The 1,061,063-nt window shown below is 41.6% G+C and overlaps 5 protein-coding genes and 2 pseudogenes across 10 annotated transcripts in view; 5 read left to right on the top strand and 2 right to left on the bottom strand.

Annotated features, from left to right (window-relative positions):
* pont (RuvB-like helicase pontin) overlaps positions 1-64,829 on the bottom strand; it is a 152,798-nt gene extending 87,969 nt beyond the window's left edge. Inside the window, exons 1-4 of the mRNA XM_071678775.1 lie at positions 64,805-64,829; positions 51,930-52,143; positions 36,932-37,060; positions 24,327-24,501 (exon numbers count right to left, since the gene is read on the bottom strand). Coding sequence (XP_071534876.1) covers positions 24,327-24,501; positions 36,932-37,060; positions 51,930-52,070 — 445 coding nt within the window. The 5' untranslated portion in view covers positions 52,071-52,143; positions 64,805-64,829. The remainder of the gene's footprint in view (positions 1-24,326; positions 24,502-36,931; positions 37,061-51,929; positions 52,144-64,804) is intronic.
* A 1,407-nt stretch (positions 64,830-66,236) lies between these two features.
* LOC139757866 (ATPase family gene 2 protein homolog A-like) lies at positions 66,237-295,761 on the top strand. Of its 2 annotated transcripts, none has more exons than XM_071678773.1 (11): positions 66,237-66,376; positions 98,417-98,629; positions 110,415-110,594; positions 110,709-111,342; positions 119,756-119,880; positions 128,881-129,022; positions 143,610-143,811; positions 178,929-179,204; positions 240,758-240,955; positions 268,209-268,373; positions 295,426-295,761. In XM_071678773.1, exons 2-11 carry the CDS (start codon positions 98,506-98,508, stop codon positions 295,633-295,635), a joined length of 2,256 nt encoding a protein of 751 aa, XP_071534874.1. In that variant the 5' UTR covers positions 66,237-66,376; positions 98,417-98,505; the 3' UTR covers positions 295,636-295,761. The 2 variants fall into 2 exon arrangements, with proteins under 2 accessions (XP_071534874.1, XP_071534875.1); XM_071678774.1 differs by lacking the exon at positions 66,237-66,376 and adding an exon at positions 66,595-67,080.
* A 37,007-nt stretch (positions 295,762-332,768) lies between these two features.
* On the top strand, positions 332,769-352,717 carry LOC139757865 (uncharacterized). 2 transcript variants are annotated; one of them, XM_071678770.1, is made up of 2 exons: positions 332,769-332,951; positions 349,542-352,717. In XM_071678770.1, exon 2 carries the CDS (start codon positions 350,847-350,849, stop codon positions 352,224-352,226), a length of 1,380 nt encoding a protein of 459 aa, XP_071534871.1. In that variant the 5' UTR covers positions 332,769-332,951; positions 349,542-350,846; the 3' UTR covers positions 352,227-352,717. The 2 variants fall into 2 exon arrangements, with proteins under 2 accessions (XP_071534871.1, XP_071534872.1); XM_071678771.1 differs by lacking the exon at positions 332,769-332,951 and adding an exon at positions 340,721-341,952.
* Positions 352,718-409,119: 56,402 nt separating this feature from the next.
* Positions 409,120-610,484, bottom strand: LOC139757863 (mitochondrial import inner membrane translocase subunit TIM44). Of its 3 annotated transcripts, none has more exons than XM_071678767.1 (10): positions 610,369-610,484; positions 600,235-600,357; positions 567,160-567,335; positions 536,370-536,503; positions 525,996-526,234; positions 500,241-500,411; positions 460,485-460,649; positions 451,468-451,560; positions 429,814-429,930; positions 409,120-409,468 (listed from the first exon to the last, which is right to left on the bottom strand). In XM_071678767.1, the coding sequence occupies exons 1-10, from the start codon at positions 610,417-610,419 to the stop codon at positions 409,331-409,333; spliced, it is 1,407 nt and encodes a 468-aa protein (XP_071534868.1). In that variant the 5' UTR covers positions 610,420-610,484; the 3' UTR covers positions 409,120-409,330. The 3 variants fall into 3 exon arrangements, with proteins under 3 accessions (XP_071534868.1, XP_071534869.1, XP_071534870.1); XM_071678768.1 differs by lacking the exon at positions 610,369-610,484 and adding an exon at positions 610,184-610,280; XM_071678769.1 differs by lacking the exon at positions 610,369-610,484 and adding an exon at positions 610,113-610,131.
* Positions 610,485-610,774: 290 nt separating this feature from the next.
* On the top strand, positions 610,775-935,832 carry LOC139757861 (RNA polymerase-associated protein RTF1 homolog). 2 transcript variants are annotated; one of them, XM_071678765.1, is made up of 16 exons: positions 610,775-610,937; positions 632,350-632,526; positions 644,192-644,298; positions 691,305-691,570; positions 721,414-721,525; positions 728,160-728,284; positions 761,782-761,915; positions 796,544-796,759; positions 853,539-853,728; positions 858,941-859,023; positions 864,862-865,057; positions 868,490-868,597; positions 891,412-891,561; positions 908,756-908,926; positions 913,214-913,346; positions 934,865-935,832. In XM_071678765.1, the coding sequence occupies exons 2-16, from the start codon at positions 632,498-632,500 to the stop codon at positions 934,984-934,986; spliced, it is 2,142 nt and encodes a 713-aa protein (XP_071534866.1). In that variant the 5' UTR covers positions 610,775-610,937; positions 632,350-632,497; the 3' UTR covers positions 934,987-935,832. The 2 variants fall into 2 exon arrangements, with proteins under 2 accessions (XP_071534866.1, XP_071534867.1); XM_071678766.1 differs by lacking the exon at positions 796,544-796,759 and having other exon boundaries at positions 610,776-610,937.
* Positions 649,777-657,263, top strand: LOC139757744 (uncharacterized; annotated as a pseudogene).
* On the top strand, positions 884,744-885,998 carry LOC139757862 (m7GpppN-mRNA hydrolase pseudogene; annotated as a pseudogene).
* Positions 935,833-1,061,063: the final 125,231 nt, after the last annotated feature.

The raw sequence follows: 1,061,063 nt of genomic DNA, 5'->3' as shown, positions 1-1,061,063 counted from the left end.
ACTAAAGTCCTAAACATCCAAAAAGAACTTGGTATTCCTAGAACTGAAGACAGAATACTTGACATCAATCTTATGGTATGACAGATACTTCTGCATAGTGATTCAGATAGTGTTGTCTCTCAAGAGCTGTTAAATCATACATGCCAAGACACAAGTGATAACAGCCAACTACACGACAGTGTTTGGAGTATATAAATCATTCATGCTATGACACAAGTGATAACTGTCAACCACATGACAATGTATGGAGTACATAATTTTTATAAAATCAGGAAGCAGCACCATTTCCTGTCTTCCAAGCAAATATGTCCCTCTGACATCAGTACACATACTTATCCACTAAGGAATCTAATTACTTATAATCTCCTCCTTCAACTTTTAGCCAAAACCAATGCTCTTGAACATATACAGAAACTATGGACTGAAAATAACATAGCTCAGAGCATCTATACTGAAGGTTCTCACAACTCTATCACTAGGAGGGCAGGTAGTGCTGTCATTGTGATCAAGTGCAACAATAATAATAAATCAAAGAAAAAGTATGAATAAACGATTGGGTATTTACCCTACAAACTGAAATGTATGCCATACTTATAGCTCTTGAGCTGGTAGGAATCACAGCCACAGATAGTTCAATTATCTCATTCTTTATCTTCACAACTTGCCCTTAACACCCTGTGTAGCATGTTGGTCTCTGAAGCAATAGGCAAATATTCAAACATTGTTGCTTAAAGGATTTAAATAAAAATTTTGTGGAGTCCTCACATTACAGGCTTCCATGATCATGATAAAGATGATGTTTTATCCAAACATGCACTTGGTAAAGGTTATGTTGACAAGAACACTGGGTTGTACAATGGGTTGTCAATCAGAAGCCCCAAAACTGTAATTAGCAAGGAACCATCAGACATCTTTAAAGCAATTAGAAAAGTTTTGACAAGCACAAGGAGAAACATTTTCCATCACAGAGACATGTTTAAAGTAAACATGTCTATGGAGAAAGTAATAGAATTAGCAGATTACAAGGTTGTAACTGTTGACTAAACCTAGGCTACAGGTACTACTGGCAATTTGGCCTGTTAATCAGGTGAATTGCAAAGATTGTGACCAAAGATTTAGACACAAAATAGAAAAATAAGTCTTAGAATGTGAAAAAATAGAGCCTTTTAGGGATAGGCCTATAAAACTGCAAGAAACGTCACAAACACTTATTGTTAATAACAAGATACCTGAAATTCAAATTTGTATCTACTCTTTGCATCTAGTCATTAAAACTTACCTTGGAAAACTATATCATGTATGTAATGAAGCATATACAATGAATCAACAACATATGTTGATCCTTTGTGACCTCTGTAATCCCTTTGCACTACCACTCACAGGATGAACACGGGTGCACAATTTGCCAGTGTCACTGGCACAAATCAAATCAAATGGTTATGGGGGTGGGATATTAAGGGGCTAGTATGGATAATGATGGCTTTAAGGCAACCCCCCCCCCCAAAGAATAATGGGACAGAGGTCGTAGTAGGGTTAACTAGGACAATGTAGACTGTGGGTTTGTAATGGTTCATGAAGGTGACAGTGATAAGGAAATTTGGGGTTTTACAATGATAACAAGAACAGTGAGGGGTTCTGTGAAATAGCAATAGAGATGACAAAGGTACGAGAAAGAAGGGACATGGCTAGTGATATGGATGACGTATTTTTTTTTTTTTTTTGCTTTGTCGCTGTCTCCCGCGTTTGCGAGGTAGCGCAAGGAAACAGACGAATGAAATGGCCCAACCCACCCCCATACACATGTATATACATACGTCCACACACGTAAATATACATACCTACACAGCTTTCCATGGTTTATCCCAGACGCTTCACATGCCCTGATTCAATCCACTGACAGCACGTCAACCCCAGTATACCACATCGCTCCAATTCACTCTATTCCTTGCCCTCCTTTCACCCTCCTGCATGTTCAGGCCCCGATCACACAAAATCTTTTTCACTCCATCTTTCCACCTCCAATTTGGTCTTCCTCTTCTCCTCGTTCCCTCCACCTCCGACACATATATCCTCTTGGTCAATCTTTCCTCACTCATTCTCTCCATGTGCCCAAACCATTTCAAAACACCCTCTTCTGCTCTCTCAACCACGCTCTTTTTATTTCCACACATCTCTCTTACCCTTACGTTACTTACTCGATCAAACCACCTCACACCACACATTGTCCTCAAACATCTCATTTCCAGCACATCCATCCTCCTGCGCACCACTCTATCCATAGCCCACGCCTCGCAACCATACAACATTGTTGGAACCACTATTCCTTCAAACATACCCATTTTTGCTTTCCGAGATAATGTTCTCGACTTCCACACATTCTTCAAGGCTCCCAGAATTTTCGCCCCCTCCCCCATCCTATGATCCACTTCCGCTTCCATGGTTCCATCCGCTGCCAGATCCACTCCCAGATATCTAAAACACTTTACTTCCTCCAGTTTTTCTCCATTCAAACTCACCTCCCAATTGACTTGACCCTCAACCCTACTGTACCTAATAACCTTGCTCTTATTCACATTTACTCTTAACTTTCTTCTTTCACACACTTTACCAAACTCAGTCACCAGCTTCTGCAGTTTCTCACATGAATCAGCCACCAGCGCTGTATCATCAGCGAACAACAACTGACTCACTTCCCAAGCTCTCTCATCCCCAACAGACTTCATACTTACCCCTCTTTCCAAAACTCTTGCATTCACCTCCCTAACAACCCCATCCATAAACAAATTAAACAACCATGGAGACATCACACACCCCTGCCGCAAACCTACATTCACTGAGAACCAATCACTTTCCTCTCTTCCTACATGTACACATGCCTTACATCCTCGATAAAAACTTTTCACTGCTTCAAACAACTTGCCTCCCACACCATATATAGTAAGTTAATATATAGTAAGTTAATGGACTGGAGGCTGTGGGTATCAATAAAGGTAGGTGGTTGTGATGAAGGTGATAATGACAGTGGAAGGCTGAGGAGCAGTTAGGAATAGCAAGGACAGAAGGAGGTTGTAATGATGGGAATGATTCTGATGGGGGTTGGTGGGGAGGACTACTGGAGACTAATGGTGATGAAAGTGAAAGAGTGTCTAGTGATAGCAGTGATAATAATGGGGAAGAAATTGTGGGTCATGATGATGAGGTGACAAGAGTAGAAGGGGCTGCAATATAATGATGAACTAAATTAAGACAGTAGAGGGTTGCAAGGTAATGACAAGGACCACAAAGATAGTGAAACTGGGGGGAAACATTTGTGGTTGTGATAGGATGACAATAAAAATAAGAGTAATGGGTTTTTGATAAAGGTGACTAAGTTGAAGTGACAGGTTATACTGTGGTGCTTTAAGAAATGGGTAAGAGAGCTACTGACAGTAATGTAACTCTGAAGGAAATATCCATGTGCTTGCACCACTTTTACAATCTGACAAGACAAATCATTTAAATTCAATCATGAACTTGCTAAGCATCAAACAACAATATAGCAGTGAAGGGCGCAAATGGGGAGGTGATAACAAGTAGTGGTGATGTGAGAAGGAGATGGAGTGAGTATTTTGAAGGTTTGTTGAATGTGTTTGATGATAGAGTGGCAGATATAGGGTGTTTTGGTCGAGGTGGTGTGCAAAGTGAGAGGGTTAGGGAAAATGATTTGGTAAACAGAGAAAAGGTAGTAAAAGCTTTGCGGAAGATGAAAGCCGGCAAGGCAGCAGGTTTGGATGGTATTGCAGTGGAATTTATTAAAAAAGGGGGTGACTGTATTGTTGACTGGTTGGTAAGGTTATTTAATGTATGTATGACTCATGGTGAGGTGCCTGAGGATTGGCGGAATGCATGCATAGTGCCATTGTACAAAGGCAAAGGGGATAAGAGTGAGTGCTCAAATTACAGAGGTATAAGTTTGTTGAGTATTCCTGGTAAATTATATGGGAGGGTATTGATTGAGAGGGTGAAGGCATGTACAGAGCATCAGATTGGGGAAGAGCAGTGTGGTTTCAGAAGTGGTAGAGGATGTGTGGATCAGGTGTTTGCTTTGAAGAATGTATGTGAGAAATACTTAGAAAAGCAAATGGATTTGTATGTAGCATTTATGGATCTGGAGAAGGCATATGATAGAGTTGATAGAGATGCTCTGTGGAAGGTATTAAGAATATATGGTGTGGGAGGCAAGTTGTTAAAAGCAGTGAAAAGTTTTTATCGAGGATGTAAGGCATGTGTACGTGTAGGAAGAGAGGAAAGTGATTGGTTCTCAGTGAATGTAGGTTTGCGGCAGGGGTGTGTGATGTCTCCATGGTTGTTTAATTTGTTTATGGATGGGGTTGTTAGGGAGGTAAATGCAAGAGTTTTGGAAAGAGGGGCAAGTATGAAGTCTGTTGGGGATGAGAGAGCTTGGGAAGTGAGTCAGTTGTTGTTCGCTGATGATGCAGCGCTGGTGGCTGATTCATGTGAGAAACTGCAGAAGCTGGTGACTGAGTTTGGTAAAGTGTGTGAAAGAAGAAAGTTAAGAGTAAATGTGAATAAGAGCAAGGTTATTAGGTACAGTAGGGTTGAGGGTCAAGTCAATTGGGAGGTGAGTTTGAATGGAGAAAAACTGGAGGAAGTGAAGTGTTTTAGATATCTGGGAGTGGATCTGGCAGCGGATGGAACCATGGAAGCGGAAGTGGATCATAGGGTGGGGGAGGGGGCGAAAATTCTGGGAGCCTGGAAGAATGTGTGGAAGTCGAGAACATTATCTCGGAAAGCAAAAATGGGTATGTTTGAAGGAATAGTGGTTCCAACAATGTTGTATGGTTGCGAGGCGTGGGCTATGGATAGAGTTGTGCGCAGGAGGATGGATGTGCTGGAAATGAGATGTTTGAGGACAATGTGTGGTGTGAGGTTGTTTGATCGAGTGAGTAACGTAAGGGTAAGAGAGATGTGTGGAAATAAAAAGAGCGTGGTTGAGAGAGCAGAAGAGGGTGTTTTGAAATGGTTTGGGCACATGGAGAGAATGAGTGAGGAAAGATTGACCAAGAGGATATATGTGTCGGAGGTGGAGGGAACGAGGAGAAGAGGGAGACCAAATTGGAGGTGGAAAGATGGAGTCAAAAAGATTTTGTGTGATCGGGGCCTGAACATGCAGGAGGGTGAAAGGAGGGCAAGGAATAGAGTGAATTGGAGCGATGTGGTATACCGGGGTTGACGTGCTGTCAGTGGATTGAATCAAGGCATGTGAAGCGTCTGGGGTAAACCATGGAAAGCTGTGTAGGTATGTATATTTGCGTGTGTGGACGTATGTATATACATGTGTATGGGGGGGGGGTTGGGCCATTTCTTTCGTCTGTTTCCTTGCGCTACCTCGCAAACGCGGGAGACAGCGACAAAGTATAATAAAATAAAATATAAATAATTTTTCTTAGCTTTGACTGGTGGTTAAGTTGTGACTCAATGTGAATTATTAGTGCGGGTGCATTAACTAAGTATACTTCCAAAAGGGTTTGTCACTGAAAACATGCAATATGGAGTAATCATTCATACTAGTATGAAACACTCCAAATTGACATCAAACTTTCATTCCATGGCATGTGTAGTATTCAGAGATGGTCAGATATGTAAAGAACATAGATAACTGCAACACTTTGGTGAAAACATCCCATCAAAACTGCCTAAGTTGGGATTAGCAGTCAGGAATATACATGATGAATAGCAATGGAAAACTGAGCAAGAGAAACAGAGAATGAGCTTATTGTTAGTACAATTGCTGCCCTATTATGAGGGCATAATTTGATGTTAATGTATAAAACACAAAAGTAACAAAAATTCATTTCTGAAATTTCGTTTTATATTTTCTCTGTAAAAGTAACTCCTAAATCAAAATCTATCACAGTAAGCTTTTATTGTTCTTCAAATGTTCAAATAATAAGGTTAAACAAGTCAGATATTTGTGTAAATCTTGTCCTAAAAATACTTAGGTTTATGCTTCAAACATCACTAAAACATGTTTTCAAGCACAGTACTTCCAAGGACATCTCTGGGCCAGGATGGAGATACCTACTCCCACACTCTCTCTCTCTCCCCAACCCTTCCCCCATAAATAGCTTCATTGTCTCATCATCTTTGATCTCCCCATCCATATCTCTATCCAAGTCTCACCCTACCTTCTTGTGGTGACCTCATTATGACACCCTTACGAGTGGAACTCAAAGGGGTAGGCATTGCTCAATTCCATCAAGGTAATCTAAAATTTTTAAATACAGACAAATACCTGAGGTGTGCTCGGACTTGTTAGTTTTTTTAAAAATTTTGGAGCCTCACAGCCTTTGGAAACAATGAACTGGAGTTGCCCTCTCCCAGTGGCCTGTCACCCTGTAGCCTGTCAAGAGTGAGGCACAAAAGGCAAAGAATTTGCACTGGAATCTACCAGTTATGCCAAGGAGTAAAAGAGAAGAGCAAAAGAGAGTGATGGCTATAAATGAAAATGGGATGACTGGTGAGAGAAAAAGGAGGGAGCTTGTGGAGAAGTTTAAAAGTTATAACTTGAACATGCTGGGGGTAGGGGATACTCATCCCCTTAAGCAAGGTGTACAGAGTGAAGATGGAAATTATTATTTAATCGTTCAAACCACCTCACACCACATATTGTCCTCAAACATTTCATTTTTAACACATGCACCATCTTCCATACAACCCTATCTATATAGCCCATGCCTTGGACAGGGGAGAAAGTGTACTTCCCACATATTCCTTGCATGTCTTAGAAGGCAACTAAAATGGGAGGGAGCAGGGGTCTGGAAATCCTCCTCTAACATTTTTCAATTTTCCAAAAGAAGGAACAGAGAAGGGGGCCAAGTGAGGATATTCCCTCTAATGCTCTGTCCTCTGTTCTTGATGCTACCTCACTAAGGTAGGAAATGGCAAATATGTATGAAAAAAAAAGGATATCTAATGTATGTATGGAGCATGGTGAACTGCCTGAGGATTGGCAGAATGTATGCATAGTGCCACTGTACAAAGGAAAAGGGGGACAAAAGTGAGTGTTCAAATTACAGAGGCATAAGTTTGTTGAGTATTCCTGAGAAATTATATGGGAAGGTATTGATTGAGATTGATTGGCGATGAGAGTAAATAAAGGCAGACTATGAATTATGTACATGTGTATATATGTATATGTCTGTGTGTGTATATATATATGTGTACATTGAGATGTATAGGTATGTATATTTGCATGTGTGGACATGTATGTATATACATGTGTATGGGGGTGGGTTGGGCTATTTCTTTCGTCTGTTTCCTTGCGCTACCTAGCAAACGCGGGAGACAGTGACAAAGCAAAATAAATAAAAATAAATAAATAAATATATTGATTGAGAGGGTCAAGGCATGTACAGAGCATCAGATTGGGGAAGAGCAGTGTGGTTTCAGAAGTGGTAGAGGATGTGTGGATCAAATGTTTGCTTTGAAGAATGTATGTGAGAAATACTCATAAAAACAGATGGATTTGTATGTAGCATTTATGGATCTGGAGAGGGCATATGACAGGGTTTACAGAAATGCTTTGTGGAAGGTCTTAAGAGTATATGGTGTGGGAGATAAGTTACTAGAAGCAGTGAAAAGTTTTCATCAAGGATGTAAGGCATGTGTATGAGTAGGAAGAGAGGAAAGCGATTGGTTCTCAGTGAATGTCAGTTTGTGGCAAGGGTTTGTGATACCCCCATGGTTGTTTAATATGTTTATGGATGGGGTGGTTAGGGAGGTGAATGCAAGAGTTTTGGATAGAGGAGCAAGTATGAAGTCTGTTGTGGATGAGATGGCTTGGGAAGTGAGTCAGTTATTGTTTGCTTATGATACAGCACTGGTGGCTGATTCGGGTGAGAAACAGCAGAAGTTGGTGACTGAGTTTGGTAAAGTGGGTGAAAGAAGAAAGTTGAGAGTAAATGTGAATAAGAGCAAGGTTATTAGATTCAGTATGGTTGAGTTAACTGGGAGGTAAGTTTGAATGGAGAAAAACTGTAGGAAGTGAAGTGTTTCAGATGTCTGGGAATGGACTTAGCAGCAGATAGGGTCAAGCGGAGGAGGGTGGATGTGTTGGAAATGAGATGTTTGGGGACAATATGTGTTGTGAGGTGCTTTGAACGAGTAAGTAATGAAAGGGTAAGAGAGATGTGTGGTAATAAAAAGAGTGTGGTTGAGAGAGCAGAAGACGGTGTATTGAAATGGTTTGGTCACATGGAGAGAATGAGTGAGGAAAGATGGACAAAGAGGATACGTGTCAGAGGTGGAGGGAACGAGGAGAAGTGGGAGACCAAATTGGAGGTGGAACGATGGAGTGAAAAAGATTTTGAGCGATCGCGGCCTGAACATGCAGGAGGGTGAAAGGCGTGCAAGAAATAGAGTGAATTGGAGCAATGAGGTATATTGGGGTCGATGTGCTGTCAATGGATTGAACCAGGGCATGTGAAGCATCTGGGGTAAACAATGGAAAGTTTGTGGGGCCTGGATGTGGAAAGGGAGCTGTGGTTTTGGTGCATTATACATGACAGCTAGAGACTGAGTGTGAACTAATGTGGCCTTTGTTGTCTTTTCTTAACTCTACCTCACGCGCATGTGGGAGTAGGGGGTGTCATTTCATGTGTGGCAGGGTGGCAACAGGAAACGAATAAAGGCAGCAAGTATGAGTTACGTACATGTGTATATATGTATATATGATGTATATATGTATATGTATATATATATATATATATATATATATATATATATATATATATATTTTTTTTATTATACTTTGTTGCTGTCTCCCGCGTTTGCGAGGTAGCGCAAGGAAACAGACGAAAGAAATGGCCCAACCCCCCCATACACATGTATATACATACGCCCACACACGCAAATATACATACCTACACAGCTTTCCATGGTTTACCCCAGACGCTTCACATGCCTTGATTCAATCCACTGACAGCACGTCAACCCCGGTATACCACATCGCTCCAATTCACTCTATTCCTTGCCCTCCTTTCACCCTCCTGCATGTTCAGGCCCCGATCACACAAAATCTTTTTCACTCCATCTTTCCACCTCCAATTTGGTCTCCCTCTTCTCCTTGTTCCCTCCACCTCCGACACATATATCCTCTTGGTCAATCTTTCCTCACTCATTCTCTCCATATGCCCAAACCACTTCAAAACACCCTCTTCTGCTCTCTCAACCACGCTCTTTTTATTTCCACACATCTCTCTTACCCTTACGTTGCTCACTCGATCAAACCACCTCACACCACACATTGTCCTCAAACATCTCATTTCCAGCACATCCATCCTCCTGCGCACAACTCTATCCATAGCCCACGCCTCGCAACCATACAACATTGTTGGAACCACTATTCCTTCAAACATACCCATTTTTGCTTTCCGAGATAATGTTCTCGACTTCCACACATTCTTCAAGGCCCCCAGGATTTTCGCCCCCTCCCCCACCCTATGATCCACTTCCGCTTCCATGGTTCCATCCGCTGCCAGATCCACTCCCAGATATCTAAAACACTTCACTTCCTCCAGTTTTTCTCCATTCAAACTCACCTCCCAACTGACTTGACCCTCAACCCTACTGTACCTAATAACCTTGCTCTTATTCACATTTACTCTTAACTTTCTTCTTCCACACACTTTTCCAAACTCAGTCACCAGCTTCTGCAGTTTCTCACATGAATCAGCCACCAGCGCTGTATCATCAGCGAACAACAACTGACTCACTTCCCAAGCTCTCTCATCCCCAACAGACTTCATACTTGCCCCTCTTTCCAAAACTCTTGCATTTACCTCCCTAACAACCCCATCCATAAACAAATTAAACAACCATGGAGACATCACACACCCCTGCCGCAAACCTACATTCACTGAGAACCAATCACTCTCCTCTCTCCTACACGTACACATGCCTTACATCCTCGATAAAAACTTTTCACTGCTTCTAACAACTTTCCTCCCACACCATATATTCTTAATACCTTCCACAGAGCATCTCTATCAACTCTATCATATGCCTTCTCCAGATCCATAAATGCTACATACAAATCCATTTGCTTTTCTAAGTATTTCTCACATACATTCTTCAAAGCAAACACCTGATCCACACATCCTCTACCACTTCTGAAACCACACTGCTCTTCCCCAATCTGATGCTCTGTACATGCCTTCACCCTCTCAATCAATACCCTCCCATATAATTTACCAGGAATACTCAACAAACTTATACCTCTGTAATTTGAGCACTCACTCTTATCCCCTTTGCCTTTGTACAATGGCACTATGCACGCATTCCGCCAATCCTCAGGCACCTCACCATGAGTCATACATACATTAAATAACCTTACCAACCAGTCAACAATACAGTCACCCCCTTTTTTAATAAATTCCACTGCAATACCATCCAAACCTGCTGCCTTGCCGGCTTTCATCTTCCCCAAAGCTTTCACTACCTCTTCTCTGTTTACCAAATCATTTTCCCTAACCCTCTCACTTTGCACACCACCTCGACCAAAACACCCTATATCTGCCACTCTATCATCAAACACATTCAACAAACCTTCAAAATACTCACTCCATCTCCTTCTCACATCACCACTACTTGTTATCACCTCCCCATTTGCGCCCTTCACTGAAGTTCCCATTTGCTCCCTTGTCTTACGCACTTTATTTACCTCCTTCCAGAACATCTTTTTATTCTCACTAAAATTTAATGATACTCTCTCACCCCAACTCTCATTTGCCCTTTTTTTCACCTCTTGCACCTTTCTCTTGACCTCCTGTCTCTTTCTTTTATACATCTCCTTGTATTAACTTTCTAAAATGGGAAACAGAAGAAGGAGTCACGCGGGGAGTGCTCATCCTCCTCGAAGGCTCAGAGTGGGGTGCCTAAATGTGTGTGGATGTAACCAAGATGTGAAAAAAGGAGAGATAGGTAGTATGTTTGAGGAAAGGAACCTGGATGTTTTGGCTCTGAGTGAAACGAAGCTCAAGGGTAAAGGGGAAGAGTGGTTTGGGAATGTCTGGGGAGTAAAGTCAGGGGTTAGTGAGAGGACAAGAGCAAGGGAAGGAGTAGCAATACTCCTGAAACAGGAGTTGTGGGAGTATGTGATATAGTGTAAGAAAGTAAATTCTCGATTAATATGGGTAAAACTGAAAGTTGATGGAGAGAGGTGGGTGATTATTGGTGCATATGCACCTGGGCATGAGAAGAAAGATCATGAGAGGCAAGTGTTTTGGGAGCAGCTGAATGAGTGTGTTAGTGGTTTTGATGCACGAGACCGGGTTATAGTGATGGGTGATTTGAATGCAAAGGTGAGTAATGTGGCAGTTGAGGGAATAATTGGTATACATGGGGTGTTCAGTGTTGTAAATGGAAATGGTGAAGAGCTTGTAGATTTATGTGCTGAAAAAGGACTGATGATTGGGAATACCTGGTTTAAAAAGCGAGATATACATAAGTATACTTATGTAAGTAGGAGAGATGGCCAGAGAGCGTTATTGGATTACGTGTTAATTGACAGGCGTGCGAAAGAGAGACTTTTGGATGTTAATGTGCTGAGAGGTGCAACTGGAGGGATGTCTGATCATTATCTTGTGGAGGCTAACGTGAAGATTTGTATGGGTTTTCAGAAAAGAAGAGTGAATGTTGGGGTGAAGAGGGTGGTGAGAGTAAGTGAGCTTGAGAAGGAGACCTGTGTGAGGAAGTACCAGGAGAGACTGAGTACAGAATGGAAAAAGGTGAGAACAATGGAAGTAAGGGGAGTGGGGGAGGAATGGAATGTATTTAGGGAATCAGTGATGGATTGCGCAAAAGATGCTTGTGGCATGAGAAGAGTGGGAGGTGGGTTGATTAGAAAGGGTAGTGAGTGGTGGGATGAAGAAGTAAGAGTATTTGTGAAAGAGAAGAGAGAGGCATTTGGACGATTTTTGCAGGGAAAAAATATATATATATATATATATATATATATATATATATATATATATATATATATATATATATATATATATATATATATATTTTTTTGCTTTGTCGCTGTCTCCCGTGTTTGTGAGGTGGCGCAAGGAAACAGACGAAAGAAATGGCCCAACCCACCCCCATACACATGTATATACACATGTCCACACACGCAAATTACATACCTACACAGCTTTCCATGGTTTACCCCAGACGCTTCACATGCCCTGATTCGATCCACTGATAGCACGTCAACCCCGGTATACCACATCGATCCAATTCACTCTATTCCTTGCCCTCCTTTCACCCTCCTGCATGTTCAGGCCCCGATCACACAAAATCTTTTTCACTCCATCTTTCCACCTCCAATTTGGTCTCCCACTTCTCCTCGTTCCCTCCACCTCCGACACATATATCCTCTTGGTCAATCTTTCCCCACTCATTCTCTCCATGTGCCCAAACCATTTCAAAACACCCTCTTCTGCTCTCTCAACCACGCTCTTTTTATTTCCACACATCTCTCTTACCCTTACGTTACTTACTCGATCAAACCACCTCACACCACACACTGTCCTCAAACATCTCATTTCCAGCACATCCATCCTCCTGCGCACAACTCTATCCATAGCCCACGCCTCGCAACCATACAACATTGTTGGAACAACTATTCCTTCAAACATACCCACTTTTGCTTTCCGAGATAATGTTCTCGACTTCCACACATTCTTCAAGGCTCCCAGGATTTTTGCCCCCTCCCCCACCCTATGATTCACTTCCGCTTCCATGGTTCCATCCGCTGCCAGATCCACTCCCAGATATCTAAAACACTTTACTTCCTCCAGTTTTTCTCCATTCAAACTTACCTCCCAATTGACTTGACCCTCAACCCTACTGTATCTAATAACCTTGCTCTTACTCATATTTACTCTTAACTTTCTTCTTTCACACACTTTACCAAACTCAGTCACCAGCTTCTCCAGTTTCTCACATGAATCAGCCACCAGCGCTGTATCATCAGCGAACAACAACTGACTCACTTCCCAAGCTCTCTCATCCCCAACAGACTTCATACTTGCCCCTCTTTCCAAAACTCTTGCATTCACCTTCCTAACAACCCCATCCATAAACAAATTAAACAACCATGGAGACATCACACACCCCTGCCGCAAACCTACATTCACTGAGAACCAATCACTTTCCTCTCTTCCTACACGTACACATGCCTTACATCCTCGATAAAAACTTTTCACTGCTTCTAACAACTTTCCTCCCACACCATATATTCTTAATACCTTCCACAGAGCATCTCTATCAACTCTATCATATGCCTTCTCCAGATCCATAAATGCTACATACAAATCCATTTGCTTTTCTAAGTATTTCTCACATACATTCTTCAAAGCAAACACCTGATCCACACATCCTCTACCACTTCTGAAACCACACTGCTCTTCCCCAATCTGATGCTCTGTCCATGCCTTCACCCTCTCAATCAATACCCTCCCATATAATTTACCAGGAATACTCAACAAACTTATACCTCTGTAATTTGAGCACTTACTCTTATCCCCTTTGCCTTTGTACAATGGCACTATGCACGCATTCTGCCAATCCTCAGGCAACTCACCATGAGTCATACATACATTAAATAACCTTACCAACCAGTCAATAATACAGTCACCCCCTTTTTTAATGAATTCCACTGCAATACCATCCAAACCTGCTCCCTTGCCGGCTTTCATCTTCCGCAAAGCTTTTACTACCTCTTCTCTGTTTACCAAATCATTTTCCCTAACCCTCTCACTTTGCACACCACCTCGACCAAAACACCCTATATCTGCCACTCTATCATCAAACACATTCAACAAACCTTCAAAATACTCACTCCATCTCCTTCTCACATCACCACTACTTGTTATCACCTCCCCATTTGCGCCCTTCACTGAAGTTCCCATTTGCTCCCTTGTCTTACGCACTTTATTTACCTCCTTCCAGAACATCTTTTTATTCTCCCTAAAATTTAATGATACTCTCTCACCCCAACTCTCATTTGCCCTTTTTTTCACCTCTTGCACCTTCCTCTTGACCTCCTGTCTCTTTCTTTATACATCTCCCACTCAATTGCATTTTTTCACTGCAAAAATCGTCCAAATGCCTCTCTCTTCTCTTTCACTAATAATCTTACTTCTTCATCCCACCACTCACTACCCTTTCTAATCAACCCACCTCCCACTCTTCTCATGCCACAAGCATCTTTTGCGCAATCCATCACTGATTCCCTAAATACATCCCATTCCTCCCCCACTCCCCTTACTTCCATTGTTCTCACCTTTTTCCATTCTGTACTCAGTCTCTCCTGGTACTTCCTCACACAAGTCTCCTTCCCAAGCTCACTTACTCTCACCACCCTCTTCACCCCAACATTCACTCTTCTTTTCTGAAAACCCATACAAATCTTCACCTTAGCCTCCACAAGATGATCAGACATCCCTCCAGTTGCACCTCTCAGCACATTAACATCCAAAAGTCTCTCTTTCACGCGCCTGTCAATTAACACGTAATCCAATAACGCTCTCTGGCCATCTCTCCTACTTACATATGTATACTTATGTATATCTCACTTTTTAAACCAGGTATTCCCAATCACCAGTCCTTTTTCAGCACATAAATCTACAAGCTCTTCACCATTTCCATTTACAACACTGAACACCCCATGTATACCAATTATTCCCTCAACTGCCACATTACTCATTATATATATATATATATATATATATATATATATATATATATATATATATATATATATATATATACATATACATATATATATATATCCCTGGGGATAGGGGAGAAAGAATACTTCCCACGTATTCCCTGCATGTCGTAGAAGGTGACTGAAAGGGGAGGGAGTAGGGGGCTGGAAATCCTCCCCTCTCATTTTTTTTCCCCCAAAAGAAGGAACAGAGAAGGGGGCCAGGTGAGGATATTCCCTAAGAGGTGCAGGAAATTGCGAATAGTATGAAAGAAAAAAGAAAAAGATGTATATATATATATATATATATGTATACGTTGAAATGTATAGGTATGTATATGTGCGTGTGGACGTGTGTGTGTATACATGTGTATGTGGAGGGGTTGGGCCATTCTTTTGTCCGTTTCCTTGCGCTATCTCGCTAACACGGGAGACAGCGACAAAGTATAATAATAATAAAATATATATATATATATATATATATTTTTTTTCATTTCATTTCAAGCTAGAAGTTTCAGTTTTCTAAATTGTTTCTTACATTTTTCATATGTATATATATGTATGTGTGTGTGTGTGTATATGTATGTGTATGGGTGTGTGTGTGTATATATATATATATATATATATATATATATATATATATATATATATTATCCCTGGGGATAGGGGTGAAAGAATACTTCCCACGTATTCCTCACGTGTCGTAGAAAGCGACTAGAGGGGACGGGAGCAGGGGGCCAGAAATCCTCCCCTCCTTGTATTTTCTAACTTTCTAAACTGGGAAACAGAAGAAGGAGTCACGCGGGGAGTGCTCATCCTCCTCGAAGGCTCAGATTGGGGTGCCTAAATGTGTGTGGATGTAACCAAGATGTGAAAAAAGGAGAGATAGGTAGTATGTTTGAGGAAAGGAACCTGGATGTTTTGGCTCTGAGTGAAACGAAGCTCAAGGGTAAAGGGGAAGAGTGGTTTGGGAATGTCTTGGGAGTAAAGTCAGGGGTTAGTGAGAGGACAAGAGCAAGGGAAGGAGTAGCAGTACTCCTGAAACAGGAGTTGTGGGAGTATGTGATAGAATGAAAAAAAGTAAATTCTCGATTAATATGGGTAAAACTGAAAGTTGATGGAGAGAGGTGGGTGATTATTGGTGCATATGCACCTGAGCATGAGAAGAAAGATCATGAGAGGCAAGTGTTTTGGGAGCAGCTGAATGAGTGTGTTAGTGGTTTTGATGCACGAGACTGGGTTATAGTGATGGGTGATTTGAATGCAAAGGTGAGTAATGTGGCAGTTGAGGGAATAATTGGTATACATGGGGTGTTCAGTGTTGTAAATGGAAATGGTGAAGAGCTTGTAGATTTATGTGCTGAAAAAGGACTGATGATTGGGAATACCTGGTTTAAAAAGCGAGATATACATAAGTATACTTATGTAAGTAGGAGAGATGGCCAGAGAGCGTTATTGGATTACGTGTTAATTGACAGGCGCGCGAAAGAGAGACTTTTGGATGTTAATGTGCTGAGAGGTGCAACTGGAGGGATGTCTGATCATTATCTTGTGGAGGCTAAGGTGAAGATTTGTATGGGTTTTCAGAAAAGAAGAGTGAATGTTGGGGTGAAGAGGGTGGTGAGAGTAAGTGAGCTTGGGAAGGAGACTTGTGTGAGGAAGTACCAGGAGAGACTGAGTACAGAATGGAAAAAGGTGAGAACAATGGAAGTAAGGGGAGTGGGGGAGGAATGGGATGTATTTAGGGAATCAGTGATGGATTGCGCAAAAGATGCTTGTGGCATGAGAAGAGTGGGAGGTGGGTTGATTAGAAAGGGTAGTGAGTGGAGGGATGAAGAAGTAAGAGTATTAGTGAAAGAGAAGAGAGAGGCATTTGGACGATTTTTGCAGGGAAAAAAATGCAATTGAGTGGGAGATGTATAAAAGAAAGAGACAGGAGGTCAAGAGAAAGGTGCAAGAGGTGAAAAAAAGGGCAAATGAGAGTTGGGGTGAGAGAGTATCATTAAATTTTAGGGAGAATAAAAAGATGTTCTGGAAGGAGGTAAATAAAGTGCGTAAGACAAGGGAGCAAATGGGAACTTCAGTGAAGGGCGCAAATGGGGAGGTGATAACAAGTAGTGGTGATGTGAGAAGATGGAGTGAGTATTTTGAAGGTTTGTTGAATGTGTTTGATGATAGAGTGGCAGATATAGGGTGTTTTGGTCGAGGTGGTGTACAAAGTGAGAGGGTTAGGGAAAATGATTTGGTAAACAGAGAAGAGGTAGTAAAAGCTTTGCGGAAGATGAAAGCCAGCAAGGCAGCAGGTTTGGATGGTATTGCAGTGGAATTTATTAAAAAGGGGGTGACTGTATTGTTGACTGGTTGGTAAGGTTATTTAATGTATGTATGACTCATGGTGAGGTGCCTGAGGATTGGCGGAATGCGTGCATAGTGCCATTGTACAAAGGCAAAGGGGATAAGAGTGAGTGCTCAAATTACAGAGGTATAAGTTTGTTGAGTATTCCTGGTAAATTATATGGGAGGGTATTGATTGAGAGGGTGAAGGCATGTACAGAGCATCAGATTGGGGAAGAGCAGTGTGGTTTCAGAAGTGGTAGAGGATGTAAGGATCAGGTGTTTGCTTTGAAGAATGTATGTGAGAAATACTTAGAAAAGCAAATGGATTTGTATGTAGCATTTATGGATCTGGAGAAGGCATATGATAGAGTTGGTAGAGATGCTCTGTGGAAGATATTAAGAATATATGGTGTGGGAGGCAAGTTGTTAGAAGCAGTGAAAAGTTTTTATCGAGGATGTAAGGCATGTGTACGTGTAGGAAGAGAGGAAAGTGATTGGTTCTCAGTGAATGTAGGTTTGCGGCAGGGGTGTGTGATGTCTCCATGGTTGTTTAATTTGTTTATGGATGGGGTTGTTAGGGAGGTGAATGCAAGAGTTTTGGAAAGAGGGGCAAGTATGAAGTCTGTTGGGGATGAGAGAGCTTGGGAAGTGAGTCAGTTGTTGTTCGCTGATGATACAGCGCTGGTGGCTGATTCATGTGAGAAACTGCAGAAGCTGGTGACTGAGTTTGGTAAAGTGTGTGAAAGAAGAAAGTTAAGAGTAAATGTGAATAAGAGCAAGGTTATTAGGTACAGTAGGGTTGAGGGTCAAGTCAATTGGGAGGTGAGTTTGAATGGAGAAAAACTGGAGGAAGTGAAGTGTTTTAGATATCTGGGAGTGGATCTGGCAGCGGATGGAACCATGGAAGCGGAAGTGGATCATAGGGTGGGGGAGGGGGCGAAAATTCTGGGAGCCTTGAAGAATGTGTGGAAGTCGAGAACATTATCTCGGAAAGCAAAAATGGGTATGTTTGAAGGAATAGTGGTTCCAACAATGTTGTATGGTTGCGAGGCGTGGGCTATGGATAGAGTTGTGCGCAGGAGGATGGATGTGCTGGAAATGAGATGTTTGAGGACAATGTGTGGTGTGAGGTGGTTTGATCGAGTAAGTAACGTACGGGTAAGAGAGATGTGTGGAAATAAAAAGAGCGTGGTTGAGAGAGCAGAAGAGGGTGTTTTGAAATGGTTTGGGCACATGGAGAGAATGAGTGAGGAAAGATTGACCAAGAGGATATATGTGTTGGAGGTGGAGGGAACGAGGAGAAGAGGGAGACCAAATTGGAGGTGGAAAGATGGAGTGAAAAAGATTTTGTGTGATCGGGGCCTGAACATGCAGGAGGGTGAAAGGAGGGCAAGGAATAGAGTGAATTGGAGCAATGTGGTATACCGGGGTTGACGTGCTGTCAGTGGATTGAATCAAGGCATGTGAAGCGTCTGGGGTAAACCATGGAAAGCTGTGTAGGTATGTATATTTGCGTGTGTGGACGTATGTATATACATGTGTATGGGGGCGGGTTGGGCCATTTCTTTCGTCTGTTTCCTTGCGCTACCTCACAAACGCGGGAGACAGCGACAAAGCAAAAAAAAAAAAAAAAAAAATATATATATATATATATATATATATATATATATATATATATATATATATATATATATATATATATATATATATATATCTTTTTTTTATTCATTTATGTTTAATACACCTATCCCTTCCAATGCTGCTCCAGAGTGGCTCTTCTCTTTGGGGAAGATGTCCTCTAGCCAAAATAATAAGGGCTCTGTGACAACCATTTTGAAATACTGGTTTTTTGAAGGGAAAATTAAGTATTATTGTAGATACTTGTATCAAATACTCTTAATTACTATTTGTACTAATTGTACCAGTGTTTTCAATTGGGTGTTTGTGTTTCATTTCAAATAAATATTTTTCATTTATAGTAAATGAAAGGACTGAGGAGTGAGTCGGTCCTAGTTCCTTTCTTCGGAAAGGACTGTGACCAGGACCATTGATCCATTTTGAGTCAAGGACCAGGACCAGGATAGTTGGTTCTTTTTGAGGACCAGGTGCTCACCTTTGGCAAATAGAGTGGAAGGGTAATGGAGGGAGAGAAATGGTGGAAGAATACATGGAATAGTGTATGCAAGGGAGGCATGTAATGACAGGGATGAGTGGAGACTTACACTGTGGACACTCCCTTGACAGTTCCTAGATGAAACAAGAATTAGAGATATGGATAGGTAGATAGAAATGCTGTCAATGGACAGAACGAGGGCTTATGAGGCAGCTGGGGGAAACCATGGAAAGGTCTGTGTGGCTTGGTTGTGAATAGGAGGCTGTGGTTTTGTTGCATAACATGTGAAAGCAGGAGACTGGATGTGAGCAAATGAGGCCCTTTCTTCATCTCTTCCTGGCACTACCTCACTAAAATGGGAAACAGCAAATGAGTATGAAAAAAATATGCTTCATCAGTGACATTAACAGATACTATGTATAAATAAGCAGAAACTTGCACATATGGCAATGTCACACAAACTGCACATTTCCTTCCTCTGTCATATCTGTAGGGTAACTGAGACTCATTGTTGTAAGAAAGCACTGCAAACCCATACCTGTCTCACCCTCTATCCCCAACCATATATCAGCCTTAAAACTGAGGTAGTAAATTTCAGTTTATACACACATGGGCAAAGGGCTTGCTGAGGTGTATGTACAATATGTATGTGGGTGAGGGGGTTTGATGTTAGGAACATACATGGGATAGGCAGCACAGAGATATCTAAATGAACCCAGAATTGACAATAATGTAATATATATGATGACAGAGTCAACAACAATACAGTCACCCCCTTTTTTAATAAATTCCACTGCAATACCATCCAAACCCGCTGCCTTGCCGGCTTTCATCTTCCGCAAAGCTTTCACTACCTCTTCTCTGTTTACCAAATCATTTTCCCTAACCCTCTCACTTTGCACACCACCTCGACCAAAACACCCTATATCTGCCACTCTATCATCAAACACATTCAACAACCTTCAAAATACTCACTCCATCTCCTTCTCACATCACCACTACTTGTTATCACCTCCCCACTTGCGCCCTTCACTGAAGTTCCCATTTGCTCCCTTGTCTTACGCACCCTATTTACCTCCTTCCAGAACATCTTTTTATTCTCCCTAAAATTTAATGATACTCTCTCACCCCAACTCTCATTTGCCCTTTTTTTCACCTCTTGCACCTTTCTCTTGACCTCCTGTCTCTTTCTTTTATACATCTCCCACTCAATTGCATTTTTTCCCTGCAAAAATCGTCCAAATGCCTCTCTCTTCTCTTTCACTAATAATCTTACTTCTTCATCCCACCACTCACTACCCTTTCTAATCAACCCACCTCCCACTCTTCTCATGCCACAAGCATCTTTTGCGCAATCCATCACTGATTCCCTAAATACATCCCATTCCTCCCCCACTCCCCTTACTTCCATTGTTCTCACCTTTTTCCATTCTGTACTCAGTCTCTCCTGGTACTTCCTCACACAGGTCTCCTTCTCCAGCTCACTTACTCTCACCACCCTCTTCACCCCAACATTCACTCTTCTTTTCTGAAAACCCATACAAATCTTCACCTTAGCCTCCACAAGATAATGATCAGACATCCCTCCAGTTGCACCTCTCAGCACATTAACATCCAAAAGTCTCTCTTTCGCACGCCTGTCAATTAACACGTAATCCAATAACGCTCTCTGGCCATCTCTCCTACTTACATAAGTATACTTATGTATATCTCGCTTTTTAAACCAGGTATTCCCAATCATCAGTCCTTTTTCAGCACATAAATCTACAAGCTCTTCACCATTTCCATTTACAACACTGAACACCCCATGTATACCAATTATTCCCTCAACTGCCACATTACTCACCTTTGCATTCAAATCACCCATCACTATGACCCGGTCTCGTGCATCAAAACCACTAACACACTCATTCAGCTGCTCCCAAAACACTTGCCTCTCTTGATCTTTCTTCTCATGCCCAGGTGCATATGCACCAATAATCACCCACCTCCCTCCATCAACTTTCAGTTTTACCCATATTAATCGAGAATTTACTTTCTTACACTCTATCACATACTCCCACAACTCCTGTTTCAGGAGTATTGCTACTCCTTCCCTGGCTCTTGTCCTCTCACTAACCCCTGACTTTACTCCCAAGACATTCCCAAACCACTCTTCCCCTTTACCCTTGAGCTTCGTTTCACTCAGAGCCAAAACATCCAGGTTCCTTTCCTCAAACATACTACCTATCTCTCCTTTTTTCACATCTTGGTTACATCCACACACATTTAGGCACCCCACTCTGAGCCTTCGAGGAGGATGAGCACTCCCAGCGTGACTCCTTCTTCTGTTTCCCATTTTAGAAAGTTAATACAAGGAGGGGAGGATTTCTGGCCCCCCGCTCCCGTCCCCTCTAGTCGCTTTCTACGACACGCGAGGAATACGTGGGAAGTATTCTTTCACCCCTATCCCCAGGGATAATATACATATATATATACATATACACATACACACACATACACATACATACGCACATATAGACACACACACATACATATATATACATATGGTAAGGTTATTTAATGTATGTATGACTCATGGTGAGGTGCCTGAGGATTGGCGGAATGCGTGCATAGTGCCATTGTACAAAGGCAAAGGGGATAAGAGTGAGTGCTCAAATTACAGAGGTATAAGTTTGTTGAGTATTCCTGGTAAATTATATGGGAGGGTATTGATTGAGAGGGTGAAGGCATGTACAGAGCATCAGATTGGGGAAGAGCAGTGTGGTTTCAGAAGTGGTAGAGGATGTGTGGATCAGGTGTTTGCTTTGAAGAATGTATGTGAGAAATACTTAGAAAAGCAAATGGATTTGTATGTAGCATTTATGGATCTGGAGAAGGCATATGATAGAGTTGATAGAGATGCTCTGTGGAAGGTATTAAGAATATATGGTGTGGGAGGCAAGTTGTTAGAAGCAGTGAAAAGTTTTTATCGAGGATGTAAGGCATGTGTACGTGTAGGAAGAGAGGAAAGTGATTGGTTCTCAGTGAATGTAGGTTTGCGGCAGGGGTGTGTGATGTCTCCATGGTTGTTTAATTTGTTTATGGATGGGGTTGTTAGGGAGGTAAATGCAAGAGTTTTGGAAAGAGGGGCAAGTATGAAGTCTGTTGGGGATGAGAGAGCTTGGGAAGTGAGTCAGTTGTTGTTCGCTGATGATACAGCGCTGGTGGCTGATTCATGTGAGAAACTGCAGAAGCTGGTGACTGAGTTTGGAAAAGTGTGTGGAAGAAGAAAGTTAAGAGTAAATGTGAATAAGAGCAAGGTTATTAGGTACAGTAGGGTTGAGGGTCAAGTCAATTGGGAGGTGAGTTTGAATGGAGAAAAACTGGAGGAAGTGAAGTGTTTTAGATATCTGGGAGTGGATCTGGCAGCGGATGGAACCATGGAAGCGGAAGTGGATCATAGGGTGGGGGAGGGGGCGAAAATCCTGGGGGCCTTGAAGAATGTGTGGAAGTCGAGAACATTATCTCGGAAAGCAAAAATGGGTATGTTTGAAGGAATGGGGGTTCCAACAATGTTGTATGGTTGCGAGGCGTGGGCTATGGATAGAGTTGTGCGCAGGAGGATGGATGTGCTGGAAATGAGATGTTTGAGGACAGTGTGTGGTGTGAGGTGGTTTGATCGAGTGAGTAACGTAAGGGTAAGAGAGATGTGTGGAAATAAAAAGAGCGTGGTTGAGAGAGCAGAAGAGGGTGTTTTGAAGTGGTTTGGGCACATGGAGAGGATGAGTGAGGAAAGATTGACCAAGAGGATATATGTGTCGGAGGTGGAGGGAACAAGGAGAAGAGGGAGACCAAATTGGAGGTGGAAAGATGGAGTGAAAAAGATTTTGTGTGATCGGGGCCTGAACATGCAGGAGGGTGAAAGGAGGGCAAGGAATAGAGTGAATTGGAGCGATGTGGTATACCGGGGTTGACGTGCTGTCAGTGGATTGAAGCAGGGCATGTGAAGTGTCTGGGGTAAACCATGGAAAGCTGTGTAGGTATGTATATTTGCGTGTGTGGACGTATGTATATACATGTGTATGGGGGGGTGCCATTTCTTTCGTCTGTTTCCTTGCGCTACCTCGCAAACGCGGGAGACAGCGACAAAGTATAATAAATAAAAAAAATAAATGACAGAGAGGAACATTATCATTAATACATAGAGTAAGACATGGACAGTGCTACATGCCAGCCCTACTTCGGTAAAATCTTATCACAGGAATTCATATGTACAGCATTGTTCATTCTTCTCCTGAGATTCTCATTTACTTTTATTCTATTCACCCACATCATCTTTATAACTTTTATAGCAAGAAATTCATAAGCTTTACTCTTGGCCCTTCATTCAACATTATATCCTAAAAGATTTATCTTCTTCCAAATAATATTCATTCCAACATGATGTACACATTTACAAAACCTATATCTATAGTGTTGCATAACTATATGGCAGCCTCTTTCAATAGACTTCATACACCCCTTAACACCACTTCAAATCTATCTTGTGCTGTTTCACTAAATTCTTTCACTTTATCATTCAACTTTTCTTCAAAGTTGTTTTTAAATACTCTCATTCATTAACATCTATGGTTATCCTACTAATCTTTGATTCACATTTCTATTCCAAAACCACCTAAAATAAAAGGCTATCCCACACATTATAATCAAATGAGCTGACAAACCCCTATCCAATGAACTAATGACCATAAAAGGGGCATACGGCATCTGATGAAAGCTTTCTGAAAACAGAAAGTCTTTGAATTATCAAATCTACAGCTTTCATTCACACTGTACCATATCATCAATACCAACAAAATGACACATATGTAAAATCCCTGGGGATAGGGGATTAAGAATACTTCCCACGTATTCCCTGCGTGTGGTAGAAGGCGACTAAAAGGGGAGGGAGCGGGGGGCTGGAAATCCTCCCCTCTCGTTTTTTTTTTAATTTTCCAAAAGAAGGAACATAGGGGGCCAGGTGAGGATATTCCAAAAAAGGCCCAGTCCTCTGTTCTTAACGCTACCTCGCTAACGCGGGAAATGGCGAATAGTTTGAAAAAAAAAAAAAAAAAAATGTAAAATTAGTCTTACCTCCCATTGGATTTTCAGTCTCAACTGGAGTGAGCTCTGTAACTTCTCCTTCATAAACTTCCTTCACTTCTTTTATACGAAGACCAATTGCTCGACGGAAGTTCTCCATCAATACTTCTGTCTTCTTGACTTCTGAACTATATACCTCTGATCCAACCATTGGGCAGAATGGTACCTACCAAGAACAAGTTTATTAAAGATATGCTTCTACTTATTTGCTACGTGTATGCTGATTCACGCAGAAACTCAAGGATGTACAAATCCTTCAAAAAGCTAGAAATGCCAAAACGTGAGCAAACGCAATATTTCTCACTGTGGATAATAACTTACCACCACATTCACTATGGAGGGAAACACCACAGAACACATCTTTACTTCATCCTCAACAGACCTACTTAAACTGATCCACAACAAACAAACCATCACTTCACCGATGACAAATGCATCTTCACTATGACCTTTGACTTGACCTTTAAGGGTCATGTCAAAGGCCACCTGCACAGCAACTTTATGTTCTTTCTACTTACCTATTGATCTATAGCTCTGATGCCTGCTTCCTTCTGGAACTCCCTCAAGGAGGTGGCCACATTAATAGGGTCTCCATAACTTGTGAACTTTTGTGCTGCTTCTTAGCCTTTCGTGCCCCACCCTTAACATGCCACTGGCAGAGGGCAAGTCTAGCACGGTTTCAGGAGAGGATACTACCTAATGCTCCTACCGACCACTTCTACCTAAAGCTCCTGCCCAATGTTCTTACCAATTATTTCTCCCTATTGTTTCTACCTAAAACTCCTGCCTAAATGTTCCTAGCTTTTCATTACACCTTCAACACCAGACTGGGTCAAAAGCACTTTCACTACACCCCCTACACCACCTGAAATTAACATGGTATGTCTAAAGCCAATGTCACCACACCAATGACCCCAATGACCATTTTTAATAAACCACCATCTTCACTATACCATCATCTTCACTGCACTCATAGCACCACTAGCCAGAACCCTGACCCTTATGGGTTATCAAACACATCTTTACCACAGTACAGCCTTTGACCTGAATCTTATGGGTCATGTAAAAGGCCAAGATTTGGAAGCTGCCTCTTGGAAAGAAAACAAAAAAAAAAAACAATACACATATATTTCTAATACTTGATCACTGTTTCCTGTATCAGCAAGGTAGAGCCAACAAACACACAAAGAACGGCCCACTCATATGCACATATATATATATATATATATATATATATATATATATATATATATATATATATATATATATATTATCCCTGGGGATAGGGGAGAAAGAATACTTCCCACGTATTCCCTGCGTGTCGTAGAAGGCGACTAAAAGGGAAGGGAGCGGGGGGGGCTGGAAATCCTCCCCTCTCGTTTTTTTTTAATTTTCCAAAAGAAGGAACAGAAAGGGGGCCAGGTGAGGATATTCCCTCAAAGGCCCAGTCCTCTGTTCTTAACGCTACCTCGCTATCGCGGGAAATGGCGAATAGTATGAAAAAAAAAAAAATATATATATATATATATATATATATATATATATATATATATATATATATATATATATATATATTATCCCTGGGGATAGGGGAGAAAGAATACTTCCCACGTATTCCCTGCGTGTCGTAGAAGGCGACTAAAAGGGAAGGGAGCGGGGCGGCTGGAAATCCTCCCCTCTCGTTTTTTTTTAATTTTCCAAAAGAAGGAACAGAGAAGGGGGCCAGGTGAGGATATTCCCTCAAAGGCCCAGTCCTCTGTTCTTAACGCTACCTCGCTATCGCGGGAAATGGCGAATAGTATGAAAAAAAATATATATATATATATATATATATATATATATATATATATATATATATTATCCCTGGGGATAGGGGAGAAAGAATACTTCCCACGTATTCCCTGCGTGTCGTAGAAGGCGACTAAAAGGGGAGGGAGCGGGGGGCTGGAAATCCTCCCCTCTCACTTTTTTTTTTAATTTTCCAAAAGAGGGAACAGAGAAGGGGCCCAGGTGAGGATATTCCCTCAATGGCCCAGTCCTCTGTTCTCAATGCTACCTCGCTAATGCGGGAAATGGCGAATAGTATGAAAGAAAGAAAGATATATATATATATATATATATATTTTTTTTTTTTATACTTTGTCGCTGTCTCCCGCGTTTGCGAGGTAGCGCAAGGAAACAGACGAAAGAAATGGCCCAACCCACCCCCATACACATGTATATACATACGTCCACACACGCAAATATACATACCTACACAGCTTTCCATGGTTTATCCCAGACGCTTCACATGCCCTGCTTCAATCCACTGACAGCACGTCAACCCCGGTATACCACATCGCTCCAATTCACTCTATTCCTTGCCCTCCTTTCACCCTCCTGCATGTTCAGGCCCCGATCACACAAAATCTTTTTCACTCCATCTTTCCACCTCCAATTTGGTCTCCCTCTTCTCCTTGTTCCCTCCACCTCCAACACAATCTTTCCTCACTCATCCTCTCCATGTGCCCAAACCACTTCAAAACACCCTCTTCTGCTCTCTCAACCACGCTCTTTTTATTTCCACACATCTCTCTTACCCTTACGTTACTCACTCGATCAAACCACCTCACACCACACATTGTCCTCAAACATCTCATTTCCAGCACATCCATCCTCCTGCGCACAACTCTATCCATAGCCCACGCCTCGCAACCATACAACATTGTTGGAACCACTATTCCTTCAAACATACCCATTTTTGCTTTCCGAGATAATGTTCTCGACTTCCACACATTCTTCAAAGCCCCCAGGATTTTCGCCCCCTCCCCCACCCTATGATCCACTTCCGCTTCCATGGTTCCATCCGCTGCCAGATCCACTCCCAGATATCTAAAACACTTCACTTCCTCCAGTTTTTCTCCATTCAAACTCACCTCCCAATTGACTTGACCCTCAACCCTACTGTACCTAATAACCTTGCTCTTATTCACATTTACTCTTAACTTTCTTCTTCCACACACTTTTCCAAACTCAGTCACCAGCTTCTGCAGTTTCTCACATGAATCAGCCACCAGCGCTGTATCATCAGCGAACAACAACTGACTCACTTCCCAAGCTCTCTCATCCCCAACAGACTTCATACTTGCCCCTCTTTCCAAAACTCTTGCATTTACCTCCCTAACAACCCCATCCATAAACAAATTAAACAACCATGGAGACATCACACACCCCTGCCGCAAACCTACATTCACTGAGAACCAATCACTTTCCTCTCTTCCTACACGTACACATGCCTTACATCCTCGATAAAAACTTTTCACTGCTTCTAACAACTTTCCTCCCACACCATATATTCTTAATACCTTCCACAGAGCATCTCTATCAACTCTATCATATGCCTTCTCCAGATCCATAAATGCTACATACAAATCCATTTGCTTTTCTAAGTATTTCTCACATACATTCTTCAAAGCAAACACCTGATCCACACATCCTCTACCACTTCTGAAACCACACTGCTCTTCCCCAATCTGATGCTCTGTACATGCCTTCACCCTCTCAATCAATACCCTCCCATATAATTTACCAGGAATACTTAACAAACTTATACCTCTGTAATTTGAGCACTCACTCTTATCCCCTTTGCCTTTGTACAATGGCACTATGCACGCATTCCGCCAATCCTCAGGCACCTCACCATGAGTCATACATACATTAAATAACCTTACCAACCAGTCAACAACACAGTCGCCCCCTTTTTTAATAAATTCCACTGCAATACCATCCAAACCTGCTGCCTTGCCGGCTTTCATCTTCCGCAAAGCTTTTACTACCTCTTCTCTGTTTACCAAATCATTTTCCCTAACCCTCTCACTTTGCACACCATATATATATATATATATATATATATATATATATATATATATATATATATATATATATATACATAAACACACAAATACATATATATACATATATACACATGTACATATTCATACATGCTTGCCTTCACCCATTCCTGGCACTACCATGCCCCAGAGGAAACAGCACCACCATCCCCTGCTTCAGCAAGGTAGCCCCAAGAAAAGACAAAAAAGGCAACATTCATTCACACTCAGTCTCTAGCTGTCATGTGTAATGCACCAAAACCACAGCTCCCTAACCACATCCAGGCCCCACAGACATTTCCATGGTTTACCCAAGATGTTTCACATGCCCTGGTTCAGCCCACTGACAACATAAATACATCATATTTATTCATTATACATAATTGCCGTTTCCTGCATCAGCAAGGTAGTGCCAGGAAACAGAAGAATGGCCCACCAACTCATATACACATAAACACCCACATACACACATAGACATACAAATACATATCAACATATACATAAACATATAGACACACATAAACATGTACATATTCATACTTGCTTGCCTTCAATCCATTCCTGTCCCTACTTCGCCCCACAGGAAAATAGCATCGCTCTCCTTTGCTTCAGTGAGGCAGCACCAGGAATATACACAAAAAGGCCATATTCATTTACACTCAGTCTCTAGCTGTCATGTGTAATGCACCAAAACCACAGCTCCCTCTCCATATCCAGGCTCCATAGGTCTTTCCAAGGTTTACCTCAGATGCTTCACATGCCCTGGTTTGGTCCAATGACAGCACATAGACCCCAGTATACCAAATCTTTCCAATTCACTCTATTCCTTGCATGCCTCTCACCCTCCTGCATGTTCAGGCCCCGATCACTCAAAATCTTTTTCACTCCATCCTTCCACCTCCAATTTGGTCTCCCACTTATCCTTGTTCCCTCCACCTCTGACACATATATCCTCTTTGTCAATCTTTCCTCACTCATTCTCTCCATGTGACCAAACCATTTCAATACACCCTCTTCTGCTCTCTCAACCACACTTTTTTTATTACCACACATCTCTCTTACCCTTTCATTACTTACTTGATGAAACCACCTCACACCACATACTGTCCTTAAACATTTCATTTCCAACAAATCCACCCTCCTCCATATAACCCTATATATAGCCCATACCTCGCAACCATATAACACTGTTGGAATTTCAATTCCTTAAAACATACCCATTTTTGCTCTCCGAGATAACATTCTCTCCTTCCACACATTCTTCATCGCTTCCAGACCTTCGCCCCCTCCCCACCTTGTGACTCGCTTCCACATCCATGGTTCCATCCGCTGTTAAGTCCACTCCCAGACATCTAAAACACTTCACTTTCTCCAATATTTCTCCATTGAAAGTTACACCCCAATTAACCTGTCCCTCAACCCTACTGAACCTAATAACCTTGCTCTTATCCACATTCACTCTCAACTTTCTCCTTTCACATACTTTTCCAAACTCAGTAACCAGCCTCTGCAGTTTCTCACCTGAATCAACCACCAGAGCTGTATCATCAGTAAACACCAACTGACTCACTTCCTAGGTCCTCTCATCCACAACAGACTGCAAACTCACCCCCTCTCCAAAACTCTTGCATTCATCTCCCTAACAACCCCATTTATAAACAAATTAAACAACATCACACACCCCTGCTGCAAACAGACATTCACAGGGAACTAATCACTCTCCTCTCTTCCTACTCGTACACATACCTTACATCCTTGGTAAAAACTTTTCACTGCTTCTAGCAACTTACCTCCCACACCATATACTCTTAAAACCTTCCACAAAGCATCTGTATCAACCCTATCATATGCCTTCTTCAGATCCATAAATGCTACATACAAATCTATCTGTTTTTCCAACTATTTCTCACATAAATTTCTTAAAGTAACCACCTGATCCACACATCCTCCAGCACTTCTGAAACCAGACTGCTCTTCCCCAATGTGATGCTCTGTACATGCCTTTACCTTCTCAATCAATACCCTCCCATATAATGTGAATAAGAGCAAGGTTATTAAGTACAATAGGGTTGAGGGACAAATCAATGGGAGGTAAGTTTGAACGGAGAAAAACTGGAGGAAGTAAAGTGTTTTAGATATCTGGGAGTGGACTTGGCAGCAGATGGAACCATGGTAGTGGAAGTGAGTCACAGGGTGGGGGAGGGGGCGAAAGTTCTGGGAGCACTGAAGAAAGCGTGGAAGGCAAGACCATTATCTCGGAAAGCAAAAATGGGTATGTTTGGAGGAACAGTGGTTCCAACAACGTCATATGGTTGTGAGGCATGGGCTATAGATAGGGTTGTGCGCAGGAGGGTGGATGTGTTGGAAATGAGATGTTTGAGGACAATATGTGGTGTGAGGTGGTTTGATCGAATAAGTAATGAAAGGGTAAGAGAGATGTGTGGTAATAAAAAGAGTGTGGTTGAGAGAGCAGAAGAGGGTGTATTGAAATGGTTTGGTCACATGGAGAGAATGAGTGAGGAAAGATTGACCAAGAGGATATATGTGTCAGAGGTGGAGGGAACAAGAAGTGGGAGACCAAATTAGAGGTGGAAGGATGGAGTGAAAAAGATTTTGAGTGATCGGGGCCTGAACATGCAGGAGGGTGAAAGGCGTACAAGGAATAAAGTGAATTGGAATGATGTGGTATTCCGGGGTCGACGTGCTGTCAATGGATTGAACCAGGGCATGTGAAGCGTCTTGGAAAAACCATGGAAAGTTTTGTGGGGCCTGGATGCGGAAAGGGAGCTGTGCTTTCGGTGCATTACATATGACAGATAGAGACTGAGTGTGAATGAATGTGGCCTTTGTTGTCTTTTCCTAGCGCTACCTCGTGCGCATGCGGGGGGAGGGGGTAGTCATTTCATGTGTGGCAGGGTGGCGACGGGAATGAATAAAGGCAGCAAGTATGAATTATGTGCATGTGTATATATGTATATGTCTGTGTATGTATATATATGTATACATTGAAATGTATAGGCATGTATATGTGTGTGTGTGTGGACGCGTATGTACATACATGTGTATGTAGGTGGGTTGGGCCATTCTTTCGTCTATTTTCTTGTGCTACCTTGCTAACGCGGGACACAGCGACAAAGTATAATAATAAATAATAATTTCCCAGGAATACTCAACAAACGCATGCCTGTGAAATTTGAACACTCACCCTTATCCCTTTTGCCTTTGTACAATGGCACTATGCATGCATTCTGCTAATCCTCAGGCACTTCACCATTATCCATACATACACTGAATATCCTCACCAACCAGTCAACAACATAGTCACCCGCCTTTTTAATAAATTCCACAGCAATACCATCTAAACCTGCCGCCTTTCCAGATTGCATCTTCAGCAAAGATTTCACTACCTCTTCTCTCTTAACCAAATCATTCTCCCTGACCCTCTCACTTTGCACATCACCCAGACCAAAACACCTTATATCTGCTACTCTATCATCAAACACATTCAACAAATCTTCAACACTACTTGTTATCACTTCCCCCCTTCACCGATGTTCCCATTTGTTCTCTTGTCTTACGCACATTATCTACCTCCTTCCAAAACATCTTTATTCTCCCTAAAATTTAATGATACTCTCCCACCCAAACTCTCATTTGCCTTCTTTTTCAACCCTTGCACCTTTCTCTTGACATCTGGCCGCTTTCTTTTGTACATATCAAAGTCATTTGCACTCCTTTCTTGTGCATGTATTGTCCAAACGGATCTCTTTCTCTATTATTAACAATCTTACTTCTTCCCACCACTCCCTACCCTTTCTCATGCCACATGCATCTTTTGCACAAGTCATCACTGCTTCCCTAAATAAATCCCATTCCTTACCCACTCCCCTCACTTTATTTGCTCTCACCTTTTGCCATTCTATGCTCAATCTCTCCTGGTACTTCCTCACACATGTCTCTTTTCCAAGCTCAGTTACTCTCACCACTCTTTTCTCCCCAACATTCTCTCTTCTTTTCTGAAAGCCTCTACAAATCTTCACCTTCGCCTCCACAAGATTAGTGATCAGACATCCCTCCAGCTGCCCCTCTCAGCACATTAACTTCCAAAAGTCTCTTTTACATGCATATCAATTAACACAAAATTCAATAATGCCCTTTGACCATCTCTTCTACTCATATACATATATTTATCTATATCTCTCTTTTCAAATCAGGTATTTCCAATCACCAGTCTTTTTTCAGCACACAAATCCACAAGCCCTTCACAATTTCCATTTACAACACTGAACACCCCATGTACACCAATTACACCCTCAACTGCCACATCACTAAAACCCGGTCTTGTGCATCAAAGCTGCTGACACACTCACTCAGCTGCTCCCAAAACACTTGCCTCTCATAATCTTTCTTCTCTTGACCAAGTGCATATGCACCAATAATCACCCATCTCTCTCCATCCACTTTCAGTTTTATTTACAACAATCTAGACTTTACTTTCTGACACTCTATCACATACTCCCACAACTCCTGCTTCAGGAGGAGTGCTACTCCTTCCTAAGCTCTTGTCCTCTCGCCAACCCCAGATTTTACTCCCAAGACTTTCCCAAACCACTCTTCCCCTTTACCTTTGAGCTTTGTTTCACTCAGTGCCAGAACATCCAAGTTCCTTTCCTCAAACATACTACCTATCTCTCCTTTCTTCTCATTTTGGTTACATCCACACATATTCAGACACTCCAATCTGAGTCTTCAAGGCGGATGAGCACTCCCTGCTTGACTCCTTCTTCTGTTCCCCTTTTGAGAAATTGAAATACAAGGAGGGGAGGGTTTCCTGCCCACTGCTCCTGCCCCCTTTAGACACCTTCTACAACACACAGGGAATACATGGGAAGTATTCTTTCTCTCCTATCCCTTACAGTTTCTTATTATCCACAAACATTTCACTAACTTCCTTCCAAAATTTTCATCTACTCTTTCTTTGCTTTTCTCTAATTTTCATCTACTCTTTCTTTGCTTTTCTCTATCAACTTCTTAACATTCTGCTAATATATTCTATATTCTTCCCTCCTCCTTTGCTGAACTTCCACTGGCACATTCATATCAAGCAATCTACGATACGCCTTTTTTCTCTTCCACAGTATTTCTTGTCTCTTCTGTCCACCAATTACTGCCCTTTATATTCCTATATCTAACAACCTTGTACCCAAGCACTAATTCTACAACCTCTAATAGTATTTCTCTAAACATTTTAAACACTTCATTCACACGCGACTACATCTCTACACTCACTGTACAGTAAACCCTCGATTTAACAGACCCCAATATAATGGATTTAGGAATTAACTGACAAATGATAATCAGTACATTATTCAATAATCTAAAAAAAAAAAAAGGTGCACCATGTGCATTTCATATCGTACTTATTTTTGGTAGCATGTGGTCTGGTTGTATACAGTGTTTATGTTATTTCAGGTTATGACTATATTTATCAAATAATTTCGCAATCCTTACAATTCAAAATGGCATCAAGTGATTGTATGAGATACAATGAAAGAAGGTAGTCCATCCTCACTTTAATATAAAGAAGTATCCTTTAACAGGAGAGGGGGGTGGCACCATCTTCATCTCAGTCTGACCCCTGCCTCCAACCGTTCATGTTGCTGGGTGCCCACCACCCATCTATCATACCACACACTAAATTCTACACCCCCTCAAGATTTTGGTAACTAAATGTGACATTTTGTTGCAACAAAAACAAAATGACAAATGAAATTAAATTTTGACAAGAAATAAGGCAAATATACATGCAAATCACCTCTCAGGAACAATATACTTCCTTTACATGAGAGCAGATAAAAAATGACATAAATTAGTGTGTTCACTCTTCACAGGAGCCACCACAAACATAATCTTGCAAGTGTGTGGGGAGGTGTCTCACACAGTGAGGGCACCACCACCTGAGGCTGAGTCAACACAACTGGGAGCAAAGTCACTGCTGGTAGGTACTCCTCTTGATCCATAGTTATCATGGGGATCAGCAAAATCCGGAGGCGTGGGTGACGGTTTCACAAAGACAGGCGACCACTGCTGTCCAGCTTCACTGAGTATAGTTTATGTGGCTTCACCTTTATTACCACACCCAACTTGTCCCACAACTTTGAAAACATTCTGCACGCAGACAGGGGTACCTACGGACAGCTGGAGCAGTGTAGCGGTGTCTCCTGCTGGCCGCCATGCACATGAGCCTGGCTCTCTGCTATAGTCTGCTCCCTGTTTCGCATGGTAGTTCTCCATTGCCGGTCAATGAGATAATATTGCTGGGGCACTGGGATACCATCTCGCAACTGTCTTCCTACTGCCAGCTATGTGGGTGACTTATCTCCCTCTCTTACGGGGGTGTTGAGATACTGAAGTATAGCCTGAGTCACTTTGCTGTTGTACAGGCTATCTCCAATACCCATGTTGCCCCTCAACACCCATTTGGTTGCCTTTACCACTGCTTCAGGAGGTCCACTGGACAGGGGGAAGTGGGCTGAGGAGATGTGGGCCATGATTACCCATTTTTTGTAGAAAGCTTCCATCTCCTCGCTGTATAGACTGCTTCCCCCTTCCAAGGAAATTTCCTTGGGCATGCCCCTTCTCCTGAAGGAGGTAAGCAGCCTTACAATAACTTAGGATTTTCCCATGGAGGTTCAAATCCTATTCACTGCTCCATGTAAGAGGTGCAATGAAAGCAGGTAGTACATCCTCACTATTAAAAAGAAGTATCCTTTCACTGGAGAAGGGTGGCATCACCTCTATCTCAGTCTGACTCCAACCTCCAACTACCATGTGAGTGTTCCCACACTGCTAGGTGCCTGCCACCCTACTATCATACCACACACTAAACCCTACAGTGATAGAGGAGTTAAAAGAGAGCAAGTGAATTTACATTAGATTTAATGGACTTTCAGCATTAACAGACACCCCTTCCCCCACTATTAGTCAATCAAATCCAGGGTTTACTGTACTTCTGTCTAAGCTTCCAGTTACCTCCCTTTTATACTCCTCTTTACATTTTTTCTAATCCATCTTCTCGATAACCAACACTTTTACCTCTTCATTCATCCTTACACCATACCTTCACTTCTCCCTAATTCTTATCCCAAAGAAACTGTGAAATGGTCAGTCTCCAAAGAATTCTCTTACAACTCTGGCATCTAGAGTGGCCTTTCTCAATCCTCCATCCTAGGTCACATACTCAGTCAAAGCCTCCTGCCCTTCTCTTACATCATTCCTCTTCCATGTATATCTGTAGATCATCTTGTGCTGAATAAAGTTTTTGCAAGGAATAAACCTCTCTCAGCACAAATATCCACAAGATAACTTCCATTCTCATTTACTCCAGGCACTCCCCATTTACCAACTATCACAACAATTTTATCATATCCCACTTTTGCATTCATATCACCCAATATGACCAAGATTCTCTCATTCTCAAAACCGTTCATACGGTCATTAAAATTTCTCCAGAAAATTTTCATTTCATCCTTACCTCAGACAGTCTTCTTATGCACAGCCATGTATACACATAGCCATGCATACTTCACAATTCCAATCTTTCCTTTCACCCACACTATTACTGATCCATTCCATCCATGCTTTGTAACACCCTTCCACACTCTAGGTGATAGCAGAATTTCACATCCTTCTTTCCCTCTTCCACGATAATATTTACTCATTCCCTTCCATACCACACCTCCTTCCATGCCCTTCCATAACTTGCATTCATTTCCATTTTCACTCCACACACCATGCAAAAGATACAAAGGTTATGAGAAAAGAAAAAAGTGAGGAGGATTGCATCAACTTACAACAGAACCTAAACAAACTCTTTAGTTGATCTGATACTTGGTCAATGAATTTAACCCAAGCAAACGTAAAATAATGAGGATGGGACAAAGTAGTGAAAGGCCTCAATATGATCATCATATAGCAGGAAATAAGCTTCAAGATTCTGTGTGTGAAAATGAATTACGAGTCAACATCATCCCTAACCTGTCACCAGAATCCAAAATTAGGAGAACAGTCAGAGGGATAAACTGTCTGCTGACATGTATTACATTTGGTTCTCAAGTATATGGACAAGGAAATATTTAGGGGTGGTTCCTATCCTACATAAGGCCAAAACTTCAATGCATTTCTCAAGCACCAAAAGGAGAATAAAGAATAAACAGAGAAGGTCCAGAATTAAAGAGATGAGTTACAGGGTAAGCTTGAGGCTTTTAACTGCCCACTTTGGATGAGGGAAGAGTGAGGGAAGACCTGATAAAGTTGAGTATCTAATATAAACTGATGACATAGACAGTGAACAAGCCTTCCAAATATGTAGAGACTTAGCAATGTTAGGACATAAAATTAAGCTAGAAACTTGATTAAAAAGATGTAAAGACATACTTTTCCAGTACGGAGTGGTGGATGAACAAAATAGACTCATTTAGGACATGGCTAATGCATACAGTATACATAAATCTAAGATGTGTGATGGTAGAAAATGTTCAAGACATATGGCTCCATAAGTGTAAAACTCCATTCCCATAAAGTACAAACATGTGATTAGGAAATTACAGTGCATAAAGAATGTGTTACTTTTCATTAACAGCTGTTCACATTCATTTCCATCAAAGCACATTTTCATTAATATAGATAACCAATTACTATGTAACAAAAGTACTTTTTTTGACATACCTTGCTTCCAAGCTCTTGAGCAAGAGCAAGAGCAATAGCAGTTTTGCCCGTTCCTGGTGGGCCTGCAAAAAGGGCTGCACGGCCAGACATTTTCTTTGAACGGATCAAGTCAACAAGGTAACCTGCAGCCTGAAATGATCAAATGAAAATTCATAATAAAATATGTGGGTGATGTTTCATGATCTGTAGTAAGACACTATTCACAGCCTTTAAAATAACATGTCATGCACCTTATTATGCAGAAACAACTACACTAAACAACTCTTTCAACCAAATTCCTAACTCTTTGAATATTCAGTCCAATACCAAAGATAGAGTTGTGCACAGGAGGGTGGATGTGCTGGAAATGAGATGTTTGAGGACAATATGTGGTGTGAGGTGGTTTGATTGAGTAAGTAATGTAAGGGTAAGAGAGATGTGTGGAAATAAAAAGAGCGTGGTTGAGAGAGCAGAAGAGGGTGTTTTGAAATGGTTTGGGCACGTGGAGAGAATGAGTGAGGAAAGATTAACCAAGAGGATATATGTGTTGGAGGTGGAGGGAGCGAGGAGAAGTGGGAGACCAAATTGGAGGTGGAAAGATGGAGTGAAAAAGATTTTGAGTGATCGGGGCCTGAACATGAAGGAGGGTGAAAGGCGGGCAAGGAATAGAGTGTATTGGATCGATGTGGTATACCGGGGTCGACGTGCTGTCAATGGATTGAACCAGGGCATGTGAAGCATCTGGGGTAAACCATGGAAAGTTCTGAGGGGCCTGGATGTGGAAAGGGAGCTGTGGTTTCGGGCATTATTACATGACAGCTAGAGACTGAGTGTGAACAAATGGGGCCTTTGTTGTCTTTTCCTAGCGCTACCTCGCACATGAGGGGGGAGGGGGATGTTATTCCATGTGTGGCGAGGTGGCGATGGGAATAAATAAAGGCAGACAGTATGAATTATGTACATGTGTATATATGTATATGTCTGTGTGTGTATATATATGTGTACATTGAGATGTATAGGTATGTATATTTGCATGTGTGGGCGTGTATGTATATACATGTGTATGTGGGTGGGTTGGGCCATTTTCGTCTGTTTCCTTGCACTACCTCGCAAACGTGGGAGACAGCGACAAAGCAAAATAATAATAATAATAATAATAATAATAATAATAATAATAATAATAATAAAACCAATACATCCCATTCCTCCCCCACTCCCCTTACTTCCATTGTTCTCACCTTTTTCCATTCTGTACACAGTCTCTCCTGATACTTCCTCACACAGGTCTCCTTCCCAAGCTCACTTACTCTCACCACCTTCTTCACCCCAACATTCACTCTTCTTTTCTGAAAACCCATACTAATCTTCACCTTAGCCTCCACAAGATAATGATCAGACATCCCTCCAGTTGCACCTCTCAGCACATTGACATCCAAAAGTCTCTCTTTCGCACGCCTGTCAATTAACACGTAATCCAATAACGCTCTCTGGCCATCTCTCCTACTTACATAAGTATACTTATGTATATCTCGCTTTTAAACCAGGTATTCCCAATCATCGGTCCTTTTTCAGCACATAAATCTACAAGCTCTTCACCATTTCCATTTACAACACTGAACACCCCATGCATACCAATTATTCCCTCAACTGCCACATTACTCACCTTTGCATTTAGGGAATCAGTGATGGATTGCGCAAAAGATGCTTGTGGCATGAGAAGAGTGGGAGGTGGGCTGCTTAGAAAGGGTAGTGAGTGGTGGGATGAAGAAGTAAGAGTATTAGTGAAAGAGAAGAGAGAGGCATTTGGACGATTTTTGCAGGGAAAAAATGCAATTGAGTGGGAGAAGTATAAAAGAAAGAGACAGGAGGTCAAGAGAAAGGTGCGAGAGGTGAAAAAAAGGGCAAATGAGAGTTGGGGTGAGAGACTATCAGTAAATTTTAGGGAGAATAAAAAGATGTTCTGGAGGGAGGTAAATAGGGTGCGTAAGACAAGGGAGCAAATGGGAACTTCAGTGAAGGGCGTAAATGGGGAGGTGATAACAAGTAGTGGTGATGTGAGAAGGAGATGGAATGAGTATTTTGAAGGTTTGTTGAATGTGTCTGATGACAGAGTGGCAGATATAGGGTGTTTGGGTCGAGGTGGTGTGCAAAGTGAGAGGGTTAGGGAAAATGATTTGGTAAACAGAGAAGAGGTAGTAAAAGCTTTGCGGAAGATGAAAGCCGGCAAGGCAGCAGGTTTGGATGGTATTGCAGTGGAATTTATTAAAAAAGGGGGTGACTGTGTTGTTGACTGGTTGGTAAGGTTATTTAATGTATGTATGACTCATGGTGAGGTGCCTGAGGATTGGCGGAATGCGTGCATAGTGCCATTGTACAAAGGCAAAGGGGATAAGAGTGAGTGCTCAAATTACAGAGGTATAAGTTTGTTGAGTATTCCTGGTAAATCATATGGGAGGGTATTGATTGAGAGGGTGAAGGCATGTACAGAGCATCAGATTGGGGAAGAGCAGTGTGGTTTCAGAAGTGGTAGAGGATGTGTGGATCAGGTGTTTGCTTTGAAGAATGTATGTGAGAAATACTTAGAAAAGCAAATGGATTTGTATGTAGCATTTATGGATCTGGAGAAGGCATATGATAGAGTTGATAGAGATGCTCTGTGGAAGGTATTAAGAATATATGGTGTGGGAGGCAAGTTGTTAGCAGCAGTGAAAAGTTTTTATCGAGGATGTAAGGCATGTGTACGTTTAGGAAGAGAGGAAAGTGATTGGTTCTCAGTGAATGTAGGTTTACGGCAGGGGTGTGTGATGTCTCCATGGTTGTTTAATTTGTTTATGGATGGGGTTGTTAGGGAGGTAAATGCAAGAGTCTTGGAAAGAGGGCCAAGTATGAAGTCTGTTGGGGATGAGAGAGCTTGGGAAGTGAGTCAGTTGTTGTTCGCTGATGATACAGCGCTGGTGGCGGATTCATGTGAGAAACTGCAGAAGCTGGTGACTGAGTTTGGTAAAGTGTGTGGAAGAAGAAAGTTAAGAGTAAATGTGAATAAGAGCAAGGTTATTAGGTACAGTAGGGTTGAGGGTCAAGTCAATTGGGAGGTGAGTTTGAATGGAGAAAAACTGGAGGAAGTGAAGTGTTTTAGATATCTGGGAGTGGATCTGTCAGCGGATGGAACCATGGAAGCGGAAGTGGATCATAGGGTTGGGGAGGGGGCGAAAATTTTGGGAGCCTTGAAAAATGTGTGGAAGTCGAGAACATTATCCCGGAAAGCAAAAATGGGTATGTTTGAAGGAATAGTGGTTCCAACAATGTTGTATGGTTGCGAGGCGTGGGCTATGGATAGAGTTGTTCGCAGGAGGATGGATGTGCTGGAAATGAGATGTTTGAGGACAATGTGTGGTGTGAGGTGGTTTGATCGAGTAAGTAACGTAAGGGTAAGAGAGATGTGTGGAAATAAAAAGAGCGTGGTTGAGAGAGCAGAAGAGGGTGTTTTGAAATGGTTTGGGCACATGGAGCGAATGAGTGAGGAAAGATTGACCAAGAGGATATATGTGTCGGAGGTGGAGGGAACGAGGAGAAGAGGGAGACCAAATTGGAGGTGGAAAGATGGAGTGAAAGGGATTTTGTGTGATCGGGGCCTGAACATGCAGGAGGGTGAAAGGAGGGCAAGGAATAGAGTGAATTGGAGCGATGTGGTATACAGGGGTTGACGTGCTGTCAGTGGATTGAATCAAGGCATGTGAAGCGTCCGGGGTAAACCATGGAAAGCTGTGTAGGTATGTATATTTGCGTGTGTGGACGTGTGTATGTACATGTGTATGGGGGGGGGGTTGGGCCATTTCTTTCGTCTGTTTCCTTGCGCTACCTCGCAAACGCGGGAGACAGCGACGAGGTATAAAAAAAAAAAAAAAAAAATAAAACCAAAGAAATAAAATCCATTATAGTTGATAATGACTAAGGATCAGATTGGGGTGTCTGAATGTGTGTGGATGTAACTAAGATGAGAAGAAAGGAGAGACAGGTAGTATGTTTGAGGAAAGAAACCTGGATGTTCTGTCTCTGAGTGAAATGGAGATCAAGGGTAAAGGGGAAGAGTGGTTTGGGAAAGTCTTGGGAGTAAAGTCAGGGGTTGGTGAGGGGACAAAAGCTAAGGAAGGAGTAGCAATACTCCTGAAGCAGGAATTGTGGGAGTATGTAAATTCTAGATTGTTGTGGGTAAAACTGAAAGTGGATGGAGAGAGATGGGTGATTATTGGTGCCTATGCACCTGGTCATGAGAGGCAAGTGTTTTGGAAGCAGTTAAAAGAGTGTATTAGCAACTTTGATGCATGAGACTGGGTTATAGTGATGGGTGATTTAAATGTAAAGGTGCGTAATGTGGCAGTTAAGGTTATACTTTGTGTAAATGTGGTGTTCAGTCTTGTAAATGCAAATGGTGAAGAGCTTGTGTATCTGTGTGCTGAAAAAAGACTGATGACTGGGAATACCTGGTTTAAAAAGAAAGAAATACATATGTATAAGTATGTGAGGAGGAGGGAAGGATAAAAGGGCATTATTAGATTACATTTTAACTGATAGGTGTGTAAAAGAGACCTGTGAGTGTTAATGTGCTGAGAAGGGCAGCTGGAGGGATGTCTGATCACTATTTTGTGGAGGCGAAGGTGAAGATTTGTAGAGGCTTTCAGAAAAGAGAGAATGTAAGAGAGAAAAAAGCAGTGAGAGTAACTGAGCTTGGAAAGGAGACTTGTGTGAGGAACTATCAGGAGAGATTGAGAGTAGAATGGCAAAAGATGAGAGCAAATAATGTGAGGGGAGTGGGTGAGCGATGGGATGTATTTACGGAAGCAGTAATGGCATGTGCAAAAGATATATGCGGTATGAGAAGGGTGGGAGGTGGGCAGATCAGAAAGGATAGTGAGTGGTGGAATGCAGTAAGACTGACAGTGGAAGGGAAAAGAGAGGCGTTTGTATGATAGTTGCAGGGAAGTTGTGCAAATGACTGGGAGATGCATAAAAGAAAGTGACAAGAGGTCAAGAGAAAGGTGCAAAAGTTGAAAAAGAGGGCAAATGAGAGTTGGGGTGAGAGAGTATCATTAAACTTTAGGGAGAATAAAAAGATACTTTGGAAGGAGGTAAATAATGTGCGTAAGACATGAGAACAAATGGGAACATCAGTGAAGGGAGCAAGTAGGGAAGTAATAACAGGTAGTGAAGAAGTGAGAAGGTGGAGAGAGAATTATGAAAGTTTGTTGGATGTGTTTGATGACAGAGTGGCAGACATAGGGTGTTTGGGATGGGGTAGTGTGCGAAGTGAGAGAGTCAGGGAAAATGATTTGGTGAAGAGAGAAGAGGTAGTGAAAGCTTTGCGGAAGATGAAAGCCGGCAAGGTGGCAGGTTTGGATGGTGTGGCAGTGGAATTTATCAAAAAAGGGGGTGACTGTGTTGTTGATTGGTTGGTAAGGATATTCGATGTATGTATGGACCATGGTGAAGTGCCTGAGGAATGGCAGAATGTATGCATAGTGCCACTGTACAAAGGCAAACAAGATAAAGGTGAGCATTCAAACTACAGAGGCATAAGTTTGTTGAGTATTCCTGCAAAATTATATGGGAAGGTATTGATTGAGAGGGTGAAGGCATGTACAGAGCATCAGATTGAGGAAGAGCAGTGTGGTTTCAAAAGTGGTAGAGGATGTGTGGAACAGGTGTTTGCTTTGAAGAATGTATGCGAGAAATACTTAGAAAAACATATGGATTTGTATGTAGCATTTATGGATCTGGAGAAGGAATATGATAGGGCTGTTAGAGATGCTTTGTGGAAGGTTTTGAGATTATATGATGTGGGAGGTAAGTTGCTAGAGGCAGTGAAAAGTTTTTACCAAGGATGTAAGGCATGTGTATGAGTAGGAAGAAAGGAGAGTGATTGGTTCCCAGTGAATGTCGGTCTGCAGCAGGGGTGTGTGATGTCCCCATGGTTGTTTACTTTTTTTATGGATGGGGTAGTTAGGGAGGTAAATGCAAGAGTTTTGGAGATGGCAAGAATGCAGTCTGTTATGGATGAGAGTCTGGGAAGTGAGTCAGTTGGTGTTCACTGATGATACAGCTCTGGTGGCTGATTCCTGTGAGAAACTGCAAAGGCTGGAGACCAAGTTTGTAAAAGTGTGTAAAATGAGAAAGTTGAGAGCAAATGTGAATAACAGAAATGTTATTAGGTACAGTAGGGTTGAGGGACAAGTTAATTAGGATTTAAGTTTGAATGGAGAAAAACTGGAGGAAGTAAAGTGTTTTAGATATCTGGGAGTGGACTTAGCAGTGGATGGAACCATGGAAGCGGAAGTCAGTCACATGGTGGGGGAAGGGACAAAGGTTCTGGAAGCGATGAAGAATGTCTGGAAAGAGAGAACATTATCTTGGGAAGCAAAAAATGGGTATGTTTGAAGGAACAGTAGTTTCAACAATGTTATATGGTTGCAAGGCATAGGATATAGATAGGGTTATATGGAGGAGGGTGGATGTGTTGGAAATGAAATGTTTGTGGACAATATGCGGTGTGAGGTGGTTTGATCAAGTAAATAATGTAAGGGTAGGAGAGATGTGTGAAAATAAAAAGAGTATGGTTAAGAGAGCAGAAAAGGGTGTGTTAAAATGGTTTGGACATATGGGGAGAATGAGTGAGGAAAGATTGACGAAGAGGATATATGTGTCAGAGGTGGAGGGAAAAAAGAGAACTGGGAGACCAAATTGGAGGTGGAAGAATAGAGTGTAAAAGATTTTGAGCAATTGGGGCCTGAACATACTGCAGGGTGAAAGGCGTGCAAGGAATAGAGTGAATTGGAACGATGTGGTATACCGGGGTTAACGTGCTGTCAATGGATTGAACCAGGGTATGTGAAGCGTCTGGGGTAAACCATGGAAAGTTTTGTTGGGCCTGGATGTGGAAACGAAGCTGTGGTTTCGGTGCATTACACATGACAGCTAGAGACTGAGAGTGAACGAATGTGGCCTTTCTGTCAGTATTCCTGATGCTACCCCACTGAAGCAGGGGATAGTGATGGTGTTTTCCTGTGGGGCATGGTAGTAACAGGAATGGATGGGGGCAAAGAAGTATGAATACGTACATGTGTATGTATGTAATGTCTGCGTATGTGCGTGTATGTGTATGTATATGTTGATATGTATGTATATGTGGTAATGTGAGTGTTTACGTATACATATGTATATATAAGTGGATGGGCCATTCTTTGTCTGTTTCTAGGTGCTACCTTGCTGACATGGGAAACAGCGATTATGTATAATGTATATATATGTATATGAGATATTTGAGGACAATATGTGGTGTGAGGTGGTTTGATCGAGTAATTAATAATAGGGTAAGAGAGATGTGTGGTAATAAAAAGAGTGTGGTTGAGAGAGCAGAAGAGGGTGTTTTGAAATGGTTTGGGCACATGGAGAGCATGAGTGAGGAAAGATTGACCAAGAGGATATATGTGTCGGAGGTGGAGGGAACGAGGAGAATTGGGAGACCATATTGGAGGTGGAAAGATGGAGTGAAAAAGATTTTGAGTGACTGGGGCCTGAACATGCAGGAGGGTGAAAGGCGTACAAGGAATAGAGTGAATTGGATCGATGTGGTATACCGGGGCCGATGTGCTGTCAATTGATTGAACCAGGGCATGTGAAGCATCTGGGGTAAACCATGGAAAGTTCTGTGGGGCCTGGATGTGGAAAGAAAGCTGTGGTTTCGGTGCATTATTACATGACAGCTAGAGACTGAGTGTGAACGAATGGGGCCTTTGTTGTCTTTTCCTAGCACTACCTCGCACACATGAGGGGCGCGGGGGTTGTTATTACATGTGTGGTGGGGTGGCGATGGGAATGAATAAAGGCAGACAGTATGAATTATGTACACATGTATATATGTATATGTCTGTGAGTGTATATACATGTATATGTTGAGATGTATAGGTATGTATATTTGCGTGTGTGGACGTGTATGTATATACATATGTATGTGGGTGGGTTGGGCCATTCTTTTGTCTGTTTCCTTGAGCTACCTCGCTAACGCGGGAGACAGCGACAAAGCAAAATAAATAAATAAATATCTTTTCACACTATTCACTATTTCCCGCATTAGCGAGGTAGCGTTAAGAAAAGATGACTGAGCCTTTGAGGGAATACCCTCACTTGGCCCCCTTCTCTGTTCTGTCTTTTGAAGAATTAGAAACGAGGGGGGAAGATTTCCAGCCCCCTGCTCCCTCCCCTTTTAGTCGCCTTCTACGACATGCAGGGAATACATGGAAAGTATTCTTTCTCCTCTATCCCCAGGAGATATAACACTCACAATTTCTGAAAATCTTTTTTTCCATACTTGTACTATGTTTCCAAACCAGAGAGGTTGCACCAGGAATAGATGAAGAAAAGGCCACATTCATTCACATCAATTCCCTAGTTGTGGGTAATGTACCAAAATCATAGTCCCCTGTCCACAATAAGGGTCCACACACCTTTCTTAGGTTTCCCCTGGCTGCTTTAGATGCCCTGGCTCAGTCCACTAACAGCATGCTGCTCCATGTATAACATATCACTATAATTCACTCTATCCTGTGCATGCCTTTCATCCCTCTGCATGTTCAGGCACCAACCACTCAAAATGTTTTTAACTCCGTCTTTCCATCTCCAGTTTGGTCTCCCCCTTCTCAATTTCCCCTCCATCTTCCGAAACATATATCCACTTTGTCAACCTCTCCTCACTCATTTTCCACAAATTTCCAAACCAATGCTGCCATCCTCTTCAGCTTTCTCAACCACTATCTAGTTATTACCACACCTCTCTCTCACCCTTTAATCATATACTTGATCAAACCACCTCCCACCACACGACAAAGCAAAATAATAAATAATTTCCAACACCTCCACCCTTCTTTGCACATTCTCGTTTACAGCCCAGGCCTCACATCCATACAACAATGCTGAGACTACTATACCCTCATATATACCTATTTTCACCCATCTAATTAATGCTTTCTCTTTCCACAAATTCCTCAATGCTCCCAGAGCTTCAGTGCTCAACCATCCTATGATTCACTTCAAGTTCCAAGGTTCCACTTGCTGCCATCTCCACCCTTAGGTATCTACAATGCTCCACTCCCTCAAAATTTTCTTCATCTAATCTCATATCCCTGGCTAACCTGTCCCTCTGCCCTGCTAAAGCTAATCCTTACTTTTGTTCACATTCACTCAAACAACAACAACTGCAGTTTCTCATTCAAATCTGTCATCAGCAAACAACAACTGACTCATTTCCTAGGCCCCCTTCACCCCCTACAGACTGCGTACTCACCCCTCTCTCCAAGACACTTGTATTTATACAACCTCCCTTACCACCGTATCTTTACACAAATCAAACAGCCTTGGTGACATCACAAACCCCTACTCCAGATCCACCTACACCAGGGGTTACTCACCTTCCTCTCTACCTGCTCACACACATGCCTAACACTTTTGATAAAAACTTCTCTGCTTCTAGTAGCTTTCCTCCCTCACTATACATTTGTAAGACCTTCCACAGCACATTTCTGTCCACCCTTATCATATCTTCACATCCAGAAATGCCACATACAAATAATTCTCTCTCAAATGTTTCTCACACATTCTTTAAAGCAAACACTTGATCCAAACATCCTCTACCACACCTGAAACCACATTGTTCCTTCCCAGTTTGATGCTCTGAACATGCCTTTACCCTCTTGATCACCACTCTTCCATACACCTTACCAGTTGTACATTCAACAATATTATACCTCTGTAGTTTGAACACACACCTTTGTTCCCCTTGCCTTTACATAGCATCATTATACATGCATTCCATCATTTCTTAGGCACCATATCCCTTTCTACATAATTCTCTTCAGTAGGTTCTTAATCCATGAACTAATAATCATCTACACATTCAGAAAGTGTAAACAAGAAAATCTTTCACAGCTTATCCCAAAGTCCCCCAAAATGTGGACATCACAAGCAGGCAGATACATGCCTATCATTTTCTGAGTAATACATTGCTTTCACTGCTTGGATAACATTTTGAGTCATATCTGGTATACAATTACATTATCTACATAGTTTTGAGTCTATATATTTTTCTACCAAGGGACCTAACGCCTTATTCACTTGGAAGCAGATATCAAGATACAGCACAATTCAATACAGGTACACCACTGATTTTCCAGCACCCTTGGTTCCAAAGCCTTGTCAGATCAACCATTTTGCCATGGTCATGTAATAATAATTCATCAACCCACCTCTAACCCACTAACTATACATCTCCCACGTATCTAAAGTATACCATGGACTGCTCGAAATCTAAATCAAACAAATATTAAATGTTTGAGCATCCCAAGATGGTAAAAAGTCTGTCCTTATATTGTTTGAATCCAGTGGTGTATCTAGGGTATGGCAGGTAGGGTAGGTGCCCTGGGCGCCACTTGAAGCAGGGTGCCAGTGGCGTAATGGCATCCTGGATCCAGACAAAGATTCAGATCACTCCCAAAAGCTAATCAATTGGTCCTTGCGTCATTTCTGACTTTCCCTGAAAATTTTATCAAAATTTGTTCATAACCTTTGTTGAAAGTTGCTCACAGACAAACAAACACCAGTAAAAACATAATCTCCTTGGTGGAGGTAATAAAAATAAAAAATATTGGTGTCATATGTTTGGACCAGAGCGCAATTTCAGTGCTTGCCAGGGGCAACATTTCCCCTAGATACACCCCTGTTCGAAACCTGTGGGGTCTTCTTTGTCTTCTGTTGTTAGTGTTTTCCTAAGTGTGCATCGCCAGAATAATGCAGTTTCATATGCATTATACACCTGTTCAGGACTGAGGTGCTCATCAGCTACAAGTTTTGTAAATTTGTCCACATACTTAGCAGATCCTTCGTGGTTTGCAGGCCACTTTTCTCCACACACTTTATTCATGGAAATTTCATGATGCTTCTTGAATCTTTGAAGCCATCCTTCACTATAGTCATGCTCATGCTGTAATTTCAATTTTCTATGGAACAACTTAGCCTGGTCCATTATCATGCTACCTGACAAGTCCACTCCATCATTCCAACACTGTCGAAACCATTCCATCATCACTCAATCGTGCTCAGTGCTCTTAACATCTTTCATAGTTTTTCTAATCATCATTTGCTTCTTGGATTTGCACAGAATTTCAATATTTTCTCCCTTTGCTTCTTTATATCATAAACAGTTGATAAACCAATACTGTAGCTGTCACACAGCTTATGCATCGAAACACCATGGTCCATTTTTCAAGAGTTCTCCTTTATCTTGGATTGATATGGATTGGTGTTTATGTTTGACACCACGAATGGCACTCTCATATGTCTCAGAAGCCATAGCTTGGGTTGAATTTAAGCAAAATAAGCTAAGAATCTCACAGAATTGCAGTATCACCACCAAAGAGTAGTGTAAAGAATGTAAATAAGCACATCCTACACACAATGCCATCTGTGGCCGCCCAGTAAACTAGTCTGGTGGCCGCAGTAATTTCAAGTTCCCCCACATAACTTTGCCTGGACTAAAGAAGGTGCTGAACCATCAGTTGCCAGAAATTCGGTGGTGTACCTGTACCATGCATACTTTTCTGTTAACTATCTCATGCTATATCCCAACCCTAATGCATAAGGTTCTAAAATAAACACAGTTACAATGAATGATAAACTAAATATTATGCATTTCAATATGAACGTTTTTAATAACCTTCGGCATTTTACTGTTTCAATTCTTTACCTGAATTGTTCAGGAGATTCTTCTGCTTGGTGTAAATGTTTAAGGCTGTGATGTCATGAGCATAAAAGATTCCCCACTGAAATTTGTACTCGTCAATACCATTACATAATACTTAATCATTTACATTATCAAATAGTTGTAAAAAATTGAATGATATATTTAATTAACATCTGCATATAATTTGAGCATGTCTACTTCTATTGAGTTGTCCATTTTTTTGGCAGCAATTTCTGAGTTTTAAATAATGAAGAATGCTTAGGGTGTGATGGACGTGTTGGAACTTCAGTAATATCAAGGTTCACAACACCTAGGTAAAATGACTGTGCTCTTGGTGAAATATACAATAACTGTTGCCATATAACTTTTACTTGGTGCAAACCTTGGACAAATTTACATTGCAAATCTACAGCCTAGGTGCAAAAGGAGAAACAATACAAGCTTAAGTCACAATATGGTCACAATTAAGGTACTGTAAGGTATCGTGTTTGTATATTATGTCCTGTATTAGGTTAGTTAAGTCTGGTTAGGTTAAGCTAGGTTTGATTTAAGTTAGTATGTGATAAATTTCCAATATTTCCTTTGTTCTTATTCTCACAATTTCCCTCAGCTTCAGAGTTCTGGCAATTTTGTGAGTATCTAAACCATGTGTTCCTAAGAGCAACAATACACCAGCTCCCTTGCACTATATCAAATGTACTCAATATAAAACGTACTTCATCCAAATCTATTACTTATTTCTGTGGAGCTGCAGAACGGAAACTTTTTCCAATCACCTTATTCAATATCAAAAAATCATTTATATCTATATTTATATCTATATATCTAGGGTTGAGGGTCAAGTTTGAAAGTTTGAAAGGAGAAAAACTGGAGGAAGTAAAGTGTTTTAGATATCTGGGAGTGGATCTGGCAGCAGATGGAACCATGGAAGCGGAAGTGAAACATAGGGTGGGGGAGGGGGCGAAAATCCTGGGAGCCTTGAGGAATGTGTGGAAGTCGAGAACATTATCTCGGAAAGCAAAAATGGGTATGTTTGAAGGAATAGTGGTTCCAACAATTTTGTATGGTTGCGAGGCTTGGGCTATGGATAGAGTTGTGCGCAGGAGGATGGATGTGCTGGAAATGAGATGTTTGAGGACAATGTGCGGTGTGAGGTGGTTTGATCGAGTAAGTAACGTAAGGGTAAGAGAGATGTGTGGAAATAAAAAGAGTGTGGTTGAGAGAGCAGAAGAGGGTGTTTTGAAATGGTTTGGGCACATGGAGAGAATGAGTTAGGAAAAATTGACCAAGAGGATATATGTGTCGGAGGTGGAGGGAACGAGGAGAAGTGGGAGACCAAATTGGAGGTGGAAAGATGGAGTGAAAAAGATTTTGTGTGATCGGGGCCTGAACATGCAGGAGGGTGAAAGGAGGGCAAGGAATAGAGTGAATTGGATCGATGTGGTATACCGGGGTTGACGTGCTGTCAGTGGATTGAATCAGGGCATGTGAAGCGTCTGGGGTAAACCATGGAAAGTTGTGTAGGTATGTATATTTGTGTGTGTGACGTGTATGTATATACATGTGTATGGGGGTGGGTTGGGCCATTTCTTTCGTCTGTTTCCTTGCGCTACCTCACAAACGTGGGAGACAGCGACAAAGCAAAAAAAGAAAAAAAAGAAAAAAAATCTACTTATATTCTATTTCTTATACTTTGTCACTGTCTCCCGCGTTAGTGAGGTAGCGCAAGGAAACAGACAAAAGAATGGCCCAACCCACCCACATACACATGTATATACATACACGTCCACACACGCACATATACATACCTAAACATCTCAACGTATACATATATATACACACACAGACATACACATATATACACATGTACATAATTCATACTGTCTGCCCTTATTCATTCCCGTCGCCACCCCGCCACACATGAAATGACAATCCCCTCCCCCCGCATGTGTGCGAGGTAGCTCTAGAAAAAAACAAAAAATATTACAAATATAATAAAATGCTTCACATCACACTGCTCATCTCATGTTTTCTCTACCCTAAACACATTACAATTCTAGAATAAAATCACAAAATATGAAGCTTGTTTAGGTAAAGTTCCAGTTTAAGGGGATCACAGAAATAACTAATAGATTTAGAAAAAATACATACCAATGAACTTCTTATACTTAGTAAAAGTGATATAGACCTGGGAAACATAAGGATGGTATTGCAACTTGATGATGCAGAACACAAAACAAAATCACAAAAATATATGCAAAAAAGTGAGACTGCTTTTAATAAAAAGAATTTCATTAGCTGACCAGGTTTCCTATAGCTTAACAGTTGTATTTTACCAGTTCTACTGCAAATCACTTCTTGTGTTCGTAGTTTTCCAGTCCTACTACAAGCCACTTAGCGTCCAAGTATACCATATATCACAGCTATAATTGAGCACTGTGAAAACGATGTTTGTTGTCAAAAAACACACGTGTTCCCTAACAAACAAATTTAATGTCATTCTATTCCAACTATCATATTGGTTACTGGATGACATTAAGCAAGAATTCTGAAGATCCAGCTGACATCTAATAACTGAATTACCAATTTTTGGTAAAATTTTGCATTACGGATATATGTTTCCTAGAGGGCAGATTTTAATGAAGGAGGTACAAATGGATGTCTTACAGTGCTAACACAAAAGTGAGGGATTTTAGGTGTAACATCCACAACTCTATCAATCTAAAGTTCTTGTAATGTGCTCTGGGCTTTCAAACACAGGGAAACTGGGTTAAAAGGAACAGTTGAAATTGTTCCTAATACTTTTGTAATACTTTTAGCATCTCAATGTCATTTTCAAACATTCGTGCACATAGCACAAGGTCATTAGAAAAATTACCATCTTGCTGACAGCTGACAAACAACATTCACCTGACACTAGTTCAGATTCTACAAGGATTAATTCGGTTCATATGTTGATATAAAAGCTGATTAAATCTGAAATACAAAACCTGCAGTGAAGGAAAGAAATGCCTTTTTAATATCCAAGTGACTGCCACCATGCATCATAACATTTGAAGTTATGGAAGACTGGTGTGTTTTAATGTGTTGCTGAAATTTCAGGAGTTTCTTACATATTTTCAAATTCCCCCAAATTTTCCCTAACATTCACTAACACTTCACAACACATTAACAAAAATCTAATGGTGATGATGAATAAGTTGTCAAATTACCATAATGACATTAAAACCTCACCTCTCTAGCCTGGGTCTGGCCTACAAGACCAGCAGCAGAGGGCTCAGCCGCACCATCTTCCCTCAACCCAAGTCCTTTCACATGAGAGTGAGCGTTAATTCGTTGTGTTTTGGTCGTACTCTTAACCTCTTCAATTTTCATCTTGAAGATATATTGCACTCAAACCTATTCCTTTACTTCGGTCCTTTCACAGCGCACTTAACGCGTGTGCTTCCTGCAATACGAGCAGTTGTTGTTAGTCTGGCGCACATTAGATGACGCTAAGTTAAAGCTGTTTCTTGTGAATGGCGCTTAAAATTACTAGCGAACAAACAAAAAAGACCCTGTTATTTTGTCCCTTTTCATTTTAGATAAACCAAGTCTGCAACATTGCCTTGGAAGATGGGAATTTATGACAAAGATATAAAAAAAATACATACGAAAATATACTGAGAAGCACAGAAGGTCTTGCAGTGTACTGCTAAATGAAATATGAAAATAACAAGGAATAAGCACAAAAACATGAAAAAGAAGATTGGATATATAACAATACCCACTTCCAAATGGGCCATAATTGGCAATTATTCTAGGAACACATCAGTGTGGCCAGAAAATGGGAGGGTATGGAAGTGTCTGCAATATAAAGAAAAAAGAAGATACAATTATCGTAATAATACTTAAAAGTTTGAGGGGTGGGGGAGAGAACCTGCATGTACTGGTTCTACGTGAAACGAAGCTCAAGGGTAAAGGTGAAGAATGGTTTGTTAATTCCGGGGTTAGTGAGAGGACAAGAGCTAAGGAAGGAGTAGCACTATCTCTGAAGCAGGAAATGTGGGAGTGTGTGTGATATGTAAGAAAGTAAATTCTAGATTGATGTGAGTAAAACTGAAAGTGGATGGAGAGACATGGGTGATTATTGATGCCTATGCACCAAGTCATGAGAAAAAAGATCATGAGAGGCAAGTGTTTAGGGAGCAGCTAAGTGAGTGTGCCAGCAGCTTTGGTGCATGGGACCAGGTATTAGTGATGAGTGATTTACAAGCGAAGGTGAGTAATGTGGCAGTTGAGGGTATAATTAGTGCACATGGGGTATTCAGTGTTGTGAATAGAAATTGTGAAGAGCTTGTGGATTTGTGCTGAAAACAGACTGGTGATCGGGAATACCTGGTTTGAAAAGAGAGATATAAATAAGTACACGTATGTGAGTAGGAGACATGGTCAAGGGGCATTATTGAATAACATGTTAATTGACAGGCGTGTAAAAGAGAGACTTTTGGATGTAAGTGTGCTGAGAGGGATGTCTGATCACTATCTTGTGGAGGCGAAGGTAAAAATTTGTAGAGGTTTTCAAAAATGAAGAGAGAATGATGGGGAAAGAGAGTGGTGAGAGTAAGTGAGCTTGGAAAGGAGACTTGTGTGACGAAGTTGAATAAGATTATAATGAAAATCCCATAAATATCCACAAATCACAATGATTCGGTAGACCTTGGTTACAATGTGTACATACCATGATATTTTACTGTAGAATTTAGTTATGACACCCCAAAATGGCCATATTCTATAGAATATTATATTTGAGAACTTGGCGAGTCTGTCATACTGCACACTTCAATGATCAACATATCTCATTAACGACCACAAAAAAAAAAAAAATGGATGCTTTATAATAGACCTGCTTAAATTACAACATTGTAAGTAATTACTGTATAATTTACTAGTTATGACACTCCAATATGGGCATATGCAAGGATATACCACTTTGGTTAAGGCAGTGGCCTTGCAATACATGTTTACAGATGACCCCACTGTCCATGAGGCATAACCAGTCATTACTCTTACTCTCACATCTCAATCTACCATTTTCCATTTTTGGCACAGCAGTATAACCGCAGCAAATAATAACCCATAATAAGTGATCTGTCATAGTGCACACTCCATAAATCGATATCCTTCATTAATCATTGATAGAGTACACTAGTTACTTCATGCCTCCCGATCCGCCATAATTGTTAATGAAATGCCATTTTACAGAACGATTTTCCAATTATGACACACTGAAGTCAACATAAGCATGAAATATCACTTCAGTGGCACCAATTAGAATAACATTCAGTACATAGAAATAAAAATGTTTCGTGAAAATTGATTATAACACAGAATGAATGAAAATCCTAGTACAGTCTGTACCTTAACAATAAGTCTCTTATTATCATTACTGTAAAATCTATAACATTTTGCTAAAGCATTTTTCAGATATGGAATTCTAAACTAGGAACATTCAGTAGGATACCATAATACTGGATAACAGCGTCATATTGCACATTTCAGAAATCGATATGCAGGATTTATGCAGTGGACCCACCTGATTACCATCAATGTGAATTTCTTGAAATCTTATTATGGCACTGGCAAATATATCACATTCCAAAAATCGACACATGCATTAGATTTACCATTTTGGTTAGATTGGTGAATCTGCCAATTTTCACACTCCATAAACTGACAATGGCCGTTGCTCATGGTGTATTGCAATGGTTTCCTGTCATCATTGTGAAACTATATATAAATCATTGTTGTATTTCTTATTTATAAGACTCTACAACCAGCATTTATATGTTTAATTGCATATGCCCAATTTGCGGTCACATAAACATAAAATGCTACGTAAAATTCATGAAATTTACATATTGTAATGAGGAAGGTCATGTGTAAGAAGGGGCTTCGTTGCTATAGAGGAAGAAGCAGATATCAATTTATGAAGTGTTCAGTGTTGGCAGAATTACCACCTCAGACACACTGGCATTTCCTTGCACCTGCTGCTGATTTAGGGAAGGGGTGGCATATAACTGGTAGCCAGGCAGGTATACAATAACAACAATCTAATGTGATTTGCCATGGATAATGGAGGACACTTGACTTACGATGTAGTTTGACAGATGGGCCAAACTTCTAGTTCAATGAGCCTTGTTGTTATGCATGTCTAATTTCAGATTACAGCTTTAGCGGATGTACTTAATTGGTTCAACTGGTGTGGGAATGGGACAGAGAGATGCATACGTAAACAACAACAATAACAACAGTGTTTTACTGGATAAGGTACAATGTACTACTGGAATGGCAGGACTAGGATCAAGGAGAACCCAAGTGGGAAGTGGAGTAACACTGTTACACTGTTCCTGTGGTGTGCTGGAGTTGCAGGAGTGCCGTGGGCGAGGCTTGTTACACTGTTCCTGGGGTTGCAGGAGTGCCGTGGGCGTGGCTTGTTACACTGTTCCTGGGGTTGCAGGAGTGCCGTGGGAGAGGCTTGTTACACTGTTCCTGGGGTTGCAGGAGTGCCGTGGGCGAGGCTTGTTACACTGTTCCTGGGGTGTGCTGGGGTTGCAGGAGGGGCGTGGGCGTGGATTCCTTGTTGTTACAGTAGCTGCTCGTGACGCGGGCGAAGGCGATGTCACACGAGAGTTGTGACGTTGCAGATGAGGCATCACAAGGACACCTGGCGGGAAGAGGACTGACCCGGGGGTCGCGTTGGTACTTCTACTGACGGAGGAGACGCCTTAAGGGCGGCTTGAGTCACATGGCCAATACACACTGCCTGACTGCCCCACTAAGGGTGATGCCCCGGGCACATAAGAGGCAGGAGAGTCAGGTCATGAAGGCGGTCTGGGAGGAGAAGCCATTTCCAAAGGGAATTTGTGGCAAGCCTGGCCTCCCTCCGTGCTGAGGGGGGGGTCCGTTTTAGTGGCACTTCCAAGGGAGAGGGTCAGGTTATTTAGGTAATGAAATAATTACACACACACACACACACACACACACATATATATATATATATATATATATATATATATATATATATATATATATATATATATATATATTTCTTTTTTTTTTTTTTTTTTTCATACTATTCGCTATTTCCCGCGATAGCGAGGTAGCGTTAAGAACAGAGGACTGGGCCTTTGAGGGAATATCCTCACCTGGACCTCCTCTCTGTTCCTTCTTTTGCAAAGAAAAAAAAAAAAAAAAAAAAACGAGGGGAGGATTTCCAGCCCCCCGCTCCCTTCCCTTTTAGTCGCCTTCTACGACACGCAGGGAATACGTGGGAAGTATTCTTTCTCCCCTATCCCCAGGGAATATATATATATATATATATATATATATATATATATATATATATATATATATATATATATATATATATATTTTTTTTTTTTTTTTTTTTTTTTTTTTCTTGCTTCGTCGCTGTCTCCCGCGTTTGCCCAACCCACCCCCATACACATGTATATACATACGTCCACACACGCAAATATACATACCTACACAGCTTTCCATGGTTTACCCCAGACGCTTCACATGCCGATTCAATCCACTGACAGCACGTCAACCCCGGTATACCACATCGATCCAATTCACTCTATTCCTTGCCCTCCTTTCACCCTCCTGCATGTTCAGGCCCCGATCACACAAAATCTTTTTCACTCCATCTTTCCACCTCCAATTCGGTCTCCCACTTCTCCTCGTTCCCTCCACCTCCGACACATATATCCTCTTGGTCAATCTTTCCTCACTCATTCTCTCCATGTGCCCAAACCATTTCAAAACACCCTCTTCTGCTCTCTCAACCACGCTCTTTTTATTTCCACACATCTCTCTTACCCTTACGTTACTTTCTCGATCAAATCACCTCACACCACACACTGTCCTCAAACATCTCATTTCCAGCACATCCATCCTCCTGCGCACAACTCTATCCATAGCCCACGCCTCGCAACCATACAACATTGTTGGAACCACTATTCCTTCAAACATACCCATTTTTGCTTTCCGAGATAATGTTCTCGACTTCCACACATTCTTCAAGGCTCCCAGGATTTTCGCCCCCTCCCCCACCCTATGATCCACTTCCGCTTCCATGGTTCCATCCGCTGCCAGATCTACTCCCAGATATCTAAAACACTTTACTTCCTCCAGTTTTTCTCCATTCAAACTTACCTCCCAATTGACTTGACCCTCAACCCTACTGTACCTAATTACCTTGCTCTTATTCACATTTACTCTTAACTTTCTTCTTTCACACACTTTACCAAACTCAGTCACCAGCTTCTGCAGTTTCTCACATGAATCAGCCACCAGCGCTGTATCATCAGCGAACAACAACTGACTCACTTCCCAAGCTCTCTCATCCACAACAGACTTCATACTTGCCCCTCTTTCCAAAACTCTTGCATTCACCTCCCTAACAACCCCATCCATAAACAAATTAAACAACCATGGAGATATCACACACCCCTGCCGCAAACCTACATTCACTGAGAACCAATCACTTTCCTCTCTTCCTACACGTACACATGCCTTACATCCTCGATAAAAACTTTTCACTGCTTCTAACAACTTGCCTCCCACACCATATATTCTTAATACCTTCCACAGAGCATCTCTATCAACTCTATCGTATGCCTTCTCCAGATCCATAAATGCTACATACAAATCCATTTGCTTTTCTAAGTATTTCTCACATACATTCTTCAAAGCAAACACCTGATCCACACATCCTCTTACCACTTCTGAAACCACACTGCTCTTCCCCAATCAGATGCTCTGTACATGCCTTCACCCTCTCAATCAATACCCTCCCATATGATTTACCAGGAATACTCAACAAACTTATACCTCTGTAATTTGAGCACTCACTCTTATCCCCTTTGCCTTTGTACAATGGCACTATGCACGCATTCCGCCAATCCTCAGGCACCTCACCATGAGTCATACATACATTAAATAACCTTACCAACCAGTCAATAATACAGTCACCCCCTTTTTTAATAAATTCCACTGCAATACCATCCAAACCTGCTGCCTTGCCGGCTTTCATCTTCCGCAAAGCTTTTACTACCTCTTCTCTGTTTACCAAATCATTTTCCCTCACCCTCTCACTTTGCACATCACCTCGACCAAAACACCCTATATCTGCCACTCTATCATCAAATACATTCAACAAACCTTCAAAATACTCACTCCATCTCCTTCTCACATCACCACTACTTGTTATCACCTCCCCATTTGCGCCCTTCACTGAAGTTCCCATTTGCTCCCTTGTCTTACGCACTTTATTTACCTCCTTCCAGAACATCTTTTTATTCTCCCTAAAATTTAATGATACTTTCTCACCCCAACTCTCATTTGCCCTCTTTTTCACCTGTTTCGCCTGTTAACTGACAGGCGCGCGAAAGAGAGGCTTTTGGATGTTAATGTGCTGAGAGGTGCAACTGGAGGGATGTCTGATCATTATCTTGTGGAGGCTAAGGTGAAGATTTGTATGGGTTTTCAGAAAAGAAGAGTGAATGTTGGGGTGAAGAGGGTGGTGAGAGTAAGTGAGCTTGGGAAGGAGACTTGTGTGAGGAAGTACCAGGAGAGACTGAGTACACAATGGAAAAAGGTGAGAACAATGGAAGTAAGGGGAGTGGGGGAGGAATGGGATGTATTTAGGGAATCAGTGATGGATTGCGCAAAAGATGCTTGTGGCATGAGAAGAGTGGGAGGTGGGTTGATTAGAAAGGGTAGTGAGTGGTGGGATGAAGAAGTAAGATTATTAGTGAAAGAGAAGAGAGAGGCATTTGGACGATTTTTGCAGGGAAAAAATGCAATTGAGTGGGAGATGTATAAAAGAAAGAGACAGGAGGTCAAGAGAAAGGTGCAAGAGGTGATATATATATATATATATATATATTATATATATATATATATATATATATATATATATATATATATATATATATCGCGGGAAATAGCGAATAGTATGAAAATATATATATATATATATATATATATATATATATATATATATATATATATATATATATTTTTTTTTTTTATACTTTGTCGCTGTCTCCCGCGTTTGCGAGGTAGCGCAAGGAAACAGACGAAAGAAATGGCCCAACCCCCCCCCCATACACATGTATATACACACGTCCACACACGCAAATATACATACCTACACAGCTTTCCATGGTTCACCCCAGACGCTTCACATGCCTTGATTCAATCCACTGACAGCACGTCAGCCCCGGTATACCACATCGCTCCAATTCACTCTATTCCTTGCCCTCCTTTCACCCTCCTGCATGTTCAGGCCCCGATCACACAAAATCTTTTTCACTCCATCTTTCCACCTCCAATTTGGTCTCCCTCTTCTCCTTGTTCCCTCCACCTCCGACACATATATCCTCTTGGTCAATCTTTCCTCACTCATCCTCTCCATGTGCCCAAACCACTTCAAAACACCCTCTTCTGCTCTCTCAACCACGCTCTTTTTATTTTCTCACATCTCTCTTACCCTTACGTTACTCACTCGATCAAACCACCTCACACCACACATTGTCCTGAAACATCTCATTTCCAGCACATCCATCCTCCTGCGCACCACTCTATCCATAGCCCACGCCTCGCAACCATACAACATTGTTGGAACCACTATTCCTTCAAACATACCCATTTTTGCTTTCCGAGATAATGTTCTCGACTTCCACACATTCTTCAAGGCCCCCAGAATTTTCGCCCCCTCCCCCACCCTATGATCCACTTCCGCTTCCATGGTTCCATCCGCTGCCAGATCCACTCCCAGATACCTAAAACACTTCACTTCCTCCAGTTTTTCTCCATTCAAACTTACCTCCCAATTGACTTGACCCTCAACCCTAATGTACCTAATAACCTTGCTCTTATTCACATTTACTCTTAACTTTCTTCTTCCACACACTTTACCAAACTCAGTCACCAGCTTCTGCAGTTTCACACATGAATCAGCCACCAGCGCTGTGTCATCAGCGAACAACAACTGACTCACTTCCCACGCTCTCTCATCCCCAACAGACTTCATACTTGCCCCTCTTTCCAAAACTCTTGCATTTACCTCCCTAACAACCCCATCCATAAACAAATTAAACAACCATGGGGACATCACACACCCCTGCCGCAAACCTACATTCACTGAGAACCAATCACTTTTCTCTCTTCCTACACGTACACATGCCTTACATACTCGATAATAACTTTTCACTGCTTCTAACAACTTTCCTCCCACACCATATATACTTAATACCTTCCACAGAGCATCTCTATCAACTCTATCATATGCCTTCTCCAGATCCATAAATGCTACATACAAATCCATTTGCTTTTCTAAGTATTTCTCACATACATTCTTCAAAGCAAACACCTGATCCACACATCCTCTACCACTTCTGAAACCACACTGCTCTTCCCCAATCTGATGCTCTGTACATGCCTTCACCCTCTCAATCAATACCCTCCCATATAATTTACCAGGAATACTCAACAAACTTATACCTCTGTAATTTGAGCACTCACTCTTATCCCCTTTGCCTTTGTACAATGGCACTATGCACGCATTCCGCCAATCCTCAGGCACCTCACCATGAGTCATACATACATTAAATAACGTTACCAACCAGTCAACAATACAGTCACCCCCTTTTTCAATAAATTCCACTGCAATACCATCCAAACCTGCTGCCTTGCCGGCTTTCATCTTCCGCAAAGCTTTCACTACCTCTTCTCTGTTTACCAAATCATTTTCCCTAACCCTCTCGCTTTGCACACCACCTCGACCAAAACACCCTATATCTGCCACTCTATCATCAAACACATTCAACAAACCTTCGAAATACTCACTCCATCTCCTTCTCACATCACCACTACTTGTTATCACCTCCCCATTTGCGCCCTTCACTGAAGTTCCCATTTGCTCCCTTGTCTTACGCACTTTATTTACCTCCTTCCAGAACATCTTTTTATTCTCCCTAAAATTTAATGATACTCTCTCACCCCATCTCTCATTTGCCCTTTTTTTCACCTCTTGCACCTTTCTCTTGACCTCCTGTCTCTTTCTTTTATACATCTCCCACTCAATTGCATTTTTTCCCTGCAAAAATCGTCCAAATGCCTCTCTCTTCTCTTTCACTAATACTCTTACTTCTTCATCCCACCACTCACTACCCTTTCTAATCAACTCACCTCCCACTCTTCTCATGCCACAAGCATCTTTTGCGCAATCCATCACTGATTCCCTAAATACATCCCATTCCTCCCCCACTCCCCTTACTTCCATTGTTCTCACCTTTTTCCATTCTGTACTCAGTCTCTCCTGGTACTTCCTCACACAGGTCTCCTTCTCAAGCTCACTTACTCTCACCACCCTCTTCACCCCAACATTCACTCTTCTTTTCTGAAAACCCATACAAATCTTCACCTTATATATATATATATATATATATATATATATATATATATATATATATATATATATATATATATATATATATTATTTATTTTGCTTTGTCGCTGTCTCCCGCGTTAGCGAGGTGGCGCAAGGAAACAGACGAAAGAATGGCCCAACCCGCCCACATACACATGTATATACATACATGTCCACAGACGCAAATATACATACCTATACATCTCAATGTATACACATATATACACACACAGACATATACATATATACACATGTACATAATTCATACAGTCTGCCTTTATTTTTTCCCACCGCCACCTCACCACACATGGAATAACAACCCCCTCCCCCCTCATGTGTGCGAGGTAGCGCTAGGAAAAGACATCAAAGGCCTCATTCGTTCACACTCAGTCTCTATTGTCATGTAATAATGCACCGAAACCACAGCTCCCTTTCCACATCCAGGCCCCACACAACTTTCCATGGTTTACCCCAGACGCTTCACATGCCCTGGTTCAATCCATTGACAGCACGTCGACCCCGGTATACCACATCGTTCCAATTCACTCTATTCCTTGCACGCCTTTCACCCTCCTGCAAGTTCAGGCCCCGATCACTCAAAATCTTTTTCACTCCATCTTTCCACCTCCAATTTGGTCTCCCCTTCTCGTTCCCTCCACCTCTGACACATATATCCTCTTGGTCAATCTTTCCTCACTCATTCTCTCCATGTGACCAAACCATTTCAAAACACCCTCTCCTGCTTTCTCAACCACGCTCTTTTTATTTCCACACATCTCTCTTACCCTATTATTATTTACTCGATCAAAACACCTCACACCACATATTGTCCTCAAACATCTCATTTCCAGCACATCCACCCTCCTGCGCACAACTCTATCCATTGCCCACGCCTCGCAACCATACAACATTGTTGGAACCACTATTCCTTCAAACATACCCATTTTTGCTTTCCGATATAATGTTCTCGACTTCCAAACATTCAAGGCTCCCAGAATTTTCGTCCCCTCCCCCACCCTATGATTCAATTCCGCTTCCATGGTTCCATCCGCTGCCAGATCCACTCCCAGATATCTAAAACACTTTACTTCCTCCAGTTTTTCTCCATTCAAACTTACCTCCCAATTGACTTGACCCCCAACCCTATTGTACCTAATAACCTTGCTCTTATTCACATTTACTCTCAAACTCAGCCACCAGCTTCTGCAGTCTCTCACATGAATCAGCCACCAGCGATGTATCATCATCGAACAGCAACTGACTCACTTCCCAAGCTCTCTCATCCACAACAGACTGCATACTTGCCCCTCTTTCCAAAACTCTTGCATTCACCTCCCTAACAACCCCATCCATTAGCCAAATTAAAGAACTATGGAAATATCACACACCCCTACCGCAAACCTACATTAGCTGAGAACCAATCACTTTCCTCTCTTCCTACACGTACACATGCCTTACATCCTCGATAAAAACTTTTCACTGCTTCTAAAAACTTGCCTCCCACACCATATATTCTTTATACCTTCCACAGAGCATCTCTATCAACTCTATTATATGCCTTCTCCAGATCCATAAATGCTACATACAAATCCATTTGCTTTCCTAAGTATTTCTCACATACATTCTTCAAAGCAAACACATGATCCACACATCTTCTACCACTTCTGAGACCAAACTGCTCTTCCCCAATCTGATGCTCTGTACATGCCTTCACCCTCTCAATCAATACCTTCCCATATAATTTACCAGGAATACTCAACAAACTTATACCTCTGTAATTTGAGCACTCACTTCTATCCCCTTTGCCTCTGTACAATGGCACTATGCAAGCATTCCGCCAATCCTCAGGCACCTCACCATGAATCATACATGCATTAAATAACGTTACCAACCAGTCAACAATACAGTCACCCCCTTTTTTAATAAATTCCACTGCAATACCATCTAAACCTGCTGCCTTGCCGGCTTTCATCTTCCGCAAAGCTTTTACTACCTCTTCTCTGTTTACCAAATCATTCCCTAACCCTCTCACTTTGCACACCACCTCGACCAAAACACCCTATATCTGTCACTCTATCATCAAACACATTCAACAAACCTTCAAAATACTCAACCTCCTTCTCACATCACCACTACTTATCACCTCCCCATTAGCCCCCTTCACTGAAGTTCCCATTTGCTCCCTTGTTTTACGCACTTTATTTACCTCCTTCCAAAACATATATATATATATATATATATATATATATATATATATATATATATATATATATATATATATATATATATAAACGCCCATTTACATCCATTTATATTCACATACACAATCATATACTTACATAAAAATGTACATATTCATACTTGCTTGCTTTCATCCATTCTCGGCGCCGCACTGCCCCACAGGAAACAGCATCGCTGCCCCCTAATTCAGCGAGGTAGCTCCAGGAAAAAAAAAAAAAAGCCATATTCGTTCACACTCAGTATCTAGCTGTCATGTGTAATGCACCGAAACCACAGCTCCCTATTCACATCCAGGCCCCACAGACCTTTCCATGATTTACCCCTAACGTTCCACTTGCCCTGGTTCAGTCCACTGGTAGGACGTCGACCCATGTACACCACATCGTTCCAATTAACTCTATTCCTTGCACGCCTCTCACCCTCCAGTATGTTCAGGTCCTGACCGCTCAAAATCTTTTTCACTCCATCCTTCCACCTCCAATTTGGTCTCCCACTTCTTGTTCCCTCCACCTCTGACACATATATCGTCTTTGTCAATCATTCTTCACTCATTCTCTCCATGTGTCCAAACCATTTCAATACACCTTCTGCTCTCTCAACCACATTCTTTTTATTTCCGCACATCTCTCTCTTACCCTTTAATTACTTACTCGATTAAATCACCTCATACCACATATTGTCCTCAGACATTTCATTTTCAACACATCCACCCTCCTCCGTACAACCCTATCTCTAACTCATGGTTCGCAACCATACGATACCGATGGAACTACTATTCCTTCAAACATACCCATTTTTGCTCTCCGGGATAAAGTTCTCTCCTTCTACACATTCTTCATCACTCCCAGAACTTTCGCTCCCTCCCCATCCTGTGACTCACTTCCGCTTCCATGGTTTTCACAGATATCTAAAACACTTCACAGAAAACCACCAATGTTTTTATACTCATTAGTTAAAAAAAATATTTTGTTTTTTACTCCTGTGTAATGAGTGTTATTTCCTAAGTGATTATGTGTAAAAAGCATAAAAAAATCGCTATTGTTCCAATGGATCTTTGCTTTTGTGATCAGGACTGATATTTTGATATTTACCTATTTTTCAGAGCATTCCAGATAGTTTCAGTGCTGAGTAGTTGATACAGAACTTTGTAAAAGTTTCCAGTAATAGAAATAGTAGTCAGAGGAGGAAGACGTTTTAGATCCAGATTGCAATTTCAGAGTTACAGCTGAGAAGAGAAACTCATACTACCCCAGTCAAACAGACCTCAACGACTTGATCAGACATCATGGTCTCACAAAAGTCCAATGCTGAGGTTTTGACGTCTAGGCTCAAGCAGTGGGACTTGGATGAAACTGTGCAAATCACAAATCAGAGGAAGAGTTACCTTATTTTTCATCTTCACCCGTGAAGATGGGCTCTGGTTCTACCACGATGTAACCAGAATGTTCGAGGCAATTGGAATGACCTGTAACCTGAACAAATGGCCGCCTCTTTATTGACAGCTTATCCAGGAGCCTCAGAGTCGTGCTGCTCCATAACGGGAACAAGTACCCGTCTCTTCCTCCTGGCTCACTTGGTGCACCTCAAAGAAGAATACAACAGTATCAGTCCCTTGCTAGACGCTCGGCACAGCTTTGTCGCAGTGGTTCGGGGCTTCAAAGGGCAACAACAAGGCTAAACATTATGTGGAGTTGGTTGAAACTATGGTGAAGAACTGTGGCAAAATGAGCTACAGGATGTTCCTCACAGTCCATATCCTTGACGGTCATCTTGATCCATTCAAGGAGGACATGGGGGCGTATTCGGCGGAGCAAGGGGAGCTCTTCCACCAGGATATACTGGACTTTTTTGAACGCCGCTACCAAGCAACATGTAACGAGAACATAATGAAAGATCAGATTTGGGGTCTGATTTGTGAAAGAGAATTATAGTTCAATCGTAAATCTCGAACAACTATTCACTTCTAAATATTTTGTGATCACTTTTGTTTGACATTTGTATTAATACATGTTAATTTTGATTCATATGTTGTTCTGACAATCTACACAAATATGTGCAAATTCGCCCGTTGTCCAATTGGAAATAGGTAAATTTCAAAATATCACTGTCCTGGTTACAAAAGCAAAGCTTGGAGGAAATAATAGCCATTTTACCTACTTTTTACGCATAAGTAATTAGGAATTAACACTTCATACCCAGGAACAAAAAATGTGTTACACTGTTATTTACTCAGCTGTTAAACTACCATCATTCCAGTTGATGTACCTTAGAGCATTATATATATGCAGTCCGGAATTTATTGATGATGAGTTTGAAATTATATTTTCTATTAGATCTAAGTTAGATTATCCTAAATCTTTCATTAATAAAATTCCTTAAGTTGATAAAGTATTCCTTTTACAAAGTTAAAACTAAACATCTCCTTGATACCAAGAATCTTTTAGTTATAATTTTACATTACTTCCCAGGTTGCTTAAATCGCTTAATGTAAATGAAATGCAGCTTTCGGTAATATTATAAGGAAAATCTTAAAAAAAAAAAATCCGCGGGCTGTGTTTACAGAATACCTTGTAAAAACTGTAATATATTCTATGTTGAGCAGAAAGGATCTTTATGTTAGGCTTAAGCAACGGAAATATGGTATAAGAACATGACAAGAACTAAATGGTTTGTTTAATCATGTTAAAAATGATAATCATTGTATTGACTACAACAATGCAATTCATTACCACGAGTAATGTAATTGAATCTTCTATTATCAAATACACAAAGAATTGTAACATTACTATTGGTGAAGATCTATTCATACTGGATAGCTTTGTCGTAGACAAAAATCTATAAATAATTTCCTTTCTTGCCCAGATAATAATAATAATTTTATGACAAGACATGATGCCAGAGCCGAACACACCAACCCGAACACCACTATCCGCCAACGTTTGTTTACCTGTAGTGTGTAAGCAATGTGTCTGCCTTGTATATCAACTAACTCTTCTTATGTCTTCTGCCTCATTCTTGTATCTTGCCTGATGATAATAACGATGATGTGTGATAATTACACGAAAGTACACTTGGGAACTTCCCGTGTTTCATTTCCCTGTGGACTCATAGGAACATACTACCTATCACGCTCCCAATTGTGATCCTTTCCTATATATATATATATATATATATATATATATATATATATATATATATATATATATATATATATATATAGTGGTCATCAAGGTACCATATTGTTTGTACAGAACGGCTGGAAAAAGATGTAGAAAATAATGAAATTTAGTTTCAATTACAGGTGTTTGATGAAAGAGCAGACCCTGGTGGAAGCAGAGATGTCTTAACTTATAGTACATTAGTTTGTATAGAAGTTTACACAAGAAATCAGTTATGACAAATGAAACAATGTTCACAGTTTGGGGGTTGAACATATGTAAAGCAATGTGCTATGAAATAAGCATCTCTGGTTATTGGGCAATAGACATACTCGATATATTTCATTAACCCATATATTTCAAAATTATTTCAAGAGAAGATTTGCAAGAATGGAGACAATAGAAAAGTGAAGGTCTTTCATATTACGGAGGTAATGTTGTACGTAACCGGAGCTGCTGTATAATGTTCAGGAAGACACTATACCTACCAGAACTCAGCAGTGTAAGTACGACCTCTTATGTCTCTTGTAAAGTGAATAACTGGTCTACCATTATGTCCTTAGGCCAGCGTGCACTGCAGCTGGCTGCTGCTGGTCGTGCCACTTGCCTTGACTGGCTTTTGTTCCACTTACCTTGACTGGCTCTAGTGCCACTTACCTTGACTGGCTCTCGTGCCACTTGCCTTGACTGGCTTTTGTGCCACTTACCTTGGCTGGCTTTTGTGCCACTTACCTTGACTGGCTCTCATGCCATGTACCTTAGACCTTGTTGTTCATGCCTAGTAACTTGACTGCATAACGGTTATACTAACTGCCGTGCCTGCTAGTCGAGCCTGGTACTTAGGCCACTAGGTAATGCCTGGTAGTATGGTTTGGCAGGTATATTTGTAGGTTGGCAGCTTGTTTGTTCGTTGTTTGGTTATCGTGTTTGGTACCTTGACAATTCGGTGGTCGAACTTGGAACCCTGGCAGATTGGTCCATGTTCCAGGGGCTATGACTGCTCCATGGTTGTGCCTGCAACATGACTGCTCCATGGTTGTGCCTGCAACATGACTGCTCCATGGATGTTCCGGCAACATGACTGCTCCATGGTCGTGCCTGCAACATGACTGCTCCATGGTTGTGCCTGCAACATGACTGCTCCATGGTTGTTCCTGCAACATGACTGCTCCATGGTTGTTCCTGCAACATGACTGCTCCATGGTTGTTCCTGCAACATGACTGCTCCATGGTTGTGCCTCCAACATGACTGCTCCATGGTTGTGCCTCCAACATGACTGCTCCATGGTCGTGCCTGCAACATGACTGCTCCATGGTTGTGCCTGCAACATGACTACTCCATGGTTGTTCCTGCAACATGACTGTTCCATGGTTGTGCCTGCAACATGACTGTTTGTTCCATGGTTGTGCCTGCAACATGACTGTTCCATGGTCGTGCCTGCAACATGACTGCTCCATGGTTGTTCCTGCACATGACTGCTCCATGGTTGTTCCTGCACATGGCTGCTCCATGGTTGTGCATGCAACATGATTGCCCCATGGTTGTTCCTGCACATTACTGCTTGCTGGTTGTACCCGCAACATGACTGCTCCATGGTTGTGCCTGCAACATGACTGTTTCATGGTTGTGCCAGCAACATAACTGCTCCATGGTTGTTCCTGCACATGACTGCTCCATGGTTGTTCCTGCACATGGCTGCTCCATGGTTGTGCCTGCAGCATAACTGTTCGATGGTCGTGCCTGCAACATGACTGCTTGCTGGTTGTACCCGCAACATGACTGCTCCATGGTTGTGCCTGCAACATGACTGCTTGCTGGTTGTACCCGCAACATGACTGCTCCATGGTTGTGCCTGCAACATGACTGTTCAGTGGTCGTGCCTGCATCATGACTGCTCCATGGTCGTGCCTGCAACATGAGTGCTTGCTGGTTGTGCTTCCAACATGACTGCTCCATGGTCATGCTTCCAACATGACTGTATGGTGATCGTGCCTGCGACATGACTGCACAGTGGTCATGCCTGCAACATGACTGCACATTGGTCGTGCCTGCAACATGAATGCTTGCTTATAACATGAGTGCATGGTAGTTGTGCCTGCTACATGACTGCTTGCTGGTCATGCCAGATAATTTAACTGCTCACTGGTCATGCCAGATAATTTAACTACTCACTGGTCATGCCTAGTATCTTTAGTGACCACTGGTCACACAATAAAGGGTTTATAATGACATTAGAAATGTAGCAGCATGAAATTAATCAGCACATAGCCATTTCCTTTGTCGGTTTTTACAAGTGCTTTACCTACTCTCAAGTTCTGTTAATTTTTTTTAAGTGTATTACCTGCTTTTTATGTAATTAACCACAGATTTCTCCAGTATACTACTTACTTTCGTAATATTTAATGTCAGTCAATAAGATACTGTCCAACTCATGTTCCACAATGGTTATCCTGCTCTGTATACACTACTCTAGTACTCCAAAACAAACTCACTTAGAATTCATCAAAGTTAAAAGTCGTGAGGAGCAAAATGTAGATGAGTACCATAAAAAGTAAGACAGAAAAATAACACTGCCTATATATTGTGAAAAAAGTCATGAACCCGCCAGGAATAAAGATAAGGTGTGGGTTGGGGGTTGTTATGGTGCAGTTGTTTGCATTTTTGACTAGTGACAATCATCAATATGTGTACAGGCCCATAATGGCCCATATATATGTGTACAGCTGAGACTGTAAGACGTACTCACGCAACTATGTAGAAATAAAAAAAACTCAAGCTCCTCTTTTGCTTCTCCTTGGTGGTGGTAGATCAGTGGGATAGAAATTCAAACAGTCAGTCTCAGACTTACAAACATCCTAGGTGCTGTTTGAAGGCGACTGTTAATATTGCTCTATTAGCGTGTTTGTATTACTATCGGCAGCATAGTTTATGTCTATCAGTTTATCACATGACTGATACAGTTTTTAACATCATGAACTGTCGGTGAGGCAAATGTTAGATGACGGAATATAGGATGACATTTTGGCTTGTAAATCATAAATAACATTTTCTTTTATATGGGTATCATGGCCTTTAGCAACTTATTGCTATCATAGCAATCCCAGTGGAGCACTTTTAATATCTGGTCCCACATATGACTAGTAAACCTCTGAAAGCTGTGTATTCTATGGAAACAGTCAAGCTGATATTGGGGAGGGCCATGAAGATCACTGAATATTTGGGATTAACTAATTTGTAGAGTACTGGTCAAACTTCCAGTGCATTGCAATGTAATGGTGGTAAAATCCCATATTTACACACTATTTTCATCCAATTTTGTATGACTTTCTTTCTAGGTGACAAATTATATGCATAATGATATGTCATTTTTGTTTTTGAGACTTTATAATTACAAAAAAGATTTATGAACACAATTTCTCTATTAATGTTTTTTCATATATTTATTCTGTTCTATTACACTTTGTTGCTGTCTCCAGCTTTTGCAAGACAGTGCAAGAAAACAGACGAAAGAATGGCCCAACCCACCCACATACACATGTATATACAATAAACGTTCACACACACGCACATATACATACCTATACATTTCAACGCATATATATATATGAATACATAGACATATACATATATGTACATGTACATAATTCATACTTATTTATATTTTATTTATTTTGCTTTGTCGCTGTCTCCCGCATTAGCAAGGTAGTGCAAGGAAACAGACGAAAGAACATACCAACATACACATGTATATACATACACGTCCACACACGCAAATATACGTACCTATACATCTCAATGTACACATATATATACACACACAGACATATACATATATACACATGTACATAATTCATACTGTCTGCCTTTATTTATTCCCATCGCTACCCCGCCACACATGGAATAACAACCCCCTCCCCCCTCATGTGTGCGAGGTAGTGCTAGGAAAAGACAACAAAGGCCCCATTCGTTCACACTCAGTCTCTAGCTGTCATGTATTAATGCACCGAAACCACAGCTCCCTTTCCACATCCAGGCCCCACAGAACTTTCCATGGTTTACCCTAGACGCTTCACATGTCCTGGTTCAATCCATTGACAGCACGTCAACCCCGGTATACCATATCGTTCCAATTCACTCTATTCCTTGCACGCCTTTCACCCTCCTGCATGTTCAGGCCCGATCACTCAAAATCTATTTCACTCCATCTTTCCACCTCCAATTTGGTCTCCAACTTCTCCTCGTTCCCTCCACCTCTGACACATATATCCTCTTGGTCAATCTTTCCTCACTCATTCTTTCCATGTGACCAAACCATTTCAAAATACCCTCTTCTGCTCTCTCATCCACACTTTTTTTATTTCCACACATCTCTCTTACCCTTACATTACTTACTCGATCAAACCACCTCACACCACATGTTGTCCTCAAACATCTCATTTCCAGCACATCCATCCTCCTGCGCACAACTTTATCCATAGCCCACGCCTCGCAACCATACAACATTGTTGGAATCACTTTTCCTTCAAACATACCCATTTTTGCTTTCCGAGATAATGTTCTCGACTTCCACACATTCTTCAACGCTCCCAGAATTTTTGCCCCTCCCCCACCCTATGATTCACTTCCGCTTCCATGGTTCCATCTGCTGCCAGATCCACTCCCAGATACTTGCTGCCTTTATTCATTCCCATCGCCACCCCGCCACACATGAAATGACAATCCCCTCCCCCCACACACGTGCAAGGTAGCGCTAGGAAAAGACAACAAAGGCCACATTTGTTCACACTCAGACTCTAGCTGTCATGTATAATGCACCGAAACCACAGCTCCCTTTCCACATCCAGGCCCCACAAAACTTTCCTTGGTTTACCCCAGACGCTTCACATGTGCTGATTCAATCCATTGACAGCATGTCGACCTTGGTATACCACATCGTTCTAATTCACTCTATTCCTTGCACGCCTTTCACCCTCCAGCATGTTCAGGCCCCGATCGCTCAAAATCTTTTTCACCCCACCCTTCCACCTCCAATTTGGTCTACCACTTCTCCTTGTTCCCTCCACCTCTGACACATATAACCCCTTTGTCAATCTTTCCTCACTCATTCTCTCCATGCGACCAAACCATTTCAATACACCCTCTTCTACGCTCTCAACCACACTCTTTTTATTACCACACATCTCTCTTACCCTTTCATTACTTACTCAATCAAACCACCTCACACCACATTTTGTCCTCAAACATCTCATTTCCAACACATCCACCCTCCTCTACACAACCCTATCTATAGCCCACACCTCGCAACCATATAACGTTGTTGGAACCACTATTCCTTCAAACATACCCATTTTTGCTTTCCGAGATGTTCTTGCCTTCCACACATTTTTCAACGGTCCCAAAACTTTCGCCCCCTCCCCCATCCTGTGACTCACTTCCACTTCCATGGTTCCATCTGCTGCCAAATCCACCCCCAGATATCTAAAACACTTCACTTCCTCCAGTTTTTCTCCATTCAAACTTACCTCCCAGTTGACTTGTCCCTCAACCCTACTGTACCTAATAACCTTGCTCTTATTCACATTTACTCTCAGCTTTCTTCTTTCACACACTTTACCAAACTCAGTTACCAACTTCTGCAATTTCTCACCCAAATCAGCCACCAGCGCTGTATCATACTTAATTTCTGTTTCCTGCATCAGCGAGGTAGCACCAGGAAACAGACGAAGAATGGCCCATCCACTCATATACACATAAACGCCCATACATACAAAAATACATACATATACTTAACAACATGTGCATACATATACATACAGACATATACATATGTACACATGTACACATTTATACTTGCTTTCCTTCATTCATTCATGTTGCTAACCTGCCACACAAGAAATAGCACCCCCCCCCCCCCTCTCTCTCTCTCAGGAAGATAGCACCAGGAAAAGACAAAAAAGGCTACATTTGTTCACACTCAGTCTCTAGCTGTCATGTGTAATACGCTCAAACCACAGCTCCCTATCCACACCCAGGTCCCACGGACCTTTCCATGTTTTACCCCAGACACTTCACATGCCCTGGTTCAGTCCATTGACAGCACATTGTCCCCAGTATACCACATCATTCCAATTCACTCTATTCCTTGCACGCCTTTCACCCCAATTGCGCAGAGTCTTTTTCACTCTGTCCCTCCACCTCCACTTTGGTCTCCTGCTTCTCCTTGTTCCCTCCACCTCTGACATATATCCTCTTTGTCAATCTTTCCTCACTCATTCTCTCCATATGTCCGAACCATTTCAACACACCCTCTTCTGCTCTCTCAGCCACACTCTTTTTATTACCACATATCTCTCTTAGCCTTTCATTAATTACTTGATCAAACCACCTCACACCACATATTGTCTTCAAACATTTCATTTCCAATACATCCACCCTCCTTGGTACAACCCTATCTTTAGCCCATGCCCTGCAACGATGTAACATTGTTGGAACTACTGTTCCTTCAAACATACCCATTTTTACTCTCCGAGAGAAAGTTCTCTCCTTCCACACATTCTTCATCACTCCCAGAGCCTTTGCCCCCTCCCCCACCTTGTGACCCACTTCTGCTTCCATGGTTCCATCTGCTGCTAAGTCCACTTCCAGATATCTAAAACACTTCATTTCCTTCAATTTTTCTCCATTAAAACTTACATCCCAGTTAACTTGTCCCTCAACCCTACTGAACCTAATAACTTTGCTCTTATTCACATTTACTCTAAACTTTCTCCTTTCACACACTTTTCCAAACTCAGTCACTAAACGTCTGCGGTTTCTCACCAGAATCAGCCACCAGAGCTCTATCATCAGTGAACAACAACTGACTCACTTCCCAGGCCCTCTCATCCACAACAGATGGCATACTCACCCTTCTCTCCAAATCTCTTGCATTTACCTCCCTAACCACCCCATCCATAAACATATTAAACAACCATGGGGACATCACACACCCCTGCCGCAAACCAACATTTAGTGGGAACCAGTCACTCTGTTCCTTCTTGTACACATGCCTTACATCCTTGGTAAAAACTTTTCACTGCTTCCAGCAGCTTACCTCCCACACCATATACTAAAACCTTCCTCAAAGCATCTCTATCAACCTTATCATATGCCTTCTCCAGATCCATAAATGCTATGTATGAATCCATCTGTTTTTCTAAGTATTTCTCACATTCTTCAGAGCAAACTCCTGATCCACACATCCTCTACCACTTCTGAAGCCACACTACTCTTCTCCAATCTGATGTTCTGTACATACCTTCACTCTCTCAATCAATATCCTCCCTTATACTTTCCCAGGAATACTCAACAAACTTATGCCTCTGTAGTTTGAACACTCACCTTTATCCCCTTTGCCTTTGAACAATGGTACTATGCACACATTCTGCCAATTCTCAGGCACTTCACCACAATCCATGCATACATTGAATATCCTTACTAACTAATCATCAACACATTCACCCACTTTCTTTATAAATTCAGTTGCAATACCATTGAAGTCCACTGCCTTGCTGGCTTTCATCTTCTGCAGTGCTTTCACTACCTCTTCTCTCTTAACCAAACCATTCTTCCTGATCCTCTTGCTTTGCACACCATCCCAACCAAAACACCCTACATCTGCCACTCTATCATCAAACACATTCGACAAATATTCAAAATACTCACCCCATCTCCTTCTCACTTCATCACCACCTGTTATTACTTCCTCCTTGTCCCCTTCACCAATGTTCCCATTTGCTGTCTTATCTTATGCACGTTTTTCACCTCTTTACAGAACATCTTTTCATCCTCCTTTAAGTTTCGTGATACTCTCTCACCCCAACTCTCATTTGCCTTCTTCTTCAACCCTTGTACCTTCCTCTTGACCTCCTGCTGCTTTTTTTCTTTTTAATATATCTCCCAGTCATTTGCACTCCTTCCTTGTAAGTATCGTCCAAACACTTCTCTTTTCTCTTTCATTAACATCTCTGCTTCTTCATCCCACCACTTACTATCCTTTCTAATCTGCCCATCTCCCACCTTTCTCATGCGACATGCATCTTTTGCACATGCCATCATTGCTTCTCTAAATACATCCCATTCCTCACCCACTCCCCTCACGTCATTTGCTCTCACCTTGCCTGTGCCATCTCAGTTAACGTAAAAATAAAAGGTAATGAGGTGTAATGGGGTGAGACCGATTAGTTTGAAGGGGAGTTTGAATAAGAACATGGAAGTAGATGGAATGAGAGCTGAAGTGATTTATTGGGTGAGAATTGGGGGACAAGGTCCTGGGTGCATTGAAGAATGCTTGGAAGGCGAGCTCAATGCCTGTAAGGGGTAAGATAGCAATGTTTGAAGGTACTACAGTCCTGAAAGTGTTGCATGGTGGTAAGTTTTGGGCCTTGAATGCAAAAGAACAGAAGGTGAATTTGTTTGAAATGAATTGCCCAAGGCAGTATGTGGTGTGCAGCAGGTTGATTATGTATAAGAGGAAGGTGTTGTAGTAAGCACAGTCCAATTAAGAAAATTCACAAGGATGTGCTGAAATGGATTGGGTGTATGGAGAGAATTAGTGAAGAAAAACTGACCAAGAGAGTTTACATGTCAGAAGTGGAGGGAGCAAAGGGAAGTGAAGACCAGGAAGAAGATGGAGTGAAAGAGGTTTCTGGGTATCATGGCCTGAACATTCAGGAGGATGAGAGATGTGCATGGGAGAGACTGAATTAGAGCAGTGCTGTGTATGGGAGCTAACATGCTGTCACTTGGCTGAACAAGGGCATAGAAATGTATCAGGAAACTACTGAATGGTGTATGTGGTTTGACTGGATTGTGGATTTAGGTTTCAGTACATTATACATGACAGCTAGAGAGTGGACATAGGCAATTAGGCTACTATTGTTTGTCTATGCCTGGCACTACTTTGATGAGGCTTGAAATGATGAACAGGCATGGAAAAACAATCCTTTGCAGGTGCTAGTTTTTTTTGTGCTCTAGAACATGAGTTATACCACAAACCATCCTCCTCTCATAAACTTCATTTCTAGAATGAAATTAATTGCTCTGTTCAGTTATTTCTTTAAAAATTTCATCAACCCTGAATCTGCATCCTTTTCACTCTGACTACCCTCAGAGGACTGCATGAAGTACTGATAATGAGAGATTTCAGTTGTGAAAAGACACACTGAGGGAATTTGGATTCTCATAGTGACTTAAGTCATAGAGACAAGTTATTAGAATGTATGTAGGAAAATTTCTTATACCATGTTATTGAACACATTATATGGAGAGGGACTGGTGCACCATTAGTACTTGACCTTATCTTCACATGTACAAGCATGGTTATTGAGAACATTATATATATGATACACCCACAGGAAAAAGTAGTCATGTAATGCTCCAGTTTGACTATGTAGTAAATGAAGATGTTCATAGAGCAGAGATGAGGCTAGACCTAAAAAGGAGATATAATTGTAGTAACTATACAAAGCTCAACAGTTTCTGTGGTAACATAGATTGAGAGATGGAAATCAGTAGCCAGGGACCAGGGCTTTGTAGTGAGATTTTCTGTGAAATTTCCAATGAAGGAGTAAGGATATGAGTGCCTCTAGCTTCAAATACAGAAGGAAAGTTAATAAAGAGGGTAGAGTGGTTCAACAAATGAAGTCAAATAGCAAAGAAGCTTCAAGATGTTCTGTGATGAAGATAAGGCAGAGCCTCAGCTAGCCAACATTTGCAAAGTAAGAGAGCAAGTAACAAGTATAGCAGGGTAATAAAGGAGGAACAAAGAATGTTGTGGACAAGGCAGGAGAAAATTCAAACCTTTTTCATAGATTCAACAGGAGTAAATTCTCAGATAAAGAGCTGCCAATCAGGCTAAGGGATGCAGAGGGAGGAATCATAGAGGTTGAAATAAGAATATGTGAGGAACTGAATAACAATTTCGAAAGTGTTTTCACTGTGGAAGACACTATACCCCAACACCACTGACATGGAATAAGGTGGTGGCTTTGGAAAACAGTGAGATATATAGAGGAAACATAAAAAATACTAAAAGGTCTGATCCCGTACAATTCTCATGATCCTCGTGAAAATTTACCATATGTATTGAATATGTCTGCAGATACACTAGAAATACCAGCTGAAATGTAGTTCAAGATGTCACTGGAGAAACGCAAAGTGCCAGGGAGTGAAAATGGGCAAATGCCATATGTTTTCATAAGAAATGAGACCAGGAAGAAGCTTTGAAGTACAGACCAGTCATCTTGAATGTGACCTGTAAGGCTTTGGGAAAGATATTAAGAAAACAAATGGATGACCTTTTACTAAAAGGAATTTATATAAATGAGAGACAGCATGGGTTTAGGGAAAGGTTATGTGTAATGAGACTTAGATTTCATTGTGAAAGAATGAGCTCTGTCTTACACAAAAAAGAAGACTGGGTGGACTGTTTGTCTAGACTGTCAGAAAATATATGACACTGTACTGCTTATTAGGAAAGAATAATGGGAAGGCTTCTTTAGTGGAGGTGGGGCTCCATGAGTGTAACTTCCTCACCTTGTAGTACAGATACTTACATGACAGTTTAAAGCTTCCTGTTCCTGTTTCAAATTTCAGCTGGTTTACTATCACCAAATGTCCTTAAATTTCATTAGAAGCATACTGACAGCTGGAAAAAATATCAATAATCTTAGTCAATCACAGAATGTCAGAGTGCAAATATGTCATCTAAGGATGATACCAGATGCATGTCCTCATTGTTGTGGTTAGTTTTAGAATCAAAGAAACAATAACTGCGGTATTAGCATTTGATACTTTCGATGCAAAGAAATTCGTTTTTACATATATTCATATAAATAAGTGTCTGTGAGTGAAGAACATGTATGAATGTGAAAAATACATAGTTGAAAGATAACATTAAGGCTATGCTTGTTTAGTGTGAAATCACATCCTCAAAAATAAATCATAGACTGTGTAATATGATTATTTGTATACAAAAGGATATTATGCATGGAAAGAATTATAACTGTAATATTGTATTCTCCCAATATATGCTTTCATCCATCTTAAAATCTTTCCAAACAAACATATGGGAAAGTAAACAAAGATTTTGGGTAGTTTCTTTAATAAAGTATGATAGAGACATAGTATGCAAGGAAAAGAGAATTTTTATTTTAACATTTTATTTTTTATCTGGGAATGAACCAGGAAGAGAATACTGGTCTTTAAGGGTTATGAGGTGGCAGAGGGGGACTAGAATTATCCTTTCTCTTCATGATAAGCTGTCATTTTACAAAAGACACTGTGCCAACTTAAGAAACCTAATCTGATCTAATCATTCAATCTTTAATCCTTTTCCTCTGTAGGTAATTATATTCATTTTATATATTTATTTATTTTGCTTTGTCGCTGTCTCCCGCGTTAGCGAGGTAGCGCAAGGAAACAGACGAAAGAATATACATACACATCCACACACGCAAATATACATACCTATACATCTCAATGTACACATATATATACACACACAGACATATACATATATACATATGTACATAATTCATACTGTCTGCCTCGCCACACATGGAATAACAACCCCCTCCCCCCTCATGTGTGCGAGGTAGCACTAGGGAAAGACAACAAAGGCCCCATTCGTTCACACTCAGTCTCTAGCTGTCGTGTAATAATGCACCGAAACCACAGCTCCCTTTCCACATCCAGGCCCCACAGAACTTTCCATGGTTTACCCCAGATGCTTCACATGCCCTGGTTCAATCCATTGACAGCACGTCGACCCCGGTATACCACATCTTTCCAATTCACTCTATTCCTTGCACGCCTTTCACCCTCCTGCATGTTCAGGCCCCGATCACTCAAAATCTTTTTCACTCCATCTTTCCACCTCCAATTTGGTCTCCCACTTCTCGTTCCCTCCACCTCTGACACATATATCCTCTTGGTCAATCTTTCCTCACTCATTCTCTCCATGTGACCAAACCATTTCAAAATACCCTCTTCTGCTTTCTCAACCACACTCTTTTTATTTCCACACATCTCTCTTACCCTTACATTACTTACTCGATCAAACCACCTCACACCACATATTGTCCTCAAACATCTCATTTCCAGCACATCCACCCTCCTGCGCACAACTCTATCCATAGCCCACGCCTCGCAACCATACAACATTGTTGGAACCACTATTCCTTCAAACATACCCATTTTTGCTTTCCGAGATAATGTTCTTGACTTCCAAACATTCTTCAAGGCTCCCAGAATTTTCGCCCCCTCTCCCACCCTATGATTCACTTCCAGTTCCATGGTTCCATCCGCTGCCAGATCCACTCCCAGATATCTAAAACACTTTACTTCCTCCAGTTTTTCTCCATTCAAACTTACCTCCCAATTGACTTGACCCTCAACCCTACTGTACCTAATAACCTTGCTCTTATTCACATTTACTCTTAACTTTCTTCTTCACACACTTTACCAAACTCAGTCACCAGCTTCTGCAGTTTCTCACATGAATCAGCCACCAGCGCTGTATCATCAGCGAACAACAACTGACTCACTTCCCAAGCTCTCTCATCCTTAACAGACTGCATACTTGCCCCTCTTTCCAAAACTCTTGCATTCACCTCCCTAACAACCCCATCCAGAAACAAATTAAACAACCATGGAGACATCACACACCCCTGCCGCAAACCTACATTCACTGAGAACCAATCACTTTCTTCTCTTCCTACATGTCCACATGCCTTACATCCTTGATAAAAACTTTTCACTGCTTCTAACAGCTTGCCTCCCACACCATATATTCTTAATACCTTCCACAGAGCATCTCTACCAACTCTATCATATGCCTTCTACAGATCCATAAATGCTACATACAAATCCATTTGCTTTTCTAAGTATTTCTCACATACATTCTTCAAAGCAAACACCTGATCCACACATCCTCTACCACTTCTGAAACAGCACTGCTCTACCCCAATCTGATGCTCTGTACATGCCTTCACCCTCTCAATCAATACCCTCCCATGTAATTTACCAGGAATACTCAACAAACTTATACATCTGTAATTTGAGCACTCAGTCTTATCCCCTTTGCCTTTGTACAATGGCACTATGCAAGCATTCCACCAATTCTCAGGCACCTCACCATGAATCATACATACATTAAATAACCTTACCAACCAGTCAACAATACATTCACCCCCTTTTTTAATAAATTCCATTGCAATACCATCCAAACCTGCTGCCTTGCTGGCTTTCATCTTCCGCAAAGCTTTTACTACCTCTTCTCTGTTTACCAAAATCATTTTCCCTAACCCTCTCACTGTACACACCACCTCGACCAAAACACCCTATATCTGCCACTCTATCATCAAACACATTCAACAAACCTTCAAAATACTCACTCCATCTCCTTCTCACATCACCACTACTTCTTATCACCTCCCCATTAGCCCCCTTCACTGAAGTTCCCATTTGCTCCCTTGTCTTACGCACTTTATTTACCTCCTTCCAAAACATCTTTTTATTCTCCCTAAAATTTAATGATACTCTCTCTCACCCCAACTCTCATTTGCCCTCTTTTTCACCTCTTGCACCTTTCTCTTGACCTCCTGCCTCTTTCTTTTATACATCTCCCACTCATTTGCATTTCTTCCCTGCAAAAATCGTCCAAATGCCTCTCTCTTCTCTTTCACTAATACTCTTACTTCTTCATCCCACCACTTACTACCCTTTCTAATCAACCCACCTCCCACGCTTCTCATGCCACAAGCATCTTTTGCGCAAGCCATCACTGCTTCCCTAAATACATCCCATTCCTCCCCCACTCCCCTTACCTCCTTTGTTGTCACCTTTTTCCTTTCTGTACTCAGTCTCTCCTGGTACTTCCTCAAACAAGTCTCCTTCCCAAGCTCACTTACTCTCACCACTCTCTTCACCCCAACATTCTCTCTTCTTTTCTGAAAACCCCTACAAATCTTCACTTTCGCCTCCACAAGATAATGATCAGACATCCCTCCAGTTGCACCTCTCAGAACATTAACATCCAAAATTCTCTCTTTCGCGCGCCTATCAATTAACACGTAAATCCAATAACGCTCTCTGGCCATCTCTCCTACTTACATACGTATACTTATGTATATCTCGCTTTTTAAACCAGGTATTCCCAGTGACCCAATTCCCTATATTTTTACCATCTATTAGAGAAAATTTCCCTTTTTTTTCCATTGTTTTATATCATTATTTTTCACTATTCAGTATGGTTGTCAGATATGGAAAATTCTGCTTCTTCCAATATTGAAGAAGTAATACACAAAAAAATACAGCCATAATTTTTTGGCAGGTCATTGACACTTTGGGGAATCAGCCAGAATATTACTTATGCAGTGAAAGGGTTAAAGTTATTGCTTTTCTGTGAATAAAAGTCTACTACCTATAAGAAACCCACTAACATATTTTCTGTTGATGTAACTTAAGATTGCAGTATGCTAAAACTACACATTTCCTACAAAGTCTTGAAGTGACTAAATTTAGATTTATTTTATTACACTGGAGTTTCCTATGCTCCAAGATAAAGTTAATCAGGTAATGTTTTACTAAAGCATTATTGTGAGTGGAAGGGGAGAATGACTGGGATTTTTCTGTCTGAATATAATAGGTATATTACCAATGTAGAGTGATTTGATCAGGGAAGATATGGAATTTATTACCATAAAAAGATTTTGTGTGATCGGGGCCTGAACATGCAGGAGGGTGAAAGGAGGGCAAGGAATAGAGTGAATTGGAGCGATGTGGTATACTGGGGCTGACGTGCTGTCAGTGGATTGAATCAAGGCATGTGAAGCGTCTGGGGTAAACCATGGAAAGCTGTGTAGGTATGTATATTTGCGTGTGTGGACGTATGTATATACATGTGTATGGGGGTGGGTTGGGCCATTTCTTTCGTCTGTTTCCTTGCGCTACCTCGCAAACGCGGGAGACAGCGACAAAGTATAAAAAAAAAAAAAAAAAAAATATATATATATATATATATATATATATATATATATATATGGAGAAAAACTGGAGGAAGTACAGTGTTTTAGATATCTGGGAGTGGATCTGGCAGCGGATGGAACCATGGAAGCGGAAGTGAATCATAGGGTGGGGGAGGGGGTGAAAATCCTGGGAGCCTTGAAGAATGTGTGGAAGTCGAGAACATTATCTTGGAAAGCAAAAATGGCTATGTTTGAAGGAATAGTGGTTCCAACAATGTTATATATATGTGGTTGCGAGGCGTGGGCTATGGATAGAGTTGTGCGCAGGAGGGTGGATGTGATGGAAATGAGATGTTTGAGGACAATGTGTGGTGTGAGGTGGTTTGATCGAGTAAGTAATGTAAGGGTAAGAGAGATGTGTGGAAATAAAAAGAGCGTGGTTGAGAGAGCAGAAGAGGGTGTCTTCAAATGGTTTGGGCACATGGAGAGAATGAGTGAGGAAAGATTGACTAAGAGGATATTTGTGTCGGAGGTGGAGGGAACGAGAAGTGGGAGACCAAATTGGAGGTGGAAAGATGGAGTGAAAAAGATTTTGAGTGATCGGGGCCTGAACATGCAGGAAGGTGAAAGGAGGGCAAGGAATAGAGTGAATTGGATCGATGTGGTATACCGGGGTTGACGTGCTGTCAGTGGATTGAATCAGGGCATGTGAAGCGTCTGGGGTAAACCATGGAAAGTTGTGTGGTGCCTGGATGTGGAAAGGGAGCTGTGGTTTCAGGCATTATTGCGTGACAGCTGGAGACTTAGTGTGAACAAATGGGGCATTTGTTGTCTTTTCCTAGTGCTACCTCGCACACATGAGGGGGGAGGGGGATGGTATTCCATATGTGGCGAGGTGGCGATGGGAATGAATAGGGGCAGGCACTGTGAATTGTGTGCATGGGTATATATGTATGTGTCTGTGTGTGTATATATATGTGTACATTGAGATGTATAGGTATGTATATTTGCGTGTGTGGGCGTGTGTGTGTGTACATTGTGTATGAGGGTGGGTTGTGCAATTTCTTTCGTCTGTTTCCTTGCGCTACCTCGCAAACGCGGGAAACAGTGACATCGCAAAATAAATAAATAAATAAAAAGTAGCCTCTAGCTTTCATGTATAATGCACCGAAACCACAGCTCCCTTTCCACATCCAGGCCCCACAGAACTTTCCATGGTTTACCCCAAATGCTTCACATGCCCTAATTCAATCCATTGATAGCATGTTGACCCCGGTATACCACATCATTCCAATTTACTCTATTCCTTGCACGCCTTTCACCGTCCTGCATGTTCAGGCTCCGATCACTCAAAATCCTTTTCACTCCATCTTTCCACCTCCAATATGGTCTCTCGCTTCTCCTCGTTCCCTCCACCTCCGACACATATAACCTATACACATATACATACATATTTGGCTACAAACTACTTATTTCACATTGCACTTTGAACATGGTAAATATATTTTTGACAGAAAAAATAAAAATGCACAAGTAACTCACATTAGCTTTACACAGACACCCATTTAGCAGAGACTTTTGCTGTGGCCACCTCTTTAATGGGATTTTCCAATAGGAACATGCATCAGAGACACAGGTAGAGAGATAGATAGTCACTGCTTGTAAGACATTTTACATGAGCCATAAGTATATAACATTCCTTGTTTCTCACCACATAGCCATGATACATACCAGTATGTTTTTGCTCTCTGCCTGCATTGTGAGGAATAACTGATGAATATTTTTTAGTGATTTATAGTGATTGAACATCCTCAAATTGTGTAGAATGACTTTAGTGGTGTGGATGGTTCAGGCAGCCACAAGTAAGTGAAAATCTAGGCTCAGTTAAAGATAAATATTGCAAAATGTAAGTGCAACACAGAAATATGATGACCATCTGAATTATAGAAGGTCCATGATTGTCATTACACTAAGCTAGCATTTTGATAATGATAGCATTTTAAGCTGAAGGCTATTGTGACAAAAGACAGTAATTAGTGATTACTGTAATAGTGTAAAGTTTTTTAGTTGATCAGTGATTATTAAAGGAGTGAAAATTAGTATTATGACTATTTCATACTCTGTGCCCAATCACAGAGCTGTGTCAATGCCAGCACACCACCCATTAATGAGATGACCATTGTCATCCTCAGTAGTGAAGAACTAATTAGTATGTACACAGGAATTAATGTTCAGTAATGACAAACAGTAATGCATTAAACAAATGATGATACAGGTTTAATGAGAGTATACCCATTATTATTACCATTATTGTTGTCATACAGTCCTAATTAGGTAAGGCTGTTCATAGTAAATGTCATTGTTAATGATTCATCATGCATATCATAACTTCAGCAAAATTATTTGCTGCTGTAAATGTTAATATGTCTTTGTTTTAAACTATGCATGAGATAAATAGAAGAAAGACCATAGTGAATGCCAGAAAATGCAATGTTTTTAGTGATGTTTAAAATAATGTACCATAATCTATTGAACCACATTGTTATTTTTTGTCAGTTATTATTATTATTATTATCATTCATATATATATTTAAAAAAAAAAAAAAAAAATGAATTGGAGCGATGTGATATACCAGGGTTGACGTGCTGTCAGTGGATTGAAGCAGGGCATGTGAAGCGTCTGGGGTAAACCATGGAAAGCTGTGTAGGTATGTATATTTGCGTGTGTGGACGTATGTATATACATGTGTATGGGGGGGGTTGGGCCATTTCTTTCGTCTGTTTCCTTGCGCTACCTCGCAACTGCGGGAGACAGCGACAAAGTATAATAAAAAAAAAAAAAATATATATATTTTTTTTTATTTTGCTTTGTCGCTGTCTCCCGCGTTAGCGAGGTAGCGCAAGGAAACAGACGAAAGAATGGCCCAACCCACCCAAATACACATGTATATACATACACGTCCACACACACAAATATACGGATGTGCTGAAATGGATTGGGTGTATGGAGAGAATTAGTGAAGAAAAACTGACCAAGAGAGTTTACATGTCAGAAGTGGAGGGAGCAAAGGGAAGTGAAGACCAGGAAGAAGATGGAGTGAAAGAGGTTTCTGGGTATCATGGCCTGAACATTCAGGAGGATGAGAGATGTGCATGGGAGAGACTGAATTAGAGCAGTGCTGTGTATGGGAGCTAACATGCTGTCACTTTGGCTGAACAAGGGCATAGAAATGTATCAGGAAACTACTGAATGGTGTATGTGGTTTGACTGGATTGTGGATTTAGGTTTCAGTACATTATACATGACAGCTAGAGAGTGGACATAGGCAATTAGGCTACTATTGTTTGTCTATGCCTGGCACTACTTTGATGAGGCTTGAAATGATGAACAGGCATGGAAAAACAATCCTTTGCAGGTGCTAGTTTTTTTTGTGCTCTAGAACATGAGTTATACCACAAACCATCCTCCTCTCATAAACTTCATTTCTAGAATGAAATTAATTGCTCTGTTCAGTTATTTCTTTAAAAATTTCATCAACCCTGAATCTGCATCCTTTTTACTCTGACTACCCTCAGAGGACTGCATGAAGTACTGATAATGAGAGATTTCAGTTATGAAAAGACACACTGAGGGAATTTGGATTCTCATAGTGACTTAAGTCATAGAGACAAGTTATTAGAATGTATGTAGGAAAATTTCTTATACCATGTTATTGAACACATTATATGGAGAGGGACTGGTGCACCATTAGTACTTGACCTTATCTTCACATGTACAAACATGGTTATTGAGAACATTATATATATGATACACCCACAGGAAAAAGTAGTCATGTAATGCTCCAGTTTGACTATGTAGTAAATGAAGATGTTCATAGAGCAGAGATGAGGCTAGACCTAAAAAGGAGATATAATTGTAGTAACTATACAAAGCTCAACAGTTTCTGTGGTAACATAGATTGAGAGATGGAAATCAGTAGCCAGGGACCAGGGCTTTGTAGTGAGATTATCTGTGAAATTTCCAATGAAGGAGTAAGGACATGAGTGCCTCTAGCTTCAAATACAGAAGGAAAGTTAATAAAGAGGGTAGAGTGGTTCAACAAATGAAGTCAAATAGCAAAGAAGCTTCAAGATGTTCTGTGATGAAGATAAGGCAGAGCCTCAGCTAGCCAGCATTTGCAAAGTAAGAGAGCAAGTAACAAGTATAGCAGGGTAATAAAGGAGGAACAAAGAATGTTGTGGACAAGGCAGGAGAAAATTCAAACCTTTTTCATAGATTCAACAGGAGTAAATTCTCAGATAAAGAGCTGCCAATCAGACTAAGGGATGCAGAGGGAGGAATCATAGAGGTTGAAATAAGAATATGTGAGGAACTGAATAACAATTTCGAAAGTGTTTTCACTGTGGAAGACACTATACCCCAACACCACTGACATGGAATAAGGTGGTGGCTTTGGAAAACAGTGAGATATATAGAGGAAACATAAACAATACTAAAAGGTCTGATCCCGTACAATTCTCATGATCCTCATGAAAATTTACCATATGTATTGAATATGTCTGCAGATACACTAGAAATACCAGCTGAAATGTAGTTCAAGATGTCACTGGAGAAACGCAAAGTGCCAGGGAGTGAAAATGGGCAAATGCCACATGTTTTCATAAGAAATGAGACCAGGAAGAAGCTTTGAAGTACAGACCAGTCATCTTGAATGTGACCTGTAAGGCTTTGGGAAAGATATTAAGAAAACAAATGGATGACCTTTTACTAAAAGGAATTTATATAAATGAGAGACAGCATGGGTTTAGGGAAAGGTTATGTGTAATGAGACTTAGATTTCATTGTGAAAGAATGAGCTCTGTCTTACACAAAAAAGAAGACTGGGTGGACTGTTTGTCTAGACTGTCAGAAAATATATGATACTGTACTGCTTATTAGGAAAGAATAATGGGAAGGCTTCTTTAGTGGAGGTGGGGCTCCATGAGCGTAACTTCCTCACCTTGTAGTACAGATACATACATGACAGTTTAAAGCTTCCTGTTCCTGTTTCAAATTTCAGCTGGTTTACTATCACCAAATGTCCTTAAATTTCATTAGAAGCATACTGACAGCTGGAAAAAATATCAATAATCTTAGTCAATCACAGAATGTCAGAGTGCAAATATGTCATCTAAGGATGATACCAGATGCATGTCCTCACTGTTGTGGTTAGTTTTAGAATCAAAGAAACAATAACTGCGGTATTAGCATTTGATACTTTCGATGCAAAGAAATTCGTTTTTACATATATTCATATAAATAAGTGTCTGTGAGTGAAGAACATGTATGAATGTGAAAAATACATAGTTGAAAGATAACATTAAGGCTATGCTTGTTTAGTGTGAAATCACATCCTCAAAAATAAATCATAGACTGTGTAATATGATTATTTGTATACAAAAGGATATTATGCATGGAAAGAATTATAACTGTAGTATTGTATTCTCCCAATATATGCTTTCATCCATCTTAAAATCTTTCCAAACAAACATATGGGAAAGTAAACAAAGATTTTGGGTAGTTTCTTTAATAAAGTATGATAGAGACATAGTATGCAAGGAAAAGAGAATTTTTATTTTAACTTTATTTTTTATCTGGGAATGAACCAGGAAGAGAATACTGGTCTTTAAGGGTTATGAGGTGGCAGAGGGGGACTAGAATTATCCTTTCTCTTCATGATAAGCTGTCATTTTACAAAAGACACTGTGCCAACTTAAGAAACCTAATCTGATCTAATCATTCAATCTTTAATCCTTTTCCTCTGTAGGTAATTATATTCATTTTATATATTTATTTATTTTGCTTTGTCGCTGTCTCCCGCGTTAGCGAGGTAGCGCAAGGAAACAGACGAAAGAATATACATACACATCCACACACGCAAATATACATACCTATACATCTCAATGTACACATATATATACACACACAGACATATACATATATACATATGTACATAATTCATACTGTCTGCCTCGCCACACATGGAATAACAACCCCCTCCCCCCTCATGTGTGCGAGGTAGCGCTAGGGAAAGACAACAAAGGCCCCATTCGTTCACACTCAGTCTCTAGCTGTCGTGTAATAATGCACCGAAACCACAGCTCCCTTTCCACATCCAGGCCCCACAGAACTTTCCATGGTTTACCCCAGATGCTTCACATGCCCTGGTTCAATCCATTGACAGCACGTCGACCCCGGTATACCACATCTTTCCAATGCACTCTATTCCTTGCACGCCTTTCACCCTCCTGCATGTTCAGGCCCCGATCACTCAAAATCTTTTTCACTCCATCTTTCCACCTCCAATTTGGTCTCCCACTTCTCGTTCCCTCCACCTCTGACACATATATCCTCTTGGTCAATCTTTCCTCACTCATTCTCTCCATGTGACCAAACCATTTCAAAATACCCTCTTCTGCTTTCTCAACCACACTCTTTTTATTTCCACACATCTCTCTTACCCTTACATTACTTACTCGATCAAACCACCTCACACCACATATTGTCCTCAAACATCTCATTTCCAGCACATCCACCCTCCTGCGCACAACTCTATCCATAGCCCACGCCTCGCAACCATACAACATTGTTGGAACCACTATTCCTTCAAACATACCCATTTTTGCTTTCCGAGATAATGTTCTTGACTTCCAAACATTCTTCAAGGCTCCCAGAATTTTCGCCCCCTCTCCCACCCTATGATTCACTTCCAGTTCCATGGTTCCATCCGCTGACAGATCCACTTCCAGATATCTAAAACACTTTACTTCCTCCAGTTTTTCTCCATTCAAACTTACCTCCCAATTGACTTGACCCTCAACCCTACTGTACCTAATAACCTTGCTCTTATTCACATTTACTCTTAACTTTCTTCTTTCACACACTTTACCAAACTCAGTCACCAGCTTCTGCAGTTTCTCACATGAATCAGCCACCAGCGCTGTATCATCAGCGAACAACAACTGACTCACTTCCCAAGCTCTCTCATCCTTAACAGACTGCATACTTGCCCCTCTTTCCAAAACTCTTGCATTCACCTCCCTAACAACCCCATCCAGAAACAAATTAAACAACCATGGAGACATCACACACCCCTGCCGCAAACCTACATTCACTGAGAACCAATCACTTTCTTCTCTTCCTACATGTCCACATGCCTTACATCCTCGATAAAAACTTTTCACTGCTTCTAACAACTTGCCTCCCACACCATATATTCTTAATACCTTCCACAGAGCATCTCTACCAACTCTATCATATGCCTTCTACAGATCCATAAATGCTACATACAAATCCATTTGCTTTTCTAAGTATTTCTCACATACATTCTTCAAAGCAAACACCTGATCCACACATCCTCTACCACTTCTGAAACAGCACTGCTCTACCCCAATCTGATGCTCTGTACATGCCTTCACCCTCTCAATCAATATCCTCCCATGTAATTTACCAGGAATACTCAACAAACTTATACATCTGTAATTTGAGCACTCAGTCTTATCCCCTTTGCCTTTGTACAATGGCACTATGCAAGCATTCCACCAATTCTCAGGCACCTCACCATGAATCATACATACATTAAATAACCTTACCAACCAGTCAACAATACATTCACCCCCTTTTTTAATAAATTCCATTGCAATACCATCCAAACCTGCTGCCTTGCTGGCTTTCATCTTCCGCAAAGCTTTTACTACCTCTTCTCTGTTTACCAAAATCATTTTCCCTAACCCTCTCACTGTACACACCACCTCGACCAAAACACCCTATATCTGCCACTCTATCATCAAACACATTCAACAAACCTTCAAAATACTCACTCCATCTCCTTCTCACATCACCACTACTTCTTATCACCTCCCCATTAGCCCCCTTCACTGAAGTTCCCATTTGCTCCCTTGTCTTACGCACTTTATTTACCTCCTTCCAAAACATCTTTTTATTCTCCCTAAAATTTAATGATACTCTCTCTCACCCCAACTCTCATTTGCCCTCTTTTTCACCTCTTGCACCTTTCTCTTGACCTCCTGCCTCTTTCTTTTATACATCTCCCACTCATTTGCATTTCTTCCCTGCAAAAATCGTCCAAATGCCTCTCTCTTCTCTTTCACTAATACTCTTACTTCTTCATCCCACCACTTACTACCCTTTCTAATCAACCCACCTCCCACGCTTCTCATGCCACAAGCATCTTTTGCGCAAGCCATCACTGCTTCCCTAAATACATCCCATTCCTCCCCCACTCCCCTTACCTCCTTTGTTCTCACCTTTTTCCTTTCTGTACTCAGTCTCTCCTGGTACTTCCTCAAACAAGTCTCCTTCCCAAGCTCACTTACTCTCACCACTCTCTTCACCCCAACATTCTCTCTTCTTTTCTGAAAACCCCTACAAATCTTCACTTTCGCCTCCACAAGATAATGATCAGACATCCCTCCAGTTGCACCTCTCAGAACATTAACATCCAAAATTCTCTCTTTCGCGCGCCTATCAATTAACACGTAAATCCAATAACGCTCTCTGGCCATCTCTCCTACTTACATACGTATACTTATGTATATCTCGCTTTTTAAACCAGGTATTCCCAGTGACCCAATTCCCTATATTTTTACCATCTATTAGAGAAAATTTCCCTTTTTTTTCCATTGTTTTATATCATTATTTTTCACAATTCAGTATGGTTTTCAAAGAGTATTGTTGTCAGATATGGAAAATTCTGCTTCTTCCAATATTGAAGAAGTAATACACAAAAAAATACAGCCATAATTTTTTGGCAGGTCATTGACACTTTGGGGAATCAGCCAGAATATTACTTATGCAGTGAAAGGGTTAAAGTTATTGCTTTTCTGTGAATAAAAGTCTACTACCTATAAGAAACCCACTAACATATTTTCTGTTGATGTAACTTAAGATTGCAGTATGCTAAAACTACACATTTCCTACAAAGTCTTGAAGTGACTAAATTTAGATTTATTTTATTACACTGGAGTTTCCTATGCTCCAAGATAAAGTTAATCAGGTAATGTTTTACTAAAGCATTATTGTGAGTGGAAGGGGAGAATGACTGGGATTTTTCTGTCTGAATATAATAGGTATATTACCAATGTAGAGTGATTTGATCAGGGAAGATATGGAATTTATTACCATAAAAAGATTTTGTGTGATCGGGGCCTGAACATGCAGGAGGGTGAAAGGAGGGCAAGGAATAGAGTGAATTGGAGCGATGTGGTATACCGGTGCTGACGTGCTGTCAGTGGATTGAATCAAGGCATGTGAAGCGTCTGGGGTAAACCATGGAAAGCTGTGTAGGTATGTATATTTGCGTGTGTGGACGTATGTATATACATGTGTATGGGGGTGGGTTGGGCCATTTCTTTCGTCTGTTTCCTTGCGCTACCTCGCAAATGCGGGAGACAGCAACAAAGTATAAAAAAAAAAAAAAAAAAATATATATATATATATATGGAGAAAAACTGGAGGAAGTACAGTGTTTTAGATATCTGGGAGTGGATCTGGCAGTGGATGGAACCATGGAAGCGGAAGTGAATCATAGGGTGGGGGAGGGGGTGAAAATCCTGGGAGCCTTGAAGAATGTGTGGAAGTCGAGAACATTATCTTGGAAAGCAAAAATGGCTATGTTTGAAGGAATAGTGGTTCCAACAATGTTATATATATGTGGTTGCGAGGCGTGGGCTATGGATAGAGTTGTGCGCAGGAGGGTGGATGTGATGGAAATGAGATGTTTGAGGACAATGTGTGGTGTGAGGTGGTTTGATCGAGTAAGTAATGTAAGGGTAAGAGAGATGTGTGGAAATAAAAAGAGCGTGGTTGAGAGAGCAGAAGAGGGTGTCTTCAAATGGTTTGGGCACATGGAGAGAATGAGTGAGGAAAGATTGACTAAGAGGATATTTGTGTCGGAGGTGGAGGGAACGAGAAGTGGGAGACCAAATTGGAGGTGGAAAGATGGAGTGAAAAAGATTTTGAGTGATCGGGGCCTGAACATGCAGGAAGGTGAAAGGAGGGCAAGGAATAGAGTGAATTGGATCGATGTGGTATACCGGGGTTGACGTGCTGTCAGTGGATTGAATCAGGGCATGTGAAGCGTCTGGGGTAAACCATGGAAAGTTGTGTGGTGCCTGGATGTGGAAAGGGAGCTGTGGTTTCAGGCATTATTGCGTGACAGCTGGAGACTTAGTGTGAACAAATGGGGCATTTGTTGTCTTTTCCTAGTGCTACCTCGCACACATGAGGGGGGAGGGGGATGGTATTCCATATGTGGCGAGGTGGCGATGGGAATGAATAGGGGCAGGCACTGTGAATTGTGTGCATTGGTATATATGTATGTGTCTGTGTGTGTATATATATGTGTACATTGAGATGTATAGGTATGTATATTTGCGTGTGTGGGCGTGTGTGTGTGTACATTGTGTATGAGGGTGGGTTGTGCAATTTCTTTCGTCTGTTTCCTTGCGCTACCTCGCAAACGCGGGAAACAGTGACCGCAAAATAAATAAATAAATAAAAAGTAGCCTCTAGCTTTCATGTATAATGCACTGAAACCACAGCTCCCTTTCCACATCCAGGCCCCACAGAACTTTCCATGGTTTACCCCAAACGCTTCACATGCCCTAATTCAATCCATTGATAGCATGTTGACCCCGGTATACCACATCATTCCAATTTACTCTATTCCTTGCACGCCTTTCACCGTCCTGCATGTTCAGGCTCCGATCACTCAAAATCCTTTTCACTCCATCTTTCCACCTCCAATATGGTCTCTCGCTTCTCCTCGTTCCCTCCACCTCCGACACATATAACCTATACACATATACATACATATTTGGCTACAAACTACTTATTTCACATTGCACTTTGAACATGGTAAATATATTTTTGACAGAAAAAATAAAAATGCACAAGTAACTCACATTAGCTTTACACAGACACCCATTTAGCAGAGACTTTTGCTGTGGCCACCTCTTTAATGGGATTTTCCAATAGGAACATGCATCAGAGACACAGGTAGAGAGATAGATAGTCACTGCCTTTAAGACATTTTACATGAGCCATAAGTATATAACATTCCTTCTTTCTCACCACATAGCCATGATACATACCAGTATGTTTTTGCTCTCTGCCTGCATTGTGAGGAATAACTAATGAATATTTTTTAGTGATTTATAGTGATTGAACATCCTCAAATTGTGTAGAATGACTTTAGTGGTGTGGATGGTTCAGGCAGCCACAAGTAAGTGAAAATCTAGGCTCAGTTAAAGATAAATATTGCAAAATGTAAGTGCAACACAGAAATATGATGACCATCTGAATTATAGAAGGTCCATGATTGTCATTACACTAAGCTAGCATTTTGATAATGATAGCATTTTAAGCTGAAGGCTATTGTGACAAAAGACAGTAATTAGTGATTACTGTAATAGTGTAAAGTTTTTTAGTTGATCAGTGATTATTAAAGGAGTGAAAATTAGTATTATGACTATTTCATACTCTGTGCCCAATCACAGAGCTGTGTCAATGCCAGCACACCACCCATTAATGAGATGACCATTGTCATCCTCAGTAGTGAAGAACTAATTAGTATGTACACAGGAATTAATGTTCAGTAATGACAAACAGTAATGCATTAAACAAATGATGATACAGGTTTAATGAGAGTATACCCATTATTATTACCATTATTGTTGTCATACAGTCCTAATTAGGTAAGGCTGTTCATAGTAAATGTCATTGTTAATGATTCATCATGCATATCATAACTTCAGCAAAATTATTTGCTGCTGTAAATGTTAATATGTCTTTGTTTTAAACTATGCATGAGATAAATAGAAGAAAGACCATAGTGAATGCCAGAAAATGCAATGTTTTTAGTGATGTTTAAAATAATGTACCATAATCTATTGAACCACATTGTTATTTTTTGTCAGTTATTATTATTATTATTATCATTCATATATATATTTAAAAAAAAAAAAAAAAAATGAATTGGAGCGATGTGATATACCAGGGTTGACGTGCTGTCAGTGGATTGAAGCAGGGCATGTGAAGCGTCTGGGGTAAACCATGGAAAGCTGTGTAGGTATGTATATTTGCGTGTGTGGACGTATGTATATACATGTGTATGGGGGGGGTTGGGCCATTTCTTTCGTCTGTTTCCTTGCGCTACCTCGCAAACGCGGGAGACAGCGACAAAGTATAATAAAAAAAAAAAAAATATATATATATTTTTTTTTATTTTGCTTTGTCGCTGTCTCCCGCGTTAGCGAGGTAGCGCAAGGAAACAGACGAAAGAATGGCCCAACCCACCCAAATACACATGTATATACATACACGTCCACACACACAAATATACATACCTATACATCTCAATGTATACATATATACATACATACACAACCATATACATATATACACATGTACATGATTCATACTGTCTGCCTTTATTCATACCCATCGCCACCTCGCCACACATGGAATAACAACCCCCTCCCCACTCATGTGGAAGGTATTAAGAATATATGGTGTGGGAGGCAAGTTGTTAGAAGCAGTGGAAAGTTTTTATTGAGGATGTAAGGCATGTGTATGTGTAGGAAGAGAGGAAAGTGATTGGTTCTCAGTGAATGTAGGTTTACGGCAGGGGTGTGTGATGTCTCCATGGTTGTTTAATTTGTTTATAGATGGGGTTGTTAGGGAGATGAATGTAAGAGTTTTGGAAAGAGGGGCAAGTATGCAGTCTGTTGTGGATGAGAGAGCTTGGGAAGTGAGTCAGTTGTTGTTTGCTGATGATACAGCGCTGGTGGCTGATTCATGTGAGAAACTGCAGAAGCTGGTGACTGAGTTTGGTAAAGTGTGTGAAAGAAGAAAGATGAGAATGAATGTGAATAAGAGCAAGGTTATTAGGTACAGTAGGGTTGAGGGTCAAGTCAATTGGGAGGTAAGTTTAAATGGAGAAAAACTGGAGGAAGTGAATTGTTTTAGATATCTGGGAGTGGATTTGGCTGCGGATGGAACCATGGAAGCGGAAGTGAATCATAGGGTGGGGGAGGGGGCGAAAATTCTGGGAGCCTTGAAGAATGTGTGTAAGTCGGAAAACATTATCTTGGAAAGCAAAAATGGGTATGTTTGAAGGAATAGTGGTTCCAACAATGTTGTATGGTTGCGAGGCGTGGGCTATGGATAGAGTTGTGTGCAGGAGGGTGGATGTGCTGGAAATGAGATGTTTGAGGACAATATGTGGTGTGAGGTGGTTTGATCGAGTAAGTAATAATAGGGTAAGAGAGGTGTGTGGTAATAAAAAGAGTGTGGTTGAGAGAGCAGAAAAGGGTGTTTTGAAATGGTTTGGTCACATGGAGAGAATGAGTGAGAAAAGATTGACCAAGAGGATATATGTGTCAGAGGTGGAGGGAACGAGGAGAAGTGGGAGACCAAATTGGAGGTGGAAAGACGGAGTGAAAAAGATTTTGAGTGATCAGGGCCTGAACATGCAGGAGGGTGAAAGGCATGCAAGGAATAGAGTGAATTGAAACGATGTGGTATACCGGGGTCGATGTGCTGTCAATGGATTGAACCAGGGCATGTGAAGCGTCTGGGGTAAACCATGGAAAGTTGTGTGGGGCCTGGATGTGGAAAGGGAGCTGTGGTTTCGGTGCATTATTACATGACAGCTAGAGACTGAGTGTGAACGAATGGGGCCTTTGTTGTCTTTTCCTAGTGCTACCTCGCACACATGAGGGGGGAGGGTGTTGTTATTCCATGTGTGGCGAGGTGGCAATGGGAATGAATAGATTATTATTATTATCATTATTGTTATATCATTATTATTATTTATTTTTTTTCTTTTTACATAGGAGGCTTTAGTCAAACAAAAGTCCATATCAAGGTGGTCCTTAATTAAAATATAAGGAGATTAATGAAAGGGAAAAAGAAAAGGAAAAGTATTTATGAATTTTGGAGCATGGGACAAAACCTGTCTTCTGATAAGGTCATAGTTATTGGAAAAGACATGGAAGGGTAGAACATTGCAGAACTTAAAAGTGTGGAGAGAGAAAGAGTTATCAAAATGGCCCACTCTTCAGTTGCCAGCAGCCACACAGTAATCATGTGATGCAACAGCTTGCCAAGTATTGCATGGTCTAGCTAGTGATGGAGACACACAAGCAGCCAGTTCTCGGGAGCAAGATACAAAGTAATACATGTAGAAGAAGGAAAGTGAATCAAAACTGTGGCATAAGGCAAGTTGGTCAAGTTTTGGAGTTAGCCTGGGAGAGTTGATAAGCTGGACTGCTTTTGATTTAAATCAGTTAAGGAAGGATGTAGAGCCAGAATCACCTCAGACTGAAAGCAGTACTCCATACTTGGATGGATCAGTTCTTTATATAAATGGAGCTACCATTCAGAAGATAAAAATGTTGACATTCAAGCTGGACTCACAGCTTCTTAGAGGCAGCTTTAGGTATTTCTGTAATGTGGGGTTTCCAAGATAGTTTGGACATTACAGTAATAACAATTATGTTCATTGAGTTAAGAGGTGGAGATACAGATCTGTCAAAGGAGAGAGGAAAGTTGCATGGAATTTTCAGTAGCTAGGTCCTAGTTTGTTTATTGAGGAAATTGTGTCAAGATGAGGGAATGAAGGCTTCCATTTTCACAACAATAACCTCTGCTATGTGTTTGGTGGAGACAGAAGCATCCGCACATAAATGACAATAAATTATTCAAGGAAAGTCAGAAAAGAATTTGCATAAGTTATTTATGCAATATTTACATTTAGAAAGGGCTGGTGGAGGGGTAGGTGCCATTAAAATAGATACATTTATGACATTGTGGTCATATGAACCAATGGGGGTATGATTATGTAGTTACAGCATCTAAGATTAGAGGCGAAAAACAGATCAAGAGTATTAGGATAGCAGTCACAGTGGTCAGAAAAATGGATGGAGTGGATGATAATTTGCTCTAGATCACTGATAATGGAGAACATGAGGGCTTCAGTCCCTCCACTGTTTGTATGGGAGGAGTTCAACAGTTCCCTATGGTGAACATTGAAATTTTTTGGTAGAGGATCTTGGCTTGCGAGTGAGAGGATGTCATGGCCTCATGGAAGGAGTTTAGATAGTTGAAGAAGTTACAGAATGTGTAGAATTAGAAGAGCAGTAGGTAAAACAAAGGAAGACAGAACTTGAACTAGATAATGTCAAAGTGTGGGGACTCATGTTCATCAAGGTATACCACAGGTATGTGAACTGGAATCGAGTTGAGATTATAGTTGGATATGAGAAAGGGGCTAGTGAGAACATCAATAGACAAATGAGTTTTCAGAGAGAGGTAAGATATTTGGAGTGGTACTAGAAAGATGGTGTTCAACAGAAGAGAAGTTACTGGAAAGACAATGAATGTTGATATAGTTGACAGGAAAAGAAGGAGGTCTGTTAAAGAGGGAAAGGTCATGGGAGGAGCTGCTACTACTGTTGTCTGAGCCCTCCCTCTAATTATAGTTGGCAGTTGAGTTATGCAGGAACCCAGGGATTCTTACCATCCCATGATGCCAGAGACTAGGGGCCATAAGTTTGTTAGAATCTGTCATGATTATGTCTAAAAACAATTCTGCCAGCAAGAGAACTTATGTGAAAAAAATAAGGTGTATGGTGCCTGTAAGGGGAAGGTGGCAGGTCTAGCCCAGTAGTCTTGTTTTGATGAGACAGGAAATAAAACCTAAAATCCTACCATTGAGGGTGTAAGATGCCTCTGGGCACCACTTTAATGCTCCTCAGTCAGGCCAGTAGTTCACCCCTAAACTAAAAACATAGTTTAGATGAAGAACTAATTTTCAGTTTCATATATACATTGTTTACATGCATAACACTATACTAATATACATTCTCCAAACAGTGCTGAATATTTATTTTCCTTTATTCCAGCTTAATTTTGAGGCCATAACCTAGAAAATAAGAGTATTTTATCTTTCTTAGTTCAAGAGTTGAAATAATTTAATGACTGCTGAATTTTAAGTGTTTTACGGCATTTTTTATTTTGGATGGTTACACAGTTCTTTCAGTGGGTGCCTCATATATCACTTGTAATTTTCAACTCATGATATGAGTCATATGTAGTCCACAGCATAATTTGATATCACTATATTATATTTCCATTTGTTTACTTTAACACTTTTGTGGAAAATTGTATCATTATGATTTAGGTATTTCTGATTTGTTAGTGCACACTCATGCCTGAAACTGTGGTCTCTTGCTAGAGATCGATGTTACCAACTTATGGCTCTGAGCTTCCACCCATGTAGCAGAGTTTTTCCTCTATTTATTGGCTCCTCTCCAGTCTAATTCTCAGAGCTGGTGATTTTGTCATCGTTCCTCTTGATTGACAGTAGAGTAGAAAATGACCCACCAATAAGCACCACAAGTGAACTCCAGGCTGATTGGCCACACTTCCTACGATTAATTGTGATACCCACAGATTGAAATACTTGATTTGTATGATATATGTGCTTGTGTGAACCACATCTCATCTGTATGAACTTTTCAGTGGTAAAGAATAAATATTTCATCTGGTATTCATGTATTATATAGGGAAGGAAACATTTTTGTGCAAAATTATATTAATTATAATACCATTAGGCTGAGGAATTCTAATGATATGGCTGTCATATTAAAATAAAGAAGTTAGTTCAAGAAAGAGGCATATTCTATTCAGATTGTTTTAGTTTGGATTGAATTGAGTGTACTCTATGTGATATTTCACATGTTATCTTTTCTCTTGTTTCCAGAATGTTGTGCAGTTGTATAGAAATTTAATTGTAATATCACATGAAGTCATGATTTCAAGTCTAGACAACCTAAAACCGATAAAAGAAAAATGATGGACTCACCCAGAATTACTTCATCCAAAAATGCTCATTTGAAGTTGAACAAGAAACCAAGAAAATCTCCAACCAGAATGTCAGTGAAGGTGGTTTTTATACCACTTGAGAAACTCCATGGTAAGATAATTTCTCAAGATTTGATTTAATAGTAATGCAGTGTGTATATGTAATCTTTTGTCTTTAATCTGTGAAGTAACCTGGTATAGGAAATGGGTAGTTATTTTTTGTCAACAAAAGAGTCTGAGGATGAATGCAGTTGTCCTCCAGTTTCTAACCCTAGTTGCAAGGTACTGATAAAGGACTTATTGAACTATTTTCATATTTCATGCTTATAATTTTTCCTGTACCACTTCTGAAACCACACTGCTCTTCCCCAATCTGATGCTCTGTACATGCCTTCACCCTCTCAATCAACACCCTCCCATATAATTTACCAGGAATACTCAACAAACTTATACCTCTGTATTTTGAGCACTCACTCTTATCCCCTTTGCCTTTGTACAATGGCACTATGCACGCATTCCGCCAATCCTAAGGCACCTCACCATGAGTCATACATACATTGAATAACCTTACCAACCAGTCAATAATACAGTCACCCCCTTTTTTAATAAATTCCACTGCAATACCATCCAAACCTGCTGCCTTGCCGGCTTTCATCTTCCGCAAAGCTTTTACTACCTCTTCTCTGTTTACCAAATCATTTTCCCTAACCCTCTCACTTTGCACACCACCTCGACCAAAACACCCTCTATCTGCCACTCTATCATCAAACACATTCAACAAACCTTCAAAATACTCACTCCATCTCCTTCTCACATCACCACTACTTGTTATCACCTCCCCATTTGTGCCCTTCACTGAAGTTCCCATTTGCTCTGGATGTGTGTATCAGGTGTTTGCTTTGAAGAATGTATGTGAGAAATACTTAGAAAAGCAAATGGATTTGTATGTAGCATTTATGGATCTGGAGAAGGCATATGATAGAGTTGATAGAGATGCTCTGTGGAAGGTATTAAGAATATATGGTGTGGGAGGCAAGTTGTTAGAAGCAGCGAAAAGTTTTTATCGAGGATGTAAGGCATGTGTACGTGTAGGAAGAGAGGAAAGTGATTGGTTCTCAGTGAATGTAGGTTTGCGGCAGGGGTGTGTGATATCTCCATGGTTGTTTAATTTGTTTATGGATGGGGTTGTTAGGGAGGTGAATGCAAGAGTTTTGGAAAGAGGGGCAAGTATGAAGTCTGTTGTGGATGAGAGAGCTTGGGAAGTGAGTCAGTTGTTGTTCGCTGATGATACAGCGCTGGTGGCTGATTCATGTGAGAAACTGCAGATGCTGGTAACTGAGTTTGGTAAAGTGTGTGAAAGAAGAAAGTTAAGAGTAAATGTGAATAAGAGCAAGGTTATTACGTGGGTGAATTGTTTATAGAGGATCTCATGGGATTCTTTTTCTTGTACAAATCTGGTAATAGTTAGTGTCCTAAGGGCATTTAGTTAGAACATTGCCTCATTGTTGACTTTTTGGTGTGGGGCATGAATGTTATGTGTGTGTATTGTTAGTTATGCCTAGAATAGTTGGTGTTTTGTTCAATGGGAGTAATTGTTTGTTCAAGGTGATTGGAAGATGTAGGTTGGATTTGTGTCTGTATGGGGTTAAAAGGGTGATTGAAGATTTCTGTTTAGATAGAGACATTCTGTTTATGGTGAACCTTCATTCCAGTTGTGTAATGTAGTGCTGCATGTTTGTTGTTGCTACTGTGCTGTTAGGGTGTTGTGGTGTGATTTTGAGGTTGTATGCATAAGAGAGAACCTTCACCTTGGGTTTCCTGGAGATAATGTGAGGTAATGTAAGAAAAAACAGAGGAGAGTTGAATAAAGAACTGCCATAAGGGGAATTCCATAGTAGAGTTTAAGTGTTTTGTGAATGACTTTGGCGTGGTGGCCAGCAGTGAAGTTATCCACTCAGTTTTGTCACTGGTCAGATGCTTTGATGTCTGTAGCCACTAATATTGTGTGTGTGTGTGTAAGTGTGTGGGAGGGGGGTTTGAAGTCATCAAAGACGCGTTGTGCGGTGTTTGTTTGTAGTGTGGTGGTGGAGTGGTTAAGTGTGAAGCCCTGATTAATTTTTCACAGAGTTTGGACACTGAAGAGAGAATGTGTATAAGGTAGTAATAAGCGGGGAATTGGGTGGTTTGAATGCTTCAGAATTGGAATTGCGTTGTGAAGATTCCAGATGTTAGGTTTTGTTGTGTAGTCAGAAGTGGTTGAAGATGTCTGTAAGTGCTTGAAATGGAACGGGGCCAAAATGTTTTCTGTTAAAGCTTGATATGTTGCCTGGGCATATTAAAGGAGAGTTCTTTTAGGTTTTATTTGCATTGCTTGTCAGTGGGAGTGAGGGTAATGATATTTTTTTTGATAGATTTTGTGTAACAACAGCAAAATGAAGGTAATTACATTGCACAGTTGTAACAATGGCTCACCCAGAACAGAATGTCTGCTTCTCCACAGAAGTTTTCAATCACCACTTAGCCGCACATAGCCCTCCACTCACCTGAGAAGAGCTACAGGCAGTTATCTATTTTTTTCTTTCTTCTTTTTTGAAATTTTGAAGAGTTGGCAGCACATGAACCTATTGTGTACAACTAGGTGGAGGGGGAGCAGAATGATAATTGGTCCCAAAATGATATACATATTGGTATTCTGTTTGAGTATGCAGAATTTTTGGTGTTTAATAGAGCTTAGGAGTGGAAACTTCCCAAGTTCAGATTGAATATAAGGAGTGTTTAAGAGAGTGAGCAGCTTACATTTTGGGAATGAAATAGATGTAGCTAAGGTGCTGTATAAAAGTGCAGGTCTGATGTGACAAAAGGGAATGAAATTTAATTCTGATAATAAGGCAGCACTTGGTTCATGATCTGGATTCTTCTCATTATTGAGGTTATTTTGTTTTAATAAACTTTACTAGTGGTCATAGTATTACTCTGGGAGATTGGATTAAGATTTCTAGCACCACCTGAAACAAGAAAGTCTGTTATAGACTCAAATACAGGAATGTGCCAAGTTCCAAGACCAGTCAGTCATAGCAACATGTGTAAAGAAGATGTAATGGGAAGGGATGAAAGAGGAATCACTGGGAAACAGATGTATGGGATATTATGAAGAAATTAGACCAGAAGGCAATACAAATAAAGCAGGAGTTAAAGAAACTGAGTTTTTATATCAAGGATCATCAAGGATGTCATGATGTGAGAGAGGAACTTACAGACCCTAGAAATATAGTCACTGTTTAAGAACAGCAATTCATTTTAGTGGGGTAGATTCAGGGGTTACATAATCAGTGGAAGGAGGTGAATTCATCAGAAAACAAATAAGGTCTGATGGGTACTGTGTGGATATCCTAGAGGCTGTTTAGTTAGAGGTGAGGACAAAAAGGCTAACAGAATTTACTGAATGTATTGGTCAGGGAGGTGCACAAGGTACAATATTGGCAGCTGCTCAGTTAGAAGAGAGGAATAAAACACACATAGAATCTGTTGACAAAATTGAGCAGAGAGATGCAAAAAGAAGTAAAGTCAGAGACACAGACATTGATGATTCATTACTGGAGGATTTAGCTGAAAAGTGGTTGTCATCAAAATTAGAAAGATTGGTAAAGCAGGAGGTCGATAGATTTTTTCTTTTATTCATTTATGTTGAAGGCTCTAGTCATGGACAAAAATCCACATTGAGGCCAGGCCTTAATTGAACTATAGAGAAAATTATGAAAGGGAAATAGAAAAAACAAGGGAAATTATTTTCTTATTTTGGAGTGAAAAACCTCTGTTTTGAAATGTGCCACATCATAGTTATTGGGAAAGACATGAGAAGGTAGAGAGTTCCAAAGTTTCAACCTGTCGGGAAAGAAGCAGTTGTCAAAATGGCCCACCCTCGAGTTGCCAGTGGTTACAAAGTAATCATGTGACAACAGCTTTCCAAGTATTGCATAGTCAAGCCAGTGGTGTGGGCACACAAGTAGCCAAGCAGCCAGCTCTTGAGAGGAAAAACCATAGCAATACCTATAGAGGAGGGAAAGTGAACCAAAATTGCAGTGTTGGGCAAGAGGGTCAAGTTTGGAAGTTGGCATGGGACAGTTTATAAGCCACACTGCTTTTGACTTAAATCTGTCAAGTAAAGATGCAGACCTAGAAACACCCCAGATGTGAGAGCAGTACCCTGTACAAGGACGAATCAGTCCTCCATATAAATGGAGCAGCTGTTCAAAAGAAAAGAAGTTTTGACATCTATACAGGACATCCAGTTTCACAGAGGCATACTTAGCTATTCCTGTAATGTGGAGTTTCCAAGAAAGAGTGGATGTTACATAAAATCTAGTGTGTTTATTGAGTCAAGAAGTGGAATTACAGAACCATCAAAGGAAAGACGAGAGTTATGAGGAATTTTTGACAGAGATGGATAGAAACTGGGTCTTAGAAGCATTAAACTTAGCAAAGTTTTGTCTCCCCCACCGAGATATCCTGTCCAAGTCTGAGTTTTATGAGGAAGCTGCCTCAAGATGAGATGCAGATCAAGTGAGAGAATAGGGAGCAGAATTGATGGATGTGGATGAATGCAGTTTTGAGTTGGCAGTGAATGAATGCATTAGATTATTTGATTATTTGTGGAGAAGAGGAAATTATTAAAGAAGGAAAAAAGTGTAGGGGACAAGACAGAACCTTGAGAGACACCACTGTTGATGGAGAAAAGAGGGGAGGCTGATCCATCAACAACCACAGAGATAGATTGACCAGAGAGAAAGCTACATAAGAAGGAGCAAAGTGAGGGAAGGAAGCCAAGAGAGGGGAGCTCAGGGATGAGACCCCAGTGCCACACCCAATCAAAAGCTTTGGATATGTCAAGGGCAACTAAACATGACTCTCCAAAATCTTTCAGGGATGATGACCAGACATTAGTAAAACAGGAAAGAATATCACTGGTGGATCTCGCCTTATGGGAGCCACACTGGTGATCAGAGAGAAGACTGATTTTTTTTTTTGAGATATCTAAGGATATATGAGTTGAAGAGGGGTTCAAAGACTTTAGAAATGGGAGATGTCAAAGCAAAAGGACAGTAGTTAGAGGGGTCAGAATGTTTGCCCTTCTTAGGGATGGGATGTATCAATGCATTCTGCCAAGGAGAAGGAAAAGTTTAGGTTTTTAAACAAAAACAGAACAGACAAGCAAGCACAGGTGCAAGTTCAGAGGCAAACTCTTTCAGTACACAGAGATGGATGCCATCAGGACCATAAGCCTTGCTTGTGTTCAGAGATGAAGGAATGTTAAAGTCATCCAGGGTGGAGTTAGAGGAGAAAGGGAATCAGAGTTGCTTTGTCTATGGTAGAGACAGCTATATTACTGTCAGAAGGGAAACGTGAAGGCAAGTTAGAGAGACAGAAGCTGTTGGAGATGACCTTAGCTAAAGACCAGGAAGACCTATCAGTGAATGACGAGGAGAGGTTATCACACTTCCTTTGATTAAGGAATGCTTTGCCTCATGGATAATGTGCTTGCAGTGATTGCAGGCAGTGATAAAAGCTGAATGGGAGCTAGAGAAGGAGAGTTTTTCCAAGCCAGATATGCCTGATCCCTTGCCTGAATGGCCTCAGAGCAAGAACATTTGAACCATGGATTGGAGAAAGTGATTGTCTTGGAGGAATAGGGGATAAATGCTTCCATTCCACAAAATTAACCTCTGCTATATGCCTGGCAGAGACAGAAGCATCACCACATAAGGGACAATAATTTACCTAAGGAAAGTCAGAAAAGAAACTATGTAAGTTATTCCAGTCAGCTTTGTTGAGGTGTCAGTATTTACAATAAGAAGGAGCTGCTGGAGGGGGAGGTGCCATTGAAATTGATATATTTGTGAGAGTGTGATCAGATGAACCAGTTGGGGGCTAGATTTTGTGTTTACAGTAGGATGGACTAGAGGTGAAAAACAAATCCAGAATGTTAGGAGAGTGATCCCAGCAGTCAGGAATATGGATAGGGTGGGAGATAATTTGCTCTAAATCATTGAGAATGGAGATTGTGAGGGCTTCAACCTCCACCATCTGTATGGGAGGAATTCAACCATTCCCTTTGGTGAAAGCTGAAATCCTCAAGGTGGAGGATCTCAGCTTGTGGGTGAGAGGATGTCACAGTCTCATGGCAGGAGTTTATATAGTCAAAGAAAGATATGAAATTTGTAGAATTAGGAGAACAATAGGTGTAAAAGAGGATATGTTTGAGGACTCAAGGTTTTTGAGGCTTGCAACAGGTGTGGTGATTTTGAAATATGCACAGCCATCACCTTTGAACTGGAATCATGAGTGGAGGATATAGTTAGTTATGAAAAAGGGACTAGTGAGAGGATCACTAGACAACTGTGTCTCAGAGAGACAACTGTGTCTCAGAGAGAAGTAAGATATTAGGAGAGGTACTTGACAGATGGTGTTCAACCGAGGAGGTTACTAGAGAGACGATGAATGTTGGTACAGTGAATAGAAAAAGAGGAAGGTCTAAAAGAGAGGGAAAGGTTGTGGGACGGGCCAGTACTACTACTACCAGAGCCCTTTCTCTCTTTGGTAGTAGTCAGGCAGAAATCTGGAGATTCTTAGCACCCTATGATGCCGGGGACTAGGGGCTATTGATTTGTTCTACTATATCATGGTACTTAGAAATGTTTGAGTAGATAGAGTGGACAGGAATTGGCAAGAATACTTATGTGAAAAAAAAATGATAAGCAAGGTTTGAATAGGTGTATGGTGCTCGTAAGGAGAAGGTGGTAGGACTAGCCCAGTAGTTCCATTTTGATGAGACAGAAAGTAAGACAAGCAATCCTATCAGAGAGTGTAAGATGGCTCCAGGCACCACTTTATTCAGTCTGGATGGTAGTGCCACCCTGGGCAGCTGTTAACAACTACTACCTTAAATCCCTGATTATTTTTGATTTGGAAGATCATACGCTAGTTAAGGAAGAAATAGTAAAGAAAGAAGAAATGCTTATTAAGATATTTTACTGTTAATATGCAACATTCAACTCCTAAAACATGAATTAAGCATTTCTTCATTCTTGAAGAAAGCGAAATGCTGGTATATAAAAATACATGTACATTAATGATTATTATTCTTTTAGCCATTGAATAATCAGTACCTTTTATATCAGATATTGAATTAGATAACAATAAAAGGAAATTTCATTAGCTTTTATTCATCTTTATATCCAGAAAACTCATCACAATCACCTTCAACCTTATGATAACTGCTTATAATGGGTGAATTTTCACTTTACATATATACTAGATCAGTGATGACTCCACTGTCTGAAATGAATTATTTAGATTCATATACAAGGTATTGGTTTAGGTTTTGAGATTCTTTCTGTTTTATGATGTTTGAAATTCAGGTTAATACCAGTGCTATGGTCATTCTGTACCTTACTTTCAGTGTATTACATGCAGCATGACTTATGGAAGACTTTTAGGCAAAAATTGTCTTTTATGTTGCAAAATATGGTATGTGGTGAATATGTTTACAAACATTATCTTGTCGATATATCTGGGTGTGATTCTTAAATTTGCTAGCAGATAATGCCTCTTGCATACTTTTAATGTGTAGCTTAGGTGGTGAATTAGACATAATTTCAACCAGTAGATTTCTTTCACATGCAGATTCCTGCAATTCTTTTATTGCTTGGTAATTATCTCCCGAAGGCCCTCTTTCACTCTGTTCTATCTTCGTCACCTTAAACTTACTTGGATTGAATCTCATATATTTATCTGATCATATTTGGATTTTGTGCAGGTTCCCCGTAGGCTCATGCAATCATGATGAAATACAAGTATCCCAGTGTAAAACAAGTATATAATTATCAAAAGCTTTGATAATCTTGATCTAACTGCCTGCTTGAAACTTGATTTGTTTGATTTCACTTATAGTAATAGATAGAGACTCATGGGCAAAGATTTTACCTTCAATGACATGAAGTACATTTTCTTCAACAGGATTGTTATCAGGTGGAATGATTTGCCAGTTAGAGTGGTGGAAAGCAGTGCTATACCTGTAGATACATTTAAAATTAGAATTAATAAATATTTCACTTCAAGTTCATGACTTACAATATTTGCTTCTCCATTGTCACATTGACAGTATGTTGTTTCTTTTTAATTATCTACATGCCTTCCAACTTTTACCACACTAATCTGTGAGTTTCTGATATTATCTGCAATTACAAATGACCTCTAAAGGACCCAGTGGTCTGTTGCTGTTTGAATTCCTTTGTATTCTTTATTTTCCTCATGATCTTAGCTTTATTCACAAATATGATTAGATAAGGTTCAAGTCCATCAGACAAGTAATTTATATACACCAAGAAGAGCAGTGGATTCAAGACTGAGCCATGTGGCACATGACTTTTAACCCCAGCCTGCTTTTAGTATGCACATTTGCCCATGTTCTTTGCTCCTTTCCAGTAAGGTAATCTACTATCCAATGAAGGAGCCCATCCCACTTATTTCTGCATGTAGATCTAGCTTTCCATTGAACCTCCTGTGATGAACTAGGTTGAAGGCTTTCTATTAGTCTAAGAACACAGCCTACCCATCCCTCTATTTGATCTAGATGGAACTCACTCTTTCATAGAAGTCTAGAAGTTTGGTTATGCATACCCTGTTTTCTCTAAAGTCGTCTCCCTGTTAGAAAGTCTTTCCTTTGCAATTAGTCATTTATTTACTTTCTGATATCTTTTCTTACTGTTAGTGACTTGCTTGTAATTCAATGTTGTTTCCCTGTCTTCTGCCTGAACTATAGACACAGAATTTGCCCTCTTCTAGATCTTTGGCACTACACCTTCCATTAATGACTTATTGAATATAGTAAGTGCCTCTGCACATTCTTTTGGCACATTTGGATAGATTTCATCAGGACCATGGGCTTTGAATGGGTCAAGTTGTTTTGATTGCTTGATTATGTCATTTCTGCCATTTGCTCTACATTCCAAGACTCGATCCCCATCCCACCTAGGTAATGCGGGTGCATTATTGTTTGTCATTGAAAATACTTTTAAACTTATTCAGCTTCTCACATATTTACTCATCATCCTCAAAACCTCTTCCCACAGTATCCCTGAACACGATTAGTTGCTCTTTCACTGGGTGTTTGTTCTAGTATTTGCTCTTTCAGGGGGAGTTTGTTCCAGATGATCTTATGTATAATTTTGGAATGTAGAGCTTTTTAAGAAAAAGATTTAAAATGCCTCTGCTTTTCCCTCCTTACTTTGCAATACTAACTCCTTGCTCTCCTGTATCCTTCATAATAAGGCTGGCTAGAGTAACTTTTATATCTCTCACATAGTAAATCCCCAGGCTCTCTTGTTTTATGACATTTCTTGTTCAACCATATCTCTCTCCATTCTGGTCTTCTACTCTATTGGCCATCAGAGATACCCATATTATGACCTCTTCATTGGAGATTTAACAGCACTTTCTGTATCTCTGGTTCATATTCTTATTATGGAACTCCTTTTCCCTACCAGTACCCTCAAAAGAACCTAATCAGTACAACGTTCTGTCCCCATTCTGATCTCCCTCTAGCATCCTCCACCACCAATTAAAAAACAAGCACTTTATGATCACCCTTTCCAATAAGACCATCATACTTCATGTGTTCTGTTTCCATGCTGAAAAATGTAAAGACAGTCATGTATAGATCGTGTATCATGTTCCCTAGTTCTCATGTGCTCTGTTACTCTCATTGAGTGACGATGACCTGTAACTTTAGTAGTCAGTACCTTCACAGAAGAAACCTCCATCTCAGTCAATGTCTATCTTGGCCTACCTTTATTGTATACAGTCTGCAGTATGCTGTCTGTTGGGGATGAGAGGGCCTGGGAAGTGAGTCAGTTGTTGTTCGCCGATAATACATCATGGTGGCTGATTAAGTGAGAAAACTGCCGAAGTTGAAAACTGAGTTTGGAAAAGTGTGTGAAAGGAGAAAGTTGAAAGTAAATGTGTATAAGAGCAAGGTTATTAGGTTCAGCAGGGTTGAGGGACAAGTTAATTGGGATGTGAGTTTGAAGAGAGAAAAAATGGAGGAAGTGAAGTGTTTTAGAAATCTGGGAGTGGACTTAGCAGCGAATGGAACCATGGAAGCAGAAGTGAGTCACAGGGTGTGGGAGGGGGCAAAGGTTCTGGGAGTGATGAAGACTGTGAGGAAAAAGTGGAAAGAGAGAACGTTATCTTGGAAAGCAAAAATGGGTATGTTTGAAGGAATAGTGGTTCTAACAATATTAAATAGTTGCGAGGCATGGTCTAAAGGTAGGGTTGTACAGAGGAGGGTGGCTGTGTTAGAAATTAAATGGTTGAGGATAATACATGGTGTGAGGAGGTTTGATTAAGTTATGAAAGGGTAAGAGAGATGGGTTGAAATAAAAAGTGTGGTTGAGAGAGCAGAAGAGGGTGTGTTGAAATGGTTTGGAAACATGGAGAGAATGAGTGAGGAAAGATTGACAAAGAGGATATATGTGCCAGAGGTGGAGGGAATGAGAAGTAGGAGAACAAATTGGAGGTGGAAGGATGGAGTGAAAAATATTTTGGGCGATTGGGGCCTGAACATACAGGAGGATGAAAGGCATGCAAGGGATAGAGTGAATTGGAAGGATGTGGTATACCGGGGTCGACGTGCTGTCAATGGATTGAACCAGGGCATGTGAATCATCTGGGGTAAACCATGGAAAGTTTTGTGGGGCCTGGATGTGGAAAGGGAGCTGTGGTTTCAGTGTATTACACATGACAGCTAGAGACTGAGTGTGAAAGAATGTGGCCTTTGTTGTCTTTTCCTAGCACTACCTTGCATGTGTGAGGGGAAAGGGGGGGGGGACGTGCGATTTTATGTGTGGTGGGGTGGCGACAGGAATGGATGAAGGGAGCAAGAATGGATATGTACATGTGTATATATGTGTATGTATATGTATACGTTGAAATGTTTTTTTTATTATTATTTTGCTTTGTTGCTGTCTCCCGCATTAGCGAGGTAGCGCAAGGAAACAGACGAAAGAATGGCCCAACCCACCCACATACATGTCCACACACGCAAATATACATACCTATACATCTCAACGTATACATATATATACACACACAGACATATACATATATACACATGTACATAATTCATACTGTCTGCCTTTCTTCATTCCCATCACCACCTCGCCACACATGAAATAACAACCCCCTCCCCACTTATGTGTGCGAGGTAGCACTAGGAAAGGACAACAAAGGCCACATTCGTTCACACTCAGTCTCTATCTGTCATGTAATAATGCACCGAAACCACAGCTCCCTTTCCACATCCAGGCCCCACAGAACTTTCCATGGTTTACCCCAGATGCTTCACATGCCCTGGTTCAATCCACTGACTGCACGTCGACCCCGGTATACCACATCCTTCCAATTCACTCTATCCCTTGCATGCCTTTCATCCTCCTGTATGTTCAGGCCCCAATTGCCCAAAATATTTTTCACTCCATCCTTCCACCTCCAATTTGGTCTCCTACTTCTCATTCCCTCCACCTCTGGCACATCTCCTTATCATTTGATCATAATATTTTACCACTTCCCTTTTGTCCATCACTGATATTCCTATTTGTTCTCTTGCTTTTTTGCACTTTATTAATATCCCTCCAAAACATCTTTATATTTTCCCTATAGTTTACTGATACTTACTCACCCCATCTTCTTCTTGACCTCCTGGTGCTTTCTCTTACACTTCCCCAAATCATTTGTAAATGCCAATATTTTTAGATGTGTAGTAAATAGGTTTACATGTTCAAACTGTTGAGTGTCTGATAATTTATGTTTTTAACAATTTAATACTGTAAATGTTTTGACAGGTAAAACTCAAGCAAAACTTCTTAAGATTCACTCCCTGACTGTTGCCATGTTACCACCAGTGGCAGCCAAAAGAGGTTTTATTGATCAATTTATAACTGTTTCGACCAAAAATGGTACATTTCCTGCTTTGCTGGTTCTGGATAAGAAGTTAAAGGAAGATATATCTATTGTTGCTGAAAGTAAGTATGCAGATATGATGTGGAATTTATAATATGCTCTGTTTTTTAGAAATCAATATGTATCTTTATGTTTTTATAATGAATGCACTTGTAATCTTAGTTTTACATTTGCAGGTGTTGTTTCCTACACGAACTTGATCAGCGAAGGGGATGACATCACTCTATCTTCACATTGTCCCAAGTTATTTGCTGAGGATGTTTCCTTTTGTCATGTTTCACATAAAGAATTGAGTGGATCAGTACTCTTCACACAGTTTTTGAAAGAACAGCTTGTTTTTAGCAATTTGGTTATATGTGCTAGCATGAATATTGTTGTTCAGTATCTGAGTCAGAAGGTTACCCTAAAGGTACAGAATGTCAAATTCTTTGCTGTACATGAAACACAGTGTCCCCAAACACCATTTCAGTGTATCTGGCAAACACATATTCATACAGAATGTGCCACAGAAGCTCTAATGAAACCTATGAATCATGAGATTGAATTTAAAGATGTTGGTGGTTACCAGACTGAGCTACAAAATTTACATAATCAAATTGATATGTTATTTTCTCCTACACCAAATGTGAAACCAGTTAAAGGGATATTGATTAGTGGAGCTTCTGGATGTGGGAAAAGTTTAATAGGTGAGGCTTTAAAAGCAAAGTTTGGCAACAAATGTATCAGCATCTTGCTGGAAGATGTGAAAAGCAAGTTTCGAGGAGAAACAGAACAGAACCTGAAGAAGATTTTCAACAAGGCTGCAATTAGGTATGTATTGTTTTTGTTCCTAGTTCAAATGTAGCTTTGACTGAAAAGTTCTACATGAACTACTCCCTTTAGCATGTTTCCTCAAAAGATGCATGCTTGCATGTACTGATCCACCCTTTAGAAATGGGAATGGGGTGAACGATAATTGTTAGGTACATTGACAGGCATGTAAATATCAGTGTTTTTGAAAATCATCTTCATCTGATACCTTATAATTTCATTTAAAGGCATTTACATAGTATTTTGTGTATATTGATAAGTTGAAGATTCCTGATGTTAATCCTCATACTGCAAATATCAAAAATTGTTTTAGTTGTTGAGAATATCACCTTCATTTTTGTTGAAATAAAAGATAAACTATATAAGAAAAGAGTAGGACTAGTTTACAGGTTCCTGCAAGACAACAGAGGTAGACGAAAGATTTCATGATCAGTCTGCAGAAAGTTGTAATGAACAGTATTTTATTACAGTAAGAGATTTTAATATACTTGTATCTAAATGGGCATGTGAAGCGTCTGGGGTAAACCATGGAAAGGTCTGTGGGGCCTGGATGTGGATAGGGAGCTGTGGTTTTGATGCATTGCACATGACATCTAGAGACTGAGTGTGAACAAATGTGGCCTTTTTTGTCTGTTTTCCTGGCGTTACCTCACTGAAGCAGGGGGGTAGCAATGCTGTTAACTGTGGGGCAGGTTAGCGCTGGGCATGGATGAAGGCAAGCAAGAATGAATATGTACATGTTAATATATGTATATTTCTGTGTATGTATATTTATGTATATGTGCATGTATGGGCATTTATGTATATATATGTCTATATGAGTGGATGGCCCTGTTCTTCGTCTGTTTCCTGGCTACCTCTTTGATGCAAGAAACAATGATTAAGTATAATAAATAAAATGGAAATGGTGAAGAGCTTGTAGATTTATGTGCTGAAAAAGGACTGGTGATTGGGAATACCTGGTTTAAAAAGCGAGATATACATAAGTATACGTATGTAAGTAGGAGAGATGGCCAGAGAGCGTTATTGGATTACGTGTTAATTGACAGGCGTGCAAAAGAGAGACTTTTGGATGTTAATGTGCTGAGAGGTGCAACTGGAGGGATGTCTGATCATTATCTTGTGGAGGCTAAGGTGAAGATTTGTATGGGTTTTCAGAAAAGAAGAGTGAATGTTGGGGTGAAGAGGGTGGTGAGAGTAAGTGAGCTTGGGAAGGAGACTTGTGTGAGGAAGTACCAGGAGAGACTGAGTACAGAATGGAAAAAGGTGAGAACAATGGAAGTAAGGGGAGTGGGGGAGGAATGGGATGTATTTAGGGAATCAGTGATGATTTGTGCAAAAGATGCTTGTGGCATGAGAAGAGTGGGAGGTGGGTTGATTAGAAAGGGTAGTGAGTAGTGGGATGAAGAAGTAAGATTATTAGTGAAAGAGAAGAGAGAGGCATTTGGACGATTTTTGCAGGGAAAAAATGCAATTGAGTGGGAGATGTATAAAAGAAAGAGACAGGAGGTCAAGAGAAAGGTGCAAGAGGTGAAAAAGAGGGCAAATGAGAGTTGGGGTGAGAGAGTATCATTAAATTTTAGGGAGAATAAAAAGATGTTCTGGAAGGAGGTAAATAAAGTGCGTAAGACAAGGGAGCAAATGGGAACTTCAGTGAAGGGCGCAAATGGGGAGGTGATAACAAGTAGTGGTGATGTGAGAAAGAGATGGAGTGAGTATTTTGAAGGTTTGTTGAATGTGTTTGATGATAGAGTGGCAGATATAGGGTGTTTTGGTCGAGGTGGTGTGCAAAGGGAGAGGGTTAGGGAAAATGATTTGGTAAACAGAGAAGAGGTAGTAAAAGCTTTGCAGAAGATGAAAGCCGGCAAGGCAGCAGGTTTGGATGGTATTGCAGTGGAATTTATTAAAAAAGGGGTGACTGTATTATTGACTGGTTGGTAACGTTATTTAATGTATGTATGACTCATGGTGAGGTGCCTGAGGATTGGCGGAATGCGTGCATAGTGCCATTGTACAAAGGCAAAGGGGATAAGAGTGAGTGCTCAAATTTCAGAGGTATAAGTTTGTTGAGTATTCCTGGTAAATTATATGGGAGGGTATTGATTGAGAGGGTGAAGGCATGTACAGAGCATCAGATTGGGGAAGAGCAGTGTGGTTTCAGAAGTGGTAGAGGATGTGTGGATCAGGTGTTTGCTTTGAAGAATGTATGTGAGAAATACTTAGAAAAGCAAATGGATTTGTATGTAGCATTTATGGATCTGGAGAAGGCGTATGATAGAGTTGATAGAGATGCTCTGTGGAAGGTATTAAGAATATATGGTGTGGGAGGAAAGTTGTTAGAAGCAGTGAAAAGTTTTTATCGAGGTTGTAAGGCATGTGTCCGTGTAGGAAGAGAGGAAAGTGATTGGTTCTCAGTGAATGTAGGTTTGCGGCAGGGGTGTGTGATGTCTCCATGGTTGTTTAATTTGTTTATGGATGGGGTTGTTAGGGAGGTGAATGCAAGAGTTTTGGAAAGAGGGGCAAGTATGAAGTCTGTTATGGATGAGAGAGCTTGGGAAGTGAGTCAGTTGTTGTTCGCTGATGATACAGCGCTGGTGGCTGATTCATGTGAGAAACTGCAGAAGCTGGTGACTGAGTTTGGTAAAGTGTGTGGAAGAAGAAAGTTAAGAGTAAATGTGAATAAGAGCAAGGTTATTAGGTACAGTAGGGTTGAGGGTCAAGGCAAGTGGGAGGTAAGTTTGAATGGAGAAAAACTGGAGGAAGTAAAGTGTTTTAGATGTCTGGGAGTGGATCTGGCAGCGGATGGAACCATGGAAGCAGAAGTGGATCATAGGGTGGGGGAGGGGGCGAAAATCCTGGGAGCCTTGAAGAATGTGTGGAAGTCGAGAACATTATCTCGGAAAGCAAAAATGGGTATGTTTGAAGGAATAGTAGTTCCAACAATTTTGTATGGTTGCGAGGCGTGGGCTATGGATAGAGTTGTGCGCAGGAGGGTGGATGTGCTGGAAATGAGATGTTTGAGGACAATGTGTGGTGTGAGGTGGTTTGATCGAGTAAGTAACGTAAGGGTAAGAGAGATGTGTGGAAATAAAAAGAGCGTGGTTGAGAGAGCAAAAGAGGGTGTTTTGAAATGGTTTGGGCACATGGAGAGAATGAGTGAGGAAAGATTGACCAAGAGGATATATGTGTTGGAGGTGGAGGGAACGAGGAGAAGTGGGAGACCAAATTGGAGGTGGAAAGATGGAGTGAAAAAGATTTTGTGTGATCGGGGCCTGAACATGCAGGAGGGTGAAAGGAGGGCAAGGAATAGAGTGAATTGGATCGATGTGGTATATCGGGGTTGACGTGCTGTCAGTGGATTGAATCAGGGCATGTGAAGCGTCTGCGGTAAACCATGGAAAGCTGTGTAGGTATGTATATTTGCGTGTGTGGACGTATGTATATACATGTGTATGGGGGTGGGTTGGGCCATTTCTTTCATCTGTTTCCTTGCGCTACCTCACAAACGCGGGAGACAGCGACAAAGCAAAAAAAATAAAAAAATAAAAAAAAGTAAAATGAATATCTAAATGGGGAATTCCTTTTCAGAAGCTCCAGATGTTGACTCTGCCTGAATTTTCTTGAGAGTGCCCTAATCCAGTCAGTTGAGAAACTTACTTGTGATGAGAAGAGATCTAGTTCTAACTACAAATGAGGGTCTCATTGATAATGTTGGAGAAAAGTTTGGTTAAAGTTATCTCCGACAAATTACTTTTGAGATCACTTTCATACCTGCATATAGTGTTGGTCAACATGATAGTTGCAGAAAAATACCTGATTCTAAGTGTGCAAATTTCAATGATCTTCTTACTGCCCTTGATGGCTAGACAAACCTGAGATGACATGGCTAATGAAAATGGCATGAGTGTAGCTTGAAAAAGCTTCAGTAAAACCTTCAGAGAGCATTAGAGCTAACACAAGTCCCAATGAGAAGATAGTCTATTTCTAAAAAGAAGCCAGGGTGATAGAATGGTGAAATAAAAAGTACCAGTTTTGTAAGAAAGTAGTTTATAAGAGACTCGGAAAATTCAACAACCAACATGATAAAGATGTGAAAATCTGTGTAGAGAAAGAGAATTTTATAAGAAAGTAAATATCATTATGATCCTTATATCACTGAAAATAGCAAAAAAAAAAAAAAAAAACCCTTAGGAATGTTACAGTCATGTTAGAAGCAAGAGAGTCATTACTCAGTCAATAGGTCCATAAATTATGGAAAATGGTGATTTGATTCAAGACAGCAAAGCCACAGCAAAAATATGAAATGACTCTTTTGCATCTGTACTCATGAGTAAGAGACAACCCATGTCCCTAAAGCCATTTTCATTGATAGGAGAAGGAAACGTTCTTCAGTGCATTGACATAAAGGGAGAAGACATACCTTCAGCAATGAGTGGAATGAAAATAAATTGGCAGTGGCTGATGAGTTTTATTTGAGAACAATGAAAAAAGGCAAAAAATGAGATAGTTAAGCCACTGATTACCCTTTTCAGTAAATCACTTCTGTGGGAAGTTTCCAAATTGATGGAACTTTATCAAAGTAACACCAATATTCAAAAACATTTATGAGACAAACCCAAAAACTATACTCTATTAGCTTAATGTTTGTGGTTGGAAAATTTATGGAAACCATCATTCGAGATAGAATTGTACACCATTTAGGGGACCACTACTTAATAAATGATTCTCTGCATGGATTTTGTCAAAATCACTCATGTTTGACAGATCTGTTTCATTTCTTTTATGATACAATTACCATGTATGACATGTACGAAGAAAGTAAAGAAGTTGATGTTATCTATTTAGACTTTCAGAATGCTTTGGATAAGGTTCTGCATCAATGATTACTAACAAAAATTAAGTCACATGGCACTGATGGGGTTTTACTTCAGTGGACAGGAAATTGGTTGACTGGCTATAAACATAGAGTGGTGATTAATGGCCAAGTCTCAGAATGGTCAGACATAAGTGGAGTGCCACAAGGATCAGTCTTGGGACTGGTTCTGTTTCTTGTACATACATTAATGATATAATGGACTGCATTGCAAGATATAAAAATTTGCTGATGACATAAAGCAGGGAAATAGTTCTACAAATGAACTTGAAGGTCTACAGCTTCAAACTGACATAGACCACCTGATGGATTGAGCTTATAAGTAGCATATGAATTTTGATATTGATAAGTGCAAAGTTTTACATATTAGTGGTAAAAACAAAAAGGTAAGCTGCAGTATGAATTCTTTTGAACTGCAAAAGGTGAATGAGGAAAAAGTCTTGGGTGTAATAATCTTTGGTGACGTAAAACCAAGTAAGCAGTGTACAGAAGCAGTGAAAAGAGTGTACAAAATCCCTAGATTCATAGGTAGGGATTCCAAAATCAAGTCCATGGATATCATTGCTATTTATACAGTTTATTGGTTTGAGCACATCTTGAATATTGTGTTCAATTTTGATGACCCTACCTAAGAAAAGACATAGACAGAATGGAGAGACTACAGTATCGAGTGGTTACCAGTATGATTCCCGGACTGAGAAGCAAGTCCTTTGAGGACAGAGTAAATGACTGGAATCTGTTTAGCTTAGAAAAGAGAAGGTTGACATGATCTAATGCAAGTATTCAAAATCACCAAAGACTTCAATAATCTTAATCTGTCAAGTTCTTAAGACTTGATTCATCTGAATTTACTTGTTATTATGGATACTAACTCATGGGCAAATGTTTTACCTCAAATTAGACAAAGTACTTTTTTTCAACAGGAATGTTAACATCTCGAACAATTTCCCAATTAAAATGGTTGACAGCAGTGCCATAGATACGTTAAAGATTAGAATGAATACTTCGCTGTAAGTCCACGACTTACATTATCTATACCTCCATAGTCACAGTAACAATTTTTAGGCTATTCTCTTTGAATTATCAGTATGCCTTTAAACATTTACCAAATGAATCTGTGGGTTTGTGATATCTTCCTCTGTCACAAATAGCCTCTAAAGGCCCCAGTAGTCTGCTGCTATTTGAATTCCTTTGTATTCCTTTGTATAACAGCAGACTAGTCCACTCGACAAGCTGCAACTTGTCAGTAGAGTGGCAGAGACTTTGGCTGTAAAGGTTTGAATTCCCCAGTTGAATTATAATACCATCTCTTATCCATAGATGTCTGTAGCAATATGACTATGCAACTGGAAAAATATCTTTGATCACAGTCACTTACAGATCATCAAAGAGAGAGTGTAATTATGGGAAGCCTGAATTTTATAGTAACTGTTGTAATCAATCTTATACTAATTTGAACAAGAAAAAATTTAATGTACATTATTAGTGTTTATATTTTGATGAATATAACTAAGTTATTTCATCAGAGAGAGTGTACTTGTGGGAAGCCTGAATTTTATATTAACTGTTGTAATCAGTCTAATACTAATTAGAGCATGAAAAAATTTTATGTACATTATTAGTGTTTATATTTTGATGACTATAAGTAAGCTGCTTCTTTCATTTATTAATGTAAGAAATGTGCTTTATGTGTAAATCATACAAAAACAAGTAAATGTGTATAATATATGAATATACTGTGTCTGCAAAAGATCTCATTCCCCATTCCTATGTATTTCAAAGATGATACATGGCTTAGGTTTATTGTGGGTGAAAGCATATAACAAAATGAAATCACTGAACTTGTGGTTGCTGAGACTAGGGAAGGATATTCTTTCTTTATTGAGGTTGCCACCTCGCTTTAGGAATTTTGCTTTAGGGTTCTGTATTTCTTCAACCTGTACTTGAAGATAGTTGGCCCTTACCTTTCTAAGGAGGAGAAAGCCTGAATTCTTGTCTGGAGGCAAAAAAATATGGGTGCACTTAAGATTTCTAGTCATACTTGGTACTCAAAACACTATCACGCTGCTGCTTGTCAGTGCTTATACCCTTTCTGACAATATCATCACACCACCAAAACCTATCCCTGTTCAGCCATGGAAAACTTCTAGATCTACATATTACCTTCTAGGACTAAAACCATCCATAACTTCTTGAAAACATCTCTCAGAGAACCATTCTACATAGCTTGCAAAAGGAACTTCATGTTTTGTTTTGCAAGCCAGCTGCCAAATCCATTAACTAAGGAAATGAAATGCAAACAACTCATTTTTGTAAAGTAATACAAGAACTGGTGTGAGCAACAGTGGAGTAAGGTGATAGTTTCTGGTGAAAGTTCCTTCAAGTATGTGCATCTGAGGCAGGGGAGGTGAGGAGGCACTTCCAGATGCCAAATTCACTTCAATTTTTCTTCATTCAAATTTACATCCCAGCTAACTGTCCCAAGACCCTTCTGAACCTAATACCCTTGGTTTTCTTAATAATCACTCTCAACTTTTTCCTTTCACACACTCTTCCAGACTCAGTCACCATCTTCAGCAATTTCTTACTTGAATCATCCAGCTATACTAATGGCAAATAACAAATGACTCACTTCCCAGGCTGTCTCATCCCCAACAGAGTGCATACTCATCCAAGTTTTTCCTCAAAAATGCTACCTGTCTCTCATTTCTTCTCCTTTTGATTACATCCACACACATTCAGACACCCCAATCTGAGCCTTCAAGGAGGATGAGCACTCCCTGCTTGACTCTTCTGTTTCCCTTTTTAGAAACTGAAATACAAGGAACGGGGTGGGTATTCCAGACCCCCCCTCCCCAGTTGCTTTCTATGACATGCGAGGAATACTTGGGAAGTATTCTTTCTCTCCTATACTCAGAGATAGATGTTACTTAACTTTATCTGAAAGAGGTTACACCACAAGTGAGAATCCTTTTTGGCGTGTCTGTATCATTGAAGTATAGTGTTGTCAAAGAAATATTCACTGTAAGAGACTCCACATTTCCCTACTGCTTGAAGTAGTGCACCAGTGAGGGTACAGGATCTCTTGGAGAAAAGGTCCTGGGGTTATGTTGTAAATGATCATAAATATAAGTAAACTTTATTCTCTGCCTCACGAACCATTCCTATGGAGTTAACACAAGTGTTCAGGAACTACATATGTTGACTGAGCAGGACCATAGGTCAAGGATTATGAAGATGTGTATATAACTCTGTGAGGTGAATTTAGGACATTGTTGGAGTAATCGATTAGTGGGTTTAGTGTGGAAGCTGCATCTTAGGCTCGATTTGTCTTGAGATATGTTGAATCAGTGTTTGTAATATTGTAGAGATGGGTGGTATCCAGATGAGAAAGATGATACGAGAACTTGCTTCTTTTTTAGGCCTGGGGAGGGCAGTTTAAGGTGTGTATTTAGTGGCTATAAGAGAATACCTAAGATGAGTCTTCATTTTAAGTCAGAAGTGATTTTGATTTTTCTTTTATCTTATCTCATTCCACAGGGCTCCCTGCCTCCTCTTCATTGATGACATAGACATTTTGTGCAGTTCCCGAGACAAGAGTGGAAATACTGGTATAGTTACAGCACTGCTACATCTGATGGATGGTCTAACTAGTTCAATGGATGGTAAGTAAATATTCCTTGTATTACTTTATTTTTACTCGCATAATTCGCATGACCTTCAGTCGCCTACAATCACACATGTCATAAAACATACAACCTTCTGCAGTTCCTTTTCATTCTCAACAAATAACACAGTATCTTCTGCAAACAGGCTTGTCACTAGCCACCTTACCTCAACACTACACTCCATCTTCTCTATCTCTGCACTCCCTTTCCCTTGTTATACTTTCATCTCTCTTATCACTCCAATCACATAATTATGTTAAAGAGCCATGGTGACATCACATAGCCCTGCCTCATACCCAAATATGTACTGTAACTTTTGTTCAACTCTCCATCCACTCTTACATATGCATTTGCTCCTCTGTAGAAGGCTTTCTCACCATTGAACAATTGTCCCCCACCCAATAAAAACTAATACTGTGCTAACCCATTGAAAGCTGTTTTGTTATAGCGCTATTGCTTGCATCGTGGATATCTAGTTTTACTAGAAAAAAAATGAAAAAGTCATAAAAGAAATCAAGTCATGATTCCAAACACTCACAACAAGCTGAGAGCAGCTCTCTTTGTTTTTACTCACTTTGTCAACCAGAGCACCATACACACATATGACCACAACTAATCAGTGAGAGTGCTCTCCCCTGTTGATATAGTACAAATTTTGCACACATTCTAATTGACCCATTGATTTATTTTTGACTATTTTTCACCCATCATGCCTAGAAGACAATTTGCAAGTTTTAGTTCAGATAGTGCATCTAAACAGCCTAGGAAAAGCCTTTCCCTGGATGTAAAACTAAAAATGTTGAGGCAGTGGAAGCTGGTGTGCTTCAGGTCTGTGTTGGTGATGCTGTCAGTTTGGGTATATTGATGGTAGGACCATTTTTAAGAATGCAGATGAGATAAAACCTGTTACATGATGAATATGAAGTTAAAGAAGAAAAGTAACTAGTTCAGAAGCACTTTATATGGAAGAAATAGTAGGTAGGCTACATGTTATTAGGATAAGTGGCAAGCGTGGTGGTGAGTTGACCATCACCTGTTGTGATGAGAGTTTGGCAACATACTCAGTGCATGTTGCCACACTTTTCTTTTTTTTCACTCCATATTTCAAAATGTAATAAACATATTGCTGAAGGGATACCTTATTGCTCATTCATACTAACACTAATTATGTGGTTGGACATTCGTTATTCAATAGCATCTGGCAGTGCTGTGGCCAGTATTATCAAAGAATCCAGTAATGCATCATCACCTTACAAATTACCTTAATTTCCCTCATGATCAACACCATCTCCATCATCCCCACCACCTCGATCACCACCAATCAAATCATAATTTCAGTGATACACATATGGATTACCTTCATCCAGAGCAAAGCTTCCCAACTCCCACTTTCAACCTCCCTCCCACCAACTACATCACACCAACATGCTGCCTCTCTCACCCATTCTACTGCCATTATCAAAATTCATTGAACAACTGACATTCTTGATACAGTATAGCACACTGCTTATTTGTTATTCATTAATTAGTGACTGTGACTGTAATAATCTGTGTTTATTACCAGATGAAATCATGATAGGTAAAAATCAATGCCATCAAGAATGCATCTCCATATATGCAATGGTATAATGACCCTGTAAAAGCTGTTCCACTTAGCACTGCATTTTCCATGATTGTTATATTTTTTCTAGTAGAAACAGCACAAGCGACAGAAGTCTAAATCGAGAAGAAAGATCATGAGAGGCAAGTGTTTTGGGAGCACCTGAGTGAGTGTATCAACAGCTTTGATGCATGAGGGCAGGTTTTAGTGATGGGTGATTTGAATGTGAAAGTGAGTAATGTGGCAGTTGAGAGTATAACTGGGGTACAGGGGGTATCCAGTGTTGTAAATGGAAATGGTGAAGAGCTTGTGGATTTGTGTGCTGAAAAAAGACTGGTGATTGGGAATACCTGGTTTAAAAAAAAGAGATATATGTATATAAGTATACATATGTAAGTAGGAGAGATGGTCAAAAGGCATTATTGGATAACATGTTAATTAATAGGCATGTAAAAGAGAGACTTCCGGATGTTAATGTGCTGAGAGGGGCAGCTCGAGGGATGTCTGATCACTATCTCATGGAGGCAAAGGTGAAGATTTGTAGAGATTTTCAAAAAAGAGAGAACGTTGGGGAGAACAGAGTGGTGAGAGTAAGTGAGCTTGGAAAGGACACTTGCATGAGGAAGGACCAGGACAGATTGAGTGTAGAATGGCAAAAGGTGAGAGCAAATGAGGTGAGGGAATTGGGTGAGGAATGGGATGTATTTAGGGAAGAGGTGATGCCTTGTGCAAAAGATGCATGTGGCATGAGAAAGGTGGGAGGTGAGCAGATTAGAAAGGGTAGTTAGTAGTGGGATAAAAAAATAAAGTTGTTAGTGAAAGAGGAAAGAGAAAGAGAGGCATTTGGATGATAATTGCATGGAAGGAGGGCAAATGACTGACTGATATAATAAAGAAAGTGGCAGACAGTCAAGATAAAGGTGCAAGGGTTAAAAAGAGGGCAAATGAGAGTTGGGGGGACAAAGTATCATTGAATTTTAGGGAGAATAAAAAAATGTTCTAGAAGGAGGTAAATAACATGCGTAAGACAAGAGAACAAATGGGAACATCAGTGAAAGGGGCAAGTAGGGAAGTAATAACAGGCAGTGATGAAGTGAGAATATGAAGTAAGTATTTTGAAGGTTTGTTGAATATGTTTGATACAGTGGCAGGTATAGGGTGTTTTGGTCAGGGTGGTGTGCCAAGTAAGAGGGTAAGGGAGACTGGTTTGCTTAGGAGAGATGAAATCCAGCAAGGTTTGGATGGTATTGCAGTGGAATGTATTAAAAAAGAGGGTGAAAGTGTTGTTGATTGGTTGGTAGGGATATTTAATGTATGAATGGAAAATGAAATGCCTGAGGATGGCGGATGGCACACATAGTGCCACTGTACAAAGGAAAAGGGGATAAAGGTGAGTGTTCAAATTACAGAGGTATAAGATTGTTGAGTATTCCTGGGAAATTATATGGGAGGGTATTGATTGAGAGGGTGAAGGCATGTACAGAGCATCAGACTGGGGAAGAGCACTTTGGTTTCAGAAGTGATAGGGGATGTGTGGATCAGGTGTTTGTTTTGAAAAATGTGTGTGAGAAATACTTAGAAAAACAGATAGATTTGCATGTAGCATTTATGGATCTGGAGAAGGCATAAGATAGGGTTGATAGAAATTCTTTCTTGAATGTCTTAGAGTATACAGTGTGGGAGGTAAGTTGCTAAAAGCAGTGAAAAGTTTTTACCAAGGATGTAAGGCATGTGTACAAAAAGGATGAGAGGAGAGTGATTGGTTCCCAGTGAATGTCAGTCTGCGGCAGGGGTGTGTGATATCTGCATGGTTGTTTAATTTGTTTACAGATGGGGTGTTTAGGGAGGTAAATGCAAAAGTTTTGGAGAGAGGGGTGAGTATGTAGCCTGTTGGGGATGAGAGGGCCTGGGAAGTGAGTCATTTGTTGTTCAGTGATGATACAGCTCTAGTGGTTTAATCAAGTGAGAAACCGTAGAAGTTGGTGACTGAGTTCGGAAAAGTATGTGAATTAGAAATTTGAGAGTAAATGTGAATAACAGCAAGGTTATGAGGTTCAATAGGGTTGAGGGTCAAGTTATTTGGGATGTAAATGTGAATGGAGAAAAATTGGAGGAATGTAAGTATTTTAGATAGCTGGGAGTGGACTTAGCAGCAGATGGAACCATGGAAGCAGAAGTGAGTACGGTGGGGGTGGGGGAAAGATTTTGGGAGCAATGTATAATGTGTGTAAGGAGAGAGTGTTATCTCGGAGAGCAAAAATAGGTATATATGAAGGAATAATAGTTCCAACAGTGTTATATGGTTTCAAGGTATGGGGTATAGATAGGGCTGTACAGAGAAGGGTGGATGTGTTAGAAATGAAATGTATGAAGACAATATGTGGGCTGAGGTGGTTTGATCGAGTAAGTAATGAAAGGGTAAGAGAGATGTGTGGAAATAAAAAAGTGTGGTTGAGAGAGAAGAAGAGGGTGTGTTGAAATGGTTTGGACATATGGAGATAATCAATGAGGAAAGATTGACAAAAAGATTATATATATCAGGGGTGGAGGGAACAAGGAGAAGCAGGAGACCAAACTGGAGGTGGAAAGATGGAGTGAAAAAGATTTTGAGCAATCAGGGAGTGGATCTGGCAGTGGATGGAACCATGGAAGTGGAAGTGGATCATAGGGTGGGGGAGGGGGCGAAAATTCTGGGAGCCTTGAAGAATGTGTGGAAGTCGAGAACATTATCTTGGAAAGCAAAAATGGGTATGTTTGAAGGAATAGTGGTTCCAACAATGTTGTATGGTTGCGAGGCGTGGGCTATGGATAGAGTTGTGCGCAGGAGGATGGATGGGCTGGAAATGAGATGTTTGAGGACAATGTGTGGTGTGAGGTGGTTTGATCGAGTAAGTAACGTAAGGGTAAGAGAGATGTGTGGAAATAAAAAGAGCGTGGTTGAGAGAGCAGAAGAGGGTGTTTTGAAATGGTTTGGGCACATGGAGAGAATGAGTGAGGAAAGATTGACCAAGAGGATATATGTGTTGGAGGTGGAGGGAACGAGGAGAAGAGGGAGACCAAATTGGAGGTGGAAAGATGGAGTGAAAAAGATTTTTTGTGATCGGGGCCTGAACATGCAGGAGGGTGAAAGGAGGGCAAGGAATAGAGTGAATTGGAGCGATGTGGTATATCGGGGTTGACATACTGTCAGTGGATTGAATCAAGGCATGTGAAGCGTCTGGGGAAAACCATGGAAAGCTGTGTAGGTATGTATATTTGCGTGTGTGGACGTATGTATATACATGTGTATGGGGGTGGGTTGGGCCATGAATCGAAATGATGTGGTATACTGGGGTTCATTTACTGTCAATGGATTGAACCAGGGCATGTGAAGCATGGAAAGGTCTTTGGGGCCTGGATGTGGATAGGGAGCTGTGGTTTCAGTGCATTACAGTTAGAGATTGAGTGTGAACGAATGTGGACTTATTTTGTCTGTTTTTTCTGGTGCTACCTTACTGAATCGGGGATGTAGTGATGGTGTTACCTATGGGGTAGGGTAGCGACAAGAATGGATGAAGGCAAGTAAGTATGAATATGTACATGTGTACATATGTATAAGTAAGTATATGTTGATATGTATATTTATTTATTTATTTTGCTTTGTCGCTGTCTCCCGTGTTAGCGAGGTAGCGCAAGGAAACAGACGAAAGAATGGCCCTACCCACCCACATACACATATATATACATACACGTCCCTACACGCAAATATACATACCTATACATCTCAATGTACACATATATATACACACACAGACATAAACATATATACACATGTACATAATTCATACTGTCTGCCTTTATTTATTCCCATCGCCACCCCACCACACATGGAATAACAACCCCCTCCCCCCTCATGTGTGCGAGGTAGCGCTAGGAAAAGACAACAAAGGCCCCATTCGTTCACACTCAGTCTCTAGCTGTCATGTAATAATACACCGAAACCACACCTCCCTTTCCACATCCAGGCCCCACAGAACTTTCCATGGTTTACCCTAGATGCTTCACATGCCCTGGTTCAAACCATTGACAGCACGTCGACCCCAGTATACCACATCGTTCCAATTCACTCTATTCCTTGCACATCTTTCACCCTCCTGCATGTTCAGGCCCCGATCACTCAAAATCTTTTTCACTACATCTTTCCACCTCCAATTTGGTCTCCCACTTCTCCTCGTTCCCTCCACCTCTGACACTTATATCCTCTTGGTCAATCTTTCCTCACTCATTCTCTCCATGTGACCAAACCATTTCAAAACACCCTCTTCTGCTCTCTCAACCTTGCTCTTTTTATTTCCACTCATCTCTCTTACCCTTACATTACTTACTAGATCAAACCACCTCACACCACATATTGTCCTCAAACATCTCATTTCCAGCACATCCACTCTCCTGCGCACAACTCTATCCATAGCCCATGCCTCGCAACCATACAACATTGTTGGAACCACTATTCCTTCAAACATACCCATTTTTGCTTTCCGAGATAATGTTCTCGACTTCCACACATTCTTCAAGGCTCCCAGGATTTTCGCCCCCTCCCCCACCCTATGATTCACTTCTGCTTCCATGGTTCCATCCGCTGCCAGATCCACTCCCAGATATCTAAAACACTTTACTTCCTCCAGTTTTTCTCCATTCAAACTTACCTCCCAATTGACTTGACCCTCAACCCTACTGTGCCTAATAACCTTGCTCTTCTTCACATTTACTCTTAACTTTCTTCTTTCACACACTTTACCAAACTCAGTCACCAGCTTCCACAGTTTCTCACATGAATCAGCCACCAGCGCTGTATCATCAGGGAACAACAACTGACTCACTTCCCAAGCTCTCTCGTCCCCAACAGACTTCATACTTGCCCCTTTCCAAAACTCTTGCATTCACCTCCCTAACAACCCCATCCATAAACAAATTAAACAACCATGGAGACATCACACACCCCTGCCGCAAACCTACATTCACTGAGAACCAGTCACTTTCCTCTCTTCCTACACGTACACCTGCCTTACATCCTCGATAAAAACTTTTCACTGCTTCTAACAACTTGCCTCCCACGCCATATATTCTTAGTACCTTCCACAGAGCATCTCTATCAACTCTATCATATGCCTTCTCCAGATCCATAAATGCTACATACAAATCCATTTGCTTTTCTATGTATTTCTCACATACATTCTTCAAAGCAAACACCTGATCCACACATCCTCTACCACTTCTGAAACCACACTGCTCTTCCCCAATCTGATGCTCTGTACATGCCTTCACCCTCTCAATCAATACCCTCCCATATAATTTACCAGGAATACTCAACAAACTTATACCTCTGTAATTTGAGCACTCACTCTTATCCCCTTTGCCTTTGTACAATGGAAGAGGTAATAGCATTTAACTATTTAGTAGCTATCATGGGTAAGTCTGGTGATACAGATGGAGAGATAAGGGAAAGAGCAGTACAGGGTAGAAGGGTTATTGTTCCCTTGATAGAATAATGAAGGGTAGAGGTGTAAGTATGGAAGTGAGGAAGGAGTAAGGGATGGCAGAGTCTTTCTGACCCTGACCAATGCAGCCAAAACATGGACATGGAATGAGTCACAAATGCCAAGAATCCAGGCTGTGGAAATGAACCATTTGAGAGGAGCATGTGGTATGACTAGATGCAATGAGGAAAGAAATAAGGGGGTGTATAAGAGATCTGGTATGGTGGGAAATGCAAAGGGACTGAATTGTAGAGTGGTAGAGCTGGTGAAATCTATAATACTTAGGGGTAGTTTGGGCACGTGGAAAGAATGCAGTACGGGGAGTTTATAAGGAGAGTGTATAATAGTACAATTAAAGGGGTTACTTTGAGGAGACCATTTTTGACATGAGGAAATAGAGTGTGGAAGAGTATTAGAGGAGAAATGGTGGAAGACTGTGTGGAATGATATATGCAAGCGAGGCCTGTGAGGGCAGTGATAAGTGGAGACCCTTTTGCCGTGGCCACCCCCTCGATGGGAGTTTCTGGAGGGAACAGGCATCAGAGATTTAGACAGAAAGAAAATCATAATAGATAGATAGATAGATAGATAGGTAGATAGATAGATAGATAGATAGAGAGATAGATAGATACATGTCCATTCAAACCTTTCAAAGAATTTCTTGATCTCACTGAAAATTTCTCAAGAAAACATCCGTTACTTTAGCCATGCTTCTTTAAGCTTTCATCAGCAAAGAACATTTCTGGATTAACAAATTGGTACATACTACTTTAACATCCTAGGTTGTGTATTAGAGCATTTGGAAAATGTTATCAGCCTCTGCTTTTTTAAGGAACCTCTCATTGAATGAGATTATCAAAAGGGGTCTTTGGCATTCAAGAAAAACTTTTGTTTGATTATATCTCTGTTTAGATCTAGTTGACCTCTCTTGTGTGGCTGTGGGTATGCCACCTTCAAAAGAGGATGTGTCACAATGATGGCTAAATTTTTAGTAAGAGTAAATTTTTTGTTTAATTTTGTTCCTTGATTTTTTTCTAAATCACTCCTCTTTCATGTAGGTATGCTTTCATAAAGCCTGTAGGTGAGAAATATTGGTTTTATAGAATGAAAGTGATTCCTCTGCCAATAACAGAGCCTTCTTAATACCCTTTGATTTTCCTCTCCCATCTTCCCCCCATTTCTTGATTCCTGACAATAATAGTCTTGAGACACATTTGCCAGCAATCAGTGAATGATGGAAGTAGCCAGCTACTTCACACCACCTCACCTCCCCACCATGATGTCATAGATGTTGGTAGGCTACTGTATCATTGTTAAGTCTCTGTAAAGTAGCATCTGCCAATCTTATGATTTGTAATGGTTAAAGGAGATGAATACCCATGTATACATTATATATTTGTGGATAAAGCAATGTTTCAACCCCCCATTGAGCAAATGCTGCTTCAGTTACTCACTGGGCTCTGCCTGTGGTAGAAATTTAGTTATTTGGACGTAAATTTTTCATGATAGAATTTATAATAGTAAAGCTAGAAAGTTAATGATAGAATTTATAATAGTAAAGCTAGAAAGTTATAATAAAAAGCTCATTTCCTCACTTTTCATAGTGGATCCCTGATTATGGTAATCTTTTAGTATTCTTCTCCTGAAATTATATCAATTGCAACTGCTTCAAATTCCCATACTCTTGATGTTGCATTATGAGGATAACTTAGACTTTCCTGTGAACTGTTCTTACCACCACCTGATGAATCTGCTAAAAGTTATTCATCCTTCAGGCATACACTTTTCATGACATAAGTTATACCAGTACAGCTTGAAGGTTATATTAAAATGCTCATAATGGATCACTGACTTTGATAATCTTTTGATACTCTTTTCCAGGAATAATGGTAATTGCAACTGCTTCAAATCCCCAAACTCTTGATGCAGCATTACGCAGACCAGGTAGACTTTCGTATGATCTGTTGTTACCACCACCAGATGAATATGCCAGAATTGACATTCTTCAGAAAATGCTTGCTGGGTATGTTGAACATGGTAAACTGAGTATGATTCGATTGATATTTATGCTAATTTTATATTATAGTACAGGTGTCTCTAATATATTTAGCTACACAGTACTCTATGAATTCAGCTTGGAGTATGCTACATATGTTGCTAATTTAATGCCACTGATTTACAAACCTATGCTGAATTTTACTTATCTCTTTTGTGGTGTGTCATTTGAGTGTGAGAAACTCTTCAGGATATTCTTCAGGAATGTCACGGTTAGAACCTTCCAACCCTCAGCATTTCTTGTGAGGAAGCACTGGCTTTCACCAATCTTCACTGATGACCCAACCATGATAGCAGCAACTTTCTCATTCAGGTCCATCTTCATCCAGTAAGAAACTTGGTACAGAAATGACATCACACCTGCTTATTTTAGCAGCCAAGCAGCCCAGAATTTTCCCTGATCACACACTGACAAGGCATCTTCTGTGAGACTGGCCTTTCCATTCCATGAAACAATATCCTTAATCTCTCTTTATCTATATAAGTGTTTTCTAGACTATCCAAGTCTCAGCCTGCCTTCTCATGGTGACCTTGTTTTTACACCCTTAGGAGTGTAACCAAAGAGTTTTTAAAGCAGACTAAAACTTTAGAGGTACTGAAATTTTAGTTTCTTGGAAAGTCTGAGAGCCATGCTGCTTCTGGGAAAACACTGCACTGGAGATGCCCTCTGCCAGTGGCCTGTCAGGGGTGAGATACAAAAAGCTAAGACACGGCACTGGAGTCCATTAGGTATGCTGGTGAGTAAAAGGGATGAGCAATTAAGGGTGCTGGCTCTGAATGTTAATGGGATGGTTAAAGAGAGTAAAAAGAGGGAGCTTGTGGAGAAATATAAAAGTTATAGTTTGAATGTGCTGGGGATTGGGGAACCTCTATCCTTGGACAAGATGTATGGAGTGAAAATGATGAATGCAAGTTGTGGTAAGGCATGGAGGAAGTGTTATGGACAGGAATGAATGAAAATTATCACGGAAGAGGGAAAGTCTTGAAGAAGGATGTGCAGTTGTGCTATTACTGAGAGGATGTGAGGATGTTACAGAGCATGGATGAACTGGTTCGAGAATAGTGTGGCTGAAAGAAAAGATTGGAATTATGAAGTATGCATGGGTATGTGTAAATTCACTTGTGGATATGAAGAATGTGCAAGGTAAGGTTGAAGTGATGCATTTCTAGAAAAATTTGAACTGTATGAATGGGCTTGAGAAAAAAAGAAAGGTGGTTGTAATGGGTGATATGAATGTGAAGATGGGATGTGATAAAATTGGCAAGATAGTTGGTGAAAGGGGAGTACCTGGAGGAAATGAGAATGTAAGTTATCATGTGGATGTTTGTGCTGATATGTTTTTTTTCCTTGCAGTCACCTTTTTTTTTAGCACAAGATTATTCAGAGGTATACGTGGATGAGATATGATGAAAGAAGAGAACGAAAGGGTTTGATTGGCTATGTGGCTGTGGATGAATGGTTGAGAAGCTTGTGCTGGATGCTAGAATTGTGAAAGGACTCTTTTGGAGATTCTGACCTTTTTATAGTTCTTGTGGAGGTGAGGATGAGGGAGAAATGGAGGTAATACATAAAAAAAAATGGAGAGGTAAAAGTGTTTGCAAGCAATAAGAATCAGAAAAAAGGAGTGTGAAAGAAGGGTGACAGAACATGCAGATGAAAGTGCAGTAAATGTGTATGTACTAGGTAATTAAGATTTTTAGAGAAAGATTGTTAAAGGTTCCAGAATAAGTAGTTGGATACATGATTGTAAAGTATAGGAATAAAAGTGGAAATGGGTGGTGGACAGATGAGATTAGAAATACTGTGGAAGAGAAGAAAAAAGGATTATGGTAGATTGCTCGAAAGGAATGTACCAGTGGAAATTCAACAGAGGAGGAGGGAAGAATATAAGGTCTGTAGGAAGAATGTTAAGAAGCTGAAAGGGGAAAGCAAAGAAAGAGTAGATGAAGATTTTGGAAGAAAGTTAAGTGAAAAAGCTTGAGGAAAATAAGAAATTGTACTGGAAGGGGTTAAAAAAGGAAAGAGGTGGATGTGATAGTGGAAAGTAAATGTGAGAAGTAAGAAAGGGGAGTTGCTGATATAGAAAGTAGGAAGAAGGATGATGGAAATTATTTTGAAGAAACAATGAATTTTGGAAGTGAGGCAGCATTAGTCACATGCATGGGTATGGAGGATGGAAGGAAAAGGATACAAGTGCAGGGGCCTATAGCAAGTAGGAAGGTAAAAAGGGCAATAATGAGGCTGAAGGTAGAAGAGGCATCTGGAGTGGATGTGTGTGTGGCGGAAAACAGTGAAGTATGGAGAAGAAAGGATGATAGAGTGGATGCATTTGAAAAGTAATTGAGCATGAAAGCAGAAAGTTGTACCTGTGGATTGGGTCAAACCATTAATATTGTTTCTTTACTCAAAGGGAAAGGTACTAAGGATGTATGTAGCAACTATAGGGGAACAAGTCTGTTAAGTACACCAGGAAAAGTGAAGGCTAGAGTGTTGATTGATAATGTGATGGGATGTGATTGCACATAGAATATATGAGGAGCAAGAAGGTTTTAGAAAATATAGGAAATGTGTGGTTCAGATTTTTGTAGTGAGAATGAATATGAAACAGTATCAAGTAAAAGATAAGAAGTGGTTGTGGCTTTTAGGGATCTGGAGAAAGTGTACAACAGAGTCAAGTGGAATGCTTTATAGGATGTGCTAAGAATATATGGGTTAAGTAGATATCTGTTGGATGCTGTGAAACTCTTGTGTGGAGGAGTAAATGCATTTGTAAGAATCGATGGAGAGGTGAGCAAAAGTTTTGATATGCATGTAGGTGTGAAGTAGAACTGTGTGATTTCACCTTGGCTTAAAAACATACGTGGATGGAGTGATAAGAGAAATGAAAGCAGAAGTAGGGAAAGATAATACAGATGGAGTTTGATGGTGAGATGTGGTAGTAAGTGATAAGCCTGCTTCTAGATGATACTGCGTTGTTTGCTAGGAGTTGAAGAGGGTTGTAACTGTAATTACCTATTACCTAATTGCACTGTAAGTGGACGGAATTTTACACTCATGGGGCCCCATCTTTTGAACACTCTCTACTATCATACAACCTCTTGAATTTATGTATGCTTTTTGCATTAACTATTTCTTCAGTTAATCTATGCTAATCATCTACCACTTTTATACTGTAAGCATACCTCTTTACATACTTATTTACAAGTTTCTTATTTTCATGTTATGCACTCTGGTTTCTCTTTCCCCACATCTCTCAAAATATGGTTTGCTGTGCACTTTATACATCTCTTTTAAAAACTTAAAGGTTGTGATCAGGTCATTCTTCACTTTTCTTTCTTCGAAGATGGATAAATCTAAAGCCTCCAGCCTTTCCCCATAGCTCTCATAATTCTGTACCTTCTGTTTTTCCCCTCCTCTGGACCTTCTTTATCTTAGTGCTTCTTTAGGTGTGGTGACCAAACCTGAGAAGTATATTCTAGTTTTAACCATATGTAGGATATGACTTTCCTGCTAGATATTTCTTTATCCATATACTTGAAAGGTATTCTGATATTTGCCAGCAGACATGTTTGTCTCCTTAGCTATTCTCTTAATATGGGACTCTGGTTACAGGTTAGGGATGATGTTTACCAAGTCTCTCTCACACACTGAATCTTAAAGCCTATTCCTCTTAGTTGATAATCATATTAAGGCCATCTTTCGCTTTGTCCCATCCTCATTACATTTGCAAGGCTTGAATTTCATCATCCTTGTTTCAGACCAACTTTGGAGTCTGTTTAGGTCCCCATGTAAGCTGATGCTATCCTCTTTGCTTTTCACTTAACTCATGACTTTGGCATCATCTGCAAACAATTCAGGTTGGAGTTGATACTTTCAGGGAAGTCATTAATGTAGATCTAGAAGAGTTATGGCCCCAGAACTGAGCCCTAAGGCATTTCACTGGTCACCTTAACCCATTTGAAAAAGGCTCCCATGACTAGTGTCTTATGTTCCCTCTCACAGAGATAATCTATCCAGTGAAGGAGTTTCCCTCGTAATCCTGCTTTGGTGATCTAGCTTTGTAATCAGCCTCCAATAGGAGGCAGTGTCATATGCCTTCTGGCAATCCAGATACAGAAAGTCCACCCAGCCTTCCCAATTGTCCAGGACTGAGCTCATTCTCTCATAAAACGATTAGAGGTTAATTACAGATGACCTCCTTTCCCTGTAAGCATGCTTTCTTTTAGGAAATTTCACTGCAGGAAGCCCATGACTTGCTTACAAATAATTTGTTTCAGAACCTTACACATTACACTCATCAGTAAGACCAGTCTGTTGTTCAATACTTTTTCCTGTTCTCTTTTCTTATATATAGCTATGATGTGATGGGTGATTTGAATGCAAAGGTGAGTAATGTGGCAGTTGAAGAAATAATTGGTATACATGGAGTGTTCAGTGTTGTAAATGGAAATGGTGAAGAGCTTGTAGATTTATGTGCTGAAAAAGGACTTGTGATTGGGAATACCTGGTTTAAAAAGCGAGATATACATAAGTATACGTATGTAAGTAGGAGAGATGGCCAGAGAGCGTTATTGGATTATGTGTTAATTGATAGACGCACAAAAGAGAGACTTTTGGATGTTAATGTGCTGAGAGGAGCAACTGGAGGGATGTCTTATCATTATCTTGTGGAAGTGAAGGTGAAGATTTGTGGGGGTTTTCAGAAAAGAAGAGAGAATGTTGGGGTGAAGAGAGTGGTGAGAGTAAGTGAGCTTGGGAAGGAGACTTGTGTGAGAAAGTACCAGGAGAGAGTGAGTACAGAATGGAAAAAGGTGAGACCAAAGGAGGTAAGGGGAGTGGGGGAGGAATGGGATGTATTTAGGGAAGCAGTGATGGATTGCGCAAAAGATGCTTGTGGCATGAGAAGCGTGGGAGGTGGATTGATTAGAAAAGGTAGTGAGTGGTGGGATGAAGAAGTAAGATTATTAGTGAAAGAGAAGAGAGAGGCATTTGAACGATTTTTGCAGGGAAAAAATGCAAATGAGTGGGAGAGGTATAAAAGAAAGAGGTAGGAGGTCAAGAGAAAGGTGCAAGAGGTGAAAAAGAGGGCAAATGAGAGTTGGGGTGAGAGAGTATCATTAAATTTCATGGAGAATAAAAAGATGTTCTGGAAGGAGGTAAATAAAGTGCGTAAGACAAGGGAGCAAATGGGAACTTCAGTGAAGGGGGCTAATGGGGAGGTGATAACAAGTAGTGGTGATGTGAGAAGGAGATGGAGTGAGTATTTTGAAGGTTTGTTGAATGTGTTTGATGATAGAGTGGCAGATGTGGGGTGTCTTGGTCGAGGTGGTGTGCAAAGTGAGAGGGTTAGGGAAAATGATTTGGTAAATAGAGAAGAGGTAGTAAAAGCTTTACGGAAGATGAAAGCCCGCAAAGCAGCAGGTTTGGATGGTATTGCAGTGGAATTTATTAAAAAAGGGGGTGACTGTATTGTTGACTGGTTCGTAAGGTTATTTAATGTATGTATGATTCATGGTGAGGTGCCTAAGGATTGGCGGAATGCTTGCATAGTGCCATTGTATAAAGGCAAAGGGGATAAGAGTGAGTGCTCAAATTACAGAGGTATAAGTTTGTTGAGTATTCCTGGTAAATTATATGGGAGGGTATTGATTGAGAGGGTGAAGGCATGTACAGAGCATCAGATTGGGGAAGAGCAGTGTGGTTTCAGAAGTGGTAGAGGATGTGTGGATCAGGTGTTTGCTTTGAAGAATGTATGCGAGAAATACTTAGAAAAACAAATGGATTTGTATGTAGCATTTATGGATCTGGAGAAGGCATATGATAGAGTTGATAGAGATGCTCTGTGGAAGGTTTTAAGAATATATGGTGTGGGAGGCAAGTTGTTAGAAGCAGTGAAAAGTTTTTATTGAGGATGTAAGGCATGTGTACGTGTAGGAAGAGAGGAAAGTGATTGGTTCTCAGTGAATGTAGGTTTGCGGCAGGGGTGTGTGATGTTTCCATGGTTGTTTAATTTGTTTATGGATGGGGTTGTTAGGGAGGTGAATGCAAGAGTTTTGGAAAGAGGGACAAGTATGCAGTCTGTTGTGGATGAGAGAGCTTGGGAAGTGAGTCAGTTGTTGTTCGCTGATGATACAGCGCTGGTGGCTGATTCATGTAAGAAACTGCAGAAGCTGGTGACTGAGTTTGGTAAAGTGTGTGAAAGAAGAAAGTTAAGAGTAAATGTGAATAAGAGCAAGGTTATTAGGTACAGTAGGGTTGAGGGTCAAGTCAGTTGGGAGGTAAGTTTGAATGGAGAAAAGCTGGAGGAAGTGAAGTGTTTTAGATATCTGGGAGTGGATCTGGCAGCGGATGGAACCATGGAAGCGGAAGTGAATCATAGGGTGGGGGAGGGGGCGAAAATTCTGGGAGCCTTGAAGAATGTTTGGAAGTCAAGAACATTATCTCGGAAAGCAAAAATGGGTATGTTTGAAGGAATAGTGGTTCCAACAATGTTGTATGGTTGCGAGACGTGGGCTATGGATAGAGTTGTGCGCAGGAGGGTGGATGTGCTGGAAATGAGATGTTTGAGGACAGTATGTAGTGTGAGGTGGTTTGATCGAGTAAGTAATGTAAGGGTGAGAGAGATGTGTGGAAATAAAAAGAGTGTGGTTGAGAGAGCAGAAGAGGGTGTATTGAAATGGTTTGGTCACATGGAGAGAATGAGTGGGGAAAGATTGACCAAGAGGTTATATGTGTCAGAGGTGGAGGGAACGAGAAGTGGGAGACCAAATTGGAGGTGGAAAGATGGAGTGAAAAAGATTTTGAGTGATCGGGGCCTGAATATGCAGGAGGGTGAAAGGCGTGCAAGGAATAGAGTGAATTGGAACGATGTGGTATACCGGGGTCGACGTGCTGTCAATGGATTGAACCAGGGCATGTGAAGCGTCTGGGGTAAACCATGCAAAGTGTGTGGGCCTGGATGTGGAAAGGGAGCTGTGGTTTCGGTGCATTATTACATGACAGCTAGAGACTGAGTGTGAACGAATGGGGCCTTTGGTGTTTTTCCTAGCGCTACCTCGCACACATGAGGGGGGAGGGGGTTGTTATTCCATGTGTGGCGGGGTGGCGATGGGAACAAATAAAGGCAGACAGTATGAATTATGTACATGTGTATATATGTATATGTCTGTGTTTGTATATATATTTGTACATTGAGATGTATAGGTATGTATATTGTGCGTTTGTGGACATGTATGTATATACATGTGTATGTGGGCGGGTTGGGCCATTCTTTCGTCTGTTTCCTTGCGCTACCTCGCTAACGCGGGAGACAGCGACAAAGCAAAATAAATAATAAATATATAGCTATGATGTTTGCTTTTTTCCATTCCCTTAGCACTATGACTCTTTTCAGTGATGTCATGAACATTGTGATTCAAGTGGTCTATCAAAGTTATCTGCACACCTCTGCATATATGATGAAATTTCTTCAGGACCATGAGCCTTGTATGGGTCATCCTTTTAGTGTTGTGTTCATATCTTTTTTAGATATCATAACAATTTCCATAACCTTCCCATTCTTTACATCTGAATCCCTTAGCCTGATCTGCTGCTCCTTAACTGACAACTGATTGCTGATAAATTTATGGAATAGTCTTGGATATTCAACTGCCTTGTTCACAATATATTTTTCAAAGTTTCTTTATTCCAGTTTTATGCTGCTGTACTCATTCCATGCTCTCTTATAATTTGCCAATGCTGGCAAGGTAAAGCGCTGTCTTTATCTTCACCGTTGAACTTCCTGAAGCTCCATTGCTTTCTGACATCTTTTATTAAAGCTTTCCTTCCTCTTTTATATCTTTACTTCTGCACTTGAGGCTCTAAATTTCACAGAACCTCTCAACACAATACCCTGTTTCCTGGCTATTGAAATCCATTTCCCAATCTATGTTACCTTAGCAATTATTGAGGTTTCTTTAGTTTCCATGATTATATCTCATCTTTATTTTCTGTCAGCTCTGCTCTTTTAATATCCTCTTTTACCACATATTCAAACTTTGGTGTTGAATTATCACTTTTTCCAACTAGTGTACTGTATATAATGTTCTCGGTATTCATGCTGGTGGGTGTGAAAATAAAGTCTAGTAATGATGGTGTACCAGTCCCTCATCCTAGTATGCTTCATGACAGACTGGTGCCTGGAAATATTCCAGTATACACACTATTAACTTGGGTCTTCATGACTCTCTGTTATCATGGTAATCGAAATTCCTCCAAAGTGTCTCCTTGTAGTTGAAATCCCCCATTATCAGTAGTTTACTATCTCTAAGAAGTGAGTGTTTCACAGCCTTATGTACCGTGTTGAGTGCTCCTTCTTTGTTATCACTGTGTATTTGTTCCATTTCATTGCATTTCTTTGGAGGATTATATACTCATAACACCACAATGCTCTTCTTCCTTACAGTTACTGTTTCCATTATGCATTGTCTGAATGGACCATCCTCCACTATTTCTTTAAAATTCAGGCTCCTTTTTTTTATCAAGGGGCCAATCCTTCCCTTTCCTTTCTTGCTATTATGTACCCATCTGGGCAGAACAGGTGAAAGCTTATCTCTTTAGTAAGCTTTATTTCCATGACTTCAGTAATATCAGGTGCACTTTCCCTTATACGATCCTTGAATTCTGATTCTCTTCCAGTAACTATTAACCCATCCGCATTTGACTACATTACTTTCACTCATTAGCGTATCCTAACACTTCTCCCCTCTCTGCAGTTCGGTTGGGGTTGCTCCATCATTCTGCCATATGTGGTATCTCCAGTTTTTTGTCCTCTGACTATACTCTTTTATTTCTCTCTCTCTTCCTTAGATCTATCACACTTGATGAATATCCCACTGAATTTCACAGTGCCTTTAAGGTTCTTAGCTGTTCGAAGTACTCCCTTGCTAGATGACTCCAAGTCAAATGTAATATTACTGGTTGTCCCTTACATCTCAGTTACAACTTCCTAGTATTCTCGTTTCCTTTATCACAAAAGTCACTTCTGACGGGCTGATGGTCTCCACCACTTTTACTATGCATTTCCTCCTTTCTCCTTTCTTCCTTATCAGGTTTTTGATCTTCCAGTCCAAAAATCATCAGTGATATATGTCTGTCAAACTCTTGCTTCACTTATCTTTCTAACTTTTGTGCCACTTCTTTTTCATTTTGATCACTCAGTGTGGTAATGTCAACGTCTGTGTTTCCAGCCTGCTCCATAATATTTCTTCTGGCAAGCAAGCATTAGTCTTGTATTCTCTATACTTTTCTAAACCTTTTTCTACCTGATCAGGTTTTGATATTATTCCAGTAGATTCAGCGTGCAGTTATGTCCTTTCCTTTATTTGAGTCTTCTGGTAATGTTCCTGCAATATACAGTCCAATATTGTCATCAAATTTTTCCTCTGATTGCATGGCCTTTAGTACTTTAGACTTCGTTCTTATACTTCATCTTACCTCTGATTTGGTTTCACTTAATCTGTTTCTTTTCTTCCTAATCTCATGGCTCCCTTAATGGTCCTTTGAACTGCTTCTTCAATTTACTTAACTAAAGCTGTAGTTGCATATCGTCTGAGTTTGTTTTATGATGATTGTAAGCATAGGTGATTGAGGGTAATTGTGAATAAAAGTAAAGTAATGGTGTTGAAAGGAAACAGAAAGTAATGATTTTTGCAAAGTGTCCTGAAAGTGTCCTGAACTGTGTTATAGATATTGGAGGAGAAAGACTGGAAGGTGACAGCACTTAAGTATTTGGGGACTGTCTTGGGAAGTTTGGTAATGTGAAAGGAAAGATTAAGGTGCAGTACAGGGTAGAAGAGTCATTTGGTCTCTTAATTATTAGATTATTGAAGGGTAGAGATGTAAGTATGAAAGTGAAGAAAGGATTAAGGAACAGCATAGTCCTCTCAACCCTGATGTATGGAGCTAAAATGTGGACATGGGGTAAGTCACAGAGGTTAAGAATCCAGGCTATGGAAATGAGCTAATTGAGAGGAGCATATGGTGTGGTTAGATGAAATGAAGAAAGATATGAGGGGTTGTATGAGAGATTTGTTACGGCAGGCATGTGGAAAGAATGCAAGATAGGAAGCTTACAAGGAGAGTGTATGTTAGTATAATTTAGGGAGTTGGTGTGAGAGGAAGACCACCTGTTACATGGGGAAATAGGGTGGAATAGTACTGGATGGAGAGAAATGCTGGAAAATGCATGGAATGATGTATGCAAGGGAGGTATGTAAGGACAAGGATAAATGGAGACTTTTGCTGTGGGAGTTCTGGGTGGGAATGGGCATCAGAGATATAGATTGATGAATGTTTAGTTTATACGTGTTTTTTGGTCAGCGTTTTAGGTTATTTATTAATTATTCATTTACAAGTGCCCCAGGACCAGTTTCTATGAAAGAATCCTCGTATTACCAAAGATATTTCAACAGGCTCTTGCAGTCCAAGGCTGTGCTGCTTCCAATGGAAGGGAAATGTAGACTCCTTTGGAATGAGAAGCTATTTGCAGAAACAGTACTCACAATGATACAGCTTAGCTAAAGATGCTTTCCACTCCTGTCTTAGGACAGATACCTACTTATTGCCCCAGAAGTTCTTTCTATCCTTATGAGGCTCCTGTAGCCATATCCACTGGTTGGGACCACTGGTCATACAGTGTTGTGGTGTTTATGTATCTATGTGCAGGGAGCGTAGGGCAATTAAGTAGCAAGTGTTTGGCGTGTTCTTTATGGTAGTTGCATCATGGGCATGAAGGGTCTTGGGATATGTTGAAACAGTGGTTGTAATGTTACAGTGATGGGTGATGTCTGGAGCATAAGCAGGAGAGTGTGACTCATGTTTGGCAGGGAAATGTGCTTTCTGGTGATTATATTTCTAGTAGGTTGGAAGGTTGGTAATTTAGTGTGTTAGGTTATTTCATGTGTATGTGTTTTGTCATTGTTGCATTTGATGGGAGTTATCAGGATCTGTGAGTAGAGGTTACTGAATGTATGCCAGGGTTTAGCCTTTTATTTCTACTTGGGTTTTTGTTGGTTAGTTATAGAATGGTTTGGGTTGGAGGGAGACTAGTGCTGTTGCAGAGAATTGGGTAGTGAGGGTAGTGAGCATGGTTAGGTGGGTCTGTGTAGGTAGGATCTTTGTTTTATTGTGAAGGTGTTGATTTTTTGTGGATTCTAGGCATCCATTTATTGCTGTGTGCACTATTTTGTGTTGTTTGAAGCTTTGTCGTATTTGCTTTTGAGGGGATAGAAGACCAGGCAGGTGAGGCATAGTTTAAATTGGAGTGGACAAATTGCTTGTAAAAGATGTTGGGGAATTCACTTTCTTATCTAAATTTGGTGCCATTTAGTGGTATGAGGGTGTATAGTTTTTGTGTTGCTTTTGTGATTATGTTATTGATGTGGGGAATGAATGTTGTGTGTGTGTGTGTGTGTGTGTGTGTGTGTGTGTGTGTGTGTGTGTGTGTGTGTGTGTGTGTGTGTGTGTGTCAAATGCGATGACTAGAATGTTTGGTATTTTGTGTTTTGTTTAATGGGAGAGACTGTCCATTCAAAGAATGTGTCAGCTGGATATATGTCTGCCTAGGGTTAAAAGAGTGATTGAAGACTTTTTTGGAGATGCAGACATACTGCTCTGAGTGAGCCATTATTCCAGTTCTGTAATGCACTGCTGTCTGTTTGATGCTGCCACTGTAGTGTTTGGGTGTTGCAATGTGATTGTGAGGTCATCTGCATATGAAAGGACTTTCATTTTGAGGTTTCCCAGTGCTTGTCTCATAGAAGGTGACTAAGAAGGGTGGGAGCACGGGGTTGAAAACTTTTCCCCTCTTGTATTTCAGGCATTAGAAGATGCAATAGGAGAAGGAGCCCAAACAAGGACTGCTTATTTGTGTGTGAATGTAACCAAGATGAGAAGAAAGGAGAGATATCATGTAGGCAGTATGTTTAAGGAAAGTAGCCTGTGTGTTCTGGCTCTCAGTAAAACAAAGCTCAAGAGTAAAGGGAAAGAATGGATTGGTGTTAAAGTCAGAAGATGGTGTGAGGGCAAAATTTAAGGAAAGGGTAATACTACTGCTGAAGCAGTCGTTATGGATATGTGTGAAATAGAGTAAGGAAGTGGCTTTCACTCTGATGTAATTTAAAATGAAAGTGGATTGCAAGAGGTGGGTGATTATTAGTCTGTATGCACCTGGCCAAGAAATGAAAGATCATGAGACACAAGTATTTTGGAAGCAGCTGTGTATGTGTGTCAGCTGTTTTGTTGAAAGAAATTGGATATAGTGATGATTAAAGTGCAGTTTAAGGTATAAATGGGGGACATAGGGTATTCAGCAAGGTAAATGGGATTGGTGCATGGATTGTGGAGTTGTGTTGAAAAAGAATTAGTTGTGGGAATGCCTGGTTTAAAAAGGGCATACATAAGTACATGTGAGTGAGTAGGAAAGTTGGTAAGCTTGCATTAATGGATTACTTACTAACTGAAAAGCATACAAAAGAAAGACTTTGGGATGTAAATGTACTGAGAGGGGTTGCTGGTTGGATGTCTGATTATTCTTGTGAAGGCAAGGATAAAGATTTTCAAAAGTTTTTCAAAAAGAGGAAATGATTTGAATGAGTAGGGAATGCCAAAATTAAGTTAGCTTAGAGAAGAGATGTGTGTGAGAAAATACTGGGAGAGAATGGGTGAAGAATGGCAAATGGTGAAAATAAATAAAGCAAGGAAAGTGGGCAAAGAATGAGAGTTTTTAGAGAAGCAATGCTGGCATGTGCATGAGAATGTGGCATTTGGAAGGTAGAGAGGGTAGGTAAGAAATGGTAGTGAATGGTGGGATGACAAATTAAAGTTGCTAGTGAAAGGAAAAAGAGAGGTATTTGGGCACGGGAAGGAGTGCAGATATTAGGAGATGTGCTAGAGAAAGTGACAGTAGGTCAAGAGGAAGGTGCTGAAGTTGAAAAAGAGGGCAAATGAGAGTTGGGGTGACAGAGTACTAGTAAACTTCAGGGAGACTAAGATGTTTTTGGAGGCAGTTAATAGTGTGAGAAAAACAAGAGAACAAATGGGAACATCAGTGAAAAGAGGTCAAATTGGGAAGTGGTAACAGGCGGTGATGAGGTGAGGAGGAGATTGAGTGCGATATCGAGGAGATTAGTCGCCTTCTACGACACGCAGGGAATACGTAGGAGGTATTCTTTCTCCCCTATCCCCAGGATTACTGTACTTATGTTCACATTTACTCTCAGCTTCTTTTTTCACACACTTCCAAACTCTGTCATCAGCTTCTGATGTTTCCCTTTGGAGTATGCCATCAGAGCCATGTCATTTACAGATAATATGTACTTCACTTCCTGTGCCCTCTCTCCACCTTCAGCATACTATAAACTTGTCCCTTGTTCTAAGATATGTACATTTACCTCCAAAACCATCCTGTCCATAACCAGTTTCATCAGCCATGGTAACATCAAATCCTTCATGCAGAACTACCTTCCCCAGGAAGCACTCACGCCTCTCCCTTCTACGTGCACACATACCTTGCTCTATTGATGAAACTCTTCACTGCATTAAATAACATTCCATTTACCTCATATAATTTTAGCGCCTACCACAATGCCCCTCTATCAGCTCTATCATATGCTTTCTCCAGCTCTATTAATGCCACACACAGTTCACAGTTAAAGGATTTCTCACACAAAGTCTTCAAACCAAACACCTGGTACACATCTCTAATTCTCATGAGACTACACTGCTCCTCCCCTGTCTAATTCTTTGTGCATACCACCACCCTCTTAGTCACCTCTCTCCCATTCCCCGTATGAGGTATGCTCTATATGTACTTATACTCGTTATCTGAGCAATCACTTTTATTCTCTTTACCTTTATATAAGGGCACTATACACATATTCTGCCAGTCCTCAGGTGCCTCATCTTTGGCCATACAAACATTGACTAACTTGACTAATCAATCTACAGCACTTGCTTGAGAAACTCTCTGACAATCCCATCCACTTGTGCTGCTTTGTTGCACTTCATCTTTGGCCAGGCTTTCACTGCATCCTCTGTTTTCACCATAAGATTTTTTAAAACTGTTTTGCTTCACATGCTACTTTGTCCCAAATGCATCACTCCAAGCACCATATCATCCAGCCCTTCCAACTATCTAATGTATTGATTGTACTTTTTGTACTTTGATCCTCTGTCTCAGTCTGTCTGTTTATCCTTTGGGTGGGGGTGGAGAGGGGATGAGCATACTTGGGACTTTTCATGTTTCATTTTTCCTCACAGATATCATTAAATTAAACTATCCATCTCTTTTTCACCTTTTCTTTCTCTGTTACTACTTCCTTTCTGCTCCCCTTACTGAATGGAATGAACTAGAAACTTTGTATTGGCATTGATTTGAATAGTTTTTCACAGCTTTTTTGACTGAAGATTGTTGCTGACCTTTTAAAGTGTGAATATATTCTGTTATGTCTCCTTGTCTCTTTCCTTTTTATTATTCTAAGTAATTGTACCAAATCTTTTTAATCTAATGTTTCAGTGTACCTCATGACTTAGAAGTATCAGATATAATGACCATAGCTGCTAATACTCATGGCTATGTTGGAGGAGACCTACGAAGTGTTGTGATGGAGTCAGTAATGCAGACAGAAGGAAAAATACTTTCAAAACAAGATTTAGATGCTTCTTTGACAATCATAAAGCCTGCAGCTCTTAGAGACTCCACAGTTTCTGAATTAGAGGTGGGACAAGAAAGGTCATCGATATCTGTTATGCACATGTAGTGTTGTATTGTTACTTATAATTAGTCTGTAAACTTTAAGCTTGATATGTTTGTTACTAGCTTTTATATTATTTCTTCTACAAGTATTACTATAACAGAATGAGTACTTTCTTTATGTAACTGCTTCTCATGCTGTCTTTAGACAATGCCAAAAACAAACAAGTAAACAACAGTCTCACTTGCATACATCCACTCTCTAAATGTTGTGTACAGTATATTGAAACCAAAGCCTACCATCCACAGCCAAAACCCTAAAATATTCCATGGTTTACTTGGACTACCTCCCATAACTTGGTTTAGATCACCAGCAGCTTGTTGCCCCTCCTCCCATATAGCATATCAATCCAAGCCATTCTGCCATTAACCCTCTTGAATGTTCAATCCCTGATACCCCAAAGACTCCTTCACTCCATCTATCCATCTCCTTCTTGGCCTCCATTCCCCCTTTTTACCTACACTTTTGACACTTACATCCTTTTAGTCATTCATTTTGTGGTCATCTTCAGAACCACTTCAACACACCCTGGTCAGCTCTCTCAATCAGACTGTGCTTGCTTCCACACCTTTCTCTTATACTGTCATTCCTTATATAATCAACCAATCTCATGCCACATATTGTCCCCATGCATCTCATCTGAAACACATACATCCTCTCCTTTCCTTTGCATTTGAGGCCATAGACTGAAATCAATACATCATTATCAGGACAGCTATGGCGTTAGACATACCCCTTTTTGCCCAAACAGACAGTCTTCTTTCTACACACATACCTTGTTGCACCTAAGACTTTCACCAATCATCTCCCCCTTTTGTCTTGGTTCACCCATCATTATTGCATCTGCTACCTTGTCCACTCCCAAGGACTTAAAGTCACCCAACTTTTTCCAGGTTCTCCTCATCTAAATTTCCACTCAGCCAGTCAGTCTCACCTTGTTGCACTTCATTACTGTACTTTCTTTTTTTCTTTCATACTATTCGCCATTTCCCACGTTAGTGAAGTAGCGTTAAGAACAGAGGACTGGGACTTTGAGGGAATATTCTCACCTGGCCCCCTTCTCTGTTTCTTCTTTTTGGGGAAAAAAAAAAAAAGAGATGGGAGGATTTCCAGCCCCCCGTTCCCTCCCCTTTTAGTCGCCTTCTACGACACGCAGGGAATACGTAGGAGTATTCTTTCTCCCCTATCCCCAGGATTACTGTACTTATGTTCACATTTACTCTCAGCTTCTTTTTTCACACACTTCCAAACTCTGTCATCAGCTTCTGATGTTTCCCTTTGAAGTATGCCATCAGAGCCATGTCATTTACAGATAATATGTACTTCACTTCCTGTGCCCTCTCTCCACCTTCAGCATACTATAAACTTGTCCCTTGTTCTAAGATATGTACATTAACCTCCAAAACCATCCTGTCCATAACCAGTTTCATCAGCCATGGTAACATCAAATCCTTCATGCAGAACTACCTTCCCCAGGAAGCACTCACGCCTCTCCCTTCTATGTGCACACATACCTTGCTCTATTGATGAAAACTCTTCACTGCATTAAATAACATTCCATTTACCTCGTATAATTTTAGCGCCTACCACAATGCCCCTCTATCAGCTCTATCATATGCTTTCTCCAGCTCTATTAATGCCACACACAGTTCACAGTTCAAGGATTTCTCACACAAAGTCTTCAAACCAAACACCTGGCACACATCTCTAATTCTCATGAGACTACACTGCTCCTCCCCTGTCTAATTCTTTGTGCATACCACCACCCTCTCAGTCACCTCTCTCCCATTCCCCGTATGAGATATGCTCTATATGTACTTATACTCGTTATCTGAGCAATCACTTTTATTCTCTTTACCTTTATATAAGGGCACTATACACATATTCTGCCAGTCCTCAGGTGCCTCATCTTTGGCCATACAAACATTGACTAACTTGACTAATCAATCTACAGCACTTGCTTGAGAAACTCTCTGACAATCCCATCCACTTGTGCTGCTTTGTTGCACTTCATCTTTGGCCAGGCTTTCACTGCATCCTCTGTTTTCACCATAAGATTTTTTAAAACTGTTTTGCTTCACATGCTACTTAGTCCCAATTGCATCACTCCAAGCACCATATCATCCAGCACTTCCAACTATCTAATATGTTGATCGTACTTTTTGTACTTTGATCCTCTGTCTCAGTCTGTCTGTTATCCTTTGTGTGGGGGTGGAGAGGGGGATGAGCATACTTGGGACTTTTCATGTTTCATTTTTCCTCACAGATATCATTAAATTAAACTATCCATCTCTTTTTCACCTTTTCTTTCTCTGTTACTGCTTCCTTTCTGCTCCCTTTACTGATACTTCCATCTGTTCTCTTGTTTTTCTCATGCCAAAGATAAGGAAGTAAGAGAGAGTATAGTCAGAGGTTCTGCAGATGAAACAAGAATAAGTAAAGCATTGGAATTTGTGTAGGGTCAAGGAAAACTACAAAGTGCTTTAGCTATTATCTACAGACAGATAGATGAGAACTTACAGAATTTAATGACTTTCAAGAAAAATGATAAGTGATACAACATTGAGAACACTTGCAATATGAGACAGACAATTTAGGATGAAAATATTTAATGTATCTATAAGAAGTAAACATGAATACTGATATGTTGTATGGTCACCAGTAAAGCAGATTGAGTAATACAAGATAGAGAGAATACAGAAACATTTTACAAGTAAAATGAAGGGGCAGGTGCAAATGAATTACTCTGAAAGATTATAAGAGCTAGAGCTTCACAATCTGAAGGGAGAGTTATATGTACAGCAATATAAAATATGCCTGGCAACAGACAGAAGGATTAAAGAATACTGTTTCAAACCTGAAAGCAACAAGGCAAGTAACATCCAGACCAAAAAAGGTTTAAGACAAAGATGTATGATGGCCCAAGAAGGAAGTTGGAGTAATTATTCAACATGATACCTAATGATCATTGTGTAAAGGAAAGGGGGATAAAGGTGAGTGTTCAAATTACAGAGGTGTGATCTTGTTGACTGTACTGGATAAGTTGAATTGAAATAACAGTATGTTTTCAGAAGTGGTAGAGGATGCATGGACGAGGTGTTTGCTTCAAGAAATGCAATGAAATGTACTATGAGAAACAGAGGGATTTGTATGAGGCACTTATGGAACTTGAGAAAGCATATGATAGGGTTGATAGATACTTTGTGGAAGATCTTTAGGATATGTGGTGTGGGAAGCAGAGAGGTTTTTGTTAAGCATGTAAGACATGGGTATGAGTGAGAAGAGAGAAGACAGATTGATTCCAGGTGAAGGTTGGTCTACATCAGGAGTGTTTGATATCTCCATGGTTGTTTAATTTGTTTATAGCTGGGATGGTAAGGAAGGTAAATGCGGTAGTCTTTTAGAGAAAGGGGTGAGTATACAGTCTGTAGGGGATGAGGGGGCTTAGAAGGTAAGTCAGTTCTTTTCTGATGATACAGCACTGGCAGTAGATTAGAGTGAGAAACTGCTGAAGTTTGTGCCTTGATTCAGGTTAGTTAGGGTGAGAGTTTAAATGGAGAAGAATTAGGAATGAAGTGTTTTAGATACCTGGGAGTGGATATGGTGGCAAATGGAACCATGGAAACAGTCATGTAGTGGGCAAGGGGGGCAAATTTTCTGAGCACTAAAGAATCTGTGGAAAGAGTTCATTGTCTGGGAGGGCAGAAATGGGTATGTTTGAAGGTATAGTAGTTCCAGCTTTATTATATGGATGTGAAGCATGGGTTATGGATGAGGATGTGTGGATGAGGGTAGAAATATTGGAAATGGAATGTTTGAGAACAAGTGGTGTGAGACAGTTTGATCGAGTAAGTAATGAAACGGTAAGAGATATGTGTGGTGTTAAAGAGAGGGTGGTTGAGAGAACTGAATAGGGTGTGCTGAAATGTTTAGGATAAATGGAGAGAATGAGGAAGAATAGGTTATCAGAGAGGATATATGTGTCAGAAATGGAGGGAAGAAGGAGATGGGGTAGACCAAAGTGGAGCTGGAAGGATGGAGTGAAAATGATTTTGAGTGATTAGGGCCTGAATGTGCCGGAGGATGAAAGGTGTGAATGGGATAGAGTGAATTGGAATGACGTGGTATACAGGGGACATGTGAAGGTGCTGGGGTAAACCATGGAGAGGTCTGTCAGGCCTAGTAGTGGATATGGGGCTGTGGTTTTGGTGCACTGCACTTGACAGTTAAAGAATGGATGTGAGTGAATGCAACCTTTCTTTGTCTGTTCCTGGCACTACTTTGCTTATGCAGAAAATGGTGATCAAAATATGAAAGAAACTATCTAAGGAATTTACATGGGGCAACTACAGAGACATTCAAAAGAAAGTTAGACTCATGATTGAAGACAATACTGGGTAAACCTAGAATGAATAAATAGGCCAGTGGAATAACTGCTGAAAAAATTAATAAATAGGCCAGAGGAATAACTGCTGAAAAAATAGCAGTAAAGAGCAAGCAAGACAAACGATGGGTTAATCCTTGTCACACAAGTCAAGTGGTGAGTGCTTTGCACTAGCCCTTCCTTCATGGCAAAATGTCATCATAGGTACTCACAAGCGGGTAAATACTATTCACCTCCAAACAATTTTGTGTTCTCTCTGAAGCTCATCACTGCTCTCTCCCCATCTCTCATTTGCCCTCATTTTCACCTCTTGTGGATCTCATTTCACATCCAGCAATTTTCTCTTGTATTCCTCCATATCAATCATACTTCTTCCCCATAAGTGATGCCGATATGCCTCTCTTCCTTTAACAAGCAGTTTAACTTCTGTATTCCAACACTCATTACTTTTTATATGTCCACATTCCACTTTCTGCATGTAATGCACTTCACCTGCACATCTAAGCACTGCTTCCCTAAATACCTTCCACTTACTTTGTTTCATTTAGTATGAACACCATACCAGTCTTCACTCAATCTGTCTTGGTATACCTGCACACAGGCCTCTTTTCTGAGCTCCCAAATTTCTACCACTTTTTTTTTTTACATGTTATATCCTCTTCCAAAAAGCAGTACAATCTTTCACTCTCTCCTCCACCAAGAAATGGTCAGACATCCCACCTGCAACCCCTATTAGCATGTTCACATCCAACAATCTTTCCTTTACACATCTGTCATAGAACATAATTTGGTTATGTCTGGTGACCCAGCCTCAGTCCCCTGCATACACTTGTATGTGCCTTATTGTAAACCAGATATTCCCTGTTACTAATCTTTTCTTAGCACACACTCAACAAGGTCTTCCTCATTTTCGTTTTTACAGTGGGGACCCCATGCCCCATATTATACTCTCAGTTTTCACATCACCTACCCTTGTATTCAGATCTCCTAGCTCCAAGAATCAGTCCCTTGCATCAGAACTGCTGAAGTACTATCTTCTTCACTCCTCTCATCACCAGGTACATAATAATAGTCACCCACCTCTTGTAGTGTGCTTTCATTACAATCCATGTCAATCTTAAACTTACACCTTCTAATGAAGTCCCATGGCTTCCTCATCAGAAGTGCCGTTCCTTCCTTTACCTTCCTTCAAACAGACCCCAGACTTTACTTTCTGAACATTTTCAAACCATTCTCCCCTTCCCTTTCAACTTAGTTTCACTCTGAGCCAGAACATCTTAGTTCCTCTTATCAAACATAGCACCAATCTCTCCCTTCTTTTGATCCTGATTACACCTATGCACATTCAGACAACATAGTGTGAGCCTTCAAGGAAAAATCCTCACTTGGCTTGCTCCTTTGTTTCTGTGTTTGGAAAGTAGTAATGCAAGGATGGGAGGGTTTTCCATCTCCCAGCTCTTACCCCTCATAGTCACAGAGGATGTACATGGGTAGTACTCATTCTCCCATGATAAGGTCTCTCCATCTGCAAGAACTATCAGTACTGTGAGCCTCATGATTCTGTGTGTGAGAAGGACTTGGAAGTCAACATTGTCCCTAACCTGTCACTAGTCCCATACATGGGTAACAGTTAGGGAGACAAACTCTCCTGACAAATATCAGAATAGCTTTCTAGTATATGGATAGGGAAATATTAAGAAGGGTATTAGTATTCTTAATAAGATCAGAACAAGAACATGCTTCTCAGGTTTGGTTACCACACCTAAAGAAGCAGAAATAGCTTGTAGAGAAGGTCCATGGGAGGGCAGCAAAGATGATACTAGAATTAAGAGCCCTAAGTTGTAGGAAAAGGCTGGAGACTTTACTCATCTTGGAGTAGAAAGGAAAGGCTAGAGACTTTAACTTAACTTATCTTGGAGTGGATCTGTCAGCGGATGGAACCATGGAAGCGAAAGTGGATCATAGGGTGGGGGAGGGGGCGAAAATTTTGGGAGCCTTGAAAAATGTGTGGAAGTCGAGAACATTATCTCGGAAAGCAAAAATGGGTATGTTTGAAGGAATAGTGGTTCCAACAATGTTGTATGGTTGCGAGGCGTGGGCTATGGATAGAGTTGTGCGCAGGAGGATGGATGTGCTGGAAATGAGATGTTTGAGGACAATGAGTGGTGTGAGGTGGTTTGATCGAGTAAGTAACGTAAGGGTAAGAGAGATGTGTGGAAATAAAAAGAGCGTGGTTGAGAGAGCAGAAGAGGGTGTTTTGAAATGGTTTGGGCACATGGAGAGAATGAGTGAGGAAAGATTGACCAAGAGGATATATGTGTCGGAGGTGGAGGGAACGAGGAGAAGAGGGAGACCAAATTGGAGGTGGAAAGATGGAGTGAAAAAGATTTTGTGTGATCGGGGCCTGAACATGCAGGAGGGTGAAAGGAGGGCAAGGAATAGAATGAATTGGAGCGATGTGGTATACAGGGGTTGACGTGCTGTCAGTGGAGTGAATCAAGGCATGTGAAGCGTCTGGGGTAAACCATGGAAAGCTGTGTAGGTATGTATATTTGCGTGTGTGGACGTGTGTATGTACATGTGTATGGGGGGGGGGGTTGGGCCATTTCTTTCGTCTGTTTCCTTGCGCTACCTCGCAAACGCGGGAGACAGCGACAAAGTATAAGAAAAAAAAAAAAAAAAAAAAAAAAAATCTTGGAGAAGAGATGAGTGAGGGGTGACCTGATTATACCCTTTAGATTTTAAAAAGATCAATAATGAGGACATGAAAGATGTAAGGATGGGACAACAAAGGGACATAACATGAAATTAATTGAGAAAATATGTTAAAAGGGATATAAAGAAATGCTTTTACAGTATAAGAGTGGTGGAGAATGGTTGTTAATGCAGACAGTATACACGAATTTTAGTGGATGCATAACAGTAGAGAATGTTCAGGGATTGGGCAAATCTGAGTACAGTACAAATAGGTAATTATAAGTAGCTAGTTACAAGAAGGCAAAAAGCAGCAGGGAAGAGGTACGGGTAGCGATCCCTGTCTCTTTCAAGACTTTTAGGGGTTTACAGCTCATGAGGCCTGTTGTGTACAATTGAGGGGGAAGTAGAACATGAAGGAACCTCTGAATGGTATACTTATGAGATATGTATTGAGTTTTGTGGGTTTAAATCAATACTTTTTCTTCTTTTTCTTTTTCTCTTAAGGAACCTCACTTTGTAAGTGAGGGAGCAGATAACATTTTGGAGTGAACAAGTAGAGTAAGTAAGCATATAAAAGTGGAACTTGCCAAATGGAGTAAAATTTAAAATTTTTATGTAACTGAAAGGCAACACTCTTTGTCAAGGATCATAAAGGGAGTCATGAGACTAGGGTTGGAACAGAAATGCAGTGTAGTGGAGGAGATTCAGGAGTTAAAGCCAGAGGAAAGAAGTTGAAGCCCATAAAAAGCAAACATATTCAGATGGGTCTTCTCTGGATGTATTAGAATCTGTTCAGTTAAAGGACAGGACCAAAATGCATACTAAACCTATTGAAGACAATATTGGGCTTGATTTTTTTTTCTTTACACTGTTGGAGGCCCCAATCATGGAAAAAAGTCCACATCAAGGTTGGGCCTTAATTGAAATAGAAAGTGGTTAATGAAAGAGAAAAGGAACAGATAAGAAAAAGTATTTACAAATTTTGGAAGAAGTGAAAAATATCTTTTAAAAAGTGCTAGGTTTTAGTTATTGGGAAAGACATGAAAAGGTAAAGAGTTCCAAAGCTTTGAGGTGTAGGGAAAGATACAGTTATCAAAACGGCTGACCCTTGAGTTGCCAATGGCCACACAGTAATCATGTAATGCAGCAGCTTGCCAAGTATTGCATGTTCCAATTAGTGGTGGGGGCACACAAGCAGCCAGCTCTCCGGAGCAAAAAATAAAGCACAATAAAACTTCTGTTAACCAAAAATCTTGGGGGAAATCAGCTATTTAAAAGAAAACGTAGATACATGTTATTCAAGTTTTATTTTTTTTTATGCATTAAATAATTCACAAATTGCCCATTCCTCACTTTGTGCAGGAGTTTTTTTTTTTTTTTTTTTTTTTTTTTTATACTTTGTCGCTGTCTCCCGCGTCTGCGAGGTAGCGCAAAGGAAACAGACGAAAGAAATGGCCCAACCCCCCCCCCCATACACATGTACATACACACGTCCACACACGCAAATATACATACCTACACAGCCTTCCATGGTTTACCCCAGACGCTTCACATGCCTTGCTTCAATCCACTGACAGCACGTCAACCCCTGTATACCACATGACTCCAATTCACTCTATTTCTTGCCCTCCTTTCACCCTCCAGCATGTTCAGGCCCCGATCACACAAAATCTTTTTCACTCCATCTTTCCACCTCCAATTTGGTCTCCCTCTTCTCCTCGTTCCCTCCACCTCCGACACATATATCCTCTTGGTCAATCTCTCCTCACTCATTCTCTCCATGTGCCCAAACCATTTCAAAACACCCTCTTCTGCTCTCTCAACCACGCTCTTTTTATTTCCACACATCTCTCTTACCCTTACGTTACTTACTCGATCAAACCACCTCACACCACACATTGTCCTCAAACATCTCATTTCCAGCACATCCATCCTCCTGCGCACATCTCTATCCATAGCCCACGCCTCGCAACCATACAACATTGTTGGAACCACTATTCCCTCAAACATACCCATTTTTGCTTTCCGAGATAATGTTCTCGACTTCCACACATTTTTCAAGGCTCCCAAAATTTTCGCCCCCTCCCCCACCCTATGATCCACTTCCGCTTCCATGGTTCCATCCGCTGACAGATCCACTCCCAGATATCTAAAACACTTCACTTCCTCCAGTTTTTCTCCATTCAAATTCACCTCCCAATTGACTTGACCCTCACCCCTACTGTACCTAATAACCTTGCTCTTATTCACATTTACTCTCAACTTTCTTCTTCCACACACTTTACCAAACTCAGTCACCAGCTTCTGCAGTTTCTCACATGAATCAGCCACCAGCGCTGTATCATCAGCGAACAACAACTGACTCACTTCCCAAGCTCTCTCATCCCCAACAGACTTCATACTTGCCCCTCTTTCCAGGACTCTTGCATTTACCTCCCTTACAACCCCATCCATAAACAAATTAAACAACCATGGAGACATCACACACCCCTGCCGCAAACCTACATTCACTGAGAACCAATCACTTTCCTCTCTTCCTACACGTACACATGCCTTACATCCTCGATAAAAACTTTTCACTGCTTCTAACAACTTGCCTCCCACACCATATATTCTTAATACCTTCCACAGAGCATCTCTATCAACTCTATCATATGCCTTCTCCAGATCCATAAATGCTACAAACAAATCCATTTGCTTTTCTAAGTATTTCTCACATACATTCTTCAAAGCAAACACCTGATCCACACATCCTCTACCACTTCTGAAACCGCACTGCTCTTCCCCAATCTGATGCTCTGTACATGCCTTCACCCTCTCAATCAATACCCTCCCATATAATTTACCAGGAATACTCAACAAACTTATACCTCTGTAATTTGAGCACTCACTCTTATCCCCTTTGCCTTTGTACAATGGCACTATGCACGCATTCCGCCAATCCTCAGGCACCTCACCATGAGTCATACATACATTAAATAACCTTACCAACCAGTCAACAATACAGTCACCCCCTTTCTTAATAAATTCCACTGCAATACCATCCAAACCTGCTGCCTTGCCGGCTTTCATCTTCCGCAAAGCTTTTACTACCTCTTCTCTGTTTACCAAATCATTTTCCCTAACCCTCTCACTTTGCACACCACCTCGACCAAAACACCCTATATCTGCCACTCTGTCATCAGACACATTCAACAAACCTTCAAAATACTCATTCCATCTCCTTCTCACATCACCGCTACTTGTTATCACCTCCCCATTTACGCCCTTCACTGAAGTTCCCATTTGCTCCCTTGTCTTACGCACCCTATTTACCTCCCTCCAGGAGTTATGAACTCCAAAAACCTTATGCAAGAGAAATCATATATAGCTCAGGCAGATTCTCCCGTTACCTTCACAATATGTAACTTCAGACATTGAATAATCATATGTAGCCATCCTTTACTTTCTTGAAACAGCAAAAGCTCATCTACATTGTCTTCTTTACATAATTATAATTGCTCCTAAATCTTCAGAACTTCAGACCTCAGCTGAAGTTTGCAAAGGCTGCTATTCTTCATCTCATAGTTTATGTATAATGAGAGCATTTTTCTCCACCTTCTCCATCAGAGGATTTGTAACTCTTGTTGTTACCTTAGCAGGCAGTGGAGAAGTTGACCACAGCACCTCGAATTTTCTCAGCATTCTTCTTTTAGTTATGGATTGTAGGTTCACTCGGCATCAATGCATCAGATGATTTCTAGCATTATTTTATAAGGTCTGGGAGGTTTTCTTCTGTTTACATGCCGGTTCTTGAGTAGATGTTGTTGGACGTTTGGATGCCATATTAACAAACACAAACACAGCAGTTTGCAGGAAAATCACATAAGCAGGTATACCTAAATCACGAGTAGCACACATCTGCACACAATGGTGGTATCTGTTGGACTGACCCACTGGCAGGAACATGGCGCATTACACCCAGGACCAACGCTTGCTCCACACACCAACCCTCATTGAAAGTTTGGCACACTTCCTACTGAACTGACACTCCTTCATCAACATTAGCACATTGTAAGATTTCTTGCTTTGTTTCTAGGGTCAGAGAGGTTCTTTTCATTTTAATTGCTGATTTTGGGGTAGGAGAAGATGTTGTTGGACATTTGGATGCCATATTTACAAACATAAGCACAGCAGGTTGTAAGGAAATTACATTAGCATGTATAACCAAATCGCACAAGTAGCACAGATCCACAAATGATGATGGTAACTGTTAGATTGACCCACTAGTGGTGGGTATGTGACATGCTTCATTTAGGACCCATGTTTATTCCACCCACCAACCCTCACTGAAATGTTGATGCACTTTCCACTGCACATATATTTTAAAATTGTTTTACCTATTTGTAAATATTTTGTAGAGGAGATGCTAATTTTTGTTAGCAAACAAGTGCTACTAGAAGCCTCAATCTTCTTTTGCTGCTTGGTAATGTTGTAAATAGTTGTCATGCTGATGGTGAAGTCCTTCATAAGTGCTAACTTGGACTTGGCCATAGTCAGCATCTTGCACAACTCAGTCTTCTTTTCGATGCTTAAGACATTCCTCTGAAACTTTATGTGAGATGTAAATGGCTTCAAGGAGCTGTCAGGCAGTTGCTCATGATGCTTGAGGGGGGCCATTTTCCACAGTAGCAATCAAAATATGCAGATGTGCAAGACCAGCACACAATAGAGCATCAGAGAGCACATAGGAGATGGCAAACAATCACCAGGTGGTGGGTACACTAATTGCTGTAGCATGGTGCATGCACAATATGAAATATTTTTACATGTCTTGTTCAATTTTTTTTTTAAATATTGGAAGGTTTCTAACTGAAATTGAAAAAACATGCATTAGTTTGAACATTTCTTTGTCTCAGATTACGGATAACAGAAGTTTCACTGTAATACCTATAGAAGAAGGAAAGTGAACTAACATTGCATCATAAGGCAAGTGGGTTAGTTTTGATGTTAGCTTGGGATAGTTAATGAGTCAGACCACTTTTGACTCAACTCTGTCAAGTAAAGTTGCAGAGCCAGAACCACCCCAGCTGTGTGAACAGTACTCCATACAAGGATGGATCAGTCCTTTGTATGAATGGAGCAGTTGTTTGGAAGAAAAGAAATTCCAACATCTAAAACGGACTTCCAGTTTCCTAAAGACAGACTTCGATATTTCCCTAATGTAGGATTTCCAAAATAATGTGGATATCACAGTAGTACCAAGTATATTCATTGAGTCAAGAGGAGAAATTACAGATCTGGTAAAGGAGAGAGGAAAGTTGTGAGGAGTGTTTAACAGAAATGATCAGAAACCAGGTCTTGGAAACATTACAGTAACCAGATTTCATGTACCCCACTAAGATATCCTGTCCAAGTCTGAGTTTGTTGAGGAGGTTCTGTAGAGACAAGATGCTGAGTGAGTGAGAGAAGAAATAGCATCATTGAAGGATGTACAGGAATGAGTGGTGAGTTATCAGCATATGAGTGGATTTAGTTATTTGTAAAGGAAAGGAAATCATTGATGAAAGGAAGAAAGAGTGAGGGAGACTGGACAGAACCTTAGTGGGTACCACTGTTGATGGAGAAAGGGGTACAGGCTGATCCATCAACAACCATGGAGAGAGACTGGCTGGAGAGTAAGTTAGGTATGAGGGAGCAAAGTGAGGAAGGGAAGCCAAAAGACAGGAGCTTAGTGATGAGACCCCAATGTCACAGCCTGTCAAAAAAGGCCTTGTGTATATCAAGGGTGACTATGTAGGATTCCCAGAATCTTTCAGGGTTGATGACTAGACATTGATGAGATAGAAAAGAATATCACCTGTGGATCTTGCTCTATTAAAGCCATATTGGTGGTCAGAGAGAAGACTGTGAGATTCAAGATGTCTGAGAATATGGGATTTGATAAGGGATTCCAAGACTGGAAATAGTAGTCAAAGCAACAGGATGATTGGAAATAGTAGATGTCAATGCAACAGGATGATTGGAAATAGTAGATGTCAAAGCCACAGGATGATAGTTAAAGGGGTTAGAACGGTCACCCATCTTAGGGATGGGTTGTACCAATGAATGCTTCCAAGAAGAAGGCAAAGTTCTAGTTTTTGAACAAAAAACAAACATAAGAACAAGCATGGATGCAAGTTTGGAGGCACACTGTTTCAGTACATGGGGATGGAAGCCATCTGTTCCATAAGCTTTGCTTGTGTCTAGAGAGAGAGGAGATTTTCAAACAGTTTGAAAAGATATTACTGGGAGGGGCATAGGATTAGTAAGAGGAGCATCAAAGGTTGAAGGAATATTAGAGTAATCCAAGGTAAAGTTGGAGGAGAAACAAGAACCAAAGAGAGTTGCCTTGTGTACTGGTGGGGCAGCTATAGTACCATGAGAATGGAAAAAAGGAAAGATAGAGTGACAGAAGTTGTTAGGAATGCTGATAGCTAAAGACCAGAGAGACCTATCGGTGGTTGACAGGGATGGGTTATCACACTTTTGAATAATGGAATGCTTTGCCTCATGAATAGTGTAATTGTAATGATTACAGGCACTGATAAATGCTGAATGGGAGATGGAGGAAGGAGATTTTTAAGGTTCAATTTGCATGATCTCTTGCCTGATTGGCCTTAGAACAGGTACGGTTGAATCATGAATTGGAAGAAGAGGTCTTGGAGGAAGAAGAGGGGATAAATGCTTCCATTCCATAATCACTGCTAAGCATTTAGCATAGATAGAAGCATCACCATATAAGAGACAATAATTTACCCAAGGAAAGTCAGAAAAGGATGTTCATAAGTTATTCCAGTTAGCTTTGTTGAGTTGACAATATTTACATTTAGAAGGGGCTGCTTGAGGGGAAGATGCCAATATTAGAAAGGGCTGCTTGAGGAGAAGATGCCATTGAAATGGACACATTTATGAAAGTGTGGTCAGATGAACTTATTGGGGTGAGACTGTGTAGCTACAGCACAAAGGATTAGAGTTGAAAAACAGACCCAGAATATTGGGAGAGAGGTCACAGCAGTCAGTAATACGGATGGGGTGGGAGATGATTTGCTCAAGATCACTGAGAATGGAAAATGTGAGGGCTTCAATCTCCCCACTGTCCATGAGGATGGAATTCAACCATTCCTTATGGTGAATACTGAAATCCCTTGGGTAGAGAATCTCAGCTTGTGGCTGAAAGGATGTCACGGCCTCCTGGCAGGAGTTTAGATAGCTGAAGAAAAATAGAAAAAAAAATTGTAGAAATAGGAGAGCAGTAGGCATAACAAAGGAAAACACTGGTAGTTTGGAGAAAAACCTTAAGTTTGATGACATCAGAGTTTGGGGACTCAGGGTCTTTAAGGCATGCCACAAGTCTGTAAATGGAATAAGTATAGACACCACATTTGAACTGGAATCATGAGCCGAATATGAAAAAGGGGCTAGTGAAAACATCATAAGACAATTGAATTTCAGAGAGAAGTAAGATATTTGGAGAGGTTCTAGAAAGACAGTGGTCAACAGAAAAGAGGTTACTAGAAAGACCATTAATGTTGGTGTAGTGGATAGAAAAAAAAGGCAGGTCTGTTACAGAGGGATAAGTCATGGGATGGTTAATTAGTTAGTTAGTTAGTCAGAGCCCTCCCTCTCCTTGGCAGTAGAGTCAGGTGGGAACCCAGAGATTCTTAGCACCCCATAATGTTGGGGACTAGGGGCCCATAGGTTTGCTACACTCTGTAGGACAGGCGTTGGCAAGAGAACTTATTTGAAGGAAAATAAGCAAAATTTGAGTATGTATATAGTGCTTGTAAGAGAAAGATGGCAGGATTAACCTGGTAGTCTTGTTTTGATGAGACAAAAAGTAAGACCAGCAATCCTAACAAGGTGGGTGCAAGACGATTCTGGGGACCATTTTAATGCTCCAGAGTCATGACTGTAGCACCACTGTGGGCAGCTGCTGTCAGCAGCCAACTACCCAAGGGATTGCTCCATGGGTAGGGGATGGGATATTCCTTGAGTTAGCTGGGGTATTGGGAGGGGCCAATACACTACCACCTGAGCCCTCCCTCTCAGTGGCAGCAGTCACACAAGAAAGTATGGTCGTAGGAGTATACCTTAAATTTCCAAGGGTCAAGGGAGAGCCACTACTCTGCTACCTGAGCCTCCCTCTCATTGGCAGTCTGCTATCTGGGCCCCCCTTCTCATTGGCAGTGGACTCACCATATGTATTACTCTAACACATGTTAAGGTTATTCATTATTGCAATGGTTGTTTAATGTTTCTGCAAATTGGGCAATGGATGAGATATATAGTGATGATTTAATTGAGTCATATCATCAAGCATATAACTTAGAATTCACTACCAAAAATTATGCAAAAAATATGTCCTCAACATAATATAAACTGATAGAAAAGTAAAATAATAAGTTATACTAAATTAGAATAATAAGTTTACCTGATCAACAGAGTTTATCACCTTATAGATTCTCTTCCTACTTCAGAAATATCTTCTGTTCTGTAGTTTTTTAAACTGTGACATCCCTTTTAAGATACTCACTCTTGGGTTTGTCACAGTAGAATGTAATTAGTAGATACACATCTTCTAAGTGGCAAAAAAAAAAATTCTCATGGTTATCTGCTCTTTTCTTTTTATGCTCAGTCAAGCTTTTCATTTCACTGTTCATTCAGCAGGAGTGATACTGGTAGCTATTCAGACAGAGGAAAGGACAAATTACATAAAGGATCTATTTAATCATTACTGAGAGAGAGAGAGAGAGTACAGAAGTTTAAAAGGAGCAATTTTGGCAGTAGATCAGTAGAGCATGAAGAATGAAGGAACATACACCTGAAGTGACATGAAGAGAGGTACACAGAAAATTAAGTGAAGCTGTCTTAAGAATAATATGCACTTTTAAAGATGAAGCAACCAAGAAAGTATATGGGCTAGTTGATAAAAGGTTTAGAAAAATAAAGAGCATACAGGACCTGTGCTTGCCAGCAATATGAGAGATGATAGAGAATGTTGGAAACAGAGATTGGCACTTTTATTTTTACTCTGATGAACCTAACTGGAAAATGAATGGCATCAACATTAGAAGGATAATGAAAGCAGGAGGTTGATACACATAAAACACTGATTATTTTTGTCTGGAAAGATTATACACCAGCTAAGGAAGAAAGAGGAAAAATGGAGGAAATCTTTATTAAAAGATAGCTGGAGGCTATATGACAGACAGATGCAGTTTCCTCGTTAAAGGAGAGGAGAAGAATTTGTGGATATAACCAAGGCTTAAGGGAGTGACCAGTTATGGTTACATCAATCTAGGAAGTGCTTAGAAAAGCTAAGAATCTTTAAAGTATGGGACGTAAGGGGAGTGGGGGAGGAATGGGATGTATTTAGGGAAGCAGTGATGGCTTGCGCAAAAGATGCTTGTGGCATGAGAAGTGTGGGAGGTGGGCAGATTAGAAAGGGTAGTGAGTGGTGCGATGAAGAAGTAAGATTATTAGTGAAAGAGAGAGAGGCATTTGGACAATTTTTGTAGGGATATAATGCAAACGAGCGGGAGATGTATAAAAGAAAGAGGCAGGAGGTCAAGAGAAAAGTGCAAGAGGTGAAAAAGAGGGCACATGAGAGTTGGGGTGAGAGAGTATCATTAAACTTTAGGGAGAATAAAAAGATGTTTTGGAAGGAGGTAAATAAAGTGCGTAAGACAAGGGAACAAATGGGAACTTCAGTGAAGGGGGCTAATGGGGAGGTGATAAAAAGTAGTGGTGATGTGAGAAGGAGATGGAGTGAGTATTTTGAAGATTTGTTGAATGTGTTTGATGATACAGTGCCAGATATAGGGTGTTTTGGTCAAGGTGGTGTGCAAAGTGAGAGGGTTAGGGAAAATGATTTGGTAAACAGATGTGGAAGATGAAAGCCGGCAAGGCAGCGGGTTTGGATGGTATTGCAGTGGAATTTATTAAGAAAGGGGGTGACTGTATTGTTGACTGGTTGGTAAGGTTATTTAATGTATGTATGATTCATGGTGAGGTGTCTGAGGATTGGCGGAATGCTTGCATAGTGCCACTGTACAAAGGCAAAGGGGATAAGAGTGAGTGCTCAAATTACAGAGGTATAAGTTTGTTGAGTATTCCTGGTAAATTATATGGGAGGGTATTGATTGAGACGGTGAAGGCATGTACAGAGCATCAGATTGGGGAAGAGCAGTGTGGTTTCAGAAGTGGTAGAGGATGTGTGGATCAGGTGTTTGCTTTGAAGAATGTATGTGAGAAATACTTAGAAAAGCAAATGGATTTGTATGTAGCATTTATGGATCTGGAGAAGGCATATGATAGAGTTGATAGAGATGCTCTGTTGAAGGTATTAAGGATATATGGTGTGGGAGGCATGTTGTTAGAAGCAGTGAAAAGTTTTTATCGAGGATGTAAGGCATGTGTACATGTAGGAAGAGAGGAAAGTGATTGGTTCTCAATGAATGTAGGTGTGTCAAGTCTCCATGGTTGTTTAATCTGTTTATGGATGGGGTTGTTAGGGAGGTGAATGCAAGAGTTTTGGAAAGAGGGGCAAGAATGCAGTCTGTTGTGGATGAGAGAGCTTGGGTGAGTCAGTTGTTGTTCGCTGATGATACAACACTGGTGGCTGATTCATGTGAGAAACTGCAGAAGCTGGTGACTGAGTTTGGTAAGGTGTGTGAAAGAAGAAAGTTGAGAGTAAATGTGAATAAGAGTAAAGTTATTAGGTACGGTAGGGTTGACTGTCAAGTGAACTGGGAGGTAAGTTTGAATGGAGAAAAACTGGAGGAAGTGAAGTGTTTTAGATATCTGGGAATGGATTTGGCAGCGGATGGAATCATGGAAGCGGAAGTGAATCATAGGGTGGGGGAGGGGGCGAAAATTCTGGGAGCCTTGAAGAATGTGTGGAAGTCGAGAACATTATCTCGGAAAGCAAAAATGGGTATGTTTGAAGGAATAGTGGTTCCAACAATGTTGTATGGTTGCAAGGTGTGGGCTATGGATAGAGTTGTGCACAGGAGGGTGGATGTGCTGGAAATGAGATGTTTGAGGACAATGTGTGGTGTGAGGTGGTTTGATCGAGTAAGTAATAATAGGGTAAGAGAGATGTGTGGTAATAAAAAGAGTGTGGTTGAGAGAGCAGAAGAGGTTGTTTTGAAATGGTTTAGTCACATGGAGAGCATGAGTGAGGAAAGATTGACCAAGAGGATATATGTGTCAGAGGTGGAGGGAACGAGGAGAAGTGGGAGACCAAATTGGAGGTGGAAAGATGGAGTGAAAAAGATTTTGAGTGATCGGGGCCTGAACATGCAGGAGGATGAAAGACGTGCAAGGAATAGAGTGAATTGGAACGATGTGGTATACCGGGGTCGACATGCTGTCAATGGATTGAAGCAGGGCATGTGAAGCATCTGGGGTAAACTATGGAAAGTTCTGTGAGGCCTGGATGGGGAAAGGGAGCTGTGGTTTCAGTGCATTATTACATGACAGCTAGAGGCTGAGTGTTGGGGCATTTGTTGTCTTTTCCTAGTGCTACCCCACACACATGAGGGGGGAGGGTGTTGTTATTCCATGTGTGGCGGGATGGCAATGGGAATGAATAAAGGCAGACAGTATGAATTATGTACATGGGTATATATGTATATGTCTGTGTGTGTATATATATGTGGACATTGAGATGTATAGGTATGTATATTTGCGGGTGTGGACGTGTATGTATATACATGTGTATGTGGGTGGGTTGGGCCATTCTTTCATCTGTTTCCTTGCGCTACCTCGCTAATGCGGGAGACAGCGACAAAGCAAAATAAATAAATATAATTATCAAATGTGACAAATCAAAGGAAGAAAATGAGGAAAGTGAAGAGTACAGTCAGAGGACAAAAAGCTTGAGATGCCACACATAGCTGAAAGATGTAGCAACCTGGCTAGCACTGAAGAGAGGGCCATGTTTTTAGTAGATAATAATGTCACACTGAAAGCAATATATTCAAATGTTAATGGATCAGTAGTAAGAAAGAGGTGGCATTCAAAAATCATAAATGAAAAGTGCAGTTGATATTGTAGCAGTCATGGAAACTAATATTACCAAAGAGATTAGTTCTCACCTGTTCTGTCCAGGGAGGTACATAATAGCAAGGAAGGAAAGAAAAGACAAAGGAATGGGATGTCTGTATTTTGAAAAATGTATTAAACCTGAAAGTCTCACAACACGGAAGATACAAGGTAATTAGATCTTCAAGAATACCATGGAACATAAAGATATATAAGAAATATATGACATCCCACCCAAGAAAATAGAATGACTATTCATTATACTGCCAGGAGACTTTAGAAACATTTAAAAGAATACTTGATATTTGGTTGAAATCAGTTGCAGATGAACCAAGAATTGATAAATATTTGATGCAGATGGCAGCTGAGAAGAACAGTCTCATTCATCAAGTAAGACATGCAGTGAATGCTTTGTGCTATCTCTGTGATCATAGCAAAATCTCATCATATGTACATAAGCATTCTCTTTCTCTGCCTCTTGCAACAACTAGACATACTTGTAAGACAGAGAAAAGTACCGAAGGATACTTGAATATACAGTGATCTAAGAGAAGATTGAATGAAAGGTAAATATATTTTAGGAATTACTAAATATAATGATTCAAAAAAAGAGTGATTGCGGTGAAGTAAGAGAAAACAGTATAGTGATTCACAGGAAATATGTGGAAGTATTGTGAAGAAATAGTAAATGTTGAGAAATAACCTGTTTAACCTGGAAAAATATAAATCATTAGAATAATTAGTCAGACAATAAACAAAGATTGCCACCTGTGATTTCAGCTTACTTTTTCCTAATGTAAAGTCTCATAGTACCGTAATTTAATTTATTTATTATACATAAACATCATTTCCCACATTAGCAAGGTAGTGCCAGGAAACAAATGAAGAAAGAATGGTGCATCCATTCATATTAACATATACATACATATATGTACACATACACTGACACATATATACACTTGTACATATTCATACTTGCTTGCATTCATCCATTCTTGGCGCTACCCCATCCACTTGAAACAGCTTCACTACCCCCCTGCTTCAGCTAGGTAGCGCCAAGAAAACAGATAAAAAAATGCCACATTCGTTCACACTCAGTCTCTAGCTGTCATGTGTAATGCACCGAAACCACAGCCTCTCATCCACATCCAGGTCCCACAGACCTTTCTATGGTTCATCCCAGACATTGCACATGCCATGGTTCAGTCTACTGACAGCACGTCGACCCTGGTATACCACATCATTCTAATTCACTCTATTCCTTGCAAGCCTTTCACCCTCCTGTATGTTCAGGCCCTGATTCCTCAAAATCTTTTTCACTCCATCCTTCCACCTCCAATTTGGTCTCCTGCTTCTTCTTGTTCCCTCCACCTCTGACACATATATCCTCTTTGTCAGTCTCTCCGCAGTCATTCTCTCCATTTTTCCAAACCATTTCAACACACCCTCCTCTCCTCTCTCAACCACACTCTTTAATTCCACTTATCTCTCCCACCCTTTCCTTACTTACTAGATCAAACCATCTCACACCACATATTGTCCTCAAACATCTTATTTCCAACACATCCACCCTCCTCTACACAACCCTATCTATAGCCCATGCCTCGCAACCATATAACATTGTTGGAACCACTATTCCTTCAAACATACCCATTTTTGCTCTCTCAGATAATGTTCTCTCCTTCCACACACTCTTCATCGCTCCCAGAACCTTCACCCCTTCCCCCACCATGTGACTCACTTCCACTTCCATGGTTCCATTTGCTGCCAAGTCCACTCCCAGATATCTAAAACACTTCACTTCCAGCAATCTTTCTCCATTTAAACTTACATCCCAACCAATTTGTTCCTCAACCCTACTGAACCTAATAACCTTGCTCTTACTCACATTTACTCATAACTTTCTTCTTTCACACACTTTTCCCAACTCAGACACCAACTTCAGCAATTTCTCATTCAAATCAGCCACTAGAGCTGATTAATTATGGACAGTGTCGTGAATATATAGTATGCTGTGGCAGGAAAGCTATTAGAAGCAGTGAGTTTTTATTTAAGAAAGTACAGTGATGAAATGAATGGTTATTATCTAATACATTTATTTATCCCTGGGGATAGGGGAGACAGAATACTTCCCACGTATTCCCTGCGTGTCGTAGAAGGCGACTAAAAGGGAAGGGAGCGGGGGGCTGGAAATCCTCCCCTCTCGTTTTTTTTTTTTTTTTTTTAATTTTCCAAAAGAAGGAACAGAGAAGAGGGCCAGGTGAGGATATTCCCTCAAAGGCCCAGTCCTCTGTTCTTAACGCTACCTCGCTATCGCGGGAAATGGCGAATAGTATGAAAAAAAAAAAAAAATATTTATTAATTTTGCTTTGTCGCTGTCTCCCGCGTTAGCGAGGTAGCGCAAGGAAACAGATGAAAGAATGGCCTAACCCACCCACATACTCATGTATATACATACACGTCCACACACGCCAATATACATACCTATACATCTCAATGTATACATATATATACACACACAGACATATACATATATACACATGTACATAATTCATACTGTCAGCCTCTATTCATTCCCATCGCCACCTCGCCACACATGGAATAACAACCCCCTCCCCCCTCATGTGTGCGAGGTAGTGCTAGGAAAGACAACAAAGGCCCCATTCGTTCACACTCAGTCTCTGGCTGTTATGTAATAATGCACCGAAACCACAGCTCCCTTTCCACATCCAGGCCCCACACAACTTTCCATGGTTTACCCCAGACACTTCACATGCCCTGCTTCAATCCATTGACAGCATGTCGACCCTGGTATACCACATCATTCCAGTTCACTCTATTCCTTGCACGCCTTTCACCCTCCTGCATAATCAGGCCTCGATCACTCAAAATCTTTTTCACTCCATCTTTCCACCTCCAATTTGGTCTCCCACTTCTCCTAGTTCCCTCCACCTCTCCATGTGACCAAACCATTTCAAATCACCCTCTTCTGCTCTCTCAACCACACTCTTTTTGTTACCACACATCTCTCTTACCCTATTATTACTTACTCGATCAAACCACCTCACACCACATATTGTCCTCAAACATCTCATTTCCAGCACATCCACCCTCCTGTGCACAACTCTATCCATAGCCCACGCTTCGCAACCATACAACATTGTTGGAACCACTATTCCTTCAAACATACCCATTTTTGCTTTCCGAGATAATGTTCTCGACTTCCACACATTCTTCACAGCTCCCAGAATTTTCGCCCCCTCCCCCACCCTATGATTCACTTCCGCTTCCATGGTTCCATCCGCTGCCAAATCCACTCCAGATATCTAAAACACTTCACTTCCTCCAGTTTTTCTCCATTCAAACTTACCTCCCAATTGACTTGACCCTCAACCCTACTGTACCTTATAACCTTGCTCTTATTCACATTTACTCTCAACTTTCTTCTTTCACACACTTTACCAAACTCAGTCACCAGCTTCTGCAGTTTCTCACATGAATCAGCCGCCAGCGCTGTATCATCAGTGAACAACAACTGACTCACTTCCCAAGCTCTCTCATCCACAACAGACTGCATACTTGCCCCTCTTTCCAAAACTCTTGCATTCACCTCCCTAACAACCCAATCCATAAACAAATTAAACAACCTTGGAGACATCACAGACATCACACACCCCTGCAGCAAACCTACATTTACTGAGAACCAATCACTTTCCTCTCTTCCTACATGTACACATGCCTTACATCCTCGATAAAAACTTTTCACTGCTTCTAACAACTTGCCTCTCACACCATATATTCTTAATACCTTCCACAAAGCATCTCTATCAACTCTATCACATGCCTTCTCCAGATCCATAAATGCTACATACAAATCCATTTGATTTTCTAAGTATTTCTCACATACATTCTTCGAAGCAAACACCTGATCCACACATCCTCTACCACTTCTGAAACCACACTGCTCTTCCCCAATCTGATGCTCTGCACATGCCTTCACCCTCTCAATCAATACCCTTCCATATAATTTACCAGGAATACCCAAGAAACTTATACCTCTGTAATTTGAGCACTCTTATCCCCTTTGCCTTTGTACAATGGCACTATGCAAGCATTCCGCCAATCCTCAGGCACCTCACCATGAATCATACATACATTAAATAACCTTACCAACCAGTCAACAAGACAGTCACCCCCTTCTATAATAAATTCCACTGCAATACCATCCAAACCCGCTGCCTTGCCGGCTTTCAACTTCCGCAATGCTTTTACTACCTCTCCTCTGTTTACTAAATCATTTTTCCTAACCCTCTCACTTTGCATACCACCTCGACCAAAACACCCTATATCTGCCACTCTGTCATCAAACACATTCAACAAACCTTCAAAATACTTACTCCATCTCCTTCTCACATCACCACTACTTGTTATCACCTCCCCATTAGCCCCCTTCACTGAAGTTCCCATTTGTTCCCTTCTCTTACGCACTTTATTTACCTCCTTTCAAAACATCTTTTTATTCTCCCTAAAATTTAATGATACTCTCTCACCCCATCTCTCATTTGCCCTCTTTTTCACCTCTTGCACCTTTCTGTTGACCTCCTGCCTCTTTCTTATATACATCTCCCGCTCATTTGCATTATTCCCCTGCAAAAATCATCCAAATGCCTCTCTCTTCTCTTTCACTAATAATCTTACTTCTTCATCCCACCACTCACTACCCTGTCTAATCTGCCCACCTCCCACGCTTCTCATGCCACAAGCATCTTTTGCACAAGCCATCACTGCTTCCCTAAATACATCCCATTCCTCCCCCACTCCCCTTACCTCCTTTGTTCTCACCTTTTTCCATTTTGTTCTCAGTCTCTCCTGGTACTTCCTCACACAAGTCTCCTTCCCAAGCTCACTTACTCTCACCATTCTCTTCACCCCAACATTCTCTCTTCTTTTCTGAAAACCTCTACAAATCTTCACCTCCGCCTCCACAAGATAATGATCAGACATCTCTCCAGTTGCACCTCTCAGCACATTAACATCCAAAAGTCTCTCTTTCACATGCCTATCAATTAACACATAATCCAATAACGCTCTCTGGCCATCTCTCCTAGTTACATGCGTATACTTATGTATATCTCTCTTTTTCAACCAGGTATTCCCAATCACCAGTCCTTTTTCAGCACATAAATCTACAAGCTCTTCACCATTTCCATTTACAACACTGAACACCCCATGTATACCAATTATTCCCTCAACTGCCACATTACTCACCTTTGCATTCAAATCACCCATCACTATAACCTGGTCTCATCCATCAAAACCACTAACACACTCATTCAACTGCTCCCAGAACACTTGCCTCTCATGATCTTTCTTCTCATGCCCAGGTGCATATGCACCAATAATCACCCATCTCTCTCCATCAACTTTCAGTTTTACCCATATCAATCTAGAGTTTACTTTCTTACACTCTATCACATACTCCCACCACTCCTGTTTCAGGAGTAGTGCTACTCCTTCCCTTGCTCTTGTCCTCTCACTAACCCCTGACTTTACTCCCAAGACATTCCCAAAACCACTCTTCCCCTTTACCCTTGAGCTTCATTTCACTCAGAGCCAAAACATCCAGGTTCCTTTCCTCAAACATACTACCTATCTTTCCTTTTTTCTCATCCTGGTTACATCCACACACATTTAGACACCCCAATCTGAGCCTTCGAGGAGGATGAGCACTCCCCACGTGACTCCTTCTTCTGTTTCCCCTTTTATAAAGTTAAAATACAAGGAGGGGAGGGTTTCTAGCCCCCTGCTCCTGTCCCCTTTAGTCGCCCTCTACGACACGTGAGGAGTGTGTGGGAAGTATTCTTTCTCCCCTATCCCCAGGGATAATTCATATATTTAAGATTATTTTATATTTTTATCTTAACACTATAATGCATTACTTTGATATTTCTAACATTTTTTATTTTGTATTCTTATTTGCAAGCAATAGTATAATGAATTGCTGTTATTAAAACAGTAGCTGTTATTGTAGTAAATAATTCTGGGTGAGGCAAGTGATGAAACTTAACCATAGGTAATTGGGTGTTTAATGCTGACAGTGTGGTATGGGGGCTGTGTATCTTCACACCATTTTCTGATTTTTTTCTGGCAATAAGATACCCTCAGAAGTGAAGCCGTTGTATATGAGATGGATATGATTGGGAAAACAGCAAAAGAGGTAAGACATCAATCTCCAATTTGGTATGGCCTTCAAAATTTTTTATCTTCATTCAGGTAAAGTTTCTCTTGATTCCCAGCCAGAATTGGCTCAAGATAGATTACTGCACCTAGATAGCATCCATCTGTCTTCAAAGTGAAAAGGTTTGGACAAGTGAGATTGTAGGCCAAAAAGATGACATTCAGGGTTAACTAAACCTTTTCTGGCTTTAGACACCGTATCAGCAAATAGCTTTACCCAAAGAATTTCTCAGCTCCTTAGTCTGGCAGATAGATATGAGGAACTTCAAAGGTTTGAACAACTCATTCGACTTCTTGGAAGCAGACATAAGTGAGGCTTCCTTTCTTGAGAGAGCCATGAAACTGGGTTTTTGGAAGAGGAACAGAACCTCTTATGTGGGTATATCAATATAATAGAGCTCTTGGATTCATGCTTCATGTCCTAAATCCAGTGTGCAGGATGATGTTTCTTATGGACAACAGGGTAATAGCCCCTTTTCCTCATGAACAAGGCCTGTGTACATCCTTTCCTTTAGAAAAACAAAAATGTCCATACCAGTGTACAAAACCCTGTTTTTGCAAGTCTCTTATCCTCAAGGAGCCAGCAAAATATGATGCAACTGTCTGTCAAGGATTAGTGTTCATGACAACAACTCTCCCTAGAGAAGTGGGAGATATGTTTTCAAGTGGTTCCCTCCACTGAGAATAGGTCCATAGGCGAAGCTCATTGCCAGCAAAATGTATGCCCTGTTACCAGCCTTTGTTTTCTAATGGGCTGGGACTATTAGAACCAAAATAATTCCTGTTTCCCATAGTTGATCTTCCCAACCTTTTTTTTTTTTTTTTTTTGTTAAGTGGGAGAAATATTCTTGGAGGAAAGAGGGGCAAGTATGAAGTCTGTTGGGGATGAGAGAGCTTGGGAAGTGAGTCAGTTGTTCTTCGCTGATGATACAGCGCTGGTGGCTGATTCATGTGAGAAACTACAGAAGCTGGTGACTGAGTTTGGTAAAGTGTGTGAAAGAAGAAAGTTAAGAGTAAATGTGAATAAGAGCAAGGTTATTAGGTACAGTAGGGTTGAGGGTCAAGTCAACTGGGAGGAGAGTTTGAATGGAGAAAAACTGGAGGAAGTGAAGTTTTTTAGATATCTGGGAGTGGATCTGGCAGCGGATGGAACCATGGAAGCGGAAGTGGATCATAGGGTGGGGGAGAGGGCGAAAATTCTGGGAGCCTTGAAGAATGTGTGGAAGTCGAGAACATTATCTCGGAGAGCAAAAATGGGTATGTTTGAAGGAATAGTGGTTCCAACAATGTTGTATGGTTGCAAGGCGTGGACTATGGATAGAGTTGTGCGCAGGAGGATGGATGTGCTGGAAATGAGATGTTTGAGGACAATGTGTGGTGTGAGGTGGTTTGATTGAGTAAGTAACGTAAGGGTAAGAGAGATGTGTGGAAATAAAAAGAGCATGGTTGAGAGAGCAGAGGAGGGTGATTTGAAATGGTTTGGTCACATGGAGAGAATGAGTGAGGAAAGATTGACCAAGAGGATATATGTGTCGGAGGTGGAGAGAACGAGGAGAAGAGGGAGACCAAATTGGAGGTGGAAAGATGGAGTGAAAAAGATTTTGTGTGATCGGGGCCTGAACATGCAGGAGGGTGAAAGGCGTGCAAGGAATAGAGTGAGTTGGAGCGATGTGGTATATCGGGGTTGACGTGCTGTCAGTGGATTGAATCAAGGCATGTGAAGCGTCTGGGGTAAACCTGGAAAGCTGTGTAGGTATGTATATTTGCGTGTGTGGACGTATGTATATACATGTGTATGGGGGTGGGTTGGGCCATTTCTTTCGTCTGTTTCCTTGTGCTACCTCGCAAATGCGGGAGACAGCAAAAAAAAAAAAAAAAAAAAAAAAAAAATATATATATATATATATATATATATATATATATATATATATATATATATTTTTTTTTTTTTTTTTTTTTTTTTTTTTTTTTTTTTTTTTTTTTATACTTTGTCGCTGTCTCCCGCGTTTGCGAGGTAGCGCGAGGAAACAGACGAAAGAAATGGCCCAACCCCCATACACACGTACATACACACGTCCACACACGCAAATATACATACCTACACAGCTTTCCATGGTTTACCCCAGACGCTTCACATGCCTTGATTCAATCCACTGACAGCACGTCAACCCCTGTATACCACATCGCTCCAATTCACTCTATTCCTTGCCCTCCTTTCACCCTCCTGCATGTTCAGGCCCCGATCACACAAAATCTTTTTCACTCCATCTTTCCACCTCCAATTTGGTCTCCCTCTTCTCCTCGTTCCCTCCACCTCCGACACATATATCCTCTTGGTCAATCTTTCCTCACTCATTCTCTCCATGTGCCCAAACCATTTCAAAACACCCTCTTCTGCTCTCTCAACCACGCTCTTTTTATTTCCACACATCTCTCTTACCCTTACGTTACTTACTCGATCAAACCACCTCACACCACACATTGTCCTCAAACATCTCATTTCCAGCACATCCATCCTCCTGCGCACAACTCTATCCATAGCCCACGCCTCGCAACCATACAACATTGTTGGAACCACTATTCCTTCAAACATACCCATTTTTGCTTTCCGAGATAATGTTCTCGACTTCCACACATTTTTCAAGGCTCCCAAAATTTTCGCCCCCTCCCCCACCCTATGATCCACTTCCGCTTCCATGGTTCCATCCGCTGACAGATCCACTCCCAGATATCTAAAACACTTCACTTCCTCCAGTTTTTCTCCATTCAAACTCACCTCCCAATTGACTTGACCCTCAACCCTACTGTACCTAATAACCTTGCTCTTATTCACATTTACTCTTAACTTTCTTCTTCCACACACTTTACCAAACTCAGTCACCAGCTTCTGCAGTTTCTCACATGAATCAGCCACCAGCGCTGTATCATCAGCGAACAACAACTGACTCACTTCCCAAGCTCTCTCATCCCCAACAGACTTCATACTTGCCCCTCTTTCCAGGACTCTTGCATTTACCTCCCTAACAACCCCATCCATAAACAAATTAAACAACCATGGAGACATCACACACCCCTGCCGCAAACCTACATTCACTGAGAACCAATCACTTTCCTCTCTTCCTACACGTACACATGCCTTACATCCTCGATAAAAACTTTTCACTGCTTCTAACAACTTGCCTCCCACACCATATATTCTTAATACCTTCCACAGAGCATCTCTATCAACTCTATCATATGCCTTCTCCAGATCCATAAATGCTACATACAAATCCATTTGCTTTTCTAAGTATTTCTCACATACATTCTTCAAAGCAAACACCTGATCCACACATCCTCTACCACTTCTGAAACCGCATATATATATATATATATATATATATATTTTTTTTTTCATACTATTTGCCATTTCCCGCATTAGCGAGGTAGCATTAAGAACAGAGAACTGGGCCTTAGAGGGAATATCCTCACCTGACCCCCTTCTCTGTTGCTTCTTTTGGAAAATTAAAAAAAAACAAGAAAGGGGAGGATTTCCAGCCACCCGCTCCCTCCCCTTTTAGTCGCCTTCTACGACACGCAGGGAATACGTGGGAAGTATTCTTTCTCCCCTATCCCCAGGGATAATATATATATATATATATATATATATATATATATATATATATATATATATCCCTTGGGATAGGGGAGAAAGAATACTTCCCACGTATTCCCTGCGTGTCGTAGAAAGCGACTAAAAGGGAAGGGAGTGGGGGGCTGGAATTCCTCCCCTCTCATTTCTTTTTTTTTTTTTTTTTTTTTTAATTTTCCAAAGAAGGAAGAGAGAAGGGGGCCAGGTGAGGGTATTCCCTCAAAGGCCCTGTCCTCTGTTCTTAATGCTACCTCGCTATCGCGGGAAATGGCGAATAGTATAAAAAAAAAAAAATTTCTTCAGCCATGCATTTTCCCTTCAGCTAATTTCTTGTGGTTTCCTAGACTAACTCAGTCTGGGGATAGGACTGTAGCACCTAGGGCTAGGTTTTGGCACATATGCATATGAATTGTCTCAGCTTTTTTACTCTGAGTTGAAGAACATATAACAAAGTTGTTTCATAATGTTATATTCTTCTCAGAGATGGTATCATTCTCTAAGAAAGTTTTCATTTGACTGGAAGATTTAGATTCCTTTGAAATTCAGAAGCTCTCTGTTTGATATTTCTTTCCATCCTGTTTCACGATGAAAGAAGTTCAAAAAATCATAACTTCATACAAGAATGTCTATTTCTGTTGGTTTGGAACAAACCTACCTCTTCTCACTTGGGATAAGCTTCTCAGGTCTTTCTTTTTGAGACCTACTGGCCTCTATTGTAACCTGAGTGGGAGTTGGCAAAGGTGCTGCATTTCCTACAATCAGAGGAATTTTCTGGCAACATAGTACCTCAGTGGCTTTTCTTAGAAATTATTAGTGACAGCCCTAAAGGCTGATAGAAGAATTAGAGAAATACAAGCACTGTCCAGGCATAAGAATTTTCTCATTTTCAGTGATAACGGTTTGGGCCAGGATGAATTTAAACTCTGTTTTTTTGGAAGAAACAGAATTGAGATAAATAAGTTTCAAAACACTCACATGTTGATTTGTTTTTTGGAAGAACATCATGCCTTATGCTAAGTTAAATCTGAGATCAGGAATCCTGAAAAACCTTTCAGCTAGGAACATCTTGCCTTGGATTAAGACAGTTATTTTTGCTGGCTCAGTCTGGGTTGATATCAGAAATGTGGATTCATATCTGCCTTTCAGAGAAGCTTTTCCATGGAGGAAATTAACTGAAGGCTTTAACATTTCTCAACACTTTTGTTGAGCAATGACCTATCCTAGATGTTGAAAATCAACCTCGCTTGGAGCTGTGCTTACCACCTCCAAGACAGAGGTTTGATGATGTGCCACAGGGTACTTTTAATGTAAATGTTTTCCTATATTTGCTTTTGTTTAAGAAGTATGAGTAGTTTTAAGTTTTTAGATATCTTTCAAAGGAGGCCAAAAGTATATAATTCTTGATAAATAGTTTTAAGTTTTTAGATATATCTTTTTCTTTTACTAAAAAGTGTTCAGGGAACACTTTTCTATACTACTCTTTCATTCCCAATTTTTCCTTTGGTCTGACAAATGTATCCTAAGAATTATGAGGTGACCAGTGTGAGCAGTAGGTTAGCTACCAGTTCACTAATGTCATTGCTAAGGGGAAGCTATGTATTGGCAGGGGCACCTTGCCTGAGCTGAAAGTTGCAACTACAGGTTGCACCTCTCTAATCCAATGCTCCGTGGTTTGGCAACTCTCATAGTCTGGTACATTTTGAATCTGCCACCATTAGTTTTTAGTTCATGGGTCTGCCAACTGGGCAGTGTTGTTAGCAGCACTAAGGCATCAAATCTGTTTCCAATGCTGCGAAGCTAATTAACTGTCCTTTTTTTTTTTTTTTTTTTTATACTTTGTCGCTGTCTCCCGCATTTGCGAGGTAGCGCAAGGAAACAGACGAAAGAAATGGCCCAACCCCCCCCCATACACATGTACATACACACGTCCACACACGCAAATATACATACCTACACAGCTTTCCATGGTTTACCCCAGACGCTTCACATGCCCTGATTCAATCCACTGACAGCACGTCAACCCCTGTATACCACATTGCTCCAATTCACTCTATTCCTTGCCCTCCTTTCACCCTCCTGCATGTTCAGGCCCCGATCACACAAAATCTTTTTCACTCCATCTTTCCACCTCCAATTTGGTCTCCCTCTTCTCCTCGTTCCCTCCATCTCCGACACGTATATCCTCTTGGTCAATCTTTCCTCACTCATTCTCTCCATGTGCCCAAACCATTTCAAAACACCCTCTTCTGCTCTCTCAACCACGCTCTTTTTATTTCCACACATCTCTCTTACCCTTACGTTACTTACTCGATCAAACCACCTCACACCACACATTGTCCTCAAACATCTCATTTCCAGCACATCCATCCTCCTGCGCACAACTCTATCCATAGCCCACGCCTCGCAACCATACAGCATTGTTGGAACCACTATTCCTTCAAACATACCCATTTTTGCTTTCCGAGATAATGTTCTCGACTTCCACACATTTTTCAAGGCTCCCAAAATTTTCGCCCCCTCCCCCACCCTATGATCCACTTCCGCTTCCATGGTTCCATCCGCTGACAGATCCACTCCCAGATATCTAAAACACTTCACTTCCTCCAGTTTTTCTCCATTCAAACTCACCTCCCAATTGACTTGACCCTCAACCCTACTGTACCTAATAACCTTGCTCTTATTCACATTTACTCTTAACTTTCTTCTTCCACACACTTTACCAAACTCAGTCACCAGCTTCTGCAGTTTCTCACATGAATCAGCCACCAGCGCTGTATCATCAGCGAACAACAACTGACTCACTTCCCAAGCTCTCTCATCCCCAACAGACTTCATACTTGCCCCTCTTTCCAAGACTCTTGCATTTACCTCCCTAACAACCCCATCCATAAACAAATTAAACAACCATGGAGACATCACACACCCCTGCCGCAAACCTACATTCACTGAGAACCAATCACTTTCCTCTCTTCCTACACGTACACATGCCTTACATCCTCGATAAAAACTTTTCACTGCTTCTAACAACTTTCCTCCCACACCATATATTCTTAATACCTTCCACAGAGCATCTCTATCAACTCTATCATATGCCTTCTCCAGATCCATAAATGCTACATACAAATCCATTTGCTTTTCTAAGTATTTCTCACATACATTCTTCAAAGCAAACACCTGATCCACACATCCTCTACCACTTCTGAAACCGCACTGCTCTTCCCCAATCTGATGCTCTGTACATGCCTTCACCCTCTCAATCAATACCCTCCCATATAATTTACCAGGAATACTCAACAAACTTATACCTCTGTAATTTGAGCACTCACTCTTATCCCCTTTGCCTTTGTACAATGGCACTATGCACGCATTCCGCCAATCCTCAGGCACCTCACCATGAGTCATACATACATTAAATAACCTTACCAACCAGTCAACAATACAGTCACCCCCTTTTTTAATAAATTCCACTGCAATACCATCCAAACCTGCTGCCTTGCCGGCTTTCATCTTCCGCAAAGCTTTTACTACCTCTTCTCTGTTTACCAAATCATTTTCCCTAACCCTCTCACTTTGCACACCACCTCGACCAAAACACCCTATATCTGCCACTCTGTCATCAGACACATTCAACAAACCTTCAAAATACTCATTCCATCTCCTTCTCACATCACCACTACTTGTTATCACCTCCCCATTTACGCCCTTCACTGAAGTTCCCATTTGCTCCCTTGTCTTACGCACCCTATTTACCTCCTTCCAGAACATCTTTTTATTCTCCCTAAAATTTACTGATAGTCTCTCACCCCAACTCTCATTTGCCCTTTTTTTCACCTCTTGCACCTTTCTCTTGACCTCCTGTCTCTTTCTTTTATACTTCTCCCACTCAATTGCATTTTTTCCCTGCAAAAATCGTCCAAATGCCTCTCTCTTCTCTTTCACTAATACTCTTACTTCTTCATCCCACCACTCACTACCCTTTCTAAACAGCCCACCTCCCACTCTTCTCATGCCACAAGCATCTTTTGCGCAATCCATCACTGATTCCCTAAATACATCCCATTCCTCCCCCACTCCCCTTACTTCCATTGTTCTCACCTTTTTCCATTCTGTACACAGTCTCTCCTGGTACTTCCCCACACAGGTCTCCTTCCCAAGCTCACTTAATCTCACCACCTTCTTCACCCCAACATTCACTCCTCTTTTCTGAAAACCCATACTAATCTTCACCTTAGCCTCCACAAGATAATGATCAGACATCCCTCCAGTTGCACCTCTCAGCACATTAACATCCAAAAGTCTCTCTTTCGCACGCCTGTCAATTAACACGTAATCCAATAACGCTCTCTGGCCATCTCTCCTACTTACATAAGTATACTTATGTATATCTCGCTTTTTAAACCAGGTATTCCCAATCATGAGTCCTTTTTCAGCACATAAATCTACAAGCTCTTCACCATTTCCATTTACAACACTGAACACCCCATGCATACCAATTATTCCCTCAACTGCCACATTACTCACCTTTGCAGTCAAATCACCCATCACTATAACCCGGTCTCGTGCATCAAAACCGCTAACACACTCATTCAGCTGCTCCCAAAACACTTGCCTCTCATGATCTTTCTTCTCATGCCCAGGTGCATATGCACCAATAATCACCCACCTCTCTCCATCAACTTTCAATTTTACCCATATTAATCGAGAATTTACTTTCTTACATTCTATCACATACTCCCACAACTCCTGTTTCAGGAGTATTGCTACTCCTTCCCTTGCTCTTGTCCTCTCACTAACCCCTGACTTCACTCCCCAGACATTTCCAAACCACTCTTCCCCTTTACCCTTGAGCTTCGTTTCACTCAGAGCCAAAACATCCAGGTTCCTTTCCTCAAACATACTACCTATCTCTCCTTTTTTCACATCTTGGTTACATCCACACACAATTAGGCACCCCACTCTGAGCCTTCGAGGAGGATGATCACTCCCCGCGTGACTCCTTCTTCTGTTTCCCATTTTAGAAAGTTAATACAAGGAGGGGAGAATTTCCGGCCCCCCGCTCCCGTCCCCTCTAGTCGCTTTCTACGACATGCGAGGAATACGTGGGAAGTATTCTTTCACCCCTATCCCCAGGGATATTAACTGTCCTGTCAATTTTTTATATTCAGCTGTATTTTAGCCCTTCAGGATGTCATCCAAGAGACTAAGAGGTGCAGAAATGGTGCTATTGCTAATGAGCATAAGCATAAATCATTATCAATGCTTGAAAAGGTGGAGTTACTGAATAAATCAAATAAAGGAACTTCTTTACAGACTTTGTGTGAGTACAATGAGATCAGATCATCAACTGTGTATGACTTAGGGGCCAATTTCTGTTTTCTGGTATTTTCTCTGGTCTGGCATTGGCCAGGTCCTGGTGTTGCTGGATTAAAGAGGCACAACCTGTACTGAAAGATGGTTAGCAAGGGGTGAGATGTGTAAACTTTACCAGAAGGTGGGGACCTAGGGATTCTAACCTCCAGGGATTATAAAAATCTCTGACAGCTCACCAACCCAGAGAGAAACAACTTTTCATTCTTCAAAAGTCACATTTTTCATACCCTATTGATCTTCCTGCTTTAGGTAAGTAGAAAAGGAACAACAGCCTAATTCATGTACATTTACGTCCTCTCTTCCAACTCCCTTCCAAGGGACAGAGGAGTAAGTATTCTACCCATGAGTCTCCATGTGCTATGAAAAGTGACTAATGGTTGGGAGGGGAACCCTTTCCCTCTGTTACTATCACTCTCCAGAAACAGGAATAGGAATTCTGATTTATGCTGCCTTTCATTTTGTAACGTATTTGGGAGAAAAAAAATATATGAATGAATAAGATTTAGTACATAACAAATAAACATCGATAAAAGCATCATTTTCATTATGAACTGTTTTAACAATCTTCAGGCATTAATGGCATAATTTTAGTGAGTACAGAAATAGAAGCCAGATCTTTGCTGTGAATGTACATGATAGGGATTTTATAAGAAAATGTATGATAGTGGCATTAATTCTCTGTTTCTCCTCCAGATTAAATTGTCAGACATATGTGGCTATGAGAGGATAAAATCTAAGCTGCAAGAAGCAATCAGCTTAACCCTATCTCATGGCTCAGTCTTCCAGAGATGTGGTATTTCACCACCCTCAAGATTTCTTCTGTTTGGACCTCCTGGCTGTGGTAAATCATCCATCATCTTGGCTCTTGCCAATGAATTTCATTTGAGTGTTATTTCTGTCAAAAGATCGACTGTCCTTGGCAAATACTTTGGAGAATCTGAACAAAATTTAGCTAAAATTTTCTCACAGGTAAGTTTGGATGTATCTTGTTCTGTTATAAATCCCATTTCTTTGATATGTGATATTTGACATTTTGTTGGTTATATTTTAGTGAACTTGATTTTATTAAAGAGTTGTACATTTTTTGTACATTAGCATATCATTAACTGTTGACATTCAGAAATTAAGATCCTTGCCACATGATATTAATTAGATATTAATTAGGTGTACTCTTATTTCTGACAACAATGGAGCATTTTATCCCTGTGGGTATTACTGAGAGCAAGGCTAAGTTTACTTTTAAGCTATATATCTTTCTCCCCCCTATCCCTGGGGATAGGGGAGAAAGAATACTTCCCATGTGTTCCTTTCATGTCGTAGAAGGTGACTAAAAAGGGAGGGAGCAGGGGGGCTGAAAATCCTCCCCTCTCGTTTTTAATTTTCCAAAAGAAGGAACAGAGAAGGGGGCCAAGTGAGGATATTCCCTCAAAGGCTCAGTCCTCTGTTCTGAACACTACCTTGCTGACTTGGGAAATAATGAATAGTATGGAAAAAAAAAAAATCTCCCCTATCCCTGGGGATAGGGGAGAAAGAATACTTCCCACATATTTCCCACGTGTCGTTGAAGGCAACTAAAGGGGGGAGGGAGTGGGGGGCTGGAAACCCTCTCCTTCTTGTATTCTGCTTTCTAAAAGTGGAAGCAGAAGAAGGAGTCATGCGGGGAGTGCTCATCATCCTGAAAGGCTCAGATTGGGGTGTCTAAATGTGTGTGGATGTAACCAAGATGACAAACAAGAAGAGATAGATAGTATGTTTGAGGAAAGGAACCTGGATGTTTAGCCTCTGAGTGAAATGAAGCTCAAGGGTAAAGGGGAAGAGTGGTTTGGGAATGTTTTGGGAGTAAAGTCAGGGGTTAATGAGAGAACGAGAGCAAAGGAAGGAGTACCACTCCTCCTGAAGCAGGAGTTGTGGGAATATATGATAGAGTGTAAGAAAGTAAACTCTAGATTGATATGGGTAAAACTGAAAGTGGATGGAGAGAGATGGGTGATTATTTGTGCCTATGCACCTGGTCATGAGAAGAAAGATCATGAGAGGCAAGTGTTTTGGGAGCAGCTGAGTGAGTGTGTTAGCAGCTTTGATGCACGAGACCAGGTTTAGTGATGGGTGATTCGAATGCGGTGAGTAATGTGGCAGTTGAGGGTATAATTGATGTACATGGGGTGTTCAGTGTTGTAACTGGGAATGAAAGAAGAGCTTGCGGATATCTGTGCTAAAAAGGACTGGTGATTGGGAATACCTGGTTGAAAAAGAAAGATATACATAAGTATATGTATGTGAGTAGGAGAGATGGTCAGAGGGCATTATTGGATTACGCGTTATTGATAGGCGTGTAAAAGAGAGACTTTTGGATATTAATGTGCTAAGAGGAGCAGCTGGAAGGATGTCTGATTGCTATCTTGTGGAGGTGAAGGTGAAAATTTTTAGAGGTTTTCAGTAAAGAAGAATATTCGGGAGAAGAAAGTGGTGAGAGTAAGTGAGCTTGGAAAGGAGACTTGTGTGAGGAAGTACCAGGAGAGATTGAGTGTAGAATGGCAAAAGGTGAGAGCAAATGACATAAGGGGAGTGGGGGAAGACTGGGATGTATTTAGGGAAACAGTGATCGTTTGTGCAAAAGCTACATGTGGTATGAGAAAGGTGGGAGGTGGGCAGATTAAAAAGTCGTGAATGGTGGAATGAAGAAGTAAGATTGTTAGTGAAATAGAATTGAGAGGCGTTTGGACAATATTTGCAGGGAAATAGTGCAAATGACTGGGAGTTGTATAAAAGAAAGCAGCAGGAGGTTAAGAGAAAGATGCAAGAGGTGAAAAAGAGGGCAAATGAGAGTTGTGGTGAGAGTATCATTAAATTTTAGGGAGAAAAAAAAGATGTTTTGGAAGGAGGTAAATAAATTGCATAGGACAAGAGAACAAATGGGAAAATCGGTGAATGGGGCAAATGGGGAGGTAATAACAAGTAGTGATGAAGTGAGAAGGATATGGAGTGAATATTTTGAAGGTTTGTTGAATGTGTTTGATGATTGAGTGGCAGATATAGGTTGTTTTGGTCAAGGTGGTATGCAAAGTGAGAGGATCAGGGATAATGGTTTAGTAAACAGAAAAGAGGTAGTGAAAGCTTTGCGGAAGATGAAAGCCAGCAAGGCAGTGGGTTTGGATGGTAATGCAGTGGAATTTATGAAAAAAAAGGGGATGACTGTTGTTGATTGGTTAGTAAGGATATTCAATCGATGTATGGATCATGGTGAAGTGCCTGAGGATGGCAGAATGCATGCATAGTGCCAATGTACAAAGGCAAAGGGGATAAAGGTGAGTGTTCAAATTACAGAGGCACAAGTTTGTTGAGTATTCCTGGGAAATTATATGGGAGGGTGATAGAGAGGATGAAGGCATGTACAGAGCACCAGATTGGGGAAGAGCAGTGTGGTCTCAGAAGTGGTAGAGGATGTGTGGATCAGGTGTTTGCTTTGAAGAATGTATGTGAGAAATACTTAGAAAAACAGATGGATCTGTATGTAGCATTTATGGATCTAGAGAAGGCATATGATAGGGTGGATAGAAATGCTTTGAGTAAGATTTTAAGAGTATGTGGTGTGGGAGGTAAGTTACCAGATGCAGTGAAATGTTTTTACCAAGGATGTAAGGTATGTGTACGAGTAGGAAGAGAGGAAAGTGATTGGTTCCCAGTGAATGTCAGCCTGTGGCAGGAGTGCATGATGTCTCCATGGTTGTTTGATTTGTTTATGGATGGGGTGGTTAGGGAGGTGAATGCAAGAGTTTTTGGAGAGAGGGGCAAGTAAGCAGTCTGTCATGGATGAGAGGGCTTGGGAAGTGAGTCAGTTGTTGTTCGCTGATGATACAGCCCTGGTGGCTGATTTGGGTGAGAAACTGCAGAAGTTGGTGACTGAGTTGGTAAAGTGTGTGAAAGAAGAAAGTTGAGAGTAAATGTGAATAAGGCAAGGTTATTAGGTTCAGTAGGGTTGAGGGACAAGTTAATTGGGAGGTAAGTTTGAATGGAGAAAAATTGGAGGAAGTGAAGTGTTCTAGATAGCTAGGAGTGGACTTAGCAGTTGATGGAACCATGGAAGCAGAAGTGAGTCACAGGGTGTGGGAGCGAGCAAAGGTTCTGGGAGCATTGAAGAATGTGTGGAAGGTGAGAACGTTATTTTGGAGAGCAAAAATGGGTATGTTTAAAGGAACAGTGGCTCCAACAATATTTTATGGTTGCAAGGCGTGGGCTATAGATAGGGGTGTGTCTAGGAGGGTGGATGTGTTGGAAATGAAATGTTTTAGGACAATATGTGGCGTGAGGTAGTTTGATCGAGTAAGTAATGAAAGGGTAAGAGATGTGTGTGGTTATAAAAAGAGTGTGGTTGAGAGAGCAGAAGAGGGTGTGTTGAAATGGTTTGGACACATGGAGAGAATGAGTGGGGAAAGATTGACAAAGAGGAAATATGTGTCAAAAGTGGAGGGAAGAAGGAGACCAAATTGGAGGTGGATGGACGGAGTGAAAAAGATTTTGAGCTATAGGGGCATGAACATACAGGAGGGTGAAAGGCATGCAAGGAATAGAGTGAATTGGAACGATGTGGTATACTGGGGTCAACATGCTGGTAATGGATTGAACCAGGGAATGTGAAGCATCTGGGGTAAACCATGGAAAGGTGTGTGGGGCCTGGATGTGCTAAGGGAGCTGTGTTTTTGGTGCATTACCCAAGACAGTTAGAGACTGCGTATGAATGAATGTGGCCTTTTTTGTCTTCCTGGCAATGCCTTGCTGGTTGTGTGTATGTATGTGCTATTTCATGTGTGGCAGGGTGGCGACAGGAATGGAGGAAGGCAGCAAGTATGGATATGTGCATGTGTAAATATATATGTATATGTGTATGTATTTATATGTATGTATACATTGAATTGTATATATATGTATGTGCTTGTGTGGGCGTTTATGTATATACATGTGTAAGTAGGAGGGTCGGGCCATTCTTCGTCTGTTTCCTTGCATTACCTCACTAACGTGGGAGACAGCAGTTAAGTATAATGAATGAATAAATAAATATCTTTCATTTTGTAGAGATAAAAACTACTTTTGTAAGGGTACAAAAACGTTGAATATTTAGGAGGGAAAATCAAAAAACTGTGTGGATGTTAGAGGGTTAGATCTGCTTTTATTCCCAGTGGGGATGGATCAGGTACTTACAGCCTCCCAGATCCTGCACATCCTCAATCCAATCTTTGTGTGTCAAAGTGAAATGTGAATTTCCACATTTACAAGGGCTTCTTATTCTTCCACTGTAATCATTAGGTTCATTCTTTAAATGAGATGACTGTCTTTTTTTATACCACCCCTAAATTCAAAATGTTACCATTATATCTCATCCCAAATGACTCCTCTGACATCCTCACATGAAATATCCATAACTTTAATTAATGTTCTCTGTGTATCTAGTCTTTGTTTAGTCCTTGGAGCATTATGTGGTTTGGGCATGCATAATTCCTTTATAAATGAAGGCTACTATTAAAGAAGTGAATTTGTTTGGTTGTGTGATACAGAAACTAGATACAGAAAATAGAATTGATAAACATGTCATATCGAGTGATGGTGATGCTATGGTTGATATTGAAAGTAAAGAAATGAGCACGAGGAAGATGACAAGGAAAATTATGATGAAAGTAAGAGAGGACTGGTTGAAAATGTAGATAAAAGAAGAATACTCATATAGGAGGGAAAGAGAAAACAGAAAATTGGAAGGAAGAGAGGAAGATAATGAGTTAAGACCAAATGATGCAGTTATCTAGACTTACTTTTAGAGAAATTATAAAAAAATCATCACCCTCTGCTCTGTAAGACTACATAGATATTTCTCACCAAATGGGATACATCCATTCCTGCTAAGATAGTTGTTATTTGAAAAACTGAGGAACTGAACCTGTTTTCCCAGAGTCTGGAGTTGTTCCTACAGAAAAAAAAATTAGCTCTAGATTTTTTTTTTTTTTTTTTTTATACTTTGTCGCTGTCTCCCGCGTTTGCGAGGTAGCGCAAGGAAACAGACGAAAGAAATGGCCCAACCCCTCCCCATACACATGTATATACATACGTCCACACACGCAAATATACATACCTACACAGCTTTCCATGGTTTACCCCAGACGCTTCACATGCCTTGATTCAATCCACTGACAGCACGTCAACCCCGGTATACCACATCGCTCCAATTCACTCTATTCCTTGCCCTCCTTTCACCCTCCTGCATGTTCAGGCCCCGATCACACAAAATCTTTTTCACTCCATCTTTCCACCTCCAATTTGGTCTCCCTCTTCTCCTTGCTCCCTCCACCTCCGACACATATATCCTCTTGGTCAATCTTTCCTCACTCATCCTCTCCATGTGCCCAAACCACTTCAAAACACCCTCTTCTGCTCTCTCAACCACACTCTTTTTATTTCCACACATCTCTCTTACCCTTACGTTACTCACTCGATCAAACCACCTCACACCACACATTGTCCTCAAACATCTCATTTCCAGCACATCCATCCTCCTGCGCACAACTCTATCCATAGCCCACGCCTCGCAACCATACAACATTGTTGGAACCACTATTCCTTCAAACATACCCATTTTTGCTTTCCGAGATAATGTTCTCGACTTCCACACATTCTTCAAGGCCCCCAGAATTTTCGCCCCCTCCCCCACCCTATGATCCACTTCCGCTTCCATGGTTCCATCCGCTGCCAGATCCACTCCCAGATATCTAAAACACTTCACTTCCTCCAGTTTTTCTCCATTCAAACTCACCTCCCAATTGACTTGACCCTCAACCCTACTGTACCTAATAACCTTGCTCTTATTCACATTTAGTCTTAACTTTCTTCTTCCACACACTTTACCAAACTCAGTCACCAGCTTCTGCAGTTTCTCACATGAATCAGCCACCAGCGCTGTATCATCAGCGAACAACAACTGACTCACTTCCCAAGCTCTCTCATCCCCAACAGACTTCATACTTGCCCCTATTTCCAAAACTCTTGCATTTACCTCCCTAACAACCCCATCCATAAACAAATTAAACAACCATGGAGACATCACACACCCCTGCCGCAAACCTACATTCACTGAGAACCAATCACTTTCCTCTCTTCCTACACGTACACATGCCTTACATCCTCGATAAAAACTTTTCACTGCTTCTAACAACTTTCCTCCCACACCATATATTCTTAATACCTTCCACAGAGCATCTCTATCAACTCTTATCATATGCCTTCTCCAGATCCATAAATGCTACATACAAATCCATTTGCTTTTCTAAGTATTTCTCACATACATTCTTCAAAACAAACACCTGATCCACACATCCTCTACCACTTCTGAAACCACACTGCTCTTCCCCAATCTGATGCTCTGTACATGCCTTCACCCTCTAAATCAATACCCTCCCATATAATTTACCAGGAATACTCAACAAACTTATACCTCTGTAATTTGAGCACTCACTCTTATCCCCTTTGCCTTTGTACAATGGCACTATGCACGCATTCCGCCAATCCTCAGGCACCTCACCATGAGTCATACATACATTAAATAACCTTACTAACCAGTCAACAATACAGTCACCCCCTTTTTTAATAAATTCCACTGCAATACCATCCAAACCTGCTGCCTTGCCGGCTTTCATCTTCCGCAAAGCTTTCACTACCTCTTCTCTGTTTACCAAATCATTTTCCCTAACCCTCTCACTTTGCACACCACCTCGACCAAAACACCCTATATCTGCCACTCTATCATCAAACACATTCAACAAACCTTCAAAATACTCACTCCATCTCCTTCTCACATCACCACTACTTGTTATCACCTCCCCATTTGCGCCCTTCACTGAAGTTCCCATTTGCTCCCTTGTCTTACGCACTTTATTTACCTCCTTCCAGAACATTTTTTTATTCTCCCTAAAATTTAATGATACTCTCTCACCCCAACTCTCATTTGCCCTTTTTTTCACCTCTTGCACCTTTCTCTTGACCTCCTGTCTCTTTCTTTTATACATCTCCCACTCAATTGCATTTTTTCCCTGCAAAAATCGTCCAAATGCCTCTTTCTTCTCTTTCACTAATACTCTTACTTCTTCATCCCACCACTCACTACCCTTTCTAATCAACCCACCTCCCACTCTTCTCATGCCACAAGCATCTTTTGCGCAATCCATCACTGATTCCCTAAATACATCCCATTCCTCCCCCACTCCCCTTGCTTCCATTGTTCTCACCTTTTTCCATTCTGTACTCAGTCTCTCCTGGTACTTCCTCACACAGGTCTCCTTCTCAAGCTCACTTACTCTCACCACCCTCTTCACCCCAACATTCACTCTTCTTTTCTGAAAACCCATACAAATCTTCACCTTAGCCTCCACAAGATAATGATCAGACATCCCTCCAGTTGCACCTCTCAGCACATTAACATCCAAAAGTCTCTCTTTCGCACGCCTGTCAATTAACACGTAATCCAATAACGCTCTCTGGCCATCTCTCCTACTTACATAAGTATACTTATGTATATCTCGCTTTTTAAACCAGGTATTCCCAATCATCAGTCCTTTTTCAGCACATAAATCTACAAGCTCTTCACCATTTCCATTTACAACACTGAACACCCCATGTATACCAATTATTCCCTCAACTGCCACATTACTCACCTTTGCATTCAAATCACCCATCACTATAACCCGGTCTCGTGCATCAAAACCACTAACACACTCATTCAGCTGCTCCCAAAACACTTGCCTCTCTTGATCTTTCTTCTCATGCCCAGGTGCATATGCACCAATAATCACCCACCTCTCTCCATCAACTTTCAGTTTTACCCATATTAATCGAGAATTTACTTTCTTACACTCTATCACATACTCCCACAACTCCTGTTTCAGGAGTATTGCTACTCCTTCCCTTGCTCTTGTCCTCTCACTAACCCCTGACTTTACTCCCCAGACATTGCCAAACCACTCTTCCCCTTTACCCTTGAGCTTCGTTTCACTCAGAGCCAAAACATCCAGGTTCCTTTCCTCAAACATACTACCTATCTCTCCTTTTTTCACATCTTGGTTACATCCACACACATTTAGGCACCCCACTCTGAGCCTTCGAGGAGGATGAGCACTCCCCGCGTGACTCCTTCTTCTGTTTCCCATTTTAGAAAGTTAATACAAGGAGGGGAGGATTTCTGGCCCCCCGCTCCCGTCCCCTCTAGTCGCTTTCTACGACACGCGAGGAATACGTGGGAAGTATTCTTTCACCCCTATCCCCTAGATATACTTGAGAAAAATTATGAATATATGATACTGTTTTGATAAAACACCAAAGTCAGGCCTCAGAATGATTAGACACAGTAAGTGGAGTGCCACAAGGACCAGTCTTAGGACCAATTCTCATTTACGTGTTTATCATTGATATTGATAGTAGAATGCATTTTTAGATATAAATATTTGCAGTACAACAAAAATTAAGATACAAAAATGAAAATAAATGATGGTAAAAATTTCACCACTACCAGCTATCATTGCCTAAAATGGTATTGGAAAAAGGTGAAGGGGCAGTTACAACATAAATATGAAATTCAACCATTGTAGACTTATAGATCAATACAACACATAATCATCTTCAGTACTTCACCAACCATTACCAAATTAGTCTCAACAGAACATATTTTAACCAAAATGAATTTTCATCTAGTCATTGATTTTGGTTCAGTTGATATACAGGTAAACCGCCAATTTTCCGGCACTCTTGGTTCCAAAGCCTTGCTGGATAACCACTTCCCCAGACCAACCATGGTCACGTAATAATAATTCATCAAAACACCTCTAACCCACTAATTATACATCTCCCATGTGTCTAAAGTATACCATGGACTGCTAGAAATTTGAATTAAACAAATATTAAATGTAAATTACATAAAAAAATGATATACATTACACACCTGCTCAGGACTGAGGCGCACATCAGCTACGAGTTTCACAAATTTGTCCACATATTCAGCAGCTCCTTCATGGTTTGTCGACTGCTTTTCTCGGCACACTCTATTCATGGAAATTCCATAGTGCTTCTTGAATCTTTGAAGCCATCCTTCGCTATAGTTACGCTCATGTTGTAATTTAAGTTCTTTATGGAATAACTTAGCCTGGTTCATTATTGCACTACCTGACAAGTCCACTCCATCACTCCAATGCTGTAGAAACCATTCCATCATCACTCGATCTTGCTCAATACTCTTATCATCTTTCATAGTTTTTCTAATCATCATTTGCTTCTTGGAATTGATCTGCATAGAATTTCAAAATTTTCTGTCTTTGCTTCTTTATATCATAAACAGTTGATGAACCAATACTGTAGATGTCACACAGCTTATGCACCAAAACACCACAGTCCATTCTTTAAACAGTTCTACTTTATCTTGGATCGACATGGACTAGTGTTTACGTTTGACACCATGACTGACACTCTCATATGTCTTAGAAGCCATAGCTAGGGTTAAATTTAAGCAAAATAAGCTAAGGATCTCACAGAATTGCGGTATTGCCACCAAGTGCAGTGTAAAGAATGTAAATATGTGCGCCCTACACACGCCATCTGTGGCTGCCTAGTAAACTAGTCTGGTGGTTGCGGTAATTTCAAGTTCCTCACATAATTTTGTCCAGACTAAAGGAAGCACTGAACCATCAGTTACTGGAAATTCAGTGGTGTGCCTGTCTGGGTATGATTTGATGCAGGTTTTCTTTGAGTGTTATATCTTTATCAACAAGAGTATAGAGTTCATAATAAATTTTACAATTCTTGCAAAAGTAAGGTTATTATTGGCCAATAATTTTAAGGGATATTGATGTTTATATCACTTGGAGTAGGCTAATGACCCTTACTGTAAGGCTTGGCACAGTCAGCCTAACAGAAGTGTGTGTGTGTGGCTGCCACCTGTTTTTTATGGGAAGAGAGTTTTACATATGTATAGCCCTATAACTTGATTTTGTAAGTATACTGTACCTTTTCATAACCTTAAGTGTACACACACACACACACACACCTTATCTTCGTTCATGTTAGCATGGATATTGACAATATTTTCGGAAGAAGTGATCATGTAATGCTCAAGTTCGACTGCATGGTAAATGAAGAAGTTAAAAGAGCAGAGATGAGACAAGACCCTAGGAGGAGATGTAATCATGGAAACTACATGAAGTTTGACAATTTCTGTGGTAACATATATTGGTGAATGAAGTTCATTCACCAAGAAATAGGACATTCTGTTGAAATATCTTTGAAATTTAAAGTAGAGTAGGACATGGTTCCCTGTAGCCTGAAATACGGAGGGAAAGTTAGGAAGGAGGGAAGAATGATTTAAGAAGAGATGTCAAAAAGTAATTGAGCATTGAGATGGGTAGTAGAGAAGATATAGGTGGCACACCAGCCAGTCAGCATTTGGGAGGTATAAGAGAGCAAGGAACAAGTATAACTAGATAAGAAAGGAGGAACAAAGTAACTCTGAAAAGAATATTGTGGACCAGTTAGGGGAAAATCCAAAACTTTCCCATAAATTCATCTGGAAGATTTTGCTAGTTAAAGTGCAACTAATCAGGCTAAAAAAATTGGGGGAAAGAAAAGCACAGGGGGATGTTAGGTTTAGTGAGGAAATGAATAATAAGTTCTGAAGTGTTCTCACTATAACCCCAAATCTAATGAGATGGAATGGGGAGAAGGTTTTAGAAAATATTGAGAGACTAGATAAGATATTAACTGGAAACTAAAAGGTCTTGACCCATACAAGTCTCTAGGTCTTGATGATATTACACCATAGTTCAAATGTTTTGGCTCTGAGTGAAACGAAGCTCAAGGGTAAATGGGAAGAGTGGTTTGGGAATGTCTTGGGAGTAAAGTCAGGGAATAGTGAGAGGACTAGAGCAAGGGAAGGAGTAGCACTACTCTTGAAACAGGAGTGGTAGGAGTATGTGATAGAGTGTAAGAAAGTAATTTCTAGATTAATATGGGTAAAAGTGAAAGTTGATGGAGAGAGATGGGTGATTATTGGTGCATATGCACCTGGGCATGAGAATAAAGATCAAGAGAGGCAAGTGTTTTGGGAGCAGCTGAATGAGTGTGTTAATGGTTTTGATGCACGAGACCGGGTTATAGTGATGGGTGATTTGAATGCAAAGGTGAGTAATGTTGCAGTTGAGGGAATAATTGGTATACATGGGGTGTTCAGTGTTGTAAATGGAAATGGTGAAGAGCTTGTAGATTTATGTGCTGAAAAAGGACTGATGATTGGGAATACCTGGTTTAAAAAGCGAGATATACATAAGTATACATATGTAAGTAGGAGAGATGGCCAGAGAGCGTTCTTGGATTACATGTTAATTGACAGGTGCGTGAAAGAGAGACTTTTGGATGTTAATGTGCTGACAGGTGCAACTGGAGGGATGTCTGATCATTATCTTGTGGAGGCGATGGTGAAGATTTGTAGGGGTTTTCAGAAAAGAAGAGAAAATGTTGGGGTAAAGAGAGTGGTGAGAGTAAGTGAGCTTGGGAAGGAGACTTGTGTGAGGAAGTAACAGGAGAGACTGAGTACAGAATGGAAAAAGGTGAGAACAAAGGAGGTAAGGGGAGTGGGGGAGGAATGGGATGTATTTAGGGAAGCAGTGATGGTTTGTGCAAAAGATGCTTGTGGCATGAGAAGCATGGGAGGTGGGCAGATTAGAAAGGGTAGTGAGTGGTGGGATGAAGAAGTAAGATCATTAGTGAAAGAGAAGAGAGAGGCATTTGGACGATTTTTGCAGGGAAAAAATGCAAATGAGTGGGAGATGTATAAAAGAAAGAGACAGGAGGTCAAGAGAAAGGTGCAAGTCGTGAAAAAGAGGGCAAATGAGAGTTGGGGTGAGAAAGTATCATTAAATTTTAGGGAGAATAAAAAGATGTTTTGGAAGGAGGTAAATAAAGTGCGTAAGACAAGGGAACAAATGGGAACTTCAGTGAAGGGGCTAATGGTTAGGTGATAACAAGTAGTGGTGATGTGAGAAGGAGATAGAGTGAGTATTTTGAAGGTTTGTTGAATGTGTTTGATGACAGAGTGGCAGATATAGGGTGTTTTGGTTTAGGTGGTGTGCAAAGTAAGAGGGTTAGGGAGGATGATTTGGTAAACAGAGAAGAGGTAGTAAAAGCTTTGCGAAAGATGAAAGCTGGCAAGACAGCGGGTTTGGATGGTATTGCAGTGGAATTTATTAAAGAAGGGGGTGACTGTATTGTTGACTGGTTGGTAAGGTTATTATTAATGTATGTATGATTCATGGTGTGGTGCCTGAGGATTGGCGGAATGCTTGCACAGTGCCATTGTACAAAGGCAAAGGGGATAAGAGTGAGTGCTCAAATTACAGAGGTATAAGTTTGTTGAGTATTCCTGGTAAATTATATGGGAGGGTATTGATTGAGAGGGTGAAGGCATATACAGAGCATCAGATTGGGGAAGAGCAGTGTGGTTTCAGAAGTGGTAGAGGATGTGTGGATCAGGTGTTTGCTTTGAAGAATGTATGTGAGAAATACTTAGAAAAGCAAATGGATTTGTATGTAGCATTTATGGATCTGGAGAAGGCATATGATAGAGTTGATAGAGATGCTCTGTGGAAGGTATTAAGAATATATGGTGTGGGAAGCAAGTTGTTAGAAGCAGTGAAAAGTTTTTATCGAGAGTGTAAGGCATGTGTACGTGTGGGAAGAGAGGAAAGTGATTGGTTCTCAAGTGAATGTAGGTTTGCAGCAGGGGTGTGTGATGTCTCCATGGTTGTTTAATTTGTTTATGGATGGGGTTGTTAGGGAGGTGAATGCAAGAGTCTTGGAAAGAGGGGCAAGTATGCAGTCTGTTTTGGATGAGAGAGCTTGGGAAGTGAGTCAGTTGTTGTTCGCTGATGATGCAGAGCTGGTGGCTGATTCATGTGAGAAACTGCAGAAACTGGTGACTGAGTTTGGTAAAGTGTGTGAAAGAAGAAAGTTGAGAGTAAATGTGAATAAGAGCAAGGTTATTAGGTACAGTAGGGTTGAGGGTCAAGTCAATTGGAAGGTAAGTTTGAATGGAGAAAAACTGGAGGAAGTACAGTGTTTTAGATATCTGGGAGTGGATCCAGCAGCGGTTGGAACCATGGAAGCGGAAGTGAGTCATAGGTTGGGGGAGGGGGCGAAAATTCTGGGAGCCTTGAAGAATGTTTTGAAGTTGAGAACACTATCTCGGAAAGCACAAATGGGTATGTTTGAAGGAATAGTGGTTCCAACAATGTTGTATGGTTGCGAGGCGTGGGCTACGGATAGAGTTGTGTGCAGAGGGGTGGATGTGCTGGAAATGAGATGTTTGAGGACAATATGTGGTGTGAGGTGATTTGATTGAGTAAGTAATAATAGGGTAAGAGAGATGTGTGGTAATAAAAAGAGTGTGGTTGAGAGAGCAGAAGAGGGTGTTTTGAAATGGTTTGGTCACAGGGAGAGAATGAGTGAGGAAAGATTGACCAAGAGGATATATGAGTCAGAGGTGGAGGGAACGAGGAGAAATGGGAGACCAAATTGGAGGTGGAAAGTTGGAGTGAAAAAGATTTTGAGTGATCGGAGCCTGAACATGCAGGAGGGTGAAAGGCATGCAAGGAATAGAGTGAACTGGAACGATGTGGTATACCGGGGTCGACGTGCTGTCAATGGATTGAACCAGGGCATGTGAAGCATCTGGGGTAAACCATGGAAAGTTTCTGTGGGCCCTGGATGTGGAAAGGGAGCTGTGGTTTCGGTGCATTATTACACGACAGCTAGAGACTGAGTGTGAACAAGTGTGGCCTTTGTTGTCTTTTCCTAGCGCTACCTCGCACACATGAGGGGGAAGGGGGTTGGTATTCCATGTGTGGTGAGGTGGCAATGGGAATAAATAAAGGCAGACAGTATGAATTATGTACATGTGTATATATGTATATGTCTGTGTGTATATATATGTATACATTGAGATGTATAGGTATGTATATTTGCGTGTGTGGATGTGTATGTACATACATGTGTATGTGGGTGGGTTGGGCCATTCTTTCGTCTGTTTCCTTGCGCTACCTCTCTAACGCGGGAGACAGCGACAAAGGAAAATAATAATGATAATAGTTCAAAAGATCTATATATTTATTTATTATTTATTTTGCTTTGTCGCTGTCTCCCCCGTTAGCAAGGTAGCGTAAGGAAACAGACGAAAGAATGGCCCAACACACACACATACACATGTATTTACATACACATCCACACACGCAAATATACATACCTATACATCTCAATGTATACATATATATACACACACAGACATATACATATATTCACATGTACATAATTCATACTGTCTGCCTTTATTCATTCCCATCGCCACCCTGCCACTCATGAAAAAACATCCCCCTCCCTCCTCATGTGCGCCAGGTAGCGCTAGGAAGAAAACAAAGGCCCCATTCGTTCACACTCAGTCTCTAGCTGTCATGTAATAATGCACCAAAACCACAGCTCCCTTTCCACATCCAGGCCCCACAGAACTTTCCATGGTTTACCCCAGATGCTTCATATACCCTGGTTCAATCCATTGACAGCATGTCGACCCTGGTATACCACATCGTTCCAATTCACTCTATTCCTTGCACGCCTTTCACCCTCCTGCACGTTCAGGCCCCGATCACTCAAAATCTTTTTCACTCCATCTTTCCACCTCCAATTTGGTCTCCCACTTCTCCTTGTTCCCTTCACCTCTGACACATATATCCTCTTGGTCAATCTTTCCTCTCTCATTCTCTCCATATGACCAAACCATTTCAAAACACCCTCTTCTGCTCTCTCAACCACACTCTTTTTATTACCACACATCTCTCTTACCCTATTATTACTTACTCAATCAAATCACCTCACACCACATATTGTCCTCAAACATCTCATTTCCAGCACATCCACCCTACTCCACACAACTCTATCCATAGCCCACACCTCGCAACCATACAACATTGTTGGAACCACTATTCCTTCAAACATACCCATTTTTGCTTTCCGAGATAACGTGCTCGACTTTCAAACATTCTTCAAGGCTCCCAGAATTTTCGCCCCCTCCCCCAGCCTATGATTCACTTCTGCTTCCATGGTTCCATCCTCTGCCAAATCCACTCCCAGATATCTAAAACACTTCACTTCCTCCAGTTTTTCTCCATTCAAACTTACCTACCAATTGACTTGACCCTCAACCCTACTGTACCTAATAACCTTGCTCTTATTCACATTTACTCTCAACTTTCTTCTTTCACACACTTTACCAAACTCAGTCACCAGCTTCTGAAGTTTCTCACATGAATCAGCCACCAGCGCTGTATCATCAGCGAACAACAACTGACTCGCTTCCCAATCTCTCTCATCCACAACAGACTGCATACTTGCCCCCCTTTCCAAAACCCTTACATTCACCTCCCTAACAACCCCATCCATAAACAAATTAAACAACCATGGAGACATCACTCACCCCTGCCACAAACCTACATTCACTGAGAACCAATCACTTTCCTCTCTTCCTACACGTACACATGCCTTACATCCTCGATAAAAACTTTTCACTGCTTCTAACAACTTACCTTCCACACCATATATTCTTAATACCTTCCACAGAGCATCTGTACCAACTCTATCAGATGCCTTCTCCAGATCCATAAATGCTACCCCATTTGCTTTCCTAAGTATTTCTCACATACATTCTTCAAAGCAAACACCTGATCCACACATCTTCTACCACTTCTGAAACCACACTGCTCTTCACCAATCTGATGCTCTGAAGATGCCTTCACCCTCTCAATCAATACCCTCCCATATAATTTACCAGGAATACTCAACAAACTTATACCTCTGTAATTTGAGCACTCACTCTTATCCCCTTTGCCTTTATACAATGGCACTATGCAAGCATTCTGCCAATCCTCAGGCACCTCACCATGAATCATACATACATTAAATAACCTTACCAACCAGTCAACAATACAGTCACCCCCTTTTTTAATAAATTCCACTGCAATGCCATCCAAACCCGCTGCCTTCCCAGCTTTCATCTTCCCCAAAGCTTTTACTACCTCTTCTCTGTTTACCAAATCATCCTCCCTAACCCTCTCAGTTTGCACACCACCTCGACCAAAACACCCTATATCTGCCACTCTATCATCAAACACATTCAACAAACCTTCAAAATACTCATCATCAAACACATTCAACAAACCTTCAAAATACTCACTCCATCTCCTTCTCACATCACCACTACTTGTTTTCACCTCCCCATTAGCCCCCTTCACTGAAGTTCCCATTTGTTCCCTTGTCTTACGCACTTTATTTACCTCCCTCCAAAACATCTTTTTATTCTCCCTAAAATTTAAAGATACTCTCTCACTCCAACTCTCATTTGCCCTCTTTTTCACCTCTTGCACCTTTCTCTTGACCTCCTGCCTCTTTCTTTTATACATCGCCCACTCATTTGCATTATTTCCCTGCAAAAATCGTCCAAATGCCTCTCTCTTCTCTTTCACTAATAATCTTACTTCTTTATCCCACCACTCACTACCCTTTTTGATCTGCCCACCTCCCACGTTTCTCATGCCACAAGCATCTTTTGCGCAAGCCATCACTGCTTCCCTAAATACATCCCATTCCTCCCCACTCCCCTTACCTCCTTTGTTCTCACCTTTTTCCATTCTGTACTCAGTCTCTCCTGGTACTTCCTCACACAAGTCTCCTTCCCAAGCTCACTGACTCTCACCACTCTCTTCACCCCAACATTTTCTCTTCTTTTCTGAAAACCTCTACAAGTTTTCACGTTCGCCTCCACAAGATAATGATCAGACATCCCTCCAGTTGCACCTCTCAGCACATTAACATCCAAGAGTCTCTCTTTTGCATGCCTATCAATTAACACATAATCCAATCATGCTCTCTGGCCATCTCTCCTACTTACATACATATACTTATGTATATCTCGCTTTTTAAACCAGGTATTCCCAATCACCTGTCCTTTTTCAGCACATAAATCTACAAGCTCTTCACCATTTCCATTTACAACACTGAACACCCTATGTATATCAATTATTCCCTCAACTGCCACATTACTCACCTTTGCATTCAAATCACCTATTACTATAACCTGGTCTCGTGCATCAAAACCACTAACACTCTCATTCAGCTGCTCCCAAAACACTTGCCTCTCATGATCTTTCTTCTCATGTCCAGGTGCATATGCACCAATAATAACCCATCTCTCTCCATCAACTTTCAGTTTTACCAATATCAATTTAGAGTTTATTTTCTTACACTCTATCACATACTCCTGTTTCAGGAGTAGTGCCTCTCCTTCCCTTGCTCTTGTCCTCTCACTAACCCCTGACGTTACTCCCAAGACATTCCTAAACCACTCCTCCCCTTTACCCTTGAGCTTCGTTTCACTCAGAGCCAAAACATCCAGGTTCCTTCCTCAAACATACTACCTATCTCTCCTTTTTTCTCGTCTTGGTTTCATCCACACACATTTAGACACCCCAATCTGAGCCTTCTAGGAGGATGAGCACTCCCCGCGTGACTCCTTCTTCTGTTTCCCCTTTTAGAAAGTTAAAATACAAGGATGGGAGGGTTTCTAGCCCCCCGCTCCTGGCCCCTTTAGTCGCCTTCTACGACACGTGAGGAATGCGTGGGAAATATTCTTTCTCCCCTATCCCCTATATTATCATTATATCTTTTTATTATACTTTCTCACTGTCTCCTGCGTTAGTGAGGTAGCGCAAGGAAACAGATGAAAGAAATGCCCAATCCACCCACATACACATGTATATACATATACGTCCACACACGCACATATACATACCTATACATTTCAACGTATACATATACATACATACACAGACATATATATATTTTTTTTTTTTTGCTTTGTCGCTGTCTCCCGCGTTTGCGAGGTAGCGCAAGGAAACAGACGAAAGAAATGGCCCAACCCACCCCCATACACATGTATATACATACGTCCACACACGCAAATATACATACCTACACAGCTTTCCATGGTTTACCCCAGACGCTTCACATGCCCCGATTCAATCCACTGACAGCACGTCAACCCCGGTATACCACATCGCTCCAATTCACTCTATTCCTTGCCCTCCTTTCACCCTCCTGCATGTTCAGGCCCCGATCACACAAAATCTTTTTCACTCCATCTTTCCACCTCCAATTTGGTCTCCCTCTTCTCCTCGTTCCCTCCACCTCCGACACATATATCCTCTTGGTCAATCTTTCCTCACTCATTCTCTCCATGTGCCCAAACCATTTCAAAACACCCTCTTCTGATCTCTCAACCACGCTCTTTTTATTTCCACACATCTCTCTTACCCTTACGTTACTTACTCGATCAAACCACCTCACACCACACATTGTCCTCAAACATCTCATTTCCAGGACATCCATCCTCCTGCGCACAACTCTATCCATAGCCCACGCCTCGCAACCATACAACATTGTTGGAACCACTATTCCTTCAAACATACCCATTTTTGCTTTCCGAGATAATGTTCTCGACTTCCACACATTCTTCAAGGCTCCCAGAATTTTCGCCCCCTCCCCCACCCTATGATCCACTTCCGTTTCCATGGTTCCATCCGCTGCCAGATCCACTCCCAAATATCTAAAACACTTCACTTCCTCCAGTTTTTCTCCATTCAAACTCACCTCCCAATTGACTTGACCCTCAACCCTACTGTACCTAATAACCTTGCTCTTATTCACATTTACTCTTAACTTTCTTCTTTCACACACTTTACCAAACTCAGTCACCAGCTTCTGCAGTTTCTCACATGAATCAGCCACCAGCGCTGTATCATCAGCGAACAACAATGACTCACTTCCCAAGCTCTCTCATCCCCAACAGACTTCATACTTGCCCCTCTTTCCAAAACTCTTGCACTCACCTCCCTAACAACCCCATCCATAAACAAATTAAACGACCATGGAGACATCACACACCCCTGCCACAAACCTACATTCACTGAGAACCAATCACTTTCCTCTCTTCCTACACGTACACATGCCTTACATCCTCGATAAAAACTTTTCACTGCTTCTAACAACTTGCCTCCCACACCATATATTCTTAATACCTTCCACAGAGCATCTCTATCACTCTATCACATGCCTTCTCCAGATCCATAAATGCTACATACAAATCCATTTGCTTTTCTAAGTATTTCTCACATACATTCTTCAAAGCAAACACCTGATCCACACATCCTCTACCACTTCTGAAACCACACTGCTCTTCCCCAATCTGATGCTCTGTACATGCCTTCACCCTCTCAATCAATACCCTCCCATATAATTTACCAGGAATACTCAACAAACTTATACCTCTGTAATTTGAGCACTCACTCCTATCCCCTTTGCCTTTGTACAATGGCACTATGCACGCATTCCGCCAATCCTCAGGCACCTCACCGTGAGTCATACATACATTAAATAACCTTACCAACCAGTCAACAATCCAGTCACCCCCTTTTTTAATAAATTCCACTGCAATACCATCCAAACCTGTTGCCTTGCCGGCTTTCATCTTCCGCAAAGCTTTTACTACCTCTTCTCTGTTTACCAAATCATTTTCCCTAACCCTCTCACTTTGCACACCACCTCGACCAAAACACCCTATATCTGCCACTCTATCATCAAACACATTCAACAAACCTTCAAAATACTCACTCCATCTCCTTCTCACATCACCACTACTTGTTATCACCTCCCCATTTGCGCCCTTCACTGAAGTTCCCATTTGCTCCCTTGTCTTACGCACTTTATTTACCTCCTTCCAGAACATCTTTTTATTCTCCCTAAAATTTAATGATACTCTTTCACCCCAACTCTCATTTGCCCTTTTTTTCACCTCTTGCACCTTTCTCTTGACCTGTCTCTTTCTTTTATACGTCTCCCACTCAACTGCATTTATTCCCTGCAAAAATCGTCCAAATGCCTCTCTCTTCTCTTTCACTAATACTCTTACTTCTTCATCCCACCACTCACTACCCTTTCTAATCAACCCACCTCCCACTCTTCTCATGCCACAAGCATCTTTTGCGCAATCCATCACTGATTCCCTAAATACATCCCATTCCTCCCCCACTCCCCTTACTTCCATTGTTCTCACCTTTTTCCATTCTGTACTCAGTCTCTCCTGGTACTTCCTCACACAAGTCTCCTTCCCAAGCTCACTTACTCTCACCACCCTCTTCACCCCAACATTCACTCTATATATATATATATATATATATAGTGCATAGTGCCATTGTACAAAGGCAAAGGGGATAAGAGTGAGTGCTCAAATTACAGAGGTATAAGTTTGTTGAGTATTCCTGGTAAATTATATGGGAGGATATTGATTGAGAGGGTGAAGGCATGTACAGAGCATCAGATTGGGGAAGAGCAGTGTGGTTTCAGAAGTGGTAGAGGATGTGTGGATCAGGTGTTTGCTTTGAAGAATGTATGTGAGAAATACTTAGAAAAGCAAATGGATTTGTATGTAGCATTTATGGATCTGGAGAAGGCATATGATAGAGTTGATAGAGATGCTCTGTGTAAGGTATTAAGAATATATGGTGTGGGAGGCAAGTTGTTAGAAGCAGTGAAAAGTTTTTATCGAGGATGTAAGGCATGTGTACGTGTAGGAAGAGAGGAAAGTGATTGGTTCTCAGTGAATGTAGGTTTGCGGCAGGGGTGTGTGATGTCTCCATGGTTGTTTAATTTGTTTATGGATGGGGTTGTTAGGGAGGTGAATGCAAGAGTTTTGGAAAGAGGGGCAAGTATGAAGTCTGTTGGGGATGAGAGAGCTTGGGAAGTGAGTCAGTTGTTGTTCGCTGATGATACAGCGCTGGTGGCTGATTCATGTGAGAAACTGCAGAAGCTGGTGACTGAGTTTGGTAAAGTGTGTGAAAGAAGAAAGTTAAGAGTAAATGTGAATAAGAGCAAGGTTATTAGGTACAGTAGGGTTGAGTGTCAAGTCAATTGGGAGGTGAGTTTGAATGGAGAAAAACTGGAGGAAGTGAAGTGTTTTAGATATCTGGGAGTGGATGTGGCAGTGGATGGAACCATGAAGCGGAAGTGGATCATAGGGTGGGGGAGGGGGCGAAAATTCTGGGAGCCTTGAAGAATGTGTGGAAGTCGAGAACATTATCTCGGAAAGCAAAAATGGGTATGTTTGAAGGAATAGTGGTTCCAACAATGTTGTATGGTTGTGAGACGTGGGCTATGGATAGAGTTGTGCGCTGGAGGATGGATGTGCTGGAAATGAGATGTGTGAGGACAATATGTGGTGTGAGGTGGTTTGATCGAGTAAGTAACGTAAGGGTAAGAGAGATGTGTGGAAATAAAAAGAGCGTGGTTGAGAGAGCAGAAGAGGGTGTTTTGAAATGGTTCGGGCACATGGAGAGAATGAGTGAGGAAAGATTGACCAAGAGAATATATGTGTCGGAGGTGGAGGGAACGAGGAGAAGAGGGAGACCAAATTGGAGGCGGAAAGATGGAGTGAAAAAGATTTTGTGTGATCGGGGCCTGAACATGCAGGAGGGTGAAAGGAGGGCAAGGAATAGAGTGAATTGGAGCAATGTGGTATACCGGGGTTGACGTGCTGTCAGTGGATTGAATCAAGGCATGTGAAGCGTCTGGGGTAAACCATGGAAGGCTGTGTAGGTATGTATATTTGCGTGTGTGGACGTATGTATATACATGTGTATGGGGGTGGGTTGGGCCATTTCTTTCGTCTGTTTCCTTGCACTACCTCGCAAACGCGGGAGACAGCGGCAAAGCAAAAAAAAAAAAAAAAAAATATATATATATATATATATATATATATATATATATATATATATATATATATATATATATATATATATATATACACATGTTCATAAGTCATACTAGCTGCCTTTATGCACTCCAGTCGCCACCCCGCTACTCATGTAATGACACCCCCTCCCCCCGCACACGTACGAGGTAGCGCTAGGAAAAGAAAACAAAGGCCACATTCATTCACACTCAGTCTCTAGCTGTCATGTATAATGCACTGAAATCACAGCTCCCTTTTCACATCCAAGCCCCACAAAACTTTCCATGATTTACCCCAGACGCTTCACATGCTTCACATGTCAATCCATTGACAGCACGTCGACTCCGGTATAATTCTAAAGATATTAGAAGATATACTAGACATACCTCTTGAAATGCTGTTCAAGATGTCATTGGAAAAAGGCAAAGTGCCAAGAGAGTGGAAAAGGGCTAAAAACATTATACCTATCTATAAGAAAGGAGACTGGGAAGACATGCTTAACTGTTGGAAATGATATTGAGAGAGCAAAAGGATGACTTCCTACATAGGAGAAATTATCTAAGTAAGAGGCAACAAGTTTTTAGGGAAAGAATGATGTGTACTATACCTAAATTTGTGTGATAAAGTTAGCTCTGTTTTGACAAAAGGGAAGGTTGGTGGGATTAATTGGATCTGGACTACCAAAAAGCATTCAACACTGTACCACATGGGAGGCTGATCAAAAAGTTGGATCACCAGGCAGGAATAGGGGGAACTCCTGTGGTGGCTTAAGGTTTATCATAGTGAAAGAAAGTATGTCAGAGGCATCTTCTCAGAATAGGTGGAGGTCACATGTGGTGTATGGCAGGGTTCTATTCTAGGACTGCTCCTCATCTTGATGTATATGAATGACTTGCCAGAAGGTATGAACTTCTCCCAAAATATGTTTGCAGATCATGGTCAGGTCATGAGCAGAGTGAAAAGCTAGGAAGACTGCATCAGCTAATAGGGGACCTAAGCAGATTCCAAAATTGGTCTGACACATGGTTGATGAAATTCAACTTGAGCAAATGTAAAGTAATGGTGATAGGAGATTGAAAGGAGATCTCATTATAGGAGATTGAAAGGAGATCTCATTATGATTATCATTGAGCAGGGAATAAGCTTCAGGAATGTGTGTATGAAGGACTTAGGAGTTGATATTATCTTTAACCTATTTCCAGATTTCCACATATGAAGAATAAAAAAGGAGACAAACTGTCTGCTGACAAATGTTAGAGTAGCTCAGATATATGGATAAGAAGTTATTTAACTAATGTTACACAAGAAGGCCAAAGATAGAATATGCTTCTCAAGTTTGGTCACAGTACCTCAAGAAGCACAGTTCATGAAGCCTATTATGTACAAGTAAGGTTGGTGAGCAGATTATGAGTGGTATATGCATTAGGTATTCAATTTGATTCTGCCATCTTTTACGAGTTTGAACAGGGTTTGGGAGTGGCAGCCTCTTTTTATTTTTTCCTTTTAAGGAGACCCACTTTGTAAAGGACAATGTTGTGAAGTGAATAAATGCAGTAAATTAGTACATGAAAGTGAAGCTTAGCAAAGAGGAGTAAAATCTACATTTTTAATGTAACTGAGAGGCAACACTCTTTGTTGGTTAAAGATATAAATTCTTCTCTTGTTTGTAGCTTAATATGCTCTAGTCAGCTTCATTACTTTTACAAGTATTACTTTGGGGAACATTTTAGAACCTCTAGCACTAACTGAGCCAGGTATGGCTAGTATGGACTCAGTTACAAGATTGTAGCAAACCAGAATTCAAAACCAGATTTAGAAAAAGGTGTCTAGAGATAAAAGCAAAGAGGAGACTAGAAATGAAAACATCAGAGAGCTAATGTTTGGGGATGTTGTGAGAACTTAAGGAGCAAGACCAGAGGGTAACACAACCAGAGCTAGAGTAAAGAGAGAAAAAAACATTTAAGGATCATGAAAGGAGTCATGAGATTAGCAAGAATAAAAAGACCTTTTAGTGGAGATGATTCAGATGTAAAACCAAAGGATAGAAGATGAAGTCATGAAAAGCAAACAAAACCCTATGGATCTTTTCAGGATGTACTAAAGGCTTTTCAGTTAGAGGAGAGAACTAAAATACATACAAAAATCTGTTGAAGACAATATTAGGCAGGGAATTGCAGGAGCAATACCAGTAGCCATTCAGATAGACTAATGATAGTAGAAGGTAAGGAAGTTTAGAAAGAGGAATTTCAGCTGCAGATCAACAGAGTATGAAGAGTGATGGAGAGGAACATAGACCCAGGATGACATGGACATAGGTATACAGGAAATTAAGTGAAATGGTGAAAGAATAATATTCACTGATAGGAAGAGAGGAAAGTGATTGGTTCTCAGTGAATGTAGCTTTGCGGCAGGGGTGTGTGATGTTTAATTTGTTTATGGATGGGGTTGTTAGGGAGGTGAATGCAAGAGTTTTGGAAAGAGGGGCAAGTATGCAGTCTGTTGTGGATGAGAGAGATTGGGAAGTGAGTCAGTTGTTGTTCGCTGATGATACAGCACTGGTGGCTGATTCATGTGAGAAACTGCAGAAGTTAGTGACTGAGTTTGGTAAAGTGTGTGAAAGAAGAAAGTTGAGAGCAAATGTGAATAAGAGTAAGGTTATTAGGTACAGTAGGGTTGAGGGTCAAGTAAATTGGGAGGTAAGTTTGAATGGAGAAAAACTGGAGGAAGTAAAGTGTTTTAGATATCTGGGAGTGGATTTGGCAGCGGACGGAATCATGGAGGCGGAAGTGAATCATAGGGTTGGGGAGGGGGCGAAAATTCTGGGAGCCGTGAAGAATGTGTGGAAGTTGAAAACATTATCTCGGAAAGCAAAAATGGGTATGTTTGAAGGAATAGTGGTTCCAACAATGTTGTATGGTTGCGAGGCGTGGGCTATGGATAGAGTTGTGCGCTGGAGGGTGGATGTGCTGGAAATGAGATGTTTGAGGACAATATGTGGTGTGAGGTGGTTTGATCGAGTAAGTAATAGTAGGGTAAGAGAGATGTGTGGTAATAGGAAGAGTGTGGTTGAGAGAGCAGAGGAAGGTGTTTTGAAATGGTTTGGTCACATGGAGAGAATGAGTGAGGAAAGATTGACCAAGAGGATATATGTGTCAGAGGTGGAGGGAACGAGGAGAAGTGGGAGACCAAATTGGAGGTGGAAAGATGGAGTGAAAAAGATTTTGAGTGATTGGGGCCTGAACATGCAGGAGGGTGAAAGGTGTGCAAGGAATAGAGTGAATTGGAATGATGTGGTATACTGGGGTTGACGTGGTCAATGGATTGAACCAGGGCATGTGAAGCGTCTCGGATAAACCATGGAAAGTTTTGTGGGGCCCGGACGTGGAAAGGGAGCTGTGGTTTCGGTGCATTATTACATGACAGATAGAGACTGAGTGTGAACGAATGGGGCCTTTGTTGTCTTTTCCTAGCGCTACCTCGCGCACATGAGGGGGAGGGTGTTGTTATTCCATGTGTGGCGGGGTGGCGATGGGAATGAATAAAGGCAGACAGTATGAATTATGTACATGGGTATATATGTATATGTCTGTGTGTGTATATATATGTATACATTGAGATGTATAGGTATGTATTTGTGCTGTGTGTGGACGTGTATGTATATACATGTGTATGTGGGTGGGTTGGACCTTTCTTTCATCTGTTTCCTTGCGCTACCTCGCTAACACGGGAGACAGCGACAAAGCAAAATAAATAAATAAAAATAAATAAATAGATATAAAATGCTCAAGGAAGGAAATGGGCAAAGTGATAGAAGGCTTAGAAAAGTGCAGAGCATACAGGACCAGTGCTTGCTAGCTAATCATTTGATCATAGAGAAATTCAAAGGCACTGAGGTTTACACTTCCACACTGAGGGATCTGGCTGAAAAGTGGGTGTCACCAAAATTAGAAAGATTAGTAAAGCAGGAGGTTGATACATATACATCATTGATTATTATTATTTGGTTTGGAAAAAGGTCATATACCAGATAAGGAAGAGTGTTGAAAGGGAGAAAATGTGTATCAGAAGATTGCTGAAGGTTATGGAACTGCCAAATGTGATTTCCCAGATAAAGAAAAAGAGAGGAATTGGTGGTTATAACTAAGACATAAGGGGGTGACCAGTCCTGGTTACATTTGACTTGGAGTCATCAGATAAGAAAGTACTTAGAAAAGCTCAGAATCTTAAAGGCATGGTAGAATTCTTTGGGATAATCATCAAATGTGACAAATCAAAGGAAGAGAGGGAGAAAAGTAAAGAATACAGGCAAAACACAAAAACTGGTGACATCTTATGTGGCAAGGGGATGCAGAAACCCTTCTAGCACTGCAGAAAGTTAAGGAGTGTGAGGAAATGGTAATGTCAGATAGACAGTAATGTATTCAGGTGGTTTTTTTTTTTTTTTTTTTTTTTTTTTTTTTATACTTTGTCGCTGTCTCCCGCGTTTGCGAGGTAGCGCAAGGAAACAGACGAAAGAAATGGCCCAACCCCCATACACACGTACATACACACGTCCACACACGCAAATATACATACCTACACAGCTTTCCATGGTTTACCCCAGACGCTTCACATGCCTTGATTCAATCCACTGACAGCACGTCAACCCCTGTATACCACATCGCTCCAATTCACTCTATTTCTTGCCCTCCTTTCACCCTCCTGCATGTTCAGGCCCCGATCACACAAAATCTTTTTCACTCCATCTTTCCACCTCCAATTTGGCCTCCCTCTTCTCCTCGTTCCCTCCACCTCCGACACATATATCCTCTTGGTCAATCTTTCCTCACTCATTCTCTCCATGTGCCCAAACCATTTCAAAACACCCTCTTCTGCTCTCTCAACCACGCTCTTTTTATTTCCACACATCTCTCTTACCCTTACGTTACTTACTCGATCAAACCACCTCACACCACACATTGTCCTCAAACATCTCATTTCCAGCACATCCATCCTCCTGCGCACAACTCTATCCATAGCCCACGCCTCGCAACCATACAACATTGTTGGAACCACTATTCCTTCAAACATACCCATTTTTGCTTTCCGAGATAATGTTCTCGACTTCCACACATTTTTCAAGGCTCCCAAAATTTTCGCCCCCTCCCCCACCCTATGATCCACTTCCGCTTCCATGGTTCCATCCGCTGACAGATCCACTCCCAGATATCTAAAACACTTCACTTCCTCCAGTTTTTCTCCATTCAAACTCACCTCCCAATTGACTTGACCCTCAACCCTACTGTACCTAATAACCTTGCTCTTATTCACATTTACTCTTAACTTTCTTCTTCCACACACTTTACCAAACTCAGTCACCAGCTTCTGCAGTTTCTCACATGAATCAGCCACCAGCGCTGTATCATCAGCGAACAACAACTGACTCACTTCCCAAGCTCTCTCATCCCCAACAGACTTCATACTTGCCCCTCTTTCCAGGACTCTTGCATTTACCTCCCTAACAACCCCATCCATAAACAAATTAAACAACCATGGAGACATCACACAACCCTGCCGCAAACCTACATTCACTGAGAACCAATCACTTTCCTCTCTTCCTACACGTACACATGCCTTACATCCTTGATAAAAACTTTTCACTGCTTCTAACAACTTGCCTCCCACACCATATATTCTTAATACCTTCCACAGAGCATCTCTATCAACTCTATCATATGCCTTCTCCAGATCCATAAATGCTACATACAAATCCATTTGCTTTTCTAAGTATTTCTCACATACATTCTTCAAAGCAAACACCTGATCCACACATCCTCTACCACTTCTGAAACCGCACTGCTCTTCCCCAATCTGATGCTCTGTACATGCCTTCACCCTCTCAATCAATACCCTCCCATATAATTTACCAGGAATACTCAACAAACTTATACCTCTGTAATTTGAGCACTCACTCTTATCCCCTTTGCCTTTGTACAATGGCACTATGCACGCATTCCGCCAATCCTCAGGCACCTCACCATGAGTCATACATACATTAAATAACCTTACCAACCAGTCAACAATACAGTCACCCCCTTTTTTAATAAATTCCACTGCAATACCATCCAAACCTGCTGCCTTGCCGGCTTTCATCTTCCGCAAAGCTTTTACTACCTCTTCTCTGTTTACCAAATCATTTTCCCCAACCCTCTCACTTTGCACACCACCTCGACCAAAACACCCTATATCTGCCACTCTGTCATCAGACACATTCAACAAACCTTCAAAATACTCATTCCATCTCCTTCTCACATCACCACTACTTGTTATCACCTCCCCATTTACGCCCTTCACTGAAGTTCCCATTTGCTCCCTTGTCTTACGCACCCTATTTACCTCCTTCCAGAACATCTTTTTATTCTCCCTAAAATTCAACTATTGTAAAAGGAAAAGACCTTATATTTTTAGAACAGTGGAAACTAAGCTTACTTAAAAGATTACTTCTCACCTCTTCTACCCAGAGGGATACATGATATCTGGCTGATATATACGTAAGCTGAGTTGTGTACGAGGCAATGGACAGACTGCTATTTGGGGAGGAAACACAATAACTCATGATGATATACAAAACCAGCTGTTACATAGGAATCAGAGTTGTAAGGCAGTGCTGAGTGAGTTCTGAGGAAGGGCTTGGGAGAGCTCTTATGAGTGTTGGAGGCAGTGGAAAGTAACAATGTATTCAATGAGAGTTGGGGTAAGAGAGTATCATTAAATTTTAGGGAGAATAAAAAGATGTTTTGGAAGGTGGTAAATAAAGTGCGTAAGACAAGGGAACAAATGGGAACATCAGTGAAAGGGGCTAATGGGGAGGTGATAACAAGTAGTGGTGATGTGAGAAGGAGATGGAGTGAGTATTTTGAAAGTTTGTTGAATGTGTTTGATGATAGAGTGGCAGATATAAAGTGTTTTGGTCGAGATGGTGTGCAAAGTGAGAGGGTTAGGAAGAATGATTTGGTAAACAGAGAAGAGGTAGTAAAAGCTTTGCGGAAGATGAAAGCGGGGAAGGCAGCGGGTTTGGATGGTATTGCAGTGGAATTTAATAAAAAGGGGGGTGACTGTATTGTTGACTGGTTGGTAAGGTTATTTAATGTATGTATGACTCATGGTGAGGTGCCTGAGGATTGGCGGAATGCTTGCATAGTGCCATTGTACAAAGGCAAAGGGGATAAAAGTGAGTGCTCAAATTACTGAGGTATAAGTTTGTTGAGTATTTTTTTTGATAGAGTTGATAGAGATGCTCTGTGGAAGGTATTAAGAATATATGGTGTGGGAGGCAAGTTGTTAGAAGCAGTAAAAAGTTTTTATCAAGGATGTAAGGCATGTGTACATGTAGGAAGAGAGGAAAGTGATTGGTTCTCAGTGAATGTTGGTTTGCGGCAGGGGTGCCTGGTCTCCATGGTTGTTTAATTTGTTTATGGATGGGGTTGTTAGGGAGGTGAATGCAAGAGTTTTGGAAAGAGGGGCAAGTATGCAGTCTGTTGTGGACGAGAGAGCTTGGGAAGGGAGTCAGTTGTTGTTCGCTGATGATACAGCGCTGGTGGCTGATTCGGGTGAGAAACTGCAGAAGCTGGTGACTGAGTTTGGTAAAGTATGTGAAAGAAGAAAGCTGAGAGTAAATGTGAATAAGAGCAAGGTTATTAGGTACAGTAGGGTTGAGGGACAAGTCAACTGGGAGGTAAGTTTGAATGGAGAAAAACTGGAGGAAGTGAAGTGTTTTAGATATCTGGGAGTGGATTTGGCAGCGGATGGAACCATGGAAGCGGAAGTGAATCATAGGGTGGTGGAGGGGGTGAAAGTTCTGGGAGCATTGAAGAATGTGTTGAAGTTGAGAATGTTTTCTTGGAAAGCAAAAATGGGTATGTTTGAAGGAATACTGGTTCCAACAATGACATTTGGTTGCGAGGTGTGGGCTATAGATAGAGTTGTGCGCAGGAGGGGGGATGTGCTGGAAATGAGACGTTTGAGGACAATATGTGGTGTGAGGTGGTTTGATCGAGTAAGTAATGAAAGGGTAAGAGAGATGTGTGGTAATAAAAAGAGTGTGGTTGAGAGAGCAGAAGAGGGTGTTTTGAAATGGTTTGGTCACATGGAGAGAATGAGTGAGGAAAGATTGACCAAGAGGATATATGTGTCAGAGGTGGAAGGAACAAGGAGAAGTGGGAGACCAAATTAGAGGTGGAAGGACGGAGTGAAAAAGATTTTGAATGATCGGGGTCCGAAACATGCACGAGGGTGAAAGGCATGCAAGGATTAGAGTGAATTGGAACGATGTGGTATACCGGGGTCGATGTGCTGTCAGTGGGTTGAACCAGGGCATGTGAAGTGTCTGGGGTAAACCATGGAAAGTTCTGTGGGGCCTGGATGTGGAAAGGGAGCTGTGGTTTCGGTGCATTATTACATGACAGCTAGAGACTGAGTGTGAATGAATGTGGCCTTTGTTGTCTTTTCCTAGCGCTACCTCGTACACATGCGGGGTGAGGGGTTGTTATTTCATGTGTGGCAGGGGTGGTAATGGGAATGAATAAGGGTAGACAGTATGAATTATGTACATGTGTATATATGTATATGTCTGTGTGCATATATATGTATACGTTGAGATGTATAGGTATGTATATGTGCATGTGTGGACATGTATCTATATACATGTGTATGTGGGTGGGTTGGGCCTTTCTTTCGTCTGTTTCCTTGCGCTACCTTACTAATGTGGGAGACAGTGACAAAGTATAATAAATAAATATAAATAAATAATTATTAAAGTAAAACATCTGTTATCCAAAATGCTTGTGGAATCAGCTCTTCCTGATGGCAAGATTTTTGGTTACTTATGGGTTTTTGGAGTATTAGATGATTAAAAAATGTAATGTTTTAAAATATTTTACATATTTGTAAATGTTTTACAAACAGGAAATATCAATATTTATAAGCAAATGACATTTAAGTTCTTTATAAGTGCTGCCTTGGACTTGCCCTCAGTCAGCTTCTTGCACAAGTCCATCTTCTTTTCGGGGCTTAAAATGCTCCTCTTGTGCTTGTGTGATACATGAATGGCTTTGAGGAGCTGTCAGGCACTTGCCAGTTGATCCTTGAAAGGGGCCATTGTCTACAATAGTGCAAGACCAGCACACATTACTGAACCAGAAAGCACATCATCAGCATGATGACTATTTATGACATCACCAAGCAGCAGAAAACTATAGAGAGGTACTTAGTAGTATTTATTTGCTTACATATATTAATATATTTTCTCTCTGCAAAATATTTAGACAGGTAGAATATATTAAATTACCCAGTCCTCACTTCATGTGGGATAATATATGCAATTTTACTATTATACGAGGAGCTTACTGCTAGCAGTAGCAGTCCCTCTTTACAGATGTTCAGATTTACTACTGTGTGGGTATGTGAAGTAGAAATTGTACCTAAACTTCAATGGTAGGCGAAGCAAGTGTGCCACATTCCTGTTAGTGGGTCATTTTTGCAGTTACCACCATTGAGTGTAGATATGTACTAATTGTATGATTTGGGTATACCTGCTAATGTAATTTTCCTGCAACCTGCTGTGTTTGTGTGTGTTAATATGCCATGTAAATGTCCAGCAACTTCTTGACCCTAGATCCAGTAGTTAAATGGATGAGAAACTCTCTAAGCTTAAAGATCATTTATGGAGAAATGCTCTTGTTATGCAGAGAGCATGGGACAAAGAAGAAAAGCATCCTTAGTAATGTTCATCTCAGGTCTAAAGCTCTGAAGATTTATGAGTATTCATGTAAAGAGGACAATGTGGCTGAGCCAGACCCATTTCAAGCAAGTAAAGGATGGCTAACCATGAGTGTACTCTTTTGAATGTTACTGTAGTCATTCCACTCTTATTTCTACATCTTTTGGACAATGGCTACTTCTTCAGTTTGCTGCATTACGTAAGGGCAGATCTTATCAGGACCCATATTGTAGCATGAGGAGTAGGGCAAACTTTCCTTTTTTTGAACTAATTAATAATGGAAGCTGAACTTTTACTTGGACATACTAAGAATGGAAGCAGAACTTCTGAATTAGGTCTTTGGTCACTTCACCCTGCCCTAGGCTTGGTATAGGCTGACCTCGCCCACTTACATGCATATGGTTATCTTCCTGTGGATGCTTCTCTGTCCATACAAGAAGGACATTTCATGGCTTCCATACTGTAGCACATTAGTGCTTGGGGAGACTATGGTTGCTTATATTATAGGATGGTTATTGATATAATTATCATATAGATAACTTTAAAGGAAACATCTGTGTATTTGTTCAAGAAAAAGGTAATTAGAGACCTTGATAGAATTTGTAGTGATTGTAGGGATCTTCCCCAATTGTCTTTTCACCCACCCCAACAACACCAGTGTGTTTCATTGGAGGCTTCATATACTGAGGTAGCTCCAGTTAATCCTTCGGGTATTATTTACCTTGGGGTAGAGCTGAACCTCAGCTCTCAAAAGTTGTTAAAGTCAGTTCTGGCCTCCTTTTCTCAGAGACCACTTGTTACCTGACACTATTCGCAAGGAGCATGGTTGTGGTAGAGAGTACTGAAAACAACTTTTCTTCTTAGAAGATAACCTATGTGATGTCAATAAGCCCATAAGATATCAGACAACATGTCTAAGCATTTCCTTAAAATTTTCAGAGATACCAAATGTCTTTCAGATCACATTTAGGCTTTCCAGACTGCTATTTTTCTTATGAGGTTTTATTGGTTCATCCTAATGTTCTAGAACCTTAGACAAAGAATCTCTCCTTTATTACAAGCTGTAGCTTCTCTTTCTCCAAGGAGGCTGATCAAAAGATTTTTAGAGCTACTTCTTGTAGAACCATTAGTGCTGAAACTATTGTTATTAAATGTCTCCATGCAAAATACAGGGAGGAAATAATGAATTTATGGATCTCTTGTTCCTAATCTTTTAAAGAACAATTGTATTGGTTTTGCTGTTCTGTCCATTCTCATCTTAAAAGGAAGGCCATTTTGCATCTAAATTTGTCTATGTCACAGGCAGAAGTACCCTTTAAGACACTTTTAAGGCCATCAAGCTGGGTTTTCAGAATTTCTTTTTTCTCTTGATGTTACCCTTTACCAGTAAAAAGGGGGGGTCATTTATTTTTAGATTTCCTTTTTGACCTTTGGGTGTATCTGATGAGTAAGAATTCTGTGGTGAAACTGTAAATCTGACACCCTTGTCATGAAGAAGATTTAAGAGTAGGCTCTTACATGACTATTATAGGAGTACTGTACATTGCAGAGATGATAAGCAAGGATGTCATGTCTATCAAAGGCTAATTCTAGCAAAAAAATCATATTTCAGTCCCAAAAAGGGAATCAAAATGAAAAGCAGATTTGAACCTGTCTTTTCAAAACACTTGCATACTAAAGCCCAGGCTAATTGTGACCAATTTATGGATTGTCTGATGTACCATAAACATTTGGACTTTCATTTTAAACCAGGAGTTTCCAGCCTTCCTCAACACAATGCCTCCTTTCAAGAAGCAATGATAGCTGATGCAACCCTCATAGAAATTCTGATAAATTTTGTATCAAGAATCCTTTCTGTCAGAAACCCTCATACAGTGTTTGCAAAAAACTTTGTTGACCTCCCTCCTATGCATTCTCATAGACAATGTTACACTTTCATTTTAGTTCTTCGCCACCTGTCCTTTGTCCTTGGGCATGGAACTGGGAAGGTTCCTCAAGTATTCTAGGTCCATGTTTTGCAGGAAGCAAGTTTGACTTTCATCTGGTTCCAGCAGTCCAGTAGTTGAGTATTTTTCTGTGAGAACCATTTCATTATCTTTTTAGCCTTATTGCAGGGGGTACTACCCTGCATAAAGTGATTGCACCCATGAACCTCAAAAAATGGAAACTGATAGTCCTCTAGCATCATAATGTACTGCTTTCCATTCATTGTAGCATTTTTAGTAAGAAGTCCAATCCTTCCCTACCCATTGCACCACTGAAGCAACCCCAGATCATCACACTATGTGGGTGTTTCACCTTCATCCCTGTGTAAGGAGAGTCATACCGGCTGGCACCCTCCAGCCTCCTTACCCTCCCTTACCTCGACTGCATACAATTGAAGGGACTTTCATTGGAAAACATCACCTTGCTCCACAGTTGTTTACTCTGGTCCTTGCATTGCTTAGCACATGCAAGTTGTTAGTGTTTCATTTCCTTAGTAAGCAAGGATTTGGCAGCTGGCTTAAAGGAGGGTTTCTTTGAGTGATGTTTCCAAGAAGTTTTGAATGGCTATCTTGAGTTCAGCAGCCGAAATGCAGTGTTGTTTCGGTACTTCTTGTCTTAGGAGGTTATCTGTAGATCTAGAAGTATTCCTTAGGCGACCATGGATAGGTTTTGGTGATGGGATGACATCAGGGAGCCCTCAAGTACTGGAAAGCAGCTGCCTAATCATGCATTCTGGGATCCCAGTGTGCCTTAAAATTGTACTTGTACCCACCTTTTCTTGTTTCCAGGTGAGAATTTGGGCTTTCTCCTCCTTAGAAAGGAAGAGCCAAACATCTTGAAGCAAAGATGGAAGAAAAACAGGGCCCAGAATCAAAATTTCCAAAATGAAATAGCAGTGAGGAAGAGTAAAGAATATCCTCTAAAGATAGCCTAAGATACACTGAGTTGGATTACTGGTGCTCACACTGTTAGAAACATTAGTCTCAGTGGCCATATGTACTGTGATTTCACCCTAAGAGCATCATATGCTAGTATCTACAATATACCTTAGCTGTGTATCTATATCTATATTACTGATTCCCATTCCCTTCGGGAACTCTCATCAAGGGGGTGGCCAAAGCAAAAGAGTTGCCACTTATCCCTATCCTTACATGCCTCCCTTACTTACACCATCTCACACATTCTTCCCCATTTCTCTCCACCCATTACTCTTCCACTCTATTTCCCTATGTCACAGGTGGCCTTCCTCTCACAGCCCCATTAATCATCCTAACAAACATTCTCCTTGTGAACTCCCTGTCTTGCATTCTTTCCTAATATCCAAGCCACCTCAAAGTATTACATTTGATCCCACTCAAGCACTGCACAATTTATTCCCTTTGCATTCACTGCCATACCCAATCTCTCGTATACCTCCCTATTTTCTTTCTATCTAGTCTTACCACATGCTCCCCTCAATTAGCTCATTTCCATAGCCTGGATTCTTGACCTCTGTGACTCATTCCATGTCTATGTTTCGGCTGCACTGGTAAGGGTTAGAAGGGTTATGCACTCCCTGAATCCTTTCTGTACTTCAATACTTACACCTTTACCCTTCATATTCTATTAACGGACTCAATGACTCTTCTACCCTGTACTGCTCCCTCCCTAACCTCTCCTTCCATATCAACAAATTTATCCATGATACTTCCCAAATACTTAAATTCTCTTCCAGTATTTCTCCTCCCAGATCTACAACATAGTTTAGTACTCTTCCTTCCCTCACTCCATGGGCTATGCAAAATCTCTACTTTCACTCTGTTTCCTTACAAACACCATTACTCTACATTTATTTGCATTTAACTTCAATTTCTTACACTGACATACATAATGAAATACACTCACAATCTTCTGCAATTCCTCTTCACTTAGCAAACAGCACAGTATCATCTCCAAACAGGTTTGTAACTAGCAACCATACCTCACCACCACACTCCTTCTCTATGTCCCTTTTCCCTAGTTTTGCTTTTGTCTCATATCATTCAAAAACCATCAAGACATCACACAGCCCTGCTTCACACCCACATGTGTACTGAAACTTAAGTATAACTCTTCATCACTCTTACAGATGCATTTGTTACTCTGTAGAAGGCTTCCATGTCAACCAACAGTTCTCCCAACCTATATATCCTTAATACATACCATAAAGCTTTCCACTCGACTCTGTCATATGCTTTCTCCAGATCCATGAAAGTCACGTACAGTGTCTTACCTTTTGCCAGATACTTTTCCAATGATGTGATCCACATGTCCCCTGCATTTCTTAAAAACTCCTTGCCCTCACTTGTTCCACATGCAGTCACTTTCATTACTCTGTCAGTCAACACTCTTGCATATACTTTTCCTAGTATACTAAACAGAAGTATTCCCCTATAATTGCTACATACATACTTTGCATCTTTTCCTTTGAATAAAGGACCAATAATAGCTTTCACCCAATTGTCAGACACAACATTCTGATTCCATGCTAATTTATTTATGAAGTGCTTCTACTTTATCACAGGTTCTCCTCCATACTTCAACATTTCACTTGTAATCCACTCCAGGTGTCTACCCTACCTTAAACCTCATTATCACCCATTATACCTCTCTTCTTACTTGAGTTCCCTGCACTTGTATCCTTTTTTCTACCATCCTCCATAGCTATGCTTGTAACAACTACTGCCTCACCTTCTTCCACATTTCTTAGTTCTTCAAATTAGTCCTGCCATCTTCCTTTTGATTCTGCAACTCACCTTCCTTCAATCTCTCACATATACATTTTCACATTTACAGCCACCTCTTTCCTTTTTCACTTCCTTCCAGTACAATTTCTTTCTTTCCTTAAGCATTTCCATCCAACTTTCTTCCAAAATCTTCATCCACTCTTTCTTAGCTTTCCTGTATCAGCTTCTTAGCATTCAACTTAACACATCATATACTCTTCCCTCCTTCTTTGCTGAAATTGCACTGGTTTATTCATTTCAAGAAATCAACCAATATGCCTTTTTCTTCTCTTCCACAGCATTTCTAATCTCATCTATCCACCATTTATTTCTACTTTCAGTCTCAAATCTCCGAACCTTGCATCCAACTGTAAATTCGACAACTTTCATGTCTTTCTCTAAATATTTTAAACCTCATTTACACATGACTTCATCCCTGTTTTTACTGCACTTCATCAAAACTTTCTGTTAGCCTTCTTCCACACTCCTCCACACTTTTTTTCTGATTCATCTTCTCCCTTGTCAGCTCTCTTACCTCTCAGTCTTCCCTCTGCCATACCTCCAATTCTTCTTGCAAAATGGCAAGAATCTCCAAAGAATCCTCTCACAACTCTAGCATCCAGCACAACTTTTCTTAACCTTTCATCCACTGTCAGATAATCAATCAAATCCTTTTGTTCTTTTCTTCCAGCTTTTCTCATCCATGTATATCTGTGAATTATCTTGTTCTGAAAAAGGTGTATTTTAAGGAATAAACCCCTCTTAGCACTGACATCCACAAGACAACTTCCATTCTCGTTTTCTCCACTCCCCATTGACTATCTTATTGTCATCACATCCCACCTCTGCATTCATATTACCCTTTGCAAGCATCTTCCTCTCTTTCTCAAATCCATTTATATAGTCTTTAAAATTTCTCTAGGAATACTTCCTTTCATCTTTACCTCCAACAGTCCTCATATTCATGGGTGCATATACACATGCCCCTGAATACTTCACAATGCTAGTCCTTCCTTTCACCCACGCTATACTTTATTCATTCCACCCAATCTCTGTAACAACTTCCCATACTCTTGGTCATAGCATAATTGCACATCCTTTTTTCCCATTTCCCAGACAATTTTAATTTATCCCTTTCATACCATTCCTCCTTCCATACCATCGATCAGTTTGCACTTATCGTTTTCATGTTCACTCCATACACCCTGCTTAAGGATATGGATTCCCCAGTACCCAGCCAGCACATCCAAACTATGATTTTTAAAATTCTCCATGAGCTCCCTCCATTTACTCTCACCAGTCATCCCATTAATGTTTAAACCATCATTCCCAAGTGCTCATCCCTTATACTTTCTAGCGTAACTGGTGGACTTCAGTGCTGCTTCTTAGACTTTAATGCCTCACCCTTGACATGTCTCTGGCAGAGGGCAGCTCCAGTGTAGTGTTTCCAGAGGCAAACATATAAAGAATATAAATAATATAGACAAGATCAGTTCTAAACAACTATAATTTCACAAACACTGCCTGCTGAAAATTGATAATGAATTGCCATATACAGTAGAATAGCGTATAAAACAACAAATTACCACATTTCTAAAACAGAGAATATATGCATATATTTCACGCTGTTATGAGTACACACACACTACACAACATTAAGTTTATATAAGTCATGTTCACTACAGTGATTAGGATACTTTTCTGGGACATAGCCTAATTTCACAAATTCTCTTTCATTCAGAGCTTTAACTCTTACAAGTCTTAATCTTCAAGTCACCTCACCTCTAGAGGAACAACAGGCTTTTCTGTGATGCATTTAAAAATATATGAGGGTTGGACAAGGTTTTTTTATGGACACTGTAATTTCCCAAGAAATTAACCTGTGTACCCACATATTGAGATCAGTGATTGGAAAGCCGATGCATGTGTTCTGTAAGCAATTCTGTAAGGGGAGTGGGGGAGGAATGGGATGTATTTAGGGAATCAGTGATGGATTGCGCAAAAGATGCTTGTGGCATGAGAAGAGTGGGAGATGGGTTGATTAGAAAGGGTAGTGAGTGGTGGGATGAAGAAGTAAGAGTATTAGTGAAAGAGAAGAGAGAGGCATTTGGACGATTTTTGCAGGGAAAAAATGCAATTGAGTGGGAGATGTATAAAAGAAAGAGACAGGAGGTCAAGAGAAAGGTGCAAGAGGTGAAAAAAAGGGCAAATGAGAGTTGGGATGAGAAAGTATCATTAAATTTTAGGGAGAATAAAAAGATGTTCTGGAAGGAGGTAAATAAAGTGCGTAAGACAAGGGAGCAAATGGGAACTTCAGTGAAGGGCGCAAATGGGGAGGTGATAACAAGTAGTGGTGATGTGAGAAGGAGAAGGAGTGAGTATTTTGAAGGTTTGTTGAATGTGTTTGATGATAGAGTGGCAGATATAGGGTGTTTTGGTCGAGGTGGTGTGCAAAGTGAGAGGGTTAGGGAAAATGATTTGGTAAACAGAGAAGAGGTAGTAAAAGCTTTGCGGAAGATGAAAGCCGGCAAGGCAGCAGGTTTGGATGGTATTGCAGTGGAATTTATTAAAAAAGGGGGTGACTGTATTGTTGACTGGTTGGTAAGGTTATTTAATGTATGTATGACTCATGGTGAGGTGCCTGAGGATTGGCGGAATGCGTGCATAGTGCCATAGTACAAAGGCAAAGGGGATAAGAGTGAGTGCTCAAATTACAGAGGTATAAGTTTGTTGAGTATTCCTGGTAAATTATATGGGAGGGTATTGATTGAGAGGGTGAAGGCATGTACAGAGCATCAGATTGGGGAAGAGCAGTGTGGTTTCAGAAGTGGTAGAGGATGTGTGGATCAGGTGTTTGCTTTGAAGAATGTATGTGAGAAATACTTAGAAAAGCAAATGGATTTGTATGTAGCATTTATGGATCTGGAGAAGGCATATGATAGAGTTGATAGAGATGCTCTGTGTAAGGTATTAAGAATATATGGTGTGGGAGGCAAGTTGTTAGAAGCAGTGAAAAGTTTTTATCGAGGATGTAAGGCATGTGTACGTGTAGGAAGAGAGGAAAGTGATTGGTTCTCAGTGAATGTAGGTTTGCGGCAGGGATGTGTGATGTCTCCATGGTTGTTTAATTTGTTTATGGATGGGGTTGTTAGGGAGGTGAATGCAAGAGTTTTGGAAAGAGGGGCAAGTATGAAGTCTGCTGGGGATGAGAGAGCTTGGGAAGTGAGTCAGTTGTTGTTCGCTGATGATACAGCGCTGGTGGCTGATTCATGTGAGAAACTGCAGAAGCTGGTGACTGAGTTTGGTAAAGTGTGTGGAAGAAGAAAGTTAAGAGTAAATGTGAATAAGAGCAAGGTTATTAGGTACAGTAGGGTTGAGGGTCAAGTCAATTGGGAGGTGAGTTTGAATGGAGAAAAACTGGAGGAAGTGAAGTGTTTTAGATATCTGGGAGTGGATCTGGCAGCGGATGGAACCATGGAAGCGGAAGTGGATCATAGGGTGGGGGAGGGGGTGAAAATTCTGGGAGCCTTGAAGAATGTGTGGAAGTCGAGAACATTATCTCGGAAAGCAAAAATGGGTATGTTTGAAGGAATAGTGGTTCCAACAATGTTGTATGGTTGCGAGGCGTGTGCTATGGATAGAGCGGTGCGCAGGAGGATGGATGTGCTGGAAATGAGATGTTTGAGGACAATGTGTGGTGTGAGGTGCTTTGATCGAGTAAGTAACGTAAGGGTAAGAGAGATGTGTGGAAATAAAAAGAGCGTGGTTGAGAGAGCAGAAGAGGGTGTTTTGAAATGGTTTGGGCACATGGAGAGAATGAGTGAGGAAAGATTGACCAAGAGGATATATGTGTCGGAGGTGGAGGGAACGAGAAGAGGGAGACCAAATTGGAGGTGGAAAGATGGAGTGAAAAAGATTTTGTGCGATCGGGGCCTGAACATGCAGGAGGGTGAAAGGAGGGCAAGGAATAGAGTGAATTGGAGCGATGTGGTATACCGGGGTTGACGTGCTGTCAGTGGATTGAATCAAGGCATGTGAAGCGTCTGGGGTAAACCATGGAAAGCTGTGTAGGTAGGTATATTTGCGTGTGTGGACGTATGTATATACATGTGTATGGGGGTGGGTTGGGCCATTTCTTTCGTCTGTTTCCTTGCGCTACCTCACAAACGCGGGAGACAGCGACAAAGCAAAAAAAAAAAAAAAAAAAACTTTTTATATTTCTATTTCATACATACTGAAAAAATCTAGAGTGCCCCCTACCATCCTCTTTGTGTTTACTGCCTCTCTTGATTTCTATAATACCCACCTGGGGCAGAACTGACCATGCTGAGAACTACTAAAAATGCTGAATGAAACTTTCCAATAATTCTAAGTATGGGGAAAGTTTTGGCATTCAAACAGTTGAGGTTTATAAAGCATCTACCATACCTTATAATTAAAAACTGAAAAATCTGTTTTCAGGTAGGGATGCTCACTGGCATGCCTCAACAATGCCAGTTTGAGGAATTCTTTTCATTTGATTTGTGCAAAGACCTGGCAAGTCAGTGATACTTTTAGGTCTGTGCATGATCGTGCAAACTGAAGGTTTCAACTTAAAAGAGGAATGTGCTAAACAAGATCTGCAATTCCTGGACATCTTATTTCACAGCCTAATTTGTATATGGTTATGAACAGATCGGTAACTCAGGCTGGCATTCTTTATTTTCTTGAGGACAGCTTGAGATTACACTTATTCTGTGATTGTTTCAAGGCTCCAGACCTTGATGTCTCTACTTCTACTGTAGAAACTTCTGGGGAAGTTCTATTTTGCACCCCTGCGTGACGTGCCAAGTCTGCTGGTGAAGTTAATTTTCTGGGTAAAAAATTCTTTGCTGCTATTAGCAGATATATTGCAAAGCACTTCAACAGGATCTTCTTGAATCTTTAGGTGGTGGACTGATGTAGGGAACATGATTGTCTTAACATTTTCCAAAGATATTTGCCTTGGAATACCTCTAGCAACTTCAGTGGTGGTTAACAGGTATGCTTTAATTCAAGGATGAGACTTCCAGTTTTCAAAGTAATATAGTTGAGTTCATGGATGGCAACATAAATCCTGTCATTTCTACATCGAAGAGATGTTGGGCCCACATTTTCTTTAAATTCAAAGAACATCCTAAGGTTAGATACAGATTTTTATATCTGATGGACAATACTGAATACTGTGGTTGTCCAATAACACTGTGTAACAAATTTTTAGTTTTTTGTTGTTGTTCCTGGGTAATAAGTGTTATTTTCTAATTGTGTCTAGAAAGTATAGAAAATGTTAAGTAGCTGATATAGAAATTTCTAAAAGTTTCCAGTAATATAAATAGTAGTATAAATATAAGGGCCTTAAGCAGCACCAACCAGTTCAGTTTAAATCTAGCTGCTTAAGTGAATACATATACATACATTTTTGCTTTGAAGGATGTATGTGAGAAATACTTAGAAAAGCAAATGGATTTGTATGTAGCATTTATGGATCTGGAGAAGGCATATGATAGAGTTGATAGAGATGCTCTGTGGAAGGTATTAAGAATATATGGTGTGGGAGGCAAGTTGTTAGAAGCAGTGAAAAGTTTTTATCGAGGATGTAAGGCATGTGTACGTGTAGGAAGAGAGGAAAGTGATTGGTTCTCAGTGAATGTAGGTTTGCGGCAGGGGTGTGTGATGTCGCCATGGTTGTTTAATTTGTTTATGGATGGGGTTGTTAGGGAGGTGAATGCAAGAGTTTTGGAAAGAGGGGCAAGTATGAAGTCTGTTGGGGGTAAGAGAGCTTGGGAAGTGAGTCAGTTGTTGTTCGCTGATGATACAGTGCTGGTGGCTGATTCATGTGAGAAACTGCAGAAGCTGGTGACTGAGTTTGGTAAAGTGTGTGAAAGAAGAAAGTTAAGAGTAAATGTGAATAAGAGCAAGGTAATTAGGTACAGTAGGGTTGAGTGTCAAGTCAATTGGGAGGTAAGTCTGAATGGAGAAAAACTGGAGGAAGTACAGTGTTTTAGATATCTGGGAGTGGATCTGGCAGCGGATGGAACCATGGAAGCGGAAATGGATCATAGGGTGGGGGAGGGGGCGAAAATCCTGGGAGCCTTGAAGAATGTGTGGAAGTTGAGAACATTATCTCGGAAAGCAAAAATGGGTATGTTTGAAGGAATAGTGGTTCCAACAATGTTGTATGGTTGTGAGGCGTGGGCTATGGATAGAGTTGTGCGCAGGAGGATGGATGTGCTGGAAATGAGATGTTTGAGGACAATGTGTGGTGTGAGGTGGTTTGATCGAGTAAGTAATGTAAGGGTGAGAGAGATGTGTGGAAATAAAAAGAGCGTGGTTGAGAGAGCAGAAGAGGGTGTTTTGAAATGGTTTGGGCACATGGAGAGAATGAGTGAGGAAAGATTGACCAAGAGGATATATGTGTCGGAGGTGGAGGGAACGAGGAGAAGTGGGAGACCAAATTGGAGGTGGAAAGATGGAGTGAAAAAGATTTTGTGTGATCGAGGCCTGAACATGCAGGAGGGTGAAAGGAGGGCAAGGAATAGAGTGAATTGGATTGATGTGGTATACCGGGGTTGACGTGCTGTCAGTGGATTGAATCAGGGCATGTGAAGCGTCTGGGGTAAACCATGGAAAGCTGTGTAGGTATTGTATATTTGTGTGTGTGGACGTATGTATATACAGGTGTATGGGGGTGGGTTGGGCCATTTCTTTTGTCTGTTTCCTTGCGCTACCTCGCAGACGCGGGAGACAGCGACAAAAAAAAAAAAAAAAAAAAAAAAAACTTTTTATATTTCTATTTCATACATACTGAAAAAATCTAGAGTGCCCCCTACCATCCTCTTTGTGTTTACTGCCTCTCTTGATTTCTATAATACCCACTTGGTTGGAGGCAGAACCTGACCATGCTGTAGTATACTAAATGCTGAATGAAACTTTCCAATAATTCTAAGTTTGGGGAAAAGTTTTGGCTTTCAAACAGTTGAGGTTTATAAAGGCACTCTACCATACCTTATAATTAAAAACTGAAAAATCTGTTTTCAGGTAGGGATGCTCACTGGCATGCCTTCAACATCGCCAGTTTGAGGAATTCTTGTTCATTTGAGTTGTGCAAAGACCTTTTATGGCAAGTCAGTGATACTTTTAGGTGCTCTGTGATTGATCGTTGCAACTGAAGGTTTCAACTTAAAAGAGGAATGTTGCTAAACAAGATCTGCACTTCCTGGACATCTTATTTCACAGCCTAATTTGTATATGGTTATGAACAGATCGGTAACTCAGGCTGGCTTTTCTTTATTTTCTGGGACAGCTTGAGATTACACTTATTCTGTGATTGTTTCAAGGCTCCAGACCTTGATGTCTCTACTTCTACTGTAGAAAACTGCTGGGAAGTTCTGTTTTGCACCCCTGCGTGACGTTGCCTAATGTCTGCTGGTGAAGTTAAATTTCGGGGTAAAAAATTCTTTGCTGCTATTAGCAGATATATTGCAAAGCACTTCAACAGGATCTTCTTGAATCTTTAGGTGGTGGACTGATGTGGGAACATGATTGTCTTAACATTTTCCAAAGATATTTGCCTTTGGAATACCTCTAGCAACTTCAGTGGTGGTTAACAGGTATGCTTTAATTCAAGGATGAGACTTCCAGTTTTCAAAGTAATATAGTTGAGTTCATGGATGGCAACATAAATCCTGTCTTTTCTACATCGAAGAGATGTTGGGCCCACATTTTCTTTAAATTCAAAGAACATCCTAAGGTTAGATACAGATTTTTATATCTGATGGACAATACTGAATACTGTGGTTTCGTTGTCAAATAACACTGTGTAACAAATTTTTACTTTTTTGTTGTTGTTCCTGGTAATAAGTGTTATTTTCTAATTGTGTCTAGAAAGTATAGAAAATGTTAAGTAGCTGATATAGAAATTTCTAAAAGTTTCCAGTATATAAATAGTAGTATAAATATAAGGGCCTTAAGCAGCTCAACAGTTCAGTTTAAATCTAGCTGCTTAAGTGAATACATATACATACATTTTTGCTTTGAAGGATGTATGTGAGAAATACTTAGAAAAGCAAATGGATTTGTATGTAGCATTTATGGATCTGGAGAAGGCATATGATAGAGTTGATAGAGATGCTCTGTGGAAGGTATTAAGAATATATGGTGTGGGAGGCAAGTTGTTAGAAGCAGTGAAAAGTTTTTATCGAGGATGTAAGGCATGTGTACGTGTAGGAAGAGAGGAAAGTGATTGGTTCTCAGTGAATGTAGGTTTGCGGCAGGGGTGTGTGATGTCGCCATGGTTGTTTAATTTGTTTATGGATGGGGTTGTTAGGAGGTGAATGCAAGAGTTTTGGAAAGAGGGGCAAGTATGAAGTCTGTTGGGGGTAAGAGAGCTTGGGAAGTGAGTCAGTTGTTGTTCGCTGATGATACAGCGCTGGTGGCTGATTCATGTGAGAAACTGCAGAAGCTGGTGACTGAGTTTGGTAAAGTGTGTGGAAGAAGAAAGTTAAGAGTAAATGTTAAGGTAATTAGGTACAGTAGGGTTGAGTGTCAAGTCAATTGGGAGGTAAGTCTGAATGGAGAAAAACTGGAGGAAGTGAAGTGTTTTAGATATCTGGGAGTGGATCTGGCAGCGGATGGAACCATGGAAGCGGAAATGGATCATAGGGTGGGGGAGGGGGTGAAAATTCTGGGAGCCTTGAAGAATGTGTGGAAGTTGAGAAACATTATCTCGGAAAGCAAAAAATGGGTATGTTTGAAGGAATAGTGGTTCCAACAATGTTGTTGGTTGTGAGGCGTGGGCTATGGATAGAGCGGTGCGCAGGAGGATGGATGTGCTGGAAATGAGATGTTTGAGGACAATGTGTGGTGTGAGGTGGTTTGATCGAGTAAGTAATGTAAGGGTGAGAGAGATGTGTGGAAATAAAAAGAGCGTGGTTGAGAGAGCAGAAGAGGGTGTTTTGAAATGGTTTGGGCACATGGAGAGAATGAGTGAGGAAAGATTGACCAAGAGGATATATGTGTCGGAGGTGGAGGGAACGAGGAGAAGTGGGAGACCAAATTGGAGGTGGAAAGATGGAGTGAAAAAGATTTTGTGCGATCGGGGCCTGAACATGCAGGAGGGTGAAAGGAGGGCAAGGAATAGAGTGGAATTGGAGCGATGTGGTATACCGGGGTTGACGTGCTGTCAGTGGATTGAATCAGGGCATGTGAAGCGTCTGGGGTAAACCATGGAAAGCTGTGTAGGTATTGTATATTTGTGTGTGTGGACGTATGTATATACAGGTGTATGGGGGTGGGTTGGGCCATTTCTTTTGTCTGTTTCCTTGCGCTACCTCGCAGACGCGGGAGACAGCGACAAAAAAAAAAAAAAAAAAAAAAAAAATAATTTCTGAGATGCATCTAGAGGCTGCAAGCATCTGGCAGATGCATTTTGCAGGGCTTTTTGGCTATGTCTGTGGCCATTTTATCAAAACAAGTGAAAAAGTACTCTGTGGCAGCATCACAGAAATGTGTGAGGCTCACAAGGCATATTTTGGCATGCCTGTCGGGCATCAATGAGAAATTCAGGGCACATCATTTTACTGCAAGCACTGAAAAAAAAAACTCTAGAAGGTAAGGAGAGCTTTGCTTCTCATACAATGTAACCAGTCTGTTTGAGGCAATTGGAATCACCTGTAACCCAAACGAGTGGTGCCTCTTTTATTGACAGCTCACCCAGGAGCCTCAAAAGCTGTGCTGCTCCATAACGGGAACAAGTACCAGTTTCTTCATTAGCACATGGTGCACCTCAGAGGAGAATACAACAGTTTCAAGACCTTGCTAAATGCCTTGAAGTATGATGAGTACAGCTGGGAGGTCATTGGAGACTTCAAAATGGTGGCATTCCTGATGGGTCTCCAAGGCACTTTTACCAAATTTCCCTGATATCTTTGCCTTTAGAAACAGCAAGGACACCGTGGCACACTACTATAGGCAGGACTGGCCACAACAGACCAAATTCTCTGTGAGGATGAACAATGTCAAGTGGGAGCACTGGTGGACCCTTGGAAGGTGTTGATGCCTTCACTTATGAAACATTTGTCACAGCTCTAGATAAGGAATCTGCAGTCATCAAGTACCTTCAGACTTCTTCCCTAAGCTGTCTGAGGCAAAGGTCAAAGCCAGTGTCTTTGTCAGACCCAGTAAAGAAGATCCTGGAAGTGGAAGGAATTCTCCAAGAAGCTTATTTGGAAAGAAGAAAGCAGCTTGGTACAGCTTTGTTGCAGTGGTTTGGGGTTTCTTGGGCAATCATAAGGCCAAAAACTATGTAGAGCTGGTTGAGACCATGGTGAAGAACTTTGGCAAAATAGGCTGCAGGATTTTCCTCAGAGTCCATATCCTTGACGCTCATCTTGATAAATTCAAGAACATGGGAGAGTATTCGGAAGAGCAAGGTGAGTGGTTTCCACCAGGATGTACTGGACTTTGAATGCTGCTACCAAGGAACATATAACGAGAACATGATGGTTAGATTATGCTTTGGGACTGATTTGTGAAAGTGATTTACAGTACAATCATAAATCTCAAAAACTACTCACTTCTAAATACTTTAAATTTAAAATTATGCAACTTATGATTCAAGTTGTTCTGACAAGGAGGTAAATAAAGTGCGTAAGACAAGGGAGCAAATGGGAACTTCAGTGAAGGGCGCAAATGGGGAGGTGATAACAAGTAGTGGTGATGTGAGAAGGAGATGGAGTGAGTATTTTGAAGGTTTGTTGAATGTGTTTGATGATAGAGTGGCAGATATAGGGTGTTTTGGTCGAGGTGGTGTGCAAAGTGAGAGGGTTAGGGAAAATGATTTGGTAAACAGAGAAGAGGTAGTAAAAGCTTTGCGGAAGATGAAAGCCGGCAAGGCAGCAGGTTTGGATGGTATTGCAGTGGAATTTATTAAAAAAGGGGGTGACTGTATTGTTGACTGGTTGGTAAGGTTATTTAATGTATGTATGACTCATGGTGAGGTGCCTGAGGATTGGCGGAATGCGTGCATAGTGCCATAGTACAAAGGCAAAGGGGATAAGAGTGAGTGCTCAAATTACAGAGGTATAAGTTTGTTGAGTATTCCTGGTAAATTATATGGGAGGGTATTGATTGAGAGGGTGAAGGCATGTACAGAGCATCAGATTGGGGAAGAGCAGTGTGGTTTCAGAAGTGGTAGAGGATGTGTGGATCAGGTGTTTGCTTTGAAGAATGTATGTGAGAAATACTTAGAAAAGCAAATGGATTTGTATGTAGCATTTATGGATGTGGAGAAGGCATATGATAGAGTTGATAGAGATGCTCTGTGTAAGGTATTAAGAATATATGGTGTGGGAGGCAAGTTGTTAGAAGCAGTGAAAAGTTTTTATCGAGGATGTAAGGCATGTGTACGTGTAGGAAGAGAGGAAAGTGATTGGTTCTCAGTGAATGTAGGTTTGCGGCAGGGATGTGTGATGTCTCCATGGTTGTTTAATTTGTTTATGGATGGGGTTGTTAGGGAGGTGAATGCAAGAGTTTTGGAAAGAGGGGCAAGTATGAAGTCTGCTGGGGATGAGAGAGCTTGGGAAGTGAGTCAGTTGTTGTTCGCTGATGATACAGCGCTGGTGGCTGATTCATGTGAGAAACTGCAGAAGCTGGTGACTGAGTTTGGTAAAGTGTGTGGAAGAAGAAAGTTAAGAGTAAATGTGAATAAGAGCAAGGTTATTAGGTACAGTAGGGTTGAGGGTCAAGTCAATTGGGAGGTGAGTTTGAATGGAGAAAAACTGGAGGAAGTGAAGTGTTTTAGATATCTGGGAGTGGATCTGGCAGCGGATGGAACCATGGAAGCGGAAGTGGATCATAGGGTGGGGGAGGGGGTGAAAATTCTGGGAGCCTTGAAGAATGTGTGGAAGTCGAGAACATTATCTCGGAAAGCAAAAATGGGTATGTTTGAAAGAATAGTGGTTCCAACAATGTTGTATGGTTGCGAGGCGTGGGCTATGGATAGAGCGGTGCGCAGGAGGATGGATGTGCTGGAAATGAGATGTTTGAGGACAATGTGTGGTGTGAGGTGCTTTGATCGAGTAAGTAACGTAAGGGTAAGAGAGATGTGTGGAAATAAAAAGAGCGTGGTTGAGAGAGCAGAAGAGGGTGTTTTGAAATGGTTTGGGCACATGGAGAGAATGAGTGAGGAAAGATTGACCAAGAGGATATATGTGTCGGAGGTGGAGGGAACGAGAAGAGGGAGACCAAATTGGAGGTGGAAAGATGGAGTGAAAAAGATTTTGTGCGATCGGGGCCTGAACATGCAGGAGGGTGAAAGGAGGGCAAGGAATAGAGTGAATTGGAGCGATGTGGTATACCGGGGTTGACGTGCTGTCAGTGGATTGAATCAGGGCATGTGAAGCGTCTGGGGTAAACCATGGAAAGCTGTGTAGGTAGGTATATTTGCGTGTGTGGACGTATGTATATACATGTGTATGGGGGTGGGTTGGGCCATTTCTTTCGTCTGTTTCCTTGCGCTACCTCACAAACGCGGGAGACAGCGACAAAGCAAAAAAAAAAAAAAAAAAAACTTTTTATATTTCTATTTCATACATACTGAAAAAATCTAGAGTGCCCCCTACCATCCTCTTTGTGTTTACTGCCTCTCTTGATTTCTATAATACCCACTTGGGGCAGAACTGACCATGCTGAGAACTACTAAAAATGCTGAATGAAACTTTCCAATAATTCTAAGTATGGGGAAAGTTTTGGCATTCAAACAGTTGAGGTTTATAAAGCATCTACCATACCTTATAATTAAAAACTGAAAAATCTGTTTTCAGGTAGGGATGCTCACTGGCATGCCTCAACAATGCCAGTTTGAGGAATTCTTTTCATTTGATTTGTGCAAAGACCTGGCAAGTCAGTGATACTTTTAGGTCTGTGCATGATCGTGCAAACTGAAGGTTTCAACTTAAAAGAGGAATGTGCTAAACAAGATCTGCAATTCCTGGACATCTTATTTCACAGCCTAATTTGTATATGGTTATGAACAGATCGGTAACTCAGGCTGGCATTCTTTATTTTCTTGAGGACAGCTTGAGATTACACTTATTCTGTGATTGTTTCAAGGCTCCAGACCTTGATGTCTCTACTTCTACTGTAGAAACTTCTGGGGAAGTTCTATTTTGCACCCCTGCGTGACGTGCCAAGTCTGCTGGTGAAGTTAATTTTCTGGGTAAAAAATTCTTTGCTGCTATTAGCAGATATATTGCAAAGCACTTCAACAGGATCTTCTTGAATCTTTAGGTGGTGGACTGATGTAGGGAACATGATTGTCTTAACATTTTCCAAAGATATTTGCCTTGGAATACCTCTAGCAACTTCAGTGGTGGTTAACAGGTATGCTTTAATTCAAGGATGAGACTTCCAGTTTTCAAAGTAATATAGTTGAGTTCATGGATGGCAACATAAATCCTGTCATTTCTACATCGAAGAGATGTTGGGCCCACATTTTCTTTAAATTCAAAGAACATCCTAAGGTTAGATACAGATTTTTATATCTGATGGACAATACTGAATACTGTGGTTGTCCAATAACACTGTGTAACAAATTTTTACTTTTTTGTTGTTGTTCCTGGGTAATAAGTGTTATTTTCTAATTGTGTCTAGAAAGTATAGAAAATGTTAAGTAGCTGATATAGAAATTTCTAAAAGTTTCCAGTAATATAAATAGTAGTATAAATATAAGGGCCTTAAGCAGCACCAACCAGTTCAGTTTAAATCTAGCTGCTTAAGTGAATACATATACATACATTTTTGCTTTGAAGGATGTATGTGAGAAATACTTAGAAAAGCAAATGGATTTGTATGTAGCATTTATGGATCTGGAGAAGGCATATGATAGAGTTGATAGAGATGCTCTGTGGAAGGTATTAAGAATATATGGTGTGGGAGGCAAGTTGTTAGAAGCAGTGAAAAGTTTTTATCGAGGATGTAAGGCATGTGTACGTGTAGGAAGAGAGGAAAGTGATTGGTTCTCAGTGAATGTAGGTTTGCGGCAGGGGTGTGTGATGTCGCCATGGTTGTTTAATTTGTTTATGGATGGGGTTGTTAGGGAGGTGAATGCAAGAGTTTTGGAAAGAGGGGCAAGTATGAAGTCTGTTGGGGGTAAGAGAGCTTGGGAAGTGAGTCAGTTGTTGTTCGCTGATGATACAGTGCTGGTGGCTGATTCATGTGAGAAACTGCAGAAGCTGGTGACTGAGTTTGGTAAAGTGTGTGAAAGAAGAAAGTTAAGAGTAAATGTGAAGGTAATTAGGTACAGTAGGGTTGAGTGTCAAGTCAATTGGGAGGTAAGTCTGAATGGAGAAAAACTGGAGGAAGTGAAGTGTTTTAGATATCTGGGAGTGGATCTGGCAGCGGATGGAACCATGGAAGCGGAAATGGATCATAGGGTGGGGGAGGGGGCGAAAATCCTGGGAGCCTTGAAGAATGTGTGGAAGTTGAGAACATTATCTCGGAAAGCAAAAATGGGTATGTTTGAAGGAATAGTGGTTCCAACAATGTTGTATGGTTGTGAGGCGTGGGCTATGGATAGAGTTGTGCGCAGGAGGATGGATGTGCTGGAAATGAGATGTTTGAGGACAATGTGTGGTGTGAGGTGGTTTGATCGAGTAAGTAATGTAAGGGTGAGAGAGATGTGTGGAAATAAAAAGAGCGTGGTTGAGAGAGCAGAAGAGGGTGTTTTGAAATGGTTTGGGCACATGGAGAGAATGAGTGAGGAAAGATTGACCAAGAGGATATATGTGTCGGAGGTGGAGGGAACGAGGAGAAGTGGGAGACCAAATTGGAGGTGGAAAGATGGAGTGAAAAAGATTTTGTGTGATCGAGGCCTGAACATGCAGGAGGGTGAAAGGAGGGCAAGGAATAGAGTGAATTGGATTGATGTGGTATACCGGGGTTGACGTGCTGTCAGTGGATTGAATCAGGGCATGTGAAGCGTCTGGGGTAAACCATGGAAAGCTGTGTAGGTATTGTATATTTGCGTGGGTGGACGTATGTATATACAGGTGTATGGGGGTGGGTTGGGCCATTTCTTTTGTCTGTTTCCTTGCGCTACCTCGCAGACGCGGGAGACAGCGACAAAAAAAAAAAAAAAAAAAAAAAAAAATAATTTCTGAGATGGCATCTAGAGGCTGCAAGCATCTGGCAGATGCATTTTGCAGTGCATTTTGCTATGTCTGTGGCCATTTTATCAAAACAAGTGAAAAAGTACTCTGTGGCAGCATCACTGAAGATGTGTGAGGCTCACAAGGCATATTTTGGCATGCCTGTCGGGCATCAAGAGAAATTCAGGGCACATCATTTTACCTGCAAGCACTGAAAAAAAAAACTCTAGAAGGTAAGGAGAGCTTTGCTTCTCCTACAATGTAACCAGTCTGTTTGAGGCAATTGGAATCACCTGTAACCCAAACGAGTGGTGCCTCTTTATTGACAGCTCACCCAGGAGCCTCAAAGCTGTGCTGCTCCATAACGGGAACAAGTACCAGTTTCTTCATTAGCACATGGTGCACCTCAGAGAAGAATACAACAGTTTCAAGACCTTGCTAAATGCCTTGAAGTATGATGAGTACAGCTGGGAGGTCATTGGAGACTTCAAAATGGTGGCATTCCTGATGGGTCTCCAAGGCACTTTTACCAAATTTCCCTGATATCTTTGCCTTTAGAACAGCAAGGACACCGTGGCACACTACTATAGGCAGGACTGGCCACAACAGACCAAATTCTCTGTGAGGATGAACAATGTCAAGTGGGAGCCACTGGTGGACCCTTGGAAGGTGTTGATGCCTTCACTTATGAAACATTTGTCACAGCTCTAGATAAGGAATCTGCAGTCATCAAGTACCTTCAAGACTTCTTCCCTAAGCTGTCTGAGGCAAAGGTCAAAGCCAGTGTCTTTGTCAGACCACAGATAAAGAAGATCCTGGAGTGGAAGGAATTCTCCAAGAAGCTTACTTGGAAGAAGAAAGCAGCTTGGTACAGCTTTGTTGCAGTGGTTTGGGGTTTCTTGGGCAATCATAAGGCCAAAAACTATGTAGAGCTGGTTGAGACCATGGTGAAGAACTTTGGCAAAATAGGCTGCAGGATTTTCCTCAGAGTCCATATCCTTGACGCTCATCTTGATAAATTCAAGAACATGGGAGAGTATTCGGAAGAGCAAGGTGAGTGGTTCCACCAGGATGTACTGGACTTTGAATGCTGCTACCAAGGAACATATAACGAGAACATGATGGTAGATTATGCTTTGGGACTGATTTGTGAAAGTGATTTACAGTACAATCATAAATCTCAAAAACTACTCACTTCTAAATACTTTAAATTTAAAATATGCCAACTTATGACCTTCAGATGTTCTGGAAGGAGGTAAATAAAGTGCGTAAGACAAGGGAGCAAATGGGAACTTCAGTGAAGGGCGCAAATGGGGAGGTGATAACAAGTAGTGGTGATGTGAGAAGGAGATGGAGTGAGTATTTTGAAGGTTTGTTGAATGTGTTTGATGATAGAGTGGCAGATATAGGGTGTTTTGGTCGAGGTGGTGTGCAAAGTGAGAGGGTTAGGGAAAATGATTTGGTAAACAGAGAAGAGGTAGTGAAAGCTTTGCGGAAGATGAAAGCCGGCAAGGCAGCAGGTTTGGATGGTATTGCAGTGGAATTTATTAAAAAAGGGGGTGACTGTATTGTTGACTGGTTGGTAAGGTTATTTAATGTATGTATGACTCATGGTGAGGTACCTGAGGATTGGCGGAATGCGTGCATAGTGCCATTGTACAAAGGCAAAGGGGATAAGAGTGAGTGCTCAAATTACAGAGGTATAAGTTTGTTGAGTATTCCTGGTAAATTATATGGGAGGGTGTTGATTGAGAGGGTGAAGGCATGTACAGAGCATCAGATTGGGGAAGAGCAGTGTGGTTTCAGAAGTGGTAGAGGATGTGTGGATCAGGTGTTTGCTTTGAAGAATGTATGTGAGAAATACTTAGAAAAGCAAATGGATTTGTATGTAGCATTTATGGATCTGGAGAAGGCATATGATAGAGTTGATAGAGATGCTCTGTGGAAGGTATTAAGAATATATGGTGTGGGAGGAAAGTTGTTAGAAGCAGTGAAAAGTTTTTATCGAGGATGTAAGGCATGTGTACGTGTAGGAAGAGAGGAAAGTGATTGGTTCTCAGTGAATGTAGGTTTGCGGCAGGGGTGTGTGATGTCTCCATGGTTGTTTAATTTGTTTATGGATGGGGTTGTTAGGGAGGTAAATGCAAGAGTTTTGGAAAGAGGGGCAAGTATGAAGTCTGTTGGGGATGAGAGAGCTTGGGAAGTGAGTCAGTTGTTGTTCGCTGATGATACAGCGCTGGTGGCTGATTCATGTGAGAAACTGCAGAAGCTGGTGACTGAGTTTGGTAAAGTGTGTGGAAGAAGAAAGTTAAGAGTAAATGTGAATAAGAGCAAGGTTATTAGGTACAGTAGGGTTGAGGGTCAAGTCAATTGGGAGGTGAGTTTGAATGGAGAAAAACTGGAGGAAGTGAAGTGTTTTAGATATCTGGGAGTGGATCTGGCAGCGGATGGAACCATGGAAGCGGAAGTGGATCATAGGGTGGGGGAGGGGGCGAAAATTCTGGGGGCCTTGAAGAATGTGTGGAAGTCGAGAACATTATCTCGGAAAGCAAAAATGGGTATGTTTGAAGGAATAGTGGTTCCAACAATGTTGTATGGTTGCGAGGCGTGGGCTATGGATAGAGTTGTGCGCAGGAGGATGGATGTGCTGGAAATGAGATGTTTGAGGACAATGTGTGGTGTGAGGTGGTTTGATCGAGTGGGTAACGTAAGGGTAAGAGAGATGTGTGGAAATAAAAAGAGCATGGTTGAGAGAGCAGAAGAGGGTGTTTTGAAGTGGTTTGGGCACATGGAGAGAATGAGTGAGGAAAGATTGACCAAGAGGATATATGTGTCGGAGGTGGAGGGAACGAGAAGAGGGAGACCAAATTGGAGGTGGAAAGATGGAGTGAAAAAGATTTTGTGTGATCGGGGCCTGAATATGCAGGAGGGTGAAAGGAGGGCAAGGAATAGAGTGAATTGGAGCGATGTGGTATACCGGGGTTGACGTGCTGTCAGTGGATTGAATCAAGGCATGTGAAGCGTCTGGGGTAAACCATGGAAAGCTGTGTAGGTATGTATATTTGCGTGTGTGGATGTATGTATATACATGTGTATGGGGGGGGGGTTGGGCCATTTCTTTCGTCTGTTTCCTTGCGCTACCTCGCAAACGCGGGAGACAGCGACAAAGTATAATAAAAAAAAAAATAATATAATGACCTTCTACCTAATATTCCCCCTTTTACTCAATGCATTACTGATTAGCCTGAAATACATCTGTTTCACCTGAAGAATTTGATGTCTTTTAATTTACCTGTGTTTTATATCTAGAAATCTTCTCTAGCCTCTGTTATGACAAGAACATGGTGAATAATAATGTTGAACCTTGAGTTTGCCCTTCATGAATACCTGTCTTTGGGTTTAAGTTTTTTCTAACATGCCTGATCTGAGATTTACTTCTTTGGTCCTTTTTTGGGTGAAATTGGTTCCCTCTCTCTAACAGCTTGTGGAACATTCACTTATAAGTCTTTTTACTAACCAGTAGTTTTTCTAGCAGTTTTGCTCCTAAGATCACATATAAATTCTTGTCCTTTAAGCCTTGGGTTCTGGAAGGAGACTTGGGAGTTTTCATTCTGTGTCCAGACACTGGATCTTGTCTTTCTACCATCTCTTGGTGGGTTTAAATTACCAAAACCCCAGTTTTAGCTAAGATTTGAATAATAAAATTTTGAATATCATTTCTTTTATCCACTCTTGGAAGTTCAACAAAGAGAGCTTCATGCCTTATGCTCATTTGCATCTCTTTGGAACCCTTCAGACTTCATCAAGATTGCCCACACTTTTATTTTTACAGCCTGGCCTTTCAAGCCCATTCTCTACAAGAATTTTGAATGCTTTTTCTTGGCTCAACCTGAGCTTTACACTAGAATACATGATGTGAGAAGGTAACCTCTATCTTGGCTTCCTTCAGAAACCTTTCATTGGAGAAAATATAGTAAAAGAGTCTTTGGTACCCTTCTCCTTCCTTCATTTAATGGTGCCTTAGTTAAGATATAGATCTACCATGTATGGCTCTGAGAATTTCTTCTTCAAGAAAATCAGTTTGTAAAGAGTTTCTCCGATTCACCTTTGAAGATTTTTAATTTGCCCTGGGATAAATCTTGTGTGAATTTTTTCTTTATATCATCCTCCTTCATGAATATATGCTCTCATGCTCATAGGGTAGATAGCAGATGTGAGAAATGTTGGCTGTGAAAGTTGAAAAACCTTTTCTTTCTAGAGCAGTATCTATCATGTAGTTTCCTCTTCCTGCCTGACCTTCCCTTTCTTTTCCAAATATCCATTCTCTTTACCATTTGTGACCATCTTGGGATGTGTAGCAGTAAGCGCTTATGACTGTGTCATATTCATGGACTGCCCAGGGTCGAGTGCATAGGTTCAAATTCTGGTCGGGCAGTTGGTCCACAGTCATCCTAGCTGTCATTCACCCTAAGGGGTTGGTCTGTTGAATGGGTACCTGGCTTAGGCTAGGTTATATGTATATAGCATTAATGGGATGTTCTTGATTAGGGCCTCAGTTGCCTGTGCTATCTCAGGGGGGAAAAAAGAAAAAAGTGAGTTCCATGCAGCTGGTAGGAGGCAGTTTGATGACATCATTCTGGAGGTAACTGATGATGGACCTACGGCCTACGGCAGACCCATTGAACAAGCAAGCTGCTGCAAGTCTCTTAAGGGTTATTTGCAAAGGGGAAGTGAAGGCTGTTGCTCTCTAACCAGATTGTGAGGGTAGGAAGGGCCTGACTTGTATATTCACCAGGAATATATCTCCTGCTAACAGGACACCACTGATGCAAGAAAACTATTTTTTCAATTTCAAGACCTACATTTTTAAAAAAGGGGCAGGTCATAGCTGTGAGGAAAAATATGATTTATTATGAAATAAGATCAGGAAAAGTGAAAATGAAAAAAAAAGAGGAGAGCATATGGTGCATTTAAGATGATGTTAAGACCAGCCTAGTTGCTTAGTTTTACCAGTTGTAAAGTAAGACCAGCAATTGTGACACAGAGGGTGTCAGATGGTCTGGGCACCACTTTGATGCATCTAAGTTGAATGGTAGTCCTTCCCTGAGCAGATACTGTCTACAAGCTTCTTCCTCTTAAATTTTTTTCCCCTTTTTGTTGAATAATTGAATTTCAGGGAGAGAAGCTTAGTCATCAATAATTCCATTTTCACAATGCCTCTGCTCATACAACTTTGACATAAGGAATGCAGTACATATCTTTTTTTCCCTGTAAGAAATTCTGCAAGTTATGAGGATTCTGAACCATTACAGTAAGAAAAATTTTTAATCAAAGCTTTAAACATACCATAATAATTATGTATGTGTGTGTGTATGTGTATATATGTATATATATGTATATTATCCCTGGGGATAGGGGTGAAAGAATACTTCCCACGCATTCCTCGCGTGTCGTAGAAAGCGACTAGAGGGGACGGGAGCGGGGGGCCAGAAATCCTCCCCTCCTTGTATTTTTTTAACTTTCTAAAATGGGAAACAGAAGAAGGAGTCACGCGGGGAGTGCTCATCCTCCTCGAAGGCTCAGATTGGGGTGCCTAAATGTGTGTGGATGTAACCAAGATGTGAAAAAAGGAGAGATAGGTAGTATGTTTGAGGAAAGGAACCTGGATGTTTTGGCTCTGAGTGAAACGAAGCTCAAGGGTAAAGGGGAAGAGTGGTTTGGGAATGTCTTAGGAGTACAGTCAGGGGTTAGTGAGAAGACAAGAGCAAGGGAAGGAGTAGCAATACTCCTGAAACAGGAGTTGTGGGAGTATGTGATAGAATGTAAGAAAGTAAATTCTCGATTAATATGGGTAAAACTGAAAGTTGATGGAGAGAGATGGGTGATTATTGGTGCATATGCACCTGGGCATGAAAAGAAAGATCATGAGAGGCAAGTGTTTTGGGAGCAGCTGAATGAGTGTGTTAGTGGTTTTGATGCACGAGACCGGGTTATAGTGATGGGTGATTTGAATGCAAAGGTGAGTAATGTGGCAGTTGAGGGAATAATTGGTATACATGGGGTGTTCAGTGTTGTAAATGGAAATGGTGAAGAGCTTGTAGATTTATGTGCTGAAAAAGGACTGATGATTGGGAATACCTGGTTTAAAAAGCGAGATATATATAAGTATACTTATGTAAGTAGGAGAGATGGCCAGAGAGCGTTATTGGATTACGTGTTAATTGACAGGCGCGCGAAAGAGAGACTTTTGGATGGTAATGTGCTGAGAGGTGCAACTGGAGGGATGTCTGATCATTATCTTGTGGAGGCTAAGGTGAAGATTTGTATGGGTTTTCAGAAAAGAAGAGTGAATGTTGGGGTGAAGAGGGTGGTGAGAGTAAGTGAGCTTGGGAAGGAGACTTGTGTGAGGAAGTACCAGGAGAGACTCAGTACAGAATGGAAAAAGGTGAGAACAATGGAAGTAAGGGGAGTGGGGGAGGAATGGGATGTATTTAGGGAATCAGTGATGGATTGCGCAAAAGATGCTTGTGGCATGAGAAGAGTGGGAGGTGGGTTGATTAGAAAGGGTAGTGAGTAGTGGGATGAAGAAGTAAGAGTATTAGTGAAAGAGAAGAGAGAGGCATTTGGACGATTTTTGCAGGGAAAAAATGAAATTGAGTGGGAGATGTACAAAAGAAAGAGACAGGAGGTCAAGAGAAAGGTGCAAGAGGTGAAAAAAAGGGCAAATGAGAGTTGGGGTGAGAGAGAGTATCATTAAATTTTAGGGAGAATAAAAAGATGTTCTGGAAGGAGGTAAATAAAGTGCATAAGACAAGGGAGCAAATGGGAACTTCAGTGAAGGGCGCAAATGGGGAGGTGATAACAAGTAGTGGTGATGTGAGAAGGAGATGGAGTGAGTATTTTGAAGGTTTGTTGAATGTGTTTGATGATAGAGTGGCAGATATAGGGTGTTTTGGTCAAGGTGGTGTGCAAAGTGAGAGGGTTAGGGAAAATGATTTGGTAAACAGAGAAGAGGTAGTAAAAGCTTTGCGGAAGATGAAAGCCGGCAAGGCAGCAGGTTTGGATGGTATTGCAGTGGAATTTATTAAAAAAGGGGGTGACTGTATTGTTGACTGGTTGGTAAGGTTATTTAATGTATGTATGACTCATGGTGAGGTGCCTGAGGATTGGCGGAATGCGTGCATAGTGCCATTGTACAAAGGCAAAGGGGATAAGAGTGAGTGCTCAAATTACAGAGGTATAAGTTTGTTGAGTATTCCTGGTAAATTATATGGGAGGATATTGATTGAGAGGGTGAAGGCATGTACAGAGCATCAGATTGGGGAAGAGCAGTGTGGTCTCAGAAGTGGTAGAGGATGTGTGGATCAGGTGTTTGCTTTGAAGAATGTATGTGAGAAATACTTAGAAAAGCAAATGGATTTGTATGTAGCATTTATGGATCTGGAGAAGGCATATGATATTGTTGATAGAGATGCTCTGTGGAAGGTATTAAGAATATATGGTGTGGGAGGCAAGTTGTTAGAAGCAGTGAAAAGTTTTTATCGAGGATGTAAGGCATGTGTACGTGTAGGAAGAGAGGAAAGTGATTGGTTCTCAGTGAATGTAGGTTTGCGGCAGGGGTGTGTGATGTCTCCATGGTTGTTTAATTTGTTTATGGATGGAGTTGTTAGGGAGGTGAATGCAAGAGTTTTGGAAAGAGGGGCAAGTATGAAGTCTGTTGGGGATGGGAGAGCTTGGGAAGTGAGTCAGTTGTTGTTTGCTGATGATACAGCGCTGGTGGCTGATTCATGTGAGAAACTGCAGAAGCTGGTGACTGAGTTTGGTAAAGTGTGTGAAAGAAGAAAGTTAAGAGTAAATGTGAATAAGAGCAAGGTTATTAGGTACAGTAGGGTTGAGGGTCAAGTCAATTGGGAGGTGAGTTTGAATGGAGAAAAACTGGAGGAAGTGAAGTGTTTTAGATATCTGGGAGTGGATCTGGCAGCGGATGGAACCATGGAAGCGGAAGTGGATCATAGGGTGGGGGAGGGGGCGAAAATTCTGGGAGCCTTGAAGAATGTGTGGAAGTCGAGAGCATTGTCTCGGAAAGCAAAAATGGGTATGTTTGAAGGAATAGTGGTTCCAACAATGTTGTATGGTTGCGAGGCGTGGGCTATGGATAGAGTTGTGCGCAGGAGGATGGATGTGCTGGAAATGAGATGTTTGAGGACAATGTGTGGTGTGAGGTGGTTTGATCGAGTAAGTAACGTAAGGGTAAGAGAGATGTGTGGAAATAAAAAGAGCGTGGTGGAGAGAGCAGAAGAGGGTGTTTTGAAATGGTTCGGGCACATGGAGAGAATGAGTGAGGAAAGATTGACCAAGAGAATATATGTGTCGGAGGTGGAGGGAACGAGGAGAAGAGGGAGACCAAATTGGAGGTGGAAAGATGGAGTGAAAAAAGATTTTGTGTGATCGGGGCCTGAACATGCAGGAGGGTGAAAGGAGGGCAAGGAATAGAGTGAATTGGAGCGATGTGGTATACCGGGGTTGACGTGCTGTCAGTGGATTGAATCAAGGCATGTGAAGCGTCTGGGGTAAACCATGGAAAGCTGTGTAGGTATGTATATTTGCGTGTGTGGACGTATGTATATACATGTGTATGGGGGTGGGTTGGGCCATTTCTTTCATCTGTTTCCTTGCGCTACCTCGCAAACGCGGGAGACAGCGGCAAAAAAAAAAAAAAAAAAAAAAAATAATTATTCAACTCTGATTTCTAAGTCTACCCACCAGAAGGTGATTTCTAAGTCTACCCATCAGAAGGTTTCTGGCCTCTCATAAGAATACTTCTCTTCTAACCTCCTGTTTTAGGAACAGTTTGATACCTTTTGTTATAATAAGGAGTCTATTTAAGTTGCTGAACACTACTCTTTTAACTATCATTTCTCATGCTGTAAATTAACCCTCCAGAAGATATATCTCATCCATTTACTTGAAAACATTTCCAGAAAGCAGAGGTATTTTCAAATGGAGGAGTTAGAAATATATAATCTGATTGTGGAAGAAATGCATACAGGTATTTCAAATAAAAGGAAGGACTTTGCTGAGTATCAGCAATATACTGCTTTACTTTAAGATACCTTAAGAGAAGTGTACAGTACCGATATCTTTTTGGCCCAAACTAAAGTCACAGACATACTTGACATTCCAAGCACCATGAGTTAAAGGCACAACTTTGTTGACCATTTTCTTAGTGCAAATTGTTTATCAATTTGAATAATCATCAGTGTAAAATAACAATTTACAAATTACTTCCAAAACTATGGTATTTATAAGAAAAAATCTTGCGAATGTATACAGTATGTAAAAAGAATTCTGGGGCTGTTTCTTACTTCTCACAGCAACATAAGCAAAGTAGCCAGCTTTACTGAAATGATGTGCAGGACAGTATAGTCATCTTTTTGCCCTTATATGTAGGAACAGAAGATTTGTAACTTTCCTCATATCACCTTTGCCCTTATATGTAGGAACAGAAGATTTGTAACTTTCCTCCATATCAGCTTTTATTAGTAAGGCTTCAATTTGGATGGGACATGGTATTCTAACCTTGCTGGCAGTAGCATGAATTAGTTGTGCTACAACTTATTGGTGCAACTAAAGAAGAGAATCTTTTCTTTGTGTTTAAGGATTACAATTCTGATGTGATTACCATCCAAAGTAATTCATGCGGTTTCCTTCATCCATCACCTTGTCTGTTAAGTTGAAATATGCAGTCACATTTTGGATTTTTTTTTGTAGTCTGACCTCATTATATTATATATAGAGCTAGGTTTACATATTTTATCCTTTTGTTTTTAATGGTAGGTTAAGTTAAGACAGTCCGTTGTTATAATGTTACGGATTACAAATTATTTTATCTGCTGTAATATTTCCTGGTGAAACTATGAAGTTCAGTGACATTTAACCCTGTACTTATTTCTTTTTCATTTTTTCATCAGGCCAGTAACTCATCTCCATGCATCCTACACTTTGAGAACTTTGAAGGTCTAGCTGGAAAGAAGAAACTTGGCGAAGATGGTGGGACAGATTTGGAATGTCGCATTATAAACCATCTTAAGGTTCAGTTAGATGGCATTGTTCGCAATGATGGTGTCTTTATTTTTGCTGAAACCAACCGTCCTGATCTTCTAAATAAGGTTGGTCAAGTGTTTATAGGTATGAAGTGTGTGATATTGTATCAGGGAGTACGATGAGGCGAAATATTATTTTCAGTGTGTTTGTAATTACCTATTTGTAATTACTTATTGCACTATAACAGAAGGGAGGTTTACACTTGTGAGGCCCCATCTTTTTAATCATCTCATTAGTAATATTACTTATTTAGCGAATGCATAATTTCCACATTTATTAATTCTTCATTCAGTTTTTCTATTCATCGACTACTTTAAAACTTTAAAAGTACCCATTATATCCATTCTAACAATTTTGTTTTTTATCTTATGGCCCCTGGTTATTCTATGTGTGCATCTTTCAAAAAACTGTTCACTGTGTGCATTCAGATTTTGGAAGGTTTACAGCTCATGAAGCCCATTATGTGCAAGTAAAGGGAGATATATAATTTGAAGGGGCCTCGAGTGGTATATGCATTATATATTTAATCTGAGTGTGCCAAATTTTGTATTTGAATGGTATATAGGAGTGATAGCTTCCTAGATTCAAATCGTATGAAGCAGTATTGCCATCTTTAGTGAATCAAGACCTTTTCTTTATTCTACTTTTGTCCTTTTAAGGAGACCCACTTTGTAGAGAAAGAGTGGCTGATACTGTGAATTGAATGAGTGTAGGACATTTTTTTTTTTTTTTTTTTTTTTTTTGTCGCTGTCTCCCGCATTTGCGAGGTAGCGCAAGGAAACAGATGAAAGAAATGGCCCAACCCACCCCAATACACATGTATATACACACGTCCACACACGCAAATATACATACCTACACAGCTTTCCATGGTTTACCCCGGACGCTTCACATGCCTTGATTCAATCCACTGACAGCACGTCAACCCCTGTATACCACATCGCTCCAATTCACTCTATTCCTTGCCCTCCTTTCACCCTCCTGCATGTTCAGGCCCCGATCACACAAAATCCTTTTCACTCCATCTTTCCACCTCCAATTTGGTCTCCCTCTTCTCCTCGTTCCCTCCACCTCCGACACATATATCCTCTTGGTCAATCTTTCCTCACTCATTCTCTCCATGTGCCCAAACCATTTCAAAACACCCTCTTCTGCTCTCTCAACCACGCTCTTTTTATTTCCACACATCTCTCTTACCCTTACGTTACTTACTCGATCAAACCACCTCACACCACACATTGTCCTCAAACATCTCATTTCCAGCACATCCATCCTCCTGCGCACAACTCTATCCATAGCCCACGCCTCGCAACCATACAACATTGTTGGAACTACTATTCCTTCAAACATACCCATTTTTGCTTTCCGGGATAATGTTCTCGACTTCCACACATTTTTCAAGGCTCCCAAAATTTTCGCCCCCACCCCCACCCTATGATCCACTTCCGCTTCCATGGTTCCATCCGCTGACAGATCCACTCCCAGATATCTAAAACACTTCACTTCCTCCAGTTTTTCTCCATTCAAACTCACCTCCCAATTGACTTGACCCTCAACCCTACTGTACCTAATAACCTTGCTCTTATTCACATTTACTCTTAACTTTCTTCTTCCACACACTTTTCCAAATTCCATCACCAGCTTCTGCAGTTTCTCACATGAATCCGCCACCAGCGCTGTATCATCAGCGAACAACAACTGACTCACTTCCCAAGCTCTCTCATCCCCAACAGACTTCATACTTGCCCCTCTTTCCAAAACTCTTGCATTTACCTCCCTAACAACCCCATCCATAAACAAATTAAACAACCATGGAGACATCACACACCCCTGCCGCAAACCTACATTCACTGAGAACCAATCACTTTCCTCTCTTCCTACACGTACACATGCCTTACATCCTCGATAAAAACTTTTCACTGCTTCTAACAACTTGCCTCCCACACCATATATTCTTAATACCTTCCACAGAGCATCTCTATCAACTCTATCATATGCCTTCTCCAGATCCATAAATGCTACATACAAATCCATTTGCTTTTCTAAGTATTTCTCACATACATTCTTCAAAGCAAACACCTGATCCACACATCCTCTACCACTTCTGAAACCACACTGCTCTTCCCCAATCTGATGCTCTGTACATGCCTTCACCCTCTCAATCAATACTCTCCCATATAATTTACCAGGAATACTCAACAAACTTATACCTCTGTAATTTGAGCACTCACTCTTATCCCCTTTGCCTTTGTACAATGGCACTATGCACGCATTCCGCCAATGTAACTTTTAAAAGTTCAGCTTGCCAAAAGGAAATAGGATTTTGATTTTAAATGTAACCGAAATGCACTTTATCAGTTAAAGATCTAAACTCTCAAGTTTCTAGGATAATTTACTCAAGTAACTTTCAATACTCTGTCTAGCATTACACTGGGGGATAGTTTAAGACCTATAGACTCGGTTATCAGAATTTAGCAAAACTAGTAAAAACTAGATCAACAAAGAATAGGCTAGAGATAAAAGGAAAGAAGAGACTAGAGATCCAACTCTCGAGAGTAAATGTTTGGGGTTGTCATGGGAAGACCAAAGGATAACACATGTACAGCTAGAGACTAGACCTTACCATACCTTCCTGTTCCCAAATCCCTTCAGTCCTTATCAGGCTCCTGCAGGACTCAGGAAGCTGGCCATATCCACTGGTTGGAACCATTAGTCAAAAATTGTTGTGATCTGTGTCGGTTCGTGTGAAAAAAGTACAGGACAATTGAATACATGCCTGCTGTCTTCTCTATGGTAGTTACATCTTGGGTAAGAAGGATCTTGATGGATGTTGATAAGGTGTTTGTAGTGTTTTAGTGATGGACGATGTCCAGAGTGTAAGTGGGAGAGTGTGACTTGTGTTTGTCTGGTGAGTGTGGTTTCTGATGGGTTTATACCTAGAGTTGGAATTAAGACAGAGTTAGGCTTCTTAATTTAGTGATTGCTGGGTTATTTCAGTGTCTATGTGTTGTCAGTGTTCTGACATAACACGTATACACTGAAGCATCAGGCAGGGGTAAGCATTTTATTTCTAACTAGTTCATAGAGTGTCTAGAATGGGAGGAGACTATAGAGTGGATGGGGTCTAGTACTGTTGCAAAGCATTGGGTGCCAAGCATGTTAGGATGGAACTGTACTCAGAGGATCTTTGTTTTGTTGTGAAGGTGGTGAGTGTTTGTTATAGCTAGCAGCCAGTGATTGTTCTGAGTGCACTATTTTGTGTGGTTCCCAGCTTTGTTATACACCTGTCTCTTACTTTGTACACAGGTTATGCTCTCTGAAAACATTGCACAAAGAGAAGTTGCATATAGTGAACCAGTAAATACACAGAAAAGAAATGGGAGTTTTGGTGTGGCTTCTATTATAGACGCCAGCATAGTAGCAAATTTTGACCACATAAAATGAGGGACAGCTAGAAGTAAATACCATGCATGATAGCAAAATTGCATGTAGTGATCCAGCATAAAGTAAGGGGAAGGCATATTTGCTGTTGAGATGATTAAAGACCAAGCAGGTAAAGCATAGCTTAAACTTGAATGGATGAATTGTTTGAATGAGACTGGAGAATAGAAATACAGTTTAGTGGAAGGGATTCAGGATATTAAAAAACAGAGAAAAGAAGGTGAAGCAATCAAAAAGCCAAAAAACTCTGATGGGTCTTCACTGGATGTATGAGAGGCTGTTCAATCATCGGAAAGACAAAACATATACAAAATCTTTCAAAGGCAATATTGGGCAGGAAATTGCAGGAGCAATATCAGCAGTCATTTAGATAGAGGAAAGGACAAAAGCACATACAGAATCTGTTGATCCAATATCAACAGCTGTAGTTAGAGGAAAGGACTAACACGCAACACAGAGACTCATGATAATAGAAGGCAGGACAGTTTAGGAGAAGTTTTGACAGTAGATCAACAGAGCTTGAAGAGTGAAGGAGAGGAAAATAAATGAACCAAGATGTACAAAAACAGAGGTACTCAGGAAATTATGTTAAATGGTGGGAAGAATGATATGCACTGTTAGGAAGGAAGCAATCAAGGAAGTTTATGAACTAGTTGATGGAAGTTTAGGAAAGAACAGAGCATGCAGAACAAGTGCTTGCTAGCTAAAAGAGAAAAAGTTAGACACAGAGGATGACTCTTCTGCAAAGAATCCTTGCCCACCATGGTTTTGAGTATACGTACATGTTCACACTAATGTGTACCACTTTACTATAGAGTTTTGAGTATCTATGATTTTCCATGGCATCACCAAAATTTTTCCATGCATTGGGTTGCTTGTACTCCAGCATACTTGGAGGAGTCATAACCAAGTGTTGCTAGCCTTTTGTGCAGCATAGCTGGTTTTGAAGGCACTGCATCAGGGGTGACGTATTGCCATCATAGTATTATTTTCCTATTTTGTTAGCCATATCCTTGTACTTTATAGAATAATCATAAAGTTTGTTTTTTAAGTATAACATGCTTATTCTCAACCTTGAAGTGTTCATTTTATGATTTAAGGAACATTTCTCTAGAGACACTTCTTTTAACCCCCATTTCCAATAGGCTATGTACCTTGCCAACAACAGCTGTGCCAGCCATCATTATGACAATCATGGTTATGCCAACCATGGGGTCTTCCAAAAACATAACCCCAGTGATTGGCAAGTGACATCTGTAAACTGAGGAATCTAGGTGAAAAGTGAGCGGTACCAAAATTAGAGATTAGCAAAGCTGAAGGTTGGTATATGTAAATTGCTTTTTAGTTTTGAATTAGAAAAGGGTAATACATCAGGTAAGGAAAAAAGGAGGAGAAAATGCATATTGAAAGCTTGGTAGAGGCTATGGGACTGGTAGATATGACTTCTGTGATAAAAGAAATTGTAGAATTGTAAAGGCATGGAGGAATTCTACGAGATATTTGTCAAGTGCAATTATTAATTAAGGAAGGAAAGGAAAACCTACATATAATAAAGGAGACTAAGAACAGGCATTGAACTACAGACTGGTTTCATAAACGACCGTGGTGTAGAAAATTCTGGAAGATATTATTGGTAAACAAGTGGGTAACTTTTTTGTTATACGTGATCTCCATTTCATGTATTAGCTAGGTAGTGAGGAACAGACAAAGAAAGGTTGCATTTGCTCACATCCATTCTCTCGCTGTTATGAGTAGTGCACCAAAACCACATCCCCTTATCCACAACCAGGCCCCACATACTTCTCCAAGATTTATTATGGCTGTTTCACATGCCCTGATTCAGTCCATTGACAGCACATCAACCCCTGTATACCTCATCATTTCAATTCACTCTCCTGAATGCCTTTCATCCTCTTGCATATTCAGACTATCAATCACTCAATTTCTTTTTCATTCCATCCTTCCATCTCCAATTTGATCTTCCCCTTCCTCTTGTCCCCTCCACTTCAAACACATACATCCTTTTTGTCAACCTCTTTTCACTCATCAGAGCTCTCCATGTGTGTGGACAATTTCAGCACATCCTTTTGAGCTCTTTCAACCACACCCTTTTTATTACCAACCCTCTTTCTCAGCCTGTTTGCCTACCTCTCTATATCTCTGATGCATGTTCCATCTGGGAACCCCCATCAAGGGGGTGGCCAGGGCAAATTAGTCTCCATTTAACCCCACCCTCACATTCCTCCTGTGCATACACCATTGTTACTATCTTATTACTTAAACTAACCCACACCACATATTGTTTGCAAGCATTTCCAATACTGCCACTCTCTTCCACCCATGCCTTGCATCCATACAACATTTGTTAGGACTATACCTTTGAACATAACCATTTTTGCCCTCCTCCAAATACTGACCTCTCTTTCCATAGATTCTTCATTGCTCCCAGAACCTTTGTTCCCTTACCCACCCATTAACTTGCTTCCATTTCCATTGTTCCATTTGTTTCCATGTCTTCTCCCAGGTATCTAAAACACTTCACTTTCTCTAAATTTTCACACTCCAACTAATCTGTCCTTTTATCTATCTGTCTATCTATCTATCTCTAAATAGCTATCTAGCTGTATATCTGTCTATATCTCTGATGCCTGTTTCCTGGTAAACCCTTGTACTGCTTCATAGCCTTACAGTGCCTCACCCTTAACAGGCCACTGGCAGAGGGCAACTCTGGTACGGTGCTTCCAGAGGCTCCTACCTAATGTTCTCATTGACCACTTCTACCTAATGATCCTATTGTCTACTTCTGCCAAATGTTCCACCCTACTATTTCTTCTTAATGCTCTCCTACCAACTACTTCTACCTAATGCTCCTGTCTAAAGAATGTGAAGAATGTGTGTGAGAAATACTTAAAAAAACAGATGGATTTGTATGTAGCATTTATGGATCTGGAGAAGGCATATGATAGCATTGATAGAGATGCTTTGTGGAAGGTGTTAAGAGTATATGGTGTGGGAATTAAGTTGCTAGAAGCAGTGAAAAGTTTTTACCAAGAATGTAAGGCATGTGTATGAGTAGGAAGAGAGGAGAGTGATTGGTTCTCAGTGAATGTCAGTCTGTGGCAGGGGTGTGATGTCCCCATGGTTGTTTAATTTGACTATGGATGGGGTGTTTAGGGAGGTAAATGCGAGTTTTGGAGAGAGGGGTGAGAATGCAGTCTATTGTGGATGAGAGGTCCTGAGAAGTGAGTCAGTTGTTGTTTGCTGATGATACAGCTCTGATTTGTGTGAGAAACTGCAGAAGTTGGTAACTGAGTGTGGTAGTGTGTGAAAGGAGAAAGTTGAGAGTAAATGTGAATAAGAGCAAGGTTATTAGGTTCAGTAGGGCTGAGGGACAGGTTGAATGGAGAAAAATTGGAGGAAGTGAAGTGTTTCAGATATCTAGGAGTGGACTTAGCAGCGGATGGAACCATGGAAGTGGAAGTGAGTCACAGGTTGGGGGAGGGGCAAAGTTCTGAAAGCGTTGAAGAATGTGTGCAAGGTGAGAACATTATCTCGGAGAGCAAAAATAGGTATCTTTGAAGGAATAGTGGTTCCAACAGTTATATGGTTGTGAAGCATGGGCTATAGATAGGGTTGTTCAGAGGAGGGGGGATGTGTTGGAAATGAAATGTTTGAGGACAATATGTGGTGTGAGGTGGTTTGATCGAATAAGTAATGAAAGGGAGATGTGTGGTAATAAAAAGAGTGTGGTTGAGAAACCAAAAGAGGGTGTGTTGAAATGGTTTGGACACATGGAGAGAATGAGAAGAAGCAGGAGACCACATTGGAGGTGGAAGGATGGGTGAAAAGGATTTTGAGCGATTGGGGCCTGAACATGCAGGGGGGTGAAAGGTGTGCAAGGAATAGAGTGAATTGGAACAGTGTGGTATACTGGGGCTGATGTGCTGTCAATGGACTGAAACAGGGTATGTGAAGCATCTAGGTTAAACCACAAAAAGGTGTTTGGGGCATGGATGTGGATAGGGAGCTATGATTTCGGTGCATTATACATGACAGCTAGAGACTGAGTGTAAACAAATGTGGCCTTTTTTGTCTTTCCCTGGCACTACCTTGCTGGGGGGGGGTGCTATTTCATTTGTGGCAGAGTGGCGACAGGAATGGATGAAGGCAGCATGTATGAATATGTACATGTATATATATGTATGTCTGTGTATGTATATACTGAAATGTATATGTATGTATATGTGCATTTTTTTTTTTCATACTATTCACCGTTTCCTGCGTTAGTGAGGTAGTGTTAAGAACAGAGGACTGAGCCCATGAGGGAATATCCTCACTTGGCCCCCTTCTCTGTTCCTTCTTATGTGCATATGTGCATTTATGTATATATATATGTATGTGGGTGGTTGGGCCATTCCTCTTCTATTTTCCTAACACTACTTCGCTGACACGGGAAACAGCGATCAAGGATAATACTAATATATATATATTTTTTTTTTTTCTTTGCTTTGTCGCTGTCTCCCGCATTTGCGAGGTAGTGCAAGGAAACAGACGAAAGAAATGGCCCAACCCACCCCCATACACATGTATATACATACGTCCACACACGCAAATATATATACCTACACAGCTTTCCATGGTTTACCCCAGATGCTTCACATGCCCTGATTCAATCCACTGACAGCACGTCAACCCCAGTATACCACATCGATCCAATTCACTCTATTCCTTGCCCTCCTTTCACCCTCCTGCATGTTCAGGCCCCGATCACACAAAATCTTTTTCACTCCATCTTTCCACCTCCAATTTGGTCTCCCACTTCTCCTCGTTCCCTCCACCTCCGACACATATATCCTCTTGGTCAATCTTTCCTCACTCATTCTCTCCATCTGCCCAAACCATTTCAAAACATCCTCTTCTGCTCTCTCAACCACGCTCTTTTTATTTCCACACATCTCTCTTACCCTTACGTTACTTACTCGATCACACCACCTTACACCACACATTGTCCTCAAACATCTCATTTCCAGCACATCCATCCTCCTGCGCACAACTCTATCCATAGCCCATGCCTCGCAACCATACAACATTGTTGGAACCACTATTCCTTCAAACATACCCATTTTTGCTTTCCGAGATAATGTTCTCGACTTCCACACATTCTTCAAGGCTCCCAGGATTTTCGCCCCCTCCCCCACCCTATGATCCACTTCCGCTTCCATGGTTCCATCTGCTGCCAGATCCACTCCCAGATATCTAAAACACTTTACTTCCTCCAGTTTTTCTCCATTCAAACTTACCTCCCAATTGACTTGACCCTCAACCCTACTGTACCTAATAACCTTGCTCTTGTTCACATTTACTCTTAACTTTCTTCTTTCACACACTTTACCAAAATCAGTCACCAGCTTCTGCAGTTTCTCACACGAATCAGCCACCAGCGCTGTATCATCAGCGAACAACAACTGACTCACTTCCCAAGCTCTCTCATCCCCAACAGACTTCATACTTGCCCCTCTTTCCAAAACTCTTGCATTCACCTCCCTAACAACTCCATCCATAAACAAATTAAACAGCCATGGAGACATCACACACCCCTGCCGCAAACCTACATTCACTGAGAACCAATCACTTTCCTCTCTTCCTACACGTACACATGCCTTACATCCTCGATAAAAACTTTTCACTGCTTCTACCAAACTTGCCTCCCACACCATATATTCTTAATACCTTCCACAGAGCATCTCTATCAACTCTATCATATGCCTTCTCCAGATCCATAAATGCTACATACAAATCCATTTCCTTTTCTAAGTATTTCTCACATACATTCTTCAAAGCAAACACCTGATCCACACATCCTCTACCACTTCTGAAACCACACTGCTCTTCCCCAATCTGATGCTCTGTACATGCCTTCACCCTCTCAATCAATACCCTCCCATATAATTTACCAGGAATACTCAACAAAGTTTTTTTTTTTTTTTTTTTTTTGCTTTGTCGCTGTCTCCCGCGTTTGCGAGGTAGCGCAAGGAAACAGACGAATGAAATGGCCCAACCCACCCCCATACACATGTATATACATACGTCCACACACGCAAATATACATACCTACACAGCTTTCCATGGTTTACCCCAGACGCTTCACATGCCCTGATTCAATCCACTGACAGCACGTCAACCCCGGTATACCACATCGCTCCAATTCACTCTATTCCTTGCCCTCCTTTCACCCTCCTGCATGTTCAGGCCCCAATCACACAAAATCTTTTTCACTCCATCTTTCCACCTCCAATTTGGTCTCCCACTTCTCCTCGTTCCCTCCACCTCCGACACATATATCCTCTTGGTCAATCTTTCCTCACTCATTCTCTCCATGTGCCCAAACCATTTCAAAACACCTTCTTCTGCTCTCTCAACCACGCTCTTTTTATTTCCACACATCTCTCTTACCCTTATGTTACTTACTCGATCAAACCCCCTCACACCACACATTGTCCTCAAACATCTCATTTCCAGCACATCCATCCTCCTGCACACAACTGTATCCATAGCCCACGCCTCGCAACCATACAACATTGTTGGAACCACTATTCCTTCAAACATACCCATTTTTGCTTTCCGAGATAATGTTCTCGACTTCCACACATTCTTCAAGGCTCCGAGGATTTTCGCCCCCTCCCCTACCCAATGATCCACTTCCGCTTCCATGGATTCCATCCGCTGCCAGATCCACTCCCAGATATCTAAAACACTTTACTTCCTCCAGTTTTTCTCCATTCAAACTTACCTCCCAATTGACTTGACCCTCAACCCAACTGTACCTAATTACCTTGCTCTTATTCACATTTAATCTTAACTTTCTTCTTTCACACACTTTACCAAACTCAGTCACCAGCTTCTGCAGTTTCTCACATGAATCAGCCACCAGCGCTGTATCATCAGCGAACAACAACTGACTCACTTCCCAAGCTCTCTCATCCCCAACAGACTTCATACTTGCCCCTCTTTCCAAAACTCTTGCATTCACCTCCCTAACAACCCCATCCATAAACAAATTAAACAACCATGGAGACATCACACACCCCTGCCGCAAACCTACATTCACTGAGAACCAATCGCTTTCCTCTCTTCTTACACGTACACATGCCTTACATCCTCGATAAAAACTTTTCACTGCTTCTAACAACTTGCCTCCCACACCATATATTCTTAATACCTTCCACAGAGCATCTCTATCAACTCTATCATATGCCTTCTCCAGATCCATAAATGCTACATACAAATCCATTTGCTTTTCTAAGTATTTCTCACATACATTCTTCAAAGCAAACACCTGATCCACACATCCTCTACCACTTCTGAAACCACACTGCTCTTCCCCAATCTGATGCTCTGTACATGCCTTCACCCTCTCAATCAATACCCTCCCATATAATTTACCAGGAATACTCAACAAACTTATACCTCTGTAATTTGAACACTCACTCTTATCCCCTTTGCCTTTGTACAATGGCACTATGCACGCATGTGTATATATATATATATATATATATATATATATATATATATATATATATATATATATATATATATATATATATATATATATAATTTTATCTCTGGGGGTAGGGGAGAAAGAATACTTCCCACGCATTCCTCATGTCTCATAGAAGGCGACTAGAGGGGACGGGAGCATGGGGCCAGAAATCCTCACCGCCTTGTATTTTAACTTTCTAAAATGGGAAACAGAAGGAGTCACGCGGGGAGTACTCATCCTCCTCGTACGCTCAGACTAGGGTGTCCAAATGTGTGTGGATGTAACCAAGATGTGAAAAAAGGAGAGATAGGTGGTATGTTTGAGGAAAGGAATCTGGATGTTTTGGCTCTGAGTGAAACGAAGCTCAAGGGTAAAGGGGAAGAGTGGTTTGGGAATGTCTTGGGAGTAAAGTCAGGGGTTAGTGAAAGAACAAGAGCAAGGGAAGGAGTAGCACTACTCCTGAAACAGGAGTGGTGGGAGCATGTGATAGAACGTAAGAAAGTGAATTCTAGATTAATATGGGTAAAACTGAAAGCTGATGGAGAGAGATGGGTGATTATTGGTGCATATGGACCTGGACATGAGAAGAAAGATCATGAGAGGCAAGTGTTTTGGGAGCAGCTGAATGAGTGTGTTAGTCGTTTTGATGCACAAGACCGGGTTATAGTGATGGGTGATTTGAATGCAAAGGTGAGTAATGTGGAATGTGGAGGAATGGGATGTATTTAGGGAAGCAGTGATGGCTTGCGCAAAAGATGCTTGTGGCATGAGAAGTGTGGGAGGTGGGTTGATTAGAAAGGGTAGTGAGTGGTGGGATGAAGAAGTAAGATTATTAGTGAAAGAGAAGACAGAGGCATTTGGACGATTTTTGTAGGGAAAAAATGCAAATGAGTGGGAGGTGTATAAAAGAAAGAGACAGGAAGTCAAGAGAAAGGTGCAAGAGGTGAAAAAGAGGGCAAATGAGAGTTGGGGTGAGAGAGTATCATTAAATTTTAGGGAGAATAAAAAGATGCTCTGGAAGGAGGTAAATAAAGTGCGTAAGACAAGGGTGCAAATGGGAACTTCAGTGAAGGGGGCTAATGGGGAGGTGATAACAAGTAGTGGTGATGTGAGAAGGAGATGGAGTGAGTATTTTGAAGGTTTGTTGAATGTGTTTGATGATAGAGTGGCAGATATAGGGTGTTTTGGTCGAGGTGGTGTGCAAAGTGAGAGGGTTAGGGAAAATGATTTGGTAAACAGAGAAGAGGTAGTAAAAGCTTTGCAGAAGATGAAAGCTGGCAAGGCAGCAGGTTTGGATGGTATTGCAGTGGAATTTATTAAAAAAGGGGGTAACTCTATTGTTGACTGGTTGGTAAGGTTATTCAATGTATGTATGATTCATGGTGAGGTGCCTGAGTATTGGCGGAATGCATGCATAGTGCCATTGTACAAAGGCAAAGGGGATAAGAGTGAGTGCTCAAATTACAGAGATATAAGTTTGTTGAGTATTCCTTGTAAATTATATGGGAGGGTATTGATTGAGAGGGTGAAGGCATGTACAGAGCATCAGATTGAGGAAGAGCAGTGTGGTTTCAGAAGTGGTAGAGGATGTGTGGATCAGGTGTTTGCATTGAAGAATGTATGTGAGAAATACTTAGAAAAGCAAATGGATTTGTATGTAGCATTTATGGATCTGGAGAAGGCATATGATAGAGTTGATAGAGATGCTCTGTGGAAGGTACTAAGAATATATGGTGTGGGAGGCAAGTTGTTAGAAGCAGTGAAAAGTTTTTATCGAGGATGTAAGGCACGTGTACGTGTAGGAAGAGAGGAAAGTGATTGGTTCTCAGTGAATGTAGGTTTGCGGCAGGGGTGTGTGATGGCTCCATGGTTGTTGGGGACGAGAAAGCTTGGGAAGTGAGTCAGTTGTTGTTCGCTGATGATACAGCGCTGGTGGCTGATTCATGTGAGAAACTGCAGAAGCTGGTGACTGAGTTTGGTAAAGTGTGTGAAAGAAGAAAGTTAAGAGTAAATGTGAATAAGAGCAAGGTAATTAGGTACAGTAGGGTTGAGGGACAAGTCAATTGGGAGGTAAGTTTGAATGGAGAAAAACTGGAGGAAGTAAAGTGTTTTAGATATCTGGGAGTGGATCTGGCAGCGGATGGAACCATGGAAGCGGAAGTGAATCATAGGGTGGGGGAGGGGGGCGAAAATCCTGGGAGCCTTGAGGAATGCGTGAAAGTCGAGAACATTATCTCGGAAAGCAAAAATGGGTATGTTTGAAGGAATAGTGGTTCCAACAATGTTGTATGGTTGCGAGGCGTGGGCTATGGATAGAGTTGTGCGGAGGAGGGTGGATGTACTGGAAATGAGATGTTTGAGGACAATATGTGGTGTGAGGTGGTTTGATCGAGTAAGTAATGTAAGGGTAAGAGAGATGTGTGGAAATAAAAAGAGCGTGGTTGAGAGAGCAGAAGAGGGTGTTTTGAAATGGTTTGGGCACATGGAGAGAATGAGTAAGGAAAGATTGACCAAGAGGATATATGTGTCGGAGGTGGAGGGAAAGAGGAGAAGTGGGAGACCAAATTGGAGGTGGAAAGATGGAGTGAAAAAGATTTTGAGTGATTGGGGCCTGAACATGCAGGAGGGTGAAAGGCGGGCAAGGAATAGAGTGAATTGGATCGATGTGGTATACCGGGGTCAACGTGCTGTCAATGGATTGAATCAGGGTATGTGAAGCGTCTGGGGTAAACCATGGAAAGTTCTGTGGGCCTGGATGTGGAAAGGGAGCTGTGGTTTCGGGCATTATTGCATGACAGCTAGAGACTGAGTGTGAATGAATGGGGGCTTTGTTGACTTTCCTAGCGTTACCTCGCACACATGAGGGGGGAGGGGGATGTTATTCCATGTGTGGTGAGGTGGCGATGGGAATGAATAAAAGCAGACAGTGTGAATTGTGTGCATGTGTATATAAGTATGTGTCTGTATGTGTATATATATGTGTACAATGAGATGTATGGGTATGTATATTTGCGTGTGTGGACGTGTATGTATATACATGTGTATGGGGGTGGGTTGGGCCATTTCTTTCATCTGTTTCCTTGCGCCACCTCACAAACGCGGGAGACAGCGACAAAGCAAAAATATATATATATCATCCTCCTCGAAGGCTCAGACTGGGGTGTCTAAATGTGTGTGGATGTAACCAAGATGTGAAAAAAGGAGAGATAGGTAGTATGTTTGAGGAAAGGAACCTGGATGTTTTGGCTCTGAATGAAACGAAACTCAAGGGTAAAGGAGAAGAGTGGTTTGGGAATGTCTTGGGAGTAAAGTCACGGGTTAGTGAGAGGACAAGAGCAAGGGAAGGAGTAGCAGTACTCCTGAAACAGGAGTTGTGGGAGTATGTGATAGAATGTAAGAAAGTAAATTCTCGATTAATATGGGTAAAACTGAAAGTTGATGGAGAGAGATGGGTGATTATTGGTGCATATGCACCTGGGCATGAGAAGAAAGATCATGAGAGGCAAGTGTTTTGGGAGCAGCTGAATGAGTGTGTTAGTAGTTTTGATGCACAAGACCGGGTTATAGTGATGGGTGATTTGAATGCAAAGGTGAGTAATGTGGCAGTTGAGGGAATAATTGGTATACATGGGGTGTTCAGTGTTGTAAATGGAAATGGTGAAGAGCTTGAAGATTTATGTGCTGAAAAAGGACTGGTGATTGGGAATACCTGGTTTAAAAAGCGAGATATACATAAGTATACGTATGTAAGTAGGAGAGATGGCCAGAGAGTGTTATTGGATTACGTGTTAATTGACAGGCGCGCAAAAGAGAGACTTTTGGATGTTAATGTGCTGAGAGGTGCAACTGGAGGGATGTCTGATCATTATCTTGTGGAGGCTAAGGTGAAGATTTGTATGGGTTTTCAGAAAAGAAGAGTGAATGTTGGGGTGAAGAAGGTGGTGAGAGTAAGTGAGCTTGGGAATGAGACTTGTGTGAGGAAGTACCAGGAGAGACTGAGTACAGAATGGAAAAAGGTGAGAACAATGGAAGTAAGGGGAGTGGGGGAGGAATGGGATGTATTTGGGGAATCAGTGATGGATTGCGCAAAAGATGCTTGTGGCATGAGAAGAGTGGGAGGTGGGTTGATTAGAAAGGGTAGTGAGTGGTGGTATGAGGAAGTAAGATTATTAGTGAAAGAGAAGAGAGAGGCATTTGGACGATTTTTGCAGGGAAAAAATGCAATTGAGTGGGAGATGTATAAAAGAAAGAGACAGGAGGTCAAGAGAAAGGTGCAAGAGGTGAAAAAGAGGGCAAATGAGAGTTGGGGTGAGAGAGTATCATTTAATTTTAGGGAGAATAAAAAGATGTTCTGGAAGGAGGTAAATAAAGTGCGTAAGACAAGGGAGCAAATGGGAACTTCAGTGAAGGGCGCAAATGGGGAGGTGATAACAAGTAGTGGTGATGTGAAAAGGAGATGGAGTGAGTATTTTGAAGGTTTGTTGAATGTGTTTGATGATAGAGTGGCAGATATAGGGTGTTTTAGTCGAGGTGGTGTGCAAAGTGAGAGGGTTAGGGAAAATGATTTGGTAAACAGAGAAGAGGTAGTAAAAGCTTTGCGGAAGATGAAAGCCAGCAAGGCAGCAGGTTTGGATGGTATTGCAGTGGAATTTATTAAAAAATGGGGTGACTGTATTATTGACTGGTTGGTAAGGTTATTTAATGTATGTATGACTCATGGTGAGGTGCCTGAGGATTGGCGGAATGCTTGCATTGTACAAAGGCAAAGGGGATAAGAGTGAGTGCTCAAATTACAGAGGTATAAGTTTGTTGAGTATTCCTGGTAAATTATATGGGAGGGTATTGATTGAGAGGGTGAAGGCATGTACAGAGCATCAGATTGGGGAAGAGCAGTGTGGTTTCAGAAGTGGTAGAGGATGTGTGGATCAGGTGTTTGCTTTGAAGAATGTATGTGAGAAATACTTAGAAAAGCAAATGGATTTGTATGTAGCATTTATGGATCTGGAGAAGGCATATGATAGAGTTGATAGAGATCCTCTGTGGAAGGTATTAAGAATATATGGTGTGGGAGGCAAGTTGTTAGAAGCAGTGAAAAGTTTTTATCGAGGATGTAAGGCATGTGTACGTGTAGGAAGAGAGGAAAGTGATTGGTTCTCAGTGAATGTAGGTTTGCGGCAGGGGTGTGTGATGCCTCCATGGTTGTTTAATTTGTTTATGGATGGAGTTGTTAGGGAGGTGAATGCAAGAGTTTTGGAAAGAGGGGCAAGTATGAAGTCTGTTGGGGATGAGAGAGCTTGGGAAGTGAATCAGTTGTTGTTCGCTGATGATACAGCGCTGATTCATGTGAGAAACTGCAGAAGCTGGTAACTGAGTTTGGTAAAGTGTGTGAAAGAAGAAAGTTAAGAGTAAATGTGAATAAGAGCAAGGTTATTAGGTACAGTAGGGTTGAGGGTCAAGTCAATTGGGAGGTAAGTTTGAATGGAGAAAAACTGGAGGAAGTAAAGTGTTTTAGATATCTGGGAGTGGATCTGGCAGCAGATGGAACCATGGAAGCGGAAGTGGATCATAGGGTGGGGGAGGGGGTGAAAATCCTGGGAGCCTTGAAGAATGTGTGGAAGTCGAGAACATTATCTCCGAAAGCAAAAATGGGTATGTTTGAAGGAATAGTGGTTCCAGCAATGTTGTATGGTTGCGAGGCGAGGGCTATGGATAGAGTTGTGCGCAGGAAGATGGATGTGCTGGAAATGAGATGTTTGAGGACAATGTGTGGTGTGAGGTGGTTTGATCGATTAAGTAACGGAAGGGTAAGAGAGATGTGTGGAAATAAAAAGAGCGTGGTTGAGAGAGCAGAAGAGGGTGTTTTGAAATGGTTTGGGCACATGGAGAGAATGAGTGAGGAAAGATTGACCAAGAGGATATATGTGTCGGAGGTGGAGGGAACGAGGAGAAGTGGGAGACCAAATTGGAGGTGGAAAGATGGAGTGAAAAAGATTTTGTGTGATCGGGGCCTGAACATGCAGGAGGGTGAAAGGAGGGCAAGGAATAGAGTGAATTGGAGCGATGTGGTATACCGGGGTTGACGTGCTGTCAGTGGATTGAATCAGGGCATGTGAAGCGTCTGGGGTAAACCATGGAAAGCTGTGTAGGTATGTATATTTGCATGTTCTCGACTTCTACACATTCTTCAAGGCTCCCAGGATTTTCGCCCCCTCCCCCACCCTATGATCCACTTCCGCTTCCATGGTTCCATCCGCTGCCAGATCCACTCCCAGATATCTAAAACACTTTACTTCCTCCAGTTTTTCTCCATTCAAACTTACCTCCCAATTGACTTGACCCTCAACCCTACTGTACCTAATAACCTTGTTCTTTTTTTTTAAATTTTCCAAAAGAAGGAACAGAGAAGGGGGCCATGTGAGGATATTCCCTCAAAGGCCCAGTGCTCTGTTCTTAACGCTACCTCGCTAATGCGGGAAATGGCGAATAGTATGAACAAAAATATATATATATATATATATATATATATATATATATATATATATATATATATATATATATATATATATAGTTGACTGGTTGGTAAGGTTATTTAATGTATGTATGACTCATGGTGAGGTGCCTGAGGATTGGCGGAATGCGTGCATAGTGCCATTGTACAAAGGCAAAGGGGATAAGAGTGAGTGCTCATATTACAGAGGTATAAGTTTGTTGAGTATTCCTGGTAAATTATATGGGAGGGTATTGATTGAGAGGGTGAAGGCATGTACAGAGCATCAGATTGGAGAAGAGCAGTGTGGTTTCAGAAGTGGTAGAGGATGTGTGGATCAGGTGTTTGCTTTGAAGAATGTATGTGAGAAATACTTAGAAAAGCAAATGGATTTGTATGTAGCATTTATGGATCTGGAGAAGGCATATGATAGAGTTGATAGAGATGCTCTGTGGAAGGTATTAAGAATATATGGTGTGGGAGGCAAGTTGTTAGAAGCAGTGAAAAGTTTTTATCGAGGATGTAAGGCATGTGTACGTGTAGGAAGAGAGGAAAGTGATTGGTTCTCAGTGAATGTAGGTTTGCGGCAGGGGTGTGTGATGTCTCCATGGTTGTTTAATTTGTTTATGGATGGGGTTGTTAGGGAGGTGAATGCAAGAGTTTTGGAAAGAGGGGCAAGTATGAAGTCTGTTGGGGATGAGAGAGCTTGGGAAGTGAGTCAGTTGTTGTTCGCTGATGATACAGCGCTGGTGGCTGATTCATGTGAGAAACTGCAGAAGCTGGTGACTGAGTTTGGTAAAGTGTGTGAAAGAAGAAAGTTAAGAGTAAATGTGAATAAGAGCAAGGTTATTAGGTACAGTAGGGTTCAGGGTCAATTCAATTGGGAGGTGAGTTTGAATGGAGAAAAACTGGAGGAAGTGAAGTGTTTTAGATATCTGGGAGTGGATCTGGCAGCGGATGGAACCATGGAAGCGGAAGTGGATCATAGGGTGGGGGAGGGGGCGAAAATTCTGGGAGCCTTGAAGAATGTGTGGAAGTCGAGAACATTATCTCGGAAAGCAAAAATGGGTATGTTTGAAGGAATAGTGGTTCCAACAATGTTGTATGGTTGCGAGGCGTGGACTATGGATAGAGTTGTGCACAGGAGGATGGATGTGCTGGAAATGAGATGTTTGAGGACAATGTGTGGTGTGAGGTGGTTTGATCGAGTAAGTAACGTAAGGGTAAGAGAGATGTGTGGAAATAAAAAGAGCGTGGTTGAGAGAGCAGAAGAGGGTGTTTTGAAATGGTTTGGTCACATGGAGAGAATGAGTGAGGAAAGATTGACCAAGAGGATATATGTGTCGGAGGTGGAGGGAACGAGGAGAAGAGGGAGACCAAATTGGAGGTGGAAAGATGGAGTGAAAAAGATTCTGTGTGATCGGGGCCTGAACATGCAGGAGGGTGAAAGGAGGGCAAAGAATAGAGTGAATTGGAGCGATGTGGTATACCGGGGTTGACGTGCTGTCAGTGGATTGAATAAAGGCATGTGTATGGGGGTGGGTTGGGCCATTTCTTTCGTCTGTTTCCTTGCGCTACCTCGCAAACGCGGGAGACAGCGACAAAGCAAAAAAAAAAAAAAAAGAATACTTCCCACGTATTCCCTGCGTGTCGTAGAAGGCGACTAAAAGGGGAGGGAGCGGGGGGGCTGGAAATCCTCCCCTCTCGTTTTTTTTTTTTTTTTTTTTTTTTTTTTTTTCCCCAAAAAGAAGGAACAGAGAATTGGGCCAGGTGAGGGTATTCCCTCAAAGGCCCAGTCCTCTGTTCTTAATGCTACCTCACTAACGCGGGAAATGGCGAATAGTTTAAAAGAAAGAAAGAATATATACACACACAGACATATACATATATACACATGTACATAATTCATACTGTCTGCCCTCATTCATTCCCGTCGCCACCCTGCCACATAATGAAATACCAACCACCTTCCCCCGCATGTGCGTGAGATAGCGCTAGGAAAAGTCAACAAAGGCCACATTCATTCATACTGTCTCTAGCTGTCATGTATAATGCACTGAAACCACAGCAACAATACTCAATAAACTTATACCTCTGTAATTTGAACATTCACCTTTATCCCCTCTGCCTTTGTACAACAGCACTATGCATGCATTCCACCAATCCTCAGGCACTTAACCATGAACCTTGCATACATTGAATATCCTCACCAACCAGTTAACAACACAGTCACCCCCTTTTTTAATAAATTCCACAGGATTACAATCCAAACCCGCCGCCTTGCCGGCTTTCATCTTCCACAAAGCTTTCACTACCTCTTCTCTGTTTACCAAACCATTCTCCCCAACCCTCTCACTTTGCACACCACCTTGACCAAAACACCCGATATCTGCCACTCTATCATGGAACACATTCAACAAACCTTCAAAATACTCAATCTATCTCCCTCTCACTTCACCACTACTTGTTAGTACCCCCCCATTTGCCTCCTTCACCAATGTTCCCATTTGTTCTCTTGTCTTACGCACTTTATTTACCTCCTTCAAAAACATCTTTTTATTCTCCTTAAAACTTAATGATACTCTCTCACCCCACTTCTCATTTGCTCTCTTTTTCACCACTTGCACCTTTCTCTTGACCTCTTGCCTCTTTCTTTTATACATCTCCCAGTCATTTGCATTATTTCCCTCCAAAAATCATCCAAATGCCTCTCTTTTCTCTTTCACTAACAATCTTACTTCTTCATCCCACCACTTACTACCCTTTCTAATCTGCCCACCTCTCACCTTTCTCATGCCACAGGTATCTTTTGCGCAAGCCACCACTGCTTCCCTAAATACATCTCATTCCTCCCCCACTCCCCTTACGTCATTTGGTCTCATCTTTTTCCATTCTGTACTCAATCTCTCCTGATACGTCCACACACAAGTCTCGTTTCCAAGCTCACTTACTGTCACCACTCTCTTCAGCCCAACACTCTCTCTTCTTTTCTGATAACCTCTACATATCTTCATCTTCGCTTCCACAAGACAATGATCAGACATCCCTCCAGTTGCCCCTCTCAGCACATTAACATCCAAAAGTCTCTCTTTCATGCACCTATCAATTAACATGTACTCAAATAATGCTCTCAGGCCATCTCTCCAACTTACATATGCATACTTATGTATATCTCTCTTTTCAAACCAGGTATTCCCAATCACCAGTCCTTTTTCAGCACACAAATCTACAAGCTCTTCACCATTTCCATTTACATCACTGAACACCCCATGTATACCAATTATACCATCAATTGCCACATCACTCACCTTTGCATTCAAATCACCCATCACTATAACCCGGTCTCATGCATCAAAGCTGCTAACACACACACTCAGCTGCTCCCAAAACACTTGCCTCTCATGATCTTTCTTCTCATGACCTGGTACATAGGCACCAATAATTACCCATCTCTCTCCATCCACTCACAGTTTTACCCATATCAATCTCGAGTTTACTTTCTTACACTCTATCACATACACCCACAACTCCTACTCCAGGAGTAGTGCTACTCCTTCCTTTGCTCTTGTCCTCTCACCAAACCTGAATTTACTCCCAAAACATTCCCAAACCACTCTTCCCCTTTACCCTTGAACTTCGTTTCACTCTGAGCCAAAACATCCAGGTCCCTTTCCACAAACATACTACCTAACTCTCCTTTTTCTCATCTTGGTTACATTCACACACATTTAGACACCCCAATCTGAGTCTTCGAGGAGGATGAGCACTCCCCCCATGATTCCTTCTGTTTCCCCTTTTAGAAGTTAAAATACAAGGAGGGGAGGGTTTTTAGCCCCCCGCTCCCATCCCCTTTAGTCACCTGCTATGACACGTGGGGAATGAGTGGGAAGTTTTCTTTCTCCCCTATCCCACAGGCCACATTCATTCGCACTCAGTCTCTAGCTGTCATGTGTAATGCACTGAAACCACAGCTCCCTTTCCACATCAAGGTCCCACACATCTTTCCATAGTTTACCCCATACACTTCACATGCCCTGGTTCAATCTACTGACATCACGTTGACCCTGTTATACCACATCATTCCAATTCACTCTGTTCCTTGCACACCTTTCACCCTCCTCTATGTTCAGGCCCTGATCACTCGAAATCTTTTTCACTCCGTCCTTCCACCTCCAATTTGGTCTCCTGCTTCTCCTTCCCTCCACCTCTGACACATATATCCTCTTTGTCAATCTTTCCTCACTCATCCTCTCCATGTGTCCAAAACATTTCAACACATCCTCTTCTACTCTCTCAACCACACTCTTTTTATTACCACACATCTCTCTTACCCTTTCATTACTTACTCGATCAAACCACCTCACACCACATATTGTCATCAAACATTTCATTTCCAGCACATCCACCCTCCTCTGCACAACCCTATCTATAGCCCATGCCTTGCAATCATATAATATTGTTGGAACCACTATTCCTTCAAACATACTCATTTTTACTCTCCAAGATAACGTTCTCACCTTCAATACTTCCATTCCATTCTTCAGTACTCCCTTCCCCACCCTGTGACTCACTTCCATGGTTCCATCCACTGCCAAATGCACTTCCAGATATCTAAAACACTTCACTTCCTCCAGTTTTTTCTCCATTCAACTTACCTCCCAAATGACTTGCTCCTCAACACTACTGAACCTAATAACCGTGCTCTTATTCACATTTACTCTCAACTTTCTCCTTTCACACACTTAACCAGACTCGGTCACAAACCTCTGCAGTTTCTCACCCGAATCAGCCAACAGTGCTGCATCATCTGCAAACAACAACTGACTCACTACCCAAGCCCTCTCAATCACAACAGAGTACATACTTGCCCCTCTCTCCAAAACTCTTGCATTCACTTCCCTAACCACCCCATCCATAAACAAATTAAACAACCATGGAGACATCATACACCCCTGCCGCAAACCAACATTCACTGGGAACCAATCACTTTCCTCCCTTCCTACTGGTACACATGCCTTACATCCTTGGTAAAAACTTTTCACTGCTTCTAGCAACTTACCTCCCACACCATATACTCTTAACACCTTCCACAAAGCATCTCTATCAACCCTATCATATGCCTTCTCCAGGTCAATAAATGCTCCATACAAATCCATTTGCTTTTCTAAAAGTTTCTCACATACATTCTTCAAAGCAAATATCTGAGCCACACGTCCTCTACCACTTCTAAAACCACACTGCTCTTACCCGATCTGATGCTCTGTACATGCCTTTACCCTCTCAATCAATACCCTCCAATATAATTTCCCAGGAATACTCAACAAACTTTTGCTTCTGTAATTTGATCACTCACCTTTATCCCCTTTGCCTCTGTACAGTGGCACTATGCATGCATTCCGGCAATCCTCAGGCACTTCACCATGATCTATACATACATTGAATATCCTTAACAACCAATCAACAACTCAGTCTCCCCCTTTTTTAATGAATCCCACTGCAATACCATCCAAACCCACCACCTTGCTGGCTTTCATATTTCACAAAGCTTTCACAACCTCTTTTCTGTTTACCAAACCATTTTCCCTGACCCTCTCACTTCCCACACCACCCTGACCAAAACACCCTATATCTTCCACTCTCTCATCAATCACATTCAAGAAACCTTCAAAATACTCACTTCATCTCCTTCTCACTTCACCACTTGTTATTACCTCCCCATTTACCCCCTTCAACAATGTTCCCATCTGTTCTCTTGTCTTATGCATATTATTTACCTCCTTCCAAAACATCTTTTTCTCCCTAAAATTTAATGATAATCTCTAACCCCAGCTCTCATTTGCCCTTTTTCACCTCTTGCACCTTTCTCTTGACCTCCTGCCACTTTCTTTCATACATCTTCGAAGTCATTTGCACTGCTTCACTGCAAAAATTGTCCAAATGCCTCTCTCTTGTCTTTCTCTAACAACCTTACTTCTTCACTCCACCACTCACCACCCTTTCTAGTCTGCCCACATCCCACCTTTCTCATGCCACATTCATATTTTGCACTAGCTATCACTGCTTCCCTAAATACATCCCATTCCTCACCCACTCCCATCACATCATTTGCGCTCAACTTTTTTTTTGGCCATTCTACACTCACTTTCTCGTGGCACTTCCTCACACAAGTCTCCTTTCAAAGCTCACTTACTCTCACCACTCTCATCTCCCCAATATTCTCGCTTTTTCTCTGAAAACCTCTACAAATCTTCACCTTCGCCTCCACAAGATAGTGATCAAACATCCCTCCAGCTGCCCCTTTCAGCACATTAACGTCCAAAAGTCTCTCTTTTACCTATCAATTAACATGTAATCCAATAACACCCTTTGACCATCTCTCCTTATCACACTTGTATACTTATGTATATCTCTTTTTCAACTAGGTATTCCCAGTCACTAGTCCTTTTTGAGCACACAAATCCACAAGCTTGTCACCATTTCCATTTACAACACTGAATACCCTATGTACACCAATTATGCCCTCAACTGCCATGTTACTCACCTTTGCATTCAAATCACCCATCACTATAACCCAGTTTCGTGCATCAAAGCTGCTAATACACTCCCTTAGCTGCTCCCAAAACACTTTCCTCTCATGATCTTTTTTCTCACGACCAGGTGCATAGGCACCAATAATCACCCATCTCTTTCCATCCACTTTCAGTTTTACCCTCATCAATCTAGAATTTACTTTCTTACACTCTATCAAATACTCCCACAGCTCCTGTTTCAGGAGTAGTGCTACTCCTTCCTTTGCTTTTGTCCTCTCACCAACCCCGACTTTACTCCAAAGACATTCCCAAACCACTCTTCCCCTTTACCCTTGAGCTTTATTTCACTGCAAGCCAAAACATCCAGGTTCCTTTCCTCAAACATACTACCTATGTCTCCTTTCTTATCCTAGTTACATCCACACACATTCAGACACCCCTATCTGAGCCTTACTGTATAAGCACCCCCTGCTTGACTCCTTCTTCTGTTACATCCACACACATTCAGACACCCCTATCTGAGCCTTACTGTATAAGCACCCCCTGCTTGACTCCTTCTTCTGTTCCCTCTTTTAGAAATTTAAATACAAGGAGGGGGGTTTCCAGCCCCCTGCTCTTGCCCCCTTTAGTCGCCTTTTATGACGCATGGTAATACGTGGGAAGCATTAGTGATGTAGCGCCAAGAGCAGATGACTTAGCCTTAGAAAAAAAATTCTCAATGTGCCCACTTCTCTCTTCCTTCTTTTGGAAAAGTAAAACAGTAGGGGAAGATTCCCAGCTCCCCATTCCCATCCCTTTTAGTAGCCGTCTCTGACATGCAGGAATTACATGGGCCTTGATTAGGGCCTCTCTTGCCTGTGTCACTTCAGCTAACATTAAGGTATATAGAAATAAAATGAGGGAATTTGGATTGTCATGGTGATAGGAAGTCATGCAAGTTTTTAGTGTGTTTATAGGAAAATTTCCCATACCATTATATCAGGAAGCATACTGGGATGAGAGGGACTGATACATCATCATTGCTAGATCATATCTTCACACATACTGGCATGGATATTGAGAACATTATGTATGATTCTCCAGTTGGAAGACGTGATCATGTAGTGCTCAAGTTTGAATATGTGGTAAAAGGGGACATTAAAAGAGCAGAACTGAGACAGATCATAGAGATGTAATTGTTAAAACTACACAAACCTCAATAATTTCTGTTGTAATGTAGATTGGGGAATGGAGTTCACTGGTTATGAACCAGGGCCTTGTGATGAGATTTTCTGATAAATCTACGATGAAGGAGTAAAGGCATTTGTACCTCAAGCCTTACATACATAAGGAAGAAATAATGCTTTAATAAAAGATGTCAAAAAGCAAATCAGATTCGAGTTATGAAGTGGCAAAGAAGTAGATGGCACTCCAACCAGCCAGCATTTGTATGGGGTGCATATAGCAGGAAAAAAAGGATAAAAACCTTTTGAAAAGAATAGTGTGGAAAAGGCCAGTGAAAATCCAAAACTTTTCCATAGATTTACTAGTTAGTTTAAACTTAGTGCAGCTGATCAGGCCAAGGGATTCCAATGGACAACTTGTTAAAGCTGATGTAAGGGTATGTGAGGAACTGAATACCAAGTTCAAAAAAGTTTTTACACTGGAAGACACTGCAGTTCCAACACCAGGGAAATGTATTGGGGAGTTGGTTTTGTAAATTAATGAGATATCTAGGAAATATATGACCAGAATCCTAAAAGGGCTTCACCAATACATGACTCATGGTCCTTATATTATTTCACCATATATGCATATGAAGTATGCAGATATGCAAGATAAATCACTTGAATTAGTGTTCAAAATGTTGCTGAGAGAAGCAAATTGCCGAGGGAATGGAAAAGGTAAACATCATACTTATTTTCAAAAAAGAAGACTAGGGATAGGCATTGAACTACAAACCAGTCTCACTATTAGTGTAGTGTGTAAGGTTCTGCAAAAGATTACTAGAAAGCAAGTAAATGACTTTCTACAGAGGAGAAATTTCCCAAGTGAGAGACAGCTTGGTTTTAGGGAAAGAAGCTTATGTCTAACTAACCTCTTAGAATCATACAAAAGGTGGGCTATGTCCTGGACAAAAGGTAAGGTTAGGTGGAATTTGTGTACCTGGACTGCCAGAAAGCATTTGACACTACCACATAGGAAGCTGATTATGAAGCAAATTCACTAGGCAGGAATAAGGGGCAAGATTCTTAGATAGATGAATTATCTCAGTAGGAGGGAACAAAGGACATAAGTTAGAGGAGCCTCTGTAGATGGGTCAAGGTATCTGATGGAGTGTCCTAGGGTTCAATTCTGGGATCATTACCCTACTCGGTCTATGTCAGTGGGTTGCCTGAAGGTATGGAATCCTACCTGAATATGTTTGTATATGATGCCAAGGTCATGAGGGAAGTGGAAAGCAAGGAGGATTGCACCAGCTTACAAGGGGACCAAAACAGACTCCAAAGTTGGGATTGAATAAGGTTGATGAAATTCAATTTAAGCAAATGTAAAGTGATGAGGGTGGAACAAAGGGAAAGATAGCTTGATTATTTTTATACATAGCAGGAAATAAGCTTCAGGAGTCTGTGTATGAGAAGGACTTGGGAGTCAACATTGTCCTTAATCCTTCACCTGAGTCCCATATTAGGAGAATAGTTAGGGACATGAACCAAGCATTGATGAATATCAGAAAAGCTTTCAAGTACATGAATGAGAATATTTAGGAAGCCATGTAGGTAATATGTAAGGCCAAAAGTAGAATATGCTTCTTAGGTTTGGTCAAAGAGCTAATAGAGATGGTCCAGGAGGGCAACAAAGATGGTACCATAATTAAGAGAGTCAACTAACAGGGAAAGGCCATAGGCTTTAGATATACCCAGCTTGGAGAAGAGTGAAGGTGACTTGATCACAACCTTCAAGTTTTTAAAAGAAACTGACGATGTGGACAGTGAACAGTTCTTTAATATATGTAGGGATAGAGCAACAAGAGGACATAATATGAAATTTATGAAGATACTTGTTAAAAAGGATGTAACAAAACACTTATGGTATTAGAGAGGTGGACAAATGGAACAGAATAAGTGAAGACATGGTTGATGCAGACAGCAACATATGAATTTAAGAGGATGTATGATATTAGTGGATGTTCAAGAAATGGGGTCACATGAGTGTAAAACTCCCTCTCAGTAGAGTACAAATAGGTAAGTAGGTAATTACTAGTATTGCAAACTTCTTTTAAATTCATGCCATTTGACAGCATATGTTCTTCCATATAAAAAAAAAGTTTTATTTAACAGGATGTGATTCGCCCTGGCCGCTTTAATGAATACTATCTGGTTGACCTACCAGAACCTGAAGATAGGCAACTTATCCTGAGTAAATACATGTCATCTTGTAGACTCTTGGAATATGCATCACTTGATGATCTTGTTAACCTTACAAGGTCCTTCACAGTTGCTGAGGTAGGTTTTGATAGTTTACATTCACTTTAAAAAAAAAGAATGTAAGTATATCAATAAATGAAAGTTTTGAAGGTTGAAAAACTTTCTTTCTGTGGTGTCTCATTAGCATTAAGAGAACATCTCTATATGATATACTGGCTTGGGCTCTTTCAGCCTCACTTTGAATGAAGATACTGGTGATTTTATGAGGGTACTTTGGCATCGTGGCTCTACCTTTTCCATTGCTCTTTTTGGATATCCTTATTACTAATGTATTTCTTTTGGTTGTGATATATGTACCTTGTTTTTCTCTCGATGTATGATCAAGATTATTTGTGCTCTTTGTAGAGACATAGCCAGATTAAATTTGAGCATGCTAAGTGCTGCTGTAGTAAGAAATTTTTCATTCTTCTTTGGTAATTTCTTCACATTTGAATGCCGTTTCCCATATTAGCGAAGTAGAGCCAGAAAACATACAAAGAAACGTCACACACACACATGTATATTCATATTATTCATTTATTCATTATACTTTGTCACTGTCTCCCACGTTAGTGAGGTAGCGCAAGGAAACAGACGAAAGAATGGCCCAACCTACCCACATACACATATATATATACATACATGTCCACACATGCTCATATACATACCTATACCTTTCAAAGTATACATATATATACATACACAGACATATACATGTATACACATGTACATAATTCATACTTGCTGCCTTTATTTATTCCTGCCGCCACCCCGCCACACATGAAATGACAACCCCCAACCCCTGCATGCACACGAGGTAGTGCTAGGAAAAGACAATAAAGGCCACATTCGTTCACACTCAGTCTCTAGCTGTCATGTATTATGCACCAAAACCACAGCTCCCTTTCCACATCCAAGTCCTACAAAACTTTCTATGGTTTACCCCAGACACTTCACATGCCCTGGATCAATCCATTGACAGCATGTCGACTCCGGTATAACCACATCGTTCCAATTCACTATTTCTTGCACGCCTTTCACCCTCCTGATGTTCAGGCCCCAATTGCTCAAAATATTTTTCACTCCATCTTTCCACCTCCACTTTGGCCTTCCACTTCTCCTCGTTCCCTCCACCTCTGACACATATATCCTATATGTCAATCTTTCTTCACTCATTCTCTCCATGTGACCAAATCATTTCAAAACACCCTCTTCTGCTCTCTCAACTACACTCTTTTTATTACCACACATCTCTCTTACCCTTTCATTACTAACTCAATCAAACCACCTCACACCACATATTGTCCACATATTGTCCTCAAACATCTCATTTGCAACACATCCATCCTCCTCCGCACAACTTTATCACCCATATCTCACAACCATATAACATTGTTGGAACCACTATTCCTTCAAACTTACCCATTTTTGCTTTCCGAGATAATGTTCTCGACTTCCACACATTTTTCAAGGTTCCCAAAACTTTCGCCCCCTCCCCTACCCTGTGACTCACTTCAGCTTCCATGGTTCCATCTGCTGCCAAATCCACTCCCAGATATCTAAAACATTTCACTTCCTCCAGTTTTTCTCCATTCAAACTTACCTCCCAGTTGACTTGTCCCTCAACCCTACTGTACCTAATAACCTTGCTCTTCACATTTACTCTCAGCTTTCTTCTTTCACACTACCAAACTCAGTCACCAGCTTTTGCATTTCTCACCCAAATCAGCCACCAGCACTGTATCATCAGTGAACAACAACTGACTCACTTCCCAAGCCCTCTCATCAACAACAGACAGCATACTTGCCCCTCTCTCCAAAACTCTTGCATTCACCTCCCTAACAACCCCATCCATAAACAAATTAAACAACCATGGAGACATCACGCACCCTTGCCGCAAACCGACATTCACTGAGAACCAATCGCTTTCCTCTCTTCCTACTTGTACACATGTACATCCTCGATAAAAACTTTTCACTGCTTCTAGCAACTTGCCTTCCACACCATATATTCTTAATACCTTCCAAAGAGTATCTCTATCAACTCTATCATATGCCTTCTCCAGATCCATAAATTCTACATACAAATCCATTTGCTTTTCTAAGTATTTCTCACATACATTCTTCAAAGCAAACACCTGATCCACACATCCTCTACCACTTCTGAAACCACACTGCTCTTCCCCAATCTGATGCTCTGTCCATGTTTTCACCTTCTCAATCAGTATCCTCCCATATAATTTCCCAGGAATACTCACCAAAGTTATACCTCTGTAATTTGAGCACTCACCTTTATCCCCTTTGCCTTTGTACAATGGCACGATGCAGGCATTCCACCAATCCTCAGGCACCTCACCATGAGTCATACATACATTAAATATCCTTATCAACCAGTCAACAACACAGTCACCTCCTTTCATAATAAATTCCACTGCAATACCATCCAAACCCGCTGCCTTGCTGGCTTTCATCTTCAACAAAGCTTTTACTACCTCTTCTCTGTTTACCAAATCATTCTCCCTAACCCTTTCACTTCGCACACCACCTCGACCAAAACATCCTATATCTGCCACTCCATCATCTAACACATTCAACAAACCTTCAAAAGACTCACTCCATCTCCTTCTTACATAACCACTACTTGTTATTACCTCCCCATTAGCGCCCTTCACCGATGTTCCCATTCGTTCTCGTCTTTTTTTTTTTTTTATACTTTGTTGCTGTCTCCCGCGTTTGCGAGGTAGCGCAAGGAAACAGACGAAAGAAATGGCCCAACCCCCCCCATACACATGTATATACATACGTCCACGTCTTACGCACTTTATTTACCTCCTTCCAAAACATCATTTTATTCTCCCTAAAATTTAATGATACTATATCACCCCAACTCTCATTTGCCCTCTTGTTCACCTCTTGCACCTTTCTCTTGACCTCCTGCCTCTTTCTTTTATACATCTCCTAGTCATTTGCACTATTTCCCTGCAAAAATCGTCCAAATGCCTCTCTTTTCTCTTTCACTAATAATCTTAATTCTTCATCCCAAAACTCACTACCCTTTCTAATCTGCCTACCTCCCAAACTTCTCAAGCCACAAGCATCTTTTGGGCAAGCCATCACTGCCTCCCTAAATACATCCCATTCCTTCTCCACTCCCCTTACGTCCTTTGTTCTCATCTTTTTTTCCTTTCTGTACTTAGGCTCTCCTGGTGCTTCCTCACACAAGTCTCCCTCCCAAGCTCACTTACTCTCACCACTCTCTTCACCCCAGCATTCTCTCTTCTTTTCAGAAAGCCTCTACAAATCTTCACCTTCACCTTCATAAGATAATTATCAGACATCCCTCCAGTTGCACCTCTCAGCACATTAACATCCAAAAGTATCTCTTTCATGCACCTCTCAATTAACACATAATCCAGTAATGCTCTCTGGCCATCTCTCCTACGTACATACATATATTTATGTATATCTCTCTTTTTAAACCAGGTATTCCCAATCACCAGTCCTTTCTCAGCACACAAATCTATAAGCTCTTCACCATTTACATTTACAACACTGAATACCCCATATACACCAATTATTCCATCAACTGCCACATTACTCAACTTTGCATTAAAATCAACCATCACTATACCCCGGTCTTGTGCCTGAAAATTGCTAACAAACTCATTCAGCTCCTCCCAAAGCACTTGCCTCTCATGATCTTTCTTCTCATGCCCAGGTGCATTATACTTAATCACAGTCTCCCACATTAGCAAGGTAGCGCAAGGAAACAGTCTAAAGAAATGGCCCAACCCTTCCACTTACACATGTATATACATAAACGCCCATACACACATACACATACCTATACATTTCACCGTATGCATACATATATGTACATAGACATATACATATATACACATGTACATATTCATAATTGCTGTCCTTTATAATTTCCCGTTGCCACACATGAAATAGCATCCCCCACGTGCATACCATTGAAAAAATAACAAAGTCCACAATCATTCACACTCAGTCTCTAGCTGTCATGTGTAATGCACCAAAACAACAGATCCCTTTCCACATCCAGGTCCCAAAAACTTTCCATGGTTTACCCCAGATGCTTCACATGCCCTGGTTCAATCCATTGAGAACACATTGACCCCGGTATACCACATTGTTCCAATTCCCTCTATTCCTTGCACGCCTCACACCCTCCTGTATGTTCAGGCCCTGATCACTCAAAATCTTTTTCAATCCATCCTTCCACCTCCAATCTGGTCTCCTGCTTCTCCTCGTTCCCTCCACCTCTGACACACATCCTCTTTGTCAATCCTTCCTCACTCATTCTCTTCATGTGACATAACCATTTCAACACACTCTCTTCTGCTCTCTCAACCACACTCTTTTTATTACCACACATCTCTCTTACCCTTTTATTACTTACTTGATCAAACCACCTCACACCACATATTGTCCTCAATCATTTCATCTCCAACACATCCACTCTTCTCCGCGCAACCCTATCTATAGCCCACGCCTTGCAACCATATAACATTGTTGGAACCACTATTCCTTCCAACATACCCATTTTTGTTCTCTGAGTTAACATTCTCGTCTACCACATATTCTTCAACACTCCCAGAACCTTTGCCCCGTCCTCCACCCTGTGACTCATTTCCGCTTCCGTGGTTCCATCCGCTACTAAATACACTTCCAGATATCTAAAACGCCTCACTTCCTCCAGTTTTTCTCCATTCAGACTTACCTCCCAATTAATTTGTCCCTCAACCCTACTGAACCTAATAACCTTGCTCTCATTCACATGTACTCTCAGCTTTCTTCTTTCACACACTTTACCAAACTCATTCACCAACTTCTGCAGTTTCTTACCCAAATCAGTCGCCAGCACTTTATCATCAGCGAACAACAACTGACTCACTTCCCAAGCCCTATCATCCACCACAGTCTGCATACTTGCCCCTCTCTCCTAAACTCTTGCATTCATCCCCCTAACCACCCCATCCATGAACAAATTAAATAACCATGGAGGCATCATGCACCCCTGCCACAAACTGACATTCCTACTCGTACACATGCCCTACATCCTGAGTAAAAACTTTTCACACCTTTTAGCTACTTGCCTCCCACACCATATATTCTTAATACCTTCCACAAAGCATCTCTATCAACCCTATAATATGCCTTCTTCCCATCCATAGATGCTAAATACAAATCCATCTGTTTTTCTAAGTATTTCTCACATACATTCTTCAAAGCAAGCAGCTGATCCACACATCCTCTTTCTTATATGTATATTTCCTGTGTGGCGGGGTAGTGATGGAAATGGATGAAGGCAGCAAGTATGAATATATTCATGTGTATATATGTGTGTCTGTGTATGTATATGAATTTTTTTCTTTTTTTTTTTTTGCCGCTGTCTCCCGCGTTTGCGAGGTAGCGCAAGGAAACAGACGAAAGAAATGGCCCAACCCACCCCCATACACATGTATATACATACGTCCACACACGCAAATATACATACCTACACAGCTTTCCATGGTTTACCCCAGACGCTTCACATGCCCCGATTCAATCCACTGACAGCACGTCAACCCCGGTATACCACATCGCTCCAATTCACTCTATTCCTTGCCCTCCTTTCACCCTCCTGCATGTTCAGGCCCCGATCACACAAAATCTTTTTCACTCCATCTTTCCACCTCCAATTTGGTCTCCCTCTTCTCCTCGTTCCCTCCACCTCCGACACATATATCCTCTTGGTCAATCTTTCCTCACTCATTCTCTCCATGTGACCAAACCATTTCAAAACACCCTCTTCTGCTCTCTCAACCACGCTCTTTTTATTTCCACACATCTCTCTTACCCTTACGTTACTTACTCGATCAAACCACCTCAAACCACACATTGTCCTCAAACATCTCATTTCCAGCACATCCATCCTCCTGCGCACAACTCTATCCATAGCCCACGCCTCGCAACCATACAACATTGTTGGAACCACTATTCCTTCAAACATACCCATTTTTGCTTTCCGAGATAATGTTCTCGACTTCCACACATTCTTCAAGGCTCCCAGAATTTTCGCCCCCTCCCCCACCCTATGATCCACTTCCGCTTCCATGGTTCCATCCGCTGCCAGATCCACTCCCAGATATCTAAAACACTTCACTTCCTCCAGTTTTTCTCCATTCAAACTCACCTCACCTCGTAGAAAGCGACTAGAGGGGACGGGAGCGGGGGGCCAGAAATCCTCCCCTCCTTGTATTTTTTTTTTTTTTTTTAACTTTCTAAAATGGGAAACAGAATGTATATGAATGTATACGTTAATATGGATATGTATGTATATGTGAGTGTATGGAAGTAAAGTCAGGGGTTGGTGAGAGGACAAGAGCAAAGGAAGGAATACCACTACTCCTGAAACAGTTGTGATAGAGTGTAAGAAAGTGAATTCTAGATTGATGTGGATAAAACTGAAAGTGGATGGAGAGAGAAGGGTGTTTATTGGCACCTATGCACCTGGTCATGAGAAAAAAGATCATGAGAGGCAAGTGTTTTGGTAGCAGCTGAGTATGTGTGTTGGGAGCTTTGATGCACGAGACCAGGCTACAGTGATGGATGATTTGAATGCGAAGGTGAGTAAAGTGACAGTTGAGGGTAAAGTTGGTGTACATGGGGTGTTCAGTGTTGTAAATGGGAATCATGAAGAGGTTGTGGATCTGTGTGCTGAAAAAGGACTGGTGATTGGGAATACCTGGTTGAAAAAGAGAGATATACATAAGTATATGTATGTGAGTAGAAGATATGGTCAGAGGGCATTATTGGATTACGCATTAATTGATAGGCATGTAAAAAGAGATTTTTGGATGATAATGTGCTAAGAGGGGCAGCTGAAGGAATATCTGATCACTACCTTGTGGAGGTGAAGGTGAAGATTTGCAGAGGTTTTTGGAAAAGAAGAATCTTGGGAGGAAGAAAGTGGTAAGAGCAAGTGAACTTGAAAAGGAGACTTGTTTGAGAAAGTACCAAAAGAAATTGAGTGCAGCATGGCAAAAAGTGAGAACAAGTGACACAAGGGGACTGAGGGGAGGAATGGGATGTATTTAGAAAAGCACTGATGGCTTATGCAAAAGATGCCTGTGGCATGAGAAAGGTGGGAATTTATGGTGGGCATTTATGGGTCTGGAGAAACTCTATCATACAGCTTCTCCAGACCCATAAATGCTACGTACAAATCCATTTGTTTTTCTAAGTATTTCTCACATACATTCTTCAAAGCATACACTTGATCCACACATCCTCTACCACATCTGAAACCACACTGCTCTTCCCAATCTGATGCTCTGTACATGCCTTCACCCTCTCAATCAATACCCTCTCATATAATTTCCCAGGAATACTCAACAAACTTATACCTCTGTAATTTGATCACCTACCTTTATCCCTTGTCTTTGAACAATGGCACTATGCATTCATTCTGCCAATCCTCAGGCACTTCACCATGAACCATACATACATTGAATATTCTCACCAACCAGTCAACAACACAGTCACCCCTTTTTAATATATCCCACGGCAATACCATCCAAACACGCTGCCTTGCTGGCTTTCATTTTCTGCAAAGCTTTCATTAACTCTTCTCTGTTTACCAAACCATTCTCCCAGACTCCTCTCACTTCACACACCACCTCGACCAAAACACCGTATATCTGCCACTCTATCTTCAAACACATTCAACAAACCTTCAAAATACTCATTCCATCTCCTTCTCACATCACCACTACTTGTTATTACCTCCCCATTAGCCCCTTCATCGATGTTCCCATTAGTTCTCTTTACGCACTTTATTTGCTTTTTTCCAAAACATCTTTTTATTCACCCTAAAATTTAACAATACTCTCTCACTCCAACTCTCATTTGCCCTCTCTTTAACCTCTTGCACCTTTCTCTTGACTTCCTGCCTCTTTCTTTTATACATCTCCCAGTCATTTGTACTATTTCCTGGCAAAAATTGTCAAAATGCCTCTCTCTTCTCTTTAACTAACAATCTTACTTCTTCATCCCTCCACTCGATACCCTTTCTAATCTGCCCACTTCCCACCTTTCTCATGCCACAGGCATCTTTTGCATTATCCATCACTGCTTCCCTAAACACATCCCATTCCTCCCCCACTCCCCTTACGTCATTTGCTCTCACCTTTTTCCATTCTGCACTAAATCTCTCCTGGTACTTCCTCACACAAGTCTCCTTTCCAAGCTCACTTACTTTCACCACTCTCTTCTTTTTTGAAAACCTCTACAAATCTTCACCTTTGCCTCAAGATAATGATTAGACATCCCTCCAGATGCCCCTCTCAGCACATTACCATCCAAAAGTCTCTCTTTCACGCGCCTATCAATTAACACACAATCCAATAAGGCTTTCTGGCCATCTCTCCTACTTACATACGTATACTTATGTAATTCTCTCTTTTTAAACCAAATATTCCCAATCACCAGTCCTTTTTCAGCACACAAATCTATAAGCTCTTTACCATTTCCATTTACAACACTGAACACCCCATGTACACCAATTATACCCTCAACTGCTAGATTACTCACCTTTGCATTCAAATCACCCATCACTATAACCCAGTCTTGTGCACCAAAGCTGCTAACACACTCACTCAGTTCCTACCAAAACACTTGCCTCTCATGATCTTTCTTCTCATGACCAGGTGCAAACGCACCAATAATCACCCATCTCTCTCCATCCACTTTCAGTTTTACCCATATCAATCTAGAGTTTACTTTCTTACACTCCGTCACATACTCCCACAACTCTGGCTCCAAAAGTAGTGCTACTCCTTCCATTGCTCTCGTCCTCTCACCAACCCCTGACTTTGCTCCCTAGACATTCTCAAACCAATCTTCCCCTTTACCCTTGAGCTTCATTTCACTGTGAGCCAAAACATCCAGGTTCCTTTCCTCAGACATATTACCTAACTCTCCTTTTTTCTCATCTTGGTTACATCCACACAAATTTAGACACCCCAACCTAAGCCTTTGAGGAGGATGAGCACTCCCTGCATGACTCCTTCTTCTGTTTCCCCTTTGAGAAAGTTAAAATACAAGTAGGGAAGAGTTTCTTGTCCCTAGTCCCGCTCCTATCCCCTTTAGTCGCCTTCTACGACACAGGGGAATGCGTGGGAAGTATTCTTTCTCTCCTATATATGCAAGTACATGTATATATATATGTATATCAAGAACCATTGCAACACAAACCTCGCCAGGTGGTAGAGTGTCCCGCAGTGTATCGAGACAGACTTCCCCAGAACATTTTTAAAGGGGAAGTAAATGTTTTTAGTTGTGTTACTGGAGTGATAGTTTTCATACATGGTGCTCTGACAAGAAAATAGTGAAATTGGAAAAAAATGTAGCTTAGACATTGAAGCTTATTCTTTTTTTCAAAGTGATAGAGATGGAAAGCAAAAAGGTATTTTTCATAAATGTACTGGAAAAGTTGAGGTCCAGATAAATTTTTGGTCTGTCAAGGCTTTATTATGGCGGATGACCAACTACCTACCCTCATGTATCCAAGATATGGTTGTACTTTGTGTAATGAAGAAAATTGAGAAACATCATAAGCCAATATTCCTGTTTCATGATAAGAGAAGTGGACCAGGCAGTATGATACAGTGGTTATTAGGTACAGTAGGGTTGAGGGTCAAGTCAATTGGGAGGTGAGTTTGAATGGAGAAAAACTGGAGGAAGTGAAGTGTTTTAGATATCTGGGAGTGGATCTGGCAGCGGATGGAACCATGGAAGCGGAAGTGGATCATAGGGTGGGGGAGGGGGCGAAAATTCTGGGGGCCTTGAAGAATGTGTGGAAGTCGAGAACATTATCTCGGAAAGCAAAAATGGGTATGTTTGAAGGAATAGTGGTTCCAACAATGTTGTATGGTTGCGAGGCGTGGGCTATGGATAGAGTTGTGCGCAGGAGGATGGATGTGCTGGAAATGAGATGTTTGAGGACAATGTGTGGTGTGAGGTGGTTTGATCGAGTGAGTAACGTAAGGGTAAGAGAGATGTGTGGAAATAAAAAGAGCGTGGTTGAGAGAGCAGAAGAGGGTGTTTTGAAGTGGTTTGGGCACATGGAGAGGATGAGTGAGGAAAGATTGACCAAGAGGATATATGTGTCGGAGGTGGAGGGAGCAAGGAGAAGAGGGAGACCAAATTGGAGGTGGAAAGATGGAGTGAAAAAGATTTTGTGTGATCGGGGCCTGAACATGCAGGAGGGTGAAAGGAGGGCAAGGAATAGAGTGAATTGGAGCGATGTGGTATACCGGGGTTGACGTGCTGTCAGTGGATTGAATCAAGGCATGTGAAGCGTCTGGGGTAAACCATGGAAAGCTGTGTAGGTATGTATATTTGCGTGTGTGGACGTATGTATATACATGTGTATGGGGGGGGGATTTCTTTCGTCTGTTTCCTTGCGCTACCTCACAAACGCGGGAGACAGCGACAAAGTATAAAAAAAAAAAAGGCCCAGTCCTCTGTTCTTAACGCTACCTCGCTAATGCGGGAAATGGCGAATAGTTTGAAAGAAAAGAAAGAAATATATATATATATATATATATATATATATATATATATATATATATATATATATATATATATATATTTTTTTTTTTTTTTTTTATACTTTGTCGCTGTCTCCCGCGTTTGCGAGGTAGCGCAAGGAAACAGACAAAAGAAATGGCCCAACCCCCCCCCCCATACACATGTACATACACACGTCCACACACGCAAATATACATACCTACACAGCTTTCCATGGTTTACCCCAGACGCTTCACATGCCTTGATTCAATCCACTGACAGCACGTCAACCCCTGTACACCACATCGCTCCAATTCACTCTACTCCTTGCCCTCCTTTCACCCTCCTGCATGCTCAGGCCCCGATCACACAAAATCTTTTTCACTCCATCTTTCCACCTCCAATTTGGTCTCCCTCTTCTCCTCGTTCCCTCCACCTCCGACACATATATCCTCTTGGTCAATCTTTCCTCACTCATTCTCTCCATGTGCCCAAACCATTTCAAAACACCCTCTTCTGCTCTCTCAACCACGCTCTTTTTATTTCCACACATCTCTCTTACCCTTACGTTACTTACTCGATCAAACCACCTCACACCACACATTGTCCTCAAACATCTCATTTCCAGCACATCCATCCTCCTGCGCACAACTCTATCCATAGCCCACGCCTCGCAACCATACAACATTGTTGGAACCACTATTCCTTCAAACATACCCATTTTTGCTTTCCGAGATAATGTTCTCGACTTCCACACATTTTTCAAGGCTCCCAAAATTTTCGCCCCCTCCCCCACCCTATGATCCACTTCCGCTTCCATGGTTCCATCCGCTGACAGATCCACTCCCAGATATCTAAAACACTTCACTTCCTCCAGTTTTTCTCCATTCAAACTCACCTCCCAATTGACTTGACCCTCAACCCTACTGTACCTAATAACCTTGCTCTTATTCACATTTACTCTTAACTTTCTTCTTCCACACACTTTACCAAACTCAGTCACCAGCTTCTGCAGTTTCTCACATGAATCAGCCACCAGCGCTGTATCATCAGCGAACAACAACTGACTCACTTCCCAAGCTCTCTCATCCCCAACAGACTACATACTTGCCCCTCTTTCCAGGACTCTTGCATTTACCTCCCTAACAACCCCATCCATAAACAAATTAAACAACCATGGAGACATCACACACCCCTGCCGCAAACCTACATTCACTGAGAACCAATCACTTTCCTCTCTTCCTACACGTACACATGCCTTACATCCTCGATAAAAACTTTTCACTGCTTCTAACAACTTGCCTCCCACACCATATATTCTTAATACCTTCCACAGAGCATCTCTATCAACTCTATCATATGCCTTCTCCAGATCCATAAATGCTACATACAAATCCATTTGCTTTTCTAAGTATTTCTCACATACATTCTTCAAAGCAAACACCTGATCCACACATCCTCTACCACTTCTGAAACCGCACTGCTCTTCCCCAATCTGATGCTCTGTACATGCCTTCACCCTCTCAATCAATACCCTCCCATATAATTTACCAGGAATACTCAACAAACTTATACCTCTGTAATTTGAGCACTCACTCTTATCCCCTTTGCCTTTGTACAATGGCACTATGCACGCATTCCGCCAATCCTCAGGCACCTCACCATGAGTCATACATACATTAAATAACCTTACCAACCAGTCAACAATACAGTCACCCCCTTTTTTAATAAATTCCACTGCAATACCATCCAAACCTGCTGCCTTGCCGGCTTTCATCTTCCGCAAAGCTTTTACTACCTCTTCTCTGTTTACCAAATCATTTTCCCTAACCCTCTCACTTTGCACACCACCTCGACCAAAACACCCTATATCTGCCACTCTGTCATAAGACACATTCAACAAACCTTCAAAATACTCATTCCATCTCCTTCTCACATCACCACTACTTGTTATCACCTCCCCATTTACGCCCTTCACTGAAGTTCCCATTTGCTCCCTTGTCTTACGCACCCTATTTACCTCCTTCCAGAACATCTTTTTATTCTCCCTAAAATTTACTGATAGTCTCTCACCCCAACTCTCATTTGCCCTTTTTTTCACCTCTTGCACCTTTCTCTTGACCTCCTGTCTCTTTCTTTTATACTTCTCCCACTCAATTGCATTTTTTCCCTGCAAAAATCGTCCAAATGCCTCTCTCTTCTCTTTCACTAATACTCTTACTTCTTCATCCCACCACTCACTACCCTTTCTAATCAACCCACCTCCCACTCTTCTCATGCCACAAGCATCTTTTGCGCAATCCATCACTGATTTCCTAAATACATCCCATTCCTCCCCCACTCCCCTTACTTCCATTGTTCTCACCTTTTTCCATTCTGTACACAGTCTCTCCTGGTACTTCCCCACACAGGTCTCCTTCCCAAGCTCACTTACTCTCACCACCTTCTTCACCCCAACATTCACTCCTCTTTTCTGAAAACCCATACTAATCTTCACCTTAGCCTCCACAAGATAATGATCAGACATCCCTCCAGTTGCACCTCTCAGCACATTAACATCCAAAAGTCTCTCTTTCGCACGCCTGTCAATTAACACGTAATCCAATAACGCTCTCTGGCCATCTCTCCTACTTACATAAGTATACTTATGTATATCTCGCTTTTTAAACCAGGTATTCCCAATCATCAGTCCTTTTTCAGCACATAAATCTACAAGCTCTTCACCATTTCCATTTACAACACTGAACACCCCATGCATACCAATTATTCCCTCAACTGCCACATTACTCACCTTTGCATTCAAATCACCCATCACTATAACCCGGTCTCGTGCATCAAAACCGCTAACACACTCATTCAGCTGCTCCCAAAACACTTGCCTCTCATGATCTTTCTTCTCATGCCCAGGTGCATATGCACCAATAATCACCCACCTCTCTCCATCAACTTTCAATTTTACCCATATTAATCGAGAATTTACTTTCTTACATTCTATCACATACTCCCACAACTCCTGTTTCAGGAGTATTGCTACTCCTTCCCTTGCTCTTGTCCTCTCACTAACCCCTGACTTCACTCCCCAGACATTTCCAAACCACTCTTCCCCCTTTACCCTTGAGCTTCGTTTCACTCAGAGCCAAAACATCCAGGTTCCTTTCCTCAAACATACTACCTATCTCTCCTTTTTTCACATCTTGGTTACATCCACACACATTTAGGCACCCCACTCTGAGCCTTCGAGGAGGATGATCACTCCCCGCGTGACTCCTTCTTCTGTTTCCCATTTTAGAAAGTTAATACAAGGAGGGGAGGATTTCCAGCCCCCCGCTCCCGTCCCCTCTAGTCGCTTTCTACGACACGCGAGGAATACGTGGGAAGTATTCTTTCACCCCTATCCCCAGGGATAATATACATATATATATACATATACACACACACACACATACACACACATACGCACATACACACACACACACATACATATATATACATATGAAAAATGTAAGAAACAATTTAGAAAACAAACTTTTAGCTTGAAATGAATGAAAAAAATGAATGTCACATAATGGTTCAACCTCTGGCTATGGAAAAGGAAATGTACAATTTATTCACACAAACGTCAATAGCAGTTCTCATCAATTTCACCACTGTATCAATAAGCTTCAATGTCTAAGCTACATTTTTCTCCAACTTCACTATTTTCTTGTCAAAAACACCATGCATGAAAACTATCACTCCAGTAACACAACTATAAACATTTACTTCCCCTTTAAAAGTTCTGGGGAAGTCTGTCTCGATACACTGCGGCAAGGCGACGCGACGCTGACACAATCACTGTCACAATATCACTTCTGCCTCCTCAAGTCAATCTCTCAGCCACAGTGCAGGCCTTCATCGTCGAAATCGGTCTTGCATTTACAATTCTATTATCAACTATTATATATATATATATATATATATATATATATATATATATATATATATTATCCCTGGGGATGGGGGTGAAAGAATACTTCCCACGCGTTCCTCGCGTGTCGTAGAAGGCGACTAGAGGGGACGGGAGCGGGGGGCCAGAAATCCTCCCCTCCTTGTATTTTTTTAACTTTCTAAAATGGGAAACAGAAGAAGGAGTCAAGTGGGAAGTGCACATCCTCCTCGAAGGCTCAGACTGGGGTGTCTAAATGTGTGTGGATGTAACCAAGATGTGAAAAAAGGAGAGAAAGGTAGTATGTTTGAGGAAAGGAACCTGGATGTTTTGGCTCTGAGTGAAACGAAGCTCAAGGGTAAAGGGGAAGAGTGGTTTGGGAATGTCTTGGGAGTAAAGTCAGGGGTTAGTGAGAGGACAAGAGCAAGGGAAGGAGTAGCAGTACTCCTGAAACAGGAGTTGTGGGAGTATGTGATAGAATGTAAGAAAGTAAATTCTCGATTAATATGGGTAAAACTGAAAGTTGATGGAGAGAGATGGGTGATTATTGGTGCATATGCACCTGGGCATGAGAAGAAAGATCATGAGAGGCAAGTGTTTTGGGAGCAGCTGAATGAGTGTGTTAGTGGTTTTGATGCACGAGACCGGGTTATAGTGATGGGTGATTTGAATGCAAAGGTGAGTAATGTGGCAGTTGAGGGAATAATTGGTATACATGGGGTGTTCAGTGTTGTAAATGGAAATGGTGAAGAGCTTGTAGATTTATGTGCTGAAAAAGGACTGGTGATTGGGAATACCTGGTTTAAAAAGCGAGATATACATAAGTATACGTATGTAAGTAGGAGAGATGGCCAGAGAGCGTTATTGGATTACGTGTTAATTGACAGGCGTGCGAAAGAGAGACTTTTGGATGTTAATGTGCTGAGAGGTGCAACTGGAGGGATGTCTGATCATTTTCTTGTGGAGGCTAAGGTGAAGATTTGTATGGGTTTTCAGAAAAGAAGAGTGAATGTTGGGGTGAAGAGGGTGGTGAGAGTAAGTGAGCTTGGGAAAGAGACTTGTGTGAGAAAGTACCAGGAGAGACTGAGTACAGAATGGAAAAAGGTGAGAACAATGGAAGTAAGGGGAGTGGGGGAGGAATGGGATGTATTTAGGGAATCAGTGATGGATTGCGCAAAAGATGCTTGTGGCATGAGAAGAGTGGGAGGTGGGTTGATTAGAAAGGGTAGTGAGTGGTGGGATGAAGAAGTAAGATTATTAGTGAAAGAGAAGAGAGAGGCATTTGGACGATTTTTGCAGGGAAAAAATGCAATTGAGTGGGAGATGTATAAAAGAAAGAGACAGGAGGTCAAGAGAAAGGTGCAAGAGGTGAAAAAGAGGGCAAATGAGAGTTGGGGTGAGAGAGTATCATTAAATTTTAGGGAGAATAAAAAGATGTTCTGGAAGGAGGTAAATAAAGTGCGTAAGACAAGGGAGCAAATGGGAACTTCAGTGAAGGGCGCAAATGGGGAGGTGATAACAAGTAGGGGTGATGTGAGAAGGAGATGGAGTGAGTATTTTGAAGGTTTGTTGAATGTGTTTGATGATAGAGTGGCAGATATAGGGTGTTTTGGTCGAGGTGGTGTGCAAAGTGAGAGGGTTAGGGAAAATGATTTGGTAAACAGAGAAGAGGTAGTGAAAGCTTTGCGGAAGATGAAAGCCGGCAAGGCAGCAGGTTTGGATGGTATTGCAGTGGAGTTTATTAAAAAAAAGGGGGTGACTGTATTGTTGACTGGTTGGTAAGGTTATATAATGTATGTATGACTCATGGTGAGGTGCCTGAGGATTGGCGGAATGCGTGCATAGTGCCATTGTACAAAGGCAAAGGGGATAAGAGTGAGTGCTCAAATTACAGAGGTATAAGTTTGTTGAGTATTCCTGGTAAATTATATGGGAGGGTATTGATTGAGACGGTGAAGGCATGTACAGAGCATCAGATTGGGGAAGAGCAGTGTGGTTTCAGAAGTGGTAGAGGATGTGTGGATCAGGTGTTTGCTTTGAAGAATGTATGTGAGAAATACTTAGAAAAGCAAATGGATTTGTATGTAGCATTTATGGATCTGGAGAAGGCATATGATAGAGTTGATAGATATGCTCTGTGGAAGGTATTAAGAATATATGGTGTGGGAGGAAAGTTGTTAGAAGCAGTGAAAAGTTTTTATCAAGGATGTAAGGCATGTGTACGTGTAGGAAGAGAGGAAAGTGATTGGTTCTCAGTGAATGTAGGTTTGCGGCAGGGGTGTGTGATGTCTCCATGGTTGTTTAATTTGTTTATGGATGGGGTTGTTAGGGAGGTAAATGCAAGAGTTTTGGAAAGAGGGGCAAGTATGAAGTCTGTTGGGGATGAGAGAGCTTGGGAAGTGAGTCAGTTGTTGTTCGCTGATGATACAGCGCTGGTGGCTGATTCATGTGAGAAACTGCAGAAGCTGGTGACTGAGTTTGGTAAAGTGTGTGGAAGAAGAAAGTTAAGAGTAAATGTGAATAAGAGCAAGGTTATTAGGTACAGTAGGGTTGAGGGTCAAGTCAATTGGGAGGTGAGTTTGAATGGAGAAAAACTGGAGGAAGTGAAGTGTTTTAGATATCTGGGAGTGGATCTGGCAGCGGATGGAACCATGGAAGCGGAAGTGGATCATAGGGTGGGGGAGGGGGCGAAAATTCTGGGGGCCTTGAAGAATGTGTGGAAGTCGAGAACATTATCTCGGAAAGCAAAAATGGGTATGTTTGAAGGAATAGTGGTTCCAACAATGTTGTATGGTTGCGAGGCATGGGCTATGGATAGAGTTGTGCGCAGGAGGATGGATGTGCTGGAAATGAGATGTTTGAGGACAATGTGTGGTGTGAGGTGGTTTGATCGAGTGAGTAACGTAAGGGTAAGAGAGATGTGTGGAAATAAAAAGAGCGTGGTTGAGAGAGCAGAAGAGGGCGTTTTGAAGTGGTTTGGGCACATGGTGAGAATGAGTGAGGAAAGATTGACCAAGAGGATATATGTGTCGGAGGTGGAGGGAACGAGGAGAAGAGGGAGACCAAATTGGAGGTGGAAAGATGGAGTGAAAAAGATTTTGTGTGATCGGGGCCTGAACATGCAGGAGGGTGAAAGGAGGGCAAGGAATAGAGTGAACTGGAGCGATGTGGTATACCGGGGTTGACGTGCTGTCAGTGGATTGAATCAAGGCATGTGAAGCGTCTGGGGTAAACCATGGAAAGCTGTGTAGGTATGTATATTTGCGTGTGTGGACGTATGTATATACATGTGTATGGGGGGGCGGTTGGGCCATTTCTTTCGTCTGTTTCCTTGCGCTACCTCGCAAACGCGGGAGACAGCGACAAAGTATAATAAAAAAATATAATAATATATATATATCCCTGGGGATAGGGAAGAAAGAATACTTCCCACGCATCCCTCACGTCGTAGAAGGCAACTAAAGGGGACGGGAGCGGGGGGGGCTAGAAACCCTCCCATCCTTGTATTTTAACTTTCTAAAAATGGAAACAGAAGAAGGAGTCACGCAGGGAGTGGTCATCCTTCTCGAAGGCTCAGATTGGGGTGTCTAAATGTGTGTGGATGTAACCAAGATGAGAAAAAAGGAGAGATAGGTAGTATGTTTGAGGAAAGGAATCTGGATGTCTTGGCTCTGAGTGAAACGAAGCTCAAGGGTAAAGGGGAAGAGTGGTTTGGGAATGTCTTGGGAGTAAAGTCAGGGGTTAGTGAGAGGACAAGAGCAAGGTAAGGAGTAGCACTACTCCTGAAACAGGAGTTGTGGGAGTATGTGATAGAATGTAAGAAAGTAAATTCTAGATTAATATGGGTAAAACTGAAAGTGGATGGAGAGAGATGGGTGATTATTGGTGCATATGCACCTGGGCATGAGAAGAAAGATCATGAGAGGCAAGTGTTTTGGGAGCAGCTGAATGAGTGTGTTAGTGGTTCTGATGCACAAGACCGGGTTATAGTGATGGGTGATTTGAATGCAAAGGTGAGTAATGTGGCAGTTGAGGGAATAATTGGTATACATGGGGTGTTCAGTGTTGTAAATGGAAATGGTGAAGAGCTTGTAGATTTATGTGCTGAAAAAGGACTGGTGATTGGGAATACCTGGTTTAAAAAGAGAGATATACATAAGTATAAGTATGTAAGTAGGAGAGATGGCCAGAGAGCGTTATTGGATTACGTGTTAATTGATACGCGCATGAAAGAGAGACTTTTGGATGTTAATGTGCTGAGAGGTGCAACTGGAGGGATGTCTGATCATTATCTTGTGGAGGCGAAGGTGAAGATTTGTATGGGTTTTCAGAAAAGGAGAGTGAATTTTGGGGTGAAGAGGGTGGTGAGAGTAAGTGAGCTTGGGAAGAAGACTTGTGTGAGGAAGTACCAGGAGAGACTGAGTACAAAATGGAAAAAGGTGAGAACAAGGGAGGTAAGCGGAGTGGGGGAGGAAAGGGATGTATTTATGGAAGCAGTGATGGCTTGCGCAAAAGATGCTTGTGGCATGAGAAATGTAGGAGGTGGGCAGATTAGAAAGGGTAGTGAGTGGTGGGATGAAGAAGTAAGATTATTAGTGAAAGAGAAGAGAGAGGCATTTGGATGATTTTTGCAGGGAAATAATGCAAATGAGTGGGAGATGTATAAAAGAAAGAGGCAGGAGGTCAAGAGAAAGGTGCAAGAGGTGAAAAAAAGGCCAAATGAGAGTTGGGGTGAGAGAGTATCAATAAATTTTTAGGGAGAATAAAAAGATGTTTCGGAAGGAGGTAAATAAAGTGCTTAAGACAAGGGAACAAATGGGAACTTCAGTGAAGGGGGCTAATGGGGAGGTGATAACAAGTAGTGGTGATGTGAGAAGGAGATGGAGTGAGTATTTTGAAGATTTGTTGAATGTTTTTGATGATAGAGTGGCAGATATAGGGTGTTTTGGTCGAGATGGTGTGCAAAGTGAGAGGGTTAGGGAAAATGATTTGGTAAACAGAGAAGAGGTAGTAAAAGCTTTGCGGAAGATGAAAGCCGGCAAGGCTCCCAGATATCTAAAACACTTCACTTCCTCCAGCTTTTCTCCATTCAAACATACCTCCCAATTGACTTGTCCCTCAACCCTACTGTACCTAATAAACTTGCTCTTATTCACATTTACTCTCAGCTTTCTTCTTTCACACACTTTACCAAACTCAGTCACCAGTTTCTGCAGTTTCTCACACGAATCAGCCACCAGCGCTGTATCATCAGCGATCAACAACTGACTCACTTCGCAAGCTCTCTCATCCACAACAGACTGCATACTTGCCCCTCTTTGCAAAACTCTTGCATTTACCTCCCTAACAACCCCATCCATAAACAAATTAAACAACCATGGAGACATCACACACCCCTGCCGCAAACCTACATTCACTGAGAACCAATCACTTTCCTCTCTTCCTACACGTACACATGCCTTACATCCTCGATAAAACTTTTCACTGCTTCTAACAACTTTCCTCCCACACCATATATTCTTAATACCTTCCACAAAGCATCTCTATCAACTCTATCATATGCCTTTTCCAGATCCATAAATGCCACATACAAATCTATTTGCTTTTCTAAGTATTTCTCACATACATTCTTCAAAGCAAACACCTGATCCACACATCCTCTACCACTTCTGAAACCACACTGCTCTTCCCCAATCTGATGCTCTGTACATGCCTTCACCCTCTCAATCAATACCCAGGAATACTCAACAAACTTATACCTCTGTAATTTGAGCACTCACTTTTATCCCCTTTGCCTTTGTACAGTGGCACTATGCAAGCATTACACCAATCCTCAGGCACCCCACCATGAGTCATACATACATTAAATAACCTTACCAACCAGTCAACAATACAGTCACCCCCTTTTTTTACCAGTCAACAATACAGTCACCCCCTTTTTTAATAAATTCCACTGCCATACCATTCAAACCTGCTGCCTTGCTGACTTTCATCTTCCACAAAGCTTTTGCTACCTCTTCTCTGTTTACCAAATCATTCTCCCTAACCCTTTCACTTTGCACACCACCTCGACCATAACACCCTATATCTGCCACTCTATCATCAAAACATATTCAACAAACCTTCAAAATACTGACTCCATCTCCTTCCCACATCACCACTACTTGTTATCACCTCCCTTTTAGCCCCCTTCACTGACGTTACCACTTGTTCCCTTGTCTTATGCTCTTTATTTACCTCCTTCCGAAACATCTTTGTATTCTCCCTAAAATTCAATGATACTCTCTCGCTCCAACTCACATTTGCCCTCTTTTTCACCTCTTGCACCTTTCTCTTGACCTCCTGCCTCTTTCTTTTATACATCTCTCAGTCACTTGTATTTTTTCCCTGCAAAAATCGTCCAAATGCTTCTCTCTTCTCTTTAACTAATAATCTTACTTCTTTATCCCACCACTCACTACCCTTTCTAATCTGCCCACCTTCCACGCTTCTCATGCCACAAGCATCTTTTGCGCAAGCCATCAATGCCTCACTAAATACATCCCATTCCTCCCCCACTCCCCTTACGTCCTTTGTTCTTACCTTTTTCCATTCTGTACTCAGTCTCTCCTGGAACTTCCTCACACAAGTCTCCTTGCCAAGGTCACTTACTCTCACCACTCATTTCACCCCAACATTCTCTCTTCTTTTCTGAAAACCTCTACAAATCTTCACCATCACCTCCACAAGATAATGATCAGACATCCCTCCAGTTGCACCTCTCAGCACATTAACATCCAAAAGTCTCTCTTTTGCGCACCTATCAATTAACACGTAATCCAATATCGCTCTCTGGCCATCTCTTCTACTTACATACGTATGCTTATGTATATCTCTCTTTTTAAACGAGGTATTCCCAATCACCAGTCCTTTTTCAGCACATAAATCTACAAGCTCTTCACCATTTCCATTTACAACACTGAAAACCCTATGTACACCACTTATTCCCTAAACTGCCACATTACCTACTTTTGCATTCAAATCACCCATCACTGTGCCTTTTGCATTCAAATCACCCATCACTGGTCTCATGCATCAAAACTACTAACACACTCCCTCAGCTGCAAAACAAAACTTGCCTCTCATGATCTTTCTTCTCATGCCCAGGTGCGTATGCACCAATAATCACCCATCTCTCTCCATATATATAAGAGGAGGTGAGTCACAGGGTGGGGGAGGGGGTGAAAGTTCTAGGAGTGTTGAGAAATGTGTGGAAGGCGAGAATATTATCTCGGAAAGCAAAAATGGTTATGTTTGATGGAATAGCGGTTCCAACAATGTTATATGGTTGCGAGGCATGGGTTATAGATAGAGTTGTGCGGAGGAGAGTGGATGTGTTGGAAATGAGATGTTTGAGGACAATATGTGATGTGAGGTGGTTTGATCAAGTAAGTAATGAAAGGGTGAGAGATGTGTGGTAATACAAAGAGTGTGGTTGAGAGAGCAGAAAAGGGTGTTTTAAAATGGTTTGGTCACATGGAGAGAATGAGTGAGGAAAGATTGACAAAGAGGATATATGTGTCAGAGGTAGAGGGAACAAGGAGAAGTGGGATACCAGATTGGAGGTGGAAAGATGGAGTGAAGAAGATTTTGAGCGACCAGGGCCTGAACTTGCAGGAGGGTGAAAGGCATGCAAGGAATAGAGTGAATTGGAACGATGTGGTATAGCGGGGTCGACGTGCTGTCAGTGGATTGAACCAGGGCATGTGAAGCGTCTGGGGTAACCCATGGAAAGTTTTGTGGGGCCTGGATGTGGAAAGGGAGCTGTGGTTTCAGTGCATTATACATGACAGCTAGAGACTGAGTGTGAATGAATGTGGCCTTTGTTGTCTTTTCCCAGCGCTACCTTGCGCGCATGCGGGGGGAGGGGGTTGTCATTTCATGTGTGATGGGGTGGCGACGGGATTAGGTGGAGGCAGCAAGTACGAATTGTGTACATGTGTATATATGTATGTCTGTGTATGTATGTATATGTTTACGTTGAAATGTATAGGTTTGTATATGTGAGTGTGTGGACATGTATGTATTTACATGTGTATGTGGGTCGGTTGGCCCACTCTTTTGTCTGTTTCCTTGCGGTAACTTGCTGATGCAGGAGACAGCGACAAAGTATGATAAATAAATAAATAAATGGGAGTGCATTTGGCAGCAAATGGAACCATGAAAGTGGAAGTGAGTCACAGGGTGGGGGGAGGGAGTGAAAGTTCTGGGAGCGTTGAATACTGTGTGGAATGCGAGAACATTATCTCGGAAAACAAAAATAGGTATGTTTGAAGGAATAGTGGTTCCAACAATATTATATGGTTGCGAAGTGTGGGCTATATATAGAGTTGTGCGAAGGATGGTGGATGTGTTGCAAATGAGATGTTTGAGGACAGTATGTGGTGTGAGGTGGTTTGATCGAGTAAGTAATGAAAGGGTAAGAGAGATGTGTTGAAATAAAAAAAGTGTGGTTAAGAGAGTAGAAGAGGGTGTTTTGAAATGGTTTGGTCACATGGACAGAATGAGTGAGGAAAGAATGACAAACAGGATGTGTCAGAGGTGGAGGGAACGAGAAGTGGAAGACCAAATTGGAGGTGGAAAGATGGAGTGAAAAAGATTTTGAGCGATCGTGGCCTTAACTTGCAGGAGGGTGAAAGGCGTGCAAGGAATAGATTGAATTGGAATGATGTGGTATACTGGGGTCGACATGCTGTCAATGGATTGAACCAGGGCATGTGAAGCGTTTGGGGTAAACCATGGAAAGTTGTGTGGGCCTGGATGTGGAAAGGGAGCTGTGGTTTTGGTGCATTATACATGACAGCTAGAGACTGAGTGTGTGTGGGTAGGTTTGGCCATTCTTTCATCTGTTCCCTTGCTCTACCTTGCTAATGCAGGAGACAGCGACAAAGAATAATAAATGAATATATATATCTATTTATTAATTCATTTATTTTACTTTGTCGCTGTCTCCCGCGTTAGCAAGGTAGCACAAGGAAACAGACGAAAGAATGGCCCAACTCACCCACATATACATGTATATACATACACTTCCACAACACGCAAATATACATACTTATACATCTCAACATATACATACATATATACACACACAGACATATACATATATATACATGTACATAATGCATACTGTCTGCATTTATTCATTCCCATCACCACCCCACCACACATGAAATAACAACCCCCTCCCCCTGCATGTGTGCGAGGTAGCGCTAGGAAAAGACAACAAAGGCCACATTTGTTCACACTCAGTCTCTAGCTGTCATGTATGATACACTGAAACCACAGCTCCCTTTCCACATCCAGGCCCCACAAAACTTTCCATGGTTTACCCCAGACACTTCACATGCCCTGGTTCAATCCACTGACAACACGTCGACCCCGATATACCACATCGTTCCAATTCACTCTATTCCTTGCACGCCTTTCTCCCTCCTGCATGTTCAGGCCCAATCACTCAATATTTTTTTCACTCCATCTTTCCACTTCCAATTTGGTCTCCCACTTCTCTTCATTCCCTCCACCTCTGACACATATATCCTCTTTGTCAATCTTTCCTCACTCATTCTCTCCATGTGACAAAACCATTTCAAAACACCCTCTTCTGCTCTCTCAACCACACTCTTTATATTCCCACACATCTCTCTTACCCTTTCATTACTTACTTGATCAAACCACCTCACACCACATATTGTCCTCAAACATCTCATTTCCAGCACATCCACCCCCTCTGCACAACTCTATCTATAGCCCATGTCTCACAACCATATAACATTGTTGGAACCACTATTCCTTCAAACATACCCATTTTTGCTTTCCAAGATAACGTTCTCAACTTCCACACATTTTTTAACGCTCCCAGAACTTTCGCCCCCTCCCTCACCCTATGATTCCCTTCTGCTTCCATGGTTCCATCCGCTGCCAAATCACTCCCAGATATCTAAAACACCTCACTTCCTCCAGTTTTTCTTCATTCAAACTTACCTCCCAAATTGACTTGTCCCTCAACCCTACTGTACCTAGTAACCTTGTTCTTATTTACATTTACTCTTAGCTTTCTTCTTTCACAAACTTTACCAAACTCAGTCACCAGCTGCTGCAGTTTCACTCCTGAATCAGCCACCAGCGCTGTATCATCAGCGAACAACTGACTCACTCTCCAAGCACTCTCATCCACAACAGACTGATGCATATACTATGATGCATATATTGCAGAATATCAGTACTATGATGCATATATTGCAGAATATCAGTACTATGAAGCATGTATTGCAGAAAATAGTAAAAGAAACCCTAAAGAATTTTATGCCTATGTTAGAAGGAAGTCACTACCTACTCAATTGGTCACTTATGTTGGATGACATGATTTGAGAAAGTGAAGACAGTAAAACAAGATTTTAAAAGATTTTTCACATCAGCATTTACATTTGAAGATATAATTCATATACTATATACAGTTCCATTGCTGAAAGGAAAACCTTTATGCAACGTATTGACATAAGAGTTGAGGATATAGTATTAGCACTAAATAGAATGAAAGTATATAAAACAGCAGGCCCAAATAAATTTTATCCAAGGGCAATGAAAAAGGCAAAAGAGACAGTTAAACCCTTGACTGCTCTTTTCAATAAGGCACTGTCTATGGGGAAAGTATCAGAAGAATGGAAACTTGCTAGAGTAACACCCATTTTCAAAAATGGTAATGAATCACTGCTGGAAAATTATCACCCAGTTAGCTTAATGTAAGTTGATGGTAAACATATGTAAATCATCACATGGAATAAGACTGCATACCATGACTTGATAAAAGATTCTAAGCATAGTTTTAGACAAAATTGATGACAAATATGCTTGATTTCTTTAATCTTACAATCAACATGTATCACAAAAGTAAAGCAGTTGTTGTCATGTATCTATATTTTCAAAAAGCATTTGATAAAGTTCCACATCGAAGTTTATTAACCTGAATTAAATCACATAGTATAGCTGGGGTATAGCCGGGGTCATACTTCTGTGGTTAGGAAACTGGTTGCCTGGCTGGCCTCAGAATCATTGGATGTTACAAGTGGTGTTCCATAGGGATTAGTCTTTGGACGGGATCTCTTTCTAATGTATATTAATGATATTGATACTGGGCTTCATTTTAAGATGTTGAAATTTGCATACAATACCAAGTTGGAAAATGAATCTACAACAGAAACTGAAGATCTGCAGCTTCTTTTGGATTTAGACAAACTGATGGATTGGAGTGGTGAATGAAATTTACTAATGATACATAAAAAGTTTAACACATTGGTAGGAAAAATGGAAATGAACCGCAAAAGGTAATGAGGAAAAAGATATGGGTGTACTAATCTCTGATGATCTAAAATATAGTAAGCAGTGCACAGAAGCAGCTAAAAGGTGAATAATATTCTTGGATTTAAAGGTAGGGCTATTGAATTTTAGTCCAGAGAAGTTATCCTCATTCTTTACAACTCACTAGTGCATTACTAGCCTGAATAGTGTTTAATTCTATATATGTTTTGAAGAAATATATAGAATGGAGAGAGTTTCGAGGCAAACTGCCATGATTCTTGGAATGAGAAACAAATCCTATGAGAGCCAACTAGATGACCTAGATCTATTTAGATCGAAAAGAGCAAAGTTGAAGGATGATATAATAAAGGCATTCAAAATTATCAGAGTTTGTTAATCATGATCTATCAATCTATTTAATTAAGGACAGACTGATGTGATTCACTTGTAGAAATGGTTGCAAACTCATAGGTAAGTGTTTTACCTCAAATGAGGCAAATTACTTTCTCTTCAACAAGAGTGGTGATATATTGGATGATTTACCAATAAGACTGCTTAAAGTAGTACTGTAAACATGTTGAGGAACACATTTGATGAATATTTCAGATCAGTCTACAACTGACATTATTTGAGCCTCCTTAGTTACTTGAAAAGTTTACAGTATTTTTGCTGTTTGCTGTATGAATTTCTTTGTATCATTTCTTTTGGTTAATAAGTTTTTATTCTAAACCTCCATCCCCAATTGATATACTCTCAGCTCACAAGACAGACAGATTCTAAAGAGAAAATTTAGCTTGCAAGGATGATAGACTGTGTCTCTCTATGGTGGTGTCTTGCAAACAAATCTTGCAATTGTTCTTCCCTTCCTTCCTTTTTCTCTTGACTGAAAAATGTTTCCCTTGGCCACCATTGGGATGACATCCTTGTTCCGATAATTATGAGGTGGAAGGACATGCTGGCAGTTGGCCTATGGGACAGTGATGTCATCACCAGGTGGGTTGCTGATTGACTAAGGACAGACCTACAACATCGTAAGCCACCACCACAGAATGAGTGATTAGTGAAGGGGAAAGTGTTATAGCCTCATTGTAAGGCAAGGGGTTAGAGGATTCTAACCCCTATGAATCAAGGGATTCTCTCCACTCAGCTCAAGGGACATTGCCTTGGAGGGAATAAGTTTTTCAGTCTTCAAAACTCACATTTTTTCATATATATTATTTAATTCTAATTCTTTATTCATCTATGCAGATCCTTCACTTCATAGAGGAGGTCAAGATCCAGAGTAAACAAGATCATATATTGAAATTGTCTGATTCACTGTCCACTGTTGCTAATGATAATAGTGTTGAGGAAATTCTTGAATCAGTCATTCCTAGGACATCACAGAAAATGCTTCAGAAGTACCAAAATTTTGCACATACTCATTGTGCTGTGGAAAGCAAAGAAATGTCTAATTAGCTGTTAAACTTGATTAAGATGTTTCTCTTGACAATGATTGTTTGCTATTTTTGGAAAGTAATATGGAGGTATATGTACAGCATTTCATACTTGTTAAAGGCAATAAAAATGTACAGTGTGCTTATATTTTGATTTTAATTTATCTACCTTGCAAACATAAGAGATGTGACTGAATGTTGTGGTCTCACAATGTATAACTCTTAGATTATAAAGTGTATGTATCCATATATCTTTTAAGCTAATATTCTTTAAAGTACTTGTTATATCCTTTAACTCCTTTTCTGTAGCGTCTCTTTACCACATATGTACCAGCAAATATGAACATTTAGGAAACGTACCTTATAAAAGTAAATATTCAGTAAAAAGTGATTTTTATAGTAGGTCTTGGTTGGGTAAAAATTATGCAGATATCATAGAGGATGAAGAAGGTAGGTCAATTGAGGTACGTTTCTGAATATCAAATGCAAACTTCTAAGTCAATCCATCTCTTTTTTCACTTTTAACCTGTTCAAAAATTTTTTGTACCTCCATTTAAATTTGAGTATCTTAACTGTTATGCATTTTGACATGCCTTCTTCCATTCCTCCTGCTTTGGTACTTTCAGATGACTTATCTTTAAGAGAGAGTGAGAGGTTTTGAACTGATGTGGGTAACACCTAATATCATGTAACAATTATCAGGACAACTACAACCTTGACCTGACAGCTTCATTGAGGTTCAGCAGTTCCTCCAGTACATAACCAGATGTTCATGTCATGTCAGTGACTGACTGTTGTGAAGTTTGACCATACTAGGGAACCAACTAATCCATCCCATCTGTCCCAAAATGAGGTGTGAATTCTGACCTTTGACCTTGCCTTACTATTGTTAATCCACCGATTTTGTTGGAGGTTGCTGCCACTTGCTGAGATACTGTAAGTGGATCTCAGACGGTACTGTGTCATACCCCTTTTGCCAATCACAGGACTGAGAGCTGGAAAGCTTAGCCAGACACAGGCAGCCATCCAGGGATGCCCTACCCTTTATGCACCTAGACTGGATGGATGGCAAATAAATGCTCCAGTAATTGTGGAAATCTGTGTAGCCACCCTCATGTCATCAAATGTGTTAAATCAAAGGAAGAGGAGGAACAAAATTAGAGTACATTCAGAAGACAAAAAATGAGACACACATGAGGCAAGAGGATGTGATAGCCTTGCTACCACTGCAATGTGAGATGGTAATGATAGACTGAAAGCTATATGTATTTAACTGGAATGAACTGGAATTCAAGGATTTTATTAAGGAAAGTGCCCCTTTTAGATTGTATACTGGAAAATGTCGTATTCTGGTGTGTCAAGAGGCAAATTAGGATGAAAGGGAATGATACATCATTATTACTAGATCTTCTCTTCATACATAGTAGCAAGGATATTGAGAGCATACACCAGCTGGAAGAAGTGACTATATAATAAATAATGACATTAAAAGAGCAAAGGCAAGGCAAGACATAAAGAGGAGGTTTGACTGTGGAAACTGTACAAAATCTCAATAATTCATATGGTAATGTAGACTGGAAAATGAAATTCATTAGCCAGGAATGAGGGATTTGCTGTGAGAGGTTATGTGAAATTTACAATGAAAGAGTATAGGCATGGGTACCCAAGCCTTTTTAGATACAGAAGGAATGGTTTAATAAAATATGTCAAAAATTGAAGGTTTGGGATGTGCTGCAGTGCAGATGTAGATGGCACTCCAGCCAGCCAGCATTTGCAAGGTATAAGAGAGCAAGGAATAAGTATAGCTGGATAAGAAAGGAGGAACAAACAAACTCTGGGAAGAGTCTTGAGAACAGGGCAGGTGAAAATCCAAAGCTTTTCCATAAATTCATCAGGAAGCAGTTGTCAGTTTAGGAATAACTAATCAGACTAAAGAATTCAGAAAATATTCAAAGGATGATGTAAACATATGAGGAACTAAATAGCAAGTTTAAAAGGTTTTCAAAGTGAAAGACTCAACCCTAACACCAGTGTTGAAATGGGGAAGAGGGTTTGAAAATTACTGAGATATCTAGAAAAGTCATTAGGAAAATACTACTAAAGAAGTTGATCGATGCGAGGCTTATGGTTCTGATGAAATTTTTCTGTATGTGCTAAAAGATGTGTGCAAACATGCTAGATAACCCATTTGAATTACTGTTCAAGAAATCACTAGAGGCAAAGTGTAAAAGGAATGGAAAAGGGCAAATGTCATACTTATATACAGTAAACCCTAGATTTAGCAGACCCTGATATAAATTTTGGATTTAACAGACAAATAATAGTACAGTACATTAATCAATAATATATTTCATATATATTTATTATACTTTGTCGCTGTCTCCCACGTTAGCGAGGTAGTGCAAGTAAACAGATGAAAGAATGGCTCAACCAACCCACATACACATGTATATACATACACGTCCACACACGCACATATACATACCCATACATTTGAACATATACATATATATACATGCACAGACATACATATATACACATGTACATAATCCATACTTGCTACCTTTATTCATTCCCGTCGCCACCCCGCGACACATGAAATGACAACCCCCTCCCCCAGCATGCGCGCGAGGTAGCGCTAGGAAAAGACAACAAAGGCCGCATCCAATCCCACTCAGTCTCTAGCTATCATGCATAATGCACTGAAACCACAGCTCCCTTTCCACATCCAGGCCCCACAAAACTTTCCATGGTTTACCCCAGATGCTTCACATGCCCTGGTTCAATCCACTGACAGCACGTCAACCCCAGTATATCACATCGTTCCAATTCACTCTATTCCTTACACGTCTTTCACCCTCCTCTATGATCAGGCCCCAATCACTGAAAATCTTTTTCACTCCATCCTTCCACCTCCAATTTGGTCTCCCACTTCTCATTCCCTCCAGCTCTGACACATATATCCTCTTTGTCAATCGTTCCTCACTCATTCTCTCCATGTGACCAAACCATTTCAATACACCCTCTTCTGCTCTTTCAACCACACTTTTTATTACCACACATCTCTCTTATCCTTTCATTACTTAATCAAACCATCTCACACCACATATTGTCTTCAAACATCTCATTTCCAACACATCCACCCTCTGCACAACCCTATCTATAGCCCACACCTCGCAACTATATAATATTGTTGGAACCACTATTCCCTCAAACATACCCATTTTTGCTTTCCGAGATAATGTTCTCGCCATCCACACATTTTTCAACGCTCCCAGAACTTTCGCCCCCTCCCCAACCCTGTGACTCACTTCCACGGTTCCATCCGTTGTCAAATCCATTCTCAAATATCTAAAACACTTCACTTCCTCCAGTTATTCTCCATTCAAACTTACCTCCCAATTGACTTGTCCCTCAACCCTACCGTGCCTAATAACCTTGCTCTTATTAACATTTACTCTCAGCTTTCTCCTTTCACACACTTTACCAAACTCAGTCACCAGCTTCTGTAGTTTTTCACCGGAATCAGCCACCAGCCTTGTATCATCAGCGAACAATAAATGACTCACTTCCCAAGCCCTCACATCCACAACAGACTCCATACTTGCCCCTCTCTCTAAAACTCTTACATTCACCTCCCTAACAACCCCATCCATAAACAAATTAAACAACCATGGAGACATCACGCACCCCTGCTGCAAACCGACATTCACTGGGAACCAATCACTTTCCTCTCTTCCTACTTGTACACATGCCTTACATCCTCAATAAAAACTTTTCACTGCTTCTAGCAACTTACCTCCCACACCATATTCTCTTAGTACCTTCCACAAAGCATCTCTATCAACTCTATCATATGCCTTCCCCGATACATAAATGCTACATACAAATCCATCTGTTTTTCTAAGTATTTCTCACATACATAATTTTTTTTTTTTTTTTTCATACGATTCGCCATTTCCCACATTTGCGAGGTAGCATTAAGAACAGAGGACTGGGCCTTAGAGGGAAAATCCTCACCTGGCCCCCTTCTCTGTTCCTTCTTTTGGAAAATTAAAAAAAAACGAGAGGGGAGGATTTCCAGCCACCCGCTCCCTCCCCTTTTAGTCGCCTTCTACGACACGCAGGGAATACGTGGGAAGTATTCTTTCTCCCCTATCCCCAGGGATAATATACATAATATACATAATATTATGTATTACATACATAATAATTTGTAAAAATAAAAGAATCAGAAATCTCAAATGCCGCACCTTGCACATTTCTTATTGAACTTGTTTTTGGAAGCATGAGGTACACTTTCTTTGTTTCATTCTCAGTCTGCCTCAAGCTATTGTGTGTTCAAGTTGCATACAGAGTGTTTTTGATATTTCAGAAGTGACTCTGTTTATTGAATAATTTTGAAATCCTTACAATTCAAAATGGCATCAAGTGATTGTAAGAGGTGCAATGAAAGCATGTAGTCTGTTCTCACTGTATCACAAAGAGATATCCTTTCAAGGGAGAGGGGTGGCATCACCTCTATCTCAGTCTGACTCCTGCCTACAACCAGTGTTGCCAACCCGAAAATTCATTTTTGGTTCAAATATCCCTAAGAAATCATGAAAAGTTCCTATGTGTCTCTACATACAAAGTACCTACATGAATTTAAGTTATTTTTCAACAATAAGTGCACATGTTTCTTATGAAGTGAGTAATAAGCTTCTTGGAGAAAGGAAAACCAAATAATGAATGCAATGACAATGTTTATTTGAGAAAAGTAAGTTATTTTGTTTCAACATTCATCCAATTTTCTAAATTCCTCTTATGAATTAAGAATAGGACAAAATAAAGTTAACATAACTTATTTTCAATATAGCTAACTTGATAAAGTTCCATTGCCATTCTTTTAATTATTCATGGTGATCATGCAAGGGTTAAAATAAAATGTATATATTATCATTGCAGGTGGAAAGATGGAGTGAAAAAGATTTTGAGTGATCGGGGCCTGAACATGCAGGAGGGTGAAAGGCATGCAAGGAATAGAGTGAATTGGAATGATGTGGTATAGCGAGGTCGACGTGCTGTCAATGGATTGAACCAGGACAGGTGAAGTGTCTGGGGTAAACCATGGAAAGTTCTGTGGGGCCTAGATGTGGAAGGGGAGCTGTGGTTTCGGTGCATTATACGTGACAGCTAGAGACTAAGTTAGAATGAATGTGGCCTTTGTTGTCTTTTCCTAGCACTACCTCACACACATGAGGGGGGAGGGGGTCGTTATTTCATGTGTGGCGGGGTGACGACAGGAATGAATAAGGGCAGACAGTATGAATTATGTACATGGGTATATATGTATATGTCTGTGTGTGTATATATATGTATACGTTGAGATGTATAGGTATGTATATGTGCGTGTGTGGATGTGTATGTATATACATGTGTATGTGGGTGGGTTGGGCCATTCTTTCGTCTGCTTCCTTGTGCTACCTTGCTAATGCGGGAGACAGTGACAAAGTATAATAAATATGAATAAATAAATATTATTTGATGGACTGGTGATTGTGGGTATCTGGTTTAAAACGAGACATATACGTAAGTATATGTATGTGAGTAGGAAAGATGGTCAAAGGGCATTACTGGATTACTTGTTAATTGACAGGCAGGTAAAAGAGACTTTTGGATGTTAATGTGCTGAGAGGGGAAGATGGAGGGATGTCTGATCACTATCTTGTGGAGGCGAAGGTGAAGATTTGTAGAGGGTTTCAGAAAAGAAGAGAGAATGTTGGGGAGAAGAAATGGTGAGAGTGAGTGAGCTTGGAAAGGAGACTTGGGTGATGAAGTACCAGGAGAGATTGACAGTAGAATGGCAAAAGGTGAGAGGAAATAACGTACGGGGAATGGGGAAGGAATGGGATGTATTTAAGGAAGCAGTGATCGCTTGCACAAAAGATGCTTGTGGCATGAGAAAGGTGGGAGGTGGGCAGATCAGAAGGGGTAGTGAGTGGTGGGATGAAGAAGTACATTGTTAGTGATAAAAAAGAGAGAGGCATTTGGACAATTTTTGCAGAGTAGTGCAAATAACTGTGAGATGTATGAAAGAAAGCAACAGGAGGTCAAGAGAAACGTGCAAGAGGTGAAAAAGAGGGCAAACGAGAGTTGGGGTGAGAATCATTGAATTTAAGGAAGAATAAAAAGATGTTTTGGAGGGAGGTAAGTAACATGCGTAAGACGAGAACAAATGAGAACATCAGTGAAAGGGGCAAATGGGGAGGTAATAACAAGTAATGATGAAGTGAGAAGGAGATGTAGTGAGTATTTTGGAGGTTCGTTGGATGTGTTTAATGATGGAGTGGAAGATATAGGGCGTTTTTGTTGGGGTGGTGTGCAAAGGTTTGGGAGAATGGTTTGGTAAACAGAGAAGAGGTAGTGAAAGCTTTGCAGAAGATGAAAGCCAGCAAAGTGGCGGGTTTGGATGGTATTGCAGTGGAATTCACTTTTATAAAAAGGGAGTGACTGTGTTGTTGATTGGTTGGTAAGGATATTCAACGTACGTATGGATCATGTGAAGTGCCTGAGGATTGGCAGAATGCATGCATAGTGCCATTGTACAAAGGCAAAGGGGATAAAGGCAAGTGTTCAAATTAGAGAGGCATAAGTTTGTTGTGTATTCCTGGGAAACTGCATGGGAAGGTATTGATTGAGAGGGTAAAGGCATGTACAGAGCATCAGACTGGGGAAGAGCTGCATGGTTTCAGAAGTGGTAGAGGATGTGTGGATCAGGTGTTTGCTTTGAAAAATGTATGTGAGAAATACTTAGAGAAACAAATGGATTTGTATGTAGCATTTACGGATCAGGAGAAGGCCTATGATAGGGTTGATAGAGATGCTTTGTGGAAGGTTTTAAGAGCATATGGTGCGGGAGGTAAGTTGCTAGAAGCAGTGAAAAGTTTTTACCAAGGATGTAAGGCATGTGTACAAGTAGAAAGAGAGGAAAGTGACTGGTTCCCAGTGAATGTCGGTTTATGGCAGGGGTGCATGATGTCTCTATGGTTGTTTAATTTGTTTATGGATGAGGTGGTTAGGGAGGTGAATGCAAGAGTTTTGGAGAGAGGGGCAAGTAAGCAGTCTGTTGTGGATGAGAGAGCTTAGGAAGTGAGTCAGTTGTTAGCTGATGATACAGAGCTGGAGGCTGATTCAGGCAAGAAACTGCAAAGGCTGGTGACTGAGTTTGGTAAAAAGTGCGAAAGAAGAAAGTTGAGAGTAAATGTGAATAAGAGCAAGGTTATTATGCTCAGTAGGGCTAAGGGACAAGTTTATTGGGAGGTAAGTTTGAATGGAGAAAAACTGGAGGAAGCAAAGTGTTTTGGATATCTGGGAGTGTACTTAGCAGTTGATGGAACCATGGAAAAGGAAGTAAGTCACATAGTGGGGGAGGGGGCAAATGTTCTGGGAGCATTGAAGAATGTGAGGAAGGCGAGAATGTTATCTCGGAGAGCAAAAATGGGTATGTTTGAAGGAATAGTGGTTCCAATAATGTTATATGGTTGTGAGGCATGGGCTATAGATAAGGTTGTGCGGAGGAGGGTGGATATGTTGGAAATGAAATTTTGAGGACAATGTGTGGTGTGAGGTGGTTTGATTGAGTAAGTAATGAAAGGGTAAAAGGGATAAGTGGTAATAAAAAGAGTGCAATTGAGAGAGCAGAAGAGGGTGTGTTGAAATGGTTTGGACACATAGAGAGAATGAGTGAGGAAAGATTGACAAAGAGGATATATGTGTCAGAGGTAGAGGGAAGAGGGGGAAGCAGGAGACCAAACTGGAGGGGGAAGGATGGTGTGAAAAAGATTTTGAGTGATCAGGGCCTGAATATACAGGAAGGTAAAAGGCGTGCAAGGAATAGTGTAAACTGGAATGATGTGGTATGCACGCTGTCAATGGATTGACCAGGGCATATGAAGTGTCTGTGGTAAACCATGGAAAGTTTTGTGGGGTATGGATGTGGAAAGGAAGCTGTGGTTTTGGTACATTACACATGACAGCTAGAGACTAAGTGTGAATGAATTTGGCCTTTTTGTCTTTCCCTGGCACTACCTCACTGGAGGGGGATGCTATTTCATGTGTGGCAGGGTGTATGTATATATATATTTATACAATGAAATGTATATGTGTGTATATGTGCGTATGTGGGTGCTTATGTACGTATATAAATGTATGTGGGTGGTTGAGCCATTCTTTATCTGTTGCCTTGTGCTACCTCACTGACATGGGAAACAGCAATTTAGTATAATAAATAATAAAATCTAATAAATATATTATATGAAAGAACAGTAAATAAATAGAGCAGTCATATTTCCTGCCAAAATACTGGATGTGGATATTTATCCTTAGCTCCAATGAAACATTATAACACTTGCAGTATTTCATAAAAAGATTCTCTTCACAATCAGCACAGCAGTATAACTAACTTAAGGCCTGAATGGAAAGACAACAGGAAAGCTTTACTCTTTGTGATGAAACATTTGTTGGTTACAAAGTGCCAAGTGCCTCGCTTGTACCTCCTTTGCAAAATCAAGGCAGATTTTATCTTTAGATTTCATATTAGAATTGACAAACAGTAAGGAATCTAATAACTCAGGTCCCATCCTATTCCTCTTCTCTGTCTTTGCATCTGCCAATAGAGAGAAGAGCCTCTCAATTTCTGCCATTAAAATATTGTAAAGTTAAGATGAGCTTTGCTAGAAAGGTGAGGCTCCTAAAAAAATACTGGTCTGAAAAATTCCTTAGTTTGGAAAGACATAACTAAAGGTCTTCACAGCTTTTCATAAGAATCAAGTTACTATGTTCATCAGCATTGAAATATGCTGGCAGATCCTCCTTCTCTTTCCAAATATCATCACTCTGATGATCATATCTTATGATCAAATTGTCCACCTTTGGTAGAGTTTTCCAAGCATCAAAATTCAATGCAATCTTAGGAGATATTAATTTCATTTCCTTAAACAAAGGATCAAAGAAAGGCAACCTTTTTTTGAGCTCAACAAATAATGTTTGATAAAAGGAGTACAAACATATCCTGAAATACTCATTTTTTTCATAAAGAGAAGACAAAATTGACGCATTTCACTTGCCAAAGTAACTTGCTTAAGAGGATAAAGACTTTCATTATCAGATCCAATTTTTGATAAATCATCTACAAACTCTGGTTGGATGAAATTCTTTGATATTATCATTGTCATTTGGACACTTTCATCTTATAGGATAGCTATCAAGTTGCTCTTACTCTGAAATAATGCACTAATTTCATTGAAATATCTTAAAACTTACTTCAAAAAGGTCAGGTAGGCTTTTGAACAGGGACTGTTTAATTCTTCCATAATTAATTCTGCTGAAATTACCTTATCATCTATTTGGGCTTGGAAAAAGTAATTCTAAAATTTCCCATTGATTCAGAACCCATTCAATGCAATGCTGCATTGCAAGCCATCATGTGTCAACAAGCCATTGATAGTTTCCAAACTACAGAAGAAAAGTAACTGACTGATCTAAAAATGGGCAGCTGAAATAAATGACAAGGAACAGCTGATGGCCTGATGCTTCTGTCTAATGAGTGTAATACTACACTTCTGAGTCATGGTCAGACAGCTGGAGCCTGAGACAAGGAGTTTTCTTGTATTTTCATTGAAGAAAATGAATAAATGAAGAAGGCACTTTGTAACTGCATAAAGTACACAAAATTTCTTTACTTGCTAATTTTCTTACAGAAAAATATACTAATTATCAAATGAATGTCCAAAATTCCTAGGTTTTTAAGAATTTTGCCTGGTCGTCCCTACACCTTTGAAAACTAGTCAGAAGTCCCTTGGTTTAGAGACACATCCCTGGAGAGGATGGTATCACTTATGACATCTTAGACTGCTAAGATGTGTACCTGGTAATCCATTATTAAAGCTGTATGATATGAGTTATGCCGTGGGTCATCTACTCTCCTCACAGACCAACATCCTAATTGTACCAGTACCTAATCACAATCAACCTGTTGAATTTTGCCCCATCTCCCTGAGAAGTTGTTTGTGCACCACTTTTGAGAGGATGGTGCTCAACATACTATCTCAAGGTGGAGTACTTAGGCCCATTTTGTTCAATGTACTCATCAATACATTACTGAAACCGATTCGACAGTGTCCCATTCTTGTCCATACTAAAACATATCGTGAAATGCAAACTATTCTTGACTGTATTACACAGGCTGTGAAAGCCGTGGTTTCATCACATCTGTAGATACAACTACGGTTTTCAATAAACGCATTGCTACCTGCAGGAGCCGACCATCTAAGTTGACCATGTCTCCCCCTTTAAATATCTTGGTGTCTCAGTCCAATGTACTGCAGCTAGTGTGCAAAAATTAAATCGACAATGCACAGATAGACTAGAGCTCCTACAACTGTTGCAAGGTACAATCCTAATTATGGTGCAAATATCAGAATTGTTAAAATGATGTACTTACCTTATATTAGGTCTCCATTAGATTACAGCGCACCAGTTTTGGTACTACTCAACAGCAAAGATATCAAGAGACTTGAAAAAATGCAAAATAAAGCTTTAAGAATCATACCTGGTTGCCCGAGGTCCACTTAAGTACTCAACATGCAGAGAGAACTTGATATTGTCAGCACTGAAGACAAAATACTTGAAATCCATCTTATAAGAATGAAACGTGTGCCTGGTGATCCATCGAAGACACTAATTACCTATGATCTTCATCTTCAGCACTTAGCTAAGACAAATGTTCTTGATCATATACAGAAACTCCAGACTGTTAATAACACAGCTCAGTGTAATTCTTTACTGACGACTCGCGACTCTGCCCCAGGGAGGGCAGGCAGTGCTGCCATTGTGATCCAGCCCAGTGGTAAGAGATGAGAGAAAAATGTTAGAATAAACCACTGGGCATCTACTCTACAAACTGATATTGCTCAAGGGATTCAGATCAAATTGTTATGAATTCCTTCTCAAATAGACCTCCGTGAGCATGATATAGCTGATGCTTTAGCTAAACTTGCACTTAGTAAAGGTGATGGTGAAAACAACGTTGGGTTGTCAAATAGAAGCCTCAAAACTGCAATTAGAACAAAACTAACTGACCTTTTTGGAGCACGAAGACAAGCTGAGATAAGCACAAGTTGAAACATTTTCCATCACGGTGAGGTGTAAAGTAAAACATATATATGTAAAATAATAATAAGATCAGTATACTACATGATGTTGTAACTGCTAGATTAAGGCTAGGGTATAGGTACTACTGGCGCTTTGGCCCAATTGGAAATGTTAATGTGTGAATTGTAAAGTTTGTGGTCAAAGATCTGGACACAAACTAGAACACTATGCCTTAGAATGTGAAAAAATAGAGCCTTTTTGGATTATATGTAAACAAAACCTGCAAAAAATGTCACACCTAAAAGTTAACAAGATACCTGAAATTTTAAGTTTGTACCCACGTTTTGCATCTAGTCGATAAACCTTACCAAAGGAAACTATGTATTAATGAAATACGAACTGTAACATGTAATATCAACCCACTGGAGTCTGAATAAGACCCTTTGTTACCCCCCCCCCCCTTTGGCGCTACCGCTTCCAGGATGAGCATGGGTGCACAATAACTTTGCCGGGGACACCGGCACAAACCAGTGAAAATCCCTCCCGTTGACAACACTGTCTCCACACACACGGCCGGGAAGCTGCTCGCCTCAACCCAGCTCTCCTGCAACACACTACATCCCCTCACGAGACTTTGGTAACTAAATGTGACATTTTTTTTTACAAAAACAAAGTGAAAGAAGAATTAAAAAGGACTAAATTCAAATTTGACAAGGCATAAGGCAAATATACACAAATCACAGCTCAGCAACAATACACTTCCTTTATATGTGAGCAGAACAACAATGACAAATTAGTGTGTTCACTCTTCACGTGAGCCACCATAGACAATCTTGCAGGTGTGTAGGGCGTCGCCGCCTGAGGCTGGGTGTCCCACACCTGAAGGTGTAGCCGCTGCTGGTGGGTTCTACCTACAAGTGTCGTGGGGATCGGCAAAACCCGGGGACATAGGTGACGTTGGTTTCACAGAGGCGTCCATTGTCGTCCAGCTTCACCTCCACTACCACGGCCGACCTGTCGTGACGTCCTGCATGCAGGCAGGGGTGGTCCCATGGGCAATGTCACTTGCTGGACCACTGTACGCCAGCCTGGCTCTCTGCTATGGCCCACTCCGTTTCACATAGCAGTTCTCCATCGCCGGTTTATCAGATAATGTCGCCGGGACACCATCTAGCAACTGTCCTCCTGCTGCCAGGAGGGTGTTGAGATATTGGAGCTGCCCCCAGCACCCGTGTTGCCCCTCAACACCCGTTTGGCTGCCATTACCGCTGCTTTGACGCATCCATTGGACTGGGGAAAGTCAGCTGAGGAGATGGGGGCCATGATTCCCTATTTTTTTTTTGTAAAAAGCTTCCATCTCGCTGTCTAGATTCCGAGGCGATTTCTTTGGGTGCGCCCCATCTGCAGGTGATCAGCCTTGCAATAACTTGGGACTTTCCCCGAGTAGGTTCGAATCTTACCCACAGCTTTATGTAAGAGATGTGATGAAAGCAGGTAGTCTGTCCTCCATTATAGAGAAGTATCCTTTCACAGGAGAGTGGCATTAACTTTCACTCGGGAGCCCAGCTATCGTACCGCACACTAAGCCCTGCAGTGATAGAGAAGTTAAAAGCGTATGAACTTAAATGTGGCACAGAAAGAGGCTACATTCAATTTAACGGACTTACGATGTTAAAGGACAACCCCTTCCCATATTAGCCCGTTAAATCGAGGGTTTACTGTGTAAGGAGACCGCGAGCTCGCGTTGACCCACATACTTGAGTCTCACTAACGAGTTGATGTGTAAGGTTTTGGAAAAGATTATTAGAAAAGAGGTGGATGACTTTTATGGAGGCAAAATTTCCTAAGTTGGAGAGAGTGACAGCATCATAACTAATGAAATGAGGAGGTGCTGATGCTGTGGTAGGAAGCTCAACGGTTGGGAAAAGTTGAATTTTTCTGAGAATTCAAGTCTCACCCCAGCAGCTTATGGTGACCTCGGTAGTACACTACCCTTATATGTGAAACTGAAGGATGGAGGTATTGCTCATCTCCATCAAGACAATTGTTTTTGAATTAGACAAATACTTAAGGTGTTCTGCCTCTGGAAAAACCACGCTGGAGTTACTTTCTGCTAGTGGCCTGTCAAGAGTGAGGCACTAAAGGCTAAGTAGCAGCGCTGAGATCAGCCAATTATGGCGGGAATTAAAAGGGACGAATAATTGAGGATGATAACTCTAAACATCAATAGAATGACGTGTGAGAGTAGGAGGCAGCTTGTGGAGAAATTCATGCTATAATCTGGATGTGTTATGATTGGGGAAACCCATATCTTCAGGCAGGGTGTATGGAGTGAAAATAGAAATGATGAATGCAAGGTGTAGGAGGGAATGGAAGTAGGAAGAGGGAAAGAAGGATGTGCAGTTGTGCTGCTACTGAGAGTATGGAAGGGTGTTACACAGCATGGATGGAATGGATATAGAATAATGTGGGTGATGGATGGATCAAGAACATGTGAGTGAGAGGAAAGACTGTAATCATATTGTTACGAACGTGTGTGTGTGTCCACATGTTCGTGTATATAACGTGTGTGGGTCCTTGTGTATGGTGTTGTTATTTCTTATCAGGATGAGGATTAAGGTCTTCCTCTGAGACTGGCTCGGACCTCACTTCCCACCGAGCATTAGGCTTAATAATCCTGTTTTGAAGCCAGATGGCAACCTGTCCTTGAGCACCCGGATCCTTACCAGAGGCGTGAGATTAAGTTGTCAGTCAGCGTACGGGGTATGTCATCCCGTACATCATCGCCGCTGTCGTAAACAAGATAACAGAGGAGGTTGAGCTTTAGGCAAGATGTGGGACGGACTTAGGATCCTCCAAACCAACTAGTTTCACGGTACCACCCTCCTCCAATCACAATTTGATCTTAGGCCCATAGCCCATCAAGAATAGCAATGTAGGGTACTAGGGCGGACCCTCGTTCTTACTTGTGCTAAATACCTCTGACACCCGCTGAGCCTCGATTTTCCCTCTCTAGCCCAGCGAGGTAAGTGGTGTCCCTCTGTCCCAAAGCCCGTTACCCGAGTGAAGTGCGCGGTATAGACCCTACGGTGTTGTAATGTCTCTGTCATTTAATTTCGAGTGTCATAGAGTATTGTAACTTGTCATAGAAGATCTAACAATAAGTGTATCTTGAATCATCCTATCGAAGATAAATTGTCATAAAGGAAAGAGATCTGGTTTGAAATCTTATCTGGAATGTTATACTGAGTCATGCTCAGTGTTAACGTAAATGATCTGTGCCTGTTTTATGTGTTTATTTTGTACACTTTAGTTCTTTCATTATAAGTAGTTTTAATGCTGGTGTTTGATTTAATCCATGAATTTAAGATAGTGTTATCCTGTGTTGTGTAACATAACTAATCTGACGTCCTTGCAAAGACAAGGATCAGTATAGTATTTGTAACATATATATGTAATTGGCGACCTTGCTAGAATAAGTTAAGAGTTCGTAACAGTATGTACGGGTATGTATATATGCACCTGGGAATATAAAGTCTGTACAAGGTAAGGACATGAAATTTTCCGAAGAAATTTTATTAATGCATAAATGGGTTAGAGAAGGAAAGATTTGTGTAACGCGTGATACGAATTCAAAAACAGGATGTGATGAAATTGGCAAGATGGTAAATGGGAATTGCCTAGAGTAATGAGAATGGAAGTTATCTTATGGATTTCTGTGCTGAGGGGGATTTATTCCTTGCAAACTTTTTTTTTTTTTTTTAGCACGATATCATTTACGTTATTTTCCGATTACAAATGAATAATATATTCACCATGAATAAAAACATTGCAAATAATGGTATTGTACCTGAGTCCACAGAGCTGATTCGGAGCCTCTAGTTAGACTCTTAAGGAAAGTTCTCTCTTTACGAGGCTTGTGTGTGCTCCTGATCCTGTTAGGTGAGGGCGAGGGCGTGTGTGGGATGCTGTAGCTCTCCAGACTGGATAAGTGAATTAACTGAAATTCCTTTTGTCTCCTTTTTACACAAGGGACAATAATGACTGCTACAATGGCCTGGTCTTGTGTCGTATCCATCAGAAGTTGCTGATTGTATGAATGTAATTGTTCCCGCTGTCCCGTCTTCGAAGAAGACTGAGCTGTCCATGGGAACTGGGGTAGACTGACTAGATTTAGGGATTGGGGGAATCTGGCTGGACTGTGGGAGTCTGGCTGGACTTGGGGATCGGGGGAAATTAGGTAGACTCATGAGCTTGCAGTGTTAAGTACCTTACGCTGTAAACATTGCCTATCTCGCTACACCTTTTGCTGTCTGTAGTAATGGTGGGAAGACGTCATGTATGGTTGTGTGAGTCCTGGTGACTGACGTTTGCTGAAGGAGGTTTTTCTTTTTCTTTTTTTTTTTTTTCTGTGAACGTCAAACCACATTTTCTGCATGGTCAGACTTCCGAGTATGCAGATGAGCATAGTATTCTTGCAGAAGGCAATCATACCTCAAACTTTTGAGCCCTTTCAATGAGAGTTTCAACATTCCTCTTTTTCCTTTACTTTGAAAAGATTCCTCTAATCGACTGATGATTGGATCAGTTTACCTTCTCACCACTTCGCTCAACCCTGACGTACATCATCATACTCGATCCTGAAGACGTAAATAGTGGGGTTAAAGTGTCCATGTAGAGAGCAGTGAGGCTTCATTGAAATTATGTCTGTGTAAGGTAAGATGTTCATTCTTCTGGTATGTGCTTTGATCTGACAGATGTATACGAGTGCCTTCTCGTCTTCCTAAGTTGGTTTCTGTAACAATATTCATGTTTATTACCATCTACCGTAGCACGTTTTGCATAAACAAGACGCTACTGTTTTTAACATCGATTGTAGGTGACCTTTTTATAAGAATATATTGAGGCACAGGAATACTGGTCTTCCTCTCTCCGTAATATTACGCCTGTGTAGGACGCGCAAATTAGTAAAGACAAAAAAAAAATGATGGCAGTGGTGAAAACATCATCAGTCACAACCTAGAATGACAGATGAAAATGACATGACAAGCTCCTGTATGTACCAGTAACTGAGGCAAAATCCAGCAGCAACGTAACGATGTGTTGTAAAATGGCAGCTTCACAAGCTGAACAGGTGACACTGAACAAGCTGGCAAGACTATTAAGATAAAATATAACCTCTCTATGGTATGGTCAAGCAGCAGGTTATAAAAAAGGAACCTGACGAGGAGGCGGCTACTCATCAGACCAGAGCAGCTGGACAAGATAAAATAAGCAACAACAACAAATGATGAGAATATGATCTTGGAAACCATAATGTTTACCCTCTCCAGCCAATGCTGCCATATTATTGTTCAAGAGATCCGTTCCCAACACAAAGTAGTTTGATATTCTTAGGAAATATATAGGAAAGTCACACCTCATGCATTGTTTGCCGAGATCAAGAAAGCAATACTCATACAGGTGTAGAAGGCTGTCTAAGGCGCGCCAGGGAATACTGTATACACTAGTGTCGGCCGAGATGATGAATGCTGACCTCTCACAACACATCGCCCTGTGTGAAATATGCAACCGATTCAACATTGCCCCACAGAAAGACACCCTCATGTCCCATGTGACAGCAGACTGACCATCGCTGAGCCAAGTGCTGATTTGGGTGAGCTGAGGATTAATAACTTTTTACTGACTGTGGCACTAGTTTGGTAACGTGGGTAGTTGATGTGTGGGAAGTTGAAGATGAGCAGCGTAGTCATCACAAAAGTGGAAGCTCATTTTGCCAGATGTGGGATTCCCTCAGTCCTTATCACATACAGTGGCCCACAGTTTATCAGCGAGGAGTTCAGGGACTTTGCAGACAGGTATGGTCTTCATCAAAGACAAATAGTCCCAAGTTCCCCCAGACTAATGGAATGACAGAATCAGCGGTCAAGACTGTGTGGAGTCGGATCAGTAAGAATGTAACCAGTGGAAACGATCCATAGGCACACTGGACCACAGAAACAGTCACACAGGATATGGAAATGAGTCCAGCTCAATGGAACTTTGGAAGGATGACATGACCATTGTTACCAATGTTAGATTATCTTCGCTTCTTAAAGCCCCAAGAATCAAGAAATTGAAGAATGTTTGGTACTACAATAAGATGACACTACAATAAGACAGCTAAAGACCTTGACCCATTAGAAGTCTTGGTAAGAATCCATGAGGCAGGACCTGGCAGAAAGGAACAATTGAAGAAATTGGTTGGATGAGAAGTCATACGAGATTTAAACAAATACTGAGACTACGACACAATTGGCAGCATTTGAGAAAGACTAGAGAGTAAGACATAGAGGATGAAGAAAATACCACGAGAAAACATGACAGATGTAGAAGTTAATAGAAGGTTAGAGACAGACTCATGTTAGGAGAGCAATGTAAATACAGGTGGGAGTCTGCCATGCAGCATCAGGATGAAGTAGGTTGTAGAGATCTTCCTGGTGCAATTGGTGAAGTTACTAAGTATCGTGTGAAACCAACTAGAAATGTGCTTCCAGCTAGATTTAAGGATGACATAGTAACCGAGTAAATATATTTGCATATAAGAATGGCAAGTTGTTAGAAGCAGTGAAAAGTTTTTATCGAGGATGTAAGGCATGTGTACGTGTAGGAAGAGAGGAAAGTGATTGGTTCTCAGTGAATGTAGGTTTGCGGCAGGGGTGTGTGATGTATCCATGGTTGTTTAATTTGTTTATGGATTGGGTTGTTAGGGAGGTGAACGCAAGAGTTTTGGAAAGAGGGGCAAGAATGAAGTCTGTTGTGGATGAGAGAGCTTGGGAAGTGAGTCAGTTGTTGTTCGCTGATGATACAGCGCTGGTGGCTGATTCATGTGAGAAACTGCAGAAGCTGGTGACTGAGTTTGGTAAAGTGTGTGAAAGAAGAAAGTTAAGAGTAAATGTGAATAAGAGCAACGTTATTAGGTACAGTAGGGTTGAGGGTCAAGTCAATTGGGAGGTAAGTTTGAATGGAGAAAAACTGGAGGAAGTAAAGTGTTTTTAGATATCTGGGAGTGGATCTGGCAGCGGATGGAACCATGGAAGCGGAAGTGAATCATAGGGTGGGGGAGGGGGCGAAAATCCTGGGAGCCTTGAAGAATGTGTGGAAGTCGAGAACATTATCTCGGAAAGCAAAAATGGGTATGTTTGAAGGAATAGTGGTTCCAACAAAGTTGTATGGTTGCGAGGCGTGGGCTATGGATAGAGTTGTGCGCAGGAGGGTGGATGTGCTGGAAATGAGATGTTTGAGGACAATGTGTAGTGTGAGGTGGTTTGATCGAGTAAGTAATGTAAGGGTAAGAGAGATGTGTGGAAATAAAAAGAGCGTGGTTGAGAGAGCAGAAGAGGGTGTTTTGAAATGGTTTGGGCACATGGAGAGAATGAGTGAGGAAAGATTGACCAAGAGGATATATGTGTCGGAGGTGGAGGGAACGAGGAGAAGTGGGAGACCAAATTGGAGGTGGAAAGATGGAGTGAAAAAGATTTTGAGTGATCGGGGCCTGAACATGCAGGAGGGTGAAAGGCGGGCAAGGAATAGAGTGAATTGGAGCGATGTGGTATACCGGGGTTGACGTGCTGTCAGTGGATTGAATCAGGGCATGTGAAGCGTCTGGGGTAAACCATGGAAAGCTGTGTGGGGCCTGGATGTGGAAAGGGAGCTGTGGTTTCGGGCATTATTGCATGACAGCTAGAGACTGAGTGTGAACGAATGAGGCCTTTGTTGTCTTTTCCTAGCGCTACCCCGCGCACATGAGGGGGGAGGGGGATGGTATTCCATGTTTGGCGAGGTGGCGATGGGAATGAATAAAGGCAGACAGTGTGAATTGTGTGCATGGGTATATATGTATGTGTCTGTGTGTGTATATGTATATGTGTACATTGAGACGTATAGGTATGTATATTTGCGTGTGTGGACGTGTGTGTATATACATGTGTATGGGGGTGGGTTGGGCCATTTCTTTCGTCTGTTTCCTTGCGCTACCTCGCAAACGCGGGAGACAGCGACAAAGCAAAATAAAAAAAAATATATATATATATAAGAATACTCACGTAATTGTGGCGCAAATAATTTTAGTGTAAATACTAACATGGACTGCAATTGTTGAAATCCCCGAAGTAGAGAATCTCGGCTTACAGATGAGAGGCTGTCACAGGCGTTTATGCTGTAATAAGCACAAACACCACCTTTGAACCGGAATCCTGAGTGGAGGTTATAGCTGAATATGAAATGGGGACTAGTGAGGACATTATTAGACAACTGTGTCTCAGAGAGAAGTAAGATATTAGGAGACGTACTAGACAGATGGTGGTCAAGTGTGATGTTACTAGAGAGACCACGAATGTTGGTACAGTGAAGAGAAAAAGAGGAAGGTCTAACGGAGAGGGAAAGATCGTGGGAGGGGCCGGTTCTACTACTGCCAGATCCCTCCCTCTCATTGGCAGGAGAGTCAGGCAGAAACCCGGAGATTCTTAGTACCCCATGATGCCGGGGACGAGGGGCCATGGATCTGACGGACTCTGTCATGGTGATACTTATAAATGCTTGAGTGGACAGGAACAGGCAAGATTATTTACGTGAAAAAAATAATGATAATAACAAGGTTTGATTAGGTGTATGGTGCTTGTAGGAAGAAGATGGTAGGACTAGCCCGGTAGTCTTATTTTGATGAGACAGAAAGTAAGACCAGCAATCCTGACATGGAGAGTGTGAGATGGTTCCGGCCACCACTTGAACGTTCCTCAGTCAGGATGATAGTACCAACCTGGGCGGCTGTTGTCAACAACCCACCATCTCATGGGTCGACCCAAGGGTGGGGGACGGGATGATCCTTGAGTTAGCTTGGGGAAGAGGGGGAGGTGTTCACCACATTCCCTTGCTTTCCCATATTTGAGATACGTCATCTTCTTGGGTCTTCATCACACGTTCTGTCGCCTCCACCTCCACCTGCCACGGTCGCTGTCCTCTCTCTATCTCTCTCTCTCTCTCTCTCTCTCTCTCTCTCTCTCTCTCTCTCTCTCTCTCTCTCTATCTCTCTCTCTCTCTCTCTCTCCGTGAGGTTGGTATGAACCCTGGGAATATTGTTGACTCGCTACCTGGAAGCTTTCACTAGTGACCTGTGGACCGGGAGAGGACTGAGGCCGGAGTGTAACAAGGTAAGGAAGGAAGAGGGTGAGAGAGGAGTACGTTGATAGCTGACGCCTACATACAATGCGATGTTTCATGAAGCAGATTTAGAAGCAAGAAGGACGAAGTAGAACAGTTGAGAGTGATGTTAATCGCAAGTTAGGACATTATTCACATCTTGTGCTGCAGGCCTGAATTACTGCAGGATAATGCAACTCCCCCCCCACCCCACCTTCAGTTAGCACACATACACACACACACACACACACAGGCCACGTCCTTCCCTCCATCCACAGAAGCGAATGCCAACAATTCGAGGGTCGTGACCTTCACACCTGCTGGGTTCGTGTCAGTAGATGAATGATATATTTGACTAGGTACAAAGCCATTCTCTCCGTGAATGATTCCTCAGGAAGCTGTCAGACATCGCTAAGTATAATGACGAGGAAAAAGGAATATCATTCTGCCACACATCAACTGTTCCATGTACAAACGTTTCACAGTTTACAACCAGTAACAACAGTATGGTGTTGGTTGTAGGGTGGCGGTGTGCATAGAGGTGTTGTAATGATGTCAGGTGGGGGTCAGCACCACACAGGTACTACTGACCCATATGTTGTGGTCATCATTATCATGTAGATAAGTATATCATGATGGTGGGTGGTGGTGGTTTGGTCTGGATAAAGTCATAACATGTGAGGGCCTCCTGTCCTCCACCTGTGTCATGTGCAAATATAACCTGTGGTCCTGGTTACCTGAACATGTAATGTTTGCCGTTGTGTGTTGAGAACCGTGACACAGACGAGTTTATCTGAGGATTATAATGATATGTGCGGGTTACTAAGACAATATAACGTAGTCTGACGTAGTAAAGCAAATGAAATAAACTGTAAATATGATTATCAGTAACAATCTGCCGGCTGCCCAGATAATGGACATTTGTGTTAGTTTCCCATTTAATGTTGACATTGTCAGCAGGTGGTCTGCTGGCCTGGGGTGTATATATATATATATATATATATATATATATATATATATATATATATATATATATATATATATATATATATTTATTTTTATTATTATACTTTGTCGCTGTCTCCCGCGTTTGCGAGGTAGCGCAAGGAAACAGACGAAAGAAATGGCCCAACCCCCCCCCCCATACACATGTATATATATATATATATATATATATATATATATATATATATATATATATATATATATATATATATATATACATATATATATATATATATATATATATATATATATATATATATATATATATATATATATATATATATATATATATATATCCACATTGTATCTCTATCAACACTATCATATGCCTTCTCCAGATCCATAAATGCTACATACAAATACATTTGCTTTTCTAAGTATTTCTCACATACATTCTTCAAAGCAAACACCTGATCCACACATCCTCTACCACTTCTGAAACCACACTGCTCTTCCCCAATCTGATGCTCTGTACATGCCTTCACCCTCTCAATCAATACCCTCCCATATAATTTCCCAGGAATACTCAACAAACTTATACCTCTGTAATTTGAGCACTCATTTATCCCCTTTGCCTTTGTACAATGGCACTATGCAAGCATTCCGCCAATCCTCAGGCACCTCACCATGAGGCATACATACATTGAATAACCTTACCAACCAGCCAACAACACAGTCACCCCCTTTTTTTAATAAATTCCACTGCAATACATTCAAACCCGCTGCCTTGCCGGCTTTCATTTTCCGCAAAGCTTTTACTACCTCCTCTCTGTTTACCAAATCATTCTCCCTAACCCTCTCACTTTGCACACCACCTCGACCAAAACACTCTGTGGAAGGTATTAAGAATATATGGTGTGGGAGGCAAGTTGTTAGAAGCAGTAAAAAGTTTTTATCGACGATGTAAGGCATGTGTACGAGTAGGAAGAGAGGAAAGTGATTGCTTCTCAGTGAATGTCGGTTTGCGGCAGGGGTGCGTGATGTCTCCATGAGTGTTTAATATGTTTATGGATGGGGTTGTTAGGGAGGTGAATGCAAGAGTTTTGGAGAGAGGGGCAAGTATGCAGTCTGTTGTAGATGAGAGAGCTTGGGAAGTGAGTCAATTGTTGTTCGCTGATGACACAGCGCTGGTGGCTGATTCGGGTGAGAAACTGCAGAAGCTGGTGACTGAGCTTGGTAAAGTGTTTGAAAGAAGAAAGCTAAGAGTAAATGCGAATAAGAGCAAGGTTATTAGATACAGTAAGGTTGAGGAACAAGTCAATTGGGAGGTAAGTTTGGATGGAGAAAAGCTGGAGGAAGTGAAGTGTTTTAGATATCTGGCAGTGGATTTGGCAGCAGATGGAACCATGGAAGCTGAAGTGGATCATAGGGTGGGGGAGGGAGAGAAAGTTCTGGGAGCGTTGAAAAATATGTGGAAGGCGAGAACATTATCTCGGAAAGCAAAAATGGGTATGTCTGAAGGAATAGTGGTCCGACAATGTTATATGGTTGCGAGGCGTAGAGTTGTGCGGAGGAGGGTGGATGTGCTGGAAATGAGATGTTTGAGGACAATATGTGGTGTGAGGTGGTTTGACCGAGTAATTAATGAAAGGGTAAGAGAGATGTGTTGTAATAAAAAGAGTGTGATTGAGAGAGCAGAAGAGGGTGTTTTGAAATGGTTTGGTCACATGGAGAGAATGAGTGAGGAAAGATTGACAAAGAGGATGTATGTGTCAGAGGTGGAGGGAACGAGAAGTGGGAGACCAAATTGGAGGAGGTGGAAGGATGGAGTGAAAAAGATTTTGAGTGATCGGGGCCTGAACATGCAGGAGGGTGAAAGGCGTGCAAGGAATAGAAAGAATTGGAACGATGTGGTATATCGGGGTCGACGTGGTCAATGGACTGAACCAGGGCATGTGAAGCGTCTGGGGTAAATCATGGAAAGGTTTGTGGGGCCTGGATGTGGAAAGGGAGCTGTGGTTTCGGTGCATTATACATGACAGCTACAGACAGTGTGAACAAATGTGGCCTTTGTTGTCTTTTCCTAGTGTTACCTCGCGTACATGCGGGGGGAGGGAGTTGTCATTTCATGTGTGGCGGGGTGGCGACGGAAATGAATAAGGGCAGACAGTTGAATAATGTACATGTGTATATGTCTGTGTGTGTATATATATGTATACGTTGAGATGTATAGGTATGTATATGTGCGTGTGTGGACGTGTATGTATATACATATGTATGTGGGTGGGCTGGGCCATTCTTTCGTCTGTTTCCTTGCTCTACCTCGCTAACGCGGGAAACAGCGACAAAGTATAATAAATGTAAATATATATATATATATATATCATACACACCTCCAACAGCCAGGATCGAACCCGGGACCCCTGTGCAACAGGCGGGAATGCTACCGCTAGGCTATGGGCCTGGCTAATAAGAAATAACTATTCGAATACTATGTACTCGAATATTCTTCGTCTCACGTTGGTGAGAAACGGGGTCTACACCGGTCATTTCCAAACAGTCGCACATAGCCAGCAATAGCATTTTACCGAACCTAACTGTGCAACGCGGAGGTATATGAATACCAACATAGTGCAGAGGTTTGTATGTTATATGAAGGTGCGCGTTCCCCTGAATTTTGTCGTATATATATATATATATATATATATATATATATATATATATATATATATATATATATATATATATATATATATTATTATTTTGCTTTGTTGCTGTCTCCCGCGTTTGCAAGGTAGCGCAAGGAAACAGACGAAAGAAATGGCCCAACCCACCCCCATACACATCCACACACGCAAATATACATACCTATGCATCTCAATGTACACATATATACACACACAGACACATACATATATACCCATGCACACAATTCACACTGTCTGCCTTTATTCATTCCCATCGCCACCTCGCCACACATGGAATACCATCCCCTTCCCCCCCTCATGTGTGCGAGATAGCGCTAGGAAAAGACAACAAAGGCCCCATTCGTTCACACTCAGTCTCTAGCTGTCATGCAATAATGCCCGAAACCACAGCTCCCTTTCCACCTCCAGGCCCCACACAACTTTCCATGGTTTACCCTAGACGCTTCACATGCCCTGATTCAATCCACTGACAGCACGTCAACCCCGGTATACCACATCGATCCAATTCACTCTATTCCTTGCCCGCCTTTCACCCTCCTGCATGTTCAGGCCCCGATCACTCAAAATCTTTTTCACTCCATCTTTCCACCTCCACTTTGGTCTCCCACTTCTCCTCGTTCCCTCCACCTCCGGCACATATATCCTCTTGGTCAATCTTTCCTCACTCATTCTCTCCATGTGCCCAAACCATTTCAAAACACCCTCTTCTGCTCTCTCAACCATGCTCTTTTTATTTCCACACATCTCTCTTACCCTTACGTTACTTACTCGATCAAACCACCTCACACCACACATTGTCCTCAAACATCTCATTTCCAGCACTTCCACCCTCCTGCGCACATTATATATATATATATATATATATATATATATATATATATATATATATATATATATATATATATATATATATATATTATCCTGAGGATAGGGGAGAAAGAATACTTCCCACGTATTCCCTGCTTGTCGTAGAAGGCGACTAAAAGGGGAGGGAGCGGGTGGCTGGAAATCCTCCCCGCTCGTTTTTTTTTAATTCTCCAAAAGAAGGAACAGAGAAGGGGGTCAGGTGAGGATATTTCCTCAAAGGCCCAGTCTTCTGTTCTTAACGCTACCTCGCTAACGCGGGAAATGGCGAATAGTACAAATATATATATATATATATATATATATATATATATATATATATATATATATATATATATATATATATATATATATATATATATATTCGATCAGTAATTACAAAGTTCATCAGCCAGACGAAGATCATGATATCAATATTCCATGTTATCTCAACCATTATTATTATATGCCAAGCTGGATAAATGTAGGAATACCTCATGATGACCCCCAGCTATGTGACCCATCCCGTAGTGGCCACCACCACCACCACCACACAACCCCACTCCTACCACACTCACGCCACACTCACACCACACAACGTCACTCCTACCACACTCACGCCACACTCCCACCACACTCACGCCACACTCCCACCACACTCACGCCACACTCCCACCACCACACTCCCACCACACTCACGCCACACTCCACCACACTCACGCCACACTCCCACCACACTCACGCCACACTCCTACCACACACACTTCCAACACACTCCCACCACACTCACGCCACACTCCTACCACACACACTTCCAACAAACTCCCACCACACTCACGCCACACTCCCACCACACTCACGCCACACTCCCACCACCACACTCCCACCACACTCCCACCACACTCACGCCACACTCCCACCACCACACTCCCACCACACTCACGCCACACTCCCACCACACTCACGCCACACTCACACCACACTCCCCCACCTCACTCACCACACTCACACACACTCCCACCACACTCCCACCACACTCACGGCCACACGCCCACCCACCACACTCCCCATCACACTCACAGCCACACTCCCCCCCCCCCCCCCCCCCCCCCCCCCCCCCCCCCCCCCCCCCCCCCCCCCACCCCCCCCCCCCCCCCCCCCCCCCCCCCCCCCCCCCCCCCCCCCCCCCCCCCCCCCCCCCCCCCCCCCCCCCCCCCCCCCCCCCCCCCCCCCCCCCCCCCCCCCCCCCCCCCCACCCCCCCCCCCCCCCCCCCCCCCCCCCCCCCCCCCCCCCCCCCCCCCCCCCCCCCCCCCCCCACCCCCCCCCCCCCCCCCCCCCCCCCCCCCCCCCCCCCCCCCCCCCCCCACCCCCCCCCCCCCCCCCCCCCCCCCCCCCCCCCCCCCCCCCCCCCCCCCCCCCCCCCCCCCCCCCCCCCCCCCACCCCCCCCCCCCCCACCCCCCCCCCCCCCCCCCCCCCCCCCCCCCACCCCCCCCCCCCCCCCCCCCCCCCCCCACCCCCCCCCCCCCCCCCCCCCCCCCCCCCCCCCCCCCCCCCCCCCCCCCCCCCCCCCCCCCCCCCCCCCCCCCCCCCCCCCCCCCCCCCCCCCCCCCCCCCCCCCCCCCCCCCCCCCCCCCCCCCCCCCCCCCCCCACCCCCCCCCCCCCCCCCCCCCCCCCACCCCCCCCCCCCCCCCCCCCCCCCCCCCACCCCCCCCCCCCCCCCCCCCCCCCCCCCCCCCCCCCCCCCCCCCCCCCCCCCCCCCCACCCCCCCCCCCCCCCCCCCCCCCCCCCCCCCCCACCCCCCCCCCCCCCCCCCCCCCCCCCCCCCCCCCCCCCCCCCCCCCCCCCCCCCCCCCCCCCCCCCCCCCCCCCCCCCCCCCCACCCCCCCCCCCCCCCCCCCCCCCCCCCCCCCCCCCCCCCCCCCCCCCCCCCCCCACCCCCCCCCCCCCCCCCCCCCCCCCCCCCCCCCCCCCCCCCCCCCCCCACCCCCCCCCCCCCCCCCCCCCCCCCCCCCCCCCCCCCCCCCCCCCCCCCCCCCCCCCCCCCCCCCCCCCCCCCCCCCCCCCCCCCCCCCCCCCCCCCCCCCCCCCCCCCCCCCCCCCCCCCACCCCCCCCCCCCCCCCCCCCCCCCCCCCCCCCCCCCCCCCCCCCCCCCCCCCCCCCCCCCACCCCCCCCCCCCCACCCCCCCCCCCCCCCCCCCCCCCCCCCCCCCCCCCCCCCCCCCCCCCCCCCCCACCCCCCCCCCCCCCCCCCCCCCCCCCCCCCCCCCCCCCCACCCCCCCCCCCCCCCCCCCCCCCCCACCCCCCCCCCCCCCCCCCCCCCCCCCACCCCCCCCCCCCCCCCCCCCACCCCCCCCCCCCCCCCCCCCCCCCCCCCCCCCCACCCCCCCCCCCCCCCCCCCCCCCCCCCCCCCCCCCCCCCCCCCCCCCCCCCCCCCCCCCCCCCCCCCCCCCCCCCCACCCCCCCCCCCCCCCCCCCCCCCCCCCCCCCCCACCCCCCCCCCCCCCCCCCCCCCCCCCCCCCCCCCCCCCCCCCCCCCCCCCCCCCCCCCCCCCCCCCCCCCCCCCCCCCCCCCCCCCCCCCCCCCCCCCCCCCCCCCCCCCCCCCCCCCCCCCCCCCCACCCCCCCCCCCCCCCCCCCCCCCCCCCCCCCCCCCACCCCCCCCCCCCCCCCCCCCCCCCCCCCCCCCCCCACCCCCCCCCCCCCCCCCCCCCCCCCCCCCCCCCCCACCCCCCCCCCCCCCCCCCCCACCCCCCCCCCCCCCCCCCCCCACCCCCCCCCCCCCCCCCCCCCCCCCCCCCCCCCCCCCCCCCCCCCCCCCCACCCCCCCCCCCCCCCCCCCCCCCCCCCCCCCACCCCCCCCCCCCCCCACCCCCCCCCCCCCCCCCCCCCACCCCCCCCCCCCCCCCCCCCCCACCCCCCCCCCCCCCCCCCCCCCCCCCCCCCCCCCCCCCCCCCCCCCCCCCCCACCCCCCCCCCCCCCCCCCCCCCCCCCCCCCCCCCCCCCCCCCCCCCCCCCCCCCCCCCCCCCCCCCCCCCCCCCCCCCCCCCCCCCCCCCCCCCCCACCCCCCCCCCCCCCCCCCCCCCCCCCCCCCCCCCCACCCCCCCCCCCCCCCCCCCCCCCCCCCCACCCCCCCCCCCCCCCCCCACCCCCCCCCCCCCCCCCCCCCCCCCCCCCCCCCCCCCCCCCCACCCCCCCCCCCCCCCCCCCCCCCCACCCCCCCCCCCCCCCCCCCCCCCCCCCCCCCACCCCCCCCCCCCCCCCCCCCCCCCCCCCCCACCCCCCCCCCCCCCCCCCCCCCCCCCCCCCCCCCCCCCCCCCCCCCCCCCCCCCCACCCCCCCCCCCCCCCCCCACCCCCCCCCCCCCCCCCCCCCCCCCACCCCCCCCCCCCCCCCCCCCCCCCACCCCCCCCCCCCCCCCCCCCCCCCCCCCCCCCCCCCCCCCCCCCCCCCCCCCCCCCCCCCCCCCCCCCACCCCCCCCCCCCACCCCCCCCCCACCCCACACTCCCACCACCACACTCCCACCAACTCACCCACACTCCACCACCACACTCCCACTCCCCACCCCCACACCATCCCACCAACTCACGCCACACTCCCCACCACACTCCCACCACCACCACCTCCCACACAACTCCACCACACTCCACCACACCCACACACCACCCCCACACCACCACACACCCACCACCACACTCACCACACTCACCCACACTCCCAACCCCCACTCCACCAACTCACGCCACACTCCCACCACCACACTCCCACCAAACTCACGCCACACTCCCACCACCACACTCCCACCAACTCACGCCACACTCCCACCACCACACTCCCACCAAACTCACGCCACACTCCCACCCCACTCCCACCACATCAACCCGCCACACTCCCACCACACTCCCACACCTCACGCCACACTCCCACCACCACACTCCCACCACACCACACCTCCCACACCACACACTCACCCAGCACACTCACCCACACTCCCACCAACCACACTCCCACCACCACACTCCCACCAAACTCACGCCACACTCCCAACACCATCCCGCCACACTCACGCCACACTCCCACCACACTCCCACTACACTCACGCCACACTCCCGTCACACTCCCACCACACACACGCCACACTCCCGCCAAACTCACGCCACACTCCCACCACACACACGCCACACTCCCGCCACACTCACGCCACACTCCCACCACACACACGCCACACTCCCAACACACTCCCACTACACTCCCACCACAAACACGCCACACTCCCGCCACACTCCCACCACGCTCCCACTACACTCACGCCATACTCCCATCACTCACACGCCACACTCCCACCAAACTCCCACCACACTCACGCCACACTCCCACCACACTCACGCCACACTCCCACCACACTCCCACCACACTGGCACCTGGCAGGAATAGGGAGCCTGTCTGGAAGCACCACTCGACAGACCTGGTAAGCCTACCTGGATCCAGGAACTAACAGGTCTAGCCAGCCTACCTAAAACGACAACTGACAGGAGTGGCCAGCCTGGCCCGAACCACCAACTGACAGCCCTGACCAGCATGCCTGGAAATGGCACCTGACAGGCCGGGCCAGCCTGCCTGAAACCTGCAACTGACAGGCTTGGCCAGTCTGCCTCGGACCAGCCACAGACACGCCTGGCCAGCCTGCCTCGGTTGGGGACTTAGCATGCCTGGTCAGTGTGCCTGGTCCCGGCAACTGCCAGGCCTGGCCTGATTGCCTGACACGAGTGGCCAGCCTGGCCGGAACCGGTACCTCACGGGCCTGGTCGACCTGCCTGGGACCGGCACATGACATGCCTAGCCAACCTTCCCTGAACTGGTACCTGAGAGGCCACCTCAGACTACGTGGACCCTAGCAACTGACAGGTCTGTCCAGCCTACCTCGAACCAGCAATTGACAAGCCTTCCTAGCCTGCCTGGAATCGCCAATTGACAGGCCTGGTGAGCTTGTCTGGAACTGGCACCTGACAGGCCTGATCAGCCTGACTGGAACGGGCAACTGACAGACCTGGTCAGCCTCCTAGGATCGACAACTGACAGACCTGGTCAGCCTCCTAGGACCGACAACTGACAGACCTGGTCAGCCTCCTAGGACCGACAACTGACAGACCTGGTCAGCCTCCTAGGATCGACAACTGACAGACCTGGTCAGCCTCCTAGGACCGACAACTGACAGACCTGGTCAGCCTCCTAGGACCGACAACTGACAGACCTGGTCAGCCTCCTAGGATCGACAACTGACAGACCTGGTCAGCCTCCTAGGACCGACAACTGACAGACCTGGTCAGCCTCCTAGGATCGACAACTGACAGACCTGGTCAGCCTCCTAGGACCGACAACTGACAGACCTGGTCAGCCTCCTAGGACCGACAACTGACAGACCTGGTCAGCCTCCTAGGATCGACAACTGACAGACCTGGTCAGCCTCCTAGGATCGACAACTGACAGACCTGGTCAGCCTCCTAGGATCGACAACTGACAGACCTGGTCAGCCTCCTAGGATCGACAACTGACAGACCTGGTCAGCCTCCTAGGATCGACAACTGACAGACCTGGACCTGGCAAGTGGAATTGGCATCTGATAGGCCTGGTGAGCCTTCCTGGGCCCGGCATCTGACGTGCCTGGTCAGCCTACCTGGAACCAGGAACTGACAAGTCTGACCAGCCTGCCTGGATGCGGCACCTGACAGACCTGGTCAGCCTACCTTGGACAGGCACCTGACCCGCGCGGTCAGCCTGCGTGGTACCGGCAACTGACAGGCCTGGCCAGCCTGGCTGACACCGGCACCTGACAAGCCAAGCCAGCCTTCCTGGAAACAGCACCTGACAGCCTTGGTCAGCCTGCGTGGTACCGGCACCCGATAGGCCTGACCAGCCGGCCCAGAATCGGCACCTGACAGGCCTGGTCAACATGCCTGGAACCGGCACCGGACAGTCCTGACAAGCCTACCCAAGAACCGGTACCTGAAAGGCCTGGTCATTTTAACTGGAACCGGCACTTGATAAGTCTGTTCAGCCTGTCTGGAACCGGAAATTGACAGGCCTGGCCAGGCTGGCCGGAACCAGCAAGTGACAGATATGGCCAGCCTGCATGAAACCGGCATCTGACAGGAGTGGCCAGCCTGCCTAGAACCGGCACTTGACAGGCCTGGTCAGTATAACTGGAACTGACAACTGACAGGCCTGACCAGCATCCCTGGATCTGGCGCTTGACAGGCCTGGCCAGCCTGCCTGGAGCCGGCAACCGACAGGCCTGGCCAACGTGCTGGAACCAGCACCTGACAGGCCTGGTCAGCCTGCCTGGAACCGGCACCTAAATGAGATAGCCAGTCTGCCTGGAACTGGCACCTGATAGTTCTGGCCAGCCTGCCTGGAACAGACAATTTAAAGGTTGGGCCAGCTTGCCTAGGACCGAAAACTGACAAGCCTAGCCAGCCTGCCTATAACCGGCAACAGACAAATCTAGCCAACCTGCCTGGAACCGGCACCTGGCAGGCCTGGCGAGCATGGGAGGAATCGCCAATAGACAGGCCTGGCCAGTCTGCCTGCAATCGACACCTGTCAGGAGTGGCCAACCTGGTCAGAACCGGCACCTGACAGGTTGGGCCAGACTACCCAAAACCGGCACCTTACTAGAATAGCCAGCCTTCCTGGAACCGGTGCCTGACGAGCCTAGTCAGCTTACCTGGAACCAGTAACTGACAGGTCTGGCCAGCCTGCCTGGGAGCAGCAACTGACAGGCTTGGCCAGTCTCCCTGGAACCGACAACTGACAGGCCTGGTCAGAATGATCGGGCCAGCCTTCCTGGAACCAGCAACTGACAGATCGGGCCAGCCTTCCTGGAACCAGCAACTGACAGATATGGCCAGCCTGCCTGGAACTGGCAAATGACAGGCCTGGTCTGCCTCTCTGGAACCGATAACCGTAAAACCTGACATACCTCCTTGGAACCGGCAACCGAAAGGCCTGGCAAGCCTGCCCAGGACCGGCAACTGGGAGGCGTGGCCTGCCTGCCTGAAACTGATAGGCCCGGCTAGCCTGCCTGGAATCAGCAACTGACACGCCTGGATAGCCTGCCTGGGAACGGTAACTGACAGGTCTGGCCTGCCTCCCTGGAATCGGCAACTGATAGACCTGGCCAGCCTGCTTGAGACAGGCAACTGACCGGCTTGGCCAGCCTCCCTGGAACCGAAACTTCCAAGTCTTACATGCATCCCTGGAACCCGCAACTATCACGCCTGGCCTGCCTCTTTGGAGCCAGCACCTGATAGGCCTGGCCTTCCTCCCTGAAACTGAAAACTGACAAGCTTGGCCAGCCTGCCTGGAACAACTGACAGGCGTGGGCTGCCTTCCTGGATACGGCAACTGATATGCCTGGTCAGCCTCCCTGGAACGAGCAGATGAAGGGCCTAGTCTACCTCCCTGGAACCGGCAACCGACAGGCCTGGCCAGCCTGCCTAGAACCAGCAACAGAAGGGCCTGGCTTGCGTCCCTGCAACCAGCAACTAACAGGCCTGGCCTGCCTCTCTGAAACTAGCAACTGACCTGTCTGGACCGCCTCTCTGGATTCGGCAACTGACACATCTGGCCTGCCTTCCTGGAACGGGCATCGCTGACAGGCTCACTGGAAAAGACGACTGACAGGCCAGGCCTGCGTATCTGGAACCAGCAACTAGACGGGAACCAGCTGACAGGCTTTGCCAGCTTGCCCTGGAACTGGTAACTGACAGACCTGGCCGGCCTCCTTAGGACCGGAAACTGACAGGCCTTCCAGCTTCCCTGGGACTGGTGAATGACAGCCCTGGACAACCTCCTTGTAACCGTTAACTGGCAGGTTTGACCTGCCTAAGCAACTTCACTGGAACTGACAACTGACAATGCTGTCCACCCGACCTGGAACAGGCAACTGACAGGCCTGGCCTGCCTCCTTGAAACCGGAGTGATAGCTCAGGTCAGCCCGCCTGGAATGGGCAACTAACATGGCTGGCTTTCCTCCCTAGAACAGGCTAATGACAGCCCTAGCCTGCCTCTCTGGAATAGGACACTTACATGTCTGGCTAGCTAGCTTGGAACCGGCAACTGACAGGCCGGGGCATCCTCCCTGGAATAGGCTACTGACAGGTCTGGCCAACTCCGTTGAACGGGCAACTGACAGGCCTAGTCAGCCTCTGAAATCGGCAGCTGACAGGCCTGGTCAGCCTGCCTAGATCCGGTAACTGACGGGCTTAGCCACCTTGCCTAGAACCGGTAACTGACAGGCCTGGTTAGCCTCTCTGGAACCGGCAACTGACAGACCTGCATAGTCTTTCTAGGACCGGTAACTGACAGGCTTGGCATGCCTCTTTGGAAACAGCATATGACAAGCCTGGCCTACCTTCCTGGAACAGAATACCAGCACAGCCTGCCCAAAGCCGTTAACTAACAGGTTTGGCCAGCCTGTCTAGAACGGACAACTTACAGGCCTGGCCTGCCTCCCTGGATATGGCAACTAAGAGGCCTAGCCAGCCTGCCTGCAACGACCAAATGAAGGGGCTGCCCTGCCTCCCGGGGCCCGGCAACTGACAGGCCTGGCCTGCATTCCTGGGACTGGTAACTGACAAGCCTGGCCAGTTTGTCCGGAATGGGAACTGGGAGGCCTGGCCAACCTGCCTTGAACCGGTAAGTGACAGGCCTGGCCAGCCTGCCTGGAACCAACAACTGAAAGGCCTGGCCAGTGTACCTGAAGCCAGCAACTAACAGGGACTGGCCAGATACCTCGCAACAGTAACTGACAGACCTAGTCAGCCGACCCAGCTCTAGCAGCTGACTGGCCTGGCCAGACTACCAGGCACTGGCAACTGACAGACCTGCCCAGCCTATTTGGGACCAGTAACTGATAGGCATGGCCAGCCTACTTGGGACCGACAACTGGCAGGTCTGGCCAGACCCCTGAGACCTGCAACTGACAGGTCTAGCCACCGTCTTTAGAACCAGCAACTGAAAGGCCTAGCCAATTTGCCTGGTACAGGCAACTGACAGGCCTTCCAGCCTCCGTGGAACTGACAATCCTGGCCAACTTGCCTAGAATCGGCATCTGACAGGCTTGCTCTAACACAATGGAAACGGCAACTGACAGGCCTGGCCAGCTCACCTGGAACCAGCAACTGACCAGCCTCCCTGCAACAGTAACTGACAGGCCTGGCCAAGCCTACCCAGCAACTGTCAGGCCTGGCCAAGCCTACCCAGCAACTGTCAGGCCTGGTCAGCATCCCAGGAACCGGCAACTGACAGGCCTTTCCTGACTCCTTGGAACCGGCATCTGAACGACCTGACCAGCCTCCCTGGAACCGGCTACTGATAGGACTGGTCTGCCTACCTGAGACGGCACCTGACAGGTCTGGCCAGCCTTCCAGGAATCGGTGACTGATATACTTGGCAAACCTCCCTGGAACCGACAACTGGCAGGCCTGGCCTGCTTTGCTGGAGCCAGCAACTGACAAATCTGGCCAGCCTTCCTGGAACCGGCAACTGACAGGTCTTTCCTGACTCCTTGGAACCGGCAACGGACAAGCATGTCTACCTCCCTGGAACCGGGAACTGACAGATCTGGCCAGCCGCTCTGGAACCGGAAAAGTGACAGGTCTGGCCAGCCTCCATGGAACCGGCAACGGACAGACCAGACCTGTCTGCCTGGAACCGGCAATGGAAGGCCTGCCCTGCCTGCCTACCTGGAACAGGCAATTAACAGACCTGGCCTGCCTCCCTGGAACCGGCAACTTAAACTCCTCGCCTGCTTCCATACAACCGACAGTTGATAGGACTGGCCAGGTTCTCTGTAATTGGCAACCGTCAAACTATAAGACCTGGCCTGCCTCCCTGGAATCAACAACTAAAAACCATGGCCTGCCTTCCTGGAACTGGCAACTGACAGGCCTGACCAACCTTCCTAAAAACTGAGAACTGACAAGCCTGGCTAGCCTCTCTGTGACTGGCAACTGACAGGCCTGGTCAGCTTCCCTGGAACCGATGACTGACAGACCTGTCTCGCCTCCCTTGAAGTGGTAACTCACAGGCCTGGCCTGCCTCCCTGGAAACGGGAACTGACAGGTCTCAGCTGCCTCCGTGGAACAGAGAACTGACAGGCTTGGCCAGCCTTCCTGGAACTGGTAACTGACAGGTCTGTCCAGCCTCCCTAGAACCGGTAACTGACAGGCATGCACTGCTACCTTGGAACAGGCAACTGACAGGCCTGGCCAGCCTACCTGGAACCCCCAAATGACAGCTCTGGCAGCAGACAGGCCTAACCTGCCTCCCTGGAACCGGCAACTGACAGTCCTTTCCAACCTCCCTTGGACAGGCAACAGACGGGCCTGGCCTGCTACTATAGAACCGGCGAGTGACAGGTCTGGCCAGCCTGCTGGAACCGGCAACTGACAGCCCTGGCCAGCCTCCCTGGAACAGGTAAATGACAGGCCAGTCCTGCTTCCCCGGACCTGGCAACTCACAGGACTGGCTTGCCTCCCTGGAACCATTAACGAACACGTCTGGTGTGCCTCACTAGTACATGTAACTTACAGGTCTTGCCAGCCTCCCTGGAGCTGGCCCCTGACAGGCTTGGCCTGTCTCCCTAGAACCAGCGACTGACAGGTCTGGCAAGCCTCCCTGGGACGGGCAACCGACAGGTTTGGCCTGCGTCTATTGAACCAGCAACTGCCGGACCTTGCCTACCTTCCTGGAACCGGCACGTGACAGGCCTGGCCATCCTCCCTGAAACTGACAACTGACGGGCCTGGCCTGGCCTGCGTCCCTGGAACCGTTAACTAACACGTCTGGTGTGCCTCACTGGCGCATTTAAGTGAGAAGTCTTGTAAGCCTTCCTGGAGCTGCCATCTGACAGGCTTGGCCTGTCTCCTTGAAACCAGCAACTGACAGGTTTGACAAGCCTCCTGGGACGGGCAACTGACAGGCTTGGCCTGCCTCTACTGAACCGGCAACTGACGGACCATGACTGACTCCTTGGAACCGATAACTGACAGGCCTGGCCAGTCTGTCTAGAACCAGCAAATAACAGTATTGGCGAGTGTCCCTGGAGGCTGAAACTGACAGATCTGTCCTGTCCCCCTAGAACAGTCAACCTACAGACCTGGCCTGCCTCTGTGGAAACGACAACTAACAGGCCTGGCCAGCCTTTCCGGAACCGGCAACCGACATATCTACCCACCCTCCCTGAAACCGGGAAGTGACAGGCCTGGCCATCCTCCTTGAAACCGGCAACTGGCAGGCCTGGCTAGCCTCCCTGGAACTGGCAACATACAAGCCTAACCAGCCTCCCTGGAACCGGCAAGTGACAGGCCTGGCCTGCTTCCCTGGAGCTAGCAAGTGACAGGCCTGGCCAGCCTCGCAGAAACCGGCAACTTACGGGCCCGGCCAACCTCCCTGAAACCAGCAACTGACAGACCTGGCCAGCCTCCCTAAAACCGCCAATTGACAGGCTTGGCCAGCCTGCCTGAAACCGGCAACTTACAGACCTGGCCACCTCCCTGAAACCGGCAACTGACAGACCTGGCCACCTCCCTGAAACCGCCAACTGACAGGCCTGGCCAGCCTCCCTGAAACCGCCAACTTACGCACTACAACACTACTTAGTCTTCACCTGGAGTTGAGGAGGCTGGGCATTGTGATTCATACGTGGGGAATATACCGTGCTAGCAAGGGCCTCCGTGGTGTAGCAGCAAGCCAGGGTCACACCTACATGTGTTCGAATCCTGGGCTTAACAGTAGCCCTACACCCTACCGAATATCCTCTCATGAGGGGCTGCTTGGTAAATGTGTATCCGGATTAGGCTGGGATGCGTGTGTGTGTGTGTGTGTGTGTGTGTGTGCATACGATACAAAGAGACTGGGCAACCGTACGAGTATAAATCTCTCTCCCAGTAACACAAATATAATAATGACACATTATACCACATGTATCTACATTACACGGGGATATCTTCATCTATGTACCGTCGCCTGTATTCACTTACTTTAATCATATGATTATTCCAATATCTTTTCATCCTGTATTATGCCACCTTGAAGGAAATGAAAATCTACTCTTTTCTTAAAGTTCTTTCGGAAAAATTGAGTCCCAATTTTTATCCATCTACCTATTCGTTTATAATGGAGGAAGGGGTCACGGAGTAGGTGATGAAAGATATGTGTGTGCGTGTGTGACTCTCTAGCAGAGGTCAGAAACGTAAGGAAAGGCATTTGAAGTTGTGTACAATAGTCAGCCACAAGACAGCAAGCGGCAACTCGGGTGTGAAGGCAACACCCGGGACATGCTGCTCCCTGGCGGCCCTCCACCTCACTACATGACTGACGCTCACAACATCGATTGTGTGAGGATGCTGCTGTACGAGTTTTACAGTGTGAACACTGTGCCTACATCTCGTATGGCGTCTTAGAATTGTTTGCGAGTGCTTCAGGTGGGACAGGCAGAATGCAGCGGGATTCGGGGATCAGGTGAGAACCGAGATACAAGTCCAACCTACGGTTTGCCGACACTTGTGCCCGCCACACCGACTGATTTGTAACCCCTCCTTCTCCTGCTCTGGCTTGTACATAAATACTTGTTACAATTGTATCCACAATTTCTTATATATATATATATATATATATATATATATATATATATATATAAGAAATATATTCATTTATATATATATTGTATTATATATATATATATATATATATATATATATATATATATATATATATATATATATATTATATATATATATATATATATATATATATATATATATATATATATATATATATATGTGTGTGTGTGTGTGCGTGATTTTTTTAAAGTTGACTGTCAGCAAAATTAAATGAGTACAAATAAAGGACCAGCTGATGTTTTAGTATATTATGTTACTGTTAATGTGTATATTGGCATATATGATTTTCCTGAAATAATTTACGTAAGCATCGAAAGTAATTGATATTTTCTTCAGTGTGAAGAGAATATGTTGTACAGCGTAATTTGGAGCATTATATTTCATATCGAGATATTATTAAGGAGATAATGGTTATGAATTTTAAGGGAAAGGATTATGAATATGAGAGAAAATCTGAGTTAACTGATGTAAAAATTAGTAAGTTTAATAATTTCTTACACTAACTGATGCCATTTTTCTGAAATTCTTAAACCTCGCTACTGTAGCCTTATTTTGATGCAATAGAATGACGCATTAATTCAAGGCGTCTCGATGTCATCAAATTACAGAAGATATTTTGTATAAAACTCAACATACGATGTAATAGTAACAACATGAGCCATTACATTCTCGAATTCTTCTGGTAACTTAGTTCCATGCTTGTAAATCCATGAACATTTCCTATGAACACATTACATAACCTCCCTTGCCAGCTAGATTATCTACATTTTCAATATTCGGCCCAAGATCTTCCTCACAAGCCAACTGCCATTGAATATTCTGACCAGGATCTTCCTCACACTTGTCACTGCCGACCAACGTCAACAAACAGACGACGGACCGTGCGGCCGTTCGTGCCAGCGTCAAACCTCCCTACATGCGGCCAATCTCAGCACCAAACCACGATGTTCCCATCACCACACCGCTTTGTTCCCAGCACCACACTACGTTGTTCCCATCATCACACCGCTTTGTCCTCAGCACCACACTACATTGTTCCCAGCACCACACCACTTTGTTCCCAGCACCACACCACTTTGTTCCCAGCACCGCACACTACATTGTTCCCATCACCACACCACTTTGTTCCCATCACCACACCACTTTGTTCCCAGCACCGCACACTACATTGTTCCCATCACCACACCACTTTGTCCTCAGCACCACACTACATTGTTCCCATCACCACACCACTTTGTCCCCAGCACCACACTACATTGTTCCCAGCACCGCACACTACATTGTTCCCATCACCACACCACTTTGTCCTCAGCACCACACTACATTGTTCCCATCACACCGCTATGTCCTCAGCACCACACTACATTGTTCCCATCACCAAACCACTTTGTTCCCATCACCACACCGCTTTGTTCCCAGCACCACACTACATTGTTCCCATCATCACACCACTTTGTCCTCAGCATCACACTACATTGTTCCCATCACCACACCACTTTGTCCCCAGCACCACACTACATTGTTCCCATCACCACACCACTTTGTCCTCAGCACCACACTACATTGTTCCCATCACCACACCACTTTGTCCTCAGCACCACACTACATTGTTCCCATCACCACACCACTTTGTCCTCAGCACCACACTACATTGTTCCCATCACCACACCACTTTGTCCTCAGCACCACACTACATTGTTCCCATCACCACACCACTTTGTCCTCAGCACCACACTACATTGTTCCCATCACCACACCACTTTGTCCCCAGCACCACACTACATTGTTCCCATCACCACACCACTTTGTCCTCAGCACCACACTACATTGTTCCCATCACCACACCACTTTGTCCTCAGCACCACACTACATTGTTCCCAGCACCACACAAAACTGTTTTCAACACCACACTACTTTGTTCTCAGCACAGCACTACATTATTCACAGCACCAGACCATATTCTTCCCAGCACCACACAACACTGTTTTCAGCACCAAACCACTTTGTTCCCAGCACCACGCCACTTCGTTCCCACCACTACTCTACATTGTTCCCAGCACCACAACACTTTGTTCCCAGCACGTCTGCATTATGCCTAGCACCAAACCAACTTGTTCCCAGCACCACTCTATATTGTTCTCTGCACCACACTGCATAGTTTCCAGCACCACACGGCTTTCTTCCAAGCACCTCACCACTTTGTTCTCATCACCATTCTCCATGTTTCCCAGCACCACACTACGTTGTTCCTAGCACCACACTACATTATTCACAGCACGACACCATGTTCCCAGCGCCACGCCACTTTGTTCTCAGCACCACAAAACACTTTCCAGCACCACTCCAACTTTTTCCCAGCACCACACTTTGTTCCCAGCATCACTCTACATTGTTCCTAGCACCAAACCAACTTGTTCCCAGCACCATAATGCATTGTTTAAAGAACCACACCACTTTGTTCCCAGCATCACACTACTTTGTTCTTAGTACCACATTACATTGTTCCTAGCACCACACCACTTTTCCTATCGCCACACCACTTTGTTCCTATCACTGCATCATTTTGTTCCCATCACCACACTTCATTGTTCCCATCACCATACATTCTTTCCAGCACCTCACCACATTGTTCCTAACACAACACCACTTTGTTTCCATCACTGCACCACTTTGCTCTTATCACCACACTACATTGTTCCCAGCACCACACCACTTTGTTCCCAGCACCACACCACTTTTTACCAAACACCATACAACATTGTTCTCAGCACCACACAACAATATCCAGCACCACACCACTTTGTTTCCAGCACCACACCACTTTGCTCCCAGCACCACTCTACATTGTTCTCAGCACCACTCTACATTGTTCCCAGCACCACTCTACATTGTTCCCAGCAGCACACTATGTTGTTCCCATCACCATACTACATTGTTCCCACCACAACACCACTTTCTTCCCTTCACTACACCTTTTTGTTCCTATCAACACACTACATTGTTCCCGGCTCCACACTACTTTGTTCTCAGCACCAGTCTACATTGTTCCCAGCACCACACCATTTTGTTCCCTGTACCACAATACGTTATTCATAACACCACACCACTTTGTTCCTGGAACCACTCTACATTGTTCCCAGCACCACAATACTTTGTTCCCAGAACCACTTTACATTGTTCCCAGCACCACACCACTTTGTTCTCAGAACCACACCACTTTGTTCCCAGTTGTACACCACTTTGTTTCCAGCACCACACTACATTATTCACAGTACCATATACTTTGTTCCAAGCACCAGACTACACTATTCACAGCACCACACAAGATTGTTCCCATCACCACACAACACTGTTCTCAGCACCACACTACTTTGTTCCCAGCACCACTCCAACTTGTTCCCAAAACCACATTGCATTGTTCCCAGCACCATTCCACTTTGTTCCCATCTCCACACTACATTGTTCCCAGCACCACACCACTTTGTACCCAGCACCACGCCACTTTGTACCCAGCACCACACAACATTGTTTCCAGCACCACATGACACTGTTTCCAGCAACACACCACTTTGTTCCCAGCACCATTCTTCATTGTTCCCAGCACCAAAATTAACTTGTTCCCAGCACCACACCAACTTGTTCCCAGCACCACACCAACTTGTTTCCAGCACCACACCACTTTATTCCCAGCACCACACCACATTGTTCCCAGTACCACACCACTTTGCACCCAGCACCACACTACATTATTCACAGCACCACACCACTTTGTTCCAACTAACACACTACTTTGTATCCAGCACCACACCACCTTGTTCCCAGCACCACACTACATTATTCACAGCACTGCACCACTATGTTCCACTACCACACCACTTTGTACCTAGCACCACACAACATTGTTCCCATCACCACACAACACCATTTCCAGCACCACACCACTTTGTTCCCGGTACCACACTACATTATTCACAGCACCCCACCACTTTGTTCCACTACCACACCACTTTGTACCCAGCACCACACAACATTGTTCCCATCACCACACAACACTATTCCCAGCGTCACACCACTTTGTTCCCAGCACCACACTACATTATTCACAGCACCCCACCACTTTGTTCCCAGAACCACACCACTTTGTTCCCAGCACTAAACCACTTTGTTCTCAGCACCACACTACATTATTCACAGCACCACATACTTTGTTCCAAGCACCACACTTACACCATTCACAGCACCACACAACATTGTTCCCATCACCACACAACAATGTTCTCAGCACCACACCACTTTGTTCCCTGCATCACTCTACATTGTTCACAGCACCGCACCAACTTGTTCCCAAGACCACACTGGATTTTTTCCAACACCACGTACTTTGTTCCCAGCACCACACTACATTGTTCCCATCACCATATCACTTAATTCCATCACCACACTACATTGTTCCCATCACCAACTACATTGTTCCCATCACCACACCACTTTGTTCCCATCACCACACCACTTTGTACCCAGCACCACACAACATTGTTCCCAGTACCACATGACACTGTTACCAGCAACACACCACTTTTTTCCCCAGCATCACACCACTTTGTTTCCAGCTCCATTCTTCATTGTTCCCAGCACCAAAATCAACTTGTTCCCAGCACCACACCATATTGTTCTCAGTACCACACTGCATTATTCACAGCACCACACCACTTTGCACCCAGCACCACACCACTTTGTTCCCATGACCATACCACTTTGTACCCAGCACCACACAACATTGTTCACAGCATGACACTACACTATTCACAGCACCACACCACTTTGTTCCCAGTACTACACCACTTTGTACCCAGCACCACACAACATTGTTCCCATCACCACACAACACTGTTCCCAGCACCACATCACATTGTCCCCACTACCACACTGCATTATTCACAGCACCATATGACTTTGTACCCAGGATCACATTACATTAGTCACAGCACCACACCACTTTGTTCCCAGTACCACACCACTTTGTATCCAGCACCACACAACATTGTTCGTATTACCACACTACACTGTTCCCAGTATGACACCACTTTGTTCCTAGCTCCACTCTGCATTGTTCCCAGCACCGCATCAACTTGTTCTCATCACCACACTACATTGTTCCCAGCAGCACACTACATTATTTTCATCACCACACTACATTGTTCCCAACACCACACCACTTTGCTGCTATCACTCCACCACTTTTTACCCAACACCACACAACATTGTTCCCAGCTCCACACAACACTGTTTCCAGCACCACACCACTTTGTTTCCAGCACCACACCACTTTGTTTCCAGCACCACACCACTTTGTTTCCAGCACCACACCACTTGGTTCCCAGCACCACTCTACATTGTTCCCAGCACCAAACCAATTAGTTCTCAGCACCACACCAACTTGTTCCCAGCACCACATGACTTGGTTCCCAGCAGCACATTACTTTTTTCCCATCACTGTGCCACTTTATTCCCATCACCACACTACATTGTTCCCAGCAGCACACTACATTGTTCCCATCACCATACTACATTGTTTCCACTACCACACCACTTTGTTCCCATCACCACACCACTTTCTTCCCTTCACCGGACCACTTTGTTCCTGTCAACACACTACATTGTTCCCAGCACCAATCTACGTTGTTCCCAGGACCACACCATTTTGTTCCCAGTACCAAAGTACATTATTCACAGCACCACACCACTTTGTTCCCAGCACCACACCATTTTGTTCCCAGCACCACACTACATTATTCACAGAACCACAACACTTTGTTCTCAGTACCACAACACTTGGTACTCAGCACCACAGAACATTGTTCTTATCACCACACAACACTTCCCAGCACCTCACCACTTTGTTCCTAGAACCATTCTAGATTTTATATTACATAAGGCTTTTACCACCTCTCTTTCCAAACCACTCTACATGATTCTTTCACTTCACATACCACCCCCACCCAAACACCATACATCTGCTACTCTATCATCAAACACATTCAACAAACCTTCAAAATACTCACTTCATCACTACCTGTTATCACTTCTACTTTTGTCCCCTTCACTGATGTTCCCATTTATTCTCTTGTCTTTTGCACATCTTTTTCCCAAACATCTTTTTCTCCCTAAAATTCACTGATACTTGCATCTCTTAACTCTTGTTTGCCCTCTTTTTCAACCCCTTCACCTTCCTCTTGACCTCCTGCCAGTTTCTCTTATACATCTCCATGTATTTGCACTCCTTCCCTGTAAGTACCTCCCAGATGCTCCTCTTTTCTCTTTTACCAACAACTTTACTTCTTCAACACACTGCTCACTACCCTTTCTAATTTGCCCACCTCCCACCTTTTGCTTGCCACATGCATATCTTGCACATGCCATCACTGCTTTCATAAATACCTCCCATTCCTCACATACTCCCCTTGCTTCCTTTACTCACTTCTTTTGCCATTCTATACCAAATTTCTTTTGATAGTTCTTCACAAAAGTCTCCTTTTCAAGCTCACTCTCACCACTCTCTTCTCACTGACATTATTTTCTCTTTTATGGAAACCTCTACTAAGCTTCACTTGACTCCACAAGATAGTGATCAGACGTCCCACCAGCTGCCCTTTTCAACACATTTACATCCAGAAGTCTCTCTTTTACACACCTATCAGTTAATATGTAATCCAGTAATGCCCGTTGACTATCTATCCCACTTACATATGTAATATTGTGTATGTTCCTCTTTTTTAAACCAGGTATTCTCAATCTTCACTCCTTTTTCAGCACTACTCCACAAGCTACTCACAATTTCCATTCATAACACTGAATACCTCATGTCCCTCAATTAAACCCTCAACTGCTACATTACTCACCTTCACATTCAAATCACTCATCACTAATTCATGGTCTTGAGCACCAAAACTGCTAACACACTCAGTCTGCTGCTCCTAAAACACTTACCTCTCATACTTTTTCTTCTCATTGCCAGTTATATAAGCACTAATAATCACCTATCTCTCACAAGTCTCCACCATTTCAGTTTTACCCACATCATTCTAGAATTTACTTCCTTACACTTTTTCACACACTCCCACTACTCCTGCTTCAGGAGTATTGCAACTCCTTCCATAGCTCTTGTCCTCTCACCAACCACTAACTTTAATCCTAAGACGTTTCCAAATCATTCTTCCCATTTTCCCTTGAGCTTCGTTTCAAGCCAGAACAGCCAGGTTTCTTTCCTCAAATATACTACCTATCTCTCCTTTCTTCTCATCTTGGTTACATCCAAAGACATTTAGACACCCCAATCTGAGCCTTCGAGGAGGATGAGCACTCCCTGCTTGACTCCTTGTGTTCTATCATTTAGAAATTGAAATACAGTATATAGCTCTCTGTCTATCTACCTACCTGCCTTTTTGTCTATTTATTTATCTCTATATTATAATTGATACTTTATTTTGTCAATTTGTAGTACATTATTCAAATTGAAACTTTTTGTGGATCCAGAGCCATATTATGATACACATTCAGTCTCATACAAAATGAAAAAGAAAATGATAATGTCAAAGTGCAGCAGCTAAAAGTATACATTTAAAGACAACAGTTTTGGTTCAACGTCATTATCATAAACACATCAGCATCAATACTGTCACAAACAATGAACAATTGTCTTTTTGAGTTTACATGATTGTACAATTTATTACTTACTGGTACAAATGAATTCTTATGTCTGCTTGTTTTCTGCAATGGTAAACATAATCTTTTGCCTGATCTTAAAAACACATAATTGTTATTCAGAGGATGGTGAGAATTATTCATGATTCTGTCAGTTACATTTAAAACATATTTTGAATATGATACATCAAGTGCTGTTATATTAGCACCCAATTTACTAAATATTTTTTACAATTTCCTAAGCTTATTCTTATTTTTGACACTCATCCACAGTATGATGCTAGACAAACACAAAGTGTTGACTCTACATCTGACTTATAAAACATTAAGAATAGTCCTGTCAACTTTAAGGCTTTTCAGAACTCTTAAATAATAGATTCTTTGCATAAATTTTACATAAACCTTTTTATTGTTAACATCACCATTTACAAGACCGTCAATAATCAAACCCAAGTATTTATAATCATGCACAATATCTACTGTTCTCCTTTGAATGCACTTTTTCTTCTTGTGAAAGTCAATCACCATTTCTTTGGTCTTTTAGATATTCAGATTCAAGTCAATTTCATCACATTATTGGACAAAGTCATTAACCTGAGCCCGATGATCACGTTTGTATTCATCTCTTATTTTACCAGTGATTATATAATCGTCGGTGTGTCATCAGCATATTTGATAACAGAACAGGTTCCCTATTTACGAGTGCAATCATTGTATGTTAAGTTAATTATAAAGGTGATGAAACACAGCCTTGTGGAGCACCAGTGGTCGTAAATATGGTATGAGATTTAACATTTCTTACAACTTGCAGCCTATTTGTGAGGTAGCTATACAGCCAAGATATTTACTTCAAAGAATGTAGTTTAACATAATATGTGGTTGTATAGTATTGAATGCACTACTGGAGTTAAGTGTTAAGTGTTAAGTGTTAAGCATTTCAAGATGTTGTGTGATTTAATGTAAGAACATTACAGTTGCATCATCAACACCTCTCCCTTTACAGTATTCAAATTGCATAGTGTCTTTGATGGAATCTACATATTTACATAGACAGGTTTTAACAGTGACTTCAAAGCATTTCATCAGGAGTTATGTGAGAGCCACAGGTCATTCTTAACAACAGGTTATGGAATCTTTAGGTAAAGGTATAATTTCTGATGTTTTCCATTAAGTAGGAACTTTACATGGGTTAAGATAAGCTTGAAATCAAACATGTAAAGGATTTTACAGTTATACACTGCAAGATTGTAATATTTTGGCACATAAGTTATCAAGACCACTTGCCTTACCAATTTTCACTTTTTTTTAAAGATAACAGACCATCATCCTCTTAAGATATTACAACAGGCAGGTCATTTATACTATTTATAATAGACAGGACATCAGAACATTCCTTTGAAAAATCCTTATCATCAAACCTAGCGTAAAAAGATTTAGTTCTTCGACATACTTTGCCATGTCTTCTGGATCAGGTAGAGAGCTTTTCATGTGATGGCCACACAGACTGTTTTAGTCCAATCCAAGTAATTGTAGAATTGTTTGTACAAAATTAATTCTCAACCTTACCATTATATATTAACTTTGCATGTTTGATCTTAACGTGAAGTGGTTTTTATGCATTCTTGATTACATCCCTATTCACAGATGACACTGCTACTTTCTTCTCATTTAAACTATATTTTAGTTCTTGTGTTAGTCAAGGTTTATTGTTGGAATACATTTTGACAGTCCTGACTGGTACCAACATATTCACACAAATATCATTGTAACATGTCAAAACAGAGAAATCAGTACCGTCAAAAATCCTCGTGAAGTAAGAGAACATTCATTTGATCATTTACATATACTGACTTTCTTACACTCTACTGTTTTTAATTTGTGTTTATATATTTAGGCAAACAATACAACAAATTATGATCTGCAGGTTTCTGAATGACATTGTAACCATTTTCCACATTATAGAACATTATATCCAAAATATTATCACCTTGAGTAGAACATTTAACTATCAGTATGTGTAAGTAGGAACATGTGATGAACAAATACAACCATTAAAATAATGTTCTCAGTACATTCATTATGAATCTTGTTCAAACAGTTAGATAATAATTCAGTCGCTTAAAAGTAATCATTTAATGGTGAAGGATAATAGTAAATATTTATATTATGCTTAACCACCGTATCCCATGTTGGTTAGGTAGTGCAAGGAAACACATGAGGAAATATCCCAATACACCTACATATACATGTATATACATAAATGCCCACACATGCACATATACATACATATACATTTCAGCATATACATACACAGACATATACATATATACACATGTACAGGCGACTAAAGGGGACGGGAGTGGGGGGCTGGAAACCCTCCCCTCCTTGTATTTTAACTTTCTAAAAGGGGAAACAGAAGAAGGAGTCACGTGGGGAGTGCTCATCCTCCACAAAGGCTCAGATTCGGGTGTCTAAATGTGTGTGCATATAACCAAGATGAGAAAATAGGAGAGATAGGTAGTATGTTTGAGGAAAGGAATGTGGAAGTTTTGGCTCTGGGTGAACGAAGCTCAAGGGTAAAGGGGAAGAGTGGTTTGGGAATGTCTTGGGAGTAAAGTCAGGGGTTAGTGAGAGGACTAGAGCAAGGGAAGGAGTAGCACTACTCCTGAAACAGGAGTGGTGGGAGTATGTGATAGAGTGTAGAAAGTAAACTCTGGATTGATATGGGTAAAACTGAAAGTGGATGGAGAGAGCTGGGTGATTATTGGTGCATTTGCACCTGGGCATGAGAAGATAGATCATGAGAGGCAAGTGTTCTGGGAGCAGCTGAGTGAGTGTGTTAGTAGTTTTGATGCACGAGACCGGGTTATAGTGATGGATGGTTTGAATGCGAAGGTGAGTAATGTGGCAGTTGAGGGAATAATTGGTGTATATGGGGTATTCAGTGTTGTAAATGTTAATGGTGAAGAGCTTGTAGATTTATGTGCTGAAAAGGGACTGGTAATTGGGAATACCTGGTTTAAAAAGAGAGATATACATAAGTATACGTATGTAAGTAGGAGAGATGGCCAGAGAGCGTTATTGGATTACGTGTTAATTGATAGGCGTGCGAAAGAGAGACTTTTGGATGTTAATGTGCTGAGAGGTGCAAGTGGAGGGATGTCTGATCATTATCTTGTGGAGGCAAAGGTGAAGATTTGTAGAGGTTTTCAGAAAAGAAGAGAGAACGTTGGGGTGAAAAGAGTGGTGAGAGTAAGTGAGCTTGGGAAGGAGACTTGTGTGAGGAAGTACCAGGAGAGACTGAGTACAGAATGGAAAAAGGTGAGAACAAAGGACGTAAGGGGAGTGAGGGAGGAATGGGATGTATTTAGGGAAGCAGTGATGGCTTGCGCAAAAGATGCTTGTGGCAGTGGGCAGATTAGAAAGGTTAGTGAGTGGTGGGGTGAAGAAGTAAAATCATTAGTGAAAGAGAAGAGAGGCATTTGGACAGTTTTTGCAGGGAAATAATGCAAATGAGTGGGAGATGTATAAAAGAAAGAGGCAGTAGGTCAAGAGGAAGGTGCAAGAAGTGAAAAAGAGGGCAAATGAGAGTAGGGGTGAGAGAGTATCATTAAATTTTAGGGAGAATAAAAAGATATTTTGGAAGGAGGTAAATAAAGTGCGTAAGACAAGGGAACAAATGGGAACGTCAGTGAAGGGGGCTAATGGGGAGGTGATAACAAGTAGTGGTGATGTGAGGAGATGGAGTAAGTATTTTGAAGGTTTGTTGAATGTGTTTGATGATAGAATGGCAGATATAGGGTGTTTTGGTCGAGGTGGTGTGCAAAGTGAGGGGGTTAGGGAAAATAATTTAGTGAACAGAGAAGAGATAGTGAAAGCTTTGCGGAAAATGAAAGCCAGCAAGGCAGCGGGTTTGGATGGTATTGCAGTGGAATTTATTAAAAAAGGGGGTGATTGTATTGTTGACTGGTTGGTAAGGTTATTTAATGTATGTATGAATCATGGTGAGCTGCCTGAGGATTGGCGGAATGCGTGCATAGTGCCATTGTACAAAGGCAAAGGGGATAAGAGTGAGTGCTCAAATTACAGAGGTATAAGTTTGTTGAGTATTCCTGGTAAATTATATGGGAGGGTATTGATTGAGAGGGTGAAGGCATGTACAGAGCATCAGATTGGGGAAGAGCAGTGTGGTTTCAGAAGTGGTAGAGGATGTGTGGATCAGGTGTTTGCTTTGAAGAATGTATGTGAGAAATACTTAGAAAAGCAAATGGATTTGTATGTAGCATTTATGGATCTGGAGAAGGCATATGATAGAGTTGATAGAGATGCTCTGTGGAAGGTATTAAGAATATATGGTGTGGGAGGCAAGTTGTTAGAAGCAGTGAAAAGTTTTTATCGAGGATGTAAGGCATGTGTACGTGTAGGAAGAGAGGAAAGTGATTGGTTCTCAGTGAATGTAGGTTTGCGGCAGGGGTGTGTGATGTCTCCATGGTTGTTTAATTTGTTTATGGATGGGGTTGTTAGGGAGGTAAATGCAAGAGTCTTGGAAAGAGGGGCAAGTATGAAGTCTGTTGGGGATGAGAGAGCTTGGGAAGTGAGTCAGTTGTTGTTCGCTGATGATACAGCGCTGGTGGTGGATTCATGTGAGAAACTGCAGAAGCTGGTGACGGAGTTTGGTAAAGTGTGTGGAAGAAGAAAGTTAAGAGTAAATGTGAATAAGAGCAAGGTTATTAGGTACAGTAGGGTTGAGGGTCAAGTCAATTGGGAGGTGAGTTTGAATGGTGAAAAACTGGAGGAAGTGAAGTGTTTTAGATATCTGGGAGTGGATCTGTCAGCGGATGGAACCATGGAAGCGGAAGTGGATCATAGGGTGGGGGAGGGGGCGAAAATTTTGGGAGCCTTGAAAAATGTGTGGAAGTCGAGAACATTATCCCGGAAAGCAAAAATGGGTATGTTTGAAGGAATAGTAGTTCCAACAATGTTGTATGGTTGCGAGGCGTGGGCTATGGATACAGTTGTGCGCAGGAGGATGGATGTGCTGGAAATGAGATGTTTGAGGACAATGTGTGGTGTGAGGTGGTTTGATCGAGTAAGTAACGTAAGGGTAAGAGAGATGTGTGGAAATAAAAAGAGCGTGGTTGAGAGAGCAGAAGAGGGTGTTTTGAAGTGGTTTGGGCACATGGAGAGGATGAGTGAGGAAAGATTGACCAAGAGGATATATGTGTCGGAGGTGGAGGGAACGAGGAGAAGAGGGAGACCAAATTGGAGGTGGAAAGATGGAGTGAAAAGGATTTTGTGTGATCGGGGCCTGAACATGCAGGAGGGTGAAAGGAGGGCAAGGAATAGAGTGAATTGGAGCGATGTGGTATACAGGGGTTGACGTGCTGTCAGTGGATTGAATCAAGGCATGTGAAGCGTCCGGGGTAAACCTTGGAAAGCTGTGTAGGTATGTATATTTCCGTGTGTGGACGTGTGTATGTACATGTGTATGGGGGGGTTGGGCCATTTCTTTCGTCTGTTTCCTTGCGCTACCTCGCAAACGCGGGAGACAGCGACAAAGTATAAAAAAAAAAAAATGAATCATGGTGAGGTGCCTGAGGATTGGCAGAATGCGTGCATAGTGCCATTGTACAAAGGCAAAGGGGATAAAAATGAGTGCTCAAATTACAGAGGTATAAGTTTGTTGAGTACTCCTGGGAATTGTATGGGAGGGTATTGATTAAGAGGGTGAAGGCATGTACAGAGCATCAGATTGGGGAAGAGCAGTGTGGTTTCAGAAGTGGTAGAGGATGTGTGGATCAGGTGGTTGCTTTGAAGAATGTATGTGAGAAATACTTAGAAAAGCAAATGGATTAGTATGTAGCATTTATAGATCTGGAGAAGGCATATGATAGAGTTGATAGAGATGCTCTGTGGAAGGTATTAAGAATATATGGTGTGGGAGGCAAGTTGTTAGAAGCGGTGAAAAGTTTTTATCGAGGATGTAAGGCATGTGTACGTGTAGGAAGAGAGGAAAGTAATTGGTTCTCAGTGACTGTAGGTTTGCGGCAGGGGCGTGTGATGTCTCCGTGGTTGTTTAATTTGTTTACGGATGGGGTTGTTAGGGAGGTGAATGCAAGAGTTTTGGAAAGAGGGGCAGTCTGTTGTGGATGAGAGAGCTTGGGAAGTGAGCCAGTTGTTGTTCGCTGATGATACAGCGCTGGTGGCTGATTTGTGTGAGAAACTGCTGAAGCTGGTGACAGTCTGGTAAAGTGTGTGAAAGAAGAAAGCTGAGAGCAAATATGAATTAGAGCAAGGTTATTAGGTACAATGGGATTGAGGGACAAGTCAATTGGGAGGTAAGTTCGAATGGAGAAAAACTGGAGGAAGTGAAGTGTTTTCGATATCTGGGAGTGGATTTGGCAGCGGATGGAACCATGGAAGCGGAAGTGAATCATAGGTTGGGGGAGGGGGCGAAAGTTCTGGGAGCGTTGAAGAATGTGTGGAAGTCGAGAACATTATCTCCGAAAGCAAAAAATGGGTATGTTTGAAGGAATAGTGGTTCCAACAATGTTATATGGTTGCGAGGCGTGGGCTATGGATAGAGTTGTGCGGAGGATGGTGGATGTGCTGGAAATGAGATGTTTGAGGACAATATGTGGTGTGAGGTGGTTTGATCGAGTAAGTAATGTAAGGGTAAGAGAGATGTGTGGAAATAAAAAGAGTGTGGTTGAGAGAGCAGAAGAGGGTGTTTTGAAATGGTTTGGTCATATGGAGAGAATGAGTGAGGAAAGATTGACCAAGAGGATATATGTGTCAGAGGTGGAGGGAACGAGGAGAAGTGGGAGACTAAATTGGAGGTGGAAAGATGGAGTGAAAAAGATTTTGAGTGACCGGGGCCTGAACATTCGGGAGGGTGAAAGGCGTGTAAGGAATAGAGTGAATTGGAATGATGTGGTATACCGGTGTCGACGTGCTGTCATTGGATTGAACCAGGTCATGTGAAACGTCTGGGGTAAACCATGGAAAGTTCTGTGGAGCCTGGATGTGGAAAGGGAGCTGTGGTTTTGGTGCTTTATTACATGACTGCTAGAGACTGAGTTTGAACGAATGTGGCTTTGTTGTCTTTTCCTAGCACTACCTTGCGCACATGAGGGGGGAGGGGGTTGTTATTTCATGTGTGGCGAGGTGGCGATGGGAATGAATAAAGGCAGACAATATGAATTATGTACATGTGTATATATGTATATGTCTGTATGTGTATATATATGTATACATTGAGATGTATAGTTATGTATATTTGCATGTGTGGGCGTGTATGTATATACATGTGTATGTGGGTGGGTTGGGCCATTCTTTCATCTGTTTCCTTGCACTACCTCGCTAATGCGGGAGACAGTGACAAAGCAAAATAAATAAATAAATGATAAATAAATTAATACATATTCATACTTGCTGCCTTCATCCATTCCCGTCGCCACCTAGCCATACATGAAATAGCATAACTCCCCTAGCAAGGTAGTACTAGAAACAAACAAAAAAGGCCACATTCTTTCACACTAAGTCTCTAGCTATCATGTGTAATGCACTGAAACCACAGCTCCCTTCCCGCATCCAGGCCCCACAGACCTTTCCGAGGTTTACCCCCAACATTTCACATGCCCTGGTTCATTCCATTGACGGCATGTCGACCTCGATATACCACATCTTTCCAATTCACTCTATTCCTTGTATGCCTTTCACCCTCCTGTATGTTCAGGCCCTGATCACTCAAAATCTTTTTAACGCCATCCTTCCACCTCCAATTTGGTCTCCTGCTTCTCCTTGTTCCCTCCACCTCTGACACCTACATCCTGTTTGTCAGTCTTTCCTCACTCATTCTCTCCATGTGTCCAAACCATTTCAACACACCCTCTTCTGCTCTTTCAACCACACACTTTTTATTACCACACATATCTCTTACCCTTTCATTACTTACTCGATCAAACCACCTCTCACCACATATTGTCCTCAAATATCTCATTTCCAACACATCCACCTTCCTCCACTTAACCCTATCTATAACCCATGCCTCGCAACCATATATCATTGTTGGAACCACTATTCCTTCAAACATATGCATTTTTGCTCTCTGAGATAATGTTCTTGCCTTCCACACATTCTTCAAAGCTCCTGTTCACATACAATATTTACATTCATTAAGTCTGACAGAGAGATGGTTATCAGTCTGCCCAATATATGACCCATTACACCTTTTGCATGTCTTCTGTTAACATAACACGCAGAATTTTCTGGCTAGTTTTATATCAAAATATTCTTAATAGTATTGTTATTTTTGTTGATGCATAAGACGTATCAACTGACTTAGGATCAAGGTGTGGTCACACTGTCCATGCCTCTCCCTCTTGTGAGCCAACTGACCTAGGGTCAAGCTGTGATCACACTGGTAAAGCCTCTCCCGGATGTGTCAACTGACCTAGCGTCAAGGTATGGTCATGCTGGTAATGCCTCTCCCTCATGTGTGTCAACTGACTTGTATATTACCTTCAACATTTACATAACCAATGTTACCTTCAACATTTACATAACCAATGTTACCTTCAACATTTACATAACCAATGTTACCTTCAACATTTACATAACCAACATTACCTTCAACATTTACATAACCAATGTTACCTTCAACATTTACATAACCAGTGATATTTTCATGCTATGATATTAATGTTTATTCTGTTATTACTGGTAGGTTCTGGTGTTCAAGATAAGGACATGTTTTATACTGCAAATGCTCTGGCTGACAAGCTGGTGCAAGAAGGAATTATGCAAGTTATATCAGCATGAAGAACACTACAACAAGAACAATAACATTTCTCCTACCAGCTACAACAGACAAAAGCAATAACAGTGGCATTATCCATACTGATCAGAGCCAAGGACAGTAAGGATATATAGCAACAGTGAAAACAGAGGTAACAGTACTTATAACAACAGTAGATTAAAAGTGGCTCTGAGAGATATCAAGAACCAGTTGAAGTAAAATGTTTTGCTGTGTTTAAGAAGGACCCATGTCTCATACAACCATACTGTGCATCATAATGTTTAGTACAACCAAACTTTTTTTCACAAGGATTTCCTGTAACGTTTAGTACAAACAAACTCTTTATGATAATGATTGTTCATAATATTTGGTACAACCAAACTGTTTTATGATATTCACTAGAGTTACCAATGGGCACTTGTCTTTATGATATAGATTGTAGTCTATGTTTATTGTAGCCAAATTCTGTGCAAGAGATCAGAATTATGATATTATTGTATGCATTTCTTAATGACAAGTATTTTTTGTAATTTAAGCAAAAGTAAACTGTTCATTATGGACATATCAAAACTCTGATATTGGGGTATGTTTCATAATTCATGTGTCTCCATTACTCTTCTTGCCACCGTATGGTGGATTATCTCAGTTAATGAACCTATGTTAGCAATTTACAACCACTGAAACTATTTGTGTCAAAAGTGCAAACATGAATTGTGACCTGGTACATCGTAAACAGATGTCGGTTATGTAAATACTTATGATGATCTCTCACAGAAAACTCAGTTGTATGTACAGTATATTCATTTGTTCCTGCTGAAATATCTATTTTAAATACAGACAAAGAATTGGTAACTTACAGTATAAGAAATCATGAGAGTAATACAGATATCCCTAAATTTGTGACTAAGACTGATGCAAACAAGATGATAAGTTGTGGATGATAGATAACATGAAGCACAGGAACTGTCTTGGCTGACCTGTGTTGGGGGTGTGATTGTAGTGTTCCTCTGGATGGAAGTAGCTGACCACATCTGACCTTACTGGGAAGTCGTACTTCACACCACAAACCACAACACTCCACGACGTATGACTTGGTCTTACTACAGGTAAGAGTGAGCCGAGTGGGACTCTCTATAAACCAACCTATCCCACACACATATCACACCAGCTGGGATCGTTGGCTGGTGTTGACTCAACAGGCTATTACCGGCTCCAGCTGTCAAGATTTGCATCATGGAGGGTAAACAATTGTCATCATTGCCAGGTGACAAAACATCTTTAAGGAATTCTAACATGAAAATACCTATGGTTACTCACACAGGTGAGAAACCTTTCAAGTGTTCCCACTGCCAGGAAAGCTTCACCAAGCTTTATGAACTTGGAACTCACATGAAAGTTCACAAGAAAGAAAAGCCATACGAATGTTCACATTGCCAAAAGACATTTTTTCATAGAAGTCACCTTGTGCGGCACAAAGCTATTCATACAGGAGAGAAGCCATATAAATGTTCCTATTGCCAGAAGACCTTTTCCCGTAGGAGTCATTTAGCACGGCATAAAGCTATTCACACAGGAGAGAAGCCATATGAATGTTCCCTTTGCCAAAAGACCTTCATCCGGAGAGGTGATCTAGTGGAGCACATGGCTGTTCATATAGGAGAGAATCCATATAAATGTGCACACTGCCAGAAGACCTTCTCCCATAGAAATAATTTAGAGGGGCACATGGCAGTTCATACAGGAAAGAAGCTTAATGAATGTTCACATTGCCAAAAGACTTTCTCTGATAAAAGTAATTTGGTGAGGCATATGTCTATTCATACAAGAGAAAAGCCATATAAATGCTCCCATTGCCAAAAGACTTTCTCCTGTAGGAGTAATTTAGTGCGTCATATGGCTATTCATACAGGAGAGAAGCCATTTGAATGTTCACACTGCCAAAAGACTTTTTCTGATAGGAGTAATTTAGTGCAGCACATGACTATTCATACTGGAGAGAAGCCATATGAATGTTCACTTTGTGAAAAGACTTTCTCCCGAAAGAGTAATTTAGTGCAGCATATGGCTGTTCACACAGGAGACAAACCATATGAATGTTCTCGTTGCCAAAAGACCTTCTCAAAGAGGGGTAACTTAGTGCAGCACATGGCAATTCACACAGGAGAGAAGCCATACGAATGTTCAATATGCCAAAACCCCATCTCTTGGGGAAGTGAATCAGTGAAGTACATGGCTACTTATTCAGAAAACAAGGCATTTGAATGTTCACAGTGTCGGAGGGATTATGAAGAAAGACAAGTCAATATTGATACAGGATATGATTGTAGCCGCTGTCAGAGGACGTTCACCTGCAACAGTTCCTTAATGCAACACATCATCTCATGCCACAGCAAAGGTCAGGGTGACAAGATGTCTTGCCAGGAGACACCTGAGGACCACTTGATGTCTTTTGTGAAGGTAGAGAGGTCTTCTAGCTCTGAGGCAGTAAAACATGAAGTTTATGATAGTGAAGAATCCAAGACTTGCAAGATGGATCATTTGGTCAAAGTTGAACCTCAGTCATTCAGTCAGGATCAGATGGAATATATTGACATCGTTAAGGAAGAATTTTGAGTGTTATCATCTTGATCTCCATGAAGATAAATAAAATATTTCCTTCTGTTTGCTAGCATGAATGTGACGAAGGCATCAAAATCAATTGCCATTATGTGTTCTAAAGCAGTGAAGCAGCGATCCATCCAACAGATGATGAACTTAGCTGAGGATCTGTGAAAATATATTACCTGTGATGTGATTGTGGTGGAAGCCACTGTAATACCTCTCCCATCTTCCTCTGAACACAGGAAATACACATTTTATCGTAAGTCCAAGGAAATACATACTTCATATGGTGGCTCTTTATAAAGGCAGAACATCAGGAATTTCTGAAAAATGATTGTGATGATAATCATTTATCTTAGTGATGTATATTTATATATTATTATTTATATGATGGATGTAATTGTAATGTCGTTTCTTAAAGAAACTAAATTATCTTGTGTATCTGGACCGATGTATTGGTGATAAGATAATGTGAAATTAGGTATTAAAGTTATAAAAACCTATGAGTTATTGAGTAAGTTTTCCTCTATTCCACACATTATTTACATCACAATCATTGATATTTGCCATTAACAGTTCCCTATAATTCATGTTAATATTTTGACATTCCAATGGTGTAAACTGATATATTTAGTGCTGGTATTTCCTTTTCACATATAAATGTTCGAAATTGTAAACTCAAAATTCGTTTTCTCTTTCACTGTCAGCTCAGAACTGGAATCAATAACAAAGTGCCTCACTAGGATGTGTCTTATGACACATCCCTGTGTGTACTTGCATGTATGTACTCAACATACACCACTATACTCCTACAGTACATGATTGTTTGTAAACATTTGTTCAAAATGTATGACTTGTGTGTTGGGGCAGAATAATGTTCTGTATATTGAGAAAAAATGATATCACACTAAATGCCAGAAAGTGTTATGTGTGTTACTGCAGTTGTGAAATATTCACCATCTATATCCAAATAACTCATGTAGTACATGTATGTATAGTTTATTTATTTATTGATCTTGTTTTGTCGCTGTCTCCCGCATTAGCGAGGTAGCGCAAGGAAACAGACAAAAGAGTGGCCCAACCCACCCACATACACATGTATATACATACACTGTCCACACACGCAAATATACATACCTATACATCTCAACGTATACATATATATATACACACACAGACATATACATATATACACATGTACATAATTCATACTGTCTGCCTTTACTTATTCACATCACCACCCCGCCACACATGAAATAACCTCCTCTCCCCCCCGCATGTGTGCAAGATAGTGCTAGGAAAAGACAACAAAGGCCACACTCATTCACACTCAGTCTCTAGCTGTCATGTATAAAACACTGAAACTACAGCTCCCTTTCCACATCCAGGCCCCACAGAACTTTCCATGGTTTACCCCAGATGCTTCACACGCCCTGGTTCAATCCATTGACAGCACGTCAACCCCGGTATACCACATCATTCCAGTTCACTCTATTCCTTGCACGCCTTTCACCCTCCTGCATGTTCAGGCCCAGATCACTCAAAATCTTTCTCATTCCATCTTTCCACCTCCAATTTGGTCTCCCATTTCTCCTCGTTCCCTCCACCTCTGACAAATATATCCTCTTTGTCAATCTTTCCTCACTCATTCTCTCCATGTGACCAAACCATTTCAAAACACCCTCTTCTGCTCTCTCAACCACACTCTATTTATTACCACACATCTCTCTTACCCTATTATTACTTACTCGATCAAACTACCTCACATACTGTCCTCAAACATCTCATTTCCAGCACATCCACCCTCCTCTGCACAACTCTATCTATAGCCCATGCCTCACAACCATATAACATTGTTGGAACCACTATTCCATCAAACATACCCATTTTTGCTTTCCGAGATAAAGTTCTTACCTTCCACACATTTTTCAACGCTCCCAGAACTTTCACCCCCTCCCCCACCCTATGATTCACTTCCGCTTCCATGGTACATTAAACCTGCGTATATTCAGAGGAGATAACCTAACACAGCAGTCCAACATGAAGCAACTACACTCAGGTAACACAGGCCAGTATACTGCAGCAAAACACGGAAACCCAAGAATCACATGACTATGGGTTCATACATTCACCAACTCCGGTAAATATCGATGGACAACGTATTCAGACTATATAATAGGGAACATTACCATGGAAGGGAAGTATTTGCTGGCACCATTAATGTTCAACTCTCCACGGATCTGCAGTAAGCCAGAGCAACTGTTGCACTGAGAGCAATAAAGGAACATTGAAGATGGTGGAAGAAGCAGCGAGACACTCCTTCCTTAGAGATATTGAAGTTCTGACAATGGAGGATTTGAATTATATGGAAATAGCCATGGAAAATATAGACTATATAGGGCAAGATGGAGACACAAATATATAGAATGTACACAAGGTAGCATGGAAATAAAACATCACAGGTAACATAACAACCAGAAAAACTTCTATACTGCTTGATTATGACTTCGTGGTTCAAGAAGACATGAGAATGAGTGGAGAAAACAAAAGTGAATTTAACCATAGCACCTATGAAGATGATGGAGTACACTGAGAGTATAGAAATGGAGTTGTACATCTGGAGGGCAGACCAGCACTGCTTAAGGTTCTGAGAACACAGGACATGGGTACCACAGGATGCAAGAGGCGAAAAACAAGGTACAATAGAGCATAGTGAGAATGAGAGTTCAGGTACTTATTGTGAAGGGGATACAGACAACACTAGCCAGCCAGCATTCAAAAGATGAGAGGGAAGAAAACGAGAACTACAATATATATATATAGAGAGAGAGGCTTGAAATGAGTATCGTGGAGGACAGAACAGCCCATAAGTTCACCAGGAACAAATTATGGGTTGAAGAGCAAGCAATCACGCTGGAGAGGATGATAAGGAAATATTTCAGGAGCTGAATGTGAATGTGGGATGAGGAAGAAGTCTTAGCAGAAATAAGACATTGAGGCTTTGTAAACAAACTACAAGTGGTCCGGATAACATCCCTCCATATCTGCTGAAGGAATGTGTGGGGACGCTTGCTGGGCCACTCCAACTGTTGTTCAACAGGACATTTTTTTTCTATAGGACTATTGTACACTTGTTAAGTAGAACACTTTGGGGATTACAAATATTATTCCAAAGGTGTGAGAGGCCAAATAGCATTCATTTGTTTAAGAAAGGTGATCCCAGTCTCCCTAACTGTGGTAGGTACAATTCTGGAAAAAATAATCAGAGAACAAGTAGGTGAAGGTATGGAGAGGAAAATCCACCTTAATCAAAGATAGTATGACTTTAGGGAAAGGGGATCAGCCTACAAATCCCTTGGACTTGTATAATATATAGCATGAGCCATGGTTAAGATTTTTGCAAGGTAATCCAATGGTGGCTGATGTGGGAGCAAGATTTATAGGAAGGAATATGGGGTAGACTCCTACATAGTAGGAATGTTCTTCTACAGGTGTGAAATGGCATGTATAAAAAATTAAGAGAATTATATGTTCAAAGTCCTTCTTTGTAGTACATGAATTTGTTAGGTTAATTGATAAAGGAAAATATTTCTTATAAGAAAAGTGTTATTTAAAGTTAACTAACTGTAGCCACTTAATAAAACCCTGAAACACAGCTATGAAAAAAGATGTGCAACCACTACATCATCTGTATTGCTGTGCAAATATGAACGTAGGAAGATGTATGAGTGTGAGCACATGACAGTGAATGTGTGGGGTTGGATCTCCCTCCTTGCATGATATGGTAGACCCAACCAGGCTGGAGCATGGCAGGTTTACTGTTGCAAAATACATTAATATTTTGCAGGACTTTTTCTCCCCTCTCTCCAGGAGTGGAACTCCCATTCCCCACAGGCCCTATCCTCTTGCTTCATAACCACTGCCCTATTTCTTGTCAAGCATATCAGGCAATGGGAATAATTAGGAGTCTTGTTTATTGTGCCGCCATGTCACTCCAACTTACAAAACAAAAAACGTGGATGTGCTGTGCCACAGTTTATATATAAACAAACTGCCTAATGCTATCCACTGACCTGAGGAGAGGCCTAGGATAATCCTCTGAATGACAGAGGCCATGACCAGATTAGGTGAGTCTTACAGTATCTGTGCCTCTTGGCCACTCATGATAACCAGGAAGGATGAATCAGAGAAAACAATCCTCTACATCTATTCTCTCCAATCCAACAGCAACATAAAGCACCTCTTGTGGCCAAACTCAGCATTAAAACAAAATAATGGGTTAACACATCTAAAATGAAGAAATTGTTTCATACTTTTTCCTTTTTCTATCTTTTACAAACTTTACGTGTATACAAAATATATACAAGAATCAGTGACAAAATATTTACAGCTACATCTAACAATCAGTGACATAATCAGAGAACCTCTTAGGAAGCTTGACACACCTCCCTGACTTAGTTTTAAGTACATTGTTGTTCATTATTTGAGTACCAGGGTTACTGACATGATGCTCCTGTTTCTGAACATAACCATGAAGACCGTCCTCTTTCACAGCATCACCACTGGCCTTATCCTCACCTGACACCACCTGCTGCTCTGGTCCACCCTTAGCTATATCTGACGAGGTCACCACGCATTATTCTTACTGGAGACTCATATTAATGTCTCATGTGACATCTATTCCTCCCTATGTAGTATTCCACCATCCTCGGTTTCTACCTCACATGACCTGGCATATAACTATTTGGTTACAGTTCCCTTCTTCCATCTCTTAACTCCAAACCTAAATGGTTTAAGTCTGACAGTATCACCTTCACATGTTTCAGGGATGTCATGAGCTTTAACATTGTAATATGATGCCTGTTTATTCAGTACACATTTCAGTTTATCAGCCTCGTTCTCTCCAACTTTACTGTATGGCTTTAATATATTTTTCTATAATAGATACAATAGTTTTTGTTCTAAACATCATTCTTTGAACAGGGCTTGTGGTAGTTCCCTGTGTGGGTGTGTTCCTAATGTTCAGAAGAGCAAGATATTGGTTTTCACCATTATGTTTAGTCTTTCTTAACATATTCTTAGCACTTCTGACAGCAGACTTAACCTTGCCATTAGCCTTGCTGTTGTAAGGCAAGATGGTCTTATGGCTGATTCCCCATATACTGATGAACTTTGACATTGTTTCTGAGATCATTTGAGGATCATTATCACCTATCTCATCAGGAATATCATATCTAGCACAGTGTGCACTGATTTTAGTAAGAATAGATGAGGCAGTAGTGTCATATGGTTTGTAAATCTCCCAAAAGTTTGAAAAATAACACACTGAGGTACTACTTGCCATTTAGTTCAAATATGTCAATGCCAATCTTTTTCCAAGGTCTGTTAGGAAGCTCATGACTCCTTAGGGTTTCATTTGAAGTGGGTGTTTCCTAAGACCTACAAAACTCACAACATTGCACCAAGGATTTTATTTCAGCATTCATGTTAGGCCAGCACACACGCTTCCTGTCTCTGTGCAGACACCCTTCAATATCCACATGGCCAACATGTATGTCCTTTATCTCGGCCATAACTGCTTTGGTATGACAAGTCTCTCACCCCTAAAGATGAAACCATCATTATAAGATAGTTCATCCCTCATGTCAAAATATGGTATGACAACTCAAGTAGTTGAGATTTCTTATCAGGCCAACCATGTTGACCAACACTTTTCAGAGTCTGCAATGTGTTGTTCCTTTTAGTCTCTTGCCTACCTAAGTCTATCCTATTACCAGCCATTGTCTAATTAGAAAAGTAACAAGATCAATTGTTTCAAACTCCTCATTGGAATCCCTATTTTGAACAGGTAAGTAGGCTCTACTTAATGTGTCAGCAGTGAACATTTGGTTGGCCTTCATATACCTCACTTCAATGTCATATGCAAGGATTCTTATATGCATGGCCTGAAGCCTCTTTGGGGCCTCTTGTAAAGGTTTCAGCACAATGCTTTCAAACTACTTGTGATCTGTATACACAATTAATGGTCTACCATATGTAAACTGGTGCCATTTTTCTAGTGCATTTACAATGATAAGCATCTCTTCCTCAATAATAGCATATCAACTCTTTGTATCAGTCAGTGCCTCACTGGTGTAGCACAAAGGATGGTCTTCCTGCAACAATACTGCACCAATGCCCTTGTTGCAGGCATCTGACAATTACTAATTGTTTGCCAGAGTCAAAGTATCTTAGAGCTGGTGCTTTTGTCAGAGCTTTTTTCCTGGAATGATTTAGCTTCCCCATTCCCCATTTCCATTCAACATCCTTCCCCACCATACAGGCAAAAGGATGTAATACAGTAGCTAACTTGGGCAGAAATTTAGAAAGACAGTTAACCATGCCAACCAAATGTAGCACAGTATCTTTATCCCTAGGTGGTTCCATCTTCATTATGGCCTCCACCTTTTTAGAGTCAGGCCCAAGTCTGTTACTTGTCACCACATGCCCCATGAAATTAACTTTAGGCATGCAAAACTGACATTTCTTTTCATTGAGTCTTATTCCTACCTCAGCACACCGTTATCACGTGTTTTGCATCCCTACATTGCTGGATTTAGTTTGTCCAGCTCATTGAAAGGGCCTTGAACCACACGTATATAATCAACACATTTTACCAAAGGGTTCGTAGTACTGATTCTCTAGTTTAAGTGCGGCATCACTCTGCTGGTCCCTCAGGAACACTCTCTTCCCTGATTCATGCACATGTAAATGGGAAAGACTGTGTGCTTCAGTCTGGAGAAGCACCACAGACACATGAAAAACAAAAGAAAGGGTGGGTGGGCAAGCAGAATGGAGGGGAGATGAAAGCAGGAATAAGAAAATGGAAGGATGGGCATGAGATAGAAGCTACACACCTATAAGTACATATTGCAGTTTAGCTATAAACTTTCTCATCCTCTCATTATGACTTGCCTCATCACCATACACTAGTACATCATCTGCTACACACAGTATGCTCTGCACGCCTTCTAGAGCTTGATGCAATATCTTTTGAAAGATTTCACAGTTCACCTTCAGGCCAAAGGGTAAACAAACACAACCATCTGTATCTCCGAGATGAAGTAGCAAACGTTGTCAACAAACTGGATTCATATAATCTAACTCACAATGGTGGTAGCCAGCCTCTAGATCACAGACAGAAAATGTTGCACCATTTACATCAGAAAAGATATCTTCTATAACTGGCAGTTTATAATATTCCCTTTTCAGGAACACATTTACAAACCCTGAGATCACCTGACTTCTTTGTAGTGAGACATTTGATTCACCCAATCAGTTGGTTCGTCCGCAGAAACTATTTTACCTTTGTGATGCAACTTACCTAAAGCCTTTCTGGCTTCTTTGTTTCATGGCCTCTGGGATCCTCCAGCATCACCAGATATTTTCGAATGCACAGGGCCACCAGGCAATGATCCCAGACTGCCATCAAACAATAGGAAATTCTGTACACAACTCAATATGCTGTTTAACTACATTAATGCTCTTAGAATTATCATAACTGATGGTTATTAATCCCATCTTTACTGCTGACCTGGCACTAAATAGCGACATATGGTTGGTGTCATCAACAACAATAACATCGAGCATCATATTCCAGTCCCAACTTGGGATTCATTGTTCTTGCAACACATCTGCCCAGAGCCTTCTTCGTCGAATTGTCCCACATTTGTAGGGTAATCTTTAACACATGAGCAGTACCAATATGCTTAACAGGTAACACATTAGCAGTAGCACCACAATCAATTTGCATTTTTACTGGTTCACCATTGATCAACATCTTACAGTAGATACCTTTTTGATTGTGTGGCAGAGAATGAATGGTTTCAACACAACTGACTACTTCTGTATCACTTACAGGAGGCTCTTTATCCCTGTTCTCATACCCAGCAGAAACTCTTGCAGTACAGACACATAAGCCACTGGAATGGTTTCTTAGACCACAACCATTACAAACTCGCCCCCAGGCGACACATTTCCTTGATCAACTCAGTCTTACAACAAAACTTGCAAACAGTAACTGTCGTAGCAGTAGATCTATGACCAGATGGCCTCTTATCTTTCTTACTAAACCTGTTAAATGTGTACTTTTGATCACGCCATTATTGTGCCTTCCTAACATTATTTCCTATATTTACTGTATCTTGTAGCTACAGTTGTTAGTTGTTGGTAATATCAACATGACGTACAACCTCCGCAGTTTCTGTTAACACTTTCATCTGAGTCCTTGCCACCTCCACGGCTGTACAAATGCCTATGGCAGACCGTAGGTCTAACCTCCATTGAGAGATGAGTTCTCCCTTGTCTTATCATCTCTAATACCAATTACTGACCGATTCATTAGCAACTCATCATACATAAATACAGTCACAAAACCCACAGGATTTTGCCATATTCCTAATAGCAGCCATATATTGCTCAATACTTTCTTCTAACCTTTGCTCACGTCCATTGAATTGGAACCTTTGAAAAAAAAGAATTTTGTTCGTGCGAACTTTTACTTTTTCAAATTTGTTGGTGACATCATCTACTACATGTCTACTTCACTTGTAGAGAATCATAAGCTATTCACAATGCTAAGCCCAACAATGCCTATACAACTTTCAAAAAGTTTAACTTTAAATGAGTCAGATCTCTGGTCCATGCCTGACACTTCCACATCATTCCTGAAGAGTTGAATCCACAAATACCAATCGGTCAGCCACACTGGACAATCTAAGGCTGCAGCTGAGACACATTAACACTGCATCTTCTCAACGTGGTAATCTGTTGTGGTGCCGTGGAGTGCACGTGACCACCAAACGGTCATGTGCACCTCCATTGCTCCGGACGTGCCCAGGCACTTCCTCTTGACCGTCTGGTGCACCACCGCTGCTCCAGATGTCCCCAGCCACTTCCTCTTGACCGTCTGGCGCACCACCACTGCTCCAGACGTGCCCAGGCACTTCCTCTCCACCGTCTGGTGCACCACCGCTGCTCCAGACACCCCCAGTCACTTCCTCTTGACCATCTGGTGCACCACCGCTGCTCCAGACACCCCCATTCACTTCCTCTTGACCATCTGGTGCATCACCGCTGCTCCAGATGTCCTCAGTTATGAATTTTCTTCATCGATTCCCAATTAGTGATGGGACGTGCAGGAAAGTCTACTACTACAACTGTGCTTTTTTTTTTTTTGTGATTTTAAACTATATTATGCAAGGGTGGTGTCAGTAAGCGACCTAACTACGTGTTGATAGTGAAGAAGTTATTAGTTGAGGGAAGGAGTGTATGGACACTATAAGAGGAAGATTTAAGATCAAAATGGTGATAGCAAAGGCAGAAGTAAGTCAAGAAGTGGCAGTTAGATGATGGTCTGATATACCTTACCGAACTAAAACACAGCGACTTTCCAGCACCGCTCACCTTCCAGTACGGCCTGTTGCACGGAAGCAATGGGCAACCCTGCAAAGGTGCCCACTGCCTGCCCGACAACCCGACCTCAGGAACTGGTACCTGCCCTTGGAGCCACGGGAGAACAGCCTAATCCCGCACACCCCAAGCCAACAAAGGAGAGATGACCTTCGCCTGCCCGATGGCCGACACCAGATGGACAAGGCAGGCTCCGATTGTCAACCTGTGCTCTTGGACCACATCCTGTGAGGGGAGTGGGTCCAGGTTAGGGCTTTGACGGTGCACACCTCAAGGTCCTGGTATTTCAGCCCTAACCCTCTGAGAGCACTCGCGCTTTCTTGACACCATGCGCCATGCCAATTTAATGTGGCAGATGTTACATGCACGGTGTCTTTCCCGTTGTATTCCCGTATGCCTTGTAAGACTTCCGGGGTGCCGTAGTAGCTGCACTTATACTGGTGTGCAGCTGAAAGTGCAAAGTGGACCCCAGAGACCTACATGTCTATTATATAGGCCTCTGTACCTTTGGAAGCCGCAATGCCCGGCTTCCTAAAGGAACCCACAACCAGAACGCGTGGCTCGCAGGACACCTCGTAACCCCTCTGTCTCAATCGTCCGGCCAAATAGGCACTGATATTGTCATGCCTCTTTACCCTCCCACCATGGGTACGGGAGCACATCTGTGTGATGTGCCCGAGCGTACCCGGATTCTGACAGGTGTCACAGAGGCCGTTGATCTTGGGCCGGCCTCTGGACGCCCTGGCTGGGGTGGGCAAAGCGCCTCCTCACTTGGACGGCCTTCACATAGTCAGAACCGGACAGGAAATGGCTCCCACTGTTCACCAATCTGCTGATCTGAAGCACGGCAGCAGATGGAGCGAGACCCGCACCGTCAACGGTGCCGACCAGATCGACCCTCCATGCACGATGGCGCTCGAGCTTTATTACCTGCCTGCCTGACCAGCAGTACACGCGGGTCCAGTCCAGCGCTGCAGCTTGCTCATCACTGCAGGCTCCCAGACAGCTGCCTGAATCACCAAGTCAGACAAGGTGAGTAACTTCTCGAACCTGGCTTGTTTATTCAGCCGGACGGTCGAGACAAAGTCTGGTATACCCAACCCACCATCTCCAGCTGTCGAGTGGAAGTATGCACAAGGCATGTCACGGGCTAGGCGTAGCCAGCGGTGGACCGCCACTTGCACTTGCCTGTCCATCATGCTAATTGTGTCTTATACACTTCCCCCAACACCAGTCGATGCATGAGCTTGGGCACCAGATATCCCACAAGCAACGCAATCCATTGTTGAGGTTTTAGAGGGGCTCTGGTGATGTTATGGAGCCCCTCTTCTAGCAGGGCACCATAGGACTTTCGCCGGCCTCCAGCTTCAACAAGGATGCCAAGGTACTTGTACTCGTCCTCAGCGCTCATGGATCCGACAGCGCTGCCCAAGACTTGGAACGTCCTATTCTTGTTGACATACCAAGTCTTGTGCTTGCTGTCGACCTCCATGCTGAGGGTACGACATTTCCCTGGGTTGACTTGAAGCCCACCCCCCGCAAGGGACTCAACCATCACGTTCATTGCCTGTTGCAAGCCAGTGGGCGTCTGCGCTACCAGGACCAAATCATCGGCAAATGCCAGTGCTGAAATCTTCTGATCACCTAACCTAACCCTTACACCAGTCTCTTTCACCCTTGCGATTCCCTCGTCAATCACAAGGTTAAAGAGATCCCACTTGATCCCACGAGTCACATTTATCCTTTCCGACATCTCACCTGCTGCCTTTGATGTGTGTGAAGGCTTGGTCATACATCGACATGACATATGCCCTGACGAGGGCAGAAATGCCCTTCCGCGACATGGCCCACTATGATTAACACTATCAAATGCTTCAGCCATGTTGAGTAATGCCATGGGCACACGGTGGGTGTGTGCCCGCACATGACTGATGATCGCGTCCATAGGGACGAATGCCTTTAGAGCTCCATCGATCTGGACGAGGCTCAAGATGCAGCTGCTCAGTATTTTGTGGAGCAGATGGACTATGGCACAAGAGATGGTAATTGGCCTGTAGTCCTTGGGTTCAGTTGGGTTAGGTACTTTAGCTATTAGCACCATTCTATTTGCCTTTAGTGGTTCCGGCAATGCAGACGTAGCTAGCCACAGGTTAAGCATTTTGGCCAGGACCCTTGGAGGAATGGACTTCAACAACCGAGTCGACATCCCATCAGGACCAGGGGCAGATGTTCAGGTGGCTTTGAGGTGGTGTGCTACCTCGCCCACGGTGACAACCTCTGCTATTTGTCCATGTTCTTGGTCACAATCGGTGATGGCACGTTCATCCGGCTCGGATGGTCGAGAGAAGAGAGCCCCCAAAAGGGATTGAGGCGTTCCGGCCCAACCGAAGTTGGCGATACCTCCCAGTCGCCTTTGAGGACCAGTCCAGCGGCCAAAGATCTATTCTCACGATAGAGCCTCTGTACCTTCTGGTATTGTTCTTGTCTAAGATGGTTTCCACATAAAGGAACCTCCTTCACACGGCGTATGCGGCCAGAGTTCATCAACTGCCTAGGCCCATCTCCAACACGATTCCGGCGGTCTTCGGGTGAGCCACAGGAGCTTGTCATATGTGTGGCGTGCTCTGCGGCTACCCTGATCGCGGTGAGGCTGTCACCCTGACACAAGTGGTCTAGGGCAACATTTAGGATGTCCTCACCCCACGATGGAGTTGTGGTGCCAGGTCCTAATGTGTCGAGATATGTGACAGTCTCCTGCCACAAAGGAAGCAACTGATTGGGATTGGGGAACCCGCGGAGCAGCTGAGACAGTTAAAATCGTGGGAGTCGTCACCGTCGGATTTTCCGCAGGACTCTCTCCACTGGGTTCTGCACACACGTACATCCCTCTACCCGATGCTTCCTCCGAGGTACCACTCCGCGTGTTGCTTCTCCTTGTGGATGGGACACGCCTCTCAGTTGACACACCATCCATCACCTCACCTTCACCAGTTTCCTGGAGGAGGTTGATGTTCGAGGTCAGTTCCTGAACCCTGGTCTTATACGACGCTTTGCGTCGGAGTCCTTTGATTGCTTCGACCATCCTAGATGGAACAATCTCCCGCAACCGCTGGTTCAGGCCCTGCCCGGCAACTAGTGAGGGACCAGCTGCCATCCCAGCCTCAGCCCTGGCGAGGAGCTCCACCTCCTCGTCAGACCACCGAGCCTTGGACAGAACATGCCTAGTTGTCAACTCCTGGTGAAAGGAGTAGGCATGTGCCTGCCTTTTGTGGACCCTACGGCCCCGAAAGCTAGCAAAGGTCTTCCCACTATGTGGGCAAGAGGGTGAACGGTCATCGGGCGTTCCCTCGTGGGTGTAGCTGATACCTGACACACCAACAGAGGCTGGCATGCTATTCCGAGGAATGGGTTGTGCGTGACGGGTACCACGAAGCGAAAACCTGTGACAAAGGTGGACGCTCCGGCTTTGGTCGCACAGTGCTGCCACCCGAAGGAAGCAAAGGACTGCAGTCAGTGATGGATACTGCCGCTGTGCTTCAGTCCTGGGGATTGCCCTTTAGTAGTTGCCCTACTATACCAGTAAACGTAGCTGGACAACTTCCAACTCTCAGCTGTTGGTTGATAACCAACCAATGAAGCTAGGGCTTAAAGTGCGCAATCACTCGAGTCACTCAGCTTGAAGGCTTTATAAAAGCGAGTGATAATCCTCCTCTTGACCGTCTGGTGCACTGGCCACTGCTCCGGACGTACCCAGGCACTTCCTCTTGACCGTCTGGCACACCGCCACTGCTCCGGACGTGCCCAGGCACTTCCTCTTGACCATCTGGTGCACCGCCACTGCTCCAGACATGCCCAGGCACTTCCTCTTGACCGTTCGGTGCACCGCCACTGCTCTGGATGTGCCCAGGCACTTCTTGTCCGTCTGGTGCACCGCCACTCCTCTGAACGTGCCCAGGCACTTCCTCTTGACCGTCTGGTGCACCGCCGCTGCTTCGGACGTGCCCAGGCACTTCCTCTTCCTCGTAACCATGTTCCTGGAACTCAAGTTGAGCGTCCGCCACACACGAGGATGCCAGAGTAACATCAGGCAGGTCTTACGTAGACAGTCAAGCTGTGGTGCTACCACTGCCGACCACCTGAACCTCGATGTAGCGCCACAACGTCACCACCACACCTCTGTGGTCGTCGCTAGTGTCCATCCGTAACTCTGCCGCCATGTTACAAGAGCTGTGCCTCTTGTCCGCTCATGGTAATCAGGTATGATGTATGGTAGGATAAATCAAAGAGAAGACAATCCTCTACATCTTGTATCCTTGCTCCAATACAACAACATAAAGAGCCTCTTGTGGCCAAACTCAGCATTAAAACAAAACAACATAACTTTGGGAAAACAAAAAAAAAAAAAAAAAATGACGGAAAAAAATATTGTAACAGTGACCACTGCACACATGGGGAGGGGGGAGTTAATAGACTGGTTTGAGTCACAGGTCTGGTACTGTTGTAATGACTTAAATGCTGATCATAATGAAGTTTGTAACAGAAGTATTTTTTGTTTTATTGTGTAAGTGTCAGAAGATTATGATTACTGAACAGTCTGTGATTATTCTGAGAACCTAATTTTGTGTAGCTTGCAGCTTTGTGACAGGGTGGATGACCTGGTAGATGAGGCGTAACTTAAGGTGGAGCGAATGAATCGTTTGTAGTCAATAAATGTTTTGAGGGTATTTAATTTGTTTATGGCCTTTCTGTTGATGTTTGTGGTGTCGGGAGTAAATATTTTGTGTGTTATACCAATATGTGTTACCCAGTGCAGGTTGAGTTCTGTTTAGTGGAAGCAGTTCCCTGATCAAGATCATGTAAGGGTACAGTAATGTTGAATTCATGTCTGTCTTGGGTGAAGAGGTTGATGGTGGATTTTGTGTGGGGATGTACACATTCTGTTCTGAGTGTGTCAAGTGTTCTAATTGTGTGATGTAATGTTGCTGTTGTTTTTTGAGTAGTATCGCAGTGTTGTGATGATGTGATTGTAAGATTATAACACAGGTTTGGTGCCCATGAGACTATAGGTAAATTTTGGTCGCTGATTCTAAATATGTCATCAGTTTTTCTTTATCAGCTCTGGTTATTGAGATATGATATACCTCTGATTGCTATGCATACGACCGATCAGGCACAAGGATTGATGCCTACAAATCATTATTGTTATCTTTTTTATATAAGAAAATGGCTTCATACAAGTAAAATTTGTTTATTAATGATTAGTTTACATTCATAGGATCAGATAATGGTGAAACATACATAGAAAGTTGTATATCACTGATACATTGTTCATTTACTGTGATATCTCACATTTCAAAGACTTCTTGCGGTGAGCTGCCCCAGGACAATCACGTTCAATGGACCACCAGTAACCCGCCATCATATGGGTATCCCAGTGTCCCAGGGATCTTTCTTACATGGTTCTTAAATCTTGGTGGAATCATTCGCCCAGTTCCTCACTTTGGTCACCAAAGTTGTCTGGGAAACGATGCAAGTGGGTGTGGCGGTAATGCCATTTGATGCTCATTTTACAGCCAAGTTGACGGAAAGAAGAGAGCAGGTTCTCCACTAGTTCAGAGTAGTTATCTGCTTAACGGTTCCCAAGAAGATTCCTTACAACCAGAGTGAACGAAGACCATGCATCTGCCTCAGCATTGGTCAATGAATCTTGGAAATGTGGGTCTTTCATGAGTTTCCTGATTTGCGGCCCGTCAAAAATACCTGCCTTCAGCTTCATGCTCACCGCTGGAAATTTTCTGCATATGTAGTCAAAGCAGAGTCCCCTTCTTTGTTCAGAGTCTTCACAAACTACTTCATTGAACCTAGTTTGATGTGCAGTGGTGGTAGAATTATCTTATTTGTCAACCAAGGGTTCTGCCATTACATTCTCTTCTCCAACCACCAAGTATTCTCTCCAAGGCCTATTGTTTTCTCACCCAGTGTTCATCCTTAGCTCTAGTATCCCAGAGCAAGATAAAGCAGGGATACTGAGTGTATCACTCGGCTGACCCAGGAGAAAAGTTGCCATCTTGAGATCCACACAAGATTAGCCATTGTGATCATGGTATGTTATCTTGTGTAAGACCAGGGCGATTGTTTCCTGCTGTTCAGTCATCTTACTTGAGTGACCAATTGGGAGTGATCCATATTTGTTGCCATTGTGTAGAAGCACAACATTTTAAGCTCTGCTTAGAACTACCTATGCTCATGAGAGGTACATTTGTTGATTAGTGCATTATCTCAAAAACTATAACTTCTAGAAGGAAATGGCCATATTCTTCAGTGGCGTGAGTATATCTAGAATCATGTCTAAAATCTGAGGCACCAAAAAATTTGCTCCTGTGTGAATTTGTGTAAGAGGAATTTTTCAGTGTGGTCTGCAGGAGGTGAAGGCATGTCACATAGGAAAAGATTGGTGAGGAGTAGAGAGAGGAAGTGTTTCGTGGGGCATCCATGGTAGAGTCTGTGGGGTTTGTAGGTGAAGCTGTGGTCAGCGATTCAGACATGATGTTCAGCTTTGAATTTTATGAATCAGTTTTTGTCTGTTTTGTGGACAGTGATGTCTTTTGTGTGAGGATGTAAGAGGGAACACTACCAAATTGGTATCATATGCCACTTGTACTGAGTAGGTGTGTTTGTGGTTGTTTGAAACCATCCAAGATGTTTTGTGTTAGGTTTGTATACATTTTATTAGTAGAGTAAGTGGGTATAAAGCTTTGCTGCATGGGTCAGAGTGGGACATTGTGGTTGAATTCTGTGGATCAGTTTTTTAAGGAATGGAAAACTGATGACAGTAGTGATATAAGGCAACATAATGAAGGCAATATGGGTGTCTTAGAGAGTTAAAGGATGTACTCATGTACACAAGAAAATCAAACAGAGCCTATTGTCCAATGTCTTGGTCTTCTGTTTAGAACAAGGTCAGGATAGAACTGTAGGACAGAACACCTTCCATTTCTTCCAGCACCAACAGGAAAAAGGATCGTAGAAAAACCAGGCATTGGTGAAGTAAGCTTGTGTGGAATTTATCACACCCTCTACTGCACATTAGTACAGTGCATAGGAAGGCACACACATAATACCCAACAGCCAGGAATTGAACCCAAGACCATTTGCGTGGTATTCAGGAATGTTAACATCTAGGCTATGATCTTCCCTAATAGGGAAATGACATTAGTTACAAGTAATCGAATACCTTTCTCACATCCATGAGTAACGGGGTTTACATGTCATGCTTTTGCCTGGTATTTCCGAATGCTTACGTTAAGCTAGGCTATGATGACCCTCAATAAAGAAATGACTATTCAGTTACAAGTAATCGAATACCCTTCGTCTCACAGCCATGAGTAATGGGGTCTACACCTGGTCAAATCCCAACTGGCTCACATTACCAGCAGTTAGCATTTTCACAGAATCTTGCAATACAAACGCAGAAGTATATGAACATAAATATAGTGCATGTGAATGAGCACTTTCATAGAATACATAATGCTCTCAAACAGCCAGGATTCGAACCCAGGACCTTCTGCATGGTATTCAGAAATATAACAGCTAGGCTATGATAGCCCCTAATCAAGGAATGACTTCAATTACAATTAATTATGGGCGATCATAGCCTAGTCGATACAGTTATTACGGGTGATCATAGCCTAGCAAGTTAGCGTTTCTGAATACCATGCAAAAGGTTCGAGTTCGAATCCTGGCTGTTGGAGGGTATTATGTGTACTATGAAAGTGAGCATTCGTGAGCATTTTATTCATGTTCATACACTTCTGCGTTTATATTGTAAGATTCTATGAAAATGCTAAATACTGGTAATGAGCCAGTTGGGATTTGACTGGTGTAGACTCCATTACTCATGGCTGTGAGACGAAGGGTATTCGGTTACTTGTAATTGAATAGTCATTTCCTTATTAGGGGGTGATCATAGCCTAGCCTAATGTTAGCATTCGCAAATACCACGCAAAAGCACCTGAGTTCGAATCCTGGCTGTAAGACGATTATGTATATAAATTCATATTTATTTATTACACATTGTCGCTGTCCCCCGCATTAGCAAGGTAGCGCAACCCACCCACATACACATGTATATACATACACGTCAACACACGCACATATACATACCTATACATCTCAACGTATACATATATACACACACACAGACATATACATATATACAAGCAACCTCTAGTAATTCTTTTGTCTTTAAATGATACTATTCACTTAGAGAAAAGTGATAACTACCTCTGCCATACAAATACTGTCTGTGCCAGAAGTCAAGGCATGAGAGAGCCATCGACTTAACTTACTGAGGAAATCAATTCATGTCTCTTATAGAGGCCCTGGCAAGTGTTATATGTTGTCATGCATCACCAGTGCTAATCATATGTTTGGCAGTGATGTGATGATGCATCACAACCATCAGTTTGTAAGGCTTGAGTCTGTTTTGTTGTCTTCAAATGGGTATTTTTTTCTCCATATTTGTCCACAATTACCTAACTCTTGTGCCATCCCATTATGCCAGTTAGAGTTACAATAGAGAACATTGCAACTGTGATAGCTTTACACAAAGCAGAGCATAATTTGAAATATATCTCTGAACAAACAGGTACCTGCCAGCGAAGTATCTAAAGGCTGGTGATGCTGTTTAAGGAGTTAGGGGAGTCCATTTTATCAGCTCCTCTTTCCAAGTCTGGGAGGCCAACATTAACACCAAATTGTAAAGTGATTGCAAAAAAGTTAAGGCCTGCCCATTCGTGACAGCAGGAGTATTCAAAATTTACATCATGATTTTGTAGACGAGTAGAATTTTACAGTAGTGTTTGCGACCAGGAAACATGGAGAACCACAATGTGGAGTGATGAGCTGATATTTACTGTGACTGGAAACACCAGAGGGAGGGTGTACAGGTCATCATACTTGGACCTGTGCCTGCCACAGTATACAAAAGACTATAAGTAACTTTCTCTTATGGTTTGGAGCTCTTTCAGCTATACTGGTGTTGGTGATTTGGTAATCTTACCCAAGAATGTGAAAGTGAACCAAATAGTGTTCTCAAATTTACCTACTGACCATTTACCTCATTCATTTGAAAGTGGAATGGCAAAAACATTCATACAGGGTGGGGCTCCCTGCCACACTGCTAGGTCGTACACAGTGGCTGAATGACAGTGAAATTAATTATTTCAATGACCGGCCAGGAAACAGCCCCAACCTAACCCAGTTGAAAACATATGGTCCATTGTGAAGCAGGGACTATGTGATGTGGCCACATCATTTGTACTAAAGCTTGCAGCAGCAGGTAAGCAGCTATGAATAGTTTTCCCCAGAACTACTCAAGAATCTTGCTGACAGCATTCACAACAGCATACAGGACTGCATCAAGAGTAAGGGAAATATAACAAAGTATTAGTTATGTTTTTTGGCCCCTTAACCATAACAAAAATTTTAATTTCAGCTCGCAACCAAATTTTGCCACAGACTGTAGCTTTAGTTATGAGACATATAAGTAATGACTTACTTTTCTATACCTTCAGAGTTTAGATTTTAATAGATGAAGAATTATCCTCACCATCTACATTGAAATGCTTGATTTTTATTCATGGAATGCAAACAAGTACCAAATATTTGTCCCCATTACAAAATCAATGAAAATCCCTCCATGATACTTTTTTTTGGTGGGGTGGGGTGGGGGGGAATAAGAACTAGCAATATTTTAGAAATTTTGTAATCTTTAATTACATTCCTTACCATTGTAGCTAGATATGAACATACCCCAGCAATGTATGCAGCATTTGCCAGGTTCAGAATGCTTAGTCATAACCAGGTCAACTTTTAAAGTTATTGTTCTCTAATGTTTCTTTATGGTGCCATAGAGTCACGCCCCTTTCTTTTACTAGTCAGAGTAAATGGCACAATGTCACTATATTTCTAAGAATGGCAACATAATCAAGGATCAGTGTAAGTCATTATAGACACAACCGTAAACCAACATTATTCAAAACAACTTTAATCAAGGATTTCCCGTAGTTATTACTATAACATACTTACAATAAGAATATTATCATCATTGGAATAAAAGGTTGAGAATCAGTGGAGTATTGCAGAGCAAAGATTCATTTTAAAGAATAAGTCACACATTTTTGCCATTGTGGTGCTTGAGTAACTGATGGCCCAGAAGAAGTATACTATTACAGCTACTTGTGAAGCTGGCATCTCTAACCCTTTTGGCCTCCCAATTTTTTTTCAATTAAAAAACTTTCTGTAAACTGTCTTAACAACAACTTGTCTATGAAAAACACACCATTTACCAGACTGGCCAATCCAAAGTATGAAAAAAATAACCTTTTGATTTATATAATCAAGGGCACAATAGTGTACCAAAATCAATATATATTTTTGTTAATTAAAAGTCAAGCACTCCTTGTGAAGGAAAAACACTGTATCTACTGGACTGGTTAATCTCATGTACAGTTGGCATGGGCAGGACATGATGGTTGGTATTTCAGACATGGAAGTCCCAAGAGAAAGTGAGTGATCACACTCCATGGTCAGGAGGCTATTGAGACCTTCAGGCAGCTCCAGTGACTTACCATTGGTATGTTTTTTTTTTTTCTGCTATGATCAACCAGCTGAATTTACAATAAATACAGATTTCACGTTAAGGAAGGAATGGAAATAAAGTTTGTAGTTTTATATTTATAGCACCATGCTAAATCAACCAAAAGGGTTGAATACCCTTATGGTGTTCCTTCTAATTCAAGCCAAGGCTGAAGGCAAACCATGTGTGTGCAGTCCTGTCAACAGTAGCTGTACTTGTAAGGAAACTGGTCTTAGATTACTTTAGGAGCCTTTCACTTGTTGAAATTGGCAACTGAGATCCATAGCATTCAACAAATCCCTTTGTTCAGTGATTTCATTTAGATTTGACATGTGGCTTTCAATATGCCATAATCATATAAGGGCAGTCCAGAAAAGGAAGCAGTTGACATAACTGGTAGAACTTTCCTTTGTTTTCCTTAGGTTTAAGTCCTTCTTGAAGTGTGTATGTTCTTAAATGTTGATAAAGCTTTGTCCATTGGTGAGAAATGTCCCACTAACTTCTTTCCAACTTCATGTTTTTCAAAATAAAAAAAAATGTATTCAACATTGAACATTCAAAGTTGTTCAAATAATTAAATAACTTTAGAATTTTCATTCACTATAATGAGTATGTTTTGTACATGTTTCGAAAAAAAGAAGTGCCGAAAGGTGAGAGATCAAGTCTTGAAGGTCAGGTGAGTTGCCACTGTGCATATTTATTTACCTCAATATAATGATCACTCATTGTTATGCTGTATGATACACCATAAATCTTTAATTAGAAACTGTGTCATTAACTGATAATCTTTTCATAATAGCAAAACTAAAAGTTTGTAAAATTACCAGCAGCACCAATTAGATGTGTGTAGTCATGGTCAGGTAGGAGCTGGCAACACTGTCTCCAATTTTGCTAAAAACCTTTTTCTGCCTCATCTTGGTCATCTTTTGAAGCTGAAAGAATCATTTTCCAGACAGATCATCATCAAATAATTAAGGATCATCTACCTGATCCTTTAAATCTTGGTGAAAGCTGCTTAATTTCCTTCCTAGAAAACTCATGCAAATTTGCTTTCATTGGCACGGCTGGAGGATGACACCATGGGATGAAATTATAGTGCACTGCCACCCTGAACCACCATCCAGGTTTGGTGCACAGCCTTGAAATTGAGGCACAAAACTCAAAGCATAAATATCCAACAAGAGACATTTCCCATCTTGCATAAATATCTGTCTGGAGGTGTTACAGGATAAAGGATGAAAAAAATAATTTCTGTGCAGTGGGCAGGACCCTAAGAGTATCCGGTTCTTTTCTGCTTACTTCTTTTTCTTCATTTCTTTCTAAAATGCAATCTCTTAATTCTTGATGGTAACAACCTCAAGGCACAGTAAGAAGTGGTCAGTGAATGAATGCAGATGAGCTTACAAAGCTTAATCTATCTCCACCCCACAGGCCAGTACAGGTTGATGTATGGTCATTGAGTCCTGTGAACTAGTACCTGTTGATCTCATATATTTTGTGGTCAAATGGGGTGAATCACTTTGAGTTCAACTCATTCTGGGGATAAAATGATGCTTTCACCTCAAGCAAGCAAGCAAGCACATGCTCTCTACGATGCTCAGGAGGCTTACATTTTTCACCACATCAGTAAATACATTAAACAATCATATTAACACGTAACACCCACGTTTTACACAAAAAAACTGGACAGTTAATTTTCAACCACTTGCATCATATACTCTTCTGTTTATATATAACATGCCAGAAACTCTAAACAGTTTCTCCTACATATTCTCAACAGATTTCATACACATTCACTGTGTTAAAGCCTCTTTTGGACTGATGAATGCTGCTTAGTCTTTTTCTGTTTCCAGCACTTTTTTGTCTACAAACACATGTGACTCAAATGTATACAATTACATCTTAATCCTTTAATTCCTTCATGCACATCGCATTTTCACTCTTTTGTTGCTTCATTACTTCTGCTTGGCAAAACTTTTGATGGCAAGGTACTGGGCCTATGGGAAATAGGTAGTCATGGGAAGTGACCCTTGACATGCATACAATATTGAACACTTCAAGATTTAAAATAGGCATATTTCAAAAACAATAATTGTACAAAGAAATTATGTACAAGACTGTACGGTAATACCATGATGGTCATATGTCTCCACTGATGCTGTACCTCTGTACCTTCACTAAGCAGCCACCCAGCTCCACTAACCCTTGAAACACTGCCTGGTTATGACAGTCTTTCTGTCTCTACCTAGAAATGGTTGGTGCCAAATTGGGCAACAAGCAGCTCATAGCCACTTGTCACTTGCCCAATGCATAGAAAACTATGGATACCGAAATCTTCATGTCATAGTTGGCAAAATAGTATAAATTTTTCTGAGCATGTATACACAAAACAGTGGTGGTAATAACCATGGTAGGCAAAGGAATTCTGTATCTTCAATAGCAACCCTCATTCTTTTCATGTCGACTTTTATTTTCTTAAAGATTAATCAGTTGTCACCTGCTTCAAATATATACTGAAAAGAGTTCCTCACTCAAATGGTTTGAGAGCTGTTATTGGGGTTGACACTGAAAAGTATGCAGTAAGTCAATAACTGTAATGAAAGTGTTGGGACACATTCTGCATGCACTACCTTGCTTTCAACGCAGGCACATACCCAGGATTTTGTCATGGGGGTGGGAGAACCACAAATTGGCCAAAATAACAATAAATACCTTGCAACTTCAGAATTGTCTAAAAACATACTATATCTCTAAGAACTTACCTTGTTTTATGTTATTTGGATGATAAATCGCAATATCAGCCAAATTCTCAAAAGTTTCAATAAAGTTTTGAAATAGAAGTTTATTCATTTTATATATGAGACCAGCACAACTTTTGAATAAATACACAATCAAGGTATTCAGTACCATAAAACATCTGACAGTAATAATCAAGGGAACTCTATTCAGAGAAACAAGTTACCATACTTTTTCAAACAGACACAATGGCTGTTTTAGGAAAGTGATGAAACAGACATCAGTCTTTAGTTGGTCACTAGCGTAGGTCATGGAAACAGTTAACAGAACATACATTAATTTTTCACCTTGAGGGACTGAAAGGGTTAGAATTCTAAAAATATTTAATAATCAAATTTATTTTATAGCTGAGGGGATTAACCCCTCTCCCTCTTCCTCCACTGGTATACCCATTTCATTGTACAAAACAGATAATGTGATACACTCAGCCAGAGGGTAGAATAAAATATACTTCTTTAAACCAGCAAACTAATATCCTCTGAAGCTGCATTTTACTGTTTTCATTGACAGTACACCATGGAATTGAAAATCAACCACAGAATTTCCTTAACCCATTCACTGCAGCTTTTACATATGCACCAATGTATTTCATTTTCTGTTCACTGTCTGGGGCATATACAATGAAAATTCTCAAATTGCCCACCTCTGCCTTCAGGTGTCCCTGAGGACCTACAGTCCACTCACATGAGGTACAGATATGGAACACACAAGCCAATGTCATTGCTTTGCTTTCAGTCATACAAGAACCACAAACACCAACGTCACTGCTTTGCTCTCACTCACAAAAGTGAACCCTACAGGCTGATGTCATAGCTTTGCTCTCAGTCATAAAAGTGAATCACAAAGGCCAACATCACTGCTTTGCTCTTGATCATAAAAGTGGACCACAAAGGCCAATGTCATTGTTTTGCTCTTGCTCATAAAAGTGAATTACATAGGGCAATGTCATTGCTTTGCTGTCTGTCATAAAAGTGAATCACACACGCCAATGTCATTGCTTTGCTCTCAGTCATAAATGAACCAAAAAGGCCAATGTCATTGCTTTGCTCTCGATCATAAAAGTGAATCATAAAAGCCAATGTCATTGCTTTGTTCTCTGTCATAAAAGTGAACCAAACAGGCCAATGTCATTGCTTTGCTTTCAGTTATAAAAGTCCTATTCTTCATCTTGGCAATCTGAATCTGTAATTGGCAAATGATATGAAAATTACACACTCATTCTAGGTGGATAACGAACCATCATTGGCCAAAAGATTGAGGGTGCATGGCCATACAAAATGTTTAGTATGTTTGCACATGCACGGAAAGGCTTGGTGCATAGTGATAAAAATGCTCTGGATCATGCATTAGTGGTCAAATATATTGTAATATATATAAAACTACTAATACATCAAGTGATGTGTAAGTGAAATGTTATATGGAAAGAAAACAGTGAGTGTATGGTGGGAGAGAAAGACTAATGTTAAACATGAATTTACAGTGTGGTAGTGCATGCAACACATATATTTATATATTTTTCATAATCAAACTTGTTTTTGGTGTGTAAAGAAATCCTTTTCTGTGCATCTTATAGTTTGTTTGAATTTCTGAAAATATTTTTGCATAAAAAATGTTTTTCATAAAAAATGTGACTTTAAAAATAGTGTTTTTTCCAAAACTGGAGAAAAAATATACACTCATTACTTAAAACCCTGAACAAAACTGTGATATCAGATTATCTATTCAGACAGATGAAAGTTTCATAGATAAAAAATATTTATATTTTTGTGTGTAACATCTTTTCCGGTTTCTAAAAAAAAAAAAATGGGTAAAGAAAGAGTTGAAAATGGGACTCTGTCACCATTGCATTACTCTTCAAGAGAATTTGATAACTAATAAGCATCCCAGACACTGTTGCTATGTGCTTCAGCCATAATTTTTTCCATTCACTGGTCAGTTTATGTGAAGATGTCAATGAGATTAGTAGGAGATCTAAGCCCTCTTATTTTGTAATAATTTGTAAAGCTGTGAGTCTTTCAACACAAATATAAATCTGTGACAAAAACCCTTAATCATATTTCTTTATAATATAAACTTCCAAAATTATGACACATCTCACTACATATGTTCAACAGTAGTTGTGGTGTACCTTGAGCAGGATGAGTTATAGACAATGTTTCATCAGGCTGAGTTGCATATCATTGCATAGTATTTAGAAAATTATGTTCTGGTTTACTGTAATAACAAACTTATGGAGATTTTTGTTCAAAATATTTGAGAATCTCCAACAGAGAGAAAGCATTATTCTTTAAGTCAAAGGGTTGTAGGAACACCTAAGAACTCTAAAATTCTTATTAAAGTATCTTCATAAATCACACTAACTTTTCTGGCATATGATAATACCTGTCACAACTTGCATAACTGTACTCTCAGTTATCAAACTTCAATCAAATCCCCCACACCTCTCCCAACCCACTTCAATCTAATCCCCCCTCCCCAAGCCCCTACCCGCCTTCAGGAAATAGAAACACTGCATCATAGTAACTTATAATACAATATTTACATATTAAAATTTTCTTCAAAAAGCAACATTGTCTACATGATATTCAAGTTTTCTAATCAACAGTTTTTACTCGGCAAAATGCTTAAGTATTATCTCGATCATTATCCCTGCATATATGAACTAACATAATCAGGTAATTCACAACTTATCAACAACAATTTACATTACTTACATCTATATACAAATGTGATAACAGTAAAGAAATTACAGAAGTTATGATGGATCATTTGGAAACCCTTTTGGTATACAGATCACAATACCGTACCTTATTCATTTTCAGTCTTTTTTGTTGTTTTTACAAAGAAGTAATCAGTACAGGCCTTAGTGTAAGGCAGAGTTCACAGAGCATTCTCCATGACAGAGAGTAGTCACTTGTCATAAACAGGTTTGGGACTAACCTAAAAGTTCAAGCAGAAGGATGCTGCATCACACTCCTGCAGATGACAAAATTAAAATTGAAAAGTCTGTTTCAGTCTCCTCTGTTTACTTCCCTCATGACTCTTAGTCTGCTGGATATTAACACCAGTTACAAATATCACTCGACTAAAGGCGGTTAAATTCTCAAAGGCATTACTGAAAAAGCCGTTTATGTTATCTTTTTTTGACTACTGTTGTTTAAAAGCCCACAGGCAAAGAGTTATGTGAACCAAAATGAAAAAAAATGTAAGCCAAAGATTACCATAAAAAATACTCCACAATAGAGAACATAGTCAGATACTCCCAAAACTTCTCTTCTTGACCAGGTGTTGAAAATGAACATGTTCCTCCCCTGCTGTTTAAGAGAACATACAATTATCAACAAGGCTGCAAGAGTGCTCACTGGAAAATGACAAGGGCATTTCATAATTAACTGGGAAGCATCTCTAAATTGTCCTCAAGAGGTAGGGTGGGTCGTATAGTTAAAAGCAGCTCTCCTCACCCTGTAACATCAAATGAAGTATTGTATTTTCAATCAATCCCAGACTATTTTTGGCTTGTTCAGGGATAAGACACCCAACTAACAAAATGGATGATTCCATTCAATTACATACAGCCAGAGGATTAACATGTGCTGTGATTGACAAGTTTCCTTTTTGAAAAATATATCTGACAGCTAAACAATAATTCAGGATGGACTTCAATGAAAGACATCTAAAAACTAATTCCACATATAGTACAGGAGCATTATTGCAGGAATGACAGAAAAGTGTTGTGCCCATTCAAATCTGTTATGTGGTTGCAGGCTCATAGCAGGCTATATATAGATCAAAAGTGAAAACAATGCAAGTAAAATTTATTTTGCATCTGGTGCATACCAGAAAATTTCCTAAAATCATGACATACCTTGATGATATCTATATGGTCATTACTACATGGTTATCTATATATCATAAATTTATGCTGACAAAAAGGAAAGTTGAATATACTAAAGAATATAGAACTAAGAACTTACACCCACTGTCAAAGATAACCACTTCAAATTCACTGAGCCTGAGCAGTGTGTGGATCGTGCAGTTTTCAGATTACAGTATACAATACCAATCTTTCTGGTGTTCTTCAAAATTTAAAATATTACTTGTATATAATGACTATGTGCTTGCGTGTATATGATTTTTTTTATTAACTCTTTGTACTGTATAGGAAGGGAGTCTTACAATTGTGGGGCTCAAACTCTTGCACTTTCTCTAATATCATATAATTTCTCAAATATATGTATGCTGCCTGCATTAAAAACATCTTCAGTCATTTCAATCCATTGATTTACCATTCTTATTCCACCAATGTACTTAATTACATTATTTTTAGTACATTTTGTACATAATTCAAGCTATTTCCTCCAGTTGTCCTATCCCTAAGTCTTTCAATGAACTGTTTGCAGTCAACATCACTGACCTGTTTTAAAAACTTAAACGACTGTGATCAGGTTGCTTCTCTCTTCCAAGATGGACAAATTTAAAGCCTCTAGGCTTTCTTAATTCTGGTGCCATCTTTATTGCTTTCCTGTACTAGTTCTTTATATTCAGTGACCACACTTGAGAAGTATATTTTAGATTCAGCCTTATGAATGTGAACAGCTTGCTGAATATTGACTTATCCACGACCTTAAAAGCTATTCTCATATTTGCCAGCAGATAGCTGGTCTCCTTAACAGTTCACCTGAGATGGGATTGGCAACAGGTTAGTAACAATGACACCTCAAGTCTCTCTCATACACAGACTCCCTCAGCTTTTTCTTGCTTGATGATAATCACAAGAACTATCACTGTACTCCATCCTCATTACATTTACTTGGGTTGAACTTCATCAACCATAGATCAGGCAGACCTAGGCATATGTATAGGTCCCCTTATAGGTGATGCATTACTTCTCACATTTTATTTCCCTCATGATTTCTGTACAAATATCCCTGTATAGGTTAAATTAAAACCTTTAAGGACTTTAACATCTTTTCTACATATCCAAATACTTTCTAAAACCTCCACCGTGAAAACACTTTCAAACTTGTTATTCAGTTCCTCACATATCCATAAATCATCCTTTACATTCTTTCTGAATCCCTTAGCTAGATTTGCTGCTTTTTAATTGGCAATTTGTCCATGATGAATCTATGGAAATGTTATGGATTTTCATCTGCATTGTCCACAATATTCTTTATAAAGATTCTTTGTTCCTCCTTCCTTATTCTACTATCCTCATTCCTTGCTCTCTTATACCTAGCTATAACTGGCTGGCTGGAGAATTGCCTACATCTTCCATACTGCACATCTCGAAGTTTCTATTCTTTTTGACATCATTTATTAGATCCTTCTTCCCTCTTTCTTAATATTCCCACATTCCTATTCCATTCTAAAATTCACAAACTTCTCATGATAGTGCTTTCTGGGCTACTGAACTATGCCTATTGGCTAATGAATTCCATGTTGAGGTATGTATAGTTTTCATGTCTCCTCTTTACATCTTGTCTCACCTCTGGTCTTTGAATTTATAAAGCACATAGTTAAATTTAAGCAATACATGATCATGCATAATATTCCCAATATCTTTTGCTACTATGTGTGAAGGTAAGGTCCAGTAATGATGTATCCATTCCTCTCATCCTACTGTGCTCAGTGACATGTTGGTAAAAGAAATTTTCATGTATACAATCTAAAAATTTGTCTCTCTATGACTCCATCACCATAAGAACCTATTTTCCTCCAATCTGTCTTTAAAACTGAAATCCCCCATTATCAGTGCTTTTCCATGTTTCTATGAGTGTGTGTAATTATCTGTTTGACTGTATGGGGAGGGACTTTTACACTTGTGGGGCTCCATCATTTGAACATTCCCTACTATCATATATCTTAAATTTACATATGCTGCCTGCATTAACCATGTCTTTAGTCACTTCATTAACCACTACCTGTAAGTTAAATAGTACTTTTCTTCATCATCATGGTAAGTTTCTAACTTAATTTCATGTCATGTCTTTTGGCTGTCCTATTCCTTTATCTTTCAAAGACTATTCACTTTCTAAGCCATCACTCTGGATTAAAAATCTAAAGGTTGTAATCAGGTCATCCCTCACTCTTCTCTTTTACAAGTTGGCAAATTGAAGGCTTGCAACCTTTTCTTGTAACTTAGCTCTTTGTTGCCTTCCTTTAGACTTTCTCTAATAGTTTCTTTTTTGTGCAGCATCTTTAGGAGCAGTGACCAAACTTCAAAGCACATTCTAGTTTTATGCATTACGTAGGATATGAGTAGCTTATTAAACATTCATCTCTATACATGAAAGCAACTAAAAAATTTGCCAGCAGACAGGTAGTAGCCTTAACTATTATCCTCATGAGGGACTCTGGTGACAGGTTAGGAAGATGCTGACTCCCATATCTTCACATACAGAATCCTGAAGCAAATTTTCTGCTAGATGATAATAATGTTAGGTCCTTCTCTCACAATGTCCTGTCCTCATTACTTTGCACTTGCTCAGGATGAACTTCCTTAACAATGTATCAGGCCAACTTCAGAAATTGTCATGGTCCCTTGTGAGATGATGCAATCCTCCACACTTTTCACTTCCCTTTGACATTTGTATCATCTGCAAACATACTAAGTTGGGAGTCCATACCTTCAAGCAAGTCAACTACATAATCAAGGAGAGTAATGGTCCCCTGACAGAACCTTGTAGCACCCTGCTGGTCACTTCAACCCATTTAGAAAAGTTTTTTTGTTCCCTTCCACTTAGATTTATTAACCAATGGAGTTCCCACTTATTTCTGCCTGGTGATCAAGTTTCCTAATCATCCTTACATGCAGTACAATGTCAAATGCATTCTAGCAGTCCAGATATAAACAATCCACCCAGCCTTCCCATTTGTCCAAGTAAGAGCTCATTCTCTCACAGAAATCCCGGAGGTTTATTTCAAATGACCTTTCCCAACAAGAGTGGTTTCCATTCCATAATTTCTTCTGTGGAAAGTCATCTACTTGCTTACAAATTAATTATCTTTTCCAGAACCTGAGACAACATTCACCAGTAAGAGTAGTCTAGTTCCTGTTCCTGGTCTCCTTTCTTATAGATAGGTATGATGCTTGCCCTTTTCCACCAACTCGGCATTTTGCCCCTCACCATCATCTTAAATAATACTTCAAAAGATTTGTCTCGTGTATCTGCACATATCTTCAGCACATAGTGAAATTCTAACCAGACCATGATACCTCAAAATTTTCTACAACCTCCTCTCCACTCCAACTCATTGTGGCTATAGTTTCTTACACTGAAAATAATTTGTAACCTATTATACAGTTCCTAGCATATCCTACATTATTCTTTACAGTTCTTCCCTCTAAATCCCTTATCCTGATTAGCTGTTCCTTATCTGACAACTGATATGATAAATTTATGCTGTACTTGTTCTTTGCTTTCTTGTAACTAGTAAAAGCTGTTTGGCTAGAGTGTTGCCTGTATCTTCCTCTGCACATCTTAAAAGTTCCTTTGCTTTAGGACACCTTTTAGTAAATCATTCTTTCCTCTTTCTTAATATTCCCTCCATATTTGAAACTACAAGTACCCATGTTTCTACTCCTTCATTGTCAATTTTACAGAAACTCGCCACAGTTCCCTGGTTCTTGGCCAATGAACTCCATTTCCTAATCCACATAACAACAGAAATTCTTAAGGTCTGTGTAATTTCTACAATTATGTCTCCTCTTTACATCTTGTCTCACCTTTGTCTTATTTACTACATAGTCAAACATGAGCATTTCCTGATCACATTTTCTAATTGGCATATCATATATAATAGTATGATTATGTAAGTGATGGAAATGAGATGTTTGAGGACAATATGTGGTGTGGGGTGGTTTGATCGTGTAAGTGGTGAAAGGGTGGGAGAGATGTGTGGTAATAAAAGGAGTGTGGTTGAGAGAGCGGAGAAGGGTGTTTTGAGGTGGTCTGGTCACATGGAGAGATTGAGTGAGGAAAGATTGACAAGGAGGATATATGAGTCAGAGGTGGAGGGAGAGAGGAGAGGTGGAAGACCGGACTGGAGGTGGAAGGATGGAGTGGAAAGGATTTTGAGTGATCGGGGCTTGAACATGCAGGAGGGTGAAAGGCATGCAAGGAGTGGAGTGAATTGGAGCGATGTGGTGTACTGGGGTCGACGTGCTGTCAATGGATTGAACCAGGGCATGTGAAACATCTGAGGTGGGCCATGGAAAGTTTTGTGGGGCCTGGATGTGGAGGGGGAGCTGTGGTTTCGGTGCATTATACATGACAGCTGGAGACTGAGTGTGAACGAATGTGGCCTTTGTTGTCTTTTCCTAGCGCTACCTCGCACACATGAGGGGGTGGGGGGGGTGGGGGGTTGTCATTTCATGTGTGGTGGGGTGGCGATGGGAATGAATAAAGGCAGAAAGTATGAATTATGTACATGTGTATATATGTATATGTCTGTGTGTGTATATATATGTATACATTGAGATGTATAGGTATGTATATGTGCATGTGTGGACTTGTATGTGGGTGGGTTGGGCCATTCTTTCGTCTGTTTCCTTGCGCTACCTTGCTAACGCAGGAAACAGCAACAAACTATAACAAATAAATATAAGTTAGTAAGAAGATAAGGTCCTATAATGATGGTCTATCAGTGCCTCTCAACCTACTGTGTTTACTATTAACAGGGTGATATGGGGAATTTTTCTGTAAATGCTCCAAAAACTTCTCCATGACTACCTGTCACCATGAGAATCCAAATTCCACCGAGTCTGTCTCTGTAACTGAAATCCCACAAGATAAGCACTTTACCATCTCTGAGAAGTGTGAGTCTTACTGATTCCTGTACCATCTTCATTGCTCCTTCATTCCTATGAATGTACATTAGTTTTGGGCCTTTGCAATACTTGGAGGATTATATAACATCAACACAAACATGCATTTCTTTCCTACAGTTACTTTTGCAATGGGCAATCTTTCACTATTTTCTTTAACTTATGGCTATCAATTATATAAGAAGGCTAAAGCTTCCTCCTCCTTTGCTTTCTCTTTCCCACCTAAAGTGCACCCCTCTATGCAGAAGAGGTGAGAGCTTGTCTCTTTGGTAACCTTTGTTTCCAAAACTCCAACATTAGATGTTTTCTTCCCTAATGCATCCCTAAATTCCTATTCTTTACAATTTGTATACATAACTTTCACTCTCACATATGCAACATATAAGAGAACAACCAATGAAAGAGCTTACCAATAGAAGAAAGGATGAACAAAGAAACTTTCAAAAGAGTATTGAGATCAAAGCACAAAATCATTCTTTATTCTTTCTTACCATTCCCTCTGTATCTAAGGCTGGAAGCACCCATATTCCTACTCCATTGTAAATTTCATGAAACCTCTTACCACAAAGCCCTAGTTCCTGAACCCCATTTTCTAACCAATGTTGCCACAGAAACTGATGAGGTTTATGAAGTTTCTTGAATTATATGTCCTATGTATGTAATGTCTAACCTCTGCACTTCTACTGTCTTCATTTACCAAAGAGTCAAACCTGAGGATTACACAATCACTTCTAATTGGTGTATCACACGTGATATTTTCAATATTCACAATAGTTTGTGTGAAGATAAGATCTAACAATGATGGTGTATCAGTCCCTCTCATCCTAGTGCACTGTAACAAAATTTACCATTTACATTCAAAAACCTCTTTACAAAACTTCCTATCACCATGAAAATCCCAATTCCTCCAGTCCATCTGTATATACTTGAAATACCCCATTATCAGCAATTTACCAACCTTGAGAAATGGGTTTTACTGCTTCATGTACCACCCTGATTTCTCCTCCATTGTTATCATTACACATTTCATCTGGACCATTACAATTCACTGGAGGATTATATGATATTAGCAACTCTATGCTTTTCTTCCCTATAGATACTGTACCCTCCCTATTATCATGTACCCCTTTGACAGGTGAGGTCTTTTTTACAAGCAGGCTTTGTGTCTATGACTTCATGTGCAATTTCCCTTCTCTGACAACCTACATTTTTCAAAGGCTATATATGACACCCTACATTGTCAAAGGCTATACACAGCAAAGGCTTACTGTGGGTGCAAGCATATGACATTCTAAGGGTGAAATCATCATATATCTGGTCATTGAAACAAGTGTTTCTGAAGATGTGAGCACCAACAATCCACCTCGACTGACCTCATGCCATCTGAAAAGAACGTTCTTTCTTTGCTCTTCCAGGCTGCCATTTTTGGAAAATTTTGCTTCTGGGCACTGTATTTCTTCCACTTATGCTTCAAGATGGTTAGCTCTTACCTTTCCAAGAAAGGGAAAGCCCAAATTCCTGCCTGAAAGCTTCAAGATGGTTAGCTCTTACCTTTCCAAGAAAGGGAAAGCCCAAATTCCTGCCTGAAAGCAAAAAATATGGTTAAATGTGAGATTTCTAGGTACACTGGGCACTCAAGAGTGCATGATTAGGCAGCTTCTTTCTGTAACATCTCATCAGTGACTCTCCTCATTCTGGAGATCAAGATGCTGTGGACCCAAAACATGTACACAGAATATTTAGGGAACCTTTCCGATTCCATGCCAAGATGTTTGCAGATGATAACCAAGGCCTTTGAAGAGATGAGAGTAATAAAATGTAAATCTGACATTGCCTTTGAATAGGGAAGCAGAAAAGTTTTTTGTGGACACTGTACTGGGGCAAATAAGACCACTGTATATATGAAATAGCTTCTCAGGTGGGAAATGTTTGTTGTGGCTGTACAGAGAGAGAGGTCATGGTTAGGCCAAGATACATGCTATAGCAATGAATGGTGTCTTGAAACTGAAAAGTGGGAGAAAAGTGACATTCAGAAAGACATTCAAGTAGAAATCAAATTTTAGTATCAAATGAAGAACAGGTATCAGTGTATGAAGGTGAGGAAAAATTAATTGAAGCATGTAGAGTGGAATCATCACCATAAGACAAATTGGGTAATATGTTAGAGAGCAGAAAGACACTAAGCAACAGGACAGAACCATATGGGAAAATCACAGTTGATAGAAACAGAAGAAATTGTTCCATCAGTGATTACTGCAATAGAACAGCTCAAAAAGAAAAAGGTAAAGGTAAAAAAGCTAAAGGAAGAAAGTTTGAAAAGCAAAGACTCAAGCCAAAATATCAAATGGTTTGATGTTAAAGACTACAACAAAAAAATGTACCAAAATCTTTGCGGGAAAAGGACCAGAGATGAGACATACAGGAAAGATCAGTGGTAGACCTTGCACTGCAAAAGCTCTGTTGGTGATCAGAAAGAAGTGAATGGCAATCTAGGTATCAAAAGTTATAGGCAAGAAGAGTTTGAAAGTCCTCTGATACAGCAGATGTTAAAATAATAAGGCAATTGTTGGAAAGTTTAGAACAATCTCCATTCTTAGGGATGGGCAGTACCAAGCCATGCTTCCAAGAAGGAAAAGTTTTGGATCACAGACAAGGACAAAATAAACAAGCAAGGATTGAAGCAAATTTCATAAGGATTCAAGAAATCATCCCATCTGGGCCATATGCCTTGTCCACTTGAAGATGAAAAAGTATTCAAGGTCCTATTAAAAAGTACTAGACGTGGATTCATACAAAGTAGAATATGATACTGATAAGAGTGGCTTTAACAGCTGGAGAGTTAGCAATAGATTTATTAGTTCAGAAGAAAGGTTGAATTACACTAGTTACAGGAGATTATTTTGATTAAAGACTACAAAGATTTATCAGCAGATGTCAAATCAGCACATTTCCAAATTCATGGTGTGCCTGACTTTATGAAGAACAACTTTGCATTAATTCTGAGTATAAATGAAAGCAGTGAGATTCAGGGATTGAAATTAGTTTCATGGCCCTATACAGCCTTATCTCTAAGACAAATGACATCTCAGTGGGAGTGATCAAACCATGACAGGGGAGACAGATCTGAGATAAAAGAAGACATAGGACACCTCCAGCCAAGATAACCTCCACTAAATGGGCAGCACAGCTGGAGGCAATTTGCCCAGTGAAGCTGTACCTGTTTCAAGGAGAATCAATATAGGAGCTTTACAGGAATGAACGCTGAGCTCTTCTAATGTGTACAAGTTGGCAGTTCATGGGGGATATTAGGTAGACACTCCCAATAAGAAATGGAGATAAGCTTGTGGTTGGAGGATCATAAAGGGGAAGAAATAGCATATGAATTTGGGAAATTCAGAGGTAAAAAAAAAATCTAGATTGTGTTAGGAGAAAGCTCCTGATCATCGGGCTTTTGTTTGTTCCTGACTTTAAAATGAAAGGTCTGTAACTCGACTGTTACTGATTATAAAGATGACTTTGATAAAGCATTTGGTACTGCCACCCTAAATGAGTTAACTAATATCTGAGTTCCCATCTAGCTAAACAGTACATCTCTTTAGAGGGAATGTGAAGTGGTCAAGAAAATACAACTGGGTATTCCTTATGATGGGGTTCACAGCCCAGCAGCCCTTCTCAACATTCTCAGGAACACTGATAGTCAGACCACTATACACAGGATTTTAAGATTCAGCATATTAGATATGAGAGGAAAATGGGACAGTAGCCTGAGGTAATTTTTAACCTCCTTCTTTAATAAGCAGAGTTTATTTAGCTAGCTTCCAGTCATTTGGCACTTAACGTTCCTGCTGAATATTTTGGTGATCAGAGAAGGTATCTACCAAGCAGCTTTTCAATACTGTGCATAGATAACACCTCGGCCAGCTGATCTGTTCCAATTTGGTTTGTCAAGATATTTCAGTACTTGTCGTTATATCTTGCTTAAATAATAAAAGCCCCACACAAGAAGTAGCTAAGATGGTGAGAAATACAGCCTAAATACAAGCTGAGCTAGTCTCTTTAACACTGCTCCGCTAGATGCACTGGACAGGATTATGGGAAACATTACACATGGTGAGAATCCATTATTCTAAATATGTGGGGTGAAGATTTTTCACATTTTGCAATTTTCTGGATTTCAGAATATTGATATAATGTGGTAGGTCACTCAGCGGGGTCTAGGGCAGTCTAACCCTACAGCAGAAATAATTCACAGAAAATCCTTTTACTAAATAAAATTTGGGCCTTTCTAGGATATTGTTATTCTTGTGCATTTCTTTTTTCTTTTTCACTTTTTCAGTTAAAATTTCTTAGAACAAGAACCTCATGATGGCCAACTTCCAGGTTCACCAGTAACCATACTAATCTATTCTGAGATATTTGGCCAGCACCAAGAAGGGCTTTTTGTGAAATTCATATATTTTAGATCAATACAATTTGACCTTCAGACCTTTCTTCATTGAGTGATACAATACATGCATACCATATTGGGGAAAAAATGTGCCCAAACAGAGTATAGCTGGAGCAGATTTTGATGTTTTGGTGGTTGGGGGAATAATGCTGGCTTTCTCTTGGCTTGATGACACTCCCAGCTGGGCTAGCAAGCTGTGACTGGCTTATGTAATGATATAGAGTTTATTGACTGGAGACATCACAATAGTGTGCAGACTGGTGTAGGCATAGCTTAAAAGATAACGCTTGAGAGATTCTATTAAAGATACCTTCCTACTAAAGGGTCTAAGCATGAAATGCATTTTTTTATTTACCAGCACTTTAACTGTACATGCATACAACCTTCAGGTAGTATTACAGTGCATGAACCAGTAAGAAAATAATGGAAAGTTCTGTACTTAACAGTTTTCATGTTTTCTGCTCTTAATAATTAAGATTAATTCAATCAATAACTACAGCAAATTACATCTGGCTTGAGAAATTTCAAGGAGAGGGTAAACTTTCATCAGTAGAAACACTGATGTCATCAGGCAGAATGTCTGAAGCAGATGATGAGCCAGGAACGGGATTCTCTGGTGATGAAGCAGCACTCTGCTGAGTGGCCTTCCTGAGGCCTTCTTCCAGCATCATCTATCTCAGTAATGAGAAGTTTCTCTTTTATTTGATAAACTACCATGAGCTCATACTGATAAATGTATGGTGCTCAAGCCCATCAATTAACCTGTCACGCATTCTACCATGGCATCTTTTAGCACTTTCTCAACTGAATTCTTAATGTCATCATAATCACTACTGTCATCATGCTTATCTCGGTTAAACACTGCTTCTGCATTCTCCCCATCAGTCAAAGAATAAATGACAAGATTATCATTGCAAAAGTTCAACACTTCTTTGATATCCGCTTCCTTCAGCTAATTCACAAAATCTGATGGTATACTGTTCATGTAATTAAGGTCTAATATCAACTTTTCACTGGTCAAACAAAATCCTTAAAAGGCTTCATTTGGTGCATCATCTTCATTAAACACTGTTCTAGTCCAAATATTATGCCAAGCATATATGGTTTCTTTAATGCTAAACTTATTTTGGAAGCCCGCCACCTCCATGCCTTCATTCATTGCAACAAGCATACTGTTTGAAAAATAGTCATCATAATTCCTATTAAATGCTCTTTAAATTCCTTAGTCATATGGTTGAATTAAAGATGTCACATTCGGAGGAAAGTAAATGCCAAAAAACATCTTTTATACAAGAAATTCAGGGGAGGATGCGCTGAACAGTTGTCTATGAACAAAACTATCTTACAGTTTTCTTCAAGTCCTGCATCTCTACGAGGAGCACACACCACCAGTACAAAGTGGTTGTGAAACCAGTCAGAAAATAAGTCCCTGGTTTTCCACAGTTTCTTAGTTGCATAATAATAAAAAGGTTAGGTACATACACCCTAAAAGTACTTGGTACATTCACATTTGCGAATGCCCACCACATTTGCACACCTAAGAACAGTTAGCCTGTCTTTAGCATCCTTCACTCCTGTTGATGCCATCTCATCAGCTGTTGTCTGAGTTTTCTAGGGACATAGGGCTTGATCACTGAGGTTTCATATGCATTAGGTCTCATCTGCATGACGTGTTTGATACTAAGAAAGATTTTCATCTGAAATTATCTTTGCAAACTCTTCAATGTAGCTTTTGCTGCCTCATGATCAGAATATTGTAAGCCAAGACATTACGTTCTGCAGTATACCAATTGTATGTAACCTTCTTGGTAAATAAGCCGTGGATTATTATCAATTTCAAGCTTTATCTCCACAAATTCCCAGTTATTCCATAACATGATTTTCTTAAATTTCTGCAACCAACCTGATGAAAGTTCAAAATCACATTTACTCCTCAGTTCTTCATGATAAGTCTCAGCTTCTTTATGATCAGCATAACATTCAGAGGGAGTGTTCACTTCCATGCTGACATCTCCATTCTTTCAACACACTATCATGAATCTTCATTTTCTACCCTATGCAAAGTTTTCCTGTTTCATTCATTTCTGTTCATCACTTTTGGCATAAAACCTGAACAACTTTTCTTTACATTTCTTTAAATGGTTACACCCACTCCATTTTTCCTGTCAGTCTTCTCATGGACATACTACAATCAATATTTTACAGTAACTAACTCCACTTCCTTCTTTAATTTTAACAAGAGCTCTTTTCTTTTCCTCATTGTTACCAAAAGGAGTTTTTCCAACTCACTGTGACATTGTCACAGTAAATTCACTGCAAAAAAAGTGCACAGTAAATTCACTGCCAAAAAAAAGCAAAATAAGTGGGAAATATCAAATAGTAATGTGGGTACTGACATACAACTGGCTTTGATGTGAAATGATCAGGTCTGTAAGGGCAGACCCAAGTCACCTGGGAAATTTACTTTCAGTTTTCAGATAATGGATTCTCAGTGTGTACTTTACAAAAACTCATAAACAAGGTGTGAAGGGGCTATAATGACAGTTAAAAGACAAAAACCAATGTAAAAACAGAATTACAGCTCCTAAGAGTACCCCACAAAACAAACCAGAGAAATGAACAGACTGACTACAATGACAATGAAGATTCTTTGAAGAATGAGACTGTCATGCCAAGACAAAATTAGAAATCAAAAGGAAAAAAAATGCCTTCGTAAGACAAAGTTAAAATTCAAATGACTGAAAAATTTGCTGAAGAGAAAGTGATTGATGGTGTTAATGATACTGACGCCACATGCCAGTAAAATATACAGAGCTACACATTGCCTCAAAAGGAAGGGGCCTTGAAATACAAGAAAGAAAACCGGCAAATGACATGTTGCACACATATGCTTGGGGTTTAAATATGATTGGCAACTACAGGTCCCAACCCTTGAGGAGATATGCAGCCAACAATGATAACAGAACAATAACTATGAAATGATGCACCACCTGCATGACTTTTGTGTTTTGGATGACTTCTGGAGGAAATGTCCCACCCCTGCAGCATCACAAACAACAGAAAAAACTAAAGTGGTCTCCTGTATCTCTCCACTCTTATGTAGGACTTGAATAAACACTTATTTGAAATCTGTGCTACTTTCAATTCCTTTAAAGTATAGGGCATGGTAGGTCCTGTGATGTGCTGAACTGGTGTTTGAAGTGTTGCAGAGATGAATGGAGTTACCAGATTCTATCTGCTTAAAGTTACACTGCACATGAAAAGCCTTTGGCAAGGTTGTATCACAATCATTTAAAAGACAGTAAAGTCGTATTTCTCAATACAATGAGTAAGAGTTATATATGTATTTCATAAGTATATTTGATGCTAAGCATCTATCTATCTATATCTCTGACGCCTGTTCCCTCCTGGTATTCCCTCAAGGGCGTGGGCACAGCAACAGGGTCTCCACAACTAGTGAACTCCAGCGCAGCTTCTTAGCCTTTAGTGCTTCACCCTTAACAAACCACTAGCAGAGGGCAACTCTAGCACAGTGTTTGCAGAGGCTCCAACCTAATGTAACTACTGACTGCATCTGCCTCATGCTCCTGCTTAATGTTCCTACCTACTACTTCTATCTAATCGTCGATTCCCAGTGAGTAATAGGAGGTGCAGAAAAAGCTAACTACTGTGCTAGGTAAAATGGGTAAGACACAAAGTTTGGATAGTGAAGGAAGTTGTTAACTGAGGGAAGGAGTGTATGAACACATTAAGAGGAAGATGACAGATCAGCATGCTGATAGCAAAGGTCAAAGTACATAGAGAGGAGGCAGTCAGATGATGGTTTGGATATACCTTACCCACCATACACAGATGAACCCTCCAGTACCGCTCACCTTGCAGTGTGGCCTGATGAACGGGAGTAGCAGACTAGCCCTGCTGAGATGTCCACTTCCTGTTATGACAAACTGCCTTTAGGAACAGGTACCTGCCCTTGTAGCTTCAGGAGTATGACCAAGTCCCACCCACCACAAGAGCACAAAGGTGAAACACCTCCTCCAGTCTAAGGACTGACACCAGACGTACAAAGCTGGCACCTGACTTCCAGCCTGTGCTCTTGGACTACATCTTGCGAAGGGAGTGGGTCCAGGTTAGGGCTTTCATAGAACACACCTTAAGGTCCCACTAGGAAAGTTCTAACAATCTGAGAGCATTTGCGCTCTCTTGGCACATGTGCCATGCCAGTTAAGAGTGGCAGATGTCACATGCACCGTGCCTTTGCCGGGAAGATCCTGTATGCCCTGAAGGACTTCCGGGGTGCCATGATAGCTGCACTTGTTTTGATGTGCAGCTGAGAGCGTGAAGTGAACACCAGAGACTTGCATGTCAATACTATGAACCTCTGTACCTTTGGAAGCTACAATGTCTGGCTTTCTAAAGGACCCCACAATAAAGATGCTAGGCTTGCAGGCCAGTAAACCAGCTAGTCAAATAGGCACAGATGTCATGCCGCTTTTCTCTACCTCTGTGGGTACATGGGCATAGCTGAGAGATATGCCCAAGTGTACCAGGCTTATGACAAGTGTCACAGAGGCCATTGTTCTCAGGCCGGCCTCTGGCAGCCCTGGCAGGGGTAGGCAAAGCACCAAGCCTCAATCGGATGGCTTTCACATACTCAGCACTGGTTAGGAAACAGTTCCCACTGTTTTCCCATCTCCAGACCTGAGGCATGGTAGCAGATGGAGTGAGACCCCGAAATGTCAACAGTGCTGATCAGATTGGCTCTCCATGCATGATGGCGTTCGAGATTGTTACTTGCCTGTCGACCAACAATACACCTGGGGCCAGCTTGCTTGCTCATAACTCCAGGCTCCTGGACTGCCACCTGAATCACAGGGTCAGACAAGGTGAGTAACTTCTCAAACCTGGCTTGTTCATTCACCCGAATAGTCAAGACAAAATCCAGTATATCAAACCCATCTCCTACGGCCGAGTGGAAGTGTGTGCAGGGCATGTCATGGGCTAAGCAGAGCCAGTGGCAAACCGCGACACTAACCTGCCTATTCATGTGTGCTAGCTGCATCTTACAGACTTCCCCCAGCACCAATACTCCTGCCTAATGTTCCTTCCTACTACTTCTAATATTTCTACCAAATGCTCCTACCTAAATGTTCCTACCAACTACTTCTACCTAATGTTTCACTTAATACTCCTGACTAATGATCCTACCTACTACTTCTATCTTTTTTTCTTAAACCATTACCAATTATCAATGAAGGTGCGGAAACTATCAAATGAAAGTGCATTCATTTATAAAGTAAAGGGGTATTTACATGAGTTGATAGTGAAGGAAGAGGTTGTTAGTCAGAGCTGTGCAAGTCAAGAAGACGACAATACTGCAGACTGTAGATAGCAAAGGCAGAAGTAAGATGAGATATAGGCAGCATGAAAGGTGGCTGGGTACCTTACCTTACCCAACTGGACTATGCACTACAGTCCAACTTCCAGCACCGCTCACCATCCAGTGCGGCCTGACTGACAGGAGTGGCAGGCTATCCTACCAAGACATCTACTCCCCCGCTACACCAAACCGCCATCGGGAACCGGTACCCACTATGAAAGCCTCGGGGGGACGAACAGCCAACTGTTACCCATGAGTACACAAGGGGGTCCCACCCCAGCCAGCCCGAGGGCTAACACCAGATGCTGCAAGGCAGGTAGCCGATTGCTAACCTGTGCTCTTGGACCACTTCCTGAACAGTTGTCTATGAACAAAAATATCTTCCAGTTTTCTTCAAGTCCAGCTTCCCTACAAGGAGCACACACCACTAGTACAAAGTGGCTGTGAAACCAGTCAGAAAATAAGTCCCTGGACTGCTGCCTGAATCACTAGGTCAAATGTGGTAAGTAATTTCTCGAATCTGGCTTATTTATTTAGCCAGACAATCGAGACAAAATCAAGTATTTCAAAGCCACCATCCCCTGGGGAAGGTGGAGCCAACAGTGAACTGCTACTCTCACCTGCCTGTCCATGCATGTGAGCTGCATCTTATATACCTCCCCAAGCACCAGGCAACACATTAGTTTGAGTATGAGGTGGTCCACGAGGATCGTAATCCTCTGCTGAGGTTTTAGAGGGGCCCTGGTGATGTTGGTTAGCCCCTCTTCCAGCAGGCACAATAGGATTTCCGCTTACCCCCTGCAGCAACGAGAAAACTGAGGTACTTATAATCATCATCGTCCATGGAGCCGATAGCGCTGCCCAAGACTTGGAACGTCCTGTTTTTGTTGATGTAACAAGTCTTGCGTATGCCATTAATCTCCATGCTGAGGGACTGACATTTTTCCGGGTTCACCTGAAGGCCACCCCCATGAGAGTCTCCGCCATGATGTCTATTGCCTTTTGCAGACTGCCCACCGTCTGCACCACCACAACCTGGTCATCAGCGATGGCAAGCACTAGCACCTTTTGGTCGACAAATCTGATTCCCACACCCGATTCCTTAACCCCAGTGATCCCTTCATCGATCAAAAGGTTGAAAAGATGGGTTGATAGTGGATCGCCCTGTTTGACCCCATAAGTCATTTTTATCTCTTCTGACATCTCGCTGCTGCCTTCAATATGGGTGAAGGCTTGGTCATTTGTTGACATGATGTATCCCCTGACGAGGGCACGAATACCCTTCAGCGACGTGGCCTGCTCGATAATGTTATGATCAACACTACTGAATGCTTTGGCCACATTGAGGAATGCCATGTGCACAGTGTGGGACTGTGCCCACACACAACCAATGATCGTGAGGTTCTCGAGGCGTTCGTCCACAGGGATGAATGCCTTTTGAGCTCCAATGATCTGAACGAGGCTCGAGATGCGGCTGCTAATACTCCTGCCTAATACTGCTACTTACCACTTCCATCTATTGCTCCAATCATTTGGCAAAAGGCAGGGCTAGTGCACAGCACTCACCATATGAAATCTAGAGTTACAAAGAATGAGCTGTGTGACTTAAGTGTTGTCGAGTATCACGTATGACAAGGAGAGTGTATATTTATGGACAGAATGCCAGTTGTCCATGCGCAGGTGAGGCAAACAAAGAATACAGCTACCTGGGTCAGGGGACTGCAACTTGACAACCACTGGAAAGCTGGGTCACTACATAGCCATCACTAACCCTCCTAATATCCAGGTGGGTAGTACTGGTAATATACTTCCCTGATTGTTAACTGCTTGCCAACTAATACCTAATGCTATGAATAAGACCTAATAATAAAAGTTTTGTGGGGCCTGGATGTGGAGAGAGAGCTGTGGTTTCTGCATTACACATGACAGATAGAGGCTGAATGTGAATGAATCTAGCCTTGTTGTCTTTTCTAGCACTACCTTGTGCGTGCACAGGGGAGAGGGAAGCCATTTCACTTGTGGCGGGTGGTAACGAAAATGGATGAAGGCAGAAAGTATGGATATATACATATGTATATATGTATACGTCTGTGTATGTATATGTATGTATACGTTGAAATGTACAGGTATGTATATGTGTGTATGTGGGCATTTATGTATATATATGTGTATGTGGGTAAATTGGCCCATTCTTTCGTCTGTTTCCTTGCGCTACCTCGCTAACGCGGGAGACAGCAGAGGAGGGTGGATGTGTTGGAAATGAGATGTTTGAAGACAATATGTGGTGTGAGGCAGTTTGATCGAGAAAGTAATGAAAGGGTAAGAGAGATGTGTGGTGATAAAAAGAGTGCGGTTGAGAGAGCAGAAAAGGATGTATTGAAATGGTTTGGTCATATAGAGAGAGTAAGTGAAGAAAGATTGACAAAGAAGATATATGTGTCAGAGGTGGAGGGAATGAGAAGTGAGAGACCAAATTGGAGGTGGAAAGATGGAGTGAAAAAGATTTTGAGTGATTGGGGCCTGAACATGCTGGAGGGTGAAAGGCATGCAAGGAATAGAGCGAATTGGAACGATGTGGTATACCGGGGTCGACATGCTGTCAATGGATTGAACCAGGGCATGTGAAGCATCTGAGGTAAACCATGGAAAGTTTCGAGGGGCCTGGATGTGGAAAGGGAGCTGTGATTTCAGTGCATTATACATGACAGCTAGAGACTGAGTGTGAACGAATGTGGCGTTTGTTGTCTTTTCCTAGTGCTACCTCACACACATGCGGGGGAAGGGGTTGTCATTTCATGTGTGGCGGGGTGGCAACAGGAGTGAATAAGGGCAGACAGTATGAATTATGTACATGAGTATATATGTACATGTCTGTGTGTGTATATATATGTATATGTTGAGATGCACAGGTATGTATATGTGCATGTGTGTATATACATGTGCATGTGGGTGGGTTGGGCCATTCTTTTGACTGGGGATTGAGCCAGGGGATAGGGAAGAAAGAATACTTCTCATGCATTCCTCACGTGTCATAGAAGGCAACTAAAGGGGATGGGAGTGGGGGGGCTGGAAACCCTCACCTCCTTGTATTTCAACTTTCTAAAAAAAGGAAACAGAAGAAGGAGTCACGCGGGGAGTGCTCATCCTCCTCTAAGGCCCAGATTGGGGTGTCTAAATGTGTGTGGATGTAACCAAGATGAGAAAACAGGAGAGATAGGTTGTTTGTTTGAGGAAAGGAACCTGGATGTTTTGGCTCTCAGTGAAACGAAGCTCAAGAGTAAAGGGGAAGAGAGGTTTGGGAATATCTTGGGAGTAAAGTCAGGGGTTAGTGAGAGGACAAGAGCAAGGGAAGGAGTAGCACTACTCCTGAAAACGGAGTGGTGGGAGTATGTGATAGAGTGTAAGAAAGTAAACTCTAGACTGATATGGGTAAAACTGAAAGTGGATGAAGAGAGATGGGTGATTATTGGTGCATATGCACCTGGGCATGAAAAGAAAGATCATGAGAGGCAAGTGTTTTGGGAGCAGCTGAGTGAGTGTATTAGTAGTTTTGATGCACGAGACCGGGTTATAGTGATGGGTGATTTGAATACAAAGGTGAGTAATGTGGCAGTTGAGGGAATAATTGGTGTACATGGGGTGTTCAGTGTTGTAAATGGAAACTGTGAAGAGCTTGTAGATTAATGAGCTGAAAAAGGACTGGTGATTGGGAATATCTGGTTTAAAAAGAGAGACATACATAAGTATACGTATGTAAGTAGAAGAGATGGCCAGAGAGCATTATTGGATTACGTGTTAATTGATAGGCGCGTGAAAGAGAGACTTTTGGATGTTAATGTGCTGAGAGGTGCAACTGGAGGGATGTCTGATCATTATGTGGAGGCGAAGGTGAAGATTTGTAGAGGTTTTCAGAAAAGAAGAGAGAATGTTGGGGTGAAGAGAGTGGTAAGAGTAAGTGAGCTTGGGAAGGAGACTTGTGTGGGAAAGTACCAGGAGAGAATGAGTACAGAATGGAAAAAGGTGAGAACAAAGGACTTAAGGGGAGTGGGGGAGGAATGGGATGTATTTAGGGAAGCAGTGATGGCTTGTGCAAAAGATGCTTGTGGCATGAGAAGCGTGGGAGGTGGGCAGATTAGAAAGGGTAGTGAGTGGAGGAATGAAGAAGTAAGACTGTTAGTGAAAGAGAAGAGAGAGGCATTTGGACGATTTTTGCAAGGAAATAATGCAAATGAGTGGGAGATGTATAAAAGAAAGAGGCAGGAGGTCAAGAGAAAGGTGCAAGAGGTGAAAAAGAGGGCAAATGAGAGTTGGGGTGAGAGAGTATCATTAAATTTTAGGGAGAATAAAAGGAAGTTTTGGAAGGAGGTAAATAAAGTGCATAAGACAAGGGAACAAACGGGAACTTCAGTGAAGGGGGCTAATGGGGAGGTGATAACAAGTAGTGGTGATGTGAGGAGATGGAGTGAGTATTTTGAAGGTTTGTTGAATGTCTTTGATGATAGAGTGGATGATATAGGGTGTTTTGGTTGAGGTGGTGTGCAAAGTGAGAAGGTTAGGGAAAATGATTTGGTAAAAAGAGAAGAGGTAGTAAAAGCTTTGCGGAAGATGAAAGCCGGCAAGGCAGCAGGTTTGGATGGTATTGCAGTGGAATTTATTAAAAAAAGGAGGTGACTTTATCGTTGACTGGTTGGTAAGGTTACTCAATGTATGTATGACTCATGGTGAGTACCTGAGGATTGGTGGAATGCTTGCATAATGCCATTGTACAAAGGCAAAGGGGACAAAAGTGAGTGCTCAAATTACAGAGGTATAAGTTTGTTGAGTATTCCTGGAAAATTATATGGGAGAGTATTGATTGAGAGGGTGAAGGCATATACAGAGCATCAGATTGGGGAAGAGCAGTGTGGTTTCAGAAGTGGGAGAAGATGTGTGGATCAGGTATCTGCTTTGAAGAATGTATGTGAGAAATACTTAGAAAAGCAAATGGATTTGTATGTAGCATTTACGGATCTGGAGATGGCATATGATAAGAGTTGACAGAGATGCTCTGTTGATGGTATTAAGAATATATGGTGTGGGAGGCAAGTTCTTAGAAGCAGTGAAAAGTTTTTATCGAGGATGTAAGGCATGTGTACGTGTAGGAAGAGAGGAAAGTGATTGGTTCTCAGTGAATGTTGGTTTGCGGTAGGGGTGTGTGATGTCTCCATGGTTGTTTAAATTGTTTATGGATGGGGTTGTTAGGGAGGTGAATGCAAGAGTTTTGGAAAGAGGGGCAAGTATGCAGTCTGTTGTGGATGAGAGAGTTTGAGTCAGTTGTTGTTCGCTGATGATACAACGCTGGTGGCTGATTCGTGTGAGAAACTGCAGAAGCTGGTGACTTAGTTTGGTAAAGTGTGTGAAAGAAGAAAGCTGAGAGTAAATGTGAATAAGAGCAAGATTATTAGGTACAGTAGGGTTGAGGGACAAGTCAATTGGGTGGTAAATTTGAATGGAGAAAAACTGGAGGAAGTGAAGTGTTTTAGATATCTGGGAGTGGATCTGGCAGCGGATGGAACCATGGAAGCAGAAGTGAATCATAGGGTGGGGGAGGGGGTGAAAGTTCTGGGAGTGTTGAAAAATGTGTGGAAGTCGAGAACATTATCTCGGAAAACAAAAATGGGTATGTTTGAAGGAATAGTGGTTCCAACTATGTTATATGGTTGTGAGGTTGGGCTATAGATAGAGTTGTGCGGAGGAGGGTGGATGTGCTGGAAATGAGATGTTTGAGGACAATATGTGGTGTAACTGGTTTGATCGAGTAAGGAATGAAAGGGTAGGAGAGATGTGTGGTAATAAAAAGAGTGTGGTTGAGAGAGCAGAAGAGGGTGTTTTGAAATGGTTTGGTCACATGGAGAGAATCAGTGAAGAAAGATTGACCAAGAGGATATATGTGTCAGAGGTGGAGGGAACTCGGAGAAGTGGGAGACCAAATTGGAGGTGGAAGGATGGAGTGAAAAAGATTTTGAGCAATCGGGGGCCCTAACATACAGGAGGGTGAAAGGCATGCAAGGAATAGAGTGAATTGGAACGATGTGGTATACCAGTTTCGACGTGCTGTCAATGGAATGAGCCAGGGCATGTGAAGTGTCTGGGGTAAACCACGGAAAGTTTTGTGGGGCCTGGATGTGGAAAGGGAGCTGTGGTTTCGGTGCATTATACACGACAGCTAGAGACTGTGTGTGAATGAAAGTGGCCTTTGTTGTCTTTTCCTGGCGCTACCTCATGTGCGTGTGGGGGGAGGGGGGTATCATTCCATGTGCGGTGGGGTGGCAACGGGAATGAATGAAGGCTGCAAGTATGAATTATGTACGTGTGCATATATGTATATATCTGTATGTATATATATATATGTTGAAATGTATAGGTATGTATATGTGCTTGTGTCTGGATGTGTATGTATATACATGTGTATGTGGGTGAGTTGGGCCATTCTTTCATCTGTTTCTTTGTGCTACCTTGCTAATGCAGGAGACAGTGACAAAGTATAATAAATATAAATAAATATAAATATATATATTCATTCATTTAAGAATAAATAAATAAATAAATAAATAAACATCCAGGCCCATGGTTTTACTTTCCATGGTTTACTCCAGATGCTTCACATGCCCTGGTTCAATCCACTGACAACACATTGACCCCGGTATACATCATCATTCCAATACACTCTATTCCTTGCATGCCTTTCACCCTCCAGTAGGTTCAGGCCCCAATCACACAAAATCTTTTTCACTCCATCCTTCCACCTCCAATATGGTCTCCTGCTTCTCCTTGTTCCCTTTACCTCTGACACACATATCCCCTTTGTCAATCTTTCCTCATTCATTCTCTCCATGTGACTAAACCATTTGAACACATCCTCTTCTGCTCTCTCAACCACACTCTTTTTATTACCATACATCTCTCTTACCTTATTATTACTTAATCAAACCACCTCAAACATTTTGTTTCCAACACATCCATCCTCCTCTGCACAACCCATGCCTCACAATTATATAACATTGTTGGAACTACTATTCCTCAAAACATACCCATTTTTGCTCTACGAGATAACATTCTCACTTTCCACACATTCTTCAATGCTCCCAGAACCTTTGCCCCCTCCCCACCCTGTGACTCAATTCCGCTTCCACGGTTCCTTTCGCTGCTAAATCCACTCCCAGATATCTAAAACACTTCACTTCCTCAAGTTTATATATAGCAAATATCAAAAAGAACCAAAATTTTTCATAGACATACAATGTCCAGTAATCACTGAATAAAGGATAACAAAAAAAAAAAAAAAAAAAATGTAATCAGGGCCTGGGCCCACTTCCACTGAGGGGTGTGTGGAAGGTGAGGTCAGTGTCTGTTAGAGATAAGATAGGTATGGCTGAAGGGAGAGTAGTCCCAACAGTATTTTATGGATGTAAGTCTTGGGTCCTAAATCCCAAAAGAAAAGAAGAGGATGGGTAATTTGTGGCATGAGGTGGGTTGACTGTGTAAGAAATGACATGAGATAGTAAGAGCAATCTGACCACAAGAGCTAACCAGGATGTGCTAAAATGGTCTCTATATATGGGAAGGATGAGCTGAGAAAGAATGAGAGGATCTGTGGGTCAGAAATGGTGGAAGGAAGGGGAAGAGGAACACTGAGGAAAAGGAAGAATGGAGTGAGGCTTTGAACTGTAGTATGAACATCAAGCAGGGAGAAAGGCACAAACGGGGCAGAGTAAAATCAGAATGATATGGTAAATGGGTGATATGCTTTCAATGGTCTGAATCAGAGCATAAAAAATAGTTAGGGGAACTACAGATTGGTCAGTGGGGCTTGGCTGTGGAGGGCAGGCTTTGATTTCATTGCATTATACATGACAGCTTAGGAGTGGGTGCAAGCAAGGCTGTCTGTTCTTATGATCAAAGTGATACTTGAAAAGGCAGGAAACAGCAAGCATGAAAGAAAAATGCTTATCAAGTATTACCTTGGTAAGGAAATGTGAAGAAAAAATGAGCTAACAGTAAATTTCACCCACTCATATCAAAACACCCTGCCTCAAAAATCATTATTTGCTACGCTGCAGTTCAAGAGTTGAGCAATATTACTAGTGCAACAATCTGAGAAATTCCCAAGCAAAAGTACCTGAACCTGCAAATTTCACATATCACAAATATCAAATCTGATTTTTTTTTATAAATTCAAGTCTGGTAAATTCAAAAGGGGGAAGAAGGACTGACCTTAAATAAGGGATTTAATTGAATTCTCGGGAAACAGTGATGGATGGCTCACTACTGGAGTACATAACAGGAGGAATTACTATACCAAAGGAAAGATTGCATCATGGTGCTGATAATTCACATCCCTACAATAAATTGCAAAGATCCAGAACTACTGTAAAGCAAACACTGAAGGAAGATCCAGGATGGTAATGTTCTAATAATGGGGAATTTCAGTTACATGAAAAGAGAATGGAATAACTTAGATTTGTATGGAGACTGTCAGAGAAACAGAAGTTTCTTGAATGTATAAGGAAGATTTACAGTAGCAGCAAGTTACTTACCACTGAAGAGTTACAGGAACTTGCACAGTTCTTGCCCTCAACACAGTGACATGAATTGAAAATATCAGATATGATATACCAAAAAAAATGTTGAGATACCACTACTCTCAACTGAGTGAACTCATTATTCCAGACTGTATGACTTCTATTAATAAATATTAATTCTCAACGCTGCCTCGCTATCGCGGGAAATAGCGAATAGTATGAAAAATCACTATCCATAAATTCATCAGGAGAAATCTGCCAGTTAGTGAGCACCTACTCAGGCTTTGAACCACCTGTTTTATTGCATTAGTTTATCTATTCCTCTTATCTTATCTGTCTGTCTTCTCCTGTTTTCAATCTTTTAAATTTCCAATATGCACATCTGATAGGGTAAGCCTCATTCTTATCAAACACTGTACATCTGCTTTGCATATGTTGTAGCCATATCAGAAAACAGCATTTCTTTCAAAATGCTTCATACCTTTCTGTTCATATCTAAAGGTTGGTGAGTGTTTGAATCTACAACAGGTAAAAGACAACATGATACAAACAGATGATCATTAAAGGCATCTAGCATGACAATATTCATGAAAATGTGTCCAAAAAAAGTGGACTCATCAGGTACATTTATAAGTTCTGAGTAATCTTATAAGTGTTACAGATTTAAAACTGACTAATCAAAATATGTGTATAAATTACAATAAAACCTTTTTCAGTATTACAATAGATTTTTATATATTGATGAAAATTCATCAATTACTCACATCATCATATAATACCAACAAACTTGTATCTTAAAAAAATGCTATCTGATGAAAGGACTTTAAGGGGACCATACAGGCTATTTTAAAATATAAAATACATCTAAATCAAAGTCTACAGACGAAGGCTTCAATCATTCAAATGTCCTACCACAACCTACCCCTATAAAGCCTGCAGAATACCTTCAAGGACAGAATATGATTTTCTGACTATATATGCAACGCATTTGTCAGGTGCAGGTAGTAAAAGTTTCCTTTCATGAAAATGTCAACTAAACTGAAAGTGGTTCTCATGATTTGGGAATAAGGTAACTACATTTTCTGAACCAATTATTTAGTTGTATGTGCATATATGGTTTATAAATAATTCTTTTTTATTCACAACAATCACTGTGCTGTAATAATGTCTCCAAAGACACAAATGAAGGCTCAGAGAAAGTGAAAATTAGCTTCTTTCAGTCATTAAGCCAATGACTACAGCAAATCACATAACTAGAAATGTCACCTATAGTACCTTACTAGACTGCCATATTGTGTGACCATGAATCTACTTCTTACAAGAGCCAATCAACCTTATGTCAAAGGTTTTTACAAACATGAATGTAAATCTAATCTAAAATAATTGCTATAAGAATACTATTACTTACCATACTGTATGAGTTAGAATCACTGGTACATAAGAAAAAAAATTCGTACTTTAAATAAATAGAGCTGTACTGTTTTTGAATGGATCCTGACTTAGTGACCCCGTATATAAAATAAAAATGTTATATTCTCAGTTTCTGAAAAGATTTCCTTTTTTCTTCATATTTCTTATTCATTATACTTTGATGCTATCTCCAGTGTTAGCAAGGTAGCACAAGGAGACTAACAAAAGAATGGCCCAACTCACCCACATACACATGTACATACATAAATGCCCACACACGCACATATACACACCTATAGATTTCAATGTATACATACATATCCCTGGGGATAGGGTAGAAAGAATACTTCCCACGTATTCCCTGCGTGTCGTAGAAGGCAACTAAAAGGGAAGGGAGCGGGGGGCTGAAAATCCTCCCCTCTTGTTTTTTTTTTTTAATTTTCCAAAAGAAGGAACAGAGAAGGGGGCCAGGTGAGGATATTCCCTCAAAGGCCCAGTCCTCTGTTCTTAACGCTACCTCGCTATCATGGGAAATGGCGAATAGTACGAAAAAAAAAAAATACACAGACATATACATATATAACCATGTACATATTCATATATGCTGCCTTCACTCATTCCTGCCACCACCCCGCCGCATATGAAATGACAACCCCCTCCCCCCTCGTGTGCATGAGGTAGCGCCAGGAAACGACAACAAAGGCCACATTCGTTCACATTCAGTCTCTAGCTGTCATGTGTAATGCACCAAAACCACAGCTCCCTTTCCACATCCAGACCCCACAAAACTTTCCATGGTTTACCACAGACGCTTCACATGCCCTGGTCCAGTCCACTGACAGCACATCAACCCCGGTATACCACATTGTTCTAATTCACTCTATTCCTTGCACGCCTTTCACCTTCCTGTATGTTCATGCCCTGATTGCTCAAAATCTTTTTCACTTCATCCTTCCACCTCTACTTTGGTCTCCCACTTCTCCTTGTTCCCTCCACCTCTGACACATATATCCTCTTTGTCAACCTTTCCTCACTCATTCTTTCCATGTGACCAAACCATTTCAATACACCCTCTTCTACTCTCTCTCAACCACACTCTCTTTATTACCACACATCTCTCTTACCCTTTCATTACTTACTTGATCAAACCACCTCACATCGCATATTGTCCTCAAACATCTCATTTCCAACACATCCATCCTCCTCTGCACAACCCTATCTATTGTCCATGCCTCACAACCATGAAACACTGTTGGAACCACTCTTCCTTCAAACATACCCATTTTTGCTTTCTGAGATAACGTTCTCACCTTCCACACATTCTTCAAGGCTGCCAGAACCTTTGCCCCCTCCCCCACCCTGGGACTCACTTCTGCTTTGACCATATTTCAAAAATTAATCCTAAACAATCTCCATACATACCTTTGATATTTTTCTGGGCATTTCAAGGGTTATGAGCCTTATTGTTTCTATGCTATATATTCATCTTGTTTGTTTGTCTTTAAAATTCTGTGAGTTATCTTTAAGATTTTGTCTAGTAATGGTTATTTTCATTAATATTAGTCATTAAATAGCAACTCCATCATATGGTTCCCTTAAAAGCCAACAAAAATTTACAGTAAAAGTATATAATTCCCTACTTCCTTCAACTTTTGCAAGCTATAGTTTTTACACAAATACCATCTATAACTCCTTTTTGTATCATCTACACAACTTCCTGATGTTGGTGATGCACTTCATCAGATATACACAGTTTTTCTACAAAACACATTTCCCATAGTTATTAGGTACAGTAGGGTCGAGGGTCAAGTCAATTGGGAGGTGAGTTTGAATGGAGAAAAACTGGAGGAAGTGAAGTGTTTTAGATATCTGGGAGTGGATCTGGCAGCGGATGGAACCATGGAAGCGGAAGTGGATCATAGGGTGGGGGAGGGGGTGAAAATTCTGGGGGCCTTGAAGAATGTGTGGAAGTCGAGAACATTATCTCGGAAAGCAAAAATGGGTATGTTTGAAGGAATAGTGGTTCCAACAATGTTGTATGGTTGCGAGGCGTGGGCTATGGATAGAGTTGTGCGCAGGAGGATGGATGTGCTGGAAATGAGATGTTTGAGGACAATGTGTGGTGTGAGGTGGTTTGATCGAGTGAGTAACGTAAGGGTAAGAGAGATGTGTGGAAATAAAAAGAGCGTGGTTGAGAGAGCAGAAGAGGGTGTTTTGAAGTGGTTTGGGCACATGGAGAGGATGAGTGAGGAAAGATTGACCAAGAGGATATATGTGTCGGAGGTGGAGGGAGCAAGGAGAAGAGGGAGACCAAATTGGAGGTGGAAAGATGGAGTGAAAAAGATTTTGTGTGATCGGGGCCTGAACATGCAGGAGGGTGAAAGGAGGGCAAGGAATAGAGTGAATTGGAGCGATGTGGTATACCGGGGTTGACGTGCTGTCAGTGGATTGAATCAAGGAATGTGGAGCGTCTGGGGTAAACCATGGAAAGCTGTGTAGGTATGTATATTTGCGTGTGTGGACGTATGTATATACATGTGTATGGGGGGGTTGGGCCATTTCTTTCGTCTGTTTCCTTGCGCTACCTCGCAAACGCGGGAGACAGCGACAAAGTATAAAAAAAAAAAAAAAAAAAACATTTCCCATACATACCCCATTACAACCATGTTCACATTATTTTCTGCAGTATGTCTACAATTATTGTGATGTTGCTTTCCTTTGTATCATTCAACCCTACTTCTGTCAACCTAATTCTCAATATAATTAAAAGCAATTAAGCCATATTGTTGAAAAATTCTTTCAAGTTCCCGAATTACAAGCCTGTCAACTATTATGATATTTTCAGATTGTAAAATCTATTCAGAGACTTTTACTTAACTCTTGAATTTAAGAGCCCAGCTCCAAAAGAAGGAACAGAGGGGGGCCAGGTGAGGATATTCCACAAAGGCCCAGTCCTCTGTTCTTAACGCTACCTCGCGACTGGAGTTTATCAAAAAATTCAAAACCTTATCAATTAATAAGGAATGTCAAGAGAACTTACAGAGAGCAGAAAAACCTCATAAATCATGCAAAACTGTTACTTTAAAATCTGGTGTACCAGGCAAGATTGGCTCACCATGTATTTGTCAACTTTCATCAACTCATGGATCTTCATCTCTTCTCCATCACCACCAATGGATTACTGATACACAAAGAATATTGGTTAACATTTCAACATCTGCAAATTATTATCACCATAATTAGTGCTCTCAAAGACTATTATTGAGTAGTCATACCCTCCCCATTCATGTTATATGGGTAACTGAGATATGGAAATCTTTTCTGGTGCTAATTGTAGTAGCTTATGACATAAGGCATCACTACCTACTGATGAGGCATGCCTTTTAGTTCAGATAATGGTGAGAAAAGACAGCCAGCATAAGTACGGCTTGGGTCCCTTAAAGAGACAGAGAGAGAGAGAGAGAGAGAGAGAGAGAGAGAGAGAGAGAGAGAGAGAGAGAGAGAGAGAGAAACAGAGGGGGGGGGGGGGGGTAGGACATCCCTACAGATATGGTCTCTGTATCATAAAATGTACAAGTAGGCTGAAGTCCTTTAGGGGTTAAGTGAATTCAATTTGTAAAATACAATGATTAACAAACATGAACTGAAACCACAGTCAATTTCTTTTCCTATTTACCTGTCTGTCTATCTATCATCAGTACTCCATTCCTAATTCATTAGTGTAGATCAGTGACATACAGCCTGACCTAAAAACTAGCATATTAACAAAAAATGCTACAGCTGGTTTCTTTTTACAAAATTCTATGTATTTCACCAGTACAAGTACTCATAACACTTGTATTTACTCCTATCCAATACATCTCACAAGCCCAAGTGTTCTTACAACAATGAAATACTGAAAATACGTAAAACACTAATTCTATGAAAAAGAAATTATAGAACACAACATACTTGTTTAAACAGCTATGAAAGTACATCCTGAGTATCCCCAGCTCCTACAGTATATTCATTCATATCATCTAACTACAATATTACAGATAAGAATAACACCAAGCTTTTCCTCATGGAACTTACAATGAATGACATTTCAATTAATTAGGAGAGACTGCATATGAAACCCTTGTTGAGTAAAGGTAAAGGCATATCAAATATAAACAGATGGTAAGGTAATACCTTTGAAGGTCAATAATGTCTTCACATACTTGCTGGAAAAACACACATTTAAGCTAAAACAACAGAATACAGTGAATGCTTCACAACTCAAATCTAGGCAAGCCTAATTATGTTTTTATATGAATAACTATGAAATTCAGGAGAAAACTTGATGTTATGCCAGCAAGGGATAATATCAGGATGTTCATTTGAAAAAGGGAACTAATATCACCAGACTTAGGTAAAGAATGGTACACAACAAGGAAATAGCATATGGAGGATTAAGGAACATTTAAGGCAAAGATGTGAAGATACTGAGAGTGAGATGAAGGAGAGTGTGTAATGATCTCTGCATTACTAGGCAAAAATATAATAAACATTCTATGAGGAGACAAGGGATGATTTATATTATGCCATGATGGTATGGGTGATGAACAAGTTAGTATAACACTATGGATGATACTGGGATTGGTATAACAGTGAGGATAATACAGGAATCAGTGAAATGCAGATGATATAGGCAGTAGCATACAGTTATGTGTCAAAACATTCATATGATCATGATAGTGGTCAAATGGTGCATTACTGATGTGATTAATAAATTCTGCATAAACCTGCCAAAGTAACTAAAAAAAAAATAAGTGTAGAGTTTAACACTGCAATATATGAAAAAATTATAACCTAAGCAGATTAAACATTGAAATGAGGTCACACCATACTCAAACATAAATAAAAGAAGACAATTTCATATATTTAGCTCAAGATGTATTTCATGAAAGGAAATCTAATCAAACCAATCAGGATGTTTTCTTAACATGAAGTTAATGCTTTAAGGTCAAAACAGACACATTTTTGCAAACATGAGTTACACTGTATTATATTATTACTTCTGGCCAAAGAGGAAAACAGTTTATAAATAATTCTCTAAATATCAAAGCAGCACATCAAACAATAATCCAACAGAATTTTTACAAAAGACTGCATGATAACATGTCTGCTACCCAGAAAAATGGGTATCCAATCCTGTGTGAGCCTGCAGTGTTTGGGGTCAGGAACCCCAGTTCTGTAAAATTCATTCTCACCAAGCATGCCTTTATGCACTTGATTCACACCAAGGAAAAGGGAATGGATTTAAAACAGACAGATATATAACTGGACAATTATTTCATTCTCATAAATGTATGTCCTGTAACAAAAAATACTTGTATTAAGCAATGGGATAGATTTGAAACACGAGACCTCATCATCCTGAACATTTCATTATTAATTTCTCTGGTTTCTACAATTACCTTTTGATCCTTTCAAATAATTACTCTTCCTAGTTGATATACAACAATGTCTACAATAGCCAGAGGAGTATATCAAGTCACGATTGGCATGAAATTATTCATAAAATTCGAAATGGGCCCAATAACCAAAAATTAAAGCATCTATTTTTCCCTGTTCTTCTGTTATACAAACTGTTCGGTACTTTGTGCTGAGAGGTCTAATATTCTCCAAGCTGCACGAGCATCAAGTTCTGCCTGGTCACGACACAACACCCACACATAATGCACCCTCAGCACTTTACTTGGGTCACCTTCGACAACCTGCAGGGAAATCACATTAATGTCATTAATCCTGACCAAAGGGTCACACCATAAAAGAAATATTATAAAAAAACTGCAGTTGCTAATGACATCAAGCAGCCATAATTACTGATAAAGCATGCCATTCAGTTCAGATAATAGGGAGAAAAGGCAGCCTATATAACTTGCATCCCAACAAGGTAAGATCTTGTGCTATATGGGTAACTAAATCTCTTTTTCAGTTTTAATGATGACAGGAAAAGGCAGCCCATACAAGTACAACTTGCATCCCCACAAAGTAAGCTTACATCTTGTGCTACATGGGTAACTATATCTCTTAAGATTTTTTTCAATATGCTATATATCAATACTTGTGACATGAGACACCACTACATATCAATAAAGTGTGCCTTGGAATTGCTATGAAGAGAGCAAAAACATAGATACACAGACCAAAAAGACCCAAGGTCCAAGCAAGTTGGTCTGGCCTTAACACTCCTAACATAAGAAAATCCAAGTAAGGTGGTCTACTCCAAAAATTAAAAATAAAGTAGAACAGAAATGATCGCAACATGTCAGACAGAAAACAGGTATATAAAATACCTTGCAGGATTAATATTTCTGAAGGAAAATTTTACAGGAAAGTCATGAGTTAGAATGAAAATTAATGTATCAAGAGGTGATCTAATACAAGTACTTAAAATGATCAAAGGCTTTGATAATCTTGATCTATCAAGTTACCTAAGATCTGATTCATCTGATCTAACTTGTAGATACAAACCTGTTGGAAAACAACTTACCTTTAATGCGGCAAAATACAATTTCTTCAACAGGATTGCTAACATATGGAGCAATTTGCCAAGTAGAATGGTTGAAAGCAGTACCAAAGATACTTTTAAGAACTGACTTGTTAAATACTTCGCTTCCAGTCCAAGACTTTCTCATTTGCACCTCCATAGTCAAAATGACAACTTACAGGTTGACTTACTGTACGACCTCTAACTTTCACCACACTATTCTATGAGTTTCTGATATCTTGCACCATCAAAAAAGCCTTAAAAGGATCTAAAGGTCTGTTGCTGTTTGAATTTCTTTGTATCACTGCTAGATCTTATCTTCATACAAGACAGCATGGGTATTGAGAATATTATATATGATACACCAACTGGAAGACGAGATCATGTAATCCTTAAGTTTGACTATGTCGTAAACAAAGACATTCAAAGACCAGAGTTGACATAAAACATAAAGAAAAAATATCATCATTGAAACTACACAGACCTCAATCATTTCTATGTTAACGTACATTGGAAAATGGAATTCAGTAGCCAGGAGGCAAGGCTGTGTGGTGAGAGTTTTGTGAAATTTACAATGAAGGAATAAAAACATGGGTGCTTCCAGCCTCAAATACTGAGGGAACAGAACAGTAAGAGAGAAGAAAGAACAGTTTCATAAAAGATATCAAAGAGCAAATGAGCTTCAAGATGTGCAGTAGCAAAGATATAGACGGCACTCTAGCCAACCAGCATTTGCAAGTTAAAAGAAAGCATGGAATGAGTATAACAGAATGAGAAAGAAGAAACAAGGAAACTGAAAAGAACATTGCTGGACGAGGCAGCTGAAAATCCAAAACTTTTCCATAAATACATCAGAGTCAAATGTCAGTTAAAGAGCAGCTAATCCAGCTGAATAATTCAGGGGGTAAAACTGCAGAGGATGATTTAAGGATAGGTGAGGAACTGAGTAACAAGTTCAAAAGAAGACAGTGCAGTCCCAACAACACTAAGATTGAAAGGGGAGGAGGCATTTGAAATCACTGAGATACCTTGAAAAGATATTAACAGAATACTAAAAGAACTTGGCCTATGAATGGCTCACAGTCCTGATGAAATGTCACCGTACATGTCGAGGATGTGTACAGATATGTCAGATATACTTCTTGAAATACTGTTCAAAATGCCAAAGAAGAGATGCAACTGTCCAGAAAGGAGACAGAGAACAGGCACTAAACTAAATACCAGTCTCACTGATGAGTGTGGTATGTAAAGTTCTGAAAAGGATTACAAGTATGACCATGACTTTCAATAAAGGAGAAATTACCAAAGTAGGAGACAGCATGGTTTTAGGGAAAGGTCATGTAACAAACCTCTTAGAATTCTACAAGAGAATGAGCCCAGTCCTAAATAAAAAGGCTGCATGAAATATTTGTAACTGGACTCCCAGAAAGTATTTAACACTATACAGCATGGGATGCTAAGAAGCTGGAATACCATGCAAGACTAAGAGGGAAAGTCTTTTGATGGATAGAAGAATATTTCAATGAGAGGGAATTTAGGACACATGCCAGAGGAGTTTTCCAAACAGGTTGAGGTGACCAGCGGAGTACTAAAGGGTTAACTTTTGGGACCATTACTCTTTTGTTCTATGTCAATGACTTGCTGAAGGTATGGATGTACTCCTACCTGAATACGCTTGCAGATGAACTCCTCTTCCAACCCATTGTTCAAACTATCCTGTTCTGAGGTCATTCAGGCAAGGGATCAGGCGTATCGGGCTTAAAAAAATTCTCCTTCCTCCAACTCTTATTCAGCATTTCTTACTGCCCATAATCATTGCACATATCCATAAGGTAGAGTTCCTTTATTCAAAAGTGCGATAAGCTCTCCTTGTCACCTACTGGTAGGCCCTTCTGGTCTCTGGCTAAGGACATCGCTAACACCTACCATATCTTCTACCTTTCCTTAACTATTCCATTCTGAAGGTACTTTAGATGTCTCTCCTGATGACAAAGCAGCTCTCTTTGGTTTCCTTTTCTCCTCTGACTGTACCTTGGATGACTAACATTCCTTCAACCCTTGATACAACTCTATCTAATTCCATGCCCTACCCCATAATCTCCTTTTAGACTGTCTGAAAAGTACTTCTCTCTAAGGACACAAGCAAGGCTTATGGTCCTGATGACATCCATCCCCATGTACTGAAAGTGTGCCTATGCTTGCTTGTCTGATCCATTTCTGTATAAAAAACAATTTTTCCTTCTTCCTGGAAGCATGCATTGGCATATCTCTTCCTTAAGGAGGTTGATCGCTCTAACCCCTTGAACTATCACCCTGTTGCTTTGACATCTATCATTTCCACCTGTTGCTTTGACAGCTATCATTTCCAAAGTATTTAAATCTCTGCTCAACTCCCATATCCTCAGACATCTTGAATCTTACAGTCTTCTCTCTGATCACCAGTATGGCTTCCACAAGGCAAAATCCACTGATATTCTTTCCTTTCTTACCAATGTCTGGTCATCATCCTTGAAAGATTTTGGGGAATCCTATGTAGTTGCCCTTGACATATCCAAAGCTTTTGACAAGGTGTGGCATCATGGTTTCATCTCTAAGCCCCCTTCTTTTGGCTTCCCTCCCTTGCTTTGCTCCCTCACATCTAGCTTTTTTTTGGCTATTCTATCTCCATGCTTGTTGATGGATCAGTTTCTCCCCATTTTTCCATCAACAGCAGGACTCTCATAGTTCTGTCTCATCCTCTACACATTTTTTTCCTTTTTATCAATTATTTCCTCTCTTCCACAAATAACCATATGCATTCATATGCTGATGACTTAACATTGCATTCACCCACAACCTTCAATTCTGCTCCTTCTCTCACTCAATCAGCATCTCGTCTTAACACAACATCCTCAATAAACTCAGACTTGGACAGTATATCTCAGTGGGTTAGACGAAATCTGGTTAAGTTCAATGCCTCCAAGACCCACTTTCTTCCAATCTCTCTATCAAAAATTCCTCAACTTTCCTCTCTCCTTTGTCAGTTCTGTAATTCTGCTTCCTGACTCAATGAACACACTTGATATTACTGTAACATCCAACTCTTTCTTGGCAACTCCATATTACAGAAATAGCTAGGTCTCCTAAGAAACTGGGTCTTGTTAAGATGATGAAATTTCTTTTCTCCTGAACAGTTACTCCTTTTATACAAAGTATTGATGTGTTCCTGTATGGAGTACTGCTCTCACATCTGGGGTGGTTCTAGCTCTGCATCCTTACTTGACCGAGTCAAAAGCAGCCTGACTTATAAACTCTCCTAGGCTAACTTCAAAACGTGACCCACTTGCCCTATGCCACAATGCTGATTAATCTTCCTTCTTCTATAGGTATTACTCTGGATTTTGCACCCGAGAGCTGGCTGCGTGTGTACCCCAACACTAAGTAAACCAAGCAGTACTCAGCAAGCTGCTGTGTCACATGATTATGGTGAGGCCATTGAAAATTCACAGGCTGGCTGTTTTGATGACTGTTTCTTTCCCCACACCTCAAAGCTCTGGAGCTCTCTATCCCCTCATGTCTTTCCCAATAACTATGACCTGGCACATTTTAAAAAAAAGGTTTTTGCTTCCTCAAAAATTAGTAAATGCTTTCCTTATCTTTCCTTTTCCCATTCATGATCCTTTCTACAGTTCAATGAAGGCCAGGACTTAATGTGGACTTTTGTCCATGGGTGGAGCCTCCTACATAAAAAAAGTATGAGGATATGAGGAAAGTGAAAAGCAAGAAGGATTGCATCAGATTACAAGCAAACCTATACAGACTCCAAAGTTGGGTTGATATGAGGCTGATGAAATTTAACCTAAGCAAAAGTAAAAAATGAGGATGGGACAAAACAAAAGTAGGCCTTAATATCCTTATCATCAAGCAGAAATCAAATTTCAGGTTTCCAAATGTGAGATGGACTTGGGGGTCATCCCTCACCTGTTGCCAAAGCTCCATATCAAGCGAATAGTTAAAGAGATAAACCATCTGATGGATAATATCAGAACAGCCTTAAGTATAAGGATAAGAAAATGTTTAGTTAATTAAGCACACCCTACATAAGCCAAAACTAAAATATGCTTCTCAGGTTTGGTCAAAGCACCTTAAAAAATCATAAATAGGCCCCAATATGCTTATTGTTATGCAGAAATTAAGCTTCAGGTTTCTGTGTGTGAGGAGGACTTGGGACTCATCCTTCACCTGTTCCTAAAGTGCCATATTAGGCAAATAGTTGAGATCAACTGTCTGATGGTAAATAACAAAATAGCCTGAAGTATATGGATAAGGAAATATCAAGTAAGCTGACTATATCCTACATAAGGTCAAAACTAGAATATGCTTCTCAGGTTTGGTCACCATATCTAAAGAAGCACAAATAGCCAAGAGATGTCCACAGAAGGGTAAAAAAGATGATACCAGAAATAAGATAGCTTAGTTAGAGGGAGAAGTTGGTGGCTTTAAATCTGCCCACCTTGGGGAGAGAAGAGTGAGTGTGACCTGATCACAGTTTCTAACTTTTTACAACAGATCGACAATATGGATCCTGAACAGATCTTTGAGTGTAAAACCCCCTTCCGGGACACAATGAATAGGTAATTACACACACACACACACACACACACACACACACACACACACACACACACACACACACTTTAAATATCTAAAACAGATCAGTGACATATACAGTGTACAGTTCTTCAAGAGATGTAAGGATAGAGCAACTTGAGATAACAAGATATTAAGTCATATACTTGTTAAAAAGGAGGTAAAGAAATACTTTTACAGTATATGGATGGTAAATGGAGACAGCATACATAAATTCAACATGTCGTGTGACAGAAGAGAAAGTCCACGAGATGGGGCCCCATGACTGTAAAGGTCCATCCCTACAAATAGATAATCAAAAGGTAAACCCACATCATCTAAAGTACCATCCAAGATGATACACAAATGCTAAAGACCCCTTATACTTAATTTCCTCCATAAAAACTTCTAAGGACACCTTCCTCAACATCTGCTCTACTGCTGAGCTGACACTGAGCCAATACGATGAGTTCTTAATCCATTCAACTTTTTTGACATTGGACGCTCTAGTCAGAGACAAAAGTCCACATCAAGGCCGAGCCTTAACTGAAATAAGAAGAGGTTAATGAAAGGGAAAAACAAGAGACAAGGAAAAGCACTTAAAAATTTTGGAGGAAGTGAAAGACTATCTTTCAAAAAGTGTCAGGTCATAGTCGATGGGAAAGACATGAGAGGGGTACAGTTTCAAAGATTTGAGATATTGGGAAAAAAACAGTTATCAAAATAGCCCACCCATTAGTTGCCGACAGCCACACAGTAATCGTGTGAGATACTCTTCCCTAAAATAGATTTCAAGGTTCTTCAAGGGCACACAAATATATAAATCCCTTGATAAGCTCTAATGAAGTCCAAAAGGTCTCATGGAGATTTAACATGGGTTAAGGCATAGGCTCTCTTGATGAAGTCTTTCAAGAGCAATGAAAAAAGAGCTATATCTACATTCAACAGATTCATTCTTAGCCATTAATCTATGGTTTAGATTTACCATATCCCTTAAGAGCTTGTCATAAGAGATGATTTTTGTGTCGGCATATATGCTATACTTGTAATTAACTAACTCTTCTCCCACAACCCAACACTATACGGAAAAGAATTTAAATACAAAAACAAAAACCTAAAGGAGTTAAACTGCCACAAAATTATTAGATTGCAAATAGTCTGTCAGATCAATATCATAACCACTATTAGTAAACTGTAAATCAAGCACACAGGTGTGGCACTAATTTGCACATTTCTAATTCAAGTTTCCTTATTCACACAACTAGACTTATCTAATTATTCAACAAACACATACAAAACTAAAATTTGTGTAGCCAGTAGGGGCAGAAGGACTAATATCTGGCAGCTACAACTATGCAGTTCTCTCATTCACCACCAGATGGGTCTGATGATTACCCCTAGTACTATTTTCCCAGAAATGGGCTCACTAGCTACCTACATGATTATAACTATCAATTCATACGATAGTTAAGGACTACTCAAGATCACTGTGGTGAAAAAATTATGAAAAGTACAAATTACTAAATCTTATCATCAATTGTAAGTTTTGAATCGACTACCATTTTTTTTTTCCATACTTCTTCGCCATTTCCTAAACACCGAGACAATGGAACGAAGATATGAAGTATAGCCTTAACTGCACACATCCACTCTCTTGCTGTCATTTAGGGTAGACCAAAACCAGATCACCCCATCTATAGCAAGGTCCTATAGGCCATTAACAGGATGTCATCTCCTATATACTTCAGTGTTCCAATTTACTATTTCATGCACACCCTCTTGTATGCTCAGCCCCCAACCCTCAAAGCACCTTTCATTCCATCCTTCCATCTCCAATTTTTTCTCCCACTTCCTGTTTTCCAATCCACTTCTGACACATATACCCTCTCAGTCAGTCTCTTCTCACATGTCCTCTCCATTCTCCATATGTCCATACCATTTCAGTGGACCCTCTTCAGCTGTCTCAACCATTCTCTTCTTATTATTGCATCTCTCTCTTACCCTTTCACTTCTTGTTCAATCAACCCTCCTCATAACACAGAATGTCCTCGAGCATTTTATTTCTAACACATTCACCAAGTTCCATACTTTTTGATATAGAGACCACACATCACATCCATCACACTGCTGTAATCAATGAACCATCAAACATATTCATCATTGTTCTTAAACACAGTGACTTCTCTTTCCAAACACTTCTCAAAGCACCAAGGATCTTAATTTCCTCACCCATCCTCTGGCAAAATTCAGCTTCCAAGGTTCCAACTGCTGCCATGACTGCACTGAAGTATGTGAAGCACTCCACTTCCTCCAGGTTTTCTCCATTCATACCAACCTGTATCCCTTCCTACATAAACTTTATAACTGGGGGAACCATGGACAGGTCTCTGAGGCCTGGTTGTGGATAGGGGGCTTTGTATTTTGTGCATTATACATGACAGCTAGGGAGTGAAGTAAGTCAATGGGGCCATTTCTTAATCTGTTCCAGACACTACCTTGCTATTTCACGAAACAGTAAACGTGTATGAAAAAAATCAATGACGTTAACTCTCACCTTTCTCCTTTCACATCATCTCCTAAACTCAGACATTAGCTTCTCAACTCTGCTGCAAGAGCAGTGTCATCAGCAAACAGCAACTGGCTCACCTTCCACGACCTTCCACCCCCAAAACAGACTACAAATTTGCCTTTCTTTCCAAGATCTTCACATCACCACCCCCATCCATAAACAGGTGACAGCACATACCCTTGCTGAGGACCCACTGCCACCTGGAACCACTCGTGCTCATGTCTTATTAATTGCACAAATGCCTTACTCTTTTAAGAGAAACTTCTCACTGTCTCTAGTAGCTTTCCTACTACATATAGATTCATAACACCTTTCATAAAGCATCCCTACCAAACTCTTTCTCCATATCCACAAAGGCCACACGAAAATCCTTCTTCCTAAGCATTCCTCAATCAAATATTTTTCAATAAAACCACTTGCTCTACATATCCTAAGCCATTCTTGAAAATATCATGTTCCTCTCCAATCTGAGACTGTGCATGCCACCACCTTGTCAATCAATATTCTTCCATACAAATTGTGGGGTATACTCAAAACTTATACTTCAATCATTCAAAAATTCAATTTTATACCACAGCACTAAAAAGGCATTATGCTCATCCTGAAGCACCTCACCATGATCCATACCTACACTGAATACTCCAACTAACCAACAAAAAAAACACTGTGCTATAACGGTCTGCCATTTACCGCATTAGCAAGTTAGTCCCAGGAACAAAGTAAAGAACTCATTCACTGAATCCATTCTCTAGCTGTAATGGACAATGCACCACCCTGACTACTGTACATGCTTTAATTAAGCCAACTGGTAATAATTACCTCCTGTATATCACATCACCACAATTTACCCTATCCCTTGCATGTAATTCATTTCATAAATCTTCCCCACCTTTTTCTGATTATCTATTATCTATTATACTTTGTCGCTGTCTCCCGCGTTAGTGATATAGCACAACGAAACAGACAGAAGAATGGCCCAACCCACCCACATACACCTGTATATGCATACATGTCCACACATGCACATATACATACCTAGAAAGCCTCCCCTCCTTGTGTATTAACTTTCTAAAAGGGGAAACAGAAGAGGGAGTCACACAGGGAGTGCTCATCCTCGTCAAAGGCTAAGATTGGGGTGTCTAAATGTGTGTGGATGTAACCAAGATGAGAAAAAAGGAGAGAAGGTAGTATGTTTGAGAAAAGGAACCTGGGTGTTTTGGCTCTGAGTGAAACGAAGCTCAAGAGTAAAGGGGAAAAGTGGTTTGGGAATGTTTTGGGAGAGGACAAGAGCAAGGGAAGGAGTAGCACTACTCCTGAAACAGGAGTGGTGGGAGTATGTAATAGAGTGTAAGAAAGTAAACTCTAGATTGATATAGGTAAAACAGTAGATGGAGAGAGATGGGTGATTATTGGTGCATATGCACCTGGGCATGAGAAGAAAGATCATGAGAGGCAAGTGTTTTGGGAGCAGCTGAGTGAGTATGTTAGTAGTTTTCATGCACGAGATTTGGTTACAATGATGGGTGATTTCAATGGAAAGGTGAGTCATGTGGCAGTTGAGGGAATAATTGGTATACATGGGATGTTCAGTGATGTAAATGGAAATGGTGAAGAGCTTGTAGATTTATGCGCTGAAAAAGGACAGGTGATTGGGAATACCTGGTTTTAAAAAAGAGATATACATAAGTATACCTATGTAAGTGGGATAGATGGCCAGAGAGCGTAATTCGATTATGTGTTAATTGATAGGCACGCGAGAGAGACTTTTGGATGTTAATGTGCTGAGAGGTGCAACTGGAAGGATGTCTGATCATTATCTTGTGGAGGCGAAGGTGAAGATTTGAAGAGTTTCAGAAAAGAAGAGAGAATGTTGGTGTGAAGAGAGTGGTGAGAGTAAGTGAGCTTGGGAAAGAGACTTGTGTGAGGAAGTACCAGGAGAGACTGAGAGAAGAATGGAAGAAGTTGAGAGCAAAGGACATAAGGGGAGTGGAGGAGGAATGGGATGTATTTAGGGAAGCAGTGATGGCTTGTGCAAAAGATGCTTGTGGCATGAGAAGCGTGGGAGGTGGGCAGATTCGAAAGGGTAGTGAGTGATGGGATGAAGAGGTAAGATTATTAGTGAAAGAGAAGAGAGAGGCATTTAGACAATTTTTGCAGGGAAATAGTGCAATTGACTGGGAGATGAATAAAAGAAAGAGGCAGGAGGTCAAGAGAAAGGTGCAAGAGGTGAAAAAGAGGGCAAATGAGAGTTGGGGAGAGAGAGTATCATTAAACTTTAGAGAGAATAAAAAGATGTTTTGGGAGGAGGTAAATAAAGTGCATAAGACAAGGGAACAAATGGGAACTTCAGTGAGGGGGGCTAATGGGGAGATGATAACAAGTAGTGGTGATGTGAGAAGGAGATGGAGTGAGTATCTTGAAGGTTTGTTAAATGTGTTTGATGACAGAGTGGCAGATATAGGGTGTTTTGGTCGAGGTGGTGTGCAATGTGAGAGGGTTAGGGAGAATGACTTGGTAAACAGAGAAGAGGTAGTAAAAGCTTTGCGGAAGATGAAAGCTGGCAAGGCAGCGGGTTTGGATAGTATTGCAGTGGAATTTATTAAAAAAGGGGGTGACTGTTTTGTTGACTGGTTGGTGAGGTGCCTGAGGATTGGCAGAATGCTTGCATAGTGCCATTGTACAAAGGCAAAGGGGATAAGAGTGAGTGCTCAAATTACAGAGGTATAAGTTTGTTGAGTATTCCTGGGAAATTATATGGGAGGGTATTGATTGAGAGGGTGAAGGCATGTACAGAGCATCAGATTGGGGAAGAACAGTGTGGTTTCAGAAGTGGTAGAGGATGTGTGGATCAGGTGTTTGCTTTGAAGAATGTATGTGAGAAATACTTAGAAAAGCAAATGGATTTCTATGTACCATTTATTGATCTGGAGAAAGCATATGATAAGAGTTGATAGAGATGCTCTGTGGAAGGTATTAAGAATATATGGAGTGGGAGGTAAGTTGTTAGAAGCAGTGAAAAGCTTTTATCGAGGATGTAAGGCATGTGTACATGTAGGAAGAGAGGAGAGCGATTGGTTCTCAGTGAATGTTGGTTTGCGGTAGGGGTGTGTGATGTCTCCATGGTTGTTTAATTTGTTTATGGATGGGGTTGTTTGGGAGGTAAATGCAAGAGTTTTAGAAATAAGGGCAAGTATGCAGTCTGTTGTGGATGAGAGAGCTTGAGAAGTGAGTCAGTTGTTGTTCGATGATGATACAGCACTGGTGGCTGATTCGTGTGAGAAACTGCAGAAGCTCGAGACTGAGTTTGGTAAAGTGTGTGAAAGAAGAAAGTTGAGAGTAAATGTGAACAAGAGCAAGGTTATTAGGTACAGTAGGGTTGAGGGACAAGTCAATTGGGAGGTAAGTTTGAATGGAGAAAAATTGGAGGAGTGAAGTATTTTAGTTATCTGGGAGAGGATTTGACAAACGATGGAACCATGGAAGTGGAAGTGAATAATAGTGTGGGGGAGGGGGCGAAAGTTCTGGGAGCGTTGAAGAATGTGTGGAAGTCGAGAACATTATCTTGGAAAGCAAAAATGGGTATGTTTGAAGGAATAGTGGTTCCAACCATGTTATATGGTTGCAAGGTGTGGGCTATAGATAGAGTTGTGTGGAGGAGGGTGGATGTGCTGGAAATGAGATGTTTGAGGACAATATGTGGTGTGAGGTGGTTTGATCGAGTAAGTAATAATAGGGTAAGAGAGATGTGTGGTAATAAGAAGAGTGTGGTTGAGAGAGCAGAAGAGGGTTTTTTGAAATGGTTTGGTCACATGGAGAGAATGAGTGAGGAAAGATTGACAAAGAGGATATATGTGTCAGAGGTGGAGGGAACAAGAAGTGGAAGACCAAATTGGAGGTGGAAAGATGGAGTGAAAAAGATTCTGAGTGATCGGGGCCTGAGCATGCAGGAAGGTGAAAGGCGTGCAAGGAATAGAGTGAATTGGAACAATGTGGTATACTGGGGTCGATGTGCTATCAGTGGGTTGAACCAGGGCATGTGAAGCGTCTGGGGTAAACCATGGAAGGTTTTGTGGGGCCTGGATGTGGAAAGGGGGCTGTGGTTCGGTGCATTATACATGACAGCTAGAGACTGAGTGTGAACGAATGTGGCCTTTGTTGTGTTTTCCTAGTGCTACCTCATGCACATGCGGGGGGAGGGGGTTGTCATTTTCATGTGTGGCAGGGTGGCGGCGGGAATTAATAAAGGCAGACAGTATGAATTATGTACATGTGTATACATGTATATGTCTGTGTGTGTATATATATGTATACGTTGAGATGTATAGGTATGTATATGCGCGTGTTTTGACGTGTATGTATATACACGCGTATGTGGGTGGGTTGGGCCATTCTTTTGTCTGTTTCCTTGCGCTACCTCACTAACGCGGGAGACAGCAACAAAGTATAATTATAATAATAAAATAATATACATATACATACACAAACATACATATATACACATGTACATATCCATAGTTGCTGCCTTCATCCATTCCTATCGCCACCCCACCACACACAAAATAGCATTAACCCTACTTCATCAAGGCAGTGCCAGGAACACACAAAAAGGCCACATTTGTTTGCACTCAGCCCCTAGCTGTCATGTGTAATGCACCGAAACCACAGCTCCCTTTCTACATCCAGGCCCCACAGACCTTTCCATGGTTTACACCAGATGCTTCACATGACCTGATTCAATCTATTGACAGCACGTCGATCCAGGATACCATATTGTTCCAATTCATTCTATTCCTTCCACGCCTTTCAACCTCCTGTACGTTCAGGCTCCGATCACTCAAAATCTTTTTCCCTCCATCCTTCCACCTCCAATTTGGTCTCCTACTTCTCATCTTCCCTCCACCTCTGATGAATATATCCTCTTTGTCAATCTTTCCTCTCATTCTCTCCATGTGTCCAAACCATTTCAACACACTCTCTTCTGCTCTCTCAACCACACTCTTTTTATTACCTCACATCTCTCTTACCCTTTCATTACTTAGTCACACCACTTCACACCACATACTGTTCTCAAATATTTCCTTTCTAACAAACTCACCCTCCTCCCCACAACCCTATCTACAGCCCATGCCTCGCAACCATATAATATTGTTGGAACCCCTATTCCTTCAAACATACCCATTTTTCCTCTCCAAGGTACTGTTCTCACCTTCCACACATTCTTCAACGCTCCCAGAATCTTCGCTCCCTCCCCACCCTGTGACTCACTTCTGCTTCCAAGGTTCCATCCGCTGCTAAATCCAATCCCAGATATCTAAAACAATTCACTTCCTCCAGTTTTTCTCCATTCAAACTTACCTCCCAATTAACTTGTCCCTCAACCCTACTGAACCTATTAACCTTTCTCTTATTCACATTTACTTTCAACTTTCTTCTTTCACACACTTTACCTGAACTCGGTCTCCAACTTCTGCAGCTTCTCACCTGAATCAGCCACCAGTGCTCTATCATCAGCGAACAACAACTGACTCACTTCCCAGGCCCTCTCATCCACAACGGACTGCATACTTGCTCCTCTCCCCAAAACTCTTGCCTTCACCTCCCTAACAACCCCATCCATAAACAAATTAAACAACCATGGTGACATCACGCACCCATGCCACAAACTGACATTCACTGGGAACCAATCACTTTCCTCTCTTCCTACATGCCTTACATCTTTGGTGAAAACGTTTTACTGCTTCTAGCAGCTTAGTTCCCACACCATATACTCTTAACCTCTTCCACAAAGCATCTCTATCAACCCTATCATATGCCTTCTCCAGATCCATAAATGCTACATACAAATCCATCTGTTTTTCTAAGTATTTCTCACATACATTCTTCAAAGCAAACACCTGATCCACATATACTCCACCACTTCTGAAACCACACTGCTCTTTCCCAGTCTGATGTTCTGTACATACCTTCACCCTCTCAATCAATACCCTCCCATATAATTTCCCAGGAACAGTCAACAAACTTATGCCTCTGTAATTGGAACTCACCTCTATCCCCTTTGCCTTTGTACAATGGCACTATGCATGTATTCTGCCAATCCTCAGGCACTTCTCCATGATCCATACATACACTGAGTATCCTTACCAACCAATCAACAACACAGTCACCCACCTTTTTTTAATAAATTCCACTACAATACCATCCAAACTCACTGCCTTTCTGGCTTTCATCTTCTGCAAAGCTTTTACTACCTCTTCTCTGTTCACCAAACCATTCTCCCTAACCTTCTCACTTCACACACCACCCTGACCTTTAAAACACCCTATATCTGCCACTCTATCATCAAACACATTCAACAAACCTTCAAAATACTCACTCCATCCCCTTCTCACTTTATCACTACTTGTCATTACCTCCCCATTTTGCCCCCTTCACTGATGCCCCCACTTGTTCTCTTGTCTTACACACTTTATTAACCTCCTTCCACAACATCTTTTTTATTCTCCCCAAAATTTAATGATACTCTCTCACCCCAACTCTCATTTGCCCTCTTTTTCACCTCATGCACCTTGCTCTTGCCCTCCTGCCACATTCTTTTATACACCTCCCAGTCATTTGCACTACTTCCCTACAAAAATCGTTCAAATGCCTCCCTTTTCTCTTTCACTAACAATCTTACTCCTTCATCCCAACACTCACTACGCTTTCTAATCTGCCCACCTCCAACCTTTCTCATGCCACATACATCTTTTGCGCAAGTCATCACTGCCTCCCATTCCAACCCCAGCTCCCTTTACATCATTGGCTCTCACCGTTTGCCATTCTGCATTCAATCTCTCCTGGTACTTCCTCACACGTCTCCTTTACAAGCTCACTTACTCTCACCACTCTCTTCTCCCCAACATTCTCTCTTTTTTTCTGAAAACCTATACAAATCTTCACCTTCGCTTCCACAAGATAGTGATCAGACATCCCTCCAGCTGCCCCTCTCAGCACATTACCATCCAAAAGTCTCTTTTACACACCTATCAATTAACAAGTAATCCAATAACGCCCTCTGACCATCTCTCCTACTCACATACGTACACCTTCGTATATCTCTCTTTTCAAACCAGGTATTCTCAATCACTAGTTCTTTTTCAGCTCACAAATCCACAAGCTCTTCCCCATTTCCATTTACAACACTGAACACCCCATGTACACCAATTATATCCTCAACTGCCATATTACTCAACATTGCATTCAAATCACCCATTACTATAACCCAGTTTCATGCATCAAAGCTGCTAACACACTCACTCACCTGCTCCCAAAACACTTGCCTCTCATGATCTTTTTTCTTTTCACCAGGTGCATCGGCACCAATAATCACCTATCTCTCTCCATCCACTTTCAGTTTTACCTATATTAATCTAAGTTTACTTTCTTACACTCTATCACATATTCCCACAAATGCTTCAGGGAGTGCTACTCCTTCCTTTGCTTTTGTCCTCTCACTAACCCCTGACTTTACTCCCAAGACATTCCCAAATCATACTTCCCCTTTACCCTTGAGCTTCATTTCACTCAGAGCCAAAACATCCAGGTTCCTTTCCTCAAACATACTACCTATCTCTCCTTTTTTCTCATCTTGGTTACATCCACACACATTTAGACACCCCTATCTGTGCCTTCAAGGAGGATGAGCACTCCCCGTATGACTCCTTCTGTTTCCCCCTTTAGAAATTTAAATACAAGGAGGGGGTTTTCCAGCCCCCCACTTCCGCCCCTCTAGTCGCCTTCTACGACACAAAGGAAATACTTGGAAAGTATTCTTTCTCCCATATCCCCAGGGATATACTTTTTATTTTTCACTCTTCCCTTTCTTATCCCCCGAGGCTCCAGTCACTAACAAAAGTCCACATTAAGGCCAGGCCTTAACTGAAATAGAGAGAGAATTATGAAAGGGAAAAAAGAGACAAGGGAAAGTATTCATAAATTTTGAAGGAAGTGAAAAACCCGTCCTTTAAAATATGCCAGCTCACAGTTACTGGCAAGGGCATGAAAAAGTAGAGTTCCAAAGCTTCAAGGTGTATGGAAAGAAACAAAAACAGCCCACTGTTGAGTTGCCAATGGCCACACAGTAATCATGTGATGTAGCAGCTTGATAAGTACTGCATGGTCTAGTTGGTGGTGAGGGTACAAAAGTAGCCAGCTCTCAGGAGCAAAAGCAAAAGTAATACCCATAAAAGAAGGAAAGTGAACCAATATTGCAGCATAAGGTAAGTGGGTCAAGTTTGGAAGTTAACTTGGGAGATTTTATAAGTCCGAATGATTTCCACTCAACTCTGTCAAGTAAGGATCCAGAGTTAGAACCACCTTAGATGTGAGAGCAGTGCTCTACTCCATACAATGCCACATCAGTCCTTTATATGTCTGGAAGAAAAGGTTTCAACATCTAAACAGGACACCCAGTTTCCTACAGGCAGACTTAGCTACTCCCGTAATGTGGGGTTTCCAAGAAAGAGTGGATGTCAAAGTAATACTAAGTATGTCCACTGACTCAAGAGGTAGAATTACAGAACCATCAAAGGAGAGACGACAGTTGTGAGGAGTTTTCAAAAGAAAGATGGGTAGAAAGTGGGTCTTGAAGGTATTAAACTTAACCAGATTTCGTGTACCCCACTAAGATAGCCTGTCCAAGTCTGAGTTTACTTAGGAAATAATGCAGATTGAGTAAGAGATGCAAATGCAGATTGAGTGAGAGAAGAAGCAAAACTGAAGGATGTGGATGAATGCAGTACTGAGTCATCAGCATATAGATGCATTTGGTTATTTGTGGAAAAGAGGAAATCACTGAAAAAAGGGAGAAAAAGTGTAAGGGACAGGAGAGAACCTGAGAGACACAACTGTTGATGGAGATAAAAGGGGGGAGGCTAATCCATGAACAACCACACAGACAGATCAGCCAAAGAGGATGCTAGATTTGAAGGAGCAAAGTGTGGGAGGGAAGCTAAAAGGGGGAGCCTAGAATGAGACCAACATGCCACACCATCAAAAGCTTTGGATGTGTCAAGCGCAACTACACGTGACTACCTAAAATCTTTCTGGAATGATGACCAGATGTTATTAAGCTAGGAAAGAATATCACCAGTGTATCTCACCTTACCAAAGCCATACTGGTGACCAGAGGGAAAATTTGGGGTTTGGGGTGTTTAAGGAAATGGGAGCAAAGGAGATATTCAAAGACTTTGGAAATGATGGATGTCAAAGCAATAAGACAATAGTTAGAGGGGTCAGAATGGTCACTTCTTAGGGATGGGATGTATAAATGAATGTTTCCAAGAAGAAGCAAAAGGTTTGGTTTTTAAACAGAAACAGAAAAGATGAGTAAGATAAGGTGCAAGTTCAGAGGCACACGCTTTCAGCACATGGGGATGGATGCCATCAGGACCATAAGCCTTGCGGGTGCCCTGAAACTCTCTTCTGACAGTCAAAAAAGATGTAGACTTAGCAGACTTAGTGGAGAAACAAGAACCAAAGAGGGATGCTATCTCACTGGGAGAGAGAGCTATAGTAGCATCAGAACGAAAAAGTGAAGGAAAGGTAGAGCAACAGAAATTGTTAGAGATACCCTTAGCTAAAGACCAAAAAGACCTATCAGTGAATGATTAGGAGAGGTTATCGCACTTCCTTTGAATAAGGGAATACTTTGCCTAACATAATGTGCTTGCAATGCTTTAGGATAGTGATAAAATCTGAATGGAAGTCAGCGGAAGAATTTTTCTAAGCCTGATCCCTTGTCTGAATGGTCTCAGAACATGAATGGTTGAACCACTGACTGGAAGATGTCATCGTTGAGGAACAGGGGATAAATACTTCCATTCCAGCAAGAATAACTTCTGCTATGAGTTTGGTGGAGACAGAAGCATCACCACATAAAAGACATTAATTTACCTAAGGAAAGTCAGAAAAGAACTAACTTGAGTTATTCCAGTTAGCTTTGTCCAAGTGCCAGTATTTATGCTTCGAAGGGGCTGCTGAAGGGGAAGGCGCCATCAGAATAAATACTTTTATAAGAGTGTGATCAGATGAAACAATAGAGGTGAAAAACAGATCCAGAATATTAGGAGGATGGACACAGCAGTCAGGAATATGGGTAGGGTAAAAGATGCTGGAGCATTATTTACCTCTTTAGATTTGTCCTTGCATCCATAACTTGCCTCTTGTTTTCCTATTCACCATAACTAAAAGCTAAGTCAACTGACCAAATCATTTTCAGTTCAAATCTGTATATACTTCTCAATTGCTCAGTGTTTGTTAGTATCTCCTCAAATGCTTCAGTCTTAAGTCTTGGGTGGTCTGCAAATCACTAAATCAATCTATTATGGCTGGTAGGCTTAATGTTATTGTTTCTCATTTTCTATGGCTGACTTTCAAAAACCTATTACTGCTACACATCCTTGTTTAATTTTTACTCTGTTCTAAAAGTCTCACAGCATTATAGGTTGCTTCATTCTTAATTCTCCCATTCAGCCAAATTTCTGACAAACTGATAAGTATTAAGGTACAGTAAAAGGGTGAGAAAGGATGGTTTAAGTGCGATTCCTAAACATGGTGGAAGACCCGGAGGAATTGGAGTGTTTTAACCCTTAAGGGCCACCTAGCCATATATAAACAGTTTTTGCTAATATTCAAGTCATAATTGTAAGATGTGCCTTTTCGTACCCTCATTTAAACTACATGGCACTTTTTACTCATATGACAAGATGCCTTACACCACAAGAGTCCCAGGAAAAAATTACAAAGTGTCACTTACCCACATAACACCATGTGAGTCGTACAGTCAATGGTGTCAGTACTTTAGCAGTTCTTACATGGTTTGCCTTTTCCCGCCTTTATGTAAATCAGAAGGCAAGCTTTACTGGTAGGAAGAAAAGTCTCACATCACATACAACAAATACTGGTACCGAGAAAAAAATCCTAGAGTGTCAGTTACCCAAATACTGATAACACAATGGAGGAAGGTATGACTCTGGGATGCAAGTTCAGTAGGCCCCAAGCAAATCATTGATAGTCTTTGGAGCACTAATGATAGTGATGATGATTTGATGGATGTTTACCTGTTAGCACAAGCAAAAGTCCTCTTCATCTGTTCTACAATGGTGGTGACACACAAGTGACAAAGGTGAAAGTGTTACCAAACATAAATAAACCAGTGATAACCTAATAAACACAGCAATGCCAAGTTAAATGTCTGATAGCAATAAATATGGTTACTTTACCTGAAATTTTTTTGTATTAACTTTTCTTATATTTCCTATAAAGTGATAAAACTAGAATAACCTTTTTGAAATGTATAATAACCTGCCAAACTGGACACCCACCTATAACTTTTTTAGCTTTGTTATTTCAGGGTTAAATACCTGGGGGAGAAGACATGGGATAAATGAAAATGATGGAATTAAAGAGCATCATAGTGTAAAAGAGGGGCCTTAGGTATTGAATGCATGAAGGATCATGGAGCAGTAAAGGTGTATGTCTGTACAGGCACAGATAGGTATGTCTGAAGTTATCTTAGTCCTGACAAGAGCTGTGTGGATGTAAGCACCTTAACTATAAAAGAGAGTGGATGTGCTTGAAACTAAATGTCTAAGGGAAATATGTGGTGCGATATGGATTAATCATATAATAAATGACACTGTCAACAAGAGGTGCAGTAATGTGCATAGTCTAACTGAGAGGCCCCACCAGATGAGCTGATATGGTTTGCACACATGGAAAGGATAAGTCAAGACACTGACAATGAAGATCTATGTGTAAAAAAAAAGTGGGACCAAGGGAAGAAAGTAACAGACATGAATCAGTGAGCAAGAAATAGCTGAAAGGGTGTTGTGAAGGACACTCTTAAGTACTGAGTGAGAGGTGTGCAGTGGATAAAATGTAATGGAACAATGTGGTCAATGAGCTTAAATAGGGGATATGAAGTGAAGCTAAACTAATAGTATTTGAGACTTAGCTATGGAGTGAAGTCTCCATTTTCAGTTTATCATACATAACTGCAAGGCATCAGATGTACGTAAATGAAGCCAAAATTTGTTCATTTATGATGTTAACATGCTAAAAAGTGAAAGACTATCAGTAACCTAAATAATAAATCTCTACCTAAAATGTCCTATTTTCCTATGCCTTTCTACCAGCCCTAATTCACACATATATAAAAGTTATGGATGCCCACTTTTACCTATTTCAAAAGTTCATTTTTTTACACATCAAACTACCATTTCATTGCCAAAAAACTGAGAACATTGCTCAGAGAGGATTATTAAGACAATATTATCAATATGATATCTTTCATAAAAAAGTCAATTAAGTATGCTTTGATAGATTTCAAAAGAGAATGATACATAACTAACCTCTCCTTTGTTGTTCCGTAGACACATAATCTGTTGCGACTGAAAGGACACAGCCAAAACGGGTCCTTCATCCATCACTTTACCCATTACCAAGTCAACATTATCTACATCTAATACCTGAAAGTATTGCTTGTATTTACTTTCTATCTATGAAATTAAAAGAACTTGCTTCTTTTAGTAATGGAAACAAATATTCATGATAGCACAATACACAGAAAGTCAGAAAAGATATCTAGGGCCATAATTAAAGTACTTACTTTATTCATCACACTTAATTGCTGTTTCTGGTATCAGCAAGGAACCACCAGGAGAAAGACAACGAATGGCCCATCCAGTCATATACATGTATATAGGCTCATATTGGGGTGTCTAAATGTGTGTGGATGTAACCAAGATTTGAAAAAAGGAGAGATAGGTAGTATGTTTGAGGAAAGGAATCTGGATGTTTTGGCTCTGAGTGAAACGAAGCTCAAGGGTAAAGGCGAAGAGCGGTTTGGGAATGTCTTGGGAGTAAAGTCAGGGGTTAGCGAGAGGACAAGAGCAAGGGAAGGAGTAGCACTACTCCTGAAACAGGAGTTGTGGGAGTATGTGATAGAATGTAAGAAAGTAAATTCTAGATTAATATGGGTAAAACTGAAAGTTGATGGAGAGAGATGGGTGATTATTGGTGCATATGCACATGGGCATGAGAAGAAAGATCCTGAGAGGCAAGTGTTTTGGGAGCAGATGAATGAGTTTGTTTGTGGTTTTGATGCACAAGACCGGGTTATAGTGATGGGTGATTTGAATGCAAAGGTGAGTAATGTTGCAGTTGAGGGAATAATTGGTATACATGGGGTGTTCAGTGTTGTAAATGGAAATGGTGAAGAGCTTGTAGATTTATGTGCTGAAAAAGGACTGGTGATTGGGAATACCCGGTTTAAAAAGTGATATATACATAAGTATACGTATGTACGTAGGAAAGATGGCCAGAGAGCATTATTGGATTACGTGTTAATTGACAGGCGTGCGAAAGAGAGACTTTTGGATGTTAATGTGCTGAGAGGTGCAACTGGAGGGATGTCTGATCATTATCTTGTGGAGGCTAAGGTGAAGCTTTGTAGGGGTTTCCAGAAAAGAAGAGAGAATGTTGGGGTGAAGAGGGTGGTGAGAGTAAGTGAGCTTGGGAAGGAGACTTGTGTGAGGAAGTACCAGGAGAGACTGAGTACAGAATGGAGAAAGGTGAGAACAAAGGAGGTAAGGGGAGTGGGGGAGGAATAGGATGTATTTAGGGAAGCAGTGATGGCTTGCACAAAAGATGCTTGTGGCATGAGAAGCGTGGGAGGTGGGTTGATTAGAAAGGGTAGTGAGTGGTGGGATGAAGAAGTAAGATTATTAGTGAAAGAGAAGAGAGAGGCATTTGGACGATTTTTGCGGGGAAAAAATAAAATGAGTGGGAGATGTATAAAAGAAAGAGACAGGAGGTCAAGAGAAAGGTGCAAGAGGTGAAAAAGAGGGCAAAAGAGAGTTGGAGTGAGAGAGTATCATTAAATTTTAAGGAGAATAAAAAGATGTTCCAGAAGGAGGTAAATAAAGTGCATAAGACAAGGGAGCAAATGGGAACTCCAGTGAAGGGGGCTAATGGGGAGGTGATAACAAGTGGTGGTGATGTGAGAAGGAGATGGAGTGAGTACTTTGAAGGTTTGTTGAATGTGTTTGATGATAGAGTGGCAGATATAGGGGGGTTTGGTCGCAGGTGGTGTACAAAGTGAGAGGGTTAGGGAAAATGATTTGGTAAACAGATAAGAGGTAGTAAAAGCTTTACGGAAGATGAAAGCCGGCAAGGCAGTAGGTTTGGATGGTATTGCAGTGGAATTTATCAAAAAAGGAGGTGACTATATTGTTGACTGGTTGGTAAGGTTACTTATGTATGTATGATTCATGGTGAGGTGCCTGAGGATTGGCGGAATGCGTGCATAGTGCCATTGTACAAAGGCAAAGGGGATAAGAGTGAGTGCTCAAATTACAGAGGTATAAGTTTGTTGAGTATTCCTGGTAAATTATATGGGAGGGTATTGATTGAGAGGGTGAAGGCATGTACAGAGCATCAGATTGGGGAAGAGCAGTGTGGTTTCAGAAGTGGTAGAGGATGTGTGGATCAGGTGTTTGCTTTGAAGAATGTATGTGAGAAATACTTAGAAAAGCAAATGGATTTGTATGTAGCATTTATGGATCTAAAGAAGGCATATGATAGAGTTGATAGAGATGCTCTGTGGAAGGTACTAAGAATATATGGTGTAGGAGGCAAGTTGTTAGAAGCAGTGAATGTTTTTATCGAGGATGTAGGGCATGTGTACGTGTAGGAAGAGAGGAAAGTGATTGGTTCTCAGTGAATGTAGGTTTGCGGCAGGGGTGTGTGATGTCTCCATGGTTGTTTAATTTGTTTATGGATGGGGTTGTTAGGGAGGTGAATGCAAGAGTTTTGGAAAGAGGGGCAAGTATGCAGTCTGTTGGGGATGAAAGAGCTTGGGAAGTGAGTCAGTTGTTGTTCGCTGATGATACAGCGCTGGTGGCTGATTCATGTGAGAAACTGCAGAAGCTGGTGACTGAGTTTGGTAAAGTGTGTGAAAGAAGAAAGTTAAGAGTAAATGTGAATAAGAGCAAGGTTATTAGGTACAGTAGGGTTGAGGGTCTCAAGTCAATTGGGAGGTAAGTTTGAATGGAGAAAAACTGGAGGAAGTAAAGTGTTTTAGATATGTGGGAGTGGATCTGGCAGCGCATGGAACTATGGAAGCGGAAGTGAATCATAGGGTGGGGGAGGGGGCAAAAATCCTGGGAGCCTTGAAGAATGTGTAGAAGTCGAGAACATTATCTCGGAAAGCAAAAATGGGTATGTTTAAAGGAATGGTGGTTCCAACAATGTTGTATGGTTGCGAGGCATGGGCTATGGGTAGAGTTGTGCGCAGGAGGGTGGATGTGCTGGAAATGAGATGTCTGAGGACAATGTGTGGTGTGAGGTGGTTTGATTGAGTAAGTACTGTAAGGGTAGGAGAGATGTGTGGAAAAAAAAAGAGCGTGGTTGAGAGAGCAGAAGAGGGTGTTTTGAAATGGTTTGGGCACATGGAGAGAATGAGTGAGGAAAGATTGACAAAGAGGATATATGTGTCGGAGGTGGAGGGAACGAGGAGAAGTGGGAGACCAAATTGGAGGTGGAAAGATGGAGTGAAAAAGATTTTGAGTGATCGGGGCCTGAACATGCAGGAGGGTGAAAGGCGGGCAAGGAATAGAGTGAATTGGATCGATGTGGTATACCGGGGTCGACGTGCTGTCAATGGATTGAATCAGCGCATGTGAAGCGTCTGGGGTAAACCATGGAAAGTTGTGTGGGGCTTGGATGTGGAAAGGGAGCTGTGGTTTCGGGCATTATTGCATGACAGCTAGAGACTGAGTGTGAACGAATGGGGCCTTTGTTGTCTTTTCCTAACGCTACCTCGCACACATGAGGGGGGAGGGGGATGTTATTCCATGTGTGGCGAGGTGGCGATGGAAATGAATAAAGGCAGACAGTGTGAACTGTGTGCATGTGTATATATGTGTGTGTCTGTGTGTGTGTGTATATGTGTACATTGAGATGTATGGGTGTGTGTGTTTGCGTGTGTGGACGTATATGTGTGCATGTGTGTGGGGGAGGGTTGGGCCATTTCTTTCGTCTGTTTCCTTGCGCTACCTCGCAAACGCGGGAGACAGTGGCAAAGCAAAATAATAATAATAATAATAATAATAATAATAATAATAATAATAATAATAATAATAATAATAATAATAATATATATATATATATATATATATATATATATATATATATATATATATATATATATATATATATATATATATATATATATTATATATATATATGCACGAGACCGGGTTATAGTAATGGGTGATTTGAATGCAAAGGTGAGTAATGTGGCAGTTGAGGGAATAATTGGTATGCATGGGGTGTTCAGTGTTGTAAATGGAAATGGTGAAGAGCTTGTAGATTTATGTGCTGAAAAAGGACTGATGATTGGGAATACCTGGTTTAAAAAGCGAGATATACATAAGTATACTTATGTAAGTAGGAGAGATGGCCAGAGAGCGTTATTGGATTACGTGTTAATTGACAGGCGTGCGAAAGAGAGACTTTTGGATGTCAATGTGCTGAGAGGTGCAACTGGAGGGATGTCTGATCATTATCTTGTGGAGGCTAAGGTGAAGATTAGTATGGGTTTTCAGAAAAGAAGAGTGAATGTTGGGGTGAAGAAGGTGGTGAGAGTAAGTGAGCTTGGGAAGGAGACCTGTGTGAAGAAGTATCAGGAGAGACTGTGTACAGAATGGAAAAAGGTGAGAACAATGGAAGTAAGGGGAGTGGGGGAGGAATGGGATGTATTTAGGGAATCAGTGATGGATTGCGCAAAAGATGCTTGTGGCATGAGAAGAGTGGGAGGTGGGCTGTTTAGAAAGGGTAGTGAGTGGTGGGATGAAGAAGTAAGAGTATTAGTGAAAGAGAAGAGAGAGGCATTTGGACGATTTTTGCAGGGAAAAAATGCAATTGAGTGGGAGAAGTATAAAAGAAAGAGACAGGAGGTCAAGAGAAAGGTGCAAGAGGTGAAAAAAAGGGCAAATGAGAGTTGGGGTGAGAGACTATCAGTAAATTTTAGGGAGAATAAAAAGATGTTCTGGAAGGAGGTAAATAGGGTGCGTAAGACAAGGGAGCAAATGGGAACTTCAGTGAAGGGCGTAAATGGGGAGGTGATAACAAGTAGTGGTGATGTGAGAAGGAGATGGAATGAGTATTTTGAAGGTTTGTTGAATGTGTCTGATGACAGAGTGGCAGATATAGGGTGTTTGGGTCGAGGTGGTGTGCAAAGTGAGAGGGTTAGGGAAAATGATTTGGTAAACAGAGAAGAGGTAGTAAAAGCTTTGCAGAAGATGAAAGCCGGCAAGGCAGCAGGTTTGGATGGTATTGCAGTGGAATTTATTAAAAAAGGGGGTGACTGTATTGTTGACTGGTTGGTAAGGTTATTTAATGTATGTATGACTCATGGTGAGGTGCTTGAGGATTGGCGGAATGCGTGCATAGTGCCATTGTACAAAGGCAAAGGGGATAAGAGTGAGTGCTCAAATTACAGAGGTATAAGCTTGTTGAGTATTCCTGGTAAATTATATGGGAGGGTATTGATTGAGAGGGTGAAGGCATGTACAGAGCATCAGATTGGGGAAGAGCAGTGTGGTTTCAGAAGTGGTAGAGGATGTGTGGATCAGGTGTTTGCTTTGAAGAATGTATGTGAGAAATACTTAGAAAAGCAAATGGATTTGTATGTAGCATTTATGGATCTGGAGAAGGCATATGATAGAGTTGATAGAGATGCTCTGTGGAAGGTATTAAGAATATATGGTGTGGGAGGCAAGTTGTTAGAAGCAGTGAAAAGTTTTTATCGAGGATGTAAGGCATGTGTACGTGTAGGAAGAGAGGAAAGTGATTGGTTCTCAGGGAATGTAGGTTTGCGGCAGGGGTGTGTGATGTCTCCATGGTTGTTTAATTTGTTTATGGATGGGGTTGTTAGGGAGGTAAATGCAAGAGTCTTGGAAAGAGGGGCAAGTATGAAGTCTGTTGGGGATGAGAGAGCTTGGGAAGTGAGTCAGTTGTTGTTCGCTGATGATACAGCGCTGGTGGCGGATTCATGTGAGAAACTGCAGAAGCTGGTGACGGAGTTTGGTAAAGTGTGTGGAAGAAGAAAGTTAAGAGTAAATGTGAATAAGAGCAAGGTTATTAGGTACAGTAGGGTTGAGGGTCAAGTCAATTGGGAGGTGAGTTTGAATGGAGAAAAACTGGAGGAAGTGAAGTGTTTTAGATATCTGGGAGTGGATCTGTCAGCGGATGGAACCATGGAAGCGGAAGTGGATCATAGGGTGGGGGAGGGGGCGAAAATTTTGGGAGCCTTGAAAAATGTGTGGAAGTCGAGAACATTATCTCGGAAAGCAAAAATGGGTATGTTTGAAGGAATAGTGGTTCCAACAATGTTGTATGGTTGCGAGGCGTGGGCTATGGATAGAGTTGTGCGCAGGAGGATGGATGTGCTGGAAATGAGATGTTTGAGGACAATGTGTGGTGTGAGGTGGTTTGATCGAGTAAGTAACGTAAGGGTAAGAGAGATGTGTGGAAATAAAAAGAGCGTGGTTGAGAGAGCAGAAGAGGGTGTTTTGAAATGGTTTGGGCACATGGAGAGAATGAGTGAGGAAAGATTGACCAAGAGGATATATGTGTCGGAGGTGGAGGGAACGAGGAGAAGAGGGAGACCAAATTGGAGGTGGAAAGATGGAGTGAAAAGGATTTTGTGTGATCGGGGCCTGAACATGCAGGAGGGTGAAAGGAGGGCAAGGAATAGAGGGAATTGGAGCGATGTGGTATACAGGGGTTGACGTGCTGTCAGTGGATTGAATCAGGGCATGTGAAGCGTCCGGGGTAAACCAAGGAAAGCTGTGTAGGTATGTATATTTGCGTGTGTGGACGTGTGTATGTACATGTGTATGGGGGGGGTTGGGCCTTTTCTTTCGTCTGTTTCCTTGCGCTACCTCGCAAACGCGGGAGACAGCGACAAAGTATAAAAAAAAAAAAAAAAAAAATATATATATATATATATATATATATATATATATATCTTTTCTTTCATACTATTCGCCATTTCCTGCATTAGCGAGGTAGCGTTGAGAACAGAGGACTGGGCCCTTGAGGGAATATCCTCACCTGGGCCCCTTCTCTGTTCCCTCTTTTGGAAAATTAAAAAAAAAAGTGAGAGGGGAGGATTTCCAGCCCCCCGCTCCCTCCCCTTTTAGTCGCCTTCTACGACACGCAGGGAATACGTGGGAAGTATTCTTTCTCCCCTATCCCCAGGGATATATATATATATATATATATATATTTTTTTTTTTTTTTTTTTATATACTTTGTCGCTGTCTCCCGCGTTTGCGAGGTAGCGCAAGGAAACAGACGAAAGAAATGGCCCAACCCCCCCCCATACACATGTACATACACACGTCCACACACGCAAATATACATACCTACACAGCTTTCCATGGTTTACCCCAGACGCTTCACATGCCTTGATTCAATCCACTGACAGCACGTCAACCCCTGTATACCACATCGCTCCAATTCACTCTATTCCTTGCCCTCCTTTCACCCTCCTGCATGTTCAGGCCCCGATCACACAAAATCTTTTATATATATATATATATATATATAAATGCATAAACACCCATAGACGCATAAATACTGACATATAAATATCAGTATATACATACACAGACATATACATATATACACATTCAAAAGGATCACAATTTTGAACATGATCAAGATATTCCTATGAGTCCACAGGGAAAATGAAACACGATAAGTTCCCAAGTGCACTTTCGTGTAATAATCACATCATCGGGGAGACACAAGAGAGAAATATAACAGTCAGTTGATATACATCGAAGAGACAAAGCTAGGATGCCCTTTGGTAAACATGCAATAGTCCAAGACAGACGAGCGTTCATAAACTTATCATTTTACAAAATTTATCAACAATAATGTTATCTAATTTGTATTGACCATCACTAATATTAAGATTGTAATTCTTTGTGTATTTAATAATTGAAGATTCAATGATATTTCTCGTGGTAATAGAGTTAAGAATTAATAACTGAGATGGCATTACTCCAGTCAATACAATGATCATAGTTTTTAACGTGATTAAACAAGGCATTTGATTCTTGTCCCGTTCTTATACTATATCTATGTTGCTTAAGTCTAACAGAAAGATCTTTACCAGTCTGCCCAACATAAAATTTATCACAATTTCCAAATGGCACTTTATAGATGCATCCAAGAGAATTTTCTGGTGAATTCCTGATTAAGATATTCTTTATAGTATTATTGTTGTTGAAGGCAATATTTACATTAAAGGATTTAAGGAACATGGGAAGCAAAGTAAAATTATTATCAAAAGGGAGAACTAAAAGATTCTTGGTGTCAGTGGGAGGTTTGGGCTCAACTCTATAAAATTATTTCTTTGCTAACTTAAGGGATTTATCAATGAAAGATCTAGAGTACTTTAACTTAGATCCAGTAGAATAGATCTTCTCAAACTCATCATCAATAAACTCTGGACTGCAAATACGTAATGCCCTAAGGAACATAGATTGAAATGATGATAATCTAACTCTGTCATGTTGAGATGAATAACAATGGATATATGAGCATACATTGGTAGGTTTTCTGTATATGCTAAACTTAAACTTGTTTCCTTGCCTATGGATCATGCAATCTAAAAATGGTAAGGTACCATTATTTTCATTTTCTACAGGAAATTTGATGGAAGGTACTAAATTGTTAAGTAAGGGGAGAAATATCTGTAAATTTTCATTTGTTGGCCAAACACAAAGAACATCATCTATATACCAAGACATTCCATATAAAGATTACTTAGTACAGGTGATGGAGGGTTACCCATTGCCATAATAAATTTTTGAGCATAATAATTTCCACTGAATTGAAATACACAGTCTTTTATACACAATTTTATCAGTTCAATGAAAACAGACTTTGAAACAGGTGAATGAATATCATTCAAGACATCAAATAAATATTTTACTAGGTCATTAACTGGAACTTTTGTGAAAAGTGAGGAAACATCAAAGCTAACTAGTTTGAAATCATAATTAACATTGATATTGTTTAGCTTGTTGACTAAATCTACATTGTTCTTGATATTAGATTTTGATATCTTACCCACTAAAGGGCTTAATAAAGAAACAAACCATCTTGACAATTTATATGTGATGGAGCCTACTGAACTCACAATAGGTCTTGCTGGAAAATTCTGTTTATGTGTTTTGATAAGTCCATACATATATGGCAATGAAGGGAACAAAGATGACAAACTTTTGATAAGAGAACCATTATCTTTCAACAACAACTTCATTTCTTTACTGAAATGGGAATTAACTGCTTCTAAGGGATTTTTACTAAGTTTAGAATATGTTGTGTCATCATTTAAAAGATCATTCACTTTAGATAAATAGTTACTTTTGTCTACAATCACAACAGTGTTAGCCTTATCTGCTTTAGTAATATGTATATCCTTGTCTTTTTTATGGTGTTAAAAGCTCTTATAAATCTTTTAGGGAAATTAGGTTCTACTGGTTTTGACAAACTGGCATACACTAAACCCTTACAGATATTAATTTCACCATTAGTTAAATTACTGTATTTCTCTAAATTACAAAAAGACTTTGTGACATCAACACAGCTGGCTTCCCTGTTAGAGCACAAAACTTAATCCATAGCCTAATGCACACAAGGAACCCTTATCTAGTTGTTTATTATGTATGCTCATATATCCATTATTACTCATCTACACATGACAGAGTTAAATTATCATAATTTCAATCTATGTTCCTTAGGGCATTACGCATTCGCAGTCCAGAGTTTACTGATGATGAGTTTGAGAAGATCTATTCTACTGGATCTAAGTTAAAGTACTCTAGATCTTTCACTGATAAATCCCTCAAGTTAGCAAAGAAATAATTTTATAGAGTTGAGCCCAAACCTCCCACTGACACCAAGAATCTTTTAGTTCTCCCTTTCAATAATAATTCTACTTTGCTTCCCATGTTCCTTAAATCCTTCAATGTAAATTTTGCCTTCAGCAACAATTATACTATAAAGAATATCTTAATCAGGAATTCACCAGAAAATTCTTTTGGATGCATCTATAAAGTGCCATGTGGAAATTGTGATAAATTCTATGTTGGGCAGACTGGTAAGGATCTTTCTGTTAGACTTAAGCAACATAAATATAGTATAAGAACGGGACAAGAATCAAATGCCTTGTTTAATCACGTTAAAAACTATGATCATTGTATTGACTGGAGTAATGCCATCTCAGTTATTAAATCTAACTCTGTTACCACGAGAAATATCATTGAATCTTCTATCATTAAATACACAAAGAATTATAATCTTAATATTAATGATGGTCAATACAAATTAGATAACGTTATTGTTGATAAAATTTATAAAATGATAAGTTCATGAACGCTCGTTGTCTGTCTTGGACAATTGCATGTTTACCAAAGGGCATCCTAGCTTCGTCTCTTCGATGTATATCAACTGACTGTTATATTTCTCTCTTGTCTCCCCCCTGATGATGTGATTATTACACGAAAGTGCACTTGGGAACTTATCGTGTTTCATTTTCCCCGTGGACTCATAGGAATATATACACATGTACATATTCATTCTTGCTTGCCTTCATCCATTCCTGCTGCTATCCCCTTCACAGGAAACAGCATCGTTACTCCTTCCTTCAGTGAGGTAACCCCAGGAAAACAGACAAAAAAAGGCCACATTCATTCACATTCAGTCTCTAGCTGTCACTTGTAATGCACTGAAACCACAGCTCCCTTTCCACATCCAGGCAACACAAAACTTTTCAATGGTCTACCCCAAATGTTTCACATGCCCTGGCACAATCCAATGAAAGTACATTGACCCCCATATACTATATCATTCCAATTCACTCTATCCCTTGCATACTCTCATCCTCACGTATGTTCAGGCCCTGATCTCTCAAAATCTTTTTCAACTCCATCCTTCCACCTCCATTTAGGTCTCCTGCTTCTCCTTGTTCCCTCCATCTCTCATTTTCCTCAGTCATTCTCTCCATATGTCCAAACCCTTTCAACACACCCTCTTCTGCTCTCTAAACCACATTCTTTTTATTAGCATACACCTCTCTTACCCTTTCATTACTTACTCGATCAAACCACCTCACACCACATATTGTCCTTAAACATCTCATTTCCAGCACATCCACCCTCCTCTCCACAACTCTATCAATAACCCACGCCTCGCAACCATATAACATTGTTGGAACCACTATTCCTTCAAACATACCCATTTTTGCTTTCCAAGATAACATTCTCGACTTCCATACATTTTCAACGCTCCCAGAACTGTTGCCCCCTCCCCCACCCTATGATTCACTTCCGCTTCCATGGTTCCATCTGATGCCAAATACACTCCCAGATATCTAAAACGCTTCACTTTCTCCAATTTTTCTCCACTCAAACTTACCTCCCAATTAACTTGTCCCTCAACCCTACTGTATCTAATAACCTTGCTCTTATTCACATTTACTCTCAGCTTCCTTCTTTCAGACACTTTACCAAACGCAGTCATCAGCTTCTGCAGTTTCTCACCCGAATCAGCCATCAGCGCTGTATCATCGAACAACAACTGACTCACTTCCCAAGCTCTCTCATCTCCAACAGACTTCATACTTGCCCCTCTTTCCAAAACTCTTGCATTCACCTCCATAACAACCCCATCCATAAACAAATTAAACAACCATGGAGACATCACCCACCCCTGCCGCAAACCAACATTCTCTGAGAATCAATCACTTTCCTCTCTTCCTACACATACACATACATTATATCCTCAATAAAAACTTTTCACTGCTTCTAACAACTTGCCTCCCACACAATATATTCTTATTACCTTCCACAGAGAATCTCTATCAACTATATCATGTGCCTTCTCCAGATCCATAAATGCTACATACAAATCCATTTGCTTCTCTAAGTATTTCTTACATACATTCTTCAAAGCAAACATCTGACCCACACATCCTCTACCACTTCTGAAACAACACTACTCTTCCCCACTCTGATGTTCTGTACATGCCTTCACCCTCTCAGTCAATACCCTCCCATATAATTTCCCAGGAATACTCAACAAACTTACACCTCTGTAATTTGAGCACTCACTTCTATCCCCTTTGCCTTTGTACAATGGCACTATGGAAGCATTCCACCAATCCTCAGGCACCTCACCATGAGTCATACATACCATTAAATAACCTTATCACCCAGTCAACAAATACAGTCACCCCCTTTTTTAATAAATTCCACTGCAATACCACCCAAACTTGCTGCCTTGCCGGCTTTCATCTTCTGCAAAGCTTTTACTACCTCTTCTCTGTTTACCAAATCATTTTCCCTAACCCTCTCACTTTGCACACCACCTCGACCAAAACACCCTATATCTGCCACTCCATCATCAAACACATTCAACAAACCTTCAAAATACTTACTCCATCTCCTTCTCACACCACCACTACTTGTTATCACCTCCCCATTATCCTCCTTCACTGATGTTCCCATTTGTTCCCTTGTCTAACACACTTTATTTACCTCCTTACAAAACATCTTTTAATTCTCCCTAAAATTCAATGATACTATCTCACCCCAACTCTCATTTGCCCTTTTTTTCACCTCTTCCACCTTTCTCTTGATCTCCTGCCTCTTTCTTTTATACATCTCCCAGTCATTTGCATTATTTCCCTGCAAAAAACATCCAAATGCCTCTCTCTCCTCTTTCACTAATATTTATTTATTTTGCTTTGTCGCTGTCTCCCGCGTTAGCGAGGTAGCGCAAGGAAACAGACAAAAGAATGGCCCAACCAGCCCAAATACACATGTATATACATACACGTCCACACACGCAAATATACATACCTATACATCTCAATGTACACATATATATATACACACACAGAAATATACATATATACACATGTACACAATTCATACTGTCTGCCTTTATTTGTTCCCATCGCCACCTCGCCACACATGGAATAACAACCCCCCCCCCCCCCCCTCATGTGTGTGAGGTAGCGCTAGGAAAAGACACCAAAGGCCCCATTCGTTCACACTCAGTCTCTAGCTGTCATGTAATAAAGCACCAAAACCACAGCTCCCTTTCCACATCCAGGCCACACAAAACTTTCCATGGTTTACCCCAGACGCTTCACATGCCCTGGTACAATCCACTGACAGCACGTCGACCCCAGTATACCACATCGTTCCAATTCACTCTATTCCTTGCACGCCTTTCACCCTCCTGCATGTTTAGGTCCCGATCACTCAAAATCTTTTTCACTCCATCTTTCCACCTCCAATTTGGTCTCCCACTTCTCCTCGTTCCCTCCACCTCCGACACATATATCCTCTTGGTCAATCTTTCCTCACTCATTCTCTCCATGTGACCAAACCATTGCAAAACACCCTCTTGTACTCTCTCAACCATGCTCTTTTTATTTCCAAATATCTCTCTTACCCTTACATTACTTACTTGATCAAACCACCTCACACCACATATTGTCCTCAAACATCTCATTTCCAGCACATCCACCCTCCTGCGCACAACTCTATCCATAGCCCATGCCTCGCAACCATACAACATTGTTGGAACCACTATTCCTTCAAACATACCCATTTTTGCTTTCAGAGATAATGTTCTCGACTTCCACACATTCTTCAACGCTCCCAGAATTTTTGCCCCCTCCCCCACCCTATGATTCACTTCCGCTTCCATGGTTCCATCCCCTGCCAGATCCCCTCCAAGATATCTAAAACACTTTACTTCCTCCAGTTTTTCTCCATTCAAACTTACCTCACAATTGACTTGACCCTCAACCCTACTGTATCTAATAACCTTGCTCTTATTCACATTTACTCTTAACTTTCTTCTTTCACACACTTTACCAAACTCAGTCACCAGCTTCTGCAGTTTCTCACATGAATCGGCCACCAGCGCTGTATCATCAGCGAACAACAACTGACTCACTTCCCAAGCTCTCTCATCCCCAACAGACTGCATACTTGCCCCTCTTTCCAAAACTCTTGCATTCACCTCCCTAACAACCCCATCCATAAACAAATTAAACAACCATGGAGACATCACACACCCCTGCCGCAAACCCCCATTCACTGAGAACCAATCACTTTCCTCTCTTCCTACACGTACACATGCCTTACATCCTCGATAAAAACTTTTCACTGCTTCTAACAACTTGCCTCCCACACCATATATTCTTAAAACCTTCCACAGAGCATCTCTATCAACTCTATCATATGCCTTCTCCAGATCCATAAATGCTACATGCAAATCCATTTGTTTTTCTAAGTATTTCACACATACATTCTTCAAAGCAAACACCTGATCCACACATCCTCTACCACTTCTGAAACCACACTGCTTTTCCCCAATCTGATGCTCTGTACATGCCTTCACCCTCTCAATCAATACCCTCCCATATAATTTACCAAGAATACTCAACAAACTTATACCTCTGTAATTTGAGCACTCACTCTTATCCCCTTTGCCTTTGTACAATGGCACTATGCAAGCATTCCAGCCAATCCTCAGGCACCTCATCATGAACCATACATACATTAAATAACCTTACCAACCAGTCAACAATACAGTCACACCCATTTTTAATATATTCCACTGCAATACCATCCAAACCTGCTGTCTTGCCGCCTTTCATCTTCCGCAAAGCTTTTACTACCTCTTCTCTATTTACCAAATCATTTTCCCTAACCCTCTCACTTTGCACATCACCTCGACCAAAACACCCTATATCTGCCACCCTATCATCAAACACATTCAACAAACCTTCAAAATACTCACTCCATCTCCTTCTCACATCACCACTACTTGTTATCACCTTCCCATTAGCCCCTTTCACTGAAGTTCCCATTTGCTCCCTTGTCTTATGCACTTTATTTACCTCCTTCCAAAACATCTTTTTATTCTCCATAAAATTTAATGATACTTTCTCACCCCAACTCTCATTTGCCCTCTTTTTCACCTCTTGCACCTTTCTCTTGACCTCCTGCCTCTTTCTTTTATACATCTCCCACTCATTTGCATTTTTTCCCTGCAAAAATCGTCCAAATGCCTCTCTCTTCTCTTTCACTAATAATCTTACTTCTTCATCCCACCACTCACTACCTTTTCTAATCAACCCACCTCCTACGCTTCTCATGCCACAAGCATCTTTTGCGCAAGCCATCACTGCTTCTCTAAATACATCCCATTCCTCCCCCACTCCCCTTACCTCCTTTGTTCTCACCTTTTTCCATTCTGTACTCAGTATCTCCTGGTACTTCCTCACACAAGTCTCCTTCCCAAGCTCACTTACTCTCACCACTCTTTTCACCCCAACATTCTCTCTTCTTTTCTGAAAACCCCCACAAATCTTCACCTTTGCCTCCACAAGATAATGATCAGACATCCCTCCAGTTGCACCTCTCAGCATATTAACATCCAAAAGTCTCTCTTTCGTGCGTCTATCAATTAATACGTAATCCAATAATGCTCTCTGGCCATCTCTCCTACTTACATACGTATACTTATGTATATCTCGCTTTTTAAACCAGGTATTCCCAATCACCAGTCCTTTTTCAGCACATAAATCTACAAGCTCTTCACCATTTCCATTTACAACACTGAACACTCCATGTATACCAATTTTTCCCTAAACTGCCACATTACTCACCTTTGCATTCAAATCACCCATCACTATAACCCGGTCTTGTGCATCAAAACCACTAACACACTCATTCAGCTGCTCCCAAAACTATTGCCCCTCATGATCTTTCTTCTCATGTCCAGGTGCATATGCACCAATAATCACCCATCTCTCTCCATCAACTTTCAGTTTTACCCATATCAATCTAGAATTTACTTTCTTACACTCTATCACATACTCCCACAACTCCTGATTCAAGAGTAGTGCTACTCCTTCCCTTGCTCTTGTCCTCTCACTAACCCCTGACTTTACTCACAAGACATTCCCAAACCACTCTTCCCCTTTACCCTTAAGCTTCGTTTCACTCAGCGCCAAAACATCCAGGTTCCTTTCCTCAAACATACTACCTATATCTCCTTTTTTCTCATCTTGGTTACATCCACACACACTCAGACACCCCAATCTGAGCCTTCGAGGAGGATGAGCACTTCTCGCGTGACTCCTTCTTCTGTTTCCCCTTTTAGAAAGTTAAAATACAAGGAGGGGAGGGTTTCTGGCCCCCCACTCCCGTCCCCTTTAGTCGCCTTCTATGACACGTGAGGAATGCGTGGGAAATATTCTTTCTCCCATCCCTAGGGATAATCTTACTTACTTAATAATCTTACTTATTCATCCCACCACTCACTACCCTTCGAATCTGCCAACCTCCCACACTTCTCATGCCACAAGCATCTTTTGTGCAAGCCAACACTGCTTCCCTAAATACATCCCATTCCTCCCCCTCTCTCCTTATGTCCTTTGTTCTCATCTTTTTCCATTCTGTACTCAGTCTCTCCTGGTACTTTCTCACACAAGTCTCCTTCCCAAGCTCACTTACTCGCACCACCCTCTTCACCCCAACATTCTCTCTTCTTTTCTGAAAACCTCTACAAATCTTCACCTTCGCCTCTACGAGATAATGATCAAACATCCCTCAAGTTGCACATCTCAGCACATTAACATTCAAAAGTCTCTCTTTTGCACGCCTATCAATTAACACATAATCCAATAACGCTCTCTGGCCATCTCTCCTACTTACATACGTATACTTATGTATATCTCTCTTTTTAAACCAGGTATTCCCAATCACCAGCCCTTTTTCAGCACATAAATCTACAAGCTCTTCACCATTTCCATTTACAACACTGAACAACCCATATACACCAAATATCCCCTCAACTGCCACATTACTTACCTTTGCATTCAAATCACCCATCACTATAACCCAGTCTCGTGCATCAAAACTACTAACACACTCACTCAGCTGCTCCCAAAACACTTGCCTCTCATGATCTTTCTTCTCATGCCCAGGTGCATAAGCACCAATAATCACCTCTTCTCTATTTACCAAATCATTTTTCCTATCCCTCTCACTTTGCACACCACCTCGACCAAAACACCCTATATCTGCCACTCTATCCTCAAACACATTCAACGAACCTTCAAAATACTCACTCCATCTCCTTCTCACATCGCCACTACTTGTTATCACCTCCCCATTAGCCCCCTTCACTGAAGTTCCTATTTGTTCCCTTGTCTTACGCACTTTATTTACCTCCTTCCAAAACATTTTTTTTTCCCCATACCTATACATCTCAATGTACACATATATATACACACACAGACTTATACATATATACACATGTACATAATTCATACTGTCTGCCTTTATTTATTCCCATCGCCACCCATGGAATAACATCCCCCTCCCCCCTCATGTGTGCGAGGTAGCGCTGGGAAAAGACAACAAAGGCCCTATTTGTTCACACTCAGTCTCTAGCTGTCATGCAATAATGCCCGAAACCACAGCTCCCTTTCCACATCCAGGCCCCACACAACTTTCCATGGTTTACCCCAGACGCTTCACATGCCCTGATTCAATCCATTGACAGCATGTCGACCGCGGTATACCACATGAATCCAACTCACTCTATTCCTTGCCCGCCTTTCACCCTCCTGCATGTTCAGGCCCTGATCACTCAAAATCTTTTTCACTCCATCTTTCCACCTCCAATTTGGTCTCCCACTTCTCCTCGTTCCTTCCACCTCTGACACATATATCCTCTTGGTCAATCTTTCCTCACTCATTCTCTCCATGTGCCCAAACCATTTCAAAACACCCTCTTCTGCTCTCTCACCCACACTCTTTTTATTTCCACACATCTCTCTTACCCTTACATTACTTACTCGATCAAACCACCTCACACCACATATTGTCCTCAAAAATCTCATTTCCAGCACATCCACCCTCCTGCGCACAACTCTATCCATAGCCCATGCCTCGCAACCATACAACATTGTTGGAACCACTATTCCTTCAAACATACCCATTTTTGCTTTCAGAGATAATGTTCTCGACTTCCACACATTCTTCAACGCTCCCAGGATTTTCGCCCCCTCCTCCACCCTATGATTTACTTCCGCTTCCATGGTTCCATCCACTGCCAGATCCACTCCCAGACATCTAAAACACTTTACTTCCTCCAGTTTTTCTCCAATCAAACTTACCTCCCAAATGACTTGACCCTCAACCCTACTGTACCTAATAACCTTGCTCTTATTCACATTTACTCTTAACTTTCTTCTTTCACACACTTTACCAAACTCAGTCAACAGCTTCTGCAGTTTCTCACATGAATCAGCAACCAGCGCTGTATCATCAGCGAACAACAACTGACTCACTTCCCAAGCTCTCTCATCCCCAACAGACTGCATACTTGCCCCTTTCCAAAACTCTTGCATTCACCTCCCTAACAACCCCATCCATAAACAAATTAAACAACCATGGAGACATCACACACCCCTGGCGCAAACCTACATTCACTGAGAACCAATCACTTTCCTATCTTCCTACACGTACACATGCCTTACATCCTTGATAAAAACTTTTCACTGCTTCCAACAACTTGCCTCCCACACCATATATTCTTAGTACCTTCCACAGAGCATCTCTATCAACTCTATCATATGCCTTCTCCAGATCCATAAATGCTACATACAAATCCATTTGCTTTTCTAAGTATTTCTCACATACATTCTTCAAAGCAAACACCTGTTCCACACATCCTCTACCACTTCTGAAACCACACTGCTCTTCCCCAATCTGATGCTCTGTACATGCCTTCACCCTCTCAATCAATACCCTCCCATATAATTTACCAGGAATACTCAACAAACTTATACCTCTGTAATGTGAGCACTCACTCTTATCCTCTTTGCCTCTGTACAATGGCACTATGCAAGCATTCCACCAATCCTCAGGCACCTCATCATGAACCATACATACATTAAATAACCTTACCAACCAGTCAACAATACTGTCACCCCCTTTTTTAATAGATTCCACTGCAATACCATCCAAACCTGCTGCCTTGCCGGCTTTCATCTTCTGCAAAGCTTTTACTACCTCTTCTCTGTTTACCAAATCATTTTCCCTAACCCTCTCACTTTGCACACCACCTCGACCAAAACACCCTATATCTGCCACTCTATCATCAAACACATTCAACAAACCTTCAAAATACTCACTCCATCTCCTTCTCACATCACCACTACTTGTTATCACCTCCCCATTAGTGCCCTTCACTGAACTTCCCATTTGCTCCCTTGTCTTATGCACTTTATTTACCTCCTTCCAGAACATCTTTTTATTCTCCCTAAAATTTAATGATACTGAGGGATTTGGAGAAGGCATATGATAGGGTTAACAGAGATGCTTTGTGGAAGGTCTTAAGAGTATATGGTGTTGGAGGTAAGCTGCTAGAGGCAATGAGAAGTTTTTACCAATGTTGTAAGGCATATGTACAAGGAAGAAAAGAGGAAAGTGATTGGTTTCCAGTGAAGGTCGGTCTGCGGCAAGGGTGTGATGTGTCCATGGTTTTTTAATTTGCTTATGGATGGGGTGGTTAGGGAGGTAAATTCAAGAGAGAGGGGCGAGTATGCAGTGTGTTGGGGATGTGAGGCCCTGGGAAGTGAGTCAGTTATTGTTCACCAACAATACAGCACTGATGGCTGATTCAAGTGAGAAACTGCAAAAGTTCATGACCAAGTTTGGAAAAGTGTTTGAAAAGAGAAAGTTGAGAGTAAATGTATATAAGAGCAAGGTTATTAGGTTCAGTAGGGACAAATTAACTGGGATGTAACATTGAATGGAGAATATTGGAGGAAGTGAAAGTGTTTTAGATATCTGGGAGCAGACTTAGCAGTGAATGGAACCATGGAGGAGGAAGTGAGTCACAGGGTGGGGAGGGGTCGAAGGTTCTGGGAGCGATGAAGAATATGTGGAAGGAGAGAACATTATCTTGGAGAGCAAAATGGGCATGTCTGAAGGAACTGTAGTTCCTACAACATCATATGGTTGCGAGGCATGGGCTATAGATAGGGTTGTATGGAGAAGGGTAGATGTGTTGGAAATGAAATGTTTGAGGACAAAATGTGATGTGAGGTGGTTTGATCAAGTAAGTAATGAAATGGTAAGAGAGATGTGTGAAATTAAAAGAATGTGGCAGAGAGAGCAGAAGAGGGTATGTTGATGCAGTTTGAACATATAGAAAGAATGAGTGAGGAAAGGTTGACAAAGAGGATATATGTGTCAGAGGTGGAGGGAACAAGAAGTAGGAGACCAAACTGGAGGTGGAGGGATGGATTGAAAAAGATTTTGAGTGACCAGGAGTTTCTGATGTCTAATGAACTCATCTAGCCATCTAAAGCTTTACTTGATTGAAATGGCTCTGGCTCAGCTACAATGTCTTCTTTACATAAATTTTCATAAATTTTCAGACTGGAGCTGAGGGCCACCAAAGCTTCTTTTCAACCTCTCATGCTCTATGTATAACAAGTGTCTTCTCCAACTTCTTCATAAGTGGATTTCTAACCCTTATGGTTACTTTGTAGTTACCTTTAAATTTTCTCTGCATTTATTTTCTTCATGATGTAGACTGTAGATTCACCAAATTTGTAAGAACATCCAAGTGCTGACACTCCCTAATCAGCATCAGCACATCATAAGATTTCTAGCTTCGTTTCTAAGGTCAAAGAGGTTCTTTTCCATTTAATTGCTGGCTCTTGAATAGATGTTGCTGGATGTTTGAAAGCCACATTAACAAATACAAACACAGTGAGATGCAGGAATATCACACTAGCAGGTATACCCAAACTGCATAGATAGCACAGATCTGCACACAACGGTGGGAACATGGCACACTCCATCCATCAATCCTTACCCAAGTTCTGGCACTTTCTAGCACTGATGCTCCCTCACCTGCACCAGGGTGTTATAAGATTTGTGGCTTTGTTTCTGAAGCCAAAAAGGTTCCCCTCCATTTAACTGCTGGTTCTGGGGAAGATGTTGTTGCTAGACATTTGGATGCCATATTTAGAAATGTAAACATACTGGGTTGTAGGACAATCACATTAGCAGGTACACCCAAATCTCACAGATCTGTACGCAATGGTGGTAATTGTGAGACTGACATGCTGGTGGCAGGAAAGCACTTAACTCAGGAACTATGCTTGCTTCACCAGCTAATCCTCAAAAGAAGTCTTAACATACTTTCTAATGCACATACATATCATATTCATTTATTTGTAAATATTTTACATAGAGGTAATACTAATACATATATAAGCAATACTAGATGCCTCGATCTTCAGCTGATTGGTGATGTCGTAAATAGTCGTCATGCCAACAGTGAAGTTTTTCAAAAGTATCGTCTAGGACTCACTCTTAGTCATCTTCTTGCACAACTCCATGTGAGACATAAATAGCTTTGAGGAGCTGTCAGGCAATTGCTGATGACACCTGAAAGGGGCCACTGTCCAAAATAGTAGTCAAGAGTGCACAAAGTACACTAATGTGCAAGACCAGCATATAACACCTAGCCAGAAAGCATAAAAGCATATGAGAGACAGTAAATAATCACCATCACAAAACACTGGGTAGTGAGTACACTAATCACAACAGTGTGGTGCAAAGGTGATTTGAAATATTTTCATGCAACTTTTTTATTTTTCAAATATTTTTGTATACTGGAAGGTTGCCATCCAAAAAAGAAAAACATGTTGGTTTGAATATTTCACTGTTGCAAATTATGAATAACAAAAGCTTTACTGTAATATATCTCTGACACAAAAGTAATAATAACATGAACATGGTTATTTCTTATGTATACAGGGATTTTTAAAAATGTACATACTTAAGCGTAAAATTAGCACTCACCTTAGAATGAAATGTAAATCCTAATTGAAAGGCTTGTTTTACTGGAGTGGCTAAAACTGAATATGCTCTTTCATAGCACCAATCCTGCAGTATCTATCAAAGAAATAATAGTTTTTGAAATGGAGTATTGGCAGCTAAAAATTTAATACAAACAATAAATAGCAGCTAATTATTCTTAAAAGGGATAAAGATCATATAATATTAATTTCTTAAAACCCAAAGTATTGCAGTATCTATTAAAGAAATAACAGTTTCTAAAATGGAGTAATGGCAGCATAAATCTAATATAAACAATGATTAGCAGCTCATTATTCTTAAAAAGGGATAAAGATCATATAATAATTTCTTAGAATCCAAAGTAATCACATTTAGGAAATTATCATTATCTAAAATAGGTTAGGCCATATACATTAAAATCCCAATTATCCAAATCAAATAAATTAGGATGGGGCTCTGGGTCAATGGAGTTTTGCAATTAATCCTTAGAAGGATGTTGACTTCATATGAGAGTCTAACTACCAGGAGCATTTGACCTTTTCATGAAATGGCCACCTCTACCTCATGACAAAACTTATAGTGATATTCCACACATTGTTTCTGGACACTACATGCCATGTGTACTATGGGGAGATATCTAGGATGACTGAACAAGATTTATATCCTCACGCTGTGTATAAACTTTTCTTTCTGTGTCACTTACAAGAGATGTTACTGATGAAAACTGTAAGTAATCATATCTGTTTGTAACAAAAACACAAAAAAACATCACATATGCCTGACAATGTTCATGATGTACATCATACACCTTGTACCAATGCAGCATAAGCTAAAGACCATGCAGCACATAAACAATGACTCATCAGGTTCAGTTGTATACCATTTTATTCAGAAAATTATGTTCTAGATAATGAAATAAACAAACTTAGGAGTACATTTTTCAATACTCTGAAACTCTGCCACCACTGGGCATGAAAAATTATTGCTACCACCGTACCTAAGGGTGAAACTCTGCCACCACTGGGCATGAAAAATTATTGCTACCACCGTACCTAAGGGTTATCCATGTAGCACAGTCCCTCACTTGATGATGATTCTTAGAGTGATGTTTCACAGTACCAGGGGCCCCACTTTCCAATGGGGTTATAATCTTGAAGATCTATCATTCTAGCATTCCATCGTTATATGGGCAATCTAAGCCATTTCATAAAGGGGGTTACATTCCTGACCAAAAATTATCCCAATCTAATGCTGAAGTATGGAATATACAAAAAACAACTTAGCTTATCATCAATATACTAGACTCTATCATGACATAATTTACATGATATTCAGTGAAAACTAACTGAAAAAGGTGGTGATGTGGGCTTTTGCTACTGCTAGAAAGGGATAGGGTGAAGTGAAGGTTACTGGGAAGCTAAAAGAAGTGCACTGGGCTTGTCTACATCACCCCTTGAATTATGTGATTCACCAACTATTACCACTTCACAGGTAACGCAGAAAATCTTATGGACTGACAGAAAAACAACAGTGGTAATAGATTAAGGTGCTACTTTAGTGTAATGAGGCTGGATGACAGCAACTGGGAGGTAGAGGGAGGTACAATAGGCTTGTCTACATCATCTGAATTATCGAAGCCACATGCACAACAGACTGACCAGAGATGCACCACATGGTAGACTGGTGCTGGCTGGGTCCCTACCTGGTGGCTGAAGGCCCATACACATAATGAGAGAGCATATGTGGATTTATAATTCTCAAAGATCTGATGACAGTGTTTTAAGTTATTCTGATTGGAGGTTTCAAAATTATGTTGGTCTTACTGACTCTAGCAGTTGATAGGCCTAAAGCCACAAGTCAACAAACTAATTGCTTGCTGCTCCTAATATCACTCCTACATTGCAACAGGTAAACAAGTGAAGCACACATCACCATGGGACAAACTGAGGGGGAAAGAAAATCTTTTTTCCTTCACCAAAATATAGCTGCACTTTTACGAAGGCAGAACACAGTCATACAAGATCTATGAGAGAGGTAAAATTAAATTTCAGTGGTTAATTACAAGTGCAACATCAGGAAGAGTAATGACTCCAAAATATAACCACAAGGCACTACACTGGTGACCTCCACCCATATAAAGAAGACTCCTTGTTCCCTTCCAAATTGAAAATCTAACCTTTGGAGGAGTCTCCCTCCTTACTACTGCCTGGTTTTCCAACCTCTTAATCAGCCTCCCACACAGCACTTTTTTACTCATAGTAATGGTTTTAAACTCATAGGCAAACATTTCACATCGAATGACATAATGTATTTTTTCTTCAACAGAAGTGTTCACTAATGGAATAATATATCAATTAGAGTTGCTGAAAGCAGTATTACAGACACACTTAAAAACAAACTGATATATACTTTACCTCAAGTCCAGGACATACATTATCTGCATCTCCTTTTTCACAATGACAACTTGCAAGTTATTTTGTCTGAATTATCTTAATGCCTTCTAGAGTTTGCCAAAATAATATGTGAATTTCCGATATCTTCCACTACCTTAAACCCAGAAAGGACCCAGTGGTCTGTTGTTTTTTAATTCCTTTGTATACCATATCAAATGTTCTCTGGCAGGTAAAATATTAACATTTTACCCAGCTTCCTCTTTGTCTAAGATAGGGCTCACTCCATCATAGATGCCTAAGAGGTTTGTTAAACATGAGCTCCTTTCCTAAAACTGTGTCGTCTTTCACTTAGGTAGTTTCTCCTCGGTAGAAAGTCAACCAACAGCTTTCTGGTTATCTTTTTTGGTACCTTACAAACCACTCTCATCAAGAAGACTGGTCTACAGTTCAGTGCTTCTTCCTAGCCTCCATTCTTATAGATGGGTATTACATCTAAAGCACATAATGAAACTTCACCATGACCATGAGCCTGGTATGGGTCAAGACCTTATAGTATTCTTTTAATGTCTTTTCTAAATATCTCAATGTTATTCAGTTCCTTACATATCCTTACATCACCCTCTACTATTTTCCTCTCCGGATCCCTTATCACAAGCATCTACTCAAACTGATAATCTGTCAGAAAGTTTTGGATTTTCATCTGCCTTATCCACATACTCTCTCCAAAATTTCTTTGTTCTTCCTTTCTTATTCTCCTATACTCGATGATTCTTTGTTCTCTTATACCTTGAATAAGCTGGCTGGTTAAAGTGTTAACACAGCACATCTTGAAACTCCTTTGCTCTTTGACATCTTTGATTAAACCAGTCTTCCCTCGTTCTTAACATTCTCTCTGTATTTGAGATTAGGGGTAAACATGATGCAAATGCAAAAGTGAGTAATGTAGCACTGGAGAGTATAACCTGGGGGGTATGGGATACCAAATATTGTGAATAAAAATGAACGAACAACCTGTGGAGTTGTGCACTGAAAAAGAACTGGTGACTGAAAATACATGGTTTAAAAAGGACATATATAAGTATACATGGGTGATCAGGAAAGAAGGTAAGGGGTCACTACTGGAATACATGCGAAATGACAGACATGCAGAAGAGAGACTTTTGGATGTGAATGGGTTGAGAGGAGCAGTTGGTGGGATGTCTGACCATTACATGGAGAAGGTAAGGGTGGGTTTATACAGGTTTTCTGAAAAGCAGAAATAACACAAGTGAAAAGAGTGTGGTGAAGGTGAGCTTGGAACTGAAATGTATGAAAAGAAATACCTAGAGAGACTGGGTGTAGAGTGGCAAAAGGTGAGATGAAACAAAGCAAGGGGAGTGGGTTAGGAATAGGAGATACTTCATAAAGCGGTGCTGGCATGTGACATGAGGTGGGTAGGTGAGAAAGCACAGTGAGTGGCTATAAATTTGCCAGTAAGAAAGAAAAGAAAGGTGCATGGGTAGTACTTACAGGGAAAGAATGAAAGTAATGGAAAGATGTGTGAGAGAAAGCAGCAAGAGTAAACTTGCTAGTGAGATAGAAAAGAGAGGTGTACAGGCAATACTTACAAAAAGAGAAAGCAAATGATCGGTAAATGTGAAAGAAAAAGCAGCAGGAGGTCTAGAGGAAAGTGCAGGGGCTGAAATACAGGACAAATGAGAATTGTTGTGAGCAAGTATCAGTAAACTTCAGGGACAATATAATGTTTTGGAAGGAGGTTAATCATGTGATCATGTCAGAAAAACAAAGAACAAATGGGAACATTGATGAAAAGGGCAAATAGGGAAGTGGTAACAGGAAGTGATGAGGTCAGGAGATGGATAGAGTATTTTGAAGAACTGTTGAAATCTTTAATGATGCGGTAATGGATGTAGAGTGCTTAGGTTGGGAAAATATGTGAAGCGAGAGAATCAAGAAAAGTGGTTTGGGGAAGAGAAAGTTGGGAGCATGCCATGCCATGCATAAGAAGAAATGTTGCACGGCAGCTGGATTGGATGGTACTGCAGTTGAATTTCTCGTGGAAGGAGATGGCTGTGTTGTTTCATAATATTTACAGATCATGATGAGCTCCCTATGGGTTGATGGAATGCACATATAGCACCAGTGTATAAAGGTGATCAGAAAAAGATCTGTGTTCAAACAGCAGAGGTGTAAGTCTGGTGAGTTGTCCTAGCAAGTTGTATGGGAAAGTGGCATCAGGCTGGGGAGAAACTATGAAGTTTCAGGAGTGGCAAAGGATGGGTGGATCAGGTCTCTACTTGAAAAGAAAAAAAATAACAATTGTTTATTGGATGTTAGGAGGACAATTGGCAAAAAATACACAGTTGAGATATCACAAATATTGCAGAACTGGGATGCCACGACAGTAACAAGTTAGCTACTTATGCAAGAGCTTAAGAATAGAGTGAGCTCGATATTTCCAAACTTTGGACAAGCTTAAGGGTGAGGTACATTTAGATAGTCAGGGTAGTAGATATACAGGGATGTTTACAGAGTCAATGTAAGTTTTAAACATTTTGGAACTTGATGAAGTTACAGTAATACAGTGTGTGACATACCACATAGCCTAACAAACAGAAAACTGAGCTGTTCACTTGCATAGCTATGTACTTGTTCAAGGACTCTTTATGAAGTTCACAATGGTAAGTATAGGACTGTTCTTATATCTGTCTGTATGAGTTCTGATTGGAAGAAGTTGATTGTGATGACAAACAGATGTCATTGGTGGAGGGGCATCAGGGGGTAGGAGGTCTCTGTAATGAAGGTATCAGCAGTTTATTGCCAAATTTCTGTATGAGCTGCTGTTGTTGGTTGGAGATGGTGGGAAGGTTCAGCAAGATGAGGGCCTCTTGGTGGGTGGTGTAAGAAGGGCCCAGGATAATTCTGCATACACTTTTTTGCTCTCTTTCTAGCTGGTCCCTCTGTGTAGCTATTAGAGAGGAGGACCAGGCTGGGAAGGAATGGATAAGCTTTGGTAGAATGAAGATGGTATGGTAAAGACATTCCTGGCCTCAATTAGTGGGATGCTTAGTAATTTCAGTCAGCAGAGAGGGTAAAGATGGTATGAGGATGATTTGATGATAGTGATGACATGACTCTTCCAGTTTAACCCACGGTCCACTGTGACACCAAGTTCAAATTCTCTGACTACCTGGAGGATGTCAAAGCCTAGTATGATTGATGTTAAGGAATAGTTTGTTGTTTTCAACCAGGCTGATGTGCATCAGCACAGTCTTGGTGAGGTTGATGGTTATGTCATTGGTCGCAGTCCATTCCTGAAGGTTGTTGTTGATGTGTGTGTGAGAAATTTTAGAGAAAAAGAGGAATATGTATGTGGCATTTATGGATTTGAAGAAAGCGTATAATATCATTAACAGAGACGCCTTGTGAAAGTCTTACAAATATACAGTGTGGGAAGAAAGTTAATATAAGCAGTGAAAAGTTATTATCTAGAGTGTAGGAGTGTGTGCAAGTAGGTGGAAAGGAGAGCGAGTGGATCCAGTTAAGATTTGTGTGATGTCACCATGACATTTTAATCTATTTATGAATGGGGTGATGAGGATGGTAAGTGCAAGGGAAGGGTCCTGGTTTGAAGTGCAAATATGCAATCCGTAGGGGGTGAGGTAGCCTGAGAAGTAAATCAATGTTTTCTGACAACACAGCACTGATGGCAGACTTAAATGAGAAACTGCAGGTACTAGCGTCTGAATTTGGGAGTGTGTGTTAAGTAAGCTAAAAGTAACTGTTAAGAAAAGCAAGGTTATTAGGTGTAGCAGTGCAGAGGGACAGGTTAGTTGGGGTGTGAGTTTGAATGGAGAAAACTTGGAGGAAGTGAAGTACATTAAATTCCTTGGGGTGAACATTTTAGAGAATGGAACCATGGAGGTAAAAGTTAATTATAAGGTGGATGAAGGGGCAAACATTCTGGGAGCACTGAGGAATGTGTGAAAAGAGAGATCATTATCTGGGAGGGTAGAGCAGTCTCAACAATGTTGTATGGATGTGAGACATGGTCTGCTGATAAGAATGTGCAGAGAAGGGAAATGAAATGTTTTAGAAAAATATGTGGAATGAGGTGGTTTGACTGAGTAGATAATAAAAGGGTATGAGGGAGGTGTAGGAATAAGAAGAATGTGGTTGACAGAGCTAAAGAGAGTGAGCTAAAATGGTTTAGAAATATGGATAGCGTAAGTCAGGAAAGATTTACAAAGACAATATATGTGTCAGAAGAGGAGAGGACTTTCTACAACCAGGTACCACAGACCATTCCATGCTTTCCCTAGCTACTTCAGATCCTAGTTTAGTCCACTGATAGCAAGTCACCCCCTTAAAAACTACATTGCTCCAATTTGCTCTATTCCAAACATCTTACACCCTCCTGCATGTTCAGGCCCAAACTCTCACATCTTTTCCGTTCTATCCTTAAATATGCTTTCAATCACTTATCTGTCCATGGTGGGTGCTAAAAGACAGCAGACCATGGAGCAAATGCAGTAATGTGTGAGTTCTATGTATGGCAATACAGCACACAGCACTAAATTATTTCAATTCATCCTCCATTGCCTCTCATGGGATACTGAGTGCTTCAAGGTGAAGTATGTGTGGGTACCAGCAGTACTTGGCATACAATTCTAACCAATGATGTAATAATCAAATGTCATCATTGGCACATGATTCAAATTTAAACTGGGCATCAAATGGCACAGACCACAGTTCCCTACATTATCCTTAACCTGACAAAAACTGCAATTTAAGACAATGCATACAACATACGGAAATCTATGAAGCAGTATGATAGCAATGTTCAAGAAATGGGTTCCACAAAAGTAAAACACCCTTCCCATACACTAGAAATAGGAAACTAAAAGGACACTACATTTCAAGACCTGTGGTCCTACCTGTTGAACATTGTGGAAGCACCATGGAAGACAGAAGGGGCACCTTGGACAGGAAGGTAGAAATGTAAGTATATATACAGATAGTGACTCCAGCATCCACTGGCAAGTGGTAGTGCTAATAGGGACAATTCACTTTTGACAAAGACATGTCATCATTAAGGGATGGAAAGGACCTTCCCACTCCAAAGGAGTTCATCTTACCCTGCTCTTGTGTGCAGTGCAACCTCAAAACTGCAGATCTATCATCATTTCTTATCATTATCATACTTAATTGCTGTTTCCCACATCAGCGAGGTAGCACCAGGAAACAGATGAAGAATAGCCCATTCACTCATATACACACACATAAAGATATATCTATTTATCTATTTTTCTTTATCATACTTAGCCGCTGTCTCCCATGTTAGTAAAATAGTGCAAGGAAACAGACAAAAGAAATGGCCCAACCCACCCACATACACATGTATATACATAAACGCCCACACACGAACATATACATACCTATACATTTCGACATATACATATATGTACATATACAGACATATACATATATACACATGTATATATCCATTCTTGCTGCCTTCATCCATTCCCATCGCCACCCCGCCACACATGAAATGGTACCCCCCTCCCCCTACACAAGGTAGCGTTAGGAAAAGACAACAAAGGCCACATTCGTTCACACTCAGTCTCTAGCTGTCATGTGCAATGCACCGAAACCATAGCTCCCCTTCCACATCCAGACCCGACAAAACTTTCCATGGTTTACCCTAGACGCTTCACATGCCCTGGTTCAATCCACTGACAGAATGTCAACCCCAGTATACCACATCATTCCAATTCACTCTATATTCCTTGCATGCCTTTCACCCTCCTGCATGTTCAGACCCCAAGCACTCAAAATCTTTTTCACTCCATCCTTCCATCTTCAATTTGGTCTCCCACTTCTCCTCGTTCCCTCCACCTCTGACACATATATCCTTCTTTTCAATCTTTCCCCACTCATTCTCTCCATGTGACCAAACCACTTCAACACACCCTCTTCTGCTCTCTCTACCACACTCCTTTAACTATCACACACCTCTCTTACCCACCTCATCACCCACTCCACCTCACACCACATATTGCCCTCAAACACTTCACCTCCAACACATCCATCCTCCTCCGCACAACCCCATCTATAGCCCATGCCTTGCAACCATATAACATTGTTGGAACCACTATTCCTTCAAACACCCATTATCTCCGAGATAATGTTCTCGCCTTCCACACACACTTCAACGCTACTAGAACCTTCATCCCTTCCCCCACCTTGTGACTCATGCTCCCATGGTTCCATCTGCTGCTAAATCCACTCCAAGATATCTAAAACACTTCACTCCATCTTCCACCTCCAATTTGGTTTCCCACCTCTTGTTCCCTTCACCTCTGACACATATATTCTCTTTATCAATCTTTCCTCACTCATTCTCTCCATATGTCCAAACCATTTCAACACACCCTCTTCTGCTCTCTCAACCACACTCTTTTCATTTCCACACATCTCTCTTATCCTTTCATTACTTACTCAATCAAACCACCTCACACCACATGTCATCCTCAAACAGGAGATCTAGGGCTAAATAAATAACTACACAAGGGAAGCAAAATATGTAAGCATTACTGGTATCATATATGGTATGATACTTACCTCTAAATCAGGTTTGATCATGGCCTCCAAAACATTTGGTATCATATCATATTCACACTCCAAAAGAAAGCGCTCTTTGTCAAATGTTGGGTCCATCTTACATATCTCAGTCAGAGCTTCAGATAATTCTGTGCGCTGGAAGACTCCACCAAATAATTCTGAGACCTGCAATAATCAATAGGGATATAAGTGTAAAAATTGAAAAATGAGAACATATTCAATAGTTCTGGTGAATCTCAATCTATCACTACATGCAGAGCATGCATCAAATTTATATGGTGGTGTATTTACCTTACCATACCTTAACTGTCCTTTCCTTCTTGCCACAGAACCCCCTCCTAAAGTGTTCCACAGTACTCAGGACCACAGGTCAAGAAGTGAGGAGATGTGTGTTTGTATTTGTAAGATGAGTAAGTGACAACTGTGGAGTGCCTATTCAGTGTCTTCAGTGTGGAAGTTTCATCTCAGGCATGATGGGTCGTGTGATATGTTGAATCGTTATTCAAATGTTGGAGAGACAAGTTTAGTTGAGAATGCTGGTGAGGCAGTGTAACTTGTGTGTGTGTCTAAGGAGCATAGTTTCACATGGGTGTATGTCTGGTGGAGTAGGATGTAGCCTGTGGCTGGGATGGAGTAGGGGGCAGCTGCAAATACATTTCGTCAGTGTGGTGCTTGCAATGGATGATTATCTAATGGTTTGGGTGAAAGCTGGCTACAGCAGTATCATAACCACTGAGGTGGAAAGGTGCTGCTACAGCAGCAAAAGACTCAACAATTAGAAAAAGATGAATTGCTGTACCTCTACTTCTAAAGATTCCTTGTTAATACACCTCCGAGGTGGAACCAGACAGTTAGGTGTCATCCAACTCCGTCAAGGAAATAGTCTTTTAAAACATACAAAAACCTGGGGCACTGAAACTTTAGTTTTTTGAACAATCTGAGAGCCCCACTGCCTCTGGGTAACACTGCAATAGTTATATCCTCTACCAGAGGCATGTCAAGGGTGATGCACTAAAGGCTGCAAAGAAGTGGCACTGGAGTCCACCAGTTATGCTGGGGAGTAAAAGGAATGAGTGAATGAAGCTGATATCTCTGAATATTACTAGGATGACCATTGAAACAAAAGGCAGGTACTTCTACAAACATTTAAGTCATAAGCTGGATGTGCTGGGGATTGGAGAAACCCAAACCCTTGGAAGGGCATATGGAGTGAATATGGATGGAAGGCATGTGTGTGAATAGGAAAAGAGGAGAGTGAATGGTTCCCAGTGAAGGTCAGTCTATGGCAGGGGTGTGTGATATCCCCATGGATGTTTAATTTGTTTATGGATGGGATGGTTGGGGAGGAAAGTGTAAGATTTTTAGAGAGAGGGGCAACTGTGCAGTCTCTTGGGGATTAAAAGGCCTGGGAAGTGAGTCAGTTGTTGTTTGCTGATGATACAGCACTGGTGGCTGAATCAAATGAGAAACTGTAGAAGCTGATGACTGAGTTTGGAAAAGTAGGTGAAAGGAGAAAGTTGAGAGTAAATGTGAATAAGAGCAAGGTTATTAGGGTCTGCAGGGTTGAGGGACAAGTTAGTTCGGATGTTAGTTAAAATGGAGAAAAATTGGAGAAAGTGAAGTGTTTTACAAATCTGGGAGTGGACTTAGCAGCAAATGAAACTAAGGAAAAGAACGATGAAGAATGTGTGCAACGAGAGAAAGTTATCTCAGAGAGCATAAACGAGTATGTTTGAAGGAATAGTAGTTCCAAAAATATTACATGGTTGTGAGGCATGGGCTATACATAGGGTAGTGCAAAGGAGGGTGGGTGTGTTGGAAATGAAATGTTTGAGGACAATATGTGGTGTGAGGTGGTTTGATCAAGTAAGTAATGAAAGGGTAACAGAGATGTGTGGTAATAAAAAGAGTGTGGTTGAAAGCAGAAGACAGTGTGTTGAAATGGTTTGGTCACATGGAGAGAATTAGTAAGGAAAGGTTGACTAAGAGGACTTATGAGTCAGAGGTGGTGGGAACAAGGAGAAGCGGGAGACCAAATTGGAGGTGGAAGGATGGAGTGAAAAGAATTTTGAGCGATCAGGGCCTGAACATACAGGAGGGTGAGAGGTGTGCAAGGAACAGAGTGAACTGGAACAATATGGTATACTAGGGTCGGTGTGCTGTCAATGGACTGAACCAGGGCATGGAAAGGTCTGTGGGGCATGGATGTAAATAGGGAGCTGTGGTTTTGGTGCATTACACATGACAACTAAAGATTGAAAGTGAAAGAATGTGGCCTTTTTTGTTTGTTTTCCTGATGCTACCTCACTGAAGCAGGGGGTAGCGATGCTGTGTCCTATGAGACAGGGTAGTGCCAGGAATGGATGAATGCAAGCAAGCGTGAATATGTACAAGTGTATATATGTATATCTCTGTGTATGTGTATGTACATGTTTATATGTTATGTATATGCATGGGAGTGGGGGGCTGGAAACCCTCCTCTTTTTGGGTGTCAATCTAAAAAAGAAGAAACAGAGGAAAGAGTAAAACGGGGAGTGTTCATCCTCCTCGAAGGTTCAGAGTGGGGCGTCTGAATGTATGTCGATGTAACCAGATGAGATGAAAGAAGAGATAAGTAGCATGTTTAAGGAGAGAAACCTGGGTGTATTGGCCTTTGAAACAAGGCTCAAGGGTAAAGGGGAAGAATGGTCTGGAAAAGTCATGGGAATAAAGTCAGGCATTGGTGAAAGGAAAAGAACTAAGGAAGGAGTAGCACTACCGAAGCAGGAGTTGTGGGAGTATGTGATAGAGTGTAAGAAAGTAAATTCTAGACTGAAGTGGGTAAAGCTAAAAGTGGATGGAGAAAAATGGGTAATTGGCATTTATGTACCTGGTCATGAGAAGAAAGATCATGAGAGGAAAGTGTTTTGGGAGCAGCTGAATAAGTGTGTCAGCAGCATTGATGCACAAGACTGGGAAATATTAATGATGATTTAAATGCAAAGATAAGAAATGTGGTAGTGCAGGGTATAATTGGTGTACAAGGGGTATTCAGTGTTGTGAATGGAAATGGTGAAGAGCTTGTTGATTTGTGTACTGAAAAAAGACTGGTGAATGGGAATACCTGGATTAAAAAGAGAGATATACATAAGTATATGTATGTGAGTAGGAGACATGGTCAAAGGGCATCATTAGATCACATGTTAATTGATAGGCATGTGTAAGAGAGACTTTTGGATGCTAATGTGCTGAGAGGGGCAGCTGGTGGGATGTCTGATCACTATCTTGTGGAGGCGAAGGTGAAGATTTGTATAGGTTTTCTAAAAAAAAAAAAAAAAAAAAAAAAAAAAAAAAAAAAAAAATATTGAGAAGTGGAGAGAGTAAGTGAGCTTGAAAAGTTAACTTGTGTGAGGAAGTACCAGGAGAGAATGAGAGCAGACTGGCAAAAGGTGAGAGCAAATGACATGAGGGGAGTCGATGAGGAATGGGATGTATTTAGGGAAGCAGTGATGACACGTGTAAGAGATGCACGTGGTATGAGAAAGGTGGTAGGTGGGCAAATTATAAAGGCTAGTGAGTGGTGGCATGAAGAAGTAAAATTGTTAGTGAAAGAGAAAAGAGAGGTGTTTGGACAATACTTACATGGAATGCAAATGACTGGGAAAAGTATAAAAGAAAGTGGCAGGAGATCAAGAGGAAGATACAAGGATTGAAAAAGAGGGCAAATGAGAGCTGAGGTGAGAGAGTATCATTAAACTGTACAGAGAATAAAAAAAATGTTTTGGAAGGAGGTAAATAATGAGCAAAAGGCAAGAGAACAAATGGGAACATCGGAAAAGGGGGTAAGTGGAAGTGATAACAGGTAGTGATGAAGTGAGGAGATGGAGTGAGTATTTTGAAGGTTTGTTAAATGTGTTTAATGATAGACTGGCAGATGTAGGATGTTTTGATTGGGGTGTTGTGCAAGGTGAGAGGGTCAAGGAGAATGATTTGGTTAAGAGATAAGAGGTGGTGAAAGCTTTGAAGAAGATGAAATCCGGCAAGGCAGTGGGTTTGGAAGGTACTGCAGTTGAATTTATTAAGAAAGGGGGTGCCTGTGTTGTTGATTGGCTGGTAAGGATATTCAATGTATGTATGGATCTTGGTGAAAAGCCTGAGGACTGGCGGAATGCATGTATAGTGCCACTGTACAAAGGCAGAGGAGATAAAGGTGAGTATTCAAACTATGGGGGCATAAGTTTCTTAACTATTCCTGGAAATCTGTACAGGAAGGTATTGATTGAAAGGGTGAAGACATGTAAAAGCAAGAAAATGAGTAGGAGCACTGTGGTTTCAGAAGAGGTAGAGGATGAGTGGATCAAGTGTCTGCTTTGAAGAATGTGTGAAAAATATTTAGAAAAACAGATGGATTTGTATGTAGCCTTTATGGATCTGGAAAAGGCATATGGTAGGGTTGATAGAGATGCTTTGTGGAAGGTCTTAAGAGTATATGGTGTGGGAGATTAGTTGTTAAAGCAGTGAAAAGTTTTTATCAAGGACATAAGGCATGTGTACGAATAGGAAGGCAGGAGAATGACTGGTAACTAGTGATTTTCGGTCTGTGGCAGAGGTGTGGGATATCTCCAGGGTTGTTCAATTTGTTTGTGGAGGTAAATGCAAGAGTTTTAGATAGGGGTGAGTCTGTTTGGGATGAGAGGGCCTGAGAAGTGAGTTAGTTGTTGTTCGCCGATGATATAACACTAATGGCTGATTCGAGAGAGAAACTGCAGAAGCTGGTGACAGTATGGGAAAAGTGTGTGACAGGAGAAAGTTGAGATAAATGCTTCTTGTAACAAAAATGTGACAAATAAGGATAAATCTAAATGTTTAGTGTTGCCCTATTCTTCCAACTTAGATAATTCAAAACATGTTTTAAAAAACAGTGCTTGCAATGTTGCTTTCCAGTACAATAACACCGTCAGTAAGACCTTGATAAATAGTAGGCCAAATCATATAACCATTGGGAGTGTTTATGCCATCAAATGTAAGTCATGTAAATATATTCATATAGGCCTGACAGGTAAACTGTCACGGAGAGGTGTCATTGGCACCGTCATTCAGTACGAGTGATGACCACAAAAATGTGATCGCTAAGCACTGTAATGAAAATGATCACCCCATAGATCTTGAAAATCACGTTATTTCATACTCCTATGCTGATTATGCTACAAACGTCATTGAATCTGTCCTAATTACTAATACTAAGAACTTTATGTTGTCCCCAGGCAATTTCAAAGCCCATCCTAGCCTTAACCAATAATGATTGAGAGAACTGACAAAACACAAAAACAAAAAAGTTGCTCAAGACAAACCCAGTTAACCAGGACAACTCCCACCATGTGAACCCTCTTAATCACTCTCCCTTACAATGGTTATGGCCTGACAAAGCAGACAGAGCTTGGTCTATAAAGACTGGTGTTGTATGGCAGGAATCAAGTATGACGTTGGGATTTAAATAACTTTGTTAAGTACTGGCACCTGATGAGGTGGATTGCCTCCACAAAAAATGTCATACCACATGTATAAAAAAATTATGTTAAAGAAAACTATGAATTCTAACTGAAGTACAATTTCACCTTCATATAAACATAATGGACAAATGTGATCGCCATATCTACAGTTAGTATATCCCTGGGGATAGGGGAAAAAGAATCCTTCCCATGTATTCCTTGCATGTCGTAGAAGGCGATTAAAGGGGGCAGGAGGGGAGAGCTGGAGAACCCCCTCCTTGTATCTAAATTTCTAAAAGGGGAAACAGAAGGAGTCATGCAGGAAGTGCTCAGCCTCCTCAAAGGCTCAGATTAGGGTATCTAAATGTGTATGGATGTACCTAAGATGAGAAAAAAGGAGAGATAGGTAGTATGTCTGAGGAACAGAGCCTTGTTGTTTTGGCTCTGAGTGAAATGAAGCTCAAGGGTAAAGGGGAAGAGTGGTTTGGGAATGTCTTGGGAGTAGAGTCAGGGGGTTAGTGAGAGGACAAGAGCAAAGGAAGGAGTAGCACTACTCGTGAACAGGAGTTGTGGGAATATGTGATAGAGTGTAAAAAAGTAAATTCTAGATTGATATGGGTAAAACTGAAAGTGGATGGAGAGAGATGGGTGATTATTGGTGCATATGCATCTGGTCCTGAGAAGAAAGATCATGAGAGGCAAGTGTTGTGGAAGCACTTGAGTAAGTGTGTTAGCAGCATTGATGCACGAGACCGGGTTATAGTGATGGGTGACTTGAATGCAAAGGTGAGTAATGTGGCAGTTGAGGGTATAATTGGTGTACATGGTGTTCAGTGTTGTAAATGGAGATGATGAGGAGCTTGTGGATTTTTGTGCTGAAAAAGACTGATGATTGGGAATACCTGGTTTAAAAAGAGATATACATAAGTGAGACAGTATGATACAGTGGTTAAATTGATGAAAACTACTAGACCTTTTTTTTTTTTTGCTGTCTCCCGCGTTTGCGAGGTAGCGCAAGGAAACAGACGAAGGAAATGGCCCAACCCACCCCCATACACATGTATATACATACGTCCACACACGCAAATATACATACCTACACAGCTTTCCATGGTTTACCCCAGACGCTTCACATGCCCTGATTCAATCCACTGACAGCACGTCAACCCCGGTATACCACATCGATCCAATTCACTCCATTCCTTGCCCTCCTTTCACCCTCCTGCATGTTCAGGCCCCGATCACACAAAATCTTTTTCACTCCATCTTTCCACCTCCAATTTGGTCTCCCACTTCTCCTCGTTCCCTCTACCTTCGACACATATATCCTCTTGGTCAATCTTCCCTCACTCATTCTCTCCATGTGCCCAAACCATTTCAAAACACCCTCTTCTGCTCTCTCAACCACGCTCTTTTTATTTCCACACATCTCTCTTACCCTTACGTTACTTACTCGATCAAACCACCTCACACCACACATTGTCCTCAAACATCTCATTTCCAGCACATCCATCCTCCTGCGCACAACTCTATCCACAGCCCACGCCTCGCAACCATACAACATTGTTGGAACCACTATTCCTTCAAACATACCCATTTTTGCTTTCAGAGATAATGTTCTCGACTTCCACACATTCTTCAAGGCTCCCAGAATTTTCGCCCCCTCCCCCACCCTATGATCCACTTCCACTTCCATGGTTCCATCCGCTGCCAGATCCACTCCCACATATCTAAAACACTTTACTTCCTCCAGTTTTTCTCCATTCAAACTTACCTCCCAATTGACTTGACCCTCAACCCCACTGTACCTAATAACCTTGCTCTTATTCACATTTACTCTTAACTTTCTTCTTTCACACACTTTACCAAACTCAGTCACCAGCTTCTGCAGTTTCTCACATGAATCAGCCACCAGCGCTGTATCATCAGCGAACAACAACTGACTCACTTCCCAAGCTCTCTCATCCACAACAGACTTCATACTTGCCCCTCTTTCCAAAACTCTTGCATTCACCTCCCTAACAACCCCATCCATAAACAAATTAAACAACCATGGAGACATCACACACCCCTGCCACAAACCTACATTCACTGAGAACCAATCACTTTCCTCTCTTCCTACACGTACACATGCCTTACATCGATAAAAACTTTTCACTGCTTCTAACAACTTGCCTCCCACACCATATATTCTTAATACCTTCCACAGAGCATCTCCATCAACTCTATCATATGCCTTCTCCAGATCCATAAATGCTACATACAAATCCATTTGCTTTTCTAAGTATTTCTCACATACATTCTTCAAAGCAAACACCTGATCCACACATCCTCTACTACTTCTGAAACCACACTGCTCTTCCCCAATCTGATGCTCTGTACATGCCTTCACCCTCTCAATCAATACCCTCCAATATAATTTACCAGGAATACTCAACAAACTTATACCTCTGTAATTTGAGCACTCACTCTTATCCCCTTTGCCTTTGTACAATGGCACTATGCACGCATTCCGCCAATCCTCAGGCACCTCACCATGAGTCATACATACATTAAATAACCTTACCAACCAGTCAACAATACAGTCACCCCCTTTTTTAATAAATTCCACTGCAATACCATCCAAACCTGCTGCCTTGCCGGCTTTCATCTTCCGCAAAGCTTTTACTACCACTTCTCTGTTTACCAAATCATTTTCTCTAACCCTTTCACTTTGCACACCACCTTGACCAAAACACCCTATATCTGCCACTCTATCATCAAACACATTCAACAAACCTTCAAAATACTCACTCCATCTCCTTCTCACATCACCACTACTTGTTATCACCTCCCCATTTGTGCCCTTCACTGAAGTTCCCATTTGCTTCCTTGTCTTACGCACTTTATTTACCTCCTTCCAGAACATCTTTTTATTCTCCCTAAAATTTAATAATACATTTCCCTTTTCCATAGCCAGAGGTTGAACCATTATATGACATTCATTTTTCATTTCATTTCAAGCTAGAAGTTTCAGTTTTATAAATTATTTCTTACATTTTTTCATATGTATATATATGTATATGTGTGTATGTGTGTATATGTGAGTATGTATGTGTATATATATATATATATATATATATATGTGTGTGTTTTTTTTGCTTTGTCGCTGTCTCACGCGTTTGCGAGGTAGCGTAAGGAAACAGACGAAAGAAATGGCCCAACCCACCCCCATACACATGTATATACATACGTCCACACACGCAAATATACATACCTACACAGCTTTCCATGGTTTACCCCAGACGCTTCACATGCCCTGATTCAATCCACTGACAGCACGTCAACCCCGGTATACCACATTGATCCAATTCACTCTATTCCTTGCCTTCCTTTCACCCTCCTGCATGTTCAGGCCCCGATCACTCAAAATCTTTTTCACTCCATCTTTCCACCTCCAATTTGGTCTCCCACTTCTCCTTGTTCCCTCCACCTCCGACACATATATCCTCTTGGTCAATCTTTCCTCACTCATTCTCTCCATGTGCCCAAACCACTTCAAAACACCCTCTTCTGCTCTCTCAACCATGCTCTTTTTATTTCCACACATCTCTCTTACCCTTACGTTACTTACTCGATCAAACCACCTCACAGCACACATTGTCCTCAAACATCTCATTTCCAGCACATCCACCCACCTGCGCACAACTCTATCCATAGCCCACGCCTTGCAACCATACAACATTGTTGGAACCACTATTCCTTCAAACATACCCATTTTTGCTTTCCAAGAAAGATAATGTTCTCGACTTCCACACATTCTTCATGGCTCCCAGGATTTTCGCCCCCTCCCCCACCCTATGATCCACTTCCACTTCCATGGCTCAATCCGCTGCCAGATCCACTCCCAGATATCTAAAACTCTTTACTTCCTCCAGTTTTTCTCCATTCAAACTTACCTCCCAATTGACTTGATCCTCAACCCTACTGTACCTAATTACCTTGCTCTTATTCACATTTACTCTTAACTTTCTTCTCACACACTTTACCAAACTCAGTCACCAGCTTCTGCAGTTTCTCACATGAATTAGCCCTGGGGATAGGGGTGAAAGAATACTTTCCACGCATTCCTCACGTGTCGTAGAAGGCGACTAGAGGGGATGGGAGCGGGAGGGACAGAAATCCTCCCCTCCTTGTAATTTTAACTTTCTAAAAAATGGGAAACAGAAGGAGTCACACGGGGAGTGCTCATCCTCCTCGTAGACTCAGATTGGGGTGTCTAAATGTGTGTGGATGTAACCAAGATGTGAAAAAAGGAGAGATAGGTAGTATGTTTGAGGAAAGGAACCTGGATGCTTTGACTCTGAGTGAAACGAAGCTCAAGGGTAAAGGGGAAGAGTGGTTTGGAAATGTCTTGGGAGTAAAGTTAGGGGTTAGTGAGACGACAAGAGCAAGGGAAGGAGTAGCAATACTCCTGAAACAGGAGTTGTGGGAGTATGTGATAGAAAGTAAGAAAGTAAATTCTCGATCAATATGGGTAAAACTGAAAGTTGATGGAGAGAGATGGGTGATTATTGGTGCATATGCACATGGGCATGAGAAGAAAGATCATGAGAGGCAAGTGTTTTGGGAGCAGCTGAATGAGTGTGTTAGTGGTTTTGATGCACGAGACCGGGTTATAGTGATGGTTGATTTGAATGCAAAGGTGAGTAATGTGGCAGTTGAGGGAATATCTGGTATACATGGGGTGTTCAGTGTTGTAAATGGAAATGGTGAAGAGCTTGTAGATTTATGTGCTGAAAGAGGACTGGTGATTGGGAATACCTGGTTTAAAAAGCGAGATATACATAAGTATATGTATGTAAGTAGGAGAGATGGCCAGAGAGCGCTATTGGATTACGTGTTAATTGACAGGCGTGCGAAAGAGAGACTTTTGGATGTTAATGTGCTGAGAGGTGCAACTGGAGGGATGTCTGATCATTATCTTGTGGAGGCTAAGGTGAAGATTTGTATGGGTTTTCAGAAAAGAAGAGTGAATGTTGGGGTGAAGAGGGTGGTGAGAGTAAGTGAGCTTGGGAAGGAGACTTGAGTGAGGAAGTACCAGGAGAGACTGAGTACAGAATGGAAAAAGGTGAGAACAATGGAAGTAAGGGGAGTGGGGGAGGAATGGGATGTATTTAGGGAATCAGTGATGGACTGCGCAAAAGATGCTTGTGGCATGAGAAGCGTGGGAGGTGGGTTGATTAGAAAGGGTAGTGAGTGGTGGGATGAAGAAGTAAGAGTATTAGTGAAAGAGAAGAGAGAGGCATTTGGACGATTTTTGCAGGGAAAAAATGCAATTGAGTGGGAGATGTATAAAAGAAAGAGACAGAAGGTCAAGAGAAAGGTGCAAGAGGTGAAAAAGAGGGCAAATGAGAGTTGGGGTGAGAGAGTATCATTAAACTTTAGGGAGAATAAAAAGATGTTCTGGAAGGAGGTAAATAAAGTGCGTAAGACAAGGGGGCAAATGGGAACCTCAGTGAAGGGCGCAAATGGGGAGGTGATAACAAGTAGTGGTGATGTGAGAAGGAGATGGAGTGAGTATTTTGAAGGTTTTTTGAATGTGTTTGATGATAGAGTGGCAGATATAGGGTGTTTTGGTCGAGGTGGTGTGCAAAGTGAGAGGGTTAGGGAAAATGATTTGGTAAACAGAGAAGTGGTAGTAAAAGCTTTGCGGAAGATGAAAGCCGGCAAGGCAGCAGGTTTGGATGGTATTGCAGTGGAATTTATTAAAAAAGGGGGTGACTGTATTATTAACTGGTTGGTAAGGTTATTTAATGTATGTATGACTCATGGTGAGGTGCCTGAGGATTGGTGGAAAGTGTGCATAGTGCCATTGTACAAAGGCAAAGGGGATAAGAGTGAGTGCTCAAATTACAGAGGTATAAGTTTGTTGAGTAGTCCTGGTAAATTATATGGGAGGGTATTGATTGAGAGGGTGAAGGCATGTACAGAGCATCAGATTGGGGAAGAGCAGTGTGGTTTCAGAAGTGGTAGAGGATGTGTGGATCAGGTGTTTGCTTTGAAGAATGTATGTGAGAAATACTTAGAAAAGCAAATGGATTTGTATGTAGCATTTATGGATCTGGAGAAGGCATATGATAGAGTTGATAGAGATGCTCTGTGGAAGGTATTAAGAATATATGGTGTGGGAGGAAAGTTGTTAGAAGCAGTGAAAAGTTTTTATCGAGGATGTAAGGCATGTGTACGTGTAGGAAGAGAGGAAAGTGATTGGTTCTCAGTGAATGTAGGTTTGCGGCAGGGGTGTGTGATGTCTCCATGGTTGTTTAATTTGTTTATGGATGGGGTCGATAGGGAGGTAAATGCAAGAGTTTTGGAAAGAGGGGCAAGTATGAAGTCTGTTGGGGATGATAGAGCTTGGGAAGTGAGTCAGTTGCTGTTCGCTGATGATACAGCGCTGGTGGCTGATTCATGTGAGAAACTGCAGAAGCTGGTGACTGAGTTTGGTAAAGTGTGTGAAAGAAGAAAGTTAAGAGTAAATGTGAATAAGAGCAAGGTTATTAGGTACAGTAGGGTTGAGGGTCAAGTCAATTGGGAGGTAAGTTTGAATGGAGAAAAACTGGAGGAAGTGAAGTGTTTTAGATATCTGGGAGTGGATCTGGCAGCGGATGGAACCATGGAAGCGGAAGTGGATCATAGGGTGGGGGAGGGGGCGAAAATTCTGGGGGCCTTGAAGAATGTGTGGAAGTCGAGAACATTATCTCGGAAAGCAAAAATGGGTATGTTTGAAGGAATAGTGGTTCCAACAATGTTGTATGGTTGCGAGGCGTGGGCTATGGATAGAGTTGTGCGCAGGAGGATGGATGTGCTGGAAATGAGATGTTTGAGGACAATATGTGGTGTGAGGTGGTTTGATCGAGTGAGTAACGTAAGGGTAAGAGAGATGTGTGGAAATAAAAAGAGCGTGGTTGAGAGAGCAGAAGAGGGTGTTTTGAAGTGGTTTGGGCACATGGAGAGAATGAGTGAGGAAAGATTGACCAAGAGGATATATGTGTCGGAGGTGGAGGGAACGAGGAGAAGAGGGAGACCAAATTGGAGGTGGAAAGATGGAGTGAAAAAGATTTTGTGTGATCGGGGCCTGAACATGCAGGAGGGTGAAAGGAGGGCAAGGAATAGAGTGATTTGGAGCGATGTGGTATACCGGGGTTGACGTGCTGTCAGTGGATTGAATCAAGGCATGTGAAGCGTCTGGGGTAAACCATGGAAAGCTGTGTAGGTATGTATATTTGCGTGTGTGGACGTATGTATATACATGTGTATGGGGGGGGGGGTTGAGCCATTTCTTTTGTCTGTTTCCTTGTGCTACCTCGCAAACGCGGGAGACAGCGACAAAGTATAATAAAAAAAAAAATAAATGACTCATGGTGAGGTGCCTGAGGATTGGCGGAATGCGTGCATAGTGCCATTGTACAAAGGCAAAGGAGATAAGAGTGAGTGATCAAATTTCAGAGGTATAAGTTTGCTGAGTATTCCTGGTAAATTATATGGGAGGGTATTGATTGAGAGGGTGAAGGCATGTACAGAGCATCAGATTGGGGAAGAGCAGTGTGGTTTCAGAAGTGGTAGAGGATGTGCGGATCAGGTGTTTGCTTTGAAGAATGTATGTGAGAAATACTTAGAAAAGCAAATGGATTTGTATGTAGCATTTATGGATCTGCAGAAGGCATATGATAGAGTTGATAGAGATGCTCTATGGAAGGTATTAAGAATATATGGTGTGGGAGGCAAGTTGTTAGAAGCAGTGAAAAGTTTTTATCGAGGATGCAAGGCATATGTACGTGTAGGAAGAGAGGAAAGTGATTGGTTCTCAGTGAATGTAGGTTTACGGCAGGGGTGTGTGATGTCTCCATGGTTGTTTAATTTGTTTATGGATGGGGTTGTTAGGGAGGTGAATGCAAGAGTTTTGGAAAGAGGGGCAAGTATAAAGTCTGTTGTGGATGAGAGAGCTTGGGAAGTGAGTCAGTTGTTGTTCGCTGATGATACAGCACTGGTGGCTGATTCATGTGAGAAACTGCAGAAGCTGGTGACTGAGTTTGGTAAAGTGTGTGAAAGAAGAAAGTTAAGAGTAAATGTGAATAAGAGCAAGGTTATTAGGTACAGTAGGGTTGAGGGTCAAGTCAATTGGGAGGTAAGTTTGAATGGAGAAAAACTGGAGGAAGTAAAGTGTTTTAGATATCTGGGAGTGGATCTGGCAGCGGATGGAAACATGGAAGCGGAAGTGGATCATAGGGTGGGGGAGGGGGCGAAAATCCTGGGAGCCTTGAAGAATGTGTGGAAGTTGAGAACATTATCTCGGAAAGCATAAATGGGTATGTTTGAAGGAATAGTGGTTCTAACAATGTTGTATGGTTGCGAGGCGTGGGCTATGGATAGAGTTGTGCGCAGGTGGGTGGATGTGCTGGAAATGAGATGTTTGAGGACAATGTGTGGTGTGAGGTGGTTTGATCGAGTAAGTAACGTAAGGGTAAGAGAGATGTGTGGAAATAAAAAGAGCGTGGTTGAGAGAGCAGAAGAGGGTGTTTTGAAATGGTTTGGGCACATGGAGAGAATGAGTGAGGAAAGATTGACCAAGAGGATATATGTGTCAGAGGTGGAGGGAACGAGGAGAGGTGGGAGACCAAATTGGAGGTGGAAAGATGGAGTGAAAAAGATTTTGTGTGATCAGGGCCTGAACATGCAAGAGGGTGTAAGGAGGGCAAGGAATAGAGTGAATTGGATCGATGTGGTATACCGGGGTTGACGTGCTGTCAGTGGATTGAATCAGGGCATGTGAAGCGTCTGGGGTAAGCCATGGAAAGCTGTGTAGGTATGTATATTTGCGTGTGTGGACGTGTATGAACATACATGTGTATGGGGGTGGGTTGGGCCATTTCTTTTGTCTGTTTCCTTGCGCTACCTCGCAAACGCGGGAGACAGCGATAGGGCAAAAAAAAAAAAAAAATATATATATATATATATATATATATATATATATATATATATATATATATATTATCCCTGGGGATAGGGGATTAAGAATACTTCCCACATATTCCCTGCGTGCCGTAGAAGGCGACTAAAAGGGGAGGGAGCGGGGGGCTGGAAATCCTCCCCTCTCGTTTTTTTTTAATTTTCCAAAAGAAGGAACAGAGGGGGCCAGGTGAGGATATTCGGAAAAAGACCCAGTCCTCTGTTCTTAACGCTACCTCGCTAATGCGGGAAATGGCGAATAGTTTGAAAAAAAAAAAAAAAAAAAAAAAAAAAAAAAAAAAAATATATATATATATATATATATATATATATATATATATATATATATATATATATATATGAAAGCCGGCAAGGCAGCAGGTTTGGATGGTATTGCAGTGGAATTTATTAAAAAAGGGGGTGACTGTATTGTTGACTGGTTGGTCAGGTTATTTAATGTATGTATGACTCACGGTGAGGTGCCTGAGGATTGGCGGAATGCGTGCATAGTGCCATTGTACAAAGGCAAAGGGGATAAGAGTGAGTGCTCAAATTACAGAGGTATAAGTTTGTTGAGTATTCCTGGCAAATCATATGGGAGGGTATTGATTGAGAGGGTGAAGGCATGTACAGAGCATCAGATTGGGGAAGAGCAGTGTGGTTTCAGAAGTGGTAGAGGATGTGTGGATCAGGTGTTTGCTTTGAAGAATGTATGTGAGAAATACTTAGAAAAGCAAATGGATTTGTATGTAGCATTTATGGATCTGGAGAAGGCATATGATAGAGTTGATAGAGATGCTCTGTGGAAGGTATTAAGAATATATGGTGTGGGAGGCAAGGTGTTAGAAGCAGTGAAAAGTTTTTATCGAGGATGTAAGGCATGTGTACGTGTAGGAAGAGAGGAAAGTGATTGGTTCTCAGTGAATGTAGGTTTGCGGCAGGGGTGTGTGATGTCTCCATGGTTGTTTAATTTGTTTATGGATGGGGTTGTTAGGGAGGTGAATGCAAGAGTTTTGGAAAGAGGGGCAAGTATGAAGTCTGTTGGGGATGAGAGAGCTTGGGAAGTGAGTCAGTTGTTGTTCGCTGATGATACAGCGCTGGTGGCTGATTCATGTGAGAAACTGCAGAAGCTGGTGACTGAGTTTGGTAAAGTGTGTGAAAGAAGAAAGTTAAGAGTAAATGTGAATAAGAGCAAGGTTAATATATTAGGTACAGTAGGGTTGAGGGTCAAGTCAATTGGGAGGTGAGTTTGAATGGAGAAAAACTGGAGGAAGTGAAGTGTTTTAGATATCTGGGAGTGGATCTGGCAGCGGATGGAACCATGGAAGCGGAAATGGATCATAGGGTGGGGGAGGGGGCGAAAATTCTGGGAGCCTTGAAGAATGTGTGGAAGTCGAGAACATTATCTCGGAAAGCAAAAATGGGTATGTTTGAAGGAATAGTGGTTCCAACAATGTTGTATGGTTGCGAGGCGTGGGCTATGGATAGAGTTGTGCGCAGGAGGATGGATGTGCTGGAAATGAGATGTTTGAGGACAATGTGTGGTGTGAGGTGGTTTGATCGAGTAAGTAATGTAAGGGTAAGAGAGATGTGTGGAAATAAAAAGAGCGTAGTTGAGAGAGCAGAAGAGGGTGTTTTGAAATGGTTCGGGCACAGGGAGAGAATGAGTGAGGAAAGATTGACCAAAAGAATATATGTGTCGGAGGTGGAGGGAACGAGGAGAAGAGGGAGACCAAATTGGAGGTGGAAAGATGGAGTGAAAAAGATTTTGTGTGATCGGGGCCTGAACATGCAGGAGGGTGAAAGGAGGGCAAGGAATAGAGTGAATTGGAGCGATGTGGTATACCGGGGTTGACGTGCTGTCAATGGATTGAATCAAGGCATGTGAAGCGTCTGGGGTAAACCATGGAAAGTTGTGTAGGTATGTATATTTGCGTGTGTAGACGTATGTATATACATGTGTATGGGGGTGGGTTGGGCCATTTCTTTCGTCTGTTTCCTTGCGCTACCTCGCAAATGCGGGAGACAGCGACAAAGCAAAAAAAAAAAAAAAATATATATATATATATATATATATATATATATATATATATATATATATATATATATATATATATATATATATATATACCTCTTTCCAGAACATCTTTTTATTCTCCCTAAAATTTAATGATACTCTCTCACCCCAACTCTCATTTGCACTCTTTTTCACCTATTGCAACTTTCTCTTGACCTCCTGTCTCTTTCTTTTATACATCTCCCACTCAATTGCATTTATTCCCTGCAAAAATCGTCCAAATGCCTCTCTCTTCTCTTTCACTAATAATCTTACTTCTTCATCCCACCACTCACTACCCTTTCTAATCAACCCACCTCCCACTCTTCTCATGCAACAAGCTTCTTTTGCGCAATCCATCACTGATTCCCTAAATACATCCCATTCCTCCCCCACTCCCCTTACTTCCATTGTTCTCACCTTTTTCCATTCTGTACTCAGTCTCTCCTGGTACTTCCTCACACAAGTCTCCTTCCCAAGCTCACTTAGTCTCACCACCCTCTTCACCCCAACATTCACTCTTCTTTTCTGAAAACCCATACAAATCTTCACCTTAGCCTCCACAAGATAATGATAATGCGTAAGACATGGGAGCAAATGGGAACTTCAGTGAAGGGCGCAAATGGGGAGGTGATAAGTAGTGGTGATGTGAGAAGGAGATGGAGTGAGTATTTTGAAGGTTTGTTGAATGTGTCTGATGACAGAGTGGCAGATATAGGGTGTTTTGGTCGAGGTTGTGTGCAAAGTGAGAGGGTTAGGGAAAATGATTTGGTAAACAGAGAAGTGGTAGTAAAATCTTTGCGGAAGATGAAAGCCGGCAAGGCAGCAGGTTTGGATGGTATTGCAGTGGAATTTATTAAAAAAGGGGGTGACTGTATTATTGACTGGTTGGTAAGGTTATTTAATATATGTATGACTCATGGTGAGGTGCCTGAGGATTGGTGGAATGAGTGCATAGTGCCATTGTACAAAGGCAAAGGGGATAAGAGTGAGTGCTCAAATTACAGAGGTATAAGTTTGTTGAGTATTCCTGGCAAATTATATGGGAGGGTATTGATTGAGAGGGTGAAGGCATGTACAGAGCATCAGATTGGGGAAGAGCAGTGTGCTTTCAAAAGTGGTAGAGGATGTGTGGATCAGGTGTTTCCTTTGAAGAATGTATGTGAGAAATACTTAGAAAAGCAAATGGATTTGTATGTAGCATTTATGGATCTGGAGAAGGCATATGATAGAGTTGATAGAGATGCTCTGTGGAAGGTATTAAGAATATATGGTAAGGGAGGCAAGTTGTTAGAAGCAGTGAAAAATTTTATCGAGGATGTAAGGCATATGTACGTGTAGGAAGAGAGGAAAGTGATTGGTTCTCAGTGAATGTAGGTTTGCGGCAGGGGTGTGTGATGTCTCCATGGTTGTTTAATTTGTTTATGGATGGGGTTGTTAGGGAGGTGAATGCAAGAGTTTTAGAAAGAGGGGCAAGTATGAAGTCTGTTGGGGATGAGAGAGCTTGGGAAGTGAGTCAGTTGTTCGCTGATGATACAGCGCTGGTGGCTGATTCATGTGAGAAACTGCAGAAGCTGGTGACTGAGTTTGGTAAAGTATGTGAAAGAAGAAAGTTAAGAGTAAATGTGAATAAGAGCAAGGTTATTAGGTACAGTAGGGTTGAGGGTCAAGTCAATTGGGAGGTAAGTTTGAATGGAGAAAAACTGGAGGAAGTAGAGTGTTTTAGATATCTGGGAGTGGATCTGGCTGCGGATGGAACCATGGAAGCGGAGGTGGATCATAGGGTGGGGGAGGGGGTGAAAATCCTGGGAGCCTTGAAGAATGTGTGGAAGTCGAGAACATTGTCTCGGAAAGCAAAAATGGGTATGTTTGAAGGAATAGTGGTTCCAACAATGTTGTATGGTTGCGAGGCGTGGGCTATGGATAGAGTTGTGCGCAGGAGGATGGATGTGCTGGAAATGAGATGTTTGAGGACAATGTGTAGTGTGAGGTGGTTTGATAGAGTAAGTAACACAAGGGTTAGAGAGATGTGTGGAAATAAAAAGAGCATGGTTGAGAGAGCAGAAGAGGGTGTTTTGAAATGGTTTGGGCACATGGAGAGAATGAGTGAGGAAAGATTGACCACGAGGATATATGTGTCGGAGGTGGAGGGAACGAGGAGAAGTGGGAGACCAAATTGGAGGTGGAAAGATGGAGTGAAAAAGATTTTGTGTGATCGGGGCCTGAACATGCAGGAGGGTGAAAGGAGGGGAAGGGAAGGAATAGAGTGAATTGGATCGATGTGGTATACCGGGCTTGACGTGCTGTCAGTGGATTGAATCAGGGCATGTGAAGCGTCTGGGGTAAACCATGGAAAGCTGTGTAGGTATGTATATTTGCGTGTGTGGACGTATGTATATACATGTGTATAGGGGTGGGTTGGGCCATTTCTTTCGTCTGTTTTCTTGCGCTACCTCGCAAACTCGGGAGACAGCGACAAAAAAAAAAATATATATATATATATATATATATATATATATATATATATATATATATATATATATATATATATATATATATATGTCTGGGGAGTGAAGTCAGGGGTTAGTGAGAGGACAAGAGCAAGGGAAGGAGTAGCAATACTCCTGAAACAGGAGTTGTGGGAGTATGTGATAGAATGTAAGAAAGTAAATTCTCGATTAATATGGGTAAAATTGAAAGTTGATGGAGAGAGGTGGGTGATTATTGGTGCATATGCACCTGGGCATGAGAAGAAAGATCATGAGAGGCAAGTGTTTTGGGAGCAGCTGAATGAGTGTGTTAGCGGTTTTGATGCACGAGACCGGGTTATAGTGATGGGTGATTTGAATGCAAAGGTGAGTAATGAGGCAGTTGAGGGAATAATTGGTATGCATGGGGTGTTCAGTGTTGTAAATGGAAATGGTGAAGAGCTTGTAGATTTATGTGCTGAAAAAGGACTGATGATTGGGAATACCTGGTTTAAAAAGCGAGATATACATAAGTATACTTATGTAAGTAGGAGAGATGGCCAGACAGCGTTATTGGATTACGTGTTAATTGACAGGCGTGCGAAAGAGAGACTTTTGGATGTTAATGTGCTGAGAGGTGCAACTGGAGGGATGTCTGATCATTATCTTGTGGAGGCTAAGGTGAAGATTAGTATGGGTTTTCAGAAAAGAGGAGTGAATGTTGGGGTGAAGAAGGTGGTGAGAGTAAGTGAGCTTGGGAAGGAGACCTGTGTGGGGAAGTACCAGGAGAGACTGTGTACAGAATGGAAAAAGGTGAGAACAATGGAAGTAAGGGGAGTGGGGGAGGAATGGGATGTATTTAGGGAATCAGTGATGGATTGCGCAAAAGATGCTTGTGGCATGAGAAGAGTGGGAGGTGGGCTGTTTAGAAAGGGTAGTGAGTGGTGGGATGAAGAAGTAAGAGTATTAGTGAAAGAGAAGAGAGAGGCATTTGGACGATTTTTGCAGGGAAAAAATGCAATTGAGTGGGAGAAGTATAAAAGAAAGAGACAGGAGGTCAAGAGAAAGGTGCAAGAGGTGAAAAAAAGGGCAAATGAGAGTTGGGGTGAGAGACTATCAGTAAATTTTAGGGAGAATAAAAAGATGTTCTGGAAGGAGGTAAATAGGGTGCGTAAGACAAGGGAGCAAATGGGAACTTCAGTGAAGGGCGTAAATGGGGAGGTGATAACAAGTAGTGGTGATGTGAGAAGGAGATGGAATGAGTATTTTGAAGGTTTGTTGAATGTGTCTGATGACAGAGTGGCAGATAGAGGGTGTTTTGGTCGAGGTGGTGTGCAAAGTGAGAGGGTTAGGGAAAATGATTTGGTAAACAGAGAAGAGGTAGTAAAAGCTTTGCGGAAGATGAAAGCCGGCAAGGCAGCAGGTTTGGATGGTATTGCAGTGGAATTTATTAAAAAAGGGGGTGACTGTATTGTTGACTGGTTGGTAAGGTTATTTAATGTATGTATGACTCATGGTGAGGTGCCTGAGGATTGGCGGAATGCGTGCATAGTGCCATTGTACAAAGGCAAAGGGGATAAGAGTGAGTGCTCAAATTACAGAGGTATAAGTTTGTTGAGTATTCCTGGTAAATTATATGGGAGGGTATTGATTGAGAGGGTGAAGGCATGTACAGAGCATCAGATTGGGGAAGAGCAGTGCGGTTTCAGAAGTGGTAGAGGATGTGTGGATCAGGTGTTTGCTTTGAAGAATGTATGTGAGAAATACTTAGAAAAGCAAATGGATTTGTATGTAGCATTTATGGATCTGGAGAAGGCATATGATAGAGTTGATAGAGATGCTCTGTGGAAGGTATTAAGAATATATGGTGTGGGAGGCAAGTTGTTAGAAGCAGTGAAAAGTTTTTATCGAGGATGTAAGGCATGTGTACGTGTAGGAAGAGAGGAAAGTGATTGGTTCTCAGTGAATGTAGGTTTGCGGCAGGGGTGTGTGATGTCTCCATGGTTGTTTAATTTGTTTATGGATGGGGTTGTTAGGGAGGTAAATGCAAGAGTCCTGGAAAGAGGGGCAAGTATGAAGTCTGTTGGGGATGAGAGAGCTTGGGAAGTGAGTCAGTTGTTGTTCCCTGATGATACAGCGCTGGTGGCTGATTCATGTGAGAAACTGCAGAAGCTGGTGACTGAGTTTGGTAAAGTGTGTGGAAGAAGAAAGTTAAGAGTAAATGTGAATAAGAGCAAGGTTATTAGGTACAGTAGGGTTGAGGGTCAAGTCAATTGGGAGGTGAGTTTGAATGGAGAAAAACTGGAGGAAGTGAAGTGTTTTAGATATCTGGGAGTGGATCTGTCAGCGGATGGAACCATGGAAGCGAAAGTGGATCATAGGGTGGGGGAGGGGGCGAAAATTTTGGGAGCCTTGAAAAATGTGTGGAAGTCGAGAACATTATCTCGGAAAGCAAAAATGGGTATGTTTGAAGGAATAGTGGTTCCAACAATGTTGTATGGTTGCGAGGCGTGGGCTATGGATAGAGATGTGCGCAGGAGGATGGATGTGCTGGAAATGAGATGTCTGAGGACAATGTGTGGTGTGAGGTGGTTTGATCGAGTAAGTAACGTAAGGGTAAGAGAGATGTGTGGAAATAAAAAGAGCGTGGTTGAGAGAGCAGAAGAGGGTGTTTTGAAATGGTTTGGGCACATGGAGAGAATGAGTGAGGAAAGATTGACCAAGAGGATATATGTGTAGGAGGTGGAGGGAACGAGGAGAAGAGGGAGACCAAATTGGAGGTGGAAAGATGGAGTGAAAAAGATTTTGTGTGATCGGGGCCTGAACATGCAGGAGGGTGAAAGGAGGGCAAGGAATAGAGTGAATTGGAGCGATGTGGTATACAGGGGTTGACGTGCTGTCAGTGGAGTGAATCAAGGCATGTGAAGCGTCTGGGGTATACCATGGAAAGCTGTGTAGGTATGTATATTTGCGTGTGTGGACGTGTGTATGTACATGTGTATGGGGGGGGGGTTGGGCCATTTCTTTCGTCTGTTTCCTTGCGCTACCTCGTAAACGCGGGAGACAGCGACAAAGTATAAGAAAAAAAAAAAGAAATATATATATATATATATATATATATATATATATATATATATATATATATATATATATATATTTCTTTTTTCTTTTAAACTATTCGCCATTTCCCGCGTTAGCGAGGTAGCGTTAAGAACAGAGGACTGGGCCTTTTTTGGAATATCCTCACCTGGTCCCCTCTGTTCCTTCTTTGGAAAATTAAAAAAAAAAAACGAGAGGGGAGGATTTCCAGCCCCCCCGCTCCCTCCCCTTTTAGTCGCCTTCTACGACACGCAGGGAATACGTGGGAAGTATTCTTAATCCATATATAAATTTTTTTTTGCCCAAAATTAGGATCTGAAAAAGTTCTAAGGGATGTGCCCTTGGAAAGATCTCTACTTTCTGTATGAGAGAAATTGTTATCCAGAAGATAACTTACTTGGCCAGCAGCCTCGCCATGTCACTGCACAGTGCTTCAAGAATGAATTTCCCAAGAAGTTGCTCTGGCTGATGTCGAGACACCAAGGTCAGGAACTATAATGCAATCCCAGGATTTGCGTAGTCCAGAGCTTTATCCCTGGGGAGACAAAGAATGCCAGTCTAAGAGTTCCATCCAGAGAACATTAATTTTTTGGGAGCAGAGCAACAATGACTCTGGTAAAAGTTTGTGGGATTATGCATAAGCCAAAAGGTATCACCTTGAACTTCCAAGTATCTGAGCCAATTTACAAAGAGAGGAGCTTGCCCATCCTGGGTTGTACCAAAATAAGCTAAGTTTCAGTATACGGGAATTCAGAACTATTTTTCATACTTGAACCCTGTTTCCCGCATCAACGAGGTAGCACCAGGCAACAGATGAAAGACAGCCACGCACTTACACACACACACACACACACATTTATACTCATATTCTATATTATACTTAACATCCGTCTCCCGTATAGCGTGGTAGCACAAGGAAAAAACAGAGAATGGCCCAACCTATCCACACACACATGCATATACATAAATGCTTACACACGCACATATACATACATTTCAATGTATACATACATATACATACAGACATATACATATATACACAAGTACATATCCATACTTGCTGCCTTCATCCATTCCCATCACCACCCCTAAACACATGAAACAGCATCCCCCCACCCCATCCCAAGCAAGGCAGTGTCAGGAACATATAAAAAAGGCCACTTTCGTTCACACACCTTCTCTAGCTGTCATGTGTAATGCACTGAAACCACAGCTCACTTTCCATATCCAGGCCCCACAGACCTTTCCATGGTTTACACCAGATGCTTCTCATGCCCTGGTTCAAGCCATTGACAGCACATTGACCCCAATACACCACATCGTTCCAATTCACTCTATTCCTTGCACGCCTTTCACCCTCCTGTATGTTCAGCCCCGATCACTCAAAATCTTTCTCACTCCATCCTTCCATCTAAAATTTGTTCTCCCGCTTCTATTTCTTCCCTCCACCTCTGACACACATATCCTCTTTGTCAATCTTTCCTCACTCATTCTCTCCAAGTGTCCAAACCTTTTCAACACACCCTCTTCTGTTCTCTCGACTACATGCTTTTTATTACCACACATCTTTCTTACCCTTTAATTACTTACTCGATCAAACCACCTCACATCACATATTGTCCTTAAACATTTCATTTCCAGCACATCCATCCTCCTCCACACAACCCTATCCATAGCCCATGTCTCGCAACCATATAACATTGTTGTTACCACTATTCCTTCAAACATATCCATTTTTGCTCTCCGAGATAATGTTCTCGACTTCCACACATTCGTCAATGCTCCCAGAACCTTCGCTCCCTCCCCACCCTGTGACTCACTTCCACTTCCATGGTTCCATCCGCTGCCAAATCCACTCCCAGATATCTAAAACACTTCACTTTCTCCAGTTTTTCTCCACTCAAATTTACCTCCCATTAACTTGTCCCTCAACCCTACTGAAAATAATGGCCTTTCTCTTATTCATGTTTACTCACAACTTTCTTCTTTCACACACTTTACCAAACTCAGTCACCAACCTCTGCAGTTTCTCACCCAAAATAGCCACCAGTGCTGTATCATCATCAAACAACAACTGACTCACTTCCCAAGCCCTCTCAACCAGAGCAGACTGCATACTTCCCCCTCTCTCCAAAACTCTTGCATTCACCTCCCTAACAACCCCGTCCATAAACAAATTAAACAACCATAGGGACATCACACACCCCTGCCACAAACTGACATTCACTGGGAACTAATCACTTTCCTTGTCTTCCTACTCGTACACATGCCTTACATCCTTGAAAAAAAATTTCACTGCTCCTAGCAATGTACCTCCCACACCATATCTTCTTAATACCTTCCACAAAGCACCTCTATCCATCCTATCGAATGCCTTCTCCAGGTCCATAAATGCTACATACAAATACATCTGTTCTTCCAAGTATTTCTCACATACATTCTTCAAAGCAAAGACCTGATCCAAACATCCTCTACCACTTCTGAAACCACAGTGCTCTTCCCCAATCTGATGCTCTGTGCATGCCTTTACCCTCTCAATCAATACCCTCCCATATAATTTCCCAGGAATGCTTAACAAACTTATGCCTCTGTAATCTGAATACTCACCATGATCCCCTTTGCCTTTGTACAATGGCACTATGCATGCATTTCGCCAATCCTCAGGCACTTCACCATGATTCATACATACACTGAATATCCTTACCAACTAGTCAACAACACAGTCACCCCTTTTTAATCAATTCCACTGCGATACTATCCAAACCCGTCGCTTTCCCGGCTTTCATCTTCCACAAAGCTTTCATTACCTCTTCTCTGTTTACCAAACCATTCTCCCTGACCCCTCTTACTTCACACACCACCCCGACCAAAACACCCTACATCTGCCACTCTATCATCAAACACATTCAACAAGCTTTCGAAATATTCACTTAATCTCCTTCTCACTTCGTCACTCTTGTTATTACCTCCCCATTTGCCCCCTTCACTGATGACCCCATTTCTTCTCTTGACTTACGCACTTTATTTACCTCCTTTCAAAACATCTTTTTATTCTCCCTAAAATCTAATGATACTCTCTCACCCCAACTCTCATTTACCCTATTTTTTACCTAAATGTATATATACATATACATACAATACATGCATACATATACACACAAGTACATATTCATACTTGGGTTCCTTCATCCATTCCTGATGACACCTCACCCCACAGGAACTAGTATAAAATGCAGAAGGAAAGGAAAACGGATAACATATATATTCTCTTCTCCCATGCACCCAATTGCTGCTCCCTGCATCACCAAGGTAACACCAGGAAAAAGATGAAAGGTCACATCTGCTCACACTTAATCTCTAGCTGTCATGTAAAATGCACCATAACCATAGTTCTCTAACGACATCCAGGCCACATAGACCTTTCCATGGCTTACCCCAGATGTTTCACATGTCCTAGTTTAGTCCATCAACAACACGTCAACCCCATCAGACCACATCATTCTAAACCACTCTATTTCATGCATGCCTTTCACTTTCTTGCATATTCAGGTCCTGATCGCTCAATTGCTTTTTAAATCTATCCTTCCTCCTCCAATTTGGTCTCCCGCTTCTCCTTGTTCCTTGTTCCCTCTACTTCTGAAACATATATCCCCATTGTCAACCTTTCCTTGCTCATTCTCTTAATATCTCCAAAACATTTCAACACATCCTCTTCTGCTCTCTCAACCACCAGGAATTAAACAAAATCCAAAGAAAGTGTAAGAAGGTCAAAAGACAGTAAATGCAAGGAAGAAAAAAGAATTTCCTTGAAAGTTAAGAATAATCCTAAGGAATTCTTCAAATATATAAGACAAACAAAAGACAGTAAAAGAAGGGATCAGACCATTATGAAACAAACATGACACAGTGAATACTGATAACAAGGAAATGGCTACCATACTCAATTATTCTTTTAACTCCATATTCACAACTGAAGAAACATCTCGGATACTACAACCAATGAAAATATTTCAAGGATCTGACAAAGAGGAGTTGAAGGTTAGAGAAACAGCTCTGAAGTACTTAAATACCTGGACCAATTAAATCTTAACAAATCCAAAAGCCCACATAACTTAGCTCCAAGATTTTTAAAGGAGGTCAAGAGAGCTGATATACCCCACTGCAAAAATATTCATCAAATCTCTATCAGATGGTCAGGTGCCAACTGACTGGAAACTAGCAAATGTTACTCCTATATAAAAAAAAGAAGACAAAAAGTGTGCCTTTAACAACCGCCCAATTAGCCTTACATCAGAGTTAGGTAAAACGATGGAAAAAATAATACAAGATAAAACTGTCCCTGGGGATAGGGGAGAAAAAATACTTCCCACACATTCCTCACGTGTCGTAGAAGGCGACTAAAGGGGACAGGAGCAGGGGGGCTGGAAACCCTCCCGTCCTTGTACTTTAACTTTCTAAAAGGGGAAACAGAAGAAGGAGTCACGCGGGGAGTGCTCACCCTCCTCGAAGGCTCAGATTGGGGTGTCTAAATGTGTGTGGATGTAACCAAGATGAGAAAAAAGGAGAGATAGGTAGTATGTTTGAGGAAAGGAACCTGGATGTTTTGGCTCTCAGTGAAAAGAAGCTCAAGGGTAAAGGGGAAAAGTGGTTTGGGAATGTCTTGGGAGTAAAGTCAGGGGTTAGTGAGAGGACAAGAGCAAGGGAAGGAGTAGCACTACTCCTGAAACAGGAATGGTGGGAGTATGTGATACAGTGTAAGAAAGTAAACTCTAGATTGATATGGGTAAAACCGAAAGTGGATGCAGAGAGATGGGTGATTATTGGTGCATATGCACTTGGGCATGAGAAGAAAGATCATGAGAGGCAAGTGTTTTGGGAGCAGCTGAGTGAGTGTGTTAGTAGTTTTGATGCACGAGACCGGGTTATAGTGATGGGTGATTTGAATGCAAAGGTGAGTAATGTGGCAATTGAGGAAATAAATGGTGTACATGGGGTGCTCAGTGTTGTAAATGGAAATGGTGAAGAGCTTGTAGATTTATGTGCTGAAAAAAGACTGGTGATTGGGAATACCTGGTTTAAAAAGAAAGATATACATAATTATATGTATGTAAGAAGGAAAGATTGCCAGAGAGCGTTATTGGATTATGTGTTAATTGATAGGCGCGTGAAAGAGAGACTTTTGGATGTTAATGTGCTGAGAGGTGCAACTGGAGGGATGTCCGATCATTATCTTGCGGAGGTGAAGGTGAAGATTTGTAGAGGTGTTCAGAAAAGAAGGAATGTTGGGGTGAAGGGAGTGGTGAGAGTAAGTGAGCTTGGGAAGGAGACTTGTGTGAGGAAGTACCAAGAGAGACTGAGTACAGAATGGAAAAAGGTGAGAACAAAGGATGTAAGGGGAGTGGGAGAGGAATGGGATGTATTTAGGGAATCAGTGATGGCTTGTGCAAAAGATGCTTCTGGCAGGAGAAGCGTGGGGGGTGGGCAGATTAGAAAGGGTAGTGAGTGGTGGGATGAACAAGTAAGTTTATCAGTGAAAGAGAAGAGAGAGGCTTTTGGACGATTTTTGCTTGGAAACAATGCAAATGACTGGGAGATGTATAAAAGAAAGAGGCAGGAGGTTAAGAGAAAGGTGCAAGCAGTGAAAAAGAGGGCAAATGAGAGTTGGGGTGAGAGAGTATCATTAAATTTTAGGGAGAATAAAAAGATGTTCCGGAAGGAGGTACATAAAGTGCGTAAGACGAGGGAACAAATGGGAACTTCAGTGAAGGGGGCTAATGGGGAGGTGATAACAAGTAGTGGTGATGTGAGAAGGAGATAGAGTGAGTATTTTGAAGGTTTGTTGAATGTGTTTGATGATAGAGTGGCAGATATAGGGTGTTTTGGTCGAGGTGGAGTGCAAAGTGAAAGAGTTAGGGAAAATAATTTGGTAAACAGAGAAGAGGTAGTAAAAGCTTTGTGAAAGATGAAAGCCGGCAAGGCAGTGGGTTTGGATAGTATTGCAGCAGAATTTATTAAAAAAGGGGGTGACTGTATTGTTGACTGGTTGGTAGGGTTATTTAATGTATGTATGACTCATGGTGAGGTGCCTGAGGATTGGTGGAATGCTTGCACAGTGCCATTGTACAAAGGCAAAGGGGATAAAAGTGAGTACTCAAATTACAGAGGTATAAGTTTGTTGAGTATTCCTGGGAAATCATATGGGAGGGTATTGATTGAGAGGGTGAAGGCATGTACAGAGCATCAGATTGGGGAAGAGCAGTGTGGTTTCAGAAGTGGTAGAGGATGTGTGGATCTGGTGTCTGCTTTGAAGAATGTATGTGAGAAATACTTAGAAAAGCAAATGGATTTGTATGTAGCATTTATGGATTTGAAGAAGGCATATGAAAGAGTTGATAGAGATACTCTGTGGAAGGTATTACGAATATATGGTGTGGGAGGCAAGTTGTTAGATGCAGTGAAAAGTTTTTATCGAGGATGTAAGGCATGTGTACGTGTAGGAAGAGAGGAAAGTGATTGGTTCTCAGTGAATGTAGGTTTGTGGCAGGGGTGTGTGATGTCTCCATGGTTGTTTAATTTGTTTATGGATGGGGTTGTTAGGGAGGTGAATGCAAGAGTTTTGGAAAGAGGGGCAAGTATGCAGTCTGTTGTGGATGAGAGCTTGGGAAGTGAGTCAGTTGTTGTTCACTGATGATACAGCACTGGTGACTGATTCATGTGAGAAACTGCAGAAGCTGGTGACTGAGTTTGGTAAAGTGTGTGAAAGAAGAAAGCTGAGAGTAAATCTGAATAAGAGCAAGGTTATCAGGTACAGAAGGGTTGAGGGTCAAGTCAATTGGGAGGTAAGTCTGAATGGAGAAAAACTGGAGGAAGTGAAGTGTTTTAGATATCTGGGAGTGGATTGGGCAGCGGATGGAACCATGGAAGCAGAAGTGAATCATAGGGTGGGGGAAGGGGCAAAAATTCTGGGAGCATTGAAGAATGTGTAGAAGTCAAGAACATTATCTAGGAAAGCAAAAATGAGTATGTTTGAAGGAATAGTGGTTCCAACAATGTTATATGGTTGTGAGACTTGGGCTATGGATAGAGTTGTGCGGAGGAGGGTGGATGTGCTGGAAATGAGATGTTTGAGGACAATATGTGGTGTAAGGTGGTTTGATCGAGTAAGTAATAATAGGGTAAGAGAGATGTGTGGTAATAAAAAGAGTGTGGTTGAGAGAGCAGAAGAGGGTGTTTTGAAATGGTTTGGTCACATGGAGAGAATGAGTGAGGAAAGATTGACGAAGAGGATATATGTATCAGAGGTGGAGGGAATGAGGAGAAGTGGGAGACCAAATTGGAGGTGGAAAGATGGAGTGAAAAAGATTTTGAGTGATCGGGACCTGAACATGCAGGAAGGTGAAAGGTGTGCAAGGAATTGAGTGAATTGGAATGATGTGGTATACCGGGGTTGACGTGCTGTCAATGGATTGAACCAAGGCATGTGAAGCGTCTGGGGTAAACCATGGAAAGTTTTGTGGGGCCTGGATGTGAAAAGGGAGCTGTGGTTTCAGTGCATTATTACATGACAGCTAGAGACAGAGTGTGAATGAATGTGGCCTTTGTTGTCTTTTTCTAGCGCTACCTCGCACGCATGAGGGGGGAGGGGGTGGTTATTTCATGTGTGGCGAGGTGGTGATGGGAATAAATAAAGGCAGATAGTAAGAATTATGTACATGTGTTTATATGTATATGTCCGTGTGTGTGTATATATATGTATACGTTGAGATGTGAAGGTATGTATATTTGCGTGTGTGGACATGTATGTATATACATGTGTATGTGGGTAGGTTGGGCCATTCTTTTGTCTGTTTCCTTGCGCTACCTCGCTAACGCGGGAGACAACGACAAAGCAAAATAAATAAATAGATAAATAAAACTGTCCTGTTTCTAGAACAAAATCATATTGGACAATCAACACGGTATCTGCAATAAAAGATCCTGCCTGATGAATGTGCTATAATTTTCTAATGTTATCTATCAGAATTAGGTCAAAAAAGTACCGAAAGGTTTTTGATGAAGTACCTCAAGAAACTTTTAAACAAACTTAAAGCACAGGGAATCGTTGAGAACTCTGTACATGGATCAGAGACTGGCTCACCAGAAGAAAGCAGCATGTAGTACTAAATGGCAAAGTCTCAGACTGGCTTGACGTAACGAGTGGTGTGCCACAGGGATTGATCCGAGGCCCAATTCTTTTCAAAATATACATTAATGAACTAGAATTCAGTCTCATATCTAAGATCTCCAAATTTGCTGACAATACAAAGCTAGGAGGAACAGCTGTAAACAGGCAGGACTGTGAAATGATTCAGAGATCTTAACTTACTAGCAGAGTGGTCAGATAGAGGGCAAATGAAGTCTAATGTACAGAAGTGTACCGTTATGCACTTTGGAGACAAGAATATATGTTACGAGTACAAACTATTCGGGAACTCTCTGACTAAAGTAAATGAAAAAAAGGACTTTTGAGTTGTCATTAGCAACAATATGAAATACACTGAACAGTGTCAAGCTACCAAATGTTAGGTTTCATAGCCAGGAACATAGATTACAAGACACTAAAAACAATTCTCATACTTTTTAATTCACTAGACTCACACCTTGAATATGCAGTCCAGTTTTGGTCCCCAAATTATGAAACAGATGAGAAAGAATTAGATCAAGTACAAAGACTCACAAAAAAATAGATCCCATGCCTTAGAAATCTGGCATATAAAGAGTGGCTAAAACAACTGGATCTCTTTTCCCTTAAAAAACGTAGGCTTCGCACGACTTAACCCAAGTTTTCAAAATTCTAAAGAAGTTCGATAAAGTATATCACGAACATCTTTTTGAAATACAAGGAAATATGGTTACCATGACAAATGAACTAAAACTTAAATCTAAAAGATGTAGTATGGACATGGGAAAAAGATTCTTTTCCTAATAGGTGTGTTGAGCACTGGAATCAGTTACCAACAGAGGTAGTGAATTCTAAGATTACAAATACCTTCAAAAGTTGTTAAGACAAATCTTTTCTTTTCTTTCAAACTATTCGCCATTTCCCGCATTAGCGAGGTAGCGTTAAGAACAGATGACTGGGCCTTTGAGGGACTACCCTCACCTGGCCCAATTCTCTGTTCCTTCTTTTGGAAAATTAAAAAAAAAAGGAGAGGGGAGGATTTCCAGCCCCCCGCTCCCTCCCCTTTTAGTCGCCTTCTACGACACGCAGGGAATACGTGGGAAGTATTCTTGCTCCCCTATCCCCAGGGATAAAAGACAAATATCTTATAGATTTAGGCATACTCTTGAGAAAAGCACCAGAAATAAGCTGTATAAACGACAGCAGTAATGGGAACACAAAAAAGATAATGTGCAGCAGCAGGGGGTCTGTGGTAGCTTAAAAAACTGCTGAGCGGAATTACATTTTCTTGTAAAGTTAATTTTTTTTTTTACCAAACAAATCAGGAGGGTTGATATGTTGGAAATGAAATGTTTGAGGATAATATGTAGTATGAGGTGGTTCGATTGAGTAAGTAATGAAAGGGTAAGAGAGATATGCGGAAATAAACAGAGTGTGGTTGAGAGAGCAGAAGAGAATGTGTTGAAATGGTTTGGACATGTGGAGAGAATCAGTGAGGAAAGACTGACAAAGAGGATATATGCGTCAGAGGTGGAGGGAACAAGGAGAAGCAGGAGACCAAATTGGATGTGGAAAGGATGGAGTGAAAAAGATTTTGAGCCATTGGGACCTGAACATACAGGAGGGTAAGAGGTGTGCAAGGAATAGATTGAAATGGAACGATATGGTATATCAGGGTCGATGTGCTGTCAATGAACTGAACCAGGGCATGTGAAATGTTTGGGGTAAAGCATGGAAAGGCTGTAGGGCCTGGATGTGGATAGGGAGCTGTGGTTTCGGTGCATTACACATGGCAGCTAGAGACTGAGTGTGAGTGAATGTGGTCATTTTTGTCCGTTTTCCTGGTGCTGCAGATTCCTGTGGGACACGGTAGCACTGGGAATGGATGAAGGCAAGCAAGTAAAAATATTTACATATGTATATATGCATCTGTCTATGTGTATGTATATGTGTATATGTTGATATTTATATGTAAATGTATGTATATGTGTTATCCCTGGGGATAGGGGATTAAGCATACTTTCCACGTATTCCCTGCGTGTCGTAGAAGGCGACTAAAAGGGGAGGGAGCGGGGGGCTGGAAATCCTCCCCTCTCGTTTTTTTTTTTTAATTTTCCAAAAGAAGGAACAGAGAATTGGGCCAGGTGAGGGTATTCCCTCAAAGGCCCAGTCCTCTGTTCTTAATGCTACCACGCTAACGCGGGAAATGGCGAATAGTTTAAAAGAAGAAAGAAAGAAAATGTATATGTGTATATGTTGATATCTACATGTGCATGTATGGGCATTTACATACATGTGTATGTGGGTGTATGGGCCATTCTTCATCTGTTTTCTGGTGCTACCTCACTGACACAGGAAACGGCAATCAAGTAGAATGATAAAAAAATACATATACATATATACTCCTATGAGTCCACAGGGAAAATGAAACACGATAAGTGCCCAAGTACACTTTCGTGCAATAATCACATCATCAAGGGAGACACAAGAGAGAAATAACAGTCAGTTGATATACAACGAAGAGACGTAGCTAGGACGCCATTTAGTAAACATGTGATTGTCCAAGACAGACAACAAGCGTATCATAAACATATTATGTGGACAAAAAGGTGAATTTTTACAAATCTTATTAACAATAAAGTCATCCAATTTGTATAGACCTTCACTTACTTGCCTTTATACATTCCCTGCACCATTCTGCCCCACAGGAAACAGTATCACCACCCCTTACATCAGTGAGGCAGCACCAAAAAACATACAAAGAAAGGCCACAGCACATGTGCTCACATCCATTCTCTAGCTATCATGTATAATGAATAAAACAACAGCTCCCTGTCCACATCCAAGCCCCACAGACCTTTCTATGGTTTACATCATAATTTTATGTTGAAGGCTCCAGACATGGACAAGGGTCCACATCTAGGCCAAGCCTTAATTGAAATATGGAGAGAATTATGAAAGGGAAAAAGAAAAGACAAGGGAAATCATTTACAAATTTTGGAGGAAGTGAAAAACTTGTCTTTTAAAATGTGCCAGGTCATAGTTACTGAGAAAGACATGGGATGGTACAGAGTTCCAAAGCTTTGACATGCAGGGAAAGAAGCAGTTATCAAAACAGCCCACCCTTGAGTTGCCAATGGCCAAACAGTAATCATCTGATGCAGCAGCTTTCCAAGTATTGCGGGGTCTAGCTAATGGTTGGGACACAAAAGCAGCCAGCTTTCAAGAGCAATAACCAAAGCAATACCTACAGAAGAGGGAAAGTGAACCAATACTACTGTGTAGGGCAAGAGGGTCAAGTTTAGAGGTTAGCCTGAGACTGTTTATCATGTGGACCATTTCCGACTCAACTCTGTCAAGTACAGATGCATAGCTAGAACCACTCCAGATGTGAGAGCAGTACTCTATACAAGGATGAATTAATCCTTTGCATAAACAGAGCAACTTTTCAGAAGAAAAGTTTCAGCATTTAACAGAACATCCAGTTTTTTTGAGGTAGACTTAGCTATTCCTATAACGTAGCTATTTCTATAATGTGGGGGTTTTCAAGAAAAAGTGGATGTTACAGTAATACCAAGTATGTTAACTGAGGCAAGAGGTGGAATTACAGAAACATCAATGGAGAGACAAGAGTTGGGAGGAGTTTTGATAGAGACGTAGGTAGAAACTGGGTTTTGGGGACATAAGAATACACTAAATTTTGTCTAACTCACAGAGATATCCCGTCCAAGTCTTAGATTACTGAAGAAGCTATATCAAGACAAGATGCAAATCGAGTGAGAGAAGAAGGAACAAAAATGAAGGAAGTGAACGAACACAGCATTGAGTCATCAATAAGAGTGTATTTGATTATTTGTAGAGGGGAGGAAATTGTTGAAAAAAAAAAGGAGGAAATTGTAGGGGACAAGGCAGAACCTTGATGGACAGCACTGTTGATGAAAAAAAGGAGTAAACTGATCCATCAACAACCAAAGAGACAGATCAGCCGGAGAGGAAGCTAGATATAAAGGAGCAAAGTGAGGGAGGGAAGCCAAAAGATGGGAACTTAGAGATAAGACCCAACTGCCAAACCCTGTCAAAAACTCTGGATATGTCAAGGGTAACTACACATGACTCCCTAAAATCTTTCAGGGATGATGACTATACATGAAGAAGATATGATAGATTATCACCAGTGGATCTTGCCTCTGGTGATCAGAGAGAAGGCTGATTTTCGAGGTGTCTAAGGATATGGGAGTTGAGGAGGGATTCAAAGACTCTGAAAATAGCAGATGTCAAAGCAATCGCACAATAGTTAGAGGGGTCAGAATGGTCACCCTTCTTAAGGATGGGATGTAGCAATGTATGCATCCAAGGAGAAGGAAAAGTTTTGGTTTTTAATCAGAATCAGAACAGCTGAGCAAACACAAGTGCAAGTTCAGAGGCACACACTTTCGGTCCACAGGGATGGATGCTAATAGGATCAGAAGCCTCGCCTTTGTTGCGAGAAATAAGTGCTTTTCAGACAGTCTGAAAAGAGATTACAGAAAGGGGCATAGGATTAGTAAGAGAAGCATCAAGGGGTGAAGGAATATTAGAGTCTTCCAAGGTGGAGTCAGAGGAGAATTGGGAGCCAAACAGAGTTGGTTTCGCTATAGCAAAGATGACTATAGTACCATCAGAATGGAAGAGTAAAGGAAAGGTAGAGTGACAGACGTAGTTAGAGATGCCCTTGGCTACAGACTTATCAGTGGATGATGAGGATAGCTTATCATACTTCCTTTGAATAATGGAACGCTTTGCTCATGGACAACATGCTTGCAGTGACTATGGGCAGAGATGACAGCTGAATGAGAGTCACAGGAAGGAGTTTCCCAAGCCTGATACACCTGATCCCTTGCCTGAATGGCCTCAGAAGAGGGATGGTTTAACCATGGATTAAATGAAGAGGTTGTCTTAGGGGAAGAGGGGAAAAATGCTTCCACTCCTGCAAGAATAACCTCTACTATATGTTTGGCAGAGATAGAAGCATCACCACATAAGAGACTAATTTACCCAAGGAAAGTCAGAAAAGAAGTTTCACACATTATTCCACTCAGTTTTGTTGAGGTGTCAGTGCTTATGCTTAAAAGGGGCTGCTGGAGGGGGAGGTGCCATTTGAATAGATATGTTTATAGAAGTGTGATCAGACAAACCAATTGGGGCAACATTGTGTACTTACACTGGGATGGACTAGTGGTGAAAAACAGATCCTAAATATTCGGAGATTGGTCAGAGCGGTCAGGAATATGGATAGGGTGGGAGATAATTTACTTGGAATCATTGAGAATGGAGAATGTGAGAGGGTTCAATCCCTCCACCATCCATATGGGGGGATTTCAACAATTCCCTGGGAATGGTTGAATTCCTCACCTCTAATTGGTTCATAAAAATGTATATATCCTAGCCTAAGCCAAGTACCCAATCTATCAATTAACGCTTTGGCTTTGATGAACAGCTAGGTCGACTGTGGACCAAATGCCACAACTAGGATTTGAACCAAAGTGCTTGACCCTGGGCAGTCCATGAATGGATCACAGTCAGGAACACTAACCATTACACCATGTAAGGCTCATATAATCATGTTAAGTGTCATGTAAAAGACAGCAAATTTCTTTCCTTAAAATTCATGGGTTTAGAAATCTGGACCTATTCTCAATTTGTACAAATGATGTTTATAGCAAAGAGTATACTTCTATGTGTCTGAAATTAAGATATGGTGTATATTACAGCATTAAAGTTTCCAGAAAAGTGTACATCTATACACTGTGATAGGGAGCCATTTCCACTTTCATCATTCAATTTGCATTTCATTCTTTTTCTAACAATATATTTGGCCCCATCTCATCCTCTTCATCCTTCCCTTTTCACTTCTTGTTCTCCTCTTTCTTCTTCTTGAACCATTATCTCTTTGTTTTCCCACATTCTCTTGTCTTTGCATTCGATGCTACAGTCACCTCTCAGTTTCCTTATTGTCATTCTACTGGTCTTCTTTGGTCTCACTACATTCATTATCTTTGCTTTCAAAATCCTTAATGCCCACTTTTTCTTTCTTTCTTTTAAACTATTCGCCATTTCCCGCGTTAGCGAGGTAGCATTAAGAACAGAGGACTGGGCCTTTGAGGGAATACCCTCACCTGGCCCAATTCTCTGTTCCTTCTTTTGGAAAATTAAAAAAAAAAAAAAAAAAACGAGAGGGGAGGATTTCCAGCCCCCCGCTCCCTCCCCTTTTAGTCGCCTTCTACGACACGCAGGGAATACGTGGGAAGTATTCTTAATCCCCTATCCCCTATGCCCACTAAATTGTCATTTTTGTCATCACTATCATTTCTTGACAAGATTATTCTGTTTCATTATTTTCACATTTACAAAGCACACTGCCATACTGAGCAACTGTTTTAATTATATCCATCAACTTTCAGGCAGTTGTGTATTCTTACTTTACAAGTAACACACATAACCACCAAGATGAAATTTATTTTCAAATTAATAACACACTGTACGACCTAATTTATTCAGCAGACAGTTCTCTGCTTTTCCTATCACTTTGTCACATTTCCAATTCAGTCTAAATTGCCTTTTTTGGAAATGTAAGATACTGACAAAAAGACTAATTACTTTCTTTCTTCTTTATACATATTCACCATTCCCCAACTTTGTGAGGAAGTGTTAAGAACAAAGGACTGAGTCTAAGAGGAAAAACCCTCACTTGGCCCCATTTTCTGTTCCTTTTTTTGGAAAAGTAAAAATGGGAGGGGAGGATTTTTTTCCAGCCCCCCCACTCCCTCCTCTTTTGGTCGCCTTTTACGACATGCAAGGAATATGGAGGGAGTATTCTTTCTCCACTATCCCAGGGATAAAATTAATTTCTTTTATTTATTTATTTATTTTGCTTTCTCGCTGTCTCCCGCATTTGCGAGGTAGCGCAAGGAAACAGACAAAAGAAATGGCCCATCCCACCCCCATACACATGTATATACATACACGTCCACACACGCAACTATACATACCTATACATCTCAATGTACACATATATATATATACACACACAGACATATACATATATATACACATTTACATAATTCATACTGTCTGCCTTTATTTATTCCCATCGCCACCTCGCCACACATGGAATAACATCCCCCTCCCCCTCATGTGTGCGAGGCAGCGCTAGGAAAAGGCAACAAAGGCCCCATTTGTTCACACTCAGTCTCTAGCTGTCATGTATAATGCCCGAAAACACAGCTCCCTTTCCACATCCAGGCCCCAAAGAACATTCCATGGTTTACCCCAGACACTTCACATGCCCTGATTCAATCTACTGACACCACATCGACCCCGGTATTCCACATCGATCCAATTCACTCTATTCCTTGCCCGCCTTTCACCCTCCTGCATGTTCAGGCCCCGATCACTCAAAATCTTTTTCACTCCATCTTTCCACCTCCAACTTGGTCTCCCACTTCTCCTCGTTCCCTCCACCTCCGACACATATATCCTCTTGGTCAATCTTTCCTCACTCATTCTCTCCATGTGACCAAACCATTTCAAAACACCCTCTTCTGCTCTCTCAACCACACTCATTTTATTTCCACACATCTCTCTTACCCTAACATTACTTACTCGATCAAACCACCTCACACCACATATTGTCCTCAAACATCTCATTTCCAGCACATCCACCCTCCTGCACACAACTCTATCCATAGCCCACGCCTCGCAACCATACAACATTGTTGGAACCACTATTCCTTCAAACATACCCATTTTTGCTTTCTGAGATAATGTTCTCGACTTCCAAACATTCTTCGAGGCTCCCAGGATTTTCGCCCCCTCCCCCACCCAATTTTTCACTTCCGCTTCCATGGTTCCATCCACTGCCAAATCCACTCCCAGATATCTAAAACACTTCACTTCCTCCAGTTTTTCTCCATTCAAACTTACCTCCCAATTGACTTGACCCTCAACCCTACTGTACCTAATAACCTTGCTCTTATTTACATTTACTCTTAACTTTCTTCTTTCACACACTTTACCAAACTCAGTCACCAGCTTCTGCAGTTTCTCACATGAATCAGCCACCAGCACTGTATCATCAGCGATCAACAACTGACTCACTTCCCAAGCTCTCTCATCCACAACAGACAGCATACTTGCCCCTCTTTCCAAAACTCTTGCATTCACCTCCCTAACAACCCCATCCATTAAACAACCACGGAGACATCACACACCCCTGCCGCAAACCTACATTCACTGAGAACCAATCACTTTCCTCTCTTCCTACACGTACACATGCCTTACATCCTCGATAAAAACTTTTCACTGCTTCTAACAACTTACCTCCCACACCATATATTCTTAGTACCTTCCACAGAGCATCTCTATCAACTCTATCATATGCCTTCTCCAGATCCATAAATGCTACATACAAATCCATTTGCTTTTCTAAGTATTTCTCACATACATTCTTCAAAGCAAACACCTGATCCACACATCCTCTACCACTTCTGAAACCACACTGCTCTTCCCCAATCTGATGCTCTGTACATGCCTTCACCCTCTCAATCAATACCCTCCAATATAATTTACCAGGAATACTCAACAAACTTATACCTCTGTAATTTGAGCACTCACTCTTATCCCCTTTGCCTTTGTACAATGGCACTATGCAAGCATTCTGCCAATCCTCAGGTACCTCACCATGAATCATACATACATTAAATAATCTTACCAACCAGTCAACAATACAGTCACCCCCTTTTTTAATAAATTCCACTGCAATGCCATCCAAACCTGCTGCCTTGCCAGCTTTCATCTTCCGCAAAGCTTTTACTACCTCTTCTCTGTTTACCAAATCGTTTTCCCTAACCCTCTCACTTTGCACACCACCTCGACCAACACACCCTATATCTGCCACTCTATCATCAAACACATTCAACAAACCTTCAAAATACTCACTCCATCTCCTTCTCACATCACTACTTGTTATCACCTCCCCATTAGCCCCCTTCACTTTTTATAGCCACAAAACTTTTGGTTGTTATTAATAGTTTCTATCATTTATTCTTTGATAACACAAGCTTATGTACCATCAATTATGTGGGATCTATCAGTTTAAAACCTTGCTCTCTGTATGTCATTGCTGGGTTCTTCAGTTTCTCTATCATAACTCTGCTTACATTATATTCTATTGAGTTCTCTAACTTTACAAGTTCGAGTAATACATTTTGACATTATCATTTCTACTTACTTTCACCATTCTTGTGATGTTTTCCTGGTCATCTTCCATAAGAGTTTCTATGCTACTCATTCTATAATGTCTATATTTACAAGCATGAAACTGTTAGGATACTTCACTTCACATCTACTGACAATGAAATATTACGAATAATACCCAACACTGTATCTAAATTTTCCTGTTCAGTCTGATACATTATGAATCTCTACTTTCCTAATTATGACATAGACTTCAGGCCAATTCAAGATGCTTTTACATACCTTATCCTTAAGCAACACTGATGCTCGTACAACGGGATTATCACTCTCATCCAATCTAGTTTTCCACACCAGTACTCTGCTAATATAGGGATTGTTGTCTTTAAAGTTCTGCCAACTCTGAGCAAACTGAGAATCCCTGTGAAGTGTAATTCCTTGAGCCTCAGTGTTAGCCTGAAAGAAAAAAGCATAAAAAAAAATTTATGCCTCAAATACTAATCAACTGAAGCGTTCCATATTCAAAATATAATCAAGCAATCTGAAAAATTTTCAAAGGAAACTGGTCAAATTTTGTGGAATTTGTAAAGTGCTGGAGCATGTGATTACTCACTGAAATGCTTTTTTGCATGTAAAAGTTATCTGAACACCTGAATCCATTTAAAAAATTACATTTTCATTTCCTTTAAAAGATAACTAAAGCGTAAAACTTTTTATGTGCCCAAACCATTTCAAAACACCCTCTTCTGCTCTCTCAACCACGCTCTTTTTATTTCCACACATCTCTCTTACCCTTACGTTACTTACTCGATCAAACCACCTCACACCACTCATTGTCCTGAAACATCTCATTTCCAGCACATCCATCCTCCTGCGCACAACTCTATCCATAGCCCACGCCTCGCAACCATACAACATTGTTGGAACCACTATTCCTTCAAACATACCCGTTTTTGCTTTCCGAGATAATGTTCTCGACTTCCACACATTCTTCAAGGCTCCCAGAATTTTCGCCCCCTCCCCCACCCAATGATTCACTTCCGCTTCCATGGTTCCATCCACTGCCAAATCCACTCCCAGATATCTAAAACACTTCACTTCCTCCAGTTTTTCTCCATTCAAACTTACCTCCCAATTGACTTGACCCTCAACCCTACTGTACCTAATAACCTTGCTCTTATTCAGATTTACTCTCAGCTTTCTTCTTTCACACACTTTACCAAACTCAGTCACCAGCTTCTGCAGTTTCTCATACGAATCAGCCACTACTGCTATATCATCAGCGAACAACAACTGACTCACTTCCCAAGCTCTCTCATCCACAGCAGACTGCATACTTGCCCCTCTTTCCAAAACTCTTGCATTCACCTCCCTAACAACCCCATCCATAAGCAAATTAAACAACCATGGAGACATAATAATTGAAATACATAATATATTTAGTTTTGAGCTTTAGACATCACTTTCATGCCCAAATGCAATGAATATCCATTAGGTTCTAGTGCATTATAAATTCCACATTATATGATAAATTACTTTAGAGAAGTCTTCCACTTATTTCTACTGTTCTCATATTCTTTGATCAGAGAGTACTGAAAAGTATGGATGTTTAAAGGTCATATCTTTTACACTAAATTAGATGTATATTTGTAAAAGATATCAAAATACATTGCTAAAACTATGGCAGACATATACTGGACATAAGGAGACAATAAATGAGGAGAGAATGGCAAAGAGGATCTATATGTCAGACGTATAGGAAACATGGAGAATGGAAAGATCAAATTGGAGATGGAAGGATGGAGTTAAGTGAAAAGATTTTAGGTGATCTGGGCTGCAACATGCAGAAGGTTGTAAAGCATGCATAGGATAAAGTGAAATGGAATGATGTGGTATAAAGGGGTTGATATACTGTCAATGGACTAAACCTGGGAATGTGAAGCAGACAATGGAAACCATGGAAAGGTCTGTAGTGTCTACCTAGGGATAGGGAGCTCTGGTTTCAATACATAGCACATGACAACTAGAATATGGATGCCAGCAAATGTGTCCTTTCTTTATCTACTCCTAGTGCTACCTCATAAACGTGGGCAAAGCAGATCAAATATCTTTTTTTAATACTTGATCACCATTTCCTATGTTAGGGAGGAAGCACAAGGAACAGACAAAGAAAGGCCACGTTCGCTCTCATCCATTTTTTAGCTGTCATGTGTAATACACCTAAATCACAGCACTCTATCCACAACCAGACCCAAGAGAACTTTCTATGGCGTACTTCGGACACTTCATATGCCCTAGTTCAGCCCACTGACAGCATGTCAACCTCAGTATACCATATCATTCCAATATGAGAAAAGGGGAAATAGTGCTGGTGAGAGTAAAGAAGCTTGAAAAGAGATGTTTGAAGAAATATCACACAATATTATGAAGAATTGCAAAAGGTGAGAGTAAACAAAGCAATGGTAGTGGGTGAGGCAGTGATGGCATTTGCAAGGGATGCATGTGGCAAGTGAAAAGTGGGAAGTGGGCAGATAAGCAAGGGGTAGTGAGTGGTGGGATGAAGTAAAGTTGCTAGTGAAAGAGAAACAAAAGATGTTTGGGCAGTACTTACTGAGAAGGAGTGCAAAAGAATGGAGAATGTATAAGACAAAAGGACACAAGGTCAAGAAGGTGCAGGAGTGGAAAAAGAGGGCAAATGAGAGTTGGGATGAGAGAGTATCATTAAACTTTAGGGGAAATAAAAAGATGTTTTGGGAGGTGAATAATGTGTGAGGATAAAAAAGGGAGCATCAATGAGGGAGTCAAAAGGGGAAGTGATAACACGTAGCGAAGTGAGGAGATGGGGTGAATATCTTAAAGGATTGTTAGATGTGTTTGATGATAAGAGTGGCACATGTAGGGTGTTTTACTTGGGGTGGTATGTGAAGTGAGGAAGTCAGAGTGGTTTGGTGAAGAAAGAATAGGTGAAGAAAGCCTTGTCTAAGATGAAATGTGGCAAGGTGGCTGGAGTGGATGGTACTGCAGTTGAATTTATGAAGAAAGGGGGTGACTATTTCGTTGATTGGTTGTTAAGCTCTTTTATTGTATGTATATATGTATGTATGTGTGTGGATCAAATGCTTGCTTTAAAGAAAGTGTGTGAGAAATATTCACAAAAGCAGATAAATATTCATGCGGCATTTATGGATTCAGAGAAGGCATATGATAAGGTTGATAGAGATACTTTGTGGAAGATATTAAGAATACATGGTGCAGGAGGTAAGCTGCTAAAAGCACTGAGAAGTTTTTATCAAGGGTGTAAAGCATGTGAAAGAGTAGGAAGAGAGAAGAGAGAATGGTTTCAAGAGAAGGTTGGTCTATGGCAGGGGTGTGTGATGTCACACATCACACTGCTCCTCCTTAATCTGATGCTCTGTATATACCTTCACTCGCTCGATCAGTACCCTGCCATACAACTTACCAGGGATACTCAACCTTATACCTCTGCAGTTGAAAACTCACAATTATCCCCCTTACCTTTATACAGTGGCACTATACACACATTCTGACAATCCTCTGGTACTTAACTATGAATAACCTTACCAACCAGTCAACAACACAATGACCCCCTTTCTTAACAAATTCAACTGCAATATCATCCACTCTAGCCATCTTGTGCCATTTCATCTTACACAAGGCTTTCACCACCTCTTCCCTCTTCACCAAACCCCTCTACATGACTCTCTCACTTCGCATACCTCCCAACCAAAACACCTTACATCTGCCACTCTATCATCAAACACAACAATCCTTCAACTTACTCACTCCATCTCCTCCTCACTCCATAACTACCAGCTATCTTTTCTCCTTTTGCCCACTTCACCAATGCCCCCATTTGTTCTCCTGTCTTTCACACCTTATCTACCTCTTTCCAAAACATATTTCTAATCCCCATCTATTGTCCTTTACACATTATTTACCTCTTTCCAAAACATCTTTTCATTCTCCCTAAAGTTAAATGATACTATCTCACCCCAACTCTCATTTGCCCTTTTTTTTTTTCAAACCCAACAACTTTCTATTGACCTCCTGCAGCTTTCACTTATAAATCTTGCAGTCATTTGCACTCCTTCCCTTTAAGTACCACCCCAATGCCTCTCTTTTCTCTTTCACTAGTAACCTTACTTCTTCATCCCAAAACTCTACTCTTTCTAATATGCCAGCCTCCAACCTTTCACATACCACATGCATCTCTTGCACATGACGTCACTGCCTCCCTACATATCTCCCATTCCTCATCCACTCCCCTTGCTTCATTTACTCTTACCTTTTGCCATTCAACACTCAATATCTAATGTTATTTCCCCATACAAGTCGTCTTTCCAAGCTCACTTACTCTCACCACTGTTCCCTCTGTTCTGAAAGGCTCTACAAATCTCAACACTTGCCTCCACAAGACAGCAATCAAACATCCCAACAGCTGCTGCTCTCAGCACATTTACATCCAAAAGTCTCAATCACCTATCAATTAATATTATGTTATTTTCATTTCTTTAATCTATTTAACATACTTAACCACTGTTTCCTGTATCAGCAATGTAGGGCAAGGAAACAGATGAAAGAATGGCCCAACCACCCACATACATTCATTTATTTATTATTTATTTTGCTCTGTCGCTGTCTCCCGCGTAAGCGAGGCAGCGCAAGGAAACAGAAGAAAGAATGGCCCAACCCACCCACATACACATGTATATACATACATGTCCACACACGCAAATATACACACCTATACATCTCAATGTATACATATATATACACACACTGACATATACATATATATACAAATGTACATAATTCATACTGTCTGCCTTTATTCATTCCCATCGCCACCCCACCACACATGAAATAAAACTCCCTTCCCCCTCATATGTGCGAGGTAGCGCTAGGAAAAGACATCAAAGGCCACATTCATTCACACTCAGTCTCTAGCTGTCATGTAATAATGCACTGAAACCACACCTCTCTTTCCACATCCAGGCCCCACAGAACTTTCCATGGTTTACCCCAGACACTTTAAATGCCCTGGTTCAATCCATTGACAGCACATCAACCCCGGTATACCACATTGGTCCAATTCACTCTATTCCTTGCATGCCTTTCACCCTCCTGCATGTTCAGGCCCCGATCACTCAGTATCTTTTTCAATCCATCTTTCCACCTCCAAGTTGGTCTCCCACTTATCCTCATTCCCTCCACCTCTGACACATATATGCTCTTGGTCAATCTATCCTCACTCATTCTCTCCATGTGACCAAACCATTTCAAAACACTCTCTTCTGCTCTCTCAACCACACCCTTTTATTACCACACATCTCTCTTACCCTATTATTACTTACTCGATCAAACCACCTCACACCACATATTGTCCTCAAACATCTCATTTCCAGCATATCCACCCTCCTCCGCACAACTCTATCTACTGCCCACACCTCGCAACCATATAACATTGTTGGAACCACTATTCCTTCATACATACCCATTTTTCCTTTCCGAGATAATGTTCTCGACTTCCAAAAATTCTTCAACGCTCCCAGAACTTTCGCCCCCTACCCCAACCTATGACTCACTTCCGCTTCCATGGTTCCATCCGCTGCCAAATCCACTCCCAGATATCTAAAACACTTCACTTCCTCCAGTTTTTCTCCAATCAAACTTACCTCCCAATTGACTTGACCCTCAACCCTACTGTACCTAATAACCTTGCTCTTATTCACATTTACTCTCAGCTTTCTTCTTTCACACACTTTACTAAACTAAGTCACCAGCTTTTACAGTTTCTCACATGAATCAGCCACCAGCGCTGTATCATCAGCAAACAACAACTGACTCACTTCCCAAGCTCTCTCATCCACAACAGACTGCATACTTGCCCCTCTTTCCAAAACTCTTACATTCACATCCCTAACAACCCCATCCAGAAACAAATTAAACAACCATGGAGACATCACACACCCCTGCCACAAACCTACATTCCTTGAGAAGCAACCACTGTCCTCTCTTCCTACACGTACACATGCCTTACATCCTCGATAAAAACTTTTCACTGCTTCTAACAACTTGCCTCCCACACCATATATTCTTAATACCTTCCACAGAGCATCTCTATCAACTCTATCATATGCCTTCTCCAGATCCATAAATGCTACATACAAATCCATTTGCCTTTCTAAGTATTTCTCACATACATTCTTCAAAGCAAACACCTGATCCACACATCCTCTACCACTTCTGAAACCACACTGCTCTTCCCCAATCTGATGCTCTGTACATGCCTTCACCCTCTCAATCAATACCCTCCCATATAATTTCCCAGGAATACTCAACAAACTTATACTTCTGTGATTTGAGCCTTCACTTTTATCCCCTTTGCCTTTGTACAATGGCACTATGCAAGCATTCCGCCAATCCTCAACCACCTCACCATGAGTCAAACATACATTAAATCACTTTACCAACCAATCAACAATACAGGCACCCCCCTTTTTTAATAAATTCCACTGCAATACCATCCAAACCCGCTGCCTTGCTGGCTTTCATCTTCCGTAAAGCTTTTACTACCTCTTCTCCTTTCTCCTCCTCCAGTTCTTCTCCATTCAAACTTACCTCCCAATTAACTTGTCCCTCAACCCTACTGAACCTAATAACCTTGCTCAAATTTACTCTCAAATTTGTTCTTTCATACACTTTAACAAACTCAGTCACCAACCTCTACAGTTTCTCAACCAAATCAGCTACCAGTGCCGATTCGGGTGATACAGCGCTACTGGGGATAGGGGAGAAAGAATACTTCCCACACATTCCTCATGTGTCGTACAAGGCGACTAAAGGGGACGGGAGCGGGGGGCTAGAAACCCTCCCCTCATTGAGTTTTAACTTTCTAAAAGGGGAAACAGAAGAAGGAGTCACAAGGGGAATGCTCATCCTCCTCGAAGGCTCAGATCAGGGTGTCTAAAAGTGTGTGGATGTAACCAAGATGAGAAAAAAGGAGAGACAGGTAGTATGTTTGAGGAAAGGAACCTGAATGTTTTGGCTCTCAGTGAAACGAAGCTCAAGGGTAAAGGGGAAGAGTGGTTTGGGAATGTCTTGGGAGTAAAGTTAGGGGTTAGTGAGAGGACAAGAGCAAGGGAAGGAGTAGCACTACTCCTGAAACAGGAGTGGTGGGAGTATGTGATAGAGTGTAAGAAAGTAAACTCTAGATTGATATGGGTAAAACTGAAAGTTGATGGAGAGATATGGGTGATTATTGGTGCATATGCACCTGGGCATGACAAGAAAGATCATGAGAGGCAAGTGTTTTGGGAGCAGCTGAATGAGTGTGTTAGTGGTTTTGATGCACGAGACCGGGTTATAGTGATGGGTGATTTGAATGCAAAGGTGAGTAATGTGGCAGTTGAGGGAATGACTGATATACATGGGGTGTTCAGTGTTGTAAATGGAAATGGTGAAGAGCTTGTAGATTTATGTGCTGAAAAAGGACTGGTGATTGGGAATACCTGGCTTAAAAAGATGTTTGAGATGTTTGAGGACAAAATGTGGTGTGAGGTGGTTTGATCGAGTAAGTAATGTAAGGGTAAGAGAAATGTGTGGAAATAAAAAGAGTGTGGTTGAGAGAGCAGAAGAGGGTGTTTTGAAATGATTTGGTCACATGGAGAGAATGAGTGAGGAAAGACTGACCAAGAGGATATATGTGTCAGAGGTGGAGGGAACGAGGAGAAGTGGGAGACCAAATTGGAGGTGGAAAGATGGAGTGAAAAAGATTTTGAGTGATCGGGGCCTGAACATGCAGGAGGGTGAAAAGAATGCAAGGAATAGAGTGAATTGGAATGATGTGGTATACCGGGGTCGTCGTGCTGTCAATGGATTGAACCAGGGCATGTGAAGCGTCTGGAGTAAACCATGGAAAGTTCTGTGGGGCCTGGATGTGGAAAGGGAGCTGTGGTTTCAGTGCATTATTACATGACAGCTAGAGACTGAGTGTGAACGAATGGGGCCTTTGTTGTCTTTTCCTAGCGCTACCTCACACACATGAGGGGGGAGGGGGTTGTTATTCCATGTGTGGCAAAGTGGCGATGGGAATAAATAAAGGAAGACAGTATGAATTATGTACATGTGTATATATGTATATGTCTGTGTGTGTATATATATGTGTACATTGAGATGTAAGGGTATGTATATTTGCGTGTGTGGACGTGTATGTATATACATGTGTATGTATATACATGTGTATTCCTTGCGCTACCTCGCTAAAGCGGGAGACAGCGACAAAGCAAAATAAATATATATATAACGTATGTGGTAGAGGATGTGTGGATCAGGTGTTTGCTTTGAAGAATGTATGTGAGAAATACTTAGAAAAGCAAATGGATTTGTATGTAGCATTTATGGATCTGGAGAAGGCATATGATAGAGTTGATAGAGATGCTCTGTGGAAGGTATTAAGAATATATGGTGTGGGAGGCAAGTTGTTAGAAGCAGTGAAAAGTTTTTATCGAGGATGTAAGGCATGTGTACGGAGGAAAGTGATTGGTTCTCAGTGAATGTAGGTTTGCGGCAGGGGTGTGTGATGTCTCCATGGTTGTTTAATTTGTTTATGGATGGGGTTGTTAGGGAGGTGAATGCAAGAGTTTTGGAAAGAGGGGCAAGGATGGAACCATGGAAGCAGAAGTGGATCATAGGATGGGGGAGGGGGCGAAAATTCTGGGAGCCTTGAAGAATGTGTGGAAGTTGAGAACATTATCTCGGAAAGCAAAAATGGGTATGTTTGAAGGAATAGTGGTTCCAACAAAGTTGTATGGTTGCGAGGCGTGGGCTATGGATAGAGTGGTGCGCAGGAGGATGGATGTGCTGGAAATGAGATGTTTGAGGACAATGTGTGGTGTGAGGTGGTTTGATCGAGTAAGTAACGTAAGGGTAAGAGAGATGTGTGGAAATAAAAAGAGCGTGGTTGAGAGAGCAGAAGAGGGTGTTTTGAAATGGTTTGGGCACATGGAGAGAATGAGTGAGGAAAGATTGACCAAGAGGATATATGTGTCGGAGGTGGAGGGAACGAGGAGAAGTGGGAGACCAAATTGGAGGTGGAAAGATGGAGTGAAAAAGATTTTGTGTGATCGGGGCCTGAACATGCAGGAGGGTGAAAGGAGGGCAAGGAATAGAGTGAATTGGAGCGATGTGGTATACCGGGGTTGACGTGCTGTCAGTGGATTGAATCAGGGCATGTGAAGCGTCTGGGGTAAACCATGGAAAGCTGTGTAGGTATGTATATTTGCGTGTGTGGACGTATGTATATACATGTGTATGGGGGTGGGTTGGGCCATTTCTTTCGTCTGTTTCCTTGCGCTACCTCGCAAACGCGGGAGACAGCGACAAAGCAAAAAAAAAAAAAAAAAAAAAAAAAAAAAAGTATGTAAGTAGGAGAGATGGCCAGAGAGCATTATTGGATTATGTGTTAATTGATAGGCGCACGAAAGAGAGACTTTTGGATGTTAAATGTGCTAAATGGTGCAACTGGAGGGATGTCTGATCATTACCTTGTGGAGGCGAAGGTGAAGATTTGTAGAGGTTTTCAGAAAAGAAGACAGAACGTTGGGGTGAAGAGAGTGGTGAGAGTAAGTGAGCTTGGGAAGGAGACTTGTGTGAGGAAGCACCAGGAGAGACTGAGTACAGAATGGAAAAAAGTGAGAAAAAAGAACATATGGGGAGTGGGGGAGGAATGGGATGTATTTAGGAGAGCAGTGATGCCTTGCGCAAAAGATGCTTGTGGCATGAGAAGCATGGGAGGTGGGCAGATTAGAAAGGATAGTGAGTGGTGGGATGAAGAAAAAAGATTATTAGTGAAAGAGAAGAGAGAGGCATTTGGACAATTTTTGCAAGGAAATAATGCAAATGAGTGGGATATGTATAAAAGAAAGAGTCAGGAGGTCAAGAGAACGGTGCAAGAGGTGAAAAAAAGGGCAAATGAGAGTTGGGGTGAGAGAGTATCATTAAATTTTAGGGAGAATATAAAGATGTTTTGGAAGGAGGTAAATAAAGTGCGTAAGACATGGGAACTTCAGTGAAGGGGGCTAATGGGGAGGTGATAACAAGTGAGAAGGAGATGGAGTGAGTATTTTGAAGGTTTGTTGAATGTGTTTGATAATAGAGTGGCAGATATAGGGTGTTTTAGTCGAGGTGGTGTGCAAAGCGAGAGGGCTAGGGAAAATGATTTGCTAAACAGAGAAAAGGTAATAAAAGCTTTGCGGAAGATGAAAGCTGGCAAGGCAGCAGGTTTGGATGGTATTGCAGTGGAATTTATTAAAAAAGGGGGTGATTGTACTGTTGACTGGTTGGTAAGGTTATTCAATTTATGTATGATTCATGGTGAGGTGCCTGAGGATTGGCAGAATGCTTGCATAGTGCCATTGTACAAAGGCAAAGGGGACAAAGGTGAGTGCTCAAATTACAAAGGTATAAGTTTGTTGAGAATTCCTGGGAAATTATATGGGAGGGTATTGATTGAGAGGGTGAAGGCATGTACTGAGCATCAAATTGGGGAAGAGCAGTGTGGTTTCAGAAGTGGTAGAGGATGTGTGGATCAGGTGTTTGCTTTGAAGAATGTATGTGAGAAATACTTAGAAAAGCAAATGGATTTGTATGTTGCATCTATGGATCTGGAGAAGGCATATGACAGAGTTGATAGAGATGCTCTGTGGAAGGTATTAAGAATATATGGTGTGGGAGGCAAGTTGTTAGAAGCAGTGAAAGGTTTTTATCGAGGATGTAAGGTATGTGTACGTGTAGGAAGAGAGGAAAGTGATCGGTTCTCAGTGAATGTAGATTTGCGGCAGGGGTGTGTGATGTCTCCATGGTTGTTTAATTTGTTTATGGATGGGGTTGTTAGGGAGTGAATGCAAGAGTTTTGGAAAGAGGGGCAAGTATGCAGTCCACTGCAATACCATCGAAACCTGCTGCCTTGCTGGCTTTCATCTTCTGCAAAGCTTTTACTACCTTTTCTCTGTTTAGCAAATCATTCTCCCTAACCCTCTCACTTTGCACACCACCTCAGCCAAAACACCCTATATTTGCCAATCTATCATCAAAGACATTCAACAGACCTTCAAAATACTCACTCCATCTCCTTCTCACATCACCACTACCTCCCCATTAGCCCCCTTCACTGATGTTCCCATTTGTTCCCTTGTCTGACGCACTTTATTTACCTCCTTCCAAAACATCTTATTCTCCCTAAAATTTAATGATACTCTCTCACCCTAACTCTCATTTGCCCTCTTTTTCACCTCTTGCACCTTTCTCTTGACCTCATGCCTCTTTCTTTTATACATCTCCCACTCAATTGCATTATTTTCCTGCAAAAATCGTCCAAATGCCTCTCTCTTCTCTTTCACTAATAATCTTACTTCTTCATCCCACCACTCACTACCCTTTCTAATCTGCCCACCTCCCATGCTTCTCATGCCACAAGCATCTTTTGCACAAGCCATCACTAATTCCCTAAATACATCCCATTCCTCCCCCACTCCCCTTACATTCTTTGTTCTCAACTTTTTCCATTCTGTACTCAGTCTCTCCTGGTACTTCCTCACACAAGTCTCCTTCCCAAGCTCACTTACTCTCACCACTCTCTTCACCCCAACATTCTCTCCTCTTTTCTGAAAACCTCTACAAATCTTTACTTTCGCCTCCACAAGATAATGATCAGAAATCCCTCCAGTTGCACCTCTTAGCACATTAACATCCAAAATTCTCTCTTTCGTGCGCCTATCACTTAATACGTAATCCAATAGGGCTCTCTGGCCATCTCTCCTACTTACATACATATACTTATGTATATCTCTCTTTTTAAACCAGGTATTCCCAATCACCAGTCCATTTTCAGCACATAAATCTACAAGCTCTTCACCATTTCCATATACAACACTGAACACCCCATGTACACCAATTATTCCCTCAACTGCCACATTACTCACCTTTACATTCAAATCACCCATCACTATAACCCGGTCTCATGCATCAAAACTACTAACACACTCACTCAGCTGCTCCCAAAACACTTGCCTCTCATCTATCTTCTCATGCCCATGTACATATGCACCAATAATCACCCACCTCTCTCCATCAACTGGAGTTTACTTTCTTACACTCTATCACATACTCTCACCACTCCTGTTTCAGAAGTAGTGCTACTCCCTCTCTTGCTCTCATCCTCTCACTAACCCCTGACTTTACTCCCAAGACATTCCCAAACCACTCTTCTCCTTTACCCTTAAGTTTTGTTTCACTCAGAGCCAAAACATCCAGGTTCCTTTCCTGAAACATACCTATTTCTCCTTTTTTTCTCGTCTTGGTTACATCCACACACATTTAGACACCCCAATCTGAGCCTTCGAGGAGGATGAGCACTCCCCACATGACTCCTTCTTCTGTTCCCCCATTTAGAAAATTAAAATACAAGGAGGGGAGGGTTTCCAGACCCCCCTTCCCCTTTAGTCACCCTCTACGACATGTAAGGAATGTGTGGGAAGTATTCTTTCTCCCCTATCCCCAGGGATAAGGAAGCTAGGATGCCATTTGGTAAACGTGATTGTCCAAAACATACAACAAGCGTTCATAAACTTATCATTTTACAAATCTTATCAACAATAAAGTTATCTAATTTGTACAGACCATCATTAATATTAAGATTATAATTCTTTGTGTATTCAATAATAGATTCAATGATATTTCTCTTGGTAATAGAGTTCGAGTTAATAACTGAGATGGCATTACTCTAGTCAATATAATGATCATAGTTTTTAACGTGATTAAACAAGGCATTTGATTCTTGTTCCGATCTTATACTATATTTATTAACATTTTGGATGTTAATGTGCTGAGAGGTGCAACTGGAGGGATGTCTGATCATTATCTTGTGGAGGCTAAGGTGAAGATTAGTATGGGTTTTCAGAAAAGAGGAGTGAATGTTGGGGTGAAGAAGGTGGTGAGAGTAAGTGAGCTTGGGAAGGAGACCTGTGTGGGGAAGTACCAGGAGAGACTGTGTACAGAATGGAAAAAGGTGAGAACAATGGAAGTAAGGGGAGTGGGGGAGGAATGGGATGTATTTAGGGAATCAGTGATGGATTGCGCAAAAGATGCTTGTGGCATGAGAAGAGTGGGAGGTGGGCTGTTTAGAAAGGGTAGTGAGTGGTGGGATGAAGAAGTAAGAGTATTAGTGAAAGAGAAGAGAGAGGCATTTGGACGATTTTTGCAGGGAAAAAATGCAATTGAGTGGGAGAAGTATAAAAGAAAGAGACAGGAGGTCAAGAGAAAGGTGCAAGAGGTGAAAAAAAGGGCAAATGAGAGTTGGGGTGAGAGACTATCAGTAAATTTTAGGGAGAATAAAAAGATGTTCTGGAAGGAGGTAAATAGGGTGCGTAAGACAAGGGAGCAAATGGGAACTTCAGTGAAGGGCGCAAATGGGGAGGTGATAACAAGTAGCGGTGATGTGAGAAGGAGATGGAATGAGTATTTTGAAGGTTTGTTGAATGTGTCTGATGACAGAGTGGCAGATATAGGGTGTTTTGGTCGAGGTGGTGTGCAAAGTGAGAGGGTTAGGGAAAATGATTTGGTAAACAGAGAAGAGGTAGTAAAAGCTTTGCGGAAGATGAAAGCCGGCAAGGCAGCAGGTTTGGATGGTATTGCAGTGGAATTTATTAAAAAAGGGGGTGACTGTATTGTTGACTGGTTGGTAAGGTTATTTAATGTATGTATGACTCATGGTGAGGTGCCTGAGGATTGGCGGAATGCGTGCATAGTGCCATTGTACAAAGGCAAAGGGGATAAGAGTGAGTGCTCAAATTACAGAGGTATAAGTTTGTTGAGTATTCCTGGTAAATTATATGGGAGGGTATTGATCGAGAGGGTGAAGGCATGTACAGAGCATCAGATTGGGGAAGAGCAGTGCGGTTTCAGAAGTGGTAGAGGATGTGTGGATCAGGTGTTTGCTTTGAAGAATGTATGTGAGAAATACTTAGAAAAGCAAATGGATTTGTATGTAGCATTTATGGATCTGGAGAAGGCATATGATAGAGTTGATAGAGATGCTCTGTGGAAGGTATTAAGAATATATGGTGTGGGAGGCAAGTTGTTAGAAGCAGTGAAAAGTTTTTATCGAGGATGTAAGGCATGTGTACGTGTAGGAAGAGAGGAAAGTGATTGGTTCTCAGTGAATGTAGGTTTGCGGCAGGGGTGTGTGATGTCTCCATGGTTGTTTAATTTGTTTATGGATGGGGTTGTAAGGGAGGTAAATGCAAGAGTCCTGGAAAGAGGGGCAAGTATGAAGTCTGTTGGGGATGAGAGAGCTTGGGAAGTGAGTCAGTTGTTGTTCGCTGATGATACAGCGCTGGTGGCTGATTCATGTGAGAAACTGCAGAAGCTGGTGACTGAGTTTGGTAAAGTGTGTGGAAGAAGAAAGTTGAGAGTAAATGTGAATAAGAGCAAGGTTATTAGGTACAGTAGGGGTGAGGGTCAAGTCAATTGGGAGGTGAGTTTGAATGGAGAAAAACTGGAGGAAGTGAAGTGTTTTAGATATCTGGGAGTGGATCTGTCAGCGGATGGAACCATGGAAGCGGAAGTGGATCATAGGGTGGGGGAGGGGGCGAAAATTTTGGGAGCCTTGAAAAATGTGTGGAAGTCGAGAACATTATCTCGGAAAGCGAAAATGGGTATGTTTGAGGGAATAGTGGTTCCAACAATGTTGTATGGTTGCGAGGCGTGGGCTATGGATAGAGATGTGCGCAGGAGGATGGATGTGCTGGAAATGAGATGTTTGAGGACAATGTGTGGTGTGAGGTGGTTTGATCGAGTAAGTAACGTAAGGGTAAGAGAGATGTGTGGAAATAAAAAGAGCGTGGTTGAGAGAGCAGAAGAGGGTGTTTTGAAATGGTTTGGGCACATGGAGAGAATGAGTGAGGAGAGATTGACCAAGAGGATATATGTGTCGGAGGTGGAGGGAACGAGGAGAAGAGGGAGACCAAATTGGAGGTGGAAAGATGGAGTGAAAAAGATTTTGTGTGATCGGGGCCTGAACATGCAGGAGGGTGAAAGGAGGGCAAGGAATAGAGTGAATTGGAGTCATGTGGTATACAGGGGTTGACGTGCTGTCAGTGGATTGAATCAAGGCATGTGAAGCGTCTGGGGTAAACCATGGAAAGCTGTGTAGGTATGTATATTTGCGTGTGTGGACGTGTGTATGTACATGTGTATGGGGGGGGGGGGCCATTTCTTTCGTCTGTTTCCTTGCGCTACCTCGCAAACGCGGGAGACAGCGACAAAGTATAAAAAAAAAAAAAAAAAAAAAAAAAATTATTATTTATTTATTTATTTTGCTTTGTCGCTGTCTCCCGCATTTGCGAGGTAGTGCAAGGAAACAGAAGAAAGAAATGGCCCAACCCACCCATACACATGTATATACACACCCCATACACATGTATATACACACACGTCCACACACGCAAATATACATACCTATACTTCTCAATGTACACATATATATACACACACAGACACATACATATATACCCATGCACACAATTCACACTGTCTGCCTTTATTCATTTCCATCGCCACCTTGCCACACATGGAATACCATCCCCCTCCCCCCTCATGTGTGCAAGGTAGCGCTAGGAAAAGATAACAAAGGCCCCATTCGTTCACACTCAGTCTCCAGCTGTCATGCAATAATGCACCGAAACCACAGCTCCCTTTCCACATCCAGGCCCCACAGAACTTTCCATGGTTTACCCCAGACGCTTCACATGCCCTGATTCAATCCATTGACAGCATGTCAACCCCGGTATACCACATTGGTCCAATTAACTCTATTCCTTGCATGCCTTTCACCCTCCTGCATGTTCAGGCCCCGATCACTCTATCTTTTTCAATCCATCTTTCCACCTCCAAGTTGGTCTCCCACTTATCCTCATTCCCTCCACCTCTGACACATATATGCTCTTGGTCAATCTATCCTCACTCATTCTCTCTATGTGACCAAACCATTTCAAAACACCCTCTTCTGCTCTCTCAACCACACCCTTTTATTACCACACATCTCTCTTACCCTATTATTACTTACTCGATCAAACCACCTCACGCCACATATTGTCCTCAAACATCTCATTTCCAGCATATCCACCCTCCTCCGCACAACTCTATCTACTGCCCACACCTCGCAACCATATAACATTGTTGGAACCACTATTCCTTCATACATACCCATTTTTCCTTTCCGAGATAATGTTCTCGACTTCCAAACATTCTTCAACGCTCCCAGAACTTTCGCCCCCTACCCCAACCTATGACTCACTTCCGCTTCCATGGTTCCATCCGCTGCCAAATCCACTCCCAGATATCTAAAACACTTCACTTCCTCCAGTTTTTCTCCAATCAAACTTACCTCCCAATTGACTTGACCCTCAACCCTACTGTACCTAATAACCTTGCTCTTATTCACATTTACTCTCTTTCACACACTTTACTAAACTCAGTCACCAGCTTTTACAGTTTCTCACATGAATCAGCCACCAGCGCTGTATCATCAGCAAACAACAACTGACTCACTTCCCAAGCTCTCTCATCCACAACAGACTGCATACTTGCCCCTCTTTCCAAAACTCTTACATTCACATCCCTAACAACCCCATCCAGAAACAAATTAAACAACCATGGAGACATCACACACCCCTGCCACAAACCTACATTCCTTGAGAAGCAACCACTGTCCTCTCTTCCTACACGTACACATGCCTTACATCCTCGATAAAAACTTTTCACTGCTTCTAACACCTTGCCTCCCACACCATATATTCTTAATACCTTCCACAGAGCATCTCTATCAACTCTATCATATGCCTTCTCCAGATCCATAAATGCTACATACAAATCCATTTGCCTTTCTAAGTATTTCTCACATACATTCTTCAAAGCAAACACCTGATCCACACATCCTCTACCACTTCTGAAACCACACTGCTCTTCCCCAATCTGATGCTCTGTACATGCCTTCACCCTCTCAATCAATACCCTCCCATATAATTTCCCAGGAATACTCAACAAACTTATACTTCTGTGATTTGAGCCTTCACTTTTATCCCCTTTGCCTTTGTACAATGGCACTATGCAAGCATTCCGCCAATCCTCAACCACCTCACCATGAGTCAAACATACATTAAATCACTTTACCAACCAATCAACAATACAGGCACCCCCCTTTTTTAATAAATTCCACTGCAATACCATCCAAACCCGCTGCCTTGCTGGCTTTCATCTTCCGTAAATCTTTTACTACCTCTTCTCCTTTCTCCTCCTCCAGTTCTTCTCCATTCAAACTTACCTCCCAATTAACTTGTCCCTCAACCCTACTGAACCTAATAACCTTGCTCAAATTTACTCTCAAATTTGTTCTTTCATACACTTTAACAAACTCAGTCACCAACCTCTACAGTTTCTCAACCAAATCAGCTACCAGTGCCGATACGGGTGATACAGCGCTACTGGGGATAGGGGAGAAAGAATACTTCCCACACATTCCTCATGTGTCGTACAAGGCGACTAAAGGGGACGGGAGCGGGGGGCTAGAAACCCTCCCCTCCTTGAATTTTAACTTTCTAAAAGGGGAAACAGAAGAAGGAGTCACAAGGAGAATGCTCATCCTCCTCGAAGGCTCAGATCAGGGTGTCTAAAAGTGTGTGGATGTAACCAAGATGAGAAAAAAGGAGAGACGGGGGGGACGGCGACGGGGCAAAGTGAATGAATAGATAAATATATATAGGGGAGAAAGAATACTTCCCACGTATTCCCTGCATGTAGTAGAAGGCGACTAAAAGGGAAGGGAGCGGGAGGCTGGAAATCCTCCCCTCTCATTTTTTTTTTAAATTTTCCAAAAGAAGGAACAGAGAAGGGGGCCATATGAGGATATTCCCTCAAAGGCCCAGTCCTCTGTTCTTAACGCTACCTCGCTGATGCAGGAAATGGCGAATAGTATGAAAAAAAAAAAAAAAGAAGGTAGTATGTTTGAGGAAAGGAACCTGAATGTTTTGGCTCTCAGTGAAACGAAGCTCAAGGGTAAAGGGGAAGAGTGGTTTGGGAATGTCTTGGGAGTAAAGTTAGGGGTTAGTGAGAGGACAAGAGCAAGGGAAGGAGTAGCACTACTCCTGAAACAGGAGTGGTGGGAGTATGTGATAGAGTGTAAGAAAGTAAACTCTAGATTGATATGGGTAAAACTGAAAGTTGATGGAGAGATATGGGTGATTATTGGTGCATATGCACCTGGGCATGAGAAGAAAGATCATGAGAGGCAAGTGTTTTGGGAGCAGCTGAATGAGTGTGTTAGTGGTTTTGATGCATGAGACCGGGTTATAGTGATGGGTGATTTGAATGCAAAGGTGAGTAATGTGGCAGTTGAGGGAATGATTGATATACATGGGGTGTTCAGTGTTGTAAATGGAAATGGTGAAGAGCTTGTAGATTTATGTGCTGAAAAAGGACTGGTGATTGGGAATACCTGGCTTAAAAAGATGTTTGAGATGTTTGAGGACAAAATGTGGTGTGAGGTGGTTTGATGAAGTAAGTAATGTAAGGGTAAGAGAGATGTGTGGAAATAAAAAGAGTGTGGTTGAGAGAGCAGAAGAGGGTGTTTTGAAATGATTTGGTCACATGGAGAGAATGAGTGAGGAAAGATTGACCAAGAGGATATATGTGTCAGAGGTGGAGGGAACGAGGAGAAGTGGGAGACCAAATTGGAGGTGGAAAGATGGAGTGAAAAAGATTTTGAGTGATCGGGGCCTGCACATGCAGGAGGGTGAAAGGAATGCAAGGAATAGAGTGAATTGGAAAGATGTGGTATACCGGGGTCGTCGTGCTGTCAATGGATTGAACCAGGGCATGTGAAGCGTCTGGAGTAAACCATGGAAAGTTCTGTGGGGCCTGGATGTGGAAAGGGAGCTGTGGTTTCGGTGCATTATTACATGACAGCTAGAGACTGAGTGTGAACGAATGGGGCCTTTGTTGTCTTTTCCTAGCGCTACCTCGCACACATGAGGGGGGAGGGGGTTGTTATTCCATGTGTGGCAAAGTGGCGATGGGAATAAATAAAGGAAGACAGTATGAATTATGTACATGTGTATATATGTATATGTCTGTGTGTGTATATATATGTGTACATTGAGATGTAAGGGTATGTATATTTGCGTGTGTGGACGTGTATGTATATACATGTGTATGTATATACATGTGTATTCCTTGCGCTACCTTGCTAAAGCGGGAGACAGCGACAAAGCAAAATAAATATATATATAACGTATGTGGTAGAGGATGTGTGGATCAGGTGTTTGCTTTGAAGAATGTATGTGAGAAATACTTAGAAAAGCAAATGGATTTGTATGTAGCTTTTATGGATCTGGAGAAGGCATATGATAGAGTTGATAGAGATGCTCTGTGGAAGGTATTAAGAATATATGGTGTGGGAGGCAAGTTGTTAGAAGCAGTGAAAAGTTTTTATCGAGGATGTAAGGCATGTGTACGTGTAGGAAGAGAGGAAAGTGATTGGTTCTCAGTGAATGTAGGTTTGCGGCAGGGGTGTGTGATGTCTCCATGGTTGTTTAATTTGTTTATGGATGGGGTTGTTAGGGAGGTGAATGCAAGAGTTTTGGAAAGAGGGGCAAGGATGGAACCATGGAAGCGGAAGTGGATCATAGGATGGGGGAGGGGGCGAAAATTCTGGGAGCCTTGAAGAATGTGTGGAAGTTGAGAACATTATCTCGGAAAGCAAAAATGGGTATGTTTGAAGGAATAGTGGTTCCAACAATGTTGTATGGTTGCGAGGCGTGGGCTATGGATAGAGTGGTGCGCAGGAGGATGGATGTGCTGGAAATGAGATGTTTGAGGACAATGTGTGGTGTGAGGTGGTTTGATCGAGTAAGTAACATAAGGGTAAGAGAGATGTGTGGAAACAAAAAGAGCGTGGTTGAGAGAGCAGAAGAGGGTGTTTTGAAATGGTTTGGGCACATGGAGAGAATGAGTGAGGAAAGATTGACCAAGAGGATATATGTGTCGGAGGTGGAGGGAACGAGGAGAAGTGGGAGACCAAATTGGAGGTGGAAAGATGGAGTGAAAAAGATTTTGTGTGATCGGGGCCTGAACATGCAGGAGGGTGAAAGGAGGGCAAGGAATAGAGTGAATTGGAGCGATGTGGTATACCGGGGTTGACGTGCTGTCAGTGGATTGAATCAGGGCATGTGAAGCGTCTGGGGTAAACCATGGAAAGCTGTGTAGGTATGTATATTTGCGTGTGTGGACGTATGTATATACATGTGTATGGGGGTGGGTTGGGCCATTTCTTTCGTCTGTTTCCTTGCACTACCTCGCAAACGCGGGAGACAGCGACAAAGCAAAAAAAAAAAAAAAAAGTATGTAAGTAGGAGAGATGGCCAGAGAGCATTATTAGATTATGTGTTAATTGATAGGCGCACGAAAGAGAGACTTTTGGATGTTAAATGTGCTAAGAGGTGCAACTGGAGGGATGTCTGATCATTACCTTGTGGAGGCGAAGGTGAAGATTTGTAGAGGTTTTCAGAAAAGAAGACAGAACGTTGGGGTGAAGAGAGTGGTGAGAGTAAGTGAGCTTGGGAAGGAGACTTGTGTGAGGAAGCACCAGGAGAGACTGAGTACAGAATGGAAAAAAGTGAGAAAAAAGAACATACAGGGAGTGGGGGAGGAATGGGATGTATTTAGGAGAGCAGTGATGCCTTGCGCAAAAGATGCTTGTGGCATGAGAAGCATGGGAGGTGGGCAGATTAGAAAGGATAGTGAGTGGTGGGATGAAGAAAAAAGATTATTAGTGAAAGAGAAGAGAGAGGCATTTGGACAATTTTTGCAAGGAAATAATGCAAATGAGTGGGATATGTATAAAAGAAAGAGTCAGGAGGTCAAGAGAACGGTGCAAGAGGTGAAAAAAAGGGCAAATGAGAGTTGGGGTGAGAGAGTATCATTAAATTTTAGGGAGAATAAAAAGATGTTTTGGAAGGAGGTAAATAAAGTGCATAAGACATGGGAACTTCAGTGAAGGGGGCTAATGGGGAGGTGATAACAAGTAGTGGTGATGTGAGAAGGAGATGGAGTGAGTATTTTGAAGGTTTGTTGAATGTGTTTGATAATAGAGTGGCAGATATAGGGTGTTTTAGTCGAGGTGGTGTGCAAAGCGAGAGGACTAGGGAAAATGATTTGCTAAACAGAGAAAAGGTAATAAAAGCTTTGCGGAAGATGAAAGCTGGCAAGGCAGCAGGTTTGGATGGTACTGCAGTGGAATTTATTAAAAAAGGGGGTGATTGTACTGTTGACTGGTTGGTAAGGTTATTCAATTTATGTATGATTCATGGTGAGGTGCCTGAGGATTGGCAGAATGCTTGCATAGTGCCATTGTACAAAGGCAAAGGGGACAAAGGTGAGTGCTCAAATTACAAAGGTATAAGTTTGTTGAGAGTTCCTGGGAAATTATATGGGAGGGTATTGATTGAGAGGGTGAAGGCATGTACTGAGCATCAAATTGGGGAAGAGCAGTGTGGTTTCAGAAGTGGTAGAGGATGTGTGGATCAGGTGTTTGCTTTGAAGAATGTATGTGAGAAATACTTAGAAAAGCAAATGGATCTGTATGTTGCATCTATGGATCTGGAGAAGGCATATGATAGAGTTGATAGAGATGCTCTGTGGAAGGTATTAAGAATATATGGTGTGGGAGGCAAGTTGTTAGAAGCAGTGAAAGGTTTTTATCGAGGATGTAAGGTATGTGTACGTGTAGGAAGAGAGAAAGTGATCGGTTCTCAGTGAATGTAGATTTGCGGCAGGGGTGTGTGATGTCTCCATGGTTGTTTAATTTGTTTATGGATGGGGTTGTTAGGGAGTGAATGCAAGAGTTTTGGAAAGAGGGGCAAGTATGCAGTCCACTGCAATACCATCCAAACCTGCTGCCTTGCTGGCTTTCATCTTCTGCAAAGCTTTTACTACCTTTTCTCTGTTTAGCAAATCATTCTCCCTAACCCTCTCACTTTGCACACCACCTCAGCCAAAACACCCTATATTTGCCAATCTATCATCAAAGACATTCAACAGACCTTCAAAATACTCACTCCATCTCCTTCTCACATCACCACTACCTCCCCATTAGCCCCCTTCACTGATGTTCCCATTTGTTCCCTTGTCTGACACACTTTATTTACCTCCTTCCAAAACATCTTATTCTCCCTAAAATTTAATGATACTCTCTCACCCTAACTCTCATTTGCCCTCTTTTTCACCACTTGCACCTTTCTCTTGACCTCATGCCTCTTTCTTTTATACATCTCCCACTCATTTGCATTATTTTCCTGCAAAAATCGTCCAAATGCCTCTCTCTTCTCTTTCACTAATAATCTTACTTCTTCATCCCACCACTCACTACCCTTTCTAATCTGCCCACCTCCCACGCTTCTCATACCACAAGCATCTTTTGCACAAGCCATCACTAATTCCCTAAATACATCCCATTCCTCCCCCACTCCCCTTACATCCTTTGTTCTCAACTTTTTCCATTCTGTACTCAGTCTCTCCTGGTACTTCCTCACACAAGTCTCCTTCCCAAGCTCACTTACTCTCACCACTCTCTTCACCCCAACATTCTCTCTTCTTTTCTGAAAACCTCTACAAATCTTTACTTTCGCCTCCACAAGATAATGATCAGAAATCCCTCCAGTTGCACCTCTTAGCACATTAACATCCAAAATTCTCTCTTTCGTGCGCCTATCACTTAATACGTAATCCAATAGGGCTCTCTGGCCATCTCTCCTACTTACATACATATACTTATGTATATCTCTCTTTTTAAACCAGGTATTCCCAATCACCAGTCCATTTTCAGCACATAAATCTACAAGCTCTTCACCATTTCCATATACAACACTGAACACCCCATGTACACCAATTATTCCCTCAACTGCCACATTACTCACCTTTGCATTCAAATCACCCATCACTATAACCCGGTCTCATGCATCAAAACTACTAACACACTCACTCAGCTGCTCCCAAAACACTTGCCTCTCATCTTTCTTCTCATGCCCATGTACATATGCACCAATAATCACCCACCTCTCTCCATCAACTGGAGTTTACTTTCTTACACTCTATCACATACTCTCACCACTCCTGTTTCAGAAGTAGTGCTACTCCCTCTCTTGCTCTCATCCTCTCACTAACCCCTGACTTTACTCCTAAGACATTCCCAAACCACTCTTCTCCTTTACCCTTAAGTTTTGTTTCACTCAGAGCCAAAACATCCAGGTTCCTTTCCTGAAACATACCTATTTCTCCTTTTTTTCTCGTCTTGGTTACATCCACACACATTTAGACACCCCAATCTGAGCCTTCGAGGAGGATGAGCACTCCCCACATGACTCCTTCTTCTGTTCCCCCATTTAGAAAATTAAAATACAAGGAGGGGAGGGTTTCCAGACCCCTCTTCCCCTTTAGTCAACCTCTACGACATGTAAGGAATGTGTGGGAAGTATTCTTTCTCCCCTATCCCCAGGGATAACGGAGCTAGGATGCCATTTGGTAAACGTGATTGTCCAAAACATACAACAAGCGTTCATAAACTTATCATTTTACAAATCTTATCAACAATAAAGTTATCTAATTTGTACAGACCATCATTAATATTAAGATTATAATTCTTTGTGTATTCAATAATAGATTCAATGATATTTCTCTTGGTAATAGAGTTCAAGTTAATAACTGAGATGGCATTACTCTAGTCAATACAATGATCATAGTTTTTAACGTGATTAAACAAGGCATTTGATTCTTGTTCCGATCTTATACTATATTTATTTATTATTTTTTTTTTTTTTTTTTTTAAATTTTCCAAAAGAAGGAACAGAGAAGGGGGTCAGGTGAGGATATTCCCTCTAAGGCCCAGTCCTCTGTTCTTAACGCTACCTCGCTAATGCGGGAAATGGCGAATAGTATGAAAGAAAGAAAGAAAGATTTATTATTTATTTATTTATTTTGCTTTGTCGCTGTCTCCCGCATTTGCGAGGTAGTGCAAGGAAACAGAAGAAAGAAATGGCCCAACCCACCCATACACATGTATATACACACCCCATACACATGTATATACACACACGTCCACACACGCAAATATACATACCTATACATCTCAATGTACACATATATATACACACACAGACACATACATATATACCCATGCACACAATTCACACTGTCTGCCTTTATTCATTTCCATCGCCACCTTGCCACACATGGAATACCATCCCCCTCCCCCCTCATGTGTGCGAGGTAGCGCTAGGAAAAGATAACAAAGGCCCCATTCGTTCACACTCAGTCTCCAGCTGTCATGCAATAATGCACCGAAACCACAGCTCCCTTTCCACATCCAGGCCCCACAGAACTTTCCATGGTTTACCCCAGACGCTTCACATGCCCTGATTCAATCCATTGACAGCATGTCGACCCCGGTATACCACATCGATCCAATTCACTCTATTCCTTGCCCGCCCTTCACCCTCCTGCATGTTCAGGCCCCGATCACTCAAAATCTTTTTCACTCCATATTTCCACCTCCAATTTGGTCTCCCACTTCTCGTTCCCTCCACCTCCGACACATATATCCTCTTGGACAATCTTTCCTCACTCATTCTCTCCATGTGCCCAAACCATTTCAAAACACCCTCTTCTGCTCTCTCAACCACGCTCTTTTTATTTCCACACATCTCTCTTACCTTTACATTACTTACTCGATCAAACCACCTCACACCACATATTGTCCTCAAACATCTCATTTCCAGCACATCCACCCTCCTGCACACATAATTTCACTTTACTTCCCATATATCCTGTTTGTCAATCTTTCCTCAGTCATTCTCTCCAAGTGTCCAAACTATTTCAACACACCCTCTTCTGCTCTCTCAACCACACACTTATTACCGCACATCTCTCTTACCCTTTCATTACTTACTCAAACAAACCACCTCATACCACATGTTGTCCTCAAACATTTTATTTCCAACACATCCACCCTCCTCCACACAACCCTATCTATAGCCCATGTCTCACAACCATATAACATTGTTGGAACCACTATTCCTTCAAACATACCCATGTTTGTTCTCTGAGATAACGTTATCACCTTCAACACATTTCCTTATACATGATGGTGAAATCACCCTTCAGTAGGCGTTCATATAATCATATCTAACATGTAATTTTTCTATACATGTGGCATGCCATGTTTCATAGAGACAATCCACATCATAAGGTGCCAGTTTTCTTAACAAACTTATGTAAATCCCAATATTACACTTAATTCTTGCCATCCAACACCAATCTGTATAGACCAGGCACTCTCTGCTTTGTCTTGAAGTTGATATAAAAGGAAGAAATGTAGCTTAGACGCCATTAGTAAAAAAGCCTTACAAGATACTAACGCTTGTTTACCAATGTCATCTTAGCTATGTCTCTTGTATATCAACTGACTGCTATATGTCTTCTATCTTATTCTTGTATCTCCCCTGATGATGTGATCATAATGCAAAAGTGCACTTCGGAACTTACTGTGTTTCATTTTCCTCGTGGTTTTATGCATACAACTGATCATGCACCCCACTGTGACCTCTTGCAGTATATGTATGTATACGTGTATATGCATGTTTATGTGTATGCACGTAGGTGTATGTGTGTATATGAGTAGATGGGTCTTTCTTCATCTGGGAGCTTCCTCAGTAATGCAGGAAATGGTAATCAAGAACGATAAATAAATAAATAAACACATCTGAGAATCGACTAATGCAAAAAGAATAAAAGTAAACATCATTTACAAATCAAGAGACTTATCAAACTACACAAAATAGATATACAAAAACTTATCTGAAAGCACTTACAACTCATCATGCATAGTCTGACACAATCTATAGGGTAACACACCTTGATTATTCTTTTTTCAGCTTCAGGATCTCGCTCCACTCTTTTCCGCAGCTTTTCTGGAGCTCTATAAACTCTAGCTCCAGCTCCTCCAAAAGTTGAATGATCAATTTCCTCCTTCACTGCCTTGGCTGTGTCAGATATAGTTTTGTATGTCTGTGTCTTGCTGAGTTCTTCACTCTTTTGAGAAATAGTCTGGCCAACTTTTTGAGCTTGTTTTGTTGCTTCCTCAGTAAGCTTAGCTGAAATTATGAAAATGACTCAGAAAGTCTTTTCAACAAAATAGTCAAGAGTACTGTAACAAGATCCTATTCAGCTAATAGAGTAGATCCCTGATTAAAGTAACCCAAAACAAAGGAATGTAATTTCTTAATGAAAAACTTGAATAATACATAATTTTGTTCCACTTCATGTCAGAACTATTCACACCAATAATGGAAAGGATCCAGCCATATTTTGGGGTGGTTACCTGGGAACTAATTTTCCACTCCCATACTATCAAAATTCTTTCAAATTTGTTCAACATTTCCCACATTAGCAAGGTAGAGCCAGGAACAGACGAAGAAATGGCCTCAGATACTTATATCCATTCTCTAGCTATCATGTGTAATGTATCAAAACACAGCCTCATACCCATAGCCAGACACCCCAGACATTTCTGTAGTTTCCCCTGAGTACTTCGTATGCCCTGGTTCAATCCTCTGACAGCACATCAACCCCTGCATATCACATCATTCCAGTTCACTCTATCCCATGCAAGTCTTTCACCATCCTGCATGTTCACACCACAAGCACTTCATCCTTCCATCGCCTATTCAGTCTCTCCCATGTCCCCTCCACTTCTGGCACATAAATTCCTCCTTGCCAACCTCTCCCAACTCATCATCTCCATATGTCCAAACCATTTATTTCATCACACCTTCTTCAACTCATTCAACCATACTCTCCTTATCCAAGTGTCACTCCCTTCATGGAGAAAAGTTCTGCAATGAGTGGCAAGAAGAACCTCTCAGTCAACAGCATCCTTTAATTATTTGTCATGGAATGATTAAAGAACCTTTTCAAATTTCTCTGAAGTGATGGCACAGGGACAGTAGAGACCTAATTATTGATGAATCTGACAGGCTAGTTATTAGACCCAGTGTTCTTGGAGTGCAATAGTTAGGCAGGTGGTCCCTGCAGCATCAACAATCAAGCAGAGAAGAGCCTTTCTCTGGTCCAAGCTTTCAGTTCAAGCATCAAGAAAAATGAAAAACAAAGAAGAAAAACAATTGCTTCACCAGACAGCTGACCAACATCGAAAGCTGATCCCATAAACATGAAGGGAAATTTAAGAAAAACAGTGGCTTGATCAAAGAACCAAGTTCCTAACATGAGTATATGATTAATAGCTAAACTCAATTAATTTATATTGATTGCTCTTAAACACCACATGAGAAATTCTCCACATATTTCATTTTCTTAGCTGTAATCCTGATCAATATAATTTTAATCAACTTTTAACCTTTTTGATGTGAGACGACTTTCCTAGGTTTGCCTGTCCCATGCAGGACACAGTTTTTGGAGTTTTGCACTGGGTTATTTGAAAGGCATCAAAGTGGGGTCAGTATGGCAACTATAACTGCTAAAGGCCTAGATACATTTATCTAATATCACAGAAAATTATATTATAATTCACAAGCCATATTGACCATATATCATACTCTATTACTAAAACATTACACGTTTACATATCTATGGTTCATGATATAGATATTTTATAAAAGTTGTGGTATATCAATAGATTGTACATAAAGTGCAGGAGAGAGTAATGTATGCTCACTATGAGTATAAAATAATGACAGTGGCCTTGAAAGAGTACATGGAGCATCAAAAGATTTACTATGTGAATGCTGCCACCTCTTGGGAATGGCCATGTAGAAATTTGATTTCAATTTGTTTCTCATTATTTTGTCGTTGCTTAAGTGTCCTTAATAATCCTAGTACTATATGCAAGTAATTTGCAACAGAAATTCTAAACATGCTGGGTTGTTTCATTTTGTGCAGAGCTGTAAACTATGCAATACTAACACCACCTAGAATCCTATATCCTCTACCAGGTTAGTTTATGAGTGTTGCCATAGCATTTGCACATTCATATTTCATTTTTTGTTTCATTCATGCATTTGTTGGGTTTAGCAGCCCACTACCTATGAGGAAAGACATTAGATCTACAACCTCTTTTGATTTGTTAATGCATAAAGTCCCTACATAATGATCCTATAAGTACTATCCAAACTTATAGGGGAAAAAAAATATCAATGACAACAAATGAGATAAAATATAGATATTGGAATAAAAGTTGATAAGTGGGTATTATGTCAACATGGCAGCAAACACCACCCAGTCAGCAAAGCACCCACTGGTGCACCTGCAAGAAGGACTGCAAAATGACAGGACAGATTAGAGATGGGTCTTTACCCTGGCATGCAGTACATATATGAGTTATGAAATATTAACATCGGCAATTAATAAGCTCAACACCATAATGAAACCAGCACCAAACCAAACCATCCCTGCTCCAGGCCAGCAGCATAATAAGCAAACAGCTCTGCCCATCACACAACCAGCCTAAAGCAGAAGCAGCCATACCCTAAAGTCAGCCATGGCACTAAGTCAAACCAACAAATTGCCTCATATCATTTTGATTGTTTCCATTTACTTAAGATAATCAATTTGTTAATTACATTCAAGTTATTACTGAAGAGACCATATGTGGTGAATTTTATTTTCTTTTTCTTAAACTAGTTTACTAAACTTTTCCTCTGTTCATTATACTTATTGCACAGGATGAGGAGGTGGTCTATGGTTATGCTTCTTGAACATGCTTGAGATCTTGGCAGGAAATATCTGTTGATGTGAAGTTGCACATGGGTGCTATATGTGAAGTTGAGACATAGACAGACTAGAGTGACTTCCTCCCTCCTATTCTTCCTGTATGTGGTCGGCCAGTCCGCTACTGTGGCTCATATTTTCTAGTGATGTTAGGCTGGTCCACTGACTCAACCACAGATGAAATATTGATGTCTTTCTCATAGAAAGGCAGGACCCCAGCTCCTGAGAGATCAGAACAACCTATTCGAGTTCAGAGGGTGACAGCCAACTGGTCTGCCTTTTCACTGACTGTAAACGTTGCAATGACCAGGCACTCGAATCGAGATGATATCTTTGTTATATGAATTCAATTTATTAATAATGTTACCCTGAATTTCATATGACTCAGTGTAACCAAAGTCTACAGCTTTAAGAGCTGATAACAAATTAGAAAAATTACTGATTTAATACAAATTGAATTCAATATATAATCTATAGCCTTATCAGTGGCAAATAATTCTGCAGAGAAAGCAGAAGTATGGTTTGGCAGCTTGTACCTGAGAGAACATTCATTCAACCACACACTTGTGCCCACACATTCACCTGTCTTGGAACCAATTATGTAGAAAAGGGCATGTGATAAATAATCTATCATGACATTATAAAATCACTGGTGTACCTTGCTCTCCGGCACATTCCTTTTCCTAACAAGTAGTTAGTTGGTCTTAATTCTTATTCTGGACTCCTCCTAGGGAAGTATTTCATTCCTAGCCAGAGTGACCACTTCTTGCACTTCCAGACCAGAATTCTCATTCAGGAAGTGTATTCTGAGGGACACCTCTATCCAAACTGTTCATATTGTTGTATGAGGCAACAAGCAGTAGTGTTTCTTCTCCTGGCCATCAGTGATGTACTCAAAATTAGTTCAAGCAGTCTATCAAGCATATCAGCACATCTCTTTAGCACATAAGATGAAATTTCATCAGGACCATGAACCATAATTATATGGGTCAACTCCTCTTAGTATTCTCTTAATATCTTTTTTGATATCTCAACGATTTCCAAAACCTCCCCATTCCAACTCACAGGTGTCAGGACTATTGAGTCTTCTTTTGTGAAAACACTTTTGAACTTGCAGTTCACTTCCTCAAATATCCTTACATCACCCTCTACAATATTTTCCTCTGAATCCCTCAGCCTGATCAGCCGCTACTTACTTGACAACTGGTCCCTGTGAGTTTATGGAATAGTTTTGGATTTTCAGTTCACTTGTTAACAATATTCTTTTCAGAGTTTCTTTATTCCTTGCAAATGCTCCTATAAGGTTAGAGTGCCATCTATATCTTTACCACTGCAAACCTCAAAGCTCATGAGCATTATGACATCTTTGCTGATCCATTTCTTCCTCTTTCATATTGTTCCCTCTGTATTTGAGGCATTAGGTATCCATACCTTTATTCCTTCATTGTCAATTTCACAAAACCTCGCAACACAAAACCCTGGTCCCTGGCTGCTGAATACTATTTCCTAATTCACATTACCACAGAAATTACTGAAGTCTGTGTAGCTTCCATGACTGAACTTCCTCTTTATTTCCTGTCTCACCTCTACTCTTTTAATGTCCACTTTTACCACATATCTAAATTTGAGCATTACATGATCACTTCTCCCAACTGCTTTAACGTATATAATATTCTCAATATCCAAGCTAGTATGAGTGAAGGTAAGGTCTAGTAATGATGGTGTATCAATTCCTCTCGTTTTAAGCATGTTTTGTGATATTCTGGCACAGGAAATTTTCCTGTTTACACTCTAAACTTTGTTTCAATGAATATCTGTAACCATCAAAATCCAAATTCCCTGAATAAATCTCCTCATAACCAAAATGACCCACAGTCAGTGCTTACCATCTCTAAGAAACGAGTGTTTTACTTCTTCATGCACCATCCTGATTGTTCCTTTATTATCATCGCCATAAGTTTGTTCCTGTTCACTGCAATTCTTTGAGGATTACATACTACGAACACCACTTTGCTCTTCTTCCTAGCAGTTACTATTTTCATTATGTATTATCTGAATAGGCCATCATCCAGTACATCTTGAAATGTCAGACTCTTTATTATGAGGGGTAACCCTATCCCTCCTTAACCGACTCTTTCCTTTCTTACTATCATGTACCCTTTTGGGCAGAACAAATGAGAGCATTTCTTTGATAAGCTTTGCTGCCAATACTCTAATATTAAGTGCGTTTTCCCTTATACAATCCTTAAATTGCAGTTCTTTATCAATAACTATTAACCATTAACCATCAACATTTGAATACTTTCCTTTCAGTCTGACATTACCATCTCAATACTCCTGCCTTCTCTGCACTTATAGCTGGGCTGCTCCATCCTCTTGCCACGTGTGGCATCTTCATTTCCTTCTTTTGATTGAACTTCTTTTCTCCCTTCCTTCCTAAATCTATCACACTTTATAAGTTTTTTTTTTTTTTTTTTTATACTTTGTCACTGTCTCCCGCGTTTGCGAGGTAGCGCAAGGAAACAGACGAAAGAAATGGCCCAACCCCCCCCCATACACATGTATATACATACGTCCACACACGCAAATATACATACCTACACAGCTTTCCATGGTTTACCCCAGACGCTTCACATGCCTTGATTCAATCCACTGACAGCACGTCAGCCCCGGTATACCACATCGCTCCAATTCACTCTGTTCCTTGCCCTCCTTTCACCCTCCTGCATGTTCAGGCCCCGATCACACAAAATCTTTTTCACTCCATCTTTCCACCTCCAATTTGGTCTCCCTCTTCTCCTTGTTCCCTCCACCTCCGACACATATATCCTCTTGGTCAATCTTTCCTCACTCATCCTCTCCATGTGCCCAAACCACTTCAAAACACCCTCTTCTGCTCTCTCAACCACGCTCTTTTTATTTCCACACATCTCTCTTACCCTTACGTTACTCACTCGATCAAACCACCTCACACCACACATTGTCCTGAAACATCTCATTTCCAGCACATCCATCCTCCTGCGCACAACTCTATCCATAGCCCACGCCTCGCAACCATACAACATTGTTGGAACCACTATTCCTTCAAACATACCCATTTTTGCTTTCCGAGATAATGTTCTCGACTTCCACACATTCTTCAAAGCCCCCAGAATTTTCGCCCCCTCCCCCACTCTATGATCCACTTCCGCTTCCATGGCTCCATACGCTGCCAGATCCACTCCCAGATATCTAAAACACTTCACTTCCTCCAGTTTTTCTCCATTCAAACTCACCTCCCAATTGACTTGACCCTCAACCCTACTATACCTAATAACCTTGCTCTTATTCACATTTACTCTTAACTTTCTTCTTCCACACACTTTACCAAACTCAGTCACCAGCTTCTGCAGTTTCACACATGAATCAGCCACCAGCGCTGTGTCATCAGCGAACAACAACTGACTCACTTCCCAAGCTCTCTCATCCCCAACAGACTTCATACTTGCCCCTCTTTCCAAAACTCTTGCATTTACCTCCCTAACAACCCCATCCATAAACAAATTAAACAACCATGGAGACATCACACACCCCTGCCGCAAACCTACATTCACTGAGAACCAATCACTTTCCTCTCTTCCTACACGTACACATGCCTTACATCCTCGATAAAAACTTTTCACTGCTTCTAACAACTTTCCTCCCACACCATATATTCTTAATACCTTCCACAGAGCATCTCTATCAACTCTATCATATGCCTTCTCCAGATCCATAAATGCTACATACAAATCCATTTGCTTTTCTAAGTATTTCTCACATACATTCTTCAAAGCAAACACCTGATCCACACATCCTCTACCACTTCTGAAACCACACTGCTCTTCCCCAATCTGATGCTCTGTACATGCCTTCACCCTCTCAATCAATACCCTCCCATATAATTTACCAGGAATATTCAACAAACTTATACCTCTGTAATTTGAGCACTCACTCTTATCCCCTTTGCCTTTGTACAATGGCACTATGCACGCATTCCGCCAATCCTCAGGCACCTCACCATGAGTCATACATACATTAAATAACCTTACCAACCAGTCAACAATACAGTCACCCCCTTTTTTAATAAATTCCACTGCAATACCATCCAAACCCGCTGCCTTGCCGGCTTTCATCTTCCGCAAAGCTTTCACTACCTCTTCTCTGTTTACCAAATCATTTTCCCTAACCCTCTCACTTTGCACACCACCTCGACCAAAACACCCTATATCTGCCACTCTATCATCAAACACATTCAACAAACCTTCGAAATACTCACTCCATCTCCTTCTCACATCACCACTACTTGTTATCACCTCCCCATTTGCGCCCTTCACTGAAGTTCCCATTTGCTCCCTTGTCTTACGCACTTTATTTACCTCCTTCCAGAACATCTTTTTATTCTCCCTAAAATTTAATGATACTCTCTCACCCCAACTCTCATTTGCCCTTTTTTTCACCTCTTGCACCTTTCTCTTGACCTCCTGTCTCTTTCTTTTATACATCTCCCACTCAATTGCATTTTTTCCCTGCAAAAATCGTCCAAATGCCTCTCTCTTCTCTTTCACTAATACTCTTACTTCTTCATCCCACCACTCACTACCCTTTCTAATCAACCCACCTCCCACTCTTCTCATGCCACAAGCATCTTTTGCGCAATCCATCACTGATTCAATAAATACATCCCATTCCTCCCCCACTCCCCTTACTTCCATTGTTCTCACCTTTTTCCATTCTGTACTCAGTCTCTCCTGGTACTTCCTCACACAGGTCTCCTTCTCAAGCTCACTTACTCTCACCACCCTCTTCACCCCAACATTCACTCTTCCTTTCTGAAAACCCATACAAATCTTCACCTTAGCCTCCACAAGATAATGATCAGACATCCCTCCAGTTGCACCTCTCAGCACATTAACATCCAAAAGTCTCTCTTTCGCACGCCTGTCAATTAACACGTAATCCAATAATGCTCTCTGGCCATCTCTCCTACTTACATAAGTATACTTATGTATATCTTGCTTTTTAAACCAGGTATTCCCAATCATCAGTCCTTTTTCAGCACATAAATCTACAAGCTCTTCACCATTTCCATTTACAACACTGAACACCCCATGTATACCAATTATTCCCTCAACTGCCACATTACTCACCTTTGCATTCAAATCACCCATCACTATAACCCGGTCTCGTGCATCAAAACCACTAACACACTCATTCAGCTGCTCCCAAAACACTTGCCTCTCTTGATCTTTCTTCTCATGCCCAGGTGCATAAGCACCAATAATCACCCACCTCTCTCCATCAACTTTCAGTTTTACCCATATTAATCAAGAATTTACTTTCTTACACTCTATCACATACTCCCACAACTCCTGTTTCAGGAGTATTGCTACTCCTTCCCTTGCTCTTGTCCTCTCACTAACCCCTGACTTTACTCCCCAGACATTCCCAAACCACTCTTCCCCTTTACCCTTGAGCTTCGTTTCACTCAGAGCCAAAACATCCAGGTTCCTTTCCTCAAACATACTACCTATCTCTCCTTTTTTCACATCTTGGTTACATCCACACACATTTAGGCACCCCACTCTGAGCCTTCGAGGAGGATGAGCACTCCCCGCGTGACTCCTTCTTCTGTTTCCCATTTTTAGAAAGTTAATACAAGGAGGGGAGGATTTCTGGCCCCCCGCTCCCGTCCCCTCTAGTCGCTTTCTACGACATGCGAGGAATACGTGGGAAGTATTCTTTCACCCCTATCCCCAGGGATAATATACATATATATATACATATACACATACACACACATACACACACATACGCACATACACACACACACACACACACATACATATATATACATATGAAGAATGTAAGAAACAATTTAGAAAACTGAAACTTCTAGCTTGAAATGGATTGAAAAAAATGAATGTTACATAATGGTTCAACCTCTGGCAATGGAAAAAAGGAAATGTATAATTTATTTACACAAACGTCAATATCAGTTCTCATCAATTTAACCCCTGTATCAATAGGCTTCAATGTCTAAGCTACATTTTTCTCCAATTTCACTATTTTCCTTCACATTTTCAATTGTGTCTGAAGGTTCTACTTCAAGAGTGATTGTTTTTCCAGTAAGGGTCTTCACATCTTGGTTACATCCACTTTATAAGTATCCCACTGAATTGCACCATTAGCTTTTCTAAGTATTTTCTGGTTTCATGACTCAAGTCAAACAAAACCATAACTGGGCACCCCGAAATGTCTTAATTATAACTTCCAATCATTCTCCTTTCCTTTATCATCTAAAGTCACTTCTGGGAGTCCCACAGCCTCCAGCAATATTCTAATATGTATTTCCTCCTTATCTTTATCTTCGTTATATGGTGTATGATATTCCAATCTAAAATAATTAGTGATTTACATCTATCAACCTCCTGCTTTACTAATCTTTCAACCTCTGTGTCTCCGACTTTCTTCACAATCTCTCTCATGGCTACCAAGCAAGCACAGGTCCTGCATTCTCTCTATTTTTCTATACATTCCATTAATGATCTAGTCCACATACTTCCTTGACTGCTTCATCTCTAACAATGCATATTACTTATAAACCAGTTTCTTCAATTTCCTTTGTATCTGCTTTTGTCATCCTGGGTCTATGTACCTCTGACTCATTCTTAATACTCTGTTAATCTGCTTCTAAATTTTCTCCTAATTTCGTTTGTGTGTGTGTGTGTGTGTGTGTGTGTGTGTGTATAAATTCTTATTCTTGCAGTACAGGGAGAGAATTCTGCACTTGTGGAGCCCTGTCTCCTAAACTTTCCTTGCCATCAAGAAGCCTTTTAAACTCCTATAAACTGCCAGCATTCACAGTCTTTGTTAGTTTATTCCAACTATCCACCATCCTAAAATCAAATCAGTACTTCTTAACATCCATTCTTATGAGCCTTTTACCCTGTTTTTCGTTATGGCCTCTGGTTACTCTTGTGTTGTACCTCTTGAAGAACTTTACCCATCTGTATCATCCAGCCAATTCAGAAAGTGTTACTAGGTCTCTCCTCCATGACAGACAGTTTTGTAGCCACTGCCATCTAACTGTAGCTCAATTTCCATAATTCAGGTACCACTTTACTTGCTCTTCTCAGTACCCTCTCAATCAGATGTTTGAGCTTCTTTAGGTGCAGTGGCCAGACATCTGAAAGTCTTCTCATAAGCAAATACCCTCACAATCACATCACAGCACCCTGATATTAATCAAACAATGCCAAACATAAAACACTACATAACACAACTAGAACACTGGCTGGATGGGTAAATCTACAACCTGAGACTTCATCTCACTATTAGACTCATATCATTTGTGGGAAATTCAGCAAAATATATCTTAATGGATGGATCCTTTGCCCATATATACTGGCATGCATGTGGTTTACTTTTGTTATATCTTAAAATGTAAGTCCCCTCTAGTTACAAAACTTTTAAAACACTAACATGCTTTCTGAAGAATCTCTGCTTTTTGAGCTTCTTCAACAGTTTCTGAAACACGTTTTTTGATGGTATGCAATTGTTGTTTGGCCTTTTTGCTCCCTTCTGCAGTTTCTTCTTCAACAGTCTGGTACTTTTCTCTGCAACAAATACAATATTACATTACTAAATACATTAAAGTGAATACTGTCCAAAAGACATGCACTTTATCATATACAATTGGAGAGCAATTAAGAAAATAGTTGAGGATGTGAATCCACAGGATAAAATTACTGTGACAAGAATAGAACAGATAGAAGGTAAAGTACATGACAGATAGGTAAGAGGCCCAAAGTGACCATGAAAACAGTAATCATATGTGGAAAGTGTGCATCGGTGAGTGTATAAATATTATTACACCCATCCCTTGCTTTGTGCAGGACCACAATATTCTATTCTGCTATTCTGTCAGGAACCTACGTCTAGCAGTCCATCTTTTTATGCAACCAAAATTCTCTATTATGCAGTTGTGTGTCGAAATGCACCCAAACTTCAGTGGGCATTAGCAGGTTGAGTATGGTTCTGGATGGACCACAGCTAGTTCCTGCCAGTGGGTCATTCTCACAATTACCACCACTGTGCAGATCTGTGCTACTTATGAGAATTCAAAATAACTGCAATTGTAATTTTCCTGCAAACTGCTATGTTTGTGTTTGTTAATATGGTATCTAAACATCCAGCAACATCTACCCCAGATCCAGGAGTTAAATGGGATAGAACCTCCCTGACCTTACTTATTTTTTGCAGAAATGATATCCAAAATTCATTAAATGACACTTCTGTTAATTTTTGTGTTGATTCCTAATGTAATAATATGATGGAAATCTGGTAACAATATATTTGGGACATTATCTCACACTGTTACATATCTCATTTTTCTCTATGTTTACTGGTTCGCTGCACGCAATATCTTTGAGATTTATGCAGAATATAATCCTGCATAAGGCGAGGGATGACTGAATATATTTCAATACAAGGATATCCTTAAGTGGAGAGGAGAAGAGGTAATTCACAACAATGATGTGGAATATGTGCATCAGTAGTATGAGTATTGGAGTTATATACTTCAACATGGATGTCCATTGGTGAGAAGGGGGAAAGGAAGACTAAAGTATGAGTGATATACTATCCATCTATCTATATCTCTGAAGCTTGTTCCCTACAAGGAACTTCCTCAAGAAGGTGGCCACAGAGATAGAGTCTCCATAACTAGTGAACTCCAGAGCCACTTCATAGCCTTTAGTGCGTCACCCTTAACAGGACACTGGCATAGGGTAACTCTAGCACAGTGTTTGCAGAGGCCCCTACTTAATGTTTCTAATGACTACTTCTACCTATTGTTCCTACATAATGTTCCACCCAACTACTGCTACCTAATTTTTCTACCTAATACTCTTGCCTAAATGTTCCTATCTACTACTTCTATCTATTGCTCCAACCATTATCTTCAAAAGGCAGGGCTAGCACACAGTGGTCACTGCAGGAAAATCTAGTTTAAAAGAATGAAGCGAATTAATGTTGTCAAGTACTATGTATGACAAGGAAAGACCATAAGTTTGTGGACAGAATGCCAGTAGTCCACATGTGGAGGAGCCAGAAAGAAAAGACAGCTACCTGGGTCAGTGGTCTGCAACTTGAAACCACTAAAGTGCCGTCTCAGTACACAGCTGTCACCAACCCTCCTGATACCCAGGCAGGCAGTGCTGGTAATATTCCCCCCTGATTGTTGGCTGCCTACCAGCTGCTATCTACATGACAGTAGTTCAACAACCCCTGTGAAGGGCAATGAACACAGTGTGGCACCAGACCCCCCATGATCATCCACTGAAACAAAAGGAAGTCTCCAACTGAAATGCTTCTTCTTGTTACCGAACTCAAGCATAATCCACTTCTCAATATCCCTCTCTGAACAAGAACTCTGGCAATGGAGGTATGATGCAATGAACACGGGCAATTGTAATCATACTCCTGTACATGAGTGGCATTGGGACCAGTTATAATTTCACTCTGTGCCTAAGGCAGCAGAGGAAATCTGCATCATACCAAGTGACTGAGCAACCCTCCTCAGGACAGCACTGCTCACCCTCTGTGAGGGAGGGAGGCTTGAAACTTTGTTCCAAACATTACTTGCTAATCAAACATCTGGCCAGCATACTGTGGCAGAAGAACATCTTCTATTTTGTGTTTAAAAACTTTTGTTATACTTAATTGCCGTCTCCTGCATTAGCAAGGTAGCGTTTCAAAACCTTCAAAGTAAGTCCTTCAAGAAGCATATTATGTTCAAACATTCATGGAAAGGAGAAAAACCACACATGCTTACAAGAACAGCCCTTTTATCCACAGAATTCATCCAATACAAGACCAACATTGGCATTTACGTGAGATTTGGCATTTACTGAGATGAGAGATGCAGAAGGCTCTATCAGGGACTTGAACAGTGGCTAAACTTTCTTCTAGATAAGGAAAGAATCAATTGAAGACAGAAATTATGGAATCGTCACTGCAATTAGGCTGATTTTCATGAAACAGATGCTAGACTTTCCCATTGGCATCAATATGTCTCACAAAATTCCTTGCTAGACTTTCCAAGTTGCATCCATACATCTCACCAAATTCCTGTTCCACTGAACCAGTACCATCACATCACTATCATCTGTGCTTATGCTCCCACTCTTACAGGTTCAGCTGAAGACAAATAGTAGTTTTATTTACGTATTGATGGCATCATCTAATCCACTCCACCACGTGTTAGTCTCATCGTGTGGTGTCTTCAGTACAGTCACTAATACCAATACCAACTAGAGAGAGGTGTTACAAAACTATGTCATGGGAAAGACAAATCACAATAAGTTAATCATTTTGGGTAAATATGCCAAGCATAAATTCCTTATTACAAACACTTTAAGTAGGCACACAAGAGCTGCATACAAATTGGACGAAAATACAGTCTAAACACTATCTGACTGCCTTTGCCATAATTTGTGAGAAACACCTGGGACATCAATCAAAAAAACTAGGGCACAACAATGATGCTATTTGCTGGGCTGACCTAATATCTTCCTACAAATTTCTCCTACACATCACAAGCATCCAATATTTATCAGGTGACACTTCAACTCTACCAACACTTAAGCTACCAAGAAAAGTTCCACAGGACCCTGATAATTAGTTTAACCTGATCACTGTCATGATAGAAGCTGCATTTCTGGTCGGCTGTGTCAAGCTACTGTTCAATATTTGAAATCTGAAGTCAGACCATTGCCTGGTGGTGGAAAGGGTGAAGATTTGTGGATGTTTTGGAAAGTATATCATTCAAAAAGAGGGTGTTGAAAGCAAGTAAGCTTGGAAAAAAAAGTGTGAGAAAATACCAATAGAAATTGTATGCAGAATACCAGCACATGAGAGTAAATGAAACAAGAAGAGTGGGTGAGGAATGGGAGGCATTATGGGAAACAGTACTGGCATTTGTTAGACAATGCGTGGCATGAAAAAGGTGGGAGGTGAACAGCAGAGATAGGGTAGTGGGCAGTGGGATGATGAAGTAAATTTGCTGATGAAAGAGAAAAGATGTATGGGTAGCACTTGCAGGAGGGAACTCAGTGCTTGGGTGTACAAGAAAAAGTGGCAGGAGGTCAAAAAAAGGGTGCAAGTGCTGAAAAAGTAGGCAAATAGAAGATAGGGTTAGCAAGTATCCGAAAACTTTAGGAAGAAGATGATCTTTGGAATGAGGTTAACAGTGTGAGAAAAAGAAATTAGTAAATGGGAACATCAGTAAAAGGGGCAAATGGGAAAGTAGCAATAGGCACTCATGATGAAAAAGGGAATAAAGTGAGTATTCTAAATGACTACTGAGAGTATTTGATGACAGAGCAACAGATGCAGGTTGTCTGGGTCAGGGAGGGATACACAGGGAAAGGGCCAAGGCAAGAGGTCTGGTGAAAAATGAAAAAGCAAATAATACTTTTTGTAAAATAATATCTTTTATGCTAGCTAAGGCCCTGTGCATATACATATATATATATATATATATATATATATATATATATATATATATATATATATATATATTGGGAGGTGAGTTTGAATGGAGAAAAACTGGAGGAAGTGAAGTGTTTTAGATATCTGGGAGTGGATCTGGCAGCGGATGGAAACATGGAAGCGGAAGTGGATCATAGGGTGGGGGAGGGGGCGAAAATTCTGGGAGCCTTGAAGACTGTGTGGAAGTCGAGAACATTATCTTGGAAAGCAAAAATGGGTATGTTTGAAGGAATAGTGGTTCCAACAATGTTGTATGGTTGCGAGGCGTGGACTATGGATAGAGTTGAGCGCAGGAGGATGGATGTGCTGGAAATGAGATGTTTGAGGACAATGTGTGGTGTGAGGTGGTTTGATCGAGTAAGTAACGTAAGGGTAAGAGAGATGAGTGGAAATAAAAAGAGCGTGGTTGAGAGAGCAGAAGAGGGTGTTTTGAAATGGTTTGGTCACATGGAGAGAATGAGTGAGGAAAGATTGACCAAGAGGATATATGTGTCGGAGGTGGAGGGAACGAGGAGAAGTGGGAGACCAAATTGGAGGTGGAAAGATGGAGTGAAAAAGATTTTGTGTGATCGGGGCCTGAACATGCAGGAGGGTGAAAGGAGGGCAAGGAATAGAGTGAATTGGAGCGATGTGGTATACCGGGGTTGACGTGCTGTCAGTGGATTGAATCAAGGCATGTGAAGCGTCTGGGGTAAACCATGGAAAGCTGTGTAGGTATGTATATTTGCGTGTGTGGACGTATGTATATACATGTGTATGGGGGTGGGTTGGGCCATTTCTTTCGTCTGTTTCCTTGCGCTACCTCACAAACGCGGGAGACAGCGACAAAGCAAAAAAAAATATATATATATATATATATATATATATATATATATATATATATATATATATATATTTTCTTATTATTTTTTTTTTTTTTTGCTTTGTCGCTGTCTCCCGCGTTTGCGAGGTAGCGCAAGGAAACAGACGAAAGAAATGGCCCAACCCACCCCCATACACATGTATATACATATGTCCACACACGCAAATATACATACCTACACAGCTTTCCACGGTTTACCCCAGATGCTTCACATGCCCTGATTCAATCCACTGACAGCACGTCAACCCCGGTATACCACATCGCTCCAATTCACTCTATTCCTTGCCCTCCTTTCACCCTCCTGCATGTTCAGGCCCCGATCACACAAATCTTTTTCACTCCATCTTTCCACCTCCAATTTGGTCTCCCTCTTCTCCTCGTTCCCTCCACCTCCGACACATATATCCTCTTGGTCAATCTTTCCTCACTCATTCTCTCCATGTGCCCAAACCATTTCAAAACACCCTCTTCTGCTCTCTCAACCACGTTCTTTTTATTTCCACACATCTCTCTTACCCTTACGTTACTTACTCGATCAAACCACCTCACACCACACATTGTCCTCAAACATCTCATTTCCAGCACATCCATCCTCCTGCGCACAACTCTATCCATAGCCCACGCCTCGCAACCATACAACATTGTTGGAACCACTATTCCTTCAAACATACCCATTTTTGCTTTCCGAGATAATGTTCTCGACTTCCACACATTCTTCAAGGCTCCCAGAATTTTCACCCCCTCCCCAACCCTATGATCCACTTCCGCTTCCATGGTTCCATCCGCTGCCAGATCCACTCCCAGATATCTAAAACACTTCACTTCCTCCAGTTTTTCTCCATTCAAACTCACCTCCCAATTGACTTGACCCTCAACCCTACTGTACCTAATAACCTTGCTCTTATTCACATTTACTCTTAACTTTCTTCTTCCACACACTTTACCAAACTCAGTCGCCAGCTTCTGCAGTTTCTCACATGAATCAGCCACCAGCGCTGTGTATATATATATATTTTTTTTTTCATACTATTTGCCATTTCCCGCGTTAGTGAGGTAGCGTTAAGAACAGAGAACTGGGCCTTAGAGGGAATATCCTCACCTGACCCCCTTCTCTGTTCCTTGTTTTGGAAAATTAAAAAAAAAAAAACAAGAAAGGGGAGGATTTCCAGCCACCCGCTCCCTCCCCTTTTAGTCGCCTTCTACGACACGCAGGGAATACGTGGGAAGTATTCTTTCTCCCCTATCCCCAGGGATAATATATATATATATATATATATATATATATATATATATATATATATATATATATATATATATATATATATATATGTGTGGTGTGAGGTGGTTTGATCGAGTGAGTAACGTAAGGGTAAGAGAGATGTGTGGAAACAAAAAGAGCGTGGTTGAGAGAGAAGAAGAGGGTGTTTTGAAGTGGTTTGGGCACATGGAGAGGATGAGTGAGGAAAGATTGACCAAGAGGATATATGTGTCGGAGGTGGAGGGAACAAGGAGAAGAGGGAGACCAAATTGGAGGTGGAAAGATGGAGTGAAAAAGATTTTGTGTGATCGGGGCCTGAACATGCATGAGGGTGAAAGGAGGGCAAGGAACAGAGTGAATTGGAGCGATGTGGTATACCGGGGTTGACGTGCTGTCAGTGGATTGAAGCAGGGTATGTGAAGCGTCTGGGGTAAACCATGGAAAGCTGTGTAGGTATGTATATTTGCGTGTGTGGACGTATGTATATACATGTGTATGGGGGGGGGTTGGGCCATTTCTTTCGTCTGTTTCCTTGCGCTACCTCGCAAACGCGGGAGACAGCGACAAAGTATAATAATAAAGAAATAATATAATATATATATATATATATATATATATATATATATATATATATATATATATATATATATATATATATATATATGTACATTGACAGCACGTCGACCCCGGTATACCACATTATTCCAATTCACTCTATTCCTTACACGCCTTTCACCCTCCTGCATGTTCAAGCCCTGATCACACAAAATCTTTTTCACTCCATCTTTCCACCTCCAATTTGGTCTCACACTTCTCCTTTTTCCCTCCACTCTGACACATAAACCTCTTGGTCAATCTTCCCTCACTCACTCTCTCCATGTGACCAAACCATTTCAAAACACCCTCTTCTGCTCTCTCAACCACACTCTTTTTATTACCACACATCTCTCTTACCCTATTATTACTTACTTGATCAAACCACCTCACACCACATATTGTCCTCAAACATCTCATTTCCAACACATCCGCCATCCTCCACACAACTCTATCTATAGCTCAAGCCTTGCAACCATATAACATTGTTGGAACCACTATTCCTTCAAACATACCCTTTTTTGCTTTCCGAGATAATGTTCTCGACTTCCACACTTTCTTCAACGCTCCCAGAACTTTCGCCCCCTCCCCCACCCTATGATTCACTTCTGCTTCCATGGTTCCATCCGCTGCCCAATCCACTCCCAGATATCTATAACACTTCACTTCCTCCAGTTTTTCTCCATTCAAACTTACCTCCCAATTGACTTGTCCCTTAACCTTACTGTACCTAATAACCTTGCTCTTATTCACATTTACTCTCAGCTTTCTTCTTTCACACACTTTACCAAACTCAGTCACCAGCTTCTGCAGTTTCTTTCATGAATCAGCCACCAGCGTATTATCATCAGCGAACAACAACTAACTCACTTCCCAAGCTCTTTCACCCATAACAGACTGCATACTTTCTCCTCTCTCCAAAACTCTTGCATTCACCTCCATAACAACCCCATCCATGAACAAATTAAACAACCATGGAGACATCACACACCCCTGTCACAAACCAACATTCACTGAGAACCAATCACACATCGTTCCAATTCACTCTATTCCTTGCACGCCTTTCATCCTCCTGCATGTTCAGGCCCCTATCACTCAATATCCCTTTCACTCCATCTTTCCACCTCCAATTTGGTCTCCCACTTCTCCTCGTTCCCTCCACCTCTGACATATATATCCTCTTAGTCAATCTTTCCTCACTCATTCTCTCGATGTGCCCAAACCATTTCAAAACACCCTCTTCTCCTCTCTCAACAACACTCTTTTTATTACCAAACATCTCTCTTACCCCATTATTACTTACTCAATTAAACCACCTTACACCAAATATTGTCCTCAAACATCTTATATCCAACACATCCAACCTCCTCTGCACAACTCTATCTGTATCCTACGCCTAGCAACCATATAACATTGTTGGAACCACTATTCCTTCATACACACCCATTTTTGCTTTCCGAGATAATATTCTCGACTTCCACACATTCTTCAACGCTTCCAGAGCTTTCGCCCCTTTCCCCACCCTACGATTCACTTCCGCTTCCATGGTTCCATCCGCTGCCAAATCCACACCCACACTTCACTTCCTCCAGTTCTTCTCCATTCAAACTTACCTCCCAATTGACTTGTCCCTCCACCCTACTGTACCTAATAACCTTGCTCTTATTCACATTTACTCTCAGCTTTCTTCTTTCTCACACTTTACCAAACTCAGTCACCAGCTTCTACAGTTTCTCACACGAATCAGCCACCAGCGCTGTATCATCAGCGAACAACAACTGACTCACTTCACAAGTTCTCTCATCCACAACAGACTGCATACTTGCCCCTCTTTCCAAAACTCTTGCATTCACTTCCCTAACAGCCCCATCCATAAACAAATTAAACAACCATGGAAACATCACACACCCTTGCTGCAAACCAACATTCACTGAGAACCAATCACTCTCCTATCTTCCTACTCATACACATGCCTTACATCCCCGATAAAAACTTTTCACTGCTTCTAACAACTTGCCTCCCACACCATATGTTCTTAATACCTTCCACAGTGCATCTCTATCAACTCTATCATATGCTTTCTCCAGATCCATAAATGCTACATCCAATCCATTTGCTTTTCTAAGTATTTCTCACAGACATTCTTCAAAGCAAACACCTGATCCACATATCCTCTACCACTTCTGAAACCACAATGCTCTTCCCCAATCTGATGCTCTGTACATGCCTTCACCCTCTCAATCAATACCAACCCAAATAATTTCCCAGGAATATTCAACAAACATATACCTCTGTAATTTGAGCACTCACTTTCATCACCTTTGCCTTTGTACAATGGCACTATGCAAGCATTCTGTCAATACTCGGGCACCTCACCATGAGTCATACATATATTAAATAATCTTACCAACCAGTCAACTATACAGTCACCCCCTTTTTTAATAAATTCCACTGCAATACCATCCAAACCCGCTGCCTTACCGGCTTACATCCTCCACAAAGCTTTTACTACCTCTTCTCTGTTTACCAAATCATTCTCCCTAACCCTCTCATGTTGCACACCATCTCGACCTAAACACCCTATATCTGCTACTCTATCATCAAACACATTCGACAAACCTTAAAAATACTCACTCCATCTCCTCACATCACCACTACTTGTTATCACCTCCCCACTTGCCCCTTTCACTGATGTTCCCATTTGTTCCCTTGTCTTACGCACTTTATTTACCTCCTTCCAAAACACTTTTTTATTCTCCCTAAAATTTAATAGATACTCTCTTACCCCAACTCTCATTTGCCCTCTTTTTCACCTCTTGCACCTTTCTCTTGACCTCCTGCCTGTTTCTTTTATACATCTCCCACTCTTTTGCATTATTTCCCTGTAAAAATCGTCCAAATGCCTCTCTCTTCTCTTTCACTAAAAATTTTACTTCTTCATCCCACCACTCACTACCCTTTCTAATCTGCCCAACTCCTACGCTTCTCATGCCACAGGCATCTTTTGCGCAAGCCATCACTGCTTCCCTAAATACATCCCATTCCTCCCCCACTCCCCTTACGTCCTTTGTTCTCACCTTTTTCCATTCTGTACTCAGTCTCTCCTGGTACTTCCTCACACAAATCTCCTTCCCAAGCTCACTTACCCTCACCACTCTCTTCACCCCAACATTCTCTCTTCTTTTCTGAGAACCTCTACATATCTTCAATTACGTCTCCTCAAGATAATGATCAGACATCCATCCACCTGAACCTCTCAGCACATTGACATCGTGCACCTATCAATTAACACATAATCCAATAATGCTCTCAGACCATTCCTACTACTTACATACGTATACTTGTGTATATCTCTCTTTTTAAACCAGGTATTCCCAATCACCGTTACTTTTTCAGCACATAAATCTACAAGCTCTTCACCATTTCCATTTACGACACTGAACACCCCACGTACACCAATTATTCCCTCAACTGCCACATTACTCACCTTTGCATTCAAATCACCCATCACTAAAACCTGGTCTCGTGCATCAAAACTACTAACACACTCACTCAGCTGCTCCCAAAACACTTCCCTCTCATGATCTTTTTCTTATGCCCATGTGCATATGTATCAATAATCACCCATCTCTCTCCATCCACTTTCAGTTTTACCCATATCAATCTAGAGTTTACTTTCTAACACTCTATCACATACTCCCACCACTCCTGTTTCAGGAGCAGTGCCACTCCTTCCCTTGCTCTTGTCCTCTCACTAACCCCTGACTTTCCTCCCAAGACATTCCCAAACCACTCTTCCCCATTACCCTTGAGCTTCGTTTCACTCAGAGCTAAAATATCTAGGTTCCTTTCCTCAAACATACTACCTATCTCTCCTTTTTTCTCATCTTGGTCACATCCACAAACATTTAGACACCCCATTCTGAGCCTTCAAGGAGGATGAGCATTCCCTGCATGACTCCTTCTGTTTCTCCTTCTGTGCAAGACGTGAAAAAGAGGGCAAATGAGAGTTGGGGTGAGAGAGTATCATTAAATTTTGGGGAGAATAAAAAGACATTTTGGAAGGAGGTAAATAAAGTGCGTAAGACAAGGGAACAAATGGGAACATCATTGAAGGGAGCTAATGGGGAGGTGATAACAAGTAGTGGTGATGTGAGAAGGAGATGGAGTGAGTATTTTGAAGGTTTGTTGAATGTGTTTGATGATAGAGCGGCAGATATAGGGTGTTTTGGTCGAGGTGATGTGCAAAGTGAGAGGATTAGAGAGAATGATTTGGTAAACAGAGAAGAGGTAGTAAAAGCTTTGCGGAAGATGAAAGCCGGCAAGGCAGCGGGTTTGGATGGTATTGCAGTGGAAATTATTAAAAAAAAAAGGGAGTGACTGTATAGTTGACTGTTGGTAAGGTGATTCAATGTATGCACGACTCATGGTGAGGTGCCTGAGGATTGGCGGAATGCTTCCATAGTGCCACTGTATAAAGGCAAAGGGGATAAAAGCGAGTGCTCAAATTACAGAGTTATAAGTTTGTTGAGTTTTCCTGAGAAATTACATGGGAGGGTATCGAATGAGAGGGTGAATGCATGTACAGAGCATAAGACTGGGGAAGAGCAGTGTGGTTTCAGAAATGGTAGAGGATGTGTGGATCGGGTGTTTCCTTTGAAGAATTTATGTGAGAAATACTTAGAAAAGCTAATGGATTTGTATGTAGCATTTATGGACCTGGAGAAGGTATATGATAGAGTTGATAGAGATGCTCTGTGGAAGGTATTAAGAATATATGGTGTGGGAGGCAAGTTGTTAGAAGCAGTGAAAAGTCTTTATTGAGGATGTAAGGCATGTGTACGAGTAGGAAGAGAGGAGAGTGATTGGTTCTCAGTGAATGTTGGTTTGTGGTAGGGGTGCATGATGTCTCCATGGTTGTTTAATTTGTTTATGGATGGGGTTGTCAGGGAGGTGAATGCAAGAGTTTTGGAAAGAGGGTCAAGCATACAGTCTGTTGTGGATGAGAGAGCTTGGGAAGTGAGTCAGTTGTTGTTCGCTGATGATACAGCACTGGTGGCTGAGTTGGGTGAAAAATTGCAGAAGCTGGTGACTGAGTTTGGTAAAGTGTGTGATAGAAGAAAGTTGAGAGTAAATGTGAATAAGAGCAAGGTTATTAGGTACAGTAGGGTGGAGGCACAAGTCAATTGGGAGGTAAGTTTGAATGGTGAAAAACTGGAGGAAGTGAAGTGAAGTGTTTTTGATACCTGGGAGTGGATTTGGCAGCAGATGGCACCATGGAAGTGGAAGTGAATCATAGGGTGGGGGAGGAAGCGAAAGTTCTGGGAGCATTGAAAAATGTGTGGAAGTCGAAGACATTATCTTGAAAAGCAAAACTGGGTATATGTTTGAAGGAATAGTGGTTCCAACAATGTTATATGGTTGCGAAGTGTGGGCTATAGAAAGAGTTGTGCGGAGGAGGGTGGATGTGTTGGAAATGAGATGTTTGAGGACAATATGTGGTGTGAGGTGATTTGATCGAGTATGTAACGAAAGGGTAAGAGAGATGTGTGGTAAAAAAAGAATGTGGTTGAGAGAGCAGAAGAGGGTGTTTTGAAATGGTTTGGTCACATGGAGGGAATGTGTGAGGAAAGATTGACAAAGAGGATAAATGTGTCAGAGGTGGATGGAACGAGGAGAAGTGGGAGACCAAATTGGAGGTGGAAAGATGGAGTGAAAAAGATTTTGAGTGATTGGGGCCTGAACATGCAGGTGGGTTAAAGGCGTGCAAGGAATAGAGTTAACTGGAACAATGTGATATACTGGGGTCGACGTGCTGTCAATGGATTGAACTAGGGCATGTGAAGCGTCTGGGGTAAACCAAGGAATGTTTTCTGGGGCCTGGATGTGAAAAGGGAGCTGTGGTTTCGGTGCATGATACATGACAGCTAGAGACTGAGTGTGAACGAATGTGGCCTTTGTTGTCTTGTTCTAGCGCTATCTTGTGCACATGCAGGAGGAGACGGTTGTTATTTCATGTGTGGCAGGGTGGCAACGGGAATGAATAAGGACAGACAATATGAATTATGTACACGTGTATATATGTATATATCTGTGTGTGAGTATATATGTATACGCTGAGATGTATAGGTATGTATATGTGCATGTGTGGACATGTATGTATATACATGTGTTTGTGGGTTGGGCCATTCTTTCTTCTGTTTCCTTGCACAACTTCGCTAACGTGGGAGACAGCAACAAACTATAATAAATAAATAAATAACATATGCAAGTAGGAGAGATGGCCAGAGAGCATTACTGGATTACGTGTTAAGTGCCAGGCGTGTGAAAGAGCGACTTTTGGATGTTAATGAGCTGAGAGGTGCAACTGGAGGGATGTCTGATCATTACCTTGTGGAGGCAAAGGTGAACATTTGAAGGGGTATTCAGAAAAGAAGAGAGAATGTTGGGGTGAAGAGAGTGGTGAGAGTAAGGGTAAGTGAGCTTGGGAAGGAGACTTGTGTGAGGAAGTACCAGGAGAGACCAATTGCAGAATGGAAAAATATGAGAGCAAAAGACATAAGGGGAGTGGGGAGGAATGGGTTGTATTTAGGGAAGCAGTGATGGCTTGCATAAAAGATGCTTGTGGCATGAGAAGCGTGGGAGGTGGGCAGTTTAGAAAGGGTAGTGTGTGGTGGGATGAAGAAGTAAGATTATTAGTTAAAGAGAAGAGAGAGGCATATGGATGATTTTTGCAAGGAAATAGTGCAAATGACTGGGAGATGCATAAAAGAAAGAGGCAGGAGATCAAGAGAAAGGTGCAAGAGGTGAAAAAGAGGGCAAATGAGAGTTGAGGTGAGAGATCATTAAATTTTAGGGAGAATAAAAAGATGTTTTGGAAGGAGGTAAATAAAGGGCGTAAGACAAGAGAACAAATGGGAACATCGGTGAAGGGGAATAATGGGGAGGTAACAACAAATAGTGGTGATGTGAGAAGGAGAGTGAGTATCTTGGATACTTGTTGAATGTGTTACATCATAGAATGGCAGATATAGGGTGTTTTGGTCTAGATGATGTGCGAAGTGAGAGGGTTAGGGAGAATGATTTGGTAAACAGAGAAGAGGTAGTGAAAGCTTTGTGGAAGATGAAATTCTGCAATGTGGCGGGTTTGGATGGTATTGCAGTGGAACTTATCAAAAAAGCGGGTGACTGTGTTGCTGACTGCTTGGTGAGGATATTCAGTATATGTATAACTCATGGTGAAGTGCTTGAGGAATGGTGGAATGCATACATAGTCCCATTGTACAAAGGCAAAGGGGATAAAGGTGAGTGTTCAAATTACAGAGGTATAAGTTTATTGAGTATTCCTGGGAAATTATATGGGAGGGTATTGATTGAGAAGGTAAACGCATGTACAGAGCATCAGACTGGGGAAGAGTAGTGTGGTTTCAGAAGTGGTAGAGAAAGTGTGGATCAGGTGTTTGCTTTGAAGAATGTATGTGAGAAATACTTAGAAAAGCATATGGATTTGTATGCAGCATTTATAGATCTGGAGAGGGCATAAGATGGAGTTGATAGAGATGCTCTGTGGAAGGTATTAAGAGTATATGGTGTGGGAGGTAAGTTGCTAGAAGCAGTGAAAAGTTTTTATCAAGGATGTAAGGCATGTGTTCCCAGTGTATGTCAAGTTTGCAGCAGGGGTGTGATGTCTCCATGGCTGTTAATTTGTTTATGGATGGGGTTGTTAGGGAGGTGAATGTAAGAGTTTTGGAGAGAGGGGCAAGTATGCAGTCTGTTGCGGAAGAGAGGGCTTGGGAAGTGAGTCAGTTGTTGTTTGCTGATGATACAGCACTGGTGGCTTATTCGGGTGGGAAACTGCAGAAACTGGTGACTGGTAGTTTGGTAAAGTGTGTGAAAGAAGAAAGCTGAGAGTAAATACGAATAAGAGCAAGGTTATAAAGTACAGTAAGGTTGAGGGACAAGTTAATTGGGAGGCAAGTTTAAATGGAGAAAAACTGGAGGAAGTGAAGTGTTTTAGATATCTTGGAGTGGATTTGGCAGCAGATGGAACCATGGAAGCAGAGGTGAGTCACAGTGTGGGTGAGGGGGCGAAAGCTCTGGGAGCGTAGAAAAATGTGTGGAAGGCGAGAACATTATCTCGGAAAGCAAAAAATGGGTATGTTTGAAGGAACAGTGGTTCCAATAACGTTATATGGTTGCGAGGCATGAGCTATAGATAGGGTCGTGTGGAGGAGAGTGGATGTGTTGGAAATGAGGTGTGTGAGGACAATATGTGGTGTGAGGTGGTTTGATTGAGTAAGTAATGAAAGGGTAAGAGAGATGTGTGGTAATAAAAGGAGTGTGGTTGAGAGAGCAGAAGAGGGTGTATTGAAATGGTTTGGTCACATGGAGAGAATGAGTGAGGAAAGATTGATAAAGAGTATATATGTGTCAGAGGTGGAGGGAACCAGAAGTGGGAGACCCAATTGTAGGTGGAAGGACGGAGTGAAAAATATATTGAGTGATCAGGGCCTGAACATGTAGGAGGGTGAAAGGCGTGCAAGGAATGGAGTGAACTGGAACAATGTGGTATACCAGGGTTGATGTGCTGTCAATGAATTGAACCAGGGCATGTGAAGCATCTGGGGTAAACTATGGAAAGTTCTGTGGGGCCTGGATGTGGAAAGGAAGCTGTGGTTTCGGTGCATTACACATGACAGCTAGAGACTGAGTGTGAATGAATGTGGCCTTTTTGTCTTCTCCTAGCGCTGCCTTGTGCAGGTGTGCACAGGGCAGGGGATCCTATTTCATGTGTGGCTGGGTGGCGATGGGAATAGATGAAGGCAGCTAGAATGAATATGTGCATGTTTATATATGTGTATGTCTGTGCATGTATATGTATGTATATGTTGAAATGTATGGGTATGTATATGTGCATGTGTGGGTGTTTATGTATATACATGTGTATGTGGGTGGGTTGGGCCACTCTTTCGTCTGTTTCCTTGTACTAACTTACTTTCTTACACTCCCACAACTCCTACTGTAGGAGTACTGTTACTTCTTCCTTAGCTCTTGCCCTCTCACCAACCCCAGACTTTATTCCCAAGACTTTTCCAAATCATTCATCCCCTTTACCCTTGTGTTTCGTTTCTCTCAGAGCCAGCACATCCAGGATGGTTTCCTCAAACATACTATTCATCTCTCCTTTCTTCACATCTTGGTTACATCCACATGCATTCAGACACCTCAATCTCAGTGTACGGGGAGTCTGAGCACTCCCCGCTTGACTCCTTCTGTAACCTCTTTTAGAAATTGAAATAAAAAAAGGGGAGGGTTTCCAGTTGTCTGCTCCCGCCTTTTATGATACACAGGGAATATGTGAAGAGAGATGGGTGATTATTGGTGCTTATGCACACGGTCATGGAAAGAAAGATCTTACGAGGAAAGTGTTTTGGGAGCAGCTGAGTGAGTGTTCCAGCAGTTTTGGTGCATGAGACTGGGTATTAGTGATGGGTGACTTAAATGTAAAGGTGAGTGATGTGGCAGTTGAGAGTATGATTGGTGTACATGGGTATTCAGTACTGCGAATGGAAATGGTGAAGAGCTTATGGATTTGTGCACTGAAAAGAGACTGGTGATTGGGAATACCTGGTTTAAAAAGAGAAATATACAAAAGTATATGTATGTGAGCAGAAGACATGGTCAAAGGGCGCTAGTAGATTACAGGTTAATTGATAGGCAAGTAAAAGAGAGACTTTTGGATGTTAATGCAACGAGAAAGGCAGCTGGTGGGATGTTTGATCACTGTCTTGTGGAGGCAAAGGTGAAGATTTGTAGAAGTTTTCAAATATGAGAGAATGTTAGGGAGAAGAGAGTGAGGAGAGTAAGAGAGCTTGGAAAGGAGTCTTGTTTCAGGAAGTACCAGGAGAGAGAAACTGTGTGGAGAATAGCAAAAGGTGAAAGCAAATGACCTGAGGGGAGTGGGTGAAGAATGAGATGTATTTAGGGAAGCAGTAATGGCATATGCAAGATACATGTGGCATGAGAAAGGTGGGAGGTGGACAGATTAGAAAGTGTAGTGAGTGGTGGGATAAAGAAGTTAGTGAAATAGAAAAGAGAGGCATTTGATGATATTTGCAAGGAAGGAGAGATGGGAGATATATAAGAAAAAATGGCAGGACGTCAACAGAAAGGTGCAAGAGTTTAAAAAGAGGGCAAATTTGAGATGGAGTGAGATAGTATCATCAAACTTTATGAAGAATAAAAAGATGATCTGAAAGGAGGTAAATAACATGCATAAGACAAGAGTACAAATGGGACATCGGTGAAGGAGTAATGGGGAAGTGATAACAGGTAGTGATGAAGTGAGAGGGAGATGGAGTGAGTATTTTAAAGATTTGTTGAATGTGTTTGATGGCAGAGTGACAGATGTAGGGTGTTCTGGTCAGGGTGGTGTGTGAAGTGAGAGGGTCAAGGAGGGTGGTTTGGTGAAGTGAGAGGAGGTGGTGAAAACCTTGTGGAAGATGAAATCCGCCAAGGCGGCAGCTTGGGATAGTACTGTAGCTGAATTTATTAAGAAAGGGGGTAACAGTGTTGTTGATTGGTGGGTAAGGACACTCATTGTATGAATGAATCATGGTGAAGTACCTGAGGATTGGCGGAATGTATGTATAGTGCCATTGTACAAAGGTAAAGGGGATAAAAGTGAGTGATCAAACTACAGAGGCATAAGTTTGTTGAGTATTCCTGGAAAATTGTATGGGAGGGTATTGATGGAGAGGGTGAAGGCATATACAGAGCATCAGATTGGGGAAGATCAGTGTGGTTTCAGAAGTGGTAGAGGATGTGTGGATCAGGTGTTTGCATTGAAAAATGTGCATGGGAAAGACTAAATAAACAGATGGATTTGTATGCTGCATTTATGGATCTGGAGAAGACATATGACAGGATGGAAGAGATGCTTTATGGAAAGTCTTAAGAGTACATGGTGTAGGAGGTAAGATACTAGAAGCAGTGGAAAGTTTTTATCAAAGTTGTAAGACACGTGTACAAGTAGGAAGAGAGGAGTGATTGGTTCTCAGCGAAGGTCGGTCTGTGGCAGGGGTGTGTGATGTCCCAATGGTTTAATTTGTTTATGGATGGGGTGGTTAGGGAGATAAATGAAAGAGTTTTGGAGAGGGGCGAGTATGCAGTCTGTTGTGGATGAAAAGGCCTGGGAAGAGAGTAAGTTGTTGTTTGCCAATGATGGAGCACTCTTGGCTGGTTAAAGAGAAACTGCAGAAGCTGGTGACTGAGTTTAAAAAGTGTGTGAAAGGAGAAAGTTGAGAGTAAATGAGAATAAGAGCAAGGTTACTAGGTTGGGCAGGGTTGAGGGACAAGTTATTTGGGATGCGAGTTTGAATGGGGAAAAATTGGAGGAAGTGAAGTGTTTTAGATATCTAGGAGTGGACTAAGCAGTGAATGGAACCATGGAAATGGAAGTGAATCACAGGGTGGAGAGGGGGAGAAGGCTCTGGAAGCAATGAAGAATGTGTGGAAAAGAGAATGTTATATCAGGGAGCAAAAATGGGATGTTTGAAGGAATGGTAGTTCCAACAATATCATATGGTTGCAAGACATGGTCTATAGATAAGGTTGTACGGAGGAGGAGGAGGGTGGATATGGTGAAAATGAGGTGATTTGATTAAGTAAGTAATGAAAGGGTAAGAGAGATGTGTGGTAATAAAAAGAGTGGGGTTGGGAGAGCAAAAAAAAGGGAGTCTTGAAATGGTTTGTACATATGAGAGAATGAGTAATCAAAAATTGACAAAGAGGGTATATGTGTCAGAAATGGAGGAAACAAGGACAAGCATGAGATCGAACTGGAAGTGGAAGGATGGAGTGAAAAAGATTGTGAACAATTGGGACCTGAACATAAAGGAGGGTGAGAAGTGTGCAACAAAAAGAGTGAATTGAAATGATGTGGTATACTGGGGTCAACGTGCTGTCAATGGATTGAACCAGGGCATGTGAAGCATCTGGGGTAAACCATGAAAAGGTCTTTGGGGCCTGGATGGGGAACTGTGGTTTTGGTGCATCACACATGACAGCTAGAGAAAGAAAGTGAATGAATGTGGCCTTTTTTGTCTGTTTTCCTGGCACTTCCTTATTGAAGCAAGGGGTAGCGGTGCCGTTTCCTGTGGGGCGGGGTTGCACCAGGAATGGATGAAGGCAAGCAAGTATGAATATGTACATGTGTATATATATGTATTTGTCTGTGTATGTGTATGTATGGGCATTTATGTATATATATATATATATATATATATATATATATATATATATATATATATATATATATATATATACATATACATATATATATTTTTTTTTTTTTTGCTTTGTCGCAGTCTCCCGCGGTTGCGAGGTAGCGCAAGGAAACAGACGAAAGAAATGGCCCAACCCACCCCCATACACATGCCTTGATTCAATCCACTGACAGCACGTCAACCCCGGTATACCACATCGCTCCAATTCACTCTATTCTTTGCCCTCCTTTCACCCTCCTGCATGTTCAGGCCCCGATCACACAAAATCTTTTTCACTCCATCTTTCCACCTCCAATTTGGTCTCCCTCTTCTCCTCGTTCCCTCCACCTCCGACACATATATCCTCTTGGTCAATCTTTCCTCACTCATTCTCTCCATGTGACCAAACCATTTCAAAACACCCTCTTCTGCTCTCTCAACCACGCTCTTTTTATTTCCACACATCCCTCTTACCCTTACGTTACTTACTCAATCAAACCACCTCACACCACATATTGTCCTCAAACATCTCATTTCCAGCACATCCATCCTCCTGTGCACAACTCTATCCATAGTCCACGCCTCGCAACCATACAACATTGTTGGAACCACTATTCCTTCAAACATACCCATTTTTGCTTTCCGAGATAATGTTCTCGACTTCCACACATTCTTCAAGGCTCCCAGAATTTTCGCCCCCTCCCCCACCCTATGATCCACTTCCGCTTCCATGGTTCCATCCGCTGCCAGATCCACTCCCAGATATCTAAAACACTTCACTTCCTCCAGTTTTTCTCCATTGAAACTCACCTCCCAATTGACTTGACCCTCAACCCTACTGTACCTAATAACCTTGCTCTTATTCACATTTAATCTTAACTTTCTTCTTTCACACACTTTACCAAACTCAGTCACCAGCTTCTGCAGTTTCTCACATGAATTAGCCACCAGCACTGTATCATCAGTGAACAACAACTGACTCACTTCCCAAGCTCTCTCATCCCCAACAGACTTCATACTTGCCCATCTTTCCAAAACACTTGCATTCACCTCCCTAACAACCCCATCCATAAACAAATTAAACAACCATGGAGACATCACACATCCCTGCCGCAAACCTACATTCACTGAGAACCAATCACTTTCCTCTCTTCCTACACGTACACATGCCTTACATCCTCGATAAAAACTTTTCACTGCTTCTAACAACTTTCCTCCCACACCATATATTCTTAATACCTTCCACAGAGCATCTCTATCAACTCTATCATATGCCTTCTCCAGATCCATAAATGCTACATACAAATCCATTTGCTTTTCTAAGTATTTCTCACATACATTCTTCAAAGCAAACACCTGATCCACACATCCTCTACCACTTCTGAAACCACACTGCTCTTCCCCAATCTGATGCTCTGTACATGCCTTCACCCTCTCAATCAATACCCTCCATATAATTTGCCAGGAATACTCAACAAACTTATACCTCTGTAATTTGAGCACTCACTCTTATCCCCTTTGCCTTTGTAGAATGGCACTATGCACGCATTCCGCCAATCCTCAGGCACCTCACCATGAGTCATACATACATTAAATAACCTTACCAACCAGTCAACAATACAGTCACCGAGTCATACATACATTAAATAACCTTACCAACCAGTCAACAATACAGTCACCCCCTTTTTTAATAAATTCCACTGCAATACCATCCAAATCTGCTGCCTTGCCGGCTTTCATCTTCCGCAAAGCTTTTACTACCTCTTCTCTGTTTACCAACTCATTTTCCCTAACCCTCGCACTTTGCACACCACCTCGACCAAAACACCCTATATCTGCCACTCTATCATCAAACACATTCAACAAACCTTCAAAATACTCACTCCATCTCCTTCTCACATCACCACTACTTGTTATCACCTCCCCATTTGCGCCCTTCACTGAAGTTCCCATTTGCTCCCTTGTCTTACGCACTTTATTTACCTCCTTCCAGAACATCTTTTTATTCTCCCTAAAATTTAATGGTACTCTCTCACCCCAACTCTCATTTGCCCTTTTTTTCACCTCTTGCACCTTTCTCTTGACCTCCTGTCTCTTTCTTTTATACGTCTCCCACTCAATTTCATTTTTTCCCTGCAAAAATCGTCCAAATGCCTCTCTCTTCTCTTTCACTAATACTCTTACTTCTTCATCCCACCACTCACTACCCTTTCTAATCAACCCACCTCCCACTCTTCTCATGCCACAAGCATCTTTTGCGCAATCCATCACTGATTCCCTAAATACATCCCATTCCTCCCCCACTCCCCTTACTTCCATTGTTCTCACCTTTTTCCATTCTGTACTTAGTCTCTCATGGTACTTCCTCACACAAGTCTCCTTCCCAAGCTCACTTACTCTCACCACCCTCTTCACCCCAACATTCACTCTTCTTTTCTGAAAACCCATACAAATCTTCACCTTAGCCTCCACAAGATAATGATCAGACATCCCTCCAGTTGCACCTCTCAGCACATTAACATCCAAAAGTCTCTCTTTCGCGTGCCTGTCAATTAACATATATATATATATATATATATATATATATATATATATATATATATATATATATATATATATATTTTTTTTTATTTATTTATTATACTTTGTCACTGTCTCCCGCGTTTGCGAGGTAGCGCAAGGAAACAGACGAAAGAAAATGGCCCAAACCCCCCCCCCCCCTACACATGTATATACATACGTCCACACACGCAAATATACATACCTACACAGCTTTCCATGGTTTACTCCAGACGCTTCACATGCCCTGATTCAATCCACTGACAGCACGTCAACCCCGGTATACCACATCGCTCCAATTCACTCTATTCCTTGCCCTCCTTTCACCCTCCTGCATGTTCAGGCCCCGATCACACAAAATCTTTTTCACTCCATCTTTCCACCTCCAATTTGGTCTCCCTCTTCTCCTTGTTCCCTCCACCTCCGACACATATATCCTCTTGGTCAATCTTTCCTCACTCATCCTCTCCATGTGCCCAAACCACTTCAAAACACCCTCTTCTGCTCTCTCAACCACGCTCTTTTTATTTCCACACATCTCTCTTACCCTTACGTTACTCACTCGATCAAACCACCTCACACCACACACTGTCCTCAAACATCTCATTTCCAGCACATCCATCCTCCTGCGCACAACTCTATCCATAGCCCACGCCTCGCAACCATACAACATTGTTGGAACCACCATTCCTTCAAACATACCCATTTTTGCTTTCCGAGATAATGTTCTCGACTTCCACACATTCTTCAAGGCCCCCAGGATTTTCGCCCCCTACCCACCCTATGATCCACTTCTGCTTCCATGGTTCCATCCGCTGCCAGATCCACTCCCAGATATCTAAAACACTTCACTTCCTCCAGTTTTTCTCCATTCAAACTCACCTCCCAATTGACTTGACCCTCAACCCTACTGTACCTAATAACCTTGCTCTTATTCTCATTTACTCTTAACTTTCTTCTTCCACACACTTTTCCAAACTCAGTCACCAGCTTCTGCAGTTTCTCACATGAATCAGCCACCAGCGCTGTATCATCAGCGAACAACAACTGACTCACTTCCCAAGCTCTCTCATCCCCAACAGACTTCATACTTGCCCCTCTTTCCAAAACTCTTGCATTTACCTCCCTAACAACCCCATCCATAAACAAATTAAACAACCATGGAGACATCACACACCCCTGCCGCAAACCTACATTCACTGACAACCAATCACTTTCCTCTCTTCCTACACGTACACATGCCTTACATCCTCGATAAAAACTTTTCACTGCTTCTAACAACTTTCCTCCCACACCATATATTCTTAATACCTTCCACAGAGCATCTCTATCAACTCTATCATATGCCTTCTCCAGATCCATAAATGCTACATACAAATCCATTTGCTTTTCTAAGGATTTCTCACATACATTCTTCAAAGCAAACACCTGATCCACACATCCTCTACCACTTCTGAAACCACACTGCTCTTCCCCAGTCTGATGCTCTGTACATGCCTTCACCCTCTCAATCAATACCCTCCCATATAATTTACCAGGAATACTCAACAAACTTATACCTCTGTAATTTGAGCACTCACTCTTATCCCCTTTGCCTTTGTACAATGGCACTATGCACGCATTCCGCCAATCCTCAGGCACCTCACCATGAGTCATACATACATTAAATAACCTTACCAACCAGTCAACAATACAGTCACCCCCTTTTTTAATAAATTCCACTGCAATACCATCCAAACCTGCTGCCTTGCCGGCTTTCATCTTCTGCAAAGCTTTCACTACCTCTTCTCTGTTTACCAAATCATTTTCCCTAACCCTCTCACTTTGCACACCACCTCAACCAAAACACCCTATATCTGCCACTCTATCATCAAACACATTCAACAAACCTTCAAAATACTCACTCCATCTCCTTCTCACATCACCACTACTTGTTATCACCTCCCCACTTGCGCCCTTCACCGAAGTTCCCATTTGCTCCCTTGTCTTACGCACTTTATTTACCTCCTTCCAGAACATCTTTTTATTCTCCCTAAAATTTAATGATACTCTCTCACCCCAACTCTCATTTGCCCTTTTTTTCACCTCTTGCACCTTTCTCTTGACCTCCTGTTTCTTTCTTTTATACATCTCCCACTCAATTGCATTTTTTCCCTGCAAAAATCGTCCAAATGCCTCTCTCTTCTCTTTCACTAATACTCTTACTTCTTCATCCCACCACTCACTACCCTTTCTAATCAACCCACCTCCCACTCTTCTCATGCCACAAGCATCTTTTGCGCAATCCATCACTGATTCCCTAAATACATCCCATTCCTCCCCCACTCCCCTTACTTCCATTGTTCTCACCTTTTTCCATTCTGTACTCAGTCTCTCCTGGTACTTCCTCACACAGGTCTCCTTCTCAAGCTCACTTACTCTCACCACCCTCTTCACCCCAACATTCACTCTTCTTTTCTGAAAACCCATACAAATCTTCACCTTAGCCTCCACAAGATAATGATCAGACATCCCTCCAGTTGCACCTCTCAGCACATTAACATCCAAAAGTCTCTCTTTCGCACGCCTGTCAATTAACACGTAATCCAATAACGCTCTCTGGCCATCTCTCCTACTTACATAAGTATACTTATGTATTTTTTTTTTTTTTTTTATACTTTGTCGCCGTCTCCCGCGTTTGCGAGGTAGCGCAAGGAAACAGACGAAAGAAATGGCCTAACCCCCCCCCATACACATGTATATACATATGTCCACACACGCAAATATACATACCTACACAGCTTTCCATGGTTTACCCCAGACGCTTCACATGCCTTGATTCAATCCACTGACAGCACGTCAACCCCGGTATACCACATCGCTCCAATTCACTCTATTCCTTGCCCTCCTTTCACCCTCCTGCATGTTCAGGCCCCGATCACACAAAATCTTTTTCACTCCATCTTTCCACCTCCAATTTGGTCTCCCTCTTCTCCTCGTTCCCTCCACCTCCGACACATATATCCTCTTGGTCAATCTTTCCTCACTCATCCTCTCCATGTGCCCAAACCACTTCAAAACACCCTCTTCTGCTCTCTCAACCACGCTCTTTTTATTTCCACACATCTCTCTTACCCTTACGTTACTCACTCGATCAAACCACCTCACACCACACATTGTCCTCAAACATCTCATTTCCAGCACATCCATCCTCCTGCGCACAACTCTATCCATAGCCCACGCCTCGCAACCATACAACATTGTTGGAACCACTATTCCTTCAAACATACCCATTTTTGCTTTCCGAGATAATGTTCTCGACTTCCACACATTCTTCAAGGCCCCCAAAATTTTCGCCCCCTCCCCCACCCTATGATCCACTTCCGCTTCCATGGTTCCATCCGCTGCCAGATCCACTCCCAGATATCTAAAACACTTCACTTCCTCCAGTTTTTCTCCATTCAAACTCACCTCCCAATTGACTTGACCCTCAACCCTACTGTACCTAATAACCTTGCTCTTATTCACATTTAATCTTAACTTTCTTCTTCCACACACTTTACCAAACTCAGTCACCAGCTTCTGCAGTTTCTCACATGAATCAGCCACCAGCGCTGTATCATCAGCGAACAACAACTGACTCACTTCCCAAGCTCTCTCATCCCCAACAGACTTCATACTTGCCCCTCTTTCCAAAACTCTTGCATTTACCTCCCTAACAACCCCATCCATTAAAACAAATTAAACAACCATGGAGACATCACACACCCCTGCCGCAAACCTACATTCACTGAGAACCAATCACTTTCCTCTCTTCCTACACGTACACATGCCTTACATCCTCGATAAAAACTTTTCACTGCTTCTAACAACTTTCCTCCCACACCATATATTCTTAATACCTTCCACAGAGCATCTCTATCAACTCTATCATATGCCTTCTCCAGATCCATAAATGCTACATACAAATCCATTTGCTTTTCTAAGTATTTCTCACATACATTCTTCAAAGCAAACACCTGATCCACACATCCTCTACCACTTCTGAAACCACACTGCTCTTCCCCAATCTGATGCTCTGTACATGCCTTCACCCTCTCAATCAATACCCTCCCATATAATTTACCAGGAATACTCAACAAACTTATACCTCTGTAATTTGAGCACTCACTCTTATCCCCTTTGCCTTTGTACAATGGCACTATGCACGCATTCCGCCAATCCTCAGGCACCTCACCATGAGTCATACATACATTAAATAACCTTACCAACCAGTCAACAATACAGTCACCCCCTTTTTTAATAAATTCCACTGCAATACCATCCAAACCTGCTGCCTTGCCGGCTTTCATCTTCCGCAAAGCTTTTACTACCTCTCCTCTGTTTACCAAATCATTTTCCCTAACCCTCTCACTTTGCACACCACCTCGACCAAAACACCCTATATCTGCCACTCTATCATCAAACACATTCAACAAACCTTCAAAATACTCACTCCATCTCCTTCTCACATCACCACTACTTGTTATCACCTCCCCATTTGCGCCCTTCACTGAAGTTCCCATTTGCTCCCTTGTCTTACGCACTTTATTTACCTCCTTCCAGAACATCTTTTTATTCTCCCTAAAATTTAATGATACTCTCTCACCCCAAATCTCATTTGCCCTTTTTTTCACCTCTTGCACCTTTCTCTTGACCTCCTGTCTCTTTCTTTTATACATCTCCCACTCAATTGCATTTTTTCCCTGCAAAAATCGTCCAAATGCCTCTCTCTTCTCTTTCACTAATACTCTTACTTCTTCATCCCACCACTCACTGCCCTTTCTAATCAACCCACCTCCCACTCTTCTCATGCCACAAGCATCTTTTGCGCAATCCATCACTGATTCCCTAAATACATCCCATTCCTCCCCCACTCCCCTTGCTTCCATTGTTCTCACCTTTTTTCATTCTGTACTCAGTCTCTCCTGGTACTTCCTCACACAGGTCTCCTTCTCAAGCTCACTTACTCTCACCACCCTCTTCACCCCAACATTCACTCTTCTTTTCTGAAAACCCATACAGATCTTCACCTTAGCCTCCACAAGATAATGATCAGACATCCCTCCAGTTGCACCTCTCAGCACATTAACATCCAAAAGTCTCTCTTTCGCACGCCTGTCAATTAACACGTAATCCAATAACGCTCTCTGGCCATCTCTCCTACTTACATAAGTATACTTATGTATATCTCGCTTTTTAAACCAGGTATTCCCAATCACCAGTCCTTTTTCAGCACATAAATCTACAAGCTCTTCACCATTTCCATTTACAACACTGAACACCCCATGTATACCAATTATTCCCTCAACTGCCACATTACTCACCTTTGCATTCAAATCACCCATCACTATGACCCGGTCTCGTGAATCAAAACCACTAACACACTCATTCAGCTGCTCCCAAAACACTTGCCTCTCTTGATCTTTCTTCTCATGCCCAGGTGCATATGCACCAATAATCACCCACCTCTCTCCATCAACTTTCAGTTTTACCCATATTAATCGAGAATTTACTTTCTTACACTCTATCACATACTCCCACAACTCCTGTTTCAGGAGTATTGCTACTCCTTCCCTTGCTCTTGTCCTCTCACTAACCCCTGACTTTACTCCCCAGACATTCCCAAACCACTCTTCCCCTTTACCCTTGAGCTTCGTTTCACTCAGAGCCAAAACATCAAGGTTCCTTTCCTCAAACATACTACCTATCTCTCCTTTTCTCACATCTTGGTTACATCCACACACATTTAGGCACCCCACTCTGAGCCTTCGAGGAGGATGAGCACTCCCCGCATGACTCCTTCTTCTGTTTCCCATTTTAGAAAGTTAATACAAGGAGGGGAGGATTTCTGGCCCCCCGCTCCCGTCCCCTCTAGTCGCTTTCTACGACACGCGAGGAATACGTGGGAAGTATTCTTTCACCCCTATCCCCAGGGATAATATACATATATATATACATACACACACACACACACACACACACACACACACACACACACACACACATATACACACACACACACACACATATATATACATATGAGAAATGTAAGAAACAATCTAGAAAACTGAAACTTCCAGCTTGAAATGAATGAAAAAATATATATATATATATATATATATTTTTTTTTGCCACTGTCTCCCGCGTTTGCGAGGTAGCGCAAGGAAACAGACGAAAGAAATGGCCCAACCCACCCCAATACACATGTATATACATACGTCCACACACGCAAATATACATACCTACACAGCTTTCCATGGTTTACCCCAGACGCTTCACATGCCCTGATTCAATCCACTGACAGCACGTCAACCCCGGTATACCACATCGCTCCAATTCACTCTATTCCTTGCCCTCCTTTCACCCTCCTGCATGTTCAGGCCCCGATCACACAAAATCTTTTTCACTCCATCTTTCCACCTCCAATTTGGTCTCCCTCTTCTCCTCGTTCCCTCCACCTCCGACACATATATCCTCTTGGTCAATCTTTCCTCACTCATTCTCTCCATGTGCCCAAACCATTTCAAAACACCCTCTTCTGCTCTCTCAACCACGCTCTTTTTATTTCCACACATCTCTCTTACCCTTACGTTACTTACTCGATCAAACCACCTCACACCACATATTGTCCTCAAACATCTCATTTCCAGCACATCCATCCTCCTGCACACCACTCTATCCATAGCCCACGCCTCGCAACCATACAACATTGTTGGAACCACTATTCCTTCAAACATACCCATTTTTGCTTTCCGAGATAATGTTCTCGACTTCCACACATTCTTCAAGGCTCCCAGAATTTTCGCCCCCTCCCCCACCCTATGATCCACTTCCGCTTCCATGGTTCCATCCGCTGCCAGATCCACTCCCAGATATCTAAAACACTTCACTTCCTCCAGTTTTTCTCCATTCAAACTCACCTCCCAATTGACTTGACCCTCAACCCTACTGCACCTAATAACCTTGCTCTTATTCACATTTACTCTTAACTTTCTTCTTTCACACACTTTACCAAACTCAGTCACCAGCTTCTGCAGTTTCTCACATGAATCAGCCACCAGCGCTGTATCATCAGCGAACAACAACTGACTCACTTCCCAAGCTCTCTCATCCACAACAGACTTCATACTTGCCCCTCTTTCCAAAACTCTTGCATTCACCTCCCTAACAACCCCATCCATAAACAAATTAAACAACCATGGAGACATCACACACCCCTGCCGCAAACCTACATTCACTGAGAACCAATCACTTTCCTCTCTTCCTACACGTACACATGCCTTACATCCTCGATAAAAACTTTTCACTGCTTCTAACAACTTGCCTCCCACACCATATATTCTTAATACCTTCCACAGAGCATCTCTGTCAACTCTATCATATGCCTTCTCCAGATCCATAAATGCTACATACAAATCCATTTGCTTTTCTAAGTATTTCTCACATACATTCTTCAAAGCAAACACCTGATCCACACATCCTCTACCACTTCTGAAACCACACTGCTCTTCCCCAATCTGATGCTCTGTACATATATATGTGTAGTAAAAGCTTTGTGGAAGATGAAAGCTGGCAAGGCACCAGGTTTGGATGGTATTGCAGTGGAATTTATTAAAAAAGGGGGTGACTGTATTCTTGACTGGTTGGTAAGGTTATTTAATGTATGTATGATTCATGGTGAGGTGCCTGGGGATTGGCGGAACGCTTACATAGTGCCATTGTACAAAGGCAAAGGGGATAAGAGTGAGTGCTCAAAGTACAGAGGTATAAGTTTGTTGAGTATTCCTGGTAAATTATATGGGAGGGTATTGATTGAGAGGGTGAAGGCATGTACAGAGCATCAGATTGGGGATGAGCAGTGTGGTTTCAGAAGTGGTAGAGGATGTGTGGATCAGGTGTTTGCTTTGAAGAATGTATGTGAGAAATACGTAGAAAAGCATATGGATTTGTATGCAGCATTTATGGATCTGGAGAAGGCATATGATAGAGTTGATAAAGATGCTCTGTGGAAGGTATTAAGAATATATGGTGTGGGAGGCAAGTTGTTAGAAGCAGTGAAAAGTTTTATCAAAGATGTAAGGCATGTGTACGTGTAGGAAGAGAGGAAAGTGATTGGTTCTCAGTGAATGTAGGTTTGCGGCAGGGGGGTGTGATGTCTCCATGGTTGTTTCATTTGTATATGGATGGGGTTGTTAGGGAGGTGAATGCAAGAGTTTTGGGAAGAGGGGCAAGTATGCAGTCTGTTGTGGATGAGAGAGCTTGGGAAGTGAGTCAGTTGTTGTTCGCTAATGATACAGTGCTGGTGGCTGATTCATGTGAGAAACTGCAGAAGCTGGTGACTGAGTTTGGTAAAGTGTGTGAAATAAGAAAGTTGAGAGTAAATGTGAATAAGAGCAAGGTTATTAGGTACAGTAGGGTTGAGGGTCAAGTCAATTGGGAGGTAAGTTTGAATGGAGAAAAACTGGGGGAAGTCAAGTGTTTTAGATATCTGGGAGTGGATCTGGCAGCGGATGGAACCATGGAAGTGGAAGTGAATCATAGGGTGGGGGAGGGGGTGAAAATTCTGGGAGCCTTGAAGAATGTTTGGAAGTTGAGAACATTATCTCGGAAAGCAAAAATGGGTATGTTTGAAGGAATAGTGGTTCCAACAATGTTGTATGGTTGCGAGGCATGGGCTATGGGTAGAGTTGTGCGTAGGAGGGTGGATGTGCTGGAAATGAGATGTTTGAGGACAATATGTGGTGTGAGGTGGTTTGATCGAGTAAGTAACATAAGGGTAAGAGAGATGTGTGGAAATAAAAAGAGCGTGGTTGAGAGAGCAGAAGAGGGTGTTTTGAAATGGTTTGGGCACATGGAGAGAATGAGTGAGGAAAGATTGACCAAGAGGATATATGTGTCGGAGGTGGAGGGAACGAGGAGAAGTGGGAGACCAAATTGGAGGTGGAAAGATGGAGTGAAAAAGATTTTGTGTGATCGGGGCCTGAACATGCAGGAGGGTGAAAGGAGGGCAAGGAATAGAGTGAATTGGATCGATGTGGTATACCGGGGTTGACGTGCTGTCAGTGGATTGAGTCAGGGCATGTATAATAATAATAATAATAATAATAATAATAATAATAATAATAATAATAATAATAATATCACATTCACACAACAAACCTGACTTTCTGCAGTGCTTCTGATTTCTCTAGCTTTTCCATGTCTTTCCTGAATTCTTTTAAACTCTCTTTCATCTTCTGATTCCGGGTCATCTCATCCCGCAAGTTTTCAATTATCTTTCCAAAGAAAGTTGGCGGCCTCTGAGGTGGGGGTGTAGCACTGTAGAATCTCTGTACCTAAGAAGAATTGTTTGTGATAGCCAAGCGTTTTCCAAATTCAAAGCAAAGGTTTTCCATAAAAAAACATGAAGAGAAATCCTTTTCTGTACCTAATCATTCTTCATATCAATGAATTTGAAATAAAAAGTAGGCCACTTTAGTCCAAATACTGGTCTGCCATAATATTTTGCAAGTTGTTGCAGGTATCATGGCAAGTAAAATGCTCATTTCTTTTGACAACATTGTAAATGAATCCCTTATAATGTGAACAAGGAAGGATTCCTACTGTGGGGTGAACTTAAATGAGGAAGAATGACAACAACAAATTAGATATCAAGAGTTAGAAAAAATGGGAAAGAACTGAAAAAGTAAGTTGGTTTTGAAAACTGAAAACCTTTTTCCTTCTAAAGCAGTGTTCCATAAACATGAGATGTATTCCCATATTCCATTATGACTTCCAGCAAGAAAGCATCAAACATCACTCATCCACTGCAAGCCACTCAAGGGTGATTGTAGACACTTGGCCATTTTGGGCCCACCTTCAGCGAATCAGCTACTGTCACTGGGGTGACATCTTCAACCTTCCCACTTCCAGTTTCTGTGAGCTTACCATTTGCAAATCGCAGGTGTCAACCAGAGGGTGGTCACAGTAGGTACACTAAAAGCTTAAAAGAAAAAAAGAGGGGGGATGAAGACAATGGCAAGACTGAGTAAGAAAGCAGGAAAAAAAATTTACGGGACACCTTTCTGAAGAGAAAAATTTGTCAATTTTCAAAACCTATATTCACTCATTTCTATAGTCTGTCCTGGAACCATAGGACCACACCCATATTAAAGGAGGGTGGTTTGGAGAAAAATTTTCAAATAAGACTAATCCCAAAAACCAAGTTTAATATTGTACCTTTACTGATCAACTGAATGCACATGGAATCTGAATTTCCTCATCTACTCAGATCCACACAGGGGAGATCCACAATGTTTAAAGTAAGGTACAATCTGAAAATGGTGGAAGAAGTGCCACAGACCCATTTCTTTATTTCCTCCAAAGAAGAGTCCCTCAGGAAGGCCAAAGTATATGTTACTAACTTCCTTATTGTGTGTTCTAAAGCCCATGCTGAGCCAGTATAGTGAGTTTCTTAATTCACATAAAGATATTTCTCACTGAAAAGTGTGTGAAGGTTAGACAGTAGACACATAAAAAGTCCACTCAGTAATCTCAGGCAAAATTCAAAAGGTCTCAAGGATTTTTAAGTTAACATAAGACATGGTGCTCTTAAAGGGATCTTCCAAGAATGGATGACAATAGGTTATTTCAAATTCAGTAACTTCATTCTCATCCAAAAATCAGGGAACTAGGTTTTTCTTAATGCCCAAGATGTCATCAAAGACACGAAGACTCTTTCCTTTGTACATATCGCTGAATTCACTAACCCTCCTCCCAGAGCCCAAGATTATATGGGAAAGCTTCTACAAGATATTAAGGAGCTAAACTCCCTGAGAAACTTGGATTGTAAAAGGCCTAAGTTGAGAGTTCCCATTTGAGCTGTGGAAGAGAAGCAACCAGTCTCCTCCAACATCAAGACAGGAAAAATTAACTGGGGCTCCTGAAGGGCACTCTTACAAGAGGCAATACTATTATGTTACTAGTCTTGTTTTTGTTGTGAGAAGAACTAAAGAAGAACTCAAAACATATGGCTTCAGTCACTTATGAAACATCAGATTTTTTCAAGGAGAGCTTGAAATGTTTTCCAAACTGATTAGTACTGTCTATGAGCAAAAGGGGAATCATTACGTAAAAGGTCACCAATCATGCATTCTCTACAAGCTGCCAGTAAAAAAATAGAAAATATATAAATGTAGAATTCTAGAGTTGATAGAGATGCTCTGTGGAAGGTTTTAAGAATATATGGTGTGGGAGGCAAGTTGTTAGAAGCAGTGAAAAGTTTTTATCGAGGATGTAAGACATGTGTACGTGTAGGATGAGGGGAAAGTGATTGGTTCTCAGTGAATGTAGGTTTGCGGCAGGGGTGTGTGATGTCTCCATGGTTGTTTAATTTGTTTATGGATGGGGTTGTTAGGGAGGTGAATGCAAGAGTTTTGGAAAGAGGGGCAAGTATGCAGTCTGTTGTGGATGAGAGAGCTTGGGAAGTGAGTCAGTTGTTGTTCGCTGATGATACAGCGCTGGTGGCTGATTCATGTAAGAAACTGCAGAAGCTGGTGACTGAGTTTGGTAAAGTATGTGAAAGAAGAAAGTTAAGAGTAAATGTGAATAAGAGCAAGGTTATTAGGTGCAGTAGGGTTGAGGGTCAAGTCAATTGGGAGGTAAGTTTGAATGGAGAAAAGCTGGAGGAAGTGAAGTGTTTTAGATATCTGGGAGTGGATCTGGCAGCGGATGGAACCATGGAAGCGGAAGTGAATCATAGGGTGGGGGAGGGGGCGAAAATTCTGGGAGCCTTGATGAATGTTTGGAAGTCGAGAACATTATCTCGGAAAGCAAAAATGGGTATGTTTGAAGGAATAGTGGTTCCAACAATGTTGTATGGGTGCGAGGCATGGGCTATGGATAGAGTTGTGCGCAGGAGGGTGGATGTGCTGGAAATGAGATGTTTGAGGACAATATGTGGTGTGAGGTGATTTGATCGAGTAAGTAATGTAAGGGTAAGAGAGATGTGAGGAAATAAAAATAGTGTGGTTGAGAAAGCAGAAGAGGGTGTTTTGAAATGGTTTGGTCACATGGAGAGAATGAGTGGGGAAAGATTGACCAAGAGGATATATGTGTCAGAGGTGGAGGGAACGAGGAGAAGTGGGAGACCAAATTGGAGGTGGAAAGATGGAGTGAAAAAGATTTTGAGTGATCGGGGCCTGAACATGCAGGAGGGTGAAAGGCGTGCAAGGAATAGAGTGAATTGGAACGATGTGGTATACCAGGGTCGACGTGCTGTCAATGGATTGAACCAGGGCATGTGAAGTGTCTGGGGTAAACCATGCAAAGTGTGTGGGGCCTGGATGTGGAAAGGGAGCTGTGGTTTCGGTGCATTATTACATGACAGCTAGAGACTGAGTGTGAACGAATGGGGCCTTTGGTGTTTTTCCTGGTGCTACCTCGCACACATGAGGGGGGAGGGGGTTGTTATTCCATGTGTGGCGAGGTGGCGATGGGAACAAATAAAGGCAGACAATATGAATTATGTACATGTGTATATATGTATATGTCTGTGTGTGTATATATATGTGTACATTGAGATGTATAGGTATGTATATTGTGCGTTTGTGGACATGTATGTATATACATGTGTATGTGGGCGGGTTGGGCCATTCTTTCGTCTGTTTCCTTGCGCTACCTGGCTAACGCGGGAGACGGTGACAAAGAAAAAAAAAAAATTCTAGAACCCAGGTCACTAAGAAGAAGATCCTACAAAATTCTCAGGTGGTCTAAAAATAAGTCTAAAGTATCAACCAACATGTATGGTATTGCAGAAGTCTCTGGCACCAAAGTTGTTTGTCCCACTTGGGGGATACTAGCATCACTAAATCCCAAACAGCAGCAGCTAGATCTAAGAACATTTCTCTGAATATGAACTGGAGAATAAAAGATATAAACTTGGTTCCAATGATTACAATTCATGGACAAAGTGTCTATTGCAACTGCAACTATGTCTAAAACTAGATAAACTTAGAAGTAATGCATTGACTCTGGTACGAAAGAAATCTACTTGAGGTGACAATCCTAGGTTAAGGACCCAATTAAAAGCCTCCTCCCTATTGATATCTCTGTCGATATACTATCTGATCTCCATGGGGCAACTGCCAGACACTGCATGTTCTTTAGCAATAAGAGATTTGGAGAAAAAGACTTTTGAACATTGCTAGGCAGAGTATCTTTTCCACTAAAACAGACAGAGATTCACAAGAGCATCTGTTTATTGGGCATCAGGAAGCCACAGTATTGTACACATCAGCAGCTGACCAGAGAAAAGCTCCAGGTAGTGCTGCCTGTTTTTTCATGACTTTAGAGGTTCATGAAGCCATTAAATACACGTAAGGACGTGGGGAGCAGAATGTGAAAGGGCCCCTGAGTAATATATGAACCGGATATTAAGCTGTGTGTGCCAAATCTGGGGAGTTTAATGAGGCTTGGGAGTAAAAGTTTCCAAGACTCAAACAAAAAGAATGCCCTTTAAGTGTTCCCAAGATCAGCGAATCAATTTCTTTTAATCACTGCACTCTTTACACAAGTATGCAGTGGCAGTATTGTAACCAATGAGGTTGGAGGTGCTGCAACTGAGAAAAATATTTCTTTCTTTCATACTATTCGCCATTTCCCGCATTAGCAAGGTAGCGTTAAGAACAGAGGACTGGGCCTTTGAGGGAATATCCTCATCTGGCCCCCTTCTCTGTTCCTTCTTTGGGAAAAAAAAAAAAACAAGAGGGGAGGATTTCCAGCCCCCCGCTCCCTTCCCTTTTAGTCGCCTTCTACGACACGCAGGGAATACATGGGAAGTATTCTTTCTCCCCTATCCCCTATATGAAGCTTAAAATTAGGGAAAGTTATTAAGCTTCAGTACCCTGAGGGGATACTCTAGTTTTACTAGAGTATCCAAGTCTCTCCTTGTCTTCTCGTGGTGACTTTGTTATTAAACCCCTTAAGGGTGGAACTAAAGGGGGAGGCACTGCCCAACTACATCAGAGAAATTCTTTAAAATTTGGACAAACACCTGAGGTGTGCCATCATTTTTTAGTTATTTTGACAATTTTGGAGCTTCCCTGCTTCTGGAAACACTGTGCTGGAGTTGCCCTCTGTCAGAGACCTGTTAAAGGCAAGGTACAAAATGATAAGAAGCAGCACTAAAGTCTACCAGTTATGCTGAGGATTAAGAGAGACAAGCAACTGAGGGTGATGGCACTGAATGTGAATGAATTGACTGGTGAGAGTATAAGAAGGAAGCTTGTGGAGAGGCTTAAAAGTTTTAGCATGGATGTGCTAGGGTTTGGGGAAACTCATATCCTTGGGCAGGGTGTATGGAGTGAAAATGGAAATGATGAATGCAAGTTATGGGAAGGCATAGAAGGAGGTGTGGTATGGATGGAAATACGTGAAAATTATTGGGGAAGGATGTACAATTCAGCTATCAACAAGAGTGGGAAGGTGCTACAGATGGATGGAAAGGCTCAAGAATAGCATGGGTGAAAGGAAAGACTGGGATTGTGTAGTATGCATGGGTATGTGTACATGTGCCAGTGAATATGAAGACTGTACAAGGTAAGGATGAAATGAAGCTTTTCTGGAGAAATATGAATGACTGTATTAATGGGTCTGAGAATGAGAAATGTAATGATATTGGGTGATGTGCATGTGAAACTGGTGAGATGGTAATTGGGAAGTGCCTAGAGTAAATGAGCATGGAAGTTTTGTTGTGGATATTTCTACTGAGACAGGTCTATTCTTTGCAAACACTTTTTTTTTTAGCACAAGATGATAAACAGATATACATGGATGAAGAAATTTGGAAGAGAAAACCAAAAGGCTTTGATTGACTATGTGGCAATCAATGAAAGACTAATGTTAGAGTCATGAGAGGATTCTTCGGAGACTAACCATTTCGCAGTTGTTGTGGGGATGAGGATCAAGAAGTGGAGGTATGGCATAATGAAGAATGAAGAGGTAAAAGTTTTGGCAAGCTGAAAGATGAATCAGAAAAAATGCAGGGAGGAGCATGAAAGGAAGGTAACAGATACCTTAGATGGAAGTAGAGTGAATGTAAGGATACAGTGATGTGTGACTGAGGCATTTACAATGTTTAGAGAAATACTATTAAAGATTATAAAATCAGTAACTGGATACAAGGTTTTGGAATATAGGAATAAAAAAGGCAATACATGGTAGAAAGAAGAGATTAGAAATACTGTGGAAGAGAAAAAGTAAAAGGCATATGGTAGATTGCTCGACAGGAATGTACCAGTGGATGTTCAGCAAAGGAGGAGGGAAGAATACAAAATATGTAAGTGGAATGTTAAGAAACTGATGGAGGAAAGCAAAGAAAGAGTAGACAAAGATTTTGGAAGGAAGTGATAAGTTTCAGGATAATAAAAAACTATACTAGAAGGAGGTGAAAAAGAAAAGAGGTGGATGTAAGAGTGGAAATGCTGATGTGAGAAGTAAGGAAGGGGAGTTGCTGAATCAAACGGAAGAAGAGAAAGGAAGATGGAAAGAGTATTTTGAAGAACTGATAAATATGGAAAAAGAGAGGAAGCAATTGTTACATGTTCAGGTATGGAGGATAAAAGGAAGAGGATACAACTGCAAGGCCCTACAGCAAAGGGAGGTAAGAAGGGCAAAAATGAGGCTGAAGGCAGTAAAGGCACCTGAAGTACATATGATTATGGCTAAAATGCTGAAGTATAGACAAGAAAGTGTGAAAGTGTGAAGGTTGTGCCTGATGATTGGGTGAAAGCTATCATTGTTCCTTTATTCAAAGGAAAAGATGCTTAGGAGGTATGTAACAATTATAGGGGAATAAGTCTGTGGGGGAGGAATGGGATGTATTTAGGGAAGCAGAGATGGCTTGCACAAAAGATGCTTGTGACATGAGAAATGTGGGAGGTGGGCAGAATAGAAAGGGTAGCGAGTGGTGAGATGAAGAAGTAAGATTATTAGTGAAAGAGATGATTTTTGCAGGGAAATAGTGTAAATGACTGGGGGATGTATAAAAGAAAGAGGCAGGAGGTCAAGAGAAAGGTGCATGATGTGAAAAAGAGGGCAAATGAGAGTTGGGGTGAGAGAGTATCATTAAATTTTAGGGAGAATAAAAAGTGGAGTGAGTATTTTGAAGGTTTGTTGAATGTGTTTGATGATAGAGTGGCAGATATAGGGTGTTTTGGTAAAGGTGGTGTGCAAATTGAGTGGGTTAGGGAGAATGCTTTGGTAAACAAAGAAGAGGTAGTAAAAGCTTTGCGAAAGATGAAAGCCAGCAAGGCAGCGGGTTTGGATGGCACTGCAGTGGACTTTATCAAAAAAGGGGGTAACTGTACTGTTGAAAGGTTGGTAGGGTTATTTAATGTATGTATGACTCATGGTGAGGTGCCTGAGGATTGGTGGAATGCTTGCATAGTGCCACTGTACAAAGGCAAAGGGGATAAAAATGAGTGCTCAATTTACAGAGGTATAAGTTTGTTGAGTATTCCCAGGAAATTATATGGAAAGGTATTGATTGAGAGGGTGAAAGCATGTACAGAGCATCAGATTGGGGAGGACCAGTGTGGTTTCAGAAGTGGTAGAGGATGTGTGGATCAGGTGTTTGCTTTGAAGAATGTATGTGAGAAATACTTAGAAAAGCAAATGGATTTGTATGTAGCATTTATGGATCTGGAGAAGGCATATGATAGAGTTGATAGAGATGCTCTGTGGAACGTATTAAGAATATATGGTGTGGGAGGCAAGTTGTTAGAAGCAGTGAAAAGTTTTTATCGAGGATGTAAGGCATGTGTACGTGTAGGAAGAGAAGAAAGTGATTGGTTCTCAGTGAATGTTAGTTTGCGGCAGGGGTGCGTGATGTCTCCATGGCTGTTTAATTTGATTATGGATGGGGTTGTTAGGGAGGTGAACGCAAGAGGGTCAAGTATGCAGTCTGTTGTGGATGAGAGAGCTTGGGAAGTGAGTCAGATGTTGTTCACTGATGATACAGCGCTGGTGGCTGATTCATGTGAGAAACAGAAGCTGGTGACTGAGTTTGGTAAGTGTGTGAAAGAAGAAAGCTGAGAGTAGATGTGAATAAGAGCAAGGTTATTAGGTACAGTAGGGTTGAGGGACAAGTCAGTTGGGAGGTAAGTTTGAATGGAAAAAACTGGAGGAAGTCAAGTGTTTTGGATATCTGGGAGTGGATTTGGCAGCGGATGGAACCATGGAAGCGAAAGTGAATTATAGGGTGGGGGAGGGGGCAAACATTCTGGGAGTGTTCAAAAATGTGTGGATGTCGAGAATGTTATCTTGAAAAGCAAAATTGGGTATGTTTGAAGGAATAGTGGTTCCAACAATGTTATATGGTTGCAAGGCGTGGGCTGTAGATAGAGTTGTGCGGAGGAGGGTGGATGTGCTGGAAATGAGATGTCTGAGGAGACAATATGTGGTGTGAGGTGGTATGATCAAGTAAGTAATGAAAGGTTAAGAGAGATGTGCGGTAATAAAAAAAGTGTGGTTGAGAGAGCAGAAGAGGGTGTTTTGAAATGGTTTAGTCACATGGAGAGAATAAGTGAGGAAAGATTGACAAAGAGGATATGTGTCAGAGGTGGAGGGAATGAGGAGAAGTGGGAGACCAAATTGGAGGTGGAAAGATGGAGTGAAAAAGATTCTGAGTGATCCGGGCCTGAACATGCAGGAGGGTGAAAGGCGTGCAAGGAATAGAGTGAATTGGAACAATGTGGTATACCGGGGTTGACGTGCTATCACTGGATTGAGCCAGGGCATGTGAAGCACCCGGGGTAAAAAATTGAAAGTTTTGTGGGGCCTGGATGTGGAAAGTGAGATGTTTGCCCCCTCCACCACCCTATAATTCACCCTATAATGACAGCTAGAGACTGAGTGTGAATGAATGTGGCCTTTGTTGTCTTTTCCTACTGCTACCTTATGCACATGCGGGAAAAGGGGGCTGTCATTTCATGTGTGGCAGGGTGGTGATGGGAATGAAAAAGGGCAGACAGTATGAATTATGTACATGTGTATATATGTATATGTCTGTGTGTATATATATGTATATGTTTAGATGTATGGGTATGTATATGTGTGTGTGTGGATGTGTATGTATATACATGTGTATGTGGGTGGGTTGGGCAATTCTTTCGTCTGTTTCCTTGCGCTACCTCACTAACGCGGGAAACTGCAACAAAGTATAATAATAATAATAAAAAGATGTTTTGGAAGGAGGCAAATAAAGTGCATAAGACAAGAGAACAAATGAGAACATCAGTGAAGGGGGCTAATGGGGAGATGATAACAAGTAGTGGTGATGTGAGAGGGAGATGGAGCGAGTATTTTGAAGGTTTGCTGAATGTGTTAGACAGAGTGGCAGATATAGGGTGTTTTGGTCGAGGTGGTGTGCAAAGTGAGAGGGTCAGAGAGAATGGTTGGTAAACAGAGAAGAGGTAGTAAAAGCTTTGTGGAAGATGAAAGCTGGCAGGGCGGCAGGTTTGCTACTAAATTTATCATAAAAGGGCGTGACTGTGTTGTTGACTGGTTGGTGAAGATATTCAATGTATGTTTGGCTAATGGTGAAGTACCTGAGGATTGGCAGAATGCATACATAGTGCCATTGTACAAAGGCAAAGGGGATAAAGGTGAGCGTTAAAATTATAGAGGTATAAGTTCATTGTGGTATTCCTGGGCAATTATATGGGAGAGTATTGATTGAGAGGGTGAAGGCATGTACAGAGCATCAGATTGGGGAAGAGCAGTGTGGTTTCAGAAGTGGTAGAGGATGTGTGGATCAGGTGTTTGCTTTGAAGAATGTATGTGAGAAATACTTAGAAAAACAAATGGATTTGTATGTAGCATTTATGGATCTGGAGAAGGCATACATAGAGTTGCTAGAGATGCTCTGTGGAAGGTATTAAGAGTATATGGTGTGGGTGGCAAGTTGTTAGAAGCAGTGAAAAGTTTTCATCAAGGATGTAAGGCATGTGTACGAGTAGGAAGAGAGGAAAATGATTGGTTCTCAGTGAATGTTAGTTTGCACAGGGGTGCATGATGTCTCCATGGTTGTTTAATTTGTTTATGGATGGGGTTGTTAAGGAAGTGAATGCAAGAGTTTTGGAGACAGGGGCAAGTATGTCGTCTGTTGTAGATGAGAGGGCTTGGGAAGTGAGTCAGTTGTTGTTCGCTGATGATACAGCGCTGGTGGCTGATTCATGTGAGAAACTTCAGAAGCTGGTGACTGAGTTTGGTAAAGTGTGTGAAAGAAGAAAGCTGAGAGTAAATGTGAATAAGAGCAAGGTTATTAGGCACAGTAGGGTTGAGGGACAAGTCAATTGGGAGGTAAGTTTGAATGGAGAAATACTGGAGGAAGTGAAGTGTTTTAGATATCTGGGAGTGGATTTAACAGCGGATGGAATCATGGAAGTGGAAGTGACTCACAGGGTGGGGAAGGGGGCGAAGGTTCTGGGAGCATTGTTGAAAGCAAAAATGGGTATGTTTGAAGGAATAGTGGATCCAACAATGTTATATGAGTGCGAGGCATGGGCTATAGATAGGGTTGTGCGGAGGAGGGTGGATGTGCTGGAAATGAGATGTTTGAGGACAATATGTGGTGTGAGGTGGTTTGATTGTGTAAGTAATGAAAGGGTAAGAGAGATATTTTATTATATTTTATTATACTTTGTCGCTGTCTCCCGCGTTTGCGAGGTAGCGCAAGGAAACAGACGAAAGAAATGGCCCAACCCCCCCCCATACACATGTATATACATACGTCCACACACGCAAATATACATACCTACACAGCTTTCCATGGTTTACCCCAGACGCTTCACATGCCTTGATTCAATCCACTGACAGCACGTCAACCCCGGTATACCACATCGCTCCAATTCACTCTATTCCTTGCCCTCCTTTCACCCTCCTGCATGTTCAGGCCCCGATCACACAAAATCTTTTTCACTCCATCTTTCCACCTCCAATTTGGTCTCCCTCTTCTCCTCGTTCCCTCCACCTCCGACACATATATCCTCTTGGTCAATCTTTCCTCACTCATTCTCTCTATGTGCCCAAACCACTTCAAAACACCCTCTTCTGCTCTCTCAACCACGCTCTTTTTATTTCCACACATCTCTCTTACCCTTACGTTACTCACTCGATCAAACCACCTCACACCACACATTGTCCTCAAACATCTCATTTCCAGCACATCCATCCTCCTGCGCACAACTCTATCCATAGCCCACGCCTCGCAACCATACAACATTGTTGGAACCACTATTCCTTCAAACATACCCATTTTTGCTTTCCGAGATAATGTTCTCGACTTCCACACATTCTTCAAGGCCCCCAGAATTTTCGCCCCCTCCCCCACCCTATGATCCACTTCCGCTTCCATGGTTCCATCCGCTGTCAGATCCACTCCCAGATATCTAAAACACTTCACTTCCTCCAGTTTTTCTCCATTCAAACTCACCTCCCAACTGACTTGACCCTCAACCCTACTGTACCTAATAACCTTGCTCTTATTCACATTTACTCTTAACTTTCTTCTTCCACACACTTTACCAAACTCAGTCACCAGCTTCTGCAGTTTCTCACATGAATCAGCCACCAGCGCTGTATCATCAGCGAACAACAACTGACTCACTTCCCAAGCTCTCTCATCCCCAACAGACTTCATACTTGCCCCTCTTTCCAAAACTCTTGCATTTACCTCCCTAACAACCCCATCCATAAACAAATTAAACAACCATGGAGACATCACACACCCCTGCCGCAAACCTACATTCACTGAGAACCAATCACTTTCCTCTCTTCCTACACGTACACATGCCTTACATCCTCGATAAAAACTTTTCACTGCTTCTAACAACTTTCCTCCCACACCATATATTCTTAATACCTTCCACAGAGCATCTCTATCAACTCTATCATAAGAGAGATGTGTGGTAATAAAAAGAGTGTGGTAGAGAGAGCAGAAGAGGGTGTATTGAAATGGTTTGGTCACATGGAGAGAACGAGTGAGGAAAGATTGACAAAAAGGATATATGTGTCAGAGGTGGAGGGAACAAGAAGTGGGAGACCAAATTGGAGGTGGAAAGATGGATTGAAAAAGATTTTGAGCGATCAGGTCCTGAACATGCAGGAGGGTGAAAGGGGTGCAAGGAATAGAGTGAATTGGAACGATGTGGTATACCGGGGTCGACGTGCTGTCAATGGATTGAACCAGGGCATGTGAAGTGTCTGGGGTAAACCATGGAATATTTTGTGGGGCCTAGACGTAGAAAGGGAGATGTGGTTTCAGTGCATTACACATGACAGCTAGAGACTGTGTGAGAACAAATGCGGCCTTTGTTGCCCTTTCCTAGCATTACCTAACAAACGTGCGGGGGAAGGGGGGTGCCATTTCATGTGTGGTGGGATGGTGACGAGAATGGCTGAGGGCAGCAAGTATGAATATGTACATGTGTATATATGTATTTGTCTGTGTATGTATATGTATGCACTGAAATGTATAAGTATGTATATTTGCGTGTTTGGGTGTGTATGTTTATACATGTGTATGTGGGTGGGTTGGGCCATTCTTTCGTCTGTTTCTTTGGGCTACCTTGCTAATGTGAAAGACAGCGACAATGTATAATAAAGAATTCTGTTGAATATACCACAGAAAGTGTATGCAAGAATACTAATTGATAGAGTAAAGGAAGTGACTGAATGCAGAATAAGTTAAGAGCAAAGGGATTTTAGGAAAGGTAGGGGATGAGTCAATCAGATTTTTGTAGTAAAGATGACTGTGGAAAAGTATTCTGCAAAAGGTAAGAAGTTGCATGCAGCTTTTATGGATCTGGAGAAAGTGTATGACAGAGTTGAGCAGAATGCTTTATGGGATGTGTTAAAGATATATGGTATAGGGGGACAACTGAAAGCCTTCTATAGAGGTGCAAGTGCATGTGTAAGAGTGGATAGAAAGATGAGCAAAAGTTTTAGGATACATGTAGGTGTGGAGTAGGGTTGTGTAATGTCACCATGGCTTTTTTACACACATATATATATTTTTTTTTTTTTTTTTTTTTTTTTTTTTTTTTTATACTTTGTCGCTGTCTCCCGCGTTTGCGAGGTAGCGCAAGGAAACAGACGAAAGAAATGGCCCAACCCACCCCCATACACATGTATATACATACGTCCACACACGCAAATATACATACCTACACAGCTTTCCATGGTTTACCCCAGACGCTTCACATGCCTTGATTCAATCCACTGACAGCACGTCAACCCCGGTATACCACATCGATCCAATTCACTCTATTCCTTGCCCTCCTTTCACCCTCCTGCATGTTCAGGCCCCGATCACACAAAATCTTTTTCACTCCATCTTTCCACCTCCAATTTGGTCTCCCACTTCTCCTCGTTCCCTCCACCTCCGACACATATATCCTCTTGGTCAATCTTTCCTCACTCATTCTCTCCATGTGCCCAAACCATTTCAAAACACCCTCTTCTGCTCTCTCAACCACGCTCTTTTTATTTCCACACATCTCTCTTACCCTTACGTTACTTACTCGATCAAACCACCTCACACCACACATTGTCCTCAAACATCTCATTTCCAGCACATCCATCCTCCTGCGCACAACTCTATCCATAGCCCACACCTCGCAACCATACAACATTGTTGGAACCACTATTCCTTCAAACATACCCATTTTTGCTTTCCAAGATAATGTTCTCGACTTCCACACATTCTTTAAGGCTCCCAGAATTTTCGCCCCCTCCCCCACCCTATGATCCACTTCCGCTTCCATGGTTCCATCCACTGCCAGATCCACTCCCAGATATCTAAAACACTTCACTTCCTCCAGTTTTTCTCCATTCAAACTTACCTCCCAAATGACTTGACCCTCAACCCTACTGTACCTAATAACCTTGCTCTTATTCACATTTACTCTTAACTTTCTTCTTTCACACACTTTACCAAACTCAGTCACCAGCTTCTGCAGTTTCTCACATGAATCAGCCACCAGCACTGTATCATCAGCGAACAACAACTGACTCACTTCCAAAGCTCTCTCATCCCCAACAGACTTCATACTTGCCCCTCTTTCCAAAACTCTTGCATTCACCTCCCTAACAACCCCATCCATAAACAAATTAAACAACCATGGAGACATCACACACCCCTGCCGCAAACCTACATTCACTGAGAACCAATCACTTTCCTCTCTTCCTACACATACACATGCCTTACATCCTCGATAAAAACTTTTCACTGCTTCTAACAACTTGCCTCCCACACCATATATTCTTAATACCTTCCACAGAGCATCTCTATCAACTCTGTCATATGCCTTCTCCAGATCCATAAATGCTACATACAAATCCATTTGCTTTTCTAAGTATTTCTCACATACATTCTTCAAAGCAAACACCTGATCCGCACATCCTCTACCACTTCTGAAACCACACTGCTCTTCCCCAATCTGATGCTCTGTACATGCCTTCACCCTCTCAATCAATACCCTCCCTTATAATTTACCAGGAATACTCAACAAACTTATACCTCTGTAATTTGAGCACTCACTCTTATCCCCTTATATATGCATGGAGTAATAAGAGAGATGAAAGCAAAACTAGGGAAAAGGCATGCAGAGATGGAAAGTAGCAGTGAGATATGGTGGCTAGTGGCTAGCCCTGTCTGCAGATGATACTGTGTTGTTTTCTGAGAGTGAAGAGGAGTCGCAAAAGGTTGCAAGTGTGTTATATGATGTGTGTAAGCATAAGCAATTGATGGTAAATGCAAATAAAAGTAAAGTAATCATGTCTGAAAGGAAACACAGACAAGAATAAATTTTGTTAAACCATATATTATAAAGTAAAAGAAGAAAGTGTACTAAATTTGGCTTTGGATATGGGGGAAAAAGACTGGAGGAAGTGAGAGAATTTAAGTATCTAGGAGCTGTCTTGGGCAAGTGTGGTGATACGAGAGGAGAGATAGGGAAGAGAGCAGTACAGGATAGAAGAGTCATTGGGTCCCTCAACAGAACAATGAAGGGTAGAGGTGTAAGCATGGAAGTGAAGAGAGGATTAAGGGATAACAAAACTCTCCCAGAAGTCACCAATTCAGGCTGTGGAAATGAGCTATTTGAGAAGAGCATATGGTGTGACTACATGGTATGAAGAAAGAAATGAAAGGGTGTATGAGAGATGTGGTATGGCAGGGAATGCAATGGGAATGAATCGTGGAGTGGTAGAATGGGTGAAACGTAATACTTTGAGGTGGTTTGGGTATATGGAAAGAATGCAAGACTGGGAGTTTACATGGGGAGTGGATGATAGTACAATCAAAGGGGTTAGTGTAAGTGGAAGACTACCACTACCTGTGATATGGGCAAATAGGGTGGAGGAATACTGGAGGGAGAGAAATAGTGGAAAAAAGCATGGAATGGTGTATGAGAGGGAGGCATGTAAGGACAGGGATAAGTGGAGACTCTTTTGCTGTGGCCATCCCTTGATGGGAGTTCCTGGAGGGAATGGGCATCAGAGATACAAATAGACAGATAGAGGTGTAACTAAGTTTTCCTGTAAAAAAAAAAGTTCAGCTGTGACTAAGTAAGGGAATAAAGTTTTATTGTTTACAAAAAGGCAACACTATCAGTGTCAGTTAAAGATGTAAATTCTCCTAATGATTGAGGCTATTTTGTTCCTTACTGTTACTAGTAGTACTTTGAGGGGCCAATTTAAGACACATAGCACTGTCTGTGTCAAGAAAAAAAATAGGTCTTACAGAATAAGATAAATCAGACCAGAAATCTAGGGCAAACTTGTGAGCAAACACTTATAAAGCCAAGTACAAAAAGTTTTTTCTTCATACTGCACTGCAATCTGGTATGGACAAAATTAGGGAAATGTACTATAACCAGTCAGTTATAACAAGATCCACAAGGAAGATATGAAGTATGAACCACTAAGAAGAAACGTTTGAAGATGTTAATGTATATTGCTTAAAAGCTACACCAGACATCAATTCAACTTGACAAGGAGTTAAAGAAATTGATGAATCAATGATAGAGAAACCAAACAATTGAAAATTAGAAGTCAATGCACAAGAACACAGATTTGCATCAGGTGAGGAAAATCAAAGAGTACAAAACCTAAGGAAAGAGGGGGAGCTCAGCAGTTATCCTTGCACAGCTTCCTTACTGCTTCTTGGCTCAAAGAGAGTCCTACACCTCATCTAAATCTTTTTCTCCTCAATCATGGTCTGAGTGCTCCTACTCTGAGGCTTGTCACATTAGGAACTATGTGTACCATACCATGAGAATCTTTCCTTCCCCAGAAACCCATTCTGCTTTCATTTATGTTCAGAATCATTGCAAAGCTGTTCTTCAATGAGCCAAGCACACTCTCATGGAAAGAAAGTATGCTGACTTGCCTTCTACCAACAAATATTTTTCATCCTTGACCAAAAGCATCTCCAAAAACTTTATAATTCAACCTTTCCTCCTCTTCTCCAACCTTGCCAATCTATTGCTATCTCTTCAACTCATGAAGCTGCTCTTTTTGTCATCCTGTTATCCTCTTACTCAACTATGGATGATTAAGATCCTAATTCTCTGCCCCTATCTCCTCCCTCTGAACCAATGCCATCTCCTATAATAATCTTGAACAGGGTTTTCCAGTTACTTTCCCAGAATCAGACGGACAAAGCATATGGCTCAGATGGCATATCTCTGTGTTCTAAGGGAATGTGCCGCTGAACTAGCAACAATTCTTGCTCACCTATTTTGCATGTTCTAAAAAGCTCTTTCCCTGCCACTTGGAGCATGACTTGGTGGAGTTCATACCTAAGAAAGTAGACCACTCTAACCCCTCTAACTATTGCCCTATTCCTTTCACTTCTGCTATCTCCAGTCTTTAAAGCTCTCCTAAACTCTCACTTTCTCAAACACTTAGACTCCCATTCCCTTCTTTCATATCACTGGTATGGTTTACACAGTACTAGGTCTACTTGTGATCTTTCCTAGGTGACCCACCTCTGGTCTTCTCTCATGGATTTGTTGCAACTTTTTCAATATCTCCAAAGCATACGTTTTTGCTTTCTAAACTCCCTTCCTTTGGTTTCACTGCTTTTCTCTCTCTAATACATATTTTCCTCTCATGCTGTTTCATCATTATAATCATCAATGGTGCAACTACCCTCTTCTATCCCATTAACAATGGTATTCCTCATGGTTCTGTCTAATTACTGGCTCTTTTTCTTCCTTCAATAAATCTTTCCCTTATACTTCTAACCCTATTCACTCTCATGCTGATGACTCCACTTTATATACTTCAACTATTTTTTCTCCCATTCTCCCTTTAATGCTCATTCTCTTTTTAATACTTATAATATTTCCTCTCTCAATTCAGACCTGTGCAGCACTGGGGATGCATTAACCTTGTGAAATCTAAGTGCTCAAATGCAATTTCTCCCAATATCTCTTTCCAAGAATCATTTGTTTCCCTCTGTTCAATTATAAAAGAAAAATCAACTCTGTAACATTATAAATATGTTAGGCATAAATAACTCCACTCTCATGGAAACCCAATATCATCAACGTCACAAAGTCTGCTTTTCAAAAGCTGGAAGTGTTGTATAAAAGCCATATTAATTTTTCTTGTAAGCAGCTGTTTCACATCTAAAGGGGTTTAAACCTCAAGTATGGAATACAATGGACACATCTGGGTTGGTTCAACTTTCACCTCTCCATCAATTAAAGTGAAATCAAGAACCTTCTGTCTCATTGATTCTCCTGGCACCAACACCACTCAACCATTCCTTTCTGTATGACACAATGTTGTTGCTCTCCCTCTCTATTCTATGGGTATAATTTTGGCCATCATTCTTGTGAACTGTATGCACGTGTCCCCACACCCAAAGTTTGGACCTTTGGTATACATCTGACTTCTGCATGCACACTGGTTATTCAAGGATTGGCTGTTAAGACATCTCTTTCTTTCCTTCAACAGATATAACATGGAATTCTCTTACTTCTTTAGTCTTTCCCTCATCATACATCCTTTCTTCCTTTAACACTCAGCTTCACAAACAATTGCAGAGCCCTGATTAGCTTCTACTTTCTTTCTCTTCAACTTTTTTTCTTTCATTCAAAGATGACCTTGACTGGGGCATAATTACTTGTTAGTCCCATGTCACTTACTATGAAAAAATTGCAATGATTCCAAAAGAAACAATGAAGTAACAATAAAGATCATACAGGAAGCAACAAAGTATGCACTTCTTAGAGGTGGTATAGTACTGAAAAAATGCACTTCTCAGAGAAAGGCACAGCACTGATAAGAAAGGATACCAACTATAAAGAGAAAGACTGGAAGAATTTAGATTCCCATGATGATGGAATTATTGATACACAATTCAGAGAGTGTATACAGAAATACATTCTATACCAACCTGTCAGTGAACACAATGGGATGACAGGAACTGACACACCATCATTAATGAGCATATCTTTAAACATTCTAAGATGGATATTATGAATATCATATAAGATACACCAACTGGAAAGTGATAATGCAAAGTTTCAGTCTGATCATGTGGAAAAGAGTACGTTAAAAGAGAGAGGCGAGACTAGACATAAAGAGGAGATATAATCGCAGAAACTACACAGATGTTAACAATATTCATGGTAACAGACTGAAAAATAGGAGTTCAGAAGCTAACAGGGCACTGTGGTGAGAGGAAATGAGAATTCTGCAAATAAAGAGTTGGAACATGGATATCCACCTCTAGTCTCAAGTAAGGCAGGAATGACCAGAATGAAGAAAGAACAGTTTAATAAGAAGTTATAAAAGTGAAGGAGCTTCAAGGTGCATAGTGATGATGATATAGGTGACACCATCCAGTGTGCTTCTGGTTGGCATAAGAAGGTAAGGAACAAGTACAACAAAATAATAAAGGTGGAACAAAGACACTTTGACAACATCTTGGACTGGGTAGGATAAGATCTAAAACTTTTCCATAAATTCACCAGGAATAACAGTCAACCAAATAGTAATTACCCAGGCTACAGGATTCATTGAGATGCACTGTAATATATGATGTAAGGATATGACACTGTAATGTTAACATCAATGAGCTGGACTGGAGAGGAGGCTTCTGGAAACATCAAGATATCTAGTAAAGACATTAACAAATTACTAAAAGGTTTTGATCCATTAAAGGCTCATGGTCCTGATGAAATTTCATCATATGTGCTGAATATGTGTACAAATACACTAGATGAACCTCTTGAAATATTATTCAAGATGATGCTGGAGAGAGGCAGAATGCCACAGTGTGAAAAAAGAGCAAATGTCATGCCTATCTTTACGAAAGGAGACTGGGAACAAGCAATGACTACAGACCAGTCTCCATGACAAGTGTGGTCTGTAAGGTGCCGGGAAAGTTAATTAGAAAGCAAATGGATGCCTTTTTACAGAGAAAAAATCAATTAAGTGAGAGACAGTGCAGTTTTATTGGAAGGAGGTCAAGTGCAATAAACATCTCAGACTTCTAAGAGAGAATGAGCTCTGTATTACGTAAATGGAAAGGATGGGTGGACTTTGTATCTGGACTACCAGAAAACTAACATTGTAATGCATGGGAGGTTGATAATGAAGCTGGATCACCAGGCAGGAATATGGAGGGAAACTCTTTTGATGAAAATAGGATGGAGAGAATGAGCTAGGAAAGGTTGACAAAGAGGATGTGTGTCAGAAGTGGAGAAAACAAGGAGAATGGGGAGAACAAATTGGATATGGAAGGATGGAATGACAAAGATCTGGGCAACTGAGGCCTGAATATGCAGCAAGGTGAAAGGACTGCATGAGATTAAGTGAAATGGAACGATGTGGTATACTAGGGTTGATGTCAATGGAACGAAGCAGGGCATGTGAAGCATCTGGGGTAAACCATGGTAAGGTCTGTGGGGCCTGGTTGTGGATAGAGAGCTGTAGTTTCAGTACATCATATATGATAGCTAGAGAATGCAACCTTTCTTTGTCTGTTCTTGGCACTACCTCATTAATGTAGGGAATGGCAATCAAATATGAAAAATTATCTAAGTGAAAGGAAACAAAGGACAAGTCAGAGGAGCCTTCTCAAAATGGTCAAAGTCATCACCAGAGTGCCACAGAGCTCTGTTCTGGGACCATTATTCTTCTTGATCTACAAAAATAACTTGCCTGAAGATACATACTTCTACTTGAATATGTTTGTAGATGATAAAAAGGCCTTATGGGAAGTAAAAAAGCAAGGAGGACTCCATCACCTGACACCAAAGTTGGTCTGATACAAGGTTCATGCAGTTAAAGCCAAGATATGGAGTAATATGGATAGGCTACAGCGAAAGAGGGTCTTGGTATGATTATCCTCTATCAAGAAACAAGCTGATGAAATGTAAGTGCGAGAAAGAATCGGTAGTTGATACTAACCCTAGCCTGTCAGCAGATTCCAATTTCAGGAGAATAATTAAGGAATTATTCAGCAAGCTTTTCACATCACACACACAGACAAAACTAGAATAAGCTTTTCAAGCTTGGTCATCACACTTCATCCACTGACTGCTGATATTTCATAAATGGGACACTGCCTCCAGATGATTAAGAGTATCCCATATATATGTGACATCTCATTTTTAAAAAGTCTATAAGTGGCAGTAAGGGTGTTAATTAGAATTCACAAACTGGCATCAGAGAAGTATTTCCATACATTACTCCATATTTTCTCCACTTGAGTGGCCAGTAACCATCACAATGCCAAAGTTTACAATATAATATCATTGCTTTGTGCAAGCCACATATGAAAACACAAATTATAACATGGACTTAAGACACACTTGACTTGGTCAGTCTAGAGCAGAGTGATAGTGAATCAAGTGGACATAGGTTTCATGAAGATATGGAAGTACTAAGGTAAAAGGAAGAGGAGCATGAAGAATTCTGAGTAGCTAGACTATTTCTTTGAGTATCTTGATAGTGATTTGATGGACATATCTCATGGAGTCATCATGGGTCTTCATCCCACAGCTGGTACTAAGCCCAGGCTGGTGGATTTGGTTGTTGGTCGACCAAGCTGTTGGAAGCCACAGCCCTTAGGCCAAATTAGCACCCATAGCCTGGTTGGCTTGGTACACTTTGCAGGTACTTTTCCAGTGCACTCTTGAATGTCTCTACCACAAATCCCATGCAGTTTCTGATGGCAATGGCAAGGAGTCAAAGAACCTTGGACCCTGGATGTTTAAGGTGTTCTCTCTTTTTGTGCATATTGCACCTTTGGATTTTAGAGGTAATATCTTACAGTGTCTTCCATGCCTGTTGTGCCAGTAGGATGTTATTTCCTAAAGTAAGGCAGGAACTATACCTTCAAAAGTTTTCCAAGTAAAGATGATGATAAATCTCTAATGTCTGTGTTCCTGGGAGTATAGCCACTGTGATTTCAGTCATTCCCAGTAATGTTGTTCCTCTATCAAATTAATATGGGCTGTGAAAGATCTCAACAACACAATATTCAATTTAAGAAACAAATAGTGCTGTGAATATCATCATCATTGGTTTTTCTTCCCCCGTCTTGAAGGTCTGCAGGGTCCAGCCTGCCATCCTCTTGCAAGAAGCACCCATTATTCTGTTGTGTTCATTGCAGGTTAGGTTGTTATTAGACATTAGTACATCAAGGTTTTCCACAGGTTCTTTCAGACCATTCATCTGGTTTATGATGTGTCCATGTGTTTGGTATTCTGTGTTGCTTTTGCTTTCTTCATTTTCCAGATACTGGAGGAGTTGAAATTTATCTCCAATGAAAAGCATGTTTTTCTCAGCTGCCAAATTTAAGACTTCATTTATGTATCTTTGTAGCCTTTTGAAATCATCTACTGATGCGACTTTCATACATACTCCTGTATCATCTACAGAAGATGATATGAAACTTTGGCTAATGTTTCTGTCAAAGTCAGACATAAAAATGAGGTACAAGAAGAGTGTAAGTACAGTTATTTGGGGGACTGAGCTTTCAACTAAGGAGACACTGGCATTAGTTTACAACTATGTGTTGTGATCTATGAGTGACAAACAAATTGCTATTATGGTTTTGTGAAGGAAGCACTGTCACCATCTCCAAGCATCCCCAGCAGAGGTACTATGTTTTTGCCAACCCACACTACTTGTATACTGTGATGTGCTTCTGTACATAAACTCACGTTTTGAGGTGTGCCATACAAAGAGAAATTAATGAAAATAGAAAAGGGTACAGTGTGCAAATATGTAATGTATGTCCATATAGGGGAGTGGGTAAGGAAGAGAGGTATTTAGGGAAGCAGTGCTTGCATGCACAAGAGAAATGTGTGGCATGCAGAGGTGCACAGAAAGGAAATAGTGATGACTGTGAGTTGAAGTAAAGTTGTCTGGAAAGAATAAAGAGGTATATGGGCAAGACTTACAGGGAAGGAGTACAAAAGACTGGAAGATGCAAAATGAAAGTGGCAGGAGGCCTAAAGGAAGTTGCAAAGGTTGAAAAAGAGGGCAAATGAGAGTTGCAGTGAGCTAGTATCAGTAAACTTCAAGGAGAATAAGATATTTTGGAAGGAGGTTAAAAGTGTGAGAAAAACATGGGAACAAATGGGAACATCAGTGAAGGGAAAAATGGTAACAGGTAACGATGAGATGAGGAGGAGATGGAGTAAGTACTCTGAAAGACTACTGAATGTGTTTGATAATAGGGTGGCAGACATAGGGTGACGGAGGCTCCAAGAGGTATGCAAAGTGAAAGTGTCATGGAAAGTGGTTTTGGTGAAGAGAACAGAGATAATGAAAGCTTTGTGTGAGACCAAATGTGAAAAGTGGTTACAATGGATAGTATTGCAGTTGAATTTCTTAAGGAAGGGGTGACTGTGTTGCTGATTGGTTAATTAGGATTTTCTGAAATATGTTTGTGTCTACCACTGATTATGACTTCCAGAATCCAGCTTATGGACCACAGCATCAAGATAACATCTTTAATGCATTTTCTGAGGTGGACATTCTCCAGAAATAGTGGTTGGTATTCATACCTGACAAGCTAATAATCTATAATCAGCTATACTGTATTAAAGAGAACCTATATACAGTTTTGAATTGCATAATGAATGACTTACATATTTAACTACATAACTACATAACTTACTTATTTCTCCCCATCCCTGGGGATGGAGAGAAAGAATACTTCCCACGTACTCCCCGTATGTCATAGAAGGCAACTAAAGGGGGCAGGAAAGGGGGTCTAGAAACCCTCCCTCCTTGGACTTAACTTTCTAAAAGGGGAAACTGAAGGAGTCACGTGGGGAGTGCTCATCCTCCTCAAAGGCTCAGATTAGGGTGTCTAAATGCATGTGGTTGTAATAAGATGAGAAAAAAGGAAAGATAGGTAGCATATATGAGGAAAAGAACCTGGATGTTTTGGCTCTGAGCAAAACAAAGCTTAAGAGTAAAGGGGAAGAATGGTTTGGTAATGTCTTGGGGGTAAAGTCAGGGGTTGGTGAGAGGACAAGAGCAAAGGAAGGAGTAGCACTAGTCCTGAAGCAGGAGTTGTGGGAGTAAGTGATAGAGTGTAAGAAAGTAAATTCTAGATTGATATGGGTAAAAGTGAAAGTGGATGGAGAGAGATGGGTGATTATTGATGCCTATGCACCTGATCATGAGAAGAAAGATCATGAGAGGCGAGTGTTTTGGGAGCAGCTGAGTGAGTGTGCTAGGAGCTTTGATACACGAGACCAGATTACAGTGATGGGTGATTTGAATGCAAAGGTGAGTAATGTGGCAGTTGAGGGTATAATAAGTGTACATGGGGTGTTCAGTGCTGTAAATGGAAATGGTGAAGAGCTTGTAGATTTGTGGACTGAAAAAAGGACTTAAGATTGAGAATACCTGGTTTAAAAAGAGAGATATATGTAAGTATACGTATCTAAGTAGGAGAGATGGCCAGAGAGCGTTATTGGATTACGTGTTAATTGATACGCATGTTAAAGAGAGACTTTTGGATGTTAATGTGCTGAGAGGGGCAGCTGGAGGGATGTCTGATCATTATCTTATGGAGGCGAAGGTGAAGATATATAGAGGTTTTCAGAAAAGAGAGAATGTTGGGGTGAGAGAGTAAGTGAGCTTGGAAAGGAGACTTGTGTGAGGAAGTACCAGGAGAGACTGAGAGCAGAATGGCAAAAGGTGAGAGAAAAATGATGTAAGGGGAGTGGAGGAGGAATGGGATGTATTTAGGGAAGCAGTGATGGCTTATGCAAAATATGCTTGTAGCATGAGAAAGGTGGGCAGATTAGAAAGGATAGTAAGTGGTGGGATGAAGAAGTAAAATTGTTAGTAAATGAGAAGAGAGAGGCATCTGGAAGATTTTTGCAGGGAAGTAGTGCAAATGACTGGAAGATGTACAAAAGAAAGTGGCAAGAGGACAAAAGTAAGGTGCAAGAGGTGACAAAGGGCAAATGAGAGTTGGGGTGAGAGTATCATTAAATATTAGGGAGACTAAGAAGATTTTTGGAAGGAGGTAAATAAAGTGCCTAAGATAAGTAAACAAATGGGAACACTGGTGAAGGGGGCTAATGAGGAGGTAATAACAAGTAGTGGTGATGTGAGGAGGAGATGGAGTGAGTATTCTAAAGGTTTGTTGAATGTGTTTGATGATAGAGCGGTAGATATATGGTGTTTTGGTCGAGGTGGCGTGGGAAGTGAGAGGGTCAGAGTAGAGAAGAGGTAGTGAAAGCTTTGCAGAAGATGAAAGCCAGCAAGGCGGCAGTTTTGGATGGTATTGCAGTGGAATTTACCAAAAAGGGAGTGACTGCATTGTTGACTGGTTGGTAAGGATATTCAGTGTATGTATGGATCATAATGATGTGCCTGGGGATTGGTGGAATGCATGCATAGTGCCTTTGTACAAAGGCACAGGGGATAAAGGTGAGTGTTCAAATTACAGATGTATATGTGTTGAGTATTCCTGGGAAATTATATGGGAGGGATTTGACTGAGAGGGTAAAAGCATTTACAGATCATCCAACTGGGGAAGAGCAGTGTGGTTTCAGAAGTGCCAGAGGATGTGTGGATCAGGTGTTCGCTTTGAAGAATGCACGTGAGAAATACTTAGAAAAACATATGGATTTGCATGTACCATTTATGGATCTGGAGAAGGCATATGATAGGATGGACAGAGTTGACAGAGCTGTTTTGTGGAAGGTTTTAAGAGTATATAGTGTGGGAGGTACATTGCTAGGAGCAGTGAAAAGTTTTTAACCAGAGACATAAGACATATGTATGAGTAGGAAGAGAGGAAAGTGAATGGATCCCAGTAAACGTTGGTGTGCGGCAGGGGTGAGTGATGTCTCCATGGTTATTTAATTTGTTAATGGACGGGGTGGTTAGGAAGGTGAATGCAAGACTTCTGGAGAGAAGGGCAAGTATGCAGCCTGTTGTGGATGAGAGGGCTTGGGAAGTAAGTCAGTTGTTGTTCGCTGATGATACAGCGCTAGTGGCTGATTCGTGTGAGAAACTGCAGAAGCTGGTGACTGAGTTTGGTAAAGTGTGTGAAAGAAGAAAGTTAAGAGTAAATGTGAATAAGAGGAAGGTTATTAGGTACAGTAGGGTTGAGGGACAAGTCAACTGGGAGGTAAGTTTGAATGGAGAAAAACTGGAGGAAGTGAAGTGTTTTAGATATCTGGGAGTGGATTTAAGAGCGGATGGAACCATGGCAGTGGAAGTGAGACACAGGGTGGGGGAGGGGATGAAGGTTCTTGGAGCACTGAAGAATGTGTGGAAGGCAAGAATGTTAACTCGGAGAGCAAAAATGGGTATGTTTGAAGGAATAGTGGTTCCAACCATGTTATATGGTTGTGAAGCATGGGCTATAGATAAGGTTGTGCGGAGGAGGGTGGATGTGTTGGAACTGAAATGTTTAAGGACAATATGTGGTGTGAGGTGGCTTGATTAAGAAATGAAAGGGTAAGAGAGCTGTGTGGTAATAAAATGAGGGTGGTTGAGAGAGAGGAAGAGGGTGTGTTCAAATGGTTTGGTCACATGGAGAGAATGAGTGAGGAAAGATTGACAAAGAGGATATATGTGTCAGAGGTAGATGGAATGAGGAGAAGCGGGAGACCAAACTGGAGGTGGAAGAACAGAGTGAAAAAGACTCTGAGTGATCAAGGCCTAAACATACAGGAGGATGAAAGGCGTGCAAGGAATAAACTGAATTGGAACGATGTGGTATACCAGGGTGGATGTGCTGTCAATGGATTGAAGCACGGGATGTGAAGTGTCTGGGGTAAACCATGGAATGTTCTGTGGGGCCTGGATGTGGAACAGGAGGTGTGGTTTCGGTGCAATACACTCGACAGCTAGAGACTGAATGTGAACAAATGTGGCCATTTTTTGTCTTTTCCTAGGGAGCTGTGGTTTCGGTGCATTACACTTGACAGCTAAAGACTGAATGTGAACAAATGTGGCCTTTTTTTTTCTTCTCCTTGGGGTGTGTGTAGGGCGATGGGAATGTATGAAGGCAGCAAGTATGAATATGTAAATGTGTATATATGTATATGTCTGTGTATGTATATGTATGTATACGTTGAAATGTATAGGTATGTATTTGTGCGTGTGTGGGCATATATGTATATACATGTGTATGTGGGTGGGTTGGGCCATTCTTTCGTCTGTTTCCTTGTTTTACCTCACTAATGCAGGAGACAGTGATTAAGTATAAGATTGTTTTGAAATGCATAATTAAAGTTACATAATTAACCCATATACAGTTTTGATGGGCAAAATGAAAGAATTGCATAATGAAAGAGTATGTTTTCTTATTTGTGTTTAATGTCACTTAGTAAGCACACTGGGATTGGGGTAGGAGGTCTGGAGCATAATCCCTGTTCACAAAATATAATTATATTGTCCTAAAAACCTTGTCCATCACGTCCCCCCCCCCCCCCCCCCCCACACACACACACACACACACACACACACACACAGAGTACCACAAAAATATACAAAAATAAAATGTCTCCCCTTTGGCCTTCAGTACCATCTGCAGACATCAGCATGGAAACAGTAAGGTTTCTAAAGTATTCTAGGTCCATGTTTTGGGTTGATAAGGTCTTGATCTTCTGAATGAGACTAGGCACAGATGAATCACTGCAGGAAGAAAGCTCAACTTTCACCTGGTTCCATCAGTTCACAAACAGTTAAGGTCTGGAAAGTTCCCAGGCCACTTAAGCAGATGAATAGTTTTCTTTGATAACCAATTCATCACCTTTCTAGCTTTATGGCAGGACGCACTATCCTGTGTAAAGTGATCATACCAGTGAAACTCATATAAAGGAAGCAAATGATTCTCCAGCATCTTAACATACTGCTCTCCATTCACTGCAGTGCTTTAGGTGAGTACAACCCTCTCCTACCCACTACACCATGAAAGCAACCCTAATCATCACACTATCTGAGTGTTTCACTATCACTGTGAAACAAGAGCCATACCAGCGGGCACTCTCTAGCTTCTGTACCTTTCCTTACTCCACTGTTTCTCATTCCTGTCATTGTAATTCTTTGCAAATGCAAGTCCTTTGCATTTCATTTCCTTCATAAACAAGAGTTTGACAGCTGGCTTGTGGGAGGGAATGTGAAAGTCCTTTCGCAGGCAATATTGTTTGGTTCTTTAAGACATTTCTGAGAAGTTTTGATTAACTTTTCTTGAGTTCGGGGGACTGAAATGCAAGACTGCTTCCATACTTCTTGTATCAGGAGGGTATTTGAAAATCTAGAAGTGTTCCTTGGGTGACCAGGGATACATTTTGGTGGTGAGATGATGTCAAGGAAGCCATGATCACTAGCAAGCAGCCACCTTACCATGCATTCTGAGCACCCACTGGGCCGGGAAATCTCATATGTACTCACATTTTCTTGCTACCAGGCAAGAATTCAGGCTTTCTCTTCCTTAAAAAGGGAGAAGCCAACCATTCTAAGGCACAGGTGGAAGAAATATAGCACTTAAAAGCAAAATTCCCAAAACTAATTGGCAGCCATGAGGAGTTAAAGAAAGAATAGCCTTCCCTAAAAATAACCTGAAAAATACTGAAGCAAGTTTCCGTGCTCAAGCTGTTAAAAACAACAGTCTCAGTGAACAGGTGTATGATGCTTTCACCCTGAGTGTCATAGGCCTGTACCCATAATAAACTTTAGCTGTGTAGCACCTTTTAAAAATATATACGGGTAGACAAGGAATTTTGCAGATGCTGTAGCTTAATAGTAAATGGATTTACTTTGAGTCCCATTTTCTAAGAAGCCATCCCCCATTTAGAGAGACTTGAGGGAGTACAACAAAAATTGTTTAGATACTTTAAGCTTAATCCAAAGAGACATATTTGTGAAACAACAGGAGAGGTTGCCATAGTTTCTTTGGACAATGGAATGTTCACCTCAAAAATAACATATATGCGATGATTTCAGGCAGAAATGAAAGCTGAAACTGAGTAAAGGAAGACCTTTTAAACATCAAATAAGCTAGGTCTCCTATCCATTTGGCACAGACCAGGAATGGGTGAACAATGGCTCTGAAAGAGATAGTCTTAAAGGAAGAACTGATATATCTCCATTTCCACATACTCAGCAGAAACAGAGACATCAACCATGTAAATGCAGTAACATCAACCATGTAAATGCAGTAATCTTTAAAAACAAAACAATGAGTCCTATGAAGGAATCAGCCACTGCAACTTGCACCATTCTGTATATGAAAAGGAACACATCATGACAAAACTGGATGTGATGCAGGGACTGATATATGGTGAATAGGAGTGATATCTTCAGAGTTGCCCCTTTAAGTTTCATCAGCTGTGAGTACAATCAGAGACCAAACTGACAAAATCAATGAAAAACAAAGCCAGTGACACCAGAAAGTATTTGCTAATTGTTGTTAGATATGTTTTGGTGTCTGAATTGTCTGGAATGATCCAATAACTAAAGTAATTTATTTATTTATTTTGCTTTGTCGCTGTCTCCCCCGTTAGCGAGGTAGCGCAAGGAAAGAGATGAAAGAAACGGCCCAACCCACCCACATGCACATGCATATACATACACGTCCACCCACGCAAATATACATACCTATACATCTCAATGTACACATATATATATACACACACACAGACATATACATATATACACATGTACTTAATTCATAGTCTGCCTTTATTCATTCCCATCGCCACCTCGCAACACATGGAATAACATCCCCCCTCCCCCCTCATGTGTGCGAGGTAGCGCTAGGAAAAGACAACAAAGGCCTCATTCGTTCACACTCAGTCTCTAGCTGTCATATAATAGTGAACCGAAACCACAGCTCCCTTTCCACATCCAGGCCCCACACAACTTTCCATGGTTTACCCCAGACACTTCACATGCCCTGGTTCAATCCATTGACAGCACGTCGACCCCGGTATACCACACCGTTCCAATTCACTCTATTCCTTGCAAGCCTTTCACCCTCCTGCATGTTCAGGCCCCGATCACTCAAAATCTTTTTCACTCCATCTTTCCACCTCCAATTTGGTCTCCCACTTCTCCTCCTTCCCTCCACCTCTGACACATATATCCTTTTGGTCAATCTTTCCTCACTCATTCTCTCCATGTGACCAAACCATTTCAAAACACCCTCTTCTGCTCTCTCAACCATACTCTTTTTATTTCCACACATCTCTCTTACCCTTACATTACTTACTCGATAAAACCACCTCACACCACATATTGTCCTCAAACATCTCATTTCCAGCACATCCACCCTCCCTGCGCACAACTCTATCCATAGCCCACGCCTCGCAACCATACAACATTGTTGGAACCACTATTCCTTCAAACATACCCATTTTTGCTTTCCGAGATAATGTTCTCGACTTCCACACATTCTTCAAGGCTCCCAGAATTTTCGCCCCCTCCCCCACCCTATGATTCACTTCCGATTCCATGGTTCCATCCGCTGCCAGATCCACTCCCAGATATCTAAAACACTTTACTTCCTCCAGTTTTTCTCCATTCAAACTTACCTCCCAATTGACTTGACCCTCAACCCTACTGTACCTAATAACCTTGCTCTTATTCACATTTACTCTTAACTTTCTTCTTTCACACACTTTACCAAACTCAGTCACTAGCTTCTGCAGTTTCTCACATGAATTAGCCACCAGCGCTGTATCATCAGCAAACAACGACTGACTCGCTTCCAAAGCTCTCTCATCCCCAACAGACTGCATACTTGCCCCTCTTTCCAAAACTCTTGCATTCACCTCCCTAACAACCCCATCCATAAACAAATTAAACAACCATGGAGACATCACACACCCCTGCCACAAACCTACATTCACTGAGAACCAATCACTTTCCTCTCTTCCTACACAGTACACATGCCTTACATCCTCGATAAAAACTTTTCACTGCTTCTAACAACTTGCCTCCCACACCATATATTCTTAATACCTTCCACAGAGCATCTCTTTCAACTCTATCATATGCCTTCTCCAGATCCATAAATGCTACATACAAATCCATTTGCTATTCTAAGTATTTCTCACATACATTCTTCAAGGCAAACACCTGATCCACACATCCTCTACCACTTTTGAAATCACACTGCTCTTCCCCAATCTGATGCTCTGTACATGCCTTCACCCTCTCAATCAATACCCTCCTATATCATTTCCCAGGAATACTCAACACACTTATACCTCTGTAATTTGGGCACTCACTCTTATCCCCTTTACCTTTGTACAATGGCACTATGCAAGCATTCCGCCAATCCTCAGGCACCTCACCATGAATCATACATACATTAAATAACCTTACCAACCAGTCAACAATGCAGTCACCCCCTTTTTTAATAAATTCCACTGCAATACCATCCAAACCTGCTGCCTTGCTGGCTTTCATCTTCCACAAAGCTTTTACTACCTCTTCTCTGTTTACCAAATCATTTTCCCTAACCCTCTCACTTTGCACACCACCTCGACCAAAACACCCTATATCAGCCACTCTATCATCAAACACATTCAAAAAACCTTCAAAATACTCACTCCATCTCCTTCTCACATCACCACTACTTGTTATCACTTCCCCATTAGCCCCCTTCACAGAAGTTTCCATTTGCTCCCTTGTCTTACGCACTTTATTTACCTCCTTCCAAAACATCTTTTTATTCTCCCTAAAATTTAATGATACTCCCTCACCCCAACTCTCATTTGCCCTCTTTTTCACCTCTTGCACCTTTCTCTTGACCTCTTGCCTCTTCCTTTTATACACCTCCCACTCATTTGGATTTTTTCCCTGCAAAAATCGTCCAAATGCCTCTCTCTTCTCTTTCACTAATAATCTTACTTTTTCATCCCACCACTCACTACCCTTTCTAATCAACCCACCTCCCACGCTTCTCATGCCGCAAGCATCTTTTGCGCAAGCCATCACTACTTCCCTAAATACATCCCATTCCTTCCCCACTCCCCTTACCTCCTTTGTTCTCATCTTTTTCCATTCTGTACTCAGTCTTTCCTGGTACTTCCTCACACAAGTCTCCTTCCCAAGCTCACTTACTCTCACCACTCTCTTCACCCAAACATTCTCTCTTCTTTTCTGAAAACCCCTACAAATCTTCACCTTTGCCTCCACAAGATAATGATCAGACATCCCTCCAGTTGCACCTCTCAGCACATTAACATCCAAAAGTCTCTCTTTCACGCGCCTATCAATTAACACGTAATCCAATAACGCTCTCTGGCCATCTCTCCTACTTACATACGTATACTTATGTATATCTCGCTTTTTAAACCAGGTATTCCCAATCACCAGTCCTCTCTCAGCACACAAATCCACAAGCTCTTCACCATTTCCATTTACAACACTGAACACCTCATGTATACCAATTATTCCCTCAACTGCCACATTACTTACCTTTACATTCAAATCACCCATCACTATAACCCGGTCTTGTGCATCAAAACCACTAACACATTCATTCAGCTGCTCCCAAAACACTTGCCTCTCATTTACTAAAGTAAATATCTGTTAAAAAAGTTTATGCTTGTTAGATTAAGTTTCCGGGTCAACATTTTTTTGGGTTGAAGCGTGTTTTAGTTTCCAACATGAGATTTTGGATACAATAATTTTTGGATGGAATACATCTGGGCATTTAACACTGGATCCTACAGGAAACAGGTTACTCTGAAAGAGAATTCACTTAAAGACTGATTTTTCCGATACATCCCTCAGAAGTGTTTCCCATAGTATCCAAGACAACTCAGTGTTTACTTCTTCCCATTTCCTCTGTAGACGAAACAATTTCCTTAATTCACTTCCATACTGGTGTGTATTTGTCCCAAAGGTTTTGCAACCATACTTGTGAATTTCTCCAGTGAACTGTGATCATATCACACTGTACATGAAATGATGATTGTCAACTTTATTTGTGATAAGTAGATCTGGCATATTATTTTTTCTGGATAGTTATGCTGTTTGCCAATTATGAGGGTCTTTATCACACATTCAAAATAGTTTTCTGTTCTTCATCTATTCTTTTGACTTCCATCCAATAATACTCTCTTCAGAATACCACGATATATGAAAAGCTAGGGGGCAATGCTACCAAAAACTCTTACATTCTTTAGAACTTTATTCTGTATTACATATAACGATTCATGTTTTACGGGATTCTGCATATTGTAGTCACACTGTAACTACAAAGCACCTTAGGCAAGGCAGTAGATCTGGCATATCATTTTTTTCTGGCTGGTTAAGCTGTTTGCTGATCATGGGAGTGTTTATCACACATTCAAAATAGTATTCTTTTCTGCTGCTGTTCATCTGACCACCATCCAATAAGATTCTCTTCTGAATACCATGATACATGAAAAGCTGGAGGCAATATTACCAAATATTCTTCCATTCTTTAAATCTTATTCTGTGTCACATATAACAATTCATGTTTTACTGGACCCTGCATATTTGTGGTTACACTGCAAATGAAAAAGCACTGTTGGCAAGGCTAACAAAAGAGAGTAAAGCCTCACTAAAGGATATCTTGCTTCTAAGAAGTCCATCATAGCTTGCTTCTGAGTGAAGCACAACCTTGAGGCTGCAGGAGCCCCACAAAGGGGTTCTGAGGTTACATCTAACAATAAAAAAAAAATTCTTAAAAAATCCAACCTGAAGGGAATGGGAAAGTTGGTGCTGTGCCTTGATAGAAACTGCTATAACTTGAATTCCTGGTTCCCCTCTACTCCAAGACAGTGGAATCCACATTTTTGCCATATTGCACACTGGAACACCCTGAAAAGAATAAACCATTAAAATGCAGCTTAAAAACCTCAAGAAATGTAAATAATACATTTTTCATTAACACCAGTACTTCATACCATGAAAACAACATAACACAAGGTAAATAACAAACTATCAAACTGAAAGCACGGTATGCTAAGGAGGAGTACCTTTAAAAGCAATTACAAGACTCTTGAGAATAGAAAGGTGGCAAACTTAGAATGCTGAGAAAATCTGGTGATTTTCCTGGTTAGTCTCTATCTATGGAGATAATGGATAGGAATTACAATGGAACAGGTCTTCAAGTATTTTCCATAGCACGGAGGTGTTTAAATAGCTTTCCATAACATGTTCAATATTCTCTTCACTATTTCTGAGTACATACACAACTATAATAACAATATTCACTTCATCAATTTGAACTTCAATAGTAAACTATCTTTCATTGAAACTTTTGTCTCTTCTTAGATATCTTTCTTGACCCAACCACACAGTTCATCACTCAATATTTACTTCAGCTCAACATTTAATTCTGTTTTCTTGGTTCTATATAGCCTTCCTTTGAGTACCTACCACTTTTACATTCTTATGTCTGCAATCCAGCAATCCAAACTTCAGCAACCAACATAATCTGGATCTTATGAGGGTACTTAGAGACCAGAAGAACAACACTGGTGTTTGTGTGATATGTCATTCTGTTGTCTAACTAACTGCCCAAGCATCAGCAAGTTGCCACAGTCCACTGTTAGCTCTGTTTTCACTTGCTAAATAAAGCTGATTACATCAGGCATATAACAAAACAAAATGTTTAAAGGGAAATTATAACTTGGGGACTCCCAGTATACATGTGTCACGAAGGTGGGAGTATGGTAGGCATGTGAAACAGTGTAGCGAGTGATGGAATGATGAAGTAAAGCTGTTGTGAAATAGAATTGAGAGATGTATGTGTGGTACTTACAAGAAAAGAGTGCAAATGATGAGATGTATAAATGAAAGCAGGAGGACGTCAAGATGATGCAAGGGAGGAAAATATGGGCAAATGAGAGTTGGGGTAAATGAGCATCTGTAAACTAAAGGGAGAACATGATGTTTTGGAATGAAGTTAACATTGTTAGAAAAACTAAGGAACAAATGGAAAAATTGGTATCATTTATTTTATGTATTTATTTTGCTTTGTCGCTGTCTCCCGCGTTTGCGAGGTAGCGCAAGGAAACAGACAAAAGAAATGGCCCAACCCACCCCCATACACATGTATATACATGCACGTCCACACACGCAAATATACATACCTATACATCTCAATGTACACATATATATACACATACAGACACATACATATATACCCATGCACACAATTCACACTGTCTGCCTTTATTCATTCCCATCGCCACCTCGCCACACATGGAAAAATTGGTAAAGGGGCAAAAAGGGAAGTGGTCATGAGCAGTGATAAGGTAGGGAGATGGACTGAGTGTTTTAAGGGACTGCTGAATGTACCTGATAACACAGCAGATGAAGGCTGTTTGGGTCTGAAAGGACCACAAAGCGAGGCATGGAAAGTGGTTTGGTGGAGGACGTGCTTTCAAGAATGTTTGGAAGAAATAATCAGAGATATAGATGGATTTGTATGGACTGAACAAAGGCATATGATATGTCCAGCGTAAACCATGGAAAGGTCTCGGGGACTTAGACGTGGATATAGAGCCATGGTTTCGATGCATTACATATGACAGTCTGAGAATGAATGTGAATGGATATGACCTTTCTCCTGTTTCCTAGAGCTTTCTCACTAATGCAGCGGGTGGTGATTGGTCATGGGGAAAGAGAAGAGAATGTATAAACTATCATTTTTCCTTTTCTTCATTCACTTGTGCTGATTCCTGTGGAGAAGGGTGGTGTTCGGAATAGATGAAGGCGACCAAGTTTGAATACGTACATCTGTATATATGTATATGTATTTGTGTATGTGAGTGGATGTGTCTTTCTTCATCTGTTTCCAAGCTCTACCTCACTAATGTGAGTGGATGTGTCTTTCTTCATCTTGTTTCCCAGCTCTACCTCACTAACGCAGGAAACAGTGATCAAGTACTATTTTTCTTATTTCATTTATCATACTTTGTCACTCTCTCCTGCGTTAGTGAGGTAGTGCAAGAAAACAGATGAAAGAGTGGCCCAACCCACCCACATACACGTATATACATACACGTCCATACACGCACATATACATACCTATATATCTCAACGTATACATATATATACACACACAGACATATACATATATACACATGTACATTAATTCATACTGTCTGCCCTTATTCATTCCCGTTGTCACCCCACCACACATGAAATGACAACCTCCTCCCTCTGCATGTGCGCGAGGTAGAACTAGGAAAAGACAACAAAGGCCACATTCATTCACATACAGTCTCCACCTGTCATGTATAATGCACCAAAACCACAGCTCCCTTTCCACATCCAAGCCCCACACAACTTTCCATGGTTTACCCCAGATGCTTCACATGCCCTGGTTCAATCCATTGACAGCACGTCAACCCCAGTATACCACATCATTCCAATTCACTCTATTCCTTACACAACTTTCACCCTCCTGCATGTTCAGGCCCCGATCACTCAAAATCTTTTCCACTCCATCTTTCCATCTCCAATTTGGTCTCCCACTTCTCATTCCCTCCATCTCTGACACATATATCCTCTTGGTCAATCTTTCCTCACTCATTCTCTCCATGTGACCAAACCACTTCAAAACACCCTCTTCTGCTCTCTCAACCACACTCTTTATTACCACACATCTCTCTTACCCTTTCATTACTTACTCGATCAAACCACCTCACACCACATACTGTCCTCATACATCTCATTTCCAACACATCCACCCTCCTCCACACAACTCTATCTATAGCCCACGCCTCGCAACCATAAAACATTGTTGGAACCAATATTCCTTCAAACATACCCATTTTTGCTTTCTGAGATAAAGTTCTTGCCTTCCAAATATCTTTCAACGCTCCCAAAACTTTTGCCCCCTCCCACACCCTATGACTCACTTCCACTTCCATGGTTCCATCCACTGCCAAAACCACTTCCACATATCTAAAACACTTCACTTCCTCCAGTTTTTCTCCATTCAAACGTACCTCCCAACTGGCTTGTTCCTCAACCCTACTGTACCTAAAAACCTGGCTCTTATTCACATTTACTCTCAGCTTTCTTCTTTCACACACTTTACCAAACTCAGTCACCAGTTTCTGCATTTTCTCACCTGAAGAGGCCACGAGCGATATATCATCAGCAAAAAAAAACAACTGACTCACTTCCCAAGCCCACTCATCCATAACAGACTGCATACTTGCCCCTCTCTCCAAAACTCTTGCATTCACCGTCCTAACAGCCCCATCCACAAACAAATTAAACAACCATGGAAACATCACGCACCCCTGCCGCAAACTGACATTCACTGAGAACCAATCACTTTCCTCTCTTCCTACTGTAACACATACCTTATATCCTCAATAAAAACTTTTCACTGCTTCTAACAACTTGCCTCCCACAACATGTATTCTTAATGCCTTCCACAGAGCATTACTATCAACACTATCTTATGCCTTCTGCAGATCCGTAAATGCTACATACAAATCCATTTGCTTTTCTAAGTATTTCTCACATACATTCTGCATACATCCTTGTATTTTAACTTTCTAAATGGGGAAACAGATGAAGGAGTCACGCAGGGAGTGCTCATCCTCCTAAAAGGCTCAGATTGGGGTGTCTAAAAGTGTGTGGATGTAACCAAGATGAGAACAAAGGAGAGATAGGTAGTATGTTTGAGGAAAGGAACCTGGATATTTTGACTCTGAGTGAAACAAAGCTCAAGGGTAAAGGGTAAGAGCAGTTTGGGAATGTCTTGGGAGTAAAGTCAGGGGTTAGTGAAAGGACATGAGCAAAGGAAGGAGTAGCACTACTCTGAAACAGGAGTGCTGGGAGTATGTGATAGAGTGTAAGAAAGTAAACTCTAGATTGATATGGGTAAATCTGAAAGTGGATGGAGAGAGATGGGTGATTATTGGTGCATATGCACCTGGGCATGAGAAGAAAGATCATGAGAGGCAAGTGTTTTGGAAGTAGCTGAGTGGGTGCGCTAGCAGTTTTGATGCACGAGACCGAGCTATAGTGATGGGTTATTTGAATGCAAAAGTGAGCAATGTGGCAGTTGAGGGAATAATTGGTGTACATGGGGTGTTCAGTGTTGTAAATGGAAATGGTGAAGAGCTTGTAGATTTATGTGCTGAAAAAGGACTCGTGATTGGGAATACCTGGTTTAAAAAGAGATATATATATATATACATATATAAGTATGAGAGATTGCTAGAGAAAATTACTGGATTACATGTTAATTGATAGGAACGCGAAAGACCCTTTTGGATGTTAATGTGCTGAGAGGTGCAACTGGAGGGATGTCTGATCATTATCTTGTGCAGGGGAAGGTGAAGATTTGTAGAGGTTTTCACAAAAGAAGAGAGAATGTTGGGGTGAAAAGAATGGTGAGAGTAAGTGATCTTGGGAAGGAGACTTGTGTGAGGAAGTACCAGGAAAGACTGACTACAGAATGGAAAAAAGTGAGAACAAAGGAGGTAAGGGGAGTGGGGGAGGAATGGGATGTATTTAGGGAAGCAGTGATGCCTTGTGCAAAAGATGCTTCTGGCATGAGAAGCGTGGGAGATGGGCAAATTAGAGAGGGTAGTGAGTGGTGGGATGAAGAAGTAAGATTATTAGTGAAAGAGAAGAGAGAGTCATTTGAACAATTTTTGCAGGGAAATAATGCAAATGAGTGGGAGATGTAAAAAAGAATGAGGCAGAGGTCAAGAGAAAGGTGCAAGAGGTGAAAAAGAGGGCAAATGAAAGTTGGGGTGAGAATCATCAAATTTTAGGAAGAATAAAAAGGTGTTTTGGAAGGAGGTAAATAAAGTGCATAAGACAAGGAAACAAATGGGAACATCAGTGAAGGGGGCTAATGGGAAGGTGATAACAAGTAGTGGTGATGTGAGAAAGAGATGGAGTGAGTATTTTGAAGCTTTGTTAAATGTGTTTGATGATAGAGTGGAAGATATAGGGTGTTTTGGTCGAGGTGGTGTGCAAAGTGAGAGGGTTAGGGAAAATGATTTGGTAAACAGAGAAGAGGTAGTAAAAGCTTTCTGGAAGATGAAAGCTGGCAAGGCAGTGGGTTTGGAGGGTATTGCTGGGAATTTATTAAAAAAGGGGGTGACTGTATTGTTGACTGGTTGGTAAGGTTATTTAATGTATGTATTACTCATGGTGAGGTGCCTGAGGATTGGCGGAATGCTTGCATAGTGTCACTGTATAAAGGCAAAGGGGATAAAAGTGAGTGTTCAAATTACAGAACTATAAGTCTGTTCAGTATTCCTGGGAAATTATATGGTACCCCAGACGCTTCACATGCCCTGGTTCAATCCACTGACAGGACGCCGACCCCGGTATACCACATCGTTCCAATTCACTCTATTCCTTGCACGCCTTTCACCCTCCTGCATGTTCAGGCCCCGATCACTCAAAATCTTTTTCACTCCATCTTTCCACCTCTAATTTGGTCTCCCACTTCTCCTCCTTCCCTCCACCTCTGACACATATATCCTCTTGGTAAATCTTTCCTCACTCATTCTCTCCATGTGACCAAACCATTTCAAAACACCCTCTTCTGCTCTCTCAACCACACTCTTTTTATATCCACACATCTCTCTTACCCTTACATTACTTACTCGATCAAATCACCTCACAACACATATTGTCCTCAAACATCTCGTTTCCAGCACATCCACCCTCCTGCGCACAACTCTATCCATAGCCCACGCCTAGCAACCATACAAAACATTGTTGGAACCACTATTCCTTCAAACATACCCATTTTTGCTTTCCGAGATAATGTTCTCGACTTCCAAACATTCTTCAAAGCTCCCAGAATTTTCGCCCCCTCCCCCACCCTATGATTCACTTCCGCTTCCATGGTTCCATCCGCTGCCAGATCCACTCCCAGATATCTAAAACACTTCACTTCCTCCAGTTTTTCTCCATTCAAACTTGCCTCTCAATTGACTTGACCCTAAACCCTACTGTACCTAATAACCTTGCTCTTATTCACATTTACTCTTAACTTTCTTCTTTCACACACTTTACCAAACTCAGTCACCAGCTTCTGCAGTTTCTCACATGAATCAGCCACCAGCGCTGTATCATCAGCGAACAACAACTGACTCACTTCCCAAGCTCTCTCACCCACAACAGACTGCATACTTGCCCCTCTTTCCAAAACTCTTGCATTCACCTCCCTAACAACCCAATCCATAAACAAATTAAACAGCCATATTGACATCACACACCCCTGCCGCAAACCTACATTCACTGAGAACCAATCACTTTCCTCTCTTCCTACACGTACACATGCCTTACATCCTCGATAGAAACTTTTCACTGCTTCCAACAACTTGCCTCCCACACCATATATTCTTAATACCTTCCACAGAGCATCTCTATCAACTCTATCATATGCCTTCTCCAGATCCATAAATGCTACATACAAATCTATTTGCTTTTCTAAGTATTTCTCACATACATTCTTCAAAGCAAACACCTGATCCACACATCCTCTACCACTTCTGAAACCACACTGCCCTTCCCCAATCTGATGCTCTGTACATGCCTTCACCCTCTCAATCAATACCCTCCCATATCATTTACCAGGAATACTCAACAAACTTTTACCTCTGTAATTTGAGCACTCACTCTTATCCCATTTGCCTTTGTACAATGGCACTATGCAAGCATTCCGCCAATCCTCAGACACCTCACCATGAATCATACACATATCAAATAACCTTACCAACCAGGCAACAATACAGTCATCCCCTTTTTTAATAAATTCCACTGCAATACCATACAAACCTGCTGCCTTGCCAGCTTTCATCTTCCGCAAAGCTTTTACTACCTCTTCTCTGTTTACCAAATCATTTTCCCTAACCCTCTCACTTTGCACACCACCTCGACCAAGACACCCTATAACTGCCACTCTATCATCAAACACATTCAACAAACCTTCAAAATACTCACTCCATCTCCTTCTCACATCACCACTACTTGTTATCATCTCCCCATTAGCTCCATTCACAGAAGTTCCCATTAGCTCCCTTGTCTTACGCACTTTATTTACCTCCTTCCAAAACATCTTTTTATTCTCCCTAAAATTTAATGATACTCTCTCACCCCAACTCTCATTTGCCCTCTTTTTCACCTCTTGCACCTATCTCTTGACCTCCTGCCTCTTTCTTTTGTACATCTCCCACTCATTTGCATTTTTTCCCTGCAAAAATCGTCCAAATGCCTCTCTCTTCTCTTTCACTAATAATCTTACTTCTTCATCCCACCACTCACTACCCTTTCTAATCAACCCACGTCCCACGCTTCCCATGCCACAAGCATCTCTGGCGCAAGCCATCACTGCTTTCCTAAATACATCCCATTCCTCCCCCACTCCCCTTACTTCCATTGTTCTCACCTTTTTCCATTCTGTACTCAGTCTCTCCTGGTATTTCCTCACACAAGTCTCCTTCCCAAGCTCACTTACTCTCACCACTCTCTTCACCCCAACATTCTTCTTTTTTGAAAACCCCTACATATCTTCACCTTTGCCTCCACAAGATTGTGATGAGACATCCCTCCAGTTGCACCTTTCAGCACATTAACATCCAAAAGTCTCTCTTTCGTGCGTCTATCAATTAACACGTAATCCAATAACGCTCTCTGGCCATCTCTCCTACTTACATACGTATACTTATGTATATCTCGCTTTTTATACCAGGTCTTCCCAATCACCAGTTCTTTTTCAGCACATAGATCTACAAGCTCTTCACCATTTCCATTTACAACACTGAACACCCCATGTATACCAATTATTCCCTTAACTGCCATATTACTCACCTTTGTATTCAAATCACCCATCACTATAACCTGGTCTTGTGCATCAAAACCACTAACACACTCATTCAGCTGCTACCAAAACACTAGCCTCTCATGATCTTTCTTCTCATGCCCACATGCATATGCACCAATAATCACCCATCTCTCTCCAACAACTTTCAGTTTTACCCATATCAATCTAGAATTTACTTTCTTACACTCTATCACATACTCCCACCACTTCTGTTTCAGAAGTAGTGCTACTCCTTCCCTTGCTCTTGTCCTCTCACTAACCCCTGACTTTACTCCCAAGATATTCCCAAACCACTCTTCCCCTTTACCCTTGAGCTTCGTTTCACTCAGAGCCAAACATCCAGGTTCCTTTCCTCAAACCTACTACTTATCTATTTTTCTCATCTTGGTTTCATCCACACACATTTAGACACCCCAATCTGAGCCTTCGAGGAGGATGAGCACACCCAGCATGACTCCTTCTTCTGTTTCCCCTTTTAAAAAGTTAAAATACAAGGAGGGGAGGGTTTCTAACCCCCTGCTTCCGTCCCCTTTAGTCGCCTTCTACGACACGTGAGGAATGCGTGGGAAGTATTTTTTCTCCCCTATCCCCAAAACATCTTTTTATCCTCCCTAAAATTTAATGATACACTCTCACCCCAACTCTCATTTGCCCTCTTTTTCACCTCTTGCACCTTTCTCTTGACCTCCTGCCTCTCTCTTTTATACATCTCCCAGTCATTTGCATTATTTCCCTGCAAAAATCGTCCAAATGCCTCTCTTCTCTTTCACTAATAATCTTACTTCTTCATCCCACCAATGACTACCCTTTCTAATCTACCCACCTCCCATGCTTTTCTCTTTTATATCAATTCCTATCTGTGCTTTCTATTCCCTCACCCACCATGTTTCTCCCCACTTACTCTTTAACTATATTATCAATGCCTTTTCTAGGTGGCTTTTAAACAGAAGTTCATTTTCTTTTTAAAGTTTAAGGAGAAAATTTTGAGTAAGGAAAGTTGAATGAATACGAAATGATAGGATATAAGAGAAGTGTTGTAGAGGGAGATGTAAGCCAAAACTGAGAAGGGTGAGCTGAAATGGTTTAGACATATGGGATGGATGAGTGAGAGGCTAGGGGATTTTGAGGGCATACATATCAGAAATGGAGAGAACAAGAAAAGGAGGAACTAAGAAGTGAAATGATAGAGTTTAAGATGCTTTGATTTTGGGGGTCTGAACAAGGAGGATGTGAAATTTGCAAAGGATAGCGCAAACTGGAGCAATGTGGTATACATGGGGGGCATGTTCTCAACTGGCCAACCCAAGGAATATGAAATAGTCAGGGGAAAACCAAGTAAAATTTTGTCAGCAAGGATTGGGTGTGGGCAGGGAACTCTGATTCTGGTGCACTACACATGACAGTTAACTTGTGAATAACTCTGACAGTCATATCATTTAACAAGTATACAGAGTAAAATCTTAATGGCATAAGCCAGAAATTATTATACAAAATCAATCACCTGAAAACTGAAGTATTCAAAAATTTCGTGTCAGTGAATACCCCCACTTTAGCAACCATTTAGAATAAATAAGGATTTCATAAACTCGTACGATGAATCGTTTGATCAACTTATATCCTTAACTAAGGTATTATTACCGTTTCGGTCATCCTGCGAATTGGGTTAGATTAGGTCAAGTTTGGTCAGCTAGGTTAGGTTTGGTTGAAATTGTGTACCGCCGGGTTTTAATGTCATTTGAACGATTCTGACCTTTATATATGTCACAAACAGGTGAATGTCCGAAATGGAAATATCACCTCAACAATTGTCGATTTAGTTACACTGAGATCAAGAAAGAGCCAGAGTGGAGCAGAGAGCGACAGGTATCTCAGCACAGCAGACGATGCCTCGCCGGGTGTCAGGTTCACACTAATCACGTGTGTTCCATTCAACAATCCCAGGACATGAACCACAAGTCTGCTTTTCAAACTTTACGTTGTAAATCATTGCACATGAAGCAACTTACCGAGACAAAAACATGTTTATAAGCACGCAGCATGGAGGCTGCCATGACCATCCTAAGATCACCTTGTTGAGTCGTCTACTGGGGAAGTTTCGGAGTTCGGACTCGTAGTTTGAAACATATTACCTTAAAGTCTGATGTAATAATCTGAGTTTTGTATAAAATTATAATTATGATAAAATCAAAGATTTTCATTATTATATGACAACAATAATCTAACTTACCTGTTCCTTTTGTGAAAAATAAAACTCCATGAAAGACAATATATTGTTAGTTTAACCAGATTTTGGTAATATATCAATTGACATAAAGCCATATTGATGTAGTTTGTAACAAAAATGATACAATCTTTTGATACAATTGCAATAGTCTAATTAGAAGAACCATCGGAACAGTTTGTGTTGATATTTTGTTGTTATTCCTGAACGAGTGTAGTGTTGATCGTGGTTGTATATTCTGTTGTTACAGTTTCTTGCTTTTTGATTACATATATCATGACCAAAAGGAAGGTCAAAGCTCTTATTGATTCGGATAGCGACGATGAAGGTGGGAGCGGATCTGATATAGACACGGTGAGTTCATTATAATATTTTTTAAGATCAGCATTTAAATGGTTCCAGGTTTAAATGCGATAAATTTATAGTCTTAAGTCCGTCAAACTGAATGTGTCAGAGTTTATCTTCCTTCAAGAGACGATTTTGTCCCCTACCAACAGGTCATCTCGTAATATCTGCTGACACTACGGCCTCTATCAACAATACGTAACGGAACATATACCGCCACATTGGTCACCTTAATCTAACGTGAACAAAAGTAACCTAACCTAACTCGATCAAATTTACCCACACTGAACAACTTAACGAAACTTAATTTGTCCATATCTGACTATGTAACCTATGTTGGTAAAATTGTTGAAGATAGACGATCTATCTATCTGGGTCGCTGACGCACGTTCTCTTTGGGAATTTCCTCAATATGATATCCACAGCAGCAGAGTCTCCATAACTGATGAACTCCAGCGCTCCTTAGCCTTTAGTGCGTCACCCATTACAGGCCACTGGCAGAGGACAACTCTAGTGCAGTGTTAGCAGAGACTCGTAACTAATGTTCCTACTAAGTACTTCTTCCTAAAGTTTCAACCTACTACATCAAACACACTAGAAAAAAAAATATAGGAAATAGTTATTCTGGTCACAGTATAATCTATACAATTTGTAGAATGCATGTAGGGTGTGTCATGTTAAGTTTAGCACCTTCATAACTCTGTTGGTTTTGGAGCAGAGGGTTATGGTGTGGTAAAATAATTTATAACAATTTCATATAATGCTAGCACATAGTAACTGAACTGGAGGGATGCCAATGGCATTTTGCTGTCATTTCCTGATGGAAAAGTCACTGTGCTGTAGATGGCTGATAGAGATCTTTCATGATGCTTGTTCAGCTTCTGTAGAGTCAAGAAAGGCCTAATTTCCTGAGATTTGCTCATATGTTGGGTGAGTTTAGTTGTTTACGTAAATTTAGGGTTCGAGTTACTGTATATGAGGTCTGTCCCACATGGTTAGATGTCTGCATCTCCATAGACATAAACACTCCTTGTTTACCTTCCATACTAAAGGAATCATGGCACTTCAGTATTGGGTACCTTTTATTATAAGGGTAAAATTTCACTAATAACAGAACCCACAGGACTTGTGAAGCATTGAAACAGCCAAGTCATCTAAATGTATTTACTTAGTGGTATATTCACTTCACTTTTTTCATATTGTAGGCTCCAGTCTTGGACAAACCCCACATATCCTTACCACTAACACACAAGTTTTTAAGAGGGAAAAATGAAAATCCACCATCTGAATTCACACTTTATGATGATTCCATTCGTGAAATACATCAAGATGCCAGAAAATATGTGTCTGTATTGTAAAATAGTATCTCGTCTAGACTGAATGTAATTTAGCCTAACCAAATCATAATTAACCTAAGGCAGTAAAGTATACTTATATGGGTTCCATTGAATTATGGATTTGGAAGATTGAACATCAGTGAAATCTTTAGACGTAATGGAAATGATTTATACTGGGTAGTGTCAATTTGATTGTCACATTTTATGCCACAGTGATAGATAATGAATGTGGGAGGTATAATGATCTGAGAATATTTGAGGTTAAAGTATAGAAACACTTTTAGAAATTAACAGAACTAAGGAAAACCTAAGCTGACTTCCCTAAACAACTTGGACATTTTTTATGATAATTGAAGTAAAAGCCAGTGTTATGAAGTTATTTGTATTCTGTTGATGAGATGTTTCTTCACTAGGTGGGCATTCTACTCACAGACATACGGTCTCTCCTTGTCATACTTAACGCTTGACAACACTTAACTTATTCAGCTCAGTCTTCATAACTAGATTTTGGCAAAATGGTAGGAGCAATAGATATTAGTAGTAGGTAGGAACATTTAGACAAGAGCATTAGGTTGTAACATAGGTAGAAGTAGTTGGTAGGAACATTAGGCAGGAGTAGTCAGTGGGAACCTCTAATCTGCCCTCCCCCTTCCTCTCCAAAAACCCCCATGCTTCTCACTTATTTTGCATATAATCATGTCCATCAGCTCTCTTGCGTACACTTTTCCTGTCATACCTAACAGACTTATAATTGTTACATACATTTATAGCACCTTTTTCTTTGAATAAAGGAACAAAAATAGTTTTCACCCAATCCTCAGGCACAACCTTCTGCTTTTTTGTTAATTTACATATCAACTGCATCCACTCTATCTTACTTTCTCCTCCATACTTCAACATTTCAACCTTAATCCCATCCACACCAGGTGCCTTTTCTACCTTCAGCCTCGTTACTGCCCTTTTTAACTTCCTTCTTGCTTTAGGCCCTTGCACTTGTATTATTTTTCTTTCATCCTTGTTACCCATACATGTAACATCTGCTGCCTCACCTTCTTCCTTATTCATCAGTTTCTCAAAAACTCTTTCCATCTTCCTTTCACTTCCTCCTTTTGACTCAGAAATTCCTCTTCCTTCTCACATTATCATTTCCACTCTTGCGTCCACCTCTTTCCTTTTTCATCTTCCCTTACAGTTTCTTAATTTTCCTTAACTTTTCACTTCTTCCAAAATCTTCATCTGCTCTTTCTTTGCTTTCCTATGACAGTTTCTTAACGTTCCACTTACACATCTTATATTCTTCCTTTCTCTTTTGCTAAATTCCCATTGTTACATTCCTCTTGAGCAGTGTCATTTGCCTTTTTCTTCTCTCCCACAATATTGTTTATCTCATCATTCCACTATGCATTTCTCCTTTTATTCATATATCTCACTACCTTGTGTCCAACTACTAATTCTACAACCTCTTCCAGTGTTTCTCTAAACATTTTAAACACATTCACACATGCATCCTAACATTTACTGCAGTTTCATATAAACTTTTTGTCACCCTTTTTTCATACTCTTTGCATTCTTTCTTATTCATCTTTTGCTTGCCAACATTTTTACTCTCCATTCTTCCTTACGCCTATTCTCCACTTTTCCCTGTTCCTCAAAAGAACAGCAAATTGGTCTGAATCTCAAAATGATCCTCTCAACTCTAGCACCCAGAACAACCTATCATCCCATTGCCACATCGTAAGTCAAACCCTTTTGTTCTTCTCTTCCATCTTTTCTCAGCCACTTATATCTGTGGATCATTGTGCTGAAAAAAGGTGTTTGCAAGGAAGAAACCCTTCTTCGCACAAATCCACAAGATATGCCCATTCTCATTTACTTCGGGCACTCCCTATTTACCAGCTATCTCACAAATTTCATGCTATTCCACATTCACATTTATGTCACACATTACAACCACTTTTTTCTCCTTAAACCCATGTATACAGCCATTCAAATTCACATAAAAAGTGAGGGAAAACACTACAAGACAAATGTGACCACTGCCATACAGCTCTTTGATGCTGTCAATAGGCTGTAAACCTAATGCCATTTCAGAATAGGGGAATGCAGCACTGACCTGCTAGAGGTTGCTGAGTCTTCCATTGCATGATAGGGGAGTGTTTTACTGACCCAACCAGTCCTGGGTTAGGAAGGTCAGTGAGAATCAGACGAGCCCATCAGTCTTCCTTTACCTAACTTTGTGTGTTTAGTGATGGGCTATCTATATTCCTACTTTTATGACACGCAGAGAATATGCGAGAAATATTCTTTCTCCCCTATCCTCAGGGATGATATTCACATATTTATTGTTATACTTTATTATCATACTTAATCACTCATCTGCGTCAGCAAGGTAGCGCAAGGAAACAGACAAAGAATGGCCTAACCACTCATATACACACACACATATATAAATGTAGGTTTGCGGCAGGGGTGTGTGATGTCTCCATGGTTGTTTAATTTGTTTATGGATGGGGTTGTTAGGGAGGTGAATGCAAGAGTTTTGGAAAGAGGGGCAAGTATGAAGTCTGTTGGGGATGAGAGAGCTTGGGAAGTGAGTCAGTTGTTGTTCGCTGATGATACAGCGCTGGTGGCTGATTCATGTGAGAAACTGCAGAAGCTGGTGACTGAGTTGGGTAAAGTGTGTGAAAGAAGAAAGTTAAGAGTAAATGTGAATAAGAGCAAGGTTATTAGGTACAGTAGGGTTGAGGGTCAAGTCAATTGGGAGGTGAGTTTGAATGGAGAAAAACTGGAGGAAGTGAAGTGTTTTAGATATCTGGGAGTGGATCTGGCAGCGGATGGAACCATGGAAGCGGAAGTGGATCATAGGGTGGGGGGAGGGGGCGAAAATTCTGGGAGCCTTGAAGAATGTGTGGAAGTCGAGAACATTATCTCAGAAAGCAAAAATGGGTATGTTTGAAGGAATAGTGGTTCCAACAATGTTGTATGGTTGCGAGGCGTGGGCTATGGATAGAGTTGTGCGCAGGAGGATGGATGTGCTGGAAATGAGATGTTTGAGGACAATGTGTGGTGTGAGGTGGTTTGATCGAGTAAGTAACGTAAGGGTAAGAGAGATGTGTGGAAATAAAAAGAGCGTGGTTGAGAGAGCAGAAGAGGGTGTTTTGAAATGGTTTGGGCAAATGGAGAGAATGAGTGAGGAAAGATTGACCAAGAGGATATACGTGTCGGAGGTGGAGGGAACGAGGAGAAGAGGGAGACCAAATTGGAGGTGGAAAGATGGAGTGAAAAAGATTTTGTGTGATCGGGGCCTGAACATGCAGGAGGGTGAAAGGAGGGCAAGGAATAGAGTGAATTGGAGTGATGTGGTATACCGGGGTTGACGTGCTGTCAGTGGATTGAATCAAGGCATGTGAAGCGTCTGGGGTAAACCATGGAAAGCTGTGTAGGTATGTATATTTTGCGTGTGTGGACGTATGTATATACATGTGTATGGGGGTGGGTTGGGCCATTTCTTTCGTCTGTTTCCTTGCGCTACCTCGCAAACGCGGGAGACAGCGACAAAGCAAAAAAAGAAAAAAAAATATATAAATGAAATAGCTATTTCCTGTGTGGCGGGGTTGTGAAGGGAATGGATGAAGGCAGCAAGTATGAATATGTACATGTGTATATATGTACGAGTCAGTGTATGTATATGTATGTATACGTCGAAATATATTTATCTATTATACTTTGATGCTGTCTCCCGCATTAGCGGGGTAGCATTCTTCAACACATTCTTCAAGGCTCCCAGAATTTTCGCCCCCTCCCCCACCCTATGATCCACTTCCGCTTCCATGGTTCCATCCGCTGCCAGATCCACTCCCAGATATCTAAAACACTTCACTTCCTCCAGTTTTTCTCCATTCAAACTCACCTCCCAATTGACTTGACCCTCAACCCTACTTTACCTAATAACCTTGCTCTTATTCACATTTACTCTTAACTTTCTTCTTCCACACACTTTACCCAACTCAGTCACCAGCTTCTGCAGTTTCTCACATGAATCAGCCACCAGCGCTGTATCATCAGCGAACAACAACTGACTCACTTCCCAAGCTCTCTCATCCCCAACAGACTTCATACTTGCCCCTCTTTCCAAAACTCTTGCATTCACCTCCCTAACAACCCCATCCATAAACAAATTAAACAACCATGGAGACATCACACACCCCTGCCGCAAACCTACATTCACTGACAACCAATCACTTTCCTCTCTTCCTACACGTACACATGCCTTACATCCTCGATAAAAACTTTTCACTGCTTCTAACAACTTGCCTCCCACACCATATATTCTTAATACCTTCCACAGAGCATCTCTATCAACTTTATCATATGCCTTCTCCAGATCCATAAATGCTACATACAAATCGATTTGCTTTTCTAAGTATTTCTCACATACATTCTTCAAAGCAAACATCTGATCCACACATCCTCTACCACTTCTGAAACCACACTGCTCTTCCCTAATCTGATGCTCTGTACATGCCTTCACCCTCTCAATCAATACCCTCCCATATAATTTACCAGGAATAATCAACAAACTTATACCTCTGTAATTTGAGCACTCACTCTTATCCCCTTTGCCTTTGTACAATGGCACTATGCACGCATTCCGCCAATCCTCAGGCACCTCACCATGAGTCATACATACATTAAATAACCTTACCAACCAGTCAACAATACAGTCACCCCCTTTTTTAATAAATTCCACTGCAATACCATCCAAACCTGCTGCCTTGCCGGCTTTCATCTTCCACAAAGCTTTTACTACCTCTTCTCTGTTTACCAAATCATTTTCCCTAACCCTCTCACTTTGCACACCACCTCGACCAAAACACCCTATATCTGCCACTTTATCATCAAACACATTCAACAAACCTTCAAAATACTCACTCCATCTCCTTCTCACATCACCACTACTTGTTATCACCTCCCCATTTATATTTATTTTATCATTATTCACATCACCGCTTCCTGCATTAGCAAGGTAGCGTCAGAAAATGACAAATCAGGAAACAGATGAAGAATGGCCCATCCGCTCATGTATACGAATATATATATACATATATTCCCATACACACACATATACATATATACACATGTACATATTTGTACTTGCTTGCCTTCATCCGTTCCTGTCACTATCCAGCCCCACAGGAAACAGCTTCACTGCACCCCTCTTCAGAGAGGTAGCTTGAGATAAACAGACAAAAAAGGCCACATTCGTTCACACTTAGTCTTTAGCTATCATGTGCAAAGCACTGAAACCACAGCTACCTGTTCATATCCAGGCCCCATACCCCTTTCCATGGTTTACTCCAGACTTTTCAAATGCCCTGGTTCAGTCCATTGACAGTACATCAACCCCTGTGTACCAAATCGTTCCAGTTCACTCTATTCCTCGCACACCTCTCACCCTCCTGTATATTGAAGACCAATCACTCAAAATCTTTTTCACTCCATCCTTCCACCTCCAATTTGGTCTTCCATTTCTTATTCCCTCCACCTCTTATTACACATATATCCTCTATGTCAATCTTTCCTTACTCATTCTCTCCATGTGTCCAAACCATTTCAACAACCTGCATCTGCTCTCTCAACCACACTTTATATTACCAAACATCTCTCTTACCCTTTCATTACTTACATAATCTAACTACCTCACACAACATATTGTCCTCAGACATTTTATTTCCAACACATCGACCCTCCTCTGCACAACCTTATCTATTGCCCATGCCTCGCAACCATATAACATTGTTGGAACCACTATTCCTTCAAACATACCCATTTTTGCTCCGAGATAGCGTTCTAGCCTTCCACATATTCTTCAGTGCCCCCAGAACCTTTCGCTCTCTCCCCCATCCTATGACTCACGTCTGCTTCCATGGTTCCATCCACTGCTAAATCCAATCCCAGATATCTAAAACACTTCACTTCCTCTAGTTTTTCTCCATTCAAACTTGCCTTCCAATTAACTTGTCCCTCAACCCTACTGAACCTAATAACCTTGCTCTTATTCACATTTACTCTCAACTTTCTTCTTTCAGACACTTTAGCAAACTCAGTCACCAACTTCTGTAGTTTCTCACCCGAATCAGCCACCAGCATTGTATCATCAGCAAACAACAAGTGACTCACTTCCCAAGCCCTCTCATCCACAACAGATATCATACTTTCCTCTCTTTCCAAAGCATTCACCTCCCTAACCACCCCATCCATAAACAAATTAAATAGCCATGGAGACATCACGCACCCCTGCCTCAAATCGACATTCAATGGGAACCAATCCCTTTCCTCTCTTCCTACTCATACACATGCCTTACATCCTTGGTAAAAACTTTTCACTGCTTCTAGCAGCTTATCTACTACACCATATACTCTTAAAACCTTCCACAAAATATCTCTATCCACCTTATCATATGTCTTCTCCAGATCCATAAATGCTACATACAAATCCATCTGTTTTTCTAGGTATTTCTCACATACATTCGTCAAAGCATACACCTGATCCACACATCGTCTACCACTTCTGACACCACACTGCTCTTCCCTAATCTGATGCTCTGTCCATGCCTTTACCCTCAATCAATACCTTCCCATGTAATTTCCCAGGAACACTCTACAGACTTATGCCTATGTAATTCAAACACTCTCTTTTATCCCGTTTGCCTTTGTACAATGGCACTATGCATGAATTCCACCAATGCTCAGGCACTTCACTATGATCCATACACTGAATATCCTTACTAACCAATCAACAAGAACAGTCACCCCATTTTTTAATAAATTCCACTGCAATACCATCCAGACCTGCTGCCTTGCCAGCTTTCATCTTCTGCAAAGCTCTCACTTCCTCTTCTCTGTTTACCAAGTTATTCTCCCTAACCCTCTCACTTTGCACATGACCCCAAACGAAGCACCCTCTATCTGCCACTCTATCATCAAACACATTCAACAGACCTTCAAAATACTCACTCCATCTCCTTCTTACTTCATCATCACTTGTTATTACCTCCCCATTTGCTCCTTTCACCGATGTTCCCATTTGTTCTCTTGTCTTATGCAGCTTATTTACCTCCTTCCAGAACATCTTTTTATTTTCCCTAAAGTTTAATGATAGTATCTCAACCCAACTCTCATTTGCCCTCTTCTTCACCTCTTGCACCTTTCTCTTGACCTCCTGCCACTTTCTTTTATACATCTCCCAGTCATTTTCACTACTTTCTTGCAAAAATCATCCAAATGCTTATCTCTTTCACTTACAATCTTTCTTTTTCATCCCACCACTCGCTACCCTTTCTTATCTGCCCACCTCCCACCTATCTCATGCCACAAGCCATCACTGTATCCCTAAATGCATCCCATTCCTCCCCCACTCCCCCTTACCTTACTTACTCCCACCTGTTGCCATTCTGCACTCAATCTCTCCTGGTACTTTATCAAATAAGTCTCCTTTCCAAGCTCATTTACTCTCACCACTCTCTTCTCCGCAACATTTTCTCTTCTTTTCTGAAAACCTCTACAAATCTTTACCTTCACCTGCACAAAATAATGATCAGACATCCCCTCTCAGCACATTAACATCCAAAATAATACCCTCCAGCCATCTCCCCTAATCCCTTACGGATACTTATTTATATCTCTTTTTAAACCAGGTATTCCCAAACACCAGTCCTTTTTCCGCACGCAAATCAGCAAGCTCTACACTGTTTCCATTTACAACACTGAGCACCCCATGTACACCAATTATGCCTTCAACTGCCACATTACTCACCTTTGCATTCAAATCACTCATCGCTACAACCTGGTCTCTTGCATCAAAGCTGCTAACACACTCACTCAGCTGCTCCCAGAAGACTTGCCATTTCATGGTCTTTCTTCCCATGACCAGGTGCATAGGCACGAATAATCTTTCATATCTCTATCCATCCACTTTCAGTTTTACCAGTATCAATCTAGAGTTTACTTTTTTGCACTGTATCACATATTCCCACAACTCCTGTTTCTGGAGAAGTGCTACTCCTTCCTTTGCTCTTGTCCTCTCCCCATTCACACAGCTCCTGTTTCCAGAGGAGTGCTACTCCTTCCTTTCCTCTTGTCCTCTCCCCAACCCCTGACTTTACTCCAAAGATATTCCCAAACCACTCTTCCCCTTTACCTTTGAGCTTCATTTCACTCATAGGCAAAACATGCAGGTTCCTTTCCTCAAACATACTACCTTATTTTGTTTATTTATTATACTTTCTTGCTGTCTCCCACGTTAGTGAGGTAGCGCAAGGAAACAAACGAAAGAATGGCCCGACCCGCCCACATACACATGTATATACATACGCATCTACACACGCATATACATACCTATACATTTCGGTGTATACATATATATGTAGGGTACAGTAGGGTTGAGGGTCAAGTCAATTGGGAGGTGAGTTTGAATGGAGAAAAACTGGAGGAAGTGAAGTGTTTTAGATATCTGGGAGTGGATCTGGCAGCGGATGGAACCATGGAAGTGGAAGTGGATCATAGGGTGGGGGAGGGGGCGAAAATCCTGGGGGCCTTGAAGAATGTGTGGAAGTCGAGAACATTATCTCGGAAAGCAAAAATGGGTATGTTTGAAGGAATAGTGGTTCCAACAATGTTGTATGGTTGCGAGGCGTGGGCTATGGATAGAGTTGTGCGCAGGAGGATGGATGTGCTGGAAATGAGATGTTTGAGGACAATGTGTGGTGTGAGGTGGTTTGATCGAGTGAGTAACGTAAGGGTAAGAGAGATGTGTGGAAATAAAAAGAGCGTGGTTGAGAGAGCAGAAGAGGGTGTTTTGAAGTGGTTTGGGCACATGGAGAGGATGAGTGAGGAAAGATTGACCAAGAGGATATATGTGTCGGAGGTGGAGGGAACAAGGAGAAGAGGGAGACCAAATTGGAGGTGGAAAGATGGAGTGAAAAAGATTTTGTGTGATCGGGGCCTGAACATGCAGGAGGGTGAAAGGAGGGCAAGGAATAGAGTGAATTGGAGCGATGTGGTATACCGGGGTTGACGTGCTGTCAGTGGATTGAAGCAGGGCATGTGAAGCGTCTGGGGTAAACCATGGAAAGCTGTGTAGGTATGTATATTTGCGTGTGTGGATGTATGTATATACATGTGTATGGGGGGGTTGGGCCATTTCTTTCGTCTGTTTCCTTGCGCTACCTCGCAAACGCGGGAGACAGCGACAAAGTATAAAAAAAAAAATATATATATATATATATGTATATATATATATATATATATATATATATATATATATATATATATATATATATATATATATATAAATAATAAAAAAATAAAAAAATATATATATATATATATATATTATTTTTTTTATTATACTTTGTCGCTGTCTCCCGCGTTTGCGAGGTAGCGTAAGGAAACAGATGAAAGAAATGGCCCAACCCCCCCCCATACACATGTATATACATACGTCCACACACGCAAATATACATACCTACACAGCTTTCCATGGTTTACCCCAGACGCTTCACATGCCTTGATTCAATCCACTGACAGCACGTCAACCCCGGTATACCACATCGCTCCAATTCACTCTATTCCTTGCCCTCCTTTCACCCTCCTGCATGTTCAGGCCCCAATCACACAAAATCTTTTTCACTCCATCTTTCCACCTCCAATTTGGTCTCCCTCTTCTCCTCGTTCCCTCCACCTCCGACACATATATCCTCTTGGTCAATCTTTCCTCACTCATTCTCTCCATGTGCCCAAACCACTTCAAAACACCCTCTTCTGCTCTCTCAACCACGCTCTTTTTATTTCCACACATCTCTCTTACCCTTACGTTACTCACTTGATCAAACCACCTCACACCACACATTGTCCTCAAACATCTCATTTCCAGCACATCCATCCTCCTGCGCACAACTCTATCCATAGCCCACGCCTCGCAACCATACAACATTGTTGGAACCACTATTCCTTCAAACATACCCATTTTTGCTTTCAGAGATAATGTTCTCGACTTCCACACATTCTTCAAGGCTCCCAGAATTTTCGCCCCCTCCCCCACCCTATGATCCACTTCCGCTTCCATGGTTCCATCCACTGCCAGATCCACTCCCAGATATCTAAAACACTTCACTTCCTCCAGTTTTTCTCCATTCAAACTCACCTCCCAATTGACTTGACCCTCAACCCTACTGTACCTAATAACCTTGCTCTTATTCACATTTACTCTTAACTTTCTTCTTCCACACACTTTATCAAACTCAGTCACCAGCGAGGTAGCGTTAAGAACAGAGGACTGGGCCTTTGAGGGAATATCCTCACCTGGCCCTCTTCTCTGTTCCTTCTTTTGGAAAAAAAACAAAACAAAAAAAAACTTGCCTTTATTCATTCCTGTCGCCACCCCGCCACACATGAAATGACAACCCCTCCCCCTGATTGCATGCAAAGTAGCGCTAGGAAAAGACAACAAAGGCCACATTCGTTCACACTGTCTCTAGCTGTCGTGTAATGCACCGAAACCACAGCTCCCTTTCCACATCCAGGCCTCGCAAAACTCCATGGTTTACCCCAGACACTTCACATGTCTTGGTTCAATCCATTGACAGCACGTCGACCCCGGTATACCACATCGTTCCAATTCACTCTATTCCTTGCACGCCTTTCACCCTCATGTATGTTCAGGCCCTGATCGCTCAGACTCTTTTTCACTTCATCCTTCCACCTCCAGTTTGGTCTCCCACTTCTTGTTCCCTCCACCTCTGACACATATATCCTCTTTGTCAATCTTTCTTCACTCGTTCTCTCCATGTGACCAAACCATTTCAATACACCCTCTTCTGCTCTCTCAACCACACTCTTTATTACCACACATCTCTCTTACCATTTCATTACATACTACCTATCTGTCCTTTTTTCTCATCTTGGTTATATCCACACACGTTTAGACACCCCAATCTGAGCCTTTGTGGAGGATGAGCGATCCTCACATGACTCCTTCTGTATCCCCTCTTAGAAATTTATATGCAAGGAAGGGGGTTTCCAGCCCATGCTCCCACCCCCATTAGTCGCCATCTATGATACGCAGGGAATTTGTGGGAAGTATTCTTTCTCCCATATCCCCAGCGATTGACAAAGAGGATACATATGTCAGGTGGAGGGAACGAGGAGAAGCGGGAGACCAAATTGGAGGTAGAAGGATGTAGTGAAAAAGGTTTTGAGCGGTCGGGGCCTGAACATACGGGAAGGTGAAAGGCGTGCAAGGAATAAAGTGAATTGGAATGATGTGGTGTACCGGGGTGGACATGCTGTCAATAGATTAAAGCAGGGTGTGTGAAGCGTCTGGGGTAAACCATGGAAAGTTCTGTGGGGCCTGGATGTGGAAAGGGAGGTGTGGTTTCAGTGCATTATTACATGACAGCTAGAGACTGAGTGTGAACGAATGTGGCCTTTGTTGTCTTTTCCTAGTGCTACCTCGCACACATGAGGGGGGGAGGGGGTTGTTATTTCATGTGAATCAGTATAATAGATATATTTTTTATTTATTATATTTGCAACTTTCTCTTGACCTCTTGCCACTCTCTTTTATACGTCTCCCAGTCATTTGCACTACCTCCCTGCAAATATCACCTCTCTTTTCACTAACAATCTTTTATATATATGTAGGGCAGATTTCAACCACAGACAAAAGGCACCATTCAAAACACTCTGGGGTGGCAAAGGTTTTCATGTAGCTCCCTGAGTTTATCTGTAGTAGTAGCACCACACACATGTGAGAGTGCATCAGCAGGAGTATCTTCTTTACCTGGGCAGCACACAATATGGTTTTGGATTTTGCTAGCAGATTTTGGGTCGAACATGAACTTCACACCGAGCTGATCTGTAATAAGCTTAAAGTGATGTCCAACAAGATAGTGTTTCCACTTTCTAAGGGCTTTTACTAAGGCATATGCTTCTTTCTCTTCAGGAGAATGTTTCTGTTCACTATTAGAAAGAGTATGAGAGAAGAATGCTACTGGACGACCATTCTGAGATAGTGTAGCAGTTATAGCATGGCCTGAAGCATCAGTTTCCATAATGAAAGGAGATGTAGGGTCAATAGCTTTTACCACCGAATCCGCAATATCTTTAAGTTCTCAAAAGCTAGTGCTGCATCAGTAGACAGAGTAAATCCATCAGCATTCAAGAGAGGATGGATCTTTTCAGAAAAATTAAGTATCCAACGGGAGTAATGTGCAAGCATCCCCATTGATCTCTGTAAGGAAGCAGTATCCTTAGGGAGTGAAAGGTTTAACATTGAATGAAGGCGCTCTGGGTATGGTCTGATCACTCCCTCTTTTACAAGTACCCAAGAAGAATTATGGCTTATAAAATCACATGTTATCCCTGGGGATAGGGGAGAAAGAATACTTCCCACGTATTCCCTGTGTGTCATAGAAGGCGACTAAAAGAGGAGGGACCGGGGGGCTGGAAATCCTCCCCTCTTGTTTTTTTTTTTTTAATTTTCCAAAAGAAGGAACAGAGAAGGGGGCTAGGTGAGGATATTCCCCCAAAGGCCCAGTCCTCTGTTCTTAATGCTACCTCGCTAATGCGGGAAATGGCAAATAGTTTGAAATATATATATATTATTATTATTTTGCTTTGTTGCTGTCTCCCACGTTTGCGAGGTAGCGCAAGGAAACAGACGAAAGAAATGGCCCAACCCACCCCCATACACATGTATATACATACACGTCCACACACGCAAATATACATACCCATACATCTCAATGTACACATATATGTACACACACAGACAAATACATATATACACATGCACACAATTCACACTGTCTGCCTTTATTCATTTCCATCGCCACCTCGCCACACATGGAATAACATCCCCCTCCCCCCTTATGTGGCGAGGTAATGCTAGGAAAAGACAACAAAGGCCCCATTCGTTCACACTCAGTCTCTAGCTGTCATGCAATAATGCCCGAAACCACAGCTCCCTTTCCACATCCAGGCCCCACAGAACTTTCCATGGTTTACCCCAGACGCTTTACATGCCCTGGTTCAATCCATTGACAGCACGTCGACCCCAGTATACCACATCGATCCAATTCACTCTATTCCTTGCCCGCCTTTCACCCTCCTGAATGTTCAGGCCCCGGTCACTCAAAATCTTTTTCACTCCATCTATCCACCTCCAATTTGTCTCCCACTTCTCCTCGTTCCCTCCACCTCCGACACATATATCCTCTTGGTCAATCTTTCCTCACTCATTCTCTCCATGTGTCCAAACCATTTCAAACCACCCTCTTCTGCTCTCTCAACCACGCTCTTTTTATTTCCACACATCTCTCTTACCCTTACATTACTTACTCGATCAAACCACGTCACACCACATATTGTCCTCAAACATCTCATTTCCAGCACATCCATCCTCCTGTGCACAACTCTATCCATAGCCCACGCCTCGCAACCATACAACATTGTTGGAACCACTATTCCTTCAAACATAGCCATTTTTGCTTTCGGAAATAATGTTCTCGACTTCCACACATTCTTCAAGGCTCCCAGGATTTTCGCCCCCTCCCCCACCCTATGATTCACTTCCGCCTCCATGGTTCTATCTGCTGCCAGATCCACTCCCAGATATCTAAAACACTTTACTTCCTCCAGTTTTCCTCCATTCAAACTTACCTCCCAATTTACTTGACCCTCAACCCTACTGTACCTAATAACCTTGCTCTTATTCACATTTACTCTTAACTTTCTTCTTTCACACACTTTACCAAACTCAGTCACCAGCTTCTGCAGTTTCTCACATGAATCAGCCACCAGTGCTGTATCATCAGCGAACAACAACTGACTCACTTCCCAAGGTCTCTCATCCCCAACAGACTTCAAAATTGGCCCTCTTTCTAAAACTCTTGCATTCACCTCCCTAACAACCTCATCCATAAACAAATTAAACAACCATGGAGACATCACACACCCCTGCTGCAAACCTACATTCACTGAGAACCAATCACTTTCCTCTCTTCCTACACGCACACATGCCTTACATCCTCGATAAAAACTTTTCACTGCTTCTAACAACTTAACTCCCACACCATATATTCTTAGTACCTACCATAGAGCATCTCTATCAACTCTGTCATATGCCTTCTCCAGATCCATGAATGCTACATACAAATCCATTTGCTTTTCTAAGTATTTCTCACATTCTTCAAAGCAAACACCTGATCCACACATCCTCTACCACTTCTGAAACCACACTGCTCTTCCCCAGTCTGATGCTCTGTACATGCCTTCACCCTATCAATCAATACCCTCCCATATAATTTACCAGGACTACTCAACAAACTTATACCTCTGTAATTTGAGCACTCACTCTTATCCCCTTTGCCTTTGTACAATGGCACTATGCACACATTCCGCCAATCCTCAGGCACCTCACTATGAATCATACATACATTAAATAACCTTACCAAACAGTCAACAATACAGTCACCCCCTTTTTTAATAAAGTCCACTGCAATACCATCCAAACCTGCTACCTTGCTGGCTTTCATCTTCCGCCAAGCTTTTACTACCTCTTCTCTGTTTACCAAATCATTTTCCCTAACCCTCTCACTTTGCACACCACCTCGACCAAAACACCCTATATCTGCCACTGTATCATCATACACATTCAACAAACCTTCAAAATACTCGCTCCATCTCCTTCTCACTTCACCACTACTTGTTATCACCTCCCCATTAGCCCCCTTCACTGAAGTTCCCATGTGCTCCCTTGTCTTATGCACTTTATATATATACATATTGTTGACTGGTTGGTAAGGTTATTTAATGTATGTATGACTCATGGTGAGGTGCCTGAGGACTGGCGGAATGCTTGCATAGTGCCATTGTACAAAGGCAAACGGGATAAGAGTGAGTGCTCAAATTACAGAGGTATAACTTTGTTGAGTATTCCTGGGAAATTATATGAGAGGATGAGGGCATGTACAGAGCATCAGATTGGGGAAGAGCAGTGTGGTTTCAGAAGTGGTAGAGGATGTGTGGACTAGGTGTTTGGTTTGAAAAATGTATGTGAGAAATACTTAGAAAAGCAAATGGATTTGTATGTAGCATTTATGGATCTGGAGAAGACATATGATAGAGTTGATAGAGATGCCCTGTGGAATGTATTAAGAATATATGGTGTGGGAGGCAAATTGTTAGAAGCAGTGAAAAGTTTTTATCGAGGATGTAAGGCATGTGTACGTTTAGGAAGAGAGGAAAGTGATTGGTTCTCAGTGAATGTTGGTTTGTGGCAGGGGTGTATGGTGTTTCGATGGTTGTTTAATTTGTTTATGGATGGGGTAGTTAGGAAGGTGAATGCAAGAGTTTTAGAAAGAGGGGCAAGTCTGTTGTGGATGAGAGAGCTTGGTGTAGTGAGTCAGTTGTTGTTCGCTGATGATACAGCGCTGGTGGCTGATTCATGTGAGAAACTGCAGAAGCTGGTGACTAAGTTTGGTAAAGTTTATGAAAGAAGAAAGCTGAGAGTTAATGTGAATAAGAGCAAGGTTATTAGGAACAGTAGGGCTGAGGGACAGTCTATTGGGAGGTAAGTTTGAATGGAGAAAAACTGGAGGAATTGAAGTGTTTTAGATATCTGGGAGTTGATTTGGCAGTGGATGGAAGCGGAAGTGAATCATAGGGTGGGGAAGGGGCGAAAGTTCTGGGAGCGTTGAAAAATGTGTGGGATTCAAGAGTGTTGTCTTGGAGAGAAAAATGGGTATGTTTAAGGGAATAGTGGTTCCAACAATGTTATATGGTTGCAAGGCATGGGCTATAGACAGAGTTGTGCGGAGGATGGTGGATGTGCTGGAAATGAGATGTTTGAGGACAATATGTGATGTGAGGTGTTTTGATCGAGTAAGTAATGAAAGGGTAAGAGAGATGTGTGGTAATAAAAAGAGTGTGGTTGAGAGAGCAGAAGAGGGTGTTTTGAAATGGTTTGGTCACATGGAGAGAATGAGTGAGGAAAGATTGACCAAGAGGATATATGTGTCAGAGGTGGAGGGAACGAGGAGAAGTGCGAGACCAAATTAGAGGTGGAAAGATGGAGTGAAAAAGATTTTGAGTGACTGCGGCCTGACCATGCAGGAGGGTGGAAGGCGTGCAAGAAATAGAGTGAATTGGAACGATCTGGCATACTGGGGCCGACGTGCTGTCAATGGATTGAACCAGGGCATGTAAAGCGTCTCGGGTAAACCATGGAAAGTTTTGTGGGGCCTGGATGTTTAAAGAGACATTAGGATTTTGCAGTAGCAGAGGTCAGGCAACACCACCACGCAAAGGAAAAGCCAGAAAGGCTCGGAAGACTTCACCACTCACACCAACCATCTTGAAACGTCAGCTAGAAGCTAATCCATGTTTTGTCAGCACAAAAATTAAAAGAAAACCCCAAGACTGATTAGTGAAGTGTCAGTAAGGACCATTCATGACGACCTCCACTTCAGCTGCCGTCTCATCTGAGAGAAGTCTTTCCTCACCCTTATGTAGGGGCACCCGAGGATCCAGTTTGCCAAGACATACCTTCAGTGGGATAAGACTGAGTGAAAGCACATGCTATGGAGCGATTAAGCCATGTGTTCCATGACTGGGAACCAAGTTGTTATGTTTATAGCTGTGCCTGGAGTGACCCTCTTGATCACAAATACACTTTCCGTATTGTTAAACACCCTGATTCTCTCATAGATTGGGGATGTTTTTCTTATTATGGAATTGATGACCTTGTCATACTGCCCAGACATCAAATCTTAAATCAGCACAACTACCTCTAGCTACTGATGGGCTATTAACAAAGACTGTTTTCAGAAGTGCCATGCAGACATGTTCATGCAGGATGGTGCTCCTTGCCATATAGCAAAATCTGTGAAGCAGTGGCTCACTGATTATGGAATCCACTTCATCAGTGATTGGCCTGGAAACCCCAGATATTAATCTGAAAGAGAACTTTTGGAGCATCATTAAGTGCCGAATTTCAGGGAAGGATACTTGCAGTGTCCCCAAGCTTGGGTGGTCATTCATGAAGAGCGCCATAATTTGGACCCACAGATTCTCAACAACTTGGCAGAATCGATGTCTTCATGCCTTGAACTTGCATGTGTGTGTTGTAAAAAGTGCACCGAAACTTCAGTGAGAGTTGGTGGATGGAGTAAGTATGGGTCCTGGGTGAGTGCGCCAAGTTTCCACAAGTGGGTCAGCCTCACAGTTACCTCTGTTTTGTGCAGATTTGTGCTACTTGTGCAATTTAGATATATCTGCTATCGTGATTGTTCTGCAACTCAGTGTTTGTGTATGTTAATATGGCATCCAGACATCCAGCAACATTGTCTCCTATCCTGGAACCAACAGTTAAACAGAAAAGAAGTAATGTTCCAAATTTAGTGGATAACATTTTTATTAATCTGCATGTCAATTCCTAATACTGACATGGTAAAAATCTGGTTAAGATATATTTGTGACATTATATCTCACACTTGCATACATCCCATTTTTCTCTAGATGTTTATTGTTTTGCTGTATGTGATATCTCTTTCTGAGAGGTTTTTGCCGAACATAACCCCTGCATAAAGTGAGAGATGGTAACTCTGATGGTCTAAGGCTAGTTGTGTTTAACCACACTTGGGTTTGCTTTTGGATTGATTCATAAGAAAAGGTGTAATTTTTATTGAAACTAAGACAACTGGTTTGTAATTTTCATTGTCAGTCAGTGTATTGTGTAGACTTGATAAGAAGTGCTTCAGTGATATTGAAACCTTTGTTCATTTTGGCACAGGTTGTACCTCTTTAATCTGGCAACCTTGGGACCTAGCCATTGCTGGACCACAGAAAATACTGGAAAACGAAAATTGACCTCTAAGTCATACACAGTTGATGATCTGATCTCATTGTACTCCCATAAAATCTTTACAGAAGTTCCTTTATCTAATTTTTTTCAGTAACTCCACCTTTTCAAGCATAGATAATGATTTATGCTTAAGCTTATTAGCTCAAGCACCATCTTTTGCACCTTTGGGTCCCTTGGATTACATCCTGAAGGCTAAAATGCAGCTGAATATAAGAAATCAACAGGACTGTTAATTAGCTTGGCAGCAGTATAAACAAATTTTGGTGCCTTAGTGCTGCTAACAGAGCCACTCTGGTGGCAGATCCACAAACTAATAACTAATGGCAGCAGATTCAAAATGTTCCGGACCATGGGAGTTGCCAGATTAGAGATGTACAACCTGTATTTGAGACGGTTATGTGTGAGTGGCAGGCTTTGTGTTCTTGGTCTAACACTTTTATGTGGGAATAAATGTAAAGAAGGAAGGTATTAAGGATATATGGTGTGGGAGGCAAGTTGTTAGAAGCAGTGAAAAGTTTTTATCGAGGATGTAAGGCATGTGTACGTGTAGGAAGAGAGGAAAGTGATTGGTTCTCAGTGAATGTAGCTTTGCGGCAGGGGTGTGTGATGTCTCCATGGTTGTTTAATTTATTTATGGATGGGGTTGTTAGGGAGGTGAATGCAAGAGTTTTGGAAAGAGGGGCAAGTATGAAGTCTGTTGTGGATGAGAGAGCTTGGGAAGTGAGTCAGTTGTTGTTCGCTGATGATACAGCGCTGGTGGCTGATTCATGTGAGAAACTGCAGAAGCTGGTGACTGAGTTTGGTAAAGTGTATGAAAGAAGAAAGTTAAGAGTAAATGTGAATAAGAGCAAGGTTATTAGGTACAGTAGGGTTGAGGGTCAAGTAAATTGGGAGGTAAGTTTGAATGGAGAAAAACTGGAGGAAGTAAAGTGTTTTAGATATCTGGGAGTGGATCTGGCAGCGGATGGAACCATGGAATCGGAAGTGGATCATTGGGTGGGGGAGGGGAGAAAATCCTGGGAGCCTTGAAGAATGTGTGGAAGTCGAGAACATTATCTCGGAAAGCAAAAATGGGTATGTTTGAAGGAATAGTGGTTCCAACAATGATGTATGGTTGCGAGGCGTGGGCTATGGATAGAGTTGTGCGCAGGAGGATGGATGTGCTGGAAATGAGATGTTTGAGGACAATGTGTGGTGTGAGGTGGTTTGATCGAGTAAGTAACGTAAGGGTAAGAGAGATGTGTGGAAATAAAAAGAGCGTGGTTGAGAGAGCAAAAGAGGGTGTTTTGAAATGGTTATGTCACATGGAGAGAATGAGTGAGGAAAGATTGACCAAGAGGATATATATGTCAGAGGTGGAGGGAACGAGGAGAAGTGGGAGACCAAATTGGAGGTGGAAGGATGGAGTGAAAAAGATTTTGTGTGATCGGGGCCTGAACATGCAGGAGGGTGAAAGGAGGATAAGGAATAGAGTGAATTGGATCGATGTGGTATATCGGGGTTGACGTGCTGTCAGTGGATTGAATCAGGGCATGTGAAGCGTCTGGGGTAAACCATGGAAAGCTGTATAGGTATGTATATTTGCGTGTGTGGACATGTATGTATATACATGTGTATGGGGGTGGGTTGGGCCATTTCCTTCATCTGTTTCCTTGCGCTACCTCGCAAACGCGGGAGACAGCGACAAAGCAAAAAAAAAAAAAAAAAAAATGTAAAGATAAAATAAGAATTTTAGTTCTTCTTCTTGCATACTTTCAGTGTTCAGGTTGGTATGAACTTTTGTTTTCTTTCATTATTGTTTGCTGCTTCTGGTGTGAGTGAGATTGCATTAGGAATAGACAAAGAAAATGCCTCATTCACTCTCATGCACTCTGTAACTGTCTCATGTAATGCAACAAAATTGCAGCCCCCTATCCACATCCAGGTTCCACACACCTTTCTGTGGTTCCCCCAGACTGTTTCACTTACCCTTGTTCATCCATTGACAGCACTTTTCCCATAGTATACCAAATTACCCCAGCTTACTCTATCCTTTACTTGCCTGTTGCCCTCCTGCATGTTTAAGGAAGGTAACTTGATATGACCTTATTTGAAGAATAAATTTGGTAGTAGCCATGGTATATAATACCTAAGATAAATGCTTTTATTTTTGTTTTAGGAGTTATTGGCTTTGGCAAAGAAGAAGAAAAAGCGTTCTGGAAGTGAGTCATCCGGTGGTTCATCTCCTAAACAGAAAGCTACAGTTCCTCGACCAAAAGTTGCATCAGAATCTGATTCGGAGACCAGCGATTCTGACTCTGACTGGGATGCTCCAAAGGGCAGAAAAAAGAAAATGGTGAGATCTTTCTTCTTTGTGTTTTTGAAGGTAGACTTGTTTGTAAAACATATTTCACAATTTGATGACACATACAGTTTTATTGAACACATCTTAACACACCCTAAGTCAGTATTGTTTATTCTAAGAACTTAAGTAAAATAATACTTCTTCAGGTTACTGTAAATAAACCAACAGAAAATTGAAAATGGTAGCAAATGGAACCATGTTTGTCAAAGATGTGCTTTCAGGTGGACAACTACTTGTTATCACCTCCCCATTAGCCCTCTTCACTGAAGTTCCCATTTGTTCCCTTGTCTTACGCACTTTATTTACCTCCTTCCAAAACATCTTTTTATTCTCCCTAAAATTTAATGATACTCTCTCACCCCAACTCTCATTTGCTCTCTTTTTCACCTCTAGCACCTTTCTCTTGACCTCCTGCCTCTTTCTTTTATACATCTCCCACTCATTTGCATTATTTCCCTGTAAAAATCGTCCAAATGCCTCTCTCTTCTCTTTCACTAATAATCTTACTTCTTCATCCCACCACTCTACCCTTTCTAATCTGCCCACCTCCCTCGTTTCTCATGCCACAAGCATCTTTTGCGCAAGCCATCACTGCTTTCCTAAATACATCCCATTCCTTCCCCACTCCCCTTACGTCCTTTGTTCTCACCTTTTTCCATTCTGTACTCAGTCTCTCCTGGTACTTTCTCACACAAGTCTCCTTCCCAAGCTCACTTACTCTCACCACTCTCTTCACCCCAACATTCTCCCTTCTTTTCTGAAAACCCCTACAAATCTTCACCTTTGCCTCCATAAGATAATGATCAGACATCCCTCCAGTTGCACCTCTCAGCACATTAACATCCAAAAGTCTCTCTTTCGCACGCCTATCAATTAACATGTAATCCAATAACGCTCTCTGGCCATCTCTCCTACTTACATACGTATACTTATGTATATCTCTCTTTTTAAACCAGGTATTCCCAATCACCAGTCCTTTTTCAGCACATAAATCTACAAGCTCTTCACCATTTCCATTTACAACACTGAACACCCCATGTATACCAATTATTCCCTCAACTGCCACATTACTCACCTTTGCATTCAAATTACCCATCACTATAACGTGGTCTCTTGCATCAAAACTACTAACACATTCATTCAGCTGCTCCCAAAACACTTGCCTCTCATGATCTTTCTTCTCATGCCCAGGTGCATTTGCACCAATAATCACCCATCTCTCTCCATCAACTTTCGGTTTTACCCATATCAATCTAGAGTTTACTTTCTTACACTCTATCACATACTCCCACCACTCCTGTTTCAGGAGTAGTGCTACTCCTTCCCTTGCTCTTGTCCTCTCACTAACCCCTGACTTTACTCCCAAGACATACCCAAACCACTCTTCCCCTTTACCCTTGAGCTTGTATACATATAATGTATACATATATATACACTCACAGACATATACATATATGCACATGTACATAATTCATACTGTCTGCCTTTATTTATTCCCATCTCCACCTCGCCACACATGGAATAACAACCCCCCCCCTTGTGTGCGAGATAGCGCTAGGAAAAGACAACAAAGGCCCCATTCGTTCACATTCAGTCTCTAGCTGTCATGTAATAATACACCGAAACCACAGCTCCCTTTCCACATCCAGGCCCCACAGAACTTTCCATGGTTTACCCCAGATTCTTCACATGCCCTGGTTCAATCCATTGACAGCACATCGACCTCGGTCTACCACATCGTTCCAATTCACTCTATTCCTTGCACGCCTTTCACCCTCCTGCATGTTCAGGCCCCGATCACTCAAAATCTTTTTCACTCCATCTTTACACCTCCAATTTGGTCTCCCACTTCTCCTCGTTCCCTCCACCTCTGACACATATATCCTCTTGGTCAATCTTTCCTCACTTATTCTCTCCATGTGACCAGACCATTTCAAAACACCCTCTTTTGCTCTCTTAACCACACTCTTTTTATTTCCACTTTTTATTTCCACACCTCTCTCTTACCCTTACATTACTTACTCGATCAAACCACCTCACACAACATATTGTTCTCAAACATCTCGTTTCCAGCACATCCACCCTCCTGCGCACTACTGTATCCATAGCCCACGCCTCGCAACCATACAACATTGTTGGAACCACTATTCCTTCAAACATATCCATTTTTGCATTCCGAGATAATGTTCTTGACTTCCAAACATTCTTCAAGGCTCCCAGAATTTTCGCCCCCTCCCCCACCCTATGATTCACTTCCGCTTCCATGGTTCCATCCGCTGCCAGATCCACTCCCAGATATCTAAAACACTTCACTTCCTCCAGTTTTTCTCCATTCAAACTTACTTCCCAATTGACTTGACCCTCAACCCTAGTGTACCTAAGGAGTCACGCGGGGAGTGCTCATCCCCTTCGAAGGTTCATATTGGGGTGTCAAAATGTGTGTGGATGCAACCAAGATGAGAAAAAAGGAAAGATAGGTAGTATGTTTGAGGAAAGGAACCTGGATGTTTTGGCTCTGAGTGAAACGAAGCTCAAGGGTAAAGGGGAAGAGTGGTTTGGGAATGTCTTGGGAGTAAAGGCAGGGGTTAGTGAGAGGGCAAGAGCAAGGGAAGGAGTAGCACTACTCCTGAAACAGGAGTGGTTGGAGTATGTGATAGAGTGTAAGAAAGTAAGCTCTAGATTGATATGGGTAAAACTGAAAGTTGGTGGAGAGAGATGGGTGATTATTGGCGCATATTTACCTGGGCATGAGAAGAAAGATCATGAGAGGCAAGTGTTTTGGGAGCAGCTGAATGAGTGTGGTAGTGGTTTTGATGCACAAGACCAGGTTATAGTGATGGGTGATTTGAATGCAAAGGTGAGTAATGTGGCAGTTGAGGGAATAATTGTTATACATGGGGTGTTCAGGGTTGTGAATGGAAATGGTGAAGAGCTTGTAGATTTATGTGCTGAAAAAGGACTGGTGATTGGGAATACCTTGTTTAAAAAGCGAGATATACATAAGTATGCGTATGTAAGTAGGAGAGATGGCCAGAGTGCGTTATTGGATTACGTGTTAATTGATAGGCATGTGAAAGAGAGACTTTTGGATGTTAATGTGCTGAGAGGTGCAACTGGAGGGAGGTCTGATCATTATCTTGTGGAGGTGAAGGTGAAGATTTGTAGGGGTTTTCAGAAAAGAAGAGAGAATGTTGGGGTGAAGAGAGTGGTGAGAGTAAGTGAGCTTGGGAAGGAGACGTGTGAGAAAGTACCAGGAGAGACTAAGTACAGAATGGAAAAAGGTGAGAACTAAGGAGGTAAGGGGAGTGGGGGAGGAATGGAATGTACTTAGGGAAGCAGTGATGGCTTGCGCAAAAGATGCTTGTGGCATGAGAAGCGTGGGAGATGGGTTGATTAGAAAGGGTAGTGAGTGGTGGGATGACGAAGTAAGACTATTAGTGAAAGAGAAGAGAGAGGCATTTGGACAATTTTTGGAGGGAAAAATGCAAATGAGTGGGAAATGTATAAAAGAAAGAGGCAGGAGGTCAAAAGAAAGGTGCAATAGGTGAAAAAGAGTGCAAATGAGAGTTGGGGTGAGAGAGTATCATTAAATTTTAGGGAGAATAAAAGGATGTTTTGGAAGGAGGTAAATAAAGTGCGTAAGACAAGGGAGCATATGGGAACTTCAGTGAAGGGGGCTAATGGGGATAACAAGTAGTGGTGATGTGAGAAGGAGATGGAGTGAGTATTTTGAAGGTTTGTTGAATGTGTTTGATGTTAGAGTGGCAGATATAGGGTGTTTTGGTCGAGGTGGTGTGCAAAGTGAGAGGGTTAGGGAAAATGATTTGGTAAACAGAGAAGAGGTAGTAAAAGCTTTGCGGAAGATGAAAGCCGGCAAGGCAGCAGGTTTGGATGGTATTGCAGTGGAATTCATTAAAAAAGGGGGTGACTGTATTGTTGACTGGTTGGTAAGGTTATTTAATGTATGTATGATTCATGGTGAGGTGCCTGAGGATTGGCGGAATGCGTGCATAGTGCCATTGTATAAAGGCAAAGGGGATAAGAGTGATTGCTCAAATTACAGAGGTATAAGTTTGTTGAGTATTCCTGGTAAATTATATGGGAGGGTATTGATTGAGGGGGTGAAGGCATGTACAGAGCATCAGATTGGGGAAGAGCAGTGTGGTTTCAGAAGTGGTAGAGGATGTGTGGATCAGGTGTTTGCTTTGAAGAATGTATTTGAGAAATACTTAGAGAAACAAATGGATTTGTATGTAGCATTTATGGATCTGGAGAAGGCATATGATAGAGTTGATAGAGATGCTCTGTGGAAGGTACTAAGAATATATGGTGTGGGAGGCAAGTTGTTAGAAGCAGTGAAAAGTTTTTATCGAAGATGTAAGGCATGTGTACATGTAGGAAGAGAGGAAAGTGATTGGTTCTCAGTGAATGTAGGTTTGCGGCAGGGGTGTGTGATGTCTCCATGATTGTTTAATTTGTTTATGGATGGGGTTGTTAGGGAGGTGAATGCAAGAGTTTTGGAAAGAGGGGCAAGTATGAAGTCTGTTGTGGATGAGAGAGCTTGGGAAGTGAGTCAGTTGTTGTTCGCTGATGATACAGCGCTGGTGGCTGATTCATGTAAGAAACTGCAGAAGCTGGTGACTGAGTTTGGTAAAGTGTGTGAAAGAAGAAAGTTAAGAGTAATTTGAATAAGAGCAAGGTTATTAGGTACAGTAGGGTTGAGGGTCAAGTCAATTGGAAGGTAAGTTTGAATGGAGAAAAACTGGAGGAAGTAAAGTGTTTTAGATATCTGGGAGTGGATTTGGCAGCGGATGGAACCATGGGAGCGGAAGTGAATCATAGGGTGGGGGAGGTGGCGAAAATCCTGGGAGCCTTGAAGAATGTGTGGAAGTCGAGAACATTATCTCGGAAAGCAAAAATGGGTATGTTTGAAGGAATAGTGGTCCCAACAATGTTGTATGGTTGCGAGGCATGGACTATGGATAGAATTGTGCGCAGGAGGGTGGATGTGCTGGAAATGAGATGTTTGAGGACAATATGTGGTGTGAGGTGGTTTGATCGAGTAAGTAATGTAAGGGTAATAGAGATGTGTGGAAATAATAAGAGCATGGTTGAGAGAGCAGAAGAAGGTATTTTGAAATGGATTGGTGACCTGGAGAGAATGAGTGAGGAAAGATATGTCCAAGAGGATTTATGTGTTGGAGGTGGAGGGAACGAGGAGAAGTGGGAGACCAAATTTTAGGTGGAAAGATGGAGTGAAAAAGATTTTGAGTGATTGGGGCCTGAACATGCAGGAGATGTATGGGTATGTATATTTGCGTGTGGGGACGTGTATGTATATACATGTGTATGGGGGTGGGTTGGGCCATTTCTTTCGTCTGTTTCCTTGCGCTACCTCGCAAATGTGGGAGACAGCGACAAAGGAAAATAAATAAATAAATATGAATATGCAGGAGGGTGAAAGGAGGGCAAGGAATAGAGTGAATTGGATCGATGTGGTATACCGGGGTTGACGTGATGTCAGTGGATTGAATCAGGGCATGTGAAGCGTCTGGGGTAAACCATGGAAAGCTGTGTAGGTATGTATATTTGCGTGTGTGGACGTATGTATATACATGTGTATGGGGGTGGGTTGGGCCATTTCTTTTGTCTGTTTCCTTGCGCTACCTCGCAAACGCGTGAGACAGCGACAAAGCAAAAAAAAAAAAAATTTGTTTATTTTGCTTTGTCGCTGTCTCCCACGTTAGCGAGGTAGTGCAGGGATACAGACAAAAGAATGGCCCAACCCGCCCACATACACATGTATATACATACACGTCCAAAAACGCAAATATACATACCTATACATCTCAATGCACATATATGTACACACACACAGACATATACATATATACACATGTACATAATTCATACTGTCTGCCCTTATTTATTCCCATCGCCACCTCGCCACACATGGAATAACAACCCCCTCCCCCCTCATGTGTGCGAGGTAGTGCTAGGAAAAGACAACAAAGGCCCCATTCGTTCACACTCAGTCTCTAGCTGTCATGTAATAATGCACCGAAACCACAGCTCCCTTTCCACATCCAGGCTCCACAGAACTTTCCATGCTTTACCCCAGACGCTTTACATGCCCTGGTTCAATCCATTGACAGCACGTCGACCCTGGTTTACCACATCGTTCCAATTCACTCTATTCCTTGCACGCGTTTCACCCTCCTGCATGTTCAGGCCCTGATCACTCAAAATCTTTTTCACTCCATCTTTCCACCTCCAATTTGGTCTCTCACTTCTCCTCGTTCCCTCCACCTCTGACACGTATATCCTCTTGGTCAATCTTTCCTCACTCATTCTCTCCATGTGACCAAACCATTTCAAAACACCCTCTTCTGCACTCTCAACCACACTCTTTTTATTACCACACATCTCTCTTACCCTATTATTACTTACTCGATCAAACCACCTCACACCACATATTGTTCTCAAACATCTGATTTCCAGCACATCCACCCTCCTGCGCACAACTCTATCCATAGCCCACGCCTCGTAACCATACAACATTGTTGGAACCACTATTCCTTGAAACATACCCATTAATGTTCTCGACTTCCACACATTCTTCAAGGCTCCCAGAATTTTCGCCCCCTCCCCCACCCTATGATTCACTTCCGCTTCCCTGGCTCCATCCGCTGCCAAATCCACTCCTAGATATCTAAAACATTTCACTTTCAAACTTACCTCCCAATTGACTTGACCCTCAACCCTACTGTACCTAATAACCTTGCTCTTGTTCACATTTACTCTCAACTTTCTTCTTTCACACGCTTTACCAAACTCAGTCACCAGCTTCTGCAGTTTCTCACATGAATCAGCCACCAGCGCTGTATCATCAGCGAACAACAACTGACTCACTTCCCAAGCTCTCTCAACCACAACAGACTGCATACTTGCCCCTCTTTCCAAAACTCTTGCATTCACCTCCCTAACAACCCCATCCATAAACAAATTAAATAACCATGGAGACATCACACACCCCTGCCGCAAACCAACATTCACTGAGAACCAGTGACTTTCCTCTCTTCCTACACATACACATGCCTTACATCCTCGATGTAAAACTTTTCACTGCTTCTAACAACTTGCCTTCTGCACCATATATTCTTAATACCTTCCACAGAGCATCGGTATTAGCTCTTATCATATGCCTTCTCCAGATCCATAAATGCTACATACAAATCCATATGCTTTTCTAAGTATTTCTCACATACATTCCTCAAAGCAAACACCTGATCCACACATCCTCTACCACTTCTGAAACCACACTGCTCTTCCCCAATCTGATGCTCTGTACATGCCTTACCCTCTCAATCAATATCCTCCCATATAATTTCACAGGAATACTCAGCAAACTTATAACTCTGTAATTTAATGCGTGATCAAGTATATTCCCATGAGTCTACTGGGAAATGATACACGATAAGTTCCCAAGTGCACTTTCCTGTAATAATCACTTCATCAGGTGAGATACAGGAAAGAAATATGTCAATTGATGTACAATGAAGAGACGTAGCTAGGATGCCATTTGGTAAACAAGTGACTGTCCAAGAGAGACAACGAGCGTATCATAATCTTATGTGGACCAGAAGGGGAATATTTTACAATTTTTATGAACAGTAAAGCTATCCAATTTGTATAGACCTTTACTGTTATGAAGGTTATAATTCTTTGTGTATTTAATGATAGAAGATTCAGTGATATTCCTTGTGGTACTGGGCATAGAGTTAATAACTGAGATGGCATTACTTCAGTCAGTACAGTGATCATAGTTTTCAACATGATTAAACAAGGCATTTGATTCTTTTCCTGTTGTTATGCTTTATTTTTGTTGCTTCAGTCTAACAGAAAGATCCTTACCAGTCTGCCCAACATAACACTTATCACAAATTCCACATGGCACTTTATAGATGCATCCATGAGAATTTTCTGGTGAGTTCCTGATTAAGATATTCTTTATAGTATTTTTGTTGCTGAAGGTAACATTTACATTAAAGGATTTAAGCAATGTGGGAAGTAAAGGAAAATTATCATTGAAAGGGAGAACTAAAAGATTCTTGGTGTCAATAGGAGGTTTGGGCTCAACTCTATAAAGTGATTTCTTTGCTAACTTAAGGGATTTATCAATGAAAGATCTAGGGTACTTTGAATTGGATCCAAGTTGAAGAACCCTAGATCTTTCATTGATAAATCCCTCAAGTTAGCAGAGAAGTCAGTTTATAGAGTTGAACCCAAACCTCCCATTGACACCAAGAATCTTTTAGTTCTCCTTTTTAATAATAATGGGTATGCAGAGATGTGCTTGATGTCTGTTCCTGATGATTTGGGATGAGCATGGTAGTTGGAGTGTTGTCCTGATGGAAGGTCCACTGAGAAAAGAGTTGGTTGCGAAAGCAGCAGCTGTGGCGTCCTCCTCCTTTGCAGTCATGACACAAGGATGCCCACCCTGGGGCAGATCCTTGGTGGCACCTGTTAGTTCGTGGCACCGTATCTACCTCGCTACAGTGAATCTTGCAACACCAGTCCAGCGAGCCACCTCTGCAAAAGTACTTAAACCTAGTTGGTGGAGGGCAATAATGCTTCCTTGCAGTTCACTTCGTGTTTCAGCTTTGATATTTCTGTGGATGAGTATGGTATGGGTGCATGTAGCAGCTGCAACATTGTCTTCAAATAACTTTTTGAACCCTGCACAATGTTAGAATCTTTCACCCACCGTCAGTCTATATTGGGTAATGACTGCAATTTTAGTGACTGTTTTACATTACTTGTGCCTTTTCCCTCCCTGATACCTGCAGATGAATGCATTTATAATGACGACTTTAGTGATGTTATACCATACTAACACTCATACAGCAAATCACTAACCACTGCAGCCACTTAACATGCAGGATATTCCTGGCAGAATAGTACTATGACTATTCTCAGTTATCAGCTTGGTGCCATATTCATGTATCCATTACTGTTTACATATTAAGACATGGAAAAGAGTGTTGATAAGAGCTGTACTTGATACCTGAACGTGATTGGCATGCTTTCTCTAACCAATTATGTGGCGGTGTTTAGCATCACGAAGTTTTCTCATATACACAAGCTTCTGACATACCTACTCACTTTGTGGTTTTCAGCTACCATTTTCACTGTCACATTGTCATCATTGATGACAGTGGTTCTGTAATGTCAGTTACTCTATTATGGAGTTATGATATGATGTGCTAAGCCGTTTGAAGCCCACATAATGACTCTAGGCTCTGGTACTAACCCAACCGATACATCACCATGTCTGCAGGTTTTGCTCACATTCTATTCCATTGACCCATGGGTGGCCGATACTTTTTTTGATGACTGTGCATAGTCATGCTTGCTCATCTTCATCCATTTCTGGTGCCACCCTGCCGCATAGAAAACGGATGAAGAAAGGCCACATCTGCTCACACTCCTTCACTGGCTGTCATGTGTAATACTTCTAAACCACAGTTCCCTATCCATGTCCAGGCCTCACAGACCTTTCCATGGTTTACCCTGGACATTTCACATGCCCTAGCTTAGTTCATTGACAGTACATTGACCCCAGTATACCACATCATTCCAGTTCACTCTATTCTGTGCACTCCTTTCACCCTCCTGCAGGTTCAGGCCCCAGTTGCTCAAAATCTTTTTTACTCCATCCTTCCACCTCCCATTTGGTCTCCTGCTTCTTCTTGTTCCCTTCACCTCTGATGCATATATCCTCTTTGTCACAGAAGGCACCTAAAGGGGTTGGGAGCAGGGAGCTGGAAATCTTCCTCTTCTAATGTTTAAGTTTTTGAATGATGACACTGAAGGAGCCAAGCAGGGAATGCTCATCCTTCCTGAAGGCTTGGGTTTGGATGTCTAAATGTGTGTAGTTTTAATTTTAATAAGAGAGAAGAGATGAAATATGGCAGTGTGGTTGCAGTAATCAGGAAGTCAGCCATGTCCTTCAGCTAGGATCACAGATTAAGTTTGGTGATATGTTTTGTTTTTGGCACAGTAAATGCAGAGTAGGGTTAGAGTAAATGTTGGAAGTCTTTAGTTCAGAAGTTATATTATGCCAAGATGGCTTTTGTGATATGTTGAATTGATATTTGTTATGTTGAAAGGATGGATGGTGTTGGGAGAAAAAATAAGTTTGTGTGGAGAAGTGAGTCACAGAGTGGGGGAGAGGGTGAAGGTTTGTGGGAGTAAGGAAGAATGTGTAGAAGGAGAAAGCATTATCTCAGAGAGCAAAAATGGGTATTTTTGAAGGAAAAGTAGTTCCAGAAATGTTATGTGGTTGTGAGGCATGGGCTATAGATAGGGTTGTATGGAGGAGGGTGGATGTGTTGGAAATGAAATGCTTGAGGACAGTATGTGGTGTGGGATGGTTTGATCGAGTAAGTAATGTAAGGGTAAAAGAGATGTTTGGAAATAAAAAGAGTATGGTTGAGAGAGCAGAAGGCATGCTGAAATGGTTTAGACATATGGAGAGAATGAGTGAGAATAGATTGACAAAGAGGAGATATGTGTCAGAGGTGGAGGGAATGAGGAGGAGCGTGAGACCAAATTGGAGGTGGAAGAGTGGAATGAAAAAGATTTTGAGCAATCTGGGTTGAACATACAGGATGGTGAGAGGCATGCAAGAAATAGAGTGAATTGGAACGATGCGGTATACTGGGGTTGACGTGCTGTCAATGGACTGAACCAGGGCATGTGAAGCATCTGGGGTAAACCATGGAAAGGTCTGTGGGGCCTGGATGTGGATAGGGAGCTGTGGTTTCGGTGCATTACACATGACAGCTAGAGACTTGAGCGTGAACGAATGTGGCCTCCTCGTCTGTATTCTTGGCGCTACCTCACTGGAGCTGGGGATAGTGTTGCAGTTTTCTCTGTTCTTGGCGCTACCTCGCTGTCGCGGGAAATGGCGAATAGTATGAAAAAAAAAAAAAAATTTGTATGTGAGTGGATGGGCCATTCTTCGTCTGTTTCCTGGCGCTACCTGACTGATGTGGGAAACAGTGATTATGTCTAATAATGAAAATAGAAAATATGTCTGATGGAATGGAGCTAATGATTGGGTTGGGGGATAGTTGTTTTGGTGTTTGATGGGTTATTTCAGTATGAGTATGTTTTTTCACTGTGTCATTTGCTTAGGCTAATGGGATAACTGAGTGTATGTGGCTGAAGAAATACTAGGGTAAGTTTTTTAATTTTTCATGAAGGTTGTTTGATGGTTATGAAGTGGCTTGAATGGAATGGGGTTGATGCTGTTGTATGGAATTTGATGCAAGGTATGTTAAGGTCAGTGTCTGATGGAAGTATTTTTGTTTTGTTGTGCAGAACTTGAATTTTTTTTGTTTGTTTCCTTAACAATTAATGATAATTCTCAATGCTCTTGTGTTTTGTGGTGTTTACTTTTGTTCCATTTGCTTTTGAAAGCATAGGTGACCAGTCAGGTGAGGCATGATTGAGAGTGATGTGAATATATTGGTAGTAAAAGATAATGAGGATATATTTGTACATTGATTAGTTGTGTATTACAAGTTTCTGAGCCAGCTCAGAAAGCTTAGTAGTCACTAATAAACTAATAAAGAATTTCAATTTGAAGGGTAAAGCAGCTGGAAAGAACAAGAATAAAAGGGCAGTTGTTCGCTCGGGACAGTGATTCTGATGAGAGTCGACCTGTGAGAGGTAGTGGTTCAGAGCCAGAGGAAGGTGAGTGTTTACTGATTATATTGTTCATGTGTTAGTTTATCCACTGGCTTCCTACCATATCACAGACTTTATTGATAGTTGATTTGACATTTTCTTTTTACTGCAGTCTGTTCCATGAGCATAAGAGATTTTCTTGGAAAATCAGCATGTGGTCCTTCTAAAGCTCATTTTCTTTGGTAAGGAAGTGTAGGCCTTCCCTACCCTTCACTGTCCTTTCAGCCAAGGTTGCAGCAACTCACTCATTTTAATCCTGCATGTGGCTAATCATGGACCACCAGAGAGATGACATCATTGACCATCTCCTCCTGGTCACTGAACGACTCAGAATTCTCATGGAGCTAATGAGACATCCACTACCAAACCAGCTTTTCAAGCAGTCATTATCTTGTTTCTATCATATAGTTATTATTCACCTTAATTGAAGAAAATTGTATGTGTGCTTGGTCAGAGGTGTAGGATACTTACATATACTATATGTATTAATTTTTGATCATATAACCCCAGGACCCCTTTTGTAGGGCTTTTGCTCCTTCAATGCTTTACTCCAGTAAGGAAAATGATAGATTTCTTTGGAATGAGAAGTTCCACAGTGCTTTGCTCATTTTCATGTAATGATAATGAAATAACCTTGCCCAAGATAACTTAGACTTGCATTGTAACAATAAATATATGTGATCATTGTTTTCCATGTTAGCAAGGTAGCACCAAGAATAGATGAAGAAACGCTATGTTTTGTATGTTTGATAATTATGTGCTGTGCACTGAAAACACACCTCCCTATCCCAGCCAGGTCTTACAGACCTTTCCATGGTTTTCTCTGCTATTTCACATTCCCTAATTCAGTCCAGTTACAGCACATTGACCCCTGTACACCACATCACTATTTCTCATTGACCCCTGTACACCACATCACTATTTCTCATCCTTGCTTTTCATCCTTGTTCATGTTCAGGCCCTGATCACTTAAAATCTTTTTCAGTCCATCCTTTTATATCCAAATTGATTTTCCTCTTGTTCCTTCCACTTCAAACACATTTATTGTCTTTGTCAACTACTCCACACTCATTTTCTCCATATGTCCACACCATTTCAGCAAGCTCCTTTCATTACTCTCAACCACACTCTTTATTACCACACCTCTCTTATTTTCATTACATACTAGATCAAACCACCTCCCGCCATATACTTTCCTCAAGTATTTCATTTCCATCTCATTTACCCTCCTCTACACATCCTCATCTGTTGCCCATGCCTCTCATCCACACAACATTGCAGGGATTACTGTATCTTCAAACTTGTATATATCTCTACCATCCAAGATAACAACTCTTTCCACACATACTTCATGCCTACTCATCCTCATCTGTTGTCCATGCCTCTCATCCATTCTCATCCATAAACATTGCAGGGATTACCGTACCTTCAAAGTTGTATATTTCCGCTATCCAAGATAACAGCTGCTCTTTCCACACATACTTCATGCCTACTCATCCTCATCTGTTGCCCATGCCTCTCATCCATACAACATTGCAGGAATTACTGTACCTTCAAACTTGTATATTTCTGCCATCCAAGATAACACCCGCTCTTTTCACACATACGTCAGTGCTCCTAGAACCTTCAGCCCCTCGCCCATGTTATGACTCACTTTTACTTCCATGGTTTCCACTTTTTGCCATGTCCACTCCCAGGTATCTGAAACACTTCACTTCCTCCAAATTTTTTCCATTCAATCCCATACCCCAACTAACCTGTCCCTCTACCCTGCCAAATCTAATAACCATGCTTTTATTCACATTTGCTCTCAACTTCCTGTTATACACTTCCAGACTCTGTCACCAACTTATGCAGTTCTCACTCGAATCGGCCACCAGTGCTGAGTAATCAGCAAACACTAACTGACTCACATCCCAAGCTGTATCACCTCCTACTGACTCTTTCCAAGAATTTTGCATTACCTTCTTACTCACTCTGTCCATAAAGAAATTAAACAGCCTTGGTGACGTTACACACCCTTGCTGCAGACCAGCACTTTCTCTGGAACAACTCACTCCTCTCTCATCCCCCTTGCACACATGCCTTACAGCCTTGATAGAAACTTTTCACTGCTTCTAGCAGCTTTCCTCCCACACCATATATTCTTAAGACATTCTGCAAGGCAACTATGTCAGTCTTAGGTACTTTCTCCAGATCCATATATGCCATACACAAACCCTTATTTTTCTATTAGTATTTCTCATGCATATTCTTTAAAGGAAACACCTGATCCACATATCCTCTACCACTTCTGAAACCACATTATTCTCCCCAATTTGATGCTTTGTATATGTTTCAACCCTCTCAATCACCACCCTCCCATACAACTTACGTGATACACTCTATCTGTTTATCTGTCGGTTTTTCTGATGCCTGTTTCCTCTGGGAACTCCTATCAAGGGGTGGCCATGGCAAAAGTCTCCACTTATCCCTATCCTTACATGCCTTCCTTGCATACACCATTCCACACATTCTTTGACAGTTTCTCCCCCTCCAGTATTCCTCCACCCTAGTTGCCCATGTCACAGGTGGTCTTCCTTTCACACCACACCAACCTCTTTAATTGTGCTATCATACATTCTCCTTGTAAACTCCCAGTCTTGCATTCTTTCCACATGCCCAAACCACTTCAAAATATTTTGTTTCTACCATGTTACTATTCATTCCTTTGCATTTCCTGCCATACCACATCTCTCATATACCCCTTCATTTCTTTCTTCATTCCATGTAGTCACACCACATACTCTTCTCAAATAGCTCATTTCCACAGCCTGGATTCTTGACCACTGTGACTCATTCCATGCCCATGTCTTGGCTGCATAGGTCAGGGTTGGGAGGACTATGCTGTTGCTTAATTCTTTCTTCACTTCCACACTTACATCTGTACCTCTCATTATTCTGATGAGTGACCGAATGACTCTTTTACCCTGTACTGCTCTCTCCCTTATCTCTCCTTCCATATCACCAGACTTACCTAAGACAGTTCTTAGTTACTTGATTTTTCACACTTCCTCCAGTCTTTCTCCCCCCATATCCAAAGCACAATTTAGTACACTTTTTCCTTTTACTCTATGATTTTACAAAATTTATACCTTCATTCTGTTTCCATTCAAACACCTTTACTTTTGCTTACATTTACATTTGATCGCCTATGCCTGCATACATCATAAAACACACTTACAACCTTCTACAACTCCTCTTTGCTCAGCAAACAACATAGTATCATCTGCAAATAGGCATGCCACTATCCCTCAAATCTCACTGCCCCACTCCATCTCTGCACTCCTTTTTCCTAGTGTTGCTTTCATCTTTCTTATCACTCCATCCATATATATGTTAAAAAGCCATGGTGACATCACATAGCCCTGCTTCACACCTGCATGTATCCCAAAACTTTCGCTCAACTCTCCATCCACTCTTTTTATTTATTTATTTTATTTTGCTTTGTCGCTGTCTCCCGCGTTTGTGAGGTAGCGCAAGGAAACAGATGAAAGAAATGGCCCAACCCACCCCCATACACAGTGTACACACACACATGCCCACACACGCAAATATACATACCTATACATCTCAATATACACATATATATACACACACAGACACATACATATATACCCATGCACACAGTTCACACTGTCTGCCCCTATTCATTCCCATTGCCACCTAGCCATACATTGAATACACATGGAATACACTCTTACACATGTATTTGCTCCTCTATAGAAAGCTTCCATAACATCCAACAGTTGGCCCCCTACCATCCATATATCCTTAACACATCCCATAAAGAATTCCACTCAACTTGGTCATACTTTCTCCAGATCCATAAAAGCTGCATACAACTTCTTAGCTTATGCTAAATACTTTTCCACGGTCATCTTACAGCAGATATCTGATCCACACATTCCTTAAACCCCCTTTCTCTTCACTTTTTCTACATTCAGTCCCTTCCATCATGGGCACTGTAGCAGTAATCCAATTACAGATGATTATCGAAGTTAATTGTTATCGGACTATTAATGGAAGTTAATAGTACAGTAGGTACAGTAGGGGTGAGGGTCAAGTCAATTGGGAGGTGAGTTTGAATGGAGAAAAACTGGAGGAAGTGAAGTGTTTTAGATATCTGGGAGTGGATCTGTCAGCGGATGGAACCATGGAAGCGGAAGTGGATCATAGGGTGGGGGAGGGGGCGAAAATTTTGGGAGCCTTGAAAAATGTGTGGAAGTCGAGAACATTATCTCGGAAAGCAAAAATGGGTATGTTTGAGGGAATAGTGGTTCCAACAATGTTGTATGGTTGCGAGGCGTGGGCTATGGATAGAGATGTGCGCAGGAGGATGGATGTGCTGGAAATGAGATGTTTGAGGACAATGTGTGGTGTGAGGTGGTTTGATCGAGTAAGTAACGTAAGGGTGAGAGAGATGTGTGGAAATAAAAAGAGCGTGGTTGAGAGAGCAGAAGAGGGTGTTTTGAAATGGTTTGGGCACATGGAGAGAATGAGTGAGGAGAGATTGACCAAGAGGATATATGTGTCGGAGGTGGAGGGAACGAGGAGAAGAGGGAGACCAAATTGGAGGTGGAAAGATGGAGTGAAAAAGATTTTGTGTGATCGGGGCCTGAACATGCAGGAGGGTGAAAGGAGGGCAAGAAATAGAGTGAATTGGAGTCATGTGGTATACAGGGGTTGACGTGCTGTCAGTGGATTGAAGCAAGGCATGTGAAGCGTCTGGGGTAAACCATGGAAAGCTGTGTAGGTATGTATATTTGCGTGTGTGGACGTGTGTATATACATGTGTATGGGGGGGGGGTTGGGCCATTTCTTTCGTCTGTTTCCTTGCGCTACCTCGCAAACGCGGGAGACAGCGACAAAGTATAAAAAAAAAAAAAAAAAAAAAAAAAAAACTTCCATTATTGTTATCGGACCAGTTAACTTCTGATAACTTGATTTTTCAGTTCAATGATGTCCATTAATTTTTTGTCTGATAAGATTTTTATTGTTTTACGTTTTCTGTTTAGGTTCTTCAGTATAATTGTTATTCTTTGTTAATTCTATTTCTTTTATTAGGAAAGTTGAAACTATAATTTCTTATATATTGATATACTTTGTTTTTCATTCTATTTGTTGTAATTTATATGCATATATGATAATATGTCACATGTAACATGAATAAAATGCATAGCTGATATATATTGGGTATTTGTTTCATATGTCCAGCATAATCACGCAATGAATGATATTTATTTCTGTATAGTGATGAAAATTATATGGTTTGTAAAATGATACTCTATAAACAAAAATAAAAAAACATTAAACTTTACCTTACATTTTATGTTTGTAATAGCTCAACCACCAAACATGCCAGTATCATCAACAACTTGACACCGTTCAGTCTGTCTTACAGTCTGGTCTCTACAAGTTAACTTACTACAGTACAAGACTACAATGGACCGTGGTCCATGGAACACCAAGACGAAGTTCTCAACATTGAGATCACCTCTTGTCTCAGGCACTTCTAAGTCTCAGCCTGATGCTCTGTCTGTGGCGGAGACTTCTCAGCCATCTGACAGCCAGATCGCCGCCAGCCAGGACCAGGAGCCTTTTCAGAACCCTTGGCCCCACCTGGAGCACTACATCAAGCTCAGCCATCAGAACAAGGACAACAACAACTACTCTGTTTTGAGTGCCAAAAATGCCACCCAACCAATAAGATTGTTTGAGGTCATGTCACCAGCCTTAATAATTTGAGTCCCACATCAAGAGGACCCACCCATCCTTAGCCATCCAGTTTGAGGAGATCAAGGCTGACTCTGGCTGTGGCAGGCACCACCACCGCTCCAGCAGCAGCAGTGTGCACAGCTCTGACGCAGCCACCCATGAGCTGGCAGCCCACCATCAGCGAGGCCCTGGGCATCTGCTCTGTGAACACTGGTACTGCTGTATGCCAGTCCACTGTTGATCAAAAGATATTCCTTCTTTTCTTTGTTGACTTGATCAGCTGATTAAAGGTCATCATTTCCCTCTGCACCATGGGCAGGCACATTGATGATAAACAGTGGGCAGCCAAGGAGGGCCTCATCTACACTTTTGATGGGCTGACATATTTGGTGACCACTGCCAACTGTTGGACTGCTCACAATAGGTAATTATCATTTATTTATAGATTTATGAATATTTATTGTACTAACTAGTACATTTAATGTGGTTAGTAGAATAGATAATGATGCATATATAGTGAATATTATGGTTTTTTGTTGTAAGAATTGGCATAGATTGAACTTCAGTTTAATTTCAAAATGTTTGAAATAGAACTTGATAATCACTTAACCATTAATCAGTACTAGTCACAATTCAGTGATGTAGTACATTGATATTTCTTTTTGTAATAATTTGCATAAATTAAACTTAACTTTCATTTTAAGATGTTTGAAATATATGTTAATCGTCAGGGTATTATTCAATAATCACATAATCAGAATCACTTAATCTTTGTTTCAGATCTTTTCTTGGCATGACAGCTCACTGGATTGACCCAGTTACCAAGGCCAGGAAGCATGCTGTCCTCACCTGGACCCGTCTGACTGGTCGTCACAATTATGATGTCTTAACGGAGGCTGTGGTCCAGGTCCACAAGAGCTTCAACATTCAGGTCAAGTTAGTCAGGACAACCACTGACAACGGATCAAACTTTGTGAAGGCTTTCCCACCCAGTTTGGAGCCAGGTGGACCTGTTGGCAGACTGCCTGAGGCTGACTCAGACAGTGAGGATGACATGGCTGAGGCTGATGATGCCATCAACATTAACATCCCTTGGCAAACTCCTTGGTGAGGAACATAAGCACCCCAGTCTCCCAGTGCATATGAGGTGTGTGGTTCACACCTTCAATCTGGTGGCCTTCATGGACTTAGGCAAGGGCCTTCTCAAGCAGATGGGCTCTGCTGTCTCTGCCTTCCTTCAATGCCATCAACAAGGAGGCCCATGACAAGGCTCAGGCACTCTTCAATGCCCAGGGGAGGAGCCCTCAGATCAGCATTGCCATTGAGAAGGGACCAGGCAGGAGGCTGGCGGTCCCTGGTAAGACAAGATGGAATACCTTGTATGACTCTATCGTTGTCCTCAACAACATCCTGGCCACCAAGAAGGCTGAGCTCAATAGGGTCCTTAACTGCATGGAGAACCTCTCAGCCTTCAATGACCAGGAGATAACCTTCTTGAAGTGAGGAACAGCTTGGCTGTCTGCCCGCCCCCACTTGACACCCTGGTAGCAGCCATCACCACCCAGTTCAGCCACTACCTGAATGACTGGGACTGCCAGCTTGCAGCTGCCTTCCACCCAAAATTCCGGCTCCACTGGCTGTACAGTAACCTAACAATCTCTTCAAGGCCGCCATGGAGGATGAGGTCGAGAGAGCACTAAGGGACCAAAATGGCGAAAGCGCCACCCGCTCCAGCGACAGCAGCATGTGATAAATGCCGTTCATGCCCGACAACCTCTTTGCTAGGTGGAAGGCTGCTGGCTCAAGTACCAGTGTCAAGCAGAATGCCAAGAAACTTGTTGACACCTGGCAGGACTCCAATGGGAAGGAGGGCATGGGTGACTCTGACTTAATGGAGATCTTCACCATTCTGTCTTCTGCCACAGTGGAATGGCTTTTCTTTCTTCATAAGGACATCCTGAGGCCCAAGAGGTCAAGAGAGCCAGCTGGGCCTAACTTTAAGAAGTTGGTCTTCCTGAAGGACAACTGTGAGTGTGTGACTCATGGACTCTAAAAAGACTCATTATTATATCTAAGTCGTCTGTAATTAGTAATTACTTCTTTTTTACATTTTGAGTTGACTTAATTGCTAATTCTGACTTTGTATATGAATATTGTATGGTACAGTATACTTGTAGTTTAATAAATGTCCCTAAATGTCAGACTTACTTTTCAATTCCTGCTGCAATAATATATTTATTTATTTATTTTGCTTTGTTGCTGTCTCCCGCGTTTGCGAGGTAGTGCAAGGAAACAGACGAAAGAAATGGCCTAACCCACCCCCATACACATGTATATACATACATGTCCCCACATGCAAATATACATACCCATACATCTCAATGTACACATATATATACACACATAGACATATACATATATACACATGCACACAATTCACACTGTCTGCCTTAATTCATTCCCATTGCCACCTCGCCACACATAGAATAACATCCCCCTCCCCCCTCATGTGTGCGAGGTAACGCTAGGAAAAGACAACAAAAGGCCCCATTCATTCCCACTCAGTCTCTAGCTGTCATGCAATAATGCCCGAAACCACAGTTCCCTTTCCACATCCAGGCCCCACAGAACTTTCCATGGTTTACCCCAGACGCTTCACATGCCCTGGTTCAATCCATTGACAGCATGTCGACCCCGGTATACCACATCGATCCAATTTACTCTATTCCTTGCCCGCCTTTCACCCTCCTGCATGTTCAGGCCCCGATCACTCAAAATCTTTTTCACTTCATCTTTCCACTTCCAATTTGGTCTCCCACTTCTCCTCGTTCTCTCCACCTCTGACACATACATCCTCTTGGTCAGTCTTTCCTCACTCATTCTCTCCATGTGCCCAAACCATTTCAAAACTCCCTCTTCTGCTCTCTCAACCATGCTCTTCTTATTTCCACACATCTCTCTTGCCCTTACATTACTTACTCGATCAAACCACCTCACACCACATATTGTCCTCAAACATCTCATTTCCAGCACATCTACCCTCCTGCGCACTACTCTATCGATAGCCCACGCCTCACAACCATACAACATTGTTGGAACCAATATTCCTTCAAACATAGCCATTTTTGCTTTCGGAGATAATGTTCTCGACTTCCAAACATTCTTCAAGGCTCCCAGGATTTTCACCCCCTTCCCCACCCTATGATTCACTTCCGCTTCCATGGTTCCATCCGCTGCCAGATCCACTCCCAGATATCTAAAATACTTTACTTCCTCCAGTTTTTCTCCATTCAAACTTACCTCCCAATTGACTTGACCCTCAACCCTACTGTACCTAATAACCTTGCTCTTATTCACATTTACCCTTAACTTTCTTCTTTCACACACTTTACCAAACTCAGTCACCAGCTTCTGCAGTTTCTCACATGAATCAGCCACCAGCGCTGTATCATCAGCGAACAACAACTGACTCACTTCCCAAGCTCTCTCATCTCCAACAGACTGCATACTTGCCCCTCTTTCCAAAACCTCCCTAACAACCCCATCCATAAACAAATTAAACAACCATGGAGACATCACACACCCCTGCCACAAACCTACATTCACTGAGAACCAATCACTTTCCTCTCTTCCTATACGCACACAAGCCTTACATCCTCGATAAAAACTTTTCACTGCTTCTAACAACTTGCCTCCCACACCATATATTCTTAGTACCTTCCACAGAGCATCTCTATCAACTCTTATCATATGCCTTCTCCAGATCCATAAATGCTACATACAAATCCATTTGCTTTTCTAAGTATTTCTCACATACATTCTTCAAAGCAAACACCTGATCCACACATTCTGTACCACTTCTGAAACCACACTGCTCTTCCCCAATCTGATGCTCTGTACAAGCCTTCACCCTCTCAATCAATACCCTCCCATTTGATTTACCAGGAATACTCAACAAACTTATACCTCTGTAATTTGAGCACTCACTCTTATCCCCTTTGCCTTTATACAATGGCACTATGCACGCATTCCGCCAATCCTCAGGCACCTCACAATGAATCATACATACATTAAATAACCTTACCAACCAGTCAACAGTACAGTCACCTCCTTTTTTGATAAATTCCAATGCAGTACCATCCAAACCTGCTGCCTTGCCGGCTTTCATCTTCCGCAAAGCTTTTACTACCTCTTCTCTGTTTACCAAATCATTTTCCCTAACCCTCTCACTTTGCACACCACCTTGACCAAAACACCCTATATCTGCCACTTTATCATGAAACACATTCGACAAACCTTCAAAATACTCACTCCATCTCCTTCTCACATCACCACTACTTGTTATCACCTCCCCAATAGCGCCCTTCACTGAAGTTCCCATTTGCTCCCTTGTCTTACGCACTTTATTTACCTCCTTCCAGAACATCTTTTTATTCTCCCTAAAATTTAATGATACTCTCTCACCCCAACTCTCATTTGCCCTCTTTTTCACCTCTTTCACCTTTCTCTTGACCTCCTGTCTCTTTCTTTTATACATCTCCCACTCATTTGCATTTTTTCCCTGCAAAAATTGTCCAAATGCCTCTCTCTTCTCTTTCACTAATAATCTTACTTCTTCATCCCACCACTCACTACCCATTCTAATCAACCCACCTCCCACACTTCTTATGCCACAAGCATCTTTTGCGCAAGCCATCACTGCTTCCTTAAATGCATCCCATTCCTCCCCCACTCCCCTTACCTCCTTTGTTCTCACCTTTTTCCATTGTGTACTCAGTCTCTCCTGGTACTTCCTCGCACAAGTCTCCTTCCCAAGCTCACTTACTCTCACCACCCTCTTCCCCCCATCATTCTCTCTTCTTTTCTGAAAACCCATACAAATCTTCGCCTTCGCCTCCACAGGATAATGATCAGACATCCCTCCAGTTGCACCTTTCAGCACATTAACATCCAAAAGTCTCTCTTTCGTGTGCCTGTCAATTAACACTTAATCCAATAACGCTCTCTGGTCATCTCTCCTACTTACATACGTATACTTATGTATATCTCGCTTTTTAAACCAGGTATTCCCAATCACCAGTCCTTTTTCTGCACATAAATCTACAAGCTCTTCACCATTTCCATTTACAACACTGAACACCCCATGTATACCAATCATTCCCTCAACTGCCACATTACTCACCTTTGCATTCAAATCACCCATCACTATAACCCGGTCTTGTGCATCAAAACCACTAACACACTCATTCAGCTGCTCCCAAAACACTTGCCTCTCATGATCTTTCTTCTCATGCAATAATATCTGGTAAATTAACTTCATGGTATTGATTTGATTACCAGGGTTTCAAGACAGTACATTTTTAATAGAAATTAAAAAGATTACTAAACAAAAAATGATTCAAAACTTGTAGGAAATGCTTACTTATTCTTGAATTTAGCATAAGTAAGCATTGTCTATGGGTTTTGAACTTTTTCTTTGTTTTTTAGATTTTTTCTAAAAAAGTTATTGTTATCGGACTATCATTAACTTTCAATGACTAGGTATTGAAATGGTTAGATTATTGATATTGGACTTAAAAATTAGGTTTATTGAATTATCATTATCGAAGTTGATTTTTTAATTGACAGTGTCAACACTGTCCATCATTGTATCAACATTCTTTCATACAGTTTTCCTGGTATACTTAACAGACTTATTACCCTATAATTGCTACAAACATCCTGAGTACCTTTTTCTTTGAATAAAGGAACAATTATAGCTTACACCTAATCCTCAGGCACAAACTTCTGTGTATATGCTAAATTCATATCGGATGTATCCACTTTATCACACTTTCTCCTCCATACTTTAGCATTTCTGCCATAATCCCGTTCACTGCCTTTTATGTTGTCAGCTTCATTATTGCCTTTCTTATCTCCCTTTTTTGCTGTAGACCCTTGCACTTGCATCCTCTTCCTTCCATCCTCCATACCCATGCATGTGACATCTACTGCCTCCTCTTCTCCCACATTCATTAGTTCTTCAAAATACTCTTTCCATCTCCCTTTCACTCTCTCCTTTTGATTTAGCAATTCCCCTTCCTTACTTTTCACATGAAGATTTCCACTCTTACATCCACTTCTTTCCTTTTTCACCTTCTTCCAGTATAGTTCTTATTATCCTGAAACTTTTCATTTAACTTCCTTCCAAAATCTTCGCCTACTCTTTTGTTGCTTTCCTCTGTCAGCTTCTTAACATTCTGCTTATGTATTTTATATTCTTCCCTCCTCCTTTGCTGAACTTCCACTGGTACATTCCTGTTGAGCAATCTACCATATGCTTTTTTCTTCTCTTCCACAGCATTTCAAATCTCTTCTGCCTACCATGCATTGCCCTTTTTATTCCTATATCTCACGACCTCTATCCAACGACAAATTCTACAACCTCTAATAGTATTTCTTTAAGAATTTTAAACACGTCATTCACCTGTGACTGCATCCCTACATTCACTGCACTTCCATCTTAGCTTTCAGTTACTTTCCTTTCATGCTCGTCTCTGCATTTTTTCTGATTCATCTTTGCGCTTACCAAAACTTTTACCTCTCCATTCTTCCTTATGCTGTGTCTCCACTTCACTCTGACCCTCAGCCCCCACAAGAACTGGAAAATGGTCAGAGTCTCCAAGGAATCTTCTCATAACTCTAGCATGTAGTATGGCCTTTCTCAGTCTTTCATCCACTGCTACACAGTCAGCCAAAGCTTTTTGCTCTTTTCTTCCATCATTCCTCATTCATATATACCTGTGGATCATCTTGTGCTGAAAAAAGGTGTTTTCAAGGAATAAACCCCTCTCAACACAAACATCCACAAGATAACTTCCATTCTCATTTACTCCAGGCACTCCTTATTGTCTCACCAATTTCATCACATCAGCTAGTACGACTATGTTTCTCTCATTCTCAAAACCATTTATACAGTTATTCAAATTTCTCCATAAAAGCTTTATTTCATCCTTACCTTGTAGTCTTCATATTCAGAGGCACATATACACATACTCATACATACCTCACAATCCTAGTCTTTCCTTTTACCCACTCTATTCTTGATCCATTCCGTCCACGCTCTGGAACACCCTCCCACACTCTTGGTGATAGCAGAATTGCACATCCTTCTTTCCAACTTCCTTGATAATTTTCACTCTATTCTTGATCCATTCCGTCCACGCTCTGGAACACCCTCCCACACTCTTGGTGATAGCAGAATTGCACATCCTTCTTTCCAACTTCCTTGATAATTTTCACTCTATTCTTGATCCATTCCGTCCACGCTCTGGAACACCCTCCCACACTCTTGGTGATAGCAGAATTGCACATCCTTCTTTCCAACTTCCTTGATAATTTTCACTCATTCCTATCCAATCAGTGGACTTATACCATATATTGCAAGAGCTCTAATATGCAGAAAGACTTTACAAGGATAAGAAGTCTTGCAATAACCCAAATAATGCAACAGTGTAACATCAACAGGAGAGAGGCAAAACTACTTATTAAGCAAACCTAAGATAGTATAAAGTGAGTATTTCAGAGAAAGCACTACAGATAAGTACCAAGAAACATATAAGGAATTGGATTTGACCTTTAGTAAACATGATAGGGAACCCATTATGGATGACAAAAGTATAGCAACAACCCTGAACATGTTTTTCAGTTCTATTTTCATGCTGGAGAACAGCTTTGTGTATTTTGAGGCAGTGATAAATAGTTCACAAATAATACTGAAATTTGTTGTCATGGCTAGGGAAGTACTAACACAGATAGATTAACTGAATACTAATAAAAGTCTAGGTCTATATCATTTCTATCCATATTATTATATTTATTTATTTATTTTGCTTTGTCGCTGTCTCCTGTGTTAGCAAGGTAGCGCAAGGAAACAGACGAAAGAATGGCCCATCCCACCCACTTACACATGTATATACATACACGTCCACACGCACCAATATACATACCTATACCTCTCAACTTATACATATATATATACACACACAGACATATACATATATACACATGTACAAAATTCATACTGTCTGCCTCTATTCATTCCCATCGCCACCCCGCCACACATGAAATAAAGACCCCCTCCCCTGCATGTGTGTGAGGTAGCGCTAGAAAAAGACAACAAAGGCCACATTCGTTCACACTCAGTCTCTAGCTGTCATGTATAATGCACTGAAACCACAGCTCCCTTTCCACATCCAGGCCCCACAGAACTTTCCATGGCTTACCCCAGACACTTCACACGCCCTGGTTCAATCTGTTGACAGCACGTCAACCCTGGTATACCACATCGTTCAAATTCACTCTATTCCTTGCACGCCTTTCACACTCCTGCATGTTCAGGCCCCAATCACTCAAAATCTTTTTCACTCCATCTTTCCACCTCCAATTTGGTCTCCCACTTCTCCTCATTCCCTCCACCTCTGATACATATATCCTCTTTGTCAATCTTTCCTCACTCATTCTCTCCATGTGCCCAAACCATTTCAAAACACCCTCTTCTACTCTCTCAATCACACTCTTTTTATTACCACACATCTCTCTTACCCTATTAATACTTACTCGATCAAATCACCTCACACCACATATTGTCCTCAAACATCTCATTTCCAGCACATCCACCCTCCTCCGCACAGCTCTATGTATAGCCCACGCCTCACAACCATATAACATTGTTGGAACCACTATTCCTTCAAACATACCCATTTTTGCTTTCCGAGATAATATTCTTGACTTCCACACATTCTTCAATGCTTCCAGAACTTTCGCCCCCTCCCCCACCCTATGATTCACTTCCGCTTCCCTGGCTCCATCTGCTGCCAAATCCACTTCCAGATATCTAAAACACTTCACTTCCTCCAGTTTTTCTCCATTCAAACTTACCTCCCAATTGACTTGTCTCTCAACCCTACTGTACCTAAAAACCTTGCTCTTATTCACATTTACCCTCAGCTTTCTTCTTTCACGCACTTTACCAAACTCAGTCTCCAGCTTCTGCAGTTTCTCACACGAATCAGCCATCAGCGCTGTATCATCAACGAACAACAACTGACTCACTTCCCAAGCTCTCTCATCTCCAACAGACTGCATACTTGCCCCTCTTTCCAAAACTCTTGCATTCACCTCCCTAACAACCCGATCCATAAACAAATTAAACAACCATGGAGACATCACACACCCTTGCCGCAAACCAACATTCACTGAGAACTAATCACTTTCCTCTCTTCCTACACGTACACAAGCCTTACATCCTCAATAAAAACTTTTCACTGCTTCTAACAGCTTCCCCCCCCAACCCCCCAACCCCCCACCCCACCCCACCCCACCACTACCATATATTCTTAATACCTTCCACAGAGCATCTCTATCAGCTCTATCATATGCCTTCTCCAGATCCATAAATGCTACATACAAATCCATTTGCTTTTCTAAGTATTTCTCACACACATTCTTCAAAGCAAACACCTGACCCACACATCCTCTACCACTTCTGAAACCACACTGCTCTTCCCCAATCTGATGCTCTGTACATGCCTTCACCCCTCTCACTGAATACCCTCCCATATAATTTACCAGGAATACTCAACAAACTTATACCTCTGTAATTTGAGCACTTGCTTTTATCCCCTTTGCCTTTGTACAGTGGCACTATGCAAGCGTTCCTCCAATCCTGAGGCACCTCACCATGAGTCATACACACATTAAATAATCTTACCAACTAGTCAACAATACAATCACCCCCTTTTTTGATAAATTCCAATGCAATACCATCCAAACCTGGTGCCTTTTCTATCTATAAGTAAATATAATCATCAAACAGGAAATTGCCAAACTGTTAACCTATATTTTTAGTACATCTCTCCACAGTGGAATAGTACAATAGGACTGGAGAGTGGCAGATGTTACCCCTAATGCAGAAAGAGAAGCCATGAAATCCTTGGCAGTTACCATCCTTGTAGCCTTACATCTTTCATATGTAATCTTTTGTAGGAGGAGTTGACTACTATAGATAATCTTGAGCTGCAGTCTTATCAGTAAAAGACAGCATGATTTTAGAAGGTGCAAGTCATACTTTACAAACCTCCATGGTTTTATCATATATCATAAAAATATTTAGATGAAAGCAATAGATAGTATATTTGTGGACTTCCAAAATGTATTGGTCAAAGTCCTCTAGTTAAATTGATGCATCAAGTCTTGGTTTATGGGATTACTGGAGGCAAAGAATTGTAATAAGTTGTGAATCATCACTGTGGTCACCTGTTACTAGTAGGGTCCCCTAGGTGTTTGTCCTGGGGCCTATACTTTTTGTCATTTATATTAATGATAGTGTAGTGCTGAATGACTTTATCCAGATTAGCACATAACCAAAAATCTGCAATTCTAGGTTAACTGAAGAAGATTGGCTAGAATTACTAGATGATATTGATGAAATGCTGAATGCTGTAGAATATGGCAAATGTCATTTAATGTTAATAAATGTCAGCTGTTGTAGGTAGGAAACCTCAACAAGAAATTCAGTTGTGAACTGATGGACCACAAGACAAAGGATGCCACTTGTGTAAGATATTTAGTGGCCACTGTCTCCAACAACTTCAAACTCTCCCAGCGTTGAAATGAAGTTACCACGAAAGCAAATAGAATGTTAGGATTTATTAACAAAAACTTTACATACAAAAACAAAGATGTGATATTGCCACCATACTATACACATTCTTCAGTGCTCCCAGAACCTTTGTCCCCTCCCTAACCTTATAAGTAACTTCTGCTTCCATTTGTCCATTTGCTGCTATGTCCACTCCCAGATATCTAAAACACTTCATTTCTTCCAATTTTTCTCCATTCACATTCACAATCCATCTGACCAATCCCTTACTCCTGCTAAACTTAACAACCTTGCTTTTATTCACATTCACTCAAATTTCTTCTTTCACACATTCTTCTAAACTCAGTCACCAATTTCAGCAGTTTCTCACTTGAATCTGCTGCCAGTGCTGTACTATCAGCAAGCAACACCTGACTTACTTCTCAGGCCCCTCTCATTCCTTTTAGATTGCATAGTTGCCCCTATCTCTATGACTCACATTTACCTCCCTCACCACCCCACCTATAAACAAATTAGACAACCATGGTGACATTGCACACTCCTGCCTCAGACAAACTTTCCCTTGGAACCATTCCCTCTCCTCCCTTCCTACTCATACACAAGCCTTATGATAAAAAGTTTCTTAATGCTTCTAACAGCTTTCATCTCACATTGTATATTAAGATTTTCCAGAAAGCATGTCTATCAACCCAGTCATATGCTTTTTCTGGATCCATTAATGCCTCATACAAATCCACATGTTTTTCTAAATATTTTTCACATTCTTTACAGCAAACACCTGATCCACACATCCTCTACCACTTCTGAAACCACACTGCTCCTCCCCATCTGATACTCTGGACATAACTTCACCCTCTCAATCAGTACCTTCCCATGCCACTTACCAGATATACTCAATAAACTTCTACCCTTATAGTTTGAATACTCATCTTTATCCCCCTTGCCTTCATACAGTGGCACTATACATGCATTCCACCAGTCCTCAGGCACCTCACCATGATCTACATGTATATTGAAAATCCTTGCTTTCCAATCAATAACATAGTCACCCCCTTTCTTAATAAATTCAACTGTGGTGCCATCCAGTATGTCCTCCTTGCTGCATTTTATCTTCTGCAAGGCTTTTGCCACCTCTTTTCTCTTCACCAAACCACTGTTTATGACTCTCACTTTCCATACCACCCCCACTGAAACATACATCTGCCATTCTGTCATTGAATACATTTAAGGATCCTTCAAAGTACTCACCCCATCTTTTCACTTCATCACTACCTGTTATTACTTCCCCTTTTGTCCCTTCACCAATGTTCCCATTTGTTCTCTTGTCTTTTGCACATTATTTACCTCCTTCCAAAACTTCTTATCTTCCCTGAAGTTTACTGATACTTGATTAGCCCTACTCTCATTTGCCATCTTTTTCAACTCCTACACCTTTTTCTTGACCTCCTGCCACTTTCTGATGTATCGCACAATCATTTGCACTTATTCCCTGTAAGTACCATCCAAATGCATCTCTTTTCTCTTTCACTAGCATCTTTACTTCATCATACCATTCACTATCCTTTATAATCTGCCTAACTACCACCTTTTGCATGTCATGCTCATCTCTTGCACGTGCCACCACTACTTCCCTAGATATCTCCCACTCCTCACCCACTCCCTTAGCTTCATTTACGCTCACCTTTCGCCATTCTACATCCAATATTTTCTGGTATTTCTTCACACAGGTCTTCTTTTAAAGCTCACTTACTCTCATCACTCTTTTCCCTTTAATTATTTCCTCTTTTTCAAAAACCTCTGTGAATCTTCACTCTTGCCTCTGCAGGATATTGATCAGCTACCCTTCTCAGCACGTTTGCATCCAGAAGTCTCTCTTTTACATGCCTATCAATTGATATGTAATCTTATAATGCCCATTGATCATCTTTCTTACACACATACTTATACTTGCGTATATCTCCCCTTTAAACCAGGTATTCATGATCACCAATTTTTTTTCAACACACAGCTCCTCAAGCTCTTCATTATTTCCATTCACTAGTTTTCAGCTGCACCCCAGTTATATCTTCAACTGCCCCATTGCTTACCTTCTTATTTAAGTCACCCATCACTAATACCCTTTTTTGTACATCAAATCTGCTGACACACTCAGCTTGCCTCGTGATATTTCTTCTCGTAAACACCATTAATCACTCATCTTTCACCATCCACTTCCAGTTTTACCCACATCAGTCCAGAATTTACTTCCTTACACTCTATCACACTTCAACAACTCATGCTTCAGAAGTAGTGCGACTCTGACCTTAGCTCTTGTCCTCTCACCAACCTCTGACTTTACTCCTGAGATATATCCAACCCATTCTTCCCCTTTACCCTTGAGCTTTGTTTCACTCAGAGCCAGAACATCTAGGTTTCTTACCTCAAACATACTACCTATATCTCTCTCCTCATCTTTGTTGCATTCACACACATTCAGACAACCCAATCTGAGCCTTCATGGACCATGAGCACTCCCCACCTGGCTTTTGTTTCCTCTTTTAGAAAGTGAAATACAAGAAGAGTTTCTAGAGGTCACTCCTGCCCCTTCAAATCATTCTTGCTCTGATGCCATTGCATCAGTGACAGCATATACTGAACCATGAAACTCTTCCCTTCCCAGTAACCCACCCTTCTTTAACTTTTTGCTCAAAATAATTGCAGAGCTCTTCTTCAAAGATCCAAGCATACTTTCATGAAAAGAAAGTATGCTGATTTGACTTCTTTTACTGACAAATCTTTTTGGTCCTTAGCCAAAAGCACATCCAATCACTTCTGTAATTCAAACTTTCCTCCTTATTTCTTACCTGATCAATCTATTGCTAACTTTCCAACTGATAAGTCACTCTTTCTGGCTCCTCTTCCTTTTACTCAACTTTGGATGTTTTAGATTCTAAAACTCTTCATCTCCTCTCTTAGAACCTGTGCCATCTCCTATATTCTCCTCACACCAGGTCTTCTAGGTACTCTCCTTGAGTTCTTAGGGAGTGTTCTTGAACTAGCACCAATCGTGCTTGCATATTTCACCTGTCTCAGAATCCAGACTTTTACCTTTACTTGGAAGCTTGCCTTGGTACAGCCCATTGCTAAGAAGGGAGACTGTTCTAATCCCATGTACTATTGCCCCATTGCTCTCACTTCTACCTTCTCCAAGGTCTTTGAACTTCTCCTAAACGTACTTTCTCAGACACTTGGTGTTTAAACATTTGGAATTTTATTACCTTCTTTCAGATCAACAGTATGGACTTTGCAGAGATCTCTTGTGACTTGACCCAGGTCCTCCTTTCTCAAGGATTTTTGTAAAATTTTTGTTGTAGCCCTTGACATCTCCAAAGAATTTGATACATTGTGTCATAACTCTGCTTTCAAAACTCCCTTCCTCTGGTATCACTGCTTCTCTGTGTTCTTTAATGTATAGTTTCCTCTTAGGCTGATTGATCACAGTAGTCATCAATGGAGCAAAGTCCTCCTCCTGTTGTATCAAGAGTGATGCTCCTTAGGGTTGTATCATATAAACTGTTCTTTTTCTCTCAATAAAATGATCTTCTCTCTTCTACTTTTAAACCTATTCATGTTTATGCTGATGATTCCACTTTACTTACTTTAACCCTTCTTTTCCTACCCTCTTCTCTTTGGTACTTATTCTCTCTCTCTCATGCTGATCATGTTTTCATGCAGTTTGGACCTTTGCAGCAATTTGGGGTGGGGATCATTGACCTTGTGAAGTTTAATAGTGCTAAAACACAGTTTATGCTTGTATCTCGAAGTCATTTAATTCTCTACAATCAGTTTCAAAATGCCACAATTCAGGCAAGTAATGAAATAGGGCATATCCCTATATAATCAACATCACAAAGTCTGCTTCTAAAAGGTGTGAGTGTTGGATAGTTACCATAATTATTTTTTTCATGAACAGTTGTTTCATAACTGCAGGGATTTCATTTGCTCAAGTATTGAATACTGCTCACACATCCTGGATGGTCCATCCTCCATATCTCTAACTAGAGTGGAATCAAAAGCCTTCTCTCACATGGATTCTCCTGGCATCACCTTTTCAGCCTTTCCTTTCCATATATTGCAGTGTTGCTGCTTTCTCTCAGTTACATAGGTATTATTTTGGCCATTGTTCTCACAGAGTGTCTGCATTTGTCCCCACTTTCAAGGTTTGTACTGATGGCATACATTTAGCTGCTGTTTCTGAGAGATTCTCTGTGGAAACCAGTTGTGTGAGGATTGGCTGTTAAGATGTCTCCTTCTGTAACATGTGGTTTTGATTGAATAAGCTGTAAAAGAGCAGGAGAAATTTATGGTATTAAAAAAAGTGTGGTTGAGAGAGCAAAAGAAGGTGTGCTTGAATGGTTTGAACATACCTGTTTTAATGGCACCTACCCATTCAGCCATCCCATCTAAGAATGAATATTGGCACTTCAACAAAGCTGACTGGAAGAACTTACATAACTTCTTTTCTGACTTTCCTTGGGTAAATTACCCTCTCTCATGTGGTGATGCCTCAGTCTCCACCAAACACATAACAAAGGTTATTCTTATGGGAATGGAAGTGTTTATCCCCTCTTCCTCAAAGATGACCTCTTTTTTCAAGCCATGGTATAACCATTCCTGTTCTGAGGCCATTCTGGCAGGGGATCTGGTATATTGGGATTGGAACAACTCTTCTGACTCTTATACAGCTTTTATCACTGCCTGTAATCATTGCAAGCATATTATCTGTGAGGCAGAGCATTCCTTTATTCAAAGGAAGTGCAATGACTTTTCCTTATCATCCACGATTGGTCTTTCTAGTCTTTAGCTAAGGTCATTTCTAACGAGGTGTCGGAGGTGGAGGGAACGAGGAGAAGAGGGAGACCAAATTGGAGGTGGAAAGATGGAGTGAAAAGGATTTTGTGTGATCGGGGCCTGAACATGCAGGAGGGTGAAAGGAGGGCAAGGAATAGAGTGAATTGGAGCGATGTGGTATACAGGGGTTGACGTGCTGTCAGTGGATTGAATCAAGGCATGTGAAGCGTCTGGGGTAAACCATGGAAAGCTGTGTAGGTATGTATATTTGCGTGTGTGGACGTGTGTATGTACATGTGTATGGGGGGGGTTGGGCCATTTCTTTCGTCTGTTTCCTTGCGCTACCTCGCAAACGCGGGAGACAGCGACAAAGTATAAAAAAAAAAAAAAAAAAAAAAAAATTTCTAACGACTGTTACCCTACCTTATCTTCACTTTTCCATTCTGACGGTGCTACATCTGTCTCTCCCAATGACAAAGCAACTCCTTTTGGTTCCTGTTTCTCCTCCTAGCTCCACCTTGGATGACTAGCATTCCTTCACCCCATGATGCTCTTCTTACTAATCCTATGCCCCTCCCTGTAATCTTTTGGACTGTCCAAAAAGCACTTCTCTCTTTGGACACAAGCAAAGCTTCTGGTCCCTTTGTACTGAGTGTTCCCCTGAAGTTGCACCTGTGCTTGCACATCTACCATACATGTAAAAGCTAAACTTTTCCTCCTCCTTGGAAGTATGTATTGATACATCCCATCCCTAAGAAGGGTGACTGTGCTGACCCCCTCTCACTATCATCCTGTTGCTTTGACATCAACCATTTCCAAACCTTGAATCCCCCCTCAGCTTCCATGTCATTAGACACCTGGAAACTCAGTCTTCTCTCTGATCACCAGTATGACTTCTGTAAGACAAGATCCACTGGTGATATTCTTTCCTATCTTACTAATGTATTATCATCATTCCTGAAAGACTTTTGGGAATCATGTATAGTTGAGAGGGTGTGGACTTGGAGTTTAATCTCTAAGCTCTTCTCTTTTGGCTTTCTTTCACTTTGCTCCATTGTATCTAGCTTCCTCTCTGGCAGATCCATCTTTGTGGTTGGTGATGGATCATCCTCCCCCTTTTTCCATCAGCAGCAGTGTCCCTCAGTGGTCTGTCCCATCCCCTACACTTTTTCTCCTTTTTTTTCAACAATTTCATCTCTTCCACAAATAATCAGTTGCCCTCATATGCTTGTGACTCAACACTGCATTCATCCTCATCCATCAGTTCTCCTCCCTCTTCTCTCACTCAGTCTGCGTTTCATCTTGTCACAGCTTCATCAATAAACTGAGACGTGGAGAGGATATCTTAGTGGGGTAGATGAAATCTAGTTAAATTTGATACCTCCAAGACCCAGTTTCTACCCATCTGTCTATTGAAAATTCCACACTACTCTTGTCTCTCCTTTGACAGTTCTGTAATTCCACCTCTTGACTCAGTGGACATACTTGGTATTACTTTAACATCCAGTCTTTCTTGGAAACCCTACATTACAGGAATAGCTAAGTCTGCCTTAAAGAATCTGGGTGCCCTGTTTGAATAACAAAACATTTTTTCTTTTGAACAGTTACTCCATTTATGCAGAGGATTGATTCATCCATGTAGTGAGTACTGCTCTCACATCTAGGATGGTTCTAACTCTGCATCCTTACTTAACAGGGCTGGGTCAAAAGCAGTCCAACTTAAGACTTTAGAAAAAAAGTTTATCTAAACTTTATCAGGCTAACTTCTAAACTTGATCATCTTGCCCTATGTTGCGATTTTGGTTCACTTTCTGTTTTCTACAGGTATTAGATTGGCTTTTGCTCCTGAGAGCAAGCTCCTTGTATGCCTCCACCACTAGCTAGATGATGCAATACTTGGCAAGCTGCTGCAACTCAGGGGTGGATTGTTTTGATAACTGTTTCTTTCCCTACACTTCTTAGCTGTGAATAGCTCTGAAACTCACTACCTTCTCATGTCTTTCCCAGTAACTGGTACATTTTATAAGACATTTTTTACTTCCTCCAATTTTTTAAATACTTTCCCTTGTCTTTTCATTTTCCCTTTCATAATCTATATATTTCAGTTAAGGCCCAACTTTGATGTGGACTTTTTTCGTGACTGGGTATTAGTGTTGGGTGATTTGAATGTAAAGGTGAGTAATGTGGCAGTTTAGGGTATAATTGGTGTACATGGGTTATTCAGTGTTGTGAATGAAAATGGTGAAGAGCTTGTGGATTTGTGTGCTGAAAAGACTGGTGATGGGGAATACCTGATTGAAAAATGGAGAGATATATGTAAGTATGTGTATGTATGTATGTGAGTAAGAGAAATGGTCAGAGGGTATTATTAGATTAAGTGTTAATTGATAGGTGTTTAAAAGAGACTTTTGGATGTTAATGTGCCGAGAGTGGCAGCTGGTGGGATGTCTGATCTTGTGGAGTTGAAGATGAAGATTTGTAGAGGTTTTCAAAAAAGAAGAGAGAATGTTGGGGAGAAGAGAGTGGTGAGAGTAAGTGGGCTTGGAAAGGTGACTTGGGTGAGGAAGTACCAGGGGAGATTGATTGTAGAATGGCAAAAGGTGAGAGCAAATGACATCAGGGAAGTGGGTGAGGAATGGGATGTATTTAAGAAAGCAGTGATAGCTTGTGCAAAAGATACATGTGGAAAAGTGGGAGGTGGATAGATTAGAAAGGTAGTGAGTGGTGGGATGAAGAAGTAAAGTTGTTTGTGAAAGAGAAAAGAGAGGTGTTTAGACGATACTTACAAGGAGTGCAAAGGACTGAAAGATGTATAAAAGAAAGTAGCATGAGGTCAGGAGGAAGGTGTAAAGGTTGAAAAAGAGGGCAGTTGAGAGTTGGGGTGAGAGAGCATCATTAAACTTTAGGGAGAATAAGATGTTTTGGAAGGAGGTAAATAACATGCGAAAGACAAGAGAACATATGGTAACATCAGTGAAGTGGGGAATGGGGACAAGGTGGGGAAGTAATAACAGGTAGTGATGAATTGAGAAGGAAATAGAGTGAGTATTTGGAAGGTTTGTTGAATGTGTTTGGTGATAGAGTGGCAATTGTAGGGTGTTTTGGTTGGAGTGGTGTGCAAAGTGAGAGGGTCAGGGAGAATGGCTTTAAGAGAGAAGAGGTGTTGAGAGCCTTGTGGAAGATGAAGTCCGGTAAGGTGGAGGGTTTGGATGGTATTGCAGTTGAATTTGTTAAGGAAGTGGGGGACTGTTGTTGATTGGTTGGTTAGGATATTCATTATATGTATGGATTATGGTGAAGTGCCTGAGGATTGGCAGAATGTATGAATAGTGCCATTGCACAATGGCAAAGGGGATAAAGGTGAGTGTTCAAACTACAGAGGCACAAGTTTGTTGAGTATTCCTGGGAAATTGTACGGGAGGATATTAATTGAGAGGATGAAGGCATGTACAGAGAACCGGATTGGGGAGCAGTGTGGTTTTCAGAAGTGGTAGAGGATGTGTTGATCAGATGTTTGCCTTGAAGAATGTATGTGAGAAATATTTGGAAAAACAGATGGGGCGAGTATGCAGTCTGTTAGAGATAGGAGGGCTTGGGAAGTGTCACTTGTTGTTCGCCGATGGTACAGCACCAGTGGCTTATTCGAGTAAGAAACTGCAGAGGTTGGTGACTGAGTTTGGAAAAGTGTGGGAAAGGAGACAGTTGAGAGTAAATGTGAATAAGAGCAAGGTTACTAGATTCAGCAGGGTTGAGGGACAAGTTGGTTGAGATTTAAGTTTGAATGGAAAAAAATTAGGGGAAATGAAGTGTTTTAGATATCTGGGAGTTGACATAGAAGCAAATGGAACCATGGAAGCAGAAGTGAGTCACAGGGTGGGGGAGGGGGCGAAGGATCTGGGAGTGATGAAGAATGTGTGGAAAGAGAGAACGTTATCTTGGAGAGCAAAAATGGGCATGTTTGAAGGAACAGTAGTTCCAACAATATTGTATGGTTGCGAGGTATGGGCTGTAGATAGGGTTATATGGAAGAGGATGGATGTGTTGGAAATGAAATGTTTGAGGACAATATGTGGTGTGAGGTGATTTGATTGAGTAAGTAATGAAAGAGTAAGTGAGATGTGTGGTAATATAGAGCATAGTTGAAAGAGCAAGAGAGAGTGTGTTGAAATGGTTTGGACATATGAAGAGCATAAGTAATGAAAGGTTGACAAAGAGGGTATATGTGTCAAAGGTGGAGGGAACAAGGAGCAGTGGGAGACCAAATTGAAGGTGGAAGGATGGAGTGAAAAAGATTTTGAGTGATTGGGGCCTGAACATTCAGGAGGGTGAGAGGCATGTAAGGAATTGAGTGAATTGGAACAAAGTGGTATACAAGAGTCAATGTGCTGTCAGTGGACTGAGCTAGGGCACATGAAATGTCTGCAGTAAACTATGGAAAGGTCTATGGGGCCTGGATGTGGAAAGGGAGCTGTGGTTTTGGTGAATTGCACATAACAGCTAAAGACTAAGTTTCTACAAATGTGGCCTTTTTTGTCTTTTTTCCTGGCACTTCCTTGTTGAAGTAGGTGCAATAACGAGTGATTTATTGGGAGAATCCAGGAGAAATGGAAGGCACACGCAACCCCCAGCCCGGGCAGTTTATTTGTAATGCTCTCAAACTACCAACCTTATACATTATTATTATACAGGCCTAATCATCTTATATACATGATATAAATAAGTATATACTATATGTATAAAGAGATATTTTCTTTTTCTTTCTTTCATACTGTTCGCCATTTCCCGCGATAGCGAGGTAGCGTTAAGAACACAGGACTGGGCCTTTGAGAGAATATCCTCACCTGACGCCCTTCTCTGTTCCTTCTTTTGGAGGGAGAAAAAAAAAAACGAGAGGGGAGGATTTCCAGCCTCCCCCCCCCCCCCCCTTCCCTTTTAATCGCCTTGTACGACACGCAGGGAATACATGGGAAGTATTCTTTCTCCCCTATCCTCAGGGATAATAAATATATATATATATATATATATATATATATATATATATATATATATATATATTTTTTTTTTTTATACTTTGTCGCTGTCTCCCGCGTTTGCGAGGTAGCGCAAGGAAACAGACGAAAGAAATGGCCCAACCCTCCCCATACACATGTACATACACACGTCCACACACGCAAATATACATACCTACACAGCTTTCCATGGTTTACCCCAGACGCTTCACATGCCTTGATTCAATCCACTGACAGCACGTCAGCCCCGGTATACCACATCGCTCCAATTCACTCTGTTCCTTGCCCTCCTTTCACCCTCCTGCATGTTCAGGCCCCGATCACACAAAATCCTTTTCACTCCATCTTTCCACCTCCAATTTGGTCTCCCTCTTCTCCCCTCGTTCCCTCCACCTCCGACACATATATCCTCTTGGTCAATCTTTCCTCACTCATTCTCTCCATGTGCCCAAACCATTTCAAAACACCCTCTTCTGCTCTCTCAACCACGCTCTTTTTATTTCCACACATCTCTCTTACCCTTACGTTACTTACTCGATCAAACCACCTCACACCACACATTGTCCTCAAACATCTCATTTCCAGCACATCCATCCTCCTGCGCACAACTCTATCCATAGCCCACGCCTCGCAACCATACAACATTGTTGGAACTACTATTCCTTCAAACATACCCATTTTTGCTTTCCGGGATAATGTTCTCGACTTCCACACATTTTTCAAGGCTCCCAAAATTTTCGCCCCCTCCCCCACCCTATGATCCACTTCCGCTTCCATGGTTCCATCCGCTGACAGATCCACTCCCAGATATCTAAAACACTTCACTTCCTCCAGTTTTTCTCCATTCAAACTCACCTCCCAATTGACTTGACCCTCAACCCTACTGTACCTAATAACCTTGCTCTTATTCACATTTACTCTTAACTTTCTTCTTCCACACACTTTACCAAACTCCGTCACCAGCTTCTGCAGTTTCTCACATGAATCCGCCACCAGCGCTGTATCATCAGCGAACAACTGACTCACTTCCCAAGCTCTCTCATCCCCAACAGACTTTATACTTGCCCCTCTTTCCAAGACTCTTGCATTTACCTCCCTAACAACCCCATCCATAAACAAATTAAACAACCATGGAGACATCACACACCCCTGCCGCAAACCTACATTCACTGAGAACCAATCACTTTCCTCTCTTCCTACACGTACACATGCCTTACATCCTCGATAAAAACTTTTCACTGCTTCTAACAACTTGCCTCCCACACCATATATTCTTAATACCTTCCACAGAGCATCTCTATCAACTCTATCATATGCCTTCTCCAGATCCATAAAGGCTACATACAAATCCACTTGCTTTTCTAAGTATTTCTCACATACATTCTTCAAAGCAAACACCTGATCCACACATCCTCTACCACTTCTGAAACCACACTGCTCTTCCCCAATCTGATGCTCTGTACATGCCTTCACCCTCTCAATCAATACCCTCCCATATAATTTACCAGGAATACTCAACAAACTTATACCTCTGTAATTCAAACAAGGGAGCAAATGGGAACTTCAGTGAAGGGCGTAAATGGGGAGGTGATAACAAGTAGTGGTGATGTGAGAAGGAGATGGAATGAGTATTTTGAAGGTTTGTTGAATGTGTCTGATGACAGAGTGGCAGATATAGGGTGTTTGGGTCGAGGTGGTGTGCAAAGTGAGAGGGTTAGGGAAAATGATATGGTAAACAGAGAAGAGGTAGTAAAAGCTTTGTGGAAGATGAAAGCCGGCAAGGCAGCAGGTTTGGATGGTATTGCAGTGGAATTTATTAAAAAAGGGGGTGACTGTATTGTTGACTGGTTGGTAAGGTTATTTAATGTATGTATGACTCATGGTGAGGTGCCTGAGGATTGGCGGAATGCGTGCATAGTGCCATTGTACAAAGGCAAAGGGGATAAGAGTGAGTGCTCATATATATATATATATATATATATATATATATATATATATATATATATATATATATATATATATATATATATATTTTTTTTTATACTTTGTCGCTGTCTCCCGCATTTGCGAGGTAGCGCAAGGAAACAGACGAAAGAAATGGCCCAACCCCCCCCATACACATGTATATACATACGTCCACACACGCAAATATACATACCTACACAGCTTTCCATGGTTTACCCCAGACGCTTCACATGCCCTGATTCAATCCACTGACAGCACGTCAACCCCGGTATACCACATCGCTCCAATTCACTCTATTCCTTGCCCTCCTTTCACCCTCCTGCATGTTCAGGCCCCGATCACACAAAATCTTTTTCACTCCATCTTTCCACCTCCAATTTGGTCTCCCTCTTCTCCTTGCTCCCTCCACCTCCGACACATATATCCTCTTGGTCAGTCTTTCCTCACTCATCCTCTCCATGTGCCCAAACCACTTCAAAACACCCTCTTCTGCTCTCTCAACCACGCTCTTTTTATTTCCACACATCTCTCTTACCCTTACGTTACTCACTCGATCAAACCACCTCACACCACACATTGTCCTCAAACATCTCATTTCCAGCACATCCATCCTCCTGCGCACAACTCTATCCATAGCCCACGCCTCGCAACCATACAACATTGTTGGAACCACTATTCCTTCAAACATACCCATTTCTGCTTTCCGATAATGTTCTCGACTTCCACACATTCTTCAAGGCCCCCAGAATTTTCGCCCCCTCCCCCACCCTATGATCCACTTCCGCTTCCATGGTTCCATCCGCTGCCAGACCCACTCCCAGATATCTAAAACACTTCACTTCCTCCAGTTTTTCTCCATTCAAACTCACCTCCCAATTGACTTGACCCTCAACCCTACTGTACCTAATAACCTTGCTCTTATTCACATTTACTCTTAACTTTCTTCTTCCACACACTTTACCAAACTCAGTCACCAGCTTCTGCAGTTTCTCACATGAATCAGCCACCAGCGCTGTATCATCAGCGAACAACAACTGACTCACTTCCCAAGCTCTCTCGTCCCCAACAGACTTCATAGCAATACTCCTGAAACAGGAGTTGTGGGAGTATGTGATAGAGTGTAAGAAAGTAAATTCTCGATTAATATGGGTAAAACTGAAAGTTGATGGAGAGAGGTGGGTGATTATTGGTGCATATGCACCTGGGCATGAGAAGAAAGATCAAGAGAGGCAAGTGTTTTGGGAGCAGCTGAATGAGTGTGTTAGTGGTTTTGATGCACGAGACCGGGTTATAGTGATGGGTGATTTGAATGCAAAGGTGAGTAATGTGGCAGTTGAGGGAATAATTGGTATACATGGGGTGTTCAGTGTTGTAAATGGAAATGGTGAAGAGCTTGTAGATTTATGTGCTGAAAAAGGACTGATGATTGGGAATACCTGGTTTAAAAAGCGAGATATACATAAGTATACTTATGTAAGTAGGAGAGATGGCCAGAGAGCGTTATTGGATTACGTGTTAATTGACAGGCGTGCGAAAGAGAGACTTTTGGATGTTAATGTGCTGAGAGGTGCAACTGGAGGGATGTCTGATCATTATCTTGTGGAGGCTAAGGTGAAGATTTGTATGGGTTTTCAGAAAAGAAGAGTGAATGTTGGGGTGAAGAGGGTGGTGAGAGTAAGTGAGCTTGAGAAGGAGACCTGTGTGAGGAAGTACCAGGAGAGACTGAGTACAGAATGGAAAAAGGTGAGAACAATGGAAGCAAGGGGAGTGGGGGAGGAATGGGATGTATTTAGGGAATCAGTGATGGATTGCGCAAAAGATGCTTGTGGCATGAGAAGAGTGGGAGGTGGGTTGATTAGAAAGGGTAGTGAGTGGTGGGATGAAGAAGTAAGAGTATTAGTGAAAGAGAAGAGAGAGGCATTTGGACGATTTTTGCAGGGAAAAAATGCAATTGAGTGGGAGATGTATAAAAGAAAGAGACAGGAGGTCAAGAGAAAGGTGCAAGAGGTGAAAAAGAGTGCAAATGAGAGTTGGGGTGAGAGAGTATCATTAAATTTTAGGGAGAATAAAAAGATGTTCTGGAAGGAGGTAAATAAAGTGCGTAAGACAAGGGAGCAAATGGGATCTTCAGTGAAGGGCGCAAATGGGGAGGTGATAACAAGTAGTGGTGATGTGAGAAGGAGATGGAGTGAGTATTTTGAAGGTTTGTTGAATGTGTTTGATGATAGAGTGGCAGATATAGGGTGTTTTGGTCGAGGTGGTGTGCAAAGTGAGAGGGTTAGGGAAAATGATTTGGTAAACAGAGAAGAGGTAGTAAAAGCTTTGCGGAAGATGAAAGCTGGCAAGGCAGCAGGTTTGGATGGTATTGCAGTGGAATTTATTAAAAAAGGGGGTGACTGTATTGTTGACTGGTTGGTAAGGTTATTTAATGTATGTATGACTCATGGTGAGGTGCCTGAGGATTGGCGGAATGCGTGCATAGTGCCATTGTACAAAGGCAAAGGGGATAAGAGTGAGTGCTCAAATTACAGAGGTATAAGTTTGTTGAGTATTCCTGGTAAATTATATGGGAGGATATTGATTGAGAGGGTGAAGGCATGTACAGAGCATCAGATTGGGGAAGAGCAGTGTGGTTTCAGAAGTGGTAGAGGATGTGTGGATCAGGTGTTTGCTTTGAAGAATGTATGTGAGAAATACTTAGAAAAGCAAATGGATTTGTATGTAGCATTTATGGATCTGGAGAAGGCATATGATAGAGTTGATAGAGATGCTCTGTGGAAGGTATTAAGAATATATGGTGTGGGAGGCAAGTTGTTAGAAGCAGTGAAAAGTTTTTATCGAGGATGTAAGGCATGTGTACGTGTAGGAAGAGAGGAAAGTGATTGGTTCTCAGTGAATGTAGGTTTGCGGCAGGGGTGTGTGATGTCTCCAAGGTTGTTTAATTTGTTTATGGATGGGGTTGTTAGGGAGGTGAATGCAAGAGTTTTGGAAAGAGGGGCAAGTATGAAGTCTGTTGGGGATGAGAGAGCCTGGGAAGTGAGTCAGTTGTTGTTTGCTGATGATACAGCGCTGGTGGCTGATTCATGTGAGAAACTGCAGAAGCTGGTGACTGAGTTTGGTAAAGTGTGTGAAAGAAGAAAGTTAAGAGTAAATGTGAATAAGAGCAAGGTTATTAGGTACAGTAGGGTTGAGGGTCAAGTCAATTGGGAGGTGAGTTTGAATGGAGAAAAACTGGAGGAAGTGAAGTGTTTTAGATATCTGGGAGTGGATTTGGCAGCGGATGGAACCATGGAAGCGGAAGTGGATCATAGGGTGGGGGAGGGGGCGAAAATTCTGGGAGCCTTGAAGAATGTGTGGAAGTCGGAGAACATTATTCTGAAATGAAAGCAAAAATGGGTATGTTGATGGGAATATTGGTTCCCAAACATGTTGTATGGTGCGAGGCGTGGGTATGGAATTGAGTGTGCGCCAGGAGGGTGGATGTGCTGGAAATGAGATGTTTGAGGACAATGTGTGGTGTGAGGTAGGTTTGATCGAGTAAGTACGTAAGGGTAGAGAGATGGCTTGTGGAAAATAAAAGAGCGGGGTTGTGAGGCAGAAGTGAGGTGTTTTGAAATGGTTTGGCAACCTTGAGAGATATGGGTGAGAAAGATTGGACCAAGCAGGATAAGTTGTGTCGGTCGGTGGAGGGAACGAGGAGAAGAGGGAGACCAAAATTTGGAGGTGGAAAGATGGATTTTTTTGGAAAAAGATTTTGTGTATCGGGGCCCGAACATGCGGGAGGGTAAAAGGGAGGGAAAGGGAAAATTGAGTAAATTTGGGGAGGCGATGTGTAAAAAGGGGGTTTAAAGTGTTTGTCAGGGGAAAACAAGGCATTTTGAAGCGTCGGGGGTAAACCAGGGAAAAAGCTGTGGGTAGTATATTTGGTGTGGGGAAACGTAGGGTATATACATTGTTGTGGGGGGGGTTTTTGGGGCCCTTTTTCTTTCTTTCTTTTTTCCCTTGGGCCTACCTCGAAAAACGCGGGGGGCAGGGGGAAAAAAGAAAAAAAAAAAAAAATTTAATAAAAATAAGATATATAAAATTTGGGGGAAGAGCAGTGGGGGGGGGGTTCAAAAGGGGGGGTAGGGTTGTGTGGATCGGGTTTTTGGGCTTTGAAGAAGCATGTGGAAATATTTAAAAAAGGGCCAAATGAATTTGTATTAGCATTTGGGAAAATCGGGAGAAAAAAATATAATAAGTTGATGGTTTTGGGGAAGGTTTTAAAGTATATGGTGGGGGAGGCCCCAAGTTGTTAAAAAGCGGGTAAAAAAAGTTTTAGGGGGTTTTAAAAGGGCCTTTGTGTATGTGTAGGAAGAAAAGGAAAGTTTTGGGTTTTCTCTTTGAATGAAAGGTTTGCGGCGGGGGCGTTTGATGCCCCTCCAGGGGTTTTTTAAAATTTTTGTTTATGGATGGGGTTTTTAGGGGAGGGGGGAATAAAAGGGTTTTTTTGGAAAAAAGGGGGCCAAGTATGCGTCTGTTGTTGATGAGAGAGTTTGGGAATAAAGTCAGTTGTTTTTCCGTGATGATACATCGTTGGGCTGATTCTTTTGTGAGAAATGCAGAAGGGGATGATGGTTTTTTGGTAAAGGGGGGGTGAAAGGAAGAAAGCTGAGAAGTAAATGTAAATAAGATAAGGTTATTGGGTTACAGTGAGGTTGGGGGAAACAACAATTGGGGGGTAAGTTTGAATGGAAAAAAAAACTGGAGGAGGTGAAGTGTTTAGATTTTCAAAAAATTTGGGATTTGGCAGTGGATGGAACCATGGAACAGGAATAATTTTTAGGGTGGGGGAGGGGGCGGAAATTTTTCTGGGAGTGGGAAAAAATTGGGGTGGAAGTTAAAGGAAACATTGTCAGGGAAAAGCAAAAAGGGGTAGATTAAAAGGGTAGGGTTTTAAACCCAATGTTATACGGTTTTTTGAGGCATGGGCTATCGATAGATATGTGCAGAGGAGGGTGGATGTGCTGGAAATGAAAAGGGTTTTTAGGACAATATGTGGGGGTGAAAGGGGGTTTGATCGGTAAGTAAAAATTGGGTTTAAAAGAGATGTGTCGTTATAAAAAGAGTATGGTTGAAAAGAGCAGAAAAGGGGGTTTTGAAAAGGGTTTTGGGCACAGGAGAGAAAAGATGAGGGGAAAAAATTTCCAAGGGTTTTGTGTGTCAAGGTTTGGGGGGAAGGAGGAGAAGAGGGAGACCCAAAAAGGAAAAAGGGAAAAAAGGAGTGAAAAAGGAAATTTTAGTGATCCCGGGGCTTGAAAAGCCCGGAGGAGAAAGGCGTACAGGGAAAAAGAGTGAATTGGAACATGTTGGGATAAATGGGGGGCAATGTGCGTCCATGGAATTTAAACCCGGGCATTTGAATGTCTGGGTAAACATTGGAAAAAAATTTTTTTTTTTTACCAAAACATCTTCCCAACCCAAAAATTACTTTTCAAACAAACCACCTCACACCAAAATTTTTTTTTCCCCCAAACATTTATTTCCAGAAAAAGGCGAGGGGGAAAGGGGTTTGCACTTTTCTCCTGAAGCAGGATGGTAGGAGTTTTGTGTTTTGAGTGTAAGAAAATAAACTTTTAATTGATATGGGGGAAAACTGAAAGTGGGGTGGAGAGAGTTTTGATTATCGGTGGGGAGGGACCTGGGCATGAGAAGAAAGATATGAGAGGTAAGGGTTTTTGGGGGAAATTTAGTGAGGATGTTAAAAAGCATTCAAAGCACGAGACCAGGTTTTTGTGATTGGGGTGAATTTTAAAGCAAAGATGAAAAAATTGGGAGTTGAGGGAAAAAATTTTTATACAAGGGGTTTTTAGTGTTTTAAATGGAAATGGGGAAAAGCTTGGTTAAAAATTTTTTGGGGCAAAAAGGAACCCGGTGATTGGGAATTAAAATGGGTTTAAAAAAAAGGATATAAATAAGTAAAACGGGTGTAAGTAGGGAAAAATGGGCCCAAAACATTATTGGGTTATGTGTTTAAATTTATAGGGATTTGAAAGAGAGACTTTTTGGTGTTTAAATTTTCTGAGAGGGGCAACTGGAGGGGTTCTTATCAAAAAATTTTTTGGAAAGGGAAAAAGGGGAAGATTTGTTGGGTTTTCAGAAAAAAGAGGAATTTGGGGTGAAGAGGGTGGTAAAAGTTAAAAAATAGGGTTGGGAAGGGGGAATTTTGGGGAGGAAGTACCCGGAGAAGGGCTGAGTCAGAAGGAAAAAAGGTTAAAAAAAAAAGGGTGGAGTGGGGGGGAAAGGGTATGTTTTTTTAGGGGAACAGTTTATTTGGTTGCGAAAAAATCTTGTGGCAAAGAGAATTTGGGGGGGGGGTAAATTTGAAAGGGTAGTGGGGTGGGGGGATGAAAAAAGTAAGATTTTTAGTGAAAGAGAAGAGAGAGGGATTTGGGGGATTTTTGCAGGGAAAAATGCAATTGAGTGGGAGATGTATAAAAGAAAGAGACAGGAGGTCAAGAGAAAGGTGCAAGAGGTGAAAAAGAGTGCAAATGAGAGTTGGGGTGAGAGAGTATCATTAAATTTTAGGGAGAATAAAAAGATGTTCTGGAAGGAGGTAAATAAAGTGCGTAAGACAAGGGAGCAAATGGGATCTTCAGTGAAGGGCGCAAATGGGGAGGTGATAACAAGTAGTGGTGATGTGAGAAGGAGATGGAGTGAGTATTTTGAAGGTTTGTTGAATGTGTTTGATGATAGAGTGGCAGATATAGGGTGTTTTGGTCGAGGTGGTGTGCAAAGTGAGAGGGTTAGGGAAAATGATTTGGTAAACAGAGAAGAGGTAGTAAAAGCTTTGGGAAGATGAAAGCTGGCAAGGCAGCAGGTTTGGATGGTATTGCAGTGGAATTTATTAAAAAAGGGGGTGACTGTATTGTTGACTGGTTGGTAAGGTTATTTAATGTATGTATGACTCATGGAGAGGTGCCTGAGGATTGGCGGAATGCATGCATAGTGCCATTGTACAAAGGCAAAGGGGATAAGAGTGAGTGCTCAAATTACAGAGGTATAAGTTTGTTGAGTATTCCTGGTAAATTATATGGGAGGATATTGATTGAGAGGGTGAAGGCATGTACAGAGCATCAGATTGGGGAAGAGCAGTGTGGTTTCAGAAGTGGTAGAGGATGTGTGGATCAGGTGTTTGCTTTGAAGAATGTATGTGAGAAATACTTAGAAAAGCAAATGGATTTGTATGTAGCATTTATGGATCTGGAGAAGGCATATGATAGAGTTGATAGAGATGCTCTGTGGAAGGTATTAAGAATATATGGTGTGGGAGGCAAGTTGTTAGAAGCAGTGAAAAGTTTTTATTGAGGATGTAAGGCATGTGTACGTGTAGGAAGAGAGGAAAGTGATTGGTTCTCAGTGAATGTAGGTTTGCGGCAGGGGTGTGTGATGTCTCCAAGGTTGTTTAATTTGTTTATGGATGGGGTTGTTAGGGAGGTGAATGCAAGAGTTTTGGAAAGAGGGGCAAGTATGAAGTCTGTTGGGGATGAGAGAGCCTGGGAAGTGAGTCAGTTGTTGTTTGCTGATGATACAGCGCTGGTGGCTGATTCATGTGAGAAACTGCAGAAGCTGGTGACTGAGTTTGGTAAAGTGTGTGAAAGAAGAAAGTTAAGAGTAAATGTGAATAAGAGCAAGGTTATTAGGTACAGTAGGGTTGAGGGTCAAGTCAATTGGGAGGTGAGTTTGAATGGAGAAAAACTGGAGGAAGTGAAGTGTTTTAGATATCTGGGAGTGGATTTGGCAGCGGATGGAACCATGGAAGCGGAAGTGGATCATAGGGTGGGGGAGGGGGCGAAAATTCTGGGAGCCTTGAAGAATGTGTGGAAGTCGAGAACATTATCTCAGAAAGCAAAAATGGGTATGTTTGAAGGGATAGTGGTTCCAACAATGTTGTATGGTTGCGAGGCGTGGGCTATGGATAGAGTTGTGCGCAGGAGGGTGGATGTGCTGGAAATGAGATGTTTGAGGACAATGTGTGGTGTGAGGTGGTTTGATCGAGTAAGTAACGTAAGGGTAAGAGAGATGTGTGGAAATAAAAAGAGCGTGGTTGAGAGAGCAGAAGAGGGTGTTTTGAAATGGTTTGGGCACATGGAGAGAATGAGTGAGGAAAGATTGACCAAGAGGATATATGTGTCGGAGGTGGAGGGAACGAGGAGAAGAGGGAGACCAAATTGGAGGTGGAAAGATGGAGTGAAAAAGATTTTGTGTGATCTGGGCCTGAACATGCAGGAGGGTGAAAGGAGGGCAAGGAATAGAGTGAATTGGAGCGATGTGGTATACCGGGGTTGACGTGCTGTCAGTGGATTGAATCAAGGCATGTGAAGCGTCTGGGGTAAACCATGGAAAGCTGTGTAGGTATGTATATTTGCGTGTGTGGACGTATGTATATACATGTGTGTGGGGGTGGGTTGGGCCATTTCTTTCGTCTGTTTCCTTGCGCTACCTCGCAAACGCGGGAGACAGCGACAAAGCAAAAAAAAAAAAAATAATATAAATAAGATATATCAGATTGGGGAAGAGCAGTGTGGCTTCAGAAGTGGTAGAGGATGTGTGGATCAGGTGTTTGCTTTGAAGAATGCATGTGAGAAATATTTAGAAAAGCAAATGAATTTGTATGTAGCATTTATGGATCTGGAGAAGACATATGATAGAGTTGATGGAGATGCTTTGTGGAAGGTATTAAGAGTATATGGTGTGGGAGGCAAGTTGTTAGAAGCAGTGAAAAGTTTTTATTGAGGATGTAAGGCATGTGTATGTGTAGGAAGAGAGGAAAGTGATTGGTTCTCAGTGAATGTAGGTTTGCGGCAGGGGCGTGTGATGTCTCCATGGTTGTTTAATTTGTTTATGGATGGGGTTGTTAGGGAGGTGAATGCAAGAGTTTTGGAAAGAGGGGCAAGTATGCAGTCTGTTGTTGATGAGAGAGCTTGGGACATGAGTCAGTTGTTGTTCGCTGATGATACATCGCTGGTGGCTGATTCGTGTGAGAAACTGCAGAAGCTGATGACTGAGTTTGGTAAAGTGTGTGAAAGAAGAAAGCTGAGAGTAAATGTGAATAAGAGTAAGGTTATTAGGTACAGTGAGGTTGAGGGACAATTCAATTGGGAGGTAAGTTTGAATGGAGAAAAACTGGAGGAGGTGAAGTGTTTTAGATATCTGGAAGTTGATTTGGCAGTGGATGGAACCATGGAAGCAGGAATGAATCTTAGGGTGGGGGACGGGGCGAAAGTTCTGGGAGTGTTGAAAAATGTGTGGAAGTTGAGAACATTATCACGGAAAGCAAAAATGGGTATGATTGAAGGAATAGTGGTTCCAACAATGTTATACGGTTTTGAGGCATGGGCTATCGATAGATATGTGCAGAGGAGGGTGGATGTGCTGGAAATGAGATGTTTGAGGACAATATGTGGTGTGAGGTGGTTTGATCGAGTAAGTAATAATAGGGTAAGAGAGATGTGTCGTTATAAAAAGAGTATGGTTGAGAGAGCAGAAGAGGGTGTTTTGAAATGGTTTGGTCACATGGAGAGAATGAGTGAGGAAAGATTGACCAAGAGGATATGTGTGTCAGAGGTGGAGGGAAGGAGGAGAAGAGGGAGACCAAATTGGAAGTGGAAAGATGGAGTGAAAAAGATTTTGAGTGATCGGGGCTTGAACATGCAGGAGGATGAAAGGCGTACAGGGAATAGAGTGAATTGGAACGATGTGGTATACTGGGGTCAATGTGCTGTCCATGGATTGAACCAGGGCATGTGAAGTGTCTGGGGTAAACCATGAAAAGTTCTGTTTATTACCACACATCTCTCTTACCCAATTATTACTTACTCAATCAAACCACCTCACACCACATATTTTCCTCAAACATCTCATTTCCAGCACAAGAGCGAGGGAAGGAGTAGCACTACTCCTGAAGCAGGAGTGGTAGGAGTATGTGATAGAGTGTAAGAAAATAAACTCTAGATTGATATGGGGAAAACTGAAAGTGGATGGAGAGAGATGGATGATTATCGGTGCGTATGCACCTGGGCATGAGAAGAAAGATCATGAGAGGTAAGTGTTTTGGGAGCAGTTGAGTGAGTATGTTAACAGCATTCATGCACGAGACCAGGTTATAGTGATGGGTGATTTGAATGCAAAGATGAATAATGTGGCAGTTGAGGGAATAATTGTTATACATGGGGTGTTCAGTGTTGTAAATGGAAATGGTGAAGAGCTTGTAGATTTGTGTGCAGAAAAAGGACTGGTGATTGGGAATACCTGGTTTAAAAAGAGAGATATACGTAAGTATACGTATGTAAGTAGGAGAGATGGCCAGAGAGCATTATTGGATTATGTGTTAATTGATAGGCATTTGAAAGAGAGACTTTTGGATGTTAATGTGCTGAGAGGTGCAACTGGAGGGATGCCTGATCATGAACTTGTGAAGGCAAAGGTGAAGATTTGTAGAGGTTTTCAGAACAGAAGAGAGAATGTTGGGGTGAAGAGAGTGGTAAGAGTAAGTGAGCTTGGGAAGGAGACTTGTGTGAGGAAGTACCAGGAGAGACTGAGTGCAGAATGGAAAAAGGTAAGAACAAAGGAGGGAGTGGGGGAGGAATGGGATATGTTTAGGGAAGCAGTGATGGCTTGCGTAAAAGATACTTGTGGCATGAGAAGCCTGGGAGGTGGGCGGATTAGAAAGGGTAGTGAGTGGTGGGATGAAGAAGTAAGATTATTAGTGAAAGAGAAGTGAGAGGCATTTGGATGATTTTTGCAGGGAAATAGTGGAAATGACTGGGATATGTATAAAAGAAAGAGGCAGGAAGTGAAGGGAAAGGTGCAAGAGGTAAAAAAGAGGGCAAATGAGAGTAGGAGTGAGAGAGCATCATTAAATTTTAGGGAGAATAAAAAGAAGATAAGAGAACAAATAGGAATATCGGTGAAAGGGGCTAATGGGGAGGTGATAACAAGTAGTGGTGATGTGAGAAGATGGAGTGAGTATTTTGAAGGTTTGTTGAATGTGTTAGATGATAGAGTTGCAGATATAGGGTGTTTTGGTCGAGGTGGTGTGCGAAGTGAGAGGGTCAGGGAGAATGGTTTGGTAAACAGAAAATAGGTAGTGAAAGCTTTGCAGAAGATGAAAGGTAGCAAGGCGGCGGGTTTGGATGGTATTGCAGTGGAATTTATTAAAAAAGGGAATGACTTTGTTGTTGACTGGTTGGTGAAGATATTCATTATATGTATAGCTCAAGGTGAAGTGCCTGAGGATTGGCGGAATGCATGCATAGTGCCATTGTACAAAGGCAAAGGGGATAAAGGTGAGTGTTCAAATTACAGAGGTATAAGTTTGTTGAATATTCCTGGGAAATGATATGGGAGGGTATTGATTGAGAGGGTGTTTTGGTTGAGGTGGTATGCAAAGGGAGAGGGTCAGGGCGAATGTTTTGGTGAACTGAGAAGAGGTAGTGAAAGCATTGCGGAAGATGAAAGCCCGCAAGGTGGTGGGTTTGGATGGTCTTGCAGTGGAATTTATTGTAAAAGGGGGTGACTGTGTTGTTGACTGGTTGGTAAGGATATTCAGTGTATGTATGGTTCATGGTGAAGTGCCTGAGGATTGGCAGAATGCATGCATAGTGCCATTGTACATTGGCAAAGGGGATAAAGGTGAGTGCTCAAATTACAGAGGTATAAGTTTGTTGAGTATTCCTTGGAAATTATTTGAGAGGGTAAAGGCATGTACAGAGCATCAGATTGGGGAAGAGCAGTGTGGTTTCAGAAGTGGTACAGGATGTGTGGATCAGGTGTTTGCTTTGAAGAATGTGTGTGAGAAATACTTAGGAACAGAGATGGATTTGTATGTAGCATTTATGGATCTGGAAAAGGTGTCTGATAAGAGTTGATAGAGATGCTTTGTGGAAGATATGAGTATATGGTGTGGGAGGTAAGTTGCTAAAAGCAGTGAAAATTTTTTATCAAGGATGTAAGGTATATTTACGAGTAGGAAGAGAGGAAAGTGATTGGTTCCCAGTGAATGCTGATTTGCGGCAGGAGTGAGTGATGGGTGAGTGATGTCTCCATGGTTGTTTAATTTGTTTATGGATGGGGCTGTTAGGGAGGTGAATGCAAGAGCTTTGGAGAGAAGGGCAAGTATGTAGTCTGTTGTGGGTGAGAGGGCTTGGGAAGTGAGTAAGTTGTTGTTCGCTGATGATACAGCACTGGTAGCTGATTCAGGTGAGAAACTGCAGAAGTTGGTGACTGAGTTTGGTAAAGTGTATGAAAGAAAGAAAGGTGAGAGTAAATGTGAATAAGAGCTAGGTTAGTAGGTTCAGTAGGGTTGAGGGACAAGTTAATTGGGAGGTAAGTTTGAATGGAGAAAAACTGGAGGAAGTGAAGTATTTTAGATATCTGGAAGTGGATTTAGCAGCAGATGGAACCATGGAAGTGGAAATGAGTCAAAGGGTGAGGGAGGGGGCGAAGGTTCCAGGAGCATTGAAGAATGTGTGGAAGGCGAGAACGTTATTTTGGATAGCAAAAATGGGCATGTTTGAAGGAATAGTAGTAGTGGTTGCAAGGCATGGGCTATAGATAAGGTTGTGTAGATGAGGATGGATGTGCTGGAAATGAGATGTTTGAGGACAATATGAGGTGTGAGGTGGTTTGATCGAGTAAGTAATGAAAGGGTAAGAGAGATGTGTCCTAATAAAAAGAGTGTGGTTGAGAGAGCAGAAGAGGGTGTGTTTAAATGATTTGGTTACATGGAGAGAATGAGTGAGGAAAGATTGACAAAGAGGATATATGTGTCAGAGGTGGAGGGAACGAGAAGTGGGAGACCAAACTGGAGGTGGAAGGTTGGAGTGAAAAAGATTTTGAGAAATCGAGGCCTGAACATACAGAAGGTTGAAAGGCATGCAAGGAATATAGTAGATTGGAACAATGTGTTATATCAGGATCAACGTGCTGTCAGTGGATTGAACCAGGGCATGTGAAGCGTCTCGGGTAAACCATGGAAAGTATTTTGGGGCTTGGATGTGGAAAGGGAGCTGTTGTTTTGGTGCATTACAAATGACAGCTAGAGACTCAGTGTAAAAAATGTGGCCTTTGTTGTCTTTTTGTAGTGCTACCTCGTGTGTGTGCACAGGGGGAGGGGGATGCTGTTTCATATGTGGCGACGGGAATGAATAAGGGCATACAATATGAATTATGTGCATGTGTATATATGTATATGTCTGTGTATGTATATTTATGTATACGTTGAAATGTATAGGTATGTGTATTTGCGTGTGTGGGCGTTTATGTATATGCATGTGTATATGGGTGGGTTAGGCTATCCTTTCATCTGTTTCCTTGCTCTACCTCGCCAACGCGGGAGACAGCATCTAAGTATGATAGAAAATTATAATAAGTTTATGAGCTATCGGAATTGGGTATTGAAATATTTTGTGCAGGCATTTTGTTCAAAAAGATTGGAGATGATGATTCAGAGCCCTCTTTTTATGTGTTGAGAACTCGTATTGGTAGGATGTATTGCTCTGTGTCTAGTTGTCAGGTCAAGTGAGGTTTCTGCCCAGCCAACAAGCCACCAAGATCATAGTGCATTACTATTATATAAATTCTTCTCTTACAGTTAAGTGTTCCCTCACATTTAATTACATTTATAGGCCTTTCACTTTATATTTGCATAGTTTTATATCACAATGGCACCAGCCACTCACTTCCCATATACATGTTAAGGATTTATTGGTAACTGGATGAGATGGAACGTACAAAGATTGTTTTTTCTGTGTAAACATTCATAATCTGGAAGAGATTAAACAAAGTGATTTAAAAGAAGTAAGGCAGCACTCAAAGCCTTGAAAATTTAATACTTTGGGATGAGATACAGCATTTGAAAATGGTGCACCATGACCTTATCCTCACTACACCCCACATGCGACTACAAACCCTTGCTATCCAGGTCTGCCCCACCCATGCTCACACTCTCCCCATACTATGTACCCTCCAACACTTGCTCAGCACCTACTGCCTCCTCAGCCTCTTCTTTGCTCCCACCTTTCCATACAGCCTATGCATTTACAGCCTCTCCTGAACCTCATCACACACACACACACACACACACACACACACACACACACACACACACACACACACACAGCTCCTCTCACCCCAACCCAAATTCCTCTCACCCTCACCTAAACTCACCCCCCTCCCTCATCCTCCTCCAGGTTTATGTCACAGTTGAACCACCAGTCCAGCCTTTCTCCTCATCCCACCCCTGTCGACCCCCATGTGTGTGCAATTGCTTTACAGTGCTCGGCAACTTGCAAGAAAAGAGCAACAACAACTGTTCCATGGTTCTTGGATATTTGCTGGTAAGGTATCTGGGTAAACATCTGGCAGGGAATTTGAGAGCTAGGAGCGCAGTTCCTATTTTCCTTGGTGCCAGAATTTCCCACATTGAACAAAAGGTTAAAGTGCTTATTAAAAAGTCATGTTTAGTGGAAGTCATTTTAGTGGTGATTGTTGAGAGCAACAATGTTTACCATAAATACACAAATTCAGAAATTTATCGTAGAAGAATATAAAGGGCTGAATGGCACCCTGAAAGATGAATCAGATGATTTTGTTAAAGTTGACACTCCCCTGAGACAAGATGTAGGTAACTACACTCTAAGTAGAGACCTAGGTGTAATTAAGAGACTGAATTCTGTGTGTGCAGATGGGAACATCAGCTTTGTAGACTTAAGGCTCTCCTTCATGGGATATAGGGGATTACACAGCATGGATGGCATTCATCTTAGCAACAAAGGGACTGAACTCTTAGCTGTGGGAATCAAAGACCTGATTGCCTTACACTGTAGGATAGAAATTTTGTTGAGGCGTGGTAGATGTCATCATGTTGAACATATTGTACAGGTGGTAGAGTTCAGATCAGCTCATATGACATGTCACACGGGGGAGGTCAGATCGAGTCCCTTTCTAACCCCACCAGACAGAGATGACAGGTGCCAGTCATGGGGCTCATCACACTTTAGTCTAGAAATAGCCAGTCACAAAATCATACCAGTAGTCTCATACAGAAATCATACAGAGAAGTTTAATGGACTTTACTTGAATATGAGATCCATCCAAAACAAAGTAGCTGAATTGCAATGCTTATTAAACACTGGACATGTTGATGTCATTGGTTTAACAAACATTTCTGAACATGAAAAACAACAGTGTGATTAGTAAGTAGAATTTGCTGGACTGCAAATTATTTGTAAGGGATAGAGACAGTTGAGGAGGTAAAACCTTACCCAGACCCCTTTGAAATTCTGAGTACTACGCCTGCTTCTGTTGAACATTTGTATGTATAGATTAGCACAGAATTTTCAATGTTACATAAACTTCATACGTAGATGCCATAGTCAGCCAGCAGATATTGACTCTGTCATGTACTTAATTTTACAACAAGCAATACAGGATAAAGAATCAATCATTCTGGAAGATTTTAATCTTCCAGAAATCCACTGGTGAACTATCTCAGATGTAGCAAGTGAATCCGCTAGACCTGTCAGCTTTGTTGAAGCTAGTTTTCTTTGCCAAACCATCACCGAGCTGATGAGGGAAGCTGATATACTTGATTTAGTTCTTGCATCCCAGGAGTTCTTAGTAACTAATACCCATTTTGGTGAGCTTGTAGGCACTTGTGACCATAATATGGTTAGGTTTGATGTTGATATCAGAACCAGCTTCTCTAGTGTTATCACACCTAACATTAAAAGGGCAGATTTTGATGTAATGTGCATCGCATGAAAGAGTCTCACCCTTGTTGGTTCATTCTGAGGAATTATAGGTAGTTTTAAGCATCATTTTATACCTAACAAGGCAGATTTGTCCAAATGCACAACAGAAACAATAAACCAACAACAGGCCTGAATGGTATTCCTCTGATATTGCAAAAGCTATAGGGCACAGAAATGAACTCTGCAAATTTAAGAAATCAAACAGTATCCCAGGTATTGCAGTGCAGTTTAGCTATTTGCAGAGGTGTGAAAAAACTTACTGAGCAAGCCAAGAGAGAATATGAAGTGAGAATTACAGGAGATGAGAAATAGAGATCCTAAATTTTTTTTATAGAAGTATCAGTAATAAGAAACATATAAGAAATGGGAAAGGACCCTTGCAAATGAAGAAGGGGGAACCCATATGGGTGATGAAAGGATAGCAACAATGCTTAACAAGTTTTTAGTTCTCATTTGATAATGACACAGATTTTGAGATAGTGATGAATAGCACTCACATGATACCACAGTTTACCATTACAATCAGAGAAGGACTAACACAGATAGATAAGCTGAAGCTTAATGTAAGTCCAGGTCTTAATTATTTCTATCCATGAGTGATTGAAAACGTCAAACATGAAATTGCCACCACTAACCTATATTTTCAATAAATCAGTCCAGGAAGGAATAGTCCCACAGGCCTGGAGACTGGTAGACATTACTTCTATATTCAGCAAGGGAAGCTATGAAATGCCAGGCAACTACTGTCCTATTAGACTCACATCAATTATTTGTAAGCTTCTGGAGTCGATTATTAAAGATAAAATTGTAACCTACCTGGAACAACTTGGTCTGATCCTTAATACACAGTATGCTTTTAGAGGTCACAGATTTTTGCCTTACAAACCCCCATGAATTTTATCATAAAAATATCAATACGTATGGCAAGACAGAAGCAATTGATAGTATATATCTAGACTTCCAAAGAGCATTTGACAAAATTACCCTTTTGAATCTGGTGCATTAAGTCTGGGCTGTAGGGATTACTTTGGGGATTACTGGTTGCATGGGAAACTGGATAGAAACCTGGTTACGTGATAGGAGCCAGAGAGTTGTAATAAATGCTGGATCATCACCGTAGTCACCTGTTACCAGTGAGTCCCCCAAAGATCTGTCCTTGGGCCTGTACTTTTCATCATTTCTATATATCCATCTATCTGTATCTCTGACGCCTGTTCCAACTGGAACTTCCTTAAGGGAGTGGCCAGGGCAATAGTGTTTGCAGAAGCTCCTACTAAATGTTCATATTGACTTCAACTACTTATTGTGTCTACTTAATGCTCCTGTCTACTTCTTCCTAATGTTTCTACCTACTACTGCTGTCTACTGCACCTACCATTTTGGCAAAAGGCAGGGCTAGTGTATCGTGTTCATTGCAAGAAAATCTAGAGGAATGAAGAATGAGCTGTGTGAGTTAAGTTTTGTCTAAAGATTATGTGTAACAAGGAGTGATTGTATGTTTGTGGACAGAAAGTCAGTAGTCCACGTTGAGGGAGGCAGAAAGTAAAGACAGCTACCTGGGTCAGAGGAGTGCAACTTGACAACCACTGAAGTGCTGGCTACACCACAAGAGGATCTAGATAAAATCTTTGAATGGTCTAGAAAATGACAAATGCCATTTAGCATCAATAAACGTCAGCTTTTACAAATAGGAAACTTCAACAAAGAACTCAGTTATGAAATGATGGGCCACAAGATAAAGGATACCCCTTGTGTGAGGGAATTGGGAGTCAGTGTCTCCAACAACTTCAAATTCTCCCAGCATTGCAATCAAGCTTCCAAGAAAGCAAATAGGTTATTAGGATTTATTAATGGATACTTTTTGTACAAAAGCAAGGATGCAATATTGCCACTTTTCTAAGTCTAGTTAGACCCCACCTCGAATATACCTTGCAGGCCTGGTCTCCCCATTCAAGCTAGGATACTCTCAAGAGGAAGCAGTACAGTAAAGAACAACTAAATTGATTCTTTCCTTGCTTGACAAACCATATAAGGACAGATTGTGAGAATGAAACATCTTTTCTCTAAGCAAGAGGCATCTCTGAGCCAAATTGATAGAATGTTGTAAATTACTTAAAGAATCAGCAGTGTTCATATTGAAAATTTCTCTACAGCAGTGCCAGAAACTACCAATGAGAAGAAGTGGACTAAAACTAAGAGGTTGCATATTTATCTGGACTGTACTTATTATGTCTTTATCAGCAACATTATTAACATGTAGAATAAGCTTCCAGAACTTGTTCAGAGAAGTAGTCTTATTATATTCAAAACTAAGCTTGATCATCACTTGTCACCCTCTGATATTGAATAATTCATTTAATCAGTCATCATACTGTGGTGGTACATTTTGTCACTGTCTCAACCACCAATCTCTCCCTGGCCATGCTGCAGTAACATAACAACATTGATTAACCCGTATACCTGCTTTAAGGGATCAAGAAAGAATTTTTGTATCATTCTTCCATATTAGGAATAATTTAGATGTACTAAGTTGAGAGGCTTGAGCTAAAGTTTATTCTTACTATTGTCTTTATAAAAAAAGTGAATGTATTCATGTTGTTGGTGGTGAGATGCATGACATATCCATTTTCATTCTATTTCGTGACTTTCATATGAAAATTTCCTTCGAGCATATTATTAGTTTTCTGTCCAGCATGTTGCCCGAAGAAGTGAAACATGAGGAAGGTGCCTTTATTTTGCTTTTCTTTTCTTCTACTGCTTTTACATGTTTTCCAAAGTAGCATTAAGGCCAGACTATCTCATTTGAACCTTAGGTCTGTGTAGGCTGTGTATCTTTATCACTGAAAGTCCTCATATGCCTTTCACCCAAATAGTAGTTTTTTTAACCTGTCAGATCCACATGTGTGACAACAGTGAGATAGGCAAACACCTGACAGAGAAATATCAGTCATGTACAGAGGTAAAATTGTAATATCCCTTTTCAGGATCTTACTTCTCTTAAAATTTTCATAACAGGTGAAGTCTCAGACAGCAACAGTAGTGATTCGGAAGATGACTTGGATGAAGAATTCGATGATGGCTTAGATGAGAATATGATAGGAGATGAAGAGGATAGGGCCCGTTTGGAGCAGATGACAGAAAAGGAACGAGAACAAGAAATTTATAACCGAATTGAGAAGAGAGAGGTGCTACGAACTCGATTTGAAATTGAAAAGAAATTGAAATTGGCTAAAAAAAAGGAACAGAAAAAGAGAAAAGAAAAGGAAGGTGACAAACCAAAGGTTAGTGAGATAATTTGTTAGATGTTAAAGCATGAATTTGGTTTGATAAGAAGTGATTTTCATTGTGTAGGTATGCATGTAGCTACAAAAGGAAGCAATGCTTGCCCTAAACATTTTTACCAGATCGCATATAATCCTGTACCAACTCAGAAACATAAAATTGTGTTAGTAGAGTTATGGTTTGTAATGAGGCTAGAGGGATAGAAGTAAATTCCTCAATAGGAATTTGTAAAAGTTAAACGAGTACAAGAATAAAAAAGTAAAATTGTGTCTGTGATAGAATACTAGTCCATTGAGTACAAATGGGTTGGTTATTTTGAAATCCATATATGTTTTTTGTAAAATGAGCACAATTAGATACATAGTTTTGAGTTGTTTGGTTGTGCCAGTTATTATTGAAGTTTAACAATGTAAGGAGGGTTTTTTAAGCAAAGCCTTCACTTGCCCTTCACCCATTTAGTTCTATAACATGTTGAATCCACACAAGTAACAACAGTTAGATAGTGACCAATAAATACCAGTCATGCTTACAGCATACAGAAAGCAGTTACTGGGTCTTGAAGGGTGATGTAACAACTATTAGAAATTCTGCTGTGATCGCCAGTTAAAGATTCATCCCTATGACCTATCATTGAAATCATGTTGTCTTGTTTTCCACACACCTTTCCATGCAAACAGTCAAATGGTGAACAAGTGTAAGCAAATTTTTTTTATACTTACTTGATTTTTCACGTGTAGTAAGGTAGTGCCAGGAACAAACACAGAGCAGCCTCATTCTCTCACATCCACTCTCCAGTTGTCATGGCTAATGCACTGAAAGTAGAGCCCCAGAACTAAAGTCGTCTCACAAACTTTTTTGTAGTTTCCCCTTACTACTTGCTCTGCCTTAGTTCAGCCCACTGATAGCACGTTCCCCTGAATGTACCACTTTTCTTAAGTTCTTTCTGTCTCAGGCATGCCTCACACTATCCGGCATGTTCTGGCCCAGAGCACTGAAAGCATTATTCACTCCATCCTTCCACCTTCTCCTTGTTTTTCGCTTCCATTTTGTATACTTTCTTAGTCAGACTGTCCTCACTCATCCACTGTGTATGTCCAAATCATTTCAATGCTCCTTCTTCAGCTCTCTCATAGATGTTCTTAATCTCGCAGGTCTCTCTTACTGTATAATTTCTTATTTGGTCAACCCTCCTCTTACTGCTTAATGCCCACAAACATTTCATTTTTAACACATCCACCTTCTTCCAACACCATCAGGACTACTGTACCATGAAACGTACCTATCTTTTCTCACATAGACAATGACCTATTTTTCCAAACACAACACAATATGCTAAGGACCTTAGTTCTGTCACTCACCCTATGGCTCATTGCAGGTCCCATGATTCCATATGCTGCCTTATCTGCTCCTGGGTATCTAAAACATATTACTTTCTTCACATTGTTTCTTCAGTTACATCCCAAGAGACCTGTTTCTCTCCCTTGCTGAACTTGATAATCTCTCTCTTTCTTTCGTAGTAGATCGCTGTTTCACACATTAGCGAGGTAGTGCCAAGAACAAAGAAAAGCCACACCTGCTTATATCCATTTTTGAGCGGTCATGTGTAATGCAGTGAAACCATGGCTCCCAATCCACCTCCAAGCCCTACAGACCTTTCCATGGTTCACTTCTATTCACATCAGTCCTAGCTTTCTCCTATCACAGACTCCCAGTAATACTGGACTCTGCCTACTTGGGCTACATTGTAAGTAAAAAGTCACCTATGGTGAGGCTGTATGATCATCAGTTGGTGAAACAAAATACATTGTCATCAGAGAACTTCTTGCTTCAAAGGCCATCCAGGCCCTCCTGCTAAGTGTAGTGTAGCCTTGGAGCTGCACTTTATTTAGTAGCAGGGATCCTAGGCTATTTATGAACAAATAGATATAGTTGTTACTTGACAGTGCTTGCTTATGGTGATACCTTGAGTGAAAATCAGTTTTGGTGAGGCTGTATCATCATCTTTAAAAAAAAAGTATCAGTGTCTAGAGGAACTTCTCACCCCTAAGGAGTTAATCACATCCTTGCAACTGGAAGCATAGCTTTGAAGCTGCAGGAGCCCCTTCAGTGATAAGGGTCCTGAGGTTGTCCCATTGCTTCATGCAGATCACAGTTTGAAAGTCCTTTCATATGCAGATGACATTACAATCATATCACTGTACCCTGACACTACATTACACAGTTGGAATGTCCAGAGCTCCACAGAAAGCTTTAGTCACTGTTTTTACCTCCTTTTTCCTTGAATGACTAATTGCTCATATAAAACAAAGCACCAACTATTTTGGGCATCGCATACAATAATACATACTCAACATTTACTACCCACACTACAGACATCAACACAAGAGCCAAAAAGCAAATTAAATGCCCACAGAACATGAACTGGTACCAGATGTGGTCATGAAAGAGAAAGAGAATCATTGAGTTTCCTCTACAGACAGCTCTAATGCTCTACCCTAAGTTATGCCTCTTCTACTTGGCCTTCTACCTTGTCAAAAGCAAGCATAACAAAGCTACAAACTAACAAAACAATCACTGGCTGCTTAGCAACCACAAGCACTCATAATTTCAGCATACTTGACAATCAGATCCTTGTAACAGCACCTAAAGTATCTCATCCAAATCACTCCATAACATATTGTCAATCCCAAGTAGAAATTAAAAAAAACTGGCCACAGTATCACATTGCTGAAACCTTATGTACATATTATTCTCTTATCCAACACACACACACACACACACACACACACACACACACACACACACACACGCACACACACACACACAAAGGACAAAACAAGTATACACTGAAATTATCAGGTGATCTGCCTTTCTATATTTCTGATGTTCATTTCCTCCAGCAACTCCCATCAAGGGGGTGGCCATAGCAAAAGAGTCTTCACTTATCCCTGTCTTTGCATGACTCCCTCACGTGCACCATTCCATGCTTCACCCATTCTTCCACCATATTTCTCCCTCCAGTGCTCTTGTTTTATATTTCCCCATGTCACAAGTGGTCATTCTCTCATACCAACCTCTTTAATCATACTGTCAGACACTTTCCATATCCCCAAACCTCAAAATATTATGTTTTAAAACTGCCATTCCACAATTCATTTGCATTCCCTGCCATACCAAATTTCTCATACACCCCCACATTTCTTTCTTCATTCCATCTAGTCATACCACATGCTACTCTCAAGTATCTCATTTTCACAACCTTGATTCTCTACCTTTTTGACTCATTCCATGTCCTTTTTGGCTGCATAGGTTAGAGTTAAGAGGACTATGTTCTTTAATATTTTTCCTTCACTTCCGTACTTACATCTCTACCCTTCCTTATTCTGTTAAGGGACCCATGATCTTCCAGTACTGTTGTGTCCCATATCTATCCTTCCACATCACTAGACTTACTGAAGATAACTCCTAAATACATGAATGCTGTCACCTCTTCCAGTCTCACTCTATAGGGCTTTGCAGAATCACTATTTTGACTCTGTTTCCCTTCAAACACCATTATTTTACTTCTACTCACATTTACCTTCAATTATAGATACTTGTGTGTACACACATCATAAAATACACAAACTTCTGCAACTCCTTTTTATTTTCAGTAAACAATACATTATCAACCCCAAACAGGCTTGTCACTTGGCACAGTACCTCACCACCACACTCCATTTCTGCCCCCCCTTTCCTTAGTTCTGCTTATATATTTCAAAAAGCCATAGTGACATTACTCAGCCCTGCCTCATACCTACATGTTTACAGAAACTTTTGCTCAACTCTCCATCCTATCATACATAGGCATTTGCTCCTCAATAAAAGGTTTCATATCATTGAAAAATTTTTCCCTATCCCTTTTATCCTTAACAATTCTGTAAGACATTCCATTCTACTCTGTCATATGCTCATTCCAGATCCATAAAACTTCTGTACATTTTCTTGCCTTTTACTTTATACCTTTCCACAGTCATTCTCATCACAAAAATGTGATCCACACATCCCCAACTTTTCCTGAAACCCCTTTGATCCTTAGTTATCCTGCATTCAGTCACCTCCATCTGTCTATGGATCAGTATTCTTGCATGTACTTTTTCTGTTTTAGTTAACAGACTTATTCCCCTATAAATGTTACGTATATCTTAAGCATATTTTCCTTTGAGTGAAGGAACAATAATAGCTTTCAAATAGTCCTCAGACACATCCTCCTCCTTCCAAGCTAAATTTCCTATGGATTGCATTCACTGTATCACAGAGTCTCCTCTGCACTTCAACATTTCAGCTGTAATCCCATCCAGTCCAGGTGGCTTTTCCACCTTCATTCTCATTATTATCCTTTTTACCTCCCTTCTTGCTATATGCCCCTGAACTTGTATTCTTTTCCTTCCATCCTCCACACCCATGCATGTAACAACTACTGCCTCACCTTCTCCCACATTCTTCGGTTCTTGAAAATACTCTTTCCATCTACCTTTAACTTCCTCCTTTTGATTTAGCAGCTCTCCTTTCTTACTCTTCACATTCACATTTTCACTCTTACATCCACTTCTTTCCTTTTTCACCTTCCAGTACAATTTCTTATTTTTCCTAAACTTTTCACTCAGCTTTCTGACAAAATCTTTATTTACTCTTTCTTAGTTTTCCATTATCAGCTTCTTAACATTGTGCTCACACATCTTACATTCTTTCTTCCTTTGCTGAGATCCAACTGGTACATTTCTTTCAAGCTGTCTACTGCATGTCTTTTTCTTCCCTTCCACATTATTTTTAATTTTGTCTGTCTGCCATCCATTTCCCCATTCATATTTATATCTCATGACTTTGTATCCATCTGTTTATTCTGCAACATTTAACAGTCTTTCTCTAAGTATTTTAATCATCTCTTTCATATTTAAGTGCATGGCCAAAGAGTGTTATTGGATTATGTGTTAATTGATAGGTGCACAAAAGAGACTTTTGGATGTTAATGTGCTTATAGGTGCAAGTGGAGGGATGTCTGATCATTATCTTGTGGAGGCGAAGGTGAAGATTTGTAGAGGTTTTCAGAAAAGAAGAGAGAATGTTGGGGTGAAGAGAGTGGTGAGAGTAAGTGAGCTTGGGAAGGAGACTTGTGTGAGGAAGTACCAGGAGAGACTGAGTGCAGAATGGAAAAGGGTGAGTGCAAAGAACGTAAGGGGAGTGGGGGAGGAATGGGATGTATTTAGGGAAGCAGTGATGGCTTGCGCAAAGATGCTTGTGGCATGAGAAGCGTGGGAGATGGGTTGATTAGAAAGGGTAGTGAGTGGTTGGATGAAGAAGTAAGATTATTAGTGAAAGAGAAGTGAGAGGCATTTGGACGATTTTTGCAGGGAAATAGTGCAAATGAGTGGGAGATGTATAAAAGAAAGAGGCAGGAAGTGAAGAGAAAGGTGCAAGAGGTGAAAAAGAAGGCAAATGAGAGTTGGGGAGAGAGAGTATCATTAGATTTTAGGGAGAATAAAAAGATGTTTTGGAAGGAGGTAAATAAAGTGCGTAAGACAAGGGAACAAATGGGAAGATCAGTGAAGGGAGCTAATGGGGAGGTGATAACAAGTAGTTGTGATGTGAGAAGATGGAGTGAGTATTTTGAAGGTTTGTTGAATGTGTTAGATGATAGAGCGATAGTGTGGCAGATATATGGTGTTTTGGTTGAGGTGGTGATGCAAAGTGAGAGGGTTAGGGAGAATGATTTGGTAAACATAGAAGAGGTAGTAAAAGCTTTGTGGAAGATGAAAGCCGGCAAGGCAGCGGGTTTGGATGGTATTGCAGTGGAATTTATTAAAAAAGAGGGTACTGTGTTGTTAACTGGTTGGTAAGGATATTTAATGTATGTATGACTCATGGTGAGGTGCTTGAGGATTGGCGGAATGCATGCATAGTGCCATTGTACAAAGGCAAAGGGGATAAAGGTGAGTGCTCAAATTACAGAGGTATAAGTTTGTTGAGTTTTATCCCTGGAGATAGGGGATTAAGAATACTTCCCACGTATTCCTGCGCGTCGTAGAAGGCGACTAAAAGGGGAGGGAGCAGGAGGCTGGAAATCCTCCCCTCTTGTTTTTTTTTTAATTTTCCAAACGAAGGAACAGAGGGGGGGCTAGGTGAGGATATTTCCACAAAGGCCCAGTCCTCTGTTCTTAACGCTACCTCGCTAACGCGGGAAATGGCGAATAGCTTAAAAAAAAAGAAAAGAAAAGAAGTTTGTTGAGTATTCCTGGGAAATTATATGGGAGGGTATTGATTGAGATGGTTAAGGCATGTACAGAGCATCAGATTGGGGAAGAACAGTGTGGTTTCAGAAGTAGTAGAGGATGTGTGGATCAGGTGTTTACTTTGTAGAATGTGTGTGAGAAATACTTAGAAAAGCAAATGGATTTGAATGTAGCATTTATATATCTGGAGAAGGCATATGATAGAGTTGATAGAGATGCTCTGTGAAAGGTATTAAGAATATATGGTGTGGGAGGCAAGTTGCTAGAAGCAGTGAAAAGTGTTTATCGAGGATGTATGGCATGTGTACGAGTAGGAAGAGAGGAAAGTGATTGGTTCTCAGTGAATGTAGGTTTGCGGCAGGGGTGCGTGATGTTTCCATGGTTGTTTAATTTGTTTATGGATGGGGTTGTTAGGGAGGTGAATACAAATGTTTTGGAAAGAGGGGCAAGTATGCTGTCTGTTGTGGATGAGAGAACTTGGGAAGTGTCAGGTGTTGTTCACTGATGATACAACACTGGTGGCTGATTCGGGTGAGAAACTGCAGAAGCTGGTGACTGAGTTTGGTAAAGTATGTGAAAGAAGAAGCTGAGAGTAAATGTGAATAAGAGCAAGGTTATTAGGTACAATTAGGGTTGAGGGACAAGTCATTTGGGAGGTAAGTTTGAATGGAGAAAAACTGGAGGAAGTGAGGTGTTTTAGATATTTGGGAGTGGATTTGGCAGCGGATGGAACCACGGAAGTGGAAATGAGTCATGGGGGAGGAGGGGGCGAAAATTCTGGGAGCATTGAAGAATGTGTGGAAGTCGAGAACATTATCTTACAAAGCAAAAATGGGTATAGTTGAAGGAATAGTGGTTCCAACAGTGTTATATGGATGTGAGGCATGGGCTATAGATAGGGTTGTGCAGAGGAGGGTGGATGTGTTGGAAATGAGATGTTTGAGGACAGTATGTGGTGAGGTGGTTTGATCGAGTAAGTGATAAAAGGGTAAGAGAGATGTGTGGTAATAAAAAGAGTGTGGTTGAGAGAGCAGAAGAGGATGTATTGAAATGGTTTGGTCACATGGAGAGAATGAGTAAGGAAATATTGACCAAGAGGATATATGTGTCAGAGGTGGAGGGAACGAGGAGAAGTGGGAAACCCAATTGGAGATGGAAGGATGGAGTGTAAAGATTTTGAGCAATCGGGGCCTGAACATGGAGGAGGGTGAAAGGCGTTCAGTGAATAGAGTGAATTGGAACGATGTGGTGTACTGGGCTTGACGTGCTGTTAATGGACTGAACCCGGGCATGTGAAGCATCTGGGGTAAACCATGGAAAGTTTTGTGGGGCCTGGATGTGGAAAGGGAGCTGTGGTTTTGGTGCATTATACATGACATCTAGAGACTGAGTATGAACAAATGTGGCTTTTGTTGTCTCTTCCTAGAGCTACCTCATGCGCGTGCAGGAGGAGAGGGTATCATTTCATGTGTGGCGGGGTGGCGACAGGAATGAATAAAGGCAGCTAGTATGAATTATGTACATTTGTATATATTTATATGTCTGTGTATGTGTATATATTTATACATTGAAATGTATAGTATGTATATGTGCGTGTGTGGACGTATATGTACATACATATGTATGTGGGTGGGTTGGGCCATTCTTTCGTCTGTTTCTTTACGCTATCTCACTGACATGGGAGACAGCAACAGAGTATAATAGATATAGATGAATATATATATATATATATTTTGTGATTATTATACATAATCGCTGTTTCCTGCATCAGCGAGATAGAGCCATAAACAGACAAAAATTGACCCATCCACTCATGTACACATATATACACATAAATGCCCACATACTCACATATACATACACATACCTAAACATTACATACATACACATGTACACATTCATATTTGCTTGCCTTCATCCATTCCTGTCACTTCCCATCCCCACAAGAAAATAGCATCACTATCCCCTGCTTCAATTAGGTAGTGCCAGGCAAACAGACAAGAAAGGCCATATTTGATCACACTCATTCTCTATCTGTGATTTGTTATGCACCAAAACCATAGCTCCCTATCCAGGCCCCACAGACCTTTCTATGGTCTACACCAGATGCTTCACATGCCCTGGTTTAGTCCATTGACATATTTTTTTCTCCAAAAGAAAGAACAGAGAAGGGGGCCAGGTGAGGATATTCCCCCAAAGGCCCAGTCCTCTGTTCTTAATGCTACCTTGCTAATGCGGGAAATGGCAAATAGTATGAAAGAAAAGAAAAAGATATATATATAAGAACAAAGTGCATAGGAACATGCACCTTCATAGAACATACAAACCCCCAACAGCCAGGATTGAATTTGGGCCCCTGTGCCACAGGCGGTAACGCTACCGCTAGGCTATGGGCCTGGCTAATCGGAAGTAACTATTCAATTGCTATGTACTCGAATACCCTATATCTCACGTTTCAGAGCAACGGGGTCTACACCGGTCATTGCGAACATGTGTACTTAGCCAGTAGATAGCATTTTGCCAATCCTAACTGTACAACGCGGAGGTATATGAATACGAACAAAGTGCATAGTAATGCACACCTTCATAGAACATACAAACCTCCAACAGCCAGGATCAAACCTGGACCCCTGTGCCACATGGGAATGCTGCTATAGGCTATGGGCCTGGCTAATAGGAAATAACTATTCGAATGCTATATTTATTTATTATTTTGCTTTGTCGCTGTCTCCCGCATTAGCGAGGTAGCGCAAGGAAACAGACGAAAGAATGGCCCAACTCACCCACATACACATGTATATACATACACGTCCACACATGCAAATATACATACCCATACATTTCAATGTATACATATATATACACACACAGACATATACATATATACACATGTACATAATTCATACTGTCTGCCTTTATTCATTCCCAACCCCACCCTGCCACACATGAAATAACAACCCCCTCCCCCCCTCATGTGCGCGAGGTAGCGCTAGGAAGACAACAAAGGCCCCATTCGTTCACACTCAGTCTCTAGCTGTCATGTAATAATGCACCGAAACCACAGCTCCCATTCCACATCCAGGCCCCACAGAACCTTCCATGGTTTACCCCAGATGCTTCACATGCCCTGGTTCAGTCCATTGATAGCACGTCGACCCCAGTATACCACATCGTTCCAATTCACTCTTATTCCTTGCACGCCTTTCACCCTCCTCCATGTTCAGGACCCGATCACTCAAAATCTTTTTCACTCCATCTTTCCACCTCTAATTTGGTTTCCCACTTCTCCTCGTTCCCTCCACCTCTGACACATATATCCTCTTGGTCAATCTTTCCTCACTCATTCTCTCCATGTGACCAAACCATTTCAAAACACCCTCTTCTGCTCTCTCAACCACACTCTTTTTATTACCACACATTTCTCTTACCCTATTATTGCTTACTCAATCAAACCACCTCACACCACATATTGTCCTCAAACATCTCATTTCCAGCACATCCACCCTCCTCTGCACAACTCTATCCATAGCCCACGCCTCGCAACCATACAACATTGTTGGAACTACTATTCCTTCAAACATACCCAAACATATTCGAATACTATGTTCTCGAATACCCTTCATCTCACATTGGTGAGCAATGGCGTCTACACCAGTCATTTCCCAACAGGCACACATAGCCAGCAGATAGCATTTTATTGAACCTAACTGTACAATGCGGAGGTATATGAACTTGAACAAAGTGCATAGGAACGTTCACCTTCATATCCCTAGGGATAGGGGAGAAAGAATACTTCCCACGCAGTCCTCACATGTCGTAAAAGGTGACTAAAGGGAACGGGAGCTGGGGGCTAGAAACCCTCCCCTTCTTGTATTTTAACTTTTTACAACGGGACACAGAAGAAGGAATCACGCGGGGAGTGCTCATCCTCCTTGAAGGCTCAGATTGGGGTGTCTAAATGCGTGTGGATGTAACCAAAATGAGAAAAGAGGAGAGATAGGTAGTATGTTAAAGGAAAGGAACCTGGATGTTTTGGCTTTGAGTGAAATGAAGCTCAAGGGAAAAGGGGAAGAGTGGTTTGGGAATGTCTTGGGAGTAAAGTCAGGGGTTAGTGAGGGGACAAGAGCAAGAGAAGGAGTAGCACTGCTCTTGAAACAGGAGTGGTGGGAGTATGTGATAGAGTGTAAGAAAGTAAACTCTAGATTGATATGGGTAAAACTGAAAGTGGATGGAGAGAGATGGGTGATTATTGGTGCGCATGCACCTGGGCATGAGAAGAAAGATCATGAGGCAAGGGTTTTGGCAGCAGCTGAGTGAGTGTGTTAGTAGTTTTGATGCACAAGACCAGGTTATAGTGATGGATGATTTGAATGCAAAGGTGAGTAATGTGGCAGTTGAGGGAATAATTGGTGTACTTGGGGTGTTCAGTGTTGTAAATAGAAATGATGAAGATTTATATGTTGAAAAAGTAATGGTGATTGGGAATACCTGGTTTAAAAAGAGAGATGTACATAAGTATATGTATGTAAGTAGGAGAGATGGCCAGAGAGCGTTATTGGATTACGTGTTGATTGATAGGCGCGTGAAAGAGAGACTTTTGGATGTTACTGCGCTGAGAGGTGCAACTGGAGGGATGTCTGATCATTATCTTATGGAGGCGAAGGCGAAGATTTGTGGAGGTTTTCAGAAAAGAAGAGAGAATGTTGGGGTGAAGAGAGTGGTGAGAATAAGTGAGCTTGGGAAGGAGACTTGTGTGAGAAAGTACCAGGAGAGACTAAGTACAGAAAGGAAAAAGGTGAGAACAAAGGATGTAAGGGAGTAGGGGAGGAATTGGATGATTTATGGAAGCAGTGATGGCTTGCGCAAAAGATGCTTGTGGCATGAGAAGCGTGGGATGTGGGCAGATTAGAAAGGATAGTGAGTGGTGGGATGAAGAAGTATGATTATTAGTGAAAGAGAAGAGAGAGGCACTTGGATGATTCTTGCATGGAGAAAATGCAAATGAGTGGGAGATGTAAAAAAGAAAGAGGCAGGAGGTCAAGAGAAAGGTGGAAGAGGTGAAAAAGAGGGCAAATGAGAGTTGGGGTGAGAGAGTATCATTAAATTTTAGGGAGAATAGAAAGATGTTTTGGAAGGAGGTAAATAAAGTGCGTAAGACAAGGGAACAAATTGGAACATCAGTGATGGGGGCTAATGGGGAGGTGATAACAAGTAGTGGTGATGTGAGAAAGAGATGGAGTGAGTATTTTGAAGGTTTGTTGAATGCATTTGATGATAGAGTGGCAGATATAGGGTGTTTTGGTCAAGGTGGTGTGCAGAGTGAGAGGGTTAGGGAAAATGATTTGGTAAACAGAGGTAGTAAAAGCTTTGCAGAAGATGAAAGCCGGCAAGGCAGCAGGTTTGGATGGTATTGCAGTGGAATTTATTAAAAAAGGGGGTGACTGTATTGTTGACTGGTTGGTAAGGTTATTTAATGTTTGTATGACTCGAAGGCTCAGATTGGGGTGCCTAAATGTGTGTGGATGTAACCAAGATGTGAAAAAAGGAGAGATAGGTAGTATGTTTGAGGAAAGGAACCTGGATGTTTTGGCTCTGAGTGAAACGAAGCTCAAGGGTAAAGGGGAAGAGTGGTTTGGGAATGTCTTGGGAGTAAAGTCAGGGGTTAGTGAGAGGACAAGAGCAAGGGAAGGAGTAGCAGTACTCCTGAAACAGGAGTTGTGGAAGTATGTGATAGAATGTAAGAAAGTAAATTCTCGATTAATATGGGTAAAACTGAAAGTTGATGGAGAGAGATGGGTGATTATTGGTGCATATGCACCTGGGCATGAGAAGAAAGATCATGAGAGGCAAGTGTTTTGGGAGCAGCTGAATGAGTGTGTTAGTGGTTTTGATGCACGAGACCGGGTTATAGTGTTGGGTGATTTGAATGCAAAGGTGAGTAATGTGGCAGTTGAGGGAATAATTGGTATACATGGGGTGTTCAGTGTTGTAAATGGAAATGGTGAAGAGCTTGTAGATTTATGTGCTGAAAAAGGACTGATGATTGGGAATACCTGGTTTAAAAAGCGAGATATACATAAGTATACTTATGTAAGTAGGAGAGATGGCCAGAGAGCGTTATTGGATTACGTGTTAATTGACAGGCGCGCGAAAGAGAGACTTTTGGATGTTAATGTGCTGAGAGGTGCAACTGGAGGAATGTCTGATCATTATCTTGTGGAGGCTAAGGTGAAGATTTGTATGGGTTTCCAGAAAAGAAGAGTGAATGTTGGGGTGAAGAGGGTGATGAGAGTAAGTGAGCTTGGGAAGGAGACTTGTGTGAGGAAGTACCAGGAGAGACTGAGTACAGAATGGAAAAAGGTGAGAACAATGGAAGTAAGGGGAGTGGGGGAGGAATGGGATGTGTTTAGGGAATCAGTGATGGATTGCGCAAAAGATGCTTGTGGCATGAGAAGAGTGGGAGGTGGGTTGATTAGAAAGGGTAGTGAGAGGTGGGATGAAGAAGTAAGAGTATTAGTGAAAGAGAAGAGAGAGGCATTTGGATGATTTTTGCAGGGAAAAAATGAAATTGAGTGGGAGACGTATAAAAGAAAGAGACAGGAGGTCAAGAGAAAGGTGCAAGAGGTGAAAAAAAGGGCAAATGAGAGTTGGGGTGAGAGAGTATCATTAAATTTTAGGGAGAATAAAAAGATGTTCTGGAAGGAGGTAAATAAAGTGCGAAAGACAAGGGAGCAAATGGGAACTTCAGTGAAGGGCGCAAATGGGGAGGTGATAACAAGTAGTGGTGATGTGAGAAGGAGATGGAGTGAGTATTTTGAAGGTTTGTTGAATGTGTTTGATGATAGAGTGGCAGATATAGGGTGTTTTGGTCGAGGTGGTGTGCAAAGTGTGAGGGTTAGGGAAAATGATTTGGTAAACAGAGAAGAGGTAGTAAAAGCTTTGCGGAAGATGAAAGCCGGCAAGGCAGCAGGTTTGGATGGTATTGCAGTGGAATTTATTAAAAAAGGGGGTGACTGTATTGTTGACTGGTTGGTAAGGTTATTTAATGTATGTATGACTCATGGTGAGGTGCCTGAGGATTGGCGGAATGCGTGCATAGTGCCATTGTACAAAGGCAAAGGGGATAAGAGTGAGTGCTCAAATTACAGAGGAAGTGAAGTGTTTTAGATATCTGGGAGTGGATCTGGCAGCGGATGGAACCATGGAAGCGGAAGTGGTTCATAGGGTGGGGGAGGGGGCGAAAATTCTGGGGGCCTTGAAGAATGTGTGGAAGTCGAGAACATTATCTCGGAAAGCAAAAATGGGTATGTTTGAAGGAATAGTGGTTCCAACAATGTTGTATGGTTGCGAGGCGTGGGCTATGGATAGAGTTGTGCGCAGGAGGATGGATGTGCTGGAAATGAGATGTTTGAGGACAATGTGTGGTGTGAGGTGGTTTGATCGAGTGAGTAACGTAAGGGTAAGAGAGATGTGTGGAAATAAAAAGAGCGTGGTTGAGAGAGCAGAAGAGGGTGTTTTGAAGTGGTTTGGGCACATGGAGAGGATGAGTGAGGAAAGATTGACCAAGAGGATATATGTGTCGGAGGTGGAGGGAACAAGGAGAAGAGGGAGACCAAATTGGAGGTGGAAAGATGGAGTGAAAAAGATTTTGTGTGATCGGGGCCTGAACATGCAGGAGGGTGAAAGGAGGGCAAGGAATAGAGTGAATTGGAGCGATGTGGTATACCGGGGTTGACGTGCTGTCAGTGGATTGAATCAAGGCATGTGAAGCGCCTGGGGTAAACCATGGAAAGCTGTGTAGGTATGTATATTTGCGTGTGTGGACGTATGTATATAGATGTGTATGGGGGGGGGTTGGGCCATTTCTTTCGTCTGTTTCCTTGCGCTACCTCGCAGACGCGTGAGACAGCGACAAAGTATAAAAAAAAAAAAAAAAAAAAAAAAAAGTTTGTTGAGTATTCCTGGCAAATTGTATGTGAGGGTATTGATTGAGAGGGTGAAGGCATGTACAGAGCATCAGATTGAGGAAGAGCAGTGTGGTTTCAGAAGTGGTAGAGGATGTGTGGATCAGGTGTTTGCTTTGAAGAATGTATGTGAGAAATACTTAGAAAAGCAAATGAATTTGTATGTAGCATTTATGGATCTGGAGAAGGCATATGATAGAGTTGATAGAGATGCTCTGTGGAAGGTATTAAGAATATATGGTGTGGGAGGCAAGTTGTTAGAAGCAGTGGAAAGTTTTTATCGAGGATGTAAGGCATGTGTACGTGTAGGAAGAGAGGAAAGTGATTGGTTCTCAGTGAATGTAGGTTTGCGGCAGGGGTGTGTGATGTCTCCATGGTTGTTTAATTTGTTTATGGATGGGGTTGTTAGGGAGGTGAATGCAAGAGTTTTGGAAAGAGGGGCAAGGATGAAGTCTGTTGGGGATGAGAGAGCTTGGGAAGTGAGTCAGTTGTTGTCCGCTGATGATACAGCGCTGGTGGCCGATTCATGTGAGAAACTGCAGAAGCTGGTGACTGAGTTTGGTAAAGTGTGTGAAAGAAGAAAGTTAAGAGTAAATGTGAATAAGAGCAAGGTTATTAGGTACAGTAGGGTTGAGGGTCAAGTCAATTGGGAGGTGAGTTTGAATGGAGAAAAACTGGAGGAAGTGAAGTGTTTTAGATATCTGGGAGTGGATCTGGCAGCGGATGGAAACATGGAAGTGGAAGTGGATCATAGGGTGGGGGAGGGGGTGAAAATTCTGGGAGCCTTGAAGAATGTGTGGAAGTCGAGAACATTATCTCGGAAAGCAAAAATGGGTATGTTTGAAGGAATAGTGGTTCCAACAATGTTGTATGGTTGCGAGGCATGGACTGTGGATAGAGTTGTGCGCAGGAGGATGGATGTGCTGGAAATAAGATGTTTGAGGACAATGTGTGGTGTGAGGTGGTTTGATCGAGTAAGTAACGTAAGGGTAAGAGAGATGTGTGGAAATAAAAAGAGCGTGGTTGAGAGAGCAGAAGAGGGTGTTTTGAAATGGTTTGGTCACATGGAGAGAATGAATGAGGAAAGATTGACCAAGAGGATATATGTGTCGGAGGTGGAGGGAACGAGGAGAAGAGGGAGACCAAATTTGAGGTGGAAAGATGGAGTGAAAAAGATTTTGTGTGATTGGGGCCTGAACATGCAGGAGGGTGAAAGGAGGGCAAGGAATAGAGTGAATTGGAGCGATGTGGTATACTGGGGTTTACTTGCTGTTGGTGGATTGAATCAAGGCATGTGAAGCATCTGGGGTAAACCATGGAAAGCTGTGTAGGTATGTATATTTGCGTGTGTGGACGTATGTATATGCATGTGTATGGGGGTGGGTTGGGCCATTTCTTTCGTCTGTTTCCTTGCGCTACCTCGCAAACGCGGGAGACAGCGACAAAGCAAAAAAAAAAAAAAAAAAAAAATGACTCATGGTGAGATGCCTGAGGATTGGTGGAATGCATGCATAGTGCCATTGCACAAAGGCAAAGGGGATAAAGGTGATTGCTCAAATTACAGAGGTATAAGTTTGTTGAGTATTCCTGGTAAATTATATGGGAGAGTATTGATTGAGAGGGTGAAGGCATGTACAGAGCTTCAGATTGGGGAAGAGCAGTGTGGTTTCAGAAGTGGTAAAGGATGTGTGGATTAGGTGTTTGCTTTGAAGAATGTATGTGAGAAATACTTATAAAAGCAAATGGATTTGTATGTTGCATTTATGGATCTGTAGAAGGCATATGATAGAGTTGATAGAGATGCTCTGTGGAAGGTATTAAGAATATATTGTATGGGAGGTAAGTGAAAAGTGTTTATCAAGTATGTATGGCATGTGTACATGTAGGAAGAGAGGAAAGTGATTGGTTCTCAGTGAATGTAGGTTTGCGGCAAGGGTGTGTGATATCTCCATGGTTGTTTAATATGTTTATGGATGGGGTTGTTAAGGAGGTGAATGCAAACCCGCTACCTTGCCGACTTTCATCTTCCGCAAAGCTTTTACTACCTCTTCTCTGTTTACCAAATCATTCTCCCTAACCCTCTCACTTTGCACACCACCTGGGAAATTATATGGGAGGTCATTGATTGAGAAGGTGAAGGCATGTACAGAGCATCAGACTGGGGAAGAGCAGTTTGGTTTTGAAAAGGTAGAGGATGTGTGGATCAGGTTTTTGCTTTGAAGAATGTATGTGAGAAATACTTCGAAAAGCAAATGGATTTGTATGTAGCATTTATGGATCTGGAGAAGGCCTATGATGGAGTTGATAGAGATGCTCTGTGGATGGTATTAAGAATATATAGTGTGGGAGTTAAGTTTTTAGAAGCAGTGAAAAGTTTTTATCGAGGATGTAAGGCATGTGTACATGTAGGAAGAGAGGAAAGTGATTGGTTCTCAGTGAATGTAGGTTTGAGGCAGGGGTGTGTGATGTCTCCATAGTTGTTCAGTTTCTTTATGGATTGGGTTGTTAGGGAGGTGAATGCAAGTTTTGGAAAGGGGGGCAAGTATGCAGTCTGTTGTGGATGAGAGAGCTTGGGAAGTGAGTCAGTTGTTGTTCGCTGATGATACATCGCTGGTGGCTGATTCGTGTGAGAAACTGCAGAAGCTGGTGACTGAGTTTGGTAAGGTGTGTGAAAGAAGAGAGCTGAGAGTAAATCTGAATAGGAGGAAGGTTATTAGGTACAGTAGGGTTGAGGGACAAGTCAGTTGGGAGGTAAGTTTGAATGGAGAAAAACTGGAGGAAGTGAAGTGTTTTAGATATCTGGGAGTGGATTTGCCAGTGGATGGAAGCATGGAAGTGGAAGTGGATCATAGGGTGGGGAAGGGGACGAAAGTTCTAGGAGCGTTGAAGAATGTATGGAAGTCGAGAATATTATCTCGGAAAGCAAAAATGGGTATATTTGAAGGAATAGGTTTTCCTACAATGTTATATTGTTGCGAGGCGTGGGTATAGAAAGAGTTGTGCGGAGAAGGGTGGATGTGCTGGAAATGAGATGTTTGAGGACAATATGTGGTGTGAGGTGGTTTGATCGAGTAAGTGATAATAGGGTAAGAGAGATGTGTTGTAATAAAAAGAGTGTGGTTGAGAGAGTAGAAGAGGGTGTTTAGAAATGGTTTGGTTACATGGAGAGAATTGAGTGAGGAAAGATTGACAAAGAGGATATATGTGTCAGATGTGGAAGGAACGAGGAGAAGTGGGAGACCAAATTGGAGGTGGAAAGATGTAGGGAAAAAGATTTTGAGTGATCCGGGCCTGAACATGCAGGAGGGTGAAAGGCGTGCAAGGAATAGATTGAATTGGAACAATGTGATATACCGGGGTTGACGTGCTGTCAATGGATTGAACCAGGGCATGTGAAACGTCTGGGGTAAGTCATGGAAAGTTCTGTTGGGCATGGATGTGGAAAGGGAGCTGTGGTTTCTGTGCATTATACATGACAGCTAGAGAGAAATATAATGGTCAGTTGATATACAACAAAGATACGTAGTTAGGATGCCATTTGGTAAACATGCGATTGTCCAAGACAGACGACGAGTGTATCATAAACTTATTATTCTACAAATTTTATCAACAATAGGTTTATCCAGTTTGTGTAGACCATCTCTAATATTAAGATTATAATTCTTTGTGTATATGACAATAGAAGATTCAATGATATTTCTCGTGGTAATAGAGTTAGAGTTAATAACTGAGATGGCATTACTCCAGTCAATACAATGATCATAGTTTTTAATGTGATTAAAGAAGGCATTTGATTCTTGTCCGATTCTTATACTGTGTTTATGTTGCTTACGTCTAACAGAAAGATCCTTACCAGTCTGCCCAACCTAAAACTTTTCACAACTTCTACATGGCACTTTATAGATGCATCCAGGAGAATTTTCTGGTGAATTCCTGATTAAGATATTCTTTATAGTTTTAGTTTACATTAAAGGATTTAAGCAAGATGGGAAGCAAAGTAAAATTATTATTGAAAGGGAGAGTTAAAAGATTCTTGGTGTCAGTGTGAGGTTTGTGCTCAACTCTATTAAATGATTTCTTTGCTAACTTAGGGATTTACCAATGAAAGATTTAGGGTGCTTTAACTTAGGTCCAGTAGAATATATCTTCTCAGACTCATCATCAATATACTCTGGATTGCAAATACATAATGGCATAAGGAACATAGATTGAAATGATGATAATTTAACTGTCATGTTGAGATGAGTAATAATGGGTACATGAGCATACATTGGCAGCCCCTCTGTATATACTAAACCCAAACTTGTTTCCTAGCCTATGGCTCATGCAATCTAAAAATGGTAACACCATTATTTTCATTTTCTACAGTAGATTTGATGGAAGGGACTAAATTGTTATGTAAAGGGAGAAATATTTGTAAATTTTCATTTGTTGGCCAAATACAAAGAACATCATCTACAAACCTAAACCAAATTGCATTAGAAGGTAGGATATCCTTTAGTAATTTTGTTTAAAAAAATTCCATATAAAGATTACTTAGTACAGGTGAAAGACGGTTACCCATTGCCATACCAAATTTTTTAGCATAATAATCTCCATTGAATTGGAGTACACAGCCTTTTATACACAATTTTATCCGCTCAATGAAGACTTTGAAACAGGTAAATGAATATCATCCAACACATGATATATATATTCTAAAAGGTCATCAACTGGAACTTCTGTGAAAAGTGAGGAAACATCAAAGCTAACAAGTTTGAAATCAAAATAAACATTGATATTGTTCAGCTTGTTAACTAAATCTATATTGTTCATGATAGAATTTGATATCTTACCCACTAAAGGGCTTATTAAAGAAACTAACCACTTTTACAGTTTATATGTAATGGAGCTTACTGAACTCACTATAGGTCTTGCTGGAAAATTTTGTTTATGGTTTTGATAAGTCCATACATATATGGCAATGAAGGGGACACAGATGAGAAACTTTTGATAAGAGAATCATTACCTTTCAACAACAACTTCAGTTCTTTATTGAAATGGGAGTTAACTGCTTCTAAGGGATTCTTACTGAGTTTATAATATGTTGTGTCATCATTTAAAAGATCACTCATTTTAGATAGATAATTGCTTTTGTCCATAATCACAACAGTGTTATCCTTATCTGCTTTATTAATATGTATGTCATTGTCCTTTTTAAGGTGTTAATATCTCTTATAAATTTTTTAGGGCAATCAGGTTTTACTGGTTTTGACAAACTGGCATACACAAAACCCTTACAGATATTAGTTTCATCATTATTTGAATTACTGTATTATTTAAATTTCTCTGAATATCTGTAAGGGTTTAGTGTATGCCAGTTTGTCAAAACCAGTAAACGATAAAAAAAGCCACATTTGTACACACTCAGTCTCTAGCTGTCATGTGTAATGCACAGAAACCACATCTCCCTTTCCACATCAAGGCCCCGCAAAACTTTCCATGGTCCACCCCAGACACTTCACATTCCCAGGTTCAGTGCATAGGCACCGTGTTGACCCTGGTATACCACATTGTTCCAATTCACTCTATTCCTTGCGCGCCTTTCACCCTCTTGTATGTTCAAGTCCCGATCACTCAAAATCTTTTTCATTCTATCTTTCCACCTCCAATTTGGTTTTCCACTTCTCGTTCCCTCCACCTCTGACACATTTTTTTTTTTTTTTCATACCATTCGCTATTTCCCGCGTTAGCGAGGTAGCGTTAAGAACAGAGGACTGGGCCTTAGAGGGCATATCCTTACCTGGCCCCCTTCTCTGTTCCTTCTTTTGGAAAAAAAAAAAAAAAAAAAAAAAAAACCGAGAGGGGAGGATTTCCAGCCACCCGCTCCCTCCCCTTTTAGTCGCCTTCTGCGACACGCAGGGAATACGTGGGAAGTATTCTTTCTCCCCTAACCTAACCTCTGACACATGTATCCTCTTTTTCAATCTTTCTCATTCATTCTCTCCATGTGACCAAACCATTTCAATACACCCTCTTCTGCTCTCTCAATCACACCCATTTTATTACCTTACATCTCTCTTACCCTTTCATTACTTAATCAAACCACCTCACACCACAAATTGTCCTCAAACATCTCATTTCCAACACATCCACCATCCTCTGTATAACCATGCCTCACAACCATATAGCATTGTTGGATCTACTATTCCTTCAAACATACCCATTTTTGTTCTTCGAGATAACGTTCTTGCCTTCCACACATTCTTCAGTGCTCCCAGAACCTTTGCTCCCTCCCCCACCCTGTGACTCACTTCTGCCTCCGTGGTTCCATCCGCAGCCAAATCCACTCCCAGATATCTAAAACATTTCACTTCCTCCAGTTTTTTTGCATTCAAACTTACCTCCCAATTTATTTGTCCCTCAACCCTGCTGAACCTAATAACATTGCTCTTATTCACATTTACTCTCAATTTTCTTTTTTCACACACTTACCCAAACTCAGTCACCAACTCCTGCAGTTTCTCACCCAAATCAGCCACCAGCGCTGTATCATCAGTGAATAACAACTGCCTCACTTCCCAAGCCCTCTCATCCACAACAGATTGCATACTTGCCCCTCTTTCCAAAACTCTTGTATTTACCTCCCTAACAACCCATCCATAAACAAATTAAACAACCTTGGAGACATCACACACCCCTGTCACAAACCGACATTCACTGGGAACCACTCACTTTCCTCTCTTCCTACTCGTACCCATGCCTTACATCCTCGATAAAAAACATTTCACTGCTTTTAGCAACCTACCTCCCACACCATACACTCTTAGTACCTTCCACAAAGCATCTCTATCAACTCTATCGTATGCCTTCTCCAGATCCATGAATGCTATATACAAATCCATTTGCTTTTCTAGGTATTTCTCACATACATTCAAAGCAAACACCTGATCCACACATCCTCTACCACTTCTGAAACAACACTGCTCCTTGCCAATCCGGTGCTCTGTACATGCTTTGACCCTTTTGATCAATACCCTCCCATATAATTTCCCAGGAATACTAACCAAACTTATACCTCTGTAATTTGAAATGTTACCTTTGTCCCCTCTGTAATTTGAAATGTTACCTTTATCCCCTTTGTTTTTGTACAATGGCACTATACAAGCATTCTGCCAATCCTCAGGCACTCTGCAATCCTCAGGCACTTCACCTTGAACCATATACATTGAATATCGTCACCAACCAATCAACAACACAGTCACCCTCTTTTTTGATAAAGTCCACAGCAGTACCATCCAAACCTGCTGCCTTGCTGGCTTTCATCATCCATAAAGCTTTCACTACCTCTTCTCTGTTTACCAATCATTCTTACCTGACCCTCTCACTTTGCACACCACCTTGACCAAAACACCCTATATCTGCCACTCTATCATCACACACATTCAACAAACCTTCAAGATAATCACTCCATCTCTCTCTCACTTCACTACTACTTGTTATTACCTCCCCATTTTCCCCCTTCACCAATGTTCCCATTTGTTCTCTTGTCTTACGCACTTTATCTACCTCCTTCCAAAACATCTTTTATTCTCCCTAATATTCAATGATCCAATCTCACCCCAACTCTCATTTGCCCTTTTTCTCACCTCCTGCACCTTTCTCTTGACCTTCTGGCTCTTTCTTTTATATATGTCCCAGTCCTTTGCTCTATTTCCCTGCAAAAATCATCCAAATGCCTCTCTCTTCTCTTTCACTAATAGCCTTACTTCTTCATCCAACCAGTCACTTCCATTTCTAATCTGCCCACCTCCCACGCTTCTCATGCCACAAGCATCTTTTGTGCAAGCCATCACTGCTTCCCTAAATACATCCCATTCCTCCCCCACTCCCTTTACATCGTTTGCTCTCACCTTTTTCCATTCTGCACTCAATCTCTCCTCGTACTTACTGAAAGAAGTCTCCTTTTCAAGCTCACTCATTCTCACCACTCTCTTCACCCCAGTTGCTCCTCTCAGTACATTAACATCCAAAAGTCTCTCGCACACCTATCAATTAACACATAATCCAATAACACTCTGTGGCCATCTCTCCTACCTACATATGTATTTATTTTATTCATTTATTTATTTTGCTTTGTCGCTGTCTCCCGCATTAGCGAGGTAACGCAAGGAAACAGACGAAAGAAATGGCCCAACCCACCCACATACACATGTATATACATGCATGTCCACACATGCACATATACATACCTATACATCTCATCCTATACATATATATACACACACAGACATATACATATATACACATGTACATAATTCATACTGTCTGCCTTTATTCATTCCCATCCCCTCCCTGCCACATATGAAACAACAACCCCCTCCCCCCTCATTTGCACGAGGTAGCACTAGGAAAAAACAACAAAGGCCACATTCGTTCACACTCAGTCTCTAGCTATCATGTAATAATGCACCGAAACCACAGCTCCCTTTCCACATCCAGGCCCCACAGAACTTTCCATGGTTTACCCCAGACGCTTTACATGCCCTGGTTCAATCCACTGACAGCACGTCGACCCTAGTATACCACATTGTTCCAATTCACTCTATTCCTTGCATGCCTTTCACCCTCCTGCATGTTCAGGTCCCGATCACTCAAAATCTTTTTCACTCCATCTTTCCACCTCCAATTTGGTCTCCCACTTCTCCTCGTTCCTTCCACATCTGACACATACATCCTCTTGGTCAATCTTTCCTCACTCATTCTCTCCATGTGCCCAAACCATTTCAAAACACCCTCTTCTGCTCTCTCAACCACACTCTTTTTATTTCCACACATCTCTCTCACCCTATTATTACTCAATCAAACCACCTCATACCACATATTGTCCTCAAACATCTCATTTCCAGCATATCCACCCTCCTCCGCACAACTCTATCCATAGCCCACGCCTCACAACCGTATAACATTGTTGGAACCAGTATTCCTTCAAACATACCCATTTTTGCTTTCCGAGATAATGTTCTTAACTTCCACACATTTTTCAACACTCCCAGAACTCTCGCTCCCTCCCCCACCCTATGACTCACTTCTGCTTCCATGGTTCCATCCGCTGCCAGATCCACTCCCAGATATCTAAATCACTTCACTTCCAGTTTTTCTCCATTCAAACTTACCTCCCAATTGACTTGTCCCTCAACCCTACTGTACCTAATAACCTTGCTCTTATTCACATTTACCCTCAGCTTTATTCTTTCACACACTTTACCAAACTCAGTCCCCAGCTTCTGCAGTTTTTCACACGAATCAGCCACCAGCGCTGTATCATCAGCGAACAACACTGACTCACTTCCCAAGCTTTGTCATCCACAACAGACTGCATACTTGCCCCTCTTTCCAAAGCTCTTTGCATTCACCTCCCTAACAACCCCATCCTTAAACAAATCAAACAACCATGGAGACATTACACACCCATGCCGCAAACCTACATTCACTGAGAACCAATCACTTTCCTCTCTTCCTACACGTACACATGCCTTACATCCTCATTAAAAGCTTTTCACTCCTCTAACAACTTGCCTCCCACATCATATATTCTTAATACCATCCACAGAGGATCTCTACCAACTCTATCATATGCCTTCTCCAGATTCATAAATGCTACATACAAATCCATTTGCTTTTCTATGTATTTCTCACATACATTCTTCAAAGGAAACACTTGATCCACACATTCTCTACCACTTCTGTAACTACATTGCTCTTCCCCAATCTGATGCTCTGTACATGCCTTCACCCTCTCACTCAATACCCTCCCATATAATTTTGCAGGAATGCTTTACAAACTTATACCTCTGTAATTTGAGCACTCACTTTTATCCCCTTTGCCTTTGTACAATGGCACTATGCACGCATTCCGCCAATCCTCAGGCACCTCACCATGAGGCATACATACATTAAATAACCTTACCAACCAGTCAACAATATAGTCATTCCCTTTTTTAATAAATTCTACTTCAATACCATCCAAACCTGCTGCCTTGCCGGCTTTCATCTTCTGCAAAGCTTTTACTAACTCTTCTTTGTTTACCAAATCATTTTCCCTAACCTTCTCACTTTGCACACCACCTCGACCAAAATACCCTATATCTTCCACTCTATTATCAAACACATTCAACAAACCTTCAAAATACTCTCTCCATCTCCTTCTCACATCACCACTGCTTGTTATCACTCCCCATTAGCCCCCTTCACTGAAGTTCCCATTTGTTCCCTTGTCTTGCGCACTTTATTTACCTCCTTCCAAAACATCTTTTTATTCTCCTTAAAATTTAATGATACTCTCTCACCCCAACTCTCATTTGCCCTCTTTTTCACCTGCCCCTTTCTCTTGACCTCCTGCCTCTTTCTTTTATACATCTCCCACTCATTTGCATTATTTCCTTGCAGAAATTGTCCGAATGCCTCTCTCTTCTCTTTCACTAATAATCTTACTTCTTCATCCCACCACTCACTACCCTTTCTAATATGCCTACCTCCCACGCTTCACATGCCACAAGCATCTTTTGTGCAAGCCATCACTGCTTCCCTAAATACATCTCAGTCCTCCCCCACTCGCCTTATGTCCTTAGTTCTCATCTTTTTTTTTCCCATTCTGTACTCAGTCTCTCCTGGTACTTCCTCACAAAAGTCTCCTTCCCAAGCTCACTTACTCTCACCACTCTTTTCACCCCAACATTCTCTCTTCTTTTCTGAAAACCTCTACAAATCTTCACCTTCACCTCCACAAGATAATGATCAGACATCCTTCCAGTTGCACCTCTCAGCACATTAACCTCCAAAAGTCTCTCTTTTGTGCCCCTATCGTTTAACACATAATCCAGTAACGCTCTCTGGCCATCTCTCCTACTTACATATGTATATTTATGTATATCTTTCTTTTTAAACCAGGTATTCCCAATCACCAGTCCTTTTTCAGCACATAAATCTAGAAGCTTTTCACCATTTCCATTTACACCACTGAACACCCCATGTACACCAATTATTCCCTCAACTGCCACATTACTCACCTTTGCATTCAAATCACCCATCACTATAATCCGGTCTCGTGCATCAAAACTACTAACACACTTACTCAGCTGCTGCCAAAACACTTGCCTCTCATGATCTTTCTTCTCATGCCCAGGTGCATATGCACCAATAATCACCCATCTCTCTCTCCATCCATTTTCAGTTTTACCCATATCAATATAGAGTTTACTTTCTTACACTCTATCACATACTCCCACCACTCCTGTTTCAGGAGTAGTGCTACTCCTTCCCTTGCTCCTGTCCTCTCACTAACCCTTGACTTTACTTCCAAGACATTCCCAAACCACTCTTCCCCTTTACCCTTGAGCTTTGTTTCACTCAGAGCTAAAACATCCAGGTTCCTTTCCTGAAACATACTACCAATCTCTCCTTTTTTCTTATCTTGGTTACATCCACACACATTTAGACACCCCATTCTCAGCTTTCGAGGAGGATGAGCACTCCCAGCGTGACTCCTTCTTCTGTTTTCCCTTTTAGAATGTGAAAGTACAAGAAGGGTAGGTTTTGTAGCCCCCACGCTCCCATCCTGTTTGGTCGCCTTCTATGACACACGGCAATGCGTAGGAAGTAATCTTTCTCCCCTATCCCCAGGGATATAACATATACATATACTTTGCTCTGTCGCTGTTTCCCGTGTTAGTGAGGTAGCGCAAGGAAACAGAAGAAAGAATGGCCCAACCCACCCACATACACATGTATATTCATACACGTCCACACACGCAAATATACATACCTATACATCTCAACCTATACATATATATACACACACAGACATATACATATATACACATGTACATAATTCATACTGTCTGCCTTTATTCATTCCCATTGCCACCCTGCCACACATGAAATAACAACCCCCTCCTGCCTCATGTGCGTGACATAGCGCTAGGAAAAGACAAACAAATGCCACATTCGTTCACACTCAGTCTCTAGGTGTCATGTAGTAATGCACCGAAACCACAGCTCCCTTTCCACATCCATGCCCCACAGAACTTTCTATGGTTTACCCCAGACGCTTCACATGCCATGGTTCAATCCATTGACAGTGCGTCAACCCCGGTATACTACATCATTCCAATTCACTCTATTCCTTGCACACCTGTCACCCTCCTGCATGTTCAGGCCCCAATCACTCAAAATCTTTTTCACTCCATCTTTCCACCTCCAATTTCGTCTCCCACTTCTCCTCGTTCCCTCCACCTCTGACACATATATCCTCTTGGTCAATCTTTCCTTACTCATTCTCTCCATGTGACCAAACCATTTCAAAACACCCTCTTCTGCTCTCTCTACCACACTCTTTTTATTACCACACATCGCTCTTACCCTGTTATTACTTACTCGATCAAACCACCTCACACCACATATTGTCCTCAAACATCTCATTTCCAGCACATCCACCCTCCTCCGCACAACTCTATCTATAGCCCGTGCCTCGCAACCATATAACATGGTTGGAATCATTATTCCTTCAAACATACCCATTTTTGCTATCTGAGTTAATGTTCTCGACTTCTACACATTCTTCATCGCTTCCAGAACTCTCGCCCCCTCCCCCACCCTATGATTCACTTCTGCTTCCATGGTTCCATCCGCTGGCAAATCCACTCCCAGATATCTAAAACACTTCACTTCCTCCAGTTTTTCTCCGTTCAAACTTACCTCCCCAATTGACTTGTCCCTCAACCCTACTGTCCCTAATAACCTTGCTCTTATTCACATTTACTCTCAGCTTTCTTTTTTCACACACTTTACCAAACTCACTCACCAGCTTCTGCAGTTTCTCACACAAATCAACCACCTGCTTTGTATCATCAGTAAACAACAACTTACTCACTTCCCAAGCTCTGTCATCCACAACAGACTGCATACTTGCCCCTCTTTCCAAAACTCTTGCATTCACCTCCCTAACAACCCCATCCATAAACAAATTAAACAACCATGGAGACATTACACACCCCTGCCACAAACTTACATTAACTGAGAAGCAATCACTGCTTCTAACAACTTAACTCCCACACCATATATTCTTAATACCTTTCACAGAGCATCTCTATCAACTTTATCACATGCCTTCTACAGATCCATAAATGCAACATAGAAATTCATTTGCTTTTCTAAGTATTTGTCACATACATTCTTCAAAGCAAACACCTGATCCACACATCCTCTACCACTTCTGAAACCACACTGCTCTACCCCAATCTGATGCTCTGTACATGCCTTCACCCTCTCAATCAATACCCTCCCATATAATTTCCCAGGAATGCTCAACAAACTTATACCTCTGTCATTTGAGCACTCTCTTTTATCCCCATTGCCTTTTTACAATGGCACTTTGCAAGCATTCTGCCAATCCTCAGGCACCTCACCATGAGTCATACATACATTGAATAACCTTACCAACCAGTGAACTATACAGTCACCCCCTTTTTAATAAATTCCACTGCAATACCATCCAAACCCGCTGTCTTGCCGGCTTTCATCTTCCGCAGAGCTTTTACTACTTCTTTTCTGTTTACCAAATCATTCTTTCTAACCCTCTCACTTTGCACACCACCTTGACCAAATCACCTTATGTCTGCCTCTCTATCATCAAACATATTCAACAAACCTTCAAAATACTCACTACATCTCCTTCTCACATCACCACTACTTGTTATCACCTCCCCATTAGCCCCCTTCACTGAAGTTCCCATTTGTTCCCTTGTCTTACGCACTTTATTTACCTCCTTCCAAAACATCTTTTTATTCTCCCTAAAATCTAATGACACTCTCTTACCTCAACTCTCATTTGCCCTCTTTTTCACCTCTTGCACCTTTCTCTTGACCTCCTGCCTTTTTCTTTTATACATCTCCAAGTCATTTGTATTTTTCCCATGCAAAAATCGTTCAAATGCCTCTCTCTTCTCTTTCACTAACAATCTTACCTCTTCATCCCACCACTCATTATCCTTTCTAATCTGCCCACCTCCCACACTTCATATGCCACAAGCATCTTTTGCACAAGCCATCACTGCTTCCCTAAATACATCCCATTCCTCCCCCACTCCCCTTATGTCCTTTGTTCTCACCTTTTTCCATTCTGTACCCAGTCTCTCGTGGTACTTCCTCACACAAGTCTCCTTCCCAAACTCACTTTTCTCACCACTCTCTTCACCCCAACATTCTCTCTTCTTTTCTGAAAACCTCTATGAATCTTTACCTTCGACTCCACAAGATAATGATCAGACATTCCTCCAGTTGCACCTCTCAGCACATTAACATCCAAAAGTCTCTCTTTTGTGCAATTATCAGTTAACACATAATCCAATAATGCTTTCTGGCCATCTCTCCTACTTACATACATATACTTATGTATATCTTTCTTTTTAAACTAGGTATTTCGAATTTCCAGTTCCTTTTTAGTACATAGATCTACAAGCTTTTCACCATTTCCATTTACAACACTCAACACCCCATGTACACCAATTATTCCCTCAACTGCCACATTACTCACCTTTGCACTCAAATCACCCATTACTATAACCTGATCTCGTGCATCAAAACTACTAACACACTCACTCAGCTGCTCCCAAAACACTTGCCTTTCTTGATCTTTCTTCTCATGCCCAGGTGCATATGCACCAATAATCACCCATCTCTCTCTATCCACTTTCAGTTTTACCCCTATCAACCAAGAGTTTACTTTCTTACACTCTATCACATACTCCCAGCGCTCCTGTTTCATGAGTAGTGCTACCTCTTCCCTTACTCTTGTCCTGTCACTAACCCTTGACTTTACTCCCAAGACATTCCCAAACCACTTTTGCCCTTTTCCCTTGAGCTTCGTTTCACTCAGAGCCAAAACATCCTGGCTCCTTTCCTGAAACATACTACCTATCTCTCCTTTTTTCTCATCTTGGTTAAATCCACACACATTTAGACACCCCAATCTGACATATGTCTGACAGACATATACATTTATACACATGTACATACATATTCATACTTGCTTGCCTTCATCCACTCCTTGTGCCTCCCTGCCCCACAGGAAACAGGATCACTACCCCATGCATCATCGAGGTAGGGCTACAAAAACACAAAACAGGCCACATTCATTTACACTTAGTCTCTTGTTGTGTGTAATGCACTGAAACCACAGCTCCTTAGCCACATAAAGGCCCCACAGACCCGTCTATGGCCCACCCGAAACGTTTCACATTACTTATCATTCATGCAGATTTGACGTATTTTGTGTGTCCTTGATTTAATGGAAACAGTATTGTTCTTTTTCACTTTCATTTCAGATATCCTTTATGTATATCTTACTAAGAATTGATGTGTTATATAAAGCATTTATAATTTATACTTATACTTTTGCACACTGTTTTCTATTATTGAAACATTGCCTAGTTTAGGAGGGATTTGATTACAGATTGTTTTGGTATAGTAATTATGTACATTTTTTCAAATGAAAATGAAATGCTATATACTGTAGAGTCAGACCACTGGTGTCTATTGCATGTTGCTCTCAACAATTTTGTTATATTTCAGGAGAAAAAACAACCTGTTTTAACTGATCGAAAGAAAACGCTTGAAGAAAGGGCTGGCCGAAATGACAAATTTGCGGCACTCAAGGCAAAGCGTGAAAATAAGTTTCAGAAAGGTAAGGTTTTGAACTGTATTCAGAAAGCTTATTGAAGAATGTAAGATAGAAAAAGGTTTGTAATGTTTTGGAAGTTAATGAATAGATTGGAGTTATTGTAAGATAGAAAAAGGTTTGTAATGTTTTGGAAGTTAATGAATAGATTGGAGTTATATGGAATGTTGTGATCAGAATGGAGATGTTCACTGTAAATAAAGTAGCAGTTATTAGATAACAGAACTGAAACTCCATTCATAGTATCCTGATTATGCAAACTGGAAAGTATATGGAATATTACAGGTTGAGACATTGAAGATAGATATTATAGGTAAGAATCAAAACAGGAAAAGTACCTTGCTGATTTTTGTGAGATATAAACTGACAGGTGGTTAAGAAGAGATGAAAGAACACCAAAATGATATATTCTTAATTTTTCAGTCATGTATTGAAAGCAAATTAGGAATTATTTAACTGCATGATTGAGGAATGATATTTAGACTAGAAGTATGGCATCGGCTTGCATAATGTGAAGAAAATTTGAATGAGCAAATTTATATTGCCTTCATCTAAGAATGAATGTGAAATGGTGAATAATACTCCATCAGTGAATTAATGAATTATGTTCAGAGTGAAACATTATGCAGTAGTGCAAGGTTAATGAGACTTAGTTTTGGCATACCAATGTTGTTCAGGCAGAAAAAGGAGTTACCGAGTCCAACTGTTCTCACGGGGTGGTGGACTTTTAACCATTAGCTGCTGAATTAATTTCCAGCTGCATTCCTGAGAGTGGCAGTTTTTCATTAGAATATGAATTGGTCCTTTTTTTACTAGTTTTTTATCAAGGAAAAACCGTAAAGTTTCCACATCTGGCACAGACATTTCTTAAAAACAGTATCTTCTAGCAGGAGGAGGGATGAAAAATAAAAGTAAAGTATTTATGGATAATGCTTTCAGAATGGCAAAAAACTTCCGTAAGTGTGACAGGTTTCTTTCTCCTTATGCTCATAACAATTAGTAAATTGTAAAGGCCATGAAGAGAGTAATAATATTTCTAGATTTGAAGGGTCACTAATACGCATCACATTGCCTACTTATGAGCTCTTAATAAGATTTTATTTTTTTTCACTATACTTAATTGCCGTCTCCCGCATTAGTGAGGTAGCGCAAGGAAAGAGATGAAGAATGGCCCAACCCACCCACATACACATGTTTTTATTATTATTATTATTATTTTGCTTTGTCGCTGTCTCCCGCGTTTGCGAGGTAGTGCAAGGAAACAGACGAAAGAAATGGCCCAACCCACCCCCATACACATGTATATACATACACATCCACACACGCAAATATACATACCTATACATCTCAATGTACACATATATATATAAACACACAGACATATACATATATACACATGTACATAATTCGTACTGTCTGCCTTTATTTGTTCCCATCGCCACCTCACCACACATGGAATAACATCCCCCTCCCCCCCATGTGTGCGAGATAGCGGTAGGAAAAGACAACAAAGGCCACATTCGTTCACACTCAGTCTTTAGCTGTCATGCAATAATGCCCGAAACCACAGCTCCCTTTCCACATCCAGGCCCCACAGAACTTTCCATGGTTTACCCCAGACGCTTCACATGACCTGATTCAATCCATTGACAGCACGTCGACCCCAGTATACCACATCGATCCAATTCACTCTATTCCTTGCTCACTTTTCACCCTCCTGCATGTTCAGGCCCCGATCACTCAAAATCTTTTTCACTCCATCTTTCCACCTCCAATTTGTTCTCCCACTTCTCTTCGTTCCCTCCACCTCTGACACATATATCCTCTTGGTCAATCTTTCCTCACTCACTCTCTCCATGTTACCAAACCATTTCAAAACACCCTCTTCTGCTCTCTCAACCACGCTCTTTTTATTTTCACACATCTCTCTTACCCTTACATTACTTACTCGATCAAACCACCTCACATCACATATTGTCCTCAAACATCTCATTTCCAGCACATCCACCCTCCTGCGCACAACTCTATCCATAGCCTACGCCTCGCAACCATACAACATTGTTGGAACCACTATTCCTTCAAACATAGCCAATTTTGCTTTCTGAGATAATGTTCTCGACTTCCACACATTCTTCAAGGCTCCCAGGATTTTTGCCCCCTCCCCCACCCTATGATTCACTTCTGCTTCCATGGTTCCATCCGCTGCCAGATCCACTCCCAGATATCTAAAACACTTTACTTCCTCCAGTTTTTCTCCATTCAAACTTACCTCCCAATTGACTTGACCCTCAACCCTACTGTACCTACATACGCATGTAGATACATAAATGCCCACATGCACATATACATACCTGTACATTTCAATGCATACATACATATACATTCACAGACCTTTACATATATACACATGTACATATTCATACTTGCTGCATTCATCCATTCCCATTGCCAACCCGCCACACATGAAATAGCACACACACACACACACACACACACACACACACATACCTGGTGAGGTAACACTAGGAAAAGACAAAAAGGCCCCATTCATGGAAGCGGAAGTGGATCATAGGGTGGGGGAGGGGGCGAAAATTCTGGGGGCCTTGAAGAATGTGTGGAAGTCGAGAACATTATCTCGGAAAGCAAAAATGGGTATGTTTGAAGGAATAGTGGTTCCAACAATGTTGTATGGTTGTGAGGCGTGGGCTATGGATAGAGTTGTGCGCAGGAGGATGGATGTGCTGGAAATGAGATGTTTGAGGACAATGTGTGGTGTGAGGTGGTTTGATCGAGTGAGTAACGTAAGGGTAAGAGAGATGTGTGGAAATAAAAAGAGCGTGGTTGAGAGAGCAGAAGAGGGTGTTTTGAAGTGGTTTGGGCGCATGGAGAGGATGAGTGAGGAAAGATTGACCAAGAGGATATATGTGTCGGAGGTGGAGGGAACAAGAAGAGGGAGACCAAATTGGATGTGGAAAGATGCAGTGAAAAAGATTTTGTGTGATCGGGGCCTGAACATGCAGGAGGGTGAAAGGAGGGCAAGGAATAGAGTGAATTGGAGCGATGTGGTATACCGGGGTTGACGTGCTGTCAGTGGATTGAATCAAGGCATGTGAAGCGTCTGGGGTAAGCCATGGAAAGCTGTGTAGGTATGTATATTTGCGTGTGTGGACGTATGTATATACATGTGTATGGGGGGGGTTGGGCCATTTCTTTCGTATGTTTCCTTGCGCTACCTCGCAAACGCGGGAGACAGCGACAAAGTATAATAAAAAAAAAAAAATCATTTATACTCAGTCTCTAGCTGTCATGTGTAATGCACCGAAACCACAGCTCTCTTTCCACATCCAGACCACACAGACCTTTCCATGGTTTACCCCAGAAGCTTCACATGCCCTGGTTCAATCCATTGACAGCACATCCACCCTGGTATACCACATCATTCCAATTCACTCTATTCCTTGCCCGCCTTTCACCCTCCTGTATGTTCAGGCCCTGATCGCTCCAAATCTTTTTCACCCTATCCTTCCACATCCTTCCACCCCCAATTTGGTCTTCTACTTCTCCTCTTTCCCTCTACCTTTGACACATATATTCTCTTTGTCAATCTTTCCTCACTCATTCTCTCCATGTAACCAAACCACTTCAATACACCCTCTTCTGCTCTCTCAACTACACTCTTTATTACCACACATCTCCCTTACCATTTCATTACTTACTTGATGAAACCACCTCACACAACATATTGTCCTCAAACATCTCATTTCCAACACATCCACCTTCCCCTGCATAACCTTATCTATACCCCATCCCTTGCAACCAAATAACTTTGTTGGAACCACTGTTCCTTCAGACATACCCATTTTGCTGTCCAAGATAACGTTTACACATTCTTCAACACTCCCAAAACCTTCACCCCCTCCCCCACCCTGTGACTCACTTTTGCTTCCATGGTTCCATCCACTGCTAAGTCCACTCCTAGATATCTAAAACACTTCACTTCCTCCAGTTTTTCTCCATTCAAACTTAATCTAACCTCCTAATTAACTAGTCCCTTATCCCTACTGAACCTAATAACCTTTCTCATATTCACATTTACTCTCAACTTTCTCCTTTCACACTTTTTACCAAACTCAGTCACCAGCTTCTGGAGTTTCTAACCCCAATCAGCCACCAGTGCTGTATCATCAGCGAACAATAACTGACTCACTTCCCTAACCGTCTTATCCACAACAGACTGCATACTTGCCCCTCTCCTCAAAGCTCTTGCATTCACCTCCCTAACCACCCCATCCATGAACAAATTAAACGACCATGGAGACATCACACACCCCTACTGCGAATGGACATTTACTGAGAACCAATCACTTTCTTGTCTTCCTTCTCATACACTTGCCTTACGATCTTGATAAAAACTTTTCACTGCTTCTAGCAACTTACCTCCCACACCAAATTCTCTTAAAACCTTCCACAAAGCATCTCTATCAATCCTATCGTATGCCTTGTCCAGATCCATAAATGCTACGTACAGGTCCATCTTTTTATCTAAGTATTTCTCACATACATTCTTCAAAGCAAACACCTGATCCACACATCCACTACCACCTCTGAAACCACACTGCTCCTCCCCAATTTGATACTCTTTACATGCCTTTACCCTCTCAATCAATACCCTCCCATATGATTTCCCAGGAACACTTAACAAACTTATACCTCTGTAATTTGAACACTCACCTTTATTTCCTTTGCCTTTGTACAGTGGCACTATGCATGCATTCTGCCAATCATTAGGCAGTTCACCATGGTCCACATATATGTTGAATATCCTTACCAACCTTTCAACACCACAGTCACCCCCTTTTTTAATAAAGTCCACTGCAATACCAGATACCCACCTTGCCAGCTTTCAACTTCCACAAAGCTTTCACTACCGCTTTTCTGTTTACCAAACCATTCTCCCTGACCCTCTCACTTCGCACACCACCTCGCCCAAAACTCCCTATATCTGCCACTCTATCATCAAACACATTCTACAAACCTTCAAGATACTCACTTCATCTCTTCTCACTTCACCACTACCTGTTATTACTTCCCCCCTGCCCCCTTCACTGATGTTCCCATTTGTTCTCTTGTCTTATGAATGTTATTCACCTCCTTCCAAAACATCTTTTTATTCTCCCCAAAGTTTGATGATACTCTTACCTCAGCTCTCATTTGCCCTCTTTTTCAACTCTTGCACCTCCCTCTTAACCTACTACTGCTTTCTTTTATATATCTACCAGTCATTTGCTCTTCTTCCTTGTAAGTATCATCCAAATGCCTCTCCTTTCTCTTTCACACACAACTTCTTCATTCCACCTCTCACTACCCTTTCTAACCTGCCCACCTCCAACCTTTCTCATGCCACATGCATCTTTTGCATATGGCGTCACTGTTTCCCTAAATACATCCCATCCGCTCATGTCATATGCTCTTACCTTCAGCCATTCTACTCTCAATCTCTCCTGCTTCTTTCTCACACAAGTGTCCTTTCCAAATCACTCACTTTCTCCATTCTCTTCTCCCCAATGTTCTCTCTTCTTTTTTGAAAACCTCTACAAATCTTCACCTTTGCCTCCACGAGATAGCGATCATACATCCCTCCAGCTGCCCTTCTCAGCACATTAACATCCAAAAGTCTCTCTTTTACATGCTTATCAATTAACACGTAATCCAGTAATGCCCTTTGACAACCTCTCCTACTATTTTACATATACTTATGCATATCTCTCTTTTTAAACCAGGTATTCTGAATCCCCAGTCTTTTTTCAGCACACAAATCCACAGGCTCTTCACCATTTCCAGTCATGATACTGAATACCCCATGCATGCTAATTATACTCTCAACTGCCGCATTACTGACCTTTGTATTTGAATCACCCATCACTAATAGCTGGTCTCGTGCATCAAAGCTGCTGACACATTCACTCAACTGTTCCCTTGATCTTTCTTCTTATGACCAGGTGCATATGCACCAATAATCATCCATCCCTCTTCATCCACTCTCAGTCTTACCGACATCACTTTAGAATTTACTTTCTTACACTCTATCACACTCTCCCACAACTCGTACTTCAGTAGTAGTGCTACTTCTTCCTTAGCTCTTGTCCTCTCATCAACCTCTGACTTTACTCCAAAGACTTTTCCAAACCATCCTTCTCCTTTACCCTTGAGCTTCATTTTACTCAGAGCCAGAAGATACAGGTTTCTTTCCTCAAGCATACTACCTATCTCTCCTTTCTTCTCATCTTGGTTACATCCACACACATTCAGACACCCTATTCTGAGCCTTCAAGGAGGATGAGCACTCCTTGCTTGACTCCTTCTGTTTCCCCTTTTAGACATTTGAAATACAAGGAGGGGAGGGTTTCCAGTCCTCCCACTCCCACTCTCTTTAGTTGCTTCCTATGACAAAAGTGTTAAAAGAAACAGCAAATTTTAACTCAGATAACCATGAAACAGTGGGTCAGATAGTACAGTGTAACAGCAAGTGTGATGCAACATAAGATCTTTCATGATGCTAATTTCTGTTCATTTTCATTATCAGAGAGCACTATATTTTTCCATATGTGGTTTAATGAGTAGATATTTCTTCCCTTTGTAGCTGAAGAAGAGAGACAGAAGAAGGAAAAAGAAGCCGAGGAGAAAAGGAAAAAGAAAGAGGAAAGGGAGAGATCACTGGACTCAGATTCTAATGCAGAAGAAGGAAAGTCCAAGCTCAAACTTAAGGTAAATTTGATGAAGAGAACGTGAATTTAGTGGAAGGGTTCACATATTATCAAATCCCCTCAGTATGATACAAAAAGAATAACGTTTAAGCCTGATACTGTATCCAGAGTGTGATTAGCTAGGATATAGTTATCTCATATAACACACACATTTGAAATATATCTCAATATTTTTAACCTTTCAGGAAAAATATCTGCACATTGAATTTTGCTTAGTGCATGTGATAGTACACCATATGGGAAAAACAGGGTTTCATTCATGACACATCCCAGCCTCTCATATTTCACTCTTGCCCTGTGAAAAACAAGTGTACTCTATATTTTCTAAAGATGACTTATTTTAGCACAGATCAGACTTGAAATTAAATTCCTGTCTTCCTGATTTTGGTCTTTTCCCAGTCTGCCAAAATTTTGTCCATATCCCCAGTCAAAGATATTTCAGTTTTATTTTATTTATATTTATTTATATTATATTTTATTTATTTATCCCTGGGGATAGGGGAGAAAGAATACTTCCCACGTATTCCCTGCGTGTCGTAGAAGGCGACTAAAAGGGAAGGGAGCGGGGGGCTGGAAATCCTCCCCTCTCGTTTTTTTTTAATTTTCCAAAAGAAGGAACAGAGAAGGGGGCCAGGTGAGGATATTCCCTCAAAGGCCCAGTCCTCTGTTCTTAACGCTACCTCGCTATCGCGGGAAATGGCGAATAGTATGAAAAAAAAAAAAATTTTATTTATAGTATAGTCTATCTATCAATATCTCTGATGCCTGTTCCAACTGTAACTCCCTCAAAGGGATGGCCTCAGCAGCAGAGTCTCCATAACTAGAGAACCCCAGTGCTGCTTCTTAGCCTTTGTGCCTCACCCTCACAGGCCACTGGCAGAGGGAAAGTCAAGTGCAGTGTTTGCAGAAGCTCCTACCTAATATTCCTAATGGCTACTTCTGTCTAATGTTCCCTCCAACTACCTCTACCTAATGCTGCCTAAATGTTCCCATACACAACTTCTGCCTTCTGCATATGCTGCTAGATGTAGTGAGGTAGCAAGACTTGCCATTGGGCCATTTGCTAATCTCAGGTTTGCCATAAGTGTCAATGTTACCTTAGTTTCTTCATGCTGAACTTCAGAAAGTACATTCAGTAATTGAATAAGTTTCACATTGATAAACACAGAAAAGTAAATAATTTTTGTGAGTGGAGCATTAAAATCAAAATTCGTTAAATAGTTTTCTGATTTGAGTAATGATTTATCCAGCAAATTATCCTCCCTAACCCACAAAATTTATGTTTTTAGTTTTTTAAAAAGTATGTAACCTCATAATGTCAAAGATATTCATATAGAATTATAAGAAATCTTCATAAGCATTTTTATATGATATTTTCACTGTAATAACTTTTTCTACTTCAGGAAAAATGCACAAAAAAGTGCAAGAGTGAGGCCTCATTGCCAAATGAATTGCCACTTTATAAGTTTTATGATAAATTTTACTTGCACCAGATATTGATTACTGATTAGTATTATTATATTTTATCATGTATAATAGACCATTTCTTGTTATGATTGATGTGATTTATTGATGGCTCTTTATAATAGTAAAACTATAAGTTTGTAAAATTACCAACGGCACCTGTTAGATATAGTTTTGTTAAGTTCAAATATGTGCTGGCAACACTGCCTTCACACTTACTTTACTTTTTCCTGTCCCACTGTGGTCAACTCTTGATACTAGAAAGAGTCATTGTCCAGAAAGGTACTGTCCATATGATCAGAAGACACATCATCATCTAGCAATTGTGGATCATCTGCCCGATTCCCTAAATCTCTTGATAAATGTTTTCAGTTATGCATCGCCACTGTCTAGGCTCAGTGCATTGTATAAAACTAGAGACATAAATAACTGTCTAGCAGCATCGATCATCTCTCATAAATATATGTTTGGAGGCATCAGGGGGTTAAGTTGTAGATTTCTTCCATGTCAGAGACTAGCATAACTTGATACTTATGTATAGAGCATTATGTGAATGTTGGGGAGAAGAGAATGGTGAGAGTAAGTGAGGTTGGAAAGTAGACTTGTGTGAGGAAGTACCAGAGGAGATTGAGTGTAGAATGGCAAAAGGTCAGAGCAAATGACTTGAGGGGAGTGGTTGAGTGATGGGATGAATTTAGGGAAGCAGTGATGGCATGTTCAAGACATGCATATAGCATGAGAAAAGTGGAAGTGGGCAGATTAGAAAGGTTAGTGAGTGATGGGATGAAGAAGTAAAGTTGTTAGTGAAAGAGAAAAGAAAGGAATATGCACGATACTTGCAAGGAGGGAGTGCACATGACTGGGACATGTATAAGAGGAAGCAGCAGGCAGTCAAGATGAAGGTGCAAGGATTGAAAAAAGGGGAAGTGAGAGTTGGGATGAGAGAGTATCATTAGGGAGAATAAAAAGTTATTTTGGAAGGAGGTAAATAACATGCATAAGACAAGAGAACAAATGGGAACATGGGTGAAGGGGGCAAGGAAGGAAGTGATAGCAGGTAGTGATGAACTGAGTATTTTGAAGGTTTGTTGAATGTGTTTCATGATAGAGTGGTCGATGTAGGGTGTTTTGGTCAGGGTGGTGTGCAAAGTGAGAGAGTCAGGAAGATTATTTTGGTAAAGAGAGAAGTGGTTGTGAAAGCCTTGCAGATGACACCTGGCAAGGCAGTGGGTTTCGATGGTTTTGTAGTTGAATTTATTAAGAAAGGGGTGACTATGTTGCTGATTGGTTGGTAAGGATATTCATTGTATGTATGGATCATGGTGAAGTGCCTGAGGATTGGCACAATGCATGTATAGTGCCATTGTGCAAAAGCAAAGGGGATAAAGATGAGTGTTCAAGCTACAGAGGCATGAGTTTTTTGAGTATTCCTGGAGAAGTGAAGGGAAGGATATTGATGGAGAGGGCGAAGGCATGTTCAGAGCTTCAGATTTGGGAGGAGAAGTGTGGTTTCAGAAGTGGTAGAAGATGTGTGTATCAGGTGTTTGTTGTGAAGAATGTGTGAGAAATACTTTGAAAAACAGATGGATTTGTATGTAGCATTTATGGATCTGGAGAAGACATATGATAGGGTTGATTTAGATGCTTTTTGGAAGGTCTTAAGGGTATATCCCTGGTGATAGGGGAGAAAGAATACTTCTCACTTATTCCCTGCGTGTCGTACAAGACAGCTGAAAGGGGAGTGAGTGGGGGGCTGGAAATCTTCCCTTTCAGTTTTACTTTTCCAAAATAAGGATCAGAGAAGGGGGCCAAGTGAAGATTTTACCTCTTAAGTTCATTCCTCTATTCTTAATGCTACCTTACTAATGCCAGAAATGGCAAATATGTATGAAAAAAATCCTCCCCTTCTGTTTTTACTTTTCCAAAAGAAGGAACTGAGAAGGGGGCCAAATGAGGATTTTTCCCTCTAAGACTTAGTCCTCTGTTGTTAATGCTACCTCACTGATGCAGGAGGAGGCGAATATATATATGAAAAAAGATATATATAGATATGTATATAGGGAATTGTGGTTTCGGTGCATTACCCATGACAACAACGGAGACTAAGTGTGAACGAATGTGGCCTTTTTTGTCTGTTTTCCTGGCATTACCTCACTGAAGCAGGGGGTAGCAATGCTGTTTCCTATGGGGTGGGGTAGTGACTTATGGAATGGATGAAAGCAAACAAGTATGAATATGTACATTGTACATATGTTTATGTTTGTGTATGTATATGTATATATATGTATGTGTTCATTTTTCATTTCATTTCAAACTAGAAGTTTCAGTTTTCCAAATTATTTCTTACTTTTTTCATATGTATATATATGTATATGTGTGTGTGTGTGTGTGTATGTGTGCATGTGTATGTATATAAATTTTTTTTTTTTTTTTTTTATTGTCGCTGTCTCCCGCGTTTGCGAGGTAGCGCAAGGAAACAGACGAAAGAAATGGCCCAACCCTCCCCCATACACATGTATATACATACGTCCACACACGCAAATATACATACCTACACAGCTTTCCATGGTTTACCCCAGACGCTTCACATGCCTTGATTCAATCCACTGACAGCACGTCAGCCCCGGTATACCACATCGCTCCAATTCACTCTGTTCCTTGCCCTCCTTTCACCCTCCTGCATGTTCAGGCCCCGATCACACAAAATCTTTTTCACTCCATCTTTCCACCTCCAATTTGGTCTCCCTCTTCTCCTTGTTCCCTCCACCTCCGACACATATATCCTCTTGGTCAATCTTTCCTCACTCATCCTCTCCATGTGCCCAAACCACTTCAAAACACCCTCTACTGCTCTCTCAACCACGCTCTTTTTATTTCCACACATCTCTCTTACCCTTACGTTACTCACTCGATCAAACCACCTCACACCACACATTGTCCTCAAACATCTCATTTCCAGCACATCCATCCTCCTGCGCACAACTCTATCCATAGCCCACGCCTCGCAACCATACAACATTGTTGGAACCACTATTCCTTCAAACATACCCATTTTTGCTTTCCGAGATAATGTTCTCGACTTCCACACATTCTTCAAGGCCCCCAGAATTTTCGCCCCCTCCCCCACCCTATGATCCACTTCCGCTTCCATGGTTCCATCCGCTGCCAGATCCACTCCCAGATATCTAAAACACTTCACTTCCTCCAGTTTTTCTCCATTCAAACTCACCTCCCAATTGACTTGACCCTCAACCCTACTGTACCTAATAACCTTGCTCTTATTCACATTTACTCTTAACTTTCTTCTTCCACACACTTTACCAAACTCAGTCACCAGCTTCTGCAGTTTCACACATGAATCAGCCACCAGCGCTGTGTCATCAGCGAACAACAACTGACTCACTTCCCAAGCTCTCTCATCCCCAACAGACTTCATACTTGCCCCTCTTTCCAAAACTCTTGCATTTACCTCCCTAACAACCCCATCCATAAACAAATTAAACAACCATGGAGACATCACACACCCCTGCCGCAAACCTACATTCACTGAGAACCAATCACTTTCCTCTCTTCCTACACGTACACATGCCTTACATCCTCGATAAAAACTTTTCACTGCTTCTAACAACTTTCCTCCCACACCATATATTCTTAATACCTTCCACAGAGCATCTCTATCAACTCTATCATATGCCTTCTCCAGATCCATAAATGCTACATACAAATCCATTTGCTTTTCTAAGTATTTCTCACATACATTCTTCAAAGCAAACACCTGATCCACACATCCTCTACCACTTCTGAAACCACACTGCTCTTCCCCAATCTGATGCTCTGTACATGCCTTCACCCTCTCAATCAATACCCTCCCATATAATTTACCAGGAATACTCAACAAACTTATACCTCTGTAATTTGAGCACTCACTCTTATCCCCTTTGCCTTTGTACAATGGCACTATGCACGCATTCCGCCAATCCTCAGGCACCTCACCATGAGTCATTTTTTTTTTTTTTTTATACCTCGTCGCTGTCTCCCGTGGTTGCGAGGTAGCGCAAGGAAACAGACGAAAGAAATGGCCCAACCCCCCCCATACACATGTACATACACACGTCCACACACGCAAATATACATACCTACACAGCTTTCCATGGTTTACCCCGGATGCTTCACATGCCTTGATTCAATCCACCGACAGCACGTCAAACCCTGTATACCACATCACTCCAATTCACTCTATTCCTTGCCCTCCTTTCACCCTCCTGCATGTTCAGGCCCCGATCACACAAAATCCTTTTCACTCCATCTTTCCACCTCCAATTTGGTCTCCCTCTTCTCCTCGTTCCCTCCACCTCCGACACATATATCCTCTTGGTCAATCTTTCCTCACTCATTCTCTCCATGTGCCCAAACCATTTCAAAACACCCTCTTCTGCTCTCTCAACCACGCTCTTTTTATTTCCACACATCTCTCTTACCCTTACGTTACTTACTCGATCAAACCACCTCACACCACACATTGTCCTCAAACATCTCATTTCCAGCACATCCATCCTCCTGCGCACAACTCTATCCATAGCCCACGCCTCGCAACCATACAACATTGTTGGAACCACTATTCCTTCAAACATACCCATTTTTGCTTTCCGAGATAATGTTCTCGACTTCCACACATTTTTCAAGGCTCCCAAAATTTTCGCCCCCTCCCCCACCCTATGATCCACTTCCGCTTCCATGGTTCCATCCGCTGACAGATCCACTCCCAGATATCTAAAACACTTCACTTCCTCCAGTTTTTCTCCATTCAAACTCACCTCCCAATTGACTTGACCCTCAACCCTACTGTACCTAATAACCTTGCTCTTATTCACATTTACTCTTAACTTTCTTCTTCCACACACTTTATCAAACTCCGTCACCAGCTTCTGCAGTTTCTCCCATGAATCCGCCACCAGCGCTGTATCATCAGCGAACAACAACTGACTCACTTCCCAAGCTCTCTCATCCCCAACAGACTTCATACTTGCCCCTCTTTCCAAGACTCTTGCATTTACCTCCCTAACAACCCCATCCATAAACAAATTAAACAACCATGGAGACATCACACACCCCTGCCGCAAACCTACATTCACTGAGAACCAATCACTTTCCTCTCTTCCTACACGTACACATGCCTTACATCCTCGATAAAAACTTTTCACTGCTTCTAACAACTTGCCTCCCACACCATATATTCTTAATACCTTCCACAGAGCATCTCTATCAACTCTATCATATGCCTTCTCCAGATCCATAAATGCTACATACAAATCCATTTGCTTTTCTAAGTATGTGATAGAATGTAAGAAAGTAAATTCTCGATTAATATGGGTAAAATTGAAAGTTGATGGAGAGAGGTGGGTGATTATTGGTGCATATGCACCTGGGCATGAGAAGAAAGATCATGAGAGGCAAGTGTTTTGGGAGCAGCTGAATGAGTGTGTTAGCGGTTTTGATGCACGAGACCGGGTTATAGTGATGGGTGATTTGAATGCAAAGGTGAGTAATGTGGCAGTTGAGGGAATAATTGGTATGCATGGGGTGTTCAGTGCTTCTAACAACTTGCCTCCCACACCATATATTCTTAATACCTTCCACAGAGCATCTCTATCAACTCTATCATATGCCTTCTCCAGATCCATAAATGCTACATACAAATCCATTTGCTTTTCTAAGTATGTGATAGAATGTAAGAAAGTAAATTCTCGATTAATATGGGTAAAATTGAAAGTTGATGGAGAGAGGTGGGTGATTATTGGTGCATATGCACCTGGGCATGAGAAGAAAGATCATGAGAGGCAAGTGTTTTGGGAGCAGCTGAATGAGTGTGTTAGCGGTTTTGATGCACGAGACCGGGTTATAGTGATGGGTGATTTGAATGCAAAGGTGAGTAATGTGGCAGTTGAGGGAATAATTGGTATGCATGGGGTGTTCAGTGTTGTAAATGGAAATGGTGAAGAGCTTGTAGATTTATGTGCTGAAAAAGGACTGATGATTGGGAATACCTGGTTTAAAAAGCGAGATATACATAAGTATACTTATGTAAGTAGGAGAGATGGCCAGAGAGCGTTATTGGATTACGTGTTAATTGACAGGCGTGCGAAAGAGAGACTTTTGGATGTTAATGTGCTGAGAGGTGCAACTGGAGGGATGTCTGATCATTATCTTGTGGAGGCTAAGGTGAAGATTAGTATGGGTTTTCAGAAAAGAGGAGTGAATGTTGGGGTGAAGAAGGTGGTGAGAGTAAGTGAGCTTGGGAAGGAGACCTGTGTGGGGAAGTACCAGGAGAGACTGTGTACAGAATGGAAAAAGGTGAGAACAATGGAAGTAAGGGGAGTGGGGGAGGAATGGGATGTATTTAGGGAATCAGTGATGGATTGCGCAAAAGATGCTTGTGGCATGAGAAGAGTGGGAGGTGGGCTGTTTAGAAAGGGTAGTGAGTGGTGGGATGAAGAAGTAAGAGTATTAGTGAAAGAGAAGAGAGAGGCATTTGGACGATTTTTGCAGGGAAAAAATGCAATTGAGTGGGAGAAGTATAAAAGAAAGAGACAGGAGGTCAAGAGAAAGGTGCAAGAGGTGAAAAAAAGGGCAAATGAGAGTTGGGGTGAGAGACTATCAGTAAATTTTAGGGAGAATAAAAAGATGTTCTGGAAGGAGGTAAATAGGGTGCGTAAGACAAGGGAGCAAATGGGAACTTCAGTGAAGGGCGTAAATGGGGAGGTGATAACAAGTAGTGGTGATGTGAGAAGGAGATGGAATGAGTATTTTGAAGGTTTGTTGAATGTGTCTGATGACAGAGTGGCAGATATAGGGTGTTTTGGTCGAGGTGGTGTGCAAAGTGAGAGGGTTAGGGAAAATGATTTGGTAAACAGAGAAGAGGTAGTAAAAGCTTTGCGGAAGATGAAAGCCGGCAAGGCAGCAGGTTTGGATGGTATTGCAGTGGAATTTATTAAAAAAGGGGGTGACTGTATTGTTGACTGGTTGGTAAGGTTATTTAATGTATGTATGACTCATGGTGAGGTGCCTGAGGATTGGCGGAATGCGTGCATAGTGCCATTGTACAAAGGCAAAGGGGATAAGAGTGAGTGCTCAAATTACAGAGGTATAAGTTTGTTGAGTATTCCTGGTAAATTATATGGGAGGGTATTGATTGAGAGGGTGAAGGCATGTACAGAGCATCAGATTGGGGAAGAGCAGTGTGGTTTCAGAAGTGGTAGAGGATGTGTGGATCAGGTGTTTGCTTTGAAGATTTTTTTTTTTTTTTTTTTTTTTTTTTTTTTATACTTTGTTGCTGTCTCCCGCGTTTGCGAGGTAGCGCAAGGAAACAGACGAAAGAAATGGCCCAACCCCCTCCCATACACATGTACATACACACGTCCACACACGCAAATATACATACCTACACAGCTTTCCATGGTTTACCCCAGACGCTTCACATGCCTTGATTCACTCCACTGACAGCACGTCAACCCCTGTATACCACATCGCTCCAATTCACTCTATTCCTTGCCCTCCTTTCACCCTCCTGCATGTTCAGGCCCCGATCACACAAAATCTTTTTCACTCCATCTTTCCACCTCCAATTTGGTCTCCCTCTTCTCCTCGTTCCCTCCACCTCCGACACATATATCCTCTTGGTTAATCTTTCCTCACTCATTCTCTCCATGTGCCCAAACCACTTCAAAACACCCTCTTCTGCTCTCTCAACCACGCTCTTTTTATTTCCACACATCTCTCTTACCCTTACGTTACTTACTCGATCAAACCACCTCACACCACACATTGTCCTCAAACATCTCATTTCCAGCACATCCATCCTCCTGCGCACAACTCTATCCATAGCCCACGCCTCGCAACCATACAACATTGTTGGAACCACTATTCCTTCAAACATACCCATTTTTGCTTTCCGAGATAATGTTCTCGACTTCCACACATTTTTCAAGGCTCCCAAAATTTTCGCCCCCTCCCCCACCCTATGATCCACTTCCGCTTCCATGGTTCCATCCGCTGACAGATCCACTCCCGGATATCTAAAACACTTCACTTCCTCCAGTTTTTCTCCATTCAAACTCACCTCCCAATTGACTTGACCCTCAACCCTACTGTACCTAATAACCTTGCTCTTATTCACATTTACTCTTAACTTTCTTCTTCCACACACTTTACCAAACTCAGTCACCAGCTTCTGCAGTTTCTCACATGAATCAGCCACCAGCGCTGTATCATCAGCGAACAACAACTGACTCACTTCCCAAGCTCTCTCATCCCCAACAGACTTCATACTTGCCCCTCTTTCCAGGACTCTTGCATTTACCTCCCTAACAACCCCATCCATAAACAAATTAAACAACCATGGAGACATCACACACCCCTGCCGCAAACCTACATTCACTGAGAACCAATCACTTTCCTCTCTTCCTACACGTACACATGCCTTACATCCTCGATAAAAACTTTTCACTGCTTCCAACAACTTGCCTCCCACACCATATATTCTTAATACCTTCCACAGAGCATCTCTATCAACTCTATCATATGCCTTCTCCAGATCCATAAATGCTACATACAAATCCATTTGCTTTTCTAAGTATTTCTCACATACATTCTTCAAAGCAAACACCTGATCCACACATCCTCTACCACTTCTGAAACCGCACTGCTCTTCCCCAATCTGATGCTCTGTACATGCCTTCACCCTCTCAATCAATACCCTCCCATATAATTTACCAGGACTACTCAACAAACTTATACCTCTGTAATTTGAGCACTCACTCTTATCCCCTTTGCCTTTGTACAATGGCACTATGCACGCATTCCGCCAATCCTCAGGCACCTCACCATGAGTCATACATACATTAAATAACCTTACCAACCAGTCAACAATACAGTCACCCCCTTTTTTAATAAATTCCACTGCAATACCATCCAAACCTGCTGCCTTGCCGGCTTTCATCTTCCGCAAAGCTTTTACTACCTCTTCTCTGTTTACCAAATCATTTTCCCTAACCCTCTCACTTTGCACACCACCTCGACCAAAACACCCTATATCTGCCACTCTGTCATCAGACACATTCAACAAACCTTCAAAATACTCATTCCATCTCCTTCTCACATCACCACTACTTGTTATCACCTCCCCATTTACGTGGGATGGTGGGATGAAGAAGTAAGAGTATTAGTGAAAGAGAAGAGAGAGGCATTTGGACGATTTTTGCAGGGAAAAAATGCAATTGAGTGGGAGATGTATAAAAGAAAGAGACAGGAGGTCAAGAGAAAGGTGCAAGAGGTGAAAAAGAGGGCAAATGAGAGTTGGGGTGAGAGAGTATCATTAAATTTTAGGGAGAATAAAAAGATGTTCTGGAAGGAGGTAAATAAAGTGCATAAGACAAGGGAGCAAATGGGAACTTCAGTGAAGGGTGCAAATGGGGAGGTGATAACAAGTGGTGGTGATGTGAGAAGGAGATGGAGTGAGTATTTTGAAGGTTTGTTGAATGTGTTTGATGATAGAGTGGCAGATATAGGGTGTTTTGGTCGAGGTGGTGTGCAAAGTGAGAGGGTTAGGGAAAATGATTTGGTAAACAGAGAAGAGGTAGTAAAAGCTTTGCGGAAGATGAAAGCCGGCAAGGCAGCAGGTTTGGATGGTATTGCAGTGGAATTTATTAAAAAAGGGGGTGACTGTATTATTGACTGGTTGGTAAGGTTATTTAATGTATGTATGACTCATGGTGAGGTGCCTGAGGATTGGCGGAATGCGTGCATAGTGCCATTGTACAAAGGCAAAGGGGATAAGAGTGAGTGCTCAAATTACAGAGGTATAAGTTTGTTGAGTATTCCTGGTAAATTATATGGGAGGGTATTGATTGAGAGGGTGAAGGCATGTACAGAGCATCAGATTGGGGAAGAGCAGTGTGGTTTCAGAAGTGGTAGAGGATGTGTGGATCAGGTGTTTGCTTTGAAGAATGTATGTGAGAAATACTTAGAAAAGCAAATGGATTTGTATGTAGCATTTATGGATCTGGAGAAGGCATATGATAGAGTTGATAGAGATGCTCTGTGGAAGGTATTAAGAATATATGGTGTGGGAGGCAAGTTGTTAGAAGCAGTGAAAAGTTTTTATCGAGGATGTAAGGCATGTGTACGTGTAGGAAGAGAGGAAAGTGATTGGTTCTCAGTGAATGTAGGTTTGCGGCAGGGGTGTGTGATGTCTCCATGGTTGTTTAATTTGTTTATGGATGGGGTTGTTAGGGAGGTGAATGCAAGAGTTTTGGAAAGAGAGGCAACTATGAAGTCTGTTGGGGATGAGAGAGCTTGGGAAGTGAGTCAGTTGTTGTTCGCTGATGATACAGCGCTGGTGGCTGATTCATGTGAGAAACTGCAGAAGCTGGTGACTGAGTTTGGTAAAGTGTGTGAAAGAAGAAAGTTAAGAGTAAATGTGAATAAGAGCAAGGTAATTAAGTACAGTAGGGGTGAGGGTCAAGTCAATTGGGAGGTAAGTTTGAATGGAGAAAAACTGGAGGAAGTAAAGTGTTTTAGATATCTGGGAGTGGATCTGGCAGCGGATGGAACCATGGAAGCGGAAGTGGATCATAGGGTGGGGGAGGGGGCGAAAATCCTGGGAGCCTTGAAGAATGTGTGGAAGTCGAGAACATTATCTCGGAAAGCAAAAATGGGTATGTTTGAAGGAATAGTGGTTCCAACAATGTTGTATGGTTGCGAGGCGTGGGCTATGGATAGAGTTGTGCGCAGGAGGGTGGATGTGCTGGAAATGAGATGTTTAAGGACAATGTGTGGTGTGAGGTGGTTTGATCGAGTAAGTAACGTAAAGGTAAGAGAGATGTGTGGAAATAAAAAGAGCGTGGTTGAGAGAGCAGAAGAGGGTGTTTTGAAATGGTTTGGGCACATGGAGAGAATGAGTGAGGAAAGATTGACCAAGAGGATATATGTTTTGGAGGTGGAGGGAACGAGGAGAAGTGGGAGACCAAATTGGAGGTGGAAAGATGGAGTGAAAAAGATTTTGTGTGATCGGGGCCTGAACATGCAGGAGGGTGAAAGGAGGGCAAGGAATAGAGTGAATTGGATCGATGTGGTATACCGGGGTTGACGTGCTGTCATTGGATTGAATCAGGGCATGTGAAGCGTCTGGGGTAAACCATGGAAAGCTGTGTAGGTATGTATATTTGCGTGTGTGGACGTATGTATATACATGTGTATGGGGGTGGGTTGGGACATTTCTTTCGTCTGTTTCCTTGCGCTACCTCGCAAACACGGGAGACAGCGACAAAGCAAAAAAGAAATAAAAAAAAATGTATATGTGTTATCCCTGGGGATAGGGGAGAAAGAATACTTCCCACATATTCCCTGCGTGTCGTAGAAGGTGACTAAAAGGGGAGGGAGCGGGGGGCTGGAAATCCTCCCCTCTCAATTTTTTTTAATTTTCCAAAAGAAGGAACAGAGAAGGGGGCCAGGTGAGGATTTCCTTCAATGGCCCAGTCCGTTCTTAACGCTACCTCGCTAATGCGGGAAATGGCGAATAGTTTGAAAGAAAAAAAGATGTATATGTGTATATATTAATATGATTAATATGATACCCTGCCCCATAGGAAACAGCACTGCTACCCCCCACTTCAGCAAGGTAGCACCAGGAAAACACAAAAGAGGCCACATTTGGTCACACTCAGTCTCTAGCTGTAATGTGTAATGCACTGAAACCACAGCTCCCTAAACACATCCAGGCCCCACAGACCTTTCCATGGTTTGACCCAGATGTTTCACATGCCCTGGTTCAGTCCATTGGCAGCACATTGACCCCAGTTTACTTCATTGTTCCAATTCACTGTATTCCTTGCATTTTCACCCTCCTGCATGTTCTGGCCTCGATCACTCAAAATTTTTTCACTCCATCCTTCCATCACCAATTTGGTTTCCTGCTTCTTGTTCCCTTCACTTTTGACACATATATCTTTTTAGTCCCCGTTTAGAAAGTTAAAATACAAGGAGGGGAGGGTTTCTAGCCCCCCGCTTCTGTCCCCTTTAGTCGCTTTTTATGACACATGAGGAATGCGTAGGAAGTATTCTTTCTCCCCTATCCCCCTGTTGAGTATTCTTGGGAAATTCAATGGGAAGATATTGATTGAGAGAGTGAAGGCATGTATAGAGCATCAGATTGGGGAAGAGCAGTGTGGTTTCAGAAAAGGTAGAGCATGTGTCGATCAGGTGTTTGCTTTGAAGAACGTATGTGAGAAATACTTAGAAAAACAAATGGATTTGTATGTAGCATTTATGGATCTGGAGAAGGCATATGATAGAATTGATAGAGATGCTCTGCGGAAAGTATTAAGAATATATGGTGTAGGAGGCAAGGTGATACAAGCAGTGAAAATTTTTTATCGAGGATGTAAGGCATGTGTATGTGTAGGAAGAGAGGAAAGTGATTGGTTCTCAGTGAATGTTGGTTTGCGGCAGGGGTGTGTGATGTTTCCATGGTTGTTTAATTTGTTTGTGGATGGGGTTGTTAGGGAGGTGAATGCAAGAGTTTTGGAAAAAGGGGCAAATATGCAGTCTGGTGTGGATAAGAAAGCTTGGGAAGTGAGTCGGTTGTTGTTCACTGATTATACAGCGCTGGTGACTGATTCGTGTGAGAAACTGCAGAAGCTGTTGACTGAGTTTGGTAAAGTGTGTGAAAGAAGAAAGCTGAGGGTAAATGTGAATAAGAGCAAGGTGATCAGGTACAGTAGGGTTGAGGGACAAGTCAGTTGGGAGGTAAGTTTGAATGGAGAAAAACTGGAGGAAATAAAGTTTTTAGACATCTGGGAGTGGATTTGGCATGAATGGAACCATGGAAGCGGAAGTGAATCATAGGGTGGGGGAGGGGGCGAAAATTGTGGGAGCGTTGAAGAATGTGTGGAAGTCAAGAATGTTATCTTGGAAAGCAAAAATGGGTATGTTTGAAGGAATAGTGGTTCCAACAATGTTATATGGTTGCGAAGCGTGGGCTATACATAGAGTTGTGCGGAGGAGGGTAGATGTGCTGGAAATGAGATGTTTGAGGACAATATGTGGTGTGAGGTGGTTTGATTGAGTGAGCAATGAAAGGGTAAGAGAGATGTGTGGTAATAAAAAGAGTGTGGTTGAGAGAGGAGAAGAGGGTGTTTTGAAATGGTTTGGTCACATGGAGAGAATGAGTGAGGAAAGATTGACCAAGAGGATATATGTGTCAGACGTGGAGGGAATGAGGAGAAGTGGGAGATCAAATTGGAGGTGGATAGATGGAGTGAAAAAGATTTTGAGTGATTGGGGCCTGAACATGCAGGAGGATGAAAGGTGTGCAAGGAATAGAGTGAATTGGAATGATGTGGTATACCGGGATCGATGTGTTGTCAGTGGATTGAACCAGGGCATGTGAAGTGTCTGGGGTAAACCATGGAAAGTTCTGTGGGGCATGGATGTGGAAAGGGAGTTGTGATTTCAGTGCATTATACATGAGAGCTAGAGACTGAGTGTGAACGAATATGGCCTTTGTTGTCTTTTCCTAATGCTACCTCGCATACATGCGGGAATAGGGGAGAAAGAATACTTCTCACGTATTCCCTGCGTGTCATAGAAGGTGGCTATAAGGGGAGGGAGCGGGTGGCTAGAAATCCTCCCCTCTCGGTTTTTTTTAATTTTCCAAAAGTAGGAACAGAGAAGGGGGCCATGTGAGGATATTCCCTCAAAGGCCCAGTCCTCTGTTCTTAACGCTACCTCGCTGACTCGGGAAATGGCGAATAGTATGAAAGAAAAAGAAAAGATATATTTATTTATTTTTTTTTTTTTTTTTTTTATACTAATCGCCATTTCCCGCATTAGCGAGGTAGCGTTAAGAACAGAGGATGAGGACTGGGCCTTTGAGGGAATATCCTCACCTGGCCCCTTTCTCTGTTTCTTCTTTTGGAAAAAAAAAAAAAAAAAATGAGGGGAGGATTTCCAGCCTCCCGCTCCCTTCCCTTTTAGTCGCCTTCTACGACACGCAGGGAATACGTGGGAAGTATTCTTTCTCCCCTATCCCCAGGGATAATTTATTTATATATCTATTTATATTTAGGGAGAATAAAAAGGTGTTTTGGAAGGAGGTAAATAAAGTGCGTAAGACAAGGGAACAAATGGGAACTTCAGTGAAGGGGGCTAATGGGGAGGTGATAACTAGTAGTGGTGATGTGAGGAAGAGATGGAGTGAGTATTTTGAAGGTTTGTTGAATGTGTTTGATGATAGAGTGGCAGATATAGGGTTTTTTGGTCGAGGTGGTGTGCAAAGTGAGAGGGTTAGGGAAAATGATTTGGTAAACAGAGAAGAGGTAGTAAAAGCTTTGTGGAAGATGAAAGCCGGCAAGACAGTGGGTTTGGAGGGTATTGCAGTGGAATTTATTAAAAAAGGGGATGACTGTATTGTTGACTGGTTGGTGAGGTAATTTAATGTATGCATGATTCATGGTGAGGTGCCTGAGGATTGGAGGAATGCTTGCACAGTTCCATTGTACAAAGGCAAAGGGGCTAAAGGTGAGTGCTCAAAATACAGAGATATAAGTATGGAAAGCTGTGTAGGTATGTATATTTGCGTGTGTGGACGTATGTATATACATGTGTATGGGGGTGGGTTGGGCCATTTCTTTCGTCTGTTTCCTTGTGCTACCTTGCAAACGCGGGAGACAGCGACAAAGCAAAAAAAAAAAAAAAAAAGTTTGTTGAGTATTCCTGGTAAATTATATGGGAGGGTATTGATTGAGAGGGTGAAGGCATGTACTGAGCATCAGATTGGGGAAGAGCAGTGTGGTTTCAGAAGTGGTAGAGGATGTGTGGATCAGGTGTTTGCTTTGAAGAATGTATGTGAGAAATACTTAGAAAAGCAAATGGATTTGTATGTAGCATTTATGGATCTGGAGAAGGCATATGATACAGTTGATAGAGGTGCTCTGTAGAAGTTATTAAGAATATATGGTGTGGGATGCAAGTTGTTAGAAGCAGTGAAAAGTTTTTATCGAGGATGTAAGGCATGTGTACGTGTAGGAAGAGAGGAAAGTGATTGGTTCTCAGTGAAAGTAGGTTTGCGGCAGGGGTGTGTGATTTCTCTGTGGTTGTTTGATTTGTTTATGGATGGGGTTGTTAGGGAGGTGAATGCATGAGTTTTAGAAAGAGGGGCAAGTATGCAGTCTGTTGTGTATGAGAGAGCTTGAGAAGTGAGTCAGTTGTTGTTCGCTGATGATACAGCGCTGGTGGCTGATTCATGTGAGAAACTGCAGAAGCTGGTGACTGAGTTTGGTAAAGTGTGTGAATGAAGAAAGCTAAGAGTAAATGTGAATAAGAGCAAGGTTATTAGGTACAGTAGGGTTGAGGGTCAAGTCAGTTGGGAGGTAAGTTTGAGTGGAGAAAAACTGGAGGAAGTGAAGTGTTTTAGATATCTGGGAGTGGATCTGGCAGCGGATGGAACCATGGAAGCGGAATTGAATCATAGGGTGGGGGAGGGGCGAAAGTTCTGGGAGCGTTGAAGAATGTGTGGAAGTCAAGAACATTATCTCAGAAAGCAAAAATGGGTATGTTTGAAGGAACAGTGGTTCCAACAATGTTATATGGCTGCAAGGTGTGGGCTATGGATAGAGTTGTGCGGAGGAGGATGGATGTACTGGAAATGAGATGTTTGAGGACAATATGTGGTGTGAGGTGGTTTGATTGAGTAAGTTATAATAATTGGGTAAGAGAGATGTGTGGTAATAAAAAGAGTGTGGTTGAGAGAGCAGAAGAGGGTGTTTTGAAATGGTTTGGTCACATGGAGAGAATGAGTGAGGAAAGATTGACCAAGAGGATATATATGTCAGAGGTGGAGGGAATGAGGAGAAGTGGGAGACCAAATTGGAGGTGGAAAGATGGAGTGAAAAAGATTTTGAGTGTTCGTGGCCTGAACATGCAGGAGGGTGAAAGGCACGCAAGGTATAGAGTGAATTGGAACGATGTGGTATACTGGGGTCGACGTGCTGTCATTGGATTGAACCAGGGCATGTGAAGCGTCTGGGGTAAACCATGAAAAGTTCTGTTGTTCATGGATATGGAAAGGGAGCTCTGGTTTCGGTGCATTATTACATGAAGGCTAGAGACTGAGTGTGAACGAATGTGGCCTTTGTTGTCTTTTCCTAGTGCTACCTCACACACATGAGGGGGGAGGTAGTTGTTATATCATGTGTAGTGAGGTGGCGATGGGAATGAATAAAGGTAGACAGTATGAATTATGTACATGTGTACATGTATATGTCTGTGTGTGTGTATATATATGGATATGTTGAGATGTATAGGTATGTATATGTGCATGTGTGGACTTATATGCATATACCTTTGTATGTTTGTGGGTTGGGCCATTCTTTCGTCTGTTTCCTTGCGCTACCTTGCTAACGCGGAGACAGCGACAAAGGAAAATAAATGAATGAATATATTTTATTTATTATACTTTGTTGCTGTCTCCCTCGTTAGCGAGGTAGCACAAGGAAACAGATGAAAGAATGACCTAACCCACACACATACACATGTATATACATACACGTACACATACGCACATATACATACCTATACATCTCAACGTATACATATATATACACACACAGACATATACATATATACATATGTAGATAATTCATACTGACTGCCCTTATTCATTCCTGTCGCCACACTGTCACACATGAAATGACAACCCCCTCTCCCCGCATGTGCGAGAGGTAGCACTCGGAAAAAACAAAGGCCACATTTGTTCACAGTCAGTCTCTAGCCTTCATGTATAATGCACCAAAAACACAGCTCCCTTTCCATATACAGGCCCCACAGAACTTTTCATGGTTTATCCCAGATGCTTCACATGCCCTGGTTCAATCCATTGACAGCACGTCGACCCCAGTATACCACATCGTTCCAATTCACTCTATACCTTGCATGCCTTTCACCCTCCATGTTCAGGCCATGAACACTCAAAATCTTTTTCACTCCATCTTTCCACCTCCAATTTGGTCTCCCATTTCTCCTCATTTCCTCCACCTCTGACATATATATCCTCTTGGTCAATCTTTCCTCACTCATTCTCTCCATGTGACCAAACCATTTCAACACACCCTCTTCTGCTCTCTCAACCACACTCTTTTTATTACCACACATCTCTCTTACCCTTTTGTAACTTACTCAATCAAACCACCTCACACCACATATTGTCCTCATACATCTCATTTCCAGCACATCCACCCTCCTGCGCACAACTCTATCTATAGCCCACACCTCGCAACCGTATAACATTGTTGGAACCACTGTTCCTTCAAACATACCTATTTTTTGCTTTCCGAGATAACGTTCTCGACTTCCACACATTTTTCAACGCTCCCAAAACTTTCGTCCCCTCCCCCACCATATGATTCACTTCCGCTTCCATGGTTCCATCTGCTGACAGATCCACTCCCAGATATCTAAAACACTTCACTTCCTCCAGTCTTTCTCCATTCAAACTTGCCTCCCAGTTGACTTGTCCCTCAACCCTACTGTACCTAATAACCTTGCTCTTATTCACATTTACTCTCAACTTTCTTCTTCACACACTTTACCAAACTCAGTCACCAGCTTCTGCAGTTTCTCACATGAATCAGCCACCAGCACTGTATCATCAGCGAACAACAACTGACTCACTTCTCAAGCTCTCTCATCCACAACAGACTTCATACTTGCCCCTCTTTCCACAGACTCTTGCATTCACCTCCCTAACAACCCCATCCATAACCAAATTGAACAACCATGGAGACATCACGACCCCTGCCGCAAACCTACATTCACTGAGAACCAATCACTTTCCTCTCTTCCTACACGTACACATGCCTTACATCCTCGATAAAAACTTTTCACTGCTTCTAACAACTTGCCTCCCACACCATATATTCTTAATACCTTCCACAGAGCATCTCTATCAACTCTGTCATATGCCTTCTCCAGATCCATAAATGCTACATACAAATCCATTTGCTTTTCTAAGTATTTCTCACATACATTCTTCAAAGCAAACACCTGATCCACACATCCTCTACCACTTCTGAAACCGCACAGCTCTTCCCCAATCTGATGCTCTGTACATGCCTTCACCCTCTTACTCAATACCCTCCCATATAATTTACCAGGAATACTCAACAAACTTATACCTCTGTAATTTGAGCACTCACTCTTATCCCCTTTGCCTTTGTACAATGGCACTATGCACGCATTCCGCCAATCCTCAGGCACCTCACCATGAGTCATACATACATTAAATAACCTTACCAACCAGTCAACAATACAGTCACCCCCTTTTTTAATAAATTCCACTGCAATACCATCCAAACCTGCTGCCTTGCCGGCTTTCATCTTCCGCAAAGCTTTTACTACCTCTTCTCTGTTTACCAAATCATTTTCCCTAACCCTCTCACTTTGCACACCACCTCGACCAAAACACCCTATATCTGCCACTCTATCATCAAACACATTCAACAAACCTTCAAAATACTCACTCCATCTCCTTCTCACATCACCACCACTTGTTATCACCTCCCCATTTGCACCCTTCACTGAAGTTCCCATTTGCTCCCTTGTCTTATGCACTTTATTTACCTCCTTCCAGAACATCTTTTTATTCTCCCTAAAATTTAATGATACTCTCTCACCCCAACTCTCATTTGCCCTCTTTTTCACCTCTTGCACCTTTCTCTTGACCTCCTGTCTCTTTCTTTTATACATCTCCCACTCAATTGCATTTTTTCCCTGCAAAAATCGTCCAAATGCCTCTCTCTTCTCTTTCACTAATACTCTTACTTCTTCATCCCACCATCCCACGTAAATGGGGAGGTGATAACAAGTAGTGGTGATGTGAGAAGGAGATGGAATGAGTATTTTGAAGGTTTGTTGAATGTGTCTGATGACAGAGTGGCAGATATAGGGTGTTTTGGTCGAGGTGGTGTGCAAAGTGAGAGGGTTAGGGAAAATGATTTGGTAAACAGAGAAGAGGTAGTAAAAGCTTTGCGGAAGATGAAAGCCGGCAAGGCAGCAGGTTTGGATGGTATTGCAGTGGAATTTATTAAAAAAGGGGGTGACTGTATTATTGACTGGTTGGTAAGGTTATTTAATGTATGTATGACTCATGGTGAGGTGCCTGAGGATTGGCGGAATGCGTGCATAGTGCCATTGTACAAAGGCAAAGGGGATAAGAGTGAGTGCTCAAATTACAGAGGTATAAGTTTGTTGAGTATTCCTGGTAAATTATATGGGAGGGTATTGATTGAGAGGGTGAAGGCATGTACAGAGCATCAGATTGGGGAAGAGCAGTGTGGTTTCAGAAGTGGTAGAGGATGTGTGGATCAGGTGTTTGCTTTGAAGAATGTATGTGAGAAATACTTAGAAAAGCAAATGGATTTGTATGTAGCATTTATGGATCTGGAGAAGGCATATGATAGAGTTGATAGAGATGCTCTGTGGAAGGTATTAAGAATATATGGTGTGGGAGGCAAGTTGTTAGAAGCAGTGAAAAGTTTTTATCGAGGATGTAAGGCATGTGTACGTGTAGGAAGAGAGGAAAGTGATTGGTTCTCAGTGAATGTAGGTTTGCGGCAGGGGTGTGTGATGTCTCCATGGTTGTTTAATTTGTTTATGGATGGGGTTGTTAGGGAGGTGAATGCAAGAGTTTTGGAAAGAGAGGCAACTATGAAGTCTGTTGGGGATGAGAGAGCTTGGGAAGTGAGTCAGTTGTTGTTCGCTGATGATACAGCGCTGGTGGCTGATTCATGTGAGAAACTGCAGAAGCTGGTGACTGAGTTTGGTAAAGTGTGTGAAAGAAGAAAGTTAAGAGTAAATGTGAATAAGAGCAAGGTAATTAAGTACAGTAGGGGTGAGGGTCAAGTCAATTGGGAGGTAAGTTTGAATGGAGAAAAACTGGAGGAAGTAAAGTGTTTTAGATATCTGGGAGTGGATCTGGCAGCGGATGGAACCATGGAAGCGGAAGTGGATCATAGGGTGGGGGAGGGGGCGAAAATCCTGGGAGCCTTGAAGAATGTGTGGAAGTCGAGAACATTATCTCGGAAAGCAAAAATGGGTATGTTTGAAGGAATAGTGGTTCCAACAATGTTGTATGGTTGCGAGGCGTGGGCTATGGATAGAGTTGTGCGCAGGAGGGTGGATGTGCTGGAAATGAGATGTTTAAGGACAATGTGTGGTGTGAGGTGGTTTGATCGAGTAAGTAACGTAAAGGTAAGAGAGATGTGTGGAAATAAAAAGAGCGTGGTTGAGAGAGCAGAAGAGGGTGTTTTGAAATGGTTTGGGCACATGGAGAGAATGAGTGAGGAAAGATTGACCAAGAGGATATATGTTTTGGAGGTGGAGGGAACGAGGAGAAGTGGGAGACCAAATTGGAGGTGGAAAGATGGAGTGAAAAAGATTTTGTGTGATCGGGGCCTGAACATGCAGGAGGGTGAAAGGAGGGCAAGGAATAGAGTGAATTGGATCGATGTGGTATACCGGGGTTGACGTGCTGTCATTGGATTGAATCAGGGCATGTGAAGCGTCTGGGGTAAACCATGGAAAGCTGTGTAGGTATGTATATTTGCGTGTGTGGACGTATGTATATACATGTGTATGGGGGTGGGTTGGGACATTTCTTTCGTCTGTTTCCTTGCGCTACCTCGCAAACACGGGAGACAGCGACAAAGCAAAAAAGAAATAAAAAAAAATGTATATGTGTTATCCCTGGGGATAGGGGAGAAAGAATACTTCCCACATATTCCCTGCGTGTCGTAGAAGGTGACTAAAAGGGGAGGGAGCGGGGGGCTGGAAATCCTCCCCTCTCAATTTTTTTTAATTTTCCAAAAGAAGGAACAGAGAAGGGGGCCAGGTGAGGATTTCCTTCAATGGCCCAGTCCGTTCTTAACGCTACCTCGCTAATGCGGGAAATGGCGAATAGTTTGAAAGAAAAAAAGATGTATATGTGTATATATTAATATGATTAATATGATACCCTGCCCCATAGGAAACAGCACTGCTACCCCCCACTTCAGCAAGGTAGCACCAGGAAAACACAAAAGAGGCCACATTTGGTCACACTCAGTCTCTAGCTGTAATGTGTAATGCACTGAAACCACAGCTCCCTAAACACATCCAGGCCCCACAGACCTTTCCATGGTTTGACCCAGATGTTTCACATGCCCTGGTTCAGTCCATTGGCAGCACATTGACCCCAGTTTACTTCATTGTTCCAATTCACTGTATTCCTTGCATTTTCACCCTCCTGCATGTTCTGGCCTCGATCACTCAAAATTTTTTCACTCCATCCTTCCATCACCAATTTGGTTTCCTGCTTCTTGTTCCCTTCACTTTTGACACATATATCTTTTTAGTCCCCGTTTAGAAAGTTAAAATACAAGGAGGGGAGGGTTTCTAGCCCCCCGCTTCTGTCCCCTTTAGTCGCTTTTTATGACACATGAGGAATGCGTAGGAAGTATTCTTTCTCCCCTATCCCCCTGTTGAGTATTCTTGGGAAATTCAATGGGAAGATATTGATTGAGAGAGTGAAGGCATGTATAGAGCATCAGATTGGGGAAGAGCAGTGTGGTTTCAGAAAAGGTAGAGCATGTGTCGATCAGGTGTTTGCTTTGAAGAACGTATGTGAGAAATACTTAGAAAAACAAATGGATTTGTATGTAGCATTTATGGATCTGGAGAAGGCATATGATAGAATTGATAGAGATGCTCTGCGGAAAGTATTAAGAATATATGGTGTAGGAGGCAAGGTGATACAAGCAGTGAAAATTTTTTATCGAGGATGTAAGGCATGTGTATGTGTAGGAAGAGAGGAAAGTGATTGGTTCTCAGTGAATGTTGGTTTGCGGCAGGGGTGTGTGATGTTTCCATGGTTGTTTAATTTGTTTGTGGATGGGGTTGTTAGGGAGGTGAATGCAAGAGTTTTGGAAAAAGGGGCAAATATGCAGTCTGGTGTGGATAAGAAAGCTTGGGAAGTGAGTCGGTTGTTGTTCACTGATTATACAGCGCTGGTGACTGATTCGTGTGAGAAACTGCAGAAGCTGTTGACTGAGTTTGGTAAAGTGTGTGAAAGAAGAAAGCTGAGGGTAAATGTGAATAAGAGCAAGGTGATCAGGTACAGTAGGGTTGAGGGACAAGTCAGTTGGGAGGTAAGTTTGAATGGAGAAAAACTGGAGGAAATAAAGTTTTTAGACATCTGGGAGTGGATTTGGCATGAATGGAACCATGGAAGCGGAAGTGAATCATAGGGTGGGGGAGGGGGCGAAAATTGTGGGAGCGTTGAAGAATGTGTGGAAGTCAAGAATGTTATCTTGGAAAGCAAAAATGGGTATGTTTGAAGGAATAGTGGTTCCAACAATGTTATATGGTTGCGAAGCGTGGGCTATACATAGAGTTGTGCGGAGGAGGGTAGATGTGCTGGAAATGAGATGTTTGAGGACAATATGTGGTGTGAGGTGGTTTGATTGAGTGAGCAATGAAAGGGTAAGAGAGATGTGTGGTAATAAAAAGAGTGTGGTTGAGAGAGGAGAAGAGGGTGTTTTGAAATGGTTTGGTCACATGGAGAGAATGAGTGAGGAAAGATTGACCAAGAGGATATATGTGTCAGACGTGGAGGGAATGAGGAGAAGTGGGAGATCAAATTGGAGGTGGATAGATGGAGTGAAAAAGATTTTGAGTGATTGGGGCCTGAACATGCAGGAGGATGAAAGGTGTGCAAGGAATAGAGTGAATTGGAATGATGTGGTATACCGGGATCGATGTGTTGTCAGTGGATTGAACCAGGGCATGTGAAGTGTCTGGGGTAAACCATGGAAAGTTCTGTGGGGCATGGATGTGGAAAGGGAGTTGTGATTTCAGTGCATTATACATGAGAGCTAGAGACTGAGTGTGAACGAATATGGCCTTTGTTGTCTTTTCCTAATGCTACCTCGCATACATGCGGGAATAGGGGAGAAAGAATACTTCTCACGTATTCCCTGCGTGTCATAGAAGGTGGCTATAAGGGGAGGGAGCGGGTGGCTAGAAATCCTCCCCTCTCGGTTTTTTTTAATTTTCCAAAAGTAGGAACAGAGAAGGGGGCCATGTGAGGATATTCCCTCAAAGGCCCAGTCCTCTGTTCTTAACGCTACCTCGCTGACTCGGGAAATGGCGAATAGTATGAAAGAAAAAGAAAAGATATATTTATTTATTTTTTTTTTTTTTTTTTTTATACTAATCGCCATTTCCCGCATTAGCGAGGTAGCGTTAAGAACAGAGGATGAGGACTGGGCCTTTGAGGGAATATCCTCACCTGGCCCCTTTCTCTGTTTCTTCTTTTGGAAAAAAAAAAAAAAAAAATGAGGGGAGGATTTCCAGCCTCCCGCTCCCTTCCCTTTTAGTCGCCTTCTACGACACGCAGGGAATACGTGGGAAGTATTCTTTCTCCCCTATCCCCAGGGATAATTTATTTATATATCTATTTATATTTAGGGAGAATAAAAAGGTGTTTTGGAAGGAGGTAAATAAAGTGCGTAAGACAAGGGAACAAATGGGAACTTCAGTGAAGGGGGCTAATGGGGAGGTGATAACTAGTAGTGGTGATGTGAGGAAGAGATGGAGTGAGTATTTTGAAGGTTTGTTGAATGTGTTTGATGATAGAGTGGCAGATATAGGGTTTTTTGGTCGAGGTGGTGTGCAAAGTGAGAGGGTTAGGGAAAATGATTTGGTAAACAGAGAAGAGGTAGTAAAAGCTTTGTGGAAGATGAAAGCCGGCAAGACAGTGGGTTTGGAGGGTATTGCAGTGGAATTTATTAAAAAAGGGGATGACTGTATTGTTGACTGGTTGGTGAGGTAATTTAATGTATGCATGATTCATGGTGAGGTGCCTGAGGATTGGAGGAATGCTTGCACAGTTCCATTGTACAAAGGCAAAGGGGCTAAAGGTGAGTGCTCAAAATACAGAGATATAAGTATGGAAAGCTGTGTAGGTATGTATATTTGCGTGTGTGGACGTATGTATATACATGTGTATGGGGGTGGGTTGGGCCATTTCTTTCGTCTGTTTCCTTGTGCTACCTTGCAAACGCGGGAGACAGCGACAAAGCAAAAAAAAAAAAAAAAAAGTTTGTTGAGTATTCCTGGTAAATTATATGGGAGGGTATTGATTGAGAGGGTGAAGGCATGTACTGAGCATCAGATTGGGGAAGAGCAGTGTGGTTTCAGAAGTGGTAGAGGATGTGTGGATCAGGTGTTTGCTTTGAAGAATGTATGTGAGAAATACTTAGAAAAGCAAATGGATTTGTATGTAGCATTTATGGATCTGGAGAAGGCATATGATACAGTTGATAGAGGTGCTCTGTAGAAGTTATTAAGAATATATGGTGTGGGATGCAAGTTGTTAGAAGCAGTGAAAAGTTTTTATCGAGGATGTAAGGCATGTGTACGTGTAGGAAGAGAGGAAAGTGATTGGTTCTCAGTGAAAGTAGGTTTGCGGCAGGGGTGTGTGATTTCTCTGTGGTTGTTTGATTTGTTTATGGATGGGGTTGTTAGGGAGGTGAATGCATGAGTTTTAGAAAGAGGGGCAAGTATGCAGTCTGTTGTGTATGAGAGAGCTTGAGAAGTGAGTCAGTTGTTGTTCGCTGATGATACAGCGCTGGTGGCTGATTCATGTGAGAAACTGCAGAAGCTGGTGACTGAGTTTGGTAAAGTGTGTGAATGAAGAAAGCTAAGAGTAAATGTGAATAAGAGCAAGGTTATTAGGTACAGTAGGGTTGAGGGTCAAGTCAGTTGGGAGGTAAGTTTGAGTGGAGAAAAACTGGAGGAAGTGAAGTGTTTTAGATATCTGGGAGTGGATCTGGCAGCGGATGGAACCATGGAAGCGGAATTGAATCATAGGGTGGGGGAGGGGCGAAAGTTCTGGGAGCGTTGAAGAATGTGTGGAAGTCAAGAACATTATCTCAGAAAGCAAAAATGGGTATGTTTGAAGGAACAGTGGTTCCAACAATGTTATATGGCTGCAAGGTGTGGGCTATGGATAGAGTTGTGCGGAGGAGGGTGGATGTACTGGAAATGAGATGTTTGAGGACAATATGTGGTGTGAGGTGGTTTGATTGAGTAAGTTATAATAATTGGGTAAGAGAGATGTGTGGTAATAAAAAGAGTGTGGTTGAGAGAGCAGAAGAGGGTGTTTTGAAATGGTTTGGTCACATGGAGAGAATGAGTGAGGAAAGATTGACCAAGAGGATATATATGTCAGAGGTGGAGGGAATGAGGAGAAGTGGGAGACCAAATTGGAGGTGGAAAGATGGAGTGAAAAAGATTTTGAGTGTTCGTGGCCTGAACATGCAGGAGGGTGAAAGGCACGCAAGGTATAGAGTGAATTGGAACGATGTGGTATACTGGGGTCGACGTGCTGTCATTGGATTGAACCAGGGCATGTGAAGCGTCTGGGGTAAACCATGAAAAGTTCTGTTGTTCATGGATATGGAAAGGGAGCTCTGGTTTCGGTGCATTATTACATGAAGGCTAGAGACTGAGTGTGAACGAATGTGGCCTTTGTTGTCTTTTCCTAGTGCTACCTCACACACATGAGGGGGGAGGTAGTTGTTATATCATGTGTAGTGAGGTGGCGATGGGAATGAATAAAGGTAGACAGTATGAATTATGTACATGTGTACATGTATATGTCTGTGTGTGTGTATATATATGGATATGTTGAGATGTATAGGTATGTATATGTGCATGTGTGGACTTATATGCATATACCTTTGTATGTTTGTGGGTTGGGCCATTCTTTCGTCTGTTTCCTTGCGCTACCTTGCTAACGCGGAGACAGCGACAAAGGAAAATAAATGAATGAATATATTTTATTTATTATACTTTGTTGCTGTCTCCCTCGTTAGCGAGGTAGCACAAGGAAACAGATGAAAGAATGACCTAACCCACACACATACACATGTATATACATACACGTACACATACGCACATATACATACCTATACATCTCAACGTATACATATATATACACACACAGACATATACATATATACATATGTAGATAATTCATACTGACTGCCCTTATTCATTCCTGTCGCCACACTGTCACACATGAAATGACAACCCCCTCTCCCCGCATGTGCGAGAGGTAGCACTCGGAAAAAACAAAGGCCACATTTGTTCACAGTCAGTCTCTAGCCTTCATGTATAATGCACCAAAAACACAGCTCCCTTTCCATATACAGGCCCCACAGAACTTTTCATGGTTTATCCCAGATGCTTCACATGCCCTGGTTCAATCCATTGACAGCACGTCGACCCCAGTATACCACATCGTTCCAATTCACTCTATACCTTGCATGCCTTTCACCCTCCATGTTCAGGCCATGAACACTCAAAATCTTTTTCACTCCATCTTTCCACCTCCAATTTGGTCTCCCATTTCTCCTCATTTCCTCCACCTCTGACATATATATCCTCTTGGTCAATCTTTCCTCACTCATTCTCTCCATGTGACCAAACCATTTCAACACACCCTCTTCTGCTCTCTCAACCACACTCTTTTTATTACCACACATCTCTCTTACCCTTTTGTAACTTACTCAATCAAACCACCTCACACCACATATTGTCCTCATACATCTCATTTCCAGCACATCCACCCTCCTGCGCACAACTCTATCTATAGCCCACACCTCGCAACCGTATAACATTGTTGGAACCACTGTTCCTTCAAACATAACTATTTTTTGCTTTCCAAGATAACGTTCTCGACTTCCACACAATTTTCAACGCTCCCAAAACTTTCGTCCCCTCCCCCACCATATGATTCACTTCCGCTTCCATGGTTCCATCTGCTGCCAAATCCACTCCCAGATATCTAAAACACTTCACTTCCTCCAGTCTTTCTCCATTCAAACTTGCCTCCCAGTTGACTTGTCCCTCAACCCTGCTGTACCTAATAACCTTGCTCTTATTCACATTTACTCTCAACTTTCTTGTTTCACACACTTTACCAAACTCAGTCACCAGCTTCTGCAGTTTCTCACATGAATCAGCCACCAGCACTGTATCATCAGCAAACAACAACTGACTCACTTCTCAAGCTCTCTCATCCACAACAGACTGCATACTTGCCCCTCTTTCCACAACTCTTGCATTCACCTCCCAAACAACCCCATCCATAACCAAATTGAACAACCATGGAGACATCACGACCCCTGCCGCAAACCTACGTTCACTGAGAACCAATCACTTTCCTCTCTTCCTACATGTGCTCATGCCTTACATCCTCATTAAAAACTTTTCACTGCTTCTAACAACTTGCCTCCCATACCAGATATTCTTAATACCTTCCACAGAGCATCTCTATCAACTCTGTCATATGCCTTCTCCAGATCCATAAATGCTACATACAAATCCATTTGCTTTTCTAAATATTTCTCACATACATTCTTCAAAGCAGACACCTGATCCACACATCCTCTACCACTTCTGAAACCACACAGCTCTTCCCCAGTCTGATGCTCTGTACATGCCTTCACCCTCTTACTCAATACCCTCCCATATAATTTCCCAGGAATACTCAACCAACTTATACCTCTGTAATTTGAGTACTCACTTTGATTCCCTTTGCTTTTGTACAATGGCACTATGCAAAGATTCCACTAATCCTTAGGCACCACACCATGAGTCATACATACCACCTCGACCAAACCACCCTATATCTGCCACTCTGTCATCAAACATATTCAACAAACCTTCAAAATACTTATTCCATCTCCTTCTCACATCACCACTAATTTTTATCACCTCCTCGTTAGCCCCCATCACTGAAGTTCCAATTTGTTCCTTTGTCTTACGCACTTTATTTACCTCCTTCCAAAACATCTTTTTATTCTCCCTAAGATTTAATGATACCCTCTCACCCCAACTCTCATTTGCTCTCTTTTTCATCTCTTGCATGTTTCTCTTGACCTTGTGCTGCTTTCTGTTATACGTCTCCCAGTTATTTCCATTATTTCCCTGCAAAAATCGTCCAAATGCCTCTCTCTTCTCTTTCGCTAATAATCTTACTTCTTCATTCCACCACTCACTACCCTTTCTACTCTGCCCACCTCCCACGCTTCTCATGCCACAAGAATCTTTTGCACAAGCCATCACTGCTTCCATAAATATATCCTATTCCTCCCCCACTTCCTTACATCCTTAGTTCTCACCTTTTTCCATTCTGTACTTATTCTCTCCTGGTACTTCCTCACACAAGTCTCCTTCCCAAGCTCACTTACTCTCACCACTCTCTTCAACCCAATATTCTCTCTTCTTTTCTTAAAACCTCTACAAATCTTCACCTTCGCCTCCACAAGATAATGATCAGACATCCCTCCAGTTGCACCTCTCAGCACATTAACATCCAAAAGTCTCTTTTTCGCTCGCCTATCAATTGATATGTAATCCAATATCGCTCTCTGGCCATCTCTCCTACTTACATACGTACTCTTATGTATATCTCTCTTTTTAAACCAGGTATTCCCAATCACCAGTCCTTTTTCCGCACATAAATCTACAAGCTCTTCACCATTTCCATTTACAACACTGAACACCCCATGCATACCAGATATTCCCTCAACTGCCACATTACTCACCTTTGCATTCAAATCATCCATCACTATAACCTGGTCTCGTGCATCAAAACTACTAACACACTCACTCAGCTGCTCCCAAAACCCTTGCCTCTCATGATCTTTCTTCTCATGCCCAGGTGCATATGCACCAATAATCACCCATCTCTCTCCATCCTCTTTCAGTTTTTCCCATATCAATCTAGAGTTGAGTTTACTTTCTTACACTCTATCACAAACTCCCACCTCTCCTGTTTCAGGAGTAGTGCTACTCCTTCCCTTGCTCTTGTCCTGTCACTAACCCCTGACTTTACTCCCAAGGCATTCCCAAACTGCTCTTCCCCTTTAACCTTGAGCTTCATTTCACTCAGAGCCAAAACAGCCAGGTTCCTTTCCTTAAACATACTACCTATCTCTCCTTTTTTCTCATCTTGGTTACATCCACAAACATTTAGACACACCAATCTGAGGTTTCGAGGAGGATGAGCACTCCCTGCGTGACTCCTTCTTTTTCCTTGTTTAGAAAGTTAAAATACAAGGAGGGGAGGGTTTCCAACCTCCTGCTCCTGTCCCCTTTAGTTGCCTTCTACGACACGTGAGGAATGCGTGGGAAGTATTCTTTCTCCCCTTTCCCTATCTCCTACTTCCTTCACCAAGTAATAATCAGATATCTCGCCATGTGCCCCTCTCAGCTTTTAGACTTCAACGAGTGTCTGCTTTGTATGCCTGTAAGTTAGAATATAATTTATTAATGCCTTCTTTCCATCACCTGTACTCATCTGTGTATACTTAGGTGTGTTTTTCTTTTTGAACCAGGTATACTTAATCACCAGGCCTTTTTCAGCACGACTCCAAACGCTGTTCACTATTTTTGTTCACAATACTGGTTACTACGTGGCCCTCACTTATACCCTCAAGTGCCACTAACCCACTTTTGTATTCAAATCACGTATCATTGATACTCAATCCTTTGCATCAAAACTGCTGACACAGTTAATACAGTTCCCATTAAAACATTCACCACTTTTCCTTGGTCCTCTTGTTTCCAGGTTCATAAGCACTAACAATCTCCCACCTTTTGTAATCCACCTCAGTTTTATCCACATTGATGTATTTTGACTTCCTTACAGTCTTTCACACATTCCCACAACATTCCTTTCAGCAACATTGCTACCCTTTCCTTAATTCTTGATGTCATGGTAACCACTGTCTTAGTGACAGTTCCGAGCCATTTTACTCCCTTCCCCTTTAGCTGTATTTTCACTCAGAGTTAGAACATCCAAGTTACTCCCTTCATACATACTACCTATCTCTTCCTTCTTCCTAAGATTACATCTACACAAGTTCATGGGGATGAGCGCTCCTTGCTTGGATCCTTCTTTTCAAAACTTTTTTTATTTTTTTTTATTATACTTTGTCGCTGTCTCCCGCGTTTGCAAGGTAGCGCAAGGAAACAGACAAAAGAAATGGCCCAACCCCCCCCATACACATGTATATACATACGTCCACACACGCAAATATACATACCTACACAGCTTTCCATGGTTTACCCCAGACGCTTCACATGCCTTGATTCAATCCACTGACAGCACATCAACCCCGGTATACCACATCGCTCCAGTTCACTCTATTCCTTGCCCTCCTTTCACCCTCCTGCATGTTCAGGCTCCGATCACACAAAATCTTTTTCACTCCATCTTTCCACCTCCAATTTGGTCTCCCTCTTCTCCTCATTCCCTCCACCTCCGACACATATCCTCTTGGTCAATCTTTCCTCACTCATTCTCTCCATGTGCCCAAACCACTTCAAAACACCCTCTTCTGCTCTCTCAACCACGCTCTTTTTATTTCCACACATCTCTCTTACCCTTACGTTACTCACTCGATCAAACCACCTCACACCACACATTGTCCTCAAACATCTCATTTCCAGCACATCCATCCTCCTGCGCACAACTCTATCCATATATGGCCCACGCCTTGCAACCATACAACATTGTTGGAACCACTATTCCTTCAAACATACCCAGTTTTGCTTTCCGAGATAATGTTCTTGACTTCCACACATTCTTCAAGGCTCCCAGAATTTTCGCCCCCTCCCCCACCCTATGATCCACTTCCGCTTCCATGGTTCCATCCGCTGCCAGATCCACTCCCAGATATCTAAAACACTTCACTTCCTCCAGTTTTTCTCCATTCAAACTCACCTCCCAATTGACTTGACCCTCAACCCTACTGTACCTAATAACCTTGCTCTTATTCTCATTTACTCTTAACTTTCTTCTTCCACACACTTTACCAAACTCAGTCACCAGCTTCTGCAGTTTCTCACATGAATCAGCCACCAGCGCTGTATCATCAGCGAACAACAACTGACTCACTTCCCAAGCTCTCTCATCCCCAACAGACTTCATACTTGCCCCTCTTTCCAAAACTCTTGCATTTACCTCCCTTACAACCCCATCCATAAACAAATTAAACAACCATGGAGACATCACACACCCCTGCCGCAAACCTACATTCACTGAGAACCAATCACTTTCCTCTCTTCCTACACGTACACATGCCTTACATCCTCGATAAAAACTTTTCACTGCTTCTAACAACTTGCCTCCCACACCATATATTCTTAATACCTTCCACAGAGCATCTCTATCAACTCTATCATATGCCTTCTCCAGATCCATAAATGCTACATACAAATCCATTTGCTTTTCTAAGTATTTCTCACATACATTCTTCAAAGCAAACACCTGATCCACACATCCTCTACCACTTCTGAAACCACACTGCTCTTCCCCAATCTGATGCTCTGTACATGCCTTCACCCTCTCAATCAATACCCTCCCATATAATTTACCTTTAGAAATTTACTTTTAGAAATTAGAATACGAGGAGGAGAGGGTTTCCAGCACCCCTATCCCCTTTTAACACTATTGCCTCTGGCAAGCCAACGTGTAGAGGCAGTAGTGTTAAAAGGGTCATTGACCAGTGGTACTCACTAAAAGCTCATTTTGAGATAGCTGCTTCCTCATGTGATATATATATCCAAGTTCATTCTGTACAGCTTTTGATAATTGTTTCATAGATTTATCACTTTGATAGGCATGATATTTTATGCAACTTCATGGCAGCCATTGTGACCATAGTAAAGTTGCTTATCTTGTGACGTGTGGCCCCTTACTTTTAATAAATGTCGTATATATTCTGAAGTGTAGCTACATCTCTTTAATGGCCCAAAACACTGCAAAGGGTGAGAGTATTAGTGTCTCTAGGAATATGTGTTGATCATGAGATGTTATATTTTATGCATTACTTAAGGAAACATTATCATTATAAAGTAATTTTTTAGGCATCAGATGTGTTCAGTTCAGATGACAGTGGATCTGAGAGTGATAAATCAACAAAATCTGAGAAGTCAGCCAAACGACGCTCATCTTCTTCATCTTCATCCTCATCATCTGACAGTGATAGTGACTCTGGCAGGTAAGGCCCTAATGGTTTTTTCATTTTGTCAGAGAGTTTTATTATAAATTTATTACAGAGCATAAGGATAGTAAGATGAGATGGAGTGATCGTACAGAGAGATGATATCTTTACAGACAGTAAATGATGTCTTAACTTCAGAACCAAGTAAAAGATGAGGAAAGAGGGCAGAGAGAAATGAGTTGAATAATGAGCATTATATTTCAGCTCATTCAATGAGATCAGTTTTACAGTTTTAAGAATACTCTTATTTTATTACTATACAGGTGCTCCTCAACTTATGTTGGGGTTATGTTCCAATAAACCCATTGTAAGTTGAAAATATAAGTTGAAAATGCATTTAATACTGTACATCTGACCTACCAAACATCATAACTTAGTCTAGCCTACTTTAAACTTTCTCAGAACACTTATATCAGCCCACAGTTGGATGTAATCTTCTAATACAAAGCCTTATTTATATTAAAGTGATGAATATTGTACCATAGTCAAATTGCAAAATCATAAGTGAAAAATCATGAGTTGAACCATTGTAAGTCAGGGAGCATCTGTATGTATATTCATGTATATATGAGATAACATTTTTCTCATGTATAAGTTAAAGGAAGTATAAATGTTTATGGAATGAATAGGTTTGATATGGGATATCAGGAAGATAAACATTGCATGGAATTGATAGGATTGATGTGGATTATCAGCAAGATAAATATTTTGAAGGACAAGGGATATGTATATGTAATGTATGGGGAGGGAATTCTACATTTGAATGATTAGGGATGTGTAAAATTATCTATTTATATTGTGTGTGGAGGAAGTTCTACAGTTTGAAGAACTAGGGATATATGATTGCCTATTTGTACTTTATGGGGAGGGATTTCTAGACTCTTGGGGCCCCATCTCCTGAAGTTCGTTTTCAGTCATACAACTTCTTAGACTTATGCTGTGTGAATTCACAAACTTATAACTCAGTTTATTCTATTCATCTGCTGCTCTTGAACTTTGATTGCACTTTAATTCTTTTGTAACATGTTTCTTGTAGTTTCATTTAATGGCTTTTTGTTGTAATGTCCTTGTATTTTCTGAAGAATTGCTCGCTCTTTTTATCATCATGCTTGCATAAGACAAACTTAATGTTGTGATCAGGTCATGCCCCTTTACGTAATTACCAATTTTTAGATTCCTATTAGAACTGTATAGGGAGGGAGTTTTACTTTTATTGGGCCCTATCTTATCTCTTGAACAATCTCTGTTGTCATACAACTTTTCAAACTTTTGTATACTGTATGCATATATTGTTTCCTAATTCATTGTTACATTCATCCATGACTCATACTGTAAAAGTATTTCTTTGACTCATTTTCTTATAACCCCTGGATAGACCATGATGCAGATTTATGTGCTGGGAACCAATAGGTTATGACAGATTTTTGCAGTCTCTGTTTTATACCTAAGTTTAGATTGGATGAATGTGTTATAGGTAAAGAAAAGTTGCCAGAAATCATTATAATCTCAAACAAATGCCCTGAATCAGAGCTAGCCAGTGTTACCAAATGTTCAGTTACCTTACTGAAATTATAGTGTTAACCTGCGGCCAGTTTCAGTGTGAAATTCTGTAAGACTTATTTGATCTTAATTATCCAACAAACAGGGCTATCTGTATATCTATGTCTCTGATGCCCTTCCTTTTGGGAATGCTCTCAAAGGGGTGACCTTGGCAAAAGAGTCTCTGTAACTGCTGAATTCCTGTGCACTGGAGTTCAGTAGAGAGAGCTGTATTAGATTATATTATAATTGAGAAAGAACTTGAATTTGACATTGATGAAAAATATCTACAGACTGATAAAATGGTGGAACCTTGCCTACCACAGTTTTTTCTACCACAGTTTTGAGTTTACATGCTTAGAATTATGGATACCATTTTACCAGCTATGGCATCAAGTTTTAAATATCTTCTGTTTTCCATTTCGCCACCAAATTTTCATCTATGCATTGAGTGACTTATCCTGGTAGACCATTTCTAGGGAGATGTAGGAGGAATGTCACAACTAGATGGTGTTGTTAGAGTGAGATTCAAGGTAGCCTTTTGTTCATTAAGTGGCCTCACTTTTTTGTTGAACTATAGAGTTGCAACATTATTGGTGGTATACTGCCATCATGTTATTACTTTGCAGTTTTGCACATAATTTATTTGTATTTTCATAATCACATTAGTTTTCAAGTAAAGCACGGTATATATATAAAAATATGATAATAATTATACTTTGTCGCTGTCTCCCGCGTTAGTGAGGTAGCGCAAGGAAAAAAGAATAAAGAATGGCCCAACCCTACCACATACACATGTATATACATACTCGTCCACACACACACATATTTATTTATTTATTATTTTGCTTTGTCGCTGTCTCCCGCGTTTGCGAGGTAGCGCAAGGAAACAGACGAAAGAAATGGCCCAACCCACCCCCAAACACATGTATCTACACACATCCACACACGCAAATATTCATACCTGTACATCTCAATGTACACATATATATACACACACAGACACATACATATATACCCATGCACACAATTCACACTGTCTGCCTTTATTCATTCCCATCGCCACCTCGCCACACATGGAAAACCATCCCCCTCCTCCCTCATGTGTGCGAGGTAGCGCTAGGAAAAGACAACAAAGGCCTCATTCGTTCACACTCAGTCTTTAGCTGTCATGCAATAATGCCCGAAACCACAGCTCCCTTTCCACATCCAGGCCCCACACAACTTTCCATGGTTTACCCCAGACGCTTCACATGCCCTGATTAAATCCACTGACAGCACGTTGACCCTGGTATACCAAACTGTCCCAGTTCACTCTATTCCTTGCACGCCTTTCATCCTCCTACATGTTCAGGCCCCAATCACTCAAAATCTTTTTCACACCATCTTTCCACCTCTAATTTGGTCTCCCACTTCTCCTCGTTCCCTCCATCTCCGACACATATATCCTCTTTGTCAATCTTTCCTCACTCATTCTCTCCATGTGACCAAACCATTTCAAAACACCCTCTTCTCCTCTCTCAACTACATTCTTTTTATTACCACACACCTCCCTTACCCTTTCATTACTTACATGATCAAACCACCTCACACCACATATTGTCCTCAAACATCTCATTTCCTGCACATCCTCCCTCCTCTGCACAACTCTGTCTATAGCGCACGCCTCGGAACCATATAACATTGTTGGAACCATTATTCCTTCAAACACACCAATTTTTGCTTTCCAAGATAACTTTCTTGACTTCCACACATTCTTCAACGCCCCCCAAAATTCCCCCCCCCCCATGATCATTTCCGCTTCCATGGTTCCATCCACTGCCAAATCCTTTCCCAGATATCTAAAACACTTCACTTCTCCAGTTTTTCTCCATTCAAACTTACCTCCCAGTTGACTTGACCCTCAACCCTACTGTACCTAATAACCTTGCTCTTATTCACATTTACTCTCAGCTTTCTTCTTTCACATACTTTACTAAACTCAGTCACCAGCTTCTGCAGTTTCTCACCCGAATCAGCCACCAGCACTGTATCATCAGCGATCAACAACTGACTCACTTCTCAAGCTCTCTCATCCACAACAGACTGCATACTTGCCCCTCTTTCCAAAACTTGCATTCACCTTCCTAACAACCCCATCTATAAACAAATTAACAACCATGGAGGACATCACACACCCCTGCTGCAAGCCATCATTCACTGAGAACCAATCACTTTCCTCTCTTCCTACACGTACACATGCCTTACATCCTCGATAAAGACTTTTCACTGCTTCTAACAACTTACCTCCCTCACCACATATTGTTAATACCTTCCACAGAGCATCTCTATCAATTCTATCATATGCCTTCTCCAGATCCATAAATGCTACATACAAATCCATTTGCTTCTCTGAGTATTTCTCACATACATTCTTCAAAGCAAACACCTGATCCACACATCCTCTACCACTTCTGAAACCACACTGCTCTTCCTCAATCTGATGCTCTGTACATGCCTTCACCCTCTCAATCAATACCCTCCCATATGATTACCCAGGAATACTCAACAAACTTATACCTCTGTAATTTGAACACTCACTCTTGTCCCCTTTGCCTTTGTACAATGGCACTATGTAAGCATTCCGCCAGTCCTCAGGGACCTCAGCATGGCTCATACATACATTAAATAACCTTACCAACCAGTCAACAATACAGTCACCTCCTTTTTGATAAATTCCACTGCAATACCATCCAAACCCACTGCCTTGCCGGCCTTCACCCTCTGCAAAGCTTTTATTACCTCTTCTCTGTTTACCAAATCATTCTCCCTAACCCTCTCACTTTGCACAACACCTCGACCAAAACACCCTATATCTGCCACTCTATCATCAAACACATTCGACAAATCTTCAAAATGCTCACTCCATCTCCTCACATCACCACTACTTGTTATCACCTCCTTCTTATATCGACATTTGTTTTCAACCTTCTTTAACACGCTGTCAAACTCAGAAACTAACTACTGCAGTTTCTTACTTGAATCTTCCATTACTGACATGTCATCAGCAAACAGGACAGGAACTTACTCACCGTCAGTGCCCCTCCGCTCCTGACAGAATGCATACCTACCCATATGCTCTAAACCTTGCATTCACATATACACATTAAGCAACCTTGGTGACATCCCACACCCATACTGTAGACCAACCTCTACCTGGAACCACTTACCCTTATCTCTACTTATTCTCATACATGCCTTACCCTCTTGGTAAAATCTCCTCACTGCTTCTTATAGTTTTTCTCCCAAACCATACAGTTATTATCCAATCTGCAAAGCATATGTATCAACCTTACCATATGCTTTCTCTTGATTGAAAAATGTCACATAAGAAATCCTTAGTTTCTCTGAGTATTTGCCAAACAATTTTTCAGAGGAATGATTGAGTAAGAAATGAAAGGGTAAGTGGCAGGAGTAGTAATAAAAATAGTATTTTTGAGAGAGCTGAAGAGGATTTGCTGATTTTTTTTTTTTTAAGTCTCCATTCTTGGACAAAAGTCCACATCAAGGCTAGGCCTCAATTGAAATATAGAGAGAATTATAAAGTGGAACAAGAAAACAAGGGAAAGTATTTACAAATTTTGAGGAAGTGAAAAATCTGTCTTTTGAAATGTGCCAGGGCATAGCTGTTGGGAAAGACATGAGAAGGTATAGAGTTCCAAAGCTTTGACATGTAGGGAAATAAGCAGGTATTGAAATAGCCCACCTTTGAGTTGCTGACGGACGTACAATAATCATGTGATGCAGCAGTTTGCCAAGTATTGCATGGTTTAGTTAGTGGTGTGGGCACACAAGCAGCCAGCTCTCTGGAGCAAAAACCAAAGTAATACCTATAGAAGAGGGAAAGTGGTAGGGCAAGGTGGTCAAGTTCGCCCTCAACTCAACTTTGTCAAGTATGGAAGCAGAGCTAGAACCACCCCAAATGTGAAAGTAGTACTCCATACAAGGACAAATCAATCCCTTGTATGAATGGGGCAACTGTTCAGAAGAGAAGTTTCAACACCTAAACAGGACTCCCAGTTTCTTGGAGGCAGACATAGCTATTTCTGTAATATGGGGTTTCCAAGAAGGAGGGGATGTTACAGTAAAACCAAGTATGTTCATTGAGTTGAGGTGGAATTACTGAACCAACAGAGGCGAGATGAGAGTTGTAAAAAGTTTTTGATAGAGAGATGGGTTGAAACTGGGCCCTGGAGGCATGAAACTTAACAAGATTTTGTCTCCCCCACTGAAATATCTTGTCCAAGTCTGAGATTATTGAGAAAGCTGTCAAGATGAGATACAGATTGAGTGAGAGAAGATGGAGCAGAATTGAAGGATGTGGATGAATGCACTGTTGAGTCATCAGCATATGAGTGCAATGGATTATTTGTGGAGGAGAGGACATCATTAAAAAAACTGAGAAAAATGTAGGAGACAGAACAGAACCTTGATGGACACTGCTGTTGATGGAGAAAAGTGGGGAGGCTGATCCATTAACAACCCTAGAGATACATCGCCAGAAAGGAAGCTAGATATCAAGGAGCAAAGTGAGGGAGGGAAGCCAAAAGAGGTGTGCTTAGAGATGAGACCCTGATGCCACACCCTGTAAAAAGCCATAGATATGCCATGGGCACCTACACATGACTCCCCAAAATCTTTCAGGGATGATGACCAGACATTAGTAAGATAGGAAAGAATATCACCAATGGATCTTGCCTTATAGAAGCCTACTGGTGATCAGAGAGAGGATTGTGATTTTCAAGGTGTTTAAGGATATGGAAGTTGAGGAGGGAATCAAAGACTTTGGAAATGGTAGATGTCAAAGCAATAGGACGATAGTTTGAGGGGTCAGAGTGGTCACCCATCTTAGTGATGGGATATATCAGTGCATGCTTCCAAGAAGAAGAAAAAGTTTTGTTTTTTAAACAGAAACAGAACACATGAGCAAGCACAGGTGCAAGTCTAGAGGCACGCTCTTTCAGTACACAGGGATGGATGCCATTAGGACCATAAGCCTGCCTCGTGTTCGGAGAAAGAAGCACTATTTTGTATGATCCATTCCCTTCAAGTATGGGCATAGGATTAGCAAGAGGATCATCAGGGGGTGAAGGAATTTTCTGAATTTTCTAAAGAAGCCAAAGCTAGCCCAGCAACGGAAAGGAAACCTATCAGTGAATTATCAGACTTGGACCATAAATTAGATATATGAAATACCCAAGGAAAGAGAAAAAATAACGTTAAATGAAATAGAAAACAACCCAAAAATACTTTTACTCATATGCAAAATGCAAATCCAGGACCAAAAACTCCACTGGCTTACTCAGTACTGAAGAAGATGACTACCAAGAGATTAATGAAATTCTTAAAAAGCTGTATGATTAAGTATTCAGGAAGCCAAAAACAATGTTAAGAATATATGACCTTATTCCTAAACATGTTCTGGATGTTCTGGAAGAAGGTTAATAAAGTGCGTAAGACAGGGGAGCAAATGGGAACTTCAGCGAAGGGGGCCAATGGGGAGGTGATAACAAGTAGTGGTGATGTGAGAAGGAGGTGGAGTGAGTATTTTGAAGGTTTGTTGAATGTGTTTGATGATAGAGTGGCAGATATAGGGTGTTTTGGTCGAGGTGGTGTGCAAAGTGAGAGGGTTAGGGAAAATGATTTGGTAAACAGAAAAGAGGTAGTAAAAGCTTTGCGGAAGATGAAAGCTGTCAAGGCAGCAGGTTTGGATGGTATTGCAGTGGAATTTATTAAAATAGGGGGTGACTGTATTGTTGACTGGTTGGTGAGGTTATTTAATGTATGTATGATTCATGGGGAGTGCTCATCCTCCTCGAAGGCTCAGAGTGGGGTGCCTAAATGTGTGTGGATGTAACCAAGATGTGAAAAAAGGAGAGATAGGTAGTATGTTTGAGGAAAGGAACCTGGATGTTTTGGCTCTGAGTGAAACGAAACTCAAGGGTAAAGAGGAAGCGTGGTTTGGGAATGTCTGGGGAGTAAAGTCAGGGGTTAGTGAGAGGACAAGAGCAAGGGAAGGAGTAGCAATACTCCTGAAACAGGAGTTGTGGGAGTATGTGATAGAGTGTAAGAAAGTAAATTCTCGATTAATATGGGTAAAACTGAAAGTTGATGGAGAGAGGTGGGTGATTATTGGTGCATATGCACCTGGGCATGAGAAGAAAGATCAAGAGAGGCAAGTGTTTTGGGAGCAGCTGAATGAGTGTGTTAGTGGTTTTGATGCACGAGACCGGGTTATAGTGATGGGTGATTTGAATGCAAAGGTGAGTAATGTGGCAGTTGAGGGAATAATTGGTATACATGGGGTGTTCAGTGTTGTAAATGGAAATGGTGAAGAGCTTGTAGATTTATGTGCTGAAAAAGGACTGATGATTGGGAATACCTGGTTTAAAAAGCGAGATATACATAAGTATACTTATGTAAGTAGGAGAGATGGCCAGAGAGCGTTATTGGATTACGTGTTAATTGACAGGCGTGCGAAAGAGAGACTTTTGGATGTTAATGTGCTGAGAGGTGCAACTGGAGGGATGTCTGATCATTATCTTGTGGAGGCTAAGGTGAAGATTTGTATGGGTTTTCAGAAAAGAAGAGTGAATGTTGGGGTGAAGAGGGTGGTGAGAGTAAGTGAGCTTGAGAAGGAGACCTGTGTGAGGAAGTACCAGGAGAGACTGAGTACAGAATGGAAAAAGGTGAGAACAATGGAAGTAAGGGGTGTGGGGAGGAATGGGATGTATTTAGGGAATCAGTGATGGATTGCGCAAAAGATGCTTGTGGCATGAGAAGAGTGGGAGGTGGGTTGATTAGAAAGGGTAGTGAGTGGTGGGATGAAGAAGTAAGAGTATTAGTGAAAGAGAAGAGAGAGGCATTTGGATGATTTTTGCAGGGAAAAAATGCAATTGAGTGGGAGATGTATAAAAGAAAGAGACAGGAGGTCAAGAGAAAGGTGCAAGAGGTGAAAAAAAGGGCAAATGAGAGTTGGGGTGAGAGAGTATCATTAAATTTTAGGGAGAATAAAAAGATGTTCTGGAAGGAGGTAAATAAAGTGCGTAAGACAAGGGAGCAAATGGGAACTTCAGTGAAGGGCGCAAATGGGGAGGTGATAACAAGTAGTGGTGATGTGAGAAGGAGATGGAGTGAGTATTTTGAAGGTTTGTTGAATGTGTTTGACGATAGAGTGGCAGATATAGGGTGTTTTGGTCGAGGTGGTGTGCAAAGTGAGAGGGTTAGGGAAAATGATTTGGTAAACAGAGAAGAGGTAGTGAAAGCTTTGCGGAAGATGAAAGCCGGCAAGGCAGCAGGTTTGGATGGTATTGCAGTGGAATTTATTAAAAAAGGGGGGGACTGTATTGTTGACTGGTTGGTAAGGTTATTTAATGTATGTATGACTCATGGTGAGGTGCCTGAGGATTGGCGGAATGCGTGCATAGTGCCATTGTACAAAGGCAAAGGGGATAAGAGTGAGTGCTCAAATTACAGAGGTATAAGTTTGTTGAGTATTCCTGGTAAATTATATGGGAGGGTATTGATTGAGAGGGTGAAGGCATGTACAGAGCATCAGATTGGGGAAGAGCAGTGTGGTTTCAGAAGTGGTAGAGGATGTGTGGATCAGGTGTTTGCTTTGAAGAATGTATGTGAGAAATACTTAGAAAAGCAAATGGATTTGTATGTAGCATTTATGGATCTGGAGAAGGCATATGATAGAGTTGATAGAGATGCTCTGTGGAAGGTATTAAGAATATATGGTGTGGGAGGAAAGTTGTTAGAAGCAGTGAAAAGTTTTTATCGAGGATGTAAGGCATGTGTACGTGTAGGAAGAGAGGAAAGTGATTGGTTCTCAGTGAATGTAGGTTTGCGGCAGGGGTGTGTGATGTCTCCATGGTTGTTTAATTTGTTTATGGATGGGGTTGTTAGGGAGGTGAATGCAAGAGTTTTGGAAAGAGGGGCAAGTATGAAGTCTGTTGGGGATGAGAGAGCTTGGGAAGTGAGTCAGTTGTTGTTCGCTGATGATACAGCGCTGGTGGCTGATTCATGTGAGAAACTGCAGAAGCTGGTGACTGAGTTTGGAAAAGTGTGTGGAAGAAGAAAGTTAAGAGTAAATGTGAATAAGAGCAAGGTTATTAGGTACAGTAGGGTTGAGGGTCAAGTCAATTGGGAGGTGAGTTTGAATGGAGAAAAACTGGAGGAAGTGAAGTGTTTTAGATATCTGGGAGTGGATCTGGCAGCGGATGGAACCATGGAAGCGGAGATGGATCATAGGGTGGGGAAGGGGGCGAAAATCCTGGGGGCCTTGAAGAATGTGTGGAAGTCGAGAACATTATCTCAGAAAGCAAAAATGGGTATGTTTGAAGGAATAGTGGTTCCAACAATGTTGTATGGTTGCAAGGCGTGGGCTATGGATAGAGTTGTGCGCAGGAGGATGGATGTGCTGGAAATGAGATGTTTGAGGACAATGTGTGGTGTGAGGTGGTTTGATCGAGTGAGCAACATAAGGGTAAGAGAGATGTGTGGAAATAAAAAGAGCGTGGTTGAGAGAGCAGAAGAGGGTGTTTTGAAGTGGTTTGGGCATATGGAGAGGATGAGTGAGGAAAGATTGACCAAGAGGATATATGTGTCGGAGGTGGAGGGAACAAGGAGAAGAGGGAGACCAAATTGGAGGTGGAAAGATGGAGTGAAAAAGATTTTGTGTGATCGGGGCCTGAACATGCAGGAGGGTGAAAGGAGGGCAAGGAATAGAGTGAATTGGAGCGATGTGGTATACCGGGGTTGACGTGCTGTCAGTGGATTGAATCAAGGCATGTGAAGCGTCTGGGGTAAACCATGGAAAGCTGTGTAGGTATGTATTTTTGCGTGTGTGGACGTATGTATATACATGTGTATGGGGGGTGTTGGGCCATTTCTTTCGTCTGTTTCCTTGCGCTACCTCGCAAACGCGGGAGACAGCGACAAAGTATAATAAAAAAAAATAATATAATATATGATTCATGGTGAGGTGCCTGAGGATTGGCGGAATGCGTGCATAGTGCCATTGTACAAAGGCAAAGGGGATAAGAGTGAGTGCTCAAATTACAGAGGTATAAGTTTGTTGAGTATTCCTGGTAAATTATATGGGAGGGTATTGATTGAAGATATGTACAGAGCATCAGATTGGGGAAGAGCAGTGTTGTTTCAGAAGTGGAAGAGGATGTGTGGATCAGGTATTTGCTTTGAAGAATGTATGTGAGAAATACTTAGAAAAGCAAATGGATTTGTATGTAGCATTTATGGATCTGGAGAAGGCATATGATAGAGTTGATAGAGATGCTCTGTGGAAGGTACTAAGAATATATGGTGTGGGAGGAAAGTTGTTAGAAGCAGTGAAAAGTTTTTATCGAGGATGTAAGGCTTGTGTACGTGTAGGAAGAGAGGAAAGTGATTGATTTTCAGTGAATGTAGGTTTGTGGCAGGGGTGTGTGATGTCTCCATGGTTGTTTGATTTGTTTATGGATGGGGCTGATAGGGAGGTGAATGCAAGAGTTTTTGAAAGGGGCAAGTATGAAGTCTGTTGATGAGAGAGCTTGGGAAGTGAGTCAGTTGTTGTTCGCTGATGATACAGCGCTGGTGCCTGATTCATGTGAGAAACTGCAGAAGCTGGTGACTGAGTTTGGTAAAGTGTGTGAAAGAAGAAAGTTAAGAGTAAATGGGAATAAGAGCAAGGTTATTAGGTACAGTAGGGTTGAGGGTCAAGTCAGTTGGGAGGTAAGTTTGAATGGAGAAAAACTGGAGGAAGTAAAGTGTTTTAGATATCTGGGAGTGGATCTGGCAGAGGATGGAACCATGGAGGCGGAAGTGAATCATAGGGTGGGGGAGGGGGCAAAAATCCTGGGAGCCTTGAAGAATGTGTGGAAGTCTAGAAGATTATCTCGGAAAGCAAAAATGGGTATGTTTGAAGGAATAATGGTTCCAACAATGTTGTATGGTTGCGAGGCGTGGGCTATGGATAGAGTTGTGCACAGGAGGGTGGATGTGATGGAAATGAGATGTTTGAGGACAATATGTGGTGTGAGGTGGTTTGATCGAGTAAGTAATGTAAGGGTAAGAGAGATGTGTGGAAATAAAAAGAGTTTGGTTGAGAGAGGAGAAGAGGGTGTTTTGAAATGGTTTGGGCACATGGAGAGAATGAGTGAGGAAAGATTGACCAAGAGGATATATGTGTCGGAGGTGGAGGGAACGAGGAGAAGTGGGAGACCAAAGTGGAGGTGGAAAGATGGAGTGAAAAAGATTTTGAGTGATCGGGGCCTGAACATGCAGGAGGGTGAAAGGCGGGCAAGGAATAGAGTGAATTGGATCGATGTGGTATACCGGGGTAGACGTGCTGTCAATGGATTGAATCAGGGCATGTGAAGCGTCTGGGGTAAACCATGGAAAGTTGTGTGGGGCCTGGATGTGGAAAGGGAGCTGTGGTTTCGGGCATTATTACATGACAGCTAGAGACTGAGTGTGAACGAATGTGGCCTTTGTTGTCTTTTCCTAGCGCTACCTCGCACACATGAGGGGGGAGGGGTATGTTATTCCATGTGTGGCGAGGTGGCGATGGGAATGAATAAAGGCAGACAGTGTGAATTGTGTGCATGTGTATATATGTATGTGTCTGTGTGTGTATATATATGCATACATTGAGATGTATGAGTATGTATATTTTTGTGTGTGGACGTGTATGTATATATATGTGTATGGGGGTGGGTTGGGCCATTTCTTTCGTCTGTTTCCTTGCGCTACCTCGCAAACGCGGGAGACAGCGACAAAGCAAAATAGATAAATAAATAAATTCATAAACAGTAATCCCTCAAGTGTATACATAGCTGGTATTACTTTTTGGACACTAGATTTTGAGAGGGCCATTGAGAGCATGCCTTTACACTGAGCCCCATGACTGGGCTCATGGAACTCAGTCTTCATAAAGAAATGCATGTCAACTCTAGTACTTGCATTAAGTATCATAAGAAGAAAAAGCTAGATCCCTGAGAGTCTTACACTGACCCATACCGCTTCACTCCACAAAAGTGGAAGCAAAGCAATCCAGAAAACTATCAACTGATAGCATTAACACTGCATATCATTAATATCTTTGAAAGAGTCCTAAGAGACAAGTTGACTGAATTCTTGGATGTGAACAAGTTTCATAACCCAGGAAAACCTGGTTTTAGGGTTGGAAGATTTTTCGTGTCTCATTTGCTTGACCATTGACTGTGAAGCAATAGAAAACTTAAAAAATGCTGATGTGATTGACACAGAATTTGCAAAAGCATGCAACAAATATGACTGTGGTGTCATAGCATATAAAACACTAAAGATGGGAATAGGTGGAAAAATTGGAAGATGTACATGCAACTTCTTAACCATTAGATCACAACATTTTGTAAACCATGCCATATGCAGTGCCTCCATGGCAAAAAGCTCAGTCCCCAAAGGAACAGTATTTACACCCTTGTTCATCATTCTTATACCTGACCAATGCAAACATGAGCCACAGTTCCATATCATCCTTTGCAGATAATTCAAGAATAAGTATGAAAATTTCATCAATAGAAGATGCTGAAAGGCTACAAAGAACTATAAATGAAACCCTTAACTGGACATCTAAGAAAAACATGCTTTTTAATGGAGATAAATTTCAACTCCTCTGGTATGAGGAAAATAAAGAAGTCAAAAAACAACACAGAATACCAAATAGGCACAGACACTCTCATGAACCAGATGAATAATATGAAAGACCTTTGAATAATTATGTCTGATGACCTGACCTTCAGTGACGGTAACAAAGCAATGGTTGCCTGATGCAGAAAAATGACAGGCTAGATCCTGTGGACCTTCAAGACAAGGGAAGAAAAACCAGTGATGATATTGTTCAAGGCTTTTATTCTCTCATGAATTAAGTATTGCTGTGTTCTAACCACCCTACAGGGCAGACAAAATTGCAGATTTTGAAAGTGTCCAGAGATCTTTCAAAGCCCTTATTAATATGGTAAAGAAACTAAAGTGCTAGATTGATGAAAAACACTAAGGCTTTACTCCCTGGAATGCAGACGGAAAAGGTATAATTTCTTCCATATCTGGAAAATCTTTGAAGCAATAGTTCCCAGGCAACATTTGGAAATAACATCCTCCTGGCATGATAGGCCTGGAAGACATCGTAAAATACTACCTCTGAAATCCCAAGGTGCCATATGCATGAAGAGAGAGAACACCTTAAACACCTTCATTGCATTGCCATATTCCATTAGAAACAACATGGGATGCATGGTAGAGAAGTTCAAGAGTGCTTTGGACAAGTACCTACAAAGTGTACCAGACCAGCCAGGCTATGGAGACTCTGTGGGTCTGCGGGCTGCAGCTTCCAACTGCTTGGTCAACCTATGATGGGGTTGAAGACCCCCCCCAAGTCTCCATGAGGTCTCCACAAGGTATCTAGCTAATCCAAACATCACTTACCACTCTTGAAATCATATTGTTCCTCCACAATCTGATGCTTTGTGCATTCACCACTCTCAGAATCACCACTCTTCAGTACAGCTTTGGTGCACTCAGCAATCTTATACCTCTGTAATACAGACATTAAGCATTGCCTTTTTGTCTGATATGTTAGCAATATACTGGCATTCTTCCCATTTTCTGGCACCTTGCAATGATTTGTACATACGTTGAAAATCCTAACTAACTAATCAACAACACAGTCACCTCCTTTAAAGAAATTCAGTTGCTTCATCTGCCATGCCACATTTTTTCATACTCAAGGCTTTCACCTTCACTTCTCTTTCCATTAAAACACTTTCCATAACTATCTAACTTCAGATGCCTTTCCATCCTAAACACCCTACACCTGTCACCTATCATCAAACATATTCAACAATCCTTCAAAGGACTCCACCTCCTCTTCACCTTGTTGCTGCCTGTTACTGCTTCTTTATTTGCCCAATCACCATTGTTTCCATCTTTATTTTCCTGCATTAAGCTTCTTCCAATGTATTTTCTTATACTTCCCGAAGTTTAATGACAACTTGCTCACCCTAGTCTTATTGCCCCATTTTCAGCTTCTGCACCCTCATGTTAACTTCCTGCTCCTTTCTCTTGTAGATCTCTGGATCACTTGCACTCCCTCCCTACATGCGATTTATATACACCTCTCTTTTCTCTCTCTGTAAAAACTTTACTTCAACAGCCCACCACTCGCTACCATGTCTCACCCACCCACCCTCCTCATGTTGCACACCTTTCTTGCACATTTAAGCACTTCATCCCTTAATATCTCCCCATTCCTCACCCACTGCCATGGTTTTATGTACTCACCTTTGATGTCTCTTCAACTTTTCCAGGCTTACTCACTTTTCCTACCCTCTTCTCACCCATATCATTTCTTCTTTTCTGAGAGCCTTTGCAAACCTTCACCCTTACTTCTTCCAGGTGATGATCAGACATCCCACCAGCTGCCCCTCTCAGTGCATTCACATCCAGGAATCTCTTCAGCATGCCTGTCAATCAGTTTGCATGTACTCCAGTAATATCCATCTGCCAACCACCCTACTAAATCACGTATACTTTGTATGTCTGTCTACTTTATCTGTCTATCTATCTCTCTATCTCTCTATCTATTTATATCTCTGATGCCTATTACCTCTGGGAACTCCCATCAAGGGGGTGGCCATGGCTTAAGACTCTTCACTAATCATTGTCCTTACATCCCTTCCTCACATACACCATTCCACACATTCTTCCACCATTTCTCACACTCCAGTATTCTTCCACTCTATTTGCCCATGTCACAGGTGGTCTTCCTCATACACAAACCCCTGTAATTCTGCTATCATACACTCTTTTTGTATACTACCTCCTCAGAGTATTATGTTTCACCCAATCTTTAACTCCACGATTAATTCCCTTTGCATTCCCTGCTATTCCACATCTCTCATACACCCCTCCATTTCTTTCTTTATTCCATTTAGTCATACTAGATGCTTCTCTAAAATAGTTCATTTCCACAACCTGGATTCTTGACCTCTGTGACTCAGCCCATGCCCATGTTTTGGCTGCACAAATCATGGCTGGGAGGACTATGCAGTCCCTTAATCCTATCTTCACTTCCATACTTGCACCTCTAACCTTCATTATTCTGTTAAAAAACTCAGTGACTCTTCTACCATGTACTGCTCTCTTCTTTATCTCTCTCTACATGTCACTAAACTTAACCAAGAGAGCTCCTCAATATTTAAATTCTCTCATGTCTGTCCAGTTTTTTCTCCCCTCAAATCCAAAACACAGTTTATTACACTTTCCTCTTTCACTCTGTATGATTTTACAAAATTTATACTTTCACTCTTTTTCCTTTTAAGTACCATTACGTCACTTTTACTTGCAGTTACCTTCAATAACCCATGCTTACACACATCATGAAATACCCATACAACCTTTTGCAACTCTTCATTACCCTCAGCAAACAACACAGTATCGTCCACAGATAGGCTTGCCACTAGCCTCTACATCTCACTGCTACACTTCTGAACCCCATTTTCCAAGTTTTACTTTTATCTCTCTTATCACTCCATCCATATGTATATATCTTAAGAAGTCACCATGATGACATCACATGGCCTTACCTCACATCCACATGTATACAGAAACTTTCACTCAATTCCCCATCCACTCTTTTACATGCATTTGCTCCTCTATAGAAGGCCTTCACACTATTCAGCCGTTGTCCCTCTACCCCATTTATCCCTCACACATCCCTTTAAGCATTCCAACTGACTCTGTTATGTGCTTTCTCCAAATCCATAAAAGCTGCATACAACTTCTTACCTTTCGCTAAATGCTTTTCCATAGTCGTCTTAACATCAACAATCTGACCTACGTGTCCCCAACCCCTAAAACCCCCCTTGCTCCTCTTATATTCTGCATTCAGTCACTTCCATCTCTATAGCAATCAACATTCTTGCACTTTTCCTTGTATTCTTAATAAACTTATTCCCTTATAACTGCTACATACATCCTTAGCTCCATTTCCTTTGAATAAAGGAACAGTAATAGCTTTCACCCAATCCTCAGACACAACCTTGTTTCCATGCTAGATTACATACCAGATGCATCCATTTTATCACGCTTTATCTTCACACTTCAACATTTATCCCTCACACTTCCCTTTAAGCATTCCAACTGACTCTGTCATGTGCTTTCTCCAAATCCATAAAAGCTGCATACAGCTTCTTACCTTTCGCTAAATGCATTTCCATAATTGTCTTAACATCAACAGTCTGACCCATGCGTCCCCAACCTCTCCTAAAACCCCCCTTGCTCCTTTTATATTCTGCATTCATTCACTTCCATCTCTATAGCAATCAACATTCCTGCACTTTTCCTGGTATTCTTATTAAACTTATTCCCTTATAATTGCTACATACCTCCTTAGCTCCATTTCCTTTGAATAAAGGAACAATAATAGCTTTCACCCAATCCTCAGGCACAACCTTGTTTCCATGCTAAATTACATACCAGATGCATCCATTCTATCACGCTTTATTTTCATACTTCAACATTCAGCTTTAATCCCATCCTCTCCTGGTGCCTTTTCTACCTTCAGCCTCATTATTGCCCTTCTAACCCCCCTTTTTACTGTAGGCCATTGTACTTCTATCCTCTTCCTTCCATCCTCCATACCCATGCATGTGACAACTTCTGCTTCCTCTTCTTTCACAGTCATCAGTTCTTTAAAATACTCTTTCCATCTCTCTTTCACTTCCTCCTTTGATTCAGCAACTCCTCATCCTTACAGTAACATTTCCATTACTACAGCCACCTCTTCCCTTTTTCACCTCCTTCCAGCACAATATCTTATTTTCTCAAAACTTTTTCGTGCAACTTTCTTCTAAAAATCTTCAAATTACTCTTTCTTTGCCTTCCCCATTATCTTTTTCACATTCTGCTTACGCATTTTATATTCGTCCCTCCTCTTTTGCTGAAGTTCGACTGGTACATTCCTTTTCAGCAATCTACCATATACCTTTTTCTTCTCTTCTGCAGCATTTCTAATCTTTTCCATCAACCATGCATTTCCCTTTTTATTCCTATATCTCATGACCTTGTATCCAACTACTATCTCTACAAACTTTGATAACATTTCTTTTAACATTTAAAACACCTTATTCACACATGACTGCATCCATACATTCACTGCAGTTCCATCTGAACTTTCAGTTGCCTCTTTTTTATACTCCCTGCATTTTATGTGATTCGTCTTCTTGCTTGCCAACACTTTTACCTCTCCATATTTCCTTATACCATACCTCCACTTCTCCCTGAGCCTCATCCCCACAAGAACTGTGAAATGGTCTGTCTCCAAAGAATCTACTGTGGTCATTTTCAATCTTTCATCCACTGCCACTTAGTGAATCAAAGCCTTTTGATCTTCTCTTCCATCATTCCTCAATCAGGTGGATCATCTTGTGCTGAAAAAAGGTGTTTACAAGGGATAAACCCCTTCAAGTTCTGTCCATTCATACTTGCAATCCAAATGACCTGTCCCTTTTTTGCTGCTAAACATAATTTCCTTGCTTTTATTCACATTTACTCTCAAATTTCTCGTGCTTTCTCTTCAAATCAGACACCAGCTTCTGCAGTTTCTTATTTGAATCTGCCTCCATCACCATTTCGTTGAATCTACTCCCACCACCATTTCATCAGTAAAGGACAACTAAATCACCTTCCAGGCCCACCATCATCTCCAACAGACTGCATACTTTCTCCCTTCAAGACCCATGCATTTACCACTCTCACCACACCTATAAACAAATTAAACAGCCATGATGTATAAGTGCAAGGTAATGAGAATGGGATTTGAGTGAAAGAAGGCCCTGGCATGACTACACCTTTTAGGAAATAGAATACAGGAATGTAGACTTAGGGTTCAACATTGAACCGAGTCTATCACCATAGCTCCACATTAGGAAAATATCAAAGATGCAGACTGTCTTTTGACAAATATAGGAATTACATTTGAGTGTATGGACAAGGAAATGTTCAGTAGATTATTCAATTCATATTTAAAATCAAAACTGGATTATGCCATGCACATCTGGTCACCACTCGTAAAGAGGCACGAAGATCTGATTGAGAGGGTACAAAGGAGATTAACTAAGATGATACCAGAATTAAGAGAAATGAGCTGTAATGAGAGATTGAGGGCTACAACTGTGTCCTCATTGGAGGAGAGGAGAGAGAGGGGGATCTGATATCAGCATTAAAGTTTTTGAATCAGCTGAATGATGTTGATAGTGAAAGGCGTTTCAAGAGATTCAGCACCAGAGTAACCAGAGGCCACGACAAAAAACTATGGTAGAAAGGATGTTAAGAAGTACTGGTTTAATGTTAGGTTGATAGCTGGTTGGATAAAGCAATCAGTGAAGTAGTGAATGCTTCATCTTAGGCTAATGGATGGTTGGAATAAAGTTAACAGTGAAGCAGGGAATGATGGCAGTTTACAAAGGTTTAGAGTGGTTCTTGATGGTATAAGAAGTTGAGCAGATGGTGCCCATGAGTGTTGGACTCTCCCTGTAATGTACAGATAAGAAATTCTCTCTCTCTCTCTCTCTCTCTCTCTCTCTCTCTCTCTCTCTCTCTCTCTCTCTCTCTCTCTCTCTCTCTCTCTCTCTCTCTCTCTCTCTCTCTCTCTCTCTCTCTCTCTCTCTCTCTCTCTCTCTCTCTCTCTCTCTCTCTCTCTCTCTCTCTCTCTCTCTCTCTCTCTCTCTCTCTCTCTCTCTCTCTCTCTCTCTCTCTCTCTCTCTCTCTCTCTCTCTCTCTCTCTCTCTCTCTCTCTCTCTCTCTCTCTCTCTCTCTCTCTCTCTCTCTCTCTCTCTCTCTCTCTCTCTCTCTCTCTCTCTCTCTCTCTCTCTCTCTCTCTCTCTCTCTCTCTCTCTCTCTCTCTCTCTCTCTCTCTCTCTCTCTCTCTCTCTCTCTCTCTCTCTCTCTCTCTCTCTCTCTCTCTCTCTCTCTCTCTCTCTCTCTCTCTCTCTCTCTCTCTCTCTCTCTCTCTCTCTCTCTCTCTCTCTCTCTCTCTCTCTCTCTCTCTCTCTCTCTCTCTCTCTCTCTCTCTCTCTCTCTCTCTCTCTCTCTCTCTCTCTCTCTCTCTCTCTCTCTCTCTCTCTCTCTCTCTCTCTCTCTCTCTCTCTCTCTCAAAAGCTTTATGATATTATAACTAATACATTTACTGTGCTTCTTGATGGTATAGAAAGTTGAGGAGATGGGGCCCATGAGTGTTGAACTCTCCCTGTAATGTACAGATAAGAAATTCTCTCTCTCTCACCCATGTTTTAAAAGCTTTATGATATTATCACTAATACATTTACTGGTTTACTAACACAGTCAGCAACAGTGGAAATTAGCAACACAGGCAGTTTAATGGCAATTCTTATAATAATAATGGGGTTGAGAAATTTGACCTTGGAATGCTTCTCAATTTTTAGTATGGATTATTTATGTATTTAGCTTTTATATATGTAACTGACATGGCATGGGTAAAAGCATGCTCTAGTCATGGCTGTGTGGTTTGCTTAACATACTTTTGCCCAATATTGCACTTTCTGAGAACATGTGTTGCATTAGGCTGGGACTGCCTTTATTTGGGAGGAATGTGACGAATTTGCTAATAAGAAATGATGAATCCCTTGTAGGTGCAAAACAGATGGATGTAGGAAGGGAAGAAGGATGCTTAAAACTAGAATTTTGCATTAGCCTATTTGAAGAGAAATTTTTAGAAAAAATGAAAATATATGAAGCAAATATGTTAATATTGATGATTGGTGGAATTATGGATCCATCAGGGGAATTTTAGGAGAGTTAGGAAGAAAATGATCTTTAGAAGTATTAAACTTAACTAGGTTACATCAACTCCATGAAAAATTGTGTCGAAATCTGAGTCTGTAGAGACAGTTGTAACAAGAAGAGTTGTAGATTGATCAGAGCAGTAGAAGCAGACTTCAAAGCAATTGAGAAATGCACTGTTGATTTATAGAGCCAATATAAAGTATAGAGCCAATATATAGTATAGAGCCAATATTTCTCTTGGTTGCTTTCATCCATATCCTGCAAAGTTTGACTGCAGGAACATTTCAGCGAGAGAACCAAGCAGAACCTTTTTAGATGTAGTCTGAACCATTTGAATGTAGTCTAAACCATTGGCATGTTTTATTGGACTTTAATTCAAAATGAACCTTTGGCATTTTTTATTTTTACATGAAAAAGGTTTAGAAAGTTTTGGATCATATATTTTAATTTTTTCAGCATCAAAAACATACAGTGTATGGTTAACCTAAAGAGATACTTTAAGGAAAGTTCCTCATCTTAGATTCACTGGGAGTGCAACTGAATCTGCATACAGACTTTCAATTTTAGATGGTCTGGATGCTCCTGAGCATAGTTAAAAGCCATTCCTTGAGAAAGATTCTGCTTGAGTCACAGCCCAAAGAGATCATATAGTCTGTATTAGTATTCCTTGAAACTTTCAAAAGTACTTATGTCCTTAGACCACTCCTAGGGAGATTAGGCCTTTTTTTGTTTGCTTTTGAGATTGCCCATTTTCCCTTTGAGGATTTTTCTGTTGCTAATTCCTATTTTCGGGAGTTTTAGGAATAGAGAATGTTTAATTTAAGAAGAAAAGTTCATTACCATATCTCTTTCAGAACTGTGTTTGTTTATGAGTGTGCTAGAGTGGTTGAGTGTTACATAACGGAGTAGGAGTTCACCCACTTTTTAAGATGGAATAGCATATCTCCAGGACCTTGCCTGTCATTTCAAGATAATTTTTTCTCACACACTGTCAAATGTTTATCCTTATCCTTCATTAGCACTTCCAGTAATTCCCAGTGGGACAAAGTTTATGGCATTTAATTGGACCCACACCATATAATTCGAAGGTAAAAGTTCAGGTATATCAGTGATCCAGTAACTCGGGGTAAAGTTAATGTATATCGGTGATCACCTCTTAAAGCTTATGCCTTACTTTACAGTTTGGCTCTAGTAGTTCTGCCTAATTTGTGGATGCCCACTGGCATACTCTTGCATCCTAGTTTTGCCATACATTTTCTTTTCTAGGCTTGACAGTCTTAAGAGACATTTCACTGTACGCATGTCTCTACAGTTTGAAGGTTTCAATCTTGAGGGAGAAATATACCAGGCAAGAGCTTCAGAGGGTAAACTACTTGTTTTTAGCAAGATCTGTATTTAGCCATGAAGTCCACTGGAACACCATCACTGCCATATTTTGTCTTCCTGAGGACAGCTCAGGGTTACACAGTTACTTCAATTGCCTTGAGATCCCAGACCTGGATTTTTTAACATCATGTACAGCAACTTCTCAGGAGGATCTTTTTACATCCCAATGCATGACTTGGTGATGTAACAGGAAAGAGATTACTCTAGGGGTTTTGGGTGGTTGCTTCAAATAAAGATGGACTTCCCATTCTGTAGATTACCATGTAGTTGGGCCCTTGTTGGGGCTATGGAAGTCCCGTCTTTCCGATATTAAGGAAATGCTGGCTGATACTTTTTTCATCTCCCATGGTAATCAGACTTGGTATATGGATTTTTACTGTTGACATAATTTTTACTGTTAGGGACATACTATGGCTATCCTGTAAGAGATACACAACATTCTTTTTGAGGTAATGATAGGGTTCTTTGCATAAAAGCTTTCAGAGGTTAGGTTTATTCAGTGAATAATTTAGTTTATGTGGTATGTTGCATGGATAGTTGTGTGGTTTCCCCATTTCCTCAAAGCTTCTTCTTCAGGAGTATGCTTTGTCTGGATAGATGACAGCCAAAATGGATGGTGTCATAAAACTTTCAGTCTGGAAAGACCTCTTAGTTGGTTGTCCTCTCCTGTGGAGTGATAGCTTAGTGGATCTCTGTGTCACCAGAGCCATGTTTTACTGCTAGTTTATGTTTTTTATATAGTTTAGGATTTTTCTGAGGGTTTAGTCATGGAGGTAGTTGCAAGTGGGATGACACTTTCATATCAGAGGTGCTTTCAGCTTGCCATTCTCCTTGGTTTTTACCCCAATAATTTTTCCTTGATTATGTGAAGGTCCTCCAACTTTCCTGGATTCTGGATTTTACATGTTTAGTTTTTCTTAGACCCTTAGCAGGCAAAGGTTTAAAGTGAACAAACATCTGACCTTTTTTTGTAATGTTTGCCCTTTTAATTTTAGATTTTTAAAAAGAATTTTAAGAATCTGATAACCTGAATTTAACCTTTGCTATTTTGAAGAGTTTTCTAGCCCTTGTCATCACTGAACAGAGGTAGTAGCACTGTTGCCTCTTGAGGGTGTCCTTTAAGAAGTCTTGTCTCTGAGTTTAGATTTTCCTCTTCCAAAGTGGCATATTTTGAGCTTTACTTCACTGGACCCTCCTCAGGGGACACTGGTTATCTTTTTCACCCTTTGCCCAAGTGGGAGCATTGTTGTAGAGCTTTTACAGTCTGCTTTTCTATTCCTTGGGCAGTTACCTCCTTACTGTGATGTGTGAACTCTTGGATTTAAAGCCCTGGATTCTAGAAGGAGAGGTAATGAATTTCATGGTTGTGAACACTAGATCGTGTCTTTACAGACTTATGTTGGTTTAGATTAATCACTACCCCAGTTTTGTATTAGAGCAGAAAAAAGCATAGTGAAGCTTTTCATATTTGGATTGATGCAGTGAAGTTTAGCAGGGCCCCTCTGCAAGAAAGAGATCATGAAATAATCCACTTTGTGGATTTTAAATTTTGTGATTCTGGGGATTCCTTCTTTGGGATGATTGCTTAATCAATTTTTTTTCAATTCACTCTTGAAGGTTTTATGCTTTGGTTATTTACTTATTTGAGGCTTTAGTTCTAATATCCAACTTTCATTGAGGGTAAGCCTCTTGCTTACACAACAGACTGCGAAACAGAAAAGTGTAGGTTTTGAAAGTTGAAACACATTTTTTGTTCAAGCCAGGGTCATCCATGTAAGCTTTTTATATTTTTCCACCCTGTCTGGGTTTCACTTTTTTTTTCCAAAAGAAACATTTCTCTTCTTACCTTCTGTGACCACCTTGGATTGATACCTGTCATCTGTAAAATGTGTGAGCTTTGAGTGGTTAATGAGCTGTGGGTCAGTAAAATTAGCTTGTTGGTGGTTGCTGACTGGCCAAGGATGGACCCTGATAGCCTGGCTTTAGTTACAGATCCCACTGAGTTGTTTGCGAGTGTAAGTACAGGCTGCTTTCTTGTTATGGAATATGAGACTGGATAGGGTCCAAGCCAGTATATATCCAAGAATTGTATTTCATTCCTATGGGACACTGCTTTGGAGAGAAAAGATTTATGGCTTAGTAAACTTACATCTTCAAAACTCTGTGATTTCTCAAGTATGGCATGCTTGTTGCCAAGCACTTACTGAATTCATGATTTTGCCCAATTATGGGTATTAGTATTGCCAAGGGGACCACATAGCGAGGGAATGAGTAATAGCCTAACAATTGGAGTTTTACTTTAAAAGATTGTTAGTTTTGATTAAACAGTATTACATTTGTAATTCTTCCTCTTTTCTGATACAAAAATTTACATTGTAGACTAAAGTAGCTGTAGGTGATTGCAAAAAGTTGAAGTCTGGTGATGGCATTGAGTTTGTTAGGTAGGAGGTTGTTGATAACAGCCACCCAGGGTGGTACTACTGTCCTGACTGAGGAGTGTTGAAGTGTTGCCGGGAACTGTCTTACACTCTCCATGTCAAGATTGCTGGTTTTACTTTTTGTTTCATCATGATTGGACTACTGGGCTAGTCCTACCATCTTTTTCTTACAAGCATCACACACCTAATCAAACCTTGCTTATTATTATTACTTTGTTCACATAAGTACTCATGCCAATTTTTGTCTGCTCAAACATTTATTAGTATCATCATGACAGAGTCCATCAAATCCATGGCCCCTAGTCCCTGGCATCATAGGGTACTAAGGGTCTCTGGGTTTCTGCCTGACTCTGCTGCCAATGAGAGGGAGGGCTCTGGCAGTAGTTGTACTGCCCCCCCGATGACCTTTCCCTCACTGTAAGACTTCCTCTTTTTCTATTCACTGTACCAACATTCATGGTGTCTTTAGTAACCTCTCCTCAGTTGGACACCATCTGTCTAGTTTTTTTTCCATACTATTCACCATTTCCCATGTTAGCAAGGTAGCATTTAGAACAGAGGACTGAACCTTTAAGGGAATATCCTCACTTGGCCCCAATCTCTGTTCCTTCTTTTGGAAAATTAAAAACGAGAGGGAAGGATTTCCATCCCCCCCTCTATCTCTCCTTTTAGTTGCCTTCTATGACATGCAGGGAATACATGGGAAGCATTCTTTCTCCCCTATCCCCAGGGATAGCCATCTGTCTAGTACCTCTCCTAATATCTTACTTCTTTCTGAGGTACAGTTATCTAATGATGTTCTCACTAGTCCCATTTTCAACTCAAATTATAACCACGCACGATTCTGGTTCACTGGTGGTGTTTATGCTTATTCTCACATGCCTAAAGGACTTTGAGTCTCCAAACTTTGATGTTATGTGGCTCAAAGTCTGTCCCTTCTACTACACATGTCCTTTGTTTTGCCTGTTGCTCTTCCAAATCTACAAATTTTGTATTCTTCTTTGACTATCTAAACTCCTGCCATGAGACCATGACATCCTCTCACCCACAAGCCGAGATCCTCCACTGCAGAGATTTCAACATTCACCCTAAGGAATGGTTTAATTCCTCCCATATGGGTCATGGGGGGATCAAAGCCCTCACATGCTCCATTCTCAGTGATTTAGAGCTAATTATATCCTACCCTACCCATATACCTGATTGGTGTGACCATTCCCCTGATATTCTAGATTTGTTTTTAATCTCTAGTCCATCTCACTGTAAATGCACAGTCTTGCCCCCAGTGGGTTCATCTGACCACACTTTCATAAATGTATGTTTTCTAATGGCACTTCCCCTCCAGCAGCCCCTTTTAAGCATAAATACTGGCACCTGAACAAAGCTGACTGGAGTAGCTTGTGTAACTTCTTTTCTGACTTTCCTAGGGTAAGTTACTGTTTCTTATGTGGTGATGCTTCTGTCTCTGCCAGATGCATAACAGAGATCATTCTTTTGGGAATGGAAGCATTTTCTCCTTGTCCTCCAAGACTACTTCTTCCAATCCATGGTTCAACCGTCTGTGTTCTTAGGACATTCAGACTGGGGATCAGGTATATTGGGCTTGGAGGTGAAGCATTCCTTTATTCAAAGGAAGTGTGATAAACTCTCCTCATCATTTACTGTTAGGTTTTTCTTGTCTTCAGCGAAGGGCATCTCTAACAACTTCTGTCTCTATAACTTTCCCTCACTTCTCCATTCTGATGGTACTATAGCCATCTCTCCCTTTGACAAAGCAACTCTCTTTGGTTCCTTTTTCTTTTCTAGCTCCACCTTGGATGACTCCAACATTCCTTTGCCCCTGATACTACTCTTACTAATTCTATGCCTCTTCTAGTAATCTCTTTTTGGACTGTCATAAAAGTGCTTCTCTCTTTGGACACATTCATGGAGTCCTGATGGCATCTATCCCTGTATACTGAGAGAGTGTGCCTCTGAACTTGCACCTTTGCATGCTTGTCTGTTCTGTTTCTGTTTAAGAACCAAAACTTTTCCTTTTTGGAAACATACTTTGATACATTCCATCCCTAAGAAGGGTGACCATTCTGACCCCTCTAACTACCGTCCTATTGCTTTGAAGTCTACCATTTCCAAAGTCTTTGAATCCCTCCTCAACTCCTATATCCATAAACACCTCGAAAATCAGTCTTCTGTCTGATTACTGGTATGGCTCCCTTAAAGCAAAATCCACTGATAATATTCTTTTCTATCTTACCATTGTCTGGTCATCATCCCTGAAAGATTTTTGGGAGTCACATGTAGTTGCCCTTGACATACCTTAGGCTTTTGCCAGGGTGTGGCATCGAGGTCTCATGTCGAAGCTCCCCTCTTTTGGCTTCCCTCCCTTATGTTGCTTCTTGATATCTAGTTTCCTGTCCGGCCGATCTAGTTCTGTTGTTGTTGATAGATCAGCCTCCCCCCTTTTCTCCATCAACAGTGGTGGCCCCTAAGGTTCTGTCCTGTCCTCAACACTTTTTTTCCTTTTTTTCAACGATTTTCTCTCCACAAATAACCCAGTGCATTCATACACTGACGACTCAATACTGCATTCATCCACATCCTTCAGTTCTGCTCCCTCTTCTCTCATTCAATCTGCATCTCATCTTGACACAGCCTCCTCAGTAAACTCAGACTTGGACAGGATATCTGAGTGGGGTAGACAAAATCTTGTTAAGTTTAATGCCTTCAAGACCCAATTTTTACCCATCTCTCTATTGAAAACTCCTCACAACTCTTGTCTCTACTTTGACTGTTCAGTAATTCCACCTTTTGACTCAATGAACAGACTTGGTATTACTGTAACATCCACTCTTTCTTGGAAACCCCTCATTACAGGAATAGCTAAGTCTGCCTCTAAGAAACTGGGTTTCCCCATTTAGATGTCTAAACTTCTCTTGTTAACAGTTGCTCCTTTTATACAAGGGATTGATTCAACCTTGTATGGTGTAATGCTCTCACATTTGGGGTGGTTCTAGCTCTGTATCCATTCTTGACATAGTTATGTCGAAAGCGGTCTGACTTATAAACTGTCCCAGGCTAACTTCCAGACTTGACCCCCTTGCCCTACGCCACAATGTTGGTTTGCTTTCCCTCTTCAATAGGTATTATTTTGGTTTTTGCTCCCGAGAGCTAGCTGCTTGTGCGCCACCACCACTAGCTAGACCATGCTATACTCAGCAAGCTGTTGCGTTGAACTTTCTACCTTCTCATGTCTTTCTAAATAACTATGATGTGACACATTTCAAAAGACAGGTCTTTCACTTTCTCAAAAATTTGTAGATAGTTTCCTTTTTTTGCAGTTTTGTAAGTCTATAATTCAATTAAGGCCTGGCCTTGATATAATTTTTGTCCATGACTGGAGGCTTTGATAAAAAAAGTAAATATGAGAGATTACCTAGGGATGTTAGTGTACTTTATTTTAATATTTCTGTTCTGGACTTTATCTTATGATGTTTTTACTTCTTCTGTTTCCCCTTTTAGAAAGTTAAAATACAAGGAGGGGAGGGTTTCTAGCCTCCCACTCCTGTCCCCTTTAGTCGCTTTCAATGACACGTGAGGAATGTGTGGGAAGTATTCTTTCTCCCCTATCCCCAGGGATAACTTGTAATATTATATTATATCATATTACTATATTTAACACTTTTTCTTGTATCAGCGAGGTAGTGCCAGGAAACAGACGAAGAATGGTCCATCCACTCATATACACACACATATATATACATAAACGCCCATACATACTCATATACTTACATATACATATCAGTATATACATACACAGGTGTATACATATATATACACATGTACATGTTTTTACTTGCTTACCTTCATCCATTCCTCTAGCTTTCGGCTACAAAGGAAATAGCATCAATGTCCCTCCCTTCAGTGAGATAGCACCAGGAAAGCAGACAAAAAAGGCCGCATTCGTTCTCACTCAGTCCCTAGCTGTCATGTGTAATGCACTGAAACCTCAGCTCCCAATCCATATCCAGGCCCCTCAGATGACCTTACCATGGTTTACCTCAGATGCTTCACTTGCCCTGGTTCAGTCCATTGACAAGTATACCTCATTGTTTCAAATCACTCTATTCCTTGCATGCCTCTCACCCTCATGTATGTTCAGGCCCTGATCGCTCAAAATCTTTTTCACTCCATCCTTCCACCTCCAATTTGGTCTCCTGCTTCTCCTTGTTCTCTTTACCTCTGACACAAATATCCTCTGCCAATCTTTCCTCTTTTATTCTCTCCATGTGTCCAAAACACTTCAACACACCCCCTTCTGCTTCTTCAACCACACTCTTTATTTCCACACATCTCTCTTACCCTTTCATTACGTACTTGATAAAACTACTTCACAACACGTTTTCCTCATACATTTCATTTCCAACACATCTACCCTCCTCCATACAACCCAATCTATAGCCCATGCCTTGCAACCATATAACATTGTTGGAACCACTATTCCTTCAAACATACCCATTTTTGCTCTCCAAGACAATGTTCTCTCTCTCCACAGATTCTTCATCACTCCCAGGACCTTTGCTCCTTTCTCCTTTCACACACTTTTCCAAACTGTCACCAAAATCTGCAGTTTCTCACCCTAATCAGCCACCAGAGCTGTATCATTGGCAAACAACAACTGACTCACTCCCAAGGCCCTCTCGTCCTAAACAGACTGCATACTCTCCTCTCTTTTCAAAATTTTGCATTTACTTCCCTAACCACCCCATCCATAAATAGATTAAACAACCATGGGGACTTTACACACCCCTGCTACAAATCGACATTCACTGGGAACCAATCACTCTCCTCTCTTCCTACTCTTATACGTATATGCCTTACATCCTTATAGTAACTTATCTCCTGCACCTTATCCTCATAAAACCTTCCAAAAAGCATCTCTATCAACCCTATCATATGCCTTCTCCTGATCCATAAATGCTACATACAAATCCATCTGTTTCTCTAAGTATTTCTTGCATACATTCTTCAAAGCAAACACCTGATCCACACATCCTCTACCACTTCTGAAACCACACTGCTCTTCCCCAGTCTGATGCTCTGCACAAGCCTTCACCCTCTCAATCAATACCCTCCCATATGATTTCCCAGGAACACTCACCAAACTTATACCTCTTTAGTTTGAACACTCACCCTTATCCCCTTTGCATTTGTATAGTGGCACTATGCATGTATTCTACCAATCCTCAGGCACATCACCATTATCCATACATGCATTGAACATCTGCATCAACAAGTCAACAACACAGTCACTTTTTTTTTTTCAACAAATTCCACTGCAATACCATTCCAACCTGCTGCCTTGCCAGATTTCCTCTTCTGCAAAGCTTTCATTCCCTCTTATCTCTTTACCAAACCATTCTCCCTGACCCTCTCACTTTGCACACCACCCTGACCAAAATACCCTATATCTGCCACTCTGTCATCAAACACATTCAACATGCCTTCAAAATACTCACTCCATCTCCTCACTTCATATCTACCTGTTATTACTTCCCCTCTTGCCCTTTTCACCATCATTCCCGATTGTTCTCTTGTCTTATGCACATTATTTACCTCCTTCCAAAACATCTTTTTATTCTCCCTGAAATTAAATGAAACACTTTCACCCCAACTCGCATTTGCCCTCTTTTTGACCTCTTACACCTTTTTCTTGACCTCTTGCCACTTTCTTTTATACATCTTCCAGGCATTTGCACTACTTCCCTGCAAGTATTGTCCAAATGCCTCTCCTTTCTCTTTTGCTAACAACCTTACTTCTTCATCCCACTACTCACTACCCTTTCTAATCTTCCCACCTCCTTCCTTCCTCATGCCACATGCATCTTTTGTGCAAGCCATCACTACTTCCCTAAATACATCCCATTCCTCACCTGCTCCCCTCATATCATTTGCTTTCACCTTTTGCCATTCTACACTCAGTCTCTCCTAGTACTTCCTCATACAAGTCTCCTTTCCAAGCACGCTAACTCTCACCACTCTCTTCCCCCTAATGTTCTCTCTTCTTTTCTGGAAACCCGTACAAATCTTCACCTTCGCCTCCACAAGATAGTGATCCAACATCCCTCCAGCTGCTCCTCTCAGTATATTAACATCCTGAAGTCTCTCCTTTACACGCCTATCAATTAACACGTAATCCAATAATGTACTTTGACTATCTCTTCTACTTAGATATGTATACTTATGTATATCTCTCTTTTTAAACCAGATATTCCCAATTACCTGTCCTTTTTCAGCACACAAATCCACAAGCTTTTCACCATTTCCATTTACAACACTGAACACTCCATGTACACCAGTTATACCCTCAACTGCCACATTACTCACCTTCGCATTTAAATCACCCATCACTGTGATCTGGTCTCATGCATCAAAGCTGCTAACACACTCACTCAGCTGCTCCCAAAACACTTTTCTTTCATGATCTTTCTTCTCATGACCAGGTGCAAAGGCACCAATAATCACCCATCTGTCTCCATCCACTTTCAGTTGTACCCAAATCAATCTAGAATTTACTTTCTTGCACTCTATCACATACTCCCACAACTGCTACAGGAGTAATGCTACTCCTTCCATAACTCTTGTCCTCTCACCAACCCACGACTATACTCCCAGAATATCTAGGTTTCTTTCCTCAAACATACTACCTATCTCTCCTTTCTTCTCATCTTTGTTACATCCACACACATTCAGCCTTTGAGGAGGATGAGCACTCCTCGCTGGACTCCTTTTTCTCTTTCCCTTTGTAGAAATTTGAATACAAGGAGGGGAAGTGATTCCAGACCCCTGCTCCTGTAAATTTTATCAGTTGCCTCATGAGATTGGGTTTTTGTTATTATCATTATACTTTGTCGCTGTCTCCCGCTTCAGTGAGGTAGCGAAAGGAAACAGACGAAAGAATGGCCCAACCCACCCACATACACCTGTATATACATACACTTCTACACATGCACATATACATACCCACATATCTCAACATATACGTATATTTTTATTATTTTTATTTATTTTGCTTTGTTGCTGTCTCCCGCGTTTGCGAGGTAGCGCAAGGAAACAGACGAAAGAAATGGCCCAACCCACCCCATACACAATGTATATACATACACGTCCACACACGCAAATATACATACCTATACATCTCAATGTACACATATATATACACACACAGACACATACATATATACCCATGCACACAATTCACACTGTCTGCCTTTATTCATTCCCATCGCCACCTCGCCACACATGGAATACCATCCCCCTCCCCCCTCATGTGTGCGAGGTAGCACTAGGAAAAGACAACAAAGGCCCCATTCGTTCACACTCAGTCTCTAGCTGTCATGCAATAATGCCCGAAACCACAGCTCCCTTTCCACATCCAGGCCCCACACAACTTTCCATGGTTTACCCCAGACTCTTCACATGCCCTGATTCAATCCACTGACAGCACATCAACCCCAGTATACCACATCGATCCAATTCACTCTATTCCTTGCCCTCCTTTCGCCCTCCTGCATGTTCAGGCCCCGATCAAACAAAATCTTTTTCACTCCATCTTTCCACCTCCAATTTGGTCTCCCACTTCTCGTTCCCTCCACCTCCGACACATATATCCTCTTGGTTAATCTCTCCTCACTCATTCTCTCCATGTGCCCAAACCATTTCAAAACACCACCCTCTTCTGCTCTCTCAACCACGCTCTTTTTATTTCCATACATCTCTCTTACCCTTACATTACTTACTCGATCAAACCACCTCACACCACAGATTGTCCTCAAAGATCTCGTTTCCAGCACATCCACCCACCTCCGCACAACTCTTATCTATAGCCCATGCCTCGCAACCACATAACATTAGTGGAACCACTATTCCTTCAAACATACCCATTTTTGCTTTCCAAGATAACGTTCTCGACTTCCACACATTCTTCAACACTCCCAGAACTTTCGCCCCCTTCCCTACCCTGTGATTTACTTCTGCTTCCATGGTTGCATCCACTGCCGAATCCACTCCCAGATATCTAAAACACTTCACTTCCTCCAGTTTTTCTCCATTCAAACTTACCTCCCAATTGACTTGTCCCTCAACCCTACTGAACCTAATAACCTTGCTCTTATTCACATTTACTCCCAGCTTTCTTCTTTCACACACTTTACCAAACTCAGTCACCAGCTTCTGCAGTTTCTCGCCCGAATCAGCCACCAGCGTTGTATCATCAGCAAACAACAACTGACTCACTTCCCAAGCTCTGTCATCCACAACAGACTGCAAACTTGCCCCTCTTTCCAAAACTCTTGCATTCACCTCCCTAACAACCCCATCCATAAACAAATTAAACAACCATAGAGACATCATACACCCCTGCCGCAAACCAACATTCACTGAGAACCAATCACTTTCCTCTCTTCCTACACATACACATGCCTTACATCCTTGATAAAAACTTTTCACTGCTTCTAACAACTTACCTCCCACACCATATACTCTTAATATCTTCCACAGAGCATCTCTATCAACTCTATCATATGCCTTCTCCAGATCCATAAATGCTGCATACAAATCCATTTGCTTTTCTGAGTATTTCTCACATACATTTTTCAAAGCAGACACCTGATCCACACATGCTCTACCACTTCTGGAACCACACTGCTCTTCCCCAATCTGATGCTCTGTACATGCCTTCACCCTCTCAATCAATACCGTCCCATGTAATTTCCCAGGAATACTCAACAAACTTATACTTCTGTAATTTGAGCACTCACTCTTATCCCCTTTTCCTTTGTACAGTGGCACTATGCAAGCATTCCGCCAGTCCTCAGGACCTCAGCATGAGTAATACATACATTGAATAACCTTACCAACCAGTCATCAATACAGTCACCCCCTTTTTTACATGTTTATATTTTTCATGTTAACAGAAAATGAGTCTTTCAAGTTGAATGTACATGCTAACACATAGGAAAACCTGCTAGTCATAAGATCAAGAAAGAAAATATGGGAAATGTAGTATGAAACATAGAATCACTGAACTAACCTCTGTTAAGCTAGTATGTTTTAGTTGTCTAAATGAAGAAGGAATATTATCAGAGAATTCAAAATGCTTTCTCCTTTGAAGGGAATGTGAGTTTGCTAACTAGTGTTACAGTGTGTTTGGAGTAAAAAATATCACTCGGCAAAAAACAAACCTCTATCATGTAACAATACTTGTATGACCCCTGGAAGTCATGTGATTTATTACATTGGTGAGGCTTGGTGAAGAGTTTATGTAAGTGAGATGAGTAGTAGAGGCAAGCAGCAAAGGGTTAAGTGTGATAACAATTTGATATTGTCTTTGCGATTGAGAATGTTTCAAGTGAATGTTTGGTTCATCTTACTGTATCATGGGAAGAAATGATTTACAAGTAGAGGAGAGCAAGTAGTAAGAGAGTTCATTTGAAATATAGCTCTATGAAGTCAGTGAAGAGCTACCTACTACCACTTTCCCCATCTAGCCACACTCCTGCACACCCACACTCCTGCTTGCCCACATTCCCCCCATCACCACCTAAGCTGCCCATCCTCACAGCCATCCACCATAAAGACACCCACCTGCCCACATTTCCTTGTGGTAACATTGGTTATGGACACTGAACAGGAGAGATAACTTGAAAGATGTGCTGTGATAGAGGTGTAGGTAATGATTGCATTATTGCAAAACAGTTGCTTTGTGCAAATAGATATGGGTGAATTTATATATAGTACAGTAAATGTATTTATAGAAGTTTTTTTGGATAACAAGTTTTAAATGGGGTTGTAAATAGAGTGATGAATGATAACATATTAGAATTGTCACTGAAGTATCCAACATAGCCATGACTCTTACATGATGTCATTATTTGCCATGAATATGTACTTGAAGTAATTAGCTTAGAGAATTTTGCATTAAAACTAGAATAGAAATACTGTGTAGTGTCATGGGAGGGCACAGTGTGAAACTGATTTTGAATTGTCTTATTTTAGAGCAGATTATGAACAGGATACAGTTTCATGATTTAAGATAGAAATATGAACTGAGCATACATAACCACTGGTGTATATGCAAATCTTTATTATTGCATCAGTATAATGGATGGGTCTATTTTCATCAAATTTCTTGTCCTACAGTGTTTTGAATCCTCAGTTGAATTTGTAATTAAATAATCTGGAATTATGATACAGGGGAATTATTCAGCACCTTTCTCATGTTATAACAAAGTGGAGAAAGGTAGCTAGACTTTGAGAATTTATTTTTAAAAAGACCTGTAGTGAATATTATTAAAGTTTGATGTTGTTGGTGGCCATATTCAGCCCATGTGGTGAAGAGCCAGCGAAGCCAAGCATGGGTGGAGCAACACCAAAGCATTCCACAAAGGAGCTTGATACAAAGGTGGCAAGGAGGATAGATCAAAAGATTCTGCCTTCTACCTCCTCCTCTTGCGCTTCTCCCTCCTCTTCCTCCTCCTCTTCATCTTTTAGTGATTCCAGTGACAGTGATGTTTCACCTAAGAAGACCAAAGTTGGCAGGTAGTTGATGTAGTGCCGTGTAGCTTGATTCCTAACCGTGATAACTTTTTGAGAGACTAACTCATTTTTTTTATCACAGATTTTTATTTTTCTCTTACTAATACGCATTACTAAGAGGAATTATGAGATATCGTATTCCTTTGAACGCTTGTTTGGTCTGGCCCCCCCTCAAATGATTTTTATTACTAAGTTGGAAATATGGTGGGTAATTCATGAATGCCCCCAAACATTTTCTTTAAGAATTCCTAGAATATCATTCTTTGATGAATTCATTCTTATATTTCTTTCTTATCTGTGGACAGAGCCCTATGAGCATCTGAGAGAGCACTTGCTTGACAGTGGATTAAAACACCTGTTTACTCTTCAAAATAAAGTGTATCCATAGGTATTCACCCCTCTTCAACCATCATAAAACATGTGATGCTGGCATGAGCTTGTTCGTATGACTTAACCAAATAGCAACCAATCCAGGCTTGTGATATCATGGCATATAGGTGAAGTGACATTTAGCAGCCTCCCATTCACATTCACTTGCTTGCCAGTCCTGATTGAACATGCTAATAGTTGCTTGACATTGGTGTATTTTGTCTTTGATTTTGTTTTTGGACTAAAGGATGTTGGATGTGTCATGTCTTTTTCTCATGGATTTCCCATGACATAGTTGATAAGTTTTGTTTCATACTTAATGTAACTGTGTCAGCAAGTTAACACTAGGAACAGATGAAGAATGGCCTCATTTGCTCACAGTATCTCTCAAGCTGTAATGTACAATGCACCAAAACCAGCATTCCCTATACATAGCCAAGCCCCACAGACCTCTCTCTGTTTTCTGTGACTGCTTTGTGTGCCCTGGTTCAGCTTACTGAGAGTAAGTTGCTACTGTATACAATATCATTTTGGTTTGTTCCGTCTCATGCATCCTTACACCCTCCTGCATGCCCAGGCCACAATATCAAAGCATCTCTCACTCCATCCTTCAGTCTTGTACTCAGTATCCCCCTCCTCTTTGTTCCTTCCAGTTCTGACATATATACCTTACGAGACAGTTTTTCCTTGCTAATCTTCCCCTCTTGTCCAAAATATTGTTTTTCCTTACTAATCTTCTTTTGTCCAAAATATTTCAGCACATTCTCCTCAGCTCTCTCAGCCATATTCTTCTTACAATCACACCTCCCTCAAACCCTGTCATTTCTCATATGATCACCCTTCCTTACACCACACAATGTTCTGAAGCATATAATTTCCAATTCATATCCATTGTTTTTGGTACTTTTTTAAGTAGTGCCTATGCCTTGGTTCCATACATCAAGACTATTGTACCATCAAAAATATCCATCCCTTTCTACACATTTTCCATGCACCCAGGTTCTTTGCTTCCTCACTTGCCCTGTAGTTCGCCTCAGCTCCTTTTATTCCGTGTGCTGCCATATCCACTCTCCGGTATCTGAATCACCCCACTTCCTCGAGGCTTAGTCTTTTCACAGTCACACTCAAAGCAACCAGTTTCTCTTCCCTGTTGAGCCTCATTACCTCATTCTTATTTACAGTTGCTCTCAACCTCCTCCTTTTGCTTGCTTTCTCAAACTCAAGCACCTTTGCATTCACTGTAACCATCACTGTAACCATCACTGTAACCCAGTTGTGCATCAAAGTTGCTAACACACTCACTCCGCTGCTCCCAAAACCCTTGCCTCTCATGATCTTTCTTCTCATGACATGGTGGATAGACACCAGTATTCACCCCTCTCTCTCCATCCCTGGGAGAGAAAGAATACTTTCCACATATTCCCTGTATATTGTAGAAGGCAAATAAAAGGGGAGGGAGCGGGGGGGCTGGAAATCCTTCCCTTCCGTGTTTTAGTTTTCAAAAATAAGGAACAGAGAGTGGGTCCAAGTGAGGATATTCCATCTTAGGCTCAGTCCTCTGTTCTCAACGCTACCTTGCAAATGTAGGAAATGGGGAATGTGTTTGAAAAATATATTTATCTATTATTTGTTGTACTTTGTCGCTGTCTCCCGCGTTAACGAGGTAGCGCAGGGAAACAGACAAAAGAATGGCCCCACCCACCCACATACCCATGTATATACATAATGCCCATACATGCACATATACATACCCATACATTTCAACATATACATACATATACAAACAGAGACATATACATATATACACTTGAACATATTCATACTTGCTGCCTTCATCCATTCCCGTTGCCACCCCGCCACATATGAAATGGCACCCCCCTTCTTCCGTGCACACGCGTGAGGTAGTGCTAGGAAAAGACAACAAAGGCCGCATTCATTCAAACTCAGTCTCTAACTGTCATGTGTAATGCACCAAAACCATAGCTTCCTTTCCACATTCAGGCCCCACAGAACTTTTCATGGTTTACCCCAGACGCTTCACATGCCCTGGTTCAATCCATTGACAGCACGTCGACCCCAATATATCACATCGTTCCAATTCACTCTATTCCGTGCACAACTTTCACCCTCCTGTATGTTCAGGACCCAATCGCTCAAAATCTTTTTCACTCCATCCTTCCACCTCCAATTTGGTCTCCCACTTCTAATTCCCTCCACCTATGACACATATATCCTCTTTGTCAATCTTTCCTCACTCATTCTCTCCCTGTGACCAAACCATTTCAACACACCCTTTTCTGCTCTCTCAACCACACTCTTTTTACTACCACTCATCTCTCTTACCCTTTCATTACTTACTTGATCAAACCACCTCACACCACATACTGTCCTTAAACATCTCATTTCCAACACATCCACCCTTCTCTGTACAACCCTGTATAGCCCATGCCTCGCAACCATATAGATTGTTGGAATCAATATTCCTTCAAACATACCCATTTTTGTTCTCCAAGATAATGCTCTCTCATTCTATATATTCTTCATTGCTCCTAGAACCTTTGCCCCCTTCCACACCATGTGACTCACTTTCGCTTCCATGGTTCCATCTGCTGCTATGTCCACTCCGAGATATCTCAAACACTTCACTTCCTCCTATGTTTCTCCATTCAAATTTACATTCCATTTAACTTGCCCCTTAGCCCTAGTTGAACCTAATAACTTTGCTCTTATTCACATTTACTCTCAACTCTCTTCTATCTCACTCTTTTCCAAACTCAGTCACCAACTTCTGCCATTTCTCACACAGATCCGCCACTAGAGCTGGGTCATTGGCGAACAACTGACTGTCATCCCCAGTAGATTGCATACTTGCCCCTCTCTCCAAAACTTTTGCATTTACCTCCCTACCCACCCCATCCATAAGTAAATTATATAACCATGGGGATATCACACAACCCTGCAGTTAATCTACATTCACTGGGAACCAATCACTTTCCTCTTTTCCTACTCTTACAGATGCCTTACATCCTTAGTAAAAACTTTCCAGTGTTTTTAGCAATTTACCTCCCACACCATATACTCTTAAGACCTTCCACAAGGCATCTCTATCAACCTTATCATATACTATCTCCAGATCCATAAATGCTTCATACTAATCCATCTGTTTTTTTAGGTATTTCTTACATACATTCTTCAAAGCAAACATCTGATCCACATATCCTCTTCCACTTCTGAAACCACACTGCTCTTCCCCAATCTGATGCTCTATACATGCCTTCACCCTCTCAATCAATGCTGTCCTGTATGATTTCCCCAGAATATTCAACAAACTTATACCTCTGTAGTTTGAACATTATGTCTCTGTAGTTTGAACACTCGCCTTTATCCCCTTTGCCTTTGTACAGTGGCACTATGCATGCACATCACTAATACTCAGGCACTTCACCATGGTCCATACACACTGAATATCATTGCCAACCAATCAACAACAATGCAATACATTGCAAACCCGCTGCCTCGCCAGATTTTTATCTTCCATAAAGCTTCACCACCTCTTCTCTCTTTACCAAAGCATTCTCCCTGACCCCCTAACTTCGCACAGCACCCTGATGAAAACACGCTATATCTGTCACTCTTATCATCAAACACATTCTACCAACCTTCAAAATACTCACTCCATCTCCTGACTCCTTTATTACCTGTTATTACCTCCCCACTTGCCCCTCTTCACTGATGTTCCCATTTGTTCTCTTGTCTTATGTTCGTTGTTTACCTCCTTCCAAAACATCGCTTTATACTCCCTAAAATTTAATGATACTCTTACCCCAACTCTCATTTACCCTCTTTTTCAACCCTTGCACTTTTTTCTTGACCTCCTGACACTTTCTTTTGTACTTCTCCCAGTCATTTGTGCTACTTCCATGCAAGTATTGTCGAAATGCCTCTCTTTTCTCTTTCATTAACAACCTTACTTCTTCATCCCAACACTCACTGATCTTTCTAGTCTTCCCACCTCCCACCTTTCTTATGCCATATGCACCTTTTGTGCATGTGGAGAAGATAGAGTGAGTAATTTGAAGGTTTGTTGAATGTGTTCTGTGATAGAGTGGTAGATGTAGGATGTTTTGTTTGGGGTGGTGTGCAAAGTGAGAGGGTTAAGGAGAATTGGTTTAGTTAAGAGAGAATAGGTGGTGAAAGCCTTGCAGAAAATGAAATATGGCAAGGTGGTGGGTTTGAATGGTATTGCATTTAAATTTATTAAGAAAGCTAGTGAGTGTGTTGTTGAGTGGTTGGTAAAGATATTCAGTGTATTTATGGATCATGGTCCTGAGGCTTGGCGAAATGCTTGTATAGTGCCATTGTACAAAGGCGATGGGGATAAAGGTGAGTGTTCAAACTATAGTGTCTGTTGAGTATTCCTGGAAAATTGTATGGAAGGGTATTGATTGAGAGGGTGAAGGCATGTATAGAGATTAGGGAGGACAAGTGTGGTTTCATAAGTGGTAGAGGATGTGTCGATCAGGCATTTGCTTTGAAGAATGTTTGTGAGAAATATTTAGAAAAATAGATCCTTTGTATGTAGTATTTATGGATCTGAAGAAGACATATGATAGGGTTGATAGAGATGCTTTTTGGAAGAGTATATGGTGTGGGAAGAAAGCTGCTTGAAGCAGTGAAAAGTTTTTACTTAGGATGTAAGGCATGTGTACAAGTAGGAAGAAATGAGAGTGCTTGGTTCCATTGAAGGTTGGTCTGCACCAGGGATATGTGATGTCCCCATGGTTGTTTAATTTGTTTATAGATGGGATGGGTAGGGAGGTAAATGGAAGAGTTTTGGAGAGAAAGATGAGTATGCAGTCTGCTGGGGATGAGAGGGCCTGGGAATGAGTCACTTGTTGGCAAGGTGATGCAGCACTGATGGCTGATTCAAGTGAGAAACTGGAGAAGTTGGTAACTGAGTTTGGAAAAGTGTGTGAAAGGAAAATGTTGAGTAAATTTGAATAAGAGCAAGGTTCAGCAGGGTTGAGGGAAAAGTTAATTGGGATGTAAGTTTGAATGGCAAAAAATGATAGGAAGTGAAGTGCTTTAGATATCTGGGAGTGGACTTGCAATGAATGGAGCAATGGAAATGGAAGTGAGTCACAGAGCGGGGAAGGGGGCAAAGGTTCTGGGAGCAATGAAGAATCTGTGGAAATAGAGAATGTTATCTCAGAGAGTAAAAATGGGTTTGTTTATAGGAATAGTAAGTCCAACAACATTCTATGGTTGCGAGGCATGGACTATAGATAGGGCTGTACGGAGGAGGATTGATGTGTTGGAAATGTTTTAGGACAATATGTGGTGTTTGATTAATTGATGATAGGGTGAGGGAGATGTGTGGTAATGAGCCTGGTTGAGAGAGCAGAAGAGGATGTGTTAAAATGGTTTGGCATGTGGAGAGAATGAGTGTGGAAAGATTGACAAAGAAGATACATGTGTCAGAAGTGGAGGGAACAAGGAAAAGCAGGAGACCAAATTGGAAGTGGAAGGATGGAGTGGAAAAGATTTTGAGTGCTTGAACATACAGGAGGGTGAGAGGCATGCATGGAATAGAGTGAATTGGAACGATGTGGTATACTGTGATTGACATGCTGTTAATGGACTGAACCAGGGCATGTGAAATGTGTGGGGTAAACCATGGAAAGGTCTGTGGGGTCTGGATATGGATATGGAGTTGTGGTTTTGGTGCTTGACACATGACATCTAGAGACAGAATGTGAATGAACGTGGCCTTTTTTTGTCCATTTTCTTGGCAGTACCTCGCTGAAGTGGGTGATAGCAATGCTGTTTTCTGTGGGGGTAGGATAGCACCATGATTGGTTGAAGACAAGCAAGTATGAATATGTACATGTATAAATATGCATGTTTCTGTTTATATGTGATGTGCCTGGGTTACACCATGGAAAGTTTTGTGGGGCCTGGATGTGGAAAGGGAGCTGTGGTTTCAGTGCATTACACATGACAGCTAGAGACTGAATGTGAACGAATGTGGCCTTTGTTGTCTTTTCCTAGTGCTAGTTCACGTGTGCACAAGGGGAGGAGGGTGCCATTTCATGTGTGGTGGGGTGGCGATGGGAATGGATGAAGGCAGTAAGTATGAATATGTATATGTGTATATATGTATACACCTGTATATATTAAAATGTATAGGTATGTATAGGTGCGTGTGTGGGCGTTTATGTGGGGGGGTTGGGCTATTCTTTCGTCTGTTTTCTTGCACTACCTTGCTGACGCGGGATACAGTGACAAAGTATAATAAAAACTGGAGTGGGGGAGGATTGGGATGTATTAAGGGAAGCAGTGATGGCTTGTGCAAAAGATGCTTGTGGCATGAGAAGCTTAGGAGGTGAGCAGATTAGAAAGGGTAATGAGTGGTGGGATGAAGAAGTAAGATTATTAGTGAAAGAGAAGAGATTGGCATTTGGATGACTTTTGCAGGGAAATAGTGTAAATGACTGGGAGATGTATAAAAGAAAGAGGAAAGAGGTCAAGAGAAAGGTGCAAGAGGTGAAAAAGAGGGCAAATATGAATTGGGGTAAGAGGGTATCATTAAATTTTAGGGAGAATAAAAAGATGTTTTGGAAGGAGGTAAATAAAGTGCGTAAGACAAGAGAACAAATGGGAACATCGGTGAAGGGGGCTAATGGGGAGGTAGGAACAAGTAGTGGTGATGTGAGAAGGAGATGGATTGAGTATTTTGAAAGTTTGTTGAATGAGATGATAGAGTGGCAGATATAGGGTGTTTTGGTCGAGGTGGTGTGCGAAGTGAGAGGGTCAGGGAGAATGATTTGGTAAATAGAGGAGAGGTAGTGAAAGCTTTGCGGAATATGAAAGCCAACAAGGCGGCGGGTTTGGATGGTATTGCAGTGGAATCTATTAAAAAAGGGGGTGACTGTATTGTTGACTGGTTGGTAAGGTTATTTAATGTATGTATGACTCATGGTGAGGTGCCTGAGGATTGGCGGAATGCGTGCATAGTGCCATTGTACAAAGGCAAAGGGGATAAGAGTGAGTGCTCAAATTACAGAGGTATAAGTTTGTTGAGTATTCCTGGTAAATTATATGGGAGGGTATTGATTGAGAGGGTGAAGGCATGTACAGAGCATCAGATTAGGGAAGAGCAGTGTGGTTTCAGAAGTGGTAGAGGATGTGTGGATCAGGTGTTTGCTTTGAAGAATGTATGTGAGAAATACTTAGAAAAGCAAATGGATTTGTATGTAGCATTTATGGATCTGGAGAAGGCATATGATAGAGTTGATAGAGATGCTCTGTGGAAGGTATTAAGAATATATGGTGTGGGAGGCAAGTTGTTAGAAGCAGTGAAAAGTTTTTATCGAGGATGTAAGGCATGTGTACGTGTAGGAAGAGAGGAAAGTGATTGGTTCTCAGTGAATGTAGGTTTGCAGCAGGGGTGTGTGATGTCTCCATGGTTGTTTAATTTGTTTATGGATGGGGTTGTTAGGGAGGTGAATGGAAGAGTTTTGGAGAGGAAGTTGAAGTCTGTGGGATGAGAGGGCTGGGAAGTGAGTCAGTTGTTGCGCTAGATGATGCAGCACTGATGGCTGATTCATGTGAGAAAACGGAAGAAGTTGTAACTGAGTTTGGAAAAATGTGTTGAAAGAAAAAGTTGAGTAAATTTGAATAAGAGCAAGGTTCAGCAGAGGGTTGAGGGATAAAGTTAATTGGAGGTAAGTTTGAATGGAAAAAATGAGGAAGTAAGTGTTTAGATATCTGGGAGTGGACTTGCACGGATGGACCATGGAAGGGAAGTGAATCAAGGCGGGGAAGGGGGTAAAGTTCTGGGAGCAATGAAGAATGTGTGGAATAGAGAAATTATCTCAGAAGCAAAAATGGGTATGTTTGAAGGAATAGTAAGTTCCAACAATTCTATGGTTGCGAGGCATGGCTATGATAGGCTGTGCGCAGGAGGATTGATGTGTTGGAAATGATGTTTGAGGACAATGTGGTGTTATGTTGAATCGATGATTAGGGAGGGAGATGTGTGGTAAATGAGCCTGGTTGAGAGAGCAGAAGAGGATGTGTTTGAAATGGTTTGGCCATGGAGAGAATGAGTGTAGGAAAGATTGACAAGAAGGATATGTGTCGGTGGAGGGAAGGAAGCAGGAACAAGGAGTGAAGTGGTGAGATGATCTGAATAGGAGGGTGGACAAGGAATAGGAGTGAATGACAGATATTGATGACATGCTGAATGGACGACAGGGCATGAAATGGTGGGGTGAAAGTGTGGGCAAGGAATAGAGTTGACAAATTAAATGTGAAACGATGTTTGTCATTTCTCAGTACCCGGGGTGACAATGTGCTGTCCATGGTTGAAGAAAGCAAGTTGAATGTCATGTATAAATATGCATGTTCTGTTTATAGTGATGTGCCTGGGTTACACCATGGAAAGTTTTGTGGGGCCTGGATGTGGAAAGGGAGCTGTGGTTTCAGTGCATTACACATGACAGCTAGAGACTGAATGTGAACGAATGTGGCCTTTGTTGTCTTTTCCTAGTGCTAGTTCACGTGTGCACAAGGGGAGGAGGGTGCCATTTCATGTGTGGTGGGGTGGCGATGGGAATGGATGAAGGCAGTAAGTATGAATATGTATATGTGTATATATGTATACACCTGTATATATTAAAATGTATAGGTATGTATAGGTGCGTGTGTGGGCGTTTATGTGGGGGGGTTGGGCTATTCTTTCGTCTGTTTTCTTGCACTACCTTGCTGACGCGGGATACAGTGACAAAGTATAATAAAAACTGGAGTGGGGGAGGATTGGGATGTATTAAGGGAAGCAGTGATGGCTTGTGCAAAAGATGCTTGTGGCATGAGAAGCTTAGGAGGTGAGCAGATTAGAAAGGGTAATGAGTGGTGGGATGAAGAAGTAAGATTATTAGTGAAAGAGAAGAGATTGGCATTTGGATGACTTTTGCAGGGAAATAGTGTAAATGACTGGGAGATGTATAAAAGAAAGAGGAAAGAGGTCAAGAGAAAGGTGCAAGAGGTGAAAAAGAGGGCAAATATGAATTGGGGTAAGAGGGTATCATTAAATTTTAGGGAGAATAAAAAGATGTTTTGGAAGGAGGTAAATAAAGTGCGTAAGACAAGAGAACAAATGGGAACATCGGTGAAGGGGGCTAATGGGGAGGTAGGAACAAGTAGTGGTGATGTGAGAAGGAGATGGATTGAGTATTTTGAAAGTTTGTTGAATGAGATGATAGAGTGGCAGATATAGGGTGTTTTGGTCGAGGTGGTGTGCGAAGTGAGAGGGTCAGGGAGAATGATTTGGTAAATAGAGGAGAGGTAGTGAAAGCTTTGCGGAATATGAAAGCCAACAAGGCGGCGGGTTTGGATGGTATTGCAGTGGAATCTATTAAAAAAGGGGGTGACTGTATTGTTGACTGGTTGGTAAGGTTATTTAATGTATGTATGACTCATGGTGAGGTGCCTGAGGATTGGCGGAATGCGTGCATAGTGCCATTGTACAAAGGCAAAGGGGATAAGAGTGAGTGCTCAAATTACAGAGGTATAAGTTTGTTGAGTATTCCTGGTAAATTATATGGGAGGGTATTGATTGAGAGGGTGAAGGCATGTACAGAGCATCAGATTAGGGAAGAGCAGTGTGGTTTCAGAAGTGGTAGAGGATGTGTGGATCAGGTGTTTGCTTTGAAGAATGTATGTGAGAAATACTTAGAAAAGCAAATGGATTTGTATGTAGCATTTATGGATCTGGAGAAGGCATATGATAGAGTTGATAGAGATGCTCTGTGGAAGGTATTAAGAATATATGGTGTGGGAGGCAAGTTGTTAGAAGCAGTGAAAAGTTTTTATCGAGGATGTAAGGCATGTGTACGTGTAGGAAGAGAGGAAAGTGATTGGTTCTCAGTGAATGTAGGTTTGCAGCAGGGGTGTGTGATGTCTCCATGGTTGTTTAATTTGTTTATGGATGGGGTTGTTAGGGAGGTGAATGCAAGAGTTTTGGAAAGAGGGGCAAGTTTGAAGTCTGTTGTGGATGAGAGAGCTTGGGAAGTGAGTCAGTTGTTGTTCGCTGATGATACAGCGCTGGTGGCTGATTCATGTGAGAAACTACAGAAGCTGTTGACTGAGTTTGGTAAAGTGTTTGAAAGAAGAAAGTTAAGAGTAAATGTGAATAAGAGCAAGGTTATTAGGTACAGTAGGGTTGAGGGTCAAGTCAATTGAGAGGTAAGTTTGAATGGAGAAAAACTGGAGGAAGTAAAGTGTTTTAGATATCTGGGAGTGGATCTGGCAGCGGATGGAACCATGGAAGCGGAAGTGAATCATAGGGTGGGGGAGGGGGTGAAAATCCTGGGAGCCTTGAAGAATGTGTGGAAGTTGAGAACATTATCTTGGAAAGCAAAAATGGGTATGTTTGAAGGAATAGTGGTTCCAACAATGTTGTATGGTTGCGAGGCATGGGCTATGGATAGAGTTGTGCGCAGGAGGGTGGATGTGCTGGAAATGAGATGTTTGAGGACAATGTGTGGTGTGAGGTGGTTTGATCGAGTAAGTAATGTAAGGGAAAGAGAGATGTGTGGAAATAAAAAGAGCATGGTTGAGAGAGCAGAAGAGGGTGTTTTGAAATGGTTTGGGCACATGGAGAGAATGAGTGAGGAAAGATTGACCAAGAGGATGTATGTGTCGGAGGTGGAGGGAACGAGGAGAAGTGGGAGACCGAATTGGAGGTGGAAAGATGGAGTGAAAAAGATTTTGAGTGATCGGGGCTGAACATGCAGGAGGGTGAAAGGTGGGCAAGGAATAGAGTGAATTGGATCGATGTGGTATACCGGGGTTGACGTGCTGTCAGTGGATTGAATCAGGGCATGTGAAGCGTCTGGGGTAAACCATGGAAAGTTGTGTGGGGCCTGGATATGGAAAGGGAGCTGTGGTTTTGGGCATTATTGCATGTCAGCTAGAGACTGAGTGTGAACGAATGGGGCCTTTGTTGTCTTTTCCTAGCGCCACCTCGCACACATGAGGGGGGAGGGGGATGGTATTCCATGTGTGGTGAGGTGGCGATGGGAATGAATAAAGGCAGACAGTGTGAATTGTGTGCATGGGTATATATGTATGTGTCTGTGTGTGTATCTATATGTGTACATTGAGGTGTATAGGTATGTATATTTGCGTGTGTGGACGTGTATGTATATACATGTGTATGGGGGTGGGTTGGGCCATTTCTTTCGTCTGTTTCCTTGTGCTACCTCGCAAACGCGGGAGACAGCGACAAAGCAAAATAACAATAATAATAATATAGATCATTACACATGAAGGGATCAGTTTAGTTGCCCTTTGCTGCAATACTTCCAATTTTAGAATATTCTTGCTCATGTGGGGGCCTAAAACTTCGCTGCATAATTGAGGTGTGATATAACTAGACTTAAGTATAGTGGCAGTATCACATCCTTGCTTTTGTATGTAAAGATTCTGTTAATAAATCGTAACATCCTATGTGCTATCTTAGCAGCTTCAGTGCAATGCTAGAATAATTTGAAGTTAATGGAGAAAGTGACCCCTAGATTTCTTACACCAGGGGAGTCCTTTATCCTTTGGCCCATTAGATCATAATCAAATTTTTGGTTGAGGTAGCCTACTTGTAGCAGCTGACATTCATTGACCTTAAATGGCATTTGCTGTTGACTAAACCATTCAGTGATTTTATTTTATCTGGCTCCTGTTGTAATCTTAGCCTGTCTTCTTTACATACTATGGCATTGCCAACCTTTGTGCCATGTGCACATTTATACAGTGGATTTGTCAATATTGTTAATATGATAGATGAAAAGTATACTGATCCTTGGGGGACTTCACTAGTAACAGGTGACCACAGTGATGATTCACCATTCATTACCACTCTCTACTTTGTATCATGTAACCAAGCTTCTATCTAATTTCCTGTGTAACCAGTAAAACCCAAGGCCCAGACTTTATGTATCAGTTTAATGCAGGGGACTTTGTCAAGTGCTTTTTGAAAGTCCAGAAATACTATATGTATTGCTTTTGTCTTGTTATGGGTATTGAATAATTTATGATAGAATTCAAGGAGGTCAGTAACACATATCTTCACCTTGTAATAAGATTCTGTGTATTATAGATTAGGCTGTGTTGTTCCAGATTGGCTATGATTTTATCTCTAATGATTGACTCCAGAAGTTTACATATAATTGATGTGAGGCTGATAGGTTGAAAGAAGAAAGTGTACTAAATTGTGTTTTAGATATGTGGGGAGAAAGACTGGAAGAGGAGATAGAATTTAAGTATTTATGAGAGATAAGAGAGAGATCAGTACATGGTAGAAGAGTCACTGGGTCCCTTAATAGAATGATGAAGGTGAAGGTGTAATTATGGAAATGAAGAGGATTAAGGGACAGCTTATTCCTCCCAGCCCTGGCCTGTGCACCAAAACATGGACATGGAATAAGTCATGGAGGTTATGAATCCAGGCTGTGGAAATTAGCTATTTTATAGGACCATTGGGCATAACTGGATGGAATGAGGAAAGAAATGAAGGGGTGTTTGAGAGATGTGGTATGGCAGGGAATGCTGAGGGAATGAATTGTGGTGTAGTAGAGCAGGCGAAATGGAATACTTTGAAGTGGTTAGGGCATGTGGAAAGAATGCAAGACTGGGAGTTTAAAGGGGAGTCTATTATAGTACAATTAAATGAGTTAGTGCGAGAGGAAGACCACTGTGACATGGGGAAACAGGGTGGAAGAATACTGGAGGAAGAGAAATGTTGGAAAAATGTTTGGATGGTGTATGCAAGGGAGACATGTAAGGTCAGGGATAAATGGAGACTTTTGCAGTAGCCACCCCCTTGATGTGAGTTTGATGTGAGATAGATAGATAGAAATGCCCCAAATGTGATATTGTTTTTAAAAAGTTGTTTTCTGCCTTGCTTGACTGGAGTTGGAACTTGGCAATGAAATCTCAATAATGAACCTTTAAACAGTGGGCATGGTCTAGGAAGTCCTTCATAGTGTGAAAAAATATGGAATTAACAGAAAATAAGAAAATTATGAAAATTATTTTGTGTTTGGCTGGTCTACTTCTTACTAAGGGGCAGAGGGGGTGTATTGGATGCATCTGACAGGTCCCCCAAAAAGTGAGGATAGGGAGATGTTTCTTTTTCTCTTAAGCTTCCTTTCATATACAGGCACAGCATTAGTTAGTATTGAACAACTTGAATATATTGAGAAATGTTGTACTCCTTTTACCTCAAAATCTGTGTATGGAGGGAGCGTGACTTGTAGGTGTTAGGATGGTATGGAATTTTTTTTCCCTTGTTTTAAGCTTGGTTTTACACTCTATGGTGCCCTCTTCTCATACATAGGCTTAATGTTGGTGGTGAATATCATGATTGTGTTCATACCAAAAGCTGGAGAAGCTCCTTAGAATAAGGAGTTCTCTGTCTTTTAAGGTATTTATTTTTAATGGATTATTATGACCCCATTTGGAAGATCTTGTAGTTTAATTGAATGAAACTAATTGAATGAAACCTCCCCTAAAATCATTCACTTGCAAGAAACCAAAGAAATAAGAACTTGATCCTTTGATATGACAATAGATTTTATAGATCCAATCCTCCACCTGGTAATAAGGCTAAACGTGGTAATAAGAAATCAGTCATAGTGTTGTACCTTTGAGGATTTCATTATGAGTGACATGATATCTGAAATTATTATCTGCTTATAGTGTCTCCCTCCAGAAGAACTTTAGTAGATTGATATTGAAGACCTGGTAAAAACTACCAGATCCTCTAATTGTGCTTCTATCTGCCTGTCTGTATCTCTGACCCCTGTTCCAATTGGAACTTCCTCAAAGGGGTGGCCATGGCAGCAGAGTCTCTATAACTAAAGAACTCCAGTGCTGCTTCTAAGCCTTTAGCGCCTCACCCTTAACAGGCCACTGGCAGAGGGCAAGCCTAGTGCAGTGTTTGCAGAGGCTCCTATCAAATGCTCTTAATGACTACTACTATCTAATGCTCCTACCAATTGCATGTACTTAATGTTTCTACATAACAATCTTGCCTAAATGCCTAAATGTTTCTACCTATTACTTCTATCTACTGCTCCTTCTATTTTGCCAAAAGGCAGTGCTAGCACATAGTGCTCAGCGCAGGAAAATCTAGAGCTACGAAGAATGAACTGCAGGAGTTAAATGTTGTCAAGTGTTACATGTGACAAGCAGAGAATGTGTTTGTGGACAGAATACCAGTAGTCTACATGTTAGTTAAGCAGAAACAAAAGACAGCTATGTTGGTCGGAGGAGTGCAGCTGTTCATCCATCACTCCCAAGGGGGATATACACATTAATTTCAGCATTATTCTATGGTCTCTTAGACTCTGCTAACTCACTTCCTTATGCACACATCATGTCCTTTTACATGTATTTCTTTCATTGTGTAATGTGATACTGAAAATAACAGAAAATCTGAATACGCTCACCTGCCAAAATCTATCATATCTCTACCACTACCCAAGGGGATCAGCAAGTAGCACTGTACTGTGGCCATATAAAGTATGTTTACATATCCTTTACATGTATTTCTTTTATGATATAGAGGGAAATTGGAAATCTGAAAACTTTATTTATTTGATCTTCCTTACATTCAACATTTTATAAGTCACGTAGATAATAATTGAGGTTTTAAGGTGAATGACCCTTCTATGGGGATTAAGATTCTTGCTGAAAGTTTTACATCAATGTCTCTTGTCAGCAGATTTAACAGGAGTTGAAGAAAATAGACAAAAAGATACCCTCCTTCATTGTTTTCTTAGATAATGAAGAGCCATTTTGTTAGCAAGGAATGTTACCAACTCTATCTGACACTGAATAAACTGCTTCAGCGGAGTGTGAAATACTGTGATATGTTATCTTCCAGAAGCTTCCATAAGTGCTTTTTATATTAAAGCATTGCTAGACTATTCCTACTTGTGGTTATTCTGTTACTGAAAACAGACTTCTGGTAAGGTTGTATCATAAGAGTAAGGTTTCACTGATAAACTTTTTACCCCAGTGGAATCCATCCTTTCCCCACCACAGCTTTTAGTGCAGCCTTGAGGCTGAAGGAGTCCCTGGAGAAGGGGTCTTAGGGTTTTATGATAATGATGATGATGATAATAACTGTGACAATGATAGGAAACAGAAAATGCAGAGCTGTGGTTTTGGTGCATTACACATTACAGCTAGAGAATGGATGTGAGCGGATGTGGCCTTTCTTCGTCTGTTCTTGGATAGGGACAGGGGAGATAGAATACTTCCCTCATATTCCTTGTGTGCTGTAGAAGGCAACCAAAAGGGGCCAGAGCATAGGGCAAGAAACCATCCCCTCCTTGGATTTAAGTTTTTAAAAGGTGGAACAGAAAGAGGAGCTTAACAAGGAGCCTTCATCCTCCTAGAAAGCTGATACTGGGTTGTCTGAATGTGCAAAGATGTAACCAGGATGAGAGGAAGGGAGAGCCAGGTAGTATGTTTGAAGAGAGGAACCTAGATGTTCTGACTCTGTGTGAAACTAAGCTCAAGGGGAAGGGGAAAGAATGGCTTGGCTATGTCTTTGGGGTAAAGTCAGGGGCTAGTGCAAGGGCGAGAGCTAATTAAAGGTTAGCATATCTGCTGAAGAAGTTGTAGGATGTTGTAAGATCTTAAGGAAGTAAGCCCAGACAGACTGATGTGAGTAAGGATGAAGGTGGATAACAAGAGGTGATGTATAGTTAGTGTTTATGCATCTAGGAATGAGAGGAGTGAGGTAGAGAAGCAAGTGTTTTAGGAGGACCTGAGTGTCAGCAGTTTTTATGCAAAGGATCAAATATTACTGGTGGATATGGTTAGGGGGCATGGGGCACCCAGTGCTGTGAATGAAAATGGTTAACAGCCTGAGGAGTTTTGTGCTGAGAAAGGACTAGTAATTGGGAATAACTGGTTTAAGAAGAGGGACATAACATATTTGGATGAATTTGTAAGATGATAGGCAGGCATTACCAGATCATGCACTAATTGTTATATAGGCAAAAGAGAGACTCGAGGTTGTGAATGAGCATTTGGTGGAGGTGAAGGTGCAATATATAGAGGTTTTAGAAAAAGAGTAAATGCAATGGGTGGGAAGATGTGATGTTGGTAGGCGTAAGATGAGGCAGGAGCATGCGGGAGAAGTGTGAGGTTGCTGAGTTAACTTAGAGCTCCTGTAGGAGGAGGTGTGTATGGCCTGTATTGTGGCTTCTAGAGTGTATGACAGGTGCTGAATTGAGATAGGGAAGCAGGAGGCTTCTGGAGTGAGTGGTGATGGCCGAATAGTGCTTGGATTGCAGGAGGAATCTGAAGAAGAGCTATAGAGGCAGGATTGCTGCTGTCATGGCCGTAGGTCCCCTGTTGTTTTAGTTGGTGCTTCTAACAAGCAGAGGCAATGTCCCAAACGAGCCTTGCTGAAGGAGGACGAAGGAGATGGGACACCACAGTGAAACCTACCAGGAAGATGAAGCATCAAGAGTCCCTTTGGAGCATTCACTGACTGAGACAGCATAAGGCCAGCTTGAGTCTGGAGTTATATCACCAAGACTGCTGGTACCAGAGTGTTACACATGTAGTCTAGTGGTGAGCCATCTTCCTGACTGGCTTGCTGCTATGACACATGGGTATTTAAGAGGCAGTGAAATTAGGTCTGTGAGAAGCTATTCCAAAGGGAATTAGAGATGTTGAAGCTGAATGTCACAATCTTTTGACCTTTCTCCATGCTGGTGGACTTACAGTTAAGTCTGTAAGAGCAGCACTTCATATGGGAAGGGTCAAACCATCTATAATTACAATGGCAGCTTTTGTCTGCTGCTGCCGACATTGAGTGTAGGTTTGAGGGATTAATACTGCAGATGGATGGACAGATGGTCATAAATTGCCCTTTGCAAATGGTGACGTCATTAAGGTGACTGGGTCAACATGGGAGTGCCCAACCTTGGGAGTGCTGTTGGGACTCCTGACGGAGATGCCCTGAGGGTGGCTTGAGTTTGGAGTGGTACACTTGTAGTCTAGTTTTTAGACAACTCCCTGACTGGCATGCTTTGATGACACAAAGAGGTGGTGAAGTTAGGTCTGAGTAGCTATTCCCAAAGGGAATTAGAGACTTTGAGACTGAATGTCACAATCTTCTGACCTTTCTCCATGCTGGTGGACTTATGGTTAAATCTGAGAGTGGCACTTCATATGGAAAGGGTCAAACCATCTATAATTATGACAGCAGCTTTTGTCTGCTGCCGCTGACATTGAGTGTAGGAGCGAGCGATTAATACTGCAGATGCAGATGTGTTGGATGGGTGGTCATAAACTGTCCCCTGCAAATGGTGACATCATTAAGGTGACTTTGGGTCAACATAGGAGTGTGCACCCATGGGAGCATTGTTGGGACTCCTTACAGAGATGTCCAGAGGGTGGCTTGAGTTTAGAGTGGTACATTTGTAGTGTAGTTGTGAGCCAACTTCCTGACTGGCTTATTGCGATGACACATGGGTATTTAAGAGGCAGTGACGTTTGGTCTGTTAGTAGCTATTCCCAGAGGGAATTAGAGATGTTGAAGCTGAATGTCATAATCTTCTGACCTTTCTCCATGCTGATGGACTTACAGTTATGTCTGTAAGAGCTGTGCTTCATATGGAAAGGGTCAAACTATGATTACAATGGCAGCTTTTGTCTGCTGCTGCCGACATCGAGTGTAGGTGTGAGGGATTAATACTGCAGGTGCAGATGTGATGGATGGGCAGTCACAAGCTGTTCCCTGCTAATAGTGATATCATTATGGTGACCTTGGGTCATCATGGGAGTGTGCGACCATGGAACCATGTGACCTTGGGAGCGCTTTCATAGAGAAGAGTTGGTGAGAACCTTGTATAAGATGAAGTGTGGTTTAGTGGCTGGAGTGGATGAGATTGTAGTTGAATTTATTAAGAAAAGAGATGACTGTGCTGTTGACGATTAGCTGGGATTTTCAGTGTTTGCAGATCATGGTTATGTGCTTGAGGATTACTGGATGCCTATATAAAACCAGTATATAAATGTAATGGGGACGGAAGTGAATGTTTAAATTACAGAGGTACAGTGTCCACAAGAAACCTTGCCCACCTCCCAATATATTTTCAATGGTGATGTCACATTTGCATTTTAGTATTTTGTCATATCTCTCCGTTGGCCTTGATTACCATCTGCAAATGTCTGTGCATGGAATAGACAAGGTTCCTGAATTATTCTGGGCCCATATTTTGGTTCCATAGGATCATGATCTGAATTAGGCAAGGCGTTGATGAGGTGTTTCAGGAAGCAGCCAACTGATCATGCACTCTGAATGTGCAGTGCACTTAGAAATCTCAAGTGAACCCATATTTTCTTGCTTCCAGGTGAGAATTTGGGCTTTCTTCTTCTTAAGAAAGGTAAGAGCCAACCATCTTGAAATGCAGATGGAAGAAATACAGTGCCCAGAAGAAAAATTCCCAAAATGAAATGGCAGCCTGGAAGAGTAAGGGAAGAACATCCTTCTATCAAGATAGCCTAAGGCATAATGAGGTGGGTTGCTGGTTTTCACAGCTTGAGAAAAACTCGTCCCAGCAACCAGATGTATGATTGATTTCACTTTATCTCATTGTGGCCTCCAGTCAAGGACAAAAGTTCACATCATGGCTTATTCATAATTAGAATGTATTTATTCATTTATATAATATACTTTGTCAATGTCTCCCACGTTAGCGAGGTATTGCAAGGAAACAGACGAAATAATGGTCCAACACACCCACATACACATGTATATACATAAACGCCCACACACGCACATATACATACCTATACATTTCAATGTATACATACATTTACATACACAAACATATACATATTGGAAAGGATCACAATTTTTCGTGTGATCAAGATATTCCTATGAGTCCACGGGGAAAATGAAACATGAAAAGTTCCCAAGTGCACTTTCGTGTAATAATCACATCATCAGGGGAGACACAAGAGAGAAATATAACAGTCAGTTGATATGCATCAAAGAGACGAAGCTGGGACGCCATTTGGTAAACATATTCACCAAATGGCGTCCTAGCTTCGTCTCTTCGATGTATATCAACTAACTTATATTTCTCTCATGTGTCCTCCCCTGATGATGTGATTATTACACGAAAATGCACTTAGGAACTTTTCGTGTTTCATTTTCCCCGTGGACTCATAGGAAACATATACATATATACACATGTATAAGATTGAGTGCTCAAATTACAGAGGTATAAGTTTGTTGAGTATTCCTGGTAAATTATATGGGAGGGTATTGATTGAGAGGGTGAAGGCATGTACAGAGCATCAGTTGGGGAAGAGCAGTGTGGTTTCAGAAGTGGTAGAGGATGTGTTGATCAGGTGTTTGCTTTGAAGAATGTATTTGAGAAATACTCAGAAAAGCAAATGGATTTGTATGTAGCATTTATGGATCTGGAGAAGGCATATGATAGAGTTGATAGAGATGCTCTGTGGAAGGTATTAAGAATATATGGTGTGGGAGGCAAGTTGTTAGAAGCAGTGAAAAGTTCTTATCGAGGATGTAAGGCATGTGTACGTGTAGGAAGAGAGGAAAGTGATTGGTTCTCAGTGAATGTAGGTTTGCGGCAGGGGTGGGTGATGTCTCCATGGTTGTTTAATTTGTTAATGGATGGGGTTGTTAGGGAGGTGAATGCAAGAGTTTTGGAAAGAGGGGCAAGTATGCACTGTGTTGTGGATGAGAGAGCTTGGGAAGTGAGTCAGTTGTTGTTCGCTGATGATACAGCGCTGGTGGCTGATTCATGTGAGAAACTGTAGAAGGTGGTGACTGAGTTTGGTAAAGTGTGTGAAAGAAGAAAGTTGAGAGAAAATGTGAATAAGAGCAAGGTTATTAGGTACAGTAGGGTTGAGGGTCAAGTCAGTTGGGAGGTAAGCTTGAATGGAGAAAAACTGGTGGAAGTAAAGTGTTTTGGATATCTGGGAGTGGATCTGGCAGCGGATGGAACCATGGAAGTGAATCATAGGGTGGGGGAGGGGGCGAAAATTCTAGGAGCCTTGAAGAATGTGTGGAAGTCGAGAACATTATCTCGAAAAGCAAAAATGGGTATGTTTGAAGGAATAGTGGTTCCAACAATGTTGTTTGGTTGCAAGGCGTGGGCTATGGATAGAGTTGTGTGCAGGAGGGTGGATGTGCTGGATATGAGATGTTTGAGGACAATATGTGGTGTGAGGTGGTTTGATCAAGTAAGTAATATAAGGTAATGTGTAATGTGTAATGTAAGGTAATGTGTGGTAATGAAATGAGTGTGGTTGAGAGAGCAGAAGAGGGTGTTTTGAAATGGTTTGGTCACATGGAGAGAATGAGTGAGGAGAGATTGACCAAGAGGATATATGTGTCAGAGGTGGAGGGAACGAGGAGAAGTGGGAGACCAAATTGGAGGTGGAAAGATGGAGTGAAAAAGATTTTGAGTGATCGGGGCCTGAACATGCAGGAGGGTGAAAGGCATGTAAGGAATAGAGTGCATTGGAACGATGTGGTATACCGAGGTCGACGTGCTGTCAGTGGATTGAACCAGGGCATGTGAAGCGTCTGGGGTAAAGCATGGAAAGTTCTGTGGGGTCTGGATGTGGAAAGGGAGCTGTGGTTTCGGTGCATTATTACATGACAGCTAGAGACTGAGTGTGAACGAATGGGGCCTTTGTTGTCTTTTCCTAGCGCTACCTCGCCTACATGAGGGGGAGGGGGATGTTATTCCATGTTTGGCGAGGTGGCAATGGGAATAAATAAAGGCAGACAGTATGAATTATGTACATGTGTATATATGTATATGTCTGTGTGTGTATATATGTGTATACATGAAGATGTATAGGTATGTATATTTGCGTGTGTGGACGTGTATGTATATACATGTGTATGTGGGTGGGTTGGGCCATTCTTTTGTCTGTTTCCTTGCGCTGCCTCGCTAATGCGGGAGACAGCGACAAAGCCAAATAAATAATGAAAATAAATACATCTTCATACTTGCTGCCTTCATCCATTCCCGTTGCCACCCTGCCACACACAAAATGGCACCCCTCTCCCCCACATGTGTGCGAGGTAGCGCTAGGAAAAGACAACAAAGGCCACATTCGTTCACACTCAGTCTCTAGCTGTCTTGTGTAATGCACCGAAACCACAACTCCCTTTCTACATCCAGGCCCCACAAAACTTTCCATGGTTTACCCCAGATGCTTTGCATGCCCTGGTTCAATCCATTGACAGCACGTCAACCCCAGCATACCACATCGTTCCTATTCACTATATTCCTTGCACGCCTTTCACCCTCCTATATGTTTAGGCCCCGATCGCTCAAAATGCTTTTCACTCCATCCTTCCACCTCCAATTTGGTCTCCCACTTCTCCTCGTTCCCTCCACCTTTGAAACATATTCCCTCTTTGTCAATCTTTCCTCACTCATTCTCTCCATTTGACCAAACCATGTCAATATCCTCTCTTCTGCTCTCTCAACCATGCTCTTTTTATTACCACACATCTTTCCTACCCTTTCATTACTTACTCGATCAAACTACCTGACACACATATTGTCCTCAAGCACCTCATTTCCAACTCATCCACCCTCCTCCGCACAACCCTATCAGTGGCCCCTGCCTTGCAACCATATGACATTGTTGGAACCACTATTTCTTCAGACATACCCATTTTTGCTCCGAGATAACTTTCTTGCCTTCCACACATTCTTCAGCACTCCCAGAACCTTCGCCCCCTCCCTCACCCTCTGATTCACTTCCGCTTCTATGGTTCAATCCACTACTAAATCCACTCCCAGATATCTAAAACACTTCACTTCCTCCAGTTTTTCTCCATTCAAACTTACCACCCAATTAACTTGTCCCTCTACCTTAATGAACCTAATAACCTTGCTCTTTTTCACATTTACTCTCAGCCTTCTTTCACACACTTTACCAAACTCAGTCACCAACTTCTGCAGTTTCTCACCTGAAAATCAGCCACCAGTGCTGTATCATCAGTGAACAACAACTGACTCACTTCCCAAGCCCTATCATCCACAACAAACTGCATACATGCCCCTCTCTCCAAAACTCTTGCATTCACCTCCCTAACAACACCATCCATAAACAAATTTAACAACCGTGGAGACATCACGCACCCGTGCCGCAAACTGACATTCACCGGGAACCAGTCACTTTCCTCTTTTCCTACTTATACACATGCTTACATCCTTGGTAAGAACTTTTTGCTGCTTCTAGGAACTTACCTCCCTTACCATATACTCTTAATACCTTCCACAAAGCACTTCTATCCTCCCTGTCACATGCCTTATCCAGATCCATAAATGCTACATACAAATTTATCTGTTTTTATAAGTTTTTCTCGCATAGGTTCTTGAAAGCAAACATCTGATCCACACATCCTCCACCACTTCTGAAACCACACTGCTCTTCCCCAATCTGATGCTCTTTACATGCCTTTACCCTCTCAATCTATTCCCTGCCACATAATTTCCCAGGAATACTCAACAAACTCATACCTGTATAATTTGAACACTCACTTTTATCCCCTTTGCCCTTGTATAATGGCAATATGCATGCATTCTACCAATCCTCAGGCACTTCACCATGGACCATACATACTTCGAATATCCTTACCAACCAATCAACAACACATTCACCTCCTTTTTTAATGCAATATCATCCAAACCTGCTACCTTGATGACTTTCATCTTCCCCAAAGCTTTCACTACCTCTTCTATGTTTACCAAATCGTTCTCCCTGACCCTCTCGCTATGCACACCAGCTAGACCAAAACACCTTATATCTGCCACTCTATCATCACACTCTATCATCAAACACATTCAACAAACTTTCAAAATACTCACTCCATCTCCTTCTCACTTGACCTTTACTTGTTAATACCTCACCATTAGCCACTATCACTGATGTTCCCATTTGTTCTCTTGTCTTATGCACTTTATTTACCTCTTTCCAATACATCTTTTTATTTTCCCTATAATATAATGATACTCTCTCACTCCAACTCTCATTTGCCCTCTTTTTCACCTTTTGCACCTTTTTCTTGACCTCCTCCCACTTTCTTTTATACATCTCCCAGTCATTTGCACTTTTTCCCTGCAGAAAGCACCCAAATGCCTCTCTCCTCCCTTTGTTCTTACTTCTTCATCCCACCACTCACTACCCTTTCTAATCTGCCCACCTCCCACCTTTCTCATGCCACAAGCATCTTTTGCACAAGCCCTCACTGCTTCCCTAAATACATCCCATTCTTTCCTCACTCCCCTTATGTCATTTGATCTCACCTTTTGCCATTCTGCTCTCAATCTCTCCTGGTACTTCCTCACACAAGTGTTCCTACCAAGCTCCCTTACTCTCACCACTCTCTTCACCCCAACATTTTCTCTTCTTTTCTGAAAACCTCTACAAATCTTCACCTTTGCCTCCACCAGATAATGATATATGATATCATTTATTATTATACTTAATCGCTATCTCTCGCGTCAGTGAGTTAGTGCAAGGAAACAGATGAGGAATGGCCCAACCCACTCAAGTACACATGTTTATTAATAAATGCCCATACACGCATGTATACAAATGTATACATTTCAATATATACATACATATACATACCCAGAAATTTTCATGTATACACATGTACATATCCATACTAGCTGCCTTCATTCATTCCTGTTGACACCCGGCCATAAATGAAGTAGCAACACCCCCTACCCCCACTCCAGCAAGGTAATTCCAGGAAAAGACAAAATAGTCTACATTCATTCACACTCACTCTGTGGCTGTCATGTGTAATGCACTGAAACCACAGCTTCCTTTCCACATCAAATCCCCACAGACCTTTCCATGGTTTACCTCATACACTTCACATTCCCTGGTTGAATCCATTGGCAGCAGTGTACCACATCACTCCAGTTCACTCTATTCCTTGCACGCCTTTCACCCTCCTGTATGTTTAGGCCCCAATCGCTCAAAATCTTCCACACTCCATCCCTTCACCTCCAGTTTGGTCTCCCACTCCTCCCTTCTCCCTCCATCCCTGACACATATATCCCCTTTGTCCACCTTTTCTCACCCATTCTCTCCATGTGTTGAATCCATTTAAACATACCCTCTTCAGCTCTCTCGACCACACTCTTTTTATTGCCACACATCTCTTTTTTTTTTTTTTTTTTTTTCTTCCCAAAAGAAAGAACAGAGAAGGGGGCCAGGTGAGGATATTCCCTCAAAGGCCCAGTCCACTGTTCTTAATGCTACCTCACTAATGCGGGAAATGGCGAATAGTATAAAAGAAAGAAAAGAAAGAACTCTCTTACCCTTTCATTACTTACCTCACACCACATATTGTCCTCAGACATTTCATTTCCAACACATCCACCCTTCTTTGCACAGCCCTATCTATAGCCCATGCCTCACAACCATATAACATTGTTGGAACCACTATTCCTTCAAACATACCCAGTTTTACTATCCAAGATAATGTTCTTGCCTTCCACATATTCTTCAACACTCCCAGAACCTTCGCCCCCTCCCCCACTCTGTGACTCACTTCCGCTACCATGGTTCCATCTGCTGCTAAGTCAACTCCCACATATCTAAAATACTTCACTTCCTCCAGTTTTTCACCATTCAAACTTCTTTTTTTCTTTCATACTATTCTCCATTTCCCGCATTAGCGAGGTAGCGTTAAGAACAGAGGACTGGGCCTTTGAGGGAATATCCTCACCTGGCCCCCTTCTCTGTTCCCTCTTTTGGAAAATTTAAAAAAAAATGAGAGGGGAGGATTTCCAGCCCCCCGCTCCCTTCCCTTTTAGTCGCCTTCTACGACACGCAGGGAATACGTGGGAAGTATTCTTTCTCCCCTATCCCCAGGGATATAAACTTACCTCCCAATTAACTTGTCCCTCAACTAACTTACTTCCCAAGCCCTTCATCCACAGCAGACTGCATACTTGCTCCTCTCTCCAAAACTTTTGCATTCACCTCCCAAACCCCCCATCCATAAACAAATTATACAGCCATGGAGACATCACGTGCCAATGCCGCAAGCCGACATTCACTGGGAACCAATCACTTTCCTCTCTTCCTACTTGTACACATGCCGTACTTCCTTTTTAAAAACATTTCACTGCTTCTAGCAACTTACCTCCCATGCCATATACTCTCAGAACCTTCCACAAGGCATCTCTATCAACCCTATCGTATGCCTTCTCCAGATCCATATATGCTACATACAAATCCATATGATTTTCTAAGTATTTTTCACAATCTTTAAAGGAGACACCTGATCCACACATCCTCTACCACTTCTGTAACTACACTGCTCTTCCCCAATCTGATGCTCTGTACATGCCTTTACCCTCTCGGTCAATTATCTCCTATATAATTCATAAGGAATACACAAATTTATGCCTTTGTAGGTTGAACACTCACCTTTATCCCGTTTGGCAGTATGCATGCATTCCGCCAATCCTCCGGCACTTCACCGTGATCCATATATACATTGAATATCCTTCCCAACCAATCAACAAGACAGTCACCCCCATTTTTAATTAATTCCACTGCAATACTTTCCAAATCCACCACCTTGCTTGCTTTCATCTTCTGCAAAGCTTTCACTACCTCTTCTCTGTTTACCAAACCACTTTCCATGACCCTCTCACTTTGCTGACCACCCTGACCAAAACAACCTATTTCTGCCATTCTTATCATCATACACATTTTACAAACCTTCAAAATACTCACTCCATCTCCTTACTTCATCACAACCTCCACATTTGCCCCCTTCACCGGTGCTCTCATTTGTTCTCTTGTCTTACGCACTTTATCTACCTCCTTCCAAAACATCTTTTTATTCTCCCTAATATTCAATGATCCTCTCTCACCCCAACTCTCATTTGCCCTCTTTTTCACCTCTTGCACTTTTCTCTTGACCTCCTGCCTTTCTTGTATACATCTCCCAGTCATTTGCACTGTTTCCATGGAAAAATCGTCCAAATGCCTCTCACTTGTCTTTCACCAACAATCTTACTTCTTCATCCCACCTTTCACTATCCTTTCTAATCTGCCCGTCTCACCTTTCTCATGGCAATGCATCTCTTGCGCAAGCCGTCACTGCTTCCCTAAATACATCCTATTCCTCCCCTGCTCCCCTTACGTCATTTGCTCTCACCTTTTTGCCATTCTGCACACAATCTCACATGGGACCTCCTCACATAAGTCTCCTCTCCAAGCTCACTTGCTCTCACCACTCTCTTCTCCCCAACATTCTCTCTTCTTTTCTGAAAACCTCTACAAATCTTCACCTTCTCCTCTACAAGTTAGCGATTAGACATCCCTCCAGCTACCCTTCTCAGCACTTTAACATCCAAAAGTCTCTTCTTTTATACTCCTATCAATTAACATGTAAACCAGCAACGCCCTCTGGCCATCTCTCCTCCTCACATATGTATGCTTATGTATAACTCTCTTTTTAAACCTGGTATTCCCAGTGTCCATTCCTTTTTCAGCACACAAATCCACAAGCTCTTCACCATTTCCATTTACAATGCTGAACACCCCATGTACACCAATTATACCCTCAACTGCCACATTACTCATCTTCTCATTCAAATCACCTATCACTATAACCCGGTTTTGTGTGTCAAAACTACTAACACACTCACCCAGCTGCTCTTAAAACAATTGCCTCTTATGGTCTTTCTTCTAATGACCAGGTGCATAAGCACCATTAATCAACCATCTCTCTCTCTCTCTCTGTCTCTCTCTCTCTCTCTCTCTCTCTCTCTCTCTCTCTCTCTCTCTCTCTCTCTCTCTCTCTCTCTCTCTCTCTCTCTCTCTCTCTCTCTCGTGGGGAGTGCTCATCCTCCGTGAAGGCTCAGACTGGGGTGTGTGGATGTAACCAAGATGAGAAAAAAGGAGAGATAGGTAGTATGTTTGAGGAAAGGAACCTGGATGTTTTGTTTCTGAGTGAAACAAAGCTCAAGGGTAAAGGGGAAGAGTGGTTTGGGAATGTCTTGGGAGTAAAGTTGGGTTGGTGAGAGGACAAGAGCAAAGGAAGGAGTAGCATTACTCCTGAAACAGGAATGGTGGGAGTATGGGATAGAGTGTAAGAAAGTAAACTCTAGATTGATATGGGTAAAACTGAAAGTGGATGGAGAGAGATGGGTGATTATTGGTGCCAGTAGACCTGGGCATGAGAAGAAAGACCATGAGAGGCAAGTGTTTTGGGAGCAGCTGAGTAAGTGTGTTAGCAGTTTTGATGCACGAGACTGGGTTATAGTGATGGGTGATTTGAATGGAAAGGTGAGTGATGTGGCAGTTGAGGTAATAATTGGTGTATATGGGGTGTTCAGTGTTGTAAATGGAAATGGTGAAGAGCTTGTAGATTTGTGTGCTGAAAATGGACATATACATAAGTATACATATGTAAGTAGGAGAGATGGCCAGAGAGCGTTATTAGATCACATGTTGATTGATAGGTGTGTAAAGAGAGACTTTAGGATGTTAATGTGCTGAGAGGTGCAACTGGAGGGATGTCTGATCATTATCTTGTGGAGGCAAATGGGAACATTTGTAGAGGTTTTCAGAAAAGAAGAGAGAATGTTGGGGTGAGAGTAAGTGAGCTTAGGGAGGAGCCTTGTGTGAGGAAGTACCAGGAGAGACTGAGTGCAGATTAGAAAAAGGTGAGAGGAAAGGGCGTAAGGGAAGTGGGGGAGGAATAGGATGTATTTAGGGAAGCAGTGATGGCTTGCGCAAAAGATGCTTGTGGCATGAGAAGCGTGGGAGGTGGGCAGATTAGAAAGGGTAGTGAGTGGTGGGATGAAGAAGTAAGATTATTAGTGAAAGAGAAGGGAGGCATTTGGACGATTTTTGCAAGGAAATAGATGAAAGACTGGCCCAACCCACCCACATACACATGTATACACATACACGTCCACACACGCACATATACACACCTATACATCTTAACGTATACATATATATACACACAGACATATACATATATACACATGTACATAATTCATACTGTCTGCCCTTATTCATTCTCGTTGCTACCCCGCCACACATGAGATGAAAACCCCCTACCCCCGCATGTGCACAAGGTAGCGCTAGGAAAAGACAACAAAGGCCACATTCATTCACACTCAGTCTCTAGCTGTCATGTATAATGCACTGAAACCACAGTTCCCTTTCCACATCCAGGCCACCCAAAACTTTCCATGGTTTACCCCAGACGCTTCACATGCCCTGGTTCAATCCATTGACAGCACGTCGACCCCGGTATACCACATTATTCCAATTCACTCTATTCCTTGCACGCCTTTCACCCTCCTGCATGTTCAGGCCCCGATCACTCAAAATCTTTTTCACTCCATCTTTCCACCTCCAATTTGGTCTCCCACTTCTCCTCGTTCCCTCCAGCTCTGACACATATATCCTCTTGGTCAATCTTTCCTCACTCATTCTCTCCATGTGACCAAACCACTTCAAAACACGTTTTGCTCTCTCAACCACACTCTTTTTTATTACCACACATCTCTCATACCCTTTCATTACTTACTCGATCAGACCACCTCATACCACATATTGTCGTAAAACATTTCTTTTCCAGCACATCCACCCTCCTCCACACAACCATATAACATTGTTGGAACCACAATTCCTTCAAATATACCCATTTTTGCTTTCCAGGATGACGTTCTTGACATCCATACATTTTCAACGCTCCCACAATTTTCGCCCCCTCCCCCACCCTATGATTCATTTCCGCTTCCATGGTTCCATTCACTGCCAAATCCACTCCCCGATATCTAAAACACTTCACTTCCTCCAGTTTTTCTCCATTCAAACTTACCTCCCAATGACTTGTCACTCAACCCTACTATACCTAATAACCTTGCTGTTATTCACATTTACTCTGAGCTTTCTTCTTTTACACACTTTACCAAACTCAGTCACCAACTTCTGCAGTTTCTCACCTGAATCAACCACCAGGGCTGTATCATCAGTGAACAACAACTGACTCGCTTCCCAAGCTCTCTCATCCTCAACAGACTGCATACTTGCCCCTCTTTCCAAAACTGTTGCATTCACCTCCCTAACAGCCCCATCCATAAACAAATTAAACAACCATGGAGACATCATGCACCCCTGCCGCAAACTAACATTCACTGAGAACCAATCACTTTCCTCTCTTCCTACTCGTACACATGCCTTACATCCTCGATAAAAACTTTTCACTGCTTCTAACCACTTGCTTCCCACACCATATATTCTTAATACCTTCCACAGAGCATCTCTATCAACTCTTATCATATTCCTTCTCCAGATCAATAAATGCTACATGCAAATCCATTTGCCTTTTTAAGTATTTCTCACATACATTCTTCAAAGGAAACACGTGATCCACACATCTTCTACCACTTCTGAAACCACAATGCTCTTCCCCAATCTGATGCTCTGTACATGCTTTCACCCTGTCAATCAATACCCTCCCATATAATTTCCCAGGATTACTCAACAAACTTATACCTCTGTAATTTGAGCACTCAATTTTATCCCCTTTGCCTTTGTACAATGGTACTGTGCACGCATTCCGCCAATCCTCAGGCACCTCACCATGAGTCATACACACATTAAATAACCTTACCAACTAGTCAACAATACAGTCACCCTTTTTTTCAATAAATTCCACTTCAATGCCATTCAAACCCACTGCCTTACCGGCTTTCATCTTCCGCAAAGCTTTTATTACCTCTTCTCTGTTTACCAAATCATTCTCTTTAACCCTCTCACTTTGCACACCACCTCAGCCAAAACACCCTGTATCTGCCACTCTATCATCAAACACATTCAACAAACCTTCAAAATACTCACTCCATCTCCTTCTCACATCACCACTACTTGTTATCACTTCCCCATTAGCCCCCTTCACTGAAGTTCCCATTTGTTCCCTTGTCTTATGCACTTTATTTACCTCCTTCCAAAACATCTTTTTATCCTTCCTGAAATTTAATGATACTCTCTCACCCCAACTCTCATTTGCCCTCTTTTTCATGTCTTGCACCCTTCTCCTGACCCCCTGCCTCTTTCTTTTATATATCGCCCAATCATATCCATTATTTCCCTGCAAAAATTGTGCAAATGCCTTTCTCCTCTCTTTCACTAATAATCTTACTTCTTCATCCCACCACTCATTACCCTTTCTAATCTGCCCACCTCCCACGCTTCTCATGCCACAAGCATCTTTTGCATAAGCCATCACTGCATCCCTAAATACATCCCATTTCTCCCCCACTCCCCTTACGTCCTTTGTTCTCACCTTTTTTCATTCTCTACTCAGTCTCTACTGGTACTTCCTCACACAAGTCTCCTTCCCAAGCTCACTTACTCTCATCACTCTCTTCACCCCAACATTCTCTCTTCTCTTCTGTTATACTATTATACTTATCTGCTGTTTTCTGTGTTAGTGAGGTAGCACAAGGATGCAGATGAAGTATGGCCCAACCTACCCACATACATGTATATACATAAATACCCATACACCCATATATATACATACATGTATATTTCAAGTTACATATATATACATACACAGTCATATACATATATACACACGTACATATCCATTCTTCCTGCCTTCATCCTTTCCGTCGCCAACCTGCCACACACAAAATAGCATCCCCACCCTCCCCCTCGACGAAGGGAGTGCCAGGAACCAAAAGAAAAAAAAAAAGAAAAAGACCACATTCATTCACACTTAGTCTCTAGCTGTCATTTGTAATTCACCAAAACCACAGCTCCCTTTCCAAATCCAGGACCTGAAACTTTTCTCTATCTTGCCCCAGATGCTTCATGTGCTCTGGTTCAATCCATTGACAGCATGTCCACCCTGGTATATCACATCGTTCCAATTCACTCTATTACTTGCACGTCCTTCACCCTCCTGTATTTCAGGCCCCGATCATTTAAAATCTTTTTCACTCCATCATTCCACCTCCAACGTGGTCACCCTGTTTTCCTTCTTCCCTCCACCTCTGACACACATATATCCTCCTTGTCAGTCTTTCCTTGCTCATTTTCTGCATGTGTCCAAACCATTTCAACACACCCTCTTCTGCTCTCTCTCAACCACACTCTTTATTACCACACATCTCCCTTACCCTTTTATTACTTACTCAATCAAACCACCTCACACCACATATTGTCCACAAACATTTCATTTCCAACATGTCCACTCTCCTCTGCACAATCCATTCTATAGCCCATGCCTTGCAACCATATAACATTGTGGAACTATTATTCCTTCAAACAAACCCATTTTTTGCTCTCTGAGATAACATTCTCCCGTTCCACACATTCTTCAACTTTCCCAGAACCTTTGCTCTCTCCCCCACCCTGTGACTCACTTCAACGTCCCTGGTTTCATCCTTTGCTAAGTCTACTCCCAGATATGTAAAACACTTCACTTCCTCAAATTTTTCTCCATTCAAATTTACCTCCCAATTAAGTTATCCCCAACCCTACTGAACCTAATAACCTTGCTCTCATTCATGTTTACTCTCAGCTTTCTTCTTTCACACACTTTACCAAAATCGGTCACCAGCTTCTGTAGTTTTTCACCTGAATGAGCCACCAGCGCCTTATCATCAGCAAACAACTGGCTCACTTCCCAAGTCCTCTCATCCACAACAGACTGCATACTTGCCCCTCTTTCCAAAAGTCTTGCATTCACCTCCCTAACCACCCCATCTATAAGTAGACTAAACAACCATGGAGACATTACACACCCCTGCCATAAACCAACATTCACTGGAAACCAATCACATTCTTCCCTTCCTACTCGTACACATTCCCTTCCTACTCGTACACATGCCTTACATCCTTGGTAGAAACTTTTCACTGCTTCTAACAACTTACCTCCCACACCATATACTCTTAAAACCTTCCACAAAGCATCTCTATCCCCCCTGTCATATGCCTTCTCCAGATCCATAAATGCTACATATGAATCCATTCGTTTTTCTAAGTATCCTGATTCACACATCCTTTGCCACTTCTGAAATCACACTGCTCTTCCCCAATCTGATGCTCTGTATATGCCTTTACCCTCTCAATTATTACCCTCACATATAATTTCCCGGAAGACTCAACAAACTTATGCATCTATAATTTGAACATTCATCTTTACCCCCTTTGCCTTTGTACAGCACTGTGAATGCATTCCACCAATCTTCAGGCACTTCACCATGATCCATACATACATTAAAATCCTTACTAACCAGTCAATAATACAGTCACCCTCCTTTTGAATAAATTCCACTACAATACCATCCAAACCTGCTGCCTTCCCTGCTTTCATCTGCAAAGCTTTCACCACCTCTTCTCTGTTCACCAAACCATTCTCCCTGACCCTCTCACTTCGAACACCACCCTGACCAAACCACCCTTTATCTGCCACTGTATCATCAAACACATTCAACAAGCCTTCAAAATATTCCTCCGTCTCCTTCTCACTTCATCACTGCTTGTTATTACCTCCCCATTTTCCTCCTTCACAGATGTTCCCATTTGTTCCCTTGCCTTACACACTTTATTTACGTCCTTGCCAAACATCTTTTTTTCTCTCTAAAACATAATGATACTCTCTCATCCCAAATCTCATTTGCTCTTTTTTCACCTCTTGCACCTTTCTCTTGACCTCCTGCCACTTTCTTTCATACATCTCCCAATCATTTGCACTGTTTCCCTGCAAAAATCATCCAAACATTTCTCTCTTCTTTTTCACTAACAATCTTACTTCCACATCCCACCATTCACTACCCTTTCTAATCTGACTACCTCCCATATTTCTCATAACACATGAATCTTTTGCACAAGCCATCACTGCTTCCCTAAATACATCCCATTTCTCCCCCACTCCCTTACATCATTTGCTCTCACCTTTTGCCATTCTGCACTCAATCTCTCCTGGTACTTCCTCACATAAGTCTCTTTTCCAAGCTCACTTACTGTCACCACTCTATTCTCCCCAACATTCACTCTTCTTCTCTGAAAACCTCTACAACTCTTCACCTTTGCCTCCTCAAGATAGTGATCAGACATCCCTCCAGCTGCCCCTCTCAGGACATTAACAACCAAAAGTCTCTCTTTTACATACCTATCAATTAACCCGTAATCCAATCCCTCTGGCCATTCTCCTACTCATATATGTATACTTATATGTATATATCACCAGTCCTTTTTCAGCACACAAATCCACAAGCTCTTTCATCATTTCCATTTACAAAACTGAACACCCCATGTACACCAATTATACCCTGCACTTCCACATTACTCACCTTTGCATTTAAATCACCCTTCGCTGTAACCTGGTCTTGTGGATCAAAGCTGCTAACAAACTCAATCAGCTGCTCCCAAAACACTTGCCTCTCATGATCTTTCTTCTCATGACGAGGTGCATAGGCACCAATAATGACCCATCTCTCTCCATCCACTTTCAGTTTTACAATCTATTATATATATTCCCACAACTATTGTATCAGGAGTAGTACTACTCCTTTCTACTCCTGCTCTTGTCCTCCCATTATCCCCTGACTTTATTCCTAAGACATACCCAAACCACCCATCCCCTTTACCTTTGAGTTTTGTTTCAGTCAGAGCCAAAACATCCAGGTTCCTTTCCTCAAACATACTATCCATCTCTCCTTTTTTTCTCATCCTGGTTACATCTACACACATTTAAACACCCCAGTCTGAGCCTTCGAGGAGGATGAGTACTCCCCGCATGACTCCTGTCCCCCTTTTAGAAATTTGAATAGAACGAGGGGTGGTTTCCAGCCCATGCTCCCGCCCCCTTTAGTCCCCTTCTACAACACGCGGGGAATATGTGTTAAGTATTCTTTCTCCCCTATCCTCAGGGATATATACACACATATACATATACACATGCACATAAGTTGTCCATCATGCCATATCGGGCTGCGACTCTCGTCTTGGCCTCATGGTAGGAGTTTAGTTAATTCAAGAAAGCCATAAAATCTGCACCCACATTTGACATTGATTATATTATGTATTGTCTTTGAAAATATATGGGGGACAGACTTTGTTTCTTGTGAACACTGTATGAATTTTTTGAGTGTAGTTGGTAAGTTGTATGGGAGAGTGGTGATAAAGACGGTGGTGGCATGCAGAGAACATCAGATTAGGAGAAACAATGTGGTTTCAGGAGTGGTAGAGGATGTGTAGATCACATGTTTGCTCAGAAGAATTTTTTGTGAGAAGTAGTGAAAGAAGCATTTATGGCAGTCGTGGATCTGAAGAAAACATATGCTAGGGTTGGTTGATGTGCTTTGTGGAAGGTGTTATGAATATATGGTGTGGGAGGAAAGCTAATAGAAGCAGTGAGGAGTTTTTATCGAGATAGAAAGGGATGTTAATGAGCAGGAAGAGAGGAGGGTAAGTGGCTCCAGGTGAAGGTGGATGTGTGGCAGGGGTGTTTGATTCATAGCTTCATAGCTGTTCAGTTTGATTATGGATGGATTGGTGATGGAAGTGAATGCAAGGTTTACATGGAGAGGGACAAGTCTAGTCTATAAGGGGTGAGGGAACTGGGGAGGTGAGTCATTTACTGCTTGCTGACAACATTGTACTGGTGGCAGATTTAAATGTGGAACTGCTGAAGTCAGTTTCTGAGTTTGGGAGTGTGTGTGAAAGGAGAAAATTGAGAGTAAATGTGATAAAAGCAAAGTTATGAGGTTTAGCAGAACAAAGAGAGTCATTTACTGTTTGCTGACAGCATGTTACTGGTGGCATATTTAAGTGTGGAACTGCTGAAGTTGGTTTCTGAGTTTGGGAGTGTGTTGAAGAAGAAAACTGAGAGTAAATGTGCTAAAAGCAAAGTTATGAGGTTTAGCAGAACAAAGAGATAAGGTAGTGTGGATGTGAGTTTGAATGGAGAGAACTTTGAGGAAATGAAGTGTTTTAGATACCTGGGATTTGATATGGCATTGTATGAAGGCTTGTAAGCTGAAGTGAGCTTTAGGGTGGATGAGAGGGCTGATGGTCCTGGATGCATTAAGGAATGTGTGGAAAGAGAAGTCACAGTTTGTGGGGGAAAGGATGGGTGCATTCCAAGCAATATCACACTGTGCCCCAGTGCATCCCATTGTTGAAAAATTTCAGTATTGGATTACAGATTAAGTATCCCTTATCCGAAATGCCTGGGACCAGAAGTGTTTTGGATTTTTTTTTCAGATTTCAGTTTTTTATTTTTGGAATATTTGCATATACATAATGAGATATGTGGAAAACAGGATGGTGTGGAAACAAATGGGTTAGAGCTGAGACATACCTTAACGTTTCAACCGTTCTATGGTCTTCCTGAAGAAATACTGATTCCAGCATTTGGTGGGACTGTTTCCCAGCAATTAATGGTCACCTGGTTGGACACCTTGATGTGTTGCTCTCTGATTGGATTGCTTTTCCTTCTGCTTCCACCTGTTCACAGCGATCTCCGCTGCTTGATGTGGCCAAAAGATGAATCCAGACTTTGTGTTAATGTTGGTTTTAATCCCTTCCTCAAGGTAAGCTCTCACATTATCATTAATGGTCAATGCCAAGGCAACTACTGGCAATTGACGAAGTGTATAGTGATAGTGTGAGAGCTTTCCTAGAGGAAGAGATTGAGAACAAAGTTAACATGGATTGGTTTCATCTGTTGGTCACGTTAGTGATTTGAGGTCGCTGTGAATGGATAAAGGCAGCAGGACAAGCGATCCAATCAGAGAGCAACGTGCCAAGGGATCCAACCTGGTGACCATCACTTGCTGGGGAACACAGTCCCACTGAATGCTGAGTTGGTATCTCCTGAGGAAGACTGTTGAACAGTCAAAATGTTGAGGTATGTCTCAGTTCAAACCATTTGTTTCCATACCATTTATGTTTCATATACAACTTATACACATAGACTGAAGGTATTGTATACAATATTCTTACTGATTTTGTGCTTGAAACAAAGTTTGCGTAACTTTGAACCATCAGAAACCTAAGGCGTCAGCTGCCCATGTGGACAGTCTGTTGTTGCTTGGCATCACCTTCATTCCTGATTCTGAATTTATATGCTACTGATAAGCAATTATTTTCTTACACTTATTCACACAGAGCAGAGAATAAGCAAAAAACAGTTGGTAATGTGGGTAGGTCTGGTGGTGATGATGGTTTGTACAAACTGGCGCCAACAGAACGTCAGAGCCCAGCATGGGGAAGTGAGGTCAGGTGTAGAATTTTCCTTTTGCAGTGTCATATTGCTGCTCAAAAAGTTTTGGATTTTGGAGCATTTCGGGTTTCAGATTTTTTGATCTGGGATGTACAACCTGTATAAGGATTCACTCAGAGGACATGAGTACAGCATTCTTTTAGCATCTTCGATATGTTGGCATCAGCAGTAATGAAATAACCGATGCTAACGCATAAGCAGCTATATCTAGCAATGTATAAGAGTTTTATGACACACTGATTTTACAAGTAGAGTATCTATTTATCTTAGCTATAGATATCCAGGTAAATGATACATGGAACCCTAAAAGAATAGCAAACAAATGAAGATGAAGAAGGGTGTTGAAGAAGGGCATTCCTCTTGCTATAGAAATCACCATCTTGAGACAGTACTTTGTCAGCTCAGGATTTGTGATACTATGTTGACCCTCAGTCAGGTATTGGAGAGTAGACCAACTTCGGTATGTGATACAAGGATTCACATTATTATTGTGAAGGGAATACCAAAAATGAGTGTTTTTCAGAATAGATATTAATCATGTGATAACAACAGTGGAAAAAGTGGCAGTTTTGGAGAAATTTTTTCATGGGAATGTAGATAGTGATGAAAATCTTAGCAGAAGCCAAAATTTATAATTCTACATAAACATTTTTTATAGTTTTTACATTTATTTTTCAAGCTAAAAAGTGCTGAATATCCATCAGGTTCTGGCAGTGTATATATTTTTCAGACTTGATTAAACTCTTCATGCTGAGTTGTCATGTGAGGATAGCAAGTGGTTGGTATGTAAGGGGAAGATATTAGTAGCATTATTCTCTGGGAATATATTATATTTTTACTTTGTTACCAAAATCCTCTATCACTCCAGGATGGAAAAAAAAAAACAACATTTGTTACATTGTTTCTTCCACAAGCCGGAGGTTAGTAGGTATTTAATGCCATTAGAATCATATTCTAAGTCTCTTATTGCCATAATTTTCACTTATTAGTCTTCTGCACTTTCCTCTTCATCTGATCTTGTCAGAGGATTGTTCCTCCTCATCATTGAGGTATCCAGCAGTATATGTATTTTGTATGGGATCATTGTGTCTGCATGACCTGCCATATACTCATAGTGGTGGTTGTAAGGGTAATGAGGAGAAGAGATTTTTTTTCCCCAATACCTTACTGATATTTGAAGATGCCAGTGTAGGTTGCTAATAGTATGACAGTTCATCTAGATATTTAAACAGAGGTAGGAAGATTTTGCACACAAATTGATGTAGGCTACCATTTCAGGGTTAATCCTTAGATTATTTTATTTAACTTTAAGAGAAAAATGGGTCATTTCATTCAAGTGACAAAAGTTTCTGTCGGTAACCCAAGACCAGTTTAAGGGACGCTTTAGAGCATTTTTTGACTCAGTATTTGGAGCAAGATCTGGGGATTTTAGAAATGGATCATGAAGGTTCCTGATAACATGATGATAAGGAGTATGAGCATTTTGAGTCTTTGAACAGTACTTTAGCTGGCTCCTTCATTCTTGGTATGAAAGCGTTGAATCTGGCTGATCCTAACTAGAGAATTTGCCCAAATTGGAGATCAGTTCAGCCTATGTCTGGCTTTTGTATGAGTGTTTTGTGAGCGCTGTTGCCTAGTAATATGCTGGAATTAAGCATCAGTTAGCCTTTTTTTTTTTTTTTCCATTAACCCTTGCTCTGGGAAGAAGTCTTTTGACTCAGACAAGGGCTGTTAGAAGTATTTTTTTCTTCCACATATTTTTGGAAAGAAGCCTTATTGTCTTTGAGAAGAGTGTGCTTTATGTAAATGTACCAGATAAATTTTCTTACCAAGATAGACTTTTTCATCTGCTCTTGTTTCAAAATTTAATAAGCTATGGTCTTAGTATTCAAGGCATACTAGATCCTCAGTTCTCCCTTTGACATCTTTCAGAAATGACAGTTTCCAAGCAGCTCTGGACAGTCTACAGAATTGATATATGGACCAGGGTTCCATCATTTTTAAAGAGGTTCCTCTGATATCTTTTATTTTTCCTTCTCATTAAATAACTTTCTTTTGTGTAAAAGTTTTGGCTTTTTTGACAAGTGGAGATGATCTGGCATGCTTAGCCAGGCAGTTTTCAAATGTGTGCATCTTTGGTAACACATTGTATGAAATTTTTACAGAGAGTGCCAGCTGAAATTTTTAACAAGATGAGAAATTCCACCCCCTTTATGAGCAATCTGTAAACCTTGATTTGATAGTATTTTGGGCGTGCTCTTTAACACTTCTCAAACCCCCATATAGAACCTTGGATACTTAACCAGCAATTAAAAAACATGTTGGAAGTTGTACCTTCTCTTAGGAAGGCAGAATAGTTACAACTTGCAAAATCTGCAATTTTGTAAATGTTTTTTCCTGTTGATGCATAGAAGAAGACTTTAGAATTCATATTGTCTCTTGCCTGTACTGGTCAACAGCTTTTCAATCAGCATTATACTTTCAAGAGGTCAGTAAGATAAGGTAAGTTGGTTTATGAACAAACTAAGAAAACTTCCAGAACAATCCATATGAAGGATTTGTTGTATGATTTTCTTCAAGACCCTTGCTAAAAGTCAGGGGTTGCCTTTAAGGATTCTAAAGAGTTTTGGAAACTCAGTGCTTTAGCCATTTTCTCATTGTAATGTTTTCTGATATGGTTATTAAAAAAAGCTTTTCACTTTTGAAAATTGAGAAGCTAAACCTTGACACACCATTTTAAAGTACTGCATTAGAGCACATGGTATAATAGTAGATATGTGCCTTTTAGGCCTCTGCCAGTTCCCTCCTGAGGGGGTCTGCTACACTCACTCTCACCATCACCACCCTACCTCCACATTCTCCCTCACCACCACTACTTCTTCTTTCCTTCCCGGGTTATCACACCCTCCCTCTTGGCCACCACACCCTGAATGGTGGATGCCATGATTTAGTGGTATAACCACACAATCAGGCATTTTCCCTCTTCATACCTCCCATATTGCTGGCACAGTCAGCTTGCTGAACAATGTAATGATTTCCCACAAATAATTTGCTCTTGTATCTAGGAATATCTATCCTGCTAATGGAATGAATGAAGTATTAGCATCTGTGTGTTGTGCATCTGGCAACTTCCCAACTATGTCCTTAAACTGGGGACTTATGGACAAACAGGAGTAACTTTTTATAGTATAGATTTGCATTTTTATAATTGCCTTGCCTTGAAGGTATTATGTGGACTTGGGTTTTGATGATTATTTACATACAAGGGACAGTATTGAATAGATTCCTAAAAGGATGGAACACAAGTTCATGTAGGTGAGAGGTTCACTTCTTACTGGGGTGGTCCATCAGGTGGCTTCCTTTACTTAAACAGATATTTATTTTACTGTGACAAGTATGATCATCTAACAGTATTTTAAGATCATCTCATAACAGTGTGTGATCAGTAGGTGGGGTGAAGATAGACACTGAGGGATAAGGTCCCATGCTTCAACCAATGCACTGATAATACACTAAAGCACTGTTTGAATATAAACCTTTTCCTAGTCAAGGAACCCAGCAAGCATCATGAATTTTTCTCTGACATTCTGATTATCATCATCTATTCTTTCCCCTATCTGTCAAGCAAATTTTTTTGCTTCAGAATGAATTCATGGCATTTGTTAGGGTAGATCAAGTTAGAAGAGCTTCATTTATGAGTTGTGAATGACTAGGCTTCCATAAGATTTTTTTTGAATGCTAAAAAACTTGGTAGAACCCTTGAAGGATGCCTGCAGAGCCCATTGGTGCAGGGAACCCTGGTTGAATACAAAGGTAAGCACAAAGTCTTAAGGTCCCATGTTGTGACTTGTGTTCTAGGGATATATTATGGGTACTAATCAGGTGAGAGTCTATCCAATGGAAGTTAGTTGTCTAGAGGTATTATTTACAACAATATTAGGGGAAAATTTAACTTTTTCCTGGTGTTGTTGCTTTTCTTTCAAGGGTCTAACCCTGTATCCCTGGAATGTTGCATATTAAGTAATATAAAAGGTGGTCCTGTCTGTCTAGACACATAACCATTAAGTCCCATACACAGTTGCCAATGATTCATGCTTTTCTTTAGCAAGATAGAAGTTGCTCTCTGCTGGGGTATTATATTTTAGGGAATGAAATTCTGGACCTGTCTGTCTTTTGTTTATAGACATGGTGAGGAAGTTGCTAGATGCAAAACTAATTTCTTTTCACAGATGCAAAAATTCATCCATTTTCTTAGCAGGGTAGAAATTGTAGCTAGGTTGATAGAATTTTGGGAAGAAATTTTATTGTTCAGCAGGATGGGTGTGCTAGTGATATAGGGGTGTGAAGAGGAAAAATGGCAGAAGGGAGTGGTTATATCACTGAATAATGCCATCCACTTATTCTCTGATGCACCACATCAAGGACTCATTGTTGTCAGATTGTTTGCCACCCCGCCACACATGAAATAATCCCCTCCCCCGCACGCTCATGAGATAGTGCTAGGAAAGACAACAAAGGCCACATTCGTTCACACTCAGTCTCTAGCTGTCATGTATAGTGCACCGAAACCACAGCTCCCTTTCCACATCCAGGCCCCACAAAACTTTCCATGGTTTACCCCAGATGCTTCACATGCCTTGGTTCAATCCATTGACAGCACGTCGACCCCGGTATACCACATTGTTCCAATTTACTCTGTTCCTTGCACGCCTTTCACCCTCCTGCATATTCAGGCCTGGATTGCTCAAAATCTTTTTCACTCCATCCTTCCACCTCCAGTTTGGTCTCCCACTTCTCCTCGTTCCCTCCACCTCTGACACATATATCCTCTTTGTCAGTCTTTCCTCACTCATTCTCTCCATGTGACCAAACCATTTCAAAACACCCTCTTCTGCTCTCTCAACCACACTCTTTTTATTACCAAACATCTCTCTTACACTTTCATTACTTACTTGATCAAACCACCTCACACCACATATTGTCCTCAAACGATAATGATCTGACATCCCTCCAGTTGCACCTCTCAGCACATTAACATCCAAAAGTCTCTTTCACGTGCCTATCAATTAACACGTAATCCAATAACGCTTTCTGGCCATCTCTCCGACTTACATACATATAGTTATGTATATGTCTCTTTTTAAACCAGGTATTCCCAGTCACCAGTCCTTTTTGAGCACACAAATCTACAAGCTCTTCATCATTTCCAACACTGAACACCCCATGTACACCAATTATTCCCTCAACTGCCATGTTACTAACCTTTGGATTCAAATCACCCATCACTATAATCCGGTCTCATGCATCAAAACTGCTAACAACTGACTCAGCTGCTCCCAAAACACTTGCCTCTCTTGATCTTTCTTCTCATGCCTAGGTGCATAGGCACCAATAATCACCCATCTCTCTCTCCATCCACCTTCAGTTTTACCCATATCAATCTAGAGATTACTTTCTTACATTCTATCACATACTTCACTACTCCTGTTTCAGGAGTAGTGCTACTCCTTCCTTTACTCTTTGCCCTCTCATCAACCCCTGACTTTACTCTCAAAACATTCCCAAACCACTCTTCCCCTTTACCCTTGAGCTTCGTTTCACTCAGAACCGAAAATCCAGGTTCCTCCCCTCAAACATACTACCCATCTCTCCTTTTTTCTCATCTTGGTTACATCCACACACATTTAGACACCCCAATCTGAGCCTTCGAGGAGGATGAGAACTCCCCATGAGACTCCTTCTTCTGTTTCCCCTTTTAGAAAGTTAAAATACAAGGGGGGGAGGGTTTCTAGCCCCCTGCTCCCGTCCCCTTCACTTTCCTTCTATGACACGCTGGGAATGCGAGGGAAGTATGTGGGTGTTTATGTATATATATATTATTTATTTAGTTATCATACTTTGTCGCTGTCTCCCACTTTAGCGAAGTAAGGCAAGAAAACAGACGAAAGAATGGCCCAACCCACCCACGTACGCATGTATATACATACATGTCCACACATGCACATATACATACCTGTACATCTCAACGTTTATTTTTATTTTATTTATTTTGCTTTGTCGCTGTCTCCCGCGTTTGTGAGGTAGTGCAACTTATACATATATATATATATACATATACACACAGACATATACATATTACACATGCACCGAAACTACAGCTCCCTTTCCACATCCAGGCTCCACAAAACTTTCCATGGTTTACCCTAGACGCTTCACATACCCTGGTTCAATCCATTGACAGCACGTCAACCCAAGTATACCGCATCATTCCAATTCACTCTGTTCCTTGCACGCCTTTCACCCTCCTGCATGTTCAGGCCCTGATCACTCAAAATCTTTTTCACTCCATCTTTCCACCTCCAATTTGGTCTCCCACTTCTTCTCGTTCCCTCCACCTCTGACACATATATCCTCTTTGTCAATCTTTCCTCACTCATTCTCTCCATGCGACCAAACCATTTTGAAATACCCTCTTCTGCTCTCTCAACCACACTCTACCTACTACCACACATCTCTCTTACCCTTACCTTACTTACTCGATCAAACCACCTCACACCACATATTGTCCTCAAACATCTCATTTCCAGCACATCCACCCTCCTCCGCACAACTCTATCTGTAGCCCACGCCTTGCAACCATGTAACATTGTTGGAACGACTATTCCTTCAAACATACCCATCTTTGCCTTCCAAGATAACTTTCTCGACTTCCACTCATTCTTCAATGCTCCCAGAACCTTTGCCTCCTCCCCCACCCTATGATTCACTTCCGCTGCCAAACCCACTCCCAGATATCTAAAACACCTCACTTCCTCCAGTATTTCTCCATTCAAACTTACCTCCCAATTGACTTGTCCCTCAACCCTACTGTACCTAATAGCCTTGCTTGTATTCACATTTACTCTCAGCTTCCTTCTTTCACTTACTTTACCAAACTCAGTCAGCAGCTTCTGCAGTTTCTCACCCGAATCAGCCACCAGCGCTGTATCATCACTCCTCAAGTTCTCCCATCCACAACAGACTGCATAATTGCCCCTCTTTCCAAAACTTTTGCATTCTTTTCCCTAACAATCCCTTATATATGTGTATATATGTGTATATAAGGGGATGGGCCATTCTTATTCTGTTTCCTGGCTGAGGTGGGAAACAGCGATTATGTATAAGATAATAGTAATAATAATAATAATCTACAACAAGACTTAAAGTTATAGATACTTTACTTCTTGACATCCATAAAGCATTCAACAAAGTACTCCATGATAAATTGATGCATTAAGTCAGGGCCTTTGGGATTATTGGTTGCATGGGAAACTGGCTTGTAGCTGGATTTCATGAAGAGATGCAGAGAAACATAATGAATGGTGAATGATTACTGTGGTCACCCATTACCAGTGGGGTTCCTCAGTGGTCTTTCCTGGCATCTATAATTTGGATTATTTTTATTAAAGCCATTGATGTAGGGCTGAAAAACTTAAGTGTCCAAACTTGCAGATGACACAAAGATCAGCAGTGCCTTAGTAACTGAGATTATAAGGGGATCTAAGATTATGATAGGATCTAGATGACATGGCTGAATGGTCTAGAATAAGGCAAATACCATTTAATTCAATAAGTGTCAGCTGTTGCAAGTAAGAAACATCAACAAGAAATTTTATTATGAACTAATGGGCTGCAAGGTAAAGGACATTTCTTGTGTGATTGTGTGAAGGATATAGGGATCAAAGTTTCCAGCAACTTCATATTCTCTTAGCATTGTAGCAAAAGTGCCTTTATTAACATAAACTTTACAGAAACCATTCTTACACTGTAAAAGGACTTTTTCACATCTTTCTTTAGAGATTTCTTGCTTTATTTCATGTTTTGTCATTGGTTGTTCTATTTGTATATCCCACAAAGAACTGTTTACCATCTCAGGTCACCCCTCACTTTATTCTTAAAAAATTGGTGAATTTAAAGCCTCCAGCAAGAGAATTTGTCAGCATGTCTGTCACCACCATACCTACATGAAAATAACAACTAGAAACTTGTAACTATGAATGTATACAAAGGGTGTGCACTTGGATCTGATTTCTTAATTTGGTCTCTGTATATAATTATCTCTTTTTGCTTTGCAGGGAAGGAGTTTAACATTCTTGGGTCATCATCTTTTGAACAGTCTCTACTGTTATACAGCCTTTAAAACTCACGTATGCTGTTTACATACACAACATACTTTTTCTGTTTATTCCATTCATCTGCCACTCTTATGCTATAAAAGTATTACCTCATATTTTTTAAGTTTCTTGCTTAATTTGATGTAATGTTTTATGTTGTCTTATCCCTGCATCTTAAGAACTGTTTGCTGACTACATCATCAGTCTGCTTTAAAAACTTAAAGGATAGGATAAAGCCACCCCTCACACTTCTCTTTTATATGGTGGTCCAAAGTTCAAGTGCTTCTTCCCAGTTTCCTTTCTTTTAGATGGGTATGACATTCACACTTTTCCATTTCCTTTGTACTTTTCTCCTGTGACAAAATGAACAATATTTGAAGAGTACAATGAACCTTGTGTGATTTAAGATCCTTTAGTATACTGGTAATGTCTTTTCCGAATATCAGTGTTTCCCAAAACCTCCTCCCCAGTCCTTTTCACTTGTGTCACTTGAAATTTCCTTCCTCATTGAAAGTACCTTTGAATTTGGTGTTCACTTTTTCACATATCCTACATCATCCTCAGCAGGTCTTCCAATTGTTTCACTAACCTGATTTGTTACTCTTTAACTGACAATGTACTTACTCATGAATTTATTGAAAAGTTTTGGATATTCTTCTGCCTTGTCCACAGTATTCTTTTCAAAGTTTTTTCCTGCTTTCTTATTCTGCTATACATATTCCTTGCTCTCTTATACTTTACATATGCTGGCTAGCTTATTTTCACTGCCTGTCTTAAAACTTGCTTGCTTTTTGATATCTTTGATTGAACTATTCTTCACTCATTTTTAATATCCCCTCTGTATTTAAGGCTAGAGGTACCCATTTTCTTGCATTATCATTTTGAATTTTACAGAATCGTTCACCACAGTGCCCTGGTTCTTTGCCACTAAATCCCGTTTCCATCCTGTGTTATAATTATTTTTCAGGTTCAAGTCCTTTCTCATCTTTTCTCTTTTAACTTCCTCATTTACCACATTGTCATACATAAGTAATACATGATCACTTTTTCCAATTTGTGTATCTTGTACAGTTATGATATTCTTGATATCCATGGTACTATGTGGAGATAAGATCCTAGTGTGTTCACTGACATGATACAATGTTGCTGATTGTTCTGTCCCTAAAAGTACAAATTATCTTACCTACAGCTTTGCTCTATGCCCAAGGCTTTTCATTTTCAGTATTCTCAGGTTCCTGTTTCATTACATCACTTAACATGTTTTGAGTTTGCTGACCAGCCCAGAAACTTCACCTCCTTGCCCACAATTTTCTGCAGATTCTGTATTTTCTGTTTTGGACTTTATCTCTCGTTCAGGTGCTTCAAGGACACATAGACAAGCCTTTTGTGACCTTTCCTGTCTTTTAATTGTTCTACCTTCTTACATCTGGTTACATACTTTATCAGTCCCCTTAGTTAATGCTAGTCTGCACCATCTTGACTGATTCTTTGTTGTTGTCACTGTATGTTTGTCTTGGGTTGTTAAGATTCTTTGATGGATTATATGGTATCAACACAGCTATGAACTTCTTTCCTACTGTTAACATTTTCATTACGTATTTTATGAGTTGGCCATCTTCCCTAATTTTCTGAAACTTTGATTGTCTTCATTAAGAGGTCCATTCTTCCCCCTCCCTTGCCTTAACTTTCTCTCCTTACTATCATGTACTGTACAGGGCTGATCAGGTGAGGTTTTATTTCTCTAGTAAGGTTTGTTTTCACAAGGCCTAGAATATAAGGCGTTGTTTCTCTTATAAGGTCCTTCTCTTTACCATTTATTGCTGATCCATCATTTGTATGCTTTATTTTCAGTCTGACATTTCTATCATCTAACATTCCTGGTCTGTCTGTGGTTGCTTTATTTGGTATCTCCCTTTTTTCTGCCATCTGACTATAAATTTGCTTCTCTCATTCTCTTTCCCTGGTCTGTCATCTTTGATGAATACTCTATGTCTGTGGTTGCTTTATTTGGTATCTCCCTTTTTTCTGCCATCTGACTATAAATTTGCTTCTCTCATTCTCTTTCCCTGGTCTGTCGTCTTTGATGAATACTCTAGAGAATTCTATCATGTTTCTGAATTTCTTTGCCTACCCAAGCACCTTTTGTCTGTATGACTTGAAAGCAGAGGTAACCATAATTGGACATACCTCAATTCATATTTTAGTAACCTCTGCGATTACTGCGCTCTACTGTGCTCGAGTCACCCTCTGCCAGTGGTCTGTTAAGGGTGAGGCAGTAAAGGCTGAGAAGTAGGACTGGAGTTCACCAGTTATGGAATTTCCGTTGCCATGGCCACCTTCTTGAAGGAGTTCAAGAAACATTCGTCAGAGATATACATAGATAGATTGATAGATAGATATAACCACCAATTCCTCTTTTCTTTATCACAGAAGTTGCATTTGGCCATTCTTCTCCCTCCATTAATCTTTTGATTGCATATTTTTTCTGTCTATAAGGTGTATGACCATCATCCAGTTCAAACCTTTTTAAAGTTTTACATTTGTAAACCTGGTAAACCATAGTGCCATCAACACTATGGTTAAATCTTGTGGTTTTGACTGGCAAGGCTCTAAGTTTCACACTTTCTCTATGATCTCCCCTTTTGCTGATGCACACTGATTTTGTATGATCTGAACTTTTCTAAAGTTTTCATTTACTGGACCATCAATTTACCTGACTGCTCTGTCTTTGATGGTGCATACTATTCTATCTACAGCTTTGCTCAGTCCCCTGAGCTCCTCTGTTGCATTGTTCCAAGGTTCCTGTCCTACTCCATCAGTCATCATTTTCAGAGTCAGTTGAGCAGCCCTAGAAACTACTGGTAAGTTTTACCGCTTCCAGCTCTCTGTCTTCGATAATTTCCATAGGTTAAGATATGGACAATTTCACCTGTTCAACACTCTGTAGGATATCTCAACCATCTCATGACCTTTCCTGTTCTTTTATCAGTCTTCCTTCTTTCCCTTGGTTGTGTACAACCTTCTAATCTTCACTAGATACAAATTTGTGCTTGGGCTCTTCTACTGTAAACTTTAAATCCATAAGTTTCTCTCCCATCTCCTGCCACCCTCCATTATCCTTCAGTTGATTTCTTAATTTCTTTATCTACACCCCTACTTAAGTTGACTTCAGGTCTTGCTTTGTGATATTTTTTTTTGTAACATTATGTATCATCCCCCTCATCCCTGAGGTAGGGGAGAGAGAAGTCTACCTTCATATTCCTTATGTGTTGTAGAAGGTGACTAAAGTGGGTGGGAGTGGGGGCTGAAAACCCTCTCCTTGGATTTCAGTTTCTAAAAGAGGATACAGAAGAAGGAACCAGACAGGGAGTGCTCATCCTCCTTGAAGGCTCAAATTGGGCTGTCTGAATGTGTTTGGATGTAACTAAGATGAGAAGAGAGGAGAGATAGGTGGTATGTTTGAGAAAAGAAACCAGGATTTTCTGGCTCTGAGTGAAAGGAAGCTCAAGGGTAGAGGGGAATAGTGGTTTGGAAGTGTCTTACCAGGAAAGTCAGGGATTGGTGAGAGGACAAGAGCAAATGAAGTAGTAACACTACTCCTGAAGCAGGATTCATGGGAGTGTGTGATAGAGTGTAAGAGAGTAAGTTTTAGATTGATTTGGATTGAATTGAAAGTGGATGGTAAGAGATGGGTGATTATTGATGCTTATGCACCTGGCCATGAGAAGAAAGACCATGAGAGGCAAGTGTTTTAGGAGCAGCTGAGTGAGTTTGTCAGCAGTTTTGATGTACAAGACCAGGTATCAGTGATGGGTGATTTAAATGCAAATATAAGTATTGTGGCATTTGAGAGTATAATTGGGGCACATGGGGTATTCAGTGTTATGAATGGAAAACATGGTGAGGAGCGTGTGATGTTTGCTGAAAAAAGACTGATCAGGAATACCTGGCTTAAAAAGAGCGATATACACAATTATACTTATGTGAGTGGGAAAGATGGTCATTAGGCATTATTAGATTACATATTAATTGATCGAGTTGTAGAATAGAGACTTTTGAATGTAAATGTGCAGAGAGGGGCAGCTGGTGGGATGTCTGATCACTATCTAGTGGAGGTGAGGGTGAAGATTTGTAGAGTTTTTTCAAAAAAGAATAAACATTGTTAGGGTGAAGAGAGTGGTGAGAGTAAATGAGCTTGCTTGGAAAGGAGACTTGTGTGAAGAAATACTGAGAAACTGAGTGTAGAATGGCAAAAGGTGAGAGCAAATGAAGCGAGGGGAGTCAGTGAGGAATGGGAGGTATTTAGGGAAGCAGTGATGGCATCAGTAAGAGATGCATGTGGCGATGAAGATGAGAGGTAAGCAGAGAGAAAAGGTAGTGGGTGGTGGAATGAAGAAGTAAAGTTGCTAGTGAAAGAAAAGAGGCGTTTGGTCAGTACTTACTGGGAAGGAGTGCAAGTGATTGGGAGATAGGTAAGAGAAAGTGGCAGGAGGTCAAGAGGAAGGTGCAGGGGTTGAAAAAGAGGGGAAATGAGAGTTGGGGTGAGGGAGTATCATTAGATTTTAGGGAGAATACAAAGATTTTTGGAAGGAGGTAAATGATATGTGAAAGACAAGAACAAGTGGGAACATTGGTGAATGGGGGAAAAGGGAAAGTGATAACTGGGAGTGATGAAGTGAGATGGAGTGAGTATTTTGAAGGACTGTTGAATGTGTTTGATGATAGAGTGGCAGATGTAGGGTGTTTTGGTTGATATGGTATGCGAAGTGAGAGGGTGAGGGAGAATTGTTTGATGGAGAGAGGAGGTGGAGAATGCCTTGCACAAAATGAAATGTGGCAAGGCAACAGGAGTGGATGGTATTGTTCTTGAATTTATGAGGAAAGATGATGACTGGATTGTTGACTGGTTAGCAAGGATATTCATTGTAAGTATGGACCATAGTAAAGTTCCTGAGGATTGGCGTAATGCATGTATAAAGGCAAAGGGAATAAAGGTAAGTTTTCAAACTACACAGGTATAAATCTGTTGAGTATACATGGGAAGGTATTGATTGAGTGGAAGAAAGCATGTAATGATCATCAGATTGGGGAGGAACAATGTGGTTTCAGAAATGGTGGAGAATGTGTGGATCAGGTATTTGTTTTAAAGAATGTGTGTCAGAAATACTTAGAAAATAGATGGATTTGTATGTGGCATTTATGAATCTGGAGAAGGCATATGATAATGTTTATAGAGATGCTTTGTGGGTGGTCTTGAGATGAGAGGATAATTTGAGTGATTAGGGCCAGAACATACAGGAGGGTGAAAGTCATGCATGGAATAGAGTGAATTGGAATTATTTGGTATACTGATGTGGAAGTGCTGTCAAAAGACTGAACCAGGGCATGTGAAATGTCCTGGATAAACCATGGAAAGTCTGTGGTTCCTGGATGTGGAGAGAGAGCTATGGTTGCAGTGCATTACATGACAACTTGAGTATGGATGTCTGTTTCCTGGTGTTACCTTGCTGTCACGTTGGGCAATCAGGCATGGGGAGAAGAAAAGAAGGTATATGTACTTTTCACTTTTCAAGTGTTTATGCTTATGCTGCTTCCTGTGGGGCTGGGTGGCATCAGGAATGGATGACGGCGAGCAACTATAAATATGTACGTGTTTGTATGTATATATATGTATATATGTATATATGTACGTATGAGGATTGGCGGAATGCTTGCATAGTGCCATTGTACAAAGGCAAAGGGGATAAAAGTGAGTGCTCAAATAACAGAGGTATAAGTTTTTTGAGTATTCCTGGGAAATTATATGGGAAAGTATTGATTGAGAGGGTGAAGGCATGTACAGAGCATCAGATTGGGGAAGAGCAGTGTGGTTTCAGAAGTTAGAGGATGTGTGGATCAGGTGTTTGCTTTGAAGAATGTATGTGAGAAATACTTAGAAAAGCAAATGGATTTGTATGTAGCATTTATGGATCTGGAGAAGGCATATGAGTTGATAGAGATGCTCTGTGGAAGGTATTAAGAATATATGGTGTGGGAGGCAAGTTGTTAGAAGCAGTGAAAAGTTCTTATCGAGGATGTAAGGCATGTGTACATGTAAGAAGAGAGGAAAGTGATTGGTTCTCAGTGAATGTTGGTTTGCAGCAGGGGTGTGTGATGTCTCCATGGTTGTTTAGTTTGTTTATAGATGGGGTTGTTAGGGAGGTGAATGCAAGAGTTTTCGAAAGAGGGGCAAGTATGCAGTCTGTTGTGGATGAGAGAGCTTGGGAAGAGTCAGTTGTTGTTCACTGATGATACAGCGCTGGTGGCTGATTCGTGTGAGAAACTGCAGAAGCTGGTGCCTGAGTTCGGTAAAGTGTGTGAAAGAAGAAAGCTGAGAGTAAATGTGAATAAGAGCAAGGTTATTAGGTACAGTAGGGTTGAGGGACAAGTCAATTGGGAGGTAAGTTTGAATGGAGAAAAACTGGAGGAAGTGAAGTGTTTTAGATATCTGGGAGTGGATTTGGCAGCGGATGGAACCATGGAAGCGGAAGTGAATCATACGGTAGGGGAGGGGGTGAAAGTTCTGGGAGCGTTGAAGAATGTGTGGAAGTCAAGAACATTATCTCGTAAAGCAAAAATGGGTATGTTTGAAGGAATAGTGGTTCCAACAATGTTGTATGGTTGCGAGGCATGGGCTATAGATAGAGTTGTGCGGAGGAGGGTGGATGTGCTGGAAATGAGACGTTTGAGGACAGTATGTGGTGTGAGGTGGTTTGATTGAGTAAGTAGTAATAGGGTAAGAAAGATGTCTGGTACTAAAAAGGGTGTGGTTGAGAGTGCAGAAGAGGGTGTTTTGAAATGGTTTGGTCACATGGAGAGAATGAGTGAGGAAAGATTGACCATGAGGATATATGTGTCAGAGATGGAGGGAACGAGGCAAAGTGGGAGACCAAATTGGAGGTGGAAAGATGGAGTGAAAAAGACTTTGAGTGATCGGCGCCTGAACATGCAGGAGGGTGAAAGGCGTGCAAGGAATAGAGTGAATTGGAATGATGTGGTATACCAGGGTCGATGTGCTGTCAATGGATTGAACCAGGGCATGTGAAGCATCTGGGGTAAACCATGGAAAGTTGTGTGGGGCCTGGATGTGGAAAAGGAGCTGTGTTTTCGGTGCATTATACATGACAGCTGGAGACTGAGTGTGAATGAAGTGGCCTTTGTTGTCTTTTCCTAGCGCTACCTCGCGCACATGCGGGGGGAGGGGGTTGTTATTTCATGTGTGGCAGGGTGGTGATGGGAATGAATAAAGGCAGACAGTATGAATTATGTACATGTGTATATATGTATATGTCTGTGTGTGTATATGTATGTATACGTTGAGATGTATAGGTATGTATATATGCGTGTGTGGATGTGTATGTATATACATTTGTATGTGTGTGGGTTGGGCCATTCTTTCGTCTGTTTCCTTGCGCTACCTCGCTAATGCGGGAGACAGCGACAGAGTAAAATAAAAAAGGAAAAATATTTATATGTAGATTCATGTAAGCATATGTGTCTTTGCTTGTTTCCTTTTGCTACCTTGCTAATGCAGGAAACGGCAATCTTGTGTGAAAAAATCATCAAACAATTTTTCTGTGTTTGTTTCTTTTCCATTACTTCCGATTATGATATTGATACATGACCTCCTTTGAGTCCAGTAGGTGCTGTGCTGAAATCTTAAAATGGTCCTCAGAGTAATACTAGCTATGGTAATGAAGCTTACTGGCACAAAATGTATCAAGTATGAGAAAAATTTAAATCTTCACTGAGCTGCTCTTTTAAACAGAAAATTTTACCTACAATTGTTCACCCCTCCAATGTTAGCTACTTACTCTTCTAATATTTAGATGTTCTTCACAAGAACTTTAATAAGGTAAATTCATTCACTTAAGTTGGCATTGCCACAGGCATTTGATTTCAACCCGGGAAGTGTTTAGTCCCAAATCTTATTAAACCCCAAAATTTGGCACTGTCAAACTTAATATCCAAAGCGTATGTCACTTGGGGTCCCTTCACTTTTTCTTCACCCCTAGCTTGTTCACAGTTGCTCCATGAGCTCCTGACCCCCATTATCTTGAAAAAGTGCTACACTACCTGGATCTCTTCTCTTGTATCTGGTCTGCTGCTGTGTATATTTTTTGATTATGTGCTTGTTCTCTGCTGGGAGGGAGCACTCATGGTGCTCCCATTTCTTGAACATTTTCTGCTTTCACACAGGTTTTTAGATTTATGTATACTGTGTGTGTTGACTATGTCCTCAGTTATTCTATTCCACTCCTGCACCAATCTTATACTGTAGAAATAATTCTTTACATCTTTTTTAGCAAGTTTCGTAATTGATTTCATCTAATGTCCTCTGATTGCTTTATCCCTCCATCTTTCAAAGAACTTTTCACTGTCTTTTTTATTAATCTCTCTTAAAAATTTGAAAGTTTAGTTCAGGTCACCCCTCATTCTGATTTCTTACATGTTTGGCCTCTTGCCTTTTCTCTATAACTAAACTCTCTTAATTCTAGTACCATCATTGTTGTCATTTTTTGGACCTTGTGTTTTAGCTCTTTGGGCGTATTTTGATGCAGTGACCAAACTTGAGAAACATATTCTACTTTGGCCAAAAGTTGTCTATGAACAGCTTGCTAAATATTTCCTTATCCATATCCTTTAAACCTGTTCTAATATTTATTATCAGACAGTTTGTATCCTTAACTGTTCATCATATGTGGGACTCTGGCAACAAGTTTGGGACAATGATAACATTCAAGTTTCTCAAGCACACAATCGTGCAGCTTATTCCTGCTAGATGATAATTTTATTGACACCTTCTAATACTCTGTCCCCTCCTCATTACTGTATATTTGCTATGGTTGAAGTTCATCAACCATGTATTAAAACAACTTATTTTTTTTTCTTAATGTTAGGTCTTTTAAGTTGATCCAGTCCTCTACATTTTTTGCTTCCTTCATGACCCTTACATCATCTGAAAACATATGCATCTAGGAGTCTGTCCATTCATGCAAGTAATTTTTTTTTCATACTTGATTGCCATTTTCCATGTTAGTGAGCTAGTGCCAGGAAACAGACAAAGAATGGCCACATCTACTCACATCCATTCTCTAGCTGTCATGTGTAATGCACCAAAAAAGCACAGCTCCCTTTCCACATCTGGGCCCACAGACCTTTCCATGGTTTACCCCAGATGCTTCACATACCCTGGTTCAGTCCATCGACAGCATGTTGACCCCAGAGTACTACATTGTTCCAATTTACGCTGTCCTGTGCAAGCCTTTTACCCTCCTGCATGTTCAGGCCCCGATCGCTCAAAATATTTTTCACTCCATTCTTCCATCTCCAATTTAATCTCCCTATTCTCCTTGTTCCCTCCACTTCTGACACATATATCCACTTTGTCAGCCTTTCTTCACTCATTCTTTCCATGTGTCCTAACCATCTCACCACTCCCTCTTCAGCTCTATCAATCACATTCTTTTTATTATCATACCTCTCTCTTTTACCCTTTCATTCCATAATCAAACCACCTTTTATCACATTTCATTTCCAGCACATCCATGCTCCTTCATACATCCTTATGTGTTGCCCATGCCTCGCATCCATATGATATTACTTAAACTAATATTCCTTCAAACATATCCAATTTTACCATCCCAGAATTTATAATTTGGTGAAAATTTTTAGAAATATATATGTAGTTTTATGTATATGCATGTGTATGTGGGTGGGTTGGGCTATTCTTTCATCTGTTTCCTTGTGCTACCTCACTAACATGGGAGACAGCGACTAAGAATAATAGAAAAAAGAATAATATCATATGGGATGTTTTACAAATCCACATTTTGATTTTTCTTTTCAGTTGTTTCATTTTGTAAGAAGCATGTGTTGTGTGTGATTTTTGCTCTACAACTGATACTCATCTTTCTTAGAATATTTGACGCTTGGTAACCTTTGGTCTTAGATGGAAAATCAGGTGATGATAAAGAAAGGAAAGAAAAAAGGATTGAATATACAGAATGGGTAAGCATGGTTTGCTGCAATGGTTGATGAAGTGTTGAAAGAGATTTGGGAATTTCAGTATTGGGTTTCAAAACTAAAGAAACATGGCACAGTGGTAATGAAGGGAGAAATTGGGTGAAAAGTTTGTGTGAAATATGAAACTATATATGAAGTGACAAAGAAAACAAGGTGAAAAGTTATACTCAGTTAGCTGATAACATCAAAGGGTGGAAGTGAGAGTGCTATATTGAGTTAAGGAAACAATGTCCAGGGATGAGATAAAAGCAACATGAATTTGATAAGGGAAAAAGCCCCACAGTTGCATGGAATCACAACAGTAGTGTTGGAGAATAGAGATGATGTGATGGCAGAAAGGATGCACAAAAATGAATGATCGTGAGAAAGCAGGGGTACCAGATAACTAAACAGGAGCAGTGACAGAACTGTTGTACAATAAAAAAAATGGTAAGGATGTGTGAAAATTAGAGGGTTTACTCAAGTTCATGAAGGAATGTATATGGGAGCATTGTTACTGAAAGGGTGAAAAAGATAACAGTGAAGGATAAGTTGAGAGCAGGGGAATTTTAGGAAGGATATAGGGTTTGTAGATCAGATTGCTCTGAAGATGGTAACAGAAAAATACATTTGCATGCAGCAATCACAAACATAGAAAAAGGATTTTATATATTGGACTGTAAATGCATTGTGGGAGTAAATGAAAATATATGGTGTAGGAGGAGAGCATCCAAATGCAGTAGAATAAACCTACAAAAATTGTAAAATGTGAATATTGTTGATAGGTTATGTGAAACGTATGAGATAGGTAGGTTTGTGAGATTTTGCTGTGAATTTTCACATTATATTTAAATGAATGGGGCAGTGAAAGATTTGAAAGTAAGCATAGTAAGAGAGGGAGCAAAACTGAAGAGGAGAATGAAATGGTAGACCTTGCAGTAATATACAGAATGGGTAAGAATGGTTTGCTGCAATGGTTGGTTAAGTGTTGAAAGAGATTTGAGAATTTCAGTTTTGGGTTTCAAAACCAAAGAAACATGGCAACGTGGAAATGGAGGGAGAAATTAAGGACAGAGTTTTCTTAGGAAAGAAGGTGGTTGGATCCTTATTAGAGTTATTAGAGGCAAAACTGTGACGCTAAATGAAAGAAAAGGAATGAAACTATATTTCTACTTCCCCATACAATTTGGTGTCAAACATGAAGTGAAACAGAGCAAACATTTCAGGTTAATGAGCTTAGCTATTTGGGGGAAGCTTGCAGTATTAGCAGATGGGATGAAGTAATAACTGTATAGGAGATATGGAATGTTATAAGAGAAGGAAAGATGTAAGTTGCAGTATCACATAGTAGGGTAAGTGAAATACCTTAAGTGTTTTTTTCATGTACAGAGAGGATACATGACAGTAGGTTGGTGCAGAAAGTATTCAGGTCTAAGGTAAAAGGAAATAGAGTGAGGGGGAGACGGAAAACATCATGGGAAAGAAAGGGAAAGGACTGTATTAAGGAACATACCCAAGAAGGTTTGGGTTGGGAATCTGAAGCTTCATGTGACTCTCTCCCTCTCTGTCTCTGACTCTCTCTCTCTCTGACTCTCTCTCTCTCTCTCTCTCTCTCTCTCTCTCTCTCTCTCTCTCTCTCTCTCTCTCTCTCTCTCTCTCTCTCTCTCTGGGTAAGATGCATCAGATTTTATAGATATAGGTAGAGATATGTTCTGCAAGTCATGCTAATTTTCCAAATACATTATTGTGCTGAAAATCGGCCTTTTGCCAAAAATTGAATTTATTGGTAAGCATATTTCAATGATATTCATTTTTCACTTTTCAGATCAAAAGATAGTTATCGTTCTCGTGAGGAGAAGCCTAAATTTGTAACCTGCAAGGAAGATCTTGAAAAAGTGCGCGTTTCCCGTCACAAGATGGAACGTTTTGTTCATCTACCTGTCTTCTGCAAGGCAATTATTGGTTGTTTTGTCAGAATAGGGATTGGGAATTTCCAAGGAAGACCAGTTTATAGGGTAAGTGTAAGTCATTTTTCAAAAGCTTTGTCTCTCTGTTCAGATCCATCTTATAAATAGTTTGTGTTGATAGCATCTACAGAAGTTTTTGCACCAATTAGATGTTTGTGGAAGGAAGGGTCACTGTTTGTTGTGGTAAAGATGGGTATGTTTGAAGGTATAGTAGTCCTGATAGTGTTGTATGGATGTAACCCTGGGCCTTGAATGCAAAAAAATGAAGAAGGTGGCTGTGTTGGAAATGTAATACTAAATGATGATATTTGGGATGCAGTAAGATGATCTTGTAAGGAGTGACTGTGAGAGAGGCATGTTTTTTAACACAGTTTGATTGTGAGGAACTGTCTGAGGTATGCAGAAATGGTTCCAACATATGGAGAAGATGAACAAAGAGAGACTGCCTATGAGGATCTATATGTAAGTGAAGGGAGCATGAGGAAATACCTTCCTTCCTACCTATGAGTATCTCCAACAGCAGTTTGCCAGAATGGCAGGGTTTGTGCATAGCACTTGGCACATGTCATCCTTGATGAGTAATACTGTTTTTACCCACTGCAATGCAACTTACATAGTTATCAGTTAAAGGCTTACGAAGGATTGGCTGTAACCATAGATATTTCTATAGTTGGTTCATATATGTATTGCATTTCTCTTATTGCATTAAGTAATCTTTTTTAACTTTTTAGCTGAACTCTTGTATAATACATTTTTGTCAATATCATTTTGGTATATTCCCAAGTATTATTCCAGTTGAGAGTAAATGTGAATAAGAGCAAGGATATTAGATTCAGTAGGGTTGAGGGACAAATCAATTGGGATGTAAGTTTGAATAGAGAAAAATTGGAGGAAGTGAAGTGTTTTAGATATCTGGGAGTGGACTTAGCATTGAATGGAACCATGGAAGCAGAAGTGAGTCACAGGGTGCGAGAGAAGGCAAAGGTTTTGGAAGCAATAAAGAATGTGTGGAAGGAGAGAACGTTATCTCAGAGAGCAAAAATGGGTATGTTTGAAGGAATAGTAGTTCCAACGATATTATATGGTTGCAAGGCATGAACTATAGACAGGGTTGTACAAAGGAGGGTGGATGTGTTGGAAATGAAATGTTGGAGGACAATATGTGGTGAAAGGTGGTTTGATTGAGTAAGTAGTAAAAGGGTAAGAGAGATGCATGGAAATAAAAAGTATGGTTTAGAGAGCAGAAGAAGGTGTGTTGAAATGGTTTGGCCGTATGGAGAGAATGAGTGAGGAAAGATTGACAAAGAGGATATATATATGTCAAAAGTGGAGGGAACAAGGGGAAGTGGGAGACCAAATTGGAGATGGAAGGATGGAGCAAAAAAGATTTTGAGTGATTGGGGCCTGAACATACAGGAGGGTGAGAGGCATGCAAGGAATATAATGAATTGGAACGATGTGGTATATTGGGGTCGATGTGCTGTCAGTGGACATGCTAAACGTCTGGGGTAAACCATGGAAAGGTCTATGGGGCCTGGATGTGAATAGGGAGCTATGGTTTTGGTGCATTACACATGACAGCTAGAGACTTGAGTGGGATTGAATGTGGCCTTTTTTGTCTGTTTTCCTGGCGCTACTTGGCTGAAGCAGGGGGTAGTGATGGTGTTTCCTGTGGGACGGGGTAGTGGCAGGAATGGATGAAGGCAAGCAAGTATGAATATGTACATCTATATATATGTATATCTCTGTGTACATGTATTCTATTTTTTCTCATAAACTTTGTTGCCATCTCCCGCATTAGCGAAGTAGCGCAAATAAACAGACGAAAGAATGCCCCGACCTACCCACATACACATGTGTATATATAAAAGTCCACACACGCACATATACATACCTATACATTTCAACATTTTTTTTATTATTATTATTTATTTATATTTATTTATTTATTTTGCTTTGTTGCTGTCTCCTGCGTTAGCAAGGTAGCGCAAGGAAACAAACGAAAGAATGGCCAAACCCACCCACATACACATGTATATACATACACGTCCACACACGCAAATATACGTACCTGTACATCTCAATGTATACATATATATACACACACAGACATATACATATATACACATGTACATAATTCATACTGTCTCCCTTTATTTATTCCGATCGCCACCTTGCCACACATGGAATAACAACCCCCTCCCCCCTCATGTGTGCGAGGTAGCGCGAGGAAAAGACAACAAAGGCCCCATTCATTCACACTCAGCCTCTAGCTGTCATGTAATAATGCACTGAAACCACAGCTTCCTTTCCACATCCAGGCCCCACAGAACTTTTCATGGTTTACCCCAGACGCTTCACATGCCCTGGTTCAATCCATTAACAGCACGCCGACCCCGGTATACCACATCGTTCCAATTCCCTCTATTCCTTGCACGCCTTTCACCCTCCTGCATGCTCAGGCCCCGATCACTGAAAATCTTTTTCACTCCATCTTTCCACCTCCAATTTGGTCTCCCACTTCTCCTCGTTCCCTCCACCTCTGATACATATATCCTCTTGGTCAATCTTTCCTTACTCATTCTCTCCATGTGACCAAACCATTTCAAAACACCCTCTTCTGCTCTTTCATCCACACTCTTTTTATTACCACACATCTCTCTTACCCTTTCATTACTTACTTGATCAAACCACCTCACACCTCATATTGTCCTTAAACATCTCATTTCCAGCTCGTCCACCCTCCTCTGCACACTCTATCTATAGCCCATGCCTCGCAACCATATATCATTGTTGGAACCACTATTCCTTCAAACATACCCATTTTTGCTTTCCAAGATAACGTTCTCGACTTCCACACATTCTTCAACGCTCCCAGAACTTTCGCCCCCTCCCCCACCCTATGATTCACTTCCACTTCCATGGTTCCATCTGCTGCCAAATCCACTCCCAGATATCTAAAACACTTTACTTCCTCCAGTTTTTCTCCATTCAAACTTACCTCCCAGTTGACTTGTCCCTCAACCCTACTGTACCTAATAACCTTGCTCTTATTTACATTTACTCTCAGCTTTCTTTTTTCACACACTTTACCAAACTCAGTCAGCTGCTTCTGCAGTTCTCACCTGAATCAGCCACCAGTGCTGTATCATCAGCGAACAACAACTGACTCACTTCCCAAGCTCTCATCCACAACAGACTGCATACTTGCCCCTCTTTCCAAAACTCTTGCATTTACCTTCCTAACAACTCCATCCATAAACAAATTAAACAACCGTGGAGACATCATGCGCCCCTGCCGCAAAACAACATTCATTGAGAACCAATCACTTTCCTCTCTTCCTACACGTACACATGCCTTACATCCTCGATAAAAACTTTTCACTGCTTCTAACAACTTGCCTCCCACCCCATATATTCTTGATACCTTCCACAGAGCATCTCTATCAACTCTGTCATATGCCTTCTTCAGATCCATAAATGCTACATACAAATCCATTTGCTTTTCTAAGAATTTCTCACATACATTCTTCAAAGCAAACACCTGATCCACACATCCTCTACCTTTCTGAAACTACACTGCTCTTCCCCAATCTGATGCTCTTTACATGCCTTCACCCTCTCAATCAATACCCTCCCATATAATTTACCAGGAATACTCAACAAACTTATACCTCTGTAATTTGAGCACTCACTTTTATCCCCTTTGCATTTGTACAGTGGCACTATGCAAGCATTCCACCAATTCTCAGGCACCTCACCATGAGTCATACATACATTAAATAACCTTACCAACCAGTCAACAATACAGTCACCCCCTTTTTTAACAAATTCCACTGCAATACCATCCAAACCTGCTGCCTTGCCGGCTTTCATCTTCTGCAAAGCTTTAACAACCTCCTTTCTGTTTACCAAATCATTTTCCCTAACTCTCACTTTGCACACCTCCTCGACCAAAACACCCTATATCTGCCACTCTATCATCAAACACATTCAACAAACCTTCAAAATACTCACTCCATCTTCTCATATCACCACTACTTGTTATCACCTCCCCATTAGCCCCCTTCGCTGAAGTTCCCATTTGGTCCCTTGTGTTACACACTTTATTTACCTCCTTCCAAAACATCTTTTTATTCTCCCTAAAATTTAATGATACTCTCTCACCCCAACTCTCATTTGCCCTCTTTTTCACCACTTGCACCTTTCTCTTAACCTCCTGCCTCTTTCTTTTATACATCTCCCACTCATTTGCGTTTTTTCCCTGCAAAAATTGTCCAAATGCCTCTCTCTTCTCTTTCACTAATAATCTTACTTCTTCATCCTACCACTCACTACCCTTTCTAATCAACCCACCTCCCATGCTTCACATGCCACAAGCATTTTTTGCGCAAGCCATCACTGCTTCCCTAAATACATCCCATTCCTCCCCCACTCCCCTTACCTCCTTTGTTCTCACCTTTTTCCATTCTGCACTCGGTCTCTCCTGGTACTGCCTCACACAAGTCTCCTTCTTAAGCTCTTTTACTCTCACCACTTTTTTCACCCCAACATTCTCTCTTCTTTTCTGAAAACCTCTACAAATCTTCACCTTCGCCTCCACAAGATAATAATTAGACTTCCCACCAGTTGCACTTCTCAGCACATTAACATCCAAAAGTCTCTCTTTCACGCCCCTTTCAATTAACATGTAATCCAATAATGCTATCTGGCCATCTCTGCTACTTACATACGTACACATATGTATATCTCTCTTTTTAAACCAGGTATTCCCAATCACCAGTCCTTTTTCCGCACACAAATCTTCAAGCTCTTCACCATTTCCATTTACAACACTGAACACCCCATGTACCCCAATTATTCCCTCAACTGCCACATTACTCACCTTTGCATTCAAATAACCCATCACTATAACCCGGTCTTGTGTATCAAAACTGCTAAAACACTCACTCAGCTGCTCCCAAAACACTTGCTTCTCTTGATCTTTCTTTTCATGCCCATGTGCATAGGCACCAATAATCACCCATCTCTCCATCCACTTCCAGTTTTACCCATACCATATGCATTTATGGACATATATGTATATATATGTATGTGTGTATATGAATGGATAGGCCATTCTTCATCTGTTTACTGGCGCTGCCTCGCTGATGTGGGAAGCAGCGATTATGTATAATAATAATAATTATAATAATGTTAAGCTTTACTTATCTTTTAGATGTATTTTTTGCACATAATGTATAACAGTGAATATTTACAGGTTGCAGAAATAACGGAAGTATGTGAGACTGCAAAAATCTACCAGTTGGGTAATACTAGAACCAACAAAGGACTACGTCTAAAGTGAGTTACCTTCATCATGTTCAACTTAGCTGGAAAGAATGTGTTTAAGTAGGGACATGATGTGGGACTGAATGTAAATATATAAGGTCTCAGTTTTCATTTGACAAATGCTCCATTTGCTAAAATCAGATTTAATAAAGAACAAAAGCAAATGTGAGTGAAGGTATAGGTTTATGAGTATGTCACATTATTATGAATGGTATGTTCCACTTATAGATGAGGGTGGTACATAGAGAATCAACAGATATTCAATTCTTCATCCATCTTTATATGAATGAAGCCTAGTCCCATTGTTATACATATGAATCATTTACCAAAGACTCGTTGAATGGGGTTGATAGAGTTTCTTTGTGGAAGGTATTAAGATTATATGGTGTAGGAGTAAGCTGTTAGAAGCAGTGAGAAGTATTTATCAATGGTGTAAGGCATGTGTATGAGTAGGAAGAGAGGAGAGTGATTGGTTCCCAGTGAGGGTCAGTCTGTGGCAAAGGTGTGTGGTGTCACCATGGTTGTTTAATTTGTTTATGGGTGGGGTGGTGAGGGAGGTAAATGCATGAGTTTTGGAGAGAGGGGTGAATATGTAGTCTGTCAGGGATGAGAGGGCCTTGAAGTGAGTCAGTTGTTGTTCATCGATGATACAGCACTGGTAGTTGATTCTAGTGAGAAACTGCTGAAGTTAGTGACTGAGTTAGGAAGAGTGTGTGAAGGAGAAAGTTGAGAGTAAATGTGAATAAGAGCAAGGTTTAGGGTTTAGCAGGGTTGAGGGACAAGTTAATTGTGATGTAAGTTTGAGTCGAGAAAAATAGAGAAAGTGAATTATTTTATATATCTGGGAGTGGACTTTGCAGAGAATAGAACCATGGAAGGAGAAGTGATTCATAGGTTGGGAGAGGTGGTGAACATTCTGGGAACAGTGGAGAATGTATGAAAAGAGAGAACGTTATCTTGTAGAGCAAAAATGGATATTTTTGAAGGAATAGTAGTTCCAACAATATTACATGGTTGTAATGCATGGGCTATAGATAGAGTTGTACGGAGGAGGGTGGATGTGTTGGAAATGAAATGTTTGAAGACAATATGTGGTGTGAGGTGGTTTGACTAAGTATTGAAAGGGTAAGAGAGATGTGTGGCAATAAAAAGTGTGGTTGAGAGGGCAGTAGAGGGCATGCTGAAATGGTTTGGACATATGGAGAGAATAAGTGAGCAATGGTTTACAAGTAGGATGTGTGTGTCAGAGGTGAAGGGAACTAGAAGTGAGAGACCAAATTGGAGGTGGAAGGATGGAGTAAAAAAGATTTTGAGTGATAGGGGCCTGAACAGACAGGAAGGTGAGAGGCATACAAGGAATAGAGTGAATTGGAAAATGTTGATATACTGGGGTCAACATGCTGTCAGTGGACTGCACCAAGGCATGTGAAATGTCTGGGGTAAACCATGGAAAAGTCTGTAGGGCCTGGATGTGGAAAGGGAGTTTTGGTTTTGGTGCATTACACATGACAGTTAAAGACTGAGTGTGAAAGAATGTGGCCTTTTTTGTCTGAAGGCTAGCAAGTATGGATATGCACATGTGTATGTATGTATGTGTCTGTGTATGTATATGTAGGCATATGGGAATACCTGGTCTAAAATGAGAGATATACATAAGTATACATATGTGAGTAGGAGAGATGGCCAGAGGGTGTTATTGGATTACTTGTTAATTGATAGGTGTGTGAAAGAAAGACTTTTGGATGTTAATATGCTGAGAGAGGCAGCTGGAGGGATGCCTGATCACTATCTTGTGGAGAAGGTGAAGATTTGTAGAGGTTTTTAGAAAAGAAGAGAGAATGTTGGGGAGAAGAGAGTGGTGAGAGTAAGTGAGCTTGGAAAGGAGACTTGTGTGAGGAAGTACCAGGAGAGATTGAGTGCAGAATGGCAAGAGGTGAGAGCAAGTGAGGTAAGGGGAGTGGGGGAGGAATGGGATGTATTTAGGGAAGCAATGATGGCTTGCGCAAAAGATGCATGTGGCATGAGAAAGATGGGAAATGGGCAGATTAGAAAGGGTAGTGAGTGGTGGGATGAAGAAGTAAGATTGTTCATGAAAGAGAAGAGAGAGGAGTTTGGATGATTTTTGCAGGGACGTATTGGAGATTACTGGGAGATGTGTAAAAGAAAGCAGCAGGAGGTCAAGAGAAAGGTGCAAGAGGTGAAAAAGAGGGCAAATGAGAGTTGGGGTGAGAAAGTATCACTAAACTTTAGGGAGAATAAAAAGATGTTTTGGAAGGAGGTAAATAAAGTGCATAAGACAAGAGAACAAATGGGAACATCGGTGAAGGGGCAAATCGGGAGGTAATAACAAGTAGTGATGAAGTGAGGAGATGGAGCGAGTATTTTGAAGGTTTGTTGAGTGTGTTTGATGATAGATTGGCAGATGTAGGGTGTTTTGGTCAGGGTGGTGTGCAAGTGAGAGGGTCAGGGAGAATTGTTTGGTAAACAGAGAAGAGGTTGTGAAAGCTTTGTGGAAGATGAAAGCTGGCAAACTGGTGGATTTGGATGGTATTGCAGTGGATTTTATTAAAAAAGAGGTGACTTTGTTGTTGATTGGTTGGTAAGGATATTCACTGTATGTATGGATCATGGTGAAGTGCCTGAGGATTGACAGAAAGCATGCACAGTGCCATTGTACAAAGGCAAAGGGGATAAAGGTGAGTGTTCAAATTACAGAGGTATAAGTTTGTTGAGTATTCCTGGGAAATTATATGGAAGGATATTGATTGAGAGGGTAAAGGCATGTACAGAGCATTAGACTCGGGAAGAGCAGTGTGGTTTCAGAAGTGGTAGAGGATGTGTGGATCAGGTGTTTGCTTTGAAGAATGTATGCGTGAAATACTTAGGAAAACAGATGGATTTCTAAGTAGCATTTATGGATCTGGAGAAGGCATATGATAGGGTTGATAGAGATGCTTTGTGGAAGGTTTTAAGAGTATATAGTGTGGGAGGTAAGTTGCTAGAAGCAGTGAAAAGTTTTTACAAAGGATGTAAGGCATGTGTACGAGTAGGAAGAGAGGAAAGTGATTGGTTCCCAATGAATGTCAGTTTGCGGCAGGGGTGCATGATATCTCCATGGTTGTTTGATTTGATTATGGATGGAATGGTTAGGGAGGTAAATGCGAGAGTTTTGGAGAGAGGGGCAAGTATGCAGTCTGTTGTGGATGAGAGGGCTTGGCAAGTGAGTCAGTTGTTGTTCACTGATGATACAGAGCTGGTGGCTGATTTGGGTGAGAAACTGCTGAAGTTGGTGACTAGTGAGTTTGGTAAAGTGTGTGAAAGAAGAAAGTTGAGAGTAAATATGAATAAGAGTGAGGTTATTAGGTTCAGTAGGTTTGAGGGACAAGTTAATTGGGAGGTAAGTTTGAATGGAGAAAAAGGAGAGGAAGTGAAGTGTTTTAGATATTTGGGAGTGGACTTAGCAGTGGATGGAACCGTGGAAACGGAAGTGAGTGACAGGGTTGGGGAGGGAGCGAAGGCTCTAGGAGCGGTGAAGAATGTGTGGAAGGCGAGAACGTTATCTCAGAGAGCAAAAATGGGTATGTTTGAAGGAATAGTGGTTCCAACAATGTTATATGGTTGCAAGGCATGGGCTATAAATAGGGTTGTGTGGAGGAGGGTGGATGTGTTGGAAGTGAAGTGTTTAAGGACAATGTGTTGTGAGGTGGTTTGATCAAGTAAATAATGAAAAGGTAAGAGAGATTTGTTATAATAAAAAGAGTGTGGTTGAGAGATCAGAAGAGGGTGTGTTGAAATGGTTTGGACACATGGAGGGAATGAGTGATGAAAGATTGACAAAGAGGATATATATGTCAGAAGTGGAGGGAAGAAGTAGAAGCAGGAGACCAAATTGGACCTCTTGGTCTTTACCACATATTTACAAAGGGACCATTTATTTGTGCACCATAGAACCTTGAAACCCCCTCCAGTAAAGAGCATTTCTTCATGGATTAAGGAAATGTTTTATCGGCTCAAAATGTGCTTTACACCTGAGCACGTGAAGTGAGAAAAGTGATCTCTTCCTGAGGTCTCTTTAGAAGTTATGAATAGAGGAAATTAGGAAAAAGAGTCTTTGGCACTAGTCTTCCATCATTATCAGATGGCACCTTAGTTTAAACATAGTTGATCTACCCTGTATGGCTCAGATTCTTTCTCCAGGAGAGTTAGATTCCAAGATAACCCCAAATCACCATTAAAGATATACATTTTTCCTATTGGACTTAGTTTTGTTGTAAAGGTTTTCTGTAAATTCTCTTCCTTCATGTGGGCATGTTATGATGCTCATAAAACTGACTGCAGAGGAGAGGAATGTAGCTTTTGAAAAAGAAAAAAATTTTTCTTCTGGGCAGTGTCCTCATTATCAATTTTTCCCTTGGATTTCTTAATCTCTCATGCTTTCCCATCCTTTTGGAATTTTTTCCTGCATCTAATGTGGCTGTTTCTTGGCTTGGTTCCTGTAATATTTGAATTATGAGCTTATAATGGCTGGTAGTCAGTGGGTTAATGATGCCATCCTGGTGGTGATAGGTGATTGGCCAAGGTATTCGGCCCAAAATGAACAAACAATGGTTATGATTAAGTGGTAAACAAAGGGAGATGATGGCTAGTGCTCCTTCACCAGAAGTACTTTGGTCTACTCTGACCTTCATTTTTATGGAGATTATCTGGGAAATCTTTTATTCCTGCAAGACACTGTCTTGGAAAAGTTTTTCATTTTTCACAACTTACATCTTTGGGCCAACATGTCATTTACCATATGATTTACTTTGCCATACCATTTTAAAAACTTTTTTTTTTATCCTTGATCACCGTTTCCCACATTAGTGAGGTATCACCAGGAGCAGATGAAGAAAGGCCACATCTGCTCACTTCCATTCTGTAACTGTCATGTTATGCACTGATACTGCAACTTCCAGTGCTTACAATAGTCATTTCATATTATTCTGTACTGAATCTGCCCTCTGAATTCCATCTGTACATTGCAAGTTTTCAGTATATGCTGCACTTATTTTCATGTATTCTGACCTACTTAAACTTGAAATTCTCATCTATGCTATTCTGTTATGAATTACCCTTTCATGAAAGTGAGATATCCATCATGTGATCATAAACGAACTTTATTTTGTTTTTGTTTATTTGACTTTTTTATATTTCTTGTTGAATATTAAATTCGGCCTCATTTTATAAGTACTGGATTTTACTTATACCTCTTAAGAGATAAGTTAGACTTCATTGGCAGTTAAGGTTGCTCTTGTCATTTCCAGGTCCCATACTAATCCATCCCCCTGGCCTAGAAGATACTATCCCATGAAAGTGAAAAAGAACATGAAAGGCTTGAGGTTTATGTATGGATACAGTATTGTACTAGAAAATTGGTGTTACTGGAGTCTGCTTGCATTAGGTTACACCCTGAGTGAAAAATCATCTATGATGATTGGGATAACAAGTTTATCAAAGAACCTCTTCCTCTAAAGGAGTCTGCATTTCCATGCTATTGGAAACCACAGTCTTGGGATGCAGGAGGCTTTAGAAAGGTCCTGCATAACAACAGGACTATCTCTTAAGAAACTGGTCTTGGATAATTTTTTCCATGTTTGTTCCTCATTTGCCACTTTAGTGAGGTAGCACCAGGAACAGACTAAGAAATGCTGCGTCGGCTTACATTCATTCTCTAACTGTCATGTGTAATGCATCAAAATCTCAGCTTCCTATCCTCATCCAGGCCCCTCAGACAGATAATTACCCTACAGGTAATTAGCTTAAAGATAAAGATACTTGGGAATAAAATGGAGAATTTGTTTCTTTTCACAGACATGGTGCACATGAAAGAGTCTTCCGTCTAGAATTTGTTAGTAACAGCACCTTCACAGACTCAGAGTACAGTAAGTGGGTAGAAGACTGTGCAGCACATGGGACAGACCTTCCAAGTATGGAGCATGTTGAGCAGAAGCAGAAAGATATCCAAGATTTACTGTACTACCAGTTTAGTAGCGAAGACATTGACAAGGTAATTCTGCCATCATTATCTTGACTTCTTAATTTGTGACATTTTTATGAGCCTGATTTTGAAAAACAAAAGTGCATTTTTTTTTCAGATGGACTCATATTTTTTGAATTTTTGAATACGTGGGCTTAGGTGTGAGTAAGATGGCAATGTGTGTTTGTATTTGTGGCTATGGAAATCACTCATTAAGCAAAAGGTATTATGCTATTTCATTTTCTAAACTTAGAAGTACTGTGCACTTCCTGCTGCTTTTAGGATATACATAAAGATTTGATGTCACACAGAAAAATACAAATAAGTGTAGTAAATATGGGATGTATTTAGGGAATCAGTGATGGATTGCGCAAAAGATGCTTGTGGCATGAGAAGAGTGGGAGGTGGGTTGATTAGAAAGGGTAGTGAGTGGTGGGATGAAGAAGTAAGAGTATTAGTGAAAGAGAAGAGAGAGGCATTTGGACGATTTTTGCAGGGAAAAAATGAAATTGAGTGGGAGACGTATAAAAGAAAGAGACAGGAGGTCAAGAGAAAGGTGCAAGAGGTGAAAAAAAGGGCAAATGAGAGTTGGGGTGAGAGAGTATCATTAAATTTTAGGGAGAATAAAAAGATGTTCTGGAAGGAGGTAAATAAAGTGCGTAAGACAAGGGAGCAAATGGGAACTTCAGTGAAGGGCGCAAATGGGGAGGTGATAACAAGTAGTGGTGATGTGAGAAGGAGATGGAGTGAGTATTTTGAAGGTTTGTTGAATGTGTTTGATGATAGAGTGGCAGATATAGGGTGTTTTGGTCGAGGTGGTGTGCAAAGTGCGAGGGTTAGGGAAAATGATTTGGTAAACAGAGAAGAGGTAGTAAAAGCTTTGCGGAAGATGAAAGCCGGCAAGGCAGCAGGTTTGGATGGTATTGCAGTGGAATTTATTAAAAAAGGGGGTGACTGTATTGTTGACTGGTTGGTAAGGTTATTTAATGTATGTATGACTCATGGTGAGGTGCCTGAGGATTGGCGGAGTGCGTGCATAGTGCCATTGTACAAAGGCAATGGGGATAAGAGTGAGTGCTCAAATTACAGAGGTATAAGTTTGTTGAGTATTCCTGGCAAATTATATGGGAGGGTATTGATTGAGAGGGTGAAGGCATGTACAGAGCATCAGATTGGGGAAGAGCAGTGTGGTTTCAGAAGTGGTAGAGGATGTGTGGATCAGGTGTTTGCTTTGAAGAATGTATGTGAGAAATACTTAGAAAAGCAAATGGATTTGTATGTAGCATTTATGGATCTGGAGAAGGCATATGATAGAGTTGATAGAGATGCTCTGTGGAAGGTATTAAGAATATATGGTGTGGGAGGCAAGTTGTTAGAAGCAGTGAAAAGTTTTTATCGAGGATGTAAGGCATGTGTACGTGTAGGAAGAGAGGAAAGTGATTGGTTCTCAGTGAATGTAGGTTTGCGGCAGGGGTGTGTGATGTCTCCATGGTTGTTTAATTTGTTTATGGATGGGGTTGTTAGGGAGGTGAATGCAAGAGTTTTGGAAAGAGGGGCAAGTATGAAGTCTGTTGGGGATGAGAGAGCTTGGGAAGTGAGTCAGTTGTTGTTCGCTGATGATACAGCGCTGGTGGCTGATTCATGTGAGAAACTGCAGAAGCTGGTGACTGAGTTTGGTAAAGTGTGTGAAAGAAGAAAGTTAAGAGTAAATGTGAATAAGAGCAAGGTTATTAGGTACAGTAGGGTTGAGGGTCAAGTGAATTGGGAGGTGAGTTTGAATGGAGAAAAACTGGAGGAAGTGAAGTGTTTAAGATATCTGGGAGTGGATCTGGCTGTGGATGGAAACATGGAAGCGGAAGTGGATCATAGGGTGGGGGAGGGGGCGAAAATTCTGGGAGCCTTGAAGAATGTGTGGAAGTCGAGAACATTATCTCTGAAAGCAAAAATGGGTATGTTTGAAGGAATAGTGGTTCCAACAATGTTGTATGGTTGCGAGGCGTGGACTATGGATAGAGTTGTGCGCAGGAGGATGGATGTGCTGGAAATGAGATGTTTGAGGACAATCTGTGGTGTGAGGTGGTTTGATCGAGTAAGTAACGTAAGGGTAAGAGAGATGTGTGGAAATAAAAAGAGCGTGGTTGAGAGAGCAGAAGAGGGTGTTTTGAAATGGTTTGGTCACATGGAGAGAATGAGTGAGGAAAGATTGACCAAGAGGATATATGTGTCGGAGGTGGAGGGAACGAGGAGAAGAGGGAGACCAAATTGGAGGTGGAAAGATGGAGTGAAAAAGATTTTGTGTGATCGGGGCCTGAACATGCAGGAGGGTGAAAGGAGGGCAAGGAATAGAGTGAATTGGAGCGATGTGGTATACCGGGGTTGACGTGCTGTCAGTGGATTGAATCAAGGCATGTGAAGCGTCTGGGGTAAACCATGGAAAGCTGTGTAGGTATGTATATTTGCGTGTGTGGACGTTTGTATATACATGTGTATGGGGGTGGGTTGGGCCATTTCTTTCGTCTGTTTCCTTGCGCTACCTCGCAAACGCGGGAGACAGCGGCAAAAAAAAAAAAAAAAAAAAAATGATTTCTATGAGGGACTGATTCACCCTCCTTACTAAATCTTATTTTCACACAAAGCAGCATGGGTATTGAAAATATCATATATGATGCACCACATGGAAAAATTGATCATGTAATGCTTAAGTTTTACCATGTGGTAAACAAGGAAGTTAGAAGTGCAGAGACGGGAAATTAATTGATAAAGGGTTATAACCAGAGAAACTACTCAGAACTTATCAATTTCTATAGTAGCATAGATTGGTATATGGAGTTTTGTGAAATGTACTATGAAGGAGTGGGAACACTTGTACCTTTAGCCTCAAATACAGATGGAATGTCATGAAAGAGGGAAGAATGGTTCAATCTCTCTAGAGATGTAATTGTTGATGTCAAAATTAGGTGAGCTTAGAGATGTGCATTGGTAAGAGATGATGCTCTGGAATAGGACAGAGTTCCCCAGAGTGAAGTCAACAAATCATCTAGATTGTCACATGACAGTCATATAATACTGCAAACTGTCACATTACCATTCCATGCAAAAAGCAGAGTGAGGTTTGTAACACATGTGATCATAGAGAGCTTCACTTGTGGGGATAAAATGAATGGGGAAGACTTTACTGTTAACTAAATATTGTCATGTGTTTGTTTGAAAGTCTTAATCTGAATTTTAAAAGCAATTGTCCATAGTAGGGAAGTTAAAGATTTAAGGTTAAACATCTGGACAGTCTTGATGCTGTTACAAATATAGGTTATTTAGGGTGCTGATGAATAAGATTTATGTATATGTGACAAATAATGTTGGAAGATGATCCACTTTAGTTGTTATTTTATTGAAAATGTAGTTTGAATATTAAATAACTTTAACCTTTTTATACAACTAACTATTGATACTTTTTATTGTCAGATAGTTGAGGAGAGGGCTCGATTCAACCATAATCCCACTAACTTTGCTGTGGCAAAGACTTTACTAATCAAGGAAAAAGATATTGCTGCTCAAAAAGGTGATGATGAGGTGAGTGTAACATTTTATTGACATTGGTAAAGATATCTCCCTTGCTTTAGTTCAGTATAACACGCTTTCGTACTTGGCAAACAAGGACCCACCTCAGTAGACAATTTGTCGAATAAGGGGAATGGGACATATTAATCACATACTCTGTCAGTATATGTACAGTATCTCTCTCTCCTGTTAATAAATACAGAAAATATCATACAGGAATTGATAACTATTATCTCTATCTATCCATCTGTATCTTTGGTGCCTACTCCCTTTGGGAATTCCTTCATGGGGGTGGCCATGGCAAGAGAGTCTCCATGACATGTGAACTCCATTGCCAAATCTTAGCCTTTTGTTCCTCACCTTTGACAAGTCATTGGCAGAGAACAACTTTATTGCAGTGTTTTCAGAGGCTCTTGCATAATGGTGCTACTAACAACTTCTGCCTAATGTGCCTGCCAAATGTCCCAGCCTAATGTTGCAACTCGCTACTTCTACCTAAAGCTCCAACCTAATGTTCCGATCTACTACATCTGCCTAATGTTTCTTCCTAAAGCTCCTGTTTAATAATCCTGCCTACTACTTTTATCTTGTGCTACCATTTTCTCAAAAAGCAGGGCTAGCGCATAGTGCTCACTGTAGGAAAATTTAGAATTACGAAGAATGAGTTGTTTGAATTGATTGTAGTCAAATGTTATGTGTGATAAAATGAGATTGTATGTTGAGAGAATGCCAGCAGTTCACATGTTGTTGAGGCAGAAAGAAAAGACAGCACCGTGGGCCAGAAAAGTGCAGCATGACAACTGCTGAAGTGCTGGCTCACTAACCTTCCTGATGCCCTGGTAGTTGGTACCAGTGTTATACCTTCCATGTCATTGGCTGCCTAACAACTACAGCATACTAGTATTGAATAAGATAATATGAAGATACTGAAATAATAAACAAATGTGTTAAAACAAATAAGCATAAACATCATCTGAATGCTTGAAATGAAAAAACTAAGTACAGAGGAATACCATTCAGGCTTGTATAACTACATTATACCGTAAAGGAATAGTGATTACACTGAAATCAAGAAACAGATAAATTACTTTGAAAAATAAGATGTCTTTTATCAGGCAGTTCAAAAACAATGAAGGGACTTTTTTTTATTCTGCAATGAATAAATAAGCCAAGATGAATAAGCTGAAAATTACATGTTTGATAGGTGATAGTAGAAATGAGTATTTGTTGGGAAAATATAGAAGGGCAATAGTAATCAACAATAAACAGAATATTTCAGGGTTAAGATTGTGAAAAAAATTGGGATATGATGTCATCATGGAAAAATCTTACAGAATATGAAATGCAAGCATTAATGATATAATTATTGATTCATTAGCGATTTTAAGTAAAGGCAAAGTAACTTGACCTAACTGTGTTATGAATGTGAAAGTGGGAGATTCATTATATGTATTATACTTGTTTGCTGTCTCCTGCTTCAGTGAGGTAGCACCAGGAAATAGATGAAGAATGGCCCATCCACTCATATACATACACATGTATATACATAAATGCCCACACATGCACAAATACATACCTAAACATTTCAACGTATGCATGCATATACATACACATACGTATACATATATACACATGTACATATTCATACTTGCTGCCTTCATCCATTCCTATTGCCATCCCACCACGCTTGGAATGGCACCCCCCTTACCCTGCATGGGTGTGAATTAGCGCTAGGAAAAGACAACAAAGGCCACATTCGTTCACACTCAGTCTTTAGCTGTCATGTGTAATGCACTGAAACCACAGCTCCCTTTCCACATCTAGGCCCCACAAAACTCTCCATGGTTTACCCCGGATGCTTCACATGCCCTAGTTCAATCCATTGTCAGCATATCGACCCCGGTATACCACATCGTTCCAATTCACTCTATTCCTTGCATGCCTTTCACCCTCCTGTATGTTCAGGCCCTGATCACTCAAAATCTTTTTCACTCCATCCTTCCACCTCCAATTTGATCTCCCACTTCTTGTTCTCTCCACCTCTGACACATATATCCCCTTTGTCAATCTTTTCTCACTCATTCTCTCCATGTGACCAAACCATTTCAGTACACCCTCTTTTTTGGTCTCTCAACCACACTCTTTAAATTTCCACACATCTCTCTTACCCTTCCATTACTTACTCGATCAAACCACCTCACACCATATATTGTCCTCAAACACCTCTGCACAACCGTATCTATAGCTTATGCCTCACAACCATATAGTATTGTTGGAACCACTATTCCTTCAAACATGCACACTTTTGCTCTCTGAGATAACGTTCTAGCCTTCCACACATTCTTATATGCTCCCAGAAACTTCGCCCCCTCCCCCATCCTGCGACTCTCTTCCGCTTCCATGGTTCCATCCGCTGCTAAATCCACTCCCAGACATCTAAAACACTTCACTTCCTCCAGTTCTTCTTCATTTAAACTTGCCTCCCAATTGACTTGTCCCTCAACCCTACTGAACCTAACAACTTTGCTCTTATTCACATTTACTCTCAGCTTTCTTCTTTCACACACTTTACCAAACTCAGTCACCGGTGTCTGCAGTTTCTCGCCTGAATCAGCCACTAGCGCTATATCATCAGCGAACAACAACTCACTCATTTCCCAAGCCCTTTCATCCCCAACAGACTGCATACTTGCACCTCTCTCCAGAACTCTTGCATTCACCTCCCTAACAACCCCATCCATAAACAAATTAAACAACCATGGAGACATCACACACCCCTTCCGCAAACTAACATTCACTGAGAACCAACCACTTTCCTCTCTTCCTACTTGTATACATGCCTTACATCCTCAATAAAACTTTTCACTGCATCTAGCAATTTACCTCTCACACCACTCTTAATACCTTCCACAGAGCATCTCTATCAACTCTATCATATGCCCTCTCCAGATTCATAAATGCTACATACAGATCCATCTGTTTTTCTAAATATTTCTCACATACATACATCAAAGCAAACACCTGATCCACACATCTTCTACCACTTCTGAAACCACACTGCTCTTCGTCAATCTGATGCTCTGTACATGCCTTTACCCTCTCAATCAATACCCTCCCATATAATTTCCCAGGAATACTCAACAAACTTATACCACTGTAATATGAACACTCACTTTTATCCCCTTTGCCTTTGTACAATGGCACTATGCATGCATTCTGCCAGTCCTCAGGCACTTCATCATAAACCATGCATACATTGAATATCCTCACCAACCAGTCAACAACACAGTCACCCACTTTTTAATAAATTCCACAGTAATACCATCCAAATCCGCCACCTTGCTGGCTTTCATCTTCCGCAGAGCTTTCACTACCTCTTCTCTGTTTACCAAACCATTCTCTCTGACCCTCTCACTTCGCCCAACCACCATGACCATAACACCCTATATCTGCCACTCTATCATCAGACACATTCAACAAACCTTCAAAATACTCAATCCATCTCCTCACTTCACCACTACTTGTTATAACCTCCTCATTAGCCCCCTTCACCGATGTTCCCATTAGTTCTCTTGTCTTACGCATTTTATTTACCTCCTTCCAAAACATATTTTTATTCTCCCTCAAATTTAATGGTACTCTCTCACTCCAACACTCATTTGCCCTCTTTTTCACCTCTTGTTCCTTTCTCATGACCTCTTTCCCAACCCACCCATATACACATGCACATATACATACCTATACATTTCAATGTATACATATATATACATACACAGACCTATACATATATACACATGTGCATAATTCATACTTGCTGCCTTTATTCATTCCTGCGAGGTAGCGTTAGAAAAAGACAACAAAGGTCACATTCGTTCACACTCAGTCTCTAGCTGTCATGTATAATGCACCAAAACACAGCTCCCTTTCCACATCCAAGGCTCACAAAACTTTCCATGGTTTAGCCCAAACACTTAACATGCTGTGGTTCAATTCATTGACAGCACTTTGACCCCGGTATACCACATTGTTCCAATTCACTCTATTCCTTGCACACCTTTCACCTTCCTTCATGCTCAGGCCCCAATCACTCAAAATCTTTTTCACTCCATCCTTCCACCTCCAATTTGGTCTCTCACTTGTTGTTCCCTCCACCTCTGACACATATATATACTCTTTGTCAATCTTTCCTCACTCATTATCTCCATGTGACCAGACCATTTCTATACACCCTCTTCTGCTCTCTCAACCACCCCTTTGTATTACCACACATCTCTCCCACCCTTTCATTACTTACTCGACCAAACCACCTCACACCACATATTGTCCTCAAACATTTAATTCCCAACACATCCACCCTCTTCCACACAACCCTATCTATAGCCCACGCCTCGCATCCATATAACATTGTTGGAACCACTATTCCTTCAAACATACCCATTTTTGCCTTCTGAGATAATGTTCTTGCCTTCCACACATTCTTCAGCACTCCCAGAACCTTTGCCCCTCCCACACCCTGTGACTCACTTCCGCTTCCATGGTTCCCTCCGCTGCCAAATCCACTCCCAGATATCTAAAACATTTCACTTCCTCCAGTTTCTCTCTATTCAAACTTACCTCCCAATTGATTTGTCCCTCAACCCTACTGTACCTAATAACCTTGCTCTTATTCACATTTACTCTCAGCTTTCTTCTTTCACAGACTTTGTCAAACTCTGTCACCAGCTTCTGCAGTTCCTCACCCGAATCAGCCACCAGCGCTGTATTGTCAGTGAACAACTGACTCACCTCCCAAGCCCTCTCATCCACAACAGACAGCATACTTGCTCCTCTCTCCAAAACTCTTGCATTCACCTCCCTAACAATCCCATCCATAAACAAATTAAACAACCATGGAGACATCACGCACCCCTGCCGTAAACTGACATTCACCAGGAACCAGTCACTTTCCTCTCTTCCTACTTGTTCACATGCCTTACATCCTCGATAAAAACTTTTCACTGCTTCTACCAACTTAACTCCCATTCCATATACTCTTAATACCTTCCACAGAGCATCTCTATCAACTCTTATCATATGCCTTCTCCAGATCCATAAATGCTACATACAATTCCATTTGTTTTTTTGCGTACTTCTCACATACATTCCTCAAAAGCAAACACCTGATGCACACGTCCTCTACCACTTCTGAAGCCACACTGCACTTCCCCAATCTGATGCCCTGTACATACCTTCACCCTCTCAATCAATACCCTCCCATATGATATCCCAGGAATACTCAACAAACTTATACCTCTTTAATTTGAACATTCACTTTTATCCCATTTGCCTTTGTACAATGGCACTATGCATGCCTTCTGCCAATCCTCAGGCACTTCACCATACATTGAATATCCTCATGAACCAGTTAACGACAGTCACCCACTTTTTTTCATAAATTCCACTGCATATGATAGAGTTGATAGAGATGCTCTGTGGAAGGTATTAAGAATACATGGTGTGGGAGGCAAGTTGTTAGAAGCAGTGAAAAGTTTTTATCGAGGTTGTAAGGCATGTGTATGAGTAGGAAGAGAGGAAAGTGATTGGTTCTCAATGAATGTAGGTTTGCGGCAGGGGTGCGTGATGTCCCCATGGTTGTTTAATTTGTTTATGGATGGGGTTGTTAGGGAGGTGAATGCAAGAGTTTTGGAGAGAGGTGCAAGTATGCAGTCTGTTTGGAATGAAAGGGCTTGGGAAATGAGTGAGTTGTTGTTCGCTGATGATATAGCGCTAGTGGCTGATTCAGGTGAGAAACTGCAGACACCGGTGACTGAGCTTGGTAAAGTGTGTGAAAGAATAAAGCTGAGAGTAAATGTGAATAATAGCAAGGTTATTAGGTACAGTAGGGTTGAGGGACAAGTCAATTGGGAGGTAAGTTTAAATGGAGAAAAACTAGAGGAAGTGAAGTGTTTTAGATATCTGGGAGTGGAACTGGCAGCAGATGGAACCATGGAAGCTGAAGTGAGTCATAGGGTGGGGGAGGGGGCAAAAGTTCTGGGAGTGTTGAAGAATGTGTGGAAGGCAAAAACATTATCTCGGAAAGCAAAAATGGGTATGTTTGAAGGAATAGTGGTTCCAACAATGTTATATGGTTGTGAGGGATGGGCTATAGATAGAGTTGTGTGGAGGAGGGTGGATGTGCTGGAAATGAGATGTTTGAGGACAATATGTGGTGTGAGGTGGTTTGACCAAGTAAGTAATGAAAGGGTAAGAGAGATGTGGGGTAATAAAAAGAGTGTGGTTGAGAGAGCAGAAGGGGGTGTTTTGAAATGGTTTGGTCACATGGAAAGAATGAGTGGGGAAAGATTGACAAGGAGGATATATGTGTCAGAGGTGGAGGGAACGAGGAGAAGTGCAAGACCAAATTGGAGGCAGAAAGATGGAGTGAAAAAGATTTTTGAGTGATTGGGGCCTGAACATGCAGGAGGGTGAAAGGCGTGCAAGGAATAGATTGAATTGAAACAGGGCATGTGAAGCGTCTAGGGTAAACCATGGAAAGTTTCGTGGGGCCTGGATGTGGAAAGGGAGCTGTGTTTTCAGTGCATTACACATGACAGCTAGAGACAGTGTGAACAAATGTGGCCTTGTTGTCTTTTCCTAATGCTACTTTGCGGGCATGCGGGGGAGGGGGGATATCATTTTCATGTGTGGCGGGGTGGCGACAGGAATGAATGAAGGCAGCATGTATGAATTATGTACATGTGTATATATGAATATGTCTGTGTGCATATATATAAGATATATATAAGTATATAAGATATACATAAGTATACTTATGTAAGTAGGAGAGATGGCCAGAGAGCGTTATTGGATTACGTGTTAATTGACAGGCGTGCGAAAGAGAGACTTTTGGATGTTAATGTGCTGAGAGGTGCAACTGGAGGGATGTCTGATCATTATCTTGTGGAGGCTAAGGTGAAGATTTGTATGGGTTTTCAGAAAAAAAGAGTGAATGTTGGGGTGAAGAGGGTGGTGAGAGTAAGTGAGCTTGGGAAGGAGACCTGTGTGAGGAAGTACCAGGAGAGACTGAGTACAGAATGGAAAAAGGTGAGAACAATGGAAGTAAGGGGAGTGGGGGAGGAATGGGATGTATTTAGGGAATCAGTGATGGATTGCGCAAAAGATGCTTGTGGCATGAGAAGAGTGGGAGGTGGATTGATTAGAAAGGGTAGTGAGTGGTGGGATGAAGAAGTAAGAGTATTAGTGAAAGAGAAGAGAGAGGCATTTGGACGATTTTTGCAGGGAAAAAATGCAATTGAGTGGGAGATGTATAAAAGAAAGAGACAGGAGGTCAAGAGAAAGGTGCAAGAGGTGAAAAAAAGGGCAAATGAGAGTTGGGGTGAGAGAGTATCATTAAATTTTAGGGAGAATAAAAAGATGTTCTGGAAGGAGGTAAATAAAGTGCGTAAGACAAGGGAGCAAATGGGAACTTCAGTGAAGGGCGCAAATGGAGAGGTGATAACAAGTAGTGGTGATGTGAGAAGGAGATGGAGTGAGTATTTTGAAGGTTTGTTGAATGTGTTTGATGATAGAGTGGCAGATATAGGGTGTCTTGGTCGAGGTGGTGTTCAAAGTGAGAGGGTTAGGGAAAATGATTTGGTAAACAGAGAAGAGGTAGTGAAAGCTTTGCGGAAGATGAAAGCCGGCAAGGCAGCAGGTTTGGATGGTATTGCAGTGGAATTTATTAAAAAAGGGGGGGACTGTATTGTTGACTGGTTGGTAAGGTTATTTAATGTATGTATGACTCATGGTGAGGTGCCTGAGGATTGGCGGAATGCGTGCATAGTGCCATTGTACAAAGGCAAAGGGGATAAGAGTGAGTGCTCAAATTACAGAGGTATAAGTTTGTTGAGTATTCCTGGTAAATTATATGGGAGGGTATTGATTGAGAGGGTGAAGGCATGTACAGAGCATCAGATTGGGGAAGAGCAGTGTGGTTTCAGAAGTGGTAGAGGATGTGTGGATCAGGTGTTTGCTTTGAAGAATGTATGTGAGAAATACTTAGAAAAGCAAATGGATTTGTATGTAGCATTTATGGATCTGGAGAAGGCATATGATAGAGTTGATAGAGATGCTCTGTGGAAGGTATTAAGAATATATGGTGTGGGAGGAAAGTTGTTAGAAGCAGTGAAAAGTTTTTATCGAGGATGTAAGGCATGTGTACGTGTAGGAAGAGAGGAAAGTGATTGGTTCTCAGTGAATGTAGGTTTGCGGCAGGGGTGTGTGATGTCTCCATGGTTGTTTAATTTGTTTATGGATGGGGTTGTTAGGGAGGTAAATGCAAGAGTTTTGGAAAGAGGGGCAAGTATGAAGTCTGTTGGGGATGAGAGAGCTTGGGAAGTGAGTCAGTTGTTGTTTGCTGATGATACAGCGCTGGTGGCTGATTCATGTGAGAAACTGCAGAAGCTGGTGACTGAGTTTGGTAAAGTGTGTGGAAGAAGAAAGTTAAGAGTGAATGTGAATAAGAGCAAGGTTATTAGGTACAGTAGGGTTGAGGGTCAAGTCAATTGGGAGGTGAGTTTGAATGGAGAAAAACTGGAGGAAGTGAAGTGTTTTAGATATCTGGGATTGGATCTGGCAGCGGATGGAACCATGGAAGCGGAAGTGGATCATAGGGTGGGGGAGGGGGCGAAAATTCTGGGGGCCTTGAAGAATGTGTGGAAGTCGAGAACATTATCTCGGAAAGCAAAAATGGGTATGTTTGAAGGAATAGTGGTTTCAACAATGTTGTATGGTTGCGAGGCGTGGGCTATGGATAGAGTTGTGCACAGGAGGATGGATGTGCTGGAAATGAGATGTTTGGGGACAATGTGTGGTGTGAGGTGGTTTGATCGAGTGAGTAACGTAAGGGTAAGAGAGATGTGTGGAAATAAAAAGAGCGTGGTTGAGAGAGCAGAAGAGGGTGTTTTGAAGTGGTTTGGGCACATGGAGAGGATGAGTGAGGAAAGATTGACCAAGAGGATATATGTGTCGGAGGTGGAGGGAATGAGGAGAAGAGGGAGACCAAATTGGAGGTGGAAAGATGGAGTGAAAAAGATTTTGTGTGATCGGGGCCTGAACATGCAGGAGGGTGAAAGGAGGGCAAGGAATAGAGTGAATTGGAGCGATGTGGTATACCGGGGTTGACGTGCTGTCAGTGGATTTAATCAGGGCATGTAAAGCGTCTGGGGTAAACCATGGAAAGCTGTGTAGGTATGTATATTTGCGTGTGTGGACGTATGTATATACATGTGTATGGGGGGGGTTGGGCCATTTCTTTCGTCTGTTTCCTTGCGCTACCTCGCAAACGCGGGAGACAGCGACAAAGTATAATAAAAAATAAAAATATATATATATATATATATATATATATATATATTTTTCTTTGTCGCTGTCTCCCGCATTTGCGAGGTAGCGCAAGGAAACTGACGAAAGAAATGGCCCAACCCACCCCCATACACATGCCTTGATTCAATCCACTGACAGCACGTCAACCCCGGTATACCACATCGCTCCAATTCACTCTATTCCTTGCCCCCCTTTCACCCTCCTGCATGTTCAGGCCCCGATCACACAAAATCTTTTTCACTCCATCTTTCCACCTCCAATTTGGTCTCCCTCTGCTCCTCGTTCCCTCCACCTCCGACACATAAATCCTCTTGGTCAATCTTTCCTCACTCATTCTCTCCATGTGCCCAAACCACTTCAAAACACCCTCTTCTGCTCTCTCAACCACGCTCTTTTTATTTCCACACATCTCTCTTACCCTTACGTTACTCACTCGATCAAACCACCTCACACCACACATTGTCCTCAAACATCTCATTTCCAGCACATCCATCCTCCTGCGCACAACTCTATCCATAGCCCACGCCTCGCAACCATACAACATTGTTGGAACCACTATTCCTTCAAACATACCCATTTTTGCTTTCCGAGATAATGTTCTCGACTTCCACACATTCTTCAAGGCCCCCAGAATTTTCGCCCCCTCCCCCACCCTATGATCCACTTCCGCTTCCATGGTTCCATCCGCTGCCAGATCCACTCCCAGATATCTAAAACACTTCACTTCCTCCAGTTTTTCTCCATTCAAACTCACCTCCCAATTGACTTGACCCTCAACCCTACTGTACCTAATAACCTTGCTCTTATTCACATTTACTCTTAACTTTCTTCTTCCACACACTTTACCAAACTCAGTCACCAGCTTCTGCAGTTTCTCACATAAATCAGCCACCAGCGCTGTATCATCAGCGAACAACAACTGACTCACTTCCCAAGCTCTCTCATCCCCAACAGACTTCATACTTGCCCCTCTTTCCAAAACTCTTGCATTTACCTCCCTAACAACCCCATCCATAAACAAATTAAACAACCATGGAGATATCACACACCCCTGCCGCAAACCTACATTCACTGAGAACCAATCACTTTCCTCTCTTCCTACACGTACACATGCCTTACATCCTCGATAAAAACTTTTCACTGCTTCTAACAACTTTCCTCCCACACCATATATTCTTAACACCTTCCACAGAGCATCTCTATCAACTCTATCATATGCCTTCTCCAGATCCATAAATGCTACATACAAATCCATTTGCTTTTCTAAGTATTTCTCACATACATTCTTATATATATATATATATATATATATATATATATATATATATATATATATATATATATATATATATATGTGCAAAGTGAGAGGGTTAGGGAAAATGATTTGGTAAACAGAGAAGAGGTAGTGAAAGCTTTGCGGAAGATGAATGCCGGCAAGGCAGCAGGTTTGGATGGTATTGCAGTGGAATTTATTAAAAAAGGGGGGGACTGTATTGAGGATGTGTGGGTCAGGGTTTGTTTTGAAAATGTAGTGAGAAAACTTTAGAAAGCAAATGGTTTGATGTAATTTAGGGTTGGGGAAGGCAATGATAGATTTTTTAGAGATGCTCTGTGGAAGGGGTTTAAAATTAAAGGTGGGGAGAAGTTGTTAGAAGCAGGAAAAGTTTTTAAGGATGTAAGGGCATGTTACGGTAGGGAAAAGGGAAAATATTGGTTTTCCTGAATTAGGTTTTCGGCAGGGGTGTGTGATGTTCCTGGTTGTTTATTTGTTTATGGTGGGGGGTTTTGGGAGGTAAATGCAAAAATTTTTGGGAAAAGGGGGGGAAGTAGAAGTTGTTGGGGATAAAAGAGCTTGGGGAAATGAGTCAGTTTTTGTTCGCATGAACAGCGCTGGGGGATTTAGTGAAATGCAGAAGCTGGGACTGGTTTGGTAAATGTGTGGAAGAAGAAAGTTAAGAGTTAAAATTTAAAAAGGGAAGGTTTTTACACAGTAGGTTGACTGGTTGGTAAGGTTATTTAATGTATGTATGACTCATGGTATGTTTGAGGGAATAGTGGTTCCAACAATGCTGTATGGTTGCGAGGCGTGGGCTATGGATAGAGATGTGCGCAGGAGGATGGATGTGCTGGAAATGAGATGTTTGAGGACAATGTGTGGTGTGAGGTGGTTTGATCGAGTAAGTAACGTAAGGGTAAGAGAGATGTGTGGAAATAAAAAGAGCGTGGTTGAGAGAGCAGAAGAGGGTGTTTTGAAATGGTTTGGGCACATGGAGAGAATGAGTGAGGAGAGATTGACCAAGAGGATATATGTGTCGGAGGTGGAGGGAACGAGGAGAAGAGGGAGACCAAATTGGAGGTGGAAAGATGGAGTGAAAAAGATTTTGTGTGATCGGGGCCTGAACATGCAGGAGGGTGAAAGGAGGGCAAGAAATAGAGTGAATTGGAGTCATGTGGTATACAGGGGTTGACGTGCTGTCAGTGGATTGAAGCAAGGCATGTGAAGCGTCTGGGGTAAACCATGGAAAGCTGTGTAGGTATGTATTTTGCGTGTGTGGACGTGTGTATGTACATGTGTATGGGGGGGGGGGGTTGGGCCATTTCTTTCGTCTGTTTCCTTGCGCTACCTCGCAAACGCGGGAGACAGCGACAAAGTATAAAAAAAAAAAAAAAAAAAAAAAAAAAAAAAAAATGACTCATGGTGAGGTGCCTGAGGATTGGCGGAATGCGTGCATAGTGCCATTGTACAAAGGCAAAGTGGATAAGAGTGAGTGCTCAAATTACAGAGGTATAAGTTTGTTGAGTATTCCCGGTAAATTATATGGGAGGGTATTGATTGAGAGGGTGAAGGCAAGTACAGAGCATCAGATTGGGGAAGAGCAGTGTGGTTTCAGAAGTGGTAGAGGATGTGTGGATCAGGTGTTTGCTTTGAAGAATGTATGTGAGAAATACTTAGAAAAGCAAATGGATTTGTATGTAGCATTTATGGATCTGGAGAAGGCATATGATAGAGTTGATAGAGATGCTCTGTGGAAGGTATTAAGAATATATGGTGTGGGAGGAAAGTTGTTAGAAGCAGTGAAAAGTTTTTATCGAGGATGTAAGGCATGTGTACGTGTAGGAAGAGAGGAAAGTGATTGGTTCTCAGTGAATGTAGGTTTGCGGCAGGGGTGTGTGATGTCTCCATGGTTGTTTAATTTGTTTATGGATGGGGTTGTTAGGGAGGTAAATGCAAGAGTTTTGGAAAGAGGGGCAAGTATGAAGTCTGTTGGGGATGAGAGAGCTTGGGAAGTGAGTCAGTTGTTGTTCGCTGATGATACAGCGCTGGTGGCTGATTCATGTGAGAAACTGCAGAAGCTGGTGACTGAGTTTGGTAAAGTGTGTGGAAGAAGAAAGTTAAGAGTAAATGTGAATAAGAGCAAGGTTATTAGGCACAGTAGGGTTGAGGGTCAAGTCCATTGGGAGGTGAGTTTGAATGGAGAAAAACTGGAGGAAGTGAAGTGTTTTAGATATCTGGGAGTGGATCTGGCAGCGGATGGAACCATGGAAGCGGAAGTGGATCATAGGGTGGGGGAGGGGGCAAAAATTCTGGGGGCCTTGAAGAATGTGTGGAAGTCGAGAACATTATCTCGGAAAGCAAAAATGGGTATGTTTGAAGGAATAGTGGTTCCAACAATGTTGTATGATTGCGAGACGTGGGCTATGGATAGAGTTGTGCGCAGGAGGATGGATGTGCTGGAAATGAGATGTTTGAGGACAATGTGTGGTGTGAGGTGGTTTGATCGAGTGAGTAACGTAATGGTAAGAGAGATGTGTGGAAATAAAAAGAGCGTGGTTGAGAGAGCAGAAGAGGGTGTTTTGAAGTGGTTTGGGCACATGGAGAGAATGAGTGAGGAAAGATTGACCAAGAGGATATATGTGTCGGAGGTGGAGGGAACGAGGAGAAGAGGGAGACCAAATTGGAGGTGGAAAGATGGAGTGAAAAAGATTTTGTGTGATCGGGGCCTGAACATGCAGGAGGGTGAAAGGAGGGCAAGGAATAGAGTGAATTGGAGCGATGTGGTATACCGGGGTTGACGTGCTGTCAGTGGATTGAATCAAGGCATGTGAAACGTCTGGGGTAAACCATGGAAAGCTGTGTAGGTATGTATATTTGCGTGTGTGGATGTATGTATATACATGTGTATGGGGGGGGGTTGGGCCATTTCTTTCGTCTGTTTCCTTGCGCTACCTCGCAAACGCGGGAGACAGCGACAAAGTATAATAAAAAAAAAAGAAAAAAAATATGTATATATATATATATATATATATATATCTTTCTTTTCTTTCATACTATTCGCCATTTCCCGCATTAGCGAGGTAGCGTTAAGAAGAGAGGACTGGGCCTTAGAGGGAATATCCTCACCTGGCCCCCTTCTCTGTTCCTTCTTTTGGAAAAAAAAAAAAAAAAAAAAAAAAAGAGAGGGGAGGATTTCCAGCCACCCGCTCCTTTCCCTTTTAGTCGCCTTCTACGACACGCAGGGAATACGTGGGAAGTATTCTTTCTATATATATATATGTATGTGTATATATATATATATATATATATATATATATATATATATATATATATATATATATATATTTTTTTTTTTTTTTCTTAAACTATTCGCCATTTCACGCGTTAGCGAGGTAGCGTTAAGAACAGGGGACTGGGCCTTTTTTGGAATATCCTTACCTGGCCCCACTCTGTTCCTTCTTTTGGAAAATTAATAAAAAAACGGGAGGGGAGGATTTCCAGCCCCCCGCTCCCTCCCCTTTTAGTCGCCTTCTACGACACGCAGGGAATACGTGGGAAGTATTCTCAATCCCCTATCCCCAGGGATATATATATATATATATATATATATATATATATATATATATTTTTCTTTTTCTTTCATACTATTCGCCATTTCCCGCATTAGCGAGGTAGCGTTGAGAACAGAGGACTGGGCCCTTGAGGGAATATCCTCACCTGGGCCCCTTCTCTGTTCCCTCTTTTGGAAAATAAAAAAAAAAAAAGTGAGAGGGGAGGATTTCCAGCCCCCCGCTCCCTCCCCTTTTAGTCGCCTTCTACGACACGCAGGGAATACGTGGGAAGTATTCTTTCTCCCCTATCCCCAGATATATATATATATATATATATATATATATATATATATATATATATATATATATATATATATATTTTTTTTTTTTTTTTTCCCAAAAGAAGGAACAGAGGAGAGGTCCAGGTGAGGATATTCCCTCAAAGGCCCAGTCCTCTGTTCTTAACGCTACCTCGCTATCGCGGGAAATAGCGAATAGTATGAAAAAAAAAAAATATATATATATATATTTATATATCTTTTTTTCTTTTAAACTATTCGCCATTTCCCGCGTTAGCGAGGTAGCGTTAGGAACAGAGGACTGGGCCTTTTTTGGAATATCCTCACCTGGCCCCCTCTGTTCCTTCTTTTGGAAAATTACAAAAAAATAAATATTTATATATATATATATATATATATATATATATATATATATATATATATATATATATGTATATATATATGTATATATATATATATATATATATGTATATATATATGTATATATATATGTATATATATATGTATATATATATGTATATATATATATATATATATATATATATATATATATATATATATATATATATATATATATATGTTCAGTTTCACTGCACCTCATCCCAACTACATATTTGTATTCACTGTACACTTAAGATTCAGCTGTAAGTCCACTTCATTACACTCTTAACTTCACTTTCATCAATGTACCCTCATTCGACCTGCACTGCCAGTGACCCGCCTCCATCTACAGCTACCCTGGCTCCCACTCGGGCTCACCTATAACCCTCCAATGTCCATGTACCCACTTTACGCTCTATACCGTGTACAGTGCCTGCCTGGAGACCCACTTCATGTAATCATCTGATTATATGATTAAAATAACAATTTAATCAATGTTGCTGTCATTATTACCACCTTCTTCTGCTGGCATTTTGCCGAGACCTGGATCTTGCTTGGATCATACTGGGGGAGGGAGGGGCTTTATGTTAAAAGGCCATCTTTCCTACACCCTCGTGTCAAATAAACTACATATTCCCTTCTACAAACAAATTTTCACTAACTTACATCTTCACTACACCCTTATTATCTGTATGCCCTTCTGTTATCAACAACCTTGTTCATATTGCACTTTTATCTTCACTACACCTTCATTCTCTCTAGACCCTCATCACCGCTACACATCTTCACTACACCTTATGATCTATATACCCTTATGTTCCCTACAAACTGATTTGTATTGCACTTTAATCTTTACTACACCTTCATCATCACTACACATCTTCACTACACCTTATGATCTGTACACCCTTATGTTCCCTACAAACTGATTTGTATTGCACTTTCATCTTTACTACACCTTCATCACCACTACACATCTTCACTACACCGTATGATCTATATACCCTTATTTTCCCTACAAACTGATTTTTATTGCACTTTCATCTTTACTACACCTTTATCACCACTACACCTTATGATCTGTATACCCTGATGTTCCCTACAAACTGATTTGTATTGCACTTTCATCTTTACTACACCTTCATTACCTTTAGATCATTACCACAACACCTTATCTTTATCCTGCCCTCATCTTCACTACATGTTCAGTTTCACTGCACCTCATCCTAACTACACATTTGTATTTACTGTACACTCGAGATTCAGCTGTAAGTCCACTTCATTACACTCTTAGCTTTACTTTCATCAATATACCCTCATCTTTCATTGTATGTATTATCTTAACGCAATCCTCATTTTCACAATAACCTATACTTTCGCAGTATATTAACTTCACTCTTATCTTTACTACGCCCTTGTGTTCACGAAACTCCTTCCACTACGTCCTCGTCTTTTCTGCTATGGTCATCGTCATTACATCCTTATCTTCAATCAGAGGCCATCATCACCACACACATTTATAGTATGATTGTATATATACTACTTTCAACTTACCTATTTATGGTATCAAGGATATTACGGGTACCTCAGCAACCAAAACACTACGATGATTATCGGGGCAAAAATGGCAAAATTCAGACGACATCAAGTCTTCATCTCCGAGGAGATGATGGACAATATCTATGTCCGATTCTTCCGGGATGCACCAGAATCCGATCTAAAAGATGTGTACCGATTTTGCTACCGTCTCCAGCGGGCCCGTTGGTATTACATTGAAGAGTGTGCAAAAGCCCAGCTCGACCAGAGCATGGACATCTTCTCATTTGGAGAACAACTTGTAAGTCACCCAGAGATATCTCCACCCCCTGGTGATATCCGTAGCCATATATTATACTACAAGGAGTATAAAACCCACATACCTACATATGGTGCCATAATGATCAGTGATGACCATTCCCAAGTCCTCCTAGTCCAGGAAAAAAAGTGTAGAAAATGGGGATTTCCAAAAGGCAAAATTGAAGATGGGGAATCCCCTGAGGACTGCGCTGTACGGGAGGTCTTGGAGGAAACTGGTTACGATATTTCCGGTAAACTGGACGTAAATCATTATTTGGAAAGACAAATAGGTCCTCAACCTGTCCGGCTTTACATCATACCAGGAGTCCCTCTTGACACCAAGTTTACCCCAGACAGCAAATGGGAGATAAAAGATCTGAGGTGGTTCCCCCTTGACGAACTCCCAACTCACAAAAATGACTGGCGTTATCAAGGGCAACACGGTTCCACCAACAAGTTCTTTATGGCCCGACATTTCATTAGGGACATCCAAAACTGGGTGCAAAGGCACATCAGCAGTGAGTTTGAGAAACGTTGCCAACCAACCATGTGAGGACCCATAACCCTCGCCCGAGTGCTGTCCCTCTCCCTGATCTTTACCCCAGCCACGACACGAATGGCCAGTGATGGGATGATTTCAAAAAGGACACCATTTTGCTTTCATTGTAAATAAAAAACAAAACACCTGTCTCTTCTCTAAACTTTCATACTTTTTAATTACCTTCATCGGAACCTTACTTTTTAGGAGAAAGATGTTCACTTTATTATTCTTATTATTCTTATTATTATAATTATCAGTAGTCTTCTTCTTCTTCTTCTTCTTCTTCTTCTTTGACATGATCAAAAAAGTACAGCTCTTCGAGAAACGAGGTAAAGGAATTCAGCATTTCACTGCTACAGAATGTTTGGCATCCTTGGAGATGCAGAAACATCGCAAAAAGAGAGGAATCCTGGGATTTATATGATTAAATCGATTCTTTGTGCTGACTCAGAGGGCTGAACACTGTAAGCACGTCATGTCGTGTGTGTCACCCTTGTGTTCTCATCATCGTAACTATTAGTTATGAAATAAGGTGCGACCGGACCGTAGACTGAGCAACCTCACTAATTTCATCGCTAAGAAACAAAAATTTCCCCCAATGATCTTTATCCTTGATATCAATACAGAAAGAGATCATATACTCTTAGTAATCAAAATGATTCGAAGTTATAACGAATTAAACATAAATACCTTGTGGTTATAAACACAATTGTGTTGTAATCAATTTCGGAGTTACAGTCTGTTAGGAGTTCTTTATGGATGTAAGCTTGGGCCGTCTCCAAGCTGTATTGACACTGTATTAGGAAACATTTCGATACTGAACTTATCCAAGATACATCTGGTTGTATTTTGGGAGCACCTGTAATGCTACACTAGTATCATGATGTGCGTCAAATGTCGCAGTGGTATTATGATATGCGTATAATGCTGCAGTTGCAGTATGATGTGCGTATAATGCTGCAGTTGCAGTATGATGTGTGCATAATGCTGCAGTTGCAGTATGATGTGTGCATAATGCTGCAGTTGCAGTATGATGTGCGCATAATGCTGCGGTTACATCATAGAGGATGTGTAATGCTGTAGTTGTATTATGTAGTGAATGCTGCAGTTGCAGTATGATGTGTGCATAATGCTGCAGTTGCAGTATGATGTGTGCATAATGCTGCAGTTGCAGTATGATGTGTGCATAATGCTGCAGTTGCAGTATGATGTGTGCATAATGCTGCAGTTGCAGTATGATGTGCGCATAATGCTGCGGGTACGTCATAGAGGATGTGTAATGCTGTAGTTGTATTATGTAGTGAATGCTGCAGCTGCAGTATGATGTGTGCATAATGCTGCAGTTGCAGTATGATGTGCGCATAAGGCTGCGGTTACATCATAGAGGATGTGTAATGCTGTAGTTGTATTATGTAGTGCATATAGCGCTGCAGTTGTATTATAATGAGCGTACTGCACTGTTATCATGTTGCGCGTATTATGCTGCATTTGTATCATGGAGTGCATATGGCGCTGCAGCTGCATTACGGAGTGCGCATAATGCTGTGGTAGAGGATGTGTGGATCAGGTGTTTGCTTTGAAGAATGTATGTGAGAAATACTTAGAAAAGCAAATGGATTTATATGTAGCATTTATGGATCTGGAGAGGCATATGATAGAGTTGATAGAGATGCTCTGTGGAAGGTATTAAGAATATATGGTGTGGGAGGAAAGTTGTTAGAAGCAGTGAAAAGTTTTTATCGAGGATGTAAGGCATGTGTACGTGTAGGAAGAGAGGAAAGTGATTGGTTCTCAGTGAATGTAGGTTTGCGGCAGGGGTGTGTGATGTCTCCATGGTTGTTTAATTTGTTTATGGATGGGGTTGTTAGGGAGGTAAATGCAAGAGTTTTGGAAAGAGGGGCAAGTATGAAGTCTGTTGGGGATGAGAGAGCTTGGGAAGTGAGTCAGTTGTTGTTCGCTGATGATACAGCGCTGGTGGCTGATTCATGTGAGAAACTGCAGAAGCTGGTGACTGAGTTTGGTAAAGTGTGTGGAAGAAGAAAGTTAAGAGTAAATGTGAATAAGAGCAAGGTTATTAGGTACAGTAGGGTTGAGGGTCAAGTCAATTGGGAGGTGAGTTTGAATGGAGAAAAACTGGAGGAAGTGAAGTGTTTTAGATATCTGGGAGTGGATCTGGCAGCGGATGGAACCATGGAAGCGGAAGTGGATCATAGGGTGGGGGAGGGGGCGAAAATTCTGGGGGCCTTGAAGAATGTGTGGAAGTCGAGAACATTATCTCGGAAAGCAAAAATGGGTATGTTTGAAGGAATAGTGGTTCCAACAATGTTGTATGGTTGCGAGGCGTGGGCTATGGATAGAGTTGTGCGCAGGAGGATGGATGTGCTGGAAATGAGATGTTTGAGGACAATGTGTGGTGTGAGGTGGTTTGATCGAGTGAGTAACGTAAGGGTAAGAGAGATGTGTGGAAATAAAAAGAGCGTGGTTGAGAGAGCAGAAGAGGGTGTTTTGAAGTGGTTTGGGCACATGGAGAGGATGAGTGAGGAAAGATTGACCAAGAGGATATATGTGTCGGAGGTGGAGGGAACAAGGAGAAGAGGGAGACTAAATTGGAGGTGGAAAGATGGAGTGAAAAAGATTTTGTGTGATCGGGGCCTGAGCATGCAGGAGGGTGAAAGGAGGGCAAGGAATAGAGTGAATTGGAGCGATGTGGTATACTGGGGTTGATGTGCTGTCAGTGGATTGAAGCAGGGCATGTGAAGCGTCTGGGGTAAACCATGGAAAGCTGTGTAGGTATGTATATATATATATATATATATATATCCCTGGGGATAGGGGATTAAGAATACTTCCCACGTATTCCCTGCTTGTTGTAGAAGGCGACTAAAAGGGGAAGGAGCGAGGGGCTGGAAATCCTCCCCTCTCGTTTTTTTTTTTTCTTTTTCCAAAAGAAGGAACAGAGGGGGCCAGGTGAGGATATTCCAAAAAAGGCCCAGTCCTCTGTTCCTAACGCTACCTCTATAACGTGGGAAATGGCGAATAGTTTAAAAGAAAAAAAGAAATATATATATTATCCCTGGGGATAGGGGAATAAGAATACTTCCCACGTATTCCCTTCGTGTCATAGAAGGCGACTAAAAGGGGAGGGAGCGGGGGGCTGGAAATCCTCCCCTCTTTTTTTTTTTTTTCCAAAAGAAGGAACAGAGGGGCCAGGTGAGGATATTCCAAAAAAGGCCCAGTCCTCTGTTCTTAACGCTACCTCGTTGAATGTGTTTGATGATAGAGTGGCAGATATAGGGTGTTTTGGTCGAGGTGGTGTGCAAAGTGAGAGGGTTAGGGAAAATGATTTGGTAAACAGAGAAGAGGTAGTAAAAGCTTTGTGGAAGATGAAAGCCGGCAAGGCAGCAGGTTTGGATGGTATTGCAGTGGAATTTATTAAAAAAGGGGGTGACTGTATTATTGACTGGTTGGTAATAATGTATGTATGACTCATGGTGAGGTGCCTGAGGATTGGCGGAATGCATGCATAGTGCCATTGTACAAAGGCAAAGGGGATAAGAGTGAGTGCTCAAATTTCAGAGGTATAAGTTTGTTGAGTATTCCTGGTAAATTATATGGGAGGGTATTGATTGAGAGGGTGAAGGCATGTAGAGAGCATCAGATTGGGGAAGAGCAGTGTGGTCTCAGAAGTGGTAGAGGATGTGTGGATCAGGTGTTTGCTTTGAAGAATGTATGTGAGAAATACTTAGAAAAGCAAATGGATTTGTATGTAGCATTTATGGATCTGGAGAAGGCATATGATAGAGTTGATAGAGATACTCTGTGGAAGGTATTAAGAATATATGGTGTGGGAGGCAAGTTGTTAGAAGCAGTGAAAAGTTTTTATTGAGGATGTAAGGCATGTGTACGTGTAGGAAGAGAGGAAAGTGATTGGTTCTCAGTGAATGTAGGTTTGCGGCAGGGGTGTGTGATGTCTCCATGGTTGTTTAATTTGTTTATGGATGGGGTTGTTAGGGAGGTGAATGCAAGAGTTTTGGAAAGAGGGGCAAGTATGAAGTCTGTTGTGGATGAGAGAGCTTGGGAAGTGAGTCAGTTGTTGTTCGCTGATGATACAACGCTGGTGGCTGATTCATGTGAGAAACTGCAGAAGCTGGTGACTGAGTTTGGTAAAGTGTGTGAAAGAAGAAAGTTAAGAGTAAATGTGAATAAGAGCAAGTATACCGGTATACCACATCGATCCAATTCACTCTATTCCTTGCCCGTCTTTCACCCTCCTGCATGTTCAGGCCCCGATCACTCAAAATCTTTTTCACTCCATCTTTCCACCTCCAATTTGGTCTCCCACTTCTCCTCGTTCCTTCCACCTTCGACACATATATCCTCTTGGTCAATCTTTCCTCACTCATTCTCTCCATGTGCCCAAACCATTTCAAAAGACCCTCTTCTGCTCTCTCAACCACGCTATTTTTATTTCCACACCTCTCTCTTACCCTTACGTTACTTATTCGACCACACATTGTCCTCAAACATCTCATTTCCAGCACATCCACCCTCCTGCGCACAACTCTATCCATAGCCCACGCCTCGCAACCATACAACATTGTTGGAACCACTATTCCTTCAAACATACACATTTTTGCTTTCCGAGGTAATGTTCTCGACTTCCACACATTCTTCAAGGCTCCCAGGATTTTTGCCCCCTCCCCCACCCTATGATTCACTTCCGCTTCCATGGTTCCATCCACTGCCAGATCCACTCCCAGATATCTAAAACACTTTACTTCCTCCAGTTTTTCTCCCTTCAAACTTACCTCCCAATTGACTTGACCCTCAACCCTACTGTACCTAATAACCTTGCTCTTATTCACATTTACTCTTAACTTTCTTCTTTCACACACTTTACCAAACTCAGTCACCAGCTTCTCCAGTTTCTCACATGAATCAGCCACCAGCACTGTATCATCAGCGAACAACAACTGACTCACTTCCCAAGCTCTCTCATCCACAACAGACTTCATACTTGCCCCTCTTTCCAAAACTCTTGCATTCACCTCCCTAACAATCCCATCCATAAACAAATTAAACAACCATGGAGACATCACACACCCCTGCTGCAAACCTACATTCACTGAGAACCAATCACTTTCCTCTCTTCCTACACGTACACATGCCTTACATCCTCAATAAAAACTTTTCACTGCTTCTAACAACTTGCCTCCCACACCATATATTCTTAATACCTTCCTCAGAGCATCTCTATCAACTCTATCATATGCCTTCTCCAGATCCATAAATGCTACATATAAATCCATTTGCTTTTCTAAGTATTTCTCACATACATTCTTCAAAGCAAACACCTGATCCACACATCCTCTACCACTTCTGAAACCAAACTGCTCTTCCCCAGTCTGATGCTCTGTACATGCCTTCACCCTCTCAATCAATATCCTCCCACATAATTTACCAGGAATACTCAACAAACATAATAATGATAATAATAATGACAATGATAATAATAATAATAGTGATGATGATAATGATGATAATGATAATAATAAATATTTGTTTTTTCTTTTTTTCAGGCAGTGGAGCACCTTAATGGAAAAATAGCTGACCTTGATGAGAAGGCAAGCAGCCTTGACAAGCGAAGAACCCAAACCATTGCTGCAATCTCATATATAAATGAAAGAAACCGAAAAAATAATGTTGAAAAGGCAGAGAAAGCTATTCTGGTAAGTTTGTTCATTTTACTGTATGGTCACACTCGAAGTAACCATGATGAGGAGTTGATGAGTTTTGCTGATGACTTCAGAGTGAGCTAAGTGATTGGTTGAGAAACTGATCAGATGGGTTGCAAGAGACTCGGAAACAATTGACAAATGAGCAATAGTTAATATAATGGAATGCGATGAAAGTGAATTTGAACAAATAAGTTATGGATCAAGGAAGGATTTGTTTGTAGTGCAATGTAAAGGTCCAATAGGGAAAGTGGGCCTAATGTAAAAGGTTTGGATATCATTATGGAGCTACTAGATTTCAGAGAAGATATTGAGAAGATAGCACTTTCAAGTAAAGAGTGGTATAATTCTGAAACTTTCTTTTCAAGAATTAGGAACCCATAAATGAAAATGTTTAATAATGTATTGAAAGTAAAAATGAATACTGCTGTGTTGCATGGTCACTGAAGAAATAATACGAAATAATTTTTTTTTTTTTTTGCATATTTGATCGCTGTTTTCCATGTTAGCGAGGTATCACAGGAACAAATGAAGAAAAGTCGCATCTGCTCACATCCATTCTTTAGCCGTCATTTGTAATGCACTGAAACTTCCCTATCCACAGCTAGGCCCCACAGACCTTTCCATAGGTCACCTTGGTTTAGTCCATTGACAGAATGTCGACCCAATATACCACATTGTTCCTGTTCACTTTATCCCATGCCCACATTTCACTCTCCTGCATGTTCAGACCCTGATCGTTCAAAGTTTTTTCACTCAGTTCTATCTCCAGTATGGTGTCCCCAATTCCCTTCATATATGACTAATTCATATATATCATCTTTGTCAACCTTTCCTCACTCCTTCTCCTCATATGTCCAAACCATTTTAGCTCACACTCTTCAGCTCTCAACCAAACTCTTTTTATTACCACACCCCTCTCTAGCCCTTTCATTACTTAGTCAATCAAATCACCTCACACTACGTATTGTTCTCAAACATTTCATTTCCAACTTATCTACCCCTCCTCCATACTGCTGTATCTATAGCCAGTTTTGTAGATAAGGAAATAATGATACAAAGAAATAGTGGGTGTAGAGATATAACCAATTATAATCTTGAAAAATACAGATTCTTAGAAAGATTCTCAATCAAAAACAAAGATGGCACCCAGCAGATTTCATCTGACTGGTTTCTAGATGTAAATAGGCTTGATATTGTAATAACACTATTGCTGTTTGGAAAATAAGTCGATGGTTCCACAAAAGAGAATTAGGGAGATGAAGTTTAAATGGTAAATTGAAACTTTTTATTCATTCTTCCACTCTCATGTGAAATGCTCTGAAACGACCCCCTGTCCACAACCAGGGGCCCCCCGACCTTTCCATGGCTATGTCTAGATGAAGAAACTGATGTAAACTTTATTTAAAACTTTAAGTTAAAAACAAAAGCTGAGAGTTTTCCTAAACAAAAATCCAGAAATTTATAAATTAGAAGTTATTAAGGTATGGCAAAGGCATAAAACAGTAATGAACTTAGTGTTCTTGAAAATCTCATGGTTTTAGCGTAATGTTATCTGCAGACTGTGTTTTTGCCATCTCATATATGTTATTGATCTATAATCACACCAGGGCCAATTTCCATGAGAGTCTTGGTGATACCTGGGACCTTCCTAAAGGTCCCTGCAAACCAAAGCTGCACTACTTCCAGTATCAGGGAAACACAGACTCCTTTGGTGTGATATGTTCTTTGAAGAGATTGTACAACCAATGATACAACCTAACGAAGGTGACTTTTCACTCACAATGTAGCCTTAAGCAGTTGGAGTCTGATAGCACCTCATAATATTTGTTTCATACATTTCTTTCTTTTTCTTTCGTACATGAACATCAGTGAGGTATCGCCAGGAGCAGATAAATAAAAGCTGCATTTGCTTACCAATCACTAACTGTCATGTTCAGTGTACCAAAAGGACAGCCCCTTATCCAAAACCAGGCCCCCCACAGACCTTTCCATTGTTTCCCCAACAGATTCACATGCACTAGTTCAGACCATTTACAGCATGTTGACCCCTGTATACCACGTAGTTTCAGTTCACCCTCTTCCTTGCATGCTTTTCACCCTTTATCATTCCATCCTACCTTCTCCAATTTGGTTTCCTTGCTTCTCCATGTCCCCTTCACATCTGACACATATATCCTTTTATTAACCTCTCCATGATCATTCTTTCCATGTGTACAAACCATTTCTGCACACTTTCTTGAGCTTTCTCAACCACACTTTTTCTTACTAAACCTCTCTCTTACACTTTTATTACTCATTTGATCAAACCATCTCCCAAGGTTTATCATCTTCATTTCATTTCTAACACATGCACCTTCCTCTGCACATCATCAATAGCCCATGCCTCAAATCCATACAACATTTGTTGGGACTACTGTACCTTCAAACATACCCATCTTTGCCCTCCCAGATAACGACCTCTCTCTCAACATATTCTATGCTCCAGAACTGTGTTACCCTCACCCACCTTAAGGCTTACTTCCATTTCCATGGTTCCATTCACTCCCAGACATGCAAAACATTCCACTTCCTCCAAATTTCCTCCACTCAAACTCAAATCCTTACCAACCAGTCCCTATTCCTCCACCTTATTTGCTCAAGTCATAGGTGGTTCCTTTCACACCAACTCCTTTAACTGTACTATGATACACTCTCGTTGTAAACTCCCAGTTTTGCATTCTTCCCACATGCCCAAACCACCTCAAAGTATTATGTTTTACCCATTCTACACTCCACAATTCATTCCCTTTGCATTCCCTGTCATACCACATCTCTCATTCCTTCTAGTCACACCACATGCTCTTCTCAAATAGCTCATTTTCACATCCTGGATTCTTGACCTTTATGACTCATTCCATGACCATGTTTCAGTTGCATAGGTCAGGGTTGGAAGGATTATGCTGTCTCTTAATCCTCACTTCTTTTTCCATACTTACATCTCTACCATCCGTTATTCTATTAAGGGACCCAATGATTCTTCTACCCTTTACTGGTCTCTCACTTCTTCCAGTCTTTCTCCCGCCATATCCACAGCACAATTTTGTACACTTTCTTCTTTCACTTTATATGATTTTACAAAGTCTATACTTCTACTCTGTGTTCTTTCAAACTTCATTGCTTTACTTTTACTTGCATTTACCTTCATTTGCCGATGCTTACACACATCATAAAACAAACTTACAACCTTCCGCAACTCCTCTTCTTTTTCAGCAAACAACACAGTATCATCCACAAACAGGCTACTATCCACCATATCTCACTGCCACACTCCATCTTTGCACCCCTTTTCCCTAGTTTGGCGATGGGAATGGATGAAAGCAACAAGTATGAATATGTACATGTGAATATATGTATATGTATGTATATGTATGTATGTATATGTATATGGTTTAAAAAGCGAGATATACATAAGTATACGTATGTAAGTAGGAGAGATGGCCAGAGAGCGTTATTGGATTACGTGTTAATTGACAGGCGCGCGAAAGAGAGACTTTTGGATGTTAATGTGCTGAGAGGTGCAACTGGAGGGATGTCTGATCATTATCTTGTGGAGGCTAAGGTGAAGATTTGTATGGGTTTTCAGAAAAGAAGAGTGAATGTTGGGGTGAAGAGGGTGGTGAGAGTAAGTGAGCTTGGGAAGGAGACTTGTGTGAGGAAGTACCAGGAGAGACTGAGTACAGAATGGAAAAAGGTGAGAACAATGGAAATAAGGGGAGTGGGGGAGGAATGGGATGTATTTAGGGAATCAGTGATGGATTGCGCAAAAGATGCTTGTGGCATGAGAAGAGTGGGAGGTGGGTTGATTAGAAAGGGTAGTGAGTGGTGGGATGAAGAAGTAAGATTATTAGTGAAAGAGAAGAGAGAGGCATTTGGACGATTTTTGCAGGGAAAAAATGCAATTGAGTGGGAGATGTATAAAAGAAAGAGATAGAGGTCAAGAGAAAGGTGCAAGAGGTGAAATAGAGGGCAAATGAGAGTTGGGGTGAGAGAGTATCATTAAATTTTAGGGAGAATAAAAAGATGTTCTGGAAGGAGGTAAATAAAGTGCGTAAGACAAGGGAGCAAATGGGAACTTCAGTGAAGGGCGCAAATGGGGAGGTGATAACAAGTAGTGGTGATGTGAGAAGGAGATGGAGTGAGTATTTTGAAGGTTTGTTGAATGTGTTTGATGATAGAGTGGCAGATATAGGGTGTTTTGGTCGAGGTGGTGTGCAAAGTGAGAGGGTTAGGGAAAATGATTTGGTAAACAGAGAAGAGGTAGTAAAAGCTTTGCGGAAGATGAAAGCCGGCAAGGCAGCAGGTTTGGATGGTATTGCAGTGGAATTTATTAAAAAAGGGGTTGACTGTATTATTGACTGGTTGGTAAGGTTATTTAATGTATGTATGACTCATGGTGAGGTGCCTGAGGATTGGCGGAATGCGTGCATAGTGCCATTGTAGAAAGGCAAAGGGATAAGAGTGAGTGCTCAAATTACAGAGGTATAAGTTTGTTGAGTATTCCTGGTAAATTATATGGGAGGGTATTGATTGAGAGGGTGAAGGCATGTACAGAGCATCAGATTGGGGAAGAGCAGTGTGGTTTCAGAAGTGGTAGAGGATGTGTGGATCAGGTGTTTGCTTTGAAGAATGTATGTGAGAAATACTTAGAAAAGCAAATGGATTTGTATGTAGCATTTATGGATCTGGAGAAGGCATATGATAGAGTTGATAGAGATGCTCTGTGGAAGGTATTAAGAATATATGGTGTGGGAGGCAAGTTGTTAGAAGCAGTGAAAAGTTTTTATCGAGGATGTAAGGCATGTGTACGTGTAGGAAGAGAGGAAAGTGATTGGTTCTCAGTGAATGTAGGTTTGCAGCAGGGGTGTGTGATGTCTCCATGGTTGTTTAATTTGTTTATGGATGGGGTTGTTAGGGAGGTGAATGCAAGAGTTTTGGAAAGAGGGGCAAGTATGAAGTCTGTTGGGGATGAGAGAGCTTGGGAAGTGAGTCAGTTGTTGTTCGCTGATGATACAGCGCTGGTGGCTGATTCATGTGAGAAACTGCAGAAGCTGGTGACTGAGTTTGGTAAAGTGTGTGAAAGAAGAAAGTTAAGAGTAAATGTGAATAAGAGCAAGGTTATTAGGTACAGTAGGGTTGAGGGTCAAGTCAATTGGGAGGTAAGTTTGAATGGAGAAAAACTGGAGGAAGTAAAGTGTTTTAGATATCTGGGAGTGGATCTGGCAGTGGATGGAACCATGGAAGTGGAAGTGGATCACAGGGTGGGGGAGGGGGCAAAAATTCTGGGAGCCTTGAAGAATATGTGGAAGTCGAGAACATTATCTCGGAAAGCAAAAATGGGTATGTTTGAAGGAATAGTGGTTCCAACAATGTTGTATGGTTGCGAGGCGTGGGCTATGGATAGAGGTGTGCGCAGGAGGATGGATGTGCTGGAAATGAGATGTTTGAGGACAATGTGTGGTGTGAGGTGGTTTGATCGAGTGAGTAACGTAAGGGTAAGAGAGATGTGTGGAAATAAAAAGAGCGTGGTTGAGAGAGCAGAAGAGGGTGTTTTGAAATGGTTTGGGCACATGGAGAGAATGAGTGAGGAAAGATTGACCAAGAGGATATATGTGTCGGAGGTGGAGGGAACGAGAAGTGGGAGACCAAATTGGAGGTGGAAAGATGGAGTGAAAAAGATTTTGTGTGATCGGGGCCTGAACATGCAGGAGGGTGAAAGGAGGGCAAGGAATAGAGTGAATTGGATGGATGTGGTATACCGGGGTTGACGTGCTGTCAGTGGGTTGAATCAGGGCATGTGAAGCGTCTGGGGTAAACCATGGAAAGCTGTGTAGGTATGTATATTTGCGTGTGTGGACGTATGTATATACATGTGTATGGGGGTGGGTTGGGCCATTTCTTTCGTCTGTATCCTTGCGCTACCTCGCAAACGCGGGAGACAGTGGAAAAAAAAAAAATGTATATGTTGAATTGTATATGTATATGTCTCCCGTGTTAGCGAGGTAATGCAAGGAAACAGACGAAAGGATGGCCCAACCCACCCGCATACATATGTATATTCATAAACACCCACACACGCACATAAATGTACCTATAAATTTCAATGTATACATGCATATACATACACAGATTTTCTTTTTCTTTTTCTTTTAAACTATTCGCCATTTCCCGCGTTAGCGAGGTAGCGTTAGGAACAGAGGACTGGGCCTTTTTTGGAATATCACAGACATATACATATATGCACATGTACATATTCATACTTGCTGCCTTCATCCATTCCTGTTGTCACCCTGCCACACATGAAATATCATCATCATCATCATCATCATCATCATCATCATCACTCTCCTTGTAAACTCCCAGTCTTGCATTGTTTCCTCATGACCAAACCACCTCAAAGTATGGTGAGAATGAGTGAGGAAAGGTTGACAAAGAGGATATATTTCGGAGGCGGAGGTAACAAGGAGAAGTGGGAGACCAAATTGGAGGTGGAAGGATGGGGTGAAAAAGATTTTGAGCGACTGGGGCTTGAACTTACAGGAGGATGAGAGGCATGCAAGGAATAGAGTATACTGGGGTCGACGTGCTGTCAGTGGACTGGACCAGGGCTTGTGGAATGTGTGGGTTAAACCACGGAAAGGCCTGTGGGGCTTAGATGTGGATAGGGAGCTGTGGTTTCGGTGCATTACGCATGGCAACGAGAGACTGAGTGTGAATGATTGTAGCCTTTTTTGTCTTTTCCTGGCACTACCTCGATGAAGCAAGAGGTAGGGATGCTGTTTCCTGTGGGGCAGGGTAGTGCTAGGAACAGATGAAGGCAAGCAAATATGAATATTTATTTATTTATTCATTTATTACACTTTGTCGCTGTCTCCCGCATTAGTGAGGTAGTGCATGGAAACAGATGAAAGAATGGCCCAACCCCCCCACATACACATGTAAATACATAATCGTCCACACATGCACATATACATACCTATACATTTCAATGTATACCTGCATATACATACACAGACATATACATATATACACATGTACATATTCATAGGGTGCAGGAGGGGGCAAAAGTTGTGGAAGCGTTGAAAAATGTGTGGAAGGCGAGAACGTTATCTCGGAAAGCAAAAATGGGTATGTTTCAAGGAATAGTGGTTCCGACAATGTTATATGGTTGCAAGGCGTGGGCTATAGATTGAGTTGTGCGGAGGAGGAAATGAGATGTAGGACAATATGTGGTGTGAGATGGTTTGATCGAGTAAGTGATGAAAGGGTAAGAGAGACAATATGTGGTGTGAGATGGTTTGATCGAGTAAGTAATTAAAGGGTAAGAGAGATGTGTGGTAATAAAAAGAGTGTGGTTGAGAGAGCAGAAGAGGGTGTGTTGAAATGGTTTGGCCACATAGAGAGAATGAGTGAGGAAAGATTGACCAAGAGGATATATGTGTCAGAGGTGGAGGGAATGAGGAGAAGTGGGAGATCTGCTTGGAGGTGGAAAGATTGAGTGAAAAAGATTTTGAGTGATCAGGGCCTGAACATGCAGGAGGGTGAAAGGCATGCAAGGAATAGAGTGAATTGGATCAATGTGGTATACCGGGGTTGATGTGCTGTCAATGGATTGAACCAGGGCATGTGAAGCATCTGGGGTAAACAATGGAAAGTTCTGTGGGCCTGAATGTGGAAAGGGAGCTGTGGTTTTGGTGCATTATACATGACAGCTAGAGACTGAGTGTGAACGAATGTGGCCTTTGTTGTCTTTTCCTAGTGCTGCCTCGCATACATGCGGGGGGAGGGGGTTGTCAAGTTATGTGTGGCGGGGTGGCGATGGGAATGAATAAGGGCAGACAGTATGAATTATGTAATGTGTATATATGTATATGTCTGCGTGTGTATATATATATGTATATGTTGAGATGTATGGGTATGTATATGTGCGTGTGTGGACGTGTATGTATATACATGTGTATGTGGGTGGGTTGGGCCATTCTTTCATCTGTTTCCTTGCGCTACCTCGCTAACGTGGGAGACGGCGACAAAGTATAATAAAATAATAAAAAAAAATACATATTCATACATGCTGCCTTCATCCATTCCCACCGCCACCCTGCCACACATGTAATGGCACCCCCCCTCCCCCTGCGTGCATGTGAGGTAGCCCTAGGAAAAGACAACAAAGGCCACATTCATTCACACTCGGTCTCTAGCTGTCAGGTGTAATGCACCGAAACCACAGCTCCCTTTCCACATCCAGGCCCCACACAACTTTCCATGGTTTACCCCAGACGCTCACATGCCCTGGATCAATCCATTGACAGCACTTCGACCCCAGTATACCACATTGTTCCAATTCACTCTATTCCTTTCATGCTTTTCACCCTCTTGTATGTTTAGGCCCTGATCGCTCAAAATCTTTTTCACTCCATCCTTTCACCTCCAATTTGGTCTCCCACTTCTCATTCTCTCCACCTCTGACACATATATCCTTTTGTCAGTCTTACCTCACTCATTCTCTCCATGTGACCAAACAATTTCAATACACCCTCTTCTGCTTTCTCAACCACACTCTTTTTATTACCACATATTGTCCTCGAACATCTCATTTTCTGCACATCCACCCTCCTCAGCACAACCCTATCTATAGCCCATACCTCACAGCCATATAACATTGTTAGAACCACTGTTCCTTCAAACATACCCATTTTTGCTCTCTGAGATAACATTCTTGCCTTCCACACATTCTTCGATGCTCCCAGAACCTTTGCGCCCTCCCCCACCCTGTGACTCACTTCCACTTCCATGGTTCCATCTGCTGCTAAATCCACTCCCAGATATCTAAAGCACTTCACTTCCTCCAGTTTTTCTCCATTTAGACTTACCACCGAATTGACTTGTCCCTCAACCCAACTGAACCTAGTAACCTTGCTCTTATTCACATTTACTCTCAGCTTTCTCCTTTCTCACACTTTACCAAACTCAATCACCAACTTCTGCAGTTTCTCACCCGAATCAGCCACCAGTGCTGTATCATCAGCGAGCAAGAGCTGACTCACTTCCCAAGCTCTCTCATCCACAACAGACTGCATACTTGCCCCTCTCCAAAACTCTTGCATTCACCTCCTTAACAACCCCATCCATAAACAAATTAAACAACCATGGAGACATCATGAACCCTTGCCGCACACTGACATTCACTGGGAACCAATCACTTTCCTCTCTTCCGGAAAGGTGGTGGGTTTGGATGGTATTGCAGTAGAATTTATTAAAAAGGGGGTGACTGTGTTGTTGACTGGTTGGTAAGGTTATTTAATGTATGTATGACTCATGGTGAGGTGCCTGAGGATTGGCAGAATGCTTTCTTAGTGCCATTGTTGAAAGGCAAAGGGGATAAAGGTGAGTGCTCAAATTACAGAGGTATAAGTTTGTTGAGTATTCCTGGGAAATTATATGGGAGGGTATTGATTGAGAGGGTAAAGGCATGTACAGAGCATTGGGGAAGAGCAGTGTGGCTTCAGAAGTGGTAAAGGATGTGTGGATCAGGTGTTTGCTTTGAAGAATGTATGTGAGAAATAGTTAGAAAAGCAAATGGATTTGTATGTAGCATTTATGGATCTGGAGAATGCATATGATAGAGTTGATAGAGATGCTCTGTGGAAGGTATTAAGAATATATGGTGTGGGAGGCAAGTTGTTAGAAGCAGTGAAAAGTTTTTATCAAGGATGTAAGGCATGTGTACGAGTAAGAAGAGAGGAAAGTGATTGGTTCTCAGTGAATGTTGGTTTGTGGCTGGGGTGCATGATGTCTCCATGGTTGTTTAATTTATTTATGAATGGGGTTGTTAGGGAGGTGAATGGAAGAGTTTTGGAGAGAGGGGCAAACATGCAATCTGTTGTGGATGAGAGGGCTTGGGAAGTGAGTCATTTGTTGTTCACTGATGATACAGCACTGGTGGCTGATTCGTGTGAGAAACTGCAGAAGCTGGTGACTGATTTTGGTAAAGTGTGTGAAAGAAGAAAGCTGAGAGTAAATGTGAATAAGAGCAAGGTTATTAGGTACAGTAGGGTTAAGGGATAGGTCAATTGGGAGGTAAGTTTGAATGGAGAAAAGCTGGAGGGAGTGAAGTGTTTTGGATATCTGGGAGTGGATTTGGCAGCGGATGGAACCATGGAAGCGGAAGTGAGTCACAGGGTGGGGGAGGGGTCTAAAGTTCTGGGAGCGTTGAAAAATGTGTGGAAGTTGAGAACATTATCTCGGAAAGCAAAAATGGGTATGTTTGAAGGAATAGTAGTTCCAACGGTGTTATATGGTTGCGAGGTGTGGGCTGTAGATGGAGTTGTGCAGAGTATGTATAGGTATGTATATGTGCTTGTATGGATGTCTATGTATATGCATGTGTATGGAGGACAGATTAGAATGGGTAGTAAGTGGTGGGATGAAGAAGTAAAATTATTGGTGAAAGAGAAGAGAGTTATTTGGATGATTTTTGCAGGGAAATAATGCAAATGACTGAGAGATGTATCAAAGAAAGAGGCAGGAGGTCAAGAGAAAGGTGCTAGAGGTGAAAAAGAGGGCAAATGAGAGTTTGTGTGAGAGAGTATCATTAGATTTTAGGGAGAATAAAAAGATGTTTTGGAAGGAGGTAAATAAAGTGCATAACACAAGGGAACAAATGGGAACATCAGTGAAGGGGGCTAATGGTTAGGTGATAACAAGTAGTGGTGATGTGAGAAGGAGATGGAGTGAGTATTTTGAAGGTTTGTTGAATGTGTTTGATGATAGAGTGGCAGATATAGGGTGTTTTGGTCGAGGTTGTGTGCAAAGTTAGAGGGTTAGAGGGTTAGGGAGAATGATTTGGTAAACAGAGAAGAGGTAGTAAAAGCTTTGCGGAAGATGAAAGCCGGCAAGGCAGCAGGTTTGGATGGTATTGCAATGGAATTTATTAAAAAGGGGGTGACTGTATTGTTGACTGGTTGGTAAGGTTGTTTAATGTATGTATGACTCACAGTGAGGTGCCTGAGGATTGGCGTAATGCTTGCATAGTGCCATTGTACAGAGGCAAGGGGGATAAAAGTGAGTGCTCAAATTTCATAGGTATATGTTTGTTGAATATTCCTGTGAAATTATATGGGAGGGTATTGATTAAGCGGGTGAAGACATGTACAGAGGATCAGATTGGGGAAGAGCAGTGTGGTTTCAGAAGTGGTAGAGGATGTGTGGATCAGGTGTTTGCTTTGAAAAATGTATGTGAGAAATACTTAGAAAAGCAAATGGATTTGTATATAGCATTTATGGATCTGGAGAAGGCATATAATAGAGTTGATAGAGATGCTCTGTGGAAGGTATTAAGAATACATGGTGTGGGAGGCAAGTTGTTAGCAGTGAAAAGTTTTTATTGAGGATGTAAGGCATGTGTACGTGTAGGAAGAGAGGAAAGTGATTGGTTCTCTGTGAATGTTGGTTTGTGGCAGGGGTGTGTGATGTCTCCATGGTTGTTTGATTTGTTTATGGATGGGGTTGTTAGGGAGGTGAATGCAAGTGTTTTGGAAAGAGGGGCAAGTATGCAGTCTGTTGTGGATGAGAGAGCTTGGGAAGTGAGTCAGTTGTTGTTCGCTGATGATACAGCGCTGGTGGCTGATTCGGGTGAGAAACTACAGACGCTGGCGACTGAGTTTGGTAGAGTATGTGAAAGAGGAAAGTTGAGAGGAAATGTGAGTAAGAGCAAGGTTATTAGGTACAGTAGGGATGAGGGACAAGTCATTTGGGAGGTAAGTTTGAATGGAGAAAAGCTAGAGGAAGTGAAGTGTTTTAGATATCTGGGAGTGGATCTGGCAGCAGATGTAACAATGGAAGCGGAAATCAATCACAGGATGGCGGAGGGGGCGAAAGTTCTGAGAGCATTGAAAAATGTGTGGAAGTCGAGAACATTAATAGTGGTTCTAACAATTTTATATGGTTGCGAGGCGTGAGCTATGGATAGAGTTGTGTGGAGGAGGGTGGATGTGCTGGAAATGAGATGTTTGAGGACAATATGTGGTGTGAGGTGGTTTGATCGAGTAAGTAATGAAAGGGAAAGAGAGATGTGTGGTAATAAAAAGAGTGTGGTTGAGAGAGCAGAAGAGGGTATTTTGAAATGGTTTGGTCACATGGAGAGAATGAGTGAGGGAAGATTGACCAAGAGGATATATGTGTCAGAGGTGGAGTCCACACCTCGCAACCATATAACATTGTTGGAACCACTATTCCTTCAAACATACCCATTTTTGCTTTTCAAGATAACGTTCTTAACTTCCACACAATTTTCAATACTCCCAGAGCTTTCGTCCCCTCCCCCACCTTATGATTCACTTCTGCTTCCATCCACTGCCAAATCCACCCTCAGATATCTAAAATACTTCACTTCTTCCAGTTTTTCTCCATTCAAATTTTCCTCCTAATTGATTTGTCCCTCAACCCTACTGTACCTAATAATTAACCTTGCTCTTATTCACATTTACTCTCAGCTTTCTTCTTTCACACTTTTTACCGAACTCAGTCACCAGCTTCTGCAGTTTCTCACATGAATCAGCCACCAGCGCTGTATCATCATCGAACAACAACTGACTCACTTCCCAAGCTCTCTCATCCACAACAGACTTCATACTTGCCCCTCTTTCCAAGATTCTTGCATTCACCTCCCTAACAACCCCATCCATGAACAAATTCAACAACCATGGAAGCATCACGCACCCCTGCCGCAAACCTACATTCACTGAGAACCAATCACTTTCCTCTCTTCTTATACGTACACATGCGTTACATCCTTGATAAAAACTTTTCACTGCTTCTAACAACTTACCTCCCACACCATATACTCTTAATAACTTCCACAGAGCATCTCTATCAACTCTATCATGTGCCTTCTCCAGATCCATAAATGCTACATAGAAATCCATTTGCTTTTCTAAGTATTTCTCACACACACTTTTCAAAGCAAACACCTGATCCACACATCCTCTACCACTTCTGAAACCACACTGCTCTTCCCCAATCTGATGCTCTGTACATGCCTTCACCCTCTCAATCAATACCCTCCCATATAATTTCCCAGGAATATTTAACAAACCTTTGAAATTTTAGCACTCACTTTTATCCCCTTTGCCTTTCTACAATGGCACTATGCGAGCATCCCGCTAATCCTCAGGCACCTCACCGTGAGTCATACATACATTAAACAACCTTACCAACCAGTCAACAGTACAGTCACCCCCTTTTTTAATAAATTACATTGCAATACCATCCAAACCTGCTGCCTTGCTGGCTTTCATCTTCCGCAAAGCTTTTACTACCTCTTCTCTGTTTACCAAATCATTCTCCCTAACCCTCTCACTTTGCACACCACCTCGACCAAAACACCCTATATGTGCCAGTCTATCATCAAACACATTCAACAAACCTTCAAAGTACTCACTCCACCTCCTTCTCACATCACCACTACTTGTTATCACCTCCCCATTAGCTCCCTTCACTGATGTTCCCATTTGTTCCCTTGTCTTACGCACTTTGTTTACCTCCTTCCAAAACATCTTTTTATTTTCCCTAAAATTTAACGATACTCTCACCCCAACTCTCATTTGCCCTCTTTTTTGCCTCTTGAACCTTTCTCTTGACCTCCTGCCTCTTTCTTTTATACATTTCCCAGTCATTTGCATTTTTTCCCTGCAAAAATCATCCAAATGCATCTCTTCTCTTTCAGTAATAATCTTACTTCTTCATCCCACCACTCACTACCCTTTCTAATCTGCCCACCTCCCATGCTTCTCATGCCACAAGCATCTTTTGCACAAGCCATCACTGCTTCCCTAAGTACATCCCATTCCTCCCCTCTCCCCTTATGTCCTTTGTTCTCACCTTTTTCCTTTCTGTACTCAGTCTCTCCTGGTACTTCCTCACACAAGTCTCCTTCCCAAGCTCACTTACTCTCACCACTCTCATCACCCCAACATTCTCTCTTCTTTTCTGAAAACCTCTACAAATCTTCACTTTCTCCTCTAGAAGATAATGATCAGATATCCCTCCTGTTGCACCTCTCAGGACATGAACATCCAAAAGTCTCTCTTTTGAGTGCCTATCAATTAACACGTAATCCAATAACGCTCTCTCGCCATCTCTCCTACTTACATATGTATACTTATGTATATCTCTCTTTTTAAACCAGGTATTCCCAATTGCCAGTCCTTTTTCAACACATAAATCTACAAGGTCTTCACCATTTCCATTTACAACACTGAACACCCCATGTACACCAATTATTCCCTCAACTGCCACATTACTCACCTTTGCATTCAAATCACCCATCACTGTGACCTGGTCTCGTGCATTAAAACTACTAACACACTCACTCAGCTGCTCCCAAAACACTTGCCTCTCATGATCTTTCTTCTCATGCCCAGGTGCATATGCACCTATAATCACCCATCTCTCTCCATCCACTTTCAGTTTTACCCATATCAATCTAGAGTTTACTTTCTTACACTATATCACATACTTCCACCTCTCCTGTTTCAGGAGTAGTGGTACTCCTTCCCTTGTTCTTGTCCTCTCACTAACCCCTGACTTTACTCCCAAGACATTCCCAAACCACTCTTCCCCTTTACCCTTGAGCTTCGTTTCACTCAGAGCCAAAACATCCAGGTTCCTTTTATCAAACATACTACCTGTCTCTCCTTTTTTTATCATCTTGGTTACATCTACACACATTTAGACACCCCAATCTGAGCCTTCGAGGAGGATGAGCACTCCCCGTGTGACTCCTTCTTATGTTTCCCTATTTAGAAAGTTAAAATTCAAGGAGGGGAGGGTCTCTAGCCCCTTGCTCCGATCCCCTTCAGTTGCCTTCTATGACATGTGAGGAATGCGTGGGAAGTATTCTTTCTCCCCTATCCCTAGGGATATATTTGCATGTAATTGTATGTGTCTTTCTTTGTCTGTTTCCTGTTTCACTGACATGGGAAACAGCGATCAAGTATGAACAAAAAAAATTATGGTATACCTCTCCTGTCTGCACTCAAGGGAGCATAGCTTCAGAGATTTCAGCCGTTTCAAGTAATTTAGGTTCTTTGCTACATTAATATGGACTGTGAAAGATATCAGAACTTGTTTTAATTCCATAATTTTGCATGAGGCAACTATTATTTTGTGTTTACTGATGGTTAAGTCATTAGATATTATTACTCTGAGATCTTTCACATTATTCAAATGGTTTATAATAGTGCCTGTGTTTGTCCAATACTCTGTGTTGTTTTTAAAATCTCCGTTTTCCCACACAAGAGGAGTTGGACCTTATCTTCATTGAAAAGCATGTTATTCATGGTTACCTGGTTAAAAACTTCGTTTAAGTCTCTTTTAAGCCTTTCCGCATCTTCTAATTACGCGATTTTCATACTTATTCTTGTATCACTTGCAAAGGATGATATGAAACTGTAGCTCCTGTTAATTTCAATGTCATATATAAGAATGAGGAACAGGAGGGTTACAAGTATGGTTCGTTGGGGGACTGAGCCTTTTATCGTTGAGGCTTTGGAGATGGCCTAGATTACAAATATGTGTTGTCCCTTGGTAGTTAAAAAGCTGTGTATCTCTCCCAATTTTTCTGGTTTTCCCATCTTTTGCATTTTATGTGCTATGGGACCATGGTCTCATTTATCAAGTGCATTTACAAAGTCTGGAAATCATGTCAGCATTTTCTTTGTTTTCCAAAGCTTCAACAGTCCTATCTTGGCGGTCAGTCAACTTAGAGAGGCAAGATCTTCATGCTGACACCATGCTGCATTGAGTTATGTAGATTTTTCTCTTCCACAAATCATGTCATCTTTTCTCTTTGGTCTCTTTTGTAGATTTTAGTGAAGTGGACTAGATTGCTTCCACTTTTGTGAAAAAATAGTGTAGATTAGTCCTTGACTCTTGGGAATGATGCCAGAATGTAAACTTTTTTCTCCTGAGGATATTTAGTGCACATGCTAAAAGTGTCTTTCATTTCTTTATGGAGACTGAGTTCCAAGAGTTTGGGGCTGGAGTTCAGTATATGGACATACTCTCACTGACCCTGTCAAAATCGTATGTCGAGGTGGCAATATCTGCTGTGCATACACTTGGGGATTACGGTTTAGGAATAAGTCTGTTGGGTCACTTAATGTGTTTTTTGGTTTACTGAATACCAGTTATATTGCCTTTCTAGAATCTTACTCTTCTTTTAGTTATCTATAAAACACATCTGTTTTAAGTGGGCCAATTAAATTTGTGGTCCCAGATTTGTGTTTGGTATGAGAAAAGTGTTTGGTTACTTCATATTTCTTTCATGTTTTTCCTCTTTTTCCTGTGTTTCATATGGCATTTTTAGTTTATGGTGCATCTCCAATAATTCACTTGATAGGTTTTCCTTCCTTTTTTGGTTTAGCTGTAGCTTCTTTGGTAGGCCTGCCATTCTTGCTTCCTTTAACATGCTCTTCTTTCTTCTTCTAGCCTAGATCTTTTGTGCTCTCTTCTTAATGGTATATGTCTGTTGCATGTTTGAAGTACCAAAGTGGTCATGTCATTTACACATTCCTCATCTGTTTTGATACATAGCAAGTTTCCTCATGTATTACAGACATCTCATTGATCACATCTCCCACTAAATTACTGAAGACATCTCCACTGTTACATGTGTTCTTCCTAGGTGGTTTAGCCTCCAAACTTGGTTTTAATTTGATCAGGCTGTGATCAGAGTAAAAGGTATTTAAGATGGTAATATCACGTATGAGGTCCATGTTATTTGTAAAGATTTAGCCAAAGGTGACCATGTGATTATGTTATTTGTTGGCTGAGGGAGACCTTTTTGTATAGTCTGAATAACTCCCTTTTTTGCAGCAGTTCATCTGAGCTGCTTCCACTGTCACAGATCTGCCCACTTCTAAAGTAAAGAGTTTCTCACATTATTAGTTTGGGAGTCACCTCATTTCTGTCTCCTATCCTGATTTTGAGATTATTATTATTGTTATTATTATTATTATTATTATTATTATTATTATTATTATTATGAATTAGTCATCTCTCTTATTGTTTATCATCACTCATCTTATGTATAATTCTGTCTGTGATGATAATGAATTATCACAGTATTTTTTGTTTTACATATTTTCAGGCAGAACTTGAAGCCAAGAAAGGGCTAAAAGCGGATGACCCCTTTACAAGACGTTCTACTCGACCAACAATGGTTACAAAGACGAAAGAACCAGAAATTCATTCTTCAGAAATGTTGATTAAATTGGAGAAGGAACGAAAAAAGAGGATTGAAGAAGAAAAGAAGAAAAAGGTGATTAGAGATAAGTTGATATCCCATACACTGTGTTGGCCAAAAATATGTATATTTATTTATCTGTCCATCTCTCTGATGCTTTGTTCCCCAAGGGTAAGTTCCCATGTTGGGTAGCCATGGCAGAAAAGTCTCCAGGTTACTGTATCCAGACACACTTCCCTAGCATGATCCATCTCCCTCAGGATGCTGCGAGCTGTCTGCTGCTCACTCTGTTTCCTTTTACCTTGCTCCTGTATACTTTCTTTTAAACTTATCATCATGCATCATCTCCATATGACCAACCTGTATTTCACTAAAACAAGCTCTATGACAGTTTACCCCATGTATTTCCCTCTCCCTGAAATCATACATCTTAACACTTCATAAGTTATTCAGTTCCATCTGGTAACACTACAGGCACTCTTCCAAGTGACTCATTTCAGCAGTATGAATCCTAGAACTTTCTGTTGTGTTTTATACCCATGTTTTACTTTTATATTATGAGGTTGGCAGGAATATGTAGCATTCTCTCTCAGTTAATCTGGACTGTACAAATATTTTTGTACCAATAACATGGAATAAGCTTCTAGAAAATATTGTTCAGAGCAACAACCTTAACATCTTCAAAATTAGGCTTGATCATCATTTGTCACTTTCCAGTGTTGAATAATTCATTTAATCAGTCATCACAGTGCAGTGGTATATCATGCTAGCTTCTCAACCCTGGCAATGTTGCTCTATACTACTAACATTGATTAACCCATGTCACCTGCTTTGAGAGAGTAATTAAGAATTACTGTATCATTCTTTGACATCAGGATTAATATAGGCATGTTAAGTCGAGAGACTGGAGCTCAAGTTTATCCTTAGAATTGTCTTCATAACAGAAAGTAAAGGGATGCGTGTCATTGGTGATGGGATGCATGACATTCATGTTCCTTCTACTTTATGAGTTTCCCATAAAGATTTCCTTTAGGCTTATTAATCCTGCAAGGTATTTTTTTCTTCTTGTTTTCCTGCCAGTATGTGCCAGAGGGAGTGGAGGGTGGGGAGAGACCTTTCCTTTGCTTTCCATTTTTGTCTACTGCTTACAAGGAGGCACTCCTTTTTTTTTTTTTAAGGCCAGACCACCTTGCTTGGACCTTAGGTCTGTATGGTCTGTGTATCTATGTATCTCTCAGCAATAAAGGCGTAGAACTTTTCGCATTGTGAATTAAAGATCAAATTGCTTTACAGCTACAGGGAAAATATTTTTGTTGAGATCATTTGGAGGTCGGTGGGTTGACCACATCAAACAGGCGGTTAAGGTTAGGTTGGGTCATATTACATGTCACACAAAGGAGGTCAGATTGAATCCCCTCCCCAACCCACCAGACAGTGATGTCAGGGTTGCAGGTCATTGGGGGCTCTTCTCACGTAGGTCTAAAAATAGCAGGTTACCAAATTATACCACCAGTCTCCTACAGAAATCATTCAAAGAAATCAAATGGACTTTACATGACTGGAAGATCCATCAGAAACAAAATAGCTGAATAGCATTGTTTGGTAAACACTGAACATGTTGATATCACTGGTTTAAAAGAAACATTTCTGAACACCAAAAACAACCATCTGATTAGTGATTACAATCTACCAGACTACAAATTATTTCTGAGGGACTGATACACTTGAGGAGGAGGAGGCACTGCACTGTATAAGAAATCTTACCCAAACTCCATCAAACTTTAGACATCAACATCTACTGTTATTGAAAACTTGTGTGTTTAGATAAGCACAGAATCTTCTGAACTTTACATAAACATCATTTATAGATGTCCTAGTCAGCCAGCAGATGTTGACACTGTTAGGTATGAAAGTTTACTACGAGGCGAAGACTTGATAATTCTTGGGGATTTTAATCTTCCAGAAATTAACTGGCAATCAGGTGTAGAGGGTGAATCTTCTAGACTTATCTTTGTCAAAGACAGTTTTCTCTACCAAACTGTCACTGAGCTGATGAGGGGATTTAATTCTTGCATACCAGGAATTCTGAGTACCTAATACCTGTTTCAGAGAACATGTAAGCATTTGTGACCATAACATGGTTAGGTTTGATGTAAATATCAAAATTAAGTTCCCCAAAACCAGCACTATTACCCCCTAACTATAAAATAAAAGGGTGGACTTTAATGGGCAGTGTATTGCATTACAAAGTCTCACCATTGTTGGTTCATGATCAGAGGAATTATGGGCCAGCTTTAGGCATTAGTTTTTGCACCATCAAGTCAAATTCATTCCCATATGTGATAGAAACAATAAAACCAACAACAAGCCTGATTGGTACTCTTAAGATATTGCAAGAGCTATATGGCACTGAAAGAAACTCTATAAGCTTAAGAAATGAGACAATGTGTAATATTGCAATGCAGTATTACACAATCAGAAGACAAGTGAGAGTCCTTGTCAAAAAATGCCAAGAGAGAACGTGAAGTGAGTATAGCTAGAGATAGTAATAGAGATCTTAACAGATTTTAAACATATATCAGGAATAAGAAACATGTAAGGAGTAGAATAGAATCATTAGTAAACAAGAATGGGGAACTCAGAACAAGTTTTTCAGAATTTTGAGACTGATGAATACTCACATGATACAAGAATTTACCGTCACAGTTAGAGAAGTACAAACACAGATAGATAAGGTGAAGACTAATAAAAACTCAGGTTCTGATAATTTCTTTCCATGTGTAATTGAAAATGTCAAACATGAAATTGCCAGACCATTAATTCATATTCTCAGTAAATCTCTACAGGATGGAATAGTCCCACTGGACTGGAGACTGGCAGATGTCACATTTATATACAAAAAGGGAAGCCACAAATTGCCTGGTAATTACCATCCTATTAGCCTCACATCAATTATGAGTAAACTTCTGAAGTTGATTATTAGAGATAAAATCATAGCCTATCTGGAACAACACAGCTTGACCAATAGTACACAGAATGGTGTAAGAAGATGCAAATTATGCCTTACAAACCTCCATGAATTTTATCATAAATTATTCACTACCCATGACAAAACAAAAGCAATAGATATGATGTTTCTGGACTTCCAGAAAGGATTCAACAAAGTCCCCCAAGTTTAATTAATGCACAAAGTCCAAACCTTGGAGATTACTGGTTGCATAGGAAATTGGATAGAATCCTGGTTGCATGGTAGGAGGCAGAGAGTTGTAATGAATGGGGAATCATCACTGTGGTCACTATATGCTGTGAGAGAGTGAAGTGATAGGTGTAATGTTTTATGCTGTAAGAGAGTGAAGTGATAGGTGTAGTGTCATATGCTATGAGAGAGTGAAGTGATAGGTGTAATGTTTTATGCTATAAGAGAGTGAAGTGATAGGTGTTGTGTCATGTGCTATTAGAGAGTAAAGTGATAGGTGTAGTGTTATATGCTATGAGAGGAAGTGAGGTGTAGTGTCATATGCTGTGAGAATGGTGAAGTGATAGGCATAGTGTCATATGCTGTAGAGAGTGAAGTGCTAGGTGTAGTGTTATATGCTGTGAGAGGAAGTGAGGTGTAGTGTCATATGCTGTGAGAATGGTGAAGTGATAGGCATAGTGTCATATGCTGTAGAGAGTGAAGTGATAGGTGTAGTGTCATATGCTGTGAGAGAGTGAATTGATAGGTGTAGTGTCATATACTGTAAGAGAGTGAAGTGATAGGTGCAGTGTCATGTACTGTGAGAGAGTGAAGTGATAGTAGTGTCATATGCTGTGAAAGAGTGAAGTGATAGGGTGCAGTGTCATATTCTGTGAGAAAGTGAAATGATAGGTGCTGTGTCGTATTCTGTGAGAAAGTGAAGTGATAGGTGTAGTGTCATATACTGCGAGAGAATGAAGTGATAGGTGTAGTGTCATATGTTGCGAGAGAATGAAGTGATAGGTGTTTTGTCATATGCTGTGAGAGAGTGAAGTGATAGGTGTGTCGTATGCTATGAGAGAGTGAAGTGATAGGTGTTGTGTCATATGCTGTGAGAGATTGAAGTGATAGGTAAGAAGTGATTGAAGTGATAGATATGCTGTGAGAGAGTGAGTGATAGGCATAGTGTCATATGCTGTGAGAGATTGAAGTGAGAGTTGTAGTATCATATGTTGTAGGAGACTGATACAATAGTTATTTAGTGTTTTGAAAACAGTTTACACAGACTGTTTACTCATTAGCTATCAGGCTTTTAGTCCCACAAACACACTGCAGACTGTACTTTATTTTTGTTCTTGAAAAAGATCATGTCTAACATTCTGGTTACCTTGATATTGATGTTGCAGGAAGAGGAGTTTATGAAAAGGAAACTGGATGATGAGAGAAAGAAAGATGAAGAACGTAAGAGAGTACAAGCTGAGGATCAGTTTGCAGCTCATGATTTTGATGTCAAGATTGACCTAGATGTCACCATGCCTGGTAAGCATTTGTGTAAATCATTCCTTTATCTCACATTTAGAATGAACGAAATTAGTCACACTTGCAATAATAGCTGCTGAAGGGGGAAAAGGATCAGATGTTACTTTTGTTTATAATGGAAGCTTACCACATAGAATAGATACAGTAAACAAGAATATGATGATAAGGTTAAACTTTCAGGAGGCTGATCTTAATGCAGATCAAGAGGATTGGTTCTGATGCTCATGAACAATTGTTTGTGATGAATTGATTAGTAGAAACATTTCATTTGTGCTGTATTTTTATTTATGAATGGGACTATCCTTTTCAGGTGGATTTTTTATGGTGCTGAAAAGTCTTATTTTGCAGCACTATATTTGAGATAAACAAGAAAGAAATGATAGTACTTTTTATGCTTAATAGTGTATACACAGTCCACTCAGCTTATTGTCATTCTTTTTGATAAGCTAAGCTGTAGTGAACACATTAGCACTATCATTCAATCCTCCAGCTGTCATCTTTACATGTTACATATGCCATGGTGCTTGGACTCCTTGTGCTTGCTTATTTATTTTTTTATATTTTTTATTATACTTTGTCGCTGTCTCCCGTGTTTGCGAGGTAGCGCAAGGAAACAGACGAAAGAAATGGCCCCCCCCCCCCATACACATGTATATACATACGTCCACACACGCAAATATACATACCTACACAGCTTTCCATGGTTTACCCCAGACGCTTCACATGCCTTGATTCAATCCACTGACAGCACGTCAACCCCGGTATACCACATCGCTCCAATTCACTCTATTCCTTGCCCTCCTTTCACCCTCCTGCATGTTCAGGCCCCGATCACACAAAATCTTTTTCACTCCATCTTTCCACCTCCAATTTGGTCTCCCTCTTCTCCTCGTTCCCTCCACCACCGACACATATATCCTCTTGGTCAATCTTTCCTCACTCATTCTCTCCATGTGCCCAAACCACTTCAAAACACCCTCTTCTGCTCTCTCAACCACGCTCTTTTTATTTCCACACATCTCTCTTACCCTTACGTTACTCACTCGATCAAACCACCTCACACCACACATTGTCCTCAAACATCTCATTTCCAGCACATCCATCCTCCTGCGCACAACTCTATCCATAGCCCACGCCTCGCAACCATACAACATTGTTGGAACCACTATTCCTTCAAACATACCCATTTTTGCTTTCCGAGATAATGTTCTCAACTTCCACACATTCTTCAAGGCCCCCAGAATTTTCGCCCCCTCCCCCACCCTATGATCCACTTCCGCTTCCATGGTTCCATCCGCTGCCAGATCCACTCCCAGATATCTAAAACACTTCACTTCCTCCAGTTTTTCTCCATTCAAACTCACCTCCCAATTGACTTGACCCTCAACCCTACTGTACCTAATAACCTTGCTCTTATTCACATTTACTCTTAACTTTCTTCTTCCACACACTTTACCAAACTCAGTCACCAGCTTCTGCAGTTTCTCACATGAATCAGCCACCAGCGCTGTATCATCAGCGAACAACAACTGACTCACTTCCCAAGCTCTCTCATCCCCAACAGACTTCATACTTGCCCCTCTTTCCAAAACTCTTGCATTTACCTCCCTAACAACCCCATCCATAAACAAATTAAACAACCATGGAGACATCACACACCCCTGCCGCAAACCTACATTCACTGAGAACCAATCACTTTCCTCTCTTCCTGCTTGCTTATTATTATTATTAATGTTGTTGTTTTTGTTGTTGCTGAAATGTTTTGGATGTATGGATAGAATGGGTAAAGAGAGGTTGACACAAAGAGGTTATATGTGTCAGAAGTGGAGGGAACAAGGAGAAGGGGAAAGATCAAATTGGTGATGGAAGGATGAAGAAAAAGATTTTGAATGATTGGGGCCTGAACATGAAGGAGGGTGAAAGGCATGCCTGGAATAGAGTGAATTGCCATGATATGGCATACAGGAGTTGACGTGCTGTCAGTGGACTGGATCAGGGTGCGTGAAGTTGCTAGGATAAGGCATGGAAAGGTTTGTGGGGCTTGGTTGTGGATGGGGGCTGTGGTTTTGATACTTTGCACAAGGCAGCAAGAGATTGCATATGAGCGAATGCACCATTTCTTTGTCTGATCCTTGGTCCACTATTACAGGTGGTCTCCCCTGAATGATGATTCACAGAGTAATGTTTTAGCAACGTTTGAGATTTAGGGTAGAAATTAATAGAACAAAAAATTTTCTCAATAGTGACAAGAAAATTCCTTTTTCTTCATATTCTTTTAAATTGATAATGAGAGATTTAAGTATATTGTAAGGTTTTTCAGGTATGATGCATTTTTTAATTATATCAAAACAAAAAACAGTAGATTTTTATCATATTCCTGAACTGACTTTTGCATCATAAGGAACACCAAGTTTTCATTTTTAATGTGCTATAAGAGTGAGATCTACCTAACTTGAAAACTTCAAAGGAGCTGTGTAATGGCCAGATACATTAACAAACACAGATATCACTTTCTGAACGCAAAAGTTTGTAATGTGGCAGTTGAGGGGCTCATTGGGTATTCAGTTGGGTGAAATGATGAATAGCTTGTGAAGTTGTGTACTGAAAAAGGACTATTGCCTTGGAATACCTGGTTCAAAAAGATGGGACATATAAGTATGTGAAGGTGAGTAGGAAAGATGGTCATTAGTCATTATTGTATAACATACTAATTGTTAGCCATGCAAAAGAGAGACTGTTGGATGTGAATGTGCTGAGAGGGGAACCAGCTGGGATATCTGATCATTACCTGGTGAATTGTTGAGTTTTTCGGAAAAGGGGAAATGATATAGGTGACAAAATGTTTTTGGAAGTTAGTGAGCTTGGAAAAGAAACTTGTGTGAAGAATACCTGGAGATATTAGTTGTAGAATGGTAAAAGATGAGAATAAATGAAGCTAAAGGAGTGTGTAGAATGGGAAGTACTTAGGGAAGCAGTGCTGGCATATGTGAGAGAAGTGTGTAGCATTTGGAAAGTAGATGATCAGATGAGAAAGGGTAGGGAGTGGTGGAATGATGAAGCAAAGTTAGTCGTGAAAGATAAAAGAGAGGTGTATGGGCAGTACTTACAGGGAAGGAATGAGACTGATTTTGAGATGTAAGAGAGAAAAGTGGCAGGAGGTCAAGGGAAAGGTGCAGGAGTTGAAAAAGAGGTCTTTTTTGTCTTCAGCCAAGGACATCTCTTACAACTTCTGTTGCTTTACACTTCCTTCACTTTTCCTTTCTGATGGTACTGTAGCTGCTTCTCCCATAGCTAGAGCAACTCACTTTGGTTCCTGTTTTTCCTCTGACTCTATTTAGGATGATTCAAACATTTCTTCACCTCCTGATGCTCCTCTTACCAATCCTATGCCCCTCCCTGTAATCTCTTTTTGGACTGTCCAAAAAGTGCTTCTCTCTCTAGACACAATCACTGCTTTTGGTCCTGATGGCATCCATCCCCATGTACTGAGAGAGTATGCCTCTGAACTTGCATCTCTACTTGCTCATCTATTCCGTTTCTTTTTAAAACCAAAGCTTTTCCTTAGTCGAAGCATGTGTTGATACATCCTATCCCTAAGAAAGATGACTGTTCTGACCCCTCAAACTGTTGTCTCAATGCTTTGACATCTACCATTTCCAAAGTCTTTGAATCCCTCCTCAACTTCCATATCCTTAGGCACCATGAATCTCATCTTTCTCTCGGATCACCAACATGGCTTCCATAAGGCCAGATCCACTTGTGATATTCTTTGCTGTTTACTGATGTCTGGTCATCATCCAAGAGAGATTTTAGAGAGTCTTATGTACTTGCCTTTGACATATCCAAAGCTTTTGACAGGGTGTGGCATAGGGGTCTCATCTCTAAGCTCCCCTCCTTTGGTTTCTCTATAACTTTGCTCTTATTCGTATTTAGCTTCCTCTCCATCCGATCTATCCTTGTGGTTGTTGATTGATCAGCCTTCCCACCTTTCTTCATAAATAATGGTGTCCCTTAAGGCTCTGTCCTGTCCCTTACATTTTTTCTCATGTTCATTAACGATATCCTGTCTTCCACAAATAATCAAATGCACTCATATGTTGATGACTTAACACTGCATTCATCCACATCCTTCAATTGTGCTCCTTCTTCTTTCACTCGATCTGCATCTCATCTTGACAGCTTCCTCAATAAACTTAGGCTATCTCTGTTGGATAGAAAAATCTAGTTAAGATTAATGCCTCGAAGACCTTGTTTCTATCCATCTCTATCAAAAACTCCTCTCAACTCTTGTCTTTTCTTTGACAATTCTGTAATTCCACCTCTTGACTAACTGAACATACTTGTTAGTACTGTAACCTCCACGCTTTTTTGGAAACTCCTCATTACAGAAAATGAACTTCTATGGAGTACTGCTCTCACATCTAAGGTAGTTCTGGCTTTGCATCTTTACTTGACAGAGTTGAGTCAAAATCCTGTGTAAATGTCAAGATTTCTTTTCTTCTGAACACTTTCTCTGCTTATACAATGGATTGATTTGCCCATGAAGAAGACAATCTAAGGTGGTTCTGTCTTTGCATCTTTACTTGATGCAGTTGGGTCAAAAGCCTGTTTAGATGTCAAAATTTCTTTTCTTCTGAACAGTCTCTCTGCTTATACAATGGATTGATTCGCCCTTTTATGGAGTACTGCTGTCAAATCTACGGTGGCTCTAGCTTTGCATCTTTACTTGACAGAGTTGTCGAAAGTGGTCCTACATATAAACTGAACCAGGCTAACTTCAAAACTTGACCCTCCTGCTCTATATCACAATGTTAGTTCACTTTCCCTCTTCTGTAGGCATTACTTTGGTTTTTGCTACTGAGGGCTGGGTATTTGTGTGCCCCCACCGCTAGCTAGACCACATAATACTCGGCAAGCTTATTCCTCTGTGACCATTGGCAACTCAGGGGTGAGCTGTTTTGATAACTGTTTCTTTCCCTTCACTGTAAAGCTTTGGAACTCTCTACCTTTACATATCTTTCCCAGTAACTATGACCTGGCACATTGTAAAGAGAGGGGTTTCTCACTTCCTTCAGAATTTGTAAACACCTCTTGTCTCACCTTTTTCCCATTCATAATCCCCTTTATATTTCAATTAAGGGGCCTGGCCTTAGTGGTGACTTTTGTCTGTGACTGAAGCCTTCAATATTAAGAAAAAATATCAATTAACTTCAGGGAGAAAACGATGTTTTGGAAGGTTACCTGTGTGAGAAAAATGAGAGAACAAATAGGAACATCACTGAAGGGGCAAATATGGAAGTGTTGACATGTGGTGATGACGTGAAGAGATGAAGTTAGTACTGTGATGACGTGAAGAGTTGAAGTTAGTACTGTGAAGGATTGTTGACCATGTTTGATGATACGGTGACAGATGTACGGTGTTTAGGTTGGAAAGGTGTGCAAAGTGTTATAACATGTGGTTTGGTGAAATGAGAGGTGTTCAAAACCTTGTAAGATGAAAGCCAGGAAAGGTGAAATTCATTAAGGAGGCTAGAATGGATGGTATTGCGGTTGAATTTCTTAAGAAAGGAGGTGACTGTATTATTGATTGGTCTATGTATGGATCATAGTGAGGTGTCTGAGGATTGCATGTAGAAAGGCAATTGTGATAACGATAAGTGTTTGAATGATAGGAATATGCTTATTGAGTGTATAATGGTAAGTTGTATGGAAGAGTGATGCTCAGAGCATCAGACCAGGGAGGGATAGTTTGGTTTCAATAGTGGTAAAAGATGTTTGGCTCAGGTGTTTTCTTTGAAGAAGTTATGTGAGAAATACTCTGAGAAACAGGATGGTATGTGGCATTTATGGATCTGAAGAAAACTTATGATTGACTTGATAGAGAAGATTTTTTTGAAGATGTTACAAATATAAGGTGTAGGAGGAAAGTTCCTTGAAGCAGTAAGGAGTTTTTATCCAGAGAGTAGATAAGAGAGGAGGGTAGATCTGCGGCAGGGGTGTGTGATGGCAGGGTGGTTATTTAATTTGTCTATGGATCGGTGGTGAGTGTATTAAATGCATGGGTTTTGGAGAAAGGGGCTGATATGCAGTCTGATACAGTTTCAGAAGTTAGTGTCTGAGTTTCTGTGAAAATAGAAAGTTGAGAATAATTATGACTAAAAGCAAGTTTATTAGGTTTAGCAATGCAGAGAGACAATGTCAGTTGGGATGTGAATTTGAATGGAGAAAACTGGAAGGAAGTGCAGTATTTAAGATACCTGGGAATGGACAGAGCGGTGAATGGAACCATGGAAACTGATGTGAATCATAGGGTGGGTAAGAGGAAGAAAGTTTTGGGAGCATTGAGTAATGCAAGGAAAGGGTGGTTACTATCTGGGAGGGCAAAATTAGGTGTGGTTGAAGGTATAGTAGTTCCACCATTGTTGTGTGGATGTTGGGTATGGAAACTAAGTGAGAATGTATGGAAGAGGGTGAATATATTTTGAAATGAAATGTTTAAGGACATATGTGGTGCAAAGATGGTTGATTGAGTATGTGATGATATGGTAAGAGAGGGGTGTGTGTAACACTATTCATGTTTATTACAGTCTACCATAGCACGTTTTCTATAAGTAAGCAGCTCCTTTGTTGACACCCACAAGATCACGAGCAACCTTTTCTTCGAGAATATACAAAGCAAGGTGATACTGGTTTCTCTCTGGAATATTAAGCCTTTGTAAGATGCACAAATTAGTGAAAAAATTTGTGGCAGCTGTGAAAACATCATAAGTCATCACAGACTAGATTGATCGAAGGAAGACATGGCAAGCTCCTGTACCAGCGACTAAGGTGAAATCAAGTGGCACCAGAACAGTGTAATGCAATGGCAGCTTCACAGGTGATATTGAACAAGCTTGGATGACCATTAAGCAATATATAACCTCCATGTTTCGGTAGCTAGTTTTAAGAAGAAACCAGATGAGGACAAAGTTGCATGACTCCTTATCTTGGCTGGATAACCCAATTTAAGTGCTACAATATGCACTTGCCAAATTTGATGGATGTTCCACCCCAAAGAAGAATGTACTGGCTGACAGGGATAAATTTCAAAATTGTGTATGCCATACAGGAGAATCTCTAAATTCATGCTTCACCAGTCTCAAGATTCTGTGCAAGAATTGTGAATATGGAGATCAGAAAGAAAATGAGATGTGATATCAATAAATATTTGGATGGTCAGATGACTTTCTTTGTGAGAAACTCTTTAAAGAGGATTACCTTAATTTTGATGCAGCTAATAAAGTCTGTGTGACACACTAAGCATCAAAGAAGCACATGGCAGTATTTCTTGGTGAAGGACTGGAAGCTGTCAACAAGATCACTCTGAAGAAGTCCATGAAGAAGACAAATGAAATGAAGACATCCAACATGAAAACCACACCTGGATTCACAGCCATGAGGAAAATGTGTAGAAGAAAGGAGAATGCCCTGCATATGTTAAGACCTGTAGCAAATGCAAGAAAAATCACTTTACCTGTAAATGCAGATTAATACCAGATGAGGATGCTTGGAGAAGTATGGTCAATGGTATTGTAAAGGATGCAGATGCAGACGATAACCCCAGTGTCCAATATGTTAGGAAGATTTCAACACAGCTCAGCAACATGGCCATCATGACATCCATGGAGGTAGCTGGATGACTTTGGTGCAAGCGTGAATGTTATTCCACAACATATGGTGCCTGATAAACAGGCAAAGTCTTGTGATACAGTTTTGTACATGTGGAATTCTACTAAGATAAGCCCACTGAGAAGGTTTACAATAATTAGTTAAATGTGATACTAAAAAGAGATTGCAGTAGAGTTTATTATTGTAGAACAGGATCTTGTACCAATTTTGGGTAACAGCATCACAACATATAATGAATCTGATAACAGTGAATTATGAGAATATTAGTGCAGTTCATCATGTGTTCTCAAATTACAGTGATGTGATTTCAGAAGAGCTTGGGAGAAATTATCTGGTACTATTAATTCTAACTATTGATTTTTCAACTAATCCAGTTGTATTATCATCATGTAGTGTGCTAATCAGTATTAAACATAAGTTCATAATAAGCTGTGTGAGTTACAGGAAATGAAAGTCATACCCTAAGTGGATGAACCAACTGAATGGGTTATTGAAAGCAAGAAGTCAGGTGACACTAGAATTTGAATTTGCATTGATCTTCAAGCACTGAATAAATTCATGAAAAGAGAAATACATCCCCTACCAGTAATTGATGATGTATTTCCTGACCTTTCAGAGCCTAGAATGTTCTCAAAGTTAGATCTGAGGAATGGGTATTGGCATTTTGTACTAGATGATCAGTCAAGCTATCTTACTACATTTCATACACTACTAGGAAGATATCTGCAGGTGGTTAAGACTACCATTTGGCTTAGCTGTGAGTGGTGAAATAATCCAAAAGAGGCTTCATGCAGCCCTGGAGGGTCTGAAAGGGGTTGTACGTGTAGCTGGTGACATATTCACTTATGGTATTAGACACAGTGATGAACTAGCGAATGATGATCATGATAGTAATGTGTGTGAACCGTAGAGAAATGTAGGAAGCAAGAACTGTAAGGCAGAATTGTGGAAGTCTGGGATTTCTTTTATAGGACACTTATCTAAGTACGGATTGAAACCTGATCCTGATAAGATAGCATCCATTGTAATGATGAAAACTCCACAAAATGTGACAGAGGTGCAGAAATTAGCAGGCATGGTGAATTATATAGCTTGATTCTTACCTAAGTTGTTTGATGTAATGGAACCTATCCGTCAGCTGGATAGGTTGTTGGGTGGCAGTGGGTAGGAGTGTTAGAGGAAGCTCTAGACAAGTTCAATCAGTTAGTGACATCCTTTATGTTGTTAGTGTTAAATGACCAAAACAAACCAATTACCATTCAAGCTAGTCAGACAGGCATAGGTGCTACGTTGATGTGGGAAGGTAAACCAATATCATATGCAAGCAAAGCACTGACTTCTACAGAGACTAGGTATGTACAGATAAAGATATGCTAACAGTTGTATTGACTTAACAAAGTTTCTTCTGTATACATTTGTTTCTTCTGTATACATATGGGAGACTGGCCAAAGTATTTTTTTTCCAGTCATGGACAAAAGTTCACATCAATGCTGGGCCTTAATTCAAATACAGAGAGGCTGATGAAAGGGAGAAAGAAGAGCCTAGGGAAAGTATTTACAGATTCTGGAGGAAGTGAAGACCTGTGCCAGGTCATAGTTATTGGGATAGAGGTAGAGAGTACCAGAGCTTGAAGTTGTTGAGGGAACAGTCATCAAAACAGCCAACTCTTGAGTTACCATTGGCCACATTGTAATCATGATGCAGCAGCGTTCTGAGTATTGCATGGTCTAGCTAGTGGTAGATGCACACAAGCAGCCAGCTTGTTAAGGAACTGCAAGGAAAGTTACTCCGAGCTAACCTGTATGACATTGAGTTGGAATATCAATCTGGGAGGGACATACACTTTGGAGATTTTCTGTTAAGGACACACTTAACAGGAAATGGGTAAGGACAAATGTTTAAGTATAAAAATTGTATCACTCCTACCCATCAGACCAGAGCATCTGGAGAAGATAAAAATAGTAAGTCAATGATGAGATAATTGATTTGCTCTTGGAAACTATAACCTCTGGGTGTCCTGAAACTGTATTTTTGTTCAAGAGATGAGTTCTCAACATAAAATGGTTTGATATTTAAAGGTAATAGGGCAGTCTTACCTCATGCTTTGTGTGCCGAAATCAAGAAGGCAATATACTCGACTGCAGGGGAATGAGTATACTGGTCGAGTATGAACCGAGATCAAAGAGCACATCTCTTAGTGTGAAATATGTAACCGCTTGAACAGTGCCCAACAGAAGGAAACCCTAATGTCTCATTAGAGTGCGGACTTACTGTGGGAGAGAATAACTGTGGACTTGTTTGAGCTGAGGGGTCACCCTTTGTGAAATTGATGTGTTAAGAGTTGACAAGGACCAACGCAGTCATCACAAAACTGGAAGCTGACTTTGCAAGATGTGAGATTCCATCACTGCCTGTCATTGACAATGTACCACAGTTTATCAATGAGGAGTTCAGAAACTTTGCAGACATATATGATTTTCAGCACATGACAATCAGTCCTAGGTATCCTCAGTCAAATGGAAGGGCTGAATCAGCTGTCATAACTGCTAAGAGTCTGATCTGATCCGGAAGGTTATGACCAGCGGAAACTATCCACATTTGGCCATATTGGACTCCAGTAACACCCCTACACAGGATGTGGAAATGAGTCCTGCTCTGTGGAACCTTAGAAGAACACAAACATTGTTACCAAAGTCATCACATTCCTAAAGCTGCAAGGGATAAATGTCTCACTTGAAAAGAAAAAGAGAAGACTTAAAAATTTGAAGAGTGCATGGTAGAGGTACACCACCGATTTTCTGGCAACTGATGGTTCGGTACCTCCTTTAGTCCGGACAAAATTACGTGAGAGAACTTGAACATACCGCGGCCACCAGGCTAGGTTACTGGGCGGCCACAGATGACGTTGTGTGTAGGGCGTGCTTATTTACATTCTTTACACTGCACTCATTGGTGGTGATATCACACTTCTGTGACATTCTTAGCCTATTTTTCTTAAATCTAACCCTAGGTATGGCTTCTAAGACATATGAGTGTCACTCGTGGTGTCAAACGTAAACCCAGTCAATATCAGTTCAAGATAAAGTAGAACTGTTGAAAAAATGGACTGTGGTGTTTCGGTGTGTAAGGTGTGTGACATTTACAGGATTGGTTCTTCAACTGTTTATGATATAGAGAAGCAAAGGGAGAAAATATTGAAATTCTATGCAAACAGCTATTCCAAGAAGCAAATGATGATTAGAAAAAACTATGAATGATGGAAAGAGTATTGAGCACGATGGAATGGTTTTGACAGCGTCGGAGTGATGGAGTGGACTTGTTAGGTAGCATGATAATGGACCAGGCTAAGTTGTTCCATAAAGAACTTAAATTACAACATGAGTGTGACTGTAGTGAAGGATGGCTTCAAAGATTAAAGAAGCGTCATGGAATTTCCATGAATAAAGTGTGCGTAGAAAAGCTGTCTGCAAACCATGAAGGAGCTGCTGAGTATGTGGATGAATTCAGGAAACTCGTAGCTGACAATCACCTCCGTCTTGAGCAGGTGTATAATGCATACGAAACTGCATTGTTCTGCCGATGCACACCTAGGAAAACACTAACAACAGAAGAAGACCCAACGAGATTCAAACAGGAGCGTATGTAGGGGGAATAGCGCCTATGGAAAGCACTGAAACTGCGCCCCTGCCCAAACACATGACACCAATGTTATGGAGATTATGTTTTTACCGGCATTTGTTTGTTTATCTGAGCAACTTTCAACAAATTTTGATGAAATTTTCAGGGAAAGTCAGAAATGACACATGGACCAATTGATTAGACTTTGGGGGTGATCCGAATCATTGTCTGGATCCAGGACACCATTTTGTTAATATCGATTTTTGTAAATAACTATTGAACTAAAAAGATATCAATGTGATTCCAAATGCCAAAGATATGTTTTCATGGTCAAGAAATCTAAATCTTTAAGGTCCGAATCATTGTCTGGATCCAGGACGCCATTACACCACTGGCACCCCCTTCAAGTGGCGCCCAGGGCACCTGCCCTACCTTCCATACCCTGGATATGCCACTGGATTCAAACAATCTAAGGACAGACTTACCATCTTAGGGTGCTTAAACATTTAATATTTGTTTAATTTAAATTTCTAGCAGTTTCTAGACACAAGGAAGATTTATAATTAGTGGGTTAGAGGTGTGTTGATGAATTATTATTATTACGTGACCATGGTTGGTCCGGCAAAATGGTTAATCTGACTAGGCTTTGGAACCAAGAGTGCTGGAAAATAAGTGGTGTACCTGTACTGTGATAAGTGTACCTGTACTGTGATAAGACAGCTAAAGATCTTATCTGTTAGAAGAAGGAGACATGATAAGGATCAAACCAAATGCTCTTGAAGACAACAGACCTAGCAAAAAGGAGCATTGAAGAAGAGGTTGGACGAGAGGTCATACAAGGAAATAACAATTCTGAGACTGTACAGTGCAATGGGCAACACTTGAGAAAGACAAGTAAACAAGACCTGGATGATGACAAAAGACAACAAGACCATCTGACAAGAGATGTAAAGTTGATAAAGGGTTAGAGATGGATTCAGGTTTAGAAAACAGTGTGAATACAGCTGTCCAGGTGTGAGTGTGCCAAGTAGCTTGCAGGGACAGGATGGGGATGAAGTAGGCTCTTGAGGCGTTTCTAGTGCAGCAAATGAAGTTACTGAGTATAGTGTGAGACCAACTAGAAAATGCACTTCCAGTTGAATGTAAGGATTACAGTGTAACCAAGAAAATATGTTAGTATATAAGAACACTTGTATAATTCTGCTATAGATAATCTCTTAGTTTTTATTTATTTTTATTTTGCTTTGTCGCTGTCTCCCGCGTTTGCGAGGTAGCGCAAGGAAACAGACGAAAGAAATGGCCCAACCCACCCCCATACACATGTATATACATACACGTCCACACACGCAAATATACATACCTATACATCTCAATGTACACATATATATGCACACACAGACACATACATATATACCATTGCACACAATTCACAGTCTGCCTTTATTCATTCCCATCGCCACCTCGCCACACATGGAATACCATCCCCCTCCCCCTTCATGTGTGCGAGGTAGCGCTAGGAAAAGACAACAAAGGCCCCATTCGTTCACACTCAGTAACTAGCTGTCATGAAATAATGCCCGAAACCACAGCTCCCTTTCCACATCCAGGCCCCACACAACTTTCCATGGTTTACCCCAGACGCTTCACATGCCCTGATTCAATCCACTGACAGCACGTCAACCCCGGTATACCACATCGATGCAATTCACTCTATTCCTTGCCCGCCTTTCACCCTCCTGCATGTTCAGGCCCCGATCACTCAAAATCTTTTTCACTCCATCTTTCCACCTCCAATTTGGTCTCCCACTTCTCGTTCCCTCCACCTCCGACACATATATCCCCTTGGTCAATCTTTCCTCACTCATTCTCTTCATGTGCTCAAACCATTTCAAAACACCCTCTTCTGCTCTCTCAACCACACTCTTTTTATTTCCACACATCTCTCTTACCCTAACATTACTTGATCAAACCACCTCACACCACACATTGTCCTCAAACATCTCATTTCCAGCACATCCACCCTCCTGCTCACAACTCTATCCATAGTCCACGCCTCGCAACCATACAACATTGTTGGAACCACTATTCCTTCAAACATAGCCATTTTTGCTTTCCGAGATAATGTTCTCGACTTCCAAACATTCTTCAAGGCTCCCAGGATTTTCACCCCCTCCCCCACCCTATGATTCACTTCCACTTCCATGGTTCCATCCGCTGCCAGATCCACTCCCAGATATCTAAAACACTTTACTTCCTCCAGTTTTTCTCCATTCAAACTTACCTCCCAATTGACTTGACCCTCAACCCTACTCTACCTAATAACCTTGCTCTTATTCACATTTACTCTTAACTTTCTTCTTTAACACACTTTACCAAACTCAGTCACCAGCTTCTGCAGTTTCTCACATGAATCAGCTACCAGCGCTGTATCATCAGCGAACAACAACTGACTCACTTCCCAAGCTCTCTCATCCACAACAGACTTCATACTTGCCCCTCTTTCCAAAACTCTTGCATTCACCTCCCTAACAACCCCATCCGTAAACAAATTAAACAACCATGGAGACATCACACACCCCTGCCGCAAACCTACATTCACTGAGAACCAATCACTTTTCACTGCTTCTAACAACTTGCCTCCCACACCATATATTCTTAATACCTTCCACAGAGCATCTCTATCAACTCTATCATATGCCTTCTCCAGATCCATAAATGCTACATACAAATCCATTTGCTTTTCTAAGTATTTCTCACATACATTCTTCAAAGCAAACACCTGATCCACACATCCTCTACCACTTCTGAAACCACACTGCTCTTCCCCAATCTGATGCTCTGTACGTGCCTTCACCCTCTCAATCAATACCCTCCCATGTAATTTACCAGGAATACTCAACAAACTTATACCTCTGTAATTTGAGCACTCACTCTTATCCCCTTTGTAAAATGGCACTATGCACGCATTCTGCCAATCCTCAGGCACCTCACCATGAGTCATACATACATTAAATAACCTTACCAACCAGTCAACAATACAGTGACCCCCTTTTTTAATAGATTCCACTGCAATACCATCCAAACCTGCTGCCTTGCCAGCTTTCATCTTCTGCAAATCTTTTACTACCTCTTCTCTGTTTACCAAATCATTTTCCCTAACCCTTTCACTTTGCACACCACCTCGATCAAAACACCCTATATCTTCCACTCTGTCATCAAACACATTCAACAAACCTTCAAAATACTCACTCCATCTCCTTCTCACATCACCACTACTTGTTATCACCTCCCCATTAGTGCCCTTCACTGAAGTTCCCATTTGCTCCCTTGTCTTAAGCACTTTATTTACCTCCTTCCAGAACATCTTTTTATTCTCCTTAAAATTTAATGATACTATCTCACCCCAACTCTCATTTGCCCTCTTTTTCACCTCTTGCACCTTTCTCTTGACCTCCTGTCTCTTTCTTTTATACATCTCCCACTCAATTGCATTTTTTCCCTGCAAAAATCATCCAAATGCCTCTCTCTTCTCTTTCACAAATAATCTTACTTCTTCATCCCACCACTCACTACCCTTTCTAATCAACCCACCTCCCACGCTTCTCATGCCACAAGCATCTTTTGTGCAATCCATCACTGATTCCCTAAATACATCCCATTCCTCCCCCACTCCCCTTACTTCCATTGTTCTCACCTTTTTCCATTCTGTACTCAGTCTCTCCTGGTACTTCCTCACACAAGTCTCCTTCCCAAGCTTACTTACTCTCACTGCCCCTCTTCACCCCAGCATTCACTCTTCTGAAAACCCATACAAATCTTCACCTTAGCCTCCACAAGATAATGATCAGACATCCCTCCTGTTGCACCTCTCAGCACATTAACATCCAAAAGTCTCTCTTTCGTGCGCCTGTCAATTAGTTTTTATAGTAACTTATATTACAACCTCATCATATGTTTGTGATCAGTATTTTCTAAGCTGATACAGTACAGAACTGTCTTTCAAAAGAGAAAGGATATAACAGTATTCATGTTTATTACAGTCTACTATGGTATGTTTTCATTGAGCAAGCAGCTGCTTTGTTGACACTCACAATAAGAATGTGAGTAACCTCTTCTTTGAAAAATACTGAGTAAGGTGATGCTGGTTGCTCTGTCCTCCGAATATTAAGCCTTTGTAAGACACACAAATTAGTAAAAAGAACAGTGCAGTAATAAGAGGAGTATGATTGAGAGTTGAAGAGGATGGGCTGAAATGGTATGAGACATATGGAGAGGATGAATGAGGAGAGATTGACAAAGAGCATACATGTATCAGAAGTGGAGGGGACAAGGAAAAATGGGACACCTTAATTGTAGATGGAAGGATTGAGTGAACAACATTTTTAAGTGGTTGGGGTCTGAACATGCAAGAGGGTGAAAAGGTGCATGGGACAATGAATGAATTGAAGCAATGTGGTACACAGGGGGGTGAACCAGGGCATGTACAGGCCCATGCTTATCATATATTGACGTAAATCTTTTACCCCACCCAAGATTATGTTTGTGTCTGACAGTGAAATGGCAGCCTCTAGGAAGCAGTGGAAACTATGTGATGTGCTGGCATACCACATGAGCCTGTTTCAGTAGCAATTTAGCTGCACGTTTCATCTCACAAGTGACAGAATAGCTTCTATCTTTGCACTTTACACAGGAAATAAGCCACTTAGGATATTTCTAATGTTACTGGTGTGAGCTTGAGATTAACACAAGGATGAGTGAAGAAATTTAGTGATAGTAGTGGTGCTGCTACACTGACCCATGTGAAATGTCCTTGGAAGGCCAGAAAAACCTCTCTGAGCTGTGCGAGTGTTCTTAAAAGTCAAGTTGATGCAGATTCTTGCTTCATTGCAAAATAATTAGAAATTTTTCACCTTATACTGCTCATGTGTGTGTACGAGTAGGAAAGGAGGAAAGCGATTGGTTCCCGGTGAACGTCGGGTTGTGGCAGTGGTGTGTGATGCCTCCATGGTTGTTTAATTTGTTTATGAATGGGGCGGTTAGGTAGGTGAATGTGAATGCAAGAGTTTTGGAGGGAGGGGCAAGTATGCAGTCTGTTCTGAATGAGAGGGCTTTGGAAGTGTCAGTTGTTGTTCGCTGATGATACAACACTGGTGGCTGAGTCGGATGAGAAACTGCAGAAGTTAGTGACTGAGTTTGGTAAAGTTTGTGAAAGAAGAAAGTTGAGAGTAAATGTGAATAGGAGCAAGGTTATTAGGTTCAGTAGGGTTGAGGGACAATTTAATTGGGAAGTTAGTTTGAATGGAGAAAAACTGGAGGAATTGAAGTGTTTTAGATATCTGGGATTGGACTTAGCAGCGGATGGAACCATGGAAGTCACAGGGTGAGGGAGGGGGCGAAGGTTTTGGAAACTTTGAAGAATGTTTGGAAGGGGAGAACGTTATCTCAGAGAGCAAAAATGGGTATGTTTGAAGGAATATTAGTTCCAATAATGTTATATGATTGAGAGGCATGGGCTATAGATAGGGTTGTGTGGAGGAGGGTGGATGTGTTGGAAATGAAATGTTTGAGAATAATATGTGGTGTGAGGTGGTTTGTTCGAGTAGGTGAAGAAGGGGTAGTAAGAAAGATGTGTGGTTGAGAGAGCAGAAGAGGGTGTGTTGAAGTGGTTTGGACACATGGAGAGAATGAGTGAAGAAGATTGACAAAACATGGAGAGAATGAGTGAGGAAAGATTGACAAAGAGGGTATATGTGGAAGGATGAAGTGAAAATGATTTTCAGCTGTCGGGTTCTGAATATGTAGGAGGGTGAGGGGCATGCAAGGACAGAATGAATTGGAATGATGGGGTACACTGGGGTTGACGTGCTGTTGATGGATTGAACAGGGGCATGTGGGCGTCTGGGATAAACCATGGAAAGGTCTGTGGGGCCTGGATGTGGAAGGGGAGCTGTGGTTTCGGTGCATTACACATGACAGCTAGAGACTGAGCATGAATGAATGTGGCCTTTTTTTTTGTCTTTTCCTGGCGCTACCTCATGGGGGGATGCTATTTCATGTGTGGGGGAGTGGTGATGGGAATGGATGAAAGCAGCAAGTATGTATATGTACATGTGTATATATATATATATGTATGTATACGTTGAAATGTATATGTGTATGGATGTTTATATATGTGTTTATGTCTATACATGGTGGAGTGGCAACGGGAATGGATGAAGGCAGCAAGTATGTATATGTATGTATACGTTGAAATGTATGTGTGTGTATGGATGTTTATGTATGTGTTTATGTCTGTACATGGTGGAGTGGCGATGGGAATGGATGACAGCAGCAAGTATGTATATGCAAGTGTATATATGTATATTTGTGTATACGTTGATTCATGTTTCCTTGCGCTACCACGCTGATGTGGGAGATGGCGATTAAGTATGATAAATAAAAAATAATATGTGTGTATGTGAATGGATATGCCTTTCTTTATCTATTTACTGGTGCTACCTCACTAATACAGGAAACTGTGATCAGGCATGGGAAAAATGATTGATGGATAGATAATATGATACAAGGAACTGAGTAAGCTGAGCATGGAAGGTGGAGTCAGAGTGGCTGGTTTAATTCACGAGTCACTGTATTTGAAGTTTTACTCAGTCACAAGTTCTTTTTTCTATATTTATATTTCTATATTTATATTTCTGGAAGGAGGTAAATAAAGTGCGTAAGACAAGGGAGCAAATGGGAACTTCAGTGAAGGGCGCAAATGGGGAGGTGATAACAAGTAGTGGTGATGTGAGAAGGAGATGGAGTGAGTATTTCGAAGGTTTGTTGAATGTGTTTGATGATAGAGTGGCAGATATAGGGTGTTTTGGTCGAGGTGGTGTGCAAAGTGAGAGGGTTAGGGAAAATGATTTGGTAAACAGAGAAGAGGTAGTGAAAGCTTTGCGGAAGATGAAAGCCAGCAAGGCAGCAGGTTTGGATGGTATTGCAGTGGAATTTATTAAAAAAGGGGGTGACTGTATTGTTAACTGGTTGGTAAGGTTATTTAATGTATGTATGACTCATGGTGAGGTGCCTGAGGATTGGAGGAATGCGTGCCTAGTGCCATTGTACAAAGGCAAAGGGGATAAGAGTGAGTGCTCAAATTACAGAGGTATAAGTTTGTTGAGTATTCCTGGTAAATTATATGGGAGGGTATTGATTGAGAGGGTGAAGGCATGTACAGAGCATCAGATTGGGGAAGAGCAGTGTGGTTTCAGAAGTGGTAGAGGATGTGTGGATCAGGTGTTTGCTTTGAAAAATGTATGTGAGAAATACTTAGAAAAGCAAATGGATTTGTATGTAGCATTTATGGATCTGGAGAAGGCATATGATAGAGTTGATAGAGATGCTCTGTGGAAGGTATTAAGAATATATGGTGTGGGAGGAAAGTTGTTAGAAGCAGTGAAAAGTTTTTATCGAGGATGTAAGGCATGTGTACGTGTAGGAAGAGAGGAAAGTGATTGGTTCTCAGTGAATGTAGGTTTGCGGCAGGGGTGTGTGATGTCTCCATGGTTGTTTAATTTGTTTATGGATGGGGTTGTTAGGGAGGTAAATGCAAGAGTTTTGGAAAGAGGGGCAAGTATGAAGTCTGTTGGGGATGAGAGAGCTTGGGAAGTGAGTCAGTTGTTGTTCGCTGATGACACAGCGCTGGTGGCTGATTCATGTGAGAAACTGCAGAAGCTGGTGACTGAGTTTGGTAAAGTGTGTGGAAGAAGAAAGTTAAGAGTAAATGTGAATAAGAACCAGGTTATTAGGTACAGTAGGGTTGAGGGTCAAGTCAATTGGGAGGTGAGTTTGAATGGAGAAAAACTGGAGGAAGTGAAGTGTTTTAGATATCTGGGAGTGGATCTGGCAGCGGATGGAACCATGGAAGCGGAAGTGGATCATAGGGTGGGGGAGGGGGCGAAAATTCTGGGGGCCTTGAAGAATGTGTGGAAGTCGAGAACATTATCTCGGAAAGCAAAAATGGGTATGTTTGAAGGAATAGTGGTTCCAACAATGTTGTATGGTTGCGAGGCGTGGGCTATGGATAGAGTTGTGCGCAGGAGGATGGATGTGCTGGAAATGAGATGTTTGAGGACAGTGTGTGGTGTGAGGTGGTTTGATCGAGTGAGTAACGTAAGGGTAAGAGAGATGTGTGGAAATAAAAAGAGCGTGGTTGAGAGAGCAGAAGAGGGTGTTTTGAAGTGGTTTGGGCACATGGAGAGGATGAGTGAGGAAAGATTGACCAAGAGGATATATGTGTCGGAGGTGGAGGGAACAAGGAGAAGAGGGAGACCAAATTGGAGGTGGAAATATGGAGTGAAAAAGATTTTGTGTGATCGGGGCCTGAACATGCAGGAGGGTGAAAGGAGGGCAAGGAACAGAGTGAATTGGAGCGATGTGGTATACCGGGGCTGACGTGCTGTCAGTGGATTGAATCAAGGCATGTGAAGCGTCTGGGGTAAACCATGGAAAGCTGTGTAGGTATGTATATTTGCGTGTGTGGACGTATGTATATACATGTGTATGGGGGGGGGGGGGCCATTTCTTTTGTCTGTTTCCTTGCGCTACCTCGCAAACGCGGGAGACAGCGACAAAGTATAAAAAAAAAAAAAAAAAATATTTCTGAACTTTTTTCACGTGGTTACTTTCCAATTGACTTTCGTTGGTCTTTTGATGAAACAGATTTATGGGTCTTAGAGTTCAAAATGGCTGTTGAAGTTGCAGCCAGTGTAGGAATCCATACCCTTCATTATCAAGCACTGTAATCATCACTTTTTCTTGTTGGAATGATCATCTTTATCCTTGTAATGATATTTTCGGTGCTGTCATCATCTCGATCTTATTCTCTCAAAATGTCCTTATTATCATTCAGGCTGCACCTCCTCAGTCTACAGTGTATTGTGATAAACTGATGATTTTGTGACATTCCGCTCTTGGTGGAGTGAAAATTTTGCCCAACTGAGTGGTTTCCCTTAGAAGAACAGTAAGCAGCTGCTAGGCATACTTGAATTAAATCCCTCCCCAGAAATATGGGGATCTATTGTTGCACATTGCTAGTGCTAATATTAGAAGTTGGGGTTTTATTTGATTCTTTGTCCTTTCTAAATGTGCCTCTTGCTGGCTTGGTTGATGAAGTTAATATTTGTGGTTGATAGCATTAAATAGGGATGGGAAATCACTAATGGTGAAGTTTTAAATCTTGGACTCCATGTTTGACACTCATGGTCTTTCCTTTTCCAGTATTTACCTTTCTAAACATTCTAAAGGTGACAGTTTCATCCTAGCATTCATGACCACTCAGAGATACTCCTTGGTCATCAGTCATCTTGCTCTTTCTGATTTTTCTTACTAGTAATTTATATATTTGTTTATTATACTTCATCGCCATTTCCCATTTTAGCGAGGTAGTGCCAGGAAACAAAAAGATCCACCCACTCTCTTACACATATACTCGCAAAACTTATAAATTTGTATACATATATACACATGTACATATTCATACTTGCTTGCTTTTACCAATTTCCCTGTGCCACCTGCACCGCAGGAAGCATCATTGCCACCACCTGTCACAGCTAGGTAGCACCAGGAAACATATAGAGAAAGGCCACATCCCCCTCACATCCATTCTCTAGCTGTCTTGTGTGATTGCATCAAAACCACAGCTCCCTCTCCACATCCAGGCCCTACAGACCTTTCCATGGTTTATGCCAGATGTTTCACTGACAGCACATCAACCCCAGTACCCTGCATCGCTCCAGTTCACTCTGTTCCATGCACGCCATTCACCCTCCTGCATGTTCAGGCCCCAATCGCTCAAAATCTTTTTCAATCCATCCTTCCACCTCCAATTTGGTCTATGTTGTATAAATACTTTAACTAATAACCATACCTCCCATAATTGACAGGTTCTATCCCCTCTGTTTTTGTACATTCATTCTGTGTAACGTTAAAATTGGTCTTCATATTTGTCTAGTCTGGTGAACTATTACCTTCCTTCTTTTCATTATCTTATTCATGCGGAAGGAAATTGATGTTGCTGTTGCTTGTACTTCTGTTTATTTTACCTTTCCTTCATCCTTAGTTCTCATCCTATTAATTTTCATAGGCAGCCACTATTTCTCCTCTTGATTTATCAATATGTGTGTATTCTTTAAGTCATTGCTCATTCAGAATAAGAACTCGATTTTTGACAGTAACTTCTGCTTTACAGCTTCCACACCTCTGGGACCAAAACAAAGCCTTGGAAATGCAGCAGATGGCAGTTCCATCAATTCAACTCCAAGGAGATCCTTAAACCTTGAAGAGTACAAAAGGAAGAAAGGGTTGATATGAAGGACCAGTGCATAGGAAAACTATATATGTATTGGCCTGACAAGTGCTGAACACAAGAAATGTATTGCTTAGATAGGAATTTTGATTGTTTGACTTTTTACAATAAGCCAAAATGTAAAGTTGGAAATTAATGAATGATATTAGATGTTATGGGAAAATTGCAGTTCTTGGCATATATCTGGTGAAACCTTTCACCCATATTCTCAAAGTTTGTATGGTAAACAGCAAACTAGAAGGAGCATGTAAAATTTCCACATCATTTCTAAAAAATTCATAAGGAAAGGTATCATCTCTTTGTACATGAAAAGAAGTGTATTGGAGAGTAAGGACCTTTTGCTACTTTTGAAAGAATACATTAAGAACACTTTTTTGACTTTTTAAGGAATTATATTTTTTTGGATAGAGATTTAGTGTTTTATCTGTTCTTGTATAATTTCATTTAAGAAAGTGATGATGCAACCCATATCAGTATATTATGAAAAATAAATTTTTTACTTGAAATAATCTGATATCCATGCATAACTGATCACTTAAGACAATTTGTTTTGATTACCCACATTGTTGAAAGTGCAATTGTGTTAATCTGTCGTTCCATTTACTTTTCATAGATGAGCATGGATTATTGTGTTTATTTATTAAAATCATTCAGGATCAATTCATGAGCATTTTTAATGACAAGACCATGTGTTCTCTTCACAGACATCATACATTTTCATTTCATCTTATCTTTTTAGAAGTCACATCATCATCTGTTACATTTGGAATGTTCATTAATGTATAAAAGATATGTTAAGCAGGTGACCAAGACCTCTAATAAAGAATGCAAGGAATAAAAGCCAAATGGGTTTTGAATTGCTTATTTTCCTATAATGTCCTGCTATTAAAATGAAGTAAATCATGAGGATTGAGAAAAGATTCAGACATTCAGCGAGTGATGGGATGAAGGGTTATATTTTTGAGTACTAACAACGTAAAATGTTTTGAATCATGAGACTGTGTATCTTAATGATATTACTTGTGGGTTAATGAATTCGACAAATGAAGTATAGGACAATGAAAAAAATTTATGAAAAAAGTTGTTAAAGTAACAGGTGTTTAGGAAAGAAAGAAAAGCATGGAGTAATGAGGTGAAAAGGATGCACCTGTTTGGTGCTCACCTCATTTTTTAGCCTTCATAAGTGTGTAAGAAAACAGAAAGATTATCATCTTTTTTGTGAAGAGGTAAACACAAAACAGGAAAACCATTCCATTATTTTCTTACAAACAGAAAACACCATTACTTGTTTAGGAAAAAACAGAATCAATCTAAGCATACAAAAGATTTAGTTACTTTTTATCTGATTAGTACACAAAACCATTGCTTTACTCTTAATTTATTAGAAAAAATAAAAACATTCCAAGTTGAGAAGCAATATTTTCTAGACTGGCTGATCCTAAGTATGGGCTGTATAGGCATGGCAGTGAGCACTATGAGTAGCAATGGGCACACCACATAAGCAGCAATTTTCTGGAAAAGGTATTCACCTGCACACCATAGTCACTACTGGGCTAGTGAAGCCTCCAGGACTCATCCGTTGTTTTGGCTGCCATTTACTGCTAACCAAAAAACTTCCAATGTGCAGAACTCAAGCTGGATAGGTAAAAGTATTGGCAAGCGAATTGAAACAAGGAATGCAAGGAGAACTATGAAAGAATGGTATACAAAGTTTAGGTGAAAGAACAACAAATATCGGGATGCAGTCATTGTGAATGAGGTTTTAAATGTTTAGAGAAAAACTGTTAAAGGTTGCAGAATTAGTAATTGGATACGAGGCTGTGAGATAAGAAAAAGGCACATGGTAGAGTGCTTGAAAGGAAGTTCAGCAAAGGAGGAGGGAATATATGCCAAGAGAGGAAAGTAAAGGAAGAGTAGGTGAAAAGTTCAGGGAAAATAAGACATTGTACTGAAAGGAGATGAAAAAGGTGGATGTAAGAGTTGAAATGTAAATGAGAAGTAAGAAAGGGGAGTTACTGAATCATAAGGAATAAGTGAATGGAAGATGGAAAGAGTATTTTGAAGAACTGACAAACATGGGAGGTGACACCAGTTGTTACATGCACTGGTATGGAGGATGGAAGGAATAGGATACATGTGCAGGGGCTTATAACGAGAAGGGAGTAAAAAGTGCAATAATGAGGGTGAAGGTAGGAAAGGCACCTGGAGTGGATGGCATTATGACTGAAATATTTAAGTGTGGGGATATGGTGTGATAGAATGGATGCATTTTTTTTGTAAAAGTATAGTAAAGGTGTTTGAAAGGAAACAGAGTGAAAGTATAGATTTTTCAAAGGCCTATGGAGTGAGAGAAGGTGTACTAAAGCAGTGTTATATATATGGGGGAGAAAGATTGTATATGGTGACAGAATTTAAGTATTTAGAAGCTATCTTGGTTAAATTTGATGACATGAAAGGAGACATAAGGGAGAGAGGCATACAGATGGGAGAGAAGAGTCAATGGGTCCCATAAGAGAATAATGAAGGGTAGAGGTGTAAGTACGGAAGTGTGGAAGGATTAAGGAACAGCAGAGTCCTCCAAACCCTGATCTCTAAAGCCAAAACATGGGTATGGATTAAGTCACAGAGGTCAAGAATCCAGGCTGTGGAAAATGAGCTTTTTGAGAGAAGCATGTGGTGTGAATCTAATTAAATGGAATGAAGAAAGAAATGAAGGGGTGTATAAGAGATGCAGTGTGACAAGGAATGAATTTTGAAGTGGATGAAACATAATACTCCGAGATGGGTTAGGCATGAGGAAAGAATGCAAGATAGGTAAGTGTATGATAAAGGGGTTAGGGTCAGAGGAAGACCACCTCTGACATAGGGAAGTAGAGTGAAATGGTAGAAGAATGCACAGAATGGTGTTTCATTGGTAAGCATGTATGGACAAGGATGAGTGGAGATTCTTTTTCCATCTTGATGGGAGTTCCTGGAGGGAATAGGCATCAGAGATATGGATGGATAGATAGAAGTCAAGTTTTTAGGTTGATATTCATAACATGTTGTCATGTAATAATAGATTGACATCAACAGCACCAAGATGGGTGATCTGCACCCATTGTCATTCAGCATTTCCTATTAGAACTGTTCCCATCTTCATATGATAGAATATTTCCCATCTCTGTCTTGATATTCAGCAGACTTATTGTTCCACTGTTCTTAATAAAGATCATCTCCATCACCAGTAAGTATGCAAAAAAAAATTTTGTTCTCCTTAGTACCCCTGCACCACTGTCATAAGCACAAGGCCATGCATACATGGTGATCCCTTGGAAAGTTTGTAGATGGTTGGATAACCTCAGATGTTAGGGAGACACTTATGAATTAAATTATCAGGAAAGTGAAAAAGAATAATACAAAAAATATGAAAAAATGTGTTAGTGATTTTATTGGAACTGTGCATGAAAGAGGGAGGCCTGTACAGGAAATATCACCACTTGTCTTTTCCTTGTGGAAGAAACTACTTAAGAGTTGTGCTTGATTTTTCTGTGTGTAATCCTGGGTACTGGATGACTTTGGTAAGACATCAGATACAGAACAAGATTATTTCAAAAGAAATAACCTCCAATATCCTTATGTCTTCACACTTTTTGCATTTTTAAATATATGTGTTATTCTGTACCAATGCTGTGCACGTGCATGAAATAAGAGTATCTATATTTATTATACTCAATTGCTGTTTACCATGTCAATGAGGCAGCACCAGGAAACAGATGAAGAATAGCCCAACCACTCATACACACACACATATATATATTATTATTATTATTTTTTTTTTATTTTGCTTTGTTGCTGTCTCCCGCTTTTGCGAGGTAGCGCAAGGAAACAGATGAAAGAAATGGCCCAACCCACCCCCATACACATGTATATACATACATGTCCACACATGCAAATATACATACCCATACATCTCAATGTACACATATATATACACACACAGACACACATATATACACATGCACACAATTCACACTGTCTGCCTTTATTCATTCCCATCACCACCTCGCCACACATGGAATAACATCCCCCTCCCCCCTCATGTGTGCGAGGTAGTGCTAGGAAAAGACAAAAAAGGCCCCATTCGTTCACACTCAGTCTCTAGCTGTCATGCAATAATGCCCGAAACCACAGCTCCCTTTCCACATCCAGGCCCCACACAACTTTCCATGGTTTACCCCAGAAGCTTCACATGCCCTGATTCAATCCATTGACAGCACGTCGACCCCGGTATACCACATCGATCCAATTCACTGTATTCCTTGCCCGCCTTTCACCCTCCTGCATGTTCAGGCCCCGATCACTCAAAATCTTTTTCACTCCATCTTTCCACCTCCAATTTGGTCTCCCACTTCTCCTCGTTCCCTCCACCTCCGACACATATATCCTCATGGTCAATCTTTCCTCAGTCATTCTCTCCATGTGCCCAAACCATTTCAAAACACCCTCTTCTGCTCTCTCAACCACGCTCTTTTTATTTCCACACATCTCTCTTACCCTTACATTACTTACTCGATCAAACCACCTCACACCACACATTGTCCTCAAACATCTCATTTTCAGTACATCCACCCTCCTGCGCACAACTCTATCCATAGCCCACGCCTCGCAACCATACAACATTGTTGGAACCACTATTCCTTCAAATATAGCCATTTTTGCTTTCAGAGATAATGTTCTATATATGTATATATATATATATATATATATATATATATTCCCTGGGGATAGGGGAGAAAGAATACTTCCCACGTATTCCCTGCGTGTCGTAGAAGGCGACTAAAAGGGAAGGGAGCGGGGGGCTGGAAATCCTCCCCTCTCGTTTTTTTTTTTTTTTTTTTAATTTTCCAAAAGAAGGAACAGAGAAGAGGTCCAGGTGAGGATATTCCCTCAAAGGCCCAGTCCTCTGTTCTTAACGCTACCTCGCTATCGCGGGAAATAGCGAATAGTATGAAAAAAAATATATATATATATATATGTTTATTTATGTATGAAGCACAGTGTATTGATATTTTTTCTGTCATTGCTGTTCCATATATGTGATAAAAGCTTTTGATAACTTCATTTAAGTTTTTAGTAAGATTTGAATTAGCACTCAATAAAGGAAATGTAGAGGGAAGCATTAGAAAGTTTAAGTTAGTTTTCTCTAAAGACCGTAATTATGAGTAAAAAAATTTGGCTGTGATGTTGGTTTTGAGAATATTTTATTGGAGATAGATAATTAGTATTTTTCATATGTATATATATGTATGTGTGTGTGTGTGTGTGTGTGTGCGTGTGTGTGTGTGTGTGTGTGTGTGTGTGTGTGTGTGTGTATATATATGTATATTATCCCTGGGGATAGGGGTGAAAGAATACTTCCCACGTATTCCTCGCGTGTCGTAGAAAGCGACTAGAGGGGATGGGAGCGGGGGGCCGGAAATCCTCCCCTCCTTGTATTAACTTTCTAAAATGGGAAACAGAAGAAGGAGTCACGCGGGGAGTGCTCATCCTCCTCGAAGGCTCAGAGTGGGGTGCCTAAATGTGTGTGGATGTAACCAAGATGTGAAAAAAGGAGAGATAGGTAGTATGTTTGAGGAAAGGAACCTGGATGTTTTGGCTCAGAGTGAAACGAAGCTCAAGGGTAAAGGGGAAGAGTGGTTTGGAAATGTCTGGGGAGTGAAGTCAGGGGTTAGTGAGAGGACAAGAGCAAGGGAAGGAGTAGCAATACTCCTGAAACAGGAGTTGTGGGAGTATGTGATAGAATGTAAGAAAGTAAATTCTCGATTAATATGGGTAAAATTGAAAGTTGATGGAGAGAGGTGGGTGATTATTGGTGCATATGCACCTGGGCATGAGAAGAAAGATCATGAGAGGCAAGTGTTTTGGGAGCAGCTAAATGAGTGTGTTAGCGGTTTTGATGCACGAGACCGGGTTATAGTGATGGGTGATTTGAATGCAAAGGTGAGTAATGTGGCAGTTGAGGGAATAATTGGTATGCATGGGGTGTTCAGTGTTGTAAATGGAAATGGTGAAGAGCTTGTAGATTTATGTGCTGAAAAAGGACTGATGATTGGGAATACCTGGTTTAAAAAGCGAGATATACATAAGTATACTTATGTAAGTAGGAGAGATGGCCAGAGAGCGTTATTGGATTACGTGTTAATTGACAGGCGTGCGAAAGAGAGACTTTTGGATGTCAATGTGCTGAGAGGTGCAACTGGAGGGATGTCTGATCATTATCTTGTGGAGGCTAAGGTGAAGATTAGTATGGGTTTTCAGAAAAGAAGAGTGAATGTTGGGGTGAAGAAGGTGGTGAGAGTAAGTGAGTTTGGGAAGGAGACCTGTGTGAAGAAGTATCTGGAGAGACTGTGTACAGAATGGAAAAAAGTGAGAAAAATGGAAGTAAGGGGAGTGGGGGAGGAATGGGATGTATTTAGGGAATCAGTGATGAATTGCGCAAAAGATGCTTGTGGCATGAGAAGAGTGGGAGGTGGGCTGTTTAGAAAGGGTAGTGAGTGGTGGGATGAAGAAGTAAGAGTATTAGTGAAAGAGAAGAGAGAGGCATTTGGACGATTTTTGCAGGGAAAAAATGCAATTGAGTGGGAGAAGTATAAAAGAAAGAGACAGGAGGTCAAGAGAAAGGTGCAAGAGGTGAAAAAAAGGGCAAATGAGAGTTGGGGTGAGAGACTATCAGTAAATTTTAGGGAGAATAAAAAGATGTTCTGGAAGGAGGTAAATAGGGTGCGTAAGACAAGGGAGCAAATGGGAACTTCAGTGAAGGGCGTAAATGGGGAGGTGATAACAAGTAGTGGTGATGTGAGAAGGAGATGGAATGAGTATTTTGAAGGTTTGTTGAATGTGTCTGATGACAGAGTGGCAGATATAGGGTGTTTTGGTCGAGGTGGTGTGCAAAGTGAGAGGGTTAGGGAAAATGATTTGGTAAACAGAGAAGAGGTAGTAAAAGCTTTGCGGAAGATGAAAGCCGGCAAGGCAGCAGGTTTGGATGGTATTGCAGTGGAATTTATTAAAAAAGGGGGTGACTGTATTGTTGACTGGTTGGTAAGGTTATTTAATGTATGTATGACTCATGGTGAGGTGCCTGAGGATTGGCGGAATGCGTGCATAGTGCCATTGTACAAAGGCAAAGGGGATAAGAGTGAGTGCTCAAATTACAGAGGTATAAGTTTGTTGAGTATTCCTGGTAAATTATATGGGAGGGTATTGATTGAGAGGGTGAAGGCATGTACAGAGCATCAGATTGGGGAAGAGCAGTGTGGTTTCAGAAGTGGTAGAGGATGTGTGGATCAGGTGTTTGCTTTGAAGAATGTATGTGAGAAATACTTAGAAAAGCAAATGGATTTGTATGTAGCATTTATGGATCTGGAGAAGGCATATGATAGAGTTGATAGAGATGCTCTGTGGAAGGTATTAAGAATATATGGTGTGGGAGGCAAGTTGTTAGAAGCAGTGAAAAGTTTTTATCGAGGATGTAAGGCATGTGTACGTGTAGGAAGAGAGGAAAGTGATTGGTTCTCAGTGAATGTAGGTTTGCGGCAGGGGTGTGTGATGTCTCCATGGTTGTTTAATTTGTTTATGGATGGGGTTGTTAGGGAGGTAAATGCAAGAGTTTTGGAAAGAGGGGCAAGTATGAAGTCTGTTGGGGATGAGAGAGCTTGGGAAGTGAGTCAGTTGTTGTTCGCTGATGATACAGCGCTGGTGGCGGATTCATGTGAGAAACTGCAGAAGCTGGTGACGGAGTTTGGTAAAGTGTGTGGAAGAAGAAAGTTAAGAGTAAATGTGAATAAGAGCAAGGTTATTAGGTACAGTAGGGTTGAGGGTCAAGTCAATTGGGAGGTGAGTTTGAATGGAGAAAAACTGGAGGAAGTGAAGTGTTTTAGATATCTGGGAGTGGATCTGTCAGCGGATGGAACCATGGAAGCGGAAGTGGATCATAGGGTGGGGGAGGGGGCGAAAATTTTGGGAGCCTTGAAAAATGTGTGGAAGTCGAGAACATTATCCCGGAAAGCAAAAATGGGTATGTTTGAAGGAATAGTGGTTCCAACAATGTTGTATGGTTGCGAGGCGTGGGCTATGGATAGAGTTGTGCGCAGGAGGATGGATGTGCTGGAAATGAGATGTTTGAGGACAATGTGTGGTGTGAGGTGGTTTGATCGAGTAAGTAACGTAAGGGTAAGAGAGATGTGTGGAAATAAAAAGAGCGTGGTTGTGAGAGCAGAAGAGGGTGTTTTGAAATGGTTTGGGCACATGGAGAGAATGAGTGAGGAAAGATTGACCAAGAGGATATATGTGTCGGAGGTGGAGGGAACGAGGAGAAGAGGGAGACCAAATTGGAGGTGGAAAGATGGAGTGAAAAGGATTTTGTGTGATCGGGGCCTGAACATGCAGGAGGGTGAAAGGAGGGCAAGAAATAGAGTGAATTGGAGCGATGTGGTATACAGGGGTTGACGTGCTGTCAGTGGATTGAATCAAGGCATGTGAAGCGTCCGGGGTAAACCATGGAAAGCTGTGTAGGTATGTATATTTGCGTGTGTGGACGTGTGTATGTACATGTGTATGGGGGGGGGGTTGGGCCATTTCTTTCGTCTGTTTCCTTGCGCTACCTCGCAAACGCGGGAGACAGCGACAAAGTATAAAAAAAAAAAAAAAAAAAAAAAAATATATATATATATATATATATATATGTATATATATGAGAGATATTATCACAGGAAGTTGTAGAGGGCTGTGGTTTCAATGAGGCCATTTCTTCATATGTTCTTGGCTTTACCAATCTTTGGGAAATGACAAACAAGAGGAAAATATATATAAATGTTCATCATGAACAACACCTAGAGAATGGATGCGAGTAATGGCCTTTCTTCATCTATTGTTAGTGCTACCTCTCTAACAAAAGTATGAAAATGTGTATATATATTTATATACTGCCAGTATCTCTGCATGTCATACAAAGCAAATGGTGGGGTGGGGGAGTTGCCTGGAAATATTTCCCTCTTGTATTACATGCTAAAAGAAGTGATAATATCTCATCCACATTATACATCCTCCAATTTACTTTGTCCCTTCCCTTGCACCCTCCTGCATGTTCAGACTCCCAGTACTCAAAACCTTTCTCACTCCAGTTTAGTCTATCCCCTCTCCTTGTTCCATCTACTGACACATACCTTCTTTGTTAATACCTCTTCACTCATTCTCTCCAGATGAGCAAACCATTTCAGGTTAAATTTTGCAGCTATCTCAACCATACTCTTTTTATTACCAAACCCATCTCTTATTCTATCATTTCCAACACATTCATCCTCTTTCATATTTTCTCATCAAGGGCCCATGCTTCACATCCATACAACACAACTGGGGCTACTGTGCCATCTGAAATGGGTGATAATAAGAAAGAATACTGCTTATGCAGGAGCAGGGTGGTGGGTTGAAAGTTTTCCCCTTCATCATTGCTTTCAAAAGGAACATGGAAAGAGCCATGAGAGACTTTTTTTCCTCCATGGCTCAGTCATCTGTTCCTGACAATGTAATCTTGCTCATGCAAGAAAAAATGAACACACATGAAAGAAATTATATATATCACACAAAATCTTTTTCACTCCATCTTTCCACCTCCAATTTGGTCTCCCTCTTCTCCTCGTTCCGTCTGCCTCCGACACATATATCCTCTTGGTCAATCTTTCCTCACTCATTCTCTCCATGTGCCCAAACCATTTCAAAACACCCTCTTCTGCTCTCTCAACCACGCTCTTTTTATTTCCACACATCTCTCTTACCCTTACATTACTTACTCGATCAAACCACCTCACACCACACATTGTCCTCAAACATCTCATTTCCAGCACATCCACCCTCCTACGCACAACTCTATCCATAGCCCACGCCTCGCAACCATACAACATTGTTGGAACCACTATTCCTTCAAACATACCCATTTTTGCTTTCCGAGATAATGTTCTCGACTTCCACACATTCTTAAAGGCTCCCAGAATTTTCGCCCCCTCCCCCACCCTATGATCCACTTCCGCTTCCATGGTTCCATCCGCTGCCAGATCCACTCCCAGATATCTAAAACACTTCACTTCCTCCAGTTTTTCTCCATTCAAACTCACCTCCCAATTGACTTGACCCTCAACCCTACTGTACCTAATAACCTTGCTCTTATTCACATTTACTCTTAACTTTCTTCTTTCACACACTTTACCAAACTCAGTCACCAGCTTCTGCAGTTTCTCACATGAATCAGCCACCAGCGCTGTATCATCAGCGAATAACAACTGACTCACTTCCCAAGCTCTCTCATCCCCAACAGACTTCATACTTGCCCCTCTTTCCAAAACTCTTGCATTCACCTCCCTAACAACCCCATCCATAAACAAATTAAACAACCATGGAGACTTCACAAACCCCTGCCGCAAACCTACATTCACTGAGAACCAATCACTTTCCTCTCTTCCTACACGTACACATGCCTTACATCCTCGATAAAAACTTTTCACTGCTTCTAACAACTTTCCTCCCACACCATATATTCTTAATAACTTCCACAGAGCATCTCTATCAACTCTATCATATGCCTTCTCCAGATCCATAAATGCTACATACAAATCCATTTGCTTTTCTAAGTATTTCTCACATACATTCTTCAAAGCAAACACCTGATCCACACATCCTCTACCACTTCTGAAACTACACTGCTCTTCCCCAATCTGATGCTCTGTACATGCCTTCACCCTCTCAATCAATACCCTCCCATATAATTTACCAGGAATACTCAACAAACTTATACCTCTGTAATTTGAGCACTCACTCTTATCCCCTTTGCCTTTGTACAATGGCACTATGCACGCATTCCGCCAATCCTCAGGCACCTCACCATGAGTCATACATACATTAAATAACCTTACCAACCAGTCAACAATACAGTCACCCCCTTTTTTAATAAATTCCACTGCAATACCATCCAAACCTGCTGCCTTGCCGGCTTTCATCTTCCGCAAAGCTTTTACTACCTCTTCTCTGTTTACCAAATCATTTTCCCTAACCCTCTCACTTTGCACACCACCTCGACCAAAACACCCTATATCTGCCACTCTATCATCAAACACATTCAACAAACCTTCAAAATACTCACTCCATCTCCTTCTCACATCACCACTACTTGTTATCACCTCCCCATTTGCGCCCTTCACTGAAGTTCCCATTTGCTCCCTTGTCTTACGCACTTTATTTACCTCCTTCCAGAACATCTTTTTATTCTCCTTAAAATTTAATGATACTCTCTCACCCCAACTCTCATTTGCCCTTTTTTTTCACCTCTTGCACCTTTCTCTTGACCTCCTGTCTCTTTCTTTTATACATCTCCCACTCAATTGCATTTTTTCCCTGAAAAATCGTCCAAATGCCTCTCTCTTCTCTTTCACTAATACTCTTACTTCATCCCACCACTCACTACCCTTTCTAATCAACCCATCTCCCACTCTTCTCATGCCACAAGCATCTTTTGTGCAATCCATCACTGATTCCCTAAATACATCCCATTCCTCCCCCACTCCCCTTACTTCCATTGTTCTCACCTTTTTCCATTCTGTACTCAGTCTCTCCTGGTACTTCCTCACACAAGTCTCCTTCCCAAGCTCACTTACTCTCACCACCCTCTTCACCCCAACATTCACTCTTCTTTTCTGAAAACCCATACAAATCTTCACCTTAGCCTCCACAAGATAATGATCAGACATCCCTCCAGTTGCACCTCTCAGCACATTAACATCCAAAAGTCTCTCTTTCGCGCGCCTGTCAATTAACACGTAATCCAATAACGGTCTCTGGCCATCTCTCCTACTTACATAAGTATACTTATGTATATCTCGCTTTTTAAACCAGGTATTCCCAATCATCAGTCCTTTTTCAGCACATAAATCTACAAGCTCTTCACCATTTCCATTTACAACACTGAACACCCCATGTATACCAATTATTCCCTCAACTGCCACATTACTCACCTTTGCATTCAAATCACCCATCACTATAACCCAGTCTCGTGCATCAAAACCACTAACACACTCATTCAGCTGCTCCCAAAACACTTGCCTCTCATGATCTTTCTTCTCATGCCCAGGTGCATATGCACCAATAATCACCCATCTCTCTCCATCAACTTTCAGTTTTACCCATATTAATCGAGAATTTACTTTCTTACATTCTATCACATACTCCCACAACTCCTGTTTCAGGAGTACTGCTACTCCTTCCCTTGCTCTTGTCCTCTCACTAACCCCTGACTTTACTCCCAAGACCTTCCCAAACCACTCTTCCCCTTTACCCTTGAGCTTCGTTTCACTCAGAGCCAAAACATCCAGGTTCCTTTCCTCAAACATACTACCTATCTCTCCTTTTTTCACATCTTGGTTACATCCACACACATTTAGGCACCCCAATCTGAGCCTTCGAGGAGGATGAGCACTCCCCGCGTGACTCCTTCTTCTGTTTCCCATTTTTAGAAAGTTAAAAAAATACGAGGGGAGGATTTCTGGCCCCCCGCTCCCGTCCCCTCTAGTCGCTTTCTTCGACACGCGAGGAATGCGTGGGAAGTATTTTTTCACCCCTATCCCCAGGGATAATATATATATATATATATATATATATATATATATATATATATATATATATATATATATATATATATACACATACACACACATACACATACATACGCACATATACACACACACACACATACATATATATACATATGAAAAATGTAAGAAACAATGTAGAAAACTGAAACTTCTAGCTTGAAATGAAATGAAAAAATGAATGTCACATACTGGTTCAACCTCTGGCTATGAAAAAAGGAAATGTATAATTTATTTACACAAACGTCAATAGTAGTTCTCATCAATTTAACCACTGTATCAATAAGCTTCAATGTCTAAGCTACATTTTTTCAAATTTCACTATTTTCTTGTCAAAGCACCATGTATGAAAACTATCACTACAGTAACACAACTATAAACATTTACTTCCCCTTTAAAAAAGTTCTGGGGAAGTCTGTCTCGATACATATATACATATAAGTCTGTCTCGATATATATATATATATATATATATATATATATATATATATATATCATCCCTGGGTATAGGGGATTAAGAATACTTCCCACGTATTCCCTGCGTGTCGTAGAAGGCGACTAAAAGGGGAGGGAGCGGGGGGCTGGAAATCCTCCCCTCTCGGTTTTTTTAATTTTCCAAAAGAAGGAACAGAGAATTGGGCCAGGTGAGGGTATTCCCTCAAAGGCCCAATCCTCTGTTCTTAATGCTACCTTGCTAATGCGGGAAATGGCGAATAGTTTGAAAGAAAGAAAAAAGATATATATATATATATATATATATATATATATATATATATATATATATATTTTTTTTTCATACTATTCGCCATTTCCCGCGTTAGCGAGGTAGTGTTAAGAACAGAGAACTGGGCCTTTGAGGGAATATCCTCACCTGGCCCCTTTCTCTGTTCCTTCTTTTGGAAAATCAAAAAGAAAAAAAAAATTATATATATATATATATATATATATATATATATATATATATATATATATATATATATATATATATATATATATATATCCCTGGGGATAGGGGAGAAAGAATACTTCCCACGTATTCCCTGCGTGTCGTAGAAGGCGACTAAAAGGGAAGGGAGCGGGGGGCTGGAAATCCTCCCCTCTCATTTTTTTTTTAAATTTTCCAAAAGAAGAAAGAGAAGGGGGCCATGTGAGGATGTTCCCTCAAAGGCCCAGTCCTCTGTTCTTAACGCTACCTCGCTAATGCGGGAAATGGCGAATAGTATGAAAAAAAAAATATATATATATATATATATATATATATATATATATATATATATATATATATATCTTTTTTTCTTTTAAACTATTTGCCATTTCCCGCTTCAGCGAGGGAGCGTTAAGAACAGAGGACTGGGCCTTTTTTGGAATATCCTCACCTGGCCCCCTCTGTTCCTTCTTTTGGAAAATTAAAAAAAACAAGAGGGGAGGATTTCCAGCCCCTCGCTCCCTCCCCTTTTAGTCACCTTCTACGACACGCAGGGAATACGTGGGAAGTATTCTTAATCCCCTATCCCCAGGGATAGGGGATATATATATATTTTTTCTTTTCTTTCTTTGCTTTGTCGCTGTCTCCCACGTTTGCGAGGTAGCGCAAGGAAACAGACGAAAGAAATGGCCCAACCCACCCCCATACACATGTATATACATACACGTCCACACACGCAAATATAAATACCTACACAGCTTTCCATGGTTTACCCCAGATGCTTCACATGCCCTGATTCAATCCACTGACAGCACGTCAACCCCGGTATACCACATCGATCCAATTCACTCTATTCCTTGCCCGCCTTTCACCCTCCTGCATGTTCAGGCCCCGATCACACAAAATCTTTTTCACTCCATCTTTCCACCTCCAATTTGGTCTCCCACTTCTCCTCGTTCCCTCCACCTCCAACACATATATCCTCTTGGTCAATCTTTCCTCACTCATTCTCTCCATGTGCCCAAACCATTTCAAAACACCCTCTTCTCCTCTCTCAACCACGCTCTTTTTATTTCCACACATCTCTCTTACCCTTACGTTACTTACTCGATCAAACCACCTCACACCACACATTGTCCTCAAACATCTCATTTCCAGCACATCCACCCTCCTGCGCAGAACTCTATCCATAGCCCACGCCTCGCAACCATACAACATTGTTGGAACCACTATTCTTTCAAACATATCCATTTTTGCTTTCAGAGATAATGTTCTCGACTTCCACACATTCTTCAAGGCTCCCAGGATTTTCGCCCCCTCCCCTACCCTAAGATCCACTTCCGCTTCCATGGTTCCATCCGCTGCCAGATCCACTCCCAGATATCTAAAACAGTTTTTCTCCATTTAAACTTACCTCCCAATTGACTTGACCCTGAACCCTACTGTACCTAATAACCTTGCTCTTATTCACATTTACTCTTAACTTTCTTCTTTCACACACTTTACCAAACTCAGTCACCAGCTTCTGCAGTTTCTCACATGAATCAGCCACCAGCACTGTATCATCAGCGAACAACAACTGACTCACTTCCCAAGCTCTCTCATCCACAACAGACTTCATACTTGCCCCTCTTTCCAAAACTCTTGCATTCACCTCCCTAACAACCCCATCCATAAACAAATTAAACAACCATGGAGACATCACACACCCCTGCAGCAAACCTACATTCACTGAGAACCAATCACTTTCCTCTCTTCCTACCCATACACATGCCTTACATCCTCAATAAAAACTTTTCACTGCTTCTAACAATTTGCCTCCCACACCATATATTCTTAATACCTTCCACAGAGCATCTGTATCAATTCTATCATATGCCTTCTCCAGATCCATAAATGCTACATACAAATCCATTTGCTTTTCTAAGTATTTCTCACATACATTCTTCAAAGCAAACTCCTGATCCACACATCCTCTACCACTTCTGAAACCACACTGCTCTTCCCCAATCTGATGCTCTGTACATGCCTTCACCCTCTCAATCAATACCCTCCCATATAATTTACCGGGAATACTCAATATATATATATATATGTATATATATATATATATTTTATTTTTTTTTTTTTATTATACTTTGTCGCTGTCTCCCGCGTTTGCGAGGTAGCGCAAGGAAACAGACGAAAGAAATGGCCCAACCCCCCCATACACATGTATATACATACGTCCACACACACAAATATACATACCTACACAGCTTTCCATGGTTTACCCCAGACGCTTCACATGCCTTGATTCAATCCACTGACAGCACGTCAACCCCGGTATACAACATCGCTCCAATTCACTCTATTCCTTGCCCTCCTTTCACCCTCCTGCATGTTCAGGCCCCGATCACACAAAATCTTTTTCACTCCATCTTTCCACCTCCAATTTGGTCTCCCTCTTCTCCTCGTTCCCTCCACCTCCGACACATATATCCTCTTGGTCAATCTTTCCTCACTCATTCTCTCCATGTGCCCAAACCACTTCAAAACACCCTCTTCTGCTCTCTCAACCACGCTCTTTTTATTTCCACACATCTCTCTTACCCTTACGTTACTCACTCGATCAAACCACCTCACACCACACATTGTCCTCAAACATCTCATTTCCAGCACATCCATCCTCCTGCGCACAACTCTATCCATAGCCCATGCCTCGCAACCATACAACATTGTTGGAACCACTATTCTTTCAAACATATCCATTTTTGCTTTCAGAGATAATGTTCTCGACTTCCACACACTCTTCAAGGCTCCCAGGATTTTCGCCCCCTCCCGTACCCTAAGATCCACTTCCGCTTCCATGGTTCCATCCGCTGCCAGATCCACTACCAGATATCTAAAACACTTTACTTCCTCCAGTTTTTCTCCATTTAAACTTACCTCCCAATTGACTTGACCCTCAACCCTACTGTACCTAATAACCTTGCTCTTATTCACATTTACTCTTAACTTTCTTCTTTCACACACTTTACCAAACTCAGTCACCAGATTCTGCAGTTTCTCACATGAATCAGCCACCAGCACTGTATCATCAGCGAACAACAACTGACTCACTTCCCAAGCTCTCTCATCCACAACAGACTTCATACTTGCCCCTCTTTCCAAAACTCTTGCATTCACCTCCCTAACAACCCTATCCATAAACAAATTAAACAACCATGGAGACATCACACACCCCTGCCGCAAACCTACATTCACTGAGAACCAATCACTTTCCTCTCTTCCTACCCGTACACATGCCTTACATCCTCAATAAAAACTTTTCACTGCTTCTAACAATTTGCCTCCCACACCATATATTCTTAATACCTTCCACAGAGCATCTGTATCAATTCTATCATATGCCTTCTCCAGATCCATAAATGCTACATACAAATCCATTTGCTTTTCTAAGTATTTCTCACATACATTCTTCAAAGCAAACTCCTGATCCACACATCCTCTACCACTTCTGAAACCACACTGCTCTTCCCCAATCTGATGCTCTGTACATGCCTTCACCCTCTCAATCAATACCCTCCCATATAATTTACCGGGAATACTCAATATATATATATATGTATATATATATATATATATTTTATTTTTTTTTTATTATACTTTGTCGCTGTCTCCCGCATTTGCGAGGTAGCGCAAGGAAACAGACGAAAGAAATGGCCCAACCCCCCATACACATGTATATACATACGTCCACACACACAAATATACATACCTACACAGCTTTCCATGGTTTACCCCAGACGCTTCATATGCCTTGATTCAATCCACTGACAGCACGTCAACCCCGGTATACCACATCGCTCCAATTCACTCTATTCCTTGCCCTCCTTTCACCCTCCTGCATGTTCAGGCCCCGATCACACAAAATCTTTTTCACTCCATCTTTCCACCTCCAATTTGGTCTCCCTCTTCTCCTCGTTCCCTCCACCTCCGACACATATATCCTCTTGGTCAATCTTTCCTCACTCATTCTCTCCATGTGCCCAAACCACTTCAAAACACCCTCTTCTGCTCTCTCAACCACGCTCTTTTTATTTCCACACATCTCTCTTACCCTTACGTTACTCACTCGATCAAACCACCTCACACCACACATTGTCCTCAAACATCTCATTTCCAGCACATCCATCCTCCTGCGCACAACTCTATCCATAGCCCACGCCTCGCAACTATACAACATTGTTGGAACCAGTATTCCTTCAAACATACCCATTTTTGCTTTCCGAGATAATGTTCTCGACTTCCACACATTCTTCAAGGCCCCCAGAATTTTCGCCCCCTCCCCCACCCTATGATCCACTTCCGCTTCCATGGTTCCATCCGCTGCCAGATCCACTCCCAGATATCTAAAACACTTCACTTCCTCCAGTTTTTCTCCATTCAAACTCACCTCCCAATTGACTTGACCCTCAACCCTACTGTACCTAATAACCTTGCTCTTATTCACACTTACTCTTAACTTTCTTCTTCCACACACTTTACCAAACTCAGTCACCAGCTTCTGCAGTTTCTCACATGAATCAGCCACCAGCGCTGTATCATCAGCGAACAACAACTGACTCACTTCCCAAGCTCTCTCATCCCCAACAGACTTCATACTTGCCCCTCTTTCCAAAACTCTTGCATTTACCTCCCTAACAACCCCATCCATAAACAAATTAAACAACCATGGAGACATCACACACCCTTGCCGCAAACCTACATTCACTGAGAACCAATCACTTTCCTCTCTTCCTACACATACACATGCCTTACATCCTCGATAAAAACTTTTCACTCTTCTAACAACTTTCCTCCCACACCATATATTCTTAATACCTTCCACAGAGCATCTCTATCAAGTCTATCATATGCCTTCTCCAGATCCATAAATGCTACATACAAATCCATTTGCTTTTCTAAGTATTTCTCACATACATTCTTCAAAGCAAACACCTGATCCACACATCCTCTACCACTTCTGAAACCACACTGCTCTTCCCCAATCTGATGCTCTGTACATGCCTTCACCCTCTCAATCAATACCCTCCCATATAATTTACCAGGAATACTCAACAAACTTATACCTCTGTAATTTGAGCACTCACTCTTATCCCCTTTGCCTTTGTACAATGGCACTATGCACGCATTCCGCCAATCCTCAGGCACCTCACCATGAGTCATACATACATTAAATAACCTTACCAACCAGTCAACAATACAGTCACCCCCTTTTTTAATAAATTCCACTGCAATATCATCCAAACCTGTTGCCTTGCCGGCTTTCATCTTCTGCAAAGCTTTCACTACCTCTTCTCTGTTTACCAAATCATTTTCCCTAACCCTCTCACTTTGCACACCACCTCGACCAAAACACCCTATATCTGCCGCTCTATCATCAAACACATTCAACAAACCTTCAAAATACTCACTCCATCTCCTTCTCACATCACCACTACTTGTTATCACCTCCCCATTTGCGCCCTTCACTGAAGTTCCCATTTGCTCCCTTGTCTTACGCACTTTATTTACCTCCTTCCAGAACATCTTTTTATTCTCCCTAAAATTTAATGATACTCTCTCACCCCAACTCTCATTTGCCCTCTTTTTCACCTCTTGCACCTTTCTCTTGACCTCCTGTCTCTTTCTTTTATACATCTCCCACTCAATTGTATTTTTTCCCTGCAAAAATCGTCCAAATGCCTCTCTCTTCTCTTTCACTAATAGTCTTACTTCTTCATCCCACCACTCACTACCCTTTCTAATCAACCCACCTCCCACTCTTCTCATGCCACAAGCATCTTTTGCGCACTCCATCACTGATTCCCTAAATACATCCCATTCCTCCCCCACTCCCCTTACTTCCATTGTTCTCACCTTTTTCCATTCTGTACTCAGTCTCTCCTGGTACTTCCTCACACAAGTCTCCTTCTCATGCTCACTTACTCTCACCACCCTCTTCACCCCAACATTCACTCTTCTTTTCTGAAAACCCATACAAATCTTCACCTTAGCCTCCACAAGATAATGATCAGACATCCCTCCAGTTGCACCTCTCAACACATTAACATCCAAAAGTCTCTCTTTCGTGCGCCTGTCAATTAACACGTAATCCAATAACGCTCTCTGGCCATCTCTCCTACTTACATACGTATACTTATGTATATCTCGCTTTTTAAACCAGGTATTCCCAATCACCAGTCCTTTTCAAGCACATAAATCTACAAGCTCTTCACCATTTCCATTTACAACACTGAACACCCCATGTATACCAATTATTCCCTCAACTGCCACATTACTCACCTTTGCATTCAAATCACCCATCACTATAACCCGGTCTCGTGCATCAAAACCACTAACACACTCATTCAGCTGCTCCCAAAACACTTGCCTCTCATGATCTTTCTTCTCATGCCCAGGTGCATATGCACCAATAATCACCATCAACTTTCAGTTTTACCCATATTAATCGAGAATTTACTTTCTTACATTCTATCACATACTCCCACAACTCCTGTTTCAGGAGTACTGCTACTCCTTCCCTTGCTCTTGTCCTCTCACTAACCCCTGACTTTACTCCCAAGACATTCCCAAACCACTCTTCCCCTTTACCCTTGAGCTTCGTTTCACTCAGAGCCAAAACATCCAGGTTCCTTTCCTCAAATATACTACCTATCTCTCCTTTTTTCACATCTTGGTTACATCCACACACATTTAGACACCCCAGTCTGAGCCTTCGAGGAGGATGAGCACTCCCCGCGTGACTCCTTCTTCTGTTTCCCATTTCAGAGAGTTAAAAAAATACGGAGGGGAGGATTTTCTGGCCCCCGCTCCGTCCCCTCTAGTCGCTTTTCTTCGACACGCGAGGACATGCGTTTGGGAAGTATTTTTTCACCTTATCCCCAGGGATAATAATATATATATATATATATATATATATATAATATATATATATATCATATTATATCTATATATATATATATAAACATACACACACTTACACTACATACGCACATATACACACACACACCATACATATTATACATATGAAAAATGTAAGAAACAATGTAGAAACTGAAACTTCTAGCTTGAAATGAAATGAAAAAAAATGATGTCACTACTGGTTCAACCCTGGCTATGAAAAAAGGAATTGTAAAATTTATTTACACAAACGTCAATAGTTAGTTCTCATCAATTTAACCACTGTAATCAATAAGCTTCAATGTCTAAGCTACATTTTTTCAAATTACACTATTTTCTTGTCAAGCCACCATGTATGAAAACTGATCATACCAGTACCACAACTATAACCTTTTACTTCCCCTTTAAAAGTTCTGGGGAAGTCTGTCTCGATACATACTTATACATATAGTATGTCTCGAATATATATTATATTATATATTTAATTTATATATATATATATCATCCCTGGGTATAGGGGACTTAAGAAATACTTCCCCGTATTCCCTGCGAGATCGTAGAAGGCGACTAAAAGGGGAGGGAGCGGGGGCTGGAAGATCATCCCCTCTCGGTTTTTGAATTTTCAAAAGAAGGAAACAGAGAGAATTGGGAGGTGAGGGTATTCCTCAAGGCCCAATCCTCTGTTCTTTAATGCTACCTTGCTAATGCGGGAAATGGCGAATAGTTTGAAAGAAAGAAAAAAGATTATATATATATATTTATATTATATATATTACTATATATAATATATTTATAGTTATATATTTTTTTATTATACTATTCGCCATTTCCCGCCGTTAGCGAGGTAGTGTTATGAACAGAAAATGGGATTTGAGGGATTCTCACCTGGCCCCTTTCTCATAGTTCCTTCTTTTGGAAAATCAAAGAAAAAAAAAATTAATATATTATATATTTATTATATATTTATATATATATATTATTATAAATATATATATTATATATATATATATATATATATATCCCTGGGGAATAGGGAGAAAGAATACTTCCCACGTATTCCCTGCGTCGTCGTAGAAGGCGACTAAAAAGAAAGGTGCGGGGGGCTGGAAATCCTCCCCTCTCATTCTTTTTTTTAAATTTTCCAAAAGACGAAAGGAAGGGGGCATGTGTGGATGTTCCCTCAAAGGCCAGTCCTTGTTCTTAACGCTACCTCGCTAATGCGGGAAATGGCGAATAGTATGAAAAAATAAACTATATAGATATTTTATTGTATATATTTTTATATATACTAGAGATATTTATATTGATTTATATCTTGTTTGCTTTTAAACAGATTTGCCTTTTCCCGCTTCAGGTGGGAGCGTTAAGAACAGAGGATCTGGGCCGGTGTGGGGAATTTCTCACAGGGACCCTGAGGGTCCTTCTGTGGTGAAAATGAAAAAAAATCAAGAGGGGAGGATTTCTGCCCCTCGCTCCCTCACTTGTAGTCACAATGCTACGAACGGCAGGGAACGACGGGGGAAGTAGGCGGTAGCCCCCGTGCCCTTGGGTGTTTCCGCTACGGGAGCCACACATGCTGAAGCGGCTTAGTGTGGGGGTAGCGGTGTAGGGCGAGGTCCCGGATACAATCACGGTGAGAGGCGGGGACGCGTTTGGGGTGGGGGATGGTTGGATGGAAGGTGTTGGGGTAGGTGTGTGATTGGGGTGTGGTGGTGTATGGTGGGTGCGTTGGGTTTTTTGATGTGGGTTGTTTCGGTGGTGGGTGTTTCTTTCGTATTTATTTTGTGGGTGGGGGTGGTTTGTTGGGGTGTGGTTTGGTTGTGGTTGTTGGGTGGTTGCGTTGGTGTTTTAGGGGGTGGGTGGGGGTGTTGTGGTTTGGTTGTGTAAAGGGGTGGGTGGTGTTGGGTTGTGTTTGAGGTGTCGTGGTTGGGAACTGCGGTATGTTTTGGGGTGTGGGCATGTAAGGGGGTGGGGGATGATGGTTGTGGGGTGTGAGTTATGATTTTTGGGAGGTGTGGGTGGGAGGTTGTTTGGGGTGTGGATGAGATGATGGTTGTGTGGTGTTTTGGAGATTGAATAGAGGGTTTGGGGTGTTTTGATTCAATTGATAGATGTATACGTTTATTATTTAAGTTTTTCTTAGTATGTAATATAGAATTATGTGTTAATTTAATCCAATAATATTAAGTAATATGAATCAAATGGGTTTAGTTAGTATATCCAGAAGTATTACGTACACTACTATATTTGTATTATTTTTATTTTATCAAGATGTTTTTTAAATACAAATATTATATATATATTTTTTCTGTTCTTTCTTTTTGCTTTGTCGCTGTTCTCCACGTTTTGCGACGGTAGCGCAAGGAAACAGACGAAAGAAATGGCCCAACCCCCCCATACACATGTATATACATACGTCCACACACACAAATATACATACCTACACAGCTTTCCATGGTTTACCCCAGACGCTTCACATGCCTTGATTCAATCCACTGACAGCACGTCAACCCCGGTATACAACATCGCTCCAATTCACTCTATTCCTTGCCCTCCTTTCACCCTCCTGCATGTTCAGGCCCCGATCACACAAAATCTTTTTCACTCCATCTTTCCACCTCCAATTTGGTCTCCCTCTTCTCCTCGTTCCCTCCACCTCCGACACATATATCCTCTTGGTCAATCTTTCCTCACTCATTCTCTCCATGTGCCCAAACCACTTCAAAACACCCTCTTCTGCTCTCTCAACCACGCTCTTTTTATTTCCACACATCTCTCTTACCCTTACGTTACTCACTCGATCAAACCACCTCACACCACACATTGTCCTCAAACATCTCATTTCCAGCACATCCATCCTCCTGCGCACAACTCTATCCATAGCCCATGCCTCGCAACCATACAACATTGTTGGAACCACTATTCTTTCAAACATATCCATTTTTGCTTTCAGAGATAATGTTCTCGACTTCCACACACTCTTCAAGGCTCCCAGGATTTTCGCCCCCTCCCGTACCCTAAGATCCACTTCCGCTTCCATGGTTCCATCCGCTGCCAGATCCACTACCAGATATCTAAAACACTTTACTTCCTCCAGTTTTTCTCCATTTAAACTTACCTCCCAATTGACTTGACCCTCAACCCTACTGTACCTAATAACCTTGCTCTTATTCACATTTACTCTTAACTTTCTTCTTTCACACACTTTACCAAACTCAGTCACCAGATTCTGCAGTTTCTCACATGAATCAGCCACCAGCACTGTATCATCAGCGAACAACAACTGACTCACTTCCCAAGCTCTCTCATCCACAACAGACTTCATACTTGCCCCTCTTTCCAAAACTCTTGCATTCACCTCCCTAACAACCCTATCCATAAACAAATTAAACAACCATGGAGACATCACACACCCCTGCCGCAAACCTACATTCACTGAGAACCAATCACTTTCCTCTCTTCCTACCCGTACACATGCCTTACATCCTCAATAAAAACTTTTCACTGCTTCTAACAATTTGCCTCCCACACCATATATTCTTAATACCTTCCACAGAGCATCTGTATCAATTCTATCATATGCCTTCTCCAGATCCATAAATGCTACATACAAATCCATTTGCTTTTCTAAGTATTTCTCACATACATTCTTCAAAGCAAACTCCTGATCCACACATCCTCTACCACTTCTGAAACCACACTGCTCTTCCCCAATCTGATGCTCTGTACATGCCTTCACCCTCTCAATCAATACCCTCCCATATAATTTACCGGGAATACTCAATATATATATATATGTATATATATATATATATATTTTATTTTTTTTTTATTATACTTTGTCGCTGTCTCCCGCATTTGCGAGGTAGCGCAAGGAAACAGACGAAAGAAATGGCCCAACCCCCCATACACATGTATATACATACGTCCACACACACAAATATACATACCTACACAGCTTTCCATGGTTTACCCCAGACGCTTCATATGCCTTGATTCAATCCACTGACAGCACGTCAACCCCGGTATACCACATCGCTCCAATTCACTCTATTCCTTGCCCTCCTTTCACCCTCCTGCATGTTCAGGCCCCGATCACACAAAATCTTTTTCACTCCATCTTTCCACCTCCAATTTGGTCTCCCTCTTCTCCTCGTTCCCTCCACCTCCGACACATATATCCTCTTGGTCAATCTTTCCTCACTCATTCTCTCCATGTGCCCAAACCACTTCAAAACACCCTCTTCTGCTCTCTCAACCACGCTCTTTTTATTTCCACACATCTCTCTTACCCTTACGTTACTCACTCGATCAAACCACCTCACACCACACATTGTCCTCAAACATCTCATTTCCAGCACATCCATCCTCCTGCGCACAACTCTATCCATAGCCCACGCCTCGCAACTATACAACATTGTTGGAACCAGTATTCCTTCAAACATACCCATTTTTGCTTTCCGAGATAATGTTCTCGACTTCCACACATTCTTCAAGGCCCCCAGAATTTTCGCCCCCTCCCCCACCCTATGATCCACTTCCGCTTCCATGGTTCCATCCGCTGCCAGATCCACTCCCAGATATCTAAAACACTTCACTTCCTCCAGTTTTTCTCCATTCAAACTCACCTCCCAATTGACTTGACCCTCAACCCTACTGTACCTAATAACCTTGCTCTTATTCACACTTACTCTTAACTTTCTTCTTCCACACACTTTACCAAACTCAGTCACCAGCTTCTGCAGTTTCTCACATGAATCAGCCACCAGCGCTGTATCATCAGCGAACAACAACTGACTCACTTCCCAAGCTCTCTCATCCCCAACAGACTTCATACTTGCCCCTCTTTCCAAAACTCTTGCATTTACCTCCCTAACAACCCCATCCATAAACAAATTAAACAACCATGGAGACATCACACACCCTTGCCGCAAACCTACATTCACTGAGAACCAATCACTTTCCTCTCTTCCTACACATACACATGCCTTACATCCTCGATAAAAACTTTTCACTCTTCTAACAACTTTCCTCCCACACCATATATTCTTAATACCTTCCACAGAGCATCTCTATCAAGTCTATCATATGCCTTCTCCAGATCCATAAATGCTACATACAAATCCATTTGCTTTTCTAAGTATTTCTCACATACATTCTTCAAAGCAAACACCTGATCCACACATCCTCTACCACTTCTGAAACCACACTGCTCTTCCCCAATCTGATGCTCTGTACATGCCTTCACCCTCTCAATCAATACCCTCCCATATAATTTACCAGGAATACTCAACAAACTTATACCTCTGTAATTTGAGCACTCACTCTTATCCCCTTTGCCTTTGTACAATGGCACTATGCACGCATTCCGCCAATCCTCAGGCACCTCACCATGAGTCATACATACATTAAATAACCTTACCAACCAGTCAACAATACAGTCACCCCCTTTTTTAATAAATTCCACTGCAATATCATCCAAACCTGTTGCCTTGCCGGCTTTCATCTTCTGCAAAGCTTTCACTACCTCTTCTCTGTTTACCAAATCATTTTCCCTAACCCTCTCACTTTGCACACCACCTCGACCAAAACACCCTATATCTGCCGCTCTATCATCAAACACATTCAACAAACCTTCAAAATACTCACTCCATCTCCTTCTCACATCACCACTACTTGTTATCACCTCCCCATTTGCGCCCTTCACTGAAGTTCCCATTTGCTCCCTTGTCTTACGCACTTTATTTACCTCCTTCCAGAACATCTTTTTATTCTCCCTAAAATTTAATGATACTCTCTCACCCCAACTCTCATTTGCCCTCTTTTTCACCTCTTGCACCTTTCTCTTGACCTCCTGTCTCTTTCTTTTATACATCTCCCACTCAATTGTATTTTTTCCCTGCAAAAATCGTCCAAATGCCTCTCTCTTCTCTTTCACTAATACTCTTACTTCTTCATCCCACCACTCACTACCCTTTCTAATCAACCCACCTCCCACTCTTCTCATGCCACAAGCATCTTTTGCGCACTCCATCACTGATTCCCTAAATACATCCCATTCCTCCCCCACTCCCCTTACTTCCATTGTTCTCACCTTTTTCCATTCTGTACTCAGTCTCTCCTGGTACTTCCTCACACAAGTCTCCTTCTCATGCTCACTTACTCTCACCACCCTCTTCACCCCAACATTCACTCTTCTTTTCTGAAAACCCATACAAATCTTCACCTTAGCCTCCACAAGATAATGATCAGACATCCCTCCAGTTGCACCTCTCAACACATTAACATCCAAAAGTCTCTCTTTCGTGCGCCTGTCAATTAACACGTAATCCAATAACGCTCTCTGGCCATCTCTCCTACTTACATACGTATACTTATGTATATCTCGCTTTTTAAACCAGGTATTCCCAATCACCAGTCCTTTTCAAGCACATAAATCTACAAGCTCTTCACCATTTCCATTTACAACACTGAACACCCCATGTATACCAATTATTCCCTCAACTGCCACATTACTCACCTTTGCATTCAAATCACCCATCACTATAACCCGGTCTCGTGCATCAAAACCACTAACACACTCATTCAGCTGCTCCCAAAACACTTGCCTCTCATGATCTTTCTTCTCATGCCCAGGTGCATATGCACCAATAATCACCATCAACTTTCAGTTTTACCCATATTAATCGAGAATTTACTTTCTTACATTCTATCACATACTCCCACAACTCCTGTTTCAGGAGTACTGCTACTCCTTCCCTTGCTCTTGTCCTCTCACTAACCCCTGACTTTACTCCCAAGACATTCCCAAACCACTCTTCCCCTTTACCCTTGAGCTTCGTTTCACTCAGAGCCAAAACATCCAGGTTCCTTTCCTCAAATATACTACCTATCTCTCCTTTTTTCACATCTTGGTTACATCCACACACATTTAGACACCCCAGTCTGAGCCTTCGAGGAGGATGAGCACTCCCCGCGTGACTCCTTCTTCTGTTTCCCATTTCAGAGAGTTAAAAAAATACAAGGAGGGGAGGATTTCTGGCCACCCGCTCCCGTCCCCTCTAGTCGCCTTCTACGACATGCGAGGAATGCGTGGGAAGTATTCTTTCACCTCTATCCCCAGGGATAATATATATATATACACATATATATATATATATATACATACACATACATACGCACATATACACACACACACATATACATATATATACAGATGAAAAATGTAAGAAATAATTTCTTTTATACATATATATATAAATATATATATATATATATATATATATATATATATATATATATATATATATATATATATATATATATAAAGATGTTTTGGAAGGAGGTAAATAAAGTGCGTAAGACAAGGGAACAGATGGGAACATCAGTGAAGGGGGCTAATGGGGAGGTGATAACAAGAAGTGGTGATGTGAGAAGGAGATGGAGTGAGTATTTTGAAGGTTTGTTGAATGTGTTTGATGATAGAGTGGCAGACATAGGGCGTTTTGGTTGAGGGGGTGTGCAAAGTGAGAGGGTTAAGGAGAATGATTTGGTAAACAGAGAAGAGGTAGTAAAAGCTTTGCAGAAGGTGAAAGCCGGCAAGGCAGCGGGTTTGGATGGTTTTGGAGTGGAATTTATTAAAAAAGGGGGTGAATGTATTGTTGACTGGTTGGTAAGGTGCCTGAGGATTGGCTGAATGCTTGCATAGTGCCATTGTGCAAAGGCCAAGGGGATAAAAGTGAGTGCTCAAATTACAGAGGTATAAGTTTGTTGAGTATTCCTGGGAAATTATATGGGTGGGTATTGATTTAGTGGGTGAAGGCATGTACAGAGCATCATACTGGGGAGGAGCAGTGTGGTTTCAGAAGTAGTAGAGGATATGTGGATCAGGTGCTTACTCTGAAGAATGTATGTGAGAAATACTTAGAAAAGCAAATGGATTTGAATGTAGTATTTTTGGATCTGAAGACGGCATATGATAGAGTTGATAGAGATGCTCTGTGGAAGGTATTAAGAATATATGGTGTAGGAGGCAAGTTGTTAGAAGCAGTGAAAAGTTTTTATCAAGGGTGTAGGGCATGTGTATGTGTAAGAAGACAGGAAAGTGATTGGTTCTCAGTTAATGTTGGTTTGCAGCAGGGGTGCATGATGTCTCCATGGTTGTTTGATTTGTTTATGGATGAGGTTGTTAGGGAGGTGAATGCAAGAGGGTCAAGTATGCAGTCTGTTGTGGATGAGAGAGCTTGGGAAGTGAGTCAGTTGTTGTTCGCTGATGATACAAAGCTGGTGGCTGATTCATGTGAGAAGCTGCAGATGCTGGTGACTGAGTTTGGTAAAGTGTCTGAAAGAAGAAAGCTGAGAGTAAATGCGAATAAGAGCAAGGTTATTAGGTACAGTAGGGTTGAGGGACAAGTCAACTGGGAGATAAGTTTGAATGGAGAGAAACTGGAGGAAGTGAAGTGTTTTAGATATCTGGGAGTGGATTTGGCAGCAGATGGACCCATGGAAGTGGAAGTGAATCATAGGGTGGGGGAGGGGGCGAAAGTTCTGGGAGTGTTGAAGAATGTGTGGAAGTTGAGAATGTTATCTCCGAAAGCAAAAATGGGTATGTTTGAAGGAATAGTGGTTCCAACAATGTTATATGGTTGCGAGGCGTGGGCTATAGATAGAGTTGTGGGCAGGAGGGTGGATGTGCTGGAAATGAGATGTTTGAGGACAATATGTGGTGTGAAGTGGTTTGATCGAGTAAGTAATGAAAGGGTAAGAGAGATGTGTGGTACTAAAAAGTGTGGTTGAGAGAGCAGAAGAGGGTGTTTTGAAATGGTTTGGTCACATGGAGAGAATGAGTGAGGAAAGATTGACAAAGAGGATATATGTGTTAGAGGTGGAGGGAACGAGGAGAAGTGGGAGACCAAATTGGAGGTAGAAAGATGGAGTGAAAAAGATTTTGAGTGATCTTTCCTCACTCATTCTCTCCATGTGACCAAACTATTTCAATACACCCTCTTCTGCTCCCTCAACCACACTCTCTTTATTATCACACATCTCTCTTATCCTTTCATTATTTACTCAATCAAACCACCTCACACCAAATATTGTCCTCAAACATCTCATTTCCAACACATCCACATTACACCACACAACCACATATATAGCCCACACCTTGCAACTATATAACATTGTTGGAACCACTATTCCTTCTAACATACCCATTTTTGATCTCCAAGATAACGTTCTTGCCTTCCACACATTCTTCAACGCTCCCAGAACCTTTGCCCCCTCCCCCACCCTGTGACTCACTTCCGCTTCCATGGTTCCATCTGCTGGTAAATCCACTCCCAGATATCTAAAACACTTCACTTCCTCCACTTTTTCTCCATTCAAACTTACCTCCCAAATGACTTGTCCCTCCACCCTACTGAACCTTGCTCGTATTCACATTTACTCTTAGCTTTCTTCTTTCACACACACTTTACCAAATTCAGTCACCAGCTTCTGCAGTTTCTCACCTGAATTAGCCACCACCGCTGTATCATCAGCGAACAACAACTGACTCACTTCCCAAGCCCTCCCATCGACAACAGACTGCATACTTACCCCTCTCTCCAAAACTCTTGCATTCATCTCCCTAACAACCCCATCCATAAACAAATTAAACAACCATGGAGACATCATGCACCCCTGCCGTAAACCAACATTCACAGGGAACCAATCACTTTCCTATCTTCCTACTCGTACACATGCCTTACATCCTCGATAAAAGCTTTTCACTGCTTCTAGCAACTTACCTTCCACACCATATACTCTTAATACCTTCCACAAAGCATCTCTATCAACTCTATCATATGCCTTCTCCAGATAAATGAATGCAATATACAAATCCATTTGTTTTCTAAGTATTTCTTACATACATTCTTCAAAGCAAATACCTGATCCACACATCCTTTACCACTTCTGAAACCACACTGCTCTTCCCCAATCTGATGCTCTGTACATGCCTTTGTCCTCTCAATCAATACCTTCCCATTTAATTTCCCAGGAATACTCTACAAGCTTATACCTGTGTAATTTGAACACTAACCTTTATACCCTTTGCCTTTGTACAATGGCACTATACATACATTCTGCCAATCCTCAGGCACTTCACCATGAGCCATACATATATTAAATAACCTTACCAACTAATCAACAACACAGTCACCCCCCTTTTTAATAAATTTCACTGCAATACCATCCAAACCCGCCACCTTGCCAGCTTTCATCTTCCACAAAACTTTCACTACCTCTTCTCTGTTTACCAAACCCTGACCCTCTCACTTCGCACACTACCTCGACCAAAACATCCTATATCTGCCACTCTATCATCTAACACATTCAACAAACCTTCAAAATACTCACTCCATCTCCTTCTCACTTCCTCACTACTTATTACTCCCCATTAGCCCCCTTCACCAATGTTCCCATTTGTTCTCTTGTCTTACACACTTTATTTATCTTCTTCTAAGACATCTTTTTATTCTCCCTAAAATTTAATGATACTCTCTCACCCTAACTCTCATTTGCCCTCTCTTTCACCTCTTGCACCTTTCTCTAGACCTCCTGCCACTTTCTTTTATACATCTCCCAGTCATCTGCATTATTTCCCTGCAAAAATTATCCAAATGCCTCTCTCTTCTCTTTCACTAACAAACTTACTTCTTCATACCACCACTCACTACCCTTTCCAATCTGCCCACCTCCCACGCTTCTCATGACACAAGCATCTTTTGCGCAAGCCATCACTGTTTCCCTAAATACATCCCATTCTTCCCCCACTCCCTTTAAGTCCTTTGCTCTCACCTTTTTCCATTCTGCACTCAGTCTCTCCTGGTACATCCTCACACAAGTCTCCTTCCCAAGCTCATTTACTCTCACCACTCTCCTTCCCAAGCTCATTTACTCTCACCACTCTCCTCACCCCAATATTTTCTCTTCTTTTCTGAAAACCTCTACCTTCAAATTGGTCTCCCATTTCTCCTTCTTCCCTCCAACTCTGACACATATATCCTCTTTGCCAGTCTTTCTTCATTCATTCTCTCTATATGTCCAAACTATTTCAACACACCCTCTTCTGCTCTCTCAATGGCACTCTTTTTATTTCCACACATTTCTCTTACCCTTTGATTACTTACTCGATCAAACACCTAACACTACATATTGTCCTCAAACATTTAATTTCCAACACATCCACCCACCTCCATACAACCCTATCTATAGTCCATGCCTCGCAACCATATAACATTGCTGGAACTACTATTCTTCAAACATACCCATTTTTTCTCTCCAAGATAAAGTTCTCTCCTTCCACACATTCTTCACTTCCAGAACCTTTGCCTTGTACCCCACCCTGTGACTCACTTCCGCTTCCATGGTCCCATTTGCTCCGAAGTCCACACTCATATATCTAAAACACTTCACTTCCTCCAATTTTTCTCCATTGAAACTTACATCCCAATTAACTTGTTCCTCAACCCTACTGAACCTAATAACTTTGCTCTTATTCATATTTACTCTCAACTTCTCCTTTCACATACTTTTCAAATTCAGTCACCAACTTCAGCAGTTTCTCACTCGTATCAGCCACCAGAGCTGTATCATTGGTGAACAACAACTGACTCACTTCCCAAGCCCTCTCATCCCGAACAGACCGCATACTTGCCCCTTTCTCCAAGACTCTCTCATTTACATCCTTAACCACCCCATCCATAAACAAATTAAACAACCATGGGGATATCACACACCCCTTCTGCAGATCGACATTCACTGTGAACCAATCACTCTCCTCTCTTCCTACTCATACACACCTTTACATCCTTGGTAAAAACTTTTCACTGCTTCCAGCAACTTACCTCCCACACCATATACTCTTAATACCTTCCACAAACCATCTCTATCAACCCTAACATATGCCTTCTCCGGATCCACAAATGCCGTATACAAATCCATCTGTTTTTGTAAGTATTTCTCATCTACATTCTTCATAGCAAACACCTGACCCACACATCCTTTACCACTTCTGAAACCACACTGCTCTTCCCCAATCTGATGCTCTGTATGTGCCTTCACCCTGTCAATCAATACCCTCCCATATAATATCCCATGAATACTCAACAAACTTATGCCTCTGTAGTTTGAACACTCACTCTTATCCCCTTTGCCTCTGTACAATGGCACTATGCATGCATTCCGCAAATCCTCAGGCACTTCTCCATGATCCATACATATACTGAATATCCTTACCAACCAATCACTTTTTTAATAAATTCCACTGCAAAACCATCCAAACCCACTGCCTTGCCGGATTTCATCTTCCACAAGGCATTCACTACCTCCTCTCTTAACCAAACCATTCTCCCAGACCCTCTCACTTTGCACACCACCCCAACCAAAAAACCCTTGCACCTTTCTCTTGACCTCCTGCCACTTTCTTTTACACATTTTCCAGTCATTTGCATTCCTTCCTTGTAACTAGTGTCCAAATGCCTCTGTTTTCTCTTTCATTAACATCTTTACTTCATCCCACCACTCGCTACCCTTTCTAATCTGCCCACCTCCCACCTTTCTCATGCCACATGCATTTTTTGTGCAAGCCATCACTGCTTCCCTGAATACATCCCATTCCTCACCCACTCCCTTCACATCATTTTTTCTTATCTTTTGCCATTCTACACTCAATCTCCTGGTACTTCCTCAGACAAGTCTCCTTTCCAAGCTCACTAACTCTCACCACTCTCTTCTCCCCAACATTCTCTCCTTTTTTAAAAACCTCTACAAATCTTCACCTTCGCCTCCACAAGATAGTGATCAGACATCCCTTCAGCTGCCCCTCTCACCACATTAACATCTAAAATTCTCTCTTTTACACACCAATCAATTTACAAGTAATCCAATAATGCCCTTTGACCATCTCTCCTACTTATATATGTATACTTATATATATATCTATCTTTTTAAACCAGGTATTCCCAATCACCAGTCTTTTTTCAGCACACAAATCCACAAGCTCTTCACCACTTCCATTTACAACACTGAATACCCCATGTACACCAATTATACCCTCAACTGTCACATTACTCACCTTCACATTTCAATCACCCATCACTAAACTCTGGTCTCGTGCATCACTCACTTAGCTGCTCCCAAAACACTTGCCTCTCATGATCTTTCTTCTTATGACCAGGTGCATAAGCACCAATAATCACCCATCTCTCTCCATTCACTTTCAGTTTTACTTCCATCGATCTACAATTTACTTTCTTACACTCTATCACATACTCCCACAACTCCTCCTTCAGGAGCAGTGCTACTCCTTCCTTAGCTCTTGTCTTCTCACCTACCCCAGACTTTACCCCCAAGACTTTCCCAAACCAAACCTCCCTTTTACCCTTGAGCTTTGTTTCAGTCACAGCCAGAACATCCAGGTTTGTTTCCTCAAACATACTACCTATCTCTCTTTTCTTCTCATCCTGGTTACATCCACACACATTTAGACATTCCAATCTGAGTCTTTGAGAAGGATTAGCACTCCCCGCTTGACTTCTAATTCCCATTTAAGAAACTGAAATACAAGGAGGGGAGGCTTTTTAGCCCCCGCTCCTGCCCCCTTCAGTCACCTACAACACGCAGGGAATATGTGTGAAGTATTCTTTCTCCCCTATCCCCAGGGAATCAGGAGTATTTATATTTATTTATCATGCTTGTTCGCTGCCTCCCAAGTCAGCAAGGAAGCACCAGGAAACAAACAAAGAATAAATATATATATATTGGATTACGTGTTAATTGACAGGCGCGCGAAAGAGAGACTTTTGGATGTTAATGTGCAGAGAGGTGCAACTGGAGGGATGTCTGATCATTATCTTGTGGAGGCTAAGGTGAAGATTTGTATGGGTTTTCAGAAAAAAAGAGTGAATGTTGGGGTGAAGAGGGTGGTGAGAGTAAGTGAGATGGGGAAGGAGACTTGTGTGAGGAAGTACCAGGAGAGACTGAGTACAGAATGGAAAAAGGTGAGAACAATGGAAGTAAAGGGAGTGGGGGAGGAATGGGATGTATTTAGGGAATCAGTGATGGATTGCACAAAAGATGCTTGTGGCATGAGAAGAGTGGGAGGTGGGTTGATTAGAAAGGGTAGTGAGTGGTGGGATGAAGAAGTAAGAGTATTAGTGAAAGAGAAGAGAGAGGCATTTGGACGATTTTTGCAGGGAAAAAATGCAGTTGAGTGGGAGATGTATAAAAGAAAGAGACAGGAGGTCAAGAGAAAGGTGCAAGAGGTGAAAAAAAGGGCAAATGAGAGTTGGGGTGAGAGAGTATCATTAAATTTTTGGGAGAATAAAAAGATGTTCTGGAAGGAGGTAAATAAAGTGCGTAAGACAAGGGAGCAAATGGGAACTTCAGTGAAGGGCGCAAATGGGGAGGTGATAACAAGTAGTGGTGATGTGAGAAGGAGATGGAGTGAGTATTTTGAAGGTTTGTTGAATGTGTTTGACGATAGAGTGGCATATATGGGGTGTTTTGGTCGAGGTGGTATGCAAAGTGAGAGGGTTAGGGAAAATGATTTGGTAAACAGAGAAGAGGTAGTAAAAGCTTTGCGGAAGATGAAAGCCGGCAAGGCAGCAGGTTTGGATGGTATTGCAGTGGAATTTATTAAAAAAGGGGGGTGACTGTATTGTTGACTGGTTGGTAAGGTTATTTAATGTATGTATGACTCACGGTGAGGTGCCTGAGGATTGGCGGAATGCGTGCATAGTGCCATTGTACAAAGGCAAAGGGGATAAGAGTGAGTGCTCAAATTACAGAGGTATAAGTTTGTTGAGTATTCCTGGTAAATTATATGGGAGGGTATTGATTGAGAGGGTGAAGGCATGTACAGAGCATCAGATTGGGGAGGAGCAGTGTGGTTTCAGAAGTGGTAGAGGATGTGTGGATCAGGTGTTTGCTTTGAAGAATGTATGTGAGAAATACTTAGAAAAGCAAATGGATTTGTATGTAGCATTTATGGATCTGGAGAAGGCATATGATAGAGTTGATAGAGATGCTCTGTGGAAGGTATTAAGAATATATGGTGTGGGAGGTAAGTTGTTAGAAGCAGTGAAAAGTTTTTATCAAGGATGTAAGGCATGTGTACGTGTAGGAAGAGAGGAAAGTGATTGGTTCTCAGTGAATGTAGGTTTGCGGCAGGGGTGTGTGATGTCTCCATGGTTGTTTAATTTGTTTATGGATGGGGTTGTTAGGGAGGTGAATGCAAGAGTTTTGGAAAGAGGGGCAAGTATGAAGTGTGTTGGGGATGAGAGAGCTTGGGAAGTGAGTCAGTTGCTGTTCGCTGATGATACAGCGCTGGTGGCTGATTCATGTGAGAAACTGCAGAAGCTGGTGACTGAGTTTGGTAAAGTGTGTGAAAGAAGAAAGTTAAGAGTAAATGTGAATAAGAGCAAGGTTATTAGGTACAGTAGGGTTGAGGGTCAAGTCAATTGGGAGGTGAGTTTGAATGGAGAAAAACTGGAGGAAGTGAAGTGTTTTAGATATCTGGGAGTGGATCTGGCAGCGGATGGAACCATGGAAGCGGAAGTGGATCATAGGGTGGGGGAGGGGGCGAAAATTCTGGGAGCCTTGAAGAATGTGTGGAAGTCGAGAACATTATCTCGGAAAGCAAAAATGGGTATGTTTGAAGGAATAGTGGTTCCAACAATGTTGTATGGTTGCGAGGCGTGGGCTATGGATAGAGTTGTGCGCAGGAGGATGGATGTGCTGGAAATGAGATGTTTGAGGACAATGTGTGGTGTGAGGTGGTTTGATCGAGTGAGTAACGTAAGGGTAAGAGAGATGTGTGGAAATAAAAAGAGCGTGGTTGAGAGAGCAGAAGAGGGTGTTTTGAAGTGGTTTGGGCACATGGAGAGGATGAGTGAGGAAAGATTGACCAAGAGGATATATGTGTCGGAGGTGGATGGAACAAGGAGAAGAGGGAGACCAAATTGGAGGTGGAAAGATGGAGTGAAAAAGATTTTGTGTGATCGGGGCCTGAACATGCAGGAGGGTGAAAGGAGGGCAAGGAATAGAGTGAATTGGAGCGATGTGGTATACCGGGGTTGACGTGCTGTCAGTGGATTGAAGCAGGGCATGTGAAGCGTCTGGGGTAAACCATGGAAAGCTGTGTAGGTATGTATATTTGCGTGTGTGGACGTGTGTATATACATGTGTATGGGGGGGGTTGGGCCATTTCTTTCGTCTGTTTCCTTGCGCTACCTCGCAAACGCGGGAGACAGCGACAAAGTATAATAAAAATATAAATAAATATATATATATATATATATATATATATATATATATATATATATATATATATATATATATATATCCCTGGGATAGGGGACAAAGAATACTTCCCACGTATTCCCTGCGTGTCGTAAAAGGCGACTAAAAGGGGAGGGAGCGGGGGGCTGGAAATCCTCCCCTCTCGTTTTTTTTTTTTTTTTTTTTTAATTTTCCAAAAGAAGGAACAGAGAATTGGGCCAGGTGAGGGTATTCCCTCAAAGGCCCAGTCCTCTGTTCTTAACGCTACCTTCGCTAATGCGGGAAATGGCGAACAGTTTGAAAGAAAAAGAAAGATATATATATATATATATATATATATATATATATATACACATATATATATATCTTTTCTTTCTTTCTTTCAAACTATTCGCCATTTCCCGCATTAGCGAGGTAGCGTTAAGAACAGAGGACTGGGCCTTTGAGGGAATACCCTCACCTGGCCCAATTCTCTGTTCCTTCTTTTGGAAAATTGAAAAAAAAAAAACCCGAGGGGGAGGATTTCCAGCCCCCCCCTCCCTCCCCTTTTAGTCGCCTTCTACAACACGCAGGGAATACGTGGGAAGTATTCTTAATCCCCTATCCCCAGGGATAATATATATATATATATATATATATATATATATATATATATATATATATATATATATATATATATTTTTTTTTTTTTTTATACTTTGTCGCTGTCTCCCGCGTTTGCGAGGTAGCGCAAGGAAACAGACGAAAGAAATGGCCCAACCCCCCCCCCATACACATGTACATACACACGTCCACACACGCAAATATACATACCTACACAGCTTTCCATGGTTTACCCCAGACGCTTCACATGCCTTGCTTCAATCCACTGACAGCACGTCAACCCCGGTATACCACATGACTCCAATTCACTCTATTTCTTGCCCTCCTTTCACCCTCCTGCATGTTCAAGCCCCGATCACACAAAATCTTTTTCACTCCATCTTTCCACCTCCAATTTGGTCTCCCTCTTCTCCTCGTTCCCTCCACCTCCGACACATATATCCTCTTGGTCAATCTCTCCTCACTCATTCTCTCCATGTGCCCAAACCATTTCAAAACACCCTCTTCTGCTCTCTCAACCACGCTCTTTTTATTTCCACACATCTCTCTTACCCTTACGTTACTTACTCGATCAAACCACCTCACACCACACATTGTCCTCAAACATCTCATTTCCAGCACATCCATCCTCCTGCGCACATCTCTATCCATAGCCCACGCCTCGCAACCATACAACATTGTTGGAACCACTATTCCCTCAAACATACCCATTTTTGCTTTCCGAGATAATGTTCTCGACTTCCACACATTTTTCAAGGCTCCCAAAATTTTCGCCCCCTCCCCCACCCTATGATCCACTTCCGCTTCCATGGTTCCATCCGCTGACAGATCCACTCCCAGATATCTAAAACACTTCACTTCCTCCAGTTTTTCTCCATTCAAACTCACCTCCCAATTGACTTGACCCTCACCCCTACTGTACCTAATAACCTTGCTCTTATTCACATTTACTCTCAACTTTCTTCTTCCACACACTTTACCAAACTCAGTCACCAGCTTCTGCAGTTTCTCACATGAATCAGCCACCAGCGCTGTATCATCAGCGAACAACAACTGACTCACTTCCCAAGCTCTCTCATCCCCAACAGACTTCATACTTGCCCCTCTTTCCAGGACTCTTGCATTTACCTCCCTTACAACCCCATCCATAAACAAATTAAACAACCATGGAGACATCACACATCCCTGCCGCAAACCTACATTCACTGAGAACCAATCACTTTCCTCTCTTCCTACACGTACACATGCCTTACATCCTCGATAAAAACTTTTCACTGCTTCTAACAACTTGCCTCCCACACCATATATTCTTAATACCTTCCACAGAGCATCTCTATCAACTCTATCATATGCCTTCTCCAGATCCATAAATGCTACATACAAATCCATTTGCTTTTCTAAGTATTTCTCACATACATTCTTCAAAGCAAACACCTGATCCACACATCCTCTACCACTTCTGAAACCGCACTGCTCTTCCCCAATCTGATGCTCTGTACATGCCTTCACCCTCTCAATCAATACCCTCCCATATAATTTACCAGGAATACTCAACAAACTTATACCTCTGTAATTTGAGCACTCACTCTTATCCCCTTTGCCTTTGTACAATGGCACTATGCACGCATTCCGCCAATCCTCAGGCACCTCACCATGAGTCATACATACATTAAATAACCTTACCAACCAGTCAACGATACAGTCACCCCCTTTTTTAATAAATTCCACTGCAATACCATCCAAACCTGCTGCCTTGCCGGCTTTCATCTTCCGCAAAGCTTTTACTACCTCTTCTCTGTTTACCAAATCATTTTCCCTAACCCTCTCACTTTGCACACCACCTCGACCAAAACACCCTATATCTGCCACTCTGTCATCAGACACATTCAACAAACCTTCAAAATACTCATTCCATCTCCTTCTCACATCACCGCTACTTGTTATCACCTCCCCATTTACGCCCTTCACTGAAGTTCCCATTTGCTCCCTTGTCTTACGCACCCTATTTACCTCCTTCCAGAACATCTTTTTATTCTCCCTAAAATTTACTGATAGTCTCTCACCCCAACTCTCATTTGCCCTTTTTTTCACCTCTTGCACCTTTCTCTTGACCTCCTGTCTCTTTCTTTTATACTTCTTCCACTCAATTGCATTTTTTCCCTGCAAAAATCGTCCAAATGCCTCTCTCTTCTCTTTCACTAATACTCTTACTTCTTCATCCCACCACTCACTACCCTTTCTAAACAGCCCACCTCCCACTCTTCTCATGCCACAAGCATCTTTTGCGCAATCCATCACTGATTCCCTAAATACATCCCATTCCTCCCCCACTCCCCTTACTTCCATTGTTCTCACCTTTTTCCATTCTGTACACAGTCTCTCCTGGTACTTCCCCACACAGGTCTCCTTCCCAAGCTCACTTACTCTCACCACCTTCTTCACCCCAACATTCACTCCTCTTTTCTGAAAACCCATACTAATCTTCACCTTAGCCTCCACAAGATAATGATCAGACATCCCTCCAGTAGCACCTCTCAGCACATTAACATCCAAAAGTCTCTCTTTCGCACGCCTGTCAATTAACACGTAATCCAATAACGCTCTCTGGCCATCTCTCCTACTTTCATAAGTATACTTATGTATATCTCGCTTTTTAAACCAGGTATTCCCAATCATCAGTCCTTTTTCAGCACATAAATCTACAAGCTCTTCACCATTTCCATTTACAACACTGAACACCCCATGCATACCAATTATTCCCTCAACTGCCACATTACTCACCTTTGCATTCAAATCACCCATCACTATAACCCGGTCTCGTGCATCAAAACCGCTAACACACTCATTTAGCTGCTCCCAAAACACTTGCCTCTCATGATCTTTCTTCTCATGCCCAGGTGCATATGCACTAATAATCACCCACCTCTCTCCATCAACTTTCAATTTTACCCATATTAATCGAGAATTTACTTTCTTACATTCTATCACATACTCCCACAACTCCTATATATATATATATATATATATATATATTATTATATTTATTATTTTGCTTTGTTGCTGTCTCCCACGTTTGCGAGGTAGCGCAAGGAAACAGACGAAAGAAATGGCCCAACCCACCACCATACACATGTATATACATACATGTCCACACACGCAAATATACATACCTATACATCTCAATGTACACATATATATACACACACAGACACATACATATATACCCATGCACACAATTCACACTGTCTGCCTTTATTCATTCCCATCGCCACCTTGCCACACATGGAATACCATCCCCCTCCCCCCTCATGTGTGCGAGGTAGGAAAAGACAACAAGGGCCCCATTCGTTCACACTCAGTCTCTAGCTGTCACGCAATAATGCCCGAAACCACAGCTCCCCCTCCACATCCAGGCCCCACACAACTTTCCATGGTTTACCCCAGACGCTTCACATGCCCCGATTAAATCCACCGACAGCACGTCAACCCCGGTATACCACATCGATCCAATTCACTCTATTCCTTGCCCGCCTTTCACCCTCCTCCATGTTCAGGCCCCGATCACTCAAAATCTTTTTCACTCCATCTTTCCACCTCCAGTTTGGTCTCCCTCTTCTCCTCGTTCCCTCCACCTCCGACACATATATCCTCTTGGTCAATCTTTCCTCACTCATTCTCTCCATGTGTCCAAACCATTTCAAAACACCCTCTTCTGCTCTCTCAACCACGCTCTTTTTATTTCCAAACATCTCTCTTACCCTTACATTACTTACTCGATCAAACCACCTCACACCACACATTGTGCTAAAACATCTCATTTCCAGCACATCCACCCTCCTGCGCACAACTCTATCCATAGCCCACGCCTCGCAACCATACAACATTGTTGGAACCAGTATTCCTTCAAACATACCCATTTTTGCTTTCCGAGATAATGTTCTCGACTTCCACACATTCTTCAAGGCTCCCAGGATTTTCGCCCCCTCCCCCACCCTATAATTCACTTCCGCTTCCATGGTTCCATCCGCTGCCAGATCCACTCCCAGATATCTATAACACTTCACTTCCTCCAGTTTTTCTCCATTCAAACTTACCTCCCAATTGACTTGACCCTCAACCCTACTGTACCTAATAACCTTGCTCTTATTCACATTTACTCTTAACTTTCTTCTTTCACACACTTTACCAAACTCAGTCACCAGCTTCTGCAGTTTCTCACATGAATCAGCCACCAGCGCTGTATCATCAGCGAACAACAACTGACTCACTTCCCAAGTTCTCTCATCCAAAACAAGACTTCATACTTGCCCCTCTTTCCAAAACTCTTGCATTCACCTTCCTAACAACCCCATCCATAAACAAATTAAACAACCATGGAGACATCACACACCCCTGCTGCAAACCTACATTCACTGAGAACCAATCACTTTCCTCTCTTCCTACACGTACACATGCCTTACATCCTCGATAAAAACTTTTCACTGCTTCTAACATCTTGCCTCCCACACCATATAATCTTAATACCTTCCACAGAGCATCTCTATCAACTCTATAATATGACTTCTCCAGATCCATAAATGCTACATACAAATCCATTTGCTTTTCTAAGTATTTCTCACATACATTCTTCAAAGCGAACACCTGATCCACACATCCTCTACCACTTCTGAAACCACACTGCTCTTCCCCAATCTGATGCTCTGTACATGCCTTCACCCTCTCAATCAATACCCTCCCATATAATTTGCCAGGAATACTCAACAAACTTATACCTCTGTAATTTGAGCACTCACTCTTATCCCCTTTGCCTTTGTACAATGGCACTATGCACGCATTCCGCCAATCCTCAGGCACCTCATCATGAGTCATACATACATTAAATAACCTTACCAACCAGTCAACAATACAGTCACCCCCTTTTTTAATAAATTCCACTGCAATACCATCCAAACCTGCTGCCTTGCCGGCTTTCATCTTCCGCAAAGCTTTTACTACCTCTTCTCTGTTTACCAAATCATTTTCCCTAACCCTCTCACTTTGCACACCACCTCGACCAAAACACCCTATATCTGCCACTCTATCATCAAACACATTCAACAAACCTTCAAAATACTCACTCCATCTCCTTCTCACATCACCACTACTTGTTATCACCTCCCCATTAGCGCCCTTCACTGAAGTTCCCATTTGCTCCCTTGTCTTACGCACTTTATTTACCTCCTTCCAGAACATCTTTTTATTCTCCCTAAAATTTAATGATACTCTCTCACCCCAACTCTCATTTGCCCTCTTTTTCACCTCTTGCACCTTTCTCTTGACCTCCTGTCTCTTTCTTTTATACATCTCCCACTCAATTTCATTTTTTCCCTGCAAAAATCGTCCAAATGCCTCTCTCTTCTCTTTCACTAATAATCTTACTTCTTCATCCCACCACTCACTACCCTTTCTAATCAACCCACCTCCCACTCTTCTCATGCCACAAGCATCTTTTGCGCACTCCATCACTGATTCCCTAAATACATCCCATTCCTCCCCCACTCCCCTTACTTCCACTGTTCTCATCTTTTTCCATTCTGTACTCAGTCTCTCCTGGTACTTCCTCACACAAGTCTCCTTCCCCAGCTCACTTACTCTCACCACCCTCTTCACCCCAACATTCACTCTTCTTTTCTGAAAACCCATACAAACCTTCACCTTAGCCTCTACAAGATAATGATCAGACATCCCTCCAGTTGCACCTCTCAGCACATTAACATCCAAAAGTCTCTCTTTCGCACACCTGTCAATTAACACGTAATCCAGTAACGCTCTCTGACCATCTCTCCTACTTACATACGTGTATATATATATATATATATATATATATATATATATATATATATATATATATATATACCTCCCCTCCTTGTATTTTTTTTTTTAACTTTCTAAAATGGGAAACAGAAGAAGGAGTCATGCGGGGAGTGTTCATCCTCCTCGAAGGCTCAGATTGGGGTGTCTAAATGTGTGTGGATGTAACCAAGATGTGAAAAAAGGAGAGATAGGTAGTATGTTTGGGGAAAGGAACATGGATGTTTTGGCTCTGAGTGAAACGAAGCTCAAGGGTAAAGGGGAAGAGTGGTTTGGGAATGTCTTGGGAGTAAAGTCAGGGGTTAGTGAGAAGACAAGAGCAAGGGAAGGAGTAGCAATACTCCTGAAACAGGAGTTGTGGGAGTATGTGATAGAATGTAAGAAAGTAAATTCTCAATTAATATGGGTAAAACTGAAAGTTGATGGAGAGAGATGGGTGATTATTGGTGCATATGGACCTGGGCATGAGAAGAAAGATCATGAGAGGCAAGTGTTTTGGGAGCAGCTGAATGAGTGTGTTAGTGGTTTTGATGCACGAGACCGGGTTATAGTGATGGGTGATTTGAATGCAAAGGTGAGTAATGTGGCAGTTGAGGGAATAATTGGTATACATGGGGTGTTCAGTGTTGTAAATGGAAATGGTGAAGAGCTTGTAGATTTATGTGCTGAAAAAGGACTGATGACTGGGAATACCTGGTTTAAAAAGCGAGATATAAATAAGTATACTTATGTAAGTAGGAGAGATGGCCAGAGAGCGTTATTGGATTATGTGTTAATTGACAGGCGCGCGAGAGACTTTTGGATGTTAATGTGCTGAGAGGTGCAACTGGAGGGATGTCTGATCATTATCTTGTGGAGGCTAAGGTGAAGATATGTATGGGTTTTCAGAAAAGAAGAGTGAATGTTGGGGTGAAGAGGGTGGTGAGAGTAAGTGAGATGGGGAAGGAGACTTGTGTGAGGAAGTACCAGGAGAGACTGAGTACAGAATGGAAAAAGGTGAGAACAATGGAAGTAAAGGGAGTGGGGGAGGAATGGGATGTATCTAGGGAATCAGTGATGGATTGCGCAAAAGATGCTTGTGGCATGAGAAGAGTGGGAGGTGGGTTGATTAGAAAGGGTAGTGAGTGGTGGGATGAAGAAGTAAGAGTATTAGTGAAAGAGAAGAGAGAGGCATTTGGATGATTTTTGCAGGGAAAAAATGAAATTGAGTGGGAGATGTATAAAAGAAAGAGACAGGAGGTCAAGAGAAAGGTGCAAGAGGTGAAAAAAAGGGCAAATGAGAGTTGGGGTGAGAGAGTATCATTAAATTTTAGGGAGAATAAAAAGATGTTCTGGAAGGAGGTAAATAAAGTGCGTAAGACAAGGGAGCAAATGGGAACTTCAGTGAAGGGCGCAAATGGGGAGGTGATAACAAGTAGTGGTGATGTGAGAAGGAGATGGAGTGAGTATTTTGAAGGTTTGTTGAATGTGTTTGATGATAGAGTGGCAGATATAGGGTGTTTTGGTTGAGGTGGTGTGCAAAGTGAGAGGGTTAGGGAAAATGATTTGGTAAACAGAGAAGAGGTAGTAAAAGCTTTGCGGAAGATGAAAGCCGGCAAGGCAGCAGGTTTGGATGGTATTGCAGTGGAATTTATTAAAAAAGGGGGTGACTGTATTGTTGACTGGTTGGTAAGGTTATTTAATGTATGTATGACTCATGGTGAGGTGCCTGAGGATTGGCGGAATGCGTGCATAGTGCCATTGTACAAAGGCAAAGGGGATAAGAGTGAGTGCTCAAATTACAGAGGTATAAGTTTGTTGAGTATTCCTGGTAAATTATATGGGAGGGTATTGATTGAGAGGGTGAAGGCATGTACAGAGCATCAGCTTGGGGAAGAGCAGTGTGGTTTCAGAAGTGGTAGAGGATGTGTGGATCAGGTGTTTGCTTTGAAGAATGTATGTGAGAAATACTTAGAAAAGCAAATGGATTTGTATGTAGCATTTATGGATCTGGAGAAGGCATATGATAGAGTTGATAGAGATGCTCTGTGGAAGGTATTAAGAATATATGGTGTGGGAGGCAAGTTGTTAGAAGCAGTGAAAAGTTTTTATCGAGGATGTAAGGCATGTGTACGTGTGGGAAGAGAGGAAAGTGATTGGTTCTCAGTGAATGTAGGTTTGCGGCAGGGGTGTGTGATGTCTCCATGGTTGTTTAATTTGTTTATCGATGGGGTTGTTAGGGAGGTGAATGCAAGAGTTTTGGAAAGAGGGGCAAGTATGAAGTCTGTTGGGGATGAGAGAGCTTGGGAAGTGAGTCACTAGTTGTTCGCTGATGATACAGCGCTGGTGGCTGATTCATGTGAGAAACTGCAGAAGCTGGTGACTGAGTTTGGTAAAGTGTGTGAAAGAAGAAAGTTAAGAGTAAATGTGAATAAGAGCAAGGTTATTAGGTACAGTAGGGTTGAGGGTCAAGTCAATTGGGAGGTGAGTTTGAATGGAGAAAAACTGGAGGAAGTGAAGTGTTTTAGATATCTGGGAGTGGATCTGACAGCGGATGGAACCATGGAAGTGGAAGTGGATCATAGGGTGGGGGAGGGGGCGAAAATTCTGGGAGCCTTGAAGAATGTGTGGAAGTCGAGAACATTATCTCGGAAAGCAAAAATGGGTATGTTTGAAGGAATAGTGGTTCCAACAATGTTGTATGGTTGCGAGGCGTGGGCTATGGATAGAGTTGTGCGCAGGAGGATGGATGTGCTGGAAATGAGATGTTTGAGGACAATGTGTGGTGTGAGGTGGTTTGATCGAGTAAGTAACGTAAGGGTAAGAGAGATGTGTGGAAATAAAAAGAGCGTGGTTGAGAGAGCAGAAGAGGGTGTTTTGAAATGGTTCGGGCACATGGAGAGAATGAGTGAGGAAAGATTGACCAAGAGAATATGTGTGTCGGAGGTGGAGGGAACGAGGAGAAGAGGGAGACCAAATTGGAGGTGGAAAGATGGAGTGAAAAAGATTTTGTGTGATCGGGGCCTGAACATGCAGGAGGGTGAAAGGAGGGCAAGGAATAGAGTGAATTGGAGCGATGTGGTATACTGGGGTTGACGTGCCATCAGTGGATTGAATCAAGGCATGTGAAGCGTCTGGGGTAAACCATGGAAAGCTGTGTAGGTATGTATATTTGCGTGTGTGGACGTATGTATATACATGTGTATGGGGGTGGGTTGGGCCATTTCTTTTGTCTGTTTCCTTGCGCTACCTCGCAAATGCGGGAGACAGCGACAAAAAAAAAAAAAAAAAAAATTATATATATATATATATATATATATATATATATATATATATATATATATATATATATATTTTTATATATATATATATATATATATATATATATATATATATATATATATATATATATATATTATTTTTTTTTTATTATACTTTGTCGCTGTCTCCCGCGTTTGCGAGGTAGCGCAAGGAAACAGACGAAAGAAATGGCCCAACCCCCCCCCCCCATACACATGTATATACATACGTCCACACACGCAAATATACATACCTACACAGCTTTCCATGGTTTACCCCAGACGCTTCACATGCCCTGCTTCAATCCACTGACAGCACGTCAACCCCGGTATACCATATCGCTCCAATTCACTCTATTCCTTGCCCTTCTTTCACCCTCCTGCATGTTCAGGCCCCGATCACACAAAATCTTTTTCACTCCATCTTTCCACCTCCAATTTGGTCTCCCTCTTCTCCTTGTTCCCTCCACTTCCGACACATATATCCTCTTGGTCAATCTTTCCTCACTCATCCTCTCCATGTGCCCAAACCACTTCAAAACACCCTCTTCTGCTCTCTCAACCACGCTCTTTTTATTTCCACACATCTCTCTTACCCTTACGTTACTCACTCGATCAAACCACCTCACACCACACATTGTCCTCAAACATCTCATTTCCAGCACATCCATCCTCCTGCGCACAACTCTATCCATAGCCCACGCCTCGCAACCATACAACATTGTTGGAACCACTATTCCTTCAAACATACCCATTTTTGCTTTCCGAGATAATGTTCTCAACTTCCACACATTCTTCAAGGCCCCCAGGATTTTCGCCCCCTCCCCCACCCTATGATCCACTTCCGCTTCCATGGTTCCATCCGCTGCCAGATCCACTCCCAGATATCTAAAACACTTCACTTCCTCCAGTTTTTCTCCATTCAAACTCACCTCCCAATTGACTTGACCCTCAACCCTACTGTACCTAATAACCTTGCTCTTATTCACATTTACTCTTAACTTTCTTCTTCCACACACTTTTCCAAACTCAGTCACCAGCTTCTGCAGTTTCTCACATGAATCAGCCACCAGCGCTGTATCATCAGCGAACAACAACTGACTCACTTCCCAAGCTCTCTCATCCCCAACAGACTTCATACTTGCCCCTCTTTCCAAAACTCTTGCATTTACCTCCCTAACAACCCCATCCATAAACAAATTAAACAACCATGGAGACATCACACACCCCTGCCGCAAACCTACATTCACTGAGAACCAATCACTTTCCTCTCTTCCTACACGTACACATGCCTTACATCCTCGATAAAAACTTTTCACTGCTTCTGACAACTTTCCTCCCACACCATATATTCTTAATACCTTCCACAGAGCATCTCTATCAACTCTATCATATGCCTTCTCCAGATCCATAAATGCTACATACAAATCCATTTGCTTTTCTAAGTATTTCTCACATACATTCTTCAAAGCAAACACCTGATCCACACATCCTCTACCACTTCTGAAACCACACTGCTCTTCCCCAATCTGATGCTCTGTACATGCCTTCACCCTCTCAATCAATACCCTCCCATATAATTTACCAGGAATACTCAACAAACTTATACCTCTGTAATTTGAGCACTCACTCTTATCCCCTTTGCCTTTGTACAATGGCACTATGCACGCATTCCGCCAATCCTCAGGCACCTCACCATGAGTCATACATACATTAAATAACCTTACCAACCAGTCAACAATACAGTCACCCCCTTTTTTAATAAATTCCACTGCAATACCATCCAAACCTGCTGCCTTGCCGGTTTTCATCTTCCGCAAAGCTTTCACTACCTCTTCTCTGTTTACCAAATCATTTTCCCTAACCCTCTCACTTTGCACACCACCTCGACCAAAACACCCTATATCTGCCACTCTATCATCACACACATTCAACAAACCTTCAAAATACTCACTCCATCTCCTTCTCACATCACCACTACTTGTTATCACCTCCCCACTTGCGCCCTTCACCGAAGTTCCCATTTGCTCCCTTGTCTTACGCACTTTATTTACCTCCTTCCAGAACATCTTAACGTCTTAAGATTACTTATATAAAGTGCGTCTTAAGTGAGTGTATCGACGTTAAGAGCGTGTGACAACACTGTGTCTATCGTGAGGCAAACGGGGATGAATGGGCTGGACCCAACCCATTGGAGCCCAGGCAAGAAGGTGACGTTAGCTTCCTCCACGTCAGGTGCAAGTTAAAGCTTCCCAGTTATTTGCTCAAGAGAGTTCCATTATGGTGCTGACTGTTGATGCAACACTTACAGTTGGGGATCTCACAAGAAAGAAGAGGATTCTATCAGATTCTATAAAACATTGGGGATTATTGATATGTGGAATGATTTACCAATTAGATTGTTTGAAAGTAATACCACAGATATATTTGAAAATAGATTTGATAAATATTTCCACTGAAATCCACAACTGACATCATTTGAGCCTCCCACAAGCACCACAAGTAAAGCATCCTCCTCAAAGCTCAGAGTGGGGTGCCTAAATGTGTGTGGATGTAACCAAGATGTGAAGACCCTTACTGGAAAAACAATCACTCTTGAAGTAGAACCTTCAGACACAATTGAAAATGTGAAGGAAAATAGTGAAATTGGAGAAAAATGTAGCTTAGACATTGAAGCTTATTGATACAGTGGTTAAATTGATGAGAACTGCCATTGACGTTTGTGTAAATAAATTATACATTTCCTTTTTTCCATAGCCAGAGGTTGAACCATTATGTGACATTCTTTTTTTCATTCATTTCAAACTAGAAGTTTCAGTTTTCTAAATTGTTTCTTACATTTCTCATATGTATATATATGTATGTGTGTGTGTGTGTGTATATGTGCGTATGTATGTGTATGTGTGTGTATGTGTATATGTATATATATATGTATATTATCCCTGGGGATAGGGGTGAAAGAATACTTCCCACGTATTCCTCGCGTGTCGTAGAAAGCGACTAGAGGGGACGGGAGCAGGGGGCCAGAAATCCTCCCCTCCTTGTATTAACTTTCTAAAATGGGAAACAGAAGAAGGAGTCACGCAGGGAGTGCTCATCCTCCTCGAAGGCTCAAAGTGGGGTGCCTAAATGTGTGTGGATGTAACCAAGATGTGAAAAAAGGAGAGATAGGTAGTATGTTTGAGGAAAGGAACCTGGATGTTTTGGCTCTGAGTGAAACGAAGCTCAAGGGCAAAGGGGAAGAGTGGTTTGGGAATGTCTGGGGAGTAAAGTCAGGGGTTAGTGAGAGGACAAGAGCAAGGGAAGGAGTAGCAATACTCCTGAAACAGGAGTTGTGGGAGTATGTGATAGAGTGTAAGAAAGTAAATTCTCGATTAATATGGGTAAAACTGAAAGTTGATGGAGAGAGGTGGGTGATTATTGGTGCATATGCACCTGGGCATGAGAAGAAAGATCAAGAGAGGCAGGTGTTTTGGGAGCAGCTGAGTGAGTGTGTTAGTGGTTTTGATGCACGAGACCGGGTCATAGTGATGGGTGATTTGAATGCAAAGGTGAGTAATGTGGCAGTTGAGGGAATAATTGGTATACATGGGGTGTTCAGTGTTGTAAATGGAAATGGTGAAGAGCTTGTAGATTTATGTGCTGAAAAAGGACTGATGATTGGGAATACCTGGTTTAAAAAGCGAGATATACATAAGTATACTTATGTAAGTAGGAGAGATGGCCAGAGAGCATTATTGGATTACGTGTTAATTGACAGGCGTGCAAAAGAGAGACTTTTGGATGTTAATGTGCTGAGAGGTGCAACTGGAGGGATGTCTGATCATTATCTTGTGGAGGCTAAGGTGAAGATTTGTATGGGTTTTCAGAAAAGAAGAGTGAATGTTGGGGTGAAGAGGGTGGTGAGAGTAAGTGAGCTTGAGAAGGAGACTTGTGTGAGGAAGTACCAGGAGAGACTGAGTACAGAATGGAAAAAGGTGAGAACAATGGAAGTAAGGGGAGTGGGGGAGGAATGGGATGTATTTAGGGAATCAGTGATGGATTGCGCAAAAGATGCTTGTGGCATGAGAAGAGTGGGAGGTGGGTTGATTAGAAAGGGTAGTGAGTGGTGGGATGAAGAAGTAAGAGTATTAGTGAAAGAGAAGAGAGAGGCATTTGGACGATTTTTGCAGGGAAAAAATGAAATTGAGTGGGAGATGTATAAAAGAAAGAGACAGGAGGTCAAGAGAAAGGTGCAAGAGATGAAAAAAAGGGCAAATGAGAGTTGGGGTGAGAGAGTATCATTAAATTTTAGGGAGAATAAAAAAAAAAAAAAGATATATATATATATATATATATATATATATATATATATATATATATATATATATATATATATATATATATATATATATATATTATCCCTGGGGATAGGGGAGAAAGAATACTTCCCACGTATTCCCTGCGTGTCGTAGAAGGCGACTAAAAGGGGAGGGAGCGGGTGGCTGGAAATCCTCCCTCTCGTTTTTTTTTAATTTTCCAAAAGAAGGAACAGAGAAGGGGGCCAGGTGAGGATTTTCCCTCTAAGGCCCAGTCCTCTGTTCTTAACGCTACCTCGCAAATGCGGGAAATGGCGAATCGTATGAAGAAAAAAAAAAAAAAATATATATATATATATATATATATATATATATATATATATATATCTTTTCTTTTCTTTTAAACTATTCGCCATTTCCCGCATTAGCGAGGTAGCATTAAGAACAGAGGACTGGGCCTTTGACTGGCCCCCCGCTCCCTCCCCTTTTAGTCGCCTTCTACGACACGCAGGGAATACGTGGGAAGTATTCTTAATCCCCTATCCCCAGGGATATATATATATATATATATATATATATATATATATATATATATATATATATACCTTATATATATAAGGGTAAGAGAGATGTGTGGAAATAAAAAGAGCGTGGTTGAGAGAGCAGAAGAGGGTGTTTTGAAGTGGTTTGGGCACATGGAGAGGATGAGTGAGGAAAGATTGACCAAGAGGATATATGTGTCGGAGGTGGAGGGAGCAAGAAGAAGAGGGAGACCAAATTGGAGGTGGAAAGATGGAGTGAAAAAGATTTTGTGTGATTGGGGCCTGAACATGCAGGAGGGTGAAAGGAGGGCAAGGAATAGAGTGAATTGGAGCGATGTGGTATACCGGGGTTGACGTGCTGTCAGTGGATTGAATCAAGGCATGTGAAGCGTCTGGGGTAAACCATGGAAAGCTGTGTAGGTATGTATATTTGCGTGTGTGGACGTGTGTATATACATGTGTATGGGGGGGGGTTGGGCCATTTCTTTCGTCTGTTTCCTTGCGCTACCTCGCAAACGCGGGAGACAGCGACAAAGTATAAAAAAAAAAAAAAAAAATATATATATATATATATATCTATATATATATATATATATATATATATATATATATATATATATATATATATATATATATATATATCAACATATACACATGTACATATTCATACTTGCTTGCCTTTTTTCATTGTTGGTGCTACCCTGCCGAACAGGAAACAGCATCGCTACACTTTGCTTCAGCGAGGTAGTGCCAGGAAAACTGACAAAAAAGGCCACATTCGTTCACATTTAGTCTCTAGCAGTCATGTGTAATGGACCAAAATCACAACTTCCTATCCACATCCAGGCCCCACAGACCTTTCCATGGTTTACCCCAGACGTTTCACATGTCCTGGTTCAGTCCATTGGCAGCATGTTGACCCCGGCATACCACATCGTTCCAGTACACTCTATTCTTTGCACGCCTCTCACCTTGCTGTATGTTCAGGCCCCGGTCGCTCAAAATCTCTCTCATTCCATCCCTCCATCTCCAATTTGGTCTCCCACATCTCCTTGTTCCCTCCACCTCCGACACATATAACCTTTTTGTCAGCCTTTCCTCTCTCATTCTCTTCATATGTCCAAACAATTTCAACACCCTCTTCTGCTCTCTCAACCATACTCTTTTTATTTCCACACATCTCTCTTATCCTTTCATTACTTACTCGATCAAACCACCTTACACCAAACATTGTTCTCAAACACTTCATTTCCAACACATCCACCCTCCTCTGCACAACCATATTTATAGCCCATGCCTCGCAACCATATAACATGTTGGAACTACTATTCCTTCAAACACCCAATTTTGCTCTCAGAGATAACATTCTCTTCTTCCACACATCTTGATCGCTCCCACAACCTTCAGCCCCTATCCCACCCTGTGACTCACTTCTGCATTCATGGTTCCATTTGTTGCAAAGTCCACCCCCAGGTATCTGAAACACTTCACTTCCTCCAATTTTTCTCCATTCAAACTTACATCCTAACTTGTCCCTCAACCCTGCTGAATTCAATAACCTTGCTCTTATTCACATTTATGCTCAACTTTCCCCTTTCACACACTTTTCTATATTCAGTCACCAACTTCTGCAGTTTCTCACTCAAATCAGTCACTAGTGATGTATCATCAGTGTATAGTGTTAAATATAAAAAAAGAAACCTTTTAATACCCTCCCCATGCTTGTCAGCTGATTTTCCTCATGGGAATGTTAGTGTGTATTCATGTTATTAACATTAATGCTGTGCTTGTTTATGGAATGGAGGTTTTTTTTTTTTTTTTCATACTATCCGCCATTTCCCGCGACAGCGAGGTAGCGTTAAGAACAGAGGACTGGGCCTTTGAGGAAATATCCTCACCTGGCCCTCTTCTCTGTTCCTTCTTTTGGAAAATTAAAAAAAAGAAAAAAAAAACGAGAGGGGAGGATTTCCAGCCCCCTGCTCCCTTCCCTTTTAGTCGCCTTCTACGACACGTAGGGAATACGTGGGAAGTATTCTTTCTCCCCTATCCCCAGGGATAAATGGAGGTATACAGTAGGAAAATTAGCTCAGTAGAAAGAAAGAAATAAAGGTCGAGTATCCCTAACCTGAAATGTCTGGGATCAGAAGTATTTTAGATTTAATTTGGATTTTGGAATATTTGCATGCACATCATGAGATATCTTGGGGATGGGGCCCAAGCCTAAACACAGAAAACATTTATGTTTCATATACACCTTATACACATAGTCTGATGGTAATTCATACAATTTTTTTTTTCTATAATTATTTTATTATACTTTGTTGCTGTCTCCCATGTTAGCGAGGTAGCGCAAAGAAACACATGAAAGAATGGCCCATCTCACCCACATACACATGTATATACATGCACGTCCACACACGCACATATACATACCTATACATCTCAACGTATACATATATATACACACACACAGACATATACATGTTCAGGCCCTGTTCACTCAAAATCTTTTTCACGCCATCTGTCCACCTCCAATTTGGTCTCCCACTTCTCGTTCCCTCCACCTCTGACACATATATCCTCTTTGTCAATCTTTCCTCACTCATTCTCTCCATGTGACCAAACCATTTTAAAGCACCCTCTTCTGCTCTCTCAACCACACTCTTTTTATTACCACACATCTCTCTTACCCTTTCATTACTTACTCGATCAAACCACCTCACACCACATACTGTCCTCAAACATCTCATTTCCAGGACATCCACCCTCCTGCGCACAACTCTATCTATAGCCCACGCCTCGCAACCATATAACATTGTTGGAACCACCATTCCTTCAAGCATACCCATTTTTGCTTTCCAAGATAACGTTCTCGACTTCCACACATTCTTCAACGCTCCCAGAACTTTCGCCCCCTCCCCCACCCTATGATTCACTTCCATGGTTCCATCCGCTGAAAATCCACTCCCAAATATCTAAAATACTTCACGTCCTCCAGTTTTTCTCCATTCAAACTTACCTCCCAGCTGACTTGTCCCTCAACCCTACTGTACCTAATAACCTTGCTATTATTCACATTTACTCTCAGCTTTCTTCTTTCAGACACTTTACCAAACTCAGTCACCAGCTTCTGCAGTTTCTCACCTGAATCAGACACCAGCGCTGTATCATCAGCGAACAACAACTGACTCACTTCCCAAGCTCTCTCATCCACAACAGACTGCATTCATGGCCCTCTTTCCAAACTCTTGCATCCATTTCCCTAACAACCCCATCCATAAACAAATTAAACAACCATGGAGACATCATGCACACCTGCCGCAAACAAACATTCACTGAGAACCAATTACTTTCCTCTCTTCCTACACTTACACATGCCTTCCATCCTCGATAAAAACTTTCACTGCTTCTAACAACTTGCCTCCCACACCATATATTCTTAATACCTTCCATATAGCATCTCTATCAACTCTATCATATGACTTCTCCAGATCCATAAATGCTACGTACAAATCCATTTGCTTTTCTACAATATTTATACAATACTTTTAATAATTCTGCACATGAAACAAGGGTAAGGTCCTAAAGGCGAAGAAGTGGCACGAGTTCACTAGTTATGGAGACTATTGCCGTGGCCATCCCCTTTGAGGGAGTTCCACAACAGAACAGGCATCAGAGATATACATAGATTGCTAGAAACAAGGTTTGTGTAACAGTGAACCATCAGAAAGCTGCCTCACAACCTCAGCCACCCATGTGGACAATCTGTGGTTCTTTGGCATCACATTCATTCTTGATTCTTGAATTAATATGCATCTCTATCAACTCTATCATATGACTTCTCCAGATCCATAAATGCTACGTACAAATCCATTTGCTTTTCTACAATATTTATACAATACTTTTAATAATTCTGCACATGAAACAAGGGTAAGGTCCTAAAGGCGAAGAAGTGGCACGAGTTCACTAGTTATGGAGACTACTGCCGTGGCCATCCCCTTTGAGGGAGTTCCACAACAGAACAGGCATCAGAGATATACATAGATTGCTAGAAACAAGGTTTGTGTAACAGTGAACCATCAGAAAGCTGCCTCACAACCTCAGCCACCCATGTGGACAATCTGTGGTTCTTTGGCATCACATTCATTCTTGATTCTTGAATTAATATGCTACTGATAAGCAATCATTTTCCTATACTTATTCACTCATAAGTACTTAACAGTAAAAGAATATGAAATACCATTAAATACAATGAAAAAATAATGTTTAGGGTAACTAAGCAGCACAGTAGCATCAGCAAAATACCTGTATCAGCTATCAAACAATCACAAAAGACAACTATAGGTTTTCAGTTTCCACCTACGATGCTATTTTAAAACTATATCTAATTTTTTAGGTCTTATTTGAGATATAAAAACAAATAAGCATTTAATTTATGATAATTACTGGTACCTGTAAATGTAATGAAAACTGAGAAAAATTTCAACATAACAATGTTGTTTGTCATGTTGCACTCAAACATGGCATTTTAGGTGGCGATGAAGTTGATTTCACATGAAAATAATGTTTTGCACAAAAAAATCTTGACCTCTGCTTACAATAGAAGATAAATGCAGCAACAAATACTGGAACTGTATATGGCCTGAGAAACTTGAGGGGAAGGATACATCACTGTTGACATCATCGAGAGAAGGAACATCAGTAGTTGCAGGATCAGGAAGTGGGTCCTCTAGGGATGAAGAGGCATTCTGCTGGATAGCATTTCTAATGTTTCCTCCAGAGTCATCTGCCTCACTAACAATGGTTTTTGTCTTAGATGTCTCTCTTTGATTTCATAAACTGACATGATTTCTTGTTCTGTTATGACTAGTACTTCAATAAGTCCATTACACATTTTCACAATATCATCTATAGGCACTTTTTCTGCAGTGTTAACAAAGTCATCTTCATCATCTCTATTATCATGATCACCTTGATTCAGAACCATTTCAGCTATTTCACTATCAGTCAATGAATGAACAACTGAAGCCTCAATATTTGCAGGACTTTTTGACATTTTCAACAATATCTTTGTACCACAGAGCAGAGAATAAGGAAAAAGCATGATGAGTAATGCATGTAGGTCTGGCGGTGACGATGGTTTGTAACAAACTGGCACCAACAGAATGTCAGGGCAAGTTAGGTCAGGTGTGGAATTTTCCACTTGTAACGTCATGTTGCCACTCAAAAAGCTTCCGATTGTGGAGCATTTTGGATTTTCAGATTAGGGATGTTCAACCTGTATTGGCTCTATGTTTTTCTTTCTGAACGGTAGCTGTTAGACATGTCATTCACAACCCTCCACTCATACACTTAGCATTGGATCAGTCCAACACAAAGGTAGAAATATAACTTTTAGATATTTCTGTTACTTTTTGCATCCAAATCTATGCTTTTTCCCTGCAAAAAGAAACACAGTAAGGAATGAAAAGGTTTAAGGGTTAAAAGAAATTGAAAACATATGAAGTAATGTTGATACATAATGTTTTTTCTTACATGCTTGCCATTTTCTGCATGAGTGAGGTAGCATCAGGAACAGATGACTGAGCCTTATAGGGAAAATTCCACACTTGGCTCCTTGCTCTGTTCCTTCTTTTAGAAAGTTATACAGGAAGGGAGGATTTCCAGCTACCCACTCCTGCCCCTCTTAGGTGCCTTCTACGACATGATGGAATATGTGAGCAGTATTCTTTCTCTCCTGCTGTGGATAGGGAAGAAAGAATACATTCCACATATTCCTTGCATGTTGTAGAAGGCAACTAAGATGTACAAAAAATCATACCCACCTTGTAAATTTCTTAAAGTTGGAACCAAAGAAGGAGCCATGTGAGGACTGCTTATCTACCTCAAAAACTCAGACTGGCCTGTCTGAATGTGTATGGATGTAACCAAGATGAGAAGAAAGGAGGGACAGGAAGTATGTGTGAGAAAAGGAACCTGGATGTTCTAGCTTAAAGTGAAACAAAGCTCAAGGGTAAGTTAGAAGAATGGCTTGGGAATGTTGTTGGGGTAAAGTCGGGTTAGTGTTTGGGCAAGAACTAAGAAATGAGTAGAAGGTTTGGGAATGCTTTAAAGAGTGTAAAGGAATGAACATCAGACTGATGTGGGTAAAAACGAAAGTGGATTACAGGAGGTGGGAGATTTTAAATGTTTATTCACCTGGCCCTGAGAAGAGTGATGAAAAGAGCTGAGTGTTTTTGGGAGCAGCTGAATGAGTGTGTCAGCAGTTTTGATAGGAGAGACTGGATATTACAGATCGGTGAGTTGAATGTGAGAGTGGGTTTTGTGGTATTTGAGGGTGTAATTGGAGGTATGGGATATTCAGTAAGGTGAAGAGAAATGATGAACAGTTTGTGGAGTTGTGTGCTGAAAAAGGACTAGTGATTGTTTTTTTTTTTTTTATATATTCATCATTTCCCACTTTAGTGAGGCAGCACTAAGAACAGACAAAGCAAAGGCCTCATTTGCTCAACTCCATTCTCTAACTGATGTGTAATGCATGGAAACCACAGTCCCCATATCCACAACTAGGTCTCACATTCCTTTCCATGGTTTCTCCCAGTTGTTTCATATGCTCTGGTACATTCCACTGACAGCACATCATGCCATTTATGCCACATTGCCCCAGTTCATTCTATACTGTGTACATCTTTTACCCTCCTGCATTTTCAGGCCCTTACCACTGAATATCTTTTTGCTCCATCCTTCCATCTCAAGTTTGGCCTCTTTTCTCCTTGTTCCCTCCACTCCTAAATTATATATCCTCTTTGTCAACCTCTCCTCACTCATTCTTTCCATATATCCAAACCATTTCAGCACACCCTCCTCAGTTTTCTCAACTACATTCTTCTTATTACCACATCTCTCTCTTAGCCTTTTATCACTTACTCAGTCAAACCACCTCGCACCACATATTGTACTCATTTCCTTTCCAACACATCCACCCTTCTCCACATATTCCCACCTATATATAGCCCATGCCTCTCATCCATGCAAGAATGTTGGGACTCTTACTTCAAACATACCCATTTTTGCCCTTACAGATATTGTCCTCTCTTTTGACACATTCCTCAGTGCTCCCACAACCTTTGCCTCCTCTTCAACCCTATGACTCCACTTCCATAATTCCACTTGTTGCCATGTTCACTTCCATGTACGTAAAACACTCCAGTTCTTACAAATTTTCTCCATTCAAACTCCCACCCCAAATAACATGTCCCTCTGCCTTGCTAAACCTATCAAGCTTGCTTTTGTTCATATTTACTCTTAGCATTAATTTTTCACTCACTTTCCAAAACTCAGAAACCAACTTCTGCAGTTTCTCACTTGAATCTACCACAAATGCTTTGTCATCAGCAAGAAGCAACTGACACTTCCCAGGTCCCCTCACCCCCTACAGACTGCATACCTGCCCCTTTTGCCAAGACCTTTGCATATACCTCTCTCACCACCACAACCATAAACAAATTCAAATAGCCTTTGTGACATTACACACCCCTGCCACAGATCAATCTTCACTTGGAACAACCCACCCTCCTCTCTACTTACTAGCATATGTGCCTTACATACCTGTTAAAAACTCTTAATAGCTTTCCTCCCACACCATATATTCCTAAGACCTTCCACAAGGCATTTATGGACCTGGAGAAGGCATATGTTAAAGTCGACAGAATTGCTGCGTGGAAGGTCTTAAGAATATGTGGTGTGGGAGGTAAGCTGCTAGAATCAAAGTAAGTTATTATCAGGGGTATAAGGCATGTGTATGAGTAGGAGTTAAGGAAAGTAACTGGTTCCCAGGGGAGGTCGTTCTGCAGCAAGGGCTTGTGATGGGGTTGTGAGGGAGTTAAAAGAGTTTTGGAAGAGGGATGAGTATGCAGTCTGTCAGGGATGAGAGGTCCTGGGAGGTGAGATAGTTGTTCACCAATGATACAGTTCTGGTGCCAGATTTGAGTAGGAAACTGCAGAAGTGTCTAGGTTTGAAAGAGTGTGTGAAAGGAGAAAGTAAAGAGTAAATGTGAATAAAACAAGGTTATTCGGTTTAGCAGGGTTAACTGGGAAGCAAGTCTGAATGGAGAAAAATTTGAGGAAGTGAAGTGTTTCAGATATCTAGGAGTAGACTTGGCAGTGAATGGAACCATGAAAGCAAAGGTTCTGGAAGTGATGAAGTATGTGTGGCAAGGGAGAACATTATCTCTTAGAAAAAAATGTGGCATGACATGTTTTGGAGAGACAGACCACCTCATCAGGTGCAAGTACTTAACAAAATTATAAAAATCCAAACATCACACTGGAGTACCACTGTCTAGCACCAATCAGTACAGACCAAACACAAAAATTACATGTTAAATAAAATCATATGAACTAATGAAGTGTGATTTCACCTTCATAATTTTCATAACGTAATAGTGTGGTGAGAGTAAGTGAGCTTGGAAAGGAGACTTGTGTGAGGAAGTACTAGGAGAGATTGAGTGCAGAATGGATAAAGGTGAGAGCAAATGATTTGATGGAAGAGGTGGAGGAATGGGATGTATTTAGGGAAGCAGTGATGGCTAGCACAAAAGATGCATGTGGCATGAGAAAGGTGGGAGGTGGTCAGATTAGAAAGGGTAGTGAGTGGTGGGATGAAGAAGTAAGGTTGTTAGTGAAAGAGAAGAGGAGGCATTTGGATGATTCTTGCAGGAAAGTAGTGCAAATGACTGGGGGATGTATAAAAGAAAGTAGCAGGAGGTCAAGAGAAAGGTGCAAGAGGTGAAAAAGAAGGCAAATGAAAGTTGGGGTGAGAGAGTATCATTGAATTTTAGGGAGGATAAAAAGATGTTTTGGAAGGAGGTAAATAATGTGCATAAGACAAAAGAACAAATGGGAACCTTGGTGAAGAGGGCAAATGGGGAGGTAATAGCAAGAAGTGATGAAATGAGGAGATGGAGTGAGTATTTTGAAGGTTTGTTGATTGTGCTTGATGATAGAGTGGGAAATATATGGTGTTTTAGCTGGGGTGGTGTGCAAAATGAAAGGGTCAGGGAGAATGGTTTGGTAAACTGAGAAGAGGTAATGAAAGCTTTGCAGAAGATGAAAGCTGGCAAGGCGGCAGATTTGGTTTGTATTGCAGTGGAATTTATCAAAAAAGGGGATGACTGTATTGTTGATTGATTGGTAGGGATATTCAATGTATATATGGTTCATGGTGAAGTGCCTGAGGATTGGCGGAATGCATACATACTGCCATTGTAAAAAGGCAAAGGGGATAAAGCTGAGTGTTCAAATTACAAAGGTATAAGTTTGTTGAGCATTCCTGGGAAATTATATGGGAGGGTACAAAGCATCAGTATGAAGTATGAAGTCTGTTGGGGATGAGAGAGCTTGGGAAGTGAGTCAGTTGTTGTTCGCTGATGATACAGCGCTGGTGGCTGATTCATGTGAGAAACTGCAGAAGCTGGTGACTGAGTTTGGTAAAGTGTGTGAAAGAAGAAAGTTAAGAGTAAATGTGAATAAGAGCAAGGTTATTAGGTACAGTAGGGTTGAGGGTCAATTCAATTGGGAGGTGAGTTTGAATGGAGAAAAACTGGAGGAAGTGAAGTGTTTTAGATATCTGGGAGTGGATCTGGCAGCGGATGGAACCATGGAAGCGGAAGTGGATCATAGGGTGGGGGAGGGGGCGAAAATTCTGGGAGCCTTGAAGAATGTGTGGAAGTCGAGAACATTATCTCGGAAAGCAAAAATGGGTATGTTTGAAGGAATAGTGGTTCCAACAATGTTGTATGGTTGCGAGGCGTGGACTATGGATAGAGTTGTGCGCAGGAGGATGGATGTGCTGGAAATGAGATGTTTGAGGACAATGTGTGGTGTGAGGTGGTTTGATCGAGTAAGTAACGTAAGGGTAAGAGAGATGTGTGGAAATAAAAAGAGCGTGGTTGAGAGAGCAGAAGAGGGTGTTTTGAAATGGTTTGGTCACATGGAGAGAATGAGTGAGGAAAGATTGACCAAGAGGATATATGTGTCGGAGGTGGAGGGAACAAGGAGAAGAGGGAGACCAAATTGGAGGTGGAAAGATGGAGTGAAAAAGATTTTGTGTGATCGGGGCCTGAACATGCAGGAGGGTGAAAGGAGGGCACAGAATAGAGTGAATTGGAGCGATGTGGTATACCGGGGTTGACGTGCTGTCAGTGGATTGAATCAAGGCATGTGTATGGGGGTGGGTTGGGCCATTTCTTTTGTCTGTTTCCTTGCGCTACCTCGCAAACGCGGGAAAAAAAAAAAAAAAAACAACAACAACATCAGATTGGGGAAGAGCAGTGTGGTTTCAAAAGTGGTAGGGGATGTGTGGCTCAGGTGTTTGCTTGGAAGAATGTATATGAGAAATGCTTAGAAAAACAGATGGATTTGTATGAACATTTATGGATCTGGAGAAGGCATATGATAGAGTTTATAGAGATGCTTTGTGGAACGTATAAAGAGTATATGGTGTGGGAGGTAAGTTCCTAGAAGCCGTGAAAAGTTTTTATCACAGATATAAGGCATGTGTATGATTAGGAAGAGAGGGAAGTGATTGGTTCCCAGTGAATGTCGGTTTGCAGCAGGGGTGCGTGATGTCTCCATGGCTGTTTAATTTGTTTATAGATGGGGTTGTTAGGGAGGTGAATGCAACAGTTTTGGAGAGAGGGGCAAGTATGCAGTCTGTTGTGGATGAGAGGGCTTGGAAAATGAGTCAGTTGTTGTTCGCTGATGATACAGGGCTGGTGGCTGATTCGGATGAGAAACTCCAAAAGTTGGTGATTGAGTCTGGTAAAGTGTGTGAAAGAAGAAAGCTGAGAGTAACTATGAATAAGAGCAAGTATTAGGTTCAGTAGGGTTGAGGGACAAGTTATTTGGGAGGTAAGTTTGAGTGGAGAAAAACTGGAGGAAACGAAGTATTCTAGATATCTGGCAGTGGATGGAACTATGGAAGTGGAAGTGTCACAGGCTGGGGGAGGGGGCGAAGGTTCTGGGAGCGTTGAAGAATGTGTGGGAGGTGAGAATGTTAAATTGGAAAGCAAAAATGGGTATGTTTGGAGGAATAGCGGTTCCAACAATGTCATACGGTTGTGAGATGTGGGCAATAGATAGGGCTGTGCAGAAGAGGGTGGAAGTGTTGGAAATGAAATGTTTGAGGACAATATGTGGTGTGAGGTGGTTTGATCGAGTAAGTAATGAAAGGGTAAGAGAGATGTGTGGTAATAAAAGGAATGTGGTTGAGAGATCAGAAGAGGGTGTGTTGAAATGGTTTGGACACAAGGAGAGAATGAGTGAGGAAAGATCGAGAAAGAGAATATCATGTGTCATGTGGCAACCAAACTGGAGGTGGAAGGATGGAGTGAAAAAGATTTTGAGCGAATGGGGCCTGAACATACTGAAGGGTGAAAGGCGTGCAAGGAACAGAGTGACTTGGAACAGTGTGGTATACTGGGTTCGATGTGCTGTCATTGGATTGAACCAGGGCATGTGAAGCATCTGGGGTAAACCATGGAATGTTTTGTGGGGCCTGGATGTGGAAAGGGAGCTGTGGTTTCAGTGCATTACACATGACAGCTAGAGACTGAATGCGAACAAATGTGGCCTTTGTTTGCTTTTCCTAGTGCTACCTCGTGCGGGGGAGGGTGGGGTGCCATTTCATGTGTGGTGGGGTGGCAATGGGAATGGATGAAGGCAGCAAGTATAGATATGTACATGTGTATATATGTATATGTCTGTATACGTTGAAATGTATAGGTATGTATATGTGCGTGTGTGGGCGTTTATGTATATACATGTGTATGTGGGTGAGTTCGGCCATTCTTTCGTCTGTTTCCTTGCACTACTTCGCTAACGAGACAGTGGCTGAGTATAAAAAAAAAAAATATTTTATATCATTATCATACTTAACGCTGTTTCCCACATCAGCGAGGTAGCACAAAGAAACAGACGAAGAATGGTCCAACCACTCTTGTACACACATATATAAGATGTTTTGGAAGGAGGTATATATTGTGCATAAGAAAGAAGAACAAATGGGAACATCAGTGAAGGGGCAAATAGGAAGGTAATAGCAGGCAGTGATGAAGTGAAAAGGAGATGGAGTGAGTACTTTGAAGGTTTGTTGAATGTGTTTGATGATAGAGTGGCAGATATAGGGTGTTTTGGTAAAGGTAGTATGCAAAGTGAGAGGGGTCAAGGAGAATGGTTTGGTAAACTGAGAAGAGGTTGTGAAAGCTTGGCAAGGTGGTGGGTTTGGATGGTACTACAGTGGAGTTTATTAAAAAAGGGGATGACTGTGTTGTTGATTGGTTGGTAAGGATATTCAATGCAGGTATGGACCATGGTGAATTACCTGAGGATTGGTGGAATGCATGCATAGTGCCATTGTACAAAGGCAAATGGGATAAAGGTGAGTGTTCAAACTATGAAAGCATAAGTGATTCGTAGAGGTTTTCAGAAAAGAAGAGAGAATGCTGGGGAGAAGAGAGTGGTGAGAGTGAGTGAGCTTGGAAAGGAGACTTGTGTGAGGAAGTACCAGGAGAGATTGAGCTTAGAATGGCAAAAGGTGAGAGCAAATGCCGTGAGGGGAGTGGGGGAGGAATGGGATGTATTTAGGGAAGCAGTGATAGCTTGTGGCATGAGAAAGGTGGGAGGTGGGCAGATCAGAAAGGGTAGTGAGAGGTGGAATGAAGAAGTAAGGTTGTTAGTGAAAGAGAAGAGAGAGGACGATTTTTTTCAGAGAGGTAGTGCAAATGACTGAGAGATGTATAAAAGAAAGTGGCAAGAGGTCAAGAGAAAGGTGCAAGAGGTGAAAAAGAGGGCAAATGAGAGTTGGGGTGAGAGAGTATCATTAAATTTTAGGGAGAATAAAAGGATGTAAAGGGGGCAAATGGGGAGGTAATAACAATTAGTGATGAAGTGAGAAGGAGATGGAGTGAGTATTTTGAAAGTTTGTTGAGTGTGTTTGATGATAAGAATGGGAGATATAGGGTGTTTTGTTTGGGGTTGTGTGCGAAAAGAGAGGGTCAGGGAGAAAGGTTTGGTAAACAGAAAAGAGGTGGTGAAAGCTTTGCGGACGATGAAAGTCAGCAAGGCGGCAGGTTTGGATGGTAGTGCAGTGGAATTTAATATAAAAGGGGGTTACTGTATTGTTGATTGGTTGGTAAGGATATTCAATGTATGTATGGATCATTGTGAAGTGCCTGAGGATTGGTGGAATGCATGCATAGTGCCATTGTACAAAGGCAAAGGGGACAATGGTGAGTGTTCAAATTACAGAGGCATTAGTTTGTTGAGTATTCCTGGGAAATTCTATGGGGGGGGTATTGATTGAGAGGGCAAAGGCATGTACAGAGCATCAGATTGGGGAAGAGCAATGTGGTTTCAGAGGTGGTAGAGGATGTGTGGATCAGGTGTTTGCTTTGAAGAATGTATGTGAGAAATACTTGGAAAAACAGATGGATTTGTATGTAGCATTTATGGATCTGGAGAATGCATATGACAGGGCTGATAGAGATGCTTTGTGGAAGGTTTTAAGAGTATATGGCGTGGTAGGTAAGTTGCTAGAAGCAGTGAAAAGTTTTGATCGAGGATGTAAGGCATGTGTATGAGTAGGAAGAGAGGAAAGTGATTGGTTCCCAGGGAATGTTGGTTTGTGGCAGGGGTGCGTGTTGTCTCCATGCTTGTTTAATTTGTTTATGGATGGGGTGGTTAGAGAGGTGAATGCAAGAATTTTGGAAAGAGGGGTAAGTATGCAGTTTGTTGTGGATGAGAGGGCTCAGGAAGTGAGTCAGATGTTGTTTGCTGATGATACAGCACTGGTGGTTGATTCAAGCGAGAAACTGCAGAGGTTGGTGACTAAGTTTGGTACAGTGTGTGAAAGAAGAATGTTGAGAGTAAATGTGAATGAGATAAAGGTTGTTAGGTTCAGTAGGGTTGAGGGACAAGTTAATTGGGATGTAAGTTTGAATGGAAAAAAATTGGAGGAAGTGAAGTGTTTTAGATATCTGGGAGTGTACTTAGTAACGGATGGAATCATGGAAGCAGAAGTGAGTCACAGGGTGGGGAGGGCATGAAGGTTCTGGAAGCACTGAACAATGTGTGGAAGGTGAGAACATCATCTAGGAGAGCAAAAATGGGTATGCTTGAAGGAATAGTGGTTCCAACAAAAATGTTATATGGTTGTGCGGCATGGGCTAAAGATAGGGTAGTGAGGAGGAGGGTGGATGTGTTGGAAATGAAATGTTTGAGGACAATATGTGGTGTGAGGTGGTTTGATTGAGTGAGTAATGAAAGGGTAAGAGGGATGTGTGGTAATAAAAAGAGTGTGGTTGAGGGAGCAGAAGAAGGTGTGTTGAAATGGTTTGGACACATGGAGAGAATGAGTGAGGAAAGAGGATATATGTGTCATAGGTGGAGGGAACAAGGAAAAGGGGGAGACCAAAGTGGAAGTGGAAGGATGGAGTGAAAAAGATTTTGAGCAATCGGGGTCTGAACATAGAGGAGGGTGAAAGGCGTGCAAGGAAAAGAGTGAATTGCTATTTTCTGTGTGGCATGGTAGCAGATGGAATGGATGAGGGAAAACAAGTATGACTAGGTACATGTGTATATATGTATATGTCTATGTATGTATATGTATATGTGCGAGTATGGGTGTTTATGTATGCATATATCTGTATGTATATTCATCCCTGAGGATAGCAGAGAAAGATTACTTCCCATGTATTTCCTGCCTGTCGTAAAAGGCGACTAAAAGGGGAGGGAGTAGGGGGCTGGAAATCCTCCCCTCTCAATTTTGATTTTCTAATATAAGGAACAGAGAAGGAGGCGAGGTGAGGATTTCCCTCAGGGGCTCAGTCCTCTGTTCTTGACGCTACCTTGCTGATGCGGGAAATGGCAAATAGTATGGGAAAAAAATATAATGAAATATAGATAGAGTGGCAGATATAGGGTGTTTTGGTCGAGGTGGTGTGCAAAGTGAGAGGGTTAGGGAAAATGATTTGGTAAACAGAGAAGAGGTAGTAAAAGCTTTGCGGAAGATGAAAGCCGGCAAGGCAGCAGGTTTGGATGGTATTGCAGTGGAATTTATTAAAAAAGGGGGTGACTGTATTGCTGACTGGTTGGTAAGGTTATTTAATGTATGTATGACTCACGGTGAGGTGCCTGAGGATTGGCGGAATGCGTGCATAGTGCCATTGTACAAAGGCAAAGGGGATAAGAGTGAGTGCTCAAATTACAGAGGTATAAGTTTGTTGAGTATTCCTGGTAAATTATATGGGAGGATATTGATTGAGAGGGTGAAGGCATGTACAGAGCATCAGATTGGGGAAGAGCAGTGTGGTTTCAGAAGTGGTAGAGGATGTGTGGATCAGGTGTTTGCTTTGAAGAATGTATGTGAAAAATACTTAGGAAAGCAAATGGATTTGTATGTAGCATTTATGGATCTGGAGAAGGCATATGATAGAGTTGATAGAGATGCTCTGTGGAAGGTATTAAGAATATATGGTGTGGGAGGCAAGTTGTTAGAAGCAGTGAAAAGTTTTTATCGAGGATGTAAGGCATGTGTACGTGTAGGAAGAGAGGAAAGTGATTGGTTCTCAGTGAATGTAGGTTTGCGGCAGGGGTGTGTGATGTCTCCATGGTTGTTTAATTTGATTATGGATGGGGTTGTTAGGGAGGTGAATGCAAGAGTTTTGGAAAGAGGGGCAAGTATGAAGTCTGTTGGGGATGAGAGAGCTTGGGAAGTGAGTCAGTTGTTGTTCGCTGATGATACAGTGCTGGTGGCTGATTCATGTGAGAAACTGCAGAAGCTGGTGACTGAGTTTGGTAAAGTGTGTGAAAGAAGAAAGTTAAGAGTAAATGTGAATAAGAGCAAGGTTATTAGGTACAGTAGGGTTGAGGGTCAAGTCAATTGGGAGGTGAGTTTGAATGGACAAAAACTGGAGGAAGTGAAGTGTTTTAGATATCTGGGAGTGGATCTGGCAGCGGATGGAACCATGGAAGCGGAAGTGGATCATACGGCGGGGGAGGGGGCGAAAATTCTGGGAGCCTTGAAGAATGTGTGGAAGTCGAGAACATTATCTCGGAAAGCAAAAATGGGTATGTTTGAAGGAATAGTGGTTCCAACAATGTTGTATGGTTGCGAGGCATGGGCTATGGATAGAGTTGTGCGCAGGAGGATGGATGTGCTGGAAATGAGGTGTTTGAGGACAATGTGTGGTGTGAGGTGGTTTGATCGAGTAAGTAACGTAAGGGTAAGAGAGATGTGTGGAAATAAAAAGAGCGTGGTTGAGAGAGCAGAAGAGGGTGTTTTGAAATGGTTCGGGCACATGGAGAGAATGAGTGAGGAAAGATTGACCAAGAGAATATATGTGTCGGAGGTGGAGGGAACGAGGAGAAGAGGGAGACCAAATTGGAGGTGGAAAGATGGAGTGAAAAAGATTTTGTGTGATCGGGGCCTGAGCATGCAGGAGGGTGAAAGGAGGGCAAGGAATAGAGTGAATTGGAACGATGTGGTATACCGGGGTTGACGTGCTGTCAGTGGATTGAATCAAGGCATGTGAAGCGTCTGGGGTAAACCATGGAAAGCTGTGTAGGTATGTATATTTGCGTGTGTGGACGTATGTATATACATGTGTATGGGGGTGGGGTGGGCCATTTCTTTCGTCTGTTTCCTTGCGCTACCTCGCAAACGCGGGAGACAGCGGAAAAAAAAAAAAAAATATTGAAAAGGATCAGAATTGAGCGCGTGATCAAGTAATGGATGAATGCAAGCAAGTATGACTATGTGCATGTGTATATACATGTGTATGTATACGTATGTTTATATGTGTGTACGGGCATTTATGTATTATCATTTTATTTTGCTTTGTTGCTCTCTCCCACGTTAGCGAGGTAGCGCAAGGAAACAGACGAAAGAATGGCCCAACCCACCCACATACACATGTATATACATACACGTCCACACACGCAAATACACATACCTATACATCTCAATGTACACACATATATATACACACACAGACATATACATATATACACATGTACATAATTCATACTGTCTGCCTTTATTTGTTCCCATCGCCACCTCACCACACATGGAATAACAACCCCCTCCCCCCTCATGTGTGCGAGGTAGCGCTAGGAAAAGACACCAAAGGCCCCAATCGTTCACACTCAGTCTCTAGCTGTCATGTAATAATGCACCAAAACCATAGCTCCCTTTCCACATCCAGGCCCCGCACAACTTTCCATAGTTTACCCCAGACGCTTCACATGCCCTGGTTCAATCCACTGACAGCACGTTGACCCCAGTATACCACATCGTTCCAATTCACTCTATTCCTTGCACGCCTTTCACCCTCCTGCATGCTCAGGCCCCGATCACTCAAAATCTTTTTCACTCCATCTTTCCACCTCCAATTTGGTCTCCCACTTCTCCTTGTTCCCTCCACCTCTGACACATATATCCTCTTGGTCAATCTTTCCTTACTCATTCTCTCCATGTGACCAAACCATTTCAAAACACCCTCTTCTGCTCTCTCAACCATACTCTTTTTATTTCCACACATCTCTCTTACCTTTACATTACTTGTTCGATCAAACCACCTCACACCACATATTGCCCTCAAACATCTCATTTCCAGCACATCCACCCTCCTGCACACAACTCTATCCACAGCCCACGCCTCGCAACCATACAACATTGTTCAAACCACTATTCCTTCAAACATACCCATTTTTGCTTTCTGAGATAATGTTCTCGACTTCCAAACATTCTTCAAGGCTCACAGAATTTTCGCCCCCTCCCCGGCCCTATGATTCACTTCCGTCTCCATGGTTCCATCCGCTAACAGATCCACTCCCAGATATCTAAAACACTTTACTTCCTCCAGTTTTTCTCCAAACTTACCTCCCAATTGACTTGACCCTCAACCCTACTGTACCTAATAACCTTGCTCTTATTCACATTTACTCTTAACTTTCTTCTTTCACACACTTTACCAAACTCAGTCACCAGCTTCAGCAGTTTCTTACATGAATCAGCCACCAGCGCTGTATCATCAGCGAACAACAACTGACTCACTTCCCAAGCTCTCTCATCCACAACAGACTGCATACCTGTCCCTCTTTCCAAAACTCTTGCATTCACCTCCCTAACAGCCCCATCCATAAACAAATTAAACAACCATGGAGACATCACACACCCCTGCCGCAGACCTACATTCACTGAGAACCAATCACTTTCCTCTCTTCCTACACGTACACAAGCCTTACATCCTCGATAAAAACTTTTCACTGCCTCTAACAACTTGCCTCCCACACCATATATTCTTAAAACCTTCCACAGAGCATCTCTATCAACTCTATCATATGCCTTCTCCAGATCCATAAATGCTACATACAAATCCATTTGTTTTTCTAAGTATTTCTCACATACATTCTTCAAAGCAAACACCTGATCCACACATCCTCTACCACTTCTGAAACCACACTGCTCTTCCCCAATCTGATGCTCTGTACATGCCTTCACCCTCTCAATCAATACCCTCCCATATAATTTCCCAGGAATACTCAACACACTTATACCTCTGTAATTTGAACACTCACTCTTATCCCCTTTGCCTTTGTACAATGGCACTATGCAAGCATTCCGCCAATCCTCAGGCACCTCATCATGAATCATACATACATTAAATAACCTTACCAACCAGTCAACAATACAGTCACCCCCTTTTTTAATAAATTCCACTGCAATACCATCCAAACCTGCTGCCTTGCCAGCTTTCATCTTCTGTAAAGCTTTTACTACCTCTTCTCTATTTACCAAATCATTTTCCCTAACCCTCTCACTTTGCACCCCACCTCGACCAAAACACCCTATATCTGCCACTCTATCATCAAACACATTCAACAAACCTTCAAAGTACTCACTCCATCTCCTTCTCACATCACCATTACTTGTTATCACCTCCCCATTAGCCCCCTTCACTGAAGTTCCCATTTGCTCCCTTGTCTTACGCACTTTATTTACCTCCTTCCAAAACATCTTTTTATTCTCCCTGAAATTTAATGATACTCTCTCACCCCTAACTCTCATTTGCCCTCTTTTTCACCTCTTGCACCTTTCTCTTGACCTCCTGCCTCTTTCTTTTATACCTCTCCCACTCATTTGCATTTTTTCCCTGCAAAAATCGTCCAAATGCCTCTCTCTTCTCTTTCACCAATAATCTTACTTCTTCATCCCACCACGCACTACCTTTTCTAATCAACCCAACTCCCACGCTTCTCATGCCACAAGCATCTTTTGTGCAAGCCATCACTGCTTCCCTAAATACATCCCATTCCTCCCCCACTCCCCTTACCTCCTTTGTTCTCACCTTTTTCCATTCTGTACTCAGTCTCTCCTGGTACTTCCTCACACAAGTCTCCTTCCCAAGCTCATTTACTCTCACCACTCTCTTCTCCCCAACATTCTCTCTTCTTTTCTGAAAACCCCCACAAATCTTCACCTTCGCCTACACAAGATAATGATCAGACATCCATCCAGTTGCACCTCTCAGCACATTAACATCCAAAAGTCTCTCTCGTGCGCCTATCAATTAACACATAATCCAATAATGCTCTCTGGCCATCTCTCCTACTTACTTACGTATACTTATGTATATCTAGCTTTTTAAACCAGGTATTCCCAATCACCAGTCCTTTTTCAGCACATAAATCTACAAGCTCTTCGCCATTTCCATTTACAACACTGAACACTCCATGTATACCAATTATTCCCTCAACTGCCACATTACTCACCTTTGTATTCAAATCACATCACTATAACCCAGTCTTGTGCATCAAAACCACTAACACACTCATTCAGCTGCTCCCAAAACATTTGCCTCTCATGATCTTTCTTCTCATGCCCAGGTGCATATGCACCAATAATCACCCATCTCTCTCCATCAACTTTCAGTTTTACCCATATCAATCTAGAATTTACTTTCTTACACTCTATCACATACTCCCACAACTCCTGTTTCAGGAGTAGTGCTACTCCTTTCCTTCCTCTTGTCCTCTCACTAACCCCTGACTTTACTCCCAAGACATTCCCAAACCACTCTTCCCCTTTACCCTTGAGCTTCGTTTCACTCAGAGCCAAAACATCCAGGTTCCTTTCCTCAAACATACTACCTATCTCTCCTTTTTTCTCATCTTGGTTACATCCACACACATTTAGACACCCCAATCTGAGCCTTCGAGGAGGATGAGCACTCCTCGCGTGACTCCTTCGTCTGTTTCCCCTTTTAGAAAGTTAAAATACAAGGAGGGGAGGGTATCTGGCCCCCCGCTCCTGTCCCCTTTAGTCGCCTTCTACGACATGTGAGGAATGTGTGGGAAGTATTCTTTCTCCCCTATCCCCAGGGATATATATATATATATGTGTATATAAGTTATCCCTGGGGATAGGGGAGAAAGAATACTTTCCACGTATTCCCTGCATGTCGTAGAAGGCGACTAAAAGGGGAGGAAGCGGGGGGCTGGAAATCCTCCCCTCTCGTTTTTTTTTAATTTTCCAAAAGAAGGAACAGAGAAGGGGGCCAGGTGAGGATATTCCAAAAAAGGCCCAGTCCACTGTTCTTAACGCTACCTCGCTAACGCGGGAAATGGCGAATAGTTTAAAAGAAAAAAAAAAAGTGTATATAAGTGGGTGAGTCTTTCTTTGTTTCCTTGCTGATGTGGGAAAAAGCGATTAAGTATAATGAATATAAGAAAATGTACTGGAAAGGATCAGAATAGAGCACATGATCAAGTAAATTCCCTCTAATCCACGGGGAAATGAAACAGGACAAGTTCCCAATTGAACTTTCGTTTAATGATCAGGGGAAATACAAAAAAGAAATATCACATTCTATTGATACACAAGAGAGAGGCATAGCTAGGAAGCCATTCGGTAAACATGTGACTCCCCAAATGGAGTCAGGTGCGTTCAAGTCTGGAAACATGCGCATCATAAAATATATCATGTAGACAAGAAAGGGAACTGTTACAAATTTCATTGTTGATATAATTTGTAAATAGTTCCCTCTTTTGTCCACATAACAGATTTTATGATAATCATATTGCCAGACTTGAATGAACATGACATCCATTTGTGTAATTACTTGTTTACTAAATGGCTTCCAAGCTACGTCTCTTCCTTATACATCAACTGACATATTTTTTCTTTTATCTCCTTGATGATATGATCATTACATTAAAGAGGTTTTCAGAAAAGAATAGAGAATGGTGGGGTGAAGAAAGTGGTGAGAGTAAGTGAGCTTGGGAAAGAGACTTGTGTGAGGAAGTACCAGGAGAGACTGAGTACAGAATGGAAAAAGGTGAGAACAAAGGACATAAGGGGAGTGGGGGAGGAATGGAATGTATTTAGGGAAGCAGTGATGGCTTGCGTAAAAGATGCTTGTGGCATGAGAAGAGTGGGAGGTGGGCAGATTAGAAAGGGTAGTGAGTGGTGGGATGAAGTAAGATTATTAGTGAAAGAGAAGAGAGAGGCATGTGGACGATTTTTGCAGGGAAATATTGCAAATGACAGGGAGATGTATAAAAGAAAGAGGGAGGAGGAGCAAGAGGTGAAAAAGAGGGCAAATGAGAGTTGGGGTGAGAGAGTATCATTAAATCTTAGGGAGAATAAAAAGATGTTCTGGAAGGAGGTAAATAAAGCACGTAAGACAAGGGAACAAATGGGAACATCAATGAAGGGGGCAAATGGGGAGGTGATAACAAGTGGTGGTGATGTGAAGAGATGGAGTGAGTATTTTGAAGGTTTGTTGAATGTGTTTGATGACAGAGTGGTAGATATAGGGTGTTTTGGTCGAGGTGGTGTACAAAGTGAGAGGGTTAGGGACAATGATTTGGTAAACAGAGAAGAGGTAGTAAAAGCTTTGCAGAAGATGAAAGCCAGCAAGGCAGTGGGTTTGGATGGTACTGCAGTGGAATTTATTAAAAAAGGGGTGACTGTATTGTTGACTGGTTGGTAAGGTCATTTAATGTATGTATGACTCATGGTGAGGTGCCTGAGGATTGGCGGAATGCTTGCCTAGTGCCATCGCACAAAGGCAAAAGGGATATAAGTGAGTGCTCAAATAACAGAGGTATAAGTTTGTTGAGTATTCCTGGGAAATTATATGGGAGGGTATTGATTGAGAGGGTGAAGGCATGTACAGAGCATCAGATTGGGGAAGAGCAGTGTGGTTTCAGAAGTAGTAGAGGATGTGTGGATCAGGTGTTTCCTTTGAAAAATGTATGAGAAATACTTAGAAAAGCAAATGGATTTGTATGTAACATTTATGGATCTGGAGAAGGCATATGACAGAGTTGATAGAGATGCTCTGTGGAAAGTATCAGGAATATATAGTGTGGGAGGCAAATTGTTAGAAGCAGTGAAAAGTTTTTATCGAGGATGCAAGGCATGTGTACGAGTAGGAAGAGAGGATATTGATTGGTTCTCAGTGAATGTTGGTTTGCGGCAGGGGTGCATGATGTCTCCATGGTTGTTTAATTTGTTTATGGATGGGGTTGTTAGGGAGGTGAATGCAACAGTTTTGGAAAGAGGGGCAAGAATGCAGTCTGTTGTGGATGAGAGAGCTTGGGAAGTGAGTCAGTTGTTGTTCGCTGATGATACAGCGCTGGTGGCTGATTCGGGTAAGAAACTGCAGAAGCTGGTGACAGAGTTTGGTAAAGTGTGTGAAAGAAGAAAGCTGAGAGTAAATGTGAATAAGAGCAAGGTTATTAGGTACAGCAGGGTTGAGGGACATGTCAATTGGGAGGTGAGTTTGAATGGAGAAAAATTGGAGGAAGTGAAGTGTTTTAGATATGTGGGAGTGGATTTGGCAGCGGATGGAACCATGGAAGCTGAAATGAATCATAGGGTGGGGAAGGGGGCGAAAGTTCTGGAAGTGTTGAAAATGTGTGGAAGGCGAGAACGTTATCTTGGAAAGCAAAAATGGGTATGTTTGAAGGAATAGTGGTTCCAACAATGTTATATGGTTGCGAGGCGTGGGCTATAGATAGAGTTGTGTGGAGGAGGGTGGATGTGCTTGTTATGAGATGTTTGAGGACAATATGTGGTGTGAGGTGGTTTGATCGGGTAAGTAATGAAAGGGTAAGAGAGATGTGTGGTAATAAAAGGAGTGTGGTTGAGAGAGCAGAAGAGGGTGTTTTGAAATGGTTTGGTCACATGGAGAGAATGAGTGACGAAAGATTGACAAAGAGGATATATGTGTCGGGTGGAGGGAACGAGGAGAAGAGGGAGACCAAATTGGAGGTGGAAAGATGGAGTGAAAAAGATTTTGAGCGATCAGGGCCTGAACATGCAGGAGGGTGAAAGGCATGCAAGAAATAGAGTGTATTAGAATGATGTGGTATACGGGGGTCGACGTGCTGTCAATGGATTGAACCAGGGCATGTGAAGCGTCTGGGGTATACCACACGCACGTTTCACATGCCCTGCTTCAATCCACTGACAGCATGTCGACCCCAGTATACCATATCGTTCCAATTCACTTTATTCCCTGCACGCCTTTCACCCTCCTGTATGCTCAGGCCCCGATCGCTCAAAATCTTTTTTCACTCCATCCTTCCACCTACAATTTGGTCCCCCACCTCTCTTCGTTCCCTCCACTTCTGACACATATATATCCTCTTTGTCAATCTTTCCTCACTCATTCTCTCCATGTGACCAAACCATTTCAAGACACCCTCGTCTGCTCCCTCAACCGCACTCTTTTTATTACCACACATCTCTCTTACCCTTTCATTACTTACTCTATCAAACCACCTCACACCACATATTGTCCTCAAACATTTCATTTCCAACACATCCACCTTCCTCCGCACAACCTTATCTATTACCCCGTATAACATTGTTGGAACCGCCATTCCTTCAAAGTACCCATTTTTGATCTCGGAGATAATGTTCTTGCCCTCCACACATTCTTCAAAGCTTCCAAGAACTTTGCCCCCTCCCCCACCCTGTTTCTTACTTCCACTTCCATGGTTCCAACCACTACTAAACCCACTCCCAGATATCTAAAACACTTCACTTCCTCTAGTTTTTTCCATTCAAACCGATTAATTTGTCCCTCAATCCTAGTGAACTTAATAACCTTGCTCTTATTCACTTTAACTCTCAACTTTCTTCTTTCACACACTTTACCAAACTCAGTCACCAACTTCTGCAGCTCCTCACCCGAATCAGCCACCAGCGCTGTATCATCAGCAAACAATAACTGACTCACTTCCCAAGTCCCCTCATCCACAATAGACTGCATACTTGCCCTTCTCTCCAAAACTCTTCCATTCACCCCCTAACTATCCCATTCATAAACAAATCAAACAACCATGGAGACATCACACCCCTCCTGCAAACCAACATTCACTGGGAACCAATCACTTTCCTCTCTTCCTAATCATACACATGCATTACATCCTTGGTAAAAACTTTTCACTGCTTCTAGCAACTGACCTCCCACACCATATACTCTTAATACCATCCAGAAAGCATCTCTATCAACCCTATCATATGCCTTCTCCAGATCCATAAATGATACATACAAATCCATCTGTTTCTCTAAGTATTTCTCACATACATTCTTCAGAGCAAACACCTGGTCCACAGATCTTCTACCACTTCTGAAACCATCTTGCTCTTCCCCAGTGTGATGCTCTGTATATGCCTTTACCCTCTCAATCAATACTCTCCCATTAATTTCCCAGAAATACTCAACAAACTTATACCTCTGTAATTTGAACATTCACTTTTATCCCCTTTGCCTTTAAATAATGGCACTATGCCTGCATTCTGCCAATCATCTGGCACTTCACCATGAACCATACATACATTAGATATCCTTATCAACCAATCAATAACACACCCACCCCCTTTTGTAATAAATTCCACTGCAATACCATCCAAATCCACTGCCTTGCCAGCTTTCATCTTCTGCAAAGCTTTCAATACCTCTTCTCTGTTTACCAAACAATCCTCCCTGACCCTCTCACTTCACACAGTACTTCGTCCAAGACATCCTATATGTATATCTATTTATTCATTACTTATCATATCTTGTCTCTGTCTCCCGTGTTAGTGAGGTAGTGCAAGGAAAGACAAAAAAATGGCCCAACCCACCCACATACACATGTATATATATAAACGCTCACACACGCACATATACGCACCTATAGATTTCAACGTATACATACATATACATACACATATACACATGTACATATTCATACCTGCTGCCTTCATTCATTTCTATCGACAACCCGTCACACACCCTTTGCTTCAAGATGCATAACTGAAACTTCTATCAAATTCCACTAAAGGAGTATGAAGTAAGAATAGATTTATGCAATAACTTCCCTTGACTGATTAATAATATTATAATATCACATTCCAGATCACCATGGTATGGAAGGGAAGAAGTTTTCCTCTAGAAGTAAATCCTAAAAACTTCTTCATAAGTACAGAGCAAAAATTTACAGATTGTTAAACACAGTCCAGAATCTGAATGGCTATGGACTATATTTTTGTAGATCATAGATGTAATTGGCTACTCTTAAAAAAGAAGGAATGGCTGTACTCTCATTTTCATCGATGTTTTGCTCTTTACTATTTAGAAGTGCAAGGATTTGCAGTTTTCTGTCAAAGATATTCATTCTCCCAATTCCAAGGATGCTCAGGTACTGGCTGCAAAATATGCCAAGACAGTCTGCCATTTTGATGAAAAAAGTGGGAGATATGGTACAAAGGGATAAGGTTTAAGGTAATTTATTTGATGCAATTTTCTTGAAGAAGGAATCAGCTAAAATATCAAAAAAGATAAGAGAATTTATGTGCTTATTGCAAAGGAAGTATGACAACTAATTATGCAGTAGAAATGGCAAAGGGCCTTACATCTAAATGAGAGCAGGCATTGGGCTACTACTTATTCAGAGCTCAAAAACACAAGATTGATTCCTAAATTCCTCACTTGTGATCAAGGTATTACCAACAGAAGTGTCTGTTCAAAACTAAATATTTCTCATACCTTCCCTGAAGCTCAGTACAAAGCACGTATACTGTAACACATTTGAGAAAATGCATGTGTGCTTGGCTGCACAGATTTTTAGTTGTAGCATTGCTGCAGGGATAAATACCTACACCAAATAAGGGGCATTACCATTAGAGGCATCAGACACTGCATGAGTCACATATCAAATGAACAGACTTTTTGATATTTTCAATAGTTCTGAAATAAATCTTTTTACAAGTTTTGAGTGTGCAATTGGTGATGACAACAATCAATTAAAAGATTCAAATGACATCAAATCCTGGTTAAATACATTGAAAGTATTAGGAACAGACAAATATATCCCTTGCACAGCTGGTTGGAAACTTAACATTTCAAACTGAGATTCTTGGAGGAAGACCTGAGTATTAACTATGATTTTTAGTGCCTGTTTACAAATAGACTGAATCAGATTTCATTGGAATTTGGAAATTCTATTTAGTGTTATCAGAAAAGCAGGACACTGTGATTCACCAGCAGCTGAAAGTTTTTTGAAAACAGTACGTTGTTTGATAAATGTCCTGCAAAATTCAGTGACAGGTAAAGATGATGCAGCCCCAGTTTTAGAATAAATGAAGAACAATGATAGTGAAACAAATAAAATTAGTAAACAAAAAATTACACAACACTTTGGAACACTTTGGAGCACTATGGAGAAGGAAATGGCCCAAGAACTTTTATCAACCTGTAAATGGTCCACTTGTAACTAACAGTCCTGATGAAGTAATTATGCAGATGAAAGATGATGGGAAATGATGTAACAAAAATATACTTGAGGTTTATTTTTCCTCTTTCAATCCTTATAGTCAGGACGATGATACTCTTCTTAACAATTTGCATTTAACACAAATGAGAAGTTTATGCATACAAAGGCCACAGAAATCAACATTCTTTGTGATCCCTATGATCATGTGAATGATTATTTGATGTTAGAAGACCATAATCCACTTAGTATAAAATGCAGTGCCATACATAGCAGGACATATATGCCATATATTCAAAGATCAGGAGTGTGATCACTGTAAAGGTCAATTAACTGAAGACAATAATGGCTAAGTACATTACACATGACAGCTAAAGACTGAATGTGAACCATGTGGCCTCTTTTGTCTGTTTTCCTGGTGCTACCTTACTGAAGCAGGGGGTAGTGATGCTGTTTCTGTGGCATGGGGCAGTGCCAGGAATGGATGAAAGCAAGCAAGTATGAATAAGTACATGTGTGTATATGTATATGTCTGTGCATGTATATGTGTGTATGGGCATTTATGTATATATATGTGTATATGAACGGATGGGCCATTCTTCATCTGTTTCCTGGCGCTACCTTGCTGACATGGGAAACGGCGATCAAGCATAATAAAAAAGTTACATCAGAAAAATGCTGAGAATAAAAGGTATTTAATAATCACCATGAAATGGTTGTTCAAACAAATATAAACAAGATTATTTGCAAGGATAATATAAGATGAAATTTATTAGTATTTAAAAAGCAGAACAGAATATTAAACATAACCTCCTCTCACCATTCTGGTTCAAAGGTGGTGTTTGTGCTTATTCCAACATACACGCACTAGTTGCATGCCTCAAGTGTAATATGTGCCATGTCAAGGTGGATTTTAGATGAAGAAGGCAGAGGGATTGAGAGAAACAGTGTCTCCATAAGTGGTGCCAAGATACTGTTATAGTTCCAATTGTAAAGAATCGCCCCTTAATCCTGGGCATCACGACAAGTCTTTTTAAAAGAAATATGATATAACTGCCTGATACAAAATCAACAAATAATACAAATATTATACTTAATGAAAATATAATTTCCATATAAACTGAAATAATTATCATTATTCTTTGCCCTCCCCCCCAAAAATAAATAAAATAAAAAATAACACCAAATAATAAAACATTACTCACAGAAATGTAAAGTACAAAGATTACTTCTACATCATACATTTATAAATCTAACCTCTTAGGAGTTGTACTAGTCTACCTTTAAATGTTCTAACCTTACTGGAATCATGCTTACTCCTCTTTGGTGTACCTTCTCCATTTGTGTTCACCGCACTTGTCACTTCTTACGGTTCAGCTCGTCTACTCTTGATTCCTAGTGTCACAAAACCTTCTCCTTCATGATATACATCAGTTAGTTTGTCATCATAACCAGTGACATGTTTTAGAGAATTTAGGCTTTCTGCTGTCTTATGCAGTTGCTGACTATTTCTCATGGAAATCTGACCACCACTATTCTTAACCAAATATGATCTAGGAGCAACCACTATACCCTTTTTGAACTCTTTACTTGTGCTGTCATTGATTCTAACCACAGTATCCTTTTCCAGTTCAGGTAATAGCTTAGAGCTTCTATCATAATAAAGTTTCTGACTATCTTAATTGTCTTGAAGGTGTCTGATAGTCAGTGGGTCTTGTGTCTCTGGTCGTGACAAGGCTTCATAACAGTAACTGACTGGGGCTTACTGTCTACACAACAGGAGTATTTCTATAATCCAGCACACTTAGATGAGGATCCTTGGCCTCTCTGGATGCCTTCTTCATCAGCCTCTTTACTGTCTGTACACTTTTTTCTGCCAGGCCATTACTATTTGGATAATAGAGGGATGAAGTTGTGTGGTTTATTCCATAAGATTAACAGAATTCTTTAAATTCTACAGCTGTGAACTGAGGGCCGTTATCACTGTAAATAGTCTAAGGTATTCAATGCCTAGCAAAATACCGACAGTATTTCACAATAGTACTGGAATGAGTATTTTCTAACAAGTCGAACTCAAAATATCTGCTGTAATAATGAACAAGCAACAGGTACCTCTTCCCTTTCATCTCAAATAAATCAGCTCCAAGTTTTTGTCAAGGGAGTTTAGGGACTTCATGAGGCATCAATGGTTCCCTTGCTTGGTGGTTACTATAAGCATTACAGGTGTCACAAGCACTAATCAGGTCCTTTAGCTCAGCCCCCATTCCAGGCTGGTACACAAGATCTCTCGCTATCCTTAAAGACTTTTCTATACCTTGATATGATTTATGAATGTTTGAGGACCTTACTTTTCAGTGCCTTAGACACTATAATTCAGTTCATTTTATGCAGCATTCCATCTACATAATTCATCTTATCTCCATAATTCCAAAAGGCATGGATTTCTACTGGAGTGTCTCTCTTACAATCAGAACATCCCTCTAATGTTAATTCTTTGAGTCTGCAGTACTATCTTCCTTAGTCCTATCTTTAAGAACCTCCAAGCTTATAACTGCAGTGTATAGTTGTTCATGAGTTACTAGATTTACTTGAACTTCTATATCCTCACTTTACGCTTCTTCAGCTCGGCGGACTCTACTCTGAGCATCAGCTATGTGCATGTCCTTCCCTTTCTTATAATGTACCTCTAAGGAATATTTCTGGAGTCTGAGAAGCATCCTCAGTAACCTAAGAGGAGCAGATGACAAGGACTTCTTAAAAATACTTTCAAAGGGTTTATGATCAGTCTATACACCTACTTTACTTCTTCCATACAGATAAGAAAGTTCTCATCTCCAAAAACAATGGCCAACAACTTTCCAATTTGAGGATAATTCCTCTGATTAGTTAGGGACTTAACAGCATAGGCAACAGGGTGATCTTCCTGAAGAATACAAGCCCCTATAGCATACCTGAGGTATCAACAGTCAAGGTTACAAGCTTAGATACATCATAATATCCCAAAGCTGGGGCTTCACAGACCATTTGCTTTAGTTTCAGGAGACATTTCTCCTGTGGTTCATCCCATTTAAATTCAGTGTCCATCTCTAGTAATCTTCTCAGAGGTTCATTCACTTCATCTTGGGAACAAACTTTCCCACATAGATGATCATTCCTGGGTATCTAACTCTTGCTTATACTTAGAAGCTCGAAAATTACTTATACTATCTACCTTCTTTGGGTCTGGTCTTAACCCTTCCACTGTTAATACATGGCCAATGTATTCTACCTGCCCAGTTTTAAGCTTAAGTTTGGCATGGTTCAACTTTACACTTCTTTCTTGGCATCTCTTAAGGACTTTCTCTAGTCTCTCATCATGTGCTTCAGAGCTACCAGACACTAATATGTCATCCATTATAATTTCCATGCCATCAAGATCATCAAGTGATGGATTGCGCAAAAGATGCTTGTGGCATGAGAAGAGTGGGAGATGGGTTGATTAGAAAGGGTAGTGAGTGGTGGGATGAAGAAGTAAGAGTATTAGTGAAAGAGAAGAGAGAGGCATTTGGACAATTTTTGCAGGGAAAAAATGCAATTGAGTGGGAGATGTATAAAAGAAAGAGACAGGAGGTCAAGAGAAAGGTGCAAGAGGTGAAAAAAAGGGCAAATGAGAGGTGGGGTGAGAGAGTATCATTAAATTTTAGGGAGAATAAAAAGATGTTCTGGAAGGAGGTAAATAAAGTGCGTAAGACAAGGGAGCAAATGGGAACTTCAGTGAAGGGCGCAAATGGGGAGGTGATAACAAGTAGTGGTGATGTGAGGAGATGGAGTGAGTATTTTGAAGGTTTGTTGAATGTGTTTGATGATAGAGTGGCAGATATAGGGTGTTTTGGTCGAGGTGGTGTGCAAAGTGAGAGGGTTAGGGAAAATGATTTGGTAAACATAGAAGAGGTAGTAAAAGCTTTGTGGAAGATGAAAGCCGGCAAGGCAGCAGGTTTGGATGGTATTGCAGTGGAATTTATTAAAAAAGGGGGTGATTGTATTGTTGACTGGTTGGTAAGGTTATTTAATGTATGTATGACTCATGGTGAGGTGCCTGAGGATTGGCGGAATGCGTGCATAGTGCCATTGTACAAAGGCAAAGGGGATAAGAGTGAGTGCTCAAATTACAGAGGTATAAGTTTGTCGAGTATTCCTGGTAAATTATATGGGAGGGTATTGATTGAGAGGGTGAAGGCATGTACAGAGCATCAGATTGGGGAAGAGCAGTGTGGTTTCAGAAGTGGTAGAGGATGTGTGGATCAGGTGTTTGCTTTGAAGAATGTATGTGAGAAATACTTAGAAAAGCAAAGGGATTTGTATGTAGCATTTATGAATCTGGAGAAGGCATATGATAGAGTTGATAGAGATGCTCTGTGGAAGGTATTAAGAACATATGGTGTGGGAGGCAAGTTGTTAGAAGCAGTGAAAAGTTTTTATCGAGGATGTAAGGCATGTGTACGTGTAGGAAGAGAGGAAAGTGATTGGTTCTCAATTAATGTAGGTTTGCGGCAGGGGTGTGTGATGTCTCCATGGTTGTTTAATTTGTTTATGGATGAGGTTGTTAGGGAGGTGAATGCAAGTTTTGGAAAGAGGGGCAAGTATGAAGTCTGTTGGGGATGAGAGAGCTTGGGAAGTGAGTCAGTTGTTGTTCGCTGATGATACAGCGCTGGTGGCTGATTCATGTGAGAAACTGCAGAAGCTGGTGACTGAGTTTGGTAAAGTGTGTGAAAGAAAAAAGTTAAGAGTAAATGTGAATAAGAGCAAGGTTATTAGGTACAGTAGGGTTGAGGGTCAAGTCAATTGGGAGGTGAGTTTGAATGGAGAAAAACTGGAGGAAGTAAAGTGTTTTAGATATCTGGGAGTGGATCTGGCAGCGGATGGAGCCATGGAAGTGGAAGTGGATCATAGGGTGGGGGAGGGGGCGAAAATTCTGGGAGCCTTGTAGAATGTGTGGAAGTCGAGAACATTATCTCGGAAAGCAAAAATGGGTATGTTTGAAGGAATAGTGTTTCCAACAATGTTGTATGGTTGCGAGGCGTGGGCTATGGATAGAGTGGTGCGCAGGAGGATGGATGTGCTGGAAATGAGATGTTTGAGGACAATGTGTGGTGTGAGGTGGTTTGATCGAGTAAGTAACGTAAGGGTAAGAGAGATGTGTGGAAATAAAAAGAGCGTGGTTGAGAGAGCAAAAGAGGGTGTTTTGAAATGGTTTGGGCACATGGTGAGAATGAGTGAGGAAAGGTTGACCAAGAGGATATATGTGTCGGAGGTGGAGGGAACGAGGAGAAGAGGGAGACCAAATTGGAGGTGGAAAGATGGAGTGAAAAAGATTTCGTGTGATCGGGGCCTGAACATGCAGGAGGGTGAAAGGAGGGCAAGGAATAGAGTGAACTGGAGCGATGTGGTATACCGGGGTTGACGTGCTGGCAGTGGATTGAATCAGGGCATGTGAAGCGTCTGGGGTAAACCATGGAAAGCTGTGTAGGTATGTGTAGTTGCGTGTATGGACGTATGTATATACATGTGTATGGGGGTGGGTTGGGCCATTTCTTTCGTCTGTTTCCTTGTGCTACCTCGCAGACGCGGGAGACAGCGACAAAAAAAAAAAAAAAAAAAAATCAAGATCATCAAACAATTCATGTATATACCTCTGGTAGATTTCTGGAGCCGGACGTATCCCAAAGGGAAGACGTTAAGTACCTGTATCTACCAAAACAAGTGTTAAATACAAGCAGTTTGGAAGACTCTTCATCTAGTTTGATTTGCCAAAACCCCTTGGTGGCATCTAATACAGCAGACACCTTAGCATCTGCTAACCTGGTTGATATTTCCTCAGTAGTAGATAGTGGATAGTGTTGCCTCAAGGCCTTATCTAAATCTCTTGGATCTAGGAATACTCTTAATTTACTTCCCTTATCCACAATAACCATACTATCAACCCAATATGTGGGATTACTTTCTCTGACGATTACACCTTTCTTTCCCATGTACTCTTAATTCACATTTCAATGTATTTCTCTGAGCAACAGACACTTTACAAAGTGGATGAGCCACTGGTCTCATCTTTGAATCAACCTCTAGATGCAGTTCACCCTTTAGGTATCCGATCCATCAATTATATATTTATATTTCTGCAACACCTTATCAGTGGTTGTGTCTAAGCTGGTCTCTGACTTTGCTTGACTCGTGAACTTGATAAAACATAGCAATTCACATGCATTCTTACTTAACAGGGTCACACAATTTACATCAACGAAGAAAGTGAGCTTATATTTTCCAAAGTTATGTAAACATATCTGACACTTACCAAGGGGTTTCATTTTACCTCCAGTGAAAGCAACCAATACAGTCTTGGTGCGTTTCAACTCTTAGTTTTCCTTTTAGCTTGACGGAGATTCTTTTAGGCAATACTCTGACGTAAGCTCCTGTATCCATTTGAAAAAACACTGGTTAATCTTGAAGGAGATGAGTACACTGGTTCTGGTTTTCTTGATTTGTTCCTCTTAACTGGTTGGAGCTTACCTGGGACACTGCTTTTGCTGACTTCTTCAGGACGTATAAGCCTCCCAACAGCTTCTCGCGTAACACCCTTTGGATTTGGATGATGAATCTTCTTTGCCAGCCTGACGGACACTCTTGCCTTTTCCTGTTGTATTACCTCATAATATCAGTTGTTCAGGAAGTCTACCTTGGGCACTCATCCTGAACGTTCTAGGCGGCACAAAAGCAGCACAGGGAGACCCACAGCACCTCACTTCTTGCCACCAACCATACAAGTGGCTCCTCTTTATTGTCAGAAGCACGTGAGACGTTGGCGCACCTAACACCATGTAATATGCACAGGTGAAGGAAGGAGAGGGATTGAAACAGCGTTTCCATAATCGGCTCTAAGTTATTGTAATTGTTCCAACAATACATAATCGCACCTCAATCCCGTGCATCATGACAAGTCTTTTAAAAGAAATATGATATAATTGCCTGCTACAAAAGCAACAAATAATACAAATATGATGCCATGTAGTGAAAATGTAGTTTTCATATAAATTGAAATAATTATCATTACATCAAACTTTGAGTCCCCACACTTTCGTGTTATGACTCAAAATCTGTCTCCCTAATACCACACTTTTCCTGTTTTGTTTATTGCTCTCATAATTCAACAAATTTTATATCCTTATTCGACTGTCTAAACTTCTGTCATGAAACTGTGACGTCCTCTCACCCGCAAACAGAGATCTTCTACCTCGGGGATTTCAACGTTCACCATAGGGAATGGTTGAATTCCTCCCATACAGATGACAGGGATTGAAACCCTCACGTCCTCCTTTCTTAACGATTTAGAGCAAATTATCTCCCACCTTACCCATATACCTGAGCGCTGTAACCACTCTTAATATTCTGCATTTGTTTCTGACCTCTAGTCTATCCCTCTGTATATACAATCTCACCCCCAGTTGGTTCATCTGATCACACTCTCATAAATGTATATACTGTAAAGGCACATTCCCCTCCAGCAGCCCCTTCTAAGCGTACATACTAGCACCTCAACAAAACTGTCTGGAAAAACTTAAGTAACTTCTTTTCTGACTTTCCTTAGGTAAATTTCTCCAACTATATAACCTCTTTACCGTTTATTATAGTTTTGATTTCATTTTAGAATATCTTATAGTTGTCATCTTTTTGCTTAGGTCTGTAAATAACGCAGAGACGCAGTTTACTTATGCACCTGTCGGTAATGCGCCTACTTTACTTATCTTAATAACACTTAGATTTCTATCAATACGTAGATCATGACTCCACCACCTACCCTGTACAAGCTAACTTTCGTAAATAGTTTGTATCCGGGTATCGCTACCTCGGCGATTAAGTGTTGATTCCCAGAGTTTACCTACGTTTCTGAGATTGCAATAATGATCGGTTTTTCGATAACTGCATAGGATATAAGTTCATCGTGTTTCGTAATGATGCTCCGGGCATTTGAGTATATTAAACCCATTTTCTTCTGAACTGATTTCTGGACTGAATTTGCCTTGTTTTTACTGTCGTTATGCGCGTGTGTATTATCATTGTTAATGTCTGCGTGTGCAGGAGCGGGAGAGAGACGGTTCTCCATCTGTTTGGGGTTCGCGACCTTATTCTGACCATCCCGCATTGCACCCTACCAGCCTTGGTCCTAAAAGTTACCTGAGAGTTGACCTGTAGCTGTGATAACCCGCTATTTATATTGCTAGAGTTGTCCCCAACTGACCCTACTTGACCTTCCTTTGCTAATTCCTCTGCCTGTGAGGTTACCGCTACTACGAAGATCCCTACCGCCAAGGGCCCAACTATCCTCTACCTTTTTCCTCAGATCCCGTCCACCCTCAGATTTCCCCCACACCAACTCCCTCCCCCTCCCCCACTCTCCTAGTTCCTGCGTTAGCTAGACCGTGATTTGCTCTCCTGAGCAGTTTATCTCTATCGAAAAAGGGCCTAATATTCTCATCCAGTACTCTTGCCAAGGCGGGCTTTCCCTATTCCATTAAAGTGAGGACTATCCCTAGCGTACAGAAATCTATCATGACTAAAATGGTCCCACAGGTCTATACTAAACACATTATTCCCCCCCTCCCCCAGAGAGTTTCGATTCTTCTGTTTATCCTCAGCCTTCCACTGAGGGTAATGCAATCCTATTTTATAAGCTTCCTACGACTTTTCTTGAACTATACCTTGCTACTGTTTCTTCCGATCTCCCATTAACTGCATCGTTCGTCCCCACCTGAACGACAAAAGTCATATGCTCAGGATTGTTTAAGACTATGTCGTCAAACTTAACCACGAAGTGTTTTAGCTTAGCACCTGCATAACACAAGTTCTTACTATATCTACCCTTCGCACAGAGCTCCTGCTCCTGATGTATGACCATAGAGTCCCCAACCACGATGATGCTACGATCCTCCTATACTTGATCATCTAGTAAGCTGATCCTCCTATACTTGATCATCTAGTACGCCGATCCTCCTATACTTGACCATCTAGTGCGCTGATCCTCCTATACTTGATCATCTAGTAAGCTGATCTTCCTATACTTGATCATCTAGTACGCTGATCCTCCTATACTTGATCATCTAGCAAGCTGATCCTATTGTGAGAGGAGAGTTCATTCGGGTGTTTGGTTATGCGGCGAAAAGTTTTCCTGGCAGGTTGGAAGGTGGGAGTATCTTCCGACTTTCTTCTATCCTGCTATCTAAACTATCTACCCAAGATGATATACCTGTCTCTGTTTTCTGTATCGCAACCGCTTTCGCCGATGAGGACCCAGCTTTCTCTTCCCACCCTTTCATCCTAACTTCTAGTTTCTCCTGGGTTTCGCTATTTTTCCTAACATCTAACGAAAGCTTATCACATACGTCGCAGAACAATTAAGAAGTGTACTCACCTTCATCTCTGAGGAGAAAGTCCCAGGTGAACTCCTGACGACATCTAGGGCAGGCAACTCGAGAAGCTGGAGCCATTCATATTCGAGGATTTTCATTAAGTTTCATAAAATTTTACTAATTCAAAAAGATTTTCAAGATTCAAGGGAATTCTGTAAGATTCAAGTGGGTCACTAAGCGGCACTCAAAAGACCTGCTTGAAAATGGGTCGGCGAGCACGTCAGTAAAACACGTCTGTCCTCGACATATCATATATTTCCCCCCTCCCCTCCCCAAGCTATACATAATGTGAAAGAAATGCAATAGAAGAGAAATACAACATAATGACAGCAACATTATAACACTACAGTATGGACTAAACGGCATTCATTTTGACAAGGCCACTCATGATGATAGAGTCCTGGCGACTCCGCTTCCTGCCTGAAGCTGGCCAATATCAAGTGACAATCGTTTTTTTCCGCTGTGGATATTTATTTCAATAATATTGTCACTTACCTATATCAAATGATAATCAAAATTATGTTGATGTTAAGCACAAAACATTGATACCTGTGTACGCGCTGATAAAAAGCTGATAAGTATCTATCTAAATATGAACGAAATAATCGCTGGCAAATGTAGCATCAAGAATGACGTCTACCTGTTAGACTGCCGGGAGGAAGTGAAGTGGCCGGGACTAAGCTATCACGACTTCTCTTAAGGGGTTGCATTGTGGAGGTCACGGTGCTAATCGTTTTGAGCAGCAACAGCGACTTTTCGATAGCATTGTGATCGCAACCCCAGAAGCCCTACCTCCGCTGAGGGACGATCCGGTATATAAGTCACTTAGCAGCTGAGAGTCGGGAGTTGTCCAAGCTAGTTTACTGGTACAGCTGGGCAACTGCTAACTAAAGTGAGGTCACACGGTGGCAGCCTCCGTCACCTGACTGCGGTCCTCTGCTGTCTTAGGGCGGTAGCAGAGTGTGACACAGAGTGTGACACCTGGTGATGTTGCCGACCCCACGTCCCAGACGCTCCGCGGGTTCCCCAACCTCAATCCGTTGCCTTTTATGTCGAGGAGACCTGTGTCTTATCCCGACACGCTAGGGCCAGGCCCCACCAATCCTGTGTGGGGCGAGGAAGTGTTTAATGCCGCCCTCGGACATTTACGCCGAGAGGGACAGCCTCTCTGTCATCACGACAGCCACAGAACACGCCAGGATTATTGGTAAGTTCCTGTAGCTCGACCAATGACCGCCTAAATCGAGGTGTGGGCGGAACAGGACAACCAGCGAACGCGGGCAACGTTCGCTGTACTGAAGAGGTCCCTGTGTGCGTAACCCCACTGCTCAGGGAACAGTACAACACAGTACAGCGGCTTTATCGTAAGAAGAAGTCGCTGGCCGCTGGGTAGGTGAATGGGAGGTTCCGCCAACGTCAGTTGGGCCGGAAACCCTCTACCGCTTTTGGGAAGCTCTCTTTTCGCGGCCATCTGAGCCGGCCGGACGTGCCATCACTGATTCTGACTCATTATGCAAACCACTGGCAGAGGTTTTGACCGTAGGAGAGGTTGCACACACCACCTCAAAGCCACTCAACCATCGGTGCCCGGTCCTAACGGAATGCAGACTATAGGCTCCTGAAGTCTATCCCTCCGCGTGTTCTCTGCAAGATGTTTAAACCTGTGGACTGGATTGGACGGTGCTCATACCGAAAGTAGCTAATCCCACACAGCCCAAGGACTACAGGCCGATCACCATCTCGTGTGCTGTAGTCCGTTTGCTCCACAAGATCATGAGCAGCCGCATCTCGAGCCTCGTCCAGATCGATGGAGCTCAAAAGGCGTTCGTCCCCGTGGATGCGATCATCGGTCGTGCGCGGGCACACGCCCACGGTGTGCCCCTGGCATTACTCGACATGGCTGAAGCATTCGATAGTGTTAATCATAGCACTATCGAGTGGGCCATGTCGCGGAAGGGCATTCCTACCCTCGTCAAGGAATATGTTATGCCGACGTACAACATTGAAGGCAGCAACGGGGTGTCGGATGAAATCAAAATGACATGTGGGGTCCAGCAGGGCGATCCCCTATCCCCAGTTCTTTTTAACCTTGTGATCGACGAAGGCGTCACAAGGGTTAAGGAGTTGGGTGTGGGAGTGAGATCTGGGAACCAAAAGGTACTGGTACTTGCCTTCGCGAATGACCTGGTTCTGGTGGCCCAGACGATTGGCGATCTGCAAAAAGCTATAAATGTCATGGCAGAGACACTCGCAGGAGGGAGGTCTTCAGGTAAACCTGGGAAAGTGTCGGTCCCTCAGCATGACAGAGACACTGGCGGGGGTGGCCTTCAGGTAAACCTGGGAAAGTGTCGGTCCTTCAGCATGGAGATCGATGGCTGGCGTAACTCTTGGTACGTCAATAAAAACAGGACATTCGTGTGTTATCGGTTCCATGGACGCTGAGGACGATTACAAGTGCTTCTGCGTTCTTGTTGGGGCAGGAGGCAGGCGCGAATCCTACGACGCCCTGCTAGAAAAGGGTTCTCTAGTATCACCAGAGCCCCTGTAAAACCTCAGCAGATTACAGTCCCCGTTGGACCACCTCGTACCTAAGCTGATGCATCGGCTGGTGTTGAGGGAAGTGTATAAGACACAGTTAGCGCGTATGGATAGGCAGGTGAGAGTTGCGGTTCGCCGCTGGCTCCTCCTGCCCCATGACGCGCACTGCGAATTCTTCTACTAGGCGGCTTGGGAATACCTGGTTTTGTATCGACAGTCAGGCTAAATGAACGGAGACAATTGGAGAAATTGCTCACCTTCGTCTGACCTGGTGATTCAGGCGCCGGTCCAGGAACCTGTAGTTCTCAGAAAACTGCAGAGTTGGTCGGGTCCCGCGTGCACTGCTGCTGGTCGACAAGTGAGGAGTGGGACCGAATGACCACACGTATGGCGCTCTAACTTGGTTAGCACCTGCGATGGGTCGGGTCTTGCACCCTCAGCTGCTGTACCACGGGTCAGCAGATGGGTTACCAGTGGGATCCGACTCCTCTCAGACAGCGACTGCGTTAGAGCTGTCCAAGTGCTTTCAGGAACACGCTCAACCCCTGCCAGGGTTAAAAGAGGCCGACCCGACATCTCCGGCCTCTGTGACACATGTCACAAGCCCGGAATGCCCGAGCGTTCCGGGCATATCGCTCAGGTACGAGTGAAAAGGCACGACAACATCAATGCCTTTTTACTCGGGCGGTTGAGGCAAAAGGGTTACGAGGTGGTGTGCGAGCCTCGTATTCTACTGTGGGCTCCTTTCGGAAGCCGGACATCGTGGCTTCCACCCTGCATTATAGACACACACGTCTCTGGAGTCAGCTTCGCGCTTTCAGTTGCACACAAGCATAAGTGCAGCTACTACGGTACCCCGGAAGTCCTTACGGGCGTACGGGAATTAATCAGGAAAGACACCGTGCGCGTGACATCTGCCACTCTAAATTGGCAAGGCGCATGGTGTCAAGAAAGTGCGAGTGCTCTCCGAGGGTTTGGGCTTTCACACTGGGACCTGAAGGTGTGCTCCGTGAAAGCCCTAACCTGGACCCATACCCTTGACAGGATGTGGTCCAAGAGCGCAGGTTAAATAACCAGTAGCCCGCTACGTACATCTGGTGTCAGACCTCGGGCTGGTTGAGCGTGTCTCCTCCTTTGTGTGTTCGTGGGTGACGGTTGGCTGCCCGTCGCCCTCGAGGTCCATTGGCGGGTACCAGATCCTGAAGGCGGTTGTGTTTGCCGGGAGAGTAGGCGTCTTGGCGGGATTGCCTGCTGCTCTACTGTCCGACGGAAGAGGAAGGAAGGATCACCACTTTTCTTTCTGCCTAACTCGTCCTTTCTTATACTTATGCTATTAGCTGTCTGATCTATCATCTTCCTCTTGTCCTACTACACATTTCTGGTTAACCATTCTCTTCTGTCACTATCTACACATGTAAATAGGACTAACCTATTTTTACCCAATTTCTATTCTTACTTATCATTACTAATATCTAACCGAAGCAGACTGCTTCACTAATATCAAAATTGGCTACGTTGCCAGAACCATTCAAGGCAGATCGTACTGTGCTAACACCAAAGATACCTAATCCGACAGAGCCCAAGGACTACAGACCCATCACGATCTCTTGTGCCGCAGTCTGACTGCTTCATAAAATCTTAAGCAGCCGCATCTCGAGCCTCGTCCAGATCGATGGAGCTCAAAAGGCATTCGTCCCTGTGGACGCGATCATCGCTCGTGAGCGGGCACACGCCCACGGTGTGCACCTGGTATTACTCGACATGGCTGAAGCATTCGATAGTGTTAATCATAGCACTATCGAGCGGGCCATGTCGCGGAAGGGCATCCCTGCCCTCATCAGGGAATACGTTATGTCGAGGTATGACCGAGCCTTCACACACATTGAAGGCAGCGGCGAGATGTTAGAAAGAATCAATATGACTCGTGGAGTCAAGCAGGGTGACCCTTTATCACTTATCCTTTTTAACCTTGTGACTGACGAGGGAGTCGCAAGGGTTAAGGAATCAGGTGTGGGTATCGGATTCGGTGACCAAAAGGTATCGGTGCTGGCATTTGCTGATGGCGAAGACGTCGACTGGCTTGCAACAGGCCATCAACATCATGACATAGACTCTTGCGGGGATGGTCTTCGAGTGAACCCGAGAAAGTGTCGTTCCCTCAGCACGGAGGTCGACAGCAAGCGCAAGGCTGAGTACGCCAACAAAGGCTGGACTTTCCAAGTCTTGGGCAGCGCTTTCGGCTCCATGAGTGCTGAGTTCGACCATACGCACCTTGGCGTTCTCGTTGGGGCAGGAGGCAGACGTAAGTCCTACGGTGCTCTGCTAGAAGAGGGGCTCCTTAACATCACCAGCGCCCCCTCTGAAACCACAGCAAAGGCCTGTGATCCTTGTAGACCACCTAGCGCCGAAGCTCATGCATCGCTTGGTGCTGGGGGAAGTTTATAAGACGCAGCTAGCACGCATGAGCAGACAAGCGCGAGTCGCGGTTCGCCGCTGGCTCCGCCTAGACCATGACGTGCCCTGCATATACTTCCACTCGGTGGCAGGAGATGGTAGGTTGGGTATACCGGACTTTGTCTCGACCGTCCGGCTGAATAAATAAGCCAGGTTCGAGAAGTTACTCTCCTCGTCTGACTCCGGTGATTCAGACGGCTGTCCGGGAGCCTGCAGTGATGAGCAAGCTGCAGTGCTGGGCTGGACCCGCGTGTACTGCTGGTCGGCAGGCGGGTAAGAAGCTCGAGCGCCATCGCGCACGGAGGGCCGATCTGGTCAGCACTGTTGACGGTGCGGGTCCCACTCCATCTGCTGCCGTGCCTCAGGTCAGCAGATGGGTAAACACTGGGAACCGTTTCCTCACCGATGCTGATGATGTGAAAGCCGTCCAAGTGAGGATTAGCGCCTTACCCACCCCCGCCAGGGCTGCCAGGGGCCGCTCCGAGAACACCGTCCTGTGACACCTGTGACATATCTCCCAGGTATGCCCACGTACCCACGGGGGGTAGAGTAAAGTGGCACGACATCTGTGCCTATCTGGCTGGCCGGTTGAGGCAGAGGGGATACGAAGTGGTCTGCGAGCCTCGCATTCCTCTTGCGGGGTCCTTTAGGAAGCCGAACATCGTGGCTTCCAAAAGGACAGAGGCTTTTATAATAGATACGCAAGTCTCTGGTGTTCAGTTCGCGCTCTCAGCTGCACATCTACACAACTGCAGCGATTACGACACCCCGGAAGTCCTTCATGGCGTACGAGATCTTACCAGCACAGGCACCGTGCATTTGACACCTGCCACTGTTAGCTGGCGTGGCGCATGGTGCTAAGAGAGTGCCAGTGTTCTCAGAGGGTTAGGGATTTCCTACCGGGACCTTGAGGTGTGTTCCGTGAAAGCCCTAAACTGGACCCACTCCCTTCACAGGATGTGGTCCAAGAGAACAGGCTGGTGGTCAGTTGCCAGCCAGCCTTGTACATCTGGTCTCGGTCCTCGGGCTGGAGAAGGTGTTTCCCCTTTGTACACTTATGATGGGCAGGACTTGGTCGTCCCCCTCGAAGCTACAAGGGCAGGTACAAGTTCCTGAAGGTGGTTTGTCGTAACGGGTGGTGGATGTCTCGGGAGAGTTACACTGCTCCTTCCGCTCGTCAGGCCGCACTGAGAGGTGAGCGGTGCTGCGGGTGTGTGTGTGTGTGTGTGTGTGTGTGTGTGTGTGTGTGTGTCTGTGTGTGTATGGTAGGTAAGGTATATCCAAACCATCATCTGACTGCCAACTCTACGTATTTCTACCTTTCCTATCAACATTCTGATCTGTCATCTTCCTCTTGATGTGTCCATATGTTCCTTCCTTCAATTAAGAACTTCCTTCACTCTCCAAACTTTGTGTGTGTCTTACCCGTTTTACCTTGCACAGTAGTTAGCCTTTCTTGCACGTCCCAATACTAAGTGGGAATCGATGATTAAATGGCCCTTGCAGTGGCAGATCAAGGTCCCCCCACACACGGCAGGAGGAGAACTTCCCTGGCTGGTGTGAACTACCGAAATGACCACAGAGGCGGGATGTTGATGGTGGTGAGGGGGTCCCAGCCACACTTGGATGACGTTATCCTGGGGGACGTTTGGCCGTGATTTCCCGCCAAGAATGACGTCCCCGCCTGAAATGTCATCCGGGAATAGGAATGTAATAATGTACAAAAATAACTCGGTGTTAAGACCAAATATGCTAAGTTACTATATGAAAATACAGTTGAAAATTCATGTCGCACTAACTCATAGAGAACTTGGTATTGCCAGCAGTGAAGACAATATTTGAAAATCATCTTATAGGAATGAATCTTGTACTTGGTCATCCAGCTCTATAGTGTTCTTGTCTCTAAAACTATTGTTAAACCATATATGCCATGGCACAAGAGAATCTAAATGCATCCAAATAGACTCTGGTTACAACACTGACTCAAATGAAATTCAGGGCGGCAATATTATTGATAAATTAAACCACACGAGTGATGTTGCATGTAGTTGGCTGGAGGTTGTCCTACGTCTGTACTCACAAGAGGAAGTGAACAACGAGACTCGTCACTAGAAGCGGCTTTAGTTATCTGGAGATCGATCATCAAAAGGTATAGGGATGAGATCTCTCTTGTCGATTACCGACCTTTCATGTGCCACGCAAAATATAGCTTCCCTTCCCAGTTTGGTGATGATGGTTTTCTATGATGGAATCTTTCGGCTTAACTTAGATAAATTAGCAGGAATGGAGCGCAACCCTTTACAGTCTAGTCTACGATGTACAGTGATACAGTAGGAGGATGGAAGGAAATGTTGGGGAAATGGGTGGTTAGATTCAAGTCTTACTAAGTGATTTTGGTGTGCATGGTGTTAGTAACGGTCCTGATATCTTCTTATCAGCAAGGGTAAGAGAGATGTGTGGTAATAAAAAGTGTGGTTGAGAGAGCAGAATAGGGTGTATTGAAATGGTTTGGTCACATGGAGAGAATGAGTGAGGAAAGATTGACAGAGAGGATGTGTCAGAGGTGGAGGGAACGAGGAGAAGTGGGAGACCAAATTGAAAGTGGAAGGATGGAGTGAAAAAGATTTTGAGCGATAGGGGCCTAAACATGCAGGAGAGTGAAAGGCATGCAAGGAATAGAGTGAATTGGAACGATGTGGTATACCGGAGTCGACGTGCTGTCAACGGATTGAACTAGAGCATGTGAAGCGTTTGAGGTAAACCGTGGAAAGTCTTGTGGGGCCTGGAGGCGGAAAGGGAGCTGTGGTTTCGAAGTATTACACATGACAGCTAGAGACTGAGCGTGAACGAATGTGGCCTTAGTTGTCTTTTCCTAGCTATACCTCGTGCGCGCACGGGGGTAGTGGGGTGCCATTTCACGTGTGGCGGGGTGGCGACAGAATGGATGAGGGAAGCAAGTATGAAAATGTACATGTGTATATATGTATATGTATGTATACGTTGAAATGTATAGGTATGTATATGTGCGTATGTGGGCGTGTATGTATATACATGTGTATGTGGGTGGGTTGGGAAATTCTTTCGTCTGTTTCCTTGCGCTACCTCGCTAACGCGGGAGACAACGATAAAGTATGATATATATATATATATATATATATATATATATATATATATATATATATATATATATATATATATATATCCCTGGGGATAGGGGATTAAGAATACTTCCCACGTATTCCCTGCGTGTCGTAGAAGGCGACTAAAAGGGGAGGGAGCGGGGGGCTGGAAATCCTCCCCTCTCGTTTCTTTTTTTTTTTTTTTTTTCAATTTTCCAAAAGAAGGAACAGAGAATTGGGCCAGGTGAGGGTATTCCCTCAAAGGCCCAGTCCTCTGTTCTTAACGCTACCTCGCTAATGCGGGAAATGGCGAATAGTTTGAAAGAAAAAAAGAATATATATATATATATATATATATATATATATATATATATATATATATATATATATATATATATATATATATATATAAATTTCCCAGGAGTACTTAACACTCTTATACCTCTGTAATTTGAACACTCACCTTTATCCCCTCTGCCTTCGTGCAATGCCACTATGCAACATTCCGCCAAACCTCAGGCACTTCACCATGAGCCATACATACATTGAATATCCTCACCAACCAGTCAACAACACAGTCACCCCCTTTTTTAATAAATTCCACTGTAATACCATCCAAACCCGCGGCCTTGCCGCCTTTCATCTTTCGCAAAGCTTTCTTATATATATATATATATATATATATATATATATATATATATATATATATATATATATATATATATATATATATATATATATATATATAAGAAAGCTTTGCGAAAGATGAAAGGCGGCAAGGCCGCGGGTTTGGATGGTATTACAGTGGAATTTATTAAAAAAGGGGGTGACTGTGTTGTTGACTGGTTGGTGAGGATATTCAATGTATGTATGGCTCATGGTGAAGTGCCTGAGGTTTGGCGGAATGTTGCATAGTGGCATTGCACGAAGGCAGAGGGGATAAAGGTGAGTGTTCAAATTACAGAGGTATAAGAGTGTTAAGTATTCCTGGGAAATTATATGGGAGGTATTGATTGAGAGGGTGAAGGCATGTACAGGGTATCAGATTGCAGAAGAGCATTGTGGTTTCAGAAGTGGTAGAGGATGTGTGGATCAGGTGTTCGATATGAAGAATATGTGTGAGAAACACTTAGAAAAATATGGATTTGTATGTAGCATTCATTTATCTAGAGAAGGCATATGATAGAGTTGATAGAGATGCTCTGTGGAAGGTATTAAGAATATATGGTGTGGGAGGCAAGTTGTTAGAAGCAGTGAAAAGTTTTTACGGAGGATGTAAGGCATGTGTATGTGTAGGAAGAGAGGAAAGTGATTGGTTCTCAGTGAATGTTGGTTTGTGGCAGGGATGCGTGATGTCTCCATGGTTGTTTAATTTGTTTATGGATGGGGTTGTTATGGAGGTGAATGCAAGAGTTTTGGAGAGAGGGGCAAGTATGCAGTGTGTTGTGGATGAGAGAGCTTGGGATGTGAGTCAGTTGTTGTTCGCTGTTGATACAACATTGGTGGCTGATTCGGGTGAGAAATTGCAGAAGTTGGTGACTAAGTTTTGTAACGTGTGTAAAGAAGAAAGCTGAGAGTAAATGTGAATAAGAGCAAAGATATTAGGTACAGTAGGGTTGAGGGACAAGTCAATTGGGAGGTAAGTTTGAATGGATAAAAACTGGAGGAAGTGAAGTGTTTTAGATATCTGGGAGTGGATTTGGCAGCAGGTGGAACCATGGAAGCGGAAGTGAGTCACACGGTGGGGGGAGGAGGCGAAGGTTCTGGGAGCATTGAAGAATGTGTGGAAGGCGAGAGCGTTATCTCGGAGAGCAAAAATGGGTATATTTGAAGGAATAGTGGTTCCAACAATGTTATATGGTTGTGAGGCTTGGGCTATAGATAGCGTTGTGGGGAGGTGGGTGGATGAGTTGGAAATGAGATGTTTGAGGACATTAAGTGGTGTGAGGTGGTTTGATCGAGTAAGTAATGAAAGGGTAGAGAGATGTGTGGTAATACAAAGAGTGTGGTTGAGAGAGCAGAAGAGGGTGTATTGAAATGGTTTGGTCACATGGAGAGAATGAGTGAGGAAAGATTGACAAAGAGGATACAGGTGTCAAAGGTGGAATGTAACGAGAAGTGGGAGGCCAAATTGGAGGTGGCAGGATGGAGTGAAAAAGATTTTGAGCGATCGGGGCCTGAACATACAAGAGGGTGAAAGGCGTGCAAGGCATAGAGTGAATTGGAATGATGCGGTACACTAGGGTTGACGTGCTGTCAATGGATTGAACCAGGGCATGTGAAGCGTCTGGGGTAAACCATGGAAAGTTTTGTGGGGCGTAGATGTGGAAAGGGAGCTGTGGTTTCGATGCATTATACATGACAGCTAGAGACTGTGAGTGGACGAATGTGGCCTTTGTTGCCTTTTCTAGCGCAACCTCGCGCGCACGCGCGCGGGCGGGAGGTTGCTTTTCCATGTGTGGCGAGAATGGATAAAGGCAGCATGTATGAATATGAACATGTGTATGTATGTATATGTCTGTGTATGTATATGTATGTATACGTTGAAATGTATAGGTATGCGTATGTGCGTGTGTCGGCGTGTATGTATATACATGTGTATGTGGGTGGGTTGTGCCATTCTTTCGTCTGTTTCCTTGCGCTACCTCGCTAACGCGGGAGACAGCGACAAAGTGTAATATATAAATAATATATATATATATATATATATATATATATATATATATATATATATATATATATATATATATATATATATATATATATATATATATATATATATATATATATTATGATCCGAAAAGTGTGATAACACGCTGGTAAATGTACCAGGAACGTTCCACATTGGAAAAGAAAACACGAACAAGAGCCAATATATCTCGGTTCCCCTTAGTGTGGGACCATCGTTAGCCAACTGTAATGACCAGACAGACAGACAAGGCCCACAGTTAGGTCACATGACCAGGACCCACGAGATCGGGTTATAGTGATGGGCGATGTGAATGCGAAGGTGAGTAATGTGGCAGTTGAGGGTATGATTGGTGTACATGGGGTATTCAGTGTTGTCAATGGAAATGGTGAAGAGCTAGTAGATTTGTGTACTGAAAAAGGACTGATGATTGGGAATACCAGACTTAGAAAGAGATTTATACATAAGAATACGTGTGTGAGTAGGAGAGATGGTCAAAGGGCATTATTGGATAACGTGTTGATTGATAGGCGTGTATAAGAGAGACTTTTGGATGTTAATGTGCTGAGAGGGGATGTCTGATCATTATCTTGTGGAGGCGAAGGTGAAGATATGTTGAGGTTTCCAGAAAAGAAAAGATAATATTGGGGAGAAGAGAGTGGTGAGAGTAAGTGAACTTTGAAAAGAGACTTGTGTGAGGAAATACTAGAAGAGATTGACTGTAGAATGGCAAAAGGTGGGAGCAAATGACGCGAGGATAGTCGGTGAGGAATGGGATGTATTTAGGGAAGCAGTGATGGCTTGTGCAAAAGATGTCTGTGGCATGAGAAAGGTGGGAGGTGGGCAGATTACAAAGGGTAGTGAGTGGTGGGATGAAGAAGTAGGTTGTTAGTGAAAGAGAAGAGAGAGGCATTTGGATGATACTTGCAGGGAAATAGTGCAGATGACTGGGAGATGTATAAAAGAAAGTGGCAAGAGGTCAAGAGAAAGGTGGAGTTGGTTGAAAAAGAGTGCTAATGAGTGTTGGGGTGAGAGAGTATCAATAGATTTTAGGGAGAATAAAAAGATGCTTTGGAACGAGGTGAATAACGTGGGAAAGACAACAGAATAATTGGGAACATCGGTGAAGGGGGCAAATGGAGAGGTAATAACAAGAAGTCGTGAAGTGAGAAGGAGATGGAGTGAGTATTTTGAAGGTTTGTTGAATGTGTTTGATGATAGAGTGGCAGATACAGGGTGTTTTAGCCGGAGTGGTGTGCGAAGTGAGAGGGTCAGGAAGAATGGTTTGGTAAAGAGAGACGAGGCAGTGAAAGCTTTGTGGAAGATGAAATCCGGAAAGGCGGCGGATATGGATGGTATTGCAGTGGAATTTATTAAAAAAAACGGGGGTGACTGTGTTGTTGACTATTGGTGAGGATATTCAGTGTATGTATGACTCATGGTGAGGTGCCTGAGGATTTGCGGAATGCTTGCATAGTGCCATTGTACAAAGGCAAAGGGGATAAGAGTGAGTGCTCAAACCACAGAGGTATAAGTTTGTTAAGTATTCCTGGTAAATTATATGGGAGGGTATTGATTGAGAGGGTGAAGGCATGTACAGAGCATCAGATTAGGGAAGAACAGTGTGATTTCAGAGGTGGTAGAGGATGTGTGGATCAGGTGTTTGCTTTGAAGAATGTATGTGAGAAATACTTAGAAAAGCAAATGGATTTGTAGGTAGCATTTATGGATCTGGAGAAGGCATATGATAATTATGACTCGGTTTTGACCGCCAGTTTTCAATATCTGTCTAACATAACATCATGGAGTGATTGACGACCTAACGAAAACGATTAATGTCATACTTTCTTGGATATTCAGGCCAATTGGAAAATCAGTCAACACAAAGTTAGGGATGTTATTTGATACAAGTAGTTGAGCGTTAATCATCACACAGGAAAGGGTGAGATTCTAATGGCAAATGGGGTTTACTTTTCTTCAAGCTCTGATATTCTCAGAAATGCAGATTTCAAAATCTGACTTGTAGTTCCTTTGAAATTTGTCTCTCATAGGGATAATTAGCTGGTTTTATGACTGCTCTACATTCACAAGGAACACCTGAGTGGTTCAGTGTTAAAGCACAAACGAGCGCATCGCTACAATGACCCGGGCAGTCAACCATATCCTATAATCCACTAAGCCCTAATGATGAACTTGTAACTGACAGTATGACAAGCTTATGTGGGGTATGAGGCACTGCAAAAGTTGTTCGACAAATGCAGAGGCGGAACAATGATATAACAACTCCTGTAGTGCTGTGTTGGTGAGGTTGTTACATTGATGATGGTAAACAGGCATATATTAGCTCTTCATTGTGGATGATCCAGGTGAAAAAGGATTACAGTCACGGGGATTATGTAAACTGTATACAAATTTATCATTAGCTAAAGTAATCCTGTCGTAGAAAGAGCAATCCCCTATCATTATCGCCCTTCGACTAGGAAGCAGTATTTTCAAAGTTTCCAAATATAGACAGAATCATGCACGAGCATGGAGAGAGAGAGAGAGAGAGAGAGAGAGAGAGAGAGAGAGAGAGAGAGAGAGAGAGAGAGAGAGAGAGAGAGAGAGAGAGAGAGAGAGAGAGAGAAGTACTTCTAAATACATAACAACTAATTACGTATAATAGTTAATACTTGGCACAAGTCATTATTGTTTTCCTCTCGTAATTATTACTTACACCTTCCTTTAGCGCTAAATTGCAGTCATGAGGTAATTGTAATTATTGGAATAGATTCCATGTTTTTTGAGGGTTCGTGATCGTAATTGATTCCATAGCAAGAGTAATCGTAATCGACCCCACAGTAAAAGTAATCGTAATTATGATTACCCTATGATTACTTGCTAGCTGTGAAGCTTAAGTTTACGCTCTCCACAGAAAATGGTAAATTTAGAGGAACATAAAAAATGGAATAGTCTTATACTTGGACTGTAAGTGTGACTTAACTATAAAGATTATATCTAAAGTTCCCAATAAAAGTGTATAATGCAAGTGTTACGCTGCTAGCAGAGGACGGGAGACCTATGGAGGGGACGAGAAATGAATATATTCAGCTGGGGCAGGCAGCAGCTGGCCACTTGGATCGTTTCCCAGACAACCTTGGTGACCTAAGTGAGGAACTGGGTGAACGATTCCACCAAGATTTAAGAACCATGTAAGAAAGATCCCTGGGACACTGGGATACCCATATGATGGCGGATTACTGCTGATCCGTTGAACGTGATTGTCCTTGGGCAGCTCACCGCAAGAAGTCTTTGAAACGTGAGATGTCACAGTAAATAATGAACATTGTATCAGCGATATACAACTTTCTATGCATGCTTCACCATTATCTGATCCTATGGATGTAAACTAATCATAGATAAACAAATTCTACTTGTATGAAGCCATTTCTTATATGAAAAAGGTAAAAATAATGATTTGTAGGCATCAATCCTTGTGTCTGATCGGTCGTACGCATAGCAATCAGAGGTATATCATATCTCGATAACCAGAGCTGATAGAGAAAAACTGATGGTATATTTAGAATCAACGACCAAAATTTACCTAAAAAAGGTCTAATATCACAGGCACCAGGTTTTGTGTAACCCTGCGGTATATATAGTTCAACATAAATTTTGTACCCCAGGCCAACCCCCCTCCCCCAAACAAACACAACCTCCTTAACCACAGAGGATCCCTCACTTTCCCTTTAACACCTCCAATTTGGTCTCCCACTTCTCCTCGTTCCCTCCACCTCTGACACATATATCCTCTTACATCTCTCTTACCCTTTCATTCCTTACTCGATCAAACCACCTCACACCACATATTGTCCTCAAACATCTCATTTCCTACACATCCACCCTCTTCCGTACAACCCTATCTATAGCCCACCCCTCGGAACTATATGATATTTTCGGAGCCACTATTCATTCAAACATACCCATTTTTTCTCTCCGAGATAACGTTCTCTCCTACCACACATTCTTCATCGCTCCCAGAACCTTCGCCTCAACCTCCACCCTGTGACTCATTTCCGCTTCCATTGTTCCATTCGCTGCTAAGTCCACTCCCAGATATCTAAAACACTTCACTTTCTCTAATTTTTCTCCATTCAAACTTACATCCCAATTAACTCGTCTCCCAACCTTACTGAATCTAATTACCTTGCTCATATTCACATTCATATATTATCTCTGTTGACAGGGGAGAAAGAATACTTCCCACGTATTCCCTACGTGTCGTAGGCGACTAAAAGAGTAGGGAGCAAGGGATTGGAAATCCTCCCCTCCCGTTCATGATTTTCCAAAAGCAGGAACAGAGCAGGGGGCCAAGTGAAAAGCTTTTATCGAGGATGTAAGGCATGTGTACGTGTAGGAAGAGAGGAAAGTGATTGGTTCTCAGTGAATGTAGGTTTGCGGCAGGGGTGTGTGATGTCTCCATGGTTGTTTAATTTGTTTATGGATGGGGTTGTTAGGGAGGTGAATGCAAGAGTTTTGGAAAGAGGGGCAAGTATGAAGTCTTGTGGATGAGAGAGCTTGGGAAGTGAGTCAGTTGTTGTTCGCTGATGATACAGCGCTGGTGGCTGATTCATGTGAGAAACTGCAGAAGCTGGTGACTGAGTTTGGTAAAGTGTGTGAAAGAAGAAAGTTAAGAGTAAATGAGAATAAGAGCAAGGTTATTAGGTACAGTAGGGTTGAGGGTCAAGTCAATTGGGAGGTAAGTTTGAATGGAGAAAAACTGGAGGAAGTAAAGTGTTTTAGATATCTGGGAGTGGATCTGGCAGCGGATGGAACCATGGAAGCGGAAGTGAATCATAGGGTGGGGGAGGGGGCGAAAATCCTGGGTGTCTTGAAGAATGTGTGGAAGTCGAGAACATTATATAGAAAAGCAAAAATGGGTATGTTTGAAGGAATAGTGGTTCGAACAATGTTGTATGGTTGCGAGGCGTGGGCTATGGATAGAGTTGTGCGCAGGAGGGTGGATGTGCTGGAAATGAGATGTTTGAGGACAATGTGTGGTGTGAGGTGGTTTGATCGAGTAAGTAATGTAAGGGTAAGAGAGATGTGTGGAAATAAAAAGAGCGTGGTTGAGAGAGCAGAAGAGGGTGTTTTGAAATGGTTTGGGCACATGGAGAGAATGAGTGAAGAAAGATTGACCAAGAGGATATATGTGTCGGAGGTGGAGGGAACGAGGAGAAGTGGGAGACCAAATTGGAGGTGGAAAGATGGAGTGAAAAAGATTTTGTGTGATCGGGGCCTGAACATGCAGGAGGGTGAAAGGCGGGCAAGGAATAGAGTGAATTGGATCGATGTGGTATACCGGGGTTGACGTGCTGTTAGTGGATTGAATCAGGGCATGTGAAGCGTCTGGGGTAAACCATGGAAAGATGCGTGGGGCCTGGATGTGGAAAGGGAGCTGTGGTTTCGGGCATTATTGCATGACAGCTAGAGACTGAGTGTGAACGAATGGGGCCTTTGTTGTCTTTTCCTAACGCTACCTCGCACACATGAGGGGGGAGGGGGATGGTATTCTATGTGTGGCGAGGTGGCGATGGGAATGAATAAAGGAAGAGAGTGTGAATTGTGTGCATGTGTATATATGTATGTGTCTGTGTGTATATATATATATGTGTACATTGAAATGTATAGGTATGTATATTTGCGTGTGTGGACGTGTATGTATATACATGTGTATGGGGGTATGTTGGGCCATTTCTTTCGTCTGTTTCCTTGCGATACCTCGCAAACGCGGGACACAGCGACCAAGCAAAATAAATAAATAAATAAATAAATGTTGGGGATGAGAGAGCTTGGGAAGTGAGTCAGTTGTTGTTCGCTGATGATACAGCGCTGGTGGCTGATTCATGTGAGAAACTGCAGAAGCTGGTGACTGAGTTTGGTAAAGTGTGTGAAAGAAGAAAGTTAAGAGTAAATGTGAATAAGAGCAAGGTTATTAGGTACAGTAGGGTTGAGGGTCAAGTCAATTGGGAGGTAAGTTTGAATGGAGAAAAACTGGAGGAAGTAAAGTGTTTTACATATCTGGGAGTGGATCTGGCAGCGGATGGAACCATGGAAGCGGAAGTGGATCATAGGATGGGGGAGGGGGCGAAAATTCTGGGAGCCTTGAAGAATGTGTGGAAGTCGAGAACATTATCTCGGGAAGCAAAAATGGGTATGTTTGAAGGAATAGTGGTTCCAACAATGTTGTATGGTTGCGAGGCGTGGGCTATGGATAGAGTTGTGCGCAGGAGGATGGATGTGCTGGAAATGAGATGTTTGAGGACAATGTGTGGTGTGAGGTGGTTTGATCGAGTAAGTAACGTAAGGGTGAGAGAGATGTGTGGAAATAAAAAGAGCGTGGTTGAGAGAGCAGAAGAGGGTGTTTTGAAATGGTTTGGGCACATGGAGAGAATGAGTGAGGAAAGATTGACCAAGAGGATATATGTGTCGGAGGTGGAGGGAACGAGGAGAAGTGGGAGACCAAATTGGAGGTGGAAAGATGGAGTGAAAAAGATTTTGTGTGATCGGGGCCTGAACATGCAGGAGGGTGAAAGGAGGGGAAGGAATAGAGTGAATTGGATCGATGTGGTATACCGGGGTTGACGTGCTGTCAGTGGATTGAATCAGGGCATGTGAAGCGTCTGGGGTAAATCATGGAAAGCTGTGTAGGTATGTATATTTGCGTGTGTGGACGTATGTATATACATGTGTATGGGGGTGGGTTGGGCCATTTCTTTCGTCTGTTTCCTTGCGCTACCTCGCAGACGCGGGAGACAGCGGCAAAAAAAAAAAAAAAATATATATATATATATATATATATATATATATATAAATATATATATATATATATATATATATATATATATATATATATATATATATATATATATATATATATATATATATATATATATATATATATATATATATATTCCCTGGGGATAGGGGAGAAAGAATACTTCCCACGTATTCCCTGAGTGTCGTAGAAGGCGACTAAAAGGGGAGGGAGCGGGGGGCTGGAAATCCTCCCCTCTCGTTTTTTTTTAATTTTCCAAAAGAAGGAACAGAGAATTGGGCCAGGTGAGGGTATTCCCTCAAAGGCCCAGTCCTCTGTTCTTAACGCTACCTCGCTAATGCGGGAAATGGCGAATAGTTTGAAAGAAAAAAAGAAAGAATATATATATATATATATATATATATATATATATATATATATATATATATATATATATATATACATATACATATATATATATATATATATATATATATATATATATATATATATATATATATATATATATATAAACTTCGGTCAACATATCGGGTAGTATGAACAACTGTTGGCTCTTCCCTTGGCTACTCATGTAGCCCGAGCCTGGCTTATGATTCATGAGTCGCCTATAATGACCTCGTCATGAACACAGAGGAAATGTTTTCAGTGTTGGGTTCCATTTCTCTGTCATTTCATTATGCAGCGTCTTGTCTTCTTTTCCATTCGTGTCTTTGTCTGTTACCGTTGAGGTATTTCCCTGTTTCGTTCTATACTTGTTCGTTTTCTTTTATACTGGAATGGTCTGTTCTGTTTTGGAATTCAGTTAAAGTAAAACGAATTTGTTCTCTTGTTGTTCTTCTTCTCTTGTGGTCAAGTGTATATACGGGGTAATATTGTATATAATGTATATAACACTGTAATACTGTATATACGGAGTAATGTATAATGCCTTCCGTTATACCTGCTATAGCAGATCTACGGGTTATAAGAGATCTACGGGTTATAGCAGATCTACGGGTTATAGCAGATCTACGGGTTACAGCAGATCTACGGGTTATAGCAGATCTACGGGTTATAGCAGATCTACGGGTTATAGCAGATCTACGGGTTATAGCAGATCTACGAGTTATAGTAGATCTACGGGTTACAGCAGATCTACGGGTTATAGCAGATCTACGGGTTATAGCAGATCTACGGGTTATAGCAGATCTACGGGTTATAGCAGATCTACGGGTTATAAGAGATCTACGGGTTATAGCAGATCTACGGGTTATAGCAGATCTACGGGTTATAGTAGATCTACGGGTTATAGCAGATCTACGGGTTATAGCAGATCTACGGGTTATAGCAGATCTACGGGTTATAGCAGATCTACGGGTTATAGCAGATCTACGGGTTATAGTAGATCTACGGGTTACAGCAGATCTACGGGTTATAGTAGATCTACGGGTTATAGCAGATCTACGGGTTATAGCAGATCTACGGGTTATAGCAGATCTACGGGTTATAGTAGATCTACGGGTTATAGCAGATCTACGGGTTACAGCAGATCTACGGGTTATAGCAGATCTACGGGTTATAGTAGATCTACGGGTTATAGTAGATCTACGGGTTATAGCAGATCTACGGGTTATAGCAGATCTACGGGTTATAGTAGATCTACGGGTTATGGCAGATCTACGGGTTACAGCAGATCTACGGGTTATAGCAGATCTACGGGTTATAGCAGATCTAGGGGTTATAGCAGATCTACGGGTTATAGTAGATCTACGGGTTATAGCAGATCTACGGGTTATAGTAGATCTACAGGTTATAGCAGATCTACGGGTTATAGCAGATCTACGGGTTATAGCAGATCTACGGGTTATAGTAGATCTACGGGTTATGGCAGATCTACGGGTTACAGCAGATCTACGGGTTATAGCAGATCTACGAGTTATAGCAGATCTACGGGTTATAGCAGATCTACGGGTTATAGTAGATCTACGGGTTATGGCAGATCTACGGGTTATAGTAGATCTACGGGTTATGGCAGATCTACGGGTTATAGTAGATCTACGGGTTATAGTAGATCTACGGGTTACAGCAGATCTACGGGTTATAGCAGATCTACGGGTTATAGTAGATCTACGGGTTATAGCAGATCTACGGGTTATAGTAGATCTACGGGTCATGGCAGATCTACGGGTTATGGCAGATCTACGGGTTATAGTAGATCTACGGGTTATAGCAGATCTACGGGTTATAGTAGATCTACGGGTTATAGTAGATCTACGGGTCATCGCAGATCTACGGGTTATAGTAGATCTACGGGTTATAGCAGATCTACGGGTTAGGGTTATAGTAGATCTACGGGTCATCGCAGATCTACGGGTTATAGCAGATCTACGGGTTATAGCAGATCTACGGGTCATGGCAGATCTACGGGTTATAGTAGATCTCCGGGCCCATAGTTTACTCAGGAAGTAATTAGAGGGATCATGTCCCCCTCAGATATGGCTACTGTTTATACGGAGGCAAAGGATAAAACAAGATCTCTAATTACCGGAGCGGCAGCAGGGCGAGAGGACCATCGTATGTTTACTCTCACTACAAGACGACCAACGTAATTAATTCTCTGTTAATCATTCCTTTCGTCTGTTTGTATACGTGTGTCTGTCACTCTCTCTGTTCGTCTGTGTGATGACTGATCGTGAGTTACGGGGTGAGAGTTTTGCCCTGGTTTTACGCTGTCTCTTAACCCTGTATATATGGACCATGTCTTTACGCTGCGTGTATGTACACACACACACACACACACACACACACCCTAGCCTACGCCAGGTACACATTTTGTTGACCAACCACTAATCATCATCCTCAGCTCTAATCATCATCATCTGCCTATATAATTTCTCCCACAGCATTCGTCGATCTTCCTGCCTGGTGTGTATCTCCTCCTTCTGCTATCTACTGTATAGTGGTATGCGCATCTTCTTGAGGCCCTTATAGTCTGCCATACGTTCTATATCCCCATACGATACGAAGAGACTTTCACCCATGGATTTCTCTAAAATCTTCTCATAATTTTTGTTCATGTCCTTCATCTTTCCTCCTCCAGCGGTGCTACACAAGTCCTTCATCTGTACCGCTCTTATCTTTTTACCTCTCCTGACTTACACTCTGCCTCCTGGGATCTCACAGACAAGCATCAGCGTTGAGACAACATCACCCTCATAGAATCGTCTTACATATTCACAGCTGAATCTATTTTCTTTTTTGCTCTACGAGATATTTCACTGCATCTTGAATTTACTCCTACGAGCCATGACTTTCTACGTCGACTATCAAACGAGGTCTAGAGTAAATTTATTGCCAAATATTCAACCTCCAGTTCTTCACTATACAAATTCACTTTACTATGTGACATTACTTTCTTTCAAACATAAACATCGTGACTCTGTTAGCGTTCACTTAAAGCATCTCCCGCCCACTTATAACAAGCAACCGATCAACTATTTTCTTCACCTCTTTCTCAGAGTTAGATAAGAGCACGGCACTATCTACGGACAGCAACTGAGCCAACTTTTCTTCTGTTTTCTTCATGGTTTGGTATCGCACCAGAGTCATTTCAGTCATCTCACGTAGTGAGGCATCCACGAGAACAATTATTGTTGACTGCAGAGACAGCAGGAAACGTGGATCCTCTCCCACTTTATCCTCAAACCATTTACGTATCCCTCCCTCCCTCTACTCTTACATAAGAAGCCCTTCAGTAATAAAAGCTTCTGGAAGGATTCAAAAGTCTTCCAGACTCACTATGTGTTTTCCTTTTCAATTCATCATACAGCATCATACATTCAATAGCAGATGGAGACACTTTTTTTCTTAACCTAAAAATTTTTTCATTACTTTCCTTATGTTAGATGAGACGGCAAGGGCAACTGCATGTCCTCACCAAGGCCATTTCATCGACGATATATATATATATATATATATATATATATATATATATATATATATATATATATATTTTTTTTTTTTTTTTATACCTCGTCGCTGTCTCCCGCGGTTGCGAGGTAGCGCAAGGAAACAGACGAAAGAAATGGCCCAACCCCCCCCATACACATGTACATACACACGTCCACACACGCAAATATACATACCTACACAGCTTTCCATGGTTTACCCCGGACGCTTCACATGCCTTGATTCAATCCACCGACAGCACGTCAACCCCTGTATACCACATCGCTCCAATTCACTCTATTCCTTGCCCTCCTTTCACCCTCCTGCATGTTCAGGCCCCGATCACACAAAATCCTTTTCACTCCATCTTTCCACCTCCAATTTGGTCTCCCTCTTCTCCTCGTTCCCTCCACCTCCGACACATATATCCTCTTGGTCAATCTTTCCTCACTCATTCTCTCCATGTGCCCAAACCATTTCAAAACACCCTCTTCTGCTCTCTCAACCACGCTCTTTTTATTTCCACACATCTCTCTTACCCTTACGTTACTTACTCGATCAAACCACCTCACACCACACATTGTCCTCAAACATCTCATTTCCAGCACATCCATCCTCCTGCGCACAACTCTATCCATAGCCCACGCCTCGCAACCATACAACATTGTTGGAACCACTATTCCTTCAAACATACCCATTTTTGCTTTCCGAGATAATGTTCTCGACTTCCACACATTTTTCAAGGCTCCCAAAATTTTCGCCCCCTCCCCCACCCTATGATTCACTTCCGCTTCCATGGTTCCATCCGCTGACAGATCTACTCCCAGATATCTAAAACACTTCACTTCCTCCAGTTTTTCTCCATTCAAACTCACCTCCCATTTGACTTGACCCTCAACTCTACTGTACCTAATAACCTTGCTCTTATTCACATTTACTCTTAACTTTCTTCTTCCACACACTTTACCAAACTCCGTCACCAGCTTCTGCAGTTTCTCACATGAATCCGCCACCAGCGCTGTATCATCAGCGAACAACAACTGACTCACTTCCCAAGCTCTCTCATCCCCAACAGACTTCATACTTGCCCCTCTTTCCAAGACTCTTGCATTTACCTCCCTAACAACCCCATCCATAAACAAATTAAACAACCATGGAGACATCACACACCCCTGCCGCAAACCTACATTCACTGAGAACCAATTACTTTCCTCTCTTCCTACACGTACACATGCCTTACATCCTCGATAAAAACTTTTCACTGCTTCTAACAACTTGCCTCCCACACCATATATTCTTAATACCTTCCACAGAGCATCTCTATCAACTCTATCATATGCCTTCTCCAGATCCATAAATGCTACATACAGATCCATTTGCTTTTCTAAGTATTTCTCACATACATTCTTCAAAGCAAACACCTGATCCACACATCCTCTACCACTTCTGAAACCACACTGCTCTTCCCCAATCTGATGCTCTGTACATGCCTTCACCCTCTCAATCAATACCCTCCCATATAATTTACCAGGAATACTCAACAAATTTATACCTCTGTAATTTGAGCACTCACTCTTATCCCCTTTGCCTTTGTACAATGGCACTATGCACGCATTCCGCCAATCCTCAGGCACCTCACCATGAGTCATACATACATTAAATAACCTTACCAAGCAGTCAACAATACAGTCATCCCCTTTTTTAATAAATTCCACTGCAATACCATCCAAACCTGCTGCCTTGCCGGCTTTCATCTTCCGCAAAGCTTTTACTACCTCTTCTCTGTTTACCAAATCATTTTCCCTAACCCTCTCACTTTGCACACCACCTCGACCCAAACACCCTATATCTGCCACTCTGTCATCAGACACATTCAACAAACCTTCAAAATACTCATTCCATCTCCTTCTCACATCACCACTACTTGTTATCACCTCCCCATTTACGCTCTTCACTGAAGTTCCCATTTGCTCCCTTGTCTTACGCACCCTATTTACCTCCTTCCAGAACATCTTTTTATTCTCCCTAAAATTTACTGATAGTCTCTCACCCCAACTCTCATTTGCCCTTTTTTTCACCTCTTGCACCTTTCTCTTGACCTCCTGTCTCTTTCTTTTATACTTCTCCCACTCAATTGCATTTTTTCCCTGCAAAAATCGTCCAAAAGCCTCTCTCTTCTCTTTCACTAATACTCTTACTTCTTCATCCCACCACTCACTACCCTTTCTAAACAGCCCACCTCCCACTCTTCTCATGCCACAAGCATCTTTTGCGCAATCCATCACTGATTCCCTAAATACATCCCATTCCTCCCCCACTCCCCTTACTTCCATTGTTCTCACCTTTTTCCATTCTGTACACAGTCTCTCCTGATACTTCCTCACACAGGTCTCCTTCCCAAGCTCACTTACTCTCACCACCTTCTTCACCCCAACATTCACTCTTCTTTTCTGAAAACCCATACTAATCTTCACCTTAGCCTCCACAAGATAATGATCAGACATCCCTCCAGTTGCACCTCTCAGCACATTGACATCCAAAAGTCTCTCTTTCGCACGCCTGTCAATTAACACGTAATCCAATAACGCTCTCTGGCCATCTCTCCTACTTGCATAAGTATACTTATGTATATCTCGCTTTTTAAACCAGGTATTCCCAATCATCAGTCCTTTTTCAGCACATAAATCTACAAGCTCCTCACCATTTCCATTTACAACACTGAACACCCCATGCATACCAATTATTCCCTCAACTGCCACATTACTCACCTTTGCATTCAAATCACCCATCACTATAACCCGGTCTCGTGCATCAAAACCGCTAACACACTCATCTAGCTGCTCCCAAAACACTTGCCTCTCATGATCTTTCTTCTCATGCCCAGGTGCATATGCACCAATAATCACCCACCTCTCTCCATCAACTTTCAATTTTACCCATATTAATCGAGAATTTACTTTCTTACATTCTATCACATACTCCCACAACTCCTGTTTCAGGAGTATTGCTACTCCTTCCCTTGCTCTTGTCCTCTCACTAACCCCTGACTTCACTCCCCAGACATTTCCAAACCACTCTTCCCCTTTACCCTTGAGCTTCGTTTCACTCAGAGCCAAAACATCCAGGTTCCTTTCCTCAAACATACTACCTATCTCTCCTTTTTTCACATCTTGGTTACATCCACACACATTTAGGCACCCCACTCTGAGCCTTCGAGGAGGATGAGCACTCCCCGCGTGACTCCTTTGGTAAAGTGTGTGGAAGAAGAAAGTTAAGAGTAAATGTCAATAAGAGCAAGGTTATTAGGTACAGTAGGGTTGAGGGTCAAGTCAATTGGGAGGTGAGTTTGAATGGTGAGAGGCTGGAGGAAGTGAAGTGTTTTAGATATCTGGGAGTGGATCTGTCAGCGGATGGAACCATGGAAGCGGAAGTGGATCATAGGGTGGGGGAGGGGGCGAAAATTTTGGGAGCCTTGAAAAATGTGTGGAAGTCGAGAACATTATCCCGGAAAGCAAAAATGGGTATGTTTGAAGGAATAGTAGTTCCAACAATGTTGTATGGTTGCGAGGCGTGGGCTATGGATAGAGTTGTGCGTAGGAGGATGGATGTGCTGGAAATGAGATGTTTGAGGACAATGTGTGGTGTGAGGTGGTTTGATCGAGTAAGTAACGTAAGGGTAAGAGAGATGTGTGGAAATAAAAAGAGCGTGGTTGAGAGAGCAGAAGAGGGTGTTTTGAAGTGGTTTGGGCACATGGAGAGAATGAGTGAGGAAAGATTGACCAAGAGGATATATGTGTCGGAGGTGGAGGGAACGAGGAGAAGAGGGAGACCAAATTGGAGGTGGAAAGATGGAGTGAAAAGGATTTTGTGTGATCGGGGCCTGAACATGCAGGAGGGTGAAAGGAGGGCAAGGAATAGAGTGAATTGGAGCGATGTGGTATACAGGGGTTGACGTGCTGTCAGTGGATTGAATCAAGGCATGTGAAGCGTCTGGGGTAAACCATGGAAAGCTGTGTAGGTATGTATATTTGCGTGTGTGGACGTGTGTATGTACATGTGTATGGGGGGGGTTGGGCCATTTTTTTCGTCTGTTTCCTTGCGCTACCTCGCAAACGCGGGAGACAGCGACAAAGTATAAAAAAAAAAAAAAAAAAAAAAAAATATATATATATATATATATATATATATATATATATATATATATATATATATATATATATATATATATATATATGTATATATATATATTTTTTTTTTTCTTTTTTGCTTTGTCGCTGTCTCCCGCGTTTGCGAGGTAGCGCAAGGAAACAGACGAAAGAAAAGGCCCAACCCACCCCCATACACAATGTATACACACACACGTCCACACACGCAAATATACATACCTTCACAGCTTTCCATGGTTCACCCCAGACGCTTCACATGCCCTGATTCAATCCACTGACAGCACGTCAACCCCGGTATACCACATCCCTCCTGCATGTTCAGGCCCCGATCACACAAAATCTTTTTCACTCCATCTTTCCACCTCCAATTTGGTCTCCCACTTCTCCTCGTTCCCTCCACCTCCGACACATATATCCTCTTGGTCAATCTTTCCTCACTCATTCTCTCCATGTGCCAAAACCATTTCAAAATACCCTCTTCTGCTCGCTCAACCACACTCTTTTTATTTCCACACATCTCTCTTACCTTTACGTTACTTACTCGATCAAACCACCTCACACCACACATTGTCCTCAAACATCTCATTTCCAGCACATCCATCCTCCTGCGCACAACTCTATCCATAGCCCACGCCTCGCAACCGTACAACATTGTTGGAACCACTATTCCTTCACACATACCCATTTTTGCTTTCCGAGATAATGTTCTCGACGCCAGATCCACTCCCAGATATCTAAAACACTTTACTCCCTCCAGTTTTTCTCCATTCAAACTTACCTCCCAACTGACTTGACCCTCAACCCTACTGTACCGAATTACCTTGCTCTTATTCACATTTACTCTTAACTTTCTTCTTTCACACACTTTACCAAACTCAGTCACCAGCTTCTGCAGTCTCTCACATGAATCAGCCACCAGCGCTGTATCATCAGCGAACAACAACTGACTCACTTCCCAAGCTCTCTCATCCCCAACAGACTTCATACTTGCCCCTCTTTCCAAAACTCTTGCATTTACCTCCCTAACCACCCTATCCATAAAAACAAATTAAACAACCAGGAGACCACACACAAGACCCCTGCCAGCAAACACTACATTCAACTGAGAACCAATCACTTTTCCTCTCTTTCCTACAGCTTTACAGCATGCCTTACCGTCTCGAAAAAAACTTTTCACACTGCTTCTAACAACTTTCTCCCAACCCAATCTTTCTTAATACCTCCACAGAGCATCTCATCAACTCTATCAAACTAATTGCTGAAAAAGGACTGGTGATGGGAATACCTGATTTAAAAAGCGAGATATACATAAGTAATACGTTAATTAAGTAGGAGAGATGGCCGAGAGCGCCGTTATATGGATTACGTGATAATTGACCGGGCGCCGCGACAGAGAGACTTATTGAAAGTTCATGTGCTGAGAGGTGTCAACAGGAGGGATACAGATCATTAATCTTGTGAGGCTACAGGTTAAAATTTGTATGTGAATATCAAAAAAGTAAGAGTAATAGTTGGGGTGAAGGAGGAGGAGAGAGTCAGTGCGCTTGGTAAGGCCGACTTTTGTGAGGAATCCCGCGTCGCAGACTGCTATCCCGACTGGAACACCGGGAGCGACCCAATGCCGCACGGGTCTTGGGTCGGCCAGTGTGCAGTACGAAAACGGTGCCACCTAGTACAGGTGCAAGCTGGCACACGCAGATAGAGGCCTGTAGAAGAGAGGGTGGCGGGTGGGTGGTTGACATCATCCGCGGGCTGATCGATGATGGAAGCCGAAGTCAGCGACATAGCTAGCCCGCTCCTCCGCTCGTCCGTAATGGCCGCATGATTATATTGTCCGGGCCACCACACCACTTTAAGCTAGGGCGGCATAATCACCTACGACTCGACCGTGCGGACCAGCGACCCGGATTGCCCGTCGGGTTGCCCACGCTTGGCCCAAGCTCTAATGTGTCAGAGAGACACCATCCCAAAATCGTGACCCCACCCCCTCAGAGACAGTCCGTCTTTAACCACCCTATCTCCCGTCCCCTGAGCAACAGGGCCCATCCGAGCCTTCGTCCCCCAGGGTTCGGTGCACACACTTCAAATTTGCGTAGCGCCGTCTCATTCTATCGCAAAGATGTGACGGTCAGAGAGCAAGTGTTATGAATGCACTCAGAGTGCCTCACACCGGGAGAAATAAGGACGCTGATTATGAGCCACTCGCGCGGGTACGTGTGCCCCATCCAATGACCCCCGCTGCCTGCGTACTACCGCCCTTTGGCGGTACGATGACCGCCTTCACTGCAGCCGGTTATGGCAGTACAAAGCCGATGCAATGCTTCACAAACGGGTAGCCAGTTATCTACTTGCACTTTAAGTACCGTAAGGCAAACCTTACAGACTTCCACGAGGAGCGGTTCCAGCTTCTAGGCGGACAGAGGCCATGCCACTCTAACCCAATACCCCCTTCCCCGTGGCACGAGCTTTCGTTGCTACCCCGAAACCTCGGACACCGAAAATGCTTACAATCCCAGGTCCAATACACATGCGGGACAAGCAAGCGCCTGGAGACCGGCCTGTCCCCGGCCGAGCCGTAAAGGGGCCGCGCCAGTTGGATGTCAGAATTGTGCTCGGAAGGTTATTGCAGCCGGTTGTGATAGCATTAGACTAATAGTGATGATAGTGCCATACTTAGAAAACCACTGGCAAAGTAGATCTCATTAATAAGGAACTAGGCTCCGTGCAAATCATATCACGGATGTCCCAGTGGCGCACGATGATCTCCGTAAATAGCAAAAAGTCCACACGTAACATGAAACACAGAGCAGTTCCCAAGGTGCACTTTCGTGTAAATTTACCCTCGTCAGGGAAACAAAAAATGAGGAAAAGACGGGAGAACCCTTCAGTTGATATTTCAAGGGAAAAGACGAAACAAAAACGCCAAGGGGAAACCAAGGGGGTAAACCAAATTTGGCAAAAGCGGTTTCTTTTGCATAATGGCCCAACCCCCCACATTCACCCTCATATTTCATAACGGCCCCCCACACCCCACATAAACATACCTACAATTTCAACAATACATACATATGCATACCGAGACATATAAAAAAATTGGGGATAAAACATGTCATATTCATACTAGCTTCCTTCACCCCTTTTCAAAAACGCCATCCCGCCACAAAAAATCAAACCCCCCCCCCCCCCCCCCCCCCCCCCCCCCCCCCCCCCGCGGGGTAAACGCTAGGAAAAAACAACAAAGGGGCCCCATTCCCTTCACACTCGTTCCCCTAGCTTCACGGGGGTAATTTCCCCCGAAACCACGCTCCCCTTTTCCCCATCCAGGGCCCCCCAAAAAACCTTTTTTTTAAAGGTTTACCCCCCAAAAGCTTTCCAAAATTCCCTGGGGCAAAACTACTGACAGCAAGTAGACCCCCGTGTAAACCCCAATTTGTTCAAAACTCTAATTTCCCTTTCACGCCTTTTAAACCCCTGTATATTCCAGGCCCCCCATCACTCAAAATCTTTTTCCACCCCCCATCAAAATTTTGTTTTCCCTCTTTCAAACTGACCCATAAAAACCTTCTTTGTCAATCTTTCCCCATTCATTCTCTTCATGTGACCAAACCATTTCAACACATCCTCTTCTGCTCTCTTAACCACACTCTCTTTATTACCAAACATCTCTCACCCTTTCATCATGTACTCGATCAAACCACCTCACACCACATACTGTCCTCAAACATTTAATTTCCAACACATCCACCCTCCTCTGCTCAACCCTATCTATATCTCAAGCCTCACAACCATATAACATTGTTGGAACCACTATTCCTTCAAACACACCAATTTTTGCTCTCAGAGACAACGCTCTCGCCTTCCACACATTCTTCAACGCTCCCAGAACCTTCGCCCCCTCCCCCACCCTGTTACTCACTTCCGCTTCCATAGTTCCATTCACTGCTGAATCCACTCCCAGATATCTAAAGCACTTCACTTCCTCCTGTTTTTCTCCATTCAAACTTACCTCCCAATTAACTTCTCCCTCGACCCTACTGAACCTAATAACCTTGCTCTTAATCACATTTACTCTCAACTTCCTTCTTTCACACACTTTACCAAACTCAGTCACCAACTTCTGCAGTTTCTCGCTCGAATTAGCCGCCAGTGCTGTATCATCTGCGAACAACAACTGACTCACTTCCCAAGCCCTCTCATCCACAACAGACTACATACCTGCCCCTCTCTGCAAAACTCTTGCATTCACCTCCCTAACCACCTCATCCATAAATAAATCAAACAAACGTGGACACATCACGCACCCCTGCCGCAAACCGACATTCACAGGGAACCAATCACTTTCCTCTCTTCCTGCTCGTACACATGCCTTAGATCTTTGGTAAAACTTTTCACTGATCACTTTCCTCTCTTCCTGCTCGTACACATGCCTTAGATCTTTGGTAAAACTTTTCACTGCTTTTAGCAACTTACCTCCCACACCATATACTCTTGATACCTTCCACAAAGCATCTCTATCAACCCTATCATTACGTTCTCCAGATCCATAAATGCTACATAGAAATCCATCTGTATTTCTAAGTATTTTTCACATACATTCTTCAAAGCAAACACCTGATCCACACAGCCTCTACCACTTTGGAAAACACATTGCTCTTGCCCAGTCTGATGCTGTGTACATGCCTTCACCCTCTCAATCAATACCCTTCCATATAATTGCCCAAGAAGACTCAACAAACTTATACTTCTGTAATTTGAACACTCACCTTTATCCCCTTTGCCTTTATACAATGGCACTATGCATGCATTCCGCAAATCCTCAGACACTTTACTATGAACCATACATACAATGAATATCCTCACCCACCAATCAACAATACAGTCACCCCCTTTTTTAATAAATTCCACTGCAATACCATCCAAACCTGCCGCTTTGCCGGCTTTCATCTTTCGCAAAACTTTCACCACTTCTTTGTTTACCAAATCATTCTCCCTGACCCTCTCACTTTGCACACCACCTCGACCAAAACACCCTATATCTTCCACTCTGTCATCAAACACATTCCACAAACCTCCAAAATACTCACTCCATCTCCTTCTTACCTCACCACTACTTGTTATAGCCTCCCCATTTGCCCCTTTCACCGATGTTCCCATTTGCTCTCTTGTCTTACGCACTTTACTTACCTCCTTCCAAAACATCTTTCTATTCTCTCTAAAATTCAATGATACTCTCTCACCCCAACTCTCATTTGACCTCTTTTTCACCTCTTGCACCTTTCTCTTGACCTCCTGCCGCTTTCTTTTATACATCCAGTTGTTTTTACTACTTCCCTGCAAAAATCGTCCAAACGCCTCTCTCTGTTCTCTTTCACTAACAATCATACTTCTTCATCCCACCACTCACTACCCTTTCTGATCTGCCCACCTCCCACTTTTCTCGTGCCAGAGGCATCTTTTGTGCAAGCCATCACTACTTCCCTAAATACATCCCATTACTCCCCCACTCCTCTTACGTCATTTGCTCTCACCTTTTGCCATTCCGCATTCAATCTCTCCTGGTACTTCCTCACACAAGTAGTCTCCTTTCCAAGCTCACTTACTCTCACCACTCTCTTCACCCCAACATTTTCTCATCTTTTCTGAAAACTTCTACAAATCTTCACCTTCGCCTCCACAAGATAATGATCAGACATCCCTCCAGCTGCCCCTCTAAGCACATTAACATCCAGAAGTCTCTCTTGCACACGCCTATCAGTTAACACGTAATCCAGTAACGCTCTCTGGCCATCTCTCCTGCTTGAAAACGTATACTTATGTGTATATCCTAGAATAAGTAAGGTAGCCATTTAATCCAGCAACCCATAAGGGATGATGAAGAATTTGGTTGACTGTGGGCCGACCGCCTCACCTATGCGCTCGTGGTTGGGCGGATCGTGAATGCCTTACGTTTACCGACGCTTATCGTTACACCAAGAAGGTCTAAGTGTAAAAATCTGACCTAGACACACCCTCTTCCTCTCCTATACCCATCTCTTCCTTTTAATATAATCATTCACTATCCTTCCACACACGCCTTGTCCAGGAAAGTTACTTCATGATTCTTACACTTATTTCCACCCTCCTTCCCTCTATACATTGGAGTAATCACTGCCTTTGTCCAGTTTCATCAGGCACCCGACCACTTTATCATGGTACCGTACAATTTTTCCGTTTCCACTATACAATATTTTCACCTCTACTGTCCTGACGAAAACAAACTCGCTCATAATTCCATGCGCAACGCAAAAAGAAAATACTAATGAATGCAAATGAACTCAAACAGCGACAGCCCTTTCAGTCTTAACTAGGCTTTTTGTGATAGTGGAAGAGCGCAGAAACTCACGGATTAGTGAGGGAGGAGTAGAACTACATTTCAAACACCAGGCTATTTCTTTTGTTTGAGAGTTTTATTACTATTCCTACCTCATTCTTTGTACTTTCTCCCACTCCTGTTCATCTTCATCACTATCTCCTTCCTTCCATTCCCATTCTGCCAACAGACATGTCTCTTTTTTTGACGTTATTACGAGGCAATTGATTTTAAGATTTTCTTCCTCTTCATCATTCGTTACTTGCAGTTTCCCAAATTCGTTTAGTATAGCTTTACCAAACTTTGTCCCTGGATTTTGATTTTGATCTAACAACTTAGTTATGAACTGATTCCTCTAATCACACTTGTAGCAATTCGAAAACGGTACTCTAGATACGATTAATGAATCACTGCTTGGGAATTGTCGTCCAGTTAACTTAAATCTGTAGTTGGTAAACAAATGGAAACCATTTAGAAAACCACCACTTAACAAACGATTCTCAACATGATTTTCGATGTATTCACTCAAGTTTGACAAATCTGCTTGATTTATCTTACAAAATGATCGACAAGTGTGATGAAAGTAAAGCAGACTCTTTTTTTTTTTTTTTTCTCTTTACGTTGGAGACTCTAGCCACAAACAAAAGTCCACATCAAGGCCAGACCTTAACTAAAACACAGAGAGGATTATGAAAGGGGGAAAAAAAAAGAAGAGAAAATGGAAAGTATTTAAAGATTTTCGAAAAAATGAAAAACTGTCTTTTGAAATGTGCCAGGTCTTACTTGCTGGGAGAGACATGAGTGGATAGAGAGTTCCAAAGCTTCGAGGTGCAGGGAAAGAAACAGTTATCTAAACGGCCCACCTTTGAGTTGTCAGCGGCCACACAGTATTTATGTAACGCAGCAGCTTGCCGAGTTATATCGTGGTCTGTGGTGGGGGCACACAGGCAGCCAATTCCCGGGAGCAAAGCCTATTATCAACATATACGACGTAAGTAAAACAATTGATGTTTGCTATCTAGGCTTTCCAGAATCTATCGATAAGGTTCCTCAACGAAGATAACTGGCAAAGATTGAATCACATGGTATCAATGTTGTTGTTCTTCAGTGGATAGCAAGTTCGTTAACTGGCCATAAACAAAGCGTAGAGATAAATGGTCAAGCCTCAAAAAGGTTAGACGTAACAAGTGGAGTGTCCTAAGGATCAGTCTTTGAATTATACCCAGGGAAATAAGCTTACCCTTTACATTTTATTGTTTCGTCCACATCTTGAATATTTTGTTCAATTTTGGTCTTCCTACCTAAAAAAAATAAGACAATAAAGGGACGGTGTCGAGAACCAAGATGAGTCCCGGACTGAAAAGCAAATCCTACAAGATAAAATTGTACGACTTGAAACCATTTAGCTTTGAGAAGATAAGGTTAAGATGTGATCTAATACAATTATTCAAAACAATCAAAGCTTTGATAATCTTGTTCCCACCACATACCACTTTCCCTGAACTGCCGCTTGCCGTGGTCGGTCGCTGCCCCACCTGAGTGTGACCATTCTCCAGCAGCATCACTTGTGCCTCGCTCGACCAACACTGTGGGATCATAACTCTACTGCCAGAGCAAGCGGGATCACCTCATAGAATAATCACACTATCGGATCCTACTTGTTTGTGACGACGGTCTGACAAATGGAGGTTCTGATAGGGTGTCCAGGTGTATGTGCCCCGGCGTATGTGCCCTGGTGTAGTGCCCTGGTGTATGTGCCCTGGTGTAGTGCCCTGGTGTATGTGTCCTGGTGTATGTGCCCTGGTGTAGTGCCCTGGTGTATGTGTCCTGGTGTATGTATCTTGGTGTATGTGTCCTGGTGTATGTGCCCTGGTGTATGTGCCCTGGTGTATGTGCCCTGGTGCATGTGCCCCGGTGTATGAGCCCTAGTGCATGTGCCCCGGCGTATGTGCCCTGGCGTATGTGCCCTGGTGTATGTGCCCTGGTGTATGTGCCCTGGTGTATGTGTCCTGGTGTATGTACCCTGGTGTATGTACCCTGGTGTATGTGCCCCGGCGTATGTGCCTTGGTGTATGTGCCCTGGCGTATGCGCCCTGGCGTATGTGCCCTGGTGTATGTGTCCTGGTGTATGTACCCTGGTGTATGTGCCCTGGCGTATGTGCCCTGGTGTATGTGCCCTGGCGTATGTACCCTGGTGTATGTGCCCTGGTGTATGTGCCCTGGTGTATGTGTCTTGGTGTATGTGCCCTGGTGTATGTGCCCTGGTGTATGTGTCCTGGTGTATGTGTCCTGGTGTATGTGTCCTAGTGTATGTGTCCTGGTGTAGTGCCCTGGTGTAGTGCCCTGGTGTATGTACCCTGGTGTATGTGTCCTGGTGTATGTGCCCTGGTGTATGTGTCCTGGTGTATGTGCCCTAGTGTATGTGCCCTGGTGTATGTGTCCTGGTGTATGTGTCCTGGTGTATGTGCCCTGGTGTATGTGTCCTGGTGTATGTGCCCTGGTGTATGTGTCTTGGTGTATGTGCCCTGGTGTATGTGCCCTGGTGTATGTGTCTTGGTGTATGTGCCCTGGTGTATGTGTCCTGGTGTATGTGCCCTGGTGTATGTGCCCTGGTGTATGTGTCTTTGTGTATGTGCCCTGGTGTATGTGCCCTGGTGTATGTGTCCTGGTGTATGTGCCCTGGTGTATGTGCCCTGGTGTATGTGCCCTGGTGTATGTGCCCTGGTGTATGCGTCTTGGTGTATGTGTCCTGGTGTATGTGTCTTGGTGTATGTGCCCTGGTGTATGTGTCCTGGTGTATGTACCCTGGTGTATGTGTCTTGGTGTATGTGTCCTGGTGTATGTGTCTTGGTGTATGTGCCCTGGTGTATGTGCCCTGGTGTATGTGCCCTGGTGTATGTGCCCTGGTGTATGTGTCTTGGTGTATGTGTCCTGGTGTATGTGTCTTGGTGTATGTGCCCTGGTGTATGTGTCCTGGTGTATGTACCCTGGTGTATGTGTCCTGGTGTATGTGTCCTGGTGTCCTGGTTATGAGGAATGATGTTTTACGGAGCCAACATGTGTTACAATGTTCCCGACGTTTGCTGCTTGCACAGTGAGGGCGCCACATACACTCTAACATGCATCTTGTTACTGAGGTAAATGAAGGTGTTCGTCTCACAGTAAAATTCTCCAGCGTGAGCTGAAGGAAGTCCCGGCCCACATGTCCCTCACCTCACTCCAGGCGAGCTCCCGGGTTGTTCCTTCCCTCCCCCGCCCAGCGAGCTGGGCCATGGCACCCTATGGCCAGACTGCCTCTACCCAAGACGGGGTTACTGAACACTCTCTACACATTCCTGCTTCGCCTACGGTAAACAGATGTCGACACAGATGTAAGATAAATCATCATGAACGACTGAGGAGGAAAATCATATTTCGTTTTCCTTCAGATCACTGGAATCTGTAATACTACTCTCAAAAGTGTAGGTAGGGAGGATAACCAGGGGAGCTTTAATGACATATGGGTGATGGGGCACATGAATGGGTGACAGAGAGAGAAATTGGGCGAGGGGAGAGAAACAGCCGTAAGGGGAGATTAGTAAAAGTGTGACAAGGGGAGAAATGATGGCCATGATCACTGGTACCAGGGAGGGAAGAGGGCTACATCACTGTACATCTGGGGACACAACACTCGAGCACGCTCCAGCCAGGTGTTGCATGACGCACCATACGTGTGGCTAGTTCCAGGATCATCCACACCATGGCTGAAGGAGCAGCATCCGTGTTGAGGCCAAAGATATAGTGGATGAAGGAGCAGCATCCGTGTTGAGGCCAAAAATGTGGTGGGTGAAGGAGCATCCGTGTTGAGGCCAAAGATATAGTGGATGAAGGAGCAGCATCCGTGTTGAGGCCAAAGATATAGTGGATGAAGGAGGAGCATCCGTGTTGAGGCCAAAAATGTGGTGGGTGAAGGAGCATCCGTGTTGAGGCCAAAGATATAGTGGATGAAGGAGCATCCGTGTTAAGGACAAAGATATAGTGGATGAAGGAGCATCCATGTTGAGGACAAAGATGTGGTGGATGAAGGAGCATCCATGTTGAGGACAAAGATGTGGTGGGTGAAGGAGCATCAATTTTTGTGACTAAAGGAATATTCGTGTGGGAAGTGGGGGAAACATCCGTGTACTGACTGACGGAGTATTTATGTGGCAGCTGGAGAGGCATCCGTACTGTGGATGAAGGAATTACCGTGTTGTGGATGAAGGAACATCCGTGTTGTGGATGAAGGAACATCCGTGTTGTGGATGAAGGAACATCCGTGTTGTGGATGAAGGAACATCCGTGTTGTGGATGAAGGAACATCCGTGTTGTGGATGAAGGAACATCCATATTTTGGATGAAGGAACATCCGTATGTAGATGAAGAATCATAGGTGTGTCTTTGCTACCAAGGAGCAACATAAGTTTGGTATTCGCGTAATGACTACAAGAACTTCCATGTGGTGGCATGATAAGTGTCCGTGTTGAAGAAATCATTAGATGAAGAACTAACGGGAGAGAGAGAGAGAGAGAGAGAGAGAGAGAGAGAGAGAGAGAGAGAGAGAGAGAGAGAGAGAGAGAGAGAGAGAGAGAGAGAGAGAGAGAGAGAGAGAGAGAGAGAGAAAGAGAGAGAGAGAGAGAGAGAGAGAGAGAGAGAGAGAGAGAGAGAGAGAGAGAGAGAGAGAGAGAGAGAGAGAGAGAGAGAGAGAGAGAGAACATAGTGGTCAAGCAAGGCAGACTGATAAACGGAGACGAAGGAGGTGGTGTGACTCCATATGTTGTGCAGCTTGCTGACCGTGTGGCAAGCATACTAGACCCACACCAACATAACAGGGAGTGTCGGGGACGACGTGGTAATGTGATCTGTAGGATGGCAGGAAGAATGCGAATGTGGAAGTGCGAGTGTGGGAATGTAGAGGTGACGTAGGTCGGAGGAATTGTGGCCACAAGTACTTGAAGATTGGAGGAATGCATGTATAGTGCATTTGTATAAAGGCAAAGAGGATAAATGTGAGTTCAAGCTACAGAGGGATAAGCTTATTGAGTATACCTGGAAAAATTATATGGGAGGGTATTGACTGAGAGGATAAAGGCATGTACAGAGCATCAGACTGGGGAGGAGCAGTGTGCTTTCAGAAGTGGTAGAGGATTTGTGGATCAGGTGTTTGCTTTGAAGAATGTATGTGAGATATACGTAGAAAACAAATGGATTTGTATGTAGCATTTATGGATCTAGAGAAGGCATATGATAGAGTTGATAAAGATACTTTGTAGAAGGTATTAAGAATATATGGTGTTGGAGGTAAGCTGCTAGATAGAGTTAGAAGTTTTTATCAAGGGTGTAAGACATGTGTACGAGTAGGATGAGAGGAGAGTGATAAATTCCCAGTGAATGTCGGTCTGCGGTAGGGTTGTGTCATGTCACCATGGTTTTTTAATTGTCTATGAATGAGGTGGTCAGGGAGGTAAATACAAGACTTTGTAAACCGGGGCGAGTATGCAATTTGTTGGGGATGAAAGGGCCTGGGCAGTGAGCCAATTGACGTTCACCGAGGATACAGCACTGGTGGCTGATTCGAGTGAGAAACTGCAGATGTTGGTAACCGAGTTTGGAGAAGTGTGTGAAATGCAAATAAGAGCAAGGTAATTAGGTTCAGCAGGGTTGAGGGACAAGCTAGTTGGGATGAAATTTTGAATGTAGAAAAATTGGAGGAAGTAAAGTATTTTCGATATCTGGGAGTGGACTTGCCACAGGATGGGGTAGGGGGCGAAGGTTCTGGGAGAGATGAAGAATGTGTGGAAAGAGAGAACGTTATCTCAGAGTGCGAAAAAGGGCATGTTTGAAGGAATAATGGTTCAAAAATATTATATGATTACGAGGCATTACTTATAGATAGGGTTGTACGGAGGAGGGTGGATGTGTTAGAAATGAAGTGCTTGAATGGTTGAGAGAGCAGAAGAGGGTGTGCTGAAATGGTTTGGACATATGGAGAGAATGAGTGAGGAAAGGTTGACATAACGGATATATATATATATATATATATATATATATATATATATATATATATATATATATATATATATATATATATATATTCTGAGGTGGAGGGATTTGAACAAGCGGGAAACCAAATTGGAGGTGGAGGATGGACAGAAAAAATTTTGAATGATTTGGGCCCGAACATGCGGGTGTGTGTGTGTGTGTGTGTGTGTGTGTGTGTGTGTGTGTGTGTGTGTGTGTGTGTGTTGTTGTTGTTGTTGTTGTTGTTGTTGAATGGTGTGCAAGGAATAGAGTGAAT

This window comes from Panulirus ornatus, chromosome 28 (genome assembly GCF_036320965.1).
Source record: "Panulirus ornatus isolate Po-2019 chromosome 28, ASM3632096v1, whole genome shotgun sequence".
Classification (NCBI taxonomy): domain Eukaryota; kingdom Metazoa; phylum Arthropoda; class Malacostraca; order Decapoda; family Palinuridae; genus Panulirus; species Panulirus ornatus.
This window is presented reverse-complemented; position numbering and strand designations above follow the sequence as displayed.

Excerpts from the sequence above, each read along its gene's own strand:
- LOC139757866 (XM_071678773.1), top strand. The coding sequence starts at position 98,506 with ATGATGGACTCACCCAGAATTACTTCATCCAAAAATGCTCATTTGAAG. Across the intron at positions 129,023-143,609 it reads CTTCAGAAAATGCTTGCTGG|TGTACCTCATGACTTAGAAG; the intron begins GTATGTTGAACA and ends CTAATGTTTCAG. Across the intron at positions 143,812-178,928 it reads CCACAGTTTCTGAATTAGAG|ATTAAATTGTCAGACATATG; the intron begins GTGGGACAAGAA and ends TTTCTCCTCCAG.
- LOC139757865 (XM_071678770.1), top strand. The coding sequence starts at position 350,847 with ATGGAGGGTAAACAATTGTCATCATTGCCAGGTGACAAAACATCTTTA.
- LOC139757863 (XM_071678767.1), bottom strand. The coding sequence starts at position 610,419 with ATGGTCATGGCAGCCTCCATGCTGCGTGCTTATAAACATGTTTTTGTC. Across the intron at positions 600,358-610,368 it reads ATAAACATGTTTTTGTCTCG|GGTGTTCCAGTGTGCAATAT; the intron begins GTAAGTTGCTTC and ends TATTCTTTTCAG. Across the intron at positions 429,931-451,467 it reads GATTTACATTTCATTCTAAG|GTATTAGATGTAGATAATGT; the intron begins GTGAGTGCTAAT and ends CAATACTTTCAG.
- LOC139757861 (XM_071678765.1), top strand. The coding sequence starts at position 632,498 with ATGCTCCAAAGGGCAGAAAAAAGAAAATG. Across the intron at positions 721,526-728,159 it reads TGAAAATAAGTTTCAGAAAG|CTGAAGAAGAGAGACAGAAG; the intron begins GTAAGGTTTTGA and ends TTCCCTTTGTAG. Across the intron at positions 891,562-908,755 it reads AGGCAGAGAAAGCTATTCTG|GCAGAACTTGAAGCCAAGAA; the intron begins GTAAGTTTGTTC and ends ACATATTTTCAG.